Below are 1,153,433 nucleotides of genomic sequence, written 5' to 3' on the forward strand. Positions count from 1 at the left end.
GGGAGACTAGTTGCCTGGGCTTGGTAATCAGACAGATGTACATTTGAATCCCCCATCTAACACTTACTGACTGTGTGTGATCTAGGGTAAATTTCTTAACCTCTTTCTGCCTCAGTTTTCTCCATCTATAAAATGGAGTTTATCATCCCTAAGCTTGTCATAGGGGTTGAATATGTGATATAAAGAAAGGAAAAAAAGTATTTGCTATTATTCTTCCTTACAAATATGCTATTAATAATATTGATGTTGCTTATGCTTGTACCTATAGAGTTCATATATATATATATATATATATTTTTTTTTTTTTTTCAGATAAGGTCTTGCTCTGTTGCCCAGGCTGGGGTGCAGTGGTGCAATCATAGCTCACTGCAGCCTTGAACTCCTGGGCTCAAGTGATCCTCCTGTCTCAGCCTCCTGAGTAGCTGGGACTACAGGTGTGCACCACCATGCCTGGCTCATTTTTTGCATTTTTTTTGAGATGGGGTTTCACTATGTTGCCCAGGCTACAGAATCCTGATTTTGACATGAAATTCTATGATCTTTTACCCCACCATCTCACCTGTTTTCTGTTTATTTTGCATGGAAAAACTTTCATTTTTACTTTTGCAGATTTTAATTGTCTCAAGACCCAATTCTGCTTGTACCATAAACCTATTGACCTAGATGGCACAAGATATAAGAACTAGTGGGCAGACAAAATTTTCCCACTGTGCTACAATATAAACATTATTATAACATTTAAAAAATGCTGGCATTGGCCGGGCGCGGTGGCTCACGCCTGTAATCCTAGCACTCTGGGAGGCCGAGGTGGGTGGATCGCTCGAGGTCAGGAGTTCGAGACCAGCCTGAGCAAGAGCGAGACCCCGTCTCTACTAAAAATAGAAAGAAATTATATGGCCAACTAAAAATATATAGAGAAAAAATTAGCCGGGCATGGTGGTGCATGTCTGTAGTCCCAGCCACTCGGGAGGCTGAGGCAGTAGGATCGCTTAAGCCCAGGAGTTTGAGGTTGCTGTGAGCTACGCTGACGCCACGGCACTCACTCTAGCCCGGGCAACAAAGTGAGACTCCGTCTCAAAAAAAAAAAAAAAATGCTGGCATTAAAAGCATTCAGGAGTAGTAGGTAAGTAAATCACTGGGAGTGTATATATTTACTATTTATATACTTAAGGGTTAGAGGAATAAATACAGGACAAGGGAGGCCTTGAATTCCTTGTAAAGTTCTTGTGCACTTTAAACTTTTAACAGCATTGCAGCAGGTATCTGTCATGTCCATACACTAACAGCTCTTAAAAGTAAATTTACTGAAGTTCAGGATGATATTTCACAAATTATCTATACTTTTACTATGATTTTGCAATCAGTAAAAAATAGCTTCTGTGGGTGAGAAGGTAAATGGTGAGAATATTCAAGTTCCTTCTAAATGCAATTTTGAATGACATTTACAAATTATTTCTATTATACCTTTAATCCTAGTTGTTGGAGTGGTGATGTTTAGGATCTGTCCTAGGACTTTATACAGATTGTCCATGTGATGGCTTTGGACAGTCACCCTGCCTGGTGCCCTCGGTTCTGAGGTTGTCTGGCAGCCTAGGTGGTTGTCTACCACCCTCTGACAAGTACGTGTGCAAATGTGGGAACAGGCAGCGAGCACCTTGAGGACAGGAGCTTTCTTATTTATTCTTACATAACCAGAACCTGAAGAAGTGACTGGCACTTTGCAGACACTACTTAGTGAGGCTCAGGGTCTGAAAGTACAGCCATGCATCACTTAACGATAGGGATATGTTCTGAGAGATTCGTGGTTATGATGTTTCATTGTTGTGCAAACATCATAGAGTGTACTTTCACTAACCTAGATGGTATAACCTACTACACACCTAGGCCATATGGTACAGCCTATTGCTCCCAGGCTACAAACCTGTATGGCATGTTACTGTACTGAATAGGCAACTGTAACACATTGGTAAGTATGTGTCTAAACATATCTAAGAATGTATAAAAGATAAAAAATGGTACACCTGTATAGGGCACTTAGCATGAATGGAGCTTGCAGGACTGAAAGTTTCTCTGGCTGAGTCAGTAAGTGGTGAGTGAATGTGAGGGCCTAGGACATTACTGTACGCTAGCGTACACTTTATAAACACTATCCACTTAGGCTACACTAAATTTATGAAAAAAATTGTTTTCTCCAACAATAAATTAATTATAGCTTATTGTAACTTTTTTACTTTATACACTTTTAAATTTTAACTTCTTGACTCTTTTATAGTAACAGCTTAAAACACAAATACATTGTACAACTGTACAAAAACATTTTCTTTCTTTATATCCTTATTGTATAAGCTTTTTTCTATTTAAATTTTTTTTATTTTATTTTTTCCTTCTTAAACTTTTTTTGTTAAAAATTAAGACATAAACAAACACATTAGCCTAGGCCTACACAGGGTCGGGATTGTCAACATCACCATCTTCCATCTCAACATCTTGTCCTACTGGAATGAATGTCTTCAGGGGCAATAACACGCATGGAGCTGTCATCTCTTATGACAACAACGCCTTCTTCTGGAATACTTCCTGAAGGAACTGCCTGAGGCTGTTCTACAGTTCACTTTTTTTTTTTTAATAAGTAGAAGAAGTATACTCTAAAATAAAAATAAAAAGTATAGTAAATACATAAGCCAGTAACTTAGTCATTTATTATCAAGTATTACGTACTGTACATAATTGTATACATTTATATGACCGGCATCGTAGTAGGTTTGTTTACACAAGCATCACCAGAGACTCGTGAGTAATGCATTGTGCTACAACATTATAATGGCTATGACATCACTAGGCAATAGGAATTTTTCATCTCTTATAATCTTATGGGACCACCACGGTATATGTGGTCTGTCGACTAAAATGTTATTATGTGGCACATGACTATACTGGGTCTCGGTTCAGCAGAAAAATGGAGATGCCATGGGTAGGAAAACTTTATAGTGTTATGAAAAGCATATCTATGGCATGTTCTGAACCACAAGGTCCAACAGTGATACTACAGTGGGAATTGTCATCTCTTCTGCAGTTCGCATCCCCGTCTTGAATGACTCTGGAAGCTGAAACTCTGAGACTGCCTCAAGAGAATAAGGGAATGGAATCAAAGGGACTGAGCTAGACCTAACAGACAGGGGTAGCAAGGTTTGAAACAAAGCTCTGGTCCCAATGTGGGACAGTGTCCCCCTTGGGGTGAGGAATTCACCTCATCAAATGTAGCCGATCGGATTCTACAGCGAGGTGGAAGTTTTGGCCTTGCCATTCATATTTCCAGATACAGTGAAGGAAAGGAATGATCAAGAGGGAATGGGCCCACAAAAGCACAAGGTTAGCATGACAGTTAATTAGAGGTTTGAAAGAAGAGAGATTGGTTGCTCTGTAAGATGGTTTACTGGCTGAGATTTCAAGGATCCCTGGCAAGTTAAAAATGATGAGCTCTGTTCATTTTTCCTTCACTGTAATGAATCATGCCTCCAATGACAATTTTGTGTGAGTCATGTTTTATCAGCTCCTTTCTGAATTATTGCTGATCACTTAGGGGCTCCCCAACTGTTTGAAGACTGTCAGAACGAAGTCAGATTTTAGCTGGGGAGGTAGAACATTCTGTTTCGGAAGAAGGTTTTGGTTATATCGGCCAATCAGGGATGCCCTGGCTCCAGGAATCTTCTTGCTAGCACATGCCAGACGACATTACAGTCTTTCTGAGCAGGCCCTGGCCAGTGACCCCACAGTCTGGCAGCTAGAAATGGGTACAGGGAGTATTCCCACCTCTCCTCCTTCAGCAAGACAGGATCTTGAGGAAGGCTTTGCGGAACTCGACATTGAAGGTGGTATAGATCACGGGGTTGAGGGCGCTGTTCACATAGCCCAGCCATGTCGTGGCACTGTAAAGCTCTGGGGACACGTGGCATGCTTGGCAGTGGGTATTGAGAATGTGAGTCAAGAAAAAGGGCAGCCAGCAGACAATGAAGGCCCCTAGGTTGCAAAGGAAGAGAGAAACCAGGTAAGGGATTTGCTTACTCCTTTCCTTATGACATGAGAATGACTCATGCTTGTCTACTTTATGCTAGCCACTGTGCTGGAGGTTTTACATACCCATTTACTTTTTATTAATATAACAACCCTATGAAATAGGAGTGATGAGCCAAACTTTTTTTTGGATGAGAAATTGCCTGGCAATGTCTCTGCTTCCCCTTAGGCCTTTGTTACCAAACCAATTAATTTTCTAGTTTGGTCTTTGGGTAGTTTTTTTTTTTTTTTTTTTTTTTGGAGACAGAGTCTCGCTCTGTTGCCCAGGCTAGAGTGCCGTGGCGTCAGCCTAGCTCACAGCAACCTCAAACTCCTGGGCTCAAGCAATCCTCCTGCGTCAGCCTCCCAAATAGCTGGGACTGCAGGTATGCACCACCATGCCCGGCTAATTTTTTCTATAGTTGTCCAGCTAATTTCTTTCTATTTTTAGTAGAGACAGGGTCTCATTCTTGCTCAGGCTGATCTCGAACTCCTGACCTCAAACGATTCTCTTGCCTCAGCCTCCCAGAGTGCTGGGATTGCAGGCATGAGCCACCATGCCTGACCTTTGGGTAGTTTTTTACTAGTTTTTTTTTTTAACCTTTTTAGTTCACTTCAGACATTTATTTAATGTCTGCCCGTGCAAGAGGTGATCCTAGATGCCGATAGTGAAGAAGACCTTAAAGACGTGACTGACACAGTTCCTGCTGTTGAGATTACATCTAGGAGTTTTAGTAAAATCTCTAATATATGAAAAAGTTGAGGTTTGTCAGTGACACTGAACAGAATGAATTTCCTTCATTAATTATGTGTATCTGTGATTTACAAAGTTTTAATTTTTTATTTAAATAAAGTTTATATTTTCCTACTATAAAAATTAGCTCTGTACACATTAAGGAATACTTGGTAAATACAGAAAAGTAGAAAGAAGGAAAATAACTACCTACCACTCAAAGACAATCACTTGACATCTTGGTGAACCTTTTACTCTGTAGTTAAAATAATCTAGATGTTATCACACCGTATCATACCAGTGTTTTGTATTCCTGTTTTTTTCACTTCGTATTTTAAAATACATAAGGATTAATTAAATATCCAATATGTGCCAGACACTTTTATTGAATCATTCTTATTATTTGATTCATGCATTATAACCCCCATGATAGCAAAATATAGCTCAATTAGGTGGTTTGTTCAGCTTTATAAATTTCAATCGAGGTCTTTTGAATTTCTAGCAGAGTTAATATTTATAGACAAAACAAAAATATTTTTATAAAAATATTTATGCACAGAGTTAATATTTATACACAAAATGTTTACATTGTAAACATTTTATAAATATTGTAGTCATTGGATTTCCAATTTCTGTCAAACGTGGCTGCATTATCATCCTCTGTCAGCTCCACCTAATTTAACCTAGCCCCACTTAATCCAACCCAATCTAACTCAAGCCAACCCAAACTTACCCAGCACAATGACCACCATCTGGGTTGCCTTCTTCTCCCGAAGTGGCACTCCTCGAGGTTGCAGGGGTCCCAGCTTCAGGGACGTTGATAACCTGCCATTGCTGAGTTTTCGGACCTCTAAGCTGAGCTTGGGTGCTACGGTGGGGCTTAGGGAGTTCCGACTCCTCTCCTCCCTTTTCAACTCCCCTCCTCCTTCTTGGAAGCCTGGTCCCCCCAAGGCAGTATCTTGGCAGATGCTGTAGTAGCGCTTCAGCTCCATGTGTGCCTGACCAGGAGGGAGGGGCTGCAGATGTGACAAGAGAGAATCCTGACATTTCTGGGGATATTGCTTATCTTCGGAATGTTCCTGAAAGGGAAAGAGAATGCAGTAAAGAAAGAGGAAATCATCAGCATGTGAAACCTACAGAAGGAGCATCTGAGAGAGTGGTGGGACCATGGAAACTTAAAGGAAATGAAATCTATTTCTGAATTTATAAATAAAAAGCACTATCACATATAGAACCTTTAATAAGACTACAGTCCCTTGAGAAGGGCAGGGTAGGATTATAGTCTGGTTTTTTAAAGTTAGAATGACTCAGTGATACAGAGGAACATATTAAGTGAAACCACTGGGATGCAAGCAGCAAAATCTGGAGTGTGGGAAACCCTAAAAGACAAATGACTCAATTTTTCCAACAAAAAAAATTGTAACCGCAACAAAAACACTTACCAGTTGCAAAGTATGGGCCTTATTTGAACTTTGATTCAAACAAACCAACTGTAATAAAAAATTTAACAAGACAATTGGGGAAATTTGAACATTGAATATTTAATGATATTAGAGAACTATTATTAATTTTTTTAGTGTGATGTGGTATTGTGCATATGTGTTTTATAGAAAAGTCCATATCCTTTAGGGGACTTTACAGAAATATTTTCAGTTGAAATAGCATGGTATTTGGGATTTGTTTCATAGCAAGTCAGTGGGGTTGTGTGAATGTACGTGGGAGTGTAGAAAAATCAGATTGGCCATGAGTTGATAATTGCTGAAGCTGGCTGATGGTGACGAGGGGTTTGTTATATTTGTCTTTCTACTTTTTATTTTTGAAAATTTCCATACTTGAAAGTTTTTAAAAAAGAAAAAGAATACCCAGGATTTTTCTTTCTTTCTTTTTTTTATTATATATATTTTTAGCTGTCCATATAATTTCTTTCTATTTTTAGTAGAGATGGGGTCTCGCTCTTGCTCAGGCTGGTCTTGAACTCCTGAGCTCAAATGATCCACCCACCTTGGCCTCCCAGAGTGCTAGGATTACAGGCGTGAGCCACCGCGCCCGGCCTACCCAGGATTTTTCAACTCAGCTTTCCTACTTAGTAGATGTAACCTTGGGCAAGTTAATTTAATATCTCTGAGCCTCATTTGAAAAACAGAAAAGAAATAAGAAAAAGTCAGTTTGGGATGAGTAGCTTCTGAGAGTAGAAAACTGAAGATATGTGAATTTTTCTGGTATTTGGGGTGGGGGATGGGCGATGTGCGTGTGTCCAATATCTGAACTTCTCTCCATGTTTGAGGAATCAGACCCTTGTGTTAACCTTGATTAGGACTTGACTCCCCAACTCCCATCACTGAAGCCATAAAAGCCAGCTGTTTACTTCCCACACCCACCTCAATGGAGCTAGAGCTCTGGGACGTGAACCAAGCCCAGACGACTGGAGAGTCACACCTGAGACTGAGCTGGGACTAGTGAAGCCGGGAGACCTCAGAATTCATCTAGCAGTGGTGCCATTCAGTGTCCAGTGTCCTAGGTCCTCTAACCAGATTATTTCATAGGCATGGACAGCACCTTCCGAAGCTGCTTTTCAGCCTTCTCATTGAATCTGTGAGCTACCTGACAGCTCTCCAGGAGATTCCTTTTCTCCACAAGTTAGTCAGTGTCAGCAACCAAAGCCTTTCACTTGTTTCTCCTTAGCTTAAGGAATCGCAGTCTTCCAGATACACGGTGCTGGCACACTGTGCGCTCAGAAACACTGTTGAATGAATGAATGAATGCAAGGGGTCTTCAAGATGATTTAGCGTTTTTAAAACGGTGCTCCATAGATATTCTTAGGAATTCTAGGGGAATATATATTTTTTCTTTTTTTTAAAACAATTTTTATTGATAATTGTATATATTTATGGGGTACATGTGATATTTTGATACATGCAAAGAATGTGTAATGATTCAAATCAGGATAATTGGAATTTCTATCACATCAAATATTTATCATTTCTTTGTTGAGAATATTTCAAATCTTCTAGCTATTTTGAAATATACAATAAATTGTTAACTATAGTCATCCTACTGTGCTATCAAACACTAGAACTCATTCCCTCTAACTGTGTGTGTGTACCCATTAACCAATCTTTGTTCATCGCCCCCCCGACCCCTCCCATCCCCTGGTAACTAGCATTCTATTCTTTACCTCCATGAGATCAACTCTTTAGCTGCCACGTATGAGTGAGAACATGTGGTATTTGCCTTTCTGTGCCTGGCTTATCTTATTTAGCTTAATGACCTCCAGTTAGGAAAATATATTTAAAAAAATTTTTAGTTTTCATTTTGATGGGATTGTCTAATAATTAATATAGGCATATTCTGTCTTGTCTGAAAGATAACCAAGATTATGTTTATGATTAAACTGGCACCTATTGATCCTCTAAAAGTGACAATATTTAACTCCTAATGCCTTATTTCTGAAAGTAGGGGACTGGGGCGTGCCTATGAAATCTCAGATTTGAGAACACTGATCTAGTACGCCCTATTTCCATTTTACAGATGTGGAAATTCAGTCTTATAGGAGGAAAGTGATTCTTCCGACAATATATATTGGTGAGTGTATTTTTCTGCTCTCTCTGCAAACTCTTATCACTACCTCCATGACTGCATGAGGGACCACTGAATTCCTCTGGGTCTGGCTGGCAGAGCTCTCCACTCCCAGATGGCAGCACAGAACCTAATTCTCCACACTCCCGGCACTGCCAGCCTCATGGCTCGCCAACCTCTCTTTTCCTCCTTTGGGCCTTGGACACTCCTCAGACCTTGCATCTGCCATAGGCAATGTTAAGCTGCTTATCTACCTTTTCTCATTTCCAGCAAGGGTCTCTAACTGCTACATCAGGCCTGTGTAAAAAGTGGTTAATTAATTACACCGAGAGGGACTGTGGCTTAGACCCTTATCATTATGGGCTTTTGAAGTTTTATTCCTAATGTGGAGTTCAGGGAGAGGAATACTGGCCTTATACGTAATACCACCAGGCTCCATTCTGCACCCTGCTAGCTGGGGCAGGGCTGGCTTGAATTGGAAAGACAAGCGTCAAGGAGACCAAGACATTGTCTTGGTTTTCCCCACATTCAGTGGTTAACAGCGCACTTGAAAGTCTCCATTCTCTGCTTTTATTGGCTCTGCCCATGTGTGTTTCACTGACATCCTGTTCCCTCCAGTGCAGGTGGCTCTGGATGGCCTCTTCACACCAAATCCCAGAATCACTGGCACCAGTCATTGAGACGTAGCCCAACAGTCATATGCTTTCTCAGTATCGCTTTTGATGAATTCTATGCTGAAGCTTAAATAAGGCAGAATCTCAGATCCTGTCTTATATTATAGACACATGTACAGGAATCAGGGCTAGATTTCATTTTTGGGTGGGAGTGGAATCGAGACAAGCCAATATTGTGAGAAAAGGGCTCTTATTCTTTTCCTGTGATCAGAGACATGATCCACTTACCATTTTTCCTGTGGCATCTGATGGAAATCTGGCCCTTATTGAAAACTGCTGAATGGGGTGCAGCCGCAGACAGGAAGACTAGGGGAGGTTAAAGGAGAAACAGTCAGTTAAGAATTAAGCTCTACATTGCTGAGCCACGTCATATGTGGCCATGCAGCATGACAGTGGTTTGAGTGCAGTGTGTTCATGTCCTCAGCCTTGGGTTCTGACTGCCTATCTCATGGGGGCCAGCAGTCTTGTTCTACCCAAGCCTTGGGGCTTCAACTTTGAGAGTCTGACCTTCATTGAGGTCATCAGAGATTGATCTAGACACCCAAGTTGGATCTGCCTTCGAGATTAAACTCAGTTCTTACTCTATGAAGCCCTTTCCTGACCATATTGGTTTTTTCTCTTCTTATAACCTCCACAGCACTTCATACTGGGGTGCTTAGTTGTTTTTACCTCACATTCAGCAAACACCCTGCTTCAAGTACATCGTGGGAAAACTACAACACTATGTGCCAGGCACTAGGGGAAGCAGAATTGAAAGCCAAAGCTATTGGAAGATCATTGCAGAAGCAACAACCTTCCTATTCAGAAGCTAGAAAGACCCAATAAAGGGACCATCCCATCCCATCCCAAAGCTGGTCAGTGCCTTGACACAGGGGCAGATCTAGTAAGGACAAAGGGTTTTTGGTGGATCACAGTGATTCTTGGAATGAGTGATTTCAACAAAAAGTCCATTCTGGGAACCTCAGACCCTGTGGGACATTTGAACTGCTGGCCATTGGGGGGAAATGAGGAACTTTGAAGGAAAGAATAACGAGCCCAGAAACTGACCTATCACCTTGACAAGTAAGGTGGGCTCTAGGGGCAGCTATCAATGCACTCTTGAGATTGGATTTCTTACCTTCAAAGCACAACCAGTACCAGCAGATTAGAAGGTAGGGGTCAGATCTGTGTCTCCAATGCGGCAGAATGGGCGCAACCATGCGCTGCTGGACACAAGGCTGGGAGGTCAGGGGCTTGGGTGTTGTCTTCCCACTGCCCCCTCCAGGCTGCTTACCTGTTGAGGGAAGCCGGGCCTGACACTGATGCACTGACTGTTCTGTCGAGTAAGGATCCGTTTCCGTCTCCTTTGTCTCAACACCACATAGATCCTGGCATAGACAAGGACAGTTACTCCAAAGGGCAAGTAGAAGGACACCACTGAAGAGTAGATGACAAAATCAGGGTTGGAGATAGAGCAGACGCTGGGGTCCCCTGTGGGTTAGAGAAGGGGAGAAGGTGAAGCCATTTGCCAGGTATTAGAGCTCAGCAGGGAGAGCGAAACATGGCCCCATATCGGGCATGGTGTCTCCACCTCCTGTCGGAGATGGGGGGTGCAACGTCAGCTAGGCTATCAGCTCCTTGAGGGCAGGAGGTCCAATTCATCTTTGTGTTTCTCACAGTTCACTTAAAAAGAAAATATACCAACGATTGTATCCCAGACACTGCTCTGCACTGGGGCTGCAAAGGTGAATAAGACACTGTGTCTGCTCTCGAAGGAGCAAAGAGTCCAGATAGATGATGACCCCTTCCATGTAATGTGGTGTCACCCAGAGGAATGCAGCCTGAAGGCTGCCACAGAGCAACAGGGCAGGGGCTCTTGGGAGGGATGCAGCCCCCAGAAAAGGCCCTGCTGGTGTGGAGGCATTAAAGGATTGTTCAAATGCAGCCTTCTTTGGCCCAGCAATCCTTTTGCTGTGAATTCCAGGTCTCCAATTTTGAACATGGGATGCAGGGAAGGTGGTGGCTGAACACAGGACAGGCATTTAATTTTTCAAGGAGTCCCCAGCACTGGCTAGGGGAAAAGGCTAGTAAGGATATAGTCTCTGTGGTGACTGGCTGGAGGCTACTGGGGACAGCTGGGTTGGGGAGGGGAGGTTACTCCTCATTTTCTGAGATTAGAGATGCTTATCCCAACGAATCTCAACATTTAAGGAGGAAAGGATGATAATGAAGACTCAATTCATCTACTTACTCATTCAAGAAACCTTTACAGAGAGCCTCCTATGTTCAAAGCACTGTGCTGGGTGATGAAAACACTAAATACTTCTACTAAGGGGTCCAAGAGGCTTTTGTGGGCTATCTTGGGAGCTTGAGTGCCATAGCAATGAGAATAGCATGGCCAAAGCAGGTTTACCTGAAAGATTCATGAACTTCAAACTCATTGAAAGATTTGACCTCAACTTGATTCCAAAGGCAGGAGATGCTGATGAATCTGATTTTAGGATGAACCGATTATTCTTTTAACTTTGTGCTTCTATTATTCTTTTAACTTTTTGAGTAACCAAGCTCCCGGGCTCCTGGGCCCCAGGCTCCAGTGCTCCGAAAGCCAGGTGAGGTGTTCTATTGTTAAAATCAAACAAATAGCACTCCTCAATTTCCTTTCATCAAAGGAAAATCAAGCCAGCTGATAGGATTTTCTTAACTTCAAGTTTTTTCCCTTGAAGGTGTCTTAAACCTTTGTCACCAGCTTATTCATTCATTGCTTATTCATTCTAGAATTTTTTATAACACAATAGCTATCTGATTTAGCAGAAATTTAAATACTAGTTATTTTTCTTATCTGTGAAATGAAAGGATGGGGCTACTTATTTAGGGATCTTTAGGGTGTCCTGTAGCACCCACCCACCATGCTCTGCTGTGGTTAAGGGCTATTGACGATGTGATATTTGGCCAGACCGCTGGGCCTCTGCTGGGACCAGGGCAACCCTGGAACTCTCTGACCCAAGACCCTCCCTTATGTTGCCCTTTTCTCAGAGAACAGGGGCAACTCCAAGTTGGAAGAGACTGAATATTTCCCTATCTTGTGATCTCTAAAAATTCACAATTGCATGTAGCAGCCCATGGCATTAAAAGAAGAGCTGGGCCAGGAAGTTCTTTGTTTGTATTGTACGTCTTAGTAGAAGTCCAGTTGCTTCTAGTATCAGGTGTTATTGGCAGTCTCCTGCCCCTTCCCCCTTGACTTCCCACAGAAGTAGAAAAAATGACTGAGAGAAGTAATTCATATTGGGCTTTTGCATGAACTTAGGAAGTTCCTCATAGATGGGGGAGTTTCTGGAGGAACCCACATCTAGCAAGATAATGAAGTTGTACCATGAAGGTCAGATTGAGGCAGAAGAGAACAGCTGGGCTTTCTTGTCTTGAGTACCGTTCACTAGTTCCCTGAACCGTGTTTTAGGAAGAGGTGACTGGTCTACGACCATCAGTAGAACGACCACTGTTCAGATCTTCTTTGGAGCAGATGTGTTGTTAAATTTTGAGGCACAGAAAACCTTTCTAATAAATAATAACAACAATGACACCAGCTAGTATCTGCTGGGGTCTAATGATGGAATCTGACACTTTGACACAATATACGGATAATTGGAGGGCTTACTACTGTGCTATTAATAAACTTAAAAGTAAAAGAGAGATTGTGAGAGATGAGAGAGAAGCAAGAGCTCACATGTGAAGTCACAGGCTTTTTTTTAACCTTCTCAATACTGTATTTGAAAATCCTTTTGGAAAGATTTTCCTGAGTTTTGTTTTTGGAACAATAATGATCTCACTGGTGGCAAAAACACTGCTCATCATTCTTCTTCACTTTAGATGTTGACATTAACTGGGAACTCTGTCTAGTGTCAGATTTTGAGACTGTTTCAACTGTTTCCAAGGTATGTGTGTCTGAGAGTGAGAGCGCCCCTACCAAGAATGAGTAACAGGAACCATGCTCAGCCCAGCAAGCACTGAACTGCAGACTGGGAGGTAAGCAGGGCCTTGGTCTAGTAGTGGTAGTGAGTTTCCCACACTACAAATTCCAACAAAGAATATATTTTCATATAGAAACAAAGTTACAGAAGGTGACTTAGTTACCAGGCTAACCCACAATGCATATTTAACACTCACCAAAAAGGGTATTTTAGTGTCACAGAGTCAACCTCTATAGCCATGGTGGGGGATGTTGCTTTGTGATGTGCAAAGTGTGTATCTGCATGTGTGACAAGTGCATAAAGTGTCATTCAGTTAAACCAACAAAGAAACGAATGGTAAAGAGTAATGCAAAGATGAAACATCATATTCTAGGAACACCCTGGCTTAACCAGGCAAACATTCATGGATAATTTGGCTGGCTAACCTTAATGTGGCAGAGAAACAAGGCTGACCTTGAATAGGTGGTATGTGCTTGGCATGTTTACCTATGTTATCCCAATTAAATCCCCATTTAATTGAGAAAAAGTCTCTATGAAGGACATAAAGTGGAGTTATATCATACGTAGGATTAGATTCTAAAGTCAATGAATAAATTGAAAATTATATAGACCCAAAATTTGCTTCGAAAATCTCCTGAATTACATATAACGATATACACGGTCTTATTATTATAACCCTGAATGGTAATAAGATTATAATATACATAGTAATGTCATATATTATAGAGTTCATATAGAATATGTAATTTTAGAGATAGAGTTGCTGGGCTTATTTGTAGGGGGCCATACATAAAATAAATATTGAAAACTTCCTATTATAACTATATATAGACTGAGTCTACATATTTGAATTTGCTCAAGTTTATGCTCCACTGTATTATTATCCCAAATTTACCATCAGGGAAACTGAATTCACAAAAGTTAAGTAACCTGTTCAACGAGACATAGCTGTTAGTAGAAGTTTAAAGTTTGAATTTAGAGTTTGAAGCTAGGTTTTCCTGACTCCAGAGCCTTTTTATGTCTTCCCAAATCATTGTCCAGCAAATGACACTTGGAAGATTATTTATAAATTAGGATTTGCCTATATTTACATGTAATATGCATGTACATAAGCCCATGGCTATGTGACTAGTACATATATACCAGAAATTCACAAACCTGGAATATAAGAATTGAATGAACCAATCCAAATGGACAAAATAAGAAATCCAGATGAATACTAGAACGCTAGTCAATCAGTTTTCTCTTAGCAAACACTCAGTGTGTATTGTCAATCAATACCCATCACGTTACTATGTGTGTTAATAACTTTCATTCAACATATGAAATTCCTCAGGCTGAAAGATGAACGTGCCATAGAGGGCACTGATCCATATGAGGTATAAATTTGGGTTGGTGTCCTTTGCTTAAAATTCCAAACATCTCAGATGTACACATTGTTCATCCATCCATCCATCCATCTGTCCGTCCATCTCTCCAGTAGATGTATCATGGGCCACACATCATAGCCAGATTTTTTGTATATTAAAAATAAAAAATACACCTCTCATAATTTGAGAATCTATACTAGTTCCCAAGTGTTAGAAATTATTCTTATTGAGTAAAAAGCCAGAAATATAATATATATCCTACAACAGGACTTTTATGATATATTATTTTGCATTGTAGGTCTGTTACAAATTATCTTTTCATTAGCAAACCTCACCTGAATTATTAATATAGCTTGGTTTTTTTAGCTGGTACATTCTACAAATGAGTACGATGACATTTATTTCAAAATAGAGATGAGCCAGACTTTTCATGAATTGGGGCATAACTTTACCCCTGTGCCCATAATTGATGAGGTTTTGCTTTATATTTTATTTATAGCCAGCAAAGGCCAAAGCTCTGCAGTCTGGGGCATTCTCATTTGATTACCAAGTACACTGACCCAGGGGCAGAAATTTCAGGGTTGAGCACCATTCAAAGCCACTCAGGTGTGCTGTGAATCACATGGGTGCTGGGAGTGAAGCACCTGTTACCTGTAGTGTTGAGGCCAAAGAGGAGAGGGCAGGACACGGCAAAGGCCAGCACCCAGACGGCCGTAATCATGAAGGCCACGCGCCGACAGGAGCTCCGTCCCGTGCCATGCTGGTAATGCACCGGCATGACCACCGCGGTGTACCTGCAGAAGGAAGGGCAAAGAGGATAGCAAGCTGAGAGCGGATGGGGAACTGTTCAAAAGACAAGTTGAAAGAAGTTACTAGAGAAATAATCACGTTGATACATATGGCTGGAGAAAAATAACTTAGTTGGAGAAGGAGAGAAAAGAGTGTTTGAGGGAAAATAGTAGAAAGGTTTAGGTAAGAAAGACGAACTCATTGAGGAAGATGAGCAGAGAAAGGGAAGAATAAAAAAATTAACACAGTAAGATTGGGTTGGGAGAACTTCTTTGCCAGCGCTGCGTGATTGCCCAGGATACCAGCCTTGCAGCCACACACCCTCCACTTGGAAGACTCTGGACCCTACTCTGGATAGACGTGTGCAAAAGGGGTATTGTCCCTGTCCTCATTAAGCTTGGAGTTGAGAGGAGTGGATGAATAATAAAAATAAAACAAATATGTTAGCATAAAATGAAGAGTGGAGGGTGTGCCTTTACTTTCTCCCACAGTTTTTCAGACAGTGCTAGAACTGTGCCCAAAGTGGATGTTTATTTACTCCCTGCTTACATCTTTATATAAATTCTAACCCTCATAGCAACAGCTCCTGCGAGTAGTAGAGGTTTCAAAAATAGAGATGAGTAATATCCAATGGAGGCTTATTTTAAAATCCAGCTTTCATGCTTTTACATGGTCAAAACCCAGTTCCTTACTCTTGTTGGACATTGTTGTATTTTCTGTGGCATCTCCTCACACACATTTCCACCCGCTTGTAGGACTCACCCAAACAATTGTTCCACAGTCATCTCAAACTCAAGACGTCTAAAACAGATCTCCCCAACTCCCCACACCTATTCATCTGGTTTCATTTTCTGCCTGTCTTTAAGACATTCCGACCCAGTACCTCAGAGCTTTGGACTCTCCCTTGACCCATTCATACTAGTTGCTTATTCATTCATTTAATCTTTCATTCAATATTCATTGAGTCTCTCACTCTCACTCTCTCTCTCTTTACATGTATATATATGCCAGATCCTATTCTGTCTGGTTAGAGATATGCGAAAGGGGCCATCGTCCCTGTCCTCATTGAACTTAGAGTTGAGAGGAGTGGACGAACAATAAAAAAGGAAACAAATATGTTAGCATAAAATGAAGAGTGCCATGAAAGAAAGAAGCTGGATGATATGTTAGAGAACAAGGGAGGAGGTAAAGAGGGGGCAAACCAACACACAGTGAGCAGGAGGTGAGTGTGTGAGAGGGGCCAGCCATGAGGTGAGGAGGGGGAGGATCATTCTAGGCAGAAAGACCACAGGTCCTGGAAATTTATCCATTATGCTATGTTCCCCATTGAACCACCCATGCCTTCCCTACTACCTGATTTCTACGGTGGCTGCAGCCTCCCGGCCGGTCTCTAGCTGCCAGTTTCCAAAAATAGATGTTATCATGCCTCCCCACCTTCCCAGCTGAAAACTGTCTAAGATGGGCAGAATTCTAAGATTTCTGCCCTGTGTAGTCAGCCATGCTGAGTGTAGGCTGAACCTGTGAATATGATGTAATAGCATTCTTATGATTAGATTACCCACCAGCTAACCGTGAGTTAAATCAAAAGGGAGATGATCCTAGGCAGGCCTGACCTAGTCTTGCCTTCAAAAGGGAATGGGCCTTTCTGAATTCAGAGGTTCAAAGCATGAGAAAATTTCATGCTGGCCTTGAAGGAGCAAACTGCCATGCTTCGAAAAGGGACATTTGGCAGGAGATGGCAAAAGGCCTACAGGAGCTGAGAACAGCCCTGGCTGACAGCCACCAAGGAAGTGGGGACCTCAGTCCTACAACTGCAAGGATATGAATTCTACCAACAACCTGAATGAGTCTGGAAGAATACCCCAGGCTCCAGATGAGAACACAGCCCAGCCTACATCTTGCTTTTAGCCTTGTGGGACTCTGAGCAGAGAACCTACCTACACTGTGCACACAGTTCTGACTTCCAGAAACTGTGAGATTAAAAAAATAGGTATAGTTTAAGCCTCTAAATGTGTGGTAATTGTTCCACAGCTATAGAAAATGAATATACTTTCATGACTCTTCTTTCACCCATAGCCCAAGCTTAATCTTCCTTGCCAACCTGACCTCCCATTGGTTCCTGACACAGCTCCAGCCAAACTGGATCTACATACGGCTGGTGATGGGTATTCCTCAATATTCAGAGACTGGTGGGTGTCTTTGTTCAAACCATCATTCCCTCTCCCTCCCTGAGTGATTCACTCTCACCCTCCCTTAATCCCAGATTAACTCTCCCCCAGTCTTCCCAGTCATTCCCATTTTACGGAGACTCTGACTCTGAATGCAAAATACTTCTGCAAGTATTGATTATATTGTCCTCCTGCATACAGTTGTCTTACCTCATTACTGAAATTGCCTCATGGCTGGAGAGAGAGCCCTCACATGATTTATATTACTTGATGGCTCAAATCATCTTGCAGCTTTGGTAATCCCGAGGTCCTTGCACAAGATGAGTAGTAAGAAGCTGTTGATCGATTGCTTCATGGGTCATGAGGCCCTCCTTCCCGGTAAGAGGACAGTTTTAATTGTAGACAGTCTCAAGGGATCTAAGGTATATAGCTTGATCTACATAAGGCTCAATATTTTTTCCCTTCTCAGTTCCAGTGAACCTAAAGGCCAGATTAGAGCAGGGGTCTCCTTCACCTGTTTCGTGCACCTCGAGACTTGGGGCAGAGGAAAGCAAGGACCGATGCTGGGCTAGAGGGTGTGGGGCGCTGCTCCCTGATGCTCTTCCCAGGAGTGTCCAGCTCCTGCGTGCTGGCACTGCCCGAATCTGCCTCTCGTGCATCTGGTTTTAGAGTGTTACCCTTTGTATTCCCAAAAGACCAGCTTAAAGTCAGCTGTGAGTTCTGAGATGAAGGTAAACTCTGCAGGACTTTGCCTTGACATCATGATGTGTGACAAAGGTAGCTTCTTTCTCAGAGGGAGAAGTAGAGCCTGAGTCCTTGCTTTTAGTGGTGACCCTGAGGGACCTTGGAAGAGGGGCTGAGCCCTGAGTTCTGCTGCTGCTACAGTTAGCTGAGGGGAGGAGTAGGAAAGCTGTGACCCACTTCCTCCTGCCCAGGCCTGCAGTTGGGCCAAGATCTTCCATTTACATAATGTCCGTTGATGTAAAAGAGCCTGACTCTCCCCCATGCACTCACTGGTGTGCTGGTAAATGGCTAACAAGTGGCTCTCCAGGTGGAAAAAGCTCTAATTTGTAACATTTGCCAATTTCCGTGATGTAATTACTCCCTCTGATGCCCATTTTAAGCTACCACCAAAGCTTTAATAACTGCTTCAAAAAAAATTCCTTTTGCCAATTTTGCCAATCAGATCATGCTAGCCCCATTATAAGCTGGCTTCAGCACACCACTGGGAGTCACATACTTCCCCAAATATGCTTTAATGTTCAGCCACTCCTTGAAGGCTCCATTAATTCAATGAGTTTGTGAGTGCAGGGAACCCTGGCTCACAGGCAGGCTAACAATGAACAAGGTCTCACAGCAGACTGTGGCAGAGCCAGGTCGCCCACCATCCAGGCCACTGTCTCTTCTGAGCGCCCCGCTCCTTCTCAAGGGCATCAACAAGTCTCTGAGGCCTTGTAGAGGACAAGGGCTTCCTCCGGGAACTTGGCTCAGCAAGGGTGGTTTGTACTTGGAGAGCTCTGTGGGTGCCCAGAACCGAGTTTTCCCAGTTAGTTTGATTCTGTTAATTGCCGGGTATGGGAGGTGTGTGTGTGTTAAGACGCGGATTTCCAGGCCACGTCTCTGGAGATTTTGATTAAGTACTTCTGAAGTGGAACCCAGAAATATGTATTTTTAACAAGTAAGTGCATCGTACGGTTAGACAGGTTTGAAAGTCTGCATTAGGGGAAATTTCAGTGACAAAGATTCTTGTTAACCTGGGTGAGAAGTGAGAGTCAAGACTACGATTTGCCACTGCTACATTAAATGTTTTTCTTATTCTGTTTAAAACACGATTAAACTATTAGAATAAATGAGGCCCCCAGCTTGCCATAGGTTGACTGAGACATCGAGGCTGTTCCAGAATTAGCCATCGGAGGGCACCATAATGCAGCAAGAACTCCGCCAGCTCCGCCGGGGTGAGAAGTTCATTGCTCACCTGGGGGCTCTCCAGGCTCGGTGGGGATGTGGAGGGGGAAAGCCCGGCCTCCCCGGTTCCTGGAGCCCTGCAGGGACCCTGAATTGCCACCCAGGCGGACTGCTTAGCCTCGGGTTTTCTCTCCGAGCGATTGCAGAGGACCCGCCGCAGGCGAGGGCCGTGCCAAAGCACCCGGAGGGCAGGCCGGGCTTGGACCGAGAGGGAGGCTGGTCCCGGCCGCCTCTGGACGGCACCCGCCGCCCTGGGGGAACCTCCAGGGCCAGCCGCACACTGTATTGGCTGCGGCGTCGCCCCAGGCCAGGACCCCCCTCACCATGCGTTTGAGCTCCTAGCTCTCTGGGCCCTTTCTGGTGTGGATTGCTCCACTTACCCGAACACTGGCAGTGTGCGTGGTGGTTAAGTCCGCGGCTTGAGGAACAGACAGAAGCGTCTGAATCCCAGCTCTGCCACTTAAATGTGGGGCCAGTGGTTTGTCTTTTCTGAGACTCAGTTTTCTCATCTGTACAATGGGGATAATGATTCCTGCCCGAAAGAACTGTTATGAATATTGAATGAGGTTATCTCCTTAAAGTTTTGTTGTTGTTGTTTTAGTACAATCCCTAGTAGGTACAAAACTTTTCAATGACAGTATTACTATTGTTGTTGTTGTTATTGTGCTAGCCCAAGGGATCAGTGAGTTTTCATATCAGCGAGTTTACGGTTGTCTTTCTCCTACTCCTGATTTTTAGGGAACATTACATTTTAAAATTTCTCCAACAAACACATGTACAGCATTTTCTATGTGCCAGGCACTGTTTGAAGTGCTTTAAAAATATTAATTTAATCCCTCTTCTAACCCTTTGAGGTAGTTACTATTATCGCCACTAAACAGATAAGGGCACTGAGGCCCTGAGAGGTTAATTCACTTGCCCAAGGTCACATTGCTATTAAAGTGTAGAGCCTGGAGTTTTAGCCCGACAGTGTGACTCCACAGCTAGGGGACCCAGAGCATGGCTTGCAGCTCAGCAGCCCTGAGTGAGGCAGCGTGCTGTAGTAGAAAGAGACTGACGGAATTCTTACTCTTGCACTAGTATGTGATCTTGGCAAGCTTACCTACATGTTCTAGCCTCAGAATCTTTATTTGTAATGTGGGGACAATATACCTATCTTGCTGTGTTGTTGTGAGGGTTAGCAATAATGAATGAAAAGCTCAGTGCCTGGCACATAGAACATGCTAAATAAATGGTAGCTGTTTTTATTGTTGTTGCATCTAGATTCATCTAAGTTAGGATTAGCACAGAGGTAGCCAGGGCATTGAAGACATAGGAAATGTACCTCATTTAGTCCAAGGGAATTGCAGCTATAGAAGTGCCCATCCCCACTTCCACCAATGAAAGAGCTTCATATCGTAATAGACAGAGTACTGGGGAGGGAGTCTGGAGATTCAGTTTCTAGTCCCAAACCTGTACTAAGAGGCTGCAGGACCCTATGCAGGCATTCAACATTTCTGCTCAAGAGAGTTAACTGTGTTGCTTGTGATGCTGCTTCCGACTCCCAAGTCTGTGCGCAGGGCCTGTGTGGCTGGTCACTCTACTGCAGGTCTCAGGTCCCTGTAGAATTCAACCTGGGAGCCCTGTCCCAGGCTGGGAGATGTGTGTGTGTGTGGGAACTGATGAGGGTGCTTCTTTGGGAAGCTGGTAGTGGGGAGGAAAGAGGCCTGCCTGGGCGGGAGGGCCTGACTCTACTCCCTGCCTGGGTTTAATGAGCCCCAGAGCTCTGTGAGGGCTGCTTTTCAGCACCTTTTATTTGGTCAGACAGGGAGCTCAATAAATCTTTAGTTCTGTGGACTCCCCTTGTGGAGTTGTTGAAGGAGAAAGCTTTTTGCAAATGACTGGAAAGCCCTTTGCAAATATAAAGTGCTTATTTAGATGCAAACTAAAAATCCAAGGTGCCTGTGACTCATCTGGTACCTATTGTGCTCGCTGCACAGAGGCAGAGGCTTGCCTGTGTGATGGGTGCCATTTGAGAGCCACTTAAAGAACTCCCTGGTGAATGAATTTGGCTGCATTATTCCCGGGCTCCTCTCAGAGGACTCTAATTCTCAACACTTGGTCTTGTCCTCCTCTTCTGACACATTCTCAACCCTCTCCCTGAGTTAGTTCTGACCCCGGATGCAAGATGTTGTGGGAGGGGGCTGGCTCCCTGGGGAGGCAAGGAGCCAAGGGGGTAGGGGATTGTGCTCAGAACACTTCTCACTCTGATTTTTTAAAAAGAAAAGGCAGCATTAATCCAAGCATCCCAGAGCTATGCCTAAAAATCTAATGACAATAGTGTTACTTGCTTTCAAAAACCCTTTTATCATTTCCTTTTCTTTCCTCTCTCTTTCCACCCTGTTATTACAGATCAGGGCTTCATGACCAAAAAATACTGAATCCATTTGGTTAAGTTTGTCAGATTGGTGACTGGCATTGTGCAAAGACCAAAAGCCTGCGTGAATGACTGCATTTTTAATGAATTGACCAGCTATTTGTCATCAGATGAACAGAATTTAATGCTGTGTATGGCAAACTGCTGTGAAGGATAATGGAGACAGCTTTTCCAAGGCCTATTTTCATTTCTAGAATAGGAGGAGGTTCCATTTTGAGGCTTGGTGAGGACTGATTGGGCCACATAGAAATACAAGCCAAGAAGGGAGCCTCTTTCTCCATTGGGATCTAAGGCATGGCCAGTCCCTTCAGGTTTCAGGTAGGTGACAGTTGTGCATTCTTGTGTTTTATGTGGTGAACATAGAAGTGGGTGTTGAGCATGGCTGCTGCTAACAAAATGATGCTCTTGTTTAAATTTGAGAAAGGCGCCCTCTCCTGGCGGGCAAATTGCAATAAAGCACCTGTTTTGGCCAACTCAAAGCTTGGCAAAGGAAGCGCTGGCTGAATTTCTTTCCTACACCAGTGTTCAGGGCACAAGCTGCACGACCTTGCCCAAAGCCCCACGTGTGTGATTGTGTGTGGGTGGAATGTATAGGTACGTTCTTGAGAGGGCAGAGAGAGGGTCAGGAATTAGGAGGGCTGGGAGGCGGCTGTCCCAGCCCCTCTTCCAGATGCTCTCTTTATACTGCTCTTCCCCCTCCTCCTAAGGCTAACCTGTTCTCTCATGTCCCTTCTGAAAGTGCCTATTTGTGGTATGAACATGGACTACCCTCAGGCAGGGAACACAATTCAGTTTCATACTCTTTGCTCAAGGCTCTGTAATAGGCACAGCAGGGAGATTCACAGGAGTTAAGGAGCTAGGTCTAGTATGAGAGTTTGGAGTGGTGGAGGCAATGATAAAGCAAACCAGCTGCCTGCAGTCCAGTACTTCTGCAAATAACATAGTCCTGAGGCCGGGCACAATGGCTCTCGCCTGTAATCCTAGCACTCTGGGAGGCCAAGGCGGGAGTATAGCTTGAACTCGGGAGTTTGAGACTAGCCTGAGCAAGAGCAAGACCCCATCTCTACTAATAGAAAAAGTTAGCCAGGCATGGTGGCGCACACCTGTAGTCCCAGCTTCTCAGGAGGCTGAGGCAGGAGGATTGCTTGAGCCCAGGAGTTTGAGGTTGCTGTGAGCTAGGCTGATACCACGGCACTTGCTGGGGCAACAGAGTGAGACTCTGTCTCAAAACAAAACAACAACAACAACAAAATAGTCCTGAAAACATGTACTAAATGTCCAGAAGTTACACAAAAGACTTAGATGTCAGAGCAAAAAATATCATAAAATCCCTATCTTCTCACTTTTTAACAGCTTTATTAAAATACAATTCACACACCACACAGTCCACCCATTTAAAGTGTACAATTCAATGTTTTTTTTTTTTGGTATATTTACAGAATTATGCAACCATATCCCTCTAATTTTAAACATACTCTTTACTGGTACTATTTGTAGCATTTTGGATATGTTCTTTAATTTTTCTCTCAGTTGGATAGCCAAGCAAGTGACAGAAATAAAAAACCATCTAGTTGGCTGGGTGGTTTGCAGGTCACCATAGAAAAGGGTTTTCGTGTTCATTCTTTGGTTCTGTTGGTTCAAAATTCCCATTTCAGCATGAGAGGAAGTTTAGGGGCATCGCTCTAGAGAATGCCATGCTGGGCTGTGTGAGGAGGACGTGCACTAGGACCCCTAGAAAAGGCTGCAGATGCCACAACGTAGTGGCAAAGAAAGTGTTTTGAGGGTTCAGGGTGACTGAATCAAACTGTAGGAATTTGAAAGGGCTTTGTGGAAAAGCAGTCCATTGTGATAGACCTTGGAGCATAAGAAGAATATAGGGCAACCCAGAAAGGATGAGATTGAAAAGGTAGGTTGAGGCCATACAGTGGAAAACTTGGAACTCCAGGTTGTGGAGGTGATTCTAAGTTTTATTCCATAGGCTAAGGAGACACTGAAGGGTCGGGTGGAGGGCAGTGGACATTAGAGCTTTACTTTTGGGGGAATAATTCCAATAGTGGTATGAAGGACCAATGAGAAGGCAGTGGCAGAATTTCAGGTGAGAAGTCACAGGAGCCTAAACTAAGTAGGGGGCAGCAAGAAAGGAAGAGTAGGGGCAAATTTGAAGAAATTGCAAAAATAGAGTCTATAAACATTGACTGCTTGGGTGTGAGAGATTAGGAAGAGAGAGGAGTTCAACAAAACCTAAGATTACAGCAGAAAGATGGTGTCAATAAAAGATCATCAAGTCAAGATGGGTTGGTGCTTTAATGGTCTGGTTTTTAGCATTTTGCATTATAGGACCCAATGGGATACTCAGGCAGTAATGTGGTCTGGGTAGAAGGCAGAAGTGTAGCTGGAGATTTGGGGAAGTTAGTACAAAGTTTAAGATTATTGACTTGGAGTCAAATAGACATGTATTCAAATCCTGGCATGACCCCATATTGGCCGTGTGACTTTGGCACATTCCTTAATTACCTTAAGAAGCTGTAAATGTGATAATGATAGTAGATGATAATAGTGCCCAGGAATGGTTGTGAAGATGAAATGAGTTAATGCCTGTCAAAGCTCAGCACAATGTGGTCAATTCTCAATAAATGGCAGATCTTATTTGGGGTCACCTATTGGAACTATGGAGTGAATGGATGATATTATTGGGAGAAAGAAAAGGGGTGAAAGGTGAAAGAGGAAGGACAGGACTCAGAGAAGGAAGCTTGGAGGCTCTTGACCAGTGCCAGAAGCCACAGGCTTGGAAGTGGCCTCCTTTCCCCAGGGCTCTCAGCGGGCCTGGCGGTGTCCTGTGGGAGCCATGGGAATGCAGGGCCCATGCAGGGTGAGGAGAAAGAGCAGAGCAAGACAGAAGGAGGAACAGAGGCACCCAGAGCAACGGCAGTGAATTCAGGAAACTCTTAGGGATAGAAAATGATGTTACTCAGGTGGAACACACAGAGTGGAATGAAAATCACAGAAATCCAGAAATTCTGGCAAACAAAAAGCAATTTAAAAAAAATCTATCATTTTTTTCCTTGCTTTTCTTAAATTCTATGAGGGAAATATATAGATCACAGCCATGTTTTCTAATATTGCCTTTCTCCCCCACTTTTGTCCTCTCTCCTTCCCCCAAAATGCACTCCTACTTACCTCTCTCTCTCTCTCTCTCTCTTTTCCTCTCTCCCTCTCCCACCCTCCCTTCCTCCCTTGCTTCAACAAAAACAAAGAAAACAAAAGAATTTCCTACCAACTCAAGTCAGCTCCCCTCTTGTCTTTCTCCCCCTTTCTTTCCTATTAGGAATCACAAAAGCCCCAAAGGATGGAGGAAAAGCAAAACCAGAATCCTCTCCAGGGGCTGGAGGAGAAGAAAGACCAAAAAAAGCTTAAAAGATAACTATTTCTCTCCCGTCATGGGGGTGTCTTCTTACCTGTATACCATAATTTAAAAGAAAAAGAGAGGAAAGAAAATGTTACAGTGTCAAGTTCTACTTGGAAGTGACCCCAGTGCCCTCAAATACGAAGTTTATGCCTCCCCCACCCAACTTTGGGGCCGCTTCTCTCCCAATCCTGGAAAGGGACTCCCAGCTCTACCTGTCTATGCTGATGGCACAGAGGTTCAGGATGCTGGCCGTACACATCATGACATCCAGGGTGACAAAAACATCACAGCAAATGCGGCTGAAATTCCAGACTCCACCTGTCACCTGGGCATCAGAGACAAGGATGTTAGTGTTTCCCCCAGAGAAAGAACAATCACCTCTTGTCTAATCAACTCTCTTGTCTTCTCTGTGTCACCCAGTATGGATGTTGATCCCTGTCTACTCCCTGTGGTTGGTACCATCATTACCACAGGGTGGACAGACATCGAGGGAGTGCCAGGCTGTCCAAGATTGGTTGCTAAAGAAAGGACCAATTCACAGAATGTTAGTGCTGGAAGGGATCTTCCAAATCAGTTAGTCCAGTGTTTCTCAAGTTGTGGAATTGTGGTCTACAGGGGGGTGTTCGTTGAAAATGTAGATTTCTGAATCCTTCTTAGACTTACTGAGAGTCTCTGGATCTGTGGCCCATGAATCTTCATTTTCAAACACCCCCAGAAACACCACAGTTTGAGAATTGCTGATCTAGTTCCGACTCGGGAGGCAACGATGCTCCTTATGGTTAAGTGTTGTGCTCAGAGATGCACAGCTGGCAGCAAAAGAACTTGGGTGACTGCCTGATGTGTGTATTGTGACAAAACTGCCTCTCTGAAGCCCTCCACCCAGTAGAGAGCTCGCCATGTACTGAGGAAATAGAACACATTTTTTGCAAAATGTACCTCCAAAGTAAAAGTCTATCCAGCTTCAGGTTTTAAAGCTTGCAAACATTCTGAAACAATATCTATAAGAACCTATAAAAAATAAGTCTGTGCCAAAATGACTGCCTTAAACAACCCCCACTCCACCACTAATGTCCCAGTCACCAAGAGGAGGGGAAAAAGCTGAGTCCAGGGGATTGGAAAGGAGCAAAGATTCTCTCTACCACTCACAGAATTAGTGAGGATGGTTTCAACCTCATGCATCTACACATGTACATAATCTCTATAACCTCCTCTGAGTAATGCTTATAAAAAGTTCAGAATTTAGGTAATCTATATTCTAGTATATTTCTATTTTATTTTTAAAACTTTCATATAATCTAATTGAACCAAGAAGATGTGTCAGGGAGACTGTCACTTACAGAATGCCTGCAAATGGCCACTCATGGGCCTCAAGGCTTTTGTGCTTTTGCCAGCTTCCTGTCCTAGGGGCTGCCATTCTTGGGGACCCTGGTTCTCAAGGAGAAACCTGAGCTTTGTGCCCCTGGCTGTAGCTGAGTGTTCATGATGTTCCTCCTAAGCAGGGCCAATGTCTATTTAAGGGGAAGAAAGAGTGAAAAAATAGGTACAGTAGCCACTGAAGTAGCTTATCACAGATAGTGACCAAATGATTGTCTATAAAAATGGTGCTATTCCTCTGAGCTTTCTCATCCAAGAATTTTTCTTCTACGACCAGGTTACTTTACTGTTCATTCCTGTTTTCCCAATAAATCAGGGTTCTAAGAGGCTGTCTGTCCTTTCTCTTTCCTAATAACTTCTTCTTGGATTTATGTCTTTGCCTACATCTCCTTTTATCCTGTGTTTAGTCATCTCCAGACTCTATTTTGAGAAACCCTGACCAAAATTGTTTTGTTGTTGTTGTTGTTTAAAAGCAACAATGGAAAGTTAAAACCAGTGATAAAGCCATCATTTTTGTTTATTTGGTTGTAGATTTATTTTCTTTCTTTTACTTTGAACACTTGGCTCTATATAAATAAAGGCCTAATATGAATATATAGGAACTCTGAGCATGAAAAACTTTTCAAAAGGGAGATGTAAGAATTCTGATCTAAAAGTCATAATAACACAATGATTTAAGGCAGCCAGGAGAATAAAACATAGTTTTGCTTATTTCATAGGACAGTTGCACGCTGTAAAAGCTTCTTAAAAAAGCTGACTTTTGCATACTAAATTTTATTTCAACATTGTGTGTACTATGAAATTTATGTTTAAAATTAGAGAAAACTCCTTTTTTGCGTAATTATGAGTAGCTGTTTGTGTATGTGTGTTGGGGGCTAGTGTAGGTGAGAGAGAGTAGTTAGGACAACAGCAAACTTCAGTGCTTGCTGGGTGTTCATTCATTCATTCCTACATTCATAAAGCAAGTACTTGTGAATCTCCTAATACTTAGCTCATAGAAGGAAGGTATGTTATAGGTGTTAAGAGGTTTTAAAAAACGTACTACAGAGCCTATCCTTGAACAACTTAAAATAACTGGAGAAGCAAAGCATTTTAAAATAAAATATTAATAGAGATCATCATGAGATCCTAATATTGTTAAGACAAACTAACATTTATTAAGAATTTATATGCGGCACTAACCCACATGACCCATTCCAGAAATTTCCATAATTCTGAAACTTCAGATTTTGAAAACTGAATTTTATTTGACTGTGTGTGCTCTTAGAGCTTTTTGAGGACAAATTATATACTTACTTGTTAGGAGATTAAATGACTGTTACTTAACCAACACCTATAGGAGCAGGGACATTTACTTGTTTGCTGCTGCATCCGCAGCTCCTAGAGCAGGGCCTAACCTGAAAATATATTCTGGACAGAATGAGTGGTCTCTGACATAATCTTTCTCAATAATAGCTAACATTTATTGAATGCTTACTAAATGCCTGGTGTTCTGCAAAGCACTTTACATGCATGGCCTCTATTCCGATTATAATCCGATGGCAGAGAGCTATTACTGTCTTCATTGCAGAGTAGAAACCTAAAGCTTGGAGCGATTAAGCACCTTGTCAAAGGGCACAGGGCTAGTAGAGGCAGACAGGGCACTGGAATGTAGGTTGTTCTGCACCTCGTTGTAGGGAAGTGGCAACCAAGGAGGGGTGGTTGTTGGAAAATGGATGGAAGTGAGTAGACAGGGGAAAGGAGAAATCCAGGTGCCCCACAAGGGGTTTTGTGTGAGAGACTGTATCAACTCCTTTCTAGGGAATGAGATGTCCTCCTGATTGCTTCTAGCCCAGAGTGACAAAAAACAGTTCAAAAGACAGTGGTGGCTACTGCCTTTGGGGGTAGGTGAAAGTATACACATGGTAGGTTTCTTTAATATCCCTCTTGCTTAGCTCCTAAAGACCAAAGCCCTCAAGCTGTCCCCTTGCTTCCAGGCCCCCTTGGAGTGCCACCGTGTTCTGGCTGTCCTCTTTTCCTGTCTCCAGATTCTGCCATCAAAATTTCCATTCTCTCTTTGATCTCAGCTAAGTGTCAAGAAGAAAACAATCTGATTAGCTGACTAAAGTAATTCCCACTGAGGTGCCATCACTTAGCCTTCCCTGGTACTTACTCATTAAAATGAGTCTCTAAGTGGTGGGACTTGTATGGGAAAAAAAATATTTCTTTACTGGAGTCCTCCACACCAAGTAAATAATAGTAAGGGATCAATAAAGAGCATCAAAGTGCCAAGAACATGCTAGTAACTCTCACAGATTATCTCATGGTAACCCAAGGAGGTAAATATGATTTCTAATTTATAGATAAAGAAATGGAGACCTGGAGAGGTTGAGTAATTTGCCTAAGGACACATAGCCTTGTAAAAGGAGCTGGAATTTCAACACCATTCATATTAACCATTACTCTATTCTACCTCTCAAAGGTCAGCACCTTGGAATGCCACTTGTGAGAAGTGCAGAATTGAACTGCATTCTAATGTCACAGGAGGGAGAAGAGTTGGCATTTGTCCATCCATCTACCCATATATCCACTATTTATTGAGGGCTCATTATGTGCCTGGTACTTTGCATGGGTGGGTGTATTGAAATGAATTAAACCTGTTTTTGTCCTGAGGGCCTCAGAATATAGTATGTTCCTGTTAGGGGGAGTAATGTGCGAATGGTGTGGGTGAATTGAAAGCTTAGGAAACAGATACTAAAAAAATAGTTATGATGTAACGTGATAAGTGCTAACATTGAGATAGGTACCAAGTGTTAGGATATCATGAAAGGCAAACTGATTTTTTGAAATTAAGGCAGAAAAAAGTTTAAAAAAATTCTGATTGATTTAAGGCTTTTTAGAGACATGATTCTTTCTCCTATATTCTAATGAATAACTCACTTCAGAATTATACAGCAGCCAGGTGGTGTTACTCTCACTTGCTAATGAATATAACTAACTCCCTTTGGCAATACAGAAGGGGAGAGTAAGCAAGCCATGTCTTCAGGTACTGAAGTTGGCTATTGATTCTCAACAGACACAGCCTAGGGCAGCATTTCCCAAATTTGCTGATTATAAGGCAGCATTTCCCAAATCACCGGAGGCTCTTGTTAAACAAAATGATTCTCAGGCCTTGCTCAGGATAATAAGTCCCTCAAATGATTCTTTTTGCCTGGGTTTGGGAAACACTGGTCTGGGAGGTGAGGTGGGCAGGACATTATCTTCAGAAACAGTTGTCCCTAAAGCAGGGCTCCTTAAGCACTCCTTTAAAAAATTTGTTTATTTATTTTTTTTGAAACAGGGTCTCACTCTGTCACCCTGGCTGGAGTGCAGTGGCCTCACCGTAGCTCACTGCAGCCTTGAAGTCTTGGGCTCAAGCCATCCTCCTGCCTCAGCCTCCCAAAGTGCTAGGATTATAGGTGTGAGCCTATAATGCCGTGTCCCTTAAGCATTATTTATGTCCTGGATTTCTTTGGCCTCATGGTCCCTTTCTTAGAAGAATGTTTTTAAATGCATGAAATAAATATGATGGATCATAAAGGACAGCAATTTTATTGAAATATAGTTACCAAAGTATTTTAAATATATGTGGTACTTTAGTAATTCATCAAATAACAAGATCTAGCAGCAAGTCCAAAATTCCTTTAATTTTCAAAGTAATGCTGAATGTAAGTGATGTTTCAAGATGTCTACAACAGCCATAAAGTGATCTGAAAATATAAATCTCTGTGAGTTCTACAGGTGACACTAAAGATTTTTTCTGCTGTGGATTGATGCCTACATTCGTGATTGAAAGAAATACTAAATTTTACCTTAGTGAAAATAAGGAAGTAATTTTATTTACATCCAAGTTGATGGACTCCCCAGGTTAAGAACTGCTCTAAAGAGATGAACTTTTAGTTGTTTTGGTGAAATACCCAAGGGGGAAAGATGGAATAACTTCCCTACATTGGCCTCTTCAGTCCATTTTTGTTTGCCACATTTGGGATCTTTTTTTTGGGTGAGGAGGGTGTGCCATAGGGCGATATAGGATAATAAATTAGGATTTTTCACTTCTCTGAATCTCAATTTTCTCATCTGTGAAATGGGGGTTTTGCAGATTAGTGGTTCCCAAATGTCATCGTGGCAGATGGCTAGCTGGCTGCACAAGTCACCTGGAGTGGGAGTGGGGCTGGGGGATGATTACAATTACTGTAGACTTCTAGGCCACCCCGGAAATTCTGGTTTGGTAGATCTGAGGCAGACCCAACAGTCTGTATTTTTAACAAGCAGTCTTTCTCTCCCTCCATGCTATGGTTTGAATGTCTCATCCAAAAAGCATGTGTTGGAAACTCAAGCTCCAATGCAACAGTGTTGAGAGGTGGGGCCTAATGAGAAGTGATTAGGCCATGAGGGCTCTGCCCTCACAAATGGATTAATGCCATTATGGGAGTGAGTTCCTTATGCAAAGACAAGTTTGAGCCCCTCTGCCTGTCTTTCGCCCTTTTGTCTTCCACCATGAGATGATGCGCCTGGTCCTGGCCAAATGCAGGCCCTGGATCTTGGACTTCGTAGTCTCCAGAACTGTAAGAAATAAATCTGTTCTTTGTAAATTACTCAGTCCAGGGTATTCTGTTATAGCAGCACACAATGCAGTAACACACCCTCTGATGAAGGTTTAGCTCAGAACTGCTCAGAGTTTGGGTGCATACGAATCCCGAAGGAACTCATCCAAAAGGCAGACTTCACGGTCCCCACCCAGAAAAATCCCATCATTAGGATACAGCCAGGAATTTCTTGTGGTTGGAGCACACTTTAGAAATGACAGAAAAAATCATTTCCAAGCCCTCCCAGCTTTAACAGCCTATGACTTTTATCAAAATCCAGAGTTTGGTGAAGAGATTGTGAGACTCTCTCGTTTTTATTTTACAGTAAAGAGGTCTTAAATTGCTATCATCTGGGGTTTTCTTGAGCTATAGTAAAAACTCTCCTTTAAAAAAAAGCTTCTTTCTTTTTAATAATCAGTATCATTACAAAGCCCAAGGATTCTTCCTTCCCCAGAATATTACTGTTCTTTCCTTTCATCACTGTCCAACCGTGATTGCTTTTCCTGTGGTGCATTTCCCTGCCTGAACCCACCTGTCCTATTTTGCTTGTCTGCATTTCTTAACTCTCGAATCTTTTCTCCTGTCCGTACTGGGACCCAGGTACTCTGAATTTAGTATTCCAAATGACCCTCTGGCTGCTCGCACTGACTTTCTGTCCTGATACAAGTGCATTAGACTTCACAAATGGTGCTTAACCGAGTGGGACAAAATGTGCTTGGAGAGGAAGCTCCAGCGTGCAGCCTGCAAAGCAGGAAATTAAAAACTTGAGAGGGAATCTGAGATAGAACTATTTGGTGTGGCACAGAAAAGAGTTTTTGAGAAAATACTGCAAACTGAATTAAAGAGACAGTCAAGCCAGGAGCCCTATGAAATATAACCTTCTGTGGCGTCACCTGCATGGTTTTTGTCCTGAACTTCTTTGCTAGGCTTGAGGACAGAGAATACTGAAATGAGTCAGTGACTGGCCCCTGTGAGTCTCCAAGTGCAGGCTCCCGTGTGCCCTAATGATGAGAATGATACCAATGACAGCCAACTATATATTAAAGAAAGCAGAGCTTGACAGAATTATAGAGAAATGGAGCTGGAGCCTCACAGATCGAACTGTGCCTGAAGCCCACCCTAACACAGAACTTTTAAAGTTCCTGGTGTGAGTGCCAATGCATTCTGTTTATTATTTAAGTCAGTTGGAGTTAGGTGTTCTTTAACTTACAATTAAAAGTGACTTAAGGAGACATTTATAGATCACACTTTTTAGTTATCAAAGTACTCTCTCAGCTGATGACAGTTGAGCCTAACATCAGCCCAACATGGAAAGTGTTGTTGTCACTTCCATTTTATTCACTTAATTCCATGTCTTCTGACTCCCAGTTCTGAGTAATTCTCATAGCATGATGCTGTGTTGAAATGACGTCCATCCCAGTGAATTCCAACAGAGGCAATGTTATGTGACATTGTATTGACTACCTCACAGCAATTTCCTACCTTCACATATTGTTTAAATAAAACACACATTTTATTTCTTTCTTTCTTCCTTCCCTCCCTCCCTCCCTTCCTTCCTTCTTCCTTACATCTTTTACAGCTAAAGGTGGCCTGATGATTAAGTTCTGGCCAACTAGACTTAAATGAAGTTCCTTAGAAAGATGCTTAAGCTACTCCAGGGAAAGGGCTTTCTCTCTCTCTTTCTGAAGTCCCCATCCATTCAATTTTGAATACTGTCTTGATGGTAGGGGTGATGGCAGCCATGTGTGAGTAGCATGAAGAAGTAGGCCAGCTTGCCTAGGATGGTGAAGAGGAAGGATGGGAAAGTCAGGTCTGAGTTGACACCATGGGGTGGTTGAACCAACACCAACAATCCCCTTCCTCCAGAATTCTGGTTATGTGAGAAATATAAAATTTGGCTAAGCCACAACTAGTCAACATTTCTAATGTTTATATCCAAAACATTCCTAACTCATACATACTGGTGCCTGGCAAAATGAGCCAATCTTCCTTCAAGAAAGATGGATGTATTCAAATCAAAGCATGTGAGGCTATGAATTTGGTGACTCTTTTGGCCCCCAAAATAGTGTTCTTCTTATGTGTGTCTTATCTTCCTGGGGGCCCTCAAGCCTACAGCAGTCCGTATGATCAACAGTGCACCCTTTCCTTTCCCAAAGGAGGCTCTCAGGTATAAGCATGTGATTACTAGAGCATCACTCAAACTGCACCATTGTTAGGACAAGTTAGTAAGAGCAACACTTTGCTCTTCCTGAGACACATGGAGTTGTATATTCATAGTCCATATTTTAAAAGCTCAAACTATTCTTTCCTCTCATTAAGTTACCTCATCTGCCTGTAAGAAAAGACTGGAAAAAATTTAAGACTAAGAAAAGTATAGACTAGTGTGGGATAGGGAGACCTGGTCCTCTAAATTAGAAACTTCTAATATCTTAACTGTTAGTGATGGCTGCTTTAAGTCATAACCTCTACCCTATTGAGATAGACCCTTAGTTTACTGCTGGGGAAAGGGATGCAGAAATATTAAGTTGCATTGACTGGGCCTTGAAGCAAGTTAGTAAGACACAAAGAGAGGCCTCAAAGACCATTTCCCAGTGAAGAAATGTCTTTACTCCCCCAAATCTCTTTGTGTGAATGCAGATTTCTTTGGACCATGCTCTTGGTTACTGAACACCTATATCAACTGACCTGTGGAACAGAGGGCATAGTGGTTTTTATGTGGGGAAATCAAGAGCTCCACCAAAGCTCTTCTCATGGGAGAAAACCCATAGATATTACTTACTACAGAGATTCCATTAAGGCCTTTGGCAAGATTTCTGGTGGCTCTCTGTAGTCTCAGCTGCTCTTCTATGGTCAGCAGTGTAATAGGGGCATCTGTGGCTAGAAGGGGATGCCATGGGTTTCTAGGGTGGAAAAGTCACAACATCCACCTTCTAAACCAGTATGTATGGAGGTTTTCCAATGTGGTTCAACCAGAGACCTGGAAGTAACCATAAATGGATAGCCAAAGAGTATCCCTGAGTGGCTTTGTTCCAGAAACCAAAAGACTGATTTTAATTTAGAGGGAATGAAAATGCTCATTAAAATTAAGGTCCACTGCCTGCATTTCTGACATTCCTCCTTCTGGGGGACTTAAGAAACTTCGTAATGCATAGAGATGGACAGAAATGTTTTAGGGGGATGGTGGTGGTGCTATGAATCATTGATCAAGACATACTGGTTTGTGGCACCTAAAGTGCCTCACTCCTGAACAGGAATATCACAGGCTTCTAATTTCTTTTCGGTCTCATTATTATTGGATATAAAATAATAAATGCTTCACCCTTTCCTCCCCACAAAAAGTCTGCCTGTAGTAGTAGATATAGATGCAGGAATTGCCCATCTAGTGCATACATTACAGAGCAGATTCATTTCATCATTCATACATCAAATATTTATTTAGCACATGTTATGTGCCAGGTAATGTGTTTAGACTACAGGAAATGACAAACAAAGACATAACCTCTGACTTCAAGATTATTTAGCCTAATTGGGTTGACAAAAAAGTTAAGGTAATTGCAAAACCCTTTACCATGAGGATTATCCTGGGAAGAATAAACACATATTTTCTTTCTCAAGTAAGTATTCCCTTTAACATTTAGATCTATCCAAATCAGCCTAGTTGTTCTTCCTCTTTTCCTTTTCTTTCTCTATTTTCTTTCTTTCTTTATCTTTCTCCTTTGAGATCATAAGTCTAATTTTAGTTCTCAGTCATTCTTTGATATGGATACTAGCATAGGCAGTCTATGTTCAAGGTTTTTGCTCTCTCGTGATATGTCATACTTAATTAACTGTCACCTTCACTATTAATATTAACTGAGATATTAATTTGATGAATCTTAATTTCTCTTAATCATGGCATCATTTTGATCCTTCGTTGGATACCTCTTTAGAATGACACACAGTGCAGAGGAGAAATATTAATAGTATATTAAGATGTTTTTTAAAAAAAATCTCTTCAGTAATTGCATGTTTTCTTGGGAAGAATATGTGTTTCTTGAACAGATGTAGGCATCCTGATTTCATTGTTAGCAAATGGATGTTTTGTTGTGATCACCCCCTGACCCTGTTTTGCACTTGCAAATGAAAATACTTTCAAATTTAAGAAAGTTTCTCCCCAGAAGAATTCTCAAGGGTCTTTTTCACTATCTGACTGGCAAAGGCTCTGTACTATTAATGGAGGCATGGAAAATATAAATTGGAAGGTTTAGTTTGTTCCTTCAGTAGCAGAGTCTATGGAGAGCTGGCGCCCAGGAGGGAAAAGCCAAGATGGAGGGCAACTGAACCACCACAAGACGTCTGTTCTATTTGCAGACCATTCTTTCTACCTCTCCCTCTCATTCACTAAAAAGTGTTTTTTGTTTTTAATATAATTTCTTTTTTCCTCCTGGTCTCACATCCCTCCTGCACACTCTCACTCCATATACGTTGAACACTAATGATGACGCCCTCTGGGCTGCCTACCCAAACCCACCATGTCATTGAGATGGGACTGGCATAAGGAATAAACTTGAGGCCTTTTTTGGAAGCATCCTGTCTCTCAAGTCCAGTTCCCAGGATACTAGAGACCTGGGAACAGAATCATTCCTGGCTCCCCGGTTCTGATGTGGTTAGAGGACCAGATGGTGGCTGCCCTCTGGAGCTTCAGTTCCCTCATTCAAAGAGAATGACAGGAACTCCCTTTCCTTCCTCAGCTACTGGACCACTGGAGAAGTACTTTGAGCTCCAAAGGTCAGGAGCTCAGGGAAGACAAAGACAAGCATGGTCATATGGGCGGCATGTGCCTAGAGCCCACTCACCTCCAGGTATACCACCCAGGGCATTACCAAGGTGGCCACCAGCAAGTCTGCCACGGCCAGGCTCACCACCAGGTAGTTGGTGGTGGTCTGCAGGGCCCGCTCCCTCAGCACAGCCACGCACACCAGGCCGTTGCCAAAGACGATGGCCAGGATGAGCGCGCAGTAGGAGAGGGCGTAGTAGGCATGTGGGTGGGACCGGTTGGCACCTGTGAAGTTCTCTGTCCCACAGGTGTAGTTCAGGTGGCCACTCAGCTGGCTCAGAGGCGCCATAGCTCAGAGAAAGGAGCGTGACCCCAAGTGGTTTCCTGGGAGGAAACAGAAAACAATATTGGTAAAATCAGACTCTTTGGATCTTGGTTGCTTGGATACATTTTTTTTTTTTGATTTATTGAGTCAACAAATGTTTATTTAGTATTTCCTATATAACAGACACTGTTGTAAGAGCTGGAGATACAGCAATGAACAAAACAGATAATAATTCCTCCCCTCACGAAGCTTCCATTCTGGAGGAGAAGACAGATAATAAACAAGGTCAATAAAAGATGTGGTATGCTCAATGATGATATGTATTTTGGAGAAAAATAAATGTGGGGGAGTAGTAGGTGAGGATTGTGTGTATGTAAGTGGGTGTCAGTGCAATTTTAACTCATGTAACCAGGAAGCCCCCATGGGGAAATTAGCCGTTGAGTCAAAACCTGGAGAAGGTAAGGAAGCAGATATGCTGACATCTGGTGGGAGAGTGGTCCAAGCAGCAGAACAGTAGGTGCCAGCAGGAAGGGCTAGCATACAGAAGTGATGATAGGGAGGCCAGTGTGGGTGGAGCCAAGTGAGGCAGGGGTGGAGTAGAACGGCATGAGGTGGAGAGGTTGTGCAGGCCATTGAACGAGCCGAGCCGTGCTTGGACTCTGGGTGAGATGAGAAGCCATTGCAGGACCTTGTGCACATTACTCTACCTCTCTGAGCTCCAGTTTCCTCCTGTGTAAAATGGGGGGAATAATGAAACCCATCTATCCATTTGTGCTGCTACAACAGAATACTTGAGCCTGGGTAATTTCTAAAGAATGGAAATGTATTCTCTCACAGTTCTGGAGGATAGGGGAAGATATAAGGCCCGTGGTTTACAGTGTGGCCCTGAAACCCAAGCAAAATGACTCCTGCCCCCAGCTATGTGCTGTAAAAGGGCTGCACTCTGGTCCTCTGCTGTTGTCTGACTGATTGTGCCCCCTCCAAATTCATATGTTGAAGTCCTAACTCCTAACAGGATGGTATCAGGAGGGCAGGGTCATTGGGAGGTGATTAGGTCATGAGGACAGAGCCCTCCCAAAAGGGATTAGTGTTCTTACAAGAGAGACCCCAGAGAGCTGGCTAACCCCTTCTACCACAGGAGAACACAGTGAGAAGACAGCTGTCCCTGAACCAGAAGGTAGGTCCTTACCAGACACAATTTGCTGGTGCCTTTATCTTGGAGTTCCCAGCCTCCAGAACTGTGAGAAGTAAATTTCTGTTGTTTATAAGCCGCCTAGTTATGGTATTTTGTTACAGCAGCCCAGACAGACTGAGACACCCTTTTCTGGTTATACCCTCCCCACAGGATGAGGTTATACCCTCCTACAGCCCCAAGGAGCAGATCCACTAAGAGTCTACACTCCCACCTGGACCACACTCCCAGTGCCAGGATCACAGAATTCTCCATCCAAACTGCTCGGAGCCTGTTTCTGGGGCATGATGGGCCTCATTCTGAATCTGTCACCCCAAGGAAAGACTGTGCAATGTATGTGTGGGGTCCCTGGGACCAAGTGGTGGCTTTTTGTTGGAGCTTGATGAATAGCTTCTGTGTAGCCTGAGGTGGGGAGAGAAGAAGACAGGATCCCTGGGGTGGAATAGTGGGGGTTTGGGGGGATCCAGCTTCTCCTGCATTGTCACATTTTGTATAGAACTCCTAAGGACCCAGGAATCCTAAATTCAAACCTGGCCTTCCAGGTTGTTTCAAAGGTATATTTGTCAAGGCAGGAAGATTAAACATTTTATTCAATGCTTTGTTGATTATGACTTTAAATTATTTAAACATGGTATACATAGGCCTCCATGGAAACTCTTGCTCCAGGTCCTGGCAAATGTAGAGGCTGGCCTGGTGGCCAGGATTTGTTCTCAGTTCTGGTATCTGTAGCTCTCCTTTGATTAGGAGATTGGCCTAATCATGGCTGTCATTTTGTACCTCATTTTGAAACATTTTAGCTTGGAACATGAAAGTGTTAAAATGAACAAATGATTGGAAAGGGGTGACCAACTTGGAATACATTCAGAGAATTGCTTGAAAAATTGTTCTTTATCTTGGCACACTGTTTGCACTCAATATATTTTAAAACATGATAATAATTCTTGATAATAATTATAATTTTCTCATTATTTGGAGAAGGGCAGCTGCTACCCTGGAGATAGTACTGCCATTGCCAAGAGCTTTTTGGAAAAATACAATGCTTTCTGATTGTTCAAAGATATTTCCACTTTTAAGGCAGTCTCAGGCTAAGATGACTTCCCTTTCACAACTGGGCCACCTTGGAAGGCAGTAGCCAGAATCCCTCTTTCCTGGGGTCTGCAGTTGTCTAATGATATCTTAGCCTCATCTCACCTGTCGAGTAAGAGGGAAGCATAAAACCTTATGATGTTTGTTACCATCTTGCTGGACTTTTTACTCTGCCAGGAGGTTTGACAGCTACTTAAAAATAGTACAGCTTAGTGTCGATGGCTAATTATATGAAGGGAAACCCTCAATTCTGAAAATCAATTCTGAGCCTGATGTTGGAATCACAGTTGCATGGGTTCCTGATTTTTTTTTCACATTGTACTGTCTCAGGTCTTATATTCTTTATCGCAGCAGGTGGGGTAAGCTGAAGTTGCCCAGGCAGTTTCTAATGTGTTGTGGATGTGAGAGATGAAAGCAGAGATAAGTGAGATGCTAGAATACTCCCTGCCTCTCAGCTAATTGTTTCAGCTTCCACCCTTCTTAGATTTTTTTTAAACCAGTGTTGCTTATATAACACAAAACTGTGCTGGGCTTTCTTCTTTCTTTTTCTCTCTGAGAGATACGCTACCAGATAGTAAAATGGTCTCAGGTAGGATGAAGCAAAGAGTCTAGAGAATTCATTAACTCAATAATCACTCTCTAAGTAGTTCATAATGATAGGCTGGTTTCCTCATCAGCAAAATGGTGATAATAATCATAAGTACTCCACAGGAATATTGTGAAGATTAAATGAAATTATGTATGTAAAGCTTTGGCACTATTGACAAGTTGGGCTAGATAATTCTTTGTTGTGTGTGTTATCCTGTGCATTGTAGATGGTTTAGCAGCATCCCTGACATCTACCTACTAGATTCCAGTAGAATACTCCTCCTCCCAAGATGTGACAACCAAAAATGCTTCTAGACATTGTCAAATGTCCCTTGGGGGGAGGAGCAAAATTGTCTTCCCCTTTAAGAATCACTGCTCTAGTATAATGTCTGGGAAATAGCACCTGACACGTGGTAGCTTTTATTGTTAACAGGAAAGTAGGAATAGGTGAAGGGGTTAAATAAGCTACCGCTGCAGAGTGTCTAATAAACTTGGGAGTTAGGACATTACTGGTGACCCCAACAAAGAGTGTTGGGAGTTAAAAGTAGATGGGAGGTGAGAAAATAGAGAAGGCAAAGACTAGAGGATTACTGCTGGATTCATTCTTTTAAGATTCATTACATATAACACGACTTACACATTTTAATGAGCCTTTAAATTTCTTACAAAGTATTGATTTATCTTGGTCTTTAAAGTTTGTTGTGGCATCTCTTAGAGTAAGTGCATAATCCATTTTAAAAAGCAGAGGAACAGAGAGTGGTCAGGTCCCCTTCAGCTACAACATACATCCTGCTTTGTTGCTCTTCAATCCCTCTGTGCTGAATGACAGACTGCCTGAAACATTTGCGGGATTTACAGGGTTTTAATTATTTATTCTCTTCCTTAAGGATATTGAGATAAGCAAAAAACAAACACAACAAAACCACCTTAAGTCCTCAACTTGCTTCTGAAGACAACTACTTCTGGGCTGCTACTATGTGTCAGGCACTAGGACTTTACATGTATTATCTCATTTTAACATTTATAGCAACCCTAAATGTGAATATTGATATCTTCCTTTTATAGATTAAAAAATTGAGACAAGATTACACAATGTGTAAGGGGCTGATTTGAGCCACGCTTTGATCTTGGGTCTCCCCAAATCTCACAATTTATTCCATCTGGGGATGGAAGTTGATATCAGGAGTCATTCCCAAGTTGAGATGGATTTTCTTCAAGCCAGAGCAAAACACCTTGGTAACGGGGTTCTATGACCACATCTTCACTGATCTCAGAGATCTCTGGCTATTGCCATCTCTAAGTTTTCACTCAGTCACATCCTGATGACCAGTCTCCAGAGCTTTTCTGATCTGGGCTTCAATTCAGACTTGCTATATTGCTTGTTAAAATTAATAACTATAGCTCACATATATAAATATGATAATACGTAACATTATCATATTTAAATCTCACAACAATTTGATGAAGGAGATAGGTGCCATTGTCATCTCCATTTTTGCAGATAAAGTGAGTGAGTCCCAGAGACATTAAGTATCTTGCTAAGGTCACAAACCAGTAAATGACAGAGTTGATTCAACCCAAGATCTGTCTGATTCCAGAGCTCATGTTCTTAACTGTGCCACTTTTGGGGTAAGGCAGACAAACATGAAATGGGTACTAATTTTAAAATCTCGCTTGTTCAGGGTATCTTATGCACATCATCTGACTAAGCTCAGTGAAGTCAATGCAGGTGCACACTGCTGATAGAACCAGTGGGAGTTACATTGTCATTATTATTAGAGGTAGTCTTTAGCATTTCTATGGCACTTTATTTCTGCAAATTGCTATCTAGTTTATTTTCCTAATGAAGATTCACAAGTACATTGAAATACATAGTATATTTATATATTTGGGCACATTTACATTGTTGGTAAATTTACAGAAAAAAACCACAGCTGGTTACTGGGATCCAGTAGCTAAGATAATATAATTATTTCCCTCATTAAACCTGCCTAGCAAAGCAGAACACCCTCACTTTCCCTCACAACCTCTACAGAATGAACACACTTACTGTTAAATCAGTGATAAAATGGAAATTCAGTAGATCAGTCAGTCAATAAGCAAATATTAATCGATCACAAATTTCAGTGAATTAGAAACTGAATTTATTATTGAGTGGAATCTATTTGCTTCAATGCATATTCCATTGTAAGCAGCTTTCTGTATAGATGCTTTAATATCAGGCACTCGTTTGGATACTGTCAGTATTTTCCTTGCTCAATAACCCTGCTCACTGCTAACCACGCAGACTTGAAAATATACAACTATAAATAAACACGTGCTTGAATAAGAATCTTTTTCAATTGTCCCTGCTTCTCCTTGTCTATAAGAGATCCTAATTCCATGTCAAGCAGCTGTTCTTCACTCTTACCTAAGGACAGACATTTTGCTGACCTTTCAGTATCAGTATGCAAAGGGCTTCACTTACAAAGTGCAAATAGGGATTCACAATGAGTTTAGAACCCAAATTCCACTTTGCTATTGCTGCGTTATTATTTGTGTGTGCATTTTGATGGTATTCAACTAAACTAAACGTATGAACTAGAACAAATGCCTAATTGCAATGATTTCCATTGACCCAATAAGCTGCAGTAAGTAATGGAAGTCCCACAATTAAATAACAACAATCCTCTCAAAATCATATACCATCAAAAAAAAAACATTCCTAATCACCATCTCCAGCACAACATATCTCCGTTGGGAATAATTGGATTCTGACTTGGAAATAGCCTGACTTTAAATAGACCATTGAAAACAGTGCCTCTCTAAACCCTCAGCCCTGGATTAACAGGGTGCTGAATTGGGGAGTTTAAAATAACAGACCCTTACAATTAAGTAAAACCCTTAAGAGGAATACAATCAACTTCCAGACAAATCCCAGCTTTTTGTTTTCTATCTTTTAATTCTGTCTTGATAGAGCTTCTAGAGCCCATGAGGATACAGTATTGGGGAAAAAGAAAAGAAAAAAGAAGAGAATAGATTTCTACTGTCCAACCACTTAGAAAAAAAATGAAAACAGTATCCTCAGGGTTTTAGGTTTTTAAATAAGAGTGGGTATAGAGTTTTACTGCATATTCTTAGAGAACCACAGAACCCCAAGCTGATTAAATAAACTTCTAAATTAGAAACAAAAAGAAAAATTACTTACCCTGAAAATTTCTTCTGATTCCTGGAGACTGTGGAGTTTAGCACTTCAGCTCCTGCAGCCATTTACTGACAGCAGACATACCCAAGCAAAGCAAACTTTGCCTTTCCCAGGACACAGAAACTATGTACATGAACAGAAAGAAAATCACCCATTTTTTCCTCTAAGGTGAAATTACTTGTGTGCTCCTTTTCCAGCTTCCCTATTAGATCTTAGTGCATGTTTTATAGCTGCTTTTGAATGCATCCGTTTTCTCTAGAGGATTTGGGAGGGACCCTAAACTGAACGTTGCTAGGGTCACCCGCTAAGAGGTTCTGTCCTTGGTGCTGAAAGAGAGATGGAGTAGGCTTAAGCAGGATCCGTCTACCTCGCTCTCCTCTTTTCTCTCTGTGCTTCTTTCTATCTGCTCCGGTACTGTGCTTTTTAGTACATGTGTATTTTTTTCCTCAGTACCCTTTTTGATCCCATCTTTTCCAGTTCTTTACCTTTATGCTTTAATTTTTCTTGAATAACTCTCACCTTCCTCAGTTTAATTGCCTCTCCAGCTTTCAGTGGTATAAAGATGATTGGTTCAGAAGAAGGAATAGATCAACAAATTGATACCACAAGTGGTTAATGGAAATCAGTATGATTTAAAACACAATTGACAGAATAATTGAACTTGGAGGTGTAAGCTTGTCGGGGAAAAAAAAGGGTAAAGGAAATATATTACAGTGGAAGCAAAACTGAGGCAGAGAGTATAACTGGTGATAAAGATGAAATAAGCTTAATACTATGAAAAATGTTAAATGTCTATTTATCAGCACTTCTTATTTTCAGAGAACTTTACAAACATCTGCCAATTCATTCTTTCTGCTCCTCTGTGATATACATATATATTTTTTTAAATCCAGGTTTAGAACAGGCTAAAGTGAGATGCAACCAAGGGCAATATCAGTGAAAGTCAGTAATAGAATATAGACAATATCTGGTCATCTGTTCATCTAACATTTTATCATGGAATGCTACCTATTTCCTGTTCTCTTGTTTTAAATTTTTTCTCCTCCCTTTAGACAGAGTGGTAATTCTTTCACTATTTTCTCTGCCTGGATGTGCTTGGCAGCTGCAGTGCAGACTGTTGTAGGGAAGCTAGTCCTCATTTGATTGTGATGGAGACCTCTGCTGGCTGAGAAAGAGGCAGCCGCAGCGGCAAGGTCCAAATACTGCTGTTAATAACAAAAACCACAATTTATTGAGCATGTACTATTAGCCAGTCATTTTAATGCACTGCCTTTTAGATCCTTTCAAAAACCCTACAAGGTAGGTGCTATTTTGACCATCCTTAATTTATACATAGGGAAATTAAGGTTTAGAGATGTTAACAATTTCTGAAGGTCACACAGCTAACAAGTGGTGGAGCCAGGATTTGGATCTAAACATCTTAATTCTCTTAACCACTATGATATAACTCTTCCAAAGTTAGAAAATTTAGATTTCTCAGGAGATTGACAATATGTCAGAGAGAATAATAATTATAATGACAACAATGAGGGTATTAATAATATAATATTTGTATGGTGACTTATTTAGAATGTATTTTCTAAATCATGTTCTTGTCTGTATCTTATATCAATTTTATGATGCCTATTTTTAAAGAGACTGTTACAGACAATGCTATGCCTTTCCAAAATTCATATGTTGAAGCCCTAACCTTAGAATGTGACTACATTTGGAGATAAGACCTTTAATGTGTTGACTAAGTTAAAATGAGACCTTAGGGTATGCCCTAATCCAGTATGCTTGGTGTCCTTATAAGAAGAGGAAGAGACACCAGAAATTTGCGCATAGAGGAAAGGCCACAGGAGGACATGGCAAGATGGCGTCTGTCTATAAGCCAAGGATAGGGGCCTCAGGAGAAACCAAACCTGCCAGCCTGTTGATCTTGGATTTCTAGGCTCCAGAACTATGCGAAAATAAATTTCTCTTGTTTAAGCCACCCAGTCAGTGGGAGTTTGTTATGGCAGCCCTGATGAGCTAATACAGAGGCTTAGAGAGGTTAGGTATCATATCTGAGGTTGCTTATGATTTACTGGGCATAAATGAATTAGTTATGTGGTATAACTATATCGACTATGCCTAAGACTAGAACTCCCAGCTTGAATGTGAACTCCTGGCTCTTCTTCCCTTAGATTAGGGGGCCAAGAGACTATGCACTGCTAAAGCTTGGCTTGTCTGAAATATAAAAGCAGGGAGGGAGTAACTGCAGGGCGGTGTGAGCAGAATGAACCAGAGGCATCCTAAGGAGTTGGGGGGCCTCAAATTGCTCATTTTCAGCATCATAGTTTTAACTTTCAGTATCCTACATTTTTTTTAATATTTGAAGGTATTATGCCTAATGATAACACTGCCCTGATAATGCATGAATGTAGCAGGAAAGACCCTATTTCTAGAGTTTCTGTGTTAAGAACACATAGTATATATCCTTACAGGGCAACTACAAATGCTGGCAGGATTTTCTTCAGCATCTTTGTAGTGCCTTTCTTTGGCAAAGTTCAAAGGAAGATAAAGAAGGATAAAGACTCTTATTCTAATTCTGTGTAGGAGCAACAGACAGGAAAATTAACTGACATGCCCAAATTCACACATTTAGGCAGCAACCCAGTCTCAACTCAGCTGTCTCTCTGGTAGACATCCTGACTCCCTTGGTGAATGGGAAGGGATTGGTGCAGAAAATAGAAGGGGAGAGGGGCACATGAGTTGCTCCTTCCCTTCAGGACTCCACCGTAGGTGAAGATCAGCAATTGTTCCTTTTAACCTGGCACTTTTCATTCATATTCACAACACCAAACAGGTTTTATTCTTTTAAGTAAATGGAACTCTTATTCATGATTGGCATTGACGATTTCAAGATCTGCCTTCTGGGAAGAACTCCAGGACGCCTACAGAACAGACATGCCTGGGTAGAAATCAAGAAAAGTGCAGATCACTTTCCTCATCTTCCTTCCAGGAACTCGTCTCAATAGCATGACTGGAACATTCTCACATACCAGCCAACGGTGCTTCATCAGGAAAGTCTTTATCTTTTGAACCTGAAGTGGGAGGTGTGGAGGAGGAGTGGAGAGATAGTGGGCTTCTGATACATAGGAATGCTCAGTAGTTTTGTTTGAAAGGAAATTTGTGTGAATTTTTTGGTAGAAATATTCTCTTCTGGTCTTTGAAATGCTGCTCCTGGGAACGATACAGAAAACCTTGCCTCGAGCATCAACCATTGAGTACCACGTGACTTTCTCACACTTTAGACCCCCACAGAGCTCCCACTCTCCAGCACAGTGTGGAGACCAAATGAACTAGTGTGGGGAGCCAATCTGAAGAGCCCTATATGAACAGAGGGATCTTTTGTTTCCAAGTCTCATTTTAACTAGTATTCCTTACTGTGAACTGGAAGATCTGATTATCATGATGATTTTAAATTTCATGGATACTGATCTGCTCTGAAGAGCAGCCCCCAAGTGTGTTTTGCACTAGAGCCAGACCTCAAATTGTAGGAGTACAAACTTTAGTTGGCAAATGGAATGAGTGGACCAGGCGGTACGGTTGTTTCTTCCCAACCCTCGGCCCCATTCCTCTCTGATGAGGTCTTGCAATAGATGAGAACTTCTGAGCAAACCTTAGGTTTTATGTTTGAATTCATTGTGCTGCTGCAATACAGTTCTTGAAAGAAAAATAGCTCAACTCATTTATTATTTTTTAGTACTGAGCTCCAATATTGCTTCCTTTCTACCAGAGAATTGCAACAAATAACAAGGAGGCTTCTTTTTTTTTTTTTTATTATTCTTATTTCAGCATATTGTGGGGGTACAAAAGTTTAGGTCACATATATTGCCCTTGGCGCCCCCCCCCAGTCAGAGCTTCAAACGTGTCCATCCCCTAGACAGTGCGCATCACACTCATTATGTATGTATACACCCGTCCCCTCCCCCACCCACATCTGCCCAACACCCGATCAATGTTATTCCTAAATGTGCTCTTAGGTGATGATCAGTGAAACCAATTTGATGGTGAGTACATGTGGTGCTTATTTTTCCATTCTTGGGATACTTCACTTAGTAGAATGGGTAAGAGGCTTCTTAATGAATCATATTTTTACCCACTCTACTCTTATAGGTAGCAAAGTAATTGTAGAGAAGTAAATAAATAAATGATATTTGTCTTCATATCTACATCTACTTTTCTGTGTGCCTGCATTTACCTTCTTTTTCTACTTCTATCTTTATTCTTTAACTTATTTTCCTCCTGTTTCTTTTCTAACCGCCATCATTTTCTGATCTTTTATTCTTCTAACTTTTCCTCATTTTTATTGCAATCTGTTTTATATTTCTTTTCTTCCTCCCTAACATATATATAAAAAGGAATGAGGATGGGCTAGAATTAGAGAATTTTGTATTTTAATAAATTTATCATTTCTTCAAAGAGGATTTGGGGTTGTTGATAGGTATGACTGGTGGTATTTTACAAAGATGATCATGATTTTATGTTCCATTCCTCATGCTCTTCTAGAACTTTTGCCATTCCACGCCTAAGAGGTACAGTCTTCTGTCTCTCTTCTTGGAACTGGTAGGCCTTCATGACTGTGTCAACTAGTAGCAGAGTGTGGCAAAAGTGATGCTATGTGATTTTTGAGGCCAGGTCATAAAAATGCTATATATTTCTACGTTGTTCTCTTGAGACACTTGCTCTTGGAACCCAGTCATCGTGCTATGAGAAAGCTGAAGCATCCCATGGAGGTATCATATGGAGAGGAACCAAGACTGTTGTCCACAACCCTGAGCTCACAGCTAATTCACACCTGAAAGCCAGCATCAACTAGCCAGCCACAAGAGTGAATCATTTTGAACGTGGCTACTCCAGTCCCTATTTGAATTGTCCTGGTTGATGCCATGTGGAACAGAGACAAGCTATCTTTGCAAAGCTTTGCCCACATTTCAAATTCATGAGCAAAATAAATGTTTGATGTTGTTTTAAGCCAATAATTTTGTTATGTAGCAATAGATAATAGATAAACTGAGACTCAGTCTTTCTAGAACGTGTCATATTTAGTTTTCAGATAAAGCACATCTCCAATTCTATTGAGTCCCATCTCATTTTGAGGCAACTGCCATTTAATTATTTAGTGTGTTTTGTTTGAATCTCAAATGCTGTTTATCTTACCTTATAAATTTTATAAAACCTTTTTCCTCAAAATATGAGCCAAGGACCAGGACCAGCAACATCAGCTTCACTTTGGAAGTTGAAATGGAGAATCTTCAGCCCTACCCTAGGCTTACTGAATACAGAATTTGCACCATAACAAGATGCACCATTATTTATTAAAGTTGGAGAAGCAGTGGAATAAAGAATATGCCTACAAAACAGATGCACCTGTAGACACTAGAAAGATAATTTATTATTTTCCATTTTCTTTTAATTTTTATTTAGTTAAAATATACATAACATGAACCTACCATCTTAACCATTTTTTAAGTGTACAGTTGAGTGGTATTAAATAAATTCAGAATGTACAACCATCACCACCATCCATATCTATAACTCATTTTGTCTCGTAAAACTGAAACTCTATACCCATTAAACAATAATTCCCCATTTCCTCTTCCCCCCAGTCCCTGGCAACCAACACCCTACTGTCTGTTTTTATGATTCGACTACTCTAAGTACCTCATATAAGTGCAGTCATACTGTATTTGTCTTTTTATGACTGGCCTATTTCACTTAGCATAATGTCCTCAAAGTTTATTCATGATGAAACTTATGTCAGAGTTTCCTTCCTTTTCAAGGCTGAATAATATTCCATTGTGTGTATATATGTATCACATCTTGCTTATCCATTCATCTATGGATGACACTTGGATTACTTCCACATTTTAGCTATTATACATGATGCTGCTATGAATGTGGGTGTACAGATACCTCTTTGAGACCCTGTTTTCAATTCTTTTGGATATATACCCAGAAGTGGAATTGCTGGATCATATGGTAATTCTATTTTTAATTTTTTGAGGTACTGCTATACTGTTGTCCACTGCAGCTATATCATTTCACATTCCCAGCGATAGTGCGCAGGGTTCCAATTTCTCCACATACTTACAAACCCTAGTTATTTTCTGTTTTTTTTTTTTGTTTTGAAGCAGCCATCCTAATGGGTATTGGGTTGTATCTCATTGTAGTTTTGATTTGCATTTCCCTAATGTTAATAATGTTGAGCATCTTTTCATGTGTTTATTGGTCATTTGTATATCTTCTCTGGAGAAATGTCTTTTCAAGTCCTTTGCCTATTTTTAATTGGGTTGTTTGAGAGTTTTTTTTCTTTTTTTTTTTAGTTTTGGGAATTCTTGATATAGTATTCTGGATACTAATCTCTTATCAGATATATAAATATCTTCTGCCTTTTTACTCTGTAGATATTGTCTTTTGATGCACAAAAATTTTAAATTTTCATGAAGTTCAATTTGTTTATTTTTATTGATGTTGTTACCTGTGCCTTGGTATCACATCCAAGAATTCATTGCCAAATCCAATGTCATGAAGTTTTTCCCTATATTTTCTTTTAAGAGTTTTATAGTTTTTGGTCTTATATTTAATCTGTTTTGAAGTTAATTTTTGTATATAGTGTTAGGCAAATGTCCAACTTCATTCTTTTGTATGTGGATATCCAGTTTCCCCAGCACCACTTATTAAAAATACTGTCCTTTCCCCATTGAATGGTTTTGGCTCCCTTGTCAGAAAGCATTTGACTATATAGGGGAGGGTTTATTTCTGGGCTCTATATTCTATTCCATTGGCCTATCTGCCTGTCTTTATGCCAATACCACCCTGTTTGATTACTGTAGCTTTGCAGTAAGTTTTAAAATCAAGATGTGTGAATTCTCCAAGTTTTTTCTTCTATTTCAAGATTTTTTTTTTTTTTTGAGACAGAGTCTCGCTTTGTTGCCTGGGCTAGAGTGAGTGCCGTGGCATCAGCCTAGCTCACAGCAACCTCAAACTCCTGGGCTTAAGCGATCCTACCGCCTCAGCCTCCCGAGTAGCTGGGACTACAGGCATGCGCCACCATGGCCGGCTAATTTTTTTTTTCTCTATATATTTTAGTTGGCCAGATAATTTCTTTCTATTTTTAGTAGAGACGGGGTCTCACTCTTGCTCAGGTTGGTCTCGAACTCCTGACCTTGAGCGATCCACCCGCCTCAGCCTCCCAGAGTGCTAGGATTACAGGCGTGAGCCAACGCGTCCGGCCTTCAAGATTGTTTTGGTTATTTGGGGTCCCTTGAGACTCCAGTAAATTTTAGGATAGGTTTTTCTGTTTCTGCAAAAAAACTTCATTGGTATTTTGATAGGGGTTGCACTGAATCTATACATTGCTTTGAGTAGCATTGACATCTTAAAATTAAGTCTTCCAGTCCATGAACACAGGATATATTTCCATTTATTTATGTCTTCATTAATTTCTTTTAGCAAGGTTTCATAGTTTTCATTGTACAGGTCTTTCACCTCTTTGGTTAAGTTAATTCCTAAGTATTTTATTCTTTTTGATGCTATTATAAATGGAATTACTTTTATAATTTTCTTTTCATATTGTTCATTGTTAGTATATAGAAATAGGATTGATTTTTGTGTTTGACATTCTATCTTACTACCTTGCTGAATTCATTTATCAGTTTTAACAGGTATTTTTGTGTGTGTGTGTAATCTTCAGAGTCTTCTACACAAAAGTTGATATAATTTTTCCTTTCCAATTTGAATGCTTTTTATTTATTTTTCTTACTTAATTACCTGGTTAGAATTGCCAGTACAAAAGTGGGCATCCTTCCCTTATTCTTGATCTTAGAGGAAAAACTTTCAGTCTTGCACCATTGAGTATGATGTTTGCTGTGGGTTTTTCATCTGTGGTTTTTATTATGTTGTGGTAATTTCCTTCTGTTCCTAGTTTGTTGAGTGTTTTTATCATAAAAGGGTACTGAATTTTGTCAAATGCTTTTTCTGTATCAATTGAGACAATTACATGGATTTTTGGTCCTTCAACCTGTTAATGTGGTGCATTATGGTGATATTGTGAACTATATATTGGGTCTTCCTCCCCATTTCTTGGCATATAGCTCCTAAAATCCCTGGATTCCCCAAGTGATGTCTTTTTGTATGCTAATAATGATTGACTGATGGTTTAGGATGGGAGCTGTTCACTTTAAAGACAAAGGTGTGATTAGCAGGTTGAGACTTTCAGCCCCAGCCTCAACTCCTGGGGAGGGGGGTTAGGCTGAAGGTCAAGTTGATCACCAATGGTCAATGGTTTAATCAATCATGACTACATAATGAAGCTTCCATAAAAACCCCAAGGGAAAGGGTTCAGAAAGCTTCTGAATAGCTGAACATATGGAGGTCCCTAGAGAATGGCACACTCAGGGAAGGCATGGAAGCTTTGAGCTCCTTCCCCCACACCTTGCCCTATGAATCTCTTCATCTGTATCCTTTGTAATATCCTTTATAATAAACCAGTAAAAATAAGTGTTTTCCTGAGTTCTGTAAGTGGCTCTAACAAATTAATCAAATTCATGGGATCCCCAACTTGAAGCCAATCAATCAGAAGTTCTGGGTGCTCTGACTAGCGACAGGTGGGGAAGGGGGGAAATGTCTTCTGGGACTAAGCCCTGTGAGATCTGATGCTATCTCCAGGTAGATAGTGTTGGAATTGAATTGGAGGGCACACAGTTGTTGTCTACTGCAGAATTGATTGCTTGTTTGCTGGTGTGGAGAAATCCCACATATTTCAGGGTCACAGAAATCTTCTGTGTTGATTATTGTTGTGTTGGTGTGAGAGCAGAGGAAGAAAACACTTTGAGATTTTAAAAATTATGCTGGTTTATTTTTGTATGTTGAATCGTCCATGCACACCAGAAATAAATCCCACTTGGTTATAGTGTATAGTCCTTTTAATTATGCTGTTGAATTTTGTCTGCTAGTATTATGTTGAGGATTTTTGCATAGATGTTCACAGGGGATATTGGTTTGTAGTTTTCTTGAAGTATCTTTCTTTGTCTGGCTTTGGTATCAGGGTACTATTGCCCTTATAGAATGTGTTAGGATGTATTCTCTCCTATTCAATTTTTTGGAAAAGCTTGAAAAAGACTGGCATTTTTTCTTTAAATATTTGGTAGAATTCACCAGTGAAGCCATAGGACCAGAGCTTTTCTTCGTTGGAATACTTTTGGTTACTGATTCAATTTCCTTACTAGTTGTAAATCTTTTCAGATTTTATATTTATTCATGATTAGGTTTAGTCTTGGTAGGTTTTGTATTTCTAGCAATTTGTCCATATTTTCCCAGGTTATCCAATTTTTTTGTTGGTGTACAATTGTTGATAGTATTCTTTTATCATTCTTTTTATTTCTCTAGAATCAGTAGTAATGTCCTTACTTTTATTTCAATTTTAGTAATTTGAAACTTCTCTTTTTTTCCTAGCCCATGTAGCTAAAACTTTGTCAATTTTGTTCATCTTTTTAACAAAAGGAATAGATTTTCTCTACTGTTTTTCTATTCTTCATTTTGTTTTCTTCTACCCTAATGTTTTATTATTTTTGTTCTTCTGCTAGCTTTGAGTTTAGTCTGTTCTTTTTCCAGTTCCTTAAGTTGTAAAGTTAGGTTGTTGATTTGTTGATTACTTGTTTTTTAAGGTAAGCATTTATAGCTATAAATTTTCCCCTTAGCATTACTTTCACTGCTTTACATAAGTTTTGGTATGCTATGTTTTTGTTTTCATTTAACTCTAAGTGTTTTGTAATTTCCCTTGTGATTTCCTCTTTGATCCATTTGTTGTCTGAAAGTGTGTTGTTTAATTTCCACCAATTTGTGAATTTTCCAGTTTTACTCTATTATTTATTTCTAACTTTATTTCACTGTGATCAGAAAAGACTTGTATGATATTTGTCTTTTACAATCTGTCTTTTACAATCTGTCTTTTACAATCTATTGAGACTTAATCTGTGTCCTAACATATGGTCTATTCTGCAAAATGTCCCAGGTGCACTTGACAAGAATGTATATGCTATTATTGTTGGGGTAGAGTGTCCTATATGTCTGTTAGGTTTGGTTGATTTATTGTGTTAAGTTTTCTACTTTACTTATCTTCTGTCTGGTTGTTCTATCCATTACTGAGGGTAGGATGGTGAAGTCTCTAACTATTAATGTAGAACTGTCTATTTCTCCCTTTAAATCTGCCAGTTTTGCTTCATATATTTTGATGGTCTGTTATTAGGTGTATTAATGTTTATAATTGCTATATTTTCTCTGCTGAACCTTTTATTAATATGTAATGCCCTTTTTTGTCTCATAAATTTTTTTTGGCTGAAAGTCTTTTTTGTCAAATATTAGTATAGCCACTCGTGCTGTCTTTAAGTTACTAGTTACATGGAATATCTTTTTCCATCCTTTCACTTTTAACCCAGTTGTGTCTTTGGATCTAAAGTGAGTCTTGTAGGCAGCATATAGTTGAATCATATGTTTTTGTCCATTTTGCAGATCTCTGTCTTTTGATTGGAGAGTTTAATTCATGTACATTTAAAGTTATTACTGATAAGGAAGGACTTACTTTTGTCATTTTCTATTTGTTTTCTATATACCTTACAGCTTTCCCCCCTTATATCTGTATGACTGTCTTTTTTTGTGTTTAGCTGATTTTTTTGCAGAGAAATGTTTAAAGTACCCTCTCATTTTCTTTTGTGTATATTCTTTAGCTATTTCTTTGTGGTTACCATGGAGATTACATTCAACATCCTAAAGTTATAACATTCTAATTTAAATTTATACCAGTGTAACTTCAATAATATACCAAAACTCTGCTCCTTTATAGCTCTGTCTCCACCTCCTTTGGATGTTGATGTTATGAAATTACATTCTTATACATTGTGTGCCCCAATATATAAAATAATAATTATTTTAAATGTATTAGTCTCTTAAATTATGTAGAAACAAAATATGGAGCTACAAACCAAAGTTATAATAATCCTAGCTTTTAGAGTAATGATTGTTTTCTTTTAAATGTATTAGCCTCTTAAATAATGTTGACAACAAAAGTGAAAATTCAAATTATTGTAATCATAATGCTAACTTTTATAACTGCCCTTGAATTTACCTTTATTGGGCTCTTTATTTCTTCATATGGCTTCAAGTTACTATCTGGTGTCCTTTCATTTCATTTTGCAGGACTCCCTTGAATGTTTCTAACATGTCTAGTGGAAACAATCTCCCTTAGCTTTTGTTTATCTGGCAATGTCTTAATTTTGCCCTCATTTTTGAAAGACAATTTTGCCAGATAAAAGAGTCTTCATTGACAGTTCTTTCCTTTTAGCACTTTGAATACATTGGCCCATTGCCTGATGACTTCAAAATTTCTGATGAGAAATTTGCTAATAATCTTTTTAAAGATCCCTTGTGTATAATGAGTCACTGTTTTCTTGTTGATTTCAGGATTCTCTCTTAGTTTTTGTCTTTCAAAAGTTTGATTATAATGTGTCTTGGTATGGGTCTCCAAGTTCATCCTGGAGTTCATTGAGTTTCTTGGATGTTTGTGTCTTTTATCAAATTTAAGAAGTTTTGACCATTATTTCTTCAAATATTCTCCTGCCTATTTCTCTGTTCTTTCTCTGGTACTACCACAAAGTGTAAGTTGGTCCACTTGCTGGTGTCCCACATATTCCTTAGGTTCTGTTCATGTTTCTCCAATCTTTTTTCTTTCTGTCCTGAAGACTGATAATTTTCATTGTCCTAACTTCTAGGACACTGATTCTTTATTCTGCCTTCTTAAATCTGCCTTTGAATCTCTCTAGTGGATTTTTTATTTCACTTATGTACTTTTCAGATCCAGAATTTTTTTTTCATTTCTTTTTAGGGTTTCTTTCTCTTCATTAATATTTCTATTTTATTCATACACTATTTTTTGACTTTCTCCACATCTTCTCATTCTTTGAGTATGTTTAAGTTTGTTGTTTTAAAGTCTTCATCTAGTATATCTGTCATCAGATCTTTTTCAGGGACATTTTCTGTGGATTGATTTTTTTTTATTCAAATGTGCCATACTTTTCTGTTTCTTTGTATGCCTTGCAATTTTTTTTTTTTGTTGAAAACTGGATATTAATAATGTGGTAACTCTGTAAATCAGATTTTCCTCCTTACTCATGGTTTGCAGGGTTTGGGTTTTTTTTTTTTTTTTGGTTGGTATTTTTGTTTATTGCTTTTTTTTTTCTGAGACAGGGTCTCCCTCTACTGCCTAGAGTGCACTGGCATCATCATAGCTCACTGCAACCTCATCCTCCTGTGCTCAACTGATCCTCCTGCCTCAGCCTCCCAAGTAGCTGGGACTACAAGCACATGACACCACCCCCAGCTAATTTTTCTATTTTTAGTAGAGATGGGGTCTCACTCTTACTCAGGCTGGTCTCATACTCCTGGCCTCAGGTAATTCTCCTACCTCGGGCTCCCAAAGTGCTAGGATTACAGGCACAAGCCACTGTATCTGGCCCCTTTATTACTTTTTAAAAAATTGTTTGTACGCTGCTTCTGTACCAAGGATCATCCTAAGGTACAAACTTAAGGTTTTTCAGGTCTTTTCTGAACCTACACCTTCCCTGACATATGCACAGTCACTTTCTAATTTTCTCTGTGTATGCAGTTGTTTTTGAATGTCCTAGTCATTAATGTCTGAATTCCAAAATTTGGAAAGAGAAAAATGAAGAGAAGTTAAAAAAAAAAAGAAACTTCCCCTTTAAATCCCTTGGAAGTCACTTCAGTCAGAGAAGAAAGGGCTTGCAACAATGGGAGGAGGTGCAACAACATTGGAAGCATGCTTCTTTGTCTGAACCTCTGTGATCAGAAATAGCAATCAATCATCAAAACACAGATTCCTGATATAGAGGAAAGGTTCTTTTTGCCCACCCTGGCTCCTGCAAGCTATATATAAGCTGCTCCAGGAACTCAAACACAGCACTGGGGGATGGGTAGCTGTTATTGTGCTAAGAGCTGAAACGACCAAAATAAACCTTAGTTTACCATCCAAGCCTTGGGGGGGGATGCTAGCTTCCAATAGACTCCAGAGTGTCAAAAGAATTAGACCAGGTACATTCTGCCAGTGCAACTGTTGTGTTGGTAGGGATTCCTGGTGCTTCCTACTCTGCTACATTCCTGGGGTCTTCCTCTCTTCTCCATTGGCTTTTATTAACCCCCTGGAAATCAGAAAGCTGTGTGTATATGCGATGGAAGATGAGGGAGATGGAGGAGTGGTATTCTGACAGAAGTGTAATAGTAACAGCTGGGAAGGTGAGGATCTGGAGGCTCAAAAGTTACCTGGAGACTCTAGACTGGGTGAGGCATGTTCAACTGTTTTAATGTAGGGAGTTAGGTACATGTATCATGGGGAATAAAATAGAGGAGTAGCAGAGGTACTTTAGCATTTTCATAGTTAACAACATTCTGTTATAATGTAGGTGTTTTTTTGCAAATGTATAAATATATGTGAAATTATATATGTTTATTTTGCAAATAGCTTTAAAACCTTTTAGGATTTCCCAGGAGGAAATGTTCTCTAAGATTGGGAATGAACTGTCATCATCACACCTTATTATTTTTGCCATAAGCTGGGGTTTGAGTGTTCACACACTATGTCTCTCTTGGGTAAGTGCCTTTATAATGGTTTGATATCTGCCCTGGAGCACAAAGGAGCTGCTTTATCTTCTTATCTGTTTTTTCAAGATACTCAGCGTGGATAAAGTATATCTGCAACCCATTCTCTACAGGTTACATTTCTAATCCTCCTAAGTTCTGTTCTCCCCAGCAGACAGGACTTGTAGAATTTTAATATGACAATAATCTTGAGTTCAGTGAAGCTTTTGTCCCCTCCACAGCCCCTTTGCAACCTTGTCCCTGTTGTTCAGATATCTACTGCACTGCCATGACTGAAATATGGTCACTTCCAGAGTAAAGCAAAATGACAGACTATTACAAAGTAGTTGGCTTGAAAAAGGACAAATATGACCATCTAGAAAAGGGCATTTGATGTCACTAGAACTCTTGGGGAAGTTTAAAAAACCCCTCAGATTTATTAGAATGGCCTCACTTTTCCTGGCAATGCATATTTCCTCTTCTTTTTTATCTTATTTTCTCTTAAGAGAAGGTAACTCTCTCAAACTGGCTCCAACTCTTTCTTATGTTTTCAAGATGTCATATAAAAGTGCTGATGTTCATCAGATTCTAGTCATGTTAGAGTAGTTAGCAGGTGACCTCACACTAATTCATTAGGGATCATTTCTATTTTTTTGCTCTTACAGATCTTATCATTGGGCTAACTTGCCTCATGGTCACAACATGATTGCAGCAGCTACAGGTATTCATATTCTTACTGCAATATCTTAAATGTAAGATTAAGGAAAACCTTTCCCCGAAGTCCCTTGGCAAATTATCTTTATGTTTCATTTGCCAGATTTAGATCACATGTCCATGCCTGAATTAGCAAAGGGAATGGAAGCACTGCTACTAACAGATTTATCAGGATATCCCCCTGAGTCACAAAGGAAAAGAGTGGATATCTGAATAAAATGTGGGGTTTTACTAGCAAGGAAGAGGGTAGAAAGTGACAAATGGCTACCTTGAGATAAAAATGAACCTCTGTAATGTCATTAAAGAGAATCAGCTGAAATACTCTGAAGACTAATTTATCAGTATTAAAATGATGTTAAAAAGGTTAAAAATGTAATCATGCCACTCTAATTTCATTTTGCCAATTTTATTCTAGTCTTTGTCCACTTGTACACATACTTACTTTTACACAGTTAAAATTTTAATTTTGTAGTCTATGTTTACCATGGAAATTAATTGTGAACAGCATTTATACACATTTTACATTATCATCATCTTTAATAACTAAATTCTATTTTATTCAGCTTATGTAACATTTCAATTCAGGTTCTATCATTTGATCCTTTTACTATTTTTAATATCACTGCAAAAAACTTGTAAAGCACAATGTACATTAAGCACACATCAAGAGTAATGTTATTACCGACACTTTAGGAATAGCAATGACAAGTAGCTGAAAGATCATCAGACTTAGAGTTGGAGACTAGAGTTTTGTCTTAACTCTGCTAGATCCTTGCTGTGTACACTTTGACTGGCTTATTCTTTTGGGCCTCAGTTCCCTTAATTGGAAAAGGTGAAGTTGGAATAAATAAATTCTATGATTGTTTCCAGCTTCGATTGTCCATGATCTATGAATTCTAAGATGTTTTGAAAAACTTAGCCTTTGGGTCTCAGGCTAGGACACTGACCTAATAAAGGCATAGAGATTGAAAATTGGTGGCCACATTATGCCTGTAGAAAACTTGTGTTTAGCCTCACCATTTTCATGTAAAGTGAATGCAAATACTTTTTAAATAGAGCACTCAGTATCCATTTTGGCCACAATTTTTTGTAGTCCCTGTTGTTTTACACTAGACTACTTCATAGCTTTATAGCACCTGTCTTGCCCTTGAAGGGCTTTGAGTTTGCAACCCCTGGAAGAAGGTGAGACTGCTGCATTTGAATGAATCACCCACCTGAACGTAGCATGTAGGTTTCTATGGAAGTCTTCCTTAGAAGTATTGTTGAGAGGCAGCCTTATTTGTTCGCAAGATCTAGTGATGGTTTCCGTGTTATGCACATAAACACCTTGTCAGGCATCAGAGACAGGTTGGAAAGGATGATTGATGGGAGTGGGCTTGTGAAATCACACCTGCTGTCACAGCAGATGGGGAAAAAAGCCGGAGTAACCTGTGGAATTGCTGATCCTTTTTGAAAATTCACTCATAAAAACATAATTTTAGCTCTTTTACATACTTTAGAAAGAGCCAGTAACACAAACCAAACTCTAGGGGAGCAACTACTATCTGAGTTTTCAGGAGTATAATTTCAATAAAATAGCAAGCAGTCTTCGCCAACCAGGTGAACTGGTGTTTGAGCACTGGGGTGGTGAAGCAACTCTTTCTTTGTCAAGCAAAAATATGTCATTCAAGCTGCAATTGCTGGCTGGCTGCCCACTGGGCCTATAAGCCTGTCCTCAGTAAATGTTATCCCAATCCATGCATAGCTATTGCCTTTGGAGCACAGAATACATCCCAAAGAGGAAAAAGGAGATGGAATAGATTTTTCACAGAGCAAACCAATGAATAGGCAATTAGAAACATGGGCTTGCACCAACTAAGAGTCCACGTGCACCTGAGGAAGTGCTCTGAGGTCTCAGTTTTGACCTTGTTTCTTTGTTGGCCCTGTCCTGCACAACTTAACAATATGTTATACTAATTTTACCTGATATGCTTTTAAAAAATTTATTCAACAACTAGTTATTGAGTTTCCACTCTTCACTGTACTATTTTATGGAAGGTGCAAAGAAATGTGTTTGGGTAGGTAGAACATGCATATGTGCCAAGCTAAAAAGCAACGGAAGAGTATTTAACAGGCTATAAGAGAGAGGCCTCAAGGTAGGATATGATCAAACCCAAAGGAACCCTTCAAATAGTCAGATCTGTTTGTGCAGAAGAGGAAAAGGCACCGTGGAAAAGTTTCATCTGAGTGGAAAAGGAAGAATTAGAGAAGCTGGGAGTTGACGTGGGAGTTAAATTCAAGCTAGGCTATGGTAAGGGAGAATAGTTTTGTCTACCAGAGTCCAAAGTCTCAGGCAGTTCAATTATTCATTTATTCATTCATTTATTTGTTCAACAAATACTTATTGAGAATTGATTCTATGCCAGGCCTGTTTTAGGGCTAGGGGATACAGTGAATAAACATGACAGATAGCTAGATCCCTGCTCTGATGGAGATGGAGAATAAAGCCAACTAATAAGGGAAAGTCTCAGATAATGGTGAGTGTTATGCAGAGAGGTAGAACTAGGTGATGTGACAGTGAATGGGTGGTCATAACAGACTTGGTGCCTTCTCTGCTTTTCTGAAGAGGTGATGGCTAAGCTCATATCTGAACGACAAGAAGCAGCCAGCCATGCAAAGGGCAGGGGCCAGAGCATTCCCAGCAGAAGGAACAGCTGTGCAGAGGCCCTGAGATGGGAACACGATTGGCACATTTGAAAAGGCCAGTGTCGCTGGGCTGTAGTGGATGACAGGAGGGGTGGAACAAGGTGAGGCTGGGGAGAGAGTATGCCAGATGGCGTAGCAGTTTGCATTTTATTCCAAGTGGGATGGAAGCCCTTTGAAAGTATAAACAGAGAAAAGATATATCAGATGTGCAGGTCCCTTTTCCTGCTGTGTGAGACTAGATCACAGCAGGAGCAAGAGAGTAAGGGGGACAGTGAAGAAGCTATCGTGGTAATTCAGAAACAAGTTGGTGGTTCCTTGGATCCAGTGGTGGTACTAGAGATGGGGGAGAAGTGAACACATTTGGGTTATATTTTAGATGTAGAGTTGACAGGACTTACCAAGATTGACTGTGGGGTATAAGAGCAAGGGAGTTGCCAAAACAGTGACAGCATTAGACTCTGTTATTAAGAGTGTGTGGGTTTCTCTGAAATGCTTAAGTAAGCTCTTTTGGAGAATTGGGCTCTCCAAATAAAAGTAAGCATGTTGTGGAAATAAATGAAGACCAACCAAATGAGAAAACAAAGGCTATTTACTCCGAGCTTGCTATAAGAAGGGAGTCAGCTATCATCACTTGTGTTTTGGCAGAGGCTCAAATGCAGAGAGGAGTGGGAAAGCTGCATAGTGGAAAAAAGGGAAGGCTTCAGGTGTGCCCTGACTGGAGGCTGGTGACATGGGAAAGCTGTAGGTGGGCTGACTAGAAGCAGAGCATCCCGTGAGATTAGTCAGGGATGCATATTTTGTTTTCTCTGATGGGTCCTAAGTTGGAAGTCGGGACAAAAATTAGGGAAGCTGTCAGTTATTAATCAAGTCTTGGCCATTTGGGGCTGTTATGTAAGGTATTGTTTAGCTTCCTAGATTGTCACTAAAGATAGAAACCTGGGTCCTTGTAAGTCTGGCTTCCTGGGTTGTTTATTAGATAAGGGGTTGTTTTTTTGAGCAGGTTGCTACAGGTTGTGGATCAAAGTTCTATTTTTACATATGGTCTGGCCAGTGTCTATATATTCAGTTTCTCAATGTCTTGATAACACTTGCTTTTATTTCTGAATTAGGTCATACATTGTTTTCTTTCTTTTTTTTTTTTCTTTTTTTGAGACAGAGTCTCACTTTGTTGCCCGGGCTAGAGTGAGTGCCGTGGCGTCAGCCTAGCTCACAGCAACCTCAGACTCCTGGGCTTAAGCAATCCTACTGCCTCAGCCTCCCGGGTAGCTGGGACTACAGACATGCACCACCATGCCCGGCTAATTTTTTCTCTATATATTTTTAGTTGGCCATATAATTTCTTTCTATTTTTAGTAGAGACGGGGTCTCGCTCTTGCTCAGGCTGGTCTCGAACTCCTGACCTCGAGCGATCCACCCGCCTCGGCCTCCCAGAGTGCTAGGATTACAGGCGTGAGCCACCGCGCCCAGCCGATTGTTTTCTTTAAGTTCCTGCAACTCCATTTCTCTTCACTTTTCTGCTCCAACCTCAGTTTTGCAATGTTTATTACTTTCCTCCAATGGCTCATACAGCCCTTACCAGGTGACTATTTTATGTCAGACATTAGTTGAGGCTCAAATCCTAAGACCTAGGGTTGCCTGATGACACTTTATGCCCACCTATTGCAATTGTCAACGGAACATTCTCTAGGGTTCAAAGTGTGGTTTACCAATTGGTGGTGATAAGCAAACTTTGTTACTGGTCTGAGACAAGATAAATACAGTCAGCATTTGGAAACATTTATAGCAATTTGACAGAACTTTATGTCTGTTGAACTTAATATTTAAATTTTGGGTTTATATGTCCCCTTCATCCCATTTCATCATTCCTTTATGTGGAGTAAAAATTAAAAAAAAAAACCAAACACCTGAACTTTCATAGCATATAGTTTGAGAAGTCCTGTGCTAGATTCCTTACCATAGCCAGATCTAGAACAACTGGAATGAGGAGAGAAATAAAGAGGCAAGCAAGCAGTTCATGCACAGGGCAGAGATAGTGGCTGACCTGACTGAAGAAGGGGTGCTTTTGCAGCCTGGAAGGCTCCCTCTCCCCTGAGTCAGCTGGGGTTATATGGGACTTGTGTTTCACCAGCCCTGCAGACACAGAGCCTCCCTACTGCATGTGAGAGCCTCTTATGGATGGAGGGCAGGGGAGGAAGGCAGAAACCGGCGGAACACACCTTCTTTGTGTCTTAACCAGATTTTTTCCTCAAACACTCTCACTTCTCCTTCTTGGGGTTTGTATGTATCTAATAATGAGGCTCAGATTGCTTCATACATGAAAGGCACAGAGGAATGGAATATCTAAGTCTAGAAAAGGAAATCTTAAAATAAATAACTTACATTTCATTTATTGAGTATAAATGAGCACACATATAATTTGAATGTATGAAAGATAGTTTCAGTTATCTTTTTTTTGTGGAGTTCACTTTAATCTAAGATACAACTTAGATTTTCTTGTTTCTGTATTCCTTTGCCACTATACACTCTGCCATTTTGGTCAGTTCTAATTTAAAGTAGTCTATCCTATAAATAAATTCACATCTGTCAGATCATGTGTTCTGATTTTCGATTCCTAAAATATGGCCAAGGTGTCAATCAGCTTACATCCCCACTCACCTCAGGGTCTGAGATAGCATGCCCTAAACAAAATCCCCAAATGACACAGCCAATGTGATTTTTGCAGTGTTCCAAGTCTGTTTCAGATTCAGTTTCTATCATACATTCTGTTTCCAGCCAATTGGTGGTTTTCTTGTCTAGCTGTGTTTCAGAAAGCCCACCATAGCAGGACCCTCCGAATCCTGAATCCATTAAACTTTATGTCCTGCACATCTCTGAAGATGGAAATGTCACCTTTTCTGATCTTACAAAACCGTGGTGCATTCTGTCATGTTTCCCACGTGATGAACTTGGACATGCTACCTGCCTTTGTTCCTCTGAAGGCAAATATGCTGTCTTGTCTTTCATTCCTTTCTACCATTGCTTCCTTCCACAGGAAAGACTGACATACTCTTGGAACATATTGCAAAAAGTTTTTTTTTTTTAATCAAAGTAAAACAAAGTCTCTCTTGCTTTCAAGTCATTTACCACTAATGTTCAGAGCAAATTCTGCTTCTCTTTGTTATCCACAGTGAAGGAGGAACAACTTTCTCAAGACTTAGGGGAAGCTTGTCTGCTCTCAATTCTCAGCAAATTCCCCCAGGCAGGTATCTCCAATCAACTCTAATCTACTCATCAGTGATTTTCTTTCAAAAGGAACCACTTGAGGCTGAGCCAGAAGCTTGTCAAGTGCTTTAGGCTTTGTGAGGAACTAGGAGGGACGGAACAAAGGTGGGTGAAGAAGGGGGCTATGGAGGAGCTTATAAACTTGCTTCTAAATACCAGTAAAACCTTTTCTGGAGGTAGAGTACCTGAATTCTAAGGGAGTATTGTTTACTGTAAGTTATTTTGGTTTTATCTTTGTCTTATTTACAATAACTGGGAGATATTTTCAAAAATATCCATAAAATGGAGGCTAGCTACATTCAGCCCTAGTCTAGTTAAGGAATGCCAAGTTGACATTGTACTGATCCACCACGCATGTCCAAGGATGATGACACACCTGGCAAGAGCATGAATATCAAAATGAGAAAATATTAAATGTCTGAAATCACATAGTCAGTAAAATGTATAAAATTATGAAAATATTTCAGTTATTCACAATTTAAATGTAATTTCCATAGCAGTCTTTATTATTCATGTAATAAGAGAGTCTGGCAAATAGAGACAATGAGACATAAGTTGACTTTTAAAAGTTATTGACCTTGTGGTAAAAATCTAGATAGCTTTATTTTCAGGTTTGAAGTTAATTCAAAGTGGGGAGGGAGAGCTAGTATATTGCAATGTTGGATAGTGCAGTTATGATTCAAAAGGGTTAAATATAAAGCATTTATGTTTATAATACTATAAAACAGTTTAAAGTTATAAAGTATCTTATTCGCATGTAAAACACCAATTTACACAAGTAGAAGTTGGGGAGATCTGGCTTGACAATACTTTTGGACGTAAGACTTTGGGGGAATGGTTGATTGGATCACAAGCTTAAAAAGATTTAGCAGTCTGGTTAAAATAAAGGGAACATCCACAAAACTTCAAAGCTGTGCAACTTTAGGCTACATAAACAAAAGAATACAAAACCAGGAAGAGATATCCCCTTGGTACTCCAGACCATCCGGGTAATCCTTGGAATGTTGTACAACAAGAGCACGTTTGAGCAGGATGGCCATGTTGGAGGAGGGATTGGTAACACAGGACTAATAAAGTGACTTTCATGCTAACTATGCGTCATAATCACCCCCTAATTTTTTTAAACTGAGATAAACTGCACATGCTTAAAGTATGCAATTTGATAAATTTTGATGTTTGTGCACACTTTAAAACATCACTACAATCAATCACCCCCCATAGCTTCTTTGTGTCCATTGGTAATCCTTGCTAACTATCCCTTTCTATATCTCCTCCCCATACCCAGGCAATCACTGATCTGCTTTCTGTTACTATAAACTAATTTGCACTGTTACTAATTTTATTTAAATGGAATCATACATTATGTTCTTTTTTTTTTTGGTCTTTTACTCAGCCTCATTATTTTGTATTCATTCATGTTTGCATGAATAGTTCATTGCTTTTTAATGTTAAGTAGCATTCCAGTATTTATCCATTTCCAGTTTTTGGTTATTATAAGTAAAGCCACTGTGAACACACACATACAAGTCTTTCTATAGATATGTGCTCCTTTTCTTATGGCTAAATACCTAAGAATGCAATGGCTGGGTCATGTCCTACAAATATTGTCAGGCCAGATTTCCCCAACTTCTATTTGTGTAAATTGTGTAAACAGTACCACATTATTTTCCATAGTGTTTGTATTATTTTACATTCCCACCAACAGTGCATAAAAGGTCCAGTTCCTCCACATCCTTACTGCCCCTTGTATGGTTGACACTTGTATGGCCAGTCTTTTTAATTTTAGTCATACTAATAGACATGACATGTTATCTTGTGATTTTTAACTTGCATTTATATGAAAAATGAGCATCTTTCTTGTGCTTATTTCCCATCTATATGTGTTGGTGAAGTATCTATTCAGATTCTTCCCCCATTTTATATTGGTTGTTTTCCTTTTATTGAGTTTTGAAAGTTCATTATACATTCTGGATACAAGTGTTATATAATGCATGCTTTGCAAATATATTCTTTACAGTCTATGTCTGTCTGTTTATTCACTTAATAGTGTCTTTTAAAGAGCATAAGTTTTAAATTTTGGTGAAATACAATTTATCAATACTTTCTTTTTAATGGATTGTGTTTTGGGTCTTATATAAGAAATCCTTGCTTAACCCAAAGTTACAAAGATTTTCTTGTATGTTTCTTTCTTGAAGTTTCATATTATTATGTTTTACACTTAGGTCTATGATCCATTTTGAGGTTTTTGTTTATTTGTCTATGGTACAAGACATGGATTGAAATTCATATTTTTGCATAGGTATATTCATGTTTTCTACCACCTTTTTTTTGACAAAGCTATTCTTTTGCCATTGAATGGCCTTTGTAACTTTGTTAAAAATATGTCCATATATGTATATGTATACATATATATGTATCCATATATATGTCCATATATGTATAGGTGTATTTCTGAACTCCTCTTTTGTTCCGTGGTGTCTATCTTGACACCACACAGTCTTGATTACTGTAGCTATGTAAGTCTTGAAATCAGGTAATGTCAGACCTCTCTAACTTTGTTCTTCTTTTTCAAAGTTGTTTGGCTATTCTAGGTCCTTTGTATTTCCATACAAACTTTAAAATCAGTTTGTTACTTTCTACCAAAAATGTCTGCAGGGATTTGTGATTGCATTTATTCTATGGATAAATTTAGGATCTTCCATATGAATCAATATTGAACCTTTCAAACATAAAGGATATCTCTTTATTTAGGTCTTCCTTAGTTTTTCTCAGCAATGTTTTTTAGTTTTTAGTGTACAGGTCTTTAATATCTTTTGTCAGATGTATCTCTAAGTATTTTAAATTCTTAATGCTAATGTAAATGGTATGGTTTTAAAATATCAATTTTTGGGCTGGGTGTGGTGGCTCATGCCTGTAATCCTAGCACTCTGGGAGGCCAAGATGGGAGCATAGCTTGAGGTCAGGCATTCGAGAACAGCCTGAGCAAGAGGAAGATTCTATCTCTACTAAAAATAGAAAAAATTAGCTGGGTGTGGTGGCATGCACCTGTAGTCCCAGCTACTCGGGAGGCTGAGGCAGAAGGATTGCTTGAGCCCAGCCATTTGAGGTTGCTGTGAGCTAGGCTGATGCCACAGCACTCTTGCCCATGGAACAGAGTGAGGCTCTCTCTCTCTCTCAAAAAAAAAAAAATGTCAATTTTATCAATTTCTGATTGCTTATTGCTAGTATATAAAAATACAATTGCTTTCTGTATATTAATCTTGTATCCTGTACCTTGCTTAACTCACTTATTAGTTCTAATAGGGTTTTTTAATAGTTTTTTTTTGATTTTATACATAATCATCATGTCATCTGAAAATAATGACAGTTTCATTTCTTTTCAATTTTGCTGACTTTTATTTCTCTCTATATACATATATGCATACATATATACACTTATTCATAAAAGTTATATATAAATATATAATTAAAATTTTTTTACTGTTTCATTTTGGATATTTTCTGTTTTTATGTCAAGTTCACTAACCTTTTCTTCTGTGATGTCTAACCTGCCATTAATCCTATTCAACAATTTTTTTATCTCCCATATTGTCTTAGCCCATTTTGTGCTGCTATGACAGAATACCTGAGACTGTATAATTTATAATGAACAAAAATGTATGTGGCTCATGGTTCTGGAGGCTGGGAAATCCGAGAGCATGGCACCAGCATCTGTCAAGAAACTTCATGCTGCTATCCCGTGGTGGAAAGAAGAAGGGCAAGAGAAGATGAGAGCAACGGGGCAAGAGGGGCCAAAATTGCTTTTATAACCAAGCCACTTTCACAATAAGTAACATGGTCATAACATCATTCATCTATTCATGAGGGCAGAACCCGCATCACCTAATCACCTCTTAAAAGCCCCACCTCTCAATACTGTTGCATTGGGGACAAAATTTCCAACACATAAAATTTGGGGACACATTCAAATCATAGCACATATCATAGTTTTCATATCTAGAGATTCAATTTTTTGCTATTCCTTGTCTCTACTTAACTTTTTAAACATAAAGAATACAGTCAAAATAGTGATTTTAATGTCCTTAACCTGCCAATTTTAATATCTGTGTCAGTTCTAGGTCAGTTTTGACTAATTTATTTTTTTCCCTCATTATGAGGAGTTAATAATTATTGGAACTAACCCCTGAATGAGATAAAAAGAAATCCTAGTATAATAATTGATTAACAAATCTAAAATTAAACAGTCCAAATTATAACATAAATTCAGAAGATCCATGAAAAATGTCTTCAAAGAGAAGATAAATACATTATTAATTGATTGTTAAGAACCTGGAAGTATAAAGTATGCTATCGATGAGAGGAAGGTAAAAATCATCTCTATAAATGAAAAGTAATAACAGCAGCAACATCAACAAATACAATTAGAAGCTCAGAGAAAACTAAGAGTGAATACAAGAAAGTCATGTTATAAAAATAAAGTAAATTACACTGTATGATTTGAGCAATTGATGGAAATGAAGAAGCAGTACTTTCTGAAATAATGAAGCAAAATTTCATATATTTCAAGAGGACCAACTAATGTTTGGTATTCTTGTATATTTTCTTTAGATTTGTCATAATTATTAGTTAATCATATTCTTGTGATTTATTTAGTTTTCCCCCTTGAAACTAGTTTGTCTTTTTTATAGGTTATCTTTTCTTTCAGAGTAGCCTCTCCCATTTATTTCCTCCAAAGTTTACAAAAACTTTGTTCTTCTTGTTTAAATAGAAAAAAATTGTTGTTGTTATTGTTTAGCTTTAGTGATATCTTTAGATGCTTAAAGACAGTTGATGAAGTGTTACTTCTTAGAAACTTAATCTTGTACCCATTAAGGAGCACATGTTGAAAAACTCTTACACAATCACTCAAACCTGTTAATGTTTTTCTTAATCTTTTTTCTTAACTTCAAAGAAAAATTTCTGGATGAAATAGTTCTTGTTTTGAAGAAATAATTTTCTGAAGTTCAGTGATACCTAGGGTTTCCTTTTAGTTTGTTTTTCCTCTCAGACTCAAATAAAATTATATCTCATAGTTTTATTTATAAAGAAGAGAAGAAATATGTACTGACTGTCTCTGTTTTGGGTGAGAAATTTATCATTCATGTATTTTCTTCCTATCTGCTCTCCCAAATACTAGATTTCATTAATAAAATCTGAGATTTTATATACAGATTATTTTTGTTAATATCTTTTGGGTGGTTTGTCATCTCTCTGACTGAAGAGTTGCATTTGGCATTATTTTTACTTTTTAAAAAAGTGAATAGCAATTATTTTACATTTTAAGGTATTGTAGGTAGTTTTCCCTGTGAAACAGACAGTGAGATGCATCCCAGTTCAACTCATCCCTCTGCCCCATCCTGCTTTCCAGGACCATTGCTATTCTGAGGTACGATTTCCCAGGTCTGTTCTCTTGTACCATCCCCCAACCCCTGCAAATGGCACCACCCTTTCTGTTTCCTCTAGTTTTGGTGTTTTCAATTTGTCCTTCAGTTTTCTGCAGTATCCAATCTGCTATTCATTTATTTTGTGACTGTTTTAAATTATCATAATAATGATTTGCTTCTTTTAATTCTCCATGAAATCTTTTCTTCTTTTGTATTGCTTTCTCTTTATTATTATTGGCTTTAGTTTCATAGATACAATGTTCTTTCTTGAGAATTACAAAAGAAACAAAAACATTTTGGGTGAATTTCTCCTTCAAAGAAGACAATTTTTTCTCTATGAGATTGTTTCCTTTCTTTGGATTATTTGTGTATTTTATAGAATTACATTTTAATTAATCAATTAGCTTTTTAGCTGTATCTCTTTGTATTTTTTTTTTTTTTTTTTTGAGACAGACTCTCCCTCTGTTGCCTGTAGAGTGCCATGGCATCAGCCTAGCTCACAGCAACCTCAAACTCCTGGGCTCAAGCAATCCTTCTGCCTCAGTCTCCCAAGTAGCTGGGACTACAGGCATGTGCCACCATGCCCAGCTAATTTTTTCTATATATTTTTAGTTGTTCAGCTAATTTCTTTTCTATTTTTAGCAGAGACAGGGTCTCGCTTTTGCTCAGGCTGGTCTCGAACTCCTGAGCTCAAACAATCCACCCGCCTCGGCCTCCCGGAGTGCTGGGATTGCAGGCATGAGCCACCGCGCCCAGCCATTATCTCTTTGTATTATGTTTTAATGGTTGTTGTGGGGTTTACAATATACATCTGTAATTTTTCCTTGTCTGTTTAGAGTTGATATGGTCCTCTTTGATATGAAATGAACTCTTCGAAATATGCAGGTGTATTTATTCTCATTCCTATTATTTATGCTATAGTTGTTATATGTATTACATTTATACACGTTATAAATCCTAACAAAACAATGTTAGTTTTTCCTTTAAACAGTTCTTTATATTCCAAAGAAATTAAGAGGAATAAGTAGTACTATGTATTTATCAGTTGTTTGCCATTTCTGATGATCTTCATTCCTTCCTGAAGAATTGATTTTTATTTGGTTTCTCTATCCTTCGGCTGGAAGAACTTTTACAATTTCTTGTATTACATATCTACTGGCAATGAATTATTTTAATTAAAAATTTTTTTTTATTTCAGCATATTATGGGGGTAGAAATGTTTAAGTTACATGTATTGCCTTTGCCCCACCCAAGTCAGAGCTTCAAGCGTGTCACCCAGACGGTGTGCACTGCACTCATTAGATGTGTATATACCCATCCCCTCCTCCCCCCTCCCATGTGCCTGACACCTGATGAATGTTATTACTTCAAAACTTTTTTTTTATTATGTCAAAATATTATAGGGATACAAATGTTTTTGGTTACATGGATTGCTTTTGTTATGCTTGAGTCAGAGTTGTAAGTGTGCCCATCACCCAGATAGGGTTCATTGTACCTGTTAGGTAGATTTTTGCCCATGCCCTCCTGCACCTCCCCCTGCTTGATTTCCACTGAGTTTTACTTCCCTCTGTGCACATATATGTTCATGAGTTAGTTCCAATTTAACAATGACTACAAGTAGTGGTGGTTTTTCTAATCTTTATATACTTCACTTAGGATAATGGTCTCCAGTTCCATCCAAATTGTTGCAAAAGGCCTTAATTCATCCTTCTTCATGGCTGAATAGTATTCCATAGTATACATATACCACATTTTGTTAATCCACTCATGAATTGATGGACACTTGGGTTGATTCCACATCTTTGCAATTGTGAATTGTGCTGCAATAAACATTTGAGTGCAGGTGTCTTTTTAATAAAATGACTTCTTTTCCTTTTGGCAAATACCTAGTAGCGGGATTGCTGGATCAAATGGTAGGTCCATTCTTAGATCTTTGCAGAATCTCCATACTGTTTTCCATAGAGATTGTACTAATTTGCAGTCCCACCAACAGTGTATAAGCATTCCTTTCTCTCTCCATCTGCGCCAGTATCTATTGTTTTTGGACTTTTTAATAAAAGCCATTCTAACAAGGATAAGGTGATATCTCACTGTCGTTTTAATTTGCATTACCCTGATGATTAGTGATGTTGAGCATTATTTCATATGTTTATTGGCCATCTGTCTATCTTCTTTTGAAAAGCTTTTGTTCATGTCATTTGCCCACTTTTTAATGAGATTGTTTTTTTTCATGCTGATTTGCTTGAGTTCTTTTTAGATTCTGGTATTAGCCCTTTATCGGATATCTACCTTATGAATATTCTCTCCCATTCTGTAGGCTATTTGCTCTGTTGATTATTTCCTTAGCCATGTAGAAGCTTTTTAATTTAATCAAGTCCCATCTATTTATTTTTGTTGTTGTTGTTTTGATTGCCATTGGGGTCTTCTTCATAAATTGCTTGCCTAGGCTGATATCTAGAAGAGTTTTTCCAACATTTTCTTCTAGTATTCTTATGGTTTTATGCCTTACATTTAAGTCTTTATCTATCTTGAATTAATTTTTGTGAGTGGTGAAACATATGGATCCTGCTTCATTCTTCTGCATGTGGCTATCAAATTCTCCCAGCACCATTTATTGAATAGGTCTGCTTTTCCCCAGTGTTATCGTTGTCTGTTGTCAGAGCTCAGTAGGCTGTATGTGGATAGCTTTTTATCTGGGTTCTCTGTTCTGTTTCATTGCTCTATGTCTTTATTTTTGTGCCAGTACCATGCTGTTTTTGTTACTATAGACTTGTAATATAGTTTAAAGTCTGGTAATGTGATGTCCCCAGATTAGTTCTTTTTGCTTAACCTTGCTTTGGCTATTTGGGCTCTTTTCTGGTTCCAAACATGTAAAATTATTTTTTCTAGATCTGTGAAATATGATGTTGGTATTTTGGTGGGGATTGTGTTGAATCTGTAAATCATTTTGGGTGGTACAGACATTTTAACAATGTTGATTCTACCAATCCATGAGCATGATATGTTTTCCCATTTGTTTGTATCATCTGCGATTTCTTTCCTCAGTGTTTCTTAGTTCTCTTTGTTGAGATCTTTCACCTCCATGGTTAAGTATATTCCTAGGTATTTTATTTTATTTTCTTTGTGGCTATTGTGAGTGGTATTGAGTCTTTGATTTGAATCTCAGCTTGACAGTTATTTTTGTTTAGGAATGCTACCAATTTGTATACATTGATTTTGTAACCTGAGGCTTTGCTAAATTTATTTATCAATTCCAGGAGTCTCTTGGTAGAATCTCTGGGGTTTTCTAGATGTAAGATCATATTGTCAGCCAAAAGTGATAGTTTGACCTCCTGTTTCCTGATTTGGACATGCTTTATTTCTCTCTCTTGCCTGATTGCTCTGGTTAGGACTTCCAGCACTATGTAGAATAGAAGTGGTGAAGTGGGCACTCTTATCTTATTCCAGTTCTTAGTGGGAATGCTTTAAACTTTTCCCCATTCGGTGTGATGTTGGCCATGGGTTTGTCATATATGACTTTTATAATTTTGAGATATATTCCTTCTATGCCTAGTTTGTTGAGGGTTTTCATCTTGAAAGAGTGCTGATTTTATTTTTTTTAATTTTTTTTATTTTTTATTTTTTTATTTTTTTTTTGAGACAGAGTCTCACTCTGTTGCCCAGGCTAGAGTGAGTGCCGTGGCGTCAGCCTAGCTCACAGCAACCTCAAACTCCTGAGCTCAAAGGATCCTCCTGTCTCAGCCTCCCGAGTAGCTGGGACTACAGGCATGCGCCACCATGCCCGGCTAACTTTTTCTATATATATTTTTAGCTGTCCATATAATTTCTTTCTATTTTTAGTAGAGATGGGGTCTCGCTCTTGCTCAGGCTGGTCTCGAACTCCTGAGCTCAAACGATCCGCCCACCTCGGCCTCCCAGAGTGCTAGGATTACAGGCGTGAGCCACCGGCCCGGCCTGAATTTTGTTGAATACATTTTCTGCGTCTATTGAGATCATATGGTCTTTGTTTTTGCTTCTGTTTATGTGGTGAATCATTTTTATTGATTTCTCCATGTTGACCCACTCTTGCATCCCTGGGAGGAAGCCTACTTGGTCCTGGTAGACTATTTTTTTGATGTACATTGAATTCAGTTTGCTAGTATTTCATTGAGGATTTTTGCATCTATATTCATAAGGGATATTGGTCTGTAGCTTTCTTTTGTTGTTGTTGTATCCTTTCCTGGCTTTGGTATCAAGATGATACTGGTTTCATAGAATGAGTTGGGGAGGATTCCCTCTCTCTTGATGTTATGGAATAATTTCTGCAGTATGGGTACCAGCTCTTTTTTGTAGGTCTGGTAAAATTTGGCTGTGAATCCATCTGGTCTGGGGCTCTTTGTTCAAAGCTTTTTCATGATTGCTTCGATCTCTTTGTTATTGGTCTGTTCAGGAGTTCTATTTCTTCCTGATTGAGGTTTGGGAGGTTGTGTGTTTCCAGGAATTTGTCCTTTTCCTATAAGCTTTTGAGTTTAGATGTGTAGAGATTTTCATGGTATTCACAGATGATATTTTGTATTTCTGTGGTATCAGTTGTTATATCTCCTTTTTCATTTCTGATTGAGCTTATTTGGGTCCTTGCTCTTCTATTCCTGGTTAATCTAGGAAGAGCTCTATCAATTTTGTTTACCTTTTCAAAGAACAAACTTTTTGTTTTATTGATACTTTGTATTGTTTTTCATTTGTTTGTTGTTTTCTGTTTCGTTTAGTTCTGCTCTGACCTTAGTTATTTTCTTTTCTTCCTTTGGCTTTGGGTTTGGTTTTCTTTGTCTTTTCTAGTTCCTTGAGATATGTCATTAGATTGTTGATTCATGATCTTTCTGTCCTTTTGATATATAGTCATTTATGGCCATGAATTTTCCCCATAGGATTGCTTTTGCTGAATACCATAGATTTTGATAGCTTGTGTCCCCTTTTTGTTCAGTTTGAGGAAATTTTGATTTCCATCTTAATTTCATTATTGATGTGAGGGAGGGAGAAACAAACCACCTCACCTACACTTTTCACTGGACTTCAAGCCTCTCAGGGGTTGTCCTCTGCCGATATCTTGCTCCTTCTTGTTCTGTTCTACAATGTCTTCCCATGGAATCTCTTGTAGGTTCTGGTACTTTCCCCTGAGAATTATACCCAATGTATGATTATTTGTTTGTTTGTTTTTTTTCATCTAAAACTTTTCCTTCTTTCTGAGACAATCTGGCAGTTGCTGTTTCTGGGCAACCATCTTGTCTCTCTCTAGTCTTCCTTTTTTCTTGAAGGATATTTTTGCTGGTATAGAATCCTGGTTTAATGTTTTCCTTTCAGGACTTTAAAGTGATTTTCGCTTCATCTTTGGTATTCATTGGTTTGGCTATGATGCTCCTAGGCATGGCTTTCTTTGTATTTATTCTGCATATGCTTGAATTGCTTATGGTTAAATCTGTAAATTTATGTTTTACACTAAAATTGGGAAAATTTTGGCCACTATTTTTTCAAATATTTTCTATGCCCTATTTTCACACTTCTCTTTTCAGGACTCCAATTACATGTATGTTAGACCATTTGATATTTTCCCATGGGTGTCTGAAGCTAGGTTCATTTTTTTTCAATTCTTTCTTTCTTATTTCTTCAGATTTGATAATTTCTATTAACCTATCTTCAAGTCAAAGGATTGTTTCATTTGTCATTAATTCCATTAAGTCCATGCTGTGAATTTTTTAAATGTTTACTCTTTCAGTTCTTGATTTTACTTTGGTTTTTCTTTCTTTCTCTCTTCTTTTTTCTTTTCTTTCTTTCTTTTTCTTTTTTTTTTTTTTCGTGTCAGAGACAGGATCTCACTGTGTTACGCAGGCTGGAGTACAGTGGCCTTATCATAGCTCACTGCAGCCTCAAACTCCTGGGCTCAAGTGACCCTTGCACCTCAGACTTCCAAAGCACTGATATTACAGGCATGCGCTACTGTGCCTGGCCTGTATCTGACTTTTAAAATGTAGCTTCTACTTCTCTGATGAGATTTCCTATTGTTTTATTCTTTGCAATAGTATTTTCTTTACTTCATCGAGTATAGTTATAATCGCTGCTAATCCAACATTTGGGTCATCTTGGAGTTGGTTTCCATTGCTTTTTTTTCTCTTCAGAATAACTCACATTTTTCTCATTTTTTGTATGTTGAATAATTTTCCATTTTATTCTGGATATTGTGAATAGTAGATGTGGATTCTGTCATATTCTTCCAAAGATTTATTTCACTGGTGTTATTTTATTAGGCAATCCATCTGATTGCATTCAAAATGTAAACTTTGTTTTTTAGGTAGCAACTCAAATCTCAGTTCACTTCTTTTATCTTTAGTTGGAGTTTGCCCCACAGATGTGTGGTTCAGGAGTCAACCAGAGATTTAGGCAGAATTTATACACAGAATTTGAAGATTCCCCTTTCTGACTCCTTTTCTGCAATTCAGTTCTCAATTTCCAGCGGCTGTGGTTTCCCCAACACTGTCGTTTCATTTTTCAGACCAGATGGTTGTGATTTTCTGGTAGAGTTTTAGCTGCTTTCTGACTGTAGCTTGCTTTCAGGCTAAACGCCATAAAAAATGAGAAATTAATCACTCCTTTTTACAAGTTTTAACACTCCTCCAGAATCTACCTGTTTTTGTTCCCTCTCCAGTGCCTTCAGATAGTTTACTTTTTTTTAAATTTATTTTTATTTATTTATTTATTTTTTTAATTCAGCTCATTATGGGCGTACAAAAGTTCAGGTTATATATATTGCCCATGTCTCCCCATCCCCCCGAGTCTGAGCTTCAAGCATGTCCATTCCTTAGACAGTGCACATCGCACTCATCAAGTAGGTATACACCCATCCCTTCCCCCCAGCCCCCACCTCTGTCCGATACCCAATTGGTGTTATTCTCAAATGTGCACTTAGGTGATGATCAGGGAAACCAGTTTGCTGGTGAGTACATGTGGTGCTTATTTTTCCATTCTTGGGATACTTCACTTAATAGAATGGGTTCCAACTCTCTCCAGGAGAACCAAAGAGATGCCATATCACCATTATTTCTAATAGCTGAGTAATATTCCATGGTATACATATACCACATTTTGCTAATCCATGCATGAATTGATGGGCATTTGGGTTGTTTCCACATCTTTGCAATTGTGAATTGTGCTGCTATAAACATTCGGGTGCAGGTGTCTTTTTTATCGAATGACTTTTGTTCTTCTGGGTAGATGCCCAATAATGGGATTGCTGGATCTTTTTATATTTTGTGCAAAGTTTATAGCTGTTATCTGTAGGAGTATCAGTCTGGTTGGACCTTACTTTGTTATATCACAGTTCAAACCAAATTCCTTTCTTCTGAATTGCAGATACTTTATAAAAGTCCAGCAATTTCTGTCTTCTTCCTTAGGCAGTCAGCTATGATTGCCAATTATTAGCTTACTGTAAAATATAAGTTGGAATGAACTCTTTAAGAGATTGAGGTGATCCATTTCTCAATCCTTCATTCCAAAATGAAGGGAAAAGTGTAAATTGAAAAGTTTACTTATATTGGAAATCTGCATTACTAGTGTGGAGATGCTAAAGTCTCAAGGGAGTGAAAAGGCAGCTGGAACCAGGAGCAAATTCTGTAGACAATTTTGTCTTTGTGCCAAAGGGTTTCTCTTCTACATTTGAGGTGGGATAACCTTGGCAGTATCCCTGGTTTACCTGGTGAGGTGACCTATGCCAGATGTTATGTTGGGACTAAGCCTCACCTATACTCAGTTCATTATATGAAATAACTTTCTAACAATTAAAACTTGTCAAGCTCTTATAAATAGTGAGTTTCCTATCATTATAATCATCTAAGTGAGAGCTTGATGATCATCCATACTTTATTAGTATTACCTCTACTCTTATAGGAAGGGTGGTGGGAGAATATATTACTACTAATATTTTCTCTCTGGCACACAGTAGGCACTCAATAGCTATAGGTTGCATAAACAAATATTCATTGAATTCATCGTATGAATTAATTAAAAGAGAGTTTTCCCTGTGGTGTGAGAAGTACATTTTGCATTCTGAGGAGCAGGAATTAAAGAGTTAGGGTAACTATCATCAAATGTCTTTGATTTAGATTATTTTGTCAAGAGGAAGCATGGGGAGGATATCAGGATACCTTATAAGAAAAGCAATGATTTGATCATAATTAGTTAACATGAAACAATCAGCACATGAAACTGGCTACTACAATACTTGTTTTAAAATAATTTCAAATTATCCCTGTAAAAGAAATCTGAACCAGGGTGGGATGGCTCACGGTTGGCCCTCAGAACCTAGAAGGGTTTATATGTTCAACTTTACATCTTGCTCTTACTATTTCTTTGTTCTTAAAAGAAAGGCTACCTGTTGGTTTGTCACACAATTTGAATACTCAAACTAGCATTCCTTTGCCTTCTAGTCTAGCTACCAAATGATTGTCATAAACAGTACAAAAATGAATCTTATTTTCTACTGAGGAGGAGTAGAACAGTCTTGGTCTTCATAAGTCCTTAGTAATGACTATGCTTCGTTAGTCATACTTGGGAAGCAGTGCGCTCTATTTAAAGATGTCAGTGCAGATGTATTGACTTTTCAAAACCATTTGTAATATAAGGTGAACTGGACACTAGAAGCTACCTGAAAGATTTTAATTGCTCTAGAAATTTCATCTAGTTCTGACAGTGACTCCAGTCATGGCTACTATCAAATTCACACCTCCGAGCCAGCCCTCACTTGTCAGGAGAATGGAGCAAGATTACATAATAGCACAATGGCATTCACATAGGAAGTGTCCATTAAACATTTGAATGGAACCATGAGAAATGATCTATTTTATTCATCAGATACCCAGAAACTCAAATTAAATAATTTTTACTTCATTTAAAGTTCTGCAGACAGATGTTTGTAAACTTTGGTAGAAAAGTGATTGATAGTACTCTAAAATAATATTAGCTGCCATTTATCGCTGGTTTTGATATATGTCAGGCTACTTCCTAAATTCTTTATATGCATTATTTCATTGATACCTTACAAAACCTTTGAGCTGGTATTGTTATCCTCATTTTACAGAGAAGAAATTGAAGGATAGCAAGGTTGGGTAATCGGCTCATGATCACTTTCTCCGGAAGCTACAGAACTGGGATCCAAACCCCAGGGCCTGAGCCCTTAACCACTGATCTAAACTGCCACAGGAAAGTAGCCATTATAGAAGAACAGTTGAGGAATTTAAAAACACTTTATATGATCATTTCAAATCTTGAAGGGAACTAAGGTGAAAAGAGGATAATTAAAAAAGGCAACTTTTGCTTTTGTATAAATTTTACATGAAACCTTGAGCATATGTCCTCCAAACTATCATAGGGAATATAGTTTCTCCCCATTGTTCCTTCTTCTCAGATTGTTAGAGCTAATAATTTGTGGAAAAAGTGGTGCCCCAGAAATGTCAACCAAGGAAGGAGCTGTTGATGGAAGAAAATTTGACCTACCTCACTGTCCCCCTGTCCACCCATAATCTCTTCAACATCCCAGATCCAGCAAGACCACACTATCCAAGCCATTAAACTATTGCCTGCGTGGGTTTCTGCTGATAGTTAAGCATTTAATTCTATTGTTTGTTGAGCACCTGCTATATTCATTATCTTTTTTAAATTGTAGTAAAATATATATCATTTAAAATTTGCCATTTTTATCATCTTAGAGTATACAATTCAATGACATTAATTAGATTCACCATGTTGTATAACCATTATGATTTCCAAAACCCTTTCATCATCCCGAACAGAAATTCTGTACCCATTAACCAATAACTCCCCATTCATCCCTTCTCTTAGTGCATGGTACTGTCTGATGTACTCTCCATCTCTGTGAATTTGCCTATCCTAGATATTTCATATAAGTGGAATCATACAATATTTGCCCTTTTGTGTTTAGCTTATTTCATTTAGCATAATGTTTTCAAGATTAATCCATGTTGTAGCATAAACTAATATTACCTGTGGTATATATATACCACATTTATCCAATCATCTGTTGTTGTCAGGGGCCAGCCTAAAGCAAGGACTAAACTGAGGCTGAGAATAGTTAACCTCTCTGCAGTTATGAACAGTGTGCTGAAAATACTTTTTGTGTTGACCTTTTGAATGGTTCTTATGAGTCAGTGGGTTCAGCCTACATTCTAGTCACCTTTAGAAGCACAGAAGAGGTATCTTCGAAGACAACTGTACGTCTTCCCTCACCTCTCTGTGTTCTTCCATTGGGTAGGAAGGTACCAGGGAGAGGAATAAATAGGTTACAACTTCTTCCTGCTTTAGAATTTGTTGGATTAAAACAACAATGTTCATTTATCAGAGTTGGTCATTCTTTGAAAAGACTGATGCATACAAAAAAGCCAGTCAATCATCATCAACATCAGTAACAAGTATTGATGTGTTCTGAACAAGTGCCTGGTGTTCTGAACCTATAGTTCTTGGATGGATTACATGGAGTTCAAAGAAGCCTTTAAAATTATAAGCATAATGGTGTGTGTTTATGCAAATGTGCCTTTTTCTTCAGAGAGAGACCATAGCTTTTATAGACTCTCAAAGAGGTATGGAATTTAAAACAGCTAAGGACTGCTGCTTTGGTTTCGTATTAGCATGCCTACTCCTGGCTGCAACCGTACCCCTATCTTGAATCTCAGATCAGGGATGGTCCTTTTCTGATGTCCAGAGTCTCCGGTTGCTGTTCTTCAGATCGCTGGACCCTCTGGATGCTGACAGTACTTCATCTTGGCCCAGTGTAGCCACAGCCTCTTAAGATACCATGGCTATGGTGGCCAGACAGCCCCATGATGGGACCACTGGTCCATCCAGTAGAGTCTAACTCCTTCTACCTGGTGGCTCATTGTGAATCACCTCTTTGCTTTTATTTCTCTCTCTCAGGGCAATTTACTCGATCACACACTTATTTATGGAGGTTTTCATAGCAGATTTTCCCATCAGAATTTTGACACACACTTGATAATGCCAAGAAAAGAATATTTGGCAAACTAATCTCTTCTTTAGTGTCAGAATGATAAACAACATTGAAGATAGAAAACCTCTAGTCCAACATCTATATTATCTTATCACAGTCCCCTTGAAACTCTCCAGTGTTGAAAAACTTCTGTCATCCTTGCACAGAGCCCATTCCATCATTGAACAATTTTGTTGGAAACCCTAGCGTTGTTCTCCTCCACATTGGCACCTGTTCCAATGATTGAACACAGCTCTCAATTCAATTTGCTTTAAGAGTTGTTTATGTCATGTCTTTGGGCCCCCAATCTCACTCAACCTGAGAGGATCTATTTGTCTACAATTACAGAGAGTGTTTTTCTCACCTCACAAGTTTCTTGAAATGAGCCATATCCATTAAGTCTCCCTCCCCACATCAGTTGTACCATAACTTATGGGTGAGGGGGCTCTAGATGCAGAAGGAGATATTGCTAATGTCATGTTTACACATTATGTATATATATGTATGTGTACATGTTTATATATGTTATGTTTATACACACACACACGTCTTCACCATTTATTGCCTCATCACTATCCCATCACAGGGATAATGGTGGGGAAAATAATGAACTTGCATTTTCTAGTCCCATAGATTATGATTCATATGAGGGTACCAGATGGTAATGTCTATGCTTTGAGTTGATTAGGGCACCCTCAAAAGGATTGAAAGTGAACTGCCTCCCTTTCAGGCCAGTGGAGGCTTAAAATAGATTGTATAATTAAAGAAATAAGGAGTTATAACATTATTTCACACGTGGGTGCTGTGGAGTAAAATTCATACCACTACTTATGGTTGTTAAGTAATATCTTATTTATGGAGGTTTTCATAGCAGATTTTCCAATTGGAATTTTAACATGATACCAAGGAGCTTGCCCATTTTAGGCATGTGTCTAAACAATGATGACTTTTTTGAGATGGTAAATAATCTGTATTTTGGCAGCTCTTCTCAGTTTATAAAAACATTATTTTTTATTTCTTGCAGTGATCTTAGAGTATAGGCAGGGATCATTACCCTTCATTTTACAGGTGAAGAAACAGAGCCTCAGAGAGCTCAGGGAACGTTCCTAAAGTCACAGGCTTGGTGAGCGGCATGCAGAGGTTCAGATTCCAAGTCCCGAGTGTGATCTGCCCCTACACACAGTGAGGTGAGGGGAGCCAGGAATGCAACTTCTGGGTTGCCCATTTTCAACTGGTACCAGAAGGGTAGCTTGGAGGTGAAGAGTGCCAGAATTGTCCCTTTCGTAGCCTCGTATATGAGAAATAGAATAGCTTTTTTATAATGAAAGTATAATTGACAAACAGTGAAAAGCAGACACTAAGTACACAGGTTGATCAGTTTTGACAAATGCAGACATTTACGTGACCCACATCTAATCAATGTGGAACATTTCCATCACTTCATGACCCTTTGCCATCAACTCTCCCCCACCCCACTTTCTTTTGCCAAATAACCTCTGTTCTGATTTCCATCCCATAGATTTGGAGAACTGGTTTAAGATAGTTCTGGATCATTTGCAGGAAGGGCAGAAAAGCAGCAGTGACTTTGTCATCTCTTTTGGTTGCTGATATAGTTGGATATTTGTCCCCTCCAAATCCCATGTTGAAATCTGATGCCCAGTGCTGGAGGTGGGGCCTGGTGGGAGGTATTTGGGTCCTCAGGGCAGATCCCTCGTGAATGGCTCAGTGCCTTTCTCTCAATAATGAGCATGTTCCTGCTCTATTAGTTTAGGAGAGCACTGGTTATGAAAAAGAGCCCAGCACCTCATCCTCCTTTCTTTCTTGCTCCTGCTCTCACCATGTGATGCCAGCTCCGCTTCCCTTCCTCCGGGAGTGGTGGCTTCCTGAAGCCCTCACCAGAAGCAGATGCCGGTGCCATGTTTCTTGTTTAGCCTGCAGAACCATGAGCCAAATAAACCTCTTCTTTGTGAATTACCCAGTCTCAGGTATTTCCTTTATAGCAATGCAAACAAACTAATACAGTTGCAATGGTCAGCCTGGAACTTGTCTACTTGTGAGCCACTTGGATGAGTTTGCCAGCTACCACTGAACAGAGGCAGAGTCTTTGTGACAATAGCTCTCTCTGCATTCAGCAGGTAGTGAGTGACATTTAAGCAGCTTTGAGACCTTGCCTGAGGCTCTTGTTGGCTTACACAGAGCATACCACTGCAATCAAGTTAGTGTTGACAGAAAATAAGATGTCAGCTTCATCCCATTCCACCTCTGGGGAGATCTGGTATAAGCCCATAAACACCTATCTGAAGCTCCCCCTCAGGGGACAGACTCGCTCATGCACACAGGCCTGGGAAGACTGAGTCATGCCCTAAAGCCCACTAGATCATTGTCTTCAATAGCAGCCACCACTATTCCCTTTTATTAGTGGTTACTTTATGGTGACTCTGTTAAGATGACCTGAATGTGGGGCCACCACCCTTTTGGGAAGGAAATAGATTTGGGAGATTGAACTATCAGCAGAAGGTGTCCATGTAAGTGACCAGACTTAGAGTCAGGTGGTGATGGTGATTCTAAGGAGAGAGGTATGGCTGCCCACTACTGTGTCCTATATCTGAGCCCCATTTCCCCATTTCTAGTCAGGGAATGTCTTTTAAACAATGTTTTCCATTTTTTTTTCTTTTTTTTTTTTTTTTTAAGAGATAGAGACAGAGTCTCTCTCTGTTGCCCAGGCTGGAGTGCAGTGGCTATTCACAGGCACAAGCATAGCACACAGCAGCCTCCAACTCCTGGGCTCAAGTGATCTTCTCACCTCAGCGGATGGAAGTAATTTCTTTGGAAAATGTCCCCTACACTCTTCTTGGTCATGCAAGATAAGTGCAGGGGTGGGGACCAGCTCACCTTCACATTCCTGGCGGTGGAGAGAATGGGTCCAGACAATAACTTGTTTTCATTTGTGGTCGATTATCTTTCATCTCCAACTGGCAAGCTAAAATGGAGTTGGCACTCTGGTGACAACAGCAGGGAATCACAGCCTTTTCATAAATGTGTGCAGAAATGAGGCATGAACGGGTACAGGGTACAATGACTCAGGTGGGGTACAAGATTTTCATGATTAAAAGAGGTTCCAGATTCTTCTGTCCTTTTTGCCAACGAATAGTCAATTTTCCCAGTTGCTTCTCTTTTGCCCTCGTCTTATTCAAAACTGCACAAATTCAAAGAATCCCACTTCATCTAGACAAAAAGATAAAAAGAAAAGACAGTCAATCAAGATTCTGCTTGATTAACGTCTTGGGAGAAAGCTAATGTGAGTCTTCAGGGATGAAAATAAATGGCTCTGAGGCTGGGCTGTGGTCATAAACCTGACCTTGTCACTGCCTAAGCGAGGAAAGCAATGGAAGGGATTAGAGCTCTCATTCCAGTGTGATTGCAATTGTACCCTTAACAGGACATGGCGATGTTTTTTGGTATTCAATTAGGTTTTGCTATGTAAGCATGCATGCACTCACACACTCACACAGAGCTGGAATTGAAATCATCTCAAGTGAGAATTCTTGTGATGCATTTAAGGGGCCTGCCTTTGACAGGTTGCTACCTAGTTATGGACTAAAATCTCACCAGGCACCCCCGTAGCTTATCGCCTGTCATTTCAAAACAAAGACATCCTGCTTCCCCTCTCTGTGTCACATCTCATTGACTCATTCTCGGCAGACTCTTACTTTCATTACATGCTCGGTGCCACCTCCCTCACTTTCATCAGATGAAAACTTGAAAAAAAAAAAAAGAAGAAAAAAGAAAAAAACCCATTCCATGTTTTGACTTGGACTCTAGGTGTTGTTATTCTCTCAGTCCATCTTGGGAAAAAAAAAGCCCACCCCACGAGGGGGCAGGCCTGCTTTCCTGTCTTCTGCCACCACACAGTCTCTGAAGTGTGTGAAGAAGAGAGGAAGAGACAATTAACACTCAGCACCAATCTGCATTTCCTTTTTAGCTGCCATTTACACGCTGCTCAGGTTTTGAAAACCAGCATTTCATGCTACTCCCTAGAGAGCCAGCACCAGCTTCAGCAGGATCCATCTGCACAGCAGTCACACTGCTGAAATCTTCAGCCAACCCAGAATTCATTTATTTATTTTTTGAAAAAAGAAAAACGAGAGAGAGGAAGCGAGAGAGTGCGAGTGAGCGAGTGAGCAAGCAGGGTGAAAAGAATGGATTAGAATCTGGTAATATTTAACGCGCACCCTTGACCAAGCCCTGCACTGGTCCAGGCAGGGGTGAATCCGAGGAGTTTTTCTTTGATCATCTCCTAGATCAATGTGAGCAGCGGGCAGATGAGTGGGAGCCCTGTGACAACAGGGGATGACAGGCGGTGCGGTGCGAGGCAGGAAGGACACACTCCACAAGTTTCGGCTGCTCACCAGCCTGCGTGTCAGCACGCGCCTGCTGATGGGGAACCGTACTGGGAAGTCATTGCTAGTGGGGGACAAGTTACGAGATGCTTCTGGAGGGGGGAGATGTGTGTCCTCAACTCCTCAGGTCTGGCCAACTTGCTTTATTTCCTCCAGCCCCCAAAGGGTTTGAGCACGGAAGCCTAATAGCTTTGCTAACCTTTGTTATTTTATCATTATTATTTTTTTAAACTGAATTCACCACCACAGGAGGTCACAGAGTCAATAGTCACAGCTGGCTTTTAAAAGGGGGTTGAGTCATTTTGTGATTGGTAAAACAGAGACTCAGCCTGAGATGAGGGCAATCAAATTTCCTGCTTCAAGGCATCAGTCGGATCACTGCAGGGGTCAGAAAGAAGTGTTTTTCTCATGTAAGTCCTGGCCTAGGTGAATGCCAAAAAAAAAAAAAAAAAAAAAAAAAGTTAGTCTTTTTGGTTTGTTTTTGTTTTTAAGAGAGAGCAGGGCTGAAAAGCCTCACTTCAATAGACCAATGAGTGGTCTGATTCTATCTAGCTGTGCCTGCTCAGATGGCAGTTTTGATGATAGTGGTGCTTGGTGCTGCAGACACATTTACCAATGAAACAGTGCAAGACAGTGCCCCTTGCATGGGCATAGATTTACCCATGGATGGGCACAGGTGTGCTCAGGTAAGGAAAATGCCTTAGGGCAGGTGTAGGAGGTGGGGTGAGCACATGGTAGTTGGAATAGAATTCAGTGAGTTAAAAAACAAAGACTCAAAAGTAGCCCCTCATGATCTATGGATGTGGTTACACATCAAGTTAAACCATGTCCTCTCAGGATACAGAGGTGGTTTGCAGCTCTCACAGTAGCACAGATGTGTAACTTGGTTTCTCAGCCTACCAGAGAGGGGCCAAAATAGGGTGACAATAAACAGCTTTTGTTTTTCTGGCTCTGCCCTTACTAGGTGGAACCTCCCACCCTTCAAATTCTCAAATCATTCCTAGAGTCCAGGTAATAAGGTTGTTCATCTTCTATTGTTCTGATTTAATGACACTGGAGTCACACTGCCTGGGTTCAAATCCCAAACTCATTCATTCATTCAATATACATTCATTTAATATACATTCAAAAGGAGTGCCCATTATGAACCTGACATTGTTCTAGATGCTGAGGAAAGAACAGTCCCAGTTCTCATGTAATTTAGGTTCTAGTGAAGGGACACAAATATAATTAAATAAACAAGTAAATATGTAATATTCCAGATAGAGATAAATGCTATGGAGGAAACAAAAGCCTACTTGTGATGTGTATAAGAAAAGATAAGAAGAATTGGAGAGAGCAAGGATAACCATTTTAAGCAGTTTGCTTAAGTGGGGAAGAAATGGAGTAGTCTGATTTAGAAGTGGAATCCAAGGAAATTTTTTGCTTCTGTTGTTGTCTGTGGTTTTGACTGGAGAATTAACATTATATTTGTATACTGATTCGGTACAGAAGGAAAACTGATGACTCTAAGACAATGTCCTTGGGTTGCGTGTGGGGATGGGATCTAGCGGAAAGTGGAAGGGTAGCGTAGATGGACAGTGGACAGCTCACACGGCAACAGTAGGGCAGGTAAACGCATGGACATAAATGCAGAAAGATGGGTAGATGTGATGGTAGAAACTTGTGCAAATTCCTTTTCTGATTGCTCCAATTTTCTCAGTGAAATAGGAAGCAAAGTTATCAGCTAAGAGTGAAGGGGAAGAGAAGATGCTGGAAGATTTGAAGAGTGAGAGGAAGATGTGAAATAGTCCTGGAAAAGAGAGCTGACAAGGGAAACACAGTAGGCTACCAGGCACACAAAGGGCCCACTTGAGGTTCCTGATAATGACTTTAGAGGGAGAGTAGTGGGCGTGGTGGTTTTCATCAGTCATGTTTAGCTGCGCAGGTGCAGGCAGGGAGAGGTGAGAGCTGGCTTTAACTAGGCTTAGGGTTTTGTGGGCTGAGCGTGAGGGAGGGAGAGAGGGTGAGCTGTTGGAGGTGTACGCAGTGAGGAACAGGCATGGCCCATGGGAGCTAAACTGGGTGAGGAGGAAGGAGGTAATGAAAGGGGTGAAGGACAATGAAACGGTGCCAGCAGCAATGGAGTGTAGGTCCTGGTGTGGTCTAAGCATTGTTGCAGTTGGGAGTCTGGAAGGAGAAGAGGCAGTGGTCCGAGAGGGAGACGGTGGAACAGGGTGGGCTGCAGTCGTAGTTGTTGGTGTTGACTAGCGGGGGCGTGAGCTCGGGAGGGCTAGCTGAGGTGGAGCAGAAGCAAAATCACTGAGGGAGAGGAGAGGAAATGATAGGGGGCAGCACTTTGGCAGGAGCACCCCCCTGCAGGGCCTGTCCATCTCCGGGGCCACCGTTCATGTTGTATTAATATTTTTCATGTTGTATTTTACATGGAACCCAACTCCATGAAGTCTAGATGGATGTTGAAAGTGCCAAGAATTGCAGCAGAAGTAGCCTTGGGAGGGATCCGACTACACTGACATCCTTACGGACTGTGCGGGGGGGAAGGCAGAGGTCAGGGGACCACTGCAGTAAGGACCTTAAGGACCGGGGAGGGACCTGGCTGGGTCGCGGTGCGGCGGGAGAGGCAGACAGCTCACCCCCGCGAGGGGCCCCAGGGGAATGGAAGCAAAGACATTTGAGCCGTTGCAGATGCTCCATTTGTTAATTATGCGACTCTGGGAACATCCTTTAACCTCCGTGTGCCTCAGTTTTCCCAAGTGTAAGACGGAGATAGATAAGCACTGTACCTCCCTCACAGGGCTGTTCTGAGGACTGAAGGAGGTAACGCCTGGAATGTGCTTCCACAGTACCCGGGCCAGAGTTAGTGAGTGTGTGTGTGTGTGTGTGTGTGTGCTCAGCTGTCTAGGTCGCCAAGCCCCAGTATTTTGGGAGGGACAGAATAAGCCCTTGGCAGGTGCCGAGGCGCTTCTCCGGGAGGGCGCGCTCAGATGCCGACTCAGCCCCGAGGGCGGGCTCCGAGGAGGCCGAGGACGCAGCCGCAGCCAGAGGAGCAGTTCGACGTCAGCGAGCCCAGAGGTTTGACAGCGAAACGGGAGTAAAACGTGTTTCCAATCAGAGCCGCGAGGAGGGTGCCTGGCGGCGCTATCGGTAATGGATGTGCGACTGACAATAATTAGAAACAATTTCTGGGGACTTACAGGGTAGAGTCACCTAGTGATATTATTTACCACAGAGAGAAGTGTCTGGAGTGAAAATGGATGTTATTGTTTTCTGAGAACACATTAGAAGGTGACTTCATGGTGAATAGATTTTTCAACATATTTGACATTCACTGACTTTCTATTTAGCTCCTCTTAGTCACAGAGGCCATTACCGTAATGACAATACCTGGATTTATCTCTGTTAATGGCAGAAGACACATGAGAGATAAATCCTCCCTGTGTGGGCTGACTGTGACAGCTTTGCCTCCCCAAGCCGCTTAGAGACCTGAGGGTTCTGGAGGCACCAGAGGCCCAGGGCACAGCTGCAGCCTCACCCAGTGCAGGAGAGACTCTCCCACAGAGAGACTGGATTAACACCAATGGTGTCGCCTTTTTTAAATGGAAGCTTTATTTTGTCCTTCAATTGGGATTAAGTGAGATAATGTATATAACATACTTAGCCCAGAGCCTGGCACACAGTGAGCACTCAGAAAGTATTGACTCATAGATTATTATTTTCTTAGGTTCTTTTGATAAGGCTTAGGGGGCCTTCCACAAATCAGTGACATTATTGGACCTTGGTGCTAATGGGCTGTATTCCCCTGGGGAGGCCTGAGGTTCAGTGGCCTGAGATTTTCCTTGAATTGGCTTCTCTTTGGGTATAAGCTTGAAGGCAAGATACCAGATGTCAGCTCACGTGCAAGGGTACTACATAGGGGTTTGAAGTCAAAGTCAGATAATACCATTTGCCTTCTACCCCTTCTGCACTGGAAGTCAAGTAGGAGCTGAGGTGGGGCCCAGGGAAGGTGTGGAGTGTGGCATCCGTAATTGTTACCTAGTGACAGCTCCATAACCCCATGCTCCAGCCCAGCTCACTAAGACAGAAAACAATATTAAAAGCTTGTTGAAGTCTAAGTCCTGCAGCTGGTTCCCATAAGGGGTGTTATTGGCATTTTGAGGGGGACAATCTTCATTGGGTGAGATTGTCCCCAGCAGTGCAGGATATAGAGCACTTGTGACCTCTGCCTGCTAATTGTCACATTTCATAACTTCCCCAGGTTGAGAACCTCTGTACGAGTGACAGCATGCCTGGCATGTCCTTGGTGCACACAGACCTCTGTGCAAGTACACCTGCACACCAGCTGGCTGGCCAGCCACCTGGCCTCCTCTGGGTCACTTCCCCATCCCGGTTTGAGAATGGGAGAGGCTGGCAGAGCGATCTCCAGGGACTGAACGAGTATTTAAAGATTGGAGATCCTGGCTGTCCCCTCCTTGGAGATGTGACCCTCAGTGAAAGGGCTGTTTTAGTCACACTACCTCCAGCCATGCATAAGTGTCCCAGTTCATCACATGCCACCGGCGGGGGGGGCGGGGGGATTTACTCTCAAGCTAATGAAGCTTTAAGATCTGGAGCCTCTTCCAAGGCTGAGACTTGATAGAATTCCTAAATTTGAAAAAAATCCTAAAATTTTATATGGCATTACCAGTAATGCCTCATTTGAGAAGTTTGGCTATGGAATGATATTAAGGATAGCGACAAATTGTTACAAGTGTGTGCCAGACACTATGTACCAGGTACTTGCAACCGTTCTGTGAGTTCATTTTTTTCATTACCCCTATTTAATAATTCAGAAAATTGAGGTGCAGAGAGGTCAAATGTCTTGCCTGAGACCACACAGCCAACAGGGTTAAGAGTCTGGATTTGAACTTTCTGATTCCAAAACCCCACCTGCTCCGCATGCAGGTACACAGCCCCTCAGGCGGGGGAATACTCAATACACAGAGATGCTGGGTCAAGTAGAGGTCTAGAGAGTGGGACATCGGGGGCTTGTCTGACCACACCGGGCAAAGGAGGACCACAGGGTCCCTGAGGAGAGGGCCACAGGGCAGAGTGTGAGCTGGCTAAGGAGGAAATCCTTCCAGGAGGGGTGACACAGGTCTGGAGAAAAGTTGAAGAGTTTGACCAGGAAGCTTCAAGTGGTCTGTTTTTAACAGCAGCTCAATCTGGAAGTTATTCTTCCTGAAAAACAAACAAACAAACAAAAAAACCCAGTGACGTTCCCTTCCTCTTTGCTGACTAGAGGCCCCAGAGCCCTCAGATTCACAAGCTATGGAGCGGGGGTGCAGGGCCAGGCAAGCAGACAGAGAAACCGGCAGCAAGTGTTTCAAGGACTGTACTGGGGGAGCAGCCATTTGAGGAAAGTTATTGGTAACGATTTGGTATTTGAAGTATTTTGAGCAGGTGCAGGTGTTGACAATGTACATTTTCAAAAAATAGTCGATAAAAATGAGGTCACATATATAAGAAAGAGACACCCAACGTGGGCAAGAGCAGCGCCACGCAGCAGAGAGTTAAACGATGTCGTAGGAGGAGAATTCCAGAAGGGCCAGACCAAGACACATTTTCTTACCCACAACAATAGAATGTGCTTCTCTAGTTTCTCAGTGAGGAAGAGTTTGAAATGTACAGGAGAAGCCCCTTTTATATCACTTATTCAGTCTTGTATACAATTATACTTAAATAAGCGTTAATATTTGTAGTTTTCATCACAATGTAGACTTACCAACAACCATCTTTTTTTGCCATCATAATGAATTAAAGGTTCCCTGGGTAATTTGACAATTAGCAAAATGGAAAACACATGTGTCTTCTGAGCCACTTATTGGAATGTATCTTACAGAACTATTAGCATGGATACATAGAGATATATGGACAAAGATACTTATTATAGCACTTGAATAAATTATAGTTTAGCGGACAGTGGATTACTATCAATCATTAAACAAGGTTTGAATAGATGTTGTATTAAGTGAAAAAAGCAATATGCAAAATAATTTTATTGTGCAATATAAAGTCATTATTATTTAAAAAACCCTGTAGGTGCACACAGACGCCTACACATAATTGTGTAAACATTAGAGGAAAAAAGTCTGGAAGGACAGAGGATAACTTTGCAAACTGAAATTAGAAATAAGAAAGGATTTTCACTTTTTACTTTATACCCTACCTCAAAAGGTAGAAGTGGTGGGATTGTGGGTGATTTTTATTTTCTTTTTTGCGCCTTTTGTGTATTTTCCCAAATTTCCTGTAAGAAAACTATGTTGCTTCTATGATCAAGTTTCATTTCTGCCTGGGAAGCAGCACCACGCAAAGGCTAAGCTTATGAGTTCTGGAATCAAAATACCCGGGTTCACATCCCAGCTCCGTGGCTGTGCAGTCGGTGGTGACTGTGGATGAATGACTCACCTCTGTGTGCCCAAGTTTCCTCACTTGTAACACACAGACAATAACAATGTGTAGTCTATGAGGCTGTTGGGGGCATTGTGTGAGATCCTTTGTGTAAAGGTGTGGTCAGGGTTTAGGACACACTGACCATTGTCATTGGATGTGGAAAGGTCAAGCTCAAGGGCACAGGTAGACAGGTTGGTGTTGAGCAAAGGGCTGTGCTTTCCTGTCCTCCTCTGAGATCAGAGAGAAAGGACCCAACTGGAGGAAGAAACAAGCTCATGTGAAAAAGATGCAAGCAGTGGTGGGACTTGCTCAGGTTGCTCTTCCTCTCTCAGTAGAGCAGGGGTGAGAGCCACGGGGAAAAGGTCCAGAACGCCCTGTGTTCTGGTTCCTGCCCACCTTTCTTGTGGTCCAGCAACTGCTTTCTTCCTCCCTCCTGCGGGCCTTGCTCCTGCTCGATGTTCTGAAAGTAGAGTCCTAATGTGGGAGCAGAGGGCCTGTCCTCACCCCTCTCCATTGAGGAGCAGGGACCAAGGGGTCCCACTCTTTTCTCCATGTTCTGCAATCCCCTTAGCAAATCCTGGCCAGGCTGGACCTATTACAGACTCTTGTCAGCTTTCTCCATTGATTCCAAGGCTTGGACAAATGATCAGACACCAGGAGTTGGGTTCTGCCCACAGAGGAAATTGGTTTCTCAGAATTTACTGTTTGGCTCTAACGCTGAGGTTGCTGAAGATGATTCATGGCCCCATTTGTGATTTCTTTTCAGATAAATCGTAGGCCAGACAATCCAGTGTGTTTGAAAGTCACAGTGGGCAACTCTGGGCCTCAGCATGTTTAGGCCCTCTGACTTGACTGGTTAATGTACCAGAAAAGGCCCAAAGTAACTGAAAATGGTCACCTGGTGGCCATATGAGGGCAACTATACACTGAAGAACAACTGAACATTATGGGAGCTCCATGTCTGAGAGCAGCCCTCCCTTTTGCCAGGTTAGGTGGCCGCTGTGCCAGCCTGACTCTTAAGATCACTCACAGCTCAAAGAATTCAGGTAAAGACATATATACATTGTCACTGAGACATTTCATAGTCTGGCATGGGTCATTGTAGCCAGCCTCACCTCCCATCAATTTCCCTTGCCCTTACCTCTGCCCTCTGCCCTCTGCCCTCTACCCTCTGTCCCCCAAGCCATCATGGAAGACTTGCTCATATCTGATGCTCATATCTGACACCTAAGATATTTGTCTCTGGAAGCCAGCACATGCTTTCCCATGGGCAGTGTTTTTACATTCTTTCCTGATGAGCTAATTCCAAGGCATTCTGAATGATCCAATTCAATTGTAATATGCTCTGAAAAGTCTTGCTAGAGCCTTCTCTGTGGAACTTATTATCTTTACCTTGGTCCTTCCTAACACTGTTCATACTTCTCTCTTTTCTTTTTTCTTTTACTATTTTGTTTATTATTTTATTATCTATACTTATTTCTCTTATTGTGGTTTGTTATATAGTTGATCAGTAGTCCTCAAACTTCAGTGGGCATAAGGATTTAAAGGTAACAATGACAATAATCTATTAAACTTAGATGTGCAGGCCTAGGATTGGGAAAATAGAGGACCACTAAATAGACTGTGTCTCAGCATCTTACGTTATTGTGTTCCCTACCCAAGATGAGACCTCCGATTTGGTAGCTCTACCATGGAAGCTGGAAATCAGCATGTATTATTTAATTATAATTCTGATTCAGGTGGTTAGAGACACTTCTTGGGTTTGAGTGTAGTAGACTCATAGCCTGTATGAGTGTAATGACTGTCATTTATAACATTGCTGTGGCATAAATTTGAGTCCAAGTGCTTTGAGCCTGGTGTATGAGAACCAGTCAGTTAGCTTGGGAGTGAAGCTAACTCACCATCTAAGACCTTCATCTCAGTGATAGTTGTGATTCTCTATTAGTCTTCGAACAAATGATGTAGCAGTTCCTAAACCAGTAGAGGAATTTGATTCTATAGGATGTTAATAGGTGAGCCACAGAAAAATGTAAACAAAGCTACATATGTTTTCTTAATGTAGTATTTTTCAGAGCCTACAAAAAGCAATCACATTGTGACTCTCCATGAGGAACCTATTGTAGACATTTTCTGTTTTATGAAGTTGGTGTATGAAATACACAGGTTTTGGACCAAAAGACTTGAGCTCAAATCCACTTCTGTGCTTGTTAGCTACATACCTATCTGGGTTTCAGGTTTCCATTTCTCATTTCGCATTAATGCTGGCCCTCTCCAGGTCACAGGATTGCAGTGAGACTCAGGTGAATTAAATACATGTAAGTGCTTTATAAACTTTAAAGTTCTGGGCAGACATTAGTTTTGCAATACATGGGAAAATGTGCTAGGTGCTATAATTGCAGAATAAAGAGAGTACTATTGGGCAACAGAGGAGGGAGAAATAAATTAATTTTGACTGGGATAATTAATTTATAGCTAGCAGTTGAATGAAATGCCAAAAGCAAACAAACATACACAGGTGTTCAGGATTGTTTTTCTGACACCATTTGCTATTCATTTGTGTGTTGCTTGCTATGAGCAGGAACATGGGTGCAACTGGAGATCTGTGAATGCCAATCTTCAAGAGAAGGAGCTGCCAAGGAGGACTTTGATATGGTCAAAGAATTCTATTTTGGATTTCAAAAATCTCATATAATTATACCTTAATAGATGATATTGAGATATATTCAATTCTAAGCACAAGAAAATCATAACGTGGGGAAATGGCTTTGTAGAGGTTACACAATAACTTACCTTTATAGAATTTTGACATTCCCCAGAGGAAGCATGAGATTATGCAATTTTTTTTTTTTTTTTTTTTTTGAGACAGAGTCTCACTTTGTTGCCCAGGCTAGAGTGAGTGCCGTGGCGTCAGCCTAGCTCACAGCAACCTCAAACTCCTGAGCTCAAGGGATCCTCCTGTCTCAGCCTCCCGAGTAGTTGGGACTACAGGCATGCACCACCATGCCCGGCTAATTTTTTTGATATATATATTTTTAGCTGTCCATATGATTTCTTTCTATTTTTAGTAGAGATGGGGTCTCGCTCTTGCTCAGGCTGGTCTCGAACTCCTGAGCTCAAACGATCCGCCCACCTCGGCCTCCCAGAGTGCTAGGATTACAGGCGTGAGCCACCGCGCCCGGCCGAGATTATGCAATTTTTATGTGATTTATCAATTCCAGGATAGTCTATTTGTTCAAGCAGTAGACTTTTGGCAATTCTCTTTCTCCTTGTAGTAGAGTTTTGTTGATTGGCTAAAGATTTAGTCATAGGCGCTAGGGAAAGACTCTGGGATTTAGCAAGAAACACCACAGTTATGCATTTATGTATTCATTAACAAATTGTAGAACTATTTGTTAAACACTTCACAGCATGCCAAGCATAGTAATAAGCACTAGGAAGTCAGTACTCTGTAAAATAGGCCTCAATCTCACCGTCATGTAGACACATTCTAGTGGAAGTTACAGAAAGCGAACAGGTAATGATAGTATAATGTGACAAACTCTATGTAGGAATGTATACAGAGTGCCATGAAGCCATTAAGAGGATAACAATTTATGTTTGATGCAATTGGTAAAAGCAGCTTACAACTTTGCTTTATGGTGCTAGAAGTAGGGATAATGAGGAGTTCCTCTGGAGAGTTCATAAGCTGACTCATGGGAAAAATAAGAGGGGAAGTGCAAAGTCAGAAAATAAGAAAAGCAAAAGAGGCAATTAGAGGCCGCAGTATAAGGACTGGCCTCTGTGTGAATTGACTCACTCTTCCTGGGAATGATCCTTCAGCCTGGTGTCACTGAAAGCTGGACATAAGTTTGCTGTGTGGTACGGTGTCTTAAGGGTGCTGCCCAGAGAGTAATGCTCACAGACAAGAAATGACCTGGGCCTGGAATAAGCTCTCAAGGCAGAATGAGCAAGTCTATGCCTAGTGCCCTAAAGGTCTACTGTTCACTATAGGGCTTGTAATAATATTTGTGGAAACTTCATACAACAGAAACCACTCTCGCTAGTTTAAAGCAGAAAAGGACTTATTACCAGATATTAAATGACTATGAAATTATTGGAGGGGCTGGAAAAACTGGCTCTAAGATAAGCTGCTAAGAACTCGGAGACCCCACAGTTGTACAATGTCTTTCATCATCAGGAAAGGTGCATTTCTGCTGCAGGAGGTTACTGAATTAGGCAGCTGCTGACTGCAGAACATACTGCCTCTGCCTCAATCCATGACAGCAAATGGGTATGTGTTCTCTGTCTCCCTCCTCCCTTAATTAAGTTCTGAATTCAAGTCTCCTTTGAGTGTATTTGAGAGTCTTTCTAGAATCTTTCCTGCAAGGGAGTTTAGGAAACATAGTTCTTGGCTTTCTGGCCTCTTCTACACGGGGAAACACACTACAAGGAGGTTAGAATAAATTTGAAGCAAGCCAATCACAGTATCTGCCCCAGGTCCGTATCCTTTCTGGAATCTAACCAGATTTGAAGCCCAAAGACCATACCCAATCCCTACTCTTTAATTAATACATTGAGAATCTTGGGGCTGGATTATTGGATCCTGCTGGCCATAGAAGGTTGGGGACTTGGGGGAATTTGGGGACTTCCTCAAAGGTGGTGGGAGCTGGAGAATGCCATCCATGACAAGGATGTGGTGGGGAGGACCAGGCAACCAGCAGGGAGTATTAGGAGAGCAGCTGGGATGTGAGAAGAGAGGTGGAGGTGCAGAGTGCAGACAGGCAGCTAAGTCTCAGTGCCCAGGGAAAGCAGTTGAAGTATCCAGAGCAAGAACTCAGGAACGGCCACCTGGCTATCCCAATTTATTCTGCTGGAAGTCATGATATTGGCCTATTGCTATAATAGATTAATCAGGAGAGCCCATGCATACCACCCAGTATCTTCCTGGCTCCTGGTCACTGGTTGACTTTAGCCTCAAGCTTTCCCGAGAGATAGAGGTCACTCAATGTGATTACTTTGCTGAGCAGCTTTCCTTCTGAAGTAGGCCTTGCCTCTGCCTTCTCCGGTGAGACTGGGAATGAGACCCACCTGCTGGCTCAGGTCTGAACCAGATCCTGAGCCAATCATGGCAGAGGCAGAAGGTGAAAAAATTCCAGCCTCATCACTCAGGAGGATACAAAATTAAAATTAGATGTCAATAGACCTGGTACATGGACCACCACAGATTCATTCCTTTCTTCACTCACTTAACCACATTTACTGAGCCCCTGCACGCAGCAGGAACACGCGTGCTCTGCCCAGGTTGGGGAATGGCGAGCAGTCTGATAGATGAGTGCGAGACTCCCTCAGGTGGGGAAGCGAGGGCAGGGCCCCTCAGGCAGTGAGAACAGGATGTCCACAAGCCCTGGGGCTGAAGTAGAGGTAACAAGTGGCAGCATGGCTGGAGGGGTGGGCAGGGCCTGGATAGGGAGGGCCTTGTAGGCCCCATTATGGACTTTCTCCTTTTTCCTAAGTGTAAAGGGAAGCCATGGAGAAGAATTTTAGGCAGGAGGATGGACACAATGAGATTAGTGTTTGAGCAACTGCTCTGGCCATTTTTAAAGCATCTTGTCATTGCTTGAAATATTGATAGGATGGTGGGGGAAGAAGTGGGAGTGGGCAAAAGTGGATGCAAAGAGGTCAGTTAGGAAGCCTTTGCCACAGAAGTTGAGGCAAGAAATGACACTAAATCAAATGGGGTGGTGGCGGTAAAGAAGAGAAAGGGACAGGACTGAGATAGAGGAGGGAGAAGACAACATGATGAAGAAGAACAGTTTTGTTCTTTTCTCTCTACTCCAGTCACTTCAAATTCTACTTTCACTTTTAGACTTGGTTTTCATTTTTCATATTTATTTTTTTAACTTATATCCTAGTATAAGAAAATCAGAGGGAATAGATTTAAGAAAATTCACATTATGAATATGCTTACATACAACCCATGCCAAAGACTTTGAAGTGGTTTAAAATCTGTATTATATATAGAGCCATAGTTAAGAGCATGGGTTTTGCAGCATACTGGCTGTGTGACCTTGGGCAAGTGATTTCACCTTTCTAGCCTACAATTCACTATCTAGGAAATGGGGGTGATAATAGTACCTAACTTGATGGGTTTCTCTGAGAATCATATGCGATAATGCATATAAAACAGGCACAGAGCCTGGCATAATGAAAATGCTCAATGAATGTTAACTAGGGTTGTTATTCGTAGCGTGTAGCTGACCATCCTTTATACGGTTGATGGATGATCCTGAAGGCCTTCAGAGCCACCACTGAGCCTGCACAAGCAGTTATTGCATGACAGACTTGTACACAGATTGTGTGGACCCTGAAAAGATGGATCTGCATTTTGAATTTAATTCTGCCTGTTTTCTCCCAAAGCCAGGTTCTGCCTCTGGGATTGTGCAGAACTTGTTGGAGAAGCACTGCATGGTGGGAAGGAGAGGGAGGAGGGGAGGAGAAGAGGACTGAAGAGGGGTCAGATTTGAAGTGGAACACAGGGTAATTTTGGTAGTAGTTTGATTGTGGCTCATTTTTTATACAGCTCTGATTTGTTTTCCTATTCCTCATTCACCCATTGAATGAACACTTAAATGTGCCAAGCAATGCCACGGGAACTGGCAGCTTCCGTGGAGCTTAAATTTTGGTGGGGTTATCTCTCATCAGCAAAACTTATTCTCCTGGAATTCTTAGCTGGCCAAAGCTTCTTCCTCCACGGCATGCATCAACTGGGCACATTGCCTGTTCTACAGCCATGTTGAAAAGAAAGCCCTGTTGTATGGAGTTTGGAATTTACTTCTTTGGGGAGGATTTAGTTTATATTTTATCACAGAGGGGGAAAAACAGAGAGGTTAATAACCCCAATAAGATCTCTTCCCATTTAGTTCTCAAAATATCCGTATGAGTAATGTATTGTTATCCCAGATGAAGAATCCGAGGCTAAAAGGTAAAATGATTTTCCAAAATAGAGGTGGGACTCAAGATTTGGACTTCACCTCCAATGCTTTATTTCTCTCTTTTATAAACTGGGATTTTTTGCTGAACTACAAACAAGTAAATTTCATGGCATTAGCCCAGTTGGCAGTTGGCTTGATGTTGGTGGTTAGAATCTCTGGTTAATAGATTTTATAGTGAGTATACTTGCAGATAGATTGACCTTCATGAATTCTTTGAGGCTTGGAATCAAGGTGCATGACTTCAGGGAGGATTTGTGTTTGCCCCTGCCAGGCACCTGGAAGAACAACCCAGCCCAGAATATTTTGAATTCACAGCATGGGATTTCTCAACTCAAATAAGTAATGGGAATTCTATCCTTAAATCCAATGACAGTGCCTCACTGTTATGAATTTCTCAGTAGAAATTTATCCTTCCTAGCATCCCAAAGGTAAGACAGACATTTGTATTTACTGCGCTCCCTTTGAGGGGCCTATGAACCACTAACCAGCTTAGTGGTTCCCAAATGCCTGTCCACGGACCAGTGATGGTCTATGACAAAGTTGTCACCAATCTCAGCATAATGTGGAATGAACTAAAGTAAATTTAATTTAAAGGCTGCTTCTCTTACGTCTTTCTAACTTTCCATTATGGAATGATGGTGAGAGTAGGAGGTATTTTTTCTTTGTTTGTTTTTGCCTTTTTTTTTTTGGTCTTTGTTATTTTGCAAAATAAAAAGTTGGCAAGCCTATGTTGGTGGGTTCTTTCTCGTTAAAATTTGCCATTTGGTTTAATTCAAAAGGCTAGGAAGATTTGATATAGTGAATGAAATGAAAAATAGGAGCTCTGTTTCTGGGAATATGAATGCTAGATATTAAAAAAAATCCTTCTGGTGCAAAACACCTAAAAAAGAAAGTAAAATTGGAAAAAAATTATATATTTTAAAAAATGCATAGTTTTATTGGCAAGAAAGGATAATTTTTAGAGGCCAAAAATGACAAGAAAGCACAAATACAGGGAAAGCCATATTTGGGAGAGAGGAGACAAATCTCAGGTTCTAAGCAAGGTGGGAAATACGATCAAACACTCTTGCCTAGAGCTGGTGCTCCTAAAAGGCGACATCCTCAGTGAAAAAAGGAAATAGGAAAAAGTGCCCCTCAAAGGGAGCGCAGTAAATACAAATGTCTGTCTTACCTTTGGGATGCTAGGAAGGATAAATTTCTACTGAGAAATTCATAACAGTGAGGCACTGTCATTGGATTTAAGGATAGAATTCCCATTACTTAATATAAGCTGAGAAATCCCATGCTGTGAATTCAAAATATTCTGGGCTGGGTTGTTCTTCCAGGTACCTGGCAGGGGCAAACACAAATCCTCCCTGAAGCTCGAAAATAAAAATCACAAAACAAATGAGAAAATAAGATGTCACAGGAGGAAATCAAAAGAAACATCAAGAAGCAGAATCAGAGCAGTGACAACTTCAGATATTAGAAATGTTAAATTCAAAATATAAAATAAAAGAAGTATTGAAAGTATAAGAAATTATCAAGCTGATTTTTTTTTAAAAGAACCAATTAGAACTTGTAGAAATAAAAAACATAAGCACTGGCATTTAACAGTTTCAGTTACACAGGTGAAAAGAGAGTTAATGAACTGGAAGATAGAAATGAAGTAATTACTCCAAATGCATGGAGGAACAAAGAAATTGGAAATATGGAAGGAAGTTAACAGAAAGGAAAGATAAAAGGAGAAGGTACAATGTACATCTACAGAAAGTAATAATAGAAATAATGAGGGCGATGGGTATCAAAAGTTATAATGTATGAAAATTACCCAGAATTGAGGAAATATAGGGATCCTCAGATTTGGAAATCCTTGTGAGTACCAAGCAGGATGAATTATTAATAGAAAATCACACCTAGACACATCATATTGAAATTATAGAATATCAAAGATAAATAGATCCTAAAGGACCTACACAGAGAGAAAACTTACCTACAAAGGAATGACAGACTGATAGCTTTCTTCTCAGCAGCAGCAATGGAAATTAAAGGAGAGATATACACTCAAAATCCTTCACTGAAAAATATTTATTAAGCCAAATGTGATATCTAAAGAATTACAGCTCCCCAAATGCCTGTGTTTTATTAGCCTTCAGAAAATACCTTTTCACCTGTGACTGGAATGAATTGCCCCACCAACTTGGAATTTAAATGTGGACATTTTCCCCCTATTTTTCCAGTTAAGCCCATGAGTACTCGCAGGTCCCCCAGACCCCCGTACCACAAAGCTCCGCCTCATCTTCTGAGAGTTCCCTTGCCTCATGATTGAATTGTCTCACAACAATGGTCACACACGCCAAAGTGGGTTGGACTTCTTCTAATGCCAGACAGAGAGAGAAATAGAATTGCGTCAGTTTATACCACCCAGGGCAGCTACTTTTTCCTGCCATCCATATTGCAGTTGAATTTGGCCCTGAAAAATTCCATGGATTATTTGTTTACTACGAGCGCACTCTGACAAATGAAGATTATTGCATAATCACAGTGAGACCCCACTTGGCATCTCTTAAATTATAACTTTCTTGAGTGACAATCATAACCTCCCAGGAAGCAGTGGATCACATCAACCACCACCATTATCCTCAGATGAAGAATCACTGTCCCTGTGTCTCAGGGTGGCCATTTGCCTTCAACAAGTGGAGGCAGGGTTTTAAAACCACAGGAAACGCCAAAGGTCTTACATTCATCTCTCTCAGGGCAATGAAGCCTGCTTAGTCTACACTTACATGGGAGACTACTCAATGACTCTCACGGAAAAGAGATCTCAAGGTGACATTTTCTCCTCCTAACCCAATAAGGTCTTCTCACTCACAGTCCACTTTCAGGAACTGACCCCAAATGGGAGGAATCTATTTATGTCAAGACACAGCCACCAACTTCTCTTGCTAAAGAAGAGAAGAAAACTCACAAAATCAATTGGGTGGGGCAACTCTTTTTGGACAAACTACAACAAAAATGCCCAAACAGTTTACCTGTGAGTTACAGGTTTGCTTGTATAAAAATTGAATTTCTTATTCATTTCTAAGCAGAGAACATATTTCTGATGGTATAGGATTCCTGAATGAAATGATGCTAACAAATATTCACATACTTTGTGAAGGAGAACACAGGTAAATTTTAAGGTATGCTCTGTGGATATCAAACATGTTTTCCCTTACTGGAAAATAGGTATGTCTGCTTGGCATGAATATTACATTGGGAAAAGAAGCACCTAACTTCTCTTCATTTGGAAGACTAACATGTATCACAAAGTCTGAAAGTAAACCCAATATAACCAGACCATATTCATTCAGTAGCAAAATTTTAAAAACTGCTGTGGCCAGCAAATGTATATGTGTACATACACCAAATGCATTGACATTAACAGAAATCAAGGTGCTTTCCTTGTGATCAACTTCAAGGACATGGAAACCTGATACCTCAAATCTAACCACTTGCAAAAGGGCATTTATAAGTTACCAGGAATTTAAAGGAAATAAATGTTCATTGAAGAGTAGCTTATGCTGAACTCTCATTTTTACATTCATTCTTCTACATATATGTTGGCTTATCATTTTTAAACTACCTTATCATTTATTAAACATGACCAAATAGCTCTGGATCCTTGGTCTCAGTTATTTTTTTAAGGCATAGTAATACTAGGACTTTAAAAAATCCTGTAAAATTTATGCTTTTTAAGAAATAAGAAGTCACTTTTATCCCAATAAAGCCATCTTTATTAAAATATTTAAACATTTATTGCAAAAATAATACATGCTCTTTATTTTTAAAAATGTAAACAATACTGAAGTATATAAAGCAAAAACTGAGCATGCCCTGCAGCCCTGGTTTATCCTATTCCCAGTAGAAAGCCACTGTTAACAGTTTTAGGCTTATCCTTCTAGATCTAGCTTTACTTCCTGAATCTTGTTCTTTTACCTAACACTATATCTTAGAGATGTTTTAATAACAGTAAATACCAAAGTACCTTGTTGTTCCATAGTATTTCATAGAACAGATGTACCATAACTTATTTTCCTACTGATGGACTTAAGATTGTTTTCAACGTTTCATATATAAAAGCAAAACTGCAGTGATTATTCTTTGCACACACATCTCTGCATATTTGTAAGAACATTTCTCAAGATTTCTATAAACTGAGTTAACATGTCAAAGAATCCCCGTTTCATATTTTAATACATTACATTCATTAAAATTCTTTCTTTTTTGTTAGATTAAGTAAACTGTGTTTTGTTTTGTTTGTTTTAACTCTAGTTTAACCCCTAAAAAATTGATCCATGGTCTTGGAGAACTCCCTCCATAGAAGGCCAAAGAAGCTGAGAAAACACAGAGGAAATAATCAAGGCTCGCCTGAGAAAGCAACACAGTTACACCATCATCCTCATGTCCCCGAGAAAATGAATCAGAACAAACAAGTATATCAAAGTCAAGGAAAAAATAAGAATTCTGGGTGGTCAAAACCACATCAAGAAAGAGATTTTTTTAAAAAATTAAAACCTTAAATAGTCTTACATGATAGAGTAAAATGTGCCCATTTGTACGTGGATCCTTATGTGATAGATATACTTTTATGTGGCAGCGTTTTTATGTTCTAATTTCATACAATTTCAAGTATTTTATGACTTAAGCTTTCACATTTCTCACAAAGACATATTCCTCAAGAATAGAAACAATGTTTTAGAGCAAAGGATGCGTTCAATAAATCTTTACAGAGGACGAGTCTCTTGTCATTAGGAGTGAACATACATAAAGAACAAATAATGAAGCAAGGCCCTTTTACCCTTCAGACATCCCCAAAATAAAGAACCAAATTCAAAATTTTATAGGCTTGGCTTTCGGAGAAGTCTGACAGAAGCTGTGCATGAATTTCTTTTTCTCTTCTACAGCTCCATTCCTACTTGTTCTGTTTTGCTTTGGTTTTTTAAATACTCCTGAGATGGCTTAATGATGTAACCTATGGAGAAAGTTGTGACTGGAGGTTCTTTTAAGTGCACAATAACTAATAGGTCTCTCTCCTGGATAAATTCTCAGATGCTGAGGAAGATATTTCCTGTGGCCAAAAGGTTTTCCTCACTAGTTTTAGTCAAAATGTCTTTTCCCAGCTTAAGTTCTCTGATGTTGACTGAGGTGGGCCCATTTGCAAAAGGCCTTCCCACGTATCTCACAGTTGATCTCTGGTATGAATGCCTCGATGCTGAATGAGGGAAGAGCTGCAGGTCAAGGCTTTCCTACACTCTGCATTCAGAGCGCTTCTCTTTAGTGTGAAGCTCCTATGTGTCAAAGGAAAGAAAAACTGTCACAAAAGGATTTCCAACATCTTTTGCACTCAAAGGTTTTTTCCTCCAGTGTGGATCTTATTATGGCGGACAAAAGCAGAATGGTAGGCAAAGGCCTTTCTACATTCCAGGCACTCAGATGGCTTCTCTCCAGTGTGACTCCTTGCGTGCCGAGTGAGGGAATAGCTGTAGGAAAAACCTTTCCCACAGTCTTTACACTCGTAAGGCTTTCCTGCAGTGTGGGTCATACTATGGTGGAAAAACGTCTTCCCACACTCACTGCACTTGTAGGGCTTCTGTCCAGTGTGAATCCTCATGTGTCGGGTCAAGGAAGACTTGTAGTGAAAGGCTTTCCCCGCATTCTTTGCACCCAAAGGGCTTTTCTCCAGTGTGGGTCATATGATGCTGGACAAAAACAGAGTGGTAGTTGAAGGTCTTTCCACATTCACTGCACTCATAGGGCTTCTGTCCAGTGTGAAGCCGGTGGTGGTACATGAGGGGCAACCTACGGTTGAAGACCTTCCCACACTCCATGCACTTATAGGGCCTCTCCCCACTGTGAATCCTCACGTGTGAGTGAAGTCTACCTTCTCACGAAAGGCTTTCCCACGCTCCTGGCATTCATAAGGCTTCACTCCAGTGTGAACGCGCTGATGTCGAATAAGGAGGCAGTTCTTGTTAAACCCTTTCCCACATTCCTTGCACTTACAGAGGGTCTTCCCTTCAGGAATCAAGGTGTCTTTACTGGGTCCCTGTGAGTAACATTCATGGATTGTATCTCCTGCAGAGACTTTCTCCTGTAAAACCCTTAAGCACAGATCATCATTTGTCCCCAACATGCTGCGTTTAGGGCTCATCTTCCTAAGGAGGGTCTCCTTGTGCGAGATGGTAACTGCTCCCAAGTGCCCTTCCTGTATTTCCAACCACTCTTCCTGATCCCTCACTCACCCGACCCGGAGGATCTTTTGGTCTCTCTTCTCTGCCTTTTACCAGTGCTTCAGCTGGCAGATCAACACGTCCCAGTCACCTGCAGTCTGCAGGTCTCTGGTGTCACCTCCCAGCACATGGTCCTGTGGGGCTGGTCCAGCTGCCCCCACTCCTTCCAGGTGAAGGTCACGGACACGTCCTACACCGCTGCCTGGAACACCGCCGCCTCCAGCGTCCGCGGGGTGGAGCAAGAGGAAAGGTCCACGTGCCACTAACATCCGCCTGCGCAGAGAGCGCCTCTGACTTCAGACACCAGAGAGCACTGCGCGCAGCCGCCGCTGCGGAACTAGAAGTCCCAGGGGCTTCAGTTGCACTTTTTTATTTCTGGGATTTTAACCTTAAGTAATTCTGGAAGGAAGTTCACACCGGTTGTGTCAGGCAGAGCCTTCAACCTTGCACACAGACATGTGTGTCAACATGCATGCAAAGAATTTGGTCATGTAGGGTATGCAGAGAGAGGGTGTCCTACTTATTTATGGCTTATTTTAAACGCTGACCCACAATTAAGTGTCCACAGGGTCTGAGTATTAGAATCAGTCTAGTCTAAATACTGAGTGTGGAGAAAACGTGGACATTCAGGATTTCGTTTACGTCTGATGATTCTGTAATTAGTAAAACCACTTTGGAAAAGTTTGGCTCCATTTCCCAAAGGTCTTTCCAAAACAAAGCTTCCTCACATGTGTACTAGGAAATATGTCCCAGAATATTCACAACAGCAAACACCCGGAGAGAGTCCAAGAAAGGGGATGGCTTCTCCACAGAATACAACATTGTTCAGCAGCCCGGGGAGTGTTCTAGTCCCCTACCCAACACCCCCCCCCCCCCCGGAAGCAGGGATGCATCACAATTTATGTTGCAGAATCCTCAAAACTTAAGGGTCCAGTAGTGCCACGTTGCTCCGGAACTGGTGAGGAGGGGAAGCCATCATGTGGAGGATGGTGATGGTGGTTTGATCTTTGAGCAAGACCTGATCTACTGCTCTCTCCTGCCCAAAATGGAGTTGCTTATTAAAGTGAAGAGAGGCTCTTGGAACTAGGGAATGAGAGGCAAATTTGCAGGTTCTAGTGAGTTCTGGGAAAAAGAAGATTGATAGTCCTTGACACACTGAGTGCTGGGACCTCCACCCCCTTTGCTCTTCCTACCCGCTGTTTGGAATGTTCCTCTCTGAGAATGGAATCAGTTCAAGAGGAGAGACCCAAAGATACTGACATTGCAGTTTCTCCCAGTGAGATGGCCTGGAAGACTGACTTTCAGCAAATACTTACATTTTGTTTTATTTTTCTGTCTTCTGTGCTGGCCAGAACCTCCATCTACTGTATTGAAGAGAAGGGGTGATCTCAGATGCCCTTTTTATTTTCCTGATTTTAAAAAATTCTAATATTTCATAACTGAGAATGTGAGTTTTTTTTTTTTTGGTATCACCTGCTTGGTTACTTTCATAATACATATAAATATTAGGGTCAGAGAAATAAACGACCAGACAGATATGCCAAAGTGGAAAATCCAACAGAGTTTTCTCATCCAAAGTATTTCGAGCAAGCCAGTCACAATAAAAGTCAGAGTACTCAGATGTGTTTTCCAGACAGCAAGATTCTCCCCAGCATGGGAGGCAAGGGAGGACAGCAATAACTTAGGTAGCTTTGCATGAGCTGGTCTGAATAGGTTCTGAACTGTCATGCTGGGGACAGGTGTCCCCATCAATCTCAAGATGCTACACATTTGATGGTAAAGTTCTCTTCAGTAGTGATTTTCAAAGTGTGGTCCCTGGTCTCAATTGTATTCATTTTTAAGAGTTAAAGAAAGGCTGACCACTAAATACCTGCAACATAACCATAATAATGGGGGGAATTACAAAATGATTAGCTTTGTTTCTTGGAAATGTCTATTTTCCTTTTCTTTAATGAATTTGTCTTCAAGCATATGGTTTTAATGATATATAGCGGCTTCTAAAATGATAAATAATTTCTGTTATTTGAGCTGTCAGTAGAGATGGCTGTAAGTAACCTGAATATCTCAGCAGAAAGTTGGTACAAATTAGGTCCCATCAATAGATATATCCAGACTCTGTTATCTGGGAGTTCTCAGGGGGCTTTGCACAAGGGTTCCTGTGTCAGCCTGGGCTACTGTGGGTGACTTAACCCATGTGATTGTAGACTGTCACCTGCAATTTTTGGTTCTTGGACACACCCATGGGCAGAGTACCCACCACCATTCCTCTGCCTGCCTTTAGCACTGTAGTCCAAGCATGAACTTCTCCTATATTAGACCAAGCTGTGAGTTTTATAAGACTTTGCTTAAGGCTGGGGATTGTAGAGGGACTTCCACACAGAGAATAACTTACAATTGGCACTAGATATGGCTGTTCTTAGAGCACTAGTCCCCAGGCAATTCTCCTGGCCTCCATAGGACTGCCTTCTGCTCACAGGCAATCCACCCCTCTACCCTTAAGGAAGAGGCCAGGTTTTCTCCCCACCCCAAAACACCTCACATGTGCCTCAATTCCGATGTCTAGGCTGCAGTCAAGGCTCAGAGAGAGGAATGAATTTCATTTTTAATCCTAAATTCAGGCCTGTCTTCTCTATTTTCCGTTTCCTTCTTTTACCTTTAAAGCTGACCCATCAGTGTAGTATCTTCTTCCTTTAGGGGAGACTCCATCCCCATTCACACCATTGTGGCCTTACCCTATGACTGCAATGGCTCATCCTTTCAGAACACAATAGTGCCCGTTTCTGCAAGATATACATGCTTACTGTTGTGAGCTGTATTGTGCCCCCCAAAAGATGTTGAAGTCCTAACCCCCAGGACCTGAGAATGTGACTTTATTTGGAAATGGAGTCTTTGCAGATGATTTAGTTAAGATGAGATCTTTAGGGCAGGCCCTAATCCAATACGACTATGTTCTTATAAAAAAAGTTTCAGAAAAAAGAGAAAGCTCCTTTTGTTGAAAAGAATGATTATGCTGGGGAAAGAATAGTCTTTTCAACAAATGGGGATTGCACAACTGGATCCATAAGCAAAAGAAAGGTGTTGAATCCTTAGCTCACACTATACACAAAAATTAACTCAAAATGGATCATAGACCTAAATGTAAGAGCTAAAACTATGAAACTCTTAGCAGAAAGCATAGAAGTTAGTATTTGTGATCTCAGCTTAGGTAAGGGCTTCTTAGATATGACATCAAAAGCATGAACAACAAAAGAAAAATAGATGAACTGGGCTTCACCAAAATAAAAAACTTTTGTGCTTCAAAAGATATCGTTCATTGATAAAGTGGAAGGACAACCCACAGAACAATAGAAAATATTGCAAATTATATATTTGATAAGGAATTTGCTTCTAGAATATATAAATTATTCTCACAATTCAATAATCAAATGATGAAAACCCCAATTAAGCATGGGCCAAGGATTTGAATGGATGTTTTTCCAAAAAATATATACTAATGTCTAGTAAGCACATTAAAAGATGCTCAACTCATTAGTCATTAGGGAACTATAAATAGAAACCACAATGAGATAACACTTCACACCTACCTGGATGACTAAAATACAAAAGACAATAAGGAACATTGGTGAGGATTGGTGGAGAAATTGGGAACCTCATAGTCTTATTAAACTCACAGCTTGGTCTAATACTAGAGAAAGAGTCATTCATATGTAGCTGGTGAGAATGTAAAGTGATGTATCCACTTTGGAAGACAGTCTAGCAGTTTGTCAAAAATTTAAACATAGAGTTACTATAGATTAGAACCCAGAAATTTTACTCTCAGAGGGAGTAGGATTTGACTCCCAAGAGAAATGAAAACTGTTCACACAAAACTTTGTTTACAAATGTTCATAGTAGCATAGTTCATAATAGCAAAAAAGTGGAAGCGACCCAAAGAAATGGATAAACAAAATGTGATATATCCATATAATGGAATATTACTCAGGCATAAAGAATGAAGTACTGAAACTTGCTACAACATGGATGAACTTTGAAAACATGTTATGTGAAAAAAGCTACTCACAAAAGGACACATATTGTATGATTCTATTTATAAGAATTGTACAGAATAGGTAAATCTACTGATATAGAAAGTAGGGCTGGGGGTAGGAGGCAGGGATGGGAATTGACTTCTAATGGGTGTGCTTTTCTTTTTGGATGAGGAAAAAGATTGGGTTGTGGTGATGGTTTGGCAACTCTGTGACTATAATAAAAAGCACTGAATTGTATAATTTTTTTTCTTTTTTTTTTTTTTTTTGAGACAGAGTCTCACTCTCTTGCCTGGGCTAGAGTGCTGTGGTGTCAGCCTAGCTCACAGCAACCTCAAACTCCTGGGCTTAAGCAATCCTCCTGCCTCAGCCTCCCGAGTAGCTGGGACTACAGGCATGCGCCACCATGCTCGGCTAATTTTTCTCTCTATATATATTTTAGCTGTCCATATAATGTCTTTCTATTTTTAGTAGAGATGGGGTCTCGCTCTTGCTTAGGCTGGTCTCAGGCCTGAATTGTATAATTTAAATGGGTAAATTTTATGTATGTGAACTATGCCTCAAGAAAGCAGTTTTTTTTTTTAAGATTAATATTCAAATGTTCAAAAGAGCATTTCATTTCAGGCATACAGACAATAATATAATAACCACCCATATACTTAGCAGGCAGCTTAATAAAGAAAATCCTTCAGATGCAATGAAAGCCTCTTGTGTATTCCAAAATCAATCACATGCCACCTCTGGAAGTTACTAGGTTATTTATCCCTACAGGTGAACTTAATATTTATCATTTTTTGAATGCTTTATAGTCTTGCCACATTTGTATTTGTATATGTATGTAGGAAAACATACATATTTATTCACAATATGTAATATTGATATGCATCTATTACTCCTTTTATTTTTAACTTTTCCAAGTCTAGGTTGTTCAGTATTAAATAACACTAGTATAGAACATCCACAGTGTAATCCAGGCTGCCTTTCCACAAGCCCTGTGGGGATTTTCTTCCATAAGATCCCGAGGGAAGGGAAGGTCATTCTGTCCTTGAAGAGTCTAAATCCATTCTTATAAAGGAGCTATTTCTCCAGTCAGGGTCTGCAGAGGTACCACCTTGTCTGCTATGCAGAGTGAGTTCCACAGGACCACACGGAATATTGAATTCCTCAGAGCCACAGCTGTTCCTCATCTCTACTCTGTGGTCTCCATTCTTTTAGGAGGCATTTCCATATGGTCAACTTTGACCGGTGAACTCTGTATTCCACCTGTTCTATAAAAGTGTGTGTTTTGTCTTCTCAACTTGTTCTGTTGCCAGAAACAGAATATTTCAATTACTTAGTCTCAGAGTGTGGTCCCTGAATCCAGATACAGCTGCAAAGGATTCCAGTTCTGTCACTAAGACCTGGAGTAGGTCATTTCCAGCTGGAAAGTCCCCAAACATGCAGGGACTTTTTTCTCATCTGGAACTAGGTCCCTCATGGGCTCATCTGTGTTCATAGGCTTAGTCTTCCTCCAATTCATTCTGTAAAAACCTTCAGGTCAGAGAGCTCTTCCCTCACAGCATATAAAAACTTCAAAAACAAAATGATCCTTTCTAATTTAATGAAAAGTTTTTTATTATTTTCTGTGCATGAGTTATATGCAACTTGAAAAATAGTTCTCGCAGCCCCCAAGGTGAAGAGATGTGTGAGTTACACATGCTTCACGAGGCCCCGGGTTCAAAACTAGCGAGAGTTAAATACAACTCACATGGCAGTTAATGTGTTAAAGAGATTGACATGGGTGAAATATTTCAATGCTGGCACATTTTTTGCCTTCAGAACAAAGAAAGTCAAATCTTATAAAAGGAAAGGTCTTGAAATGCTTTTAGAGGTGTATGAGACAGCTTTAAGCACTGCTGGTCTTGGATTGCCCCCTCCCCTCTCCCACGCTATTGAGGGAGGGAAGCAGAATGGGAATTTAAGACTTATTTAAAGCAAATGAAAACAAAGAAAACAACAACTAAATCTCCCTTCTGGTGAGTAGCCATATTCTAGAAACGTACTAGCTCAGTTTCCTTTTCCCTCCTGTGGCACAGGCCTCTTGAAGCACTCATTGTTTCCAGATCTGAGGTTCCTTCCTTCCTTCAACTCTGCCTACACCTTGCCCCTGCTGGAATGTAGTGTCTCAGGCCCACCTAAAATATCTTTTCCTCTAAAAACACAGATTCTCCTCCACATTAGGAGTAAACTCTCCTTTGTGTTTTCCTGGTCCTTTGTCCTTCATCTCACATCACTTTTCACTTTCTTCCCGGTGATAAAACTAATTGTGTGTGCAGCTGATTCCCTCCCCAAACTGTAGCTGTCAAAAGCAGAATCCCCGTTGAATTCATCTTTATATTTCCCAGAGTGAGAGACACTGTGCCTTGCATGTGGTCAGTGAGCAAATCCATGTTTTGTCTAATTTGATTCCTTTTATAACTCTCAGAAAAAGGTGTTTTATAACCTTTGACCAACTGAGAGAAGTGTGGCCAAAGTTGAGAGTGGCCTGCCCACATAAGATTCTTTCACCACTGCTTATGGCTCCAAACCATATTGAGCCTAACAAACAACAACCAAAGCACAAAGCCCAGTAAAGCTCATCCACTAGTTATATGTTTGGGGAACCAACTCTCTTCCCTTTGTGCGACAGCTCTGTTTCTGCCCGGTGAGGGAGCAATTCACTTCTAATGCAAAAGCAAATTGTGACTCCAGCTACAGCCTTAGGACTAACTCCTCCCCCTTTTCTGCTTGTGTCAGTTACCCCAGAGCCCTGGAGCCTCTGCAGATAAGCTCAACATCTGCCTCTTGGATGCCCAGGTGGATTCTGAAGTTCCCTCCCCATGGTGGTTGTTGTAGGGAACAATGAGTTTCTGTTTTGCTCAGAAAATATTCTTTATGACGGGAGGTTTCCCATGTGCTTTTTGTCTGTTCTACTTGTCTACCATTTGCTGACAAGTTGCCTGACTCCTCAATTATTCATATATATACACACACACACACACACATACACATACATACACACACATACACACACTTTTTTTAATTAGTATGTTTCCCATTTCTAGACTAACAGAAAATTCTTCAAACGTTGTTAGGAAATGTCAACGTCTCATGCTGTAATATCCCACTAAAAAGGTGCAGGAATAAGAAACAGGAGAAAGTTCCAAGTTTCTTGGTCTAGAAGGGCTGACAATTCAAAGGGAAGAGCCTGGGCTTAAGATGGGATTGACCAGTTGAATAACCTTAAGAAATTCACTTTGCCATTCAGTTTTTTCCCTGGAAAATGTAAGATTAGATGAGACTCTTCTGATCTATGAATTTTTCTCTCACCACATTTAGGCTATCTCAGTCTGAAGTAAGACTATAGGATAGAGATCATATAGGTATATGTGTGATAAATGAATACATCTCAGAGTAGATGAGGAATATTAAAGGGAACATGTTATCAGAAGCAGAATTTGTGAATTCACAGAACCATGGTTATATTTATAACTCTAATTTGAGATTTAAAGGGCAAATCTCAGATGGACCACTGCGCTCCATTTTCATTCAATATATCTGAGGATTCTCCACTTCAAAACTCTTAGGTCCTTTGCTAAAAAGTCAGGTGGAGTCTTAGCAGCCTTTGATTATCTGGATATGGTGATCATGCCATCTCTAAGTGCTCATCAACTAGCTCCTCCCCTTCCCATCCTTCCCAGCAAGCTGCCACAGCCATAGGACATGGGCTCAGATGTCTGAAGGAGGGATCATGGAGACAGTCCATACTCAAGTCTGAGCAGGTGATCTCCCAAACCATGCCTTCCCACCCTGGGCTTTCCTAGCCTGGTCCCATAGCTTCTGTTTTCTTGTCCAATTAAGAGCTGTTCCATAGGGTTGTCCAAATTTATCAGTTTGAAGACTCTTCTATTAGTGGCTAGACAGGTATGGCTATTATTATTTGCAGACCTCAACTGTCACTCTGAAGATGTTTTTGACCTCCTTTTCACAAGGGGAGTAAATAGAGCTCATCTAGAGGACCTCCTACTGCTATTTTGATCTTAGTTAAAGGCAGGATTGATTACTGCGGTGCTGCTCTCTGGAAGTAGCCTTATATAAGACAATCTGACTAATCCCAACCCACCTCTCCACAGACTCTTCAACCTGTGCTCAATTTTATAGGTTTGTATTGTGTCCCACAGTTTGAAACTCCTGTGTAGGAGTTGATAGAGAATAACTCTTCACTGCTCTGACATCCAGAGGTCATCCCAGAAGCCCTGAGCAGGGCTCCCCTGAGAAACCACCCTTTTAGCATTCTCCATAATAGAGAAGTATACAGCCTTCAAAATCCTGGTCCCCTCATTCATTAATGCTTCATTGATGGACTCCAATTTTGGCCAAGATCAAACAGCCCCATTTCTCACTAGTCCTACCTCTTACAACTAAAAAAATCCTGGACGTAACACAATAAATGCAAGAAGACTCTGAAAAGTGGGAGAAAAAATGTGAACTGCCTCAGAACCTCAGGACTTGAGAAATAACACAGTGGTGAGTTCCCCAGGTTTCCTTTTTGTCTCCAATCTATCCCAAACTGCAGGGTGTGGGAGGAGGCTGCAACCGGGCATTGCCCACAGGCAAAGACAAAAGAAGCCGTAAGATAATTCTTCTCTTTCTAGCCAAAGGACCAGGAATGGAGCATCCTAATAGAACATTTTTGATGATACCTGGCTTGCTTCAGCCAAATACCAAAGGAAAAACAATGACCAATTTGTGGTGACAGACATATGACGTGCAAGAGTGAATGAAGAGAGATGAGACTGAAGATACAGGTAGGGCCTGCATGTGTGGAGGACCGTGAGTGCTAATGGAGCACCTTTGTTAAGAATTTCTGGACTCTGTTTTGTAGATTTAGGGGAACTACAGACATGACTGAAGGGAATAACAACAAGCTTAGATTTGATTTTTAGGTGGATCACTCCAAGGGCTAAGGGGAGGTAATCACTATTCCAAGTGAGAGCTGGTGAAATCTTCCATGGGGCAGGAACATTGGACACGTGGAGGAGGGGAAAGATTCTGGAAATTTAAAGGCTTGGTAATTGGATGTTGGCAGTGGTTCTGATGAAAAAACAAGGTGTTGAGAATGGCTTCCAGCAGCCAAGTTAGTAAGAAAGGATCCATAATGTCAAAGTAGGAGTGTTTGGACCACTAGAAATAAACTGAAGGACTCATGTCATATCGACCCTGTCGACACCTTGGCCTTGGACTTCTAGCTTCCAGAACTAAAAAAAAATATATATATATTTCTGTTGTTTATGTTCCTTTACTTTGTAACCTGTAGTACTTTGTTATGCAGCCCTGGCAAACAAATATACTCATGCAGCTAAGAGTTTGTCATCTACAGGAATTGTGAAAGATGATAAAATGGTTGCTGTTTTAAGTCATTAGGTTTTTGGGTGGTCTGTTCCACAGAGATATGAATGGGAACAAGCCTGGACTTCTAACGTTCCTCTTGCTCTAGGGATCTAGTTTTCTATTACCATCCAGCAGAGAAGATGGGGCAAAAGGCCAAAGCCCACATTTAGGGATTTTGTGGACTGTGAAAACCAGAAACTTTTAAAGAGAGGTTCAAAAATGTTTTCTCATTAGTTTGAGACAAATGGGAAAAACTATACATACGATGCATTTTTTAATAGCTATTTTATGGATATCCCATTTGGTCAGGTGGGATTCCTTGGGAGAGAATTACAGTATCACAGTGTAGGCAAGGGCCTGGCTGACCTAGATTCTGATTTTTTAGAAGAGTGATTATAGCTCTGGAGGCAGGGGTTAGGTCTCATGGCCTTCACCAGGAAGCGCTTTTCTTAGCCGTGGGGGATACTACATTTACAGCTAATTACAGGCTGTCTGCTAAGGTTTTCTAATTACTTCATTGACATTAGTCTTGCTTTCTAAAGGAGCCTGTAAGCTTTTTGGAAGCATCTTGAGGACAGGGGCACACTTCTCTGGGTTTTGCGCTTCAGGCAGAGCCTCCCTTAGTACCAGATACCCTGAAGACATCGAATAGTAGAGGCAGGCAGTAGAACACGAGACACTGTGAACATGGGTTCTGGGGTCAGTCCAGGTGAGTTCAAATCCAAATTTGACTTCTCATTAGCATGTTACCTTGGACAAGTTGCCTAACCTCTCCAAACCTGTTTTCTCATCTGCAAAATGGGAATAGTCACAGTACATACTTTACAAAGTACTTGGAACTGTGCCTGGCACCTAGTAAATGCTGAATTTACATTAGGAAATACTCATGTTAACTACAAGTTTTTACTTTCATTTGACCCTAAAAGTTCAAGAACTATTACAGACACACTACCATTAGATTTGGGGTTTGTATATGGGGAGAGCAGAGAGCCAGGTAGGCAGACGATGCTACAGTTAAAGAGTATGGGTTTTGGAGAGACCTAAACCCCAGCTCCCCTTTGTATAGGCCGGGAAGATTTGCATAAGCCTGTCTTTGACACAGGGACCGGTAGTAAGGATTTCCAAGGCTTGCTGTCACTGCTTCTGTCGCCCTGTACTCTTCCCCACAAGTGGACAAATCCCAGGGGACCATCTGGCTCCCAGAACTGGCTGGATCCTCTGTCAGGCCTGGAGACTTCCACTGATGCCAGAGAGACGAAAGGTACACCCCAGCCCATCACCGTCCCCAACACACACACACACACACACACACACGCACACACCCCTCCTGAATCTTCCAGTCTGAATTTCTTAGAAAGAATTCTCTTTTCTCTTACCTTAAAACAATGATCTCCATATCTGTCTTCTTTTTATTTCACATACTGAAAGTTAAAAAAAAAATAAGCAGAGATCTCTCAAATATGTATATTTATATAAAGTATATACACATATGGCTGTAGTAATATATTTCATATATTGTAAAACAAAAACTAAGAATAGAAAAAATGAGAGGTTAGGTAAAAACTAGCTAGATAAAAGATGAGAAACCATCTTGATGCACCCCAATGACTCATCTTGTGCAAATTACTTTGGAGACATCAGCTTTGAAGGAGTTGAGACATTGTGGGGTCATGTTTCCACTACAGGTTTCTAGACCTACTACACAGGCAGCACCAAGACACAGGGGCCCTTTAACTAGGAGTCCAGGTTAGATTTTTGCAGTGGCATGACAGTAAATTTTTAACAACCAGATTGCCAAGAAAAATCCCTGGTTTGAAACATTAGTCAATGTTGGTGTTGTAAATACCCCCACCGTGGCTGGATGTCGCCGAACTTGGAGTTTGGGAAGAGTTGTGAATGATCATCTCTCATGAGCCAGGACAAGCCAGCTTCAGCATTGGATTTTTGTGCCCCAAACTTCTTGATTAAGGTCTATTTTTCCATTAATTCGCTTTCTTCTAGGGACCTGGTTTTCTAATTAAGCATTTTCTAATTAACTAACTGCCTTTTAATTTCTCAGAGCCCCTTTTTGAGACCAGAAGGGTAGCTTCAACTCTGTAAGGCAAAGAGAATGTATCCCTTTTCTCAGACAGGATGATTGTGGGGCCAGAGTCTGACATTTCTCCTCCCCCTCCAGCCCCATGAAAGTCATGGTCACCCTACCAACTTTTATAGGAGTCAAACCTTTGTGCTTACCACTTGTCTCTGCCTGCCCGATGGAGCAGGCTATGCACACCAACCCCTTTGGGACCAGGCAGGGACTTATCAATCAACAGCCCCCTCTGTTATCATACCTTTCCTTGAGCCATGATACCATCTACATCCATATTTTTTTCCATAATTATATGTTTTCAACCAGTCTAAGCATGTCCGAATGTCCTATCATGTTTCTGAGGTGCTGCCTGGGAGGAACACGAGTCTGGGTATGTGGATTAATTCTGCCGTCAAGACTCTGCACAGGGATTAGCTGCATGCCAACAGCTGTTACTACCTCTGCATTGGCTTTTATATGAATATTTAGATGTATCTCTTTGCTCTGAGATTGGACATCCTTGCTTCAGCCACACAACCACCTCTTTTTCCTTTTACAGGATGCAAATGACTATCCTATAAGATCCGCCTTCTCTTTTCTGTATCCGTTATTCATTCTTACAGATTTCCTTATATTTTACATAATTTTTGTTTGGGTATAAAAGTTCTACCTTGATTGCAAACCCCACAAGTAAGATTTTCTTCTTTGCATCAACCATAATGCCTAGCATAACGGTTTTGCAAAGGAAGTTCTCAATGTTTGTTGATTGATTGACAGGAAGAAATGTGTTAGGGCTGTTAAATTTGTTGTGACAGAGAATCACGCTGCCTTAGCTCATACTAGTAACTGCCTATCCAATATAAGGAATTTGGCTTAATATAGAAAAGCTCCTTTAATTATTATGACATTTTGAATTAATTACACATTTCCAACTGTATTTTTAAGTTGTATGCATAATTATTATTACGCTGAACAGTATTTATACTTAAATGTTTAGTAGTTCATGTAAGCTACTGAAATTAGTAATGTTTTACAGCCAAACCAAATTCATTTTTAATTGTTCTCTTCACACAGCCTTACCATTGGTAATTCTTCTGGTGAAATGTGCAATTTAATTCTAATCCCCCTATATCATGTTCAGATGTGTTAAAAGACAGAGGTCTTGAATTCAACCCCCAAACAGGCATCTCCTCATAAGGGCTCTTCCTCTTGGTCTCCCTCTGCCTCGTGCCCTTTCTCTCTCAGCTGCACTTAAGAGATTCCTTTCTTTCCACTTTGATTTTTTCCTATGAATTTTGAATTTACAAAGAAGTAGAAAGATAACTATACCCATATTATTATCACCTAAATGTAACAACATTTTGCCACATTGTCTTCATTTATTTTTTAAGGGTTTAAAAATTAGACATTATGACATTTCAGACTTCAGAACTTTAGTAGAAATCTCTAAAAAATTTTTCCTACATAACCACAATATCATTATCACACTATATTAGTTTGCTAGGGCTACCATAACAAAATTCCATGGACTGGATAGCTTAAACAACAGAAATTTTTTTTCTGACAGCTCTGGAGGCTGGAAGTCCAAGATCAAGGTGTTGGTGGGTTTGGTTTCTTCAAGGAGGCCTCTCTCTTTGGCTTGCAGGGCTGACTTCTTGCTGTGTCCTCAGGTTGTCTCCTCTGTCTTTGTGTCTCTCTGTGTCCAAATTTCCTCTTCTTACAAAGACACTAGTCAGATTGGATTATGACCCATCCTGAAGGTTTTATTTTACCTTAATCACCTCTTTGAAGGCTCTATCTCCAAATATAGTCATATTCTGAGGTTAGGATATCAACATATGAATTTTGAGGGGATAAAACTCAATCCATAACACATACTTAACAAAACTAACAGTAGTTTACTAAAATAGCTTAATACCCTGTCTCTCCTTGATTTTCTACAATTATACCCAAAATCTCTTTGTTCAAACCAAGGGCCAATCAAGGGCCATAAATTGCTTTAGGCTGTTATGTCTACTAAATTTATTTTAATCTAGAATATTCTCTCTCCCCTCTTTTTTCCCCCATGACATGTCTTACTGAAGCAATAGCCCCACATTTTACATTTTTATTTTTGCTTTATGGGGGTGTAATTTAACTTGTTTATCTATCAGCTGTACTCAATTTACTGTAAACTAGAACTTACGGCTAAATGCCTGATTAGATTCAGGTTAAACACTTTAGGCAAGAGTATTTCATAGACGATACTGTACCTCTCATATTGGGTCCCATTAGATGCCGTAGTATGTCTGGTTGTTCAGATTTGAGTGATGTTTAGACTAGTCACTGGAATAAAGTGGTGACAGCTGTTGCCTCCCTTGAACAGTTACATTTCCCCCCCCTGTGACCAGGAAGCAATCTGTGGGGGCTGCTTTAGCCCTTGGAACTTCTACTTTGCCATCAAGTTTTACCTAATGGTTTTAATATTCTTCGTTGATCCTTAATTAAATCAACTATTTCATTAGGGTTTACAAAATTTATTTCACATTTATTAGCTGGAATTTTTATGTAAAGAAGTGCTTTCCCTCATCAACTGGGCTATTTAGTTGCCCTTAAATACAGTTCCAACTGGAAAGACAAGATAAGTGACTCTCACCTTTAATGACCAATTTTCAGTATGAAGTGTCGGCAAAATACCACCTTCAATGGTGACGTATGAGATTTGTTTTGTTTGTGGTTTTTATTTTTTGAGTGTCATTTATATATTTTTAGCCCTTAATATATTCTTATAGCCATTTTTCTTTGTCACACTCTAATTGGCCCAACTTTGGTCAGTTGTGTTCCTTTCAAATTGCTCTGTCTTTTTGAAACAATCCCATTGATCTTTGAAGTCTTTCTTAAGTTCTGCAAAAATGAGATGTCCCAGGCTCGCTTTGTATCTTCTTTGCCCCAAAGCTAGAGTGAGTCATTTCTCCAGGAAGCCCTAGTTTCTCACATGCAGAATGGTTCTTAGAAACCATAATCTGGTGCTCCAGGAATACTCACTGGTACTGGAATATTGTTGAGGTTTTGTTGTTGTTGTTGTTTTTGTTGTTGTTTTTGGCTCTTTCAATGGGCAGGGCTAGACAATACAGGCATACCTTAGAGATACTGCAAGTTTGGTTTCAGACCACTGCAATAAAGTGAATAGTGTAAAAAAGTGAGTCACACAAATTTTTTGGTTTCAGTGCATATAAAATTTGTGTTTACATTATACTGTAGTCTATTAAGGGTGCAATAGCATTATGTCTAAAAAATGGACACACCTTAGTGAAAAAATACTTTATTGCTAAAAAATGCTGATCATTATCTGAACCTGCAGTGACTTGTAATCTTTTTGCTAGTGGAGGGTCTTGCCTCAATATTGATGGCTGCTGATAGGCTGGTGGTTGCTGAAGGTTTGGGTGGCTATGGAAATTTCTTAAGATAAGACAACAATGAAGTCTGCTGCATCAATTGACTCTTCCTTTCATGAAAGTTTTCTCTGTAGCATTCGATGCTGAGTAGACTTCTGTCAAAATTGGAGCAATCCTCTCAAACCGTGCCACTGCTTTATCAGCTAAGTTTATGTAATATCCCAAATCCTTTGTTGTCATTTCAATAACGTTCACAACATCTTCACCAGGAGTAGATTCCATCTCAAGAAGTCACGTTCTTTGCCCATCCATAGGAAGCAACTTCTCACCTGTTAAAATTTTGTCATGAGATTGTAGCAGTCCACTCACACCTTCAGGCTCCATTTCTAATTCTAGTTCTCTTGGTATTTCTACCACATCTGCAGTTACTTCCACCACTGAACACTTGTACGCTTCAAAGTCACCCATGAGGTTTGGAATCAAATTATTCCAAACTCCTCTTAATGTTGATATTTAGTCTCCTCTCATGAATCACATCTAAAATGGTGAATCCTTTTCATAAGGTTTTCAATTTGCTTTGTCCATATCCACTAGAAGAATCACTATATATGGTGGCTATAGCCTTATGAAATGTATTTCTTAAATAATAAGCGTTGAATGTTGAAAATTACTCCTTTATCCATGGGCTGCAGAATGGATGTTGTGTTATCAGGTGTGAAACAACATTAATCTCCTTTGTAGATCTCCATCAGAGCTCTAGGGTGACCATGCACATTGTCAGTGAAGAGTAATATTTTGAAAGGAATCTTTCTTTCTAAGTAATAGGTCTTAATAGTGGGCTTAAAATATTCAGCAAACCATGCTGTAAACAGATATGCTGTCATCTAGGTTTTGTTCTTCCAGTTATAGAGCTCAAGCAGAGTAGATTTAGCATAATTCTTAAAAGCCCTAGGATTTTCAGAATAGTAAATGAGCCATTGGCTTCAACTTAAAGTCACCAGCTACATTAGCCCCTAACAAGAGGGTTAGCCTGTCCTTTGATGCTTTAAAGCCACACAGTGACTTCTCCTCTTTAACTATAAAAGTCCTAGATGGCATCTTCTTCCAATACAAGGATGTTTTGTCTACACTGAAATCCTGCTATTCAGCATAGCCACCTTCATCAGTTATCTTAGCTAGATCTTCTGGATGACTTGCCACGGTTTCTGTATTAGCACTTGCTGCTTCACCTTGCACTTTTATGTTATAAAGATGGTTTCTTTCCTCAAACCTCAGGAACCAACCTCTTCTAGCTTCAAACTTTCTTCTGCGGCCTCCTCACCTCTCTCAGCTTTCATAGAATTGAAGAAAGTTAGGGCATTGCTCTGGATTAGGCTTGGCTTATGGGAAGTTGTGGTTGGTTTGATCTTCTGTCTAGACTACTTAAATTTTCCCCGTATCAGCAATAGGCTGTATTACTTTCTCATCATTCATGTGTTTACTGGAGTAACACTTTTAATTTCAAGAACTTTCCTTTGAATTCACACCTTGGCTGTTTGGCACAAGAGAACTAGCTTAGCTTTTGGTCAATCTCGACTTTCAACATACCTTACTCATTAAGCTTAATTATTTTTAGCTTTTGATTTAAAGTGAGAGATGCGTGACTCTTCCTTTCACTTGAACACTTAGAGGCAATCGTAGGGTTATTAATTGGCTTAATTTCAATATTGTTGTGCCTCAGGGAACAGGGAAGCCTGAGGAGAGGGAGAGAGATGGGAGAATGGCTGGTTGGTCGAGCAGTCAGAACACACACACAACACTTATTGATTAAGTTTGGTGTTTTACATGGGCACAGTTTGTGGTGTCCCAAAACAATTACAATGGTAAATCAAAGATCAGTGATCACAGATCACCATAACAGATATAATAATAATGAAAAAGATTGAAATATTGTGAAGATTACAAAAACATGATATACAGATGGGTAGTGAGCATATGCTGTTGGAAAAATGGAACTAATTGACTTGCTCGATGCGGAGTTGTCATAAACCTTCAATTTGAAAACACCGGAATATCTGCAAAGTGCAGTAAAGTAAAGAGCAATAAAATGAGGTATGCCCATATGTATGTTCTTTAAAATTATGGCTTTGTAATGACAGTTCACATTTAAATTTAACATTACAAAGTTTTACTTAATTTGAATTTATACTTCTAAATATCTATTTTCTCTAAAGTTGAAAGGCTTAGTTTCTAACATTAATGTAATTACTTATTTTTTGTATTATTATTTCAAAATAACAATACAATTGAATGAATAAAATATATATATATTTTGTCCTAAATTACATCCCACAAAGGAAATGCAATGTGCTAAGTGTTAAACTCAATTGAAGAACTAAAACAAAACAAGAATGCCCACTGTCACCACTTCTATTTGACGCAATACTGGAAGTCCTAACCAGAGCAATCAGGCAAGAGAAAGAAATAAAGGACATCCAAATCAGCAAAGAGAAGGTCAAACTATCCCTGTTTGTCAATGATACAATTTTATACCTAGAAAATCCTAAAAACTCCACCAAATGACTCCTAGAACTGAATAATTCAGTAAAGTTCCAGGTTATAAAATGAATGTACATAAATCAGTAGCATTTCTATATACTAATAATAGTAAACTGAGCATCAAATCAAGAACTCAATACTATATATAATAGCTATGAATAAAATAAAATGCTTAGAAATATACTCAACCAAGGAGGTGAAAGATCTCTACAAGGAAAGCTACAAAAACCTGATGAAATAAATCACAAATGATGCAAACAAATGGAAAAACATTCTAAACTCATAGATTGGAAGAATCAACATTGTTAAAATGTCCATACTGCCTAAAGTGATTTACAGATTCAACACAATTCCAATGTCATTTCTCATGGATTTAGAAAAAATAATCCTAAACTTCATACAGAACTAAAAAAGAGACTGAATAGACAAAGCAATGCTAAACAGAAAGAATAAATCTGGAGGCATCATATTACCTGACTTCAAATTATAGTACAAGCCTATAGTAACCAAAACAACACCGTACTGGTATAAAAGTAGACACAGAGCAAGGGAACGGAATAGAGAACCCAGAAATAAAACCATATAGCTACAACCAACTGATTTTGAGAAAGCTGATAAAAACAAACACTGGGGAAAGGACGCCCTATTCAATAATGGTGCTGGGAAAACTGGATAACCATAACCACATGCAGAAGAATGAAACTTGATCCCTATTTCTCAAAATACAGAAAAATTAACTCAAGATGGATTAAAGACTTAAAGACCTGAAACTGTAAAAATTCTAGAAGAAAATGTACGAAAACTCTTCAGACATTGGCCTAGACTCTTCTACGAGAGGCAGGAGCTGAGAAGAGAGGATCGGCTGCTTCTTCCCAAAGATTTTTCTTCTGACTCTGCATTCCATCCTATCCTGGAGCGGGGCGCAGGTCTCTGTCCTATTTTTACAGCTGGGAAGGCAGAGGAAATTTCCTGTAGTTCACTGAACTTCTTGGCAGCCTTTAGGGGTAGAGGGGATCCTCAGTGTCTCCTCACCCGAGGGAAACTGGACAAATAAAAGTCCGCAATCCCACCCCCAAATTCTCCTCATGTGTATTTGCATAAAGCCAGTGTCAGCCAACAAGCCCCGTAGCTCTTGGACTTATTAATAAGCCTCAGACCATAGACATTCCTTTTGTGATGAGTGTTTGATTTTCTGAGGCAGTTCTCTCTATGGTGGCTTTGGAACCACCACCCCACTGCTCAGTTATCTCCACTGTGAAGTGGCTTTGCTATGGCTGTGAGGCAGATGGGACGGAGGGGACATAGGGCAGGCTCTTCCTGGTCCACCTGCTTCCTACCTCCCAGGCTCCCTCAGCCGTCTGTAGGGGGCGGACAGGGGCAGGGGCCTTTTTGCCCCCTCTGCCATGCAGCTTGCTTCCAGGAGGTACTGGTCCGCAGGGCAGAGAGTGGGAGTGCTTGGATGAGAAGGCCACCACCCTCTGCCACTGCAGGATGTTGCAGGAGGGAGAAGACAGGGGTGAAAATCTTGGAGCTCCCCTGCCCACTTCTGAGCGAGGGAAGACTTTGGAGAGGCTGAAAACCAGAGACACTGTGGGGAGATTGTTCTGTGCACTGAGAGGACCCTAGGTTGTGTTTCCTCTATGCAAGTCATGGGTCTTGCACCAAGTGACCACTCTAAACCCCCTTCACTCAGGGCTGAGATCCTTGCAGGGCACAGGTTTTCAGGACTGTGTGGGTGGGTGGAGCTGGCTCTGGGCTCACCGTGGTGCCCTCCCAAGGCAAGGAGAAGGCTGGGCTGTGAAAGGACGCAAGTGGCTTATGTTCTAGGCCAGTACTTCCTCCCGCTTTACAGGCAAATGCGCAGTCCCTCCCCCAGCACCTACACCCACCCACCTACGTCAGGGTTGACCAGAACTGTTTAGCTCGGAACCACAAAAGCCAGTGGCTCATTTTAGAACTTTTATTTATTTATTTATTTATTTATTTGAGACAGGGTGTCACTCTGTCCCCCAGGCTAGAGTGCAGTGGCGTCATATCTCACTGCAACTTCAAACTCCTGGGCTCAAGAGATCCTCCTGCCTCAGCCTCCCGAGTAGCTAGGACTACAGGCATGCACCTCTGTGCCCAGCTAATTTTTCTATTTTTTGTAGAGACGGGGTCTCACTCTTGCTCAGGATGGTCTCAAACTCCTGAGCTCAAGCAATCCTCCTACCTCGGCTTCCCAAAGTGCTAGGATTACAGGTGCGAGCCACAGCTCCTATGGCCAAGCATTTTTAAGTAGAAATGTGAGTCAGCACCTGACTGACCTGAGAGGTTTGCACTATGCCACAGGGGCTGTGGACTGGCCCCAAAAGCTCAGGGTGGCCCTAGGAGCTCTCACAGCAGGCCTGCTGCTTTCCTTCTGGAGTCTCTGTAGGGGGCTCACAGAGGGACTGGGGGAAGGGTCGCTAGGGAAACTCTTCTGTCATTTGCCTTCCTCCAAGGCAGCCTGAGGGTCTGGCTGGCACAGTGATCACTTTCCTGCAGGAACACAGTATCCTCATATTCTTGTATCAGGCACATCGGACAGAATGAGGAGGTTGGGTAGAATCCTGGCCTTGGAGTCCAGAGACTAGGGTTTTACTCTTGGCAAAATGTCATATAGATGGAGAGGGATATTCTCCTCTGATTTTCCTTTCATTTCTCAGTATTGTTATCGATACTGTAATTGATGCATCGAACCCCTCTTACATTCCAGACACTGTGCTAAGCACCTACCACATTAGTTTGTTGAATCCTCACAATCCTATGAGGGAGGTACTCTTATTCCCATACGCAGATGAGGAAACTTAGGCTTAGAGAGGCTGAGAGAGTTTCCCAAGGTTATCGAACCAGGATGACTTTGGGCTCAGGTATTATTCCACAGTCTGTTAATCACCACCCTCAAGTGTCTCTGAAGAGCAACATTGATCAGCATGGACTTGACCATGTTCCTTTTTTGGACTAGTTGCTAACAAACAAACAAACAGGAAAATTATTCAATCATTTTTTTCAAACTAACTTTAAGTTTCTTTGGATTTCTCATCATATGAGGCACATCCCACATCTTTGGTTCCCACCCACCCCTACAACAGAAACCCCAGTGTCCACCCCTTTCTGTGCTCTAGTCCCATGAGCTGCTCTTGGCTCTCCCACCCCTGGCTGCTCTGCCTTAGCAATGAGGTTTTGAAATGCTCCTCCAATTCAGCCTCAGCACCCTCCCTTGGACACAGGTTAGGTATTATCGCTCCTTCAGCTGAAAGCATTGGAGCTGCTGAAAGGTGGTGGAGGTGTCTCTTGATGTGAGCCTTGAAGGACAGGTTGAATTTGGGTAGGCAGAGAGAGGTCAGTGAGGTATATGTTGTCTAAGGGTTTGGAGGTGGGGCATAAGGGGTGCCTGGGTCATGGTGTAGAGCTGGAAATGGGCAGAACCCAGGGAGGGGAGGAAAATGGTCTGAGATAGAACACCCTGCAAGGGAGAAGGAGGACAGGACCCTGGATGGTGTGACATGCTCAGAGTGCTTGGCTGGGATGGAGGGGGCAGGGCGCCAGGCTTTGGATGGAGATGCACATTTTCAGGATATGTATGATAGAACATGCCCAAGAGAGCTGTGGTGAGAGCCCAGGAGGCTGGTGCATGTGGACCCTCCATCTCCTCTCCCCAGTGGATTCACCAGAAGCAGGCTTTGTAAACTCTTTGAGGGCAGGGGCTGTGGGTATTCACCCTCCTTATCTTTAGAGCCTGGTGCTCTTGAGTCTGGTGCTTTGTAGGCACTCAGGGACTTTCAGATGAATGAAGGGAGGGAGGGAGGGATGATGGGTCAATAGTAGGACCTGGTGATGAGCTAGGAGCTCCAGACAAGTGTCAACCAATCACTTTCCAGGGGTTCACCTTCTCTGTATTCCCGACTCTCATGGGTCACTGTGCACAAGAAAGTTAGTTCGTTCTTCTGGTCTCCTCTGCTTCTACTGGGTCAGAAAAACTAAGCCAGAATTCAACAAAGTCTCAGTCCAGATACATAAGACAAAACAAGTAAAATTTGAGGAGAGGACTTCATTCAAGGGAAAGTTGCTCTGTTTGTCCAAGACCTTTGTCCTATCCATGTATCGTCCCCAAAGTAAATGCTTCTTGTTCACTTGCTCATTAGATTTCAAGTGAAGTTCCTGGCCTATAAGTTCTCATGCTTGTCAGTTTCTCTTACTGTTGCACATTCTTCAGCAGGATGAAGTCAGAGGAGCCCGCCAACAGTTCTTCATCAGTAACAGGTTTTTCAGAGTCTTGGGCACGACACAGATGCCCTTTTTGCATAAAGGCTGATTTTAAAAAAGTACACTGAGATAAGACTTAAAAACAGTAGATTGACTAATTGTAATTCAAAGACTAGGGTACTTTAACCACATTTTTGTTTATTTTTAAATGTGTTTCCTTCATGGTCTTTCTTGTGGTTCACCCTATGTAGTTTGTGTACTTGTTGGAACTTAATGTGTTTTTTACATGGTTTTTGCTGAACTTGATTTTTCCGAGACCCTCTTTCCTCATGTGCTCAGCCTTTCCTTCCCATCTGTAGTCAACCAGTTTCAGTGGCAGAAGAGGCCACTTCTGCTTCCTGTAGGCCCCTAGCAGAAGCATGCAGTGGTGTCTCCTCCTGATCTGGGCCCAGGGGCTGAGGCAGGCTGCCCTCACCTCAGGTAAGGCCTGAAATCGGGCAGAGCAGGGAGGGGGAGAGAGCAAGGTCGAGCTTGGCATGAAGACCAGGGTGCCTGTGCAGGGAAAGTGGCGAGTACATGTCATATCTGTTTGGAGGAAGGAAATGTAATTTTCAGAGTCTTGTGTACACTCATGTGAGAAAGGCAATCTCTGAGAAGAGCTAAAAGTTCTGTTTTGGGTGGCAGATGAAGGACTTTGTAGACCCTTGGGGTTGGGGGTGCCTGGCTGGCCAGCACAATCAAAGAAAAAAGAAGGCATCAGGAAGAAGGAATATCAGCTCGCTTTTAGAAACTCACTCCTGCTCCATCTTCTTTTCTTTTGTCCTGAGGAATCTTCCAGGAAAGCATTGTAAGTAGTTCTCTGTGGATCAAAAATATCTTCTTCACAGATGACAGAGATTCTACCGTTACAGAATGAATTCTTATTAAATTTATTTCTTCTATATCAAAAATCTTACACAAATATTTCTTTTCTTTTTTTTTCTTGTGATTTGTTTATTTAATGAAAAATATATTATAGTTCACCACAGCTTAACACATATCACCATATGTTCTCTTATAAATATTTGTATAATGTTTATTATATGCCTGGTACCTCTAAGCTACTTACCTATACTAACCCATTTAATCCTCACAATAGCCTTATGACATAGGACCAATTATTATTATCTCCATTTTATAAAAGAGCAAACTGAAGAATGAAAAGCTTAATGACTTGACCAAAGTCACATAGCCAGTGAGTGGTAAAACCTAGTTGTATGCCCTACAGTAGGGCTGTCATGTCCACACTCTTAAATCACCTTGCCTATTTCCTCAAGTAGTTCCTAAAAAAACATTATCAGAATCCTAGTGAATTTACAAAACACAGATGAGTCTAATCAGAGCTGAGATTTTTGTTTCTTGGACTCTCTGGAGACCTTTTAAAGTAAATATATATGATAGCATTACCTACTGAAGTGTTTAATAAAATATATGAAGTGGACTACCACAGATAAAATGTGTGCAGTTGCCTGTGCTTATTTTATCTTGTCTACTCAGTTGAAAATCTTACACAAATATTTCTGAGGGAGGAGGACATAAGTGCTTCAAATCACAGTATATATTAGTTTTTATGTTGCTTTGTGAATCTTCTGATGGTGGTGAGATGCCCAAGGCTGCTGGGGACAGGTAAGCCTTGAAGGAGGTGGTTTTGCCTGGGAGAAGCAGTTTCTTGCTGAGCCTTCTTTCCTTTGGGATTCTTGACTTTTTGGAAGGCTTTTCCAGGCACCCCAAATGACAAGCAACCGAATGGCCAGGTTTTATTTCAGAGGATAATGCACCCAGCACAGAATTAGGCTGCTGGAAGATACAAAAAAACAGAAGAGGTGATGTCAGCTGACAAGGGCTTATACTGCAATTGGGGAGACAAGATAAGCCTATGAGAATAATCAACCAGCTATTCATGAAGTTCTATGACAGTTCAGGCATTGAACGGGAAAGGAAAAGGGAGCCAGGGCAGGGCTGGGGTCCTGGAGTAGGTGACCGGCCTTCACGGGCGGGTGAGCAGGGAGGAGATGGGCAGCTGGAGTAGAGGTGCGTGGACACCAGGTGGGGCTGGGAGCCTTGAATGACAGGCATGGGGAGGAGTTTCTCTTGAAATGGGGGAAACAGAAAACAATTACATTCTATGGACAGGATGGACTGGAGAAACTGTCATTCCAAAAACCAATTCTGGCCTCAAAGCCCCTTAGAATTTCTACAGGAAGGTTAAAGGCCAGCTGTTGACCCGGGACTCATGTGTGCATTTTCCTCTTTCCTAGGAGCTATGACAGGCACAGTAGTAACAACAGGGAATATCTCTGTAGAGGAAGGTGGCTCTGTCATCTTACAATGCCAGCTCTCCTCTACCACGGCTGAAGTGACCCAGGTCAACTGGGAGCTGCAGGACCAGCTACTGGCCATTCGTCATGCTGACTTTGGGTGGTACATCCACCCAGCCTTTAGCGACCGCGTGGCCCCGGGCCCCAGACTGGGCCTCACCCTCCGGTGGCTGACCACGAACGACACAGGGGAATACTTCTGCATCTACCATACCTACCCTGATGGGATTTACAAAGGGAGAATCTTTCTGGAGGTCCTCAGAAGCTCAGGTATTCCTCCTGGACAAGCTGGCTGATGAAACACTTCCTCTAGCATAGACAATGCCATCCTGAAACACCATGTGGAACAGGGCGTCTCAGTTCTGGATCACATTTGAATCACCTGGGAACTCTTAAATAATACTGGTGCTGGGGCCCCACCCAGACCAATTAAATCAGAATCTCTAGGGGCAGAGCTAGGATGAGATGTTCTAAAAGCATCCCGGGTAATTCCAGTGGGCGGCCAGGACTGAGAACCACTGTTCTTGCGTAAGAGGCACATTTTATCTTGCTAGGAAGACCTGTCGCTGAGGTGCTGGGGTCGTGTGCAAAGTGTTCTCATTCATTGGTTTATCAGTCATGCAAAGTAGAATTCACTGTTAAATTTATAAAGATTAGAACTGGCTAAAAACAAAGCATAGCATGTGCTAAGTGTAAATGTACAATACTTCACATCTGAGTGGTACTTCAAAGTTTCCAAAATGCCCTTGTATCCATTATCCAGTTGGACATTTAAACCAAGTCTTGAGAAGTCGGGAAAGGATTAGTGTCATAGCTGAGGGACAGTATAGCACAGTGGTTAATGGCTCAGGCTGGCAGACAGCCTGGGTCCAAATCCTGGCTCTGCTGCTGACCTCAGTTGTCCCATCTGTGAAAGGAGGATAGATGTAAGCCCTTATGAGGGGCTAACAGAGGATGGAATTACCGACAACAAGAAAATGTCCTTAGAACAGTGCCTGGACCGTGGTAAGTGCTATGTAAGTGTTAACTATTAACAGGATTCCGATTTGATTCCAATTTGACTGTTTGACAGAGGCAGAAGCTGGGGCTTGGAGTTGCTCAGGGTGCTAGAGCTGATTTTAACCCAGGCGTTCTGAATTCACTAAACTCTATCCTCAGAACTTCTACTACTGCCATAAACTGTGTGGGAGATTAAGTTTTGTGAGTTTGCGAAATATGGGTAAACGGAGAGGACACAAAGTTACCTTACAGTTTCCTTTCAAATGTTACTTCTTGGCTGGTTCCCACATAGACCAAATGAAACCAGCAGTTAAGAGCACAGGCTCTGGAATCACTCTGCTCAGGGTCTACTATCGCGCCATTAATCCCAGTAATCTGAGTAAATTGCATAAATTTTCCTCATTTTTCATCTATAAAATGTGATGAATAATCTCATGAGTTGATACACATAAGGCCTTAGAACAGTGCTAGACACATAATAAGCTTAATTTCATACATGCTAGTTATTATGCTATTTCTTGCTTCAGGTTAGAGGGGGCCTGGAACAATAAACAGGACAGGGGACCTGGAATCCAGCAAGAGTAACCAAATGACTGTCTTGACCCTTTGGGCTCTTTCCCCCAGCGTCACATGCCCAAGGGCCCACCATTAGCCTGCGGGAGACGGAGGGAGTTCAGGCGGAAGCCCCTTGTGAGATAGAGGGCCCGGGAACTGGAGAGCAGACAGGAGCTGTGTCTGTGCCTGTCCAGGCCAGGACACTCAGGGACTGACGCTCCTGACAAGTGTGCTCCTCCCTGAGGACACAGTGGTACAGCTGTGGCCTCATTTTCCCAGCGAGAAAATGGGGAAATGAAGGGGCAGATTTCTTCCCTGTGTCTCATGGACCACCTGGGGAGAGAGATCAGAAGACGTCCTCTTGAACGCCTGTTCAGCTTCCCCTCAAAGCCTGTGTGTCTCCAACCTTTTTGCCATTGCAGCTCCAGAGAGCACCACTGGTCACTTGCATCTGTCCTCTTGTTTCCTAGGTGGCCAGTTGCTTACCTGGGATGTCAGCTGTCCTTTAATCACTTGCAAACTCCAAACGTAACTTCTTTGTAGCCCTAATCTCAGACCTTAGTCCACATCCCTGTCTTAACGCAAACTATAATATAATATTTAAGCTATTTCTAACCTTAATGCTAAAACTGAAATTAACCCCAAAGCTAACCTGCCTCATAGGCACAGGCTTAAGTAACCCTTATGCGGAGTCTGCCCCTTCCCGCCCTGCATGTAGCGATGTTGCTGCGCTTCCCTGAGGCTGCTTCTGTTTCAAAGACCTCGAAGTCTTTGTTCTGTGATTGTAACCATGAATGGAGGAATTGGTGCTTTTATTTCAAACCAAAAATTCCTAATGAAGTTGATATTCCTAATATCCCCAATTCTCCTCTTGTCCTAATTGTATCTATAAATTATCCTTAAACCTAATCAAACTCATTATCATAATCTTCCCTAAACCTTATCATGTTTTAAACCCCATCTATCTTCATTTACCCCCAACCTATAAGAGAACTCAGTCCTCACCCTGACTGCTAGCCCTGGTCTGTGCCCCACTCTGACCACATACCCTTTTGTGGTCCTATAGACAGCCGTCTGCAGCCCCTCTGATCCCCTGCAGTGTATTCTCCATGACCAATTTGCCTCCCACCTGCCCTCTTTCCTTCTGAGCTAACTTCATGGCTGTGGTCCACCAGGGGCTGTCCTGGCCTATGGTGAGCTCAGGGCAGGAGGAACACATTCATTCTGCAGGCGCTGCCCTTCTTAAGGAGTTTGATTCCTTAGCCATCTTTCCACCAATCTTAGAGGGAAGTGGGGCCAGACTTCTGCTACACCCTTCTCCTTTCAAGACTCTTCCCTAGACACCTGGGTCCTGCCTGAGCTCCTGGGGAGGAGGTAGGGATGGGATTGGGATGAAGCAGCCTGAACCCTTCCACCTACAGCACAGGACACATTGGGCCAATCGTGTCATTTTTCTCATGCTGTCCTTGGATTAAATATCACTCATCTCTTTAGAACTTCCCTCCTGCCTCTTTCTCCTTACATTTACATTTTAAGTCAATGAAATTTACTTGTTTATGCTTTCATTCTTGCCACAAATATTTATTGAGCTTATACTATGCATCAGGTACCAAGAAAACAGCAAAGGACAAAGTTGCAGAGCCTAGCTGGAAATAAGTGTTATAGGCTTAAGGTGAAAGGTTACTTGCTTTTTTCTTTTCTTGTAATTTAATATAAATTTTATTTTATTTATTTATTTATTTATTTTGAGACAGAGTCTTGCTCTGTTGCCTGGGCTAGAGTGCTGTGGTGTCTGCCTGGCTCAACAGGTACCTCAAACTCCTGGGCTCAAGCAATCCTTCTGCCTCAGCCTCCTGAGTAGCTGGGACTACAGGCATGCACCACCATGCCCGGCTAATTTTTTCTATATATTTTTAGTTGTCCAGCTAATTTCTTTCTATTTTCAGTAGAGATGGGTCTCTTTCTTGCTCATTCTGGCCTTGAACTCCTGACCTTCAGTGATCCTCCCGCCTCGGCCTCCCAGAGTGCTAGGATTACAGGTGTGAGCCACCACGCCCGGCCTATTTTAATTTTTAATTAAACATTTTTTATTGGTATGATTATAATATATGAAGTTTAGTAAAAGAAAATGTTCACTCTCTGGGTTTCTTCCTGGATGGTATTATTTGTTTCATTTCATGATTACCAAAAATTATTTTGTGGAATAGAGAAAAGGGGTGTTAAAAATGACCCATTTTGGTGTCAAATACACGAGGTATGCCACTACTTGAGAGCTCACTTGTAGATTTCATGATGGGCCAGGCAGTCGCCCTGCTGTCCGAAGAGTTGGGCTTACAGACTCCAGTCCTGTGGTTAGAAAAAGGACCTGGCCAAGTCCCACCTCTGTGCCATGAGTTGAGGCTTCCCTGGGGAAAGCAGCTTTGTGTCTGGCCTCAGCCACTCACCTCTGTTTTGTCCTCTCTCTAGTGGCTGAGCACAGTACCGGGTTCCAGATTCCATTGCTTGGAGCCGTGGCCACAGTGCTGGTGGCCACCTGCACAGCAGTCATCGGGGTGGTCGCGTTGGCTAGAAAGGTAATGGCTCTGGCTGCACATCTCAATCCCAGCTACCTCCGCCCCTGCCACCCTGGTCCTTTCGGGTTCTCTTCCTCATTGCTCATCTATGCAGGATGAGAAATAAACACTTCAAAAATTTAGAGGTAAAGGCTGCATGGCAAGATCAACAGGTCATAAATCCTCTGTTACTTGAGCCTAAGAGGTCGTGTGGCTGAAAGAATAATGGATGGGGAATTGAAAGATTTAGTTTCTAGTTTTGGCACTGAGTGTATGATTTTAGGGAAATTACTTAACCTTCCCAGGTCTCCATTTCTTCCATATATAAAATGGGGATTTGTTGTAGTCCATTTTCTGCTGCTGTAACAGAATACCACAGACTGGGAAATTTAGAAAGAAAAGAAGTTTATCTGACTCACAGTTCTGGAGGCTGGGAAGTCCAAGAACATGGTGCATCTGGCAAGGGTCATCCCTTGGTAGAAGGCATCACATCATGAGTGAGTGTGCGTGTGAGACAGAGAGAAATGGGGCCAAAATTATCCCTTTTATCAGGAGCCCACTTCAGAGATAACTGACTCTCAAGATAACTGCATTAGTCCCATCATAGGGGCAGAGCCCTCATGGCCTAATCGCCTCTATAAAGTCTCACCTCTTAGTACTGTTACAATGGTAATTAAGTTTCCAACACATGGACTTTTGGGGGACACATTCAAACCATTGCAGGATTATCACAGTTGTGACGAACAGGCAGCATATTTCATGTGAAAGCTTTGTAAATAATGAAGAGATATATTAATATCCTTGTTGTATCATAAACTGGTAGCTATTGATTGAGATGAGTGAAAGAATTTCCACTCTTTGTTTTGTTTGCTTTCTTGGGCCCCTTAAATCAGCCCAGGTTGGCTTAATTCAAGTCACCATACAAACATTTTGGGAAACTCAACAATCCTGTGATTCACAACACTATTTTCCACCTTTACCCTGGACCCTCCTCCCTAGTCCCTGACCCACTTTCCCTCCAACTCTGATTCCATTCAATTACAACTCGACTCTGCAGCCCCAATGCAGTCACATGTCCCTTAATGATAGGGACATGTTCCGAGAAATGCATCATTAGGCACCACTTAAGAGTACATTTATACAAACCTAGATGGCATAGCCCACTACACACCCAGGATATAAGGTACAGCTTATTGCTCCTAGGCTACAAACCTGCACAGCATTTTACTGTACTGAATAGTGTAGGCAAATGTAACACAATGGGAAGTATTTGTGTATCTAAACATAGAAAAGGTACAGCAAAAATATGATATAAAAAATAAAAAATGGTTCAACTGTATAGGACGCTTACCATGAATGGAGCTTGCAGGATTGGAAGTTGTGCTGGGTGAGTTAGTGAGTGAGTGGTGAGTGAATGTGAAGGCCTAGACATTACTGTACACTACTGTAGATTTTATAAACACTGTACACTTAGGCTACACTAAATTTATAAAAGTATATTTTTCTTTCTTTAATAATAAATTAATCTTAGCTCACTGTAACATTTTTACTTTATAAACTTTTAAATTTTTTTAAACACTTTGACTCTTTTGTAATAACACTTAGCTTAAAGTACAAACACACTATACAGCTGTACAAAAATATTTTCCTTCTTTATATCCTTATTTTATAAACTTCTTTCTATTTAAAAAAATTTTTATTTTTTACTTTTTAAACTTTTTTGCAAAAAATTAAGACACAACCACACACATGAGCCTAGGTCTACACAGGGTCAGGATCATCAATATCACTGTCTTCCACCACTACATCTTGTCCCACTGGAAGGTCTTCAGGGGCGGCAACACACATGGAGCTGTCATCTGCTATGACAACAACACCTTCTTCTGGAATACCTCCTAAAGGATCTGCCTGAGGCTGTTTTACAGTTAGCTTTTTTTTTTTTACATATATGTAGAAGGAGTATACTCTAAAATGACAATAAAAAGTACAATATAGTAAATACATAAACCAGTAGCATAGTCATTTATTATTATTATCAAGTATTATGTACTGTACATAATTGTATACATTTATAGGACAAGCAGTGCGGTAGATTTGTTTATACCAGCATCACCACAACACACAGGAGTGATGTGTTGTGCTACAATGTTAGGATGGCTAGGGTGTTACTAGGGATAGGAATTTTTCAGTTCTTTTATAATTATGGGACCACCATCATTTACGTGGTCTGTTGTTGATGGAAACAATGTTATGCTGCACATAGCTTCATTACCCTTTCTGGACTATGTACGTGGTGCTGTTATTACTGATTTATGTAGATTTACAGCTACCATATTATTTTTCTCATAATTTCCCCCCATTCGCTCTTGGTATCTTTTGAATCAAAGTTATTTTTATTATTAAAAAGGTCTATTTTTCAGTTATGCATTTTTTGCTATTCTTTTAGTGGTTACATTAAATACGCCCCTGATTTATTAAAATTTAATATAAATTAGTACTTTTATCATCTTTTAGATTATGTAAGAAACTTAGAGCACATTAACTCTTTTTATCTTCGCCCCCAACTTATTGCTAATATTATCATACATTTTAGTTCTCTCCATATTTTAAACACCACAAATTGTCATTACTGTTTTGTAAGTCAGTCATTATTCATTCAGTTTAACCCTTTCTGTAGCTCTTCACTCTTTCCTGCACATATTATCTTGCAACTGGGATCATTTTCCTTTCACCTGAAGAATATCCTGTAATATTTCCTTTTGTGCAGGTCTGCTGGTGATGAATTATTTTGGTTTTTGTTTGCTTAAAAATGTCTTAATTTTCCTGAATTTAAAAATGATGTATTTATTTTGCTTGATGTGGAATTCTCTACTGGCAGCTAATGTCTTTCAGTACATGGAAAATATTCCAGTGTCTGGCTTCCTACATTTCTGTTGAGAAATCAGGTTTTAGGTTTGCTCCTTTGAAGATATTTTTTTTTTCTTCTGGTTCTTTGGAAATTTTCTTGTCTTTGGTTTTTAGCAATTATACAATGATATAATTAGGTCTAGTTATCTTTTTATTTATTCTGTTTGGCATTTGAAATGCTTTTTGAATCTGTGGCTTGATGTATTTTGTCAGTTTTGGGTCATTCCTGGGCATTATCTCTTTATATATTACTTCTCCATTCTTGTTTTCTTCTTCTTCTGGAGCTTTAATTACAGATATTTCAGACATTTTCACTTTTTCCTCACATGTCTCTTATTCTCTGTTTTGTATTTTCCTTTCATCTTTTCTTTTGACATATCTTCCAGGTTACTAAGTATCTTCTTTGATGTATTTAATCTTTGTTTAAATAGTTTACAGTCTGCCAAAATTCTCTATATAGTCTTTTAATTCCTTGACAGTATTAATGAATTATTTTGAAGTGTGTGCCTGATAACCCTATTAATTTGGTCGTCTGTGGGTTCTTTTCCTATTGTCTATTTTTACTTGGTGTTTGGTCATATCTTCTTGACTATTTGGTACTTTTCATTGAGTGCTATACATGTTACATGAAACAATGTAACAATAATTTGAGGTTTTCAATAATATCATCCTCTTCCAGAGAGGATTCCCTTTCACTACTGGCAGGTGGCTAGTCTGGAAGCACTAGTAATTAACTGATTAATTAAGTCAGTGATGAGAGGATTTAAAGCTGTACTTTAGTTTCTGTTACTCCCATACTCCTAGGCTGTGGTCTTTTGAGATCCCTTTGTGGTTTCTGAATGCCACATTTTGTCCCTCCAGCCAGAAGCTTATCTGCCTCTTAGTCGTAACTCTTAATCAATTGCCTCCAGGAGAAAATGTCCCCAAATGCTCATCTCATCTCTCTGGGTTTTACTCTTCCTGTGGATCTTGCTCCCAGTCTACAGAGTCCTCAATGATTTGACAGATCTCTAACTTCTTCGAACAGTTGTTTCCAGTATTTTGTTCAGTGTTTCTAGCTGTTTTCAGTGGAAGGGTTGGTTCAAAGCAACATAGTCAACCACAGTTCCACCAGGAACAGACTCCTTTGATGTTGTATTTCATATCTGCATTCAAAGCACAACAGGTTTACCTGGCCCACCTACTCTGCACCTCGGGCTCTTTGGGTCACCTCCTGCCTGAGTTCTAGGCCATCGGTATCCAATGTCTGACTAGCCACTTGGACTCCATCTGACTGGGTCACTGCCAGGCCCAGAGAGTGAGGGATTTGGACAGCTTTGTATCCACAGGCACTGATTCCATCTTGCTTGCTTTTTGTGAGTTCTTACCTTCTTTTTCTCTTTCTTCCTCTCCTGAAAAAGGACCAACCTTTGATTTTCTTTTCTTTTTAGTTTAACTTCTATTTGACTTTTTAACTCTCATTTCTCCCCTCAAGACCATAGAGACCTGATTCCTTCGTCAGACGTCAGAGTTGGATCTTGCTAGTTTGGTTCAGAAGGAACTAAAGAGTTTCTCCAAATGGTAGGAAAAGATCTCATAATTGGTGATTCCCTGTGAAAATTACATAAGGCCTTATACCAGCAGATGATTGCCTGGTCTCCCAGTTTGCCTGTAAAAATCTCTGTTGTCTTATGATTCAAACCCTCACTTGCTGGTTATAAGAAAAATGTTGAGATTGCTGACCTACCTGGTTCATAGAGATGTGGCTACTTATTCTTTATTATTCAACAGACCTGGTTGGACAAGGTGGTGGGGACCCAGCAGTGGCTGAGATGTGGTAGGTGCTATCAAGGAAGCCAATGATATATAGTTATTTTCATTTATGTCTTGGCTATCACAATAGACATAATTAGGAAATAAAACCTCTAAGGGAAGATGAGGACAAGAGAAGTGATTGGCTAGAGGGGAGAGGTGAAGAAAATGAAGCTTCATCTCTGAGCTGGGAAGGGAGTGCTCTGGTGGTTGGTGAACAGAATTCTCTGCTGTCGCCAGTGTTCTGCTGCTGTGGAATGGATCAAGAGTTCTTTAGAAGCAGCAGAACAATTTTTCCTGCTCAGGATTCAAGTCTGGTTAATTTTCATGCCAGGCACCTGGACTAACTTTGGTCACCCGGGGAGTTGAGAAAGAGGAAAAGGTGAAAAGAAAGAGTCCAGAGATGGTCAGGTTCTGCTGCTCCCCTCCCCGGCCATCTCTGATGTTTCCACTGCTTCCTGTCTAGTTCAGGTCCTCTCTGCTTCTTTCCTGTACTTTGGCTGTAGCCTCCAGTCTTGTCTCTCTCCTTGCTCAAAGCATTTTATATTTGCATTAGTCACGGTCCCAGCAGGGAACACATGGTACTCCCAAATTGGGCTGTTTGAGGATAGTTTAATAAGGGGATTTACAAAGGTCTAGGCAGGATGTAAGGAAACCGCCAGGAGGAGTGTAGCCCTGTGTTGAAATCACTCCTAGTTCTTTAGGGGAGAGGGGAGAGGGGAGAGGGGAGAGGGTGATTACTGGAACCTGAAGGAGAGAGGTATGTGGAGGGTGCAACCTTAAGAAGTGCTGAAATCTTTGACTGAGGGTCACAACCAGTCCAAACTCACCCTGCAGAGACAATGCAGGGGGATACACACCCTCACCTCACTCTCCTTCCTTCCATTCCCCTGCTGTTGCTCTGCATTGACTGAGCCCAAACTGAAGCTGGAGGAAGGGGCATCTATGGATGCAGTACATGTCATACAGTCTTCATGGGCACAGAATAGGATGGAGAAGGTTGGAGAGTGAGGGGTAAACGGATGGTATCCATATCAGCACTGTTCATAGACCTGGAAACTGGGCAAGGAATCTTGACTTTCTGTGGGGGTGGCTGGCCTCAGCCTTCTCTCAGGCATTCTTGATCTCTTTTGATTATACATATAAGCAATACCCTTGTTGGTTGCCCATCTGTGTTTCTCCTGGGAATGCTGTGCTCTGTTAGTCACCTTGGTATCCCCATGGGTTAGGCTTGCTTGGCTCCCATTGAAGTAATTACATCCACTTTGTTTCTTAAGTGCTGCCATCTGCCCTCTACAATTTTAGATCTCCTCATCCCCACTGCTATGAGGGATCCAGTTCTGTAAAGGCATCTGCTACTTCAGCCCCAGCCTGTAGAGGAGAGATACCACTGAACCCCTCAGTGATGCTGGCACTGTCCTCACCAGCACGTTCCTTCCCATCTTTGAAAAAGGGGTGGTCTCTGGATTTTCCCTAGGAGATTGCTCCTAGGGAAATTGGCTGTTGGATTTTTGAAATTAATTAGTGCAGGAATTGGCAAAGTTTCTCTGTAAAGGGCCAGATAATAAATCTTTTAGGCTTTGTGGGCCATATGGTCTCTGTTGCGACAATTAAACCCTGACATTGTAGTGTGAAAGTGCTATAGACAATATGTAAATGAATGAGTATGGGTCCGTTCCAATAAAACTTTATTTATAAACATTGAAATTTTAATTTCATATAATTTTTATGAGCCATGAAATAATACTGTTTTTTTTTTTTTAAGGAGTTTTTTCCAACCTCTTGAAAATGTAAAAACCACTTTTTGTTCATGGGCTGTACAAAACTCATGGTCTCAGTTTGCCAATCTGTGATTTAGTAGGTTCATTCTAGCATTCTCACTTCTCTGAGCATTTTGTTTCCTTCTTCTATAGTTTGCTGAAGCACTGTTGGCATCTCTGTTGACAGCAGTATATTAGACTTTTCTCTGGGGGCCCTTGTGAGGGTGTTTGATCTTGAGTCATGGGATGTCCCAATATTGACACATTCTCCCTCATCCAGTCTTATATTCTACCCTCCCACCCTGATCCATCACCTTCAGAGTTCATGCCCAGGCATCCTCTCCCAGTTCTTGCTGGTCCTTTAGCATTGATATATAATCTTTTTCTTAGTTTAGCAGACCCAGCACTTCCTCAGTTCGTGCCTGAGATTTTACCCAATTTATGGGTCTGGTGACCAGTAGGCGAGGTGGAGGCGGGTTCTGGGCAAGGCTTATCTTCCATCAAGAGGAAGTAGGCCACTTCTGCAGCTGCAGACAGCACGAGAAACAAGTGGTTCATGGTTCTCAAGCTCATCTACCCAGAGATCCTCCTTCCAAACTCAGGACTGCTCCCTTTCGTATCAAGACACTCTTCCTCTGCCCTTGGATATTAGGACCCCAGGTTCTCTGGCCTTGAGACTTATACCACTGCTAAACCCCTTGGGTTCTCAGGGCTTTGATTTTGGCATAGGAGACTTGCTCAGGCTTAGAATCCAGCCTTCTTTGAAGTTCTGTCCCTCTTATACATAGCTACTATACCTGGTCTTCACCTGCTGGAGACGAGTGTCTCTTAAAGGCTGCCAGGGAGGAGCTGTAACTTTCACACCTTAAGTTGCTGATAGAAATGAGCCTGTCATTTTCTCTCCTTAGTGCATCAGGGGAATTTAGTAAAAGCCAGGGTTGAGTCCTAATAGTTACTATTTACCTTATACATCTCAAGTGCCAGAGTCATTGCACCAGCTCATAATCCTCTTCCATCTGTGCCCCATTCCATTTTACCACCAGCCATGGGGTCATTACTGCCATCCAGCTGGTGAGACATCCCATTCCCCAGTTCTGTCCTTAAAGGCTGCCTTCTGGGACCATTCCCAGAGCAACTGTTTTAGAGCAGGTCCCCAGAAATAGAGTCTGACACACAAATTCTGGTAAGAGTGATTTATTGGGATAGACTCTCAGATAAAGGATGAAGTATAGGGCTAACAAAGCTCAAGTGTGGACGTGGTCTCAGCTGGAGACTTGGTTGAAGCAATATTGCACACAGAGTTGGTTGCCCCTGGAGGCATGGAGCTGGCTTTTTGAAAATCCACCTCGGTCAGTCATTGACTGTGGGCTGCTCACCAGGGAGGGCCCCAGAGCAATTCCCCAGAGAAGGGACTGCTGTGAGCTTACAGCATCTGGGGAATAGGAGTGCTGGTCAGGTGGATCTGAGCTGTATTAGTCAGGGTTCTCCAGAGAGACAGAACCAATAGAGATGAGACAGATAGATTGATAGACAGATGAGAGGGGATTTATTAGGGGAATTGGCTCATGTGACTGTAGAGGCTGATGAGCCCCACAACAGGCCATCTGCAAGCTGGAGACCCCGGGATGCCAGTAGTGTGGCTCAGTTAAAGTCCAAAAACCTGAGAACCAGGGAAGCTAATGGTGTAATTCTCAATCCAAGGCCAAAGGCCTGAGAACCCAAGGGGTTGGACAGTAGTGTAAGTTCTGGAGTCCCAAGGCCAGAGAGCCTGGGGTCCCAGTGTCCAAGGGCAGGAGAAGAGTGTGTCCCAGCTCCAGGAGAAAGAGAGACCAATTCACCTTTCCTCTGTTTTCGCTCCAGGTGGGCTGCCAGCCCAGATAGTGCTTAGTCACATTGAGGGTGGATCTTCCATACTCAGTCCACTCGCTCACATGACAATCTCTGGAAACACATCGCAGACGCACCCAAAATTTTTATTCTACCAGTTCCCTGGGTATCTCTTGGTATCCCTTAATCCAGTTAAGTTGGCTCCTAAAATTAACCATCACAGGCACCAACAGCATTCCCTATAGACCCTGAGAGCCAGTAGATTGCATTATTTAGGAGCATGATCTTTGGAATCACACAGACCAAGTTTGAGTCCTGGCTCTACCACTTGAGTAGCCATGTCACTTAACTTTGCTAAGTCTCAGTTTCTTCATCTGTAAGATAGGGATAATTATAGTGCTGCCCTCATAAGGTTGTGGGAAAACTTAGGCACAATAATTCACGTAAGGCACTTGGCATTTTTTCTGGTGTGTATTAATAACCATTATTTATTAAGTTCTTATAATTATAAATTTTATTTATCATAGTACCTCATAATACCTGGTGCTCAATAAATGGTTGTATTGCATACATTTATTATGAATAATGAATAAATATTATTTGCTAAGCATCTATTGCAAAAAGTGCCCCTATGGTATGTTCTACGTGGGAAAGGAGTGACACATGTGTCCAGCTCTTGAACAATGACTCTGCCAGCCCCACTGTCCATTTTCCTTACATTCTCTGAGGTGACAATGTTTGTCCTGGGAAGACCCAGCTACCATCTCTGTGGCTCCCTTTGGTCCTTCAGAACAACATCAGTACATTAATCCCAGACTTATTTTTACGCTAATTACAATTACAGAGTCCCCCATGCAGGATGGAATGAAAATGGAACAGCTGAGGGGCCCAACTCAGGAGTATGTGAATTTCCCAGAGGATTTCTGGAGGTCAAAACAGTCTTTAGATCAAAAGGCATAGTGGCCAGTCTCACCAAGAAAGGGAACAAGAACGCATAAGCACAAGAGGTCACAATCAGTTCTTTGAGAAAGAATTGAGTATTCACATTTTAAAAATGGATTGGATTGCATCAAGGGATGTAGTAGCTCTTTTAAGTACGGCATCAGCATGAGCCCTGATAATCCCCTTTTTCTTTATACTTAGGTTAAGTTTCAGGCACTTCTACCGAAAAAGGAATGAATGAAACTGTACGTGGGGAAAGACCACTGGCTCCTGTATGTGCTTCTGAGACTATGGTCTCTCCCTAGGCCCAGCTCCTGAGGCCTGCAGTGATGCTCCACCCCTAACTTTTGATATTTGTTCACGCTGCATACCCACATGGCCCCAGGCACCCTCCCTCTCAGCTCCTTCCTCATGTTTGTGCACTGCTGGGCTTGACACTTGCTGGTGCTGGTGCTGGTGTTTCCTATCTTGGAAGCAGTGGGGAGTGGGCAGAGTGAGATTTGGTGTGTGTTTGTTGCTGTTACTTTCCAAGCCTGTGGCTCTTTATGATTCCATCACTTGGACCTTGCTTTAGAGAAGTCTCCAGTAAGGCTGAGAGGATGTCAACTTTGCATTGGGATGCCAGTAAGCATTTCTTCTGCAATCCTAATCTTGTGCCTGATGTCCTTTGATTTCCTTGTCTTAGCACCATCCTCACCTATGATGCTGTAATTTTGCTGTGATAGCTGACTTCCCATCCTTGATTTTACTCAACAGATTTCACTATTCTGTCCTGTGGTCCCATAAGTGCACTTGTCTGGCCACGAGTCCCTACTTTGATTTGGAAAATCAGATTCTTTTAGGTATGGGGCTGTAGAATTGTGTGTGTGTGTGTGTGTGTGTGTGTGTGTGTGCATTTCAGTCCTAAGATATATTGAGCATCAGTTATGGGCTCTGAGGCTACAGGGAGGAATATAGCACAGCCCTTCCCTCAGGGAGCTCACAGTTTGGAGTCCTGAGAAGGCAGAAGAATAAACAGATAAGTTCTAGACAGCATTCAGTGTCACACTAGAGAACACCCAGGATGATATTATAGCACAGAATGAACATAACTCCCCCCAAGAGGTCGAAGAAGGCTTCTTGGACAGTATGCTGTGAAGCTGACTCTGGAAGAACGAGTAGACAACTTTTCAAGGAACTGCAGGGAATGGATAATGGGTACAGCATATACAAAATTGGGAAGGGAGGCAAGAAACAGTGCATGGCATTCAAGAAGCCATAAGATGACAGGCAGTTTGGCTGAGGAGAAAGAGCACAGCCTAGAGTCAGACTAATCTGAGCCAGAATTGGATTTGCTCCTGGGTGAGTAACTACACCTGTCTGTGACTATGAGCTCATTCAAAAGTAGAAACTTCAATAGAGTTTTGCTGAGGTTTCATAAAGAAGCCAGCCAGTCCCTGCTCACAGCAGATTCTTAATAAATGGTAGCTCTCTGGCATGTGGGCCTCAGAAGCTGGGGTATGTTAGATGGAGGCATGGCAGGAGATGAAGCTGGAAAGGTGAATGGGACCAAGTCACAAAGGATGTTTTTAGAGAGCATCACAGTCTCTTCCAGGGAATGGAGTGAAACTGTGGATTTTCTTCCCTGAAGAATGTCTTACTGTGCAAAAAAAATTGTATACAATTTAAGGAGATTTGCAAATTCCCTGAAATCCACCTGTGCTTTCCAGGTACTCTGGCTATACACAGTGGGGGCCGTTGAAGGGTTTGAGGCATAAGTAGGGACTGATCCAATATTCATTTTTGAAAAATCACTGCTGGTGGCTGTGAGGAGTTGCACTAGCAGTAAGACTGGGCTCAGAGGCAGCAAGGATGAAGTCCGGGTGAGAGAGAAGGCATGGACGTAGGGTTGGAAAAGAGGGAGTAGATTTCAGAGCTCCTTAGGAGTAAAATTGGTTGGGGTTTTATGGGTGAATAGAGTTTAACATTAGTCTCCAGGTTTCTGATCAGCTGATGCCATAAGCCAGGATAGAGAATATAGGGCAAGAACAATTTTGGGGGAGGGAATATGGTGGTTTCACTTGAGACAAGTTGAGTCTGAGCTTGCTATGAGTCAGCAGGCAGTGCCCAGTGGGTCCGGAGCTCAGGGTGGAAGCCTGGGCTAGTTTGGGTAGAGATGTGGGAATCTTCAGAGGACAGATGGTCGTTGGAGGTGTATGGGTGGAGATAAATGGATGAAGGAACTTGGAGAGAGTGTTGAATGTGAGAAAGCAGAGGGCAGAACCCTGGGGAACCCCATGGTGTGGGGAGCTGATGTGAAAAGAGAAAAAGGGCAGGCCGGGCTGAAGATGCAGGTGGGGTTCAAAGGAGGGGGTGGGAGGAAGAAGAGGAGAAGGAGGAGAACCAGGAGAGAGCGATGCCACAGGAGCCAGGGAAGGAGAGCATTTTGAGAAGGAAGAGATGAACAGTGTCAAGCGCAGTAAAGGGTAAAAGACAGCAGAGGACGAAAGCTGCCTCGGGAGGCTCCGGGCATGGGAAGCCCTGGGGGTGCAGGACACCGTGTGCGCCGCAGGCGCAGCTCCAATGGCGGTTAGTATTGAAATCTGGCTGTAAAGGCTGAGAAACTAAGGGCTAGGGAATGGCTTTGGTAAGAACACGAATTTGTGTGTGTGTGTAAGAAAGGGAGAGAGAGATCGTTATGACTCTCGGTCTGTGTCATATTGGGGAGCAAATTTTGACTCACGTCCTCACATACTCATTTTGTAGTTGGTTTGTTTCTAGAAATCTCTCAGAATCCGTTCTGTGGAAAGTGACCTCAGGAGAACGCCAGCTGAGCAGGAGCAGTGGAGCCCCCGCGTCCCCGCGTCCCCTGGGAGCCATGTCCAGGCAGAGGCCGGCCCCGCTGGCCTCTGTGGGGAGCAGAGGGGAGACGACGATGCTGAGCCGCACGACTACTTTAACGTCCTGAGTTACAGAAGCCTGGGGAGCTTCAGCTTCCTCTCCGAGACTGGGTAGCCGCCAGAGAGGTGTCTTCCGGGGGACGCATTGCTGCCTTTGCTGCTGTAGGTGGATGCACAAGCAGCCGTATCTCCATCAGCGCGTGTGTGCTCAGTGGAGTAAATGAATGTCACTCTCTTCTCCACCTTCATTTCCTCTCCCCTTCCCTTCCATCCCACTGTGGCACACCTGGAGTAAGCAGTGTGAATCTTGATCATGAATGCAAAGTTAAAAAGAACTTGACCTGGTTTTGAATCTGGCAGTTTGAGCGGACCCTGTGGCTCCGAGAAACACACTCACTCCTCTTAATGGCACTGGGCAGGGTTTTGGGCGGCAGGGTTTTGTGGTGGGTGATGAGGACGGTATGACTGCAGAGCCACCCTCGTCTCATTTTCACTGTCATTTACATTAACATTCACTCATTCAAGGCATGTTGTGAACAAGGCATGTTATGAATATGGCATGACATCAGCCTTTATGGGGAGATTCGAGGATGACTAAACCTTGGTCTCTGCTCTTAAGAACTTACAGTTAAGTGGGGAGATAACATTTACATTAAAAGGTAATATGCTGGCCGGGCGCGGTGGCTCACGCCTGTAATCCTAGCACTCTGGGAGGCCGAGGTGGGCGGATCGTTTGAGCTCAGGAGTTTGAGACCAGCCTGAGCAAGAGCGAGACCCCATCTCTACTAAAAATAGAAAGAAATTATATGGACAGCTAAATATATATATAGAAAAAATTAGCCGGGCATGGTGGCTCATGCCTGTAGTCCCAGCTACTCGGGAGGCTGAGACAGGATTATCCCTTGAGCTCAGGAGTTTGAGGTTGCTGTGAGCTAGGCTGACACCACGGCACTCACTCTAGCCTGGGCAACAGAGTGAGACTCTGTCTCAAAAAAAAAAAAAAAAAAAAAGGTAATATGCAGTTAAGGGTACACGACACAGGCCCTCGGGAAGAGATGTCGGTTTGGGGTGAGGTGGCCAGGGCAGGCTGATCTGTGGTGACATGTCGGGGGAGCACAAAGGGAACCAAGAGGCTGGTCTGGTGGGAGCAGGAGCTTTGTCTAGGGACCCCGTGGGAACAAAGGCCTCTGGAGCTGTATGTGCCACAGGGAAGGCCTTGGCACCAAGGGGGCCGGCGAGCTTCAGATTTTACTCTGGGCAGGCATTTCCAGCCTCCCTTTGTTGTGGTGAACTCACAGTGTGAGCGATGGCCTGACTCACAGGACCCCGGGCTCGTCCAGCTGTGTGCGCGGGGAAGCCCACAGGAAATGGCACAGTTGCGCCACAGCTACCCCAACCCCAGCGCGCAGAAGTCAGAGAGTGAATAAGAGTGTTCAAAGAAGCGAGTTTGAGGGTGTATATTTTCTAAACCCTCTGTCAGCCCCTCCTTTTTTTTTCCCCAGGAAGAGTCCCTATTTTAAAAATCCACATTTTACTTTTGGTGGGAAAGAGATTCTTTTTTCAAAGGCTCAGTGATGGATTCACCCAGAAAAGGTGACTTGAGGCTCAAATGGTAAGATGTGGCTCCCTCCCTGGACACCTGCCATTTCCCATGGGCTTCCCCCACGCACACAGCTGGACGAGCCTGGCGGCCTGTGAGTGAGGCCATGGCTGGTGCAACCTGAGTACATCGTAACAGAAGCAGACTTGAAATGCTTGCCCAGAGAGTAAAATCTGAAGTTCACTGGCTCCCTTGGTGCCAAGGACCTCCTTCCTCACGGGACGCTCCACTCCACCAGCCTTAGTGCCCACAAGTTAAAGCTCCTGCTCCCACCAGACCATCATTCCCTTTGTGCTCATTTCTGTTTAACTAACATTCAGGCTGAATCTTAAAGACTTTTATTCTTCCACCACCTCTCTTCAAGGAATGAGCAGGGAGGTTGGATTTACCGGTGACTGATTGTCTTTCATGGGCACAGAAACCAAGAGAGAAAGTGAAGCAAGGCCATGTCTTGCCATTGGTTAAAATGAAGCATGGCCCTGCTCCCTAAGAATTAGGCCAAGAAGACAATTCAACTCCTACTTCTCCTTGGATTTCTATTTTTATTTTCCTCACTTTTCTACCAACGGGTATGTAGCTAGGAGCAATGAACTGAATTCTGTCCAGAGCTCCAAGTCCTTTGGAAGAAGGATAAATGCACATAAAAAAGATTGTTGTTTGCTGTGGCAATTCACAGAGTTTTTCTTGTAAAATTAGTGCCAGTTGGTTGGGAGTAAAACACAATTCACAAATTGGAAATGAACCAAAAGGTAATGACAAAAAGGGAGTGGTGTTTTGATTTGGGGGAGATGTATATTGGGCCGAGGTTGGACTGAGAGTTGGGTGTTATTTAACATAATTATGGTGATTGGGAAACATTTATAAATACCATTGGGATGGTGATAAAATACAAAAGGGCCTATAGATGTTAGAAATGGGTCAGGTTACTAAAATGAGATTCAATCTGACAGAAAATAAATTTTAAAGCAGAATTCACTGAGCTAGGTTCTCCCCTGAGAACCAGAGAAGACAGTCCCCTAAAAGCCAGATTCTCAGAGACATGCATATGCCAGCACGGTGGCCACTTTCCACATGTAGCCACTGACCACCTGAGATGAGATCAGTCCATATCGAGATGTGCTGTGCTATCAGTGTAAAACACACACCAGATTTTTGAAACAAATGTGAATAAGAATGTAAACTATCTAATAAGTAATTTAAGAATATTCATTACATGTCAAAATGGTAATATTTTGGACATATTGGGTTAAATAAAATATATTAAAATTAATTTCAACTAGTTCTTTTTGTTTTTTAATGTGGCTACTAGAAAATCTAAAATTGCATATATGGCTGTCATTATATTTTTAGTGGACCACGCCGCTCTGGTCTCCAAACCCAAGCCAGCCAGGTTCCTAGGGAGGGTGTCTATCTATGTCTGGTTGTCTCTGTCTCTCTTTGATTCAAAATAGTGTTTGTGGAAGATTTTCCCTCTTATTATGCCTTTTGAGAAATATATAGGAGAGGATCACAGGGAAGATTGTGGAAGGAGCCCCCTAAGTGCTGACAGGAAGAGATCCCAAGCTCTTCTGGATCCCCTCTTAGATTCCCTGATGGGAGGAGAGGAGAATAAGTGAATCAATGAATGAGCACTCAAGGAGGAATGCATTTACTGATTCATTGCCCACATTCTCAGCCTGGGCTTCTAAGTCTGATCTATAAGCCAGAGAATTATACTGAGCGAATGTGAGAAATTTTGAGTCATGGAGCTTTGAGATAGATGGTCTTCATGATTGGAGAGTCCTTATTGTGCAATTTTATTTTCTGACTTGTCCCTTCTCATCCTGTGAGCCCTAGAAATGAATCGTCACACACACAGGTTCATACAGATTCCGTCAGTGCTGAGCTGGACAGGCATGGGGGTGTCCGTGCCGTCTGCTGGCGGCAGCATTCTGGCTGGCGCACCACACCCCACAGAGAGGGGTGAACGGGCAGCGTGACTGTGGCAGCTAGCTCAAGAGTGGGAGTTTTGTTCAGTATTTTGATTTTTCCCTGCTTAACTAGCAATCCCCCACCTTCATTCCAAAATTACCTGTTAAGAGGCCTGTAGAGCCTTATGTATGGCAAGAGCCTGACCTTTCTGGAAGTCAGAACTATATACTTTATGTTTGAGAGAATTTATTTGCATACAGTAGTGTAGGACAATGCTGTCCAATAGAACTTTCTGCAATGATAGAAATGCTCTATGTCAGTGTCATCCAATACAGTAGTCACTACCACGTGTGGCTGTTGAGCACTTCAAACTTGGCTAATGTGACAAAGAAATTTTATTTTATTTTATTTTTTTATTTCAGCATATTACGGGGGTACAAATGTTTAGGTTACATATATTGCCTTTGCCTCACCCGAGTCAGAGTTTCAAGCATGTCCATCCCCTAGACCGTGTGCACTGCACCCATTAGGTGTGAATATACCCATCCCCTCCATCCCCCTGCCACCTGCCCCACACCCAGTGAATGTTACTATGTATGTGCACATAAGTGTTGATCAGTTAATAGCAATTTGATGGTGAGTACATGTGGTGCTTGTTTTTCCAACCTTGGGATACTTCACTTAGTAGAATGGGTTCCAGCTCTATGGTATACATATACCACATTTTATAAATCCATTCATGTATTGATGGGCACTTGGGTTGTTTCCACATCTTCGCAATTGTGAATTGTGCTGCTACAAACATTGTAGTGCAGATGTCTTTTTTATAGAATGTCTTTTTTTCCTTTGGGTAGATGCCCAGTAATGGGATTGCTGGAAATGGTAGTTCTACTTTTAGCTCTCTTAGGTATGTCCATACTACTTTCCACAGAGGTTGTACTAGTTTGCAGTCCCACCAGCAGTGTATAAGTGTTCCTATCTCTCCTGCAGACTTCTCAACTGAGGAACTGAATTGTAAATTTTATTTAAATGTAAATGTAAATGGTGACATGTGACCGGTGGTTAGTATATTAGACATCACAATTTGAGTAATTGCCTCACATATGGAGAAAACACAGACAAGAGCTGTGTTTATAGGACACTGGACGGCTGTCCAGTTGTTATGCGTGTGAAAGGGCCACCACCAGGAAGAAACATGGAGGCTCTCTTCTGTTCTCCTGTATCCTTCCCCTGATCGTGCAAAACAGGATGCACATTTATTCATTTCAGCCTTTCTCTAAGAAGTATCTGAGGTAGCTAAGTGGTCCGGTTCAGGTAAACCAGGCCAGGACTGTCAAGAAGTTTGCAACTCAGGGGTGTTATGCAGGAATGGACTTTCGTCACAGGACTTACCCTGGACCACAATCATTCTGACTTACGTAGGTTGTAAAGAGCACCATTTCCAGGACTAAAATGAGAATGGATTTCACAGAGATCAAAATAGAAGTAACCATGGAGTGCAGTGGAGTGGGAATTGGGATATTTGGTCCAAGTACTGAGCTCTACAATTAGCTTCATAACTTTGGATAAGTCACTGAACCTCTCAGAGCCTCATTACAAGTATTTTGTTATTTGTAGAATGGTAATGTTACTATCTTTTTAAGGTCCTTAAGAGGATGAGGTAAGAATGTGGTTGACTGCTTTAAAAGTAGTAAAATGCTGAATTACTGTTATTATCATACCATGGCCCGTGAGCACGTGCACCAGGCAATGCTTATGATGCCATAGAGGTCTCCTAGGGGGCAAGAAAACTTGCTGGGAGCAACCGAGGTATCTGAAATTATCAATGATCTTAAAAAAAAGCTTTTAAGAAAAGCTAAGAGTTGCAGATACAGTCTTAGGGTCCACAAGTTTTCTGGAAGCATTTAAAAATTTGTGTTTTAAGTGAGATGATCCTCTTTTAAAAAGTTAAAAACATCATGGATATTGATCATCTTCTTATAGCAGGATGCTGACATTGCTTTTGGTCTCCACATTTGTGTTTATAATTGATTTTAAGGAACAGAAGCTTAATGTATAAATAATTCATTTGCCTCACATGGGTGGAGCAGTGGAAGATTTTGCAGTAGTTGAAATACTAGGAAAGTGGTGGGAGAACTGTCTTCACTTTGCACACGCTAGTGCAGGGATGCTGAATTCGGAAGGACGTGAGCCAAGACAGTCATTGTACTTCACGTTGCGAGCCATGGCTTGGATTCAGCAAAGCATCATCCAATACATTAATGTTGTTATTGTAAACATGAATTTTATAGTTTTAAATTGTATATAATTTGTAACTTTATTTTTGTTTAATAATTCTATAAGAGCAATAAGCGTAAGTTGAACTGGTGTTATGCTGGAGAATATTTAAGAATGTTTATAATAAAATAATGATGCATATTATAAATTTATTACTAAATGTAATAAAAAAACCACAGACTCCCTCCCATTGGGGAGGTCAGTGAGGAGTATTTTTTTCCTTCATATGGGTATATACATTACTCAAGTTTAAGAAATACTGGTGTGGTACAAATATCATTGGATTTCAGAAAACCTGACTTCAAGCACTAGTTTATTAATTGTTTTGTATTGGAAAAACACATATTTCTGGACTTCTGTCTCTATAAATTGCTGCGATAATAGCGACCTCACAGTGTTCACAGTATAATTGTGAAGATAGATAAAGTACATGAAGGAGAAACTTCACAAACTGTGAAGTGCTATGTGAATAGTGTATGGGACATTTATAATTATTAGAGCCTGTACATAAACCACACCACAACATTTTTCAACAGTTTGAAGAAGCCTCAAGGGTATGTGGATGGTGCAAAGAGTGATCAAAGACGCTGGGTGAAGTTCGCTGGCATCCTTAAGATGCTGGTTCACAGAAATCATATGCGGACAAATTATGCATCATGAAAATGTTTTCTTCCTCTTTGTTTTCTACTTCCTAGAATGTCAGGTTAACTCAGAATTTTAGTGATTGCATTGCAAGAAGTCAATATTTAAATTCATAGAGGTCCTCTTGACGTCTCAGGAGTTCACTGATGTCAGTCAGTTCTCCTTTCGACCCTCCCATCCCAAACTCATGTCTGGTGGAAATGTCTGTCCATACTCATCTCCAACTCCATGCCTGATGTTCTTGTGGGTCCCCAAACTATACTGCTTATTCCATGGACCTTTTTGTGACCACTCTAGCCATTATCATCTTTCTGTTAGTTTATAAACACCCATGGCACTGACAGTCTGAATAGTGCAATCTAGCCCTGGATTTTATGTGAGCCTCTATTTACTTCTCAATGTCAGATTTTAAGGCTTTCCAGGGCTGAAATAAGTTCCTTCATTTTATTCATACACTGCAGTGTTGAGTGAAATATAGATGTTTAGTGAAGACTTTGTGAATTTAATTCAGTCGGGTTGACTTCAAAGGACAAACAAAATGTACGTTTTCTTCATCACATGAGTGATTTGTATAAGAATGATGAGGTGAGAGAGCTCTTACCAGCAGGGTCACATATAAGAAAAGGTCTATGGACCAAATTGGAGTCCTTTAGGGGTCTCCAAAGTCATCAAATGGGGACATATTTTGTGCCATGAACTTTCCTTTTTTGCCTATAGATCTGAGAGACCTAAGAGATAAAAAGGAGACTCAGAGATAGCTTCATGGCTAATAGAGATATGGGGACACAAGGACAGGTGGGCATAGTGTCATATGAGGTTGGTATTTCCATACGAAGCAGATAGATCCTAATTTGCACATGGGGAAGGAAAAAATATGAATCAATTTGTATAGCAGCAAATAAGCCATGTCATCACTTTTGAGGTTTGGACAGGTGTAGGATAATGTACAAGTTTGTCTTGCATTTCCCCAAAGTGACCTCACCATCATCAATCCTGTCTATAATTTCTACTTCTTGTATCAAGAATACTGATATATTGAGAATTTTTCTGGTCTTCTAGACATAGTCCTCAATTTGGATAATCTCAAACTAGACCTAGACTACAATGTGTGAAACTATGTGGAGAGCTGCCTACAACAGAAACCACAGTACAAAGAAGACACAATAGGAAACCAAGAGAAGAGTTTTTTTTTTTAATTATTCCTTCATATTCAAACTTCACAAACAGTGTGAACTTGTACAATACCTCGGAAAGTGAAACTTACAAAAAAAGTGCTGGTAACATTTAAAAAAAAACAACAAAAACCCCAAAAAACAAACATCATTCTTAGCAACATCAATTACTCTTCCACACAAAACAGAAACCTTGTAAAATTTATTTTCGTATTTTTAAGGCGTAATACTTCCGTATAAAGTATATGCAAGAGATAAAACTTCACAGTATTCCAAAATGTCACAATAATAATAATAATATAATAGTATAATGAAGCGCTACAGTTAATTTTTCTTTTTTTGAATGTTTTTTTTTCCTGTTTAAATAACAAATACAAGTCACAGGTAAATATACGTGAGAAAAATACGAGGCTAATATTAAATGGCAGGTAAGGATACTGTCACTGTAAGAAAAAACTGGCAGGATGTGTGTATTTAGTCTATATTTTAAAGCACTTGATAGAAAAGGCGTATGCAAGGTTTTTCAAAACAATTTTTCTGTTTGTTTGATAACTGACAACAATTTAAGAGTATAATGAGAAAAAAAAAAGGAACAAACTCCCTCTCAAAACTATTGACCTGCTCATCCCAAACCATGTATATGTTGATGAATGGATGCGTGTATTCATGTGTACATGGATTTGTACGGCACACAGAGTGATACAAGCAGTGTTCCATGCCCACCTGCAAAGATTGGAGGGTATCGTCTCTGTAGTCATTCAGCCCAGTTTCCTCTTGCAAAATTAATCTTTCAATTTAAAGCTCTCTCTTTTCCTTGCTCTCCCTTTTTCCAAACTCTTCCCCAATTCCCAGGTCTTTGGTCTGAAAAGACAGTCTGGTTAGAAAAATTGCCCTCCGTTTAAAATTCACTGGGAAATGGAAACAAAACAGTGACACCCACATAGACATTGGAAATACCACTTGGACAAATGAGTATGTCTGTGTGTGCATGTGCATGTGTATTTGCGTGTGTATTTTAGGTCTAAATATACAGTGTATGTGCATGTGTTTTTTTTGTGTGTGTACACAGTAGCAATTGCAAAAAAGGGACCATATTCCTTTCCATACTAAGATACAATGTGATAAGAAACATTTCTGTGCAGGGAAAGGGGCTTCTACGAATCTTATCACAACACCGTGGCGGGAAAATCAGGAAATGGGTTCACCTTTCAGCAGTCACCACAGTAAACTTCATTGAGAACACACATGCCAGATGTCTGGTCTGCGCACATGTGTATGTTAACAGCTAGCCATTCAGCCAACAGGTAACAGAAAGACAGCAGATAGAAAAACACGTCAATAAGGTGCTCAAAGAAAAAAGTGGCACCCACTTCTCAAATGGATGGCCACATTAAGGTGCTTCAAAAAAGTTTTTTTTTTTCAGTTTTTATTTCAAACATTAAGAGAGTACTGATTTACACATGGTAGTTCTGAGGCAGGCCAATGGTTTTGAGATTTCTGACATCTTCCACTGAAAAGGGCTTTCACTGTAGTTGTTTTGTTCAGTTTGTTGTGGGTCATTTGAGTTTAAAAATGTTTTTAATAGCCAAAAACTGAAATCAAATTAACATGACTAAAAGAAATAACTGATGAAATGGTATAGAACATTACTGCATTCCCATTGGATCAAGATGGTTTCGCCCATTTTTCCTCTTTCACTAACACCGTTCCTTTTTTCTTTGTTAAATCCATTCCTTATGAACATACAGAAATGACCAAAGTCACTGCAAGTGGCTGTTTTTATTTTTTGTGATCTGTTGCAAGAGTCCAACCTTGTTTCCTCTGCTGCTGTTTGTGTAGCATCTGGTTTTGTAATGAGCATCTGGATTTGTAATGAGCATTTGATTTTGTTATGTGCATGTGTGTATATATGCACATATACACACCTATACATGTATAATATATACACTATATATATGTGGATATATATATAGGAAGTGTGTATACATTTATACATCATATAGTGTATACTGTTTCAACTGGAGATAAACTGAACTGGGTTCAGACACTAGCACATGTTTATCTTTCCCCTGCTCCCTCTGTATATTTTAAACAGTCTGGAGCTTTTATTTATTTTTTAAAGTGCATTTTCAATGCAGAATAACTGTAATCCACTGATTCCTTGGAAAACATTTATGATGAGAAAAATCTGACGGTTCTCAGCCCCAAGCAAGAGAAACCAGGGTTTGGTCGTGCCGGGGGCTGACGTGGCAGTGCCAGGCTTGTGCCTGAGTGATTAGTGAGCATTCTGGACTCCGGGCACCTTAGCAGCGGCAGCAGCACCTTTATGAGAAGGTGGAGATAGAAAATGAAGAAGGAAGGAAAGTTCAGATGAGGAAGAATGAATTTGTTGTGTGTTACATATCAGCATTGCTAACTTTGACTGTAATGGGTTTGTGCAGTCCCTGCTTGGCTTCAGTTAAGAGATGCCACCCAGTCCCTTCCCCACCAACTGACACAAACCTCCCCATGGCCCCTGCATGCTCAAACATGACCCATACGTCCCCATACCCGAGGCTGACTTCTGTGTCAGTTTCCTGTGGGTATGTGAGTGCCAGCATCGAGTAGGAATAAGGCACCAGAGAAATCAAAATGTTACAAAAAGATGCAAAACCCCGTTTCAAAGAGCCTCTCCCATTGCTCCATTAAAATATTGCATGTGATACCATTCGTTTGTGTGTACTTAAAGTGTGTCAAATACAGTCTCTGAAAGGAACTTGAGGCCCTTCAGCACCAGAGATCTTTAGGAATGCACCCTTTGCCTAAACACACCCACACCCCCACCCCCCATGCCCCACCCCACACCACAAGCAAAAGCACCAAATCAGGAGAACAAGGTTATTGCCGTTGCTCACCTCATTTTTGATAAAATCAAAGAAGTTTATTAAATAGAATGTGCAGGAGTTGCTCTGAAATCAAATGGATTCAGGCTGTCGTATCTTGTTACTTGATGCTTTAAATGTCCAAAGAGTGTTGGGAAGGGGTTGAAATGTTGTGTTTAATGTTTAGGGGGAATGTGCTAAACAAAAGTTACTTCTCAAATGATGCCCAAGTCTTCCACTAACAATGCAACCTCCTCCATCTTTTTTTTTTTTTTTTTTAAGAAAAACTTTGTAAAAAGGAAGAGGTTCATCTAACTATAAAAGGAAAAAAATGAAGGCACATGATTTTATTCGGTCCCACAATCCTTAGGAAAAATGATATTTTGTAAGCGTGTGTGTGTGTGTGTGTGTGTGTGTGCTCGTGCATGGGAGGCCAAGGAGCCGTTGGGGCAGTAGCCCAAAGGAAATTGGGAAAGGAGAACAAGAGAGAATTTTGAGACAGAGAGAAGAAAGGAGAAAGGAGGAGATGGAGGCCTCTCTTCAGCTTTCTTTCATTGACAGTCTCAAGATTTGGCTGCTTTGGAGTCCAGAAAGGAATTCGTTTGTCTTGGTCTAGAAAGTGCCCCAGTTAAATATCTCCAGTTAATCATGTTACAGCTTTTGGTGTTTCCCTTTTCCCTTCCCTCCAGCCAAATGATTTTTTAAAAAAATATCACAGTTTTTAAAAATTATTTTTTCAATGTTGAAAAAATATGGAAAAGCTATTGAACAGCCTTAGGGCACTCTGCCTCTCCATCTTCACAGTGAGCAGAAGGATGGGTAATCCGCAGAATGACAGATGAGGCGGGCAAGATCCCTTGTGCTCAGTGGGCCCTTGCCCTACCTTCCCGAGGGTGGAGGAGTGCCTTCACGCCACCCATGGCCACTTCTTTCATTTGGATCCCTGCCTTCCGCCCCCTCTCCCATCCATGGAATGCAGGCTGCTGAGAAAGGCAGAGCCATTTTAGAGAACGATGACAGTGACAGGAGGTCTCAGAAGCAGAAGGTGGAGGAGATGGGCGGCTCGCTCTCCTCGGGCAGTGTTAGCAGTGTGCTCTCTCGGCAGCCTCGTGTCTCGGGGTGGGAAAGCGTGGTTGCCCGCTGAGAGGCTGAAGTCCCACTCACATTGTACTTCATGAGACCTCAACTCTCAGGCTCACCACATTTCTGCCTCTCCTTGTATCAGAGTTGGCCCCCAGTCTCTAAGAAGGCAATGATCCAAGATAGAGAGGCAGAGCCTGGCTGTGTCATACAAAAAAGGGCTACGGACAGCAGGATTTCAGAAACAAATTTAACTTTGGTTTTCCTACTTTTTTAAACCATAAAAATTAAAGCAGGGCTTCGGTGGCTTCGATCATCTGACAGCTGTTATATTTTTCTCATTTGGCAAGGCTAAGGCGGGGTGGGGGGGAAGAGAAAAGGGGCTTCCCATAATTGGTTGAAGACACAGGGTGGTAAAATGCTTCCACACTTAAACTCACAGTCCAGTGTTTTTGACATTTCATAAATAGCTTTTTTTCTCTAAAAAAAAGAATAAAACAAGAACAATCCCTTTACTTACTCATCTGAAACAAAATAAACAGCAGTGGGTACAAACTTCTTCTTGTAACAATTACAAAAAACAACAATATAATCCCAACTTTTAACACGCATCTTGAATCAGTTATTTTTTTTAACCTCAAAACTGCAGCATATCCTTAAGGGCAAACTTTTCGATTAGTTTTTTTCTTTTTTTTTTTTTAAATAATGTCTTCACCAAAAAAACAGTCTTGTACCAATAAAATGCATTCAAAAATAGAAAATATTACACAACAAAAATATGTATCCTTCCTTTCCAAAAAAGATTCTTCACAAAAAAATGTAGAAAAAATTCCAACAATTTTTTTCCTCTCCTAAACATTAACTTTCAGTCTAGGGCACAATTATTTATTGATTTAAATGTCTGTTTTTGCATAAAACATGGAAGATGCAAAACATTTACTGTATTAGGATTGTGAAGTTACATCCACTCCCACCCCTAATCTAAAACAAAACAAAACCAGAAAAACCCAGCAAACATTAAACAAATGGTATAGCCAGTTGGCTAGGAAAAATATCTCTGTTCTTCTTTTACTGTGCATTTATATGAGTTAATTGGCCCTGTTGGAATTGGGGAATGCCGAAGAAGGGAGATGAGGCTGGATTCAAGAGCTTCTTTAGCATATGCCGATGCCAATGAGTCATTTCTAGTCCCCACGTGGTGGGACCATCCATTCTAAATCCTCACAAGAAGAGAAACATGTGAGGTAGCACATGGGCAGTCAGAGAGCTGACGTGTGTCCATGTGTGTGCTGTACTCATACATCTTTACAAACCACTTTCTCAAGCACAGCACAAATGTATGTCTGTATCTTTGATTTTTAATTTTTTTCTCCAAAGAGAGCTCAAGCATGGGATAAAAGGTAATGGAGAGCTCCAGCGGTATAATGAAGGCTGGAGCTAGTTCCTCCAGAGTCTCTTCCATGTTCACCCTGTTCACCATTAGTTGGAATAATGACAAGATCGCTAATCTCAAAGGAATGCCCCATTGTGTCCATGCGCATTGAACCCAGATACCTTTTATATTTTCAGCATTGTAGCTTAAATTATATATTTTTCCTACTTGATGATAGTTATCTCTCATGTGGGATATAGTCTGTGTGTGTATTCAGTACAAATACATTTTTTTTTCATAGCTTTTTCGCCCTCTTGCTTATTTGCTTGCTGGTTTTTTCTTCACGGTTTTTGTTTTGTTTTGTTTCTGACTTTTTAAACAGTGAAATATGTCCAATTTTATTTCCAGTGCATTAAACAAATTTTAAATTAAAAGAAGAAATAAAACTTTTCCCCCATCCTTCTAAAGGAAATGACTGATAAAAGTACAATATAATAAAATCAGGCATTGCCAAAAACAGCATGATGTGCAACCTCAATTACATCAAAGAAAACAAATAGACAAACAAGAATTATAGAACATAAGCACGAAGGAGCCAAGATTACATAATCCCAACTACGGTATGATTGGCAAGCACTGGTTAAAAAATAGGTAAGGCTACTCTTAGATTTCTAACTCAACATAGGGAACCACTGCTCTTCTGTCTTTTCCTTCAACTCTTAATCTTTTACTCACTAGTTCTTTATATCTTTAAAATGAACAAATTTGTTTTTATATTTTTGGTCTACAGTAGAATTACATATTAATAATATAATAAAAAGATATTTCATTAACAGGTTGGTACTGCATCCATGTGGGGACACTAGAAAAAAAGTACTCAAATAGACATAGCAAATGGACTCTATTCTTATAAAAATAACCACAAATATAATAGAAATTATAATCAGAGTAACAGATTAAAATGAAAACAGGTATAGAAAGATATATTTTGGATAGTATAAACTCCTGACAAGCTATGCCCTAGAATTACAGTCTCCAAACCTTTCCCATGATTTCCACCTTTTCATAGCCTCACTTAAAATTCAAATGAAAATGGAAACAAAATGAAAATACAGAAGATAGGTGGTTTAGCCAGCCAAAGCTTCCAAGTTATCTTAGTTGACCAGTCAAGACCAGTTGGACAGCATTTGAGAAACTGGCTGGACACAGGGGGGCTGCTAATGGTATTTGTTTTTAATTTTGGAAGAGTTCCCAGCCCCACTGATAAAGAGAGAAACCAAGGAACCAAATAATTTTTATGGTAACATAAAATGTGTGAGATGAAATATTCTGATAGAGAGGACGTGGTGGTGAGGTGGGAAAGAAGAGAGAGAAGAAACAGGCAAACTCTGGGCACCACCTCCCTTTGTTTTCTTCAACACATTGGTTTTCTCCTCTTTTGGAGCATCCCTTAGGATTAGCTAAAGGCCCAGTGTTGTCTGAGTAGATTCGTGTCAGCTCAGCTCTTGACATTCTTGACATGATATCCAAGCTTATTGGCCTCTCAAAGGGCTGGGTAGCTGGAGTAGGGGGATCCCCATCCCCTGCTGCCCACTGCACCCAGCCCTTGATGAAGTGTGCAAAGCTGTCATGGTAGGGGCTCTTTATGTTAACTATTCCTAACTGATGTCAACTTACACTGATGGTTCAGTGTGGGAGGAAAAAAATGAAGGAAAAGAATTGGTAAGAGTTGAGCTTGGTAACCAACAAGTGTGAAGTTTTTGTCCAGAAAAAAAAAAAAAAAAAAGAAGAAGAAGAAGAAAAATAAATGGCATCAGTCAGAAAATACTGCTTTTGGTTTCTCTTAACTTCGAGCTGTCCTTGGTTTTTCTCTCATTTAGTTGCTCCAGTTTAAAGGAGAGTTGAGAATCTAGTGCAAATATCATCAAATCACAGCATTCCAGGAGCAATATCCTATCCCTTCATCCTAAGTGGATACTATCCCTTCAGACCTCCTCAGAAGACTGGGGGCAATGGTCCAGAAAAGCATAACTGAATAAATTATTAATCTAGTACTCACTACAACAAGAAAGGCACTATCACAACAGATCAGCCTCCAAGCATTTTCCTTGCCATGGGCATGGGCATTTCAACCACTCCAACAATCACAACAAAGTCCAGACTGTGGCTTTTTCAATACTTAAGTTCATTGGCTAGTTGTCTGACTCCCCTACTAGCCACTGCTCTTGGCTCTGGCCACGCAGAGCCATGATCTGCACTTGTGTACATGCTGCCCTATGTTTCACCAGTGACCCTTGTTTGGTTCTAAATGATTTAGCTCACTCTCTTCCATGGAAGTTTCTTTCTCTCCATCAGTCTCCAGGTCATGACTCTAATCAAGATAGTTTACAGTGTCAAGTACTATTATTTATTTTTGCCTACTTTTGAACCTCAGATCAAACCCTAAGTCATAAAGACAGTTCAGTACCTCCTCTAATAACAAGGTCTCCTGTAAATACCACTGTGAACAGAAGGAAAACCAAAGTGTCATCCCTTGACTGCCAAAGCATATCCCTAGAGCCTGTTGTAGTATTTTTGTCTGGGAGAGGTTGGACTCTGAAGATTAAAATCTTTGGTGACAGAACTGGAGTGGGTATGTAAGTTTCAAGGAAGAAGTTTCCCAAAGCCTCAAGAGAAATATCCTAGGACAGTTAATGTGAATATATTTTAAAAGGTCAATGATTTCTTTCTATAGCTTTGGTTTGGTGCAATGTCCTCTCAGTGCTTACCCAATACTACACATTTCTAAGTACCTGTTAAGAGTTCTGAATTTAGAGTTTCTCATTAAAAACAGAGATAATGCTTTGAGCTTTATAAGGGATGGTTTATGTTAGTTTTGAAAGCTCTTTTTTCAAAAACTTGGAATAGTAGACTTGGACGGATGCTAAGGAAGAGAGAGAAAGAGACAGGTATCGATGTTGTAATCTTAGGAAAGAGGCCTCAACTGCGAGTTTTCCAAATTGATGCCCCCACATGTGATAGTGTTCAGAGAAATTCAACATTAGCTGTTTATATGGGTTGTGATCTTTCCTACTGAACCAGAATCGTCAAAGCTGTCACCGTGGATTCAAGAAGAGTCCTTCCGCATCTTCACTCTTGTGTTATTATTCCCCATACAATCTATTGCTTTTCCTGTGATGCAAGATTCTTTTGTTAAGTTACTAAAGAGCTGTCGAACTCTGTTTACTTCTAAGATTAAAAAAGGCAATAAAAATAAATTCAACAAAGAAAAGTTAGGGGAAAAAACAACTTCAAAACTAAACATTTAGGCACTATTAAAGTCTTCTGCCTTAATAAGGATAGTCTATGATGGAGCAGCTAGTAGGTTCTGATCAATTCTCCAATCCTTCCTCCAGTTTCAAAGTTGGCCTAGCTTGTTTCAAAATAAACCTTTCACCTCACTGGTTTTCAGTGTTTATTGCACTGTTCCCTCACTGTCATCTTAAAGGACTTTACCATGTGCATGGCCTTCCTCTTTGGTTAGCCTGATCTAGGTTTCACCCAGGGATGGAAAAGCATGCTCAAGCTGAAAGGATATCTCCAATATGGACAAGGTTATGGTTTTGAAAGGAGCATATACCAATGCCCTCTGCTACACTGAAATGTGCACCAGCAAGGGGGTCTGTGGTGCAGGCCAAGGAAAAGACTCCCACCTCCTATCAGTCAGCTTCCTCAATATCGCAGCTTTTACTGAAAGCCTAGTTGGAAACCACATTGGGTAAACTTCTTCTTAAATGTCTTCAATTTACCACACTAACTCAGCTTCTTTACAATAAGAAAACAGGTCCTATCAGAATGGCAGTTTCTAGGCTTGATCAAGAGTTGGTGGATTTCACAGATTCTAACCAACCCTGCTAAGACCAAGCATGATGGAAACAACTCTCCATTTTTGTGATGCTCCTAGTTTCTTAACTTGCCTCTTTCTTTCCCATACCTAATATACTCTCTCCCAGCACAAGTAAATACATTTCAGTAGTGCAATGCAGTGCAGTCATATTTAGTGCAAAAAAAAAAAAAAAAAAAAAAAAAGCCCCATTATAGACCCAAAGCTCAACCCTAAACAGCTCTTACAAAGGTTACCAGTGCTACAAAAGTGGGAAATTCAGTCTCCACCTCACACTTCTGTGAGTCATCTCTTTTGTTGCCCCTGTTTGTTTCAGCTCAAAGGAAACTAGTATGCACCTATGTATTATTCTGTAAAACATTAAGCCAATAGGCAGAAAACAAAGGGAAGTAGTCGAGTTAAAATCAGGGGTATTATTTAGAAGAGGAAAATAGCTATTTAAAGCAAAGGTCAGTAGTGGTTTTTATTTAATGGTTTTCATCATGTCAAATGGCTCCAATACCAAGGGGAATGGGTACAGAAAAAGATAAAGCTTTCCTGTTTCCCAAAACACAGTCCTAAATTTAACAGTGCTGGGCTCTTAGTTTTGAATAGTGCAATCAGCTATTCCTCGAGGGCTACAGGCAGCAGCCACCTTACATAACATAAATAGGTACACTAGGACCACTCACTTTTCTACACTGACCACTTTTTCCCTCATTTAATTTCTCTCCTATTCACTTTTTTTCTGACTACACATAAATACAAATATACATACACATACACAGAAATTCTGAAGGCCCCTCTCAGAATGATAGATTGAAAACTGGTACAAATAGCTCAATGACACACTCACACAAAAAGTACAATTATTATATATAAAAGTGAATTATTATACCAATATTAAGAGTCTGTATTGTACCTCTTCTTGTGTTATTCTGTAAGAAAAAAAAACATTCATAGTAGGATTTCTTATGGAGTTTACTTCTTTCTTAAGATTAATCTAGAATTAGTTTGGGAGGTGGCAATATTGAGTGATTCTTGAGAAATGATTTGCATTCAACAATGCTCGAGAATCTGTCTCTTCAGTTTGGTTCTTCACTCTCCAAATGTAAATCTGCTTGTCTGCTCATACCCACACACACATATGTTGAAAGTCTCAAGAGAATCAATATGTAGTTTAGAATAGATTATGGGAACAAAGAAGTTTGGCAATAGTGGGATCAGCACACTGAAATTACTTTAAAGCATAAAGTTATCATAGATTTTCTCTATCATGTCAATTTCACACCTTATTTGGCCATGATGAGGATAACTAAGAGATCTCATTTTTATTCTACTCTGAAAACCATAATTTTTTCAACAATATTGCAAAAAATAATTTTAATTAGATATATGCAAATTACCTTTAATTTATATCTCAATAGGCCCCTCAGGAAAGCTGAGGTTCAAGTCAGTGTAAGTAAGGAAGAAGTTTAACTGCTGAAAATACCCTTGAGAATTTTCTACTACAAATCTACAGCTGGTTCCAAATCAAGGTTTGTTCCAAAGAGAGCAAGAGTAGAGTAACCAGCCTTGTTTTTCAAAGATCCCCCTAGCTGTGAACATACACAAAGCACCTTAGACAACAACAAAATCTTATCTCAAATTTGAGCTATTATTTTCTTTTCAGTTATCCCTCTGCACACTCCTCATGTACCCCAGAGAGCAGATCAGGTACAGTAGCAATCAAAGGTTTCTACAATTTTCTCTAGATGGGTGTGATAGCATTAAGAGAAGTCTTTAATCACAAAAAAGTATAGTTATCTTACTAATTCTTAGAACTATAATAATGAGAGATAGGCAAGAATGACAAGGGATGAGGGGTGCTAACTTTTTCTGGTAACCCTGACAATTGGCTTTAGGAATCCAGAACTGTATCAAATTTAGTTCCATCTCATTGTCCTATTAGTTCTCTTTGCTTTCGCTCTGTTCACTTAATTGAAATTCCAATTATTTTAAAGATTGAGCCAAGAACATCAATTACAACACAAAAGACAGGTTACAAAAAGGTTGTCAGGCTATCTGTAAATTGAGTTGAGTTGAAACAGTATGCTTTCAAATGAAATAAACTTTCCTTTTTTATTTTTTTAAGTTTTGAATTTTTTTTTTTCCTTCTTTTGTGGTGGAGGGGGTATGGATGGGTGAAGTGCTAGCAATGTGGTACCAATCTCCCTCTGTTATTGTCACCTCTAGTGTGTGTGTGTGTGTGTGTGTGTGTGTGTGTGTGTGGGTTCCTGGCAGGTAGAGAGTAGCAATAGGGAAGCGGATGTTTCTCTATTTTAGACTCATGAACACATACAGTCTGGAAATGAATAGAAAAGAATTACCTACAATTATAAAAATCTCTAGACTGATTTTTGGCATTTTAGCAGCACCCTTCTTTTTTTTCCTGGGTATTCTGCACTAGCTATTAATAAGAAACTCCCAAAGAGGAATTTAACTAAAATAATTTATACTCAGCCTTATTTCAAAAAGGATTTGAGGAGGCAATAAAAATTTGTAGTATAAAATGCATGACCTTCACTTGCAATCAATTTCCATTCTTTGGCCCCAGACCTGTTAGTTTAGGTAAATAGGGTTTCTTTCTCAAGGAATAGTTTTTATTTTAACTATTCTATCCTCAGAGTGCAGAGAGAATTTCTCTCTTCAAAGTTCTCAAGTGCTGTAAGAAGAGGAAGATAAGATTTTCATAGAGAAAAGACTTCTTAATGGTAGGATGGAAGGCTTTTCTTTCTGAGAGGGAAATGAATATGGTAAGGCCCATAGACAGTATCAAATTAAAGAATAAAAATCTTTTCCTATCTTGAGAAGAAAGAGATAAAGGGAAACAAATAAATCAATACACAAACTTTACTAAAATACACATTCCTCCAGTTTCAGATTTCTAAAAAGTAATAATTATGCTTAAATCAAGGTTTACAGATAGCAAACAACTGTTTTAATGTGTAAAAGTATTATCCCTTTCCTTTGCCATGTTTCACTTTCTTTGAAGGAATTGCATCTATGCACACTTGTCCTAAAGTCCAGTGCAGAAAATAAACTTGTTTGCTACCAGCCTCAATCTCAGAACATTTCCTAAACTATAATTGCAAATTCTATAACTACATATCTGTAAAATGAGATGCATACTTTCTGAAATGCATTGTGGGGGGTAGGGAGATTGGAGGAAGCAAGCTTTTTATGGGGAAAAGAAGAAAAAAAAATCCCTTCCTATCCTCTCAAATCTATACTATAGTGTTTCTGACTATTGTTTTGCTGCATTAGTCAACTGTTAGGGCTATTGGTGCTCCTGACAGCTGTCAGCTTGGAAAAACAGGAGGCTCATAAGCAATAAGAAATTCACACCCTGGAGTCTCTGGAATATAAAACAGGATTTATACATTAATCTGAGACTAACACAGAGGTCGTGGTGAGAAATCCTGGGTCTCAGGGTTGGAATTCTTCTTGGGGAAGTAGAAGGAACAGTGTCAAAAAAGGCATCCTGGATTAACTGAACCAAATGGGATCTAGCAGAACAAGAGCCTCTCCTACTCCACATCACACTTTAATTATAGTATCTTAGGATTTAAAAGTGAGTCTTTTATTTGTTTAGAAGCCAATGCCTGAGGAGAAGAGTACTTTAGACAAAGAGTACTTTGAAAAGAGATACCAGGAATCAGAATGGACAAGGGAAGAGAAGGAGACAGGATTGACTGGGAGAACATTCCAAGTGAGGATCATAGTCCTAAACAATGTAAATATTGGCTTTAAGAAACCTTGGTTTCCTACTAGAGGCACGTCTCAGGAAGGCTTTTGAAATTTCTATATATTTCATTGTTCTCTATGGTGTGAGCTGATATTACAAATTGGTTTAAGGTAAAAGCTGGGTCAAGTGTCAAGTCAAATAAGAATACATTTCTGATATTAAATGCTGATTCTGTTTGTCTAAGGGTAAAGCAAGAGCTGAAAGCATACCTTCTGTGCACTCAAAACCAGGTAGTACTTTAAATGTCACAGAATTTGTCTTCCTAAGAGCCAAGAGGCAGTGTGGCATCATGGCAAGAGTACTGGATTAGAAGTCAAGAAAGACTGTTACAAGGTTGTTGTGAAAATGACATTATAATTATCCTGAAAGGGATACACCCAGAATGGTATCAGTATTCTGAGTAATGCTCTGGTGACCAGATAGTTGTAATTCACTGCAATGAGATTTAGCGCGATGACCAAATTATATGGCGAGTATTCAGGTTACCAGGAAGCACATTGCATGACCCTTTAAGTATCCATTCAGCCCTATTACTATTTTATTTAAGCATATTAAGTTTATGTTTAAGCAATTTCTGGTTGCAAAACAGATACTTTAAAAACTTTATGTATATTTTCAACCATTAGTAAATTACTGTTCATAATAATTGTTTTTTCAAAAAAGGCAATAAATAAAGAAATTCTTCCTAATTTCTCCTACAATGTCTTTAAGTGTAAGTGGCTTTACTTGGTAGAGCAAAGCTAAGATTTGAGCCATTATCAAAATTATTTTGAAATGTTACTCCTTTCTTTAGATTCCTGTAAATCTAGTATCTGATAAACATGTATTTTGGCCAAGTATTAGTAGGAGTTGTTGTCAACACTAATGATTTTTCTTTCACCCTCAGAAATGATCTACTCATATCAAGAATTTTAACACTGTGGTATTTAAAAAAAAAGCAGAAAATATTTTTCTCTTTATCTTTGGACAAATGCGAAGGTGAGAGGAATTAATGACCTCAGCTAGTACAGTTGACATTTAAAACTGTGACTCAGGTCCTCCCACGCTCAAAAGAATATTGATAACTTTTAAAATCTGAAGCCAAAATGAAGACATGCTTCACTCTGCCTACGAGTCTCAAGTTTATGAACTCACTCATTTCGGTGCTTTTTAACGAAAAAAAAAAAAAGCTTAAAGGAGAAGGTTGAGAATGCAGTAGAGGGAAGGAAGAGAAATGAACAGTTGGAGGTTATAATTATTAGAGTTTGGTGAAGAATAGGTAATTTAAAGTAGTCTTGAAGAGAAACAAGAAATAAAGGGAAAATAATGAAGTTGACACAATTTGGGCATTATGTGATTATTGGAGAAGGAACAGCTTCACTAACACTCAATCGCCAATTCTGTCTGTCTAGCAGAAATACATTTAGTTGAAAAATTTGGAGATGAGATTAGGAATTTTTCTATTAGACTCAACATTAGCCCCTTCAAAGTGGATAAAACTAGGTAGTTCCTTAATGAATACCAGGCGTCGTAACTGGAGGGTGCTGAGGGCAGCCGGGATGACAGGGGAGGGGAGGGGGGGGCTTGCTGGAGGGGCACAGCAGCATGGGCTGGGTTAGAAAATAACAAGCTATTAGGGAAGATGAAAGGAAGGAATTTCTAAATATTCACACTGAGAAGCCTTCATATTGGTCCAGTCTTTTATGTTGAGTTTTATGAAAAGCTGTTTTCATTTTGTCCTGAATGTGGAACATGAGGGGAGGAGACTAGTTTCAGGTACCCAGGATGGATGAAGAGTTTATCCAACCCTGATGTTTTTCAGGCATGGGGTTGAACAGCTGAGGGACGCTGAAGACGCTCTTGATCTGAAAGTTCTATCTGCAAGTGTTTCTTGTATAGGAAGACAGGATGCCTGATTTCTGAAGGTTCCTACACGGCCTAAAGAAGAAAGGCAACAAATCCCCACTTTCACAGGCAAATAGAGATACTGAGGGCCACAGACCCAAGAGCCACCATTCTATGGATTCTTGAGACTAAAAAATGTCTCAGGTAAATATTTCTGAGTTCTATTCCTATTAGCCTCTGTCAATAAAAGATTCTTCAAACTCTGGTTTTAGCTTAAAAAAAAAAAAATAAAAAAAATAAACTCCTAGGAAAATGAACACTATATTGCCAAGTTGCCTTCAGGGAAATGTTGAAGACTAGTTAAAATAATTGTAAGCATATTGAAAACAGAAAGTAGTCAGTAAAGAACCAGTATTAAAACATATGTTTGAAAATACAGTTGAGACAACTAGGCATTTCACTGTCTTATGCTTCTCAGAAGAGTGGCCCTTTGAAATGCAGCCTGGAATTGTTGGTCAGATCCTGTGGAGGTTAAGCAGCTCCTTGGTCATATTTTTAAAAGCAAATATAGACAGTGACAGTCTTAGAGGGGAAAAAAATCACAGATACATTCATATGCACTTCTTTTGTTCTTTAGATATTGAGAGGGTCAGCTAAACAAGATCACTTTGAATATGAACCTCTTTGTATTAGCCACACCAAAAAAAGTTTAAAAAAAAGTTTTCACTTTCCTACATTTGCTAAGTCTGAGCTTAAAAAATTCTAAAGTTGTCTAAAGACAATACTGAAGCTGATAATATAAAAAGCAAACTAGAGCAGTAATAATATTATTGAATGCACCAGATTAACTGCAGCAGGTTGGTGATGGGTGATATATGCAAAGAAATAATATTTCAATCAACTCATGATCATAGGCAGATTCAAAAGTTAAAATGAATATAATGTAATATATATTTCAATATAGAGCTATTATATATAATGTGTATGTTCTAGGTTTCAGAAATACTGCAATGTAGTGTACTGTACTTAAGTAAGCATACCTAAATAGTAACTCATCCTTTCACAAAGTCACTAGTACTATTAATTAAAAAAAACAAAAACAAACTAATTTTTTTTCCAGTAGAAAGAAGTATCTATGGTTACAGTCAGAGACTTCTTTTGGATATAGAAAGACAATATACATTTAAAAAATAACAACAACAAAAAAGTTGCAACTGTAAGTAGCCTTACTTAATAGGGGAGAGGGAAAAGTCACCAAAATAGAAGAGGAAAGAAAATGTCCTCTGAATTCTGTAAGGAAGAAATAATCTACATGTCATAAAAAATAATGAACCATCTAGTAAAAGAAGGGCATGGGAGTGAGAAAACTGAATCCAACTTTTTCCAGGCCACCAAGACTTCAGAGTCAGCTACGAGAGCCAGGTTCATTCATTCAGTCTGCTGCACTAGAGTGGCATTCCACTTTAATGTTTGAGATGGGCAAGAGCCATCGATTCTTACAGGCTACCAAAAAAAATTCCCCCCATAGTCTATTGGTTTGCTAGACACAGTAAACAACCCACTCCTGGAAAGACTTCGGCAAAGGCCACATTGGTTTCAGGAGACACAGTCTGTGAATGACAGATGACATCCTGCAGATGCAGGCAGAATTAGGAAGCTTTAGTTTGGGAATAAAATTTACATGTGGGTTTGTGTGTGTGTGCACGTGTGTGTGTATACACTGGGTTGCATAGAGGAAGGGAATGGAGGCCTTTTAGCTATGGGATGGCCCAGGCTAAAGTTTGTATGAGCCTTGTCAGTCTGGCATGGGTGCCCGCTCCTCCTCCAGGTACCCCAGACTGCTGCTCCCTCTTGTCTGCTCGCCAGTTGAGTACTTCTGTTCCACCTTCTTCTGGAGGAAAACAGCCTGTCCCTGTGGGTTTGCTGTGGATCCAACAAGCTGCCTTTGTTTCTCCCAACTCTGAAATGCTACAAAAAGCAACAGAGTGGGCAGGTGACTGCTTCCTGGGAAGGGAGCCACGAGCCTCGAGCACAATGGTGGGAAGAGGCAACTGTATCTATGCACCAGGACCTCTGCCTGTGTGTGCTTCGTCTGAGAGGCACACATACTCCCAGAGACAATAAATATACACACAAATACACACATGCACGCACATACACAAATATATCCAATAGAACTGCAGAGTTACATGTACTCCACTCCACACAAGCATATTCAAGTTTCTCATGAAAGGGATACATAGAAATTGCTGACGGTTGGGCTCCTTCAGAATGCCCTAAAGCCTCCTCACAGATACTGATGCACCTGACTAAGGCAATAGAGCAGAAGCAGATATGCCAGACTTTTAACTCCTAGCTAGAAATTCCAAAATCGGTCTTGCTGTCACTGGGTAATATGAAAGTGGAACGGTTTTGTGCTGAGAGCACCTCACACTGTGTGTGCACATGCATAATGTGCGCTCATTTGCAGACATTTTGGACAGCAGCTGTGACATACTGGATGGGTTAAGACCCTTTCATTACTAGAATCTACATATAAATTGCAATGATTTTGCTGGGCAATAACAACTCTTGCAACAGTAGTAGAAACAGATGTCTCCTATGGGGTTAAAAAACTCTTTTTTCTGCCTTGAGTATATCAAAATGTCATTGGGGCACCCTGAACCAAGGAAACCTCTAAATTTGCAAGTGGGCTAGTAGGGACTTTCACACCCTTATTAGGTATCCCAGAAGCCTGGATTCCCATGAGTGTAGCTAGATTTTGCCTATGATACACTGTATAGGGAAAGAAAGTTGGAATTGTTGGGATTGTTGTCCTTGCTAAGAAACCATTTACAATTGGCATCCCAGCTACCCCGATTATGTTTTATAGGATTCACTATTTAGTAAGATGACATCTATTTTCATATAGCAATGACCTGCATCACTCAGATAGAACAGATAGGAATAGCAGCCACTTCCTGAGAATAGCCAGTTCCAGACAAGTTTGGTGCTTTCCCAAGAAGTCACTGTTTCCATAGTTCTCAATCATGAATAGGGAATATTTTTTGTGACAATGCAACCATTAAGAAGTAAGAAATGCCCATATCTTCAAAGCCTTCCAATTTCTACCTTTTGTTCTTTTCCCCAGGCTTTCTGATTTAAGGCAATAATTCTATCCTATAAGTAGCTTCTTGTGAAATACCTTAACTGAGGTCACTTCAGATTTGATTTCAATACGAAAATCTGCAATTTATGGAGCAACAGGCAGGGTTCTGGAGCAAAGAAACCACTGAAATGGCAGGTGTTTCAGTCTTTCAGTCAGTGGTGTGGAAAGATGATGTTTCTTGTTTCAAAACAGGACAAACTGCCCCCTCATTCAGTAAGGAGGAAACACATGTTCTGAAAAAGAGCTCATGCTGTTCTGCCCTCATTTCCTACCTCTTCACCCTAAAAAGAATGGAAACAAGCCCTACTATTTCACAACCAGGCCCTGGGTTCTGCTAATGTACACTGCTGACTGCTACAGATTCAGTGTTGAAGAAGAAAAAAATCTTCAAAGACTTAGAAGACTCTTTGGGGTATTTTGGTCAGACTGATCATCTTGATATCCAGTGCTATAGATGATGCTTTGGATTAGTAATTTCCACATTCTGTGTTTACAGGAACACTGAGTCACCACCACAGCCTTTCCTCTTGTGAAGGTTTAAGTGGTGTCAGAAATAGCAACGCTACACAGAAAGCCCTTGGGAATATGAAAATACTCTCTCAAGAGCAAGAGCTCTTCTGTGCCCCCTTTCTGCCTCCATGAGCAGCCTGAGCACCTAGTAGAGATTGGTTTTGAAAGTTTGCTCCACATAATCTATTTCCTGGGTACCTCAGAGAACAGCCATTTTCTTCATGAAAACACAAAGAGGAGAGAGAGGCTGTCGCTGTTCCAGTTGGAAAGTTATGTCTAGCCTCAGAAAGCCCAGTGGCTGGGTCAGCTCAAGCACTCTCTCTTCATGCACTGCGGGCTTGAGAGGGATTGGGTTGCTTTGCTTTTGCTATGGCATTAGGGAGCCTATTGAAATTCTAGTGCACCCTTCCTTTTGTTTGTCACCAAGTCACATGGTTCTGTCTTTAGTGTCCTATTTTTCTTTTTTTAATTTCTTTTTCTGGGGGACAAAATTGGGCATTTAAATAAAGTTCTTTTCTAGCGAGTAAAGAGGTTTCTCAGAGCCAGAAATCACTCAAAAGAGAGTCTGTCAACTCTACCCATGGAAAAGCCCAGAGGTTTCTCTAAATACCTCTTGCCAAACTTCGTAGTTTTGCCATTGGATATTTCTTGGTTTAGCATTGTTTGGTGCTGAATACATTTTGCATTTCTTTTGTTCTTTCCTCCAGAGCTTCCATTATCCCTGACTTCAACTCATTACTAAATTAAAGAATTCTTTTAGAAGATTTCTTTTGAGAGTCAGGTCACAACAGAAAGGGCACCCTCCTGTTCTCCTAAATCCCAAGGGCATCTCAGGTTATGTCTGCTCTTACATTGCACCTTCCTTTTGTTCCCTTTTGCTGCAGCAGCACACTGGCTCTAGCAGAGGCAGACCTGATTTGATTATCTGATACCTTTTCTGCAGAATCATATATCCCCTGCTCCTAGCCCCAACTAATCAAATAAAATCTTCTAGAACAACAGAGGAAGGCTCCAGAAAGGGCATATCTAGCGTGAATCCCAGCCAGATCTGCCTCACTGCCCCCTCTCCTAAAGGCAATAGGTGTTGGGAGCATTGTGGAGCAGTCCCCAAAAGGAAGCAACATGAGCCTTTATTGTGTTTTCTTGGGGGTCTAAGGGGTTTTACTAGGGGCATAACTCATTTTTCACTTTTGTATGGAGAAAAAACACTGAGTTTTGGGCATGGGCAGGGCACATACTGTTGGTATGCTTGTGTGATGGAAATACAAACAGGTCAAGGCATCAGGACTGAATGTGAAACAAACACATTCAGAGGAAAACTTTTCTCTTTTCATTATCAGAATGCACAAATTCTCACTGTTCATGGATTGGAAAGTATTTTCTTGGAGAATATTGTGATGATACAAAATAAAATCCTTACGAATTTTCAACAAAGCAAACCCAAGTCTTTTCAAAGCCAAGAGCTACTACAACCTCTAAGATGGCTGGGAATGGACTGTGGCTGGAACATAGGAGGAAATTATCAATTATGTTTAATTGTGGCACAAATAGATTCAAAGTGTTAGGACTTTGAGAAGGGAAAAGTCTGTAAAGCTGTTTTTAGGAGCTGAAGTTTACAATTCAATTAAAATACACAGTAAAAATTTTTTGATACAGAGACCCTCATTTCAGACTTTTTTGTTTGTTGCCTTGCTTGTTCCTCAACCTTTCTCCATGTGTAGATCTGTATCAGATCCATGTGTTCCAATTCCTTTCTTTTTTAGGGTTATATTTTACACATTTGGGGGCCTTTTTTGTACAAATGTTGGCATTTAGTAGGGAAAAATTGCCTACTTTGCTGAGATACTACCAATGTTTCTAGTGCTAGGAAATTTTATTTTTCATAAACTGTATCTAAATATATTGAAATACATATTCCCCTTTGACTTTTTTCCTTTCTCTTGTTTAGAAAATTCTGTTTTTAAATCACAAATTTCTAAAAAAAAAAATGTTTCTTTTCCATACCAGTTCTTGTTCCCTGTATTCATTCATCCTAAGAGGTCTTAAATCTGCAATATTTGCTTTCATCTTATCTATCTTTTTCCTGGCTACTAAAAGGAATAATTTTTTAGCACTGATATCATCCTAGCATGAGGTCTACATGTCAGAAGATTATAAGATTTGAAATAAAAAAATAAAAAAGATCCACACTCATTCTCTGATCTCGAAGCGAAATATGTTTCCCTATTTCCTAAGATGTTTGTGATTGTTCAATTTAAAAGTGAGGACTGGCAATCTAAAAGCATCTCTATCTTTTTCAAATAGGTACAGACTGGTTTCTTTTCTAAAATGTGGGTCAGTTTGGAAAGCAGCCCTTGGAGAGGCTAGGCAGATAGCAATGGCCCCATGGCAACTTCTCTGCTCCCACTCCAATCTAGCTTCTTCCTCTCTGCACAAAACAATTTGTCAATATTTTAGGCTGTGAGATGTTTGGGAGATATAGATAAACAGTAGGAATAAGTCTGACATGCAAACCTGGGTAGTCTGTTTTGTCATGGACTACAATAATTATATCACCTCACCAAGAATTCTTTAGGGATCACCCAATTTTTTTTTTAGAGATAACTTCCTTTACAGGGAAAGAATAATCAACATGGTTTCAAATCACCTGTGGCTTTCTTCTCTACATATTCAGAAAAAAAAAAAAGGTGGATTTTTAACCCAATTGCTTAGCTTTTTACATGGCAAATCTGCATTAAGGCAAATGGGTCTCCCTCAGATTTGAGCAGCAGATAGCTAAATGTGGCCCATAATGGCACTCAAGATCAACTTTTCTGGAAGTATTACAAAAATTTTTCCTATTTTTCTAAGGTTTAAATAAAGACACTGTTTTAAATCTACTGCCAAATAGTTAGAAATATTTAAAAGTGACTTTTGGCCTTGTTTCACATGTAACATGTTGAATGATTTCATGTCAATCTCCTCTAGATTAAATTTTTTTTTTTCTTAACGTCAATCTTTTTTCTTTTATGAGTGGAATGACTTGTTTTTCAAACTATCAAAACAATTCCATGACATAGTCAATTAACTAATGCTCCCTCTATTGGTGGTAAATGGAACTATTAGAGTCTTACAATACTGATATTTTAAAAAGCAAAATTAGCAATAGAAAAATGAATGTTTCTTATTTCTGAAGCTGTTTCTCACTAACTTTTACAACAGGTCAGTTTTGGACACACAGTTCTTGGTAGGACTCCTTTAGAAATCATGATGGGTAGTACTCAATAGTCAATCAACCATCGGGTCTACATTAAAACTTCTAGAAAATATCCACTGAATTAAGCACCATAGGACCAAATCAAACTCACAAACACTCCAGTTGCACTAACCCTACTAAATATCACAAAGAACTTATGAAAAAGATCCAAGTTAACCAAATGTCTAAAATATATGAATAAAACCAATTTAATCATTACAGAATTGCTTGCCTTGGAAGATTTTCCCTCATTTGCTGCATAGTTTTTGTAAATAAATTGCTGACAGGAAAATTAGAAGGAAAATTAAATTGAAATGAAAAGTAATTTTGAAACTAAAATACGCTCTCTTTTCTTCTTTCTAAAATTGCAGTTTGGTGTTTCTGCTTTGTTTAAGGATTTACTTTTCCCTTTGAGTTAAAATATGCCCAGCAATTAAATCACTTTTGGATTTTTAGTTAGGTTTAAGAATTCCTACATTTTACTTGGAATCCCTTCAGGACACTGTCTATAATGGAAAAATCTCTATTATAATACCTTGATCAGGACCGAGGAGAGAAATCCCAACTAGGAAGAGAGAGTGGCATCTGGTATGACGCAATAGATTGGTGGCCTTTTTGGTTGGTGGATGTTGGCATCTGAAAATGTTGTTAATTTCCCTAAAATCTTTCCAAAATGCAAGGGTTAATAAATCATCTAAAGAATTATCAACTTATTTAGCCCTCTTAACCATGGGGGAAATAGAAGGTGATATTTAAAAGGAAAAAAGTAATTTTGGCATCAATGCATCTTGATCTGTAACAGGCTCTTCCTAATGATGCTCTTTGTAGTTGTGAAGGGTGAGGAGAGTATGGCAGAGTTTTGTGAACTCCTCCTCCTGGCTGACCACAAAAGAAAAGAACCCATTTGTCAAGACCTCTAGACTACTAGTGTTTCATCATAGGAAAAAAAAAAAAGTAAAGTCAATAGAAATTCTAGAATCATAAGATCTCAATGAAATTTTGGAGAAGAAAGCTGTTTCTGAAAGATAAAGTCCCTCCCATGAAGAAGAACAGAATTCTAGACGGATCAGTTGAAAAAAATATTCAGTGGAGCAACTTAAGCTTGCTAAAAGTCAAAGAACTACATATCAAAATACAAAGCAGCAATTCAAATTACAGCAGGGATGGGCTGGCCACAGAGGCCCTCATCAACCCAGGCAATACTTAAAATAATAAAAATTAAGAAAAATTAAAAAAAATATGAAGAAAATATCCTTCCTCTCTTTCAAATATAACTTTAGTTGCCTTTAATTCTTTCTATCTGGAAGCAGTATCGCTAACCTTAACAGTCTTGACTTACCAAAAAATATATATATGTGTGTGAAATAAAATAAAAGAGAAGGGATTGGTGGCAGTGTATGCATAACCAAAACGAAAAAAATTACTTTTAACAATTTCACTTTTTTTTGTTTTTTTTTTTACACAAATACTGTTGTAAATATATTTAAAAAATCAGCATTCTATCTGGTAAACGTCACCTTTGCCCCTCTATAAAATTTTGAATTAGAAAAGCCTCAAGAACTTTTTATTGTTCCCCCCACCCTCCATTTCTCTTTCTTTTTCTCTTCCACAAGAATATATCCTGACACTTTTTTTTTTTTTGCAAAGATTGTTGGAAATAATCCTTCTCTTGTACCTAGAAACATAGGTGCAAATTTCTGATATCTTTGTTTTATCTGCATTCCTGCCTTTCATGAAAGTCCCTCTTGATTGTGCTGAGGCTGTGGCTCAGCGAAGACACTGAATAAATACGATAGCGATAGCCACTGTTGCTTGTTGCTTGTCCAAGTCTTCCTGGCTTCTGCTGAAAGGGGGGGATATGGGGGAGGTGGGCCAGGGTGTGGACCTGGGCAGAATCTGGGGGAGACGCCTGCCACTTGCCTTTCTTTCCCACACCACCGACCCACTGCCCCTTCCCGCCCCCACAGCCCTTTTGTGAAATCAGACAATGTGATAGGTGGAAAACAGCAGGGCCTTTCCTCTGGGTTTTCAACCAGAAGTGATATTCCACAGTTTTAACTGGTTACTGTGAAGTCCAAGCGGCCAGAATTGTGAAAATGTCCACTGAAACACTGCAAGCGGTGTACTTAAAGACAGTAGGCCTTTTAGATTTTGTTATATATTTTTGTAGTGCTCTTCACAAGTGAAAAAAAATTTTTTTTTTTTTTACTTTTTTTAAAAGATTTTTTTGTAAATAAGGGTTGTATTTAGAGGCCAGTAGCTAGAGATCCAACCAGTGGACCTCTTGAAGCACTACCAGGCCTTAAGGCCACCATCCGAGGGAGACTGGGAAAACTATTATTCACCCAAGCCTCCAGAAATGTAATGTACCAGCAGGCAAAAAACAGTTCTTCATGTAGTACAAAATGAAATGAAACAAAAACAAAAACAGAAAGTAAAAATGAAACCAAAACATTTCTTAAATTCTAGTGCCATAGCTTTTTTTGTTGTTTGTTTCTTTTTTTTGTTGTTGTTTTGTTCATAAGAAAGAGAGAAAGATACTACTTATCCGTCAGACACATGCATCCTCATGTGGTCGTTGAACTGCTCGATTTGGTCAAACTTTGCTGGACAGACGGAGCAGACGTAAGTGGTCCCCTCCGTGCAGGCCACCACGCCTTGGGGGCCAGCGCGGGCACCTGGGGGTGTGCCCGCAGGAGGGGTCCCGTTGCTGGCACTGTGCAGAGCCACGTGTCGCTCCAGGAGGGTCTTGTGAGAGAACTTCTTTTTGCAGATGTAGCACTCATAGGACTTCTCCCCCCGGTGGAGGCGCATGTGCACGTTGAGGGAGCTCTTCTGGGTGAAGCGCTTGTTGCAGATGCTGCACTGGTACGCCCTCACGCCTGTGTGTGTCACCATGTGCTTGATAAGGTAATCCTTTAAGGAGAAGGAGCGCCAACAGATGCTGCATTGGTGGGGCTTCTCACCTGTTCATATGGGAAGAGACAGCAGGCAGGACAGAGCGAGACACAGCAAGGGAGGGAGAATGAGAGACAGAAAAACAAGACAACAAAAAAGAAAAACAAAAAAATTAAAAAAAATAAAATCTGATTGCTTAATGGATCATCCTTGATTGGAAAAATCCAGGCCTTCCTGGCCTCTCACGTGCAGAGAAACCTTGCTTTATGGTCATATAGGACGTTTAGAGTTTTCCACTTCCCATGTCAGAAAATGGCTCTCGTGGAAAGCTACCAGAGAGTCTCCAACTAAAAGTCTTCAAAGGTCATTCTGCGGAGAAAAGGGAGGGCTACCTTTTAAGGGAGTCATCCTCAGTGTCATCATGAGGGGGTATAACCGGGGGATTTTGTGTTTCCCATTGATGTTATCAAACAAATATAAGACATAAGAGAGAAGAAAGATCTTTGGAGATATGGGGTTCTCTAAAATCATCGAGATTTAAGAATATTGGTTATATAGCTTGGCTCTTTAGGGACATCTCCATTTCTAGTATTTTGTCTAGTCAATTTACCTATACATTGATTGTTAAGTCTGGAAACTATCTGCCAAAATAGGAATAAATTGTTAGGAAGAGCTGCGCTTTTGATTTTATCTATTTTAGACAGAAATCTTCCTAAAACATAACTTAAAAGTCGACTGGCTATTCTGTGTTGACTGCACTGAGCTGCAGAATGGCCTCAGCAGGTGTGGATGCTGAGCAGGTGATGAAAAACACGGTGACCTCGGGGGCAAACGGGCCGGTTCAGATCTCGGCACCAACACACCACACGCCCCTCTGACAAATCACCAAATGCCTCTGAGGTACATAGTCCTACTTACCGCGCTGTGCTGGTGTTGACATAAAGTACATATGAAATCACTTTGCAGACCACCAAGAATGGTGTGGGAATACGTGCATGGTGTTCTTATTACAAGACTACAGCCCCTGTCCCTCGCTCCCCATTAAATGGTTCCATATGCTTTTTGAGCTCTTGGGTCACTTTTTAAAACAGTTTTTCTGTCTCTTTCTTTGCTCTCAGCCTGTTGGCAGAACCCTTCTTTCTCCTCGGTTTACTGCTTTGCTTTGTTGTTGGCTTAGAAACCAAATGATCATTAGAAACAGGGAGGTAAGTAAGAACACTCAGTCACTGAATGACCACAGGAGATATTCCTCTCTAAGTCAAGGCCATGGGCCTGTGACATCTCTGTGGATAATACCTTAAAGACCGGTTTTTGTTCATGCTGTTTGTCCTCAGCTCTGCTCTTGACAGGTGAGATGAACTCTGTTAAGGTGTCTGGTCCATCTCCATGGCCTCATTACTGATTCCCCAGGTGGGCACCCACCTCAGAGAAGAAAGTCCTTCCACATACTCTTCCACAACCCGGCCTCAAACCCAAAGCCTCTGAAACTTCCTAGGGTAATATTTCAGCATTTGAACTATGCAGGTAAGAAATCTACAAATTTGAGTTAACTTTTATTTATAATATGTGCCTTGACGGTGTTTCCATTTTTCCCCATTATGAAACAGGAGAGGTTTGATGTGTCATGGTGATAGTAGCTATGAAAACAATCACCACATATTCAGTGCTTACTACAGGTGTTAGGCTCTGTGTTGAGTGTGTTATGTTCATGATCCATTTTATAAAACTTTCCTCAGAAAGTTTTTTTTCGTTGTTGTGTTTTCGAACAAAAAAGGATATGTTTTGAAGCACACTGATGGGACAGCATGATGTATAGGATCACAGGATTAGAAGAGAAGGATTTCACTTTTAGACTAAAATGGGAAAAGTTAGGAAAGCCTCATTGCTAGTAATCTCAATTTGCTGAAGAGTTCAGTCTATGCATACTGTTCATGTTGGTAAATTTTTTTGAAATGAGAGATTCCCTAAGAGAGACAGTCATGCATGTTATTTTTAGTTGAAACATTTCTGTCAGCTGTAAACATGCTTGGAACTCAGCTGGTCTTTGCTATCCTTGTGCTTTCAGTACAATTTATAGAGGCTATGATAGGCTGGCCAAATATCTTTTAGAACATGTCCACCTGTCACCTTTAATGGGAAGTGTGCCTTAAATTCCAGATGGTATTTTGGCTGCTAGGATGTTGAAACTTTGTATATGTTAAAAGGCTCTTGCTGTTTCAAACTTTCATCTTCTAACTGTGTGTTATTCCTCTGGGCAAGGTCACTGATGAAGCCTTTTTTTACTTTCATACCCTTCTGATCTGTCTACAAGTTGATTGTTCACAGTTGTTACCTTTTCTTCCATCGGATTAATATATATGTGTATGTTGTCTGTATGTGTGTAGTACTGGTTCTGTTATTAATTTCCCATGTGACCCTGGGGTGTTTTAAGTGTTTTCATCTCTCTGGGTTTGTTTTGCCTTCTGTAAGTGAGAAATTGGACCAAGCACTTGCCACACGGCCCTTTGCAGATTTAGTGGTCCTCAGCCGATGGGAGCCCACAATCCCCGAGGACCCTAGTCCTGGCCTTGTCAGCAAATGACCTGGGGGAACCTGCTTAGTCACTCAATGCATTAGCAGTCCCACATTTTAAATAGGACAAAGTATCCTGTTCCCTTCCCTGCCACAGAAATATGGTATGCTAGTTAATGAGGAAAAATGTTTGCAAAGCACTTGGGAGCTCCTTAAAGGAAGGTGCTCTCTATAATTATTAAGGTGCTGTGATGGTGGAGTGTAGGCATTTCAGAAACTGTCTTACTAAATGGGGTGCATTTTCAGATTAGTCAGGTGCCCACAACTTTCATTTCTGTATGTATGAATTTGAAATAATATCATTCAGCAGGAATGTTATTATTTTTATTTCCCATTATTTCCTTGCATATTACTTATTGCAATCCCCAAAGGCTTTCAGACGTTATACATGAAATGGATGTGGTCTGTTGATTGCTGCTCTCCAAGTGAAGAAATGAAAAGTGAAGATAAACGGTGGTAGATGGGTTTCCGGGTTTGTGCCTATGGTCAGGAATGGCAAGTCTCATTTGTTAGAAAGGGACACAAAGTATAAAGTGGGTACTTAAATTATAACATGAAGGAGAAGCTTACATAAGTCCCTTCACTTTAAAATGATCCATTTTGGAGCTATACAGATGCAGGAGTCAGATATGAATTCCATTTCCTTGGCTGAGTGACTCAGGCATGTTATTTAACCTCTCTAAGCCTCAGTTTCCTTATCTATAGCTTGAGAATAATATAGTAAGTACCTGTCTTGTGAAGGTGCTTAGAACATTAAGGAGATAAAGCATTTAGTATAGAGCATGTGGTCATTTTAAGCAAAATTAAACTGTTCCATTCAGCACAAAGGAACTGAGGTTAAATGAAACCAACTGAGAAATGACTCACATGGAGTAGGGAAGCCAATCCAGAATTAAAAAAAAAAAAATTGTTTCAGATAATCAATAAAGCAAGCGATTATATTGCAGCTATGTCATTCAGAGTTAAGGGTATAGTCTATTCTCAGTTACATATGCTAATGGAAAGAAGTGGTATTATGAATAAAATGTCAGCACATAGCATAGACAGGATTTCCTAGCAAGCAGCAATTGGGCGTTGGAGGCACAGAAACCAAACAGCTAGGTGAAGAAACCGAGGGGGAGGCAGTGTCCTTTACTGCCTTGCCACGGGTGAAGGGAGTGGTGAAATAAATCTTTTCCTCCAGTTTTCAGTGCCTGCTCTTCAACTCCTCCTCATGGACCAGCTCTGACACTTACTCTACCATGACTGACAAGTGAACAAAAAAAGAAAGAGGAAGAAAGACACTGATTAGGTTAGTAGATTCAGAGTGTTTTGCCCAAAGCCTACAAGGTTCAAGTAAAAGCCATCCTAATGGGCCAAGACAACCCAATTTTGAATAGTGACCTCCGTACCGGGTACTCATCAAGAACCCACTTTTTCTACTGATTCTTTCTCATTCTAACCAGGCTTCTCCTGGGCTGCAGAAAGGATAACGAATGCTATTATTAGGACATTTTCCAGAAGCACTGTTCCTACTTGCCTCTCCCATTCTTTGTGCCTCTCTATTATCCGCCCTAGCACAATGCTCTTCTCTTTGGGCGAGTACAGCGAAGGGTCAAAAAAACCAAGACAGAATGCTTGGTGGGACAGCAGGCAGCAAGGATGGAAGAGGAGGAGAAGAGTATGGACAGGGGAAGGTGGCCACTGGTGTGGAGAGCAGAAGGGGTGCTTGAAAGTGCAGGTCCTCTGAACGGGAAAAAGCAAGATTGGATCGCAAAATGGAAAGGGTTCAGTATCAACATTGGAAGTGTGCTCGGATAGAATTAGATGGAGCTTTCACTGGCTGCTGAGTTTGGTCTCCACCCGAAGAAGTCTGGTTAAAGGAGGACCCACACACCTGAGATACAGCTGGTGTGACTGCCTGCGAACCTTTCCATGCAGTTCCTGGGGTGTGCCAGCATGGGCTGTGAAGCTATGTGGAAGGGATTGCCTACTGGGGACACACTGCATTCACAAAACATGCACCCCATTTAGTAAGACAGTTTCTGAAATGCCTACACTCCACCATCACAGCACCTTAGTAATTACAGAGAGCACCTTCCTTTAACGAGCTCCCAAATCCTTCAGTGACACCTAAAATATTTTGGTGTTAAGCAGAATTTTGAAAAATTTCATTCATATCACTTGACTTTTCTTACAACTTTATAAATGGGGTAGATATTAACATCCCCAGATGATGGTATCTCCAATTCGAGAATTGTACTAACATCCTGAAGATCGCCCAGGTCAGTAACAGCGGACAGGATGATACTGGCCCAACCAGATTATCCCCTGGTAACAATTCCTTGCTTTCTGGGTTATGCTGCAAAATGTATGATGTTGCTATAACATATACAACATACAGCATATATGTTCCTCAATGGCTTTGATAATTTTACAGCATTTATAGTTAAGTGCTCGCACACAAATTATGTTATTTAATTCTCAGAGCAATCATATAAAGTACTGCAGATCTGAAAAACTGAGGCTCAGGTTGGTTATAGGACTTTCCTAAAGTTAGTCAGAAAGTGGTAACACCAAAGCTTTTTTACTCCAAACCTTATACTTGTTCCTTTACTCTCACTGGCTTGATAAAATTAATAATCCAAGCTCCATATGAGGATTATCACATTATCATCTTGATATTACTATTATTGCCTTATTGGCAACATTGTTATATTACTATTATTACTACATCTATTTACATTGAATTCATGGCTGAAATAGCTGAGCTTCTCAAATTAATAAGCAAAATGATCAGATGTACAGAGGATACAAATGGACTAAAGTCGCCAATGATGGGCTACTGATAATATGATTCAAAAAGGCCAAAACACCTATCTTTTGTGGGTAGAAAAAAACATAAGTGTGAAATATTTGTACATATACTTTATGTGTACAAACTATTCTCTAGCAAGTTAAAAAAAAAAAGGAAAAAGGAGAAAAACTAGAAGTTTTGCTGAGAAAAGAATTAAATTTTCCTGGAAAGAATGTTCGCTTTGAACATTCATTTACTTACTCAATAAACATTTGTTAAGCAACTACATATGCTAGCCTGTATTCATCTATAGATTTTTAAAGCAAAAAGTCCTAAGATTGGTTCTTAAAAGAAAGTTCCACCTGGATAGGGTTGCCAAATAAAATACATGACATCCTGTTAAATTTGAATTTCAGATAAGCAATGAATAGTTTTTAGTATAAGTATGTCACAAATATTGCATGGGACATAGCTACACTAAAAATATACTTGTTGTTTATCTGAAAATCAAATGTAACTGGTCGTCTTGTATTTTTGTTTGCTAAATCTGGCTACCCTACACCTGGAGGTAAAGAAATAGCTCAGATGCCATCTTGGTCATTCTGAATATTATGTGTCCTATTTTGTTACACAGAGCAAGGTAAGAACAAACAGAACATGGTATCTAAAAGATGTTTCTAGAACCTTGGAGAAAGTACTTAACATATATGCAATGTATTTTTTGCACTAGTTCTGTGGAGCTGTATCATAAAATAAACAACGCTGTGGAAATATACCACTCATCCTTTTGGAAGTGGTTAGACATCATTAGAGAAGGATTTGATTCATTCATTGATCAAGTATTTATTGAATGTTTATTGTGTGTAAGGTATCATGCTAGGTACATTGAAGATTGAGATATATATGTGTGAAGTATGATATATTTGTGTGTGTGTTTCTGCTCTCAGAGTTTACGTTCCAGTGGGAAGGTGTAAAGACAATACATACTGATAACACAAGTCACTATTGCTAAGTGTCAGAAGGGGGTTACTTGCTATGGTACCTGTGTGGTTTGGAAGACTCTCATATGGGAGAGATTAGCTTCTGTAATATAATTTATCCACTACAAAATCAAGCTTTTATCCGTAACTCTGATTTTCTTTTTCTACACATACAGGTTCTTCTCAGTGGAATTTTAAAGAATAATGTTATGTAACAAAAGCAACCTGATGCCATCCTCCTCCTTACTGCCTAGGCTCAGCTCTCCAGGGGAGGTGTTCTCAACTTTAGCATGAATCAGGGCTTGTTAGAACACAGATTGCTGGGCTCCATCGCCAGAGTTTCTGATTCAGGATTTCTGGGGGTGGGGGTGGGGGGGGGGACAGAATTTGCATTGCTGCTGGTATGGAGATCACACTGCTCTGAGTTATTCTTGAGTTTTCCCTACTGCTTGCCTTCCATATCCATGTTGACACCGAGGCTTATTTTTCTTATATTCTGTCTTTCCCTTTCATTTCCACTCCTTTATTTGACTTCTGTATTTTCTCTTGGTGGAAGGAGGTATACAAGAGCCCTGCCTTGTTTGTGTTATCTTTGTTCTCTAATTCTCTTGCTTTCAAACACATCCTTAACTCTTGGTTTCCTTTCTCACAACTTTTATGAAGCTGCAGTAAGTGAATGTGAGAAACCCCTAGAGGTAAGGAAGTCCTCCTGTGGTTTGCTAGGCAGTGGATAGAGAGTGGTAGGCGAGGGATTTTCTTTTACTCTCGTCAAACTTAGTAAGGAATAAAAAAAGTTCTTGTTATGAAGGAAGATCAAGAGAAACCCAAAGAGTATCACATGGTTTTAGCATTTGAATTCCATGAAGGAAAGATACACATCAGAAGTGTATTATTTATAGATGGGAGACAGAGCAAAGAAAATAATGATGATTTTTTAAAAAAAATTAAGTAATATTTCTCCTTTTATGAAAAGCTCTCGCATGCATCATGCCTTTACAGCTACTCAAAAGGCAGGAAAATTATTATTTGTATTTTAAACTCAGAAACTGATTATGAAATCAAATGACTTGTTCAAGGCCACACAGCCAGTTAGAAGAAACAAAACCGGACCGAAGTCATATAATTTTAGTAAGATCATCTTTAACTTATGCCTCTACTCTAAATTTTAGTGTTATAATTATAAAATGTGCTTTACAAATAGGGCTTCTTGGTTCTCTAAGGTAGAACTTAGCCCCAAATTCATTCAGTATGATGGACTATGTATTTGTCTCAAATACTTTCTTTCATGAATACGTGGATCATTAATATAGAGCTATACAGAATTTTAATTGGAATCAGATCTCAGAGTCTGCAGTTGTTGAAAGCAAGTACCATCTACATGAAACCTTGGTGTTGCTGAAATGCAAAGCCAGTTACCAGGCAGGTCTATTTGTTTGCATAGTGGCTGTGATGGAGAGAACCCAAGTTTCTTTCCTTTCAGTTTTGCCAAGGTATTCTTTATTTTTAGGACTCTTTTTGTTTAGACTAGAGGTAAGAACACTGAGTCCACCCCCACTCTTTCAAGTATCCCCAGTACTTTCTAGAATCTTTTTATACCAATATTTGGACTTTTTGCTCTGAATTTTTATCACTTCCAGTGGGCTCTTGTTAAGTTGTGGGCCGTACTTTTTTGATGTTTTCTCAAGAAATTAGAAAGAACTTTGTTTGAAAATGTGAGCCATAGTGAATCCAGGTCTTGAATTACTTCCACATGTTCAGGCTGTCTTGCCTTTTGAAAATCTAGACTAATAGTTCTCAAACTTTGTTAGGTTAGAGACTCTTTCAGTTAGGCAAAAGTCTTGAAAGGCAGATGGCCTTACCAAACTGCCACTGCCAAATAATTCTGGAGTGAAAGGGAACAGCACTGCTTTTTTTAAATGAAGTGCTTGATTTACATATGTATATTGTTTTCACCTGTGGCTACATTATACACACCAATACAAAAACCTTCATTAAATTATAATTCATTAATAATTGAATTCTGAGGCACTTCATTATTTACTAGAGACCCTAAGATCCATTTGAGTATAACTCAGATTTATAAAATGACTTCACCTGTAGCTTTTGCATATGATCTCTAGGTGTGCAGACACATTGCTGAAATTTTCTCATGGGCAAACCTAGTTATTTGGGTTAACCACAGAATCCTTTGCTGAATCCATTGGAGAAACATATTTATACATCAAAAAGACAATCTTCGGTAGAACACTGAAAATTTTATGCTGCAAATTTAAAGCCCTATTTCAATATGTGAGCTAATAGAATATGTGAATTTTATATCTGCAAGGTCTATTGGAAGAGATGCATAGAAGGGAAGAGTAGATATGTTTGTGGATCCAAGAACAGCAGAGTCAACTTTGACAAAGGAGACACTTTCAGTCCTTTTTTCTCCCTAATCCTTAATTTGATGGTTTATAAATTGGCTATTCAGAGGAAGAAAGGACATAAATTATGCAAGAACATTCTGTAAACCATAAGTTGCTACATAAATAAAAACATTACTATTTGATTAATTCTCCTAATGATGGCAACACAGATACCACATGGAAAATTTCCCTTCATTGATCTCAGATTATTAGTGCATTCACATTTACCCCAAGTAAACACGGTGACTTACCACTACCCAATTTTATTCCTAAATTCAGTAGTGAGTCACTATGTTTATTTGGAGGTGTGAAAACTGCAATCTTTAAGAACAACTGATTCCCATAAAGATGCATACATTAATTTACATAATGTCCTGACTTAAACTACAGGAAGGCACATTTCATCTTAAGTAATGTTCTATTTCAGCGTTCACTTGCATGTTGGGTACCTCATCTCCATGTCTGTTGTTTTCCTTTCCTCCTAGTCTCCAATTTAAACTTATCTGTTTTATGTCCTATCTCTTAGATTCCTTCTAGCTGATCTGAGAAACAAGGTTTGTTTTGAGAAACTAATTCATTTTCATGTATCAGAATTCAAGTATATAACTTTTCCCTGGAAAATTATATGTCATTTAACAGGGGTATTCTGGAACCAGAGGTTTACTAGAAGAGTGATTCTTATAAGAATTTCAAATATGATAATCATCATCATTGTGGTAGGTATTCTTAGATACAGGAGAATCTATGTGAAATCACAATCATACAGGTGGTCACTTATATGGAGGCACATCCACGGAGTTCCCAATATGTCTGTCTCATTATGCAACTAGGAAAGAGCAGTGGCTGAGAGGTCAGGAGATCTTAGCTCTGGAGTCACAGAATCCAGGTCTGAAACACCATCTTCCCCACCTTGATGACAGAATCCCCTCAACAACATCCCTACAAAACGATCATCCATTCTCTCTGTGAATACCTCTAATTACAGGGACTCACTCCCTTTGAGTGAGTTCCCACTCAAGTCTATTCCACCTTAGAGCAAGCAGCTCTGATTGTTCTCAAACTTGTTATTTTATTTAATGGGAAGAATCTCCTGACAGCATCCAGTCATTGGTCTAGTTCTACCTTTTGGAGCCAAAGAAAACAAACTGAATGTCTCTTCCTCCCAACCATCTTAGTAATGCAAATAATAGCTACCATTTATAGAGTACTTATTACATCTTAAGACCTACTCTAAAAATTTCATATGTATTAATAAATTTAATTCTCAGAACAGCACTGTAAGGAGGGTGTATTACTACCATTCTCATTTTATAAACAAGGAAACTGAATTATAGAAAAGTTAAGTGATTTTCCAAGGTGACAAATTCAGGCTTGGTAGTGGCCAAGCCTGAATTCAAACCCAGGCAATCTGGCTCTAGAACTGAAGCTCTTCAGTACTACATTAAGCTGCCTCTGAAACTCAAATACTTGAATATGGCTTATATGATGCCTTGAGTCTTCCTTCTACAGGCTGGACATCTCTAGGACATCCCTTCTCCATAAAGGGTTTCTGTGATTTTGTTTTTCAGTGGCAGGGTGCTTTTTTCCTATAATGGGGACACAGCTGGGCCTTCTAGAAGAGGCTTGCAGTGGGATTTCTTTAAAATCTGAAAAATGACTCCAAACCTTCCCTTCCACCTGCTCTCCTACCTTCCCCTCCCACAGTCCCCTCAGCCCCCTGCTGCCAGGCCTCCAAGGGGACCTGCACTCACCTGTGTGTACGAACATGTGCTTGACGTAGTTCTGTTTGGCGGTGAAAGTCTTGTTGCAGAGAGTGCACTCATAAGGCTTTTTTTCGCCTTGCCCACTGGCTGTGCTGTGGCCTGCGGATGAGGCCAGGGGCTGTGGCGCTGGCAGCTGTGCAGTAAAGGTCGACAGGCCGGGCTGGGACACTGTCACAAACTGGGTCTGCTGGCCTGCCAGGGGCTGCGGCAGGCTGAAGAGGAAAGGCTTGGGACCGCTGCCCGCGGGCTGGGTAGTGAAGAGGGCCGGCAGGTAGGTGTTGCCAGCTGTGCCAATGACCTGTGTGTTGCTGGTCAAGGTCAGAGGCATCCTCAGGTTGCTGGTGAGGGTTTCTGTCTGGCGTAAGTAGAGCTGGGTACTTGGCAATGGCTGCCCTATGGACGTGTTGACCGAAGGCTGCTGCAGGACGCTCTTGTCGGAGCTGTTGCTGACAGTGATGACCGTGTTGTCCATCTCCACCTCGTTGCTTCTCTCCGGAGAGGAGGCACCTGTTTCTAGCTGGTTCGGCTGTGGGGCACCCTCGGCAGGGGCTTCCGCAGCCTGCTCGGGTTGGGCGGGTTCAGCCTGGCCATCCCGTGCCGCCCCGGCCCCAAACTGCTGCTCCACCGAGTCGGGCTCGGTGCCTATGGAGGAGCTGACGCCCGAGTCGAAGCTTTCACCTTTGGGCTCACTCTCGGTGCCCTCGGCCTGGTCAGTGTCTTCCGTGCACTCCTCGGATTCGTTGCGCTCCAGGATCTGCACCCTTTGCTGCCCATAGTAGTCGTAATCGTCCTCCATCTCCTGCTTGATGTGGATGTTGCCCACTAGCGTCTGGATGCGCACAGGGCGGGGCTGCTTGCGGCAGTGCGTGGTCTCGGGGGTGGTGGACAGGTAGCGCTCCATCTGTTGCGAGCGCTCATGGATGCGTGTGATCCAGCTGGGGTCTTCCATGTGGTGGTCGCGAGGCAGGCCAAGCGCAGTCTCGTGGTGGCTGACCACCGCCCCGCTGTAAAAGGAGCGCTCACCACTGCCATTCTGCATGGAGCACGCGTAGAGCGCCGAGTAGATCCTGTCCACGCTGTGCTGTGGGTGGCTCTGCAGGTAGCCTGACTCCGTGTCGCTGCTCTGGCCTGACGTTCCTGACTCGGGAGTCCCCCGCGGTGTGTCCTGGCCCGAGTCCTGGATCCCCGGGAACACATCACCCACGTTCTGCGACACGATGCGGGTGCACTCATCGATGACTGTTTTGATCTGCAGGATGCTGGCGGCCGTGAGGATCTGCAGAGCTTCTGACTGTGAGACGCGCAGCACGCCGCTGTACATGAAGTCAATGAGCTTTTGCACTGACTGCACTGACACCACCGACGGGATCTCGATGTCGCTGTAGCCAAGCAGCAGTTTGTCCTGGAAGAAGGGGCTGCCGGCTGCCAGCACGCAGCGGTGTGCGCGCAGCATGCTCCCGTGGATGCGCACCGTCACGTCACAGAAGTGGCCACGGTTGCGCTGCTCGTTGAGGGTTTCGAGCACGGAATTGCTGAAGTTGTGAAGGTTGATGCTGTGAATGCGCTCGGTCATCCCCTTGCAACTGATGTCACCTGCAGCATATCAAGGCAGACACAAAACAGGGCATGGGTCAGATCTAGCTGGCTGCGTTTCTAACACCTAGGTCTCAGGTGCTCCTAGAAGCACCTTCTTTGCAGACACAAGCGGAGAGATGGACAGGCTGCTGCATACAAGCCGTACGTGTGATAGCCTTGGGGAATTAGGCCTTGAATTTTGCCCCAGTTCCAGCCTTAGTGCCCCAGCAGTTTGGGGTACTGAATCCATATTAATCCCCAGAGCTTCAGCTGAGGTTGTCAGCTGAAGTAGAATGGCCTAATAAACCAGAAGGGTCAATTTGCCTGCTATAACCACAACTTCAACAAAGAAGAACTGAAAGGCAAATGGAAGACTTGTTCTCAGGGAACACTCTACCTCTGTGTTAGACAGGCCTAAGCCCAGGTCCTTTGGAAAAGTTTACATTTCTCTCAATTTATTGAAGTTCCTTATTTTATTCATCGACAGTGACAATATTCACTGTTAACAAATAAATCCCCTTCCTATTAAATTATATGACATATTACCAAAACCCATACCATGTATGCAAAAATCCTTGGAATACTCAACCCAGACTAATGTTTACCAAAGAGCTGCCACCATGTTTTCCAGATGAGGGGTGGGCAGTCTGCTAGTGAAACGGGTACTCTCCAGCCGCTTTCTGTACCTACTCATTTTTCTTGTCATCTCTGACAACCTGCTTGAACGCTTTTTACGGTGGTTGTATGTGATATGGGTGGTTTTCTGAATTTTCTGAGGCTTAATGAGGAAGGAATGTTAAAAAGGTCAGACATGGCAGTTCTGACCTGGGAGACTAGAGCACACTAGGTGATCCTATCTGTCATTCAAACTGAGCACTGTTAGAATGAAAGGCAGCACTGTCAATAATTAGGCCAGGACAGCAGGAGTAAACCAGAAGTGGGATACATGATCATCTTAGGCAATAGGGTGCTCTAGGCACTTGCAGGAAGAAGTATTACACAGCTCCCAGGAGGAAGGCAATAGTAAGCTATGTAGAGGCTGTGAAGAGTCTGACCCATTGCTACCCCTATACCTCAGGCTATTCAGACAAGGGATATGGTTGATAACATTTGGATTCAGACTGAGAAAGACAACAGATGGCCATAGCACCAGGTTTTAAGCCTCTCCTACATTTCTAGCTCACCTGTCAGATGGCTCTAGAGAATCCCTCTCTGGATTATTCTTAATCAGATTCCCCATTCTTGCCTTCACAATTGACCAATCAGCTTGGGACAGGCCAACTAAGTGGGTTTTCAAAACCAAGTGGCCCAAGTACTAATTGTTGGCCTGTGACCCAAATCTCTATGTCTTGTGAGAAGCAACCCCAGAGGTAATGGCCTGCAGACAGGAGGAATGCCTACCTTCTCAGGCCCTTTCTACACTGCCCTAGGGTAGGAGGCCTGCTCAGAAAAGTCTGAGCTCAACTAGTTTTTCTACCTTGCTTCACTTGATCACCCTCAAGCTGTCTGAGCTTAACTTAATGAATGCCGTCAAGTTCTATGCTCAGTGATAACAATTTGCACTAAGTTATGTAAAAGAATTCTTTCTTGCTTTGGACCTCCATCAGGTCTGTCATGTGCCTAAAGTATTGCATTAGGCTACAGCTTCTATCCTTTTTACTTATGCAAAACAAATTCTCTTTGCCAGATTAAAGAATCATCGTGAATCCCCTATAACTGTGCTAATATAAAATAGAGCCCCAGAAGAAGGCACCAATAACCCAGGAGGGGATTGTTTAGGAACTCAGCAGACTAAATCCCAAGTTCTGGCTGAGTTCCTTATGCATGTATACCATGATAATAACAACAACAGCAAACACTTTTTTAAAGCTTACTGTTCTAACTACTTTATGTATGTGATTTCATGAAATCTTCCAGCAGCTGTACGAAGTGGGTAGTATTATTGTTCCTATGTTACAGATGAGAAAATAGGCCAGAGAAATTAAGAAACTTGCTCAAGACCACATAGGCAATTGGTGGTAGAGCTGGAATTTGAACCCAGCAGTCTGGCTCTAGAGTTCATCCTCTTAACTACTTTACCATATCTCATACTTTGTTCCTGAATGAGGTCTGGCCCTTAGGTGTTCATGGCTCTGTTGTAAAACCGAGAAAAGGTCTTCCCAGTATTCCCTCCAGCTACTTCTATACCCATCCATGATTTAGCACGGCTTTATATTTCTAGGCCTTGAGGCTTCAAAATAGCCTCAGCCATTTAACTTAAAGAACCTATCTTTTAGACAAAACAATGCAAGAAATAAAACAACTTGTCCTGGCACTAAGACGTAGAGTTTTCTATATATAATTTTACTATCACCAAGGTTTCTTTCATTTAAGTAAAACTGGTTGTGTCTGTGATAAAATAACCATCTCTGTGTAGGATGGATTTATTAAAACATTTTTTTTCTGCACAGGTGAAAAACATTCTTTAAACATACATTTGCTCATAGCACCAGTCACAACGAAAACACTAGAGATGTCATATATGACGGAGCTGTCTTCTTTCAGATAATTCTGGGAAGCAGGTCTGTCATCAGTATCACAATAATGACTATCCATGTAGTGCTTTATAGTATACAAAACTCTTTCATATGTAACATCTCATTTATTCCTTATAATAATCCTGTGTTTTCAGGATTTGATATAAGAGAAAGTCAAGGCTCTCAAAGTGTCTAAATGCCTTGCCCAGAGTTGCACACAGCTAGCAAGTGGCAGGGCTGGGATTAGAACCTGGGCCTTCTGATGCTCTTTGCACTGCACAGCACTGGATCACTGAGGAATGAAACTCAAATTGCCAAAGATCTACAGTCATCGTAATTCTCAGTGGAAAAAACTAAAGACATCGAAAGTGATGATGGAGGTTGCTTTAGAGATGAGAAATTGTCACACACACAAGCACACATATGCAATTTCATAAGAAAATCCAAACTGCTTGTTTGACCAAACTGGATTGCAAATTTAGTCTATCTAAACAATCAGTTAGCTGGTTATCTGCTAAATAGTTTGAGTTATGATTATTGCAGTAATGTTGTCATCAACTTCATGAAAAACCACAGAGACAGACTTAAACCTGCACATATACACAACTTAACCTGAGAAGCCTAGTTGGATTTTTATAGACACAATTCTTAAACATATCCCTGAGTACACTGGCCCCACACTGCGGTGAGCAGTCATGAAAGGCTGAATGGTTTTTTGCTGATATGAGGACAGATGCGAAGGGGGACCCTGCCTCTCCATTCAAGCGCGCCTCATTCCTCTAGCACACAATGCTGAGGCAATTCCTTTCCCAGGCTTTCTTTTATTTTTAACACTAATACAGTGGGAAAAAAGTTTCTGCCACAGCAAGGCAAAGTCCAGGCTTTTGTGAACATGTCCTTTTCATCCAATGGGCATTAATGTATAGATTCCAATGGAATAAATCTGAAATACTCTACTGTAGAAGATTTGTCCCCCATTGAAAACAAATCTTGATTAGATGGTTATTCAGGGACTGTATAGGAAGGATGGTGTGAAAATGCTAACTCCATTCTTTCTTAGATTGGCACTGAATAGGCATTTGGGCTATTCAAAAAAAAAAAAAAAAAAAAAAAAAAACAAACAAAAAAACCCAAACTCCAACCCTCTTAACTTTACAAAACCATACAACTTTACATAGATTTATGTGTATTTGGGGATGCCTCTTCACCTGAAAAAAAATCCACAGTAGTACAAATATAGAACTAGTGGCAAAATGGAAAAGTGATAAAAAAAAAATTAGTTTTCTATGTGTTTTAAAATAATAACTACTTCCTTTTCACCAGAGTAAAAATATAGAGTTAGCGTGTGATGGCATTCACTAGAAACATGCAAGGAATTGTGCTACTGAAAGTCACGTATTCTCAGCGACTGTGTTCTGGGAGAGAGCACAACACAGATGGAGCTGAAGCAGGGGTGAGCACTGAAGGAAAATCTGCCTGTGGTGAAATAGGGGATAGAGGGCCTGACTCTGTTTTTGTAGGAACCTGGCTCTGGCCTGTCCCTTAAACTGCGGGGGTCCAGGGATAGGACTTAGCATGAGAATAAAAAGCTGCCTGCACACAAGAGAAAATGAGCAAGAAAGGAAACAGCAGGCAATACGATCTCTTTTAATTAGATGTGAAATCCAGTCCTTTCTCAATCAGGAGAGCAAAGGATATATAAAATGAGACTAGGGCAAGGGTAAGGTGCTATGGGGGGGGGGGCATGGGAATTTGAAGTCTCTGTGATTTAGGAGGAAACACCAGCTCTCAAATTAAAACCAATCTGGTGCACCAAGTTCAGAGAAGGGCATGAAACAGAGCTAGGAGTAGCCAGGCCTCCAAAACCCAGCCTCATACATCATATGCTTTTCCATACTGTATTTTGATATCTTTAGTTTGTGGAAATTGATCTTTCATGTACCAGGAGATTAATGATGATCTCAAGCTATTACATGTAGGTGGTGCTTGCCAAGTTGGTCACACTAGGAAACAGCCAGTTGTCTCTGGAGAAAGAAGAGATGCATTTTGGTAATCAGCCCCCTTACTTTCCAAATCCCCTGGCAGGTGTAAGACCTCAGTTATATCTACTTCACCTACTTGTATATGCCAAGGGGGCTTGCTGAGGCCCTGTGCTATAGGAGATATAGATGTTTTTTGCTTACAGGTTCTATCCAGAGCAAATGGCCCTGTGCCTCCGTACCCTTTCACTGGCATCTTCACAATATTTAGCGGGTGGCTGGGTGCACTGGGGAAATCATATATGCAAGTGGAAGGCAGCAGGCAGAACACGACCTCTTTCTCCTACCTTGGCTCCAGACATCTAGCATATCCCAGCTGTCATTACCTCTGTAGTAGCCACAGGAGGGCCATTAGCCTATGGAAAGGAGAGCTATACAGTTTTACTTATCCATTCTTGGGCGAAAAGGGGTACGCTTTGGGCCATCTCCTAATGCAGGTTCTCCTCTATCTTCCAGATTATCTAAGCCCAGTGTGGAAGAACCGTTAAGGATTTCAGCATGTTTTTTAGCCATTGGTAACAAAAGTATTCTCGTAAAACATAAATCAATTGCTGAACTTTCAGAAATGTGACTTTGAAACATATTTTCAGGAATGAACTACCTATGAAAGTTGGTGACTGCCTGAATGCTTTTGTAGTCATTGATTATTATTTTAGCTGGATAAAGATGTTAAAATTACTAACTGGTTTAAAGTACTTACAACACCATTCTAGTTATGATCTCAATACTGTAGTTGGGTATGTCTTTAATATTACTTGAATTTTCATTCATTCATGGAACATTTCTAGAGAATATTAAGTATTTAAAGGTCCTTGATTTTATGTTTGGGCTTTAACAGATATCTACAGTTTTCATGAATGGACATGTTTATATTTTCATATGGATAAGGTTAGTGGCTTTCATTAGAATCTCAAAGAGGTCTGTGTTTCCTTCAAATTAAGACCCATGGATTGAGATTCAAGTGTTCCTCTTTAAACTTCTCTTAACTACTTTCAATAATCAAAGCCTCTAAAGCTGACACAACCTGATTACTATCTGATACATAAGGTCTGTTGAGCTGATGTTTTTCATTAACTTGAGCTGATAGTATTTTGTATAATAAAGTAACCTATCTCAGCCAAAATTACAAAAGTTACTTTTCAGAAGAGAATGATAAAAAAAAAAGGATTGAAAGGGAAGAGAGAAATGTAGATAATAAACCACCAATGCTAGCTGAAATCTAGAGGATTGTGACAGTTTACAACTGTTGAAGCTAAGTATTATTCAGAAAAATTTGGTTTGAATCAGGTTTGTATCAGAGTAGATGCCCTTTGATAGTTAACAGAAATTCATAGAAGAATTAGGAAACATCCTTTAACTTTTTTAAACCATTAAAACTTAGACATATAATTTGTAATTTGAATTCATTCAAATTTATAATTTGAATAAAAAGTAAATACAAACTCAATACATACTTCTAATGCAGCCAATAGAGTTCACTCAAAAGCTTTGTAGTATTTCTGATGGATAGACTGCCTTTTTGTCTTTTTACCTCCATCCCTCCCTTTCTTTTTGCTATTTTGCTGCTAAGTTTTACTAAGCTTCGAGTATGGGGAGCAAGGAGGCAAAATTACGAACTAGGAAATCATCTCTCCCATGATTCTCAGGTCCATCCCCAAATCTTGACTTATCCTCCATCTCTGACTTCCTTTTCCTCTTTTCACTTCATCAAAAAGTAAGAGCTTTATACTTCATCTGAAGGCTGAGAATAGATTAACATTACTAGTGGGATTTTCAGGTCCAAAGGAAAAAGTGACTCTGGAAATCCTTTTCACTTGGCCTTACAGGCTCTCACAGTTTCCCTTAACACAGATCTTTCTTTGGCTTGCCTGATTTCAAGTTAAGTCTGCTGTTATCCCTAAGAAAGGACAGGACATGCTTGACCATATATGCCTAATGAAGGTGCTCTTGGGGCCAGTTGAATTTTCACCAAGTCATTAATGAAACATTTACTGAGAATACTCCAGTGCAAATGGACTCATAAGGATATCCATGATCTGAAATCTAAAACAATGGAAGAAATTCATCCTTAAGGACCTTTGACACCTGAAACATACATTAATCAATCAACTTCTCTCAGATCTCAGTGCTCAGGAAAAGCTGCAACCTGCTTTTATCTTTTTGGACCCTGTGAATATCATAACTGATCATGTTTCTCTTTTGACTTTTTTTTACTAGAGAACTCAGAATTAAAATTTAGCCTATGTTTTAGCAACTATGTAGGACCTCATGGTATGCTTTTCTATGTAAAATGTTCACTAGCCTCATTCTATTATCAATTCCTTATTTTATTTCTACTAATTATATATATTTCCTACATATTTACCAATAGTTGAATATTCTTTTAACCCAACTTAAATCCCTTCAGTTATGGGGTGAGGGTATAATCAAACAACTAATCAATAAGAAATTGAGCATCAATTTTATGAAACCAATTCTAAGTTAAAACTTCCATTTTGAGTATTATCAAGATAGATACTTTATGAATTTCTGCACCTTGAACATCTAATTGCAGTGAAACAAAATATTGAAATTTATTCTTATAATGCAGCTGTGAAAGCTAAATTTTAACTCTGTGAACAAAGGCATTGGATAGATAATTCCAGACAACATTCTGAAAGACACTTATGCCCCCATTCCAAAGTTGAAATGAAATGGCTTCTTGAGGAGAGAAGACCTGCTGGGACTAAGGAGAAAAGTCAATGAAATCTGAGGTTGATGCCTTTAAATCCTCTTATATTGTAAACCTTTTGAGGCACCTTTTAGGAGTTTCATTTTTTTTCCCCTCTAAAGCACTTTCCTTACAAATTTAGCTGCTGCCCTATTGTAACCTTTTCCTTTGTTCACTAAATCTGGGGAATAAAAATACGGAGATGCTACATCCGTGGGTGGGATACAAAAATGAACAAAAGGATCTATTTAAATTCACAAAGTTGTACAGTTTGAACTTGGCTTTGGATAGACCTTAAAGAAGAATCTATATATTTAAGTGTATAGTTAAAAAGTAAGGTCCCTTATTTTGCTTGAGAAAAAATTATAAATTTAAAAGGTGATTGTATACAAACCAGCATCTTCTTACTTCATAATCTATTCTTTTGGTCCCAACATCATCATATACTTATTTTACAGGAAAAACAAATTTTTAAGTTCAATGAGCTCAAAGATCTTATATCTAACTCCCAGGAATGGCATTCCTTTGGAAAATATCAATGGGTGATGAATTATAGTTATGTGAGAAATTAAGTTTTTGGCTTTGGGAAAACTTTTATCTGGACTTTAATGAGTGAGAAAACAGAACCTTATAGTGTCATTTTTAAAAGGAATTTTCTGACTAAAATTATCATAGAGTTCCCAATTCATACAACTTCCTTTGGTCCCCTGTTGCTGTGCTGTTCTGAAACTGCTTTTGAAGCAGGTCTTCAGATTCATGCTCAAATCTTCTCTTTGCTTGGGACTTCCTGAAAAAAGTAAGTTGCTTCCAATGTGACAACTGGTTTTCAAGAGTAGCTCTGTTTGTTGGCAGGAGGGGCTACAGGATTTCTCTATGAAAAGTATAGATTTGAGCCATGATAGACTGTTTTACTAAGGAGTGAAGGTGAAGGACTTCTATCCCAAAGCAACAAGGAAAAGCCAAGTAAAAAGGTAAATGTGTTTTGCTGGATTACTGGTTAAAAGGAGAAGTGATTTGTGTGGGCCAGTTTCAGAGAGTACCTGAAACTCATCTGCCCACCTAGGTTAATCCATGATGAACTAGCACAGGAAATCCTTAAGAAAAGAATAAGATGTAAGTTCTTTTGGCTTATGCTGAGATGAAGAAGATCCTAAATAAGCGTTGTCAGATAAAATTCAGAACCTTGGGAGGCACTGGTAAATAAGGGATATAGAAGGCATACTTTATAATTATTCTAATCAGGAATAAGTTATTTTAATTTTATTTTTACTAAATTACATATTCTTTTATATAATATTTATATTATCTACATATTATTGAAAACAGATACTGACCTGTAAGAGTCTTCTATAGCTATAGCTAACATTCTAATGGTCTAGTTTCACTTCACGGTTTTGGTTGGATTGATTTTCTCAGTTTTTTCCAAAAAAAAATCTGCACTAATCCAAGAGGTTGGTCCTTTCGCCTTCCTGTGCACAATTACATTCATCCTTACTTCTCTTCATCTGCTGAACTTTCCCCCAGTTCTAAAATTATTGTGCTTTTTCTACTTACCAAATCTTACATAATTTTACAAACCCTATTCCATGTATTAAAAGGTCTTCCTTCTCTGTGAAACCTTCTATGATTACTGGAATCCATCCTGAATTCTTTCTTTTCCTAGTTCCCACTGGTTAGTGAGGTACTAAACTGAGACATTAATTTCTGGTTTGCTTTTACTGAGTTAGAAAATTTCATAATAAGGTAATCTCCCCCTTCCTCCACCTGTTGGTACAAAAGGCCAAGTCTTTGTATAAAGTTATAGGTTCCCTTGTCCCAGGGAGTTGTGGTTTCAAAGCCCAGTAAGCCAAAAAGACAAAGCCCTAAAACAGTTTTCTTTCTTAATCTAGGTCCTCTAGAAGGAATTGTTAATCTGGGCCCTGTCTGGGGTGAGGAGGAAGAGGCTGGTCCTTTGGAGTTATGTTAGGGTAGCATTACAGAGGGAAAAATAAACAATTTGCCCTCAAATCAGGAAAGTGCCATGGTGTCTACTTACAGATGACTCTAATTGGGGTACTTGCTTGGCATGCTTCTGCAGACTGGACATAAAGAGGCACTGCTTGAGAAGAATAGTGATCATCTGGGAGCTGGGCTTACAGTCAGTAGCAAGGACCACTGTGAAGGGCATCTATAAACCCAACTGAGGCAGCAGTAGCTGCATCAGAAGGACCAGACTCAATCGCATCTTTGTGGGGTGTCGAGCAATGTCAATTATGGAGACCACCATGGATCAAGGATCTGACCTCTCCCTAGATTTCAAGAGTCTTGTAACATTCTAAGGAGGGAACAGGAGCCCTGAGACTTGGCTATATTTCTTGCCAATGTGGCAACAGGGGCCTTGGGTTTAATTTTCTTTAGAAAACCAATGGATTGCTTCTTGTAGCTGAATGTTGAGGGGTAAATCTGAATTTCCAACACATACACCACATGACTTAGTTCTTAACAATATATTATTGTCTCTTTTCTTTTCTTTTCTTTTCTTTTTTTTTCATTTGTGCCTGTCTTATCTCTATAAGAAGACTTCAGGCCTCCTGAAGGCTAGTGCCTTGCCTTGTTATAACTACAAGTACAAATATATATAACTGGATTGCTCACACTGCCTAGCACATTTGTTTATATGAGTAGGTTCTAACTGAGTACTTGTTGGGTCAACTCTCCATTGCACTTCACAGACATGCTGACATAAGGGAACCTCAGGGTGCACATTTCTCTGAGATGTGTGTACATGTTATAGTCCCAAGAGGTCTTTCCAGTCCCTGAAGTTCTGTGCAATGCTCTTTTTCTTGTCCTTTATTTCCCTACCTAGACACAGTTGTATTTTCAATATGAATTTAAGGTCTAAGGCAATTGGTTTTTTGTGTGTTCACTGAATTTCCCAGACTCTGCTCATTCATTTATGATTTCTGACACATGCCATACTGTCCCCATCTCCCTGAGCCCATTTCCCCCAAAAGAGAGCTCACTGGATCCTCCTATCAGCTGAGGATTCAGTGGAACCCAAAGTTGAGCCACACTTTGTTATCAAAAATGAGAAGAGTTGACAGTCTGTGATGCAATATAAAAATGATCAGGCCAGACGCCCATCACTCTTGCCTACCGTAGGGAAGCTAAACTGCTTGGTAACAGATGTTACAGAAAAATCTATCAATCGGCATTGATAACAGGTATTTATATTTGTGTTAACAGTCAGAGACTGTTTAGAATATTTTCTCTTGGTGGCCACTGGGTGTCCTCATTTACAAAGTAAATATGCAATATTTAGTGAGGGTCACCAGAGAGAATAAAAAACACTAGGTTTCTCTTTGGGCTTTTACATACTGGGTATAAATTTATTGCTGAACTCACAATCAGGTTATATATTAGTACTGTTTAAAAACCTTCAGGTCAAACTGTTAAAGTTTTTAACCAAAAGTAACTTATTCAGGGTGCAGACATGAATTTAAAAGGCTGTTTCCTCAACAGAGAGGACTGTGATCCAGCTATTAGAATGAGCCCTTATTCATTTGAAAATTGGCATGGGATTTTGACTATCTGCCGAGAGAGCCAACAGAGAGGAGCAGAGAAGGTCTTAATTTATTCTTGAAAGAAAAGAGAACACCAAATATCTCCATGGGATATTTGTTAGATTCTGTTTTTATCTCAACTTTTCTGAAAACTAATTAAAAATAATAATGAGAAAGATAAAATATGTCCTTTGCCTGGGAAACCTAAAATAATGTGAAAAATGGTACAATGAGCTGGGTTAGTATAATGATTATCAATCATTTCACATTTAAAGACAAAGAATTAAATTATTCCTTTGTGGATCAGTTATCCCACCTGTAAAATGAAGATGCGTATGCTTCACAGGGATGTTTTAGGGACAAATAAAGTAGAATAGGGAGGCCCACAGGGTTCCTTGGAAGACAAACTATACATGAGATAGATTTAATGCATTACTAATATTCTAACTGTGGTTGAGTCACAGTTGTGTATGACGTGTCCCTGCTGGTACACAGGAGTCAAGGCCAGAGCTCACACAGCCAACAAATATGTACTGATTTGTTGCTCCAAGGCACTGAGTGTGACACACTGCTCAGCAATCACTCTGTGTTCCCTAAAGTGATTTTTTACATTTCTAGGATTGTCATTGTCTCTAAATTTATACTTACATACATCTCTGATGATATTCTTTCCTTGCACAGCAAAACGGGTTTCTGCCTCCCCACCTTGCAATTCAAACTCAAGATACAGAACGGCTATTGAATATTAACAGTACTTGCCCTCAAATGTCATACTTAGCCAACTAGCTAATATCTTTCAAAAGTAAACTTTACTGTAATAATTTTTTTTTCACTAGCACACATCCCCAGCTTAATTATTATTCTCTGGCATGTCATTTCAGTATATAAATTATCAATATGATTCTGTGTAATAACCAGCAATTTATACAGACAATATCGGGGAAACGAGAAAGCTCTGTGAGCTATTCATTGCCTTTCAGAGATGTTCTACAGTCTTACTGGCTTTGCTGAACAGGCTTTTCTGTTTTTAAAGTACCACCCACCCATGACCCTAGTACAGCAATCTGTAACTCTTAATCAACAATTAAATCTGCAACAATACACAATAGCCAGGTTAATTTCACCCTGAGATTGTACTAAAGGATCACAATGTACTCAGAGTGTATGGAAACGTGTTTCATTTCTTCTAAAGATCATTAAATTCCTTGGATTTATAGTATTTTCTAACTCTGTAATTAACAGATTCTTTTTTGAAGTACTATAACCCTGAAGACACATATCTGCGATCCCTCCTGATTGTATTTTACCCTAGGCCTTTTCTCCTTTTGGTTTCCTCATTTTGCTTCTTTAATTTCACTTTTAGAACTTCTTGAGGCTCAGTGGCTGAACACCACACAGCGCACGCCTTATCTGATGTGCCGGCGCCTGGTGTGGTCTAAGACACACTGGTGTTTTGTTCTTGAAGTACAGGACTGATGTTCTGAAACCTAGACTCCAACACAAAGGAGATCATTAGCTCATTTTAAGTGTCTCTTTTCTTCCCCCCGCCCCTCTGGTCTCCTCCTACCCACCCCAATACTTCCTCAGTCCCATGCATTGGTAGCAGATGGCAACCATATTCCAAAGCTGAGTATATACACAATCGTGCCACGGAGAACAGAGTGGCTTCAAAGTTAGCCTTTCTATTCAAGTGGGATGGCAGAGACTTCTGGAGGAATGAACTCATCTCTCATTCATTTAATCCTCTATTCATTCAGCCAGGAATTTGTTTTCCTACCCATCTTTCTACTGTCCAGCCAGTTCAAGGAGGGTGGGCATGAAGCAACTCTCTTGAGGGCCTTTCTAGCAGGAGGGCACTAGGATTTCTATGCCAAGCTCTTGTTTGCCTGGGCCAGCTCTGCCTGCTGCTGATCCAATCATGCCATTCCCATGAGAGGAGCTTGGGAGCCCTGTGTGGGGGGTGGATTTCTCAAGAACTGTCTCCTTGCTAGACTGACAGTCACATGCTGTATTCTCTTGACAGAGATTAGACCCACGAAAAGGATGAAGCAAGGAGGAGGGGGTGCGGTTGCAGAAAACTGTGCAGGATGTTACAGTAGTGGGAGGTGGGAGTGGGAAAACCTTTCCTTTTTGTTGTTTCAAGGTTTGCTAGAGCTTTCGCCTAATCATCTGTTTGAGCATCTTGAAAATAAGTATCTATTTCCATGATATCTATCAAAAACAGGCACCAGATTATACTACAAAGTTGACCTGCCATATTGCTATTAGAATCAAAATATGTAGCAGCCTACATCCAACAGCAAGCTTTTCTGTTTCCCCGGCATAAAAACCAGAGGGTATCTGTGACACACTTTGTTTTGTAGGTCTGCTGAATAATAATAATTTAAAAAATCAGGTAAGAAATCAGTACGTGCACTTTTAGAAATGGGCAAAATGCTCACAAATGCACTACACTCTTACTTTTGCTCAGTTCTTCCCACACATTCATTCATTCAACAAACATATGCTGAGTACCTACTATGGCTAAGCCCATTCCAAGTGCTAGGGATTCAGCAGTGGACAACATATACAGGATTTCTGCTTTCATGAATTCTTCTACCTGACCAAAATAAACATTTAATAATTAAACTGCTAGGATGCTATTTGAGGAACAGGAATAATTCATCTTACCTAGTATTTCTTCTGAATCTTCCTTGAACATATTTCTTGAAGGTCCAGACTGCTTTAACCAAGAAGTTCTGTTTTAAATCTCTCTTTCTACTGTTATATTCATTCCTTTCTTGGCTACAATGTTGAGAGTTCAGATTGTAACTGCTACCATTTTTTTTTAGTTGGGGGGTGGGACTGTAACCCTGAGAATCGTTACTTTTCAAGCTACACATATATTTTCTCTGTAAATATTGTACCATCTAATTTGCGTCTTTGGATTCTGCTGATTAGCCATCAACATGTGATTTAAGGAATACTGCATATGAGATGCAGAAATCATGACTCAGTAAGTTATTATTTTAAAGCTCTGATTTGGGATTTATATAGACTTTTACACAATCTAGTTTGGCTTTTGATCTGATCTGCAACTATTACTAGGAGATACATAGATCAAGTTCCTACCCTTGTGTCTCTGGAATTCTATACTCAGCAGCAAAAGCACTTAGGAGTTAAGGGAAGCAAATGTCTGAAATTATCTCCATGCATTACCAAAAACTATGTGGGTACCACGGGACAGGGAAGGCTCACCAGGTACAATGAGCCAACAAGTCTTATTTAATTTCTTAAGATTACAATTTTCCCTACTACGCAAACTGCTTCAGAATGGAAGAAGGTAAGTGAACAGGGTGATTAAGAGTAATCCTTCTGTGCAGTGAAACTCATTTACTCTTGTAAGTTTACTGCTATTTTGAATTATTTCAAACTACTCTCTAGCCATCAAGCCAACTGTCTTTCAAAAATATAAAATGTATTTCTTTACTTGTAAGTATTTCTCTTTGGAAAGGGCTCTCTGATATAGTAGCACAGCAGTCCGACCATTCTAAGGACCTGATGTTCTGTACCCTTCAGGATTTGGGCTGGGAGGTGCTATGGCGAAAGGATACTTAAGGGTGCATGTAGGGGCATGTGCAGATTCTACAATGTATTTTAAGGTAAGATAGCACGCAAATCCATTCCTTATAATCTGAACATCTCTTATTGATTAGAATGCACTTGAACACAAGAAATAACTTAATAGGTTAATACTGTAATGTAATACTATACTATTAATGATACTCTAAACCTTCCCCATACCAAAAAGAAAACATTTGTTTTTAAACTTCTCTGAGTCCTAGTTTTCTTATCTGTCAAATGGGGTGTGCTTTATAAAAATGACGTGAGATAATGTATTTGACACAGATGCGTGCCTACTAAATATTAGTCCTCTTCCATTTTTAGAAAAAAAAAAAAACCAAGACAAATGGGGGAATAAAACAAGGCAAAAAGATAATGGAGAAACTTCTCAGTCTTCCCAGGCCTGAATCCAAGAGGGACAAGAGAGGCACTGGCTTTTTCTTAAAGAGAAGAGGGTAACTGTTCTATATACACTCTCATCCTACTTATCTAGGGCTTTTGAGCCTCAGTCATCCTCAGGGGGAAGGATGGGGCACCTGTTACAACTGCCTTTTATGTTGCATCAGTTCTAGTCCATATTTACTTAATAATTTAAAAACACTTAAACTGTAGCTAATGCTCAAATTTGCTGAGTGCTGGCTGTTTTTCCGGTACTGTTTCAGGGCTTTACATATAGTGTTCCATCTAATCCTTATAATAACCCTATGAGATAGATACTATTTTTATTCTCATTATGCATATGAGGCAATGGAAGCACAGGGAGGTTAATTAAAGGCATGTAAAATGCATTTATGGGCTGAAGTTCACATTAAAGAAAGCAAATAACTAGACCATGGGGGTGAGAAAACATTTTCTGAATAACACATGGTCCAAATTGTAGTCCCTTATCAACATGTTCAAGAAATGGCTCTAGCAGTCTGTTATCATACCTGCCCCTGCCCTGAAGGCATAATGGAGGGACCTGAAAGGACATTAGGAGTTATTCTGTATTAGGATGTTCACATGGCCCTCTCCTGCTTGCTTTTCCACTCAGGTTTGAGGATATAGATTCTGATTAGGATATGTCCTGAGGAAGTAGCTCTTTCTTTCTTTTAGTTCTCTGACCCCAATCTAACAAAAGCTCTAAACCTGTGTCCCAAAATGGCATACATATAGGAATGAATATGTGTATACATATCTTCTCAGGAGGTTCATGGACTCTAAGAGGGAGGCCCAGTCACGGTACCAGTGGAGTCTAAGTCCTCCAGGCCAAGAACTCCTGTTCTGGGGTGGGGCTGGGGGTGAGTGGGGTGCGGGGAACCTCTGCCTGTATCACCGTACAGGGAAACCAGGCCTGTATGTGAGTGTCTCTCAGCATGTCAACCCAGGATTACTCAGGCCACTTCGGGAGTCCCAGGATCCAGTCACCCTTCTGGGACCTTTAGTTCAGGAATAAAATAGAATAAGCTAGATTTCTACAGGTTCCTAAAAATTGAAAAAACCATCCAGGTCTACATGCAAAGACCTACAGTATTTCCGTGAGGAAAGGGCAGGCATTTTTCCCTAGGGTTAACTTCTAAGGGTTTAAGTTCAGAATTTGCATGTGTCTTTTCCATGAGACACAGAGTTACACTTTGTAGTTCAAATTTATATGTAACTTTCTTCTATTATCTCGTTATATTCAAATACCTGGTTAGGATATGAGGCAAAGAGAAAAGGAACAATTTTACAGGAAAGAAAGTGATTACAGCAAACAATTGAATGACAAAGTTAATTTAAAAATTATTCCTGCAGTATAAGCTTTCTTAAAATTTCTGTACTCCTTGGTTTAATATCTTGGTATAAAACTGATAACATGAACCAAGCTAAAATTAGTGAGGGTAAATAAGTAGGAGGAAACTCTTTTTTAGAATTGAGGAGGAAAGGAAAAACTCCTCAAGGTCAATTTTGACATCAACTATGAATTCATTCTGTCTTGTGAAATCATAAAGACTCATTTTCAAAATTTCAAAATTCTTCCATGTGGCTGTTTATATAATTTCCAGTAATGATAAAATAATTTCTTCATTTAGTTTTACAGGTAATTTAATAGCAGATTTAGTTGATTCTAGGTCACCATTCTGAAGTAGAAGTTATATCAGATACTTTGGAATGCATTTAACCACCACAGGTAACAGCAAAGTCTAAGTAAACAAGTTAAAGGCCCCTCCCCAATAATGAACCTGACGATGTGCTATCTCATGACAATGAAGGAGGACATGAGAGCAACACATAGGTTTGTTATTAGTAACTACAAAGCTACTAGAATTGGGCCTATCATGAAAGAAATTCACAGAATGTGGCTTTTTGTCCTCTACTTAATGTTCAGAGATTACTGAGGGTAAGAGACTGAGTATTTGTGAAATAAAAATTCTTGCAAAACACTTATTAGCCAAAAAGAAGAGAAAGCAATGTGGGGAAGGAGTAAAGAACTAACTAATATAATAGAATTAATTGGGCTAGTTCTTTGAAGGTAGTGCCTTCAAATTTCTTTTACATATATTTACCATTCCAATTGTCCTATGAAATGGAAGATCTAATTCCCTCTTACTTTGCCTATTTTATTGTAGAGTTTCCCTTAACACTGGATTTTATTTCTCAATCTATAAATAAGCCTGGGATTCCTTCATCATAAAAATATTCATTACCCCACTTTTGAGTTACCCACTCATTACTTCTTTTTAAACCATTAAACTTCTTTAAAAAGTACTTTGTAATTGTTGCCTTCCCATTTATTCTCTGTTTACTCTTGAACCTCTCTTTGTGATTTTTTTTTTTTTTTAAGACAGAGTCTTGCTCTGTCACCCAGGGTGGAGTGCAGTGGCATCATCATAGCTTATTGCAACCTCAAACTCCTGGGCTCAGGGGATCCTCCTGCCTCAGCCTCCTGAGTAGCTGAGACTACAGGTGCAAGCCACTGTGCCCAGTTAATTTTTTCTATTTTTAGTAGAGACAGGGTTTCACTCTTGCTCAGGCTGGTCTCAAACTCCTGAGTTCAAGGGATCCTCCTGCCTTCGTCTCCCAGACTGCTAGGATTACAGGCATGAGCCACCGTACCTGGCCTGATTTGTGTGTGTAATTGTGTGTGTGTGTGACACATCTGATTCTGCTTTCTTAACAGCCACCAGGAAGCTAACAATCCCCAAACCCAAGGTAATCTTTTCCCAGTTCTTTTCCTCCTTGGTGTCTGTGGCACCTGACCCTGTGACCCTTCCCCTCTCTGGTCTCTCTGTGCTATCCTAGTTTTTCTCCCATCTCTCTGACCCTCTTCTCTTTTCCTTCTTGGATGGTTCTTTGTTCTCTTTCTTATTACTCAATGTAAATGCTTCCCAAGTTTCTGTTTTCCCTTTTTCTTCTTAAGAAAGTCTTCTTTGAAGTTTATTGCCACATTTATGGCTTAAAGCACAGCCTCTTGGCCAAAGCATTTCCTACTCCTAGTTTCAAATATTCCCGCTGTGCTCCAGTACCCTGTTTGTAACTCAGTGTTAGTTGTCTCATACCCAGCACTGTAAGAAATGAAACTCTATTCTATTCCTCTAAACACTTCCTTTTCATCTTGTCTTTTTGATATTTTGAAGCTATCTTTGATAATTGCCCTTCTTTTACCCATGACTCAGTTCCCAGAGCCGTCAGCCTCATCCACAAAATCTGCCAAACTGGCTGCTCCCCACTCCCCTGTCACCAGCCCCTTCATAACGTGAACTACCGAAAATGCACCCTGGGCTCTCGCCCTTCCACATCTGTGCATCCTCCACACCCTCGCTGCTGAATTAGATCTTCCAAAAGCAAAGTTGTGATCATGGCAGCCCCTGCCTAAAACCCTTGCATAGCTCTGCACTGGTGTGCAAACCCCTCATACCTCACCCTCATGCCTCACCTCCAGTGAAATTCTACTCCTCTTTCAAAAGGGCTCAAACGGAATCTTCTCTGATAAACTTAACTAGATGTTATGGTTAACTGGACTAAATGTATTTTATAAACTTTCTAAATTCTATCTATGATAATGGTGACTTGAGGACCTGTAATATGTTTTAAGATTCTTGGTGGTGGGGTCTGTTTGTCTAGACCTTTGTGCCTTCATGGAACTCACTGCGGTGCCAGGCACATGAGATCTACTCTATACAAACTTGCCAAGTGAGTGAATCAATGCTCTGGTGGGATAGGGATAGGGATGTATCTTTAACCACCCTGCAGCGTAGCTGTTTGTGAATGTATCTGATCTTCTCTGTAAAACTCTGCGTCTCCGAGCACAAGGCGCTGGTTTATAAAACTGCATCCTGCATGATACCTAGCTAGTGGACCTCCGCATTGAAAGCATCCAGTAAATTGATGGACAAATAGTCCTGACTCCTTTCTGTTCAGAAAATACACAATTCTTTCAGAAGCAGACTCAGTAACAGGCAGCGTATATGGTGGGAGAAAGAGCAGGGTCTGTTTCTGGCTCTGTCACTCACTATGCCAGGAACCTGTTGTTACGACGTTTGCTTTCTTTGAGCCTCCATTTCCTCATTTGTGCAATAATGAGTTTGGGCCAGGTAACCTTTAATCTCTTTCAGTGCTGATAAAAAATTCAAACTGGTACACATTCTTCAGAGAGAACAAAGGATGTAAAGGCAGAAGAAAAGCAAAAAAGAAAGGAGAAAGTGAGCATTCTGCTGACGAGGTAATAAGGGATTTGATTATGGTAACTAGTGCGAGGTGATGAGTAGAAGGACCTGACTTGAAATTTCCTTAAAGCAAGCATGTTCTTAAAGAATCCTCATGCATAGTCTCAAGCTATCCTAAATGATCCAACTCCAAGGGCAGTAGTGCATGTTTGTTGTTGTTTTTTTTTTTTTTTTTAAGGCAGGATGTGAGAAGCCTTGACAGATATGGAGAAACATTCATTTTAAATAATGAAATTTGCCATGAGCAGAGGAAGCACATATGAAACTGTCACTAGCAGATGCATATAAGAATTAAAGACGTACTCCAGCAAGAGATGAGATGGCAAGATGAAGACTAGAGCCCTGAGAATCAGCAGCTGGTCCTAACAATTACATGTGGACAATTATAAGCACATCCATGCAGTATTCGGGAAAGCAATAAGGCCTGGTGTGACTTGAGGCAGTGGGCAATGAGACCAGACTTGCCAAGCCATCTGGGAGGATTTCGTAAGAGGACAGATTGCTAGAATCTGGGGAGGCCACGGGTCAATGACAGAGTTCCAGCGTGACATCTATAGGTGACTCTATGGCTCCAGGATGAACCTCTCTCAATAAGAAGAGTTATTTTGAGATTTGCTGATCAATAAATCATCTCTGTGTCCCTGAGAATACTTTCCTACTTCTACTGACTACATGGAAGGAAGAGTACTTTTGCCTCTCAGAAAATAAGTGGCTGTGTCACTTTATTATTTATTTGGAAAGCAAATATCTCTAAAAGAGGCATAAAATTCAGCCCATCTAAATTATAATGACAGGTGATGTTATACCCAAATACAAATTGTCCCATATTAAAATGGAGGCAAAAATGTAAGAAGGCCTCAGTAGCATAACTGAATGGCTCTGTTTTCTGAAAACCCCGTGCTCTTCTTGTGCCTCGGTGGCTTTGCTTCTGTTCTTTCTTCCTGGAATGCCATTCCCTCTCTCCCTTTTCCACTTCACACATGCCTATCCTTTTATGATCCATTTGAATGTCACCTTTGCTGTGGTGGCCTTCCCACTGCCATAGGCTCCTTCCTCAGGGGCTCTGTAGCTTAATTCTGCATTTGTATTTACCTCTTTACGCATTTAGTAAAGTGTTTAGTAAAGTATTTAGGAACACTGCGAGTTCCTAAAGTGAAGGAATGGGATCTTGTTCATCTCTTCCTCCCTAATCCTAGCTGAGGATTTCGTGCAGAAACAGGGCTTTGATATCATTTTATCAATGACTAAATTAATGACTAAATGAATGAATGAGGTAAGAGTGACTGCCAAAAATTACTGCATTACGTGACCAGGGAAGACACCCAACTAAACTAGCATTGTAGAGAAAGGGCATGTTTTATAAGAGGACCAATTTTATAAACAGAGGTAGACTGAAGACACAAAACTTCAAAAAAAAAAAAAAAAAACAATGCTTTTTAAAGATAAATGTGCTCCCCAAATATACTAAGTAGAAACTCTAGAAAATTGGAGCAAATAAAAAATATTTAACTGGCCTTCTAATGTATAAGTACTAAATCTCTAAATAAGAAGTATAAAAGGTAATAAAAATAATTCCAAAGAGATCACATATCAATTAACTCAGAAGCAGAAAGGTGACTTTTTAAAAAGGGAAAGACTATCTTTAAAGACAAGAAATCCACACTGAACAAGTTAGGGGGTTTACTTGGTTAATGAAATGACAGAAAAATAGTTCGAATTAAAAGATAAATATATAATTCCTTACAGGATGTAGAATAAAGAGGAATGCAGGACACTTTGGAGGCAACGAGAGCACTTAATTGTACCAAAGATGCTCTATTTACTGCTTAATTGATAGAGGATTTATTAGAAAATTAATAGCAAGCCATCGGATACTAACTGTCTGTGGTTGTTATTCCATCTCATTTTGGCTATATTTCCTCTGCAAATTAGTGTGACCCCAAAATGTTTTCAGGATTGTCCAACTTGTCCTAAATTCCATAAATAAACTCTTTCAGAGGATGCTGTTTTTTGCCATGTCTCTATTACAGTTCTTCACAGATGGACCATTTTTGTCCTTCCAAAGTCTAAGAATAACTCTTTCAGTTATCAAGACATACCAAAATCCAGTTCAGCTGCTCCTGTGGGATTCCAGTTAGTTTAGACACATCTGCTGAGATACATGCATTTGAATCCAAATGAAGCTTTTGTTTGATTATACATTTTGAACATTTATGGAGGTTTTTTGGGGCCAAAATGTTTTTCATTTTTTGGCACACCAAACAGAGATCTTCAGTTATAAACACTGCCTTCTGAGCACCTCCAACAGAAATCCAATCTTTTCATGTGAACAGGTGCCTCAGGAAGTTTTTGGAAGGTTTTATACTGAATCAGCTTTCCGATTGGAAACTTTCTGAACACGCAGTCAAATTTGCCAGAGACCTTCAAACTTGCTCGAGCAGTTTTCACTCATACAGACATACATTCACACATAGAGACAGCCCAAGTAAAAGCAAATCAGAGCCTTGTAAAACTGAAGTATCTTTCTTAAAGGTTAAATACCATATGCAACCAAACTGAACAAAAAGGAATACATAACAGGAGAGAGAGAGAATCGAACAAACAGCAAGAGGTTCTTCACTGAGCATGTCCCCTTAAAGTCTTACCTAAGCGTTTACGCTATACATCCTTTCAGTAAAATTTGTATCTCACCCGGTTTCAAAAATACACTCAAGCACTTGCATTTTTAAATACCGTACCGTACCATGGAGTATTGCTACTAATTCCTTTCACTCACAAACCTGTTCGGTTGTTTTGAAACACTTCCTTCTCTTACACAAAATGGGTCACCAGATTCGAATGCAAAGGAAGAAAAAACATTACTCTCTAAGTCGGGGTTCTTTGGCAAAGCCCACAACTTACCTCATCTCCTACAACTTTTACTTTCTAGTTTGAATACCGTATACACTAAAAAGTTGTTACAGAGTAAAATAACTTTTTAAGCCTTAAGCCTAAAAAGTTTTTACAGAGTAAAATCACTCCCCCAGTGGGCATGCCCGGAATTCATGAGGAAATCTGCTTTCAAGTTGTTCTGATGGCCCTGAACCAGATGCTCTAAGGTGGCCAGAAACCTTTGTCTACACCCACTTAGCAGATTTTTGGCTCTTTATCAGGGACTAAGAGGTTTATTTGCAGAAATGAATCATTTCCTTCAAAATATCCCTTACTCTATTTACATGCTTGCATATTCCTTCCATTTTGTTTTCCCCCTACAGCTTTACTAAGGGAATTAATTATCTGGAAGAACAGGAACATACAGTAAGTACATCTGAGATACAGGATGAGACACAGTATGTCATCTATTAGGCCTGGCTAAGACCAGCAGCTGATGCTAAATGGGAAGGAACATGCACCAAATGTTTTTTAATCACAAAGTTAGTAATTAATTGCTCTTTAAAATACATTTTATGCTTCTTTCTGTCTGTGTACATGAAATGCACATTTATTACATGCCAAAAATTACAACATTATGGTTTAAATGTGACTGGCACGGAAGTCCGGAAATCAGAGTTAATGTTCCCACAGCAACTTTAATTCTGTCCGTGCGCACATGTAGAGCTGTAATAGTCTTCCATTCCAGGATAATACATATAGATGGTTTTGGGGGGAAGCTAAAGACCCATATCCTCAACTGTAGTTACAGGAAAGAAACAAAGGATAAAAGCTGTGCTCCTTTCCACATACGTGGATAAAAACAATGTCCCCATGCCCGGTGTTGTGTAATCAGGGAATGAAAGAATCTGCTGTCATGCCGGCACTCAAGGGGACAGTTTCTGTTGCTGTGGGAACCTGAACTTTGCATTTCCTGACTTTGGGGTAATTAAAATGTCAGCCTTAATGTGGCATTAATGGAGTTTGCCATAAAAATCCTCTTTGTTTTGTTCTTTAAAAAATTGCTTAAAAGTTCAAAATGAGCCAAGTGTACTAAAAATGTTAATCACAGGGACTTGGACGGGTGAAGCAAACGGTTGGGAGGGGAAGGCCGGGGAAGGTAGACGACAAGAGGTAGAAAAGGAAGAGCCCACCAGGCTCCTCGACAGCGTTCAGCCCCAGCAGAGTCATGCTACCTTCAGAGCTAAAGTTAAACCCACCCACACAACAGTTTGGTAACGTGTAAAGGTTAAATTAAAAATAAATAAAAACTGTTAATGCGTAAGTGCATCTTGGCAAGGACACAACAAATGAGACAGAGTCTGATGAGGCCAGTGCAAAACACGGGAAGGTAAGTAACCACGGATATCAGCTTCTGACAAAAGGAAAGACATCAGAACAGGTGGATCTACAGCCAGAGGTAGGGAGGACCGCCAAAGGGAGGAGAACCACTCCTCCTTTCAATGGGAGACTTATTTGGGGGAAAATAAAATGGAAGAAATATGCAAGCAAAAGTTCTGGTAGCGTCTATCACATGTATATGACTGTGATGTGGTACAGCTTGATAGCTGTCAAGGAAGGTTTTTCATATGGAGAGCTTCGTCTGCTCTACTGACTTGGTTTAGTCCCATTTAAGCATTTAAAGGGAGAGCTTGGCTCAGCTCATGCTCCGACTGTTCAGTGGGTAACTGCTCTGTCAAACACCTAGGGATTTTCTACCCTTTGCATCCCCAAACTCATCTTAATGCCTTCCATTATCATCATCTGAATCTGTTTACCATTAGATTTTCAGAAATGGTGAAGGGGTGACAGCTAGGAGGTAATGGGGAAATATTGCTAAAAGGAAACTGTGCTAGTGGGTGCACTGCAAAGCAGCACACAATTCGGCAGCAATATTAACCTCATCATCTCACAAAAGAAAGCATCTCTCTACTGTATTCCTTCTTGTTTTGAATATCACTGGGATCTTTTGCCAGATTTGAAGTGGCTCACCAGGTAGCCAACTGAGAATTTAAGGGGTCAGACTTGTCATCTTTGCTCTAAAGCACAACCTGTGTCTTCCATATGCAAAGACACAGTGGCTTACCCACCCTTGCAGTTCATAGGCAGAGCTGACTTTTCTTTTGTGAGGATGTTTTAGCAGTCATGTTTTATAACCCAGTCACCAATATGAGTAGTAGCACATTTTCAATATGCCTGTTTAAAGCTAGGAATGCCATTTTTGGGCTTGGAACAGAAAATTCCCATGAGAAATGCTCTCACGATGAGAGAAAATCCATAAACAACCCTCAGAACCCAAATGAGTTAACCACGAGCAAGTCATTCATCTACTTGTGTATCAATTTTCTCAGTTTTCTCATCTGTAAATTGGGGAGAATCATACTGACTGACAGGAAATGGGCATTAAGGCATGACTAAGAATAATTTTGCTAAACACACGACAAATAAAAAGGTGCTATAAAAATTCAGGCACTTGTGAAAGCTTGGAACACCACATACTGGTGGAATGTTTCTGAAGTTAAAGAGACTAACAAGTCAAGGGCACTATTTTTAAATGCCCCAAATCTGTTAGTTCTAAATAGGAACTGAATATTTTACCTTAAAGAAATTAGGCTTTTAAATTAATCTATGGTAAGAATGACATTTTAAAGTAAAAAAAAAAAAATCCTCTTGAATGCAAGAAGAGCATCCAAAAATTTTAACAGCTTAAAATAAAACCTTTTTCCTGTCTTCTCTCAAGCAATCTCCAAATGGACAGATTTCTGTGAATCTTTCCTAAAAACAATTTTCCTCTAAGTGTAGGCTCAAATCAGGACAAACTACAATCCAAATATATTTGGGGAAAAGTATAATCAATTTAAACAACAGGTTAGAGCAGAGAAGATTTACACATCTTAATGGCAAAATCAAAGTGACTTTCTAAACAGCTGGAGATTAGATTTCTCCTCCCAATTTGTTCTCCTTCCAACTGCATTCAGACACCCTACTGAGCTCAAATCCACTGGCTTCCTCAGGGTCACCAAGGAGCTGTATGGCAACATCATACTGTTTCTTAAACATATTTCATGTTAATGCCTGATAAAGTACAATAAATGAAGCCCAGTGCTTTTTCTATTCTGCAAAACATTCATTTTGCTGTAACAGATTTCTGGGCTAAGGCCATTCTGTGCAATCCACACCCATAAGGTGTGGCAGAAAGCCAGGCAATGAAGGTCTGCACGCAGAAGCTCCAGGCCCTTCACCACGGGAACGGGCTACCTTCCTGGTAAGTGTGCACATGTCTATGGGCACTGTGCCACGCTATCTCACAATTCTTCCTGTAATTACTATTAGGATGGAGACTGCCAGGCAAGAAGGTCCAAGGATGTGGCTATTACAATGGTCCACAGAACACAGTCCTTGCTTCTGACTTCTAGGTTTCCCTACAGAAGCTGTAACTTTGACCAGACAAACACATGGGCCATAGAGATTTGGATCACATTACTTCTCTTTTCATTTTCTAGCGACAGCTGGAGTGTGGTCTCAGCCCAACCATAAGTAGAACAAGCTCTCCACACCCCAATCCTCCCCTTACCTCTTTTCCCTTTATCTAGAGACTATTATGATGAAGCAAGTAGGGAATGGAATCTCCCAGACCCATTCACCTCCTGCCCTCTTTGCAGAATTTTACATTTGTTCTGTCATAAAAATAACAATAGGAGATTTAGAATCTCATTTTCTAATTAATAATGTTTATCTTTGTGGACAGAATTTTATCATTGAAATAAAACTTTCTTGGTTTTATATTACTCATTTTAAAGAAGAATATGCCAGTTCTTTGCTTGTTACCAGACATCCTTTAGGGAGATCAATTCAGAAGAGTTGTTGGGTATCTTAAGACTAAAAGGAATATTCTTTTGGATTCCACCCCAAAGTTATTTCATTCCTTTCCATTGTCAACACACATGTTTCTTTCTCTCAAGTAATGGGTTACATTTCAGAAAGAGAAAAAAATCTCCTAAACGTGATTTATCAACTTTCTTAAAATAGAATTTGAAGAAGTGACTCCCAGATTAGTGGGAAGATGGCAAAAATAAACAGCAAAGAAGTGATTTCAATAGTGACGATCTCATTAAGCTGCCCATTTCCAAATTTAGCCCTTAGGCAGTTTTTTTAATTAAAAAATATTTTTAACCTGAATTCTTATTGGCTATGTGAAGTCTGGGTGGCTTCTGAATTCTTGGAAGCCATTCTCTTTTCTTCTGTAAATTTATGCTATCCTTTAACCACTTCAAAATAAATTAAAAACTGGAAAGACAGAAATTCAGCCAAGCTACATGAGACTCCAATAACTAATGCAAATCTGACTTGTGTTACGTAATTTCAAAATGGATGTTTCCTAGTGTCTAACTGGCCTTCTGAGGTCCATATTTGGATGTTCAATTCAGTAATGGTGGAAATGCCATTATTCAAATAAAGTATAATTAGAAAGCAGCAACCCAACTTCTTTTTCTGAGTTAATGCTATGAAAGAAGATGTGGTCCATATAATTTATCAGCCTTTTGAGGTCAAATGGCTGGTCACCTGGCTTTAAGATATACCGTAGCTTGGAAAATACACAGACGTTGGCCGAATCAAAATGGTGGCCATTACTTTTGGCTACTTTAGCAGATCAAATGCAAACGGCTTGCTCTGAATGCGAAACAGCCAGAACCCAGGGGAGAAGCACCACTCCAAAGCATTGCGGAGACACCAACACCTTAGTGGTGTACTCACAATCAGATGACCCGGTGTGAGCGTGAGAGTTTGTCAGTGAATGTGTTGAGTGGATGAGGGCTGGGTCTGGAGACAAAACAGCTTCAAAGTTCAGGCAGGGAAGGCCCGGCTTGGCGCTGGATCCACCCGGCTGAGTAATCTCATTCTCCTCAGATGCCTTCTGGTTTTCAGCTGTCTTGGGTTTCTTCCTGAAAATAAACAAAGGGCCCTTTGAAGGAACTGACTGCATATTTGGGAAAAGGCATTTTTAGAATCTGTTAAAGATAACTTGATTTTTTTTTTCCTGAGGGGGGATGGGAGGGAGTCCAGTATGTCCCTTGTTTTAAAACAAGCTGATTCTTGTTTTTTTCCCTCCAGTAATGGCCTAACTGGGAACACATGAAAGCATATGGGCCAAGCAAACAGCACCACATTTGGACTCTGTTGGCTGCATAAAAAGACCCTGTCCCAGAACTTTAGACAGCTTGAGCTACGTATGGCTGACATTATCCAAGAAAGCATCCTCCCCCCACCCCCCTTAGGAGTTTTAACATGGTCTGGAAAAATACTAGTGGAGGTTTACCGTTCTAGCATTTGTCAGGAAGCTTAGAGACAGGACCCGTGGAGTAATGGGAGGAGCACTGGACTGGGAGTCAGGAGACTTGAGCTACGGTACTAGCTGTGCCTCTAACTTGCTGTGTGGCCTTGGGCACCTCACTTCACCTCTCTGGGCTTCAGTTTCCTCATCTGTAAAATAAAGGGCTTGGATTAGAAGGCCCTAAAGGTTCCTTCCAGCTTTAAGTTTCCATTTATGGAACACGTTATGGAACATTCAACTTTCTTGCTGTTACTAGATTTTATTTTAAATCAATACATAATTTTAAATAACAATGGAAATTTGCAGGCTGTACAGATGAGGAGGTAGTGATGGAAGTTTTTGTTAGAGTAGCAAGTGAAAAGTGAGAAGAGCATAGATTCTAGTAGGTAAAGAGGGAAGGTGTCATATGGAGACCCTCTACGCCAACTCTTTACTCATCCTTTGCTTAAGATTCCCTTTGACTTTTGATTTAGGGTATGATCCTGGAGTTCAGGAGTGTGATTGTGTGTTTTGGATGTGAGGAAGATGTGGGTGAAGGGAATTTTGAAAGCTACTAATTGTTATTTGGGGTCAAGAATAGGAAGTAAAACAGCTCAGCCACCAGTCAGCTCAGGTCTCCTCTCCCCAGGACAATGAAACTGATGTTAAATTTATAAATACTTATACTGTATGTGCCCTAGACCTCAGCCAAACTGAATTATTAGTCCCTGTACATTTTTCCAATTTCTTGGGCTTTGTACCTTTTCTATCATTATGTGGATAGTGATCAGAAAGAGTATTTTATTTTTTGGTAGAAGATTATGTGTGGTACAGAATTTGTTGTAAGAAGATTTGTTTCCATGTTTCCCTTGTTTCCATGAGCATGGCAGTGGACTTGTTATACAGACTATTTTGTAGTGAAATTGGCTGTACTGGGTAGTTAAATCTGCCCTTGCAGAATATGGTGTTATGATTAGTATGCTGTGTTTTTGGTCCAACAGGTTGTGAAATCAAATCTGTTTCTTCAGAGGGCAGGAGGCAGAAATGGCATGGTAAAAATTAGAATAGAGGGGAAGCTTTCTGACATCTTTTTTCAGTATGGAGGAAGCCAATATAAGAGAAACAACAAATTGCAATGCCTTTTCAATTGTTTGTTGAACGGTGACTATGGCACTAATCCTCAAATCTTGAGCATATATATGGACCCCATGGAGCTGGTATTTTGGTTTTGAGTCTGAGGAAGCATCCAAGATCAAAATCTCCAAAGCCCAACTCCTATTTTCTGTGAAAATCAATGCCTTCTCTCCAGGTCCCCATTTCTATCACTGTTGTCTGCCACCAGGTTGGAAACCTCAGTGTCATTATATACCTTCCTCTGCCTTCAAGCCAATTCATCAACAAGTTCTAGATAATTCTGCTTCCTTCACATTTTTTTTCCACATCTGTGTTTCCTTTCTAATTTCATTGCAATCACCTTACCACTTTTTGTCTAATCTAGATAGTGATCTGTTGTTTACTAATTGGCTCCATCCTCTTTGACTTCTCTAGCCCTGCTTCTTTGCATGCACTAAATTTGAGATGACTACATTTGCCTGACACTCAGGTCAGTTCCATGCCTGCCCTAGCTTTTCTCACATGTCCTATATATTGGCCATACTAGAATCTCAAATTTCTTGAATCTTCCCAGGATATCCTGAGAACTGACATTCTTGGCTCTACATCTTTGCTCAAATTATCTCTCTTGTTTTGAACATCCCCCTTTTCATTTCTGCCTGTTAAAATCATATTAATGCTTCATACTTATTAAATGTTATCTCCATATTGTAACTGTACTTATTTCTTTCTACCAGAGAGGACTTCTTCCCCACCCCTGAATTCCTCCCTACTTCTTTCTCTGAAATCCCTAAACCGTTTTTTACTAATCTTATTTTACTCAATAAGTTTTATTTCAACACCTATAGTTGGGACTCAAGCATTACAAAAGTGATCCATGTAACCTAAGACATTTGTAGCCCCTTAATATTTTGAAAGAAAACAAAAAAGAAATGACAAGCTCTCTGAGGGTAAGGAAATGTCTTAGTTATTTTTGTATTCCCTGTGTTTGCCCATTCTTTCTTTCTTTCTTCTCTTCCATCATTCATTTATTCACATACTTATTTTACAAATATTTATTATGTGCCTGTGATGGGCTGGCATGGGCTAGAGAATAAGACAGGCCTGGTTCCTGTCCTCCCAAAGCTTACTGTTTAGTCTATGCTGTTGAACACAGCAACCTAGACAAAGCTGTCATTCAATAACTGTTCATTGGTAGAATGAAATGGAGCTGAAAGGAGAATGTATTTTGAGAATAGTCATAGTCTGAATACCAGTTAAGTTGCCTATTCTTTATGTAGCAGTGAAGTCTACCTTGAATGGCTGTTTTTCCTTTGGATCCATGAAGGTCATTTAAGAAGAGTAGGGCCATTTTGCTCAGCAAGGTTAGGTTGGCCCTCATGATTCAGTCAAATGAATCGGGGGTGGGGGGGTGGGGAACACTGATGGCATATATCACTTAGCGGAAAAAAAAGTTTATTTCTGATGCCTATAGACAAGGACTAGGCTAGTTCCAGGTATGTTTCAGAAACTTAAGGAAGCTTTCTTTTAAACCTCAGTATATGGCCAAACCACCAACATTACTTTTATTTTTAGTTGTAACAGTTGTGTTGTTCTTCATATCAATGCCTTTGCTTCCTTCCCTAGATTTGATCCTGCTTCCTACCTGACTTCCTACCACACCCTCCTGTTTGTTGTCTCAAGGATCACTTTGGGAGAACATTCATAGCATAGAGGCACTGGAGCTACCTCTACATACAGGAAATATTAAAAACTTCTACCTGTTGCCTCACTCTCTCATTTGCCCAGTATCACTTTACCTATCCTTATGGTACAGATAACAGAGAACCACTCACTGTTCTTAGAAGCAATTTGTTTCCTATCTCACCCTCACTAATAGTTCTTTTGGACTCCTTTTTCTGGAGCTGAGAAACACTAAAATGTAACACTGGTCTCTGTCTAGACGTGCACAGGTGCTGTTATTTGACCTCATTTTTGCAGCTCATAGTTTATTAAGGAGGAAAGAGTAAGCACTGTCATAATTAATTGAAAATACATTCTTTGGTTGTATAAAGAGAATTATATAAACAAGGCACATCTCAGGGCAAGTCTTTCCAAGCCTCTGTGGCTATGCATTATTCCCTGGAGCCTTTAGAGGGCAGCAGCACACTGGCTGACTCCAGGCCGATTTTGGAGAGGCGAACTCCCGACCAGAACCTTCCTCCTGGTCACCATGCCAAAGGTTGATTTGCCAAGCTCTGGCCTCTCAGGCTCTTTCTTTCTTTTTAGTTCTCTCTCTCTTTCTCTCTGTGTGTGTCTCTCTTTCTCCCCTCTCTCTCTCCTCTCTTTCTCTCTCTCTGTTAAAATTATACACTCTGATGAAGTCGCTCCTCAACCGGAAAATGAAAGCTCCAATGAAAAAGTTAGACAAGCCAACAACAACAGAGAAAGAAACCAGGGAAAAGGGGAAAGGGGGCTGGTGAGGGGGAAGGACTTAAGAACAAGAAAAGGGCAGATGTTTCGTAAATATATGCAAAGCAAAACTGGGTGTACCCTGAGCACTTCCACAGAGAAACAGACCAATCATTGTGTACTTCCTCCCGCCACACTGGTGGAGCTCTGCATTCAAAAAGAAAAAAAAAAAGTGTGGCTGCAGGCACCCGCCTTTCAACGGTCAGTTCCGACATTCTGACTGAACATCTCCCAATTGTCCAAAAAGAACAAAAACATTTTCATCTCCCCACTGCAAACATTTCTGTTATGAGAAAAAGGCTGCTTCAAGAACTGGGAGGGCGTTTTAAGGTGACTGGCGGCCGAATTAGCCAGCAGAACCTTCTGGTTTTTAACTCTCTTTGTGCTGGCCCTGGCAACAACTTTTGGGCTGAAACATAGCAGTGAGTAAGGCTGTGGAGGATGTTGGCTCCTTCTTAACTAGACCATATTGTATGTGGAAAGAAATATGCATTAAAACATATTGATGAGATGGTAGGTATTAAGCATGTTAAATGCATGGAAATTAACCAGATCGGCGGCATTTGATGTATATATTTCACACTCCTTTGCACATATTGCACACATACAGCGATGGCAATGCTTTCTGCAACATATGGAAAAATAAATATTTTATCTGTGTGAGCTCTTAGCAGTCTCCAGGGTCTGTTGAAAGAAGAGTGTTCTCTTCTATCTCCCTCTCCCAATTTTCTCCCTTCACTGGGCTCCCACCCTCCCCTGCACGCTAACATGCCTTCCACTTATCAGCCTGATTGGATAGGAATCAGTTGAACCTCCTTTTGATAAATAATTACTCAGCCATTGGCTCATGATAATTTAGACCAGTCATGCCGCCCCCAATCTATCTGGAGAGGTAACCATTTCTCTATTCTTCACCAGCCTCCCCCTACCCCCAACCCCTCAGCAAATAACACATGGAAAAGGCTTAGTAGAGTATCTAGGCAGGGGAGAAAGGGAAGGTGGTAACAAACCACCCCCACAAGGGGTGGCAGCAGAACTGAGCTCCACTACCTGGTAGCTGTATGCCCTATCTAGGTAGGCAGATTACTCTGCATCTCTGGGCCTCATTTTCATCATCTATAAAATGGGAATAATAATACCTACTTCTTAGGGTTGTTGTGAGGAATAAATGGGATAAACCATGTAAAATGATTAGCATAGTGCTGGCACATGGTAAAGGGCTTAATAATGGTAGCTCCTTTCATAGAAAGCATTAGTTCTGTGTCTTTCATCATGTTAGCTATAAGAAGACATTCCCTTCATCTTAGTAATCTTTTTTAATGTCCAGATTTTGGGCAGGGGCAAATGGATTATTATTGTAGCAAAGGCAGAAAGAGTGTTAGGATAAGCAATCTCTTCTTCAACACTTTGATCTCCCTGTCTTGCCATCCTGACACCTTTCTGTTCACATTTGTCATTGTTGTGTCTATACCAAGAGCTCCTTGAAGTTGAGGATCAAGCCAGCTGCAGTTGGCCTATAGAAGCCCATCCAACCTGAGCACTATGGTCTACACTGAAACCAACACACAGCATTCTTATTTTTTTTTACACAATTTATCCTTTCACTACTAAATACAGTGCTATCACATCAATTTAGAATGTTTTTGTGACCAAAGCATTTTATTCTCTCAATTTATTTATCTCAAAATATTATATGGGTACAGATGTTTTTGGTTACATGGATCACTTTTGTTATGCTTGAGTCAGAGTTATAAGTGTACCCCATCACCCAGATAGTGTTCATTGTACTTTTATGTAGGTTTTCACCTACCTCCTCCTCTCCCCTACCTCCTGCTTGATTTCCACTGAGTTTTATTTCCCTCTGTGCTCATCAGTTAGTTCCAACTTAATAGTGAGTACATGTGGTGTTTGTTTTCCCATTCTTTAGATACTTCACTTAGGAAAATGGTCTCAAGTTCCACCCAAATTGTTGCAAAAGGCCTTAGTTCATCCTTCTTTGTGGCTGAGTAGTACTCCATAGTATACATATACCACATTTTGTTAATCCACTCATGAATTGATGGGCACTTGGGTTGATTTCACATCTTTTCAATTGTGGATTGTGATGCAATAAACATTTGAGTCCAGGAGTCTTTTTGATAAAATGACTTCTTTTCCTTTGGATAAATACCCAGTAGTGGGATTGCGAAATTAAATCGTAGGTCTACTTTTAGTTCTTTGAGGAATCTCCATACTGTTTTCCATAGAGGTTGTACTAATTTGCAGTCCTACCAGCAGTGTATAAGCATTCCTTTCTCTCTCTATCCGCACCAGCATCTATTGTGTTTGGACTTTTTAATAAAAGCCATTCTAACTAGGGTAAGGTGATATTTCATTGTAGTTTTAATTTGCATTTTCCTGATGACTAGTGATATTGAGCATTTATTCATATGTTTATTGGCTATTAGTCTATCTTCTTTTAAAAACTTTCTGTTCATGTCTTTTGCCCACTTTTTAATGGGGTTATTTGTTTTTTTCATGTTGATTTGCTTGAGTTCTTTGTAGATTCTGGTTATTAGCCCTTTATTGGATGTATAGCTTGTGAATATTTTCTCCCATTTTGTAGGTTGTCTATGTGCTCTGTTGATTATATCCTTAGCTGTGCAGAAGCCTTTTAATTTAATCAAGTCCCATTTATTTATTTTTGTTGTTGCTGTGATTGCCATTGGGGTCTTTTTCATAAATTCTTTGCTTAGGCTGATATCTAGAAGAGTTTCTGCAACATTTTCTTCTAGCATTCTTATGGTTTCATGCCTTACATTTAAGTCTGTTAGCCATCTTGTATTAATTTTTTGTGAGTAGTGAGAGAGATGGATCCTTTTTCATTCCTCTGCATGTGGCTATCCAATTCTCTCAGCACCTTTTATTGAATAGGGCTTCTTTTCCCCAGTGTATGTTGTTATCTGCTTTGTCAAAGATCAGTTGGCTGTATGTGGATGGTTTTATATCTGGGTTCTCTGTTCTGTTCCAGAGGCCTATGTCTCTATTTTTGTGCCAATACCATGCTGTTTTGGTTAGTATAGCCTTATAGTATAGTTTGAAGCTTGGTAATGTGATGCCTCCAGATTTATTCTTTTTGATTAAGATTGTTTTGGCTATTCAGGCTCTTTTCTGGTTGCAAATGAAATGCAGAATTATTTTTTCTAGATCTGTGAAATATGACATTGGTATTTTGATAGGGATTACATTGAATCTGAAAATCACATTGGGTAGTACGAACATTTTAAAAATGTTGATTCTACCAATTCATAAGCATGATATGTTTTTCCATTTGTTTGTGTCATCTGTGATTTCTTTCCTCAGTGTTTCATAGTTCTCTTTGTAGAGATCTTTCACCTCCTTGGTTAAGTATATTCCTAGGTATTTTATTTTCTTTGTGGCTATTGTGAATAGTATTGAGTCTTTGATTTGACTCTCAGCTTGACTGTTATTGGTATAAAGGAATGATACTGATTTGTGTACATTGATTTTGTAACCTGTGACTTTGCTGAATTTATTTATCAATTCCAAGAGTCTCTTGGTGGAGTCTCTGGGGTTTTCTAGATAGAAGATCATAGTCAGCCAAAAGCAATAGTTTGATCTCCTCTTACCCAATTTGGATACCCTTTATTTCCTTCTCTTGCCTGACTGGTCTGGCTAGGACTTCCAGCACTATGTTGAATAGACATGGTGACAGTGTCTTATTCCAGTTCTTAGTGGGAATGCTTTCAACTTTTCCTCATTCAGTATGATGTTGGCTGTGGGTTTGTTATATATGGCTTTTATAATTTTGAGATATGTTCCTTCTATGCCTAGTTTGTTGATTGCTTTTATCATGAAAGGGTGCTGAATTTTGTTGAATGCTTTTTCTGTGTCTATTGAGATGATCATATGATCTTTGTTTTTGCTTCTGTTTATGTGGTGAGTCACATTTATTGATTTCTGTATGTTGAACCATCCCTGCATCCCTGGGATGAAGCCCACTTGGTCATGGTGGGTTATTTTTTAATGTGCTGTTGAATTTGGTTTGCTAGTGTTTTATTGAGGATTTTTGCATCTATATTCATAAGAGATATTGGTCTGTAGTTTTCTTTTTTTGTTGTTGTGTCCTTTCTTGGCTTTGTATCAATTTTTTTTTTAAATTTCTTAGCAGGTCTGATTTACAATGTGTTTTTCCATGTATTTCTCCTTCACCGAATCAGTCAGGATTCTGGCAAAAAACAGATGGCACATGCAAAGGTTTTAACTGAATAGAGTTTAATGAAAGGACTGTATCCTGAGGTGCAGATGAGGTTAAGTGATCCTGAAGGAATAGGAAAGCCCAGAGACTAGCAACAGTGGAAACCTGTCAGTCTCAGCATTAAACCATTTAAATTGAGGGGTCAAGGAAAAGGATTTCTAAGTCCAGTCACAATTGGAGTTGGGAAGGAGGACTGAACTAATAAATACCCTGACCCCTCTCTCCTCCCACTCTCAAATCTCTTGCTGATGTCTCCTTTTGGCCAAATTCAAAGCAAAGGTGGAAGATCACACGTCAGAGAAAAGAATGGTTCTGGGGTTTTGTTGGGGGTATAGCCGGGTAACAAGATTAATCAGCATACCTATTCTTTCCTTTTCCCTTTTACTTTCAGTTATACATTCTGGAAGGAAGGACAGAGCAATATAAAATCAGTTCTCCCTTAGCTTCCAAGTACCAATTTTGTGTATTTGCTATTCATAGAGCAAGAAAACTGAATGTAAGTAAGCTCATGAGGACAGGGATTTTTGTTTCACTTGCTGCCATATCCTCAGTGCCTAGAACAGTGCCTGGAACATAGTAAATGCTTAGAAAATTTTAGTTGAGTAAATATATTCATCTCTATTGTGCCAGATACTACATATACATTATCTCATTTAATTACTACAACAATCTGGGTAAGTAGGCAAGGCTGCTGAGCATGGTTATACAGGTGATATGGGGCTGGGTAGGTGTTAAAATCTAACACTTGCCACCCCCACCCACTCCAAGCCTTGGGACCAGGTCCAGAGCATTGTCAACCCACTGGGAGGGACACACTTCTGCAAATAGGTCATATTTTTAGATATTATCCACCTTATTGATTTTTCTACCTAACAAGTCTCTGTAAGTTTCGTTATTACTTTTCTTTTATATATGAGGAAGCTGAGTGTCTGAATAGCAGAGACTGCAAAGATTATAATCCAATCTGCCCATTCTCTAGGGTCCATGAGAAGTGAAAACAGGCACTGGCATTCTACACAGATGAAATACTTCCTATGGCAAAAACAGATGTTCACTTGTGGACTTCTCTGTAATTTTCAGGAAATATCAAGTCCTGATTTTTGGGTCTGGATTTGGGTTCTCTGCAGCACAGGAAGGTAGGAGTGCTAAAGACTCTTTTCCCTCTTAAAGGATTCAGAAACTTTGAAACCAGTCTGCACCCTAGTAGGGCTGTGCTGCTTGCACCAGCATAGTTACTCTGGGATGAAGAAAAACTCAGAAAACTATCCAGATGTGGGAATTTCTAAGGTACTCTTGTACTTGAACTTAAGGATGAATGAAGGTATTATACAGGTAAGTTCCTTATGTGAGGGTGCACTAAAGAAACTCTATTTTTGATCTTCTGTCATGTCTTTAATCCCTAATGCCCCAATCCTATTAGTACTGCAGAACACTCTGATGGTTCCCATGCCCATCCTGACCAGGCAGGCCTGTCTATCACCTATATCTCAGCTACCATCAATTATGATTCAGGTGACTGAAAGCATGACAGGTAAAAAGCAACAGAAAATAAAGCAATACTCTGGCTTCATCCCTTTGGGTTCGATTTATGCCAGAATAGCTAAAGACATGACATAGAAAATATGAATGTGAAAATCCTACCTGAAGCCTAAGAGGGATGTTAGTCTCCCAGGTTTAGCGTTTTCCAGTAACATAGAAGTCTGTAAAACACCATCCCATTACCTGCCTCATAACATATAGGAAAACTTGTGAATACAACAACTCGAATGAATTTTCATTTTAAAATGTATAATTAAGTTACTTTGCATGCATAGCCTCTAAATCATTCAAATTTCTGGCTTTTCTAGTGAGAAAAAAGCATATATTCATCTGTTATTTTTAGCAATGATTAATGGATACTCAATATCAATGTTTCACCAGTGTTTTCCCATAGGTATCTCCTACCCTAACTTACTTCTTCTGCACCTTTCCTTGCCAGGGCTGTACTTCTCTAACACAAATGTCCCACATGGAGGGAACTAAATCAACTACATAAACCTGTGCATTCAGAGCGGAGTTGAGCTGGATACAATGGCTTGGAGAAATGGTGGAAGGAGCCCAGAGACCCAGGGGAAGTGTCTTGGCTCCCCAGAATAGCAAGGAGGAAGCAGCATGGGGCTGGAGCTCAGACAACAGGCAAACACAGGCAAGCAAAGCTGGCTCACAGATTTGATTAAGGTGGCGTGAGATGACAAGCCACTATGAGACTCAACAGAGTGGCACATGAGGGTGATGAGAAGCAAATAGAGCAGGAAGATCTGCCACCATGTCAGGCAGCGGCGCAGATGCCCAAGCAGAACAGCAGCAGTCCCTGCAAGGTGTGCTCCGATCTAGCTCGGCACGGCCATCTGCGAGGAGGGGATGACGCCGCACAGGGCATGCACTGCACGCGGGAAGCTAAGAACCACTGTGGACACCTCAAGACTGAGTCTGGCTACCTTGCTGCTTCCAAGAGATGAAGCCATCTAGAATTTCACCTATTTTTACAATTCCATGTGTGTGTGTTTGTGTGTGTGTATGTGTGTGTTTAATCAAACAAAGTGAACTAAGGAGCCTTTCATTGGATGTGTAACGTACTCACAGTAGTTTCCAAATAAATGGTGTCACTCTTCAGGTAAATCACTCCGAGGTTTGGGCCTAGTGCAGATGTTCATTGGGGCAGGGAACAGAGAGCGGCTGCATCTAGATCAAACAAAAATAAGGTGGTTAAATAAATAGGAGACAGTGATCATTTATTTTGATATAGAGCTTTGGGGCTTGGTTGAGAGGCTGTTTCTGCATCTTTGCACCAGAGAATGGCAAGTCAAGGATGGGAGAACAGAGAGGATGTAGTGCAGGCTCCATTTTCAGCGTTTCTATCTGAATGCCTGTGCAGCCTGAGACATCAGTAGCACCCTGTCAGTGCAGACGGAGCTGACTTGGAAGCTATGTGAAGGGTGAGGGTAAGGGAAATGGCAACAGTGTCCTTCAATCTTGCCATGGCCAATTCTTTTTCTGGTGTCCTTATGTTTTCATTTACTATACTTATTCATTTATTTTTGATTGATAAAAATATATTTGTGATGTAAACATGATGTTTTGAGATATGTATACATTGTCGAAGGGCTATATCAAGCTAATTAAAAAATATGCATTACCCCACATATTTATCTTTTTTGGTGGTGAGAACACATAAAATCTACTCTTAGCGATTTTCAAGTATACACTATATTGTTTTTAACTATAGTCACCATGACGTACGATAGATCTCTAGACTTATTTCTCCTAACTGAAATTTTGTATCTTTTGACCAACATCTCCCCAGCCTTTGGTAACTGCCATTCTACTCTCTGCTTATATGAGTTCAACTTCTTCAGATTCCAAATATAAGTGAGATCATGTGGTATTTGTCTTTCTGCACCTGGCTTATTTCGCTTAACATTATGTCCTCCAGGTTCATCCATGTTGTTGCAAATAACAAGATTTCCTTTTTTTAAAAAGGCTGAATAATGTTCCATTGTGTACTTTTACCACATTTCTGGTATTCTCGACTCCACTTCAGTCTCTCCCTCTATCGCTCAGTTCTCGCTTATTCAACCAGGCCCATTGATCTGGCCATTCTGAGCTCCTCTTGCCTTCTCTCTGCCCTTCACTGCAAAGTCTCCATTTCCTTCCATGTCTTCAAACCCTGAGGAGTTCAGCTTAGGGGGCTACAGAATGGATATTGTCTGTCTCAGAGCCGCAAACACAGTGGTCTTTTTCCAGACCCTGCCCCTTTGGCCAAATTGGGCTTCAGTGACCACTTTATTCCTGTAACTCTCTTCCTTCTGCATCAGGACACTGAATTATCCTGATTTTCCTTCCACCTCTCAGTTCATACTCCTGTCTGCTTCACTGGCTTGTTTTCTTTCTCCTGTTCTCTAAATGTAGATATTCCTCTCCTCAGGCTTTGTCTACACTTACCTTCCATGACCTCAACAATCACTTCTCCAAAGAGAGCATCCATATTGCTATCTCTAGTTCTTGCTTTTCTATAGAACTCCAGAACCACATTCTCACTAACAGCTGGTTATTGGTTCATTCATTTACTTATTCATTTGTTATTTATAAAGCATCTATTAGGAACCTGGGTGAATAAGACAAAATCTCTGAATAAGACAGAATCTCTAATTTTGAGAAGCTCACGTCTCCATCAAATACTATACAGGCTCTTCTAATTCAAAAAGTTTAAAATAGAATTCATTGCCTTTCCCTCAGAATCTGTTCCTTTTCCAGACTTCTCATTTCCTGCCATAGGGTATTATCTCCATCCAGTTACTTGAGCCTACAATTGAGGAGTCATCTTTAATTCTTCCTTTTTTTTTCTTTTCTTCCCACATCCAACCACCTGCCAAATCCTGTGGTTTTTACTCTGGCCAGGACTTCTTTACTTTTTCCAGTTCTCTTTACCTCCAGCCATCCTTCACACCAACGTTTCATTAATTTTTCTAAAGTACCATTCTAAACACATCACTCCTTTGCTCAAAATCCTCTTTGCTTATGAGATTAAAGTGAAACTTCTTGGTTTGGCACTCAAGGCTGCTACAATATGGTCCCAATTTGATTTCCCAGTCTTATCTCTCCACTCCATTCTCCACTCCAGCAACGTCCTACCCTTTCCTACCCTGTTCATGGTATTTTCTCCCTTTTTCCAAGATCTACATATAGCTTCTTTAAGGGCCATCCAAATGCCACCTTAATTATAAAGCATTTCCCAAAGGAAAGTACCCTTCTTGAATCCTCAAACACTTTTACACACTACTCTCTTTGTACATTCTACCAACTCTAATAATTATTTGTGTAATTTGTCTTTAACTTTATAAGCTCCTTGAAAGCAGAGACAATTTTACTCTGTGTACCCTCTAGCGGGCAACGCCTTGCACATAATTTTGTGCTAAGCTGGTATCTGCTGAACTGAATTTCAAAGGAATAAAGAATCTTCCTTAGAGTCATGGAAACTGAGACTGAACTGGAAAGACCTTAAAGCTCATCTACTCCAACCCCCTCATTTTTCAGATGAAGAGATTAAGGGAATGGACTTGCTCAAGGTCACATCCTTGTTAGTGGCTGGGTAAGGATAATTGATAAAAAAAGGTCACAAATCTCTGTGTATCTATCCGTGCTTACTTGGCACCAATAGGCACAGCAGACCATCAACCGTGACCAGACCAGACAGCGAGGTTGGGGTAGCCTGTAAACATATACTGTATTCCAAAAAATAATGAACTCGAATCACATATTTGATTCAACAAGTTGAACTAAAATATATTTTTTATAGTTAAATAATGTCTAAAATATGAGGGTGGATTTAAAAAATAAGGAGGCAAACTTTGGTAACATTACCAGCAGAAATTATTATAATAATATTATAAATACCATTGGGGTGATAAACTCAGGCTGAAAATCAGAATGAAGAAATTTCACACACTTTGGCTTTAGCTGGGGATCTTGGTGAGAACATGCTCAGTAATTCTAGGTTAAATTCATAGAAACATAGACTATTGGCAATCTGCTATTATGCCTCATTAACACTTCTTTGCTTGTCTACCACTGTCCAGTATTCATCCTCCAGGTTTGTTTAAATTTGTCCTTATTTTCCTTTCCTTATATTACTAATTTACTTGTAGAAATGCATAGACGACTGCCCTGAAGTCTGTTCCAATTTTCTTGCCTTGTTCTTCTCTTGTGGTAGAAGAAACATAAATTGTTTAATTTCCTCTCCATCCTTATCCTCCAACAGAATCATTTTCTCTCACCCAAAGATGAAAAGCCCAACAAAACATGCTGTGGGGATAATAGTGTTTATACCTAGGTGAGGAAAACAGACTTTTCCAGGGAATCTCAGTAGTTTTTAGTTGGCCAGAAAATCTCAGCTCTAAATGTTAGCTACAGTATTATTTCATCTGCCTCTCCCAGGTGAGCACTTGACTGGCTGTTACTCATCGGAGGAAAAACTTGGTAGAATTAATCAAACTTTTTTGGCCAGTATGGTGGAGCCATGCTATGCATGGAGCCATCCATTAGCTAGCAACATCCCAGCGGCCACATAAACAGCAAATTGGGCTCAAGAGCTCGTCATTGTTTTACCTCACCCATCATATGGCTGGACAGATTATCAACACTTCACTAGACAGAACTTCCTCCTCTTTTTCCCCCTGGCAACTACATTAAAATGATAAAGGAAATCACCGATCAATAGCATTAATACACCGCAGTGAAAAATTACCTGGCAACACACAAATCCTTCGTGAAATTAGATAAGTGTACATTTTAAATATATGTAAGGTTTGGTTTATATTGTGCATTTTATAAGTAAATAGAGCTATAATCTTCTTGTCCTTTCATGAAACCCTTCTTTCTCAGCCCCACATCCTGCTGCTATGATCTTACTTTCATTCTTTGGCAAACTGTCACCTATCCCCATCTTCTCATTTCCCCTCTTGCCTTAGCATACATCTGAGGGCCCATTAATCAGAACCACTGCACGGTGTGTCATGTTTTATTGCTTACAGCGTGGGTACAATCTAAAAAAGACTCAGTGAAAGTGACTTCATGGGGTTTCATGTTTATTCTCTTTTCATGACTTCCATATCCAGCGTACTCAGTTTTTAAGTCAAAAGATGATTTTGAGAGGCTGCTGGTGCCACCAGTTCTCCCTGGAATCTGGATATTCAGTTGTTTCCTTTGCCTCTTACATTATCACCGTAATAAAGAAATCTGCTTTTGGAACCCAGCTGGCAAGTTTATTGATAGTGTCAGAGGCAAGGACAGACAGTGGGGTCACTTCCCTTCAGCCTGTTTTGTTGTAGATATCTCTGCAGATCTGTCTTGGAAGCCCCTAGAGAGCATAGCTGTTATGTAATACACTGCCACATATTACTGTAAGGAAATTTCTGCAAAGGTCTTCTTTCAGTATAGCCTGTCCCATTCCTAGGAAAGCACACCAAATCATTCTAAAATTATAGAGGAGGACTTCCTGATTAAAATTTACAAAAAGATAATAATAGCTACCATTTATTGGATGTCTAGATTTTATCCAAGACTGCATCAGGCCTTTTTGGATATAAATACATTCTCATTTAATCCTCACAGCAATGCCATGCTGTAGGTTTTAGTATATCCATTTTACAGATGAGGAAAAGTGAGACTCAGTAAGCTTATGTAATTGGTCCATAATGAGAAAGCTAGCAGATAGTGAAGCCAGAATCCAAACTCAGATCTGTCTGACTCTATATCTGTGCTCTTTTCACTACACAATTGCCCCAACACAGCATGAACACATTTCTAGTTCCCTCTGTGATTTCTGCACAAGGCCGATGCTTATGTTATTTCCACGATGGTTCAGAGCCGCTGGAAAGATCTGGGAGCACAGACCTCCGGTGAAGGAACTATTTCAGAAACTATCAATAAGTATAATTCCTTCCTACCTCCTTTCTAATTGAAGATGAGAATGTTTTATATCAGTCTTCTCAAACTTTAATGAACAAATGAATCACCCAGCATTTCTGATTCAGCATATCTGCGTTTCTGAATTTCTAACAAGCTCCCAGGTGATGCTGAGGCTACTGGACTGGGTACCACAGGTCTTATGTCTGACACTCTCCTTCCTACTGAGGGTTGTTTCTGAAGGAGCTGTTCAAGCCGAATAACTTGGCTAACAGCTCACATGGCATAACTGGCTTCTGATTCTGGGCCAGTTTGTCGGGTCATCAGGCATTACACAGAATTCAAGGAGTTTCTGGCATAGAGCACATTGTAAAAAAAAATCGTTTCTAGATCCCCCAGGGCTTCTCTCCCCTTTGGAAATTCAAAATGATTATGTCTCTAACATGTAAAGTTCCTATTTTTTATATTATTGTTAATTTTAACAATAATTATCTGGTAATAATTCAAATAACACCTTTCCTCTGAGAAATTCAATGAGCTTTACTAACCTTAATTGTCTAACAGCAATTCCCAGGTGTAGATAAAGCTGTCTCAAAGATCACAGTAAATTTAAAATTGTTCCACTTCCCTCATTTCTTTGCCCCAAATGTAGTGGTGAGTTAGTGGTGAGGGGTTACTAATTGGCAAACACCCACTATCTCATAATTTAAGGAATAGGAAATTTCATAAAGCAAGGGCAAATCTAAGAAATAATTAGCAGAAAGGTGATTATGGGGAATACAATGTTAGAGAAAAACAGGAGGAAGAGTTAAAAAGAGTAAGACTGAGAAAAGAGAAAGTAAAATCACAGAACTAGCCGATGATCTTAGATGAGTCATTTAACTCCTAGGTAGCTCAGCTTTTCCATCTGTAAGAGGAGGAGGCTGATTTTATTATTTTTAAGGTCCTTTAAAACTCAAATAGTCCCCTGGGAAGAAAGCTGTGGGAATTAAGTAGCTCATCAACCTGTTAAACTATTCAACCTGTTAAAGAAATCTATTCGACTTTTAACTTTTTAACTAATTACCTGAAACAAATTTCCAAGTCTGTATCACTAATCCCACCTCTCTGGAAACTGGTGAGAAAACTATTTAATGAATAAGGCACCAAAGCAAAGATATCATGGCCGGACAAACTAATAGTGAACCTCATCTTCAGCTTTTTGATGCCATAAGCGCTGTTTTATTTTTGAAATTTTGGTTCCTTAATTAACCAGTAGTTAATACCCATGTCCAGAAGAAATACCTCTGATGGCCTGAAGATCCCTGGGATGGCCCTGCCAACAGAAGGTGGAATCACAATCCCATCGTTTGTCACATTAAATCTACATTAATTTTCTCCATAGAGACCTTTTGATTTCTCTTTGACAATTCACAAACTTTGTTAATAAGAGTTGTACATCCTGTGAGCTTTAGCATTACCAGGTACAGTTGATTCTCACTTTTAATAAGAGAATTTTTGGATTGGGTTTTTTTTATATATGTATATATACATATATATGTAAAAATATAAATATGATGATTTTCTGGTTTTAATGAACACCAGGGCTGGTCCTAGAAACCCCTTCTCTAAGTCATTCCTTGGTTCCAAACTCCTTAGCCTGTTCACTGAATCTATGTCAATAAGCCCTCTCAGATTTCCTTTCTATCAATACTCCACTTGGTCTAAACCGGTTAACTTACAGGGTCATTTGTATCTCTGAGCTCCTGAACATACCATTTTGGATACCTGGAATACCTTTATCACTTTTTTTTCTTATCTAGGCCTTTATTCTCCTGCAAGGTCCATATGTAATAAGGCATCCTTTATGAAGCTTTTCCTTGTGAAGACTGCCTTGGCCCAAACTGACCTCTGCCACTCATTTAGTACTTATAAAAATGGTTATAGTTTAATGCCTGTTTTCTATATCATTGGCGAGAATGTAAATCCTCTTGGGCAGGAATCTAGTTTTATGTATTACAGAAACTCCAGCACCTAGTGTAGCCCTTGTGTATAGGATTTGTATTTGTTATTGGTTACCATAAACAGAAATGGATGACATTGAGGCATGATAGTTCAAAACTTCATTTCTGTAGCTAATGGGACAGTTTAGGATGTTAAAGGCCCAGGTAAAATGTGCCATCCCCTCACTGAGTAGAAATACATCATCACTGTCATCACCCCCACAAACGATACCATGTGTGTTTAAGGCATTGGATAAAGGCTAGATATAGAAAACCAAGGCAGCTCTGTTCTTAGGTGAAAGTAAGGATCTGCATCAGTTGACACCAAACGCGGAGAGGGTAAAAATAATCTAGGAACATCAAATGACCCATGAAAGGAATCACTGAAATAAATGCCTCTGCACAAATGTTAAAATTATCATTCATGATCATTGAATCATGGTAATGACGAAAAAGAAAAGGCTATTTTTCTACACAAGGAAGTCGGGGGTCTTGTGTGAGGATTCATTGCTTACTCCTGTGCCTGGTATACAGGGTATGGAGCAACCATTTGCAGAATGTGCTGCTGCCTCCCACTCATATCCCACCTCTACCTCTTTGAGTCAGTCTGGAGACACGTTCCACTGGGGAAGCCAAGGTAGCCTGGCAACCACTGGCACAACATAAAACCCCCAAACAGTGGATTCCATCTTTTCCATAAAACCCTTTTACTGTCACAACACACGAGAGCATAGAGCAGGTTGTCCCAGGCTGATGTCTAATAACGAGGTATTAAGGGGCTTTGAGTTTTTCAGATTGGATGTTATCTGAAGTTGAGACTTCGTCAGTTCCCTAATAGTGAATTTGTAGTGAGCCTAGGACTAGAAATTTGGGAGTTTTATTATGTGACAGAAAAGAGTATAGCTTTCTTCTTTAAAACTGCAGGAACAAATGACTTTCATATTTTAGCAGAAGAGAAAATACATTTCATTAAAGTATAGTTTGTGAAGTATTTTACTACCTTTGGGTAAAAAGTGGTATACCAACAAAAGATTTAACTAAAAACTACTTTTATAAATGAGAATGTTTACTTATGTTTACCTTAAAATAGGCATAGATTGCATTATATAACATGGGAAATAGTAATGGTAAAAATAGATAATGAAATCAATAATGGTAAAAAATTTCATAAATAGAAAATTCTGTGTCAGTCCTTAGTTAAAATTCATAACAATGTATCAGAGTGTTGATTATTAGTAGTAACCAATAATAAGTATTTTTAATTCTGGAATTTTTATTGCAAGAGATTATTGGGTGGGTAAAGCTAAATGGCTTAGATATTTTTCCATCATATCCATACTTAAGAGCTGTCTTTCTGGACAATTTACACATTTTAGAGTGAAAATGAAGGGTGGTCTGCCTATCAGGTGTGTAACAGGCCACTGGGGTAAGACTGCTGTTTACCGAGAGCCATGCGCAGTGTCTACAGTAAAGTATCTGAGTTTCTTCTTTTCATAGTAAAAATAAATAGTTTATGTTCTGGATGAAGTCTGAGATCTCTGCATCTGTTTCCCGGATGTTAGTAGAACTTCATCTAAAGCCAAGGTTTTCAGCAGAAAATGCTTTTCCCCCCCAAATGCCATGGTTGCCAACAAGCTTTGTAGCAAATCTGAGGCACAGCACTAGATGGAGAATCAGAAGATCAGCCGTGTCTTCCCAGATCTGACAAAAACTAGCTACTAGTTGTGGGACCACGGTCAAGTCACTAACTTTTCTAAGCCTTATTTTTCTCACTTATAAAATCACAGTCAAGGAATCAGTGAATGACATCATACCTCCAAGCTGTAAAATCTCTCACCTATAAAATGGTCTTGATAATAATATGTGCTTTGCCTGTCTCATAAAGTTGTGGGGTTAAAATAAGCTGATACACGTGGAAGTGCGTTAAATACTATGGAGTATTGAATCAACATAGTCTGGCACAATCAGGAAAGGGTCTCCCGTGTGTGGGAACTGACAGCCAGTCTACTTCCATTCAGGTTTTGGGAGAAGCTATAATAAAGCACTGGCACCAGCTCAAAATCCCACTCCATCCTCTCCTCTCCCAGCACTCTGCAGAGCATCACTTGAGGAAAGTCACTTGAGTGGGTGAGCCAAACGCGCAAGTTCCAGCCTTTTTGAGTTGAAGCCACAGAGAATTCTGAGCCACAGCACAGGTGACAATCACTGTTCCTCTAGGTGTGTCTGAAACACTGGGGGACCTTAGGGAGGGGAGTCAGACGTCACTGCTCCTGAGGCCCAGTTTTCTCCTGTACACAGCTCCAGCCCACATGATTTCACCGGGCAGCCCCAGGAGACAGAAAAGATCCCGAATTAGCAGGAGCCTCCTCTCTTGATAACCTAAGTGCTCTGATTGAAAGGCAGAGGGTATCAGGAGAATGGCTGTACTGAGTCGGCATTGATTTCTCCAGCCTTTGTCTGTGTCTGGTTTCTGTCTCGTTTGGAGGTGGTTACTGTACTACAAGCAGCATGAATCATGTCTCTGTTAAAAAACAGAGCTTCAATTGTCTTACATAACCCCTGGTAACTGAACATCTAATAATAGCAAGCCATTTCCAGGTAGAGAATCTGTCTACCTCCCAGACACACACACACACACACACACACACACACACTCTATCGTTCACTCTACTCCCAATGCCTCACAGTAGAGTGAGAGAGACGGGGAGGAGGCAGAGGGAGACAGGGGACAGCACAGTTGAATTTTTTGTATTTTAAAATATATTGAATAATCATGTATCATGGAATCCGATGACCAATATGTTTAACTGAGCTAGTTTAAAGAACTACAGGAAACAAGAATTCTTCTTTCAGGTATTTGAAATAGCAAATAGCCCCAAACGTATAAGATAGATATCTTCTTTAACACTATCCTACTATATAAAACCCCCAAACTCCAAAAACAGAGTGGGGTGGAAATTTTGCCGGATTGGCTGCTAGCTTGTACTGGCTAGATTTAAATTTCAAAGGACTTTTTCTCTTCTTCTTTTTGTTTGACCAGAGAATGATATTCCGAATGATATTACAGCCACTGCATAGAATTCAAGAGAGTGAAAAGCAACTAAAACACTGCTGCAGTGTCCCAGGCAGGCTACACAGTGTCAGGCAGTGTTACCTGAGCCCCTTGTCTTGGGGGAGGTGACTGCCTCTGAGGACTTACATGTCTCCCAGGAGCATGTAATACTCCAGGGTTATACTACATGATGAGGTCTTTTCATACACCATCCCCACCCATCCACTCATTAAGGTGACTAGCAGAAGTCAAAATAATAGGAGACGCTGAAAAAAAATGACTTTTAAAAAATTATAAAGGTAAGTTTTTCTTTAAACCACTCATTTGGTAGACCAAAAAAAAAAAAAAAAAAAAAAAAGAAAGATTCTGGATAGCAAGCTTACAAGTTTATGAGGAGGCAGGAGGGTCACTTGAATCCAGACCCCATCTCTAAGAAAAGCTTTGGAGGAAAAAGAAAATCAGTTCGTATTATAACATAATATGGCTCCACTTCCTCACTGCCTCACCTTGACCATCCTAAGAAAAATCACTTCAAGGCTATGTTTTTTGTGTGTGCATTCCCAGGAGCCAAGTAGCTCCAGACATCATGTAAGTTGAACTTGGGGAGGATTTTATAGAAAATTACAGATGGAGGTTATATCCTGCCACTCATTCGAGCTAGGACCACAGAAGGAAAACTTTCTTCTCTGTTTTGATTGTTCAGTAACCTGAAACAGTGGACTAGACTAGTTCAAACCAAAGAATGTCTTAGGATACACCCACTTTGAGGACCAGCACCTGGCTATTCTACATGCTCTTCAGCTGTTCAGGGATATAAAAAGGCATGATGAGATAGTTAATGTGTCAAAATGGTTGTGTGTTCCCTCAAAATAGGATTTATGCAGCCTATTTTCTTTTCAAATGCTCTCCAAATCCATAAACAAAAGAGTATTGAACTGAAGAAGGAAACAGGAGACAGAAAAGGAAAAAAGGGAGGAAGGTGATGGTCTTTGCTACATGCCAAAAGGACGTGGCTTTTAGAGGAAATGAGTTCCAGTTTTTTCTCACAAATATCCAAACAGAACAGTAGGGATCTTGACCACTAAGTCACCCTAAATCACAACAGAATCACAGTGCTGGCACATGGCTGTTGGGACTAGACTCTTTTTGCTTATTTCACGTGCGCTGTCAATTAAATTGTTCTTAGAATGGATATGCTAGCGGACTAAATGTTTTAATAAAATGGCCATGAGATACCACGGTTTTCTTCACAAAAGGCTTTTCCCTCTAACTACCGTGAACATATTGCCGAATGGCTCCTACTTCTGGTAAAGCAGGAGGTTTGCCACTTCTCTTGGCCTCCGAAACCAGGTTTTGCTATGCATCTGTGAGGCGATTATACCTACCTGAAATTTTAGGGTACTATGTCAGCCAGTTCCTTCACAGTGGTGTGTTTGGCACCTAAGCAAGGACTTGGTGAGCCAGACACATTTAAAGTGTAAAAGTGAATGATTATATTATTTTGCTTTGCAACAATAAGAGTATTTCTGGATTATTGCTGACAAGTAGATCATCATAACCACATGTGGCACAACAAACCACACGACCTTGTATCAGAAGCTTGTAGTGAACATTTTCAAATGACACAGAGATTTTCTTTTTGAAACAGAGAAATGGTAGATGCTTTTTCCCACCCCTTTCAATAACCATTTATTGAACATCTATAGTCAGTGATGGACTCTTTATTCGCAGAAGGGAGCTGGGCTATGCCAGTCTCTCACCATGTTCTTTCTCCTCTAACACTGTACAAAATATCAGTAAATCTCCAAGTAGAGCTATTTTTGAGGGGCAATCAGTATGTAGTAACTGGCCATATTGGGACAGTCAGAACTGGTGATACTGATGACAGTGGGAATGAATGACTTACATATGCACAGCAGTTAAGAACTTCTCAGAAACAATTCAGAGGAGATAAATGAGTAAATCTGGTCTCACCTATTTATATTTTCCCACAAATGTCTGGACCTTTAGAAACTTGAAAAATCTAATACGATCAAGTCATTTTTATAGGTATTATAAGATTCACATAAAAAGGAGGCCTATGTGTTGATCTAGTGGGCTTCTCTGTATTTGGATACTACTTAGTATATGTCTGGGAACACATCTTAACTTTTAGAGTCGTTTATAGGAATGTGACAATTATTATAAAATAAACTCCACTGCAAAGAAATTAGTAGAGAAGCCAGTTGATAATCAAGATATACAAAGCACTCTTGGTGGAATAAGACAAAGTTAGTATTTAGTATTCTCTAAAATGACCAGAGAGAAACGGAAGAGATTACCAGGAAACTGAAGAAATCACACAGTGGTTTGGCTAAAAAGCCTCTGACTGTCAGAAGACTGGGGTCCCCAGCCATGTCCGTATCTGCTGCATGACCTTGGGCAAGTCACAAAACTTCTCCTGAGTCTCACTTTTCTCATATGTAAAGTGGGAGCGTTGGATTAGACGGTTTTTAGGATTCCTTTTAGTTATTAACATTTGATGATTTATAATAAGAAAAAATAAAAGAGTAATTCCCGCTTCCTCTTGTTTTGGCAAGTGCTTGCATTCTCCTGATCTGTGTCTACGTAGTTTGCAGTGGGTGTTAGTTTTCTGGGCTCACAAAGTCACATAGTAAATATTCAAATTATTTTTTCTTCTATACATGGAGAAATAATGGGGAATAATTCTTCCTTTCTCTGTGTACCACTGTCTTTTCTCAAGTCAGACTCCTGCCTAAGACAACACCGTGATGGTTCTGGCACTGATAAAGATCTTTCCTCATGCTCCCCACAAGGCCTCATCCATGCTCATGCAAGCTTGTCTGATTGGGTTATTTCTATATTTACGTCCCATCTATTTTTTCTCTTCCAACTTGTTTACGAAATCCCTGGTAAGCATAAAGCTGCAAAAATAAAAACAAACAAATAAAACAAAACAGCTCTGTTTGAATAATTTACTTCAGTTAGAGCAGTACAAGAAAACATCCTAACGCTGAGGAAAAAAACCCAGCTTTTAAAAATACCCCAGTTATCTTAGAAAAGACAAAATAAAATGTTATATCAATGATAGTTTCATATGTTGTTATTGTTTTCATTTTCACACAGAATGCTGCAGATTGGGTTTATAGTCTGGTGCACAGACGTGGCTATTTCTCCCCACAGCACTCAGGTCAAAGCATCCTCAAAGCCAAAAAGGCCCCGAGCTAGCCGAGCTACCTTTTCATAAACAAAGGAGCTACACAGAAAACCCAATACCTGGAGCTTATATCATATCCTGACTAGGCACTCTGGTTACCCATGACTCGCTCTTTTCCATCTGTGCCCTGCTTCTTTGCTGGTTTAATTCCCTTCACCTAGAATGCCCTCCGTTTGTCTCCCTTTATTGCTTAGAATTCTCGCTGGACACAACTAGCTTAAGCCTCATTTCCAAGAAGCAACTTAGGTTGACCCAACTTGGGACCCACTGATAATTTTATGGATAGCAAGTGATAATTAGTCCTTGTGATAACCAGAGTCAATGAGACCACATATCTAAGGAGTGCTCAGAGAATACAAGAAAAAAAGATTGTCGAGGGTTTGCAGGGTTCTCACAGAAGGAAAAAATGCTAGCTTTAACAACAGGCCCAATATAAAAGCTCTGGTACATTAGAGAAAAGTTGTAGCCTTGTACAGAGGGATTGTTTTAGAGGGGTCGGACTTTTTTTTTCAGTAAAGGAAGAGAGATTCTGTTTTTTAAAAGAGGGAGTTAAGATGTCGGATATACCAACCTATAGTATCACGAAGTTTGACTGTATTAATCATGAACCTAAAATGTCAAGATTTTAGTAGGGAGAACATGGGGCACAGTAAAAATAGGCAAATACAGAGGTATCTATATAGAATCTGAATTTCACCTCCTCCAAGTCCCTCAATTGGAGTGTCCCTCTCAGTCTGATGGTTCTATCATCAGTCCCAGACTCTGAGAACGCCTAGCCGGGCTTAAGTGAAGGGCTGTGATAGATCCTGACAGCAAAAGATAGAATGAAGCTCAGAATTGCTGGATGCTGTTATATATGTATACAATTTTATTTACGTGTATATTTATACATCAATATATACAAACATATATATTTGTATGATGTTTGGCAACCTCACTCATGGTATTCCTGTGAAGTAGGCATGTGGTAAACATAATTAGCCCATTAAACAGATGGTAGGGCTCTGGCATATCTCACCATATTCTAAAATGGTGGAGCTGTGAGCAGGGACTGAAGAGAGAGTACAGTTTGATACATGGCTAACTGCAAATCTCTGTGAATTGCTACTTTCCTAAAGACAATCTGGGTAGGCTGCATTTGGCTGAGAACTGGGGATAGTTTGGGAAGCTTTAAAAATATACAAGGGGACAACTTTTCACATTCATTCAGATATAGTATCTTCATTTTTACTTACTAGAGACTTTTTTTTTTAAAAAAAACAGCTTTTTATCTTAACTCATCTGTGTTCCAAGCAAACTTCCAAATTGCTGAGCAGATTAAAAAAAAAAAAAAAAAAAAACCCTACATGCCAAGTAGAAACACTGGGTAAATGTTATTTTTTAAAATTGTCTTAACAAAGTGCACTCTTGGAAAGGATAAAGTTGAAAAGATGTTTGGTACCATAAACACATAGCCGTCATTGTAGCACAGTGACCAAATATGTCCAAAAGCACACGCGATGAACTTTTATCCAGTTGAATTATACAACCATGGCATTGCCACACCATGCTACAGCTGGCTTTAGAGATCCTGTAATTAAATATTCTAGCCCATTTCTTTGTCGATTGAAATAGGATCCAGCAGAAGTGAAAGAGTTACTAAAATTAAGACTTGAATTTACAAATGTATTTGAACTGGCTTCAAGAAGACATGAAACATCAATACATCTGGAGAATAGAACTTGCAATTGACTGTTCTTTACCATCTGGTCTCAAGAACATTTTCTGCTTGGAAGTTGCATAAGCAATGAAAAAACACACAAACAACTTCCTGTACCATGTTTTTGGTCACTTATAATGACGCATTACAAAGTAAACCAGCTAAATATGAGCAACTGTGCCTTACTCCAGATGAAAATGTACATTATATAACTAAGATCAATGAAAAAAATCTTTAAGAGACCTGGCCCAAAAACAAAATATTCAAGAAAAAATATCCTTCCTTCTATGGTGTTCATCCTGAGTAGTTGGGGCTAGACTGGTTTTCAGTGTCACTACAAAACCTTCCTTCATTTTTTTTTTTCAAATTTAAAAAAGATTTAAAACAGAGCTATACTGAATAATGAAATGTTCCATATATATTTTTTTAATTACATAGACTTGCCTCTTTAAGCAATAAAATATATTCTAAACTTTTTAAAATAGAAAATATCTACATATCCCTGTTCTTAAACACAGTATGCTAATACCATTTAAAATTTTTTTATGATACAGGGCCATCCCTCTGAATATTCATTGTTCCTGTTTTTCAGTAATACATTTTTATTATTTCTCTTGAGAGTCAGTCTTGTGCCTTACCACTCAGCCTATGGGCCGCAGACCGAGCTGCAGCCCACTATCCATGGCCACAGATGACTGGCATCACTGTCCAGTTTTTCAGAGCCACCCCATCTCAGCTCTCTCTGCTAGATGTATTTTCTCATCTGCTATGGATTGGAAAATCAGATAAAAGAGTGCCATAGAGACAATATTGCTTGAAAGCAGGGTTTGGGCGGAGACTTGGGGAAAACTCATTTGGACATTTGAAGGTCTTCATTTACTTCTTTGTTCAGGGTTGTAATTTAGAGGTCCGTACTACCAGAAATCAGACTTTGGGGTATTATTGTGTAACACAGAGTGTGACATTTATGTACTTTTATTGCAAGATTCTTATTTTAAATGGAGTTGCCCCAAAATCCGTTCTTGATTACTTTACTTGGTAGGTCTCTGATCCATTCCATTTCACTCCCTTGATTTCCACAGGCAATGTAACTAACATGGTGACATTGAGAAGTAAAGAAATAGTACATTTTTTAGGATAAGGTGAGAGAGTCTGGGTAATTGACTTCATCATAGCTAAAGAAGCAAGAATATGTAGTCAAGTTAGTAAATTTCTCTGGACTTCTAATAGGACTCTGGCCTTACTGGACACTGGGAAAAACATAAACAATTTGTGAAGCTATTTATATTAAGTGTTCAGAGATGTAACATCTGATCATCTTTCTTTTTCTATTCTCAAAAAGGGAAATCAGCATAATTTACAATCTGTGATAGGATTGGGATTGTATTGAAATTTACCTTTTTATTATCTCTGAAAATAGGACTAAGCAAACTCATAATGTTAAGATTGTTGCGGGGAGGGAAATGGGAAACCATGCTTAACCTGTAAGAGGGGAAAAAATCTCTTTAAATACCTTAACATACACACATCTGATAAGCTACTGATGATTCTTACTTATTTTGAAGTTAGTACTCAAGAAACTCTACTTGTTAACACCTTGAAATCTCAGTTCGAACTACATAAAAATATTCTATGATTCATACTTCCAGCTAATTCAGATTCATAATTTTAGCTGACTCTAGTTGTCTCTTTCTCAGTTTGTTTGAACTGGTGAAGTTTTACAAAATAACATCTTTAGCTTCCTAGAGTTACATTTTTACTTGTTTGATTTATTTGTTAATTTTTATAATGTGCTTATATGATAAAAAAATGCTATGTAAGTGCAGGGTTAACTTGTTATGAATTATTTTCGGATAAAGAGAGTTTGCAAGAAACTCAGTTTTACAGCAGCCAAGGTTATTGCAGACGGAAGCAGAAGTTCAGGCATAAACTGGTCTTCTACCAGTTTTCCACAACTTTGCTATCAACATCTGAGGACATGGTTAATGAGTTCTGAAATTCATTCACAACATTGTTAATCTTTTAGGAATCCTAAAACCTTGCCTGACCTTTCCATAATCATGACAGAAAAACCTTGATGAAATTAGAACCAGTCCTCATGACCTCCCCTTCCTTTCTTCTAATTGTCCACTTTTTTTTCCTTTTGTATTGGAATAATCGAAAGACTCCATGTTTTTAAATTCCATAGAAGACTAACGATTGAATAATTTTCTCACATCTCTGTTTGCACTTTCGCAGTCTGGTTGCATTGATTTGTGTCTCACAAGTAGACATTTCCTTTGTTGGTCACAAATCAATGCCATAGAACAAACCTGCCAGCACAGTCCAACCTCCCCACCAACCCCCCAACTTGCTTGCAGTTTAAAAACACAGCACAGTTTACATTTTTTTCCTTTAAAAATTAATTTCATTGGTTGATAATACACTAAAAGAAGAGAAAGTTCCAGAGCTAAATATCCCTGCGGAAAGGAGCTCCTCCCGAGCTCTGATTCTTTCCCACTGCCCAGAGCAGAGAACTGCCTAGTGGGAGAGCAGCGCTCGTCGGCCACCCGCTCCTGGCGTGCTCTGTTAACCCAATTAAGGTCCTCGCCTTCACACATCACACGGCTGCCCAAAGCAACACACTGTGATGTCACAGTCAGATATGATTTCGTGGCAGGAAAAAAACCAAAAAGGCAGAAAAAGTTGAATGTACGCTGCTTTTATTCAAATCTTCTAAGAGGGGGCAAAAGGGAAGATATATATGTATTTTTTTTTTTCTGAAAGAAAAAGAGCACAAGCTTTCTTACATGAATGTGAAAAGTTAGTTCGGAAGATACCCTGGTGCTTTTACCCCAAGTGGATAAGCATGAATAAAGCAGCACAAAGAAATACTATCATCAATCAGAACGCTCTTGCCTACACTTAGCTACAGGTGGAAAGCAAGCACGCACGATTTGATTTACCCAGATTAAAAGAGCAATTTTCTATCTTCTTTTTTTCCTTTTAAAAATAGCCAATCGATTTTGGCCTAGCTATTGCTGACTGCACCAGGTCCATTTTAATACAGCACTGATTAAACGGCATGTTCATCGCTGAAGGCACGACAGCAGGAACAAGTAGAAGCCGCTGAAGGAAGCGGGTGGGGACCACAAGCAAGAGCTCCAAAAAGCTACCAGGGCGACTACTCAGCACGTCACCAGTGGGCCGTTGATAGCACATTTTAGGCTTGAACTAGCTAAAATATAATTCTGGAAGTCCAAAGCCTGGAATTCATTTAGCTTTTTAATTCTGACCTTAAGAATTAAAGAAAAAAAAATCAAAGTCCTTTGATTTTTTTTTAACACAAATGGAGGAAATATTGTGTCCTAAATTGCAATGACATCTGAAATGAAGATGATTCTCAGAAAGATGCTTCTCATGAAAAAGCTACATTTTCATAAGTTACAGAGTTAGAGTTATCTACCAAAAGGGAATCTAGTCGTTTAGAGACTGTGTTTGGTGAAATTGCATGTAAAAGAAACAGAAAGAATACAGGACTTTTATATACAGGATGAATCCCATGTTGGGATTTATCAATTGGCTCTCAGAAAAGTAAGAATATCTCTACTAGCTCTGGAAAATAACCATCTTGATTATCATAGCAAAGTACAACCTTTACTAAAGTCTGCATGGCTGGAAAAATAAACTAGGAATGGACTTTTAGGCAACTCAGAGAGATTCAACATCCCACAGATGTTTCTTCAGAAAAAGGAAAAAGACAGGGTCGATCTGACAGGTAAGGCTATAGCTGAATAACGGGTTATAGGGCATGGGAATTGGCTCTGAGAATTAGTGACTTCAGTTTTTTTTTAATGATCCGACTTTTTTTTTCTTTCGCTGCTTATTGCTTTTTCACTCCCCTCTCTTGCTTTTCCTCTCTCCCATTATCATCTATATAATTTGAATCCTGGCCTTAACAGGGACAGAACCGAATCCAGAGGTACTATTAAGATAAGAAATTTCAGAAAAAAAGATTTAATGAGGGGTAGGAGTTTTGGGAGGAGGAATAGGAAATTAGAGAGAAATGAGGGGAAAACTAAGAAATTAAATATCAGAATCAGCACGGTGGCTGTAGAAGAAAAGCTTCTGAGAGAGACACAGATGGTCTGCATTCTCCAGAACAAAAACAAACAGGAAGTAACAGGGCCAGAGCCCCCTCTCCCCTTCATTCCTTTCTCCAGTGTAAATTGGAAAAAAAACTGAAATGTATTCGCATCAGAAAGTTTTCCTTCAAACACTAGTAAGGGACTAAGGTAAAAGAAATAAGAAATAGCTGGTTCTAGCAGGTAAAATGCCAAAGGGACACCGCATTGTGGGGGTGGAAGATAAATGAGGGATTAAACACACACAGTTTGGAGAAAAGTCTGGCTCTATGGCTAACTAACGCTGAATGCAGCAGACAGGTGGCAGATTTGAGGTCTGGAGGAGAGGAAGGGCTTCATTTTGAGCAGTTCACATTCTGGAGGAGGAGCGGAGGTGCTGTGGGAAATGGCTACTCTTGGAGTGCAGAGGGAGACTAGTGACACAGTGGAGAAAAAAGAGGAAATAAACTAGGGAGTTGAGTCGTTGGAGGCACACTTAGTTAGGGTTTCAGGTTGGATGATCACAAGCTCTTAAGACATGGCTTTGACTCTTATAAAAAATGTAGCTGGAAAGGATGGCTACTTACAGGGTTAAAAGCAAACTAAGGGCTCTTCTGTTTCCAAATCCCAATGCTTAAGTGCTGCCTCGAGCAGTAAGTGTGTATACGCAAAGCATCAAAAATACACAGAATGGGGTGCAGGGCCATAGAGGAGGTGCATGATGTACCAGTCACCTCCTTCCCCACACCCTCAAAGGCACAGAGCTCTGGCAGGGCAATCACCAGCAAAACCGGAGTCTTACAAGCCATCCCACAGAGATAAACCATCCCAGGTCCCCAATGGCTCCAGGCAGCAGTGAGGACAGTTTTCATGTTCCAAAACTAATTGGACAGTAAGGAGTGTCTGTAAGAATAAAAGGGGGTGGGAGTGGAGGATGGAAATAAAAGGGAAAAAAAAGTGTCCTTGTTGAAAGTTTTAAATTACAGGCTCAGTAAAAAACTGGCATTCCACCACATCCGGTCTAGTTACCAAATGGAAAAATAGGGTCATTAACATGTTTATTTGAATTACATTAGTCCTTCTCTTTCATATTTAATTTATTCTGTTAGAAAAAAAACACAACGCTCTGCATGCTGGTGAAAAGCAAGGGTGTAATGGATCAGGGAGCTGAAATACAATGATCTTTACCCATTATCCACCCTGCTAAGGCTTTTCAGAACTTACTAGGACCATTCAGGGATTCTTCCCCTAAGGAAGAAGGGAAAGGTACAGAAAGATGAAAGGCACAGATGCCACTGAGTTTATTAAAATAATATTGAAGCACATTTGAATTAAGGAGTGGGTGGACTATTTTAACATGGAAAGGAAGTTCATAAAAAGAAGAAAAGTTTGGGATAAATGACCTCTTCTTGGACTGACTGTCCAGACACAAGTTTGTGCCAGGCTTATTGAACATTCTTCACATAATATGGAAGTTGTAGAACACAGGGAAATCTCTGTGTTATTAGTATTCTAGGTATTAAAAGGCAATGTCAGCAGGACGATCTCATGAGCCTTGCTGTCATGCAGACGAGGTCAGATCAACTTAAGTACAAGCTAGTATAATGGAGTACATTTAGGGGAAAATAAAAGAAGGTTTATTTTGAGGAAGATGTCCAGAAATGATCTGGTTGTCCTTGTGGTGGTGACATGCAAAGGACGTAAGACTTTGTATCATAAGCTCAGTTCCTGTTCTACAACTTACTAGCTGCACTTGCACAAGAATTTAATCAATTTTCCTCATCCATAAAATGGGTTCATGAACAGTTGCTATAGAGCTGCAAGGATCAAGTGAGATGATCTATATAAAATGGTTCTGCGATGCACTGTACAAATGCAAGACATTTGTTTTCTGAAGACGGTAGAGCCAAGTCCAGGCCAAATAGTGTGCCGAATATCCTCAGCAACGGCACTGGAAACAGAGCAGGAAATGCTCTGACAAACCCGAAGAGGACAGGGATCTCCTGACTCCGTGCTGACTGGTTGTATCACTCACTCACTACCTGAAGGGATTTCTCACTGGGATGTTGACCTTGGGTTCACTGATTGCCTCCACAGTAGGTTGCCACCCACTCATAATGAGTCATTTAAAGTTCAAATCTTACTTCATGCTAGCAATGCTAATATAGAGGCAAGCAGTTTTAGTCTTTTTAGGCACAGATTTCTGCTGCCATTGTCAGAATGACAGACCCAACCTCTCACTGCAACACACGCCAGCCAGCTCCACCTAGGCTTGGTTCTGAGCACTGTAGTGCTCCAAGTTCTGGTTCCAATGGAACAAATTGGCTGGGAAAACATTGCCTGTACTTTTTTCTTTAGGATCTCTAACACAAGTAAAAATTTTAGTCTCTAGCTTTTCCTTAAGACAAGTTTCTCACTTTGTTACAAACAGAATCACATTTTTTTGTTATGATTGTTCCTCTTTGGTCCAGTTTGTTGAACATTTTACCAGCTGTCTCTAAGATGAACCTTGGCTTAAATACAATTGCATTCACATTAAGATCATTCTGTTTTGAGCCCAGAGTATACTTAGAATGTAATTTTGACAGAGGATGGGGAGAGTTAAATTACAACAACTCTAGTAAAAGATAATGGCAACCTATGTGTGGGACATTATTTCTGGATTAAGTACTTCAAAAAATAAATTAAAAAAAGACGGGATAAAGTTCAAAGTCAATTAAAATAATCATAAGATGAAAATTTCTATTTATAATGATAAAATCCAGGCAGGGATATGGTAAATGTCTATGAAGAAATGAAAGGCCTGGGAAAAGTGATTCCTTTATCAAAAGAAATTCTAGTATATGTGACTAGAAGTTATCTTACTCATTTTTAAAAGAAACTATTTAATATAGAGTAAAGAACTACTTTACACAGTAGACAGTAAACTTATAAAATTCATTAAAGGTCAATGACATAAATAGTATCACAAAGGTTTAACTAAATTCATGGATAATAAGTCCATAGTGGGTTATTCAGAGAAACTAGGCTATCTGGAGAAAAATAACTCTAACTCTTGAAGTTAGCAACAAGGACAAGTGTGTCTTATATAACAGTTTCCTGGTCCTGTGATCAGAAATTGAATACTGAACTGGAAGTCCCATAAGTCTGACCCAGTGGGGCTTTTCTTATAACCATATGCTCATAAGAAAGTAGGGGCTTCTGGTGCTACAGTAGTGCTGCTAGTAGGCCTCTGGAGGCCACAAGGTCCACCTATCGCTGAACCTGCAGTCACACACGTCATATTACCCAAGTTGTGTCATGCTGCTACTTCTTTGCAGCAATTGTTACTGTCTCCATGTTACAGATGAGAGAACTAAGGATAAGAATTCAGAGAAGAAAAGTCAATTAACAAAGGTCACACAGCTGGTAAGTGGCAGACTTGAGATTTAAATTCAGGATTATCTGCTTCCAAAGCTCTGGTACCACGCTGCTGCTGTTTTCTGTCCAGTAGCTTGATATATTAACGGTTCAAGATGACCAGTTTAACCTGTTAAAAGTATGTGAAGTCTTGCTCTTCATTTGCCTTGATATCTACACTGTGTGCAGTAGCTTCTTGCTATCAAACCATGTGCACATCTACAGCTTTACGTTAATGAGTCTCCAGCTCTTATTTGGAGGGAACATAAGAAGGGAGCAGATCATGAGAAGGTAAAAGGCGTGTGTCTAGGAACACACGTGGCTATGGATTACTATAGAGTACTGCAGACTACAATGTATATTAACAGCAACTCCTCTTCTCTACCAACCAATCTAAAGATTCATTCTTAGTTTTCCTAATCTAAACTCAGGTATTTCAAATGAACAAATATCATGGACTCCATTTCCTTGCCTTAGTCATTCTAATGCTGAAGGGGCTATCAAGCTGGAAGATGAGAAATGTAAGAAATATCTGTGTGGGGGGAGAAGCATGATGAGGAAAAGAAAAATCAGACAAAAATCCAGTTTACTTTTCTAGACTCTGAGCGATTTAATGCTAATTAGCTTTGTTTCCCCATATTTTGAAGAAGGTTTAAATTCAGTTGTAGGAGATTGTGTGGTGCAAGAATGTTGCTAATCTGTTTTAGGTGCTTACTCATAACAAAAGTATTAAGCCTTTTAAAATTATCTGTGGCCTTGAATATATTACTAAATACCTGTATCTTAATTTCCATCCTTGTAAAATAGAGACAGTTACTTTTTATATATTCAGAATTACTGTATATAAGTGAATATAAACTATTTATGAGTATTATGAAAGTCCAGGGTAGAGTCATCTATAATCCTTTTTCCAGGGTTCTCTTTCCTTTCCTTCTGTACATTTCTATTCCCTTTTCTTTTTTCCCAGGATTTTAGCCACAGATGTGTTAAATTTCTGTAATACTGACTGGCAACTCACAGCTTTTGCAAATATTGCCTTGGAGATGGACCACCCAAATACTGACCATCACTGGTCAATGAAAATCAATGTGGTTTGATAGCATTAAGAAATGGTTGAAATAATTCTCTAAGTAGAAGACAATTATCATATGAGAATATGCCCTACCTAAAGACTTACATTCCCTCAACACCAATGTGACAATCTCACCGCAAACAAGGCCTGGGGAATGTGGCATTATTGAGTCTGGCAAAGCTACGCCATTACTTAACTGAACTAAAGAAACTATCAGTGCCAAAGGAAAAAAAAAAAAGAGAGAATAAGAGAAAAATGTCAGGGATGATTATCTAGATACACAGAAGAAATTCTCAACGAAGGGGCATATAATGGATAGAACACATCATAGAGTGATGAACAGCTGCTTTGAGCACTGGTTCTGGCTCTTGATAGGAATTAAATGTTTAGAGTGGTGCAAAATGACTAAACTGTCTAGGCCTAAATGCCTTCATCTGTAAAGTGAAAGACTCCTTTCAAATCTGAAGTTTTGATTTTGTGAGTCTTGTTTGGCTTGTTTACTTGGTTAAAACATGGGTTTAATGTGGTTAACATCACAGATTAGGTTCTCATACAAATCAGAAGGCTCAGTATAATGCTTTGCACATAATACTTGCTCAATAAATATTTGTTCAATGACTAAATGTCTTGGGGTAGAGAAAAACTCTATTTCATAGTCAAAGATTCAAATTTAGGTGAAAATAGAAAGCTGCCAAGAGAAAGCATAGGGCTTGGTACTAATGCATCTGAGCCCTTGGACAAAATAATTTAAAACACAGGTCTCGCTAATGTTGAGGCAGTGGTATTGCTATGGACAGGTGTGCTACATGAACAATGTTACCATTTGGTAGTCCTCAATCAGCTAGGAATGCTCTTCCCAGTACCCTCTTCCAAACAGAGATAATCAATCCTAAGAGAATTCCCTAGATTTTAAGATTACATAAATAGCTCATCAAATCCTTACAACATTCAGTTTGTGGTATGAAAATTACAGATATTTTTTCTTTCCACATTTTCACATGGAAAAAGAGAAGTCTGCTTCCATTGCAATCACCCCAATTCCTACAGGGGTGGGAAACGAGTTAACCAGTATTATCACTTGAGCCACTACCTCTTCGTAAAATAGTTGAGCATAGATTTGACCATGTGTGGGATACCCAGTGATTTAGGTAACAATCACATGCCCAAATTTTGCTTCAGATAATGAGAATAATGTCAGAAAAGAGCATGTAAGGATAGATGTAATTTAAGTGAGACACTTAATATCAGTCACCTGATCAGTGTGGTCAGACATACTAAAATTTGAATTCCTTAGCAATACTTTAAAAAACTAACTAAAATGAAGGATTAGAATCCAGAAGATGAAGGATCAAACTTTAGAATAAGTAACCTCTGAACATAAATGCTCTCTGGCATCTTCAATTTGCTTCCAACATACAGGGTTTTGTTTTGTTTTTGGTTCCATGAGTGTATTGTGTCTCCCCTTTCTCCCCTTCTAGAATCTGGCCAAGTATAGATGCTGAGGGTGAAACCCAGTTGCAGAGTGCTGACAGAGCTCCTCTTATGTCCTACAGAGTAGATCTACTGCGTTTCACATCTCCTGGTCAGCAGTGACAAGTAAACACTGGTTTTATTTAGTAGGTCAGTTGCAGTTCCATGGGCAGCTGTCCTCACTGCACATAATCAGTCCCTCTTTTCAGGAGGTTATAACTCAACCATCAAAATACCAAAATATGCTCTGGTTTGAAACTTGGTGTACAGAGTCCCAAGCCCCGGAATAACTGTGGTTTACTTCCATATTTAAGAAAATATTGAGTTTTGTAGGTTATTTGTTTACTGTTTTCAAATATGTTTGAAGAGTCTTTTAAACTCCATAGGAGAAGCTACTAAAAAAGATATACCATTTTAATCCCTTTGGTAATTCATTCTGAATTTCAGCATACCACTGAAAGGACCAAATGGTAGGGGAAAAAAGAGTTTGTTTTATTTTCTTACCAAATACAGATGTTTTGACCACTTGGGTTCTCATCAGTGTTCAAAATATTGGTGTGTTGCAAAATAATAAAACAAAGGCATTAACTTCTTTGCTTTGCTCCTTTCAGTGATGTGCAGAATGGATTAATGAGTTCTTGTTTTTGGACCCTGTAAAACTCAAAAACTCATTTCAACTTAAATAAATTAAGTAAGTAATTAGTTCATAATATGGCCTAATCACCTCTGGTATTTTGAAACAAACAAAAACACAAAAATGGCTGTTGCACATTTGCACTTAATTGCTTCCATATAAAATACTCACGTGGATTTTATTACAGGTAACATAAATTTCAAATCTAAGCTTTGCTTGGGATAGGAAGCCTGGGGTATGGTATTGTGTAGAGTCCTATGAGGATTCTGTACCCGTTCCTACTATTTTCTTCAAGAAAATGAACCATAGTCTGTGAAACCACAATCTTGCTCTCTTAATTGGCAAAGGAAAGTACTTTATTTCAAAAACTCTGGAGAATAGGTTACTTCCTATAGAGGCTCAAAGGCTGTTAATAAAATAAAAGTCAGTATCATTTCTAGAATTTCTGCAGTGTTCAATTTTTGCTCTTGGAGTCTGAACAGTTCTTGTTTGCATACACGTCTATCTGGGGATTGCTTTTGGTGATCAGGACAGCCTTATGGAAATCCTTCCAGATGAATATACCCAATAGAGCAAAAAATCTTGTTCTGTCTCTAATGTAAAGGAAAAAAGGACTTTTTAACAACTGTGTAATTGTGAGTTCTAGCCTTAAAGGAACTTTCTTGGCTTGGATTTCTTCCACCCTCCCCCTCAGATACTTAATAATCAAAGTATATGCCAAGAAACTAATGATGCAAACCAGAGTATTGCACATGAACTTGGATTGCTTTCCCATTATGTAGTGCAAGTAGTGTGACCAAGATTGGACCCAAAAAGTCAATGATAGAAAACAGACAGTGCAATATGATCAAGGTGCACCTACCTTGGGGACACTCGCAAAACCATTTCCTATCTTTCATAAATAGGAATAATAATTCCCAGTATAGGTTCTGAAGCTTCTAGGCTAATCTGACCATCATCGGTAGAAGGAAGAAGGATCAACCTTCATTAGTAAACATCTAGGTCATTTATTTGGCGTGAACCCATTGATGTGCCAGCTGTATACCTCACAATTCTTTAGGTGATATCTGATATTACCATGCATTTCTAATACACTTTGACTTTCAAAAGATTTCCCAAAGCTGTGACAGCTCTATGGATACCCCTCATTTTACAGCTGAGACCAACTTTTCTCCTGACATTTGACCTCGGAGAGCTTCTCTTTTACCTTTCTGAGTCATGCAGATCCATTCAAATACACTGTTGCAACACTTGTCAGTTGTGGCTATATACTTGTGATGTCTTAAACACAATAGGCACTCTATAAACATTTGCTTTCTAGAATAGAGCTAGCCTTATTGTACGGGAAAATGGAGTATGCAACAGAGTTCTAAATGAACTTGAAGGAAGACTAATAGATCTTGAGTATATAAAAAAAAAATCAAGCAGTGAAAACAGTTGGGTTCTGATACAGCTTCCCAAGGGAAGTAGTGTAAGTTTCATTACTCAGGGCATTTTAAACTAGAATAGACAAAACACTAGTGGGGTATGTTAAAATAAAATATGCGTAGTCCGTCTGTGAATTAGTGTTTACTTTCAATATAATTATAAGTGAAGCAACACTGTAATGGGAATTTTTCATACACACGAAAGCTATGGCTACTATGTTTCCACATCGACCATATGTTGCACATATTGGTTGGTGTGGATGTGTATCCCTACTGCCCTCTAGTGGATGAAATGTAAGACCTACCTGATTAAACATCTAACAAGCTACTACGGTTTGAGGGTATATCAATCTTTAATCATTTAGGGTAGAAAGAAAATAGCTGTGTTGATGCATTTTCCATCAAATTATAAAATTGAAGGGCATTAAAAACAACAGAGTCAAACTCTGTAATTAAGACTGCCATTTAATGTTTGTTCGCACACGGTATTCATTTCTGTGTATCCCTGCCAAAGATCCATTGTGTAATGTTGTCCTCACATGACATTAAAAACACCAGTTCCCTGGAAAATGTAAAAAAGAAACTGTGCTGTCTTGAAATACATGGAGTTTACTTTTGGAAACAGAAAATTAATACAGATGCAGTAAGATAATTTGGAACACAAATAATGGCTATAAGAAAGTTAAAAATCAAGACTGCTCTGTAAATTTGAGCAAGCATATTAGCAATCTATGGGTGGGCTGGCTGATACTCAGAAAAGGGCAGGCAAAATGGGTTTCAGAACAGGAAAGCTGATTTGAGAAAGGACTGACTAAATACATAGTAATGGGGCAGGAAAATAAGTCTAAACACACATTTGGTACTGTGGGTATATATTTAATGCTATCACATTTGGGTATATATTTAATGCTATCACATTTAGGCTGCTTTTCAGGTGTAGAATTCAGATGCTCTACTCTCGATGAAGAAAGATATGAATCTGTATAGTTCTTCAGCATTTTGTCATTAAGACACAGGATAAATCTGAAGGCAATTCTCTTTGTATAATTTTAATTATTTTAAAAGATTTAGACTTTAATCACTAAATTTTAGTCTCACACTTAGCATATAAAATAATTCTCCTAAAACACCAAGAGGAAACACTTGCACAATCTGTTGCTGAAACAACTGATATACCAAGTAGAATAAATGAAATCTGAATGAAGAGAAACATATCCTATGCTTGCTGAGTGCACCAGGCCAATGACCCCTACTAGGAACATAGGGAAAGAAAGCAACTAAATCTTTAAATATTATAAATTATTAGAAGCCAGGATATGTGAGTAGATATACACTTGAAGGGAGGGGGATCTGGGTGGGCATAGCTCAGATTCCTCCTTTTGAGTTAGTGACAGCTTTTACACTACATGATTTGATAAAGGAGTGATAGTTTAGCAATCAAAGGTAGATTCCAACAGACTTATCCGTATCAACTTAAAAAAAACCCAGATCTACCTAGATATAGATACAAAACAATGAAATCTCTCATTACCTGAGTGATCTAGAGGAAAATCTGACCCAATAAATATCCTGAGAGCTTTGTTTTCATCTCTACCAGATTTACTGTACAGCAATTCGCATCTCTATGGATAGATGACTGGAAGCCCAAGAGAGTCGGGGGTAAGCAGTATGGGCCACAAAAAGGAAATACTGCCAATTTCCTACTTAGCACCACGGACAGAGCTGTCAGCAGAAAGCAACATCCTTGGCGTTATCCTTGGTGTTAAAGAAACACAAAGAAATCAGTGTTGGATTTTAAAGATGCTTCTTGTCCCTATTATGACTGGCAGTTGGGTTAGAATTGTGTTCCTCTGCTTCCCCACAGGGCACCCATTGGAGCCGAACAGGACTAGCTCTGAATAAAAAGGTGTCTTGCCCACCTGTGCATATGGAGGAAGGAAAGGTTGATACAGGAGAATGATGTGTCCTTGACCTTTCTTTCTCACTCCTCTGGTTTTGGAAAAAATCACAGCACTCTGAAGAACAATACCCAGCCTTTCCCATGACAAGACAAGTCCCTGTGCATTTCAGCCTTAGGATCTCTAGTGCACAGGGATTGCTCTGGGGCACAACTAGGGAAAGAGAATAAGTAAAGACAACTGTAAAAGGAAGTCAAGAACCTCTACTCCATCTCCTGTTACAACAGATCAAAAACCAGACCCTCTTCTTCCTCTTGGTTCTGGCCATTACAGGGTGAAATTCACTATTATATTCTATAACTAAATAACAGATTCTAGAAAATTAGAGCTATCCCTCTGGCACTTGAGCAGTGAGTGGGTTTCCTTTTCTGTCCTGCTAAAGTGTGAGGTAGAAAACCAATTTCATGAAAGAAAGTATCCTGGAACAAATCACCTGGCATTAAATCATACCGTCACTTGCTAAAATCTTATAGTCTAAACTTTTCTCCTTTGATTGTTTATAAGAAACTGATATTTCTAAAAGAACTTGATTGCCAGGGAACTTCTGGGTTTTGGTCTAATCAAAGCCCTAAAGGGCATTTCCTATCTTTTATTTCTTAAGGACATTTCATAAATGTCCACAGGAGAGTTTAGAGAGAGTACAAGATGAGTTTAAATCTAGACTTTTTGCCAGCTCACTACGCATGTTCACCAAATAGTAAAGTCCCCACTTTAAACCCCAGCAAGACAAGATGAGCTCTGTCTGCCCAGCAGCCTTTCAGAGGCATTAAGGGTAAGAGAGAAGGTAAGTAATTCACTATGCGTCCCCATTTCTATAATGGGGAAGGACATCTTGATACATTTACAATACTCCTCTGGGGATATTTCATCAGTTATACCTAAACTCTAATGGACAATAATTGATTTGAACTTTCCACTTAGCACAGAGCTGTAAACAGCTTCACTGCAGACGGCAGCAATGAGCCGACGTTTTGTAAAGTGGAGAGAGATTCAGAAAACTTTTGTACTGGGTCATGCCGTAGCCTAACAGCTTTTGAATCCAGGAAAGAAACAGTTTGTCCTCCTGGTTTTAATGGCCGGGCTAATCGAGTTTCAAGCCTGCAGTAGGTATAGGTTATCTTTTGAAGGCATTTCGTTTTAACCCCTCACTATTATGATGGGTTTATAACCCAGCCATAAAAATGTACTCTTGATTTAGACATACATCAGGACACATTCAAAAACATAACTTTCTGAATGCTAATTTCCCAGAGAAGGGAAAAATACGACATAAAAACATTTTAAGACCATAGTTTTTATTTTTTTTAAAATTCTCTGTGGTTGGTGAGCCTCTCAGAAAAAATATCCCCTTTCCCTCAATGTCCCTCATCTGGTTGACATCACCCTGTCTCTCCCTCTCCCCTCCCCTCACTTTGTTTCTGGCCATATCTTAGTGCCATCTCCCACGAAACGACCTGAAGACTAATCTGCTGCAAGGCATGGACCGAGCAAAAGCGCAGCTCTGTCCCACAGCTTCCTTTGCAGTTCCCTTTGCAGCCCTGCTGAACATACAAGTGGATGAAGTTTGGGGAATCCTTACTCTGTTTAAGTCAGCTCTTCTGTCTCCCTCAGGCATGACAGCAGGGTAGAATGAAGAGAAATGAAAGACTAACTACATTTCACTTAGACCACTGTATCTTCTACTCGGACTGTGGCTTTCCTAGCTTGTCCTACACTCCTGGGGAATTGCCACAATGGGATTCAAAGCTCACCTTGTAGTCACTCTTAGACAACTCCCTTTTGGAATTGTTGCTGCCACTTCTCTGTCTGGTGTTGAAGATCCACAAACCTTGTGGCTGTGAAGTAGTACCTTAAGTAATAATCAGTAAGAGCTTTGCAAGAGCCATTTTAGTCTGCTGTGTGAGGAAAACACATCAGGAAGGTACATTTTGTGAGGATATTGCTACCTGATATTAGTCACTTTATGTGAACTTGACATGGAATATGAATTTTCTTATAATTCAGCTAATGAGATGGTTAGAGTAAAAATATTTTATCGTTAGAAAATAGATTTACCTTTCACCCCTGATTATAGGTCCCTTTCTAGACATTTACAGAATAAACAGGATACAATTAAACATTTTGTAAGATGTCATCCAGATTTTGAAGTGCATTCAAATAAAACTGAACACAACTTGCTCCACTTGGTCCTGAAAATAACACTCTATAGATTCTAGACATCAAACCCAGTCTGGTTTTGATTCTACCACTGATTATTTAGGTAACACTAAGCAACGTGCCTTAACCTTACAGAGCCTCAGCTTTTCCATTTCTTATTAGGGGAGAAAGATACCTGTATATTCTTATTAATTAATAAGATGAATGAAATTATATTATAAGCTACTGAAAAAAAATGATGTTATACATATTTTGGATCAGTCGCCTTCACCTTTATAGGAGCACGACCAATGGCTGAGAATAGTCAAAGTGCATTTCGCCCCTCCTGGATAGAATGCAACAGGGAAACGGCATCTTCTAGCATTTGGCTGTATGGGCCTGGCCCTACGCATGTTCTTCTCCAGGCAACAAACCCTTTTCCTCTATGGTCAAAGGGCAACATTTTAATATTTAATGTTTAAATCAAATCTGGTATCCTCAAATTTGGTTTAGCCTTCAGTTGAGTCACTGAGGCCTTCTTTCAGTATCAAGCTTCCATGGAACACTCTTTAGCCAAAGTTTTGTACAATGGCACCTAGTGACTTAAAATTATTTTCTTATTGATCAAGAATTTAATAATTATTAGTCTGTAAGGTATTTATACTGCAAACCATCACACTGATGCATCATACTCAGCTTTTGTAAACTTCACTAAGCATAAAGTGTTTAAAAACCAAAATAATGATAAAAGTTAACAACGAAGTTGGTAACTTAAATTCACCCCATATTTTGGATCAACCTTGGGCTTCAAAGTTCCAATGGAAATGGGAAAAGCTTGGAGACAGTTCAGAGCAAAGGCCAAAGAACTCTCCTTCCTTCCTTGCCCAGATTATTAAGAGGTAATTTGATAATGGTCATCAGTAAGATAATGTGTTAATAGATATTCCCTATCTATAACTCAGATTGAACATTGAACATTTTTATAAAGGGGCTTAAGAAGCATGAGAGATTTAGTTTAGTTATAAAATTATGACATACTTTAGGAGATGTTAAATCCTCATATGAAATACTGTGATGTCCCATTGTGAGTTTTATGAAATATACTTGATCCTCATTTGTCTTTGACAAAGTGCCACTAGAAGGTAGGACAGGAGAACCAAGTGAGTTCTAGACTTTGGCTTTTAGCAAAAGTTAAAAATGAATTGTAGAGCTTATCTTGAAATACTCTTTCACAAAGAGCATATGATACAATGACTGGGACGTCCCATACAGTAAGTTGACTACTGTCATAGGAAACCAATTTCATATGAACTGTCTGATCCCACTATGGATCTGTCTTTGTCAATACGGGAGAGGTCAAGGAAGCAAATCTAACACCTATAGAACAAATAAGAGATTTCCTTGTTTACTTTTGAAAATGCCATTTACTCATTTTTTTTCTTTATAGTAGTCAGCTGTATGCAGCCATATTATAATTGTCACATAACAACCTTAATTCAGGGACACATCTTTTAAAACAATGTATTATTCAGCAACCTTAGGTAAACATGCAATTTAGGAGTGGAAAAGATGCACACAGAGACAAGTAATCATAGGTACAAAGCATGGTGAATTTCTGTGCCATGCACTTCACACCCGAACTCATCTCGCAGGGAAACTAGAGAAGGGGCAGAACCATTTCTATTATGATAATTCACAAAGGGAGGCCATATAGATATGCATGCAAAGTCTCTCCCCACCTCTCCATTTACATGCCAGGATTTCAACTCTGCGACACTGAGTCCCTTCATTTAGCCAATTAGTCCTTCCAGCTTCATGTAATGCACGCCAAGAAGAAGGAGAAATAGAAGTGCTGACGTTCACCGCTTTGAAAGTTGCTATTCTAATGCCAAAGCTGCCTCTTGAGCAATTTCCAGAATGTATTAACATGGGAGCAAAGCTCTATTCCTAAAGACAGGGATCACATTATGCAGGGGAGCCCCGTTCAACATGTCACAATTGCACAGAATCTCCTCCATCCCCTGCAGGATCTTACAGTTGCAGTTAGCACTGGCCCAAGTTTATGGTCCTTAGGCAAAATCTAGGAGGTCTTCCTGAAGAAAAGGGGCCAATTTAAAAATATTTAGCAAGCCAGGTATGGCACATTTTCTGGACCACGGCATTGGCCAAGTCCTTGCACTGCTGTACTCAGGAAAGCCAGTTAAGGTACAAAGCAAACCAGTCTCTCAGTTTAGGTTAGAGTGAAGGATTCTTCAGTTTGTGTCTTTTTTTAAAATCAACTAAGTCTAGGTTCAATTTTAATTATTTTAATTCAACAGGCACACGTGGAATTTTCCCTCAATATTAAAAACCACGTAGAAAACTGCAAAACTGTGTAGCTGTATGTTTCTGAGTGCCCACTTATATATATGATTCCGATACTTAGCAGGCAATAAGGAGTTGCTCTGAAATACTTAAAATCATTCATTCTTCAACTGACCATCCTGTCCACAGCTGAAGCAGTGATAGAGGTTTTAATATCACCCTCTCCCTTACTCTCACAATAGATTAACACAAGCCAGCTTGTGTCAGCCTATTCCACTACAAATTCAGTCGTTCTTTGCTTAAGTTGTGGCATTTGCAAGAGATGATTGGACAAGTGCCCCCCTGGGGCAGGAGAGCAGAGCAGAAGCAGGACCTCTGCGAGTTGGCTCTACATGCTTGGACCGCTTCTCTCCTCTAGCCCCCACCCCCAACACACAAAATTTGGGCATTGGCTGGGATGATCCTACAAGGTTCCTTCTTCCTTGTTTTTTTTGTATTTTGCTCTCCCTCCCCCAAAATAAAAAGCTCAAAATAGCATCTTTCTCTGTCTTTAACTTCTGCAGTTTAAAATTTGGCTCAAACTTCTTTCTTCAATTATTGCCTCAATATTTCCTTTAGTATCTCCTAACTATGCTGTCCTTCAAAGCACCATCTTAAAGCCATTGTTTTTTTCTTCTTCTACTCATGTATTTGAGGGGTTGTTGCACTCATCCATCTTTTCTCATAACCTATGTCTCTCTTAGTTAGGGTTAACTAACTTAGTTAACACTTCCTCTCCAGAATGTCTTTGATTAGCTGTCCTGCTAGCCCCCCAAATCCCATGTAATAAAAAGCATTTTCTCTTTCCTTTTAAATCATTCTGCTATACAAATTCTATATAACTATAGTCCATATCCAATGCCCAAATCTTCTGCTAAACTTTCACATTTTAAAATACATTGTCTCTCATACGTAGCCAATTATCAAATCTAGAAATTTTCTTATAACAATCTTAACTCAAATATACCTGTTTTGCTATTATCCTTGGCTGGCTTCTGATCACATTGCACCTAGAATATGAAAATTGCCTCCCTGCCCTAAACATATTCTCAGTGGTTTGATTGCCATAGTTCCCTCTTCAGTCCTCCAGTGGATTTCTATCCTACTTCAGATCAATTGTAAATTCCAGACTCTCATCACTGAAAGCTCCCTGTAAGTTTGTTCATCCAAACTGTCAGCAACTGGTGCCGCTAAGGCCCACCTTAATCCACTAAGCAAGTTACTTTTCTCTTCTGGTTTCTCCGAACTCAGAGTCCTTCCTCTCCATCTCTGAACTTTTCCCATATAAGTCTGCATCTATTGAATAATACCTCACACGCTGCAGAACAGCTTTCCTTCATTCAAATTATAACTTAAACCCCACTTATGCAAGAGAGATTTCCAAGATGATTATTAGCCAACTGCTAACCCTCCAAAACAAGGTAAAAACCACTCCATCTGCCTTTACAAACATTTTGAAAAATTTTATTGTGTTTTAAACATTTATTGTAGTTGTTTATAAATTACACTGAAGGTAGGAAAAATATAGCAGGTACTCAATATAGTTTTGTTATTGATTTGAAACTTTATCTTGATTTTAAATTTAAAAAAAACAACAACAAAAACTGTCCTGTTTTCTTAATTTAAGATGTATAGAGCCATTTAAGCCTCCTGAGTTTTGAGAACTGTCAACTGCTATGCACATGGTAGGTATCAGTAAACACCTGTTGAATTGGATTGAGAAGGAACCTTGTTAAACAGTTTACTCATGGAGGAGAGAGTAATCAGAAGATGACTATTAACATAAATATTCCATAACAGCATCTGAATATAACAAGAAATAATACTGTAAAGAGAGTTTCTCAAATTTCTCTCACTCTCGATTGTTTAATATTATATTGATAAAAAATATATTTTTAAAAATAGCTTTGATTTTAAACCACTAAATTTACACACCAAGAATTAGACACTAGCAAAGTCTCCCAGTCTGATTTATTTCTCTGTAATATATCTGTCTTGAGAACATCAGCAGGAATACACCAAAGAAATATGTCCCTCACGGGATCAACTATATAAAAAGACAGAACACATCATCAGCACAAAAATCATTATCCATCTAATTTCTCCCATTCTAGATGGCTCCGGTGAGCCCCTCGATCATTACTGACTAGGGTTAAGATAGAGCTTAATGGATTAATTAAGCCAAAGCTGGACTGCATTGCAGACGAAGAGGAGAAGGTCCTGACACAGATGAGGCAACAACTCTGTTCCTCTTTTATTCAAATGTGCAAGACTTGGCTACCCCCAAGTGCTATACATTTTTACTGTAGAGTAGTCTCCAAAAATAAGATTTAGTGTCTGTTGTCTGTGTTTTCCCCTTAGCACTCATCAACATCAAATACTTGGTTGTATGTCAAAATTTATCATGTAGGAAATTAAATGTTAAGACTTTCTTTTTCTTTAGGAATGTAGGGAATAATTGGAAGGGGGTAAAGCAAGAGAGGCAGAGCGCTCATTTTGGTAATGCAGAAGCACTAACCCGGGGAGAGGTTACTGTTTGAATGCCAGTGTGACTCTGGGAGAGGCCAGGACACAGAACACTCACAAGGAGCTGAGAGGAAGAAGTGCCCACAGCCCTGAAGTCACCCAGGCACGCCCAAAGGCAGCTGCAGTAATAGAAACCTTGAAAATTGTCCATTTAAAGAGGATTTGGAAATTCCGATATAAAAGGATGACAAGATAATCCAAAGGGCAAAATTTAGGGTCTTTTTCTTCTTATAAAAAGAAGAGAAAAAAGGAGAGAAACCCCCCCCAGAAGTGTTGTACCATATTGTCAGTTTACTCTCTCTTTCGTGAACCAAATCAGCATACTAATGACATGAAAACCTACTTTCATGATGGGGACATCAGGCTCTATCAGACACAGCATTAAATATGCAGGTATTAAAAGAAAAAAAGCAAACCAACAGAAATACCGCACTCTGGAAATGGTAAGGCTGACTAAAGCAGACTGTGTCATTCATACCAAGCACACCCTGGGAGTCCAGAAAAGCATCTACGGAGCTAGACTGGGAGTGACAGGGCTCATTTCCACCAAAGAGGAAGTTCCCTGAAGGGGCCCAGAAGGGGGGAACTGGGAAGAGTTCAGTCTCTTTTTTTGGAAGGAGAGAAATAGGGCAGGCTACTCTGGGGGTCAGGCTGGCCCTGCCACGTTGAGTCCCAGTGTCTAAATGATAAGCAATTGAAACAGAAAGAATTTTATTTCAATGGCTGCCCTGAAAGAGTTTTAAACTCAAGTACAAGTCCCCAGCCCCGTAGTGTATTTCGTCATTAGGAAAAAAACTTGCACTAAGTTCAAACAACAGCATACCTCTTAAAAAGACATGCCACTTCTCACTAGAGAAAAGACTAGAACTATGGAGTTGATAGGGTTTCCTACCTTAGTGACCATTTAATCTAGTCATTTTGTAAATGAGGAAACTGAAGACTTGCCAGTGATCACGGAGGTAATTACGGAGCTGGCAATTTTAATAGTAACGAATCCACAGATAGATTTGGGGCTATCAGGGATCCAATGGAATTGGGTCCCTTAAGACCTTTTATTCAAACAATTATATATACATACATACACACAAAAAATACAGAAAGAGGGAGAGATATGTAGATATAGATAAGTACGTATAAAATATATTGCCGCACGGTAAAAATAGGACCCTGTGTCATAGCATTGTTACTATCGTGGTCAAGTAGCCGCTGACTAGATTCATTTGTTCATTTGACAAACATTTATTGAATTCCAACTATGTGCAAGCATTATAAAAGTAAAAAGTATATGACTAGACATAGTTTGTGCTATTCTAAAGAGTTTACGATATAGTTGTTTTACATCTGCATTATGACCCCCTAAATAATTGAGTAGCCAAACTCATGCCCATTGGATTAACACAAATCATAATCATTAATTTTGAATCATGAGAGAAGGCATAAACCGTGCATTATATTTTAGTCAGATGATGGAAATAATCTGGAATGTTTCTGGTACCCCAAATGTAAATATGGGACCATTGATGTCAGTTGCTGTATGCATTTGGGCATGTTTTCCCCTTCAAAATGTACCCCAAATTCACTGCCCTAACTCAGCAGCTCAGAAACAGAGCGTTCTAGGCCTTGCTGCTCTCCTTCTGCCCAGTCTCTGAGAGGGAATTAAGGTCAAGGATGGGGAGGAAATTGGGGATAAAGTAGAGAACCCGGCTTAGTCATGCTCCAACACACTGCAGGCCGCCCTCCGTATCCACATGTTCCCCCTCCGTGGAGGGAAAATATTTGGGAAAATAACCCAATAAAAAATAACACTACAACAATAAAAAATAATACAAAGAAAAAAGCAATACAGTATAATAGTTATTTACATAGCATTTGCATTGTGTTAGGTATCATAAGTCATCTAGAGATGATTTAAAGTATACGGGAGGATGTGTGTAGGTCACCTGCAAATACTACACCATTTTATATAAGGGACTTGAGCATCCGTGGATTTGGGTATCCCTGGGGGGCAGAGTGTGCTGGAACCAATACCCTGCTGATCAGATACAGAGGGATGACTGTACTTAATCTCAAAGTCATTTCTCTTATAGTTATATTTTAGTATATGGCAAAGAACAATGATTTCCTTGAGATGGACAAAAATTAAGTGGCTATAATCTAATGAATATGATTAATTCAAGTAACCTGGTTATGGATAAAAATCATTAATAGTAAGTTTAAGACCAGAGAAGTGATCAGATTACCCAAGCATTTCTCCTAAAAAAAGGGAAGAGAGAAATAACGTGAGTGCCTACCACATTTCAGCTACTCTACTAAGTTCTTTACACATATTGTTGCATTTAATCCTCATGAAAACCTTCCAGAGCAGAGATTATCTCTCTATTTCTTCAGATAAAAAACCTGAGGCACGGCAAGATTGCATTTTGACCAGACCCACAAAGCTAGAAGGTAATTTATGGCACTCATATTTGGATCAAAGTTGGTCCATCTACAAAACCTAGGTCCTTTGCCAAAGCCTTTTAAGAGAGAAACCCAAAGATGAAACAACAATGAAAGCCATCAGCGATCTTTTCAATGAATATCTACTATATAATGCTAAGTTATGTGCAGAATTAAGATATAAACATACATTTTCTGCCACCTTCACATTTAAATATACCAGCATGAACAAATGAACATTGGAACCACCAAATAGAATATGAACATAAAAAATTCAAATGACTCATGTACAAAGGGTATTTTTTAATTTTAGAAGACAATTTAACTCACATTGCAAACTTATCGTGCAATTAATGCTTAAAAACATTTAAAAACCCCCAAAATCTTTCAACACCAGAAAAATATCATGCTCTACTCCCACAAAAATCTGGCACAGTTAATTCTCCATTAATTTTCAGGAGATAGGGATTTATCCTCAAAAATATTTAAAAGTGAGCACATAATCTGCTTCATTTTCAATTCAGGGTTGACATTCTCACTGCTTCTACTTACCTTGTCTTCTGTAAAGTGTGGAAAGGAAAAAGACTAGAGGTTTTTCCCCACATATGAAGGCCTAGATGTGGGGAAGGTTGTTTAAATAAGTTTCAGGAGGGACATGAGGGATGAAAAATTACCTATTGGGTACAGTGTACACTATTCAGGTGATGGGTGCACTAAAAGCCCAGACCGCTCTACTATACAATGCATCCATGTAACAAAAGTGCACCTGTACACCCTAAATATATTGAAATAAAACAAAAAGCAACACTTCCTAGTGGTAGGCTGGGGCATTTGGAGATTCCTTTCCTCCTTATACTTCTCCATCCATGCAAACACACACCACAGTTCCAGTTTTCTCACCTAGTTTCATGAGAAGTAGAAACAGAGAGGGAAGACAAGAAAAAGGAGGAAAAGGTACAGAAGAAGAAGAAAGAGGAAGGATAGGAAGAGGGTCTTAGGAAGTACTATAGTTCTCCAGAGTACTTCAGAAAGTGGAAAGATGAAAAGAGCTAAGATCTGAGAGCAAGGTACCTCCCAGCTCTCCATGCATGGTTCTCTCCATCAGCTCCAGAACTAAAGCCTCCAGCCATCAGGGTGGTGCTAAAAGAAGGAAATTTCTGGACAGGGACTGGAGACTGATATAATATAGAGCTTTCCAGCCCCTTCTATAATACATACAGAAACAATTATTCAAGAAATACTGTAATTTTCCAGAACATATTCAAATGCAAGAGCAAGACACATTCTAAGATTAAACATGATATGAGTTATATATTATTTATTATGTTAAAATGATTTATTATTTATAATTATTATTTATGACATTGTAGTTTTCCACTGACACTTCATAATCAAGAGTTGACAAAATATCACTTCAACTACTTTGCTAAAGAAACAAAAAAGAGGGATTAAAGTAGACAGGAATTGCATCCTCCAGCACTAAAAAGGACACATGACTGATATCCCAATATCAATGACAAAAATATTGATAGTAAGGTCCTAAAACCTGGGTATTTGTCTAATTTTTCCACAATCAGAACCAAAGCTGAAAATAACATTGGTGGTTACTGTAGTTTACTCTGAGTAACATTTGTGGCTGGGATTCCAAAGATTCACCCTTGTTGGAAACATCATTTCACAGTAGCTTTTCAGGCAAGCAGTACAAAGGAGGGAAAGGGTAGAAAAGGAAATATTAGTGCCCAGAATCTCCAGCCATCTTTTACCACCTTGGCATGGGTTAGCTGAAGGCCATGGAGAATAAGCGATGTGCAGTTGTCTCTTTCTTATACAGACGGTAGAGGCGGGGGCGGGGGGAACCACACACTCGTATTTTGCTAATGTAAAAGTCCCAGTGGAAACATTAGCACTCAAAGACATTAATGTGGATTTGGGACACTCCCTGAAGGATTTTGATTCCATTAGAAAAAAAAAAAAAAGACGCTGACAGATATAATCCTGCTTTGATATGTTTAATGCCATTTAAAGAGAAACTGTACCCATTTACCTCAGGCCAGGACACCAAGAGTTCAAAAAGTGAAATATCATTTCTCAGTGCAAAGAAAAAGCTTAGAAAATATTATGTGAAAATTAATTTGGCATGCTTCTTTGAAATTTTAGATTTCTGGGATGAGCAAATGGGTACAGTTTTCTTTTAACTGTTTTTGAACACCATGTGTTGAGAAGAAAACAACAGAATGGCAATTGCTCATCCAAAATGCTAACTTGTGGCATGGCACAGTCAAGATGGCCTGCCACAGCCAAAAAGCAGGTGTGTGCTATGCCTCTCACTTCAGTAGCACGCACGCCACATGTCCCTGCATTCAGCAACCTCTTGCATTTGCTTTTGGAACCTTTCTGAGGGGACAGTAAACATGACTCAACAGAATGTCTATCCGAGGAGGGACTGGCTCGCTCAGCTTGCTGTGAGACAGACTTTTTGGGGAAGAACCAAAGAAAGACTAGAATAATGTACTTATTTTGGAATTCTTTGCTATATCATTTCCTATGACCTAACACCAAGGTGACTGGTTTAAGATCATTTTGTGTGGATGAAATTTAGGATCTAATCAGGTTGGAGAGTAACGACGAAGTTTTTGTGTGACTGGAGAGGACCTATTAAGTCGCTATCTTATTTGGATCGGGGACACAGTTAACGTAGCTAGCATAGATCATGTGTACCTAACTTCAAAGCTTAGAGTAATAAACCCCTCACCCCTCAGGTCCACAGATAAGCTTGAGACACAGGATGTACAAAACTATTTGGTGTGCTGGGATGCCAAGCTTCCTCAGTGTGACATTATATATGTGATAGTATGTTTATTCTAGGAATTAAAAGATTTTTAATCCTTTCAACATGGAACAGTCCTATGAGAAAGAAGAGGAGACAGAAAAAAAAAAAAAAAGATTTTCCTTCTTCCCTGTAAGATGCCTGAAAAGGGGCCAAATTAAAAGTCATGACCATTTCTAAACTCAAGTCAGGAACCACTTGGAATGAAATCCCAGTATATCAGTATTGTAGGGACAGACAAGGTCTGAAGATAAAGAGGTAGATGAGAATTAAAATTACTATTTTAACATAAGGAAATTGGGAAATCTCTGTTTTATCCTATGATTTCAATTAATAAACCGACAATCATTTATTTAAAACCTGCTATGTACAAATGTCCAGAGTGGGGAAGAATGAAACCTATAAGTACTAAACTGAAAAAAAAAAAATCCTTAAGCTTAACAGCTATAATTGAGTGATATTCTCTGCTTCTGGGTAGGCATTTATGGAGTCCAGAAGACATAATTTGTCGCCAAATACAAGCTATTGTTAATTTCATTCATTCAAATTATAACATTTATTACTGTACCTTTTATTTCTGATGGTACATTCCGGGGGTTGAGGAGGATACAACTGTGTATGAACAAGTCTCTGTATTTATGAAGCTTATTGTGCAGTGGCAGGAGGGATGAGACACGTGTAAACACACTCTAGTATAGGATACTATGTAATCGGTGCCACATGAGACATACAAATAAGTGCTTTAACAGTTTAGGAGAAGCAAGTCCTCCTGGGTATAGAACCACCTCTCCACAGATATACCAAAGTGGCTCAATGCACAAAAAGGAAGGGCTCTGCACTAAGCTTCAAGTCAACTAACCATCAGTGTGCACAGTGGGGTAGGGGGCTGGCTAGGCTCTGAGGGGAGAGACATGCACTCTGTATCCACACCACTTCTCAAACGGAGTTGTCCCATAATTAATGTTTACCAAAAACATGCATTCATAAAAATGGAAGTCAATTAAATGATAGGCCAGGTCAGTGGGTCTGCATCAGCCCTAGATATTTTAGATTGTTATAATACCCTGTTAGAAGTTAGCATTATAATGACATCATTTTCTTCCCATATTAGTGTGAAAAGTTCAGTCTTTTACCCATTCCAGAGTGATGGGAAGTACAGTTTAGGGTTTCATCCTCCCAAATGAGGGAAACACTTTGCCTGTGTAAAGTATCCTTGGTATAGGTATCAAAATGTCATTCAAAACAGCAAAAAAATGAATTTCCTGATAACTCCTAACAAGCATGAGTTAGAACCCATGTTCCTTAGAAGTAAAGACAATGGATTTGGGCAGGGGTAGATATTCTAGGATCTACACAACAAGGGCGGTTCCCTTGGTGGTAAGAAATAGAATTTGGATGTCCTGGTTTCTAGGTATGGGTTTTCTACAGACTCACCTTTTTCAATTTTTATTCCTTTTGGACTCTAGCCCTTTACACCATCAACAGCAGTCTTCTGTAGTTGGGGTGTGTGTGTGTGTGTGTGTGTGTGTGTGTGTGTCTTTCTAAGAGAGAGGATGGCATTACTGATGTGCTTTTGTAAAGGATTCAAGGTTGTCTGGATCCTCAAAGAATGCAACTGAAAAAAAAAAAACCTGTTTCTTTGATTCAATGGTGCTTACATTTGGGCAGAGTTTTCTTTTTCCATCCTCAAATACAGTATTTGAGACAATCTGCCCACAATAAAAAGCTTTTAGAGCGTCAAAAGTGTAGGCGAACCAAATCAGAATTAATCTCTGTGAAAACGGAGACTCAGGCACATGGAAAAAGTTCAGAGAAAAAATCCAGGCTGGAGGCAATCCCTCAGAAAGGTGTCTGACATCTCTCCTAATTCACGTGAGGTGGAGTAAGGCAGAGAAGGAAGAGGGATGAAGAGTTCCAACCGTTCATAGGATCCCTTGTCTCACCGAGGCCCAAACTACTTGGGACTGTGTTATCAGGGGGTCCGGCTGTTTTGGTTATAATTCTCCTACAATGTCTCCTATTATATGCATGAGCCCAGGAGAGGTTAATAAAGGGAGTCTAGGCTTAACCAGGGCTAAGAAGTGGCCAACAGCTAGCTATTCACTGAAACAAGACTGATCAGATTAGTCTGCAGGGTATTCAGCAGCGTTTTCTTTTATTATTATAGTAAAAGCTGTGCATTTTATTGGAAAAACAATTAGCTATTTTTTAAAAAGCCTTACAAACCACACAAGCAAAAAGTGAGGAAGATCACAATGATCATTTTTGAACACTTGGTACATGCTTGGCACTGTTTTTCTTTACACATGGATTTCTTTACATATGTTATCTCATTTGATCCTCATACCAACTATGAATGATTAATATTTTGCCCATTTTCTGTGTAATCCTAAGGTCCAGAGAGGTTAGGTGGATATCCTCTGGCCACACAGCGAGGAGGGGCTACGCTGGAATGCAAACCCGGGCGGTAGGACACAAAGCCTGTGCTCTTCGCCATGCCTTGCCAGGCCAGACTTCGTGTGCTTTTCATGGCATGAAATCAGTGTTGGGGGAATTCTGCCCAGCATCTCTGGTTAGCAGAGTGAATTGCTTTTATCATTTGCCAACATGTCATAGAAAAAAACAAAACAAAAAAAAATTAAAACTCCTGGCTCTAGATTTCCTATCAACCTGAAGTTTGGCTTGGTTACATATTATTTGAATATCTGACAATCTTATAAAAAGTCTAACGAGAATAAAGAATTTTTCATTTATGCTAGCTCCTACGTTAGTTAAAAATCTCCTATTCCTACATAACAACGTGCCTGGGGAACTCTCTCACTGCCAGAAACTCATCTGAAAACGCTGAAAAGTCAGAATTTTGGGCCTAGATACTGACTAATGTTACCAGCTGTGAGTCGGCTTGAACATCAGTAATATGATATTTCCCACTACAATTTGATTTGGTTAAAATGTGTTTGAAGTTCACCCTTTTATTAACTAGAATTACCACCTCCTGTAACTGGAGGGCCCTTGAGAACAGGCTGCTTGTGCAATCCAACTTCCCACCCACCATCGGTGCATTTCCTGGCAACAAATACTATTAAATTGATAACCACAGAAATAGGTCAAAATGTCTTTTCAATAGTTGCTAATATTCCCCTAATGCTCCACAGCCTCCCTTTGATTCTCATGCTAACATTTTCTCTATGCCTGCAGGAACAACAACTGTTAAAGAGAAATGTCTAGAAGAAGGGAAGGCTGGCAGGGGTGGATGGAGGTGCTCCTAGGAATTCCCCCAACTGTAGGATGGAAAGCTAGACTTCCCTAAGGGCCCCCCAAACTCAGCTTTGCTGTTGAGTTGGGTGACATGGAAAAAAAAAACCTGTGTCCCATTTGAGCCTTAATACCCTCATCTGTAAAAAGAGAAGTCAATGTAACTGATTATTCAAATTTGCAAAATGCTCAGAGTTCACAGGAGGGAGGAGCCTTGACTTATCCTAAAGCATTTGGGTTATAAACCTGTTTATACTACTCTCATAACCTTACTCATTAAGGCCTTGGCTATCCAAGACAGAAACTTATTTTCATATTTAAAAAGGAAATATCGTAAGAGAGCTGCTTTGCAATCATCCTGAGTTTGATTATTTACTATGTAAACCTATATTCCCTCCCCCTCTCTTTCCAAGGAAGAAAGTTTGCTTTTCTGAGTTCACATCACATGTGTGACCAAAGATAAAGAAAGAAGGTGGGGTGGTACAGCTGCGTTGGGAACATGGGTGGTTCTAGGCAGACTGGTCTGGTGCAGAAGGGATATCCACCTACGGTAGGCAAGGAGCATAAAACATGCCCTTGTTAATGAGGTACAGTTCAATTTCCAGCACTTCTCCTGAAATGCAAACATCCCATAGAGGGGTTAAGCCATTTGTGCCTTGATGCTCTAATCACTTCAACTCCAAGAGATTTACACCTCAGTGTAAATCAGTTTTGAATCAGAGCTGGGGGAAGGGAGAGGGATAATTTTGGAACAGGGGGAGTTGAAGGAGGGAATCAGATTGACACAGGACCCTAGGCTCTGCTGGCAGAGGAGAAGATGAAGGGGGTGGCCAGGACTGAAAAGAGCTCAGTCTCCTTTGCAGTTTTTGCCTGGGGCCTTTGACTTGAGCTGGTGAATCACTAAAAAATCGCTTGGGAGATGCCATGGTTTATCGATAACGCTTTTGGCCCTTCTGCTGTGACATGGCTTGTACTGTTGGACGGGGTGTCTGCATTCATTTAAAAACTTGCAAACCTCAGCCTACCTGGTTCAGGCAAGGGAGGTTAATCTAATCTCCTACAGCTTAAATTCACAGAGCCTATACAGTATGGCATCTCTCTGTGAGATTGCTCCTGCTTTCCTTCCTTTCCTAGAGGAAGGAGAAAAGATGTGTGAAAGTGAGGGTGTGAGAGGAAGAGGAGGGAGAGGTATAAGAAGCAAAACTTTCCTGAACTTCTGATTCAGGCTTTGTGCTAGGTGAGCATCTCTCTGGATCCCCTCAACAACCTTGGAGAGATTCTTAGTGACAGGAAGTATTTCACAGGCTCAGAGGGCCTAAGTAGAGCTGAAGGTGGCTAGTCAGGCTCCTTCTCACACAGGACTTTTTCTCCAGCTGCTACATTTAATTACATATATATATATATATATATGTATAAAATTTCACCTTTACTGGATCATTAAAATAGGCTTAAATGTGTGTGTATGTGTGTGTATGTGTTGTGCGTGCATATATATATATATGCACACACACATATTATTTTTCCCTCCTCCTCTCAGTTATGGGTACCTAAAAACAGGTTTATGAGACAGTCATATAGAATTTATCTTTCAGGAATGTCGAAGACCACCTGAGTTATCAAAAGCTTAGCAGACTGGGAGTCAGGAAACGTGGATTCTTTTGGTTAAGGCTAGGTCCTACCTAACAAACTATCAATGTGAACAAGTCTATGCACCTCTGGGGTCTGTTCCAAGCCTTACAATTCTGTAATTCACTCTCATCAAGGTGATGGCAGGGATTAGTGTATATGTACCAAACTCAGCAAGAATTAATCTCATTAGTTGCCACATGTAGACCGCAGAGAGGAACTTTCTCCTCCTAATGCCAGTTGTGTTTTGAGTAAGAAGAAAGGAGTGACGTGAGCTGAAGGCAGAAGGGAAATGAGGGGCAGGATGTGGAGCACACAGCTAGCGTGGCATTGGTGGGAGTCGGCGACAGGGAGAAGCCCAGGCCCAGAGTGGAGAGATCAGCTTGTTTGCAGGGTACACTGATGTGTTTGCTCACATAATGGTTGGGAAGTACCTAGGCTAAGATAACCTGAATGTTAGATGCTCATTTCTAAATCTCAATTTAATGACTGAAGCCTATTTTAATGATCTAGTAAAGGCCAAAGACCTCACTATTATGACATAACTATTTCTCTTAAGTGTTAACTTCTTGCAAAAAAAAGACTTAGCTGAGAAAACTATAGAGTTTTGGATTATAAAACAAGATCACCTTGATCATAACCATCTCAAGGTGTTTGGAGGAAGGAAGGAGAGATGAGCTCTTCTGAACTACATTATGTAGACAGAAATCTTCAAAGAGTTTAACAGAAGAATGAACTTCTGAGGAACCGAAAAAGGAGATTGTTTTCAGTAACAGAAGACATGTGACTGATACCTTCAGTTGGCATGCGAGGGAAAGATAACTTCCAGGCAGGACCGGCTATATAATTTGTGGGGCTCAAGGCAAAGTGAAAACTGGGAGGCTTCTTATTCAAAAAATTATTAAGAATTTCAAGATAGCAACAGTCGTGCATTAAGCCAAGCGGCGGGGGGGGGGGGGGGGGGTGCCCTTCCAAACATAGGACCCTGTGCACCAGCACAGGTGTACACCCATGAAGCTGGCCCTGGTTTTAGTTATTGTTTTTACCAACATATTCCTGTTCCATAGTTACCAAGACCCAAATTAAAAAGCACACATTGCCACTCTCAAAACTTTCAGTTAACCCTGTCTTCCTAGGGCAAGGAGGAAATGAATTCTGCAACAAGGATCAGAGAAATCTGGGCTCTGACAGTCTATCTGATAGGGCACAACTGCCCTGGCTTCTGCTGTGTTTGTCACAGCCACGAATCCCCGCTGCTGTCACAACCTAAGGATTCCCAGGATATCAAGGTCTGGGAATTGAAACATATTTTCTAGAAACACAAATTTCTTTAAAACAAAACAAAACAAAACAAGCAGAAGTTACTAAAGGGGAGCTGAGTTTCCTGTACGTAAGTTTGCCCCTGATTTCTTTCTGGCCTTACCTGGAGCAGGTCTTGGGCATGTGAACACAGGTTCAGAAGCACAGGTGAATTACCACAATAACTCTTTCAGTTTGAGAAAAAAATAGAGGAAACAGGAGAACCTGGTCATAGCCCAGCAGAAACTCACTCTTTTCACTAACAGCATGCTCGCTCCGCTCCCTCACCCTCTCTTATTATGCTAAGTTGGAGCTATGACTTCACTCTCCGTGGAAGCTAAGTTTCTCTTTCCTGGATGCTTGGAATGGGCCTGGGAAGAGCTATTAGAGGGTAACATCATGTCTAAAAAATCACATTTATTTATCTTCACCTGCCCTCTTCATGAGATTATCATTCCACTGAGGTCTGGATGAAGAAAGGAGAGATTAAAAAGCCCAGACCAACATCAAAAGAGTAACAGCAGTACAAAGTGAGAGGAATGAATGTGGCCCCTTTTCCAGTGATCTGATGGGCTTTATATGTACTGAGCCTACTTTTTGTTGGGACTGACCAGTAGCTTGGGTAGATGCCTAGGATATTTGTATAGGCTGAAGCTTATCCTGTCCTTTCTGTATATCTTTGCCCCATTAAAAAAAATAATAAGTACCTAATATAGAGAACTAGTTCACTCCTACAGCCAGAATTATACTTTGATATAACCAGTTGCTATATTCTCAATTTAGGATTTTTTTTTTTAAAAAGATATCAATTGGCAAAGCTAATCTTTAATTTTGCTTAATAGGTTTGTACTGCTTTGAGTAAGGCCACTTGGGTTCATAGTAGATGGAAATGTGTTTGAATCTCTATAATCATGCTTAGATTTAAAAAGCCTTCCATTTCACAGAGGTGATAGATGCTCAGTCATCATTTTCAAGAATTTTAGCAATTGGCAATTGCCATAGAAGTTTTTAAAATTAAAAAAAAAAAGTGACTGACCTTCACAACAGATGTACACATAAAACCCTGATTCATTTATTTTAAAATCATTCTCCCCTGCTGTAAATAGATAACTATAATATATACATTAATATATGTGTGCACAATCAGCCTTAGCAATACTGCTGTGAAGTAGATGAGGATAGATGGTTTTCTATTTATTTGACAAATACACTATTACACAGACAGGTTAAATGATTTGTCCTGTAAGGAGGGGTGGAGCTCGGAAACAAAAAAAAAACAATAACAAACTCTGCCACATCTGCTCTTACATTATATCACTCTGGATAGGGTGGCCTTTACTGTTCTTGAGCTACCTGATCTAAATGCTGGGCAATATAATTTTCCTGAAAGAAACATTTTCTGATTTCTCTTGTTCCTCTTACTTTCTCTCACCCTCTCACTCCCTCTCCACTGAGATTATTATAAACTATTGATAAATGTGGCTGCTCTAAATTTATACTTGGTCTTCATGGGCTCTGATAGGTTTTAGCCACTAAAGAGAGCAAAGAGAGCTCAGGAACAAAAGATCATTTCTGAAATGTATAATGATAAATTATGCTGGGACAGTTAGCTAGAGTTAACGTTGGCATGAAGTTGATGCTGGTACAGTGATGTCTTGAACCACCCTCTCGTAAGAGCTAGTCCACTGGCTCTGGAGTGATACGACCGGGAGGAAGGGCTTCTCTGAGGCAGAGCCCGCTCCCCAATACCCCACTACTCTCCTGGGAACTCAGACAAAGGCCAGAGCTTTCTGTGCACCTTTCTGTTGAACTGCTTTAACTTGGAACTGTTCTCTACATTCGGGCTGTTCCCTCTTAGTCCCTGGCCTTAGATGATCTTTCTCTATTTTGGCACATCTTTGCATCTCACTTATGGTGACACGGTTGGTAAATAATGGGCCCCACTGTTATTTGGCCAGGGAAAGGCTATTTTGGTATTATTTTAACTCCTTATTATCTCTTGTCTTGATTATTTGTGTGACTAAAAAGATTTCTTGCTTCTTGTCATGCTTCTGGTTAGTGTTTCCCAATGTTATCTGGTAAATGCTTAGGAAATACAATTTTATTTCAATAAGTCCTAAACAAAACATAATTATGAAAGAAAACCAATAGAAAAGTGCATATAATGAATTTTGAAGCTAAATGTAATAAATAGTTCTGAATTTTCTGCCACTCTTGCTCACTTATCTCAGAATGTAACATTGCCAACAAATTAGTTCTCCGTGCTAATTTTTTAAAAATTAGGGGAGCAAAATTATAAGTCTCTTTTCTGTTGATAGGAACTATAACCCCTGCAGCATGATAGCACTTGAGTAATGAAACTGGCTGTGGTGATTCCTCAGAGAGGAGACTGTACTATCAATATCTTCAACAAAGCTGCTTCTGTTTAGGACCCAGACTCCACTACGAATGTCCCTGTACCCGTCAGAACCGTGGCTGGCTGTCATCCGAGCAGGTACCCTGTCTGCAGTTGCCACTCAGACATGTAAAGCGTGTGTTTGGGGACGACATACAGTGGAATGGGAAAGGATACAGAGCTCTGTTGTACCACTACATTTATTGTAAGGAGCTAGTTACGCGGCAACTGCTTTGCTCTTTTATATTCTAGGCAACACACTGGTGAATATAATTCATAATGAACATATTCAACATTTTTTCCATCAGTTCAATACATTATTCATAAGTGTTAGAGGTAGAAAGACCTAGTAGATTACTGAGTTCAAACCTCCTTTTTGCACCTCCCATTCCCACAACCGTTGATGCCAGCTCAAAAACCCAAACCAAAACCAAAACAAAAACACACTACCAACAACAAAACAAAATAAAACAAACAAACAAACAATAAACAAACATACAAGGAAATCAACAAACTCACAAGTTTTATAAGTAAAATGGAGAGCTCTACAGCCTGTATTGGGAGGGTGAGAGAAAGCTGTATTTATGCTGGTAGAGCTCAGAGCTCACGGAAGACGACGAGTACAGAGGGCTCTCTGCTATGAAGACAGGACAAGGGAGGGGAATGCCATTTCCCCCCTTAAGCTAACAATTTAAGGTAAAGCCCAAGAGGCAATACCAAGTTCTTGGCCAAGTGTTTACTATCTGTCTCTACAACCTGTTGTGCACTCAGTACTCAGGCACTCTTTTCTCCATTTAGAGATTGAGATACTGATGATAATGATAAAAAGAAAATGTACAAATGAATAGAAAGTTAAAACTACTAGAGAATGCTCCCTGGGATTATCTGTACTATCAAGATAGGAAAACTTTGCAGATGCTACTGTCTCTCTAGAGGAATAAATGCTTGCATTTTAATATTCTCAGCAGCTGGTTCCTGTTGAATGCCATCAGGATGATTCAGCCACCCACCAGGAACACCAGTAACAGCAAGTGCACACACAGAAATCTGCAAAACTTTTTTCTCTTGATGCCAACACCATTACTCTGGCACAGTCAAAACCCTTTATTGAATTACCAGTTCTACTAAATGTGACCTTGTTCCCCTCACAAATACCAGCTCACTCTCAAATAAATGGAACTTGTGGCTGATTCAAATGCAACATTCTTCCTCAGTGGAGCACACCCTGCTGTCAGCCTCTCCTCTGCCATGTCCACGCAATCTACCTCTTTTTCATTTTCCTGCTATTTGCTGAAACCTTGAAGGGCCGGCATGACCTATACACACTCAGAGTCGACCTTGTATGTTGTCCTGCCAACAGCTGAACTCATGAATTTAATGCTCTATTTCTATCTTTACATGCCTCAAGTTATTTTATCATGTCCATTTTTCAGAAGTTTTCCATTTCCACAGAATGTGGTTGCATGTCTGGAAAAACAGAAATGTACAGATGAACTGCACTGACCGTAGACCTCTTAATATAGAGCTACCTACCATGCCATACTGAGCTAGGTAGAAATTCTGCACCTGCCCCCTTCTTCAAATTTAGACCAGATTAGACACTGAAGGGAAGAAAATGCCAAAGATGACAGCTAGCTATCAAAAATGTCTCACTGCCTCATTTTCAGGCCTCTAAAGTAAAATCTAAGGACATTTAACATAGATTCAGGTGCTCTCAACAGCCATGAAAATATATGGCTGAAGAGGGAATCTATAAATGTAATGAATACACAATTGGCTTATAACAGATGCAACCAAAATTAAATTCGATATCTTGACCTGCTCTCCAAAGTGAAAGTTTCTAGTTCAGGCTGCAGACAGAGGTATAACAAGCTCATTAATCACATGAACCAGAAATATAAGCTGACACTTCTGGGGATGCTACAAAGAGCAATCGTGAGCTGTTGGGGGTCTGAGGGGAACTGAAAGATAATGTGGCACCACCGTCCACAGCGAGCAACACTGATCTATTCTATGGTACACAAGGGTCAGGCACTGGCCATGACCACCACTATTCTAAAGCTCCAGGACAAAATTTAAAGACCTTTATAAGGAAGTAATAGGTTCAATATGGACATTGTAAAAAGATTCAACATATTTTTACTCAGTTCTTATTTGGTAAAAGTCATTGTGTTCATTGCATGAGGAAATATTAAACTCAATTAGGTCAATCTATGACCTTAAGAAGTATATTAATGCCAAAGAACTAGAGGCAGGGAAATATCAATAAATAATAGTCGTAGTAACAACAATAATAACAATGATATTGAATGATGACCACATGCTAATCATTGAGCCAAGCACCTTATAGACTACATTTCATGGAATTCTTACAATATCCCAGGAGGGCAGTTATCATTTTCCTCCTTACAGATGTGTAAAGTGAGGCCTAGTAAAATTAAGTACAATGCCCCAAAGTACATATACCTTCCCCCTCGATTACAAATAGATACACAAATGGCTAATACGTAAAACAGAATATGATAAGAATTATTAAAAGACACAAAGTGTTATATAAATAAAGGAGGCAGAATTTACTTCTGCTTGGGAAAACTCGGGGAAAAGGAAAAGGGATGGGAAAATGTGGTGTGTGCTTAGGAAACAAGGAGTAGTCCAGTTCGTAATGTGCATAAGCTTGTTGAATCAGTGCCCTCTGCTTAGAGCTCATGCTTTGATAATAAAATACATTGATCTCTACAGAAAGATTTCTAGGAGGAAAGACTTCTTTCCAAAGCTCTTCTGACTACAATTTCTCAAAAGTTTTTTTTTTTTAATTTTTTTTTTTTCCTGGTGGGGGTAGAAGGAAGAAGAAAAATGAGCTACAAGGCTGTAGGGGCCAGGGGAGTACTGTTAAATTCAGAGACTCTCTAGAGAGTACATGGATCTGGGTGCATTTTCTTTCCTTCCCCGGAAAGCCTTATCCTCACCACACGTATTTGCCCCTGCCCCACCTAAGGTGAGGTTACCGGTACAGAAATAGGAGCCCTAAAGGTCTAGTTCCTCTGGTCTCTTCTTCAGTTACTTCTAGAATATCATCCACTTTTTATTCTTATAAATCTGTTATAGTGGTCACCTTATGGTGTAGGAGTATACACCATAGTTAGAAAATTTGATTTCTGGTCCCAGTTTTACCTTTCTCATCTTGAGAAAGTTTTGTCACTTCTCTGTTGTTTAAGTTTTATTATTGCCAAAACGAGTGGTTTCAGCGCAAATACCATTTCTCAATTTGTAAGACACCTCCTCTCCTTTCAATAAAAACAAAATGTTGTTTTTCTGTAAACTCTGCCACTCTTCCCTGTTTAGAATTCCCGGTTCACAGAATTCAATGTATAGCACCACTAGTCCAGATAAATTTGTGGAGCTTTATTTTCTCTATTTTATTAGGCTTTTCTTTTAAATTTTGTTTTCCAAATATCAACCACTATAATATACAAAATATTTGAAGAAATATATATATATAAATAAAATATATATTTAAATATATTAATATATATATATTCAGATTCTACATGATCCTGGACCAGATATTCCAATATTCCTTTCTGGTTGGAAAGGAACCCACTTATCCATATTGAGATATCTAAGGCTTCTTCCAGCTCTAAGATGCAATGGTTGTGATTCTATGATGCTGACATTTGCTTTGTCGACACTTAAAGCAGAGCTTTTCAACTTCAAACAATAGCATAAACAGTTGCCGTAACAGTTACACTTACATGCATCTTTAAGCAGATGTGCACAACAGGTCTTTACAACTACTATCACACTGGACAACCAAAGCTTATGCTGTTGTTATAATTCCCTGCGACAGTGAATTCTACAATTGATTATATCCTACAGGAAAAAGTACTGTTTTTCTATCTACTTTTAGCATTGATTGACTCTTCTTTTCCATATCTGTTAATTTTGCACCCAGCTGCAAGCTTTAAACATCTCCAATAACTTTAATCATTAGCCCCCATGGTGTCATGTCTTCTGTGTCTCACCCTTCTGACCTAGCCCACCGAGTTCACTCTTACTGATGTAATCACACATGCTGCACTGTAGTTACACTCGTCACAGTGCTCATGAGAATTATCATCATTCCTACAGCACCGCAGTTCAATGAAATCAAATGTGCTTATACAATTTGTTGTCATTTTAATTTCTTTAGCTAGGATTTTTTAATCTAGATGGAAATTTTTATTTTATCTGATCAATAAGTACCTACCCAGTCAAATGACTCTGAAAAATTGGTAGAAAATCGTTCATCGGGGCAAAATCTTAAGTCTAGAGAGATTTTTGTAAACTTGGACAGTCGCATTTCACTGACCTTGAATCCACAGGTTCAAAATTTCTTAGTGCCATCTTAGTCTTTTAAAGCAATCTATTAAAGCAATAAGTATAAAATATGTATGATTTATATTTATGTACATGTTGAATTTAATAAATTAGTCAAGAGTCAAGGTATTTTTAAAGAAATAGTAAATGTGTTCAACATTGAGCAATTCACTGACTTTCACATATAGGCTAAAATGTTCTTTTGCTAAGTTAAATCTTTTTTCTTTTTAAAATAAATAGACTACACAGGCTGTAAAGAGGGAATGTAGTTCACTGTGACAATCTATATATTCCTTAACTTTTATTCTTTTTATGGTCATGGTATGTACAAATAAATAAATTCACAATAGTTTAAGTCCAGGAATTTTTGTTTGGCTACAGTCTAAAAACATAGCTTAAATAAAGGGTTGAAAGCTTGGCATCTCATCATTACTGTTTATGTTATAAGGCTTACAATGCTACCTTATAAAAGATAAAGTTGTTTATTTTTATGTTCGATAAAAAGTGTAGAGTTTCAGGACTGGGAGTAGATTACAGATCGTTCTCTCCTGGTTATTTTTGGCTTTAAGTATATTGATCATTTTATCATTTTCTTGTTTTAAACTGCTTTAAACACAGCACAAATGTTATTCTCATCATGCCAGAAATGGGTTTGGAATTGATTTTGAGTTTCCATCAATTTTACTCTTTGCTCTCTGTGAGAAGTTTTTCACTTGCTTAAATTCAAAAGGATAGTTTTGTTCAAAAGATGTCAGAGTACAACATTTAGAGATCCTTAGCTGCCCAGGAAAACTCAGATGTTCTCCTTTACAAAAGAATAAAAATCATTGAATTTACTACCGTGGACTTTATTGAAATTAGTGAAGAATCATTCATACGAGTGCAGTTTCAAGGACTTCCTCCCTCTTTCTCTTCATGTAAGTGTTCGACAAAAGCGTGTATCTTCTGAGAAGCCGGCCTGATTGGTCCAGGTTGGCACTGTTTCACTGTTTGGCCTACGGCGGCTGCTTAGGAATAATTTTGTCTCATCCTCTCTATTTTCCTGGACCGTATCAGACTCAGACACGTGGTATGCAAAGGAAATCCAAGTCCTTTAAAAATGCTATTTCTTTTGGTACTAAAGCCAAGATCAGTTCTACTTTGGCCAAATGATCTTATCAAGATTTAACAAGAGATATTCAGTAATATCTCCAATCTGTGAGAAGACATTCCAGTAAAGAAGATACTTTAATATATACAATATACATATATTTTCCCTCCTGGTACCAGGAAGGAACATGATGAAACTTATTCTATTGGTACTGAAAATAATATAACACTGGCAAGAATTTTGTGGCAATTATTCATTTCAAGTAATTTAAAAAGAAATAAACAAGTATTTCTTTCCACATTAAAATAGATACCAGAGATCTACTTTCAGTTATTGCTGAAAATATTTTGGCTTCCATAAAGGCACCTTACTAACACAGCTACTTTGCCCTCCACTGCGCTGTCACAATTCAGAATCTGTAACATTTTAGTCAGGTTCTCTAGACTAATTGGATGAAACAACTGCCTTACAGTATTAAGATTCCTTTGCAGAATCAAATGAAAGGAGATCTGCACAGTTCAGATAGCTTGGAAGACTTGCAATGAATACAGCCAAAACCCTGCATGTGCTATATATTTTTTCTACATTTACAGTAATAATTACTTTTATGATAACTGCTAGGATTTAACCTCACACTTAACAATATCAACAAACATAGGGAGATATTTAGATAGGTAAACTTCATTTCCCACCACATCCTTAGAGCTACCCTGCATTGCTTCACATTGCAGAGCAAATGCTTCATGTCTTTGGAAAAGTGTCAGGAAATCTCTTCTCCAGCTATGTAGGCCTCAATTTTACACGTGTAGTATGATACACCTTAATACAGAGAGCCCCACAAGGGTGGGACGTTAATTTAAATACAGACTTAGGGGGAAGAGCTCCATCTACTGAATCAGTTAGATCATAGTTTGTACCCTATAGTTATCTCATTCACTACTTTCAACCACTTAGAGGCTCTGGAGAGAACAGAAAAGTTACAGACCTGAGCAGCCACAAAAAAACAGCTTTGAGCCTGAAGCCATGTTGGATATTTCCCAGATACCCCGAGACCCTGTCCTTTGCCCTTCCCAATTTTCAAAGCTTTTCATGTTTCCATATACAATAAAAATGGATGCTTTGCTATATGAACCATCACTTGGAAAAAGTAGAAAGTCATTGGTTATTGAAGGAAATGCCTCCGAGAGTTGAAGAGAAAGCTACAGAAAGAAAATTTCTACCTGGCAGGTTGAGCAGCCTAGATAAGGAGCGCAGAGAAGAGACGAGTAGCCTACTTACTCCTCCTGGCTTGCATCACTGCTGGGGAAGCCTGCAGCCACCCAGGATCAGTCCTTCTGGGCTCTCCCTGGCTGCACAGTGTTGTTGTGGCATTGGGAATTTGCTGTGGCTTCATAAGATTATGAGGATATGCTTCAGCAAGCCAAAAAAGTCACAAACAAAATTCAAGAGAAAAAAAAAAAGTACAAAAACAGCCGATCTGACTGGAGAAGCTCTTGGCATTTTCCTACATATGCCACAGTTTTCTTTGGTATTTCCTGGTTCTGTGATCAGAAAAATTATCATATCATGTTTATTATTGTTGTTTTTTCAGGGTTGCTGGTGGCGACGGGTGGTATAGCAAAGGGCAAGCAAACGGACCAAGGAGTAGCAAGGTAAAGGTTCTTCGCCAAATCGTTTGAAAGATTTCCAAGAGATCACAGGTTAAAAAGTTTCTTCTTCAGTGTACTGAAGACGTATAGATATCATAAATAGAAAAGATGGCCATACTCTTTCTAGACTGGGAAAGGAAAACACTTCTCAACACACTAACAGATACAGAACAAAGCAAATTGTTATCTGAGTAAACTCGAACATTAATATAGCTGCATAAAATTCAGAAGTGTGTAAGACTTATGAAAATACTTTGTAAATTAAGATAAATTATTAGATTAAAAATAGATGTTATTAAGTATATACATATATTAAATAATTGCGTGGAAGCAACAGTTAAGTGGATTTTTAAATTACAAAAAAATAATAAAATACAATAAATTAACAAAAGTTTTGCATTAGCGCTAATCCTTTCTCTTTTATGTAAAAGTAGAATTAATATAAATGTAAAGTGGATTCGTGTCTCTCAGTGTCTGTGTATGTATATATATACACCTGCACAAAGTATTACTGACTGACATTGAAAGGTACTACGTTCATAGAAATTAAAACTTTTTATTATTTTAAATTGGGTAATTAAAATATCAGCATTAACCTGGCAGGTTTCTTTCTTTCTTTCTTTCTTTTTACACATTTAATTTTCATGTTCTGTTTTAAAGCACGAAAAGAAAAACAAATTAGAAAAGCATTGCACGTCAATAAGTATTTTGTAAAAAAAATTCATTTGCATTTATTAGAATATTTAGTTCTCAAAAAAATGGCTAATTGGATTTTCTTCAAGCCTTTTCAAGACAAGTTCAGTTCTGAGTCAAGGATAACTATGAGAAATTTCACCTCAAAAGGTAATTTGTTTGGATAGTTATAAAGGCCTGAAAAACGAGATTATCTCCACCATAACTATAACAAAACAGCTAATGAATAAATATATTCTGGCAAGAATCGATCAGAATTGCAAAGCCTGAGAGGGTCATCGCAGACTTGAAAAAGGTAACCAAGTCAGGAAACATCAAATGAAGTTAATGGACATAAAACATTCTGAAAAATGGCAAGTGTTAACAATCACTGACAGGAAAGAATATTCTTCAACAGTGATGACAACAACAAAACAAAACAAAACAACCAAAAACAACTGGACATACATATCTCCAGAAGCAAAGTATGACTATTTATTACTAAACAAGAGGAGAACCTGCTTCTTTGTCATTTCCTTTGGAAGCCTGGCTTTAAAAAAAAAAAAGGTTGCACAAAAGATACATGTGTTCCTTTTCTGGTATTATTACAGGCCCACCTAGATTTAGCTTTCGATTCCAGATGAGATCAGGCATGTTCAGACTAGCACATCTTTGCTCTGTAAGCACAGAGCTGCTATCATTTCACTGGCAAATTCTCGTATCCCCAAATTTATGCACAATAGATACCCTTAAAAAACTGCAAATTTTCTATTTCAGTCCAATACCTCATTGAGTTAAATTTTTTTCTTAATTTACTCTGCTAGTATTAAGCCAAAAAGTTAAGGCAGGCAACTCCTATAAGAAAGGAAAGTTGAATAGTACTTACCCTAAGTATAATGTGCAAGCCTTAACAGGGCAATTTACTTTTGCTCTACGATATTTAGATGGGTGTCCAGGTCTAAACTCAGCTCTCGCCCTTTTCCCTTCTGGAAAACTGAGTAGACTCACTGAAGGTGCCTCTGAGAAAGATCATACAAATCAACAGCTTTACCTGTGGCCATTCAGAAGACTGCACTTTGGTGTGTGTTTAAAACTATGAATAAAGTCAGAAACAGCGCATGCTCAGCAGGCAATTTAAAAATATTTATAACATTGTTGTTTCAAAAACAAATTTCCTCAAACAAAGCAAAACTCACATTTCTTATCCATGCCAAGTTTAACGTTCTGAGACAAAGCTGTTTTGGAGTTTTCCGCTGAAGGAAAAAGGCTTCTAAAATTTTTTGTTGAACGAAAAATAGTTCTCTCTTCCCTTTTGGGTACCCTTAAATGGGTGGAATAAATTTTCCTCCAAGTTTTAACAAAATTCACCTCTGTCTATGGCAAGGCTTTATAAATTTAAGGACTGTAAAAAATAATTTCAGAGAAAGTAACAAGAAACTAAAAACTATGGGTTTAAAGAATATAATGGTTATATGAATCTTCACCAGGCAGTCTTGTTTGTTACTATACAAAATTATATCCTGATACAAACAGGATATATTATGTTATGTATAGGTGTGAATAATGTGTATACAACCATATGCATACTGAGAGAAGTTATATTTTTCTTTTGCTAGCTAAAATCTGAACTCTTCAATACTGAAAAAGAATTACATCAAAAATTGAGGAGAAAACCAGTAATAATATCAATATAATTCATCTGTTTTTCACAGCAAGCATGGAGATGAAGGCAATCACGTATCAACTGGTTAAATTTCGAGATACACAAAATAAAAATTTGATTAAATAAGGTTTTTCAAGTACGAATTGCAGCAGAAATGCCTGTGTCATTCCTGGCTGGGAATTTCTCTTTCTCCTTGAATATCCCTAAGTATTCCATTTTACCAGCTATCTCCAAACCCTGAATGGCCCACAGATCTCACAGATTTTATTTAAATCTCTTCCTTAATTCTTAAGTCTCTGAATGAATTTCAGCTCCTGCTCTACTTTCCAAGGGTGCTCAGCTGGCCTCACAAAAGCTCCACAGACACATCGTTCCCCATCTCCGATGCTTTCAAGCTCAACAGAGGGTGCCAAAAAAAAAAAAAAAAAATTAACGATTAAAAAAAAGTTTATTAAAGTGAAACTAGGAGTGCAAATTTGAAGAAGTTGCTTCTACTTTTATGTCGCTCGCAACTCAGCACAGGTGTTTCCTAACTTACACTGCTGTGCATGCTGATGAGGGGGAGGGTTAAATTAAGGTGAAGGAGTGGGCCAGGGGCTGACCAGCAGCATTAAGGGTCTCCAGCCTCATGTGTTAATGAGCGTGTTTAAAAGTGGACCCCCCAAAAAGCCTAGAATGAGGTTTCTTTTTGGCAAATGATTAAACCAGTATACTGAAATAATTAAAGCTTTGTCTTTAAATAAAGCATCAGATCAACAGAACAAAAACAAAGATAAAAATTGCACCCACATATGCATGCGCGCACACACACTCTCTGACACACACAGATACACAAAACTAGCGGGTGAGGGGAGAAGGAAATTAAATAAAAGAAAACAAACAGAGTCCTAACAGGCCATTCTCCGAAAAGGAATCTAAATAAAAAGTCATATGATATCTGATAGTGCAGGACACGTCGCCAAGAACTGGAGCGGATTGCCTACAGGAAGAAAGGGCCAGTGTATTCCAGCTCAAAGAGCTTTTCTTTCCTCCTCCTCTATTTTTTTTCCCTTTTCTCCTCCACTGTGAATGTGTTACTCTCAGGTCAGATCCACGAAGAATCCCAGAATGACAGCTATCACCTGTCACTGTACTCTTGGCGGCACAACTAGCTGATAGGAGCTGCCTGAGTTGGGGTCGAGAGGAACTAGTGCAGCTTTCAGTAACAGCCTCTTACCCTAGTCCCTCTGCCCCTTTGAAAGACCCCCTTGGTCACATCAAAAACAGACCAAAAACAAAAAGAAAAGAACAAAACGAAAAACAAAAATGCAGGCACAACAGCCCACAGCAACAAAAGAGTTCAGGGGGAAAAAAATAAAAAACAAGCCAAAAGGAAAAAAAAAAAGCTCTTGCCTTCAATATAAAACTTTTTAAAGACCGAGTTTCTTTTATTTTGACGACGGTCTTTTTAAAGGTCTTTTTGTCCTGAAGCACTATTAAAAGCATTAAAAATTCTATAAAATATAGAAAAGTCTGAAGGCAATTCAAGAATTTTCCTAAAGAAAACACGCAACTGTGAGAAGTGAGTTACCCTGGAAAATTTTGGATTTGCCAAAAGTTCCCCTCATTCTAATACCTTTCAGCGAGTTCAAGTGCTAACACTGGCCACCTAGTACTTGTTTTTTCTCTGAGGGTCATTACTGAGGCAACACATACATAGTAAGGTTTTCCGAAAAGACTCCTTGTTATCAAGTTACTTCAAACATAAGGCAGTCACACCTCCCAGCCAGGAGGGTTTACTGATGAGGCGTCACACTCTGCCCTGATATGTATTACACCCTTAGGAAACAGTTACATAAATGCATTCTATAAATATGAAAAAAGGTATATATCCATATTTTCCCCTACAGTTTCCCTCCCCAGGGATATGAATAGATTTTATTTTCAGTTAACGGGATAAAAAAGAAGAAAAGAGTTTCTGATTCTTGAAACAACTGTTGTAGCTGTTTTCCACTTAGCAAAATAGTTATCTGTAGTTAGGTACTGTGCATAATATATATTTAAAGATTTCTGTGAAGCTTTGAATTTTCCCCCTTATTTAGTTTTGTGTCCATTATGTACCTTAAAAAGATAATCCAAATGACAATCAAAAGATAAATACATTAAAAGGAGAACTTTTATAAAGAAAGCATTTTCTTGGGTTTATAATTTGAAGGAATTAGTATGAAGATACAAATGTACAGCATATATAAAAGAGAAAACTGTTTGCCACATTTTGCACGTACAGTTCACATCCTTATTTCTATTTTTCTTTTGTTGAAGCATTAATTGGAAAATGATAAGCATTCTGGAATGTTTGCTACAACACAAATTCATGGTAAAAATATACATGCACAGTCAAAAATTCAAATGAAGAACACAAAGCTATGTGGCAATCAGAATAGTTGAAAAATCTCCGTTTAGACTATATTTTGCTTGAACTAGTATATCATAGATGGGGCAAGTGATCTCTGGGGGTTTGTCATTTACGTAATTAGAAACAAAAATAAAATACAAATATCCGCTTCCTTACTGCCTTAATAACTGACAAGTGACACAAGTGGTACCTTTTAAACAGATGGATGCAAAAACTTGTGAGATCGAATGAACTGATGTACCCCATTGGTATTTTGGAAACCCAAATCCCATAATTAACTTTTACCCAAGTGGCAAAAGTAGAAGATGTTCTCACCACTAAATTGATTATTTGGTTGACTCTTGTTCTTTCCTCCACGAGATTTTGGAGACCCAGAAAGGGTAAAGAGATGGTAAGAAGAGATGCATCCTGAACAACTTTTATTGTGAGTAGAAAAAAATAGCACAGAGTGAACATAAGAACAGTTGGATTTAGAAAGATTAAAAGAGGAGAAAAGAGCAACATATCCAACTTAATTAGTCTTTTTCTTTAAAATTTTTTCATGTATATATATTGGGATGATGGGGAGAAAAGATAACTGGATTTCTTTTGAATGTCTTTGTGTCTTTATAGAGTGAATGTTCTGTTCCTGTCTCTTTCTTTTTAGGCGAAAAACTAATAAAAATAGAAAAACATATATCAGACATTAAGCTCACTCCCCCCCCCCCTTTTTCCCTTTGTAAAGAACTCTTTGTTCTCTAGTGAAAATGCTGAAAAATCCCCGGGCAGCTACTCCCTGAAACAAGTGCAAAACACTTAGAGGCTTTTGGGCTGGCTGGGAGCCAGAAACCCTCCCGCTGTCTGGTTAGAAGAGGAAAAAAAGAAGAGAGAGGGAGAGGGAGAGAGGGGAAGAGGGATGGGGGTGCAGAGAGAGAGAGAGAGAGAGAGGGAGAGAGGAGAGAGAGAGAGAAAGAGAGAGAGAGAGAGGGAGAGAGAGAGAGAGAAATTGGAGCTTCCTTTAATAGACATAGGAAGCAGCGTTTTTTTTCTTTTTTCTTTTTTTTCAAAACTGGCGGTCAAGCGTTAAGTAACTCCCGTCTAAATCCACCTGCTAGAAATGAACTTGGGTAACCCCCCAGGGGTGCACAAAGACAGGGAAGACAGTAACATACTCCATACTCTTTCCCACCCCCCGTTGTACTGCTTCCATTCTTTCTGCTCCCATACACAAATGCCCACAGCTTCTCACGCCGCCCCTCTTACCCCCCAACAACAAACACAGCAAAATACATGCTCCCTCAGTCTCCTAAAAAAAAAAAAAAAAGGCTTTTCCATCTCGGTTGCGACACAGTGATAAGGGGTAGCGAACATCTCATACCTGGTGTGAATGCTAATCAGTCAGGAGTTCTCCTTTTCCCAAGACAGGGAACTGTTTCCTTCCAAATTTATTAGAACCTCCTCCACTGCCTCTTTGAAAAACCTTCTTTGTCACCCTCTCCCAAGTCCCGATACTTCTTTAAAAAAAAAATGGCTTCGGAGCTCCTTCTATTCTTGATATTGATTCTCTCTCTCTCCCCCCACCCCTCCTCCTCTCTCCTGTCTGTGTCTCTTCTGAGTGGTCTATTGATAAGTCCCTGGAGGCACTGGGTCAGCCTGCCCGTAGGAAACCAGACACAATGCACAAATCTCCGAGTGCCATTCTGCCATCAGCAAGCAGACCACGTTTAGGAGAGAGAGAGAGGAAAAAAAAAACAGTAGAGCAAGAGACAGAGAGAGAGAGAGAGAGAGACACCAACCGAGGGAGGGAGAGAGAGACTGAGAGAGAGGAAGAGAGAGGGGGAAGGGGGGGGAGAGAGGGAGAGAGAGAGAGAGAGAGAGAAAGAGAGAGAGAGACACGGGGAGAGAGAGTGTGTGAGAAAAAGACTGATTGGAACAGGAGGGAGGGAGAAAGAGAAAGGGAGAGGGAGAGAGAGCGCGAGAGGGAGAGCGGCACTGCCAGTCAGGTTAATCATCCCTACTTTAATTAGCTGTTCGGCTTAGACATAAAACAATTGAATTTGAATGATCTGTCAGCAGGCTCGGCTGAACCAAAGGGGAAAAGCGAATATTACAAAAAGACTGTTGGTGTGTTCTGATAAGCAATACTGCTCGTACTGACAAATCCTCAAAGGGGGAACTATTAAAACTTACAACTAAACAAAAAGTGCAAATACAAATGGCACTAGATAGAGGTCTTTAAAAAATGGAGTTTTCTCCCCTAGTTTTATGAACCGTAGATATTTATGTGCAGGTGCCAACATATTAGGGGTTTTCATGTAATGTGTGAAAGTTTATTAACGATGGTCTAGGAGTGTAGCAGACAGATGCTGCAGAGAACAAGACAGGTACAGTCAGATGCCGAATCTAGATCTTGGAGGGAGATGGATGCTGGAAGAAGAGGCACCGTGGCAAGAGATCAGCGCAGACAAAGTCAGTGGGCAGACAGGCAGACAGATTTTAGGCTCGGCACGATCTTGTCTAAAAAGGCAAAAGTTCTGATGCAATAATAGGTGCAAAACAATCCATCCATCCTCCTCTCCCGGGTACACTCCAAGGTACAGTTAAAATGGATTAATCATTGTGACAAACAGAGCTGGCAAGGCAGACTATGGCAGACACTGAAGGCGATTTGCAGACCCAGAGAATCCAGAGCTAGAAAAAGCCCCAGAGATCAATCTCTCTAACTCCCACGTCAGCAGATGAGGAAACTGAGGCCCAGAGTCGACACCAGAACCCAGGATTCCAGAGGCCCGCCAGGCCAGTGATCTTTCCATCATTCCAGCTAACCTCTATCTAGATTCTTTAAAGATCTGGCCCAACAGGTAGGGAAATCACCCTTGTCTCCAGAATAACAAGATTCTTCCATCTACGGAGTTAGCACACAAACCTCCAATATTTCAGAATGTTTAAATAGCCAGTATATCTCCATTTTGAAAGCTAAGGATAAAAGATTTAAGTCCTTAATTCATTTTCAGAGAAAAGCAGAAAAATATAACACTGTTAAAGGCCCTGTCTCAGCAAGGTATAGCTTGTGTCACATTTTCAAGCTAACGAAGGCTAGTGGATTGATGTACAAAGACCTCACCTAGAGTTTACAATTCACTCTATGAACACCATCTGATATATATATTACCATGTAAGAAGATGTGGTTTTCTTACACAACTCATTCTAAAATATAGGCACATTGTGGGTGAAAAAGATTAAAACTTTCAGCTTACAATGTAGTTTTAAATCACTGATGAGATTTTCTACCTGGAAGATTAGCTATGGACAACTTTTCCAATATATTTCAATTGAAAAAGAGCTACTAAAATAGAAAGGGAAAACTGCATTATCTGCTCATGAATTTGATAGTGTCTTTTTGGGGACACATAAGATCATATTCAGCAAGGATTCCCTCTTGACAACAGATAATTGAGGCCACATTTTTGTAAGGGGGAAAGAGGTGCTTATGAAGAAAACAGTGCCATCAGATGTTACTGGAGAGATTAAGTCTCTTGTCCTAAAACAAAAATCATGGTGTACATGAAAGCAAAAGCCATCTCTCAGTCATATTTCAGCAACAACGTTGCTACTTACGGTGAAAGAATAAAACCGAAAGAAATGTCAGGCACCTGGGAACCCACTCAAAGTCAAGTAATTTTAGAGAAGTCATAGCCAGAGTAATTTAGTTTATTTACACACCAACCTCTTTAACAAGGGCTTCTGCACCATGCCTAAAACACATGGTCCACAGTCAATCCATTTGGAGTCAATCAGTTATTTTGACACTGGCAGATCCTCCTGTAAGTCCCAAAGTACCAGATAGGCAAGAGCCCAGAGGAGAGCAGTAAGTTCTTAGTATATGTATGCTGGTGACCTGAGTAAAAAGGGCATGAGTTTTGGAACAAACACATCTTTAGAACATTGCATAAGTCACAGCCACTCCCAGAGCCTCAGTTTTCCTATCTGTAAAAGGTGATAGTTTGGTCTTATAATGTTATGGATGACATGAGCTAACATATATAGAGTACCTGGTGAGTCATTACATGGTAGTTATAATGGAGCAAGGCATAACCTGAGGGTGCAAACAAAAATGTATATTATCGATGTGCTGAATGTGTTATATTCAAAACATACAGGTTCAAAACATGAAAGCATATGACAAAGTGAGGATCTACTATACAGACCTCTATTAGAAAGGGCTGGAGCCGGGCATGGTGGCTCACACCTGTAGTCCTAGCACTGTGGGAGGCTGAGGAGGAAGGCTCTCGTGAGGCCACGACCAGCCTGAACAACACAGTGAGACCCTCTACAAAAAAATTTAAAAATTAGCCAGGTGTGGTGGCGGCGCTCACCTGTAGTCCCAGCTACTCGGGAGGCTGAGGTAGGAGGATCTCTTGAGCCTAGGAGTTTGAGGTTGCAGTGAGCTATGATGACACTACCCATGCTAGCCTAGGAGACAGGGCAAGACCCCGTCTCAAAAAAACAAAACAAACAAACAAACAACCCCCCCCAAAAAAAAACAATAACAAAAAAGAAAGGGTTGGCAGTAGAGACTGTAAAGTTTAGAACCCTCAACTTCTATAATCTAAACTTCAAGGATATTAGGTCACATGGGAGTTGTATTATCTATTTGTTCCCAGACTTTAGTATATTTCCTGGCTTATAATAATAATAATGATGGCCAACATATTACTGAGTGCTTGATTGGTACTAAATATTCTGCTACATGCTTTACATTTTTAAAAATCATTCTTTAGCATCACAACAACCCTGTATGAATTAGCTACTAACAACATCCCCATTTCATAGAAAAGAAAACTGAGGTATAGAAAGGTTATGTGACTTGCTCAAGGTCCACATCTAGTAAATGTGGGGCTGGGGATAAAATGCAGGCAATCTGATTCAAAGCCTGCATTTAATCCTCAGCCATGGTGCTATAGTAGCACCATGTAAATTTGTGTTGAATAAATGAGCAAATGAATAAAACACCAGTATTTTGATTTCATTAGAGATAAATACAAATCTATGCACAATCACGTGAGAGAACCTTGTGCTCAGATTATATAATCTGTACCTTTTCTGTAGCTCTCTTCAGGTGCAGCCCCTCCTCAAGCCAGGGTGAGCCACGGCCCTGCCTGGTGTTGCAAATGGACGTGGTGAGGATTGCTGACCATGACCACCCAGGGCATTTAAATATCTGACGGCATTTTCAGCACTTTGAGGGGAGTGTTAGCACATGGGTTATTAATTGGCATAATTCCAGTTCGGATAATTACATCGTGTCTCTTTAATTTTTTCCCCCGACTATGCTATTCTTCACTTCCTGTCACAAATGTGCTCTTTAAAAAAGCATATGAACACATACAAACATATAGTTATATTTAAGGTCTGCATAATAATTTAGGGTGCTTTTTTCCCTAAATAATCAGTGTATAGTAGCCATGTAGTAAATTGAGTGAATGGGCCAAAGAATTAAAGTCACTGCAAAATAAAGACAACTAGTTGAAGCTAAGATTTTTGTTTGGCACTGAAATAAACAGATTTTTAAATCATTTCCTTGGTGACAGGATTCCAATCATATTTTTTTCTAATGGGCAGATATTTCCAGAGCTGATGACCTACTCATAATAAGCTGATTTTCTTATACTATGTAGTTACCAGGATTAAAACACCAATGAAAACTCTGATCTTTTGCAGTAGAAAAATGTGACTCGGTCCTGAATAGTACAACATACTGAACTCATGGGTTTTAGAATAGTTATTAATCCAGCTATTAGACCCTGACTTACTTGGCAGGTTTTTTTCATCTCCAAACATATTAGAATAATCTTCAAATTATAGAAGAAAAGGACAAAGGATCCCAATTTAATAAGCTTAGGAAAGTTTCACAGTCATAAACAGACACAACCCCTCTCCTTTTCCCAAAGAATTCTTGACCTCTGAAATACAGGGTCTACATGATACTAAAGAAACTCTCCCAGACGCATACATTTTAATCATGTGCACAAATAGGTAGATGCACCCAGGGCAGAGCATGATTTATTAGGCCCTTTTAGTGTACATTGTATGAACAAGTCATCAAATATACAAAGTACAGAAAATAAGAGACGAAAGGGTTAATTTATTTACTATGCATGAGAGTTTCTAGACCTTTGCTTCCTCAGCTTTTAGTTCAGAATTCCATGCATACTCTGCACATAATAATAAATGCCATAATTCAATGTATGCCATAATTTGATTTACTTTCAAGCACCTTTTCTGGTTTAGCTCTCAAAGCCTTCCTTCTTATAAACTTCCAAATTATTCTTTGTGGCCCTTTGTAAATCATCATTTAAAGTCAGTGTTTATAGAATGACCTTAATGCTATATAGAGATTTGTATCAAACCAGTTCTATTTCCTTCTGAGAATCAGTGGTCAAGTTCCACCCTTATGTGAGAACAAGCCAAAGTAAATTTTTTTTAAAAAAGTGCCCTTTCCTACCTTTTTGACTCCTACAATAATGACAGCCATCTGTCTGTGTCTGCCCTCTAGTTTGTTACTTATGCCTTGAGACCAAGCTCTTCGAGGACAAGGTCTTTCCACTCTGCCTGGCATAGTTACCGTATTGTTCAGATCACACCTGCCATGGTGCGAGATGATATCCCAGAAAAGCTGGAGACAGCAAATATTAATTCTCTTAGTTCTTCACATGCAAACATGACTTTTTCTTTCCATGTCTCAAGTTTACAATATGTAAAAGGTATATACTTATCCAAAAATTAGTAATTTGATGTTTAGATTAAAGTAATATTTTTGGGTAGGATATTTAAGAATTAGCTAGCTAAAAGCACTTGTATTGGTTATTTTCATAGCTTCACCATTATTTTTACAATAAGAAGTCCTTGGATAATACATCCTAAATTCAAAATTTAAATGAATTTTGAACTCAAAGAAAAGTAGACAAGATTTATTCTAAATATTAGAGATGCTAAGTAAGCACTTGGTTTTAAATGCTGTCTGTGAACAGCCTGGCAGATTTTATAGAAGCAGAAGGTATTTAGGAGATTCTCTGGCTCTCTCAGTTTACCAAGAAGAACTGAGTGGGAGAGATACTTCATCTGATGAGCTTAAGGTCAAACAACTTGGTAGAGGCAAAACTAGTACCAAAATCCAGTTTGTCTGCCCCTGGTCCCACATTCTTCCTTTCTCATACTTTGCAAGATGGCTTTTATACTCTTACTTTTCATAGCTGTGATCACCTCCCTTTTGGACATATTTTATTAAAGGAATTTTATTTCATTATTTTATTAAATTCTGGTGCAGAGAAAGAGGTACCATATTCCTAATGCAGTCTGATAAACACACCACAAAGGAACTATGGCAGGCTGAACAATGACCCTCCCAAAGATACCCATGTCCTAATCCCCAGAACCTGTGCATGTTACCTTATATGGCAAAGGAGTCTTGCAAATATGATTAAATTAAGGCTATTAAAATCGGGAGATTATCCTGGATTTTCTAGGTAGACTCTAAATGTAATCACAAAGGTTCTTATAAGAGGCAGGCAGGGGGATCAGAGTCATTAATAGGAGATGTGATGACAGAAACTAGAGGTTGGAGTCATTCGAAGAAGGAGTCATGTGCCAAGGAGTACAGAGTCCTCCAAAAGACTGAAAAGACAAGAAACAGATTCTCTCCTATAGCCTCCAAGAGCAACCAGCCCTACCAACACCTTTGCTTTAGTACAGTAAAACTGATTTGAGACTTCTGGCCTTCAGAGCTGTAAGAGAATAAGTTTGCATTGTTTTAAACCACTAAAGTTATGGTAATTTGTTATAACAGCCACAGGAAATTAACACAAGGACCATTAGCTACCTTGCTCTGGACATTACCTTTCAACATAGCTGAAATATTTCTAAACTCTTTTTTCAAAATTTTATTTTAGGAGATATATTACCACATTGGTTCAAATTGAGCTTGTGATATAAGGACTCTTACCAGTATTCATGAAAATACTATCAGCATAAGTCAAAGATGGGTCTTTCCCTCTTGCCACTAAGAACTTCCCTCTGTGTTGACATGAACCAATCTACCTAAAGATCGTTAATTATCAGTTGCCTGCAGATCTGTCTAACCACATTTGCTCATGTCCTGTGTCATGACCACTCTTCATTGGTGGTTTGGTGATCCTATCTCCAAGTTAATCTATAATAGTAGTACTAGCTAGAATCAAACTGAAAGGTTTCAGCAACCGGTTCGCGAGTGTCAGAAGGCCCGAACTCACTCAAAATCATGAGGTGCTCTCTTGCTAGCCCCTCCAGCCAACAGTTGTTCTACATTTTACCAATGGAGGTCAGAAATCGAGAAAAAATGCAGCATGAGCCAGCATCTGCAAAACAAATCTTCTTCTTATCAGACCCCTTTGCCCTAATGTGTTACTGCCATTCAGTTACTGCATACATTCTACAGGACAGTGTTCCTAAAAGAGAGTCCCTGGACAAGTGGCATCAGCATTGCCTAGAAACTTGTTAGAAATGTACATTTTTGGACTTTATTCTAGACCTACTGAATCACATGCCGAGAGATGAATGTGTGAGTGCTTACATTTTAACAAGCCCTTTAGGTGATTCTAAAGCCAGATGAGAACAACTGTCATAGGGCAAATCCATGAGACTCAGCAAGGCTAATGAAAACACATGTTAGACTATGAATGAGATCAACTGCTGATATGGGTGTGATTGCGGCTCTGTCATTTGCCAGCTATGTGGCCTTGGCCCATGTTCTTAGTCTGTTTGTTTCATCTGTAAGAAGGGAATAATAATGATAATAATTTCTCTGTCTATGCAAAACGTTAATGTAGGACTTAATAAGATGATGAATATGAAAACATTTTATAACCTCAGGGATACTGTTAGGGAAGAAACATCAATTTGGATTGTGAGTGTCCTGGGATATCCCCAAGGTGTTGAGGATATCACCTTGATATTTCATATCAACTGAGGCTCCAAGGTAATAATAGTAACAAAATTCAAGAAGCTCCAGATGTCCAATTAGCCAAGCCAAAGTGAAGGTTGGAAGTCTGTAGATGTTTAAAGGATGTGATATTGAATGGAGGACCCACTGATATTATTAATCTCCAGAACCAAGTGCTGAATTTCTTGATTTGAAACTCTATTTTTCTATTCATCAGGCAGCAAAATTTAAGGACAGCTTTGAATTCTGTATTGCCAATGAAAGTTTGTGGCTTATGGTATTCTGAACCACAATACTTTATCAATTTCCAGTGACACTCAGTTTTAGTCAAGCAGCCCATGATCTCTTTCATTTCCATACCATATTCTTAAAAGAAAAAAGCTTCAGGAAGCCAGTTCAATATGTGAACTGATTATGTTCACATATTTTTCAATGAAAATGACATAAATCCTCGTAGTTGGGAAGGATTGTCCATATCAGGATTGAGCTTCTAGATACTGAAGTCCACACTCTTAGTGGGTTGAACAGAACTATGATTTAACTAGATTACACATGACCATGATTTTTATGGAAATCATCAGGATTTTATCTAATCTCTGAGTAATGAAAATTTACAGTATTTACCAACAGCTATGTGTAAGTGGGGAAGAAACACCTTAAAAAGATAGCTAAATATCTGTTTTCCTACTTGCATGAAATCGTAACACTTACACATTTTGCCCTGAGGGCTCTTCTATCCTCTTAAGATTAAAGTCTAACATCACATTTTTGTAACTCTTCAGTGCCTTGTAGGACAGTTGTGGTGTGGCAAAGATTCTGTTTGGGTTGCTGTTTCCTCTGAGCCAGTCCCAATGTGTGTGCATCAGGAGAAGCAGCTGCACCTTCTGAGAGCTCTGTGTTCTTAAGCAAGTCATCTGTCCTTTTAAACCTCATAGATTTTTCATTTGTAAAATGTGAATAACATGTGCCTTACCAATCTTACAAGTTGTTCTGAAGATCAAAATGGATGATGTATCCAAAATGCTTTGTAAACTAAAGATCTCATTTGCTTGGTATTATTGATGTTATTATTATTTACTCTTCAATGGGAAAATAAAGGTATGTATATTGGGTATGGTAGCTTGCATATTTTTAGACATTTAAGTTGTACATGCCTCCATAGTTTTCTCCTGAACTTACATTAATCTCTTTGTCAGGTTACAACTAGTGTGGTAACTAAGGCCCTATATAATCTCTATTTTGATCATGATTAGTTATATATTAAATAGATACTGCTGCAGAATTTATTATGTTTCCATTCTGGGCATCTCAACTTTGAACATATTCCCTAAGTAAGAACAAATTCCTGTATTACAAAATTAAAGAAAGTATAGCATCCAAAGCTGGTATTGAAGGGGTGAAAATATCCTCAAAGGCTATTCCTTGATTGCTTAATACCAAAGATCTACTTAGAAAAGTCCATCAGTTCAACAAACATTCCTGAAAGAAAATTTGTAGCAAAGCTACTGGGTGCTCAACATTTAAAAGAACAGGAACATGTATTCTGCCACAATGCAAATTATTATTGCTTGAATTGCCCAAACTTTGTTTAAACAAACCTATGAGTTGAATTCAGGTGAAGAGCTCCTGCACTGTTGCTATTTAGGTAGCTACAATGGTATGTGGTACTCAGTGAGTCCTCTAAATGGAAGAGACATTAACTGTGTCATCTATTTTAACATAAATCATTAATTTAATTATGCAAAGAATATTTCTGATTATTTTGAACTGTTATTTAAGTCTTTAATTATGTACACAATTCCACATTTTCTGCTGTGCATCTTTAACTCGACTATATGTTCCCTGAGGATAAGCCTTAACTTGTACTTCTCTGAATTTCCCACTGTCTCCAGTATAGTGGTTTACAAATAGCATTTGCTTCCATACTGTCATCTGTTTAATTGCATTCATTTTTTATTGGCTTTTTATTGGGTGACAATTAATGTACATAGAATGTCCATGGATAAATGCATCATTATTACTGAGGTGAAAGTTGTGATTCTTAATTTTTTTTTAAAATATGCATTGGGCCACTTATTTTTTCCATGTGACACTTCACCTGACTAATTATAGAAGGGAATAAAAAAACATGATTCTCTTTTAAAAAGCTCACTTTACATGCGACAATTTTAGGAATTCAGCTAATGTGTCAAGTAGAGTCTTTCTGTACAATGACGGTGACGGTGAGTTTCTATGTACTACAGTTTTGACAGAAAATATTTTAAATTAAAGCAAGCTACTGATAACATTACATAAACATAAATATGCACTCTCCCACAAACACACATTTGCACATCCGTAAACTTAAATTAATGCAAAGAAAAGATATATACTTTTGTTCTGGTGGACTACAAATGATGAAGACTAATAAGTGAATAAATAAAACTGTAGGTAACCAAATCAATGTCTGCTCAATTCTGGTCAAGGAGGTGAAGTGAGGTTTTCCCTTTGAGTCAGAGAATGTAGTGGATAAAAAGGACGTGAATAGCTGGGGGGATTTCCTGAGGCCATTGCAGACCAGCTCACACACTGTTAAGAGGCTCATTTTCATGAGACTTTTGGTTGCATTTGTAACACTTGCTCTGGGTCCCCTAGAGCATTAAGTGCCACATCACAGCACTATAAGAACAGGACTAAATGCAAGAAGGTACATTACAAGGTTCTTTTTCTTTCAGATCCAAATATTCAGGCGTATGTAGCTATTTCCTACACAGTTTTTTTCCCCTCTGTCTTTCTTTCTCCCCCCGACCCCCACATACTACTTTAAAAATAGGATTAAGTGGAAAGGACTTTTTGTTTTCAGTAAAAACCTAAATTCTTGTACTTAAAAAAAAAATGACCAACTGTAAAACCTGTGGATTAGCACAATTAATTATTTCCATAGGTAGAAGATATTTTATTAAAAAAAAAAACCCTGGTCTGACTGGTAAGTTTGTTCTAGATTAAGGATTTAGCTACAGTTTGGGGAGTGTTTGTTCTCTATTAGGCTCAGTGCATATTAATTGGTACATATTTTAACATCTCACTACTGTATTAAATTATTAATAATTTGAAATCATTAACTGGTACTGCCACCATTTTTCTGAAACAGTTACACCTGTTTCCTCTAAGTTTGGTTCAAAACAAAAAGTCTGGGATCTAATTTATCAAGGAATCAATGGGAATTTCAGGAAAAGGATAGGAATCACCAAAAAGAAGGAGGTGGAATGTTAGAATGATTATGGAGAATGGACACGCATTTAATCTTCAAAATAAATGGAAAAGACAGGTGTTCCCCTGTTTTGCAGATGACGAAGCTGAGGCTCTGAGAGGTTAGGTAACTTCCACAAGGTGCATAGTTAAGAGGTGGCAGAGTTGTGCTTCACCCCAGGTCTGTCTGACAAAGCCAGATAGCTTTTGTCTTTTACATCCTCCATCCTCCATCTTCCATTCTTCCCAGACATTTAAGATCTTTGACTATCCAGGAGTTTCATGGGGTCTGCTATCAGGTTCGGGGGGTAAAAAAACAATTACGACTATTAAATATATATATATGTGTATGTGTGTGCATGTGTATTATCTATTGAGCATATATATTTAAAATATGTGAGTATACACTATATATCTCATATATGTATGACATATATAAATGCTTAATATTAATAACAGCCAATACCTTATTAGCACTTATAATGTGCCAGATATTATATTATCCTAAGTACTTTACATCTATTTCCTTTGTCCTCATAACCTCCCTCTAAAGTAGAAATTATTACTATTGCCCAGTTTTGTAGATGAAAAAAGTAAAGCATACAACTAGTAAGTGGTACAGCCCAAGCTCCTGTCCATTATCCTGCCTCTTTCATCGACCATTTCCTATTTCTTACCCTTTTGAGAACACACCTGGCCTCTGGCCTATTCTTTTTAAGACTTTGCTCCCTTAATGAGCAAAGGGGATAATGAGTGGATGTTAGAAGGTAGTAGAAATCACATGTTGCCCAGCCAATAGTGTACTTGCTAGGGAAAAAAAACACCCAATTTGTGGAAAATCCCCACATCTATAGAAGAGAAAATCTCCAAAGCAAGATATTATGGCCTGGAAAGTGGGAGAGACACTTTGGGCAGGTGGACATTCTGGGTCTCTCAAATTATAATGTATGCACAAGCATCGATACATAAACCCAATTTAATTCAATATATCTTTAATGGGTATCTGCTGTGGTCAAAGGACTCTGCTAGGACCTAAGCTCTAGAAATTAACTGCAACTGTAAGTAAGAATCCATAAAGCTAATATTTAGATATGGGAGAAAATAAATACTACATAAATAAAACACAATGCAAAATAAAAGTGAATATCATAAAGTTTTGCTAACAAAATTCTGTAGGGGTTAGTGACTTCAGGAATATCATTTGATGGCGGACACTGAAAAAAGTTACCTGAAGCAGGTAATGTTTGAGATGGACTTTGGAATATGGGGAAAATTCCAGCAATTAGAAATTGGAGACAAAAGTCTTAGGAAAGGGGGTACAGAATGAATTTAAGTGGGTGATAGGAAACCACACAGTGTGTTTGGGGTCAATGTGATTGATTAGCTTCTAGAACACTGAAAGGATAGCAGCAGGAGTTTGAGATACTATGGGTGGAACACCCAGGTAGGTGGAAATGTGCAGTTAGCCACAGGAAACCCACATCTGTAGTACCAGAGTCTAAAGGCCAGGATTAGATACTTAGATCTTCAGGGAGGCGATCCATGTGTCTGGTTACAGCTATATGGGTTCCATGAAACTGCCCACAGATTTCAAGAATGCAGCGAGGGGAGAAAGAAAGGCAAACTTACATTTTGTGGGCGGATGAAGGGAGAATGGATGAAAGGGCAAGAATGGTTATTCAGATGAACGAGAGAGCCATGAAAACAGATGCTATGGAGCTTGAAGGTAAAGAATGCTTCAACAAGTGGAAATAGATGGTCAAAGCAGCCAGATCATAAACAGTGAACCTAGCACTGGGAGGAAAAGGTATATTTAAGAGCTAGAGTCTTCATCACTGTACTCAACTTTATTCCTTTCTACTTTTTCCCGAAAATCATGTATGCATACAGCCACACACATAAACAAACATTTTTTTCTAAGAAAAAAATTATGGCATTAATAACTCTGGAGCAAACTATAGCTGGAAGTCTTAAGAGAAGTTAGTAGAATATAAGCTTTATTGTTTGATTTTTATTTAAAAGACAATTAACTTTTAATATGCAAATTAATTATTTCTTGGTGGGAGTGTGCATTTATTTGTATTTTATTCAACATGTATTTTTGAACCTTTCCTTTCAACTTGTTGAATAATGCGTAGATGGCTTTACCTGGGAGCTTTGCTTCCTATGGTTGCCATAAAGTTGATGCCTTTGTGATGATGAGTATTAGTTCTAGCCTCCAAGGGTTTTTGTGGTCATGTTATTAAGTGCATATTTATGTGCATGTTTTCTGTTCCAAGATGTTTTTTAAAGGTTTTGAATAATATTTGGTGTCAGCAAAAGGGGCTTTAGAAGAACAAATCAACTCAAAGCCAACACAGGAACTGGTTCTCTTGCTTTGCCATGGTGGCAGTCTAGCATGTGAGCAAGCAAGGATACTGTTTTCAAGTATTCGAAACAATTGTGGAAATCTTATTCTTGATTGTATCCTCTAAAGAAAAGAGGCAAGAAAGACAATAAGCTTTAGATACAGAATTAAAAAACAGCTTTAGCATGTGTTCCAACTGTTGTGCCAATATGGAGTAAGAAATCCATGTAGAAGGGGGCCCAGTAAAGCTACCCTTGGGACTGACTTACTAACTTATTTGTATGTATTTTTTTGTACATGTATATATTTTTTTCTGTTACTTCCCTGACACATCACTTCAGCCTTTTTTCTATATGTAGGAATACTTTTTCGCCTACAAAATAGGACTCTTGCTGCATATGTTATTTAGTAACCTGCATTCATTCTTCCAAAACATGTATTTTTTATTCCTACATGGTATTCTATTCTATGGAATATAGCAACGTATATTTAAGCAGTCTCTTATTTTGGACATTATGGATGCATGCAGATTTTTATCATTTTCAATAATTTTTTTTTGGGGTATCATTGTACATAGCCTTTGGAATGCTATTATTTATTGAAAATGAATTTTTGGAAGCGTTATCAATTGATATCACAAGCAAGGAAAGAAAAGTCAAATGCCTCTAGGAGCCAGGATTGAAGAGTAAATTCGGGGAGTGGGTGTGGCATAAAGTATGCGGTGATAGGGACTTTGTCAAACTGGAGAGAACACGGCTTGTCTGAAGAGAGCAGCGCTACTCAGTTCCAGATATCGGTGCTACGTGTAGATATAGAGCTAACGTTGTCAGATCTCTAATTTTTCAAGAGAAGCTGGAAAAATTTGAATTTTTTTGTGAAATCTCTTTATCTTGAAAGGCCGGTTCAAATTATTTTAAAATACTCTCTGGACCCAAAAAACATTTTTAAAAATTATATCTGCTAGATAGAAGCAGCTCATAGGCTACGGGTTTGTGAATTTCTAATTAAAGAAAGGGAAACATGGTGTTTGGGAAAATATTTCTAGGTGGTGACTTAAGCAAATAAAGTTTTGCTTTAAGTTTTCCAAGCAACAAGGGTTGCTATGTGGAGAAACTGAACCTTAATCCGAAAATCTTGGAAAATGGGTAAATACTACTCCCCATGAAGGATTAACTAGAAGAAGCTTCCGAAATGTTTTGAATTTCTCAAGGAAACATGCTTTAATTATATAAAAGTCTAACCCAGTGCACTGTCTGATGACATCTAATGATAATTTCCTTTCATTTTCCATCTGAACAAACATTTCCCATTAACATCCACCTGCACTACTTCCTTTCATAAAGAGGAGGTGGTATTTGGCTATGTTCTGGTTCTGATTCATGAGAAATCAGCCCAAGCCCAACATTTCTGTTCTTAACAGATTTTGGTTTTTAAATCTGTAGAACACAATGTTTCCCTGGGCTGAGTTCTAGCATGCCAAGTTTTGGCTGGCCACAGACTTTGACATCTGAGTGAAAAATCTTTCAACAATGGCATTTAAACTGAAGAATCAACAGACCTTTAATTATAACACTGCTTATAATTCCCTCCCTCTCTTATCATGATGTTCAAATTGCCTCAAATCACAAACTGCATGGACAGCATGTTATTTCATTTGCCATTGGAAATATCATAATTTGGAAACTTGGTGGCTTGAGATTGTATATTAATTTTTAAAAAATCAGTATTACTTTATTCACCATAAATTAAAGAGGCATATGGAACGAAGGTCAAAATTACTGATTCATTAGAAGTAAGAAACAAAAAACACTCAGCATATAATTTCTCAACTTATCTAAAATGCTCAAGATTTATTTAGATAAAAACAACATTTCTACTTAGAAATTAAGCATTAAATACATTGAAATAGGGAGTCTCTTTTTAGTGAGGTTTCACTAAGTGCCTCTGTATTTCTCCATAAAATGTTAGGTGATCATTTCTTATGGGTTTTTTTTTTATTCCACAGCCTCAGATTACCCTATATTTCCCTTACATAATAACAAAAGATACTCTTGTGCTGCTAAAGTACATTAGGAATCCTTTGAAAGCTTCCTTTTAAGAAATCAATGTTGAAAAAGTGCTTAATTTATATCCAACTTGCCTACCTGAATATTCTTATTGGACAAACTGGGGTTAAAAATACGAATGTGGAAAATATTTACTTCCATATTCTATAGTAGTTAGTTTTTTGTTTGCTTTTACATATAGAACTTGGTTACAAGTGGAAGGCAGGCATAATTTCAGTTCTTTTTTCATTCTGAAGAGAAACCTGGCTATAGGTTTCCAGGAAGTATATTTATTTAGACCAAACAGTATGTCAGACGTTTACACATAATTTCTAATCTTCATAATATGTCTGGAAGGTGGGTATCATTAACCCGTTACTGGTAAGGAAACTGAGACTCAGATAAATTAAATAATTTGACCAATGCAGTTAAGCTAGAGTCTTTTTGTCCATGGAATTTAAGTGGTAGAGTTTGCATGCCAACCCAGATATGACTCCAAAGTCTCTGCTTTCTCCTTTAGGAGGGAAAAATATCTCCCTAAAATGTAAAGAACTTTTCCTTGTGTAATCAACTTTGCTTTCTTAATACAATCAGTTATCAGAGAAATCATACTCTTAATTATATTTAGCACTACTTTGTGACTCTGAAATTCATTTTTATCTAGCATATAGAATTCACACTTAAGAATAGGTAGAGGAGCCATAATATAAGTCTCTGATTTCCTGGAACAGATCTGGTTTCAAATCCTACCTTTTATTGTCCTCATACATATGCTTATATTTATAAAATTATGTCCTAATTCTTTGCTCAGAAAATACGTAGTCTCTGACATTATCTACTTTGTGTATAAAATGTAGCTAAAAAGGTCACATCCAGGAAAGGAGTCCTGACCAGAGCACAGCACCCAAGAATTAGGTTCTCCAAGGTAGAATCAGTACAGGGAATCCAAATCAAAGTTGATGAGGGGAGGAGAAATAATAGATACTATTAACAATAATAGCTATATGTATTAAACTCTTAATGAAATGTTCCTGATTTATATATCATTTTTAATCTTTACAATACTCATACTTTACATATGAAAAAACTGAGGCTTAGAGAAAATAAACAACTGGCCCAAGGTCACATGCCTAGTGGGTGACATCTCACTCCAGAACTATGCTTCAACTACTTTACTAAACTATGTCCCAGAGTATGGGAACAAAATCTAAAGAGGTAAATTCAAAGAGCAGTATTAAGATTATAAATATAAGATGCAGCCAAGACTTAGGAATTGGAGTGGGAACACATTAGGAACCAAGGTGGTGGGGCCAGCATGGCTGAAGGCAGCATCTGTCTGATACACAGGGGGTCATGTTGCACTGAAACTATGGCTACATCAGGGATATAGAGCTTCGTAAGAGAGAGAGGGAGAGAAAATACATGGGGCTGTTTGGCTGATTTCATGTTTTTCTCTTTTACAAATGTAAATATAACTGTGTGTCGGGGTTGGGGGCAAAGAGGACGATCTGAAGGCCCTACTCAAAAATGTCTTTCTTCACATGTCATTAACAGAGGGGGGAATAAAAACCCAGTTGTCTAACAAGATATTTTTTAAAATACAAATTTCTCGAAGAGGGTTAAACCTCATTCACACCTTGGAGTAAATTACTTTAATGAGGTTACCAGACCACCTAACTGAGTGTAATTAAATCAAGAAGCCACAGTTTGAAAGGGGAAAGGAAACCATGGAACTGAAGTGCCGGAGAAGGCATGGGTGGTGACACAAGGGAGGATGCGAGAAGGATTTTCCCAGGGGAGTGGGAGGGCACAAAAGAGAATTTTCTGAAAAGACTGTTCAGGACCAAATAAATATAAAGTACTAACATCATCATTATCATTGGTTCTACTCTGCACTTATGCTTAGAATTTTGGTGGTAGCCAGTGTGCAATCAAAATCACTACAATTGGTTGCCAATTTCTGATTTAAAAGCTGAGCAGACAGCTATAAGGAATGATGAAGATATGACATCTCTATGGTTCTCCTGGAGAGAGTTGGAACCCATTATATTAAGTGAAGTATCCCAAGAATGGAAAAACAAGCATCACATGTACTCACCAGAAAATTGGTTTCCCTGATCATCACCTAAATACAAATCTGGGAACGACACCAATTGGATATCAGACTGAGGTGGGGCGTTGGGGAGGGGATGGGGGTATGACTACACAATGAGTGCATTGCACACCGTTTGGGGAGTGGTAACACTTGAAGGTGCTGACTCGGGAAGGGGGTTGGGGAAGGGAGGGATATATACCTACATGATGGGTGCAACACGCACTACCTGGGGAACAGACACCCCTGGAGCTCTGACTTGGGGGGAAAGGCGGTACAGGAGCAACGTATGTAACCTGCAATTCTGTATCCCCCATAACAAGATGAAATAAAAAAAAATAAAAAAAAAATAAAAAAAAAAAAGCTGAGCAGAATTCCCCACTTAGAGTAGCTCCTCAATAAATGCTTGTTGAACAAATGAGATGTCAAAATTTGTTTGGAAGTTGGAAACTCTCAGATTTTCCCAAATTCCAACATGTTTCTATAGTCTAGGTTAAGCCAGTCCAACCTGTTAAATAGAGCAAACGGTGTCCTCACTGGGCGGAAGGGAGAAGGAGAATATGGAAAGTGAAGACAGAATTGAGACTTCAGTCCTCTCCTTCTTCCGTCCCATGTGGCCCACCACAGCACGCCCTAGACCCTGTCGGGCCTTTAGTAAGTATGTCCTGTGAAAGCTGAGGCAATGCTGTAATAATGAGAGCTAAGTGAAAGCTAACGTATGAATTGCATGATGGAAACTGAACCAAACAAAGAGGGTATGTTAAAGATGAGCCCAGTAAAGAAACAGTTCATCTGCTCCACTGGAATCTCAAGAGGCTCTTTTATTCCATGCTAGACCTGTGCTGGGTCTGCACAGAGATACTTCTGAAAGGTTGATATAATATATACAATCTGACAGGTACAATCAGAAGCAGCACAAGGACCGCAAGCCTCAACAAGAACAGCCAGAGCACTGAAATCAACTGCAGAGCACAGGCACACTTGAATGTGGGTATGAGGGTAGTCCCCAGGTGTGGCTAGAGAAGAGCACACTGCATGAGTGCCTGTCGCATCCATCAGCTTTCTTCCCTTCCATTCCAAACCCTCCACGGATCTTTCCTGTCTTGTAACGTCACAGGAGATTTCTAACTTATAGTGGTTTCCAAATACTTTAGAGACATATCGTCCCTCCTAACCTAAAGGAGAGAGGGGAGTGTTTTGTTAAGGAACTGAATTTGACAGTAAAATTTTGTTTTGAATATGTTTTCTCACTTGTAAGTTGTGAAAAAAAGGTACATTTTTGTCTAAATATTGATAGAATTTAGCAGGCAAGACCTGGAATGAACCTAAGAGGCTAGGAAACCCCGTGGTTTCCAAATCAGGCTGTGTACCAGAAGCACATAGGGAGTTTTAAAAACACAGATTCTTCAGTCTTGACCCCTCCCTCCGCCCCCAGTGATCCTGATTCAATGTCAGTTTTGGCTGCTTCCGTCGAGTTACGGGTACCAGGGAACTTAATTAACTTCTTCATTTATCTGATGAGGAATCTGAGACCCAGAGAGGTAAGAGGTACAGTGATTTCTCTAAGGTTACACAGAAATATATTATATGTGAAGATAAAGACTGAGGATAATGTGAAATTGACCCCATTAGCTATATTCCTAATTACTTTATTATTTTAGAATATATTTTATGTGTTTGTATGTATTAATACAAAGCAATACGTCACTTATCTGCAGGCCACTTATGTGGCTTTCCAATATGGTTAAGAACAGAAAGAAAGTGAAAAAGACCTGCAAGCAGCCAAAACGAGTATCAAATAGACCACACATAAATCCCTCAAGTCTCTTTAACAAGCCCTGCCTCTTGCTTCTCTGTCCAGTGAGCCAGAGATGACTCACAGACTTCATCTCCAAGGCTGGCCTTTCTGCTGCACTGTGGTCTCAAGCCTCCAAAAGCCTAGTGGACCTCTTGCGGATATCCTGTCAGCATCTTCACTCAGTGTGTTCAAAATTAAACTCGTGCTTCCCTCTCTCAAGACTGCTCCTGCCCTGCTGCCCTCTGTTTCTGTTTATGACTCCACTCAGTTTCAAAATCGTAGAGATGTCTTTGGTGCCTTCCTCTCCATGTTCCCCAAATATAATGGATTAATTCTCCTTCTGCCATATCTCATAAATCAGTTCGCTACCTCTGCTCATTCCCTCTGCCTCTGCCCTAGTTAGGGCCCTCATTGTCTTATACTTGGGCTATTGTAATAGTCTCCCCTACCTGATCTTGTGTCCTCTGGTCTCTCCTTACTCCAGTCCATTTTACTCACTGTTGCCAGATTAATCTTCCTAAGACACAGCTCTGATTATGTTACTCTCCCACTGAAAACTTTCAATAGCTCCCCACTGACTCCTGAATAAAGTCCAAATTCCTTACCCTGGTAATAAAGTCCTTTCACTTTCTGGTCCCAATCTATTTGTACTACTTTATTTCCCACTACTCGACTTCATAAACTTCATGTTCAAGTTAAACTCAACTACTTCTTTGCAGATTCTTTACCCTTTGCTTCTTCCATATTTTGCTCATGTTTCAGAAATTTTCTTTCCTTCTTTGTATGCTCAAATCCTCCTTGCTTTTCAAGGCCCAAATCCAGTGTCACCTCTTCTGATGAAGCCCTCAGTTGGCCCTCCTCTGAACTCCAAGAATACCTTGTCTGTACTAATTTTATAGAGCGTATCACTTTCGACTATGGATTCTAGCAAAGTAGGCACATGTCTCAGCTCTGTTGCTAGACTAAAACTTCTTTGAGGGCAAGATTTGTGTCTTATCTGTGTATCCTCTTTAGTACTAAGTATAAAGGTATACTACTCACAAATATTTCTCAAGTGAATGAGTTCATGCATGGAATTTATACACAATCTCAACATGCTTTTATGTTTTCCTTTCTAAAGAAGATTATAAGTAGTGTATCAGAGAAGGAATGAGGATCTTAGAGGCTTGCATAACAAGGAGCAACTCGATAGCTAAAGAAGAGAAATAAAAACTATAAAAAGAAGACATGAGACCTGAAAATATTACAGCAGTCTGGGGGTAAATAAGCACAGAAGCAAATAATCTTATAGTATAAGGACCAAATGGTTAATTCCACTGCTTGAAAACCATAAAATAATATTCAAATATACAGCATTATTTTTATACTTTCACCCCCTCAATAGTAAAAACATAACAAAATTGTAAGTTCAAGATAAAAACCCTGAATCATTTAGAAAAGTTTAAATTGTGGTAAGTATATTCTAAGAACATTGGATATACATATAAATTTAAGATGTTATACATCAAAACAATGTTAACAAAATAAAAAAATCTTTTGATAATTAAGAAGAGAGAAAATTCTGTTATGTGGGATATTCTATTACATAAACCTTATTTCCATAATGAAGTTGGGTAAATAAGCTCTCTCTTTATACATGAATACACTGATGTATTTTTCTGAATATTAGGGAAATATTAATTTTTCTCTAATAAAATATGCTCATGATACAGAATTTAGAAAATACAGGAAAGTAGTAAGGAAGAAAAATCTAAAAAATCCTAGATTTCCAAAATTCACAATCTACTATTTTTAGAAAATGGTTGTGATTATATCACATGTGTGATTATATATGTTGCCATTTAATTTAATATGTAGCATACATAGTTCATGCTATTATAGGTTCTTCACAAACGTTTTAATGGCTCAAAAATTCTATCTAATAAATATGTCGTACTACACTTAACCTGTCTCCTAGAGTCGAATGTCTAGCTTATTTCCGGTTTTATAACATAAAATGTCTAACAAGATATGCCATGAGCTGATAACTGTTGAAGCAGAGTGAGGAAACTCATGAGGGTTCTTTCTACTTTGCATGTTTGGAATATCTACAACAAAAAGGTAAAAACAGTATATCTATGTGTCTCAGTTTGTTTTGTGTTGCTATAATAGAATACCACACACTGGGTAATTTATACAGAAAAGAAATTTATTTCTTACAGTTCTAGAGGTTGGGAAGTCCGATATCAAAGTACTGACATCTGGTGAGGGCCTTATTTCTGGGTCATCCAATGGCAGAGGGCAGCAGGGCAAAAGAATATGAGAACCAGACAGCAAGAATGGGCCAAACTTGTTTTTATAACAAAGCTACTTTCATAACTACCCCACTCCTGCAATAATGACATGAATCCATTTGTGAGGGCAGAGCCCTCATGACCCAAGCACCTATCACTGGGCCCCACCTTTCAACACTGTTGCACTGAGGAGTAAGTTTCAAACACATGAACTGTGGGGGACACATTCAAACTATAATACTATGATAAACACCTTGTGTACAATGGTTTTTGTTTACTTGCAATTATTTTCTTAGGTTAGAGTTTAGAACTAGACTGCCTGGTACAAAGTCTGACACCATATTACATGATTATCTAACTGTGGACAAGCTGCTGATGCTTTCTCAGCTTCAGTTCCCTCATTTGAAAAATAGGTATAATAATGATAACTTACAGGGCTGTTGTAAGGATTATAGAAAATCATGTACATTAAGTCCCTTCCTCAGTGCTCAGGACACTGTTAGTGGGCAATAAATGTTACCCTAAAAATCAAAATACTGGTTGCATAATTATGTTATGGTTATAAAGAAACATCACATAGAAACTGAAAAATATGCCAGAAATAACATACTTAAGTGTGCATCATCTTCATCTCCAGGCTAAGCACTTATTCCAAAGGTACTGCCAATGTTAAAATAATTTAGATCCATAACTGCCATTATGCAGCATTTTCTCTGTGTCCTATACCGGCCTAAATGTTTCACATGTATTATCTCATTTAATCATCACAAGAGTTCTCTAAGCAAGTACTATTACTATTTTTATTTCATGGCTAAAGAAACTGAGGCTTAAAGATGAACTAACTTGTGGAAACAGGAACGGGCAGGGCCTGTTTTCAAACACAAGTCTGAGCTATTGGAAATGACCTTTCTACCTTCACTCTTTTGCATAGACTTTTGTGTTTCTAATCTTTATCCCTCAGAGGCAGATTTGAATTTTGGACCAAATTTTGGCCCAATTTTGGATGTTTAATTAGATCTCTGGCTGAAGTATATTTTTCCTTCCTTTCACTTTAATCAGCATTATTTATTTTAAAATTTTTATTCTAGAAAATAATTTTAGAGAAGAAAAAGGGGTACTTTATAAAATAAGCTGCCCTTTAGTAATGCGTATCTCATCATCCAGTAAGGTTAGTATCTTTTAAACAATGATTTCCCATTGTTTTGACTATCTTATGCTCCCTGTGAAACAATCTATATCAAACATACACATACACAAAGATATATACACATTCCTTAGAAAAACTTTAAAGTGGTCCATATTTACATATTTCACTTTGAATATATAATCTGTAAATTTGTGTCCATGTGTGTGTTGTGAGAGGAAGACACAGACCCTGAAAGTCTGAACGTGAAGAGTGCTGTGAAAGTCGGAAGAAGGCAGTTTTCTATAAACCGTATGAAAAATTAAGTTACAGAAGGTCACAATTTAAAAAAAAAATAGTCAGATGGCGAATTAAGTCTTTTATTCTGGATTTGGGGAGGCTACTTCTGTGCAACATACTTTAGATCAACGCAGTCAAGAAACACCAAAGGGGGTTCTGCAATTCCTCTGCCTCAGACAGTACATTTATGCATCTGTATTATAAAAAACGTGCCAGCTCTAGCAAGCTCACAGTACTGAGCAAAGTGCTATAGTTACAGCTGGGAATTTGTCTTTCAGGGCTGGTTCTATTCACTGGTTTTTTTCCTGGTCTGTTCTTCCCTGGGGGGCCACGGTGGGGTGTTTTTTGAAGGAGGGGGACGAAGGAAGGAGTTTTTGTGAGTTCTATTTTGGATTTTAGTGAATAGCAAAGCAGGGAATTTGCTAGCCTGTTACTCAGTTATACTGAAACATGATGCAAACTGACTCAATTTGGAGCACAGAAGGTGCTGAAAAAATTTTCTAAGGAGGGCTTGAAATATCTAAGCCTGTCTTCAAGGAAGGACTTGCAAAAAATCACCATGTAAATAATAAAGGTATATTGTTATCTCTTTTCCCATCCATGACCCCTATGTCACTACCCACACTATTACACTCTTAAAAGTAGCAAGTACGATCTTTAAAAAATTACTTTGTGCATTTTATCTCCAGTAGAGTACTAAAATGAACATGCCTGAATGCAGACACACACATACACACACACACACACACACACACACACACGGGTCTTCTTTACTAAGTCACTTCTACATATATATACTGTTAGGAGCATGGACTGTAAATGTTTGAACAAGCTGTATTTCCATACTTGTATTGTCCAATCTCTTTTCTTATGTTCCTGAATATGAATATGCCTGAATAATCTTATGTTTCTTCTGTTCAGTATAAACATGCAATTGCGTGGATGTGGCTACGTGTGTTTCTAATTCCATACTATCTTGAAAATAGTTCAGCTTTCTAGAAACACAGCCACATAATTTTATTTTGATTTGAAAAACTGCTCAGCAAATGCATGCAGGTCATAATGGCAGGTAACAGACCATTTATTGAAGTGCTGAAACACGTAGAAAACAAAGTCCAGGACACCATCACAGAGCAGCACTTCCCTTGTGAGATACTCTCAGCTAAGTAAGGATTGCGAAAGACAATAATAAAACAAATACCCATAGGCTTTTCAAACAGTAACAACCAGCTCAGGGTTAGCAGCGTTTCTAGACCTTGATGGTACAATGATGTTCTCAACCTTTGCTTTCAGACACTGGATCAGTGGTTAAGTAGCCTTTATCTTTCCCCCCTGATTTTTGTTGAAGATGCCCTTGAAATTATATTTGTTCCTAACAAAGCGTATGTATATCGTGGCATCACTCTTAAAACTAACAAATGGGTTTAGCTTTATTAAGAAAAAAAATTACAACAACCTTTCATGCTGAGTTTTCTCATGCTAGTTCTCAGCACAGAAGTGATTTTTTTTTTTTAAGTTGCATCAAGCCTAGCAAGGTTTAAGTTTTCCCAGCAAGGAGAAAGTGTTTTTCAGCTGTTAAATATTTCAGATGCTTTTTTTGAATTTGGATAAAACTCAAAAACATGTTTGTTTTAAAATGTAAACCTTTTTATGTACAGAGGTTTGCATATAGAGAAATGCTATTACTATGTTTAAGATACTTGCTTTTGAAATAAGGAAGTCGCAGGTATTTAAATATAACAAACTGCATGTTGCTTTATGAACATCTTATTAAGCATTAACGTAAATATGATGTTCTGGATGATCACTGATGCACACGTTTGCTGATAGGATCACTTATAACACTGCTAGTGGATGTATTTCCATATGACAGCAAAAGGTGGTCAGGTTTGAACTGAAGAACATCCTTATAGTCAGCTAATATGCTTTTTAAAGACCTTTCACTTCAGTTGCAAGACATTTCTTTGCCCTGAACCTGCTTCATTCCTCAGCTTGTTGACTGGGTCAAAGCTGATATAACATATCATATTTCAAACACAAAAATGATGAGGAAACACATGAAGGTATCAACAGAGAGGTAGAGATGATGGTAAGTCATCAGAAGGCCTGTCATTTTTTTAAACAGTTCAATGACTTGTATTGTTTTCTGTAATATAATCATTTTCCATTTTGTAAACAATGGAGAGAAGAATAATTAGTTTTATTTCTTAAATTAGATTATAAAAGGCAAGGTTAGGAGTATTATTTCTAGAATTTGATAAATGAGGTTATTTGCAAATCAATAGTCTTGTTTCTCTGTTTAAAAAATAGCAAAATACAGTATTCCGAGGAAAATCCTGACAGTTCAAAGTATTCAATGATAATCTGAAATTTGTTTCTTTTTAGAAGTTTGGTCAATTTGGAGATAATGTATTTTAGATGGCATAAGTGTATTTTTCTTGTGGATAGCACATTCTGTAAGACTGAGTCCTTGAGATCTAAGTCTTTAGTTCAAGACTGAAATCTAGCAGTAGCCCCGTAAAATCTACAAAGGGACACATTTGAAGAAACTCATTTCCTGCAAACAGCTGATGCTACTCAGCAGAGCTGAAACTCAAGCCACACCCATCCTATCAGCGTAGTGCTGCCCCATTTACTAATCCAAAGGATGAAAAGCTTCAAAAGATCAGTTACATTTTTATTAATTGATAAGGAATGTATAGGCTTCTCTTGAAAATTAGTGTATTGGGAGGGACACAGAAAGACAACGGAGGTGAGATCCCTCCTCTATCTGCTTGCTAAATTCCTATTCATCCCTGAAGACTCAGATCAAATATCACCTGCCTGTTAGGCCATCTCTGAGAAGCACTACCATGCAGGCAAGTACTGAACTTCTCCATGTGCATCTCCAGCCCACAGTGCATCCTTTAATGTGATCTGTTTCACATGCATTACAGACATCTGTGTTATGTGTCCATCCTTTCCCAACACTCAGTGGGCTCTTTGGAGGAAGGATTGTATTTCTACTGTCCCTATGCTGGAAGGACAATGGGAAGAGACGGTGTAGAGGCCAAGGTCACCCAGGGAAGCCGGATTCATAGCAGGTTTGTTCAGAGGGAGTAGACCACAAAGGAAATGCAGCTGATGATGATGCAAAGAAAGGTGGGGGAAAACCCTGGCCTCTTCCTTCTATAGACCCTCTAATCACTCACAAACGCCTCACAAGCACCAAACCCAACTTGGAGTCTAACTGACATGGGTCAGGCACTCTAGTAGAGCAAGGGCAGGGTGAGGCACGGGTTTGTGGCCAAACACATCCATGATGCGGGAGCAGGTAGACGTCCATGGGGCATATCTAGGACTAAGCCTCACAGGTTGTCATGTCCCAGTGTGCCCCAGAAGGGCCCAGAGCAAGGCAGACATGACAAGGAAGCTTGAAGACCTGAAGGGCTTTTGGAGTTGGGGCAAGGAAGACACATCAGTGACCTACCTTGACAGGAACCTAAAGACCAGATAGGTCCTCAGACATCTCAGTGAATTTGAGCTTAGACAGAAGACAAAATTGAGAAGCCGATACTGACCCCACCATAATGAGCTGACCACACGTAACTGCTCCCCACTCCCACTCTCACACTGTATTTGGATGACACTCCAAGGAAGGAGCGGGGAGACCACCTAGCAGAATGGAGGCCAAATCTAAGTTCACTCATAGACAAGGGAAAGACGGCCTGCCATTTTTAGTGAGTCTAGTCACTCTCTTCAATTTAAAGCAAATTGTAGATATGCTGAATGGGGAAAGGTATTATAGTAACGTACACAACTTTTTTGTTTTCAGGGGGAGGGTTTTAAACATTTTTATTCAAGACTCTCAGTAGGAAGTACGTTTTATATTGTGATCCAGTGATGGTTTACATATGTATAATACATACATGGATGTGTGTGTATGTATGTGTATGCTTGTGGTTCCAGAGTCAGAAGGTAACTGATCTACCCAAATTGTAAATCTTAAGATTCTTCATAATTCTATGAGTAGTTTACTGTTTGGGAAGTTAGAGATCAAGGTGTAAAAATCCAGCAGACTCCTAACTTTTAATCAAGAACTTTCCAAAATTAAGAACAGTTCCTGATCTTCTAGTTCAGTCTTTGAAATGCCAACACAATTCACTCTTTACCTTATTCATTTATAATTTATTCACTCTCCAAACACTTATTGGGAGCCTACCAAATGCCTTACATTATATACCTGCAACAACACATGGCTAGGCCAATTACTTCATAGTTGCTTTAGGACTTATGGTAGTGTTGGTCAGATGGTTCTTAAAACCAGTGTTTGCTATCTAGCCCAGGAGCTTTGATAAAATCCCTTTTAACCTCTTGTTGTGGTTCTAGTATAAAACCATGCCTATTTTTATTGAATTTTCACATTTAACCTTAAGATGTTATGAGTACAGCCATGAGATTTTAATAAATCAGACTATTTGAGAATAATTTTCCCATAATGAGGTCTTTCTCACATCTTTCATGATACATAGAATATTTACACAAATTTTCTCCTCCAGATATGTGGAAAACTGGCTATTACCTACTTTACAGTGACTTTGAAAATAAATGAGCTAAAGTATGTGAAATTCTAAGAAGCAGCGTAAATAAAACAGCACACTAGCTCCATCAGAGATAGCCTGGCTGCTGCCCTCTTGGTGAGGACAGCATATGTATGGCCAGAAGAAGACAGGTCATAAGTATCTATCACTAGATCTTCCCTAGGTGGGTGTGTCCTATTCCAGTAGAAAGTGTTGTATAAGTACATGGCTGGAACCCAATTCAATTATTTTCATGGCTTTTCCAGATAATGGTTAACACTGCAGACCAGAGACATAGAAAATACTGAAGACTGGATGATATGTGAGTGGGTGAGAACGTGAGCCCCTTTCCTCACCATGTAGGTCATGGGTCAAGGTCATAGACTTAATATTAATAGCAGGAGTTACTACTTTCTAAGAGTAAAATTTTTTGAGGTGTTTAGGAGAATTTTAAATGACTTAACCTTTTTAATTTTGGAATTATGATTTGGGCATTAAAATATTACAATTGGGCATTGTTTCATAAAACATAATTATAGGCCACCTTTTCAAAACACCTCTTTAGTAACTCTTTGAATTGTTCTGGGTACATTTATCTGCATAAAGTTATTCTATCTTCCAAAGCTTCTTACTCTCTGCACAAATGACAAATTGGCACATACACATTGGCACAGGGAAAGAAGTAACTGCTAAGGTCACAGAAGTGGGAATGTTGCACACTTTAAGCACTGGAGGCCAAAGGTACCAGAAACACGGGCAGACAGTTTAAAATTGTCCCTTCTTATGTTTGTGCATTGTTTCTATATGAAAAATTACATTTTTCTGAGAGTATATGTGTAAATATGCATCTGCTAGTGTTTTGGCAACTCTAAGTTACCTAAATTAGTTTTGATCAACACTGTCGGATTTTTAAACCCACCAACGTAATAAAAGCAAGTTTAAAAAAACACAAACAAACCCTACAGTACATTGTGTGCTCTTCTGTTCCAAGCCTCGGCTTCAAGACAAAAGGAGAGTGAGACTTTGTCATTCGCTAGCTGTTAATAATCAAGAGAAGATCTGCCAGACAAGCTCTTCGAGGGCTCTGTCTGTCTGGACCAGGTATATACTGCAATACACAAAGGGCTTTGCAGGGGGAGAAAAATGAGTGTTCATGGACAATGATGCAGCTTTCTTAATTAAGATTTTCATTACTGATACATACATTAAGTTCTGCAACTGCAAGAGCCAAAGCACTGTCATGTGCAGGTAGATGTCCCTGATTCCATCTTCAGGCAGTAAAGCTAAAACATATTAAATGTGCACCCAGCAAATGTTGTGGGAGCCAGGAGAGCCTCAGAAATATTTCTGCTGGAATGCAGAGGCCCCATTATAGGCAGATTTGTAATGCACCTAATAGGCAGGAGAAAAGCTCATATCAATAGACTGTGTGTGTGTGTGTGTGTGTGTGTGCACGTGCATGCATATGTGGGTCCATGTATGTTTGCGTATGGGATTGATTTGAGGTCCTGGACCACAGACAAAGGTAGTTGTAGCTGACCTAGAAATAATCCCCATATAATAATATGAATAGCTCAGGCATTAAAAGAAACTTTGATCTTTTAAATTTGTCAATGCCTATTGGTGAGGAATGAAATAAAGGACTGATTTGGGGTAGCTTTTGGAAGATGGTAAAGACTCTTGCATATAGCTGGCCCTGAATCTGCCCCTCCTGGGGTCACTCAGACTATTTTCTCTGGATCCACAGGCTGGTCGGCAAGTCAGTGTGGTCTGCCAAGGGGTATACTATTCCCATGAAATAATCCAACTGTGGTATGGAGAAATCTTTCTTCTTAGACCAAGTTATTTCTACAAAAATAATTTTGCAAGAGATGAGAGGAAACTAAAACCCTACACAATCCTAGAAATGTATGAATGTCTGGAGTGCATGTTTTTGATTCTATCTTAACTAAAGCCTAACTCATTTTAGGGTGGCTGGCACAGTTAAGGTGCACACAGCTCTCAGTTGTTTTTCTGGCCTCTAATTGCATCCTTTCCTATTTCCAAGTCTGTATTCATTTTATGGGGTTGCCCATAGAGAGCTCCTAACTCTTTTCTAAAGAACAGCTCAATCTCTTGGTCGTTATTTGAGTAGAGGTGAGAGATGCTGAACTTAATGAAAGATTAATTTATTATAATAGTAAAAAATTATACATTCATTTATTACTGGGTACTCTGGTCTAATTGTGTGCCCCCAAATTCATATGCTGAAACTTAATTGCCAATGTGATAGTTTTAAGACATGGGTTTTTAAGTGATTAAGGTGATTAAGTCATGAGGGCAGAGCCCTCATGAATGGATTAGTGCCCTTATAAAAGAGGTGTAAGGGAGCTGCCTCCCTCCCTTTTGCCATTCTACCTCCTGCCATCTGAGGACACAGCATTCACCACCTCTTCTTGCCATGTAAGCACATACTTCTAAATCCTTCAGTCTGGTCCTCACAGGCTAGTCAAGCATAGAGAAGAGAAACAATATAAGGTTTCTCTTGTACTCAAAAAAGGTCATGAGATGTTTCTCTTACTCAAAATATAGGGTTAATTTTAAATTAGAGGTGATAATTATTCTCCAAGTACCAAAAAGACTAGAAATTTACAAAGGGAGACCATTGGTGAGACCCATTTTAGTCTATCAAAGTGTGAGAGATAAGGTGGCCTGCTCTAGATAAATATCTGCAAATGATTCTCTGGGATAAGGGTAAGGTAGGTATGTCTGATCTGTGTTCAATAGCTGTACACACACACACACACACACACACACACACGCACACACCACTTCCTACCTCCCTGCAAAACCCAGCTTTGAACAGGCTGCCATGTTTGGAAAGGAAAGGAAAGAGTGAGAAAGAACATGAGGAAGACATCATTATTCTGTTGCCATTTGGCTCCTGAGTATAAACTATGCTGCAGAAGCAGGGGTATAATATGTGAAGTTTTCTAAGTGCATCATTAAGAATGTGAGACTATTCAGCACTCTGAGCCCTAGGTAGGCTGAGCCAGCCTCAGGATCTCTGATGGCACTGCAGGTAGAACTAAAGCCTGGCTCATGACCATATACTCACACCTCATGGGGCATTTGACTGTTCAGGTAAAGAACAAGCCATTCACTAGGCCTGGTTTCTACCATTCTCCTTCGATTGGCCCGAAGGGACTTCCATAGAATCTTTAACATGTTTGTCTCTCTTCTGCTTCCTTTCTGGACACTGTCTAAGGATTTAAGGCACACATGACTTTCATATACATAATTTTTTGCCAAAGACGGGGGTGGGGGGTGGGGGGGGAATGCCTTGGAGCACATGCCATCCCTTATCATCTGCAAATGAACTCCTTGTGCTGCAGGAATACTCCAATTACCACTCGGAGCAGCTTTGCTCAGCCACTCCTGCCCCTCTGAAAGACGTGGAGAACTCCTCCCAGATCCCAGATGAACCCTATCCCAAACACAGGGAAGATGCCCTGTCACAGTTTTTACTGTGGAGGCTGAGGTGATGCTGTCAGTGTGGTATTTCTGCTTCTCTAGTGTCTTTCACTTTCCCTGAAGTTGCTGAAAAATATTCCATTTCATTAAGTATGTAGTAATACACATGGGAGTCAGAGAGAGGCAAAAGATGGAGGACATTGATGACATGGCCTCTAGCACTTTATTTATGAGAACATCCAGAAATCTCTATCTACATCTGGTAGAAGAATAGTGTCAATCCTGCCCTGGAGACATGGATCAGGCAATGTTGCCAGCGTGTATTTTTCCCTTCCCGATAATTTACGTATTCTGGGGTCTGACAGCAGAGCACAGATGATCATTTTTATATTCGTGTGAGTGAAGAATTTGCCTGCCCCTTTGGGGGATGGTGAGGCCAAATAAATATAAATGTACGTAACCAGGGGAGGTACTATCCACCCCCACCCAGAAATGCCATAGGTCCCCTGACTGGTGTTTTTCTTCCCACCACACTCCCTGGGAAGATGGTGAGGGAGGATTTTACATTATAAAAGTTAAAATAGCAAAAATAACCTAAATATTTATATCTAAGACATAGGTAAATTCTGGGGATATTATGGTGTTGCCATCAGAGCATAAGAAGCAGAGCTTGAGGTGATCTCTAAGGAGTTCAGGGAACACTGCCTTTGCAGTAAAGAGTAAGACTAAGAAACCAAACACTTATTGAGCTGCCCATTTGTCCTTTCCAAATTCTTATTGTGTTATTTATCTTTCCATTGTTGATTTATAGCTATTTGAGATATGCAACAATTATTTTTCCCAGTTTAAAAATTATTTTCTACCATAGCAATTTTTACTTTCATGTAACAAAATTTAATATATTTTTCTTGAAATTTTAAGGCCTTGATTTTATGCTTGGAATATGCATTCCATACCTCCAATATGAAAATCTTCATTTATATGGCAAAAATTACAATTGACAATTACAGAAATAGTGAGGATGTGGAGAAATATAAACGGGCAATCTCTTCTTTGTTGGTAGAGATATAAATTGATACAGTTTTACTGGAGGACAGTTTAGCAATATAGACATTTTACTTTGGCAGTTCCACTATTATAAATTTATCCTAAGGAAATAATCAGGTAAGTGCATTTTAAAAATGTGTAATGCATGTGTGTGCATATAAAAGTAGTTATTGTAGCATTATTACCAAGGGAAAAAGTTCCAAATATCCCAAATGTCCATGAATATGTGATTGAGTCAATAAATTATCTATATACTGGAGTACAATGTAACTGTCAAAAAAGATAATATAGATCTATATTTATGAACATGGAAAAATGCCTCTTACAATGTTAACTGAAAAGAGAAAATTATAAAATAGCAAGTTATTTTTCCTTTTATTTTGAAAAGAGAAAGACAGAGAGCAAGAAAGAAAAAGGAGGTGAACAAGTAGATATGTGTGGAAAAATATTTTGAATTAATTTTACTTTGTTCTTTTTATATACCATCATTGTAACAAATTCAAACAAAACTAAATGTGTACTTTTTAGAATTAATAATTAGAACTTTTACTTTGGGGAAAAAAAGAGCTTACATAAACCATACAACAAGTACTTATAAATTCCAATAAGATTTTCTTAGTCATGAGCAATTACTGGCTTTCTTAATAGGGTGACATCACTACCTGCCTCAAGTTTCCTCCAAGTTTGACAATTTGAGGAGATGCACACTAGTTATTACCTTAAAGTATTTTAAATTATAAAAGTTAAAATAGCAAAAATAACCTAAATATTTATATCTAAGGCATAGTCAGGTAAATTCTGGGGATACTATATAACAGAACATTATTCAGACATTATGGTGATATTTATAAAAAGTACACAATTATACCAGGAAGTATTTATTATATATAGAGAGTTAAAAAATAGGATACAACCTCATACATGCAAGATATGCTCAGTTATGTTAAAATCTAGAGAAGAGACTAGAGAGTGATCTAAAATTTTTCAGTAATAGTTGTTTCTATGTAGTGGAATTACGGATGTTTTCCCCTTACCCTATACTTTCTTAATATTTTATAATAAGTGTGAATTATAGAATCATGAGAGAAGTAAATATTAAAAAAAATACAGCTGCTTTGCTCAACAGCTGCCAAATTTTACCCCAGATGTATCTGCAATTTAGTTTTGAGTCAAATGGTCTTAATGTCATTTCCCAAAGGGAATCTGGCAGAATGGAACGTGATCAAATAAAGGAAAGCCATCACTGCCACCACCTCTTTCTAACCTACCATTTTATAACGCTTAAAATAAATCTGAGTAAAGGATCCCACTTCTATTGAAAATTAGGAACTTCCACCTCCTTCAGATTCTCTTTGTATCTCTTCTTACATTGCCAACAGCTGGAATTTAATTAATGTATAGTACCCTGGTATGTTTCCAGGTCTGAAAGCCGTTTTTGGAGGCTGATGGCTAGATCACCATTAGGGATGGAGGATCATTTATTCATTTCAAATGGGAGTTCCCTTGAATAACAAATAAGGATGAAGCTGCTACATAAGTTCTTCAGTAGTTAATAGGCTTTCTTTCTCTTCTTTCCATCTCTACTTTCTTTCTTCCCTCTCTCTTACCTATCCATACTTCCTTTCTCCCTCTCTTTTTAAAATAAATAATCTTTCCATAGAGTTAGATACCAGCTCTTAAAATTTAGAGACAATTCACACAGTACCAATATCATACTTCAAGTAGATGATCTAATTGTTCCTAAATGATCGTATTTTAGCAAAATGATAATAGAAGAAATCATAGTTGTCACTCATATATGTATGATGCATATTAGAGGCTTGGCAATAAGGCAGAGAGTAGAAGCTTTTTGAGAAAGTAAAAAGAATGGCTGGTTATTGTGAAGATAGGGTTGAGGGAAGGAGCAGGCATAAGAAAGAAAAGGAATGACATGGGTCTCCTTGTCTTTTGGAAAAGGTTATTTAATCATCTGCTCCTGGCCTTTTGGACCAGATGGCAGCATTGAAATTACCCTAGACTGTGATGTGTTTGATGGAAGAGATGGTGCTTTGCTCTCCTTTGTATTTTCTGTACCAAACACAGTGCCTGGTACAACATAGGTGCTCAACAGATGCTTGGAAAATTTAACAGGGCACTTTCACTGGCTTAAGCTAGAACCAAAAAAAAAAAAAAAAAAAAAAAAAAAAAAAGCTTAAACTCCCAATCCTAATTTCCTTTCACAAATACTAGGTTACTAGGTGAGACGCTATCCATCTTTGAACTCAAATACACCTTTCTTTTGATTTTCTACCTTGGTAACTGAACTGCTAGAGAAAATCACACTGCAAGGCCGATAGCTATCAACATTAACCCATCAGACTTTCTCTGGTCAATTTGCTGTCCCATATATTTCAGGAATTATTTCAAACCTCTACTTTCCTCAAATCTCCACCCTACTTATTCTTAGCAAGACCTTGCCCCTTAGGAACCATCATTTGGGAAACCTCTTAACTTGTCAGCACCAAACCTACACAGGCTTGCATCTGCCCCTGCCCTTTACTTCTACTTTCTTACGATGATAGAAGAAGTGCCCCTCCTTCCATCCTCCACTTATGCTCAGGGTTCCATCTCTCCAGCCTTGTCAGTAATTTATACTACCAATCGTCCTGTCCTCTTATCTTTCCCCCACATTGAATCTCTCCTTGCTACCGTATTCTTCCTATAAGCATACACAGAACATCAATGTGTTTTCATCTTTTTTCAAACCTTCTTTTGACCTCACTCCCTTCCCCACAAGATATTACACTAGCCCATTTCCCTTTTCTGCACAACAAAACTTATAAAAGTTGCCCACATTTGCTGTTTCTATTTCTTCATCTCTCACTCTCTCCTCATCCCATTACAAAGTTACTGTTTCTACCACCTCAACAAAACAGCTTTTGCTAAGGTCAACAGTGACCTCCAAGTCAATATATCCGATGTGTATTTGTCAGTCCTTCACTTCCTTGACCTCTAAGTAGCACTTCACACTACTGACCACTATCTTTGAAGCACTCTCTTGGCATTTGTGCCTGTGTTTTCTGATTTTCCTGCTACCTTTTTACCTTTCCCTTCGAGGGTATTTTATGGCCTCATTTTTCTTTACCAGCTGATTAAACATTAGGAGCTCTTCAAGTCTCAGTCTGAGCCTTCTTCTCAGTCTAATCCTGTCCTTAGGCAATATCATCCATGACAACAGCCTCACCACTATATGTTGACTACCCTGAACTGGTATCTCCAGCCTTCATTTTACTTCTGAATTCCAGTTGTATATCTATCTATCTATCTATAAATGCCTATTCAATATGCCCATTTACATCTATCAAAAGCACCTCACACTCAACATCTCAAAAACAGAACTTACAATCTTCCCTCCACCCCAATCCTCATTTGGTGTTTCATGTAGCTGTGAATGGCATCCTCTTCCATGTAGTTTTGTAAGTCAAAAACTAGGGGTCATAGTTGCCATTTTCCTCTCCTTAATCTCCCACAACCAACCATGAGAAGGTCCTATATATTTTACTTCTAACTTATCTCTCAGTTCCATTTATTTTTCCTCTATTCCCACTGTCACTACCCTAGTCTATCTGTTGTCTGGTCTACTATAATAGCTTCCTTACTGGTTTTCTCATAACCACTTTTGATCCTTCCAAATTATTTACCACAACGAAGCTACCTTGATATATTTTTTTAACTTTTAATTTCAAGATAATTATAGATTAACATGTAATTGTTGTAAGAAATAATACAGGAAGATGTTATTCCCTTCAATCAGTTTTGTCCAATTTTAACAATTAATATAACTGTAGTACACAATCAAGAAATTGGTATAATCCACCTACATTATTCAGATTTCACCAGTTTTCCATGCACTTGTGTGTGTGTATTTTTATGCAATTTTATTGCATGCATAGACTCATGTGAACACTACAGAATAGTTCCATGGCAAGGATCTCTTGTGTTATCCCTTCATAGCAACACCCACCTCCATCTCTACCTCAGCCTCCTAACATTGTCAGCCACAAATATGTTCTCCATCTTTACAATATTTCATTTCAAGAGTGCTATATCAATAGAACCATGAACAGCATGTAATCTTCAGATTGGCTTTTTCACTCAGTGTAATACATACCCTTATGATTAATCCAAGTCTTTGAGTATGTTAATCGTTTATTCCTTTTTAGTGCTGAGAGGTATTCTACAACATGGCTGTACCAGTTTCCTTAACCATTCACTCACTGAAGGCAATGTGGGTTGTTTCCAGTTTGGAGCTATGATGAATAAAGCTGCTATGAACATTGTGTACAGGTTTTTGTGTGAATATGTTTCCATCTCTCTGGGATAAATGTCTCACAGTATAACTTTTAAAAAAAATGTTGATTATGCCGCACTCTGTCTTACGTTTGCTTTCCCACTGTCATTAGGATAAAGATTAAAATCCTTAACAAGGCCTGCAAAGGGCCTGCTATCATCAGGCCCTCCATATCTCTTCCACTGCAAATTGGGCTGCTTTTCTTCTGGTTCTCCATCAACTGTATTCAGGGCCTCACCCATGCTGTTCCCTCTGCCTGGAACCCTCTTCTGCCATCCAACCTTACTTCTGGTTTTCAATCTTCAGACATCAGCCTAAATGTCACCTCTTCAGGGAAGCTCCTTCTGAATTTCCAGACTCACTTAGATGTTTTCTCTTATTTTCCCTTAGAGTACCTGCTACTTTTACTTTGTAGTGGTGAGAACTGTTTGTAATTACAAGGTCTGCTGTGTGACCATTTGATTAACATCTGTCTTACATAACTCATATTGTAAGCTCTAGCAGGAGAGAGATTGTGTCTGTTTTCCTCATCATTATGTCTTTAGCATTTAGTGAACACTCATTTTGTGTTTAATGCAATTTGGCTGAGGCTTTTAAGACAGATAGCCCTGAGTTCAAATTCTATCTCCACTATTAATACTTACCAGATATTCTTGGAAAAATTACTCAAGCATGCTAAATCTTAGTTTTCTCATCTGCACAATTAGGATGATAACAGCATTTACTTAACAGAGTAGTTGTAAAGGTTAAATCAGATAAATATTAAAAGCATTTAGTTCAGTATATAAAGCAAGGTAAGCATTCAATATATGTTATTTTTATTGTTATTAGTTTAACAGATAAGAATTTTCGTATTTTTCTTCTTAACTAGGTTTTAGGCTATTATCTTCATTTCTTGCCTGTTCCACCACATTCTGATTCTGGTTATTGTGAGACTCCAAAAAGAGCCCTTAGTTTAGATCTTGGATAACCAGTACGAGGCTATTGGTTTCAACCCCAGGTATGTCTCCTGAGGCAGAGAAGAGCCTTGTTTAGCCTGTTGGCTCTGGTTCCATTTTCATCTCACTCAATACTTCCTCCTCTTGTTTTCCAGCCTGTGGATCTTAGTGTTGGTAAGAATGCCTCTTCCCCACTCCTAGTTTCCAGATGTTTCCTAAACACCCCTTGCTGCTTGCCTCATTCCTTATATACTTCCCTTGGAGGTGAATCATCCTGTTGGTAAGACAGCCCTTGGCCCATATTTCTCAATTACGTAGAACCAATCTGATCTATCAAAGTTTGTAAGTCTAGGAGTTTGGCCTCTTTGTCCTTCCTTTTCTGCTTAGACTAGTGTAGTTAGTGACCCGCAAAAGTGCTGCTCCTATGTGGCTCCAAATTTCCTCTTGAGAGGGCTTATCCAAGATTTGATTGAAGGAAAGGGGGTCAGCGAGCCCATTTTGCCTATCACACTAAGCTGTGCCCTTCAACCAACCTTTACAAAAAATTTTGGTTCTTTTTAAATGGCTATCAGTTCTTCTTCAACGGCTTTAGAATTTGGGTGGGGAGGAGCCATGCTACATATGGACCCCTTATAAGATTCTACCACTTTGGTGTATTAATGCTTTTGCTTGGAATATGATCCTCTTTCTCTTCACATTTTAGCCATTTTTCAGGACCCAGCTGAATCATATTTTATATGAAACTATCCAGCCTTCAAGGCTCTCTTTCATGAATGAAATCCTATAGTACTTCCTGGACTATATCATTCCAAAGGAACTTAGTCATTTATTGTCTTACATGCATACAAAACACTCAACAGTCTAACTTCTTTTCCTAATGGTACTGGTCCGTGGCTTGTTAGGAATTGGGCTACACAGCAAGAGGTGAGCAGTGGGCAAGCGAGGGAAGCTCCATTTGTATTTACAGCCACTCTCCATTGCTCACATCACTGCCTGAGCTGTGCCTCCTGTCACATCAGCGGCAGCATTAGAGTCTTGTAGGAGTGCAAATCCTACTGTAAACTGCACCTGCGAGGGATCTAGGTTGTTCATTCCTTGTGAGAATCTAATGCCTGATGATCTGAGGTGGAGCTGAGGTGGTGATGCTAGCACTGGGGAGCAGCTGCAAATACAGATTATCATTAGCAGAGAGATTTGACTGCACAGAGACAATAATAAATCAATTGCTTGCAGACTCATATCAAAACCCTATCCATTGAGTGGAAAGTGACAATGTAATAATAATAGAAATAAAGTGCGCAATAAATGTAATGTGAATCATCCCAAAACCATCTCCCCCCGACCCCCATCCCCTGCACCCACTCCATGGAAAAACTGTCTTCCCCAAAACCTATGCCTGGTGCCAAAAGGTTGGGGATTGCTGTCTTACAGAATGAAGGTGGTTGAGGCTGGTTTACTGACCAGGCTTTAATTTGAAGTTACAATTGATATGGCTCAATAGCTAGATGATTCCTGAAGGGATTGTGGCAGTGGCCAAGGAAAGAAAAGGTTAATGTGGGCCTGTGCTTGAGGTGTGTATCAGTGCAAGTCTGTATGTACATATAGGTAGTAGAGCTTAATCTTATCTTGTGCTGTATTTTTACCTTAGTAATACACTCTCTCATTTTCCCTTATGAAAAATAGATGCAACTCATGGTCTGATAGGTAGAAAGGCTAAGAGAAATACAAGCAGAAAGAGGTAATGTTCCTGGCTGTGGTAGACTGGTCTGCAGAGTGTTTTGATTCTCTGAATTAGCTGAGAGATTGAAAAAAATAGCCACTACTACCACAGGAAAAAAAAAATGAGGAGGAAGGGTCTTGAAAATGGTGTTTGAGCAATGAAAGACAGTGAATATTTTAAAGATCATGGAATTTAATTTATTCAACCTAAATGCATAAAAGTACAGGTGGGGACATTATTTATGCAGGTATATGCAAATCACTTTATAAAATAGGCAAAGCCCTTCTGCTTTTTATAAGTTGCCAAGGTGGTTCCTGATATTTTAAAAGCTATGCACCTTTAATGTAATTTCCTAAGAGTTGGAATCCCTCTGTCGGAATCACAGTCATTGTCAGAGCACGTTTATTTTTTTTCCCTTGTCCTCTGGGACAGTTACAAAGCTCTTATAACCATCACAAAAAGAGTGGTTTCCACAGAGATGTGACTGGAAAAATCCCTTGGAAATTGCTAAGGAGCAAGTCACAGTGTTCAAAGCAGAGAACATAGGCTTTGAAAACATGAACCCATCTGACCTCATGAATTTAGTACAGTGAATTCCTGAGCTCTGAAACATGGGGCCCGGCTGTGCATGCCATATTGGTGCTATAAGACTGGCAGTAGGTTGGCTGTGGCATGGTCTATTTCAAACTCCTTCACAGTGCCCAGTGTTGCATGTTCCCAGATGACATTTGGTTGGCAGAAGCTGGGCCTCCAAAGCTGGCAGTCTGGAATGCAGCCCACTGTGTTTTGACAAACACATAATTGACCATCTGATCACCAGCCTACGTTCTGCACTCAGGTCACTGGGGGACCTGGGCTTTCAATAGGTCCCTACTCCTCATCGTGTTCATCTTCTCAAACCTTTCTCCAGAAAGCAATATAGAGAAGACTTAAATACACCCACGCATATCCTCCCATTTGCAAAAGAGAACATGGTACACGAGACATAAGCTGTTGAAAATTTCCTTTAAATTGTCCTGGCAGCCCAAAGTGAACAAGAGAAAAGCACACTTATGGTGAACTCTAATTCAGAGAGAAGGAATGAATACACTGAATTGTTTCAACACCCGGCTGTGCATAAGTTGCAATTCAGATCAATGGCTTGGAAATTTTGCTTAGAAAAAGGCAGCAATGGGAAAATGATAGGAAATTGGGGGACTGATTGACTTTAGGGGGACATTATTTAGAAACTGTTTCATTTTCAGGTGGAAGAAGAGAAAAGCAGGACACTGAGAATGTCTTCTCATCTGCCTGCTCCTCCCCCACATTCACCATGGGCAGAAGGAGACACATACCCCTGGAGACAGGTAGGCAGCAGCTAAGAGTGGGGTCAGATTTAAATTGCGGTGTCTTTCGTGAAGCTCTCATAAGGATGTATTTTGGTCTGAAATTTGGCCCCATACAACGTATCAGCCTTTCTCTTAGAGGGCAAAGATTATGCAGTGGTCCAAGACATGCTGGAATTATGTAAATGTTAATGTCTATGTCAACACTACCAAATAGCCTCTCCCTCCACTCCAGCCCCACTGCACAGTTCAGGCCCTTGGTTTTCACCTTTGACCTGGTCTCCCTATTCTCAGCCAGGCATCTCTACTATCACCAGTGTTTTTCTAAAACATAAATCTGCTTAAAATTCTTCATAGACTCCTTGAGCCTGTAGGATCAAGTCCAAACTCCTTTGCATGGCATGCAAGGCCCTCTGTGATCTGCCTCCTGTCTTCTTTCTAGCCCAATCTCTCATACTTCTCTTTCATCCACCATGCTTCAGCCATACTGAACTACTCAGACCTCTGGAGCTGGCTGCTGCTTAATGCCTCCTGATGTTGTAAATGCTCTTTCTTTTTACCTGATTATGATTCCCTTTTATTTCTGCTCTCCCATACCCACCTGGTAAACTGCAATTCATTCGACTCTGAGACCAGCTTGGACACATGTCCACGTGCAAGTGGGTACGTCTTTCTCATTCCTCTCATTGCACCTTGTATATATCTGAATTCCAGTGCCTATCACATGCTATAGCCTTTATTCACTTATTGAAATTACTGAGATTCTTAATGAAAGGAAGCATTTTTTTATTTATCTTAGAGTCCCTGGAACCAAGAACGTGACTAGCTTTCCATAAATGTTTGTTGACTGAAAACTAAATAAAGAGCTGTGCATGATAATTAATCAAAACTAAGCCAAGAAGTAGTATTAGCTTTTATAGGCATGGTAGGAGCCCATTAGCAATCTAATGAAGGCAGAAGATCCCAGCAGTAAGGCACTTTCTGATCACGAGGGCTGGTAACTGGCTGTGGGGACAGTAAGAATGAGGGATGGATGCTGCGATGGAGGAATGTCTTTTAACAGAGAATGCCACTGAGGCTATAAGTTATCACCCTTTTCAACACTGAATTTCTGATACTGAAAGGTACTGTCCTGAGAATAAATCTGAGTCTCAATTGCAGAGGGGACTAGCTTACAAGAACTGGGTTTCCCAATAGGGCAAGTCTGTGCTACCTGCTTCAAGGAAGCATGGCAGGTTATGGAGGGTTCCTCTTTGTTTCTGCTAAACAGTAATGGAATGGAAAACTCTTGGGGGAACATCTGACAGCTATTCAGTTCCTGTTGGAATCTCAGTCAAATCCAGATTGGGACACTGGACTAAATGCAGTCCAAGAAGAGAAGGTCGAACAGGCAGAAGTCTGCACCTATTTAGAGGAGGCCATTGAAGAGGCACTTGGAGTAAAAGTGCTGGAGAGATACTGTTCTGATCTCTTCCCAGGCAACATTTTCCTTTTGATGGGCCTCTGAGATACCACCCTGGGGCCATCAGCTGTGTCCATGGGGCACTTGAGGATAGCAGGACTGTCACAGGCCCTGTCACCCTGCTGACATAAGACAGTCTCAGGATTTAGAACAATCCAGGCACACATGAAGCTTGGCCCAGGGGTGGGACAAGGTCATGGGTATATGAATGGACTATCAGCTCACTACACATCATTCCCCCAGCCTTATCTCTGGCTTAAAAAATAGGATCTAGAAGCTGTGCAACTGATGGTTGAACTAGCATAGAATCAGTTTCTCATTTTCCTCTGAGCCAGAGACAGCCTTTCAATATTTTTTATCTCAAAGGTCTCCCCCTTGATTTCTAATCAGTGACACAGGTCCTCTGCACTGCTTGTGTCTGAGGCTCGCCCTATAGCGCTGACGTCATAATAGCTGAGCCGTGCGGGCAGGAGTGCACTGTGCTGACTCATCCCGGTGATGTGAGGATTAATGCCTTGTCTAACACAGAGCTATTATGTGAACTGTTTTTACACAAAAGAACTGTAACAAAAATGATTTGCCAGTCAGAGGACTAGAAATATGCAGTGCTAGGTAACTGAGGGGAGGGATGTGGAGGCATAAAGTGGGAACCATAAGCATGCACGTTGACATCCTCCAAAGCATTAAAAGACCCACTCCATCAACACCGAGAATAGAGAATAACAAGACCTGTCAAGGGCAGGTAGGACCCACCCTTGCTGTATAAACGCATTACACACAGCTCCAGTCTTTGGGGAGTTTAATCAATCTCCTTTCTCTGTCAAATAAACTGTCGCGTTAGACTTTAGCCTTAGCATCCTTTGGAGGATTCTGCTCCCCTAAATATATTTGCCCACTAGCTTCTAGGAATGTTACTGGAAGCTACACACAAGAAAAAGGGCGATGGGAACCTCCTTTCTGTGCAAATGATTATAACACAAGAAATACCCCAGTGAAGCAAGATGTAATGTTGTGATTAAGGGACAGTGCTCACAGTGAGAAGCAGCCAGAGGATGCTGATGACTATTTATCACATTAGGAGACTGTCACTACCTGTAGGATCTCTTCGGTGGTGTCTCTTATAGTGACTTTGATTATTTGGGTTCATTGCCCCAGAACCTTTTTCAAGTAGCTTAAAGTAAAATTTAACTGAACTCATTCAGTGCAGCCTGTTTGGGCTTTAAATAATAAATGTTCTCTTTTTTCACATAAAATGAAGGTTTTTTTCTCCCTTCAAATGCCTTCTCATCTTTTCTAAAACAGAATGGTATCTTCTATAACCTTCTGACACATGTGAATCCTAAATTTTTTTTCCTCCTAGATTTTGTAATTTTGCACAAAATTTTAGCCTATTTACTTTTCAGTCTTGTACTTCTTAGTAAAAGGATATTAGAAATTTTGTCAACAAATGAAAGCTCTGATATATGAGTAAAAATTAAAAAACCATTGGACCTGGGGATGGGTGCATAACTGAAGAACAAATAATTGCCCAATGATTGACAGTGGAGCAAAAGCCCAACTGTTGCTTGTATTTGGCTGAGGAATGTAGGCTATAGTTTAGAAGAGCAGTGACTTTTGCAAACAGCAGCTGTGGCCAAGTAAAGGTACTATATTACAAGCACAGTGGCTGGGCCCCTGGTCTTTTCAGCCCCCTCATGGATGGCGATTTACCACTACCACCAACAGCATCAATTCCAAACACAAAAGAAGCTAATACATACTAAAGAAATACTAGAAACCACAACAAAGTCAACTAGAAAGTATGCCAAAAAAGACCAAAATTTTCCACATCTGCCACTTTTTTTTAAAGGTTAAAAAAAAATCACTTTTACTTACATAAAAAGCAGGGGAAGGCCACAGACTGATGGTCAAAGAGCTGAAAATCAAGGAAAAAACAAGGAATTAAAAACATATCCAATGATACAGTGGGAAGCAGGAAAGCAAATCTAGGTATAGCTGGGGCCGGTTGTTCCTAAAGGAGCTCATTTTGTTACCTGAAGCCCCAAAATAAAGGAGATCCAGCTTAATAAAAAATTTCCAAAGTGTGACCCCCTGCTATAATGACCAATGACGTAGCACTTGGCCACACAAGGAATGCCAAGATCCTTCTCAATTGCATTTTGATCTCCACCATACAGAATTTTCTAGAGCTGTAGTACTGTTCAATACACTAGTCACATTTGTCTACTTAAGTTTAAATTCTTTAAAGTTTAATAAAATGGTAAACATTTAGTTCCTCAGTCACACTGGCCACATTTCAAGTGCTCAGAACTCACAAGTGGCTACTGACTGGCTTATTGGATAGCACGGATACAGAACGTTTCTATCACTGCGGAAAGTTCATTTGGGTAGCACTGAATAGAACAGATGAAAGCTTTACTATACAGCAGATGACTAATTTTAGCTAATTTTGACAAAGGTGAGTCAAATCTTGATAAATCTTGATTTACCCTCTTTTAAGGGTAAATTTATTATGTTTAATGCCCAGAAGAGCCTCTCAACAAATTCAGCACATCTCTGTGTTGCTATCCTTCAGTGTTGCTGAGAACCTGGCAAGTCTGCCTTGCTGCCGTGGCTTCCCTTCTGATACTGCCTCCTTTACCCCTTGTCACCAGCCTAGCATGGCCCCTCTACGCTGGGAAATAATCAGATAGCGTGATTTTAAACTAAAGCATCTATCCTGCAAAACACATTTCTAATGATGAACATTTCAGGTTTGGGGGAACTTGACCTTAATGGTTTCTCCGCCTGTGTTTAAAATCCAATAAATCCTTTTCAATCTCTAAATCACATGCCAAAAAAAATTAACATAGGACTGGTCTGCCCACCATTGTTTTGATAGCTTCTCTTATAGGAGGATAAAATTGAAGTAACAGCAGATCCATAAAAAATTAATAAACCAAACAAGGATATTGAGAAAACAAAGCAGGTCCCCCCCCACCACCTCTACCTCACTAAAATGTATCAAGGACTTAATATATGCTGATTGAATTCTTGTCTGTCTGACACCATGATTTTAACCACTTCACGTAAGGCCTTCATAAACATGTAAAACAAACTTTATTAAAGGAGATCAAGTAGAAGGACCCGATTAAGTAACTTTGCACTGAAAAAAGTTAAAGCAGAAAACTAGTAATTAAAGAGACCTCCGTTCTCAGAAAGTTTTCTGGACAAACGCACAAGCGTAGAGATCACGTCAAAGAAACGATTTCCCCTTTGTGGCCCAAGTGAAACTCTGCCCGTGCAGGTGCAGGTGTGAAGGATGGTGACAAGAGTTAAGATGAAAATCTGCGGCCTGGATCATAATGCATGCTAACACGAGACGCTAGAGATCTCCAGTGCTTTCAAAATGTTTCACAAAATTGATGAGTTTAATGAAAATGTTTAGCAAGATAATTAGATTGTGTATGATTTATTGAAAGTACATGTAAATTTGAAATATAAAAAAAAAGACTGACTAGTCTTCAAAGACTTTAAAACTCTGTTTTGCTATGTTCTAGTCTTATCTACAATCCAGAACACTAGACTACTACACTGATGGATCTTTTCTAAGCTTTTTTCTGTCTTCCTCCCTCCTTATCTACTTGCCCTCCTTTTCCGCCTCCCCTTCGTCCTCCTTCCCTTCCTTCCTTCTTTCCTTCCTATCTTCCTGTCCTTCTGTCTTTCTTTCCTTCTGTCCCTCACCCTTTTTGAGCTTACTTTCTTTCCCAACCTTTGGGGAAAAGGAGGAAATAAGATTAGTGATTTTCTATGAAATATGTTCAATTATCATTTTTCTGATGACTCTCAATAATATATTATGTTCTTTAAAAACTATAGTGTTTATCTTCTCACATCTAAGCATATAACTTTTCTTTCTAAATTTCAAGAAGCATTTATTCATAAAATTAGTCAAAATTAAATTTTTGATGTGATCAAAGAGATCAGTGTACCCAGATTGACTAATACCTCCAAGGTCTGGAATGAAAACCATCTTTCCTGGATGTCAAATGACACACAGGCTGGCTGTCAATGACAGGAATCCAAGATGGAGAGAAAAATCACAGTGTGTATGTCACAGTCTAAGACAAAGCCAAGTTAAATTGAAGATTTTATTGGGTATAATTGTTGTCCTTATATATTAATGTAAAACAATAATACTGATCCCAAATTTAATACTACGGCTAAAATTTAATCTCAGAATTCTTATACAATTCATAAATGCTCATAAATGTCAGAAGATCCCCTCCTTCTTGATTGAATTATAATCTGCTATGCAATTCTGAGAATATGTGTTCATATACATAGATTTATATTTGTTGAATTCAAATTATTATTTTACATATGAATTATTATTTACATGCTCTATCCACCTAAGTGACTTTCACGTTATATGTGTATAAGTTGTTTTTACTTGAAATGCAAAGAATTATCTATAATAATTCCACAAAGATTAAAAATATTTGCTTTAAGCATGCTAGGTTCAAAGCACAACTATCTAGCAAAGAATATAAAAATGTTAAGCCTAAATAATTCAGAACATTAAAACGTGGTGAGGGGATGAGTAGAGAGAGGAGGAGGAGGGGGGTGACTTATGGTGAAGTCTAATCTTAGTTTTATGATTTCCAAGTGAAAATTATTATATTGTGTCAATCTCCAAGGAACTAAAAGTATTATTAATTGTAATTTTAAAGATTAGTCAATTCTAATTTCAATTTACATAATTTTTTTTTTTTTTTTTTTTGAGACAGAGTCTTACTCTGTCTCTCCTGGTGGAGTGCAGTGGCATCATCACAGCTCACCACAACCTCAAACTCCTGGGCTCAAGTGATCCTCCTGCCTCAGCCTCTCGAGTAGCTGAGACTACAGGCACACACCAGGGCACACCACCACGCCCAGCTAATTTTTTCTATTTTTGGTAGAGACGAGGTCTCACTCTTGCTCAGGCTAGTTTCGAACTCCTGACTTCAGGTGATCCTCCTGCCTCGAACTCCCAGAGTGCTAGAATTATAGGCCTGAGCCACAATGCCTGGCTGATTTACATAATGTTCTAGGACAGTGGTTGTCAACATTTTAATGTGATACAAATTCCTATAAGAACATGTCTTTTCAGAAAACTCCTCAAAAATATCAGGTTTCAGGGAATTCCCAGACTCTGTGAAGGCCATCTATGAATCCCAGGTTGGTAACATCTGGCCTAGGAAGAGAGGGGAGAAAACCCTCTTTCAATCGTATTGCTCACTGCTTCTAGAAAGTTTTAATAAAACACTATAAATTGAAGCCAGGAATAAAGAAAAAGTATAAGAAATAGAGCTCCAAGTGGGTGAGGGTATGCAGTTGGAGACACACAGGTTCCTTTGAAGCCCAGACGCCTGCCTTCCTAGTCCTTTATAATTTCTTTTTAAAAATGTCCATAGAACCTTAGCAACAATAGGGTAGAGAAGCGTTGAACAGAAAAATGATAATGATAATAAGAGTTACTAGTTACTGAGTACCTTCTGTACTTTCAGGTATCTTGCTAAGTAAATGCTTCTCATATTTGGATACGGGCATACCCAGGGATGTGGAAGAGTATAATGGGGAGTACAAAAAGCCCCAACATAAATAATAAAGACATGGCTATCTTCCCGGAGGGTCAGTTTTCCTTCTAGGTAAGTAATTTAAACTTGTATTGTAGATGTATTAATTTATCCAATAACTACTTCTTGAATGTTATAGAAGAAACAAAACAGATACTGTTCTTGTCCTCGTGGAACTTCCAGTTAGTGAAAAACAAAAATATAAAGCAAAATTTGTATGTATTTTTAGGGTAAAACCTGAGACCTTGCTGAAAAGTCTTGTTTGTGGCAGACTGTTTTAGGCGATGCTCTGGCAGGCACCCTTAGTACTGGGTCATTCACTCTAACTTTCACTCTAACTTGAGGATCACCCAAGAGGAAGAGTTTGAAAAGCATTGTTAACAGTGTATCATTTAAACCTCACTACAAGAGAAAATACTGTTACTTTCAGTTTACTGGAGAAAAAAGGGAGATTTGAGAAATTAGGAAACTTACCCCAAATCAAATAGCTGTTGGCATCTGAATAAGTCAGTACCATTCCAAAGTCCACATATTTTTAACCACTAAATTACACTACCTCTAGGTGTTTGCCACTTTATGGTTCCCCTTAAAATCTGGGCCCATTCAGGATTCTGCAGGCTAGTTTAAGCTTCTCTTTGGAAGGAGACAGGTTTGGCTTGATTTGTATTCTAAATATTTCACAGTGGTAAGGGAAAGCTATTATTATACCCCTTTTATGGTGAGGAAGCCGAGCCACTTGCCAGCTGAGGTATCTGGCTGGGTTATAAACGGAATCTGGGTCGTAAGACTCTCATTCCTCTTGACTAACTCCAAGCCTAGGCAACGTTACTGTCCACGGGCTTTTCTGCACATGGGATTCACATTGGGTGATAAAGGGTGAGACAAACTTTGCTCAGAGAAAACAATAATAGTGCCATAAAAAATGGAAAAGAAGTAATCATAACTCACGAAAATTGGTTACTTTTAGCATTGTGAATAGAAAAGGGAGAGCTTATTCATCATAAATGAGTCAGAAAATTAGAATGTGTCACAGCATTGATGACAGAGCTGAGGAATTTGGATGAACTGAAGTTCAACACTTATGCTTCTAGTTGAAGAGGGTAAATGGTGTGACAACAGGACAGAAATGACCTCTTCGACATGGCTTTTAATCTTTCTAATCTTTTTTCTTCAACTACTCTCTCTAGAAGTTGGGTGGGTTTATATCTTTGTTTTCTACGGGTAGAAATAATATTGCAGCATTGCTTTAATGTTCTAAAGTATTGTGTTAATTAATTCTTATGTGGGAGTTATTCCAAATAGTAGGATGACAATTTTTACCTTATTGATTTTCCTAATATCTTTCTGGCTTCCAGTATTTTGAAAAGTTCAAAGGATGAGGCACTATTGGATTTTTAGATTCATATGTCTCTCAGAATAAGTGCCAGCTTCACAGGTTCCTGTCAATTGATATTCCATCTTCACTCTGGATACATGATTTCCTTTATCTGACATATTCAAAAAATTCTATACTAGATTTAATGACATTTCATGCACCCTGAATTTGGGAGTTTTAAATTCCCTATTTTCTATCTGGCAAAAGGTTTATAAGATAAAATCAGATGGAAGAGTTATTCATATGTGCAATCTCCTACTAGGTACCTTCGAGTCTCCTGCAGAGAAGTTTCTTGAAGTATTTGTATTCCTTCTGGCCAGTCATAAGAAGACTATAAATGCCATAAATGGTCATATACACCTTGGGGTCTGCTTTTTAAGACCATATTATTTTGGATCCATCCCAAGAAGAATGATAAGGACATAATGGTGCTTTATCTTTCCCTAAGATGCTATGATAACAACCCTAAAGGATGTCTACCTTCAACAATTCTGATGATAAAATAAGGTAATATCAATAAAGAGAGAAGATTTAAAAACTAAAGTTCAGCAATTAGGTCTGGGACTATTTCTGAGGCTGAGACGTTGTCAGGATACAACTTAACACTCCACCCCATACAAGTCTTCCTAATCCTTCCTGATTCTTACAAGTATAGGGTCTGAGAGACTAGAACGAAATGAAAGCAGTGGTGCTGGGAGGGTTGGCAGGGACTGATTAAGACATTCAGGATGGTTTCTTATAGCTCCTAAACTAGACACATTTGGCATGATGACATTCAGGGACCCTTTACAATCTGATTCCAAGCAACTTTTTCTTCCATATCTGAAACTCCTAAAGTTGTAGCTTTATGGATTCCAAATGGATTGACGTATCAGGTCCTCTGACCTATAGTAAACTGATATTCTTTAGTGGATGCTGAAATGGTCTGACAATATTATCATGTGGTCTGATCATTTAGAGGCACTTGGTCATAATGCTGCTCACAGCCTACCATTAATGCCATTTGATGCAAAAAGATTGTGCCTATTATAGGCAAATTCATCCTAAGACTCTTCAGTGTACAAACAGAGAAAGTAATATGTTAGTTGTACAGAGGACTTTGGAATAATATGGGCACAGCAGGAGGGAGAAAGAAACATCCAGATCAGTGTGAAGAGAAGGCTGTCATTACGCAAATGGTTCCCTCAAATGGTTAAAAACAATACAAAAGGAAAAAATCATGGCTCTAAATTTACATCAAAAAATGTAAATTAGGCAGGTACTGTACCCCATGATCTGTCAGATACTAAACCATGAGGACAACATGGGCATGGTCTGTGTTTTAGAGACTTGGAAAGAGCTTTCTGTAATATAGATTGAAAATGTAACTTTTGTCTTTGTCACCACTGACTATTTGCATTCAAGATTTTTCATAATCTGGCCCCAACACACCTCTCTAGTTTTTAATTTTTTTTTCCCCACCACTGCTTTTTCGTACACTATGACAGCCTATTTTTTCCTCCCCGAACATGCCTGGGACATCTACGTCTCTGAGTCTGCTAACAGTTCACACTTGAATCTCCCAAGCCTAGCATAGTATGTTAAACACAGCATGACACTCCACTGTTTGTTGAATAAATGCTGTCCGTCTATTTTAGGAGACAAAGATAATAGAAAAAAGTTGTTAAATCAGTAAATAAATAGCACCAGAGAGAGGTCAAGGAAAAGTTAATTTTAGTGCGTTTTAGGAGTGGGGGAAAGATGAGTTTTAAGATTAGGAAAACTGATGCTCTTTATTCCTGGGTCTAGCCAATGCTATGAGTCAGTTACTTTTTTGGGAACAAGTTTAAACCTCAAGGTTAAATGAACACAAATGCTCTGTCCATCAGAATATAATGAAAAAGCTGTGGCTATTTCCACATCAGCACAGTGAAATTAAAATATGCAGTGCCTTTCTCAGAGGCATCATATATGACAGAACTTTTTAAAATAGTCCCCTTTGCCACTTAGGTACAGAAAGAGCTATAAAAACAAAAGCAAATGTTTAAAAAAACTGGGACAATGTAGTTTAGGAAAGAAAGAGCTGAGGTGTGTCTTCCTAGTTTTTTGACAATAAGAAGAGTTGCTACAAAGAGAATAATCATTGGCATTTTGTCCTAGGGCAAAACCATCCAGCAAAGAATTTAAGACTTAAAGAGGAACATCCTAAATATACAAGTAGTAAATAATCAAATAGATTGCTAAAAGCAGTTATGAAATTTCTTTCTTTCTGGCTCTTTAAAAATAGGAAAAATCTTCATCTATTTTGGAAGGAATAAAATACAACTCTGTCTCCAGTCAGGAGAATGAATTCAATAACTTTTCTAGTCTTGTTTAGCTTTATATAATTCTACAAAATCCTATAAAATGCTGACCCTAAAAATTATTCAGATTCACAATACAGTTCAGTAAAATACATTCTACAGTTCAAAGAGGATTAGATAATATAGTCTATAAATTATTAAATTCAAAATAGTATATATGGTATTTACATATTGATTCAATCTGCCAAGTGCATATAACACAAATAAAATTGAGTAAAAATGTACTTAAATCTACCATAGTTTTAACATAATGATTAGCTAGAGTAAAACATTCTAACAATTAATTCTTTCATGTCTAAAAAAATTTGCTGAATATTTCATAAACCTGGTATTGAATATGCATATAAATTCAATTTCCAATTAAAGAAAAAGTTAGAAAAAAGTCCAGAAAATAAGATAAGAACTCACTATTATTGCTTCCAGGACTATCTTCAAAGACATCAGGAGAACCAGTGAACAATTTCTTTAAATGACCAAAATGGGCCCCATATGATTAAGCATGTAGATCTAATAACAGACTCAGAGAGAAGCTCTAACAGGGGTGGCAAGTTAACTCACTTTTTTGTCTATTTACCTTGCAGCTTTGGAGCTCAGCAGAAGTGTTCATTACATACAGCACACAGGGTTAGATTAACAGTTCCAATGACCTTGTCTGAACCAAATTCATTTAAAGCAGTTTGCCACATTTCTTAAATAGAAGATGAGCCCATTCTATCTATGGCCCAGATTTGGACTGGATCACTGAACTATTGCCCAACTCTTATAAGCAAAACACTAACATGTACCAATCAACAGGCAGCCCATAGCAAAGGCATCAGGAAGGTCAAAATACACACACATAAGAAATTGGCAGTACATTATAGAAGAAAGCTATTTCTAAAGATGGACTTTGGCTATTAAAGCCTTTGAGTGTTATTCAACCTTTGTTAAGGAAAAAAAAATACAGAACAAACTTCAGTCCCAATGTAACTTGTAAAGAAGATCTGGTTACAAAAAGAGGTTGAGAGAGAGAAATGTAGTTTTATTTTGCAACCCATTATTTCCATAAGAACACGAATCAAAGAGACAAACTATGCCAATTTCTTCATAGCTGACTTGTTACAGGATACCGTTCTAGTCTTCACTAATGACTTCTTAAGGTTGGTTATTACTATGATCAGGAGTTGGGAGGATAGAGGTCTGAGACCTTTCAAAAGAAACATTTTGTTCAGTATCACTCCAGAAAATAAAGTCAGCATTAAGCTAACTTCGACAACCTAACTAGGATAATGGTCTGTGCATGTAACCATTGCTTATGCTGTTTCAAACGACAGGAATGAACCGCACAGCGAAGGTGTCAAGCTAACCAGCACCTTGAATTTTGAAAAGCTGTGGCACGATAAGCTGATGACATAGATTGTTAGAATTCATAAAACTTTATTCCCTGCCTCTCCCCCTCCATCCCTTTTTGTTTCCACATCCACATTCCTGTTACCAGGTAGTAGAAGAAAAAGAAGCAAATGTTGACTGGGGCTGCTTCTTCGGGGACACTCTCAGTCAGTTCTTCATCCTCCCCAACCACAACTTGCTTTCAGTTTGCTAAAAATGTATTCATTTAATTGTTTTAATACTTCCTCTTCGGGAAATTTGCATTTTCTTAACTGTCTCTACAAGAGACAAATTCAGGTTTTTTTCACAGGTAACAAGGGGGAGGTATTTGGTGATGTTTGTGTGTGTGTGTGTGTGTGTGTGTGTGTGTGTGCTGCTGATGGTGGTGGTGGGTTCTCTCCTGGATTCTTCAAGTTTTCCAATTCTACTGCTAAAAGGGTCTGCTTCCCCACCTCAAGAAGCCAATTTTGCTTACAGCTTTACTTCAAATAAAGATATATACATATACATGCATACATCATACATATATTCTTCCTCTCAAAAATTGCAAATATTTTGTGCCTTGCTGTCTGTGCACTCTATGAAGTGTTGTTCTACTAACATCTGAGTATTTTAGATAGAAGCATAAAAAACACAAGTGGTTTGCACTGAAATTTTATTAAAATATTTGTCTTCAGTGTTTTCCTCATGGTTAATCTCCACTGGTTCCCGGCTCTTTGTTAGCATATGCTCGGGAAGACTTCCACAATATCCTTCTGCCCTAGAAATCATGGCCTGTGAGATTTCCTTGTTAATATCTGAATTCTCGTATTCACCTATTAATGATCTAGGAATTGAGAATGTTTTTTTGTCTGCTCTTTAACCTCCCACTTCAAGGATTAGACTGTAAACACCCTAGTGGGAATCCTTCAGGCCAAACCATGGCTGAGCGGATCTCAGCAGGCGGGGAACCCACAGCGGTCTGTGAAACACCGTGAAACACAATTATGAAAATATAAAGGATTCACCCATACTTTCAGAAAGAAATTATGTTGTTTCCAAGATGAGAGCTAGAAAATAAGGCACATTAAGAGAAACTGAGCAAGATACGATTTTTAAAAGAGTCAGCATGGTAAATTTTTAAAAGTGCCACATTCGTCAGGGCTTCCTCAGACCATGGATTCAGGTTTAGTATCCGACAGTGGCCTGCACCAGATACTTCAAGGGAAGTCCATTCGTCTCTGACCAATGAAGCCCAAAGTACTCACTTCACAAAAGGGTTTCTTTTTTGTTTCCAAAGGCAATCAATTTGTGCCCTAGAGTCTGAGGGTTCATAGCTTTCTTTAATTCTGTAAGTCTGCAAATGCACGGTTCCTCCTGCATGATTTGGTCCTGAGGAAGTGACCCACCCACAACTCCACAGAGCTAATTAACCCCATACTGAGCTTTTTTTTCTCATTTCACACATCCACTCAATGCTTTAAATGACCCAGCAGCAGCATGATCATGTGATTTTTTTCCTTGCAGTGAGGAAAGCATGGTGTTGGGAGGAGCAGGGATGTATGTGCCCTGATTCATAACAGCAATGTGACCCTAATACATCAGCAAATAGCATTTTATCTGAGGGTACAAAAATACTCAAAAATCCTTGAACGAAACCCTTTCATGTCATTCACTCCACTTCTTGCGGTGTCCATTTTAAATGACAAATAACACCTAATATTAACAAATACTGAGGTATAGAAGTTTGATCTATATTCAGAACATTTTTTAAAAATCCCATCTTTCTGGTGTGTGTGGGGGAAACCCACTGTTTCCTTCCCTATCCTAAACAGTTTCAAAAGAAGGGTCAAGGAGAAGAATGACAGAACTTATCTTTTTTCCATTTCAAGGAATACATTTATGTATTTCCAGGTTTATTTTTGCCAAAGTGAATGCACTTCAAAACTTTAAGATTTTCAGTGTTTTGTACCTTTTCAAAAAAGAAAAAAAAAGTGAACATGATGACAGTGAGTCAATGGAATCAGCTTGTCAACATGATAAAAACTGAAAAAGCTTTTCCAAAATATGTCCACATGCTAAAACAAAACAAAACAAAACACCCCTTTAACATAATGTATACAATATAGAGTGGTTTTGTCATGACAAAAAAAAAAAAAGAGAGAAATATCATTAATTTAGACAGTAAGTATAAGGTTCTGTTAGAAATCTCCATGGATAAATCATAGAAACACACCCTGGCCAGACAAATGGAGCCAGACAAGTTCTAGGTCTTGTTAGAAGCTTTCAAGTCATCTGATTTTAAGTCTGTCATCTCTGCAAATGACCAGAAAAATTCTGTGCTACTTCCCTTGATTCTTCTAGTACATGGCTTCAGAGTTTTAAAGATTTTGACATCAGTGGATAAGAAAATGACCTCTTCTGAATGTCTCATCTTAGACAAATTATCAGATCTCATTTTCAAAAGTACGTGTGGCAAGTTGCTTCACTTTGGTAGGACTCGGTTAGAGAGCATGCATGTCTTGTGTGAACTTTCAATCTCTCTTTCTCTGCAAAATGATTTATGTGCATTCTATTAAATGCCCAGGAATTCTAGAATTCTTAGTACAGTGGACAGTTAGTACAAGGGGAAATCTACCTAATATTTAGAATTCCTAAAGTGGCTTAAATCCAACGCTTTGGAACTGAAGACCATATAGCAGTTCTAGTATTGCTCCCTAAGCTTCTCTTAGGTGTGGCTGCCAACTGGGAATAAACTGGTGGGTAAAACTGGCCCAATACACAGAAAAGGAAGGTTCAATGAGGCATAGTTTATTTTTTTTTTATACTGATCAGAAATATCATATTTTACATATAGCCTAAATCAAGCTCTTACATCTGTGCCTTTAGCCTTTGGCTGGAAGTGCCTCATCTGGTCATTCTGAAACAACAGAGTTGTGGTGATTTCAAAGACTATTGTCCATTACAATTTTTAAGACTCACTGCTGCTTAACATTCTAAAGCCTTTACCATGGTCTATAAGGCCCAACAGAGTATGCTCCTCACTAACACTTCCATGCAAAATTGGTCCAATGGACAATAAAATATGGTTGCTTATGGGGGTGGACAGGAATAGGAATGTGAATGGGGATTAAAAGGAATAAATTAATTAAACTTCTTGACGTAATGCCCTTGTTAAATTTCAGCTCTCTCATAAAAGCCTAATAAAGTTTCTGAACTTATCTTGAGAATCAGTTTATGTGAGGGAGAATATGCAAAGTATTTCCCAGAAGGAGCCATGTATTTATTCCTTAATTCAACAGATAGTTTTTCAGAGCCTGTTACTGATTACTCTGTCACCTGGATTCCACCCCTGCCCTCAGGAATCTTCCACTGTAATGTATGTTTTGGCGAGTTTTTGTCTCCATTATCACTGAGAGGTTATTAGCCCACTTTAGACAAGTTAGCATAAATATAACAACCTCCCCATAATAATCCGTCTTCTTCTTCTTCCTTGTTTGCTCTTTTTCAATTGCCCTGTGATATCCATTAACACTTCATGAATGACCTGACCCTTTGTGACTTATATTATCAACTCAGCTCATTTTTGTATAGATAAGAAACCCCTTCTCCACTCCCTCCTAGTTTTCTTTCTCAAACAGCCTGGAAGATATTATAAAAGTTTGCTCAGAACTATTTAAGTTTTTGAAATGAGTCCTTACAATCTAATCAAAGCACTATTTTTTTCTTTCTTTTTTGGAACAACTAATGGAGCTTTAGCCCCTCAGAAGCATATCTCAACTTACAGGCAAATTACAAATCACTGGTCTTACAGACATAGTACTCGCACTCTCTGTGATAGAACAATTTCAGCCTTCAACAGAAGGCCATAATTTTGCTCAAATAATCTCAATCTCAGAGAGGATTTAACAGAGCCCATGTTTCTAGTCCCTACGTTCCTTTATAAGGAAGTACTCTCTCTAGTATATATTAGTATTTTCTGAACCTAACTACCTTAGGTAATTGTCAGTGAACATGGTATAAAGAACACAAACTCATCCTCATTTGTTAAACTTGTTTTTCCTTCCTCATATGTTTATAAACAAAAATGGAAGCATTTATTGTACATACAGAGAAGCAAATGTTCTTTCCCTGTTTCTTTTTGGACACTTTCATCTTATATAAACAGTGGAGATGAAATTATAAATACCATTATTATTCCACTTCCATGTTAACACTCGTATTATTTTGCATAAATAGAAGTGAATACGTTCATGACACCAATCAATTCCTTTTTAAAAAATTCAGTTTTCATATTTCTAAACAGTGGAGGAAGAATTTAATGAATTCAACATGTAGTTTACCTGTTTATATTCTGAATGTTAATAAAGTAAAACCAAATTATTGCCTAAGTTCTTTCAGACTTACATCAGCCCAGCCATTAACACTCCCCATGCTGGCATGAGGTGGGGGTGGGTAGAATGGCAGTGAGTCCACGTCCTTTGGGTCAGTAGGTTAGGGGCTTGGCAGGCTGGGGAGAATGTTTAGATGCTGGGGAAGGAGATTTCAACCTGCTGGGCAAGTAGGAGGTATTTGCTGGTAGTGAAAGGAATATTTTTATAGAACAAACTGCTAGCAAGAGGTCATTTGGGGACATTAGGTAAGAGACATAGCAAAATCAAACCTAAAAGCAGACTGAGGGGACTAGGGAAAAGAGAAATTACTACTTTTTTCATCTCCTCATTGGTTTCTATTCCTTCCTAGTGTACTTTCTCTTCCCATCTTCCATCACTTCATACTTCTTTCTCTTCCATTCTTCAGGTTTTTTCTTCTACCTCTTTATAATAAAGAAGTGTTCAGGAACAATTTTAGGAGATGTTGAGACTCCCTCCCCCCAAAAAAAAGAATTTAGAGAAGACTTTTGATAACAACTGCATATATATAAAAAAACTATATCTGATTGACCAAGAAGGAGAAACTGGGACTTTTGAGATTTAAAAAATTCATGGTATGTCTGGTCATATTAATCTCCAGACCAGCTGGTTTTTAGCATTGCTGGTGCTATAATAGGATCAGGGGGAGGAAAAAAAAGGGAAAAAAGGGATTTTACAAAGGCTTATATTTGCAAAGAAAAGAGGACTTCTTTAGAGTTGTTTATTGAAATTCCCTCAAAGCCATTTTTTGAACGTATGACATCAAGAGAAGGAGGTTAGGAATTCTCACAGGGTTTAGGAACCACTAAACCCTGTGTATTATATTCATCGCAGCCCACTCAAGCAAGTAAAGGATAACTAGAGCATGGTATCTCACAGTGAATAACACGGTTGGTTACTTTGCTAGGCTGACATATGGAGACAGGGCCCATAGGAGCAGAGCTTTCCTTATGGATACCACAGAGAGACACCCAGGTTCATCTGAATGCATAGGGCATATGGGATTAGGTATACATTATTTTCTGCAAAGTACCTAAAAGTGTTCTTTAACCAAGTACCAACTTCTTAGCCCAGTCTTCTTGGGGGGGGGGGGAATCCAATATTAAGCTTATGGGAATACTTTATTTGGTCATTGAGTAGGAGAAAGTTACTGAGACATATGACAACATTCAATGCCTAAAGATAGGAGGAAGCAAGGAGAAAGAGAAAACACAGAAAAAGAAAAAGAGGGCCAAAAGAAGGGTGCCAGCTCTGAAGACTAACAATAAATTGAGATTCTTAAAATAAGAGAAGTAAAAGAGCATTCCTTGAGGGAAACATCAGTACACTTTTGGAATCTGAGGCAAAAAGTAAAAACATTTGCCTCCTGTCAAGATTATTTCCATTGCCTCACGGGAGGTTCCCATTTCTTCTACTCTTACGTGCACAGGTAACCTTCTTTTCCTAAGGATTAGCATTTTGTGATAATGGTAATGATGGCTGCTTTAAATTAGTGGCAAGTTGGGGATGAAACCCTGACCACCAGGCTATGTTTCTGAATCCAGAATATGCCCTCTAATGTATTCAGTCTACTTCCTGTGGTTTCTCTGAGATCTGTGGCAAAAGACATGTGTAGTAGGGGCAGGCCTCCTTACTGGGACATAGGTGGTTCCAGAAAACAAGGACTTCATAAAAGCTTCCACACAACAAATGAAACATTCAACAAAGTGAAGAGATAACCCACAGAATGGGAGAAAATATTTGCAAACTACCCATCTGACAAGGGATTAATGACTAGAATATATAAGGAGCTCCAACAACTCAATAGAAAAAAACAAGTAATCCAATTAAAAATAGGCAAAGGATCTGAATAGACATTTCTCAAAAGAATACACACAAATGGCCCACAGGTATATGAAAAAATGTTTAACGTCACTAGTTAGGCAGCTCCCAGGTTGATGAGCAATGCTGGAGAAAAATCACAATAGTGTACAGCCTGGTGCTCCTCCAGAACTATGGTTTCCAGCTTGAGCTGGGGTTTCAGAGTTACTTTCCAATTTTTTTATTTGCTCCTAGTCAGTTTCCTTGCTCATTCCCTGGTTTCATTTATCACTCTAGATAACTCCTTATAACCAACCCCTTACTCTTCACTCTCAGCTATTAACCTTGCCTCCTTTTACACAGAGAAAATAGAGGCCATCAAATGGTATTTCCCATCACTGCATGTCTGTCACTGAACCCACCTGTAACATCTCAGAGATTCTTTTCTGTAGCACTGATGGCCTCCTCCAGATCTTACTGTATCAGTTACTCCTTTCTTTTGTATTTTCAATTTTCCTTCTGCCTGCCAATATGCTTTAGCTGTCCTCATCTAAAGTAATAAACAACAATAACAACCATAACAAACCAACAAACAACAAATGATCTTCTGCAGACCTGTTCTTTGCCTCTTTTTTGCCACCTCCAAGCTTCCTAAATTCCCATTTAGTCCTCAACCCATTAAAATCTGGTTTCTCTAGCTGTGTTTCTAATTAAACCATTTTTTGCCAAGGTCACCAAAAACTTCTGGAATTGCTAGTCCCCAAGGTCCATTCTTCAACCTCATTGTTTTATTTCCTTCTTTTTAAAGTCAGGTTCACGTAGGTATAATTTACATACAATATAATTCACCCTTTTTGTACTCTTCACCATTCAGTAAGTTTTGACTTATAGGTTGGTTCCCTGATATCTGTAAAATAAAGCCCAAACCTCAAGCCCTTTGCTTCGTATACAAATCCCTTTGGGGTCTCTCAGCAGTCTTTTCCATATAATCCATTATCTGGTCACACAAGGCTACTTACCACTCAAGAAAATATACTATCTATATTCACGCTGCGTGGACTTTCTTCATGTTTCCTCTCTATAAACACACATTTTTGTATAACATAGTAAATGGTATTTAATATTGCCACATCAATTTCCATATCATAAAACTGGGTGTTATTTTGAGAAGCTGATGTTTTCCAAATAGAAGTCATCCATCAAAATGTTACTATCTGAAGATCTCTATTATTTTAGTATTATGGGTTTATTATGTTCCTCCAGATTCCCAGGTTGAAATTCTAGCCCCAAGTTCCTCCGAATGTGATGATGTTTGCAAATAGGGTCGTTGCAGATGTGATTAAGATGAGGCCATACTGAAATAGAGTAGGCCACAATCTCATATGTCCTAACGAAGATGGGAAATTTGGACACAGACATGCGCAAAGGGAGAACACCACGTGAAGATCAAGGCAGAGATTGGAGTGATCCTTGTACAAGTCAAGGAACACCAAAGATTATCAGAAAACCACCAGAAGCTGGGTGAGAGGCATAGTACAGATTCTCTCCCACAGCTCTCAGAAGAAACCAATCCTGCCAACACCTTGATCTTGGATGTCTAGCTTCTAGAGCTGTGAGGCAAAAAACTTTCTGTTGTTTAAGCCACCCAGTTTTCGGTACTTTGTTACAGCAGCCCTAGCAAATTAAGGCATTTAGTAAAAAACAAACCATCCTTGAATATATTGGAATGCTAATTAGTTCTTTCACTCAGCAAATACTCATGGACTGCCTACTATGTGCTAGGCATTGTTCTAGGATGTTGGATGAATGAATAAGAACTTCATGTTACTGCATTTTTAGTTCACTAATAAATAATCTATCAATCAACACAGTATTGATGGAATGCCTACCATTTATTTATTAACAAATATTTGGTGAATACTACTATGTGTCAGACACCATTCTAGGCACAGAGGATAACACTACTGACAGATCAAGTTCTCCATCTTTAATTCTAGTAGAGGAAACAGGCATTAAATAAGAAAACAAGACAAGTAAGTAAGTTATATAATTTTACTTTGTGCCCCACATAGTGACAATCATAAGCATTTATCCTCTAAACTCTTTTAACTCTTGAACAATGCTTGGTACTAGAAAGTAAACATGTTACTTCAGTCTACAAAATAATGATCCACACCATGAGGCCTCAGACCAGGGGTAGGCTAATCTATAGGCAGTGCACAGGTTAAAAGTGTTTGGGCAGGACACCCGAAAAGCTAGGTTTCTCAGTCAGTCCATCAGTCATTTAACACATATTTCTTAAGCACCTACTGTGTGCCAGATCCTATGCTGAAGATAGTAAAATTGTGGACAGAACAGACTTGGTGCTCATCCCCACTGAGTTTATATTCTAAGGGTAAAACTGAACAACTGATCTCACAGTCTGTTCCTTAATTATGACAGTGATACGGATATATGAAGAGTGCTAGGAGACTACCTGGGCCAGGGGACTTGCTCAGGAGGGGTTTCTGAGGAGGCTTCCTTGAGGATGTGATGCCTGCACACTGCTATGGGCCTGTGGTATTGGGATTTGTTTGAACAGGATCATGAAGTCTTATGTTTCTTCTTCCTCACCTCCTTTCAACCACATGCACACATTCAAATACTTAAAAGCATTCTTCAAATATACTAAGAACACCAAAACTAAACACAAGAGAAGGACTCTCTGGAGGAAGGGGTCCAAAAATAGAAGGGGGGAAAAAAACCCTAATCTCACCATTTGTTTTGAAAACACCCAAAATGATTAAAACATATTATAAACTAAAACATATGAACTAATCACTTGCCAAGTTTCATTTTTTAAATCAAAACCATTTTTGAGGTTCATAAACTGAAACAAAGTCTTCAAATATGAACTTGTGTTTTTCTTTTCTTAGCCCTCCGTTGGCTTGAAGCTTTTGCTGTTAGGCTGTAAGGAGGGAAAGGGATCCCGCTGGTTAGAAACATGGTATGCATCTACTAGAATTTAAGCTTCATGAGATCAGGCCCCTGTTCATAGTTGTATCCCTGATAAACAGAAGAGTGCCTGGAAGAGAGCAGGGAATCGATAAATACCTGCTGAATGACTAACTGAATGAATAATCTGGGCCTTTTCTTTTCTTACTCAAGCTGTATCAAGCCTCAGTGGTTCTCAACCTGGGGCTATTTTTGCTCCCACCAGGGGACCTTCGTCATTTTGGTTGTCACAGCTGGAGAAGTTGCTTCTGGCATCTAGTGAGTAGGGGCCAGGGTTGCTGCTAAAAATTCTTACAATGCACAGCAGCATAGCCCTGCTCAACACAGATTTATCTTGCCCCAAATGGCAACGGGAATAAGGTTATAAAACCCTGCTTTAGGCCCTTTGTTTGTACTGGGTTGTACCTGGGAGTGCAGTCCTCTGTATATTTGGAAGGAAGTTTAGTCCTAAAGGAAGCACACCAGAAAAGCCTCATTCCTTTATTTTTATTCCCTTCGTATCCCAACAGAACTGCCCCCACTGTAAGGCACGCTCAGAGCGAGCCAGTTTTGCCTTTTGCCCTTCCTGGGTCAAAATGCAGTTGCTGGGGAAACCACCTGAAAAAATCTGTCTCTAAAATGCCAGTGAATAATTTTTACAGCATATTGGTAATTTCCTTGAGCTCACCTAAGAATACATCCTAATTCAGTAAAATTAGCTTGTTTAGGGACTAGTTATGTATCTGTAAGAAAAAGGAACCTCCTCCTCAAATTCAACCAATTTATCCATGTCTGGTCAGGAACAGCACACCAGTCTAGCTTTATTCATGATAAATATGATCAACTTCAAGAATTCCATCAAAATCCAATAACGTGCCTTTAGAGAGACTGGGTTTATAGCATTACCTCTGCCACTTTCCTTGCTCTGCGTATGAAAATAGAAGTATTTGAATCTAGTTTCAATGGGGAAACTTCGGTGGTGCCAGAGGAGGGCATGTGCTGATTTCCCCACTATGATAGCTGCTCCAGTAATCTTGGTGTTGTGGCATGTATCCCAGTTACCATAGAGACTGCATACACTAACAGTGCTACGTTGTGATTGGTGGGGAAGACATATTTTGCAGAAGCTTTTCTGGAGAGATAAAGGTAAGACACAAGAAAAAAAGTGAGATTGCCAATAAAAAGGCACAGCAGAGAGAAGTCCCCGGCGATCGCAGATTCTAGAAAATCGAGACAACAGAGATTATGACGACTACTATAAAACTGACATAAACTTTCCACTCAGTGGCTGCCTCTGTCAGGAAGATTTCAAGTATAAAGAGACAGACCAGACACAAGACGTTCTAAAATAAAAAAAGGAAATAAATAAACCTATTGAGGTATATGGGTGACAAAAGGGGTATGGCACGAAAACATTTTTAAATAATTCAAGGCAAGAAAAAAGAGAATTTCAGAGAACAGTAAAACTGAAAGTTCCATTTCTGTAGGATGGCTGACTTACAGAAAGGCTGGCCCTTAGGGAATTATTTAAGTTCTGAATGCCTCTGTTTCCTTTCTTGCTGGTGGAAAGAAAAAGAATAAAGATGACTTTGCTCTCATTGTTTAACCGGGGTCTCCTTAAATATCCCAATCGTTTGACATGATAACAGATGAATATGATACACTCTAGAAAAGAAAATCTGACAAAAATAGTTAGAGAATAGGTACATTAGGGGGACAATGTTAATAACGCAGACTCATTCCATAGTTTCTTAAAGTAACGAGAGCTTCTAGTTCACTGACAGTGTGATCTCATGTACATAATTTTACTCTGCATACAATTTTGAGGTATACAATTATTACAGAAATCAAGGCACATCTGCAATGTAAAGGGTCCAGGTGGTGAACTGTAGATGTTTTTAAATAGAAAGGAAGGCTGGGGATAGGATGTGTGTTGGTATGGGGGATGAATGGGAGTAAATTTAAGAGAAAAAAGTCTAATGCATATAAGATAAGTGATTATAAGTTCTTTGATGTCCAGATTTATATCTTACAATGTTTTATTATATATACTTCAGACTAATATGTCCACTGCTCACTGTACATCTATATCTCCCTGTTTTAAAATATCTCTCAAATCTGTATCTTGAGCGTTTAGCTCTCTCTTGACCTCTAGCTCTCTATGTTATTAATAAATGACCTACTGGACAACTATGATTGGATATCTCAAAAGTATCCTATATTCAAAATGTGCCAAGCTGAACTTATCTTCTCCTTCACACTTTCTCTTCCTTCCTATATGAGCAAAGAGTATCACCCTTCACTCTTCTGCCCAAGTTCCATATAGGGGAAGCATCTGTTGCTTTTTCATCAACCCTCAAATAATCACCAGTGCATATGCATTTGTAATTCTAATAACCAGAGCAGTTCTTTTTTAGAAAGCAATATAGCAATATTTACAGTTAATTGAGTTTAAAACTAATATTAATGTATAAAACTTATAAATTTAAAAAGCCTAATTTTCTTTATATCTTTACCTTTACAAATACACACACATTTCACTATTTCTTAATCTGGCAATTTATGTATAAAATAAGAAAAAAATACATTGAAGAACGGTCAGGTTACTAGGTAGAAAATTTGGGACCTCAAACTATTTCAGCTGTCAGCCATGGGTTGGAAGAATGAGAGTTACGGGTCTGATCTGGGAGCAGCTTCCAAATGATTTTACCAGGGTCACCAGTGGACACACTGAATATTTTTATAGTCAGTATGACAATGAGGGATTTTAAGTCTGCAATTTACAAAAGGAATTTTACAACCCGTGTCCTCTATGTTCCATTTCTGTTCTTATATAATCCTTTAATAATTTTTTTCTACTTTATAGCATGATAAAAGTAGACAGTATTTTATGTCTCCACTAACCAGGTTTCTTGACTCTAGTGACCTTTCACCTCTTGACGCTTTTCACATTTCTCCCTCTCTCATCCCCTCTGCACCACATCAGCTCAGGACATCATTAGCTGTCACTTGTAATGTGGCAAGAGTCCATTGTGCTATGTTCTCTTATGTTTCTGAGCCTTTGCACATGTCATTACCTGTGTCTAGAAAACCCATATTCCCTGATAAACATTTACCAAATGAAAAAAAAATTAATAAATGCTTTGAATGTTGCTGCTTTGGGTACTGAACAGAAATAGTGGCCTATCTAATATTCCAGATAAGCCTGCATAAAGCTCTCTTACTTTCAAAATTAATTTTGAAGAATCAGAAAATTTTGCCATGGAGAATCATGTGGCCCATGTTACAATATTATGTTTTACATTTAGTAAAAGCACTTGAAAACTCAGGGAAAGAAGCACTCATTCTTTTCTTCAATTCATCCAACAAATATTTACTGAACACCCTGTATGTGCCAGGCACTGGAGATTTCTCCGAGCACAAAACAGACAAACAAACAATCAAAACCAAAAAAACTCAATAACATAAATTCCATGTCAAAGGGAAATAAATACATAAATAAAACATATTATGTCTGAAGGGATTGAGTGCTATGTAGCAAAGGAAGGGGCTACAATTTTAAATACAGTGGTTATAAAAGGCCTTAGTTAGAAGTGAAAATTGAGAGAAGACCTGAAGATGATAAGCAAAGAAGCCTTATCTGAGGAAGGCATTTAAGGCAGTGACAAAAGGCAATGCAAAGGAGGTGAAATCATGCATGGTAGGTTTGAGGAAAGCAAGGAGTCAATGAGGCTTGAGAGGAGGGAGCCAGGGGTGGAGTGCTAAGTGAGGACAGAGAGGTACTAGGGGAAAGTGAATGCCTAGAGTCCTGTGAACTATTGTAAAGGATCTGGCTTTTCTTCCAAATGAGATGGGGAGCCCATTAGAGAGTTCTGAGCAGAGGGGTGACATCATCTGACTGAAGTTACATTACATACACTGCAAAACATCACTCTGGCTACTGTCTGAGAATAGACTGTAAAATGATGAGCCCACAAGCTGGGAAGATAATTAGGAGGATATTGCAATAATCCAGGTAAGAAATGACAGCAGCTCGAATCAGGGTAGTAGTGGTGGTGAGGATGAGAAGTGGTAAGCGTCTGGATGCATTCTGAAGGGAGAGCTGCAGGATTTGTTCATTGGTTGGATTTACAAGAGAAATAAAGGGCTGGGAAGGAAATAAATTTTTGACTTGAGTAACCCTAAAGATAGAGATGTTATTTACCAAGATGGGGGAAACTATGTATTTGTTGGATAAAATAGGAAATTCCATTTCCATTATGTTAAGTTTGAGATGCTCATTAGACATACAGTGGAGATGTTGAGTAGGCAGTTGAATATGTGAGCCTAGAATTTTGGGTAAAGGCCAAGACTACAGATACAAGCTTGAAACATAAGCTTGCGTGAAAATATTAGTGGAGTTAATGGAGACAAAGAGAAGTTGTTCAAGGATTTAGCTCTAGGACCTACTAATGTTTACATGTTGGAGAGATGAGAACATACTAGCAAAGAAGACTGAGAAGATAGCCTGTGAAGTAGGAAAAAACCAGGAGAATGTGGTGGATTGAAAGCCGAGTAAACAGAGTATCTTAATGGAGAAAGAATAATGAGCCATGTAACATGATGCTGAGAGATCAGGAAAGATGAAGACTGACTTGGTTAATGGATTTAGCAATGTGGAAGTTATTCATGACCTTAGTATGAACAGTTTTACTAGCCTGGTGGGTGTAAAAACTAATCTAGAAGGATGAAGAGAGAATTAGAGAACAGGAATAGAGAGTGTCTATAGTGATTATAGAAATTTCTTGAGAAGTTTTGCTATGATGGAAATCAAAGAAAAGGGACGATAACTTCCAGGGAGTATGGGTCATAAGAGTATTTTTAGGATGAAAGAAAGGACAATATGTTTGTATGTTAGTAGGGAAACATTTGGTAGAAAGAAGAAATTTAATAAAGAAGAAAGAGGTGAACTTTTTCAGGAGCATGATTTATGAGTATGTCAGAGGATGTGGGTTCTAATCACAACAAGCGGTGGGCTGAGCCATGGCACACAGAGTTTACCAATAGTAGCAGGAGAGAAGGTGTAATAGGAGAGCAGGCAAAGTATGTAGGCACAGATGCAGATGGGAAGGTAAGTTTGCTGAAGAGTGTTTGTGAAGTTCTTTTTTGATTGCTTCTATTTTCTCAGTGAAGTAGGAAAAAAGGTTTTAAGTTAAGAGTAAAGATAAGGGAAAAGGTGTTGGAAGTTTGAGAGAGAGAAAGATAAGAATACTCTTGTAGAGATATGGGGAAATGAGTGGACAGGGAAACATAACATAACTGCTGGACAGCAGTATGGACCTCCTGGAGTGATCCTGAATTTAAAGTGAGAGTCAGCAGTGTGCTTGTGTGCTTTCCTCCAGCCACACTCTGCTGGCATGCAGGCATGGGATAGGGAGGAGTTGCACACAGTCAGCATAGTTGAGATTGGTCAGAAAAGCACAGAGAAGGTCAAGGGTTAAGAGTTAAGAATGAACGCACAAAAATGATTAAAATCATTGTCCATGGAATCTAAGCTATACAACAAAGTGAGAATATGAGGGGCGATGGGTAAATTAAATGAATTAGAGGTCCTAGTGGGCTTAAGGAATTGTTGTAATAGGGGTAACAAAGGGATTGAACTGTGAAGATATTAGGCCATGGTTAGAAGGTAGAACACTTGAAATTGAGATTATGGGAAGTTGTAATTATTAGTGTTATATTTAAAAGGTCAAAAGGATAGCCATGGGAATGAGTAGCTATGGTAGAATAAAGGATAGATTATGAGAGAAGTTCAAGGAATTGAGAGGAGGCGCTGGAAGTATTATATATTTAGACTCTGAAATGACCAAGAATTGTGATGGGATAGAACTGAAAAGAACATTAGTGAGCTAGTGGCTAAAATCTTCAAGAAATTGGGAGTGATGACCAGGGGATTAGTAGATGACTACTAAGCTTTCCTAGCCCCCCTCAACTTTTCCTCTCTCTTACTTTCCATCTTTCCAGTTCATATGACTGGCATTAGCAGACTTTAATTTCCTAGAGTAGATAGCTATGCACCACCTGTGTCTTCCCTTTCTCCTCTCTATCCCAATTATCTCCAAGTCTTGAGAATTTCCACTTTCAATTGTTACTCTCTGTTCTTCCCATTTTGGGTCATTACTACTCTAGTCAGTCATTCTCTTTTCTATCACTCAGTTTAATGTATTCATGGTGCTAATCACTATCTGAGATTATCTTGTTCATTATTTTCTTTTTTGTTGAGGAGTTATTTTCTCTCATTAGAATATAAGTTCCATAAGGAGAAAAGCCTTGTCTAATTTTTGTATGAAACATACCCTCAACAAATATGTCTAGAGTGAATGAATGAATGAATGGACTCCATAACATGTTGATGAATCCTTATTTTCTCAGGTTCATACAATAGCCTCACTTCACCTGCTTCTCCCTACTCCCCTTCAAACCATTCATTTCACTGCTCCCCCAAAACACCACATTAATTTCTATCCTGATGGATTTCATCATATTTCTCCTTTGCATATAATGTCCGTCTACTCCCCGAAGACAAATTTTTCAAGTCCCAGCTTGGGTATTACTTTCTGGATGGTTTTTCCATGATTACTGTGAGGCCTGCTGATTTCTTCCTTCTTCAAAACCTTGCTATCACTAATAACATCAGCTGCCTTATATTTTCTAAGTGTTTCAGGTGTGTTAACCTTACCTTTCACACTGGATACAGGTTAACTTTGGCTCAGGGATCCTGACTTAATATCTATGGTACACTCAAAAATAACTAACAAAGTAGAGCAGATAATGGATGTTCAAAAAAAAAAATACTATGACCTCATTGGATAGCTTCATTGACTTCTGTTTTCCTCAACAAATAATCTGACAAATTCAACTCCTTTCCTACCTTTTATTCTGCTCCTAGCTAAATATGTCTGCCCTTCCTGTGCTATTGATACCATCTCTGAGACCAGAACCAACCCCTCTGTTCACCACCCAGAATTCTCTACCCGTGCACTGCAATTTCTATCACTAAGTCATGGTCATTGCCATTATTGTTCCTAAATTCTCTTGGCAATTTTAGTATATTCAGGACATAGCTACCAAGATCATCTTCCTCCTTACTTGTTTTGATTTTTTCTTTCTTTCTTTCTTTTTAAAAAAAATCCCTGCATTTATTTCTCATCAAACTTTATGAATTCCCTTGGGATTTGTTTTTCCTTGGCCCCATCCTTGGCCTGCTTCTTCTCCACTTTCTTATGTTCAGTTAGTCGATTTGCTCTTTGTCTCATTTGAGGGAATCAGCTTTCACACCTCCTTTTAAACTACCCTGTATATTTAGAATAGTTTCTCAAATAATATAAAATTTATAATATTTATGAATAAATGACACAATGCCAAGATATTCTGTCTCTTCTTTCAAATAACATCTGAAGATGCACCTGCACTACTGAGTTCTATATTTAAGATATTGAATAAGTATCATTCACCCATCTGTTTTCATTCTGCCTTGCATTTTTCAGGACCTGCTTAAGAGTTGTATTGTGAGGTCTTTTGGACTGGGGACTGTTTGGCGTAGTTCACAAACTGGCCTTTGCTCTGTATATTCATGTTCCTATGACAAATAATAAATAATAATAATAGCCCACTGTGCACTTTTACATTCCACTCATAAATCCCGAGAAAAAGAAAAACTAACAACCACGGATTATAATAGAAACACTGAAACAAAACTAACCTCTTACCAGGTTTTGCTACAGTACCATATCCTTCCATAGACCTATATTCTAACAAATAATTACCTACTTAAGTCATTTGCAAATTGTTCCTTTGCCAACACCATGTATAATATCAAATGCCTGTGTGGTTTATAGGACAGGGAAAAACAACTAGAACATTACAGCTATGTGGGGGATCAGAGCAAAAGCAGCAAAATAAGAGGTTTACTCGGTTGGGTGCACAGTTTGTAAGAATTAGTCTCACAAGTAGAACTACTTGACAGAATACATGCCTGCTCTCCAGCTTCTCCGTCTCCCCCGCCCCTTTTCCCTTCACCACTCCAGATCTTTTTTCAATAATGGAAGAAGACTTTCTTTCTTTTTTCAATTCCAGGTGGGAAGTGTATCATTTTGTGAGAAAAATCTGTTTTTCTTGTGAATATAACAAATGGTGTGATTGAAGCTGCCTTATGAAAACGGCAGTGTGGCTAATGAAGGAGGAGGGGACTGCAGCCGAATGGGTGGAGCACCTCCATATTTAGCCACAGATGAGCCACATTTAAACTCCAGTTTTCAAATGAACACCAAAATGTGATGACGGTCTCGTTACTGCAGTGGCCACTAGATGGCAGGTCCAAAAATCTGACTGGAGCTTCATAGGAGGGCAAATCTTAAATAGGAAGTAGAATGTTTCTGGCACTCAATCCAGCATTGGTTTATCAATAAACCTTTGCAGTTTGCTCAAACATCAGGTGGATAAGAGACAATATCCATGTTATTTCACAGGGTCACAGTGAGAAGGAAGTCCTTTGATACCTAGAGTTGTAGAACACTGTCATCACATACTCACATATCCAGATACAGTTAGATCTTTAGACTTCTGTCAACATTCTCAGAGCTGGTTTTCACAAATGTTCAGCTGTATGTCCTTATCTAATGGTCTTTGCAATACCTTGCCATAATCTCAGGAGTGTAAACAGTAGTAGCCTAATCTGCCTCTGTGGAAACAAATGAAGGAGACTTCTAGGCTGGCATGAGGGTATATATAGCTGTACCCTATTTAACAACATATATTTACAAGTAATTCTTATTAGTATTATATATGTATATTTCCTATACTGAAGAATGACCATATATTCATGTTAATTGTTTTGGAAAAGAGAATGTTGACATATAAGAGACCTTTAATTTAATAGGATGAAATAATTAAGCCCTATGATTGAAAATGAAATGAGTAAATTCAGAACAAATTCTTTGTTGTACACAGTGCATTTTTCCTTTTCTTGCACTGTGATGGGAGACTTCTAGAAGTGGGTCTTATGAGACTATAAAAGAAGTCATTCTTGGACCAATTATTCTGAAGATAGATTGCGTCTTTCCCTTCATAATTTTTTTTTTTAGTTACTAGATTATCCTGATACAAGTGATTTAACTACATGGACACTGAGTACTTTTCTTTATCTTTTAATTAAAGAATTGACCTTATGATTTTTAAAAGTAGAGAATCACAAGCTCTGAGATAATTTATCATTCTCACTGAAGAAAACGTGTTCTAAAGTCAAATTTATTTTTGTACAAAAGCTGTGACATGCATTTTGATATACATTTAAGCATCTATGCCAATTAATATATTTTAACAATGAAAGCAACACAAACTCAATTATAGCCATGCAACTCACCTTTTGTTCCCTTTTTCTTTTTAAAATTTAGATAAAAGAATAACAGTAAACATGCTTATTTCATCTATCCTTGCTCTATATATTTGGACTATTAAATGTCTACATGAGACACAGGAAGAAGAGGACATATACACTGGTCTTTGGAATAAAAAATAAGATTTTGTTTCTTAAGAAATAAATATGGGCTATATCGATTACTACAGAAGAAATATTAGATCAGCACTAACTGATTTCCTTTAGTGTAAAGAGGTAGAATTTAAAATAAAGGCTGGGCACAGTGGCTCGTGCCTGTAGTCCTAGCAATTTGTGAGGCTGATGTGGGAGGATCACTTGAGGCCAGGAGTTGGAGACCAGTTGGGCAACAGTGAGACCCTATCTCTACAAAATAAAAGAATTAGCAGGGCATGGTGGTGCGTGCATGTAGTCCCAGCTTCTTGGGAGGCTGAGGCAGGAGGATTGCTTGAGCCTGGGAGTTTGAGGGTGCAGTGAGCTATGATCATGCCACTGCGCTCTAGCCTGGGCAACAGAGTGAGACCCTGTTTCAGTAAAATAAATAAATAAATAAATCAATAATAACATAACATAAAATAAGATTATTGAAATAATTTGTGATAAAATGTCATGGTTATTTCTATATAATTATGGCAAAAAATGCTCAAACTTTTTCTTTCCTCATAGAAAGAGCACTGGAAGGGAAGATGAGAGGCCTGGGTTCTATTCTGGTTTTGACAGTGACTCACTGTGTGAGATCCAGAGGGCATGACCTCCCTGGGCTCCTCACCTCTGAAATGAGGGAGTTTTGAGGAGAATCTGTGATCCCTCTCTGTTTTAACATTCAACATCCAGTAAAGTAATTCCTATGCATTACAGATTTTTTTATTTTTCCTGAAATAGGCTAGTTTTCTCAGATGAGAAAACAATGTCGTTAAGGAGCTCATACTGAAAGTTAACATGTCTCTACCCATAGTGTGGGCCCTACCCATGCAGGTGAAGCTGTACTTGGTTCTTCCTTCAATCTTGCTTTTCCCATTCCTTACCACTCTTCCGCACACTCCCTCATTGTCTATAAATCTAAATCCTACCTGAGAAGTCCTCCCTGGCCCTTAGGCAGTCACTTGCTAATTATTCAAAAACCTTTTTTACCTGTCCTCTTGAGCACACAGCTGAACTCCATTTCCCAGCCTTTCTGTAGACAGCTAGGGGCTTGTGACCAAATTCTAGCCAGTGGGATGTTGGTAGAAGTGACATATGCTGCTCTGGGCCTGGCCCATACAAAGTTCCTGTGCAATCATTGTTCCTCTCTCTTCACCAGTCTTCTGGCTGGATGTCACACTCAAGATGATCTTGGAAGCTATGGACTGGCAACAGTCTTTACACGAGCAAAGAGAAACTTCTATAATGTTAAGCCTCTGAGATTTGGGGGCTTATATATTATGAAAGCTAGTGTTACCTTAACTAAAAACACTCCGAAACCATGAGATTGGTTCGCCCTTCAAGATACTATTTATGTCACTTTCAACTCGTTTTCCACTTTGTAATGATTTCTTTACTGATATGTAAGATCTCTGAGGACAGTACATGTGTTTTAGTCATTCCCCACAGAACTCTAGCTAGATGAAGAAATGCAGAATAGAACATAGGTAGTTTGGAAATTATAGAAGGTAGTAAAAGCCGTTTTGATTTTTTTTAAAAATCCATCTAGTTTTTTGTCTTATCCGATTTAGGTAGAAGGTAGAGACGATGAGTATTTTTTGGTGTGGCAATGTATTGTGACAACCATAGCCTTTTAATATATTTGTGTACTGCATTCCCAATAACCATGCTCTCAAAATAAAATGCAAATTAAATACAGTCATGTGCTGCATAATGACGTTTCAGTCAATGATGGACTGCATATACAACTGTGGTCCTATAAGATTATAGCAGAGCTGAAAAAATTCCTATTGCCGAGTGACGCCATAGCCTTCATAACATTGCAGCACAATTACTTAATTTTTTTATAAATTTAGTGTAGCCAAAGTGTACAGTGCATACAAAGCCTACAGTAGTGTACTATAATGCCCCAGACTTTCACATTTGCTGATCACTTAGTCACTGACTCACCTAGAGCAACCTCCAGTTCTGTACGCTCCATTCATGGCAAGGGCCTTATACAGGTGTACCACTTTGTATCTCTTAGGCTGTATTTTTACTTTACCTTTTCTATGTTTAGATAGACAAATACTGTTGTGTTACAGCTGACTGCAGTATTCAGTACAGTAACATGCTGTAGAGCTTTGTAGCCTAGGAGCAATAGGCCATACCTTATAGCCCAGGTGTGTAAGGCTATCCGCATCTAGGTTTGTGTAAGTACACCCTATGGTGTTCACACAATGAAGAAATTGCTTAACATCACATTTCTCAGAACATACCTCTTTGTTAAGTGATGTATAACCGTATTTTGAAAAATTAAAACAATGCCAAAGGGAAGGACAAGTAAAGAGTTACACTGAGAAATATGAGAACTAGAAGATTTAAAAAAACGCTTTTAGTGACATAGAGCTTCTACTACTACTACCACCTATGAAATTACAGCCGTAAACTACTACTATTTCAAATAGATCACTGCACTTTTGGTACTTTACTCTCAATGTCAGTATTGACCTCTTTTTAGCCAAATTCCTTGGCCATTTCCAGTTTTATTTTTAATTGTCCTCATCACTGCCCCTCCCTTTCCTTAACGATACTGGCCTAATTTCCTATTCTCTGTCTCTCCTGTCCTCTCTCATTTGTTCTTAGCTCCTCTTTCCTGGCCACTCTTTAAGTATTAGGATTTCCTAGTATTCTGCCCTAGGTTTTTTCCTCTCACAGTTTTTCCTTAAGTCATCTCACTCAGTCTTACAGCTTTATCTACCACTTCCTCACAAATAGCTCCTGACCGTTGATATCCAGCCCAGACCCTTCTCTGGAGCTTCATATTTGTATTGCCTAGAGTCTCCTGGACAGTTTAAGAAAATCTAAATATTCTTGCGCCTTCAATCTAAGTCCCAAATCAAAAATATTACCTGCCCTTTCAAGGCAAACCTCGTCTTCCTCCTTCTGTTTTCCCTCTCTTGGTAAATAACATCAACCTAGAAACATTAAACTTTCCTTTTCCTTCCCCTATGTCCCTTATCTCAATTAGCTAATTAAAGTACAAATCCTATAGTGTTTTTAAAGTCCTTTTGAGATTTTTTTTAGCCTAAGTTTGAGGACTAGAAGAGGGAAGGTAGACTAAAAACAGGACTTCTTTTAACTCAATGTTAGAGACCTACTACTCTGAATTTCTTCACACAAACATATAAAAGAGGCAAGAACTACAGAATGAAAAAAGATTTTCATACCATTCTATCATACCAGGTTCCTTTATAAGCCTGCAGAGAACCATGAGACCTGTTCCGAGAGGGAACATTCTCACATGCTATTTTTCACAGTCAGGACTGCTTTGAAACAAGATGGGACCAATGGGAAGGAAGGATTTTTGCAGAGGTAAGAGAAGCTTTGCTTACTGTTGGTCCTTTGGTAACCTCTACAAAAGAAAAGTTTAAAAAAATGTCCCTAATGGCTAAACCTACAGAAACTCAGGCCTGTAATTTTCATTCATTCCTGGGTATAAGAGCTCACATTTATTTTAAGGGTTATATTTTTCATTGACATTCAAATGAGACTCCCCCCTCATCTAATCAGTTGCTTTGATTTCTTGGCCCTAAAATTCATTCTTCAATGTTTTCTACAATTCTTCAGCATTAGTAATAACTTTCTATAGCAACTGTGGTCCTTTTTCTTTCCCTGGTGTGATATATTTATCATCTATTACACAAACCTCCTCTTTTGCTTCCTCCCTTTGCACCACCCGCTCTAACATCTTAAATTTTCATTTGACATACTGCTTACCTAAATTATTTCATGTGTGTTCCCATCCATGGAAATTCATTTTTGTGTGACATAAATCCCTACCCTATTCTATTTCACAGTAATAAAACTTTACACTGAATTGCCAAAGAGATAGGTAACCAACCACGCAGTTTAAATTAAGTGCAAGATACACATGTTTGAATATTCTGCTCTCTGTCTAAGATGTGTAGAGACAGGTCCTGTTTGTGTCTGAGCATTCTGTCATCTTATTCAAACTGTTGGAGTTAAATCACCTAAGAACAGTTTTCTCACTTTGATTCAAAAGTAACTTCTGCTATGCAAAAAAAGCACAGTTATGAAATAATATGTGCATTAAAAATCTCATAAATAATGATTGCAGTTGAGTTCAGTCTGTGAAAGAAGCAGCTCCATGACTTGAGCACATGCCAATGAGATTAAAACTCATCTGGGGTTGGCTTCTTCATTGATTGTTGTCCCTCAGTACCTTCAATGGTTTCCAGTCCTTGTCCAAGTTAACCTTTGCTAGTTGTTGTAGCCATGGTAAATATCCTGTTTATTGGATTTTATTAGCATTTTAAATTTTGACATTTGGAAAAGCACAATCCTCCTTCTTTTTCATCCTGTCATTTTTAATGTATAAGTGTCCAGGCTCCTTCCAATTTTAAGTTTCTCTCTCCTAGCTTCAGAAGATTACAATTTTGGAAAGTCACAATTATTCTGCAGTTTGTGGCCAGAACATATCAATTCTGTACCACAAAATTTTAGTCACAGGCATCATTCCTACAATTTAAGCCCCAAAGTTTACTTCTTCTACAATCATTTGACATTTTTGATGAAATGAGTTTTTTTCTGCATTACCCATTTAATTATGTTGATTCTCCACCATTTTTGGTGATACATTTGTAATAATGTTAGACATTTGTACAGCACTGTAAAATTCTCAAAGGGATCCCACATACATAGTTCTTATTTGGTTCTTAGTATACTTTGCAGCATAAGCAATGAGGTGTTATACCCATTTTAGAGATAAAGAAACATGGGAACAGAGAGGACTACTTTGGATCACACATGGTAAGCTGCAAGGCCAGACCAAACTCCTGTTCCATCCAATGTTACTTCCACTACATCACATCATTACTCATGTTTACTTTCCATTGCATTGTTATTGTTATTCAAATATCCAACCCTTATCCCCTCCTCTGCACCAGTCTAATATTACTCATGTCACATCCTGTTTTATCTCTTTGCCAGACTATACCCACCCTTGCAGTTTCCCACAGCTCTCACCAGACTATGAGCTGCTCAAGGACAATGATTCATCCATCTTCCTATCTCCAGCCCTTAATAAGATCCTTCTATGTTTTTTTCCCCAGTCGCTCTTGTGCTATAAATGTACATCTTCTTAGTTGTAAACTGCTTTCAATCCATGATTTTAAAGAATATATTACAAATATTAGTATTACCTGGGAGGAAGGCATTTCATCCATAAGTGGAGAATGGAAAAATCAGGAGAAGTGAGAGCAATTTATTTGAGCGTATCTGGTTTGTCAGTGACAGAGACATGAAGCAAACCCAGAGCTCATGCTCTGCTACATCTGCACCACCATAGTCCAATGTGCTGGGATCAAACAGACTAGCCCTTGTGCGAAGCTGTGTAAGCAGCATGAACAGTATTTCCACATCCCCTTTGCAGGCTACAGTTGTTTAAAAGAACTGTGGCAAACCGGACATTTTGTTCCATTCTAATTTATCTGTGTTCCTGTAGCCATGTCTCCACTTCTAAACACTAATCACTTCTCTAGGTGAGCTTAAGTACCTAATTATTAAGAGCCCTCCAAATTTCTAGTGTCATCTTCAATATAGTTAGTGCCCTTTCTGTCCCATTTGCCCCCTGTGCTTGGTATTGAATCAGTATAGCAAATATCCCTAATGAAGAATCATGATACAGGGTTAAATTTACAAATTAAGCAATTCCTTTAGTTTTTATGTCAATTCCTTTTATCTTTGTATCCCCACCCTCCATTTGCTTAAAATCCATCCCACTGAGAAGCTAAAAAAAACAATGCTACTATGACAATTCAAAGAGAAATACTGAACCCTAGGACATTTTCCGGAGATTCTTGTTACCTATAAACTCATGCATATAGCATCAGATTACCTAGGCTTCCAGGGAACAGTAGGACAATACATTAGCAGATTTAATATTAATCTCTAGAATCCCAGATTTATTTCCTGTCCAGGTTAAATGCCCTTTTGATTATTTTAGCAAAAATAATACAAAAAATCGATTACAACCATTAATGGAGGCTTAAAATATTAACTTCCATAGCTTTAACCCAATATCTATAATTAAATGCAAAAAAGCTAAGTTAATGCAATGTTAAGGTTGAGCTTCTAATTGCACAAAAGTCATGAAATTTAAAATTAAGGTTTCTAGTGCCACTCTCTGTCATATCTACAACATTCCTCAAATGGTTTTCTATAATATATGTTTAATTTAAATGTGTGCATTGTAGATTTCCTGGGAAAGAATATAAAGCACAATAGATTAAGATTCAACTTGTAGATGTCTGCTTGGAGTATTATATTAATATAATCAACATTATTGGAAAAGCACAGTTCTTTTTAAATTATGATGCCCTATTTGAGCAATTACCATACTTCTGTTTAGGAATTTGTTCATTTCTCCTACAAATCCTTTAACCTTCACTTCTGATTACAAACTAGCCATCCTCTGGAGAAGGAAAGAGCATTTATGTAACAAACAAAACAACCTGTGGACTATGATGGTACATACGGATCTGTTCCTTCAACATAAGACAAAGAACATTAACCTGGTATTAATACTTAAAAGAGTATCTGAGAATATTTAGGTCTATGGATACACCTAGGAGAACAAGCAAGGGCTTTAGAGATGGGTGGAGAGGGACTCACATCCTATTAATGCTACTGACTAGCCAAGGTGACTTTCAGCAAATTACTTAACCTCTCTGAATCTTTTTTTATCAGAGTAATAAACCCACTTTGTAGGGTTATGAAAATTAAATGAACTAATATATGTTACACACACTCTGCAAAGCTCTCACGGAGTTTATATTAATAGTACTATTACCATTAAATAATGAATAACCATAATTTAACCATCATTTGGCTGTCTATAGGTGTTCCTGAAACACAAAACATTGATAATTTAAAATTCATTTTACTGAAAGGTACATATGGACCTTTATTGAAAAAGTTATTTTTTCTTTCATCATAGTTTCCTTAAGTTAGGTATTTGTCTATGGCTTATTACTGAATGCCCAGATACATTCAATACGTGATGCACTGAGCTATATCTGCTAACTCTGAAGGCAGGTGAGTTAAATGAATTCTTGGATATTGGGCTGCCATGCCCAATATTTTCTTCAAATTTTATGAAACATTTGTGTCTAAATACAAAATGTGCTTGAGAAATTCTAGTCCAACATGCAATTTAGAGAGAAGGTTATAAATCATAAATATAAGGGCTTAGAGCTAAAGTGCCACCTCAACCATAACTATAATAAAAACTCCTAAGTGCATTCTGGCAGGAATAAATAAAAAATGGCAAAGCCTGTTGTGGACTGTGCGGAGCCCAGGAAGGTAACCAAGTGAGTAAACAGCTAAGGCAGGATTATCCTCATTTGGGAGGAATCCATTCCAGACAGGAATTAAGGGGAGGGGCTGAGGAGGGAGAATGGAGGTGGGGGGAAGAAGGGTTTTTGCATCTGAAAGCAGCTAAGTTACCTGGTGGAATGAAAAGGAAATTTGTTTTTCCCTGTCAACAGTAATCTCATTTGAAGTCTAGCAGACTGGTACACAAAAGATACATGTGTTCGACCTACTTGGTTTTTCTCCTCTGGCAGTGAGGTACGCAGGCAAAGTTCAGGTAGATCAGACCCACTGAGAAAAACATAGCCAATTTTCTATCTAAAGGTATAAACAGCGATTCTTTAATAGCTTTCTTCAACAGACTGATAACTTATTGCACAGTTTCTGGCACATTCATAACCAGGATTTGTTCCTGGGAGTACCACATTGCAACACATGGGTTTAAATAAAATTTGGAAAGATCTATACTGAAACCATGAATCACCATAGGTAACAATTACTGAAACCATATAATCTTACACACATATGATAACCATAAAAACATGTAGGCATCCCTCAGTATCCTAGAGGGATGGGTTCCAGGACCCCACTGTGGATACTAAGATCTGTGGATGTTTGGGTCTCTTACACGAAATGGCACAATATCTATGCACATGCTCCCATATGCTTTAAATCATCTCTGGATTACTCATAATGCCTAATACAATGTAAATGCTATGTGAATAGCTGTTATACTGTATTTTTACTTGTATTTTTATTGTTGTATCGTTATTTTTTATTGCTTCCCCCCCCGCAATATTTTCAATCTGTAGTTGATTGAATCCATGAATGAAGAACTCATGGATACTGAGGGTTGACTGCATAACTAAAAATTTCTGAGTCCTATTGTCTCTCTCTATGTTACATCAATGATGTAGAAGAGATTTCTCTAAACAGATGGGAGCAGTTGAACCAATGAACTGAATTATCACATAGGTGTATCTGGACTCTAACCACTGATCCATGCCTAAGCCCCCATTTCTGACTTCCTGTGATATGGACCAAATTGCCTAACTTCTTGGTACTGCAATTTCTTAACAACAACTAATAAATTGACTATAACTTTAGCTAATATAAATCCTATTAGAAAATGGCTGCTACCAGCATAATCTAAGGACCCTAGTTTCTATACCCAAATATTTATTTTCCCCAAGCTTCTTAACAATACCAGCATATATTTATTATAATACAGTTTACACTTTTAAGACCAAGGAAAAAGTTAAGACTTCAATGGTCATAAAAGGAAACTGAAAACATTGGCTATTTTCTGAGGAATGAGAGAATTCTCTTTTATAATAGCTGAACTCAAGAACTTTTGAAGTCTTTTTCTTTAAAGATTTTCATACAAAAATTACTTTTTAGAGTAAGCATGAAAAATATCAGGAAATAGATAAATAGTGTTAATTTAAAAGCCTCCCTTCTCACTCCAGGAAGCATCACAAAACCAAATGACAAACAAATTGCAGATAATTCATTCAGCAACTATTTATTGAGCACCTACTATATCTCTGACACTCTGCTAGGTGGTGAACAACCGGGTCATGCTCTGTTTTAACAGTGAGAACAATACTTTCATCACCTAGGGTAGGAAAGACTAGCTGTAGTTAGGCTTAACGGATTTGGTCACAGAGATAAATTTCAAGCAGTGCTATCATTTAAGTTTCATTTTGTTAAAGAATTTTAAAAACAAGAGTTTATTTAAATCATTTTTTTTTATAAATTATTTCCTTCTTGCTAAAATGTCAAGAATTGCCAATTAGAGTCATTTTTGAAATTATGAAGGCCAATGAATAAGAAATAATGATCTGAAGAGTATATCTACTTAATATAAAAGGTGCATTACCTAAGGCCAATAAAATTACCTGTAGTTCTCTTAAAAATTAGGTTTTCAAATATGTGGGTTATCTCCTGGCTATGTGAAAAACCCTAACTATGAGTCATTCACTCAGTTTGTATTTACTTAATGCCAAAACATGGAAGATAGTATCTCTAGGAAATAATTTTACTCCAACAATAAATTTAGAAGAATGACTACCTATTTCATGTGGTTATCATGAAGAAACTCTCACAGAAAACTAAAATGAAATGGCTCATGAAGTTGATGCATATATTAAATATAAGAATTCTATTCACACCTCTGCTTTCTCCTTGGGATGGCATTATCCATGAGCATCCCTGTGTATGAAGGAGGGAAAACCCACTTTGGATATTTATGCTCCTGGCTAGGCTAGTCAGAAAGGAACATGAACTCTGTTGTTTCTGGATGCTTCTAAATGCCACAAAAGAATAATTTATGGCCTTTTCTATATATTAATAACTAAAAGAGCTGCTAGTACCTTCAGAGTGTTCAAGATAAAAGCCATTTATTCTTTCTTCAGGGTGATCTGGAAATTGTCCCTCCCAGGACTTTGTCTCCCACATAAACTCCATTTGTATACCACTTTATAGACTGCAAAACACTTTCATATGTATTGTATCATTTAGTTAAAAGGCAACAGTAGGTGGGAATCAAGAGCACTTGTTTTGGTACCAGGGAGACCAGGGTATTTGCCAAAGATACTGACTAGTTGTATACCATTGTGTGAGCTACTTGGTCACTTTAAATTTTGATTTTCTCGTTTGTAAATTGGCAGTAATAATATCTGCCTTGCAGTGAGGTAGAGATTAACAATAGTGCAGTTAAAGTGTTGTTATCATTAACAACCCATTGTAGGGACTCCAAGGACTTCTCCATAGTCTGTTTCTCTTCATCAGGCTGGAGTTACTTAAGAATACATAACACAAGCCTCTAGTTAAAATAATGGCCTCTTCAAATCTTAGATCTGAACCAGCTTCATAAAATGGTTCTTTAATTCATGGCCAAAAAAAGCCTTTCCATATACTCTCAGAGAGACAGTCCTTCTTTTGGAGAAAGATATAAAATTTAATTCTAGGTCTTCTTTAACCCTAAAACTATTTTCCCTGAAGCAACCCATGTGGTGCCATCAGATTTTATTAGGTGGGCTAAAATAGAGTCAGGTTTCTTTACACGATAGCTGTCTCTACAGAACTTTGAGAGAGTCAGTTAAAATTCCCTAATGATGAATTTTTGAGATCCGTAAGTACAGGAAAAATCTTGATGGTCTCTCTCCCTTACTGATTCATTGATAATTCTCAAACATTGGGCTGGCACAACTAGGGCAAATTGGTACATTTTGCACAGTGGAAAGTGGTGGGTGTATATGTTTTTGGAGCCACTCAGTCTCTGGCAGCTGATTGAGTCACTTGTGCTTTGTTTCCCACTTACATCTTCAGAAAGTAGCCTGGGTGAATATTCTCATCAAATGTGCTCATTTAAGGACAAACCCATTTGAATATAACAACATTTGGCAAACTTCCTCTACCGAATGGTGAACCTGGCACACTGGCTCTGAAAACTATTGCTTGGCCAGGAATCACAGGTCCTTTGACTTTTTTCACATGGTAGAACACATTCAAGACCTTCCAGTCAAATACCAGTATGAGTCCTGAAAGCTTTACCTGTTCCTCAAAAATTCTCAAGCTCCTGGTCTGGATCAATGGGTTATGGTTGTACAGTGAGCCCTTTTGCAACATACAACTGTGTTTTTAAAATCATGACTGGAGAACCTAAATGCATTGTTGCTATCTAGTGCTCTCTTCGGCCTTGGAAAGGGCCGCCACCCTCTTTTCCAGCTACGCCTCCACCTCGGGGAGCATCTCGGCTTTCCTCAGAGTCTGTTGCAGCTTCTGCTCCGCCAATCCCAGGCGTTCTTGTAACTGGCGGTTTTTATCTTCGGTCTGCCGATGAATAGAATCTTTATTTGCAATTTCATTTTCAAGTTTATCATTGAGGTCGTACACAGATGTGGCTTCACGCTGTGCGGCGAGGTAGCGTTTTTCAAGAGTAGTGATTCTCTCCTCCATGTCTTCCTTTTGGGCCATGGCTTCACGGACATCTCGTTGCAATTTTGTGTTCATTTCTTCAGATTTGATGAGATCTTTTCTAGCAGTGTCAAGATCCTCTTCCAGCTCTGCCACATGACTGGACAGGGCAGCCAGGCGCTCCTTCATCTGGCTCTGCTCCCTTGACTGCTTGCTTATGGTTACATCTGTGTCACGGAGAAGTCAGCCAACTTCTTCAGTAATGAAGTAGTTCTACGTAGAGAATTCTGTACCATACTTAGGGAGATGCTGTCCACTTCCTGAAAATATTTATAATTCTTGCTTGGAATGAGGGAAAAGAAAAACCTATACAGGCAAAACTGCTTAACACTTATAGATCAACACACATGTGAATACATTCACTGTATAAAGACTGTAGCATAATAAATATGGTAAAAACAGAATTTGTAAGAGTGTGATGGATACACATTTTAAAGTGAGAGAGAAGAGTATTATAGAGTGGAGAAATGGCATAAACAAAGGCATGGAAATGGGAAAGAGCTGGCCAAAGACTTGGCTGCAATAGAGAAAGCAGGGGAGTAGGGGTGTGGGTAACTGCAGGGGCATGGAGCCGTATGAAGAACCAACTCATTTGGCTCAGTAAGACTGCCAGTGCTAAACCAAAGCCCTTGCTTGCTCCACTCCAGGGGAAACAGAATGTGATGGGGACCTTGGAGGTGGGGAAGAGGAGGAGGCCAAGGAGGATAATTGGTAGTAGAATGGTTTTACAGCCAGATTAGGAATTGAGATTTTAATTTGTAGGTAGAAAAGAAGCAGTATAAAATCTTAGACCAAGAATGAGATATGGAAAATTATTGGTCGGAGCATTTATTTTAGATGCTTAAAAAGATTGTTTTTTGAAAACAGCCTGAAGGAAGAGTGGCCTATTTCCAGTGGTTTAGAAAGGAAATAAGGACTATAAGGCCTACTGTGAGCCCCTAGAAATAAAGAGAAAAAAGAGGCCAAATGAAGAGATGCTGGGGAAGAACTGGAAGAATTTAGTGACTGACTGAATGGAAGTGAAGGGTAAAAGAAGGAAAGACTTTTAAAATGATCCTAATGCTGGGACCTGAGGAAAGGGTACCACGGACAGTAGCTGAAAAGAAAACTGAAGGCCAGAGCACAAGATGCCTTGTCAGTGACAGGGCGTTCAGATCACTAGGGGTGAGGGTGTGTGTGTGTGTGCGCGCGCGCGCGCGTGTGTGTAAACCACAGACACACAGATTTAGGGGTAATGCCTTCTTTGCCCTAATGTCACATAACAGCTTACAGTTTTCATTCAGTTGCACAATTCTTTATTAAACAAGTATTTATAAAATGTCTACTATATGTAAGGTTTACAATAAGACAGTGCAAGGTTGATAACAACAAAACAGAAAAAGTTCTATTATTGAATAGAAAATAGTTTAAACCTTATTGCAACATTATTTAAAGGGTATATTTTCATTTTTTATATTAACTTGATATTGTTTTTAATTTTTAGGCCACTGACATAGCAGTGCGTTCACCAGTGACAGATGTGCCATCTTGACACAATTTAAAACCAAGTAACCTCTCTTAGTGTCCTTAGATAACTTCTTTTGTCTCAAATAGCATTTGTGCTTTTAGCTCAAGCCAGTGAATAAGATGGCTTAGCGGTACAGTTGGTTTAGATTTCTACTCAGATCAGTCCTGATAGAAGACCCTGTGGTTCTCTGGAAGGGAGACACGCGCATGCGCATATTCTGAGCCTCGCTCAGATTTTGGTCTTACAGTCATGGTATCAGAACTGCAATCATTGATAGTGGGGATTCTTTCTTGCTTGTGGGTAGGAGGAGAAAGGAAAACTCACACATTCTGTGCAAAGCACTATGTAGGAATCCAGTTGCTGTGGCCTCTGTTCATTCTCTATTCAAGTGCAATGTACACCCGCAGGGGTCCACCTTCAGTACTGACTCACATCACCACATTTCTCTCATGAAACTTCTATCTAAGGATCTGAAGAGCCCTAAGAGATCAATTAGTCTCAGAATTAACCTCACCTACAAGTATACCAAAAGGATATCAAGTTTTATAAACATGGCTAGACTATTTCTTAAACATTAATATAAAGCAAAGGGAGCACAAGCAATGGATATAGGAATATTGTTTCTTCATAATTATTAAGAACCAAAAACCTACTTTGAAGAAAACTTGTCATGAATAAGAAAACAATTTCTTCACAATGGTTAAAGAAAAAAGGTACCCAAAGAAATAAACAAACATATGAAAGCCTCTTAATATACTAAGGTATTACTATATTTATTTCTGACCTTTGGCTTCTAAGAAAATATGAAAGATGACAATTCTATAGCTATTCTATACAATGGCAGATGCTCCTCTTATTTATTCAAGGAAACAAAACTCATTTATGACATTTCACTAAGTATCTACCCAACCAAAAAGTATTTTATGTGCTCATATTTTAGTACCATTCACCAGTCCTTATAACTTTCAATGAATCCTTTTCTTAAGCAGGTCACCTTGTGTACTAGATCTGATTAAATACTTTAAAATGGATTCAGTGTTAATTTTGTAGTACATGACTTAGTAGAATGGGGCAACTATGTGCAATAATTCCTCTGTTAGTCCTATATTTCTACTTCCTTCACTAAGATATTATCAAATTAATGGCAAAACTCTATTAAATGTTCAACGTATATCTTCACTGCTAATATTTTTCCGCATGGCACTATTACTGGTACCACAGTGGCTCCCCATATTTTGAATCTATGTCATGCATTCCATTCTCTACTATAGTATCATTTTCTTTTTGTAAACAGAAAATTTGGCTTTCACACAGCAAGAAATAAACAAGAGCTAATGAAGCCCAGTTTAGGGCATAAACAATTTACTACTGTTCTCCTTTGAGCCTTTCTCTTTTTTCATTTGTCTAATTATCACACCAAAAATATTCTTTCCTATAAAGCTATTGGTGGGGTTGGTTCAACAATGGGTCACAAGATGACTTTTTTGTTTGTTTGTTTTAACTGGTGCTGTTCTTAGACTTCTGGTGAACCTATCAGTTAAGAAGTATACCTTGTACCTGACATTTGTCTTGCCTGAACAACTGCCCCCGACTACCTCATTTTCAATACTTTGTTTTTCTGTTTCCTCAATTTTCCTTCCAGCAAATATTCTTTCTACAGTGGGTTTAAATTTCCACTCAGATCAGTCCTGGTTGAAGACCATGTGTTTCCCTGGAAGGGAACATGTGCATGGGCATATTCTCTGCCTCACTCAGATTTTGGCCTTATGATCATGGCATCAGAAGGGCAGTCAGTTATATTGTGGATCCTTTCTTGTTTGTGGGTGAGAGGAGGAGAAAGGAAAAATTACACTTACTTGCACAAAGTGCCATGTAAGAATCCAGTTACAGTGGCCTCTGTTCCTTTTCAATTCAGGTGTGATGGAAACTGTTACATAACTATACTTCTATATAACTATACTTCCATATACCTATAACTCCTTTAATTCTTTTTTCTTCCCTTAACACTTTCGATCCTATTTTTCTTATGCAATTAAAATATTTCTTCAGTGCATTTTGGTTCAGTGGTCAGTTGTATTTATATCATTTTTTCCATGGTTTAATGATTTGCATAGAGTGTATACACTAATCAAACTGATCCACATTCACTGTGGATGGGTTGAAGTCCAAATTGCAAGTTGATTTGTCTACAGCTCTGAGTAAGCATGATGTCAGAAAAGACTGCCATTCTTCAAGAATATTTCCTCCTCACTTATGGAAGAAGACTTGAAGATAGTAGTAAATGTGTTGTTTTAGCTTTCTGAGTAATGCTTTTTTGTTTGCTTGTCTTTAAAAACTTTCATTCGTCCTTTAGGAAGAAAGTTATAATTTCTTATTTTCTGGTCCCATTCTTGATCTCTTTATTTTCTTTCAGTTTTTGGATTTGTTCTACTTTTATAAACCTATAATTTGTGAGTTATCTTTTGAAAATACAGAACATAAGGTAGATTGTTTTTAAAGAGGATCCCTGAGCATCTGAAACAAAGGGAGTTTGTAGAGTCACGAGGATTAAAAATTACTTTGATTGTCTGTCTCATTTTGAATATGATGATGCTTTCATTTATCAGTCTACCGTTCTGTAAGTAGTATGGAAAATTCTGAAAAAAATTTCCTGTTCAGAATAAAAGAGATTCAATTTGAGTAACAATATTTACTGTGTACTTGCTGTGTCCTAAGACATAGTACCAAAGTTCTTTCACTTAAAAAATTCATACCTAGTAGAAGAATTAGAAAAATGTATAGACAATGATGCAAATTAAACACTCAACTTCATAAAAGAAGTACATAAAAGGGGGCAGGGGGACTGGACTATGGTCTATAGGAGAAATCAGTGACTTCCCTTGCATGGGAGAAGTGAAACAAAGAAAGTAACCTCTATAGGGAGAACTACGAAACACTGAGGAAGGAAATCGCAGAGCATGTAAATAGGTGGAAAACCATACCATGCTCATGGATCGGAAGAATCAACATTGTTAAAATGTCTATACTGCCCAAAGTTATCTACAGATTCAATGCAATCCCTATTAAATTACCAACATCATTTTTCACAGATATAGAAAAAATAATTTTACGCTTTGTATGGAACCAGAGAAGACCCCGTTTAGCAAAAGCAATTTTAAGCAACAAAAACAAAATGGGAGGTATTAATTTGCCAGACTTCAAACTATACTACAAGGCTGTGATTATTAAAACTGCTTGGTATTGGCACAAGTGCAGGGACACAGACCAGTGGAACAGAACAGAAAATCCAAATATAAAACCATCCTCATATAGCCATCTAATCTTTGATAAAGCAGACAAAAACATACTCCGAGGAAAAGATTCCTTATTTAATAAATGGTGCTGGGAAAACTGGATAGCCACATGTAGAAGACTGAAACAAGACCCACAGCTTTCACCTCTCACAAAAATCAAATCACGGTGGATAACACACTTAAACCTTATGTGGGAAACCATTAGAATTCTAGAAGAAAAGGTAGGAAAGACTCTTACAGACATTGGCCTAGGCAAAGAATTTATGAAGAAGACTTCTAAGGCGATTACAGCAACAACAAAAATAAATAAATGGGACCTGATCAAATTAAAAACCTTCTGCACAGCCAAAGAAACAGTCACGAGAGTAAACAGACAACCTACAGAATGGGAAAAAATTTTCACATACTACACATCAGATAAAGGACTGATAACAAGCATCCATTTAGAACTCAGGAAAATCAGTAAGAAAAAATCAAACAACCCTATCAAAAACTGGGCAAAGGACATGAATAGAAATTTTTCAAAAGAAGATACGAAAATGGCTAACAAACATATAAAAAAAATGTTCAACATCTCTAATCATCAGAGAAATGCAAATCAAAACCACAATGAGATATCACTTAACTCCAGTGAGAATGGCCTTTATCAAAAAGTCCCAAAACAATACATGTTGGCGTGGATGTGGAGAGACAGGAACACTCATACACTGCTGATGGGACTAGTGCAACCCCTATGGAAAACAATATGGAGATACCTTAAACAGATTCAAGGAGACCTACCATTTGATCCAGCAATCCCATTATTGTGCATCTACCCAGAAGAACAAAAGTCTTTCTATAAAAAAGACACCTGCACCCGAATGTTTATAGCAGCACAATTCACAATTGCAAAGATGTGGAAACAACCCAAATGCCCATCAATTCATGCATGGATTAGCAAAATGTGGTATATGTATATCATGGAATATTACTCAGTTATAAGAAATAATGGTGATATGGCATCTCTTTGGTTCTCCTGGAGAGAGTTGGAACCCATTCTATTAAGTGAAGTATCCCAAGAATGGAAAAATAAGCACCACATGTACTCACCAGCAAACTGGTTTCCCTGATCATCACCTAAGTGCACATTTGGGAATAACACCAATTGGGTATCGAACAGAGGTGGGGGCTGGGGGGCAGGGATAGGTGTATACCTACTTGATGAGTGCGATGCGCACTGTCTGGGGAATGCTCACGCTTGAAGTTCTGACTGGGGGGGATGGGAGGAGGGGATGAGTGCATACCTATGTGATGAGTGCGATGAGCACTGTCTAGGGAATGGACACGCTTGAAGTTCTGACTGGGGGGGATGGGGGAGGGGATGGGTGCATACCTACATGATGAGTGCAATGAGCACTGTCTGGGGAATGGACATGCTTGAAGCTCAGACTCGGGGGGATGGGGGGGATGGGCAATATATATAACCTGAATTTTTGTATCCCCATAATGAGCTGAAAAAAAAAAAAAAGATCAAGAAGGGCTTCATAAAGGAAGTAGCATTGGGAATGGGCCTTTCAGGACAGATAACATTTTAGAGATTGAAATTGAAGATAGGGGTATATGTAAGCAACTAAATGAAGAAAAGAGTGTAGATAAAAAGTGGGCTATTCAAGAAAAAGATTCTTTCATATAGAAACCAAGGATAATATTTCAGTTTCTAGTCTTACAAATCATCCTAGGCAAAGTTGCCACTTACTATATGATACCCAATATAGAATACTATCCTCGAGGGGGTGGGAAAAAAAAAAAAAAAAGAAAAAAAAGAAGAAAGTAGAATACTATCCTCGCCTGTAAGGCACATTACTTTTGAAGTCAGAAAGGATATGGGTAGATGTCAGGTTATAAGTAGATGTACCCTGATTGTGTCTACATGTTTCTATAAACTTCTCAATATGTTCCTCAAAGAAATAAAGTTCACAGAACTTTTATTAAGAACACTTTTCATTCTATAAATAAATGGAAATTCACCTTCAGCTAGACACGCAGAGATTCTAAATACCCAGGTTACCCATCCACTACCACGTAGCTTAACTACCTTTCTTTATCATTAATATTTTGTCTCCAGCTGAAGTTTCATGGAAATGGTCATAAAAGGAGAAGACATCAAGGATTAAGAAATCTAGTCCAAAAAGATCATGAAATCAAGGACAGTGACTTTTTTTGGAACTTTTTACTTGATTCCTCCTGGATTTTTACTTCCCTTAGTCATTTGGTAATCCATTCCACTTTAGAACTATTAAAATAACATCAAAGTAACAGAGATTCAGAAGTGTTCCTCTGGCCTGTTTCCAAATAGCCCCAAATTAATGGGGAAATGGTTAAAGTAAAAAAACTTTTTCTCTGACATGGATTTCTAAACAATATAATTATGGTTCATTTCACGGTTATGAGTTTTGGGAGCTCCCACAAAAAAGTCTTTGCTGCACATGTGGTCCTGGCTACTATACCAGGTAATTTGACCCATGTTAGTTGTTTGGAAAAAAATACACAAAACTCTCTTGTGTTGGAAAATTAAGATGAGGCTAGACACAAAACCCAGGTATCATACATGGTCTCTTTCTATTTGCTCATTCAAGACAAGGTGGAAGCTTAGATATGGCGAGACATATGAAGACTGTGTCTATTATCTTGTGTTACATTGTTGCCCTTAGAATTATCGTTTTTGACCACACTATTTTATATAAACACACACACAAAAGTAGGTCCAAGCTGGACTATTGATGCCAGGTCACTTTAAGAAGTATCTTCAATATAGCTTCACAGATTCATCCTCTTCTCTCCAAATCTATATTTATTTGCTAGGACAATTATATGATGTTTTGCCACGAGAGAAACTGAGAGCAATACTTTATGTTTAATTGGGCCTTTAGGCTTGAGAAGCAATCCAGTTCAAGACTTTACCATAAGATTGCTGCAGCAATTGGATATTAGTCACATGAAGGACTTTAAGGACTCTACCATTTTGTATTTTATATAAATGTATGATGTGGTACATAAAGGTTTTTTTATGTGGTACATGTGGTGCTTGTTTTTCTATTCTTGAGATACTTCAAAGAATGGGCTGCAGCTCCATCCAGGATAATACAAGAGGTACTAGTTCACCATTGTTTTTTATGGCTGAGTAGTACTCCATGGTCTACATATACCACATTTAATTAATCTGCTCATGTATTGATGGGTACTTGAGTTGTTCCCACATCTTTGCAGTTGTGAATTGTGCTGCTATAAACATTTAAGTGAAGATGTCTTTGTTATAGAATGTCTTTTTTCCTTTGGGTAAATACCCAGTAGTGGAATTGCTGTATCAAATGGTAGTTCTACTTTTAGTCCTTTGAGGTATCTCCATATTACTTTCCATAGAGGTTGTACTAGTTTGCAGTCCCACCAGCAGTGTATGAGTGTTCCTATTTCTCCACAACCACACCAACATTTGTTGTTTTGGGACTTTTTGATAAAAGCCAATTTCACTGGAGTTAAGTGATATCTCATTGTGGTTTTGATTTGCATTTCCCTGATGATTTGAAATGTTGAGCATTTTTTCATATGTTTGCTGGCTATATTAATCTGTTTCTTTTGACAAGTTTCTGGTACATAAGGTATTAATCAATACTTTATGAGCATAACAGGTCAATATATATAAATTTCTGGCATGTACATTAAGTTTTTTTTTAGGAAAAATATAATAAATAAAAGTATAATTTAAATTCTACTTTTCCAAACACTCAGCCTCTTCTTAACCATCCCTCTTAAAGTCTTTCTTTGGTCCTTAGAAAATCAGTGAAAAATCAGCATTTGGTGCTTGATCATATGTACATCTACTAGCATATATCGGACTTTCCTTTTCTGATACTCTAGAGATGGATGATAGTTTCCCCAACTCAATCTTATTAATAGACCTATCCAGTTTATATTAGTGAAAATGAACATCATATATTTACAGAATAACTTATGTGGCACATTCCTTCTATTTTAGTTTGCAAATGTGCTGTTCAGGACTGAAATGACTCAAATATAATCAGATTTTATTTCTAGAGAACCACAATCTATTCTTCTATAGTTTTGTGACACCATCAGCAACTAACTTTGTTCTAGTGGAATTGATACAATGTTCAAGTCTGGGATTGGGCAGAAGAGAAGAGGAAGGAAGAATGAAACTTATTTACTTCTTTGCTAGGTTCTGCAAAATAGCTTCCTTATTCTCACAATGTGACATTTATCTTCCTTATTCTAGCATTTAAAGTCAGTATCCCTAAAATTCTCCTACATAGAGGTTTGTGTCTTTCCCCCTAAAAACATACAGATGAACTTTTGATAGAGATGATGTCTCCTGCCAAATTATAGCATCATATAGATCAGTTACCAAGCAAAATATTGAAGAGGTGTTCATAACTTCATACTATCTTTCTATTCTTGTCAGCCTTACATATTTGAAGATGGGGGTCATAGCTTATGCCTTTATCCCTTTTGGTTAGAAAGCCTTTCCAGATGAGGTCATCATTTTCATTATTCTGTTTCTTCTTCTTTCACTAGAGTGTTTTTCTAAAGGCAACCAAGGACCACTTCAGTGAAATATTGAAGGCAGGGGATGCCTGAAATGATTAAAAGAAACAAAGCTTTCCCACAGCACTTGTCCTTTTCGCTGTAAGGAGATGAGGTAATATATAATCTCCTTCCTATGTTAATATCACAAGGGCAATTTGTGGGAGGAAGAGATGGATTTCTGGGAGTGAAATCCTACTGCATAGCCAGGGCTATTTTCAGAAAGGCTTATCTTCAATATGCTCATTTCAGAATTGGTCTCTTTGCTCAGAGCAGTACCCTGGGTAACACCGAGGACTCCCATCTTCAAGGTAAGAATGAATGTTATTTCCTCATTGGTGGACTATCTGACAAAGAAAAAGGAAGATGAAAAAAAACAAAAGATTCTGCTAATCAAAGGTGATATTCAAATGTCAAATTCGTCTGCTATTTCTCATGTGTTTTGCACACAAGACTTCTGTTTGATCTCTTGCTCTGCAGTTTCCACCACTGGATGACCCGCATGTGTAATCTAGACAGACAGCCAGTTTGCTTATATATAAATTAAATAGCCTCAAGTGTCAGTAGACCTCTGTATCTTTTTAATATCCCAGTAACTGCTTCAAGGAGGAACAGCTACAAAGAACCTTACCATAGGACATGGAATTCACACTTGCCAAAGAAATCACTGCACGTGTAAATTAGAAACTAATCATCACTTCTTCTCTGGATACAGTGGCAGCCTTGCCTCAGAGTTTATGTTGAAATATACGTTTTTATGAAATATTTCTCACTGTAGTCAGCATCAGTTTAGGAGTATCAAACACTGATTCCCAGTTCCAGAACACCAGAAAACCAGAGAGAGGAAAGAACAGAAAAGGGGAATTGACAAGGCTTGGACTTTTCTTACACTTTAAGAAGCTAATTGTATTTGTAAATTCCTGGTTAAAAACCTGACAATTATCAGATCTGCCACTGCAAGGCTATCCCTGGGTTTCCTCATCATATGTTTTTCCCTAAAGTCTCTCAAAGAACTAACGGGCTTCCAGAGATGAAAATGAACTTGACAATCACGTTGCAACTCAAACTGATCTTGATTCTTTTCGTCACTTTTTAATTCATTGCAGATGGTGTAAATGGGATGTTTACTGGCTGGCAGGTAATGAATCTTGTTGTAGATAATAGTGACGGACAGAATCTCACACCTGTCGACATCCCAGCATTTCAGCAGCTATACATGGCTATCACCCATTGCTTTGCAGTACATATAATATTGTGACAGGATGCACAACATTCCCCCAATAGAAACAATGGTTGCTATACCTGAATATCACTAGTTCACATATGAGTTGCCCTGATTCCATCCTCACTGCCCACATGGGTAGACAGTCTAAAATGTGATCTAATGTCTGCTGCTCTAAAAGGAAAATGTAATCTGTTTAAACATCCAAACACTCCTCGTCCCAGGTACCACCATTCATCACGACTGTCAGTGCTCCTGTGGAAGAGTAATGAATCTCAGGCATGGGACAGTGCTCCATAGGGGCCTTATGAATGCCACTGCCAAGCACAGAAATTGATCGGTTTTCAGTGGGGCTGGTATGTGCATCATGAAAGACCTGCACTTACTCACTAAATTACAAGTGGCTGTTTACCCCATATACAATAAAGCCTAGGTTAGGGAGCCACAAACCCTGCTGACTTTAATTGTCCCAAACATGTGAGTACTAGATTTGGACCTGCCAGTGAGATGAATTTAAGCAGCTTGAAACTGGAAGTTGGGTCCGAGTCATTCAAAAATACATTAGGAGATATCGTAGGTATTGTTGCCTTCCACTCCTTTCTCTTTTTTTCTTTTTTATACTCTATCAATGGAAGGCAACAACATCTCACCATCCAATATAAATAATTAGAAAAAAAAAAACCAGAATAAGCAAAAAGTTAACTATTTGTTTCCTTTCTGTGGGTTTCTCTTCAAGTATCTCCCAACAGGTCTACTTCCTCATTGACTGTTTCCTTTAAATCCTCCCTACCCTCCCAATCTCATCTGCATTTACTATCAAATCTGTTCATATCTTGGTAAATGCTGTACGACTATGAAAGTTTCAACCAAAATATATCTCTTCCTCAGCTTTCAGACATACTTTTTAAAGCCGGATATTCTCTTGTGATCTCTCTTTCAATACTGTCTCAATTAGTTCTCACAGCAGTGCTGCATCTTCAGTGTTTTTAGATTCTAGAAGGGACACCATATTTTTGTTATTCCTGTGACGTTATTTTCTAATGCAACTTTTATTTTTATTTTGCCCAATATTTTTTGTTAATAACCTTAGTAGCATTATACACTTAAGGCTACAGTTTATTTTTAGTAAGTAAGTTCTGAAAGTTATGTTACTTTATTTAATTGTAATATTTTTATGCTTTTTTTTTTTAAGAGAGTAATAGCCAAAACTGAAGGGAAGGGAAAATAAAAGATACCCTTCAGGATGTAGCACCCATACTAAGTCTCAAAACACCAGTTGGTCTTCTTACAGAAACTGCCTTCCAATCCGTATGAGTTGAATGGCTCCACATAAATAAATGAAGAAAAACCAAATCTTTTACTCACAGTGATTCATTCCATTTTAAGAAAATTTACTATGTAATGAATAGCGCTGATGAAATCATTACAGTTATAAGCACCCTTTCTTCTAGGGAGTTCTCTGTTCCCTTGTCAGTTCAGGGTTATGCCCAACTCAACTATACTTCTGGTGCTTATAATATTCTGAATATTAACATTGCTAATGATGAGACTTAGGTCCTTTCCCAGGAAGAGAAACTTATAATTACATAAATCTTAATAATTAATGAAATATACCAATGAGATAATGAAATTAGAAGCTCTCAGTATACTGCTGGGGATGAACAAATCTTTCTAAGAATTAGGAATGTTCTAGAAGACAATAAAAAAATCAGATAGTGAACTGAGCAAAATGACCTTTGATGTAAAGTGTCAGCTAGAAATGTCAATCCAATTCAGGACTGGATACAAAGGGACATTGTGTCTCTGAGCAGAGAGGTATTAAGTTACCTGATTATCTTCTCTGGAAGAATGCATTATGGTTTAGACACTTTTATTACCTGAAAGATGTAGACAAATCAGGGAAGATTAACAACCAGTTTTATTAGGAGTAGTAGATGAGCTGGTGTGAATTGTACTGGTTGTTAAGAGTTCTGTATTCTCTTCTCAGCTTTGATATGCTCTCATGTGGGAATAGTCATCCTTGAAATTTAGATAGGATAATTTATATTCTGTTCCCCAGAGAAAGGGCAGTTTGGGAATTAAAGGGAGGGGAAGTGTTTAAAACAGCACAAGGACCTGGGTAGCAGAAGAGTAGGAAATTCTATTATAGGATTTTTCAACTCCCATTTAAAAAAAAAACCTAAAACCCAACAACAATAACCCGTTGTTAAACCTTCATTTAAATAAGCTCCGTACATTTAGTATTTGGGATATATTTTTCATATATAGTACCTAATTGTTTTTGTTCCACAGAATAATGTTATTCCATGATACTATATTATTATGGTCATGTTTCCCTGGAAATACAAGTTTCAATGTCATTCTAGGAACTCTGATTATGAAATTCACCTTCCTTTAAGTCAGTTATCCTTAACTTGAATGCAGTTTCTCATCTCTTCATACTTACCCTACAGCTAGAACATACAGTCTCATAGGAATGCCCCTTTGCAAAAGGCTCCCACTGCTTGCCTCCTGAATGACTGTCTAGATATATTTTCATATATAATTGCATACTTTACCAATTTGAATTATTTATGAATATCATTGAGAAATGATTAATATAATTTTTTAGTTTATTAGTGAAAGTAAGTTGTCCATAAGTTAACAATAAATCATTATTTTTACACAGGCCTGTATTTATTCCTGGCTGTATTTATTATGATTTTACATTTATTAAACTTATTTCAATTGGTTGACAAAGAATAATAGACCTAAACTTCTCTTAAGCAATATTAGTGGCTCATTAAAACCCCAACACATTGCACTAACACATATCCCCCAGACTTAATCTTTTAATTCTATTGGGAAACATCTATAAACATAACAGAGTAGTGATTTTCTCTGTGAAGTACTTTGAGGGGTGCATGATGGTGAAGGAACGGGACATTTAAACCTGTACTTAAGAGGGCAGAAGAATAATTTAGGTGACATGTGATCTTAGGCAATTTTCAGGAAACAGAGGAGGCAGACTACTTGTGATAAACCTTAGTAAAATGGGCCCATAAATTCCCTTATCTGTTGGGGTTCCTGTTTGCTAACTACTTTCTCAGTTACTTTAACAATCCTTCCCCCCCCGCCCCCCCATAACACCACTTCATCACTGGACTGTGCTCACATTTCCTTTTCCTCTTCCTTTCAGGAAGAACATTTTTTAGGCCCAAAGACAATCCTTTAATTGATCAAAGACATACGAGACGCTACACTTCATTAATCAGTTTCTGTTTTCTTGGCTGCTCACTGTAAGATATCTAAAAATTCTCCATGAGCAAGTACATTAGACTGCCATGAGATTGCTTCATATCTTCAGCTTTGGACATTTTCTTAACTATCAGTTGGGATTACTTTCCTTTTGCTCCTCTACACCTTGGTCTCTACATAGTAACTATAATGATTTCTTAGTAAAATCAGGTCCTACTACATACGTCTCCAAAGGCTGCCCATTGCAACTAGAATAAAATTCAAACTTCTCACCATGAAGCCCGCATAGTCTGGCTCCTGACTCCTTTTCTGACCACATCTCCAACAGACCTCTCCTCATTCACTGACCTTCTTTCATAATTTGCATGCCTAGATCATTTGAGTCTCAGGGCCTTTGCAGTTGCTATTGCTAAACTGATTTTCCTCCAGATTTTCATATGGCTGGTTTCTAACATCATTCAGGGTTCAGCCAAATGCCATCTCCTTCCTGCCATATCTATTAGGTTACACTCTCATTTTCTTCATTTCACTCCTCAGTGTATGTTAGTATGTTTACATATCTATTAACTATCTGCCCTAATTAGAACGTTCCATAAGAAAGAGAAATTTATGAGTCCTGCTCACTACCATATTCCCAGTGCATAGAATAGTAGGGCCTCAACAAATATTTGCTGAATGAATGAATAAATGAATGACTAAACAATAAAAAAAAGAACAGTAAACAAGGGCAAAACTAGTACTCTTCATCCCAGCGGTTCTTTAAATGTATCTCAAAATGCTTTAAAAACAAAGACATACTTTCCTCCTACATTAGCATAAAAGATACTAATTTTACTAAGTAAAAGCTAGAATCTCATTACACACTCACGACTGGTCCAAAATTGTGGTAAGTACTGCACAATTCTGTTCTCAAATCCTGTCAGCCTAGTCAGTCTTGCAGTGTTTTTCTCAGTACACAATTGTAAACCAAAGATAATTAATCTGGGGTTCGCCAATAGGCTCAAGGGGGTATATGAATCCTTTAAAATGGTACTGCGTCCTCTTTTGTGGAGAGGGTCCACAGCTTTCATCAGATTATTAATGGACGCCATAAACTAAAAGAGGCTAGAAATCTCTCTAAGCAATACCATTCCAAAACAAGTTACTCTTAGTCCTCCCTGGATAGATTGGAAGGCTGTTGGCTTCAACATTTTCCACAGAGAAGGAATCCCTATGAAAATGCTACAACTGCCTGCGTAGACATATTCTCCTGATCAGCACCAACACTGAGGCATGCTGGGTATCTTTCTAACCATGTTGTTGATTAAAGGAAAGCCCACTGTGATCTTAGTGGTGTTGGTAGTATTCTTAGCTTAATTTCAGGTATGTTATTGTAGCCTTGAAAATTAGATAATAGGGAGAAAAATTATTAGGCACCAGACAGACAATATGAATAAATATATACAATTCTAAGTGTAGGTCAAGTTGTATATTTATCAGCTTTGATACAGTGTTTTTGTGGTCCATTTTACAAATTTTTTTAATGAAAAAAATGAACACACTAGCCTTCTAATTAAGTGAATAAGATATATTGTATACTTTTCTACACACTATCAAAGCACAGTTAAGAGTAGATTTTACCATTGGAAATATCATATTGCTATGGTAAGTAAGAGGAGAAGTTTTCTAAGTTTTCCTAAACTTACTACCTAACAACAAATAAGGCACATTTTTCTTTGTTAGGTTCCTACTGAGTCTGTTACTTTTCAGTATTGGATGATGATGATGGTCGATGATAATGATGATAACAGTAACAGCAGCTAACATCATATGCCAGGTCCCTTTCTAAGTGCTTTACATTTATTTCATTTAATTCTCCCGGCAACTATGTCCATGAATTTGGTATTATTGTTATCTCTTCTTGGAGATGAGGAAAGGGAGGTACAGACATTAACTTTCCAATAAGTGGTAAAACCGGGATTTGCATCTAAATTGTCTGATGCCAGGTCCAAGCCTTTTGCCACTATGCTATCCCATCTTCCTCTGTGGTAGTACAGGCATACCTTGGAGATATTGTGGATTCAGTACCGGACCACCATAATAAAGTGAATATCACAATTAAGTGAGCAACATAATTTTTTTGATTTCCCAATGAATATAAAAGTTATATTTACACTACACTGTCATCTATCAAGTGGCTATCAACAACATTGTCTAAAAAATGTGCATACTTTAATTAAGAATACTTTGTTGCTAAAAAATGCTAACAATCATCCGAACCTTCAGTGAGTCATATTCTTTTTGCTGGTGGAAGGTTTTGCCTCAAAGTCGATGGCTGCTGAGTGATAGGGTGGTGGTTGCTGAAGGCTGGGGTGGAGGTAGCAGTTTCTTAAAATAAGACAACAATGGATTGTTCTTTCACCAAAGATTTCTCTATAGCATGCCATGGTATTTGATAGCATTTTACCCAAAGTAGAACTTCTTTCAAAATTGGAATCAATCCTCTCAAATCCTGCCACTGCACTATCAACTAGGTTTATGTCATATTCTAAATCCCTGTTGTCATGTCACAGCATTTTCACCAAGAGTAGATTTCATCTCAGGAAATCACTTTGGCTGGGCATGGTAGCTCACACTTGTAATACTAGCACTTTGGGAGGACAAGGTAAGAGGATTGCTGGAGGCCAGGAGTTTGAGACCAGCCTGGGCAATAAATAGTGAGAGCCCATCTCTACAAAAAATAAAAAAATTAGCTACATGGGAGGCTGAGGCAGGAGGATCACTTGAGTTCAGGAGTTGGAGGCTGCAGTGAGCTGTGGATGATGCCACTATACTCTAACCTGGGCAACAGAGAAAGACTCTGTCTAAAAAAAAAAAGTAAGAAAGAAAAAGAAATAACTTTATTGCATCCATAAGATGCAAGTCTTCATCCATTCCAGTTTTAAGATTGTAGCAATTCAGTCACATCTTCAGGCTCCACTTCTAATTCCATTTCTTTTGCTTTCCCACCAAAGTGTTTGAACACTCAAAGTCATCCATGAGGGTCAAAATCAACTTCTTCCAAATTCCTGTTCATGTTGATATTTTGACCCCCTCTCATGAATAACAAATGTTCTTAATGGAATCTAGAATGGTAAATTCTTTCCAAAAGGTTTTCAATTTACTTTGCCCAGATCCATCAGAGAAATCACTATCTATGGCAGCTATTGCCTTACAAAATGTATTTCTTAAATAATAAAACCTGAAAGTCAAAATTACTACTTGATCTGTGCACTACAGAATGGATGTTGTGTTTGCAGGCATAAAAACAACATTAATCACCTTGTACATCTCCATCAGAGCTCTTTGGTGAGTAGGTACATTGTCAATAAGCAGTAACATTTTGAAAGGAATCTTTTTTTCTGAGCAGTAGGTCTCAATGTGAGCTTAAAATATTTAGTAAACCATGTTGTAAACAGATGTGTTGTTGTCATCCAGGCTTTGTTATTCCATTTATAGATCTTAGGCAGAGTAAGTAGATCTAGCATAATTCCTAAGAGCCCTAGGATTTTCTAAATGGTAAATGAGCATTGGTTCAATTTAAAGTCACCAGCTTCATTAGCCCGGAAGAAGACAGCCTATTCTTTGAAGCTTTGAGCTGGGCATTGACTTCTCCTCAATAGCTATGAAAGTCCTAGATGGCATCCTCTTCCAATAGAAGGCTGCTTTGTCTACCTTGAGAATCTGTTGCTTAGGGTATCCACCCTCATGAACTACCTATCTATCTAGATCTTCTAGATAGCTTGCTACAGCTTCTACAGCAGCACTTGCTGCTCCTTGGTTTCTTTCTTTAGATCTCAAGAACTGACCTCTGCTAGCTTCAAACTTTTCTTCTGTACCTTCCTCACCTCTCTCAGCCTTCATAAAATTGAAGAGAGTTAGTGTCTTGCTCTGGATTAGGCTTTGGCTAAGGGAATGTTGTGGCTGGTTGGATCTTCTATCTAGACCACTAAAACTTTTTCCGTATCAGCATTAAGCCTGTTTCACTTTCTTAGCATCTATGTCTTCACTGGACTAGCACTATTAGTTTCCTTCAAAAACTTTTCCTTTGCATTCACAAAATGACTAACCAGGTGCAAAAGGTCCAGCTTTCAGCCTATCTTGGCTTTTGATGTGCCTTCCTCACTAAGCTTAATCATTTCTAGCTTTTGATTTAAAGTGAAATATGTGACTCTTCCTTTCACCTGAACACTTAGGGGCCATTATAAGGTTATTCATTGGCCTAATTTCAATATTGTTATGTCTCAGGGATAGGGGTCCAGAGGAGAGAGAGAGAGAGAGAGAGAGAGAGATAGATAGATAGATGGGGGATGGCCAGTTGATGGAGCAGTCAGAATGCACACAGCATTTCTTGGTTAAGTTTGCATCTCATATTGGCACTGTTCATGGCACCTCAAAACAATCAAAATAGTTACATCAAAGATCACTAACTACAGATCACTATAACAGATATAATAATAATGAAAAATTTTGAAACATTGCAAGAATTACCAAAATGTGAAACAGAGATAGGAAGTGAACAAATGCTGTTGGAAAAATGATGCCAGCAGACTTGATGCAGGGTTGGTGCAAACTTTCAATTCATAAAAAAATGCAGTATCTCCAAAGCACAATACAGTGCAATAAAACAAGGTATGCCTGTATATACTCTTTTAAGTACAAAGACACTAGGTAGTAAATTTTAATAGTTGTCTTTGTCTATTTGAGTTATGCTCCCTTTCCCCTGCAACTTCCCTGTGACTTTTAGACATCACTTTTTGGAATAGCACCCAAGACACAAACCTGCATCCTCAAATCTGCTAAAACACCTTTGGCCAGTTGAGATTTAATCCCATTTTTAACTGAATATGTTGGAAATAAGGTATTTTATTAATCTAACACCTGCATAACTCTAAAATATATTAGTCTTTGGTAAAAATTTTAACCTTTGTTCTAGAATCCTCACAAAGTTACTAGAAGGTTTAAATAACACTGGATATATTGAACCATATGAAATTGTCATATCTGTAAGTCAAAAATGATCAATTATTGGCAGTCGAATGGTTCAACCTATGGTAAGTACTCAAATGTTAAGTGCTGTTGTTGTTATAGAAATTATCCTCACTCTACAATCTTCCCTCCCTGTAAACATTTCTAATCATGTGGAATATACTGCTGATAAGTGGTGTGAAGGAGATAGGGTTGGACTTGCCCATGATTTTAATTTATAATACATAGGCTTTTAAAATTCTTATAGCAGGTACCTCCAAATCATGGCACAAAGATAGGGTGGAAAATGGGCATCAGAAGATGAAATTCAGAGGTTTTTTTTTTTTTTTTCTCATACTTGGATGCACTAGATGACTTTTAAATACATATCAAGTCCATGAAGCAGGTTCATGGGGACTGTATCAGTTTCCCATTGCTGCTGTAACAAATTACCACAAACTAAACATCTTTCAAAACACCAACTTACTACAGTTCTGGAGTTAAGAAGTCCTAAAATCAAGGTGTCAGCAGGGCTGTTCTTTCTGGAGGCTCTAGGGAAGAATCCTTTTCCTTGATTTTTTCCAATTACTAAAGGTTGCCTGTGTTCCTTGGCTCAGGGTCCCTTCTTCTATCTTCAAATCTCTCTCTCTCTCTGACCTTTGCTTCCATTGTCACATCTCCTTCTCTGTGACCTTCCCGCCTCCCTTTTCCCTTAAAAGACCTTTGTTATTACATTAGGCTTACCCAGATAATCCAACATAATCTTCCCATCTCAAAAATCCTTAACTTAATCTCATCTGCAAAGTCCCGTTGCCATGTAAGGCAGCATATTCACAGGTTCCGAGGATTAGGACCTGAACATCCTTGAAGGGCCATTACTCTGTCTATCACAGGGACCAAAATATTTTAGGTACTCCAGTCTCACATAGCAAGCAAGATAGTATCTTATTTCTTTAAACCTTATACCATGGTAAGCTGCATAGACATTTTTACATATTTTAAAGATTTTTAAAGGAGACAGTAACTTACAACTCTCAGCTTCTCTTTTGGCACATATGTCTGGAAATCACAGTCTTAGTTTTGGTTTGTAGAACCTCATTTTACTGCTTTACCCAGTTTCAGTTAATCCTATTTAAATTTTACCTTGTCCTTCTTGCAGAATTTAGACTGCTATCCCCAGCCAAATAATTATTAATATGGTAAGTGCTTTCAGCATTTCCTTCCACTAACTTTAGGAATAAAAGGCCCATGTTTTTAGCCGAGAAAGAGCAAGGACAGAGTCCCAGCACTTCTCATCACACCTTTCTTGTGTCCCTTCCTTCAGGCACTATATACAACCTGTCTCAGTAAGTCAAGCAGCATTTGCAGGTGGCTACCATGAGACACTCCCTCACTTGCTTGGGTAAACTTAACTCAAATGTCTTCCTTCTTCTCTTACCTAAAATATCTGCTTCCCTGACCTACATCTCCCTTGTCCATTGTTTCCAGTGAACACTAGCCCTTAAACATTTAAGCCTCATCAGCACATGCCCATCATAACAGCAGAACATCCTTGTCCTGCTGGAAACTATTCAGCATCCAGAGGACCATCTTTATGCTGATAACACTAAAATATAAAATAATGCCAACAGCTGGTGCTACAAATGGCTTTTAAAAACGATGTTCATTCACTAAAATTCCTCTTGCTACTTTTGACATGAAACACGCAGTCTCTAATTATTCTGATCAAGACGGTGAAATACAAAAACAAACTTTAATTGTGTTTAACAGATATTTAATCAGGACTCACTGAACTACAGATTAAAGCTGAAATTCATAAACCATAATTACCCGATTGTCGCAATCTTTTGGTCCACATTCTCCTTCCGTCTGGGCGTCTGGCACCTTGCCCCGAATTTCTTTTACTGTCTTCTCAGCTTCGTTACTGTTCATGTTTTCCAGCAGAGATTTAGCACAGATTACAAAATATCTGTTCTTGGCAACTTTCTTCATTAGCTTTTTTTCCCCCTTTGCAAAAAAGTTTATTTTTTTTTTCTACCAGCGTAGCTGGAATAGGCATACGTTTAGGGTGCTTTGATGACACAAACTAATTATATAGTTATCAGGAGATAATATGGTAGTGATAACTAAAGTTACTATAGTTATCACGTAGGTATCGTGCAATTTCTCCAGTATACCATGTGGTGTGTTCCAGTCACCATGTAATTACCTCATGTCACTACTCCATTGTTTTATGGAAAATGCTTATCTCACCCCAACAAAACCTTTTCTGACACATTTGGAAAAAAAAAGTGGAATTCTTAGTTCTCATTTCCAGCACTGTTCATTCCCAGTAAGATGTTGTCATGCAAATTTAAGGGAAACACCTGTCCTCTCCTGAAAATTTGCTTTTATATGAAACAAATGGAGCGATTCTGTTTTCTTTTGCTTCACTCCACCTAGGTGAGAGAAGTAATTACCAATAGTACATACATTTTCCCTTTTTTTAAAAAAAAAGAAACAACCCCCCCAAAAAACCCTCCCTATTTACTTAGGATTCATGTAGTCTAGCACTTCCCCCTACTCTTTCCTTTCAAATCTCAGTCACTCACATTTGTTTTTCCTAGAATTATGGTGTAAATCATTCTTAACAAGCTAGCTTGAAACTTCTCTCACTCAGTAGAAATACAAAATGCCACTGTAATTGAAACATGGAACTGCAAGCTTGAAACTCTTTCTAACCAGTTCTTTTGGGCCACTCTTCAGAAGGACACGCCGAGTCTCCCTCGCAGTGCGGTAACCCCTGTGTCACGCAGCTACGATAACATCACAGACCAAGGCAAGAGGATAAAGAGAAGGCACTGGTGAAAGAAGAGGTGGGTGGTTCCTTTGTTCCCCTCAGTTGGGCAGACAACCCTATGAAGCAAGGACTGTAGTTGTTACTTATTTATCTCAAGTTGATGGCTTGAAGTCTGACCTCACTAAGACCTTTGGATATGACACACCACCTGAGAGCTCCAGTTTAAAACAGGATGTAGTGGCTTCCTTTGCAGCACAAGTTGAAAGCTATTTCCAATTCTGCTTTTATTAGTCACCTCCCAATCTGAGAGCTGCCCATTCAATTGTACACTTAACCCAAGTTGGGGTAAAAATCACCTCCAGAGTTACAAGGGCCAGAAAAAAAGCTATCCTATCCTAGGGCATTGTTCTTCAATCACACAGTTCCTCTAAATACAGCTGACAGCCTTTGAGATGCAAAATGCATCACTTTAATGTAGTAGAGGTCCCCTTCACTGCATTGCCAAATCTATTTAGCAGAATCTTCTTGGAATAATCTGTCCCTAGACCTGAGGATGCACAGTGATTTTAAGCATTTTAAGCTAACGATAATGGTTAGTGCTGAGAACAGATGTACCTGGCTGTGATGTGATCTATTCCAGTAGGCTTTTATGAGCTGTTCATTCCTATTGACTTAGCATTTTATGTCTGTGCTTTCGCCTGGTGTGATGGTTGCATAGGGGTGTCATGTGTGTATTTTCCTGATGTGTGATGGCTGCACAGGGGGCTGTGTGTATTTTCTCCGTGCAATGGCTACACAGGGTGTTGTGTGTGTGTTTGCCTGGAGTTATAGCTGCACATGTTATTGTGTGACTCTTTCCCCCATTTGGTGCTTGCTTGCAGGGTCCTATGTGTATCTTTTTCTTAGTGCGATGGTTGCACTCATTGCTGTGCTAATGATGGACATTCTAGCAATTATCTATCTACAGGGTCCTGGGGAAAAAAATTGCAGCAAAATCAATAAACAGTGCTAGACAGGCCCTTGTAAACATGAAATGACACCCATGCATAAATGCCTTTCCTGCTATAGCATGTTAAAATCCAATTGGCGTTGGGATAAAATTTCTATGGTTTCTCCATCTCTTTAATATATTGCAATCATTTGGGGGAGTTTGAGGTTATTGCTGGTTGGAGGGCTTTTACACATGAATCTATCTAATAATGCTTTTCACTACATTGTCCTACACATCACCTCTTAAACTCCATCCTGACTTGCTCTGGTGTAATAGCTGATATTCTGAAGTGAATATGCCTTTCATTTATTCCTGCAGTCTCACCAAGCCCTCCCCGTATGCCCCCTACATCACACATACAACACTCCCCCCTCCTTGCCTCTCTCTAGTCTCTCTGTATCCCTCCTGTGTTCACCAAATGGAACTGACAAAGGAAAGAGCCAATGAGGTTAAAGTCTTTTAAAACCCCTGGAATACAGATGAGCTGGGAGGCATCTGGAAACAAAACCAGACACTTGAAATCAAAGAGACAAGTAAATTACTATCCTAATCTAGGAGAATAACTAAAGGTGTCAGTGGGGTTCCATTGATAGCACTTGGCTCTGGGCCAGAATGCCAAGGGTTCAAACTCCACACCAGCTTTGGGCTCAGGCCCAAGACTTGCTACTGCAGGGCGCAGCAGCATGTGCAGCAGTGTTAAAGGTGTCAGCCTTCTGCAGAGAGGTTAAGTCCAAGTCCTTCTGCCTGTTTGTCACTATACCCCAGAGGGATGCAGAGATAACCCTAGCTTCCTCTCCAGTGCCTTTCTCAATAGGACAGGCTGTGGATGAACTAGTGCTCAGCAGCAGTACTTGCTAATATCACTATCACACAATTAATTAGTGCATTTCTGATGAGGCTGCTTGAAGAAGTAAAGTATATGCAAGAAAATCCAACTGTCCCTCTTCCCCCTCAAAGAAACTGATGTCTGTCCTAAAGATTCTTCCATCAATGCAAAGAGCTAAGTTTGGAAACCTAAAACCATGTGTCTAAAAGAAAGAAAATGTTTTCATTGGAACAGCTTACATGTCTGGTACACTTGCATAAAAACTATGGCATAGCATTTTAGAGCTAAAATTGCTATAAAATGCTTAATACAGTAAGAATAATTATGAGATTTTGCATGCACAGCTGGTATACAACTAAAGTCTCAGCCACAGATTCAATGGAGCATGGGAAAACCATTTATAAAAATTCCTGGTATGCCAGTTTAACTAACCATCAACAGCCTATCAACACTTTCTCCATTCGTCAGGTGGAAAGGGAAGATATTTACCTATCAAATACTTTATTTCTTCTCTCATAGATGTCATTAATACTTGATTTGAGGAATCTGAGTAATTACTTGACAGTAGCAATGTATGTTGTAACAGGACATAAATGACCTGAATGAAAGCTTCTCCACTAAGCAAAGGAGTTACAAAAATAGTAAATAATGAACCAAAAGACCAAATTATTAAATTTACATGCAGTGTCCTCCCTTTTTTTTTAACCTCTCCTTTCTTCTATTCTGTCACTTCTTCTTATCTCTTTTCTACTTCTCTAAGATTCAAATCCTTGGGTGACTTTCTGGGTACCCTGCCATAGCCCACCTGGCCTTGCCTTCCCCTGGGTAACACCCTGAGGACAGAACTCTTCCTTCATTTTTTCCCCATTGAAATTATAAAGTTCTTTGTTCTCCATTCTCTTTATGTCTAGCTAATAATCACTTGAAAAGGAGCTAAAATAATTTGGATGAGTTGTTAATGGTCAATAAAAATTTAATATCATTTATTTCTTGATGAAAAAATTGACCTTAAGAGTCAAATGAAGCATCTCTTAGGCTCTATGGAAAATGCCATAATAGATGAGATGATTCTAATCAGAGGCATTGCTGGATGCTTTGTTGTACTGTTTTAGGTATAGGAAGAGGGGCCACTGTGGATCGATGGGAACTCTCACGTGGACAGGCAGTTGGAAGACACAAAGACAGCATGGTACAATATGAAATAAATTGGACTAGAGTGAGGAAACTCAAGTTTTAGTCCCAAAAAACTATGCCACCAAGTGTTTTGCAAATCATTCAGTTTCTGCAGCTGAGAAATGCGGCCCTTGAATTAGAAAATCTCCCTATTTCCTTTGAGCTCTGACATTCCCTGGCTCTCTGACTGGTCAGTCAGCTCTCCTGGCTTAGCTACCTTCTCCAGCTAAGAATCAGTGACTCTAAATAGAGATGGCTGTGGTTCCATATGGAGCCAACCTAACCAAAGAGGTGTTGACACCCACAGTAGGTTTTGAGCTCTCTGCCTACAACCTGCATATATTACTTTTGAGTTGGCTCCTTTATGCCGTACGAATATTTTCTTAGCATTCTGTTTTTCCTCATTTACTTAATTCAAAAACCGTTTAATGAGCACTTTCTAAATATGAAACACAGAACTTGTCACTAAGACTCTCTCTGGGTCCTAAGAAGCACAGATGATTTTATTATTCTTGTTCATTCTCTCTTTCTCCCACCTTCACTTCTATGCATGAATATATATACTTCTAGAACTACAAAAGTAGTATGGAAAAAATAGGAAGAATTAGACTTATTTGAGCCCAGTCCAAAATACTGTTTATCTTTAATAAAAGAATATGATAATAATTTGTATTGGCAAAGTATGCTCATTCAATTATGCACTTCAATGGTATAAAGGGTATTTCTCAACATAAATTTTGAGGTCATTAATTTGCAATAAGGGAAACAATTTGGGAGGAGAGAAGATTACAAGGGCAAAACATTCCACTCTGTAGAATCCTGATAAAGTCCTAGGATAAAATCTGTGACTTGTGTAAATAGCCTCTGGGAAAGTGAGATCATAGAATATTTTTGTTTAGTTTTTTTCCTCCGAGGATTTTGGGTTCTTATCCCTCCAAATTTTACTTCCGGACTTAGTAGTAATAACTGTCACTTATTGAATATATATTAAATGCCAGGCTCCTGAAATACATTATTAGATATTATTAAAACAACTTTGAAATATAGATATTACTGTCCACACAGACGTGAAAACTGAGAATAAAGGACGTAAAGTAACTTGCCTGAGATAATTCAGACAGTGTGCAGAGTTGGAATTTAAACTCAGCTCTGTCTTTGTCTGTGCTACGTAGCTCCATAACCTTTTTTTGTTTCTGCCAAATCTAACTTTATTTAAAAAATAAATAATCTTGCTTGAATGCTTTGTTAGCAAGCAAGGAAAGCACTCTTATACTCTTTCTTCACATATATTCATTGCATTACATATATTACAATGAAAATATGAGATGGTTAAGATTTTTCTAAGTAGATCTGGCTGCCTTTTCACATTTATTTGGACTGAGATGAATAAATTTCATCTAAGTAAAAGAATGAGCTATTTGCTATCTCAATACGTATTTGTTATTAATTGATCAGACATGGATAAGGTGTGTTATTACAACTATATTTGTGAGGTATGATTTACGTTGTTCTACTGCATATTACCCTGTGCTGTTTTTCATTTTCTTGTACTTTGGACTTTTTGTTTTGTTTTTATGAATTTAGTCACAGTTGGTTGTGTTTTGAACTTTGTAAAAATGTAATACTAAGGAAATTTAAAAAAGAAAGAAAATATTTTCAAAATGATGTCAAAATCAAATCTACCCCTCACTAATTTGATTTGTAGGAAATGGAGAACAAAGTATTATAAGCAGAATGCTTTTAAATACATCCTAATTACTTCAATGTGCAAATGCATTGACTAAATCGAAGCATGCATTTAACACTTTGCACTTCAATTGTGCTTTTTCATCTAAGTTCTATAGATAGCAATTCCATAAAAAACAGGAGATAAACTTCACTATAGCCAGTCATCCACAGTTATTGGGAGGAAACCATTGTTCTAAAGTTCAAGCTTACCTCTCAGGTCAGCCCACTTTTAGACTAATGCAGATCATTAGTTCAAATAATAGAAAATGACAGATAATTTAGTATAGCTACTCGGGTTTTCTCAATTGACTATGCCTTTCCTAGTCTTCTCTTCTGGCTTCAGGGGGGTGGGGCAAGGGCATGGAGGCAACAGAGCTTCTGGTAGCAAAGCCACATAGCATTGAGCAGGGTGAATCCCGGGGAAGGATGCTAGAGGTGGTCTGTGATCAAAGCTGAGATGGAGTCATGATGCCAGGATTACTCAAAGCTTGGTCTGGGACCAGCTGCACCAGAGTCACTTTTTATATAGCATATAAAAAAAGACGTATTTCAGGGTTTTACTCCAGAGCAAACCAATTGAATTAGTATCTCTTGAGGAGGAACTCAAAGATCTCCATTTTAAACAAGTTTCCCAAGTTATTCCTATGCTACTAAAAAGCCTGAAAACACTGGCTTATGCACTTAAACTCTCTAATTCTACATCCAGTGACAGTCCTGCTAGTAGACCTGTATGCTTTGTCCCAGTTGTCAAGATGCATGTGCAAGTCCAGGGAGGCACTAACTCTAGTAAAAACAGCCCAGGTTTAGCTTGGCATGACGCTATTGGATATGTAGTATTGCATCCAATTTCCACAACAAAGGCCATGAACTAAGTATTATTTCTCTTTCTATCTTTCAGATAAGAAAATTGAGATTCGGAGAGATTTAGTAACTTGTTGTGGGTGTCCTCCTTATAATTGAAAGAGCTCTTAAGAATGATACTACCGTATTTTAACTCTTATTCCTTGCAGTAAAATATGTTCTTGAAAGATTTTTCTCCCAAAGATGTCCATAATTTGGTGATATTATCATTCCAAAGGAACTTCTCTAGATGCTACTAATATTGATTATATAATAACATACAAGGTGTAAACATTTGTATCCAAGGAACATTCCTCTTAGATTATTTTATAGAGACTGAAATCGTTGAATACTGAGTCGTGAATACTTTCTTAGTTTGTTCAACAATCATGCACTTTGCCAGAACTTGAAGTAACAACGATAAATAGGACAGGGTCTCTGTGTTCACTATAATTACAGTTCTGAAAAAGAGATGAACTTGTGCATAAATGGTGCTGGGTTAACTTATGTAGTGGAGGCCATAGGGAGAGAGGGTGGTTCATTCTCCTGGAAGAATGGAAAGAGGGTGAGGTCTGGAAACTTTTAGTTACTCTAGCACTGTGCCATTGGCTAAGGTAAGGAATTCAGATTTTAAAGAAGATTATATTTTTACTTGTACAATTTTGTTAGAAAAGGCGCAGACTAAGTTACTTGTATATTTTGAGCTGATTAAACTTTATCTGGTTCATTCTTTCTGGCGTCCAACTGGGTTTCTTTTTTGGCTAAATTTCTGGGTACAGAGCCAAGTAAGTTGTTATGTTTATTCATTCTTACATAGAGCAGCTGAGATTCTATTCTTGAGATGGGTACCTAATAAATTTTATCAGTAGTACTTTATTTCACCCAATAAAAATGACTCTACAATGACATATTGACTGTGTCCTTTATTTTCATTTGTTTCAATTACTCAAAATGCTATTATTAGATTGACAAATTTTTACAAGAGAAATTTAGAAGTTAAAAATGTTTGAAAACATAAAGAATTATCTAGATTCTTTCCCTTGTGATAAGAGAAGATGATCTCATATACATGTGTATGTGGTTTTAGCATATTAATGTCAGAACTGATTGAAGGAAATAAGATTCTAAAGAAAATAACATTCTAGAATGTCAAAGTGCAGGGTAATCACCTAAGACAAAGGTACAAGGATCCAAAAAAGAAAAAGAGAAACTCTGAGAAACACTGGGCAATACAAACAATATGATGAGATTCAGATTGGGGAAACTAAAAATCTATATATCCCTATATTTCAGAAACTGGATAAATTGGAATTAGACATGTATTCTTTCCTTAAGTTGAATTTTAAAATTTGAGATTTGTTATTTAGATTGCTACTAGCTTAAAACTTTTATTTTTCTAGTCATTGGAATATTTTTAGAGAATTTAGAAAGTTAAAGAAAAAAAAAGAAATAAAATGTCACTCAATTCCAGCATACAGAGATAAGTGCTCTTCACATTTTAATGTATTCTCTTCCATGATAACCAAAAACTTTCATTTTTAAGTTTGGGAACATGTTAGTCATACGAGTTTATTTGTTTCTTTTGGACCAGGTATTCTTAGTTACATTATCTCATAAATATTTCCTAATAAAAAGTTCTTTAAAATATCTTTGAGAACTATGTAATTTATATATATAAAATATAGTGACATATATGGATATTACATAATTGGCTTAATAATTTCTCTGATTTTGAAATTTAAGATTATTTTTCTCTTCTTTCTCTTTTATGAATGACATTGTAATGTACATTTTTATACATAAATCTTTGTCTGAGATTCTATTTCCTATAGATAGATGACTTGAAGTGAAATTACTTGGTGAAAGGATACATTTCTAAAGAAAGGTTTTTGATAATATAATGTCATATTACTTTGCAGAAATTTATGTCAATATAAATCTCCTTATCATCATTACATATGAGTGCCTATTTTACTGCATACTTACCACCATTGAGAATTTTTATTTTTTATAAATCATGTCTTTGAGCCTTTGAGTGCTAGTGAGTTACAGTACTTTTTCATAGGTTTATTAGACATTTGTATTTCCCTTTTCATGATTTTTCTTTCTATATTCTTTTTAGATGTTCTTTTTAAATCAATAGATATCTTAGATATCTTTGTATCTGTTGCTTCTCCTTCATATCTGCTTATATCATCATAATCTGAACTCTCCTTACCTCATTCTGAACCATGGTGTCATGTCTGCCTGCTCCATATTCCAGATTTCTTCCATTCTGATTCATTCTATGCCCTAATGCCCAACAATACTTTTGAAAGTAATGCTTTCATCATATTCTGATCAAGAAACTATGATAGCTGCCGGATATTTATCTATCATCTACATTCAGTTGCCCTGTTCCGGGTAAATTAATCCCCTTCTTGGATATTTCCTATAAGTTCTGTTAAATAACTTAGGTTATTGTTATATGGAACCTATATTCAGTTACAATTTCATATGTGGATATTTTTATATAATAGACAATGCAGAATACTAGAACACAAGAACTGGATGAGGCTTTCCAAAGAAAGCATCAATCCCAACTGTCTATGTTTACAAATGAAGAAGTGGCCATAGAGTTTAATGAATTACTCATGGTCACAGAGCCAGCTGAGTGACAGCACTGGGATTAGAAACCAAGTTTCCTGATTGTCGGTTCAGTACCTTTTAAATAAAGAATAATAAAAATCACTTTCACAACCTTAAAAATAGTAATAGCTAGGAAGACAGTTTAATTTCAATCTGTTGTTATGTATAAAAGATTGTTAAAATCATGCCACATAGAAGGCTTGAGTGTCCTTATAACACAAATAATATGTACGTCTTATAAATTTATCAAATGTGTCATTAAAATTTTCATAAAATTTTCACATCAGCAAATGATGCAGTTTATCCTTTGCTTTTATTCTTGCTACTATATACTGTGTTATTTAATCTTCTTTGCTATAACAGAAGCACAGTGTTTTTATTCTAGTGTGTTGCAGAACTTCACAAATTTTCTTGGTAATATCAATGAAAAATCCAATTTTCCCAACAAATTCATATAAGGAATTTCTTTTGACTATAGTTGGGTATTTTAAGAACTACTTTTGAAAAATAAAGCAATAGAAACTACTTCAAAATGTCTCTATTTAAATAGTACACGTCATGAGCTACACTGGAAGACTATAGGCTGTTAGTCATTTAATAAGATACAAATATTGCTATTTATATTCAAGAATCTCACAGTATTTGCCAAATGAAAACTTAACTGTAGTTACTGAAGCGAGAATGGGACTTGTTAAAGACATTTGTTATTTGTGGAAGTGAGGCAGGGAAGAAGGGGCAAATGTGGAAATAGCCATTAATGGCGCTAACTTGGATAGAAGCTCATTGATTGCAAAGGGCTGGTTCATGAAGCATGTGTTTGCCTAACAGAAGAATTGACAGAAATAGAACTTATTAAATCATATGGTGGTTCAAGAATTTATAAAATCTAAGGTTTAAATGAAATGGTAGCTCATCCAGCAGCAAAGGGAAACTCTAAAGAGATCTCAGCTATGTTTTTTTCTGTGTACACATGTGTACACAAAACAGGTACAGTATTTTAACATTCAACAAATATTTATTAAACACCTACTTTGTGCTAGAAGCTCTCTACTACCCAAAATAAGTGACTCAGATTTTTGTTAATAATATTATCCTCTCCAATACTATATCCTAAAAATTGATAATCTATATCTGACATATTATAATAAAACATAAGAAATTGGGTAATAGGATAGATGAAGAAACAGCATTGTAAATTTCTCATTTTATACAGCATATTATTTCATTAATAATATTAAAGAAAATAGTTCTGAATGTTTTTAAGAAAAGTAACAGTAATCATTACTAAAAGAATAAACTATGCTTTAAAATGTCCAAGTTGCTAGTTTGATAACAAACAAAATAATCATATATCAAAAGAGGAAGATAAAGAATGAGGGGGTGAGGGAGAGAAGACCAAGGACATATAAAGACACAACAAATATCTAAAAAGATTTCTGGGGTAGGATCAGATATATTTTTTACAAAAATAAATATTAATTTAATTAACCTATTAAAAATAAATACCATAATATAAGTTTTTCTTGAAAAACCACAAAATCTCATCGTAGTTTTGGTTGTAGAGAAAACAGGATTCAGATGTTATGTCTGTTTTTCCATTCCTGAGATACTCTGACACTGTTCTGGTGATGGGCACACTGAAAGCCCTGACGTAAGCATTATACAAGGTATCCATGTAACAAAACCATTTGTACCCCCTTAATATTTTGAAATCAAAAAACAACCAACAAACAAAACACCCACAAATGTTACATCTGCCATTATACTAGTTATAACTGGTTCCATATGGGGGAAAGATTAGCCTGTTTACCTTAACTTTTAACTATATAAAATGAGAATAAGAATACCTGATTGTAGAAAGGATTGAAAAAAATAACATATATAAAGCTCAGTGCCAAGCACAACTAAACATTTAATAACTGTAATTTATAATATTATTTGTTTTTAAATGATGTATCTAAATAAAAGGTAAAAATCAAAGGAGTGTTGTCCAAGATATGTTGTTAACTGAAGAAATTTGAAAAAATATAAAATGAGAAGACCATAGAGACAGAGTCAGACTTAAAAAGATGATCATTTATACAAAGAAGCTAAAAGGAACAAATGGAGCTGACGCCAAAGGCCTGCTGAAATCTGGATGCAGAAACACAAAGAGGTAGCTGGAAGTCTAGCTCTTGAGAATAATGGGATCCAAAATGCTCCATATGAAACGGTAGACCTGGGCCTGGCTTACTACTTCAGCAAGTGGCTGCAAACATTTGGTCAACTGCTGCCTGGGGCAATAGCTCATACAGAGCTACAGGACTAGAGAGGTGGATGAATGAAACATAGCCTTATGATAAAATACTCTTATAGGAATGAAGCTGAGAGGTACCACTGTAGGGTTTGGATTGAGACTAGGAATGCAGGGATCCAGGCAGAATCATCTGTAAAGCCATTAGTCAGGGACGTGTGAACAAAGAAACAAAAAAGAGAAAGAAAAGTAGGAGATGAGACAAAAATGCCTTATGATCAACATTAACCTACAAAACAAAATTCTAAAACATAGCAAGAAATCTATGGTATGAGAAATGACCAAAAAAATCAATAATTGGAATATTTATTCCAGACAAATTCAATTCCATAACATTATCTGACAAAGACCTCAACATGAATATATTTGAAATGCTCAGAAATAAAGTAATCATACCTATAAAAACTAAGAAATTATTAAATAAAAACATACAGCAATAAAATAAAAATAGGTGAATAAGATTAAAAAATCAATAAGAAATCTTAACTTAAAATGTTCATTAACATAAAAGTACAATAAATGGGATAACTTAAGGCAACTTCAAGGGGAGAATTGAGTGAATTGGAAGATAATGTTAAAGAATTTACTCTGAAAAAAAAATCACAGGAAGTAAAATTTAAATAGCAGTTGAGATGTTGTAACCTGGCTGGGAAACACCAACATATAAGAACTCCAGAAGAAGAAAGTGGAGGCAATGACAAAGAAATAATAAGAAAAAAGATAATAGCTGGGAATTTGCTAGAATTGGAGTCCTGAGATTAGTAAGTATCCCAAGTTCATAACTGATAATTCAAAACAAATCCACACAGACACATTTCAGAGAAACTAACTACAAGAGATCAAGGACATGGCAAAACTTTTAAAATCTACCAGAAGAAAAAAACATTACCTATAAAGAGATGAAAATAGATTGATAGCAGATTTCTCTTAATTAAGAACAGTTGACAGAACAATAGTGTAAGATACAATTGAGTTATATCTTTAAAATGCTGAGAAAAAATACCCTGGGATATAAGGCAAAATAAAGCCATTTTTAAATATATAAAAAGATGTACTACTCAGGGCCCTCACTAAAGAATTACTAAAAAATGTAATTCAACAATAAGAAAAATGAACCCACAAATGAAGCCATAAGATTGAAGAAAAACAGTGGGTACAGTAATACCTCAAATATATGAGTTAATATAATTAAGCATTGATTTTAGAAATCACTGATAACCACTTTTGTATATGGTTAAAAACAAGTAAGTAAAACTAAAACTTTATTCAACAATTACAATGACACAATGATACTTAATAGGTAGATTAAAACACACTAGGTACCTTTTTTACATTAAGGAGAATGCCAGAAATATTAAAAAGTGGGTTTTGCTTTTTACAGAAAAATATATATTTAAGTACATGCATAAAAATTTTAGAATAAGCAATAAAGAAACAGATAAGCCATCTACAGATTTCAAGCCCAGAAGTAAAATTCATGTACTGGATAAACTCACAAAAGAATTTTCAAAAAAATTTTTTTCAGTTAAAACCATATAAAACACATTATGTCATTATAATGCAATTAAATTCAGAATCAATAATAAAAATAGAGCAAATATATGTAGAAAGTAAAAATATACATTTCTAAACAACTCATGGGTTAAAAATAAAACAAACATAATAAAAGTTTAAAATTGAACAAAACTATACCAAAACATGGTATGCAGCTAATGACAAACATGGAGAAAAATGTAGAGTTTGAAATTCATTTAAAAAAATATTTAAGTGAGTAGTAACTCAAGAATATAGAAAAAGAATCGAATCACGGTGGATAACAGACTTAAACCTTAGGCGTGATACAATCAGAATTCTAGAAGAAAATGTAGGAAAGACTCTTACAGACATTGGCCTAGGCAGAGAATTTATGAAGAAGACCCCCAAGGCAATCACAGCAGCAACAAAAATAAATGAATGGGACATGATTAAACTAAAAAGCTTCTGCACAGCCAAAGAAACAGTCCAGAGAATAAACAGATCACCTACAGAATGGGAAAAAATTTTTGCATACTACACATCAGATAAAGGACTGATAACAAGAATCTATTTAGAACTCAGGAAAATCAGCAAGAAAAAATCAAGCAACCCTATCAAAAAGTGGGCAAAGGACATGAATAGAAATTTTTCAAAAGAAGATATAAAAATGGCTAACAAACATATGAAAAAGTGTTCAACATCTCTAATCATCAGGGAAATGCAAATCAAAACCACAATGAGATATCACTTAACCCCAGTGAGAATGGCCTTTATCAAAAAAACCCAAAACAACACATGTTGGCGTGGGTGTGGAGAGACAGGAACACTAATACACTGCTGGTGGGACTGCAAACTAGTGCAACCCCTGTGGAAAGCATTATGGAGGTATCTTAAACAGATTCAAGTAGACCTGCCATTTGACCCAGCAATCCCATTACTGGGCATATACCCAAAGGAAAAAAGGTCATTCTGTAACAAAGGCACGTGTACCCAAATGTTTATAGCAGCACAATTCACAATAGCAAAGATGTGGAAACAACCCAAATGCCCATCAATACATGATTGGATTAGTAAACTGTGGTATATGTATACCATGGAATATTACTCAGCTATAAGGAATGATGAAGATACGACATCTCTATGGTTCTCCTGGAGAGAGTTGGAACCCATTATATTAAGTGAAGTATCCCAAGAATGGAAAAACAAGCATCACATGTACTCACCAGAAAATTGGTTTCCCTGATCATCACCTAAATACAAATCTGGGAACGACACCAATTGGACATCAGACTGAGGTGGGGGGTGGGGGAGGGGATGGGGGTATGCCTACACAATGAGTGCATTGCGCACCGTTTGGGGAGTGGTAACACTTGAAGGTGCTGACTCGGGAAAGGGGGGGGGTGGGGAAAAAAATATGAAACTATTGTTTTTAACTTGCACTGTTCACTTAATAATTTATCATGAATATTTCCCATATTATTTCATATCATTGTACAAGAAATAATGTATACATTATGAGGACATACTGTATCTAACAAGATATACTGTTAGACTCTTTGATTCTGTAAAACTAAATTGAAAAAAAAAAAAAAAAAAAAAGAATATAGAAAAAGGAAAATGGCCTAAAAGTTTAAGAAAGTAGAAGGATAAAATAATGGTAATGATGATAAAAGCAGAAAGTAATGACATAGAATATAAAAATTATAAAATATAAAATATAATAAAGTAGATAAGCAAAACCAAAAGCTAGTTTTTGAAAAAAGTAAATGAAACAGAAAAACATCCAGCAACTACTAAAAGAGAAAAGACTCAAATAAATAATGCTAGGTATAAGAGGGGGGACATAATTAAAGATAAAAAATTAAAAATCATAAGACTATATAATTTTAGCAAATAAATTTGAGAGTGTAGACGAGCTGTGAATCATGCATTTTTCTAAAATATATTTTTTTCTAAAAATAAATAATTTCACAGAATTTACTAGAGAAGAAATAGAAAACCTGAATAAACCAATAAACATGGAAGAAACTGAACTGATAATCAAAAGTCTGCCCCATACTACCTACCCACCACTGATAAAAAAACCAAGTCCAGATGATTTTAGATACAAGTTTAACCAACTATTAAGAACAGGAAATTCCTATAATATAAAAATGGTTTCAGAAATAGAAAAAAAATTTACTCAATTCATTTTATGAAGCTTGGATCATGACACCAAAACTCTACAACAACTGTTTTAAAAAATGAAAATTAAAGAGTAATCTCTCCTTGCAAAGATACTGCATAAAACATCAGCAAATTAAACTCCACAGTGGATTAAAAAAATACACCAAGTAGAATTTTTTGCAGCTATGTAAGATATATTTAATATCAGGAAATATATTCATATCATATAAAATAGTATATTAATGGGAAATTTTATCATATTATGGATACAGAAAATGCATTAGGTAAAATTTAACTAATATTCCTAATTAGATATGGTAGCAAATTATAAATAGATGATAAGAATTTCCTTAATATTAATACAATAATTTGATTTATCAAAAGCCCAAGCAAATATCACATTTCCAAAATATTTCTATTAAAGTAAGAAACAGAATAGATATTTTTAATATCACTATTTCAACCTATGTAGAGGTTTAGTAATGAAATATGACAGGAAAAAGAAATTAAACATTTAAGAATTGGAACTTAAGAGAAAAGCTGTCACTATTTACTGATGATATACATGTTGATGTAGAAAACTTAAGAGAATTAGCAGTTTAGCTATTAAAAGAAGAGAGTGCAGCAAAATTGCTGAATATACAACAGTAATAATCAATAAACAATGAAATGGAAAACAGGTTTGTACATATTAATACAAGAAATTTAACAAAATAGGTTCTAAGAACCTAAATTAAATGAGAAGAAATTTAACAAAATAGGTTTAAGACCTTCATGTGAAAATTATAAAACATTATTAAAGTAAATGAAGGAAGATCACAAATAGAGGGATATAGTATGTTAACTGGCAGAAAGACACATTATAAACATGTCAATTCACCCCAGATTATTCTCTAAAGTTAATGTAATTACAAATAAAATTCAGCAGGGCTTTTGCCAAACTTACCCAATGAGCCCTAAAATTCATGTTGAATAGCAAAAGGCCAAGAGAAGTTAAAAGAATTTTAAAGAGGAACAAGGTAGAGAAATTTATCTTACCAAATAATAAGAATATTATAAAGTTATAGTAATTAAGGCACTATGGTGTTACCACAGGATAGAAAAATAGTACACTGGATGAATTAAAGATCCTAAAAACAGTGATGTAGATGAAAGAGAGCAGTGCAAATTAGTCAGTAAAGGATGATTAATTTGTTAAATGGTGCTAGGATTATCCATATGGAAAAAGAATACAGTAAGGTGCATGTAAGATACCATAAACCAAAATAAATTCCAAAAAGATTAGAGATTTAAATGTAAAAGGCAAACTTTAAAACTATTAGAAAAAACATAAGGTTTCTTTTCAACCTTGGCATATGAAATGATTTCTCAAATGATATTAAAAACACAAACCATGAAAGAAAATATCAATAAACTTTACTGTATTAACACTAGAAGCTTTTAAAAAATAAATTCTACTAAAGACACAGTCAAAAGAAAGACTACAAATTGGGAAAAGATATTTGTAATCTGTATGTCCCAAAAGATGAAAATCCAGAACATTACAACAGTAACAACACCAAAAACAAACAAAAACTCTTCCAAAATAACAAGAGGAAAACAAATAACTCAGTAGAAAGCTGGGCAAAAGGTACAAATAGGCAATACACAAGAGAAAATCCCAACAGTTTATAAATTTTAAAAAATTTAAATGAGATATTATTTAAATCCCCATGAGACTGACAAAAAATTTTAAAAAGTCTGATCATTCCAAATGTAAAGCATGTGGAGAAGCTCTCATAGACTGCTACTGAAAATATAAATCAGTACTCCTACTTTGAAGTGAAATTTTGCAATAGCTAGTAAAGTTCAAAATGCATGTTTCTTAAAGCTTAGCAATTCTACCTCTGCATATACATGTATAAAAATGTTAACTGTGGTATTATTTGTGATTGGGAAGCACTGGAAAAAATGTCTAACATGATAGAATCAATCAATAAATTTTAGTGATATATATAAAAGGATACATTTTATATAAACCGTGTATTATATAAGATGATATAGGTCATCATATATAATATTAATGTATGTGGTGACAGAGGTCATCATATAAAATATATGTGATGACAGAGGTCAGAATAGTTTTGCTTGTTTTTAATATTTGCTTAAAACTTTGAAGAATATCAACTGCAAGGGGACATGAAGAAGTCTTCCCAGGTATTGTAAACGTTCTGTGTCTGGACTGGGTGTTGTCACGTGGATATATATTTAAGCTCTTCCAGCTATATACTTAATTTGCCTAATTCACTGCATGTAATGTATAATAAAATAATAAAAGACAAAAACAGGTTGAGAAACAAATATTACAAATTATTAAGTTTTGTTAAACCTGGGTTCTGAATTCTTACATTTCATATTATTCCTTATACTTTCATATGTTTGAAATATTTTACATTAAAAAATTTTATGAGACAAACACTACTATTTTTCCTAACTGGAATTAATCAAGGTAGAGGAAATTTCTAGTGTCATCTTCTCCTCATTGTCCCTGACAATAGATCCCAATGTTCCAGGAATTAATAAGCACTTCACAGCCAAACATACTTAAAAAGTGATCATTTTGTTGAATCAAAAGCAAAACTTTTAATTAATTTCTTGACATGTATAGAATCTCAGGCTTTCTTTAAGTAAGTGACCAGAGGTATATATTGTTGATTTAGGAAGATGCTACCAATGCACAAAGATCATCCATTTAGATTTTTCAACTGATAAGGTGGGGGATGCATTTCCAAGGACTTCTCTGATGTGAATCAACAAGTGATTTGGCATCAATATTGTTATTTACTTGTGGGTTTCACCTCTGGTGTCAGAAAAGAAAAAAAGACAATACCTTTTCAATGCTGCATTTCAAGTCAACCATATGGAAAGCAAGGTTTTATTCCAGCCAATTCTCTTTCTTTCACAACGTGGAGGAAAAGTGCCAGCCACTGCTACTCTCACCACCAACCACGGTACAGATGTTTGGAAAATGCAAAAACAGAGAAACGAAACAAAAAGGAAACCCTCAAAAACAAGTTTTGCATAAATGAGAAAGAGTATATAATTATCATAGCTGCAAGAAGGTAAATGCATATTTTTTTCTTGTGTTAAAACAAACAAAAACATTGATTTTTTTGACTTAATCAGTGTTTTGTTGAAATTAACAATTATAAGGATCAACTCACACATGGCTAAAAGTGGGAATAAAAACCAGATTTCTTTTAATCTGATAAAATATTTTTTATCTCCAAGAATGTTAGAGCATGACCTACTTAAATGAATACTTGTTAAAGAAACAGACCCATTTAAAAAACATGTTTTCAGGTATCAAAATAGGAATGAAGCAAGTGTTTCTTTGGAATCTAGTAAAAGAAAGAAACTAATTGAAATAATAAAAGTTCCTTATACTACTCAGATAAAATATAACTCTGAAAGAAATGTCTTCAACCTGTTCAAAAGTTCATTCCTCAGTTGGCACGTGCAGTACAAAGTCCTAGTTGCTGCAATAGCAAATGCTCTATTAGATTTCAGAATGTCAATGTAAATTATTAAAATAAGATTGTCTTTATTTAAAAGAAAGCTTTAATCTCTGAGAGGGTACGCCTGAATTGAAAGTCAGAACTTTGTTTGGCCTAGATCTGCTACAATCTTCTTGTGCATCTTGGTTCATTTTATTAAACATCTTTGGTCCTCAACATCCACACCTCTAAGTGTGAGTGTAACATAAAGTCATAGCCTGATCATCAAACTCCTTTCTAGCCCTAAAATTCTATGAATCTAATGAAATTACTTCAGCATAAGACGATTTTTTCTCCTTCTCTTTCTTACTTTCTTAAAACAAACAAATAATCAAATAAGTAAACAAATAAATGTTAAACACACACACACACACACACACACACACACACTAACCAGCTATCTCTCTGAATAGGAAGGGAAAACATTTTTTTTTTTGCCATTATCTATTCCCTAATGTGTATTTAAAAAGAGAGTTCCCACAAAAAAAGATTTTTAGCTTTTCCTGAATCCAAAATAGCATATCATTTCTTTGCCATTTAAGTTCTATTAAGAAACAAAACATAAAATAGTTATGGAAATCCTATTAGGAACTTTAAAAAGGAAGGAAAAGTCAGTGATACTCCATTTAAAATTCAAATTGTTCATTCACATACTTTCTTTTGTAGAAACCTTAAATGCTGCCTCAAACTATCTTTACTTCCTTTTGCAGGGACAATATCCTTAACTCTGTAAAAAATAGGACCCTCTTCTCACACCCTTCCCACCTGTCCTCTGAGCTAGGTGTTCCACAAAGCTGAGGTATAGATTACATTATGAGATACTTGGGATGGGAATAAAACCTTTCATCTGGGAGACAATACTGTGTTAAATTTGTCAAGTCTAAAAGAAAGTTAAACCCCACCATTACTTTGGCAAGAAATTTGGTTCTCATGGCTGAACAATGATAATCATTTTTACACAAGACTTTTTAAAATGAAAGTACCTGGGGCACCAGCCAGAAAATAAGTCTGACAATGCAAGTTTTCATGTCAATATTTTAAACCAGACAAGACACTATCAGTGCACCCTTAACAGACCTGAAGGGTCTAGAAAAACTACAAGGCACCTGACACTTTGGTGAATAAGGGAAGCTCAGTTTTATGGAAAGGTCAAAATCTCAGGGCAAATGCTCCATTGTTCCAAGTGCTGCTATACCTATGGCACCAACAAAGGCAGAATACTGGGGGTGCAACAGCAAGGCTCCTATTACATGCTCTGGCCAGGCTCTGTATGCTGATAAGGCTGGGACTGGACTTCACACTCTGGGAACATCAAGGCTGGGCCCTGAGGGGAAGAGGATTCCTCAGAGAGAGTCAGAAGTTGGACAGTATACGAGCACTCCCTGCTGGCAGCTGAGGTTGGAGATGAGCTGATGATCATGGAGGGCTGCCTAAAGTTTCTGTGAGGAAACCAACGAAGATACAGTGCTTTTCAGAGGACAGGAGCATGGCTCTGATTAGGTTTAGATAGCTCCAGATATTGTGCTGAATGACGAAGAGGTGGCGGGAGGCGGCTACCAATGGGAGGAACTCCAGGAACTAGCAAAAACTGTGTGTATAGCTGATGTACACAATATTCATTTAAGGCTCCTGCTATGAACATTCTATAAAACATACAACGGCGTGTGTGAACGTGTGTGTGGTACAGGGGATTCAGGAAGAAATGAATTTCTGTGCAGTTCATTTTACCCCTGTGATAACAATCACTGGAACAGTCCAATGTGTTCATAACATTTATGTTTTACTAGGAATCCCACCTATAACTCTGATGGAACTGCCTAGCATGCCCACTGTACCACCACACCTAAGCCCCAGATAGGTGGTCCTTGAAGGAGCCTGGGGCAACAATACTGGTATCTCCCCAGTGCTCGACTCCGTTAGGGTTCTTCTATATAATAAAATAAAGGTCAAAATGGCAGCCTGCTAAAAGTAGCAGTATTTCAGTTGCTGGAATAACTTGCTTGTCATCAACTTGTTAATGCAATAGTCAAACATTTCTTTGACATGTACAGTATCAGCTAATTTCAGCAGATAAAGGGTCTAGAACAGGAAGATGCTGCAGATGCTTTAGCTCAGAGGAAGGCTTAGCAGAGCCAAAACGTCAGCAGGGCCTGTTTGTTCCATACTTTCCATCGGGCTCTGTGAAAGAAATGTTAGATTACTGCAATGACAAGTTTGTGACAAGCAAGTCATTTGTGCAACTGGTGCGCTCCTGTTTTTATCTGTTTACCATTCAGACTTGTGAATGCCATTTCAAGCACTTACAGGATTTCTGGCTCCCATTAAGGGGAAATGGTTCCTCCATGTTTAGAATTTTCTGCCTCAAAGAGAATTACTAAGCAATTATTTATTCCTGTGGTCGCAGTGTCACACAAAAGCACTCTTGAGTTGTTTAGTTGGACTCTGAATCATGAAATGGAGTCCTGAGGACTGGATAGCTTGGAGCATCAAGAATTTCTCATCTAGTTTATTGGAATGACTACAAAGCAAGCCTGTGCGAGTCAATAAAATTGTGGCCAGCTTGAAATACCTTGCTCTTTTGCTCCAGGATCATATATCAAGGCCATATGCTTCAAGCACATAAACTCACTTGCAACAAGTAGATCCTGAGAAGCTAAGGCCTGGCTATGTCACACTGACATGTGATCTAGCATTCGATAGTTTTGGTGACAAGGACTGTTTTAGCTGTGGAGAAAGGAATTTACACTGCCTTCTCTCTATATTCTGTGGGCAACTAGAGGGCCAATACAAATCTAGAAAACATTTTAACTGTGTGGCTCAAGTAATATCATAATACAAAATTAACACTTAAGATCATCCTCACTGGGCTGCTTTTCCATAGTAAATGGATACCGTGGCAGATTTGGGAGCAAGAATTCAAGATCTCTCATTGGATTCTTCATCTGAGGTCACTGAGTGACTTTGGCAAGTCGTTTTTACCTCCTGGGAGGAGGGTAGAAAATAGTAATGCTTGTTCCTTGTTCACTTGCCATAAAATGGTCTCAGGGTTAATGTTATAAAAGATGAAGAAGGCCTTGAGAACTCAAAAACAAGAATGGTACCCTCTAAATGTCATGTATTCTTTTTATGATTTTAAGTTTTTGTCCAATGTTGGTACTGAATTTATAAATAATTCTAGGTATAACATACTCTTAAGGACATAGCAGAATGAGGCTTTTACGCAGGGACACAGACACTTATAATACCTGGGGAAGCAAGTCAAAGCTGGAACAGAGGGTAGAATGGCAAGGACCAGACAGAATGTAATGACGTAAAATGAGGTAGAGCTTGGAAAGGGTGACTAGAGACTGTTACAGAAAATGACAATAGTCCTCACAGAATAAAAATTGGGTAATAATCTTTTGTCAGACACCACCTGTGTTACACAATTTACATGCATAATTTAATCTTTACAACAGGTTTATGGTATATGCATTCTCAATTTTCTTTTCAGATGTGGGAACTAAAACTTAGGGATTTAAATACTTTACCATAAATATGTAAGTTACAGAGATTTGAAACTAGTTTTCTCTCACTCCAAAGTCTATGCATTCTTAACCAGTAAAGAACTAAAGTCATTTCCACTGCCTTCAGAAGATTTTTCTCTCTGGCTTACTGGAAAATATTTCAATCTGTAAATATAGAAACTCAAGAATTTGATATAAAAGAGCCAGTGAGAAGATTCTGGCTCTATCTGTGTTGACATCCTTCTTAGGCCTCTGAGAAAACTGAGCTTCATCAAGATGTCATTTTTTTCCCCCAGGGCTGACCTATTCCTACTTTAATGCACTGGGGAAGAGGTAAGTGATTCTAACCTAATCACCTATCTCTGTGCTGTGAATGGAGGTGTCTGGCGGTATCTCCTCGTGTCCATGCCAACTCCTTTCTCTCTGTTTGTGTGCACAGCTTTTAGTTCATCCTACTCTTTGCTCCCATATTACCTCCAGGGAGCCTTCTTTTGTCACTTGTCTGCTATTCTCTTTAGGTGGGGGGAAGGGGCGGACATCTTTCTTACCATGACAAGGATCACTGAAACAGTCTCAACTTCCAACTTTGCACAGAATGTATCCTTTGTTCAGTCTTCTGCTTTGTTTCTCTTTAATGATAGCTTTGCCACGAGTCCCATTCGTATGTAACTCAGAGCTATGCAAATCAAACTGGTAAGCAAGAATTTGCAGCTACTCCATCTTAAAATGAATATGTGTCCAAGCAGTGGAAGCCTGAGTGAGGCATGTCTCCTGAACATTACATGTCTAATGGCTGTTTTCCCTGTACGGGTGGCGGAGAATAAGCTCAGTGAGATCTGCATTATGTTCAAGGGTCTCTTTTTAGTAGGTGTTCAGAGTGGGTCACAAGAGGTTTTAAGCTTGTGCAAACTGTTTTTTTTTTTGTGTGTGTTTTTGTTTTTTAAAAAACAGTATTTCTATAATTTTTACTTTATCTACCAAACACAGAATTCTTAAAAGCCACTAAAAAATCCTGATGCCTGAAGAATCGTCAGATCACAGGGCAATGTGGTAAAGGACACTAAGTAACCCGTGGTCTGAGCTTTGACCTGGTGCCTGAGTCTGCTCACAGTGACCATCCGTCTCTGCTGACCACCACCAGGGATGGGACTCTCAACCTCACAGGCAGCCCTTTCCACTTTAGTACACGTCTGTTTGTACAGAATGTTCTTCCTTGTATTGAATCGTAACCTGTCTTTCTAAAATTTCCCCCATTGCTTCCAATTCTTTCTTCCCCTACTTTTAGTCCTAAGAGCTTCAGGGAATTATTAGTTTAATGGCTTATTTAATGACAGCTCTCGAGCATACCACATACCAACAACTGAGTTTAGATTGTCCTGCCTTGTCCCCCTCTCCTTACCCAACATAATTTAAACTCCCATTCTACCCCACTGACAAGCCTGGGAGAAAAGAAAGTCAGTCAAACCCGTTTCTCATTTCCATTTGGATGTAGGTAACACATGCAGCAAAGCATTCTTAATCTCTTTGATTTTCTGTCCTATTCTGTGGAAAATCTTCCCTGACAACCTCAGGCAGATTTGATTGATATGGCTATTTATAGGGTGACCATATAATTTATTGTCCACATAGGGACACTTTTGAGGGTGAAAGGGCCTTATGAATAATTATACCAAGACTACATGTTTAAACCAGAACTGTCCCAGGCAAATAACACTTTGAACATACCTTTACTCCAATACCTGTCTCTTCATACAGTAATTGTCTGTTTCCATGTCTGTTTCTCCCACAAATCTACGAGCACTCTTTAGCAACAGGAATGCATACCTGTATAGCTTCAGTCGCTAGAAAAGTACCTGGCAGGCAGGAAGAACTTGGTTGGGGTGTGTGTGTGTGTGTGTGTGTGTGTTTGTGTGTATGTGTGTGTGTGTATGTTTTTTTAAACTGAGGATATCTTTTTTCACTAATTACTGTGGACCTCTCCCTTATTTTATAACAAATACCACCAACACATGTTGACTTCATATTTTTGGAGATGAATCAAAAGTACTTCACTTAATGCCATAGGAAGGAAATGGTTTGAGTATAATGGTAATGGCTATACTTTGAATATTGACAGCAACATAGAGTAAAATGTGATAAATATTCCACTAGGAGTCTACTGCACATTTCTTTTTTAACAAAACACTGAACAATATGCTCTAATCCCTTTCTTCACAAGTAAAATTTTTCAGCAGCTGTACCCACAATTTCAAGTTTGTAGTAAATCAATTATTATAGGAAATGATGGTAACATGGGGCGATCCTTTATTCTCCACTACAACTTTGGTGGCACTTCTATTGCCTTCACTCTGGTCAAGCACATTTAGAAGTCCTGGTGACTTTTGGCGGTTTTTTTGCTTCTGAATAACAGTGGCTTTAAAAAAAATAAAGGGAAAGAAAAAACTCCTGAAAAATGTGAACCATATTTCTTCCCTTTGTCCTGACACATTTTGACGGTTCCAGAAAGATGGGAGTCTATCCTGTTTAAATTAAAAAGCATCATGGAGGACAATCCCACAACTTCCCTTTCAGTGTTTAGAAGCCTCATTATCAAGAACCTACCTCATCAAATATAAGCTTCTCTGTTACAGCATATTTTATCAGTATTAAGCCTCCGTGAAAAGAAAGAAAGTCTCATTTCTTACTTCCCATAACTTGCCTAAAAGCTAGTATTAGCTCAGTACCTTAACCTTCTTTTTTATAAGATTAAAAAACATCAATGTCTTTGACTTTTCCTCGAGAAACTTTTTTCTCAAGATGTTAAATTTAAATTTTCTTGGGAGGGGTTTCATGACTTTTTCTCTCCAAGATGTTCATACCCAATTTTAGTTGAATTCAGAACAAGCACGATTAAGTTTCTAATCTATACTCATAGGAAATAAGAGAAATAACTATATTCTGCATGCTTCTTACATATTCCACTATTATAGCTATTTTTAAATTTCAGTTTTACATTTTACACTCTTGATTAACTTCCTATGCTCTACTTCTAGATGCTACTTTGCCCACAGATCCAGTCCATCAATGACATTTACCAAACCTTCATGGGTAATGAAAAATACAAGACTTGTAAGAAGATTCAGAAGAAACAAAGTTATATGTCTGCTCTGGCAGAGTCTTAAATTTGTGGACAATTCCACATAAAAGAAGCAAAGTGGATAAGCATGCTCAGGTATGTGGTGTTAGTTTAGCAGCTATTAACAGATGAAAACTAATGCAGCTGTATGAAATTTTATATGTAAGTGATGAACAAGTAGTGGATGAATTGCTACCTTTGAGGTTTTCCTTCCCTCCTGAAGAATACTAACAATAACTTTTATTTAACAACATTCTGTTTATTCCCTGATTTACTGAGTTTTCATGTCAAATGATTGTCCTCCCTCTAACGTGGTTAGTTATACTTATCTCTTAAATTGTTATTTGGACACTGTATATAAAAGCACTGCACTTTGAAAGCATGCATTCCTTGTTCTCAACGCCTACAATAGTGCTTTACAACCATTTAGAAGTTCTGGTATCCCATTGTCAAGGTGATTTTGCATTATTCTTCCCTATCTATTCCTTGAAATATAATTTTAAATTAAATTTGATTTTAAGATTTTGAAATACCTCTACCAATAATTCGGAATATGTTGGGTTTGCCAATATTGGAAAGTGTGTTGTTTAGTTTAGCTCATCAAGGTAATCAAAAGCTAGAATCCAGACTGACCTCAGTGGCACACCGCTTCTGTATTTCTCAATATTGACTCTAATCGCCTACTAACCATTTCCTGAGAATTCCAAAGTACTTTGCGCAAAATAAATAGGTTACAAATTTTTTCTTTTTGGTCATTTGAGACAAAATTAAAAGCTCTGCTGGTTAAGTGGAGTTAGATCCTAACTCTAGCTTTGCCTTAGTTCAGCAGAGCTTCCACCGTGCCAAGAAATGCAACAGTGTATTATCATGGCATCGTGTCCTGGTATTGGCAAAGACTGGCAAATCAGTTGTACCAGGGCTCTCCTAGGATATTTCATTGAATGGAAGTTAGATTGCCATGTCTATAACTTATAAGATAGAAGTATTAAAATGGTTGGATTCAGGGGCATTCTCTCAAATAGTGAGTTTCATTTTGGCAGAGAAGAAATGATGAAGATAAAAGAGAAAGTATTATCACCCACAAACTAGTAAGCTGAATTCCAGCATGACAGCTACCTTCCCAGGTGATCAGCCATAGAACCCCATTTATGCAAGAGTCTGAATTTCTATACTAACTTACTTTTAAATTTCATTGAATATAAACATAACAATGTTTTTAATAAGCAGCTTATTTATTAAATTTATACATAATCTTTTACTAAAGAGATTACTTAATACACTGTATTCTTTTGCCCAATATTTTCTCTATTTTTGTCAAGCATATTGTTTTTATAAGATTTTATTCTATAAAAATCTCTATAACTTTCTACTTGCCTTATCTATTCTTACATATGCATAATATATTCTATTCCCAGTATATAATTCGGACAGATTCACATACATAACTCAACATTCGTTACTTCTGGGCACATAAATGGTCCCTGGGTCTGTGACTGCTGGTTAAACAGGCAGCTTTCAGGCCACTATTACACGAGCAGAAACTGGTAAGTATATTTTTTATAATTATTGGGGAATAGAGGACTTTCATTATAGAGAAGTATATAGCTATTTCCAAAGCTCATTTCTGCAAAAAGAACAAAGGCAATGTCCCCCATTCTGGGGTGTGTTCCTCAAAAATTCAATATCAACCTTTTTTTTTTAAAAAAACTAGAACCTTTGAGGTGAGTATTAAAAAGCATTCCTTTCATAGTGATAAGGACCTCTTACTTAGGTTCTTTCGAGTTGAAAGTTGGCAAGTGGACTTTTCAGTAAGGCAGGGTGGAATCACTATAAATAATTTATTCATAAACTAAAACAAGAATTAGAATCTATTGGCTAAAAAATAGAGAGCAGGGAGAAGATTTCTGAATTAAGGTCTCCCTGTGAATTAAAACACAGAACTGGTTATAGATAATCACTTTACCTCTAATGCGTTCTCGGGTGAGGTGTGGATCTCTATTTTAGAGGTGCCTGTCACTAGGCATTACAGTGGCATCAACAAAGCTCCTCTCCATAATAATAGATTTTACTTTGTGTTAAGGTAGACCTTTTAAACAACCTTTTCAAGTGTTCTGTTGATTATTAGCCATAGAGTAAGCCAGCTATTTCTGTTCTAGCAGGAGTAGCCAAGGCTAAAGAATCAATACATACGCCTTCCTTGCTGAAGTAGGATCAGACGTACTCTCCCCTCAGCACTCTCATTTTATTAATACTCTGTGATCAGGAGACAAAATATACACTAGTGAAGAGAGAACTAAAGAATGTTGCTAGGATTTCTAAGGAAGAAGACCCCCAATCTTGCCTGCTTTAGGCAAGAGGACATTAATCACAAGAGATGGTTAAATTGCAGCTCATAATTTCAAATGCAGTTCCAAAATGTGTCTAAACTGATCTATAAGAAAACAAAATTCCCTCCTATTCTTAACTGTTTATTCTGCAGGCTAATTCTACATTCTCATCTCATTCCTGTTTCTTCCTCTGCTGCAGAAAGGATTAGTGTTTAACATCAAACAAACAGTATATAATAAAGAACAGATATAATATATACTTATAAAATTCTTAATGCTGAGCAAGAAGAGGGTAGGTTCTTAGTCTAGCAGATGAGTATTATTGACAGTAATAGAGGCATGTTTCTAAGTCATCCATGGAAGGTGCTGAAAATGTTCTCTATTATATCTTGAGACAAAGTTTTGGTGGTATAAAAAAAACTTGTGGTTAATGGTGCATGTTGTGTGTTTTCTTTCCCTCCTTCCTGGGACCACAAAAACAGACCTAAGTATACACAAAGATAGGAGAGCATGTGTATTTCTCCATTAGAAGCTGTGTATATTACTATATTCTACTATATATGAAATAAAAAGAAAAATACCAAATACCTTGATACAAGCCAGGTTACAAATCCATTTACATCTATGCTTTCCTTTTTTCTTATTCTTTCAATCTTCATGCTTATTTTTTCTTTTTTAAACTCTAGGGGCTGCCTTTACATTGCCAGATGATTTCTAGTGGTTGGAGCCCTTGTGAAATTCCTTTGTACATCCATGCTGCCTAGTTCAACACAACGCTTCCAAGGGAAACTTCTTCTACCAAAGACAATGATTGATTGCACTTAAAAAATGATGACTTCTATAAATATGACATAATATTTGGAGGCCACATTTATAGCTGGTCAAATGAACCTTTAGCCCTATAGAAGGCTCATAATTACGAGGCAATAAAGATGTAAATTTCCCTTTCTGACCTAAAACTAAAGGCCCCAGGGATCCTGAGTTTGTCTTCAGTTGTTGTATTAAAACTACATTAATGCTGTTCATTAGATAATTCTTTTCTCCGTCCCAACAAGAATCACCTTAAAAATCATCTATGGTGTATAGCATCTGAGCACCCACATGAAAAGCAAGTACCCAGAAGTTGGGGATGAAGACTGAGAAAGATCTGAGTCTATTCAACTGAGGAGTTACTGCTGGTCCAGTGAGTCCACGGATGAGGCCATTTAATGATCCCATTAAGGTGCATTAAGACTTCCAGGATATTCTCCTGGATATCTGGAAACCTGGGTTATTTGATCTGAGAATGACCTAGAACTTGGCAAAGTCTTTCGTACTTATCCGAGGTTAGATACAGATCTCTAAGGTAAGACTGGTATCTGGTAAGTTCTCACTTTCCTCATTCCTTTCTTTAAAGTTCAGAATCCTGACTTACTGTCATGACAAGATATGGTCAAAGTTACACTTGGGTTGAGAGCACACAGTAGTTGTTCAGTAACTCAGATATTATCCTAATATTGGCTTCCCATATGACCCTGAAAGGCCGATATGCTATCATGTCGGGCAGTTAATGGGAAAGCTGACATCATAATGCTTTAATTATTCAATTTATAAATGGAGCATTTCACTGATATTGTAGGGAAGACAACTGAGAAACTTTTGAAAATGTTAATAGTTTTTGTTTCAGAGAACAAACTTATCTCTTCAATCTATTAATATTTCTTCTTTATGTAGCCAAATATCTATCATATTAGGCTCACACACAAGCTGTGGAGTGCCTAGAATGTCCCAATGGCCTTAGTAACATATATATTTCTTCTACAAAATAGCAACAACAATTTTGTCCCCAAAACCATAATCTAAACAAAAATACAAACAAAAATAAAAAACTACCTAGAACAGAATAAAAAAATACTGTCCATATAACACTACCTTATATATTACAAAATCCACCCAATCTAGATTGTACGATAATGCCATTTACCTCAGTTTTCATAATATTACCTTTTGAAGATCCGTATTTTTGTATCAAGTGGGAAGCATGACATCATATAAATGGGACAGAGAAACAGAAAGGCGCAGAAGGCAAATGCAAGATGCCTATATAGTGTCTACCAATGTTGCCAGTTGTGAAAGGATTTGACATACTAATATCCATTCATTCAGACTCATTACTGAGACACTAAGAACATGATGGCTGGCAGGCTCTGCATTTAAGTGCGGTTATCGAGGCCCCCAAATATTGACAGAGTGCCAGATTCTAAGAAACTATTGATGTACACAGCCGGCCACAGCTCCAGACACCTCTCAGACAGAGTCTTTAAATGTCACAGATAAATGAATTTTCATGAAACTAGGAGAGAGAAAGGAAGAGCAAGAAGAGAGAAAGAACACAGAATGAGAGGCTGGAAAAGAAACAAGAAAGAAAATCACTTCCATAACACTGACATGAAAGCATGTGGCATCATCTCTAAAGCTCAATCATAACTCCTTACAAAGGATGTGAGATCAAGTCTTCTGAACGCATTGTGTTACCAAAGCACTCAAACACCTTTAATCATTTCATTGTGTGGTATTTTAAAAGTTAAGGGAGATACATGTTATAGAATAGCTTCAACAATTTCTGAACAAAATATGATTCAAAAGTAAGTCCTGCCCAACTCAATCTTAAAACAAATTCAAAATAAAATAGAGTAAGGGAATCATCAGCAAAAATAAACATAGGAGTCTCCTAAGCAGTTCCCTACGCATATAAAAGCTTAAAAGTCAAGGTGTCATGAAATCCATTTTTCACCAAGACATACATGTGTCCTCTGACAGTTTCCTTTCCAGATTCCCACTGAAAGTAGTGACACCTAGTGGGTTTATCACAAGATATTAAGGGATGCCTTCCTCCTTCACCTTTCTTTTCCTTCCTCTCCACAGAAAACACCTGCCAGGGAAATATATGAGGTAAGTCAGTTACTTGACACATGATAACAAAAATGAGCCATGGTTATAACTAGAACAACCAAGTATTCCTTAGAAATCACACGTAACTCAATATATTTTAAATGTAAATGAAGCTATTTTACTTTGAAAGTTTTCCATCTGCTGAGGGCACCTTCTCTTGACCTTGATAAACTGTGTCATTAAAAGCAGCCACACTTTCAAGGTTAGAATATGGCTTGTCTGTGCATTTACTTTTCTGTATTAGAGTTATACAATATCCACATTTTATATAGAACAATCATGCCAATGCCCACAAACAAAATTCTTCCTCCAATTCAAAAGCACATGGGCAAATGGATTTTTTTTTAACCTGCAGCAATATGGTTTCACAAAGCCCCAATTGCCTTTTTACTAGCATCACAAAAAGCCTTGGTATAAATTACTTTTATGCATCTGGCTCTCTCTGTCTTCGATACCTGGGACATTAGCAGGTATGTACTTGGAGAATAAAGTTCCATAGCTCAAATATTTAATAGAGGTTTTGTTTTTGTATCAACTTTTCAGTAATTTCTTAGTATTTCTCTTTTTTATATTAAGAGATAAAATGAAAGGATTTAGATTTCCTGCCATGGGAAATATAATTATTTTCCCTGTTTTTAAAGGCTTTTATTTTGAAGACAAAATTAGTTTTAACTCAAATGGAAATTTCAGTAAAATCTCAGACACGGTAATCAGTTACTGCATTAAAACTCTCAAGAAGTATGCCAACTTCCATGTGAGGTCACATTCAGCCAGGATCATAAAGAGACATTATCCACTTTGCCAGTGGCCACGCTGAAATTTTATAATATAAAATTTTTATACTGTAAAATTAAGGTTCAAGGTAATCTCTAATATTTTACAAATACGTACACATACGTACATGCATATGCATACAGGGATTTTCTCCTGTGACCACACAATAAACAGAGAGGTTTTGGTTTACTTTAGACTAAAGCCTAATAAATGCTTAATAAAGGCTATGAAATTTTTCTTGATCATCTAAGTAATAGTGTTTACCAAATATTCAGTGATTGGTTAACACAAACTGTGGTATACCTCTACAAAGAATACTGTAAAGTTGCTAAAAAGGAATAAGGTAGATTTAAATGTGCTATATCACAAGATATAAGACATTATATAAGGTAAATCCTTTTATATGAATAAAATGAGGATACATATCATATATTGCCATATACATAAATATTTTTTTCTGGGAGGACGTACAAAACGCTGTTGATGTATTTTGATGTATTTGAGAGGAATCAGAAGAAGAATTTTACTTCTAATTATATATTTTTCTATTCTGTTTGAATTTTTCAACTAAATGTTTAAAAAATAATGTCAATAGGATTTCTGAGTGGCAAGATTATGAAGAATTTTTTTCTTTATTTTTCTTTATATTAGAAAATTTAATATATGATATTTTTAAAAAGAAACATCTCCAAAATAAATTATACAAATGTAATTCATGTTAATTATAAGAAATTTGACTTAAAAAAGCATAAAGAACAACAAAAAACCTTGTAATTCTCTGATCCAACAATAACCACTGTCAAATCTTGCTGGGTTGTGTCCAGCTTGTAAAGTCTCTTCTTTCTACATTGAGAGTAAGAAAGATCCTTCACATTTCCCTTGGGTGGAGGGACCCAGAAGAGCTCTATGTGCTGTTTGTTCTGCTGTATAACTTCCTGGAGACCCTTCACCACCACACTGTTTTCGATTGCCAGGAAATTGGTGGAGCAGCACAGGCTATATGTGACAATTCTCAAAATTACACACATTCTTCTTTCATATGCTCTTGCCCCCTGAAAAAATGATCTCTGTGGTATCTCATAATAGTATATGGCATCTCATGATGGGGGCCATGGTGTTGGAGGCAGAGGTGGTCTCATGCTGTCCCACAATTATAACATTTGTACTGAAATAGTTTCTAGAGGACTCAGAAATGTTCTTCCTTTCTGAACACATAAAGATGATTATCTGCAAGGTACTCGGCCTTAGAACATCTTTAAGCGCTAAGGAAATTAACAAAAAACCACAGAAAAGTGATATACTTGGTGTTGTATCTTAGGCAATTGATCTAATGATTACAATACCTTTTAATACTTTCTTTGCTGAAGATCATTTTCTGAAGAAGGATATAAACCCTCTCTTCCATGCAAAACATTTCACTGTTAGTGCTTTTAAGTACTTTACTCTCCTTTCAGCAAATTTAAAAATTTTCCTACCTTTGTTGTTGCTGTTATTGAAAAAAACATAATAATGACAAATGTTATGGCTCTAAATGATTGCTTTCTATGGGTTGGGCACTTTACTTACATTATTTTCAATTAATTTCCTAAATACCTCTATTATTATTGTTGTTGGTGTTATTATTCCCATTTTATAGATAAGAAAACTGAGGCTTCAGTATGTTAAAAAACTTGACCAATGTCACAAATCTATTAAGAGATAGAGGAAGACACAAATCTACATCAGGCTCATTCCAAACCTTCTCTAAGAACATTTTCCAGATAAGGTTTACATGACTCTGTACTGAGAGGTCTAATCCATGGCCAGAGTTTCCTTATCTTTCTATTACCATGTGTGTGTGAAGAGGGCAGGGGGTGACAAAGAGATAGTGAACATGTAAGATTCTAAATAAAATGTTATAAAATTTCTATAGAACTCCATTTTCCTCACCTCTAAAATGGATAGCACCTACCTCAGAAGTTTATTGTGGAGACCAAATGAGATAATATAAGTGAAAGCATTTAGTATACCTAAAATAAAACATCATTATTGCTATACAAGTTTCCTTCTTTTGCATAATGGATGTGTTCTGGAGAAAGTGATTATGAAAATGTATAGGCTTAACTTCTATTATCAAATCACAGAGCAATTACATTATAAAATCACGGAAAATGACTCCTAACAAATTGAGATGAAGACCTGATGAAAGGCAGGGATTCAGGTGGAGGTTGTGTCTATGGGGCTTTACGGGGAGCACTCTGTGGGTTGGTAGCACTTTCTAGATCCTCTAGATCTCCCTCTCCTCAGCCTCCTTGGACTGGTAATTCCTGAAACTACTCCAGCAGTTTCCAGAGGTGATTTCCTTCTTTTCCTTTTGTCTGGTTATAAGGTCTAATGGAATTTATATGCAACAACAGTACTTCACCTGAAGGCCCTATCCCACACACGGTATATAATAGTAAGAAAACTCCTTTCATGTGAGATTCTCAATTAGGTTAATTTATTAGCACTCTATTTACTTTGTATGTTTGATTACAAGTTTCAGTCATATGTATTAATAATGCTTGCATTAGCTTCACCATATTCATTACATTGAAAGGCTCCAGGGTTAGAAACCATGTCTTCTTTCTTGGAAACCCTACACTTACTAGTGAGGCCTATAAATAAAATGAAACTTTAAATAGTACTGACTTCACCTTCAACTCATAACTAAACCTGACTCTGAGCTTGAAGTTCTATTTTCTCCCACTAGTCTCATCAGATAGGAGTGTATCGTGTTACCAGCAGAGGCCAAGCTATATAATTCCACAATTCGCTTCATTCTAACAACCTACTACGTCTTGCTGTTTGCCTTTTCTTGAGGTACTGGGACTTATTCTTAAATTAATGCCTTATTTTTTTCCTCTCAGGACATACTTTTACTTGTGGAAAATATTCAAAAAGAATGGAATTTTAAAAATAAGCCATCTGCTGCCCAGACCTCGGGAAAAGCAACGATGTTTGAAAATACCAGATTCAACTAATCAGGGGCACAAAAGCCTTATTAAATATATTAGCTTTCTTGTCTTTAGAGCTCAGGTAGGAAACAGGATCCAACCTCAACATGCCAAGTAGTATCAAGTGAGAGGGGTGAGCACAGTCTACACCCTTATGAGGTAGCTTGAACATCTCAGCTTAAAAGCAGTCTTCATAAATTTTAAAAGGAGACCTTCTTCCAGATTATCCCACACATGCCAGCAGCCTGGGGAACCATCAGACACACTCTCTGGTCATAGAACAATTCAAACAAGGTGCATTTATAATGTATATAATATACTGGTGTAAGCAGACTATAGAATCCACTCAAAACTATCTTTATTTTACTGTCTGTCCATAGTCACATATCTGTCCTTTGTTCCCATCTTATATCTTTCTTATTGCTAATGATAAGAAAGTTTATTTATTTATTCATCATATACTAAATATCAAGTATCTTAGGGAAGGACAGATAAATAGATGATAGATGATTAATAGATAGCTAAATAGATAATAGATAATAGTTCCATAAAATAGGTATGAGTCATGGCCTTAAGAAATGGCTCAAAAAAGATCCCAGATGGAGGATGCTTTAAACTAGGTATTGAAGGATACTTGGGATTTCAAAGTATAGAGAGGAAGGAGAAATCATTTCAAGCAGAATAAACAGCATGAACAGAAAGGTCATCATGCTTTGGGAAAAGCAAATCATTTGGCTTGGGAAAGGGAGTAGTGAGAAATAAAATTGGGAAGGTAAATTGGGCTAGATCACAGGGGAACTTGAGTACCAACCAAAGAATATCACTCTGTCAATAATCCAGGCCTGAAGAAAGTTCAGTCAACAACTCTCTAGCTTTCATAATTTAAGTAAAGAGTATTGTAATCCATCATAACCTCTGGTCTTTAGGCTCCACAGGGGAGATGTTACATCCGTGGTGGAGAAAAGGTCCTCATATCTAATGAGTCCTACTCCAGCTGAGATTATCATGCTTCATCTATTGAAGTTAGTCATCTCATGTGATTTGAACAAGAATCTTACCAACTCCTAATCACATCAGCATTGGTCCTTCATTCTCAATTTTATACAGTTGCATAAAGGCTAATAGTGAGGCTAGCTGAGATGACAGAGGGGAGTATCCTAACCACATGTGAGATATCTGTAGAAAAGGTTAACATAAGCTGTCATTTGATTTTGAATACAGACAACATGTTCATAAATGCTGACTACTTATAAATGTCTGATTCGGGTTCTTCCTATGATACAAAGTCATTTCAGTATATGTGGAACTCTGAGATCTCCTTACATATCTTTTAAGGTTCACTGCTAAATGTTCAGGATTCTTTGATTCTAGTAATCATAGAAACACTCCTTTTTCCAGCATTCTATTCTGCTCCCTCTTTATTGTTCTCTATCGCACTTATTGAATCCGGATATGCTTTACATTTTATGAGTATATTTGTTTATTTTCCTCCCCTCCTCTCCAAATGGTAGCTTTTCGAAAACAAGGATTATTTGTATGTGTCTATTTTGCTCACTGTTGTATCCAGCACCTAGAACAGATACTTGTTGAAAGACTGCTTTGAAAAATGAAGGCAAAATACAGAGGAAGGTAAGCAAATATTAATTGGGGTATAGAAAAAAAAAGCATTCTGCATAAAACTGCCTCCAAAAACTCCTATACTATATAATTTGAACATATCATCAGCTAATTACTTCCTAAACTAATTTTCTGTAAAATTCAAAGCACTTTTAAAAGTGTATCTATTTTTTTTCTCTTACTGAAATAACATTCACATCTTTGCCATTTTATACAGATGGAAATTATGACAGAGAGATGCTATGGAGTACAGCAGAAAATTCAGGGCTTCAGACCCCAAGGGCTATATTCTATGCCGTATTTCATACAAGTTTGTATTTCACTATCAATGAGACTTTAGTGCTGAACTGCATAGAGTACTAGAATTTGAACCAGTAAATGATGTCGTTAGTTTATGCCTTTCTGCTAGTCCATGGCCTTCACACAGAAAAAGACAAATAAAGAAACAGCAAGCAAAAAACCAAAGAGAAAAGGTGAACACCTTAAAGGGCTGACCATGGTTGTTCTTAATTTTATTTTTTTTAAGTCCAGATTGTTCTTTTTCATTATAATTGTATTGCATCCTACTGGAAGAAAGGAATGTGATTTAGTGTACTATGCAAATGATAGTAGGTCAGCCACAGCCTATCAAGCTCTGAGAACAGTAAGGCTTCTTTTAATTCAGATCCTCTTTTATCCTGAAAATATCTTCTGAATTAAAAATCGAATTCAATGGATCCTATCTTTCGATATAAAAACTGAAACTATCAAAGTACTAAAAGAAAACAATGGCAAATTCTTTTATAATCTTGGCATGGGAAAAGACTTTTTACCTATGACACAATTATCTAGAAGCTATGTAGAAAAGCTTGGTAAATCTGATTATATTAAAAACAAACTTCAGTATGGCAAAAAAAATCCATAAGTAAAATAATAAAAAAAACAAACTGGCAAAATTTTTGCAGCTCATATAGATAAATGGATTATCACCTTAATGTATGAATAGCAAGAAATCAATAAGAGAAAGACTAACAACCTAATAGAAAAGGCAAAGGAGATGAAAAAATACCTTATAGATACCTTATAGAAAAATAAAGACTAATATCTATTAAACATATCAACAGATGCTTAGCATCATTTATAAGAAAACTGTAAATTAAAAGTACACAGAGGTACCATCTTCCATCTTTCAACAATAGAACTAGCAAATATCCTAAAGCCTAACAAAACACTATTTTGTTGAGGCTGGGGTAAAAAGGTACTTTCACATATTGATAATGGGGTTGCTAAGTGATCCAACCCCTGTTGAGATCATTTGGCAAAATTTCTCAAAATTTAAGATGCTTGTAACCCTTTGACCAATAATTTTACTTCTGAGAATTTAACCTGCAGATAAACCTGTGTATCTGTGAAATGATTTGTGTACAAGGTTGTTCACTAGAGTATTATTTGAAATGACAAAAATTGTTTCTCAATAAGAACTGGTAGAATAAACTATGATACATTTACATAATGGACTACTGTGCAACCAAAAAAAAAAAAAAAAAGATTAAGATAGCTCTCTATGTACTGATATGGAAAGACCTAAAAGATACATTGGAGAATAAAAGATTAAGACAGTGTACAAAATGGTTTAACATTTATGTGAGAAGGTAGGGGGATATACATTTGCTTTTTTGTATAAAAAGACCACTGGAAGATTACATAGTAATAAAAAATTAATTCATTTAAATAGTTACCTATGGGAATGGAAGGGGAGAGAGGAGGATGGGGAGAAAGAGATGGGGTTTCTCCATTAAGACTTTTACATAGTTTCAAATTTCGAACCCTGGAAATATACAGCCCACCTATTCAACCAAACAAATATATCTAAAAACCACTTCAAAAATAATCTCATATAAAAATAAAAATAAAAGTAGCAAAGCAATGATAAAATGGTTCCTGAACCTCCTAATCTTCCCCTAACTTTTAGCCACTAGTTCAGCCAATATTTGGGCAAATGTAGTAAAACAGTATTTGGCATCTTTGGACCATAAAATGCTTTGGGTTCTTCCCTATCTAGCTTGTACCATTCTTATGATGTTATTAAATGTTTACTTCTTTCTAAACCCAGTAGAGTTACTGGTAAGATATAAAATTACATTAAAATGTTTCAAATATGAACAAATTGGGATGAATCCTCTTTAAAAGCCTAGGGCAATTTCCTACATGTTCTACTTTCCATATGTTGAGTGGAAAAGACCTGGATGTCCACTTATTGCTATATAAGAACACATTTCTTGAGGAGTTTGAATGTGTGAAATTATTAAAAATAAGTAAAAATATATTTGTTAATTAGCTAGTATTTATCAATCTTCTAAAGTACTCAGGTGATGTATTCAGCAGGCATAAAATTCTTAACATAAGGAAGAATACAGCATTAGGCTGATGATGTATATCAAGTACTTAGAGTTTTCTAAAGGAGAAGCCTATATACATAGTGCATTATGATTAATAATAAATTTTAATAGCAGTAGCCTAACTTTTATAAAATAAGCAATACATTCATTTACTGGTCAGAAATTAATAGCATCAGTTAAGTAAGCTGTTTCCCCCAAGATTATATATATATATACATATACATATATATATATCTTTTTTTTTCAGAGTGTTGTCTGGAATAACCTAGAAGCCACAGAAATGAGTAGGGGTGAGAGCTCCCAATTTAATTGACCATTTCCTTTGTCCAGTGACTTTTTTGGTAAAAAGATAACCAGTGAATCATCCGTTCTGTGTAAGAATTTCTTCCTATGGGTTCTGTTATTTATTTTAGGAAATGATTTTTAAACATGGAGATAGGTATGTAGGGAGTATCCATTCATTCATTCATTCATCTATATTAATTAAACACCCAATATGTTCTGTGTATTTTGCTAGCATTAGAAATACAGAGATAAAAGACATAGTTTCTGCTCCTAAATTTTCAGTCTTGTGGGGAGAAAAGAAAGTACATATCCAACTAATTATAACACAGGGTGATAAGCTGCTATAATTGAGTTAAGCATAAATAGCTGTGGGAGAACAGAGGTGTGGGACTTTGAGTTTTAATAAGGAGGTTCAATAAGAAGTTTTGAGGAGATGGTGCCTTAGCTGAAACTTAAAGGATAGAAGAAGTTGACCAGGCAAAGATTAGAGAGGATGGAAAGGGATACCAGGTAGAGGTAGCAGAAAAAAAAAAGGACAGAGAAGGCAGAGTATGGTCCATTCAGGGAACCACACAGGTGCTTCTAGACAGAGCACAGGGTGATGTTTGGGGATGTCAGCAAATAAGGTTTCAGGCCCACCCAGGTTGTGACAGAAGCACTACTTTAGATAAGGTGATCAGGGAAGGCTGAGATCGGTAAGAATGAAGAGAAAGAGCCAGCCATTCCGAGCTCGGAGAGAATGTTCCCAGCAGAGAACTGTACTTATTGTACATATATGCCTATTTCAAGGAACAGTTAAAGAGCTAGGGGTGCTGATTCCTGGTTGTCAGAAATGAGCAGAACTATTCCAAATACTATTCCCCTAACTATTATCTAATCTCTTTTGTTGTCTCTGGAACCATAGCTCTTTCCCATCAATGAATTCATTCAGTCCCTGTAATCAACTCTGATTAGTGTTGTTTAACATCAATCTTTTCTACTTTTTTTCAAAGAAAGATACCAATCAGTTGCTGCACACCCCTGCTTGTTAAAAGCAGCACCTCTCCTGCTGACTTACCGTTCTTTTAATCAAAAGGGCAGGAGGAAGCAGTTGGGATTCACTTTTCTTTTTTTTTCTTTCAAAGTACACAAATGTCAACTTCCTCAAGGATGTTTGGCATAGCTGAGTTCAGTCATGAAACGTACAAAGTCAGCTTGATCAAAAGGTTGCAGGCTGCCCACTGCTAAAATGGAGAAGAAAAGGAAGCCATGGGCTTCCCTGAAGTGTGAATGAGTGCACAGGCCACTGCCACATGTGTGTTTACACTGAGAACATGCTGAGACAACAAGGGAGTTTAGGAAACAACCCCCCACCACTACACTTCTCTGTCTTCACCTTTGAACCTTTGGAGCAGCACTTTTTCTCTTTCCTATTTTTTCTGCTGTACCCAACCAAGTATTCATAGTCACCATATAGCTTTATAGTTACCCCAAGTCATGGTCATTTTTGTGTATTTTAAAAATTATTTTTGCTACCAGTGCCCCAACGTTTAGCTGCAGGGTATCATTTTCCTTGCCTCCGTGGACTTGAAAGTGTTAGTACCTAGCATAGGCACAAGATTGTTCATTCATTCATTCTCTTACTCTTTTAAGAAGTCCGTATCCATCATGTGGCTGTTAATATGATGAACCTGTGTCAATAATTCTCCTGGAAGATACTTCTAGCAGCCAAAAGCAGAAAATAAATTTTCCAAAGAGTTGATTATCTTACATTAAACTGTGACTCAAGTTGGTTTTAGACATAGGAAACAGTCTGTAAATAATATTTATGGACATATCTAAACTTAAACATATATTCCCATCAAGCACAAAAATCATCATATATGGTTACAGTCCCCAAACAAGGTTGCAGAAGACATTATACTTATAACAATGTAGAACTGGTATGATTACATTTTTTGCAACCTTTTCACTGTTCATATGTAAGAACTGAAGTGATGAGAAGGTATATATTCAGATAAGGTCACACAGCTCTGTGTTCCAGCCAGAGCTAGAACTCAAGCTCCAAATTTTTAATCTAGGAACTGTTATTTCATGTGATGACCATTTATTAAGCAGGGGTAAGGAGTGAGGGCATGGGGAATACAAAGTATTAAGGTCACTGATATGGAGGACCAAGGAGAGATATGAGATGCTTTAAAAAAAAAATCACTGTTCTATAAAAGGCTCTTCTTTAATTCTTTGAAATGGCTCTGAAGTCATGGGAAGAGTACAGGGAGAAGTGTTATCTATAGGATCACTTTTATATGGAATAATTTAATATATCATTTCCCTTCGTTTTGCATTCTAAAAAAATACCTTTAGAGCAGTATTTCCCAAACTTTCTTGATCATAACAGTTGACTAGTTTTCTTGTTTCAGATCCAAATGCCAAGGCCTCTCCATGGAAGTTTCTGATTCTCTAGGTCTGGGATGGACTCAGGAATGTGCATTATTTCACAGGTGACCCTGATGATTCTTAGATCAGCGATGTTTGGGAAACACTGTCCTAGAGAAACCTTTGCCACAACAGCTGAAACATTTCTTCATTCCTAATGAATCATCCCATTTCAGTGCTTTTCTTGTGCCTCTGAAGCAGATATAGACTCTCATAGCAAACCATAAACTCGTATTCATAACTTCAGATAGATACACTGAGTTTTAGGGTTTTCAGCAACAGCAAAAAGTCAAATGAGGTTCTAAATTAGCTCATTTCCACAGAAGCATCAACCTCTATTTCCTAAGTATCTATCCTAATTTATTACAAAATAAAAGCATATGCTCAGTCAACATCCTTTAATTGTTACAGAGGATTTCTTTTTTTATTTTTATTTCTTTGTCTGCCAATCTGGTTGATCAAATTACTAATTTCTACCATGTTGGAGATGATCTTCAGAAAAATCAGTCTGCCCATTTTGCATCCCAGAGATATTAACCACAATAATTATTTAAAAAGAAAACAAAACATAAATAAACAGGAAAAGAAATCTCCACATTTGGGCCCAGTCTTTCTCCTGCTTAGTGAACATCTGTCCTTCCTGACAGGTCGAAGTAAGCCCTTTAACATCATCTCATCTCTCTGATAAGTCAGTCTACTTCCTTACAGATTCTGTCTGAGACAAAACTCTTCTGCTTTTCCACTTACCAAGAAAACTAACCAAGAAGCAAAAATGTTCCTATCACTTCTCTTGCAATAATTCCACAATCTTGAGGAAAATTGTATTTTAGGGAAGAGATCACTCCTTTCCCTCTTATAAGCATGAGAGGGAGGGGCAATGACTATAAAGAATGTCTGTTAGTTGTGGTTGTACTGTAGCTATATTAAAAATCACACAATTAATTCCCACTATCAAATTAAACTGGTAAACAGGCCTAGATTAAAAATACAAGTTTGCTCTGCTTGTTTTGCTCTGTTATACACAAAGTAACCTAAAATTCAGTTTACTATCATTATTATGGCTTTACTTTGGGAAAAGAATCCTTTTCCTTGTAAGGCAAAATGCATACTGAGATGATAAAGATCAAGGTCAATGATGTAGATAGATGTAGGGGTATAACTGATGCCAAAGTAAAGCACTGGGTTTAGTAGACTATTTCCCTTAGAAGCTTGAAGCACAGTGATTTTTTTCCTACTTGGAGAGAATGAGTGGGGTAGAGCCTAAGATATAGTGAGTGGTATGGCCTGCAGCAGCAAATACTCCTGACAGGGCAGAATCCACAAGGGTAGCAGAATAGCATTAGAGACAGCGTTTGAAGATAGCAGAGATATGTAGACTCTCGAGGCACAACTAAAATATTATAGATGGTGGGTGAGCATGGTTTTGAGAGTCCATCTCTACTGGCCACAAAAACATTGGCAATCAACATTTGCAAGGTCTCTTTAATTCTGTCAGCAACCAGAGCTAGCCTCCCAGATTAGGTACCACCAACAACCAACAAGCTGCCCCTACCCTCATTCAGGACTCAAATGATTAAGCTACAACAGTCACCGCAGCAGCAGCAGCAGCAGCAGCAGCAGCAGCAGCAAGAGCATAGTTTTGACCTACAGTTCTTGCCCATCAAAGAGCTGTGCCCTGTCTGCTCCCACTGACAGGCAGATAAATACAGAGATCTGTTGGCAAGTACATATTTATGTATATCTACAGCTTCCTCACACAGACCTACAGAGAATGCATAACAGCTTCTAGTGTTATAACACATGCACCCACTAATGGGGTGAGACCCATTATTCACAAATGGGTGAAAAGAAGCATCAATATGCAGGTCTTAACCCCAGTTTGTGGGCAGAAACCTGTCATTCCATTGCAGGCCGATAGGTCTCCTAGTCACACAGTTCCTGTTTAATTTTCCAAACACCCTTCCTCTAAATGGTACTACTCTGTGTTGTGCAGACAGACAGGCCTGGCAAGCAGAGCCACCAATTTCATATTCCCTATATCAACTGCAGGGCAAAATTTGGCCTAGTATGTACCTGAAATTGACTGGCTGGGAAGCCAGGAGAATTTGGCATTTAGGAAGTATCTTCCACATTATAAGCTCTGAGATCAGGATGGAAAACTGATAGAACATTGTTCCTGTTCAAAATCCATGAAATCAGGAAAGTCTACAAATGTGTACTGCTAGTCTACTTTTGGGCACACATTTTGCTGAACCCAGAAGAAAAAGAGAAAAGTAAGGCCTGGTCCTACCTAGGAGGAGCTCTGGGTAGGGAAGCAGTGAAAGGCACTCACTCAAATAACCATAATATAAAATGGGCCACCTGCCTTAAGAGAGGAATAAAGCAATGCACACACACGATTCTTGGTCATCCAGGAAGTTGAATATAGAAGTAATGTATTGGTCAAATTGTTACCCTTCAAAAAACATCAGAACTGTCCAAAGAATGTCCAATTAGATGCATGACAGATAATGTTGGGTGAACTAGGCACACAGCAATAGCAAGTTAATGAACACTGGTTGCACAGCCAAGTCCCAGAACACACTTGTGATCTCTGAGACGGTCTCATACGTAATAACAGAGCTTGGGATGGTTTTGAAATCTCCGCTAGCATACACTCTCTCCCAAGGTTTCTTTTTGGCGCTGATCTGATTGAAATGACGAAGGAAGGGAGAAAACATAGGAGACGAGTTCTATCACTATTTTAGGAGTCAGTCTTAACTATATTGCCAGTATAGTTAAGAACCTAGAAGGAATGCCCCTCCTGAATACCCCTGTGCAGATCAGCACTCTGTGATAATGTGAGATCTCTCACAGAGCCTTGAATATCAAGAACTCATAAATGGGAATCCAGAAGAGCCTATGTGTTCCTGAGTTTATGCTGCAAACTGTCAAACTTCAGGATATTATGTTGTTCAGGAAGCCCTCACTGGTTGGAGGCTTGAGTGGCCCTACCCCATGAGAAGTAATGGACTTCACTAAGTCAAATCAAAAGGCAAAAGGGATTAGCCATGTAGGAGTTTACAGTTAAATTTACCTAATCCTAGGTGAGACTAGGATTAGGGTTGGTGGGAAGAGAAATGGAAAATGCTACTAATGTTTCTGAAATGTTTCTTTTTTACCTCCACAGTCACTACTGTATTTAAGTCTTGATTACTCTACATCTGAATTCCTGTAATTGCCCCTCAGGTGGCATCTCTGACTCATTTCAATCCTCTCAGTCTACCCTGTATACCAGCGGTCCCCATCCTTTTTGGCATCAGAGACTGGTTTCAGGGAAGACAATTTTTCCATGGGAGGATGTGGGGGTGGTGGGGGACGGAGGCATAGCTCAGGAGGTGATGCAAGCAATGGGGAGCTGGGAAGTGGCTGTAAAATACTCTCACTAGCCCGCTGCTTACCTCCTGCTGTGCATCCCCCACTGCCCACCCCCCTTTCTAAGTTTCATGGAAGACAACTTTTTCAAGGATGGCGGGGGTGGGGGGCTGGGCAGGCGCCTCAGAGCTCTGAATACAGGCCATGGACCGGTACCGGTGGGTGGCCAGGGTGTTGGGGACCTCAGCATAGCCAGGTTAACTTCTAAAATACTGCTTTCATTATTTTTGCTTGGTCTGTAAAATGTTTCAATTATTCAGCAAACCCTTTATTGTGTTTTAACTATGTCACAGTCATTGTTCTTAACACCCACAAAGAATAAGTTCTGGACTCCTCCTGCTTTTTGAAATTCATATCCTAATCTTTAACAACATGGATGTCATTTCTAATTTGCTACTCCCTGTACACATCAATTTCTTTCCAACTGGCTGGCATTTTTCTCCATCCTCCCTACTTCCCTGTCTTCCCATATCACACCACTGGATGCCATCTTTGTTTCTCTCCAAAAAGAGCCTTTATTCCTTTATCATTCAATGCCTAGCTTTTAGATCTACATCTAAAGTTTTCCCTCTATTATCATTCTTCCACATACCACTCTAGACCACCATGATGCAGTTTCTGGTAGTACTTGTTGCCTTTCTTTATTGTTCATTTTGGTGCATAATAACAGATTTGTAGTGTCCATTTAGTTAGTTTTAGGATCTAATTACTAATATCTGCAATAAGACTATAAAAACTAAGCTCCTTGTGAGCTCCAGTAACATTGTTAACTATAGTGACAATTACTAATTTAGTTTAATATCATAATTGTTTATAAATTTAAATTGTACCTATTTTTTTAAAAAAACTTTTCTCATAAGAATCCAAAAAAAAAAAAAAAAGAAAGAAAAAGAAAAGAAAAAGAAAAAGAGAGAGAGTGTGGCAATAAAAGGAACAAATAAATATATATCAACGTGTAATGGTCAATGGTCTTTACCAACTACAAAATGCAAAAAGTTGCATTTTGCTGTTAGATCCTCTCTTTTTTATGTGATGCTATTATTAGACATGCTACTGCACTAATGCCAACATTTTCCAGTTAAAATGGACATTAATTAAGTTTTGAATGTTGTTGGCACTAGGGATAGAGAAGGTATAGAGCAACTGAGACCAAGTTCAGGATACGAGATCTCTGAAATTCCTCAAGGAGCTAAGAGGTCTTTACCACTGTGGGAGGCAAAACAATTGGTACAACATATAGTCTACCAAGGTTAATGCTGTTTTTTGCAGATAGGGCTTGATATCAGTTTTCACTCATTAATTACATAAATGTATTTTTCTCAAAATATAATAAATAAGGAAAGAAGTATGTGAATAACAGAAAGATCAGATTCTGAGGATCAGAATCAAGATGGGAGCCAAAGGCATCAGATTAAAATGCAAATGGATAATGAATCACTTGTAAGATTGAAGTTCAAATTCCAATTTGAAAGAAAGCATAGGCAGAGACATAAAGAAGAAAGTTCTAGGGTTGTGTTTGGAGTTCCATGAAAGAAAAGATGAAGTAGAAAGGAAGGTAGACTTGCTATATGGACTGGGTATTTATGGAGGATTTCATTATCAGGCAAGAAAATAAAAATAATTAGGTTTGGACTTGAAGACTGGGAATGATAACTAGAAATATTGAATAGGGTGATCCAGGTGGACAATCAGGGCAGCATTTAGCCCATCAATTAGCCAGGACTAGGACCTAAGTCAAAAGGCTGAAAATGGAAGAATATTCATTCATTCATTCTGCGAACAGACATTTATGTATTGAGCTGAAACTATTAATATAATGGTGAACTGATCAATAGACCTGGACTATACCATGCGTAACAGAATTTACAGTTTGGGGTGAAAATAGACGTGAAAGACTTAAGTAGTGAGATGAGAGCAACCAGAGTGAGTAGCTAATAGGAGTGAGGCCCAAGAACGAAGTGATCTTGTATCAGCTATTTGAAACCAGTGGTAAGGCTGAACTCTGAACCAAGCCTACCTCATCCAAAGCATGGATTCCTTATATCTTCTCTGCCTAGGTTAATATTAACATGTAGGTGAAGCTTAAACCCACAAATGAGGCATTCCTAGGTGGGTGGCATGTGTGTATGTACGTTTTGTCTGTGCATGTAGGTTTTTTTCTAGCAGGCATTAAGCATGATCCTATAGCATGGAAATAAGTGATGACGAGGAGGACGATAATGGTAATTATGATAATGGCAACTAGAGCATTTACTCTGCACAGTAATTTCATAAGGAAAATAAATTTCTGATTCTCTTCCTCCTTCTCTTCCTCATTCTCCTCATCTTCCTCATCCTCCTCCTTAATTTGCAGATGAAGAAACTGAGGCACTGAGAATTAAATAGTTTTCCCAAGGTCACTCCATTGTAGAACACAGCAGTCTTCACTCTTGATCATGCTGCTCTACCTCCTAGATTTAGGAAACCAATAGGAGAGTTGCACTACCTCATCTCAGAGCTTATCTATGACTACCTAATATATATATACTTTACATTCCCATAAATAGAAATGATTTGAGGATATTCATACCAGAGCAGTAGCCATTATCAGAAATATCACAATGGCATATTATGTTGTTTAGGCATATAATGAAAGTATTAGTGTAACAGATTGGCTCTTATAGACTTTAATTTTTAATTGTACTACTTAAGCAAAGAAGTATCGTGATAAAGCACTGGAACAATGGGCAGGATAATACAGAAGGTAAAAAGTTTAGTTTCAGCCCACTAAGTGTAGCTCTCTAGCTCTTTATATCTCCTTTCTCTACAGGGCAACATAAGGGTTAATAAGACAACTATAAAATACAGTTACCTTACTAAGAGTTAAAAATTCCATTATTACTGTGATTACTGAACCATGATAATTCCGCTGGGATTTCTTATTAAAACAGCATAAAGACAGATGAATCCCAAGCATAGGAAAGAGAGTGACCAAATCAAACTTCAGCAGCATAATGACTGAAGAAAGTTAGACTACAGTGTCCAATTTTATACTGCCCACTTCTGACAAAGTTGATTGTTCATGTGGGGGCATGAACATGAAATTTTCATTACAAACCAAGAAGAAACATTAACTTTGAATCTCTCCTTACTGGTTTCGTGGAGTTAATTCCGAACATCATTTAATAAATACTATTTGACAATTTGCAATTTTGTATCAATTTATTATCCTTAGAGTATAAGCATTCAACTCAAATATGGCTTCCTATTTTCAGTGTGAGTGTATATCAATGTCCCTGCTAGATATCTAGGGAATTGCTTTCATAAGACACTATCGAACCTGTACCTTACTGAATACCAAGACTACAGTACTATTATTTTCACAAGTGTCAAGGCAGAGAGGAAAGTTGGGGCAAGAACTTATAGGCTGTAAACACTGCTGTACAGGAAAATGCAAAAGTCCCTCCTTTTCTAGCCTCAACATGCTGGAAAATCCTGACCTTAAACTGAGTAGAAAATGTCTTAAAGCAGAAAAACAGGAATACCTGTAGTCTGAACTTGGTTGGGGAGTTCTGGCCCCTATTATCATTTGACCTTCAATGAATAATATAACTGCTTTTAGCCATAAGCCTGTACCAGCTGCAAAGGTGACAGATACCTGTCATATTTTAGGACAGCTTATCACCTCAGCCCCTGGAGTGATTGAGTATTTATAGACACAAAGATAGAAACATAAAGCACATATAGTATAGGCATGAGTCCCCTGGAGGTGGCGATTAGGACTAGGCAGTAATTTTAGCTTGAAGTTCCTATGACTTAAATAGCCACTTGAGCTCTGCACTTGCAGTTTACGATGTCAATAGAACCCCTAAATGAAATTACAGCCTTCTGATACGCAGCAGGATATCCTTTCTTTGCCACGCAATGTACACGGCCAGGAGAAATTGCTCTGTATATGGAGTTTCACTAAAGCAGAATTTATCATAAGTCTGCTTTGCTAAAATATCATTATGCTGTTATTCACTGGATAACACATCTAATGACTCGGGGTGCACTTGATAGCCATGTTTCAGTGAACACAGACGCACGCCCTGATGTGAACTGGGCACTCCAGTGCTTCAAAGCACTATCGATTTCAATTCTACCATAATTTACACCTGGCTTGTTTTGCCAATAGCTTGAACCCATGCTAACACTGGAATATACACACATAAGCATTAGAAAAATCAGAAATGAACTGTATAGCAAAAATGCATGCAACTTTCTAGAATTCTTCCTTTGTAATAATCTTTCTTGATGTTAATTAAATATTCTGTATGACTTTCCCTGTTATGCTTGGGCATTTCCTCTGTCAGCACTATCCTATGGTTGGTGGTGATAGTAATAATAATTTCTTACATTTGTACAAGCTGTGGAAACGTCTGGGGCAGGATCTGGGTGCCAGTCATCTTGGTTCCCCCACCATGCAGCACAGTGACTGGCACATAATAATTGCTCGTGATAATCTCTTCCTTAGGCTCCTCTTCCTCTCTCCATTCTATAAATGTGCTGTACTCAAAGATCTACTCCCTTTTGCCTTCTTTCAATGTATTAATACTTTCCTTGAGAAATGTCCACTCCATCACGATCCATGATGCTGACGATTCAGATGACAGTCAAACTTCTGTATCTCTGTCCCTGACCTATCTCTAGCATTCCTGACTAAATCCAACTGCCTATCAGATATCAGTCTGGATGCTCCTCCAACATCCCTAAATTAAACACATTCAAAAGCAAATTTATCATCTTCCCCCAGCCTACAAAACCTGCTCCTCCTCCTCATCGCTTTTCTTGCTTAGTTGTATGAGGCAGAAACCTGGGAGCAATCCAAAATTCCTTCTCTTGACGCCCAGCCCAAAGGTTATTAAATTGTGTCCATTTTGCCTGTTATCTCTTGAACATGTCTCCTCCTCTCTCTCTATTCCCACAGTTATTGTCCTATTTCAGAGCTTCATTGTTTCCTGTCTGAACAATTTCAGTTGCCTCCTAACTCATTTTCCTGCCTCTATTCTCCCATTCCTACAATCTACCCTCTGCCCTGCTGCCAGGATGATCTTCTATAACACAATTTGATCATTAACCTTCTCTACTTAAAACCTTCCAATGGCTCCCTGAATCCCACAGATGCAGCTAAAACTTCTTTGCATGGCAATCAAGGTGCAACGTGATTGTTCCCTGCCTACATCTACAGCATCATTTCTCCCCATTCCCCTACTAAACATCAGTGATACTTTTCCCCCAACTCTGCCCTGCTGTTTCCTATTTAAGTGCCTTTGCCTCTGGCTGTCTTCCTACTGAATGCTCTTCTTCCTTCTGATTATCTGGGAAAACCCTTTAAAGTCCAGCATGGATTTATTAGCTCTTCTGTGAGGCTTTCTTTGACCCCTTACTCCAAGGAACAGTCAGTTTAACACTGTTTTGTGCCTCCATGGTTTGTTGAACATCCTTCAGTTATGATACTTAGCATATGGCATTATCCCAACTTGTTTTCCTATTTGTCTCTCCTTCAGCGAGCAACTTGAGGCCATGTCTTATTCATCTTGGTATTGTCAATGACAACGCCAACACCTTCACAACAGCACATAAGGGCCTATGTGATCAGGCCCTAATTGCCTCACTTATTTCATCTCCTACCATTCTCATGCTTTTCTACTATGATCCTGCCACACAGACTTTCTTGTTCTCATTCAAATATGTCCAAGGTCTTTGCACTTGATGGTTCCACTGCTGAAAATGCTCTTGCCCAGATATCCACAAAACAGGCTTCTTCCCCTTCCCTGAGGTCTTTTCCCAAATGTTGTCCTCTCAGTAAAGCCTTTCCTCTCCACCGAATTTAAAATTGCAACCTCTCCTTTTCTTTCTTAAATTTTCTCTATAGCACTTACAACTATCTATCATGCCACATATTTTACATATGTATTTGTTCATCGTCTGTCTCTCCTGCCCAGAAAGTAACTACTGTGAGAACAAAGACTTCTGTTTGTTTTATTTACAGCAGGATCCCCAGCCCCTGGAATAGTGCTGGGTACATCCTATGACCTGCTCAATAAATACTTGTCAATAAGTGAATCAATCTGTAGCTTCTAGAATAATAACTGACACTGAGTAGGGGGTCCAAAAATGCTTCTTGAATTAATACATAAATGGGTGAATGAATGAATGAATGTTAAATCTATGTTTAATGAATGTAATGAAGAAACAGTCTTTGTAATCTGATCCTCATAGCAACACTGATAAGTCAGTTCAGTGGGTACTATTATCCTCATTAGAAAAATGAAGTCGATGAATCCCAGAAAGGCTAGGAGCCAAAACTAAGGATGCCTGGATAGTTTAAGGTTTGCTACTCTTTTTCAATTCACTGCAGAACAGTTCAGACAATCCTTTGCCCTCTGTTCATGATGTACCTCTAACATTTATTACACTATTTTGGTTCCCCTTGACTAGGAAGGCAATTAGCAGGAAGTGCAAGGTGCTAATACTTTTTTTATTACAATTTGTGTCTTTCCATATTTGGTGTTTTTCATAAAACAGATCCCTTTCTTTCATTTTCAAAAGTGGATTAGGCATTCATACAATTTTGCCCCCCAGAGTGGTTTGTACATGACTACCCAAGAGGACATCATATCACAAATCCTGCCAGAATGAACTGGAAGGTGAGTGTGGCATTTATAGCTTGAAGATGAACAGGTTGTTTGGTGCCAAGTTTGTGCTAATGGAGATGTTCTCTATGTGTTAACACCCAAAGGAGAACAAATTCAACAACAAAACGTTTCAGTTTTTGGCATGTCTATGGAGAGTTAACTTTCCATTGTTCAAGGGTTAATTATCCATTATGTGAATCACTTCTCTTTCTCCCTCTGGCTGCTTACATCTAGGAATTCGGTTTACTAGAGAGTAAGTAGGCAAAATAAAGAGAGATGAAAAGGAACATTCTATTTATATATATTTGAAGCTTTAGAAAAAAATCAGTTTAGGAGACAGAATTAGATATAGCTTAGGGATTGCCAAGTTGATTGACCATTGATAACAGACAAGATTAAAGTGCATTTTATACAATATTTTGGTTTTTAAAAAATTATTGTTCATTAGAGTTAGTTTGAAGTATATGCAGTTATTCTCTGGGTGTGATTTTTGTCAGCAGGGTACCATGTAGGGTGCTGGAATGGGACTTAGCAAATGGCACTTTAGAGGCTGGCTCAACTTGATCCCTTCTGCTTTGAAGAAGCCTTCTGTGCTGCAGCTTAATGAAAGAAGCAGCACCGAGAAACTCCACCAATTTTTCTACTCATCGATGAGAAACAACTGCACTAGGCTATTTTCAGCTATTATTTACCTCAAACAGGGCATTTAATTAGTGCTTGTTAGGATAGTGCAAATGATTTGGCTGCCTGTCCTCTTGCCCCTGCTCTTTATTGTGCTTCTGTCTGCCCTCCCCTGTCTAGTTCACAGGGCATTCATAGCCAGTTCTTACGCCTTTCCACAAGTGACGTCAGCCTGAGCTCCTTAGATGTTGAGTTTCAGTAAAGGAAGAACCACTGACTAACTGTAAGCAAGTATTGACAGGCTGGAAAGGCCATTGGTGGATATGATACATTATAGGTAAGTTGGTATTTTCTGACTACATGTGCTGACCAACCTGGGTATTTGGTCACTCTCATTAAGTCCTGGAAAATGAACAGAACTACTGCGAATTCAAGATCCTATGTCCCATCAGAAATTAGCCAAGCATAGTGAGAATTAGAGAAGCTACCTCAGCAAATGGCTGGAGGTGCTGTCAGCTAGTTGGAAGATCCACTATAGGAATTTCAGAGGCTCAGATGTGGAAGCATCTATTCATTTATGGACATGCTTCTTTCATTATGATATGTAAGATATATTCACTGTGAATGCACTGACATGTAGATAACCATTCATTCATTGATTCATCACCTATTCATTGGTTCTCCACTCAGACTGAGGCAATCTGATGTTGGTTAGGTAAGATATAAAGAAACAAACATGAAATACAATTCCTGCCCTCTAACCACTTTCAGTTTCATTCATACACAAACTTCAATTCAAAGCAATCTGTAAGTGCCAAATGAAAGAGATAGATTTTAAAAATGCTACCAATGTCAGATCGCTTTTAGTTTGGGTTATCACGGAAAACTTCAGAGAAAAAGTGTCACTTGACAAGGATATGTGACTTGGTTAGGTATCTTGAAAAGGGATTTGGAAAATTATAGTTGCTGATATATAAATACAGCATCAAAATATTTAACATTACAGCTTAATACCTGAGAACTAGAATAAACTGGATCATTTGTATATGTATTCATTCTTACACAATCAAGTGAATTCATTAAATGTAATCTCAATTTTAAGATAATATCAATTTAATTTCTTTCTTCTTAATTTTAAACTACTTTATACATCTAGCAATGAATATGTTGAAGTTGTGCATAATAGAACTTAGATTTGATAGGCCAGGCACAATGGTTCATGCCTGTAATCCAAGCACTTTGGGAGGCTGAAATGGGAGGATAGCTTGTGGCCAGGAGTTCCAGACTAGCCTGAGCAACATAGCGAAACTCCATCTCTACAAAAAACAGAAAAATTAGCCAGGTGTGATGGCATGCACCTGTAGTCCCAGCTACTTGGGAGTTTGAGGTTGCAGTGAGCTATACTGAGACTACTGTACTCTAGCCCAGGCAAAAGAGTGAGATTCTGACTCAAAAAGAATTTAGACTGATAACCTAACATGTATATTTGATGAAGGATAATTACCAAACTTATCAAAATCTTTCTTTTTATAGATATTGTTCATAAATATTTGCATAAAATTTCTGTGTTGTCAGTGTGACAAAATGTCAATTATATTTCACATATGGTCAATTTGTAAAACATTTAATTAAATTTGAAGGCAAATAAGCCTGGCAGGTATTTGGTCATATTTTTAATAGTTGAATGTAGGTATGTGATTTTGTGTGTGTGTGTGTGTGTGTGTGTGTGTGTATTTACAAGCTAACATATATATCCAATAATATTATACAAGAAATTAACTTCTCCTTTTTAAGTTTTTAAAATGTCTTTTTTTTTTCCTGTTATCTGGGACAATTTAGTTGATGATAGTGGTCATAATTACAATTTGGAAATCAAAATTTTTCCAACATTTATTTTATCTTCTAATTATTATATTTCATTTAAAACAATGTGATTTACATGTAAAAGAAAGCAAAGAGAATCAGGTAATCCGTGATAAGAAATTCTGCTAATGTAGATGTTAGGATACAGTAGCATGCGCAACAAATATGTGTCTTTCTTAGGGAATCACATAAATACCAAAAAAGCATTTCTATACAAATAAGAAAGAACAATTTCTTATTGGGGCAATCACAATTTGTTATTTAGCAATTTCACTTGTGTATAATTGTGGCTGCCTAATTAAATGAGTATAACATATAGTAAGTCCTTACATCTAAAATGCTCCTGCAAGAAAATATACATTTTACAACATGCATCCTCATTAATTTAATGAAATTAAAATTTCCAGGTGAGCACTGAAAAATTGAGTTATTGACAATACACTGTAAAGGCTTATAATCTAGGTATTGAAAAAATTAGGTAACATTAATACAACCATTTAAGTACAAAGAAATACATCATTGTCTTGCCTTTGTATCAGAGGTATGCTAATCAAATTCTGACTTCTTATATGCTTCAACTTAGCCATGGAATTCTTCCACAGCCACATGGAACTCCAGATCTTAGCAACTATAAAGAAAATCTCTCTGGCAGATCATATTTTTAAAAATGTCATCTCTTGGGACATACTCTTAGATATTTGTGTTTACCTATTCTCTGTTTAAAGTGGCTTATAAAATTTTATATACAGTCATAGATTTCAATGATAAAATGTTTCCAAAGTGTTAGAGATCTACCTGGTCTTCAACATAGTCCGAATAGACATCCCTCCCAGAGACTGGGGACAATTCTCCTGTACAGTTTGAGTGTTAACTGAGGAAATCACAATTTCCTATGTAAGCCTTGGTGGTAATGGCCTGAGAGATAGTTACATTTTTTTATACCATATTTTAAAAATTTTAACAGCATTTCCCATTCAACTTTTTTTTAGAAAACGAACTAATAGAAAACACCTAAGAAACATTATATGTATCTATACACACACGCAAACAGTATAGTCATAACTAACATGGGCTAACTGAAATAGGCAAATTTTACTAATTATATATATATATATATATATATAATTCTAATTCTGTAACATTAAACTTTTAGCATCCTGGCCCTAATAAAACTCTGAGACTGCTCCCTACCACAGTGACAGCTGAGGATTTTGATGTGCCTCACAAACTATACGAATTGTGACAGGAAGCTGACTCTTTGCCCTAGAGGTCACTGACAAACCCTGATAAGGCTATAGCAGAGTTCAGTCCCTGTAGGGAACTTGGGGTATAAGAGCATGTGTGAATTCTGTGGTTAAGAATCTGAATCACTCAGAGTACAAACAAAATTCCAAAGCTAAGTATCAATGTAATATGTTGGATCTCTGTACCAGCTTGGACAAGAGCACACAGAACAGGCACATATAATACACATCAGGTTAAATGCAAAATCAACTATTGCTAAAGCATTTTCAACTTTTAGGAGAAATCTACTGGCAATGTGTTAATAGCAAGGACGACTAAAACAGTAAAATAGCATCTCTTTCCAAATATTGAAGAATGTCAAGTAAGTGCCCCTTAGGCTGGTTGTGGTTCTTGGACGTTTTAGCCTATAAGAACCATATTGGGGACATCACAGACTACCCCTTTCTCCAAAAAGCAATTCACTTCAGATGCTGCCACACAGTCAAATGCTTTTATGGCCACCATGTTTTTTTGGTTTTTGCTTTTTTGTTTTTTCCACTCTTCATATTTTGGAACATGCCAGATTCTTGAAATGAGAAAGAAGATGAAAAAGGACAGTAAGATCAAATACCTCTAGAAGAGAAACTAAGTAGGGACCGATGGTAAAGGACAAAAACACATTCCAACTGAAATTACACTTCTAGGGCAAGTGTGAGTTATTAAGATGGATATATTATAGAAGGCACATTTTGGCTACACAGTCTGGTCTGTGGGCTCCTCGGCTAGTCTCACAACAGACAGGATGCAACCACCCCCACTCCATTCCTTTGACAACTTCCCAGAGTACACTCAATCAGAGTGTCTTATATTGAGGACAATACTATATTTGGGTTTAATACTGTGAGGACAGTCATCTATTTGTCCTATGACAGGATGATAAATTTCCCTGGAACAAAATAAGGATTCTCATTGCATTCTTTTGCTTAATACTATGAATGCAGAAGAATAAAGAGTAGGGTGTGACAAATAATATTTTCCAAAGGTTGGGTGGGGGGGGGGTTCCCTAACATTTAAAAGCAACCAGTTCTTAGCAAAGTGATCTTTGGAAGAACAGTGTTAACAATAATCTTTTGCTCTACATCCACTGTATTCTTTCCGTCTCGGCTGGGTGTGTAAGTCCTGGAAGCATAACGTAAATGCTCAGAACAGAGATGCATGAAAAGTTGATAGAGGGAAACTCCAAATGAACAGTTAATCCCACTTTCACTTCCCCCTCCTACCATGCGGAACACCACCTCCCTGCCCCCACCCACTCACCTATCTTCCTCCTCCCACAAGCATGTTTGCTTGGCAGGTCAAGGCTGACAGGCATCCATCGGTGGCAGCACAAAATCTAAGCCAGCAGGCTCCTCCTGAGGACAGCCTCAAGGCTCTGCCACTGTCCATAGAGTGCTCTCTGTTGTGCACACTAAAAATCTTCATCATTCCATTTGATTGTTTGATAGTTTTTTTTAATTATATTTTTTCTCTTTAAAAACACCCTTTATTTCCTGCCTGCCTCTGAGACACCAAGAATAGAATCCTTGACACATCAAATTCTGGAACCTCACCACTCACCAGGACTGTGGTTCCTGATCCAACGAGTGACGACTGGGAATCAGCACACAGTCTCTTGAGAGTGTCCAGGCCTGGCTGTTAAGCTCCCTGCTCTGATTAGTTTGTCGAGTTCACAGTGTTCCAGAGTGCTGAAGCACAGAAATTAGGGAGGGGAGGTGGAAGGAAAATCACTGGAGCCTCTTACGATCTAACTTCCACTAACTGAGAGGAAATGTCTTATAAATAAACAACAGCAAGAGAAACAAAAAAAAAAAAACCCATCCCGTCCTGCCAGAGGAATGTACATTATTGTCTCCCGACGGAAAACTTTACACCACACTAGAATGCAGCCATGTCTCCTGAAACTACCTTCCTCAAAACAGAAAGAAAAAGAGAATCAAAAAGAAAAGGAGAACCAAAAAAAAAAAAAAAAAAAAACCAAAACCATTTTTTCATCCCCTTGAATTCTGTTGGGAAGTTCATGTGAGTTCCCAGTAGACAAACTAAACTAAGCAGTTTCAACAGTGTCACTGTTCCAGGATTTTGTGCGGAGGCTGCTTATTAGCAAAATTTCATTTCTGCCCAGATCATTGCTGTTCCATCCAGACATTTTCAGAAGGGAAGTTCAGCGAAGGGGGGAAGGGTTCGACTGTGGAGGAGAGGAAGAAGAGAGGACAAAGGAAAACTCCTGATGAACCCGAATGCCCTGGCCATGGCCATGATAAAGCGAGCCCCCACCCACCACCCGACTACTGCTTGTTGAGGACTTGGTGATGCGGTGTGTTTAATCTACTTACTCTTTCTGCTCGGGAGGCTGAGGTTCCTACATTTCCAGCTCATGCTGGACTGTACCGTAAGCAACAAGTGAAATGAGTTCAGTGATCTCATTCTAGTCCTTCGACTCCTGTCCACATCACTAAGCGACTGCACAGCTTGGCACAGGCCAGGATGAGTCAGCAGTCTCTGGTCATGAGAGGCCAGGCCTGGAATAGCAGGGGGGTTTAGGTCAGGAGCAAAATGAAGCAGAAAGGCAGTCTAGATGGCAGGGCTCGGTTTTGCAATATGCAGGGATACCGTAGGGCAAAATGAAAGAGCCTCATCAGCTCTGAGGTGAAGATCGTAGGATTGTAGAAAAAGAAGAGTGAAGGAAAAAACAGCTGCCTACCAAACACAGCAAAGACAAAATACAGTAGCACAGTCAGAAAAAAGAGGGCCCCGGTAGAGCCCTGGAGGATAAAAGATGGTCCTTACAATTTCTGAAATACCTCTTCTTCCATGTGCTCTCCAAACGGTGGTTTCCTATGTAGTCTCCTGGTATTTTGGTATTGTTTTCCCAATTCAGTAAGTAGCAAAACAAATAAAAAGCAAAGCACTGCAGTTAAATAGCAAGAGAAGCCTCATAGTCCATAAAATAATACAATTATAAGTAAGAGCCTAGTATCTCAGAGGTGTACATTCTGGTAAAAAATGGCCTCTATAGCCTGTATAAAATGGTTAAAGAGAAGCACTCCTTAAATCTAGCTTGGGTGAGGGCAGAGAAGCGAACAAGTTAAATGAAGAAACACAGGGGAACTGTGACATTGTATCTATATTCCTACTCAGTAAGGTCAGCATAGACCTCCATCAGGAAGTAATGCTTTCCACCAATAGGGCTTTCATACATCTCTCCTTGTATTGTAATATAGCAAGAGGAGAGAGAAAGTTAAACAGAGGGAAAAACCAAGTTCAACATAAAAAATAGCTTAGTGATAGACACTTTGTTTTTGAGGAGGCAAATCTCCCTATGTCAACTGATAAAGTCTGTTTGTTACCCAAACAGAATTAGAGGAACCAGATCTCCAGGAGGATACTGAGGAGACTGAGCATTATCAGCAAACATTAGTGATAACCCTGAAGTAAGGAAGACGGCATTCGCAAATCAGATGGGGTGGAGCAGAATGGCATGGAAAAGAAAGAGCAATAGATTTGGTAAACACTAGTAAAAGGTTTCTTTAAAGTTCTTTGAAGAGGAATAATAAGGAACCATCACATGTTCCTAATTGTTTTCCCTTAGAGATGCACAGATGTGTATGTATAAGAACTCAAACAAATCAGTAAGAAAAGAACGAGTAACTCCATTAAAAAGTGGGCAAAAGACATGAACAGACATTTTGCAAAAGAAGATATACAAATGTCCAACAAACATATGAAAAAATGGTCAACATCACTAATCATCAGGGAAATGCAAATTAAAACCACAATGAGATATCACCTTACCTATCTCAGAATGGCTGTTATTATTATTAAAAATTTAAAAAAATGATAGATGTTGGTGCAGATGCAGTGAAAAGGGAATGTGTGTACACTGTTGGTGGGAATGTAAATTAGCATAATCTCTATGGAAAGCAGTACGGAGCGGAGATTCCTCAAAGAACTACACGTGGACCTGCCATTCAATCTAGCAATCTCTCTACTGGCTATCTACCCCAGGCAAAAAAATTATTACATCAAAAATACACTTGCACTCATATGTTTATAGCAGTACAATTCACAATTGCAAAGATATGGAATCAACCTAAGTACGTCAAAACTGATGAGTGGATAAAGAAAATATGGTATACATACACCATGGAATACTACTCAGTAATAAAAAAAGAATGAAATCATGTCCTTTGCAGCAACTTGGATGGAATGGAGGCCATTATCCTAAGTGAAGTATCTCAGGAATGAAAAAACAAATACTGCATGTTCTCACTTATAAGTGGGAGCGAAACGATGGCTATGCATGGTCATACAGAGTGGTATAATAGACACTGGAGACTCAGATTGGGGGAGGCTGGGAGGTAGGTGAGGGATGAAAAATTACTTATCAGGTATAACATATATTATTAGGGTAACAGGTACACTAAAAGCCCTGACTTCACCACTATGCAATTCACCCATGGAACAAAAAACCACTTGTACCCCATTGAAATGAAAAAAAAAAAAGGAAAATGTAAAATAAATTTTATTTAGTTTTCATTCCAGAGGGTATTAAATCATCTCAACACATATTTATTAAATGTTTAACCTTGGGCAAATGAACTTTCTAGCCTCAGTTTCCTTCTCTTTGAAACGGAAGTAATATTATCATCCTCATTAAATCATTGTAAGGACTGAATCAATGTTTATCAATCCTTATCACAGCAGTATCTGTCATGAGAGGAACACAATAAATTGCTATTATTATTAATGACATTATCTTTATAAGTACCCAGTAAAGGAATCCCTTCCAGTGTTCTTCCTTTGGGCTGAGTGGAATCAATATGAAGACTATAGTAAAATCGGTTGAGTAACACTTCTTACAACGTTGCTTTAAAAAGCTTATTTCTGTGCTGGGTATGTTAAACATTATACTTGAACACTGAGGATACTGAAAATCTATTATGTGAAAGCTTGATTTTGGGTATGTATGTTGTCAAAGCAACTTGGAGCCTAACAGTGTCCAGTAACCAGAGACCCAAAAAAGAAAAGAAGAAATTTTAGAAGCTTCTCCAAAAGCAATAGGATGTAAGTGCTATTGGGCTTAACCTCATGATGATGGTTTTTTACCAAAGGGGAAAACTTAGTCCAGTTGATCATCCCAGTCTAATTGATTAATTGTGGGTCTGACCATCTGGCTGATGAATGCTGACACCCAGCAGTGATTACTGTGCAACACAAATCCGGATATGCTCTCCCTGGTGCCTCCCACAATAATGGCAACTCTGAACTTAAGGTTAGTTTATTCAGGCCTCTTGGCTCAATCTCTTCATGGAACAGTGGTTGTGGCAGGGAATATTTTACTAGACCTGGTCAAGCATTATCTTCTCTTGTTTCAGTTACAAGCTCTTTTCCAACTCCACTCCTACCCACTCTTGAGCCCTCTCTTTTATTTAATCACTTTTCATGCAAAACATTCCATCTGTAGTTTTCATCATATTGTCTGATTCTCTCATTTCTGGTAGCTCTATTCTGAAAAATATTTGACTAGTCTAAAAAACCTGTACTACTATTTCTCAGGGCATCCTATTGGGACATTTTTATTGTACCTTCTTTGCTACTAGTTTACTTCAAATTACTCCATGCTTCCAAATAAAGAAAATTATTTCACCTAATTTATAAGCCTGATTAAAAGTTCCAGATATGGCCCAAGTTCCACAAGAGGTTAATGGAATACAAGGGTTAATAGAAGATAATGCTTGCACATTAAACCGACTTCTGAGCCCCAGTTAAGAGTGTCCCATGGAGAGTTTTTCCCCACTAGCATTCTGGAGCACATTTCATGCTAGAGAAAGAAAGTCAGGCTCATGTAAATAACAAGGATCAGTAGCAATACCACCCACAAACCACTCTGCACTTGGAGATAACCTGCACATGCAGAATTTTCCAAGCAGTTAAAAACTGAACACATAAATATGAACCCTGGAGTATTACAACCAAATTATTTAAGTTTATTTTGTGGAAAGGCACAGGGGAGTAAACTGACAAAAAACATCTTACACAAGCTTGACCAACGAGTCACAACAAAGAATCATCCATTTCCTCCTTACTTTTCCCAGACTGATTTCCCTCTCTAAATTCATCTTCCCCACAGATGCTGAACTCTTCTATATTCCAGGCTGAGCTAGTGTTAATTTTCAGCAGAGAATGGCAATAGCATGCTGAACTATAGAGTTCCGGACTGGGAGTTGGGAAATGTTTTTGGCCTGACTGTCAGTAAACAACTATGTGTCTTGGGCAAGTCAAGTCCCTTAACTCCCCACGTCTCAGTCTCTTCATTGAAAAATGATAGGGTAGGACGGCATGAACTTCACAATCTCTGCCAACACTAAGATTCTATGGTTCTATAGCTCATTTCCGTTTTTTCCCCCCTCTGGCATTAACTGCTCAACAACTCTGCTTACAGTAATTTCTCTGTTCTCAGTTACTAATGGAAAAATATCTCCTTCATTTACTACTTGGCATTTTGTATTTGTAATCTTTCTTTTTTTGATGCTAGATATTTTGAGTCATACACACTAAGATATTCAAATAGATGCTTTAAATTTGAAGGCATTTAAGGAGAATAACTTTCCCATGTAGAACATTTAGTATAGCTGGGCATGGCGGAAGCCAGCCATCCAAAAGTGGAGCAAAGGGGCCAATTCACAAATGAGAGGAAGCCGTTCATAATAAGAGTCTCCAGACTCTTCCATTTAGATAAAGCTAAAATGCTACCTACTTCCAACTACTTTTCCAGTCATTCCCAGACACCCTCACAGACACTTAGGACTACAAATTGGAGGACCAGCACTGGCAGTGATGCAGTTCTTATTTCACCTCCACCATCCATTGCCAAGTAGGATTTAGGATGGCATAGTAATAAGAGCCAAGAGGACAATCTGTCATTTATTTTCCTCCAAACTTTTTGAAATTTCCCATTTGGGCTCTGTTTCCCAGTTTTAATTTGGTAACTGCCATTTTTCAGCATTTCTTTTAACAGGTTACTAATAATTTCTGATACAGGATCTCATATTTCATTTTGTGCTGCTAGAACTGCTGTTAATATTTCATCTGCCTTCAATTCAGCTCTGAATAAAGGCTGCTGGGTTTTTGATACACTGTTAACACTTTGGTTCTGGGGATTTGATCACCAGTGTTCATTCAGTTTGTCTGTATTTTGTTAAGGAAAAGTAATAGGTTGGCAGTCTCAAAAATATCTCAGTATGTGCTATGTATACTAGCGATACTTCAGAGTTTCTTTCTCTGGATATTTAATGAAAAAACAACAAAAACAAGTATCCTGTGTTTGTTCTCACAGGTAACTTGCCATTTGCATCAGTGATAGTGTTCTGGAAGCAGAGTGTAGTGGTTAAGATTCAGGGCTCACAGGTCGATCTACCTGCAAATTTTGGCTCTGAAATTTATTACATAGATCCCGTGAGGCCAGTTCCTTAAACCTCCCTATCCTCCCTTTCTGCATTTATAAAATAAAGAGACTAACAGTATGCACTTCTATTGCTATGAAGATTCAACAAATTAATGAACAGTGCTGAGGACTTTCTGAGTTCTCCATAAATGATGGCTGTCATTATAACCCTAGCATTAATAATCTACAAATTCACATTATAGTGTTATGATTTTGTAACAACTTTTCAAGATCAACAAATTATTTTTGAGTCCAAACTTTTGTTGTTTGCTTTATTATAGCTTACGTTAAAAAAACTCTCAGTGAAATCAAGCAAAATATTTTAAAATTGATCTTTAAAAGTATATATACAGTTAGAATAGTATATAGCACATTATTATGCCATTTTTCAATGTAGCAGCAAATTCTCAAAACTTTTTGTCCATTTAATAGCCAGTCTTAGATAAGGCACATTGTACCAATATGGATCTGTTGTATAAGAAGGTAATTTAGCCTATCTACTTTTTCTTATTCCCAAAGAATAGAGATCATTTTAATAATCTTTGGGTAAGTGTCAGTCAGGGTCCATCAGGAGAGAGAAACCATACAGCAACTTGAACAGAAAAGTTTAAAGAATTATTAGCAATAGCAGGGGATTGAAGTAATAGGGTAGTAGCTAGTATGAAGTAAAGAACACTTTAAATAATAGAAGAATAACAAATATAAGTAACAACAATTACTTGGAGGGCTGAGATAGCATGCCCAAGGAAGAGTCCTCGCCACCCTTAGACTGAGATCTAGACCCTGTAGGATGCCAGGGAAAGTCTCTTCTGTCCCTGGACTGGGATCTAGGCCTTGTTAGACAAGGCACAGCCATAACTCATTGATGGCAGAGAAGTTGCTGGGGAGCTGGGTCAATAGAACTTGCTGGAAATCTACACTCTAAGGTGCCAATGAAAGCTATTCACAGGGTGGAGTCTCATCTGAAGCACTCTGCTATAACCACCCAATGTGTGTGTGTGCCTGTGTGTGTGCAAGTGTGCGTGTGTGGTGCATATGGGGGAAGCTGCTAGGCACTGGGGTGGCAGTGAGTGCTGCGGGAGCTGGATGCTGGAGAAGCTGCTTATGCTGCAGAAGCCAGGCTCTGGAGAAACCATGCACACTGCAGGAGCCCGGCAAAGGAGTACATGGGAACCAGGAAGGAAAACCTCTTCTTTCTGCAATCTCTCTGTAACCTCTACTGACACAGCACCCTCATAATAGCTGGCAAAGGAAAAACATTTAATGGACCCAGATACATTTTTGTAGAGCAGGCAAGGAAGGGTAAATTTGGATCTGGGAGGCAATACATTGGTAACTGACACATCATTTGCTCAACACTTTATAAAATAACTGACTTTGGAGATTATAATCTAGTGTTCTTGACTTATTACACTGTTGTTCACCTTTATTAGTAAATCAACTCTCTTTGTATAGTTAAATAAATACTGTCAGAATTAAGAAAAATAAGAGGCTAGTAAATAAAAACCTATAAAAGACTCTTTAAAAAGTTACAGCACTAGTATTTGTACAATAACCTTTTCCCCCAAGTGCTGTTCACAGGTTTTAATTAAATGTTTATAATTTACTTAAGAAAAAGATGTACAGAAATACTAAGCTACTGACCTAAATTTATGCATCAGTGATCCCAGTCCAGAATTTCAACTAAGTGGGTAATCAGGAGAGTCATTAACAACAACTCGAAGCTTTGAGAAAGGTCAAAATTTCCTCACTTATCATTTTTCATCTCTCTCTCCTTTTTCTTTTTAATTGACTCTGGAACCCATAACTGCTTGTGCCATGACTTTTTCTGGAGGGCTGGAGGCAGCTGTTAACCATAGGTTGCTATTTTTCTGAAAAATATATTATGTATCTAGTAGTGAATTTTTCTTATGACTCCTGCCCTATATTGTTCTATGCTCAATATTAAATAGAGAAGCATCAGTAAGTGACCAATCTAGTATACGGTGATCATTGTCAGAATTAATTTTAAATGTACGTGGGGACCTATACCCTGAAATACCTCCCCTATTTTTGCCTAATTCCTTTAAGAAGGGGGAAGGAACTTTTATTCTATAATTAGAGGTAGGATTTAAAAACGCAAACCCCTGATATCAGACTAGGGTTGTGGTTGGGAGAAGTTGAGAACACAAAAACCAATCAGGTGAGGAGAGTCCTGTGGAGAGCAGACTATATTGAGGCTAAGACCACAGAACAAGTGTCTCACCATTCATCCATTTTTACCTCTGCCTGGTCATGAGCAGTACTACCTGTTTTCACTATTATGAAGGGGATCTGCTTGTTTCCTCACAGTTGTGTTTTCTGAAAACCATTGGAATTATCCAGCAAAGCAAGCCTTGTTGGGTTATCTTACTATCATATTGTAGGCATCTCTGCCAACTGCAGGTGGTTGTCCTGAGGATTTTCTTTTGTTTGTGTTATGTGTGAGTACTAAGGATAAACTTAGTGACCCTACATTTATTCCTCCCCTCCAACACACACACCCCTCTCCCTTGCGACTCCTGAGTCCAAAAGGAGAAGATGACAAAGAAATGTCATAAATCCATGTGAATCAGGCAGCCAAGTCCATTTTATTTTAGTTTGCCCTTCTGTTCTGCTGGCTTTTCTGCTATGACCCACTATACTTACCCTGTCGGCTGCTCTTACTAGCAACATGCCTTTTTAATCAGCTTTCCTGGGGTCTGCATTTGATTACAGCATTTGTGTTCTATTTTGATTCTTTTGTACTGTGCCCTGTGGTGTTAGCTTGAAAGGTGTTATTTATAAAATGAAATTCTATTGTATTGCCACTTGGATTCAAAGAGGACATATAATATTAATGCAGAATGTATTTAATAATATCTTTAACCTATTAAATCAATTTCTTCATAATAATGGAGGATGGGAGGGAGGCATGTGGGTCGATAACCAGGTAATAAGATTTAAGAGTCACCTGAACTTTCCTTCACAAGCTCTCCTGAAAACTGGCACAAGAATCATTCTCTTAATGTCAGGGTTTCCAAATAGAGGATACCACCTTTCCTCAGCCAGACTAGTGCAGTGCACACCTGTTTAAACATTCAACTGTGCAGGCCAAACATCTTCCTAGGCTTCAGATGCAAATTTTTGACAAAGGAAACCATGAGACAAAACATGAATATGACTTTTTTACTATCTAAAAAGATTTAGATAAAAAAACACAATCACCTTTCTAAGGACCTACTTTCAAGATTTGTAAAAAGAAGTACTTTTGTTCTCACCCCAACTTTTCTCAAAAGCAGGCTAGAAAAATTCTAGTGATACCAAGGACTGATGCAGAGTTTCCAGTGTGCCAGGTTTAGAATGATGTTCTCATGTAGCCAAAGGGAAGGTTTCATTGTGGTTTCTGGGGCTATAGTTAAAAGTTTCTAGATTAGATTGATGGAGAAGTTCCCAACTTTTCTTTAACTTCTACTATTAATGCAAACTAAAGAATTAAACATTATATCACTGCAACACAGCTTGCATAGCACATCTGCTGCTGCACACATTATATTTTTCCACTACAACATTTTTTCCTGTTGATACATCTGAAATCATAAAGGGCTAAACTGCTGTTTGGGTAGGGAATAAGGAAGGATCAGGTGTGGAAGATGATTTAGGAGTCAGGCTCTGTAGAACTTACTAAAAGGAAATGCAATACACAAGGGAAGTTGGATGTGCAGCCTTGGATATTCAACTATTCTCACTCACTAGCTCATTATACAACTCTAGGAAATTCAGGGTACAGCTTTCTAATCACTAAAATGGAAATGACTACATTTATCCTTTTCTACTTGTTACTTTATGGATGAATAAGATAATGGTTCTAGAACCTTCTAAATTCTTTACAATGAAGGTGAGATAAAATGCATGATATTATTATATTAAAATAAGTTAGACCCCATTTTTTGGGTCTCCAAATCTAGAGATGACAAATACTGACAAAGAATGAGTTTCTATTTGAAAATAAATCATACAACCATTTATAAATGACATGCCAAACAAAAGGAGCTAGAATGTGTTAATGTGTTGGGGAATACACATCTCAATCTTGAATGCATTAAATTATAAGCTATTTGCATGAAAAGATCACATTATTGATCTCTGTATCCTCCCAGATTCTACCTCATTGGTTTGCATTATTTAAATATTCCATTCATTAATATCTGTTGAAGTGAAAAATGAGATTATACAATTTTAGAGCTGAAAGTAACTAGAGACGTGTTAAGTCCGGTTACCTCATTTTGCAGATGATAAAACTGAGTCCCAGATAAAATAAGCAACTTATCTAAGTTCAATATTAATAATATTACAAGTCTTTAGAAAGTCATTTTAAAGATCTTCCACTGAAAATATATTCATGAAAACAAAATAGATGTTCTTTTTTTCATAATAAGAAGCACTATTCAGCTCAAATAACCTGATACACTCTAATGTAACCAAGAATGCTGAAGCCAAAAGTAACAAATAAACTTCCTTAAATGGCTATAGACCATAAGCATATTAGAAATGCCAAGTTACTGGGGTTGCACATCTTAATATTGTGCCTATTGGCCAGTGCACTGGCATATTTTTCAGGTAAAATTAAGGTCTTAAAAACAAATAATAGGGGTGAAGTCAGAAAGATGGTGCAATAGGAGACTCTACCTCTCATTCCTCCATGGAAATACTAATAAAACAATATTAGAACTAAAATACCTTGAAAAGAAATTCAGAATACAGCTAAGAAGCAGAAGTACCTGAGAGGATCACAAATTGAGAGCAGGTGCATTTATATGAGTAAAAAGAGCAATTTCACTTTATTAATAGTTGTGTCAGTATCTCCTCCAAACTGGCTTAGCTCAACAGTGAGAGGACTGCTTCAGCCCATGATTTCTTCTATGTGGCAGAAAGTGAGACTGGAGTGTGCACCTGGCTGCCTGGCCTCCTGGCGTCTCAGGGAACCCTCTGTGGGGCTAGTTTCCATCTCACCTCATACAGAGCACTGAACCACCTGCAGAGCTTGGTACCGTGGGACACCTAGGAACAAAGAAATGGGGAGGGTGACTCCTTAAAGCTGGTGCTGCTCTACCAGATTTGGAATAGGGGCAGAACTGAGGTTTTTCTTCCACAAGGGAAGGAAGTAAGTGAAAGGGGTATTATTCCCAGCATTTCAGGGTGTCCTTTGAATGTCCAACAGAACTCTGTCCTGTGGGCCAGTTAGGAATAAATAAAAGGAGTAGGTATCCCTCTGCAGCTGGCATTGCTCTGTCTGATTAGAAAACAGCATAGAACTGAGGCTCTTCCTCCAGAAGCAAAGGAAGAAAGTGCAGAGGGCCTTGCCTCTAGCCTTAGAGTGTGCTCCCCAAGGTGCTGGTTTCTATCTTGTCTCATATTGAGCACTGCTGACTAGTAAAGATCTCTTCTGGTCAAAACCAGTTCATAAAGACTAGAAGTATCTGCTCATTCAAATGTACAGATCAGAAAGAAAACACTAAGAATCAAGAAATTATGACACAATCAAAAGAAGAAAACAAATCTCCAGTAACCAATCTGAAGGAAATGGAGATATGTGAACTGACTGACAAAAAATTCGAAATAATTGTCTTAAAGATGCTCAGTGAATTACATATATAGATAAATAAAATAGGAGAAAATATACATGAACAAAATGAGAAGTTAAATAAAGGGATAGAAACAATAAAAAAGAACCAAACAGAAATACTGAGCCGAGGAATACAAAAACTGAACAGAAAAATTGGCTAGAAGGGTCTAAAAGCAAACTTGATCAAGCAGAAGAAAGAATCAGTGAACTTGAAGATGGGGTCACTTGAACTTATGCAGCCAGAGGAGCAAAAAGAAAAAAAGATTGGAAAAAAAGTGAAGAAAGCCTCAGGAACTTATGGGATGCCATCATCAAGTGAACCAATAAACACATTATGGAGGTACCAGAAGAGGAGAGAGAGAAAGGTGTGGAAAGCCTATTTAAAGAAAAAATGGCAGAAAACTTCTCAAATCAGGGATGGGAAATCAACATCCAGATTCATGAAGTTCAAAGAATCAAAGAGATTGAACATTAAGAGATCTACACCAAGACACATAAGCAAATTGTCAAAAGTCAAAGACAGAGAATTTTGAAAGCAACAAGAGAAAAGCAACTCATCACATTCAAGGTAATCCCTATAAGACTGTCAGTAGATTTCTCAGCAGAAACCTTGCAGGCTAAGAGAGAGTAGGATGATATAGTCAAAGTGTTAAAGAGGAAAAAACCTGCCAATCAAGAATACTATATATCCTGCAAATCTGTCCTTTAGAAATGAAGGAGAGATAAAGACTTTCCCAGACAAACACAATTTGAAGGAGTTTGTCACCACTATACCTACTTTACATGAAAAGCTAAAGAGAATTCTTTAAGCTTAAGTGAAAAAATGTTAATAAGCAGCATGAAAGCATATGAAAATATAATGCTCTCTGGTAAAGGTAGGTATACAGTCAAATACTAAAGACCTCTAATGCTGTATTGGTAGTGTGTGAATCACTTTCAACTCTAGTATAAACATTAAAAGACAAAAGCATTAAAAATAACAACCACTAAAATAATTTTAATGGATACACAGTATAAAAAGATGTAAATTTTCACATTAATAAGACAAATTGTGGGGGGCAGGGATAAGTAAAAAACCAGAGTTTTTATGTTATTAAATTTAAGTTGTTATCAGCTTAAAATAGGTTGTTATAACTATAAGTTGTTTTATGTAAACATCATGGTAAATACAAACAAAAAACCTGTAATAGATGCATAAAATATAAAGAGAAAGGAATCAAAGCATACCACTACAAAAACAAAAAACAAAAAACAAAAAACAAAAAACCATCAAATCACAAAGGAAGACAAGAGAGGAACAAAGGAACTACAAAAAAAAAAAAAAAAAGACAACAATTAACAAAATGGCAGTAAGTCCTCACCTATTAGTAATTATGTGTAAATGGATTAAATTCCCCAATCAAAAGGCATAGAGTGGCTGAACAGATTATAAAACAAGATCCAAGAATATGCTGCCTAAAAGAGACCCATTTCAGCTTTAAGAATACACATTGACTGAAAGTGAAGGTCAAAAAAATATATTCCCTGCAAATGGTAACCAAAAGGTAGCAAGAGTGGCTATTCTTATATCAGACAAAATAGACTTTCAGTCAAAAACTCTAACAAGAGACAAGGAAGGTCATTATACAATGATAAAGAGATCAATTCATTAAGAGGATATATTAATAACTAGACTACTCTTGATTGGAGTCCTCTTGACTGGAATCCTCTTGACTGGAATAGAACAGAAACTAAATGAATGAAAATTTCAATTATTGTAAAGTAGAAATTTCCAACGAAACACTTTTCATTTTTCCAAAGTTCCTCTCATACTGGAAATCCCTGGAGATAACAGAAAACAGAACATGGAGAAAAGGGGAGCAAGTGACAGCAACAGGCTTGATACTTTTAATGGCTGGATGGCTTGTTGGAGATTATTTGTGTATTACAAAAATTTTATTCCAGAAACAGAATCAGGATTTCTTAGATTAAACTCAAATTATTAATTTAGTATTTCAGCCTCCATTACTTGCTCCATCTTGCTTAGGCATCCTAAGTTTCCATACTTCCAAAAAATACTCTGAGCTGTAGCCAGACTATGTTAGAGTTATCCTGGTATTTCCAAGGGAGTCCCAACTGTAAATTTTCTGTTCTATCACCTCCGTGATTTGTTAAATCATGTCTAGACTTCTGGATTGGAATCTTTTTTTCATTCATTTACTATGATTCAATAAACATCTACTATGTGTGAGACAGTAGGAAAAAAATAGGAATAAGCCTTATTTCTTATTGTCAAAAGAATTATGGAATTCACAGCATAGTGGCCACTTACCACATATAACATGTGTTCCTGCTTTGAAGCTTTTATTCTTCCTGCAGTGAGAATGTCCTATCATTATTCCTTTACTGATGTAACTGCTTTAGTTATAGTCCAGCTTATGTTCTACCTCCTCCATAAATTAATTTTTCTTTTTGTAGCCCACATTAATTTTCCTTCTTTTTCTATTTGACTATTACAGCTGGAGTAGATACTATTGCCTACCCAGTATCTCTCTCCCCACCAACCCCACTATTCTTCCTAGCCACAGACGCCTATTTTGTTAGGAGTGGCAATATGCTCAGTCCTGGATGATGAATTTTGAAATTTCAAAGCCAATTATGACTAATCTATTCCCTATTTCCTTGCCCCCCCTAGCAACCAAGGGTGGCCTATGGACACAGTTCTAGTCAATAAGATCTATATGGTAATCTGACTGAGAGGCTAGTTTCTGAGAAACTTCTTATAAAAGGGGAGGTAAAAGGTAATCCTTCTTCTACACCTTTCTTCCTTCTGTGAGCACAGACATGATGCTTGGAGTTGTGGTGGCTATTTTGTGTTCATGAAGTAATAAACATGAAAAAAAGATGAAGAGAATCCCAGAGATGTTGGCACAGAATTTATCACACACCAGAAATTCCCTACCTCCCAATCTCTGGACTTCCTGTTATGTGAGAAAAATGAACTCTTATTTGTTTAAGCCACTCAAGCCAGGATTTCTGTTACCTGCTGCTGAGCACATTTCTAACCAAAATAATAATAATCATTATTATTGCACTTAATAAATATTCATTTGTTTCAAATTTTTATTATATATACTAGACTTTCAGTATATACAACAAAATTTTCATTCAGAAAGGAAGAGGGGGGGGAATTCATATTAGGATCAGAAAAGAGGATTAAACCAGGTCAAGAAAGAAAACTTTGAGTCTACAATAAGTAGTTATATGACAAGTATTTGTTGCAACCTAGTTCAATTATTACATACAATGAAAGTGAACTTTTTTCCAAGATTAGTAGAATTTTAAGAAATGAGACTGTAGAATAAGCCCCAAAGAATGAATGTTTTAAAGACGAGATGATATAAACAAGCTTTATTATGAAATATAAAGGAGACAATGCTATGCAGTTCTAGCTTTAAAATTGAGGAACCAGCACATGTCAAATACTACTGGCAACAAGACGTTTTCTCTGTCCCGTAGATTGTATAACTGTGACTCACCCAAATGGTACAGACCCTTTAGCATGCTAATTAACTTCCAAAATCTTTCACCTGAGGTTTGAACCCACAAGTGAGGAAACTGTTATAGCATTTGCTTTTGGAGAACAGACTACATAAGTTGAGATGTTATTTTCAAGCCTTCCAAATATGACAAGTAGTAGGGAATGGCTGAGGAGAGAAATAAGTAGCTTTGGGTCGTTTTAGGTTAGTGACCTTAAACATAAGGTGTGATTTAATCAGAAGCCAGAGTAATCATGGCAGGAGGTGGGGAAAAAGTCTCAGAGCCGCCTGGAGTTAGGGAGGACTTTAGTGGCAGCTTTCAGTTTGAGCTAAAACTGCAGGATTCTGTCAGAGGCTCCACAAACAAAGGGCTGCATTATGTAATGCATCTTGTATTTCTTTGTGAACTATTCCACAACAAAGTTTCATTAGTTTTTTCCCCCTAGACATGTTACCATTTCCAGGCTGCAACTTGTTGTCCAGAAGGGAAACTTTCTACCTCAAATAAAAGTTTAAATTGCAAGAAAATTGACATTTTTTTTTCATTATCCACTCAAATTAGCTTGAACTTTATACTGACTGAGAAATATTTCTAACGTTAGGTGGACGAAAAGTAATTTCATCTGAAGAATTTCCAAATAGTTCAGCAATAGTAAGCAATAATTTAGCAATAGTCAGCAATAATAGTTAAATTCTCTCTCGATCTATGATGTTCTGATAGTGTTACTCTGTTAAGTGTAACACTCTTGGGTCACTTTTCAATACAGCACTTTATCGTTAGAACTAGAAGACAGCATGTTCCATAGATGGCACAAAGCAATGCATTCTCATAAAAAGTATCTGTTTTCAAAAGAAATTTTATTTATTTTTTGCCTGTTATAAGCACATTCTAAGATTAATTACAGTCCCACACTGTCAAATTTAGCTTCAATGTATAAAAATCTATTTTTAGCAGTTTAATTCTTTTATCAATTGCTAACTTAAGAGGCTTCCATTGCATAATATTATTTTGGTCAGTTGTAAAAATAATTTTAACTGCTCAACAGATTTTCCCTTTTAACATTTCAAATGTTGGCTTAATGTTTATCACTAAGATCTCTATGAAGGTGACTAAGATTTACTGGGGGATATTGCACAGAAAATGTCTTTTGGTCTGAGAGTCTGGGTTGCACATAGTCAAAGTTTGGATGGTAGCCCCCCAAATGCCAAGTTGTGTAAAAAATTGGGGGTTTGACTCTCAGTAGGTGGCGGTCTTCCTTCTGATTTGGTCTTGAATGACTGCCTCAGCATTTGGCTATCTTTTGGGCAGAGCATGAGACCAAAGCATTCAATAGTGTTTATAGTGCTTAAGAATTAACTTCAAAGAAACCGGAATCAAGGCAAGTTACAGCTAACGTATATGCATTTACATCATGCTGGGGTTTCTTCATCAAAACAACATCACTCAGATCAGAATTAGGTTTTACAAGTTGGTAACCATATCTCCCAGTTTATCCAGGATAGTTTCAGTTCCAATTGCACAGGTACAATTATTAATAGTGTTCACTTTCACTCTCAAAAGCATTTTACTTTATATGATAAATTACAGGGTTGCCCTGCATAAAAGTTTTAAAAATTTTACTTATAACACTATTTACAGTGATAATCATTCTCTTTAGGGCAAATTAGAATAGACATTATTGGTCAACTTCTATAAAGAGAAAAAGATAATGTAAAACTTACTTACTTTAATCCCAGTGCTTTTATCAGAAAGATCATGGCATCTAAAAGTTTATTTTAAGATAACAATAATTTAGGAGAAACATATTTCTATGAATTATCCAGGATTTCTAATTTTAGGTAGTACATTTTTTAGCCCTATTTCATACAGGTAGGCATATCTGCCCTTAATATTTGTTGTAATAAAATGAAACACAAGATCTGAAATGAAATTGTTTGTGTCTTGGCTTTGATCCTAATTCCACTATTTATTCAGTTGGCAAATTCAAGTAATTTCTGTGGACATCGTTATTATTAACCCATTCCAAAATACGTTTAAGAACATTTTAAAAGCCAGAAGTGAAAGAGCTACATACACTGTGAAAAGCTGTAAGTTACTAATAGTTACTATTACTTCTTTTTATAAATAAAGATAGCTTTTCCCTTTTTGACTTCTAGGACACTTGTATGGATTGCAGAAAGATTTGGCCAAACATGTGGGAGTAGGGGTCTTTCACTATATAATCTCCTTTGACACAGACCCATCCCATTTTTGGATGACACCTGTGCATGGACTCTAATGGCCTACAGAGATTTAGAGAGGAAAGACTAGGGTCGTGTGCCCTGAGGCCAGAAATTAAAAGACTGAGATTTTAAAGTACAAAATTCTTGTCAACAGTTTTGTTAGCAGTATCATGGTTTTCTAATATAGATAATTGTTCCTCAGACAGAACAGGAAACTTGAGGGAAAAGGTCTGGAGTAGAAAGACTAGTTCATGGTGCAGAAAGATTTTCTATTTACTAGCCACATTTTAGAAAGAGACTGTTGGATCCCTACAGACATACTCCCCTTTCTTCTTGTTGATGTTTTCCTATTTCTTCTCTGAAAGCCTAAATTCTTTGGCTAAAAGAAAATCTTGGTGTTCAGACTTAATTCTCTTAGTCTACCTTACATCAAAAGTATATGAAATGTGTTTTTAGTTTTTCATCTATAGGAATGTAATAAAATGATTTCATTTTTTAAAAGTCTGACTTCTTCATTTTTTAAATACTTCTTTTAGAACTTTTAGTAATTATAGGAAAATTTCTTTTTTTTTAATTTCAGCATATTATGGGGGTACAAAAGTTTAGGTTATGTATATTGCCCATGCCCTCCCAACCCTACGGGAAAATTTCTTACAAATTATCCTTCATCCAAATAATTAACCAGGTAAAAAGAAGTAAATCTGTAATGTATGATATTTTGGATGTTCTGACTTGACTACTCTGAGAATTAGGGCTCTAGTACCTATTTTGAGGCCTCAAGTTTTCAGGTACATACCAAGGTTCTAACTCTTTCTCTAACTGATGATTCTTTATTTTAAATATACCATACTTGCAAAGGTGGGAGGATAAAAAGAGAGGTGGCTGGCAAGAAACTGTAGAGGGGATAGGAATCCCAACAAGATGATACTTGATATGTAAGGACTGAAAAAGAACACTGGAAATTTCCACCATCCTTTGGAGAAAAAAACTATCTTTCACACATTCCATCTATTAGAAGTTCATTTGTGTTTAACAAGCCCCTCTTTTAAAATGCAAATTTGCCTTGTGAACCTGTAAACCACATTCACACCTTATTGTTAATTATTTTGATGTTCTAGAATACGATCAACACTTAACTGATATTGGCAATCTAGGAATGAACAAATAGCTCAGGGTGGAAAAAGGGAAATTTTGGTGGAGTGGGGCCAGAGGTGGTAGTATAAGAATTTAATCTGTAGGGAATAGAGTATACCAATATTCTGAAATTTTGTTTAGGAGAGTGGCAGTTGCTAGGGTACAACAAAATGAGCATTTTTTTCTGATTGCCAATGTCTAGCTGAGATCAGAACAAGTCTGGAAGGCTGCAAACCTCAAATTTTAAATATTTACCCAAAACAAATTAATCAAACTTACTCTTTTCTGGAAACCTTTCTAGCTAATTAATTCCCTGTATCTTTAGAACTTGGTGACCTTGGATTTTAAAACTCATCTCGTTTAACCTCCCAGGTCTGAGGCTTAACTGATAAATGAATTCCAAGAAAAAAAAAAAGTGAATATGGTCTTCACCCTGCCTCACCAGCCATTTACTTCAGAGATTATGGAATATAATCCTAGAATGTACTGTAAGCAGTTTTAGAAGAATACACAAAGATACAACATTTCTCCATGAGTTTTAGTAAATGCCACTTGACCTGATATCGAAAGGTTGCAAAATTTGAATTAGACTTCAGTTGACTTAAGCTACACATTTTAGCTAGGCAGAAATTCAAGGAAAAAATATTTTATGACATCTTGTAACATTATTAATCACCTCTCCTTTTATATAAAAAATAAATATGCGAAACTCTTCACTGTTAAGAAAAGGGGTCATCTTTCCTGCCAAAATGGCTAATTTTAGTTTTTATGTAGTTGGATACATTTGTAAACTATTACATGAAAACATATGGTTGGAACATGCTTATTCCTTTATGAGTGTTCCTCTGTCGAGGCTGCAAAATTTTCCTTAGTTGCTCCATGTGCTACTTTTTTGTGCTGATGGATTCTTGTTCTAAATAATTTTCTTCCTTTTCCATTGTTAATGAAATGAGTTCTAATATGGAAAAAAAACACCCTCTGATGAAAATCCTTTTCATGTAGATGTAGACTGGGAACCAATATAGGACACAGGAGGACAGCAAACATATGTTGCACATTCTTCAAATCAATCGATCCTTTGTAGTTTATTCACCTGAGTGCATTTTGACAAGCAGTGAAGCAATAGTGGGTAAGGGATTATCTGTGTGGCTAATTTTCAGTACTAGACATGTTTTCCCTATTATTAGACACAAATCTACACACTTTTAGATCACTCATTAGGTCAGTGAATCACCATTTTAAAGTATCTCACCCCTAAGGAAGAGTGAAACTCTCCCAGAGGTATTGAAATTTCATAAAGCCTCTCCTTGGAGTTCTAGTATATGATTCTCAGTTGATCTTTGAATGTGACAGTCCACTATTAGTTGAAATGCAGTTCTTTCAAATAGAAGAGTATTTTAGAACAAATGAGAGTCCTTCCAACTCTTTGATTTCTTACTTTATATTTTGCCCTTACTCATAATACTCTTCCCTCTTTCTCTACATATTTTTACCACCATTCCTTTTCATTTCTGCTACCTGACAGTGAGACTTTACTGTTCTGGCACTTGATAGGTTCTCTATAAATGTTTGTTGAGTGCACAAATGACCATCTGGACAAATATTATGAACAACAGAAAAACTTTTAGTTATGCAAATTAATAAATCTATAGCTTTGGGGAAAAAAAATCCATGATAGTAACAAAATGACTAATAATTCCAAGGGTATTTAGGAAGGATAAAGCCTAGAAGATAGAAGATTACAAGTTTTAGAATCAGGAAACAAAACCCAAAACAGCTCAACACAATTGAAAGCACATGCAGAAAGAAGCTAATATACTGTTTATAAAAAAAAAAATTAAATGGAAAAACTGAAATTAGAATGCTAGTGGTATTATTATTTCAAGAGCAGAAAGTTATTTCTCTGTGCTCCAATTGTAGAGAGAAGAACAAATCTGCCAATGTTACCAAGAGCAGAATAAGAAAGAATGTTTGAAATTTAAGAGTTACAGTAGATAAAAAGGTTAGATGTTCAAGGTAAGCCAAATTGGTTTGTGTGGTAACCAGCCACTAAGATGACCTTCAATGATCCTTGCCTCCCAGGATTCACACCCTTGTGTATCCCTGCCTACATTTTATCAGGCTTGGTCTGTGTGACCAATAGAATATGCTAAAAGTGATAGTGTGTTACTCTTGATGCTAGGTCATAGAAACCTTTACCGCTTCTGCCTTAATCCTTGGATCACTTACACTGGGGAAAGCCAGCCTCTGTGTTCTGAGGGCACTCAGACAGCCCCATGGAAAGGTTCGTGCAGAAAAGAGCTAAGACCAACAGTCAACAATGACTTCTGAGCCATGTGAATGGGACACCTTGCAAGTAGAATCATTCAGGCTTAATCAAATCTTCAGATAACTGTGACATCAGTCAACATCTTGACTGCATGAAAGATCCTAACCCACTCTGCTAAGCCGCACTTGAATTCCTGATCCTGCTAGATTCCTGAGAGATAATACATGCTTATTGTTTTAAATCACTAGGTTTTGAGGCAATTTTTTGTAGCAATAGATACCTAACACATTGAGTGTACCTTTTTTTTTTTTATTGTTGTTATTGGTACCTCTGGTACATAGAAATGGAATAATCATTCCTTGGTTCCTGTTGTGAACTCATTAATCGGTCTATGCTTGGCCCACTTTTATTCATATAGTTAGTTTTCTTTTTTTTTTTTTTTTAAACAGGGTCTCGCTCTGTCACCCAGGCTGGAATGCAGCGGTGTGATCATAGCTCACTGCAGCCTCCAACTCCTGGGCTCAGGTGATCTACCTCTCCCACCTCAGCCGCTTGAGTAGCTAGGACTATAGGTGTGCACCATCACAACTGGCTAACTTTTAAAAAAAATTTTTGTAGAGATGGAGTCTTGCTTTATTACCCAGACTGGTCTCAAACACATGGGCTCAAGTAATCTTCCTGCCTCAGCCTCCTAAAGTTCTGGGATTACAGGCATGAGCCACCATGCCTGCCCTAGTTAGTTATTTTTTTAATAAAGTGATAAACATCAGCAAACTAAGTCCCTGATACAAGAGGTAGGAGCTTTATAATAATCTACATCTAACCATACAGCTTATCCTACGTTATAGTCCTGCCTTTCTCCACTTAAGATACACATCCTCCTGATTCTCAATTCTATCACTGTTTTCCTTTTCATGGGTTTTATTGCATCTATTAATACAGGAATTTCCATAGGTTTTCTTAAATTTATGTGTGTGTATGTATATACACACATATATCTATACATGTATATATTGTGTAATATGTATACATTTTAGTTGCTTTTATAAAACATGCTGTATACAATGTTTGAAATTTAATTATTTTCACTTAATATTATATTGTTATGGTTCATCTGTATTGTTGCCTATCACTGAAGGTCATTCACTTTGTGTCTAAAAATTATTGATGTTGCCAAGGTGGTCAGGAAGACAAAAAGATGGGACTAATCCCATATATCACAGAATTATGTAGTTGTGGGTAGGCAGGATAAAGTGTATTTAGGATATATTTTAAAGGAATTAACTGGCTCTGGAAATGAAAGAATAAACTAATTTAAATTTAAATTAGTTTAATTTTAATTTAAATTTCTAATTTAAATGAAGAAACTAATTTAAAAAGTTTAAAATTTTTCTTTCCCTAAAGATAATGGACTCAAGTGCATATTGTAATAAATCGTATACATTTATTAATATAATACAGTTTAATACACACATACATATATACTATGGGCCCCACAGATTCTGTTGAAGTAAGTATTACAAAGTTCAAAGATTTATGAAAATATAGCAAGAGCTACCCATATAAAAATAAAATGTTAGTCATTGGAAGGACCAATTGTGGGAGATGACATTGATGAGTGAATACCAAAGATAATTTTTATGTAAATAATGTTTATAGAAATTTTATTTATTACCAACTGTTCTCAAACACATATGCATTAACAAAGAATTCTTATATGTGGTTGCTTAACATCTATCTCAAACCTTTATGAATATAAAGTACTACTGATGAATCTAGTTAATTATATAGGCAAATGGTGAGGATCCCTCAACCTCACTTCTCACTTTCATCCCAATCCTTCAAAAACTGTATTCCTTTGTCTTGATATCATTATCCGGAAATTGGCTTTATTTGGTAATTCCAGAGATGTTTCAACTATAGCTTCAGCCAGCTGTTTCCTGATAGCTTTCTGGCTGGCATCAGTTGACAATGGATAGTATTGTTGAAAGTTAAAGTTATTTTATTTTGATATTATTATTAGATTTTCTCCCCAGTGCCTCAAAGAGGGATGTTGAGTCATAGAGATTTATTTTAAGGTTGATTCCTTAAAATAAACACACTTCCAATACAAGTAGATTTTTGTTATGGAGAAGCCAAAGTAATTTTATCCATTAAATGAGAATTTATTTACCATTTGGCCTCACCAAATAATTTCATTAGGCACAACACTTTTCTTTGACTTGACACAATTACAAAGAAGGTTAGGCAAAAACTATCTATAAAGCAGGAAATACTTCATTCTTAGGTCTTCACTAAATAAATTATGTAGCTTTGAGGAACAGAGGGAAAAGAAAGATTGATAACATAGAGCCCTCAACTATGGCATAAAGTCCAAAGCATGGAGAAAGTCAGAAAAGAAGAGGTTTAGCAGAATTATTGAAAGTGATAGGAAGTACGGATAGGGGAGGGTCACCTTTTTTATCATTAGTCATTTCCTGAGTCTCTTTATTAAAAAAAAGTTGGCATGCACTTCTTAGAAATATATTTTTCTGAAATTTCTCAGTTTTCATAAAACTTCTAGCCAAGAAAGAAAGATTATATGAAAAGCAATGAAGTGGGAGGAAGGTAGGAATCTGTAGGTGAAAAAAGAGGCTACCATTTTGTAAACCCTTTCCTTGATGCCCACTCTCAGTAGGAATATGATGGATGGAAGAAGTTTGGAAAACTTTTGTGCAGAGATAAAAAAAAGTAGAAGCCCTAGTTTAAAGAGAATGCAAGAAATATTTTTCTGCCTTTGTAGTAGAGTTTGTATTTGGAGAAGGAAGAATCTCCTTTCTTCTAATGAAAACTCCCTCCTTTCTTGAGAAAACTCCATTAGGAACATTTGCAGCAATGGGTGGGAGAGACCAGGTTTAAGATTTGTTTTGGAGGTTGAATTTGTTTTGGAGGTTGATACAATGCAGTGAAAGTAAGATACATTGTAACATAAGCCAAAAAACAATCCTTTCTTTTAGCCCATTGTATATTGGAGAGTTAGTTGACTTTTCTACTGTAAATGTAAAGAAAACAAAAGTTTCATTCATCCTCCTGTAATGATGCCAATCTAATTTGCTATTAAATTTCCATTCAAAAGCTCTATTTTGTTTAGTTAGAAGGGATTTGATCTCCTTAAACTTTCCCAGGCAGTTTGTATGGAAAGGCAGTTGCTAAGGGTATTCCTAAGGGAACTTGCAAAATGTTGGAAGATAAATAACCTCAGTACAATATGCAGATTAAGTAGAAGAGAAGGTTTAAGAGTTACCTTTAAAAAGAAAACATATAGATTTTCAGCTACCGTTGCCAGTTAATCACTGGTTTGAAGGAACTGAGTCAAAGTAGTTTTTTTTTTTTTTTTTTTTTTTGTTGAGACAGAGTCTCACTTTGTTGCCCAGGCTAGAGTGAGTGCCGTGGCGTCAGCTTAGTTCACAGCAACCTCAAACTCCTGGGCTCAAGCGATCCTACTGCCTCAGCCTCCCGAGTAGCTGGGACTACAGGCATGCGCCACTATGCCCGGCTAATTTTTTCTATATAGATTTTTAGGTGTCCATATAATGTGTTTCTATTTTTAGTAGAGACGGGGTCTTGCTCAGGCTGGTCTCGAACTCCTGACCTTGAGCAATCCACCCGCCTCGGCCTCCCAGAGTGCTAGGATTACAGGCGTGAGCCACCGCGCCCGGCCTCAAAGTAGTTTTATACTTCCCAAGAAGGGAGGATTTTCACATTTTTTCTCTTGGGAATAAAGGTAAGAGTTATGGAGAGGAAGCAGGAGAGCAGCGTTCACCATTTCCCCTTTACGTGCTTCCTTTTCTTCCTCCCTTTGCCTGTATAGCTCTTCCTCAAAGATAAAAAATAACTAAGGATAGAAAGCCAGAGGTGGCAGCGTAGAGGTCTCAAAAGTCCAAAGTGAGGTTAAATTTTTGGCAAAAGCTTTTGGAAATTTACTTAGGTTGAGTAAAAGAAGCAATGTGATATGCTAAAAAAAAAAAAAAAAAAAAAAGCGTGGGTTTAGGGTCAGCCAGCCATCAATTTAAAATCAAACTCCACTGCTTATTATCAGTGTGACCTGGAACAAGTTAGTTAACCCCTTGAAACCTCAGTTTAGTCATCTCTAAAATAGTGATTACCAATGAAACCCGTGTTACATATGCACTGTAAGTACTAAGTAAATACCCAGTACTTATCTAGTATCTCCGTAACATGGATTTGACTAGTAATCATGACATTTAAGTGTGGGAAAGAAAAGATATTTAATCCTGAGGGCACTCACTGTCTGCAACAATTTGATAATTGACCAAATGGTACTTTGTTGACTTCTCTTTATTTGCTAATTGATAAAATGTTAGGAGAGGAAGAAGGGGGATTAATTTCTAACTTCTATAACTAAAGATCAAAACTATAAGAAACAGAAAACAATGCTAAATTATTAAGATTAACCTTTTAAAGAGTTTTCACAAGCACATACTGTTTAGTGTTCCCACATTATAAAACATGTTTTCTACTTAGACTTTGAGATAGTTGTGTATGAGAAGAGAAAAAACACGTACTTTAAGTGTGAATTTTAACTAAATAAATTTATATTAAATACATCTTGTGCTATGTTTTAACTAGTTGTTTTAACTGTGGTATTGAATTTGTTATGACATTCCTTACATTATTGCCTTACACCTGTTAATAAAAAATTTACTAAGGAATCTATTAATTATTATAATTACTATTTATTACATAGTAAGCATTGTACTAATGATATTATTAGTATTATAATCTCTTAATAGCTATACATATGTCATATATAATAACAATAGATACCATTTATTGAGTGCTTATTATACAACACATTTTGCTAAGCATTTTATGTACATCTTTACAGTTAATAATTTCAAAGACTTAGTGAGCTAAGTGTCATTAGATAAGTGAGAAGACATGATAATATTTTCTTGTTAAAGAAAAACTCACCACGACCACAGTTTTCCAAAGCAGTGATAGAACAGAATGGTAGTATCTTAAATTTAGAAAGTGTCAGCCAGGTGTGGTGGCTCACGCCTTGTAATCCTAGCACTCTGGGAGGCCAGGCCTATGGATCACTCGAGCTCAGGGGTTCGAGACCAGCCTGAGCAAGAGTGAGACCCCATCTCTACTAGAAATAGAAAGAAATGATTTGGACAGCTAAAAATCTATATAGAAAAAATTAGCCGGGCATGGTGGCGCATGCCTGTAGTCCCAGCTATTCGGGAGGCTGAGGCAGTAGGATTGCTTAAGCCCAGGAGTTTGTGGTTGCTGTGAGCTAGACTGACGCCACGGCACTCACTCTAGCCCGGGCAACAGGGTGAGACTCTGTCTCCAAAAAAAAAAAAAAAAGAAGAAGAAAATGTCATTCATGAAAGTGTAATGTTAACTAATTTACTAATTTGTGCTATACGCAATGATGTTACGTTACACAAGACAAAAAGAGAATTCCCTAAAAGATAGCATTTGATAAATTATACATAATAATCCAGAAGAATAAGCACTTAATAGAGGAATGAAGTTAGATCTGAAATACAGAGAGAATTAAGAAAAACAAAATACTTTAGCCTGCCTGGAACTTATCCCAGTGTATTTCAAAGTTCAAAATATAGTAGAGAAAGATCATTGACATTGTCAGGGGATTATCATTAAGTTTCAACCCAAAGGCAACAAACTCAAGCTATGCAGATATAGAAAGTACTGACTCTTAAAATAAAAGTAAAGAAAATATGATTTATTCTAGCTCCTACTCTTTTGACTAATCAGCAGGCCCAGAAATTATATATTTAAAGACTTAAAAATAATATAAATTTAAGTAGTTGACCAATATATTACTAAATAAAATGATCCTCATTATAATTGAAGTATCTCACAGTTCAAAAATTTAAAATGTGCGTATCCATTTTCTATTTCCCCAAATAATACAATAATTTAATTACCCCACAGTTTAATCTGGCAGAAGAGCCAAAAAGATATACTGTTCTTTCATTGTTACCTTTACTTCAGGGAGAAGAATATACTACAAACTCCATGGAAAGCCTTATTTTTTTTATGTCCACCACAATGTTTTTACTACTAACTTTCTTGCTGCCTGAATACAAAACATTACCATTCAATTAGATGAGTCTCCACGAAGTTAGAAACATTCAAGTGAAACTCATAAAATAAAGAAGATAAGTAGACTCCAAAAATTCCAGTTCTTGAGAAGCTGATTACACACAAAAAGGCTATTAAAAGTAAAAGGGTCAGAAGAAAATCTTCTGGGCTCATTAATAAAAGAATGGGGAGTTCCATGGGATTCTTTTCTAAAGAAACAACTAACAATGTTGTAGATGTACAAAATCTAAAAGGGTGCATAATGGACTCAAATCTGCTTTGTGACTCATGGTATACTTCATCAGGATGTACTTCCTCTTTTAGAGGGTTATATAGGTGAATAAGCTGGCAAAGTCTTCAGAAAGAGAAATTCCACATGTGTCATAGGAATAAAATTTATTTGATCTCAAGTTCTCTCTCTGTCCCTCCCTCTCTCTTTATAGATGCATAAAACTAAAATAACTCTAATCCAAACCTTAATGAATTCAGTAGTATTGGTAGTGGTTTGCCTCTGGAATGTTTCTTTTCACTAACTCAAATTACTTTAAATTTACACTAGGTAAATTATATAATTCCCAAATCTTATATAAAAGCATAGGCTAACTGATAGGCTGATTTAAGATTCCTTTAAAAAGCAGTAATAATAACAATAATAATATAATAACCAGTAACTGAATACACACTATGTATCAGACACTGAGTTGATATGCATTAATATTATTAATGAAGCAATCAGTACTTTTCAGAAGCTACTCCAGACGAGGCACTATATAAACTGTGTGACACACACTCAGAAAAGACTGAAACAATTTTAACTATACAGAAAGCTAGAAAATAAAATGGATAAGAGCATCATGGGGGATTTTTTGGTAAAACTGAATAAATCCTTTTAGATTTCTCTGTTTGAATCTCTCCAAATATCCCTACTGTCTACTTTTACAAAGAAAAAGCTATAATAATTTTGAAAAAATTATTCACAAAGAAAACTTCCACTCCTTTACATAAAGCACTCATTCTTTTTTTTTTTTTTTTTTTTTTTGAGACAGAGTCTCACTCTGTTGCCCAGGCTAGAGTGAGTGCCGTGGCGTCAGCCTAGCTCACAGCAACCTCAGACTCCTGAGCTCAGGCGATCCTCCTGTCTCAGCCTCCCGAGTAGCTGGGACTACAGGCATGCGCCACCATGCCCGGCTAATTTTTTCTATATATATATTTTAGCTGTCCATATAATTTCTTTCTATTTTTAGTAGAGATGGGGTCTCGCTCTTGCTCAGGCTGGTCTCGAACTCCTGAGCTCAAACGATCCGCCCACCTCGGCCTCCCAGAGTGCTAGGATTACAGGCGTGAGCCACCGCGCCCGGCCATAAAACACTCATTCTTAACTTCTTAAGATAAACAATATCATCTACTATTTCTAAATAATCATTGACTAGTAGTTATAAACACTTAAACAATAACTGAAAATAGTCTTCATAGATCAACAGGCCAAGAGTTCTTAGAACATGCATTGTCCTCCACCCACAGTTTCCAATGCCATATATTTTTATCCATCAACACTTCCTTTTGTTAGTTTTCATATCTCTAGATTAAGGAATATTAGCATCTATTTAGAAAAAATACCCAAGAGTTATTTCCACACATGCATATTCCCATGAAGATCAAGAAATAAGAGGAAAACATGAAAGAGAGTAGTATTCTAAGGGCCTGTTAGTCTTCTTTGTCTTTTTCTATTCACTGTTAGTATCGTTATCATTATCATTATTTTACTATTATTTGGCCTACTACCTATTTCCACTAGGCTCTTTATGTAGGCCTTAAACATAAACATCAGTTGCTTAGTTGTTATTTTCATAGTCGTTTTCACTTCAGCCATAAATGCTTTTAAATCCCTGAATATCCTAAAGCTGTCTAAGTACAAATATTCTCCCCCCATATTCCTCTATGTTAACACAGTAAACTAGCTGGAGTCAAGTTTAATTAAAATATATGAGAAAAATTGGTACATTATTAACATTTAAAATATTGAAAAACATACATGATAGGCATAAGATGTAAGATGTAGTCAGGCCTTTAGAACTTCTGATGCGTCACTTTAAAACATCATTTATCATTTTGATAAAGCTGAGGTCAAGTTTCTAAAAATGCAACTTGTTAAAAGCAGGAATAAATGAATGAGAGATGAGTCAGCTCGTATGATGGAAAGAGTATAAAAAATACTTCAAACGCATACCACATGACTTGGTAAATATTCAGTGTATCAAAATGTAGTTGCCATCTGGCGTTGATAGACTGGGCTAGAATATGTGTTAAAAAAAAAAAAGAAAGGAAATAATTCAGCCAGGTTAATGTGTTCTTGTCTTCATTTCATAATTCAGGTATTAAGTACTTTAATAAATATTCACTATGAAAGAAAGGCTGCATAACAGTCAGACTTGGGCAATATTTGTTGGGAGAAGGTACATAAGAATAAAATAAGACAAGATCGGATGGCACCTAAATCAGCTAAAAACAAAAAAGTGCTTTAGGTAAAGCAGAATTTTCAATCATATGATAATACTGTCAGAACACCAGCATCACAGTTAAATGCAGGGAAGTGGTAAGCTTACACTTGGAAAGAAACTAAAATCTTGCTTATTTTCAGCTTTGAATATTTAATTATTCTTTTCTTTGGCTATAACAATTTAAAAGTGTAGAGAAAACCAGGAAATAAAAAACATTGGATAGTAGAAAGAAGAAGGAAAAACTTAAAAGCTTTGACATTCTTTGAAGTTTTTATGCTAGAGTTTGCTATTAACTTTGCAATATATAATCAAACAAAATAAATATCAAGGACTCCTTTTTTTCTTCCTCTTGCTCAAGAAATAAAGCATATTTAGAAAACAGTATTATTCACAAAAGAGAAAACTGAACATGAGCAATGAAAACTTTCCCAGAGCAGCGACACCTGTCCAAGGCCTTATCTGGGCTTGTTAATTAGATACCTATTTCCTTACCTGAACATTCCCTGGATTTCCAAATCTTGTCATTTTATGTTCTACCACATCTCTTGGAATCAGAGAAACAAGCAGAAGAGAAAGGTTTTAACACAGCTTTGAAGGTTAATTAGGATAGGGTCCAGGGAAACTGTTCAGGTGAGAGGTGATTAGGGTCAAACATGAATTCTTTAACAATTGAGGTATAAGTTACTTCAACAAAATTCATGGATTTTAAAATGTACAAGTAAACAGTTTTGATAAATGTACACACTCATGTAAGCACCACCATAACAGAGACATAGAAAGTTCCTTTGTGCCCCCTTCCAGTCAATCTGACCTCTTATAAAAAAAATCAGTATTCTGATTATCACCTTGGAAACAGTTTTGCTTTCATATAAATGGGATCACTTATGTGTACTCTTTTATGTCCCAGGTTCTTTTGCATGGCATGTTTCTGAAACGTATCTATATCATTGTGTGTATCATATTTTGTTTGTTTTGTTTATTAGTATTTCATTTTATGAATATAACATAATTTGTATATCCATTTTCCATATTTGGGTGTTTCCAGTTTTAGGCAATTATGAACAAAGGCAGTACAAACATTCCTATATAAGTCTTTTGAGGGCATGGTTTTCAGATCTTTTTGGTAAATACGTAGGAATGTAATTACCAAGTCATAGGGTAGGTATATGTTTAACTTTATAGGATACTGACCCAGCATTCCAAAGTGATTGTACCATTTCACATTCTCACTAACAAATGTAAGAGAGTTCCAAGTATTCCACATCCTTGCTAACACTGAATGTGTCAGTCATTTCTACTGAAATATTTTAGTCATTCTATTAACCATGAACTCTGATCACCTTGTGGTTAATCTGAATTTCCCTGATGACTAATGATACTGAAAACCTTTTATGAGTTTACTGGCCATTCTTAGATCTCCAATTGTGAAGTACCTAATCAAGTTTTTGACCATTTTTTAAGTGAGGTTTTAACTCACTTAAAACCTATTTGTTTTAGGTTTATAGGCATTTCTTACATATTCTGGACATGAATCTTTTGTTGATACATGGATTGAAAATATTTTTTCCCAGTCTGTTGCTTATCATTTCATTTTTTTTAAACAAAGTCTTTTAATGAGCAGAATTTTTTAATCTGGATGTAGTCAGATTTGTCAATTTTTCTTTTATGTTTAGGGTTTTCTGTGTCCTCTCTAAATAACATTTGCCTACCTCAAGGGCATGAAGTTTTTTTCTTATGGGCCCTTCTAGAAACATTACAGTCTTAGTTGTATGAAGGCATTTCATAAATACCAAACTAATTTTAGTGTGTGGTGTGAGATAGAAGTCAAGGCTCAATTTTTTTCCATGTTTATCCAGTTGTTTCAGTACCATTTGTGGAAAAGATTTTTCTTTTTCCTAATTAAATTACTTTGGCACCTCTGTTGATATCAATTGACTATATATCTGGAGTCATTATCTGGACTCTATTCTGTCTCACAATGATCTATTTGTCTGCTTATTTTCTGGGAAGGTGGAGGTGGGGGTTGGTATTGATGGCTTTATTAATGTATATTTATAGAAAGTCTTGAAATTAGGTGGTGTGAGTCCTTCAACTTTGTTCTTTTTCTAAGTTCTTTACAATTATATATAAATTTTAAAGCAACTTAACAATTTCTCTTAAAATTAGGGGAAAAAATCATTGAGATTTTGACTGGGATTATGTTGAATCCATAGATAATTTTGGGGAAAATGACACCTTAACAAATATTGAGTGTTCATCTATGAACAAAGGATATTTCTCTAAGGCCGTTTTAATTTTGAACATAGAGGCCTTACCTTCTTTTGGTAAACTTATTTGTTAGTATTTTACATTTTCATGCCATTATAAATTGATTGTAAAAGTACATTTTTAAATTATTTGTCCCTACCACTACATAAAAATACAATCAGTTTTTGTATATTTATCCTATGACATTCCCAAATGCACTTATTAGGTCTAGTAGTTGTTTTATAAATCCCTTACGATTTTCTAATGTAAATAATCATGGTATTTATGAGTAAAGACAGTTTTACTTCTTCCTTTCTTATCCTTATACTTTTAATTTATTTTCCTCGCTTTATTGCTCTGGCTAGGATCTTTAGAACAATACTGAAAGAAATAGTAAGAATAGATATCTTTGCCTTATACTATATCTCAGGAGGAAAGCATTCAGACTTTCATCATTAAGTATGATATTAATTATAGGTTTTCATAGAAGTCCTTCATCAGATTGAGGAAGTTCTATCTATTCAAATTTTCTGAGAGTTTTTTATTATGAACGCCTGTCAAATTTTTCCAAATGCTTTTTCTGCATCTATTGAGACATTTTTCTCTTTTATTCTAGTAATGTGGTAAATTTACATTGATTTATTTTCAAATGTTAAACTAAACTTGCATTTCTGAGATAAATCCCACTTGATCATGGATATTACCCTTTTTATGTGTTGCTGGACTTTATTTGCTAACACTTTGTTAAAGATTACGGTGTGTAGAACTATGACGAATACTGGCCCATAATTTTATTTTCTTGTAGTATTTGTAAGGTTTTGCTATTAGGATTATGCTGGTCTCATAAAATAAATCAGGAAGTGTTTTTACCTCCGAGGCTTTCTAAAAGCATGTATATAGAATTATTTAATAATATTATTTCTTCCTTAAATGTTTTATAGAATTCTCTTGGGAAACTATCTGGACCTGAGGTTGTTTTTTTTTTAGGAATGTTTTTGATAAGAAATTTAATTTTTTACTATATACAGGATTATTAAGATTTCCTGTGTTTACTCTGTCAGTTTTGGTACTATGTTTAAAGAAATTTATCTGTTTTATTAAAGTTCTTAAAATTACTGACATGAAATTTTCATAATATTCTCTTGTTTTTTAATCTGTATGGTATAAATTGATATCCTCTTTCATTACTGATATTGATAATTTGTATCTTTTCTTTATTTCTTGATCATTTTGTCAGAGGTTTATCAATTTTATTAATCTTTTCAAATAAGTTTTCTTTTGTTAATCTTCTTTATAGTTTTTTTTTTATTTTATAGTTTTCTGCCTTTGTTATTTATTTCCTTTCTTTTACTACTTTGGGGTTTAAAATGGTCATATTTTTCTAATTCCTTAAAGTAGAAACCTATGTTAGTGACTTTAAACCTTTCTTCTTTCTTCTAATTTGTGGTTAAAAGCTCTAAATTTCTGTTAAGCCCTGCTTTACTCCATTTTGTAAATTTAAATATATTACATTTTCATTTAACCCATTCTATACATTTCAATATATTACATAACTTAAAGTATTTTACAATGTGTTTCATGACCTTCCAACCATGGGGTATTTAGAAGTCTGTAGGCCAGGCGCAGTGGCTCATGTCTGTAATCCTAGCACTCTGGGAGGCCGAGGTGGGTGGATCGCTCAAGGTCAGGAGTTCGAGACCAGCCTGAGCAAGAGCGAGACCCTGTCTCTACTAAAAATAGAAAAAAATTATCTGGCCAACTAAAAATATATATAGAAAAAATTAGCTGGGCATGGTGGTGCATGTCTGTAGTCCCAGCTACTTGGGAGGCTGAGGCAGTAGGATCACTTGAGCCCAGGAGTTTGCGGTTGCTGTGAGCTAGGCTGACACCATAGCACTCTAGCAAAGAAGTCTGTTACTCAACTTCCAAGTGTTCATTTCTAGATAATTTTATTCTTTTTCCAAAAAATGTCTAATTTAATTATATTATAATCAGGAAGTATATTTTGTAGTATCTAAATCTATTGAGAATGTCTGAAACTCATTTTATGGCCTAGGTTATGGTCTACTTTAATAAAAATTCCATGGGAGGCTGTAAAGAATGCATATCCTACAGGTGGCAGTAAGTGTTCTGTAAGTGTCCAACAGGTCAAGGTGGTTGATGGTGTTTTATATATTTTACATCAGCAAGCAGCATAGACCCATGATAAAATGTTATAATTTATGCATTAGATAGGTAGTTTTTCTTTTTAAAAATTGAAAGAATAAAAATATATTCTTTTACATGTACATACATATATATTTTAGTGCTCTTTGTTCTTTCTGCAAAACCATGTTTCCATCTGGTGTCATTTCCCTTCTGCCATAAGAACTGCCTTTCACATTTCTTGTAGGAATTGTGCTGATAATAGAAAATTCTTTATTTCTTCATTATTGGAAGATATCTTTGCTGTATATACAATTCTGGTTTAGCAGTAGTTTTTCTTTTTAATCATTTAAGAAATGGCACTACCTTTATAATGAATCTGGTGATGTTTGTTTAATTGTTCCCCTATAGGCAATCTATTTCCCCCACCCCTTTGGTTGCTTTTGAGATTTTTCTCTGAATCTTTGGATTATGGAAGTTTGTATACAATGCCTACAATATGATTTCCCTTATACATTTTGTTTTTCACCAAATTTTGGATATTTTTAGCTATGATTTCTTCAAGTATCATTTCTGTCCCATGTTCTTTTCTGTCACCTATAATCTGCTGTAAGCCTCTCCAAAAAATTATTCTCATTTCAGGTATTGTACTTTAATCTTTGGTTCTTTTTACCAAGTTCATTTTTTTTCTTTGAAGACATTAAAAGTATATTAGATTGTTTGATATTGTTCTACAGATCATTATACACATTTTTCAACATTTTTTCTTTGTTCTTTATATTAATAATTTCTATTGATCTGTATTCAAGTACTGTGTACTTGACACTTTCTTCTGCCATCTGCCAATCTGTTATTAAACCTTTTCAATGATTATTTTTTAATTTCAGACACTGTACCTTAACTTTTTTTTTAAAGTAAGTTCCATTTCTCTCTGTTCCCTGATCATGACTATATTTTCTATAGGTCTTGAATATATTCATTATTTTGGCTTCAAAGTCCTTGGATCTGCTGGATCATTTAGGAATCTATTTCCATTGATTGGGTTTCTTTTTTGCATTAGAGGTCACATTTTTCTGTATTAATCACCAGTAAGTTTTGAATTATATTTGAACACTGTGTATGACATGTTGTACCAACTCTGGGCTCTGTTATCTTTCTTTGCTAGATTAGATTTTTATTTTAGCAGATAATTAAATTACTAGTTGATCACTCTGACGCTTTGGGGGATTGGTTTTATGCTCTGATAGAAATTTTCAGTGTTTCAGTTTTGCCCTCTTTCTAGAATTAATTTCTTAGTCCTGGGCCATCATCTATATTCCCAAGCTGTGTCTCGTCTGGGTTTCAAGTAAAGCCTAACACATTTACCAAATCTTTCGAACTTAGTAAAACTCAAACTCCTAACTTTGTTCCCCCTTCATCTAAAATATTTGTTTGGCTCTTTTAGCCTTCTACTTGTTCCTTTTCTTCAGGTCCTCATAGTCTCTCCCCAACATGCATGGTTCAAGTCAGCCAAAACATAAGGTGAATTTATATGCAGATTTATGGGAGGCCTCCTTCTGTGGCTCCATCCTTTCTAAAACTTCTCTCAATTTCAACCACTCTGCCAACCCCAGCTCCATCCCCTGACACCACAAACCAGTAAGATTGTGATTTTCTGCTTGGATACTAATAGCTCTACACCACACAGACTGGGGAATTCCTTGAGGGAGAATATGTAATAAATGTGCATTTCACCCAGTACAGTTTACTCCAGATTCTGACTGCTTTTGGTTATTCTCCACAGCCTTTAAATAATTTTTTTTTAGTTTTTAATTGTAGTTTAGTTTTTTAAAAAAATCTTAGTCATGGTTTGCAGCTGTTAGCTGTGGAAATATATGTTCTGGAATAGTAAAGTTACTCCCCCATTACCAAAATCAGAACTACCAAAATTATGGTTTTATGTCAGATAGTACTTAGAAATTGATTTTGAAAATTACATTAGAATCAAAGTCTCTATGGGTGTTCTTGCCCTAATAGACTACATTTTTAATGAGAAAAGACTTTTTTTAAAACCCTTTTAAAAATCACTCATAGTACCTAAGAAAGTGCTATTTGATTCTACTTGCTAAATATGGCCAATGAATATTTGTTTAATTAAATTGAACTGGATAATCTATATGAGCAAAATGAGTTAATGATAAATAAAGAAAACTACCTGAATGAATTTAGTTAGGAGCTTGGTGGTGTGTGATATTTCTAATTATGAAAAGAAGTTGAATATTTGGTACAGTTGTACAGGGAAAATGGGTAACTCCATTCTCATGATTTTTTAAGCTATATTCTAAGACAGGCATTTGTTAAGTATTTTATATATATGAACTTGTAGAATTTTTTCTACAATTTTAAAAAATAGACATTATCATAATCTCATTTTATAAATCACAAAACTACAAAGTAACCCAGGTAGTCAGACTCCAGAATTAAATTTCAACCATTCCCTCTAACTGCTTACTCAGAATTGAGATCAAACCCATCCACAATGCTCATCACTTGTTCTATAACATGCATTACCTATTAATGTTCTTTCCCATCTCCCATATTAGCAACTTGCTTCCTCTGTTGTGTAAAATTGCTCTCCATCCTTCCTCTACAATTCTTGCTCATTTCTTGGGGCAGTAGCAGAATGGAAACCAATGATTGAAGCAGTGAGTAGCTAAGAAATACCTCTGGAATCAATGAACCTGAAACAGCCTGTCCAGTTCTGGCCATCCTTCTTGTCCTTCAGAATGAAGTTTCAAATTCATCTCCTTGAGAGATCCTCCAGTGTCTAGTCTGGAATCACCTACCATGCCACCTAACCAATTATCCTGGCAAATTGATATAATAGGCCAATTATTAATTATGTGCTTTTATGTCTCAACATTCTAGGTGCTATGCAGAAAACAAAGAGTAAGACAAGGTCCTCAGCTACAAGCACATTACACTTTGACTTTGGTTAGGGAGATTTTTACCCATCTTACAGATACCTATAGCACAATCTTCATTCAACTTATCTCACCAAGCTCTACCTATATTTCAACGTATATTTCAATACGTTGTTTGCTTTTCTTTCTTCTTTGTGATGAATTCACATAGGCTATTCATTTCAAGAACCTAACTAATTTCCTATTGGTATCCAACTCTTTAACCCTGAGAACTCCAGAGGGTGGAAGGAAGCCCCGTTGCTCCTGGCAGTGTTGCTGACTGTCAGGTCCTCCTGGTGGAACTCGGTCCTCACCGCCTTATCCAACTTTCCTCACTCAGCTTGTAATCAACTTAACTTTTCAAGTCTTTGTACACATTAGGTAATATTTGTTCTCTGAACTCCCAAGGGGCTGTGGTAACTGCCCAGCTAGGAAGCCCTACCCTTCATTATTCAGCAACAGCTTGAAGAGTATTCTAATTCTAACTTTCCGCCCTCTGGCAGACCAGCTGCATCAAAGGCTGCATTCCCTTGTTTGTTTGTTATTTTCCTGAAGCAGAATCACCATTTCAAACTAAGTCATCTATTAGAAAAGTAAAGACTCTGAGTCCAGATTTTTAAAACATATCTTTTCTGTGAACCACAGCGAATCTAAAGTGGGTTATGTCTTATGTGAGAGTCAGAACTCATGTGGTCCCTTTTTCTCTATCCTCTGGATCCCTGCATGCTGTTCAGGGGAAGTTGCTGGCTTCTGAACTGACGATTTGAAAATGAAGGCATTTTTTCTTTTAGGGAGAATAGTCCTTCAGTGATTTAAACAACAAGCCTTGTGATCAAAATAATTCATAAAGGAAAAGATTTATGAAGTGACTTCACAAGCACACAATGCATTTTTAAAACTTTGTTTTTTAAATAAATCTGTCAGTACACAAGCCAAGACAACACATCTGAATGCAATATCAGTGGACACACCCTGAATCTTCTCCTTTGCTTGTCCAAGACTGTGGTAGAAAAGGGAAATAATTCTCTTTGTCTTTTTATTTCATATTAGTCTTTTAAAAATTTTAAATGCTAGTTCCATGAAAAGACTTTTAAAAATTGTGCATACTATCATTTCCTACATGAAAACCTGCCTTTAAGAAATGCATTTTCTATCGACCACTTGTGCTTGTTTAAGAAAATAAAAAATAAATAAAGAAGTCCAACTTATAATGAATCCCTCTGGCATAAGGGAGCCTGTTCTAATCTCCCTTTATCAGGTTTGAGTGATAGTTCTGCTCAACGAGTATTGACAGGGCCGTCCTGTTTCTCAGGCTTTCGTTTCCCTCGGTTGGAGAAGGATACAGTGCATTTTCACATTCTCAAAGTCTGCAGTTGTTTTTATATAAGAAGCAATTTGCTTGGGTCACGTCAGGTCGAATGGGATGCCTGCCCAGCTCTTGGTTTTAAAGGAAAAACATACAGAAAGACACAAAAACACAGCAGTTTCCTTCATTAAATTCCACTCTACCTGCCATGGGCTTCTAGCCACAATGGAATTTCCCACCCTGGCCTAGCCTAGCCTAACTTTTATTTTTAGGGATTTTTTCCCCCTTTAAATCTTATGAGCTTTCTTTCAAGTGAACTTTGAGGTAAGGATTATTAAATGATAGAGTAATTGCCTAGTTTAAAAAGAATCAGACATAAAAAACAAATGACTAGTGACCTTCTCATAATATTACTAGATAACCACCCCCTGGATAACAGCCTTTCAAAAAACTGTTCGTAATCGGCACAAGATGGGTCAAGCAATTCAAAATTAAAACCTGAATCATGAAATGAACAGGGGACATCTTTTTAAAAGTACTTTCTTCTTATCTAATTTTATTGAATAGAGAGAATTTTGTAAAAAAATTAATGAAAAACAAGGAAATAGATGGGGGGGGGGGGAGGGAGAAAGAGATAAAGGAGAGAGAAGCAAGTTTTTGGACCTCTCTCTCCTAAAAGCCATTTATGCGTCTGCCCATTGCCTACGGGCAACTGATTTAATCAGGATTGTTCAGATGGATTATCTAAACTATGAAAAGCAACATGGAGAACTTCCCAAGAAATCCAGACTGTGTCTGCTGCAAAATTCTTGGTTTGGGGCCTGGAGCTAAGTAGACTGTTCACATTGTACTCAGGGTCCTAAGAAAAGTGGCTCAGTGTCTCTATAATTCTTTGTTCCTTTGATCTACTTCAACATTTGGTGTCTCTTGGCATTAGGAAAGCTCATGAAAATGACCATGCCTAGTTAACTGATTCATAGTCTGGGGACAAACAAAAAACAAAAAACAAAAAAAAAAAGAAAAGAAAAGGAAAAAAAAAGATAAGAAAGAAAAAAGCTTTGGTAATGAGGGAGAAAAAATGTACCTTCTTGTTATCTTTGCTCAGAATAAATAAAGATCAAAAGACATGATTTGGGGGGATGTGAATCCCATTCTCCCCACATTTAGCAATAACCTTGTCAAAGCTAAATCAAGGCCTTATGTCAATCAAGTCTCATTAAAACATATGAAGTTGGCTCTCTCAGTCATTATTTTTAAGCTGGATTCTGCATAATCTTCCTTCAAATGTAAAAGTTTACTTTTCAGACATGTCCTTTGCTCTTAGCACTGTTACTCTCCTCACCCATTTTGGCTTCTTATCCACAAACCCCTGATTCCTTGTTAAAGTTGATTGTTAATGCAGCCATTCCTTTAGCATCAGAGCACATTTATAAACCGAAGATTAGTTCACTCTGCCTGGCTTCCAAAACCATTTGCTACTTGAGGCCATTTCACGAGTTTGTCTACTCATGTGAATAAGTAAGAATTTGTGTATAATGTGAATTCGGAAAAAGAAACAGCAATTATATGAAACAAACTCTACAGAGGCCAAAATTATAGTTGCAGGTTTCATGAACGCAGCCCTTGTGTGTGTTATTCTACACTAATTTCATTTTGATATTAGGATTTTTGCTTCTTAAATGGATGTCATTTTCCTCCAGTAAAATCAAGTGGTTTACTCTGACATTCAATAGTTAATTTAGTGATTTTAGAGTTCCTTCTAACTCTCAAATAAGTGTTCATGAGACTCATAAACTTATTTCTAGACAATTAATCTGAGCATTTTAGCAGTTCCCTGAGGCTGCATATGATCTCTCACAATCCCTTGCAAAACCTGAGTTGTTGAACCACTGTCTAGTTTGTGGTTGCCCTGGTAAGACGTAAAGCAAAATCATCACTTATGTCAACTACTCCTCAAACACTGTAGTGAACTAAAGCACATGAAAACCTTTACTATACTTTAGGCAGAACATTAGGATTAATGCTGTTAACCCAAGGAACTAAGAGACTGTAAATATAACAAGCTCAAGAAGAACAGGATTAAACAATATTGGAGTTTAGGGACAAAAGTAGTACCATATCAATCTGTCACTGTGCAGCCAATCATTACAATAAAACTAACCAAAGGACAGCCTCAGCACAAATGGAGGTATTCTGTCTACAATTCTTCTGGAAGCACTACTTGAATTGGATCTGTAGGGAACAGTTTTCATAGGTCTATTAATCATTCTTCTCCCCAGCATACACTCACACATGCACATATATACACAGTAGTAGCCTAGGCCTATGTCGACTGCATTAAATTCGCATCTGTGAGCTCCTTAGCAGCTGCTTTATATATACAACCTAGAGGGATGAAAGAGAGAAAACTGAGGTATCTGTGGTTTTTATGTAATAGCACAAAGAAAAGAAAACAGGCTTGGAGTGAGTTAAAGGGAAATGGACAGTGGTGTGTATAGAGAAAAAGTTAGGGTTCTTTAGGAACTGGTAATAGGACTAAATTTGCTCAACACCTATGCAAATAACTTGCTCATCACAGTCTTTCGCTATGCCCAACATACAGCAGAAGTGCAATTAATTTTTGCTGAATGAATGAATGAATGAATAATCTGAAACAGGAGTATAAAATAAATTAGCCAAGAATGTAAATGGAATTAAACTTTTCTGGACAGGGAAAGCTAAACTGATGTGGCACAATATTTGTCCAGATGTGCAGAAAGGTGGCAGTGCAAATATAGACAACCAAAACTTCAAATACAGTCATGTGCTGCATAATGATGGTTTTTTTTTTGTCAACAATGGACTGCATAAACAACAGTGCTCTCATAAGATTATAATGCTGTATTTTTACTTTTCTATGTTTAGATATATTTAGATACATAAATACATACCATCCATTGTGTTACAATTGCCCTCAATATTCAGTATAGTAACATGTTATATAGGTTTATAGCCTAGAAGCAATAGGCTATAGTATATAGCCTAGGTGTATAGTAGGCTATACCATCTAGGTTTGTGTAAGTTCACTCTATATACTGTTTGCACAATGATAAAATTGCCTACCCATGCATTTCTCAGAAAGTATCCCCATCGTTAAGCAATGAATGACTGTACATGAAAAGTTTAGTTGTAAGTTCCCTTACTCAGGAAAGGGAATTAAAGGCAAAGGACTCTTTCAGGTAGAAAGGACTTCAAAATTTTGGCCATCATTAAGGAAAGTAATGAAAATAAAATTTATACTTCCCTTATATTAAACCCTCTGCAATTATGCAAAATTATCTGTACTTAGAGTACGATGTTCTTATAACATAATATCCCAGGGTATCTTACACAGGATAGTCATTAAAGAATTCAAACTAGATTAAAATAATGTAAGTCGGTAGAGAACAAATTATTTTGTGATATCATAACAATTCACTGAACATGAGAGAATGCAAATGAACACACTTGATAATAAACGTTTAGTAGAGACCCCATCTCTACTAAAAAATAGAAAAATTAGCCGGGCGTAGTGTTGTGTGCCTGTAGTCCCAGCTACTCGGGAGGCTGAGGCAGGAGATCACTTGAGCCCAGAAGTTTGAGGTTGCAGTGAGCCATGATGACGTCACTGCACTGTACCTGGGGTGACAGAACAAGAATCTGTTTCAAAAAAAAAAAAATGTTACTTAACATATGTCAACAGATGTCATAGTGACATTTCTCAGTAACTGGCTGCCATGGCAGCTTCCTAATAAGTCTACTTTTTCCCAGGTCCGTAGTTTATAAACTAACAATCATGTAGCTCTGGTTGTTTACATTCATTTATTCATTCAGCAAACTTTTGTTTGTATTGCAAAGTACTAATTAAGTCGGTATAAATGTGTTTGTTACATGGATACCTTGTATAATGCTTAAGCAAGGACTTTTGGTGTACTCATCACTGGAATAGTATTCATTGTACCCAAAAGGTAAGTTTTTAATCCCACAACCACCCTCCTGCCCTCCCCCTTTCTTGGTTTCTTGTGCCCTTTATATTGCTTTGTGCCAACGAGTACCCACCTTTTAGATCCTACTTATTAGTGAGAACATATGGTGTTTGGTTTTCCATTGCTGAGATACTTTACTTAGGATAATGGTCTCCAGTTCCATCCAAGTTGCTGCAAATGACATTATTTCATTCTTTTTTATGGCTGAGTAGACTCCATGGGGTATGTGTGTGTGTCTGTGTGTGAATGTATGTTTATTTCTATCTTAATTTAATCATGGACCCAAGGATCATTCAGCAACAGGTGATTTAATTTCCACATTTCCATAACTTTGTGTAGATTTGACTGTTTCTTTTGGAATTGATTTCAAGTATTTCTAGTTTTATTCCACTGGGGTCTGAAAACATACATAGTATGATTTCAAATTTTTTTGAATTTGCTGAGACTTGTTTGTGGCCTAAAATATTATCAATTTTGGAAAATGTCCCATGTGCTGCTGAGGAAAATGTATATTCAGTAGTTTTGGGGTAGAATGTTCTGTAAATATCTGTTAGGTCCATTTGTTCTAAAGTCCTATTAAATCTGGTGTTTCTTTATTCATTTTCTGCTTGGATGATCTGCCCAGTTCTGTCAGTGGAGTGTTGAAGTCCCCAACAATTAAGATGCTATCATTTATTTCTTTGTTTAGATATAAAAGAATATTTTTATGAAACTGGAAGGTCCTGTGTTAGGTATATATATATATTTAGGATTGTTATGTCTTCTTGTTGAATTTCTCCCTTTACTGTTATATAATGACTATCTTTGTCTTTTTTTTTTTTAACCATTGTTGATTTAAAGTCTATTTGATCTGATACGAGAATGGCTATACCTGCTCACTTTCAGTTTCCATTTGTGTGGAATATTTTTTTTTCCATCCCATTACTTTGAGTCTGTGTGAGTCCTTGTGGCTTAGATGTGCTTTGAAGACAGCAAATACTTTGGTTGTATTAATACATCCATTCAGCCAGTCTGTCTTTTAAGTTGGGCATTCAGAAAATTCATGTTGAGTGTTAGTATTGATAGGTGGAATGTTGTTCTGTTCAACATGTTGGATAATATTTTATAGTTTTGTTTTCCCTATTGTGCTAAGAGCTGTGAGCTATAACTTTTGGGTGTTTTTATACTGGTTGGTATCTATGCTGCTATTGTAGGTATAATGCACTTTTGAGCATTTCCTCTAGGCCAGGTCTAGTAGTGACAAATTACCTTAGTGTTTGCTTGTCTGAGAAACACTTTATTTTGTCTTCATTTCTGAAACTTTAGCAGGATAAAAAATTCTTGTCTGCCAGTTATTATGTTTAGGGAGACTAAAGATAGGACCCCATTCCTTTATGGCTTGTAAGGTTTCTCTCAAGAAGTATATCGTTAGTCTGATGGGTTTTCTTTTCTAAGTTCCTTGATGTTTTCAACTCAAAGCTCATAGGAATTCCTCCTTCATGTTGACTTTGGCCAGTCTGATGACTATATGCCTTAGTGATGCCCTTTTTACAATGAATCTCCTAGGTGTTTGTAGAGCTTCTTACATCTAGATGTGTAAATCTCTAGCAAGACCAGGGACGTTTTCCCTAATTATTCCCTCAAATAGGTTTTCCAGGCCTTTTGCTTTTTTTTTTTTTTTTTTTTTTTTAATTCACCCTAAGGGATGCCTATAATTTTTATATTTGGCTACTTTATATACTCTCATATTTCTCATAGACTTTGTTCATTTCTCTTGATTCTTTGTTCTTTATTTTTGACAGACTGGATTAATTCAAAAGAGTTCTCTTTAAGTTCTAAATTTCTTTCTTCTGCTTATTCTAGTCTATTCTTAAAACTTTCTACTGTGTTTTATATTTCCCTAAATGAATTTTTCATTTCCAGAAGTTCCACTGTTTTTTTATAAATATGTCTATCTCTTTAGTAAATTTTTCATTCATTTCCTGAATTGTTTTTCTGGTTTCTTTGAGTTGTTTTTCCACTTTCTCTTGGTTGTCATTGAGCTTCATTACAATCTATATTTGGAATTCTTTGTCATTTCAATATTTTCAGCTTGGTTGGGATCCATTGCTAGAGAGCTGGTGTGCTCCTTTCACTCTGTTTTTTCATACTTCCTGAGTTCTTTTTTTTATTATTATTTCAGCATATTATGGGGGTACATAAGTTTAGGTTACGTATATTGCCCTTGCCCCCCCAACCCTTTCCTGAGTTCTTGCACTGACACCGTCTCATCTGGAGCAGCTGTTGCTTCTTGGTTTTGGATTTTCTTTTGTTTAGATGAGACTCCCCTCCTCCGCCCCCCCTTAAGGGTGTGTCTGTAGCATATTTTTGTAAGGACCTTTGGATTTGCTTTTAGGTACTACGATGGGGATCTAGGTTCTGGATGGATACACTGGTTATAGATATCAGTGTGGTGGTTTTTTCATTTGCTAGTTATTAATATCTGTAGGCTGTAGTGGTGGTGTACTATGGGCATGGGCAGATTCCTTGTCTCTTGACAACAAGGGAAGATGGGGGTCTTGAAATCCTTTCTCTTTCCCCAGCCTGTGGTCTTCTTGACAATGTGAATTATATTGGGATGCCCAGTTTAATCTCTGAGACAGGATGCAGTGCTTTTGGGTAAGAGTCAGCTACACCCTGTAAGATTGAATCAATAAATGCTATAATGGGCTGCACAAGTTGTCCTCCCTGATAGTAGGTGGCACTTGCAGAAAAGAGCCAGGTTCAGTGGTGTTTTTTGGGACCTGTGTCCAGCTCTAGTCAATCAGGAGAAGGATTCAGATGTTCCAGGTAATGGGCAGTGCCCTGGAGCTCCCAGAGGACTTTTTATTCTCCACCAGAGGTGAATGGAAGAGAGAGGCTGGGTGGGGCTGGGTTGGGCAAGCCTGAATTCAGGCTCCACAAAGGCAGGCATAAGAGCTGTCTCAGCAGGGGTTGAGGGTCCACTCTCAGGCTGCTGTGGAAAGCCACCAGGGATGAAGCCCACCAAGCCAGAAAGTCTGCTCATGGGGGAGGGGCTGTCTAGGATTCACAGTCTGCCTATTGGGAATGGGTTTTGCTCTTCTCCCTCCTCCCCTGCCCCATAGATCTCCTTCTGATGTCTGGCCACAAGCACCAGCCCAAACTAGCCAAACTCACCAGCAATGGCTACACAGGCTGGGAGTCCCCCTGCTGTGGACTAAAAGGAGGGCTCTCCTTTTCAAGGAGGGGTGCACCAGGAGTGCACTCCAGCTTAGACCCACACTGTACTCTCTTTTCAGTTCTGCCCACGTGGGCTCCCTGGCCTCCAGATATTAGTTCAGAAATCTCCCCTCCTTGCCCCTGAGCAACATGATCAAGTCCTGGGGGTACAGGATCTGGCTTGCAGACCTGTCCCCAGGTCCCGAAGTTAAATCCCTGACCATGCCAGGGAGTAGCATCCTGGTCTCGTGTTGCCCATGGAGTGCTCAAGTAGGCACTTCCAGGTACATCATGCTCTGCTGGAACAGCCAGGCAGGCAGCACCAGGGAAAGATGGTGGGCAGGGAGCTCACAGTCGGAGCACCCCTTGGTCTGCTGCAGGTCTTTAAGAGGAAAGGCATGAGACTCACTCTCTGTGGAAGCCTCAATGTGGTGGGCACCAAAAGAGGGGAAGTAGCCACTCCTGTGAGCTCCAGCTCCATCATCTCTTGGGCTACCCATGCCAAATCATATGGGAACCGCCACTCGGCAGCAGTGGGCAGGGGAGCAGAAGGGGAAAAGAGTCTGAATGGAGGACAGCTGGCACTCTGGTTCCCTTTGTCCCTCTCCCTGGAAGACAGCCCACCTGGAATGTCACACAATTCCCCTGGGACCCACCAGTCCTCTGTGGCCACTGTAGCCTGTGTAGTAGCTGGGAAATGTATGTGTGGGGACCAGTGACATAAAAACTGAGGGGCTGAAAGTCCCTGGGAAGTACAAAGGCATACAATGGGTGGAGAAGTACCTGCCTCGGCCTCGGCTCAGGTCTGTGGTGAGTGGGAGTGACCCTGAGGGCGCTGGCTGCCCAGTCCTCTGTTCTCAGTAAGCTTCCAGTCACTGGAGACAGCAGCTTTTGGGATCATGAGGGTAGAGAAGGTCTCCAGCAGCACGGGAGCCCACAGTCTGCCCGAGGTATGAGAGGAAGAGAAACAAATCTCCCACCTACCCTTTCCATGGGGCTCCAAGTTTATTAGGGGATGATCTCTGCTGAAATCTTGGTCCTTGTTCTGCTCTGCCACTTCTTCCTCTCATTCAACAAACTTTTATTGAGTGCTTCCTCCAGCTGTATCAGTCTGGTAAGATATACTGGGTCCTTTAGATACTGTCACTATCCTAAATGGCCCTCATGTTTCCTTTGTCCCTTACGTTCTCTGATTTTCACTGGGGGTTATCTACCATAACTGAACATCCAAGTCTCCAATCCTATATCCTTTCCCATCCATTTGTCTTGATTTATGTCCCTTTACCATGTATCTATTTCTTTGTGAGGAGCCAAGAGGCTATATAGTTCTTAGCAGTGGTCATGGTGCTATCTAGAATAGAAGTCCAACAGCCCCAAACACATTACCTTGTTGAAGAGAGATAATGTACTTTCCACAATCGAGAAATAATTTGATTTCTCTTGCCTCAGCAGAAATATTGCAAGTTAACAGTGATTCTCGTTATAAACCACAATATTTCTATCAAATCATGAAAGAATTCTAAAATACCTGTTAGACTTTCTTCCTATAAGTTGCCTATTTTCTCTGAATATAGTAAATTCACCTGATGACAAAGAAGATTAGCTACTTCTTTTTGTATGCAGACAGAAAGAACTGTGATCTTTCTTTGCTTATAAAAACTTCTGGTAAGTGGTGATAGACATCGAGCCCCTTTTTTTATTTGGCAACCCTGGCCCAGTTATCAGGAACTCCAAGTTCATAATCTGAGATTCTGTAGTCTTGTGATTTTACACATGCTAGGGATTGGTAAATTGTTGAAGACTTCTTAAATAGAAGAGAAGGCATTGTTCTTTTCATTTGCAAGGAAATAGCAGGTATATTAAAAGGGGTTTTAGAGTACCTGCCATACTTGATAAATTATTGGCTTTCTTTTTAAAACTGTCCATGAGGTTCTATGGAGAATGTAGTGTCTCATTTCTATGGGTGAAAATCCCATAGAATAATGCTTTGCAAAGCGACATACTACCAATACCTTTTCCTGTGAGATGCAAATACTACAAACACATATGGGCTGGGCAACATAATTTTAAAAACAGGTATAAAGCAATAAAGTCTACTGTGATATTCTAAATTACATGTGAAATGTTTAAAATAGTAAAGTAGAAAGTTCTCTACTTTTTAAAAGCTATATCAGAATTTCCCTCCTAAACTGTAATCATGCCTCTTAAAATGTATATCAAAAGAAACTTTGCTAGATTCATGATAAGCAGGGCACAAGTGCAGACAAAATGATTTTTTAAAGAATGAGTCTATACATACACTTTTATTACTTCTAGAAACACATTGTCATTAGACTTGAAGATAGCCAGTAAATTGAACCAAAATGTGATCTAATTATAGGCTATAATGATTAAAAACATTTGCAAAGAAATGGATCCATCCTATACTTCCCAAACTGCCCCATACCTCTCTGCTCCTCCTCTGCTACAGATTTATGGCAGCCTAACTTCCAGCCAACAAGTTAGAGAATTAGGTGAGACATCATATTGGCTTTATTTTTAAAAATTAAGAATATTAAAAAAATGTGATACAAATGTTTCAGTGGATATTATTAGGGTATAAACCAATAACTAAAGGCATTTTCCTAATAGCTAATATTGACACTTAGAAAATTATAAGTATCAAGATGCTCTTTCAACTACTGTTTTACAGATCTAGGACTTTTTAGTGGGTATAGTACAAAAAACAATGCTGAGGAATACATACTTTTTTGAAAAAAAATAATGAAATCTGATTTATTTATTATCTAAGTTCTTATGTTCTCTAGGAGAAAAGTATTAATGAGAGGTAGCATTATCTGACAGTTAATGGATAGTGGAAATCATTTGTTGCAGGCCAACCATGCTCATGAGCAAAATAATATTCTCTCAACCCTCAAATGGACATGGGGATTATAAAATACTTTGAGACTGTCAGTAGACTTGAGACATTCCATGAAAATTTTGTAAGTGCTACAGAATTTTAAATTGTGTACTATAATTATAACATAGCCAATTATTAAATATATAACCCTTTCTTCCAGATCATTCCTCTCCCTTAAATCTAAAGGGTATATTATTTTCTTCATTTAGTCTTTTGAATAAATATCCTGTTTATAAGTGCTTGAAATACAGCCTGTCAGTTTCCCTTTAAAACTTACCATATTTTAAAGGATTTTAAAAGATCCTAGACTATGGAGTACTACCTGATTTGGAACTTGCTTTCATCTCTTATAGACTGTATGACTTTGAGCAAGCTACTTAACTTCTCAGTACCTCAGTTTCCTCATCTGGAGGAATGGCATAATAATAAGTATCTACCCCCGATGGTTACTAAGAGGATTAATGAGTTTCATACAGTTAATGTTGAGTTGCTTTTCAGAGTCTTTGGAAGTAGTTGAAAGCAGGTTGAACTTAATAGCTAAGCAGAGGTTTGGTCTCTTTGTTCAGCAAGTAATCTCCAGTTTTCATTTATGGGTCCTGACCCTATAAACTCAGTGGAGTAAAGCCCTGTTTTTGTAACTGCCATCTTCCTGCCTCAGTGCCAAGATGGATTTACCTGTTGGTTTTAGTTTTCACTAGGTCTCTTTTTAGCTAGCTGCTACTAAGGGTAAAATATCAACTATTAAACTATTTCAGGCAGGTAAATGTTGAAAGGAAAGTTTGGTTGTTAAGTCAATAGCAGTGTGCCAGCTTGGTCTGTCTTTCAGAAAGATCACCATAGTAATAATGAGACGAATGAATAAATAAAAAGTATAAAATATACATCTATGCAGAATCTCAGAACCCCTTCTCTAACACATAAGTCATTAAAGGAAACTTTGAGGCTTGCCTATATAATTCGACATTTAAAAGGGAAGCCATCATAGTTCTATGGGAGAAATTTTCAGTTGAGAATTACTGACTTTCTTCAGATCAGATCAGATTTTTCTATACTCCATTAAAAGCAACAACAACAAAAGCAAACAAGTGAACAACAGCAACAACAACAAACTTGAAGTTCTGGTTCATGTCACTAATGTATACTATTAATTCAGTGGTTCATAACTGGGGACAATTTTGCACCCACCCACCTCCAACAAATCAGGGGAGAATTGGCAATGTCTAAAGATAATTTTGATGATTCCAACTGAGGGGCTCTCTAGCAGACAGAGGCAAGGAATACTGCTAAACATCCTACAGGGCACAGAACAGCCATCTACCCCTCAAATTCCAACAAAGACTTATCTGGTCTAAAACATCGATGGTGCCACTGTTAGGAAACCCTGTATTAACCTGATGTCCTAGAGTCACTGGCCTGAAAAACTACCAGCCACATCAACATTTAAGACACTCAGCCTGTGGACCCTAGAGGGAACTCTACTTCAAATATATAACCTGACAAATTGGGACACAGTGATAAGGAAAGAACTGGAAAAATAAGTATTAATAGTTTTTTGGAAGCTAATTATGTCCAATATTACAAACAGATAGTTTTATATTACTGACCAACCAGACTAATACTTTTCTTTGAATTCCAAGGGGTATAAAAATATGAAGTCATGGACTATGCAACTATATCCTGTTATGGAGATACCTTGAAATGGTTTATAAAAAGCAGTGAACACATTAAAAAAAATCTAGCCCAAATGAGTTATGAAAAGAAGTCATTTTTTCAGGACAGACTCTTTTTGTACATAGTTTTTTCATATATATCACAAACATTCATTTATGGAGAACACAGCACCACACTTCTAACACCATTCTCTGAAAACAAATCAGGCTAAAGCTAAGAGTTTCTGTATAAGAGTCATTTTCAGCTAAAGAATCACAACATAAGCTCTAAGGTAGGTGTGAAATTTATTTTTTAAATAAGCCACAATTAATTCTGCAAACAGTTAACCCAGCACCTCTCCACTGTTAAAAAAACATTGATTACCTATGAAAGGAAGAAAAAATATAAAGGAAATTTGAAAATCAAGAAGATCAAACTTGTGAAAATTATTATGAATATGGCTAATTCAAACGGTGCCATTTTATTTTTTTAAGGGTTTCCTTATCAAAAGCAACACACATTTTCTTGATGAAAGAGAATCCCTGAAATTGATGTTCAGGAGAGCATTTGGATACTACCAGTGTGTAATGTACAGGTTTACTAATCTCTGCAATTACCCTCTTGCTTTTGAATTTTCCTTTGGTTAGTGGTATCAGGCATTATACTGTATTGAGGATCTGAGAAAAATTGGCTTTATTTCTTTCCATTTAGAACCCCAAGAAGTTGCTTCCCAGGCAGACGCTATGGATCCATGTCTTATTGAGGGGGAAATGAGGTGAAATAACTGGCTTAGCCACACAGAGAATGGAAACTCAGGAATTTCTGAGATGCCAGTATCATTTACCCTCTTTTTCTCCATTTAAGTTTCTAGATTTAGTTTCAAAACATTTGCTTTTTCTACCTTCAGGGTAAGCTCTAGGGTCAGAGGGATGGGGATAGAGAGGGTAGAAATAGTTTTCATAGCAGTTCAATTAAAAACTGGTAGGTACCTCTTACCAAGAGACCACTATTAAGAATTATTTCTAGGAACAAGGCATTCTGAGATGTTCAAAAAAGGGGAAAAATAAGAAGAAAGCACTGATGTTTTGGCACTGTGAAAGCTTCAGTAAAAAAAAAAAAATCTGCTTACAATCTTGTTTTAGAGAAAAAGATGAATTTGCTTAAAATAACTGAATAACAATAAGAAACGATATAATTATGTATAAAAATGGGTGGTAGAAGCAAAATGCTGTGGGGCAGCTATGTCTCTTGTATCTTTTCCGACTCAGAGGAAAGAGTCAATGGGTCAAATGAAACCTTCTCCAGTTTCTGATATTAGTGTCGTAAGACAGCTATAATCCCATTACAAAGAACTTCAACAAACTGTTGACATTTTTTGTTGCCCTGTAGTTTATTGTCTCAAATATTGCTTGAAATACAGGCTACATGCAGAGATGTCTGCTCTCATGGTATTTGTTGACCTGCATTATATTAGGGTTAGCCTGAATAAACAGAGAGGAACACTACATGGAATCAGTTAGCTAGATTGTTTGTAAGTAGGCTCGCATTATTTTTACAATGTTTTATTTTGAACCTAAAGAATAGACATTTAAAGTAGGGCATTATCCTCAAATAATCTTGTTATTATATGAAATGGTAATATTTATTGAGTGCCTTTGTAAAGCCCAAATATGGGGATCTGCAGAGCAGGATTTACTGTACATTTAATGGAGCTTAAAACTTTAGGGACCTTCACTTGCACAGCCCCCTGCCGAGGTCCTGTACTTAACTTTGTAACTATAATTTTGCATTCTTTTTCTTAAGGAGGGTCCCCATATAGTTTTAAGCTTCTGGCAAAATTTTGATCTATCCTGGGTATCAAATTATCTTGGCGGGATCAAACCTACCAGCTCTAAAAGGCCACTTCTGAGAAGGAAGCAAAATATGTTTTTACATGGATAACATATCAATCATATTTTCCAAATGTAACCCTCTGTTGTTGCTCCCTCCTCTGCCAATAAATAAATGCCAGTTTACCTTATCATTACAAGGTTATTAGACTCTTTTAAATAAAATCTGTCAGTTTAGTGAGTGGAAATAACCACAGTGTTTAAAAAATATGAGAAATTCAGAGGTAGAAGAAAAGTTCCAAGAATGAAAAGGTATGTTAGAAAGACACAAAATTTTTCACTAGAACTTCAATAATTATTATCCATAGCTAAGGGATACATGAATTTGGGAAAAGGAAAGACACAGAAATTCTCTCAGTACAATTTACAGTAGTACCTACTGAAAAGTGTGGTCAGTTTTTGCAGAGTGTGGGAATTTTTGCCACTAGTAACACCACGTGTCTGTTTTTCTGGTTTCTGAAAACCCCAAATAAACCCTACAGGCACCTCTAAACCCCACCATGGAATTCTCACACTTCTGAGTAAGAAGTTCGAACAGAATAAAAACTCTGGATGAGCTATGTCTGTCTGTAGTTTTTCCTATAATGCCTTGTCCCAGTTTTTGAAGAAAACTGAATAAAAATTAATTCAAGAAAAAAAAAATGGATGAAATTATCCCAAATGGAATACTAAATTGAAAAATAATAGTTAAATTGTTCATAACCATTTCCTGTTAGATTTTTTTTTTCTCTCTCTTAGAAATGGAGTAAGAATGCTTCAAATAAAAAACGTAAAACCCATCCCATCCCATAAAGGGCCCACTCATGTAAACAGGAAGCTTATTAAAAGAGCTTTTCTTGGTTTCCTGGCAAAATCCAGTTTTATTTTGGTGGGAGCACCTATTAAGGAGAGGAATCGTTTTGTGGGCAGGGTGAAAAATCAAACACTACAAATCCATTAGGTACCTGCCGGATTAGAGTTAGTTGATTGACTTGTTGGTTACAGGGAACAAGGTAGCTTGGAAAACCAAGGAACAGGAGACCAAGGAACAGTCCAATCCTGCCCTTCAGATGGTAGTTTTCTTTGCTCAGGCATCACAAATCAAGTCAAGGTTTCAAAAGACCCAGCAGATGCCAGTCCATATTAGTGCAAAGTGTCTCACATGAACATCTAACTATTCTCTCATTTTCTTTACATTTACGTCCTGTTTTATTGGCTTCTCTGCTTTTCCTTTCCTGGTACCTTTATAGCATAATTAAAAGAGTATGGGTTTGGAATCTGAAAACTTGTTTTCTAGTCCAGGCTTTGCCAAATACTGTGACATGTTGCCTTCTGGAGCCATCATTTTCTGATATGTAGAATGGTACTAACAATTCTTCCTTCATCAGCTCAAGTTTCTCAGAGCATGGGTAAGCATCACCTGCCTCAAAATCACCTGAGGTAGAAATACAGATTCCAACGGCCCCTTCTTTACTTATTAAATTAGAATCTTCATGGGCGAGAAAGTCTTGAAATCCAAATATTAAACTCACTCTCAAGTGATTTTTGTATACACAAAAGTATTAGAACCACATCCTAACTTGTCTGTGTCAGGATTAAATAAAATCACATAGGTGAAACTTATCTGTATACTGCATACCAAGACATGCTTAGCTGCTCTCCTTAGTGTTATTTTCCAGGTAGCTCAGAGCACCAAGGTAAAGACACAGACCATTTTCCCAAAGATCTCTCTTGCAGCCACTCCTTGCTATGCCCACATTTCACTTTACCTTCAGGCAGGCAGGGCAGGTTCACTGGGGATTGTGATAGAGCTAAGAGAGCTATGACACAGGCTGAACTTCTGTAGAATTTCATTTATGTGACTGTACCTGCCCCACAGGGTGATATAAGGATTAATTCCTATTTGGTAATTTACTGTGTGTAAAATGCCTTGAGCCCCTTGGAGGAAAGTGCTATATAAATGTAAAATAATTATTATAATAATAATAACCTCAACTATTTAACTGATCAGTGAATTAGCCAGAAGATTTAGGCTGCCGAGGGACAAGGCTGAAACCATTATAAGGAGAAACACTTTACATCACCATATCTCATAACTGCTATCACAAAAAGGGGAAACAAAGGGTGAAAATTAAGATAAATCCATGTTCTCAACTGATTTAAATGACAGATGATCACTAGTAATGTTTCATGAAAGCCAGGAAATGCAAAAATGACAGCTGCATTGTAATTCTAACTCAGCCACATGTCCTGAGGTTTTATATACTTTGGTCTTTTATTTGTAGGGAAAATATCTCATCAGTGCAACATCTAAAATTTAGCATTATGAAAGCACTTGACTATGCTATTGCTTAGCTGAAACATGTTCATAATTTACCCCTATTTGTAGGTAATGCTTTTTCTATCTGAAAAGTATTCTTATTATTCTATGAAGTTTCAGGTAATATTTGAATCAGTTGTTTATAATCAATTTGACTCCCCACATACACACCCTAATAAAACTAGGCTGTATTTCTAGATCTGGACTTAGGAAATTAAAATGTATAGGAGATAACTTTTCTTCCTAGGATGAAAATTTTGCGGTACATAAACTCACATGAGCTCAACTATCCCCAGCTCTTACGTTATTTGTTTTATTTATTTATTAGATTCATGGAGAGCCTTCTACCAAAAGCTCAAGGGGCTGAACCCAAAACTTTCAGATACCGAACATGATTCACTTCTTAAACCACAAAAAGCAAAAGAAAAGGCTATAGAAATCTTAATGGGCAAGCTCCAGATGCTCAAAAGCAATTGTTTAGTTACTCTACTCAGTTATGCATCATTCAAAACACTTTCTAACAATCAGACAAGAAAGGTTCTTTTGTGAAGAACAGGCTTAGGGGCCCCGGACAAGTTTTAATTCTAGTTGTTTCATAGCTCACACACAAAATAGTTTTGGTGCATATATAAAGAGGTGGTACGCTTACATGCAATAAAGTTTGAAGATGAGTATTTCAAAAGGGAAATAAAAAAAACAAGAGGAGGAATGAGTATGTGGTATCTTGTTCCATTTTTAATTATTAACTTCTAGCCTCAAAGATTTACATTTTTAAAAATCCAATACTGAGTAAGTAAAACCAGATGTAAACTAAGATGAATGAGTACCAGAAAATGAAATCCATCGGTATAACTCAAATTATCTTGTAAAATCTGAAATTAAGCTTTAACCTGTCTATAAGGGAGGGTGATGAATGAATGAATGAAGTAAAACATCAAAGAGGCAGAGTTGTAACTGATTTTCTTTGCATGAAGTAGTAAATATTAGAAATGTCTTTTGATTTATAGAAAACTGACATGGGATACATGATAACCAACACAAAAATATTCCAAATGTGATTTTTTTTAAACATATATCTGCACGCACGCACGCACACACACTTACACACGTCAAAAATACGGGTGTTCTGGTATAGCTTTCTGGCTTCAAAGGTTCTCTGCAAAGAATGGAAGAAAAAGGGTATCCGATAAACTGTTTCTGCTGGGGTCACTAGTAAAGAGCAAATCCAGTCAACTGTTGCCATAATAATTTCTATTATAAGCATTTTAAAAATCCATCTTTCTTTGACAGATATTTTTTCTTCTGTGTAGCTAATACCATACCTAATTCCCTGGTCTTCTAGCAATATTGGAATTTCTTGCCCCTGTATCACAAGCCCAGCTGTATTCACCAAAGTGGAAAAACTGACAGCATTGTCTGAAAGACACAGCTTGGTATAATTGCTCCTTGTATTTCCCCTGTCAATGAATATTATCATATTCTACTTTTGGGGGGGTTGATTTCTACACACTTAGCCACTAAACACATTACTGTTCCTTTAATGGAAAGGACTAAATGTGACAATGCAAGCTGTGGCTTAGCACTCCCAACATTCTGTTTGAAAGCCTCAGTGTGCATATTTTTAAAAATAATATTTCTTTACATGCCCAGAAGAAGTAAAAGGACATTTTTTACTTGACATTACTGTTTTCTTAAGGAGGCTAAAAGAAATATCAAAGGACAGGCACAAACAAAAAGAAACCACATAAAGCTACCAAATGTACTCTTTTACTGAATTTCCTTCACCTAAATATACAAGGGAATGCTGATGTTATAGTGTATTTTCTTTTCCCATCATATTAGAGCTGAGTGTAGAAAAATCATGGTTTAAGTGTTCTAATGATCCACACCTTTGACATATTAGCTTCTCTTTAAATTTTGAATGCTAACTCATTAAGAAGGAAATAAATTCAAAGTATTTCAGCCATCAATAACAGCAGGAGAAAAAATAATGATATTAATATCAGCTAACATTTATCGAACTTTTAGATGCCGTAGGCCCCATTGTAATCCCACGTATTAACTAATTAAATCTTCACTACTCTACCAGGTAATACTGTTGTTACTCCCATTTTATTGATGAGGTAATGGAGGCACAGAGAGATAAGAAATTTGCTCAAGATAACACAGTCAATAAGGAGAGGAGTCAGGACTCAAACCTAAGGAGCCAGACTCTGCTAGAGGATGAACATTTTGGTCTGTGAGGCTCCAATCCTCTTTACTACCTCAACCTCTTCCCCAAATGATCAGCTCACAGTGTTCACTTTCTCTTCTCAACACTTACACGTTCATTTACCTATAGCCTATTTTGGGTAATGGAATGAAAACTCCGGCTCTGGAGTCTGATATGAGTATTTAATGCCAGATAACAGTAGAGCTTAACTCTTTGGCGCCTCACTTTCCTCCTATGTAAAACAGGAATAATAATAACCAATTTCATGTAGTTGTTGTGAGAGTTAAATAGGATAATGTACGTGAGAGCTCAAGGGAAGGTCAATGTTTAATAAATGTTAACTTCATTAGTACTGATTTCTATCTCCTAATACTTAGGATCCCTTTCTCCAATTAGAATGTATTTCTTTTCAGAGAGATTATCAATATGAATCTTTGTTGTCTTGTGTAGAGCTTCCCAGATGTTTAATATGTTGTTGAATTCTTAGATGTGCTAGGTTGCCACTTTAGGTAATACTTACATTTATATATAATATTATAAATAATATAATATTTATACCAATATCTGAAATTTAGTGAGCACTTACTATGTGCCAGGAACTCAGCCAAGGGCATTATGACATTATATCATGTAATTTTCCCTATAAGCCTCTGAACTAGGGGACTTTTATAATTCCCAATTTACAAAGGAAGAAACTGAGGCTCATGGAGGCAACTCGGGTGATAAGCGTTCAAAATATAAGCACAGCCTTAAACCATGTGCCAAAGAATGAATTCAAGGTAGGTATCCAATAAATATTTGGTCTTGATGATACATCAATTGACTTCTTCATTATTTCTGTTGCCAGAAACCTTGTGCTTACAACAAACTAATGTGGCCTAGCTGATATCATTCATTCATTAGTTAACTATTAAAAAGAGATTATTGTGTGCCAGACACATGCCAAATACTGGAAATTAAAAAAAAAAATGGATCTAAAACTTTCTCATTAAAAGCAAATAATGATTTAATGTTATTTTACTTACTATCATTTTCTATGTCTACTCTTACAAAAATCAAACTTCTTTCTCTCCCTGCCTACTCTTTTATTCTTTCTTTTAAACCCAAATTTTACAGTATTAAACTTACACAGATTTTTGCCCATAAGAAGCTTATATGTCAAGGAAAGGAACCATTTTAATTATATTTACTCTTCAATTTGAGTATATTTCTTTTTCATACCTGACAAAGACTTTTGAAGTGACTAAAGAAAGGCAAAGCAACCTGATTTTAAAAAAAAATCTTTCATGTACAATCTTTTGTCTGCAATATTCTCATAATAGCTTAGAAATTTTAAAAGAAGGTTTTAGCTGGTTTTGTTCTTTTCAAATTGGCAAAATTTGATTTTTTTTCTTGGATTGGCTTTAAAAATCTACAAACAAGAAAATAAGAACATATTTCACTAAAAATACATTCTTCATTGGTGCTTTGGCATCATCAATGAATATCAGCATTACACTGAAAACTGTGTCCATTCCTTGATAAAAAAGAATTTAAAAATGCACACATAGAACTCACATAAAATCAATCTTAGTGTATTAAGGACAGAAAAAGTTGAAGGGCAATGGGAGACCACTGCTGTAAGCAATTCTCCAGTCAACTACAAGGTCTTGTTAATATTTCCTTCACATTCACACTGAAGGTGTGGGTGCCATTTTGTCTGTGATTTTAAACAATATCTATTTTAGGGTTTGAAGTGAGTAATTCCAATTAGTAGTTTTTAGGTACACTTTGAAAAATCATTACTTCTTATATATGATTTTAAGTTGTATTAAGGTGATAATTTCAAAAGGAAGGACTTTCAATAAAAGAAAATTTGCCTGAAATTCTGTCATTAAATGGCTCAATTATGTAGAATTATTTAACATGTGACAACAAAGAAGAGTATTTTGTATTTATCTAGAATGCATGAGCATAAGAATGACATTAGAAAATTAACATAATTTATTACTTCATTAAAGATTTATTTATTTTGGACCAACTATGTGCCAGGCATTATAATAGATGATGAAAATACAGAGAATGATAAACTTGGTCTGAAAATAGTAAAGAGTGGGGATGATGGAGCTGGTGAGGGAGGACAGATATGGGGTAACAGAGTGATTATAATCATAACTGCCATGAGCTGAGGGCCTACCATGTATCTAGGAAATGTACTAGGTACTTTACAGAAACTACTTCACATCAGCCCCTGGAGGATAGGCTCATAATCTTTGTTTCACAGATGAGAAAACCAAAGAGTTGAATGATAATAAAGGACTTTGCAATGACATAGAACAAAGTTTAGATTTTATTTTTTAAGTACTAAGGAAGCATTTTCAAGATGAGGAATGGTATGACCCTATTTTTGTTTTAGAAAGGTAACTCTGGTGTTGCATTAATTTTAGATACAGTAGCAATTTCACCAGCTAAAATGTCTGCCCTACAGGGAAATGATTTTTGGGTGGAATTGTGCAATTCTCTAACTGATTCAGAATTCATTAGGGATGAAGTCTGATGTGAATGAAGTAATATCTGGCTTCTAAAGAACACAGCTTGGATCATGTTACTCTCTCTCTGTTTTTTTAAATGTACCTTTAATGATTCCCATTAACTAACCAATAGAACTTCATACTGAGACATCCATGATTTGCTCTTGGCAACTACACAGCCTCACCTCCCATTAATTTCCATTACGCCCTAGTGTTGAAGCACACCAGACATTATCATTAGCTTCCTGCTTCAGTTTTCCTGATATTCTTTCAGCCTGATTGCCTTATTCTATTGTTCCACCAGGTGAGAACCTCATTCATTCTCCAACATTGACTTGAAAGATGAATTCTTTCCCACAGTTTTCCTCCTCACTCACCTTAGAATCAGTTACTTTCTCTGACTTCACACAGTGCTTTGCCTATTCTTCTATAATAGCATCTATTTCATTCTGCTTTACATTGAAGTTATTTGTTTCCATGTCTATCTCCTTCTAGAATCTAGGTGGTTAATAGCCTGAGGCACTGGCCTTAGCTCTTTTATCTAAGTTTTACAAACAAAAAGAAGAAGCACAGTGCATTGATACATTTGGTCAAGTAATGATATCCAAATGCTACACTGTCATAACCAATGCTCAATAATTATTAGATGAATAAGATAGAGTCATTCATTCAATCATTCTCTCCTTACTTTTTCATTCATTTAATAATTTTCTATGCTCACAGAAGGAACTGAAGACTGCTTTATAAAATGTGGGGTTTTTTGCACTTTAAAAAAAAATTCAGAATATAACAGGGGTACAAATGTTTTGGTTACAAGAATTGCTTTTGTACAGTTTGAGTCAAAGTTGTGTGTCCATCACCCAGATAGTGTGCATTGTACCTGTTAGGTGTGAATCTACCCAGCCCTCTCCTCCCCTCTCCCACCTTCTTGATTTCCATTGAGCTTTACTACATGAGTGTTGATAGATTAGTTCTAATTTAATAGTGAGTATATGTGGTTTTTGTTTTTCCATTCTTGTGATAATTCACTTAGGAGAATGGTTTCCAGTTCCATACAGGTTGTTACCTTTTTTATGGCTGAGTAGTACTCCATGGTATAAATATATTACATTTTGTTAATCCATTCATGTATTGATGGGGATTTGGGTTGATTCTACATCTCTGCAATCGTGAATTGTGTTGTAATAAACATTAGAATGCAAGTGTCTTTTTGATAAAATTACTTTTTTCCCTTTGGGTAAATACCCAATAATGAGATTGCTGGATCAAATGGTAGTTCTACTTTTAGTCCTTTGAGGTATCTCCATACTACTTTCTATAGAGGTCATACTAGTTCATAGTCCCACCAACAGTATATAAGTGTTCCTTTCTCTCCATGCCAGCATCTGTTGTTTTGGGACTTTTTGATAGAAGCCATTCTCACTGGAGTTAGATGATATAACATTGTGGTTTTGATTTGCATTTCTCTGATGATTAGAGATGTTGAGCATTTTTTCATATGCCTATTGGCCATTAGTCTATCTGTTTTTGAGAAGCTTCTGTTCATGTCTTTTGTCCACTTTTTAATGAGGTTGTTTGATTTTTTTCTTGTTGATTTGCTTGAGCTCTTTTTAGATTCTGGTTATTAGACCTTTTTATCAGATGTGTAGCATGCAAATATTTTCTCCCATTTCTGTAGGTTGTCTATTTGCTCTATTGATTGTTTCCTTGGCTGTGCAGAAGCTTTTTAATTTGATCAGGTCCCATTTATTTATTTTTGTTGCTGCCGTGATTGCCTTCGCGTTCTTCCTCATATATACTTTGCCTAGGCCGATATCCATAAGAGTTTTTCCAGTGTTTTCTTCTAGAATTCTTATGGTTTTAGGCCTTAGGTTTAAGTTTGTTACCCATCATGAATTAATTTTTGTGAGTGGTGAGAAGTATGGATCCTGTTTTAGTCTTCTACATGCGGCTATCCAATTTTCCCAACACTATTTATTGAATAGGGATTCTTTTTCCCAGTGTATGTTTTTGTCTGCTTTGTAAGATAAAAATGTTTTCTGTTCATTTGAATAAAAACCTTTCACAAAGCAATGTGATAAACAAGAGAAATCTATTACATGATAATGACCGTTTTGAAATCAAAGAAATGATGGGTACATTTACAGAGTACAGACCATGCTAGAGTGAGAAAACTGATAAACTATAGAAAGTTGAGATGATAAGTATTGAGTACTTAGCAACACTCCCTCCATATAGTCTTTAGGTATTTATTGACTGTCTGACATTAATGTATGAGTGCCTGTGGTAATGTCAAAAGTATATGAATTACCTGCCCAGAGATATTAGTTGTTAAAACAAACAAAACAGTAATAGAAGTACAAGGGAGAAAAGATTAACATTTACAAAGCCATTTATGGTCTAGGTAAGTTAGTACACTCTTAACATATATTATCTCATTTAAATTCTCATAAAAGATGGCTAGTATTTACTCATTTTAAATAAAAACATAACTGAGTGAGAATTTTATAAATTAGGTAGTCATAATAAATAAACTTTATAAATTATGTAGTCATAAATGAGTGGCTACATTTTCAGAGACTATATTATTAGAGGGCTGAGGAGCCAGGATTAAAAAACTTAAACTCCTTGGTATCACATTGCCTCTTCTTAGAACACACTTTTAGACCAAAGAAGTTAAAATCAAAGTGGATTTGTATTTTAATAGGAGGGTTAATAGAGTAATGGGACTTTAGGCAGTGAAAGATAGAAAATAATAGCTGATGTTTATCAAGTCCTACTATGCTAAACATTTTGCATGTATTCACTTATTTAATCCTTACAATAATCTTTTGAAGGTGAGTGCTATTATTATCATCATTACTACTTTATAGTAGAAAAACTGAGTCAAAGAGAAGACAAACTTTTTTCAAAGTCACCAAGTTCATTAGCAGCTGTGTAGTTCGACTTGACAGACTACAGCCCACAGAGTTTAACCATCCTACTCTATTGCCTCATTAGGTTGACCGGTTATTAAATGAGATGGCTTAGATAAAATTCTTAACACATGGCATGGCACAGAGTAGGCCCTCACTGATGTTGGTTACTTCTCTCTTTTTCTTCAACTTCTAGAAGTCTATAATAAAAATACCTTTATTTTTAAAGTATATCCTGCTTTTCAAAGGCTTCTTAACATCTGATTTAAATTTCACAAAAATAGGATAGTCAATGTGGAATATAGTAAGCTGCTACCAAAATGACATTGAAAATTATTTAAAGCATAGACTATTACTCAAAACATAGATTTAAGTGACAAAAGTAAGATATAAACTAGTGTTCAGAGTGTTTTACCAAAAATAAAAAGGGTAAATAATCACAGAAAATAAATTATTAGAAAGGTATATCCCCTTTCAAAGTTTGAAGGTAAATTATCTCTAGAAGACTGTAGGTAATTTTAATTGTTCTCTTGTAGTTTATTCTATACACAGTATACTACATTGCCTATGTATACTTTCCATAGTAAGAAAAAGTGAAAAAGAATTCTTGGGACAGGTAACATTCCTATTTTAGAGACGATAATGTACTGATGGGGAAAATCAGAATTGTGTTAGACTTCAACCCCAATTAGTGATGGAGCTTCAGTAGAATTCAAGCTGTTCATTTTTAACCTAGTGTGTTTTCTTTGGTCCCTATTTTCTATTTTGTGGTTATCGTGATTAACGAATTCAAAGGTAATCTATGAAGAAAACTTCTGCAGTTGGTTAAAGAGACTGTGATTGCAAATGTGATATCAGCCTCTATCAAAAAAGTCCTTTCTACCACATCAGGCTTCCTCAGTTGTTTATTTAAGCCATTTGTGTCTGAGTCCAAAACCAATATTACATGTGGTAGATCAGATTACTTTCCCTAATTTTCCACTTCCTCACTATAATAGAACTTTACATTCATATGCTTTGCCATATAATGTTACTGTAACTCTCAGAGCATATGTTAATGTGTGTGTGTATGGGGGTATATATGACCATCTCTTGACTTTGAGTTTGGTTAAGTGACTTGCTTTAACCAATGAAATGTTCTCAGATGTGACATGAGCAGAGACTTGAGATACTTTTTTGGGGGAAAGTCTCTGTAATTGTGAATAGCTTATCTTCCCAAATTAAAGGTTGATAAACTTTTCTAAAAGTAGGGAAATACATTTTTGCACAGAGAAAAATAGCTAGCATGCAACATCATGTCCTTTTGTATTCACCTGGAGCCAAAATAAACTACTTAGAAAATTAAAGTGCCTTTTCCTGGAGCATTTCTCATCCTTTACCTTCTTCAGTCCAGACTGGGACATTGTTTAAAAATGAGGAGGCTTGTGATGTTAGGGTGATCATCATGGTCACTGCACCCCCAAAATAACCTTTACATATCGATGTTTTAGACATAGAGATGCACAGAGTTTTGAACTTTCCATTTCATTGCCATTTGTATTCTGGAGCCTCATTAATCTCTCTCATGGAAGGTGGACTCTGGCCCAGTGCTGATTATGGATAGAGTGGGTCTTATATTTCTATCTAGGAAACCGGCATCCCACAAGATTTCACCATGTCTCATTGCAGGTTAGTCTCACACAATGACAAAAACAAATATCATGAAACGAGAGTTAATTAAAAGTCTGTTGAATTCAGTCAGATACTTCAAATGTGGCAGATACTGCCACCACTCCTATGGTATAACTCTGAAGTTCTCAATCTGTTTTCCCCACCTTGATGTACAGGAAAGATATTTAGATGATAACACATTCCCATGGGTTTAACCAAGGGTTAGTTGCAATTTCTGGAGTACAAACTAATATATTAACCATTTTCTCCTATTTTGAAAAGCATGTTGGAAAACACAAGTGTCTAAGTGTAACTTTATTATAGGAACAATTCTGTGTGTGTTTTAATTTAATTTTTAAAAGTGTAAGTCATATACCCATACTTCAGAAGTTTAGTAACAACAAATGTGTTGTAAAACATTTCACACTTGACTGAAACACACCAGTATTTCTCATTATTGGCAAAAAAGTTATCGGTGTGAACAACGCATTTATTCATTCATTCAACAAACATTAATTGAGCACCTAATATGTGCTAGAGCAGTGCCAGATTTAGGAGGCCACAGGTGAATAAAAATGCCTCTCACTCCAAATATTATAATCTATTGAAGTGAAGAATTGGGCTTTTATCTAGCTTTGGAAACTAAGCTATGAATGGGTAATAATTACAGTAGAGACAAAGATGCTGCGAATTGATTGATGCAACAAAACCAACCTGAGTATCTGGCTCATTTTAGTTTCCTTCCAAGGAACAGTGTGAGACAAGGACTTGGGTGCAGGCAGTAATTTGGAGGGTGACCTCAGAAGGCAGGAGTGAGTGAATAGGAAAGCAGAGAGGTACAAAAGGCAATAATAAGGGTGTGTCCATGAGGCCACTCATGTGGCAACCAAGGATCACTTCCTACAGGATCTCTGAGATTTGTACAAAAAGCCTCTAGAGGTAGCCATCAGAAAGAAAGGGAGGCTGGAATATTTTTTTTCCAGCTCTATTCCTCCTTTGGTTGAGAGCTGCCTCCAGGGCATTAAGCGCCACTCCTCTCCCCCTCCCCCCATTCAGTGTGGAGGTATTGAGTTCTCCCAGCATTGGAAAAGGTCCTGCGGCAGAATGTGGAGAAACATACTTGAGGTGGGAGTCTGGGCTAGCAGAGAACAGCTTCAGGTGTAGCTGAAATCGGAGATGAACAGAGGAACTATGACAGGAGTGCCAGGCATAGCTGCTAGAGCAGCCTATAAAGACTTGGGGGCCATAGTACACTGTGCAGGCTGATCTAACATCCCCCAAAGGATAGTCTGGGAAAGTCAGACTCCATCTTCTTTACTAGATATATTCCACACAAGGTGTCGCTGACTCCTGCAAGAAGTCAAACTCTGAGACAGTAAATCCTAACACTGTCTAGATAAGAAATAGAAAAATGGTGTTTTGTTAATAGGCTTCCTGATTCTCAGGCTATGATGTCAAGATCAGACTTTTAGCAGTTCTTATGAAAATTCTGACACCCATTCACCAATTATTATCCCCAAGATATGTATTGATTTTCCCGTGTTTCAGGGAAAAAATGGTTAAACTACTTTACAGAGCTTTTCCAAAAATGGTGATGCATTTGTGCAGCATTTTGCCATGATTGGGCCTATAGAACAATTTTTTTGACGTTCTGAATTCATGGCAGTAAGACTTTTGTTGTATTTGGTTTATATTTATTTTTGTTTTTATTAAAATAGAGAAGAAACTGGAAAAGGTTAAGGGTTGCACCTAAGTGCATTAAGCTTGAAGGCTTTGAACATAAATGAGTCAAATTTATAGAAAGTTATTAGACCTTTAAGCTTCTATAAACATTTCATCATTGCTGATGATATCTATCTACTTTAGTTAACCCAGCCGAAGCAGCTCCTGTGTTGTTAGAGGATGAAGGTGAGTTTATTTTGCAACTCATCAAGCAGCAAAGGAGTTTTCTGGAGAATGTTGGTTTGGGGACTCAGAGCATAGGATAAACAATAGATACTTTTATGGTTACAGGAGAAGGGTTGATAAAGCCCCCATTCCTCTAGCATCATGTATTAGGACTGTATTCCTAATACCCCAAAATGTGGTGATAGCGGTGGTGGGCAGGTTATGGTTCCTTACATGAACAAATGTGGCTTCCCTTTGACAATGAGTGGGCAAGCCTTAAAAAGAGAAAAACAGTTCTGAAAATATAAAGCGCCTCAGGGGCCATTTAAAAGGCTATATCAGTGAGTTTCATCCTGAGTTACTGAATCCAGTTGTACAGAAACCAAATGTCAATATTTACAAAGTTCTTCCCATCTTATATCCCACTTCCTTTTTCTTTTATGCTTTTTCTACCTCTTTTTCTTCCTCCCTATTCCCCTGATCCTCTACTTCACTCTCTTTCCCATTTGCTCTCATTTCCCCATTCTCCCCATCCCCATTAGTCCAAAATCTGTTCATCCTGCAATAGGCTTCAGTGGTGGAAAAGAAAGGGCCCAAAACAAAGCCACCATCCAAGACAAGGAACTCCAGAGGGTGGTGAATGGTGACTGGGGCAAAGCCTGCGGACTGAGAGTGTTCACTGCTCTGAAGGCTCCTAGCCCGAAAAGCGATTAGGCTTCGGCAGGCTTGATAGCTGTATCAAGCCTCATGATTTCAAAGCTTTCATGGGCTGACAAGGACTTGCTAATTTCAAACTTTCTAACCAATTACAATCACAAAGGACCCAGCACAATAAATCAGTGAGCAAAATGAAACTGCTGGAGTGAAGCAGCCCTCCGCAGGTTTTCCTCTTGTAGCTCCGCCATGCAATGTGCAGCTGGGACTCTGCTTCAATAAGTAAATAAAAATACATTATAAAATACAAACAAACACAATGGATCCCACTTGCTGTCTTGTTCCCAGTAGAAGGGTATGCAGGAACCCTGTCTTGCATTCAGCCCATTAATTTCTGATGGTGTTAATTAAAAACTTTTGATGCTGGTTTGAATGGAAAATACCTCAAACAGTGTTTCCCTTATTGAAACACCAAGTTCCAAGTCTTGGATTATTAGGTTAAGCTCTGTCAGTAGTGAGACCAACATAAATGCTTTTCATACCATCTGTTTTGACAAAAAAAAGAATAATAATAATAATAATAAGTGAAAAGGAGGAAGAGAAACTGTTTAGGTTGAAAACTCTTTTCTCAATCCGTTTTTTTAAGGAATAAATTGAAAATCCAGGTCTCTGAATGTAGAACATATGATTTTTTAAAAAATCTTTTTTTCAAATCTTTACAGAACATTCAAATCACCCAATGTTCCAGGACCTGAATTTTTTATATTTTAAAATGAAGAAAGCTGCTTAAAATAAGTGAATCAGCTGTGAAGTGATTTCTCTCTGTCTTTTCCTCTACTCTCTCTTTCAAAAGGCTGAAAAAAATGCTTAAAATGGTATACGCAATTGATATGTGCAGCTTAAGAAGCTTAATATAATTACTGAGGACTCAGACTTTCTATTTAAAAATAAGATAGGATGGGGTAATAGAAACTCTGAGTGGTGACTATTCATCCCTTGTGAGGTGTGGGAAATGTTCCCAAATGTTTAATCCACTGAGCAAGGTAAGGGGTGCAAAGCAGTTATTCACAGATGCGTCCATCCTCCCGAAAACCTAGGGAAGCCTCTGAAATCCAGAGAGAAATGTAAGAGGATGGTTTGAGAGATGCTGTGCGGGAAACGAGCAAATGAAACATCCATCGCTGCAATCCAGTGCTTTGATGAAATATTAAGCAAACCACTGAAACATTCTGATTGGTTTTTAAGACTTTATTTCAATTTTATTTTTCAATCATTCTTCCCTTTTGTATGGGGGCCTGAAGCCTTGAGCACCCATTCCAAGAGGCCCCATAAATGTCATTTCACAGATGCCCTTTTCTCTTTTGTGTTTTAATATATCTAACTTTTTCTGTTATTTTTCATTTCCCAACCTGTTTATTCACACTGTCTTCAACATCATCTGAATCCTTGAAAGACCACAAGACTTTCCTTTTATTTCCCCTGAAGTCTTCATCATTCTTATTCTTGTTTTGATGTACATATCTCTGGCAAGAATGAAGTTCTCCATGAAGGCTAAGCATTTTGGCAGGTCTCTCTTCCCTCCCTCCCTAACTGCAGGCTGCACTGACCTCACCCTCTTGGATGAGTCTGCAGAACTGACCTCCAAACCTAATGTGACATGTAGCGATCCTTCAACAACAACAACAACAACAACAACAACAACAACAACAAAAACTTCACCATAAAGCATGTAAGAAGTCTATGCAGAGTGACAAAACTAAAACTCCATAAGGGAAATAGGCCTGAGCAAACCACAACATGAGTCTGTTTGTTCACAAAATTTATGAATTTTCCCCAGAGTAAATTGATAGGTGATATTGCCTACAAAGAACTAGTAAATGTAAATTAACTAACAGATATGTAGCAAATGAATGCATTTAAAGATGATTTCCAGCTGAAATGATTTTCTTTCCTAAAGACCAAGTTTTTGTTAAACTTAATCCTTACTCTCTTCCCTTTCCAGCAGCAGAAACATCTGGTCGGTTTTAGATTCCCCTTGGATTTCCAACTTCAAAGGGAATTATAAAGAATAACAAATTCATGTACCGGCACTAAAAAAAATTAGAGCAGCAGGAGAGAATGGTAAAATTGTCCTCATTTGACTGCTAGTGACAGGCGCCACAGGCAGAAATATAAGAAAAGACAAAGGCAAGATCACCAGTTGACAACCAGAGTTTTTGCAAGGGTCTGAATCTTTTGGCTACATGCAAATATGCACAGGGCCCTTGGCAAACCATAAGGAGATTTCGCCTTGCTTTAAATAAATAAATAAGTAAAGAAATAAATAAAAGGAGCTGAAAGGTAAGAAAAAGAAATGGGTTCACACCTGTCACAGTTTGTTGAAATAATACTAAATAAATCAATAAAAGTTTGTGAAAAGAATGACCTGGAGACAATCTTAAAGATTCACTTAGCCTCTGGGTTTTTATTCGATCTGGAGAAAACTGTGAATTCTGATTCTACAAAGGGCTGGATAACCCCACCCCCACCAGAAGTAACACAGGCTTTTAAGTGTCCAGGAGGATCATCAGTCCTCAGAAAAGCCTGGATTTCCAAAGGTCTCGAAAGTAGTTGCTGTTTCTTCCTTGCTTTGGATTCTTATTATCAATGGATGCAATCAGAAATCAAAGTCTTCCTGGAGTAGAAGAACAGGCTTTGAATAAATGTTGATATTTGTAACTGTGTCCAGTTGTGTTTAGCATCACTTTACAGAACTGGGTTTATTCTTCCCCTCTACCATTTTCTTAGCAAAACTTAAACACACTCCCTAGAGTGTGGGTCTTTATAGAATCAGAAGTGAAAAAATTAGACCAGAGAAAGTACAATTTTTGCCATTGTAATTACCTCTTACAGACAGACTTTTTTCTTTCCTGTTTTATGTGCCATGTGTACAACAATAAAAATAAACAAAGGCATAATTAACCAATCAACTTGTTTGTGGACCAAAGAGAGAAATGGTTAAAGGCTAAGACGTCTTTCAATAATTCATTATAAGAGTCTTTAAACTTAGTATTCAGAGGTTACAAATCCCCACAACACAAATACATTAGGTTGATTCACAGAGTGGCCACCAAATACCCAGAAAGCAAATTACTCTTGACCAAAAGTTATACATCAACAGCACATTAGGAATATTTTCATAGAGGAAGATAGAACATACAGAATCAGTTCTCTATGGATCATAGCATGGTCTCCTAATGGAGCGGACTCCATAAGACCATCTCCATAGCATATCCTTTACGTCACAGGCTCTAAGTAAGAAGAAAGTATTCTCTAGCTAAGGGGGAAAAAATGAAGATTTCTCCTCAGCATTTCCAACATGAAAGGACTGAGCTGGCTACAGAATCATCGGCTTGAATGTTTTTGTCTTGAGTGGGGTTTTCATCCTTCCCTCACTATTCCAGATGAAGCAGCATCACCAAGTTATCCCAGTAAGGGAATGCCACAATTCCCATCCTTTTGGTAATTGTGCATGACCATGGTGTGTTGTGTGTCCAATAAACTTTACCCAGAAAACATGCCACCCTCTGAAACAGGGATCTGATATCTGAACAAACCATTTTTTAAAAAAATTTTGTGGCTATCAGCATCATTAGGTATGAAATGAAAATCCTGTCTTGGTGGGGGTATTTACAAAGAATTCCCCGCCCTATATAAGTAGAATCATCCAACCACAATTCTGAACTTCACTAGGGGGAAGGAGGTAGAAGGTGTAGAACATTACTTTAAGAAATCTTTTATAGCTGGAGGATACATGAGGTCACAGAGGTAACAACAATTGAATAAACAACTGGAGCCAAAGAGGCCAAGCATAAGGAAACGCCAAGCATAAGAAAATGGGTGTGCTCGTACGCACACCAAGAAGCAAACACTATTAATAATAATAAAAATAAGTAGAATAGCTATTATAATGATGGGGCATGGATAGTTCACTTGGGTGCAGTATATAATACACAAGCTAGAAAAAACCCTGGGTAAACTTATGCTTCTCTTTAAAAGGAAGTTTATTTTCTAGGTTTATATGGCATGAGGCACAGAATCCAATACCACGTGTAACAAAAGATGTGGAGAAAGACTTATACTTTTAGCCATTGTGAGATCAATGTTAAAATAACTATGAAAAGGTTAATTGTTTTTAAATATGAGTATTATGGATTATGGTAAAACATCCTTGCAGATTTAAAATAGTAGAGTGGCTAGTTTCTACCTATCTTTCCCTGTGATACCCGAGTTAGCCAAGCCATCAGGTATATTTCTAACCTTTTGCTGACATTTTAATGATGGTGATGCCAGGCCAGGGTAAAGGAGAAACAGAAATGATCAGAAGGTTGAGGGAAAAAAAGAAATGGAAAAGAAAAAAAGAGTTTATATTGTTTACACCATCCAGTCTGGCAAATTTTACAGATGCTCTCTGTTTGCTTGGGATAGTTTATTGCTTATGTTATTACTTTCTTTTTTTTTTTTTTTCCCATGTGCTTTGCTCTACCAGCTTTGGCTGAAAATATTTTGTATGTGTCCATACTGTAAACCCTCATATTTTTTTAGAGATTTAGTGTGGTGGAGAAACTTTTTTTTTTCCTTCCCCAAGGGTTAGGCACATCAATATTCTAGCTACTCACTTTCGAGGCCAATGGAAAATGTGTTCCTAAGATTAAATAGACCTGAGTAACACATAAATTCAGTTTATACTGATGCAGTGTGTTACATAGTTACTCACATCCTGAATTTCTGATGAGTGTAATACACCTGTTGGACAACACATTGCTACTGAACAGTCACTGACCTACAATTCAAAGACAGTGAGACAGCACAAAACCCTAAATATAGGTTCTCTACAGGGAGCCTAATTTTCACAGAGCATCTACATCTGTGGAACACTTTGTGTAAAGGATCTAGCCTAGCCATGGGAAGCTGGCTCATAGAGGGTTCTGTAAAATATTCTTAGAATAAACTAGAGCAATACATACAGGCACATAGAGAGCACCCTTTGTACTACAATGTACAATCTCCTTCCCCCAAACATAGTGTTTTTTAAAATATCAATCAAACTTTTACTATATACTTCCCCCCTTTTCAGAATTCCTAAATGCTCCGCATACTTCCTACACGTTTTCCATTTCTACCAATAAACTTTAAAAACTATTAACTTTTAAGTCCAGTGTTACATTTGGTTTTAGTAGATTTGCCATATTTATCTAGTATGGGTTGGCTGCAGCTAGACTGGAGTTCTAAGTAGTCAGAGGACTACGTTTTCCTTTCACCTCGGTTAAAGAATTGTACACAACACATGCGTATATCCAATAATGAGTGTAATTAATGTTGCATAGAGCCTGCATGCAAATTATCATTCTAAATTTGCGTCAAGTGAAAAAAGTGCCAAAAGAAAAATAGCTCCCCAAGAAACCTAGCCAGATCTGTGAAATGTTTCTCCAGTCAACCAAATTGCCCTTTGGCTTACAGATGTGCCTAAGAATATTATGAAACTCACGGATGAGATTTTTATGATCAATCGTTACATATTAGAAAATATGACATTGGGATACTAAGAAAAATACTACTATATACAATGATTAGAACTATTTATTTAAATATTTCTAACCTTAACATGTAAAAATGTCCTGATGGGCCTGAAATATTGATGTACTAAATGCTATGATGTCTGAGGTTTGCTTCAAAATAACACAGCAGTATAGTGAGAAAATGATAGGTCATGAATTCATCACTGTACAAGCTGAGTGATGAGTAAATGGGAGTTCATTAGAGTAATATGCCTATATTCATGTCTTTAGAACTTTTCATAATAAAATATTTAAAAATATATACTGATTTGAACTTTTATTCATTTTTTATTTATTGACTGATTCATTTACTGTTTATGCAAAGTATTACAGAAATATAAAAAAGTAAATAATAATAAAAATAATGCTCTTGTTGGATATTTAGGTTAAATGAGCTGTTTCTCTTCAAGAATAGTACATATTTATTTTAAATTTTTATGTAGACTATGTAATTACATGTAAAATTCTTAGCTTAAATTTTGAGAGCAGGACACAAAATTATATAGAAAGTAGGATAACAGCATGTTTAAAAGATATATCCTCAGGGGAAAATGAGAGTAAGGAGACAGATCAAATGGTTATTAATGATTGGATTTAAATTATAGAAATAATTACTTTAATTTTTCTTCATTTTACTCCTATGTATTTTCCCAAATTATTTTTAATGAGCATGTATCATTTTTAAATGAAAATAAATATTTATTCATTAGTGGAAAAGATGTGCTCTCCTTTCCCAAGGAGCTTTCCATTTACTAAAACAGAAGAACGACAAACAGCATCGCCCTGATAGTTTAAATCTTCATACCTAGAAGTGAAATACACCCACAGGAAAAGAAACATCAATACAGATTTTATCTGATCATAGAAACATAAAGAGCTTTGTGTGTGTTGGACAGAAATAGGGGAGGAACTGGCTTCTTTGCAAGCCAGCAAGGGTGTGAAATTCGGGCCTTTTTGTGATGAGATCATTTTGTGATAAATGCAAAGGGAGCAACAAATTCAAGTTACCAAATAAGCCTGTGCCTTGAGCTCCTGAGGGTTACACTAACATGAGTTTCTTTCTGGGCAGCATAACAAGTAAAGCATGGGAGTAGGAATGAGGGGGCAGCAGTTATAACCCTAAAGGCTCCTGGCCTTCACTGGAGAGATGGATATGCTCAGAGAGACAGAGAGAGATGTGCAATAGAATTAGAAACAACAACATAGTGACAACTATGGATTATGTGCAATGGCTATGGAAAGTCCCCGTTACAAAGCTATCTTATTACCCCAGGAGATTATTTTCCTCATTTTATGCACATTCATATAAAGTGAAGTCAAGAGTGTAACTTTTAAAGGTTTGGATGGATATGATGTTCATGACTAAATGGGCCTGGACGGAGCCAGACAGAACACAGTCAGATGCCAGGCGAGTCACCCCTTCCCTTCTCCTCCCTCTCCAGTGCATCTGCCAGTGCGTTTCAATGCAGGCTGACCTCTAGCAAAGTCAGCTCTTTCAGGCTCTGTCTGAGCTGAGGATGCTCGACCCACACACCCTCAGTCCTGACCTGCACCCTTCGTCCAGCCGCTGAAATATCAAGCATTCTCGAAGGCCACAGTACCAATTTTTTTTTAAAACTTCACACATTCTCTGTACAAGACACACAGACAAAACTTCAAACCTAGGTTCACCTGTAGCCCTGGTCTTGGTCCTCTTACTTAACTGGTAAAGGAGAGTGGCCTTATTCATATCCCTAAAGAGTATTTTCCCTTTCCGTTTGTGAGTGTATGCAAAGCAATCATGTCTAATTTTAAGATTGATCCAAGTAAAGCAAATGTATTTCACATTTACAGAATATCACAAAATACTAATTGATAGTTCAAAGTATCATAAAATATGTCTGGAGGGTTTTGTGTGTGTTTGCTTAATACCGAGACATCCTGTGTTCTACATGGGAAATACCAGTGCCCGGCTCCACCCTATCACCCTTTATGTCCACTCGGGAGTCTCCTGTGGAAATACGAATCTCTGGAGAGTCTTCCAAACAAGTCCTTTGAGTACTTCCACCCCTACGTAACAATGTCATTCTAAGGTGTTGTTGAAATCTGTTGTAATAGGTTCTGAAGATCATGTTTCTTATCCTTCTAAATGATGGTTTTTCAAATGAAAAAACAGGAAATGAAAGATCTACCCTTTACCGATATCAAAATATGTTTTGTTAAAATTTAAACTCATCACAGCCTTTCGGTCTAATTTTTTCTGAGGTTTGTAGAAATACATTTGACTTCTTTGCATCTCAGTATCTTGGACTTCCATTTAAAGATAAAGAAGGATACTCACCAGACAGCAATGTTGTGAGGAATATCCAGTTAGTGATCGTGAAACATTCTGAAATGAAAAAGAATACTGTTCAATGCCAGGTATTTATTTTCATAAATGTATGATGATATGGCAATTATAGAAAATAACCCATTTGTTCCTTCCTGTGGGACACTAACTTAGCGATACTATATAAAAAGTAAAAGATGCTTGCCTTTGGGAACGAAAATACAATTGTACACTGAGAAAATGGCTTTTGAGACTGCCTGCATATTTAACTTTAAGGGCTCTAACCAGTTGCAACCAGTTATGAATGACTTGCTGCCCATTTCTGCAATTCACCGAAACTTGTGTTGAGAAAGTTATGTTTTATGGTTAATTATCCATGGTCTGTTTTAAAAAATAAATCAAACCATTGTAAACCACCAGGATTTACAGCTCCATTTGAACTTTACTGTAATTTTGATTAAACATTTTGTAAATAAAAACAAACTGGTTTCTCCTTGTTTTTGGTTGTTTGTTACTTGTGTTATAGATATAAATATTGTGGCAATGGTGGGAGAACAAGATATGGATTATTTACCCCTGGTTTCATGAGTTGTGAGTTACTGGCCTTATCCGCCTTTATGAGTATAAATAAATATATAGTATAATATTCTAAGTCCTGTAAGACAAATGGAACGAGTGAACTGAAACCTTTTAAAACCAAAACCTTTTATGCTAAGTCATAGAACAACAAAACAAACCTCAAATTAACATTTAAAAAGCTTCTACTAGGGAGAAACAAAGTCTCCAAATATTATATAATCTGCATTTTAAAAACGGCTTGCCTAATAAGCAGCAGTCTATCAATAATTCCACAAGTTTTTCTTTTCAATGCCTTTAAAATTTAGAAGTCACAGGTCCTTTCCCAGAGATCACCGCCACCCCCAATACCGCCACCACAATGAAAGCCTTGAAAATGACCAGCATGATTAACTTAAGCCAAAATTGATTTAGAAAAATCAGGAATTCATGTAGCTAAAAGGAATAAAAAACTATATAAAAGAAGAACTCTGTAGATTTTTTCCATAGTTACCATCCTAGAACCTATAATAAATAAAAGAAGTCCAAAAATAATTGTCCAGAGAAAATGAGAAAAGCCAAGATTCAAAGGATGCTGTGGCAGAGTGCAAGAAGAGTTTATTTGAGAGCTAGAATCATTTAAGTACCTAACACATTTGCATATGAAACTTAATGAGGATCACAAAAGTAGCCTGCCAAAAATTGTTTTTTAAATGAGCCAATGGTCTGTGCAGCTCTGACCACTCAAAAGGACCTCTAGGAAAGATGTAAAATTGCCTTCTGAAATTTGTTCCTGTTATAAAGACAGAAAGAGGATAAAAAGGGCTTTATCATAAAACGGGGTGATGTGTCCACTATTAGAGCCTGAAGAGCTTTGTATCTGATTTCTTCTTACTCCTTCATTACTTGCATGGGTTACTGCTTACCTGCATAAACACCATGAAGGAATAGCCACGGCAGGTCCCCCACCAGCTCACCCAAACGTGAAAAACATTTATGAAGCTACTACTATGTGCCATACACAACTGGAGTGATTCTGCTGCAAAAGATAAGTCAGTGACTGAGGTTCTTGTTACAACATTAAAAAATATCACCATTGCCAGTGGCAACAAGATGAGAAGCTAGATTGAAAGAGTTGTGGAGGACTTATGAAAAATTTGAAAATGTTAAAAATTCTTCCTAGCTTCTTGCATGGCCTGGGAATAGAAAGCTTAAGCCTCCCAGCACTTCCTAAACCTGGATCCTATATTATAGAAAAATAAAAACAAAAATGAGAGGCCTACATGTTCCCAGAGCCTCAGTTATAACAAAAAATGAGGGCTGAGCAGACTAGGTTGGCACACACTGGACTTTGAAAGATCAAGCCCTAGTATGGTTCAGGGACGGTGAAAACCTAGTAAGATGAAAATCGAAGCTATTCTGGCAACGGGAGGCAGGGAAAAAGTTCAAAGATGTTTTCCTCTACTTCTTTCATAACCAGATGGCTCCAACTATTTTTGACAACCAAGAAAATGCTAATCCTCCTACCTTTTATTGTCCTAAGTTTTCTTTCAAATCCAGGCAACCTATTTGAAAATCAGGGTACTCAAAATGACTTCTTCTATACAGAACTACACATTAAAAATAAGAACTTGAGTATAGATTATAATTACATTATAAAGAATGCACTTTACATGGTATAGAAAAAATTTTTTTTGATAATCAGGTACCTACATACAAAATTGCATATTGAAATCCAAACTCAGCTATAATGCATATAGAGGGACACTTAGCAAAATATACATGTGAATATGATTTCCTGGTTAAAGACTAGAATATTCTAATGAATTTTCATCATTTTCTACAAACAAGACTATCCAAACTATAGATTCTGATAAAAAAAAAAGCTGAAAGGAAATATATTTATAAAATACTTTAAATATATATACTAGTTTAGTCATTATTCATATTAAGACAACAAAAGACATCTGCCCCCATGTCATCATAAATACAGTGACACGATAATCCCAATGATCTTGATTACTCAGTTGTTACAACAGAGAGTCACACATTCAAGCAATGAAACCTGAAAAACCAGACAAAACTCTCTTGGCTTTGATTTTTATCTTTGTGCACCAGATTTTTCCATATAAAGGAATTCTAAATTGCAACAGCTAAAACATAAGACAATGTTAAACAAATTATAAAATAGCCTCAGTCTTCTAGAAAAAAATTAAAGGAAAAATTCACATCATCCCTTCAGTAAAATCAAATGAACCAATTTCTTATGGCTTCAACATCCAGAAGTAAAATATGACCTAAAAGAATGATGCTGATCCCAAATACAAGGAGACGAAGTGCTTTAATAGTTCCTATTCACACAATAATGATCATATCCATCCTTTCTCCCACCCTTTCCAATTGCATTAAAAACAATCAGAACTACTACCACCGACATCACCTTTTGAACGCATGAACTTAATTTATTGTATCCTAATAGTGCCTAGTGCTGTGTCTTCTCATTTTGTAGCCATTTGATAGGCAGAAACCAAAAAGGAAGAACAAAAGAAAGCTCAAAATCTCTCCAACCTCCCTTATCAGACAAATGCCTGGTTCCCAGAGGACATCAGTTAGTTAAGTGAAACAAAATATAACAGGGAACAAAGACTGATAAATGCAGGCAAATCTCACTATGTTCCCTTTTAAACTGGGAAGGGAGTTATTGTAATGAAAAACTTGGGGTATGGGTAAGGGGTGAAGGGTTACAGAAAGAGGGAGAGAAAAAACCCCATTTATTATACATTTGAGGCATTAAGAAAGGCAGTACAATGAACCCGAAGACCAAAAGTTGTTCCAGGAAGTAGTGTAACAGAAAGTTTCAAATGAGAATTCCAGAAGCCACAGGTTCTTAAGTAAAATGGTTGTTTAGTTGATGGATTCTATAGAGAGTTTGAATTAACTATCTCTGTTGTAAGAACCTAGATGATTTCTCTTTCATTAAGGCTTTGGGGTTTGAATGTACTTTGTCAAAAGAAAGAAAATTAGAACTTTATACAGCTCCCAAAGTAAAAAGAGGAAGATGGATTTATATAACTGGCTTTTTACATAAATATTACATCAGAATTCATTTCAAGTGAAAACACACACACACACACACACACACCTCTTCCTTATCCTCTTTCTATTTTAAAATTCATTTCATACTTCAAATGTTTTGGGGTTTTGTAAAATAAGTAAAAACTAAGTAAAAACACCTCAGAATAAGTGAAGTCTTCTATTACCTGGAAAATTCATTACGTCACATAGGGTCACAAAGACCTATTTAAAGCCAGTTACGGCACTGACAATTATGGGACATGTTGCTCCAGCCCAGGGCAACTAGAAATGGCCCTGGATGTTAACTAACTCCCTTCTGAACAGTCTGAGAAAAGGGAAAAAAACTGTAAGTTCCCCCATCTGTTATTTCCTTTTTTTTTTCTTGGCTGTGGAAAAGTAAAATTATGCAAGAGCTTTTGAATGTAAAGGCTGTGTGTGCTTTTTCCCTTTTTGTCTCTGTGTACCGGTTATGTGATGTTGCGTAACTGAGTACAGAGTAGGCGGTTAGCGTTTACTATTGATTTACACTATGCCATCTAATGAATTCAGAACACTAAAAAGAAAGGAGTGGGAAGGGGAGGGAGTAAAAAGAGAAAGAGAAGAACACGGAGAGAAAAAAGGAGGAATGAAGGGGAGGGAGACAGAGCTTATTTAGAGAAACAATTCTAATGCCTGGAATAGGTTCATTTTTATTTCCTTTAGCTCTGACGTTCGGTTATTGTTCAGGTCTCAGAGACCTGCACTAGAGCTAGTGACCCCAATATCCCAATCCTATTTCTAATGAGGATTATTGTCAGGTGAATGTCTGTGAGTACTAATGTATCAAATTACTTGAAAGCAATTCCACTGAACTCTCAGACTTCTCCATATGTACCTATTTATCATTTTCTCTATGCAACTGTGAATCTGTATCTGTGATAGCCAGTGTTATGGTCCAACTGGTTTACCTAATGGTAAATATTATTTGAAAGATATACAGGGATATCATCAGGGCAAAGAGAAATATATTCTATTTAACATCTCCTTTAAAAATATATAAAGAACACATTTATAAATCTTTAAACAGGTCACTGTTTTACTTTAGAAGAAGATATGCCACAAATTATTTGGCTGAAAAAAAAACCAGCCCAATGTAGGATGATCAAAGAGAAATGGGCCAAATGAGGAAGGACCCTAAACTGATGAACGGTACTTATAAAGGAAATTTAAATAATGTCTTATGTCTACGGAAAGCCTTCAACTTTTGAACAGGATTATTATAGACATCCCAGTTTTTCAAGGTTGCTCAGTGCTTGCCAGACCATACAATGAATTCCCAAAGCTTAGGTCAGAAAGGAAGGGTGAAGTTGACTGTGCTGCTAGGTACCTTAGTGCCCTCCTATGGCTGGGAACAACCACTAAGGTGAAATAAAGTTCTCTTTATTCAGCAACCAGCTAGAGAGCTGAGCAGGGAAGTTGTTTCCTTCCTGAATGTGTATTTGCAAATGATGACTGGGGCAAATTACAGGAGGTTATTCAAAGGAAAGAACAAGAGTTTGGGTTTCATTTCTGATCATCTCATTGTCTTCTCTTTTCACCCATTTTAGCTTAGAAAATATTAAACAGACACCTACACCATCCGCTTGTAGAAGATGTCTTAATGACCAATAGCAGTGTGCATACAGTTGTATAGCTAGCACTTAACACAGTGCTCAGCAAATATTTGTTAAAATGATAGGGGATAAACATCTCTGTTGGAAAAGTGCACGAGAAAGGCTTCAGAAAAATATATTCTAATGTTTTACAGGAATTCTTGGGTTGTACTGCCTTTTTTTTTTTTTTTTTTTTGTGAGACAGGGTCTTGCTCTGTCATCCAGACTGGAGTGTTGTGGCATGATCACAGCTCATTGCAATCTCTAGTTCCCAGGCCCAAGTGATCTTCCTGGCTCAGTCTCCCAAATAGCTAGGATAACAGGTGTAAACTACCACATCAACTAATTTTTTTTTTCTTTTTTAGTAGAGACAGGGTCTTGCTGTGTTGCCCAGGCTGGTTTCAAACTCCTGGGCTCAAGTGATCCTTCCACCTTGGCCTCCCTAAGTGCTGGGATTATAGGTGTGAGCCACTGTGCCTGGCCTCATAAGCTCTATCATTTATGTGCAGATAAAATAATAATGTAAAGGAAATATCAGACTATTATTTAAGGGTCAGTTGACTTCAGTTCCATTTTATTAGGAAAAAGCTTAACAAGAATTATAACACTGATAAAATAAGCAAAGTTTTCTGTTCATTTCCACCAGCCCTTTTGGACTATCTTTTCATTTCTGTCGTGGGCACAGAAAAGTCCATTTTAATTTCCATGGACATATTCTAAAGGAAAAGACATGGGATATCAACATAATTCATCTTTTAAAAAACACTGAGAAGAATGTAGCTATGTAGTAATGGGAGAGAATATGGCTTTTTGTTGAAGGGCAAGACAGGTTGAGTTTTGATTAAGTTATGCAAATCTAAATTAATATAAGGGTGACCAAGAATGTACTGATTTTCATTTTCTTGGTTAAACAGGAGATTTTTTATCCAAAATAAATTCTGGATTGGAAAATCAGAAATGCCATCTTTTAGTTAATTGGAAAATAAGACCTTTAGAAAAAAATTAAGCGCTGGGTATGGTGGCTCATACCTCTAATACTGGCACTTTGGGAGGCCAAGGCAGGAGGATCACTTGAGGCCAGGAGTTCAAAACCAGCCTGAGCAACGTAGGGAGACCCTGTCTCTATAAAAAATTAAAAAATTAGCCAGGTGTAGTGGTACATGCCTGTAGTGCCAGCTACTGAGGAGGAGCCTCAGGCAAGAAAATCACTTGAACCCAGGAGTTTGAAGTTGGAGTGAGCGGTGATGCCACTGCGTTCTAGCCTGGGTGACAGGGCAAGAACCTGGCTCCAAAATTAAAACAAAAATAAAATGAACAAATAAATAAATAAATGAAGCTACAATCTCTCAAAAGTCCCAGTTGAAGATTCAGCTAAAAGCATGTTCAGCAATGGTAGCTATATTGTATCTTTATAAATGGAGCTACTGTCTTATTAATTCTCCAGGACGAAGCATGCAGATTTTAGTCATCCTCAAAAAGTTTTTTTTTTTTTTTTCAACTTTGGGCATTCAATTAATGTACTCAAATTCAGCAACTTCCTCCAGTGAGCATCCTGGCAACATGTCGACAAGATTTTCCCACGTGCCTTTTCATTTCATGGACTCTTAAAAGTAGATGGGAACTTCCCTGACCCCCCTCATTTTATATATGAAGATTCTGAGGCTCAGAATTAACTTTCTCAAAGGCATGGATTTTGAGACAGAGCTGGGACTAGTATGTAAAACTCATAGTTCATTTTTTCACAGCATAGACTGAATCAAAGTTGTATGAATTGAATCTTATTTTAAATTCCACAGGGAAAGATTTCTATGGATTCTTTTATAAGACGGGGAATCCTTATATTATGTAAAATGTTTACCTCAAAGCTACTTAATTTTTTTAAATCATAAACATGAATCTGTTGTTTAAATTCTTGCTTCTTCTCTTCCTCTTCTTAATTTTTAAATCTTTACATGAGTCTTCACCTCCTGTCCTCTTACTTCTCCTGTGTCTAGTTCATATATGCCCTTTCCTGACTCCAAATTCTTCCTTTCCTCTCACTTTTCATATATTTATCCAACTTTTATTTATTTCTTTTCCTCATAGAATTTTTTTTTTGTTAATGTTCTTTGATATCCTCAGAAATTATAAAGGAAGAAAAAAGCATAAATTTAGTATTATATAATACATAGGCCTTTGGTTTATATTTAAGTTAAAAAAATGCAATAAGATACGGACAAATTGAAGGTAAACTACAGCTGTAGGCTTTCCTCTAGAAAGTTACAGCTGTCTAGATCTCCATATTATCAGTATGGTAACTGGGGCCTAGTGTTTCAAAGTGTCTCATCAAAGAGAGAGCAAAGGGTCCTGACCTCCAGATCAGTCATTTCTTCTCTACACCAAGTCATCTCTTTTCCATTTTCTTTATTTCCATTCCCCAGATCCAAATATTTGAGACTGGTTATGGCACAGCAGGGGGAGAGCCAGACAAATCCCAGTGGTTTAATGTGACTTAATATGATACTGGCCAAACTCTTTCAGTTCCAAAAAGCATCAGAAAGAGTTGCACACTCAAAGTGCAGTTACACAGAAAATGAAGTCTGAAGAGGTTAAAAGAAAAGAGTACTCAGACATGAGAAAGAGGTCCTGGGATTACAGGCACGTTGCGTCCAGAATCATTGTAATTAAGATTGTGTCATTGTTTCCATTATAAACCTTACTCTTATGGGGTTTATAATTCAGCTAAAATGGTCAGCTCTAGGCTGAACTGCAGCTCCAAATATCTTAGAGTGGGAGGTCCCCCCACTCCATTTCATTTCTTTCTTTTTTTTTTTGAGACAGAGTTGCCCGGGCTAGAGTGCTATGGCATTAGCCTAGCTCACAGCAACCTCAAACTCCTGGGCTCGAGCAATCCTTCTGCCTCAGCCTCCTGAGTAGCTGGACTACAGGCATGTGACACCATGCCCAGCTAATTTTTTCTATACATATTTTTTTAGTTGTCCAGCTAATTTCTTTCTATTTTAGTAGAGACAGGGTCTCGCTCTTGCTCAGGCTGGTCTAGAACTTGTGAGCTCAAATGATCCACCTACATCGGCCTCCCAGAGTGCTGCCCCTCCATTTCTTAAAAAACAAAATATACAGCAACTATTCAATACTTTCAATGATAGTCTTATCCTGACCCTTTCTCTTTAAAGGGCTGGTGCTAATCAACAAGCTTAATCTACAGTCAACCAACCTGAGCAACATCCACTGTGGAATGAAGGACATTACCCTCATATATGAATGGATAATAAAAGGATCTCCTATTATTTTAAGAGGCTTAATGTACATCAGTTCATTCCACTTTATTGATGTGAACAGGATTTCAGCAACTCTTTGTTGAAAAGTCTCCCACTCTAGTTTGCTAACTTTGGTTTTGTACAAAATATTACAATTATAGGAGACAGGGATTTCTGATGGTTTCCTTAGATTTCTTTCCTCATAAGCCCATTCTCAGGGTGGGTATCAGGTAATTAATAATTTTTAAAATACCTTGATTCTGTTTCTCTAGCATTGTCTACAATGCCTAATGGTTATGGTACAACGCTATGCCACAACGGTGAGGATGGGGGAGGAAATCACAGATGTACATTAAAATGAACAGGCCAGAGGAAACTAGTACTTACTGAGTACATATTATATGCCACGTATTTCATTAATATTATTTCATTTAATATAAACCTACTGTGAAGTAGCACTGGCCCATGTTTTATAGATTAGCAACACAGCTATAGAGCTGTTAGCTAACCTGCCTAAGGACACCAGAGCGAATTAAAAAGTTGTGAAGTGAGACCTGAATCAGGATCTGTTTGATTCCAAGGCCCCTATGTGCTACAGTGCACTGCGATGCCAGGAGCAGAATATGAAGCCATTTAACCAAAAAAAAAAAAAAAAAATTTTCCATGTCAATGTTGAGAGCCACTTCATACTCCAAGTAAGAGGCGGGATGGGTAGTAGATAACTCTTCAAAAGAGATAGGTTCTTGCATTGCTCTTCGTTCTGATAATCCCCATTTGTTCAAATGCAAATATCCAGATGATTATTTGGAAAATGTCTTGTCTTGGATAAGAAAATGTATAATCTTCTAGGAACTTTTAAATCAGACCAGATATTTGAATGTTTATAAAAATCCCTTTAAATATTTATACTAGATAAAAGTTTTAAAAATATAATGCAAAAAATCAGATGATTAATACATTAACATTTCAATCTGCATGTGTGTATATATATAAATATATATATCTATAATTTTTTTGTCCTTGCCAAAATTTCTGGTAATTACTATAAAAGTATTTGACAAAAGCTAAACAGTAAATGTGATAATCCAGGAGAAAAGGAAACAAATAAAGAACAAGAAAAGAGGAGTGTGTGTGTATATATAACTTCTCTCAGAATTTTGATCCTAAGGTATTTCTTAAGCTAAATAGGTCATAGTGCTTTAGTCTAAATAGTGTGTTTGTGTGTGGGGGGGGGTGTAAAGATAAAGAGTTTGACTATGTTAATATGGAAAATGGTTATTTTTCCAAAGTTGTCTTTACTGAATCATTTTATGTGAACATATTATTTTATAATACTCTCCAATAAATACTTGTTCAAGATAACATTAGAGCTCGTCAGGTAAATAACAGCAGTTTTAAAAGACTACAGCCTGAAGCACTGTAGAGTTTGCCAACTTTACACATGACTATGAAGCGTATAATGGAAAGTATACTCCATTTGATTCACACAATGCAGTCAGTGTTTTGGGATGAATCTTATATAACTGTGTGTCTGTGTGTGTGTAATGCACTATGTTCCTCAAGACTATTGGACACTTTTAAAAAACATTTTTTAAAATCCTAATTTGGTGAAGAAATTAACAACAAAGTAAATGAAACAGAAAAGACTTGAGAGAATGAACAGTTTTTTCAGAAACACCAACATATTCCTCAACATTTGATGAGCCCTTATTGCTCTGCCCTTCCCTCCTTTTCTTCCTCAAGTCTAAACTGATTGGGAGCAAGAAGGAAGAAGCACTAACTCCCGATTTAGCAGAAGCACAATAGAGAGATCTAGCACGTATTCCTGACCCTCTTCTCCCATCCCTGTATGGAAAAGTAATGGTAGACTAAACACCAGTAAAAGCAACAACAAGTCTGACAGTTGTGGTATTGGGCAAAAGCAGGCTTTGTAGCTGCATATTTCAAGGGATTTCTTCAAAGTTTAGCTTCTCTAGATGTTCTTACTACAAAGCTGAAGAAGAGATGAGATCTGTTAGGGAAATAGATGAGGTTTAGTGGGGTAAGAGAGGAGACACTGCTTTTTTTTTCAAATAGTATTTAAACACATGACCAAGACTCGAACCAGCTAAAAATAACTCACAATACCTTCCTGACAACAACAAAACAAAGCAAAAACTCACAACCAATTATTTTGACTGGTGAAAGTAGACAGTGATATAAAAGTAACAGATGGAAGCCCAGTTTTACTCATACAACACACTCCATAATCATAATTGCAAGCATCCCTATGACAATAACTTAGCAATGGTGACTTTGGCCTTTTGCTTCAAAATATCTCCTTTAGGTGGGTTTCCTTAAGCACTTCAGAGGGGCTGGCTTAAAACAATGTAGAATGAAGCCAACTCATCTGTCTATATCTAGAAACAGGAGAGAGTTGCAAATCACAGCCTGTGGACAAAAGTGATCCAGGTGTCACCTTTGCCAAATCTCTTCTCAAGACCAGAATAGATTTTCTTGTCTTATTTATTTTTGCTGTCTGTAGTATTTTTAGGAAAGGTGACATATCTGTACTATTAAAAACACCACACTACATAGCATCTAAAAACTTTCTTAAATCGAATAATTAAAAGTAATAAATCTTCCTGCTAATTTCTCCTCAAAGTTGAAAGAAAGGTTATTTTCTTACCTTACATTGTGCCTTCTGATCTGACAGTGTCATTCAGTCAATAATTTCAATGTCAGTTACTGATTTTCAGCTCTTTTATTACAAAGACTTCAAGCAATAATGAAATGATGCTGATCTGCTTGCTTTCACTCTATATAACGTCTATATTTGTATGCTTATGCTTCTATTTGGATCTATATTTATCTGCTTTATCTGCCTACAGTGCATCTGTTTCTCATACACACAGACATATATTTATATATATACACATACTGTATATATATATATATAGGTTATATATAAACACACATACCCCAAAAATGTATGAATGTATGCTAGTGTGCTTACTTCAACAACTATGCAGGTGCATAAATACTCAGACACATGACAAATATACAAAGAACATAAATGTACTGTAAACATAGCTGCACAGGGAAAAGTGTATCTTAACAACAGCCCTGTCTGCCGTACTTGGCTGTTGACCTTTGAGACTTAACACACTGTTGAATGGAATGTCATAGACTACTCTGAGGGGAGAAAAATCTTCTGAAGTCAAACTATTAATATATAACTAAATAGAGATCATGCATTCTAACTCACTCATTTCAGACATGAGGAAACTAAGATACTAAGGTGAATAGCAAAGATTTTCTAGTTTTCTAAAAACAGAGCTAGAACCCACGCCTCTGCCTTCTAGACAAATGCTCTTTCTGCTATGCTGAATTGAAATGAGCTTTTTCAAACTCAGTATCATTATTTTCTAATTACTACTCTTTCCTATTTTTCCATTTCCTTACTGCATGAAATGTAAGCAACCAAAATTCACTGAGGGTAAGGCACTGTTCTAACTATTTTGTATGTACTATTTTATTTAATCTGCACAATATCTCTATAAACTAGATATTATTGTTCACCCTCATTTTACATATTAAAAAACTTAGGCTCCAAGAGTTAAATAACTCACCCAAAGCTACATAGCTGGTAAGCAAAAGGGCTAAGCTCCTGTAATACTCAAGGCCCATGTTTTTCCCACTAGACCATGATGCTTTGCTTAACACACATCTGAATGTCATACCAAACTCTACCACCACCACAGGGTGACAATCTTATAAATCTAATAACTGGCCTGTTTTAGGATATATAATGAGTCTAAAGCAGAGGTTCTCTCAGACTGGGAAAAAAAAAACAAAAGGAAGTAGAGAAGGTATAAGCTACATATTCCTAGTATACAGCCTAGGCCCTCTATAAGAAAACTGAAATATGCAAAATTCAGACCAAAAAAAAAAAAAAAAAGAAAAACGACCCCAAGGGTGGTCTTATGTGGTTTAAAGTCTTAATAACTTCTAGTCTATGAACATTTTATGTCTTTTTCATCTAAGGATTATATTAATAGCAAACTGATAATATTGAATAAGATGGGAAACGGGCACAAGAAGGCAGAGAGAGAATAGCAAAAGGTAAGACCCACACCCACCTCTTCTTCCTCTCTTGGGACAACACTTTCAAAATAAACACTTATTAAAAACTACAAAGCCAGTACCAACAATTGGTATTTTGCCCTCACTCAAGGGTGGAGGACAAATTCAGAAAAGAAAGTAAGTCCACATATGGTAGGTAATTTTATATAAATCTCTTCAGATAGTAACCAGTTGTGAGCCGCATGAAACAGAGCGGAGTTTTGTACTTTGGTTGGCTGACAAAGAACACAGCGCTGGGAGATGCCATGTGGATTGTGAAACTCCCTGGGGCACACTGCATCCATAAGCCAAAGAACGAAAATTACACTGATCCATACATGCAGCTCTTCATCTGTGACATATTGATAATTACTCTTCATTTGTGAATTATTAAATAAATGCAAGTTATAGAACCACGTTTCAGACAGTTGTCACAAATAATACATTTTACTTAACTCTTTCATAACAGCATCTAGCCTCTGTCTATAGGAAATGGGAGGTATCATACTATAGGGCCTGCTATTACAGCAAGATTATGGTCTTTAGAAAGACAGATGGACTTGAGTTTGAATCTCAGGTTGTCTGCTTATTAACGATACAGTTTGGGGCATGTGGCTTAAACTCTTCTGAACCTCACTTTTATCACCTGTGGAGCAAACTATAAAACTACTACTTTTGCAGGAACATTGTGAGGATTAGGAATATCCCCTTAATAAAGGGGGGCATTAAATGTTATTATATGTTTAAGAAGGCTATTTGGCTGTGATTTTCTTTTGTGTAAGTGATACAGAACTCTTCTAGGAGTAACAGAAGACGCAAGGTACTTTTTATATTGGTTTAATCAAAGACAAACTTTTTGGTGATCAGATGTGTTCCAAGTAAAAGTAGAAATCAAAACATTTCATAGTGTAACATTTTCAATGGAAGATCTTAGAGCACTTAACCCATGACTTTTGTGATTGCTGGTACTCTCATTTAATAGTTGGGCAAAATGACGTTCAGAGATAAATCCCCCAAATCAATAATAATAATAAAAAAATCACTGGCAGGGGTGAGTAGAATTTCTGTTTTTAACATCTAATCCTATAGTGTCCAGCTGAGGAATAATTGCTGCAAGGTCACAGATGCAAAGGGCTATGTTTCCCCAAAGCTCTTTGAGATTATTCACTAAGGTCAAAAACATTAGGTAATGCTGTGTACATCTGCTGAGATAACAAGGGTGAGTCAGAGGCTAAGTCAGGGTTTCAGGTTATAGGGGTGGGGTGAAGAGTGCCTTTCAGATCAAATGATAAGAGTAGTGTAATTTAAGCAAAGAATAAGCTATACAGTATTTAAAATAAAAGGAAAGAAAAGGGGAGACAACCATAGCCAAGAGAAGGTGGGTGGGAACACAGACCCTGTGGGGCTCAAATGGGTAATTGCGCCTCAAAGAGGAAACCCTCCCACATTCACACACACTGAGAAGTGAACAAAAAAGCCCAGGGTGCAGCATAAATCCTGCTATCCCAATAACACACACAGATGTTCCACCATTGTTTTCTTTTATGCACATTTTAATTAAGAGATCAGAATCAAGCATTAAAATGTTATTAAATGGCTTGTTTACATTTTCTCTATATGTCATTTATAATGCATTTTCTAAATGTGTGTACATCTATTCAGAAGGACTATTTGGAATTTTTATGTCACTGCTACAACTGTCCTGCTAACTCACATCATTTTAGCTAACCAAATAAGTGTCAAAAAGCCTTTTCAGTCCAAGAAATGGGACTCTCACCTCTTTAATTCTCAGTCAAGCAATCCTCACCTCCCATCATACCTCTCGGCAGGGTGACTACAGACTACACTACAGCACTACAGTACTTCAACACAACAGGCGGCCCCAGGTCCACAACCACCTTTCTGATTTTTCACAAGAGTCACAATTTCAAATGTTCTCCCATTGTCCTCACAAGAAACTATTCTTTATATCCATGTCATACCCTTTCCCTAGAGCCGTTTTAAAAACCTCAGGCACTCAGAGCTACCACATGGAGGAACCTGACCACATACAAGTGGCTTCCCTTGAGGGGACACCTTGGGTGAAATGGGAATGAGTACATTTTTTCTCCCCCCATCTCATGTCCTATTTCTAGTCTACAACTTAATCCTATTTACCTCTGCAGGAATCCTTTGAGTTCTCTATATTATTCTAGAATTGAAACAAGTATTCACACTTTCCCTTTTCCCAGATGCCGCAGATACTAAGACTGATTCATACAACCCACCTGCATTGGTGGATCACAGGTGTCCTGTAGTCTACCTGCACCACATAGTTTAAGTACTTTAACCATAGGCCATTGCCCTAGAAGCCTACTATTGATATTATACCTTATGAATCATAGTAAATGGAATGGTAAAGTCTCAGAAGGGAGGACTTAAGTCTCTTCCATGTTCAGTTTAGTGCCTGGCACACTGTGAGCGCTCAGTGAGTCCAAGTAAGAGAAGCAAGGTTTTTTTCTTTCCTTTTCTTTGTCTTTTTGTTATCCAGAATGCTTGTAGAGAACAGGCATAAGAAAGGAATACATTCTAATCTTACTGTCAATTTATATTCTGTAAACTGTCTCATTTGCAGTATAAATGACTACAAAAATGTTTTGGTTACTCTAAGTATACCCTTGAGGTAAGAGTTAAATTAAGTCTACCACAATTGATAGACCAGATAGGACTCAGGGATGAGCAATAGCATGGCTTTGAATCAAGTCCCTTTTGGAAGAAAACACTAAGATGTCACCACCAAAAGAATAAGATTGGCACAATGTTCTGGAGAGCATTTTAGCGATACGCATCGAAAACAGAAAAAGATGTGAATACTGTTGACCCAGAAATCTCACCTTTAAGAATTTATCTAAACGAAATAATCAAAGATCTACATAATGATTTAGAAGCAAGAAGGTTTACCATGGCATTATTTATATTTGGGGAAAACTGGAAACGTTATCTGACAATAGAGGGTTGATTAAATAAATGATAGTACAACCATATACTATGCAGTTTTAAAAACCATATTTTGGATACTACTTAATGACATGAAAAAATTTTGGGAGGGCAAATTGTTAATTGAAAAGGCTTATTAACCAACAATATGTTCAGGAAAATCTACTGTTTAAGTAAATATTGCTAAGTTAAATATTGTTAAGTTAAATATTGTTTAAGAAATGATAGATATGTACACACATAGTAGAAAAAGCCTGGAAAACATTAAAAGTGGTTGTTTTGGGGCAGAGGAATTGCAAGCAATTTTTGTTTACTTGAACTTTTTCATAGTGAAAACATATTCATTTTATAGTAAAATATTACTTAAAATATTAATCTATAAACCTTCCCTCCCTAAAGGCCTAAAAAGTGACTTTCTAAAGGGATTTTTGTCTCTAGAAATCCTACCTCTTCTGTTTTTAATAATAGTATGTGTTGCCTTTTAAAATCTTAAGTATTTGGAACTGTGTAGTTATAATAGATTCTCTACCTCTTAAACAAATAAAAATCCTTAATAGCTCTGTGATTTTAATCTTAGGCTCCTCCTTAGAAAAAATACCAATGGACTGTGAGTTAATGATATGGAATGTTAAGAATTTAAACAGAACTTCTGTACCTATTTCTCCATAAGTGTTAAATTTTACTTTCAATCCAGGCTCCACAGTATCAATTAATGTCATTAAGTTACATTATTTAGGCCCACCGCATAACACTTTTGCTTTTCTTGATTTTCAAACTGCTTATTTCACCAATGCGATGTAAAGTTAATGATGTTATAGAGAGTAAATGATGCAGTTAGAATCCATCATTCAGGGAAAACCATCACGTTTGGTCATTTAAGGAGGAGCTGAGTTCAATGCAATTTGATTCCTTGTGCAGTATTTGATGTAATCATTATGGTACTTCTCATTCCCTCAGTTTTTGGTAAGAGATACCACCATTTCCAAGGCTCTTACTCACCCTTACACCCACACTCAACCATAAGTGATTGTGCAAGACACTAAAGTAAAAAGAAAACGGAGGAGCTGTGATCAGCCACAGGTGACCCTGAGTTACAAAACAGAGAAAGGATATATATAGTCTATTAGTCCTAAAAGAAAAATTAGAGATGTGGAGAAAAGTTGAGCTATGATACTTAAGAATGTACAGGAGTAAAGATCTTCAAACTCCTGCTATGAGAAGAGATAATTCTATCTATAAATCCAGTACATGCTGCCCACATAGGACTATTAATTCCAATAAATAATCATAGCTTTAGGAAGAAAGAATGTTCTGGAACAGGCTTCCTGTGGAAAATACAAATGCTAGGGCCCTTCCATGACCTATAAGCAAGATTTCTAGAAGTGACATCCAGGCATTTGCATTTTAAGCTCTACAAGTGATTCTGAATTATACTAGAGGTGAAAACCAATGGACTTTTAGGGAAATTCAAATTCTTTAGCTTTAGCCAATCTTTATAAATTCATCTCCCTTAACTTCACATAGATTCTTTTTGGTTTGCTTTTTTAAAATTTAGGTTATTTAACTTTTTTAGGGACAGGGGTTTCACTATGTTGCGTAGGCTGGCCTTGAACACCTGGGCTCAAGCCATCTTCCTGCCTTAGCCTCCCCCAAGTAGCTGGGATGACAGGCATGTGCCATCGTGCCCAGCTCCCACAAACACATAAATTCTGCTCATGCTAGGCCAGTTTCCTTGCTCTTCACACTTGCTCCCACACGAAAAGAAAGCTAGTTTGTGTCTTTGTGTATTTGCTTATGACTTCTTATCTGGAATGCCCTGCCTGCTTCTTACAACTTGCTCAAGTTTTCCCCAACTCCAAAATTGGGTTCAAGTTTTACCTGCCTTCTAACTCACACTGATTACCTCCACAATAATAAACTACAGATTCTGTATCTTCCCCTTCTCAGTTTTGTATCATTATGGAAACAATAATTTATGTTTGTCTTACATCTTAGTATAACCATAAATCATATGTGTCCTCAGAAAGTGTTCTTACGGTTTTGTTGATACCTCTTTGCTATGTACATCAGGGGCTTTCAAAAGATAGTGGACTGAATGAAAGCAGCACTTGCATATTCATGATCAAATAACATAGGGTATGTACAATTACCTCCAAAAACTTCTCAGAGGCCATTCCTTGCACCATGTAGGCTTACACTCTAAAGAAAATACACATGCAGAAATTCAAAAAAAGAGTTTGAATCTCCAGCCCTAACCCCTTCTCTGAGCTCCTGTCATATATCCAGCTGCCTATTGTATCTCTTCACTTGGATAAGAGTTTCAGAGTCAACATGCCCCACGCTGACTCACAGTTATCTCTTCCCTAAATCTGTTCATTTCTCTATATGCCCTACAGTTCCTAACTCTATGGAGTTAATGATAACGATGTTCATGCGGGGGCTAAGGCGAAACACTTGAAACTCATCACACCTAATGTCTCTCTCTTCCATACCATATCGAGTCCCCCAACAATGGCTGTCAGCCCTACCGTCTAATTGCACAGAACTGAACCACCCGTCATGCCCTCCCCACCATTGCCCATGACATAATCAGTCTTGTTGTGGTACCCTTGACCCTGTTAGACTATTCTCCACAGAGTAGCCCCAGATCTCTTTTAATCTATAAATGAGATCATATATACTCTTTTAAAACCCGCTTATGGCTTCCCGTCAGTCTTTATCATGGCTCGCGTGATCTGTCCCTGCCTTATCTACATGATCATTCTTGCTTCACTCCACTTGAGCCACATATTTCTTCTTGCTGGAATATTTCAAGTCGTTCCTCCTTCATAGCCTTTATAATATCCATTCCCTCTGCCTAACGTGCTCGTCCTCCTAGTCAGCACATACTTAGCTTGTTCTCATGATTTAAAATCTTTGTTCAAATATCTCCTGCTCAGTGAGACTTTTCCTACCTATCCTATTTCAAATAGCACTTTCTCCATTCTGTATCCCTATTTTCTACTTCCTTACCCTGCATTATTTTCTTCCTAGATATTATCATTATTTAAAATGATATATTTTTTGTTTACTTCATTATTGGCTGTCTCCCCTTCTGCTATAAAGTAAGTTTCATAGGGAAGGAACCCTGTTTAATTTCTCACTATATTTCCAGTAATTAGAACAATGTCTGAACCATTATAGGTGCTTGATAGCTATTAAATGACTGAATGAATAAGTGGATGAATAAAGTGTTCCAGGACTTATAAATCTCATCTCAGTCACATAAACTTTAAATAGAAAATCTTTATTCTGCAGGGTGCAGTGGCTGTTCTGGATTGTCCCAGAGGCTTCTATTCTTTCCATCTGACTGCACAGGCCACTCTGGGCAACCACCTACATACTACAGCTCAGGTCTTATAATATAGTTCTTGGGAGGAGTAAAGTCAAATTAGATAGTTAACTAAAAATAATGTCTCCGAGTTTATAAAGGAGAAGTTTTCCTAGCCCAGTTGGTCCTGGTGAGTTAGACAGGCATTGAATGCTGACATGATAATCTTGTGCTTGAGGAACTTCCAATCTGGAGAGGGAGTGAGGTATCCTATTATACTATTTATTTTGTGAAAGTACCAAGTATAGCTTATCTTTGTATCCACAGTGTTCAGAACATTGCTGAGCAGACAGTAGAGTTACAATGAATGTTTATTAAACAGATGAACAAACTAATCCATGAGACAAACAACAAAATTTTAAGTGCCATTCTTCTATATCTAAGCTTTGTGACAGTGTTAGCGAATTTCAGAGAAAAAAGCATTTGCCTCAATTAGATATATGCTAATTATAATTAATTCTTGCAATTTTTCCTCATATATAAGATTGAAAAACTCATTGTGAAGAACCAAGTCTTATCCATCTTTTATCCCCAGTTCTTAGTACAATGTCTAGATGTATAGGGAAGAAAAACTCTTCCTTTTAGAGAAGGAGTAACTTCCTAACAGGAATAACTTCCTAATAGAGAAGTTAGAAGTCCTGGCAGCAATCAGTGAGTATTAAAGAATGCCAGTCTGACATGATTATCAGATGTTAGGTGATGAAAATCATGCCAACTAACATATGGATTTCTACCCTGTTTTTATGTAAGACTTGAGCTCTAAAATTATTTCCTGAACACAGGGTATTAGAGCTTATGGTGACTATTTACTATGATACTGCTACTTTCTAGAGTATTCCTGATCAAAGGGCCAGAAACTCAACGCATGAGAATCTACACTTCTTCATTCAACCTTTCTCACAGGTATGTAAAATTCTTTCGCAAATGGATGTTATAAAAAAGAGTTCAGTTTGTTCACTAAATACAAAGGGTTCAGTTTGTTCAATAAATAAAAGGATTCAGCAGTTTGTTCACTAAATATGAAAACCTTTTGAAATATAAGAAGCAACAACAGAGATGATGAAATACGTAATGCAACTATTAAATCAATATGCCTGTGAGTATCTTTCATAGTTATGGTAACTAACTGCCTTGGTTTGCCCAAGACTGAGGAGGTTTCTGGGACTTGGGCCTTTCAATGTTAAAACAGTAAAAGTTTCAAGCTAGTCAGGACAAGTTGGTCACCCTAATCATGATATATCTTGCTAATTTAATTATCAGATATTCATATATATCTATATGTAGGATCCATAGGTATATGTAGAATATATCATAAACAACTAGGCATTACTAGGCTATAAATGTGACAGGATTATGAAGAATTAGCTTATGTTGTACTAACGTACCATATTAAATGCAAATCCCTTCTCCTTTCATTTCCCCTTCATCCACCGCCCCCCCGCCTCCGTTGGACTTCTTATTTATGTTTTAAATTTGTATACTTGTGTTGATTTTATTAGAGTAAAACCATTAAATTGGGGGAATTAGGACAATTTCCTTTTCTTCAGAAGAAAGGAAAAAGTGCGAAGCAGCAATGGAGACTGGTCTCAACTGATGGCTCATCTGTTTGGTGCAACCCCAAATGTGGTAATTCCCCACAAAATTAAATTTTCCTAACCCAGAAATTAAAACTTTCCTAACCAAGATTTTGTGTCTTAACACATACAGATTAAGCTTCCTAAACTAAGGCAAGATACAAAAAACTATCCTGGCCTTAATTCTGCTGAGATATGTACTACAAGACAAACAGAGATAGCCACTGTGGTCCCCTCACGATGTCATGGCCCCTCACGACGTGATGGCCCCTCACTAACATCAGCTGGCTTCAAGGGGACTCCAAAATATTCTGTGCTTAGTGTTTTGGGCACAGACTAGCCATCAGAATCTGGATTATAGTACCAAAAATACTGCATTTTCCAAAGCGTTTTTAACGCCAGGCTTTGAATACTGAAGGGCAATATCTTCTTTCTAAATATCTCTGGTCAGTCTTAGCAACTAGACCTACTTTTGAGGCTCCATTTCTTTTATGTCTTTTAAACTTAATGATAAAAAAGAAATATTTAAATTTATAATACACATGAAACAGTGAAATTAGAAAAAAAATTCTATTTGATGTGTTTTTTTTTAAGCTCCCATGACTAAAAAGATCAACAGTTACCTACATTTGTAATATTTATGCCTCCCAGACTCAGTGTAATGAGTTTCATCTCTGATCGAAATTTTATAACTGACTTTCATTTACCTATGAAATAGGTAATAGAAAGCCTTGGTAGGCTCTTGCCCTAAAGAATCAGATGCAAAAGGTAGTTCTATTGCAAGGAATAGAGGAAAAAATTGTCACCCAAATATGCCACTACTGTATTCCTTTGCTTTTTACAGGAATGGAAAGCTATAGTCCTAGATATGAATACTGAAATAAGTGAAGTACAGAATACTGGTAGATCAAAACCTGAATGTCATAGTCTCTAGCTTTCTCTTCCTTGAAACCACGGTGTGTCCCCTTAACTTTGGGCGAGTGCCCAGTTAAGAGAATTATTCCAGGAGGTGAACATGTCTCAGAACAAACCCTTATTCTAACTGATGTTGTTAAAAAGCCCAAGCCTACATTCTGTTCAAGGCTTTGGTTATGAAGGGAAGCCAAAACAGAGAAGCCATGACTTCCTCCATTAAACTGGCTGGAACCCAGGTTACACTAATTCAGCCTAAATAGAAAACCTCTGCTTTTCAATCCCTTTGTTCTCTTGGATGTCACAGCTTCCTGCTCTATTCTCTTCCTTTTATAGTCTTCCCTCACCAAGCATTTCAGGAAAAAAAATAAAAAGCTAAATAAAGATCACAGCCTGTTCCATTGTGTCCCCTTCTTCTTCATCATCTTCTTTTCCATTTGTGCAATGTTGTGGCACCTATTAACTACCAATGTTTTCAGAATGACATTATACAAGGTGCAGGCTGTACCACTGTGCCCTAAAAATATCAACAACTGCATTAGTCTCACAATAATTAATGGCAGGCATTATGCAAATGACAACTTTTTCGCTGCAAAATAATGACATTTCTTCATTTTGAGCAGAGTTATGCAAAACAATGAATTTAGGATGATAAATCACACAGGAGAATTAAGAAAGCCATAACGTTCCTGCCCAGGCAGGCAGAAAGATAGACAGACCAACAATTTAGAAGACATTGTTTGTTCTCACACCACTATAAAAAATCATAGCCAGTCGGCCATTAATGTGTGTAGGTTTTTTTCCTTTTCCCCTTTAGGCAACAATGCATAAGGGGATGCTAAATTCTAGCAATTGGATCATTACAAGTCACAAGCAAATTTTTCTTTATTAACCTTAATAAGTCATTCACTCAGAGACTATAGTCATCAGGCAAATAAAAAGTATCACATGCCATTCTGCTACACATTAACTAATTCCTTATGCAAACATCACAACATATAGCAATTACTGCCGCTCAAAAAAACAAAGTCATTTTCAATTTATTTTATTGCTTTTATACTTGGCCATTTCCTGTAGCACATTATCGTTTCTTTCCATAACAACCCGAGGTGGAATGGAGAAGAATTTCAGCAGCAATGAGCCCTTCCTCTAGCCACCTTTGTCATACCTTTTTCTCCTCCTGGGGCTGCTAATGAAGGTTAGTGGTGGGGTATGTGTGTGCTCCTTCACAGCCAGTCTCCAACAAGCTCTAATAGGAATGGCACAGTCAGCCCCTATCCCCGTGGCAAAGAGAGTAGAGGGTAGGCAGAAAGACCCCAGGTCTCACTGTCTCCCACATTTGCTACCATAACGCTGACAGCTTTCCTTGATTCAGTAAAACAAGGTAAAAAAAGTGCAGGTTTCGATCTGCCACTAGCAGGTGAACATTAAAGTCAATATATGCAATGTTAACCTGCGAGATGCACGTTATGGTTAATGAGAATTATGAGGCTAGTTTGTCTTGCTTCACTCAGCACACAACCTGTCCCTTCCAGGATTCTAAGTGAAGAGCAATAATAAATACTGAACACCATCCCCCCCACATAAAATTAAATATGATCTTTATTTTTTTTCTGTTTTATTCCATAGCATCCTGTATCCAAGACTCCAAGGATGTGAAACAAACACCAAATAAACCTTACACATTGCCAGTAGATTTTTTTTTAGCCCATTTTACAGACTGACAAATGGATTCTGAGCAATGAGGGGCTTTACACAAAGTTGGGCAGTGGCACAGGTCAGATCTGACTATCTCTCCAATGGTCTAACCCCTGAGGCCCATGGCCTTTTTCTCATAATCATGAGCATTCTTTCCTGCTGGTAAACAATTATGATGTAAACAGCTGTACATGTCCCTTTTCACACAATAGGACGATCATCTCCGTCTGTTCTCCTAAATCCACAATTCATTTCCCCCCTTTTTAAGGTAGAACATTTCCAAAATACACACGGGAAAAGCTCCCTTTTCTGTTTCTCCTCCTGAAGGTAATAACATTTTGCAGTTCTCTTTAAATAAAATCCAGCCCATGCTGGATCAATAAGAATGATGCCCATTTCCCTAATGGCAGCCGATTGCCATTTGCTATTCAAATCAGACTAGATAAATTACAGTACATGCCAGGGAACAGGCCAGTGAATTAAGACAGGCCTCCAGAGGACCAGCGATATTATTAATCTTTTAAGACACTATCATATTTCTTCTTGACAGTGTGCGTAGACTCACAGACACACTGCACCCAGATTGAAATATCAGCTGCTGAAAAAATCAATAGTGTTAGAAACACAATAATTTTTGGTCTGCAGGGCCTACACTAAGCAACACTTGTACCCCTCTGTGCCATCTCTTCACCCACTTTCCATTTCCCATTTCCTCCTCCCACCTTTTGCTCTACCCTTTCTATTCTCTGGTTTTAAAAGCTGTAAGCCCAAATGACAAGATATTACAAAGGAGTTTCCACTGCTAACACTGGCCATTGTGGTTAGAGTGTTGATTTTCCATGGCTTGTTTGAAATGAAATTTCACTAGTCTGGCAAAATGTTTTGGTGTGGGATTGTTCTTCCTATCCACTGAAGTCAGACCCCTAACCTTTGTGCACTTCATTCTGTTTTATGAAGAAATATTGATATTTAGAGAGGTGGCCGTACCTGGAAAGTTCTGGGGAGAATGGAATGGAGAGAAAGAAAAATAATAGAAACCTGGATAAGAAATAAAAAGGAGGGGGTTATTGAAGAGTAAGGGGAAGAAACAAAACAAAACAAAAGGCTGCAGGGAGGTGGATGGAGAGTAGTACGTGGTGAAAAAAACCTTCTAATTATATTCTGAAAACGTGGGTTTGAGCTCTGCCTCTGTTGCCTGCACACTGTGTGATTCTGCCAGTTACTTACTCTTTCAGATCCTTGGTTTCCTTATCTGCTAAATTAAACAATATAACCACCTACCTCATAGCATTCTTGTGAGGGTTAACTAACAAGATGTGTATGCTTTCTAAATAATAAAGTGCTTTGTAAATGATGAATGACATAAATTTTATTTCTAATACAGAGGATTTCTGAAATATGTCTATTTTTTCCTTACTTGAATATCATAAAGGAACTTTAGATGTTATCAATAAAATAAGCAAACTGACAGCACAGAAATATTATATAGGGTCATATTAGCAGTAGCGGGCAGAACTTTGAACTACACCAAGATCTGTTGAATCTGAGCCAATGTCTTTTACATTTTACCAGACAAATTTTGTCTTTTCCATATCTCTTTCTACTCCAGATTTGAGGCTTTGACTCTTGTTCATCTTGTTTCTCAACTGGGCAAGCAGATTAAACAAACAAACACAAAACACCAAACAAGGGGAAAAAAACACCATGCTTTTGTCATCCTTATATGATATTCTCTGCATCCCAAGTCTCTCTCCAGTTTTCCTCCCATTCTGAGTCTTCCTTTCATAGCAAAATTTATTGAAATAATTTTCTATATTAGCTATTACCATATCTTCACTTTCTATTCTTTTCTCAACCTACTGTAATCAGGCTTTTATCCATTTCACTCTACCATATCTACTGTTGCCAGATCCAATGGCCACATCTTTATTCTCATTTTACTCAACTTCTCAGCAGCAATTTAACACAGTTAACCATTTCTCCCTTCTTGAAACACTGTGGCTATTTTCTGGGAAACTGCTCTTTCTAGTTTTTCCTACTACCTTATTGGGCACTTAAAACCTATTTAAGTCTCATCAAATTTGAAGTCTGTTACTAGCAGTTCATTCTTAAGTTACTTCTAAATCAAGATAAACATGGAAAACTTGACTAACCAATAAACTCTCAGAAGGTCTTTGTGAGATACACAGGTTTTGAATGCCTGGCTTTATGATTCTGAAATGCAGAAAAGAGCAGAAAATCTTGTTGTTGGTTTGCCTCGAAGCTGTTTTATTCCACATATTTCATGGCAAAATTTATCAACTGCTTTTGAATATCCATAACTGATCTAAAAATTTGTCAAATGGATGGATTTATACATAGGGGCAAAACACAGAGTTTTTTGCCACTGTGTCAAAACACGCTGACACAGAAGGCACACTGTGTCTTCAAAGGCACAGAATTTCACAGAACTCCATATTGAACTTGAAACTCACACATGTGCAGCACCTCATAGGTCTACTATAACAGATACACTTAATTACTCCACACAGTTTCTTCTAACAGTTGTTCTTTGGGGTCTACATGGGAAGAAATAAAGATGAAAACCATTTCCAAGTAAAACAAAGTAATCTGAACAGGCTGTTCTCCTGACCTTAAGCAAAAGCATGAATACTGCTTTTAGGAACACAAGAAATACTCCAGCAGTATTCTGTCTTCTGATGTCAGATGAAGCTAAAGTTCATTTTCATCTCAGGAGAAGAAACAGTCCTTTGTAACTTACACATGTGAGTGGAGGGCAGTACCTGAACACAGTGATTTCCTGTCTCACGTCTGACTCTAGGTTTCAACCACTTCGTAACATGTAAAAGGTCATTGACATGATAAAATATCACAAGACAGCACAGGGATGATCACAGCCAAAAATATCCAAACATACTATTGGAGAGAATCCCAAGAACTTCTTTTGAATGCGATAATACTAAGAATGTGAATAAAGATAATTTTCTTAAGGGGAACAAAGGAACGTTTCTATCATTTGCATGCCACTTGCCACTTAGGAGTAGACTCTTGCTCTGTTTTCGGCTTGAATTCTTCCATAGAATCAGCTTCTCGGGCCCTTAATCAAGGTTTTCTTTTACCTAGACTAGAACAAATATTCCATCTTGGGTCATGCGAACATATCAGCAAAACTCTCAGAGTTAATACTTTAATTATACACATATGTATTTATAATTTTGTGTGTGTGTGCAAACTGTTCCACCAAGTTAAACTTTAACCATATTAATCCAGGAAAAAAATCTCTGATTATCAACTAACAATTTTGTAAACAGTTATCTCACAGGTTAAATATTAACTTGAAAAATTTAACTCAAAACTCCAAACAAGCAGAAGGAGCCAAAAGGCCAGGAAGAAAGGGTAAAGATTTGCTGCTTCGGGGTTATCATGTTCTTTTGGAAGAGAGGAACAGTAAGGACCAGGAGCATTTTGGTAGCAGCTGGATGGTGTGTAGGAAGTCAAGAGTGTGTGTAGGGGGCAGATAAAAGCAAGAAAGGAGCCTAGAAGACACCTGCTGCTTATCATCATCAATTCAGTACCTCATCGTACAACAATGAGGTTAGCCCTCGGGGAAAAGAAAACTCATGGGGATATGAATACACTGGTAATGTCCATAGGAATTCAGGGATAATAGTGTGTGCTTCAAGAATATGGGCACCTTTATTTTTAAACCAACATAGCTAAGATGCCCAACATTCAGCTGGCTGGTTCACACTGCCTGCCTGCATGTGGAGCAGTCTGGGGCCACTCTCCCACTAGAAACAATAGAATGAAGGCTGATCTGCCTGTTCTGTTTCCATTTAGCAATAATAAAACAAAGCTGAAATGGCTCCCTGCAGTGCTAGGTTATTAGGGACAGGGATTTCAAGTTCTAAGTCATCATCTAACTATCCATCAATTCACTCCCCGATTAATAGAACCATATCACCTAGGGGAAAAAATGGATCCAGACAGTAGGCCAAGTCAGAAAGGCTTTTCTGTACCTGAATTTCTTTACCATAAATATTATCCACTGGCTGGGATTTTGACTCGAAAATGTCAAGAAAATCCACATGGCCAGAGAATTATCACAATCTTGATATTTGAAGTATAGGATAAAGTTGATTTATTTTAATGCTGTTTTAGGAATGGTTAGGAACTGTTAAGATTCTTCCTGTCAGTATGTCAAAGATCAGATAAGTCTCACTTGCTGGTTTTTAAAAAAGTAAATATCTTTTAAGGAAGACTCCCATTTGCCCCGTAGATGTACAGAAAAAGTGAGGCCAAATAATTTGAGTTGCTCAAGAGAGAAGTAGGATTGGATGAAAAAACAGATACTGAAATGTAGCAGGAACAATTCTTACATACATATATATATCTTGTTTAGATTCAAGATATATGATACAGCTCATCAGATCTTACTTTTGATATTTTTCTTATACATTTAATACATGCTTATTGGAAAATATTTAGACAATATAGACTAGACCTTGCACTTGTAAAGCTGTTTACAGTTAATAAAATACTTTCACATAAAATATCATTTACTTTCCTAAGTCCAAAAAGTAAAAAGAGCAGGTCCTATAATCTCTGTTCTATAGATAAGCAAGTATTACTCTACTGTTGATGTAGTTGATGCAGAAGGAACTTGAACAGAGGAACAGGACCCATGAGCAGCCTCGCTATCCATATGCACATGCCAAGTGAGAGTGGTGTGAGGGCCGTGGAATTAAAAGGCTTGATGAGAGTGATCAGTGGAAGGGATCAAGAAGGGAGAGATCTCAAAATAATTCAAAAGGAACTTTAAACAAGCACTAGGCATAAATGGCAAAATTCAGAGTAATTTATGGGAAAGAAAGAGTGTCTAGAGCAAGGAAGAAACTCCAAATTCAGACCACTCATTCATTCGTCATATATTAACTGTATGCCAAATATGTTTGAGTTTCTCTAGCAGATGCTGTTGGGCAAACAATGATGTGTATTGAGACACTAACCTATGCCTGAGGTACTTAGTATCTAGTTATTGAGATAACGTCCAGAAATAATTATAATACAAGGAAATTCAGATGGGGGTTTAGAGAGAAATCCATCACTCATATCTAGGCTGACAATGAAAAACGTCATTATGATGGAGCAATCTAGTTGAACTTTGAAACATCTGTACGATTTGGGAAGTGATAAGAAGATTCAGGTTGTGTGAAGGGCATGAGAAAAAGCATGGGAACAGAAAATTGAAAGATGTATTTGGTACTAACAAATAAGTTAGCTGGAATGTATAACAGGAAATAATCTTGGAAAGACAGGCTGAGTCTGGAATCTGAAGGGGGTCTTCGAATAATGAGCCAAGTAATCCACTTTATTCTGCAGACAAAAGAGGTCTATTAAAGTCCTGTAAGTAGGGCGCTGGCATGATCACAGTGATATTTTAGTATAAGAAATTGGGAATGGTGGTTGGAATCAACTGAAACAGGAGAAGTCTAGAGGTAACAAGAGAGTGATGAGAGAGAGAGACACAGAGAGAGAGAGGGAGAATGAATGAGAAGTGATCTGTTGCAATAACCCAGGCACTATGTGATAAATATCTGACCTCAGTAGTGTCAGTAGAAATGTAAAGGAAATGACATGCTCAGATACATTGTGAGGGAAGCAATAATAATTAATATTTATTAAACCTCTACTGTGTGCCAGGCACTGAACTATGTGCTTTATGTAGATTAACCCATTAATGTCCATGTAAACCCTAAAATGTTAATAACTTTATTGTTTCCATTTTATAAATGAGGATTAAGCAACTCTCTCAAGGTTATACAGTTAGTAAGTGGTAAAGTCTGGATTCAAATCCCGGTAATCTGACTCCAGAGCCTGATCTCTAAACCCTTATGCTAACTGTTTTTCCTAGGCATGGGGATCTTGTTGGTGATTATACGTGACAAGATTTGACAGAATTTGATGACTGGCTATATATGAGTCATCATATCCTGAGATTCTTGGGATTCTTGATTCTAAGATTTTTGGGTGGTGAGTAGAATGGTGATATTATGAATAAAAATAAGGAAATAAAAGAGACCTTCTTGACTTCACATTGTACATTTGTTCTTAATCGTCCAATTGCTTTTTGGACTTCAAGTGTAAGTTTTCAATAAGTCTCAAATGCAATTGGAGCAGCAAACTGGAAAGTGCTTTGAAAATAGATACTAGTTGATTCTTCTTTCTGGTTTCACGAATGTATATCTGGAGTATAACACAGTTCTTGTTCTATATGGGATGCTCAACAACACTGTGTTGTATGAGTCAGTTTATGGGGTATTAATCATAAATAGGTGAAAAAAGAAGGGTGGTGGGTAGCTAAGTCAAATGAGTATGACCCAGAGTCAGACAAATCTTGGTTCAAATCCTGGCTCAGCCACTTTCCAACTATATAACATAAGGGAAGTTATTTTAAACATTTTGTGTAAAATGGTATAATAATTCATAGGGAAGCCAGATACCTTTCTGTATTCAGTGCTTGCTTCTATGTAGAGGCAGTGTGTCTATGCAAACTTAGAAAGGAATGCTTCCAAAAGCTGTTATCTCTAACAGAAGAAAATCTAAAAACCTCTTCTCTTCTTTTAATTTACAAAACTGCATCAAGACCTAAGGAAAAAAATGTGCCAAATAATTTCCAGTTTCAAAAGAAAAAATAAATTATCTTCAGAGAAGTAAAAACTATAGAGCTTCAACTGAAGGGGAGATTTTAATTGCAGGGAAACATATCAGTTGAATGGTTTAGCTTGGACTTCTGGAATCAGTATCAGCCAGTGGGATATATATTAAAGAAAAAACCAAGTTTAATTAGCCTTAAGATTTTATACAGCTTGGCTCTTCCCTCCCACACCTAGTCTGATTCCATCAGGTCAACCTCCTTTTCAATCACACTCTCTCCCATCCTTTTTCAGTTGCTGTCACGACAAGCCAATGGAAGAATGACACACAGATGAAAACAAGGTTTGAGTAATTACTGCACTGGCTGGTTGTTGTTTGAGCATCATTTTATTTCTTCCAATCACACAGGTCCTTGGACTTCACAGCTCCGTGGTTCAGATGGGGGTGATGCTGATTATATTATGACATTACAGCAAAGACAGGCAGATCAGACAAAGTGAATTTCACTCAGTAATTAAACTGCAGTTTCTTTCGTCTAATGTCCAGGGCAAGATTAATCGAAAGGTAGCTCTTTATCATTCCGATTAGTGCTGAGATTTGAAGAGTGAGCTCTGATTTGATAGCTAGCTGTGAGTCTGGCTGACTGGTGGCCCCACATCTGTCTAACTTGCAAAAATAATATCAGATCAAGATACATTTGCAAGGTTATGCCCTTCCCTTTTATTTTTTTTCTGAAGGAAATGCAAATAGATTCAAATATGATGCCATTCACATTACCCTGTTTTCTATTACAAAAATGTGTGAAAAAGAACAGGTCCTTCCAAACCCCACAGCATTATACAAATGGTTTTCCATAATTCCACTTAGCACCATGCTCTAATGGCTTCTTATTTTTTGCCTTTTCATTATCTGAGACTCAAGATGAATAACTGGATGGCTGAAGCAACGGCTTTTCAAGTTCCTCAGAGGTTCTACTTTTATTTCAAAGGACTCATTGTAGGACTTATGGAGGGATTTTGCTTCCTTCAATCACTCTTTTAATGCATATTATATCATCAACTTCTTTATCAAATAATGAGTTGGATCACGGATTCTCAATCCTGGATGCCTCTAAAAGTATCTGTGAAGCTTTTTAAACAATCAGCCATCCAGCCCCCACTCCAGACCCAATGAATTAGAATATCTAGGATTTAGACACAAAAATTTGTATGTTTGTAAAGTCCATAGGTGATCTGAGTGTACAGCTAGAGTTGATAACCATTGAGTCAGCTACACAGTGTACCAGCTGTATTTGCAAAAGATTTATCAAAACAAGCCATTGTTGAGGGAAATGAGGCCTGATATTATTGCGGGAAATCTCTTAATAAAATGATAAAAAGGTTATTCAAGTAGCCTTTGTATAGAAAGTGTATATAAACACTTAGGTCTCTTAAGGCAGCAGAAGAGGAGGAAGACTGGTAAAAAAGACAGGTCTACGTTGATAATGCTCCCATTGTTCTCTCTGATAACACTGCAGATGATAGTTTACTGATTGAGCTCATTGCATGGTAACACTATAGCTACCAACTATATAATTTAAGGTGACTGTTGACTAAATCATAGAATCTCAGAGTTTGGACACAAACTGGGAATTAGCTGTCATCTATTTTAACCCTTCTCTATTCAGCTATCTTTTTAGAAAGAGAAAAGCAGGATTGAGAAGACCTGATTTCAAATTCTGACTCAGCCGTGTTTCAGAGTTTAAGAAAACATATTCTGAAGTCCAACAGAATTCAGTTACTAGTTGGGTAGTCTTCAGATATTTATTTCTCTCAGACTTAATTCAGACATCTTTAAAATGGGGCCAAGAATACATATCTCACAGAGCTATATGGGCTTTAGGAATAATTAACTTAGACAAAAATGCCTGGCACACAAAAGTATTCAATAAAAGTCTGTTCAAGGCAAATGTAATAATTGCATAAGTTTGTCACTGAAACTCTATGCCTAAAAACCATCAGTTTGGGGACTCACAGATCAGTTTTCCAGAAGATTTGATTTACTAGAAAAAGAAAAAGAATGAATCCAAATAGGAATGGCTTTCAAATTTCACAAAGCCATAAAATAAAACAAAATATATATACAGTTTATATAATGAGTAAATTTTATAAAATAAAATTTAATTTTTATTTTAAATGATTACTTGGAAGTGATCATTAACAATACAAATTGCTGGCCACTAATCCCAGAGATTCTAATTCAGTATGTAGGGGTGGAATCCAGGAATATGCACTTTGGCAACCATCTGGGAGATTCTGACTCAGGGTCAAGGGTCCTCACTTTGATAAAGACAGCTATAATGGAATAGAAATTAACCAAACATTTATCCCCAAAATAATCATACAGTGTGGCTTGACCTGGAAGAGACCATGCTTTCTATTCCTCAGGTCAGAATTCAGTTAGATGAATTTAAGTCATGTGCAAATATAAAATGTTCACAGAGTATGATTATGCTCACAGAGTAAAAATATCGTTTTTTTATTCAATTAAATATGGCTCCTGAACAATTATCGTTTAGTCACCAATATTATCTTCAATTTTTTCATCACCACTGGGTACATGTAAGAGTACAGGCAAGGGTCAGACTATCAACTCATCCTTTTTCTTCTTACAAAATAATAAAGCAGTTTTATGAAAACTGGCAAATTATTTAAATAAACAAAAGAAGCTATATCCTCCTCTAAATGCAATGAATAAAGTATTTTCAAAATGCATTAATCAAAATTGATAATAAAAATCAATGTACAATTGAAAGTTAAATATTTTAAATACAATTGATAAATTAATTTGCTAAAATGAATATACTCAACATATAAATGGAGACTGTTCTGGGTCTAAGGAGAAATTTAGACATTTCATTCCCAAGGTTGTCCAAAGAAAAGGATGATGACTTTCAGAAAGACTAGAAATGTGTTTAGAGTATGTAATACAATATGCCAACAAATGTGCATTAACTATCTATATTCTAAAAGTTACTGTGTAAGACTTAATAAGAGAATTATGGTCTCTAATTGAAACTGAGCATACAGTTGATCTGGGGAGAAAAAAAATTGGTATGAGAGAAGTTTATCAACATTACAGGACAATATAGCCTAGTGGTCAAGTGTGAGGCCAAAGGACAATGTTCTTTTAAGTACAAACTGTGTAAGGTAGGGTTAGCTACTTAAGATCTCAGAAACGCAGGCATAGTAATTCTCTGAGGGGGTTGTGGTGACTGACCATAGTAGGTACTGAATAGATGCAAGTTATTGTCTATTATAAGAGTTGACGGTTTATTACAGTAACACAAGATATATCACAGGTAAGACTATGTCACAGGGAAGACTTAAATTAATGGTACAGACATGGAGGGCTATAGGAAACCAGAACTAAGAGAATGTTGGCATGGCTGGTAAAGGTTTTGAGAGGAGGAGGTATTAGAGCTGGATAATGCAGGATAGAGAACATTTAGCTCAACAGACGAACAAAGATGTTTTTAGGCAGAGTAGGGGCTGTTGATATGGGCTGCAGGTCAGAGTTTAAAAGTATTTAGGGACTGTTAGATAAACAGTTTAGGATAAACCAGTAAAGGTAAATTTGAAACAAAGCAATAGAGGCTTCTGAATTCCAAAAATCACTTGTTTTTTGGTAGAATTTTAAATTGTTAAAATATTTTCTCAGTGGAATTCAACATTTCTTTAGAATGTTGAGAATAGTAGTTCTCAAATTTTAGTATGCATCAGAATCACCAGTAGGGCTTATTCAAACACAAATTGCTGTACTCCACCCCAAAGTTTCTTATTCAGTAGGTCAAAGTAAGTCCTGAGAATTTGCATTTCCAACATATTCCTAGGGGACTGATGTTAATGCTGGTCACTGAGAACTATTGTTTTAGAAGATGGTGAGATAGAGTTGGATGAAGATAGAGCTGCATGGGGAAGATAATTGGGTGGAGAAGATGGTAAGACAGTTGGATGGTTATTTCCTAAATAGCCTCTTTATTTCTTATAAAATTTCATCCCCACTTTCACACCAAGTTATAGAATAAGCTACATGCAGATTACCTAGGGAACAAAACTCTTACTTTGATCTTCTAATCATTCTGTTGGGTTCAGGTACTTGACTGTGGGAATGAGGAGACCCATGATCAAAAGGAGTATGGGTCAACCAGCCTGGAACTTAAAGACAACTTAATCACTTTTAAAGATATTTAAGAATTGAAAACGACAGAGCCAAGAGACTAAAGGAGGGAGGCTCTTCGTATTCCAAAGAGCCTCTATCAATCTGTGCCAGACATTTTGTACTTGGGCTACTTAACTGTCTGCTCCTTAATCCACAAACTATTCTCAACTTGACTTGGTTTACCTTTTATTTTTCTTCAACAGGCAATCAGGCGTGAGCAGGGGGAACAAGACCTTTCTATTTAGGTGTGGCCCACTGTTTAAGCATCTCCACTTCCTGCTTCAAAATCTTTCTCTAAAATTCTATTATGTAATAACTACATTATAAGAAATATTTTAAAAAGTAGAAAGAGGAAATGAAATGCTCTGAGAGAGTATTTTGTTGTGTATAACTCCAAGAGGAGTATCTCACAAGTCATTACTTTATTTTCAATGGCAAACCAAGGGAAAAAAAAAAAATGTGTTTGAAGATTCACATAGAAGTCTTTGTGACAAAAGGTCAAAAGTGGATTTAAAATGTTTGAAACTCCAAAAATCTCTCAATAACAGTAGCTTGTTAATTTCCTAGCCATTTATCTTTCCTTAAAACAAAAATCTGCATAATTACAAAGTATAATTAATAACAATAACAACAATTAACACAAGCACAACAGAAGTAATAATAATAAGCACCAGGAGCCCAGGTCGCCATAGTTACAAAGGAGTAGAATTTGTCTTAGTATTTTTAAATATAGACAGCAGCCCAATAACACACGGAAAAATTGAAAGGACAAAAAAACCTTCCTTATGCTCCCTGGAAAATAGAACAGAAAAGTAGACAACAAACTTTAATACCTATTGTTAAATATCTTCACTATATAGATCAGGTCAGGCAATTTAAATAGACAACATGAGGCCTCTAATGTCTCTTAGGAAACAGTTTCAATGTGAATTCCTGGGTGGCCCCAATTCCATGTCTAGTTAAACCTCTCCATCTACTCATAAGACGAAAGAAATAGCATTTGTGCAGTGTTTTACAGTTTATAAAACATTCCCACAAACATATTATTTGATTATCTCAGTAATCCTGTGTGGTAGAGAAAGCATTAATATTATACCCATTGGAAGGTGAGAGAATTAAGGATCAGAGAAAAAGGAAATAAATTAATCTTTCCTAAATATCTACATTGGGTCAAACTGTTCAGACCTGCAAAGAAGCCCAAATATAGACTTTTATGTAACATGAATAGACTCAGAGAATTTATTACTTGTCCAATGTCAAAAATGGCAGAGCTAGGACTTGAATGCAAGAGAATCCAGCATTCTAGGGGACTAACTTCCCAATTGTCAAGATCTAGTTATAGTAACTGCCCTTCTCAAGAGGAGGCTTGTTCATTTGCCAAGCACAATAATTACTAATAGTGTTCAGGTTTTTTGTTTGTTTTTAGTTAGCCTGATACTAAAGGTACACATTCCTCGATAAGATGTGCATCTTTATAACATGACTGAGTCTATCTAGAGGATAAGGGAAAGAATGTATTATTTCATTGGTTTAGAATACTGACTTTTAGACTTAATCTTAGCCAAAAGGCTTGTGAAGCAACAGAATGCTGACTTTTAAAAGTCACTCCAGCTACCCATGGACACAAGAGACAATGCAGCCTCGTTTTCACCAAAATACTCTTTGTAAGAAATATAAACCAAAAGACTCACCAAACCCAAAAGCTAGATTCTGGCATAGCCTCAACTTTAAGCTATTAGTTTGTAAATAAGTGGCAATACATATGCATATTAAAATGGTGAATAACAGCAGAGGGTGTGTGAACAAAATAAATTTTCCATTAATTTTTCTGAACTCAAAAGTCTCAAAGCTATAGATTCAGACTTTGAAACCTCTTGAACAAACTGACATCAGTTTTCATTTTTACTTTTTACATGCATTTACTTGTACAATTGGCGGTGCAGTGGGTTTTTTTTTTTTTTTTAATTTGTTTTTAAGATAATTATATTCTCCTTTCACTTTTATACATATAACTTCTGACTTACAGCATTTAAAGGTTTGGCAAAGCAATGTCTTCCCACAAGATACAGAGGTTTCAGCTAGAAGCCACCTTGGGAATTTGGACTGCAGAAGTTGAGGGAGGTCTAGTACATAAGTAAATATTTGTGAAATTAAATTGAATTTTTGAATATTAAGGGAAGACATTTATTGAAAGAAGATTGCTTTATATTTTGAACAACTACCTTTCTACTAAGCATTTTCAAAGAATTGCAGAATTTCAGAGTTGATGCTATATGGAGAATTTTATTTTTAAAATGATAGAATATCAGTGTTAGCAGAGTTCATTAAAATTATATATTGCAATCATTTAAGGCTTGAGTACCCTGTAAAACATCCATGTAAAGTGGTTGTCTCTGCTTAAACACCTTGGTCTTATGGGACTAACATTTGCGGATATTAGGCACTGTTATGGACCAATTGTGTGTGTCCCCCAAATTCATGCAGTGAAGCACTAAGCCCCATGTGATTACATCTGGAGATAAGACCTTTGAAGAGCTAATTAAGGTTAATTAGAGCTAATGAGGTCACAAGGGTGGGGTCCTAATCCAATAGGATTGGTGTCCTTATGAGGAGAGGAAGAGACACCAGAGGTGCTTTCCTTGTGTTCACAAAGAAAAGGCCATGTGAGGACACAGTGAGCAGAAGGCCATCTGCGAGCCAAGGAGAGAGGCCTCAAGAGAAACCAAACCTGCTGACACCTTGGTCTTGAACTTATAGCCTCCAGAACTGTGAGAAATAAATTTCTGTTGTTTAAACCACCCATTTTGTGGTATTTTTTTATGGCAGCCCTACAGACTAATATAGGCACTAAAATTTTCATAACAACCTGCAAGGGAGGGATTGTTTAAAGCTACTCTACAGGTATAGAAACAGATTATGGGATGTTCATAAAATGTCCCAAGAGATAAAGAACCAATAAGTGGCATTACTTAGATTTAAGCTAGGCTAATCCTTCAGATCAATATTATTTCTTCCTTTTTTCTACTTTTGAACACATAAGTCTGTTACAATATTAGTTTTTAAATTGACCTGAATATTTTATTCTTGTATTTTTCATCACTGGTGCATGTTCTATTTGTTGGAGTTACAAAAAGCAAAATAATTTATCTTTTATATGACTGTCCTTCATATACTTGTAGATAGTTATCACATTCCTTCCTCCTGAATTTCCAAACAATCTGTTTTTATCTAAGTCACTGAAGAAAACTGGTGACCAAGCTAAGGGCAAGGATATCCCTGCAATGGGCCATAGGAATCTCCTCTACTAGGACATTGAGCAATTTGTTTGTACCCAATAGTGTGGTCAGTCAACCGGTTGCTATTCTACCTGTACTTAGATAAGTTACTAATGCATCCACACATCTAACCCTGGAGAGATCAGATCACATGTTGTAACATACTTTCACTGAAGTCATTCTGGTGTTTAGGAAATACCACTTCTTTCAGGGGATCATAATCCATTGCTTTATGCTTTATTGCTTTAACAATTCATGTTAGACTCTTGCTCAGTACTGACATCATGCTGTTTCATCCTCATAAACTGTACTGCTACACTTCTTGAAAATCAAAACATTTCACATATGTAGTTATCTAACATATTCTTCTTTTCTCAAAAATGGTGATCTTATTGACAAGTTCTCACACTAGTCTATGGTTCTATCCCTGTTTTGAGGCTCTTCTCCTTTTCCTTTTTCCCATTACCTTCCAAGGAAAGTCACTCATGTGTAATCATGAACTGCAACCAGGGATGGTATGTTGATCAGACACAGATCTGCAAACTAGAAGAGCAGAGAGGGCTTAAACAAGGTGTTGTCCTAAAGTCCCTGACTATACTGGTAGAGGAGAATGGGCTATGATTAAGTGAGGCTTTGCTCTCATCTCTACCTACACATGGCTCTGTCTGACTTTTGTATTTCACGTGTAGCGTTGCACCTGAAGAGGGTTATGCCTTTTCTTATTCACTGTAGATGATTTCCTTTGCCAAAGATTCAAGGCAGTTTTGTATTTTTCATCCTTTAACTGAGAAAGGTTGTGATATATAATGCTTTTATTTTCCCAGGAAGACTTTCTCTGAAGCAAGCACATACCACAACTTTTACCTAATCAAGAAAAGTTGTTTGGGCGATGGGGGATGGGGAGGCAGGGTGGACTTTAAATGCACAAATCAGTCCTAATAAAAACACTGAGATTCAGGTGCCTGAGGTTAGAAATACTGAAGGGAATTCAATTATACTAATTAATATCTAAGAAGGGCTAGAGATCACATACTGAATGTGGGAAACTAGGCCAGTCAGACATGAGCATATGGGGAGGGCAAGATCAACAGATAAAAGTAACAAACAAATCATACATAAATGCTCCAACAAGAATGAAATAGAGAATATAAAATAAATGTTCCAACAGACACTGAAGAGGAGGTAAAGTAAATGGTCTACCAGACATAAAAGTGAAATGTTCCAACACACACAAGACATTTTATTGGTTTTATGTAAACACATATATTATAAAAATGATTTTTCCAAATAAGTTAGTAGGAAATGTTATTCATTTATAAAAACAGACCTAGTTTGAGTTTTGTGGATTCACAGCATACTATATTTGCTTTCATTTTCTCACTGGCTCATCACGTAAGAGTCTCAGTAAGGCTTGACTTTCATAATGGGTAGTTTCCTCATGACTAAGCCTACCTGGATACTGAAAATCTGACAGAAGTCCGGAAAGCTGCAGAGTATTCCTGGTTTTACACAAGTTTTTCTAGTTTTGGCTCTGATGTGATTTGGTTGGTGTCACAGTTTACACCACATTCTCTCTTTGGACCTGATTTTTCATTTGTGGCCCATAAAAGTCAATTCTGATTTTTGGTCACTCTTTTGTAGACTTGAAAGCTAGAGAAGACGCCAGAACTACCTTGCTTCTGCCATGTAAATCTGCAGTCCCCAATCCCCAGGCCATGGACCTTATCAGTCTGTGGCACAGCAAGAGGTGAGCAGCAGGTGAGCAAGGAAGTTTCACCTGTATTTATAGCCACTCACCATCACTTACATTACCACATAAGCTCCTCCTCCAGTCAGATCAGCTGCAGCATTAGATTCTCACAGGAGTGTAAACCCTATTATGATCTAGGTTGTGGCTCCTTATGAGAATCTAATGCCTGATGATCTGAGGTGGAGCTGAGGCCGTGATGCTAGAGCTGGGGAGTGTCTACCAATACAGATTACCAAATTAGCAGAGAGGTTTGACTGCACAATGAATATAATGCACTTGAGTCATCTCGAAACCACCCTGCCCCACCACCAGTCCTTGGATAAACTGTCTTCCATGAAACCAGCCTCTGGTGGCAAAAAGGTTGGGGACCGCTGAGGTAAATGATTTTTTCTTCTACGCTAGCATTTAACTACCCTTTTCCACCTCTACCTCAAAGCCCTCTCTCTCTCCTTCATCTGGGGAGCTCCAGAAACTGAAAGCCTAAAGAATTCACAGGATTGCTTTTTAAACCTTGTATATAGTCAGTGTACAATATGATGTATTGATATACATTGGATTGCTTTTGCTATCAACATCATCATGTAGAGGCAGAAGTAGAAGCATGGAGGGAACCAACCCTGGACAGGAAGGCTTTCCAAGGCATGGTGCACCCACGCACATACCTACCCTCACTCAGACTGGAACAATTTAGACAAGCAATGAATCTAATGTGCACACCTTTGGGATAGGGGAGAAAATCAAATACCCAGAGATAATCCATGCAGACATGGGGAGAACATGCAAACCCCACACAGACAGTGGCTCGGCTGGGAATCGAATTTTTTTTTCCTCATCAATGTTATAACAAAAAGATGCCATTTGAGGACCTGCAGAATTTCTCATACTAAAATACACCGAACGCTGAAGGCAATATAATAATCCAATCCCGAGTTTCCACTCTTCTGTATATTTACTATTATATTCTTATTGGTTGACTTTATAATGTTCAGTATTATAAATAATTTGATTTTATAAAATTAGTTTATTTTAATAAAATATTACTCATTATTTCACATGTAAAGTTTCCAATAAGATTTAGTTTGAAAAGAGGATTCTGTTTGTTTAAAGGAAATGTGAAAAATCTCTGGATCAAATAATCTGTATGACCCCTATAACTCAAGGCAGTATGATACTCGTACTTTTGGGTCCAGGCTTCTCAGTTTCTGTATTTATCAACTTGCTGGCTTAGACCACTGTATACAGCAGACGTGTTGGACCCAAACTAGATTTCACATACAAGCTACTATTCCACCATGCTTAAGAAGGATGAAATTTTCATACTGAGGAATAGCTTATTTATCATGAAACCACCACACGTCAAAAGACATCACCTTGTCTTAAACTTTTCTAGTATATGAAATTTATCAGAAACCCTTAAAGTACCAGATTACAAGAATTTAAGATATTAGTTTACAATCTAACCAGTGGTAACCAAGAAATAAGTCAATGGAAACCTCTGTATCTAAGAAGCTCACATTGCTTATATGAATTATGTAATTTATGGACACACTCATTTATTTTTCATTTACTCAAAATATATTATATCAAAGGACGTCAGCGGATTTTTTCCTAACATTAATCAACCATTACCTATCATTAGGAAAAGAGTGAGCCAAAAACAACTTTCACCGCTGCAGAGAATGAAACAACCAACCTTGAGAAAAGATCCATTTTCCAAACTGGAGCTACATTCTAGATGGTAATGTTCCAAGCATTTATAACACCTAAGTATAAGTCAAGACTTGACTGAATGAGGTCTTTCATGATCTTTATATAGCATAGTCAAACCACAATTATGTATGTATTTGTTTATTTTTCAAAGGCTGTCTATCATTGGAAAGCTATCACAGTGTAAAGTCTAAGAATGCATCTGAGTTTCCATTCTGGCCCTACATTCCTTACTGTATGGCCTTACACAAATTACTTAAACAGCCTCAGTTTTCACTTCTGTGAAATGGAGGAAATCATAGAATATTTATTACCATGGATTTACAGTAAGACATAGATGAATAAATAAAATGATGAATGAATGTTGCTTACCTAGCACATAAACAGCTCTCAATAAATGTTAACTGTAATTTTTAAATTTTTTAAATATCAAAAGACAGTTGTTTTCTTCTGGTTATTTTTTTCTATGAACTGATTTTATTCATAATTTATTGACTGTATGTTCTTCCCCTCTTAAGTGATGCTCTATTGAGGGTTCATTTTCTTTGATTCTAGAATGTTCTCTGGCTAATCTTTTCACCTCTGCCTCACTCATCAGACAGGACTGCAGGGGTTCATTTTGGTAGTTCTGCATTTGGTTTTCTGCCACCACATATGTTATTTTCTTGTTCCTACTCAGTGATTTAAAAAGTAAAACTCAAGGAAGAACTAAACATTATGAGAATTTATTGGGACCAATGGTCATCAAAATTGGACATAAAAGGATGCTATTAAAAATAAATAACAACAAAGGAGAGCAGCTGATGGCAGCAGCTGTGAAATGGCTGTACACAGTGGGAATCAGTGAACCCCAAAAAACAAAAGAAAAAGAATTGGAAGGCCATGAAACTTACATGATTTACAAGGGAAGCCCAAGCTTAATGAACAGTCTCTGAAGACTACAGGAGCCAGGAAAGTCACTTCTGGATGAAAATTTAGACAAGATAGTAATACTAAAAGGACTGATATTCTCTGATCAAATGGGAATTACAAGTAATAAAATAATGAGAAAGAAAATAAATGGAAGTTTTTACTATATTTGATTTTTTTATTGCATAACCTGCATTGGGGCACAGGTGTATACCACTATAGATGGGGTGCTTAAGAAATGCTTGGGGATGATTAAGAATAGCAAGAAGATGATATATTTTTAAGAACCAAACTTAGAAATTCATGGACAAGATAAATTAAAACAAGAACCCATGTTGACAGACATAGGGCCAGGGTATTCTATAATACAATTTCTTTTTGTTTTGTTTTTTTTAAATACGAGTCTAAGAATTTAGATGTTTGAAAAATATTTCATGTAGGTAACAATAACAAAATAGTTGGTTTACTGTAAAGATAAATGCAGATGTATAACTTTTGCCTTTTTTTCTGGATATGGACCTACGTCAACTTTCATGAGCACTAAATTCACTTAAAAACAAAAAACAAAAATACTGCCAAGGAAATTGAGATGGTAATGTAACATCACGCTTGAGAGAATAAACTATCAAGACAGGATGAACAAAACCAACTGAAATGGAACAAGCAAACAACACAAGTCAAAAAAGCTTTCTATAGTGTTAAAATAAAAATACTACTAAATAGAACCAAAATTGCTATTCATGGGACTAGCAAGTGACGAATTTTTCTCATAATCTATGTGGATAACTTCTATGAGATTATTCAAAATGTGAGAAATTTTTTCAGAATTGCCTTTGTTTCCAAATGAAATTTTAAGACATTTCATGAAACAAATGAATGATTACCAGAAATAAAACATTTAAATTACCAAAACCAAAAGGCTAGCCTCTTTAGGAAAAGGAAAATCAAGTCAGTCACAAATGTTGGGTAATTCTATTTTAGGAAGACAAGGTGAAAATACTTTCAGTAAAGCCCTGATACCTTCCCTTCTTGAGAAGAAATCACTCTACTATACTGCAAACCTTTATTTAGTTATAAATCAATATTCAATATATATATATTTATTTTAAATGTCTATGTAAAAAAAAAAACTCTACATTCATTCTTATTTTAAGATGAACCGTGTAAACTTCTAAAATCATCTTAAAATGATAATTAAAAAGAAAACATCACCCTTTCTGCTAATTGTCTTTGCTTTTTCCAATAGTGAGTATTTGAAAAATAACAAGATGCAAGCATATGATTTTACAGTGACTATAGCCACAAGGTCAATATGATAGTTTAATGTAGGACTTGAAAATTGAGCTTTCCTTTTATGCTACTACTCTATAAATAACTTCTTTATTTGCCACAATTAAAATATCTTTTCATCAAATTTGATATAAATGCACTAGATCTATAGTAAACATTTTTATGGCTTAAAAAGACAACAATGCAATTGTACAATAAAGCTATATCAGTATTCCAATTTTATTTTGATAAAATCTCTTTTTAGGTGATGTTATTTCATGTTAGGCTTTTTGTGCCTGCTTAATATTATAATTAATAATTCATATTTTTGTCTTTCTCCTCTCATTCTGACAATTTTTATTTTTAATCGGTGGGCATGTGCCAAATTGGTGTGTTATTTATTTATAATGTAAAATGACAAGGGAATTGAATATGTGGAATAAGATAGAGAGATTTTCTTTCATATGATAAAAATTTCTTAGTAATACGAATGTTTCTTGCTTACCCTTATGGACTGAGGGATTTTAGAGAGGTCAGATCAAATGTCATATTCCTCATATGACAGACAACATGTGGTAAAGACATTAAATAGACTATTCATTTTTTAAAATTCATTTTAGTTTCGTGATGACATCTGGGCACATGCACAAAAAGAGGACAAAAAATGCCAAAATCTGTAGAAGATTCCCTATTCTTACAGATCCTAGTGTCAATGAAGTAAACATTCTTACCAAACACATGTATTTGTATCCTTTCCTAAAAGCTAAAATACACAATTTAGTAGGAACAAACAGAGAAAATTTCAAAGATATAGGATTTCCATTCAAAAAATAAAATGCTCTGTCCGTGGGGTTTTACAGAACACTAAGTAATCTCTTCAGTTCTGCCCATTACCAGAAACCATATAACCTGAATGCTAGAGGACTGAATAGCTATGGCAGAAAATTCATAGTGTGTTCTCATGGACATCAGCACCAAATCACCAGGGAGCTGGTTATAACGAAGAATCACAGGCCACCCCAAAACTACCATGGAATCAGAATCTGTAGGGATATGGCCCTTGAATCTGCACTTTAAGCTAATTCCTGTGGTGCAATTCATTTTGAGAACTACAGTCTTATGGCAAAACCATTCTATCTCACCAGAGCTTCCCATTGTCAGACAGGGCCTTACCATTCATCCTTTGTGTCAAACATTAGATAATTCAAGAGACATAATAAATTTGATCATTTTATATGCTTCCTCAAAGATTCCAGTGTCTCCTATTTCTTCTATTAGCTTAAAAACCATAGTCCACCATTACTAGGCCCTGCTTAAGCCAGCCCCCCTCCTCCCTGGATGTACCTTTGCTATCAACCTGTGCAAACCTTTGAGGCTTTGACACCTCTCAGTTAATCTCCAATAAGAGAAATTTTTCAAACAATTTGGTCCCAATTCCCATTTAAAACTTGGCCATTATTAACAGACTATATTTGAATATAATATTGAATACTTTGAAATAATTTTATAACCTTAGCTATTTTGATCATTATTAAAATGTAGGAGGTTGTAAGTTGACATTGAGTCAGATGTGGGAACTGATGCGCAGAGAAGTTTAATCCTTTAATTTGGTGAACTCGTCCAATGAGTTCTGAACTAGAGCATAGGCATTCTGACATTATATCACCCTGCCTTTCAACTTGCTCCTTGAGCAAACCTTCCCCTGCCTTCATAGAAGATGCCCATTTTATGGGCTCTGTATCTATGAGATATTTTATTTATGCCTATATATGCATGGTGTTTATCTTTCAGAACTGGACTATGGAAAAATCCTAACTTTAAAAATGTGTTAGTGTAAGATTTTGTAATCTGGGGTGGTTCTGTTTAAAATGGCAATGATAAGGATGCTAATGCCAGTGTTGTGAGGTTCTATTTCTGACCTGGTAAGAGCTGTTTTCTTTAAAATGCTTACTGTTTTGAATTTTCACAATCCATTTTAAGGTTTGGTGCTAACATAGGCATGAAGAAGAAAATATAACTACTGCCATGTTAAATGTATATCAAAAAGTTACTAATAGTCACAATTACTATTTGGTTAGCTGTATTTCACTAAGTATAACAGTGGGGAAGTGGTGTTTCTGGGATCTCATCCATAATAACTGCTATATAATGAAAATAGAAACTATTAGCATAGTTATAATAGTATTGATCTGGTAAATTTTCAACACAGCTCTATCTGACCAGATTATTTGAAAAATGTTTTCTATGGATAGGGAGAACATACATACACATACACGTGCATTAAAATGTGCATATTTAAATTTTTAGGGAAGAACAACGATATATGGTAAGCACTTTCATTAAATGACATCATAGGATCTTTCAGAAATGAGAGTTGATTTAAATTTTCTTTTTATTTTTTGTCCCCAAAGGTTGGGGCAGGGGTGGTAGGAATAAAAGAAGTAGATGAAGGATATACATGCATGTGTGTGACTTTAAAGCACCCTAAATTTAATGAAGAAAAATGTCTTTATTCTGTTTACATATTTTTGTGTGAAACAAGTACTTTCCCCCCCCTATCATTAGAGCTTATATGGGCTCTATCATGACATCGTTTGAGAATCCTTTTAAATACCAAAATGGATTTTCCCAAATGAAAACTCCCATGATTTTGCTTTATTAACATCTGAAAGAATGTTTCCATTGATTTGTCCAGAAGAGGGAACTGAGTGCTGTTTAGAGAAAAATCTTATTCATGATATTCTATAGCAATATTTCCTTACTATCAGAAAGAAAACCATAGAAATACAAAGCATTAGATATTCACCTAGATAAAAATAATATTGAAGAATCCCACTGGTATCTGAGAGGTGAGGACAGACTGAGATGGACTCCTTGGCTTCCTTCTGTCCAAAAATTTCCTGTTTCCCTATTTCCTATGGTTACCACCATGGAACATGTTAAAATCTCAGTAGGTACTCTGTTTCAACTTTTCCTTTCAAAACACAGTGAAAAAGTTTAATGGAAAAAATGTCCTTCCTATCTCCATGCCAGGCACAGTGTAAGATCCACAAACTTAAAAGCCAGGCAAATATTCTTTTATGTGCCCCAAAGCTCAGCAAGTGACCTAGTGCTACAAAAATTCCCAAATAGGCATGTGACCTGACTAATGTGCGCTGTGAGATGAGTCAAGGAAAATGGAACTATCTGTACTTTTATTGGGCAAACAAATAATTCGTTTCTGTCCACCCAAAAACATAATTTTCACTTTAAGAGAGATACAAGAGGGTTTTTTCAAAAAGAACCTAAGTTTTAAAGTTGGTGATATAAAATGGCTTGAAAAGTATAACCTAGTAAACATAAGTAGAGATAAGCAAATGGGATTATAAAACCACAATCGTCTTTTAAAAATGTAACTACTCATCTGTGTACTAAGCCTTAAGACTTACAGGAGGAAATCAGGGAAAAGAAAAGGAAATAACAAATTGCAATTATCGTCAAGAAGTAGGGTGTGAGCACTCTTCCTTCTCTAGGATGAACTCTACCAATGATTGGATTTTTAGAGTGGATGATGGCAGAAAAATAGCAATCAAGTTTAGGGACATGTTAATTTTTAGACATGTTTACAAAGCTCTGCCTTTTATTTTTTAAACCTACATGTCAACTATCCATCATGTCTCTATGATCCCATAGGAGAATTTCAGTAGATTTGTTGTAATTTTCAAGTTTTCATTCTTGGTGGGGAAAAAGAGGACAGACTAGTAATTTTTTAAAATTATTATTACAGTAGTAATTGTTGGTAAAATATCATAATAAAGGCTGAGTCTGTCAAAGATTGCACCTAACAAAATACACATATGTAGGAAGTAAGAAGGGCAAAAATGGAAGCAGGTAGAATACTGTGGACGAGGAAACAAAAAGTATCTACAGAGAATCCCAAGACATTTGTCCTCCATTTCATAAATTAAAGTGCTCCCCTCACTTTACAGATAAGGAAACCAAGGTACGTTATAACAATAACAGCAGCTAATATGTAACAGATCCATACCACAAGCCAGATATTATGTCGAACATTTAAATGTATCATTTAATTTAATTCTCACAAATCTCTTTTAAGACGAATATCATTATTTACATTTTACATATGAGACAAACTAAAGCTGACAGAAATTAATTTGTCCAAGGTTACATAGTAACTAAGTGGAAAAGCCAAGATATGAACTCATATCTCTAATTTCAAAACTTGGGCTCTTACACACGAGGCCAGGGCTTCTTAACCCTAGTTACACATTCAAATCACCTGGAAAGCTTTTACAGACTCCTGATACTCAGAACCTCCCCCAGAACAATTGAATCAGAATTTCTTGTACATGGGCCCAGCCATGAGTGTTTGTTTCAGCACTTTCCTGGATGACTGCAACATACAGCTTGGGTAAAGAGCAACTGCACCAAGCCTCCCACGAATGTCAGCAGACCTATGCAAAGAGGTGAAGTAGCACTAGAACCCAAGTGTCCTCAGTTTCTTTGCCGTGACTTTTCCCTTGTCCCACCATGTTTACCTAGCCACATTCTTTTAATGTGACTATTCTGAGATCTGAGATGTGAGATACATGTGGAAATGTTTTACAAAGCATTGTCACAGCAGAATAGGGTCGTAAGTTCATCAGAGAGAAACCTGTTCATATCCATCTACAGACCATGATTGAACCCAAAGAAGAATTACATTTATTACTCTTATCCCCAAAAGTATAAGGATGGCCTTAAAAAACATTTATAACAAAACTAATCACTAAAATTTTGAATGGTCTCCTCCTCTTTTTTCAAAAATCCAGTAAGAGTGGCTACTCAATCTAAGAGGAAAAGATCCACCTATCACTCTTTACAATGCCGTTTCACTCAGGATCTAGAGGCAACTGACAGCTATTCAAAACATAAAAGTAAAGTGAAAATGCCTCTAGTAGAAGTGATGAGAAAATACCTGTAGTAGCAAACAGTAAACTCTGAAGTCACAAGGCCTACATTTGTTTCTATACTCTGTCACTTTACTGTCACGACTTGTGGCCACTCTGACCCTTTATTTCCTTTTTAAGCTACATCTTTATTTTTATATTTATATTTTATATATATTATATACATATAATATATATATTTATATTTTTATATATATTTTATATTTATATCTTTATTTCCTCTTAAGCTACATCCCCCTTAGGACAGTGATTCAAAAAGTGTGGCCATCGTCAGCATCACCTAGGAATTTGTCAGAAATGAAATTATCAGTCCCTATCCAGACTCAGACTCAGAAGCTGGGTGGGGGAGGGGCAGTGACCTGTGTTTTTAGCAAGCTCTCCAAAGGATGCTGATCACCTCCAGGGGATTCCGATGCAGCCACTGCCCTAGGGTTGTTGTCTAAGGACAAAAGGAGGCTGTGCATAAAATTATTAGTTTTTATTACCATCTCCTTAAATCAGAAATCTCAAATTCTCCCACAGAAATATTTAGAGAAATAATGTCACTGCCTGCATTAGTTAGATAATAACCTCATTTTCTGAATTTCACTTTGAATGTGTAGACGAGGCACAAGTCAACCAGAGGTTATGCAATTAGCTTAGAGTCAAAGAGAAAGCAAGGAGTAGAGCTGAGAAGAAAACCTCGGTATGAACTTGATTTTAATTCAAACTGTTAAGGTACCAACCACGCACTTTCATCTATAATCACAATGAACCTTTTAATAAACAAGTTTCTATCCTCTTAGCTTAAAAAATATAACAGTAGCGTTTTGGATTTTAAAATGGATTGACTTCTATAGGTCTGGGCTAAAGGCAGCTCAAGAGTCAATAGGAATCACAAGCTTTTTACAGTGACAAGGTGCAATGGCCTAGACCTCTCTGTATGTGAAGTGCAGACAGTATTCCTCTTCCTTACCTCACACTTGTGATTACTGCAATGATGGAAACCATGGCAAACAGAAGTGCTTACCTAGTAGTTGAGTTTTCACTTAAATATATAGACTTCTGTAACATTATCTGGATACTACAAAACATAAACTGGATTTTAGAAGATGCTTTGTAATGTTTTCTACCCCACCCTCCTATCAGAAGTACTCTTTTTTCTGTAATTTATCTGATATAGCTACTAAGATGCTTGATACTTTTACATGCAATGGTGCTGAAAAACAAACAGCAAGGGAATGGGTTGTTAATGAAATTCTCTGATTGTAAAAAGCACTTTGGAATGATCAGGTGGTAAATAATAATAAGAGGAAATAACATAAAGTGCTTAGGTGCTATAGCAATAGTCACCATATAAATGCAGAAGAGATCAGACATGATTAGAATCTGCATTTTATGCAGGTGCTGCGTGTACATAGAATATACAGTAGCTAATTTTTCAATAATACCGGTAAAAATACTGGTAAAATATTGTTCAAAATCTATTCTTCCTATCTTCTCACTTTAAAAGGCATTATATAGAAAAGCATCCATCCACCCTAGTGAAATGGTGAATGTGTACAAAAAAAAGAGAGAGAGTCTCTCGGCATACATGAAGAAATGAGCTCAAATAAAAGAGAGATAAATAAGAGACAATAGTAATACTATTAGAACAGTAATACAGACATGCACAAAAGTTATCTTTGTAAAACATCAGGGATAAATAACTCTACTAAGATGTGGCAGAGGAACTACAATGAAGATATCTGGTTCATACACCAAAAATACAGACATGCTCTTTCTGTTTGCTGGACTGTTTTTTATAGTGGTGGTTGTTTTTTAATGGAAGCAGGAAAAAGGGAGTTGGAAGTATGATTTTGTTGTTACTGTTGCTGTTTAGTTAAGCTACAACACCAACTCCATAACAGACTCTTCCAACCGTTCCATGAACTCAGTGCTTACCATGACTTTGCCCTCAGTTTCTTTGTTATTTTTCCCTTAATATTGGTTCATAATCTAATGCTTTTCATTAGGTATGCTAAATCCTAGTCCATGGTTACTATCCTTTTGAAAAGACGGAGGAGATGCTAAGGGTTAGAGAGATTCTCTTAGCCCCAGGGGAAGAGTGTGATTAGGGATCTGAGAAAGCAGAGGTCAGGATAAAAAGACCGCTCGCCAAAAAACACAGAGAACTGTAAGATGGAATCGGCCAAAAGATACAATTCTCTCCCCTCCTTTGTTCTGTCCCTCTGTCAAATAAAGGATTGTTTCTAGAATCTTTTCTGTCTCTGGTCTTTAAAAAGCAGGATTGGACTTGCACATCCAACTATATTTCACAATATCTCAAATTTCCAACTTGGAAGAAGACATAAACTTTCTCAGAGAAACCCAGAGAAAGCAACTCTGTGTATTCACAAAACTTTCACTTATTTCTAGAACAGGAAAATGCAGAGATAACTACCAACATAAGAAGGCACTAATAATAATCATAATACTGATGATAACAATACTGTGGATTCTAGAGCATGATTTGTCGCAAAGATTCACCTGTATTAAGAGAGACTCCAGGACAAAGAGGTCATTAAGCTATATTTCCATCTTCAGGATTCAGCCAAAGTCAGACGCTCCGGAAAGCTGTAAATGCTCTCAGAACAGACTTTAGTAATGAGATTGGAATGAACGCTGGGCCTATGGCATAAAAGCATCTCCCTGCCCCTTGTTCTAAAAGTTAACTATTAAACCATGTGTAGTTCATCCTGATTTGGTTTACTCAATTCTAGAAACAAGGACATGCTGATCAGATTGCCCTGGACAATTGAACACCCAGTGAAGCCTTTGTGAAGACAGTGTTCTTCCCACCACCTCTACCCAAAGGGCTTCTATTATCAGCCTATCAGTTCCATGTTACTGGTGAAGGATGGAAAGTATCTTCTTTTGAAGAACAAGTTCTTTCCCTCCCTGAGTTTTCTGGTTTTGGTACACTCAACATTTTAAGTGTTTAATCTCCCCCCACCCCCATTCCCTTTTTTCTACTCTAGCTTATTCTTTTAATTATTTACAGACTTGCTTGTCTGGACACTTCGTGCTAGTAGAGGTTGGCTGATTTTTTCCAACACCTTTTACTGGAATGCGATAATAGACGTATGAAGAGAGAATTGGTCTTAACGGTATTTTTAGGTTTCATCTGTGACAGATAGAGATCTTTTCCCTTCATTGATTTTTCTCATGCACTGTCCACTCCACAGCTTGAAAGGGCTACAACAGTGTTTGAAAAATTGCTTTTTAGTCACTGTTCAAATCATTTTCAAAACAGTTCTGTAAGCTTCATTTTACTTTGTTACAAGGAAGGTTTTGTTTGGGTTGGTTTCTCTTTCTTTTTCTTTCTTCTTTCTATCTTTTTTTTTTTTTTTTTTTTTTGAGACAGGGTCTTGCTCTGTCGCCAGGCTAGCTAGAGTGCAGAAGTGGGCATCATCGTAGCTCACTGCAAGCTCAAACTTCTGGGCTAACGTGATCCTCCTGCCTCAGCCTCCTGAGTAGCTGGGACTACCGGCACGTGCCACCACTCCTGGCTAATTTTTCTATTTTTTGTAGAGACAGGGTCTCACTCTTGCTCAGTCTAGTTTTGAACTACTGCTCTCAAGCAATCCTCCCACCTTGGCCTCCCAAAGTGCTAAGATTATAGGTATGAGCCACCGGTTGGTTTCTCTTTCTTTGCGGAGTCATTCGACCAGAGAAACACAGTGCAAAACACTGCTTTTAAAGGTGGTATGATTGGGATTATAACCGTATTGACTCTGTATTCAAAATATATTAGATTGAGCCATGTGCAGCTAAAAAGAAAAAGAGAGCAGTGGTCTTCAAGATTTTTCATAAACATGAACACCAATTCATGCAAATGTTAAAATTCACCAAACAAATGATACCCACTGTTGGAAAGATATTTTCTGATGTCAACAAATCATAAAGGGATAGGGAGGAGATGGGACATATATGTGTGAAATTTTCTTCCATATTTTTGACAATAACTATCTATGATTATGTCTTACTACCTATGCAATGCTTATATTTTTAGAAATCATAGGTCAGAAAGTCAATTTTGAATAAACATAAGAATAGAAAACTTTAACTTTTAAAATGTCAATCTTTTAGAGCTGTTAATTTTCACTTACATTTCTAGGAGCCAATATTTTGAAGAGAAAAATAAAAGTGGAAGATCTTTGGGATTAAAAGAAAGGGTGAAAATCGCCAAAGGTATTCTGATTTGTCAAATATGGCAATACTTATTTGTTTAACAAAACAGGATTTGGGGCAGAGTTTTACAGGTGATTTTTGATAAATACACACAATAAAACTTTTTGCATCTTCAAAAAGTGAAGAAGAAAAATATCTATACCACTTAGTTAGAGTAATAAGTAATGGTGAGGACACATCAAAATTGGTGACTGCCAGAGTTCAAGAGAAGAAAATTGAACAAAGATGGTTCTGGGGTTTTTATTGTAGTTTCTTTCTTTACCTTTTTTTAAGCTAAAATTTCATTCTAAATTCCAGGGAAATTTCAGGCACTCCTTTTAGAGTTTCTGATCCAAATGAAGTAAATGTGTTGTGGCAAAGTTGCAAGCTAAACTAGTCTACAAGACCTCCAGTCTTTGTTCAAAGCAAGGTCTTGGAGTCTGGGGTGCAAACAAACTGATAAACTCAATGGTCCAATTGCATAATGGCTAAAAGGAAAACCAGACCTGAAAATTATTCTGGAAATAAAGTTTCTTAATTTGTAGGCTAGTCTTACCATTGCTTCACTGTATGTGGAAACTACTGTAAAATAGAGAAATTATGTATTCCTATTCTCAGTCACCCTGAAGAAAAGATAACGTGTTATTTTGGGGAGTATATATTTTCTAAACTGTAAACTATAAAGTGCTATATAAAAGTAAAGTGGTATTAATGCCTCATAAGATTATTATGATTGCTATTATTATATAGATTGATGCTGAATGGATTTGAAATATTTTTAAGTATTCACTTTATGAAAGTACTAAATTATTATAATAATTCTTCAGAAAACTTGGTGGGAAGAAGGTCTACAGGATATATTTGCTGAGATTAATCACCAGATTTTCATTTCTGGAGAATGAGTAGGGCAAGTCACAGGAAGCTCTTGATGGGAAGCCAGAAATCCCTGGCATATGAACCACCCATTTTAAGTCTCCATTTCTTCAAAATTAGTATTAACATTCCCTCTGAAACCAACCAAAGGGATCAGCAAAAGAAGTTGCCTATACTTGTATGCTTTTTCCCTTCTAGAGATTATATGTCTATAACACGATAACACAATAAAATCTCATCATCACTTTGTTTGCTTTCATGAAATTGGCTGTGCCCCCAATTAAATTATACTGCAAACTTCGTTTCCACTACCAATAATGTAAATATATAACCAGGCAAAAGTATGTGGTAATGGAGAAAGAATGATTTTAGAGTGTTAGAACCTTGGGTTTATATCCTATCTCTACCCTTTAACAAGTCATTTAACCTCTCTAGGTCAAGATTTCCTTATCTATTAAATGAAGATAATGGTACCTATCTCACAAGATTTTTTTAAGAATTAAATGTAAAATGCTTGGCACAGAGAGGTCACTCAATAAATGGCAGCAAAATCCAGATAAAATATTTTTAGCCAGGACTACTGCTCTGTGAGGTAGGCCTGGTATCCATGCTACAAAATCCATTAAGCCTAAATAATTTGGTCATTTTAGCAATACTCTTTAGAGATTTTTTAATGACATTTCCCAAAGGTCAAGCTAGCTTATGGTTATGTGGAATTGCTGCATTTAAAAGGGAGCTTTAGTCAGTTCATAAAATAAGTCTTGTTCCCCAAATCCAGGATCATAAAGACCTTCTATCATAAAGGATAAAAGTGACATTTAAAAAACCCAGGTTTTTAAAAACTACAGTAGAAAATAAATGCAGATTATCAGGATGACAGCAAGTGTCCCAAGTCAAAGCAACATGGAGAAGAAATATGCCCTAGCCTGCAGATGAAGAATGAAATGACACTTGAAACATGTGAATGAAATGGAAGAGTAAAGAACAATATAGAGTCCTATAAGACTATAGGTTAAAAAGTGTTCAAATCTCTGACTGCAAGGTGAGAAGTAAAGAAAGATTGAGGACTATATGTCTGTGGGAAGAAAGGCAGTAAGAGCAGAATTCCTAGGAGTCAAGAAGCAATGGGGAATAAAATGCTTAAGTGGTATGTTCTGAGGTGGTGCTAGCTGCAGAAAATACAAATATTGATGGGTTAAATCAGGACTGAGGAAAATATAAAGCCAAATATGGGCAGCTCTCAGGGGGAAAAAATAGGCAGCTTGGTACTCAACTGTCATCACAATTCATTTGTGTTTCACATCCCACTGTTTGTGACATTAACAGAATTTCGAATTTAGCAATGAACTATTTTTGTCTTGTGAATTTCTGCAGCCATTTTCCATATGTAGCTACCACTGCAACTAGCAATAATAGCCTTTTGATCTTTAAAATGCTTCCAATTAATACTGTTCAAATTAGGGGTCACCTAAGAGTTTTCCAAGTTAATTCTCTTTTTCTACCATTTGAAGTAAAGTGTGGTTCCTGATATTTATTTGCATTAAGCCCAAATTATTTGACCATTTCAGTAACAAATCTTTAGGTGGCTTTTGCTTTAATTGTCATTTTTCAAAAGATTAAGTTAGTTTTAGATTTTTGAGTTGCATTTTCATTTAACCAGAATAACTAAAGCAGTCTTTTCACGAAGGCATTTAAATAAATTGAATTTACACATAGAGTTCCTACTAAGTGTCAAACATTAAGCAAAGCAATTTCAAGTGTTATTTATAAATCAATATATATATATATATATAAATCATATATAATATATTAATGAGTTTACAGCTATTATACACAGGGCTTTTATGCCTTATTATTGTTGTGGTTATTTCTGTTGTTAAAGGATATAATTTATTGAGTACTTAGTATGTTCAAAGAACTCTGCTAGGGACTATACACACACATGATGCAATGAGGATATTATTGCTTCATTTTCCATTTGAGGACCTAGACACAAAAAGTAACTTGTCCAGGATCATATAGTTTGTAAACTGTAGAGATGATAACCAACAGAGTCACTCTGCAACTACAGAGTCCACCTTCATTTCACTGTATACAGAGGCACCTCGACTTATGATGGTGTTGTATCCCTGTACACTCACAGTAAATTTGAAAAGTCATAAGTTGAACCATTGTAAGTCAGGGACTGTCTGTAGTTCTGCTTGTCATACTGAAGCAGTCTACAGTTTTAAGAAGTTAACATAATATGTTGTCAAGATTCCACACAACCACTTTTATTTTTGACTACATTGTTATTTCATTCATTCTCTTAAAATTGTTTCACTTCCACCTAACATCCAGATTGATGTTCATGCTTTCTCTTACAAAATATAATTCAATTCAGTAAATATTCTTTAGGCATTTATTATGTGGCACCCACTAGAATAGTTATCTTTGTTCACTGTTATGCTAAATCACAGATCTGACAATTAGAATCTTCTCCTTCCTGAAGATGCCCCTTTAGGTATTTCTAATCCTTCTCTATCACTGATGGTATAAAGAAAAGTGGCACTATCTGAAAAACATTAGGGCTTTAGATTTAAAAGTTTCTTTTAATAAAATAAACCTAATTAATCGCAAAATGTTGAAACAAAATATGTAACATGAAGGGCATTTACACAGATTTAGACATAAAACCGAAAAAGAGAAATTCAGCCTGCATACTGTCATTTATCTACTGAGCTAAATCATATTATAATTTTCATCTATAAAACCCAGATTCCTAATGTGTGTTGCAAAGATAATATCTCTGACCCACCGTCAGTAGGAAATATGTTTTGAGTTGTTTTGTCAGTAGTGATAATGGAGATGTACTACAAACAATATACTTCCAGCAAGTAACCCTGGTAATATAAATAATTGTAGTAGTGATAATAATAATAGTGATCACCATAATAATGATAAAATTTATTGAATACTGTATGCCAAGTATAGTGATTAGCACTTTACATTTATTTTCTTATTCGTTTCTCAGAATACTACATGAGGTAAATACTGTTAGTAATTCAATTTAACAGGGATGTACACTGAGACACAGAAGTCCAAAAACTTGGCTAAGATCACACAGATAGAAAAGAGGTAAAGGCAGGATTTGAACTCAAGGAGTCTGATTCTCATAACTACTCTAGGTGGGGGTTATGACAGGTGCTATGATATTTGTTAATGGGAATACTGCATTTGTGCTGTTTTATCTACATCACTAGGGGTGGGGCCCATGTAGTCTGCAAGCCCAAATCTGAAGACAGTTAAAAAGAAAGTTTGAGTTACTGCTATTCACACTGTCTGCCAATTAAAATACTCCCTTCGGAGAAGCTGTGCCTGGTTGGCATAACCCTAGAACATAATACATGCTCAAAAAAGTATCTGATGAATGTTAACAATGGTTTCTCTAAGTTGTGAGTTAACAGATGGTTTTCCCTTTTTTTTTAAAAAAAAAAAACAACTTTTTCCTACTGTCTAAAATATTTTCATCATGGGTACATATTACTTAGGTGATCAACGGGAAATTTAGAACATTGCTTAAAAAATTTCACTTTGTTTTACTATTAGATTGTTAGTTAAAACAGGACTCCCTCTGGGAAGCCATTCCTGTTGCTCTACTCTCTGACCTTTACTAGGATAGTACTCCTCATTCTGTCCTCCACAGAACCTTACTTACCAAGGCCATATACCACTGTTAATTACCAGCCTTCTCTACTTTATGTTAAGTCCCTTGAACATGATCCCATATCTTATCTACCTCTTAGACCTCTAAGCATCCTGAGTGCCTCCCACTCAGTTCAGTAAAAACCCCCCAAACATACATACACTAGAACAATCATAAAAGATAAAAAAGAATAATTTTATGGCTGACTATGTATACTTTTGGTCCTTTCAGATGCCTTGTTTCTCCACTTATATGTAAGTCCCCACAGAAAGTTTCCCACAAGGGGTGTCCTGAATTGACTGGTCTGTTTTCTGGAGGCTTTACAAAATGCATCAAGGAATGAATACACACACACACACACACACACACACACAGAGTGAAATAATATGAGGATAATTAGAAGTCATGAGGAACACAGGGAGCAACTGTCTCAAAAATGAAACATTATTTTTATAATCATATTAATTTATATTTTGTAATTTTATTCCCTTCCTACCCCACTGTAATATAAACTTCATGAAAGTAGAACTTTTATCCTCTTCACCATTGTATCCCTAGCTAGTGTCATGCCTAGCAGAGGGCAAGGCACTAAATTCTCACTAAGTATATGTTGAAAAGAAAGAAAAAGAACATATAAAAGTTCCCACAATATTTCTTATATTGTTATGGAAATAACACAGGGGGAGAGTGTCCATAAAACTTTTCTGGGAAAACGTAAATCATCAATGAAATTGCAAGCTCTTATCCTATGCCTCAGACTAGCTGCCTAATTAATTCCTTAACGTGCAATGCGTCCTTTCTATCCTGTACCTAATTTAGTACCTAATTTCTCTATAACTTGTGGAGCAGAGTCCAGTGGCCCAGTCATACGGTTCCTCATCTGCCACCTAGGGAGGCTGCTGCCATTTAAGCTCCAGTATCTTTCACAGGACAGTTGAGCCACCAGAGGGGCAGCGGAAAGAGACATGCAAATTCTCATTCTTTTTAGTGCACTCACTCACTCACTCACTCACACATTTCTCTCCTCCTCTCAGAAAGGATCCTGGTGACAAATCACCAACTGATGATGAGAGAAATGGAATCAAGAGACCCCTATGATACTTCCCATCTCAGCTTTGGGAAATAGAGTCTCCCATTGAGAGGAAGAGGAGGATCCTACAAGGGTTTCTTATTATATGTTTTGCTTCTTCCAAATTATAGTAGGATCCTACTATATAAAATTGTTATCAACAAATGTATACTTATAGTGATATAATATATAAGTTTTACTCAAAGAGGAGATTATGTGGCAATTCATAGTTATTTTATATGGATAATATCCTTACAATAATATAATTATTCTAGTTATGAGTTTTTTTCAACAAGAGACTGACTCCCCTTTATTTGTCTTTGTATCTTCAGTACCCATACCTAACATATGACTTAGCATATAGTAGTTCTCAATAAATGACAACTTAAAAAAATGAAAGAATATTTTCTAGAATGGTGAGATATGGTTTAAAGGGTTCAAACAAATTCAGAGTATTTTTCTAAGCTAAATCTTTCCAGACTTATTAGGAGACAGTCATCACATATTATTGAATATTAATTAATGTTTTAGTTAGCTTAATACAGTATAATAAACCCTCACCAACTGTGGTAAGGAAATCCTAATTTATGTTCATATACTACAAATTTTAAAGTCACAATTTTAAAGCGGTGGATTTTAAACTTTATTGCGCATAACTAACTTGGGTAGTTTCCTAAACTGCATATCCCCAGGCTCCATTCTCAGAGCTTCTGATTCAGAAATTTTGGAAGGGGGTTTAGGAAATCTCCATTTTAACAAGCACCCCAGGTAATCCTGATATAGGGAATCCCTAGGGAATCCTGATAGACGTGGTCCTTGGACTACTTATTATGGATTAGGCTATCAAGAAATATGAAGACAAACCTTTATGCTTCACCTTTTATATATGAAGAGAAGACTAGCATATTAAACGTGACTTAACTATCTAAACTACCTGTGAAAAGACTAGGCAGTTTACTAGGCTTTTGAAAATGAATCAAGGTGGTCCACGAAGGCAAGAAATATTCAATTTCAAGCCATAAAGGATTCTTTTTAAAACTTCCAAAAGACTGACAATTTGCTTAAAGTAAAAGTGGAAGAAGAATGGCAGCAGTACACCAAAGTTTTATGAACAATCTAGGGAAGCAAGGTTGATTCAAAAGTTTTATTTGCTAGTGAACATTAATGGTTATGATAAAAGTGGATGTCTTCTAATTCTTTGATTCGCCATTAAAATTATATGTATTTATTTATAAGAAATAAATTTTAGAATTCTCCTAACTCCCTATTTTCCGCAAGATTTTGGCTTGCCAACATAACTGCACTAATCGTGCCTTTTTTTTTTTTTTCCGAGAAACTTATGCCCTAGGATTATAAAGGGTTACTCTGGTCCACTTCCACATCCATGTCCCAGGGAAGGTATTGCTTCTGCTTATGACCTGACCTTTAGGTCTCTGCAGCCTATAATTATTTTCAATGCAAGTTGTCTTAGCATTAACTTCTCTAAAGCTCAGAGTCTATCATGATTCAAAAGCTTTAGTGACAAATAATAGAAATTATTTTACTATTCTAATAGATGTTATAAGTTGCATAACATGCTATTTGTTCTCTTCAACTTGGCTGCAAGAAAGTTTAAAGGCAAATGTATAGCATTTCACTGAACATAGCTTATGTGCTGACCTCACTCCTAAATTTACTTTTATATCCTGGGCTTTATTATTTTATTTTATCCATCTCACTTCTACTTTATGTATTTTGCTATATTACCTCCTTATTTTTCTTTGTCAAAATTTTAATTTCCTTATTGGAGCAAGGTATCACAAATAAACAAAGCAAAAATGTGTATGTGTATTTGGTATAGATAACACAGGCCCAAAATCAAAAGTAAAAACTAACCTCCTAAAATAATGGAGATATTTCATATTCTTTTGGCTGCTAGATTTACTTGATTATTTGCATTGCTACAATTTAGTGAAGTATAAAATTAAACTTACATTATGAGAAGATACATATGAAATTGGACATAGGTATTTTCAGCACCAGATCATTAATTCGGTCTGATTGACATCTTTCAGTTCTGAAAGCCAAATGTAGCTGTTTTAAAATCTTTGTGTGTCTTTAGACAATAACCCCCTAAAAATCCTTGGCTTAATCAGCCTACTAAACAGTGCCATTCTGAAAATATTTTTTTCTTTTAAAAGTTATATATGTATACATGACACACACACACATTTTTTACTTAGACTCTTCAAACCAAACACTTCAGTCCTTTGCTTCCATTATTATTTTCTTTTACTTGAATAATTTTAATTAAGCAACAAAGAGTGATAAGTCATTTAAACAGTGAAAACTTATAGTCGGGCAGAGTTCAGTTTATTCTTTCTGTATTTTCCTCTGATAGTGATCCACCCAGTCTCAGTCGGATTCTAGTAAAACTCAGGTAAGGCAGAAGAACTCTAATTGAGCATTGGACATCTTAACAATCATACTTCTCTTGATTTGTCGTTATATAACCACTCTGGGTGAAATATTATTATGTTTGGGACCCAAATACGAATTTTGTTCTTTTCTTAATTTCTGAATCTCATAGCCTTCCAGATACCAAAGGAATACAGTACTACCTGGGAATAATGCCAATTTTCACTTTTAAAAAATGTTTTGTTGTTTTCCCCCCCAGCATGGGCAACCAATAGTTGATTCATACTTTTATTACATCACAATTGGATTACAGAAGTGTTCTCTAGTCTGGCCTCCGCATGTCTCTTGCAACTCATTTGTAGATAGTCCAGCAACTAGCAGCTGGACTTCATTTTTGTTCCAACAGTCACCATTTTATAATGTTCCTCCCAGTCACTGTTTCATTAATGACAAGTCCAAAACTCCGCAAGGTATTTAGATTTAGTGGTTTAAATCAGAGAAAAAGGATTACCATTAACTTGCCATAGGTTCTTGTCACTCAACTATACTTTGCCATTCATTCCCCCATACATCAAAAATGTGAAACGATATTATTTTCCCACAGAAGACAAAAATACTTAGCAAAGTCAGTGGTTGCAAAACAGTTTTTGAAAAGCAGAGTGCTGTATTTTTAAAATCTTGCATAGAACTCTGGTTCAATTTTTGAGCCTTTCCAACTTCTCATAATTCTGTGGTATTCATAATAAAGAAGGCAGATGGTTTAGTCTCTGAACATATGCTTTAAATGCCCCCTTTGCTATTTCAAAATAATGGACCAAATTTTGCCCTCAATTAGTCACAAGAAACTTTAAGGAGGTTGCTTCTTGAAATTTAAGGACAGAATGTGATCCAGTGGGAATTAAACCTTTAAAAAATATATTTTCTAAACTTTCTTACGAGCTCTAGTCTACATCCTAAGACAAACTATTTTTTTAATAAAATAGGATATAGTAAGAAAAATTCCTAACCTGTGCAATATTTCATGGTTCAAGGAATAGATTAGAAGGCAAAAGTATAAGTTTTATGTATTTGTATTTTAAAATTCTTATTGTCTAAAGCCTATGAGAGTCATCTGATTTAATTTCTGTGTGATTACCAGATTTTCCATTTTTATTATTCCCATTATTATCACATAGATGTTTTATTGTTAAAGCATTTTGCATTTATTAGTTAATTTAGTCTAAATTATGATTATGCCTTTGTTTTAAATCTATGTTTTTCATAGTTATTACAACCCTAAAATGCTATTTCACCAGCCACTTGTCCTCATTTCAAAAATAGTTTGTTATCGATGAAAGCTCATTTCTCTGGTTTTCACATAATATGCAATTTATCCTCAGTGGGTATATGTATTTTGATAATGCTGTTCACATAACCTAGCTGTACAAAGAAGAGTATCTCTGTTTCTTAATGTCTATATTTTATATATAGAATCAGCCTTCATTTCCACACTTACCATATTTCTATGTATTTATATTTAGTTCTGAAAAAGCCTCTAAGATAGTCTGTCCTATCTTACATTGTCCACAAAACTCAGCAGTCTGATCAACATACAGATAAAAAGACCACACAACTGACAATAAGGACACTTTGGTTATTACATAAGTCCGAAGCTAAAGTATTCCACAACGATAATGACCCTTTAGGAATTCTCAACAAGAACTAGCTTGGTTCTAATGTAAAACAGGTTTTACTTTTGAAAATAAATGCAATAGTTGTACCCAAATGTATCTGGGGCACTGTAAGACGCGTCATAATTAACAATGTTGAAAAAAAACTAAAGAACTTTAAATCAAGTGATAATTTTATACATACATCCACAGATATCTGAGCAAAATTTATAACTATTCTTGGGACAAACCATTAACATATTCTTTTGCTGATAAAGACAAACAACTTTGAGAAAACCCTCCCTCATTCTCACATCTCTAACTTTCACAATAAATGCAGCATTGAAACTGAATTCGCAACTTAGAAATATGCTGAGCAGTATTCCAATAAACAAGTTGATTTCAAAAAACTCACCAGACTAACAGTATGCTTTCTACTATCTTTCTCTTGCTTTCCCTTGTTCTTTCACTTTCCATGCACACACAATCACACTTACCTGCACAAGTCTGAAACATCAGTCTATGTAATTTTTTTGAAATGTACTCTGTACCGATGCATTTTTCTGTGTTTCTTTCTAACCCTCGGGAATGTTAAGAATTTAGGAAGAGAGCCACAGCTTAAGAGAGCAATTATTTGCCAGTAAATACTCAATTTGCTTGTCCTGTGATTTTTCTTCTAACTTGCATATTCAATAATCCGTCCCTGACTGCGTCACGAGCACAAAAAGTCTTTTCTCCGAAGGAGAACACTTTCGCCAATCAACCTTCAGCCATGCCAGGGCACAGCTCGTCAGGGTGATTTGTCAGCTTTAATTAATAATTCCTCACGCTGGCCATTTTCACAAACAACGCAGTGAGACCGGGACGCTAGATGGCTATGATTCAGGCCGATAAAACTACAGTGGAAAGGGGGTGGGGAGGGGTGTGGGGGAATTCAGACGCCGTTTATAAACACCTCTAATCATACTCTTTCAGTTTACAATATAGAGGACATCTCAGCTGAATTACCACGTTATGTCCACCCATTTGTATTCAGATGGAAGCCATATGCTCCTCCACTTTATCTGCTAGGGCCTCCCCGGTGCCAACGCAGTTATTGGGCAAACAACATTTACAAAAGAGGTCTCTGGCCTCCGGATTGCAAAAGTTTACTGCAGGGTGAAGTTAAGAAATCAGACATATACAGCACTTCTCAGTGAGCTTGTGTAACAGTCTGGAAACACAGAAGTATGAGTTACAAGTGTCAGATTTTCTCTTACCCTGCTGTGTGATACTGAGCATTTCATTTAGCCTTTTTAAAAAAAATCTCATACCTCATCCTCAAAATAGTTTGCAACAATGGCTGATTTGTTCATGCATTCCACAAACATTTATTGACTCCCAGCTATATGCCACACACTGTATTAATGCTGAGAATCTTGTTTGAAAGTAAGATTTTTCCATTTAACTGACACAGTCTATGTATTTTTTAAACATACACGTAATAGGCTTGAACAAAGCCACCAAGCAGGTAGTGTACAAGCAAAAGTAAGGATTCATAACACTTTGTATGTGGTTTTACCAAATAATTAGTAATTGACAGCACACTTGAGTTCACTGTGCAAACGTGATGCTCAGAACAAACAACACAAACAAATAAAACATATTTTTTTAACATTAGAAAATTTCTCTCAAAGTGATTAAAGCACTCAGAAACACAATACTATGTTCATAAGCAATTTCAAAAGGTTCACAAACACTTGAGAAACATGTAAAGACATAAAAATTTATTCACTCCCCTCGTCTAATATATGTTTGAGTGTATGTGACTGCAAGCTTATTAATTTATTGGATACATATTTATTTAGCATCTACTCTATCTCAGGAACTGTATAATAGTGGAGATAAATAAGGTACAACCTCTGTCTTTAAGAAGCTCAGAATTTAGTCACCAGACTCTAAAAGAGAAAATACATATTTAAACAGAAAACTATAATACAACATAGCAAGAATCATAACACAAATATGCACAAAGGTATGCCATGGGGCTCCTAGAAGTGGTGTGTGAACTGTTTCTAAAGATAAAGTAGTATGAAATAGTACCAGTGGTAGGAAGAACATCCTAGGGAGAGGCAAATCTTTGAACCTTTTCTAAAACTAGAATCAGATCACCAATTCTAGGAATTAGGGGATTTAATGCATGAACACTTCAGATAAATGTTTCAGATAGTAAATATTACATAATTTAAAAATAAATATATTAAGACAAAAATGCCCCCTAAAGTGATAATGTCTTGACATCATCAGAAAAGTATGTAGCATCTCCAGCACTGGCACAAATAGTGACATATATCGTCTTTCTCTCTTTCAGTGTGTTTCAGATATCTCAGGCAAATAGGAAGCATGCATGACACTGGATGCCTTTTTGCATTTTCTAGCCCATTTATCTTCTTTTACTATGTGCATACTTGTATAGCTTCTGTTTTCACTGTACTGTAAGATAAATCATATTTGCCTGACTATTAAAGAGAGGGGAAAATCTATATCCATTTAGTGGTCACACAGATACATCTAGCCAGAGAACACATGCTATACAGTACTAAAGGTGCAAGTATTAAATGAGGATAAGAAATGATACTGCTGGTCAGGCACCATGGCTCATATGCCTGTAATCCTACCATTTTGAGAGGCCCAGGTAGGAGGACTACTTGAGGTCAGTAGTTCGAGACCAGCCTGGGCAACATAGTGAGATCTCATCTCTACAAAAAAATAATTAGCCAGCTGTGATGGCATGCTCCTGTAGTCCCAGCTACTCGGGAGGCTGAAGCAGGAGGATTGCTTGAGCCCAGGAGTTTGAGGTTACAGTGAGCTATGATCATGCCACTGCACTCCAGCTTGGCAACAGACAAGAGACTGAAACTGTCTCTAAAAAAAGGAAGAAAAAAAAAAAAAAAAAAAACAAGAAACGATACTCCTAACCCTCCCCTCCCCAAAAGTTCTTTCAGAACCAGCATATGTTCCTGGAAAATACATAGAGTTTTTAGTGATATTGAACATTTTGCTTTATATTATATTCAACAGTGTGAGTCAGTAGCCAGAATACTCCATTTATCATAGATCAGCAATACCTAGCTACCTAGCTATCTGAAGAGTTTATATAGTTTATTAATCTATTCAATATATATTTATTGAGCTCCTGCTATATACATAGTACTCATCAGTAATTATTTGATTTTTATTCCTGTAACACTCATATAAAATAATTGTTAACCTTTTTTGAGTGCTTACTATATTCTATATGCTAGGGACTGATCTAAGGACTTTACACATATTATGTCATTTAATTCTCACAATGACATTATGAGGTAGATACTATTACCATCTCCATTTAATAGATTATGAAATTTATAAGCAGAGAAGCTAGATATACACTATGTGGATTCATTCTAAATAATGATACCAGTGCAACCAATACCCACCAAAAATCAGATTCATTATTTTATAGTTATATTGCCACAAATAATGTTCATGTTATTATTTTTAATCTAGGAAAATTCAGGTGGTTTTGAGATTAATTTGAGAATTAAGCTAAATCACTATATCTAATGACAGGTATGTCTCACAAAATAAGACTACAAAGTAGAGTTACATGCTGTCAACAAGCTAGTAGGCTGCACTGGGAGACTAACTGACAACTAGCTTGAGTTGGCCATGTTTTTAGGTGATAAAAATTGGCACTATAAAACCACATGCCATACCAACTCCTTTCCCCCAGTTAAAACTACATAGACTCTTAGAAGGTAGTTTAGAATCTTCTACATCTTTAGAAGTAGAATGAGATAGAGATTTAAAAAAAAGGGCAGGGGGACTCCGAATCAGAAGACTCAGGTCTGAATCCTAGCTTGGTCACTTACTAGCTGTATGCTATGGGTCAAATTATTAATAATTAGCTTCTCTGAGGCTGAATTTTCTTATTTCTAAAATGGTTTGTTGTGAAAATTAAAGAAGATAATATACTTAAGGTGTACAGCTCAGAAACTAGGACAGCATAGGTATACAATATATGGTACTTGAAATATTCAGAATTAAAGCTTATCATATACACCTAAGATTTACTATTTCTGGACCAAATGACATATGTATTATCTAAGCCCCTCTTAGGAAATAAATGTAAATAAGTCTAAGCTAAAGCAAATTAGACTTGGTGACCAGGTAGGTTTTCCTTTGAGGATGTTAATCATATAGCTGAAATAGTTGTGTTTAAAAAATAAAGCTAACAAGACAAAATAGAGATAGATGACACAGGAATTTACCAGTTAGTAATAGAACAAATTCTTATTTTTCCAAGTGATTAATATAATGTTGCATTTTATTTAATGGAGATGGAAAAGCTTATTTGAGACTCAACTAGGGAAGCCACTACTCAGTACAATAATTTGCTCTCCTCAGATAACCACAAGCTGCTAACTTCACTGTTAACTACCAGTGTTTTTCCCATTCTAGGCACTCTGACGCCCTCTCCACATTATTTCTTCTTTCTTGATATTGACTACGTCCAGCCATCTCCAATTCTTGATCTAAACTATGAAGCAAATATTCATGGAACATAATATTTATGGTGATAAAGCTGGTTCTAGATGACATGGGGGTATTTCTTCCTGGAGGGGTCAAGAGGCTTCAAGAAGACTCTTTTACATTTGTGTGCAGGTGTAAGTAAAGTTTTTCCTTTGGGATTTCTTTTAGGATAAGGGGCTGCCTGGACCCTCTATTGTTGGTCCTTACTGTTTGGACCTTGGCTGAGATCAGGTTTGTGTGGGAAAACCAGCAGATGAGTTAATGACCTTAGGGACTGTATGAGCCACACAAACCTTAGCAGAATCCCCTGAGCAGCCAGAGTTTTCTAGAATCTGCTTATTTCTCAACCGGAAACTCTAACTGGTAAAAATTAAAAGTATGAAGACTACTTCATATACTCTTTCTCCAGGATACCTGGATTGGTTACAACAAAATAGCAAAATTTTGGCCTGGTTAGGTCTGCCCTTCCTTACCAGCTGTCTGAGTCTCTACCTTTATATAGAGAAAACTTGTCCTCTGGTTGAAAATGATGAGAAGCAGAAGTTATTACAGAGACATTTCAAAGTAGATGCTATTTTTATAACCCTTTCCTGAATAAATTTCATATACCTTACAATTTCTAAACTTATGTATTTTCACATACACGTATAAATACCTAACACCTAAAAAATGTTTTACTTAACGATACTTAGATAATGAAGGAAGAAAAAGGTGATTTAATCCCAGTTTCAACTTTAGATTTCTGTCTAAACAAGAATTTTAGAAATAAAATATTCTAAAATTGCCAAGTTGTGATCAATATATTTAGTTGAGCACTAAAAACCTAAAATTGTTTCTCAGAGTTCTCTGTTGCTTGGGGCATTACTTTCTCAGTGAAAACCTTCAACTTTCACATTTTCTAAAGGAGAAAAATGTTCCTTGTCAGAAAACTAGTCATGGCTAGTTCACACAGTGAAGAAATTCAAGATCGTATCAGCTATCTTGTGACCTTGATATGTGATTTACTAAAAGTCATATAACATCTTTCTATGTCTCAGTTTTCTTTTTATCTATGATACCTAAATGATATTCTTAAGATAATGCGGATCAAGTTCTCATAGAACATATGCTAAAGCTCTAAATCCCAGAGTATCAGAATGAAAATTTAAATTGTTAGAATGACACTAACACCCTGTATAACCTTAAATAACATATTTAGCACCTTAATATCTCCACTTCTTGAGCTATAAAATGGGTATGGTCATCTTTACATTTAGTTCATTGGAATGAACAGAGACTATTGGGAAATCTGAAAAATTTCGTACATCATTAATATGTTAATTAGCTTGAATTTTTCCACAATGTGTACATAGATCAAAACATCACACTGTAACCCATTAATATATACAATTATTGTGAAGTAAAAACAAATAAAAATTTTTACAATAGTATCAAGCCACTGAAGTTGATTTTCAAATATACTAGAGGAATTTATTTTAAAATATCAAAGCATAAGATGGAGCAAATGTTTCTAAGTACATTCAGATACTTATGAAGGAAGACTATTAGAAGACAGGAAGTAGTACTGTCTTTTACTTGTGTGCCTGGCTGCATTTTATGGTAGATCCAAGACCCCAGTAATGAGAAAATAGAATCAGGAGAAGTGATTTTTAGCAGACTGTTGAATGATATACAAAATAAAATGTATTCATTAATGAGTTGGCAGAAATGTTACACATGTGCTCTTAGAACCAGAACTGTTTAAGCAGCTTTTCATACTTGGCATAGCCATGTTCCTCAAGTGTCCCCTCACAAGCCCCTCCCACCTCTCATTTTTTGTTTTATACTGCCAGGTGGGAATAATGACCAAAGGGAGGAGCAAAACAAACAGAGGCACTCACCCACCCACCTGTGACAGGAGCCACTCCAAGGATCAAAGAACCGATTAGGCTCTGGCTGCCAAAATCAGAACCACAGTGGGTGGCTCATCAGCATGGTGCCCTGAGAACCACAGGGGCTAGCTCCCTGGTAGGTCAGCACCTGGGGGCAGACTCCTCATCCTGCTCAGGAGGACTCTACCTGCGGAGAACCGACTGTCCACAGTTGCTTACCCACTCACAGCATTTGATTTCAACCCAATTCTGCTCTAGTATTATGTTTACTGGATGAGGTAAGTCTGATAGAAACTGTACATATCACACAAAAACTCAATTACTATCTACTCCAACTTCACACTTTACAGTATCCTAAGGAAAACACTGATTATCCAACATTAATGAGTAAAATCTTAGGCCACTAGTAGACAAGATTTAATTTCTAATATTTTTATCAGATATATTTCTTTAGTTTTCTGTCATGAGAAAGTAATACATTAACACCTCAAATATCCAGTATTCCAATATTCACTTATAACCTTATCTCAATTTAACATGGTCAAGAACACAGAAGAGAGAAAATAGAGCCCTTGGGAAACTATGAGAAATGCCATGAAGTACACACTATTGCCCAAATACATCTTTACTTGAACTTGAAACCAATTTATTCTTCCTTAATTACCATTAACATAAGTAATTTGTACCCTCCATTCATATTAGATGGGAAGGCAGAACAGTTCGAGAAGAAAGCACAATGTATTGGTAAGAAATGGCCACTCTGAATCTCAGAATGAAGAGGAGCTGGAGGAGGTAAGAGAGGAATATAGCAGCCAAGGTTGAGAACTATGCACAGCCTGCAAACATGTCTGTGAGTCCTGCAGAAATCAATGTGGTGGAGCTCTGCACAAAAGACAGTGTTCAGAATTATTATGGGTTGAATTGTGTCCCCCATTAAATGCATATGTTGAAGTCCTAACCCCCAGTACCTCAAAATGCAACCTTATTTGGAAATAGGGTCCTTACAGATCTAATTAGTTAAGATGAGGTCATGGAGTAGGGTGGGCTCCCAATCCAATATGACATGTGTCCTTATAAGAAGGGAAAATTTGGACAAAGACACACACACACACACACACACACACACACGGAGAACACTACATAAAGACAAAGACAGAAATTGGGGAGATGTTTCTGTAAGCTAAGGAACTCCAAAGATTGCCAGCAAACCTCCAGAAGCTAAATGAAAGGCACAGAACAGATTCTGTCTCACAGCCTTCAGCAGGATCCAAACCTTCTAACACTTGATGTCCAACTTCTAGCCTCCAGAACAGCGAGACAATAAATTTCTGTTGTTTAAAGTACCCAGTTTGTGGTACTTTGTTATGGCAGCCCTAGGAATCTTATACAATAATTACGATCAGGGAATTTTGACGTAAACACTAAATCAAGTTCAGAACACTTTCAGAAGGTTGAAAAATATAAGATTCATTTTAGAAAAGGTGTAATCAATAAGCTTTAATACAAGTAAAACACTCAATGTTTGGGTGGCATCTAGATGATTCATTTATATGGAACATACAGTTTTCAATTTTTGCTAATTCAATGAGATGTTGCCACCTTTCCTACAAAAGCAAAGTGAAATACATTCTACAGACCACATCAAAGAAAGAGTCCCCAAGAAGCATTTTGACTATAAAGGAAGACAAAGATAAACTTATTTTTATCTGTTTGTTCAAAATACATACCCTAATATGGGTGGAATGGTTATCAAGAGAAGTTATTGGTAGAGAAGAGGTTGCCTACTTAGAAGAGAACTACTAAGAAATGGGATTTGAATCTAGATCGAAATTAAAAGGCATTTCTCCAGATGAGACGTTAAAGACAATTCTAAGTATGAGGAATAGAGGGGAAAAGGAAGAGAAGAACTAAGGCATAGCAGAGCAAGAGAAGGTGGGGTGGAAACAACAGGAGAGGGACTATGAGAAGGCTACTGGTATTGAGCGTGAGATCAATCTGACATGGGTACAAAAATGACAAAAAGTCCTGCAGGCAGGTAAGAAAGACAAGACACAGTAGCATTCCTATATCTGAGCAAGAAGAAAGTTAAAAATGTCTAGTGCAAGAATTAAGCTCTCTTTAGAACTGGTGTTCTTAATGCTTTTGTGTGAAAAAGAAAGACTGTACCTTGAATTTTCTTTAAAAGGATTCAATAGTAGAATGGAAACTTTTGTGTGTGTGTATAAGCTAAGCAGTTATGGCAGGTAGGTCAAGGAAGAAATACTTCATGGAACAGGAAGTCATAACTTTATACAATATGTTCCCTGGAGAAATTTAGAAAAAAAGACAAAATAGTCCTATAAAGTTTGTTGTGTTAAATGGCTTTACAACTCTACCCCTGCTAATTGTTCTTAACATTTTATTCAGGCAGTTATCAACTTAATCTGAGGGAAAAAATCAACTTGACTTTTTGATGGCCAAGTCAGTCCAACTGGAAAATTCAAATACTACAAGAAAATTCTGCTTAGCAACATTTTCAGCTGCCAACAGAGAGATCTACAAAAACAGAATCACCTTTTATTCCTTTCCCAAACTTGTTCTCTCTAAAGAAAATTAACAGTGGTACAAAGATACTCCTGAGAGAAATGAAAAAGTGAAAAGAGTTATTCTCTTTTCATGGTAATAGGATTCCTGCTCAAGATGGTCAAAACTGTAATCTGAGTTATTTTTCTATTTTTCATAGAAGTTGGAGATGGCTTTGTCCATGTATCTAAAATAACCAAATTATATCACTAAACAGAAGAATTATAGGTTAATGTCACCTATTTTCTACACAAAATAATTCATAATTATTTGTTTTATTTTATTAGTTGAAAAAATTCTGGCTTAAATGATGATGCTCAAGTAAGGAGCCCCAAAATGTTGAAAAGAAAGGTAAGCAATACTTTTTATGTGGATATTACTTTTTCTTTCCACTGATTTCTAAGTGATTTCTGCCACAGAAATGACTTTTGCAAAGCACCAATGCTTCTGGAGAATAGAGTAGGATATTCTCAAAACTGAGATGGTGGCAAAACGAATAAAGTTAGCATCAATGGGAAGGGGAATGAGAAGCAGATGAGGAAAGGAATAGGCCACAGCATTAAAAAAAATTGGCCCTTACTTATAAGAATGCTTGTGTAAATTTTCTCTTCTGAAGAGATATATTAAAAGAAATGGAAAAAGAAAGGAAGGAAAGATGAGGGGAGGAAGGACAGAAGGAGGGAAGGAGAGAAGGAGGGGAAAACAAAGGGAGGGAGGGAAGGAAAAAGGAGAAAAAAAAAGGACCAAAAAAGCAGAAAGCAGGAAAGAAGAAAATAAAGGGAAAGAAAGCCATCGTAGAGGTATTTTCTCCCCATTTCCATTGCTGCCTGTCTCATTTTCCTGCTGCCTGTCCCAGCCCAAATGTTTGGGATACAGTTAGATAGTTGGAAAGCAGGGAGGAAAGGAAAATTTCTCCCTTCAACTGATGCTCACTGGAGTCGCAATATCTCTAATTCAGCAGGTCCAAGTGTTTTTAATCTCATGTGCCCCTTTGAGAATAAACAAATGTTATGAACCTCCTCTCCAAGGATAGGTAGGAAGAAGGAAAGAGTACATTTATAAATACAGATAAAGTATACATATACATAAAGTATATTTGCTATATTTTCAAAGGGCTCATATAAAGTCTAGAACTCATCACTGCACCCTCCAATCATCATTAGCATAATGTAAAAAACCATTGCCTCTAGAATCTGGAACAAGACATAATAAATGAGTAGGGACAAGGACTTGGAGAAATGGAAATGAGATATAAAACAAACCAACCAACTAACAGACAAACATAAAAAAAGTGTTCCCTGTATCCAAGTCAACCCTTAAGCTTCTGACTCTTCATTGTTTCTGGAATTTAGAACAAGGAAAACTATGACTTAACTAATGAACTACTTAATTAACAAAAATAGAGAAAATTATACGGCAAGATTTGCAATATTATAGTTATGCTGCTTGTTTTTAATCATTAATTCTACATTCCTCCCTGTTAATTGCCTTTGATAGTACACTGATATCTAACACTGTCCTGATTTTGAACATTAGTTCTATATAAACAATAACATTGAAAAGCAACACTACTTAATATAGTGAATAGCAACTCATAAGACATATAAAAAATGACATGGAGACTGAAATAGATACAAAAAAGCAAATAAACAATAATAAACTATTATAATTTCAACATTTTAACTAGACTATATATATGTGAGGACACAGAGTATACCTTACCTGTAATAATGGGACTTATTTACATTTGTTTAAAACAAAATAATGATTTTCATAGTATTTCATAATCTTTAAATGCCTTAAAGTATCTTTAGCTCATCTGATTTGGACATCAACTCTGGAAAGTAAATAGGAGCAATATCTTTATTCTTTTTTCATAAGTGAGGAAAAAGAAGCTATAAGTGATTAAATGACATTCTTAATATTACACATCTAACGTGGCACAGCAAAGACTAGAACTCATGAATTCTAATAATCAGTAATTTTTCTGCTATTCTATATTGCACTCACAAAATGTTCATTACACATAACTTGTTTAGGCAACTATGTTGTCTTACTTTGGAAATGAGGACAATGCTATATACCCTTAAATGAGTTTATATTCATAACATTTGCTCTTTCACAGCAAGATTGCATGCATAGTGAATAGTTTTTAAAGTTTATTGGCTATTTTAGAGGTGCAAATAGATATATTTAACTGTATACTGAGTATGTTACAGATACTCTCTGTATATGGGTGTATGTATTTGTATGTTTCCATATGTGGGAACTAGTGTGTGTTTACCTATCCTGTTAGAAAAACAATACTGTTGAGTTAAGCTTGTACTTTATTATTAATCTTGCATTTAGTAGTAGCATATGTTGACAAATCATTTATAAATCAAATCAACATAAATACATGAATAGCACAGTAGAACATATTTTCAGAAAAAATATAAACACATATATCTACCTTTCTGTTTGTTAAGTGATTATTATAATAAAATTATAATTATTAAATTATTATAGAAATAGAAACTTTTAAAAAATATACGAGTATATTTTCAGGTTTCTGTTATAATTAGAGTAAAAATATGTAGTTAGTGTTAAAGTTTTATAATTTTATTGTCCTTACTTTTCTTGTTTTTACTTGGGAAATTAACCTTTTTACTGGAAATATTCCTTCCAATTCTTAACTGAGCTACAGAGACTTATTTTAAAATATGTAAGATGGTAGACCACTGGGATGAGCTCATTTCTTCCTTAAGAAAGGGTATAATAGAAATTAAAATCTAGTGGGTTTACTTGTGTTGTATTTCTCTCTTAATATCCAAAGCAACCCTTCTATCCCAAACATCAGAACCAGCCTTGAGCAAAATTGTGAACTGTAGATGACTTTTTTCCCCAGTTTCTCTCCCTTTTATCCTTGTTTCCTTTTGACCTTCTTGGCTCTTCCTTCGACCTTACGAACACATTTATTTTTGATCTTTTTTCCCTGGGGTGTTAGAACTTCCCTCTTCAGTTTCAGCTGTAAACTGAGGTCCTTATTCAACTTGGATTCCTAACTACTGCATCCCTGGCCCATCTTGCCAACCCTTGAATTGAAATGTTGCCATCTATATAACCAATGTGACCATGCCTTGTATCATGCCCTCACTTACCAGATCACACTCTCTTAGATGCCAGTGAAATATCTGAGATTGTTCTGTTTCCTGGAGAGTTATAACTGCATTTATCTCGGCCCTCCATGTGAATCACCTCCACTAATATTTTAATAATCCCATTTCTGGTTCACTTGATCTTGACTTACTTCATTTTCCTAGTTGGGCTGCCTCTATGGTTCTAACAAGCTTTGTAAAGAATAAAATGGTATTGATAAATAAAATCTCTATGGCCAGAAAACCTCCAGTCTAGCTTAGGTCCTAATGGTCAACTTGGTTTTTCCTGTACTCTAGTTGTTCTATTTATCAAATAGGAAATAAATACTCTTTACTAAGTTCCATGAGAGAGAGATATATATCTACTAATAGTGTTTAATAGCTTATATGAATATATGAATATTCATACTGAATTTTCTCTTCTACTTCTAGACTAAAAAAAATTTTTTTTTAAGAAAAGAATACTCAGAATACTCTAGAAATGTATAATGGGAGGTGACTCATTCTTCTGGAATTTATCTGAGGTAGACAAAGCAATTGCACCCCAAAAATGTCCACTCCACAATATCTAGAACCTCTGTTACATGGAAAAGGGACTCTTTTCCATGAAATGTTATGTTACATGGAAAAAGGACTCTACAGATGTAATTAAGGTTATGGATATTAAAATAAATAGAGTAGGTGGGCCTAATCTAGTCATCTTCAAAGCAGAGAGGTTTTTTTTGTTTGTTTTTTTGTTTATGCTGGAATTTGGACAAGAGATATGGTGGAAGGGGAAGTCAGAGAGAGACCAAGTGTGACAATGATTCAAGGTACCGTTGCTGCCTCTGAGATGTAGGGGAACCCACACGAGGCACTAAGTAAGGATGGCCCCCAGCTGATAGTCAGCAAGGAAGTGGAGATCTCAGCCCCACAACCACAGGGTACTGAATGAGCTTGGAGGTGAACTCTTCCCATAGTCTTAAGAGTCCAGCCATTTGACACCTTGAGTTTGGTATTGTAAAGCCTAGAACAGAGAAATCGGTAGAACCAACCCAAACTTCTGATATGCAACACTGTGAAATAATAAATTTGAGTTGTTGTAAGCTGCTAAGTTTGTGGTAATTTGTTACAGCACCAATAGAAAACTAATATATTATCCAGTATATAATCCCCAGTTCAGAAGCCAGCAGATATGCTAGTTTAAAATCATGTAGCAAATTGGAACCACTATTATGAAAACAGAAAGTTCTTAATACTATAAAAGTATAAATACTTTTTTTCCTGACTTTCCTTTTTTATAGTCATATCCTCAGAGGAAGTGAAATACCACAGGACTGAAGGACAAAGATCATAAGGAGTGTTTATCTACTTAGGTGCAGAATGTCCTCACCAAGGAACTTCACAAGTGTGCCTTTCCTTACAGGCAAGGATACTAACTAATAGTGCTATATTACTCAGACCAACAAAATCCACTGTCTTCAAAAAGGAAAAGAAAAATCTGAAAATAACTCAAAGTATTATAAAGGCATGATGATAATGGACACTTAAAGAAACAATGAAAAGACAAAGAAAATCCAAACAAACATTTCCAAAATCCACAGATCATCATGCCTCCTAGGGTATGCTTTTCCTGTTACACAAGTTGTCTTACACACTTAAAGGAAATTATCTTCAAATCTACAATTATTTATTTTTATATGGCGTCACCAGAGCTATTTTCCAAATATATCTTCCAAAATGAATTTTCTTCTCATTCAGATTTTTTATACAGCCAGATTCTGGTCTTAACAGAACAAAAGAATATTGAAAGAAAGGCAGTATTTTCCAAAGATTTTTGGCATGGAAGGTTTAGAGAATTTGACCTTTGAAGATTTACTCAGGTTCACAACCTAAAACTTTTTGAGGTATAACTAACAACATGCTGAAAACAGATACTTTTGTAATCAACTAGAAATGATTTTCACAGTAAAGGATATATTCTCAGCAGGTTGTACATGTTCTACTTTATAATTATATCACAGTATGAAATAATAAAAAAGAAAAGGTAAAAACAAATAGAGTGATTAAAAATTCTTATAGAAATAGGATAAATGCAGTTAATTCTTTTTTTATTTTTTCTGTAGAGATAGGAAATACACTGAAGTAAAAATTACTAACACCATATTTTACAGCTTTCCTTTTGTCTTCTATGAGGCCATTGGCAAGGAAGGATAGCTCTAATGGCCCCCTTAAGGGCACTGCAGGATGGAGGGTGCCACGTGAGAAAAAACACTCACCTTCCTTTCTTTTGATTATCACATTCTGCTTCCTACAAGTCGCTGTAAACTTATTAAAAACTTTGGTCATTTTGTAAGGAGATATCATAATTTTGAGGGGCTTTGAGGCTCATACATAGGAAATTAATCCCCATTTTATGTCTGTCCCCATTTAGTATTTCAAAAGGGGGTGGATAATAAATCCCGCCAACTCTCTTTTTAAGGGCTATTCAGATACTAAATAAACCAGGAACATTTTAAAATGCAATCTCACAAAAATCTGCTTTGCTTAACCTTACCTCCTTCTTTAAAAAATAAGAAAGGCAAGATGTTCTTTTTTTGTTAATTAATTCATTTTAGACAATTCCTTAAATTTTCATTTTAATAAATTTTTGTGTGGGTGCATTAATTACTTTCAAAGATGCTTTACAACTGTTACCTATTAAAAGCCTTTGTTAGTGAATAAAAAAAAAAAAAAAACTTCCAGTATGCTCCCTCCCTTCTCCATTCTGAGCAGGTCCTTGCTATCAACTGCTGGAGTATGCTTGCTTTGCACCTAGAGCTATAATTATTTTGCTTTAATTTTACAAAATCTTTTGTTCCATTCCCACGAGCCCACCTGATCCTTATATTACACTCACTCTATTAAAACACTCATGCAGAACAAAGCATGGCTGTACTGATTCATAAGTAACTTTTTGAGCATTTTTCCTCAGTAAAATGCCACTGGCTAGGGTTCAGGACACAGTCCTGGGCTTCATCCTCTTCTGCCAATTTTCATGGGATACAGCAAAAAATACGTTGTGTCAGAGTGTTATATTCCTCCCCAACATCTTTGCTTTGCTCCATTTGTTTTTGTTTGTATGTGTGTGTTTAAAGATATTTTGTGTTATACTTAATTTCACTCTGGGGCAATACAAGTGACAGAATGTTGAGGATGGTGGGTATATTAAAAGATTGTAATCATGTTGAGATTTCTTTTATTCATATGGTTAAAAATTTTTTTAAATCACTTTTGTTGCCGTCTTTAATTTTTGTTCTCTCTCCTTACTCCACCCCTTTTCCTTGAGATCTTGCAACACATGTGGGCTTTTGGCAGAAAAAAAATTCAGTGACTCATCAAGAGAATTGTTTGTTTGCTCTGAGGAGCACCCTGAGGACCCTCTGGGCTGCACACGGAGCCCTTTGATCCTAGGAAATTTATTTCTTCCAGATGTTTCCCCCACAGCCACCTTTCTGCAATGTCCCTCTTTATTATGTAGCATAAGAATAAATACTCAAGACCCGGTGCAAAGGCATACAGTTTTCCTGGAGTAAGACAGTGAGTTGACATCTGATTGAGCGGTTGTTGGGTTCTTCTTGCCTTAGGCACAACGATACGGGAAGGTTAAGACTGCAGAAGACAGAATTGGGTCTCTTTAGGTAAGTGTTTTTAGGATTAAGATGGAAACTATGTGTATCAGGCCAAATAAAATACCTAAAATCTACAAATCTGCAGACCACTGAGCATGGACCTAGTTTTATCCAATCCTGTAAAGTCTTAATAACTAGATCTGTCATGTTACTTGCCCACTTGGTCCAGCTAAAGTACAAAGTATGGTCAGGAAAGTGAACCCTTTGGGCATCTCTTGTTTATTCTTGGTCAGGCTGACAGTGCTAGTGGAAATGAGAAGGGAGGACAAGGCAGGAGATGGAGAGTGGATGCACAGGTAAAGACAGCGTGGTGGGCTGAATGATATCCTCCCAAAAGATATCTACATTGTAATCCCTAAAATCTGTGAATGTTATTTTACATGGCAAAAAAAAAAAAAAAAGCCTTTGAAGATATAATTAAATTAAGGATTTTGACATGGGGAGATTATCCTGGATTATCTAAATGGCCCTTAAATACAATTCCATATATCCTTATAAGAGGGAGAGTTCACATAGACAGAAGAAGCCAAGTCAATGTGACTACCATAACTGAAATTGTACTGATGCAGCCACAGCCAAGAAATGTTGGCAGTCACCAAGAGTGGGGAAAGGTAAGGAAAATGATTTTCCCTAGAATATCCAGAGGGAACACAACCCCACTGACACCTTGATTTCAGCCCGATGATACTGATTGTGGACTTTTGGCTTTCAGAAGTGTGATAGAATAAATTTCTGATGTTTTAAATGACCAAGTTTGTGGTACTTTGTTATAACAGCCACAAAAAACCAATACAGATGGTAACTCTTTTAAGAAACCATTGTTCAGAGCATTTTTTTTTAAATCAACAAAGTCTCAAACTGAAAGCAGAGTGGAAAATAGGGTGCCAAGACTTTGTGGAGATGCTGCAGTTCTTACGGGCATTTGTAATCTACAGCAAGTTAAGAACTAAAATGAAAAGGGCAAAGAGAGTACACAACGACATTTAACAGAAGATCATACAGATTGTGAATGTATACTTGATAATTTTCTAATGCTAGTTTGTATATTTTATGGAGTAGGACAAATTTATCATATTTTCCCTTCAAACTAAAAGTTTATATTAATATATAATGTACTACTGGTCATTTTTCCCCTAATTCCCCTAATTGTCAGTATAATTTAGTGACAACTGATTTGGCATATATAAACTATATTTGACACATATACATTATAGTATATAAATGAAGATTCTTTATCTGCACTTGAGGTAACTTTGCTTTAGCTGTTCAAATGACAATATACTAATATTTTTAAGGTTTAAACCAAAGATAATTTGGAAACTAAACCCACGAATTCTTAAATAGAGATATTAAAACCAACATAAATAAATAAATGGGACTTGATTAAATTAAAAAGCTTCTGCATAGCTAAGGAAACAATCAACAGAGTGAATACACAACCTACAGAATGGGAGAAAATATTCGCAAACTATACATCTGATAAAGGGCTAACATCCAGAGTCTACAAAGAACTCAAACAAATTAGTAAGAAAAAAAAACAACCCATTAAAAAGTGGACAAAAGACATTAATAGAAGCTTTTCAAAAGAAGATAGACAAACAGCCAATAAGCATATGAAAAAATGCTCAACATCACTAATCACCAGGGAAATGCAAATTAATTAAAACTACAATGAGACATCACCTTAGTCCAGCGAGAATGGCTTTTATTAAAAAGTCCAAAAAGGATAGATGCTGGTGAGGATGCAGAGAGAAAGGAACATGTATACACTGTTGCTGGGACTACAAATTAGTACAACGTCTATGGAAAACAGTGTGGGGATTCCTTAAAGAACTAAAAGTAGACCTAGTATTTGATCCAATAATCCCATTACTGGATATCTACCCAAAGGAAAATAAGTCATTTTATCAAAAAGACACCTGCACTCAAATGTTCATTGCAGCCCAATTCACAATTGTAAAGATGTATGATCAACCCAAGTACACATCAATTCATAAGTGGATTAACAAAATGTGGTATATGTATACCATGGGGTACCACTCAACCATAAAAAAAATGAATTAATGTCTTTTGCAACAATTTGGATGGAACTGGAGACCATTTTCCTAAGTGAAGTACCTAAAGAATAGAAAAACACCACATGTACTCGCTATTAAGTTGAAACCAACTGATGAGCACATATGTGCTCAGAGAGAAATAAAACTCAGTGGAAATCAAGCAGGGGGGAGGGAGGAGGAAGGAATGGGTGAAAACCTACCTAAAGGTATACAATGAGCACTATCTGGGTGATGGGCACACTTATAGCCATGACTCAAGCATTACAACAATGATTCATATAATGAAAAACATTTGTACCCCCTTAGTATTTTGAAAGAAAAAAAAGCAGAAAAAAAAAAAACCATAACTTAAACCGAGAAAAGCCCAATACCAAAATTACTCTTATGTGACCAAACTAGTTTATCACTTTCTCTAGTTAATCATTAAAAGTCTTTGGCAGCTGTATCATTACAAAAGGACTAGAAAGACACCTGAATTCCATGACTCTTTTCAGCTAGTGGGCTTTTCAACAACGTTTATATTCATAATCACCATGAGGCCAGTAGATCTAGACCACAGATACAGATGAAGAAATAAAGTTTTGGAGAGCTTAAAGAGATTCTAGATTAATCTGCAAATGAGAAGAACAGAGCAAGTGAAGTATAAATGCTATCTGTATTCTCTAGTACCTTTGAAACTCAACTATAGATAGAGTCCCCCTTTTGGAGAAAACAGTCCAATAACAGAACATCTAAAAGATGGTCATGGTCATTTACTTTTTGCTGCTTCCATATCATTAATACAGAACGTTCATTTGATAGTAGGTTTAAAACAGAAAGAACAGAATACCCTATTTTTTCATAAAATAAATAAATGATTAAGTGATGATTAATGCAACTACTGCACCGAAGGAAAGATATCTCAAGGCATTCAAAGTACCAGGGGGCTAAAGAAACTCTGATAGTTATCCCTATACACCTTCATGTGGGGAAGCATGAATAATGAGAATCTCAGTGTGTTGTCTTTTTAATTTCCTACCACTATCAGGCTGACCTGAGGCAGTTCAAGTCTCAGGACTTCAGAGGTACATTGAGTTCTACTATCTGGGTTGAAGAGCAGTCGATGTAAATTCCAGCTTCATCCTGCCCTTGTCTCATTATTTTGTTTGCTTTAACACTATGTACACCTATCTCATCTTTAGAAGGACAGAATGCATATAATTGTGACAAAAATCTATGCAGGTTTTCATAGTACTATATAATTACAGTTACTCTTTACTAGTTTGTGAAACCTTTCAACAACTCAAGAGGCAACTGTTAACATTCCAATTTATAACCATCTCACCTATTTCTCAGTTCCTAAAGGGTAGGGAACATATTTTTCCTTTAACTGTCTTCCCTTAGCTCTCCCATACCTAGCAAATGCTTAAGGAGTAACTGTTAGTTGACATAGAACTCAAGGCAGGAGATAATGGGTGGCCAGGATCAGTGGGGATTGGTTCATTGGGTTTGCAACCTTTGTAGTAAAGTATTAAGTGATATAGAGACAAATATAAAGGAATTTAAAAAATCCTAATACAAAAGTATTTTAACCCCTTTAGCATAGATTATGATCCTGAAAGCTAATACTCTGGACAATGCCATAACAAATATAGGAGGATGGATTTAGTATAATATAGTTTGTTGTGATGGAGAAATGGTTGAGATGACTGAGGTTTTAAAAATCAAATGTCAAGGACATTTGGGAAGACATAAGATGTATTTGGGTACCTTATAAATGAACAAAGACTTGTCTCTAGCTTCTTAGTCATCATGTTTCTGAGACATGAATTATTCAAGTCCCAGGTTATCAGTTACTTAGTATAATTTTCCAATAGACACCCCTTGATTATACACTTAGATCTTCAAAGTGGGTAGATTTATACAGTTCCCTCTACACAGGCAAATTATATACACAAAAATATGAAATTTTTTTCTGTGAAGCAGTTTAGTGAATTTAAAAAAAATCCATAATAATAAAACCAGACTTTAAATCATGGATAAAAATGTTCTACATCAATGACGATCATGATGTGTCATGGTTACAGATTACTGTATATATTTTTTTCTTAATATAATGGTATCTACATCAAACATATAGATAGAGTCTTCCCATAGGGACCTTGAAGATCATCTAATCCAATCCCTCATTTTACAGATGAAGAAACAATACGTGATTGTTTTAATAATGCCTACTTTAAGGTTTTCATTGACACAAAATGGCTGTTACATGAAGAGGAAAGTAGAAATGCAATTAACAGTAGAAGGTTGGTGAAGAGGGAGAAAAAAGAAAACAGAAAGGCTTTTTCATTGGAGTAGAGCACTGAGCAGAGACTCATTCTCTAATATGTATCCAGGTCATTATTTGAGGCTAGCTTAAATATTACAAAAGTTGGCAGCATCCATTTTTCAAAGAATTGCTTAGACTCTTAGACTATCACCATATAAACACTTTAGACAGGTTAACTCTAGGGAATCACATGATTTATCATAAATAAACATATTCTATATTTCTAACATGGTAACTGTCCTCTCATTTATACTACACATGAAACTGTACCTCTCACTCCCCCAGCATATCCAAACTGAAGGGGAACACAGCCATCGTTTATCTATTTTAAAATAAAGATGATCTCATACAAACACAGAGGAAACAAGAACACTTTGTAGAGTCATATAAAGATAAATTTTAATTTGGAGACTTGTTTCTAAGGAGTACATAAACTAATTAAAATACAGGCTCTGGACTTAGACCCCCTGGAACTGAATCTTGACTTTGCCGCATACTTGACCTTGGACAAATTTTTTCTTCTCTGTGTTTCAGTTTCCTCACCAGTAAAATTAGGATAAGAATAGTGACTATTTTAAAGGGTCGTTATGAGGATGGAATGATATATCTTTACATACAAATATCTTGTAACAAGAACTGGCACATAGTAACTACTCAGTAAATGTTAGCTGTTGCTATTAATATGTATAAGCCTGTTAAACATTTGGGGAGTGGAAGTTTTCTCATTAAGGTACTTTATTTTTCGATTGGCTGCCTAACCTAATCTATGCCAATATTCCATCTCAGTATGATTAATGAAATAGTATGAGGAAAATCCTCAGTTTGGTTTGTTTAGATGTGTCTGAGACAGGGATTACCATCCTTTTAAAAGGAATAAGCTAAAAAGCTGCACCCAATTCTGACTTAAAGCAACCGAGAATTGATTCTTAAAAGGCAAAGGAGAATATGGGGAAGCAGGAGAGGCTTAGTAGGATGCAAGTATCATCTGATGTGGGGAACATGAGAGAACACTAACGGAGCAAAGTGGAGGTGCTGACTCTTCAGCAAGCACATGCTCCACCTACCTATATGCCCCCACAGTATCTTACGTATATTTCGGGGCATTTAACTTGCTGCCATGTAATTATTTCTTTATATTTTCCTCTATTGTATAGTGATCTATTTGAGAACAAAAATCTCCCATTCATTTCTTCTCAATAGTTCCTCAATAAAATATTCATTGAATGAATGACTTAACTAGTTAATTAATAACAGCTACTATCATGGGGAAGTCCCCAAAGACAAGAGATATTTAAGATTCACAGGCACTTCTATCCAATGGAGGGGAGTATTGAGGTAGAAGTGACTGGCCATTATGGTACTGGCAATAGATCTCTGGTCGCTGTGCTGGGAATAAATGCTCTAAGTGAGTATAAAATATTTTTTAAGTTTAACCATGTGTCAGTTTATTTCCTTAACTATGACTTTCTTTTTTAATGCAAAAGTATTTGAGAATCTACAGTGCAGCACTTTACAAGGCAGAGGAACTAAGTGTGATGTAGGGTCCAAATATAATTTGATATACCATGACAAAAGTCTGAAAATAAATTCCAATAGAGTCCTAGATAAAGTGTATGGGACATCAGAGAATATGCAATTAATTATAGCTGGTAGAATCAAGGTAATTTTAGTAGAGGGGGTAATATTTGAACAAGGTCTTGATGCAAATGTTTAATCTAAATCTCTGAAAATAGAGCATTATATCCTTAATTTGGAAACTGGCTGATGTGCAGAGATAAGTGGAAATATCTGTGAATGGGTGACACAAACATCAAAAGCATTCCCAATTCCCAATATATTTGAAAAGTTGGCTATTAGTTGATGTATATGTATATGTAATGGCAATCAGTACAGTAAATAAAATAATAATTATGTCCCTTAAAAATCATTCACTCATGAACATTCATCCATTCTTTCAACCTAATGTAAGGATCTACTGAGTATCAGATTCTAAACTACACTGAGAACACTGAATACCATGGTGATCAAGACAGAATAAGGTCTCTGCCCAAGAAGTGGATTCAGATAATTAAATTAATAATTACAATGTGCTACATACTATACTAGGTAAAGTACTGGATGTTACGGAAATACATAATGGTAAGCTATTTACACTTAAACTCACTACAGAAATATGGCAGAAATATATTTGGACAAATATAAAGTGCTAGTGGTTTTTATTGACCTTGAATTTCTTCTGATTTGGCCCGGTTTATCTAGAGTAGATTGCCACATATGGATTTTGCTTATATTGTTTGCTTTCAAAATCTTGCCTTTTGAACTATGTATTTAATTATGGATGCATCAAGCAGTAATGAATTTATTTTCTTAATTTAAGATTATACACGGCACCATTTTTCCCATCCCAGTGTTTCTTTTTATGTTAAGATACATCTTCTATTATAAATGATAGCAACCTCAGGAAGAAGACGGTGATGATGAATGAAACAGAAAAAAAATATGTTATCTTTTGTGAGGTTAGATCTACAGGGCCAAGAAGAATAAAATCTTGCTTGGACCAGTAAATTGAGCAAACAACACATAGGAGTCACAGAGGAAGCAATTATAGGCCATACCAATTCTTATCACTTTAATAAGTCACAGTTAGAATTAGCTCTTTTGTTGTGATTTTTCTTTAAATCCAATGCATAACCTATAGTTTATAGCAAATTTTTCCCTAGAAACTGTCAACCACACAGAGGGTCTTTTTTAGAAACCAAAATTCTAGATTTTTTTAAAGTAGAAAACATGCTATCCTCTTTCATTTCATGGAGGAATAAAACTGTCTTGTTTTTTCCTTATGTTAAAAAATATAGTTAACTATAGCTGCCACAGGCAAGAGAACTAACAGGGTAAAATACTAAATGATCCAATATATAAGGCATTTATCTCACTGGATTTCATCTAGCTCAGCATCATAGCTTTGTAGTCCAAGCAGTAGATGAAGAGAATCAATAAACTGGGCAAATAATGTTTTATGTCAATAACATAGAAAAGAATGAACAGAAATAGAACACTTCACCATTGCACAAAGTAAATTAAATATGATTTTTTAAAAAATCAGTAGCTGACTCATTGTCAAATTATTAATAGAAATGTAATCAGTTCAAATAGTCTTAAACACAAAGTGCCCAACAGGATGAGAGAACAAAGGGATTTCACTGTAATCTGCTAGACTCAAGGCAGGTGTACTGTGTGGCTGTCATTTACGTACTCTGTGTTTAAGTTTTCACATCAATATTACAAATTATGTATGTATTTTAGAAGTTCATAATTTCTTTGTATTAACTTGTAGAGCTATTTTAAGGAAGGATGAACAAACCACACTATAAAAATGAGAAAATGAATACATGTCAATTTTTCCTTAGGTCTGAGATGACATAACCTTACCCCTATTACAGGAAAATGAGAGACAGTAACAGATGTGAACATTAATCCCTTCTCTTTAGGATACCCTATAAATTCAACATATGGCCACTAATTATAATGGTAGCTTACAGTTACTGGAGTACTAACCATGTATAAGGAACTGTTGTAATTATTTCATACATATATTATCCCATTTAATGCTCACAACAATACTATATTATAAATAAGGAAACTGAGGCAAAGATAAATTGAAAGTCACTTGCTCTAGTTCAAGAGGCCAGTAACAGGTGGAGTTAGGATTCAAACCAGATATTGCAGAACACATCCAATATTAGAAATAGTCTGATTCAAAGAGATAAATGTACCTTGGGGACATTATTCAGCTTTTCTGGGCTTTAGGTCCTTCTCTAGAACAGGGGTTGGCAAACTTTTTCTATAAAGGGCCAAATCATAAATAATTTTAGGCTTTGTGGGCCAAGAGGCAAAGTCAGAGATGTTACACTATGTAGATATTACATAACAATAGAGAAAACAAATTACCTAAATTTTTATTAACAAAATTTGAAATGTAGTAAGTATAATTTTTTTTTTTGAAATACAGGTCTACTAATGAGTAGCATAACGTTCATTTTTATAGCATAACATTTTGCTTAAGTGGAGTCCAAAGACAGTGTTTCTATCATGAAATAGACTGCAAATGTTCACCTGTAAAAACCATTTTTAGCTCACAGGCCATACAAAAACAAACAGCAGGCTGGATTTGGCCCAAAAGCCATAGTTTATCAGCACCTGATCTACAAAACAAAATCACTGTACTGGGTAATTTCTGAGAACTCTTTCAACTTCAAGATTTTATGATACTGTCTTACTTTGCAAGCATAATAATTCTGATTTTTTAATACTTTCAGTATATTTGGATAAAAGGTAAAATCTGTAAACTTTATACTCTATCTCCATATATTCTAATAATTAAATGAATGAATGAATGTAACTGCAGCATCAAATATTTATATCTGCCTTGCAGATTATTGTTTTCTTAATTTTCTTAGGACAATTTAGCTTTTATTGCATTTCCACAGGCTCCCTGAATGTCATCACAGAGGAACAAGCTTTCCATGGAAAAGGCATTTGAGTGGTATGTCAGAGGCAGGAAGAAAATCAGCATGGCCTTACAGTGAAACAGGGCAAGAGTAAATACAATATACAGATAGTTTCCCTACTGAAGGGAATCTTTATTTGATTAAATTCCATTTTCTATATTAATATTTGGTACCTTAAATTAATAGTCTTAATTAATACTTCACATAAATTGGTGCTGGGTTTGCAAACTGTGCTTTTATATTGCTTTATCATTGTTGTTGTTATTATTATTATTGAATCTCCTATGGTTAGATATGGGAAATTCTCAGGTAACTTCTAGATTCACTGACAGTTTTCCTAGGAGGTGGTGAAAACAAATGCCTTCATGTATACATAGAATTTTTTCAATACATACAAAAAGTAGTAGAGTTTTCCTGCCTTTACTTAGAGCACAACTGTCAAGAATTTACCTTTATATATTCATATGTACTCAACTGTTAAAAAAAAGAACTAAAAAGTCAGTCTATGATATTTGATGTTGAATGTCATAGGCTTTATTAATTATATAACATATAATTGAACACTTCTATAATAGTCAAAGTAACAGAAAATATACTAATAATTCTGGATGACTTTATAGAAACTTACAGATAAAATATGGTATGTAGTTCCTGACAGAGTTAAAAATCTATAAAATAGTGCTATTATCAAGATTCCTTGATTGTACTAAAATAGGTTGGCCCTAGCAAATTGTTAAGAATAATTCATCTTCAAAAAGCTTCACTTTCTCTAAATTTTATTTCATTTTTTCCCACAATACTACATTTAACTTTCCAAGTTAAGAGCAAATCAACAAATCAATTCATTATAATACATAAATGGTTCCTAATGGTTCTTCCAAGGCAACATTTACAGTTTTAACATGGGCTTTTACAACTTTAAAAATATTTGATTGAAAAATACTAAAAAGGTGCTCAACATCACTAATCATGAGGAAAATGCAAATCAAAACCACAATGAGATATCACCTTATATATTAGGATGGCTATTATCAAAAAGACAAGCGATACCAGCCTTGGTGAGGATGTGGAGAAAAGGGAACCCTTGTCTACTTTTGGTGGGAATGTAAATTGGCACAACTATTATGGAAAAAAGTATGAAAGTTTTTCAAAAAATTAAAACTAGAACTACCATATGATCCAGGGATCCCACTACTGAGTATACATCCAAAGGAAATAAAATTAGTATGTCGAAGAGATATCTGCACTCCCATATTCACTGCAGCATTATTCGCAACAGGCAAGATGTGGAAACAACCCAAGTGTCCATGGACAGATGAATAAAGAAAAATTGGAGACACACACACACACACACACACACACACAGTCAGTCAGTCTTCACTTAACATCATTAATAGGTTATAGGTTCTTGGACACTGTGACTTTAAGCAAAACAGTGTTCTATAAAAATGTTGTTTTACTCAAGGTCATTTCATTATAACACTGATAAGAAAAAAATTAGTTTCATTATGCATTGTGTATATATAGTATACATAAAGTGGAATATTATTTGGCCATAAAAAAGGAAATCCTGCCACTCACGACAACATGGATGAACTTGGAGGACATTATGTCAGATGCAGAAAGACAAATATTGTGATTTCACTTACAGGTGGAGTCTAAAAAGAATCAAACTCATAGAAGCAGAGAGTAGAATGGTGATTGTCAGAGCTGAGGGCAGGGGATGGGGAGATGGTGGTCAAAGGGCACAAACTTACAGTTATAAGATAAGCAAGGTTTGGGGATCAAATATACAGCATGGTGGCTATAGTTAATAATACTTAATTACATACTTTAAATGTGCTAAGAGAGTAAGATCTTAAGTGTTTTCAGCACACATACACACAAAAATGGTAATTATATGAGATGATGGATGTGTTAATTACCTTGACTGTGGTAATCATTTCACAATGTGTATATGTACAATCAAATCATCACATTGTACATCTTAAACATATACAAGATTTATTTGTAGTCTATACCTTAATAAAGTCAGAAAAAAAAGAAAAAAACCCTGAAAACTACCCCCTTTAAACACAAAATAAAAATAATAATATAAATCACAAAGAATCCTACCACTTAAAAAATAAATTTTAACAAGAAGTGACAAACCTCCCTGTCTCTGCAATCTTCTGTCACTCCTTAAGATAGCCACTCTTCCCCATTCTTTGAGACCACTGTATTTCACTCTGTGTCAATTTAAGATGAGATAATTACCTATATTAACCTAAAACTTCCTATTTTAACTTAAAATATACTGTGAGGATCTTTTCAGAGCAGTACATATGGATCTATTTTATTCTTTGTAATGGCCATATATAATCTAATGTAACAATTTATTAAAACATTTATCTTCTGAGGTAAGTCTAGTATGCTTCTAAATTTTTGTTGTTCTGAGTAAAGCTACAATGAAAATTGTCATACATGTGAAATTACTTCTTATGGAAAGATGATTTCTAGAAGTGATTGCTGGATCTTAGCATATATTCTTTTTTTATTTTGTAAGGCAAATTCTTAAACATTTAAAACACTAAGTAATTTGGTTAATGAAATAATTACCATTATTGAGCACCTAATATTCTAGGCAATGTGGTATGCCCTTTACATATACTATTTCAATATATAGTTTATTATCTATAGAAATTCTGATAATCCAATTCTGAAGGACCTTCAGTTGTCACACTGAAGAGCTGGACTGCATTCCTTGAGCAATTTAGAGTCATTCATTGAAAATTTCTGAGTAGGGGAATGGCCCATCTTCCTTAGCAAAATAAATCATGCCCGGGAAGGGAGATCTGAAGATCTACCTTGCTACAGGGGGCATATTAAAAGGTATGTAGCGGGTTTGGGACTAGATGATGGAGGGCATTTGTTGCACAGGGATAAGATCAAAGCTGCTTAACATAGAGCCAATTCCTTCTGTACCCAAAACTGAAGCAAATGGACACCCTTAGCAAGAGATAAGCATCTTCCTCCAAGCATTATTTGTCAGACAATGGCAACCTGCTCAGCACAAGAGCATATTAAGGGTATGTTTCCCATCCTGACTATTGTTTCCAAAAACCTCAAGATAGTCACCATTATTGAACTTAAGTAGGTAGGAATGGGAAAAGCACAAGGCCAGTTAAAAAATAAGTAGAGTTATCAAGCTTTAAAGATATATGTAGTTGAGAATTTTTGATGTGGTTACTCACACATGGAAATGACCTGAAAAAATGAACCAGAAGCCAAGTTTTTGAGGAAACTGTACAGCCAAAGACATAAGAATAAAAGAAAAAGGAAAGAGAGAGAGAGAGAGAGAAAATAACTTGAGCAGGGCTCTTCCAGCTGGATGGTGCTATTCACAGAGGTAAGGTGGGGATCAAGATCTCTTACTAAATCTAAGATGCCCAGTGGACGTCCAACAAAGATATCAAGTAAATTGTTGCATTTATAAATTTGGACTCGATGTGATAGGTTAAGGTAGGATGTGCAATAAAAATCTGAGAGTCACCAGCTATATAAATGGCATTTAAAGCCATTGGGTTGGATCAGCTCATCTAGGGAGTATAACGGAGCAGAGGAAGAGCTAACAAAAGAGACTGACAAGTCAGTAAGGTAGGGGGAAATCCAGTGTGAGGTCACAGGAGCCAAAGGATGACATTTTTACAAAAAAGACAGAGTATATCACATTTTGAAATGCTTCCGAGAGGTTAAGATGAAAATAGGCCTCTATATCAGGGTACAGATAACGTCCTATGGCAAGAATGATGATAAATTTGTTAATTATGTTAAGTATTTGCTAAAAATAATGTTGCCTTTATTGTGATCATTGGTAGTTAGATGTAAATCCTACAAAGACACATTGTATGTTTTTAAGCTTTAAGGTAGAAAGAATCATAGAGATCATCTAGACCAATCTTCTAATTTTATGGACACACACAAAAAAATGTGAAGAAGTAATTTGCTTGAGCTCCAAAGCCACAAAATGGCAGAAATGGGGATGTGATACAGGTCTAACTCCTGGGGCAGGGTTCTTTCCTCTAAAAGAAAATGTGTGTTCATTGTCATAAATTGGTTTTCATTTTCCAAAATGTCATTTTAAAGTACAGACCAAGATCCATTCAACATCTGATGTGCTAATCTCAAAGAATTTTATTTTGGCTATCACATTCTAATTGTTATTTGCCCCCACATTAGAAGTGCAAAGAGAATTATAATTTAATATCTTGAAGATTGTCCTTTCCTGTTGTAATATGTATTTTTTACCTAATTGGTAGAGATATGGCAAGTGTTCAACAAACGTATTGCATGAGTATATATTAATTTTCTTACACAGGCCTGACATTTGGCATTTATATAGGTGCACACACTAAGTTACATTAGAATTTAGATAATAGAGAGGTAATTCTTTTAGATCTTCAAGAAAAAAATTTAGAAAAGCTGAAAAATTAAATTAATGTATTATCATAGGGAAAACAGCAATTCTGAGAAGAGTGTGAAAAAGTAATAGCATCATAAACTTAATAATAAATACCATTTTTTTTCCTGTTGAAGAAAGTACATAGGAATAGAATGTACTAAAAATGTGAGTCAGGAAAGATTATGACCCCAGAATCACATTATCATTTATAGCTTCAAAAAATGTAACTAAAAGACAAAAGTGTTTTTACTATCCACCTATTATAATCTCTAAACTAAAATTGACAATATCAAGTGTTGAAAAGGATATGGAGTAACTGGAACTCTCATACACTGCTGACAGGAATGAAAATTTGTACAGCCAGTCAGCAAAACAGTTTGGCAGTATAAGGTTTAACACATTACCTCTGACCCGGAAATCCAACCCCTGAGTATCTACTCTAGAGAAATAAAAACTTATGCTCACAAAAAACGTATACACAAATGTTCATAGTAGTTCTATTCATAATTTTCTCAAACTGGAAAATATGCAAATGTCTTTCAATGGATGAATGGATAGTCTGTTGTATATCCATACTAAGGAATACTACTTAGCCATAAAAAGAAACAAATCATTCAAACATGTGACCATATGGATGAGTCTTAAATGCATCATGTTGCGTGAAAGAAGCCAGTCTTAAAAAGTTATGTACTACATGACTCCATTTAGAAGAGATCTGTGGTTGCAAAGGATTAGTGGTAGGAGGAGGGATAAAGAAATGACAAGAAGGAGTTCTTCAGGGCAATGGAACTATTTTGTATCATGATAGCGGTGGTAGTGGTTGTTACATAAATCTATACATGTGTTAAAATTCATAGAACTGTATACCAAGTAATTTATAAAAGTCAATAAAAATGTTCAGCATTTTCAGGAAAAAAGGGAGCAACTGATCACACACTGAATTATTAGAAAATGTAGCCTCAAAAATGCCCTAGTTTCTCTACCAAGAAGATAGATTGGTGAGAGATAATATTGTTGATGAAAAAGAAACCTGCAGTTCTGTCTCTGCCATCAGTTGACCAGAATGAGAATTCTAACATAGCTGGAAATTTAAAAATCATTTCATTACTGTTTGTGAATCAAGGAAAATACCAGCGTTGGAATTTTGTAAGTATGACGGCAAGGTAAATGCTGTTACTTAAGCTAATAAATTGTATTTCATAAAGCTCTAATGGTGCTGTGAACAGACTATGCAGCTCAGTTTTGCCCCTAAACCCTGTAACTACAATACACTTTCACTGATATTTCTTGAAAGCTTTCAAAGGTGCCTTTCTTTTTTATTGTGGTAAAATAGACAAAATAAAATTTACCATTTTAACCATTTTTAGGTGTACAGTTCAGTGGTATTACCACCATTCATCTCCAGAACTTTTTAATCTTCCCAAGCTAAAACTCTGCAACCATTAAATAAGAACTCTCCATTCCACTCTCCTCCCAGCCCTTGCTAACTCTATTCTACCTTCTGTTTCTATGAATTTGACTATTCTAGTTACTTTATATAAATGGAACATATAGTATTTGTCCTTTTGTGACTGGCATATTTCACTTAGCATAATGTCTTTAAGTTTTATTCATGTTGTAGCATGTGTCAGAATTTCATTCCTTTATATGGTTGCATAATATTCCATTATATGTATGTACCATATTTTGTTAATCCATTTGTCCACTGATGGACCTTTGAGATGTTTCCAACTTTTGGCTATCAACTGTATATTCCTTTTGACATGGTTGTCAGCCACCATTTTTCCCACTAAGCAGACTCAAAGAATTTTTTAATGCCCTTTAGCAATGTAGGATATTTCATTTATAATAGGCAGGGATAAAGAGAACTTTTTGGTTTGATTCTAATTACTTATTATTATACAGAGGAGCTAATTAATATGGTAATAGAAATTCTATGTTTATCAAATTACATGTTCAAATTTGGTTGTTAGTAAAATGTGTGTATCTGTGTGTGTGTGTGTGTGTCACATGCATGTCTGTGTGATGATGCATAGAGCTATATTATGCATAATGTTAAGGTTTTATTATTGTCTGATTAGGAAGGTAGTGATTAGCCAGAAAAATTGTTTTCAGTATGAAACAGCATGTTAAATCTGATTTCACTGAACTGAAAATTTCGAGATGAAATAAGAGTTTGGTACCTAAAAGGGTTGGGCATGCAGCTAGACTCTACCTCTGACCAGTCAAAGCAGACTATCTGAGTGAGGCCAATGCATTGGTATTTTTTTTAAACCTGATGGGTCATTTTTTAATATGCAGCCAGGATTAGGAACCTCTGAGCTACAAATATACTGAGTTAGGGGGAGCCAAGAGTAAACAAGTGAACATAACTTTATAATGCAGCTAGAGCCTAGAGCCTGCAAAGATGAAGGGGAGAGAAACTTAGAAATGGCAGAAGAACCACTCAAGCCAGGAAAGATTAAGTGTCCTTTCAGAATTAGGTATAGGTGTCAATTATAAGGATAATTAATGCCTAGATTGCAAAGAGCTGCTGTGAGACCTAAACTAGAACAGAAGCAATGAAAACAGTCTGAGGAAGTATAAGGTGAGAATAAGATAAATAGGTAAATATTTAAATAAGCAGATTAGAGAGTTCTGGAAATACCAAGTCTCTTGATCCTGTAGTTTTTGTTCCATTCAAATACTTGTACTAACTGAGGTTGATATTAATACATAAAAAGTGAAGTGATTTATCATCTAAGTAAACATTTATTTTATATACAAAAGCATGGTTTGAGTATATACATTGGACTACCCTGCTTCTCTTGGCTATTCACACCTGAAGTGACAAGAGCTCTGTTTATGCTATCCTAATCCATCACCAGTAATAGACAGCGAACAATCTATGCCATAACTCCCTGCCCCAATCACTCCAGAAGAGTTAAAGGGCTACTTGAACATTAAACATGACCAAAACATTGTGCCATAGTCCATAAAGAAAAAAATTCTCAGTAAGAACATTGTATCATTCAAACTTGAGGATAAATACCTTCCTTACTGAGATGTGATCATTAAAACAATTCACTGATCAAAAATAAAAGCAAAAAGGATATCTCGAGAGAACATTTTCTTCTCTCTTCCCCTCTATCTCCTTTCCTCTCCCTTCTTCTCTCTTTCTTTCTTAAGGACACTTTAGAAAATAAAGAAAAGAATGGAAGAACAATTAATAATAACCACCCAGATATAAACCCCATTAATGTTTTATATAAGTTCTGTATTTCCCTTCTTTCACTTAACATTATATAGGCATTTGCTTATCCCATTAAAATCTCTTCATGAGCATGGCTTTTTTTTCCTAACCACAGCCCTATTGTTTGACATCTTTCTAGCTAGGGTTCCAGTTCTCACCAGACTATTGGGGCACAGTAGGAGTCACACAATATAAACATGGATTCACACTCTTTCCTGTATAAATCTCCTATACTGAAGGCATAGGGCAGAGAAGGGGATGTCTTTGGTTAAGCTCGCCATGATCAGCTAGTTATTGACTTCTTCAGTCCCCTGGAGTTAAAAGCAACAAAAGCAACTATGAGCAAATTCTAAAGAGAATTTCCCACAACTGTAAATGGTTCACTCTGAGTAAGTGCTCTGTAAATGGAAGGAGATGACAGCTGCCTAGCTGGAAGTGCCAAGTGGACCCAGCCCGCCCAGGGTAGGACGCATAAGGGACTAGAGAAGACTTGCGAAATGGAAGAAACAGGCTAGGGTGTCAAAATATGTTTTATTTTTCTTCACACTTCCTAACCCCTAATTAACCACCAGGAATGCTCTCCATTTCTCTCTTCTCTTCTCTTCTCTTCTCTTCTCTTCTCTTCTCTTCTCTTCTCTTCTCTTCTCTTCTCTCTCTCTCTGTTCCCCCTTCTTCCATTTCTCCTTCTCTCCCCTGCTATCTCTCCTATTTCTTAAAGCTTCACTCATAACTGGCTATAACATGGCAAAGAAATATACCTGTTTATCATTAATTGCAGTTACTATACTACAACTTTCCTGTGTTTTAACTGAGCTCACTGTATCTCTGTTCTCTACCCATAAAAGTTGGGTCATTGTCAGGACTATTCTGTGATGGCTTTAGAATGAAATGACTCTGGGAAATATAGTACCTCAAACCATACAGTCTTCTCTTGCCTGATTCCAATTTGGATGGTCTGCCCATCTCTTAGGCTCAATTCTATACAAGTAGGGAAACTCTGATGCTTGTTTTTAACCTAAGGCTTACTGGTTTGCCCCTTCAGTTATCTAAACTGCTATGGATCTTCTGTTGGGATATAGTCCTGAAGCCTAATTTTGCAGGGGTGTTTTGTTTTTTATTTTTGTGTTTGTTTTCAGTGAGTGAGACAAATAGGAGAATCCAGAAAGTCTAGTGAAATTTACAACTGAAAGAGAATAAGATTGATCCAATAAGGAGACTGGAAGTGAGCAGAAAAATTAATTGACTTGGGTTGTAGAGGGTTAGTGAGAACTCTTGAAGAGGAGGGTGAGAAAAAGGCAGGAGAAACATTGGGAGTAGCTGTATTGGGAGAAAATTTGTGGATGAGAGAGATGGCAAAAAGAGAATTTTTAAGAAGTTTTCTTGTGCATTATGTAGGTTATGTATCCAGAGAAATGGCAAAGAATCAAATTAACTTTTAATTGCTCAACTATTAGTTTTTTGCATATGATTCCAGGTATGACCCTGAATCATGAAAGAGCTCAGCTTTATATTCACACATGCATACACACACACACACACACACACACACACACACAGATTTGTTAACAAAAACTAGTACCAGCCTGGAACCCAGGAAATATTTGTTGAATAAATGAATCAATCTACTTAGAGTAGGTACTTTATTTTGTGTTAGAAAAGTTGAGGCAATACAAATGAAACTAAAACTTCTGTGTGCTGATTATTTTTCTCAGCCTGCTTTTCCAGGAAACAAAAAGGTAGTAATGTTTAAAATAATTTTATTTATTCATTTTCAAACTTCTTTAATAATAGATGTTCATTGCAACTAGTGAAACAATAAAAAATGTGTAAAGAAAAAATTAATAATCTTCTCTGAATCCTTTTTCATTCGCAAGCCTATGAAATGACCAAAGTGAAGAATATAATATGAATTTTTCTATAATTTTCTTCATGTTCATAAAAACACATAAACACATGCAACATATTTATTCATAAATACTTATTATGCTGAAAATTTGCTATTTTCACTTGATAAATTATAGTCATTTTTCCAGGTCAATAGCTATAGATATAATGGCAGTATAATTTTCAAAAATATGGGTGCATCATCTGTCTACATCACATGGCATGCATGTAGTCAAATTAATGAAATCAGTATACATTATTTTTTGTTTGTTTGTTTGTTTTACAAATTTTAGTAAAAATATTCCAAAATTTTTACACAGGATGCTCAAAAAACACTTACGGAAGACATATCTGGTGCCAGTTTCAGTGACTGAGACAGAGAATTGGTAAAGTACCCCTGGTTCTTTCCCTTAAGAAAGTCATTGAGTAATGGGAGGTAAAGTAGTTATTTTTTTTTTTAAATTTGAGAGAAACTTCTCAGAGAATTTATAGTAACATGCTTTTAAAACAAACCTTTAAAAGAAGTAATATATCACTGGTAATTCATTCTTAGTCATTTCCAATGTATGAACAGTACTTAGAAGCAACACAGTGCTTCCCTACATGGCAAATCAAAAACAAACTAATTTCTAACCACTAAGAGCTCAGATAAAGGGCCTTACTCTTGAGACCTCAAACTGATTTACACTTCTACAAATACTTCCACTGTAATGCATGATATTTATGAACTTTCCTTGTGCCATGGAATTCTAAATCTTCATATATATCTTTTGACTTTTTGCATAATATGTCTGCAAGATAGGGGAAAGTGTCCCCTACAGATAAGGAAAATGATCTTAAGACAAAAACTGTTTGACAATGCCTGAGTCAAGTCTCCTGACAGTCATCCCCATACTCCTTCCTTTCAATTACACTTGCTGCCTCCCTAGTGGTAACTGCAATGATAATGTAGACAGTATTATGTCATCAATCAGAGAGTCTCATATAGCTTGATAGAGTCAGTTCTTATTTTAAAAACAGGAGCTTTGTATGCTAACTGTTTTTCTATCCCCTAAAAGGGCTTGTGAATAAAACTTCACTGATAAGTTTTCCAGGCTAGAAGAGTCTAAATTAGTGAGCAGCCAGAGTCTAGTGAGGCCCCCTGACACTTTCCAGTGCTACAAGAAGACAACACAGATGTAGGGTTAAATGCGTAAACAGATTCATGGCTATTGCTGCCAGCTCTAACTTAGGGAAGAGAACACAATATTGATAGCAACAATGGCAATAATAACAATGCTACATATGTACTGATTATTGATTATTCAATAAAGTCTTACAATATTCAAATAATTTGAGCAAAGAACAGTTCAGTAAAATCATAGCAAAGGTCAGGCAAATTTTATATGGTCAAGGTAGTACTTTGGCAAACAAGTAAAAGACCTTGTCAAAAATCTAAATCTTTTAATATTCAGTAACTCTCTTGCATAAACCAACTTATTTTCCTATATCTTTGAAGACATTTTATCATAAGAGGTTTACAACTCTGAATTTCATACTAATCAGAAGAGTGATCTTCATTCTGTATGCAATGCCTCGTGACCCCCTGAAAGAATTTCAGCTCAGCATGGCCTCCTCCCTTTTCCAGTTGACACAGAGAATGGTGCTTTCAAATTGCCTTTTGGGATACATGAAGGGGTGCTTTTAGAGCCAACCTGAAGTATAACATTCTTTATTGTTCCTGAGAAACGTGTGCCTAATTCCCTAGAAATTTACTGTTTCAAAGAGTCACGAGGCTCCTGATTGCTTCTCATCAGTCTTGAAGAGATTAGATAAGCTTCTTCCCTTTTACAAAAGCTTTTTTTTTTTCATTCAAAATTCCTTTGAGAACAAAACATTGAACCAGAATTGGATTTTTAACAAAATATTATAAGATTGTTGAAAACATTTTTTTTTCTCCTGAGGAGACCCAGAAATTCAAAAGATATATTAATGCACTTTCTGATTTAGGGCCACTAGCAACATATTGCAAAGAGCAAGGTTGAGGCAAAGAACAAAGTCCCTTCTGGTAAGCAGGAAGGGTGTTTTTCAACTGGCTTACTTTAGAAGACTAGAACGGACTGCTAAGGGCTTTCACACAGATAAACTTGGAAGTCAAAACTCCCTAAGTACAGTGGGGAGAAGGGGGTGGAAACAACTTCTCCAGAACCCTAACAGGTAGCATTGCTTTTAATTACTATCACATAAACCATTATGCATTACTGATGCTCCACATCCCATTCCCAGACTCTATTCTGCAGTGACAATTGGTTTCAGAATAGTTGTTCAAGAGTGTCAATGATAGAAAGTGGCCTCCTCGAAATGGGAGTGTTTACATGCAGTGCTGCTGAAGTTGACACATGGAAGGAAATTCAGGACCACGTGTGCAGTGGGACCCATCGTCAGTAAGTGTTTCAAGTCTCTCTTGCTCTCTCTCTCACTCACTCTCTCGCTCTCTCTCTCAGTCCTGTATTCATTGAGGAGTTCACTTTCAATGTGGCCCTCAGTGGTCATTAAAAAACAATGCTAGCAATTTATAAGTATGTTTTAATTTTCCAAGTTTTGTATTTCCCTAATAGCAGTAAGGCTGGGGCACTTTCATAGACCTTTACCTGTGATGACATCATTAGGCTTTAATGAAGTAAGTCTTGAGAAGGAAAATGTAAACCAAAGCCCAATTATTAAACATTTGAATTATTCCTTCTTATTTGTGTAATAAATATAATTATTTTATTTCTCATTCACTTTTCAAAGGTGTTTTTAAGTATGATCTAGGTTCGTGGTACCATTATCTGTGATGTGAAGGGGGTGCTGGGCACAGACATAGCGTGAGTCAAGATGATGCAGAGACGAAAGACTAGTGCTAAAGATTTCAGCAATCTTTCCAGATCCTCATTTCCCAAAGAAGGAAACATACAGAGGACGTGATATTTATTTCCATACAAGATGATATAATTTAAATTTAAAGGCAAACTCTCAACACACTCTTTTCTTCTTGGGAAATCTATGAGAACATATATTATAATTCTACTATGCCAGAGGAGGAACTGAGGTGTGTGAACCATAGAAAATTAACCAGGAGAAGAACAGACTAGGAGGTGGGTGGAATAATGGAAAGAATACTTGGGGTCAGATAGATCAGTCTGAATGCTGGCTTAGGCTTGTTTTTTTTTTTTCCCCTCTAAGATGTATGTTTAATTTAATCTCACTGAGCCTGTTCCCAAAACTGTAAACTGTAAACTGAGGATTATAACATCAATCTTGAGGCAATGCTATGAAAATTAAACATAAAGAGCTTTATGCAGAGAGGGCACCTGCCAAATGTAACTTTCTTTCTTATTAATGCTTTCCTAACATTTTTCAGTTTTTCAGACATTTGAGTTAAAAGAACTAATGACCTCTGTGACCCCACAAGCTACGGCAAAACAAGATGCAATAGATTAAAAACACCAAGCAGAAGACAGTGGAGTTTGAATCAGTTAGATCTGGTAGTAATATTAATACAAACTCACTTATTGGCTTTGCAATTTTGGATGCTACTTAATTTTTCCAGGGCTCAGTTTTTTCATTATAAAATGGAAATGATTCCTACTTTGCTTAGTGGTTGCTGAGTGTGGTAGCAAAAATTAGAGACAACTTTTATAAAGCAACTAGTACATTAAGTAAACAGTGTATAATATATATTGTTCATATTTTTATTAATAAAAGCTTATATGTAGATTAATTTCCTGTACTTAATATTCCTTTATTCACCCAAGATCTTGAAAGGGTTATGGTATGGGCTTTGATCACATATTAGCTGGTTTGGCTATGATAATTTAGCTCCCGAGAACTGTGATTAAAAAGTCCCAGCCATGCCATTAACTATTTAGCTCTAAGACTTGGATAGGAATTCTAGGCCTGAGTTTTGTTCATCTCCAAAATGAGGAGACTAGAATAAATAATTCCTAAGGTTCTCTGTCGCTGTAATATTTTCTGGTTCCAATGTCTTTTTACTGAATTATAGCAGATAAATCCTCATATCTTTAGGGCTTAAGCTACTTCTTTATGGTTTAACTTCCACATTCCCTCTACTCTCTTTCTTCTTTAATTGCAAAAGGGGATAATTTCCATCACTTTGCAAACAAACCAATATCTCTATTCTGGCTTAGTGGCATTCCCGATTATTAACGCATCAAACTTTAAAAGAGTGTGGATTGTTCTTCAATAGAGAAATCCAGTAATGGTGTAGGTAGTAATAATGAGGATAATGATGATTTATTTTCAAGGCTTTCTATGCCTCCAGGCCCGTGGTCATTGAACATGATCCAATACAACAAAATTAAAAATGAGATTAAGGTTTAACAGTTAAAAAATACATTCTAGGAACAAAACACATTTTTGGTGTGCATTACTACATTACATAACAAGCACTTAGAAATAAACAAAAATAAAAGATCCATTAACCAACAACAGAATTTTAATAATTATTAACTAGAAAGGAAATAAAATTAACCTTATCTTAGAAGGTTGTCAGAGATCTACTCTGTTTATGCAGATGGGAAATATGTTCTGAACTATTAATATTAGACCTCAATTTCAGAAGTCCAAGCTTTCCTCCAAATCAGAAGTAAACCTTCAGGGAGAATTCAAAATAAATGTATGGATTCTATGAGCATGTGCATATTATTTACCTTATTGACTTATTTTGATCTTGTCCTATTCTTGAGCTATCCTGCAATTAATATTTTGATGAGTATCTAGTATGTACTTTCCCAGTATATTCAGAATAAAATTCAAATTCCTTATCCTGGCAGTCAGGGACCTCACCTCCCATGACTCTCCTTATTTGCTTGCCTTGCTTTAGCCACTCTAGAATCCTTTTAGTTCTTTAAATATACAAAGTTTACATTCATTCAGTGCTTTGCATTTACATACAGGGCTTTGTGTATGTTATTTCCATCTGGAGCTTTCTCCCCTCCCACACTCCCATCCTCACTCCAAATTCTTTACCTGGCTGATTCTTTCTGTCCTTCAAATCTCAACTCAAATGATACTTTCTCTGGGAATTCTGTCCTGAACACCGAGTGGACAGTATAATAGCTTTCTTTCACCCATTGTTGTCTTGCATACATAGTTCTTTACATGGACCACAGTTTGTTATTTTATAAATATTTGTGTACGTATTAAATGTTTGATTTCCTTAGGAGACTATAAGTTCCATGAGGGTTTCATAATATAGATCATTTCTATATTCCCAGTATTAAGCATAGTTAAATAATGAATTAAGGATTCTATTGTGGTAGGTTCTGCAGCGCTTAGAAATGTTTATTAAATATGGATGCTACCCCTAAAAATTTATTTTTTAGTAAGGGGATAAGGCATGCACATAGTGTTACAAAATATAGAAAGTAATTCATGTCTCAATGAAGTGTAGATGAGTGCTATCTTAGTTTCCTAGGGCTACAGTCACAGATTACTACAAAATTGTAGTAATACCAGAAATTTATTCTCTCGCAGCTTTGGAGGCTAGAAGTCCAAAATCTCATTGTCACTAGAGCTGCTACATGTGCTAAGTGAATTTGGTGGGTAGCTTGTTTCACGCCTTCCAGAATGTGAATCACTTTCAACAGATTCTTGACCATCTTTGAAGTGTCTGTGCCACACTTTTATTTGCACTGCATTCATTGCATCGTCCCCAAAAGCCTTCTGAATTAACTGAATAGTTTCTGTGAAGTAATGTTCAAGCTTAATGCAAAATTTGATGCAGATTGGCTCAGTCATTTTGAATATGACGGCCACACAGTATACATGTTCACTCAACAGCATCTAGCATCCCACTGACTAGTATGGTGAAGTTATCCCTGTTCATACACGTTCATTACGGTCCACTCGCCTCGGCTGCCAGGTTACCTCAATGTCGTGCAAACTGTCCTCATTATATTAACAATGGCTGAATACTTTCCGGACAGACTTTGTACAATTATTGATAGTGTTGTCTGAACAATGGTGACATAATCCTAGTGCTCTTGCTTCAGGAAAGTTAATGGGGCAACAGTGTTTAGGACGAGCTGATCTCCCTGCCCCATTTCTCCCAATTAGAAGATTTTTACAGACAAAAGATGATGAAAGCCTGACTAGAACAGAGGTATCAAAGACTGAAAATTAACAAGACTTGACCACTTATTAGACATCTAGGAGGCAGATATTTTGAGTGAAGTTATCCTAGAGAATTGGAGTGAGGAAAATTAGGATAGTTGAAAGGAGGATGATTTTTAACTAGGAGAATAAATTCAGTCTTGATATACTAGCTCAAGAAACTAGTGTGATTTCTAGTGGAAGATTTAAATAAAGATGTTGGAAATATAGGACTGAAGTTTTGATTAGATAACAGGTCTACAGATATAAATTTGTGAGTTATCAACAGTGAAATAATTGAAGTCATGTAATTCTGGGAAGCAGTACCAAGTCATGGGAAGAGTATGAATGCGGAGTTTGACAGACATGTTCATAACCTATGCCTACCATTTACCTCTTGTATAAGCTGGGATAACAGTGCTTAATGCTTCCACTTTCTCATATATAAAAGAAGAAAAATAATATTATCCTTTAATTAGGAGTAAATGAGTTGACTATTTAAAAGACCTATCATCTTTAAGCTGCTTTCATATTTGGGGGGCATAATTCTCAGTAAGAAATATATTTATTTTGCAATCTAGTATCTGAAAAATATGTGATTTGCTGTTTTATTTTCCTTTGATTCTATCTCATGTGATCCTCTAAACTGACTTCATGACCTACAAATGGGTTGCAACCCACACTTATGAAAACTGACCCTCCCACACATTCTAGTTCTCTTCCATTTCCTCCTCTAGTCACTGGCCCCAACAAGCATCCTACACTCAGATCACACCATTACTATTCAATATTCTCTCAACTTCTATTTATTACTCCCTTTGTGTGGGCTTCTCACTAGTGTTATATTATTCCTTGATGGTCCAGAAGAAATGGTAACCATTTACTTCCTCTGCTGTACACATGTAACATTCTGTCTATAGGAAAGATGTATGTTTTTCCCAAATAGATTATGAACTCCTTAATAATAGGAAATAGGTATTATTTATCTGTGCATCCTGTTAAAACATTTTGCTCATAGGAGGCAGAGAATAAATATTAATTTATTACTATAAAGAAAAGAGAGAAAAAGTTAAAGAAGAGAACCTTATTGAGCACCTACATCTATGACCCTACTCTGGTATGCCTCAATTCCTCTTTCTTCTGTGTATGCCTAAGCTTCCACGTAATTTTTTAAGGGCGGAACACTTACAAACACTCTGTTTGTATTTGGAGCACAAAGACTTAGGCCACTAACTTTTTGTACATAGTGAACTGAGCTACTTCATCACGGGGAGAGAGAAGGTCTGTATGGGATAAAATAAATTTGAAGAAGAAACTAAGATGTGTCCAGGACTTAGTTCTTCTTAATTCTGGATAAAATACAGAAAAGTTCTTACACTAGCCTCTTTGGGTTGGTAAGTGACATAATCCAATGCAGGCAATGTGAAATAAATTAACAGGGCAAGTAATTCATTTTAAATTATTAAAGTTTATTTCATTTTTATCAGACTCTGGAAAACTTTTCTCTGATGGAAATACCCCTGGCAACAGTGACAGAGTGCATGATACACACTCTTGGGAAGTCTGAATTCCATGTCCTAATGGCTCTGTTCAGATTATTGATTTCATCTTGCCTATAAAGCCAATTAAACTACTGAAGTTTCTAATGGTCTTATGGCCACTTTGTAAATCATCATAAAAAATATTAATTCAGGGGAGGGGAGACAAGATGGCTGACCAGAGACACCAGTTGCCAGAGGTCTAAGAAAGAAGGAAAAGTTTTAGATAAAAAAGAAAAAAACAACAAACAAATAAAAAAACATAGATCAGGTGCAATTCCAAGGGAAAAATGCCATAACCTACCAGAGATTCCTTGGGAAGAAGGTGCAGAGCAGGACAAGAAAGAGCAAGATATCAGCAGAGACCAACCCCCAAGAGGATTGAAGTCCACCAAAAATGGTAGGTAGGATGTTTTTTTTCTTCCTCCCTCACATCTCTAGTAGTCAACAGGCTCCTGAGATGCTGGAGAGAGTTTCTATCCTCACAAGCCCAAAAGCTGCTGCTACCAGTGAACTGGGAACTTCACGAAGACAAACCCCCAGGCTGCTGGCCCCCCTGAGGTTGTTTCCCATTACCACAGAACCGAGCCGAGATGGAAGGCTGCATATTGCTACTCCACCCATGTGTGTCCTCCAAAGGAGACTTCAGCCACTCAGTTTTCATCTCACTTATTCCCACACAAACATTTCCCAACTGAAGCCCAGGCTGCAGGAGCCACAGGGGTCAGTAGGTCCCCTGGGATCTGTGTGAGCCCAGAGCCCAGACATTCCAGGTGGGCTGCCTTCCAGAGAGAGGGACAGGAATGACCAGAGTGCTAGCTTTCCTCCATTCAGACTCTTTTCCTCCCCCTACTCTTCCCTGTCTGTGGCTGCCAAGAAAGACGATTGAGAAAGGGCTCTCAGGAGCAGCTGCTTCTCCTCTGTTGGTGCATATACCACACGGAGGCTTCCACAGAGAGTGGGGCTCAAACCTTTCCTCTTAAAGACCTGCAGCAGATTAAGGGGTGCTCACATGGTGAGCTCTGCTCACTTGCCCTCCTTGGTGCTGCTTGCCCAGCTGCTCCATCAGAGCAGAGCACACCCCTAAGCAGAGGGACATCAAACCTGCTTGAGCACCCCATAGGCAGCTCGGGACCAGCACACTTCTCCTTGGCTCAATCAGGGAATGATCTTTGGGGATGTGGGGAGGCAAGGGAGCTGGCGTGGGAAGAAATGAAAAGAGTGCAGCATGGGTTCCAGCCACAGCATACTTGTGGAGAACCACTCCCCCCACAGGAAGGCCATGCTCTCAGCTCAGGGTGGGATGCTGGACAGGGAAGCTCCCAGCCCACAGCATTATCAGGGGAAGCTCAGCTAGTCTGAGCTCTTGCCTGCCAGCAGGTGCCAAAAGGAGACCGCAAAGCAGGGGAGAGGTGAGAAGAGTGAAACCCCCTCCAGACAGCCAGACTGTGAATCTCAGATGCCCACTCCCCACAAGCCCACTTTCTGGCTGGCTGGGGCCACTTTGGTCCCTCCCTGGTGGCTTTCCCTAGATGCCTGGGTGTAGACCTTTGACCCATGCCAAAATAGCTACCTTACCACTCTTGTGGAGAGTGAGGGCAGGCTCACCTGACCCAGCCCCATCCATTCTAACTCCCCCACCCACCTCTGTGTGGTGGACAATAAGGACTCACCTGGAATTTCCAGGGCCTCACCCACAACCTGGGGCATTTGAGTGCTTCTCCTGAGGGGCTAGAGCCAGTCAGAGGTACCAAAGACAATACCGTAGCTTGTTCCTTCCAGCAAGCACCACCTACTGACAGGGTGGTCAATTTGCACAGCCCTTTACAACATTTACTGGCTCAATCATATAGGGTGTGGTTGATTCTTAAGCACGAGCACCACCTACACTGTCTCAGAGATTATACTGGGCATGCAATACAATTTACACTGTTAGGAAGACCACAGCATTGGGGAAAGAGAAAGGACTTCAAAGACCTCCATCTTGCCCCTTCAACAAGAGACAGGGAACCTACCCAAATACACAGCTCACCACTACTATAGCCTACAAACAACTATCAAGTGTGAAAAACACCACATTAAGAATATCTATAATCAAAACATCCATCCAGAACCTAGACCACTATCAAAGCACCCACAAGCAAAGCAAAATTTCTTACCCAAAAAATGCTACAGACACACCTTTATGAGTGAGGGAGGAAAGAGCCCCATCTAAACAAAAGAACATTCCAAAACAGGAAGTTACAGCTGCTCCAGATGAGAAGAAATCAGCCAAAAACCTCTGGAATTATGAAAAATCAGAGCAAAATGATATCCCCAAAGGGGAACATCAGCTCTATAGCAATGGATACCAACCAAAATGAAAATACTGAAATGGTAGACAAAGAATTCCAATTGTGGATTGTAAGGAAACTCAATGAGATCCAAGAGAAAATGGAAAACCACTTCAAAGAAACCAGAAAAACAATTCAGGAAATGAACAAAAAATTCACTAAAGAGACAGAAATATTAAAAAACAAGCCACGTATCGAAAACCCACAGCCAACATCATACTGAATGTGGAAAGCATTTCCACTAAGAACTGGAACAAGAGAAGGGTACCCACTGTCACCACTTCTATTCAACATAGTGCTGGAAGTCCTAGCCAGAGCAATCAGGCAAGAGAAGGAAATAAAAGGTATCCAGATGGGAGCAGAAGAGGTCAAGCTATTGCTCTTTGCTGATGATATGATCTTATATATAGAAAACCCCAAGGATTCCACCAAAGGATGCTGGGAATTGATAAATTCAGCAAAGTCTCAGTTTACAAAATCATTGTACACAAATCAGTAGCATTCATATATGTCAACAACAGTCAAGCTGCTAACCAAATTAAAGACTCAATACCTTTCGCAATAGCAACATAAAAAAATAAAATACCTAGTAATATATTTAACTAAGGAAGTGAAAGACCTCTACAAGGAGAACTATGAAACACTGAGAAGGAAATAGCAGAGGACATGAATAGATGGAAAAACATACCACACTCATGGATTGGCAGAATCAACATTGTCAAAATGTCTATACTACCCAAAGTGATCTACAGATTCAATGCAATCCCTATTAAAATACCAACATCATTTTTTGTAGATCTAGAAAAAATAATTCTATGCTTCATATGGAACCAGAAAAGACACCATATAGCCAAAGCAACCTTAAGCAAAAAAACAAACAAAATTAAAAAACAAATTGGGAGACATCAGTTTATCAGACTTCAAGCTATACTACAAGGTTATAGTAACCAAAACAGAATGGTACTGGCACAAGAACAGAGACCTAGATCAATGGATCAGAACAGAAAACCCAGATATAAAACCATCTACATACAGCCAACTGATCTTTGGCAAGGCAACCTAAAATATACACTGGGGTAAAGAAGCCATATTCAATAAATGGTGCTGGGAAAATTGGATAGCCACATGTAGAAGAATGAAACAGGATCCATATCTCTCACCACTCACAAAAATTAATTCAAGATGGATAAACAACTTAAATGTATGACATGAAACCATAAGAACTCTAGAAGAAAATGTGGGAAACACCCTTCTAGATATCAGCTTATGCAAAGGATTTCTGACTAAGTCCCCAATGACAATTACAGCAACAACAAAAATAAATAAATGACACTTGATTAAATTAAAAAGTTTCTGCACAGCTAAGGAAATAACGAACAGATCAAATAGACAACCTATAGAATGGGAGAATATATTTGCAAACTATACATCTGATAAAGGGTTAAGAACCAGAATCTACAAAAAGCAAATTAGCAAAGCTCAACATCACTAATCATTAAGGAAATGCAAATTAAAACCACAACGAGATTTTACTTGACCCCAATTAGAATGACTTTTATTAAAAAGTTCAAAAACAATAGTGGCTGATGAGGATGCAGAGAGAAAGGAACACTTATACACTGTTGGTAGGACTGCAAATTAGTTCAACCTCTATGAAAAATAGTATAGAGATTTCTCAAACAACTAAAAATAGACCAACCATTCAATCCGGCAATCCCTCTACCACTGTGATCCCCAAAGCCCTGGCCATGAACTGCTACTGGTCCATGGCCTGTTAGGAACTGGGCCACACAGCAGGAGGTGAGTGGCGGAAGTGTGAGTGAAACTTCCTTTGTATTTACAGTTGCTCCCTGTTGCTCACATCACTGCATAAGCTCTGCCTCCTGTCAGATCATCAGCAGCATTAGATTTTCATAGGAGTATGAACCCTACTGTAAATTGTGCATGCAAGGGATCTAGGGTGCGTGCTTCTTATGAAAATCTAATGCCTAATGATGTGAGGTGGAGCTGAGGTGGTGATGCTAGTGCTGGAGAGTGGATGCAAATGCAGATTATCATCTGCAGAGAGGTTTGACTGAACAATAAATGTAATGTTCTTAAATCATTCTGAAACTATCCCTCCCATTCCTCACCAACCCACCACCCCACCCATGGAAAGACTGTCTTCCATGAAACCAGTCCCTGGCTTAAAAAGCTTGGGGACTGCTATACTACTCAGTATTTACCCAAAGGAAAATAAATAATTTTATCAAAAAGACACCTACACTTGAATGTTTATTACAGCACAATGCACAATTGCAAAGATGTGGAATCAACCCAGGTGCCATCAATTCATGAACGGATTAACAAAATGTGGTATATGTAAACCATGGAATACTACTCAGCCATAAAAAGGATGAATTAATGTCCTTTGCAACAATTTGGATGGAACTAGAGACCATGATCCTAAGTGAAGTATCTAAAGATTGGAATAACAAACACCCACTGTACTTGCTATTAAATTGAAACTAACTGATGAGCACACATGTGCACAGAAGGAAGTAAAACTCAGTGGATATCAAGCAGGGGGCGGGGAGGAGGAGATGGGTGAAAATCTACCTAACAGGTGCAAGAAACACTATCTAGTTTATGGGCACACTTATAACTCTGACTTGAGCATTACAAAAGTCATCCATGTAACCAAAAATATTTGTACCCCCATAATATGTTGAAATTAAAAAAAAGAATATTAAGTAAACCAAATACATTTTCCTCTATATGAGTCATTGCCCAACCAAAGTCATGATATCAATATGTATAGAAAAATTGGGGGTAAAAAACCTTTTTGATAAGAATCAATGTTTTCAGAATACTCCTTTATATATTTTGGACTACAATGGAGGGGACTACAGTTCAATAGGTCTCAATAAATGAAACTAAGGCAAATTGTTTCTCAGGAAACACTTCTCAGACTCTCAGTACACAGCAACTGTTGAAATCTCAGATTCTAAATTTTGGATCTATTCTCAGGTCTAGATGTCTAAGGATGATTCACTTTGGTGACCAATACAGTTCGTGTAACCTGTGTGCCCTACCCTAGGCCTCAATTATTTATTTGAAAAAGAGGTGATTGGACTTTTATTTCTTACATCCTTTTCAGCTGTCATGTTTGATGGTGCTCTGCCCTTAAATCCCTTTCACCTCAAATTCTTAATCTTAGGAAATGAAAATATTTTTGTAAAGTTCTTTGATGTCCTTAAATGTTATTCAACATGATAACAGTACAATTCACTAGACCTAAATTTTATCATTTTAAGTTTTGCCTCAGAGGCCAAGTTTTATGAGAGCCTTAATTTGCATCACCAGAAGCTGATTTAATAAAAGTGAAGGGATTTCTTTTGGAAATAAATTGTAAAAAGTGATGATGGGGAGGAGGGACAGAGAACTTTATGCAAAAAAACCCAGGAAGCTAAACTTAGAAGGAATCAAAGGGTTCTGAGTTCTAAAGAATACTGTGTGTAGTCTTATTAGTGTTGACAAACTGGTCCTCACTTTTGCACACTGAAAGTATACTCTGCTGATGGTGACTTCCTAAATCTCTGGCCTCTGGATCCAATACCTATTGTACCACTTGCCCCATTTTCTTGAAGCACAACCCACTGTATGGCAATAAGACAAACTGAGGTGGCAGAGCTTCATCTACCCCGGAGTCAGGCAGATTTACCTCTGGAGCCAGCTCCAGCGTATGGACTATAAGACACACAACTTAAATGGAAAACTGATGAAGACCATTTCACAGACAAAAATAATATGGTATGAATGGGAAACTCTCACTTTGGCTAGAAGAAAGAAGTGTGCAGTAAATGAGGTAAAGGACTAGGAAACCGATACCTAGCATGATGTGAAGAACAGAAGGGTTGTCTTTGGCAAATTTCTCTATAATTATCTTCCTGACAGTCAAAAACTTTATTAAGCCCGTGTTTACAATAAATATTATTTGACAGAATGAATACTAAATTTATGACTTTTAAAAAAATTTTGTAATTCTACTAATAACAACTGCTAGTTTGTGATTACCTATTATTGTGCCAAGGGCTGGGAATTAAAAAACAAATAAGAAAAAGCCCCTGCTCTTAGAGACCTTGCTGTCTATGGCTTTGAACCGTTGTAGTTATGACAAAAACAACCACCACCATCATTTATTCACTCATACCAGCCAGGCACTGTCCTCAGTTGGTGACACACATAAGCTGCTAAAGTTCCCTCCATTTCACCAGATACCCTGACAATTAGGTGATCCTGCCCTGACCATGCATCACCTCTCAAAAAAATGAACTTAGCAGGAATTCAGACAATAGGCAGAGACATTTAAACAATCCCAGGATTGTCTACTGTCAACACACAAGAACTGTAGTCAATAATGAAAGAGTGCAGTGAACTGAAGTGAAAATGGAAGAAATTGTCTGAATCACCTTTAGTGTACTCTGTTTGGCAGGGACTGTGACACTCTGAAAACCATGACGCAGTGTACCCTGCATCTGGTGTTCTAACAATAGAAGGTTAAGTGTTTTAAGACTCTTTAGTGAAAGACCTTGCAATACATTAAACTACAAAACTTAGGAACACATCACAAGCTTCTGGATTTCATTATCAAAATGTACATTTTGATATAAAATTAAAAATATATAACATTGACTTTCCTTGTAGTATTTCACAACCTTTGAATACATCATAAAAATGCTTTTCTTTTTTCCTCCACCAACTATAAGCTTCTGTTTTCTTACCCTGGGCGTCTGAATCTTTTATATGCTTTGGTTCTATTCACTGCCTGTTATTCAAACGTTGAAATCCCAAATGTTAATTGTTCTTCCAAGTACATTGACAAAACAGCAGCTAAATAAGGGTAGACCAGACTGTGGTAGACTCTGACATGCATTTATGGAACAATGGGGCTCTGAGAGACAGCCTTGTAGCTCACGGGAAGACATAAGATGTGCTATTTTGACTGCTTCGTAGCAGAATGGGGAACACACGCACACAAGGGAATTATGCATTTTATTTAGTTTTGCCCAAAGTCCTCAAGGCAACAGAATCTTGTGATGTCATCATAAACTTTCTTTCTTTCCATTTCCATTGACACAAAGGCTAAAAATTTCTAATGACATCACAAAGGAAAATCAAATGTACTTTGATTCCATAAGAAATATTCTTTCACCTTCAGTGAGACTAGTAGAAAAACACAAGCATCTTTCCAGACAGGGTATATGTCACTGTGCTGGTACACAGTGGGTGTCACCCTCTCTGGTGAAATTCAAACCAGCCAAAAAAAAAAAAAAGGATTCACAATTTAGATTGGATAAAAAAGACATACTGAATGTTGAGATCAACAACTTTTTTTAAAAGAAGAAAATCATTTAAACATATATTTCTTCAAGGACATTCAAATTTTTCTTCATGTCTGGTTACTATGTAACCATTGTTTCTGTCCCTTTTTGGGTTGGTCACAGAAACACAGAGGAAGGTACAGGAAGCTTTGACTTACAGGAATACAGTGTAGCTCAATCTTTTGTTTTTAAGGTGCAGCGATTTCAGTCTCTAAATGTAACTTCAGGCAGTCTGAAAAGAAACAGGTTAAAATCTCTTTCAGTTATAATTGGTATTTCAGATTTAATTAAAAATTAAACTTTCATAATGTTTCACCATCCAAAGCAATGCATTATCAGTCAAGCGTGGCTTTTTCTTCTTCTTCTTTTTTTTTTTTTTTTTCTGTTAAGGAAAAAAAAAACCTCTTCCCAGAGTAGTTTTTTAATGAAAAGAAAAGGATCTAAGAAGGAAAAAAAAGCAATCCTGAAAAACAAAATATGCCTTCATGTTAAGGACTTCATAATGATACGACTAGAAGCTCAGTGTTTCAGAATTTTAGCTATATTCTATCTGATTTTTCAAAAACTCCTAAACAATTTAACAGCCTAAAGGTTACATAAAATGTTAAGTTCAGAGAATATAGAAGAAAATCTATGGCTCTGAATACACATGTTAAAAGAAAATTATGACTTCAAATAAAATTTAAAAAATGCTAGATCTATGACTTTCCAATGACTGAATTGTTGGTGAGGTAGATGGTGAAGTAGAAGTAAATGAACATATTTAGCAACAAAAAATAGCCATTGAAATGTCCTATATTATGGGTTTTGTATGCCCTGTTTCGCATCATATCGTACATCTTGTCACAGGCAGCCACTTCTGCTTGAAGCAGCACAGGAAGAACGTGAGGGTTTGAACCAGACCTCCCGGTTTAAATAACTCTAATCACATTTCTTATTTCTTAATATGTATTTTTAATATTTCAAATTAAGAGTCCAGGCATTAATATCTCCAAGTATGTCATTAACATTGGGCTTAAAACATCATACTATTTTTTCAATCCTTTCTGTCTTCAAACAACGCCATCTAAAAATAACAGTTTTTGAAAAAAAAACACGCACCTGATAAAGTCATCCCTGTTTTCAGCTTCACATAACTGACACAATAGGATTTAGGAAAATTTAGTGTTTTAAATGTAAACTGAGATAATATAATTATCTTTCTTTTACTTTACAGCATGGAAGTTTTTTAAATATATTTGTAGCACTAAATGTGGTATGTTTATGTTCAACTTCCCATTAGTGCAAAGTAATATTTTAAAACTTCCATATATGAGAGCATAACCATAAATCACCCCTGAAATTGTACCTATTACTAGAAAATGCATCCAGTTCTCATTTGTGAATCCTGTTTTCTTTTTCCCTTGAAATATATGGAGGAATATTTTGGGTAATGTGCCTATTTGATGTACAGAGGTTTTAAATACAAACGTGCTCAGATTCACACTAAATCTACCCATGAATGGGATTACATTTAAAAAAAAAATCATTGACACTGACTAAACTTTTTCCCTGCCTCTCACATGCCTGAATTAGACTTAAAACGCACCAGCGTAAAGACAGAAATTATGGAGGCGTCACCAGGGACAACTGAATGAGAGGAGGGGAGTGCATATAATTCCTTATAAGGCAGCAAAACATTCATAAAAGAAACTGACAAAAATAACTTGTGTTCAGAAATTAATGGGATATAATATAAATAAATTGAATAACAATAATCCCTAATAAATGACTCAGAAATATAAAAGCTACCCGCCTTTAGATAAATCTAAGTTATCAACTGGTATTATTCTACTCACCAATAAAATATGGTTAGTGAAACTGATTCACTGTCTAGTTCAGACAAAAAAAGGTGATAGAAATTAGGCTGAATATTTACATGTAAACCTTTTAAATGGCAACTAGTAGTTCAGTTCAATCAGTCAGATTTCCTTTTCCTCAATTCACCAGATGTTGAGTGAATTGAACTATCAGTTCAAAATAATAAAGCCAATTCTATGAACAGTGTACTAAGTTACATTTCTCCCCTCCCCTCATGTCATTCCTCCTTGTCCTCTTTGACCTTTCTCTTCTAATTTTGCCTGTTTCTTCCCTACTTTCACTTTTTTCCTTACTTCTTTTTCTCTCATTTTTTTTCCCTTGGTGAGAGTAATGAAGCTCAAAAATAACATCTTGTATCCTGTTGAGGGAAACTTGGTCACAACTATCCTTCCAGATGACAAACTCATTCTTAAATGTCTGTTTCCCAATCCAAAGAAAACAGAGCAATTGAGAAAATAGAGACACAACATCACTTACCACTACCAACACCACCACATTTAATTCCCAGGCTGTATTCATCACAAGGAGGACTGAAATTTATTTACATTATACCTAACCTCAAATAGGACCACAAATAAGACTAATAACAGGACCATTTTGTGGCACTCAGGCAAACGGCTGGGCAAAACAGATGGATCTTACTTTGAGCCAGGACTCAAAAAATACAGTCGCCAACTCACTGTTGGCGACTACGTATCTTGGCCCAAAGATGGACCTGGAAGTGGGACCAGTTGTCTTTGATATGAATACTGCTCATCTTCATATCTGCCTCATGAACAAATCATTCACTCTGTCACTGCGTAGTGGGGTTAAGTATTGGGTAGGAATTGCTTGGAAAATTGGTCATCATGGAAGTGAAACATTTGAGGGAATGTCGGGTGAGATGAAGGAGCAGAAAGTTAGGACCAGGCCTTATTTTTGGCACTATTGTATACTTTTCAACTTCCTGGTCTTTTTTTTTTTTTTTCTCAAGTTCACTACTGTACACTGAGCTCAACTTTGAAATAACAGATGTACAGAGTATATGTCATCCATAGAATAACTTGCCCCTGACATTTCAGATTTCAAAATCTGTTAAAAAAATTTTAAGACACATAGATCAATCTCAGTCATTATCAAAACTGATGACCAGTGTCTGACTTCTTTAGTCAGAACAAAACTATGTAGAGTTTATAGATTACAGTCAATATCCAATGATGCACTGAAAAACAGCTCAATAATCAATGCAAATTACAAAGCCCAGAAAACTGTTTTTCTCAGCAGAGATCCTTTAGCAAAAGAGTTGTACATTCCACACTAGTTAAAGATTGTGAATGGCTTTCCATAGAAGTAGCAAATGCATTATATTACAGTAACCTATCCTGTAAGTCACAAGGCCACAAACAGCACCCGGTCAATTAAAAAAAAAAAAAAAAAAACTGAAGGGGGGTGAGGACCTACAGCTCTTAACATTGACTAGGAACAAAGGGCTGCTTCTGACCACACTCTACTTTTTTAAAATCCTTACATGGAAGGAGTTTTAGATATGACCAGGTCACAGAACTTCAAGGAAAGAACAACAAAGTGCTCCAGTTTAGGAGGTCTACGTTAATTCAGGCACTTCTCTTATTGCTCTCCCAACTATTCAGCACGGATTGTATCTTGCTCAGATCATTTTTTGAGAATTCACTCACCTCTCTATGATTTATTTATTCAGACACTGTTCATATTTGATTTTAAAAAGAGACAGCCCTGTTTGTGGTCAGCATAGAAGGATAATTATAATACTTTAATTATGTCTTTTAGTTTTTTTCTTTTCACCCACTTTTTCTTCCACCAGAAAATTTCAAAGACAATCCCAAATATCATTTTATTTCATCCATGAATACTTTATTATGTATTAATAAAAGATAATGACCCACATATCATCCCACATAAAAAATAAGAGTAATTCTTTAATGTTATCAAATATCCTGTCTATGTTAAATGATTGACTTTTAAATATTTTTCTTTTTATACAGCTGGTTAGTTTGAATTAGAATCTAAATAAGATCTAAAAATTACATTTGAATAATAATTCTCCTTTAATCTATAAATTCTCCATTTCTTTTTTTAATTTTAACTTTTTATTTTGGAACAATTTTAGATTTTTGAAAAAGTTGCAAAGGTAATACAGAGTTCCCATATTTCCTTCACTAGCTTCTCCTAATATTAACATCTTACATAACCATGGTAAATTTGTCAAAACTAAGAAATTAACATTGATACAATATTATTAACTAAAATGCAGGCTTTATTCAGATGTCACCAGTTTTTCCATTAGTATCTTTTTTCTGTTCCAAGAATCCAGTCCAGGATACCACGTTGCATTTATGCATTTAGTTGCCATGTCTCCTTAGTCTCATCTGATCTGTGACAGTTTCTCAGTCTTTCCTTGTTTCTCATGATCTTGACAGTTTTGAATAGTAGTGGTCAGATAATTTGTGAAATATTTCATAGTTTGGATTTGTCTTATATTTTCTCATAATTAGACTGGAATTATGAGTTTTAGAAATAATACAAAAGAGGCGAAGTGCCTTTCCTATAATACCAGGGAACACATGATACCAACATGACGTCACTGGGGATGTTAAACTTGGTCACTTGGTTAAGGGAGTGTTTACCAGTTTCTCTACACTTCTCTTAATTTTAATAAGCATAATTTCATTTTTGACAGCTTATTGAGGTATAATTTACATAACATATATTTCACTCTTAAGTATGCAACCCAGTGATTTTAAATAAATTTAGTGTAGTATAACCACCATCACGTAATCCATTTTTAGAACATTTTCATTACTTCAAAAAGATCTTTCATGCCCTTAGGCAGTCAATCCCAATTTTTATCCCTAGCCCAAGATAACAATATGTTTTCTGTTTCAAAAATTTGCCTTTTCTGGACATTTCTTATAAATACAATCACAATATGTGGTCTCTTTCATGTGGCTTTTTTCACTTACCATAATTCATTTTTTTTGAGATTCATCTATTCTGTGGTATTAAGCAGTAATCTATTCCCTTTTATTGATGAATAGCATTTCACTGTGTGGATATAGCACAACATTTTGTTTATTCAATCATCATTGGATAGACATTTGGATTGTTCCCAATTTTTGACTATTATATTTAATAAATAATGCTGCCATGAACATTCACATATAAAGTCTCTGTGAGGACATATGTTTTCATTTCTCTTAGGCAGATACCTAGAAGTGGAATTGCTGGGTCATAAGGATTAGTTCGTTTTAACTTTTAAGAAATTTCCAAATTTTCATAGCAACTGTACTATTTTACATTCCCATCAGCAATGTAGGAAGGTTTCAATTTCTCCATATCTTCACCAGCAGTTGTCATTGTCTGCCTTTTTTTATTATAACCATTCTAGTGGGTGTAAAGTAGTACCTTGTGGTTTTCATTTACTTTTCCCTAGGATTAATAATGTTGAGCATCTTTTTATGTGTTTATCAGCCAAGCCTATGTCTCTGGTTAATCACTTTGGTGAGTAGTCAAACATTTTGCCCATTTTTTAATTGGGTTGTCTGTCTTTTTATTATTGAAGAGTTCTTTATATATTATGGATAGAAATTCTGTATCAGACTAAAAAGATCATAATCTTACAGATATTTTTTCCAGTCTGAGGCTTGTCATTTAATTTTTTTAAAGGTTTTTTTGAAGCGCAAACATTTTAAATTTGGTTGAAATCCAAATTATTAGGCTTTTTTAAATCAAGCTTTTTGTGTGATATCCAAGAACTCTGTCTAACCCAAGGTTATGAAGATTTTCTGTTTTCTTTTAGAAGTTTTATAATTTTAACATTTAGGTTCATGACTCATTTTAAGTTAATTTTTATGTATGGTATGAGCTAAGGTTTTAAATTTTTTTCATAATCCTAGAATAAAGGATGTTCATTAATATTCACATCATCCTAGAACCTATTAACTAGCACCAATTATTGAAAAGACTATCCCCTCCCCTGTTAAATTTCTTGTCACCTTTGTCGAAATCAATTGACCAAAAATAAAAAGGTTAATTTTCAAAACTCTCAATTGCATTTCATTGATCTGCATGCCAGAACTACTCTCTCGTTTTTACTGTAGTTTTCACAGTGAGTTTTTAAAACCAGGAAGTGTACATTTTCAATTTTATCCTCCTTTTTCAAAATTATTTTTACTATTCTGAGTCTTTTGCATCCTCATGCAAATTTTAGGATTAGTTTACCAATTTCTTCAAAAATGTCTTTTTTGGTTATTGTGACTGGAATTGTTTCTTAATTTCATTGTTTGTTACTAATATATAGAAATATAATTGATTTTTATACAATGCTGTTGTCTCTAATTGACTTGCTAAATTCCTTCATTAGTTCATGTGTTTGTGTGTGTGTGTGTACATGTGCATTACTTAGGATTTTCTACATACAGGATTATAATGTCTGCATATAGAGTTTTACTTTTTGCTCTCTCCAATCTGGATACCATTGGTTTCTTTCAGCTCTGTCTTCCTTTTCCTTTTTCCCTCCTTTCTTCTCTTTCTTTTCTTCTTTTTCTTTCTTTTGTTTTCTTATCATCCTGAGTTGAATCTCCAGTAGTGTTGAATAGCAGAGGTAAGATCTGACAACCTTGCTGCTTTTCTAATCATAGGAATATATCACCCAGTCTTTCATCATAAGTATGATGTCATAGTTTTTTCAGAGATGTTCTTTATCAGGTTATAGAATTTCCCTTCTATCTCTAATTTGTAAAAAGTTTCTATCACAAATGGATATTAGATTTTCTCAAATATTTTTTGTACATCTATAGAGATGGTCATGTGATTTTTTTTCTTTTCTTCTATTAATATGCTGTATTATATTAATTGATTATTGGATATTAAGTCAACCTTGCATTCCTGGGATAAATTCTACTTGGTCAGGATATATAATATTTTTACATATTGCTATATCTGGTTTGTGAATATTTTTTAAAGATATTGGTATCTATATTCATGAGGGATACTAGTCTGAAGTTTTCTTTTATCATTATGTCTTTGTTTGGCTTCTGTTTTTGGGTAATAGTGTCCTCAAAGAATGAATTGAAAAATGTTCTTTTTTCCTCTATTTTCTGGAAAGGTTTGTGAAAGATTGGTATTATTTATTCTTTAAATATTGGATAGAATTTACCAGCATAGTCATCTGCATCTAGGGTTTTTTTTTTTTTTTACTATAATCTCTTTACTGTTATAGGTTTATTCAGATTTTCTATTTCTTTTTAAGTCAGTTTTAGTAATGCATGCATTTTTAGGATAATCCAGTTAATCTAAGTTGTCTAATGGATTGGGGTATATTTGTTCATAGTATTACCTCAAAATCCTTTTAATTTACCCTGGGGTTGGTAGTGATGCCCTCTTTTTCATTCCTGATTTTGATAATCTATCATCTTCTCTTTTTCCTTGGTTAGTCTAGCAGGAGATCCGTCCATTTTTTTGATCTTTTCAAAAAACTAACATTTGGATTCATTAGTTTTCTCTACTATTTTCTTTCTATTTCATTGATTTCTGCTCTTATATTTATTATTTTCTTCTTTCTGTTTGAATTGAGTTTAATTATATATATTAATACTATGACTATATTTACCTACATAATTACATTATCAGATCATTTTATTTCTTTAGGTGGATTTTAGTTACTGTTTGTTGTCATTTCCTTCTTACTTAAAGGCTATCCTTTAGTATTTCTTGTAAGTCAGGTCTACTAGCAAGGAATTGTCTCAGTCTTTTGTTCATTTGGGATATCTTTATCTTCATAAATGAAGAACACTTTTGCTGGATATCAGATTCTTAATTGACTTTTTTTTTCTTCTTTTCCCTTCAGCACTTTGAATATATTCCCTCTGCCTTCTGGTTTTGTTTCTGATGAGAAGTAAGCTGCTAATCATAGTGTTGCCTCCTTGTATTTAATAGTCTTTTTTCTCTTGCTTCTGTCAAGGTATTTTCTTTTTCTTTGACTTTCTAAAGTTTGAATATAATGTGTCTATGAATAGATCTTTTATGTGTTTATCATACTTGGGATTTTTGAGATTCTGGAATGTGTAGAATAATGTTATTCACCACATTTGGGAAGTTTTTGGCAATTAATTCTTCAAACATTTTTGTGCCCTTTCTTTCTCTCTTCTACCATTACACATGTTAGTATGCTTGATGGTATCTCACAGGTTGTCTGAAGCTCTGTTCATTTTTTTTCTTTATTTCATTTTTCCTCTTCAAACTAGATAATTTCTATTGATTGTCCTTCAAACTCACTATTTGTTTATTCTGCCATCTCAAATCTGTTATTGAGAGCCTCTAGTAAATCTTTTAGTTCAGTTATTATATTTTCAATTCCAGAATTTTTGTTTCTTTTTAAATAATTTTTTCTTTATATCAATGTTCTCAATTTGAATTGTAATTAGAGTAATACTTTTAATTATTTAACATGATTTCCTTAATTATTTGAAAATATTTATAATAGTTGATTTCAACTCTTTGTTTGCTAAGTTCAACATCTGCTCTCCTCTCTTCAACCCAGAGACTTTCTTGACTGCTTTTTTAACTAGGTATGGATCACATCACTGTTTCTTTACATGTCTCATAATTTTTCTTGAAAATTGACATTTTGTTTCATATAGCAACTCTGGTTTCTGATTTTTTCCTCCTGGGAGTTGTTGCTGCTATTGCTGTTTGTTTGCTTGTTTAGGACTTCCCTGATCTAACTCTGTGGAGTTTATCTCCCTCAAGCTATGTAACTGCTGGTGTCTCTACCCTGTTCTTATCATTCCTATTTTTGTTTTTCAGCTAGGACTTGCTCCTGTGTCAGCACAGTTTACAGGTCAGCCAATGATTGGTCACAGGTTATACCCAAACACCAGTGGCCAATAAACTAACACCCCTAGTGGATGTATATGTGTGTGGGTTGGAAAATTCATTCAGAGTTCAGGAAATTTAGAAGTGTCTTTTGACTTTTACTTTCCATTGGTTCTCTCTTAGTCTCTCTTTGTATGCCTAAGGCCTTATGTTCAGCCAAGGATAAGTGGATATCTTGGACCATCTCTGGTCTTACCTGGAGCATGTGTGCAGCGTTCCAGACCACTAAGCTTATCAAGGCTCAATATGGCAGCCTCTTTTTCTAATACTCCCTGCCAAATTTCTGGCCAATATGCCAGTCCTGTCCCACACTGAAAGTAATTTCAGGCTAGATATGTTTCTCCTCCTTGTTTGTTTGCCACTGAGATTGCTACTGTTTTTATTTTTGGCTTGGTTTTATTTTGTTTTGTCTTTGGTAGAAAATAGCACATCAAACATTTTATTGTATTCACGCATTCTGTAGTTCAGGAATTCAAAAAGAGGATAGTAGGGAAGGCTTTTCTTTTCTCTATAAAATCTAGAGTCTCAGTTGAGGTCACTCAAATGGCTGAAAATGACTTAAACAACTGGGAGACTGCAACAAGTAGGGCTTTATGATCCAAAGCTAGTTTATTCACTTCCTGATTGCTACTGTTTTGACAATACCTAAGAGCATGGGGTTTTTCTAGTTCTACTCCATCAAATCACCCCTTTCAGCAGTGAAGTTGTGGGTTTTCATGGCTTGCCCTGTCCTAGTAGAACTACTGTACCAATGGAGCTGTGGAGGGGTTAGAGATGGGAACAGCCCTGGCTAAAACATCATATGTTCCCAATTATGTTAATTGTCTCACCATAATTTTTAATGTGGCCCTTTTCACTCCCAAAAGCACCAAGTTCAGGTGACATAACTTATGATCTCCTTCTCTATAGTGAGCATAAACAACTTATGGCATTACTTCATCAAATGACCACTGCCTAATACTTTCCCTTGTAATGCAGGAATCAGAGGCCTTGCTACAGGTGGGTATGAGGAGGGGTGGGGAGTCCAACTGCCATTGAATGAAAGTTTCTATCATCGTTACATATGTATGGGAAATCCGCAACTGCCTTTCCCTCTACATCTCTAGAAAGTTTAAAAGTTTCAGGGGATTAAGAATGCCTATCAGTCCTGAAAGTCCTTAGTTAAATTGTGCCATAAAGATTGAGAAGTGGATGGAATATAGGGATGAGGGTGCCAAACTTCTCCCATGGGAGATAAAGAGTTTACCTTACTTTACAGAGCTGAGAGGAATCACTCAAGAAGAAGGGTTAGAATTACATAGGCTAAGAATGAGTTGCTAAGAAATAGATGAGCTGGAATAAACCTATTCCAAGCAATTGTGAACAACATATCATCTAAACTTAATTTCATACAGAATCATAGCTCAGAGATCTCTCTAAATAGGTCCATATACTTACTTGGATCAGGTTAGTTTTTACCGTCTTATTTTCTCACAGCTTTCTGTGCCCACCCAGGGTAGACTTCCTCAGGAACATATGAATGGAATAAGCTCTTCTGGGAGCTTCAATAACTCTTGTACATCAGCAAGTTCCCATATAGAAATAAGGAATAATATTCATTGTAAAAATGATTTCTCCTTTACAAGATGATTCATAATAAAATTCCTAGCAAACAGACTCTCCTAAAGCATTTAAATTATTAATATGAATAGATTTACAAAAATCATTCCTATCACATAAAAAGAGATAAATATGTAGTATCTACTTTTAGGAATTTTCAAAATTCTTATTTTTCTTCAGAGTCTATAAAAAATGGGAAAAATCAGCAAACTTTGTGCAATAGAAAAGCAGAATGTATGAAGCATTAACTATAGATATCTCACTGATATTTTTGTATCAACATTAATACTTTATATTTACAGTGTTGAAGAAATCAAAGTATTCACCAAATTTCATGTCATAACAATTCACCTTTACCCTAGGAACCTATAACTAGTACTATAAAGATTACTGTTTCTATTTGGAAAACAAGGACTCTAATCCATTAAAAAAAAAACCCTGAAACTTCATATAAATTTCTAAAGACACTACTAAGTCTAATGATGTGATGAAACTCCATCACCTGGCAGTATGAGGTTATCAATTAGGCAACATCCATTCTATAATGAAAAAGAAACTTTGAGCCTCCAACTCCCATTTGTCTTTGCATTAGACTGGATTCAAAATAAATATTTAAACATATTTTTGGTCCTATGGAATGGTAATCTCTCAAGTGATTGTTTTTGTTAGGCTTTGAAATTTCTATAAGAAGATTTCAACTCTATTTCAACTTGACTACTATTTCTGCTATTAATTAACAAAAAAATTGTTATATTCCAAATGTTTCCCAGTAACAGAACCTAGAATTCACTATCATCCAATAACAATCAAAGGCATCATTTAGAGAAACAATATATATGGAAAATTTCCTGAGAGATGTACCACCCTTTCATTTGGGGTTAGCATCTAGATATATTCTAAAATCTACCTTTGAATTATACCAGAGTGAAGTTTTGTCTATCTGGTCCAAATCTTGTAAGGATGAGAATACTAACTTGCATAGTAACATGACATTATCAAGCTACATTGAGGCCTACAAAAAGAAGTATTCCTATAAAACATCCTTTGCTTCTCATGAAAGTATTTACTGTGGTATTCATGATATAATATAGTGATCCTTTTACATACTGAAGAGCATCCTAGGAAGATATTTTTTCCTAGTTTAGGCATCAGCAATTCATTTCTTTAAAATATATGAGCAGAGCCCAATTTGTAAATGTACATAAGATCCTATATATGATGTTTCTTTGTACAGGTCCAATTCTTCCCTCCTCATATTTTTCCATTGTTTACTCATTTTATTTTCCATTTACTTCATTTGTATTACATATTTCATTTATATTTTATTTACTGTAATTTATATTAAATAAATATATTTATAACATATATCTATATATCAATATCATTTAAACCATCTTAATTATTTTTTGGAACAAAGAGATGTCCATCTGTCTCTCTTGTATCTTTGTCTTTTTATCTAACTTTCTATATGTCAATTCATCTAAATTTATTATGTGATACCCCAACATTTTAGATGCAATTTGAAAATGTCAAAATAGATCTTCTAGGAATAACACTTAACAAATTCATCTATGTTTTTGTGGTGACTTTAATTTTCTTCTGCCTTCAAAGCTATTCAAATCAGATGTCTGAGGCAAAGAGACAGATTTGTATCATCAGAGCTCAAGATTAACTTAAAGTTTAACTAAGCAACTTTTTGCTAAGTCACTGGAAGATGATTCTTGGCTTTCTGTGCAGAAATAAAACAATTTGGAACTTATGGAACAACAGCAGCTATTTTCAAATCATTAATAAAGCATATAACATAGGGCAGCCAAGACGGACTGTACAGGTTGTGCTCTGCACAGGGCACCCAGGCCTGAATAATCGATGGTCCCTAGCTAAAGCTGTATCTGCTGGAGCAAGGGGTTCCTTTTAATAATTTATTTAAGGTATCCAAAGAGGGCAGTTTTTTCCTAAGTTGTATTAAACCTCTATATGAGCTGAGGGAGGCCCTCTATAACATGTTTCTAACTTCTTACTTCTAACAAAATATAATTCATTGTGTTAGTATTAGCTGACTCTCTAGCTGTTTCATGTCACTAAATACTCAAGTAAACCTCCTGGTAATGACCTTATCTCAAGAGCTTGGGTCTCCATAACTTGGATTAAAGAATGCTTGAAAAACAGAATATTAATAAGTTCTGAGACAATGGGTCATTTGTATAATAGACTACTTTTCCCTTAATTTTAGCTCCTGGCTTCCACTCTCCCTGGCAGATCTTACATAGTTAACTCTCAATGAATTATCTGCAGGTGGGCTATGCATAACACATTTTTTACATTAACTTTTCTTGACTACAAGATTAATACATGCCCACTGCAAAAAAAAAAAATAATGGAAAATACAGAAAAGTATAAGAAAAAAATTACACAGATCAATAGTCTGATCATACAGAGACAATTAACCACTACTGGCACTTCAAGGTTTCATTCCAATGTGACAAATTTTAATCCCAGTTTGGCTTACCCATTTTCCGCTGAGTTTCCTCCTATTTCCACTGTTTGGTACCATGATGAAGCAATTGAAAAATTTCTAGAGTAATTATTTGCTATAAAATTAATTCAATAAATAATCAAGTACTATTACATCTCATAGGCCAACTATTGATTATTATTCATTATACTTCTTATTCATTATTATTGCTTATTATTTTTATTTCATGAATTTGGCTTTATCCAGTCATGCCCTATGAAGATTTTCTATTATATATATAGTAAAATCTGCTACTATATAAGTGTTAGAGCATTTCTCTGAAATAATATGGAGGTTAGAAATAGCTTCTAATAGAGAAGAAATTAAAATGTTAAATTTGATGCTTACAAGTCAAAAACTGTATATCAAGGCCAAAGATAAAATATTTTAAATAACACCCCTGTTTATTTTTATTATCTTTACTACAACTAAAATATTAGTATGGAGAACTGAGAGTCAGCTATGCCTATAAAGGTAAAGTGCCGTAAAAGCCCCAGTGCATTATCTCTCAAGAGTCTAATCCTACTCTGTCTGAGGAGTTATCCTCTTTCTGTGAACTCTGTCATGTAGAATTACATCATCTCCCATGGCTCAGATTATCTCCAATTCATAAAATGCTTTAACAAAAACTGTTATGAAGTGGGTTCTGTTATATATTCATATAACTTCCTCCTCACTTTGGTTTAGTACGGAAATACACAATACATCAGTATGAGTTTCATTAAGACAGTTGTTTCGATATAGTAACAAGCTGGGCCAATAGAGGAAGTGTGCTGGGTGTAATTTATTTACATTTTAATAAGACCTCAGACAAATGACACCACACAGGAAGCTCATGGTGAGGTTAGAGAGAAATGGTGGCTGAAAAATGCCTTGAAGTTTGGAAGCTGTAAGCATTACTTAATCAATAGTTTTGCTTCTGAATTAAAGTTGAGTAACAGTTCCACAGGGATAGGTATTGCGGTCGGTCACAAAGATTATTAAATGCAGGCATTAAAAATTTAGGAGGGATATAAATTTTCAAAAAATGATAAATTTTTAGGTTATAACTTAAAATATATACAAATGGTAAAGTTTAAAGTGGTTGGCCTCTATGAAGTAAAAACTGTACGAAAGCCCTAAGCAGGGGAATCTTCTTCCTCAGTATACCAAAGCTTACTGCTAAAATTCCTTTTTAGTAGACTCTAACTTCCTATTAGCATTGGGGTTTCTCCTACTTTGCAAGTTAATTCTTTGTGAATGAGTCTAAAACTAAGGACGAGTTCTTTAATGAAATAGGAGATTCAGAAAGCAATGATTTTCAGTTTACAATTATAGTAGTCTGCACCATTCCTATTTCCAAACTCTGAGCAGGGTCACCTTTGTTTGAGATAAATTATCACTGGCAATATCTTATAGACTAATGTGCATGACATTTGTCTATTCAATGTAGTTCCAAATAGAATTTAAAAAATCTTGCAAAAGTAAATATAATTTTTAAGAAGCAAATGAGGAAATAACTGTGAAGTCACAATAATGATAGAAAAAGCATTAAGAGGCAAGGGTGAGGGAAATATATAAAAGGTATTTTGTAAATACCAAAACATTCGCTAAAAGAACAAAAATATGACTCTGTGTGTATGTGTGTATATATACATATATAATATATATAAAACCCTCTATAAAGAATAAATATTTCTTTAGGAGTTTTATATTTTTTCCTTCTTTGTATCTATCTATGAACTAGAAAGTAAGTTCCTTGGAAGTATGTGACTTATGTGCTATAATTCATAACTAGCATGATACTGAATAGAAAATTGATTCTCAATAAATATTTGATTTTTGTGAAATATAAAAAATCTGGTCTCTAAGAGTGTATAGTTTTAAAATATCAGATGTTGATTCATGCATACTGGGTAAAAGAACAAAATAAAAGGATTCTAGAAAATAAGATACATTATATCGCTATATGGGGAAAGTAGGATAGATTATTCTACACTATGCTGAGGAAATAAAATTAATACCAAAAAACCCTTCAATTGAAAATAAATCTATGTAAATAGATGCTGAAATCCTGCAGATGATTCAGAAGAGTCCCAGAGACATGAAAACCCAATGACAGCATCATGAAAATGATTTGTCCCAATATCACATATCATTTCTGTCATACTATACAAGAAGTGATAAAGTATGATTGGAAATTCCAATTTCCTAATCACATAGAATGTAAACAATCTATATTACAAAGGTCTATGAATTTTCTGAGGCATTATCAAGTTTTATAGAAATTCTTGATTAAAATCTGAACATGATTCCTTTCGATGTAAAAACTCATAATTTTATTTATAAATCATCATTTTACATTCAGATGATTTTTTAAATTCACATTGTGACATGGTATACAATTAGGTTATAAAAATCCTTCAAAATTTTCTTAATAAAATCCTAAATATAAAGTTTTTTTAGTAATGCAAGAATAATTTGATAATAGGAAATCAATTGTTCTAAGTCCTTTCCTGAATTGTCATTTTTCAAATTATCCTATTCCATTTTTAAGGAAAAGGCTATGCATCTGAATCCCAATGCCTAGTGAATGATTTCTGGCATATCGTAAGTACTGAATAAATGTTTGATGAATTGATTTGAATAGAAAAATACATTTCAATAAAAGTCTATGTCCATCAACTAGAGTTTGATATTATTTACCAGAAAGGGGCTTAATAAAATTCAATATCTATTCTTAATAATCAAATAAAGTATTATAAAATAGTATTTTAATCCACTTTACTAATATAAAAAAGAATCTGTCTTAAATTAACAACTAATATCTGCCTTAACTATGAAAAAAACTAGACGCATTACTATCTAATCAAAAACATTAAGTATTCACTCTGTCACAATGAGTCCTTATCTGTTTTGGCAATTCTAGACAATGAAATAGGAAATTAAACAGAAATAAGAAGGAAAAAAAAGACAGTTATCATTTTTAGCAGATAATTTAATGACCTTGAAAACCGAAGAGAACACATAATAAATTATTAAAACTATTAAGAGAGTTGAATAAAATAGCTAGATAATAAATAGAGATGGTTCCCAACTTACAATTATTTGACTTAGGGTTTTTTCACTATAAGACAGGTTTATAAGGATAGGATATGACCCCACATAAGTCAAGAAACATATCTCTTATAAAGAAAAAGACATGAGATTTCTACCAAAAAATTAGAAATGGAATGTAAGCAATTAAGGACAATAACAGGAACATAGCATGCCTATCTAAATATAATGAGTATGGGGACCTATGTAAATAAAGAGACACAATTTATGTATAAAGCACTATATAAATGGAAAACATACTATGATTCTGAATGTGAAGTATGAATACTGCAAAGATAATAATACTAATTTATAGGTTTAATAAAATTCCAAAGGAAAATTTTTATGAACTCCACAAAGTAAATGAATCTTGAGTAATCAGTAGGTAACAAAGGCCAAAGCATTTTTGAAAAAAGAAAGATAGGAAAGGTTTTACCAAAAAGATATATAAACTTATCGCAAAGCTCTAATGAAAGCAATTTAGAATCAGTGAAAGAACTGAAAAAAAAAAAAGATGGTCTAGAAATAGATCCTAATGTTGATAAAAATTAGTATGCAATAAAGATGATATAAAAATCAGTGGGAAAATGATGCTGAGACAATTGGTTAACCATTGGGAACAATATTAAGTAAGATGGTTATCATATACCTTAGGCTAAAATAAATTCTGAACACAGAATTAAAAATACAAAATAGAACTGCGATCACAATAAAAAAAAAGGTGTGTATTCTTCAGATTTCAAGCTGTTAAAGAAGATAAAAGCAATGGACACAGTTATAAAGAAAATAATACAATGAAATTGACCATACAATTATTTAAAATTTTCTTACATCAAAAATAGCAAAAATAATTAAAAGACAAATGAGAACTGGGAAAAAACATTTCTGCAAAATATTTTACAAAATGAGTAACTTAACATTTTAAAAATCTTACAAATCAGTAAGACAACATGAGTAAAAGGTGATATATAAAAAGAATTTATAAATAAAATAATTTATAAAAAGAAGAAAACAATGACAAATAAGCACATGAAAAACATTCCAGTTCCTATTCAAATCAATGCAAAATAAACCAGTGTTTTTCTCTCTAATTTACCAAATATTTATAAAATGATACTATTCAAAGCAGGTGAAAACGTAGTTAGAAAAGGTCATTCACATATAATTTGAGAGGTGTTATCAAAAAAACCATGAGAAGTTCACATCCTCTAGCCTAAACATCAACCTTCTAAGGATGTATGTTAAAAACATAATCCAAGATGCAGATAAAAACTTGTATGTAAGAATGACCCTCAGAGTGGGAGAAATAATGGTGGAAAATAATCTAAATGTAAATATGCAGGAGCTAATTAAAATTTTTTGGTACATAAATAAGGTACAATATTATATAGCTATTGAAAATGAGTATTTTATGACTCTGCAAACTAATAATAAAATTAATGCTAAGTGAAGAAAGCAGTATATAGACTATAGGATCCAAATCTTTATTTATAAGTACACATACAAACATAATATAAACACATGTACACTTCAGAAATGCCCGTAAACTTGGAAGGACACTGGCGAAATCTTAGAATTGTTCATTCATGATTAGTGGTGATGAGTGCTTCAAATTTGTTTACCATATTTTTTTCTATTTCCATAATTCTCTTCATAAGCATACTTTACCTTTTAATATGAAAAAAACTTATTTTAAACTAAAATGAATTTATATGTGTTCGGAATCCACTCAAGGGAAAAAATCAGATACCAATAAAATAACTCTTCCTTTATATGTGGAATTACTGTGCTCTTTCATCTGTTAATCTCCATACTTTTGTGTACAAAAAGATCTATTAAGACCTTGAGATATTTGATTTTCTTATTTCTATTTCTGAAAGAACATAATGCTTTTCTCCAAGTATTAATAGCAAAAATGTACATAAATAAATAAATAAAGTCACTCTTAAGTACTATATTGACCATAGCATTCACCTAGTGTTCTGATGGCCCTTCCCTTGTCCACTTATAGGTAAAATATACCTACATTGCTAGTAACTGCTTTGGTACCAAGTTCATGAATATTTGTTCCATCTGAAAATGTTTATTTGGCCCATTTAGACAACACCAAGGAAATCATCCCCAAATAACTATAACCAACACGATGAATAGTACATTTCCTTTTCACATTTCTTTTGCCTCGAACACCAACTATGCCTAGTGTTCTGAGAGTAACAATGGATGAGACTTAGATTTTTCATCAGCGCATTAAAAATATCTGCCAAAGTCAAGACATCCAATAACCTTCTAAGTAAGTTTGCTGGCTCAATATTGTGTTTGAAGGCACACCCCCTCCAAACGTCTGCACTCACCATCTGCTACTCAACCGCAGAATAATGCACTCAAGTCTGGTGTTGCTTGGCATGGGCAAAGATAGTCAATGTCCAACTCCATTCAGACATGTGCACCATATCAGGAACCTTATGACACAGTCCTCAACATCAATGCAGCACTTTCAAGCCCCAATGCACATCAATCAAGTATGTATGACAGTCAAGCTGATAGACAAAATCTAAGCCAACCCTAAATACCTACTGTGCATGGATCTCTCCAGTTTGCCTGCAGCTCACCTTCTATTAAGATGATAGCTTTGGCCTAGTCTTCCATGCCAAAATAAGTCCATGGAGTCACTCTGGCAAGAAGAAGGGTCTATATCAATGTCAACAAACAAGTTCCTTGCTGCCGACCCTACCATCTGTCCTCCTGCTTCCCACCTACATTACTTTATGTGGACCTTGATAAATGGGATTCTAATAGTCCAAGATTCTAATTCAGCCAGCCTTTGCAGATGGGGGTCAACATGACTGCCCTCTGGCCAAATACTGAGGGTGACATAGCTGATGGGTTACCTGGAGAGTGACTTTTTGCAAATTTGATGTCAGAAATAAAGCAAATGAATGAACTCCTGTTTTTGAGTTTTGGGTTTATGAAAAAAAGCAATGTGTTCAATGCTTAAGGTGAGGATTATTTTTCCTTTAAACTCCTTGAAAATCTTATAATGCTAAAGTACAGATAAATTCCATTTCAACACTGTGTGTAAGAGAAATAAAACATATGAATAAAAATAAACCTGGTGCTATTTAAAAGTATTTACAAGGTAGGTTTGAGAGAAAGACTTAAAAAAACCCACAGAAATATGTAGAAATAAGGCTTTATATATAGTATAACACTAATATAAGAAATAGAACATTTCATTATACATTAGATGCAACAATATTAGAGAATATTGCACATGATAAATGGAGAATAATAGCTTTTGTACCTAGTCTCTAGAAGTTGCATAGCACTCAGACAGACTTCAAGGTAGAGCAATAGAATTTAATATAATCTTAAATATGGAGTATGACTAGTTTTCTGGAGAAATAAAATTTTTTTATCTTAAAAATGTTATTATATGAAACATTATAAATCAGTATTGTCATAAAAGTAGTAAATGAAATTATTTTGTTTTCCTGAAAATGTTGATAAGCCATTTCAATTAGGTCATTAAAAATGCACTTATGATTGAACCTAATGGCATATGAAACAAACATAAATTTCAGGAAATGCTACTGATTCCAAACCTACTCAATTTGATATGATGATATAATGATATGCAATTATTTTTCCTCAAGGAAAGCTAACTGTGTATCTAGAATGGTCTCTAGATACGTCAAAAATAAAACAAAAACAAAACAAACACTACCCAGCATACAAAATATAACATCATCAGAAACTATAGGCAATTTAACTAAGTAATAATTAGAAGTTGAATCTTCACCACACAAGTGAGAAAATGAAAGTGAAAATGTTATACACTATAAAACACCATATACAAAATTATTCAGAGCATCTATCACAGTGCTTTGTACATAGTAAGCACTTACTAAATGCTTGTAGAATTGACCAGCATTGAATTGAAAAGAGAGGTATAATAAGACTTCTGGAAGTAGAATTCAGAGTCTTTCAAGATCATGGGAAAAAGTTTCAATCAAATTATGTTACTGGCTATATCAGTAGTTTTTGATATTATGAACCAAGATGAGCTCCTATTGTGTCTAAAGAAAAATATTGTAGGATTTACCTCAGAAAAATCACAGTGGAATAAAAAGCATGATTATTTTTAATTTCTAAATATATCCAAATTTTCTAGCATTCTTCAGTCAAAAAAGATAATGCTATAGAAATCGTACATAAAACCTGGACTTACAATGTCCTAGCCTAATCATCTGGCTAATCTCTTTGAGCTTTCCTGAAATATGTTCGCATCCCATTTTCTATGGGAATTCTCCCACTGATTAACACAGAGAATGAGAATTTGGCCTGTGCTCTATAGGCACCATTGAAATGTGGCCACCTGAGGCATGTAGGGAGGGCATCCAGCTGGCACACCACATGTTGCCCTGGAGTGGTGTACAATGAGAGGGATATTTTGGCTAAAAATACCTGGACAATCTCTACAAAGGTCCTGATTATGAAAAGGACTTCAGCATCATCGACTCAGGAGTGTAATATGAGCCAGGGAAACTTCTAGGTTGATATATTTTCCCAAAAAAGGGCATATAAGAAAAATTAAAGGACTCTATGAAAGGGAAAAGCTGGGCCGTTGATGCTAGATCTTGAGTACTATCCATTTCACCGGGAGAAACTTTTTCAAGAACTCCACATACTTTAAAATTGATGCTAAAGCATATTACAGACTTGACCAATGAAACATAATGAAATCTGTAACACAAAGGATACAAAAAACACAGCATGAAAATTTATGTCTATAATTCAGTTGTACTATACGTTATAAAAATCAATTAAGTTCATATACTATTCATTTAACAAGTATCTGCTGATTTTATTTTTTTATGCAACTTGTGAGAAAGAAAATCTATGCTTTTGAACTCTAATGCCAATAAAACAATTGTGTCGATTTTGAGTCTATTTTTTCAAAACACCATACGTGATTAGAACACATAATGCACAAGTATTTTTGCCAATTTTTGTTTTTAAACCAAAGCTGTTTTTGAATTACATAAGCACAAAATCAGAATTTCAAAACCAGCAAACATATTTAGGGGTGAATTTTAAAACAAGCCCACTTGATTCTTTGTTAGACCAACTTTGAGCGCCAGGAACATTTTTGTGAAATTCCACTGGGGTAAATAGGGTAGCTAGGAAACGCTCCTCAAAGTGAAAAAGAGGCATATGCATTATTTGCAATAAGTTTTGTTTAGCGTTTTCACCCTCCTACTGAGTGGTTCTGGTGATATTTACAATGCAATATGAGCATAAATCTTAAGGGATTTATGATGTCACCAAATGCTGAGAAACCATTACAGCTGGGTTTTGCATTTGTGTTTGTATGTTATTTTGCATATAGACTCCAAAAACCAATGAAGAGAAACTTTGATACCAAAACACATCCTGGAACTGAAAGACAGATTCCATCTATCAATATAACCAGTTGATAGTATTTCTAAGACAGAGTTTGACAGTGAGTGAAACAAACAAACATAGTGGTTTAAATATGACATTTCAGCCACTCGAGTTGTCATTCAAGAAGCTTTTTTAAATATCATTAATTCAATGACACACAAATAGGAATTCTGCTCTTTCAATAAATTTTGGCAACAACTTGTCTGCACAAAGGAAACCAATACCTATATGAAAACTTTTAATCTGTCATCATGTATGTCTATTTGAACTTATTTAAAATATTATAATTGTGGGCTTAATTTACATCTTTTTTTCCTGAAACCTCAAGCAAATCACAAGGATCACAGTGTCCTTAAGACTAATGAGACTCAATTTATACGAGACAAAATAGAAGCGTAGAGAGCTAAAGAGTACTGGCAGGATATTATACTGCAAGTCTAGCAATATATTCAGTGCAGTCACTTGAAATCCTAATAAAACCATAAAAATTAGCACTTTATATTTTTCATTAACTTATATTTTTACTTAATTCAAAATATTTTTTGGAAAAGTTTTATTGCTAGCTTAAGTAACCAAATCATTTTAATTAATAGAATTAAATTTGTAATTTATGACCAATAAGATTTGCTTAGATCTCCCCTTTTTCTTCAGGAATTTAGGTACCTCACAGATCTTAACACCCTGATGGGTATTTAAGTCCTAAAAGATCAGGAAACACCAGATTCAAGTTAGCCCCTCTTCCATCTTTATTGACAGAAATCCAGAGTGCCAAAAGCTAGCACTGCTGGTTGCTTGATGATCATATCTAAATATTGATTCTTCCAAAACTTGTAATTTGAGACTTTCTTGATTTTAGAATTACAGGTAGAAAGTCACTTCTCTTTGATATAAACTGCATGCAATAAAGAAAGAGGCAGTCCTACACAATAAATATGTAGGGAATGGTTTTCCACCTCTGCATGCTGCAGAAAATCCCACTGAGTTAAGTAGGGTTCTACCAAGGCCACTTAAACATATTAGCCTATTATGCTCCACATTTCTTTATTGTTCTCAAAAAGCTAATGAAATGTTCCAGTGTAATGTTTATGCTGGAGTACTTTTAAAGGCATTTTAGAAGTGATGTTTCTCTCGTAACTCCAGAAGGGGGTTCTACTTCTAAAAACATTTAGTAGACCATGCAGAGACCATGCATTCTCATTACTCAGACAGTTCAGACTCATAGCTGGAGAAGAAAATCCTTAAAGATAATCACTTAAGAGTTTCAATGTGGGCTTTAACATCATTGCAAAGTGACAGGAATTAAAAGGCTGGCAGGCATACATACTAGTACTGTACTACTGAATAGATAGGTTTAAAATACTGTGTACTGTCTATTAATAGATAACATTGATTTATATCAGTCAATCTATTGGTTCAGAATATCAATGCAATATTAAACAATCAATCGTTTCCCCAGAGTCAATTATTTTTAGAAAAATAAGCAAATGTGACCTATCACTGAAAGTCAGTATGTAGAATAAAACAGTTTTCTTTCTTGTGGGGGTGTTAATTTCTTCATCAGTAAGATGAATGAATCAGACTTGATATCTGTGATCCCTTCTAGATTTCATATGTGCTGGTAGTATGATTTTAAATCCCAACACTATATGTTGAGGAACAGCAAAGTAGGCAAATAACTGGGAACAAAACTATCCCTAAATTACTAACTTTCCAGCAAAATCAAAATTATGTAATTGTGCCTTGAATTGCTATAAACAACCACCTCACCTTCTGAACACCAACAATAATATGAATGAATGAAAGGTTGCATACTAAGGTCATATGTGGTAAGACTGAGGTTAAAGCCAAGACTGATAATATGGGAATGAATTGAGAAATGATAGAATCATACACTTTTACTGAATTACCAGGGTGTCCCAAAAGTCTTCAAATAAAGGAAAAATTTTATAAAATTTTGTAATAAATGTTTTGTAAATAAAGGTACATTCAGCTACAATTTCCCATTTTCCCTATGTATGGCAACTATTTGGGACACCCTGTAGTATGTGATGTGTCTTGCCAAATGGTTATTTCTTATACAGTCATTCTTAATTGAAAACAACACGTTGCAGAGATCTTGGAGTTTTTTGTTTTATTTTCAAGAAATCAAACTGTAACCCTAAAAAATTAGTTACTATAGTCATTGGTCTGACTGTATTGGATAATCACAAGAATGTCTTGTTCTTTTTTGAAATTAGACAATATTCAATACAGATACTGCACTTAACGAATGCCAACGTTCCACATGCTTTATTTGCATTCACTCATGTAATCCTTCCATGAACACTAAGAGGTAAGTACTATCAAAAAAAAATTTGAAGTACAGAATCACAGAGGTGGTTATCAGTAATGCTATAGTATCAGACTGACTTATGGGTCCCTCCACTTTTTTCAGTGTACAAAGTTAACACAGTGTGGCACAGTATTTCAAGAATAAACACGACTCATATAAAAGGATTACATTATGTCTTATTCCTAACAGTAACCACAAGAGTAACTTATTCCTCCATACATGAAACTAGAGATAGATAAAAGATGAAATTGGAAGGCACATACTTTCTTTACCTATAAGTATGTAGATATGTCTGTAAGTTATTACAGCCACCAATAACCAATGAGAACGATAACCAGTGAGAAGGAAACTGTGAAACCATGTTACAATCTTTTAAATAAGCAAGTTCTTCTAGCATACTGAACACTAGAATGGGCACAAGAGATTATGTTGTAGCCCTGATGTTACCATTATCCATTTGTGTCATCTTGAGTAAGTCATCTAACATTTAGGTGCATCGGTATTTTTTTCCCCTAAAGTGGAAGGATTTAGATCTCTAAGTTTCTTCCCAACAATAGCATTTTATAGCATCTACCCATAAAGTCAAGTAACAACTTTCATTGCTTCATTTATTAGGTAACAGTTACTAATCTAAATAAGTGGTACTAGACTCATAGCTTTAACTAATTTACAGCTTAGACCCGGCCTGCTTTGTAGTCATCTCTCTAAAAACTCAGAAGTGCATAAATACTAGGATTTCTTCACCCCTCCTTTAATTTTTGACCTTTACTTGAAATCTCAGCCTGCTATTAATACCTTTGATTTCTAATATTGTTAAGCACTAAAAAAGTTTCTGGATGTAGTGTACTTTGGCCAAGAGTAAGAGGCATGAAAGAAGCAGAGGCAAGGGTAGAGACACTACAGTTCAGTTACACATTTCTCATGCTTCCCACTATTTCTTTAGTTCTATTAATTCCAGGAACTATTTTAACATATGACAATCAAGAGTAGAGGTCATATGTGGTAGGCCAGTATTACAAGTAAAAAAAAAAATTATAAGAACAATGGAATAGTAAGTAATAGCATTTAATATTTCTATTACTAGAAATACTTGACAAGCATACCACCTTCTTTGTGATCTGGAAATCATTCGATGATAAAGCCAGATGGTAGAAATATTGCTTCTATATTTTGGGCAATCAAAGGTCATTTAAGAGGGAGAGCAGAGGTCAAGAGCAAGCCCCTTAGGTCTACTCCAAAAATTTCACTAGAGGGTGCTCTTGGGCTTTTATGAGTTCTCAGTTCTCCAGTAAGAAAACCAAGTATTGCTTAGAAAATGCATTCTGCCTAACGTAACTTGGACTCCATCATGGAACCCACATCCAACACTTCAATACAGATTTAAAGACATCTCAAGCAGGCCTTAGTCATGGTTCTTATTTTCCTTTGTAATTTTCTTATTTCTACTGGTAGTACTCTTGTAGGTTTCACAAATTTAAGACCCATTAGAGATCTTAAGAGGTCTCTAAGACTACATTCAAATTAGACAACCACAGAACTTCCTGATATATCAAAGAGGGACTAAATGGGGTTAACTGAAGAAACTATTTTGGCAAATACATTTTTACAAAAATATTTTAATCTTGTAACTGGTTTGTAATTTATATATCTATTGAAAGGATTTTCATTATTACATAGTGACTATAGAGTTAATCTTATTGTCAAATAGAATCAATCTCAATTACTTATATATTTATTATTCATATTTCTCATGACATCAAATATTGAGCACTGAATAGGTACTCAATAGACATTTCTTGACCCCTTATTGCATATAGAATTTTCTGTACCATGTTCTTAATAGGACGACATATAATTAAATTTTAATCTCTACTCCATGTTAGACACTTTTGTTCTAATAAATATCATTTCACTTTTCTTGAATTTATATTTAATGAATTATTCTGGTTATTTCTAACGGTAGCTACTTTATACAAACTTTCTATTTTTGCTATATTTGTAAGAGAGAATGGAACATGAAAGTTATTTTATTATTATGTGATTAACTTTTTAATGTTTATTTTTTATTTATTAGGAAGATTAAATAGGTTTTTTCCTACACATTAAAAAATTGGCAATGGCATACATATATCAATGCTTAGCAATTTTCTTCTTAATAATAGAAATGAATGACTAAGTAAAATTCTTCTTCACCTTCAGAATGTAAAGAATTAAGGCTACTGGCCATTATGCATGGTGCCATGATGGCCTTACCACATGTACTTGCAAACTTGATGGCTTTAGCATCTTTAGGGTTGACAGTAAATTCTGAAGATGATCATGGAATGCAAAGTCTTTGTCTGTATTTCCAGTTTGGTTAAACTCATAGTTTCATTATTCCTTAATTGAATTAAGTTTGTAGTTTTTTCTTAAAAATTAGCTTGAAGTTTTTGGCAAAGATGAAATTCAGGGCCTGAGGAGTAGCTTTTTACAGTGTATGAATCTGTATAAAAATGTGTCTTAAATTCTCATTTGATAAAAAGATAAGCCTGGTCATTTATGAATTCTGGCTCCCTTCAACATCCTACATGGATTGTAACCAGCACGAAAAGTTGGGAAAATTCAAAGTGGTCTCAGAGCTCTTCTAAAGCAGACACCTGAGCTCTTAAACTATATGGCCCTTCTCAAAGAGGGACCCTTAAGTATCACATCTGATGCATGTTAGTCTCCAGTTCCACTTGCAGAGGACAGAGTCAGCAGCATATATTCAAAGTATACTTCATCCAAGTTGGTTGTAAATAAGCTTAAATCACTCTGTGAAGAATTGGCCAGATTCCCATGGATAATGTGAAAATGAGAGGAGTAAATGAAAAGTTGTAATTATTTTAGTCTTAGATGTAATTAATTTGTGGGAGAGGTCATCTTTTCTCAAATACGTTCAAGTTTCTCAAAAGACAGGTCAATGTTTGCTGCCTGACAGGAGAAAAAATCTATTTGGTTTTAGTTTCCCATGTTCATATTCATCTCTATATCATAGCTAACTAAAAAATTTTTTTATAAATCTTCACATCTACAAGAGAGGGTACAAGCTGAGGCAGACTGACAAGTACTGTTGATTGGGAATAAGAAACTATTCATAAGTGTTTTCTATGATTTCTTGTTCTAATCTTTCCAGTGTAGAGAAAGAAACAAAATAGTTTCAACTGGTTTTATGAATCAGACAGTTAAAAATTATTAGCTAGGAGTTACATGCTAGATGCAAGTATAATTTGATTATTTTCTAATTAGAACACTAAGACAAGGGAAGAATGTGTCTCATCCTATCCAGGGCCATTCAGTTAGTACCTGGCACTTCTTATTCAGAGTTCCTAATCCAGTGTTCTTTCTACTGCACAACTTTCCAATGCTGTTTGGTTTTTCATGTAGGATCTATGTATCATGTCATAATTTCATGTTGACTTCACTTGAAATTTCAGAGGAAGAAAAGAAGATAGAAGGAAAATTACTTTTCAGTATCTAACTTTTGAATTTAGGCAACATTCCTGTGCACAGTGATCCTTCGTGTAGTCTAGGTCAACCGATCTATTTGCGTTTTCATGCTCATTAAAAATGTACGCATCACAGAGTGCAATTAATGTTCCCACTGACTTCAGGGACCTTGCATGTATCATCAGTTACCCAGCCTATGCCATCCTGAATCCAAGAGGCACCCTGGATTTCCCTGAAACTCATCCCAGCATGAAAATATTGCCTACTTTGTAGGAATAAAAGTGCAGGTGTACTCTTTGCTTTAAGAAGACACACTAAGCCAAATTCTGAACTTACCAAACAGATAAATTAAGGGGTGATTATTCACATAATAAAAGGAATCACCACAGGATGCTTTTAAATCATAAGATGCTCCACTGCATTTTAAATAAGTTGGTTTACAAAGCTTCCTTTACAAGCACTTTTCACAATCCAGAAATCTTGGTCTCTTATCCAAAGGCAATGAGAAATTGGTGGGCATAAAGTCCTACCACTTATTATTATCTGCTAGGCCAAACTTCCTTTTCCATGTGAGAGAGTAATTAGCACTGTAGTTCATTTTTGAAAAATTAATAAGTCTCTCACTCCTGAAAAATTTAACATACTCTGAGCATTTACTATGTGCCTGGCATAGTGCTAAGCATTTTACATAATGATCTCATTTACTCCTCCTCGTCATAAATGTAGGAAATTAGTACAATTATCCCAATTATAGATGAGGATACTGGGACTCAGAGAAGTTAGGGTTAGATAACTTGACTAAATTCATGCAGCTAATAAATGATGATGCCAGGATTCAAAGCCAGGTCTGTCGGGAGCTCATGACCTTACATGCCTTACAATATGGTTTCAGATGAAATTTAATGACGCCCCTTACCTCTGACCTAACTGAGCATAGTTGTGCTCCAAATATACTACCCCAGTGCAGCAACCCTGTCTATAGCAATACGAACCAGTCATGCAGCCTGAATACAAAAAGACAGGGCATTCACTAACAAGGCTACCCATTCTGATTACTGAACTGCTATAGTAAGCCAGGACCTATCCCTTTGTAATTCCCACCCATTAGACCTAACTTTGCTTTGTAGACATTGAGAACAATTGAAATCCTATTTCCCCATAGCTGTCATATTTCTCTCATGGTTTCTTTTTTTCTAATCTACAGTTCTTCCAACCTTTTATATATTGATATATATATTTATATATTTTATATAATGAGCTTGTCTGCTATTCACATGTATGGTGTTCTTTCCTGCAACTGGTTCTTTTGGAGCACAAATAACTTATCCATGCCATTTTAAAGCACTTATGTAAAAGAATTAAAAATTATTGATGAAGTAGATAGCATAGTGGATAAGGGCACAATCTCTGGAGCCCAGACTGCCTGGATTCAAATCCAGGTTTTACCAATTAATGGTTCTGTTCCCTTGGTGGATTTGCTTAACCTCTCTGTGCTTCAGTTTCCTCCTTCAACTATAAAATGAGGAAAACAATTGTACCTAGTTCATAAGGCTCTTGTGAAGATTTGAAAGAGAGGCTATAAGTAAAGCAATTAGGGTCCTGCCTACCAGGTTGTAAGTGCTATATGACGTTTGTCACTATTATTGATGTTACAGAAGTGGATGAAAATTTAACTGCCTAGAAAAAATATGACCTATATCACTGTATGAGAGTGACTTCATTATCCAGATATACAAAAGTCAAGCTCTGCTAGAAAAGACACTTACTGGAGACCAGAGACTCACTTCTAATCCCAGGTCTTCCATACACACCAACTGAAAGATCTTGGGCTGGTCATTTTACCTACCTCATGTATTAAACAGAGGAATGGGACTACATAGCTACCTCTTAAATGATATGGTTTTATTCTAGGAGTCTAGGATTCTAGGATCCTATTCCCCCAGGCCCTGCTGAAATTTCATTACTAATTATGTTTGAAGACTACCATTAAAATACTAACTTTTTATCTGAACATTTATATTTAGTCTGTTGAGATTTTAAGCAGCTTATTTGCATCATTTCCATGAAAGAGAATAAGCCTCTGAGAGTCTATAGACAGGTCTCCTGGAAAACAAAAGGTGTTAAAATTGCATAGAGAGGAATTTAATGTTACTTTTGAAGTGATGACCTAAAGTCCTACTCTGTCAGGCCAGGTCAGCAGAATCGTGTCCTCTGTCTGCCACACTTGGCCAGTCCATGTCATCTTGTGGAATCTCAGTGAAGCCCTTTAGATAAACTCAAATTCCAGGTGTGGAGGATATCCATGTTGATACAATCATCACTAGGTGTTTTGTTCAACAAAAGTGCATTCAACCTAGACTATTTCTTCTCTACCAAAATCACCTCCTTCTTTGATCTATATAACATTCAGCTAATTTTATGGCTTACTGTGCCCGTGTTCCTCATGTACCTTACTACCCAACTCCAGATCTAAGTGAAGACACAGTGACTGGTGATATAGTTTGGATGTTTGTGCCCTCCAATCTCATGCTGAAATTTGATCTCCAGTGTTGGAGGTGGGGCAGAGTGGGAGGTGTTTGTGTCATGGGGGAGGACCCTCATGAATGGCTTGGTGCTCTCCCGGTGGTAATGACTGAGTGCTCACTCTATGACAGCCAGTTGTTTAAAAGGGTGTGGGAACCCTATCTTCTCTCTATTGCTCTCTCTTTCCCCATGTGATGCCTGCTCCCCCTTTGCCTTCTGCCTTGATTAGAAGCTCCCTGAAGCCATTACTCGAAGCCGATGCTGGCACCATATTTTCTATACAGCTTGCAGAACCCTGGGACAAATAAACCTCTTTTCTTTATAAATTACCCAGTCTCAGATACTCCTTTATAGCAACATAAAAGGGACTAAAATGACTGGTATCAATATCAAGGCAACTATCTTCAAGGAGTGTGGCAATCCATGCTAACAAAGTAAACTCCACAGGGAAGGTAAAGGGACAGCCACCCCAAATTCACTAATGACAAAATCTTTCACATTTGTAACTAAGCATAATGCATTATTCTATAAATAGAAATGATGTGATTATATTCCTAAAAGCTATGGAACACTGTCTTTTCTATTTCCAGAATTCTCTGTGCTCAAAGTCAATATCTAAGTTTAATTGTTTTTAATTGCATGGACAGCTATGATATTTCAAATCTTAGATACTAAATTTATGAATCAAATGAAACTTCCTTCTCCCACTTAGATGTAAACATTCCTGTTCCAACACAAAAACTGATGAATACTTTGGGCCAATATTTTGTGTTTGATGATTGACTTATAGAATCGGTACAAGCATGTGGAAAGGTGACTAGATGTACTTCAGAACATCTAATCTACAGTATCATGACCTTTAAATAATTCTGCTTAAATAATGTTTAACTCTCATTCCATTAGCCCTTGCATCCTGAAAAGATGCTTGATGCTGAAGCTAATATTTCAGTAAAAAGAATATGAGCTTTATAGTCTAGAGTGTAAAAATCTTAGAAGAATCAAAAAATTAAAATATAAATTTTGAAATTTCTGGTTTAATTTCTTATGTTTTCTGTAGGATTCTAAAATTATACATCTCTTATATAAATAAGAAAATAATCTGGCCCACATATCCTTGTTTACTGAAAAATTATTACAATAGAACTCAGGTTGTCTGATACTAAGATTGCTACATTAGCTTTGTTTTGGTTAATGTTTGCATCATAACTCTCATTATGTTATAGCAAAATATTTAGAAAAATGGAGTCATTTTTACACATATTACATGATATATGTACAAAGTCATTCCCTTAAAATGCATCAATGCAATTGCAATACTTTAAATACTTTAAAATGCAAATATCTCTGAGAAACAGAATTTATATAATATTTATCAATGAGATTAAATCAACACTTTTACAGCACTCTAAGCTTCCCCCAAGAACGTTTCTATTATTTCACTGAATGGCAAGAGAATCTTATAGATAGGTATTGCTAACCTCATTTTACAGATTAATAAAAAATAAGGCACAAAAAGGTTAAAATGAGTTCCACAAGGTCAACAAATATTATAGCAAGTGAAATTTAGCTAGACTTTAAACTTAGACCTCCTATATTAATATCTCAATGCTCTATTATTCCCAAAGTAACCTTGCTAATGTTTATATTAGACTGTACTAACATACTAAGGTAAAGGAGACCCATTATCTCTATATATGCTATTGTCCCTAGAAAATACAGAAGCTACTGAAAACACCAGCCCCATCAAACAGTTTGGTAATTTCTATTGATCATTTTAAATTTCAGCTACACTGTATTTTATATCTTGAAAAGTTAAAGAATAATAGTGCCAAACTTAGATCTTTCCAAATTTGTAACCCTTCAAAATTTAAAATGAATTTCTAATTTGTGACTTACACAACTTAAGAAGGAAACTTATAACAAAACCACAGACAAGCCCTTCCAATGGTGCCCATGACGTCATGGATATACAAATCTGCCCTGTTTTATAGTACACAAAGAAGACTGGAATTCGGCTGTTATCAGAGATAATAACAAACTTCTGCGGGTGAGTCAGTCTCTTAGCCTTAGATTTACATTCCCACTGTCAGCAAGAGTTTTTAAGTTAAACATTTTTTAAAAGGAAAAATTCAATAAACAACATTTATTTTACCAACAGAATGTATTTTCATTGCTTCGGTGCTAAAATATCTGATTCTTTGAGACTTTGCTCTCTTTTTTTTTCTCTCCTCTATCCATCTCTTAGCTCCTTTACTCTGATCCTGTCCTTCTCCACACTTGTTCTCTCCCTGAAGCCTCAGGAAAGAGGGCTGCAAACTACCTAAATCCCTGGACCCTCATGCTCCTGTGACTAAACCCAGACCCACCCATGGCATGGGTCCCATTCTTTGTCTGAAGCCAGTGTCTGATTGAGTCAGATACGGAGTTATTCTCACATTGAACAGCAAGCCTGGATTTTTTCACTCCTGATATTAAAAATGCGTGATATTTGTATGAAAATGTCCATCTAATAAACTCTCCCAAAGAAAACAGTCTCATTATATTTTCACTTTATTATCTCATTCCACTCTTAAAACTACAGTGAAAGGAAAATTGTTGCGGTCATCCAAAATATTCTTTTCCACTTCCAGTCAAGGTCTGATTTGAACAATGCTAAGCAATAATTTCTAGTTTGTATTTAAGGGCACCAGTTACTATTTACCTAAAGATGTTATTTAGACTAATATAGGGGGTCCTTGGAGTGATACTCAAAGCTTGCCGCTTCATTGGCATTATGTTGTAGGTATCAGGAGAGTTTTTGTAAAGCTAATTTTTTCCCAGTATCATTTTATCCTCACAAGGAGTAAGTAGATGGGAGGGTTATTTTTTCCTCAAAATAAGGATTATAGTATTGACCAGAGCATTTAAATGTATCTTTACAATTCTCAACTTGGTCTCCTAGGAACAGCTTTTATAGATTTAGATTTTTTTTTGTCATAAACTATTCTATTTATTTCCCAGCAGCTGGTGTCAAAAAAGTTGTTGTTGTGTTTTTTTTTAAATATTTCCTTTAAATAAATAAAATCTGTTTTCATATTGTGTAAAATTAGTTTTGCCTGCTGTGAGTTTGTGGCATTATGATCATTTCTTCCCATGAATTATTTAAAGTGAGGATATCAAAATCTGACGGAACAACACAATGAACTATATAATATAATTTAATTTCATAATATACCAGTTCCTACTAGTATCTCACAATGCACAGCAGTTGCAATACATTGGCTCAGAATTAGCAGATCAAGCTTAAGCCCCTCAGTTTCATATTTTGGTATCTGAGAGCTGATTCTAAATTTTCTGGTGTGTTACAGAATCACTCATATTTGTAGCACATAGATACCTAAAGACATTTTTGTTAACTCCTCATGCCAGGCATTGCTGTTCAACTATTATGGATGACATGTAGCGTTTTCTCTTTTAAAATTCTTTACGATATTGAGTTAAACAGCTGCTCACCCTCTAATTACAAAAAATTATTATTAATAGCATTTCCTCTGGAGTTCTCTGATCACTTTGTCTTATAGAACAAATGCATCCATGTGACCGTAACTATTCCCACTACTTATTCGTACCCTAGAGTTTGTAGAAGAAGGGAAACAATGATCCACTCAAATGCCTGACTGCACTTATAGGACTTATAGCAAAACTCTTAAGAACTTTTAAGGTGAGGTGGGCATACGGGAATGAATGAGCTACTAATGAATAAGGAAAGGCATGATTAGAAACTATAACAAAGTCTGAATCAAGGAAATATCAAAGGTTATCTTGTATTTGATATTTATGTTTTAATAAATTATAATCAAAGTACTACACTAATTTTTTCTTCAGTGGATTTTCTGGCATTCTATAAAAGAAATTATGTCTGATTAACTGACCATATTGAAAAGAGGGAGTCAGTGCATCTTATTTAATCATTTAAATATTCTCTGACAAAATTTCACCACAAAGATTAAAAAAATAAATCTCACAAGGAAACAAGATATTACAGGTTGTTAAAGATGGTTTTCCAAAGCAAGAAACGTGCTTAAAACACAGAATAAGGATCAAGGAACACCTTTCACGGTATGTCTACATACTATAGACAAACTTATGCCTAAAACAAAACTCTGGATTTCATGGCATCTACGTTGCCACTTCCTCTTCCAATTAAACTATCCCTCTCCCATCTTAGTGAAAGGTGCCACCATCCACCCAGTTGATCAGGCCAAACATCAAGGACTCCTTTTGCCTCATCCACCACAACTGACCCATCAATAAGCCCCGTTAACCCAATCCCACAAGTACATCTCAAATCCAACCATTTCTCACTATCTCTGCTATCACCAACACAAATTACGATTATCTCTTATCTGGTCTCCTAATTGATTTCTCTGCTTCCACTGTTGCCCCTTACAATATACTATTTAAACAGAAGTTAGAATGTTCTTGAAATGTAGGCAGATTATATCATTCTCTTGTGAAAATCCTAGAATGGCATTTGCCTTTTCTCAGGGAGAGCAATACAGGAAAGAGTGAGAGAGGCACCAAAGATGAAAGACACTCTTTTTTTTTTTTAACTTAATCTTTAAAGTGACATCCCATCATTTCTTCCTTTATTAGAAGTGAGTCACTAAGTCCAGCCAATGCTAAAGCAGAAGAAATGACATAGGTAGGTGGGGATACAGGATGTGGAGATCACTGAGGGCCATCTTTGCAGCTGCCTACAACAATTGCTCACCAATGCATTCTCAGTGCACAGAATAATTACTGACATTTAGTAAATGACAAAAAAATGAATCTCTCATGGTATTAGCACCCTAATCTGTCCTAATCAACATTTGCTAATGATCAAGGAAAGAATGTAGTGAATAAAATCTCATTCACGTAATGACATTCAAACAAAAGAGAGGGCATATAGGAAGATTTCATCAGGTTGTAGAGTAAGCAGAAAGCAGAGGTACAGCCTCAGTTTCTTCAACTCTAAAATACTGGGAGTAGTCATACGATGTTGGAGATCTAATGAGGCAACACATAACGAAATGTTTAATATAGGACCTCACAATCAAAGACATTATATATGTATTACTTATTCTTAATAAGTGCAAGTGTAAGGAAAGCACTTTTTTTGGAGAGAATAGCACAAATCAAAATTTTAAGATGATGTTATTGGATATATCAGATATAACTCAAAAATAATTTATCAACCACTTTGAATTGTCTCCTAATGATATTAGCTAATATGAACCTATAGTCAAAAAGACTAATAAAACTTTGGGGCTCATTAAGTGTACTAAAAATAAGCTAGAAAGCTTTCCTTATTTTTATATAAAATTTTGACGTCTTTGAATGGACATGATGCATTTTCATTCTCCACAATCATGAACACCTAAATGGAGAGGGATGGGTATAACCTTGAAATTGGAAGATTCACACTGTGAGTTGGGGTTAAAGGTTTTCAAAAGTTAAAGGAAGACAGCGTACTAAACCCTGATCTATTTCATAAATGGGTTATGAAATTTAGGCAGAGGGCAAGCACAGAATTATTCATGAAATCCTTGAACAGTAATACTAGGGACCAAACTTCAAGTTTGGAAAAGTACAAATAGGGTCAGAGAATAATGTACTATTCCATACTTTTTTTTAAAGCCTGCCTTGAAAGGTAGCAAAGATTAAGTAAGTAATTGGAGAAATTCATAGAAGATAAACCAAAATAGACTCTACTGGATATATGGATTTGAGGTTAGCAACAGGGAGGAAAACAAGGATGTCTTTAAACCTATATATTGGTATTTCCATTTACAATGAAATAGGCAGATGAATCTCAGATTTAATGAAGCCACTCCAAAAGCATGAGCAGCATTCCTATGTTATGATTTCTGTTCAATTAATGACAGAGTATCACTCACTCTTTTACTGATGGTTCTGATGGAGAATCAGCATGACCTAGCCATTTGCATGTACCTATACATATTAGAAAAATTTCAGCTTTCTGCACTTTGACTATTAAATATTCCATCCCCTCCCCCACCCACATCTGCCCAACACCATACATATATAATGAGTGTGATGCGCACAGTCTAGGGGATGGACATGTTTCAAGCTCTGACTCGGGGGGTGGGGAGGCAAGGGCAATATGCATACGTAACCTAAACTTTTGTACCCCCACAATATGCTGAAATAGGAATAAAAAAAATAAAAATAAATAAATAAATATTCCAAAAATATGTCCTCAATTGAGGAATTTCTCAAAATAATGCCTACATTATCCAGTGTGGTGGATTAAATGGTGACCCTCTAAAAGAAATGTCCACATCCTAACCCCCAAATCCTGTAACTGTGACCCTAGTTGGAAAAAGGGTCTGTGCAGATGTAATTAGGTTAAGGATCTCATATAGGTGACCCCTAAATCCAATGACTTGTCCTTGTAAGAGACAAAAGAGGAGGAGTCATAAGCACAGGGAATAAGGCCATGTGAAGACAGAGGCGTAGACTGGAGTTACGTAGCCACAAGCCAAGGAACTTCTGAAGCCACCAGAATGTGAAACAGCAAGGAAGGATTCTCCCCTAGAGTTTTCTCAGGGAGTGTGGCCCTGCCAATCCCTTGACTCAGACTTCTGGCTTCAAATACTGTGAGGGAATAAATTTCTATTGTCTTAAGCTATCAAGTTTGTGATAATTTATTATGGCAACTCTTGGAAACTCATATATCCAGAATAAGTAATTATGTCTCTTAGAGATGTAATGGAATGTAGCAGAAAGAACATTTGAGTGAGAAAGATTTAAGTTTAGAACTGGGGTTTCTCTATACTAGTTGTGTGTCTCTGAATGAGTTATTTCATATCTCTGATCTTCAGGTTCCTTATTAGTAAAATGATAGTAAGTCCCCTTTGCAGGGTCACTGTGTGACATGGCTATGTGTAAAGTACTCAATTACTGTAAGAATTCCAACACTGTTATTCTGCTCAATATCTAATACTTGATTAACCTGTTAATGATAAATTTAAAAATGTGCCATGCAACTATAAAAGTTAAAAACTGTTATTTTCATTGAGAATCAACAAACATTTTAGCAAGGTATTAATTAGAGCATAAGGGATTGAGTAATGTGGAAACCAGTTGTGCAATACCAAATGTTTTAACAAATTTTTTTTTCCAAATTGACTATTCGTGCCATTTTAAATAACTTCCTTGGCTGTCAGTAGAACCATACTCAGTCTCTAGAGAGAGCTATCACTAGTGAGATTCTAGAGAGAGCTGTTCAAAATACATGCAAAAAAGTAAGATAAATTTTCAAGAATTTTTCTTCTTACTTTCCTCGGGACAAACTGAAACTATTAAAAATTGTTTGAAAAGCAAAAATGCAATAAATTAGCTATAATATTATTTGTGGCTTTTTTACTCTCTCATTCTTAATATTTTCCGTAGTTTCTTACAGACAGATAATGAAACTAAGGCCAGAATATTAGTAAAAAATGTTTGCACCTAGCTTGGGCTTAAGACAGCCAGATATCCAGGTAAACACTGTGATAACAGAATTCTCCTAAATGTTAGTTTTAGAAAATTGACAACACTGTAATAATCTCTAGGACAAAATAATCAAATTCATACCCACTATGGATACCTTCAGTTATCCCTGGCATTAAAACAGAAAAGCAGACAAAAAAATAAAAATATTTTATTTTTACAAATACATAATTTTTCTAGAGGAACAGTATAGGAATCATGCAGTTCAGGTATTCCATATTTTAGAATAACTCCTTACTAACTAGAAAATCGAGACTCTCCTTAAAAAGGTTAAAACATTTGGTATTGCACAACCAGTTTCCACATTATTTAATCCCTTACACTCTAATTAATACCTTGCTAAAATATTTGTTGACTCTCAAGGAAAATAACAGTTTTTAACTTTTATAGTCACATGGTACATTTTTGAATTTATCATTAACAGGTTAATCAAGTATTAGATATTGAGAGCTATTCAAAATATATACAAGAAAAGTAAAATAAATTTTCAAGAATTGTTCTTTTTTATTTTTCTAGGGGCAAACTGAAAGTATTACAAAAATTAAAATATAAAGTAAAATATAATAAATTAGCTATAATACTATTTGTGGCTACTATAATTAATTTCTTTATTCATTCACTCAACAAATATTTATTAAGTGCCTAGGCTATGTCATGCATTGTGTTAAGCACTAGAGATACAGGCTTGAATAAAATATTCTATTACCTACCTTAAAGGGGATTTAGGCAAAACAATCAATGACAATAAAGCACATATTATGGGAATACAGTGTAAGGCCACTCTAATTAGACAATCAGAGAAGGCATCCCAGAGAAAATGAGCTTTAAACTGAGATTTGATAAGTTGGTTTTATTTCAGTGAAGACGAGCAGATGGAGGAAGGAAGGAGAAATGGAGAATGTTCCAAAGGTAAGAACATATGCAAATACCAAAAATGACAGTGATTGTGGTATACTGAAGGCATGAAAAAAGTTAAGGATATTTGGAATGTGGAATGCCAAGGAGAAGGGGACATGAGTCAGACTAGAAGAAAAGACAATGGCTGGGTTGTAAGATTAATATTAAGGAGATTGGGAGAATGTTGCAATAATTTAGGTGAGATAAATGGTACCCTGGACTAGAATGGTAGCTTTGGTGTGGAGAGGAAATTAAAGACATACTTAGGAAGAAGATCAAAAGAACTAATTGATTTATCGGGATATGGAACAGAAGAGTATATGGTGCAGGTAATGCCAGGTTTCTAATGTGGATAATTATGTAGCAATACTGGAGATAAGAGCCTGTTTGGAGTCAAGAGTTTGGTTTGGAAGATGTTTAGTTTGGGGTACCTATGGGTCATCCAAGAAAAGAGGTCTAGGAGGCAGTGCTCAGAGATAAGTCTGAACTGGAGAAAGATGTGGTGGTCATCTATATGAAGATGCTAATCAAAGCAATGGGAGAAAATAAGATTTCCCAGAAGGACTTTCCAAAGTGAGGAGAGAGCCTAAGAGAGAGTTCTGAGGACATCAACTTTTAATACAACAAAGGATAAGTAAGACTGCCTTTATGGGACTTTGCAACCTCCTTCATAACAAACCCTTACTTTTCTATAGCAGTTCAGAACTCACATTTATACCCATTCTCTCTTTTGACTCTCAAACAAAATTACGAGATAAGCACCATGACAATATAACTTCTCACAGATAAGAAAAATCTAGGTTCCAAGATGATAGGCTTGAGATCATAGATCTCTTTATTTCCCAATTAGTTTTCTTTTTCTTTTTTTTTTTTTTTTTTGTTTTGGTTTTGTTTTGTTTTGTTTTGTTTTTTGAGACAGAGTCTTGCTCTGTTGCCCGGGCTAGAGTGAGTGCCGTGGCGTCAGCCTAGCTCACAGCAACCTCAAACTCCTGGGCTTAAGCGATCCTCCTGCCTCAGCCTCCCGAGTAGCTGGGACTACAGGCATGCACCACCATGCCTGGCTAATTTTTTCTATATAGATTTTTAGTTGGCCAGATCATTTCTTTCTATTTTTAGTAGAGACAAGGTCTCGCTCTTGCTCAGGCTGGTCTTGAACTCCTGAGCTCAAGTGATCCACCTGCCTCGGCCTCCCAGAGTGCTAGGATTACAGGCGTGAGCCACCGCGCCCGGCCCCAATTAGTTTTCTTACATGTCATTACTCTACTCCCAAGGCTCAGATCCTTATAGCTTCTTCATTGTTATTAGCCTGGGCAACTGCCTGGGCTTTAAAGGGGTGAAGCTTTTTTGTGCATATTGTATCAAAAATCTCTCCATCTAGAACTCCTAGAAGGACAGAAGGGCTAATCTGAGGCAAAACTATAACATGAAAGAACTAATTCTTAAAGCTTTGCATCTTCTTCATCTATACCATCTACCCTCCTCTAAAAACTTTTGTTCATTCACTCAGCAATTAGTTTTTAAGATAGCTACTTGTGGATACAGGAATTAATAAGCCACACCCAGTCTCTACCTTCATGGAGCATACACAATAGTAGGATGAAAGACATAATGACTAACTCACTAACAGTTAAGGAAGAGAGGAGTGAGGAGCTAGAGGAGCACACAACAGAGCACACTTAACCTACCCTGAAGAGGTTAAGGAACATGTCCTGGAATAAGTAACATTTAAACTGAGACCTAAAGGATGGTTGAAGTCAACTGTCTCGGCCACTGTTTGTTTAAAGAGAAAAAGTGATCCAACTTCATGACATCCTTTTGTATTTTTCAGAAAAGAAATCCCAGAATTTGAGTCACTTGATCTAAAAGAAATGAATCTCCTCAAATAGTGAAATTCCTGCACTATTACCATCCAAGTATAAAAGATAAGAGTGCATTATTACTCTCACACACCTCAGCTCATACCGTACAGGCAGGCACTTTTATCTATCTTATCCTGAGTCCAGATTTGAAGGCAAGGAAATAATTTTAATTACATTGTCTTACTTAATGCTTATGCTTCCAAATCCTGTTATCCCCATTTTACAGAAGAGAGAAGCATTTAAAAATTAGGTAATATGCCCAAAGTTCCAAGCCAGTAAATAGGGAGCCAGTTAAATACTTCAACCCAGGTGATCCACTCCAAAGAATCTATTTCTATACCACACACCATTGCTTTTGACAAATAATTGCTATGTGATAATGGGAAACTGTATGAAGAGTTCTTTCAGCAAACAATGGGGATATTAACAAAGTTTTCTAAACAAACTAAACTGACTACCCTATTTAACTTTGCTACCCACCTACTCCCCATAGTTCCATCTCTTCGGCCATTTAAAAAAAAACAAAAACAAAAAAAACAGCAAACAGCTTTCTTGAGGTATAACTGACAAATGAGAAATCAAACAAACTTAAAGTATACAATTTGATATGTTTTGACACATTAACCCATAAAACCACTACCACAATCAATATAATAAAATTATTCACCACCCCCAAAAGTTTCTTTATGCAACCATTGATCAATTTTCTATCACTATACCTTACCTTATATTTCCTAAAATTTTATATAAGTAGAATCTTATAGTATGTACTTGTCTTGGCCCACTTCTTTCCCTTAGCATATTAATTTTGAGATCCATCAGTGTTGTAGCATATATCAATAATTTACTCCTTTGTATTGTTGTGTAGTATTCCACTATATAGATAAACTACAATTTGTCTATCCATTCTCTTCTAGATGGACAGTTAAGATGTTTACAATTTTTAGTTAATACAAATAAAGCTGCTATGAACATCTACATACAAGTCTTTGTAAAGACATATGCTTTCTTTTCTCTTGTAGAAATACATAGGAGTAAAATAGCTGGATCACATGCTAGATATATGTGTAACTTTTTAAAAACTGTCAGACTGTTTCCATTGTGGCTGTATCATTTTACTTTTCTGCCAGCAATGTATAAGGATTTCTGTTTCTCCACATTCTCAACAATATTTGGTATGGTCAGTCTTTTTAATTTCAGGCATTCTAATAGGTATGTGGTAGTATTTCATGGTTTTATTTTGCATTTCCCTAGTGACTGATGACGTTGAACATCTCTTCATGTACTCATATATCATTCTTATATCATTTTTGGTGAAGTGCCTAATCAAATCTTTGCCCATTAAAAAAATATGTTATCATTGAGTTTTGAAAGTTGTTTATATTTTACAGATACAAGTTCTTTATCAGATATGTTCGTTCCAAATACTTTCTTAAAGTTGGTGGCTTATCTTTTCATTCTCTTAATAATGTTTTCAAAGATAAGACGTTTTTAATTTTGATGAAATCTAATTTATCAATTTATTCTTTTATGGCTCATTCATGAATGAATTGTGCACTAATCATCTCCTAACATACCATATGATTTACTTATCTCTTTTACTGATGGATCCCAAGAGTCTAAAATAGTACAGTAGGTATCAATAAACAACTGATGATAAATAAAAATTTCAAGTAATAAAATGAAAATTATAGAAACTTAATTCATTGGCAAGAAGGAAAATAAATTAGACTTAAGTCCAAAGGTATATTCATTTTTTGTTATCTGATCTAGTATGAGGTTTAATTGATACAAGGGCCTAAATTTATTAAATCCTTTTGGTTAAAGAATCTGATGTTCTTTCCCTAGAGACAATTCTTCCTCCCTAAAATATGAATTTGAAATTCTACATAACTTAAATGTAAAGCAGTAAGTCTCCTACCCACCTCTGTCTCCCATCTGTCCCTGACTCAAGTCCTGCATGAACCCCTGTAAATAAGTGAAGCCTGCAGAATTCTAAAAAACTCTAATTGTGCCAATTATAAATAAGCCTCAGGATGGATTTCAACCAGCAGCTTCCCCAAAACCATTATCTGCAACTATAATCCATTATTTTTCTTTCATAATTAATTTTTCTAAGTAGGTCAGTACTATTCGTTTTAAGTGCTGTTCCAGCAATCCCATTTCCCAACAATCAAAGTCAACTATAACTATATATATATATTTTCTTTTAAATACAACAAAACAGTCTTATGTTATGCAAAACACTAATTAGATAGTGAAAGTTTTTTCTAATGAGGAATAAGGTAGTGTACTTTATTGGTCCTCAGTTGCACATGTCTTGACCACATAAATTAAGAGTCTATTGGAAACTTACAAGCACCACGAGGACTTCAGGTATGTGGGTGCTTAAGTAGGTACTAAAAGCAAAAACAAAAACACAGTTACTTATTTTCATAGATTTTAACATCTAAATCACTGGGAACAACTACCATTACCAGAGATATAGATAGCTGAATCGATAAACATATGGTAGACATGTATGTGATAGACATACATATTATAGAGAATATAATAATGTTGTATACATACCTACATATACCTACATAGTATATGTGCGTGAGTGTGTGTGGGTATGTTTCTATGCATGTGTATGAAATCAAAATGCAATTCACTAGAACACAGAAGACAAAGTGGTCAAGTAGCTGAGAGAATTCACCACACTGATAAGCTTTACTCCTAGGAGGGCTTGCTCCTCAGCCTCGCACTCAAAGCCTATTTATTCTTCATTTAGACACAAGTCTCAAAACCTGGGATATCTGCTTTTTCATCCACAACAGATTAAACGCTGAAAACTCAAGAGCATAGGTGGTTGATGCTACTTGCAAGCAGCCTGGCCTAGGGAGAAATGAGAGCTCTCCTTGAACCCATCTCGGGAGTTTCCTGCTGGGGGCAATGAGACTAGCTGGTTAGTAGAGGGTCTAACAGAAATGGGCAAAATTGTTTGCATGAAGGGTAATTAATCTGGGCCTCGTTCCTTTGGATGAAGCCTTTGAGAATTCAGTGATAAGGGGATGTGGATACAATAGGACACTAGTAGAGAATATGAATTTGTTATTTTGTTATGCGATGCTAGCTACTTTTTAAATAATTGTTTCCCTGTGAATTTTACTACCAGGTTTTTCTGAACCATTCTGAGTGAATTCAATACTGCCTGAATTTCTAAACCACTTTTGACACTATAAATTAACCAAATCTTTCTTAAAAGATAATAAGATGGGACCTTGCATTTCTCATAGAAAGAAAATGATTTCCAAGTTTTACTTCCCTCTATGTGCATGTGTGCTCGTCAGTTGGTTCCAATTTAATGGTGAGTACATGTGGTATTTGTTTTTATGGGCAGAAGGGGATAGGTGAAAACCTACCTACAGGTACACTGGGTGACGGGCACATTTTTAACCCTGATTCAAGCATTACAAAAGTGACCCATGTAACCAAAAACATCTGTACCCCATAATACTTTGAAAAAAAATGACACCACTACAAGTGTATCTATTGCCCACTGTTGAGGCATAAATTCAGGGAAAATTAGGCTAAATATGGGATTACTATCCTAACTTTCTGAAATACCCCCTGGGCTGTTCTTAATTCAAAAATTTATTCTTGATCTAAAAATATCCTAGTCTAGGAAACTGAATAATTACTCCACAGTTAAAGCACATTTAGTGATCTGAGAAAGGAGAAGTTTCATTTTACTCATGCAAATGGTTTTGGTATCCTAACCAATGAATAACGTCATCATGTGGGAACCATCATTATGAAGGAATGTGAGTGAATTTTTTAAACAAATAGATTATAATACAGGAGTCTAAAAAGGGCCAGTTCTCATATTGGTCACTTTGGAAGAAACTTACTCCAGGGCTACTGTCACTACCTGAAAGTTGAGGTATTGCCGTTAGAACTAGTTCATGAGAAGAAAAAAAAAAAAAAATCACTCTTTTTTGCTTCATCGTTACCCTTCCCCTAATACCACATGTCCCTGACTACCCACACATGGAATATGCCTCATTTACACCACTCAACCAAAAGCCTCCTCCTGGAATGGTATCATGGCCTATTTATACCGGGTTTTGCTGGGAGTTGAGGGTTGGAGAGGGTTTATGGGGATTAAGAGAATATTTTTGATGATTACATCTGTGAAACATGATATTCCTTTGGCCAAAAAAGCAATATAAAACTGAGATTATCAAGGGTCCTTTTCTTGGGACCAGTGAAATGGGGAAAAAAATCTCCATGACCAAAGAGAGAACTTTTAGGAACATTTTTTCCTTCTGCGGTTGAATGTGTCTGTGTTTCTGGCTTGGCTCTTAATTAAACTGCTCTTTCAAAATCTACTGTAATCATTTTGTACCTGGAATCTGAGGGAAAACTCCAAACTCACCCAAGCCCTTGTACAGTAGCATAGTAAAGCAGAGGAGTCAAGTTTAAGTACCTCGTCCAGGGTTCTACGCACCCTGTGGGCCTTCAGTGAGTACTTACTGATTGACTGAACGTCTGAATCACTATGGATGTGAATAAACTATGTATATCTTGCCAGTAAAACAAAACAACCCAAATACTTTCTAACTTCCCGGAAGTAAAGCATCTAATTGACAGAACAACTCTTATCCTTCCTAATCCCCACTCCCTCCAAAACAATTCAAAGAGAGAGAAAGAACATGAAGAAGAGAAAATGAACATAAGGAAAACAATTAGCCGATGCACTCTGTAAAGCCTGTAATACTATCTAGAATGACAGCGTAGCCATTGTTCGTGCTGCCAGAGCCCTGCATGTTTGCTAGCTCACTCGAGGTCCTGGGAGAATAATAAACTAAGCAGATTAGATGTAGACTGATGCCTCCATACCGCCACCAACTCACACAACACACACTGTTCGGAGTGTCTGAACACATGCGGGCAGGTAAACCCAGAAAATGGGCACTCCATGTTGGCAGGAGGGGAAGAGGCTGCCAACAAACAGGGCCTGTTTATTATTTAACAGTTGGTACTGCTAGAGGCCTGGCACTGCTATAGAGCACTCTCTGTTTCAGTGAAAGTCAGCCTGATTATGAGAGCGTGTAAGCCAAATCGTGTTTACCATAGTCTGTGAGAACCTCAGTGCCCCCAACAGACATGGAAATTCTTACAATAGCTCTCATCCAAACAGAGAATATCATTCCTGAGATGGAAGTAAGGGCTCCATGTGCTTAAATCTTGTCTGATCAGCTGGCTTAGTGTCTCCACATGTACTTGCTTTTCCCCTGCTCTGGACCAGTCATTCCTCTCTAATGATATAGCTTCTAATCCTCTGCCTTTGGTTACTTTACTTTGGGACCTAAATCAACCAAATATTAATAATATATGAATCACCCATCTACTAATATGGCTTATGCTGTCCTGAACATTTTGGCTTTCCAACAAAATAATCTGTTGCCCAGGACGGCTACCTCCTACTTCTCCTTCGCCAGGGCTGCCTCTGCAGTAAGTCTCTTCTCTGCCAATGTGGGCCACAGGTGGATGCCTTCCTACAAATCCAATCAGCAGGATAATGTGCTACTATCACAAGAGTGGACCTTAATGACAAAGAGCCCTGCTTAGATGGTCACCCCATTAACTTTGATTTGATTATTATGCCCCAGCAGAACACTTGGCTTCACAACCACAGATGGCAAAAGCCCAACATAAAACCTGTGGAGAAAGTAGTCATGTTAGGTTCATACATTTTCAATATTAAATTTGATTTTAAAAATATACATATGATAATTATTGAGATAGTCCCTGGGTCCCTAAGAAAGCACTGTGTTTAAAAAAAATAAACTAGGATCAGAGCAGATGAGACAATTGTGATAACTAGGCAACATGGATAATCTAATCATTTTCTTTGAAATTCAATATAAATCAACATTTCTTTTAAGTGTAAGAAGCTGGCTTTTATCTTCTGTATACAACCAAGACAGTCTTTGACACTTTATGTGACTCTATTATACATAACTGTTGATAAATTTAAGATAAAATTGGCTCTATATAAGCTAGTTCAATATTTTGAAACTTAATTGGACCTTGGATATACTTTCTCTATGACCATGAGTAAATCATTAAAAAGCTTTTCACCAATGAGGATAAAAGCATAGCAAACTACATGTCTTATCTGAGACTGTATACATTAATTTTTGTGTTTTGTTTTCTAATTGAGAGTTTGTTGTTATATGCTGAAATGTTAAAATACTGTTTGTTTTTATTAATTTCTCAACTTCAAATGCCACTTATAGAAAATAATATATACTTTGTATTGTTAAGGAAAGACATAATTTTATATTTCCCATGTTATTATGGTTTTGAAAGAAAGTAGTTGTCCCTACACATTATACACATACATAATAAACAGAACTTTGTAAAAACAGAAAAAATATTTTAAAAATTCCCTAGCTAGCATCAAGTTAATCCCTAGATCCCTAGTTTAATTTAATCACATCCTCTACTGATCAGAGATGTTTAACAAATAGCACAAATTAAGGCAGTTAATTCTAAAATCAGGAGACCTTTCTCAAAACATCCTGCATATAACAACTCTCGTAGCTACTAGTCTATGGCAGAGCAATGGACCCAATCATAGGTTCACAAGGGGAAAGTTGGTATTTCAGCCATGACCCAAAAGTCAAGGTGAGTAGATTAAAGACAGGTGAAGTGTGTTCATTTCTGTGCTAAGATACTTCAGCATAACTAGTAGAAGACATTAGTAACAGCTCAGGCTTATTAAGATTTTACTACGTGCTAGGTACTCTTCTCAGAGGTTTATATGTATATACTCATTTAATCTTCACAACAACCCTATAAAGTGAGTATTATCATTTTCTTCATTTTACAGATAAGGAAACTGCAGCTCAGAGTTTAGTAACTTGCCCAAGGTCCCGCATTAAGTAAGTAAAAGAGCTAAAATTTGAACTGAAGTGGTCTGCCTCCAGAGTCTAACTGTAACCACTTTGTTCAGCTTTCACAACGATGATCATTCTTTCTGAGGCTTGTGTTCAATTTAAAGCTGTATGTTTCCGGATGCTCTAAAATCTTAGAGCTAAAGTAATTTAAAATGATCTAGTCCGTGGCCTAAAACTGAAGGTGGGAAGCGGGGAGGAGGTTTGGGAAGACTCTGTAGCCTTGAAATTGGGTGGATAGGCATACTTTCCTGGGGAAAAAAAATGAACCACACATCTAGTCCAAATAGTTCAGTTGAGTGATTAAAATATAAAGCCACAGAACAATGGCTGTAAATGTTGCGTAATAAAAGCAAGTAGTAGAAGAACCAAGCCTGGAAACCAAGGGCTTTTTCATTATCCCCTCGGCCTAACTCTCTCTGGCGGCCGCTTCAGAGGCAAAAGAAACCAGAGTGAAGCATACACAGCCTATGCATACCTCTGCTTGGCTCCACATAGCTCAGCAAAGCAAATCAATGAGACAAGATGTCCACTGATGAAAAAAGTACACAAACTCTAGTGTAGTGTTTTCTTGACTATTCAGTGCTAATGGAAAAAAAGTGGGCAACACATTTAAGAGGTAAGAAGAAAACAAATTGTCTCTCTACAAAGTTGACTGATTGTTTAGCAAAAATACACATAGGCACATGCACATATGTATTTATAAACACACAGTATTTATTTTAGTGGTGGACCTGAAAGTTTCTAAATGTCTTTCTCTTCCTCTTGGATCTCTTTTGGTAATTTATATCTACCCAGAATTTATCCATTATGTTTAAATTTTTCATTTACATATAAAGTATTCGTGATAATTATTTTAATTTCCTCCATTTCTCTGGTTATTGCCCGATTGTATTTCTAACTTTGTCCATTTGTGGGTTTTCTCATTTAGTCATTAAATCATATGATATTGGTTTGCTTATTTTGTTATTGTTCCCTTTGAAAAAAACCAACTCTGATGTATTAGTCTCTCTTTTTTATTTTCTAATTCATTAATTTGACTGTATAATTCTGTTAATTTTTATCAATTATACTTTTCATATTTGTTTTTTGTTCTTTTAACCAACTTCATGAGGTGAGTGGTAATATATTTATAATTTTTTTAGTAGCAGTGTTTAAAGATATGTATTTTCCTCAGAACACTGCTAGATCTAGATCCATATGTGCTCATTTTCTGTAAATTCTGTAATGTCTCTTAAGTAAAAAATTCATTTAAAAAGTTGTCAGCCTTCTTTTCTTTGCAGGAGCTCATATTTATCAAGTGGATAATGTTTTTGTCTGAAATATGAGCTGTCAATCATAATGATAACTTTCTCACATAATTTTAAAAATATTTTAACATTTTTATTTTGTTTGATTTTTCTCATTCATGATTTTGATAATATTATTAGAAGTTATGCTCCTTCTTCTCCCAAGTTTTTGCTTCTAATGTGGCTTTTGGTCCTATAATAATTTTAGTTTCCTCTTCCATTTCTCCCTGTTCTCTCATAACCAATTTTATTTCTCCTTTATTGTTTTATTCTCTATTTGATCCTGTACATCTAATCTTTAACTTCTTATTTTAAAGGGATCACAATTTCTTCCATTTCTTTGCTACTATACAAAATATGTATTATTTTCTGGCATAATTCTTCTTGTATCTATCTTGACCTGCTTTCCCTTATGTTACTTTTGTTTTATAATTAGCTAAGTATGGGTCCAGTGCAGGTTCCTTTCTGATTATTTCTCATTTTTCAATGAGTTAATTCTATCAGCTATTTGCTGAGGACATAGGCTAGCAGAGTGAATTGAGGAACTTAGAGAGTTTTATTTTAGTGCTGTATTTGCTGGTATGTTTCATCTTTTCCCATCAACTTGACTGTGCACATTGCTCAGGAGCATGCCTCTGCTCAGTGTTCTCAGTGTCCTGTCTTCCCCACTCAGATTAGCAAAAGTTCAAAAGGACTTGCATAAAGTCCTTCATGTTACACATTTTATAAGTCATGATGTAGTGTTTCTTTATTTCTCTTCTCTGGAATGTGATCAACCATAACAAAAGCTGGTACGGTTTATCATCTCTACCTTGCCATTCTTCAATCCTGATTTTGGAACATGAGGCAGGCCGGTGTCATTCCTCATTCACTGCCAGTTCCTCTGCTATCCTCTATTTTAGAATAAGACTCAGCAACTCTTCCACGGACCACCTGTCGCCTCAGACTTTTTCTTTCAGGTAAGTTACTGTAGCATATATCCATAAGGGTCATTTTCTCTACTTCTGAAAGTTCTGTCTCCTGCATTTCTCTACATCTTCCCTTGACTTGGTCTAAATTTCATAGCGTTTCACAATTTGTGATTTGGGATTGTGCCTGCCTTCTGAAGGAAGAAGTTTTCTTAGGTGTATCATTTTGGTTTGTTTAATTTTTTGTTGCATAGAAAGATATGGGACAGTATATTTATTTTTTCATCTATGTCCACTTAATTGGCAAAAATAGAACTTCACACAAAACTGACAAAACTTTAGGCAGACTAAGAAAAAAGAGAGAAGACCCAAATAAACAAAATCAGAGATCAAAAAGGAGACATTAAAACTGACATTGCAGAAATTCAAAGGATCATTAGAGACTACTATGAGCAACTATATGCCAATAAATTGGAAAACCTAGAAGAAATGGATAAATTCCTAGACACATGCAACCTACCAAGATTGATCCAGGAAGAAATACAAAACCTGAACAAACTAATAACAAGATAGAAGCAGTAATAAAAAGTCTCCCATCAAAGAAAAGCCCAGGATCTGATGGATTCACTGATGAATTATACAAAGCATTCAAAGAACTAATACCAATCCTAATTAAACTATTCCAAAAAATTGAGGAGGAGAGAATACTCCCAAACTCACAAGGCCTTTATTGCCCTGATATCAAAACCAGACAGACACAACAAAAAAGAAAAAAGAAAATTATAGACCAATATCTCTGATGAACATAGATGCAAAAATCCTCAACAAAATACTAGCAAACCAAAAACAAAAAACAACCCCCCTCCAAAAAAAAAAAACAAAAAGAAAAGAAAAGAATACTAGTAAACCAAATTCAATAACACATTAAAAAGATTATTTATCATGATCAGGTGGGATTCATCTCAGGGATGCAAGTATGATTCAACATATGCAAATCAATCAATGTGATGCATCATATCAACAGAATGAAGAAAAAACATATGATCATTACAATCAATGCTGAGAAAGCATTTGATAAAATTCAACATCCCTTCATGCTAAAAATTCTCAAAGAACTGGGTACAAAGGGAACATACCTCAACATAATAAGAGCCATATATGACAGACCCACAGGGATTAGCATACTGAATGGGGAAAAATTGAAAGCCTTTCCTCTAAAATCTGGAACAAGATAAGGATGCCAATTTTTACCACTGTTATTCAGCATAGTACTGGAAGGTCTAGCTAGAGTAATCAGACAAGAGAAAGAAATAAAGGCATCCAAATTGGAAAGGAAGAAGTCAAATTATCCTTGTTTGCAGATGATATGATCTTATGGCTAGAGAAACCTAAAAATTCCACAAGAAAACTATTAGAACTAATTCAGTATAGTTGTAGGATATGAAATCAACATACAAAAATAAGGTATTTCTATATGCCAACAGTAAACAATCTGAAGAAGAAACCAAGAAAGTAATCCCATTTATAATAGCTACAAATAAAATACCTAGGCATAAACTTAACCAAAGTGGTGAAAGATCTCTACAACAAAAACTGTTAAACATTGATGAAACAAATTGAAGACACAAAAAATGGAAAGATATTGCATGCTAATAGATTAGAAGAATCAATATTGCTAAAATGTCCATACAACCCAAAGAAATCTACAGATTCGAAGAAATCCCCATCAAAATATCAAAGACATTCTTCACTGAAATAGAAAAACTAATTCTAAAACTTATACAGAACCGCAAAAGACCCAGGATAGCCAAAGCCATCCTGAGCAAAATGAACAAAACTGGAGGAATCTCATTACCTAATTTCAAATTATACTACAGAGCTATAGTAACCAAAAGAGCATGGTACTGGCATGAAAACAGACACATAGACCAATGGAACAGAATAAAGAACTCAGTAATAAATCTACACATTGCTAGTGAACTTATCTTTGACAAAGTTTCCAAGAACATCCAGTGGGGAAAGGACAGTCACTTCAATAAATGGTGCTGGGAAAATCTGGATATGCATATGCAAAAGAAAGAAACTAGACCCTTATCTCTTACCATATACAAAAATCAAATCAAAATGGATTAAAGACTTAAATCTAAGACCTGAAGCTATGAAACTACCAAAAGAAAACATTGGGGAAACGCTTGAGGATATTGATCTGGGCAAGGACTTCTTGAGTAATATACCCAAAGCATTGGCAAACAAAGCAAAATTGGACAAATGGGATCACAACAAGCTGAAAAGCTTCTGCACAGCAAAGGAAACATTCAACAAAGTGAAAAGACAACCCACAGAAAGGGAGAAATATTTGCAAACTACCCATTTGACAAGGGATTAATAACTAGAATATATAAGGAGTTCCAATAACTCAGTGAGAAAAAAATCAAATAATACAATTAAAAATGGGCAAAGGATCTGAATAGAAATTTCTTCAAAAGACATACAAATGGCCAACAGGTCTATGGAAAAATGCTCGACATTATTAGTCATCATAAAAATGCAAATCAATACTACAGTGAAATATCATCTCACCTCAGTTAAAATGGCTTTTATCAAAAAGGCAATAACTTATCCTGGCAAGGATATAGAAAAGGGGAAAATCTTGTCCACTGTTGGTGGGAATGTAAATTAGTGCAACCACTATGGAGAACAGTATGGAGCTTCCTCAAAAAACTAAAAATATAATTACCACATGATCCAGCAATCCCATGGCTATGTACATATCCAAAAGAAGGGAATTCAATATATTGAAAAGATATCTGCACTTCCATGTTTATTGTGGCACTATTCACAATAGCCAAGATTTGGAGTCAACCTAAGTGTCCATCAACAAAGGAAAGGATGAAGAAATTGTGGTAAATACACACAATGGAATATTATATAGCCCTAAGAAGGAATAAAATCCTGCCATTTGCAACAGCATGGATGGAACTGGAGAATGTTATGTTAAGTGAAATAAGCCAAACACAGAAAGACAAATCTCAAATGTTATCACTCATATTTGGGAGCTAAATATTAATTGATCTCATGGAGACAGAGAATAGAATATTATTTCCGGAGGCTAGGAAAGGTAGCAGGGAGGGGATGGGGGATAAAATGGGGATGGTTAATGGGTGCAAAAATGTAGTCAGATAGTTAGATAGAATGAATAATATTTGATAGCATAACAAAGTGACTATAATCAACAGTAAGTTAGGGTATACTTTAAAATAACTAAAAGAGTGGAACTGGAATGTTCCTAACACGAAATAATGATAAATGCCTGAGGTGATGGATATCCCAATTACCCTGATTTGATTAATACACAGTGTATGCCTGTATCAAAACATCACATGTACCCTATAAATATATACAAACATTATGTACCCATAATAATTAAAAATAAATTTTTTTAAAAAAAGAAAAAATAAAACTTGACTTATTAGCCCCTCTCTAATCCTTTCCTCAATTAAGTGCTTGGCTGTGCCTGTCCTTAAACCTGGACAAGTCCGGGTGTCAGGTATAGCATTTACATTCATTGACCATTATATATGTCCCCTCTTAAGCATATTTGCATTTAAGTAGGGGATTTAAAAAATCTAGACTAAACCTTAGACTTCCAGATGAAGCTACAAAAAGAAGCCATGACTGCAGAATTGGCAAGTAATATGTTATATGTGGGAAAGAAGTTAGAGTACCCCAATTAGTATTTGTAAAATTATCTTATGTGAATAAGAAATAAAATTATGTTTGAGTTACGTTAATCTTTAGAATTAGCTATTACTAATTGGTGGGCATGGTGGCATGGTGCATTAGCTGGGCATGGTGGCATGGTGGCATATAGTCCCAGCTACTCAGGAGGCTGAGGCACAAACATTACTTGAGCCCAGGAATTCGAGGTTGTGGTGAGTTATGATCACACCACTGCACTCCAGCCTGGGTGGCACAGTGAGACTGTGTTTGTAAATAAACAAATGAAATAAATAAATAAATAAGAATTAGCTACTGCAATGCCTTACTTTTTTTTCAGTACTAGGAGAGGAATAGGAGAATGAGGCATTTTACTTTGCAAGTAAATTTTCTAATTAACTATATACACAATTTTATTTCAAATATTAAGGTAGAAATCTTTATAGTGACTTCTTATTTTCCAAAACAAAGAAGTGAGACTTGATATTGTGAATGTACACTGGAATGAGATGTTCTGTATTATTATATTTTTTCTGCTATTTACTATTAATAAAATTTCCCCAATCATTTAGCCTCAGTTCTTCCATCTGCAAAATGGGAATAGCAATACCTCCTTTCTTGCCATATAGCATATAGGTTTTCTGTGAGTAGCAAGTGATAAGAATACATGTCAAAATAAACTAATAAACAACCAGAAAATTATAAGAGTCTTAATAATAAAACATGATCCAAATAAAATAAGGTCTTGTGATATCGTCAAAGATAATAGAGGTTCACAGGGCAGTTACAGAATATGGAATGATTTCATGATTCTTCTATGCATTTTTTCTAATTGTTTAGCCAAGCTCTGAAATGCTATTACAGTTCTCATTGCCTTGAGTGAATCAGCTTCTAGAAAAAACATTCTGTCTCTCTCCCTCCCTTCTCTTCCCCAGTATATTTGCATAGTTCTTTTTTGTTTGTTTGTTGTGTTTTTTATGGATTTAAATCTACTGTGAAAGATTGCATAGAGCAATGAAAAGAGAAAGCAGCTTTGGAGTCAGACAGACCTGGTTTGAATCCTGGCTTTCTGTCCTTGTACTCAGCATTTTAACATCCCTGAATCAGTTTCTTCATCTATAAAATAAATTTTATGAATGTTGTTATAAGAAAAAAATTAGATAATATTACATAAGGTCTGGTACATAGTATGGGCTCAATAAATGGATTTTAAAATTAGAGATACGCTGCTGAGGTGTCTAATATATGAAATTCTTGGATTTCATCAAATCACATTTGCCTTTTTAAAAGCATAATTTGCTTATTTATATGTTCTTAATAGAAGTTTTATGACATTTGATGACTGATATATTGCTGTACCTTGATTGGTGGTTATTCTATTCGATGAATCATTTCACTTTTTTCTAAATGCCACCTACTTTTTGTTAATTTCCTTGACTAATCTTATAGTTTCTCTGTTTCAACTAAAATTTTTGTCTTAACTTCTTTGTTTTTCTCTTGTAAGCTAATATATCCTAATCTTAAATTTTTAGGATAGAGACCGTACCTTCTCTGGTCATAATGTACCAAGAATTCTGTAAAAACCAAACTACTATTAAGTAATGATTGTGCATGTTATAGATTCCATAGAACTTATCTACTCTGCCTGAGTTTATTCTTAGAAGATCATAGATTACTATTATAAAGCATTTATATTAATATAACCCATTATCACTTGCAAACATTACATAATCATTTGAAGAAGGTCTTCAAAATACCAGTATAGATTGATCTGGTTATTTCTATTGGCAAGAAGAGAAAGCAAAGATGGAACGGTGAACCCTTGTCAGACATCATATCCCATGTCACCAAGAAAGACAGGATTAGCACTATCTCTTACTTTCTGATCTGCCGATATCCTGTTTTTTTTTTGTTTTTTTTTTTTTTTTTTGAGACAGAGTCTCGCTTTGTTGCCCTGGCTAGAGTGAGTGCCGTGGCGTCAGCCTAGCTCACAGCAACCTCAAACTCCTGGGCTTAAGCGATCCTACTGCCTCAGCCTCCCGAGTAGCTGGGACTACAGGCATGCGCCACCATGCCCGGCTAATTTTTTCTATATATATTTTAGTTGGCCAGATAATTTCTTTCTATTTTTAGTAGAGACGGGGTCTCACTCTTGCTCAGGCTGGTCTCGAACTCCTGACTTTGAGCGATCCACCCGCCTCGGCCTCCCAGAGTGCTAGGATTACAGGCGTGAGCCACCGCGCCCGGCCGATATCCTGTTGAGTTACAGTTTTCCTAGCATCAGAGGAAGAAATATATATTCATTTTCAAGTATCATCATTTGGAAAAGGCCTATTCGGTATTATAGAGATGGTTGTCTTTATTTTGAAAATAAATAGAAAGCAAATCCAGTCATTCCTGAGACTTGAGAGGGATGGGAAGGAAAACTGAAGGCTAGGGCCAGAGAGCAAGGAGGAGGTAAAGGAGATAATAGTGATAGTGGCTGAGTCTTCATTCATCATTACATGAGAGAAGTATTTAGAAAGGAAGGCCACTGTCTTCCCTCATCTGAGCCTTCCTCCAGAACCCTGTAGGAGAGGAAGATACACTGCTGAGTCTTCATTTGGGGAGCAGCAGGAGAAGGCAGTATCTCCTTAGCCAAATGAACCCCTTCCTGACAGCTGTGGGAGTATGTGCTTGTGCCACCAGGCCCCTTAGAAAATTATCCCTAAAATGACTAATGTTTAGTCAGTCAAAACAACAACAACAGCAGAAAAAGAAAAGGCTTCAAAGGGAAAAAAATATGAAGAGAGTAATTACCAAACTTGATAGGACCTTCCTAGAATATTTTTAGGGAGGCATTAGGTTACATAGAGTAAAAAACACCTGGAGTTGGGATTTAGGAGTCCTGATTTTAGTTTCAGCAGTTTCACTGCTGAGCTGTGTGGTATTAGACAAGTAGCTTAACCTCTCTGGACCTCTGACCCTTCATATTTAAAATGAGGGGATTGATTACTAAGTGATGTCTAAGAGCCCTTCTAGAGATAAAAATTTCCCAATCTATGATAATAATAATTAACATTTGATGGTCCTTTACCACCTACAAATGATTTCTACATACATTATCTAATTTGATCTTCATCCCAGTTCTGGGGTAGTATTATTATGATTATGCCCATTTTTAGACAAGAGATTCAGAAACCACAAAATGGCAGACTTGGCATTGAACAGATGTTCCCAAGAGGAAAATACCACTTCAGTAAAAGAAGCAGCTGATGCTAACAAGGATAAGTAACAGCAGATAATTTAGGCTGTGAGCTCTTGTTTAGGGGTACAACAGAATTTCTGGATGCTACATTGGGGTAATGATAATCCACCATGTGAAATGTTATCTGATGATGTATTTATCAAAAAAAAACTAATAAAAAGAAAATTAAAAAAGATACAATAATTGTTACTGCACTACACCCTAATGAATTATTGTGTTCAAGGTTCCTACAAAAAAAAAAGTAATATTATACTCGGCTTATGTTTTAATTGATTTATTAATATTTTATCACAGGAATGTAATTTAAGCTCCTCATGATTTAGATCTCATAAACCTTTAGCATTTTGCAAATTCAAATTCCAATTTAAAGCCAGGGCGAGCAATTAACTTTTCTATCATCTTGTCAGGGGAGAAGGTTCGTGTTTAATTTGAGACAAAGTGACAGAAATATATATACACTGTATGTATTACTCCAATTTAATTTATGAGTCAGCACCATCCACCTTCAAAATGTAGATTTAATAGAAGGGGAGGAAGAAAAGGCTGTGCTGTCATGATAGGGCTGTGATACCTGCCCTGAATTTTATATATATATATATGTATGTATCTGTATACATACATATATATATATAAAATCTCCGGTTTGTTGAAATACCAGGCTAGATTGATTACAGACCTATTTCCAGTTCTTTTGTTTTAAATCCCATCTACGAATTCTTTTCTCACATAGCACACACAATCTCATGGATATCACAGCCAGCTTCTACCCCCACATTTACCTCCACTCCTACCCCATCCTCCCTTCTCAGTTTTATGCACAGCTGCCCGTACAGGTGTATCCTAAATCTGGACAAGTGAGATGCACCGTGGCAAACATTGTCTCGAGGTCATTTCTTCATCACCCTTCTCATTTTTCCAAAGCAATCTTTTAAGTGCTCTCTACCTAAAACAAACAACAAACCTCCCCACAACTTCATGCTTTAATCTGCAGGATATACATGGCAAATTAAAACAGGGGCACTTTCCAGTGATCCTTTACAAAATATTTAAGGACAGGATAAGAACAAATGAGCCCAAACCACAGAAGGTAGTCAGGTCAACTGTAGGGAAGTATTTCCCCTTGGTGGTTATTAAACACCGAAACGGGGCTGCAGAGAGAGGTTAAGGAATTCTTCCTAGCTCTGTTATCCTATAATTCACCAAAGGCACACAATGCTCTATGCTGATGAGATGAGTTACATGACATCTCTTCCCCGGTTCAATCAAAGGGAAGCAATTTACATCTCAAACCAGTTCTCTCATCAGTGGGACATAAAAACTGCAGAACAGAGACACAGCAAATGTGCTTATTTATACAGCACCAACTCAGTTGCCACTGTTCTTTATTATTTTCCTTCCCTCCCTACTTCCCTGAATGGTAGCCATTTTGAATAGAATGCTTTAAATTCTAAAGTGAGAAAAAGACAGGACTAAGAACAATTTAGGAACCAAATTAACTAAAGATTTTTCATGATTCTGACAATCACTGGCCCTTGTGGTGCCGGGCCAATCCCTTTGTTCCACTTAAAAATAAAATCGGATTCCCTTTGCAGGCCACAAGAAAAGAATCAGAAGATGGTTAATGGAAAACTCTGGAAGGTAGGCTGCCAAATGTGTATTCACTTCGCAGGCATACAATGCTGTGCTACATAAGTGAATATAGCGCATTTGTCAAAGAAAGGCTACGTTGAATTAGTGTGAGGTCTTCATTCATAAAACAAGCTTATTTTACTAATAGTCTCTATTAATCTCAGCTTAATTATGTCAAGCATTTTGCACTTGCATATGACAGTGAAAATGGCCAAAAATGCATTTACTGCACCTGCTTAAATGCAGTCATATTCCTAAAAACTACTGCAGGGAAGGGGAACAAGCTCCAACAGACATGGCTTTTAGGCAGAATATGGGATTATGGCAGAGGGGTTTAAATACAGGAGGTAAAAATGGTAATCATATTCATCAAGTACACAAAGAAGTAAAAACAAGAAGCTCTAGATAATTCCTTTTAGTGGACTCACTAAAATAACAATAACAGCTTGATGAAGAGAACATGATTGTCGAAAGCTTGTCCATTTTACATTTTCTCTTTACATAGTGCAATAAAAAGGGAGCACCTGCAGTTTCTACTTGTGTGTTTATTTTTTTGTGTGTGATGTTGAAAGAAATCATGGGACATCATATTTTCTTTAGGAGCTACTAGTCTAATTTCAAGTGCATAGTCCCTACCATAAAGTTACACTTGAGCCCTCTAGGGATACCTGTGCAGTGCAGAGACATTTTTTAGCCTGTAAAGTACAGTCTTTGCTTCGTACTTTTTTTCTTCATTCGAACACATCAGCATCTTATCGCTTTGGACATTCAGGTAAAACAGACTTCTTTGTCACGAACCTTTTTAGAAAAATTACACCAAAATATCTTGTACTTTGCATTACTTGGTGCTATCTACTTTACTGACAGACACCAGCTCTCTGTAGTAGCACCACTGTTGTGATGTCCCACTACTTATCTAAAAAAATACTAACTGCACATTGCAGGCATTCAAAGTGTGTAAGAAAACCATAAACTTAATTACACTGGAGGGCTGGTATGATCTCACATGAAATTTGAGCTATCGTTATTAAAAATAGAAATTGCATTTACTCAATGCTTCTTATAATAAACCAGTCAATTTTAAACTTTCAAGGTTATATGTGATAAAACAATATTTTTTAAAAAATAAAAAAAGCCTGAAGTATTTCATAGAAGAATTTCTCATGCCAAGAGAAGCATTCTCCCCCCTCCCTTTCTGCCTGCCTGCCTGCCTTCCTTCCTTCTTTTTCTTCCCTCTCCCTGTCTTCATCTTCTTTTCTCTCCCTCTCTTCCTTTCTCTCTCTGACCCTTTTCTCTCTCCCTTTCCTTCTCCCTCCCTCCCCCATCTTCTCTGCCTCTTTCCTTCCCCCCTTCCTCCCTCCCTTCTTTCCCCTCTCCTTCCCTTCCTTCCTTTAATTTGGGGGAGGAGGCAACAAAATTTGAGTAATGAAATAATTAATAATATTTTTGTTTCAGAATCCATGTTTCACTACTTGACATGCTGATTTGGAGGGAAATATGGATAACTTTTTATGGCACTGTTTTCTTAGGATCTATGATATCCTTCATGGATCTAGCTATTTCTAAACATTCCTATATAATGGCCTCTGACATTCCACACTACTGTTTGTAACATGCCCCAAGCAAAGGTAGTCTTTTATAGAAGACTGCAATAGCTAGTGAAGAACTATTTTTTCAATTACTTTTGTAAAGGCACAGATTAAATGACATGTGCCTAAAGAAAGGTTCAAACTGCACTTACAACTACAATGTCACTAATAGACATCATTCCCCCATTGTTCTACATATCTAGATTCAAATCTGAGGCTTGAAACAATCTTTCATAAACAAAACAGAGTAAGGGAATAATTCCATCTTTCATGTTGGAGAAAAGGTATCGGAGAGAAATTCTGTTTCTACAGGTATTTGTCACTATGAACATTCAACACATAAAATTCTGAAATTACAACAGAATTAGGATCTGATTATGTGTTTTACAAAATGACTTGCCATAGGGCCCCACTGAGGAAATAGCAATCACAAGCATGTCAAAAACTGTGGTTTAATTTTTTTTATCTTCACAAAACTCTTCGAGAACAGTTGCCGTAATATCAGAAGTGTCAGCATTATGAGAACAGAGATTTCCATAGGCGGAATAACATACAGATTACAACAGGTAGCCCTCATACTCCATGCATCTGACAAGCTCAGTTAAACCACAGTGTAGGGGGAGCTCCAAGGTGACTGTGAGAGCAGGTGCTTTCCAAGTGGGGGAAGGCTGAAAATAAAGCACCTGCAATGCTGTGTTTCCATTGTTCTTTCAGCCCTCATACTCATCCTGCATCTCTCACTGGTGTGCTTTAACCGCTTTGTGGCATTCCCTCTCAAAAGCATCTTTGGAGTGTAAATTTCAGGTCTTATCAGAATGGATGTAGTCCTGTACCACTTGACTGAAGGCATTTACTCCTTTTATGGTTTTATTTAAATGAAAAGTATCATAAATACATGTTAAAATCTGAAACTGGAAATCACTTTGTGAGCCCTACAGGTTGCATACGGCAAGCATGCACAGATTGAATGGGCCAGTCTCTATCTGGTTCTGTGGTATTTTAAAAGTTTTCAAAGTTCATTAAGTGTTTCTTTGCTGGAATACACCAAGCTAAGCCCCATATCAAGGCCTTAGGATCCATGCCTGGAATGTTCTTCCTCCACAATTTAGCATGTTTTTCTCTTTCTTTATTCTGTTCTCTACTCAAATGCCACCACCTCAGGAGATTTACACTGAACATCACATCTAAAATAGCTTGCCACCTCCATCCTACCCTGCTCTGCTTTGTTTTCTTTATAGTATTTGTTCTTTCCTAAAATCAGATATTTATTGTTTATTATCTGTTTATTGTCCTACTAAAATATAAGTTCTGCAAGCCAAAGACTTTCAGTTATTCCTCATGGTATCACTAGTGCCCAATACATGGTAGGTACTTGCTATATATTTATCAAATAAATAAAACCTATGGCTCATTTACTCTCCTTTAAATTGTATAGTTTAAACTCACTCTATCTTTGGCTAATAAGAGAAGGTATCACCTACAATGACTCTTCATTCTCTAGACAATGTATGAATTCTACATGGAAGAATCACTATTCCAAGAAGAATGTGTTCAGATCTGGTTTGAAATCACAGCCTGTTGCTGTGGGGCATTTATCATCTGCCATTTTAACAAAACTACCCAATGGATGGAGTTAACCAAACAGCCAACAAGACATACATACACACCCCGCCAAAAAAACAAACAACCCCTACCCCTCCCAAACCCTCCATATTCCTGTAATTGGAGCACATTGCCACTTTGCTCCAAGCCAAACAACAGCTAAGGAAGAGAGGCAAAAATCAGAAGAACTTTGGAAGCCATTTCACTGGAGCTGCCACCTGTCACTTACGTAAGAAGATGCAATCATCCATCTGTCCAGACTGGTGAATCATAGGGTCTTAAATGCCATTTATTTTCCCTAAAATAGTGATTCCATAGCAATTTTTTTATATCACCTAATAATGAAATGACATGATCTTTATTTATTTTTCCTTTAGATATACATAGAACTTTTTTTAAATGTAGCATACAACTTTTAAAATACAAACAGCAATTCACTGAGGTTTTTTTTTTTGGTAAAGAAAAATGTCTATTGTAATTTTAGTAGCAATAATAGTTCTGTACATTTCTCTTATCAATTTAAATCTCAGATTTCTAAGTACTGTGCAAACATTAATTTGCTAAGTTCTGCTGTGCTCTCTGTGTGAATTAGATTATCGTATCTTCATTATTTTTAGGTGAGAATCACATGGCCATGACTTGCCAAGGCAACACAGAAAATAATTTTTTTTAAAAAGTAGAAAGATACTTCTATTTTGAAAGTGGGTGCCCAGGGAAGATTAGTGAAATAAGAAAACAATATCCCTAAAATAGCATCTATTTTGTCTTACCTAGTACTTCCATTCAAAATTTGTTTGGGAAGTTAATTAAGCTGATAGCTCAGTTCAGAATTTAAGGGCTCTGAATAAAAATTCCTAAAAAGAATAGGGTCACTCTTTAAAAATCGTAATTAGCAATTACTGAGTGTGCACCAAGTGCCAGGCACAGTTCTGAGAGTTCTAGTTCTAAGAGGCAGAGTGTACAAATCCATGTGAACAAGGGCTTTGTGTCTTATTCATTACCGTATGCTCAGAGCCTAGAACTATTCCTGGGCCCTACCAAGTGCTGAATCAGTATTTGCTGTAATAAATGTATGAATGAGTGAAGCGTTCTTGGTTCCAGATAACTAAATTGTCTGAATTTTGAAACACAACTTGTTGGTAAGTTGGGGACAGCCTAATAAACATTTGCTTTTGGAAGCAGAAGAGAAAGAAAGAGATTTGATTTGAACCAGTTTAACCAACTAAATCTAGGACAATAGTGACCCTCTTTACAATCGAGTTCATTTATTTAACAGATATTTATTGAATACATACTATTGCCAGTTATTGAAAGAGGTTCTAGGAATAAAAACAAGGCCTTCGTCCCAGAGCTTAAATTATTTTCATATGTAAGAAAGGAGGGTGCCTTTATATAAATGCAATTATGAGGCAAAATTTTTCCATAAAGCAGTAATTTTTGTTTCTTTTTACTATTTTACTCTCCTAATTTACTAATGCTTCAACAACTCGGTTTCCTTCTGAGTATCCAGGAGGAAAATATAGCAAAAAGTAGGTATACCGATTAATTGCAATACATAATCCATAAACTGGAGTGGCTTTCTAACAATTACTTAGACAATCTGATTAATGTCTGAGAAATTAATTTAGGCATCAGGGTTAGTTCTGAAAGGTCCAAATTATACATATTAGTTGTCCATATTCTCAATTCTCTACTTCTTTTATACAAATACTCTTAAACTTCATTTGGGCTGCCTCAAATTTGAATCTAGTTATAATTCTTAATGGATAAGTTCAAGAATGATGTTATTAATATTTCAATGAAAAAGAAATAAAAGAACAAAGTATTAAAAGATAAATTAGGCATTTGCAAAAGTTTGTAACTCTCTATCACATACAGGCTAATTAGAATAGTCACTGCTACAAAGGCTGATGACCTCATTTGTGGCTACCCTGTGGGACTATAACACGGGCTTCCTCTGTGCACTACACAAATTCTCTCAAAACATAACTCATTTAAGTATAGCTTGTTGAGGAGTTTGCATATCTGAATTTATTCTATTCTGATAATCCACTTGAGATGTTTAGTTATTTGAAAACCATCTCAGTTCTTTTGGCTTCACTTGTAGGATAAAGTTGTAGCTTTTGCCAATATTTCTGCTTGTAAACATTCTTCAGATATGCTATAGAAACTTTGCTCTATAAGAAAAGCAAGGAGGCCAAGAGACCCAAAGTTTGATGCTTAACCATTGCTAGCAGCCCTCTTATGTTGTATTTCTCCCCTAAAAATGAAGCTAAGAAATATATTTTTAGCAGAGAGTTCAACAATGCTGGGAAAATATTCTAAACGCTCACTGGCACAGGAAGAAAAGAAAAAATATGATATAGATGTATTTGCTTTTCTGGTATATTGAAATCAAGAATTAGATATAGGTGACAGATCTGCTTCCACCTGCTGCCTATGTGAATTTATAAAACTAAATTTTGATATCTAAAATCACTATTATATTCAAAATTACTTAGCATTGCTTTTCTGTTTGTACATGTTCACAACAATGATACAACAGCCCCAGGCATTCCACTACCAATCTCCATGTACATGTCCACTGACATTGTTTCTATCAAATTCAATCCAATAAAATTAAATGAACTTAAATAAAACAGCCTGCTTGAACCTCAGTATTTCTTATTTCTTATTGTATTGTACCTCTTATCATTTCTTATTTATTTAGCCAAGGTAAAAAAGGTTTCCAGACTCAATTACATTTTCCCTCCTGGTATCCTATTTCTTAAGTAAGTTTTCCTTTTAATAATGTTTTTCATGTCAATTGCCAAAACAAGAAGTAATTCTATGAAAATAAAAAGGATATAATAGTAACTGCTATCTTATAGCATAGAGGACATTTCCATCAATATCTAGCATAAAATTTTCATCTTATTTCAATAGTTTTCATATAATAATATCCACAACTATTGCCTACTTTGAGAAAATTCCAAACTGCAGGAAGCAGATGGGCTGTAGGTAATTCATGGAGGAAGCTGGTAAAGAAGACAGGTTTCTAGCTATGGCTTTAGGAGACAAATTTTCAAAGAAATTAAGGAGCATCCAAAAGTGTTAAGTATGATATATATGCAATTGGCTTACAATTTCTCCAACAACTTTGTGGTAAGAGGGTAACTCTAACTTTCTCCCCTTCATTACCACACTCCCTTCAATCTACGTATGGATTTTTGTGTTTCCTCTTTAAGGCTATCCTTAACATTAATTTTAACTTTATTTCATGTGTATAGAAGTTTTTTTGGAGGAAAGAATAATACATACACTATAATTTTCTCTGGAGTTCTTTTTCCATAAGCAACAGCCAGATGACAACCAACCTCTCATTAATCTCTTAAAAAAAATAAGTTTCTTATGCCCTTCATACAGGACTGCTGTTTATTATAAATCGTGCTAAAAGACCCCCCACACAGCAAACTGAAGCATGTGGCATTTAATCCATCACACAGAAGGATCAAGGATTGAGTCAACACTTCTAGGGCCTCTACCCCCTAACTATGCATTTCCATGGTGCCCATTTCCATGGTGTTTAGACCTTCAAACAAACACATTTGTCTAAAAACAAATACATATGTAGAAAAACAGTTCTCCAGGGCTCTTGCCTTTTCAGCTGCTTTTGGTTGACAGAGGAGAAGTCAGATACAACATTCTGAAATTCTGAATCTTCCTGTCTTACATACAAGAGAAATAAATATTTCATCCTAGGTGGTAGATCTTCTATTAACTGGGCAAAACAGTCACAAAAAGAGGCCTTAGGGCTTTTTCATCCTATAATGGATTCCTCCCTGGCTTCCTTCCACCTTCTATCCATTGGTCTCAACATCATTTTAAAGATACATAAAAATTACTCTGAATGAAAATCATCATTTTCATTCTCTCAAAAATAAGTTTTAAAGGAATTTTTTTTTTTTGCAAAACAAGGCTATCTGTAACACTAAGAATATGTTAACATCTTTTCAATACTTCCCTAGATTTCATAAATTTTACTTGTTTATCCTAGTAACAACCAGTATAATTCAAGGGCAAATGAAGAAACCTCTCCTCTAAGCCTTCCTTTGTCTGAAATTCTATCATTTAAAATTCATGGACAAGGGCAGTATACCTACAAATCACTTGATTCTATGTTACTCTAGGAAAGGTGTTATTTCATTTCTATTTTAGAGATAAAGACCCTAAGGTACAGAGAAGTTAAGTAACTTTCCTAAACCCTTTTGGTAAGTGAGAGAGCCAAGATTTGAATCCATGGAGTCTAACACCAGAATCACAACCACTGCGTTATACTGCTTCTTTGTAGAGAGTAATAGAGAGGACTGGTTAAAAGCATGATTTTGGAGGCAGACAACATAAATTCAAATCCTAATTTCACCATTTACTAGCTATGTGACCTTGGGCAAGAATCTTAACCACTGTGAACTTTTATTTCCTTGTGCATTAAAATAATAGCTAGCCTTCACTGAGGACTACACTATGTCCCAGTCATCAATGCTAAGTGTTTTACATGCATTATTTCATTTAATTCTCACAATAACTTAACAATTTAGATCATCCTTAATTTAGAGATGAGAAAACTGAGGTTAAGTAATGTGCCTATTGTTACCCAGTAAGTGGTGAAGACAGAATCCAAATAAGGGCAATCTCACTCCAAAAACTATACTCTTGATAATTGAATTTGGTGATAATAACCACTAGCATCTATCTCAAGGGGTTTGAGGCTGTGCTTTGGTCAGGATTAAATTAGGCAATGCATGTGTGATGGCTAATCTTATGTGTTACCTTGACTGGGCCAAGGGGTCCCCAGACACTTGGCCAAACATTATTCTGATTGTGTCAGTGAGAGTGTTTCTGGGTGTGATTAACGTTTGAATCTGTAACTGAGTAAAGCAGATTGACTTCCGTAATGTGAGTTGGCCCCATCCAACCCACCAAAGGCCTGAATAAAACAGGCTGATTCTCCCACGAGTAAGATGGAATTTTTCCTACAAGGACTGCCTTTGAGCTGGGACATTGTTATTTTCCTGCCTTCAGGCTGAAACTGAAATATCAGCCCTTCCTAAGTCTCATGCCCACTGGCCTTCAGAATAGAACTACACACCAGCTCTCCTGGGCCTTTAGCTTGCTGACTGTAGATCTTGGAACTCGTGAGCCTCCACAAGTCAATTCTTTATAAAATATAGTATCTCTTTATACACACACACACACACACACACACACACTATTGGTTCTGTTTCTCTGGAAAACCGTGACAACACAGCATATAAAATGCCTAGTGCCTGACATACAGAAATAGTCAATGAATGTTTCTTACATTTCTTTCCCAAGAAAAGCTAACAGAAAAGGAATTACAGGATGGCAAAGGCTCCTTCAGTAAGAGCAAGGACAGGTCCAGAGGAGAAGGATAATATTCTTTGGGCACTGGGCTCTGAGGTGAGGAGCAGAGAGGAGGGGGAAAATTTTAAAACACAATCTGCACCTAGGTCAGATGATCAGCATGATTATGTGAATGGTAGAGAAACTAGTTGAGAAACTAGGTTGATCTGGACATCAAGAATAAAAGCTACTTTCATCTTCTCCTACGCTGACCTGTAAGGGAATGTTTGTTCTTTACTAGCATAGCAAGCTCACTGGGAATACAGATGTGACCTTCCTCTTTGAAAGGTAAGAGGTTACCCAGAAAGTGAAGGAATTAACAGAAAAGGTCAGGTTTATTTATTGTCCTACTGTGTACTATTCCAACCAATCCAACTCCTACATATGCACTTTGTCCTCATCTATAAACCACGGGGAAATCAAAAGACTTTTCTACATAATAGGCTAGGTCCCTGAGGTTTTTAGCTAACAACATACTAGAGATGGCAAATTGAAGTTTTATAATACATGTCAGCTATATTATTATCATTGAAATAGTGATTTAATTACCCTAGCTCATCACCCACAGGAACCCTCTCTGCCAAATCTCCTCATGAATATCTTTGTTTAGTTAGGGTTAGGGCCAGTATCATGACTTCAAGAAGTTCACATAGAAAATGAAGGGACTTTACTCTTGGTCTCAGTGAACATGTGTTCCTCCTATCATCTAAGCTAAAAACCAAGGAAGCTGCAACAGCTGGGAAAGGAAGGAAAAGCAAATTTGATTTTTAAAGAAAATAGAAAATAAAAGCAATTCGTTCAATTCCAATGTGTGGTATCTATGCTGATTTTTCTCAAGGAAAAGTGCTTATCATTGCCAAAATCCCCAAAGTAACCACAGCTGACATACTCCTCAGCATCAGAGCACTTGGCAACTGACAATAAAACCCACTGCTTTCCCAAGCAGATGAAAAGCCAGGCACTCCCCAAACAAAACCAACACAGCTTTTCTGCACTCTTATTCTGACTTCTTGTCTCCTGAGCACAGCATTTTGTCTTGTGCAATTGGAGGCTCACAGAGCAAACCTATTTTATCCAAAGCATCAAAACTAATACAATAAATTTTTACATTATTCATCTAGCTATATTGACTGAAGAACCTGCCCTCACTACATACCCAAATGTCTGCTGCTGATATATACATTATAACTGTACAAAGGTCTAAGGAGTACTGTCAATAAACAGAAAAATATGTGTGCTAAAGTATGCCAAAACATGCAAAGGACTGCAAAGATAAACCTAACATACACATCTTTGTTTATACCAGTTGCACATGGTCAATGGAAGAGGATATTCAAAACACTTATTAATAAACAAATTGTCATCTTGCATTCTCTTGTACCAATAGAATTCTTAAAAGTGTTTTCCAGTAATGTGTGTGTTTGATTATTTTTCACTGTTAGGGCAACTCAGGATGAAAATATCGTGCAGGTAGAGGAGGGAACAGAGGAAAGGAGAGAAGCTGCAAATAACCAATTTAATTACCCTAACAGTCACTATATGCAGGCAAAAATGTCCCATATGATAAGAATGTTTGTTCCCATTAAATATCTATATTATATAATGGCCTTATGAATCTTCCTTCAGTGTGAAGCTGAGCTGCTTCTGAGGAGCTATTGGCATTTTCTCATTTCTTCTAGAGATATCTATGTTCTAAAAAACTCAAATGATCTCAACTTAGGAGGTTACTGAAGACATATCTTTGTCAAAAGAAATGATAGATTTATATTTCTGCAATTTCTGCACATTGTAATGTAGCATAAATACATTAGTAATATAAACAAAATGATTTCCTCAAAAGCTCCTTAGAAGCTAGCTCAAAATCTTGCTTTAAGTCTCCTCAACCCAAACCAAGTTCTGCTACGAATCTTCTCAACATTTGTGGTAGTTTTTCATTCACAATATTAAAATAGTCATTCATTCAGCCTCCCTTGCATCATAGTTTTCCTTGACTACTAAATCAAGTCCAAACTTGTTGCTTTTATGTTTTCTACATCAAGACTTTGTAGCAGTGATAAATTTTGCTATTCAGAGATATTTTATTGATTTAAAATGTTCAATTGCTATGGAGGTTTAATCTAGTAATACTAGATTAAGTACTGTTAAATACAGTAGGAAAAATTCATTAGACTTAAGGTGTTTCCTCTTAAGTGGAATAGGGAAGCCTAATTTCAAAGGCCACCATTTTAATAACAAATGCCTCTGTTTATATTTTCATTAAAAAACAAGCCTATTTCCTTATCCAAGCTCCCTGCAAGTATTTCTACTTTTCTCACCATAAACGATATTGTGAAATTCCATCAGTGTTATTACCAATATTTATTACTAATAGCCACAGCTTTTCTAATCTTTGTGTAGCCATATGCTTAATGTTATATAACCCACTTGAAATTCCTGTCTTAAAAACAATCACATAAATGCAAATTTATGAAGTAATCATTCCTTTTATAATGCCAAAAATAAAAACAAAAGAAAGCTTTCAAAATGGACATTTGATAATGTATAAAATCTATACATTAAAAGTGTATAATTCAGGCCAGGCGCGGTGGCTCACGCCTGTAATCCTAGCACTCTGGGAGGCCGAGGCAGGTGGATCGCTCGAGCTCAGGAGTTGGAGACCAGCCTGAGCAAGAATGAGACCCCGTCTCTACTAAAAATAGACAGAAATTATCTGGCCAACTAAAAATATATATACAAAAAATTAGCCGGGCATGGTGGCGCATGCCTGTAGTCCCAGCTACTCGGGAGGCTGAGACAGGAAGGATCGCTTGAGCTCAGGAGTTTGAGGTTGCTGTGAGCTAGGCTGACGCCACGGCACTCACTCTAGCCTGGGCAACAGAGTGAGACTCTGTCTCAAAAAAAAAAAAAAAAAAAAAAAAGTGTATAATTCAGATCAGGAAATCTTCACACAGTCCTTGAAATCCTAGAACTGGGGTGGTACCCAGTTCCCGGACTTCAGTGGAAGCACATGCACATATGTCAGTGGCAGTTGGTCAGTCTCACAGGGGACAATTTCATGACTCAAAAACTACCCTCGATGAACTTTAGTTTCTGAGTAACAACACTGGATAGCAGTGTTTTATTGGCTAATGTTTTATTTGTCAAAATATCTTATGGGAATCTTAATTAATTGGCTACCTAATCCTCTGAAGATTATTACAGAAAATAATAATGCCTGAAAGGTGGAGGTGTTTTCTCTCACCTAAGCACAAATTTGTCACAGTTAATGTGAAATTGCTTTACTCAGCTGACTCCTAACAAGTAAAAACACATGAATTAAGGTCCACATGTAGCTGAAATGCACAAGAAATTAGAGCCATCTTGAGAGGACTGTCCTCCAGTATGAAGCACACACTGGTTGGCCATTCTCCCTCCACTCCCATATTTTTATGGGGTTAAACATCATATAAAGAACAACTGATTAGAGGAGCACAAATCACAGAAATCTACTGACTCTTTATAAAGCACTGCAAATTCTGAGCCTCACTTCTTCACTGTGTTGTACTGGTGATGGTGGTGGGGATGGGGAAACAAAGTGGTGGCCCAGGTAATGTCTAGTTTTGATCCAAAGAAAGAGCAGCCACGCAGAAACACATGTACAAAAAAAAAAAAAAAAAAAAACAATTCCAATTTTCATTCAGTTTCTCAAGAAAACACCAAAAAGAGTAAGAGAGGAATCCCTTTTCTCAGTCTTGGCCACTTCAAATTCTCTCCACATGGACAGCCACTGTGCTCCAAAACTCTCTCTCTCCCTTCCTTTTACCTGGAAAACCTCTCTCATCCCATCTATCACTCGCAGGCATTTTTCTTTCCTCCTTGCTCATTTTTCCTTCTACCTTTATTCTTTTCCTCTTACCCAAGCCAAATTTTGATACTTTATGATGAACCTCCTCCCCCACACTTTTCCAGTTCTGTTTCCCATTGCCCTGATTCTGTTACCAAAGTCCTGACACCTAGCTGATGTGAACCGAATTCTTAGAAGAAATGGAAGGAAGGAGAACTGAGAAGAAGAATCCTCTTCTGTGATAAAAGAAAGGAGAAGGCCATGAACACTCACACAAAATATTTTTGTCCCAACCACATGCATGCAGACGTCAAAGTTTTGTAAACCATTGGCAAGTGCTCTCTTATTATCTCCCCTGCCCCATCTCCCCTTTCATTTCATTTTTTGGATAGTTACCAATCAGAGGACTTAATTTTCAACACACAGGGTAGACAGACATATCTGGGCATTTCATGTTCTCTTTTTCTCTACAGGTCCATGATCTATGTTCATCCTGCAAATGCAGAGGTCTGCTAAATAAATCATTCAGTATTTCTGCCTTCTTAGATAGTTTGAGCCTTAACCTTACTTTTTACTTTTTTTTAAAGGTCAACTCAAATATCATTTTGTTCCAAGAAGTCTTTCTAATATCTTTGCCATGAACCTTCCCCAACATCTCCACTTTTACAACGCTTTACCCACTAATAACAACATATCCTGCTGCTTTAAAATTCTTGTTCCTTGATGGAGTGTGGGATTCTTATTGGTAGAGCCCATGCTAGATACTGGGAGCACAAGGATTAAAGACTCTACTTTTGCACTCAATAAGTTTCCAGTATAGTCAGGAAGTTAAAAACATAAACAGCTATAGTAGAGCTCTGATGGAGAGAACATATTTCTATTTAATTAACTTGGATTACAGTTGTATGTATTTTTTGTTGATATAATCAAGACCATGCTACATATGATGAATATAAGTAACCAAAAGCTGACTCAGAATTAGTAGGGAAGTGGGTAAAGTACTTAAGAAAAAGAACAGGAAGAAATAAAACTGTAAAGATGTGATGGGAAAGAAAATACTGACTTAACTGAAGTATTGGCTTAATGCAAAAAAAAGCAGCTTGGAGAATGGAAGTTGAATTAGTTCAAGACAAGGCTACAGTTGCCAGAAATAAAAAAGGACTGACTATGGAGCAAAGCTAGGTACCAGTGTGCCACTGGGCATTGATTTCAGTGACATACATGGTTTATTTCAACAAATACTCATAACCATCATATGAGGTAGAAACTATGAGGAAACAGAAAATCAAAGCAGTTATGACTTGCTCAGCTAGTAACTGCAAGGGCCAAAATTCAAACTCAAGAATATTTCAAAGCCCACCTTTTCTACATTCAATTTTGACCTTAATCCAAGGAGATAGTGTCCATAGAATTAGCTAGAAATTACTTATTTCCAAAAGATCAAAGTCTAAAAGAACTTTGTATGATCCTAAAGTTCTTTACATGGTAATACAGAACAACTTCACTGTCTAGTCTAATCAACTAATCGACCAGAGCACAGTGAATATGAGATGAAGGCACCTTGGAAACTATCTCGTTCAACATCTTATTTTGCAAATAATTGAAGATACTGAAGACCAGCAGTTGAGTCAAGCACATTATTAAGAAAAAATATTCTGAGGAGAAATGAAATACAAAAGTTTTTTCATCTCATCCTGTATGGGTGAACTCCATGATGCCAGGTATCTTGTCTCTTTTTTGTTCAATTGTATCTCCAACATCTAGGAGAGTTCATGGTACTGTTACTAGCACATAGTATATACTTTAAAAATTCAGGTATTCAAATAACATTGGTTTGATGAAAGAATTAATGAGTCTGTAAATGGGAATGTGTGTGAAGTGAAGGCAAGTGTGTAATTAATCAGAATACTGGTCATATTAGTTAGCTGTTACTAAATTCATTTTTATTTGCCCTTTGGATCACATCATTTTCTCCTTGAAACCTTCCAGTGACAAGCAAGGTCCTTGGCTTCAAATGCCCTCATCAGGAATCAAGAGTTTAGTATAGCATCCATGAATATAATTTACAAGATGCCCTTTGGGTAGACTCATTAACGAAAGTTTTTAAACTTAACAAGAAATAACTCAAAAAATTTTGACAAATAAAGATAAACATTTCATCCTTATCTTAGTTGTTGAGATAGGAAACACAGAAGCAATGCTATATTTCTAAAACCATGTTCCCATGAAGAAGCTGAGCAGAAGGACTGCTTATAAAAGAATTTTCCAGCCAAATTCCCAAAGGGCCCCCAACAGGCATTCTCAATTTGTGGGCGCTGTCCTCCAACAATCTATTTCTTTCCAGACTCTCCTTGGAAACCAAAGATTTATGTTATTCTCTTCATATTTTAAAATGAAATTGGTCCTGGTTAAAGATAAAATAAAAACTGAAAGTCTGTCTTTATCCAAGAACCAGTAGTGCCTGGACAAATAACTTATGAATATGCCCTATTCTGGAGATTCCACCAAGGACTTTGAGTCTGTAGCATTCTTACCATAATATGGACATTTCCAGAAATCAAACTCACTTCAGGATATTTGTGAAGATGAGTTGCATTTAGACACGGGCTTAAAAAGAAAAGGTAATTAAATACTCTGTCAGGTTATAAAGGGGGAAGCAGACCCTCCTTTGTATAAATGACTTATAAATGTCCTGCTCCAATTCCAGAGTAAAGGAAAAGTCGCATGTACTGAAAACATTTTTTTTAAATGAATATTCAACTGAGTAATCTTGAAATACTTTCTGCTCTCTGAATACATTCAAACAAGTAGGTATCACAACATTTCATTGGTAGCTTATCAAACCACAGAATAGAACAGGAGGACCAAATAAAAAGGGCTTTCCTAGGGGAGCTCCATGGTCATTGTTCTATAAAAACATATGAAAATATTGCTATAAACTCATCTTCACAGGAAGTCACCCAGCTTAATAAGCACAGACCTGCAAGTTAATATTAAAATTCACTTTGATTTCAACAGCAGCAAAGCTGATCCAACTAGGAGCTATTACATAAAACCTTTATTGTCACATTCGTCATCACCACTCTCAATGAAGCACCAAGAAGCCAGCCCTCAGTTCACCTCAGGAAATATGCTACACAGACGGCCATCCCAATAACAATGCAGTAGTGAGATGGCCCTGTTTATTTTATCAGAATGGCACTCCTTTAATTTTTCAATTCGCTTTATTGATGTCCTCTTTCATGTATAGGTCTATTAGAGTCTACTTCCTTTACTGTCCTCTCAGGAATTGGTGCTTGCCAACTACAATAAGTTGTTTTGACAACTTGTCTAGCTATACAATACTCTGTTTCTTTCCCTCTGCAGTCTTTCTGGCTTCAAATGAGTGCCTTCAAAATACAGCAGAGACTATCCAACCAAACTATGCAACAAGGGAAAAAGCTTTCTATGCGTAAGCGCCATCCTGCCAAACCTACAATCTTTCGTGTACCCATACTCCTCTTTCTTTTCCTCTTTATTTTTATGGATAAATACCCCCTTGCTATCTTGTCTACTCCTATCTTAATAAGGAATGACTGCCGTGACTACCCCCATCTAGCTATGCCATTCACCGCCAGCACCTCTGCTCTCCTCGTGTGCTTCAAGAAGAACTGATTAGCACTTTGCATAATTAACCTGATTAGCACTGTGCATAATCAAACTGATTAGCACTTTGCATAATTAAAAAGAAATAATAATAATAACAATAATAAGCACTAAGTAATATCAAAAGCTGTTAGTCCCACAGCCCTTTGGTTACCTCCAAGATTAGTTTAGTGCAGCATATTTTGCACCTTCACATGGAAATCTTTTCTTTAACTCAAAAGTCAGAAAAATGAATTAAAATGCTTGTAATTCATAGACCCATTATGGTTTTCATATCCATACCAGTTACCAAAATAATCAGTATCTTCTCCATACATGTCTCCCTCAGTTTTGGTCTTACATATTTTACCCATGCTAAAATGGAGAAAATGGTGATATAAAACCAAATTTATGGAAAATATTTGGAATGAAATAAGAAACCAAGATGTAGATTGCTTCTGTAACTATATAACTCTCTCATGTGTTGCTTCTGGGTGTTAATGAAGTATGTGGAAAGAAGTGGACAACCTATCAGGAAAACCTGGCTCTGGCATTGACTCTTACACTTAACTTCTCAGAACCTCAGTTCTCTCATCTGTAAAATAAAAATAATGACGACAGCTCTGATATCTCAATGGTTGTTATTAAAATAAAATAATGATTTAGGAAGGTACTTTGTAAACTGTAAGACACTTCAAATACATGAGTTATTCCATTCTAGGTCCCTAAAACCTCTTATCCCCCAAATTTTTCATCCCATGGACAATATTATATATTATGAATATTAACAAAATTTTATATTTATAAGGCCTGAAAACTTAAAAAGTTATAAAGTCCTTTTACACATTTTACCTTATTTCCTATTTAATGGCTGAATGTGATTTAAATTTTGACTTGGAGTTATAATTTTACTTCAGTAATTATTATATCCATCACACCCCTCATTTGTGTTTTCACACAGGTTGAAATCAAGTTGTTGCTGGAAATTCACAAGGGAATAGAAGAAAATCTAGTACATGACTATTAATCTGGGACAACAACATAGATAATTCTGCAACTCTTGCTTTTTCTCCACCCCACCATAGCCAAACATCTATTCCTTATTACCTTCAGGCTTAGTTCAATTCCACTTTCCTTCAAGAAACCCATCTTTGATACCCTTCAGTCAGAATTTCTCCCTTTCTCTGCCATGTTCCCATAATATTTTATCTATAGCTGTATTTTGTACAGTGTGCTATGTATTAAATATTTGTATATCTGATTCCACGGAGAGTGGAGCAGTGAGTGCAGGGGCAGGGTAGGCAGAGCTCAAGCGGTGATGCACAGCCCGGTTTTAACAGGCCACGGGCCAGTACCACCCGGCCCGGCCAGTACTGGTCCCCTGCGGTTGGGACCACAGCGTTAGTAGACGAGGAGATCCTAGAGAGAAAATATTGTGCCTATTCATCGTTGCCCCACAAACAGCTGCCACATCAAGTGATACACATGGCAAGCACTCAACACCTTTCTTACTGTTTGACTTGAGGAAATGAGACAGCAAAAATGTTTTGTTTTGTTTTTGTTCACTATCCATTTACCATATAAGTGCTATAAACAAGCCTGAGGAATTGCTTCGCTAACTATATGCTGGAGAGTACAAAGGTGTTTGACATACCCATAACCACTTTACCAACCATTAAAATCAATCATTCACATGGTCATTCAAAAATAAATATGAGGCTGGGCGCGGTGGCTCATGCCTGTAATCCTAGCACTCAGGGAGGCCGAGGCGGGTGGATTGCTCGAGGTCAGGAGTTCGAGACCAGCCTGAGCAAGTGTGAGACCCTGTCTCTACTAAAAATAGAAAGAAATTATCTGGCCAACTAAAAATATATATAGAAAAAATTAGTCGGGCATGGTGGCGCATGCCTGTAGTCCCAGCTACTCAGGAGGCTGAGGCAGTAGGATTGCTTAAGCCCAGAAGTTTGAGGTTGCTATGAGCTAGGCTGACGCCACGGCACTCACTCTAGCCCAGGCAACACAACGAGACTCTGTCTCAATAAATAAAAAAATATGAGTGCTTAGTAAATGCTAGGCATTGTGCTAAATGTAGAATATAGCATTGATCAAGCTCAAAAGAACCTGTTGGTTCCTCTCAAAGAACTTAGAGAGTCTATGAATCTTTTAAGGAGCTTACATTAGCCTTCAAGAGGCTGCGGTGGACTAGTGTGGAAAGGAAACCTTAAAATAGCCAAGAAGACAAATTGCAAGATACCAACCATGGAGCCATTAGGCCTCTATCAACCTAAAGGAAAGGAACCGAAATGAGTAGTCAGTGTTCCTGGGCCACTCATCCATTTTACAATTCATTTAATTCAAGAAGGAAAATGCTGCTGTGGAGATTATTCAAGTCCAAATGTTCCTGGTGAAGGTGCTTCCAGTAATTCTGGGAAAGAAGCCAATCCCCTAGTTTTATATGTAAATATTTTTAAAACACACACATATATATAAGCACAAAGGAAAGGTCAGGAAGACGTAAGTCTTTTAAAAATCTATTTTAATAATTTTTTTCTATAACTGTCCACAAAAGTTTGGGCTTTTTTGTAGCCTTACATTTTCTTTTACATAATACACCTGCTTTTTTCCCCTAAACTAAATATTTCTTCCATCTAATGACTCTCTTTATTAGACAGCATCTAATTTGCATACATTTACATACAATTTAACTGCTAGCTTGTGAGAACAAAGAAATGGCTCTGTATTGTACTGAAGGACAATACGCAGTAAAGGAAGGTATAAAAACCAACCAGTTCAGTGACTGTGTAAGCTCTTTGTTTCAGATATACTAGGCGCGCTCTCTCTCTCTCTCTTTTTTTAAACATAACACTTAATAGGGGCAAAAATTATTTCATCAAACAACGAAAGAAAGATACAGCCCTGCTTTCTTTAACTGCCCATTTTCCCTCCAGCTTGCTTACTACAATTCAGGGGGTACAAGTTCTCTGAATCTACTATAATTTCCTTTATTAGATTTGACAGATTTAATCCCTTCACCTATTTTTGTTTCGTGTCTTATTCCTAAAACAACCTGGGAGTCCACTGTGATAAAGCTCTGTTCCGATGCTAATTTGTGTTGCCACCCGCCTTGTTCCCAAACAGACAGGATAGAATATGGCATACTGTTCTCTGGGGAACAATGCATATCTTACCCTTACCAGGTTAATAGATTTTACTGAGACTTTAGATCTTTATCATATGAACCAGCTCTTCAAAAAGAAATGGTTCTCAGTGTCCACTAGGGAGCCCATGAGAAAGAAACCTTGAATATCGGGAGGGAATATACGGTAAAAGAGAAGTTAGAGGTAAAAGAGAACTTGAGTCAACTGTTTCTCCACTCGGCAATGCTATCCCTTTGTAAGTCTCCAAACCTGCATGATTCTTGGGGAATTAAAAGAGAGAAAAAAAAAAAAAAAGAACTGAAAACCAGGGACCCTTGATTCTCCTTTGAAAGTGAAGCCACCTACTCTGTGACATAGGGTGAGTCACTATGGCTCTTCTCCCTAGAGCTCTCATCCTTGACAAATGGAGGAGGAGATTACAGAAAGCAATCTTGAAGAGTTTGTTCAGTGTTTTGTAAATATTAACTATTGAAAACACACAAAATAAGTAATAAAGCCGTGGTCACAACCAACTGAAAATAAACACTGGGGGATTCAAGTTTCTGAAATGCCACATGTAAAATATCACAAAAAATAAATAGGGTATACAAAAATTTTTCAAAATTATAACAAGCTATACAAACGCCAGGCAAGACATGAAGGCAAACTGAAAATTATAAAGCCAAGTATGAATTGGCACCAGGGGCTCAATGGAAATATCATCCATATCTGGGTGCTGAAGTGCTCATGAAGCTGTATTTCCTTGGAAATATATTTAATAACATTAATTTGGCCTATTTTCTGCATTTGGTAATGCATATTTACAATTTTAATGACCCAAAGAGGTGTGAACTTGTCAGTGATAAGTGAAGAAATTCTCCCACTCTGTGGGGCCACAGAATGCCCACATAATTTGGAACCTTCAGCAGCCAAACAGATTGCACAATCTCTACTAGCGATCTTGAAGCATGTCTGATTTTTCCACCTGGTGAGAAGAAGCCTGAGTTATTGAAACGGTATTAGCAATGAAGTGCTGGCATAGTACAACTCTGCCAACTTCTTAACCCACAAGCAGCTATGAATAATGATCAAAAATAGCACTTCAAATAAATAATTGGACACTGTACTTTTAAAACCTCCTCAGTAGTGACTAGATTCTAGTCACTAGAATGAGTAGTCAGGAAGTCGTTGACTCTGAAAACCATGGCTTAGTTCTAAAAATATCCTTAAATTCCAGAGAACCTGACCCTGACCCCCAAATCCCTCGCTCCATGAGGAAATGAGACCATCACCTATGAGTGCTATAGTATCTGCCCTTTCAGAGACTGTCGCTAAGTTTTACATAAAATTTCTGTCTCTAAGGCTCCTTAGATCTCTCTTGTTAATATAGATTTGAGGCAGTACTTGTTTTCATGTCACAGCATATTATCTGTTGGTACCCAGCATCAGACCTATTTTTTACACTAACTAAACAAGAATTTAACATGTTAAATTTAACATATTAAATATTAAACAAGAATTTAACATATTAAATTCTGCCTTGTTTGTTTCTAAAGCACCTCTTAATACTAACTCAGCCAACATCACCTGTGTTGGAGGTGGTTAAGATCCACCTTCCCAATGCATGTTACCACGGTGACAAAGTAGTGACCTAATTTACACACACCTGCTGGGTTAATTGGGCCAAACAGAAAGATGATATATATGCTCAAAATCCAAAACTGATTTTTTCCTCAAAATTAAATATTTGATTTTTTTTAAATTAGCAGTTTCTAAAGCTAAGTAACATACTCCAGGTGTGCATTTGCCAGTTAATATACCCTGAATGTTTCATGACACTTGAGGAGCAAAATATACTGAGTGATGAATACAAATCTTTTATGTATTTTCTGTGTGAAATGATTGGTATGAGTAAGTGGTCTCAATCGCTGAATACACCGTGTGTTTTTGAAGGGTCAGGACACTGCCTTAAAGTAAACAGAGGCATTTCAACTGTGCCAAGTTAGCACACAGAGTCTGAGCTGCCTTTGAAAATGCAAGTTCCCTTTGGAGAAAGCAGTTCTCCATAGCCTGCGGCAGTCTGCAACATCTCTTAGACAAAAACATCACTTACCTCTGCTTGACCTCTTCCCACCTCTTTGTACTCATTCTTGCCAGACCACTGAGAGCTTTTCTTTGAACCATATAAAGTTTTATGCCAAGAACTGATGAGGATATGAACGAACAGATACTTCCAAACACAGCTAAATGCATCAAAAGCCTCAAAAATGCATATATTTTTAACTCAATTATTCCACTTATAGTAATTTATCCTGAGGACTTAATCAGGGATATTCATAAAAAATGTTTTCACAATGATATTCATCATAGGTTATTTTTAATAGAGAAAAATTGGAAGCAACTTACATGTCCAAAAATAAGAGACTGGCTAGGTAAATTATAACACATCCATCATATAGAATATTACATAATCAATAAAAAGAGTCAGAAAAATTACTATTAACAGAAACAAATGTTCATATATTACTAGTTGAAAAATCAGAATCCACAAGCATGCAAGGAGTATAATCCTACATTTTTGCATGCACATAGATATATACAAATCAAAATACTAGTGATAACTTTTTCTCTAAGTGGTAGTAGTATCATGGGTGATTTTATTATCATCTTTCTGGTGTGTGTGTGTGTGTGTGTGTATGTGTGTCTGTTTCCCAAATAGTTTTACATTGACAGTGTATTACTTTTAAAATAAAAAGATAAATATTATATTAAAAATAAAATGAAGAGTAGAAAAAAAGTTAAATGACATTTCCTGATCCCTCTCCTCTACTTGGATTTCACACTTCACCTATACTTACTTCTATCTTTGTCAACTGTAGTCATAAATATAACAGATGTTAAACTGGACAGTGTTCTTTTATTGCTAAATATTCTACTTTTCTAACTGAATGGATATTTTACTTATTTACAAACCTTACAAAGATGTCAGCCATCAGAACCCTTAAGGGTCTCCAAGCTGTTTTTTAAACTTTCAAAAACCATACGAAATAATTGCCTTTTAATAACGACTATTTGAAATGAACTTTTCAAGGTACAAATAAATCTATTTATCACCAGGCTATTGTGTCCCACTTAAATTACAACTATCACATTTTGATTTCATTTGTATAGTTATAGGGTCTTACTGATAAGTAAATGCTTCTGTTAAGTAAGTAAAATTAACATAACCATATAAACTGGATTTGCTGTTAAAAGTATCTCACTGGGGGTTTGATTTATTCTATGATGCTTTCACTGATTTAATCATTGCTTAAATCATCAAAATATAATTTATTCTTTTAAGTAAGAAAGTTTCTTAGGACTTTCCTATGTCACAAACAATAGATATCAGTGATTGATAAAGAAAAAATATACCAATTTTGACATTTCAATTTTCAATCTAATACTTTTATTTTTACCTTAGTGTTGATCTCTGCCTTCCTAAGAAATTCATGGGACTTCAAAATATCAAAAGTTCATGGGACTTCAAAGAATCAAAATATTGATTCTTTTATTTCAAGTGATAAAATATAAATATTTATTTTCATTTTCAAAATGTGTTAATAACTTTAAAAATATATATTATACAAAAATAAATTTTGATTGAATCAAAGATGTGAATATTAAATGAGACTAAATCATAAATGTACTAGAAGAAAATATGGGTAATTTTTTATGTAAGAGTTTTTCTAAGCCATAAGGGAAATGATTGATAAATGTAAGTACATAAAAAGACTATAGCAAATGTCAAAAAGCAAATTAAAACTGAGAAATATTTTTAACATATAATACAGAAAAATTGTTACTTTTCATAATATATAAAGAGGATATAGAAATAAATAAAATATTTTTTAAAACTCAATTAAAAAAAGTATGTAACAGCCAATTCACAGAAAAAGAAATGTAAACAGCCAGTGAAATTTTGAAACATTATTAATTTAACTCACAAAGAAATGCAAATCAGAACAATGAGAAAAATCATTGTTACTTTCCCAATTAGAATAAATTGCTAAAATCCAGTATTGATGGGCTCAGGGAAAGCAGGATTTTTCATATATTGTTGTTAGAAGTGTATGTTAGGTATTTGAAGGCAAATTTTTAATAGCTATCAGAATTTCAACTATACAAACATGTAGGAAATTATACTATGTGCATATTACAATAAATAAAAAGATATATTTAGAAAGCTGTTTTTTATAATATTTTTGAACAGCAAAGTAATTAGAAATAACCAAATGTCCACAAATCACACAGTAGTTAAATGTATTTTGTTATATCCATAAAATAGGAATATCAGGCAGATGTTAAAAAAGAGGAAAAGTATAATATACCATAGTATAAATACTATAAAACCTATAAAATATATAAATCTCTAAAGTTTAGTACTGAGAAAAAAAAAAGAAAATGCAAAAGTACTTGAACAGTATGATTCCCTTTTTGTTTTTAAAATAAAGGTATAAAGATACATTTCTTTACACGAATATACTTGAAACTGTTTATCTCTGGTGAATAGTACTATAAATTGATTAAACATATACTTTTAATTTTACATCCTTGTGTGCTATTCAAAAATTTTTTTTAATTTTTTTATTTCAGCATATTATAGGGGTACAAATGTTTAGGTTACATATATTGTCTTTGCCCCACCGGAGTCAGAGTTTCAACCATGTCCATCCCCCAGACGGTGCGCACCACACCCATTAGGTGTAAATATACCCGTCCCATCTTCCCCGCTCCCACCTGCCCGACACCTGATGAATGTTAATACTATATGTGCACATAAGTATTATCAATTAACACCAATTTGATGGTGAGTACATGTGGTACTTGTTTTTCCATTCTTGGGATACTTCACTCAATAGAATGGGCTCCACTCTATCCAGGAAAATACAAGAGGTTCTATAACACCATTATTTCTTATAGCTGAATAGTACTCCATGGTATACATATACCATATTTTATTAATCCACTCATGTATTGATGGGCACTTGGGTTGTTTCCACATCTTTGCACTTGTGAATTGTGCTGCTATAAACATTCTAGTACAGATGTCTTTTTTATAGAATGTCTTTTTCTCCTTTGGGTAGATGCCCAGTAATGGGATTGCTGCATCAAATGGTAGTTCAATTTTTAGCTCTTTGAGGTGTCTCTATATTATTTTCCACAGAGGTTGTACTAGTTTGCAGTCCCACCAGCAGTGTATGAGTGTTCCTATCTCTCTGTATCCATGCCAACATTTATTGTTTTGGCACTTTTTGATAAAAGCCATTCTCACTGGAGTTAAGTGATATCTCATTGTGGTTTTGATTTGCATTTCCCTGATGATTAGAGATGTTGAACATTTTTTCATATGTTTGTTGGCCATTAGTCTGTCTTCCTTTGAAAAGTTTCTATTCATGTCCTTTGCCCACTTTTTAATGGGGTTTTCTGATTTTTTTCTTGCTGATTTTTCTGAGTTCTAAATAGATCCTAGTTATCAGGCCTTTATCAGATGTGTGTGAATGCATTTTAACAACAAAAATAACAAAAAAATTGTTCATTGTAATGGTAAATGGTGAAAGGTATATTATATTGGAAGTAAAGAATACTGCATTGTTTCAATTCCACACTCTACACTTGTCTACATCTATAGCAAATCATTCAACTTCACTGGCTTTCCCTTTCTTCATCTATAAAAGAACCAAATTAGCTAAAGAAAAGATAATCTGTAAATTACCTTATAGTTCTAACAGTACATACTTTTATGTGTTAATAATTAAATACAGAATGGTGGAAAAATATGTTTAAGACAAATTAATTTTGAGTATCTATACCCCACTACAAGAAACATATCTCTATTTGGTACTTGCATGCAGCCTGTGGCCATGTCTTTATAACAAAAGAAAACAATGTATATGCTGAAAAATTTGACATACTGAATAAATATTATCTTAAGGACTATGCTCCTACACAAGTAGTGCTCTGGGGTCTCAACAGTGAAGCTCTGCAGAAGTGTTGAAACAAGACTGCCAAACTGATCAAAAATGTATTTCTTATATATTTCACTGCCAACCTACAGCCAAGGCCCGAGCTAATTTCTTGAATCTGTCCTTGATATATGCTCTCAAATATACAATATGAGTGGAACAAAATGTCAAAATTCATTTATAATTGAGGTATATATTGTCACTCTTTAAAAGTTTGTGATATTCTACATTGGGTGTGCATGCTCACAAACTATAAGAAGTACTCTCTATCTGGTTTTTAATTTGTGGTATGATAATGGCTTTCTTCCATTGTGACTTTAATAATCCTGTCACTTGGGTATAATTTTTAAAAGCAAAATCTTTCACTTATTATTTAGATGACAAATTATATGTTCGCCTAAGTTACATAGTGGAAATTGTGCACTGTGGTATTCCTGGGATAGCAAGTAGTCCTTTTCTCCATTTCTGGTTTCCATCAGTGTGATAATAACAGAGCCATGGGAATTTCCTTGGTAAGATTCAATGCTATAACTGATAACAATGGTGCATTATTAATCACACCATAGTTTGGTGTGTAAATAGGATGTGCCTAAAGCCTATTAAAAATCGCATAGAGAGTTTTAGTTTCTCTGGTGAAAAAAAATTTAAATCCTCCATCTAAAAACTTAACCATTTCTGAAGCTGTTCTTTGACTCTGCTTTTCAAATGCTCATCATAGACTACTTCCTTGTGCATTTTTTTCACATAGCATCAGCCTAGGTCATGGTAGGTAATACTGTTACCTGGTATAGTAACAAGAAATGGGAAAATAATATGGTAAGTGTATAGTTAATAAGACACATTAAACTCAGGGACATTAAATCAAATCTCATCAATTTTAATGATTTTCTACCCCACAGTCTTGTCTAGATATGGATAAACAATTTAATTCTAAATGAAGCTTTTGAAGAAATTTCTGTTTCAGGAGGAAAGTAGAGATGAAAAGAACAGATTTCTTGTACTCAATTCAAATGGAAAGATAACTATACATTCCCAAAAAGTTCTACATTAAATCTTCAGCTACTTTGAGACTAATATTAAAAAAATAAGTCTAAGAATATTCAGTATGGCTTTGCATTTTTATTTTCAGCCTGATGTACAGAAAAAGAGGAAAGGGGCTGATACTACTCCTTAAAGCTATGATTTACTGAAGAGAAAAATTATGGCTTAAAAATCCCTGTGGCTCCTCTGACAATTCCTGATACCAGAGTGGGCAATGGAATTGCTGGAGAGAGCTAAGAGTAGCAATGAATCCAGTCCCTCCCTTTGTGGCCAAATGTATTTCTGCTTTCACATATAACAAAATTTTAGAAGATACAATTTAAAATTTAGGAGATATGATAAAATTTGAGGAAGATATGGTTAAGCATTTTTAATAAAATCCTAAATTCTTATTATTGCTGTGTTCAGAAGATAAAGGGGAGAATCAACTGGTCACCCTCAGAGCAGATCTCCCAATTGTGCACTGTTACCAGTCGACAGGACATGCATGCCTCCCTTGCCACAACTACTCTAATACACGCAGACCTTGGATACACATCCTGAGCAACCTGTAAAAATCTAGAGATCACATTTATTGTATTCCAGTTCTTCCCTTGGCTAGCTCCTTCACATTATTCAAGTCGTAGAGTACAAGCATTATTTTTTCAGAAAGGCAACCCATAATCCTGTCCCCCACTCCCAGACATTCTTTATCCTCTTTTTTTCTATTGTACTTTATGAATAGCACCTACAAATTCCTGAATATATCTTATGTATTTATTAATTTTTTAGTTTCTCTTTCCCTTTCTCTTTCTCTCTCTCTCTCTCTCTCTCTCTCTCTCTTTCACACACACACACACACACACACACACACACATAATACCACACCCAGCAACATGTCAGTTCTGTAGGGTACAGGATCTTGATCTTCTTGTTCAGCACTTTGTCTCTAGTGCCTGAGACCAGGTCTGAACTCTGATAAGTTTGCCCATGGTAGAAGAGTGATCCACACCAGAAATAAATCTACTATCTAGCAAAGGAATTCTTTCTTCTCTTTGGTTCTTATAGCAAAAGGAATAAAACAAACTGGAATAGGTTAATTCAATTAATGTCTTTTGAGTGCAAATCATAGTTTTATATTATCAAAATCATATTTTTCATATTTAACTATATTAATATTTCAGAAATTATTTAATTTTCATTTCTATTTCGTCCTTTCTTTGCTAGCAGGAAGTCTAATGATTATCTCTAAATTTTTCTGTCCTGTGAGCATACAATTATGTTTTACCTAGAGCAGAAGTGTACCAAAAGAGATGTAATTTAAAGAGATTTTTCAGTATATAGGACCTGTACTAATTCCTATAATCACTCTACTAATTATTTTTATTTTAAAAAATATTTTATTTGTAACTATCTATGTTTAAAATTCAAATTGTTGCTTTATTTAGTATTCTTAAAGAAAACACACCTGTAATGTCGCACAATCCTTGGCAGAAAGGGTCAACAAATGCTTCTAATTATATACCAATTCTTTTAGGAATGGTTTCACTTTACTCTCTGCTCCCTCTGCCTACCTTCACCCCAATAATAGTCTACTTCTTATTTAAAGGGAAAAATATCCACAAACATTTCCCACAACATGACAATAAACTTGGTGGAAGTATAAAGGATACAGGTGTTTGAGTTGAGCAGAGCCGAGTTTAAATCCTTTTTGGCTACAAAAAATGTTAAAAATTAACCTCTCTGAGCTGAGCCTTGCTCAGCTGGATTCGTGGTTCTCTAATAAAGACCAAGCTGATGCTAAATATAGAGATTAGATTACCTCATGGTCTCAACATGCAATCATCTAGCACAATGCTTTTGTTCCTTTATGACACTAAATTTCAGGTGCATACTTGGCTTACAGTATCTGGAGATCATTAAGAAAAACATTTTCTACATCGGATGCAGTGGCTCACATCTGTAATCCCAGCACCTTGGGGCCAAGGCAGGAGGATCACGTGTACCAGGAGTCTAAGACCAGCCTGGGCAACATAGTGAGAACTTGTCTCTACAAAAAATTTGAAAAAAATTAACTGAGTATTGTGGTGAGCACCTATAGTCCCAGTTACTTGGGAGGCTGAGGCAGGAGGATTGCTTGAGTCCAGATGCTTGAGGCTGCTATGAGTTATGACTATGCCACTGCACTTCAGCCTGGATGACAGAGAAAGACGCTGTCTCTAAAAAAATTAAAAAAAAAAAAAGAAAAACATTTTCTGTAACTCAGGATTTAGGTCACAAGTTATGTGAAAGTAGCATGGACTATGAAAGTATACTTGGCATCTCAACACACATGGATTCACGGAAAAGCTGGATGATACCATGTCAGTTTCTAGTTTTGTACTATATATGTGGAGTGACTATAACCCTGTTGGCTACTTATTCTTTGCCTCAAGTTTGTCATCTATAATGAAAAGAAGTTTCAGTAGGTTAAAAGGGTATGAGAGAGAATGACTAATACAATTAAATTTATAAAAAATATCAAGGTACTAAGACAGCAAGTGTTCTATAAGTGGAGAGCCGAATAAACTTTGTCAACTACTGAGGGGAAGAAAGGATTAACGTGTTAGCCTGTTTCATAGTCTGTTTCCAGTTGCTTAGAATAGAATACCTGAAAGTGGATAATTTATAAGAAATGAAATTTATTTCTTACAGTTCTGGAAGCTGGGAAGATCAAGGTGGAGAAGGCACAAATCATGAGAGCCTTCCTGCTGGTGGGGACTCTCTACACAGTCCTGAGGTGGTGCAGAGCATCACATGGTGAGGAGGCTGAGCACGCTAGCTTAAGTATCTCTTTCTCTTTCTCTTTTTATGATACCAGTCCCAATCTCATGACAACCCGTTAATCCATTAATGGGCTAATCCATTCATGGGCCCTCATGACCCAATCACCTCTTAAAGGCCCTACTTGGGGCTTAAATTTCAACATGAAATTTGGAGGATACCAATGTTCAAATCATAGCAATATGTAAATAAGACTTCCATAGATATTTACTATAGAAAAATAATGTTACTCTCTATAGTAGGTTGAATGTTGACTAGTATCCCCAAATTTTCATGTTCATTGGGGACCTCAGGATGTAACATTATTGGAAAATAGGCTTCTTGCAGATTCAGTTAATTGAAGATCATGAGATGAAATCATCCTAGATTAAGGTGGTTCCTAAATCCAATGATTGGTATCCTTATAAGAGGAGTAGAGGGCACAGAGAAACAGACACAAAGGGGAAGGCCCTATAAAGATGGAGGCAGAGTTTGATGTGATGGTGCCAAAAGCCATGGAACATGTGGGGCCATCAGAAGCTGAAAGAGGCAAGGAAAGGCTCTCACCCACAGCCCTCAGAGGAAGTGAGGCCATATTGTACCTTGATTTCTGATTCCTGGACTCCAGAACAATGAGAGAACAAATTTCTGCTGTTTTAAGTCACCCAGTTTATTGCAACTTATTATAACAGTCCTAGGTAACTAGTACACTTTTCCTGTACCCTCCAGGTCTAAAAAAGAGGAAGAGGGTATAACAGTTTTGGAAGTATATATGGTGACCACAAAGTCCCCAATTAATAGGAGCACAGAAGGACAAAGAGATCAATGTGAGAAAACTCATTTAGAGGTTGTAGTGATGGTTGCTAGAAGTACTAAGCAATCTCAAAAGGAATGTACTATCCTCTACTTGGAGTTGTTGTCTCTTAAATCCAATAGAGATGCTTATCTAATATCACTTCAAAAGTGAAATAACCTCTTTTAATCCCATCCTTTCAAGAAAGCCAGAAACTGGTCTTAAACTGGTATTAGTAATTGTTTTAAAGAAAATTAATAGATTTATATTTTAAAAAATCTTAAGTAGTATGTTGATATAAATAATAAATAGTTTATGATGGTATATCATCAATAGCAAAGGTATTCTTGAAATTACTTAATTGGACATAATTCCATTAGTCATCAAATGAAAAATGAGTGCTGTTGCTGAAGAACCTAATTCAGAAAGTAAATATACCTATTTTTGATCAATGGAAATTTAAATATGATGCCAAATAACAAATTTACAGGGGGTGAATCAATTTTCTTTTGACCTAGAGTATATACTACTCTGACACTGGCAAAGACTCTAATAAGTATATGCTGCTTTTCTTGAGGTAGCAGACCAGTGTGATTAACGAGTATGTTTGAATTATCTCCAGATATACAAAATTAACCATTTCTTAAGTAATACTAAATTCAGCTATCTGACTTGCTATGTAAATTTAAACCATTATAACAACAATTTTTAAAGTTAATACTGTGGTTTTGATTTGGTTTGTTTGGCCCTGCCAAGTCTCATGTTGAAATTTGATCCCCAATGCTGGAGACTGGGCCTAATGGGAGGTGTTTGGGTCATGGAGGCTCATCCCTCATGAATGGCTTGGTGCCATCCTGGTGATAATGAGTGAGTTCTTGCTCTATTGTTCCCCCAAGAACTGGCTGTTAAAAGAGCCTAGCTCCTTCTCCCTCTCTTGTTTCTGCTCTTGCCATGTGATCTTTGCATGCTGGCTCCCCTTCACCTTCCACCATGAGCAGAAGCAACATGACGCCCTTACCAGAAGCCCAGTAGATGGATGCCAGCACCATGCTTCTTATACAGTCTGCAGAAGCCTGAGCCAAATAAACCTCTTTTCTTTATAAATTACCAGCCTCAGGTATTCCTTCATAGCATCACAAACAGACTAAGATAGTTAATTTTCAGTATGCCTATTCATTTTCTGTATGTACATCATGTGGCTACACTTAATTAAATCTCAAATTTCAGTTGATTCTAACTTGGTTAAATATGTTTTATCTTTAAAGTCATAACTTATATCCTGTTTTGATGTACTCAACAAAAAATGAGAACTGTAAATACTGTGAAAAGTTCAAATACTTTAAATAAAATATACTTTGAGGGAAGAAATATCTACCCACACATTTTGACCCTAATTATACAAAAATCTATATATTTTTTAAGTTAGAAATTATAGTCATAGTTTCCCTTAAAGAACCTCAAAATTGTAACGATGCTACATATAGATATTAATTACTAAACATTATATGTTCCAAGCAAAAAAGAATAAAAACAATAACTTTTTAGGATACTACAAATATCATTTGTTTTTTCCTTTTGGTTTTTTAAAATAAGAGGTGTGCAGTAATTACTACTAGTAAATAAAATTGTTTCTGTAGATAATATATTTTAGTCAATCTTCTCTGATCAAGTCACCAAATATTCTAAAAGTGGGAACAAATGGTTCTTATAACTCAGAGATGAATGTATTTATATTTGTATGTTTGAACTTTTGTCTGAAACATTGGTATCCTAACACTATAAGTTAAGTAAGATGTGGATATAGATAATTAGGGCATTCATATATAATTAGGTAGAAAGTGAATACAGTTTTGTCAATGGCTAGAATAATTTTCATTAAATGAATGAGTGAATGAACAATAAATAAATCACAAAAGGCAATGTTTTGGATTGGTATAAAACAGTTACTTTAAATATTAATATGTAAATTATTAATATTAAGCAGTAATATTACAAATGAGAGACAGTTGCTACTGAGGAGCAAATGACTTACCAGTAAACATTAATATCAGCAATAAGTTATAGAATATTTCTTGAATTCTTGCTTCTTTGTTGATAAATATAATGTTCTATTCAAAGTGCAGAGTAAATCTACACTAGATAGAGCAAATAATAAATGTGGTAAAGAAAGAAGGGTCTACATAGTAGGCCATATTTTATTACATGGTTTCAGAATAGAATTATGATGATGATGACAAAGGAGAAAAGGAAGAAGAGAGCTGTTTTTAATTTCAAAGTGCTTTGGTATATTGTCATCTCCAATTTACAGGTGAGGAAACTGAGCATAACATCACACAAAGGGCTGCCTTATATTTCACACCCTGTAAGTGATGGAAGAGAAACTTAAATCCAGCTCCTCTGTTTCTAAATCCCATATCTTTTCTACTCTAACATACTGCTTCTTTATTCCCTGAAACCAGGGATATACAGTAAAATTCTTAAATGCTATAGTTAAAATAGAAATTCCCCTAAGCCAATCTTGAGAGTGCCACGGAATTTATAAAAAAAAATCAGATTTTAAAAAATTGTTGTTAAAAAAATTTAGAAAGAAAAAATCCTCTTTGAGTCCCCCCTCAATTCTTCACATAGAATCTTGGCAGTGGGAAGGTACTCCCAAAGGTGAGGTAAGTTGTGTATACAGAGGAAAAGAATAAGAACCTACGGAAACATATGGGAGACCTAATTCAGACAGGAGTAAGTGAAGGTCTCTTCAAGGAGGCATTTTATAATAAATCATACTTCACAAAATTTACATCGTAGAAGAGGAGAAAAACATTAAACTAATAATTATATAACCACTTACTTATTTACAACTGAGGTGTATTCATTATCTTTGATTATGCCATCTAATCCCAATCTTAATTCATTTGTTCACATTACTCCTCAGTTTGCCAATAATCTCCTTCCTCCTTTCTAGTCAAGGGTTTTCTTTCAAGGCCAAGTTCAAATCTAGACTCTTCCTATCAGCTCACAGAGATCTCTGCCTCCACTAAACATATTTAGCACTTAATAATTTTTTCAGAAGTGGCAAATAGGTTTCATCTTACATGAAATTTCCATCAGTTGGTAATGGTTGTCTAAAGTACTGTCTTCAGGAGGATTCTGAGGTCAAGTTCTGGTTCAGTGGCAGAGAGAGCCGTAATGGACTGGTGATGTCTTTCATGAGCAGTGAAGGGGAGAAGGGGAACACTGGGTCTAGAATATTCATTTGGCAATTAGAGTGCCTGATTTTTTTTATTTTTATAGAAGTCACTTGACACAAAATCTGAGTCAAAAGCATGCATTTGACACCGTGAGTACCTTATTTTATTTTATTTTTTATTTTTTTTGAGACAGAGTCTCACTCTCTTGCCTGGGCTAGAGTGCCATGGCATCAGCTTAGCTCACAGCAACCTCAAACTCCTGGGCTCAAGCAATCCTCCTGCCTCAGCCTCCCAGGTTTCTGGGATTACAGGCACATGCCACGATGCCCAGCTAATTTTTTCTATTTTTTTACTTGTTTGGCTAATTTCTTTCTATTTTTAGTAGAGATGAGGTCTCGCTCTTGCTCAGGCTGGTCTCGAACTCCTGAGCTCAAGCGATCCTCCCCCCTCGGCCTCCTAAAGTGCTAGGTTTACAGGCATGAGCCACTGAACCAGGCCCTTATTTTTAAATCTCTGTTACGTCTCCTCAAGTATATAATAAAACTCCTATAGTCAAGGACCACAGATACATCTCTATGTCCATAGCACATAGTCATGCCTTGAAAAATATGCATATGCTGATGATAATGAAATAACCTTTTTAAGAATTTACTCTTACTCCTATTATTCATAAACTCCATTTATCTCATATCTTCCCTCAAAATATGATCAATATTCAACACATTTGAGAGGAACTTTGTAGCAAACTAAAATTTAAGTAAACATGTTTTTATCATCACTAGAGTCAAATTAAACATTAGGATATTGATAACATTTAAGGATTAAATATATTCCTGAAAAATAATAAAATGAAAAAGAGAGAAGATAAGGTAAACAACTATTTTTAAGTGGATTTAAACCTTTAAAAAATTCTAAACCTCTATCTTTTAAAATGTATTTTGTATATTTATTATGTCCTAGAATTTTTATCCCTTTTTAGTAGACTGCATCTCCTTGAACATAGTAAGTGTTGAAGAAATCCATGTCGGTTAGTTTAGAGCTTACAGTAGAGAAATAGCTCCATTTTACATTCCCCCTGCTAAGGAAGTGTATTTATCATATTCCACAACAGCTCACAGTTTGTTATACATTAACTGCTCATTCTCTGTGCCAATAAGACTGTGCTGGAACAGTAAATGAATTTGGTGTGTTCATTTAAATGATTCTGCAAACCACAGGCTACCCAGTTGTCTAATGATAAGAGAGCCCCAAAGCCACCTGATCACCATTATACTCCCTTATTTATTTATTTATTTTTTTTGTACTAACATGGCCAGTACTGTCAGGATCTGAATACTGAGAAGAATGAGAAGTAAAAGTATACCTCAGACCTAATCATGAAAAAGGGTTTTATTAATTCCTGCACCAGTGATGATGTGACTAGGTTGGAAGGGGAATGGGATATAAGATCTGGAGTGCTTTATCTGCTCCAAGACCAATGCTGGTTTTGGCACTTCTCTCACTCTAGTGAGTTGCAAAAAAACAAGCAGGTGCTAGCAATCTGAGAGACCACATGCCAGCTACAGCTGCTTCAAACTGATTCAATTACATCTGCCTGAATAGTCCCAGGACATCAAACCAGTTGAAGAGATCCATAGGTTGCAAGGAGACATAGTCTACCCTGATGTACAACTGGCTCTGAAATAACTACCTGCAAATTTCCAGGTTTGGATACAAGTGATCATTCCATCGCCAGGCGTGGGAGAAAAACAGGGGGAAAATGTGATTTTTATTCACTTGAAATGAAAAATTGGTTGGAGAGAGCATAAAAGGCCCCTTTGAATTTTCATGTTTTAAATCTGACAGTAGCTGAGGCCTTAAGGATACCTTGAAACAGCCCGATTTTGTGAGAACATTTCCCAAATCACTGGGTATAGCACATTTACAGAACATGCTCTTGGGATCCGGACTTCGCTCCAAACCTTGTTTGTACAAAAAGGGGCCAAGCAGCTGGGAAATTCTGGAGTGGAGTGTGTCCTCATTAGTTCCCATCTGCCACCAGAACTCAGCTCATGGCAAGTTTGGCTAAGTCCTGGTGTACTCAGGTCCAAATGTGGGTCAGTTTTAATTACACTATACAGAATTCAGTGTGCAGTTTTTAAATCCTTATTATACAGCACAGAGGAATGGGCAGCTCTCCAGCTAATCAATTTTTTAAAAGTACATATATAAAAATTTTAAACCAGGCTAGACAGACAGTGGGTGGAAAAAAATCTTATAAATGAGTACAAGGGTTACTTAAGAGAATTATTAGTGAAATTGGGTCATGTGCAAGTTCTGCTTTAAAACTTCAAAGTGAGAAACAAACTGTTTTCATTGGTAAGATAGGAAACTTATATAAGGTACACAATTCTTCTTGCTCTTTAAAGTGAATGGGTAATAAGAAGGCTGTGGCCAGTCTATAGTACACACCTATAAGAGCACTGGTTTTCACATAAGCAGAGATATTCATTAGTTTGTCATTCTGCACACTCATCCCTTTTCAATGTTTATCACTCATGCCAGGGATTGTATAAAAGAAAAAATCACCAGCTACCCAGTAAAAGTGAAATAACAAAGATGCGGGAAAGGAGAAAGAGAGAGGAGGAAGGGAGAGCAGAAAGCACACGTGTTCACTAGCGGACTCTGAGCACAACTTGTTTCTCAGTGCCCTCCACACAAATGGGGTCCAGAATCGACCCATGGAGTCTGTGTTCAGAATCCATGCCGTTCAAAAGCTTTTTCGGGTTCAGGAGAGCTAAAGCACTAAGCCTTCAAAGACAACTGTCAGTAAAAGATTTGGAAGTGAAGATGTAGGCAATGATTGGGCATTTACACAATCACATAATACATTGTTTTTGATAAATAAAATGTCTTTTGGCACAAGTTCTAATGACAAAAATACTCTGAAATGCTCAAAGTGTTTTGGGGCTTTTGACTAAGTTGTTGTGAAGCTTACCCATTTAAAAAGCAACGAGATGCTGGATTCAAATACCAGTATTTAACATTTACTGGCCGTGTGACTTTGGACAAATTGCTTATCCTCTCTGAGATTTTGTTCTCTTGCCTGTAAAATGGGGAAAATAACATCTACCAAATCGGGTTGTTGTAAGGATTATCAAAAATATAAATATTATATATGAAATAGAAAATCACTTAATAAATGTTAACTATCATTAACCTAACTATTACGATTTGAATTGTGTCCCTCCCCCTGAAAAAAAAAAAAAAAAAAAAAACCAAAACCCAAAAAACAAAAACACATATTGGAGTCCTTGCCCCCGGTACCTCAAAACATGGTCTTATTTGAAGACCAGATCTTTACAAAGTCAATCAAGACAAAATGAGGTCTTTAGGGTGGGCCCTAATTCAATATGACTAGTATCCTTTTAAAAGGAAAGAAATTTGGAAACAGACATCATAAAGAGCAGACAATGTGAAGAGACCTAGGAAGGAGACAGCCGTCTATGAGTCAAGGAGAAAGGCCTGGAACAGACCCTTCTGCACAGCCCTCAGACAAACCAATCCTGCTGATAATCCTTGATTTCAGACTTCCAAACTGTAAGAAAAAAAATTTCTGTTTAAGCCTCCAGGTTTGTGGTAGAAAACTAATGGCCAAATAAACGAAAACTTCATTAATCATCAATGTTTACCTTGATTAATCATGGTCAAAACTATACGTTTGACATTAGGCAAGTCAACTCTATCACCTTTGGTGAGTAATGAACAATTCCACATATAATCTAGTACTTTTTCTCTTATTTTTAAAGAATCCTTTTCTGATTGCTATTCAGAAAGATACTGCTACAATATAAATAGCCTGGCAGAGGAAAATAGTTTATTATAATTAAGATCATCTAGTTTTTATTAAAGATGATTAAGGGAAAATCATACATAGAAATTCACAAATCCACTTTCCTACTGTTGAGTTTACATAGAAGGGAATCAGGATATTTTACTACACTAATTTCCTTCTCGGGAAAGAAAGGAAACCTTACACAGCCATCTACACTTTGACAGCGATGCTCACTAAACCTGAGGCTACTTAGACTGTGACAACCTTGCCAACAGCCTACCTTCAGTTCACCAGGAAGCATGTGAAAGTACCTTGGCAAGTATGGGTTCTTCATTGTTTGCAAGAGGTTGCTTTTAAGGGTATCTGACTTTCAAGAAGGGATGAGAATTGTCTGGGATTGTATCAACAAGGACTTCCACTGCAAGACATATTTCTATAATCAATAAACATTGAAGTGAATGTGATCATCCTCATCTTAAGTTTTTCTTTAAACAGCCCCAGCCTTCTACAGAAATGTGGCATGCAGTTAGAAATAGTGACTCTAATCATGCTGAAAGGAGATACTCAACAGCTACCACCACGCCCATACCTTTGCCAAAATTAACTTTCTTAATGAAAGAATTCCACACTTCTTCCAAATTCCTACACTGTCTATCATAGCAACTTTTATATTTTAAGAAGAGAGAAAAAAATTAATATGTAGGGAATACTGGTAGATATTGTGTATCAAATAAAGTATTCTGTATACCTTACTCATTTTAATCCTCATATCCACCAATAAAAAGGTAGACATTACTGCCATCATATTGCACAGGCTTATTAAGCTTAGGCAACCTTGATCAGGTCACGCAGCTACTGGACTGCAGAACTAGGCTTTCAGTGCAGGCTACTTGGAATCCAGAGCTCCAAAATTCAACTTCAAGCAAGAGATTTAGAATCCAAATATCTGAAGAACACCATTGGCTTCCAAGATGCTGGTTTTATTTAAGGTTTTCAAAGACTCCTTTAAAGCATTTGAACTCAAATAAACAGAAGTCTTCTTGCTAAACCTGATTCAGCTTATTCTCCTTATGAAGAAAGCAATGCCATTCACAAACACAAACTGAAAGACTTTAATCAATTTAAATTAAATTAATCTTATAAGAATACAAGAAAAATAGCATTATCTTACAATTTAACAATTCCACTTCTGGGTATATATCCAAAACAAATGAAAGCAGGTTCTCAAGAGATGCGTGTATACCCATGTTCATAGAGGAATTATTCATAATAACTACAACACGGAAGCAACCTAAGTGTCCCTACTGATGGATGAACGGATAAGCAAACATAGTATTAATATATACATATAATGGATTACTGTTCAGCCTTAAAAAGGAAAGAAATTCTGACATGTGCTACAACATGGATAAACCCTGAGGGCATTATGCTAAGTGAAATAAGCCATATACAAAAAGACAAATACTGGATGATTCCAATTATATGACTACTTAGAGTAGTCAAAATGATAGATACAGAAAATAGAATGGTGGTTGCCAGGGGCTGAGGGGAAAGAAGAATGGGGAGTTACATGTGAATGGGGATAGCATTTTAGATCTATAAGATTAAAGAATTATGGAGATGGATGGTGGTGATGGTAGTACAAGCATTATGAATGCGCTTAATACCATTGAACCGTATACCTAAAATGGTTAAAATGATAAATTTTATGTTATGTACATTTTACATAATAAAAATGTACATAACATTTTACATTTTACACAATAAAAAAATAGAAAAAAAAAAGGTTACATGAAGGTCTTTTAGATTCGGTATGCCGATTGATGATATTTATAATCTCGTCTAAAGCCCTGGAAGGACAGGTAAGTTTAGTTAGAACCTTTGAGTTCAATCTATGTGGCAATGTTCAGAGTAAGATCCCTCCTCCCAGGCAATTATATGGTCATTCTCCAGTATCTAAGTTACAGCAGTGGTGATGGCAGTGGTTGTGGTAGTGGTGCTGATAGAAATAACAACGGTATAGCTAAGATTTATTTCATACTTGCTATGTGCCAACCACTGGACTAAGAAGCTTATATATCTTGCATGTGGTGTGTTATCTAACTCTGAACACAACAAAAGATGAGGTAGATACTATTACTTTTCCAATTTTACAAACGATGAAACAAAGAAACAGGGAGATTAAGTAACTTGATTTCGAGTCCATACTAGTATTAGTATTAGTAGTGGTGAAGCCAAAAAGAACTCTGTTGATGTATCTTTGTCTCCCACTAGCCTGTATGGTCATTGAGAACATGCATTTTGTTTTATTCATCTATCCTAGCACTATGTCTAGGAAATAGTAGATACTCATTTACCATGTAGAATAAAAGAAAGGAAATGAGAAAGGGAAAAAAGAAAGGAAGGTAGGAAAGAAAATTAGATATGCTATGTTCTTAATAAATGTGGATTTTTCTTCTTTTATTTTTTTAACCCTGAAATCACAGGGGAACCTACAATAATACCGAGGAATCTTAGGGCTTGGCAATATCTCCCTCACTGAGATTCCAGACCATAATTCCTGAGATTCCAAACTATAATCCTATGGCTTGGCAATTTCTCCCTCCTTAAGATTCCAGACAGGCCAATGAAGCAGCTGCTAATATCTGTAGGGTTTATTGATTAATATTCTAGCAAACACATATTCTTGGCTCATCTCTTAATTTCTAATGTTGAGACTAGCAGAGGGATATTATTTAATCTACCACACTAAGGTTCAGAGGGAGAAAAAAAATGATGTCCTTGATATTGGCCTCTTACCTACTGGTGTAAACTAAGGTGAATAAAAATGGTTTCCAGAGGAAAGGGACTTCCAAACCTAAAAGTACCCACAAATGTCACACACCAGTGCTACTAAAATTTGAGAAGCCTAAACAAGATGTTTTGATGCAATAGGTATTGGCTCATTATGTGACCTGTGCCATTCTTATGTTACTGCTTCAAGCCACACAAAATGGAACTTTAGAAAGGCCTATTGGAAGCAGGTTTGAATGCTCAATTCTGACTCTACCTTTACTTGGCTTTACCTCTATTTATTTACAGTTGGAATTTAGTGTGTAATAGAAATCATAATTCTAAATATGTATGCAGTAAATATAGGGTCCATTACTTCTGCTTAGCAAAATACTTACATATTTTTAATGTTCTTATCTTACATAAGCCCAAAAAAGCCAACACATATTTTATTTTTGTGTTTTTAGTGAAATTGAGATAGGGAGGGAGAGAGAAAGCACACAAGTGAGTGCTCAGGAAAGCTAAGGCATTATCATATAACACAAAAGTTTTTTTATTCACATGCTGCAAAGTATTTCCAAAGTGACAAGTAACACAGCCATTGATGATTCAGCCTTGTGCCTCTAATGAGAATAATACAAAGACTTTTCTCATAGTCAGCAAAAATGAGTATAAACCATATTGCAAATAGTGTTATTTCAATTCTTGATTATAATGAGAGATCAATTCTTATATATTAATTTCTCATCTTAAGAATGAGATGTATAAGTATTCTCATCTCTATATAATTGACAGTATGAGAACTAAAGTCCATCAAGACTCATCTAAAATGTATAACAAGTAATAAGTTTCTACGACACAATCTCTCTATTTCTAATACAACTCCAGAAATGTTTTATTCATAAATGCACTCATTCAACATTTATTGACCAACTACTATGTACAGGGCATTGTGTTAAAGGGCTGTCACAATTCTCTATTTACCTTTGTAGCTGTGTTTCCTACTTCCAAAGAGGTTAGTTAAATTCATATTATAGCACCTTATCTTTAAAAAATACAGATTTCAAATAAGCCAATAAATGGAAAAGATACACCAGCTCTAAGACTTAAGATTTAGGTTACTAAATACTGATGGAAATAACAGAGAATTTTTTAACCTGTTAAAAAGAATAATACAAGTCATTTGAGTAAGTTTTCTATATCAGGAATTGAAACTACTGAATAAGTTAATGAAACACTTTTACATTGAGTTGCAGCTTTTTGTATTGCATTTCTAGAACTTTACCTAACTAGTATAAAATAGTTTATAATAGCTTGTCTATATTAAAATATAGATGTATTTATCAGAAAATACATAAAGCTATTAACTAAAAGAAACTTAATATCACTACCAGTAACAATTAAGAAAAAATAGCAGGTATCTAGAATTTAATTAAAGGATAATATTCCAACCTTAAAGTCTGCACCTGGACTTTAGCCCCTTTTCTAGGATTACTATTTAATTTTCACTCCTTTTCTGCCTCTTTCAATTCCATCCCAACTGCAACGGAGACACATGCACAAATCAAGAAATCATCTTACAATATACTCTTAAATTTTCTGAATATGCCCCATGTGTCCACTAATAGCCAAATGCTTTCAAATCTGTTCAGCTAAATGGATCAATAACTACATCCAGCCTCACAGTGGGGCTGCCAACATGCTAAAATTGAGCCAAACACACAATGTCTCTACCAGGACAAAAATTATCATCATCCCAGTTATCTGGAGAGATCTACTCTCCTAGGTATCCTTTAGAGAAGCTAGCATACACGTTATCTAGGGCAGTCAACAGTTACTAAAGCAAAGTTGGAAACACAAAATAAAGAGGATTTGGAGAAAATATTTGGGAACTAAAACCAGTGAATTTTACAGTAAACCAACGTAATAGTTCAAGGTCTACATCAAGTAAGAATCTTTCAAACTCTGACTACACAAAATACGTCACAGCACAAGCAAACTAACAAGCTTCTCCGTGCGCTCGCTCATATGACACAGCTGCAAGCAACAATTGAGCAGGTGCAACCAAGCTTTTGAGAATCCCTGCCTGTTGCCCAGGAACCACAACACTGCATGGTTGAGATTTTAAACAGGTGCAAACATTTTTTTTTTCCATTTGTCTCATGCTTCAGACGGTGCAGCAGACAGTACATCTGCAACTACTCTGTACCTAAAGTAACCACCACAGAAAATAAACTAAGAAATAGCAAAAAAAAGTCTAAGAAAAACAATAATGTCAGCAACATACTGATCTTGCAATAGTCTCATCTCATATCACCAATAGCTTCATTGTACAGCTCCATAAAATACTCTCTAATCTCTTCACCAGATGAATATTTTGTAATTAATAATATTCTGCCTCATCAAATCTTAGAAATATTTGATTCTTATAATGAAATGTAATACGGTATATACTATCTTTTGAAGTTGTCAATGTTTATAAGTAATCAAAACTTAGCATTTTCACATTATAAAATCTATAAGAAATTTTAATACACAAAAATGTAATAACTGGCCAGTTAATGCATAGATTTACATAGCTATAGGTAATTCATGTACATACCTGTGCAGCTATGGGGCACAACCAGACTTGCAATTTATCAGGTACTCTGAAATACAAAACAAATACATAAGTAAAACTTAATTGACTGAGTTGGAATCAATATTTATGTTGAGATAATTTCTGCAGAGAAGTAGGAAAGATTGTAGTACATAAAGAGGTAAATTATTTTTTACCAATATTTTCCCTAAGTGATATTTCAGACTACCCAAAATTTATATTATATGTCTGAATACACACATACCTAGAGTCCCTTAGCAGTGTGATCAAAAACAAGTGCCAGTAAGGGACTAAGACTCACCATGGCCTCTGAAACGCAAATGCTTTCAGTGGAGAATGAGGCAAACACTTAAAAATGATTTTTTTTTTTTTTTTGGTATTCTTCCAAGACTCTTGCCTTTCCTCATACAAATATGACTGCTGCTCTCTAAAATGAAACTACTCAGATTCATCTGCACTCAGTTTGGACAGAATATTGGTGAGGAAGAAAGGTGCTTTTGTAGACAGTCCACAAAAAAATGCATAAATAAATAAAAGTAAACTTTGAATTTTCATTGCCTTTAAGTTACAACATATAGAAATGAGATTGATCCCTATAAGAGGGAATGCTAATACCACATTATATATAATGGGTAATGCCTCAACCCAACACACTTTGACAAAACTGCTAGTGGAATATGTATCAATACAGAAGATCATGTTAAGTCCAGCTTTAACAAGGGTATGCAGTTTACAATTAGACCTGAAAAATATTTGAATGTAGGTGGAAACTGTGTTGCAACATTCAGCTTCCAAACTACTGTGACCCTTAAGAATATTTCATAATTCTTTCTGAAAGCAAACTGGAGTATTTAATTTATATACTTCTTCTGAGCATAGTTGATTAAAACAACATATTAAAGTCAGTAAGTCTACTTATTACTTGCTTAAACGTGTGCAGAGGTAATAATTTTGATGATGCCTCAGTGAAATAGCATTTTCATATACCTTTCTTTGATAGGAGTATGAATTACTAAAAGGAGTCTGAAAAGCTATTGAGCAATATGTATCAACTCAAAGTTCAATGTTTTTACTCAGCAATTTTGGTTATAGGAGTAAGTCTTACATAACTGAAAACCAACAGAAATGTATGTAAAAAAGATCATTTTTATGACAATGAAAAACTATAGGAACCTAAATGTCTAACAATAGAAAAACAATTAAATAAAGCATAGCACATCCATATAAAGAAATATTTTACAATTCACAAAGTACTCTAAGAATTTTTAAGTTTTATTAAAAAATGAAAATTTATAGCATTACATACAATACTATAATGTTATATAAACATGGGTATCAATTGCATGGACAGTATAAAATTATATAGATGAGAAAAAAACACACAGAAATATTAAGAATGATTACATATGGATAATAAGATTTGGGATTATTTTAGTTTTTTTGATTTTCACATATGGTTAATTCTCTGCAATAAACTTTCCTTTTATAATAGGAAAAAATAATAGTTGGCAAGGTAAAGATAAAATAAAAAGATATGAAGTGTTATATGGAAATCATATATCTAACCTTCCTAAGAGAAATCAATTAATTCAATCATGTATAAAATCCACTAAATGTACCTATAGTGAGAAACTCATCCCCACTGCTTCCTTATAGGGGTACAGCCAGCGTCTTTTTTATCCCATTGTTTTAGAATTCAATAACACATTTTAATCATCTTAGTAAAGCTTCTTTAATTATGCAGAGTGAAATGATGGAAGAACAATTTAGGACTGCAACGCTGTTCAACCTAGTACAGACTAACTTATTCGCTAAGTCAAAAACATTCAGTGAGCATCTACTATGTGCAAGGTGCTGTATTTGGCATTGTGATGTGCTAAAAGATAAATTAGGACTCATCTTACCCTCATAGAGCTAACAATATAAAAGCACTAAAAAAAAGTACACGCAGCTCACATAAAGATGTAAATACATTTCAAGGCATTTGGGACAGATCTGGTATACTTTAAAACAAGAAAACATGTTAGATTTATTCTTTTATATTAATTGAGCAAAAATTTATATTTAGGTAAGAATAAAAAGTCCTATGTTAGTGTGTCACCATAAAATGTACTAGTAAATTACTTTCTTTAAGTATTCAAGTGTTTTTCCTTATGTGATTTACTTTTTGTTAATGGAGAGTTATATAATAGGAGACCAAGTGTGAAGCCATATTAATCCAATCTAGAATGTTAGATGCCTAAGATTTCCTCAGATTATCCAAGGCCACATAAAACACATGCATAATTATTAACAGGCTACAGTTATTTATTGGCAACCAAAGCAAATAAGTTAGTTACTTGTTAATCCTGCCTAAGACACTGTTATGACAACACCATCAGGGAAAGAAAAGAAGATAGGGCAAACAACTTTTGTCATGCCGATAAAATGATGCAGCATAGAGATTCTCTCAATAGAAGTTCAGTTTCTTTGTGGCCTGTAACCATAATGGGCATTTGCCCTTTGGAGGCCAGCGCCACATGATGATTCCAAGGTCGAGCTCGATAAGGTCAGCCTGCAAAGTGGTGACAAGCACTAAGAGAAGCTATTTGTGTGATCAATGATCCGTAGACCAGGGCTCACAGAGTTCCGAGAAGCAGCAGAATTATGAGGTAGGACGGTGGTTAAGAGCTTAGCTTTTGCTATCAGGCAAACCCCGAATCAAATTCCAGCTCCCCGTCTTTAACTGTGTGATCTTGTACAAGTTACATTTTCTCTGTCTGTAAAATGGTGATCATGTTACCTATTCTATAAGGTTGTTTATGCAGATTATATGTTACAGGCATATAAAGGAACTAGCACGGTGCCTTTCATAAAGTACGCATTTGCTAAAAGAGAACTATTAAATATAGTTATATGAAAAAGGGAGAGGATGTCTGCCCCTTTAAGCTAAGGGGCTAAACTAAACAAAGATTAAGGAGATAAAGAAGACTGGCTCAAGATAACACCCTATGGTCCAGCAGCTCATCTAAGAGCCAGTCATGTGCTGGATGTTCACAGAACACTTCTGAATCAAGAAATACCATAGCAATAGTAATAGCCACAATAACTCCTCTAACCAGCATTTTTAAGCATCATTTCTATTACTAAAGAGGAAGACAGTAGGGACTAAATAATATGTGCAGAAATACTGTCCAACTTCTCTAAGTGAAAAATGAAGGATAATTTTCCATATTTAACTGAAACAATCAGGAAAAGGAAAATAAGGACAAAATGAATGTAATTACTGAATTGGAATAAGTCCAAGGTGTCTTGTGATGTCCTTAACAATCACATGTAGGCAGTATCACCTTTTTATGTATTCTAAATAGACCCTGCATATGAGCCAAGTTCACATATAAGGTTTGCATATATAAGTAAAAAATATTGCCATCAGTTTTTTTCTCATGGCTTTGAAGACAGAAATAGATACATACTAATGTTGATCTAGTCCTTATTTGTGTTTTGATTTGAAAGAGAGCACAGATCCTGAATTGTTACGTTGTTAATTGTTAAGGAATCTTCAGATTCCCACACAGATATTGTAATCCCTAGAGTGATTTAGTTATTTGGTTCATATGGGGTGAAGTTACTATCAGCACCATTCCAGATGGAGATACACTAGAGAGTGTTTTTTATGGAAGAGGGAGTTGTTCGTTTGTTTTTCATTTTAAAGTTCTTTTTACTTCTAGGCCCACACAGCTGTGTTCTCCAATGGGCTAGGTCCAACTCTATGTTACAGAATACAGAAAAGTTCATCTTCCCTCCATCCTAGTTGGGCCTTCCTAGAGATGCCTATTGAGCCACTAATAAATCTATGTGCTAATTCATGTAGAGTGCAAAATAAAAGGTCTTTTATAGGGCCTCACCTGGCTCTATAAAAGACCTCTGAACCTAAATTTAGACTAAAAATCATTTCCTCCATGACTCAGTAAGCATTTTCAATTTGATCTATTTTGAGAAAATGTACTATATAACCCAAAATAATTGTATTTTATTTTATATATATTTAGTTCTTCTGGACCTACTATAGAGCTGGGTACTCCATCATCATTTTATAGTTTTTATAAAATACGGACTGTAATCCTTAATAAAGCTAATTTTATTTTTGAAAATTAATGTGCCCTAACTTGTGTGGTTTATCTAAACAGAAAGTCCTATAAAAAGTAAGAGGAATTGCCATTTTGAAAGTAGACTTGGAAAACCTGTTAATTATGTTTATTATTGTAAATTACAGAGCTAGATTTAGCCCTTCATGTTTAAAAAGCTATCTGCCTATCAGAAAGAGGAAGTATGAGAAGCAACAGTTATCAATTTATCAATACTGTAAACTGAAAACAGATAAAAGGCAATAAGGAAGGAAAAGGAAATCATACAATAAACACCGTTAACCCAAGGGCACAGGTGGTCTGTACTCTAGACCTTAGGTCAGATTAGCTATAATAAAGATACAAAATGTACAAACAAAGAAAGCTTATTTTTAAAGAACTGCTAAATTTGAATTTTTTAGTATTAATGGCTACCACTTAAAATGAACCAATTTAATATCTGATTTCATGTATAAATGATGAATTTGAACTCCAGTAGAAACCTAATCTACAATACACTAAATGATATTAATAATTCTCTTTTTCCTGTAATCCACGCTTCACAGTATATTAAGGAAAGAATAGTTGCTGGAGTTTTTATGGATGATTTTATTTAAACTTAACATCTTAAATGAAAGTTTAAGAGCTAGTCAAGAAAATGAACAAAACTAAAATTTAGATAAATATTAAAAATTATATTTTCAAAATACTCTCAACTTAAGGTTATAACTATTGAAATGAATTACTTATTCTAGCAAAATGTGAAAACTCCACTGGCCTGACTATATACACCATGGTTTCTTAGTGTAGATGTTATCACCTCCAGAATCTGATGTCCGGTGCCTAATCTCGTCATAATAATCATCCTACTGCATTGTAATTGTCTTTCACATAAGATTGTAAATTTGAGGACAAGAATATCTGTCTTTTTCACTATTACATCTCTAGTCCTTAGCACAGTACCTAACAGGTACACCTTAAATATTGGTTAGAGGAATGTTGAATGAATTGTGTTACTTTCTACTCTTAAAAATTAAGAAAACTCACATTTGCTTTTAAATATTAAGGAATAACCTTCCTAAACAAATTCTTTCCAATCTTTAAAGGACTAACCTTCCAATCTATTTTTTTTGTACTTCCCCCCCCCCCCCACTTTTCCTCTTGATCATTACAAAACTAATGATGAGAATCTGAGTCTCCAATATTTATACCAGGTTAGAAAGCCTGGTTAGTTTGGCCCTACAATGGGCAAGGGTGTGTCATCCAAATCCCACTGTTCACAAATACCTAGTATGTAGAAGCTGTGACATAGTTCTTGGAAAGTTCTGCACTTTCTAAATAATTATGTGGTTATTCTACTGTTTCTAAGAGACTTCCTTTGACTATTATGGTTCTTGAGACAGATCCTTCCACTATTTATTTTGTGACATTTATGAAAGTTTAAATTATTGATGTGATTAGTGGTTTATGTGTTTATTACCTCTCTGTTCCCCACTAGATTGTATATTCCACAGAGGCCATGTTATTTTGTTTAGCACTCTATATACAGGGTCTAGTCTAGTGCCTGACACACAGTAAACACTCAGTATTTGTCAGATGTATAAATATAAGCAGCATTTTTGGAGCAGCAGTTTTCAATTAAAAGAGACTATAAAATTAGGTAGGTAACAGCTAACCTTACTGTTGGTTTTCTCTTCATTCCAATTCTGTCTACCACATGGAAGCCTTGAACATGTAGGTATTCTTTTCTTGCAAATTCCATTTAAGCAAAGGCAAGTTGAGAAAATTTTAAAAGCAATTCTAGGAAGGCTGAAGGTAGAATACCTAGAAAAAGCAATGGAATCATAACAACTGCAACTACTACTAATCGAAAGTTTTGAGTTTGAATTCCAGCTTACTAGGAATGTGTCCTACATAAACTTATACACCCACCTAATATTCAGATTCGTCATTTTTAGAACAAGAGGATTGTATCTAACATACAGGATTTTTATAGTGATTTAATGAGATTATATGTATGAAAGAAGCTGCTAGGATAATTCATGGCATTTAGGACAAGGGACTCACTATAAATCAGTCCCTAACATTGGCCAGCCAGTGTCTGCAGCAAGGTCGAGATATAAACTGATCAAAACCCAGGATCAGACATTTTAGGTAGGGAAAAATGGAAGAAACAAGGGCTCAAAGACAGACAAAAGTGAGTAGGTATTAAGGATAAGAAGTAAAAAATATGCAAGACAGAGCAGTGAGACTATCACAGCAGTTTGAAATGGAAAAAGATTTCAACATGATGGAAAAATTGCCAAGAAATCTATTAGCTTTTCCCTTAGGTGAGACAGTCTTCCCCTCATATAAATACAATAATTGCTACTATTATAGTTAAGATAAAAATAAACTGAAATGTACATTAAACATATATTAGAGATTTAACATTCTTCAAATGATTTCACATGCTAGAAACTCAGGAGTTGTGAATATAGCCATGGACTTTATTATTTACTGTGATAAGGTAACAGTATAACCTCCTCTATGTCCTACTTGTAGAGGTATAAAAAGCAAATGTGCACATGTTCTTTAGATTTAATTACAAGGCAACAAAATGTAGACTTAGGCCAATTGTTTGCATTCTGACCTCATCAGATAGTGACTACCAACACTGAAAGAAAAACTTGGTACCAAAAAACTTTATTGTAAATTCTATTCTTAGTTGCTTTCAGTCTTCTCACTAATTTAACCAAACTTATGTGATGACGCTCCCTCATTAATATTGTTTTCTAAATCGTTACCTTTTATGTGTGTGCATGTGTGTGTATATGTATTCCCTGGTCAGTTCTTGGATAAAACAAGGGGATAGGAAGTCTTAGATGCAATGCATACTAAAAGTAATCACTCTACCCTCCATACTTCTTCTCAAGGAATATCTACCTAGTACTAATAAGCTCATCAAGAGTCCATTTCGATCCATAGCCTTTGTCCACCGGAGATAAACTGTTTTTTAAATAGTCTATGTTCCCTTCAAGATCATGTCCTTCATTAGGTCTGGAATCCTGTCTATTTTTCTTTCTTTTGTATCATCATCACCTAGTTCAAGGTAAGGCACACAATACATATCCACTGAATATTTCATTCATTTATCAAAAATGTTTTTTGAATACTTACTATGTGCCAGGCATTGTTCTAGGTGATGAAGATATAGGAGTTAACAAAATAGATAGAAATTTCTGATCTGATGTAGATGATATATTTTGTGGGTGATTGAAAATAAATGTAAAGAATGATGGACAATGTTCTGTGCTAAAGAATTAAAATAAAGCGGGGAAGGGGGAAAGTAAATGCTAGGATTGAGGAGTTGCACTTGAAATTTTATATAGTGTAACCAGCAAAGAAATTACTGAAAGATCACATTAAAATAAAGACCTAAAAGAAATAATGAGGGAGTGAGTTAGCCAGAAAAGCCTTGGAGAAAAGGCATTTGAGCCCAAAGAACAGGAAGTACAAAGTTCTCCAAGCAGGAGTATGCCCTTCTGTTTCCTGTAAAATGTTAGGCTATATTCACATGGAAATGTTCCTATGAAAATATAATTAAAGGTCCTATATTAAAATAACAAAACACAGAAATACACATAGACATGAAACTTTTAAAATGTTTTATCTTACAAGAAAGAAATTAAAATTCCAAGAAGATAGAGTCAGGGTATTTGACAATATTATGATGCTACCACAACACTCCATGGGAATTATCCAACTCAATAGCCAAGGAACCTCAGAAGCACAAAGCAGGTTTGCAATACTGCAAACAAAGAGAATGGCAACCTAGTGATATACCTAGAGTATCTAGGAGAAGCAAATCCACTTCAGCAGGACACCTTCAACAACCCAGGACATGTGGGAGTCTCACAGAAAAAGTGAATTCCAATGTAGAAGAACCCATATCAAAAATATCAATCATATCAGGAAATATTCTTCCATAAGTGAGTGAGAAGATACAAGAGTGCTTTAAATCAAATATGAGCATTAAGTTAAAAACAGGCCACAGCTTTAAGAACTAAAGGAACAGAATATTAATCTCAAATATTAGTAGGATAAAATGTTTAAAATATGAGAAGTTTTAAAAAGAAAGAGGCAAAAATAAAAGTACAAAGAGATTTACAGAAATAAAATTGTAATTAATATTTGAAATTAGACATTACATTAAATGTAGCTAAAGGATGAATTGCTGAACTGAAAGATAATTCCAAGGAATTTACCCAGCATAAAATGAGAAAGATAGGAAACATAAAGAAGAGATTAAGAGATATAAAGGACATAGTAAAAAGCTCTAAAACATGTCTAATAATTATTTGAGAATGAAAAAATGTGGAGAAAAAGGCAGTACCTGAATTGATGATAGATCTTTTCCAGAATTGATGAAAGACATAAAATCTTAGATGCATAAAGCACAAGTCCCAAGAAAGATAAATCCAAACAAACCTAGATACATTATAATGAAACCTAGAATACTGTATCTTTCAGGGTTCAAGCAGGGAAACATAAACCACAGAAAGTATTTAAAGCAAAACAATGTAAAGTACACAGTAAAAGAGATTGGTAAGTGAACCTAGAAATCAGCAACAGCAAGAGACAGAGGGGCAAAGGGGGAAGTCCCCGAGGGCAAGTTCAGCAGCAGCTGGTGCTACTGAAGGCATATAGTTGTTGGATATGCCACGCAAGGCCAACAAAAGAGAAATACTGTAATTGCTCCTTTCCTCCCACCCTCCAATCAATCACCAATGATTTCCATTAGCTAAACGTAGCCAGAAGAAAACTAACATTGGAGCCCAGGAAATTCAGCTAGCCATGGTCAGCTCTCTTGAAAGACAACTAAGCAGAATAAAAGAGAGAAATAAATGCATGAGCCAGACAATCCAGAACCTGTATAAATGCCAAAGACAAAAAGGAAAGACAGATTATCTACAGAGGAAACTCAACTAAAGAGATAGTTGACTTAACAGCAACAGTCTACAAAACAATGGAATAATATTTTCAAAGTTCTGAAAGAAAATAAGTATTTTAAAATCATATATTCAGCTAAAGTACCATTAAAAAGTGAAAATAAAGTACATTTTCAGCTAAGGACCCAGAGTTTACTCATCATTGCCCTTCATAAGTAGATTAATAAAATGTGGTATATGTATACCATGGAGTACTACTCAGCCATTAAAAAAAATGGTGAACTAATACCACTTGTATTAACCTGGATGGAGCTGGAGCTCATTTTTCTAAGTGAAGTATCACAAGAATGGAAAAATAAACACCACATGTATTCACCATTAAATTGGTACTAATCAATCAAAACTTATGTGCACATATGGAAGTAACATTCATCGGGTGTCAGGCAGGTGGGTGTGGGGAGGAAGGGATGGGTAAACTCACACCTAAGAGGTGCAGTGCATGCTGTCTAGGGGATGGGCACGCTTGTAGCTCTGACTCGGGCTGTGCAAAGGCAATTTATGTAACCAAAGCATTTGTACCACCATAATATTCTGAAGTAAAAAAATAAAAAAATAATTAAAAATATAAAAATATAAATTTTTAATAAGTAAATTTAACACAGAAAAAAGAGGATTGGATAAAACAAAAAGGGGAAACAAGGAGATTGACAGGGGTGTTCTGGTAAACTTAAAACAGGCTCCTAAATTTTTTAAAAAATTAAAAAAAATAAATTTGTAGTGTTTATTGCTTTTGATGGTACAATATTCCTACCATCACCACCAAGCTACAAATGTGTCACTGAAGACAGAGTTGAAAAAGGATACACATGATAAGCTCTTGGAGTAAACATGAGGGAGCTCCAGTACACCACTGAAGAGGGGGAGCTACCTAAGGAATCTTAAGTTTTTAGCATAAAATATTAAATAATATCAGTTATTAAAAAGCATATAAAATAAGTTGAATCTAACATATTAAATAATACTAGCATGTAAAATAGGGGAAGGGGTTAATTGAAGATAAAGTGTTCTAAAGTTTTTATGTTGTTTAAAAGGATAGAGATACTAACATGGTCAAGTGGGATCATGAAATAAAGGAGGATTCTTAAACATTTAAAGGTAATTGCTTTTAGATAGATAGAAATTAAACTAAAATATATAATTTTCAACCTAAAAGAGGAACGAAAAGATCTTAAGAAAACTCGAACACTACAATAGTGGATAGCAAAGAATTTAAAAAACTAAACAAAAAGCATAGTAAGTAGAAGGCACAAAATAAGTTCATAGTAATTAAGCATATAAGTAATCACAATAAATATAAACCAATTAAATTTCAGATTAAAAGTGAATAACAGTTTGAATTTTAAAAAGTTCAGTGGCATGCTGTTTGCAACAGACATAGCTAAAATATGAGACAGAATGTTTGAAAGTACAAGAATAATAGCACTGAGGTAGCTACATTAATGTCCAACAAACTACATTCTAAGTAAAAGCATTACTGAACAATAAAAATAGTCATTAAATAATGAAAGTGAAACAACTCATCAACAAGATAATAAACTGTCTCTCTAAGTATCTAACAGCACAGGCATAAAATATATAAAATACAAAGAGCAAAATCCCTAATAACAATGGATAATTTTACCATATTTCTATCATTAATTGCTAGAGCAAGCAGGCAATTAAAAGAGAAATTAACAACTCAATAATCTAATTAACAAATAATGAAGCTCTAATAAAGCTTTGTACCTAATAATTATAAAATATACACGCCTTCCAGGCACACATGAAAAATTTACAAAAACTGACCCTTTATTAAGCCACAAAGTCAGTCTCAATATATATTCTGTGGTTTGGATATGATTTGTCCCTGCCAAAACTCATGTTGAAATTTGATCCCCAATGTGGTAGTGTTGAGAGGTGGGGCCTAGTGGGAAGTGTTTAGGTCAAAGGGATGGATCCCTCATGAACAGATTAATGCCCTCCCACTGGAGTAAGTTCTTGAGCTCCCTAGAATGAATTAGTTCTCTCAAGAGCAAGTTGTTAAAACGTGTCAGGCTTCTTTGGTTTCTCTCTCCTGCTTCTTCTCTCACCCTGTGATCTCCCTGCCCATGCCCATCCCCTTCTGTTTTCCACCATGAGTAGAAGCAACATGAAACCTTCATCAGATGCAGTTGTCCAATATTAAAATGTCCAACTACCAAAATTGTGAGCCAAATAAACCTATTTTCTTTATAAATTACCCAGCCTCAAGTATTCTATTATAGGAAAACAAAACAGACTAAAGAATTAAAATCATTTTACTGTCTCCTCTAATCACAATTAAATTTAGACCTTAATGACAAAAAAGATGTCACTCCACCAAAAACTCTCCAATGATAGAAATTTTTTTAAAAATTAAAACGATACAAATCATGGACCAAAGACTAAAGAAAACTTGAAAATTCAAATATATACAGAACTGAATGACACTGAACATGCCATGTGTCACATAACGATGTTTTGATCAATGATGGACCACACATACAACAGTGGTCCCGTGAGATTGTAATGAAGTTAAAAAATTCCTATTGGCTACTGACAATATAGACATTGTAATGTTGTAGTACAATATATTATTCATGGGTTTGTGATGATGCTTGTGTAAATAAACCTACTGTGCTGCCAGTCATATAAAGTATAGCACACACAATTACGTATAGTATTATATACTTGAATATTTGATAATTATAATGAAAGACTATGTTCATGGTTTATATATTTACTATACTATACTTTTCATTGTTATTTTAGAGTGTATTCCTATTTATTACAAAAAGAAGTTCATGGTAAAACAGTCCTACTTAGGTCCATTCAGGAGGTGTTCCAGGAGAAGGCATTGTTGTCATAGGAGATGACAGCCCCATGCATGTTATTGTCCCGAAGAACTTCCAGTGGGAAAAGATGTGGAGGTGGAAGACAGTGATATTAATGATCTTGACTCTGTGTGGACCCTATGTTTGTGTCATAGATTTTAACAAAGAAGTTTGAAAAATAAAAAAAAATCAATAGAAAAAAGCTTACAGACTACGTGGTAAAGAAAGAATATAAAGAACACAGAGAAAAAGGATATAAAGAAAGAAAATATTTTTGTACAGCTATACAATGTGTTCGTGTTTTAAGCTAAGTGTTAGTGTAAAAGAGTCAAAAAGTTTTTAAAAAATTAAAAGGTATATAAAATAATAATGTGACAGTAAGCTAAGGTTAATTTATTATAGAAGAAAGAAATTTTTTAATAAATATGGTATAGTCTAAGTGTACAGTTTCTTAAAAGTCCACAGTAGTGTTCAGTAATGTCCTAGGCCTTCCACATTGACTCATACTCACTCACTAACTTACCCAGAGCAACTTCCAGTCCTGCAAGCTCCATTCATGGTAAGTACCCTATACAGATGTACCATCTTTAAAATCTTTTATATTGTATTTTTACTGTATCTTTTCTATGTTTAGATACACAAATACTTACCATTGTGTTACAATTGCCTACAGTATTCAGTATAGTAACATGCTGTCCAGGTTTATAGCCCAGGAGCAATAGGTGATACCATATAGCCTAGGTGTGTAGTAGGCCATACCATCTAGGTTTCTGTAAGTACACTCTGTAATGTTCTCACAACAATGGAATCACATAATGATGCATTTCTCAGAAAGTGTCCATTAAGAAGCACATGACTATACCAAAACTCATGGGATGCAGTCTTAGCAAAAAATGCATAGCATTAAAATCACATGTTAAAAAAAAAGGACAAGACTAAAATTATCAAAAATTTAGAAAACGTATAATAAAGTAAAACCAACAAATGTAAAAACAGGAAACTAACAAAATAATACCAGGAATAAGTGATATGAAAAATAAAGACATACAGACAGTAAACAAAATAAGATGTTGGGTTGCTTAAAGACTAATAGAGCAGACAAATCTCTGGGAATTTTTATCACAAAATAGAAATATATAAATAATCAACATTAAAAAGAAAAAAGGACAAATATATTTAGAAATTTAAAATGATTACTGAATACTATAAACAACTTTATGCTAAACATTTAAACTAAATATTCAAGTTATCTCAAAACATAGATAATATGAATAATTTTGTAGAAAAATATAATTGGCTTGAGAAAAACTAGAAAACATGAATAGACTAGACAATTATGAATAAATACATCACATAAGTTAGAAATTTATGCAAACATACACACACACAAATTACCAGGCCCAAATACATTGAAATGTATAATTTAATAAACCCTCAAAAACCTATTATACTCTATGTTATACAAACAGGAACAAAGAAAACAGGAGAGCACCCCAACTCTTGCATAAGGCTCCTGAACATTTATATCAAAAACAGATAAAGGCATTATGAGAAAGAAAAATTTAGAAGTATAAGCTAGCAAAACACACTCAAAAAAAGAAAAATAATAACATCTATCATTTATTTAGTTTGTGCTGTATGTTTTGCTAAGAGTTTTACATATATTAATTTAGTCTGTACATCAGATACATGAGGTAATTTTATCTTCATTTTTATCACCATTTTAGAAAGGAATAAAATGATGCTCAAAGAAAAGAAATGGGCTCAAGTTCACAGAACTTGATAGGAGACTCTAAGGCCCATGTACTTAAACTCTACCTTCTACTACTTACTCATCTTTCTTAGAATATGTTCACATAGGGCATTATGCTCTCTCCCTAACAATTTATCCAATTTTGAATGAAGTGTAATTTTTGGCTTTCAGCAATTTTACTATGATATTACTAGGTAGAGTTTTCTTTCACTTCATTGTGTTTGGGGTTCACTAAAGTTCTAGAATCTATATATGTATTTCACAAAATTTGAGAAGCTTTGACTTCTTGGCTTAAAATACTTAAATATTTGTCCACCCCTTCCTTGTTCTTCAATTATCTGTATGGTAGATTTTTAAAATTTATATTTCAGAGATGTCAATAAGATGGCAGAATAGTAAGTACCTTGCTTATATACTCCCACAGCAAAAATAATTTTGTAGGCATTCAGGGGTAAAAGGAACCTTGTGGAAACTCTGGGATACAGGTAGTGGGATATAAAACCCCTATGAAGCCCAAGACCTAAGAAGGCCATTTTGAAAGGGCAAAACCATGCCCAGGTAGCAGACTTACTAATGGTGGTCTTAGCTCCAGAACTGTAAAGAGTCCCATCCCCCTGCTACCCAGACATCCATCAAGGGAAATGGGAGATATCATGCACACTAATGCCTCAGGTGCCAGGGCTATCAACCTTGGTCTTGGCTGTGGACCCTGAAAAGGCCCTGAAACTTGGTTCCAGCTTTTTCAGCTGCTGTCTGTGTGCAGTCCTGACAGCACAGAAAAAAAAATAATTCAAAATAATCATTTTCAACAAGTACAATGAGATTCAGGAAAACACAGATAAACAAATGTAATTATGGAAAAAATCCATGAATAAAATTAGAAGATTAGTTAAAAAAAAATAGTTCCCATAAAAAAAGAACATAACAGAAATCCTAAAGAGTATAATGACAGAAATGAAAAATCCAATAAAGAGCTTCAAGAGCAGACTCAGTCATGCAGAAGAAAAAAATGGTGAACTTGATGACTAGTAATTTAAAATTAACCAATTAGAGAAACAAAAAGAATAAAGATTGAAAAAAGAATGAAGAAAGCATGAAGGACCTATGGGGCATCGTCAAGTGTACACATAAACGATTTATGCAAGTCCCAGAGAAGAAGAAAGAGAAAGACAAAGAAAACTAATATAAAGAAATGTTAGCTGAAAACTTTCCAAATCTTGGGAGGGATATGGACATTCAGATTCATGAAGCATAAAGGCCTCCAAGAGAGATCCCAATGAAGAATGCTCCAAGGCATACAATAGAATTTTCAAAAGTCAAAGACAAACAGAGAATTGAAAGTAATAAGAGAAAAGAAACTTGTTACATATAAGGGAACCTCCAAAAGAATATCAGTGGATTTCTCAATAACAACCTTACAATCCAGGAAGGCATGGGATGATATATGCAAAGTGCATAAATGAAAAAAACCTTGCCATCTAAAAATACTATATGCAGAAAAGCTGTGCTACAAAAATGAAAAAAAAAAAAATATTCCAGAACAAACAAAAAAGCTGAGGGAGTTCATCACCACAAGATCTGCTTTAAAAGAAATGCTAAAGAAAGTTCTTTGAGTGGAAACAAAAGGACACTAAGTAACAAGATGAAAACATGAAAGGATAAAACTCATTGGTAAAGATAAATATATTGTCAAATTCAGAATAATACTGTAATGGTGGTGTATAAATCACTTTTAACTCTAGTATAAAAGATAAAAGGCAAAATTATTAAAAATAACTATAGACAAACATTTGTTAATGGATACGTGATATAAAACACTGTAAAATGTGACGTAAAAAAATTAAATGGGGGTGAGGGAGAAGCACATTGTGGAGTTTTTTATGCAGTAGAAGTTAAGGTTATTATCTGCTTAAATTAGAATGCTTAAAATAAGGTGTTTTATGTAAGCTCCATGGTAAATAAAAAATAAAAAACTCTGTACTAGTGGGACAGACATGCGGACTGGGGGGAGATGTGAGAAATGGACAGTCAGATTGTGAATCTCAGATGGTCCCGTCTCCACAAGCAGACTTTCTGCCTGGATAGGGCCACTTCAGCATCTTCCAGGTGGTTTACCTGAGAAGCTGGGAGCAGACATTTTAACCCTGCCCAAACAGCTACCTTACCAGCTTTTGTGGAGCCTGAGGGCAAGTCCACTAAACCCAGCCCCACCCAGCCTCCCTCCCCCACCTGCCTCCCCTGGGTCAGAGAATAAGGACACACCTGCAAGTTCCAGGGCTCACTCACCACCTGCGGCATTTGAGTACTCATCCTGAGAGACTACAGCCAGTGACAAAAACAACACTGGAGCCTGTTCCTTCTGGCAAATGCCACCTACTGGCAGGGAGGTCAATTTGCACACCCCTATTCAACATTTCCTGACTCAGTCATACAGGGTGAGGTTGTTTCACACCAACATGCACCACCTACTGTCTCAATGAGGCTTTACAAGCCAGAATAGTTTGGGGCCCCACCTTCGGTCTTCTTAAACAGAAAAATTGACAGCCTACAATTTTGTATCCTGCAAAACTAAGTTTCATAAACAAAGGAGAAATAAAGACTTTTACAAACAGGCAAACACTGAGGGAATTTGTCAAGACCAAACCTGCGCTGAAGGAAATAGTCAGAACTGCATTATATATGGAGAACATAATGTTCATACTCCAGTGTAAAACCACCCAACAGCTAAAGTTCACAGCTCAAATAAAGCAATGATAGAAGAGGTAAAACAAAGTGATAAGTACTAACCAACAGGATGAACAGAACAGCATCCCACATATCAATTCTATCAAAGTAAATGGTTTGAATTCCCCACTCAAGAGACATAGGTAGGCTGAATGGATAAAAAAAAATACAAACCAAGTATCTGCTGTCTCCAGGAAACACATGTAACCACAAGGACTCTTACAGATTCAAGGTAAAGGGATAGAAAAAAAAAATCTTCCATGCAAATATAAACTAAAAGAAAGCTCCAATAACAAGCAAGGAGATTGAACCAGTAATAAAAAAGAAATCTCCCATCAAAGAAAAGGCCAGGACCAGACAGCTTCAGGGATGAATTCTACCAAGCACTTAAAGAAGAATTAATGCCAATCCCTCTCAAACACTTCAAAAAAAATTTAAGAGAAGAGAAGAACTCACTTTCAAACTCACTTCAAGGCCAGCTAAATTACCCTCATACCAAAGCCAGATAACAGTGTTACAAGAAAAATAGATTACAGGCTAATATCCCTAATGAATACAGATATAAAAATCCAAACAAAGTACTACCAAACCAAATTCAATAGTGCACTAAAAGGATCATACATCATGATCAGGTGGTATTTATTCCTGGGATGCAAGGATAGTTTGCATATCAATTTCAATATGCAAATCAATAAATGTGATATACCACATTGACCAAATGAAGGATAAAAATCATATGATCATCTCAATAGAAGGAGAAAAAGTTATGACAAGTAACTATTCTTTTATGATAAAAACATTTTTATCAACAAATTAAGTAAAGAAGGAATGTACCTCAACATAATAAAGATGATATATGACCGTATATGACAAGCCCAGAGCTAAAACCATAGTCAACAGTGAAAAGCTGAAAGCCTCTTCTCTAAGATCAGGAACAAGATAAGGGTACCCATTCTCACTACTTCTATTCATCATAGTACTGGAAGTTTTACCTAGATCATATAGGCATGAGAAAGAAATTGCAAAGGATGATAAATTGTCTCTATTTGCACATGGCATGATTTTATATATAGAAAACCAAATATTCCACCAAATGACTATTAGAACTGATAAAAGAATCCAATCATTTCAGGATATCAAATCAATATACAAAAATCAGTGGTTATATATTATACATTTACAAAGAACTCTTTACAAAAGAAATGAGAAAACTATCCCACTTACAATAGCATCAAAATAATAAAATACTTAGAAATAAATTTAGCCAATTTGGTGAAGGTTCTATACATTAAAAACTATACATAAAGACATTGATGAAAGACACTGAAGAAGATACAAACAAATCAAAAGATATGGCATGTTCATGGATTGGAAGAATTAATATTGTTAAAATGTCCACACTAATCAAAGCATTTTCAGATTCAGTGAAATCCTTATGAAAATTCCAAAGACATTTTTTACAGAAACAGAAAAATCAATCCTGAAGTTTGTTCAGAACCACAAAACACCCAAAATAGCTGTAACAGTCTTGAAAAAGAACAAAGCTGGAGACATCACAGTGCGTGATTTCAATCTGTTACAAAGGTACAGTATTCAATATAATTTGGTACTGGCATAAAAACAGACACATAGACCTATGGAATAGAATTGATAGCCTAGAAAAAAATGCATATATGGTTAACTAATCTTAGACAGGGCTGCCAAAAATACACAATGGTGAAAGGAAAGTCTCTTCAATAAATGGTTTTTGGAAACTGGATATTCAAATGAAAAAAAAAAAAAAAAAGAAACTGGATACTTGTCTTACACCATATGCTAACATTAATACAAAATGGATTAAAGACTTAAATGTAAGATCTGAAGCCATAAAACTCCTAGAAGAAAGTACAGGGGAAAACTCCCTGACATTGGTCTTGGCAATGATTTTTTGGATATGATACCAAAACACAGGCAACAAAAGCAAAAATAAACAAGTGGAACTACATCCAGCTAAAAACCTTCTGTACAGCAAAGGAAATAATCAACAAAATGAAAAGGCAATCTATGGGAGAAATTATTTGTAAACTATATGTCTTATAAGGGGGTTGATATCCAAAATGTATAAGGAACTCATGCATCTCCATGAAAAAAACAAAGAAAAAGAAAAAAACTCAATTAATAAAGGGGAAAGTGCTGAACAGACATTTTTCCAAATAAGACATACAAATGGCCAAAAAGTATATGAAAAGATGTTTGACATTACTAATCATCAGGGAAATGCAAGTCAAAACCACAATGAGCTATCACCTCAAACCTGCTAGAATAGCAATTTTCAAAAAGAAAAGAATTAAGTGTTTGCAAGGATGTGGAAAAAAGAAAATGCTTGTACACTCTTGGGAATGTAAATTAGTATAGCCATTATGGAAAACAGTATGGAGTTTCCGCCAAAAATTAAAAATGGAACTATTATATGACTTAGCAATTCCACTTCTGGTTTTACAGCCAAAGAAAATAGGATCAGCATCTTTAAGAAACATCTGTACCCCCATGCTTATTGCAGCATTATTCACAATAGCCAAGAGATGGAAACTACCTAATTGTCCATCAATGGATAAATCAGAGGAATGGATAAATAAAATGTGGTACATATACACAATGGAATATTATTCAGCCATAAAAAATAATTAAATCCTGCCATTTTCAACAACATGGATGAACCTGGAGAACATTAAGTGAGATAAGCAAGATACATAAAGATGAATACTATGTGATATTACTACATGAAATCTAAAAATGTCAATCTTATTGCAACAGAATGAATGGTGCTTGCCAAGGGATAGGGATAGGCGAAACAGAAATGTCGATCAAAGTATACAAATGTACAGTTATACATTGAAGAAGTTCTTGGGATCTAAATGGGTAGCAATGAATATGTGAATTAACATAATCATTAAACAATGTATGCATATATCAAGTCATCACAATGCATGCATGCTTTGACTATATATAATCTTTGTCAATTAAATATTTAAAAATAAATATAATATGCTTCAGGTTTCTGAGATTCTACTTATCTTTTTCACTCTTTTTTCTCACTCCTTTTTAGATCAGATGATTTCTATTGCGCTGTCTTCAATATCACTGACTTTCCTTTCTATGATTTCCATTATGTTGTTAATTCTACTAAGTAATTAATGTAAATTCCCATTTGATTCTTTTTATAATTTTTTATTTCTCTGCTGAGATTTCCTATCTTTTTATTTATTTCAACCATATTTTCTTTTATCTCTTCAAGCATAGTTTTAATACCTGCTTTAATTTACTTGCCTAATAATTCTATCATGTGGGTAACTTCAGGATTTTCATCTGTCAATTTTCTTTACCCTTGAGACAGAGCAATGTTTTATTGGGTTTTAGTGTATTTGAAGTAATTTGGGGTTTTATCTTAAAAATTGTCAATGTTTATTTTAGATATTCTGGTTTCTGTCATATTGATCTAAAGAGTGCTGACAATGTTGTTTTAGCAGGGCAACCACTTGGCCAGTCTCATATTGCAAACTCTGTGCTGTTCAGGTCTTAGTTTGGATTGCTTTCAGTCTACCCTGTGCACGGGTGGTTCAGGGGCCAGCAAAAGACTTAGGCAGATTTTATACACTGAACCTGAGGAACCCATTCCTGTCTCCTTTCCTGTGTCCCTCTCACTCTCTGGCATTCCTGCTCTTTTCCAGTGTTCCTAAAGTCAAAAAGCAGCAGGCTTTCTTTTGGAGTTTAGTTGCCCCATGTTGCCACTAACACTGCCCATTTCCTCAGGAAAGGCCACAAAAATGTGAAACTCACTTTACCCCATGCCAACTGCTTAATATAAGTTACGAACCTCCTCTAATATTTTCCTACTCTTGTTCATTCTACAGAAAGCATTTTACAGCATTGCTTTAATTTTTTCTTTTTGTCCAGAGTTTATCATTGTTATTTGCAGGTGGGTTGTTTGATTAGAACTTTTACTTCTCTATATCAAAAGCAAATCTTTTGTATTATTATTAATTCTGAGAACAGAAGGTTCTAATGAAATAGAAAACAGAAGGCTCTAAAAGAGTATCAAGAGATACAAATAAAATTTGGAGTAAAAGAGCTAGAAACAAGTTACCTAATTCTGGGAGAGGCCTGAACAGTAATACTTAAAGGGGCAATGAAGTGGCCCTGTACATTTACAGATATGTGTGCCAACAAATGGGCAAGAATTCAAGTAAAATTTATATATACTAAATTCCCAGAAGTTTTGTTAGTAGAAAAAAACGTTAGTCAAATGTTTCAAGACCAACACTCTTCATCAGATTCAGGAACTAAAAAAGGAAAAAAAAAAGTAGAAAAATTTAGGTCCAAAGATTTTTGCCAAGATTTACAGTAACCCACAACATATCTCAAAGCTTGAAAAACTATCTCAAGAACTGGCAATAATTAAGTTTCCAACTAAATCATATTTTCTAAATTAAAAATAAGCATGTCCTCAAATGTAAAATTTTTTAAAAGCTGAAGTTAAAGCACATTCGCTTTATAAATGAAAATAGAGCCCATGCATCTCTGTTATTATAAATGTGTTTTCAGATATGATACATTATAGGACATGGTAACCTCAATTAATAAGAAAAAACATCTTGTTTAAATCGCAGTAAAAATCTAATCTCTGCAAAAGAGTTATCATTTGAAATAATTTCATGAGGCTTTTGCTCCTTTGGTATGCCTTTGGATCTAATGCTGTTAGGTCATAGTGAAAAACACACCCAATTAGCCATCACAAGATATGGTTCCACCATTAAGCAACTGTGGGGGCCTTAGACAAGTTCCTTCACCTATCCAGGCTTCAGTTTACCCATGAGAAATGTGAGGCTAGAACAGATGGTTTCTACTTTCCAATTGTAGCACTCTATAACTATATAAATAGCCTTATATCTGGATTCTTAAATGGTTGAGGCCTTATATAATTATATAAAATAGGTCTGGTAAATTCTTCAGATCTCAGGCCCAAAGAAAAGATTTTGGGAGAGACAGATTATCTCTTTTGCCTTTTGTGCAAGTGCAAAAAGAAAAAAAAAAAAGAAAAAGAAAAAAGAAAAAAAGTAGACTCACACACACAATCTCAAGCAAATCATCAACTGACAAACAATCTGATGTTGTCTTACCTACAGAGATAAGAAGCTTGTTGGCATGTTGGCATCAGTACTTCAGGTGAGTGGGATACTTTTGTGAATGGTGTCTTAAAAATAATTTTAAATTTGAGGATTAAGCAGAGATGTGTTGTGAATTTCAAGAAAAAGATGCTATAATATTATTTAAGATTCTGACAACTTTGGATCTATCTTCTCATAAAAACTTCTCCTTAGAAACAAAAAACAGGATAAGTAATACAACGTTCTTTCCACTAACTGGAATTACATTCATTCAAATAAACTTAATAAACATTTATGAAACACCTTGTTGGTACAAGGTGTTGTGCTGTCCACTGCAAAACACATACATATAAAAAATTTGTATCTGCCTTTAGGGAGTTTATGATCTACTCGAAGTAATACATACCAAAAGGTATATATAGGCAAATAATCACAACACACAGCAGGAAGAGGTGAATGCTATAGAAGAGGAGCAAAGCCCTGTGATCCTAGCTTTGTTGCCTGCAGAAACCAAGCTACTTTGGACCACATTGCAGAAGCCGGCCAACCACATAGCATGCAGATAATCAAAGCTAGCAGGGAAGCAGAAGATGGTAGGACAGTTAGAGGATCCTGAAGTGACAGGGGCAGAGAGGTGGACCTAGAAAAGGAGCAGTCGGTTGCAGATCCAACATGTGCCCATCTAGAAGACTGGGTCCAATTCCTGGGCAAAAGACCAGGACCCAGGGATAATTCTGTGCAACTGAAGAAGCTGAGGAAAGAGAGAAATGAAGTGAGTATTCTGTTATGGGAAAAAGGATATTCCAAGATAATGACATATCAAGAGCAAAACCACTGAAGAAGGAATTTTGAAATTTTTCTAGTTTCCCATTTCACGAACCCGTCAATATAAACAGAAATTATCTGAAAAAATACAAATTTCTATCAGTTTACATATTCTGTCAGGCTAAACTAAATCTGGAGATGAGGAAAAAATTACATTCCAGTTTCTATTTACAACATCTATCACATAAAAGGCTACTTATATAGCTCATATGTGCGACTGAGTTGCATCCTTTCTAAATCATTTTTATTTAAGTGTGAAATGTTTGGAATTGTGTATCATTGGTCTTCATTTTGTTTTCAAAAGCAGTAAGAATGAATTAATCCATAACCACACTAATGATAAGAATAAGAATTTTAACTACTTCCTATTAAATGAAAAGACAAATACTTCAGCCAAGAGCTTCCAAGTTTAATTTACAATTCATAAAAATCTATAAATATAAATTATATAATGACAGTTTCCCTTATTCTTACTTGAATATAACTGTAAACATTTGAATATCAGTTTTAACAAAATGAATAAGAGTGCAATAGAGTTCAGATGAAGCTTACTTCTTGCCAAAATCCATATGAATGCCAAATACCTTCCAAGTAGATTGTGTATATACTTGGCACAAATGAATCCAGCCCTCCAATTAAGCAAACAAACAAAAAACCCCAACAAACCCACATTTCCTCAGGTTGGTCACTTGCTACTATGTGACTACTAAATCACTGCTTACTAGTGAACAAGAAATAAAAAAGACAGAGTGAACTCTTTAGGCCAGTAGGGTAGAAAACATGTGCTGTGCTTCTTCAGAAACAAGCTACCACAGTAGAAAAAGAAGGTATATTATACTTTGCACATGAATGTCAGTTTATAGGATGGGGAAAGAAAGAATGAGAGAAAGGGAAATAATATCCAGTTATATCCTATTTTGTGGTAGGTACTTAATGTTTTATCATTTAATCTCATTAAAATCCAATGGCATATTAATACCATATAAAACAAGAAAGGAGTGAGGTTCAAAAAGCCCAAGTTACTTTTGTGGTATTGCATAGCACCTAAACTGGTGGCACCATGGCTTAAGTCCAATCTGACTCTGAAGCTTCTCTTCTTTCCCATGCATCTTATTTTTGTTGAAGTCCTAGATTTAGAAAGTAGCATGCTTCCTCAAGAGTACAGCTCTGGTAGGCAGGTGATTCTCTTCAAGCTGTTTCTGGGCAACCTCATTCTGCCAGGGGTTTGCAATGACTATGGTAATGACCACCTCCTCTCCAGAACTTGTTTCATGGACCACCTGTAACATAAGCTGAAGGAATGTTTGCCTAATATACAATCTACAGAATTGATTTCAAAACTGGCAAACCTCATACCAAGGTGATAGCAGCAGTCAGTCCACAGGCTTATCAACAAAATCTTGTCTTTGCTTCAGTGGTTTCTGCTCCTTGGAAGCTCCAAGGTACACTCTGCCATTGCTAGGCCTGTGATCACCGTCTCCTTTCCTTCAGGCTTCTCAGCCTACCAAAGTTATCATTCCTAGTTCTTTGACATCATAGATATTGTCAGTCCCTAGGCCTCTAGTTTTCTGCTCTTTCAACTCCTTTTACATTGTCTTTCACCCAGCCCAGACCCCACAACCCATTACTTTATTATTTTGGCAATACTCTTAATTCACTTCTTGGTTTTCTTCTGTCTCATTTACCAAGCTCTCTTAGTTTAGATCCTAAGACAATAATTTTAAGTCTTTTTTTGGGGGGGGGGGAGTAGTTTATTTGGGAAAAGACCCCAGGAAACACTGGTAAGGGAGGAAGGATGTAAGGCAGAGAAGGAAACATGACAGAATGTCTGCAAAGGGAATCATCAATACTTCCTCAGAGCCTTGTTCTTGCATGCTGCTCTTCCCATCAAATGGCAGAGTTTGTTTCCCTCACTCTTGAATCTGAGCTGGCCTTCCACCTTTTTTTGAACAATGGATTTTTAGCAGAAGTGACACTATGCTAGTTCTGAGCCCAAACCTCTGAAAATGCTGGCAGCCTCCTCTTTTGCTTTCTTGGATGCAGACAGCATGTAAAGAAGCTCTGGCCATTTTAGTAAATGACGAGAAGCCATGTGGAGAGAGAAGCCTACACAGACCCCAACCATTCCACCCACTGCACTGTAAGTAAACCCATCATAAACATTCCTGTCCCAGACAGGCTGCCAGTCAAGTGTAGCTATTACCAAGCAGAGCAGAACTGCTCAGCTAAGCCCAGCCACACCACAGAATGATAAGAAGTAACAAATCCTTGTTGTTTTAAGCCTATCAGTTTTAGAGTAGTTTCTTATACAGCCATAAATAAAACAGAGACAAAGCCAATAAAGGTGCATTTATCAAGCAAGTTACTGCTACAACAAATTAGAACTCAGTCCCTACTGGGATGCTCTGGACAACAGTATAGCACATGCCTCACAGTTATCCCAAGGGTGAGGGTGCTAGTGTACTTATCCACTAACTTGCTACCAGTTATTTGCTTAAGTCTTCTTCTGCGGACATTAACTCTCTGACATTTCAAGTCTGCCCAACACATGAGCCCAACTTGCTCATAAGCAATTAAAAAAAGCCTCGAGGCAGAGAATCACAAGTATTGGCAATGAGCAGTCTTCCCTGACAAGAGGTGCGTGGTGGGGGGGAAACAAGAAGAGTGACAACATAAAACCTAATCTTGGTGCAGTCCAGCTACTGCCTTCTCCGCTCCTAGACTGTAGAAGCCAAAATGGGTCAAACAAGCTCACAGATTATAACCACTACACATCCACAGCCTCCAGACTTAGCTGGGCCCTAAGCATGGGTTAATAATCCTTTCATGTTCCCTAATTCATTCTCTCTTTACTTTTGTATTTGACATCTATTTCAAATCTTCCCTCTTTCTTTATTCTTCTATTCCACTCATTTCTCCCCCCTCGGTATCACCAAGGAAATCTGCTATCTATATCCCAATGAGAAAATAAAGGCCATCCGATCAGATCAGCTCTTCACTACCTTACTTCAGATGACCACGTTCATACTCCTTTCTTTTCCTACTAACACCACAGGAAAGGATCAAGGTAAATGAAGCATTAATCCGGCACCTTTTATCACTGGAACACCCCACCTTAGAGGTTTTGTCTGTCTATGTAATTGTCCCTCTCTGTCTCTCTTATGTCCCTAATACATGAATCTCACCAATTTATCGAGGCGTTGAAACCTACAACTATGGGCCTTTGCACACAATGTTCCCATTATCTAAAATGTTCCCATTTTTCCCTCTGCCCTCCCTATTCCCAGACTCTTCTTTGGCAAACTCTTCTTCATCCTTTACATCCTTTAGATCTCATCTTAGCTGTTACCTCTTCAGGAAAGCCTTCTCTAACTTTGCTGTCCACCACTCCTTAAATCTATGCTTACCGGCACTTTGGTCTTCACTGAAATTGCTCATTCCTTTTTCTGATATCCTTTTCCTTCTTCTTTTCCTCCCACTGAATGTAAGCTCCTCCAAATCTGGTATTTATCTTACAGATTTTTGAACCACAGTATCTATGCCTGGAACACTGTTGTGTTTAATAAATAGCACCAACTATTTGAATAAATAAATGAAAGGAGAACTCTTCATTCCTCACCATTCCAGAGTAGATTTAGTGGAAGCTGCATGCAAGACTTAAGTGTACTGTGGCCCTTACTCTTTCCATTCTCTTTTTCTCTTTTTAGTCTTCTAAGAAGTATCATATAGGATGACAATCTGAGTCCCATTTTAATTAGCATAAAGTGTACTATAAAATAACAGAGCAAAAGGCATTTGCTTATAAGCTTAGGAATCCATTGTTAACTTGGAACTTTTTGCCTAGTTATAATGCTATGGAAAAATAGACTTCCACACTGGCTTTTAACATGAGATTATTATTTCTAATCACCAATAATTCAGAATTTCATAAGTTTTAAAATGATTTTCATAGGTAAAATACATACAGTATTTGTATATTCACAGTGAGCTTATTTCAGAAAATGTTTCTAGAAATGTAAAGTAACTTCCTTTTTTGTAGTTAGATTTGATGGGCCTATCAAAATCAGTTTTTATAGGTACAGTTTTTACTTTCATCAAATAGTAAGCCATCAAATTTAGAGAAATTTAAAAAAAAATTATAGTCACTTCTAAGCCCAACTACCTAGTCCTAGAGTTAGTTCTTAAACAATAGGCCAGAATAATAAGGTTTTGAAACAAAGAATATATACTTGTTTGCCTCCCCTCTACCATGTTCTTAGCACCTGGGGAATGTAGGACATTTTAAGTCTTTAAGATAAAATTAATCCTACTGCGTTAAAATCTGCTCAGAGTGATTCCCACCTTCCCCCTTCCCTCCCATGCTACCTTTTGCAAGAGGTAACAGAGTTGTGAAAGCTGGTCTTCGGGGAAACAAGGACACTGAAATTCCACTTCAATTATTTTTTATTTCCTACCACCTTGAATCCAGAATATATGTTACATAGTGAAGTCTTCATGTTCTTGACTTAAAATATCCTTCCAAATAAGATTTAAAAAAAAAAAAATTCGTATAAAGCAAAAATGCAGAAAAGAAGGGAGAAATCAAATTAGCAAACCATCTGAAAATCACTGCATTTTGTAAACTTTGGTAAAATGTATGAAGAAGCATGTTTCCCAGTCTGTTTTCTCAGCCTGTGGATACTTGGGACATAATTCAGTTTGCCATCCCCTGTTCCCAGATCAGCTCAGTCTTTGTTCAGCTCCATCTTCAGTCTGGCATATAATTACTTCTTCAGCTCCTGTGCTATTTGGTTTTAAGCACCTCTTACCCCCAAGGCCTCATGGCTCTAAGGGCTTGTTGAATTTAAACAAGCACATTTAAATCTTTGTCTTTAAATGAGTAAAATAAAAGTCTTCACACCTAACACAGAGTACTCTTCTACCCTCCTACACTCTAAATGTGCATGTTATAATTGTCTACCAGATCATAATGAGCATCTATCCATCCTCAAAATCAGAAAAAGGAGGACTCATTGTAGAGGTAAATTTACAATAAATGGTTTTATTCTTGATTAGCTATGTGTGTTTGGGGACACAGAGATTGGCACGTGCATAATTTAACTACCTAATAAGAATCGGATGATCAGGGACACCTTGGAAATAAAGGTGGAAAAAAAGGTAGTGGAGGAAAAACAAAAGAAAAAAGCAATATTGTTGATGGGAATTGATATAAGACAACTAACGGAAGAAATTTTAAGCCTTACCTCTCACCCAGCAAACTCTGCACACTCACACACAATGTAATTACAGAAATGCTAACACTATCTGCCTGTCCTGGGATACAGACAGGAGACACAGATTCTACTATTGTTGCTGTTGGAAAATCATAAATAGTATCTATGATCTTAGTTTAGCTGCAGTAAATGAGTAATCATTAATATTTCTTCCATATTAATCTACCCCAAATACTTGTAGATGAGTATCGAATGAGACCCTCATTCAAATAAACTGTCAAAAATGCCACAGAAAAAGAAGTATTATAATTAACAATTATTAATTATTAAGTAAAGTTTCTTAGTGAAAAAAAGAATAGATCTTAAATGGAAAATAAAACATATTCAACCTCACTAGTGATGAAGGAAATAGAAATTTAAAAGTGGGATACCATTTCTTCACCTATCAAATTAATGAGAGTCAAAAAAAGAAAAAAGTCCAGTGTTGAAAAGGGGCACTGCAGTGGGGGTTTAAGTTAGTACGACTGAACACTACGTATCAAGGGCCTGAGAAAGATTATGTACTGTGTCAGTTTGGGGTCTCTGGTGCCAAGACGATCGGGGTGTGAAATATTTATTAGGGGCAGAATCTATGAATGATGAAGGGGAAGGGGTGTAGAGTATTCAGACTATGACACAATTCTGACATCTATGAAAGGAGAGAGGCAAGCAAGCATTTGGTTGAAGAGCCTCACATGCAGAGAAGTTCTGAGAAAGACTTAGCCAGGTGGATAGGGAGTCGTTGAGCCAAAGTTGCCCGTTCGAAGAATCCTGTGTTGGGCAGGAATGGCCCAGTCCTAGTACTCCTGACACGCTCAATCACTGGCTGGGAGCAGCCCCAGAGAAGGATGGCTTCAATGTGAATGCTGTAGTGGCTGCAAAGGTGTGACAGGTGAAGGCTGTCAATTCTCCATGCTCTCTCCAAAGGAGGCCTGAGAAAGATGCCTGCATGACCACCACATACGACTTTACTTAAATCTAGGATTCTATTCCAAGGAAGTAATATAAATACCAAAACAATAATAAAAGTTTTACACAACAAAGAAGCTCATCATAGTTATTTTTAAAAAATAACTGAAAGCTAGAAAAAACTTAAATGTCCAAGCATAATGACTGGTTAAGTAACTATGGTATATCTACTCAACAGAATATGTTGCAGCTATAAAAATGGAAAAATTACTTATAATATATTTTAAGTAAAACTAAAAATGAAGATACAATGTAGTATAACTATTAAGATTAAAAGCTTCGAAAAGATACATATTTTTAAGACTGGAAGGAAGTAACCCAATATAGTAATAGGAAGATTTTCTTTTTTTGAGATTTTTTTGAATTTTCCAAATTTTCATTTACAAAATTTATGACGTTTATTTGGGGAAATAAAATATTCACAAAGAAAGGGTAAAAAGTAAAATATTTAGACTAGAAAGTAAGTAAGGGAAACATGAAGATATGGAAGAGAAAACAGAGAAGAAAAGAAACATCTGAAGAATATTGTCTTTAAGAATTCTGGAAAACAGCTTCATGGATACAACATATCATTAAACAAAGCCAAAGCTTAGAATGGAAAAGGGACTGTTTTTATTTTAATCATGGTATTGAGTCTTTTAATGGAAACTGATGTTTCATATGCTCTTCTATGACTATTCAGTGTCGGTGTTCTACCATCACCGGAAGGGGTGTCTTCTGCGTGTGTATGTGGGTGTTTTCATTAGTGCATTCATTTTTCAACATACAGTTTTTTGAGAGTCAGCATATGCCAGACATCATGCCAGCAAATCAAAAAGTCACAGTGTAATGTGATAAAGTGTACATTTTAGCCCTAAAATTGTTTATAGGAAGTATATATTTCAAGCTCTCATGTACCATGTTCTAAAAATACCTGTCCAGTGAATACAGTATATTTTATTGCCTTATCAGACTCTCTTCAATATGCACAAGTGACAGAGTCTGATTACAATTGGATTAATTCATATAAACTAAGAAAGGAGGACATTATCCATTCATTTGTGACTTTCTTTGGGCTATAGAAAGTATCCTGATTCTTACTATAGTCTGCCAAACCCTCTCAGGGTAGACCTCTATTTACTCAAAAGCACTAGTTTCATAGATTGCTGTCATGCTCCCTAATTAGACAAACGTGTTTTTGAGTCTATTTGAATGACATTCTGATGTAATGCATACCTATCTTCTTAATCTTTTTATTCAGCTTATGCATACTCCTTGTTTCTTTTAAAATACATCAATAAATGATCTATGATCTGTAAGTAATTAATTTAATGATTACATGAATCAAATAATGCATGTCCCCTTAAAGGAGTTAATATCTTCTACGTTTATGTTACAGAATTGGCCTTGAGCAAATATCATCCATTCTCTGAATTTCATAATGGGTCAAGGATAAACCGTTTTCTCTTTGTAATTCAGTAAGTTTGTTCCAAAGGAACGTATTGCTTCTCCACTCAACAATGAGTAAAATGCATTCAGAGACCTTAAGGGACCTATTCTTAATAAGACAGAATCCTGTCCCAGTTTGTTAAATTCACTGAATTTATAACGCATTGTTACTGATGAAGGAATTAATCTAAGCTTGTGACAGAATTGATCTCCTAAAATCCACAGAGTGAATTTGGTGTTTATAAAAACAAATAAAATAATAAAAATAAAAAGGATGCTAATAAGTTACAGACAGAAGGGCATACTTCACATTTATCATTATGTAAGCTAGAGTAAAGTATCAAAACTGTTTTATGCATCTGTGCAGTGCCGCAGTCATCTACTATCATCGGCACCAATAATGATGATGATGATAACAAGAATAATCTCCCACATTTGCATAAAAGTTTTTACTTTGGGAAACGACTTTCACATACGTCTCTTCATTTGGTTCTCATCATGACTCTTTGAGAAACTGAGGTAGATGTTTTACAATGTCTCATTTTAGGAAAGAGAAAATTAGAGTACAAAGAAGATAAGTGACTGGCCTGACAGTAACATGTAATTGGAGCTAGATTATTGGTCCCCTCTTACTTCAGGTTTTCTTTTTTTAATGCTTTCAAATAAAAAGAATCCATGATTTGCACTGTTTTCCTAAATTCTGTACAACCCACTTAGAACTATAAATTTCTATGAATCATAACAGTTTAAGATATAAACAATTGGTATGCAGGGATGTGATAAACAGTTTAAAAGTCAGAAAGATATGTCTCTGATTGGTAGGGAAAAAATGAATGTAAGTTGAAAGATATCTAAGGACTTGATAGCCCCTGGCATAATAAATTTATACTTTTCCTTATTTTTCATTCTATGTTTCAGAATTATTTAACTTTTTAGAGTATCACCACTATAAAATATAATGAATTATTAGTAACAATAAATAAATCTCTTATGTTGTCTAAATAGGTATGTTTATCCAGGTCCACACTATTCAATGCCCATTAAAACTGCTTCATTTTATCCAAATTTCCAGTACTGGATCTCCTAGGACAAACACTGATATTTATCTGCTAATGCCGGTTTACTAACTGAATATTGCATTATACGTGGTTCATCACATTATCCAGGGAGGTAAGCATATTTCAGGAAAAAAATCAAAGTAACTTGAAAACTATTTATACCTCATGTACAAAACTACAATTTATACCTAGTTATCCACATCTATCACCAAAAAATACACATGAATCAGAGTTTTTAAATAACATTGACTTCCCCGTGTAATCCCCTTTACCCATTATCAAAGGAATCTGGCACTAGTTTATGACACAGTAAAACACTGATCATAGTTTAGTACACAAACTGGAGAAGGATATAATAGCCTACTAAACTATCATTATTTGGATTCTCAGAATGCAAGTAATTACCTAAATTAGAAGAATTTTTTTGCACCAGGGACAACCAACTTTCTTTTAGAAAATAATGTTATTTTTGGTTATTTTTCAATTTCAGAACAGTACCTTTTTTGCTAGGGAGATTAATGTAACCATTCAAATGGAGATTTATCAATATGTACAAGCCAAATAAACTTTAGTAACAAACTTTTTTTGTACTTTTAAATACTGAAAGAATAGCATATATATCCAAAAATGTAAGAAATTCATACAGAGGGAAGTATAAAACACTTGGAAGAAGTATGTCTTCAGAAATTACTTGGTAAAAAAAAAAAACATGGTAGTTAATTAGCAACCTCTCTCAAATATCATGTCAATTAAATTAGCATCATAAGAAGACCTTCGGTTCTTTGATACCTTATATCAAAACACCCTTCCTATTGAGAAAAGCTATAAAAGCTGAATAAAATAAAATAAAATAAAATAATTTAAAAACCTGTTTAAAAGTACCAAGGACAAAGTGGTTTCAATTTAAAATTCAATATCCTGCAAAGAAGGTAAAAACATTTCATTAAGCACTATGTTGTTTACTACTTTTCCACAGAAAATGCCTTTTCCACAGAAGGCATTTGTTAATGTCGATCATTAACAAAATAAAGATGACAGAGAAAAGAGTCAATACACTTTAAGATAGATAATTGAAATTATCCAATGTAAACAACAAAGAAAAAGAAACTAAATGTGGCTCAGGAACCTGTCGGACAGTAACAAAAAGTCTAGCATTCCTGTCATTATTTTATCAGAAGTAGAGAATAATGTATGCTATGTTTTGAATGTGTATGTTATGGTTTGAATGTGTCCTCCAAAACTCATGTTGAAATTTACTTGCCATTGTAACAATGTTGAGTGGAAGGACCTTTAAGAGGTGATTAAGATGGATTAATTCTGTCATTAAGGAGTGGTTTAGTTATCATGGGAGTGGGCTGTTGATAAAAGGAATGAGTTTGACCCTATTTCCTCTTTCTCAAGTGCTGTCTTGCCATATCATGCCTTCCATCATGAAATAACCCCTGTCAGATGACAGTGACATGCTCTTACTTCCTAGACTCTAGAACCAGGAGGCAAATAAACTTCTGTTCTTTATAAATTACCCAGTCTGTGGTAATCTGTTATAGCAGCAGAGACTAGCATAAAACAGATTATAAATGCTGGAAAAATGCTTGAAGAAATAATGGCTAGAAACTTCCCAAATTCTATGAAATACATATACCCACAGATTCAAGAAGCATAGCAAATCCCAAACAGGGTAAAAACAAAAACAATCCATGTCCAAGTACATTAAAACTACATTGCTAGACATTGAATACAAGAAAAAATACCTTGAAGGCATCTAGAAGAAATAACACATTATCCATAGGGTAACACAATTCCAGTGACTGTGGATTTGTCATCAGAAACCATAGAAACCAGAAGAAAATGATGTACCTTTACCTTTTATTGAAGTGCTGAGAGAAAATAATTGTCAACATTGAATTCTATATCCAATAAAAAATATCTTTAAAGAATGAAGTGAAATAAAGACATTGTCAGATGAAGAACTAAGAAAATTTGTTGATAAGAGACCTACTCTAAATGATTTACTAAAGTTTGTTCTTTAGACAAAAGGAAAACTATACCACAAAGAAACTTTAAACATTAAAAATGAAAAAAAGCAACAGAAATAATAAACATATCAGTAAATATAAATTATTCTTCTCTTGAGTTCTTTAAAATATGTTTGACAATTGAAAGCAAAATTATAACATTATCTGATGGAGTTTCTAATGTATGTAGATATTAAGGCAACTATAATGCAGAACTTGGAGAGTAAAAGGACTCATATGGAATCATATAGACTCAAGATTTCTATATTCTACATAAAGTTATAAAATATTGATTCTAAGAAGATTGTAAAAAATTAAATATATATATTGTAAACTTTAGAGCAACCCCTAAAAAAATTGTAGAAAGAGATATAGTCAGCAGCACAACAGATAAATTTAAACTGAATTGTTCAAATTACTGAAAGCAGGAAATGGAAAACAAAGGAATGGAAAACTAAAGAAACAAACAGAACAAAATATAGAATGGTAGACATTAATCCAAGGATAACAATAATTATATGAAATGTAAATGTTCTAAACACACCAATTAAAGACAGAGATTGTCAGAGTGGATTAAAAAATGCTTGACCCAACTATATGCTGTTTACAAGAAACTTACTTCAAAAATAATGAGATATGTAAATTAAAAGACAAAAAGATGGGAAAAGATATCTCATGTAAACCCTAATTATAATAAAGCTGGAGTGGCTATATTAATATTGGACAAAATAGATTTCAAAGCAAAGTAAACTACTAGGGATAGAAAGGGACATTATATAATGATAAAGGGTTAATTAACCAGTAAGACATAACCATTTTAAATGTATATCCCCCTAACAACAGAGCTTTAAAATACATGAATCAAAAACTAACAGAACATAAAGGATAAATAGACAAATCTAATTTTGGAGATATTAACACTCCTCTCTCACTAATAGACTGGTAGATAGAAATTCAGTAAGGATATAGAACTAAAAATTAGATTAATATAAAACATACATGGTTGTTAAAGAAAATTAACAGCAATTTATCATAATAGAGCATATTCTTTCTTAAAATTTTAGATCAACATGAGTATGGTAAGTGATTTTTCAATATAGGCAACTACACACTGTTTTGGTAAGAGTAACAGGTTAACCACTTAGAGATAAGACCTACATCAGAAGACACAGAAAGCTGAGAAAGGAGGAAGTCATACCTTTGTAAGATGTAAATTGAAAATGAAGCTTTACAAAAATAAAGTTCTGCTGATCTCACTGTGAAAGTAAAATAGTTTATCACATTTTTAAGAAACAGGCTTGCTACTTTGTTTAAACACTTGCATAATACAAATAGTTTTAACTGCAATGAAGCTGAATATTTGCTTTAAATATTTGTTTTATAACCCTACTTATCAATACTTTAGAATCCTATATTAAAATGTAGATGGTTTTTGCTTAGGAAAATAATCTAAAATCAGAAAGTAGCAATTTTAATAATGTGAAAGTATTTAATAAACAGAAAACCAGTATTTTCTTGCAAAATCAATAAGGTGGTAGGTAGGTCGCTATAAAAATATTTTTACTACACATTAATCCTTAAAAAAAATCAAGTAGCTAATCTGAAATAAGTTTAATGTTTTCTTCTTGTTTCTATTTTAATTATATACTTGCACATTTTCCACACACACTTATAGTTACAGACAGTCATATATGCTAGACAGGAAGTAAACATGGTATTGTGATATGGATTAATGAGAAGGTCCTACTTTAGATGGCATTATCTGACAAGCTGCTTTGGGAAAGTATCATTTAAAAAGGGCCCAACTAAGCAGACTGAGTTTAAAAAGTGTCAGTACCAGCATGCTTCAATGTAAACACTGAGAATAAGCAAAAGTATGGTTTTCCACCTGTTTATATCTTCTGCTATTTCCTTCCTCAGTGTTTTATAATTCTTCCTGTAGAGGTCTTTTACCTCCTTAGTTAAATATATTCCTAAGTATTTTATTTTCTTTGTTGCTATTGTGAAGGGTATTCAGTCTTTGACTTGGTTCTCAGTTCTGTTGTTGGCATATAGGAATGCTACTGATTTCTGTACATTGATTTTTGTAACCTAAGGCTTTGCTGAATGTGTTTATCAATTCCAGGAGTCTCATGGCAAAATCTTTGGGGTTTTCTAGATATAAGATCATATCGTCAGTCAAAAGCAGTAGTTTGACCTCTTCTGCCCCTATTTGAATGCCCTTGAAATAAAAAAATAAAATAAAAATAAATTAAAAATAAGACATAAAAAAAAAGAACAAAAAAAAGAATAAGTGAAAGTAGAATTGTCATAAGTCCCTTCCAAAGTAAAAGAAGGTTTGGGGTACCTCAAGTGCACTCAACAGAAAATATTATTAGAGGCCAAATATCCCATGGTGGAATTATCAGAGGAACATAAAACTTCACTAGGTCCTGACTAGAACAACATCTTATGAGGGTAGGTAGATCCCATACTGCCCTGACTAATACAAAGGAACACGGTAAACAAAGGTGCCTTCACTTGCAGCTGCCATTGCTGCTGTCAAAGCCCTTCTACCAACAGAAGGGCTAATAGTCATTTCAAAGGAAACCACTTATGTGCCAAGTAGAAGTCTGAGGTTCTGCTTCATCCCACACAACTATCCCATACAATCCTCAAGTGAACAGGACTACTGCCACTGCGGTTACCTAAAAGTTGGAGATCAAGGTTTGAGCCTCTCACCAGCTCATGGTGACCAGCACAAATTCCATGACTATGAATTAATTCTGACAACTCCAGCTCCAAAGACTCCTAGACAAGAACCTAAATGGCAGTAGACAGGACTAGGATATTGTGCCTTCTGTTGTCTACCTATACACTCTAGCTAAAAGTCAGACCTATCTATCCATGTACCAAGTGGTTGAGGACCAATATAAACAAGATAGAGATGCCTGAGTTCTTCTGTTCACAGATATCACCCAAAATCATCTTTCTTTTTCTCTTCACATTGTTTTTGCATCATTCCTAACCCTTAGATTGAATTCATGTTATTAGTTGCACTATTGTGCAAGACTGTTCTTGGCTTTACTGACCTAATGACAACCACTCACTAAGGACTTTGACAAAAAAAAAAAAATCACCATTTCTTTTTGCACAGTCCAACTCAAATGGGACAAGTTCTCATCATCTCAGCTCTTGCACTCAACCCTGAAATCATCAACAGAAATATCTTCCAGACAAGGCACTTCTCACTGTATGGGAAGGTTAGGGCACTGGTAAGTAACTCTCCTCAAATAGAAGTGATGGCTCCAAAGGAGGAAAGGTAAAGATCACTGTTAGTCCATCACCTTTCTGACGTCAATTTTCTAGGAAAGCTGTTTTCTGGGTAAACTTGAACAAAAATCTGGGATGTATTTTATTTTGTTTTGTTTGTAAATAAATGGGCCTAATTCCATAGATAGAACAATATCAGAGGAAAATTACTGAGAGAGGGTTCTAGCAAAAGCAGACCAGGAAAACACAAATTTTGTGACATACTAGGCCTAATTATTGTTTGAATCCATTTTAAAGTTTGATACCAAATAATGTTGATTTTACTTTATAGATAGATTTGAAACATCCATATATAATGCTAAAGATTTAACATGAAATGTGTTCTACTACTGGAAATAAGACTAAGGTTTCTGAACAAAAAGGAAAGCACATGTTGTATTGACATCTTTGCATAAATGCAAATCCAACTCAGCTCAAGGGAGGAGGAGCTGATTGTAATGATCTTGCCCCCAAATATAAACTTCCAATTCACTACTCAGGGTATTCTTCCATTCAACACAACAAAAGCAGGGAACAAAGTTAAATCCTGGCCTTTTCAGTCAAACAGGTGGACAAATACTCAAGAGAGTAATACATAGATAAGGAAGATAATACGAGAAAATTTCCCATGCACAGTTTACCTCTTTGTGATTAAATCCTGCTCTGCAGGTCTTCTGATGACGTCGATTTTAAGAGAGCAATAGGAAGTAGACAAATGATGGTCTTCAACTATGAAGACATACTGAAATCACTAGGGAAGCTTTTTTCAAATTAACGTTTCCCTCCCTCAGCTGAGAACCGGAACTAGATTTAATTGGTATAATCACCTCAGGTGGAAGTAGGTGAATGATCTGAAGAAAATTAAGGTATAATGGTAGGCTTACCATCAACAACTATGCCCATTAAAAACATTCTGACAAGCTAAGGATCTTGGTTAACATTATACAACTGTGATAAATTGGGCAATTCACCAAAACACACAGGCTACTTGACTCTGCATTTGTCTCAATCAACACCATGCAAGGGAGAGGCCCAATATGTCAAGCCACCATCCCACAGCTTAGGGATGACTGACTTTGACAGGAAGAGCAGAGCATTTCACTCTCATCTCAGTGAACCCTGTTCATTTTGACATAACACCACATGGTTCCTAATATGCACCACAGAGGCAGCTTTGAGCCTTTGGATCTAAATGCTGTGAGTGAGCTGGGCTACAGTTTTCTGTTTCTCTTTCCTTGTTATCATGGCAACAGAGGGCAAAGGTGGTAGTCAGGCTTTATGCCTGGTCTCCTGGCATATGGGCCCATGCCTCTTCCAAAAGAAAATTTGGACCATAGTCACACATGGAAATTTTGGGCTCTGCTTAGGTTAAAAGGAAACCAAGTCATACAGAAAAAAACTCTTCAGTTATTTTCTCTTTTAACCTGTTATTACCAGGAAACTTAAAGAGCTCTAAAACAAGAGTTTTTTAAACCACAGGTCACACAATTAGTGCTCTTGAAATTAAAATAGTGGGTTGTAGACTTTAAAAGGACAGAACAGGATAAAAGAGGATAGGATAGGATAGGATTGGATGGGATGGGATAGGATGGGGTAGGATGAGGTAATAGAGGATAGAATGGAAAATGCTATATACAGGAAGGGTAAATATTGTCTTATGCAATTTTGTTTTAATCATATATGATTGCGTGTGAGTATTGTGTCATGATTTAAATGCATTTCTCAGTGTAAATTATTAGGAAAATGTTTGAAAGCCTCTGCCATAAAGGATACACATCTGATTGCCCTGACAGCATTTCTCTACAGGAATACTATTGGCTTTGGGGCTGACCAAGTCTCCTTTCTATGTAATCAACCATTCATTGCAGGACATAAAGTCATCTCTGTTCCCTGTCTACTAAATTCCAGCAGTACTTCCTGGTCACTGTGACAATAGTACATTTTAAATGCTACCGAGGAGGTGGTATCAACATCTATAGATAAATATGAATCAACAGACAAAAGGTTGCTAGTTCACTTCATACATGATGAGAAGCAAGTGTTTCTGAGTGTCCTTCTATATCTTGAGTTTGTCTTCCAAGCTGAAAGGGAGGTCAGCTTTGTAGGCTCTTATCTGGGACATGTACACTGCTGTAACTACTTACTCTGCAAATTGAGTCTTCCTTTCCTAGCAACCATCAATCTAATACTAAATTCATCAGCAAAATGAAATAAAAAGAACACAACATACATTGCTATTAATGGAGTTCCATGAATGTCACTCCCCACACAATGTACTAAAATCAGACTTATTTCTATTTGAGTGTCTCCACACAAATATCTGTGTTCTTTAATACATAGCATTTCAGGAGTGAGATTTTTCATAAAGCTGCAAAGACATTTACCTTGTACAGCTCCATTTTCAAGAAAAACCTTCAGGAATTTTCACTATCAATTTATGTTCATTATCTTCTCTTTGGTAGATCCACTATTCTACAGACAAGATCCAATAAGGAGAAAACATGGTTTCTGGTCTAAAGAATTTATTTTGTAATACTTTTTAGACTCTAGAAATTCCTTACTTCCCGTGACTTACTTTGTTTGACAGTAATAAACAATTCAAAATGTTTTATCTAGCCTCCTCATCCACAGAATCTAGGAAGAGTATAATACATAAAATTTTTCAAATGAAGACAAAATCAGCTGGGGGCTCCTTATTGGAGCACAGTATTTACACTTGTACTTGAATGGGGAATTTATTATTATTATTATTCAGCGAAGAATAAAGTCTTTACCTTACAGATTTTTAAAATATGGTTATCTTTCCCACGTTTTGAAACAATAGACATTTTGAAGATATCAAGAGAAATAGTCTGAATTCCTAAGTTACCCAGAAGTGGTGACATTGTACTTTTATTTTTCACAGATAAACTCTCCCATTCCTGGATAGCATGGATTTAAGGATATTAAAACAACTAAAATTCACAAATGCTCTGTATCCCTCAGCAATTTTCCTTCCAGAACCTCAAGAGGAACTGATCTCTCACTGCCCCTAATAAGCACAATGACAATTAGAGATAGACAGAAAAATCTTAAAGGAGTGTTTTTAAAACAGAAAATCACACAGGTGGCTTAATGCTCACTTTCAAACATTTTATTGAATAAAATGTCAAGAAAAAAATGGACATAAAGGAAGAGAGAAGTGGCAATGGACAATATCATACTGTATGTTTAAATGATAAAATGAGCAAATGAGAGAAAAGACCATTTTTTTAAATGAAAAGATTGCTTAAATGAGAAAAGGAAGGCCACACAGTGGAAGGTGTAGTGGGAAAATCCAGGTGTTTAGTAAAAATTACCCAAAAGGAGAGAGAAAAGCCATCAGATGCTGGGTAACAGAAAGAAAAAAAAAAAGAAAGAAAGAAAGAAAGAGAGAGAGAGAGAAAGAGAAAGAGAGTGAGAAAGACAGCGAAAAAAGAACGAAAGAAAGAGAAGAGAGGGAGAAAGAGAAAGGAAGGCAAGAAGGAAGGAAACAAGGGAGGGAGAAAGGGAAAAGAAGGAAGGAAGGAAGGAAGGGAGGGAGGGAGGAAGGGAGGAAGGAAGGAAGGGGCAAAGAAAGAAAGGAGAAGAGAGGGAGAGAGAGAGAAAGAAAGAAATGCTACTGATTTATGTGCATTGAGAACTCAAATCAGCAAGAAAAACCAAACAACTCCATTAAAAAGTGGGCAAAAGACAAGAACAGAAGTTTTTCAAAAGAAGATAGACAAATGGACAACAAAGATATGAAGAAATGTGCAACATCACTAATCATCAGGGAAATGCAATTAAAACCACAATGAGATACCACTTACCCCTGTCAATATGGCCATTACTAAAAAGATCAAAAACACTAGAGGCTGGCATGGATACAGAGAGAAAGTAACGCTTATACACTGTTAGTGGGATGGGCAAATTGGTGGAAAACATTATGGAGATTCCTCAAAGAAATGTAGACTTACCATTCAACCCAGCAATTAATCCCACTACTGAGAATGCACCCATAGTAAAAAGAAGTTATTTTATCAAAAAGACACTTGCACTCAAATGCTTATTGCAGCACAATTCACAACTGCAAAGATGTGGAATCAACCTAAGTGCCCATCAATTTATGAGTGGATAAAGAAAATGAGATATATATGTATATATATATAAATAAAATATATTTATTATATATGTTTATTTTATATATAGTATAAATAAATAAAATACATTTTATTTATATATATGTTATACACACACACATCCACACACATCATGGAGTACTACTCAGCCATACAAAGGAATAAAATAATGTCTTCTGCAGCAACTTGGATGGAACTGGAGATCATTATCCTAAGCAAAGTATTTCAGGAATGGAAAAACAAACACCACATGTACTCTCTAATAATTGGGAGCTAACTGATGGGCACACACAGGCACAAAGAGATGTAAAGGTCATTGGAAATCAAGAAGAGGGGTGGTAAAAACTTACCTATTGGGTACAATGCACACTATTACAGTGATAGGCACACTAAAAGCTCTGACTTAAGCATTATAAAAAGTATCCATGTAACAAAAACATTTGTACTTCCTTAATATTTTGAAATAAAAAAAATATATTATTGGCAAAGAAAAATACTCAATATCTGTAATATCCAAAGCTAAAGAGGATACACAGTTCTAAATGATATAGTCCCTGCTCCAATAGTTCATAATCTCGTAGGGGAATCAAGACATAGGAAACATATATTGATTTGAACCACCTCCTGGTGCTATTTGGACACAAGTGCCTTATGTAGCAAGCAAGACATATGAACTGACCCTGTCTTAAATGAATCGTTTGGTTAAGGCTTAAAGTGAGAAAACTCAGAAAATCTAAGGAATCTCCCGAGTCCAGACCAAGATGGTCTTTCCAATTTTACGTAGGTTTTATGTGCTCACCTACTTAGAAGCAGGAGAATGACCACAGGTAAAATCACTTTTCCTATCTTTCTAACATCCAATTGCAAATGTACAATAGAAATCATTAGAAATTAAAAATAAATAGGCAAGCAAATAATTTTTAGAGGGATTCAGTTTAATTATTTCAAAGTACAAAACAACAGTTTTGTCGTATCCTATTGCTCTACAGGATAGATGGGTGATTAGGAAGAGTTTAATGGGTTTTCCTGGCTCACTCAGAAAACATAGCTGTGGCTTGAGCTTACATGTGTTTAAACCCAAACTTGGCAGTCTCTTTTTTCCTGAGGGCGTATATGTTGTTCAGGGTTTTGTTTGTTTGGCTTTTAATTGAATCCCCCAAACTCAATGTCTGTTAACATAAAACTTAGGAAAATATAGTGGGGGTACAGGAAAATTCTGTAATTATAAAAACTATTGGCACTTCAAAAGATTAAAGGCAGTTACATTACCAATTGGTCAAACTGTTTTCTAGTATCATTTCCTCTTAGACAAAAATCAAGCCTAATAATTGTCAACCTGGGGAAGGTTAATCTGAAATTAACCACAGGTGGTAATTGTGAGTTCCACTATCTCCACCCTAAGGATCACCATTCTCCCTACTCAGGCAACTGATGTGTTACAGCTGTAACGACTCATCTACTTTCTTTCAACAGTATTACTTTTATTCTTTGGACTTAAAAATCTATCCTAAGCTGCAGACAAAGCAAATACATGAAAACTAGTCAATCTCTGAAAATACAAGCCCAGCAGTTCTAAGAGGAGATTCAGTATTACCCATAGTCACACCTTTTTCATCATAATTCCCAGTCAGACACGTCATAAGCCTGGGAAGATGGCCTCAAAAGACCTTAATTAGAAGTATCCTCATTTAGTACCAAAAATAAAAGGCATTTGGTTTGCAGTAGGGTTATAGACCTTGCAAGACTTTTCTGCATTTTGGTTTAATCAGCGATTTTCCAGAAATCTAAAAGTGATTATTCATCTTTGAAAAAATAAGGGAACCATACAGCTAGCTAGCTCTAAACCAATGTAAAAACAGTTTTCTTAAGAAATGCCTTATGAGGTCACTGTTTCACATGATGAAACAAGGAGATTGGGACAAGTATGGGTGAGAGGTCTTGGATCACTTTAATTGTTCTAATTGATGAATCTTCTTCAAGGAAAAAAGTGGGCTCCATTTCTGTTTTTAAGAATCCAGAGTATCTTAATAGTGCAACTAATGACAACCTTCCCCTTGTTCTTGCTAAAGAGGAAACCCTATAATAAGAGCTTCCCAAAATGTCAAATAATACTTGTCTCATAACAGGGCTTCTTTGTTCATTCACCATGTCTCTTTTGATGTGCACAGATAATAAAAGTTCATGTAAAACTAAAGGTAATATAGAGCAGAAGCCAACACTAATTCTGTATAAATATGTCTGATTAATAAGAATGCCATTGTTATGGTTATTTCATAATGTCACGATTGTTAAAAGAACAGAGGATAGAAGTACTCTTACTCTCACTGTTTTTGTTCATCCTCTGTCATCCAACCAGTTTGTGAATTTTTGTTCAATGGGGGAAATGAAGGATGGATTTTTGTCCATTAATTATTTCTGTTGCATCAGTTCATCTCATAGGCTGCAAAACTAACTTTAAATTCAAGGGGAAAAATTAGGGGTTTAATTTTAAAATTAAACTTGACATCCACTAAAAAAATGAATACATGCTTTCTTACTTTCTAGGCTTCTTTTTCCACATGCACAACTACTATATTACTCTGGTGCTCATGCGCACATCAAAGATAAAATTTAGCATGATAGCACTAAGACCTGGGTAAGAGCCTAGCATGTTATACCTAAACTGTGGTTTAAGACATAAGCAAGATTGTATGTGGGATTCAGTTCCAAAAATTAGAACCCCATCCTGGTGAAGCAATAAGAAAGGCCAGACGTGAGTATATGTACCTTATTGGTAAGGAAATAAAAAATAAGTAATAGATAACAGCCCATGTTCACCACAGACAGCCTGATAACTTCTGAAGAAAATTCTAAGGCTGATAGATAAGTTGGTATTGTCATTATTTTGCTTTTCTCTTTAAATTCTTATCTCCCATATCCTGGCATCCCCTCTTGGGGCAGCAGTATAATATAAAAACTTAACAGTCGATCTTAAATTTAGCTGACACTTTTATATCCTTCACAACATACTCTTTAGATTGCACCCAAGAAAGAGATTATTAAATAGTAGCAGGAGACCAGTTACCACACCGTTTTGGCTGAACAAAAAAACAGCACTGTGCCTTCTTGCTGACAAACCAAACAACATTTACAAAATCATTATAATCAGTTTCATAAAAAAGGGCTATTAATGACTGGGGGAAAAAAGGAAAGAAATTCTATTTCTCTCAAGTCCCCTGCTCCTCTCTCAAACTCCACATTAGTTTAAGAAAGTGTAGGAAGCTATGCATGAAAAAGAGTGTACTCAGCTGGGCTGGGGTCTCCCGTGACGCTGGTTCTGTCAGTCAGAAGGCAAGGATACACTGCTGTGATTATTTCAGCCTATTTTTTTTTTTTTTGTAATTAGCCAGAGTTCCATTTTGCTGGGGCTGGCATCACTCACAGCTCACTTTTGTTTCAAATGTAGACTTTTCTTTCCTTTTTATAAGATGAATTTACATATTTTCAGTCTCTCAATCCCTCCTATGTTTTATTTATGACTATAGCCCTTCTTAATGGTAACTCTAATGTGAAAGAGGTAGTAATTAATGTCCCAATCTGCTAGGTTAATCCCTTTCCACACTCTCTACAGAGAAGTTTAAGGTAAGTAACAGTTTACAGTCAATATTAGGTTTAATTATGCTTAATGAGAGTTAGTGTCTCTGTTTACTAACTGCATTTAGGTGTGTGGATCCTACATGAGTTTTCCCTTGGCCTCATTCTGATTTGTTAATGGTGCCACTGTGTACTGTATACTCAGTGTATAAATCTATAAAGCTGCTTCTGGAGAACAAAGCAAGTGAGGCACCTGTTTCAGTTGAGACACCATTAAACAAGTGAGTGCGGTTTTAACACAACCACATCTTTCTTTGGGAAGGGAGCTATTATTTTATAATGCTTTCCAAACACACACAATAATTAAGAGGCTAATTATTGCCTAAATTCCAGATCCTTGGTAAGTTTATACATACAAAAACCTGTACAATTATCAATGGTGGGTATTATAAAATTATAAAGTATTAAACACTTACAAGACTTCCTGTGTTAATCTTCAATGTTATATCAAGTACTAAGATCTAAAACTACTTCAACAAGTTAATGATTTAGTCCCTTTTATTTTTATTTTTTTTGCCTAGAAAATACCTTTTCTCTTAAAATTATATTCAACTTTATTGTAGAGTATAGGAAAAAACTTTTGTTTCCTTACTGCAATTATAAAAATAAGCATTAAAACAAACACCCAAACCTAAAGGAAGTCAGGTAGTGAGTCAAGGGAAATTTAATAAACATATTTTTAAAGAACAACTTTTTGCTATGCTTTTGTTGTGGGTAAGTTCCTGTGAAAAATTGATAATGTGGTTTCTCTAAATCCATTCATAGGCTAATCAATTCAGTAAACATTTATTGAGTACTGAGTCTGAGCTAAACACAAAAGTGAAGAAGACATACTCCCCTCGAGAAGCTTAGCATCGAGAAAGGAGACAAGCATGAGTAAAAACTATGAGAAATGTAAGTCTTATACTCATGTAAGTAAATGTTAAGGAGGCATTGAGAAAAGACCAGTTGATTCTGTATTAGAGAACTAACAAGTGAAATAGTACTTTTTTTCTGGGCCACACGAAAACTATGCAGGCTGAAGGAATGGTAAGAACAAAGGCACATAGCATGGCAGCACACACTGTGCTTAAAAGACAGCAAACAGTGAAGTCTGGGTAGAAAGAACTGTGTGCGTGGGGAAAGGAGATGAGGGATGATGGGAAGAGAGACAGAGTTTAGAAGTAAGGGCTCAAAAAGTAGACTGGGACCAAATTAAGAATTTTCAGTGTTACCCTCTATTAGCTTTTAAGTAATATGAGGAATAGAAAAAGGTAAAGAGATATCCTTACCAAACAAGCATAAGGTCTGTATAAATCCTTCAAATTCAACTGAATTTTTCTAAGCCTATTTATCTCTGAAAACTGTTTTCAAATTCCAAAGCTCCTATAATGTATTTAGAAGCCTTTACATTTAGATCAAAAATTGGTTTGTGCCATGGGGAAAAAAATCCTAAAATGTGTCTATCTAACAGACTGATGATAACATATTAATGGAAGCTAGTAGGAAGAGAAGCTGTTAGATTCATATCCGGGAATTCTGGAAAGTCTGCAAACAATTAAATGTACTTGTCAAATTAAAATTTGCTTACAATTAATTTCAAAAATTTTCTGCCTTTTGGAAATGCTATCTTAGTATATCCTAACATTACTTTTGCTTTTTAAATTTTAATTGACAACTAAAAATTTTTTATATTTGTGACATACAACATGATTGTTTTAACATATGCATTACCTCACGTACTTATTTTTTTGTGGTGAGAAGACTTAAAATCCTCTCTTTTAGCAATTTTCAAGTATACAATATATTATTATTAACTATACTCACCATGATATACAATAGATCTGTGAACTTACTCCTCCTGTCTAACTGAAATTTTGTATGCTTTGACCAACATATTCCCAATCTCCCCATCTCAGCCTCTGTTAAGCAGCAATTTACTGTCTATTTCTATTTTATAAACAGAATCTTAAAAAGTTAAACAAGAGTACTGTTATATATATAACACATATAAATGAGATCACGCCCTGTTTGTTTTTCTGTGCCTGGCTTATTTCACTTAACATGATGTCCTCTAGGTTTATCCATGTTGTCACAGATGACAGGATTCCTTCTTTTTCAAGGCTGAATAGTATTTCATTGTGTTTATATACATTTTCTTTATCCATTTGTCCCTTGATGGACATTTGATAATAAGCATCTAAAAGGTGTGAGGCAATATCCCATTGTGATTTTAATTTACATTTCCCTGATGATGAGTGATGCTGAGCATTTTTTCATATACTTACAGGCCGTTTGTATGCCTTTTTTGAGAAATGTCTATTCAATTCCTTTTCCCATTTTTTAATTGGGTTTTTTTTTAAACTATTGACCTATTTGAATTCCTTATATATTTTTGATATTAACCCCTTATCAGATGTATGTTTTGAAAATATATTCTTCCATCTTGTAAATTGCCTCTTTACTCTGTTAATTGCTTTGTTACTGTGGCTCTCAGAAAAAAAATAGAGGCAAACATTTTCTTAAAACCCACAAACTAATGAGTTTAAAAGGAAAAGAATGCAATCCAAACTATAAAATTAGAAAAAGACTTTCTACTGCCTAGATCCTTTTTTTATACTTTTTTAGAAATGACTTAAACACATGGCCTATGAAATTTTCCTTTTTTTGGAACATCAATTACCCCCTTGTAACAGTACCCTGTTTTCCCTTTACGAAATAATCTCTTTCCCTTCCCATATAGTATTGGTGAGATGGTAACTCCAGGTACAAAGGTAATCATGGGGAAATTAGGTAGATAAAACCAGTGAATGGGGAAAAAAGAAGCAGCATATGAGGTGAATGGAAGACAATGTAGTAAATTTATCAGAAAGATGAAAATCATTAAAAAGAAATACTTTAATTTTTTTAAAATGATGAACATTGCTCAATTTGAATAATCATCAGTTCTATGTGCTAGGCATTTAATTCAAGAATATAATAATAATATCTCCAATCTCACCTATACCTCCAAGAGATAGATATTATTTTTCCCATTTTCTTTTACAGGTGGGTAGACTTAGACTCAGCGAAATAAAGTAACTTGCCCCAACTCACAGTAAGTGGTTGGGCCAAGACTGAAACTCAGATATAACTCCAAATATAATGTTATTTCGAATATATGAAGTAAAAAATATATAGGTTGAATAAACAAAGGTTCACAAATCACTATTACTAAGGCACTCCAAAATCATGTCAGTCTGTTAATAACATAAACCACTTGAAACTCTAGAGTTAACCAAAGTAGTAACATAATTCTGAGACTAAATTGAAATTATTCCTATAAAGTTAAATGTTTTTCTAAAAAATATCAAAGATGTACACTCAAACATACTAGGAACATATTTTTCATATGGAAAAATTTTAGAAGGACTATGATCCATTCTATAAGAGAAGAATCACGTTCCCTAAGAGTTGTTTGATTTCAGTGCTGTTGCCTAAATTATTAACTTTTTTGTTATGAAACACATCATGCTAGTTTTGGCCTAAAGAATAATTTGAAGGGAAAAAAAACCAAGCATTTCTGCAATACTTAAAATACAAAGGAGTGGTTATGTACCTTTAAGATATTTACACAGATGTTTTTAAGTATTCATCTCTCCATAATATTTTTGTGAAATTATTACTTAATTTTATGAATTTAGCGTCAAAGAATACAGTATAGCACAAAATGACAAAAACTGCTTTAGAAGTAAAGAAATCATCTAAATATTATGTTTTTATTAAATAGCAACACAAAGCTATATGTATATCTTCTTTTTATCCAATAAAAAACATACCAAATTCCTCCATTTCAAATACTGATGATATCAGTATTCACACATCTGGATGTCCTTCTATGCTTACCTAAACTGATCTTTCTGGTAAGTATTTTCCATCTCAATTCCTTCAGCGCACATTTGCAAAAACCACTTGAACAGTTTACATTCTCCTACACCATACTACTTCAAATGGTCTTCAAGGCTTGCAAATTACTGTCAGACACTGGGCATTTGTAGGCACCTATTTTTATATCCTTGCTCAAAGCAAAGAAAAAGAAAAAGCCTAAATTTAAACAGTAATAAATTATCTCTCACCCTGATAAAACATACTTAAAAAGTTGATCTCATCCTGATACCAGTTATATAAAATAAGTATGATCTAAGTGTTAACTCACAGGTTATTATATAAACATCTCTCTATATATGTATAACAGACTTAAAGTACCACTATAAATATGCATAAATACATTTGTATATAACATGCATATGTATGCCTGCTATTTATATTTGAATGTACATATTACATATAGATGTGTACTTACATTTCAACATTTATTCCTGGATGTTAAAGGGAAAATATTTTAACTGTTTTCATGACACAAATTCTAACTGAAATAAAATGTCCTTTAAAAACTGTAATTAATGTCTGTTGTGTCAAACTGTGAACCAAAGGGTCAAACCTTATAATTTACAGTCTGAGAGGTCATAGCTCAAATTATAACTTTAAAAAAACTGATTATTTGTGAGTAATTGAACAAATCCATCTAATATACACTGAATGCATATAAAATATTTTTGAGAGTAAAAAGAATGTATGTCCAAGTGGACAGCTGATGGAGGAAATGGCCTTTTTACTGAACAAGGCTGAAGTCCAGCATAATGACTTGGAATGCCTTTGAATGAGCACGCAGGCTGGAAGGCCAAACAACACACATATCCAAAAGGGAGCATAATGAACAATCTGATCAGAACACAAAAATATTCTACACACATATGTATTATACAATGATAGGAAAACATATATACACATTTCCATCATTTGCTCTTTCTTCACCATTACTACAACCCAATTCACAAATAAACTCTGGGCTATTAATAAATATCTTTAAAAGAAATTATTTTTCTGTAATTTTAAAAATACTAGAAATTAGTGAGATTTGAAAATACCTATGCAAGTTATCCGTAGCATATAAAGTAACCCAGGTTTATAAAACTCTTTTCTCTGTGACCTACCTTGGATACAAATATTACCTCATCTATCTTCATGCCAAAGCCACCTGCCCCTTAAAATATAATTTGAAATAATTAGGCCTCTCTACAGTGTTTTAACCTAGAAGTAATCTACTACTAAGAAGGCAGGTCACTGAAGATAATTTCTCTACTGTACACCAAATTCCCTAACCCATGCCAGAATTGAGAAGATCAGAAAAATAAGTCTCTCAAATATATAATGTTTATTTATGAATTTATTATATATCATTAGACTATAAGCTCCACAAAGGTAAGGACTAAGTCTCTTTTATTCAACAGTTTTATCCAACACCTACAAAGTTCCTGGCATAGAGCTGACATTCCATAAATATTTGCTGGAGAATAGAAAGAAGGGATGAGGGAAGACAGAAGGGAGGCCTAAAGTTAGCCATTCTCCTCTAGCATTATTTGTGTAATTGTGGAGAGAAAAATCCAAAAAGATGTGCACTCCATTTAATCAATTTACCTATTCAACAATTCATTGATCCATTACATTGATCCTAGAAACCAAAAAAGATTTAAAACTGCTTCCAGAAGTACATAGTTATGTGATAAAATAAATTAAAATAGATGAAAAATGAAAAAGAAAGTTGAGTGGGAGACAGGATATTTTTTTATATATATATATATATATATATATATGTAGACACACAAACACACATACAAAGACAGCTAAATCATAGTAAAGAGAATGAAATTGCTTTTTAATTTCTCTAAATTAGTCATATTATAACTACTCTTATAATTCTCTTATTATAAAACAGTAAGTAAATATTTACTAATTCCTTGTCTAGCTATGTATTGTGGCAAATGCTACACAACCTGGTTCCTTATATCATGAGCCATGAAGCCTATTGGAGGAGACAAATATTCAATTATAATAAAGTGTAATAAGCATGCCATAATAGTGAAAATATAGATTTATATGAGTCAAAAGCAAGATTCTTCTCTGAACCAGCAAAAATTCTTACATGGTTCATTTGATACACCTACGTCACACACCAAGAGACTTTTCTGACACATGTTAACACTTCTGGTTCTTGATGCACAGGGAAATAAATGCTTTCAAATGCCACTAGTGCCAATGAGATCTGCACACATAAATCACAATAGCATAAGAAAACAAATTTGAAAAGCGTTGCTTTTCTTGTAAATGAAAGCTTAACTCTGATTCCACTTAGCCTGGTAAATGTTTCTGTCATTCCGTTGGACAAGCCCACACATACTGGGCTCTTGATAGGTCCTGGGCTCGACCATCTGGCCCTTTATTTACTTAATTCTTTTTTAATACTGACAAGTGTATTAGTAACACTTCCTTGGTCACTGGTAAATATAGAGCCACCACACAACTAAGATTTTCCCTAATTCTGAAATTCACTAATTAGTTGTGGGTAGGGGTTAGGGAGTATTACAAAGATATGTTGAGCAGTACTATAATAAGTAATCCAATTCCCAGAAAGAAAGCATGTTAATTTACTTCCCAGTTCATTAGAGGAATAAAAAACATCTTGTCATCACTTAAGGAAAAGAGACCTGGATATTTGGGGGAATGATAGACAAGGAGGAAGAATAAATGCATAATTTAGGCAAGAAACACAAATCACCTACGTATCTTGGACATGTTAATGCTTTTTCTTGATATCTTTTGATTGCTTTATTTATCAGTGTGTCTCATGGGCATATTTTATTCAATTAATTAACACAGGTTTCCAAAGGAAATAAATAAGATAAATGATTCCTATTTTCAAAAACTGATCATTCTACTGGTACTTAAGTTATGTATTAGGCAACTTTGGAAACTGCATTAATCTTTTCAAGCCAGTAAGGTCTCAATCAATTACTTGAGCTTGCAGAATAAAATATAGGCTTAAAAGAGATGACACAGTTTCCAAAGATGCTACAAAGTCATTTAGAGAGAAGATATGGTCCAATTAAAAACTGGGAATTTATATATTTAACCCCCGATAAAACGTATTTATTTTTAGGCTTTTTCTTCTGTTGGGTAAGAGATAGTCTAACACTGTTTAATTTTCTGTAAGATTTAGATTCTTCAAAGAACATCAGCTGATTGTTATGTGTATTAATTCAAGTATCAAGTCTAAATAATCATAACTCAGCTCCCTGAAACTAAAGATTCTGTGGAAGGTTGGACCAGTCATTCTCATTTCTAGGATCAAACAATGTAACACCAAGAAAAAGCCACTTAGAGATTATTTTGGGTTTTAATCTTTCTCCTTTGTTCACTGACATTTTGGGGAAAGGACAACATTCTCTTACAGTACTTATCCCAAATAACTGCAATCTCAACTAAAAACTTATAAAATTGTAGATTGTGAAGTAGGTATTAATTTGTTAATCAAATCTTGTAACTAATGAAAAAGAGTTAATTAGTTCTTATTACAGAAGTAAATTGATGAAAGGATGAAGAGTAGAATAAATAAGGGGGGGAAGTACATTGTTTAATATGTAATTTAAAAACTGTCAAAGAAGTGGGACATGTCTTATTTAATTGGCATATGAGAAGAATTGATGCTTTTGCATACAAATAAATGCAGGTACAGAAATGTAATAGGAGCTTTGTGTTACAATGGAAATTAAACTCCTGTGGGCAGTGATCAGCTAAGATGGAACAGAGACAGTTACAATGCGATGATTAACTAGCTGACAAAGCTACTATTCATGGCAGGTAGGGAAGCAGTCAGGGCAGAGTTGTTGGTGGCCTCTCCTCATCAAGCAGCTCTGCCAGTACAGACTGGATGCCTGGAACCAGGCAAGACACAAAAACAATAAAAGCTAGAGCCAGCTAAGGGAAGATTCAACACAACTCATCTCCAATTCCATCTCCAGTTTTAAATATTACTGGAAGAATGTTTTCCCTTGGGATTGGCATATATTGTGCTTACAGGATGCTAACCAACACTTACCTCTATTTATCTTACTATGCAGAATAATACTCCTGAAATACCTACCTAGAAGTGCCCAGTATATTACAGAAAAAAAGTGATTCTAACATTAGTTGGCAATAATTTCTGATGATAGGTATGACCATCATGTCGTTACATGAACAGATGGTCAAAGTGAGTCCATTCCACTGACAGTATATTATGTGGCTCTTTTTTATCCTGAACAACCAAACAAAACAAACACAAAAGAGGTTACTGTGCCTTCCTTCATTTGGTTGGCAGCTTTATCTGTGAAATATGAAAATAAAAAAACCAACATGGACTACAATCCTGCATAGTATCATTTCTGTATAACATCTAATCAAATATTTAACTATTCATATTGACAAATCCTGATAGTTGTGAAGATGGAAAAATACATAGGCTGTTTTTATCTTTCAACTCCATGATCTCCAGTAAAAGGAGAAAAACAGTCATATTTCTCATATATTTTATCTTTCAACTCTGTGATCTCCAGTAAAAAGGAGAAAAATAGTCATGTTTCTCATTCTTCAGTGTTTTGAGCTAGCCAAAAAATTAATAGTTCATAAGGAAAAAAACAATTTACAACTCTTCATTTACTTCAAGTCTTTTAATGAAACCTCAGGAAAAATATGTACCTCTTAAAAGGCAAATTCCCACATTAAAATCTGTCTCTCTTTGAAGACTATGGTCTCTCTGTGTATATATTATTTTTACTAAATAATTTTAAATATAAAAGCTGAAATGTTCATAAGGAAATGAATTAATAGTCTAGCAGATATCCAATCAATAATTACTAAATTTTACACCATGAGATTTCTTGAAACACACAGACACACAAACACAATACATACACACGTACATACACATTGCTAACCGAATTCTTAGTATGATAGCTTCATTTATAACCACCCCAAAATATACTTTACCTTGATTTTGTGAAATAAAAATTAGTAATATTTGGGGGAAAGGAGAGATAAAAATTAGGAATATATTTCTAACTATAATAGCTAGTAATAAAAACAACAGAAAGTTGCTTAAAATTATATTGCTAAAATGTATCTACCCATGTGGCTGTGAAAACTTAGGTGCAAAGAGAATTCTGTTTACCTACCTTCAGAGAGAGCTGATGAAATATGAGGTTTAAGAGTACATCTTTAGTACTTCTGTACCTTAAAATATTGCCGAGTATTAATTTTTCATCAAGTTGTCATTTTCTCTGACATTTGGTTTTATTAATCAAGACATTTATCATTAATTTGTAGAAAATATCTTAATTAAGCCAAATAAAATAAAATCCTTAAAAGGTTAAAATTAGAAAGCAGGTGAATTAGAACTTTGACATTACCCTGTTGACATACAGGAGCTTTTTGGAAGCATGGAAGTCAAGTTTTATCAGTGCGTTTGGTGCCTCAATCTTGGGGCTGGCTGTTTTTTTTTTTTTAAATGTTATAAAGATTTGATTTAAAGCTCTCTGACAGTTTTGACATTCAGGTGAAAGTACTGCTGCCGCATTTGGAACAATTTGCATATCCCACTGCTAAACGGAATGTTTGAGGTGTGCACTGGTGTAAAGAAATTAAAAACAAGCTATCACAAGTGCTTAAGTGTATGTATTCACAAAACTGATAGTTGGATGGTACCACCCCATCCCCCTCCAATGTAATCTGTGATTTACTCTTCTATAATAAATTACCCTACCATGTTATTCTTGCTGGAAGATCTAACCATGCATGTAAGAAGCAAAGTAATTACAGCCCCCTCTTGTCTAAGAAACCTCCTTCAAGCCCTGTGAGCTCTTTATACACAAAGCAGCAACACAAGTCTATTGTAAACTTGCCTGAAATTCTGGACCTCTGACCATCAGTAGCCATTAAATCTCATCTGAACAGTTTTGTTGTCCCCAACAAATGCATTTTTATTTCTCATAGTTAGTTGTAAAGCTCTTGCTGAGGACGAATAGGTACTGACTTTTTGGCTGTAAGCCAATAAGTCTATTTAAGGAAAGGACAAGATGTAAAATCAGAAGAGTTCCCAACTAATAAAAAAAGGGGAGTGGGGGATATAATACATTCCCATATAGAAGGAAGGAGGGTTGTAGCAACACCAAAATTTGGCTAAAATATTGTGAAATGACATAAAGTTTCTTCTTTTTTGACTTATAATTTCAGATTATTTTTAGGCATACAGAGAAAAGAATATTAAATGGTTTGAAGGGAAACAAAGGAAAGACCTGAGATAGTAAATCCCAGGCCTTAAATCTTACAAAACAATTCAAGAAGATAAAACCCATTTAAGAAAACATCACTAGGCATTACCTTCAGCCTTCAGAGTCGCAAAGGGCAATTCTTAACACTTCTTTTTATCTGTCTGTAAAAAAAAATAATTAAAATTAGAAATCTGCCAAGAAAACAATTTGTATGTCCATATTATCTTTATGACTAGCCATGAGAAGTAGGTATTGAGTCTGTATATGCCAACTAATACGTATAATTTTAAAAAGAAAAATAAAGGCTGACACCTTCAGATGCATATATGTGGTACAAGTACTCAGTAAAATGTGGCCCAAATATACACTCTAAACCACAGTGTGTACATTTTTTAGAAGGATGGGTAAATAAGTAGCAAGGTATTTATCAGTCTTATTAGAATTTTTCTCAATTCATACTTACACGGTATTTACATTTTTATTTTCATTAAAAAAATCAAATCCTAAATAGCCTTTAACCCATTTATTTGGTTATGCTTATATAACAGAGACTTTGTAAAGATCTATGATGTATAATGCACTGATAAGCACTGAGGGGTTAAGAAGTATACAAAGATAAAACACAGGCCATAACCTCAAAATAGTGGGTAAGGTTGGAGATATTTGTATAAGCATAGATAATCCAAAGAAAATGTGTAGAAAGACAAAGGAAGCAGAGAATAACACGTTCAGTATACCTAGAGCTGGTCTATAGTACCTAACACATTGACATTAGAACACGGCTTAATATTTCCTGTCTCAGCAGCAAGGCCAATTGTAGGCTCCTACCCCTATTTGGAGGCAAAGATGCCAAAAAAAAATGGATAAGTCACTTTTAAGTTCCTTTTCATCCAAATGCATTTGATAGTATAGAATCAAAGCTGGCACTGGGAATTGTAGAGCAGGGTGTTGAAGTACCTTTAAAGCCAATTTGTGAGTTTGACTATAGAAAGATTTAACTAGAACCAACTCTCCTACCAAATTGAGTTCGATATTATATGTCCTTAAAAAGTGATCTCTCTAAATTTGCCATGAAATCTCAATGATGACCTTGATGTCATATTTACTAATAATCTCCACAGAGGTTCAACCATTCAGAGTTTCAAAAGCAGTTTTACTAATGGAAATGCAATACATAAACATATGCTGAGCCTATAATCCAGTACATCTACAGTAAAAGATCCATTAAAATTTTAAATATCTGAGGATTTTAATTGTCCGAACCAATAATATGCATACACAATGTTTTTGCAAAGGGAAACAAAGACGCAAACAACAAACCATATCAGTAAACCAAAACAAACCTGAATTTAGGCTGTACTAATAGCCAAATGGGTTTCAAAATACAACAGTCCTGTTACATTCAGAGTATATAAGCAACATCACACTTACTCTGCAGCCATAAACTTTAGGAAACGCACTAAAAATTAGAATCTGATCAGAACTATGAATGATAGAGAAACTGAGGATGATTAGGAATGAAAAAGAATGTTCAGATTGTAATGAGAAGGTCAGGAAGGACACCTTTGAGAAAATTAATTTGGTCATTACATGCTATATTACAAAAGTAATTTTATTTATTTATTATCTGTCTCTCCCACTAGAATGGAAGTACCATAAGGGCAGGCACTTCGTCTTTTTCACTGTATACCCATTTCTATCAATAGTGACTGCCACATACTAGGAGATCAAGGAATATTTATTGATAGAAAGAATAAACAACCGGACCAAACTATGAAACAAGCACTAAGTCTATATATATATATATATATATATATATATATGTATATATATATATGCATATGTGTGTATATATATATGTATATATATATATATATAAAGAAATTTAGCTTTAAAGAAGTTACATCTTATATATTATAATAAATTAAACTGTGCCCTTCTGCAACTGCAAACTCGTATAACTCATTGTTTCTTCTTCCATTCAATATTCATTCTAGCAGGGAAAACAAACAATAAGCAAATAAGTTGTTAGACTTATAATGTCATATGATTAGCACTATGAGGCCAGACAAAACAAGATAAGGGATGAGTTACATGGCCTGATATTTTAGATAGGTTTAGACAGGGAAGCTTCTCAAAGGAGGTGGCAATTAGAAGAATCCTAAATGAAGTGAGGGAGAGAAGCAAAAAAATATCTGAGAGACTATCTGAGCTGTTGTAGGATTAAATGAGATAACATCTATTACTTTGTTTAGGGTAATAGCTAGCATACAGCAAACAGTGTACTCAGTGACTATTACTTTACTATATTGCTATCATTTTTATAAATCATGAATTTACCCACTAGATTGTAAGTTTGTCAAAGGCATTCATTTTTATTTTCCCTAAAGCTCCTTAAATAGTGCCTAGCAAGAGCTCAATAAACATTTATAGGACAAAAATAAAAAGAAACAATTATCAGTTCATTGATTATAAAAAGTAAACAGACTACAAGAATATGAAAAAGTTACCACACTCCATGTGTCTGAGTCAAGCTAATTCAGTTACATCAATGTTGCACTATAATTAATCATTCCTAGATTTAAAAATAAAGAAAAAAAGGAAAAATATGTAAATGGCTAGGGCCAGTAAGTCATGGATAATAAAAGAATAAGAAAGAATCATGAAAAAAATGAAATTATTAACATTTGGCCACTATCTTGACCATTTACATACTGTGTCTGACTCTATCTGATAAAGATATATTTCTAGCGAAAGACTCTACTACACAGTTATCTGATTCATTTATGTATTCCTAATATAAGCACAGGCTTGGTATACAGCAAACATTCAAAAAAGTTTCATTGAACCGAATTAAACTAAAATTATCTTTTTTTGAGACAGAGTCTCGCTTTGTTGCCCGGGCTAGAGTGCCGTGGCATCAGCCTAGCTCACAGCAACCTCAAACTCCTGGGCTCAAGTGATCCTCCTGCCTCAGCCTCCTGAGTAGCTGGGACTACAGGCATGTGCCACCATGCCCGGCTAATTTTTTCTATATATATTTTAGTTGGCCAGATAATTTCTTTCCATTTTTAGTAGAGACGGGGTCTCACTCTTGCTCAGGCTGGTCTCAAACTCCTGAGCTCAAACGATCCACCCACCTCGGCCTCCCAGAGTGCTAGGATTACAGGCGTGAGCCACTGCGCCCGGCCCTAAAATTATCTTTAATAGTTTTGATGCTTTAAAGCTAGCTCAAAACAACAAAAGTTAGGAGATTGAAAAACTAAAAAAATTAATTTCAACAGAAAAAATAATAAGTTTTAGGTCTCTTCTCAGTACTGCAGCAAAGAAGAGAACAAGGTAGATTCTTACCAAAGATTGAAATATAGGTGAAAATGTGGTATTGGCATTGGAAGAGACAGATCAGTAGAATAGGCCAGAACTCCAGTATGGGGCAAAAATTATAAGTAGCATTTCCATGAAAAGTGATAAGATAACTCACTGATTATATGGGGACAAATAAAGTCTGTTCCCTCCCTCCTACCAGCACCAAAATATACTAATAGATTAGGTTGACTATATCTGAATATAATAAGAAAAATAATCAAAGAGCTCTCAGAAAATATATGTATATAATTTTCTGAACACCAAGGTGGGAAGGCCTTTTTAGGTATTTACAAAGTGGTATATAAGTATAAACATTTATGATTTTTTACTACTTAAAATTAAAAAAATTTATAAGGCAAAAAATATCTTTTAAAAAATTAAGAGGCCAACAACAAAGATTTTTCATGTGGATGATATTCACAGGGTTACAGTCTTTAAGAATAAATAAATAAAATATCCTTTTTTATATGAGCAAAATACATGAACAAGTGACTCACAATAGAATTGTGAATTCTTTCCTAAAATATGAAATACATTTATAAATATATTTTAACATGTATAAAATATATTTTTAAATATTCATGAAATAATAAGCTAAATAATGTTATAAATAATAACCTAAAATGTATATGAAATAATAATAATCTGCAATAGCAAAGAAATGCAAATAGTTAAAAACCTAAGTATTCCATAGTAATGAAGTGCTTTATAAATCATATGTGTTATAGTATTAACCATTCATTAAATATGGCAAGTGAAAATGTATTATAATACATTGTCAAGCTTAAAAAGCAGGCTGTAAAATGGTAATAACAATAAAATACTATTTTTTAATAATAAACAGTATGTAATGTTTCATCATATGTGTATACTAACATAGGTCTGTAAATACTATGGTATGTGTGTATATTAGAAAAAGCAAGTATGTGACTTTTAAGGACCTAAACTAGATTATTCCTTGAATTTATTTTAGATATTAAGACTATGGCAAAGTTTTTCCTCTTAGCATTTCTTTCCAAATTTTCTATAATGAACACAAATTACTTTTTATTAATGTAAAAAGCACTAAAACACAGCACCTAGTCTATGTTTTAAAAACATTGTCATATTAGTAGACTTTCTGAATGTTAAGAAAGCCATTTGAAAATGTTCCTATTTTCGGTGAAGATGTCCTCCAATAATTATATAGATTTAAGAAAGGAAGGAAGGAAGAAAAGAAGAAAGGACAGATGGAGTGAGGAAGAAAGAAAAAACAAAAAAGGATGAAAAATTTTAAAGAAGGATTTATAAAAATATAACGGCAGCAACCACCTATAATGGTTACCTGTTAGGTTCCTAGCAGCCAAATTTTAACTGATAACATCTTTAATTAAATTTTCAAAGAAAGGAACAGCCTGGAATGTAGAAAACTTAAGATGTTTGAGGTTATATTTGTATAATAAGCACACTATTATAAGAGAAGAGAGATAAAATGTGCATCAATTTCAACGGCAGGACCATTATATAAAGAGAGACAAACAAAACATGCCATGAGAACAGCTGAAGACAATCCAAATCAGTTTTGGAAGTAGGAGTAGTACAAATTTCAAATTAGTAAAAGTTAAAAGTAAGCAAATTTTAATCAGCTACAAAATCATGCCATCAGTTCCCACATAAGAAATTGTTTTTCAAACCATAGTGCTTAACATGCCATTCAAAAGTCACCTACAAGATATGAATCATGACTCTTCTAATTGTTTCAACTGGCATTATTTTATTTGGGGCCTTCCCAATTTAGGACAAAATCAATAGAAATTGCCATTATTATCCATCAATAATTTTAGAAAATAATTCTTCTTCATTAAATAAACATTTGAATACAAGGTTTAGGTATAACTTATCAAAGTATGGCAAATGAAAACCAATCTTTGATCCTCAAAGATCATCAGAAAGAACCTGTACATTTACATGATAAGAGGACAAGATACATTCCCTCTAAAAATGGAAAACGCTAATTTAGCTTTGGTGCATCCATAATTGTGCTTCCTAAGGTGGAAGTATTCATGTGGGCTTTGGGTATTACTAGAGTTTTTAAAACACCAGAGAAATCTGATAAGTTCTATGGTAGACTTCTCCAAGAATCCTTCATAAATGTATCCTATCTAACCCCCATACTAAAGCCATCTAAACTCAGATCAAATCCCATTGAGCTAGAGCTCTAGAGCAACAATAAAAGATCATTCACTTGACTCAGTTTTACTTGCTGTTAAGTATTTCAGTTTACTAGAGTTTTTAAAACACCAGAGAAATCTGATAAGTTCTATGGTAGACTTCTCCAAGAATCCTTCATAGATGTATCCTATCTAACCCCCATACTAAAGCCATCTAAACTCAGATCAAATCCCATTGAGCTAGAGCTCTAGAGCAACAATAAAAGATCATTCACTTGATTCAGTTTTACTTGCTGTTAAGTATTTCAGTTTCCCTTCCAAATAGAGGGGAAAAGTTCAGAAAGATTATGTACTAAATACTGCTTTTAAGCCTAAAATCCAATCACTTTTTTCTTATCTCTTTAAAAGTAACCCAAACCCTTCTCTTTATTATGTGCATCTTCACTTTGTTTATTTTTATTTCCCAATAGCAGAATGCCTTAAATAAATTCTTAAAAACCAACACACCAACAAATAAATAAATTAAAACTCAATGACTATAAAAAGTACACAGTCTAACCTACTTAATTATTAACAGGTAAACAGAATGCATCTCTGAATTATTTACTTAATCGCCTTCAACTAAAAACTTTAAAGTTTTTCAGCTTGGAATGCATACCCTTTCTAAGGATCCATAAAATTATTATTTTAAAATATTCTATTAAACCATATTAGTAAAAGCAATTTAAAAACACCAAAGCAAATGTGAACTTAAACATTTGCACAAGTGCATAAGTAAAAGAACATATTTTGAAAATTTCAGGTCAGTAAAATTCTTTTCTTTCCAGCTTTCTCTTGTTCTCTTTCAGATACTTTATTCCACAATACATTTAGACAGAATGAGTAGGAATATTCAGTACTAAACTGTATTAAAGAGATTGACATAATAGTAATGTTGAAGCAAGAATTTATAGACAACTCTTATTCCTAAGCATACCATAAGAAATACATAATTATAAAACTATGAAAACTGTTAATAATTATGAAATTAAGGAAGGAATAAAAAAGAAAAAATGAATAGTATACAAATCAACATTTTCTTCCATATGAGCTGCTTAACATAAGTAAACAAGGCGGCCCTCTGGGAAGATAATAAAAACCAAGGATTTTTTTCTCTACAAAGTGTGCATGCTCACAAAACTTAGTCTAAAATTTCCAGGGGTCCAGAGACCCACATAAAAACCCCTTCCCTTCTAATTTTATAGAATTCTAAATACTCAGATATAGGAGAATGTACCCTCTATATAGTGATCCAGGACATAATGAGGATATTTTGAAGTTGCTTTTTGAAGACTCTCCTAATTATGAGCTAATTTCTTATGATTGGTCTCCTTTCTTCTAAAAGAGGAGTGTAAAAATAATTCTAGTTAATTTAGTCTTGGTTAAAAGGTAACTATTAGGTTATTAAGTATGAAATGTCCGATTTCCTTAACACATTGACTGCCACACTGGAAAAAAAGTTTTTTCCTGTGGGGCCACAGTGTTTTATTACAAAAATAGAATAAAAATTTCGAAAACAAAATGTTTTGTTACTTTTTATTGTTTTCTGTTCATGAGTTATATGCAACTTGAAAAACAGTTCTCATGGCTCCCAAGGTGAAGAGACATGTGAGTTACCTATGCTTCACGAGGCCCCGGGCCCTCAACTAGCATGAGTTAAATACAACTCACATGGCAGTTAATGTGTTAAGTACTAAGTTTGACAGTTGATAGCTGTGCCATTTTACTTTGACACTTTTTGTTTTATTTTTATTGTGAAGGTACATCCTCAATCTTTCAAACACATGGCTTGGCTTGTGATTCTCTTTCAAATTGTTTTTCTTAGAGTAATTTTTGTAAAACCATGGGTAAGTCAAAAATCTGTGTTATTTTCGAATATGAATTCCATTGTGGAACCAATGCTATGCAGACAGCTGGAAATATCAATGAAGTGTTTGGGAAGGGTGTGGCTAATGAACATACAGTATATCGATGGTTTGAGAAGTTCCGTTCTGTTGATTTTAATCTTCAAAATGAGACATGTAGGTGAGCTGAGACCAAGGTGGATAATGATGAACTGAAAACTATAGTGGAAGCAAATCCATCTCAACCTATGTGTGAATAGGCAGCAAGGTTCAAAACAAATTTGCAAGGTAAAGAAGCTGGATAGATGGGTACCACATGAATTAAATGAGCATCAGAAGAGAAATCATGTCGAAACTTGTCTTTCTTTGCTGTCACAACATAAAGGTGAACAATTTCTACACCATATTGTTACATGTGATGAAAAATGGATTCTTTCTGACAGCCACAAGCATTCAGCATAATGGCTGGATAAAGATAAAGTGCCAAAACACAGTCTAAAACCAAGTATTCATCAAAAAAAGCTAACGGTGTGTGTTTGGTGGTCCAATGCTGGTACTATCCATTACAGCTTCACGAAACTTGGTCAATCGATTACAGCGGATGTCTAGTGCAACCAATGGGATGAAATGCTTGCAATTAAGCCACCAAGATTGGTCACTGGAGACAGGCCAATCTTCTTGCAAGACAACGTTCAACAACATATCACACAAACAACGCTGCTCAAACTACACAGGCTGGACTTGGAAACTCTCTGTCATGCACAGTATTCACCAGACCTTACACCAACTGACTACCACTTTTCCAGGCTTTGGACCACTTCTTACAAGGAAAAATATTCAATTCTCAACAAGCTGTGGAAAACACCTTTTGCAATTGCATTGCCACTCGCTCTCCAGACTTCTTGGCTGCTGGCATAAACAAGCTACCATTAAGATGGCAAAACTGTGTCGATAGTTTAGACACATAGTTAGATTACTCATATTGCTTCCTGTCTGAGATATAATAAACTAAACTTTTGATTTGAAATTGGAAATTTCATATTAAATAACCTAATATGTCTCCTTTTAGGACAATTGCACTACCAGTTCTTAGAGCTTTAAAACAAAATAGTGCTGCTTTCAAATCATTCCACATTTTAGAAGTGACTACAATTTCTTCTCATATTTTTCTAGCTCTCACATGAGGCAGCGTCAGAGAGAAACCTACTTAATTTTCATCTTTACTTGTACATATTAACAGAAAATACCAAACATAAGCATTTCCTATATTTAGGTTCTAAGTACTTTTACGTATATTTACTTATTTAAACCTCACAAAAATCTCTTGGAGGTAGGTAATATCATTATTCCCATTTTATTTATGTATAAACTGAGGCACAAAGAGATTAATTTGCCAAAGGAAACCCCTCTCCTGTGTGGCAGAACCAGGATTTCCACCCAGTCTGGCTGCAGAGTCCACACTCCTACAGGCCATGTTAAATTTCCAGCTTCCATCTTTCATGGTTCATGGGTTTTCCTTGTGTGGTTTTAGATTTAATGTAAGTCCGCCTCTTCATTACCGTGCAAGAAACTTTCATATTGTTTTGCACAGACAGATTCATCTGGGGAATTGTTCATAAGTTGCTGGCAAAACTGGCACTACCGTTGTGCAGCTGGCAGTTATATACCATCATAAATTTCCCAGAGTCAAAGCCCCAGATGGAAAAATAAGACACCAGTGTCAGTAAATGTGGAACTATACAATAAAAGCTGAACCCTCATTTCCTTTTTGGAAATAGTTCTGATGGGATAGAAAATTGAATGACCATATATTCTGAGGGCCAACCAAGACAACAGTATAAATGGGCAATATTATCACAATAATGGTTCCCAAAGGTGGGATAATCGTCTCCTATTCCTAATTTGTCTGAAGAGAGGTACAAATCAGACTATATAATTTTTACTTTCTAGTCTTAAATTGTTTTTCTGAAATAAAATATTAAAGTAAGATGCATATTTAGTGAGGGCAGACAAGTTGCTTCGGTGGCCAAAGCTGTAGCAATGTGAATGTTTTTTTGGAATATCCTTCTGAAAGATTGCTGCCAGAGACAGTAACTAATTTGTAGTGCAGGATTTGCTTCTAGTGTACCAACCTTTATATATTGAGTAGTTCCATGAAGAGCAAAGGCTGATACAAAATAATAAATAAAATAAATAAATCTCACAGAAAAGGTTTTTATAGTTTATACAGAAAAGGTTTTAGTTATAAATTCATTCTATTTAATTTTTATTAAATTACTCCCTATACATAAATGTAAACAAACAGGTACCAGTGAGACACAAAATATAAAAAGGAAAATAAAGCAGAATGTTCAAAGTCCTGAAATACGGTTAAAGATCAGATTACAGGAAAGAAGGCACAGCACAAGACATATAGGAATACAGATACAAGACAACATAAGGAAAAACCCTGGTAACTAAGGCATCTTTTTTACATTACACCCAGGGAATTTTATGGAGAAATTCATTCCAATGTAGCCAAGCTAGGCTGGGAATTAGAATCTGGTTAAAACAGAAAGTATGCCTGAAATACAGTATCTTCCTCAGCTTCTATCTCTATAGCATCCAATATGCCATAACAAAATAAATATTTGGAAACCATCTAGCTATTACTATATTCCTTATAATAATTCCTAATCACTTACAATATCAAGTCCTATGTGCTTGCTGTTCAAATTTCTCCATTAATCTAGTTCCATTATATATCCTCACTTCCAAGGAATGCAGAAATTGTACTCCCAATCCAATCAGATAAGATTTTAAACAAATATACAGTGATTCAGCAAATGATTATTGAGCCTACAATGTGTCATGCAGTGTTCATGTAGCTGAAATATTTTCACATATTTATCAGGCTTTCCTTATGCCCTCAACATGTCCTCTATGATGTCTTTTCTATACAGTCCAGCATGAGGTACTCTTGTCTACTTTGTCAATTCCTATTAAATTTAGAGTGCACAAGAACTAATTTTAACATGGGCAATGCCAGTTAGGAAAGTAAAGTATCATATAATATATATCATGGCACTTAAGAACCAGATTTAGGAACTGGGCAGCATTGCTTCTCAAGGCTGTTCTGGTTACCATATTTCAGAGACACGGTCAATGTTGAAAATGCTGATGAAAACTAATAGTAAAACTCTCAAGTCTGTACCTGAGCAAGGTACCTGATAAGCATCTAATCCAAGCAACTTAAAAAATGAAAGAAGTTTGTATTAGGATAATTTTTGGCTTCAGAGTAATATGAAAGGCTTTGTCCTTTCAATTTGGTATAGACTATCAGGTATATAAAATAGATTAGCAGTTAAGTTATAGACTAGGAATTTTTACTTTTAAGCCAAAATATGGCCAACAGAGTTGAAATTTTAAGCAATTTGTTAAATTAAATTAATTTTCAACTGTATGTTTTAGACGCTTAGTAATTTTCTATATTTATGTTACAGACTTCCTATTATATTCCAATTTCAAAAATGTATGTCTCTTCTTATAAACTCATGGTTTTCAGATTTTTCACAACTTCTTCAATTACCATTTCAGTAATGCCTTCTCTAAATGTGACTATTTTCTTTGTCCTACTGACTCTCGTATCCTAAACCAGTTTTGCTCTCTGAATTTATCTTTTTCTTTCTTCTTCCAAAAGGTATATTGATGTGGTGTATATTCCTTCCACTTCCTGATATTTTGATTTGAACACGGCACCCTCCCACATCACAATCTAGTTCATCTACCTACAACCTATTTTTCTGTGAGGCTGGCACTGATGGAGATAATGGCATTTAGGATGTCTTTTTTCGGTCACTCAAGTCTGGCCCATTCCCAGTCCTAACCTTTTTCTTATTAAAAATCAGTTATTTTTTTTTTCAAATCTATATTCTTTTCCCAAGTCCTCCCCAAGGCCTTCTTTACACAGGACACACTTTCTTTAAATGGCCCTGCTCACTAACTGTTTTCTATGCAAAATTCTCCACTTCATCAGGGTGCAAAACAGCTGTGCAGACCCAGACAGTGACATTCCAAGTAAGATTCTCCTTGGTCTTGAAGAACCAAGTACTAATCCCCAATTTCTCCAGAACTCTCACTATCTCAATGCTTTCTCCATTCTCACTCTTCTTTTATTTGTATCTAGACACCTATGCATGGCCACCTTTTTTACTGACCAACAGTTGATTCAGATACAATCAATTCAATCACTCTCATTTTAGCTCAGATACCTACATTTCTGTTTAGAAAACAGTGATCAGTTGAATACCTAAAAAAATATACAAGGGGCTAACCTTGTCCCCTGTTCCCACTAACACTCTCACACAGACACAAAACATAGAGGATCCTAAATGAACACAAACACACACACACACACACACTCACACCCACGTCTACACATTAACTGTTTTACTAAAATCCAGCCACAGTGACTTTCTTTTTCTTCCTTTATCAGGCCACACTTGTTTGGGGCTTTCACATTTGCTCTTGTAGAGGGCTCTTTTCCCAGGCCATTTCATGATGGCTTCCCCTTGTCATCAATCGGTTCTCAACTGGAATGGTTAACTTGTTACTCTTTATTCCACTATTCACCGTAATCTGACCCAAGTCATTCTTTATTCCACTGTCCAGATTTCTTTTCTTCACAAGTTATCACTATTATTGTATTTATTTATAAACTCATTCATTGTCTCTCTCCCTACAGTAGGGATGCTATCTGTCTTGCTCACTGCCAAACCACTTGCCCCTAGCCATCATGCCTGTTGCATAGTAAGTATTCAAATATCTGAATAATGAATAAATAAATATACAAAAGTCATTAGGAACTTAATCTTCAAACCATAAATATCCTTAAGCACCTACAATGTGTAATGTAATTTTTTTTCAGTTGAATCCTAAACTGAGGAATGCTTTGCTCCTAACATAAGTTTGAGAAAAGTCTAAGATCAAATTAGATGACTCTTATTTTAAAAGAATCCTAGACAAAACAGATTGCTACAGAATTGGACCTAAAATGTCTTAATACATAAGGGTAACAGCATTGTCTCAGCCATTGTTCCCTTCACATTTCCCCATTAAACCTTTGCTATGTCATCATCTCCTTTTATGATGTCAATATCAGTTGAATGGAACTAATCTTGAAAGCAGTGACAATGATACATATCTCATTTTGGACCATTACTGCCAAAATAGACTGTCAGTCTTGATGAGACATGGAAGATTCAGGGTGAGACTAAACCTTGTTTAGTAACATGTACACATTCATTCCCTCCTTCGTGCAATGTACGAATATCCTGCCTATGCCTAGACTTAACAACAATTTAGGCCGGGCGCGGTGGCTCACGCCTGTAATCCTAGCACTCTGGGAGGCCGAGGCGGGTGGATCGCTCGAGGTCAGGAGTTCAAGACCAGCCTGAGCAAGAGTGAGACCCCGTCTCTACTAAAAATAGAAAGAAATTATATGGACAACTAAAATATATATATACAAAAAAAAAAAAAAATTAGCCGGGCATGGTGGCGCATGCCTGTAGTCCCAGCTACTCGGGAGGCTGAGGCAGTAGGATCGCTTAAGCCCAGGAGTTTGAGGTTGCTGTGAGCTAGACTGACGCCACGGCACTCACTCTAGCCCGGGCAACAGAGTGAGACTCTGTCTCAAAAAAAAAAACAAAAAAAAAAAAAACAATTTAATATTTCTACAGGTAAAAATTCATTCATTTTAACCAATGCCCCATAAAAGGCCAAATAATAAACATTTTAGTCAGTATAGGTCATATAGTTTCTGCCTCAACTACTCAACTCTGTCACTGTTGTCTGGAAGCAGCTATACGCAATAAATACATAAACAAACAAGCATGTTGTATTTTAATAAAACTTTGTTTAGAAAAATGAGGTTGGACAGATTTGTTGATCACTGATCTAAACCCATCGGTGAAGCCTCCACTATTTTTCTCTACAGGAGATTTAGCAATAAAATTTGATTAGAAGGGGTGCCAGGAGGACTTGTATTAGAACCTGCCTTTGTGTGATATACATGCTATTTCATATGAATTATATGAGGATGTGGGGGTTGGAGGAGATTATGGGGAACCTGAACCCCTCAGGTCACCCTTGTCACTGCCACCTAATCACACAATCAATTTGCAGGTGTTCTTGGCATTACATTTTGGCTGTATGTAGATTCATCATATTTCCATAAATATTTCATCCATCATATTATTTGTATCATAATTTTAAAATTATTTTTGAAAAGCTACAACAAACACTTGGTTGAAGTTCAAAAAATGCATTCCCTTTTTCCATTCTAATTCTGCAATCCTATTTTAAACAACTATTAATTTTGTCAGACATGATTTGTTTGTAATAAACTCATCTTGTTCATTGCTAAGGATTCTTTTGTCTTCAAGATGTTTACTGATTTCTCTTACAGAGTTTTATTGAGAATGTTGTCAGATACTCTATAAGGCCATTTCATGTTACATCTATTATAAGAATTGTTTCTCCCTCAAAATCTTTTAGGTATTCTAAATTTCCTAATTGGAATATATATTTCTACATTCAAAGTATACTAAATAACCCTTTACCTGTTTTTTGGTCAGTAGCTATTTTCAAAAGGTATTTTTAAACTCATGGCATGCTTCACGAAATTGTACTCCAACACCAAAACAGCTACACAATTAAACTAAAACTTGGTAAAGATTCTAAATGATAGTACATTGATTCACATTGTCATGAGATATATTATTTATTAATTAGTAACACTATCATTTTCTATTCTCCATCTTACAGTTGCTGTAATAAATTTCACTGCCAATCAGCTTTCATTAAGATATCAGCCCTTCTATTCATGATAACCAATAAATTGTACTCTACATTTCTGACATCCAATTCTGCTTTATCTGCTCTGGCTACATAAATCTCTAGAGTATATAGTGTCAAAACATTTTCTTAGCTTCAACTCGTGTTTTGCAAAACTGCTAAAACTATAACATCTAAATGCAAAGTTTGCTAGTAAGTTACATCAGCATGTCATACAACCATGATTTTTTAAAATAAAATGAGAAAATACATGAAGTAAGATTTTAGATACTATTATAAAGTCTGCTTCAATTGGATTCAGTGTTCAATGAACAAAACCACTTGGAAAGTAAACCTTGAAATCGTTGAAATATCCGTTCTAAATAATGGGAACATTTAGGTAATTGTCTGTACAAAACAAGGATCAGGCTTTTTGAGGTCATAAAATGCTTGACCTTCCCAGGTATGGTGAATGTAGAAAGCTTACTACCAAGTTACACAATAGAGGTAAGATTGTTGAATATATCTGAAAAATAACATTTTCAAAAGCTCCATAAAGTAACTGATTCATTAAAGAAATAATTGGAAAAATTCTTTTTCTTTCCTGTTATGAAGGAGAATCACAAAACATTGCAATATTTGCAAAAGAGGATGAAGTATTCACGTCTCACTTGTGAGATTTGAATAGCTTTATTACTTATGCTCTTGCTATGAATTCACTGTGTTGAAGAAAAGCATTTCCAAAAAACACACAGGTTTCCTAATCCTGGGTTCCTGATAATATCACATGATAAAACAAGAGCTTTCATACACAATCAAGCTGACAGTCACTTACTTTATACTCAGAGGGACCAATTTTTCCCTGCAGACATCAGTATAGCACAAATCATAAAGTGCCAAAAATTGAGTAAGTGCAAACCTCTCAACTTCACTCAGTTATCAGCAAAAAGCACCAGTTTAGCTACATGTAAAAAGAAGTCAGGTACAACAAACTGAATAGGAGGGCAGATTAGAATTGGAATAATTTATCTGCCTCCACTATAGTTCATTTACCTCACTGAAAAGAATTAAACTGACCTTGCCAAAGATTTGTCTGGTCTAGGGATAAGCTGTTTATCAATGCAATTTCACCCACTCCCCATCTTCTTCCTATCTTTCTTCCTCTTTTAAACCATCTTTTTCTTTTTAATAGTCTCCCTCTCCACCTAAACTTATCAGCTTCTCTTTTTCTCCCTCCCACTAAACACACACATACACACACACACACACAAATACATACTGCATGATATTAACTGCTAACTTAAAGTACGTTTTCTTTTTAAAATCATATATGATTATTGATGTGACAGTACAGAAGTATGTCAACCACTGAAGAATTAGGGCAATATGATCCAAATCAATTGCTAAATACATTAATCATATACATACTGTATATATTCAGTATAATATTTGATAAAGTATTTGTAGGAAGTCTCTCTAAGAAGGTGAAATTTGAGGAGAACCCTGAACAAAGTAAAGGAGTGAGCCACAAGGCAGAAGATACATCCACAGGAAAGAAAAAACTTAGTAAAGATACAGAAGTTTTGAACTATTTAATTAATACTTTTGAACTGATACATAGAAACTTTTCCCCTCAAAGATTATGTATTCTATTCAAATAATGTGTAATATTTATGAGATTCAGCAATTACTGATCTAAAAGAGATCTCAACAAATACCAAAGAACTGGTACTACAAAATAGGGTATCTGACTACAATGCAATAAAATCAGAAATTAAGACAAAAAGATAGATTAAAAATCTCTATATGTTTGGAAACTAAAAAGACACATTGATAAATAATCCATGAGTCAAAGAAGAAATTGTAATGGCTATATTAAATATTTAAACTGAACAACAATAAAGGCACTACATATTAAAACCAGTGGGATGCAGCTAAAGTGGTACTTAGTAGAAAATTTATGGCTTTTAAATTCATATGTTAGATTTTTTAAATATGTAAAATTAATTAGTTAAACATCAACTTAGAAAGTTAAAAAATAATAGCAGAATAAAGCCAAATAAAGGATAAGGGAAGAAACAATAAAATTAGAACAAAAATTAATGACATGAAACAAATATACAATAGAGAGAAATCAAGGAAGCCAAATTTTGTTCTTTAAGATATGAATAATATATTAGGTTAAACCATATGAAATTGCCAGTATTCAACCTATAGTAAAACTTACGCTGATCACAAAATTATTAATCATTAAATATTAAGCAAGAAAAAAGAGGCACTAATTAAAAACTTTAGGAATAAAGAGAATGTAATCTCTAAAGATACAGGAAAGGTTTAAAATATCGTAAAAGAATATATTAACAACTAAATGGCAAAAATTTAACAACTTAAATGAAATAGGCAATTTCCTAGAAAAGTGTAAAACAGCAAAACTGATATAATAAGAAACAGAAAACCTGAATAACTTTACAATCAATAATTGATAGTAAAAATAATCTCCCTATAAAAGTCAAATCTCACATAGTTTAACTGGTAAATCTGGCAAAGACTTTAAGGAATGGATAATCCCAGCCTTATATAAACTATTACAAAAAGAAAAATAAGTATCCTGAACTAAGTGTTTGAGGCTGTCAAAATCTTGACACTAAAACTAGAGGGCCTGAGAAAGAAAAAACAAATACCAATCTCACTTAAAAACATAGATGAAAAATTCTAAATAAAATCAGAGTAAAGCAAATAAAGAAATGTGTGCATGTGTATATATAAACATATAAATACATCATAACTATAGAGAATTTATCCCAGAAATGTAAGACTTATCCAATATTGGTAAGTATGTTAGGCAATAAACTATATTCAGAGATTAAATTAGTAAAACACTCATTCTCTCAATATAAGCAAAAAATAAAAAAAACTACTATAAACACAGACAAAAGACATGCAATAGACTAAGAGAAGATACCTGCAATATACATAACCAATGAAGCATTTATATTCAGAATATATAACAAACTACAATAAACAATGATAAAAAAAGATAACCATTATAATTTTAAAAACTGCTGATGGAATAAAAACAAAATATATAGAGAAAATAAAACTTGATTGGCCTGTAGGAATATGAAGAGTTGTTCACCATTACTTAAAACAAAGAAATAAAGCAACAAATAGATACACTATTACTTCAGAGGACTCAGGTTAGAAGAACAATTTTCCATTACTTTGTAACATTAAAAATGTGTATTTTCTAAGCCCAGCAAGCAATTCAAATACAAAAGCTCCCCCACATGTATACAAGAGGATATTTACAAAGATGTTTATTGTAATACTAACTACAATAGAAAAAAAAAAAAAGAAAAAGAAAGACAGAAGGAAAGAAAGAAAAAAAAAGAAAGGAAGAAAGAGAGTACAGAAGAACAAAGGGAAGGAAGGAGAGTAGAAAAGCAACATTTAAATGTCCATCAATAGGAAATGAAAAAGTGTGGCTCAGACACACAATGAAATAGCATATGGCATCATACATAGCAGCCAAAATGCCCAGATCTATATGTACCAACATTGATAATTTTGAACGAATGTAACATCAAATGAAGCCAAAATATGTCACAGAATGACCCAAAATTTCTCAGTTCACAGAGCCCTCAGTGCCCTCTTAGTTTTTTTTTTTTTTTTAGAGCCCTTAGTGTCTTAGCAATGTTTTCACAACAAACTTTGCCAAAAAAAAAAAAAAACCCCCAAAAAAAAAACCCTAAAAAATTTAATTAGTTAAGTAAGTAGCCATAAAAAAACTCTGCTCAATAAGTATTTTTGTCCAGGTAAAATGGCCATGTAAAAGTAATTAACATAAATTGAAAGACAAAATATTATAATCTATGCTAATATTCACCCAGAACCTCCTTTCTATAGCACCTGCCAGAAACCCAGCTTCACAAAGACATGGTACCATCAAGAGGAATGTACTGGGCCGCGCGCGGTGGCTCATGCGTGTAATCCTAGCACTCTGGGAGGCCAAGGCGGGTGGATCACTTGAGGTCAGGAGTTTGAGACCAGCCTGAGCAAGAGCAAGACCCCGTCTCTACTAAAAATAGAAAGAAATTAGTGGGACAACTAAAAATAAAATATGTATATATATATATAGAAAAAATTATACCGGCATGCCTGTAGTTCCAGCTACTTGGGAGGCTGAGGCAGGAGGATTGCTTGAGCCCAGGAGTTTGAGGTTGCTGTGAGCTAGGCTGATGCCACGGCACTCTACCTCGGGCAACAGAGCGAGACTCTGTCTCCAAAAAAAATAAAAGAGGAATGTACTGAAATCAGATGTCAAAACTGTGAACTACTTCGAGCTAGTGGCTGATCCGGTGTCTGACAGATGTTGAACATTGCTATGTTTCTCTCAAAATTTTTATTTATTTTCTATCTCGTGGCATACCTGTGAGTTCACAGTGGCAGTACAGGATAACCTTGATACATAGATTGGAAACCATGGCATTAGGCTGAGATACGATTTGTATAAATTTCTAAGTACACAAAACTGCACCAAATGTTCATGGATAGGTGTGTAATATACATGCATGAAATTATATGAAAATATAAAAATAGTAAAAATATACACCGAAAGCATATGAATTAACTTCAGAAGAGTGGTTACCCTTTGGAAAAAAAGAAATGTAAACAGGAGGGGATTTCAACTATTTCTGTAATGATTAATTTCTATTAAGAAGTCTCAAACAAACATGGCAAATGCTAACATTTTAAAAATATGCATGATGTGTATTTGGTATTTTTTACATTAATTCTCTGCCTTATTATATTTTTGAAATAGTTCATAAAAGAAAATAAGAAATGACAAGCATTGTGAGTTTTCAAAAGCTTTATATAGGCTGCTACTTTTAGCATTGCATTCTAAATCCCAGGACATCTGGTTACTGTTAGACCTGCTTTTCCACAGTTTCCATTTAGAATCATTAAACTATCCACTGGGAGTAGTCTAACATTTCAAGAAAAAAAAATTTCATGCAAAGACCTCTCTTTCCTAAGCTCCACCCTAAGTCACAAAACTTGCTTTTTTTTTTTTTTTCAGTAACTTTGAAAAATTTCTCAGAAGAAATGAGATACAAGAATTTTCTATCATCATCATTCAAAATATACTTATTTTCTCATTTTACTTATTGAAGATAATGCCACAGTATGATAAAACAAAACATGTATTCACTTAATGCTATCACAAACTCCACGAATGTTTGGTCACTTGCAAGAAATAAACTATTCCCAGCCTTAGTCTTAATCTACTTATTTTATAGGATACTAGCAAAGTCAGAAGTGCAACTGCAGGGAAGCAATTGATGTTTGATAGTTATGTCAGGGCTACATTAAGTTTCTGTTAGTCATGTGTCCTAATTTCCTACATCCATCTTCTATGTACCTTCTCCCAACTCTAACATTTAAAAAAAATATGTTATTACTCATTAGAAGCAGGAAACTACAGATGCTGTAGAAGTGCTGGGAATGTTGAGGATGTCAGAAGCTCTATATGTTAATCAAGGTCTTATGATCAATATATCAGCCACAATAATAAATTAAAGAAGATAGCAATTATCCCACCTTCTCTGCACTGGTCAGATAACAGCCTGTATCTTACTCTCTAAACTTCTCATTTTGATAATGACATTGTCATATCAAAAAGTCTATGGAAAAATGCAGAATGGTAAGAAACCTTGAAATAGTGTGAGCAGCTGAGGCAACTAGGAAGGGTTAACTTGGAAAAGAGAAGACCAAGAGAGAAATCTTCAGTATCACCATATTTTGATAGAGTATTATGTAAATGGAGGATCATGTAGTTACAAAATCACTAGAAGAAAACAGGCTAGATTTCTAAGATTAACCGTTAGGACCACACTGTACAATCTTTGGGGTGATGAAAATGCTCTGAAATTAAATAGTGGTGTTTGTACAACTTCATGAATATACTGAAAACCATCAAATTATATACTTGAAATAGGTAAAATTTTATGGTATATTATATTTCAGTTTTTAAAAAACCATCCATTAGGTTCAGTAACATGAACGTATTATCCAGAGAATAAATGAGAAGTCAAGAAGAAAACAATAAAAATAAAGTAGTTTTTCAAGATACATGAAGTGTTGGAGAAGGGTTTTTTTTTCTTTTTTTAAATAGTGAGAGACTTGAACAAGCAATGGATGCTGATAAGGAGTTTATGAAGAGACAAAACGTGAAGACATAGAAAAACAGTAAAACAAGGTTCCTGAAAAAGTAGAATTAGTTGGTGTCCAAAGCAATAGGTAAACAGTTTAGGCCTTGTCAGTCCTTTCCCCCCCAACCCATAGTGGGTTAACTTTCTTTTTACAAAAATTCATGAAGATGCCACAAGCCTAGTCCAGCACAGCTGATGCAGGATATTCACAGATTTCACAGTGGGAAGTTAAAGATGTATTTATCTGAAGGCTTCTGCCTTTTTTCTTTTTGTACTAGAAGATAAGGTAGTCTTCTGGAGAGAAGAATGAGGAAAGGTAGAAAGGGTTAAGTAACTTGTCCAAGGTCAGCCAGCTAGGAATTGAAAGATTTTATTTAATTTTTTTCTTGTATTTTTATGGCGTGTATTTAAGGAGTTAAACCTGATGTTTTGATATAAACAGTGAAATGAATGCTACAGCCAAGCAAATTACTATCTTTTTATTTTGAATTAATTATAGACACACATGAAGTTGCAAATCAATATAGATAAGTCGCATGTACCCATTACTCAGCTTCCCACATTGGTAACATCTTACAAAACTACGTACAATGTGGAAACCAGGAAGCTGGCACAGGTACAATAAAATTAACTGAACTACAGACATTGTTTGGATTTCATCAGTTTTAGCATGCATCCATTTTTTATAAGTCTTTGTATTACACGTATTCATATAAGCACCACCAAAATCCCAATACACAACTGTTCTGTCACTATGAAGGAACTTATGCTACTTCTTTACAGTCACATGGCTCCCATTCTGTAACTCCTGATAATGACCAGACTTAATCATAATAGTAACATAGAGCCTCTGAAGAGGATTAAGTGATAAAGTGACATCATCAGATTCATGTTTCAGAAAAATTGCCCTCCGTCCCTTAGTCCAAAGAAATAGATTCAAAAAGACCTGGTAATTGAATGCAGGAGTCAGGGACAGGAAGGGATCAAGAAATACTGAGATTATCTGATTCAGGTGTCTGGGTGGGTGGTGACATCATTCACAGAGATGGGGAACTTCAGGGAAGTGGTTTGGATGTGCAAAGTTTGGTTTTATGTATGTTATTTTGAGTTACTCATTGGTCATTCAAGTGGAGATGTCTAGAAAGTAATTTGATATTGGAGTCTGAGGTTCAGAAAGGAGATCTTGCTTAAGATAAAAATATTGCAATTATCAACAGGAGAATATGGTATATCATAGAAGTCGATAGAAAAAAGAATGGAAAGGAAAGGGAAGGAAAGAAAAGGAAAGAAGAGAACAAAGAGGGAGGGACGAAGGGAGGGAAAAAGAGAGAGGGAGAGGCTGAGGGGTCAGAAGGGGGAGAGGGGGAGGGAGAAAGGAAGGAAGGAAGTTGTACAAATTGAGTGCACATGCATGAACTTCAAATGTTTTTAACCATTACACATCACTGGTGCTATAGAAAACTTAATGGAACTTTATCAGTTCTTCCTTGTTTAACACATTGACTGCCACACTAGAAAAAAAAATTTTCTTTGGGGCAATGGTGTTTTATTACCAAAATAGAATAAAAACTTTGAAAACAAAACGACCCTTTCTAATTTAATGAAAAATGTGTTATTTGTTATTGTTTTCTCTATGTGAGTTATATGCAACTTGCAAAATAGTTCATACAGCTCTCAAAGTGAAGAGATGCATGAGTTACATAGTCTTCACAAGGCCTGGGCTCAAAACTAGCATGAGTTAAATACAACTCACATGGCAGTTAATGTGTTAAACCTACAGTATATAATTATGTCCTTACTGTTTTTCCCATAAAAACATCTATATTCTTAGAACAAATTTGCTTAACTATTTATATTCTCTCCCAATTATTTTTCCAAAATGGAACATCTCTATTTACTTTCTTGGCCCAAGAATTGTGGTAACTATGTTGATAGCTTGAAAACAGTGCTGTATCTTTGTTAGGTCAGGAAAAATATAGTTGAATGAAGTGTTCTCTTTCCTACATAGAAAGAAGTTTCCAAGCTGCATGCAAGTTTTCTTTCTTCTACAACCTGTCCAAGCATTCCTGCTATTGTTTCTTAACTGCCTCTACAATATGGTGATAAATACCCAAACATTTGGAGGTATTTTGGTTAAAAGATATGCTACCAGCAACAATAAAAACAAACAAAAAAATCCTCAATGATAACTGAAGCTATTGTGTAATTAAAATAGAATTGAAAAAGCCAGCCTGAACCTTGAATTCACTGGCCTTTAATTTATGTTGCAATCTTATATTTATTTAAGGCATAACCCTGAGTTCCTTTAATGACCTAGGGACTATTTTGTGTCGGACTTTCATTAAGAAAAAAAATTAAAATGCCGTCTCATAGAGTGCTAGTAACAATATAAGATCCATCTGATAATGCCATCTATTATTTAACCTTGAATATACATTTGTGCTAAAATGCTTATAGGAGACAAATTCTTCTGGTTTTGCTTCTCAGGTATAATATATTTTCAATAATTCTAGGGTAAACAGATCTCAATGTGGATGATTTTAAATGATAATTATAACAAATTATCTGTATTTTAAATATCTACTAATTAATTTTAAAATTTTTTGAAATTTAGCATACCATTAGTTTTATAAAATTAGGTATTTTGTACCACCCCCATGGCCCAAAAGGCCTATAACAAAAACTTTAAAGGGAAGATTATAATTTTAAAATAAAAAATTTAAAGTAAAATTTTACTCTTAGTTTTCTGGTCTGTTTTCTTTTCCAGTAAAGTAGTGTTTTGTTTCTAGTTCACCATAACTTATCATTATCCTTTCAAATTTCACAAACCCTGAAAAAACTCAACACATTTTTCTTTTCTCTATAGATTGGCTAAATTCAAAAGAAAAATTGGCCTATCAGTACCTCTCAGTATTGAGGTTGTAGAGAAGACCAAAGAGAATCTTCACACTTCAAAAATGACTACTTTACCTTCTGTGTGACTCATAGCCATCCAACTCAGGGTTACTGAGGGTTATGCTGCCGAAAGGGATTTACCAGCTTCCAAGCACTATATCCATGGATGAATTGTTCTCAAACAAAAAACCAGTCAAAAATTTGTAAAGTAAAATACAGCCCCGACTATTAGGTGATCAGAAAAATTTGAGGATATATAACAAGCCCTATGACTTTAGTCTCAAAAGCTCTGGCACAGAAAAACACGATCAACTTCTTGCAATAACAGAGCTCTTCTATCCATACTAGCAGTGACACACTTATGCTTACACTTAGGTGTACTAGTACAATCTTTCATCTGATATATACCAAATTCTTGATCATTACCCGGAAAAAACTTATATCTAAAGTGGCACCGACTATACCTGATGTCATTTTCCACAAATCAAAAATCATAGGGAGCCTATGTTTCAAAATATTACCAGTATCATAGGCTTCTGGAAAATTTTTATACTCTTCAGTGTTTTCTAGGTTTATTAAAATGAGCACTTAAAAAAAGAATAAAAGTATTATAAGATAAATTCTAGCTCTCTAGTCTTAAAAAAACCAGACTACTCTTTTATTTCCAATAGCATACGTGAACCAAACTTATAGTGTGGTTGAAAACACATCACACCACATTTGATATACATTTCAGAATAAACTTTAAATAAAAATATGAGCTATTGACCAATAGCAGTATTATAAATTTATTACGAGAGCTGCTTGTTTTCTAATCATATATAAAAAATAATTGGGAACCATATGGAAGCAAAGAGTAATTTAATATATTTATACTAATTTAGCATTTTTTAAAGAGAAAGTAAGATTCAGGCATTAAAAATATATAAAATTTGATTACTTTTCTATATACCACCAATTAACTATTGAAATTTAAAATTAAAAGCACACTAGCATTTATATTAGCACCAAAAAATTAACTAAACTCTTAGGTATAAATTTAACAAAATATATATATGATCTATATGAAGAAAGCTACAAAACTCTGATAAAAGGTATCAAAAAAGAACTAAATAAATTTAGAAATATTCTCTGTTCATTGGAAGATTCAATATTGTCAAGATTGATAGTTCTTCCCAACTTAATCTCTAGATTCAACATAATCCCATTCAAAATCTCATCAAATTATTTTTTAGATATTGACAAACTGATTCTAAGGTTTATATTGAGAGGCAAAAGACCCAGAATAGCCAACACAATATTTAAGAAGAACAAGTACTGATACTACCCAATGTCAAGACTTACTATATAGCTACATTAGTCAAGACAGTATAGTATTGGCAAATACACAAATAGATCAATGGAACAGAATAGAGAGCCCAGAAATAGACTCACATAAGTATAGTCAACTGATTTTTGACAAAGGAGCAAAAGCAATACAATGGAGCCATAGTCTTTACAACAAATAGTCTAATAACTGGACATACACAGGAAAAAAATGAATCTAGACACTGACATACCTTTCACAAAAATTAACTCAAATTGAGTCATAAACTTAAATGTAAAACACAAAACTATAAAACTTCTAAAATATATCATAGGAGAAAGTCTAAGCAACCTTGGGTTTGGCAATGAGTTTCTAGATACAACACCAAAAGCCTGATCCATGAAAGAAATAATTGACAAGTTAGATTTTATTAAAATTAAAAATCTCCATTCTGTGAAAGACAAGCCATAGATTAGGAGAAAATATTTCCTAAACACATTTCTGATGATGTACTGTTATACAAAATATATACAAAGCATTCCTAAAACTCAACATTAAGAAAAACAAGTCAATTAAAATATGATCAAGACCTCTGAACAGACAGCTCACCAAAGAAGATATGCAGATGGAAAAAAAATATATGAAAAGATCAACATCATACACATTTAGAGAACTGCAAATTAAAACATTGAGATACCACTGCAAACCTATTAGAATGGCTAAAATGCAAAACACTGGCAACAGCAAATGCTGACAAGGATGTGGAGCAATAGGAACTCATTCACTGCTGGTGAGAATACAAAATGGTATTTAACAATTTCTTACAAAACTAAACATACACTAACCGTATGATCCAGCAATGGCATTCCTTGTTATTTAGCTGAAAATTATGTCCCACAAAAACTTGCACACTAATGTTTTTAGCACTCAAATTTATAACTGCCAAAAATTGGAATCAACCAAGATGTCCTTTAGTAGGTAAACAGGTAAACAAACTGGTAACTCCATACAAAAGGAAATTATTCAGCACTAAAGAGAAATGAGCTATTAATCATGAAACTATAAGAGGAAATCTTAAATGCATACTGCTAAGAAACCAGTCTGAAAATGATACATACTGTATAATTCTAAGTATATGACATGCCGGAAAAGGCAAAACTATAGATATGGTAAAAAGCATGCCAGTGTTTTTTTTTTTTTTTTTTGGCGGGGGGCAGATGGTGGATGGGGTGGGATAAGTAAAGCACAAAGGATTTTTAGGGAAATGAGAGTATTCTGTATGATACCATAATGGACACATGACATTATACCCATAGAATGTACAACACAGACTGAACCCTTACGTACTTTAGCTAATAATAAGGTATTAATATTGATTCATCAGTCGTAACAAAAGTACAACACCAATGCCTGACTTTAGTTAATAATAGGGAAAACTGGGGAGAGGGGAATAAGTGGGCATATGGGAACTCTATGCTCAGTTTTTTTTGTAAACCTAAAACTGTTCTAGTTAATAAAGTCTCTTATTTATTTTTAAAGTAAAACCCATGTATTTCTAAAATTAAGAACAGGAAACACAAAACTACTAGGTTTAACAAATACCATATTTTCAAACACCAGGTGAAAGACATTTTTTATACTTTTCAATATTACCTGTCTAATGAAGTCAGATAAATACGTAGCTGAACTTTACTTATTGTGAACAATTAGGTGGTTTAAATTTCTCCTTTTAGTAGTAGAAACAAACCTTTAGGAAATCAAAATGGATTTTTAAAAATCTGTGAAAAATATTAACTTACATCTACTGATATTATTTCCTTTCTTGTATTGACCTAGCCAAAGGATTAAGGTTATTTATAAAATTTTTAAGGTCTGTGTTTTTATCTTGGATTATAGCTATTTTTTAACTAATATTGCTGATAGGATGAAGGCAAGGAGCTCCAATACTTTTCAAGCCACCTATTCTAGCACTTGGAATCTCTGCAGAATTTAGGTCTGTATTGTCATGAGAAATTAGGGGTAGAATAGATACGCTCATGGGTTCTCAGTCTCTAGCTGGGCTGCAAAGAAATTGACTCTGTGCTGCTGCCCAAAACTAAACCCCAAGTTAGGTCACGTGCCATGAAGGCATGCACATTTTGTCCTGAAAAGAATACAGAGGGCTATATACAGAATCAGCACTGGTATAGTTTAGAATGACTAAAAAATGCCTTACCTATATAATCTCTGTATATGCAAGACTCAACACTCCATTATGTAGAAGCATTCTATGATCAAGAGTCTTATACTTGCCTTTTAAAATATTAATTTAATTTTTTTCATTAGAAGATAGCTATTTAGAAACTTAGAAAGATTTGCCACCAACTCTTAGAAACAAGTTTTTCTGAAGTATAATAAGCCATATATATATAGAAAAGACAAAAAAAAAAATTTGCCAGATCCCTTCTTTGGGTGCCATTCCTTTCATTGTTCACAGATGAATATTCAGTATATTCTTCTCACACAGAATGGTCAGTTTTTCTTTTGCTATATTTTGAAGGGTATACTATTTCTTAAACTGAGGGACACATATTTATAACATAATTTTGAAGTGAGATTTTTATTTACTTATTTTCATGGAAAGTTTCTCTAAATTTTTGGCAAGAGATATTTGGCTATAATTGGTCACATTTATCTATCTTCATTTCATGGATCTCCATGGTACTGAAATTTCTGTTTAAATTTCTGTTTAAAGAATTTAAAGAATGTTCAATTATATATAGTTCATGCAACTTACTTACTTATCCATCTTCTACATATCAGCTATTTCTTTCCAAATGTTAAACAAGGTTGCTAAAAGCTGTGTGTGTGTGTGTGTGTGTGTGTGTGTGTGTGTGTGTGTTTATGAAGAAGCAGAGACAGAGGGAAAGTGGGCAGTCATTGTACTGCAGTCATTTTAAGGGAGAGGGATTTTATCCTGAAGAATTAGTTCTTAATTCTCCAGTTTAAAGTTAGTACATTTTAAAAGATTTAATAATGTGGTGGAAACGAATTTAAATAGAAATTTCGACTGCTTGAATTTATGTTATAATCAATTTGGCATTGGATTAATATCTGTATAAATTTTGGGTAACTACAAATATTTCATGAATCAAAAATCTAAATGTTGTCCTTTCAGAAATTACATGCGTGTTTGAAAGCCAAATAGTGCATATCTGGCTGGATATTTAGCTGCTGTCACTATTTTAAACTTGGAGTGGGCATTATTTTTAAGTAAGTTACTTGTAAAGAATTGGGATTTATTGCAACCTACCTTATGCCAAGTGTTTATGTCTTATCCCATATAATGCTCTGAACATCTGTTTGCGTTAGTGCAATTAACCCCAGTTTACAGAAGATGAAATTAAGGCGCAGAGACAATAGTTGATTTAGGACCTAATTGACAAATCTGTCGACTTCTTTCCATCTCCACTGCTGCCTTCTTAGAGAAGGTCACCATGATCCCCATCCCAGACCATCACACTCCTAACTGGACTCCTCACTAACCATCTTGCTGTTTCCAATCCAGTCTGCATCAGAAGCTAGTTTATTCTTGGATTGTATTATACTTCAGTGGCTTCGCATTTCACTTAGAGTAAAACTGTATAAAGGTCTGACTCTCCAGTTTTCTTTCACCTCATCTCAATTCATTCTCCTCTTAGCTCACAGCATTCTAGCCAAATTGATGTCTTTTTTGTTCCTAGACATTGTCAAATACTTTTCTACTTTAGAGACTTCATACATGCTATCCCCACCCTGGCTTTCTGCATCATTAGATCCTTCTTATCTGAAGTCTCAACTAAAACACCACCTCTTAAAATTGTCACCCTCTCCCTCTTGCTCTGCTCAGACTTCTGCTAGTAGTCGTCAGAGGACGATAAATTCTTAATTGGCAATCAATTATTCTGCTTGTTTGTTTACCATCTATTCTCCCACTCCTTCCCCACAGCAGACTGAAATCTCTATGAGGACAGAAGTATTCTGTTTAATTCATTATTCTTATATACTATCCAACACTGCAGTCATTGAGTAAATATTTGCTGGATGAAAGAATGAAGACTTTGCTTTCTCTACTCTAACATGTTTTCATATTAATTAGATATAGTCATAAAACTTATTCATTTGGCAATGTATATTTTGCTTCTTTACCATTTTGGGTATTTTTTTTTTTTTGTCTTTTAGTAAAGTCTGAAATATGTGAAATGACGGCACTTCTTTTATTTCTCTTGAATATTATTCCCCCTTGGCCAACTCAAAATATATTGTGGCATTATGTTTTAGAAAAGTAGCTCAAAGAACCATAAAATCATAGCATAACGGAGCTGAAAGGCACCTTAGACCCCCACTATTCTTATCTCCCACCTGGGACCTGAGCCTTCTCTACAGCACCTCCACCAAGCAACCACTGAGACATCACCAGGCTCAAGGAGCTAAGTACCACTGTTCACAGCAACACATCTAATTTGTAATGTGTCTTGACAACCTGATATTTATGTTTAGAGTTTTCAGTATTAATACATTCCAGGTTTCTGCAGTCTACTGAATTTTCAATATTTATTCCCTTGGATTCATGTGAAATCTTTTCAGTTTAACCTGATTTTGTTGTTTGTTTTTATTTAGAAACTAGCAATGCTAGAAAAATCCTTTTGGGTTGCTTTTAGATTGTTAGTAAACTTAATGATAGGAGTAAGATTATTTGGAATTTTTCTGAAAAAAAAATTTTATCTAGATTTGTTTCTAGTTCTGATTGTGTCAATTCTGTTCTTTCAGTAGTCACTAAATATACAACATAGTCAGTAAAATGTCTTAAGTAAAATTCTGAAATCCCTTGATTTTATTCTTGATTCACCTAAAACCCATTACCAGTATTACTGATAAAGTGTATTTTATATTTAACTTACTAATTACATTGGGCAGTATGGACATTTTAACAATGTTGATTCTACCCATCCATGAGCATGAGATGTTTTTCCATTTGTTTGTGTCATCTGCAATTTCTTTCACCAGTGTTTTCTAGTTCTCCTTGTACAGATCTTTCACCTCCTTGGTTAAGTATTAAATATATTCCAAATTATTTTATTTTATTTTTAGGTTTGTGAATGGTATTGAGTCTTTGATTTGACACTCAGCTTGACTGTTATTGGTATATAGAAATGCTACTGATTTCTGTACATTGATTTCATAACCTGAGACTTTACTGAATTTATTTTCAATCCCAGGAGTCTGTTGGTGAAGTCTTTGGGATTTTCTGGATACAAGATGACATTATCCCTTTCATACTTTTCTCCCACTAAGAAAAAAAAAATAGTGAAAATAGTGAGCACACTATTTACCTTTCCCTGGTAAGGAAGTGTATAAGGCTTTCTAGTATTTTTTTTTTTAATATTGCTACTCCCATATCTAGGTTATCACACTCTTCAGAAAGTTCTTTTTAGGATTTTTGTCCAATCAATTCCTTTAAAAACTATTTCTGGTAGGAGAGAATCCTACTAGTGAGAATCTGGTAGGATTCTCTCCTAACAGATTTTCACTTGTAGGATTCTCCCCACTGATGTACTGGGAATTAAGTTTCCAACACATGAACTTCGGTGGATACATTCAAACGACAGCAAACACATAGTCCTCTGAGGAAAGAGGAAACTGGAATAAAGAGTTACATGAATTTGCACACATGTAGGCCCTACCAGCCAGCTCTAGACTAGTATCGTAATAGCAAAACCCAATTATTTTACCTGACTTGTTCTCATTACCAGAATGGGAATGAGAAAGCATGGTGGGAAGAATAGGTGAATAGGAGAAAATAAACACCTGGTCTGATTGGCTCTGTTAAAGCAAACTTTTAGTCCTGAACAAAAGTTCAGAGGGTAAGTCAATTGGATTCAAACACGTGGAGAAGAGTGGCAAAGAGCTTTTACTTACACAATTTTTAAGTGTGTACATTAATGGCTATATAGTGATTTGTTGCAAATTAAGAGTTTTATTAGTTGTCTCTCTCTTTCTCTGGCTGTCACTTTTCTAAAGTTATAGAAGGAAGTTTTACTCCTTCCTTTTACTAATTATTGCTAGCAAGTTTTTTGGAGGGTAGGTGAGAAAAATTCTATAAGAAGCTAGATTTTATTTCATTAAAACAATAAAATCCATAAAAATATGTGTATTCTCATTTTTAAAATTCTGTTATGGAAAATCTCAAATCTACACAAAAGAAAATGATATAATAAATCACTATGTGTCCAGTACTTCAATAATTATCAATGTCCAGTAGACCATATCTATCTCCCAGTTATTTTAAAGCAAACACAAAATGCCATAAAACGGCACTCATAAAAATGGCAGTATTTGAGATATATTTTTAGAAGTTGTTTTTTGGTCCTAAAAGGAGGTTTCTACAGAAATTCTCTTTGTAGATTTTCTTTAAATTAGATTACCACTCCAATTCATTTGTAGCCTGTTTTATGACTTTGTCTAATAAGAAAACCCAGAAAGGTAGAGGAACAGAGCATTTGTAATGTTTCAAACTGCTTGCCTCATTTATGCCCTGATAGGCTGTATTTTTGTCATTAAAGTATGTGTGCAAATTAATTCAACTCAATAATTACTTAATGAGATTTTTCTATGGATCATACAGTTTTTTATTCTCATAGACTGCTAAGAGTTGTAACAATGAACAAAAAATGCTCTCATTGAGCTTATAGTCAAGTGTTTAACATGGAAGTGTTGCTTTAAAGTTCAAAGTGTTTGTTTATCAAAGAATCTTTGATTCTTAGTATCTTTTTTGTTTTTGTCTCTTTGTTTATTGTTTTTCATTTGAGTATTGTTCTCATTAAAACATTGGCTTAAGCATCATGTCAAGGAGCAAAACAAAACAAAACAAGCTCTTTATTGTTTACCTCACTTATAAACTTAACAAAGTTACTGTCACTCTACAAGAGCCTGAGAAAAAAGTGAAAATCTTATTGGCTGTTTTAATGACATCACATCGTGTTGTTCTGTTATGAGAAAACAAAGCATAGAAGGAGTGGGGAGAAGTTTAGTTATAGCAATGATTGCTTACCTGCTGAGTGATGGGTCTCAGATGCCCTACACGCTATTGCAGGTGGAAATCATCACTTATTATTTTAATGTAAATTTTATTGGAATGTGACTAATTATATAAGAGAGTGATACAAAAAAAACATAATACAGGGATCCTCCATATCTGCTAATTAAGATAAGCAGTATGATGTAAAAATAAGGTATGGTTTGTTTACAAATAAAGAAACATACTTGTTATTACTGTATGATAGATAAAGTTATTTAGGACTGAATTGTCAATAAATATTTTCAAGAAAAGTCTATAGTACAAATTAATAATTTAAGATGGCAATTTTCTTTGTAGTAGGTAAAGAAAAAGAAATAGTATGCTGTCACAGAGAGATGTTAATTAAACGACCTATTGAGGAAGTATGGAAATATGTTATCCTTAATACTTTACCATAATTTCTCATATTAAAGATTTAAAAATTTTAAATTGTGTACTATTGCATTTGTATCATAATCAATTTATAATTTCTTCATCAAATATATGTTGAGTAAAAGCTATGTTTCAGACATTGTTCTGGAATTCAGAAGTAGAGTGGTGATGAAATGAAGGACTGTTCATGGATTGGACAGTCTAACTGTGGTAGAAATATATATACATACACGTACACATGTTCACTCATACATATACACACTCATACACATGCACATACTAAATAATCATACAAATATATGAATATTTACTTTCAGGTAGTAATACTAAATTGTGGTTAGTTTTGTGTTGGCAACAAATACTCAGTTGAAATATAAATTGAAATATAAATTTCAACAACTTTCTCCAAATTTAATCCTGTTTATGCCTAAGGTTTTTTTTTCTCTCTCTCTCTCTCAAGATTTCAATTACAAATTGAATCATTGCTGACTTGTATCCACGAAAACTACTGGGACTTCTTATTTTGTAAAAAGTTTATATGTGCTAATATTTTCCACTAGTAAAGTAGATTGAAAGATGCCTCAGTTGCCTAGAATTTATGCCATGCAGGGAAAACAGTGATTAGTGAGTTAAAAGAAGTAGATTATTAGGTTAATCATGTTCTGCCAGAGTATCTCCATTATCCTTTAAATACGAAGAAAAGGTATAGTTATTAATAGCAAAATTTTAACAAGTTAAAATGAACCAGGGACTATAAAGGAAAATAAATTCAGCAGGATTATTTATGCTCTCAAAGTTTTAAAAAACAAACATACCAAAAAAGGTGTATATGCAGCATCTTATTTTTACAAGATAATTCTTTCCATCCTTTGTTCTTTGATCTCCACATGAGCAGAGACACATAAAGTGGCAATGGGGCCAAGGGTGCTAGATGTCTTGGCACTCGTAACTATGGCAATTAGCACCATTTAGATTGATATATTTCCAAGATGAAAGCATGATTTGGACCAGACAAACAAAAACTGATGATGGCATTTGTGAAAGTGGAATGACATTGACCAACAAGAAACAAAAAAGGAACAGACCTCACCTTAAAAGACTTGGAATATTTGAAAAATTGATTACATGATAAGACAGTTTCAACATAACTACAATTTTTGAAGACTTATTAGTGCTTCGGTAGCATTAAAGTGAAATGAAAAGACACCAGGGCAGTCTGCTTTAATAGCTTGCTGGCTTGAACCCTGATACATAATGTTCTTGTAATAGTTTATGGGTGACTGCAGTAAATTGGTAGCGAATGTTTTCCATTTTTTTGGCTCTTCATATCAGATCTGCTCATAGAGAACATTTTGTTCTGAGAATATTATGAAGGCAATTGATCTAGTTTAGAAGTTGCTTGACAATTTTAATATAGTGTTAACAATTCTCTCCTCCAGATTGTGTGATTTTTGTCCTTCATGGCTGAGGTCAAATTGTAGTTAGTTCAGAAATCAGCAATTTACTCAGTTATACTTCACCTACCCTGACTAAATATTTTGTAAGTACACCACAAGAAAAAAAAAAATCTATTTTTTTTCCTATGCTTTTATTATCCCTATCTATTTAGATAGCACTTTAAATCTGTCCTTCTTGGCAGAGAAAACAATTTTAGATGGATTAATTTTGAACCTAAATAGTTTGTTGACAAATAATTTATGATCATATTCAGGGGTTATATTTGATGTAAAAAAATTATGATGCAACAAATAAAATTATAGTATTTTAAACAAAATGAGATTGAAATTGTAATACCTGGGATTTAGTGAATTAAAATTACCTAATATGGAATTCTCTGAGGCATTTAGTGCATGCCCTGTGTTTTATTGCTTCAAGCAGCAGCAAATATCTTGTGTATACAATAAAAACAAGAAGTTGCAGACTTAATAGAAATTGAAACAGTCTCAATGTTAACATTAGATCCATGAAAAATTAGAGGATATCTGAATACCTTATTCACTCTTTTAGTCTTTGGTGTACCTGGGAACATTTTTTATATAAAGGTTATATTACAAAATTAAAGGACTAAAGGCAGAAAGGGAACTTGGAGGATTGTGAAATAAGGTCTGGATGTATACTACATGCAGGTGGAAGATGTTTGAGGAATGTTTATGGCAACAAAGTGCAGTCTTTTCCACTAAGATACAGGCATCCAAAAGCGACAGTAAGAGTCAATGTGGTTATTAAAACTGCAAAGAAAATCTTAGTGAGACAGAAAGCTCTGAAGAGGTGGCATCCTGAAGCAGTAAAAGGAAAATGTGAGCAAATTAGAAAAAAAAAAAAATAAGCAGAGAGGAGTTAGAAATGATTAGAGAAGAAATAAAATGCCTTAACAAATATAGGAACAACAAAAATTCAGGAGATGACAATGCAGAACAGCCCAGCTGACAGAAAAGGGTGTTCAAATTGTGTGTGCAAGAAGCAAACAGCACGGTTGAAAATGAAGTATTTACTCTTTCCTACAAGACTTGAAGGGCAAGACATTCCTGGGCAGCACAACTCTGCAGTGGGATTAGTTGCACTTTCTCAAATGTATTTTGAAGCAAAAAGCTGAAATCCAAATATCTCGAGCCACCTGAAGTTACCTAGGCTATTAAGTAATACATTTCCTTTTATTGCTTATACAAAAAACACAAATTATAATTTAAAATTCATATGTGCCTTTGCATGGTTATGTTACACATCTATGAATTACCAAAATTAATACCCATAACAGCCAATCAACATAGTCGATTTAGCCTTAGTATTTTAAAAACACTTCAAATTGTTTTGCTGAAACCCATGAAAGTAGTTTCAGTGACAAAGGTTTCAGATATCTGCATATGATAATGAATTCAGAGAAATACAATGGGAAACACTATAGTCAGGTCTAGACAGACTTAAATAAATTAATGACCCAACTAGTTATGGCAGCCACAGTTTTTAACTTTGAGTAAAAGAATCTTAAAAGCAATTCAGTAAAGAAGTATGTTCTTTCTTTTCTTTTCCTTTTAAAAACATTTAATTGTCTTTTGGAGGGATGATAAAAGATAAAATCTAGAGACTTCATTGTACTATACTCATTATATTCTCTCTCCTGTCTTGTATGTAAATTCAGTTTGCTTCCTCGTGTTTATTCATCGCTTTCTTTAAATAAGCATACTTTGTACATATAACATATATACTCTCCACACACACACTCTCTCTCTCTTCCATTTATAGTCATTTTGTAAGTCTTTTAAACATTTATTGAAATTGTTTTGGGTGGATTCATTTTACATCAAATAATTTTATTACAAATGAATGGCTTCCCTTCTATTAAACAGAACTTTCTTTTAAAACCAGAATGAGGCAGAACATTATTGCTACAGTATAAATTTGTGTGGTTGGATGTCCCATTGGTTAGAACTACTAGTTAATTTAGGTCTTTACATGCTGCTAGATGGAGTACAGTGCAGGACGCAGTAATGGACTGCAGGTCTTTCATTATTTCTTTAATTTTTACTCTATATTAATGGACAATTTTCATCTTGTGACAAAAATCAACATTAAATTTTATGTACCACTTGAGTCTTTCCTCATATGTTTGGAATGCCATTTTTCATTTGGAGTATCTTTCAAGGAAAATCTTTAACTGTACTTTTTCTGTATAATAGCTTGCATGAGTATAAAGAACTTGATGTTTGAATTTTGGACATAATCCTGATTTTTCAATGAAACATACAAAGTTCAGCAGCCAAATCAAAAGCAACCTTACTTAGTAAACAAGTATTGTTTCATAACAAGCTGATCATAGTAAAGATAGGCATAGTATGTATATGTTACAATATTTTATATATAGCATATTTGTGTACACATACACACACAAAACTAAGAAAGTTTGTAAAAAAAACTACACATATGCAACATCAAAAATATTGTTAAATATGTCTGTGTAATGAAGCTGTTCTTTTCAATGTCCTACATTGTGAAAATTTTATTTAAAATTTTTTTGTATAATGAATGCAAACATGAGTCACTGTCCAAACATGAACCCTTTCTAAAATGAACAAATTTGCATGTGCTATGCTATACAAACTGAGGTCTGTGAAAAGGATAACTCCATTATACACTAGTATAATAATTTTAGGAATCATTGCATTTTAACAATTTTTCTGAATAATAGCAGTATTTTTTTTTGAGATACTTTGTTCAAAATTTTGAATAAAAAGTTAAGGACATTTATTCCAAAGATTTGAATCTGCCCACATAATAATTCAGGTGATCTCCATTTTTAAAAGCCTAATTTATGAAAATTTAGGATTTGCAAAAAGAGATAAATTAAGTCATGATGGTTTATTACATGGAAAAATTATGCTTTATAAAATATTTTAATGTACAGTTTCTCTTCAAAATTGGATTTACACTTATTTAATATATAAAAAGAATCAACTTTGTTCTAAAACATATTTTTAAGCAAATAAAACTGTCCATTATGTAATGGAACTTTTATGCATCTGAATGGATATTATTCCTTGCCAAGTAATCACCTTGAGAGATATTTCCACAATGAAACAGTAGCCATTGCTCTAAATATTATACTGTCTTGAAATTGCCTTTAGAGCTAACAACATATCCTTTTGAAGATTTTCATTGACAACTTCTCTTTAATTTGATTAGATTTTTAGAAATAGTCAAGAGTAATTTAGAGCGAAGTTTATTGCCATAGCAAAACCTGGCTGGTACAGTTACCAAAATCCCTTATCTTTATTTCCTACCAATTCTACTATCTTCTCCAACTTGCTGTCCTTTGCCTTCTCTAGTCCATTCAAACTACTCTTTTTTAAGGCTATTTCCTGTTTTGGGTGATCAAGATGGGCAATTTTTTAAATATTATGACAACAATAAAGCCATTCATCTTGGGTGGCTGTGTGCAGTTTCTAAAGGCAGTTTCAAAAGAGATCAGTAACTTATTATTCTTTGAGAATGGTAGAGTCATTGGAATAAAGGTATTACCTCCACTCTGACAAAAAGTATTTGGATCTTTAAAGTTTGGATATCTTATATGTATTAATATCTTCCATTCAGTGCAGTAAATATTTATTGAGCACCTGTATCATGCAAAACATTGTGCTAGGTGCTGAGACAAAATGCAAAGACGAAGAAATAATGAGCCCAGCCTGAGTCATGGACAAACAGTGAGGAAGGGGGATAACTTTCAATGACTCTACTGCAAGACAGATTTTAGTGTTCTCTTGGAGTTATAAAGCACTACATAAATACAAAAGAAGGAGGGATTCATTTTAACTGGGGTGTGAGAGACCGAGCCTAGAAGGATATAGACTGAAACCTGAACAGGTAGAGATGGAAGAAAGAATGTTCTAGGAAGAAAGAGAAGTTGCTTAACATAGAGGAGGATTTATGTCTTTTTAAAAATAGACATATACTTTCTATTCATAACTTGCACAGTAAAACCTGTGCTATTTTCAACTTTACCAGCATTATAGGATATCCCTAGACTCAATTCAGTTGCATCACATAAACACTCTGTTTGTTTTTCATTCTTTATGTGCATGTGCCCTGTGTGTCCTTTCTCAGTGCTCATGTCTGTGTGTTTCTCCTGCTCTGTATCACCTTCCTTTCTTCTCCATGTTTCTCGCCTTTCCCTATCTCTACCATCCCCTTCTGATAGTCTTCTTTCCATGCTGACTGTCATAAGGAATTGAAATATACTGTACTTCTCTTATACAAACCCAAAATGATGCTAAAATAAAGCAAATGTTATTTTACATTTGAACATTATTAACCAGTACTTCCAAGCATAACTAGTTCAATCACACAGGTTCAATTAGTATTTTAACTATGATTCCAATGTATATCTCTTTATTTCTTTTCTGATTCAAATATTAAATGACTAGTACTTTGGAGATGAATATATTTTACTTTATAATTTTACTATAAAGAAAAGTCTTTACATTTGATATTTATGTCCTACTTCATAACTATGCTACCTAGTCTAGTTTATAGCACAAGGAAAGTTTTTGTAGCTCACCACATCTTGCAAGACTAAAATCAGAGGGCCACTGTTGGCCAGAAGGCAAAGTTGGTCAAGGCAAAGAATAGAAATGATGTTTGTCTTTAGACCTCTTTTTCTTCCTTGAAATAAACCTAAACTCCTAGATTACATATTTTCCTTTATTTATTCAATAAATATTTGCTGAACCCTAACTATTTGCTATGGATAAAGAGATGAATTAGGCCTTCTTTGATATGAAAAACTGACAACCTAGGTGGAGAGGCAGGAACGTAACTGCAATATAATTTGATAAGGCCCATAATGGGAGTAAGAACAGATTGCCTATCCTTGTTATGCATCTGCTATTCAGAGTTTTCTGCTTTATTCTTTAGATTTTCCCTACACTTGCAATCCACCTCTCTATCCTCCTCATTAAAACTTCTCTGTCACTGAATCCTATTTTCCCTTAAGGCACACCTCTTGGATAGGTGTCTTGGGCAAACCACCTCACAAATTAACCCACACTAGGTATTAAAAAAGAAAAGCATGTCCACCACATCTCTCTCACATTTTAACAAGTCACTCCATTTGAAAAAAACTGGTTGGTAGTGGTGGGAATTTCAAGAACTGTATAGTAAGCTGTTAGGAAAGAAATTTTAGGAAGACTTTCATCATATACCTCAACACAACAGAGATGGGTTAACTATTCCACATGAAACTTTTCTTCATGTGCCTCACACTATTGTTATTTAACAATACAACATGCATGCTACATACTTATTCACTAACAAAATACAATTAAATTTAATTACTACTTTTAGTAGGAGTAGTAGTTACTGTTAGTAACTACTGCTACTAAAATAGAGATTATATTGATTTAAAACTATAAGCGTTTGACTTATTTTTTGATATAATTATGAAAATTTACTTCAGATACATAAAACAGCATGGGATTTTTTTTTCTAGTTGAAAAAGCATGATTCCTACAATAATAGGGATAAAATATAATCAGAAATATTCACCTATATCAAGAAAAATGATTCACAGGATCAAAAAATAAAAGTTGTACTTATTAAAGAAAACAGATTATTTGATATAATATCTTTAGGAAAAAATGACTACTTATAGGCCTGGATATTCTTCCCTGTAAAATGAAGGGTTCAAATCAAAATAAACTCTACTTTCTTGCTTCCAGGTTTAATACACATATGAATAGTTTGCATAAATATTACTCAATTTTCCTATTACATGAAATTTTACAGGTTCTATGATATCATAATTAGAGGGTCTGCACAAATAAAAGGAACTCGTTTTTTGTTTCTGTCCACATTGGAGTGAACCCCATTAAATTTCCTTTTTCAAAAATTGATAGATAAAATTGTATGTATTTTCCATGTACAACATGATGTTTTAAAGTAGATAGATGATAGATAGATAGATAGATAGAGGAATGACTAAATATAGCTAATTACTAAGCATTACCTCACATAGTTATTTTTGTGGTGAGAACACTTGACATCCACTCTCTCAGCATTTTTCAAGAATACAATATATTATTAACTATAGTCACCATGTTGGACAATAGATCTCTTAAACTTATTCCTCCTAACTAATTGAAATTTTGTATCCTTAGACCAACATCTCCTCAAACCCCAGTTTTAAAGAAAACTGAATTCTTTTGTTTTCAAGGATCAAAATAAACATATACCATAGTAAGAAAAGTTTCCAAATTCATTTTCTGAGGCTACCACAAGCTCAAAAATATGACTTCATAGAACAGTATATGTGGCTGTAAAGTCGCTCCTCTGAATTGAGATGGGATGAAAACGTAAACCACCAGATTTTTAGAACTTACTACAAAAAAAACTCTAAAATACCTCATTAATATTTTTATATTGATTACATATTGAAGTAATATTATAACAATAATATAAAAAATATTTGTTTTAAATAAAACATATCATTAAAATTCATGTCATCTGTTTCTTTTTATTTTTTTAAATGTAGTTTCCAGAAAATTTTAAACTACTTATTGTCTCACATTGTATTTCTATTGAACAGTATTAATATAGAACATCTTGCCTCTAAATAAGTATATAAAACGCTTAAATAAAATATTACCAAGCTAAATATAACAATATGTTAAAAATAATTTGTAATGACCAAGAAAGTTTAAGGTTTGCCAATAGGATATCTATTAATATAATTTATCACATGATAAATTTATATAATAGATATAAATGTGATAAAGGAGGAAAAGGATCATTTTTAAAAACAATCATGCTAAAAGTGCATCTGATAAAAATCAACCAATTCTTAATTTAAAAGCTCTTAATAAACTATGGCTAGAATGCACCCTTTCAACATAATGAAGAATATCCACCTCCAAAATGGTTGACATCGCACTTAATGGTGAAAACACTAGAAGTGTTACCACTGAAATCAAGAGAAAAGCAGACACTTGCTAGCACCTATTATTATAATTTGGAAGCTCCAGCAATACCACATAACAAAAAACAAGAACTAATAATATGAGAGAGGAGTATAAGCATGTAGGCTTATCATTATTCAAGGGAATATAATTTACATGACAAATCCAAGATAATAAACTAAGAAACTATTTGAATTAATAAAGAAGTCAGTTTCTTGTTTACTATACATACGTACATATATGTATACAATACATACAAAAAAACAAATCAAAAAGTTTTCCACTATACCAAGAATAGCCATTTAAAAATATAATAGGAAAGCACGATCTATTCCTACCAATGCTAACAAAGAAATCCTATACAGAAATGAATAGTACAAGAAAAATGTTGGATCTACATGTAAAAAAAATTCAAAATTTTCTTGAGGAATGTTAAAAATATCTTGAGTATATTAAGACATCTTCCAGATGCTAAACCTGTATGTCAATTCTCCCCAAAACAATTCATAAATTTAATGCGATCCCTATCAAAAGTCCAATGAAACTGAAGAAGGGGAGGGAGTGAGGGGACTTTATTAAATTATTCTAAAGTTCTTATAAAGGATTAAATTAATTAAGTATAGCCAATAACCTTTTAAAATGAAAAATAATAAAAGAAAACTGTCATTAACAGGTTTAAACTATACGGTAAAAGTCACAATAAAATAGCATAGTCCAATTAAAGAATGCAGAAACTGATAGAATGGAAGAGAAAAAATAGAAAGGCTGGATCAAATAGAAAGGCTAGAAACCAGTGCATTTGTAAATTAAGTATTTAGCATATGATAAATAATGCATTTCAAATCAGTGGGAAAAACATAGATTTTTCAATTGATGGTGCTGGGACAACTGGTTAAATATTTAGAACACAGTAAATTTAGAGCCTATCTCACACTGTATATCAAAATAAAATTCCAGATGGTTTGAAGAGTTATATGTAAACAATAAAACCATAAAAGAACTAGAAGCAAATATAGGAGAATTTTTAATCTTATCTTGAGTTGCAGAAGGTCTTTCTAAGCATAAAAGGGAGAAGCCATAAAGGAAAAAGTAATAGATTTTTTAAAAAAATAGTATATTTGAATACATGAAAAATGAAAGGTATACATAGCAAAAACAAATAAAACTAAAAGGCAAACAATAAATTTTGAAAAAACTACTTGTAACATATGACAGATTGTCATATAGCAATTGCAAACAATATCCTATGAAAAATAATTAAGGATCTGGTCAAAATAATCAGCATTCATTGTTAAATGAAGAAAGCATTATAAAATAGTATATGCATTACATCCCAACTTTGTAAAACATATATCTGTTTGGATATAATGGTTTCCCACACATATCATGTTGCTTATAATCCCCATGCTTTTATTCATGTATTTCCCTTTGATGGAAGAGATCTTTCCTCCCTAGTTGTCTATTCATCTCCTAGTCATCTTTCAAGAATCATGTCAGACATCAAGAAGTTTTCCTTGAATTATAGTCTGCAATATGTGCCCTTCCTTTGTTTGCTCATAGTATACTGTTGTATACCATCAATTCAGTACTATATAATGTTATCTATGTATATATATTACTCCGCCCCTATGATTAAAGTTACTAAGAAGAGAGGGCAATATTTTACTTCTTTCTGCATGCCCAGTTCCTAGGACTGTATCTGTCAAGTAGTACACATTCAAAAAGTATTAGTTTGAATTATTGTTGAAATCTCTTCTAACCAAGATCATTCCAAAATGAAGCTAATGTCATTAGAGAGCCAAACAGTATAAGAAGCATCAAATAGTATGAGAATACTGGAGGAAAAGAAAAGGAAAGAAAAAGACATAGCAACTTAATGAGAGTTCACTCTGTCCCCCTTTCCAAGACATACCAGAAGCTTCCTTCACGGTATAGCTCAACGAGTCACCCAATCCCAGAATAATATTGATCTTTCCCCAAATCTAAAGATATATATCACTTACAGACTGTGTCCCACAATTTATCACTTGAAGTTTATTGTTATTTATTAATAATTATTTTTCACTTATGAGTCTTGTCTCTCATTAGATGTTGAGCTCTGTTATGTAAAGAGGCCATGCTTTATCTAGATAGGTATCCTACAAAGTGTTTGGCTATATAGGTTAGTGCTTTAGTAAATATGCAATATATACAAATTTCATTTATAGCTTTAAATAATTTTGTTTTTATATACATAATTCTTTTCACAATTCTCTAGGATAAGAAGGATCTACTCCAATTTTCTCCTTTTCCCATCTACCACCCAAAATGCTGGATTTATAGAGAGTAGTACAGAAATATTTGCACTTCCTGAGTAAATCTGATGTTATTTAATCAGAAGAATATCTTCAGCTGTGCTTTCCTAGCTGTGCCAGTCCACAAAGCTTTCTACATTTTCATAAATCAGTGGAAGTAATGATGCCCTACTTTTCTTGTAAGAGTATAAAGAATATTTAAGTGAGCTCATCCCTCTACAAAATAAAGAATACTTTTCATTAGCCAGTATCCAATAGTAGGTCTTCTTGAGCTAAATCATGAGAGGAGGTACTAGTAAGGAATTTTTTGTTGTTGTTAGTCAAAGCATTTTTTACATATGGCTTAGTATGTACAACGTACAAAAACACAGAATCCTATTTACGACTAATGTCAATTTGCTACCATATTGCTTGATATTTTTGAAAGTTTTCCAAGAAGCTATTTTACCACCTATAGAAAGAAAATAAAATCATAAGATTTAAATTATTTAATGCCAAAAGGGAAAGTCATCTTTTTCTCCTTCTTATGTCTTTGTTTCACAAAACTATTATCAGACAGTCCATGCAAACAACTAAAAACAAAAAATTATATGGTGTAGTTAATTGAAAAAATGCTTTTGCTGCACAAAGAAATTGACACTAAGTGCTGTATTAGCAGGAAATCAGTGATTTTCAATTGACATTGCACAGGAAATCGCTTAGTGTCAATTGATATTAAATGAGCAAAATTGTACTGAATTAGTACAAAATGATTTGGTGGAAAAAATGTGCTTCCATTAGGTGACTTGATATTAAGTGGGCTCAAATGTAATAAGTTTTAGAGGTCACTAGTCAACAAAAATCAGGGCATGCTATCCAACCCTGAGTACATCAGACTGTTTGATCTTAATACCCTTATCAAAAGATAAGTTAGTGTCATATTATCATGACAAAATTGTCTTCCTTTGAGCTTTCAAGGGAAGTAGGAAAATTTAAATTGTTTAAATGAGCTAAATTAACCAGTGGTAAGAACCATGACTCCTTGGGTCTATTTGGTGGTTCTAATTCTTTAAAAATGTATACTTTATAGAATTTTTGGCATGAAATAAAAAACAAAACAATAGCATCTGTTTTTTGTAATATGGTCCAGATTGAGTTCTCTCTAAAAAATGGTTTTGACAGTACACACAATAAATTATATTGGTTGAATAAATGATATAATTAGATATTGTGAAGAAATCACTTTATTGGTCTTCAAGAAATCTGTTTTTAAACCTGGGAAATGGGGAAGCAGAAGTAGATGCAGGAGACATAGAAAGGGGGAGGACGCAGGAAGAAATATGTTATACAGTCACTACGAAGAGAACAAAATATTATAGATATTTGCTGGGAATAGAAATGAGGATTTATGAAGTATAACTCATTGTAAAACTCATTTGTTACTTAGTAATACAAAACACAATAATGATAAAACAGATACATACAGAACACTGTACCGAACAACAGAATACTTCTGTTCTCTTCTCAATTGCACATGGCACATCTTCCAGGATAGGCCATATACAAGCCTACTAATTAAGTCTCCATTGATATAAAAAGACAGGTATCATATAAAGTATCTTCTCTGAGCAAATGGGATAAAGTTAGAAATCAATAATAAAAGGAAAACAGGAAAATTCACAGATTTGTGAAAATCAAACAACATAGTCTTAAAAACACTGAAGGATCAAAAAAGAAATCACAAGGGAAATTAGAAAATACCTAAAGATGAATGTAAAAGAAGTTTTGTCCTAACCAAAACTTATGAGACACAGAAAAGGAGTACTAAGGGGAAAATTTATAGCTATAAATACCATGTTAAAAAACAAAAAAGAACTCACATCAGTGACCTAACTTTACAATCTAAGGAACTAGAAAAAGAACAAACAACCCACAGCTAGAAGAAAGGAAATAATAAACAATAGAATAGAGATAAATGAAATAGAGAATAGAAAAATAATGGAGAAAATTAACAAAATCAAAAGCTGATTCTTTGAAAAGATCAACAGAATTGACAAACATTTACATAGACATACTAAGGAAAAAAGAGAGAAGACTCAAATTATAAAAACCAGAAATGAGAGTGGAGACATTACTACTGATTCCACAGAAATAAAAAGGATTATAAGAGAGTGCTATGAGCAACCATATGCCAACAAATTGGATAACCATGGATGTCCATGAAATGGACAAATTCCAAGAAACACAAAACCTATCAACACTAAACCACAAAGAAATACAAAATCTGAATAGACCTATAATTGGTAAAAAGATTGAATCAGTACTCAAAAAATTTCCAGCAAAGAAAAGCCCTGGATCTGATGGCTTCACTAGTGAATTCTATCAAATATCTAAAGAAGAACTAACACTAAGCCTTGTCAAACTTTCAAAAAATTGAAGAGAAGGAAACATTCCCTAATTCATTTTATGAGATCTATATTAATCTGATACCAAAACCAGACAAAAACACAAGGGGGAAAAAAAAAACTATAGACCAATATCCCTTATGAGAATTAATAAGGATTAAAAATCCTTAACAAAATATTAACAAACTGAATTCAGCTCCGTAGTATAATACTTTTATAATTAAAAGTATTATACTACGTGGCCAAGTAACATTTGTTGCTGGAATGCAAGGATGGTTTATCATGTGAAAACGAGTGAATATAATAAACAACATTAACAGAATAAAGGGGAAAAAACACATAATCCTCTCAATTGATGCAGCAAAAGCATTTGACAAAATTCAACACTGTTTCATAATAAAAATTCTCAAAATCCTAGAATTCTAGTACTAGAAGAAACCTATCTCAACATAATAAAAGCTACATACAAAAAAACTCACAGCTAACACTATATCACATTCAATAGTGAAAGACTGAAAGCTCTTCCTCTGGGATCTGCAACAAAGCAGAGATGCCTGTTGTCACCATCTCTAAGTAACATAGTACTGGAAGTCCTAGTCAAAGCAATTAGGAAAAAGAAAGAAAAGGCATCCAAATCAGAAAGGAAAAAGTAAACTTATCTCTACTCACATATTATATAATCTCATATGTAGAAAATATATCCTACAATTTCCACACCAAAAGAACTGTTAGAACTAATAAACAAATTCAGCAAAGTAGCGGCATACAAAATCAACACACAAATATCAATTGCATTTCTATATACTAACACTGAAGAATCTGAAAATAAAATTAAGGAAACAATTCCATTTATAATAGCATTAAAAAGATTAATATTATTTAGGAATTAACCTAATCAAGAAAGTGAAAGTCTTATACAAAAAAATACAAACTATTTCTGAAGGAAATAAAAGAACTGAATGAAAAGTCGATGGATTGGGAGACTTAATAATGTCTAGATGTCAATACTACCCAAAGTGGTCTAATCTAAAGATTTAATGCAATCCTTATCAAAACCCAATGATGTTTTTGTAGAAATAGAAAAATTTTTCCTAAAAGGCAGCCATGGACTCTCAGGAGACCCCAAATAGCCAAGATAATACTAAAAATGAATAACACAGCCAGAAGACTCACACTTCCTTATTTCAAAACTTACTACAAAACCACAGTAATCAAAATAGCATGGCCCTGGCCTAAAGACACATGCATAGACCAATGATATAGAGCCCAGAAATAAATCTTACCTGTATAGTCAAATGATTTTTGAAAAGGGTGCTAAAATCATTCAATAGAGAAAAGTTAGTCTTTTCAACAAATGGCACTGGAGAAAACTGGTATCCACATTTAAAAGAATAAACTTAAACCTTACCTAATATCACATATAAAAGTTAACTCAAAACAAATTAATGATCTAAACGTAAGATCTAAAATGACAAAACTGCTAGACTAAAACATAAGGCAAAAGCTTCACAACATTGGATTTAGCAATTATTTCTTGAATATGACACCAAGGCACAGGCAACAAAAGAAAAAATAGACAAATTGGACTCCATGAAAATGAAAAATAAAAATGTGCCTCAAAAGAAACTGTCAACAGAGTAAAAAGGCAAGGTAGGACACCAAATGGGAGAAAATATTTGCAAATTATATATCAGATAAGGGGTTAATATCTGGAATATATAGAAAACTCCTAAAACCTCAACAGCAAAAATAATAATAATAATAATCTGATTCAAAAAATGTGCAAAGGACTTGAATATTCATTTCTCCAAGGAAGATATACAAATGACCAAAAACACGTGAAAAGATATTCAACATTACTAATCATTTGGGAAATGCAAATCAAAACTACAATGAGATGCAATCTCCCACCCATTAAGATTGCTACTGTCAAAAACAACAACAACAACAAAATAACAAGTTCTAGCAAGGATGTGGAAAAATTGGAACCATTTTAGACCTTTGGTAGGAATGTAAAATGGTACAGGTGCTGTGACAAACAGAATGGCAGTTCCTCAAAAAATTAAAAATAGAATTATCAAATGTTCTAGCAACTCCACCCCTGGGTATACACTCAAAAGAACCAAAAGCAGATTCTCAAAGAGATACTTGTACACCCATATTCATAGCAGCATTATTCACAATACCTAAAAGATGTAAACAACCCAAGTTTCCTTTGATGGATGAACGGATAAGCAAATTTTGTGTATATATACATGAATAGAATGGAATACTATTCAGCCTTAAAAAGGAAGAAAATGCTGATATGTACAACATTGAGTAAAATTTGAGGACATTACGCTAAATGAAATAAGCCAATCACAAAAAGACAAATACCATATATTTCCATCTATATGAAGTACCTAGAGTAATTAAAATCATAGAAACAGAAAGTACAATGGTAGCTGCCAGGAGCTGGGATAAGTAGGAAGAGGAGTTATTTTTAATGAGTACAGAGTTTCAATTTTGCAATGATGAGAATAATTCTGGAGATACGATGGTGGTAATTCTTTCACAATATAAATATATTTAATGCAACTGAATTATATATTTAAATTGATGAAGATAGTAAATTTTATGCTATATGTATTTTACTTCAACAAAAAAGGGGAAAATAATAGTAGGAAAGTTTTGTTACATTTTATGTGCCCTTTCTGTACCCCCACAAAAAAAAATTATGGAGAAGTGACCATGGTAACCATTGGGCCTGAGGAGACAGCATTGACTTTTCTCCTTCTAATTTGGCTCTGAGACTAAAAAAAATCTCTACAGGAACCCTAACCCTCATAGATGTTATCATGAATTCTCACAGAGTAAACTAAGAACATTCCCTAGCATTACCAGAAAGTATTTCAAAATAAAATTAGCTTACAATGAAACTAGAGCTACATTCAGGACACTCATTAACAGACAGGGGACTGGTTTGATGATTCAAATTGATAACACAGAGAATTTTCCCAGCACCATTTAGTGAATAAGGATTCTTTTCCCCAGCATATGTTTTTGTCTGCTTTGTCAAAGATAAGATGGCAATATGAGGATGGTTTTATATCTGGGTTTTCTGTTCTGATCTATTGGTCTATGTCTCTGTTCTTGTGCCAGTACCATGCTGTTTTGGTTACTATAGCCTTGTAGCATAGCTTGAAGTCTGGTAAAGTGATGCTTCCTGATTTGTTCTTTGTGCTTAAGGTTGCTTTGGCTATTCAGGGTATTTTCTGGATCCATATGAAGTATAAAATTATTTTTTCTAGATCTGCAAAAAATTATGTTGGTATTTTAATGGGGATTGTATTCAATCTGTAAGGCTTCTGCACAGCCAAGAAAATAATCAATAGAGCAAACAGACAACCTACAGAATGGAAGAAAATATTTGCATGCTATACATCTGATAAAGGGCTAATAACCACAATCTATAAAGAACTCAAGAAAATCAGCAAGAAAACATCAAATAACCCCATTAAAAAGTGGACAAAAGACATGAACAGAAGCTTTTCAAAAGAAGATAGACTAATGGCCAATAAACATATGAAAAAATGCTCAATGTCACTAATCATCAGGGAAATGAAAATCAAAACCACAATCAGATTATCTCCTAACCCCAGTAAAAATGGCTTTTATCAAAAAGTCCCAAGAAAACAGATGCTGACATGGATGCAGAGAGAAAGGAGTATGTATATACTATCGGTGGGACTACAAATTAGTACAACTTCTGCGGAGATAATTCAAAGAACTAAAAACACCTACCATTTGAGCCATCAATCCCACTACTGGGTATTTACCCAAAGGATAAAAAGACATTTTATAAAAAAGACACTTTCACTTGAATGTTTATAGCAGCACAATTCACAAATTGAAAAGATGCAGAAACAACCCAAGTGCTCATCAATATATGAGTGGATTAAAAAAATGTAGTATATGTATACCATGGAGTATTACTCAGCCATTAAAAAAATAGTGAACAAATACCTTTTGTAACAACCTGGATGGAACTTGAGACCATCCTCCTAAGTGAAGTATCACAAGAATGGAAAAACAAATAACACATGCACTCACTTTTAAATTGGAACTAAATGGGCAACACTCATGTGTACATAGGGTAGTAAAATTCAATGGAAATCAAGCAGGTGAGAGGGGAGGAGGAGATGGGTAAATTCATACTTAACGGGTATGATGAACATTATCTGGGTGATGAACACACTTACAACTTTGTCTGAAACTGTACAAAAGTAATTCGTGTAACCAAAACATTTGTATCCCCATAACATCCTGAAATGAAAAAGATTAAGTTTCCAAAATTAAAAATAATAAGAAGTAGGAAAACTACAGTCCAAAAAAATACTGCTAAAAAAGTTGTTTAAAAAACGTCTTCGGGCTGAAAGGAAATTAGGAAATTATACCAGATGAAAACTTAGGTCTTTGGTAATAAACAAATAGCATAAGAAATGTTAAAAGTATGGGTAAATATAAAAGATTATTTTTTCTTAATTTCTTTAAAATATATTTGATGGTAAACCAAAAAATAAAAAAACAAAAAGCAAAATGAATTCCCTAAGAACAAGACAAGTAAGTACTACATACTCTTCACTTTGAAGGTACTCACAAACCCAATTAACAATTTTCAATAGCAAAGCTTGTTTTTTGTGTGCATAATAATACCACAGGACAGTCTAAAAGCAAATCCAAAACAAAATGAAAACTAGCTTGGCCATATAGGCTTTACAATCTAAATAAAAAGTTTACAAATCATAAATAAATAGATAGAAACACAATCAGTATGCTAGTTAACATACTTCATATACTTATTTGGAAAATTACTAAATATTTAAGAAAGTAAGCAATGAAAATAACACATATTACTAGTTGAATGGACTAAACTCATTCCAGTGACATTCTTAATATATTTTTTGTCATAAAAAATCATATTCTTCCTTGAATTTTTATTATAAAACCAAAGCTGTATTTTTCTGAAACAAGTTTGTGATTAAATATAAAGAATGCATCCAACCTTACAGAAATCACAATTTTTAAAAAAAATCTATGTTTTTGATAAACTCTTAACATTATTTTGTTACATTCAAAAGAAGTGCTAGGACTGTTGAAATTTAAATTATATTAGAGGTCTACAAATTATGCTACTATCAACATTTGCTTAAAACATTTGTAATATAAAAGTGGCAAAACCTAAAGATTTAACATTTTAACACAATACTTTCACCACCTGTTAGCCATTGTATCATGTTTATATCTATAAAAATTCTCACAAAATTTTTACCTATTGTTTAATTTTTTTTTTCACTCTCCCCCTTTACTGGAAATTACTGGCTTCTCTGACATCATTACTAGATAACGTCTCAATGACCCGTTATGTATCCTTAGATCGGAAGAGATAGCATCTCCAGTAAGGCCGATGAGGCAACCCTGTGTACAGGCACTGAACAACTCAGATTAAATCTTAAACTGTGCTAACAGAATAACAGTATCTAGAATTAGGAAGATGACATTCCCACTCTCATCATCAATGGTGAGATCACATGATCAATATTGTGATACAGAACGACCGAAAACTCTATAATAGACCAAGAAGGGGACAGATAGAAAGGATGAAAGACTAGCATTATAACATACAAGAAATTGTTAAAAGAATCAAAGGTATTATTACATGTTCACTAAGTATGGGATTAGGAGAATAACTGCGATAGAAAAAGTTTCAAATGTTTGAAAACTTCAAATCAGATTAACTCTATATATTCCCAAGGGACATACTAAAATAATGAGTCAAGAATACTAGATATAGATTTCTACTCAAAGTAAATTAGTACTTTTTAATATCAGATTTGCTTACCGATCATATGTTGCTTGAGGTATTAGTGAGCATAAAGAGACTGGAGATGTTTATGCAAAAAGTGGGGAACTGGCCTAGATTACCCTTCAAACCAGTTTTACCATATGATTCTATGATGCTTCTTAAAGCTCAGAACCTAAATATTTAATATTGCTGAGCCGTGGATGTTTTTCTAATGTCATCTGGAAGCTGCAGTTATCAACCTGCTATTGTCTGATTTTTATTAGCAAAATACTAAAAAGTTGTTCCTTTTCCCAATTCAATAAGCAGTTTATGCAATGTCCATTGCTTTTCAAATGATATTTTTTGAATGGCATTCACCAGGGGCTAGGGCGGGAAGTGATGAGAAAATGGTGGGAAAATGGGGAGATGTTGATCAAAGGGTATGGAGTTTTATTTAGACAGGAGAAATAAGTTTTGAAGATCTATTTTACAGCATGGTGACTATAGTTAATAATAATGTATTATATACTTGAAATTGTACACAATTTTAAATGTTCTCACCATATACACAAAAATGATAAGTGAGGTGATAGTTAAGTTAATTAGTTTGATTTAATTATTTCACAATGTATACATATATTAAAACATCACCTTGCTCACCATAAATATATATAATTTGTCAATTAAAAAATAATAAAAATCATAAAAGTAAATTGTTTTTTACTTCAACTGGTATGGCCTGACAAGGTGCTAAATCACTCACTGACTCAATCATTCGGTCATTCATTCAGCATTTATCCAGAGCCTGCTCTGTGCCAACGACTGCAAGGTAGCAGACAAAAAGAGAGAACAAGACAAAGCCTGTACTTATAATCTGTTAGGGTAAGTAGACACACAAAAATAATCATTTTCAAAGTATTGGGTCTTATTCTACAAGCCTGGGCTCTGGGAGCATACTGGAATAGCCTTTAACTTTCCGAGGAGAATCAAGGAAGACATCACGGAGGAGGTGACATTTGAGGTGGACTTTAAAAGATTAACAAGATTTCACTAGATAATAAGGGAGGAGAATAATATTTCAAGCAGAAGCAGTATCATGTGTTCAGAGGAATGGAAGTACATGAAATGTACTTCAGAAAATGTGGCAAGAAATTTGGTAAGGCTGAAGTGTAAGGTTTAAGGTAAGAAAAGAATGAAAATAAGGCGGACAAAGTAGATTGTGACTAAATACCTGGGATCGATATAAGCCATGCCAGCATTTGGGTTTAACTTGGAGCAAAAAGGGAAGATATTTTCTAGTAGAAAGGTGACATGGTCATATTTACATTTTAAAAAATTTATGAGCAAGAAGTGTGAGAAACTCATTTCTGTAAATACTAGTTTTTGCTTTGAAACACTTCAGGGGAATCTTGAGTCCCCAGCTACTGGCACCAGCAAGGGTAAATTAATAGGCACCAGATGGCAGCACAGAGTGCCCAGTGCTTTGTATCAGTTACTATTTCTGAGCCTGTATTTTTGACTTAAAGAATTCCTTTATTCAAAAATCTCACTAGATGACTGAGCACTCCTTGGACTGGTTAGTATGTAGTAGATTACTGTAAAAGGAATGTGCATTCTTTAAAGTGGTAAACCCCATGTTGGTGCATGATGGGGAAAAAGCATAAAAATATCTGGATAAAATTAAAAGTACAACCTTGAGTTCAATCGACTTTTAAATTTCTCTTGCAGAACTTGCCATTTATTTTAAAATAATAATACATATATGTATGTAACACCTAAAATTTGTAAAATCATTTCATATTTATTTATAATCTCTCCTCTCTGCCTTGATTTCTACCATAACCACCATAACTCTGCTTGTTCACCATATGAACAAATTACTATCCCCATTTTACTGGGAATGAAGCTGAGGCTCATATAAATTAAATTATGTGCCCAGTTTATATGGTACAATTAACAAATGATAGTGCCAAATCTAAGAATCCAGTTTTTAGATTATAAATCTAATCTCTGGTTCACTTTCTCATGTTTCACAACTGAAAAACAGTTGAGAACTAGGACAAGGTTAAGACAAGGAAATGATAGAACCAGATGATTCTAATGCCATTCTGTGAAAAATGGAGAGGAAGAGAATGCAAATATTACAAAACAGATTGCATATTCATTAACTGCATGATTTTCTGAGAATTATTTTGGAAGAATTTGCATGCCAAAGAAAACTATGACCAATATTTACATCTACCTAGGAATTGACATTGGAGAAGCCCTATACATTTTTAATGTCTGGGTTGATAACACGTTGACAAGACGATTTGCAAGAAACACAAAAATAGTTTGTAACTTAAAACCTAAAAGATTCCAAATTACTATAAATGCCTTATGGAGAAACCAGCTCTGTTTGCCGCATGTCATCATACCTTTAAAATTAGGCACAAAAGTTTAAATACTCAACAGTGAAGTTGTTTACTTAACAGTGTGGAAGGTCTCCCTCCCTCTATTTCCTAAGGGGAAGCAGCTATAATGACCCTGCCTGAATTACGAGAACAGAGTTTTTCTTTTTTCAGAGTTTATTCTAGCAGATAAGAGAGGTAACTAACTTTTTTCTCTGCCCTCCTCTTTTTCCCCTCCACTCCCAGCCAACAAGCCAGTCCCTTGAGTTGTCTTTGTTTTTAGTTGATACTCTCTGCCAAGATAGACTAAAGAAGACTGAGACCATGCCATTCAATCATTATGAAACTGGAAATAAGGCAAAAGTCTCAAATAGAGCAGTACACGAATTTGAGATGTACACAGAAATTAAAAAAAGAGGAGCTGATACCAGTAGTCTCTTTTAAAGCTCAATTTAGTGTACCAAATACTCAAAACCCTATCATAATATACTCTATGACATCAGTGAAGGAAAAATCAATTTTAAAACATCATGTTCACCTTTTTATAAGAGGTAAAACATGTTACACTCCAAATGTAAAAACTTTCCAATATATCAGTTCACCTGAAAAGTAATAGCTGAAGTATGCTTAAATGCAGACAAAATTTCCATTTAGGTCTTGAAAAACAATGGACCTGATTTTAAAATATCTTTATTTTATTTGTGCAACAATAGTCTAGAAATAAAGTATCCAGTATATTTTCCTAGAGTTAATAAAATACTTTTATCGAGTACACTCCAAAAAGAATTAAATATCTTCTCTCTCCACCTTCAACTAAATTGTTTTGATTTAACCTTGAATAACCTAGTTACTAGTTTTCAAGCTGGCCAAATTCAGCACATATGCCCATACCTGTACAAAAGGCATTTCAGATTTTTCCCTTTGGATTAAAAACTAAAATTTTATTTCACAATAAACGCTTAGTTTGTTAGGTTAGATCCACTTAAACCAAGAAAGAGTAATCTATACTTATGAAAAATGTCCATGAGATCTTTACGAAGAAGCTACATCTTTTCCATGCTTTATAATCATACTCCATTTTTGCAACCAATCAAACAAAAGACTATGCAAAGGAGAAAGGGAACTAGTATTTTTTAATCACAAGGGTTGCAATCCAAAGAGTTTTGGGATTGCATTGAATCTGTAAGTCACTTTGGATAGTATCACCAACATCAGATTTCACAGATCTAGAAAAATAATTCAATGTTTCATTTGGAACCAGAAAACAGCCCAAATAGTCAAAGCAATCTTAAGCAAAAAGAACAAATCTGGAGGCAACACTTTACCAGACTTCAAACTGTACTACAAGGCTATAGTAACCAAACAGCATGGTATTGGCACAAAAAGAGAGACATAGACCAATGGAAGAGAACAGAGAACTCAGATATAAAACCATCCACATACAGCCAACTGATCTTTCACAAAGCAGACAATATACACCGGGAAAAGAAGCCCTATTCAATAAATGGTGCTGAGAGAATTGGATAGCCACAAGCAGAAGAAATGAAACAGAATCCATATCTCTCACCACTCATAAAAATTAATTTGAGATGGATAAAGGACTTAAATGTACGGCATGAAACCATAAGAATGCTGGAAGAAAATGTTGGAAAAACTCTTCTAGACCTTGGCCTAGGCAAAGAATTTATGAAGAAGACCCCAATGGCAATCACAGCAACAAATAAATAAATAAATAAATAAATGGGACTTGATTAAATTAAAAGGCTTCTGCACAGCCAAGAAAATAATCAACATAGCAAAGAGACAACCTACAGATGGGAGAAAATATTTGCAAGCTAAATATCCAATAAAGGTCTAATAACCAGAATCTACAAAGAACTCAAGAAAATAAGCAATGAAAAAACAAACAACCCCATTAAAAAGTGGGCAAAAGACATGAACAGAAGCTTTTCAAAAGACGACAGACAAATGGCCCATAAACATATGAAACAATGCTCAACATATCTAATCGTCAGGGAAATGCAAATTAAAACCACAATGAAATATCACCTTACCCCAGTTACACTGGCTTTTAATTAAAAGCCCAAATACAATAGATGCTGGCATGGATGCAGAGAGAAAGGAAGACTTCAACACTGTTGGTGGGACTGCAAATTAGTATTGATACAACCTCTATGGCGAACAGTATGCAGATTCTTCAAAACACTAAAAGTTGACCTACCATTCGATCCAGCAATCCCACTACTGGGTATTGACCTAAAGAAAAAGAAGACATTTTATCGAAAAGACACCTGCACTCAAATGTTTATTGTAGCACAAATCACAATTGCAAAGATGTGGAATCAACCCAAGTGTCCATCAATACATGAGTGGCTTAACAAAATATAGTATATGTATACTATGGAATACTATTTAGCCATGAAAAAGGGTGAATTAAGCCTTTTTGCAACAATTTGTGTGGGACTGGAGACCACTATACTAAGTGAAGTATCTCAGGAAAGGAAAAACAAACACCACATGTACTCGCTATTAAATTGGAACTAACCGATGAGCACACATGTGCACAGAGGGAAGTAAAACTCAAAGGAAATCAAGTAAGAAAGAAGGGGAAAGATGGGATGGGAGAAAACCTAAAGGGACAATGAACACTATCTGGGTGATGGGCACACTTACAGCCTTGACTCAAGCATAACAAAAGCAATCCATGTAAACATAAACATTTGTACCCCCATAATATTCTGAAATAATAAAAAAAATTAAAGCCATTATCCTACTGAAAATGGAAAGGCACAAGCCCCTTTAACTTTTTTAGATTGTCTTTGAAAATAAAAATAATATGAGAGTCATCAAAAAAATCTAAGATTTTTGTTTTGTTTTGTTTTTTGGTTTTAACATAAAGAGAAGAAGTAAATTATCTTCATAATGAAGATATATAATTAGTAAAAATTTTCATCAACTTCTGTCTCTAGAAGTCCAGGCCCTTTCCAAGTTTTTGGCTGTATCTTTCTAGAAATGCATGTCCTTTTTTTTTTTTAATTTTGCCTTCACCCTGAAAATATTGTTTCCACCCACAAAATCTCATGTTGACAATGTTTTAAATAATTTTGAATTATAAATTCTCTATAATATCAGAATGAGTCATCACCTTTCATGTTTTAAGTCTGAAAATGTAATCTCTGCAAGAGTTTACAACTTCTTTTAACAAATTATTAAAAAAGAAAAAGTAGTTGGAAACAGAAGAGATCATCTGCTACGCAGCAGTAGAATTTTGAGATATAAAGTTTTACTCCACAGTTTCTTTGTTACTTTATTCATCCTCTATTATTTCTACTTCCTTGCATTCATAAGCCATATTTTCAGGATTTGCTCTCCAAGAGGTTTCAAATCACGTAAGACTAACTGTTGGCATTTTTACTGCCAGCCAGCCTAGTTTCACCCTCTTTTATCCTATAGTAAGAAAAAAAAAATCGCTAAAACCATACAGCTGATTTTGATTTATAGATGCAAACATTCATTTTATCTTTAGCTATCCTGCATACTTTTTCCAAACTTAGGACCTCAAATAAGAGGTTAAAGCTGAATGCGGCTCAGTCCTATTACCTGGTTAATCTGAAAAGCAAAATGAATTACAGTAAAGAAATAAAAACGAAAGCTAAACCAGGTGATGTTGGTTTGAGGACTTTAGTGACCATTTATTAACATTTTGCAAAAAATGAAATTACTTCTGTCATTATCTATATCAGTGATTCCTACTCGAGGCTACCATAAGAATCACTTGGGAATCTTTTAAAACCCACTAATGCCAGAGCTCTACCCTACACTGATTAAATCACAATTGGCCGTGCCAAGTTTAAAGCATATCTAGGATAGCAGCTTATTTACAATGTTTAACAAAGTTATCAACAATACAGGCTACTTTTAACCTATTTGAGTCTCAGTTTCCTCATCTCCAAAATGGGCAGAATAACTACATCTTGTGAATATTGTGAGAAATAGATGAAATAATGCTTATAAAGAATCTAAACAGTGACTGGCCCATGCTATGCACTCATTTGCTGGTGGTATTGGTATTAGAGCTCTTGCTGCTCTACGTCAGTAGAACCTATAGGTGCTACAGAAGGGAAATGATATGCCTATGAATAAGGAGAAAGAAGAACATTCTTTAAGCACCAATCTCAGCCAACAATGTGCTACACTCATGAGACATAGGAAAGAAAGCAGAAAATCATACTTGGGTTTCCTCTGATAGTTGTTAGCCTTAATGAAGTATCCTCATACCACACATAGGACCACGAAAGGCTCTATAGGACTTAACATACAATTTCCTGTAATAACTTATGGATTCTATTCATTAAGTTAATCATATTGACTATTATTCTTGTACTTCCCTATATGAAATTCCAACAAACTACAAACCATGTAGCATATTATCCTACTTATATATACACATAAACATAAATATATATATTTTACTAAGGTTATTTTTCTTTTGTCTATATAATTTTAAGAAAAATTATAACTTTTAGAAAATGCTGTGGCTGAATTTTCCACCATAACCATATATTGTTTTTATAAAATGACATAGCTATTTTTATGTGAATTAAACACATAAGTTATATACATTAAGACAAAGAAATTCCACTTTCATATAATAAAACTAATCTGCTCAGAAGTTTGTCTACTGACATTGTTATTGTGTGCACTGAACTTACACTCTCTTACAGAAAAAAAGTGGCAAGCAACTAAAATGTAATCAATCCAGTCAAATGCATAGTGTCATAAAGTTCTTCAGAATATCAATAGGGAGAGCTTCATAATAGGAAAAGAAAAAAACTAAATAAGAGGGAAAGGGAATGCGAATATAGTATTAGACCATTAAATATTAAATGTTTGATTTCAAATCAAAAGTTTATTATATCTCAAATAAGGAGCAATACAATTAATACAAGTATTTGATTAAATTATCAACACAGTTTTGCCACCTTAATCATAGCTTGCTTTTGCCAGCAGCAAAGAAGTCTGGAGAGAGAGTACAGTGAAATCACAAAAGGTGCTTCCACAGCTTGCTGAGAATTGCATATCTTTCCTTGCAAAAAGTGGTCCAAAGCCTGGAAGAAGTGGTAGTCAGTTGGTGCAAGGTTGGGTGAATACGGTGGATGACAGAGAGTTTCCAAGTCCAGCTTCTGTAATCTGAGCAGCCTTGTTTGTGCAACATATGGTCAAGCATTGTCTTGCAAAAGGATTGACCTGTCTCTATTGCCTAATCTCAGCTGCTTAATTGCAAGCATGCTCATCATTTCACCCACTTGGTTGCAGTAGACATTCACTTTACTTGATTGACCACGTTTCATGAAGCTGTAGTGGATAATACCAACGCTGGACCACCAAACACACACCATTAGCTTTTTTTGATGAATATTTGCTTTTGCACTGTGTTTTGGTACTTCATCTTTATTTAGCCATTGTCAAAAAGATCCAGTTTTCATCACACATAACAATATAGTGTAGAAACAGTTCACTTTTACATTGTGACAGCAAAGAAAGGCAAGCTTCGAGACAATTTCTCTTCTGATGCTCATTTAATTCATGTGGTACCCATCTATCCAGCTTCTTCACCTGTTGATTTGTTTCAAATGGTTCAATATTGTTGGAATAGTAACGTCAAACCTGGCTGCTAATTCATGCATAGGTTGAGATGGATTCACTTCCACTACAGCTTTCAGCTCATCATTATCCACCTTGGTCTCAGATTACCCATGTGGCTCATTTTCAAGATTAAAATCACCAGAATGGAACTTCTGAACCAATTGATGCACTATGCATTCATTGGCCACATCCTTCCTAAACACTTTGCTGATATTTTGAGTTGTCTGCACAGCATTGGTTCCATGACATAACTCACATTCAGAAATAACAGTAATTTTTGACTTATCTATGGTTTCACAAAAATTACTCTAAAAAAAATTTGAGAGATAATCACAAGCCAAAAATCATGTATTTGAAAGAATGAGCATATACTTTCACAATAAAAATAAAACAAGAAGTGTCAAAGTGAAAATGTCAGAGATATCAACTGTCAAACTTGGTACTTAAGGAAATCGGCCATTTCATACTTAGTGACCTAATATTTAACTCCTCCTTTCAAACAATGAGGAAAAAAAATCTTCAGAATAGAGATTTTCTCTACTCTCTCTATTCTTTCTCTAAATTCTAATTCTGATCTAAATCTTTTCCTTTACTCTCTTTCTAATCATATTTTAAGATTCTAAGATTGTTCTCAAACTGTTGACATCTGCCAGATCACCTGATGAGGGTTCAACAAACACGTGGACCCCCAATTTTAGCAGGAAGAATGCTATTTCTTGCAATCTTCTATCAAGTATTTCTATCTAGTTCAACAATAAGTTGTGTGAGCCATAGATCAGATGAAATTTTTACCCAGAAAAAAAAAATTTAACTCTTTGTTTTTACTGAATCAGAAAATCATGATTTACAATTATAGGTCTTTGGAATTAGTAACAAAGTTGGATAGTTCTAGATGATTTGCAATAAACATTGACCCAAAGGTTATGAAAAGCCGTCTCATTGAAGACTACCTTCAATATGTGTCAGACGCTAAGTCAACAGTTATATCATACTCAAACTAAAAGAGGTTTCAACTTGGAAGACTGTGAGAAATGGATTCTTATTCTACCTTTTAGCAGTATTCGGTCCTACAAAGTCAGAAGAAAAAGTCTTTCTTCATGTTCTACATCTGAAAACTGTTTTTAAATGGGCTTAATAATGCAGCATCAATTCCTTGCCCCTAAAATGAGTAAACACATCAAATGTTTGGTAAGAGTCAAATTCTCAGTGATAACTATGTCATTTTTAATAAAGTTTGTATTCTAAGAAATCCTGCCATCTTATCCTTAAATAAAAATCATGTCCTTAAATTAATAGGTTAAGGCTACTCTAGAATTTATATAACTTAATGAGGCCACTTGAAATTATAGGGTAGTTTTTATAGTCATAAGTATTATGAAGAAATATTATTTCTCCTATATTTCATTCATACTTCCCAATGTAGTTATAAAATATCTTACCAGAAACCCATTTTTATTCATATAACAAAGCCCACTTCCTTTACTATGGGCAAGGCAGGTTCTCCATACTGTCACAATGACAATTTTCCAATCAACATCACAGCTTAGGAAATAATTATTAAAATCAAACAAACACAAATATCTATTGTAGAGTATGGGATTTTAGTGATAAGCAGAACAAAAGTCATCAAGCACTTCTTCAGATATTCACAGCATAAATGCCATGAGCTGATTTAGACCTTCCAACTTAAAAATTAATTATCTGCCAGCACATACATTAGATGGTGTCTGTTTTTCCACAGTGTAGTAATATGTTGATATAATGTAAAAACCAGCAGCTTGATACGATAAAGGAGTTTTATCAATAGTTTCCTCTGCTTTCTCTCTGAACATATCTGTCATTAACTTTGAGGCCCATTTACTAGTTTTGGGCATTCTTGTATCTCAGTAAAACTCAGAACAAAGTCTTTGTAGTTCTGATCTTTTCACCTTTGGCAACAAAAGTCATCTATTTTCTATTAGAAAGCATTAAAAATGACCCAAAAAAGGTTAAATAAGTTCCTTTGATTACTTGACAAAGTTTGAGAAAAGACAACACATTAGGAACTAGAAAAAAAGGACAGCTGGTATTCATCCTGGGGCTTTCTATTTGTACTTTCTAAACTGCTTATATGAAGTCCTCACAACTGCATGTTCACTTTTCCCAGCACATATTAAATAAACATTTTATTGCTCTAGAATACTGTTCACTAGTTATATTTGTAACATTATTGTCAATTATTTAGTTAAAACTTTCACCAATACTTTTATATTTCAAGGAACTTATTTTTAACTACTGATAGATTTTTGTGAATTGGAAATGTAACAGAAAAGTAACAATGAATAATGCAAAATTTGATAAATGTAAATAATCTGCAAGTTATGTAAAAATGTGTTAGCCAAGATGCATCCATTTACTATATCCTGTTGACTGACTATAGGTTGAGACAAACACAAATAAATAAGTTTCATAATCTAATTGGTAGTGAACAGCATTCTCTATGGTAAAGTTTACCTTACATATAGTGTAACTGTTTACAGGCTTGTTCTCTACACAGTAACCTAGAATTGTGACAATTCTTTGATCCCAGAGATAGTGTATTCATGATTTTGTAATAAACAAAGCTAATTATTATTAAGAGCTGATAAAATTTTCTATATTAAATACCAATTCTCTTCTTACTTGAAGTACATCTGCACACACACAAAAATCTATTATTTCTATTTCAATCCAATTAGTTTTATACTTTTGAGTTGTTTTGGCTGAGACAGAAAATTTTCCACACAAGCCTGTGCAACCTCCCATTTTGAGACCATCTCAGGGCCTGCCTATTTAATTTAGTTTAAATCCTAATTGGTTTAAGATAGGGCCTTGGGTTATATGATTTATATTGATAAATCTTAAATGATAATCATAAGAATATCCCAACAGAAATGTCTGTCATTTCAGGTAAGATAAATAATCTTGACTGAATTAAAACAAATGTTGAGGTGATTATTACTGTGTACATTTCAAAGCAACCATAAGCTTCATAAAATGAATCAGATTCACAATTACTATTCTCACAAAGTTTATGTATTAAGGACTATTGTGAAAGGTCATCCGTTAGTCTTTTCTTGCACAAATAGAAGGTGAAGTCAATGATCTGTCCTTTGTTTATAAAGATATGATGATTTTTGAATTTTTATCTGCATTTAAATTGAACATTTATTTAACACTTGTCTTAAAAATACCAATTTTTGGATGATCTACAAAAGAGTATTTATTAAAGACTTTATCTAGAAAGGATTTATAAAAATCCATGCATGTTCTAGCTTATCTCTATAACTTCATCTTTCACAAGTATACACGCTTTTAACTGCAAACTTACTCCAGCCATACTGAACTGTCTGCAAATCCGTGAGCCTATCACATACTTTTTTTTTTAACTTCAGTCTTTTGCGCAAGCTGTTTCTTTTTTCTGGCTAATTCCTATCACCTTTTCATCATCATGACCTATAGGAAGCATTCCCTCACTTGGGTTAAGGGCTCCTCCTATATGACTTTTTATCTCTCTGTAGTAACTTGCTTTATTAAAAGAGTTTGTTCTGTAAAATTTGGATTCAGTCAAAAGGTCACACTCAAGTACCCAGAAGGCCACATGTGGCCCCAAGGCCACAGGTTCCCCACCCCTGCATGATACATTCCTTGAAGACAGGGAGTATTTGGTGATCACTTCTCTATTTTTATCATCTAGATAAATAGCAGGTATTGACTAAATATAGTATATTTCAGAATACAGGTCAAGTATCCCTTCTCTGAAATGGTTGGGACCAGAAGAGCTTTGGATTTCAATTTTTTTTTTTAAATTTTGGAATATTTGCATATACATAATGAGATATCTTAGGGATAGAATCCAAGTCCAAACACAAAATTCATTTGTGTTTCATATATATCTCATACATATAGCCTGAAGGAAATTTTATACAATATTTTTAATAGTTTTGTACACCTGTCACTTGAGGTTGGGTATGGAATTTTCCACTTGTGGCATCATGTCAGTGCTTGAAAATTTTCAGATTTTGGAGCATTTTGGATTTTTGGATTAGGGATGCTCAACTTGTATAAGGCAAACTGTTTATTCAATATTATTTCTCAGAAAAGAGGCTCTGATATTATAGGGCACACTTCCAACTATTTTATTATAAGTAATAAAATACTACTTAGGAAAGATGTAATAGCTAGAAATAATCTCAATCAGTATTGGTTTTGGATAGTCTTAGGAGTTATTCTGCTAGAATAGTAAAACGGAGCCCAAAAATGTAATAGGAATTTAATTTTTATTTCTGGCAATTCTATTCACAATTGTAAGTATTAGATACCAATATAAAGAAGTCTTTCAAACATCACATAGAAAAGCAAAAGATTATGTGGTTACATAATGGAGATCAGAAATATATACTTAAGGGATAAGTGTTAACAATTTCCTTAGTGTTATGCAAATGGTGTATGTGTCATGTGATGAAAATTTAAGTGACAGTATCAAACATGAATTTAAAACATGTTATAACTAAAAAAACTTAGGTAAAACTGAAGATGATGTGTTTAAGAAAACTTTCAAAAAGGTACTAATTTTAAAAATGTATGTGAAGAACTGGAATAAAACTGTTTTGTAAAGTTAGGATTGAAAAATAATATTAGTAAATCAAAATATTATTTTAAATGACATTAGTATTAAGTACTAAATTAGTAAGTGAAGTAAATATTTATCTATCATATCCGAAGCTCCCTTTGAAAGTTTTTTTATGATAAAATATGAAATCCACTGACATGATCAGAATTACCTTATACGGGGCCATATATGGAATTTGATAAATGTATGATTAAATGAGTGAATGAATTAAGCTCTCTTCATCTTCTGTTAGAAACCAAAACTAGTATATTATCAAATACTTTTATGTTTGCATATATAAAAAGCAATTTGTAATATATTTCAAAGTTAGAATGCCTTGAGAATATATGCATTCCCATGATTGGTCCTCTGTATCTTATAATGATTTCTTGACTTCTATTTCACTTTCAATAATCTGCCATAAATATCCAAGCACACAGAATATCACAAATGTAGGCTAGTTGGCAACAAACTTAGGGAGCTTTTCAACAAAATTTTTTTGTAAGGGTTGCAGTTCTGACTATAGACTATGATCAATAGGTCAAATGATACAGACATATGGCTACAATATCTCTGTGTAGTTTTATCCACAGAAAAGAGTAACAATAAAAGGATGGTAATAAAATGAGATACTATAAAATTCAATTAGAACAAGGCAAAATGAACATCAATTCAAAATCACAGGAAAACAAAATGATAGAATATCATTTTTGAAATAATTCAATATCATTTTCAAGTACATTCTTCAATTTCAGGTATAAACCTCTGTCCCAAAATTCAAAAATTCCAAATTGGTGGTATATAAATTATTGATGATTTAGTTGAAATTTTAAAATTCTAAAGCTTTAAGCTTAAGGTAGCTTGGCCAAATTTCTGCTGGGCATATTCATTCAATAATTCATTCAGACATTTAGATACTAATTCAACAAGTACTAAGATCCTATTTTGGGTACTATGTTAGTTCCTAAGGTGAAAATGAGAAGAAAAAACAGACATAATCCCTGTATTCATATAACTAATACCTAACGGGAACCAGACATTAATCAATAATCATACAAATGGTTATATACCTATCAATACAGAGATTTTGGAAGAAAAAAATAAGATTGTATGATAACATTTGAGGAAAGAATCTGACTTAACCTTAAAAAAATTTTATTGAGTAAGTGATACTTAGATGAGTAGGAGTTTAGGGACTAGCAAATTGAAGCTAGCTGGGGCCAAGATTAAGATTAAGAGGTTCTTTTTTAAATGAATACATAGCTAGCAAGAATTATATGTTAGTTAATTGTTGGGCTATAAATTAATGTTGCTAAAGTAATAACTTAAAAATAGTTTGTTCTCCTAAATTGGCTAGAAATTATTCTAGTAATGCTGGTAATAACATCAATATGTTTCACAAACCCCTTTTTCATAAGACAAATTTCAGCAAGTTCTTTTTCTAATTATCATAAATTTGGAATACTGATATCTTAATTGATCAGGCTTTAACCAGAATTTGATAATACTAAAGCCTTCTAGAGATGAAAGTAGCGAGACCACAGTACTATCTTATGTACTAAAGAAATACAAAGTCAAAGAGAAGAGATTAGAATCGTGTTGTACCAATAAATGGAAATTCATCCTCTTTCTTCCTGCAAAGTTTAACTAAATCACAAATAAATTTGCTGTTTAGGAAAAAGCTTGTCAAGTTTTTATCCATATCACAGTTTATTATACACAAACAAAAAACAATAAAAAAGTTTCTTTAATATTTCATAAATTTAAGTTACCAAGAGTTTTATTATAATTTTTGAAGTATATCTAATTTTCATTAAAAACTGCAAATGCTTTTATAGGAAATTTAGAAAATGCAAAAAAGTAGAAATTTCAGAAGGCAAAATTACACAGAATCCCATCACTGCAAAATGAGCACTGTAAACATTTTGTTGTTTGTGTTTAGTTATTATTAATAAGAATTTTCATTTTCTAGTTGAGTTTCTAATTAATTTTTAAATCTTTATAGCCGATCAATTCCTCTGGTTATTCAATTTTTCTTACTCTATAGTAAAATTCACAGTAAAGACCAATCTGAATGCTGAAAACTCTGTCTATGATTCTCTTTGATTTGGGCTGGACATTTTAGCTCCCTTTTTAAGAATAATGATTCTTTCCTGAACTAAATATGTTAATGAAGATAAAGAAGTACAAAACAAAGCCTATACTGTTTTCATGGGAAATCCAAATAAGAGAATCCAAACTACCTTATATCATTTGATCTGTATACACTGGAGCTGATACACCTTCTCTCTATAAACCCAACAGAGCTTTTCTGTTTCTTCTTCATTTGAACTGTTTTTTTTTTTTTTTTGCTTGTTTTGTTTGTTTTTATTTCAGTTCAACACCATAGAAAGTAACTGGATTGGTTTTACGTCGATGCTATATTTTTGTAAAAGGTTATAAAATATTCAAATCATTCAGGATGGCAAGATGCTCACATCCTGAGAGGTAAACAGGGACAGAAACCTACCATGTTTCCCATCTCACTCACAGTGATGTGCTCATTAATGAGCAAGAGCTCATTTAAGTGGGACAGTAGGAGAGAGTACCTGCCCAATAATTAGATTTATATTTCTCTTTTTTTTAGTGAATGCATATGGTTAAATTTATATAAATTAAATGTTTATATTAACTGATATTTATTGATGAGACTCCATTATACTTCAATCTAACTTTCATTATTTTCATTCTATAATTTAAGAATTTTCATATTGAAACCTGTGAATAATTTTTTCTCTCTCTTTAAATTATCTCTATGCCCTGTGAACCAGTCCATTATACTTAAATACTGAGTGAAACATCTAAGAGATAAAATATGATGATAATACCCACCAAAACAAAGAGAAAAAAAGGATGAAAACAGACTATAACAAAATGTATTGGTATTAAGATATATTGCAAAGTTTTTATTTGATTTAGTTTGTGGCTGGTTTGTCACTATAGTGCAAAAAAAAAAACCCACTCTCCCATAAACTACTAATGATTGCAATTTTAATTAAATTGGGCTTTCATGTTAAATTGTTTAAATTATTTCTTTACTCTGTAGGCACAGTCATAGCCCATTGTCTCCCATTACTCAATACCTGCTTTGTAAAAATATTCAGAATTTTAACATGGGAGGCATTGAAATATACAACGCTTTTCACATACCCAAGACAGAAAGCCTATGACTCAATTTATGAAGAAACAAACTACAAAGAAATAGCTGTGAAGGAAAATATCTCTTATTACAGCAAAAATATCAAATGATCTGTTTATAGCAAGCAATAAAAGGCACCATTTCAACTTTCAACATAGGTTGTTCTTTTTCATTTGTCTTTCTAAGAAAGGGCTGAAATAGCCAATAGTCAAATAGTTTAGTTATTCTTTAAACTTTGTTAATTTAAGCTCGGCAATTAAAATCACAGCAAATTTGGGAGCTTCTCAACCAACTTCCTAATATTAAAAATGAAGAACTTAGGTTTAGAGAGATGATATGAATTACCTCAGATTTTTGCAGTTATTCAGTAGCAGCATTAGAATCCAAAACCAAATCTTTTCCCAGTGAAGTGTTCCATTATAATACTATACCACGTTCTACTTTTAGTCTCTTTAGGGTAAGTCTATACAGTTTAAGTGAAAAGTAACAACACACATAATTATTCATCAAAACAGGAGTAATATTTAAGGTTATCCATTATCATGCAAGCAACAATTACTTGGATAATACAAAATTGGTTAATTTGACAGACACTCTGATCACTATAAACCTAAAAATCAAACAGCAAACTAGGAATGGCTCCCAGGTTGGCTCCTAGATTATTAATACCACTACAACTATTCCTAAAAGTAATACAATCATGTTGAATTTTCTTAGTACTTTATACTTTTTACACCTAATAATTTATTCTCATAATGCTTTACAGCATCAGAAAATGTAGACATTAATTATAAGAACTATTAGGACTTGTCATGATAATTCACGTGGAAGTCTCCAACCTCAGTTCTGAGTTCCTTATAGAAGTCAGAACTTTTATAGTTCATGTTTTTCTGATAACACACACACATTCCAGGGGCTCCCTGAGATCAGAGCCTTGTACACAAATGCAGGTCCCAGTTTATTAGACTTCTTTCTCTTATCACTAATATATACAGCCACAAAGTTATTTTAATGTTCACAAACTTTTGCTGCCTCCTTTTAACCTCCCTACTTTCTCCCCTGGTCCCTCTCCCTCTCCCTCCTTCTCTCCTTTTACCCCTCTCTCCTTTTCTCCCTCAAATGACTTGCTTTGGGAGAAACCAGATACCAAGGGAATAAGTCATTTTGGAAGCATATCCTCTAGTCTTTAGATGACCTCTGCCCTAGCCAACATCTTCACTGCCACCTATTAGAAACTTTGAACTAAAATCACCCAGTTAAACAGCTCCCAAATTCCTGACTCCCAGACATAATGAGGTAAATGTTTGTTATTTTAAGCTGCTAAGTTTGAAGTGATTTGTCATACGATAAGAGATAGCAAACAGCCACTATGAGAAATTAGGTACATCATCTAGGTTTCTAAATCTGTTTCTTCACTGTTACAATAAGATAATAAAGATACTAATATCTAACCTATAGCTTTTTTTTTGCTTTTTTTATTATTTCAGAATATTATGGGGGTACAAATGTTTGGGTTACATTGATTGCTTTCATACTGCTTCAGTCAAAATGTGCCCATCACCCAGATAGTGTACATTGTACCAGTTAGGTATAATAAATAATTAAGAAATACTGTGCCAAGCATACAGTAAAAGCTCAATAAATGTTATTTATTATTTCTCCATTAAAATGATAATAACATTATCATTATTAAGCATAGAAGTTTACCATGTTTCATAATCTTTTGCTAGCTCATGTTTACTTCATTAGTTGAGTAAAATTCGTACACTAAAATAAGCATAGAGAATTGAAATTAATTATAGAAAATAAAACAATAAAAGTATTAGAAGAAAATACCAAGAATATTTTATAGCCTTGAGGTAGGAAAATCTTTTTAGCACAATGCCAATGTAAAAAACCATAAAAATATTGAGAGATACAACTATATAAAATGGAAAATATCTTTAAAGTAAATGATTCCATATAAAAGTTACAAGTCAAACACCAAAAGGATGAAAATATATTTTATATATGACAAAAAGTGATTATCTTTAAAATATAGACTCTTACAAAATAATTAATTATATATATGTATGTGTGGAGGGTGTAAAACTAAGTTTTTATAGCAAAACAAAAAAATGCAAGTGAATAGGAATTTCATAAAAGTTCAAATGATTAGTAAACATACAAAGAGATGTTCAAAAAATAAAATAAAATACAAAAGCAAAATGTCAGGGGTATCATCTTTTTACCTAGCTTAGATTGAATACATGTAGTGTTGATGAGAGGGTAAAGAAACTAACACAACTGTGTGAGGGAGTAAACTGACCAGGATTTCTTTAATTTTGAATTATGGGTACATAATATTTGTATATCTTTATGGGGTACATGTGATGTTTGGATACAGGCATAAAATGTGAATTAATCAAATTGGGGTAACTGGGGTATCCATCACCTCAGGCATTTAACATTTCTTTGTCTTAGGAACATTTCAATTCCACCCTTTCAGTTGCTTTACAGTATACCATAACTTACTGTTGATTACAGTCACTTATTGTACTACCAAATATTGTTCATTCTATCTAACTATATTTTTGCACCCATTAACCATCCCCACTTCATCTCCTCTCCTCACTACCCTTCACAGTCTCTGGTAATCATCATTCTACTCTCTATCTCCATGAGATTAATTGTTTTTAATACTTAGATCCCACATATGAGTAAGAACATGTGAGATTTGTCTTTCTGTGTTTGGCTTATTTTACTTATCATAATGTTCTCCAGTTCCATCCATGTTGTTGCAAATGGCAGGATTCATTCTTTTTTGTGGCTATATAATATTCCATTGTGTATAGGTACTAGAATTTCTTTATCCACTCATCTCTTGATGGACATTTAGGTTGATTCCATATCTTAGCTATTGTGAATAGTGCTGCAATAAACATGGGAGTGCAGATATATTTTCAATATGCTAAATTTCCACCCTTTGGATATATACCCAGCAGTGGGATTGGTGTGGTCCAGGATTTCTGAAGCGAACTCTGGCAATTTATATCTCAAATATGTGCTGCCTCAAATCTCCTGAAACCTGGCAATTATTTTATCCTAGGGAAATAATCATACAGGTATGCAGAGTCATGTTCAATGATACACATAAACCCTTGAAAGACAAACATTTGTCTTATATTGAGTTTTTTAAAAATAAGTTTATAGAATGATATGCATATGTTGCCATTTTTGTGTTTTAAAAAGTTTCTTCCCTTCAAAAGTTATGAAAAGATATACAGAATTATAAAAATGGTTGCTCATGGGTATGAGGAGTATTACAGGGATCTTCAGTTTATTAATGTTATAATAAAATAACATTATCATCATTAATCATAGAAGTTTACCATATTTCATAATCTTTTGCTAGCTCTGGATTTATTATTATATCCAGATAATAATAAATCATAAAGCTACTTAGCACTTTCATAGCCAAATCCTATCTTCTCAATTTTATGGTATATCATTTACATCAGTAGTTACCAATATTTCCTTAGAGGGTGTTTGGGCTTAATATGAGTAGAGGAAAAAAGATGTAGGTATATACATATTTAGGATTTTCATATCTTTTGATTGACTTCTATTTGTTTATAATTATCCCTTTTTATCTGTGTCAATATTCTTCATCACAAAATGTACTTTTTCTGGTATTAATACAGCTACTCCAGCTTTCTTATGATTAGTATTTACATGGCATATCTTTTTCCATCCTTTTATTTTTAATATACTTCTGTTTCTATTTAAAATAGGTATCTTATAGACAGTATATAGCTGGGTCTTACTTTTTATCCAGGCTGACAATCTCTGCCTTTTAAGTAGATTTCTGAGAGCATTTAATGCAATTATTGATACAAGTGGATTTAAATCCACTAATTTTCTACTTCCTTTCTATTTGTTCCATGTATTCTTTCTATTTTTCCTCTTTGTCTGCCTTCTTTTGAATTAGTTGAATAATTAATGTTCCATTTTTACCTTATTGGCTATACCTCTTTGTTTTATTTTGTCGTGATTGTTATTACATTAACTTACCAATTCTACTTTGAAATAATAGTATACCACTTCATGTATAATATCAGATCCTTTCAACAATATATTTCTATTATTTCCCTGCTCCCATTATTTATATAATTTATGTAAAACATATTACTTCTACATACCAAACAATACATTGTTTTTTTTTTTACTGAAAACAGTTGATTATCGTTTAAATAAATTTTTAAAAGAAAAAAATGTTTTATATTCTTTCATGTATTTACCATTTCTGGTATTCCTTTTTACTTTGTGTTATTACAAATTTCCAACTCATTTGGTATCATTTTCCTTCTTCATAAAGAACTTCGGTTAGTTAACATTTTTTATAGTGCATGTCTGTGGGTGATTTCTCTCTCTGCTATTCTGTCTGAAAAAGTCTTTATTTTATAGCATTCTAGGTTGACATTTTGCATTCAGCATTAAAGATATCATTCTAATGTCTTCAAGTTTGCATTGCTACTGTCAAGAGGTCTTTGATAACTATCTCTTCTCTCATATTTAATGCATCAGTTTCCTCTCTCCTTTTGAGATTTTATCTTTATCAATGGTTTTCAACAATTTCAGTATAATGTGTCTTGATGTGATTTTCTTTTTTCTTCTTATAGATGATATCCTTGGATCTTAGAAATATAGTTTTAGTCAAATTTGAAACATTTTCAGTCATTAATTATTTTTTTCCTGTCTCCCATCCCCCTTTTTGGAACAAAAATACATCTTAAACCACCTAATAGTGTCCAACAGATCTTTGAGGCTCTATTTGTTTGTGTGTTTGTTGTTTGTTTTCATCTTTTTTTCCCTCTGCATGCTTCATATTGGATAGTTTATATTGCTTTGTCTTCCCTTTCACTGATCTCTTTTCTGCAGTATCTAATTTTCTGTTATGCCAATGCAATAAATTTTTCACTTTAAATATTAATTATTAAATTTAATTTAATTAATATTTAAAATATTAAATATTTTTCAGCTCTAAAATTTCCATGTGGTTCCCTATTATTCACTCATTTCTCTCCTCATCATAGTCATGTTTCCTTTAAATCTGTGACTTTGTAATCCTATTTATATCATAAAATCTTTTTCTCCTCTGTCATTTCTGGGTCTGTTTTTATTGATGATTTTTCTCCTGCTTACGTGTCAGATCTTCTCATGTAATATAAAATTTAGTTTGAATGCCAGTCAACATAAACTTTCTGTTGTTGAGTGCTGAATTTTGTTGAATTCCTTTAAAAAGTGATAAGACATTTTTCCAGTGGGTTGTTTAATAGCTTGCAAATCAATTTGGTCCTTCTGAGTCTTGTTTCTAAGCTCTATTAGAGCAGGCCTGGTGTAGCCTTATTTAAGGACTTGTTAAGCCCTACTGAAAAGGGGTGATCCTTTTGGGGGTCTCATTTCCCTGGCTATACACAAGGTCTCTACACTTTGGCTGAACAAAACTCAAACATCTCCAAGCCCTGTAAGCGCTGGGAGTGGTTTACCTTTCAGCTCTCTGGCTGTTTATTGCCCAGCCTTCTGGAGGCTTATACAAGGTATGCACAGTTTTGTGTTCAGCAATGGACTCAAGGCAACCCCTCTGCAGATTTCTGAAACTACTTGTTAGCTCCCTTCCCTCCAGTATTCTACCTGAAAATTCCACTGACTTCGTCTCTTGAGTTTTAATTTCTATCTTCTCAACTCAGTGTGATCACTGGGCTCTGTTTAGGTTTCCCTTTTCTACATCATGGTCAGGAAAATATATCCAAGCATGTATTTTCCATGCAAAAGAAGATGACATTAGTTTTTTTAAAATATATATGCCTCTTCCTATTGTGTCATACACATTTCAGGATTTTCAAGAACCATGTCTTTCATATGGTACCTGATTATGTTGTTAATATTTTGAAACTAAATACAGGACTTATATTTATTCCTATTGTTTTACCTTTGAATAAATCTGAAAATTGTATAGCAATTCCTCATCTTCTCACTCAAATCACTGATATATAAAATAACATTGAAGACAATGAGATCAAACAAGGTCACTTAGTATCTTCTTCTGGGCATACTTATGCTCTAGCCATATGGAACTATGTATCATTACCCAAACAACCTCCTCTCAACACCCATTTTTTTTCCTGATTCTATTTTTAAGAGTACTGACTCTGGTGTAAACTGCCTGAGTTCAAACCCTGACTCAACTATTTTATAAAACAAGTTATACTTAAAACATCTGTGCCTTCATATTTTTATTTCTAAGTAGGAATAATAATACAGAGTCTGCCTCAAAAGGTTTGTCATGAAGAACAAAAGAAACAGAGCATATGGCCGATAAATGTGAGCTAAAGTAATCACTTGCAAACCTTTTCCCTATTTTTTTATATGTAAATCCTATTCATAATTCAAGTTCCAGTTAAAATGCCACCCCTACAGGAAGGCTTTCCTCTTTTGATCTAAGCTGAAAGTATACTCTCTTAAGATACTTACCACAAAGTATTTATGTTATTATAATTTTTTCTTAGCTTTTACACTAAACAATGAAGTCCTTGAGGACAGCTTCCATGTTTTACTCTCTCTTTTTTTTTAAATACCCCCATTGGATAGTAAATTGCCTTCTATTTAGTTGATTATTAACAAATATCTGCCAAAGAAAACAAAAATCAAACATGACTACCTGGGTGAAGTTTTTCAAATAGCTTATGAATCTATCTAAACTCTACTGCCATCATTTTGTCAAATCTCTTGCTTAAACCAAGATATGTATGTTTGCCACATTTTCTAACTAATAAGTTAGTTAACTTTATCAGAAAAGGAGAAATGAGGTTAGCATGACATGACTTGCTCTTTGTGAAGTAATAGTGTGACTCTCAGTAATCGCCTTGGTTTCTACATGCTCACAAATATGAATAATCTATCCAATATTTCATTTCAGACTTTTGAAGAAGATAAAGTTAACTGTAGGCTATAGAATTTATATTTATTTTATCTTTAACATTCTATATATTTGCATGTATCCACTGTTTTACATCTTCCAACTCTCCAAATATGATCATTTCTGGAAGTTATGATGTTCAGTAGACAAGGTATAGGCTTTGGAGTAAAGTCCTCAGGTTTGGATTCCAGTTGTTCTGATAGACAGCTGTGTGGCTTGAAAAAATATACAATTTCAGTAAAGACATCTGTAAGTGGAGATAATAGCATTTTCTTAAAGTATGGTGATTATTAAATGAGAATAAGTGAAAAACTATGACCTAATGCCTATTGCTCGAAACTCTTTGCTTTTCATAAGTATCTTTCCTCACCTGTAAAATGGGAATAATCATCCTTCTGTACGCTTTGAAAAACATGCATTATATAAATGTTCAGGGTTTTTAAAAAATATTGTTATCATTCTTGAATAAAATTTGCTAAACTCTGTGAACTTTGATTTTAAATTTGCCGAAATGGTTCTCTTATTAACCAGTTCATTGATTTTCATTCCTTTCTTCCAATTTCAAGATTTTTCTTCTTGGCAAAAGAAAAATAAAATCAACATAAACATTCATCATCTCTGCCTTCTCTGTATCACCTCCTAACATTAGGCCATATTCTTCCAAGTAATGACCCTATCTATTCAGCAGGAGATGACTTTTCAAATCCCTTCTAAAAGTTTATGATTAGAATGTTATTGTACATACACAAAAGAGAGCTAAAAAATTGGAAGAGGTTTTCACAAATAGCTAAAAATATTTACTATGTGTAGTCTTAAAAATAATAAAGTATTATGAACAGCAAAGGTCAATAATTTATTTTATGATGGAAATAATTCAGTGTTCTTATTTATACCTAAGTATATCTTGAATTTTTTTCTTCTGGCTACAAGTATTCATCCTTTCTACCAACCATTACACAAAAACTAAATAATATGCACCATATGCTATAAAAAATATATATTCCCATCTGCATTAATTGACCAGAAAGTACTTTCTGATACTCAGCTTAGACTGACCATAACACAGAATCTGTCATTAAGTGTTTAGTTCACACACATACACCCAAAACTGATCCAACAACTTCTATTATGCCAGTTACCAGCATTGCCAGCCCCTTTGCCCTTCACTGCCTGGAGAACGTCCATCAGAAACAGGGAAGCAGAGCAAACTGCCACAATGCACCATTGATGTTTGAGCAAGGCTGCCCAAGCAGCTGCAACAACAGGGCAACTCTTCAAAGTGTTGGCATTGAAACTTACAATTCCTCCTCCCATACACTATCAATGAAAACCTTTATAAGCTACAATCAATTACAAAATAAATCTTTGAGACAAATCATGTTCTTTCTTCATGTCTCCTCTCCTCCTCCTCTCAACACCAAATGTCCTTGGTTTAAGAAAAAAATTCAAGGAGAAATTTACCCCTTTTTTTATCTTGGTCTCTGCCTCTGCCTCTCCTCTCTTATGTTCTAAAAATTCTCTCAAGGAGGTTTAAGGAGGTCTGCTAAACACTTTTGTTTACAAGACATGCTCTGAGGCTTTTTCTGTTTGTTGTTGGGTTTTTATTGTTGGAGTTTTTTATTTAAAAACTTCAAAAGGCACTTGATATTTTGAGCACACTCATACTAGATTTTTTGGCAAAGCATGTTTTTGATTATTGAAAGATAATCTAAATTCTGAACTGCATGCACCAAATCACATAACCTCCATATATTTTAAACCACAACAAAAGTGCCTTATATTAGCTATAGATGAATAGGTAATGAGTCAGCAAACAGTAAAAAAACATTCCATGAGAGTGCAAGCACAAGACATGTGAAGTCTTTGAGAGGAAAAAATATTAAGTATTGAAACAGCACTTGGAATAAGAGGAAGCCATTCTGTAACAAATGAACTATATTTAATTTGTCTTATATGACTATACTTACCATGCAAATGAAAGTATCTGTATTTTTCTATTCCTCCTTAGCCATCAATGGTTAGTTCCTTTTTAAAATTTGGAACATATACTTCAAATGTGAGAATTGTAGCAAGAACTTTTAGATTCCTCATCATTGTTTTACCATTCAAACAACACATGGAAACCCTTTAAAATAATATTTATTCTCAAGAGACAGAATGTCCATATTCCAGCAATGCCAGGGCATAAATCTAATTCTTGCAGATAATTAAAATATGTACACTTCATTAAGTGTTACTTTTCTACCTGAAAAATCGAAGTCCAAAATACTTGATATCTTAGTCAGTTTAGGCCACAATAACAAATTACCATAGAATGGGTGGCTTAAACAATACAAATTTATTTCTCACAGTTCTGAATGCTGGAAAGCTCACAATCAGAATGCAAGCATGATCAGGTTCTGGTAAAAGCCCTAGTCCTGGTTTGCAAATGGTCCTTTTCTTGCTGTGTCCTCACATAAAGAGCAGAAAGAAACAGAGGAAACAAGCTGTCTTCTATAAGAGCACTAATCCCAGCATGAGGGTCCCACCCTCATGACCTAATTATTAATAATTACCTCCCAAAGATCCCAGGTCCAAATGCCATCATGTTAGGGTTTAAGGTTTCAATATATAAATTTTGAGGAACACGGGCATTCAGTCCATACTACAAGGATTTCTAGTCTGTTAGAGTTATTAAAGTTTATTATTTATTTTTTTTTTAGAGATAGGGTCTCAGTCTGTTGCCCACGCAGGAGTGCAATGGTGTAATAATAGCTCACTGCAACTTTGAACTCCTAGGCTCAAACCATCCTCTTACCTCAGCCTCCTGAGTAGGACTGAGTAGCTAGGACTATAGGCCTGAGTCACCACACCCGGCTAACTTCTTTTTACTTTTTGTAGAAACAGGATCTCACTATGTTGCCCAGGCTGGCCTCAAACTCCTGGCCTCAGTGATCCTCCGGCCTTGGCTTCCCAAAGTGCTGTGATTACAGGTATGAGCCACCGTGTCCAGCCTCTCATTGTTTTTGAAGCAATATGTCTATATAATTTACTTGTTAAATAGTACCACAAGATTTATACAAAAAGAGCATCCCATATCCTGCCTTTGAGACCCCCTGCCATTCATTCACAAAACTCATTCTAGTGTTTGTTTTTAAATAATATGCTTATATTGTTCATTTTGATTTGTAAATTTTAGACAAAATCTATTAAGTTAATCTCTTATCATGGAAGATGAAGGCTTAGTTCTCTTATATCATCTCATTTCTCTTTCTTTCATCCTCCCAATATCCAATCAAGTAGTATATTTTGAATATACTTCCTACCTTGAGTAACAATTTTTCCTTACTAGAGTTAATACTGTCTCTTTGCTCCTCATTCCCAAGGTCTATAATAGAAATGTAAAACCCCTCTGAATATAATATTTCACAGTCTTAAACATGAAGAATCCTATTCCAATTCTTTCCTCTGAAGACATCCCCTTCTGGAGTTTTCTACCATACAGCTGAAATAAAGACTGGTTATTTTTCAGATCAATGCACAACTGTTGTCCAGGAACTTCCTTCACCTTTCTCATCTCATTCTCATCTGCCTTGCTCATTTCTCCTCAGTTTTTCCTCATTTGGATGTAGCATATCCTCTAAATCAGTGGTCCCAAATGTTTTTAGTACCAGGGACTGGTTTCATGGAAGACAATTTTTCCACAGACTGGGGGTGAGGGTGGGGGGGATTGTTTCAGGATGATTCAGGTGGATTACATTTATTGTGTAGTCAAACCTATCTGCTAAATCTGCTAATGATAATCTGTATTTGCAGCTGCTCCCCAGCACTAGCATCACTGCCTCAGCTTCCACCGCAGATCATCAGGCATTAGATTTTCATAAGGAGCATACAACCTAGACTCCTCTCATGTGCAGTTTACAGTAGGGTTCACACTCCCATGAGAATCTAATGCAGTTGCTGATCTAACAGGAGGCAAACCTTATGTGGTGACGCGAGTGATAGGGAGCGGCTGTAAATATAGATGAAGCTTCGCTCACTTGCCCACAGCTCACCTCTTGCTGTGCAGCCCAGTTCCTAACAGGCCATGGACCGGTACCAGTCCACAGCCTGGGGCTCAGGGACCGCAGCTCTAAATGATTCTTGAGAAAGCACGCATGGGAGGTATATTTGGAGGACCATGTGTCTAAAAATGTTTTTTTCAGCCCTCACTTCTAATTAAAAGTTAGGCTGGGTATAGAATTATAAGTTAAAAGTAATTTCCTCTCAGAATTCTAAAGCCACATCTTCCAGCTTTGAATGTTGGTATTAAGTAATCAGATTACATTCCAAAATTTCTCTCTAGAAGTTTCTATCATCATTTATTGCTGGTATTCTGAAATTTTCCAGCTATGTAATTTTGTGTGGATTTGCTTTACATTTTCTGTGGGCACCTAGAAGACCCTTTCAAACTGGAAATTCATGTCCTTTAGTACTGAAAAACTTTACCATATAATTTCCTCTCTATCATAACTTCCTCTCTATCATTTTCTTTGCTCTCTTCTCTTTTCTGAAACTCCTATTAGACAGTTGATTTCCAGCTTGTTGGATTGTTTATATGATTTTAACTTTTCTCTCCAATTTCCATTTATTTGACTTTTTGCTCTATTTTCAGGAAAATTTTAACCTTTCTATAAAAGCTATTATAAGAGTTATTCTCTGCTTATTCCTTTTTTATATCATCCTGTCATGTTTCATAGAAGCACTATCTTCTACTACCTCTCGGAGTATATTAATTATAATTATAATTATTCTTACTTAAGCTATTGTCTTCTATGGGACAGACTGCCTCTAATTCTTAAACAGGTTCTGGAGCATGAACCGATTTGCTTCTCATTGGCACAACCCTCTCCAATCACTTGTGTTCAGCTTTCTCAGTTCTGCTAATTCCTCCTTTTCATCGTTCTTTAAATTTTTCAAAAACTGTATCTCTTTCACATGTTGTTTCCTCTTCCTCGTGCTTGTGGATTCATATACTTTTTAGACCTTTACTCACATTTTTAGTCCCTTACTAGGAAGAAACAAGGTAAAACATGTGTTCAATCACCAAGTTTAACCTGCAAGTCTGTTAAAGTTTCTGAAGATGTTAATCCTACAGGTACAATCTTGCTATGCATAGGGTCATAAAACCATAGGGCATTCACTACTAAAAAGCTGCTCAGAGGTCATAAGATTCAACCCTCTTCTTTTAGAAATGAGAAAATGGAAACCCAAAAAAGTTAAGTGGTTTGTGCAAGGTTACTTAACTAGCAATCCATGCATCTAGTATTTGAACTTGCCTTCATTACCGTACTGCCTCTTCACATAAATAGCCTCTTAAAGTTAGCTACTCACCCAGGGACTCCCAGACCCATCCTAAGGTTAAAATACTTCAATAAGCCAGTACAGCTTTTGCATACCAAAATGCAGGAAGCTGTCATTAAAGAAAATCTGGGAAACAATGACTCCAGGAATAAATATTTGACTCTGCACCTCATATTTTGTACAGAAATTCCCTCCCATGTATACTTCCAATACTCTCTCATGAAACTCACTCTCCTTAGCCTGCTTCAGCATGCCACTTGCCCTAATTTTCACTCTTTCAAGGCACAGGATCGTATCATGTTTTCTCAAAGCAAAGTAAATTTATGTTTGAAATTCAAATGAATTATTTATATCCTTCCCAACCTTCTAACTCCCACCCCCGCCCCAACCTCTGGCTAGCCACCAACCTCCCTATCCTAAAATAGTTCTTTTTTTCAGTGAATGGCACCACCCAGGTACTCAAGCAAAAATCTTGAGTCATCTGAAACATCTCCTTTTCTTTAACAGAACCCAACTTCCACCCCTCCACTTAGGCAGCCCCCAAATCTTATCAATTCTACCTCCTAAAAATCTCTTGAATCTAGCACTCTTACGTTCCTCATAGTTTCACAGTCACTGTTTCAGATCAGGTCCTCACTGTATTTCACCCTGCTTACCATGAATTGTCTTCTAACGGCCTCACACACCCTAGTCTCCTTTCTTTATACCCCTTCTTCCACACTCAATTGTTGAAGTGCTTTTTCTCAACAGAACTAAGGAGTCATTTCCTCACTTAAAACCCTTTAGTGGATCCCACCTCACTTCTACCTTCTTCGTGTGGCAAATACAAGGCACTGCTTACCCCCTCCATCTTCACCTCTTGCGGCTCCTCATTTTGCAATTTATGAAACCAGAAATCAGGTAGAAAGCAAAAGTCTCATGTTAGGCTTCTGTTCACACTGGCTTTTCACCACCAAATGCCAACTGCCCTTTCCCTGCTCTTCTCCCAAATGAAGGAATCAAATTAAAGAGAGTGAACAGATGAAAAACCAGTATTAATCCCATAAAAAATATTAGATTCTTTTACCATAATTTATATTTATATTTATAATATTTTACCTTTATCTTTTAGGGATATAATCTGTTTAAAAGGATTGGCAGTATATTAAAGTCAGTATTCAGAACACTGAAGATGCTGGTGGGACTGCAAACTAGTACAGCCTCTATGGAAAGCAGTATGGAGATACTTCAAAGCACTAAAAGTAGAACTACCAGTTGATCTAGCAATCCCACTACAGGGTATTTACCCAAAGGACAAAAAGACATTCTATAAAAAAGACATCTGCACTCGAATGTTTATAGCAGCACAATTCACAATTGCAAAGATGTGTAAACAACCCAAGTGCCCATCAATCCATGAGTGGATTAATAAAATGTGGTATATGTATACCATGGAGTACTACTCTGCCATAAAAAAGTGGTGGACTAATACCTCTTATATTAACCTGGATGGAACTGGAGCCCATTCTTCTAAGTATGACAAGAATGGAAAAACAAACACCACATGTAGTCACCATTAAATTGGTACTAATCGAACCACACTTATGTGCACATATGGGAGTAACATTCATTGGGAATTGAGCAGGTGGCAAAGGGGAGGAGGAGATGGGTAAATTCGCACCAAATGGGTGCAGTGCATACTATATGGGGAATGGTCACACTTGTAGCTTTGACTTGGGTGGTACAAAGGCAATTTATGTCACCAAAGCATTTATACCCTCATAATATTCTGAAATTAAAAAAAATTGGTAAAATCCCCCTCAAAAAAATCTGATCAGAGAAATAATAATTAGACTTTAAGGACATGAAATAATTAAGGTATTAACACACTATTATAGTAAGGGCCGAATTTAAGAATGTTTTATATGGTACCACTACACTATACACGTTATTAAACAGGGATTGTACCTTAATCATCTTTCCATTCCCTCCTACGCCAAATATAACCCCCAACATAATAGGTGCACAGTGAATGAACAAATGAGTAAATAAAATAAATAATATCACACGCTCAAATCCAGGCAGCAATAGCTTATCTGTTACTTGATAAGCCCAATAATTCAATGGTATTTATTATAGCTGATCAAATGAATCAAAATAAATATTTATTTAAATATATATACACATTACACATATCGAGAGATAGACACAGATTTTCAGCAGATCTTATATGGAACATCAATCTGATCTTTATTTGGGCATATGTTAAATCATTCAATGGATAACACAGCAAAAATTTTTAACATAATAGAAAAACATATACAATTTGAAAAACTATTTGAAAAACAAGTAAAAGGAAGATGTTTCTACAGTGTTCTTATCTTCAGATTGTCCTCCACAGCACACCTCTCAAATACAGAGAAATAAAAACTTTCTTAGCTAGAAATTTTATGAAGTTACTGCCTTTTGAACCATTTTTGTAGTAATACCCAACTGCCTTCTGAACAAAATAGAACAGTATGTGTGTATATGCACATGAATTTGAATTATACACTTCTACTGTATCAATTTCATGTTCCATGATATGCAAGCCACTTATATGTATTAAAGTCACTAAAGACAAATTGCTGGCCTACTGCAAGTTTATTGTTGCAGCAAAACACTGCTGGTGAAGGATTAACTGATTACCTGAAGTTTAGTAATGTATCCTGGGCCAGTTACAGAAATATCTTAATCTACAACCTGAAATTTAAAATATCAAGGGGCTGGGCCAATCCAGGAAAATGAGTCAAGAACAGAGCATTTCAAACATATCCAAAATGAGACTGGCTCTTTTTTTATGCCTAGAAAGGTAATTAACAAGGGTTTCTGAATATCATGTTAACTAACAGGAATTTCATACGAAGAAAGAAAATCTTCTCAAATATTACCTTCTTATAAATACCACATTTAACAAAAGTGTAAGATGTGTAGATCCCCAGTATATGGAAGCCTGGATACCTAACCCATTACATAAATAGTACACAACAGTATACTATGCTACTGTGTAGTATATAAAGACTGCTATTTTCTGGGATACTGCCTAGATTTTATAAGTTCTATTGTTGTCCTTATGTAAAATAACTCTATAGAAATGGTGTATCTAAAGAAACAAAATGGGTGACATTTAAATCAACAAACTAAGGAATAAAATATTAGGTTAAAAAGAGTAATACATGTTAACAAATGATGACATACCAAAGAGCAAAGAAAATATATGAAGAACATATATGTGAGGGCAAAAGACTGAGGATAGTTAAAATTGATAGGACATATAATGACTGCAATAAAAGCACAGAAAGACAGATTCAAGCAGAAATTTGAATAATATTTAGATAGAAATAAGCAGAGGTAATCCCAATGTATGATGAGGCACAGGTAGAAAGACAGTATTTCTTTTATCCAAAAGCTTTACAACAGGTAAGGGTGGACTACAATCTGAAGAACAAATAGAACCTCAACTCCATAAGAGGCCTAGAGAAAGTGACCAATGGTAATACTTGTAATATTTAAGAAAACAAGTAGGTACTAAATAACTTTAGATTACACCATTTAAATTTTTTCTCAAGTTTGGATAATGTTTTGAATTCCACTTTGCTACCTACTTGCTTTATTTTTAAAAATTAGGTTAGTGTCATGTAAATCTCCAATAGAAAGCAGATAGTATTGCTTATTTGAAAAAGAATGCTTAACAGTGCATCCATTTTTATGCCACCAGCATTGAATCAGCCTTAATAACATTCAAACCAGGGAAACTATCAGCAGCATTGGTGCTGTCTCTAACTCTGAAGCTTGAGCCTCTTTCCTATGACTAGCACATTCTTTGGGAGAAAAACAGGATGTAAAATTATATAAAAATGTGTGTGCCAGTATGCAGAAAAAAAGCAGGTAAAAGCTTAATTCTCCTCTTTAAAAAAACAGATCTAAATGTGGATTCATTAATGAAAACCTATAACCTAGCAGTCAGCAGAAGCATTTAGGAATTGAAGGCATATAGTACAATGCCTACTGTTAGAATCAGTATTCTATGACCACACAACTATTCTAGTTTAGCTATCAGGCTTTTGTCAATTTTTTTCCTTTTCCTTTGTTCTCCATTTTCAATTGGGAGAGAACTGTGTGAAGCTTAGCGTACACTTAAGAGAGAAACACATTGGCTAAATCTAGGCCAAGGTGCCATGTAAGCCCTCCACACACCTCCACCAGTACTCCTTAAACTCTCCCTATCCCAATCCTTTAATAGGCTTCAGCTGAGACCACACATAGCCCTTTCACTTATGTCTCACTTTTAATTTCAGGTGTCAACATTTCCTGACACAGGCAGTTATAGTAAAACTTCCTCTTCTCATAAATCTAGGGAAAAAAAAAAAAAAAAGACAGGGTGGGGGTAGGAAATGGACAGAATTTCTCTGTTAACCCAAACAGAACTAGTATGCCCTGCTGCTGAAATATTCCAATAGCTGGCAGCAATGATCAAGAATATTATATTTGTAATATAAGTGTATACCAGCCCTAGAGCAGATCTCAGATGGTTGACGATGATAGCTAACTTTTTTTAGTATGCACTTATACCAGGCATTGTTCTAAGTATAATACATTTCATTTAATAATCATATACTCAAAAAAAATCCTTGATAGGTAAAATTATTTTCATCCTCATTTTACACAAAATGACACTGAGACACAAAAAGAAATTGGTTAAATCAATTTTGACCTATTTAGCTTACTTACAGTTAAAACATGAAACTATTTACCAACCTTTTCACGCAGGACTAAGGGCTACCATTGATTCTTAGGCCACTAAGTAGAGTTTCACATTGTTCTTCTTGCTTAAACTACTATAATGTATCATCTATGGTTTCCTGTTTGGTTTATTTAAAGACAATGAGAGCTTAAAGGAACTTGGAAAGCAAGCTTAATAAAGGAAAATTCCTGCCTTTTTACATTCATCCTCTACCCCGACCCCAGGCAATATTTAACAGTTGTCCTGCCCACACCTATTTAAACTGCTGTTTGTTTTAGCAATTCACCTTTAAGTCTTTCCAAAGCATTCAACTTACATTTCATAAAATCAACAACTCTATATTTTTGTACTCATATTTCATAAGTTTGCATAATTAAATTACAATTGCACATTCAACTGGCATAAACAAACTTGAAAACAAATACAAATTACTCTAGGTAAGCATGGCAGCGAGTAAACAGATAAACAGAAATGCACTATTTTTTCAGAGTATTCTACTAGCCTGAAGCAGGGATTGGTTAAGAAACCTTCTACTTTATTCCATCTTTCCCTAATTGCAAAGAAAACTATTTAATAGGTATATTAGTTTTCTGGCAAGATGGATTTACAACTAACAACTACTAACAAATTTGGTAGAGAGGTTTACAATAACACCAAATTTCTATATTAGAAAATTAACACATTCCTTGTTATCTTTCCTTAATTAGAAATTCTAGGAGACTCTTCCACTGATAAAAACTAAGATGACAAAAATTCCACCCAAACTCAATTAAGTACAAGGAGATCCCTGCCCAAAGCACACACACCCCTCTACGCACGCATGCACACAAACTTAAAATTAATAAATGAAGAAAATTAGGTTTTAAAAAAGAAATTCTCTCCCTACTAGAGAAAACCATCACCTTTTGTGAGAAAATCTCTGAATCTAAAATTCAAGATCAGCTAGTTACCACTTATTTAACATGAGGTAAGTCACTTCACCTCTCTGAGCTACACTATCCTTCTCTGGAAAAAAGAGACAACAACACTGGTTCTCTTCATTTCACAGAACTATGGTCACAATTATATAAAATAAAATATATGAAAACACTCTATACACTATCAATCACCATATACATATAAATTATTATTACTGAAAATCCTAGTTTATATTTTGGATACAGGACTTCAGAGTGAGGGGAGGTCATTTCACAAATGACAAGGCTGAGATCCAAAAGCCTAAATTGCTTTTTTACTTACAGTGGCATGGATGAAAAAGCAGATATAGAGAATTCTTGATTAACCAAGAAAATAATATCATAGGCATGGGAGCAAGATCAATGGCAGATTCAAGGAAGCAAAAGTGCCTAAAATGAACTAACGCTGTAATGTAGACTGTTAGCAGAGATAAAATTCTAGAAGCCAAACAGTTTTATATAATAAGTCCTGAGCAGAAGCTTTGGTGAAAGTACTTAGGGAAGAGATAGAAAGATTAGCCAAAAAAAAAAAAAATTCAACTAGACCAAACAAAAACTATTATTCCATCTTATACAATAAACTTTTGATGACTTTACACACTAAATAACATAGGGAATTTAAGATAATTCTCATGTTTATGCTATTCTTTTCTATTGGTCAGAATAATTAACCATAGGTTAAGAAGTTAAGAAAACAATAGGATGGACTTCAGTGAAGTTCAAGTGCTTTAATTGGATTCCTTTGGGTACAGTTTGTTTCCCTTTTTCTCCGGCCATTAATCCAGTGGAGAAAAGTGATCTAACACAGCACCGTGGCATGAAGGGAGGGACCCTGAGAGCCTGTCTCTCTATGATGACTGTTCTTGTGCATCCAGGCCGCCTATTGAAACTAACAATGCCTGCTGCTGCTGCCGAAGAGGATCATCCAAACTCTGAAAATGAAACACATCACACAAAGGGATGAAAGAATTCTTATTCCACAGGGTTTAGCTTGCAGCTGGTCATGCATGCCAGAGGGATGTGCCATGGGGATGACAAAGAAGCTTCCTAAGAGAATGGAAGGGGCAGCCAGCCGGACATTTTGAAATACTTAGGAAACTATTCTTTTGAAACTAAGGCAATAAACTAGACTTCTTTATAGCAGAACTTGAGAGAGTCAGGTTTTTTTTTTTTTTTTAATCCCTGCATTTCACCCAGGTGTGAATATTCTTGCAATTAAAGGAAACCTCGAGAATTTCCAGTTGGTTATACATGTTTGAGGTTTTCCTGTTTACAGTAAGAAATCATACTATTAATAGATAATTGATTTTTTTCCTCTGAGTTGGAGCTCACTATTACTCCAGAGTTTAAAACTGTATGTAGGAATCGGTGTAGGGCTTTTCTGCAGTTGATGTAGGTATATTGAATAATAAATATGATTATTATACAAAATAGCACACTGGTTAAGACCACAGCCTTTGAGGTCAGATCAGTGTTGAAATTGATGAGACACTCATTACATAAATAGTCTCAGGTCCCATGGGCTCTAACTGTCTAGAATAGCTGTGTCAGGGAAGTTTGCCAAAAAAAGGTGTTCCAAATAGAATTAACAGTTTTAAGAACCTGCCCTGCAGCTTCCATTGCTCCTGGTCCCTCAATTTGGTCATAGCAAGGCACACTCCAGTTCTTCAGATGCCCTGGACATCAGTGTCCAAAAGAGTGCCAAAAGCATCACCTAGGGTTTTAGAAAGACAATGTTACAGTGGGGCTCCAGCCTTCCCTTCTCTGCTAAGATCACTCACTCCTAGCAGTCAAAAACTGAACACTGGTCCTCCCTCCCTAGCCCTATCTCACTTCTGTTCCAAAAAGCTCATCTTCCTCTGTTTACAAGATAAATGTGAGAGACTCCTTCATTGCCCAATAGACTTAGACAGACAGACACACACACACACACACACACACACACGCGTGCGCCAATTATATCAGATTCAAACTCCACATAACTACGCGTGTGGCCTTCTGAAAGTTATTTGATCTAAATTAGCCTTAGATTCCTCATTGGTAAAATGAAAATAATATCTGCCTTATGAAATTGCTGTGAAGAATAATGAGATAATATTTACCTTATAGTTTAGTTAAAAGCACAAAGGGTGATTCAATAAACAATAGCCATTGTCTATATTATTTTCTATAACAGGAGTAACAAATAGTTTACCCAAGAAACTGAAATAAGACTTGAAACCTAGTATAAAAATATTCACCTATCAGGATGCTATTATTGATTTAAACATTGTGTCATTCATTTCAGATTAGATCACACTTTAAGAAAAGCATTGTTTCCTTAGAAGATAATGCCAAAGTGAAAAGAACTCATTGGGAGAAATGTTTCTTTTCCATATATTCAACCCATTAGTTCTAATAAACTCCTTCAAGCCACTGTAAGTAAGTTTTAGTTACAAGTGTTTTAACTTTTCAAATAGCTATTACTACATTTTATAGATAAATGGTTGGCATTGGAGAGTTTCCATAATTGTTCTTATGTTTTTTATTCCCACTTCTACTACCCTTTCTACTCCTTCAGTAGCTCTTCCAACCTATCTCAAAAAGAGAAAATAATTTGAATGAAAACTGATACTGTAAAAGCAAAGTTAAAATATATTTGAGAAAACTTAATTCTCAGTTTAGGCAATGCTACAGGTGCTATACCAATCAACTGCACAAAATTATCTTTTAGCCCTGAGTCCATTACCAACACATTCTAAAGACAAAAGGAAGCAATTTTTCAGAAAAACCTAAAACTAATGTAAATAAAAATAAACAAAGAAAAGGAATTATTATGAGGAAAAATGTGTAAAAAGAGACAATATTTGTAGTATAACTGAAAATTATCCCTATACAATAAAATTAAACCCACAAATCATTTTCCCTGAGAATTATAAAATATTTTAAATTCAAATTTTATTCTAGTAAACAAACTGAAACAGAATTTGGATACATCCCCACAATTACTTCTTTGAATTATAAAATTTTGCTCTTAAAACTTTATGCAAAATCTTTCATTTAGGTGCTAAAGGAGACAAACTATTTTATTCTAAACGAATTGGTCAATCATTAGTGAAAATACGAGTCATTTTTCTCATCTTTCCTTCTTAGCAATGCCCACCCAATCAATCACCAAAGCCTGTCAATTCTTCCTTTCTATTTCCACTTTTATAACATAGAAACCTAAATAATCTAATTATTTTCAACCTCTTTCATCCATATTTATCCTTCAAGAGTTACCTTCTATCAAAAAAAAAAAAAAAAAAAAAAGAGCTCAAGGAATTTCCCTCACCTCCTCAAAAGGGAGGGAAACAACTCAAAACTTTTGAGTTGTTTACAGAATAAAATCCAACTCCAGCATAGCATTCAAAGCCTTTCACAGCTTGGTACTGAACTACAATTCACAGTAATTCAATTAAATGTAAAAACTACCTGATACTTTCCAGACTACACACTTGGGAGTGGGTTGGTAGTGGGGATAAAGATGAATCATATGTAATCCCTGTTCTTGGAGAATCCAGTGAAGGGGGGAAGTAGGTAAGTAAACTAAAATCGTAATGCAGTGTAGTGAGTACAAAAAAGGTAACTAACTACAAGGTAGTAATAGAATTTGTCTCAAACTCATGAAAGAAAAAAGTAAAATAGTATGTTGGCCTTCTGCTTCCAAAAATGATGGAGTTACAAAAACAGGATTTACCTCCTGCTGGAAGTCCTAGCCATAGCAATAAGGCAAGAAAAAGAAACAAAGGCACCCAAATTGGAAAGGAAAAAGTAAAATTGTCCCAGTTTGAAGATGGCATGATCTTATACATAGAAAACTCCATTAAAAAACTGTTAGAATAAATAAATTCAGTAAAGTTGCAGGACACAAAATCAACATACAAAAATCAGTTGCATTTCTATACATTAAGAAGGAACCATCTGAAAAGGAAACTAGAAAAAAACCATCACATCTAAAATAGCACCAAGAAGAATATAATACATAGGAATAAAATTAACTATGGAGCTGAAAAATTGTATACAAAAAACTATAAAACATAGATGAAAGAAATTAAAGATGGAATAACCTAATGGAAAGATATCCTGTGTTCACGGATTAGAAGCCTTAATATTATTAAAATGTTACTACCCAAAGTGATCTATAGAGTCAATTCCATATTTCTACAGTTCATATGGAACCACAAAACTCCATTAATAGCCAAATCCATCTTAAGAAAGAACAACAAAGACAGAAGTATCACACTTGGTGATTTCAAAATATATTACAAAACAACAGTAAACAAAATAGTATGGTACTGGCATAAAACAGGCATGAAGACCAATGGAAAAATTATATAGAGAGCACAGAAATAAATCTATACATATACAGTCAACTGATCTTTGACACGTGTGCCAAGAATACACAATGGGAAAAGGATAGCCTCTTCAACAAATGGTGCTAGGAAAAAAATGGACATTTACATGCAAAAGGATGAAACTGGACTTTTATCTTACACCATACACAAAAATAAACTCAAAATAGATTAAAGATATAAATATAAGACCTGAAACTATAAAACTTCCAGAAGAAAACATAGGGGAAAAGCTTCATAACATTGTTCGTGTAATGGTTTCATGGATATAACACCAAAAGTATAGGCAACAAAAACAAAAATAAACAGGTAGGACTATACATGAAACTAAAAATTGTCTGCACAGCAAAGGAACAATAAATAGATTGAAAAGAAATGAGAAAGAATATTTGGAAACCATATATTTGATAAGGGGTTAATATATAAAATATTTAAAGAACTCCTAAAACTCAAAAGCAAAACAAAATAAAAACTAATAATCCAATTTTTAAAAATGGGCTAAGGACTGTGCTATGGTCTGAATGTTATCCACCCCTAATTCGTATGTTGAAACTTAATTGCCAACGTGATAGTATTAAGAGGTAGAGCCTTTAGGAGGTTATTAAATCATAAGGGCAGAGCCCTCATGAATAGGATTAGTGACCTTATAAAAAAGAGTGTGAGAGAGCTGTTTGCCCTTCTACCATGTGAGAGCACAGAAGGTGCCATCTATGAGGAACAGGCCCCTCAACAGACACAGAATCTGCTGGTGCCTTGATTTTAGACTTCCCAGCCTCCAGAACTGTGAGCAATAAATTTCTGTTGTTTATAAATTACCCAGTCTAAGGTATTTTGTTATGGCAGCCTGAACAGATCTTAGCATTAGAGAGACTTTGAATAGAGATTCCTCCAAAGAAAACAAACAAATGCCCAACAGGAACATAAAAGTTCAGTGTCACTAATCATCATCAGGGTAAAGCAAATCAAAACCAAAATGAGGTATCACCTCACACCTGTCCTGATGGCTACTAATAAAACAAAAGACAAGTGTTGGCAAGGATGTAGAGAAATTGGAACCTTTGTACACTGTTGGTAGAAATGCAAAGTGGTGTGGCCACTACAGAAGATAGTATGAAGGTTCCTCAAAAAATTAAAAATAGAACTATCATATAATTCAGCATTCCTATTTCTAGGTATTTATCCAAAAGAATTGAAATTAGTATCTTGGAGAGAGCATACTACATTATTTCTAATACATAAATGCTGCACATGTACAAATTATTTGATCCTCAGGACAAGTCTATACAATAGGCACTATTTTTAGCCTCATTTTGTAGATAAGGACACTGAAATACAGGGTAAATAATTTGCCTAAAGTCAAACAACTAGAAAGTTTCAGAGCTTGTTTTCAAACCAGAAAACCTGGCTGTAAAATCCATACACATAACTTACCTGTTTACCTGTCTGAATCATTTACTAGACTTCTTATATAGAGACAATTTATCTAACTAATCTTGGTATTTGTATATCTCATACTACTAAGAACAATGGTTTATACCTAGTAGATACTCTATGTTGTTTTTGATACAAATGAATGAATAAGAGAGCAATATGAAGCTGCAGAGGAGTAATTACACAGAGTACTAAGCAAAAACTCTGGTAAACCCTAAACTATATGCAAAGTGTACCTACAATTCTTTGAGAGCAATTATTCTTCATCTTCACAACCCCTCAGAAACTTTATCCACAAGTAACTAAATCTTTCTCTATACTCCACTTCACCCTCAGCTAATTTCAATAACATATCTATTATTTTATGTCTATTTTAATGACCATTATGAGACATATTTCATACATTTATTCTAAGCATAGAATAATAACTACTCCTAAGAACATATATAAATGTAGAAAATATGTGGGGGATGGGAATGAAGAACTGGCAATGATAAAAGGAAAGTAGGAATGAAAACAACTAATATTTATCAAGCACCTACCATGAGCTAGACACCATATTAAGTCTTTTAAGTACATTATGTCACTTAACCCACACAACAATCATGAGATAAAAATAAGATGAGCCCTGAAAATCTGGTATTCTCATTTTTTAAATAATAGTTGTGTCAAATGAATTATGAGTATATTTGCAAAGTTAATATCCATTTTATTAAGTCAGAGTAGAAGCTTAAATGTCATTAGACTACTACATTAAAGTCATTTTTATCAATTATTGTTTTTTAATAACTTTATTAAAAAGTCTTATATATATAAATGGCTGGCAAGCACTGTTATTCTGTTTACATGGATACCCATGAGTTCATATATGTTCAATATTTACTCCACATAAATCCATTCACAAGTTAGTATGCTATTTACCAAGAAAATATACTAAAGTTGCTAGATTCTTGAAGTAGGACACAATGATTGCATAACTTTAAATGAAATGCTCACATCTACTTATGCAGTTAACGAGTGCTAGAATCAGTGCACTCTATGAATTGCCTTGCATAATCGCTCTAGATGGTCAGGAAATTCCCTCTCCTTACTCTCCAGAGCTAAGGAGTCTTACATGCAATAATCACAATTAAAATATAAGTAATGAAAAACATATGCGAACAGCTACAAAATACCACAATCTCAGAACTAATCTTAAATCCCTAGTGTCTTAAATCACAAATATTTACCATAAAATTTAAGTTTTATTCATTTATTTAATTCATTCTACTCTTCATACAAACTCTGATATGATAAACCTTCATTAAGTCAATATCATGATATTTCAGTAATAATTATAATATATCATGTCATATCACATTATATTTATAATTATTATTAATGGATACTAGTAATTGAGTGTCTACTACGTCCTAAGCAAAATATTAGGTGCTTTACTATATGATCATATTTACTCTCCATCATTCTAGGAATTTGGCTTTCTTATCTGCATTTTACAGATGAGGAAAATAGCTCAGTGTTATGAACTGAATGTTTGTGTCTCTCCAAAATTCACATGTTGAAAGCCTATTCTCAATATGTTGGTATTAGGTGATGGGGCATGTGGAAAGTAATCAGGGTTAGATGAAGTCATGAGGGTGAAGCCCTCATGAATGGGATTAGTGCCCTTATAAAGGAGAGGCCAGACAGCTAGCTTGCTCTCTTTCCATAAGGTGAGGACACAAGCAAGAAGTTAGCAGTTATGCAACCCAGAAGAAGGCCCTCACCAGAATCTGACCATGCTGGCACCCTGATCTTGAGCTTCCAACCTCCAGAACTATGAGAAATAAATTTCTGTTGTCTTTAAGCCATCCAATTTATGGTACTTTGTTATAGCAGCCGAAACTGACTAAGACACTTAGAATAAGTTCTCCATGGTCTCACAGACACCAACCATTGTACAAGAATGAGGAACCGAATCCACCTTGGGCTACCACAATCAGTAAGAGAATTTTGCAAAGTAGGAGATTGTTAAGTTAACATACAAAAATCGACAGCCTTCCTATGAACAAAAAGCCAGTTAGAAAATATGGATGAGAAGATCCTGTTTAGTATAGTAAGAATGTAAGAAAGTAAGAAAGCAGGTAAATAAATGAATAGAATACCAAGGAGTAGACTTAATAAAAAATGTTTAAACCTATATAAGGAAAACAATTTAACACTTCTGAAAAACACAAAAGTTATCGACCAAATGAAAAGAAAAAGCAGGTTTTTGGATAAGAAGACTCACCCTCATAAAGATATTAATTGTTCTGACGTTAATTCATGAATTTCTCAGAATTCCAATAAAAAATATCATCAGGGATTTTTTTTTGTTTGTTTTTTCCTCAAGGTCTGCTAGCTGATTTTCATTTTGAAAAACAAGTAAACAAGAAAAGTCAGAAAATGCTGGGAAAGAGTAACGGTGGGGGTGGAGAGAGAGGCTAACACTTCAGATATTAAAACATATTATAAAGCCTCTATAATTAAAATAATGTGATGAAGGCATATGCATAAACAGATCAACAGCACACAACAGAAAAATATAGAAATATATCTGATTGTATGGGAAAATTTACTATAGGGTATCATGCAAGTACTAGAAGAAACACTGATAAATTCCCTTAGCAACTGAGAGTGGGAATACTGTTCCTAATTATGCTTCAATATGATAATATCCAAGAAAGTCAACTAAACAATATTAAAGGCAAATGCTTCTTTTAGTCAGGTAATCATCATTCTCAGGACTCTACAGAAAGCAAAATCTAACATACCTTTGGGAATCGTAGAAATCTCGGAATTGTTCAGTAGAACAAACTAACACCTTCTCTTTCTTCACCATCATTTTTAAACTCCAGTAGAAAGATCATAGTACTATAACCGAAACCTAGGACAGCCTAAGACACGTCTGTAGGATTTAGTTGGAAATAAACTACACTACCCCATATCCCAATTCACATCTAAGACTCTTCCTTGCATTTCATGAAATGATGCTTACTTTTTAAAAGGGATCATAATCCTTGAATATCTCAATCCACAATTTATATTTAAAAAATGCCTAAGTGATTTCTATCTGGTACAGGGCAAGAGCCCTTAACAGATATTTAGATTTATCCTATAATTTTAAAAAATAATAATGCAAATGTATGCCAAATCTCCGTAAACAATATTTTCAAAAAATTTGTTGTGGAGAAGGACCCCTGGTGTCCAGCTGGATTTAAGCCAGTCTATAATGTGGCTGTTGACTGCATAGCATTTGAATCCATTATGAGACAGCATCTTTGCTTATCTTGAAATATTTTACTTCACCATAAAATACACCAAGCCTCTAAAATTTGTAAAGATTATGTTTAGGAATAAAAATATTGCTTGTATTACATTTTTCCAAACAAACATTTTGAGAAGCATAACATAGATTCTTTGGACACCGAACACACCATCACTGACTGGCAGGAATATATCTCAGACACAACAGTTACAGTGTCTGATTGGTGTCTCTGAAACATATAGATAACATCTACATTTATAAAATTAAGTACTGTCTCCACAAGTGTCTTTCGAAAAAGCTTTTTAAAAAACAACATTAAAATGGTACATTGGCAAAAGATATCACAGCCTTGCTGTACACTAACATTGCCTTGCAAATGAAAACCTGCACTATTCCTTATGATCAGGGTTTCACCCATTTATTTGGTTAATCATTCAAATGGCTAAACAGACCTCTAATTTGAAAATAAAAACCAATTGATGCAATCACAAACAAGTTCTAAAATTGCGGTTTATAAAAATTGAAATCTTGTTCTAAGCCAAAACACACACACAGTTACCTTTTCCTAATCAGAGCATTCATTTCTCCTCATTATGATCTCACAAGCACATTAAAATCTTATTAACATTAATTACTTCTGAGCGCCTATGCATGAGCAGTGACAGTCGTGAGTGTGCGCGTGTCTGGATCATATCTACATTTATATACCTTGCTACACTTTGCTTATAAAACATGTGAAAATATTTCTGCTAACACCAATTAGCTAATTTCACACACACACAGATAGTAAACTGCTGTCTCACTGCACAGCCTATCAGAAGCCAGTAAACATATGGACAAATGGACGGGAAAGAAAGCAGAAACACTTCTCGAATGTGAGAACTAAAACGCCTTGTACTTGAGCCTTAATTACTAATGTGAAATAAGTTGGAAGGACAAAATAACAAAAAATAGAAATAATTTTAAATGATAAATCCAAGCATTCTATTCTCTGCAGAGATGAAAATATCATTGAAAGTTCAGTGATAAAATGAGACAAAGAAAAACTGGCAAGCAAAAAGCATCAGACACAGAAGAGATATACAGAGATGAAAGTGTCCTTCATTCCATATATGCACATTCACACACATGTATAAACACACACATATACATCTGCTCCACTTAAAATACTCATAATTTGAACAAAAACAATATCAACTTTACTCTGACCATATGGAAAGAGTAACAGCACACCACACCTCAAAATCAAACAGGTTTATCTTCCCAAGCAAATAAATATTCCTGCTCAACCCAAATGATTATGGACTCTATTTATACCAAGAACATTATATACAGGAGCCTTTCATACCTATAAGAGAAACTCAATGTAAATGCAGAAAAATAGGCAATTATGGCCACAAACTACATATAATCCTTATGTCTTTGCTTCACAATCTCCTTCTCTCAGCATCTATTTTATCATTTACACATACACTTCATCAAATGATGTCCTTCTTTGCCCCATCATCTGCCCTTTACTAGGAATATTCATAAAGAATAACCATTGATCATTACACCTACATTCTTTTTTGATCCATGTGCCTATCTTCTCCTCACAGTGTACGGTTTATAAACTCCAAAGTCCCACGAGATATCATGATATCTATATCCACATATTCTATCCAGACATTTTCTGCCATCTTTAATTTCTTTGTTTTCACTGAACACTATCCCAAACTCTGTATCGTTTTCACAAAGAAGGTATTTCAAAATTCCTCATGGAAAACACCAGGCACCAGCCAAAAAAGAGTCTGTGTTCCACAATGAAATTTTCAGTGAGAAAAACACAACCTATGTTTGTAGAAAAAAGAGCATACTAAAACTTAATCCTAAAAAATATTTTAACACTCGATTATATTCATTAAATTATTTTAGAACATTTGACTATGAATAAAATATAGAAAGAAGATGATACATTCAATTATCCAGCACAATTAATGCTCAAGTTAATTTAAGCAGTTATAACTCATGCTATAATTCCAATTTTCTACCTATTGTACATTAGCTTCATTGGCCTATAGCATGGGGGTCATGACCCAGGGCATTACAGGTGTGCATCCTATAGATGGGCTATGTAACAAAAGTCTAAGGGCTGTCTCTGTAGAGTATAATATACACTGGAGAAGAAATGGTAGGATGCAGAAGATTTTTGAATCTTTATAAAATAGTATTTAAAATATACGACGTTAGTATCAACATAAAGTTGAAACGGTAGGCAAGAATATACTGAATTTGAATTTAATATTATTCAACATGTTCATAACTGAATAAAATTTAGTGGGCATTCTCTGTGAAAACTAAAACATGCTAATATAAGCATTGTTAGCTAATGAAGTGTTAAAAGTTTTTTTAAAAAATAAATTGAAGGATAGTAAAATAATGCTGAGTGAAATAAAATGGTATTTAAAGATGAGCAAGAGTTATCCCAAGTAATTGCCAATTTACCATAACAATTTAAAATTACCATCCTTACCATGTTTACATAGACTTTGTATAGGTAAGTAACAATTATCATTGTACTATTTACTACCTGTAAATATTCTGACTTAAATCAGATTTACCATACAAAATCAAGAGTGCTCTTTAAAAATAATGTCTACAGAACTAAGAAAGTAAAAATTTTAAAACCTAATAAAATTAGTGGTTGCCTGTCATACACAAATCAATATATGCCTCAAATATATATTCATTTTTAATTAGTAAACACTTAAATATTTGTTTATAGGTCATTAATAGCTTAACAGAATCTAGGAACCAAAAATTAAAGTATTAGCAATCACTGCCAAATGAAGGTCAATTAGATTTTTTTTAATCTCTAAATTTACAGATTGGTAGAAAAAACATGATATTTATTTTTTAAAAAAACAATTTACATCGACATTTTCAAAAATACATTGAATTAAGATAGACCACTAATGATCAGAGAATGTGGATGGAAAAGGAGGAAGCAGTAAAGAAATAATCTTGGGTAAACATCAGAAGTACCACCATGTTAATCAGTTAGCTATGTTGCAGATACCTTCCAATGCTCCACTGACATACGACCAAGATAGAACTAGCAAACAGTACACAAATAGGTTGAGACTTAGAACCACCTTCCCTTCACATAAATGCCACATCACAAACTGTAAAGATTAGGTGGCCAAATTTCAGTATCAAAGATTCTCTTGGCATTTGAGCAAGATCTAAGAATCATGGTCTTTATTTTCCACTAAAAACTAATAAGCTGAGGCTTATTTAACTCTTTCCTGGTTTTTCTGAGCTTCTCAAGGATTACTGAAATTGGAGACTACATATGAAAACGATAGTTCATCATTTCCAAAAACGATATTCATCCAGATTGCCCTCCAACCCGTGAAATCTGAGATGCCTAAGGATTCTTCTTTGTGAAAGCCTTACAAATATATCCAAAGATGGTGAGTCCCATATGGCTCTGATAAATGAAACCCGTTATTGTGAATTTCAAGCTCTTCTTTAAAACAAAACACTATTGGGTGAATTTGGTGCTCATGAAATAAAGCACTAATTGCGTGGCCTAACAACACTGAATCCTCTGCCTAGCAGACATTTTATGTTGTGCCAAATTGGTTTTGGGATGTGAACAAATATCCTGGAGCCAGACTCTCTCACATGCATACACTACTCCCTGGAAGTAAGTTGGACACTCTTGGAAACTGCATTAACTCTTTCAGGCCACCAGGGAACCTAACTCTTACTAAAAAGAAAGGCCTCTTTTAGGATGAAAACAAGTCATTCTATCTAAAGTTAAACCCAAGTAAAAGGTAAAATAGCAAAAACTGATTTGGAGCTAGTTCAGCAGAAAATGTCCTTAGATATAAGATAACCCCTATACCCCAATGGATGCTTTTTCAAATGTATCCAGAAAATCTTATTCCTCCTTTGCTGTGTGTGCATAATTTCCAAGACATTAATAAGAGTTGTGTGCATTCAGGAGAGGAGAATTCATTTTAAGCTGAATATGCCACATTTGCCTCAGGCCGAATGATAAGAAACTTTTGTTCTTTGGTAACCACTCTCACCTTATTATAACAGGAAACTTCTTGAGTTTTTGTTTTGCCACATGAAATATAATTTCCACACTGGATTTTTTTATATGGTCTTTCCATCCTGGTTTAGAAAGATGCCTACAAACCTGAAGCTGAGTATTTAAATGGCAATTAATCTAATCCCATCTCCCTGTCACTCAAATTTAAGAGTTAATAAAAACAATTTTAAAGTACCTTAAATGTAAGAAAAATTTGTAACAATCAGTTTCTTATTTCTTTCTTTTTGTTCAGCCTTAATTTCTTCAGAAGTAATTTCTTAGGAATAAGTTATTTACTTTTGTAGGGAATTTTAATTAAGTATTTTGTTTGCAGTATGCTGAAAGCATAGCATTTCCCCTTTTAGCTCACTGATAAATAGTCTAACTATAATTTTACACTTTTCAGTTATTGTCATTTTGTGGCTGTCACTATTTTCTTTCATCTTAAAAGCTTAAGAAAGATATAGATAAAATAAAAATTACTTTTTGCATAGAAAATAAATGCCTGTGAAAAGGATATTTCTTAACTACTTCTAGTTTAAGTCTTCAACAACATATATCTTAGAAAAGAACCATATTAATTTCTTGCTAATTGGTGTGAATTTAAGAGTATTATCAGAAACCTATGTTCCAGTTGTAACAAAGTCTTATATTCTAACAATTAGCCTGCATGTGCTTGCTGTTGCTACTGACTCTATTACTAAGATATAAAAAACAAAAACAAACTTGCCAGCAGATCCTAAAAGGAAACCAGCTGCTATCTGCAAGTAGATAGGACACATTTGGAGAATCAAAATGTGTGTAGCTGCTTCTGGCCTCAATTAATTCAAACTGTAATTCTTAGAGTGGAATCCAAGGCTGTGGGTGTGTCAAAATGAAGGACATCTATCTTATTTTCACTGGAGTTTTAGATCACTGAATAACTCATATATTTACTAATCAAAATTTAGAAGATCTGTCAATCTACTGGGCTGTTTGTACCATGTCTGATGTGATGGCATCACTTTTAAGTTCTGCTGCATATTCATTTAGTTAGCTGCTGGTAATCAAATAAAATTCTTGCTCTAGCTGAGCTTGTTTGGTATCTAGAACCTTACTGATTGCACTAAGAAGTAAATAGTAATACTCAACAGATACTTCAACATCAAAAAGTTTTTTTCACTTTTTTTAAAGCAAATATTTATCGTATTAGTGAGAAACTGACCCAATACACACTCACAACTTTAACAGGGTGATACTAGGACCAAGAAGCAATTTTCCCACAGGGTTCAAGTAGTGGGGATATCTGGAGTAGTTATAAAACTTTTACAGGAGAACTAAAGTTCTGATTCATGTTTCTACCATGGTCCTTTCCACCATAAATCCAAATAATGACATCAATTTAGGAGAAAAAGTACCAAAATTTAACTAATGTTCATTTCAAATCTCTCTGATCAACTGTAATTAGGACTCTTAAAAATGACCTATCTTTTAATACGCTTCCATCACATTTTTCATGTTTAGAGTTCCGCTATGAGCTCTAAACTATTTATTCAATGTCATTTTCTTTTTCTGGTTCTATGCCCATTACTTACATAATCTAAATAAAATGAAGTCAGAAGGCTTAACATAATGCACACTGCCCTTATAGCTCAGCCAGTTCTAAATGGTCTTGATAGTCAAAATGTATTTGTTAACTAAACTCTAAATCTGAGATTATCAGCAACATGATTTTTTAGATGTTAAAAAACAGTAGCAAAAAAAGTGGAGGAAAGAAAATAGGAGTAGGGAATATTAGTGGAGCATCTTGATCAACAGAGGAATTGGACTATTCAATTTTCTTATTGGAGCAATGAATAACCTAGTTCTCAGTACGAACCCCAACACTGAAAACTGCTGCGTAATTTTAGGAAAGTTATTTAACCTTTATTGCCTTCTATTGCTTAATCTGTAAAACAGGGGTAATATAGTTTCAGACACCAACTGCTTTTTGCATCCTTACACTGGCTAGGATCTTTTAAAAATTATTTCCTGAGCCAAAACCTCACCCACAAGCCATCAGTTATTTTCCCTTCTTTTTCCTGTCTCCTTTGCCTTCGCAGGGAAATAAAATTAGCAGTCAAAGTTAAACATGCCCAGTGGGCAAGACAGGCTTTGGTTTAAGGATAGGGATCGAGTAAGTTGTATTAAAGTGCTTATTTGGCCCCAAAAGGTTCATTGTTGGGATACTACCTCCCACAACTAGCTCCACTGGAATTTATTTTTATTTTTTTTTTCAGAAAAATAGAGAACTGTTTTAAGATAGACATGCCCTTTAAAGCTGGTCTCAAATCAAAATAAATTTAGGATATTCAAAAACACCCTACAGGATTTTCCCTGTGGAGGCTAAGTAAATCACTGACCAAGTTTTCCAATTCATGGTCTGCTGCTAAATAAGACTTTCTACAAAATCATGTTTTAATTTCTATATCTGAAAAAGGAGTATAGGTAAACTTCTTCACTTTATGTTTTCATCCTTCTCTCTTCCCTGATAGCAATCTAAAAGAATGTCATTTGAGAAAAGACCATCCCTACAGAAGACAGTTCCAATAAACTTGAAAATCTGCTAAAGACAAAACTGTATCTCCTGGTTAGTGATTTTGCGGGTCTTTTAAATAATGTACTGTTCAATACATAGATAGAAATTAAGGATATCCCAAAAATGTATGCATATCTAAATTTATAAAACCATGATTATTTTCACATGTAAAAGTTCCTTTATATTGTGACTACCCTTATTGCATTTTATTGCCTATTAGTAATATTGCATATTGTTAAATCTAAAAAAAATACACATTATATTTTTAGCAATTTATATACAGGGAAAGTGATAAATTGTGTATGTTTGTGAATTATACTATATACACAGGCTGTCATTTTATACTACAAGGCATTTTTTTTTCCAAACAAAAACATCAAGAATGCTCAGGAATCAGTTTTTAGATTTTATGAAGCACTGATGCATTGATTCTATTAACAATTTCATTGGACTTCAAATGCAAACCAATTATTTTGAGACCAATAACAAAGGCCATGCCATGAAATTGTTGTGTTTCATGGCATGTCATAATAGGTAAGATTGGAATTTTCATTCAAATAATCTGTCCCATCAAAGAGTTTCAACGTCAAACAAAAATAAAAACAAAAGATTATTCACTTCAACTGATTTCCCTGGAGGATTATTCATTATTAACTCTAAACTTCACAAGATTTAAGAAATTACTGGACTGATTAAGTGTGGCAAAATGTTTTGTTCCCTACAAAGGAAACAAACTTAAATCCTACAAAGTTTAATTAGCATTTAGTGGCTTGTGCTTAACAAATGGAAGAACAATCTGATTCTAAAGGGTAACTAGAAAGCAGAGTGAGAAATGATATGTATTGGCCAGTTGCGTTGACTCATGTCTGTAATCCTAGCACTCTGGGAGACCAAGGCGGGAGGATCACTTGAGCTCAGGAGTTCAAGACCAACCTGAGCAAGAGAGAGACCCCGTTTCTAGTGAAAAAATAAAACAATTAGCTGGGTGTGGTGGCACATGCCAGTAGGCCCAGGCTGAGGGAGGAGGATCGCTTGAGCCCAGGAGTTTGAGGCTGCAGTGAGCTATGATGATGTCACTGTACTCTAGCCCAGGCAACAGAGTGAGACTCTGGGGAAAAAAAAAAAAAGATATGTACTGGTGGTTAACTCTGCTGTCAAAGTTAGAGCAAACCAGAGTTCAATTCCAGTTCTGCCACTTGTTAGATCTGCAATCACTTAACCATTCTAAAACTGGCTTTCCTTATCTGTAAACGGGGTTAACAAATACTTCCTAGCAAAGGCATAGGCACTAAAAGAGATCACACAGGCAAAGTTCCTGAACAATTCAATAACTATTAATATTACTACAATTTACTCCCCTTGTAATCATAGAAGACTTGAATTCTACCTCTAGCCAAAAATCATTTTTCAATAAATAAAAAATTTCAATTTACCTGACATAAGCACTATTATAGCCCATCAATAACGCACTTTGTAGCCCCCAATGTTAGACATTATCATTTAACATAGTGGGAACATGGTAAAGATTCATTGACTTAGGAAAAAAATCATATGATGTAGTAGGAAGAGCAGAGGTTGAATCCTGGCTTTGACACTTAACAGCTTCATGAACTTGGCAATTTAATCTGTGAGCTTCAGTTTTTTCATCTGAAACTTAGGCAGAAAACCAGTATATGCAAAAGTAGTTGCATATAAAGATTAAACAATTTGGGTGAAAGGTACTCAGTAATATCTGTCTTCCTTAATTTGGGGGTTACAGGGCAAGAGCGGTAATTGTTTTTCAAGCCTAAACTTTTCTTACATAGTATCAACTTTGGCCTTCTATGTAAAGTAAGATTATGTTTAGTTAACGAATAATGTGACAGATGAGGATAAGTTCAGCTGTAACAGTAAATATATTTTAACACTATGCCCTAGAAACAAGAGCAGAGACTGTCAAACTTGCAATATTGTTAGAATCTATGAGGTAGTTTTTTGTAAAATATAGGTGTCCAAATACCAGTCTAGAGATTCTAATTTAAAATATCTGGGAGTAGAAACTAGAAATCTGTGCATTAAAAAAGCCCCCAGCTGATTATGGCATATAATAGCCATCTAAAGTAGAGTTTTCTAAAGTGTGTGACCCAGCTAGCTACAATTCAGGACACCTGAGTTTCACTCCATACCCATTATAATGCGGCTTAGAAATTCTAATTTTAAAAACACCCTAGGTAATTCTTATGTACACTAAAGTTTGAGAACCACTGGACTAGAGTATAATACTATATTATTGAGAAAAATTTTTTTTCATATTTTGTTATTTTAATTTTTTGCCTTCTATTTTTTAATAAGGATTGCTGTCAAAAATTATGAATGATGGTTAAAAAATTTTATCTAAAGAAAGCATGAGTTTTAGGTGAATGAGTATTATCATTATTATTATAGTTTTTAAAACCAAAACAGGAAATTGGGCTAACATTTCAACTCATCTCCAGAGAATCTACCACCACAGAAAAGTATTTCAACTAAGAAATGCCATGAGTTTCAGTGTTTTTAAATGTGTGTGTTTTGCTTTGACTTAGTTTTTTAAATCCACTCCTTCTTTAATTAGAGCAGTAATGACAATAAATACAATATCATTAATATTTCTATACTGCTTTACTATTTATAAAGAAATTTCATATATATTTAACTTAATCCTCACAATACCTTGCGAGGTAGATTGGAAGAGTAACATTTATTATCACCTTCCTGCGAATAAGAAAACCAAGCTTGAAAAGTTTAAGCAACTTGCCCAGTTATAAGTTTGCTGATGTTTACATTGATATGTGGACTGAAACCTCCAGATGTAATTTAAAACATAGTACTCATTTTTAAATGCTATGAATAAAACTCAAAATAGCATGATAGAGTCCATAAACTGCAAGTAGTCTATAGTCCTATGCCAATGCACGGGTTGATAGCACATGAGCTATCAAATAAAACTTTCAAAGGGCAGCAATTTAAATTGTAAGCTATGATGGTCCTTTAAAAACTGTGAAACTAAATATACAACTAGAGTAATACTAACACATGTTCAATTTCTAGAAAAACCGTGAGTCAAAAATCACCTTTAAATCAGCTAGTCCAGTCCATTCATTTCATACATAGGAAAGAAACTTAAAAAGCTTGTATCTTACCCCAGATAATGTGGCAAATTTGCTATAAAATTAGAATTAGAAATTAAGTATCTTTACTCCAAAATCACCTATAATTACACACTGGTGAGTAGGCAATGTATTATTTTCATGTGTTTTGTTTTGTTTTGTTTTGAGACAGAGTCTTGCTCTGTTCCTCGGGCTAGAGTGCCATGGCGTCAGCCTAGCTCACAGCAACCTCAAACTCCCGGGCTCAAGCGATCCTCTTGCCTCAGCCTCCCCAGTAGCTAGGACTACAGGCATCAGCCACTATGCCCGGCTAATTTTTTTCTATATATTTTTAGTTGTCCAGATAATTTCTTTCTATTTTTAGTAGAGACAGGGGTCTCACTGTTGCTCAGGCTGGTCTCGAACTCCTCCTCACCTTGAGTGATCCTTCCGCCTCAGCCTCCTAGAGTGCTAGGATTATAGGCGTGCGCCACCACACCCGGCCTACTTTCATGTTTAAAAGGAAAAAAACAGTGTTTTAAAGTGAGAGGAAATAAATTTATAAAGGAATGTTTGGAAAAGAGGTGATAACAGAAGATGTTTTTCCAAAGAGAAAAGGCTCTACAATTACTTAAAACTCAGAAAAATACATACATAAAACAAATGAGATTATAAACCAGCCAGACACAATCATTCATTCAGACCTCAAGCACTTGAGTGCCTCTATGATGAATGCCACAGAATGTTCTAGAGGCAGAAAGATGACTAAGACAAAGAGACTATCCTCAAGGAGCTCAATGCTTAGTGGGAAGATATGCTTATAAACAATGGCAATACGATGTGAGAAGTAGTATCACCAAGGTATACATATAAAAGTTGCTGTGAGAAGCTGGAGGAAGGAGGACCTCACTGTCTGAAATGATTGAGATGATATTTCACAAGTGGTAAGAATTAAGTGAAATATCTCTTACAATCGCTGCATTTTGCATCCCCAATTCTAAATTAAATGCATCCTTGTTTATGCCTAGAATTTTAAAAGAATTTTTAACATACACTGGTATGAGAGAAGGGGTAAAGTGCAGACATCCTAACTTTTCCTTGGGTAATAATTGCTAAACACTAAAACATATTATAGAATTTTTGTATAGCTACTGCAATATTAGAGGTTGAAACAATTTGCCAAATTTTTGCAAATGTCCTGTTCTTTCCTTTTCACTGGCTCATGCATCAGTTACTCTCACAGCAATAGGGACACAAGGTGGCACTGTCGGGCTGACATTCATTTCAGGGCCCATTCTAAATGGGCAAATTTGAAAGAGGCAAAAGAACCTGTGTGACAACTAAAACCGGAGTTGTAATACTGGCCTTCTCCTAGGTCTACCAACATTACTAGTGTCCTAAGGAGGAGCATTTAGCATTTCATGAATATCACATCATGCCTGTATAAAAGACAACATATTCTCTGATGACTCCTCCAAAATGTCATGTGTGTGTTCGTAGAAATGTCCAAAGGCATACAGTGCAGCTTTGCCACAGAAAGTCAGAAGCGAGCTGTTTACCATGGGCAAGGCAGAGGACAGGGACCGCCTCTCCATCTAGTGGCCAGTGTAGAGGAGTGGAGCCACAGTAACCATGTTGCCCTTCACTCAGTTAAAAGCAGCCCTTTATCAAACCATCCACAGGCAATTAAGTCAGTTTGTCTGACAAACGACAATTTTTGGCTTATTGCATTCACTGAATCATTAAATAGACTCAACAATATATTATTACACCTACTTAAGCCGAGAACAATCACCACAAAATTAAAGTGCTTGCGCTCTTTCAGGCCTTCCTTTATTCTTCCATCGTTATCAACCTTCTCTCCGTATGTTTGTGACTTATAGGTAGAAAATGCAAGCAGGATTATCTACATATATAGCTATTTAAAATCACACATTCTTTAAAAGAAAAGCTTAAAAAGAGTTTTCATCCTTATTTTACAGGCAAGGAAACTGAGGAAGCTGAGGAACAGAGAGATTATGATTTACTCAAAGTTATACAGTCAGCACTAGAAACCAGACCTCCAGATTTAACCACTTTAAACCTTTTTGGCATTAATTAATACCTCCTGATTCCCAAGGAAGTGCTTTTGTACCACACCACAGGGTTCCTTTCAACATACCAGGAAAATAGTTTCTAAAACTTTTATTCATACATGTTCATGCTAAGTTGATATGATTGAAACTATTGTGTATAGGTCCTAGCATATCTTCAAATTTATAGGTATGTTCTGAATATGTTATAAGGACACGAGTTTTTAAAAAACTAACGAATTACATTCATTCAATATTTAGCAAGCACAGGAGCAAGTGAACAGTGAATAACAGGGAAGAACGTGTTGGTCAAAACTGCCATAGAAAAATAGTTTCAGAAAACCATTATGTAAAATGAAACCTGAATCCATTCACACTGCTGGAAAATTTAGACTTGTTTTTTGTTTTATATAAAAATTATTTAACTTTATTTTCTTTTTAAAGAGAAAAAACAAACACAAAAACTTAATCAGTTGATCATCACTTCGCCCATTTTAATTCAACTCAGGATGCTGTTTTAGGACAGGCTTTGTGAATGCTTTGTTGGGAAAGCTTCTTATCAAAACAAATGAAATCTGTCCATCAGCTATGAAAATCTGCTCATGACTCCAAACTCAAGGATGAAAGGGCAAAAGGTATGAAGGAAACCTGGAAGTGGATGTTCTAGAAATGTGAGATGTTTTGACTTTTTCTTCTATGATCTTCTTCTGGTGGTACCATTTGGAATCTGTCTTGGGATGGAAATTCTAAATGGGAATTTAGAAACATCTGCTTTAGACATATGGAAAAGCTAATGCTGTACGGATAGGCCAAATGGCTTATGTCGGGGTTTGGGGAGAAAGTATTTTTCTTTCATTATATTTCCAAATTTAGAAAGTTTGAAAGCACACACCTCCTCCACCCACAGCTTTACTTATAGTATCTCAGCTTATCTCCACTTGTTCTTAATCATCTCTATTCTTCTCTCTAGAAATGAGCTGAAAGGATCAAGATCATTGTTGACTTGAGAAACTAGAAAAAGTAAGAACTACCACAGTTCTTTTTGCCCTTCTTAAAGCTAAGGTAATAGGTACAAATGACCACGAAGATGGAAACATTAGTAAATTTGTATAAGACCAGAGTATATTTATTGGACCAAGAAGAATTTTAATGTATCCAGTATTTAAAAAGGAAAAAAAAAAAACAAAAAAAGTATAAAATCACCTTATGACTATATGTATTTGCCTAGTTTCTATTTAAACAAGAGGAACGTTTTCTCACTGTTTAAATGTTTGGTGTCTAAATAAAGTGTTTCTGTTTGTTTAAAATAATGGCCATAGAGTTTTCACATACACATATACATCGATTAGAAAAATTATTAATGCTTAACCTAGAACATTTATAGTTTTATGCTAGCAATAGTTTTTACTGTTTTAAGTTGGTACCTGAACAAACTGACAACATTCCTGTAATTTTCTCTCGGTTACTGGAAAGAAGTTCATGCTATAAAAGGAACTTGCAACAACAAATTGCAATGTAATTACAACAGTAATTCATAGAACATTTTTGAAAGATACAAATGGCAAATATCCAAGCTAATTTGGTAAAAAACTAAGGCCTTCTGAAAATTAGAGAAAATTTAAATTTAAATTTTATGGTTCTAAAAAAGTTTAAATTAAGTTTTTCCTAAGAGCAAAATAATATTACTATGTATAAGATTCATAATTATTGCCATTTCTACATTTTAGTTTTAACTGATTTGGCATTCTTTTAATTTCCAAAAACCCCAAACTCCATTATATAATTTTATATTTTGAATGTAAATCCTTACCTCAGTAATATGAAAAATTTTTAAATAGATTAACATTTTAAATGTACAATGTATAATATGAATGTTAAATTCACATCTCAAGACATAGAAGTATTCAGTGCCAAAATTACTTCTAATATCAAGAAGGTAAACATATTATGCTATAATTACCACATTTTTCTTTCATAGTTTCAAAGGTAAGACTAAACATTCAGAATTGATAACAATATATTCCTTTTCCATATGGGAACTAGACAGATCAATAAACTCATAGTCCTTGCTCCTTGTGTCTCAGTATTCTCACTTAAAAGTCAGTAGCTAACTTTTGCAAAGTTAAAATGGTTATATAAGGGTTGCATTGATTAACTGAACTACAAAACACCCAGGCTGGGTTTCAGTTGAGTGTCAAAAGATTCCATAAAGGCAAGATCCATGTCCTCAAGCTGATTACTTTCAAATGAACTATAGAATCTCCAGAAGGCTTGATCCTGGAGTATAAGAGAGGTTATGAAGCCAAAGTCAAGCATAACTTTTACTGCAGAAATAGCACGCCACTTATTCATTATTACAGTTGAACAGCTAGAGTGGGAGAAATGCTCTTTCTCCTTACAAGCCCTTGAATGCTGTTCCTAACATCTGCTGTAGTGGTTACAACATACATAATAATAGGTGGCATTTTTTCTTCCCAGAGTCTCATAAGCTTGCCTATGCTGAAATTAGAAGGGGGCTCAAGGATATTTTGATATATCAAACATAATTGACATCAATATTATTTGATGATTAATGTATAATATCTATGTAATAGGAAAACATATGAATCCAGGCATTCTCTAGAGTATCTAGGATAGGGATAGTGTGATTGAGGTTTTGGTAAGGAATGGAAAAGATCTTGCTTGTTATTTGACATTGGCTATAGTTTGTGGGAATTCTGCAAAATTCTAGAAATTATTTAAGCCATGAAAATATGTGAAACATAGGTTTTTAAGGAAATTATAAGTCAAGTTTTGTAAAATACCTATGCTCTTATACATGACTTGAAGGTTTGGAGCAAAGTATCAAATGGTCAATTCTGACTCTAGTAGCACTGTAAATAATTCCTATTAATTACATAAGATAACTAAAATGACTTATATGATATGAAAAAATCATTTAAAAAGGCTTGGTTTCTAATTTAATAATAACTCTTATAGGGACACACTTGTCCAACTTCTAGTATATATTCTCCTTGATGTAGGGTAAACTGTTCCTATGAAAGTAACACTTTATTTCTATAATTTGCCTGCAACAGTTATATAGCCATAGAATTGAAATATTTAGATTTTCTTTTCAGTGGCTTTTTTACTTTTTATGTTAACTTAGATTCTCACTAGTTAAGAAAGTTAGGATGGGAATACTATTTTACTTCTTTTGTAGAATTCCACTGAGACATATTTTCAACTAAAAATGTAGTTTGCTAAAATATATGCCTAAAGTGGCCTCCAAGATAAGTCAGCTCTAATGTCCATTGTCAACATTTAGACTTAAGAGGCCACTGTTGGGGCTGAAGAAGGCTGGAACCAGCAGCATTCAAAGAGTATCAGCAACAGTCCTTCTTTTGCCAGAAGAGATCACTAGTTAGCAATATCACCCAGATGCTGCCTCCATCCACCTTGCCAGAGGCTGGGGCAACACATTTGCTCAGGGCCTGAGTTTGGCTTCCTATGTGGCAGCATGACCGGCTACTACTCAGGGTTGGGCAAAAAGTCCATGAACACATCCACTGATAATTTCTATATTTACAGAAAGCCAGAACATGTGTAGATAATCACACAATTAGATATTTATGTAGTGCCAGATTTTATGAATACGAGAATTTGTTAATTAGCACAAGGACTAATCATTAAAATTCAAAAATAGATAAATAAACAGGAATGCCATTTATTTGTTAACATTTCAGGGGGGAAGTATGCAGCTGCTATCCTTTTGATGAATATAGGCTTCTGGAGAAAAATGTGCAGAAGGAAAAGTATCTGCAATTTTTGAAACCCTAATGCATAAAATCCAAGAAATAATTATATAGTTTTTATATTAAAAGTAATCATGGTGATTCTCCTCTTAAGTTAAAAAAATTAAAAGTTTAAACTGACATATGCTTAGCATTTGAATTATACTTTCTAGCATTCTAATTTTTTTTTTTTTAATCCATTGTTTTGGTCCTTTTCAAAGAGCCAAAGCTGATTTTCATCAGATAGGAGTTAAAAAGCACATGCACGTCACTCAGTACCAAATTGTTTTAGCTACAGGGCATGGCAAGGCATGAAATAACTGCTTTAGAGCACTTCCTTATGTGGGTGTGTTAGATAACTGTCTGCTCCAACATTAAAATGAAACACACTATGATCTGACCAAGACTTTGGGGATAAACAGGCAGATTTCATGCGCTGATAGGAAGAGCCCACCATAACCAGTAAGGCTGGTTAATGAATTTTTCTGGCACTCTCAAGCCCTCCTGTGATGCAAGCCTTTCAGCTTTCCAAATCCCTATACAGCAGAGTACACTGGTTTTAAGTTTACTTATGCACATTTTACAATGTCCTGCTGTATTTAGATTGTGGCAGTCCCTCCCAGTAAAGGCCAAGATTATTTTTCATACTAAAAATATTTTAGATCTACTCAAGGCTAAGAATTATAATGCAAACAGAAACATATACACATTCTAAAAATTAAACCAACCGTAAAAATGACTAAATTTTTACTTGCTTTTATTCTTTCTAGAAGGTTAAAGGAAATTTTCATTTTGTCTTGAATGTTCTCCATTTTTTATTTGCTGGTGGTTAACATAAATATACCTAACAGGAATTTTTTTAAAATATCATATCTGCACAGAATCTATGACTTCTTTCTCTCATACATGTATGAGGCTACATAAATGCACATGTATGCACACAGATATCTCCACACATGCATATGTACAGAAAAAGAGAATGATTGATCAACAAATATATGAAAGATTTCTTTGATTAAAAAAATAGAATTTTAGATAGTCCTCAAAATGCTAATATAGAAAATGTCAGATGCATGAGACATGCACACTTTTGACATACAGCATTAGTTTTGAAACATATTTTTGGGTCCGAGTCTGAAATGGAAGAAATCATATTCAAAACACCACTTACTGTGTACTATATTAACATGCACTTTCAAAAGACTCTCCCAAAGTTCCCATTAGACCATTGGGGAAAAAAAAATCTCTGACAGGACCTGACTGAGTGTACTTAGTATTTGTACTACTCTTGGTCAAAGCTGGCCTTTCCAGTGTGAAAAACAGTTTAGGCATGATAAGCAAATTAAAAGTCTCAGAATAAATTTTTTTTATAAAGAAGTAAAAAAGACTTTTAGCAGCAAAAGTTCATCACCTCCCTGGGATAATGAATTTTAATAAACATTTTAGTAGGTTTGAACCTTGAGAATGTGTTTGGGAATCTGCCCTAGTGTCCCAGGTGGGTTAAGAATATTGCTTCATGGACTTCTTTGTGTTGTCAGAGAAGCCTAATGAATTAAGGGGGAAAAAAAGTCTGCCACTTCTATTAAATAAATAATTTATCACAAAAGATGACTGTTATCATCAAAGATATCTACAGATCAGCATCCATTTTCTATCATTGCTCTGCATATGCCGAAAACACTGTGTGTCTTACTATCTGACTTAATTTGTATTAAATGAATAGCAGTTTTACTTTTGGACAAATCTGAGTAAAACCGTATTAAGAAGTCCATTTCACATGGACCTTACTTAACTATCCCTTTGAATTTCGAAGAACACTATTCTGGGAAAACTCTCCAACAATGTCAGCTACTTTGAAATGTAACTTTTCCCACCATAAAAAAGAAAAAAGAAATAAAGGAAAAGAAAGCACGTCAAAACTATATTTGAAATAACAAATACATTATTTATAGTTCTTGAAATGTTAAATGAATACTTACAGTTGTTGTGCAAGATGGCCTGATACACTTCCACTTTGTAAAAAGATGGCCAACCACCCCCACCCTCCCCACCCCCGCCACTTCACCCTCCCCAAGCATAAATCAACAGTAATATACTAAAAGGAAACTGTCCTAGATAAAAACTGCTTGTTAAGAAAGTTTGCATTCTTACTAACCACAGTGATATCCCTATAAATGCAAAAGTCCATCTGTAAAATAAAAGTTAGAAAACAGAGTACCTTATTTCTTTCAAAATACATCCCCCCGATGCAATATTTCTATGTAATAATAAAAATAATTACTTAATTCTTGCCCACTCTCAGCAACTATCTCTCACCTTATGTCCAATGCCATTAAACAAATATGCTGGCAAAAAGTATTCAACCTGCTTCAAGGATTTAAACTGTAAATATGGACTTTAAACTTCAGTGTAAAACAAAGAAAAAGAGTCTCACTTTGGTAATACACTGGCACTGCAGCTAAAACTCATTGGCAAATAACTAACAAAACACAGTTAGCAATAAATAAGGACAATATGATATATAGACAGACAGATGGAACTGCATAAACAGATAAGAAAAGCAAAGAGACAAACATACGGAATGGTCTGTTTTAAAAGAGTGAAAGATTCTGATTTGGTACTTTAGTGAGAAAAATAGGTTTGTTTGTAATTATTTTTAAAGTAATAAAACTGAACCACAAGGGCACACCCTTAAGTAGGAAAAAAATTAGTAGTGGGTAGGCCTCTTATGATGTTCCAAATTTTAAGCTAGCACTAGCACTGTCAAACTTAAATCTAGAAATTAAAATTCAAGGAAGAAAGGATAAAAGCATTGGGGGCTAAAGGACATGACAGAGGGGGGATTGAGGAAGCAGGATTTTTTTTTTTTTATGAAAGTTGTCTGCCCTACCTTCTTCCCCAGCGCTGAGTTTCTCTTCTCATAATCGGTGTCTCCCTGGAAGTACAGTGTGAGTGGTAATGACTGCCTGCCTCCCTAATGAGTCCATTTTCCTGCTCTTGATGTTGTGTATATACACACACTGCAACCTACCTTACAAACCACAGAGACGGGAAGAGAGAGAGAGAGCAAGAGAGAGGAGGGAGGGGGGGCAGAGGGAGAGAGAGACAGAGACAGAGCAAGCGAGTGAGAGAGAGAGAAGAGGAGAGAGAGAGAGAGAAAGAAAAACAGAAAGAAACAGAGAGAGAAAGGCACAGACAAAGCCCTCCTACCAGACAGCAGACAGCCCTCCTTCCCCTATCCAGCAAAATGCAACTCGTCTAATGCAGCAACAGGTTCAGTATTGCCAGACTAACAGAGTGAAAAAGGTATATTCTCTATATCATTACTGCGTGCAAATAAACAGTTTTAAGAGCAGCTGGCTCCACCTTCTTTATTTATGCTCCATTATGAGGAATGTATTGTTTCAGTTCTGGCACACAGTACATGTAATTATCATAAATACATTTTTTGCATATTAGCTGGAAATAGTGAAATGCATAGCTTATTTGTGGAATCATTTAAATTTATTTTTTTAATGTGAGAAGAATGTCAACAAATCTGCTCTGACAAAAGCCTAGTAATGATTTTAAAGTCAGAGCAGTCTTAAAGGAGGCTCTGTGAGAAACAGACTCCATACAATAGGAAAACTGATCTCAGACAAAACTGATAACTGCAAAGAAGAAATTGTTACTCAGTAAAAACATCAAGACCATATAGAAAATTGCAGACAAAAACAGAATTAAGTTTAATTAAGTAACTAATAGGCTACTACCCTAGAAGGCAGATTGGCTTCTTATTTGAAGCATCTAGCTGTACAAAAATCACAATGCAATGCACTCTGTGTGAACAGGTGCAATGCATATAGTACATAGTGTTACAACAGAAATAAATCCCATAAAGAGCCACCATCACAAGCAGGACAAGATTTCATAGTATATGGGTCTGAAACTATAGGAGATATCCCTTGATGTTTTATTAGAAAGAAAAAAAATAATCAATGCTTCTAATAAACCCTCCTTAAAAGAAAAAAAAATTGTTTTTCTTTGTCTCATACTTCAAACCAATTTTTTTCACATGCTAGCTCCAAAATAATGCTATTAGTACCCTCCTCACCCCATCACATGCTTCCCACCTACTTTCCCCTCTCCCAGGCCCCTCTTCTCCCATAAGTGATATATTTGCAGTTATAGAATTACAAACATCATAAAACAGAACTAGTTTCAGGCCTTCTTGTTCCCCAATTTTTAAAACTAGACTGCTTGATTAGTCATACCACCTTCTAGCACTATATCTATCTAGATATCCACCTTCCTTAATATATTTCTATATTGTTTGTCTATGTGTCATTTAGATGGGACTTAGGAACATTAGAAAACAGGTAAAATTTTCTAAAGAAAATTTACACAAAAATGAAAAATATGAGTACATCTGATTTATCCAAACCCTGCATTTGGACACCAATAACCCTAAGTATATTAACTGTAAAATCATCGTTCCTGGTTTAGTGCATCACCATGCTTCAAAAATTAGAATGTGCCCTTAGCATAAACAAAATTACCTTGCTATTTAAGCCTCAATTCCTTTGTTTAAAAAATCAGTTTCCAATTAAAAAGAAAATAACAACTACTTAAATATATAACTTACAGATCAACTAGATCTTCTATATCTAATTCACAAAAATCTTTTAGAAAGTCAAATAAATCTTGGGTCATGTTCAGAACACAGATTAATATTATTATAGCTATTTTAAGGTAGATAGCCTATAGCATAGATATTAGAAGGCAATATCTAACTATGTATTGTACAAACTGTCCTGGGAAAATTCTAGTAGTCCAGACCCTCTGGTCTCATTGTAAACCACCAATTTTACTTCTCTGGTGCTGCAAGTATTTTACACTGTCAAGGATGGTTGCTTAAGAAGAGACAGACACACATTAAAGCTGATGTAGCAGACCCTTACTTCTGGTCACATGTCTGTAAAACCTTTCTAAAATACACTCAGTGTGCCCAAGGTACCAGCATGCAGCATGCATCTCGTCCCTTACTGCTAAGCCTGGCAGCTGTTTTTCTACTATTGCCCTATTGTTTCTCTGAAGCTTTATTCAAATGTAGTAAGAAAATTTCAATTAAAAAAGCACACAAGCCCCCCAGTTTGACAGAATGATTCAAATTAGATATTTGTATGTTCTGACTTTTTAAAAATAAGGTTCTAGGTATTTTGTTTTGTTTCATTTTGTTTTAATCAAGTAGAAAAAGACAACATTAGTTTCTACCAGCAGGAATCAAAAGGAATGTAAAGAAACAAGAAGGCTCTTCACCTTTTCTAAAGAACTAGCTAGCAGAATTTAAAAAAGAAAAACAAGTATTTTGGCCCAGTGAAAAACATCTCAACATTTTTCCCACATCTGTACGTTGTACTGGATTCCAAGCGCAGTAAGTGGCACATCGTTAGGATTTTCTGGAGCTCAAGATACAATACACTTTCCCTAGCTGGCCCTGGAGACAAAGAAGACTTGAATTAACCATAGTACCACCTGAAGCAATAATTCTAATTGACTATCAGATTGCAGGGGTTATAAAGTATTAAATTGTTTCCTATGTTGATATCCAATGGGGCATTTGGTCCCATAAGAAAGATCCCAAAGTGAGAGTTAAAAATTGGTTCTGCCCCAACTTGATCTATAGATTCAATGTAATCCCAATCTAAACCCCAGCAAGTTATTTTGCGGATATCAACAAACTGATTCTAAAATTTATATAGGAGGCAAAAGATCCAGAATAACCAATATAATATTGAAAGAGAAGGACAAAGTTGCAGAAGTAAAACTACCAGACTTCAAGACTTACTATAAAGCTACATCAATCAAGACAGTATAGTATTGGAAAAAGAATAGACAAATAGATCAACGGAACAGAATAGAGAGCCCAGAAACAGACCCACATAAATATAGTCAACTGATCTTTGACAAAAGAGGAAAGGCAATACAATGGAGCAAAGACAGTCTTTTCAACAAATGGTGCTAGAACAAGTGGACATTCACATGCAAAAAAATAAATCTAGTCACAGACCTTACACCCTTTACAAAAATGAACTCAAAATGGATTACAGACCTAAATGTAAAATGCAAAACTCTAAGACGCCTAGAAGACAATAGGAGAGAATCTGGATGACCTTAGGTTTCACAATGACTTTTTAAGATACACCACCAAAGGTACAATCCTTGAAAGAAAGAATTGATTAGCTGGATTTCATTAAAATTAAAAATTTCTAGGCTGGGCACTGTGGCTCGTGCCTGTAATCCTAGCACTCTGGGAGGCTGAGGCGAGCAGTGATGGGGGTGGGGGGTATCGCTTGAGTTCAGGAGTTCCAGACCAGCCTGAGCAAGAACTGAGACCCCGTCTCTACTAAAAATAGAAAAATTAGCCCCGTGTCACGGTGTGCTCCTGTAGTCCCAGCTACTAGGTAGGCCGAGGCTAGAGGATTGCTTGTGCCCAGGAGTTTGAGGTTGCTGTGAGCAAGGCTGACACCACGGCACTCTAGCCCAGGTGACAGAGCGAGACACTGTCTCAAAAAAAAAAAAAAAAAATTCTACTCTGCAAAAAGTACTGTGAAGAGAATGAAGAAAGAAGCCACAGACTGGGAAAAAAATTTTTCAAGACATATCTGATAAAGGACTGTTATCCAAAACGTGCAAGGAATTCTTAAAAGTGAATAATTTAAAAAAAAAAACCTGATTAAAAAATGGGCCAAAGAACTTAACAGTCACCTCACCAGAAAAGATACACAGATGGCAAGTAAGTACATGAAAAGATGCTCCACATCGTATGTCATCCGGCAAATACACATTGAAACAACAATGACATACCAACACAAACCTATTAGAATGGCCAAAATCCTGAACACTGACAACACCAAATGCTGGTGAGGATGTGGAGCAGCAGAAACCGTCATCATTGCTGGTGGGAAGGCAAAATGGTACAGCCATTTTGGAACACAGTTTGCTGTTTCTTACCATACAATCCAGCAATCACATTCTTTGGTATTTACACAAAGGAGTTGGAAACTTATGTCCACCAAAAAAAAAAAAAAAAAAAAAAAAAACTGCACACATGTTTATAGCAGCTTTATTCATAATTGTCAAAACTTGGAAGCAATCAAGATACCCTTTAGTAGATGAATGGATAAACTGTGGTACATCCAAACAATGGAATATTATTTAGTGCTAAAAAGAAATGAGCTATCAACCCATGAAAAGGAATGGAAGAAACTTAAATGCATACTTTTAAGCTAAAGAAGCCAACCTGAAAAAGCTACCCATTGTATGATGCAAACTATATGAAAAGGCAAAACTATGGAGACAGAAAAAAAAAAAAAAATCACTGGTTGCCAGGAGTTGGAAGGAACACAGGCTTTTTAGGGCAGTGAAACTACTTTGTATATAATGAAAAACATATGTCATCATATATTTGTCAAAATCCATAGAGTATCCAACACCAAGAATGAACCTTAATGTAAACTGTGGACTATCAGTAATAATGATGTATCAAAGTAGGCTCATCATATTAACAAATGTACCACTCTGTTGGGTGCTGTTGATAATGGAGGAGGCTAAGCATGTGTGAAGGCAGAGAGTATATGAGAAATTGCTGTACCTTCCACTCAATTTTGCTGTAAACCTAAAACTTCTCTAAAAAATAAAGTCCATTAAAAATAAATTAAAAGAAAATTGATTCTGGTCACAGCACTGCCATGAATAGTTTGCATACCTTGGGCAACTCAAGTAACTTCAGTTTCTTTGTATATTAAAAAAAAAAAGTAAATTTAAAAGGAAAGAATTAAACTGGATAGCATAATAATTATTATAGTCAATGTTTAAGTGTTTACTATGTGCCAGAAACTGTCCCAAGTACGATTCATTTCTTAACTCTTTAAATTCTAATAATTACCCTATGAGGTAGGGATTATTTTTAGTCTCACTTTCATATGAAGAAACAGAGAGATTAAGTGACTTGCCTGAGATCACATAACAGTAATGGGATTTGAACCCAGCCTGCCTACTAGTGTATGCGCTTAATCCCTATACCAGACCACCTCCCAATATTTAATGATAGTTAAAGCTTCGTCCAGCTATAAGATTCTGTGATTGTGAGTCATATCTAACACATCCTGATGATTTCTCACCACACCTTACTTACTAACACAGCATAGTGCAAATTTGCTGTTTAATACTCACAGCTCTCAATACATTTGGTGTAATGGTATAGTAACTCCACATAAAATACATACTCTATCATGTATTCTTAAAGGTTGCATAGTTCAAGTATAAAATATCTAACACTAAGACAAATAATTATTTAAAGAACTAAAAAATAAATAAAACAATAAAACATTTCCTATTTTCCATAGCCTGAGAAAGGAATTAAAAAAGCAAGAATATTAATAGATGATTTGTAAAAAACACGGAATACTATCATATGATTATATATAATTGATTTTAACTTTGAATTATTTAGAGATATATTCTTCAGACTTTGATACTAGTGACTTATTCTGGAAGAAAGAATTTATCCTTGTTCTGTTGATCTTTGTGCATTAAGTAAATTGCGTGGCCACTATGTGCCATGCACTATTCTTGGGAGTAAAATGTGAGGATAAAAAGTATGATGTTCTTTCTGCTTCTGAAGACTTCATAAACTGGTAGGGGACAGGCAATGTAAACAATATATTTAGTGCAAGGAAATAATCTTGCCATAACATAATGTGATATTTAATGTAATGCAGTGCCTTAAACTTTGTGTTCTTTTCCCTCTTAAAAAGTTCAAAATGGAATACAACTAAACAAATATAAATACCTAAATTTAAAATGTAGTTAAGGGAAGAGGTGCGTGTGTGTATGCATGCGCTCATATGTGGGGCAGAGGGAAGTACTGAGGTTAAAGTTGGAAAGAAATAGTGTATTCCCTCACAGTGAGGTTTATAGAACCATTGAGTACATTTTATCAATTTTCCCCAAGGTGCCTAGTAAAGTGTCTTCTACAAGTACATGTACTTAAATGACTGTGGAAACCAGTGATACATACTGCCCTGGAGCATAAAATTTCCTTATTTTTAGAGTTGAAAGATACCTTGTTCAGAATTTTTATACTGACAAATGAATACTTCCAAAAGTACATGAAGAGTGAAACTTTTTTTTAATTTTTAAAAGGAAAGAAAGTTTGCTACTTTCAAAAGCATTTACCACTATCCCAAGTATGCTTTTGCTGAGTCCTTTCTCAGGCATCATTAATGTTTTTATAACATGTGAAACTGAAAAGGAAAAAAATTTGGGGGTATTTTAAGATTGTTCACAGAAACATCCCCAAAAGATACCCTTATTGCAAAGGAGAAAAATAAGGAGAAAAATAAATGCCCTCTTGCAATAATGTATGGAACAACAGTTTTAGAAGCCTTAGTACACACACACAGAAAAGCAACATCTGGGATTAGTGAGTCAAAATGAATAAATGCTATACTAATAGATGACTTTGTCATTGATGCCACCACCATAAAGTCAATTCTGTGGCCTAATTAAATAATCCTTAATCTTAGTTATGTTTTAAAATTGCATCCCATCAGTCCCAAGGAAAACTGACAGAGACTATAGACAAAGAAGTTTATCAAGAGTAGGCAAGAAGTAGTATGATCCTTACATAGGAAGAGATGCATATCTAATTTTGATTCTAATCAACAAATAATTTAAGTTTAAAAGAAACATTACATGTAAACTCCATCACTGGGAGCATGTCTATTATGGGCCTTTGCAGTGCTGGAGGATTTTATATGCCTTCCTTTTCCACTAGCCTGAGAGACAATCCCCCTCCCCCAACACACACATAGAGCAGAGGCTTTTCTTATTAAGTTTTGTCATTCTAGCGTACACCTGGAACATAGATGAAGCTCAATAAAATCTTCTTGAATGAATGAATGATTAAACAAAGCAACAGTACATAGGGTTTATAAACCTTGGTTAATTAAAAACTTTAATATATTTGAGCTCTAAGGATGATATAAAAACCTGTAAATAGCATTTCTTTAGAAAGTATTAAGTCACATATAAAATATGTCTTTAAGATTTTGTGACAAGCAAAAATGGTTATAGTAGACAGAAAAAGTAATACTCTTCAGCTTTGCTAAAGGTTTAAAAAATTTAACAGTAAAATGTTGGATAAAAAAAGGTACTGCCCTAGAGCTAGCAGAATTTCAATAAACATCATTTCTGAGAAAATTAAGCTTGCCTTTACATTTCATTTGTCTACTATTTCTCTCACATCTACAACGTAAGTGTTCAAATATAAGCCTTTGGTCCCAAAGTTCTTCATAGTAATGGAATTGTCTCCTTTGAGGAAAACACCTTGATAAGCTGGTTGAGGTCAAGAGTGAAGCCTAAATAATTCTACTTGTGGGGTGTTAAACTGTACTACATAAGGAATGAATAAAAATTTGAAGATACAGAAGCCCAGAGAAGAGAGGAAAGTGGGAGAGAAGAGAATGGCAGGAAAGAAAGGTGAGCACTGAGAAATTCCCAATGTTAAGGTGGCCAAAAGATTTTTTTTAAAGAAGAGTGATGCCTAATATCAAAGTCTAAGAAGTTTGCATTTTCGTGATGCAAATAGTCTCTTTCCAAACCTTCAGGAATAGTTGATTTATTCTACAGTCTTATTTAGTAGTATAATAAGGAATGAAAGAATAAAAAAATGAAGGTACTATACACCTTTGCAAATACATCGGTTTCCTAATAAGAGAGAAACTACTCCAGGAGTTCCAGACAGTGACCAGTGGAGGTGTGAACAGTAGCCAGTGAACAGTAAAACGTTAAAAAATATCTTTAACATAGAATGACTCAGATATGGATATGAGTCAATCACTCTTTTTCACAATTATACAGGAGAAATATAACCATGAGAAGAGGCATGGAGATCAATGTCTGTATGACAAGATTAAGCTATTATTATTGTTGTTACTACCTCTATAAACTGATCTTAAATAATATGATTATATTCAGAAATTTAGGGGGAAAGAGTACTTCATGACACAATCAATAAATGCTGAGTCAATGGATTAAAAAACATAAAAATGTCATTTGTAATAACATTTCCCTGGCTCTAAAAAAAAATGTGTTAGAAATTTATACTACATGAACTCTTCCTGCTTCCTGCTCAGTCCTCTCTACTAAACAATTTAGGGCAATAATAGCAACCCTCTTTAAAGTTTCCATACTACATAACTTGTTTGTGTGTACAGTTTACATTTAATATACAAGAAAAGAAAAGAGAAACCACAGAGTACATTCTATAGGAAAAATAAAAGTCACATGGAAAATACAAAAGAGGCATCTTAATTGCTATAGATGTTGTTTGTCCAGCATATTGTGAGATCCTCACAGTCCCAGTTGGTGAATCTACACTCAAAAAATAGTTTTCACATCCTTTCAATATACAAACATTGCTACTATTAGTAAGGATGCTTTGTCCGCCCAAGATTCTCAACTTCCGCTTCCTGGGGAAGCTCCTGGAAGCCTAAATCAGGCAGGGTGGGCGGACTTTGGCAGATAATCTGGCAGATGAAGAGCGACCCTCCTTCCCTGGCGCTTTGGCCCTGACACAAGATCCTGAGCCTGCGGCAGGACTAGGCTGATTTTTCTGGATTTCCTTTTCTTTTCCTTTCTGAGTTTCCATCTTCTCCCTCCCTGATACTCATGGGAGTCAGAGTAAAGTCTGATTGCCAACTTCTTATACCTCCTCCCTCCAGCTTGCTTTTGTGTTATGTTCTTTCAATAAAAAGAAGCAGTTTGGTCAAAAAAAAAAAAAAGTTACCTCTACTACATGTGTCAGGAACTGTCCTTAGTGCTACACACACTATCTCATTTAATCTTCCTAACAGCATTATAAGAAAAGTAGTATTGTTTTCAGCTTATACATAAAGAAACTGAGGCCCAAAGTCACATACTTAATAAGCAGTAACAGTCAGATTTAACTTCAATCCCAATGGAATTTGTGAGGAATAGAAGAAAGGGCTTTACAAAATTACTCCAAAAATTGTCTAGAATACACTTGTCAGATTAGGAAGAAATTTTAGAAAAAGAAGACTAATGATGGGGGACAGATTTGAAAGCATATATATTCCCTAGATAACTTTAATATTTTATGTATGTTTGAGGAAAAGTATATTAAGTCTCAAAGTAAAATTTAAAGAAAAGAAAATGAAGAAAAACAGCATATAAAAAAACTTTTCAAAAGTGAAGAAAGAAACATACCATGAACCAGTTTGATTAAAGAGCTGGAAACATTAATAACAATCTGTCCAGTAATTTTGAAGCCAGTTATTAATAACAGAGTCAGCATGATAGCAGCCTGCTAAGTCCTCTGAGGCAAAAGGCCATAGGGAAGATTCAAAATGGGTAGAAACTGTATCTTTTATTTTTGTTTAAGAAAACTAATTTAACCCCAATAAGTTATAGGTTTATAACTACATCTTTTAAAAAATGTATAAGGTCATATCAAAAGTTTTTACAAAATAATCTATATAAACCTCAATCTTCATTTCTATTAACAAATACAAAAAACTACATTAATTAGCGTGTACACATTCAGAATGTATATCAGATATGTTTTACATGATTCTTATAAAATTTTGAGATGAATTATTAAATTTTAATAATTATATTGAATATTTCAAAATTATCATTTACTTAATTTTGACTAGCTTATCAATTTATATCTCAATTAAGAGTATTCTATACAAAACAAATTCTACATTATGCTGAATATCCATAAATTTGAACTTATCACCAAATTAAATATTAATAAGATGTCCTACTCTATTTCAAACTGATGACATTTTACCTCTTAAAATGTAATAATTGGACCTTCTACAACACAAATAATATTCCCAACATCATTTAAACCTATGTGAAGTATGAACATAAAACAAATGTCTCACCAGTGGAGAAAAGTTTTATTAGCAATCAATAAGAGAAGAACACTGTCCATAATGAAATCTGTATTAATCATGAGACTTATGAAAGAAATAAATCATAATTTGGAGTTGATTTTAGAAATTTAATGGTCTGAAACTCCAATACACACCTCTTATGATGGCATAGCTAAAGGTCAGAAATTGAAATAAACTAAAAACCATTATAAGCTAATATTTTAATAAAATTCATATACCTTTTGCCTAAAGTAATTAATATTAATATCTCTCCTCCAATAAATGCATTTAGTTCAATATTCACGCAATAATTAGTTTGTGCTTTAGCAGTTTAATCAGATACTTAAAAATACATGTTTATAATAAAATAATAGATATAACACAATAGCTGATATAAAATAAATTATTAGATAATATAATTAAATTCAGAAGTTTTCCAGGTGCTACATTTTCACTATAACTATTATTTTAAGTTACTTTAATAAGTGTATAGAAGTACATAATAAATTAGAGCAGTTCTAGGTAGTGGTGAAAGTCAAAATATTTATAGCTGATAAAGCATGGACACAGACCAATAAGAAATGTTACCAACACTAATTAAAACAGATGATGGCTGCAAATAAACAATGTATTACTGGTGTGTATTCCCTGAACATCAACCTTAGCTTTAGGTAACAAACCAGAAGGCATCTCCTAAAACAAATTAATAAAAATTAACATAATACATAGTTTTACCATTGAGTTCCTTTCTCTATACTAGAGCAACTGAAGCTCCAATTTTTGAAAATTGTACATTCCATTATAAAAGTATTTTGAACTCTACACAGATCATTGTCTGTTTGTTCTCAACTCTATCCCTATTTAAAATTTTAAATTACTGCTAAAATTTTAAGCTTCTTCCATATTTCGGTATGTATTTTCTACTACTTTTTTCATGCTTAGGTTTATCTTTAATCTTTTAATTTTTTATTGATACATATTATTTTATATATTTATGGGGTATGTGTGATATTTTGTTATGTGTACAGAATGTGTAATGATCAAGTCAGGGTATTTGGAGTATCCATCACCTCCAGTATTTATCATTGCTATGTGTTGGGAATATTTCAAGTCTTCTCTCCTACCTATTTTCAATATACAACACATTGTTGTTAACTGTAGTCACACTACTCTGCTATAAAACATCAGAATTCATTCCATCTAACTGTATGTTTGTACCCAGTAACCAACCTCTCTTCATGCCCCTTCCCACCCACACACCCTTCCTAGTCTCTAGTATCTATCATTCCACTCTGTACCTCCATGAGATCAACTTTTTCAGCTTCTGCATGAGAACACATATTTGTCTTTCTGCGCCTAGCTTATTTCCCTTAACATAATGACCTTCAGCTCTATCCATGTTGCTGCAAGTGACATGATTTCATTCTTTTTTATGGCAGAATAGTATTCCATTATATATATATATATATATATATATATATATATATATATCACATTTTCTTTATCCATTCATCTGTTGATGGACACTTAGATTGATTCCACATCTTTGCTATTGTCAACAGTGCTGAAATAAACATGACAATGCAGGTATCCCTTTGATATACTGATTTCTTTTCCTTTGGATAAATACCCACAAATGGAATTGCTGGATCATATGGTAGTTCAATTTTTTAGATTTCTGAGAAATCTCTGTACAATTTTCCAATGTAGCTGTCTACCAACAGTATACATAAGTTCCCTTTTCTCTGCATCCTCATCAGCATCTGTTATTTTTTGTATTTTTAGTAATAGCCATTCTAACTGGCGTAAGGTGATATCTCATTGTGGTTATGATTTGCATTTCCCTGATAATTAGTGATGTTGAGCATTTTTTCATATAATACTGGCCATTTGCATGTCTCCTTTTGAGAAATGTCTACTCATGTCCTTTGCCCACTTTTTAAAGGTATTATTTGTTTTACTGTTGAGTGCCTTGTATATTCTTAATAATTAGACCCTTGTTGAATGACCAGTTTGGAGATATTTCCTGCTACATTTAACGTTTTATTTTAAAAAATTACCACATCAATGACATCCTACAGCACTGTACGTACTTTTGACTTCCATTTAGTCACTAAAATAGTTTGCCCATAAATGATGAGTGAATTTCCTTTCCACGTTCTCTTGTGTGGAAGAGAACTTTGGTGGAACTTGAAAACTGCATTTTCCAGACTGCTTTGCCAGAATGGGAAGTATTGGAATTAGATCAAAGAGAGATTTTTTTTTCCCCCTCCTGCTTTTGGCATTGACAATCTCAGCAATGGTGCTCCAGCAGCTTCTGCAGCACAGAGCTCTTGGAATCTGGCTCTCTGGACTGCTGATTGCAGCAACAGTATTGCAAGTGTAGAAGAGCAGCAGCCACAGATGACTGGAAACTCTAGCAGCCTTGGCAAATACAACGGCATCAGTGGAACTACAGACTCCTTGGTTCTTGTACTGTCAGTAGGATTGCAGGTGCCTGGCTTCCTGCAAAGCAGTGACAGTGGTGATTTCAGCAGCAGCAGTAGCAGCAGTAGCATTCCAACGGCCTCAGCAGCACAGTGCTTATAAGCTCTGGGTAACAAAACTTTCCCTTGCTTTCTGCAAGCACTCTCTGCTAAATAACACCACCACCTTCTTCCTGTTCCACCAGACTTTCAAACACTTTATTAACCAATTCCCTGGATTAGAGTCCCTCTATTTTGAGTCATTTCTGTTTGTCTGACTAGGCATTGATTAATGTAAGCCCACACTCCCATATATACACAATTATTTACAATATACATACACTACTATATTATACACATTATAGAACATACAGTGGTAGGCATTTTAAAAGATGAGGTAAACAAGAAATAAACATTTTAAATGTTTTGTTCTTATTAAAAATTTAAAAACTTTTTTGCTCTCACTAGAAAAGAAACAGAGAAATTTGATTAAATATATGTCACTCTTTATATCTTGGCTTGGTTTTATACTCAAGGTTTTAAAGGAGTCATTTGAAAATATGGCACTATGTTCAGGTTACTGTAATACTTAGCTGTAATGGTTGTCATGGCGGGCAAGGGAAAAAGCCTCACAAAATAGTAGATCCAAATGGAAGAAGAATATCATCGGCTGTATTTACTAAATCACAATACTTAATTTTCAATCCCAACCACCAATTATGTAAGAGATTTTGCTGAAATTTGGCTAGTAAATTTTCATCTTCCCACATATCAATAAGTCATTCTTAAAACTAAGAGGTGTATGTAGTATTTTATTTTTTTTAACAAAAAAATTTACAACCTATTTAAAGACTGCATTTGGAAGATTTTAAAACAATTTATAAAATTCTGTTGCAAGTTTTTTAAAAAATATGCAGATACAGTTTTTGTACAATTTTTAATGTATACAGAAACTAGTTTTACAATTACATTGGTTTTGGCAACAAAATCACATTATAATGAAAATAATTACAAACATTCAATATGAAATGTTCTCTCCATACCAGGGGTCTTTCAAAAAGCAGTTGCTTTCTCACTCATTATTAGTACCATTACTTTAAAAAGACAGATCAAATATATTTTTCCAAAAATATATGTTAGAGAGCATAGTACTAACAGTCACCTGTCATAACAGCAAAAGCAAGCAAAATTAGAATCCTTGTTATTCTGTAAAAGAAAAATGCGTAACTGCCATAAATTTGATATTGCTTCTCAATATTCTACCACTAGATAACCAGAGAACCTCAACTGGTACAAATGATATTCATTGCTATTCTCCATCTTATTACAAAGTATTATAAAGATTCCACTAAAATTTTAAAATTCTTCCACATTTGCTACGTATTTTCTACATTTCAAAGTTTTAATTAAAAAAATAAAAAAATAAAACACATTAATGACATCCTACAGCACTTGCGTATACTTTGACTTCAATTTATTTGCTAAAATATCCTGTCTATAAATAATTAGTAAATAAATTTCATGTGTAGAAGTAGTTCTGGAACTTGACCCAGCAACCTATTTTCTAGTCAAACCAACCACTTCAACATTCTAAAACTGTGTTAATATAGTTAACATAGATTTTCCAGAATGCATGGTATTACTAAGAGAGTATTCTGCTGCTTAACAGGTATTTTCTCCAGTAATTCTTTTAGTGATTTGTACAAATATAGTTCTTCATATTACTAAAATCAAACTTAGCAAATACCATTGGCTGAGATGTTAGAAATACTGGTACTTTCATTTACCTATATAGTAAACTTTCCACACTGCACAATTTGTTCAAATACTTGTTTCTTCAAATCTCCAGCAATATTTTCTATACATGTTCTAACAACAATTCCTGACAAATGTGATATGGTTTGTTGCCATATTATTTATCATACATTATTTCAGCCATTTTTGCTCTTGAGAGAACAGTGTTTTTGGCGATACATTTATCTTTTAGTAAGTTTTTTAAAATCCCTAAGTGTTCTAAACATTCACTTAGTGACTTTGTAAAGTCTAGACTATCATGTGACATTAAAAATTGCTTGTTTTGTATTCCAGTTAGATTTTATTTACTTATTTTGAGATGGGGTCTTGCTACCTCGCTCAGGTGAGACTCAAACTCCTGCGTTCAAGCAATTATCCCACCTTAGTCTCCCAAGTAGCTAGGACTACAGGTGCACAACACCACACCCAGTTAATTTTTTAATTTTCTGTAGAGACAGGGTCTCACTATGTTGCCCAGGCTGTTTTCAAACTCCTGGACTCAAACAAGCCTCCTGCCTCAGCCTCCCAAAGCACTAGGATTACAGGTGTGAGTCACCTCACCCAGCCTGGATAGCTAGATTTGAATGCCTTATCAATGAAATGGCATTCTGTCATCATTAGAAAATACCTCAAGGCACACCATACACTAGGCTAAGAATACTTTTTAATGATAGTGAATATAAATTCACATTTCAAACAGACTTCCTGATAATTATTTTGGTTGACCTATTATCAAATATGACTAAATCATCATTGTTTTTACTTTATAATGTAGCTGACAAAGTGTCTGCAATATGTCTTAGAGATGTTCTTTTTTAAATGGGATGGATTATTAGTATTAATATCTTTATGTTTGTTTTCTCAGTCAGTTGTCTATTTTGCAAGAGTTAGTTTAGTTAAAACTAGATAATGTAATCTGTGACTCCTCATAATAAGGCACAGATAAAATTTAGTACCTCTAACTCTTAAAGCAAATGATTTCCCACTTTCACTTCAGGATGCTCTGTATAAGTTATAAGGCATATAAATAATATTCTGCCATTGCCAGCATTCATCTGCATATTAAATACTAGTAAACTTTAACTTAGGGTTTTTAAATAAAAAATACACATAAAAGTTTTGATATCTTTTCAAACACTAATTCATCATCATGCATATACTTCCTAGAGCACATGAACTCTACTTTTGAGACCACTATTCCACAGCATTGGCCTTGGACTTGGGTGTGAAAAATATTTATTGACTATGTATACTTAAGCAACTTACTTATTCATGAGTTTTAAATAGTTCATCTATAAAATGAGAATAAGAATAGCTAAATCACAGAACTTTTTTATTAGATTGACAATAAGAGATAACATTTGTTGTGAACATACAAAGCGCAAGGTACTAGTCAAAGCACACTGAATTTATTAATTCTTGAGTACAGTATCTATACATAATGAGCACTTGATAAATATTAGCTTTCTTCCCCCAGAAAACAGAGATTAATTGTACAAAATAATTTTAAATTTTGAGATTTTAAATTAGAATATAAAGTGACTTTTGTCAAGTTCAGTGTTTTTTTTGTTTGTTTGTTTGTTTTGTAATATTGATAAAACTAAATATTTCTGGACCTTGGAGTATTCTTCTAAACATTTAGAATCATACTTCAATTTCTGGAATAAACACTGAAAGCACAAATTATTAGAAGCTGTCTATGCAACAAATACAAGGATATCCAAAATATCTTGATTCAGAATAAAATGTGAATAATGTCATGCTGAACTGTCCCAATTTTTGTCATAAAACAAAAGGCAAAAATTGGCAGGTAGAGAAGAGAGATGCATTTGTAACAAGGGCAAGGGAGTTTAAAACTGAAATAACAATTTGTGAGGCCCAACTGAACTTTTAAAGCATGAATCTAAATATCAACACACATGTTCTTTTTCTCCTATTTGGGCCCTCCCTACTGACTTTCAATTGCAAGCCCAATGGACAGAAACTGTTTAATTCTCTCTTCTGTCTTCCTTAGCAAAATGTCAACACATGGCTGTCTCTTGTTCCCTGTTCTCCCTTAAATTTAAAAAATTTTCCTCAATCAAAAATATTTCTTCCTGCGCTTCTGGTAATTCAAGTCAAATTATGTCTCTGTACAGTCCTACATTTCTGAGGAAATCCTAGGTTCTCTATGCATTTTAATTTATTCAAAAGGTATCACAACCCCACAGTGCCTTTATTTGTCCTGCTTCTCCATAAAGTCTAAGCTTCTGCTTTTCCAATGAACATTTGTCTATAAAGACTTTGTACATATTGATCCTATTCTTCATCTTTCTGACCACGCATTCTTAAAATGGTTACACATTATGATTAATATATTTCTATCCATTACAGATTACCGATTTTAAGCACTTCAGTGTCCATTGATCCTCATTCCCTACTAACAATCACCTTTCCACAGGTCTACAGATTACTTACCAATACTGTTTACCCCTCCAAGTTCTGCCTTTATTACACACTAACTTCCAGTGTCAAACACCCACTCTTGAGGCAAATATACTAATCAAAAAATCAGAACCTGGTACTTTATCTCAAAATTCCAATCACTGTGAAAAACATGTATGATTTTTCATAAAGTTCTAGCTATTGCTCCTTTCCAAATGATCTCTCATAGGCTAGTTCTGTGTGCCATGCTATGATACACCTTTCCTTGGCATCCACTCCAGATCAGTAAAAGTACTGTCTTCTACTTTCTCCGATTTGCATTCCCCTAAGATATCTGGTCAGCACAGTGAAGAATCATTAGGAGTCTCATTGCACATCAGCTCTTTGCTATCATTTCTTAATATTTTTGTGGGTACCTATTTCCATCTCATCCCAGAGAAACTTCTTTCTTTCTAACATTTACTCTGACATAATTTAACAATTAATATCTAGAATAGCAGATCAATAGTTAAAGATGTTCTAATATATGACTTATTAAAACAATTATCTATATAATTTATTTTAAAAATCAAAATCAATATAGAATAGAAAATAAAAGAAGTAAGCATTCTAGAAACAAAAGAATTAAGAATGGAGGTAGATTAAATTGTCAAAGAGTGTTTCTTTACTAGTAACATTAGGCAGAATATTTGTCAACTCTCTGACAGATATACCATTACACAAGCTCTGGATGCCTGAGAAGAGAAAAAGGCAAAGGAATGAGGAAGGTTCCACCAGCCACAGCTAAACGTGACCTGAAAGCTGACATATGTCACATGTACAACAACCTATTACTTAAAATCAGTAACCACATATCCAATCCATAATTTCTAAGGCAATTTCACATACTTCTCCAAGGTTATGTGCTTTATATTTTCTATTCCTTTTCAAGATTGGCTTTAATGTTAATGTTTAACTTCATTCTCCTGAATAAAAATATTTGGCACTGGGACATGACTGAAGGAAGGCTGAAGTTTATAAACCATCATAAAGTTAATTGTGTCGATGGGTAATTCAGTGATGATTTCAAAAGGCAATATTCCCTAGCACTACCTGGACATACCATATGAACCCCTCATAAACAAGCTACCAAGCTACTTAACTACTCTCAGCCACTGTTTCCTTATCTGTAAAATGAGGATAATAATATTAACTACTTCATGGAATTTAAAGGAACAAATATAAGTTAAAATATATCAAGCACTTAAATATTGTTTGGCATGTAGTGATATTAAAGAGCTAAAATGATATTAATAATCCCTGAATAGATTTGATTCCACTGGGTAGTTTATCTCTAGAGTTATAAAAGTTGCTAAAAGTAATACAGGTGAATAGCGTATGTCTTAAAGTTTGTTAAATTAAGAAATTCTGATATCAACTTGAAATTTTAAAATAAACAGATTGAATTTGGAGTGGTATTCTAATTGAATTAGTTTGAATATTATTAGATTGGCATTACTTTTTTTTTTTTTTTTTTTTTGCTTTTAGGTCTCACAGACTGGCATCATTAACAAACTACAAGCCAAAATAAGCAATTACTGTAAGAAATGCCATAAATAAACTGGAAGATATTTTACAAATATGTATTGATAACTAGGTTGTATACATAAAGAATGAAGCATGCAGCTTCTAAATTTCAATTTAGTTTGTGGAGGGGAGAAAGACAAACATTTAAGAAAAAGATAAAATTCAAAAGATGAATTGTGGGTGTGGGAGGCTTGCCCTATCACACATAGGACTTATTATAAAGCTCTACTAATTAACAAAATGTTTTACTGATATAGGGATAGTCAAATCAACCAAGAGCACAGAAAAGAGAACCTATAAACAGACCCTCACATATACAGACTCTGACTATACAAGAGATGGCATGGAAATCACTGAGGAAAGACAAGAACATACAATAAAATATCTGGAAAATTGTATTTCCCTTTAGAAAACAATTTAAAGTTTTATCTCTACATAGTATCCAAAAAATATCAACTCCAGAGAATTATTTGTTAAAAGAAGATAGAAAAAGCACTAACCATAAAAGAAAATAAGTATTAGCACATAAAAATTAAGATTTTTCTGTTTATCAGAGTATCTTAAAGGGAGTGAAAAGACAAGCTACAAATGAGAAGAGACAGAATTTAGTATCTAGAATATATAAAGAACTCATGCAAACCAATAGAAAAGAACCATAAAAAATTAAAAGAAGAAAAAATAGATAAAAGACATAAACAACCACTTCACAGAAGAAAAAACACACACACACATGTTCACAGACTCATTGGTAAGCAAGAACATTCAAATCGAGACCACAATGAGATCTTTTTTTATCTACTCAGGTGGTAAAATTAAGAAAAATGACAATACCTTGTGTTAAAGAGAACATGGATCAGCAGGGATATTTTATACATTGCTAGTGGGAGTGTAAATGAGTAATACCATTTTAGAAAAATAATTTGATAATCTCTTATAAAGTTGAGCATTTGCTGACCTTTTGACACAGTAATTCCAATCTTAGTATATACCCAAGAGAATATTTTACAAATGTCACCAAGAGACATGTGCTAGAATGTTTATATCAGCACTATTTATAGCTGCAAAAATAGGGAAGCAATTCAAATGTCCATTAGTAGGAAAAGGCTAAATTATAGTGTGGTATAGTCACAAATATTACATATAAGTGAAAATGAACTCTATAAATTACAGTTACACACAACATGGATAAGTCTTAGTAACTTAATGTTGAGAGCAAAGAAAAAGCTAATTATTTAGCCACACATTTGTAAGTGGCAAAGCTACATATATTATTTCATTTATTGAAAAAACAATGGAACAATAAACACAAATTTTAGTATAGTGATTATCTCTGGTTGGGAGAGCATTTGGTATGAATAGAAAAAGAGCACATAAATAGAAGTAAATTATTTTTAATGTTCTAATTCTTTGGTGGGGTCTTAGGTTCATAGGTATTTATTTTGATTTAAAATAACAAATGAATAAATGAAATAAAAGAGGATAATGCACAGAACAGTGACTATGAACCATATTATGATTAACCAATTCTGTACATCTAAAGTCCAATTTTTTTAATGACAAATGTTTTAGCAGTACTTCTTAAACTTTAATGTACATATGAATGACTTGGAGAACGAACATAATGATTCATTAGGTCTAGGATGATGTCTGTGATTCCGCACAAATGCTGCTGGCCCCATAGAATCTGTATTACCCAGTCATTTCCAAATATGAGGTGCTAGGGAAGCTAAGAAGATGGAGACTACTGAAGGCAACAATAAATGTAAAGCCTTGTTAATGTAAGGTTTAAACAAGCATTTTTATTTGGTCAACTTATAACTTAATTTTTTTTTTAAAAAAAGGAACTAAACGGAAAAACAAAACACGACCATGGTTTAAGATTGAGCACCAGTGATTCAAGAAATTCAGCAACTTGAAAGATAAACCAAATAGACTGAACTGACCATTGAATGGGATAATAGATGCCGTATTTTGGAAAGTTTATTACAGTTCTAAGAAATAATGATTTTACTTGTCTATTCCAAATAGAAGCAGGTCTAGATAAAAGATACTGGAATCAGGGCTTACTTTGAAGTAAAAGACACTGCTTTCCTGAGTTAGAAGAAACTTAAAGAATATTAAGACTTAAAGGAAGACTACTTTGGTTTCTTGAGGATTAGAATAAACAGATCACTTTAATTTTCCATTTCCTTGCTGTTCTCTACAAAATTGCACTCACAATTAGGAGAAAGATCATTAGGAGAAAGAAATTTTCTTGAAAGGGAGCAGAAAAGGAATAGAATTAGGAAATGACTAGAAATTACATGTGCATCCAAGAATGCACACAGCATATACTAAAAAGTCTATTACTTTAGAAACATCACTATTGTTAAGAGTGAAGAAATATATTTAAAAATATATCTATCAAAATTGCTGTTAATTTCATATTTAATAAAGATAATACACAAGTAGAAAGTGAAAATGTGTTGATTTATTAGAATGATTTCATTAAATGAAATATGTAATATTGAAAGAGAATCAATTCAGGTAGCTTTTATTACTAGCCTTGCCTAAGGTCTATTTAAAGAAATGAAAGATTGCTGTCCCTTTTAAGATCTATGTTTTCAGCCTTCTTATAACATCATGCCCATTACTGGAAGAACAGTAGACAAATTGAAGGAGATTAGACTACTGAAAGAGCAAGAATATTGATGAAAAAAGTAAAAGTCAAATTACTGAGGACAGAACATTTTAAAATAGGGACATACTATTGAAAAAAAAAGTCAGGTGTAACATAATTCATTTAGACTTAAACAGACACATTCATCCATTCCATTTTCTCCAAACCAGAATCTAGGTATCTTTAATAGTAAGGTACAGTATTGTATTAAGATTATACCTATGTTTCTATAATAAAAGAATGTCTATGTGTTTTTAATCTTTTCTAGTCATGTTCTTAACCAACTAACTAATGTAGATATTTCCTAATACTCTCACAGCCCAAAAATTAGTCAATGGCAAATTAGCTGTCTGGTAAATAAAAAATAAAATTTTACTTATTTAAAGTGGTTATGCTACAATCACTATCAACTACAGCTATAAATTACAAGGAGAGAATTTCCAATAAAATATCACAACAGATTACAAAGCTGTGCTTAGCTAAGGCCATTTATTTACTCAAAACACAATAGAGTATGATTATGTCAAGATGTGAGAAAGGCCAAGACTTCCCACAAAATATTTATATCCCTATACTAGAACAAGAGGTTGTCAGGACATGTATCTGAATAAAAGTTTCTCTCCATGATCAGGAAAAGAAACAAAGAAATTTTGGAGACCCATATTAGACTTTAAGCAATTAAATGTATAAACACCCTCCATGGATTCCACTGTTCTGCTTGAGGTTTTGATAGCTTCATCAGCAAATATGTTCTATTACTGATATGTCAAAAGGCTTATTATCAAATATGCAACTTGAAATATATATAAAATGTACGTTAAGTGTAAAAAATGACTACCTTCATATTTTCATTATCATTCTTTGCATTATGTTTTTTAAAGGACTTCAACATTTATTAATTCACTTGACTCTCACAAAGATTATGTAAAATAAGTAAAGAAAATATCACTATCACTATTTTAAAGATTGAGATTATGAGACACAGTAGTGATTTACTTAGAATCATATTATATACTGAAATTAAGGCTATCAATTTTCCTTTTTAGCTATTTTCCATAAAATATTTTCCTTTTCATTGCTGTCTAGGTGACTTCCTCTATATCCAAGAGTTATCTGAGTATTTTAATTCATATGTAGCTTTTTTTAACCTTTTAGAAAAACTTATAATCATGCTAGCTAGAGAATGTGCTTGCAAAATCTCTGCTTTCTAAAATTTATAAAGTTTTCTTAGTGGCCATGTGCAAAGCTGTTAAAAATATTTAAAGAATGTCAGATTCTATACATACATTAAATCACATTTATGAATTATATTACTTCATTTCTGTTAGTCATTGTGTGTGTTTAACAGAACTGACGGGACCTTTCCCATAATTTGTACTTTATGTACTAATCTATTCTAAATAAACCTGCCATATATAGATTTATGTGGTTATTTTCCTTATAAACTGCACCTTTTATTATAGTACCCCTTTTTACCTTTTAGTTCTTTTAACTTTAAATTCTATCTCATTTGATATCAATGATGTCACCCACGCTTTTCTGGTTTTCTTTTGTTTGCATTTGCATGGTGTCTTTATGCCTATCATTTTAAAAACAACTTTTCTTCATAACTTTGTCTTAGGTATTTTTCTTATAATTTGGCTGGCATATGTTTTTAAATGTAAACTGATATTATCTGTCTTTTAATGGGAGAATTTCGCCCGTGTACACTAAATGGAATAATTGGTATGCTTAATTATGTATCTACCAATTGCTTTATATTTATTTCGTATTTTACATTACTGTTTCCTTGTTCCTCTTTTCTGTACCTTGTTTAATCAACTGCCAATGCATTCTATTATCTCCTTGTTAATGTTAATATGGAAGTTCTAAGTGATGTTCTGTTGCATTAAGGATTATCTTCCCTTCCCTACTCTAATAAACAGATTAATATGTAAGAGACACTTTCTCCCCACCAAAAGATCCTATCCTCCTCTTCTTTTTCTCCTAAATAAATGAGATCTTTAGAGTATATTCACTTTCCTCCCTCTTCTCTTCTTCGTTTTCTCCCATCTCTTACCACATCCATTCTCCTCCTTTTACTTTCCAGCTGCCCATCCTCTCCAACTAAGTTCTAATTAGACAGGTTAGTACATTTTAAAATTTCCTTACAGAAATGTGATCCTTTTATTTCAAGATCCTGAAATTACCCATTGTATTTCATATTGCTAGCCACTTATCTTTATCTATCAGATGAAATTGTACACATACACACACAGAAAATTATATGTGAATGCCCATTATTCAACACTATTTTTTTTTTCCCCTCTTCATTTCCTCATCTTAAAGTCTTTGTTCTGGTTACTTTGTTGTTGGCTTATAATCTATTCTCAGGCATTTTCTTAGATGGTATATAATAATTATATACACTGAATTCTTGTACATCCCTAAATATATTTCTTTCACCTTGGCTAGCAAATAGCTACCCAGGCATGGAGATGTTTGGATTGTAGTTATTTTTCTTTTTGCAGTCTGTAGATGTCATTCCACTACCTTCTAACTTCCAGTGTTGCAGGTATGCAGACATGAAGTCCTATGATATTTTGATATTTCCCCCTTTATAGGAATTTGTTCTTCCTACTTGGGAGCTTATGTTTCAATTAATTTTTAGAATTCAGAATTTTTATCAGGATATATTTAAATGTCACTTATCTTTCTACCAAAGACCATAAATCAGTAAACTCCTTCAATCTGACTCCAATCTTTCTTAATCTCAGAGAAATTTTGTTAGCTTTTTAAAAAAATTATTCCTCTGCTTCACCTATTCTAATTTCTCCCTCTGTAATTCCTTGTGTTTTGATTTCTAGATCTATTTTATTCAAAATAGAATAAAACAGATAAAATTTTATTCTATCTTGAATAAAACAGATAAAATTTTATTCTATCTTGAATAAAATAGATAAAATTTTTTTTATTCATAATTTTTTTTATTCATAATGTTTTATTTTTTGTTCTGTGTGCTTTAATGTATTTCTTGCATTTGGTCTTTTAGTTCACTAATTCTTATTTCAACAGTGGCCATGTTCCCCTTTAATTCATCCAGAGAGATGTTCAAGTGAGATATTTTTTTTAGTATCTGAAATTCTTTTTTGTTCTTTATTTGAATTTCCTTAAGTGTTCCTAATTTTTTGTTTTTTCAAATTCAAGTTTCACTTACTTTTGCCAGTAGTACTAATTTCCTGGGGTATGTACTCTGATTTTCCTACCTGATCTTCCTCTCTCACTTGCTACTAGGTTTCCTTAAATGGATTGTTATTTTTTGTTAACTCACTGGAGCTCAGGTCTAATTTCTGGATTATCCTAAATGGCAGAAGTATCACAGGTAGTGAAAAGCAAAAGTAAGCAGCCTGTCAGTTCCCTGCCAATGGAGGAAGATCTCTGTCGTCCTATCTCTATTTCTTTTTAGCCTCAAGAGACAGTTAAGATTCCGCCAGTACATTCAGCTTCTTTGGCTTTTTAACTAGTTGGAGAGACTTGGATACTTGAAATGGATAAATATTGATCTTCTCCTATAGAGGTTCACAAACCTCTGAAGCTCAAGTTCTTTTTCCCAGTGTCTATTGCTTTCTAATCTTTACTTCTGGACTCCAGCACTGTTTTTTAGTTGCATGCTCAACTGAAGGCAGAAAAGTTTCAAATAGTGTTTCTATGCCCAAGGTGTCATGGCAGTTGTTCACAGATCTCAGCAGCCATTTGATTGAGAAAGGTAGACAGCTTGGATTTGCAAGTGAAGGGGAAGACAGTCATATACAGGTACCTTGTTTTCAAAATCATTAATTTTAAAAAAAAGTCTAGGGGTGGGGTGGGGTACGTGGGTCTGAGGTGAGTCTGGACTTCATTATAATTATTCCTAAGAATCAACAGTTTCCTCAAAAAATATATTCCTGGATATATAAAATGACAACATATTCTCTGTATGCCTTTGGATACCGATCCCAAAATACACTATAGCTATTTATCACTTTAAGCAAGCTTTAACACAATCTCAGTTTTAATTATCCCAGGACATAATTATCTTTTGCTTTGAAAACAACTTCAAATCAATTTGCTGTAGTTTCAGTTACTAGAAAGACAAACTATGATTTTGGCCAATCAGGTAAGTTTCCCAATGTCTACTAGCAAGCCTTTTAAATATGAAAAAGCAAATCAGCTGTTATACAGGAATTGCACGTACCTTACATGTGGTTTACATGACGTTACCCTCCCTATGTCCATATTGTTCACAGCCCAATTATTTTGCTTTCTAGAAGAGCTAAGGATATATCACTAATATTAAAGTGGTTAATAGGACTAGACTTCTAAATAACTCAGATAAGGTAAAACTATTTTTTAATTGTGTGAAATTTTATGAGTATTTTTTTTAAGAATTAGAAAGTTCATATAAAATGTTCAAAATCTCAATTGTGATCTCTGAAGAGCAAAAAATACCGTGGTTTGTTTGTCCTACTATCCAGATAGCAATCACATAGGATATGAAATTTGGGTTTCATCCTTGAATCAGCAGGTATTGTAATTCTGTGTATTCTATTCAACACAATATCCTGAATTGATTTTAGATTTGCTTTACCACTGATGGGTGATATCTGATATATTTCTTTGCTGAATCACAGTAAATATAATTTTTTATTGGAACTTCTTCCATGATAGGATTTCATTAAGTACTTAAAAGGATAAAAAGTTATGAGCATGTGTAAAAACGTTTGGGTCCTGGAAAAGTACAGAGAATGCATATAATAGGTAACAACAATTCTAACAATGCTAAATTTGAACCAGAGGTAGTAGAAAATAAGTGAATGGATAGCCTGGTAAGCAAGAATTAATCTTCCTAGGATAAATACAAAAAAAAAACGCCTGATCAACAAACACTTATTGAACTCCTCCTACGTGCCAGATATTATGCTAAGTAAGTACTATGGTTGTAAGGTGAATAAAGCATGGGACCTGTTCTTAAGGAACTGCAGTTAAGTGTAGTATAATTCTAAATGTTACTTTTCCTGAATGATGAATGTCAAAAAATTTGAGTCATGAGTTAAACTGCATATAAAACACCAAACTGAATCAAATTCACTTTACACCAGATGCACCCATCTTTGCATAATAAAACTCATCATTAAACATATAGCAAATAGAAACAGAGTTATGCATAACCCAAATGCACAAACCATCACCACTTATTTTTGGCTCTTATACACTTTGGCAATTCACTTAATAACAAATGTTGAGACTATAATATAGAATATCTGAATCAGAAGGACCTGGAAACCTGTTCATTTTTTTCTGTGCTGCTTTTCAACTCAAATCATCCCCTCAACACAGTATTGCCTTGTTCTCAACCCCTTTCCAGAACAAGAAAGGTTACTAAAACATGAGTTTTCAAAGGTACTTCTCTGAGTGTCAAATACATAAGAGACAATGAGATACAAACAACACAGCTATTAAGAAGACAAGGTGCCACAGGATATCAAAAGAAGAGTACCATTGACAATGAACCTAAAGGGTAAGGTGCCAAGCACTAACTGAATGCTGATAATTTTTCTAACTTGACAATATTTTTTTCAGTGATGTATTCATTGAAGCATACAAAATGATTACTGTACTATATTTCTTAATGCACTAAAATAAGTGTCTGAAGAAAAGATCATAGATACCATCATAAGGAAAAGTAAAGACACGTAAGAGATGGTATACATGGCACTTTCATTATTCTCTGACTCCATTCAGATGATACAACTCATATAGCTCAACAGTGAATGTTACCTCTTGAAAACTTTGAAGGTTTTAGTACCTTGTAGACAAAGGGTATATTAGTATACATGGCATACATACATATCTGTTTGTACTTGGTTCAAAGTCATTTAAATTATTTAAAATAAAAATTCACTTTAAAAGTTACTGTAATTCCTTTTTATTCACTCATTCTAAGTATCCTAAATATTACCTAAAGTCATGTGTGTACACTACCTTTACCTGAGCTGATCATTTGAGACTACCACTCTGACAGAAATGCACCTACAGTATCAAATAAAATTGAACCTTTTTTTCAGTATAGACAAATCAAGGAAAATGTGAAGTTATCTAAAAAGTCTAGACTGTATCTAACTTTATTACCTGTTAGAACCTGGTGTCAAACTCCATGAATATGCGGAGGAGGAGATCAAGGCTAAATTATATAACAAATAAAATGTATTTAAGGTTTAAGTTATTTCATCCCTCATATTCATCAAATCTTCAGGAAAGCTAATAGGTGTTTTCTTGTTTTTGAAACAGCAAACAACAACTTATATTATAAACGCTTCTAGAAACAGTGATTTCAGAATTGGGTGGCACACAGTAGGCACAGTAAATGGTTTACCACATAGGTTATTGTGCTAAATTGCACTGTAATGCACCTAAACTTACTGCCTAATTCTAGGTTGGTATTGATGATAATGTTTTCATGCCAAAAGCATGGCAGTCCTTATATCCCAAACTCTAGGTGGCCCATATTTAAGCCAGCTATTAGTTTCTAAAACGAACATAAGGGCATAAACAATAAACATAAAGGCTTTCCAAAGTCAGCTGGATCTGCCATTTTACATATATTGTTTCTGTTCTGCCTCTGCCTTATTTCTATATGATCTCTAGTTCTTGGTTACTCAGTGTGGTTTGATTCAGCTTTCCTTTTTTATCTCCAGCTTCCCAGTACTCCCAGTATCTACTGCTTCCTTTGACCTGCTACTATTCATGATTTCCACAGCCTGCTTTAACATGGTACCCAGCTGTACTTTTGTCCATGGAACTAAATCAGGCAGCAGTCCATTTCATGTTAGAAAAATTTCCCTCTCAGCATTTGTAATTCTAGCTGAAGAGTTAAATTTTTAAAACTCTACCATAGCAACCATTCCTCTCTCAACTTTTTTACCTTCTGCCCTTCTCTAGAACCTTCTCCAAAGCTATTAGCCTTTGTTGAAATAAAGTTACCAGTACTAATCTGGGCAAGTACTGAGTGAAAATGTTCCCAACAGAGGTCTGAATGGAATGGTGATTAAGAGCTTAGGTTCTCTGGAGTTGGACTTGTGTTTGAGTTCTTATCTGTTACATATTAGCTGTGTGACTTTGTAGAAGATCCTTATCCTTTCTGAACCTTATCTTTAAAATTGGGATAATAAAGGTACCTGTTCTCATAGGATTGTGGAATTAACTGAAAAGAACACAAATATTACCAATGCCTGGTACAGAGTAAGCTCTCAGTAAATGTTAGCTACTATTATTGTTGGTGTTATTAATATTATAGTTCAGTATAAGGATAGAATTCATTTAATTTTCTTTTCACTGTGCTTCCCACTAATAATTCTGCTAGTCTTTTTGGCACCAATGTCTTTACTAAAGATTACAATACTTCCTCAATGTGTGTGTTGGCTTTCAGTTAACACTCTAAAATCAGCTTCCCTTAAGCACATTTAGAATATTTTTTCCATTATTTGCAGGCACTGAAGAACTCGTATCATCTCTGGTGCCCAATGCTTGATCTAAAATTTTTCTTGCAATTTCCCCCAGTAGCTAAACATTTGATAAGCTAGAATAGCTTAGCATTACCTAATATATTGGGGAGTTTACTGTATATTTTCTCTATGAGATGATTTATAAAATGTTACATGATCAGTTCTGGGAACATTTGGAGCTGTGGGTGGGTGTAGGGAAAAAGGAGGATTCAGGACTATATAGCTTCCTGCAGATTACTGTTTCCTTTTGTGAATAGGTAGTGTTTGATAGCTTTGAGCCTCTCACTACTGCTCATATTAGCAAAAGGAACCCGAGTCAATTAAAAAGAAACTGAGAGTGAAATTTTAAATGAAAACTTTGAGGTTAGTTACCATTAAAGATCTATCAAGTAGGTACACACAAATTGCTTCTTTCTACATATGACAGGGCAGTATTTGCAAAGTCTTTCCTAACACAGATTCTTTCCACTATCCTACATCAAAGTAAACAGTCAAATTTCTTTGCCTACCATATTATCATTCCTATGTAAATCTATCCCTGGACAGGTATTATGTAGAATTAAAACCAGACGCAGTAGCTAAAAATTACCAATTTTGTAAGATCTATAGGGAGGTGGGTCCTGATTACCCAAACTATTTCTATTTTTTCCTTAGAGAAGACACAAAAACCAAGTTTATCTTTATTCTTTGAAAAAATGTATCTATTTATCTATATATTTTATAGAATTAGAAAATGAGTGTGAGTTAATATATTCTTCTACTACCTGCTTTCCTCAGTTAAACAACTTTATGCTGGATGAAATGCAAAGTATCAAATTTACAAATTCAACTGCCAATACAGCTTTCTGAGTTAAGGTAAGTTGGCAAAAAAATTATGCAAACTAATAAATTTATTATACTTCACAAAACTATGGAAGATTATAAGTACTTAATATTATCCATCTACATTTATAGTAGAGTGTGCTATATTTGAAACCAAGTATCATTTAAATGAAACTTTTATCAAGGATTAGAAGTAAAAAGCAAAGTCAAATATTTTACCTATACTCTTTCTTGGTGCCCTCAACGTCACTTCCAGTAACACTACCTAAACCTAAAATAATGCCTCAAGTGTCAAAAGAAACACACTCGTATTATTAGGACTGAAAATGACCCTGAAGACAAAAAAGCTAAGGTAAAGATCCACACAGATTATGTGACATGCCCAAGATCATATAACTAGTCAGCACCAGCACTAGACCTAGAACCACCTCTACTAACTCTGTATCTAAGATGTCTGACAATGTGCAAAAAGAGTTATATTTATTACATGTGAGATTGAAAAGGCAGATGTTGTCCTCTCAAGTTAAAAACCTTTGGATTTAATGACTCCTTCTTACTTGATTTTATATTCCTAGGACAATAAGTTTGAAATACCATAAAATTAAAAAACTGATTAGAAGTAATGAAAACTACAAAGAAAATTTATGCTTTCTCTTAAATCAAAACCATAGAAAAGGCCATTTTCTTATATCTAATGGGAGCCAGAGATTTATTGAGAGTGTGCGAGAGTGTGAGCGTGTGCCTGTGTGTGTGATGGTAGTAGTTTTTGTTTTATGAATTGTTAGAGGTTCTTCTTCTAATTTCCTTTTGCAATGGTAATCTGTGTTCTAAAAACGAGGATACACATAAAATGAATTTCTGATAATTTATAAAACACTGAAGTATAAATAAGGAAATTTCTAGAAACTTAATAATGACAAAAGCCAATGAGTACCAAGACTGTCAAAATTAAAAATCCAAATCTTTTTAATATTGTGTTCAATTAGAAATAAACAACACCTTTAAAAAAAGTCAAAAGTAACTGAAGAGAGATTAAATCAATATACCCAACTCTCTAAACTGTGTATATTTTTTTCCTAAAGTGCATATTCATGAGCTGACAGTAAAGGCAGGCTGGCTGCTTTGTTTGACTATAGTTCTGTTTACCTCATACTGTCAAGAATGAATTTTGACACTCACAGTATTAATATTGCTATTTTTATTGATATAATTAGCACTGCTAAAAATAATTCCTCGGCCTGCCATATCTAAGAATACCATCACAGTCAGCAATATTAGGGCTTCTTTTTATTATATGACACCTTGGAAATAGATTATGGGCCCAAAGAACCAAAGTGACCTTATGATGTGGCAATTACTGGAAAAAAACATTGCCCTGTCAATAGAGACTACTGTTTTGTGTATGACTTCACTAAACAAACTAGTTTATATTTGTTTGAAACTGAAGTTTCTCACCAATCTGCTGTTTCAATTTCACATCACACCATATTGTACCTAAAACAGGCAATCTGGATTCCTGTTGCTACTTTTTTTTTCCCCAAACAGCTCAGGAATGGGTTTGAAATACAAGGCTTGAATATATAAAGCAAAAGAATTAAGACACCCAAAATTCAGAATGGGTGGGTGAAAATAAGTATGCTTGAAACCATTTGTGTAACTGCTAGTGGGTGGCCTACTTGTGAGTTTTTGATCATTACATGAAAGCAAAATCAAAACATATTTTATCTTGCCTCTAGATCACATCAGCTGTGACAATAACCTTATCTGGACCTTGAATAGTTTGTTCATAAAACAAAGTGGGGTGCTGACCCAGTGCATTTTCAACACAGAGTATGATGGCCAAAAGAAAATGACAATACAATTCAAAACAAGTTTGGAAATTGTAGACTAGTATATTAAAACCTTTCTTTGTCTCTATCACTTGACAGATGGTTAGCCCTCACACAGCCTAGTATCTTTGGCAAAGAAATGACTGTGTCTAGCCAATAACACCCCAAATTTTGACTTAAAATGCACTGTACACATGCTTAGACTTACCTTACAAATATGAATATTAATAAACTTAGTCATGCTTATTTTATTACTATAAAATTTGACATATGTCAAGATTTTATCTTCTGCCCTATGAATACCTCTTTTTGAAACTCAACTATCTTGTGTGGGTTTAGGGTTCTATGAACTCCACGCTTCAGATTTCATTTGTTTCATGGGCTGCTTGTTAATCATCCTTTTAAAAAACTTCCAAAATAACATGTTAGCCCAAATGTATTATAAAATTTACACAAATTTCATTAGCTTGTGTTTCTATATTATCCACAGGAAAGTTCTGGTAACTAACAAAGTGGGTTAAACAAATCACCTGGGACCTTTGAATGCATTCCATGTCAAGGACTACAGGGCAAGACTGGAATTATTTATCCAGTACTAAATTATGCCTTTATTCAGAAACTGCTCATATATAAGTATATACTCACACACACACACCACACACACTGATCAACCACCCTTACTAGAAAACAGGAAAAGTTCTTAGTTTTTAACATTCTATTCGCCACTCTTCTACTTTGCTTTTTAAAAAATTCAATTAAAACAATATATTCCATTAGTTATAAAGTCTGTTGCCTCCTAGATGTTCCTATTTATAGCTTTCAGATGCTGGCAAGTCTGTATACAAATAGCCAGAGGCAATCACAAAGTGCTGTAAAGTGCATTAATATGTACCCTTTCTGGAAGAGGGTGATTATGCTCCGTCCGAGATCAGCATAAAAAGAGATCTAAAGCAGTTATAGAGAAATAAGCCACCCACAGCATAGGATGGTAGGGATAAAAGACGGAGAATTGTATATAAAAAAAGTTATCCAATTAAAGTCTGAACTTGTATTTCACTAACAAAGTAAAACTCTCCATGACAGAGGAAAACAATGAAAATCAGAACTTGCTATTTAAGAACTATGAACTAGGTTTTGAAAGGTGAGACACCCACTACTTGAAGCCACAAACTTAGAAGTAAATCATATACTCATTTAAGCAGGCACCACATTTCCTTCTGTTAGAAACCTAGGAGTTTTACACCTACAGACTAAATGATTACATTTAAAGTAATGCTAAAATTTTCTGTAATGTTCCTCTTGCATTGCAAATGGTCTATTAAAGCAGAGAAGTGCCAATCAAATGCTTTTGGAGTTTGAAAAAAAGATTTAAATAACAAAGCATTTTGCAGGCCTCTCTTTTTCTACTTCTTTAATGTCACCTATAAATTAATTACAACAAATTTTCATCTCCTCTTGATAAAACTACAACTGAAGCTAGGTGTGGTGATACACACCAGAAACCCACCTATAGGAGGCTGAAGTGGGAGGGAGGATCATTCAATGTAGTGAGACGCTGTCTCAAAAAACAAACAAAAAAACCCAAAAAAATCCCACAACTGAAAAAGATTTAGATATTTGATTTTTCAAATATATTCTTAAAACAAATCCTGACCAAAAATTAACAGATACTCTAGCTTTTGTTTTACCACACTTTGCTAACAAGACCATGCTAAATAGGAATTTTACAGTAAATTTCAAGGCACAAGATTTTTTTAAAATATAAAGCAACATTTCATTTCAAACATATGCTTAAAATTATGAAAACAATAAAACCTCTGTCAGAAAGACCTACTGAAATATACGGAGAACGTTTCATGACAACAAAAGTACAAATAAGAAATAAACTAAGCTCTTCGTTTCCTATCATTGGCAATTGGTAAACACCTTCCTCCCGCTCAAAATTCTGTAAGCACTTTCAAACTGTAGTTTCTAAAACAAGAAAGCAGCCAGGTTTTAAAGTTTCATCCAAAATTATCCTTTCCTAGCAACCTGAAGTACACAAAGTGTGTATGACATTACAATGTAAGCTCCACAAGGGCAGGCAATTTTCTCTCTTGTTCACTGTTATATCCCAAGTGTCTAGAACTGTGTCTAGAACAATTTGATGAATTTAACCACCCATTTCAGAAAAATGTGATTATTTCAGAAAATAAAGCAGAGCCTATCAAGCTCCATTCTGTATTTCAAATGTTTTAAAGAAGTCTCTCCTCATTACTTATTCTGAAAATATTCAGAATAATTTGTAACTTATTTATAAATTATAGAGCCTTTACAGGAATTTAGTTGTAGCTTTTATTGCTCTTCTAACATGACCTAATTATTCAGTCTAGCCTGTTTCCTAGAAAGTCCAATTTGTCTAGAAAGTCTTCTGAAGATTTTCACTAATGAGACAAAAATAATTCATTTAAAATGTTTTTTTCCTGAGACTTTCTTCCTATACCAAGTAATCAAATTCTTATTAATCTGACAGCAAGAGGACTTGGATATTTGTGGGTCTCAAAAACTTCCAGACCTAACTACATAGGAAACTGGCATCACATCAACTATTAGTTCTAAATACCCCCTTCCCCAATTATAACCCTCACATGAAAGTTTCTCTTTCCTCTAGTATTCTCTTTAATCTCATATTGTCTTTCAGTAGCTAGTCAAAGTACACATGACCTATATCTTTATCTTCTTGGTTTAGTAGTAATCTTAAAACATTGGCCTAGATGGGTAAACAAAAACTTCTTCCTGGAAATGGATAAAATTTGACATTTTTTAGTCTTAAACTTCTTTCTTTAGCCTGTTAAAATTAGGACCTCACCAAGAAAGAGCACACTGCTTTGGAGGCTGGTAAACAGTGAATTTGTAACCTGACCTTCAGTGTGTTCCACTGGTCTATAATATCTGAAATCACAAAACCAAAAATAACCAATTGCCCAACTCACTGAGCAGCTAATATATTTCTAGAAAAACTCACTTTCCTCCTTCTTCTCACCTGTGTATTTCAATACCATGTGTTCTCAAGCCTAAAGCCCTCAAAATTGAGCTCAATAGAAATCACAGCCCCAACCTTGGGAAGTAAACCTTGAGCACCGAACAGTGAGTAAAATCATCAATTCCTCAACGACAATTCCAAAAGCTTTCTTGGGGAAAAACAATTGGAAAAATGGCACAGGAGCATCACCATGCACTATGTGTGCATCAACTTTGATACATGCTGATTAAGAATGACAAAGAGCAGACACAAACATCAATGTAAAAATTGTTTCTTTTCCTAGAAATATAAATACACCTAGTTTTAATTTAAAAAATGAAGAAAGTAGCCAAATCTTGACTGGTCAAACTTACACAGTTGTCTTTTGGCATCCATGGGAGATTGATTTCAGGACCCTTCTAGGATACCAAAATCCATGGATGCTCAAGTCCCTTATAACCTACAAACATCTCCCATATACTTTAAATCATCTCTAGATTACTTATACAACGGTCTCCAACCTTTTTGGCACCAAGGACCTGTTTCATGGAAGACAAAATTTTCCATGGTTTGGGGGATGGGGGACGCAGAGCTCTGCAGCCAGGTCCCCAACAGGCCACAGACCAGTACCGGTCCGGGACCCGGAGTTGGGGACCTCAGACTTATAACACCTAATAAAATGTAAATGCTAATAAATAGTTGTTATCTTGTATTGTTTAAGGAAATGAGACAAGAAAAAAGGTCTATACATACCCTATACAGATACAACCATCTATTCCACCCCCACTCCCATCCCCGAATATTTTTTATCTACAGTTGATTGAATCCAGGAAGGTGGAATCCAGAACAGAGAGGGCTGACCATATGCAGGTGAGAGGGGTTATGGGTGGGGTGTCTAACTACTTGCTATTCCTACAAGATAGCAAAGAGGTCTTTGGATTAGGAGCAGGAAAAGAAAACAAACCATTTATGAATTTAAGTTAATGATGACTGATTATCATTTAAATTTAGTGTTTACAACTATAGAATTTATTTACAAAATGCTAACTGTGTCTTAAAACTTCCAATATCAACACATTACAGCAGTACTTGAAAACACTGGGTGAATGAATGGCCTCCAATAATTTTATTAGCTGAAATTTACACATACTCGACTACAGCAACATTTTGGTATTTGTAATGGTAAAAATAGAGAAGATAATTTTCACATGTCTACAAAGGTAACACGTTCAACTTAGCTTGGGGCCAAGGCTACTTCTGAGCACGGTACTACACCCACAAGCTTCCAAATCGCTTCCTGTTTCATTGAGATTTTTATTGGAGAGCTGTCATCCTGGTACTGACCTCATTCAACCTGGTTCATAGTAAGAGATCAGCGGATTACCGCGCTAGGTAGTGTAGCTGTACGCCATATTGTGTTTTTCGCTAATGTTTATAGTTTGAGTGTGTGCCTAGCATATGTTTGTGCAAGTGTGTTTATCAATAGAACTTTTAGAAAATCCCTGCCTCCTGCCTCTTCAGCATCCTTAAAAAGGATAACAGCTGGGGGAGGGGCGGGGGGAGGACCTGAAAGCCACACACACGAGAGAATGCATTAAACACTGTACAAGACCGCATTTCTTTTAAACTTTCAAAAATCTTCCAACCGTTTTACCTCAGGTATCAAACAGCGTTAGCGTTTTTTACTGTTTCCAAAGTGACCCAAAGGAGAAGAGAAAGAAGGAAAGGTGTGTCTTCCTTTCCCAAGCCCTCTCTCCTCTCTAGTCGTAGAAGCGAAGCAGGCGGGGGCCGGTAGCGCCGGCGTCTGGAGAGGCGTCCAGCGGCTCTGGGGCCAGGACACCTCCCGTCCCCCAGTTCTCTGAAGACGCTCCAGAGACCGCGAGAGCCACGACAAGCGGGGGAGGGCCAGGAGGGAGGGGGCAGAAGACAAGCGGGCGCCTCTAGCAGCTCCTGAGCCCCGGCTAGTCCCCCTCAGCTCCTCTTCTTGGAAGCAGCAGCTCCAGGCGCAGGGAGTAGAGAGAAGAAGGCAGAAAAGACGTTTCCAGCTGCGGGACGCCCCGCCCGCTCCCAGCACCCGGCCACCCTCCCGCGCTCCCCCCTCCCCGCCGGGTCGGGCGAGGCAATCGCCGGCCGCAAGGAGGGGGACCCGGGGGAGGGGGCGCGAGCGGGGCGGGGCGCGGGGGCGCGCGCTCGGCCGGCCGACGGCCCGCGGGCTCGCCGCTCTTTAACTCGCTCCCCCAACCCCACCCCGCTCCCCTCCTTCCCGTCCCGCCGCCCCCCACTCCCAGCGCCTCGCAGATGCCTCACCCCCCCTCCGCACGCACACCCTCCTCCCTCCCGTCCGCCCCACAACAAATTAGAGTTTTTGGCGTTACCTCCTTGCGCTCTTTAATCTTCTTTCCTCAACTCCTAAACTTCCCCCCGCCCCTACCTCTTCGGCAGAAGACCCACATTGGGCGCCTCACGCCGCGAACCTTCTATCTTTCCCCGCTATTGGGTTCTTCTCATGTCACTCTTGGCTTCAGTGAGCCAATAAGAATGGGACGCCCCTCGTGAGGTTGCCGCCCATAAACAAAATGCACTCTTCCTCCTCTCCGCCCCGCCCCTGTCCCCACCCCCGTCTAACTCTTCCCTCATCTCTGTCACCTTCGATTGGGCTAGGAGAGGCCCAATCCGCTATCTGAAACATCCATTGGAACACGGAAACTTCGCTCAGAGCAATGTTAACGGGCGATTGGTTGATAGTTCTCCCACTCCCCCCTCCGCCGCACCTTTGCCCACTCTGAAGAGGTCAGTTGTATCTCGTTGTTCAGTGATCCGAGAAGTGGAAAACTATTGGTTCAGAGAGCCCGTCAGACCGGACTGGAGTGAGCCGTGATTGGTCAACACAGACACAAGCAAGTTAGGTTGCTTACTCCTCCGCTCCTCCCCACATTTTCCTCCACGCCCCCGCCCCCTCTTCACTGCTTTTACTTTCTACGCATTTCTATTTCCTCCTTTATTTATTTATTTGTGATAAACTTAAATGACCCAGCGATGGAGGCGGGACTCTAGGAGAAGCCCGACGATGACGAGCGTCGGCCGGGGGCCAATTGCCGAGAGGGCTGTGGGCTGAGGGGCAGCGGCGGCGGCCAGTGAGAGGCAGGTGTCTGGAGCGCGCTAGGCCTATGGAGCCGGGATGCCCCAGCGGAGGCGGCGGTTACCCGCTGTCTGGCGCTGCGAGCCGCGCGGGGGCAGCCTCGGGAGAGGAGGAGGGGGGTGTCGCTGTCGCAGACGGCTGAGGCTGCAGGATGGAAGCTGGGTCCTGGACGATGGGAGGGAAAGCGGGAGAGAGCATTTTGCGTGGCGGCTGCGCGCAAGGCCACACTGGGTCAGGCTTGATTCCGCCGAAGGGGGCACAGGTTGCCAGGCCGGGTCACCGCAGGCCGCCTAGGCAGTGCCGGGGCTCAGGGAAGAATTCGTTCAGAAGATTTAGAAAAACACTATGTAAAACAGTTCGGAGTAAGCCGCCCTTAATATAAATGAGGATTTATTATTCTACCGGAAAAAGCAGATTACGTTTCTTATTACTAAACGCCTGAAGTACCAACGACCCAACCGGTGCCCACAAAATTCAATATCCTGCGAGTTAGAAGGAACAAATAAAGCAACACGGAAAATTAAATGCGGTTCAGATGCTTCAATAAAACCTTCATCTTTATCCATTTGTCACTCAACATAGCACTCCCCAGAGCCAAAGTCTTACCAAATATTGGTCCAGTACTCAACCATTGGAGAAAAAAATGAGGCTCAAGGCCAGCAGGAAGCCCAGGATAGATAATGAAAAGAATTCCTTAAAAGGACTAAAATGGGGGAGGGGGAAATCGCCTTTCACTATACAAAGAAGAAAAATAAGTTCTTCCAAAATAAGAAGTTGCACTTTTCAGGGAACTGAAATAGCAATAATTTATCACAAAATAAGGGGCTTTATTTTTTTTAAAGTGCACACAAAGAATATTCTGTATTTGCAATTTGAAAATGACATTGTTTATAGGACATGTGTTTGATGTATAGTTTCCAGTACACCTGAAAATAAGTCCTCTAGATGTTGACCTAGGCTTCCTGGGGACATACATCTTGCTGTCGCATAAGATGCCTGGCTTTGATAAGAGATCTTTTTCAGAACCTAAGCAAAATAAATTGGCCCTGGTGAAAAAAATGTAGAGGCCTTAACCTCATTAATACCATTAGAGCTATTTTTTGAGGATTATATGTATGTGGCTCTCAGAATCCAGAAAATTATTGCATCAGGTGTCAAATTTTGAAGTCCAGTAAAGTGCACAAATCACTATTGAGTCTGGAAGCCAAAACATTTTTAAAATTTACATATAAATCTTAGCTTAAAAGTGATGTGACAGTAATAAGTGTTCTGTACAGAACAATCAGCTTCCCATGAGAAAATTCAGTAAAATTTAACAAAGGTGTTCAAATAGTTAATCCTATAACTTCAAAGGGCAATGGCTACTCCCTCAAGTATTAATAATTCTTAAAACTCATCCTTTTCATCAAATTTTAAAGGTATTATTCAATAGATTGACCTGAGATTTGATAGCATTATGATTATAATGGATTAGGAAAGCGTTGTGAAATATTCTAATTCCATTAATAGTGATAAGGTGAGGCCTTGGGTGTTACTGTCCCTATTTAAGATAGTGATTATTTTATGTCCAATTCTCCAGATGTTAGAATCTGGAATTAGAATACTTGTATCTCTAAGGAATGCCCCAATCTTCATGTTTACATTACAAACACACATTGACCACATACGCAGATAAAAACACCCCAAAATATGTAGCAGGAATTCCATAATTATGTTAAGGAGCAAGAGAATTGTTTTCTTGGTGACCAATTAGCAGAACTGAGAAGAATAAAATAAGAATAGTGTAAGAAAGCAAAGGAGGATAATGAGGAAGGCAAGATTGATAGAAAATGAAAATGAGTGGTGATTGCTTAGAGAAGAATTTTATAAGGAATTGCTCTGTAAGTCCCCTAATCTATTGCCTTTACGAATTCTAAATAGTTTACATTCCCCAGGCTTCAAAAGAGGGCCAAAATCGTAGTAGTAAATATAATCTTCCTATGTTACAGATGAGGACACAGACTTTGAGTGCTTTATCCAGTGTCACAAGTTGCAGAGCTTTTGTTTTCAAACTCAAGTTTGTCTGCCTCTTTCCACTATACCATTTTACTCACTCATTCAACAAATATTAAGTATATATTCTCATACTAAATATATTTATTGGGCGTTTAAAATTGCCACGAACTTAGAAACTAAAGATAAACAATATTTGGCATTTTTCTCTAAAGAATTCAATGTGTCTTGGAAGAGAGAAATAAAAAATAAAAATAATGTGCTATTTACACATGTAGCATATACAATATGGGCATACAGAAAAGAAAATGCCTAACTCCTAAGAAGTTGTAAATATTTGTAATACACTGAACTCATCACTATACTGATTCAAAAGTTAATAATATCAGATCCTGCTCTCAAGGGGCTTAGATTCTAGTAAGGGCACCAATTAGACATATAAGTAAAAGACTATATTACTAGCCAAATGGGAAGACTCTTAACGATGGAATAAATTGTGGTATGGGATACTAGAAAAGAAATATTATTTACATCTTGAGGAATGGGAGCAGGAAAATCAGGGAAATCTTAATGGTAAAAGTAACTTTTATGATGGTCTTTGAGGAATCTGTTAGAGAATTTACCATCCTTCATCACATACAACCACAAATGAAACACACGTCACTTGATATTTTTAGCCATTTACTTAAAGACAGGTACTACTTTTCTATACATGAGCTCACTAATAACCTGAGGAGATAATAACCAATAAAAGAATATTATAAGTTTTCCTTTCATAGTAAAATAAAATAGAATTAGACATAATTTGTCAAAAATTAAGATTAGACAATTCACATCCAAAGCAATTCAAGGAGCATGTCTGTAAATCCATGTGTAACCCAGATGTGAGACAAATTATTCTGCCCCTGAAAACTTAGAATTTGTATTAAACCTCCACCTCCACAACATAATAGAAGTCTGAAGCCCTTTGTAATATTTCACTGGATTTTCGGGGACTTACGTTTTCCTGGTTTTCTGTTCACCCAGAGTCTCATTTCCATTCATGTTTTCTGTTCTACACCAAGCCATTGATTCAAATGGGAAATTCACATCAGGACCATAATTAGTTTCCACCAAAACCTTGCTCACACAAAGAATATAATGGATTTGACTAAAGAATGTAGTATTAAGGAAAGGAGAGTATAGGAAAAGAAAGAAGAAGAAGAAATCTATTAATGGTATGGGGTAGTGATTAGGTGAACTGAGCACAGGAACAGAACAGAACCCAGAAACAGGTTCAGGCATAAATGTCAATTTGATTATGTTACAGGTTGGCAACACAGATTACTATGGGAAAAGAGACTATTCGATACATGTTATTGGGGAAATGGGGGTGGGGGAGTAATTGGATCTCTAGTTTACACAGTACATACAAATCAATTTGAGGTACTTTAAAAGCTAGTTCTACCTGCAAACAGAAGGTAAGTACTGTAACTGGTAGTTATATTCGAATTACATAACTGGATTTTGGGTGGAGCAATCTCCAAAAGGAGCACAGGATAAATAAAAACAAATAAATGTCTATCATAATGAAGGACCAGAGACTTTCTTGAGTCCCTAGCCCCAGTTGTGCCTAGGTCCAACTGTAATCCCTAACATTCCTAGTGACACAAGCCAATGATTTTCTTTTAATTAATTAAGGTGATTTGAATTGGCTTAGTATCGCTTGCAATTTGACATTTGTAAGGCTTCGTTGCTATCCATAGACAATTATACACTTTTATTTACATAAGTCCAGTGTTTCATCATTATCATTATAAATATTTTACAGTTTTTTCCACAATCATAAAAAGGGATTTTTTTCATTACATTTTCTAACTATATTGCTCATAAGAAAATTATTTGGTTTTACATATTAACTTAGTATCTAGACATCTTGATGAACTTTTTATTACTTTTCATTTATCAGTTGATGCTCTCAGTTTTGTTATGTTGACATGCATATCATCTCCTAATAGTGATAGTTTTTTCTCTCTTTTAAGTGTTTGTAACCTATTGTTTCTTTTCTTATTTTACTTCTTTGACCAGAACTGCCATCAAAATGTTGAATAGTACTTATGGTAGTGTGCATCTTTGCCTTATTTCTGCATTTTTGATATTACACCTTCAAGTATATTTCTTGCTAAAAGTTTCATTAAAGAACATTCTGTATATTCATAGTTTGCAAAGCACTGTATTTTAAAAATCACCAATAAGTATTGATATTTATTAAATACTTTTTCTAAATGTATAAAATAATCAAAATAGTTTTTCCTTTACTCTGTTAACGTATTGAATTATAATTGATACATTTGCTGATGTTAAACATCCTTCCACCCCTAGATGAAACTTCTTAGTTTTATTAATATTTTAATGAATATGTGTTTAATTTACTAATATTTTTATTTAATATTTATTTAATATTTTTATTTAATATTTACTAATATTTTATTTTATATTTACTAATATTTTATTTTGCTGACTGACTTCATAAGTGAGATTGATATTCATATGTGGGATGAACATTGTGCAATCTTCGTCCAGCTGGGGGATTTGCTTCATAGAACTAATTGGGAAAATTTTCTTTTACCGTGCTCTGGAGATTTTTTTAATTCCATGACAGAGCTCATCCATCTTGGCCTGTGGCTTTTTTAAAAAAAAAAAAGATAGATTTTGGTCTATCTTCTCAATTCTATAGTTTCTAGTCACTCTACTTTTCTCTCTTTGAGTCATTTTGATCATTTAAATTTTCTTAGAAAAATATTCATTGTTTATAGATTGTTAAATTTATTTTTATAAATGTAAATAGTGTTATTTTTTAATCACATGTCTTTTTAAAGTGGCCATAGCTCTGATGTCTATCAGAGCATCATATTTTCTTGTGAACAGATTATTTTATTTATGTATTTATTAGCTATATAATTGTATTTACAATGATTTTGTGTATTTATCATTTTTTTTTTTTTTTAGCTACGTACATCCAAATTCTCTTCTTACTTTCGGGGAATTTTAGAATTTTACATCTTATTTATTGCTGTGTAACAAATCATTCCAAAACTCTGTGGCTTTAAACAACCACCATCTTATATGTTCCTGATCATATGAGTTACAGATTTGGGCTAGGCTCAACTGAGCAGTCAGTCCTTCTGGTCTTGCCAGTTATGTGTTTGGAGCTTCTGTAGAGATCACACAAACAGCAAGAGTTTCACTTGTTTCTTCTTTATGCTATTCGAGTCAGTCACTCTGTCTGTGGCAAGCCTTACCCTCAGTCCATGTACAGACTCAACAGATACTGCCCCAGGAAAAAGTAGTTGAAAAATTCAGCTTGCCCAGGAAAACCTCTTCTCTCTGTTGTTTCAGTTCATCAATACCTCTCTGACTCTACCCCTCCTGTGTCCCTCTTATGAGGAGCCTTGTGATTACATTAGGCTCACCTGGATAAACCAGGATATTTTCCCCATCTCAAGATCCTTAACTTAATCACATCTGCAAAGTCCCTTTTGCTATGTAACACATTCTCGGGTTCCAGGGATTAGAATGTGGACATCTCTTGGGGGAAAGGGCAATTATTCAGCCTACTACAGAAGGCCTCTTGCCACTCTCATTATTATTGTTTCACTCTCAAAAGGCCCAAGGAATGTAGGACTGCCACTTTTGAAACTGAACTTAATTTTCTAGACACAGCTCCCTAGGTCTTAGCAGCAGTCTTTGAGTAGATCTTTCTAATATTGTAATTCTGTAACCCAAGGACTGAACCACTGGGTTTCTATAACTGAAGGATTTCTGGACTATATCTTTGAGGGTTGGGGTGGGTAGGGTTGTATTTGTACAAATACAAATAGTATTTGTACATTGCTATATGTTTTTAGGAGAATAGACCACAATCTTTCGAAGTCATGCAACAGGCTTCAGTGTGGAAATAGTTCTGTTTATCAAGGATTAATTACATATCTTTTGCACATAAATGGAAAATGCAATGATGTTTGATCAAAAATTGCAGCCAGGAAGCTAGGGTTGGAGGAAAGGCAATGAACTCCACCAAGTTCCTTCTTTGTCTGCCTCCTTAAATCCTGTAAGCCCTTTCTCTAACAGAGAGCTACTTTATTTTTTGTCTACTTATAATTGGCAGAAAGGAGCAAATGGACCTTTGGTGATTTGTTTTTCTTGAAGAATATGACTTTACATTATGACAGAGGGCACTAACTTCATGAACCATGTCAAAAGTGAATCATGCCTCTAGGTAAAGAAATACTAAAAATCATCACCTGGTAGGGGAGAACATAAAGGAAATTTGGAAGATTAGTTCCCTTTTTCAAAGTGTGCACCCAAGACTATTTGTGCAGAAAATTAATTTTCTCTGTACTAAATCTCCAGAGAAGATTTTTTTTTTTAAAAAAAAAAAAAAACCTCTTTTGGTAACTCCGTTTCTTCGACATCTTAGGTAGAATTTCGATGTTTCCAGGTTTATGAAATCCACCTAAATGAATGATATTCTAGATGCCAAGGATACTTAAAGTTTCAAAACAGAATGCCTTGCTGAGATTCAAATTTAAATAACGGTCCTCATAAAAATCTTTGAAAAATATGGAAGCCACAGGGAAAAATGACAATAAACTTTTAAGTTTGTGGGTTGGACATTTAAAAAAATGTATAGTATGCCTATTGCGAACCCCTTTTACAGATATGTACTAAATTTGTTTAAGAATATACGAGTATATTATGTTTAATTTGGTTTTCTTGGCATATTTAGAGATTATAAAGCCCCCAAAATTGAAAAGGTTTTTTCCAGTTTTTAAACAAGTCAGTATGAAAAATATTTTTCTTGCCTTCTAAGTTTATCATTTCCTCCAAACCTTCACAGGCTATTCACTTTGCAAATAATATTCAAAATTGTGAGACTATAGTACTGTCATTTTGAATGAAAAATATTCATTGAATCCATATACATCTGTTATTATGGCCAGTACTCGTAAGCTCATTATGGGGCAGAAAGCTGGTTTTGGAGCCCAGAGCTTTAAAAATCTCCAAGGATTCTGTTGAAAGCACATAAGAACTAAGCACATGCAATCTGTGGTTATGTTCTCAGGAAATTGGGATGATTTAGATTTGGGGGACAGGCAAAGGAGTGGTCCCTTACAAGTAAACAGATCCAGGAATATTCACAGCCCTTGCCACCTCTTCTACTTCTTTTTAATTCTCAGACATTGTAATATTCCTCGTATGAGTAGTGTAGGAAATCTAGAACATATGACCTAAGTAAATTTGAGTTCCTCCATAGAGGAACAAAAACCTAAGGGAAAGGAAGGAAAGACCCTAGCCCTACTTTCTAATTCTCATTATCAACACCCTGAGTTACTTTAATTTGTATATAGTAGGTGGGTGTTTGCTTTCTTTGTTGTTTGTACTACCTATCCTTCAAGTTCAAAAGCAATAGAAAATTTTGATTTGGTGAGAATATAGAGCACATATCTTGAAAATTATCACTTTATTACATTGTTACTTGCATTTACATATGATGATTTGAATATGATTTGTATATGGTTTAAATATTTTTAAGAAAAGTCTTTTTCCTGTTTCACCTTATGGCAAATAGAAGTTTGAACTCTAACATTCTATTATTTATGTATTAAACAAATTTTTACTTAGAACATCCTAATTTTGCTAAATATTTAGTATATAAAGACAAATTAGTCAGGGTGCTTGCCCTTATGGATCATGCAGTCTACTGAATGAAATGTAATTATTGTATTGTAATCTACTAAGGGCACAGTGGAGGTATGTTCCAATACCTAACATTTACTGAATGCTTAGTCTGTGCCTAGGTTCTACATATACAATTAGTTCTTATAATTACTTTATGAGTTAGATGCAATTATTATCTCCACTAATACGAATGAGAAACTGAGGCTTGGAGAGGTTAAAAGCATAGTGAATTCCGGTAATATCAAATAATTTACTGTGGCAGACATGTAGGTTATGACAGAGATATCCTTGATTGTGGGGTAGAATTGACTCATGATGTTTTTTTCTCATGGGCTGGTTGAAATACCATCTAATATAGCTACTCTCTGTTTCAATCTCTGTTTTAACCATTGCACTTGCGGTCTGCTTGTCTGACTCCCCTGATGCTTAGAAAGTTCTGTCTTTTTGTCGGGGCCTAGGAGTGGCAGTGGCAGAGGAGGAGCGGGGGCAGAGAATAGGGCGAGATAAGAATAATTCTTAAAAAGAAAGAGCTAAAGCTCCTCTAACAAAAATACTTGTGTGGAATAAGAGAAAAGCCTAGAGTAGGATCCTCCCATAGAGAAACTATCCAAAGAGAGGTTTCTAAAAACAATAACTATAAAGATAAAGAAAATGAAGCCACAGGGATGCCAAACCTCTTTGTGTCATATTGAATGCTTTAGCTGTTAGCATTGGAGCCCAGCAATGCTCTTGGTCTTGATCCACATAATCTTTCTTTATCTTGGTGGTGTTAAAGAAAGGAAGCCTGGAGTCTCCTTTGGAGCCTGGAGTATAGTAAAAGTAATAATTACCCTATAGGAGCATATAGAATGGGCATTAACCAGGTATTAAGAGGGTGATAGAATTTAAGCCATTTTTGAACTTTTCTGTATTCTTTAGTCATTACTATTCTTTAAAGTAGTAAATTGGTGATTTGATCTGAAAAATAGCAAGTTTTTCTGACCAGTGGTTATAGTATAGTCAACTTAGTTCTGAAAAATCATGGTGTTTATTTTATATCTTTGTTTTGTTTTAAAATCTACTTCTCATGATAGTCGTTTCGATGAAAGAATAATCAAATAATTGTCTCGGAGCCACTAAAAATTGTACAAACCAGAAACACTACTGAATTAGTTAGCACTCTACATTTGCAAGGAGAAGAAACCCAACTCAGATTAATTTAAATAAGAAAGGATACTGCATTAATTTACAATGAAGAAGGGACCTCAAATGATGTCACCAGCAATCAATCTGTTCTGCTTTCTTTCCCGGTGCTGCTTTTTCTCCACTTCGACTTTATTCTCAGGTGGGCTCTCTCCATGTAATGGCAAAGATGTTAATGAAAACTTCAGGCATACATTACATGATCTTCAGCACAAACTGGTTTAAATAATAAATGTATTGGCTCACATAACAGATAAAAGTCCAGATGTAGTGAAGCTTTGGATGTGGTTTGATCAAACTCTCTGGGATTCTTTTAGCTCTTCTTTATGTGTCAGCTATAACTATAATGGTTCTAGTACTCATAGATGCATGCCACATCAGTCAGAGCAAAAGAACAAATCCTTTTCCTCAATTATTCGACAGAAGCCCTGTATTTCATTCTGTGAGGACCAACTTAGGTCATTGCCCAATCCCAGGCCCAGTATCTAGGGCAAGGGGGATAGGGCTCTATTGATCGGCTTATACCAAGCAGGGTAAGCACCTCTGGAGCTAGGGGTTGTTTAAGTTCTACCCCAGCCAAAAGACTGCCAAATAAGGGGTGACAATGGAGATGGATACCGAAAAGATAATACTTACAATCCTAGAAAGATAGAATGCATATTTCTCTATTGTTCCACCAAAAGCCCTGAGGGGCTTTTCCAGTGGGAGAGTTTCACAGGCTAACTCAAGTCTCAAGCTAATAATCTAGGCCTGACTGAATTGTAAGGTAAGTGGGACTCAATAGGCAGAGAGGAGTTTTGGGAGCAGGCCAAACAATATCTGTGTACTATAATGTGCTTTTAGACCACATACCCTATTTTATATCTTTGATGAAAATTAGTTTTGTCTACTGCCATGGACAATCAGACTAGAACAATTACATTGTAGAATTCTTGAACAATAACAGCTGAATTTTTATTTAGAGTGTGAAAAGATTAGGCAATATTTTCCAATGGGAAGGAAAATTTGAGATTTATAGAAATATCATTCCTTACATAGAAAGAAACAATATGTTTTTCTGGAAATGAAAGGTGCAAGAGAATATATCATGTTTTGGAAGAAATTGGTAGAAAAAGATAGTTTCTCCTAGTCCTTTCATAAAATGTTAGTTTTAGTATGGCTTTCAAAGGACAGAAATGTACTGGTGACTGGCACACGGACTGAAATCTAATGAGAAAGGACACACAGGATAGGCTCTAGGATTAGGAAGAATACTTATGCAAATTTTTTAATTAGGAAAAATAGCAAGTAATTTGATCCTGAATACGTTTTAAAAATGTATTGTGCCTTTCTTGTATCTTTTTTGAATATTTTTATAGTTAATTTGAAGCTTTAAAATTTGTTAAAGTTTCAGTTTAAGTATAGACTTCCAGGGAAGGATCAAAGTTATGAGATGTAATTTAAGAATATTGCTAAATAAAATACTTCCAAGGTAACCTGCCTTTGATTTATCTTTTCTATTAAAGATTAATAGTTTGAAATGTCAAAATAACACAGACTTGAGAAAAACTTAAGCCTTGTAGAGTTACTCTAGATACTTACATATAATGAGCCTCTAGTGTGCTGTCAGCGCAGTGTACAGAAGAAGGCTGAGAGATTATGCCCCACCTCCCCTGCTTGATTTCCCCAGAGTGTGCCTAGTGGAGGGGAGATCACACAGCCGGCAATACACTTACCCAGTGTTTTCTGGCTCACCCTTATTTCTCACTGTGCCACTCTATGGTTCTTTTTCTTTTTTCACCTTCAGGTATGATTTTTATTTGTGCAGAGAACTGAGGGATGAGAAGTTTTGCCAGCAGACATTTGGTACTGTGAATACATAGTAGTGGTTCAAGGAAGTTACTGGCTGATTCTCTTTAGTGGAGGTAAATCAAATGCAGAAGAAAATAATAGATTAGATAAACTGTTCTTTCAACTCTCTAGGAAGTCATCTGAAAAGAAGAATTCGGCTATCATTTTTGAAAACAGCATATAACAAAAACATTTTGATATAATTTTAAAATTGATTTTAGAAAGAATATTGGGACTTGTGTCAATCCAATTTATTATGTTCTTCCTGAAGATCTCAATGTGTTGGAAGTCTGTGTTAGCTGCCTTGGGAAGATACATAACATCTCTTCCCTTAAGCAGCTAATAGTCTCAGTACATAGGAAGACAGGCATGCAACATGCAACAAAAGACAAAAAAAAGCATGTAATAAATGGCCATTTTAGTTAGTTATTTTCATTTCCAGTCATATGGACTCACTGGGGCGTTTTATTAGAATTCATGTAATGATAAGAGAGATGGGATCTCCTGGAACTCCAGGATAAAGATCCATACCAGGGCATCATAGGAAGATAGGAACGGAGGCTTGTCCTAGATTCAAGGCAGCTGGAAGGACTCCTGCACCAGTGGTCTACGGTTAATGATCTGTGGCTGCTGTCTAGGTCTTTTTCTCTCTGTCTCCTTCTCTGCCCTCCTCACTTCTACAGTTCAAGTAGATCCTCTGGGAGATTAAAGAAGAAAGTACTTAATGTGGAATTGATAGCTTACTGAGACTTCATATCAAGAAGGGATTTGAACGGTGTCCTGAATGATCAGCCATAAGAGAGGAGGGAGGGGAGATTCTAATGTAAAAGTGTTGGCCTGAATAATAGCTAAAAAACAGCCTTTATCTTTACTCATTTTTTAAACATAAGTTTAAAAAATTTGACTGTGAGCCCAAAAACACTTACAGCATTTATTATAATTAGTCTAATTAAGGACTAATTTTCTGGTTGTAGAGGTGAAGCCAGGAACAATTTTTTTCCCGCCACTGAGTGGGTCTTTATGTAAGGATATGGTCTCAGAGTGGAGATAAGCATAAGCTGACTATATTGCCACGTCCCGTTCCTCACGTGAACTAGAGAGGAAGAAAGGGGAGGATTGCTAGCCAAGAGAAAGTGTTAGGGAGCACAGGGACTTTCACTCCAGGAAAGGTATAGATCAATTTCCTTCGCTTCTCCATCCACTGGTAGAAACCACATTTACCAATAGCTTTGCACTTGTCTTCCTGTTATGGTTAGCCTAAGCACCTAGATGGAACTAAGTTCTCCTATTGGACGGAACTTCTGTACTGGGCTACCTCATACATTGATAGCCACAGTAGATGGCTGCTCTTGGGTTAGATGCTGAGTGTTGACCCGGTCAGTGATGTGAAGGTAGTGTGATCCTGTGGCCACAGCAAGGTGATTTATGGTTAAGGAAAAGCTTGTGGCAATTTGATGAATTGCATTAATGGCTCCAGTTCTTTACCCCTCCTGTATCTGTGCCATTTGCCACAGGGCTTCACATTCCTCCTGCTGAAGAGGCAGAATATATTTTCCCATCCTTCAGTTTGGTTTTTGGCTTGGCCATGTGACTTATTTTAGTCACAAGAATGACATAGAAGTGGCAGTATGGCAGTGTGGAGATTCAGTCAAGAGGATCTACATATTTCTTCCTCTCTGTGTGCACGTCTACCATTACTATGGGAAGAATAGGCCTAGACCAGCCTGCTGGGCCCAGGAAAAGAATGAGACATGTAGGTTATAGGTGTCTCGGCTGGCTCAGCCCTTTGAGACCGTCCTAGATTAGCTAAACACTAGCTAATCTCAACCAACTGAGGCATGAGCTAAATAAATACTACTGAGATTTAGAGGTTTTTTGTCACATAGCAAGAGCTAACTGACATAGGCAGATTTCTTCAAAATAAGTGTGTAGATGTGTTAGCTTTAATCGGAATGCAACTGTGGGTCTGACAGGCACAGACTTTATTCCAGCAAAGTGAAGTGGTTCCCTTAAAGCCCCAGACAGATTGTAAACAACCCAAAGACTCATCAAACTAAAAACTCTGATGAGGAAGAAGTTGTCTCTTCTGTGAGTACACATAATCCTTATTGCTCTAGGCTCTGAGTGTGGCTGATAAAGCCGATGTAGTGGTTAGAAAACCAGGTATTAAAACCACAAGGAAAGGAGTCCCAGGCATCTATTAGAAAGACAAATGTATTGGTAGCTGAGACTTTCTAATACATTCCCATAATGTGAAGCAACACTCATGGAGAGGTACAGAAAATGCTGGACAGCATAGATATTTGACAGGATCAGGGAATGCACACGGAGTGTAAGCTGTGACCCGGGATCCAAGATCAGGACTCCATTTGTGGAAGGATCTTGGCCTTATGAAGCTGGTCAGAAATGTCAGTGTAGCTATTGCAGTATCCTGGAGAAGGTTCAGACTACACAGATACTTTTTATATCCACCACTTCTCATGGCACAGGAAAAGGATAGCCACCATTAACATGTTTAGGGCATTTGTAAACTTGACAGGCACTGCTGTAATTTGCCTATCACAAGCTGTTCAACAATTTTGGCTTTATTTTATTTCAATAACCCTTTCTTTTGGTGTTCTGTGGTTAACATGTTTTCAAGGAAAAGAGGGAAGTACATGTAAAAGCTCCTTGAGATATAGAATGAGATTTTCCCAAGCATGAGATACAGCTCAAACTCTAAGTGGATGACACTTAGAGATATAAAAATCCTTCCCTATACAATATTCTTCCTCTGTCCTCCATGTGTTTACCCCGTGGTTGAAGAAACAAAATTCTCATATAAAAACAATTATATAACTAAGGAAAATGTTAATTGACTAAGGAATTTTCTAGCAAAGTCTTATTCTATAAAATATTTTAGGATGATATTTAGCCTAATAGAAGTAAAGTTGTTGCAACAGAACTTAATTTTTTCTCTTTCTCCATGGTAAATATGTCAGAAACAGTAAACGATGTTATGGTCTAGAACAAACTATTCTATTAATTTTTTAAAAGCCTTTTAATTTATGAGAAGGCTATGGCAATCTAGTCAAATAAATGAAGATTCATATAGGAATAAGCCAAACAATCAAACATTATTATCCTTAATGTATTACACTATTTTATGCCCAGAAAGGTAATTTTATTTAAAAATATTAAAATTGTGATAGTACAGAAATCATCTTTCTGTAGATGTTGGATCTGAAAATTTTAGGCTTTAAGAACCAATATTGGCACTTGTGAGATGAATAATTTTTCTTGGTTCTTTTTGTGTTGTTAATATATGTAGTATAATATACCACTACAGAGTGTCTCCTCTTCAGACATATAAATAACAACAAATACTACTATAATAACCACCTTGAAATGAGTTTTTAATTGCTTTGACGACTATAGTAGCAATTCCCAAAATATGCTAGCTCTGTTTACTTTCAATTTTATTCAGCATATGGGCATAGGAAAGCATTAGCATTTTCCAATTCCAAGGATGAATGTGTTTAATGTTAAAATAACTCAGAACAGTTTTATGTTTTTCATCATGAAGTTCAAGCAAGAAATATAAATACAGAAACTTGAATCTGCTTCTGTTATTCTCTCTATAAATTTGGTCAAGCTGGCAACGCTATGGCCATAGAGAGCTCGTGGATCAACTATTTAACTATTTGGGCTTCCTCTAACTATCAACTCAATTAAACACATGATGCACAATTATTTCCATCAATAGGTCAGCTATTTGAAAACATTCATACTGTGTAGACATGTTTTTGTGTCAATTTTATCCATCGATTCTGGGTATCTTTTACATGGAGGGTGGGACTGTAGTGATTGGCACCATACCTTGTAGTGGGGTAAGAGAAACTTATAGGAATTTGGGATTGAATCTTAGCCCACACTGTCAGCTTGGGAGAAATATAACTTTCAACACTGATTTTTCAACTGAACTTAATTTTGACTTTGAGACCCCTTCTGCTGAGTGGTAGAAACTCAATCACTTTGGGGTTACACCAGTGTTCTCTCAGTGTTAGTTCCAGGGTCTGTGAGACTGATAAAATGCCCAGCCATGGGTAGTTGGGTAGAGGAGGAAGGTTTGTCATGTGTCAGCCCTGACGTCTTCACACACAGCTTCTTTCTCGTCTGATCTTTAGTTGTCTCTCAGGACAGAACACTTCCGATTTTTAATTTCTCCTGACAATAAGATTCTTTCAAGTTTACTCCATAAACTTACTCCAGTGTCCCTCTCAGATAGTTGGGCTCATTGTGTTACTCCTGCATCAGGCACCCTCAGGAAATTTGCCAGATCTAGTTTAACTCTTCACCATTTTCTTTCTTCTCTTAGGCATGTTAGAATTATCCTATTCCTCCTATACCAAGCTGGGGCTGCTATAGGGAGAATTTTGAAAAAGCCTCAGGCCAGTCTCTCTAGATGTACCACGTGACCTTTCAAACTCCAGGTTTCATTTGCATCCCCATCCCCATCCAAGGGCTAAGCAGGTCTCTTTAGCAAGCATTAGCTAATACCTGATAGTATGGAATTATGCTTCGGTCTCTGATATGAGCCCTAAGAACTCTGAAAGAGTGAGTTTCTTTTAGAGCTTGAACAAGGTCTTTGAGGAAAGGATTCCAAAGTGTTAAGTGGAAGTGACTCTGGCAGTAGGGTTAACAGGATCAAAGAAAAGGGCAGGGGGTGCTGATGCAATGAGACATAGACATGGTTGCTGGTTCAAGGACAGTGAGAAGACTGACTTGATTATAGTGTTAGATTTTTACTGGGGAATAGTGGAAAGCATGGTAGAACACATAGGATATGCCACTTTACAGTGAATTTTCTAGAGCCACAGCTGTGTTTCTTTTGCAATAATGAGTTCTTTCTCAAACTTTTGACTGAGATCAATTTCAGGGCAGTGGAGAACAGAGGACAGTCCTAAAATTTATGATTATGGACTGAAACTTTGATTTTAGTATAGTCAATATTGCTCCTTTTCCACTTTTTCTCCATACTAAATTTTAATGAAGCCTGATAGATTTCTAGCTCTCTGTTAAACTTGTAACTCTTGTGAGATAACCCCACATGGGCCTCTGGGATAAAAGCTCTGTAAGGAGAAAGCTACAACCTTGCTCATAAATAAACTGTAGCCTGAACCGTCCAGTCCAGGATATGGGAGAATCAGTTTTTGAAAACTGTTTTCAAAGCCAAGCAGAGCATAAGCTTACAAAGTATCTCTCTTCTCCACTCAGCCTTCAGGGAAAAATTTCCTGGGGCAACAGCTGCTATAGTCATAGAAGCACATTTATATCTTCTTATAGAAGCAAAATCATCCAGTATCCTGCACCCTTGTGCCTGGACAGGGCTTTTGCTCCACACCTTCACGGAGATGTATACAATTGTTTCTGTCAAGTACCGTAACACTTTAGAGAACGCAGAGTTTGGCCAATCCAGTGCTTTGTCTCTGAGTAGCAGACATCCTTATCTTAAGTGAAACATTCCAAACCTTTAGAGAAAGTTCGATTTCTTTAACCAATTACAAATCAAGGAATCTTTAAACCCACCTGTAACTTGTGACCTATATGTCATGCGCTCTGGCCTGGTCATACAGATCTGGCTGGGAATAAACCTCCTTAAATTCTTTTACAGAGGTTTTTTTTTTTTTTTTTTTTTTTTTTTTTCCCCTACATTAACACTTTCTGTTTTATATCTAAATGAAGAAAACAGCCTGGAATGTCCAATGCTGAATAGGGTATAGTGAAGCTGGCCTTCTGATACAGTAAAGGTGAGATTATAACTAAAATAACTCCAATATCCATCAAAAGCCTTAAAATAGTAGTTCCATTTCTGTGAAATACAGGCTAGAGTAGGGCTTTCTAAAGTATGTTCCTGTGGCCATCAGCATCATCACCACTTGGAAGCTTGTTAGATTCCTGAGCCCCTTCAAAGATCTGCTTCATCAGAAGCTTTGGAGGTCTGGCCTAGCAATCTGGGTTGTAACATGTTCTCCTGGTGATTGTGATGTACACTCAGGTTTAAGAGTCACTAGCCTAGAAAGGGGGTGGACAAACTGGCCCACAGACCAAATTTGCCCACCTTGGTTGCATATAAAATGGTAATGGAACACAGCCTTGCTCATTTGTTTACATATTGTCTATGACTGTTTTTGCACTACAATAGCAGAGGTGAGTAGTTTCTGTAGAGGAGACCTTAAGGCCCACAAATCCTAAAATATTTACTATCTGACTTTTTACAGAAAAAGTTTGCCAACTCTTAGTCTAGAGGATAGAAACCTCTTTATTTTTAGCTCATATATTTTTTTTCACCACTGGAAGTATAAAGTATGTCTTAAGAATTTACCCCGTGACAGGTGTTATGTGACAAAGTGTCTGTGAACTTGTAACTTTAATTGAATATGCTGATATGAGTTTCATTAATGTGAAGATTTTTTGGGGGGAAATGTAGAATGGCCATTTTTGCCTATTCTCATTAACTTCTGTTTTAGAAATGAATGTTAAATCAAAGAAAAAAATAATTCTGAACAATGAAAAAAAATCAAAGGTTTATATAGTGCTGTGTTTAAGAGACAAATAAATCTAAAGGGTTCCATCTGCTGGTAGAAATAAAAAATGACTACAAATTAAAATACACATAAAAATTACCTGGTAAATCAGAAGTGATGGTCACAGAAGTTTAAACTAAAAGGTTGATCATATAGTTCCTTTTTTTAAAAAAATTAAAATTAAATATGAAAGTAAAATTATAGTTGTTTTTAAATAGGTCATACAAAGCAAAGAGATAATAAACATTTTTGATAGACTATAAGCTTTGTGAAGGTAGGATCCTTGTCTATCTTGCTCATTAAGATAGGCTCAAAAAAGTGTTATGTAAATAATTTTGTCATATAATTTGGAGTTGCATGAAATGCTAGATTCTTATAAAAATTTTGTATTTCTAATTTAAAGAATCATAAAGTTATAAAATTACAGAAAACACATTTAGTAATAATTTTGCTTTTATAATTTTTTTATTTTTTTATTAATAAGTATGGGTACATAATAGTTATATATAATCTTCCTTCTTAAATGGAAATTCTTCACTGAAAAATTTAACATCTGTATATAGTGATATATTTTGTTTCTTAGAAAGATAAATGAGTCAGTCAGGATAGGCTAATAAATGACCCCAAAATCTCAATCTCAGTGGCTTGCAGCAGCAAAAGTTGTTTTCTTGTTCATAGCCATCGTGAGCTGCCTGCAGCTCTGCTCCACACGTGTCTTCCTTTTGGGACCCAGCCTGTTGAAAGAGCCCCTCTCTGGAACATAGCTGGTCGTCTTGATGCAGAGAGGAGAGACTTGGCAAACCACACACAGATATTTTCCTTTGTAAAAACAGTTTTATTGAGGTGTAATTTCCATAAATTTAGCCATTCTTGATGTATAATTCTCTGATTTTTAATAAATTTACAGAATTGTGCAACTTATTACCACAATCCACTTTTAGAACATGTCCATCACCCTCCAAACATCTCTTCTGCCCATTTATAGTGAATCTTTATTCCTAGCCCCAGCTCCAGTTAATAATTAATCTGCTTTCTGTCTAAAAATGTGCCTTTTATGGATATTCCATATGAATGAAAACATATACTATGTAATCTTTTATGTCTGACTTCTTTCAGTTAGCATGTTTTTGAGGGTCATCTGTGCTGTAGCCTGTGTCAGTAGTTTGTTTCCTTTTATGGCCAAATAATTTTCCATTGTGTGGATATAATACATTTTTTAATCATTCAATTGATGTACAACATTTGTATTGTTTCAAAATTTTGGCTATTACAAATAAAGCTGATAAGTACATTAGTGTAAAAGACTTGTGTGGACATATGTTTTATTTTGTCTTGAGTAAATACCTAAGAGTGGAAATGCTGGGTTGTATGAAAAATTTTTGTTTAATTTTTTAAGAAACTGTCAAACCTTTACAAAATGACAAATCATTTTTCATTCACATCAGCAATATAAGAGGGTTACAGTTTCTCCATATCTTCACTAATATTATTATTGTTTGTCTTTTTTATTACAGCCATTCTAACGGGTCTGAAGTGGTTTCCCACTACAATTTTAATTTGCATTTTCTAATTCAAATGACTAATGAGGTTGAACATCTTTTCTTGTGCTTATTAGCAATGTCTTTGGTGAAATGTCTATTCAAATCCTTTGCCCATTTTGTGTGTTGTCTTCTCCTTATTGAATTGTAAGAGTTGTTTATATATTCTGGATAAAGTATTTGTCAAATCTATGATTGGCAGATATTTTCTCCCAGTCTGTGTCTTATCTTTTCATTTTTCTTAACAGGGTCTTCTCTTTTTTTTGAGACAGAGTCTCGCTCTGTTACCCAGGCTAGAGTGAAGTGGCGTCATCATAACTCACTGCAACTTCAAACTTCCTGGGCTCAAGTGATCTTCCTGTGTCGGCCTCCCAAGTAGCTGTGACTACAGGTGCCCACCACCATACCCTGCTAATTTTTCTATTTTTTTGTAAAGATAGGAGACTTGCTCTTGCTCAGGCTGGTCTAGAATTCCTGAGCTCAAGTGATCCTCCACCTCCTTGGGCTCCCAGAGTGCTAGAATTACAAGTGCGAGCCACTGTATCTGGCCAATGTCTTTTGAGGTCCAAAAAATTTTTAAATTTTTATGAACTCCAACTTATCAAGTTTTTCCTTTATGGATTATGTCTTTGGTGTTATACCCTAGAACACTGACTAATCCAAGCAATTCCAAGGTCATGAAGATTTTCCATTGCCTTTCCCTCTAGAAGTTTTATAGTTTTAGTTCTTACATTTGTGTCTTACATTTAGTTCTTATATTTAAATACATTTTGAGTTAATTTTTGTATTTAGTATAAGGAAGGCTGTCTCATTCTTCATTTATTTCCATTAAATTTCTGTCTAGTCTGTTGATCTATTGCTTGTTGTAACCTTAATTATAACCCAGGGCTAGTTATGATGTTGTCCTTCCCCAATTATTTGTCACAAAGATCACTATTGTTTTTGACAATGCCCTGGACATGCAGATTTCCTACTGTGCTCCAAATTAAGCCAGTCCACTTTGCATAAAGGTGATGGTTTTTGTGGTCCACCCTGTCCTAGGAGCAGTGTGGGAGCAACCCAGGCTAAAATGCTATAAACTACCATTGTTCTTACCCAAGGTTCAGTAGTTTTCTTGAATACAAGTTTCTTAGTTAATTGTATGCCTTTGTTGATTTTGATACTTGGGAGTTATTTTCAAGTGTCCAATTTTATTTTTGCTTTTTGGGGAGGGGATTTGCCAAGTTCCTCACCCCAGAAGTGACTCTCTGAAGTAATTTTTATAATATAGGCTTTTAAATACCTTAAAATATTCTAAGGTGTTTTATTTCTGTACAGATTTCAAGAGCCAAAGCAAATCCCATGGTCATTCCTCTGTTCAATAGAATAGGGATATACAATCCTCCTATATGGAGGAACATCACAGGGATAATGTGGTAGGCAACTTATGACATAGTTCTCCATAGTCACACCCTTGTGTTATCCCTTCTCCTTGAGGGTGGCCTGGCCTTAATGACTGGCTTCTAATAAATAGAATTCAGCAAAAGTTGTGGACTGTCACTTTCATACTTAAGTTATAAAGGACTATTACTTCAATCTTGCTAGCCCTCTCATTCTCTCTCTTGTCGGTTTGGTTTGCTCACATTGATGAAGTAAGCTGCTATGTTGAAGAAAACCACGTGGCTAGGAACAGCAGGTGAACTCCAGCCAATAGCCAGCAAGGAACTGAGTGAGGCTTGAGTGCAATAGCCCAAAAGAAACTGAATCCTCCAAACAACCACTGAGTGAACTTGAAAGCAGATTCTTCCTCAGTCGAATCTTGAAATGACTACAGCCTTGGCTGACATCTTGATGGTGGCCTTACGGAAGAACCCGAAGAGACCCACTTAAGTCACGTCCACATTCCTGATCCACAGAAACTGTGGGGATAATAGATGCTTCTGTTTTAAGCCACTAAACTGTGGGGGTAATTTCTTACGCAGAAATATATAACTAATATAGAGAGTTAACTGAAATATTTAGTCAAGAGTCAAATTATACATCATAATAAACACAATAGGCATGGAGCTGGACAGGGTGTTTCTTGCCATATATCAACACTTCCAAATGAATAAAATTTTAATCAGGGTGATTTTCTGTGGGTCTCATAAACTGGCATTTGCCCTGCATTTCTATTATTATTTTATGAAGACATAAAATATTAGGGCCACAAATTCAATATTTCCAGAAATTAATTACAGTAATCCTGGTAAGCCACAGCAAAGTAAGTGTATTTTTGTAAAATGAAATTGAAAAAAGAGATTTCCTTAGGCATTATTTATAAGAGTAGTCTAATTTCTCATTGATATTTTGTAGTTGGTAAATATTTTGATGACTATCTCCTCTTTATAATTTAGCATTACTTTAAATAATATATAAATACTAAAATCAATAACTTTCATTTACATAGAAAATATTCAGTTAAAAACAGAAGGTAAATTCTTCCAAAAAGCAGAGTGTTGGAAAAAGAGACCAAAAAAAAAAAAAAGAAACTTGATAGTGGAGAAACTTGACAAATACCACTTCAAACCAGGTGATTGAGGTTAACATCAATAGTGATAAATTATATTGATAGTATGTAGCCTTGATGTGATGTGATAAGAATATCACTTTTCTTCTGTGGTCTTCTTCCCAAAAACAGATTACCCCAGTCTAATTATAAAAAAAATTAGACAAATCCCAGTCAAGTTACATTCTACAAAGTACCTGACCAGTACAAAACTGTCAAGGTCATCAAAACCAAGGAAAGTCTGAGAAACCACCACAACTAAGAAGAGCCGAAGGGGACATGCTACTGAATATAATGTGGTATCCTGGATGTGATCCTGCAGCAGAAAAAAGATATTAGGTAAAAACTAAGAAAATCTGAATAAAATATGGACTTCAGTCCATGATGATGTATTAGTATTGGTTCATTAATTGTGACAAATGTACCATAATGATGTTAGGTGTTAATAATAAAGGAAATGGAATATGGAATAAAGGAAAACTCTTACTATCTTTGTAATAATATTTATTAAATAGAAAACTGCTCTAAAACAAAATAGTTTTTTAAAAAATGTAAGTGGATAAAGATCTCATTTATTTTTATTTAGAAATGTGGGTCTTGCTCTTTGGCCCAGGCTGAAGTGCAGTGGCACAATCATAGCTCACTGCACCCTCAAATTCCTGGGCTCAAGCAATCCTCCTGCCTCAGCTTCTGAGCAGCTGGAACTACAGGCATGAGCCATTACGGCTGGCTAGATCTTATTCTTAATAGTAACAAAAATTATGAAACTTCTAGAAATTAACAAAAATATGCAGGATCTAGATGAAGCAAGCATTTTTTTAAGAACAAAAAAAAGGGATCTATGGACATTTGAATAATGGAGGAACATGCCCTGTTCCTGGATCACAGGGCCAAATATTATAAAGCTGTCATTTCTTCCCACATTTATTTATGGTTTCAAAGTCATTCCAAATATACCAATAGTATTTCTCATTGAACTGGATAAAATACATCATATGTTAAATAGGCAAAGATACTCAAACTACATTTCAAAAATAAAATAAGTTTGATGATATATCCAACCAGATATTAAAACATATTATAAAGCTATACTTATTAAGAGTGTAGCACTAGTAGAATAATACATTCTCTTTTTTTCTTTCTTTCAATATGATCTATTTATCACTTTGGTAGGCACTGAGAATACAGTGTTAAAGAAGTCAGACATTGTCCCTGATCTCATGGAGCTTAGAGTCCATTGGAGAAGGCAGATACTGTTTACAGCAATTATAATACACATGTACTGAGTGAATCAGGGAAGACTTACTGGGAGAAGTTGCAATATAGTTCAGACCACAGGGATATTAGCTAGGTGTAGGAGGGGAAAAAGTTAAAAGAACATGATAGGGAAAACTTCATGTTTCTGGTCTGGCATATAAGAATCCGGAAGTTGCTACTCCATCTAAACAACAAGTAAAAAACTGAATAAACTGAAAAATCAACAACCTGTCTAAGATCTATAAGAGAAGTGAAGTCACAGGGCAAATCATTGCCCCCCAAACAAGATATATACAAAGAACCATAACTTACCAGAGCAGAAACCCCTGAGCAGTAACCTCCACAAGAACCAGCGCTGGGGTAAGGAAAAATGAACTGTAAATGAAAAATTGCTGAGGGCTCAGTGTGGACAAGTCTGGGAGATAAAAACTCCAGAGGGACTCAGTTATCAAGGGCCTCCCTACTTTTGTGAGTGTTACCTCATGGAGCTCTGCCAGATTCTCAAAGTAAATATTAGAGAAAAATCCCCCTGTGCTTTTGGAAGGGGGAAGGAAAAATAAACTATTTTGAAATAAGACAGAACATTCTTTTCTTAACAAGGCTTTCCCTCAGGAGAAATTATTTAACCAGAGTCTATTCTGTTAGGATTTTATCAGAGTCTAATTGACCTGAGGGAAAGGAAATATCTAACTCCAGATTACCCTAGTCATCCCATCCCATCTAAGATGTGTGTAGGGGGAGAAAAGGAAAAGAACATTCTCTATATCCAAGGCCTACTCTGCAAGGAAAAAGACCTTATCAGAGGCCATATTACTGCTGCAAGAGGGACATTTTCCCAAAATTCAACTCCCTTGGCCTTCCTGTCTTACTGTCATATGTGGGAGGATGAAGAAATATATTAATATTTGTGAAAGTCACAATCCATTGACACAGATCCACTAAAACACTGAAATATAATCATAAGATTATAGAATAATTCCCTTTCCTTACTCCTTACCACTACATCAACAGGGCTTTGGTATAATAATAATGGATTATAGCTGAAAAAGCTGCATGGCTCAGACTCTATTTAAGAAGGAGTTCTTAAGTAAACCTAAAGACAACAGGAAGGAAAAAGAAAGACACTAGAAAAATTTGAAACTCCTAGCACCTACAGGTGCAGCAGGTATTAAATGCAGCCTAACTGCTGCCATATTAACATAAAGTGTCACACTAAAAGCCTTTTAACCTCAGTTCCTATCCTACTACCCAATGTGTCATGTCTTCCTTTCAACAAAAAATTGCACAGCTTTCTAAAAGGCAAGGTAAAATACAGTCTGAAAAGAGAAAGCAAGCATAAGAACCAAATTCAGATATCATACAGATTTAAAATTTAAAACAACTATAATTAATATGCTAAGGGATCTAATTAATAAAGTGGATAGTATGCAAGAACATCTGGGCAATGTAGGCAAAGAAATGGAAATTCTGAGAAAGAACCAAAAAAAAAAAATGCTGGAGATCAAAAACAGTGTAACAGAAATGAAGAATGCCTTTGATAGACTTATTCATAAACTTGACACAGCTGAGGAAAGAATCTCTGAGCTTGGGGATATCTCAATAGAAACTGCCAAAACTGAAAAGCAAAGAGAGAAAAGAATGGAAAAATGAACAAAATATTTTAGAACTGCAGGACAACTTTGAAAAGTGTCAATACTTGTAATGAAAATAGCAGAAGGAGAAGAAAGAGAGAAAGTAACAAAAGAAATATTTGATATGTTAATGGCTAAGAATTTCACCAAATTAATGTCAGATATCAAATCACAGATTCAGGAAGCTCAGAGAACATTGAGCAGGATAAAGGCCAAAAAAAAAAAAAAAAAAAAAACCAAAAAAAAAAACCAACAAAACCCACCATACCTAGGCATATTATTTTCAAACTACAGAAAATAAAACATAAAGAAAAAATCTCAAAAGAAGCCTGAGGGGAAAAAAGATACTATACCGATTAAGTAGCAAAAACAAGAATTACATCTGACTTCTTCTAAAAAAATACATAAACAAGAAGAGAGTGGAGTGAAGCATTTAAAGTGTTGGAAGATGATAACCTACCAACCTAGAATTCTGTACCATGCAAAATTATCCTTCAAAAGTGAAGGAGTATAAAGACTTTCTCAAAAATGTAAAAATTGAGGGAATTTTTTGCCAATAGACCTCTCTTGTAAGAAATGTTAAAAGAAGTTCTTTGAAAAGAAGAAAATGATATAGGTCAGAAACCGCTATCTACATAAAGTATGGAAAAACATTGGAGAAAGAATAAATAAAAGTAAAATAAATTTTTTTTTTTTTTAACTAAAAGAGTTGACAATTTTATTTTCACATTTCACAATACAAACAAAAACTTCCCTTTTTTGGTTCCACTTGTTCCCTTCAAAACTATTCTCTCTTTGATAGGAAGGGGGAGCAAGTCTTCCTTATCATGCTGTTAAGAAAACATCCAGAGTCACAGCAGCATGATCTCCTGATGAAGCAGAACAAGTAATATAAAACTGACATAAAGAGACCTCCCCTCTATCCTTATCTGTCTGGTCGAGTCATTCCAGGCCGAGTGGGCACCATCATGGGATGGGCAGGAGGTCTCATCATTGGGGGCCCAGGCATCATTGGCATGTGGCCTCCCATGGGTGGCCTCATTCCAGGAGCAGGTCCCACTGGCATCATCCCAGGAGGAGGAGGGCCCATCATTGGCATCATGGGAGGGCCCCCCATATGGGGTGCTGGCATCATACCAGGACGAGGAGGACCCGGAAGACTGGGGGGAGGTGGAATCAACGCCCCTGCAGGAGGAGGAGCAGAAAATGGAGTAGGAGGTATTTTTCCTTGTGGAAATGCAGCCGTTGTTTTGTCAATCAGGCTCTGGGCCTGCTCATTCATCCATTTTTGATAGTAGTCTTTCACATTTTCTTTGTGTTTCCTACCACTGCAGTGTGTCTTTCTCACAGATGGAGAGTCATGGGTTAGGTACGTATCACAGTAGTCACAATAAAACTTGGGCATGTTCTCTCCAGGCCGTTGGCCACTCCGTTCTGCCTAGAAATTTTATTTTTCTTATTCTCAATTGATCTTAAAGATAACCGTGTGTTCAAAATATTAATAGCAACAATGTGTTCAAATATAGATTTATGTATGCTTATATATAAGTGAAATTAATGACAGCAATGATACAAGACATGAAAGGGAAAAATTAGGGTTATTTTGTTATTATAAGGTACCCACAGTACCTATGAAGTGATATAGTGTGCTTTGAAAAGGGACTTGAATTAGTTGTAAATGTATATTGTAAACTCTAAGGCAACCTCCAAAAATTTTTATAAAGAAGTATAACTAATATGCTAAGAAAGGAGAAAAAATGGAATCATGTAAAACTGCAGTCCCCAATCCTCGGGCTGCACACTGGTACCCATCCATGGCCTGTTAGGAACTGGGCTGCACAGCAGGAAGTGAGTGGAGGAAAGTGAGTGAAGCTTCATCTGTATTCACAGCTGCTCCCCATTGCTCATATCACCGCATAAGCTTCGCCTCCTGTCAGATCAGTAGCAGGATTAGATTCTCAAAGGAGCGTGAACTCTACTGTAAACTGCACATGTAAGGGATCTGTTGCATGTTCCTTGTGAGAATCTAATGCCTGATGATCTGAGGTGGAGCTGAGGCAGTGATGTTAGCACTGGGGAGTAGCTGCAAATACAGATTATCATTAGCAGAGAGGTTTGACTGTACAATAAATGTAATGCACTTGAATCATCCCAAAACCATCTTCCCCTCAACCCTGGTCTGTGGAAAAATTGTCTTCCATGAAACTGGTCCCTTGTGCTAAAAAGGTTGGGGACTGCTGATGTAAAATACCCAAAACCACAAAAGGCAGAAAAAGCATAAAAGACAAAAACAGCAACAAAGAACAAAGTCAATAAATAGAAAACAGTAACAAATATAGTACATATTAATTCAGTTATATCAGCAACCTCTTTGAATGTCAATGGCCTAAATGCATGAATTAAAAGACAGAGATTGTCAGAACAGTTTAAAAAACAAAACTCAACTATATGTTGTCTACAAGAAACCTATTTTAAATATAAAAACATACACATTCAAAGTAAATGGATTAACCAACTAATCAAAAGATAGTGAGAGTAGCTATATTAACTTCAGACATAAAATCAGTAAGGAGATAGTTGAATTCAACAGAAACATTAATCAACAGGATATAATGGACATCTATAGACTATTTCATCCAAAAATAGCAGAGGATACATTCTTCCCAAGTTCACTTGGAATATTCACTAAGAATGATTAATGAATGGCCCAGACTACATTTTGGGCCATAAGACACACATTAACAAACTGAGAAGAATAGAAATCATATGATGTCCACTCTCAGACCATAAGAGAATTAAACTAGAAATCAATAACAGAAAGATAGCTGGAAAACCCCTTAATATTTGAAGATTAAACAAAACACTTCTGAATAACAAATTGATCAAAGAAGAAATCACAAGAAGTATTATGAAATATTTTAAACTAATAAAAATGAAAACAGAGCTTATTAAAATTTTGGGATGCAGTGAAAGTAGTGCTTAGAGAGTAATTTATAGCAGTGAATGCATATGCTAGAAAAGAATAAAGATCTAAAATCAATCATCTATGATTTCAGCTAAGGAAATTAGAAAAAGAAGAGCAAATTAAATCTAATGTGAGAAATAAAAAGAAATAAAAATTAGAGCAGAAATCAATGAAATTAAAAATAGGAAATCAACAGAAAAAAAAATCAATGAAAGTATTTTTTAAAAATATCAGTAAAATCAATAAGATTGTACGGATGTAGCCAGACTAATTAAGAAAAAAGGAGAGAGGTGACAAATTACTAATGTCAGAAATGAAAGAGGGGACATGATGACAGACCACGTAGACATTAAAAAAGATATTACAAGAATACTGTGAACAACTCTATGCCCACAAATTTTATAATCTAGATAAAATGGACCAATTCCTTGAGAAATAGAACCTGCGAAAACTCACTTAAGAAGAAATAGACAATCTGAATAGGGCTATATCTGTTAAAGATATTAAATCAGTAATTAATAACCTTCTAAAACAGAAAGCACTAGGCCCAGATGGGTTTACTGGTAAATTCTACCAAATATTTCAGGAAGAAATTATACCAATTCTCTATAATCTCTTTCAGAGTATATGAGAGGGAATACTTTCTAACTCATTTCTATGAGGCCAGCATTACATACTGCCACAACTAGGTAAAGACATTACAAAGAAAGAAAATTATAGAACAATATTTCTCATCAATATAGATGCAAGAATACTTAATAAAATGCTAGTAAATCAATTCTAATAATGTATAAAAAGAATACCATGCCACAACCAAGTAGGATTTATCCCAGGTGTGCTAAGCTGATTCACCATTTGAAAATTAATTTTATATATCAAATGTACAAGCTAAAGAAGAAATGCACATGATCATATCAACAGATGTTAGAAAAATAATTTGACATATTCCAACATCCATTTATGACTTAAAAACTCAAAGTAAAGTAGGAATAGAGGGGAACTTCTTCAACTTGATAAAGAACATCTACAAAAAATCCTACAATTAACATTATACTCAATGGTGACAGACTCAAAGCTTCCCCACCAAGGTCAGAAACAAAGCAAGGATGTTTCTTCTCACCAGTTCTTTTTATACTAGAAGTCCTAGCTAAAGCAATAAGATAAGAAAAGAAAAGAAAAGAAAAGGTATATGGTCTGGGAAAGAAGAAAATAAAACTATCTTTTTTCAATTATGACATTAATTTGAAATTATTGACAAAAACCCTATAACATCCTGGAACTAACAGAGATTAAAGCAGGGTTGAAGAGTACATAGTTGATATTAAAAATTCAATCATTTTCCTATATTGCCAGTAAGGAACAACTAGAATTAGAAATTTAAAATACAATACCATTTATATCAGCACCTCCCAAAATGAAATACTTAGGCATAAATATAATAAAATATACACAGATTTACATAAGGAAAACTATAAAACTCTGATGAAATCAAAGAACCAAACAGATTCCGTTTTAGACAGATTCTATTTCATAGAAAGGGGGCCTCAATATTGTCAAGATGTCAGTTCTTCCTGATTTGATCTATAGTTTCAATGCAAACCCAATCAAAATCTTGGCAAGTTATGTTGTGGGTATCAACAAACTGATTCTAAAGTTTATAAAAAGAAGCAAAAAAACCAGAATATCCAACACAATATTGAAGGAGAAGAAAAAATGTGGAGGACTGACACTACCTAACTTTAAGCCTTATTATAAAGATATTGTAATCAAGACAGTATGATATTGGCAAAAGAATAGGCACATAGATAAATGGAACAGAATAAGAAGCCCAGAAATAGATCCCACATACATATAGTCAATTGATCTTTGACAAAAAACGACAGGTAGTACAATGAAGCCAAGATAGTCTTCTCAACAAATGATGCTGGGACAACTGGACATTCACATGCAAAAAAAAAAATTTGATCTTGACACAGACTTTGTACCCTTTACAAAAATGAACTCAAAATGGATCACAGACCTAAATGTAAAATTCGAAACTCTCAAACTCCTAGACTATAACGTTAAAGAAAATCTAGGTGATCTTGGGTTTAGCAATGACCTTTTTAGAGTAGAGACCAAAGGCATGATCCACAAAAGAAAGAATTGATAAGCAGGACTTCATTAACTTCTGCTCTTTGAAAGATACTGTCAAGAGAATGAAAAGTCTGGAAGAAAATATTTGTGAAAGACTTATCTGATAAAGGACTGTGATCAAAAACATGAAAAGAATTCTTAAAACTCAACAATAAGAAAACCTGATTTAAAAAATGGGTCATGGCCGGGCGCGGTGGCTCACGCCTGTAATCCTAGCACTCTGGGAGGCCGAGGTGGGCGGATCGTTTGAGCTCAGGAGTTCGAGACCAGCCTGAGCAAGAGCGAGACCCCATCTCTACTAAAAATAGAAAGAAATTATATGGACAGCTAAAAAATATATATAGAAAAAATTAGCCGGGCATAGTGGTGCATGCCTGTAGTCCCAACTACTCGGGAGGCTGAGACAGGAGGATCACTTGAGCTCAGGAGTCTGAGGTTGCTGTGAGCTAGGCTGACGCCACGGCACTCACTCTAGCCTGGGCAACAAAGTGAGACTCTGTCTCAAAAAAAAAAAAAAAAAAAAAAAAAAAAAATGGGTCAAATACCTTAACAGACATCTCACTAAAGAAGATATACAGATGGCAAATAACTATATGAAAAGATGCTCCACATCACATGTCATCAAGAAAATACAAACTAAAACAAAAATGAGGTACCAATACAAATTAGAATGGCCACAGTCTAGAACACTGACAACACCAAATGTTGGTGAGGATGCAGAGCAACAGGAACTCTCATTCATTGAAGGTGGAAAGGCAAAATTGTATAGCTGCTTTGGAAGACAGTTTTGCAGTTTCTTACAAAACTAAACATGCTCTCACTGTATGATGTAGTAATTGTGTTTCTTGGTATTTATGCAAAGGAGTTGAAAATTTATGTCTTCACAAAAACTTACACACAAATACTTATAGCAGCTTTATTTATATTAATAATTGTCAAAACTTGGAAGCAACCAAGATGTCCTTCAGTAGGTGAATGGAAAGTAAACTGTAGTACATCCAGACAATTGAGTATTATTCAATGCTAAAAAGAAATGAGATTTAAAGCCATAAAAAGACATGGAAAAAAACTTATATGCATATTACTAAGTGAAAGAAACCAATTTGAAAAGGCTACTTACTAATGATTCTAATTATGTGACATTCTAAAAAGGCAAAACTATGGAGACCGTAAAAAGATCAGTGGATGCCAAAAGTTTGGAGAGGGGGAGGGATGAACAAGAGGAGCAGCATTTTAGGGCAGTAAAATTACTTTATGTGATACTATAATAGTGGATAATTTTCATTATACGTTTATCCAAATCCATAGAATGTACAACACCAAAAGTGAATCCTAATGTAAACTATGGACTTTGAGTGATAATTGTTAGGCAGGGACCAAATCTGCAGGTGGCAGATATAGGCCAGGAGGGTGGTTCCTAGGGGAAGAAAAATGGGCATGGGGAGGGAGGGACTGCAGGAAAATGCAGCTAACAATCGCAAAGAACAGGAACTTGAGGTTTTGAGGCACACACACCTGTGGAGCTGCAACTTTGTTATAAGAACACCTGTCAATCATGTATATCAATTCTCTGGTAACATCCCATACCTCTGTAAACCCTCCCTACCACCAGGCCAATAAAAGGAAACCACCTGAGAGTTCTCACGTCTTTCTCTACTCATAGAGACTGACCCATTCCTCTTGAACATACTCTCATTTTGTATAGCTCCCTTCTTTTCTGCAACAAAAGCTGTTTGTGGCCAGGCGCGGTGGCTCACGCCTGTAATCCTAGCACTCTGGGAGGCCGAGGTGGGCGGATCGTTTGAGCTCAGGAGTTCGAGACCAGCCTGAGCAAGAGCGAGACCCCACCTCTACCAAAAATAGAAAGAAATTATATGGACAGCTAAAATATATATATAGAAAAAATTAGCTGGGCATGGTGGCGCATGCCTGTAGTCCCAGCTACTCGGGAGGCTGAGACAGGAGGATCGCTTGAGCTCAGGAGTTTGAGGTTGCTGTGAGCTAGGCTGACGCCACGGCACTCACTCTAGCCTGGGCAACAGAGTGAGACTCTGTCTCAAAAAAAAAAAAAAAAAAAAAAAAAAAAAAAGCTGTTTGTGTGAAATTGCTTCCTGTCTGTGGTCACTCTGTCACACTGGCCCTACATGTGAATTTTCTAAGCAAGGAGCCAAAGAACCAGGACAACAGTCTACCAAGAGGCTGGACCTGACAATAATGATATGTCAGTGTAGGATCAATTGTAACAATTGTATCACTTTGGTGGGATACATTTATAACGGGGAAGCTATTCATGTTAGGAGCAGAAGGTTTATGAAAATCTCTGTACTTTCCCCTTAATTTTGCTTTAAACCTAAAACTGCTCTGAGATATAAAGTTGATTAAAATATTTTAAAAATAAAAAAAAGAACACGATGGGTAAAGTAACATGTGAAGGCCAATTGTGGAAAGATATCCAACATGAACAAAAATGTAGAAACCAAAAGGAAGCAATTAAGCTCCATTCAATTTCTGTGAAGGTTATGAAACTCCTAGTCCTTGAAATAGATTTCAAGAAGTCATTTTTATGCTTTCTTGGTTATATTCTAGTTATACTCTAAACTCTATTCTAACTTTTTATTCTCTTATCCATTCATATGATAATTATCAAATTTCTATTTGCCATAACTATCACCAAAAGACTGTGGAAGACTGAAAGCTGTTTTTAGAATTTCTCGTTTAGTAGATGTGCTATGTGCATATATTAGGAGTTAGAAAGCATTAACAGTTACAAAAGAGGTTCAGAGAATATCCTTTGGCATTAGAGATTGCTTCCTGTTTGAGTATGAATCAAGAAAAGCTTCCCGGACGAGTCTGTACCATAAAGAATGAAAAAAATTGGACAACTAAAAATGGGAGTTTTAAACATACCTGGTATAAATGTGAACACTTAGAAGCTGGAAAGTGTAGAGTGCAACTTTAAATGTAGAGAGCAATTTAGTTTGCTGATACACACACACACACACACACACACACATATATATGTAACAGCAAATATATATAGTATGAATATGTATATATAGTATGAAAAAATATATATATAGTATGAAGATGACTAGTAGAAAAAGATTACAAAATGATAGATTAGCCTTTTTGATACTGAAGACTACCCCATGAGAACACACCTGTGGCTGGATTATTCAATCTGTCTTTGGAGGAGCAAAAGAAACTTGAGAAGTACTTGAGGTTGAGTTGTAATTCCTTCTCCTGACTGTCATAAAACTGAAGGAATTTCAGTCCAAGGGAGCTTCAGTTTACTACATGAACATGTAACATTGCTTTAGAATGATTAATCTGACAACAGCAAGTAAGGTGAGAGTTGAAAAACAGAAGAAATGGCAGGGAAGTCTGTATTACATTGATGATGATTGGTGGTTAAACTGGATTAATATTGGTTAGAATAAAGAGGAGGTGTTGGGTGCTATAGATATAGATATTAAGAAAGTAAAATTAATAGAATTTAACAATTGGATCTGGAGACACAGGAGCTGGAGAGACTTTTAAAAGGTGATTAGAAGGATGATATTGTCATTCACGAAAACTAGAAAATTAGGCTTGTTGGTGGAAACTGGATGAATACTTTTCTAGACATTTTGAGTTAAGGGCTGGAACTGGCAGACAAGTAGGGCCAGAAATAACGGTACTTTCATTCTCTCAACCCACCATGACTTCATATCAGGATCAGTCAAACCCATGCAAGTAGTTGGAGTTAGGAAAGGAGTCAGCATGGAAGAACAAACTGGTGCCATAACCTATAAAACTGACTACATTTAAGGGCTAGGAGGGACAAAAGAAAGAGAAATGAAAGATGATCAGGAAACGTGGGCAAGTCAAGTAAAGGAAAAGTTGTTTTGAGTGTGAACTTCTGTATATAATATTTATGATTTGGGTCTAGTGTGGACCAAGGAATTAAGAAAGAAGACTGGAAAAATAAGCAGAGCTTTATATATTTTAGGACTTAATATGATGGTGATGGTGATGTAGGATGAAAATAGAGTAGACAGCAGGTGCCCTACAAATTTTTATTAGAGAAATTCATGAATAAATAAGCTTTTTTATTTTCCTACAATTTCTAATTTTTCTTCTTTATCAGACAAGTTATTTTCTTGACATTAGTCAATAGTATGTATGATAAATCTTTTTTTTAAAAGAACAGAAAACATGGTGTTTTAAAAGTATATTTTATAATGCCAGGAGGCAAATGTGATATAAGGAGGCAAATGTGATATAAGGGACTAAGAACAGACTTATCTAGCTAATATATTTCATCTGTAAAATGGGGATAATGATACTTGTCATCACCTTGTCTCAGAGAAACATTATGTGAGTTAATTGAAGAAATGCTGCAGCATTGTATGATTGTAAAAACTACAGTAATGTATAACATAATTGATATTTAAGGATTTTTTTGTGCTTCTGATCTTATGCTGGCAAAATTGTTATTGCTTTAAATGAGCCATAAATATCTACTTTTTGCTCTATGTTCAGTAAACAAATGTTCTCATCTTTTTTACACTTATAAATTTACTGTAATTTTGCCTTCTGTGAAATGTTTGCATTTATCTTATTTTTGCCCACTTCTGCTCTGGCAAGTACGTGCCAAATATAATGTTAGTATCAGCAAACAAACATTTTTGTTGGGTGTGTCTTCACTGTCTAAATGGTTTTTTTGTTTGTTTGTTTCAAGAGCTTTCATAAAACATGCATTTGTTTTTGGATGATACTAATAGTTTAAATATTCCTACCTGCATTTCCTTAGGTCAGCTTCTCTTCAGTGCTTCTTTCTTATGAGTTCTTCTGTTGGCCAGGATTTTTTCTGAGGCTTCAGTAGTTGACTGGTAGGAATGCTTGTAAAAACATTTGTGGATAGCCCAAACATTTTTAATAACATTTGCTTGGAAAAATTTTACTGGCAGTCAGAACACATTATTTAAACATATTTCAAAATATTTATGCATCCCTCCAATACTTTGGCGGTGTCTGTATGGTAAGGCTGAATTGATGGTTTTCTAGTTAAGTCTTTTTGTTTGTTTGTTTTTGGTCATTCATAGTGGTTGATTGATGAGTGTTTGATAGGATTTCCACATAGTTGATTTGATTAACTCAATAGCAAGGCAGCTGTAACAATCAGAGTTTTTTGAACTTTCTTCTGAGAGACACGAACTTAATACATAAATTATATTAACTTTACCATAATCTCCTCAGCTGCTTGATTCTCACTTGCCATTTCAACTCTTTCCTTTCCTTCTCAATGGTAATTCAAAAATTGATGGATTTGTTAGTATCATTTTGGCATAAGGACTTAGTAATAGACATAGCTTTAGTGAGATCTCTGGTTTTTCTACATAGCATTTACACCATTTTTAAAAGTTATTTTCAGATTCCATGACTATGTCTAAATGAAAAGGGAAATGGATAAATTATTTGTGCATTTATGTGGAATAGCCAAATCAAACTTTGCTTTATTTTTGTGTGTCTGTTTTATTCGTAGTTCATTTTTTGTATTTTTTCAAAATATTATAAAGAGAGAAATTTAATTCTGTAATTATATCTCATTCTTGATTTTAGTTTATCTGATTTGCAGAGAAAAAGAAAGAAATATTACCTTAATTTTGACCTCTAGGGGTGATAATTCCACATAATTTAAAAAGTCCTTAGTAAGTTTATCTTTAAAAACCATATTATGAAGGTTTTAATTCATGAAAGGCTCCTTCTCTTTGAGTTTGTCTATCCCCATGTTGCTGTCTTTCTACATATCTTTTCTTGCTCTCTCTTTTCAGTATTTTTTGTGTAGATTTTTTTTCTCTATGTGTTTGTCGTATACTTTTTCTAATATGATGTTCTCTCTATGTAACACTGTACATATACATCTGATTATGTGTCATTTCCTGTGCTCATGTATTTATTTGTGATCTCTGTCTATGCCTTTATCAATGCATATGTATATGTGACTTTGTGCCTGTATATCTCTCTTCTTCTGTGGATTTATACAAGTTTTGTGCTCTCTATATTATGTCCATTTTGATGTATCCCTCTGCTCATCTGACTTGGTTCTCTCTCTCATTGTCTTTCTCTATCTCCGTTTCATTGTATGCATGTCTTTCTTAATTTTTATTTGACTTCAGTTCTCTATGCATTTCTTCCTTCTTTTATGGTTATAAAACACTAGAGTTTTGCTGTGGTGTTATATTTATTAATTAAAATGTAAAGTTTCCTGTTTTATATATCAAAACGTCATGTTGTACACCATAGCATATATAATTTCTATGTGTCAGTTTAGAAAAATAAATAAATCAGTCAACTCTGAAAAAAAAACTTAAAAATAAAGTGTACTGTTCTACTCATTTAGAAAAATGAGTTAAATATCATGAAAGGCAATTCATAGAAATATTACAAGTGGGTTAATAAAAATATGAAAATAGATATGTTCTCACTGGTAATTAAGTACATGTGAGTAAAATAATAAAATTACATTGTTGGCTATTAGATAAATTTATAAAGGTATACTTTGTGGGGACACAGTGAGTTATACATTATAATGGTAACAAATAACATTTCAAGAGGACCACATTTATTAAAATTTTAAATATATATTAGCTTTGACTTAGCAACTCTTCTTTAGGAATTTGTCCCCCAAAATACCAAATGATTGTACAATTGTTTATTTCAGATTGTCTTTATTAGTATAAAATTGAAAGTAAATGTCTATCAATAAGGGATTAGCTAAATAAATTATGGCACATAAAATATAATAGAATATTATATATCTATTGTTTTAGAAAGATTCTATGGTATATTGATAACTGGAAAATATTAGATTACAAAAAAGTATGCAAAATGCATGCATTATATATGCCATTTATTCATTCAAACAATATTTATTTTGTGCTCCTACTATGTCCTAAGCACTGTGGAGGCAATATGAAGATATCAATATTATTTTATATAGGGAGTAAGATAATGAGAGAACCTCCACTTTCTCTGTATTGTGGATTTAATAAGCAAGTGTTATGAAAAATTATAAAGTTGAATCACTTTGGAAAGCGTTTTCGGTACTTAAATTTTAAAGCAGATGAATATTTTTCTATTTTGAAATATTAGATTAAATTAATCACTTCTCATGGTTTTCCTTTTCTTTCCCCCTCCCCTACACTGTGGATGAGTGATGCTCTATAAAAATGACTCCTCATCTTGGCCAAGACAATTTTCTTAGGTGTTATGGTAATGCTATGCCTTGGTACATATTGTCTTAATGAGTTGTCAAGAAACAATATTTGTTTAAAGCCTTTGGAAAAATAGAAAAAAAAAATTAAGCCATGTACTTGTCAAAATGTAATTCCCATGTGAAGCTCAGAGAGTCTGAGCAAATATAATGTGAAATAATAAAGGGGAACGCTTTGCTCAGTCATTGGAAATTGACGCTGATGCCAGTGAAAAACTGAACTTGAAAATTTAATGTTTAGTGTAACTTTAGTGTGCATAAAACTTACCTAAGGACCTATTTTTAAATGCAGATTCCTGGCCCCTGCCCTCTGAGATTCTGATTTGGTAGGGCTAGAGTGGGCACAGAACCTGTATTTTAATAAGCTTCCATGGTGATTCTATTATAAGAGAGAGCTTCAAGGTCCACATTTCAAGAAATGATATTAATGAGTAAATTACAATAGCTAATCTGCTTTAAAAATATGACAGATTTTCTTTAAATCCTATCTACTAGATACATTTATAGGAGGATTCTTTAGATAAGCTTATTTAAGAAATCATGGAAGTTTTATAGGAGGATTGTGAGTTCATGGGCAGGTCCACATTTCACTTCAAAGCCCATTGGCGTTCTGGACCACAATTCTGAGCCAAAATTTTAATGAGCTGCCAATGTTTACTTCCATCAAATAAAAATTGGCATGTCTTTTCCTCAAAAAATGGTATTAATATTTATAGGTTTGCTTTCATTCTTATTATTTTATAATAGGTAGTGTGAATTCCCGAGAACATTGTCATAAAAGTATGAAAAAAAGTATAAAAAATAGAGCACTGCAAATGCACGATACTGATCAATGAAAGCAGCTCTGTAGTGTAAATAAAAGACGACGTTAGAGCCCTTGACACAATCAGAATATCAAATCTATGAGTCTTAAAAGACTAAATGAATTACGATAAATCTATCGGTTGCCAGAGAAGTTTGCCTCAAAAGTAACTCTGGACTTCCTCGAAAAAAAGATCATTGGATGTGTAGCGAGAAATATAGATGTTTCTATAGTATATCATAATCTACCTGTGTACAACCAAGATATATACCAATATAATTTAACTGTTTTGTGATTATTTAATAAAAAGCTATTTATAATGTTATTTTACATAAAGTTTATGGGTAGGAATTCAAACATCAATCATCAAACATGATGTAGTTGATTTATTAAAATGCCCAATTCAGACAATGAGAGTTTTATGGCTGGGAAAATTATTTTGTTTAGTGTTTCTCTAACTTTAATGTGCATATGAATCACTTGAGAATCTTGTTAAAATGAAAATTCTGTTTTTTCTGAGTGTACAGCCTTAGGTTCTACATTCTAAACAAACTATTGACCCAAGGACCACACTTTGAGTGGCAAGAAGTTATTGCAACCCTTTTGCTTAACAGATGAGGCACAGACAGTGTTTCACCTGGCTTTGCGAGGTATCACCATGACGCTGGCAGACTTAAAATCATTGGAAGTGAATATTATTAATGTCAGAGTTTTTCAAACTCTTATCACTAAAGTCTCTGGTGAAGTCTTAGTTGCTACCCTTCTTGAGTTGAGGTTTTCAACTTTTTCTTTCATTCTGTGAAAGAACTGAAAGATTCCCTTCAATAAATTTACTCTTTTTGTTTGAGCTATCCACAAAAAATTCTGTTGTTTGCAGTCAAAATAATGAAGCCTGTACAGGCTGTGTGTTGTGACATATACTACAAAGAAATATACCATATTTGCATCACAAGGAAATAAATTTTTCTTTCTCCAGAACATGATGATAAATGTATGTCTTTAAAAGCTTACACAAGTCCACTGGTGACTTCCAAATGTCTCTCTCCAGCATGACCTTTCCCTTCATCTTCCAGGCTCTATCCAACTTCCTACTTGACATCTCTATGTGGCATCTCAAACTTAATATATCTAAAGTCCAAAATTGAATCCCCCAAACTTGATGTTTCTATGGAAAATGGCATCTCTTTTCACGTAGTTGCTCAGGTAAAAACTTAGGAATCATTCCCAATTTCTTCTTTTACCTCCTTATATTCAATCCATTAGTAAGTTCTATCAGTTCTGCCTTAAAAATCTAGCAAGAAATCAACCACTTTCCATCTCAACTGCCTCATCCTAGTCACCATCATCTCTAAATCATCACTATCTCTACCTTAGACAACTACAAAGCTTCCTAATACTACTTCTTGTTTCCACCCTAGATTTTCCACATGACAGCCTGAGAAATTCTTTTAAAATGTAAATCAGATCATGTTACTTTCATGCACATAACTAGTGAGTAACTTTCCCTCTCACTGAGAATAAAATTCAAACTCCCTACCATGATCTGCAGGGCTTATGTGCTCTAACCCTTAACTGAACCTCTCTCATTTCATCTTATGCCACCCTGCTCCACCTATGCTGGTTTCCCAACTCTTCAGCTGGAATGAAAGTCCCTGGGGCAGGGACTTTTTTGTCTGTTTTACTTACTGTTGTATTCCTCATACCTAGAATAATGCCTGGCACAAAGCGGGAGTCAATCACTAGTTCTTAAATAAATGAATGAAGAAACACATAATCAATGTAATCAGCTAGGCATAGTAAACGTGACAGACCTGGTCTCTGGAACTCTGGAAGGGGGAGGGTGCTGTTGATCACAGAAGGCAAGACCTCAGTTATTACTACTAACTACCTATAGTACTAACCGTTTGTACTACTAATCATCATCCACATGTGAAACTGCTCCCAATTTTGAAGTTCAAGGCTCTTTCCCACAAACTTAGAGTAAGAACAGCCTTAAGGTGGGTTGGGTGTTACCTCTTGTCTCAATTTTCCCAACCAGAAAGATATAGCATGTAGGTGCCCTTCAGTGACCCTAGCTGGGAGTATTGGGGAGATCCCAAGGCAAGGAACCAGGCAGCTGATATGTTGCCGTCAATGTAGAGAACAGAGAATTGCTCTGGACAGTGTGTAGCTTTAGTAAGGAAATAAAGTGTATAACTTGCAATATATCAATTAACCAAATGAATTGCTTGTCATTCATTTTTAAGCCTGTTTTCAAGAGAGAGATAGAAACACAAAATATTCATAAAATCTTTATATAAGGGAATTGTGGCTGAGAAATTTTTTAAAAGATGTGGATATATTCATAAGGACAAAGAAATAGACAATGAATAGAGATTTTTCTTAAAAATCAGTTAACATACCTCTGCCATAAAAAGAAGGCATCCGATTTCTATGGAATAGCACCTATGACTATTGCTGTTCTAAAGGCATGCAAGTGTGTGTCTTGTAGTCCTTTGGCCCTCATTTTCTCATGGATATATATTATTAATACTTAGTTCTTTCTTTTTCTCAATCTTGTCCAGATGCAAGCAACAAAAGCCTTTCTCCTATAGGGTCAATTCTGCAACTCCCTGAACCAGTGGAAACCAAATTTGTCAGTATTTTAATTGTTCACTGGTGAGGTTAATAGGGTCTGGGAATAGTGTGTGGCCTCCAGTCTGAGTTTTAGTATCCTGAGCAAAGCCCTTTGCCACCTGCTTCTGCAGTAAGGGACAATCTGCCCAGTAATGTTCAACATATGTAACTAGTCCACGTGCCACTGTTTCTGTTTCCTTTCTTGTGTGCAATCCAGCTTCCTGCTGGGACTGTAGCCTTGGTTTAACCTTCTCACCATTTACCTGGTACTCTGTTCCTCTTTCTTTTTCTGTTAATCTGCTTTTTCTGGGGACTGAACCTTATTTTCAGGACCCTGTCAAACTGGAATAACCTAACTGCTGCCAAAAAATATTCCCAACAATGAGTCTAGCTATTATCCAGGAGACTCTTCCCATAGTGTCCTGTCTTCTTAGGTGGAATCCCCTGAATATCAGCATATGCCTGGACTGGGTTTAAATTTACAATCCTCTTTGAGGATCAGCCTTCCTGCCAAGTTAATTCCCTTAGCTCCAATTCTGCTGGTTCTGGCTAACTCTTTCATTCCTTTTTTCTACTATTCATAGCATAGCATGCCTGAGTGAAGAGTCCACATGTGTTGGGACACATTCCTGAAGTTCTGAAAAAATATGAGATAAAGAGCACAGTTGTGAATGGTGCGGTGTCATGATATTGAACCTGTTACACAATTCTGTGTCCTGGAGAAGAAGGCAGAACATTGACAGAAGTAAAAGTTACATATGGCGCCACTGATTATTCCTAAATCCAAGGTTTCACTTGTCAGCTTACTACAAGTAGGATAGCCACAAAAGAAATAGGATTTCTACTCTTAAATGAGCAGAACAATAATGGTTATTCATGAAAGGACCAGAAATTTCTTCATTGGAATAAAATCATTCTTTTTTTCTCTTGGAGTTAAAAACTCTTATATTTATAGAGAGATGGTTACTGCTAATATCCAATTTAAGATTAATCAAAAGATTTGAATCTAGTAAATTATTTACCAGATTCTTCTTAGGACTTTTCTTACTTGTAGAGCATAGAGTAGGATCCTGTTCCAATAGATCCAACCTCACTAATTTACTATTAATATTAACAAAAATGAATGATAAAGAGAGAGGGCAGGATAAACATTTTTCATAGAAACAGACTGCTAATTAAGTTCCTGCATAGACAATTTCAGAATACTTATGAGGCATGCATGGATGAAGGTATCAGCAAAGGGTAAAAACTTAATAATACAAATGAAAATAATTGGTTGATAAGACCATATAGTATTCCTCAGTAGAGTTGCTTGGTCAAAGGGTATGCACTTTTCCAATTTTGATAGAACTATTAAAATGTTCTCCATAGAGGAAAATGATCTTTTAATACTGGGTTTCAAAAAATCACTGTCATCAGGAAGCATCTATCCCTGCTAGGGAAAGAATTAAGAGCAGTTTGGAAGGTTATTGTACTCTTTGGAATAAGAGCAAGTGAGAGATGAAAAGGAATCAGATATTAGTGTATAAGGGAATTTTTTACAAAATAGTGCCTAAGGATCTGATCAGGTGACAATGATCAAAATTTTGCTATGAGACAGAAAAGGTGGAAATATATAATCTGGTTACTAACAAGGAGAATATCTATCCCTAGAATATAATGTTTATATAGATCTGGATACATTTTATGGGATTTAGGCCAAAAGGTACACTGTATTATGACTAGGATTTTCTCCCTTCATCATCAGAAAGTGAAGTGAGCACAAAAAGAACAATATTCCATCAAGCTACATGACCCTTGTTGGTCAAAAAATGTTTTAAGAAATTTGTTCATTCATTCATATGTATTTATTTATTCACTCAATAAGTAGAGTACTTACTCAATACTAGGAACTGTGTAAAGCACTGTATACAGAGGAAAACAAAATAGCCATGGTTCCTGACAGTTTATCGATTATAATCAAGTGGGGAGTTTGACACACAATAAAATATTAATAATTAAGATAATTAAAACTGTGAATAGTGTGATGAGGTCAAGAGAACAAAGTCTATTAGAAAAGCAACGTGATGCTCATGACTTGATTTTGTGGGGAGAGGGAGTGAATTCAAACCTCTTCAAAAAAAGGATATTTAAGCTCAGACCTGAAGAATATGGATGTTATGATAACCAAGAGAGGAAGCAGGAGGGCTTCAGACATACATCAGCACAGATGAAATCTCTGAGGTGGGGAAAGCGGTCAGTGTGCTCCAGGAACTGAAAGTTCAGTGTGGTTAACACAGAAAGTGAGGGTGATAATGGCTCTAAATATGATTGAAGAGGTAGGCAGAGACCTGGGTTACTCTTATGAATATGTTACTTTAGGTGGCAAAAAGGGACTTTGAAGATGTAATTAAGGTTGCTAATCAGGTGATCTTAAAATAGAAAGCTTATCCTGGATTATCCAAGGGCACATAATCCAATCATAGAAGCCCTGAAAAGCAGAGATCATTCCCTCTCAGGTAACAGAAGAGGAAGCCAGATATTCAAGCCTAAGGAGGATTAGAAACGCCCTCCTTGATTTAAAGATTAAGGGCATCATGTGTCAAGGAAACAGGGAAAGAAGTCTCTGCACCACAGGGAACTGATAATTTTATCAACAACTAGAATGAGTTTGGAAGCAGACTTTTCCCCAGAGCCTCAGATAAGAGCCCAGCTAACACCTCTATTTCTGCCTTGCGAGGCCCTTAGCGGAGGATCCTGCTGAGCCACTCTATTCCCAGACTTCTGACTTACTCACTGTGAGATAATAAATGGGTGTTTTAAGCTACTAAATTTGTGATCATTTGTTATGGCAACAATAGGAACCTAACACACAGAAAGAGAACTGCAAAAGCCTGGCATCACAAAAGCCAAGGTAGAAAGGAAAGATGTTGTACTTGTCTGTTAAGAAGACACTGACTTTTGAGAAAGTGGTTCTCGTTTGAGAAAGCACCTTTTAATGAATAAGGTGCACTTATGACCAGGGCTACTTCATGTAACCATGTGGCTTAATAGCTTGAATTTGAAGTACAATACCCAGTGGACTCAGCCTGACATTAATCATTTCTTATAGACAGCATTTTATCTTTTGGAATACATTTAAATAATTTCAGTTGAGTACTGGGTCTTTCCCCAATCAAAATTGCCTCTGCTGTAGCAATAGCAGTTCCAGTAAGAGGAATTTTGAGTGGAATTTCGCTATGCAGCTATGGTGCAGGAGGGCAGAACCCTGTGACAGAGAAGAGTGCATGGAGGCCTGCATGCAGTAGGAGGAAGGGACTCTACTCACCTTCTACTCAGTCAAGGCTAATAGATGTGTCTCGGGGTCTCCAAGTAGTAGCAGGGAGAAGAGCAATGCCTACAAGTGGCTGGGAGAGGGGTTGGCTTTCAGGAGAGTAGCTGGGGCGCAAGCGGAGGGATGAATGTAGCTGCGGTGCTGGTAACACAGCCTAATACTGAGGGAGACTGTATTAACAGAGAAGGAAGCAGCCGTGAAGGAGAGGCCAGGACATGGAGCTGCTTGGCCCATATCCACACATGGTGAACTTAATGGTGTTAGTTGTTCAGGAACTACTTCTGAGACTCTTTGGGAGGGAACTGAAAAAAGGTCTTCCATGAATGATGTGAATGAGGGCCTGATACAGAAAACAGTTTTTGGTTGCCGTCATGACCTTAATTAAAAAAAAAAAAAAATCTTTTCAGATCAACAGAGCCTGGGGCAGCATCTGGTAGGTATTAATACTTTTTCCTAAATCCCTGTCCCAACTGTTCATTGTTTGATGGTTAATTCAGGCTCTCACTATTTCTCCAAGTTTTGTGGTTTGTTCTTAAGCAGGCTTTGGCCTCCTTTGCATATTTAGGACAAAGTGTTTCTTGGTTTAGATTGCAGAAAACGGCTACTTCTTTCCATAACCATCTTTTTTTGGATGCCAAGATATCTGTGTTGTTTCTAGCTACTTTATCTTAAAAGTCTAGTTCATTTAATGTTTTATTCTGTCTTTATCACCCTCTTGTTCAAAACTGATAATTATATCACTGACACAAATAAAAATGTATGACTCTCAGTTTCTTGAGAATAAGTATGGGAAGAATCTCTTTTCTTTACTTGAAGTTTTCTTTGTTGAGTGTTTCATCTGGTACTTTGGTTTGTACTCTGGCAGCTTGCTTAAATGCATATCTCTTAGTCTCACCTTCTCTTTATTCCCACAGCCACTGATTTATTTCAAGACTTCATTATTTCATCTTTATTTATTTACTTTTACTTAGAGATGGGGGTCTTGCTCTGTTGCCCAGGCAGGGGTGCTGTGGCATGATCATAGCTCACTGCAGCCTCGAAATCCTGAACTCAAGTGATCCTCCTGCCTCAACCTCCCTAGTAGCTGGGACTACAGGCACATACCACTGCGCCCAGCTAAGCCGTCATTATTTTCTGATGGGACTATTATGAATACAATAGTTTCTCCACCTCTCCCTCCAACCATACCTATAATCCATACTCTATACTGTAGTGAGAGTGGCTTTTTAAACACATAAATCTAATTATATCACTTTGTTATGTTCAATGGCTAAACTTTGCTTATTACTCTCCAAATGTCTCAAGATAGGGAACCAAGTGACTTCTCTCTACCTATCCAGCCTCATCATCTTAACCTCTTCTAAATAAATTCTGCACTTAAGCAATTCTAAAATGACTTTCCTGGCCTCTGTGCTTTTGCACAAGGTGTTTCCTTTGTATTTCTTCACATTGTCTGTTGCCTTACCCTGTCTCTGTGCTCCAAAGCACGATAATCACCTCTGTTGCAGTGCTTAGTTATGTGGACAGCTGCAATGTAATGTTTCTGCAAGTAGTGAACTTCTAGAGGGCTGGAATTATATCTAGCTATCTTTGTCTATTAACTGAATAATTCAATATCTAGTCAGAATTAATGACGATTAGGTGTATTTCTCATACTGTTAATGTTCTTTCCCCTTTTGAATATATGCATGCTTACTTTGATGCACAAAGTGTATCATCATTCAGGCATGGGCATTACCTGTGTATGGGCATTACCTGGGTTTGGGCATCACCCAGTAGCTTCTTAGGAATACAGAATCTCAGGCTCCAGACGTAATGAATAACAATCTGCATTTTAATAGAATCTCCAGGTGATTCATATTATAATACAGTTTGAGAAGCATGGGTCCAGTCAATATTTCAGCTAATAATTCTATCTGCATTCAGGTCATTCAGGAAACACCAGTGTCTCACAGACGTACCTCAGTGGAGTTACAGCTTTAGGAGTTGATGAGCTTTTTCTACTAGTCTGAAAAACCTTGCCTTACATGACAAAGTTAATTTCTTTAAAGAAATCTTCATCATTTGTTAAAGCAATTTCTGTGCCTGAATCTAGGCACAGATTCATATGGTGGATTCTCCAAGGTAAGCTTAAAACAATCACCCTCGGAGTGTGAGTTAGCCTCACTCATCACAGCCCTGATCTTTCTTGTGGACAGTTCTGACGTTTGCATTGGCCTCTCTGCCTTCCCCAGATGAAGATATCTGCTTTTATGTTATCTATTCTTCTCTGCAAGATACTTATCTCTGGTGGCTTTTCTTTGTTACTTCTATTGTCTTTGAAAGCTAAGTTTAATTTCCCATTTTCTTCTCTTTCTCATATTTCTTCTTTGCAATTATATTCATCCATCACTCTGTCCTTAACATAGTCTAATCTTAGTTTTACTCAGCTCTTGTCTCAAGAATATTGATGTGTGAAAAGCTACATATCCACAGTTTCATAGTCCTTTGCTTTTTCTTTAGTTCTTTTTAATTGTCCCAGAGTTTTGAACAGTCATAGCATCATTATATATCTTCCAGTCCCTTTTATATTTTTTCATATATGTATCACTATTAAATATTTACATTTGGGCATCAATGTATTTTCTGAAGACATATCTGTCTATCTCTAGCAGTGTTACTCCTTGCTTTGAGAACTTGGTTATTCTGTAAAAGCAGATTTATACCTGAGGTCTAATCATCTGTTTTTCTAGCTATCCTTTCTTCTGTTTAGAATATTCCACGGATTTTTCTTGAATAGCATCATCTCTAGTTCACTTTTTTCTATAGCAATTGGCTTATATGGTTCTACCTTGCTTCTGCAAATTTAATAATTGGAATCCTTCCTTTTCAAATATCCTGTCCCTGCTGCACCTTTTAACACAGGCCAAACCATTTTTGTTTGCTCTTACTACCATAATTTTCATCCAGTGTGTCAGAGGACATTTCCTGTTAGCAGAGCTAACCACTAGGTCACAAAGAACTTAAAAGTCTCCTCAGAGTTCTTTCCTTAAAACTTCATGATCCAATAACACAATATGGTAAAGCAAGGTGAAAGGAAGGCAGGAGAAAAAAACAGGAAATTATGCTATTACAGGAAATTGTTGTAATAAAGGGAAAAGCCAAGGCAGTAACTGGCCAACAAGTCATAAAATTCTAATCATCCAGCAGAAATAAATTGAACTGCTACTCCCTGGCTGGCGGAGTTTTGTCTTGTCCTTTTACTCTTTATTTACACCTAAGTGCATAACCTTTGTGACTTAAAGGCCATGTGGGCATTTAACAGTTGAGGTAACTAAGACACAGGGAGATTTAGTGACATACTTAGGTTTCACCATAATGATTGGCAGAACCAAGTATAGGATATAGGTCTTCTGACTCCAAGAGCAGAAAATTTTGCCTAATAATTGAAATTTATTAAGAGTGAAAAAAGTGCTAGACTCTGTCCTTTTCAAATTTTAATGTGGTAAATCCTCCTCGCAAGACCTTACAAGGCCATTTTACAGATAAGAAAGATGAGGTTGAGGGAGGCAAACATGAAATTTTTCATTGTGAAGTCACCCTCCTTCACCCCAAAAGACAGACTTACATGCATAAAATGAGTTTCCCAAGTGAGCATTAATATATTAGGGTCCTGTGAGGGGCAGGAAGATGAACATATTTCTTCTCACGGAGAATAGGTGCCCTGTAGTTGCTATAGCAACTGGGAACTGATGTGCAGGCATTTATGCTAGAGAAATTCCACATATTGGAGGTGTTTTCCTGTCTGACCAGTAGCTGAAAGAGTTTGATTAGCTTCATAATTAAAGCAGAGGTATCTAAAATGTGGAGCACGCACCCTAGAAAATACGTAATTTCTTTTTCTGGGGTTTGAGAAAAATATTGCTTAAAAATTTTTAGTGAAGTGTAATGTATACAGACAAGTGCACACAGTATAAGTGAATAGCTTAATAAGTTTTCACAAACTGACCACACCTGTGCAGCCAATGTCATGATCAAGAAATAAAACATTAGTAGCATTCTAGAAGTCATTCATGTTCTTCCTTCTAATCAATATTCCTCCAAAGGAAATCAGTATCCTAACTTTTAACTCTGAATGGGCATTGTTTGTTTTTATTGTACTTTGCTTTATTGTACTTTGCAGATAATGTGGTTTTTTGTTTTTTTTTTTTAACAAATTGAAGGTTTGCGGCAACCCTGCCTCTAGCAAGTCTACTGGCTCTAGTTCTCCAATAGACTTGCTTTATGTCACATTTTGGTAATTCTCACACCATTTCATACTTTTTAATTATTAGTATTATATCTGTTATGGTGATCTATGATCGGTGATCTTTGATTTATTATTGTAATTGTTTTGAGGCACCATGAACCACGCCCATATAAGACGTTGAACTTAATGGCTAAATGTTGTGTGTGTTCTGACTGCTCCACCAACTGGCCATTCCCCCATTGCTCCACCTCGCTTTGGGCCTCCCTATTCCCTGAGACAGAACAATATTAAAATTAAGCCAGCTAATAACCCTATAATAGCCTCTAAGTGTTCAAGGGAAAGGAAGAGTTGTATGTCTCTTACTTTAAATCAAAAGCTAGAAATGATTAAGTTTAGTGAGGAAGGCATGTCTAAATCTGACATAGGCCCAAAGCTAGCCTTCTTGCACCAAACAGTTAGTCAAGATGTGCATGCAGAGAAAGAATTCTTGAAGGAAATTAAAAGTGCTACTCTAGTGATCACATGAATGATAAGAAAGTAAAACAGCCTTGTTGCTGATATGGAGAAAGTTTTAGTGGTCTGGATAGAAGATCAAACCGGCCACAATATTCCCTTAAGCCAAAGCCTAATTCAGAGAAATTCCCTAATACTCTTCAATTATGTGAAGGCTGAGAGAGATGAGGAAGCAGCAGAAGAAAAGTTTGAAGCCAGCTTAGGTTGGTTGATGAAGTTTAAGGAAAGAAACCATCTCCATAACATAAAAGTGCAAGTTGAAGCAGCAAGTCCTGATGTAGAAGCTGCAGCAAGTTATCCAGCAGATAACTGATGAAGGTGGCTACGCTAACCAGTGGATTTTCACTATAGACAAAATAGCTTTATATTGGAAGAAGATGTCACCTAGGACTTTCATAACTAGAGGGAAGTCAGTGCTTGCCTTCAAAGCTGCAAAGGACAGGCTGATTCTCTGGTTGGGGCTAATGCAGCTGGTGACTTGAAATTGAAGTCAATGCTCATTCTATTCTGAAAATCTCAGGGCCCTTAAGTATAAATCTACTCTGCCTGAGCGCTATAAATGGAACAACAAAGTTTGACTGGTAGCATATCTGAATATTTTAAGCCCACCATTGAGACCTACCGCTCAGAAAAGAAAGATTCCTTTCAAAATATTACTTCTCATTGGCAATGCGGCTGGTCATCCAAGAGCTCTGATGAAGATGTGCAAGGAAATTAATGTTGTTTTCATGCCTGCTAATATAACATTCATTTTGTGGCTCATGGATCAAGTAGTAATTTTGACTTTTCAGTCTTCTTATTTATGAAATAAACTTTGTAAGGGCATAGCTGCCATAGATAGTGATTCCTCTGATGGATCTAGGCAAAGTACATTGAAAACCTGGAAAGGATTCATCACTCTTGATGCCATTAAGAAAATTTGTGATTCACAGGAGGAGGTAAAAATATCAACATTAACAGGAATTCAGAAGAAGTTGACTCTAACTTACCTCATCGATGAATACTACATCAATTTAGTTGATAAAGCAGTGGCAAGGTTTGAGAGCATTGACTTTAATTTCGAAAGAAGTTCTACTGTGGGTAAAACCATCACATGTGACAGAGAAATCCTTTGTGAAAGGAAGAGTTAACTGATGTGGGGAACTTCATTGTTGTCTTATTTTAAGAAATTGACACAGCCACTCAAACTTTCAGCAAGCACCATCCTGATCGGTTAGCAGCCATCAGCACTGAGGCAAAACTCTCCATGAGCAAAAAAATTACAACTTGCTGAAGGCTCACATGATCATTACCATGTTTTAGCATAAAGTATTTTTCATTAAGGTATGTACATTGTTTTTTTCAGATATAATGCTATCGCACACCTAATAGATTACAGTATAGCGTAAGCATAACTTTTATATGCACTGAGAAACCAAAACATTTGTATGACTTGCTTTATTGCAATATTTTTTTGTGTGTGTGGTGGTCTGGAACCAAACCCAAAATATCTCTGAGGAATGCCTATGTGTCAGGTTTGTCTGTTTTTGAGTTTTATGTCAATGGAATCATACAGTATGTTCTCTTTCATGTCTAGTTTCTTTCACTCAATGTTATGTCTGTATGTAGTGTGACTGATTTTTTTCCCTCTTGTTTAATTTTTATTTTTGTATATGTTTTAATTTATATAACATAACAGTTCAGTAGTAGATGCATAAAATTTATTAAAAAAAGCCATGGATACATGCTTAAGAGTTTGGAGTTCCTGGATTAAAGTGTGGCACCACTTATGTAGATGTCTTAACTTTAAACCCCAGATGGACTAATCAGCCTTTCTCGGAGAGAACAATTCATAATTACAGACTATGATGACCTCAGCTATACATTTGCAATTAAACATGTTTTTGAGAACTCATTCTGCACAAGTCTTTGTGGGTACAGTGACAGTTATATGCCCCCCACCCCAAAACAAAGACATAGACCAAGATCTCAAGGGTCTATCACTAGTGAGAGAATCAGAGCAGTAAGCTCAAATGATCATTCCAGGCAGAATTAAGAGTCTACAAAAGAGGCACAACTAAAATGAGTTGGAAGCCTGAATGAAGGACGACAGATCTGCCAGGAATCCAGACAAGTCTCATTGGGAGTTTTACTAGACCCACTTTGAATCTCCTTCTACCCTCCACTTTCCAAGATTTAATCAGATTTGTCATTACAGAAATAAGATCTTTATTCCCACTGTCTGTCCCTTGCATTGTTTCAGGTTTATGGGTGTACGGTATATATAGCTCTTAGTCAAAAGGGGGCAGCATTCACCCTTTTTCTGAAAATCAGAAAACCCTGTGGCCACATTCCTTTCTTTCTAGGAAAATAATACTTTTATCAGATAGCATTTTAGAACATACATGTATTTTAAATCCCCTGTTTTAATTATTTGTTCATAGAGATAGCAACTGATTTGCACCTTCATGTCATTGAGACCAATGTATTATACAGCTATAAATAAAGCCGGGCTGTCTCAGTGCCCAGAGTTCCCCTTATTTCTGCCTTTGTCCCTTGCTTGGGCGTGGCAGTCTTGCTCAGACTCAGATTGCTAAAGGGCGGTGGCTGGAATGAACAAAAGGAATCAGACCTCTACTTTTTACCCTGAGAAAGAGATTGCCAGGAAAAGCCTAGGGAAAAAGAGAAGTGCTGGGTGCCTCCGTTGTTGTTTTAATTACCTAATGCTTTTTTCTCTTCTGAATTTTATCTTTTTTTAACCTATGTTTGTAAGCATAAAGATTATATGAAAGGTAAATAAGTAGGTTATATACACTGTGAGGATATATAACTGTGCTCCATCTTTAGGGCATTCTTGTCTTTATTAGCCAAGTAACCTTTAGAGTGTAAGTACTGCATAGTTGCCTGCAGTTCTTTTCGTGCTGATGCAGGAGTAGAGGGTGTGGTGGTGGAAACTGAGAGAGGTTTAATGCTGAAGCTGTCAGACTATATGACTGTGTATCTCTATGACCTCTAACCACCAGACCACCAGATAACCGAGTCTCTTTTGTGTGAAACACTGACTTTAATGGCTGACTTATACAGCCTCCATGTTTTACTTGATTGGTTTTGAGAAAATCAATGTTGATGGCCAAAATTCCAAGCTAACTATGTTTTCTAGATTTCATCATACTTTAGACAGCCCTAAATAGCACTCTGAATGACTTTTTTTTTTTTTTTAAATTTAAAGAGTAGACTTTAACTACATGTCCCTGATTGATAAAGGAGAGTTGGCCCACTCCATGATTAGGTTTTGTAAATGTCAAGTCAAAGGTCAGAGCAAAGGTCATCTGATTTTTTTGTGAAGAAAACAAGGGTTTTAGTCACTATGACTGACTTCAGAACAGTAGCTAAGGATGAGGTCATTGATTTCTTACTAAGCAAAACTGCAAAAGAAATGAATTTGGGAGAATTGCAGAAATAATTTAATATGAATATCAAATAACAACTCATAATTTGTGTAGCAGTTATAAATACTGTGACCCTTGGTTTTAGACCTTGTGTAGTGCTTTGCTCTGTCAGATAAATGATGCTTGGAGAGCAGCTCTTGAGAAGACCTCAGATAACGTCATGTCACTGTGCTCTAAGGCTATGACACTGCTGCCATGCCGCACACAGGCACAAAACATGCAGTGGGGCATAGCCAAAAAGTTCACAAAGGAAAAAACAAAACCTTTCACCTTTGACCCTTGTAGCATTCATTTGCCTGAATTAACAAACACTGAGCAATATACAACTCTAAAGCCCATATGAGAAATGAGACAGAAATATTGAAATGATTACTTTTTAAACAAAGCAGTGAATTTAAACATGTATATCAAGTAATGAGTTAGGTCTTTCTCATGGACTTGAGAGGAAAGTTGGGTGACCAACTATTCCAGGCTGCTAGGGACTGAGAGGGTCTCCAAGACATGAAACTTTCAGTTTTAATTTCAGGATCATCTCAGGAAAACTGGGACAAGTTGGTCACTGTAGCTGGAAGAGATTTTTGAGGCCATATAGTCCAATTGTCTTATTTTGCAGCTGAGGAAACTGAGGCCACGGGAAACTATCAGATCCTTGCAGAATTATTTTTCTCCCTAATTTTTGTCAATGTCTTTGCTTTTCCCAGTTTCTCAGGTCATGTATTAAATTCAGACCATAGGATCACGTAATGGAGAGAAATGGCCCTTATCAGGTGGGTGAGGATGAGGATGAGCACAGGGTTGAGTGGCTCCAAGTGTGACGTTCTGAGATCTGAAGGTCACCTAGCTAACTGGGAATGCCTGGCTGCTTTTCCAGGAGAGCAGGGAACACCCGTATCAATAGTTTGTACACTCTTCTGTACCTTTCTGAGTGACACTGCTCTCTGGGACCTTTTTAATGATATCATTAGTGCAGAGCCCTCATGACCAAATTACCTCCCAAAGGTCTTACCTTCTAATACTATTACCTTGGGAGTTAGGTTTTAACATACGAATTTTGGGGGAACACAAACATTCAGACCATAGCAACTGGGTTCTGAGACTTGGGCTCTGTCATAGAGTCACACCTTTCAAAAGTGGCACATAGGTTGCTGACACCTGTTCTTCTGGGTCATAGGGAAAATAGAAAAGGTACTTAAATCATTAAGCCAAACCATATGTGGTGGTACATGCCTGTAATTCCAGCTACTTGGGAGGCTGAGGTGGGAGGATCATTTCAGCCTAGGAGTTCGAGACCAGCCTGGGCAAAACAGCAAGACCCCATCTCAAAAACAAGAAAGAAAGAAAGAAAGAAAGAAAGAAAGAGAGAGAGAGAGAAAAGACAAAATCATTGAGCCTTATTTAGGGACTTCATTTACAGTCACTTTAAGGAGGATTTGCCTTTCCAAATGAGGACCACAAAGGGTAATAACTGAATGAATAAGGAGGCTGAATGGGAGGTATTATACAGTTATGTGTGCACATGGCAGGGGGAGTTAGGTGGTAAAGTGGTGGATAGACTGTTTTCAGTGTTTTCTTCAAATCCTTACACAGAAACAATTGCCTGTACCAGAAGGAAAATAAGAACTACTACTAATATTTCATTTTCATTCATCAAGGAAAAAAATCATAGAACTGAAGAAGAGAGAGCAAACATGGCAAAAACAGTACAAATAAGGTAAAACATGCTGGATGGAGGCAAGTGTAGTCAAAGCTACTTAGAACCCAGGTACGAGGTTATTCTCCACTGAAATGGAGACCTGCCTCTCCTATTGCTATTTCACTTGCCAAACATGTTACTCCATCTCATATCACCGGACTCCCCGGTACTCATTTGTAATTCTCAGCCTGAATGTCATTCTCTAAGGAAAGTCTCTCTAACCTCCTGGTACTATTTTAGGTCCTCTTATTAAATACCTTTAAAGCACTGTGTACTTTATCATAATTTGATACAAAAATGAAGCTTGTCACGAATTAAACCAAAATTACACTTCTAATAACTGAATATCTGTACTCCTGCTAGACTATAAATTTCTTACGAGCAGAGACCATATCTTTTTAGTCATTGTTGAAGCTCCTGACACATAGTAAACACTCAATAAATGTTATTGGCTAAGTCAGCCATTTGGAATGAGTTCAGGTCTTCAGATTTTGTGTAAGATTCCTATTGTACAGATCTGTAATATGTGGAAAAATCAATAAAATGTAGCATATGCAAAAACCTTTCCAATGTGTGTGTATAGTATTGTTGTTATGAGAACTGACTCTATAAAAAAATTACCAGATCTAAATCTTGGCTTTTATACTAGTTCTGAAAATTTACCCCCGTCAGCCTCAGTTTTGCCATTTAAAAAATGGTAATATTGTAACAGCTTTAAAAGTTTCCTCTGAGGATTAAATGAAATAATACAGGATAGACATTAAGCATGCTATCTGGAACATGATATGTTTTCCATAATCATTAGGTTATTAATTTGAGTAGTTAAAAATGTAAGAACAGTCAAATGCCACAAATTTCTCAAGACGGTAGGAAATATATGTGACTAGAGACAAGAATTTAGTCTTAGTTTTTCCATTGAGTCATCATATGACCGTAGGCAAATTAGAAATATCTCTGGGCATAACTTTCTTTACCTGCAAAATGAGATAGTTAAACTGTCCTCTTAGGGTCCATGGTGAGAAAAAGAGTGCTGTGATTGTCCTAAATTTATATGAAATTGAGTTTTTATGTGGTCATTTTTCCTAGCTCTATCTTTTATTAGATTCATAGAGGGGATTGTGTTGCAAGTTAAGTTATTGGGAAGCAGACTCTGAGATGGAGATTAACGTGCAGGAAGTATACTCTGCACAGAAGAGAATGCTCTCACAATTAGTACCTATTAAGGGAGGAAAAGAAATAGGTTTGGGAAAAGGAGAAGCTGGGCTGTATGCAATCAAAACAGAGTCTTCAGCCGATCTTTCTCTGATGAATACTTTGCTAAATTTTTTAGGATAAACATAACCATATGACAGGTGTAATGACTTCAGCATGTTAATGATTTAGAATATAGTAGACACCTATGGTGCTATCTTCTTAGCATCCTTCCCCCCTGTGCACTGCTCCTTCCTTCATTCCAAACACTCAATTTACATGGTAAATGCTATGTTCTTACAGACTCTGCCATCTTGTCACAGTTACTTTTTCAAGGTTGAGTACAAATATAACCTGGATAAATTTGAGTTGGCTTTTAAGTTTACCTGGGAAAGACAGTCAATCTCTGGTGATAAAACCCAAAATATGAAACTCAGGATCTGGCATTGCTCATGATCTCTGTGGGTGAGGAAGTCATAATGCACATCAAAATCTACCCATGCATATTATATAAATGAAAAGGAATTCAATGACCAAGAAGTCATAACAATTCTAAGTATATATGTGCCTAACAACAGAGTTTTAAACTACATGAAGCAAAAATTGATAGAACTGGAAGCAGAAATATATAAATCCATAATTATAGCTGGAGAATTCAGCACTTTCAGTAACTGAGAGGACAAAGAGACGTAAAATCAGTAAGGATATAGAATACATGGACAACATTATCAACCAACTTAAACTAATTGACATTTATAAAATACTCTACCCAACAAGAGAAGAATATACATACTATTTAAATTAATATGGAACATTCATTAAGGAAGATCATATTCTGGTCTATAAAACAAACTTAAAGAGATTTAAAAGAACTGAAATCATACAGAGTACATTCTCTGACAATAAAGAAATTAAGCTAGAAATTCCTAACAGGAAGATATCTGGAAAATCCACACATGTTTTGCAAGGTAAACAGCACACTTCTAAATAATCCATGGATTAAATGGAAGTCACAAAGGAAATTAGAAAATGTTTTGAATTGAGTGAAAATAAGAACACAACACATTAAAACATGTGGGATGCATCTAAAACAGAATGATATGTGCAACTTACAGAATTAAATGCTTATATTAGAAAAGCAGAAAGGTTTCAAATCCATGATCTAGGACTTAAGAATATAGAAAAAGAGCAACAAATTAAATCTCATAGTAAACAAAATGAATGGAAAAATAAAGATGAGAATAGAAATCAAAGAAACTAAAATACAGAGAAAAATAGAGAACATCAATGAAACCAAAAGTTGGTTTTTTTAAAAGATCAATACAATTGATAAACCACTACCCAGACTGAGCAAAGAGGAAAAAAAATAAGACACAAGATTACTAATATCAGAAATATAAGAAGAAACATCATTATTCATTCTATATACATTAAAAAGAATTAGGAATTATTACAAACACCTCCTTATATGCCCACATACCTGACAACTTAGATGACATGGATAAATTCTTTGAAAGACAAAAAATATCAAAGCTTACACAAGAAAAGTAGATAACCTGAACAGTCCTGTATCTATTAAAGAAATTGAATTTACAATTTAAAAACTTTATTTATTAAACATTTAGGACTGAAATAGCATATCTATACAAAGTCTTCCAGAAAACAGAAGAAGGAACACTTAACTCATTTTACCTTGATACCAAAACCAGAAAAAAAAAATTACAAATAAAGAAAACTAAAAATCAATATTCCTTATAACATATGCTAAAATCATCAATAAAATATTAGAAAATAGAATCTAATGATATGTTAAAAAAATACATTATGACAAAGTGAGGTTTACCCTGGAAATGCAAAACTGGTTCAACATTTAAAAATCCATCAATGTAATTCACCATATCAGCAGACTAATGGAGAAAAATCATATAATTTTCACAATGGATATCAATAAAAAAGCATTTTAGAAATTCAATATCCATTCATGGTTTAAAACAACAATAAGAACAACATCAGCAGAAACTCTCAGCAAACTGTGAATAGAATGAGGCTTTATCAATCTGATAAAGGTTACATATGAAAAACATAGTTAATATAATTAATAAATAACTGAATACTTTCCCCCTAAGATTGGGACAAAAGCAATGATGGCCACTCCCATCATTCCCATTCAACACAAAAGGTCCTGATTAATGCAGTAAGGCAAGAACAAGAAACTATGGATGTATAGAATAGCACAGATGAATCTCAATTGTGTTATGCTCAGTGAAAGAAGTCAGACTCAAAAGGTTACACACTGTGTGACTGCATATGACATTCTGGAAAAGGCAAAACTATGGAGACACAAAACAGATCAGTGGTTGGCAGGGGCTGTTGTTGAAGGAAGAGTTTGACTACATAAGGGTGTGGGGGGTTTGGGAAGGTGATAGAATTATTTTATATCTTGTTTATAATGGTTATTACATGACTATATGTGTTTGGCACAACTTGTAGAACAGAACATGAGAAAGAATATATTTTCCTGTATGTAAATTTTACCTCAGTATGCCTCACAGAGAAAAGAAAATCCTACAAACAGAGAGAAACTGTGATATGGGTTTGTCTTTGAAATGAAGTTCTGGCGGTGTTTTTGCCTGTGGTTGCAATTTTTTTCAGAAATCCAGACTTCTCTCTGTTCTTTTTAGAGTTTGGTTGTTAGAAAAGATGATTAATTTTATCTGTTTCTGATAAAATATGGAAAAGAACTACCTGGATATATTCTATGAATTACTTGAATGACGTAGGACATTTCCAATTTAATCTCCATATTTTTTTCACAAGTAAGTTCAAATAATGTGTCTACCACCTGTGACTGACAGCCCTGAGTAACGCATGGAAATAGATACTGGCACAAGTAACTCTGATAGGAAGATGTGTCAGAGGTGCTATGACACAGGTAAAAAGCATATGGGAGTGAAGAGGAGGATGTGATTAAGTCTGACTGGGGTCTAGGCAGTAATTGAGTTGGTCTTGAAGACGTTTTGCAGTTGGTGTCAGGGGAGGCACATCCCAGCTTGAGGGAACAGCAGGAGCACATGCAGAGGACATGAATAAATGGATGGATGGATGGATGACAGTGTGTGGTGTCTTCAGGGATAAGAGGTGCAGTGGGCCTGACATGTAGAGACCATCGAACCAAGCAAGTGGTGGAAGATGAACTTGAAAAGGTAGCCTTTTACCAGACAGCAGAGAGAACTTTCCGTGTTCAAGTTTTGAACTTTATTCCATAGAGAGTTCTATAAAGAGTAGGAGAGTGGCATGCTCAGGTAAGAATTTCTGGAAGATAATTAAGATGAAATTTGAGAAATTATCAGAGAAGATTATAGACAGGTTAGTTGGGAGGCTGTTGCTCTGGATTAGAAGGCCTATGGATGATTATGCCCTGCATAGATAGAAAGGGTGTGATGATGTGGGTGTTGTTACGGTTATAGCAGTTACCACTTACTCACCACTCCCTATGAGCCAGGCAGTGTGAAAGTGCTTTAAATGCATTACTTCATTTAATCCTGACAATCATATAAAGTAGGTATTATTATGGCAATGCAGTAGCCAATGATTTCCCACTTAGTCCATGTGGGTGGGGCTGACACCATTGCCTTTCCCACCCTCCCAGAGATGGGGATATTAGGGATGGGCAAAGGTCCCAGGCCATCTAACAGGCATATTCTTTTTTCCCTTGGCTACAGCAAATGGTGAGGGATAGGTATGAAACTATTATTTATTTAGATTGAGTCCCATGACTTTGATGGGCATTATAATAGGAGAAGATTAATTTCATCTACTTTTGATAAAAGATGGAAGAGAGCTGCTTGAAATCATTTGTTAATGGATATTAATCTTATAGCCCTATGTTCCCCAATGAGTTTTCACTATGTAAAAAAGTGTTCTGTTTTACACATTCACTGGGAAAATATTGTACACTGTATCCCCTTCAGAACTTAGTAAAGGGTCTGGAAACCCTGTAGTCAAGAAATTTACTTAACTTGGTTTAATCCATCTTTCTCAAGGGTATGTAATGAAAGTGCCTTTTTAACACATGTGTTGATTACTATCTACCACATCTTGGGAAATACAGTTGTGAACATGTATCTGCCTAACTATAGTTAAACCATTCAAGATTTTTTCTTATTATTTTCTTTTATTTCAAAATATTAAGGGGTACACATATTTTAAGTTACACGGATCATTTCTGTGATGTTTTCCTGGCTATATGTGTGCCCATTACCCAAATAGTGTTCATAGTACCTATTAGGTTGGTTTAATCCCCTCCCACTCAAAATTTTAATAGCAGGATAAAAGGCACTGCTTACCTTAACTCCTATGTCTCTTCAGGTTGCATTTCTCAGCCTTTTTTCTCCGACACTTACGAAGATACAGCTCATGGTCTGAAAACAAGTTATAAAATGTTAGGAGCCAGGGGCAAGTTTTGGTCAATTTGGACTTATGCATTCCCGTGTAACACCATTTTGCTACCTCCAGGAGACTGAAATCCATCACTTGACAGCTGTGGAGAATACAGTTTCCCATTTGGCTTACTACTGTGCCCGAGACTCTCCCCAAAAGAGACTCAAACAGATTAATTAATAAAATGGGAAGTTATTAGATGATAATGTGAGGTAGAAGCAAAATTCACATTCTCACCAGCACAGTCACCCAAGGATGTCATTTCTGAGTCTGGAATGTAAAACAGGCTTTAGAAATAATTGAGAAAATGACCAGCATGTTTGGTACAATTCTAGATGTGGTAAGTACAGCAGAAAAAAAGGTCCAACCATTGTTATCTTATTGCTGTCTTCATAGAGCATTTTTATTGCATTAATGGCTTCAAGTGATGTCTCCAAGAAACTTCCTGTCAAATTATAATTTACCTCAAATTCTCTTCCTTACAATATTTGATGAAATGATACATAAAATGCAAGGAAAGTGAGAAAAGGAAGAGCAACATGATTTCTAAAAGAGAAAAACTGTTTTACGAGATATAAATACAAGCAGATTCATAGGAAAGGTCATCAATGGTGCACCAGTGACTAACATAGCATCTGAAAGAACAATAGTGATAATTAAAAACATTTCTTTTTGAGACATTTAAAATGCAAAGGAACTCCTTTCTCCTCAGGAAACTTCATAGTGTTTTGCTGATGACAAACTGGTATAATAAAATAAAAGACACATTGAAATGGGATTTTTATAATTGTGATTCTTAAACAGTTAGCACTGCTGTGGAAAAAAAATACAATGCACTTACAGACACATTTTAGCACAGTTTTGCAAACCACTGAGAAGGCTCAACAATCAATCCATGTTTAAATTAGCTCAAACATACTCTCTAAATGAATTACATTGAAAATGCGCTGGAAATCTAAGATGATTTTTAGTTTTTTTAGTTGTATATTTAGAAAACTCTACAACTGGCATCCCTCATTACCTTGTTTAGCAGCCTGTTGCCTACAGAAGGGTTGGAAATTATAATAGAAACTGCTAGAAGACATACATGTCTTAGAGACGGTGGTGATTTTGAAGGTATACAATGAGTACTATTTCAAGGGAAGATATAATTTTTTCTCTGAGAAAGCTTAAAAATTATGGGGGTATGGGAATAGACTTGTACACAACTGAATACAATCAAAGGAATCATGGAATGAGAATGGAAACTGTCCACAAAGCTTATGCCTATTTTACTATTCACTGTTGTCATCAATAGAATAGTACCATTATAGGATGCTCTTGCCCTGGAAGATAAAAGTTACAAATAATTTTATTGTTCGTTCCAGTAACTTTCTAAAAGACCCATCAACTCTGTAATAGAAAGTATGAAAGACATTTTATGCCTTAAGACCCTCATAACTTCTCACCTCAAAATACCTGCCTCGCTGTGTTTACCAATCCCAAACTATCGTGTAATGACACTTACTCAGTTATAACCAAGCCCCTGCATTGAAAGACCTGCTTTCATCCAGACTTTAAAATCTTAATAAATATCTCAACTATTCTCTTTCCCCTCTGAGATGCTTACTAAGACTGTCAAGAGACAGTGTTTTCTCCTACCACAGTGAGCTTTTACTTATCAACAGATTGCTTTGGTAATATTTTGGAAATTTTGAGAGCTAGCATTCAACAGGCTTAGGGGCCACAGTGAGATCCAGTTGAAATGGAGACTCCTTAACACTCGGTTTTGACTTGGATATAGCTGTTCATCTGTGGCCCTTGGAGCTTCCTCCTGAGGGCTCTCTGACCTTTTGTATTGGGTTGAACTTTGGTTTCTTTTAGTGATCTCTCCAAACACTGAGTTTATTTTTTATTCTAGGACTAAGGAAAGCTTTTCAGAAATCTCGTTGATTATCTGATTGTATTTGAAAAAAAACTGCTATTCTTGGTGGAAATCTGCCTTATTATCCACAACAGTACTATTTGTCTGTTTCTATCTATGGTTTAAGTTTTGCTCTTTCTTCTCTTCTAAGATATTTAGAGATAATTATTATCATCTCCTTTACTGCAGAGGCCCAGACTGCTGGTGCTAATGTCCACAGAGGAAATATCCTGGCAGAGAAAAAGACTGCCGAAGCAAGGAGTTGATAAAAGGAATGTGGAATGACCAGCTTCATTATTCACTTCTTACTCCTCCCATCCTGAAAAGACTGATTTCTTTCCATGCTGTCCCAAGTGTAGAAAGGTAAAAACTTAAAACTCTTTCTTAAGGGAATGATTTCAGATGGTGAATAGTGGCTGGGTGTGGTACTGGGGAATGGCTGTGTCTTAAGCTATTTGCCTACCATAACAAAATACCATAGACTGGATGGCTTAAACAACAGTGGTTTATTTCACACAGTTCTGGTGCCCGGGAAGTCCAACACCAGGGTGCCAGCATGGTTGGTTTCTGGTGAGGGCCCTCTTCTTGGCTTGCAGACAGCAACCTTCCTGCTATATAGATGGTGGGGTTGAGGAAGGAAGGAAACTCTCTGGTCTCTTATTATAAGGGCACTAATCCCATCATGAGGCACCTACCGTCATGGCTTTATCTACATGGGGTAAGGAAGATTGAAGTATAAGATATGGGACCTGTGGAAGTTTCAGAGACTCAGAACTATAGGGAAATAAGTCATTTTAGATAACAGAAGGTTTGTCTGCTTAAAATTTTATTTAAGATTTTAGGCATTTATTAAGGAAATAATTCTAAAATGGATTGCATACTTTGCTGCTTTCTTAATTAGAGAAGGCCAAACATTATTTAACCTTTTCTTAATGACTCAAGGTCATCGTTATGCACATCAGTGATTATTCTGTAAAGCAATGATGCCTGCAAGGGCCATCAGGGAATACCAGGCTGTTCACTTCTACATTACTCTTCCTAGATTGCTATTATATTTGTGTTTGTATCCACCCTTAATTACTTTTCATATGGCAGGCATTACACACATACCTTTTTCTGCTATTATCAATGCACAGTCTATCTGATTTAAATAGGCCCTTTCCCTAATAAAAATATGTTGCTTATAGTCTGCTGTAGTCTTAGAAACCATAAAGACAAGCTTGTTAGAATTGTACACAAATGGAGAGTGATTAGGTTCTGATCAAGCGGGTAGAATAAAAGAGGGCTCTAGCTCACAGAATCTGGTGACATTGACTTTGGCTACTCTTTTTTCCGCTGTACATACCAACCTTGTTCATATTCTAGTTAGGTAAAATATAGCTGTTATTGCGCTCCTGATAAGTGAGGTACTGTTGAAACAGGGAAAGAAGAGACAAACTGCACTGTGATTATCAGTTCATTAGCAACATCACGGCCATCCTAGAAAGATGAACATTTGCCTGCTGCTCTGTGCAGTTTCGTGTACCGACTTGGATGAGAGCCTAGCATCTTTTTGCATGGACTGTTAGCTCAAGTTTCCATTTTAGCCTGTCATTTATTTTTTTATTTTTTTTTAATGCTAAAGAAGATATCAATGATGGTAACAAATGCCTTAATTTGGCATTTGAATAACATTAACGTATTATTAACACTTCAATAAAAATGCCTTCTTTTTTGAGTCATTTCACTTTCCAGAGTATTTTCCCACCATTCTCACCACCGTCTTCTGTGGCAGAACTGCCCACAACCTGACGTTCACTCAAGACCATTTATTCCCCTACAATCTATGTAGGTTCTCTCTTCAATTCAGGGTCTCTGATGTCCTTCCTGCATGTCAGTGAGGCAGCCATAGCAAGCAATTGTTGCAACTGTCCCACTCAGATGTAACAGATATGCTAATTATAAAATTGCTAAGGAAAAGGGCACACATTTTGAAAGCCTCCGTCAAAAATAAATAACTAGCAAAATAAAACAAAACTCGCCATGCATGCTTGTTTAGAAGCCTCTGGGGAGTTCTCTACAACGAATGACTCTCACAGCAGCCTAGCTGCATTCCTAAGTAATATTTTAAATAATCTCTGCCTAAAGGTACCAAAAAGGAAAGAACATTTGTTTTTAAGAAGGAAAGCCATTTTTACTTTGGTGTGCTTTTCAGTTCAACCTCTGAGCCTTCACTCCTGCAATGCAGAACATCTTTTTCTTATGTTCACTCTCTTTTGTGAAGGACATTTTATTTCTTTTTAAAATCAGTACAAGGCAGAGTGCAAGAAGAGCTGTGGATCTTGCACTAAGATGACTTGCTGTGTTCAAAATCCTACTCATCAAACTAGCTCTACACAGTCAACCCATTTCTTGAGCTCCTACTGTGGTCTAGGCACTGTCCTAGGTGCTGGGCCTTCAGCAGTGAACCAGAGAGTTAAAGCCTGGAGTCTGGAAAGATTAACAGATTCTCCTGACCTGTGATGGGATCCGGACATGCTACCCCAAAATATGCACCTGGATATTTGAGAAAACAGCAGAAGTAGGAAAATCACCCTCACCTTCCTCTCTGTGCTTCTACCGTGAGCAGGTTATAACACCTAGGAAAGATTTTCTGACTTTCCTATGAAGCGAGACAAATGACCCTCATGTGAGAGGTGCCCTCTGTGTACGTGGAGGAAAGGAGCTGGAGACACAGAGATACAGCAGAGTCTAAGCAAATAAGTCTTGTTAAGTTTTCCTCAGTTTATTATCATTAGATCATACCCACTTTGTCTAGTCGTATTCCTCCAAAACTATCCACCCTTCATCAAACCTAGCACAAAAATACATAAGTTTACTCATGTCTTTGAGTCTTTATTTCCTTAAAGTTCCCATGTCATGTAAAAACTTAAATAAATAAATGTGTATGCTTTCCTTTTGCTAGTATGATTTTTGTTAATACTGTTTTTTGTTATAGGGGCCTCAACCCTGAACATAGGATAGGTGAAGACAAGACAGTTCTCCTTCCCTACTCCTGCATTGTTTAGACTAGTTTATAGGTAACTTCAGACATGTTGTAATAATGACAGGCAAGAATCCTGAGAATCAGAATAGTTTCCTGCTTTTGTGTTTCCAATTTCACATTGGTGTAGGAAGGACAGCATGGGAAATGGAAAAGACTGAGATTTAACTGGGCATCATATTTTTATGGGCACCAGGGCTTATTTCTTCTTCCTTCTGGATTTGCATTAATGATACTTTAAATACCATTTAAATATAGGCTTTGAGATGGTGCTTGATTGTGGCAGAAAGATCATTAGAGTCAGCAGAGCACTGTGAAGCCTCAGATTTAGAAGATTGTGTGATTTTGGGCAAAGACTACAGGCTTTGGAGTCAAATAAATTGTCTTTGTATAATATGTAGGCTCTCTGACTTCCTAGCTGGGTGACCAAAGTTTTTAAACATGCTGAATCTTAGTTTCCTGATCTGCAAAATGGGCATTATAATACTTAATAGAATTAAAAGTATTAGATGAGATTTATACAGATGGGTCTAGTACTTATTAAGTGATTAATAAATATTATTTATTTTCTTTTTTGTTACTAAATAGCTGGGTGATATTTGTTTTTGTGTGGGTGTATGTACACACACTGTTAAGTAGTATTTTCTTTTTGTTTTAATTATGATAAATTTCTGTGCTAAAATTACTCTGTTGTGTCTGTTCCTTCTATCTAAAATATATGAAAAAGTAGCCAAAGTGTGGTCTTCTCCGTAGGGATATGAAAATACATATTATGGTTTCTCATTGTTAAACTGTAGCCACATGATTTAGAATACACAAAAGACAAGTGTAAGTAACAGCATGGATTGGCCTAAAGTTTTTTAAATGGTTATAAATAATGGATGGATATATTGTACTTAAGCTTAAGCCAAGAAGGTGCTCATTCAGTAATTTAAGGAATCAATACTCTCACTGTGTTTATTAGGAATAAAAATATTTCTCTCATCCTCTTGCTTTAAAATACAACCCATGAAAAATCAAGTGTTACTTTATGAAAGATGGGAGCATTTATTAAATACGGTAGAGTTATGTGCATAACTATTAAATATTTCAAAGCAAACACAGAGTTTAAGAAGATAGGGTTTAAGTAGAGAGCAGATTGGAATATTATTCAAGGGGCAATCCTGAAGCAAGGGTTCAGGGAAGCAGGAGGGGAAAGTGGTAGAAGGAAAGTGGGTTATTTGCCTCTCCCTTTTCTTATCTGGTTACGCCTGATTAAGGGGAGTTGGGTGTGCTCACAGTAAGGAGTAAGGAGTGGAGATGTGTTGATTCAGGTTAGAGCCGTAGTTCTCCACTTTGGCTGCACTAGGTGACTGAGGACGCGGAGGATGCTCTGGAGCTGTCTCACATCAGTTCATGAGACCAGATTATTAAATTTTCAGGAATCTTGTGAGTCAGTTGTTACACAGTCATTGTTAAAAAATAAATTATATTAACATACAATTAAATAAATAAATTATATTAAAACAAAGGCAATACATATCCAAAGCTTATCACTTCTTAATTATTTTACATTTTACTTTATGCTGTTACTATAAATAGTAGGTTACTGCCCATCTCTTTGCAACTCTGCATTAAGCAGCATCATATTGGTATTATAGCTTGAAATTGGCCATGGTAGGAGTATTTACACCATGGAAATTAGCAAATGCTGCAAAGCAGGGCTTTCTCTTCTTTTTTTTTTTTTTCCTGTAAAGTTGGTTGTTAACCATGTACAAACACATCACTGGATATGAGTAAGAGTTTTAAATTGAACTAGGCTGAGTTTGGAAAAAAATACTTTATTAGAAAAAATTACAAATATATACAAAATAGAATTTTATTAAGAATACCCATATACTCATTCCTCAACTTCAATAATTATCAACATTTTGTCAAACTTGCTTAATCTGTTGCTCCCACTTTTTTTCTGAGGTGCTATAAATCAGACCTCAGATATACAGTTTTTATCTGAAAGCACTTCAGTGTGCATCTGTAATGCTTAGGCACTTAAAAAATATATAATCACAATTGTATTATTAGACCAAATAATATTTATAATATTTTCATGATATTCTTCAATAACAGTCCATATTCAAATTCTCTGGTTGTTTCAAGGGTATCTTTTTAGAGTTGGTTTGTTTGAATCAGGAGTCAAACAAGTGAATTGGTCTTTTAAATAACTGAAAGAGACTGGAAAGTTATAAGATCTATCTGAGATGTCATTAAAGAGCAGGAAAGGCAGATTTGACAGAAGGTAGTTCAAAGTAGGGATTAGAGGAAAATAAAACTGTTTCATGTTTAGGCCCTACTGAGATCAGACTCTTCAATAAACTGGTTATACAAAGAGGGACACAATATGTTCTATGCCTTAAAAAAGCTCACAGTCTAGGGCAATGGTGGTACTTAACTTTTTTGGGGTCATGGACCTCTTTAAGAACTGATGAAAATTGCCTGAATGTACACGTTCACACTTACCACAAAATTTTTCATGCAATTTATGTTTTGAAACATATAAAACTCATCCCAGAGCCAATGAAGCTAGAGTTAAGACCTAGGATTAGACAGAAGGAAGAAGACTTGTAAATGAATAATTATATCCAAAGTGATAATGTTAAAGCCAGACATACCAAGTGCTATTGAGCACAGAGCAAAAGAGCGGCTAATTTTGCTCAGTAACAGAGAAAGTGACATTGAAAGTGAAGTTTGACATTTTGATTAAGAGTTTGTCAATCAGAGATGGTGACTGAGGCTGGCATGCTGAAGTTGAGTGTGATAGGAAATTGTGCAAAAAGACAGCTTGGCTAGGAGGTCAAGAGCCACACAGAGCTGTATGAAGGAATTTGGTTTTAATTTGTTCCAGTCATTGCAGGGGTTTAAACTGGACAGTGACATGATCACATTTTCATATGAGAAAGTTGAATGGAGCAACAGAGTAGGGAGGGAATTCCAGGTAGAGAGACTGGACACAAAGAGGCCTGACAACAACTGATAGTTGATGTAAGTGATGACACGGCTGGGTGTGGTGGCTCCTGCCTGTAATCCTAGCACTTTGAGGGGTTAAGGTGGAAAGACTGCTTGAGGCCAGGTTGGTATGAGACAAACCTGAGCAACATAATGAGACCCCAATTCTCCAAAAATAAATAATATGAAAAATAAGCTGGACATGGTTGTGTGTGCTTGAAGTCGTAGCTACTTGGGAAGCTAAGGCAGGAAGATCACTTGAGCTCAGGTATTTGAGGCTGCAGTGAGCTATTATCATACCAATGCACTCTAGCCTGGGTGACAGAGTGAGACACTGTCTCTAAATGATAACAGAGCACAATCAATGAGGCAAGAAAAGAGGGAAGGATTTGGGGAGATATTTAAGAGATAAAATGGGATAGTGGGAGATGAGCAGAAGATAGCAGACCAGAGACACCAGCTGCCAGAGCATCTCAGTAGGAAGGAAAGGTTTTAGATGAAAGAGAAAAAAACAAACAGATAAACATAGATCAGCTGTAATTCTGAGGGAAGGCTGCTAGAAGCTGTGGGAGGCTCCACAGGAGGAAGTTGTAGAGCAGAACAAGGAGGAGCAAGATTTCAGCAGAGATCAACCCCCAAGAGTCTTGGAGTCCGGTGAAAAGGGGAGGTGGAGCAGTTTGTTTCTCCCATCCTCACGTCTCTGACAGTAGGTGGGCTTCTGAGCTACTAGAGAGACTTTTTGCCCCCATGAATGCAATAGCTGCTGCTGCCAGAGAACTGGGAGCTTATTGTGGACAACTTACCAGGTTCCCAGCTCCCCAGGGCATTTCCTGTCACCACAGACCCAAATCGACACAGCAGGTGCCATATTCCTTCTCTACTCACCATGTGCCTTTCTCCTCCCCGGGGGACTTCAGACTCTTAGTTTTTGGCTATCTTGTTCTCAAACAAACATTTCCCCACTCTGGCCCAAATTGTGGGAGCCACAGGGGTCCAGTGGGTTCCCGGGGGATCTGCATGACCCCCAAGCCTGGATATGCAAGCCGGGCCCCCTTGCAGAGAGGGGGATGGAGATGACCAGAGTGCTAGCTTTCTTCCATCCAGGCTCTTTTCCTCTACCTCCCCTCCCCGACCAGTGGCTGGTGAGAGAGACAATTGAGCCACCACACTGAGACTTCTATAGAGGGTGGGGCTCAAACTGTTTCCTCATAAAGTCCTGCAGCAGACTAAGGGGTGCTGGGACTGTGAGCTCCCTGCTCACTGGCCCTCCCTGGTGCTATGTGCTTGGTGGCTCCATCAGAGCAGGGAATACCCTCAAATGGAGGGACATCAAATCTGCTTGAGCACCCCATAGGCAACTTGGGACCATCGTACTTCTCCCTGGCATGGTCAGAGATTGAAGTTCAGGGACCTGCGGGCAGGCTTGCAGGCCAGATTCTATACCCCCAGGACTTAATTGTGTTGCTTTGGGTCATAGAGGAGAGATTTGTGAACTAATCTCAGGAGGTGAGGGAGCCCACATGGGAAGAAGTGAGAGGAGAGTGCAGTAGGGGTCCCAGCTGTGGCATATTCATGGAGTAGCCCTTGCCCCACAGGAAGGCCATGCTCTCAGCCCAGGCTGGGATCCTGGGTGGGGAAGTTCCCCAGCTTACAGCACAATTGTGGAGGAACTTAGCTAGTTTGACCTCCTGCCTGCTAGCAGATGTTGGAGGAGGATCGCAGAGCAGGGGAGAGGGAAGAAGAGTGAAACCCATCCCTAACAGCCAGATTGTGAATCTCAGATGATCCTGCCTCTGTAAGCAGGCTTTCTGTTTGGGTGGTGCCACTTCAGATCCTCTCTGACAGCTTTCCCCAGAAGCTGGAAGTGGATTTGTGACCCCTGACAAAACAGCATCATTGCCAGGTTTTGTGGAGACTGAGGGTGTACTCACCCAACCCAGCCCCACCTGGCCTCACTCCCCAACCTGCCTCTGCTGTGGTAGAGAATAGAGAAACACCTGGAAGTTTCTAGGCTCCATCTACCACCTGGGGTATTTGAGTGCTTCTCCTGAGGGACTAGAGCCAGTCACAGGCCCCCAAAACAACACTGCAGTTCGTGCCTTCTGGCAAGCACCACCTACTGACAGGGAGGTCAATTTGCACAGCCCTTTACAACATATATTAACTTGATCATACAGGGTATGGTTGATTCTCACTCACAAGCAACATCTACTGTCTCAGAGATTAAACTGGGTGTGTTAATACAATTCATACTGTTAATTAGAACACATGGCTAGGGAAAGAGAAAGGATTTCAAAGACTTCTATGCTCCCCCATCAAAGAGAGACAGGGAATATGCCCCCTCATATAGCTCACCACAGCTACAGCCTGCAAACAACTAGCATCTGAGAAAACCACCTCAGTAAGAATCTATAACCAAGGCATCCCTCCAGAAACTAGAGCACCATCAAAGCACCCACAAGCAAAGCCAAAGTTTCTTACCTAACATATCCTACAAACACATCTATGCAAGTAAAGGGGGAGGAAAAAGCCCCATCTAAATAAAAGAAAATCCCAAAATAAGAAAGAACAGGTGCTCCAGATGAGGAGTCAGTGAACAAACTTCAAAAGTATAAAAAATCAGAGCAAAAGGACACCCCTAAAAGGGAACACCAACTCTTTAGCAATGAATACCAACCAAAAAAAATATATATATTGAAAAGACAGATAAAGAATTCCAAATATGGACTGCAAGGAAGCTCAACAAAATCCATGAGAAATAGAAAACCAACTCAAAGAAACCAGAAAAACAACTCAGAAAATGAATGAAAAATTCACTAAGGAGATTGACAAATTAAAAAAAAATGAAACTCTAAAAATGAGAAATTCATTTAAGGAAATACAAAACACAGTGGAAAGTTTTAGGAATAGACTAGATCAAGCAGAAGAAAGAATCTCAGAGCTTGAAAACAACTCTTTTGAATTTTTTTAGTCAGTCGAGAATAAAGAACAGAGAATTAAGAGAAATGAACAAAGCCTACAAGAAATATGGCATTATGTAAAATGTCCAAATATAAGAATCATAGGCATCACTGAGGGTGAAGAGAAAACACACAAGGGCTAGAAAACCTATTTGAGGGAATAATCAAGAAAAACTTCCCTGGTCTTGTTAGAAATTTAGATATCCAGGTACAAGAAGCTCAATGAACACCTGGGAGATTCATTACAAAGGGACAATCCCCAAGACACATAGTCACATCAGACTGGCCAAATTCAACACCAGGAGGAACTCCTGAGGGCTGTAAGATGAAAACATCAAGTAATGTACAAAGGAAAACCCATCAGGCTAACTACGGGCTTCTCAACTGAGACCTTTCAAGCCAGAAGGGATTGGGGCCCCAACTGCCAGCCTAGAATTTTGTATCCTGCAAAAGTAAGTTTCATACATGAAGGAGAAATAAAGACTTTTTCAGACAAGCCAACACCGAAGGAAGTTGTCAAGACCAGACCTGTCCTGCAGGAAATACTCAGATCTGCCTTATACATGGATCAGTACAAGTGTCACCCATCAGTGTAAAACCACCTAAAAGCTAAAGCTCAGAGCTCATATAAAACATTAGCACCAGAAATCAAACAAAGCAATAAGGTACTACCCAATGGGATGAACAAAACAGCATCCCACATATCAATTCTATCAATCAACATAAATGGTTTGAATTCCATACTCAAAATACAGGCTGACACAATAGATAAAAAAATACATGCCAAATGTCTTCTGTCTCCAGGAAACACATGTAACCCACAAGGATTCATACAGACTCAAGGTGAAGTGATGGGAAAAAAATAATCCATGGTAATGGAAAGTGAAAGAAAGCAGGTGTGGCCATTCTCATCTCAGATAAAATTGACTTTAAATCAACAATAGTAGTGAAAGAAAGATGGTCATTATATAATGATAAAGGGAGCAATTCAAAAAGAAGACATAACAATTCTAAATATTTATGCACCTAACACATCTGGAGCACCCAGATTAATAAAGCAAGCCCTCCTAGATACAGGTGAAGAGATAAACAGGAGCATCATAATTGTTGGGGACTTCAACACCCTATTGACAGATCCAGACACATTATACAATCAGAAAGTAAATAAATAAACACTGGACTTAAACAAGACTCTAGAACAAATGGCCCTAACAGACATTTACAAAACATTTTACCCCTAAATTTACTGAATATACATTGTTCTCATCAGCATATAAAACATTCTTGAAGACTGATTGTATTTTAGGCCATGAAACAGGGCTCAACAAATTAAAAAAATAGAAATTATGCCATCTATTTTCTCAGACCACAGTGGAATAAAACTGGAAATAAACTCCAAGAGAAACACTCAATACACTCAATTTGACACAAAGTCATGGGAATTAAACAACCTGTTGCTGATTACTTATTGGGTCAGCAATGAAATTAAGATGGAAATCAAAAGATTTCTTTAACTGAATGACAAAGGGGACATAAGCTATCAAAATCTATGGGATTCAGCAAAAGCAGTGCTAAGGGGAAAAATTCATAGCCTTCAATGCCTACATCAAAAAGACAGAAAGATCACATATTAACAATCTAATGACATGTCTCAAGGAACTGGAAAAGGAAGAGCAAATCAATCCCAAACTCAGTAGAAGAAAAGAAATAACTAAGGTCAGAGCAGAACTAAATGAAATCTACAAGAAAATAATACAGAAGATAAACAAAATAAAAATTTGATTCTTTGAAAAGGTAAACAAAATTGATGGACCTCTTGCTAGATTAACCAGGAACAGAAGAGAAAGGACCTAAAGAAGCTTAATCAGAAATGAAAAAGAAGATATTACAACTGATGCCACAGAAATATATAATATCATCTGTGAATACTATGAAAATATCTATGCACACAAACTTGAAAACATAGAGGAAATGGACAAATTCCTAGAAACACACAACTTCTCAAGACTCAATCAGGAATAAATAGAACTCCCAAACAGACCAATAATGAGCAATGATATTGAAGCAGCAATAAAAACCTTCCAACAAAAAAGGCCCCAGAACAGATGGATTCATAGCTGAATTTTATTAGACCTACAAAGAAGAGTACCCATATTGCAGAAATTATTCCATAACATTGAGAATGAGGAAATCCTCCCCAACTCATTCTATGATGCCTGTGTCACCTTGATACCAAAGCCAGGAAAGGACACAACAAGAAAAGAAAACTATAGCAAAATATCCTTTATGAATACAGATGCAAAAATCCTCAATAAAATACTAGCAAACTGAATTCAACAGCACATGAAAAAAGTAATACACAATGACCAAGTGGGTTTCATCCCTTTCATGCAAGGATGGTTTAACATATGGAAATCAATAAATGTGATTCACCACATACACTAAAGCAAAAGCAAAGATCATATGACCATCTCAATAGATGCAGAAAAAGCATTCGACAAAATTTAGTACCCTTTTGTGATAAAGACACTCAACAAACTTGGCATAGAAGGACATATCTCAAAATTATAAAAGCCATATATGATAAACCCACAGCCAGCATCATACTGAATGGAAAAAAGTTGAAACCATCCTAAGAACTCAAACGAGACAAGGATGGCCACTGTCATCATTTCTATGCAACATAGTTCTGGAAGTCTTAGCCAGAGCAATCAGGCAGGAGAATGAAATTAAACTTATCCAAATGGAGAAACAAACAGGACATCAAACTATCACATTTTGCTGACGATGTGATCTTATATCTCAAAAACCCCAAAGATTCCACCAAGAGACTACTGGAATTGATAAATAAATTCAGCAAAGTTTCAGGTTACAAAATCGATGTACACAAATCAGTAGCATTATTATACAGTAACAACAGTCAAACTGAGAATCAAATCAAAGACTTATCACCTTTCACAATAGCTACAAAGTAAATAAAATACCTAAGAATATACTTAACCAAGGAGGTGAAAGGTATTTACAAAGAAAACTATGAAACACTGAGGAAAGAAATTGCTGTTGATACAAACAAATGGAAAATCATATCATGCTCATGAATTGGTAGAATTGACATTGTCCATATTTCCCAAAGTGATTTACAGATTCAATGCAATCCCCATCAAAATGCCAAAGTCATATTTCACAGATCTAGACAAAATAATTCTATGCTTCATTTGGAACCAGAAAAGAGCCCAAAGAGCCAAAGCAATCTTAAGCAAAAGGAACAAATCTGGAGGCATCACATTACTAGACTTCAAGCTATACTACAAGGCTACGGTAACCCAAACAGCATGATATCAGCACAAAAATAGGGACATAGACCAATGGAACAGAACAGAAAACCTACACATAAAACCATTCACATGCAGCCAACTGATCTTTGACAGAACAGACAACAATATACACTGGGGAAAAGAAGCCCTATTCAGTAAATCAGGCTGGGACAACTGATATGCACATGTAGAAGAATGAAACAGGATCTATATGCCTCAGCACTCACAAAAATTAATTTAAGATGGATAAAAGACTTAAATGTAAGGCATGAAACCATAAGAACTCTAGAAGAAAATATTGGAAAAACTCTTCTAGACATTGGCCTAGAATTTATGAAGAAGTCCCCAATGGCAATCACAGTGACAACAAAAATAAATAAATGGGACTTGATTAAATTAAAAAGCTTCTGCATAGCCAAGGAAATAAGCAACAAAACAAATAGACAACCTATAGAATGGGAGAAATATTTGCAACCTATGCATCTGATAAAGGGCTAATAACCAGAATCTACAAAGAACTCAAGAAAATCAGGAGAAATAAATCAAACAACCCCATTAAAAAGTGGCAGAAGACATGAACAGAAGCTTTTCAAAAGAAGATAGACAAATGGCCAATAAATATATGAAAAAATGCTCAATGTCACTAAATATCAGGGAAATGCTAGTTAAAACCACAATGAGATATCACCCCACTTAAAATGGCTTTTATTAAAAAGTTTAAAAACAATGGATGCTGACATGGATGCAGAGAGAAAGGAACACTTATACACTGTTGGTGGGAGTGCAAATTAGCATAACCTCTATGGAAAACAGTATGGAGATTACTCAAAGAACTAAAAGTGGACCTACCATACAATCCAGCAATCCGACTACTGGGTATTGACCCAAAGGAAAAGAAATCATTTCATCAAAAAACACACACACTTCAATGTTTATTGCAGCACATTTCATAATTGCAAAGATGTGGAATCAACCCAAATGCCCATAAATTCATGAATGTATTAACAAAATGTGGTGTATGTATACCATGATATACTACTCAGCCATGAATTAGGATGACTTAATGTCTTTTGCAAAAATTTGGATAGAACTGGAGACCATTATGCTAAGTGAAATATCTCAGGAATGGAAAAACAAACACCACATGTACTCGGTATTAAATTGGAACTAACCAATGAGCACTCATGTGTATAGAGGGAAGTATAACTCAATGGAAGTCAATCAGGGGACAGTGGGGAGGAGGGTATGGGTGAAAACCTGCCTAAAGGTATAATGAACACTATTTGGGTATGGGCACACTTAAAACCCTGACTCAACCATTAACAAAGTAATTTTTTATAACCAAAATAATTTGAACCCCATGATACTTTGAAATAAAAAAATCTGGGATAGTACGTGTAGTTGGTAAAGAAATAATAGAAATCCAGGAGAGCAAAGTTCCCTAGCTTTAAAGGTCTGGTAGAGAAGTAATGCCATTTACTAAAATACAGAATACAGGATGCACATTTGTGATCAAGGAGGGAGAGGAAACAGAAAAATGCCATGATTTGGGGGCATGTTGAGTTGGAATCATCTATGGAATATATAGGATGGGACTGCCAGAAGAAGCTAGAAAGCAAAGAATCCCTCTAGAAGCTTATCTAGTTTGGGGTCATTTAGGGTTTGAAGTTGTTCATGGTCAGAGATAGATCATGATTAATTTCAAAACACAGTGAACCTTTAGGGGTTCCTCATGACAAAAATTTTATCCTCTAAAACTTTACCTCAAAGCACCTGGATTAAAAAAACATCATTAATCTCATTACAAGCACGCGCATGCACACACACACACACACACACACACGTATAGCTCCGCATTGCCACAGGAGAAAGTTCAAACTTTCTTTATCCTCCCCTACTCATTATTATTATTATTTTCAATGTGAATATTAATTCTTCCAGGAAACCTTTTCTAACCTCTCAGGACCAGGTTTCAGTGAAGTAGAAAGCATTGTAATCAACTTTTTACTTATCTACATTCCCCTCTACTAAGCAACTCATTGCCAGGACCTGGTATCACCTACTGATTAGAAGAAGGTGGTGCAGTGGAGTGGAATTGAAGGGCTACTATGTGTCAGGCAGCTTCACAGGGTTTGAAACTACAATGGTGGGGTAGCTGAAGTATGTACAGCTCCAAATTACTTTGTCACAATTAGATATTGTGTCTTCTAGAGATTAAGATGCTAAACATAGTTTGTAGGCCTAGGATAATCATGCTCGTGACCATTTTTTTTGGATTCGTTGTAGTATTCTCTGTGACTATAAAATTGTCTCTGCTCACTCCCAACAAGACAACCCCTTTAAACTGTCCTCAGTTTTATTTCCTTATCCAAGAATGAAAAATGGAGCTCTAAATTAAGATTCTAAGATAAAGGTAAGAAAGAAGACATAGAATCTGGGTGAAATAAAAACAAACAATGCACAAATTTTACATTGGAAAAGCAGGATGTGAAATGAGCAAAGAAAAGGCCATTTGAATTATAATAAATTCTGTGATGTGCTGTATAAACACATCATGAGAAAAATATTAATCTAATGCTAGGCATGCTATGAAAACCTGTCAGTCCAAAACTATGTTCCATCTTCAAGGGACTAGAGCTTTGCATTTCTTGGAAACATTGATCAGTATAAGTGCAGGTCGATCAAGGTTTTTGCATTTGCTTTTAAATGTTAATCAATCACATTTTATTAAAAATTTAAGGCAAGAGTGAGAATTGAAAAGTGTATGAGTCTGTGCTTAAGACAAAGAAGTCAAGTTGAGATCCATTCTGAAATGACTTGAGAATTTCCTAATGTGTGGAATGTTAGGGACCCATCTGGACAACAAATATTGTGGTGGTAATAATGAGCTGGAGTTGGCGGTGGGACTAATGAACATTTATTGACAAATCTCAATTTTGCAAGATGAGAAATAAAGTGCCTTTCCATGATGTCTGGACATATAACAGTGCATCCAATCATTCCATTAGTCATTCCACAAAGAGTCATAGTAATAATTATCATTTTCAGTGTTTTGAATAATGTCAGTTAAAAAGATATACTTTTTTTTTTTAATTTCAGCTCATTATGGGAGTACAAAAGTTCAGGTTATATATATTGCCCATGCCTCCCCATGCCTCCCCATCCCCCCGAGTCTGAGCTTCAAGTGTGTCCATTCCCCAGGCAGTGCACATGGCACTCATCAAGTAGGTATACACCCATCCCTTCCACCCAGCCCCCACCTCTGTCCGATATCCAATTGGTGTTATTCCCAAATGTGCACTCAGGGAAACCAGTTTGCAGGTGAGTACATGTGGTGCTTATTTTTCCATTCTTGGGATACTTCACTTAATAGAATGGGTTCCTTATTGTAGTAACAGATATGTAACATAAAATTTCCACTTTTAATCATTTTTAAGTGTACAGACGTGGACATTCTACATTCACATTGTTCTGCTACCACCACCACCAACAGCCATCTCAAGAACTTTTACATCTTCCTAAACTGAAAATTATACCACTACACAATGACTTCCTCATTGCCCCCTCCCTCCAGCCCCTGGAAACCACCATTCTACCTTCTATCTCTGTGAATTTGACTACCCTAGGTATCTTATATAAGCAGAATCATATAATATTTGTCCTTTTGTGACTGGCTTGTATCATTTAGCATAATGTCTTCCATCTTCATTCATCTTGTAGCACATCTCCCACTTGCCTCTAAGTGTCATGGAAGCAGGGTTCCTACCCAGAAATATCTGTGGGATGAATAAGTAAGTGAGCTGCCAGAGAACTATAAAACAATTGGGATCATTCATATGAAGCAGCCAAGATACCCACAATAAGTAGGAGAGATTGCTCTGGGAAGGTAGACATTAAATCTGCATTTTGGGGGCTTCTGACAGCTATTGCAGGATGGCATGGTACTATCATAGTTCTTCCATGGTAGTATTTTCCAAAAAACCCTTTTAGGTTTCTTTCCTCAAGTCCTCTCCTCTCCCTTCCCCCCAGATAATCAATATATGACTAAATGTCTATGTGGGTTGCAACTGCCTGAATTCATTGTGTTATTGTAGTTTTTGATAATTGGGTATAATCCAGCAAACAAGACCTAGAAATACTGCCATACTTTGTGTGATGTCATCTTAAGAGACCATTATTATTATTAGCACAATCATCTTTATTTTTTATCCAATTTTATTGTTTATATTATACGTATCTTTGACTTGAGGTAGAAGAATGACAGAAGGGTCTCATTTTAGTTTTCCTGTTTTTTAACCAGAAGTACGATTATTTCTAAAAAGTTAATAAAGAATATCCCAGAGGTATTGAGCTAATATGAGATGAGGTCTTTGATAAAATGTACTTTGGTGGTAAACATTTTGATCTGAAATGTTATGAAAGCACACACATTCTGATGCAAAGAGGATAAGTAATTTCTTTTTAACTCAGAGCAACAGTGTTCTAATCTGGCTGAAATTCTCGAGGCGCTGGAAATCCCCAAAGCAAAGTGCCAGATGTCATTTCTAGATCCTGGATAGGCGGGCTTGGTTGCTAAGGAGATGATGCCTCCTCCCCTTCGCCACACTCATCTGACGCCTGAGCGACAGGGAGTTGATGTAAGCAGAGCAGGGATCTAACAATGTCAACTGTGCTGACATCATCCTGGCTGTGCAGGGCTGACGGGAATTCAGAATATCAAACAGCATATCAAGGGCAGCGACCAGGTGTGACTCATTTCCCTAGAGAAGCAGGAGAGGGGAGGGGAGAGGGTAGGATTATCTCACTCTGACACACACACAGCCTCTCAGACTGAGCTATTTGACTGCCTTATTTAAAAGCAGCAAAACATTGTTCTGTCTCTCTCTTCAATTTTCTACTGGAAACACTTTGCATTCTAGTCCTATGTGTCTCATATGGAATCGAGCATTTCAGTATCATAATATATTAAAATACACATTCTTTAGGATCATTACTTTGTATATTACATAAGCTGAACTATGAGAACAACTCAAACAAAGAAATTTGTCTTTCTCTATTTTCCCTTCAGGTATCATGTAGTGAACTGTTCAGATGCCACTGAATTGGAAAGAAGCTGAACAAAAGAGCATGCTATAGGGCTGATGACACTGCTCTGGTATTGCTAAATGAATATGGCATTTCAGGATCCTAGCAGAATATAGTGTTAGTACAGTGGATGCTCAACAATTGCTTCTTAGAGGAATAATACAAAAAGCCTTAAGTGTGTAAGTATGGGTGTCAATATACAGGCTCTCATCTACTTTATGGAGTTGATTATCAATTGACTTTAAAGGATAATGATAATTTTGATGTTAACAAAGGTACTGCTTTCACAAAATCTATTGTCCATGTGGAACATTTCATTAGAATGACTGGCAAAGACAGTTAAGTCAGAAAGGAATATACATTAAAGCAGTCAAAAAGCCTTCTGCTTCCAAAGGTTTAGTGCTTAATAGCAATGCAAGAAGTACAGTGAGCTAGCTTATGGTTGTATCCTCTCCAAAATGATGCTCTCCAGTGTGTCTTGTCACCGTGAGGAGCACTAATTTTTCTATATCTCCGTCAGCCATAATGCCAGGAACCAAAAAACAATGATTTTTGTTACCCTGTACTCAATGCTAAAAAAATAAAAGTACCATTTATTCTTTCATTTATTGTGCATGTTTAGTAAAATGGCATATGCATGGCAGATTGGGAAACATGTTGGAATCAACGTGTATTGGTTGTGATTGGTATAGATCAAACAGCATAGAAATAGAAAGGTGTGTTTCAGATCAATCTGTGGGACATACAGATGGTGCTGGAGACAATGGGAGGTGAGAGTATAACAAGGGAGGGGTGGCTTCTTCTGAGTGATATGTAGAGAGACATAAAGAACTCCAGGTTGTTGTTATGAGATATAAGTAAGTTGATAAGAGAGATGAAAGTATATTAGCTTGTTCCTAGAAGGCTTTTCAAATTTCTAAAGCAGATGTTGAGATGTGTAGACCAAATTTACATTTCATTTCCTCTGCTTTGAAAGTTACTTGGTAAGGAATTTCTCTGTCTCCAATCACAATTCCTAATATAAGGAGACTGAGATTCACCCAATGAGATTCAGTGATGTTTCATAATGATGATGCAGAATCTGTGTACCCTAGATGAGTGATCTCTCAAACTGGCTCTTAGGATCCTCTATGATATCTGAGGGGAATTTTCCATGTGCCTGAAGAGTTGCCATCACAATAGTTTTTGGATCATGACTGCTATAAAAGTCCCCTCGGATTTTCTTTTTCCACTTTCAGAAGGACCTCCCCAAAAGTTGTTATAGGTTCCCTTTGGATGATTTATATGACATGAGGTAATGCTATAGGACCCTTTAGGAACAAAGTAGAAAGGATAAAAAGAGATGTGAAATCATTTTTCTTGAGATGGAATATTATTACTGCAGTTAAGAGTATGTGATTAACACAGTTTTACTAACCTGCAGGGAGAAAATAGCATCCCTCTTCATCAATGGACAGAACGACAGAACAACATTGCAGCTCTCTCTGGGGCTCAGCCTTAATACTCAGCCTCAGATGTAAAGGAACAATTTAGAAGCTATATCAGAACAATTTTCGTAACTGCCCAGCAAATTCTTCCTCAGATTTTGTTTGGGAAATATATGACTGGGATCATGCCTATATTTCTTTTAAAGGGAGACATAGTTGTTTCTCTCTCCAGATAATCACATCTAGTGAAGAAAACTCCCAGACAGCTCTGCTGCCATAGGATGGATAGTAAATTAGATCAAATGTAAAGGAAGAATGTGGGGTTCTTGAAAACTTCTTGATTTTGAAGTGCAGAATAGAGATAAAAACAGTTACCAGCAGTATTGCCTGTGTCTTTGTTGACCCCAGTGTGTTATAAAGCTATTATTTGTCTCCTTCTTGGTCCTTCATGATAGAATTGTGTGATCAAGGATTATTATTACAGTTGGGTTTACTATTTGTCATGGAAAACTCTACTACCTATGAGATTTAAGGAGTCCATAGGAAGACGAATGGGAGGTGAAATAACTATGATACAGACTAAAACTGCTGTCACAAATAAAGCCCCCGATACAGTGGCTTTAACAAAACAGAGTTTATTTCTCTCTCATGTAATTGTCCAGAGTGCTAAGGTGGCTAGCACTGGAAGTGGTTCCCCACTGCTTAATACATGCTCACTAGCTCCCTGCAAAGACAATGGTAGACTCGACCCACAAGTCTTAGAGGATTTATATTTGCTCAAATGTTGGCAGTATAGTTTATACTTTTTGTACAACAGAGTCAGATCAAAATGGCATGTAAGTAAATATGTCTTTATGCTATTAAGACAGCGTTATGATGGTATATGGCCAAGAGACCCAGAGTATTTGCACCTAAATCTTTACTGGCCATTCTCGCCTAGGAAGACTTCAAAAATATTTACACAGAGGAGGCAAATCGAGGAAAATTAACATGTTATCACTGAGGCTTTGAACCCAAACTCCAATTCAGAACTCTGGTGGATTTGGCTGGATACTGTGGAGAAGTCCTTTATTTAAGTAAAGTATATTGAATGGCCTAAAACTAAAGAGGGTAAAAGGCTCACTTCATTTTCACCTTCCAGCTAAACCTGCACTTATGTATCTTTGGTTTCACACACCATTGGTAATGAGAGGAAATGCATTGTTGAGAGCCATTTGCCTCAAGGTCTAAGTGAAATGGATGAGGGTGTGGTGTGAATATTTGGGTTGTACCTTAAATCATCAAATTTCTGAATAATACATGTCCAAAAGGAAACCTGAGTGCCATTCCTAATTGCTTTTAAAATGTTCCACTCTTAGAACTGAGGCCCAGCATGTGTCCTCTATTTGACCAGTTTACATCAGACTATGTCCTGTTTGAGGGTGCAGAGGAAAGCAGGCAGTGGGGAGGGTAGGCAGAGAGGGACTATCCCTGTATTTCCATCAACCAAGAAGCTTCTTAAAGAGGCCAACAGTTACCTCATTCTCCCCAGGTATTTTATGTTGTTCTTGGCATAATGAAAATTTAAGAAATAGGCCGTGTTTGTTGGCTATGCTCTATTGGGAACTCTGCTACTAAAACATTTCTGTTTCTGGCTTTACCTGGGCTCATCATGACACAGATTCAGTGAATGACTGTTCAAAAGGCTTGAATGGAAAATACTTGGGACCCAACAACAGGCACAGTGTGCAGCTCAGATCTTCACTGCAAATTTCAGTGGCATAATGTGAAATAGAACCCAGAGCTTTCACTGTGGGGGTTACTGCACTGATTTGATCAAGCTTTTCTCCTTTCTTTGAGGAAATGCTGCCTGTGGTGAGTTCTGCACGTATCCTTTAAATAGTTCGGTATTTTTTTTTTTTTACAGGATCCCTTGCTAATGTTAAGTTAGTTAGATATTATTTTCCTGATATATATTTCAATCTTTTTTTTCTCATTTTGCAACATTAATTTTGTTTTAAATCCCATATCTCCTGAAGCGCATCTCTTTCTTGCCCGGGGATATAGTTTTCCATTTGACACTTCCATTTTGATTGAGGGATCGAACAATAAAGGCTCATCTTTGTACAAAAGACAATTTACTATTTATGCGAGTCATAGAAATGTGTAGCTTTTTGCAGTGTATAGGAAATGGAGGAACTGGATATTCAACCCATCTGATTGAGAGTTATATTAAAGGTTGCAGTCAGTTAAATAAGCCCCTTTGGATTGATATGATAAGAGCCTTATGTTTTCCTTGAAATATCATTTCAATAAATATTTGGTATTTATACTTTATTGCTTGTCCTGCTGTATTTTTTAATTGCTGCTCATCAAAGGATCAAATATGAATATTGTTGTAAAGTGTTAATTGTTATAATGTTTTGAAAAAATCATATTCAATAAAACTATATTTAAAAAATTGGATGCTTTCTAAAACTAAATATTGACATTTAAGGTCTTAGGTTATTGCATTGATCTTTCTCCAGTGGCTCTGAAAAATCCCTTCAGGCAATATTATTTAACATAATTGGTTTCTTAGCATACTGGTAGATAAGGAACAATGTAGTCTAGTGTTCCAATTTGGAACTGGAATGATCATGCAGAACAAGGCCAGGCTATGATTTCCTCTAAGAGACTGGCAATTTTCAAGGTTGAAGTCTTTTTCCTCATTGTTTTCTTTCCTCTTTCTTTCTCCTTCTCTTTCTCTCTTTCTTTCTTTCGCCATCATTGGTTATCATAACAAGACACTTTCAAAAAGAAAATAAAATTCTTCTCCAAAAACACATGGTAAAAATAAAGATTGATAATTCCTTCTTTTTTTCTTTTGTAAAAAATGTCATCAGGTTGCTTTTAACTTGTTTCTCATTTGGCTAGCAGTATTTTAGAAGTTGAAAAGGGTCAGTTTGAGCAAGATCCTATACTGGTGACATTAATTCATGATGCTTATCAGCCACAGTGACTCAACTATTCTTAGTACCTTTTACTGAGTAGTATCTAGATACCAGATGTAACTATTTTTATTCATTATCAACATTTATATTCTTTTAGAACTCCTGAGTCCCAAAACATACATTGAAATAGTAATAAATTACCTTTAAACATTAAAACTATTTGTAACTTACTCCTTTTTGTAAACAAGATAAGCCATCAAAGGTATCTTTAAAATGATTATGTGCTAGGTGGCATTTTTTTTTTTTTTTTTTTTTTGCCTCTGAATCTAAATAGAGCCCCCACTTGATCTGTCCCTGGATGGGAGACTTGGACAGACTGAACTATCTGGCTACTGAAGAGCATAAAGCCATAAGTAGGAAAAAACAAAAATAATCGACACTAGAAGGCACTCACAGAGAAAGATTTTTAGTTGAGCTCCATTATAGACGACTTCCATTGAGGTAGATGGAAGAGTTCAAAGATGCTTTAGAAAAGAAAGATAATAAAACTCTCAAAGAAATGTGACAAGACTATGAACAATGCTTTATGGGATGAAATTCTTTTAAATGTTGACCAAAAAAGAGGGGTTAGTTAATAAAACTAAATTTATGACTAAAAGATCCAGTGGAAGGACATCTATCTTAGAGTAAAAACAGAGAGAAATCATGAGTGCAAAGCTCCAAGACATGGAATAAACAACCAGAAGACCTATCATATAACTAACGGGAAAGAGAAGGAACTTATGGAGGAGAATTGAAAACTTAAAAAGTAATATATTGTTTTTTTAAATAAAGTCTGTAAATTGAAATAAAAAATAAATAAATAAAAAATAAATAACAACAACCCCCCAGCTTTTTATATACATTGATAAGCTTGCAAAAAACCAACGAATAGTCTGAAGACAAAAAACAACTGAAAGAAGTAAACTAAATATTAAAGTTGGTTCTTAAAAATTAAAGTATTTACATGATATTAGACTACATAAACAAAATAATAAACCAAATAATTGACTATAAACAATTATTTGCAACCCAAATCACAGACAAAAAGCTAATATAATTTCATTCTATATACCAATATGAAAAAAGGTCTAAAAGAAAGAAAAATGGACAAAGGATATTAATAAGTAATTATGGGAAGAGAAAAATGTAAGTCATCAGTAAATGTGCAAAAATGCTTTACTAAATTAATATGAAAATAAAATTAAAGCAAGAAGAAGATATTATTTTCTACTAACCAGATTAGAAAAAATACAAAATAAGCAGATCTAGTGCTGGCAGGGATATAGGGAAGCTGACGTCCTCATAGATTGCTTCAGCACTTGGCAATGTGAAGTGCTATAACCTTGCTATGAAAAATAATCTACAAATTTATATTAAAATTTAAAAACACATATCCATCACCCAATGACTGTTTTCTGGAGATTCGTCCTGCAGAAAGAAGAATAGAATGTAGGTCATATTTATATTTAACTGTGGTGCTTGCTGTAGTTGCCAAAGTTTCTACAGAAAAATTGAGTGACCATCAATAGAAAGAATGGTAGAATAACTTAAAGTACAATTTTGGGTCATTTTGCAGTTTTTTAAATCAGAAATGTGTTAACTCTTTTATCTATTGCTCTGATGGAATATCTATATTATTAAAGATCTATATTCAGTGAAAGGGTGATAGATATGTAGTATTTGAGATCCCATTTTTATAAAACACTGACAGCCACCATGAAACACTCTGTATATGTACAATATTTGTGTTTGCAAATATTTGTGTGGGTGTGGGGAAAGGTATGGAGAGAGACATAAACTATTTAGCTTAGGAGAGTAGGAATGGAGGCTGAGGGAAGTATAAGCTCTTGACGGCCAGGTCTGACAGGTTTTCATGTCTTTCTCAAGATTTTGAAAACCTTGAACATCAATATTCTTTAGCTGTTGAAAATAGGCTGAATGAAAATAATTGCTCAAATTGTACTTTTCTTTCTATTTGTCACGTTCCTTCTAGACTTCAAAAACAGAGTAAAATGGATTTTATTGTATTTAGAAAATCAACAAGTGCAGTCTGGATTCAAACATCACTATTTGCTGCACCCAACTTGAGTCAAAAGATGCTTCAAATCCCACTAGTCTGGAGATAAATACACTCAAGACTTCAAGAGTATCTCTTGAGGGTGTACAGAATGAGACAGCCTCTCAGCTTTATTTCAAAATTTTAACTACCAAAAGAAGCAAGGTAAGAACATCTTATAGCCAAGGGAGGGTTACTAGGGCCAATCTATGAATTAATTATAGTCACTAATTTTAAATAAACTTAATTTTAATATTTTAAGTGATTTATGTGAAATATTGTGCATAACGTCAATAATAAAGGAAGCATGATGTCTCATACAGCATAGTGATTCAGTGTGTGGGCTGTCAATCCAGGCTGCCTGGATATACAACAAACTCTGCCACCTACCACCTCTGAAACCTCAGGCAAGTTACTTAATGTGCCTCAGTAACCTCTTCTGTAAGATGGGGATAAAAGGAGAACCTGTATCCTAGGATTGTTGGAAAGATCTTAGTACAGTTTCTGGCACATAGAAGTGCTTCACAAATGATAGCTAATAATATTCATTGTATGCTTGATCATTAAGATTACAAGCATACCTAGAAGTTATGGCTCGCAGATCTGAAACATGCACAGAGACCTGGAGACTAAAAATAATCTTTCATTAATGGTTTTGTAGCAACAGAAAAATCTTTCATGTACAACTAAAATATTCAAATTTTTGAAGTTTTTTTCTTTATTTTTTTTTGTTACTTTCCATCTTATTTATATTTTTTCTTCAAACCCAATGGAAGTTTTTTGAATTTTCCTCTTTTTGTATTTATAGCAGAAGGGCTTTTGTATTAGTTATCTATTGCTGTGTAACAAATTACCCTAAAACTTGGGGTTTTAAAACAACAATATACACACATTATCTCACACAATTTCTAGCTGGATGGTTCTGGCTCAGGGTCTCTCAAAAGATGGTAGTCAAGATGTTATCTGGGGCTGCCGGCATCAGAAGACTTGACTGAGGCTGAAGGATTCACTTCCAAGATGGCTCTCTCATGTAGTAGAGAAGTTGGTGCTGGCTATTGGCAGAAGGCCTCAGTTTCCCACCATATGAACCACTCCATAGGACTGGAGTGCCACATTATCTTTCATGACTTCATCTTAGAAGTCACGTTCTATCATTTTTGCAATATCTTATTGGCTCTTCCATGTGGAAGGGGACTATACAAAAACATGAATATCAAGAGGCAAGAATCCTTTGGGGCCATCTTGGATATTGACTATCATGGTGTTTTACCTATTTAACATAGTCAGTTAGCATATTTGTCAGTATCTCTTATAGCCAAGGCACTGGACCAGATGCTATAGTGAAGCATAAAGATGTGTGAGGTGTGAGTCCTGCTCTTAAAAGCTTAACATCTGGTAGAAAGGATGAATACACACTCACACAGCTGCAGTACAAGGCAACGTGGAGTAACTATCATGGAAGTAGTGATGTCATTAAACTCCTCAGTTGTCCAGTGGAAGAGGAGCAATTTCCTGTTGGGATTTCAAAAGAAATGGTATGTAATCTGGATCTTTGAGGATAAAACAGGATCACTATGCGCTAAGACAAGGGGAAGTAAGATTATGCCAAGTAAACAATGTGAACAAGATCATGGAGTTGAGAAAGCAAGGTGAGTTCAGGGGCCAGCAACGAAGATATTTTAGAATAAAAGTGTATGTAGAAAGGTAAAGGGAGAGAAGAATAGGAAGAGGCCAGTTTATGCAAGTACTTGGAAGCTATGTTAAAACTTTTGAACCTACTCAGTAAACAATGGGAACAGATAAAATTTTTGAGCTGGTAAGTAATGAGATAAAAAGGGTCTTTTAGGTTATTGTCCAAGAGGGATAAGAAAAAGATCAGAGACGGAGAAACTGGGTAGGAAAAACTTACAATCGTTCTAAGCAGAGTAGGTAATACAATAAATATTGTAGAAAGATTTGAAAATAACACACAGGAAGAATTTGAAGAACTTAGCAATTCACTGAATACTTCATTTGAGGAAGCTGTCCCAACAACAAGATTTGGTGTCTGTTTTGGAGGAGGAGTTGGCTTAAAGAAGATGAGCTTGTATTAGGACACATCAGTTACAAAGAGCTTGAGGACTCTATGTATGCTTCTTTTCCCTTTTCCCACACTGAGGGTTAGTCTTCCTGGGTAGTTGTTTCCTGAGATGGAATGAATGAATCATAGAGGCTTGGGGAGTTGCAGAATCCTAGCACTGAGGTATAAAAAAAGGGCAGCGTGGGGCAGGAGTAGGGCTAGAACTTCAGGAAATTGAGTTGAATTAGTTGGCCCAAGATTCTGTTGAGCTCAATTGGTAACCATGATGGTGGACAAGAGATGGGATGGTGAGATGATCAGGTGAGAAATAATACAGTGGTGGAGGACACAGGTTTTGAAATTATATGGATAAGATTTGAAATACAGATATCTGTTTCTAGCTGACCTTGGTGAGATGCTTAATTTGGGATCTTAAATAAGATTCATAATTGGGTCTTGGGATGTTTCAAAGAAATGTTTGGGATACCAAGCTCTTGGCATAGTGGCTGGCACATAGTAAACACTCTGTGTAATAAACAGTAGATTTATTGAGATGATGGGCTTTATGCTTCTATAATAAGAGATTGATATTTCCCAAGATCTTTTAGACCAGGTGAGTAAAATTGCTGATCTCATTTGGAATCTGATTAATCTCTTACTGCACATAGCTGTGGGGAGGTGAGTACCCACATGAACTTATATTACCAGGAGATGTCAAGTAAAAAGGGTTGAAGAAAACCATTAGTGAATATGCCAATTCATAAACATACCCTTGTGTTCATTCTAATTCCCATTGAATTTACATTCTTGATCAATGGTTTTAGACACAGTCTTCCCTTCACTCCAAATTAACAAATGAACCCACATATTTTCTACTTGTGAGCTCCTTCCCAATGGTAAGGGATATTAAAACAAATTACATGCTTGTAAAATTATATGTAAGAATCATAAATATGACTTCTTAATAATTATCTTTGCATTCAATTAACCAAGGTTAAAGAAGTAAAGTTAGCATCCTTTGGGATGATTCATCAAATAGGATGTTTGCTAACCATCTTTGAGTTGCAAGATTCAATAAATTCAATTTGAACTGGGTTAAGAAAACAGGGGGAATTTATTGGTTCAATTAACTGGGAATTCCAAGGGGAATGACTTCAGGAAAGCTGGATCTAAGGGCCCAAACCAGGTCTTTAGAGTTTTGTCTTTTAGTACTTGGCTCTGCTTGTCTCTCTGGATTGTCTATTCTCAGGTAGGCTTTTTTTCTTTTAGTGGCAATATGGTTGCCAGTTGCTTCAAGCCCTTCATCTGTCTTCCTGAACCTGTAGCAAGGTGTGGGCATCTCTCTTCTGGTGGCTCTGGAAAACAGTCCCAGATTGGCTCTAACATCATCATGTGCTCTCCCCCAAACTGTTCACTGTAGCCAGGGGAAGATGGTACCCTGATCACCTTAGCCTGGGTACATGCCTTCCTCCATTATGGAGATGGAATCAATTTTACCTAAGTGTCATGGATTGAAAGTGAAAGGAGATACTTCTGAGGAAAAGCAGCTCCTATCAGCAGGGTTAGGGGGAATGGATACTGTGAAGGCAAAAACTTTTCACAAAAATTTCCTACAATTCACAAGTTGTTAGTCAAGATTCAGGTATAACAAATGCCACCAAGTACAACAGATGAAAGGGTCTTAATCACGCTCTTCTCTGTAGGTTTTCTGCTTTTCAGCCTGCTAACTCTGTGATAGCACATCCTAGGCAGTCAATCAATACTTGTTGAATTGAGTTGAACCTGATCCAGACTCATGCTTTCTCTCAGGGTTGGATGACTCAGCTTTTCTGCCACAACTCATTCTGTTTAATTTTCAGAACTGTTTCTACAGATACATATGATACAGAACAAGAAACCAGGGGTTCTGAAAAAAGTTATCTTCGCTCTTTTCACAGATTGACCCTATTCTTTCCACTTCCTGCCTCTGAAGTCTCCCAAAGCTTCTTCAGAGAAAGAGAAATAGATGTCTCCAAATGACCAATGCTCTTTTAAGAGGAAGTTCGGGTGGATAGTTGGAAAACTGTACCAGATGTAGAAAATTAATAGATGGATGGAAAAACTTAAGCTGCTTCTAGATGAGAGAGGAGAAGGCAAGGACTCTTTCCAAGTGCTCTGGAGGGGCAGCTCAAAGCACTTGAATCTTTGATGAATGTGATTGAACTCTTTCCGCTACTCAGGGAAAGACAGAAGAGCTCACAAGGGCTCATCCTGTCCTGGCTCCCTGCCACCATCAGCCCTGGCTTCTGCATAATTATCAGGCCTTTAACTATTCACTGCTTTTATTATTTTAAAATACTCTTTGAGACAAATAAAAACCCCTGATAGATGAGATACATGTAGCAAATGAAGCCATGTATCACAGTAAGCGGGCACTGGAATGTGAGCTGGGAGTTTAGGGTGAGGTGCTGCATCAGGGACTGTAATTACATTTCCAATGTCTGCTCTACTCTTTCATCTATCATGGCCCCCACTCCAAGAGTTCCATTGGGCTACACTGTCTGGGTATCATGAATAATGTGCGTGGACAAAGTGGCTGTGGTATTACAGGTCTAGATATGTTAGGATGAAAACCAATGAATAAAATCCTTCCTCTGGGCCAATATGCAAGACATTGACTAGTTAATTAAAATATCACGTCTCCTAATTTAATGATAAAAAACTGAGTACACAGGAAATGATGAAAACACAGCTCAACCACACATTGAGACTGATAAACACCTTAATGCCGATATCTGCAGATACTCTTTATGTCTTATAACACAGGTGGAACCAGTCTGAGAAAAGCCAATCAACCAACCAACCAACCAACCATGTGACAGCAGATCCAGACAAGAGAAGACCTGAAGAAAGAAACCCTTCAATTACCAGAATCTGTGCCCGCCATAAATCCAAAGCATTTTATCCACAGTGGGATGCTGCTTTTTGTGGTGTTTTGATTGACACCACAATTTCCCAGCAGTCCTACATGCGTCCTGAGACAGCACCCAGAAATTGATGGAACATCAGAATAGGAAGTATTTGTGTATGTAGACTAATGTCGCACATTCTATCTTGGATGATACAGTCCTTGAAGGTAGGAAGGATTTGGGTAGCAGATGCTGGGAATATACTAATTTTTTTCCTTGTGTTTTTTGGATTTAGAAAATCAGAGATCCAGATATGAATATGAGAGGTGCTTCCTGCCACCTTAGTGGAGGAGAACTGTCCCAGGTAAACAACTGCACAAAAATGAGGAATTGGACTCTTTAGCTGTGACTTAAAACTGTAAGTGTGAGAAAGAAATTTGTTGATTTTTATATTTCTGTATTTCCCAAATTTTCTAAAATCATGAAACTATTATATTAAAAAGTAACAACCCATTGATCTTATGCTTTGCAACTGATAAAGCATATTTTATACTCATCTCTTTTGATGCTTAAAATAATCCTGTAAATTAGGCATGACAGATGTTATTCTACAAATGAAGATGTTGAGTCCCAGGGAGGTTTAATGTCTTGCTTAGCTTGTGAGAAAGGAATAGAAATCAGAGTTCTTACTCAAGCACACTTATCTTTCCATAAAGTTTCAAACAAACAAACCAGTAACAACAATGACAAACAAAGGGTTAAACCCAAGTCCACCAGAAATATCTGGAGTCCAAAACTGAAAGAATGGTGGCAGATGCTACTTTGTCATTATATTCTGTATGTTAAGTAAGACAATCCTATGGAAAGAATGAACTTTGAGTGGAAAGTATGGACAAATGAGGAAGTTGTGAAAGTTAGTGTTGTTAAATAGCTTTTGTTGTTGCTGTCATAGGTAGTGGCATGTACCTATTTCTAACTTTCCAAACTACATGTATAACACACACTTACTCTTGAATTTATAACACTTTTAAAATAATTGTTTACTGTCTCTCATTTCTCCTGTGGCTTTAAATAATTATATTAAATTTTCCTTGCTTCCAAGGCACCTCTAAGTCCATAATCAGAATCTCCCATTCTTTCCTGTTAGTTTTGCTGGAACACCTGTAATTAACTCCTAGCAATGTCTGCATAATTTAAATTGCAAACCCATGGGGCAAGTACTAGAACTAATTATCCATTCTGTAGCCTACCTTGAACAGACTTTCAGAATACTGAGCCTGGCTTTGCCCCCTCTATCCTGCCTGCCTTTAGGCTCTGGTTCTCTTGTCAGCATAGCACTCAGCACCTTCCTGGGAAAGTAAAGCTTCAGCAAAACAGGTGAGCATGGAGCTTTATTTATTAAGGGCACATGAGTTCATCTTTCTGCTTCAATTCCTCAGTGTCTGATTTCTTTATTCCACACAACTCTGCAAACCTATGTCTGATCACACGCTCTCCTGAAACCCGAGCGGATGGAACTCATTAGGTCATGCCAGTGCTGTTACTGATCTTCACCCCAAACCTCAGGAACAAAGCCAGGCATGATATCCTCAGCTTTTATCCTCTGTTTTTTTTTTTATCCTAGGCCTGGAAAGTTGCAGATAGGATGCATTTAAAATTGAAGTTTAGGAGGAATACTTTTTCAAAGAGTTTTTACTGGGCAGGAAATACCGCATCTTAAAGAGTAGCAGTGTGTTCCTCTAGCTGGTACAGACATCTGAAGTGATTTAAAACCATCATGAAATATAACCAAACTTTTGACATATAAATTTACAGCATAGAAGAGTTGACAATTATTAATATTGCATATTCATTATAAAGAACCAATTAAAACAGATAATTCAGGATCTTTTGGACTATGCTAACCAGTAGCATAAATGAACCAGAAAAATCATTATTTCTGTGATTTAAATATGTAACTGCAGCTACAGCTTCTGAAATGTTGGATGAAAAAATGAGGGCCTAAGCTTTGGTCAGTACAACATAAGCCTTTGCAGTTGGCACCCTATAGCCCAGCTTCTTTTCCTGGCACAGCACTAAAATGGCACATAAAACTTTCATCAGCACTAGTGTGTTCCTCATTTAGCATTTAGGAAACACAGTGAATAGCAATTATCAGCCAAATAGCTGGGAAGTGAAAATGACCTAGTAATCAGAGTAAATATACATTATGCTGTCATATTATAATGTGTAAATATTGGAGAGAAATAGCAGAACATAGACATGCGGAATCTTTCTTTTAAAGGCTTGTATGAACACAAGTGCTATCTTGGCTCTTTGGCATGTTTTTTGGATGACAGCTACTAAACATGCTGATTTGGTAAGTAGTAGGTCATTGTTGTCATTTGCTCACTTACAGGTGCCATGACCAGCAAAGGCATTGCCCTGATTTTTATAAATCCTAAACTTGGCTGCTGGTGACCAGGAGACATATGGAAAGATGATAGCAGCTTGGTGGGAGTTTAGACATTATAAACCTTGCACAGCCAGTTGCTTTAGCTGCTTACTCCACTCCAAATGTATGTTAATTTTACAGAATCCTTCTTCCTTTGTTAAGCATAAAAAATATTAAAAGCTGCCAATGCCATTTTGCTTATATTCATCTTCCAAGCAAATCAGGTGGGGATAGTATCAATGTTGCAAAATGTTGCTAAACTGAGCACCTGGATTACATGCTGTGCTACATGGAGACAGAAGAATCGGCAGAATCTTTATTTTAGAAGCTTATATGGATGCAGTATCCTAGGAAAATCAGGCTAACTGATGGTACAAGTATATTAGTGAGGTTTTAAACAGCAAGTACAGATAATTTCCCCAGTTTTTCTAATAAGGGCTAACAGGCTTGGAAGGGAATAGATCTAATAATGCCTCTATAAAGCAGAAGAGAAAGAGGAGTGATGGTTTTAGTGGATATTTGTTATTTTGGAGGCATCAGATATCCTTGTACAGATTGCTTAAAGCTTCTATATTTTGGGGGGTATAGGAGGCAGCAGATTCTCTCCTTGCAATGGGTGCAGTATTGGTGGATTGGTGAATTCAGGTACCTCTCCTGTCTCTATGGAAGCATGGGCTTCTCTGGAGGTTCTTTTTGCCAGATTCTCTTTCTTATTGCTCCAGAACAGCCAAGCAGTGAGCATGCGCCCTAAACTTAGCTATTCACTCTCCCGGCAAAAAAAGACAGTCTACTCATTCCAGCAGAAGACCATCTGCTGAGATTCTGCTTAGACCTTCAGAGCTACCTGGTTCTTGACTGTTTCTTCAGTCTTTTCTAGGATCATGTACACTGCTCAGTAACTTCCCGATAATACAATTCTTGCTCAAATTAGCCAGAATTCTTTCTGTTGCTAGCAACCAAAGAATCTTAATTAATACAGTTTTTTATTCTGCCTGAAATGCTGAGAATGATTACTTCTTACAAGAGCAGAGGGTCAGAGGGACCACCATGGATCTTTGTTAGTAATAACAGGGTCAATCTGAATGTAAAATTATAATATTTGGATTGTCTAAATCATAGGAACAATCTTAATACCTCAAAATGATGGTTCCTGCCCATGTTTCTAGGTCTTTCTGTACTTCATCTTATCACAGCTTAATTAATTAGGATGGAATTGAACTACTAATGTCTGTACTTTTTGGCTCAAACAAAGCCCAAATACATAAAACAAAATTACTAGTGAAATCTTGATTCAATATATGCCCCCCACACTATCTATAATCAGTAGGCAAGTTTGGAAAAAAACAAAAACAAAAAACAAAAAACTGCACTCATTGTGCCCAGAGGGAATGGTTTTCCTTTGCTAATATCCCAGCAGGAGCCAGGGAGCATTTTATAATTTTTTTTTTTTTTTGTCTTTAGAACCCTAAAATCAAAACATTTGTTAACTAGGGTGCACAAATTATTTTTCTTAGCTGCTACAAGGAAAGCAAACATAAGGTACTGTTACTGCCCACAGAGAGCACATAACCTCTTTGAAGAGGTTGCCAGACAAACAGACTTGAATGTTCTATGAGAAAGAAGATAAATCTTTAAGCTGGAGGGGCCAGGAAAGATGGTGGAGAAAAGCAGAATTCTGTTCTTTGAGAATTACTGCTCACTCTCAGTAACCAGCTGATTTCACAGCTCCAGCTAGACCTGGATGATGTCATGGCTTCCCAAGGGCAGGGATGCAGCTGATTTTATCCAGGATGGCCTCTGCTGAGGACTTGAGATGGTGGTAACGAAGTGATTTTAGCCTTAGGTGTGTATGTACTTGTGTGTTTGTATGTATTTGTGTGTGTGTGTGTGTGTGTGTGTGTGTAAGGGAGTGACAATGAAAGGAAAGGAGAAACATCTGTTTGCTGTCTTCCATGAACTTCCTTGAAAGCAGCAATGGAAGTGAGAGTGTATACAAAGCAATTTCTTTTCTAAAGCTGTAAATTGTTGTGAGGAAATTTGTGAAAAATCAATGGTGATGCACAAATAGCAAAATAAAATGTTTGAAGTGGATCTCAGGGGATGAGTGCCCCTCTATCCTCCAGGCCTTTCATTGTGGCGAACACCTCTTAATCTTTTTAGAATCCTTCATTTGCCAGAAGGCACAAGCTCTGGCACTTGCTGAGCCCATTTGCATGTGGCTAAATCAGGCTAGATTGATTACATTTACTTGCTCTTATTCTGTGGAATAAGAAAGCTGTAGAAATGGTATTTCAAAGTTTCCATTCTGATGTGAGAAAAAATTAGGGTTCATTATAACATTTAACCCTTTTACTACCTTCATTATGATAAAATATAGGAGACAGAAAGTAGTCTCCATTTTTTTCAAATGGGGAGAAACCAAGGAACTTCCAAACATAACTCTGAATGTCAGAGTTGGACTGAGAAGTCTAATCTGACTTCAAAACAGCTTGATTCACTAGGGTGTGTTGCCTCCCTTTGAGCATAAAATAAAAATAGCCCAACTTAATCAAACAATGGTTGCCAAGTTCCAGTCTATAGGGAACTTTTATTTTTATAGCCAAGAGTAACACATACTTTATACTGGGCAATTTTAATGGCAGTATTGGGACAACGTATACTATAGCTTCACAAATGGATTGTAAAAGCCTGTGGGTATATTTACCTATTAAAAGTGGAATTAGAGAAGGAGAGCAGTCCACAGTAGAAAATAAATGTATGGTCATTTCACCCAGTTTCGAAAAATCTCTTGGTTTGTTTTGAAAGAGAAAGAGCATTTGCAGTGCTTTCCCTTCTTTGCTGGTCTTTTTATCATTATTAAATTATAACTACAAAGGCCTATGTCTTGTCTCTGCTTTTCAGAGATAAATATTTGTTGCATGAGTGAAAAGATGAATAGAATTAATCAATGATATTTAAGGCAAAAAATCGTTTATATCTTTTATAGATATCTAGTAGGAAGCAATAAATACATAGCCAAATTGAATTCAACAATAATATTTGGCATTTAATCATCAATTCTGTGAACTAGGTATTATTATTTATGCTATCTCACAAATAAAAATAATGTGGTATAGTGTGATCAAGTCACTTACCCATTGTCTCCCAGCTAGGGAAGGACGGAAGAGGGATTTGAATCTAAAGCAAGGTCTTCTATGGTTTACTTAAAATCTGGTACACAAATAGCCATGGTCAATGCCAATCAGAGTATGAGCATCTCAGCTGAAACCTTTTATTCTGACTGCTAAATAGGTGAATGCCTTACCTTGATTATCCACACCGTGTCACAAGGCCCACAGGTTTCTTTTCCAGGAGGAGCTTGGCTTGATTTCATTCAGAAGTATTTATTGAAAAGTCAGTAATTAAGCACCCTGTAGACAAATTATACAATATCAGAGAAAACTTTGTAAAAGTGAGCATTCCAATGTTGCTTATAGTTTCTAAAGAAGGTTTAACTGATATTTTCTTGGGTAGTCCAAGGACAGGGCAGCAATGTGAGAGTCTTACTTAGGCTTGGGTTCTTCATAAAACACAACCTTTTGTTTTTTTTGGAACAACAGTTCTCCTTGGGCTACAGGAGGGCCCTCAGCTCTCAGTATAATACCACCCCGACCTTGAAGTCTTTATTACCTCTTAATAGTAGGTTGGAGAGCCTTTCCTCAAGGATTCCGTTCACATTGGCTTAGTGAGGCACTTTAATTTTTCCTGCCTTTCCCAACCGCCCACTTCTATTCAAAATAAATGCTGGGCAGGAAGAGTCAAATACCCTACGATTCACAGTGCAAAGAAGGGTCCCTCCATTTTCCTTCTCTCATCACTAGTAAAGGTGTGTTTTCTGAAGTTTGCCTGCCCTGGAGCCTGCCTTCGTTTCTTCTAGATGTGAGCTCTGAAGGAGGAAAGGGCATTTTAGAATATAGAATTGTTTTAACTAAGCAAGATACTTGGAAAAGAAAAGGAGATCAATGTGAAGTTTGATCTACTTTGGCCTTTGTTTTAGGAAAATTTGTTTTGTTTGGTTTTAGGACCTTTTTATTGTCAATACACATGAGAACCCATTCTGAAAGCTACCAAGTAAATTTACTTGGCCCTAGCAACTCTGATCCAGGACAAAAAGCCCAAGAAAATGTCACTGTGTGATATGACATGGTATGATGAGGGCAGTAGGATCAGGGAGTGAAGAGGTGCCATTAGACATCCAGGGAGGGAGGGTGACATAGACCAAAGGTGAACCAATAGGTCTCAGAGGCTGAAGGTGCAGCATGTTGATTCTGTTCCAGGGAAAAATCCCTTGTGGAGGTCATACTCTGGATGAATCTGCACACTGCCCATTCCTATCATCATACAATCTTGTGTTTAAAGAGGAAGGGAAACAGGATGGGCCCTCAGCCCCACCATGACCACTTCCCACAGAGCACCACTCACTCCATTATTAGTGCAATTCCCAAAATAATGCGTGATCCTTTCTGCTGCTTCTAACTTGACAAGTGTGATCCACAGATCTCTAAAGAATTCTGTTCTGCTAAATATTCAAGAGGGTGTCTGACAGAGTGAAGGAAGGGAAATTAAGCAGAGACAAAAAGAGCTGGCAAGACAGATGAAACATACAGTTACTGGAATTTACAAAATAGGAAATAACTATGCATACCAAAGGTTTTACTGGATCTTATGGGGAAAAATAAATCTACCATATCAATTGTTAACATTTTACTCTTATGTCCATCAAACTGTAATATTTCAGGAAAAAAAGATAATCAGTTTATGACAACATGATTTTCTGATAATGCCTTTAATTTTATTTCATTTAAAACATTTTTGGGTAAGTTATTTGGATAAAGTATTCCTGTTTCTTAGTGAGAGGAAAACCCCACCCCTTTTTTCATGGTGTGATGATTCTAGTCCAAACGCAATGAGTTTCTGGAAATGGCAAGTGAGACACTTGTTGCCATGGTGATTGTTAATAGTTCTGACTCAGATATAGCGTTGCTATAGCAACTGCATTGAAGCCCTTGGGAGGTGGTGCAGTCTTTTTTTTTTTTTTTTAATCAGCAGAAAGAGGCTAGGAAGAACCATTTTAGTAGCTTCTTGCTGCACTGCGGTGACGAAGCTTTCAAGGCTATTTCATCCAGATGAAAGATCGTCCTGTTCTTGCACTGATGAAGCAGATATGTTACACTGCAGGATAAATATAGTTCCATACATCATAGTAGCAAGCACATTATCTGCCTGTTAATGAATTCTACTTTTCTGAGTGTAATGGTTTTTAATAACACAGGTAGTCTCAAGTGAATATTTTGAAGAATTCTTAATGTCACTGGCAATACAAGAAAACCAAAGGTCAAGGACTAAATAGGCCAAAATCATTGAGATGTAGATGGTTTCAGCTTATATGCATCCCTGTAATGATGGGGCACATGGCTCACAAAGCATTTGGAAGATCTGGTTTGAATGGTCTGGGTTTGGTCCTCTAGATTGTCTGCTTGTATATCATCTTACGTATACCTCATTCTGAAAGTAGCGATTAGAATGTAGAAAGTCCTCAATAAATATTAAGAATGAGTGAATGAATCAACTTATCAGGCAGTCGACAGTAGTGTTTATTTTTCCTTAAGACGACTCATATAATTTTGCATCATTTCAAGACCTTTGCTACATTCTGTTGTACTTAGAGATGAATGTGTTAAGCAGGTCTATGTTCTTGAAAAAACTGATAAATTGGTACAATTTTATGTCAGGACCTATTCCCACCTTCTGGAATAGATGTGACCTATCCAGGATCTGACCTTCCCAGACCCCTCAAGCTTTCATATAGGTGTGTGGAACAGCTGGAATGGAATGTAAGTGCAGCCCCTCCGTGTAGCCTTTTCTCTAGTCAGTAGATTAGACCAAGTCCTTAAGATTGTCCTCATTGCTGAAACAGTAGTTCAAAGTGGCGGGTTAACACCACTGGCTGAATTCTAAGAATGGCTTTTCCCATGTTTAGTTCACTCTCAACTGCCCCATATTTTTGTTTGCACTCATAGATTCTTGGGCTAAGATGATTTTTCCCTTCTCCACTATAAAGTTCCCTTGAAGGCTATGATAGTGCCTTGTTCTTTGCACATTTCACAATGCCTAGCATAATGGTTTCATATAGTGAGAATCCAGTAAAACCAAGTTAAATAAAACAAAAGCATTTTAAGCACTTCCTTCTATTGCAACTTACCTTTTGATTGAATTTCTTCTTCTTACCTCTGAAGGTAGCACCTAGTTAACATGAGAAAAGCACACCAGCTAATGGAGAGAGTTGGTGTTAGTGGGAGCATTGTCCTTTGGTTGGGAAGAAAGGAAATACAGGTCTCTGAGTAACAGGAAGCTTTGAAATTCTCTGATACCACCCACAGTAGAGGTAGCTGCTTGTTCTGCCCATTTAAGGGATTAGACCAGGTTCTGTGAATATAGTAAATATTTGTGAAATGAGTGATTATCTTTTTCTGCAATCTGTAAGCTTTGTATTAGTACATGGATTGACGACTCCAGAAAATAGGCTTAGTTTTCTCCCTGCTTAGTGTTCCCTGCACAGCTGGAAACTGTAACAGAATGTGGGCTATATGCTAATGAACAATCTACCCCTCATTAGGCTAGTATTGAAGACAGTTGTTTCCTTAAATAATTTTTTTTTTTTGCAACCAGCTTACCATGATGGGTCTTTGTAACGTCTTCCTTCCCCACATTATTAGGCTGTGCTTTAAATGTTTGAAAATGCCTGAAACCTCTCACTTCTAGATATTTCTCCCTTTCTAATCAGTTTCTAAAATTTTCAAGGACTTGACACTAGGCTGCTCCTCCTTTTCTTGACTTTTTTTCCTTTTCCTTAGTTGAAAACTTTTAAACACACATGGAAAGTTGCCTTAAAATATATATTTTTTAATGAGCGTCCTTTAAAATGGTCTTCTAAAACAGTGTCTTGATAATGGCTCCTAAGGAAGTTCTGTCATGTCTTCCTACAAAAATACCTATGAAGGTGAGAAAAAGGTGAAAATTCACAGTGACAAACTGATGATTGACAATCAACTTATTGCTAGAATCTGAGGGGCTTTCCATTAACTGTAAGATCTTTGAAACTAGATTGAAAAACATAATTAATGGCTTAGCTTCATTATGCTCAACTATAAGTTTTTAGGAAGACCTTCCTCTCCCCGACCCTCAACTCCCACAATCTGTCCCTTGCTTCACAAAAACTGTCTCTGTTTCAAATAAAAACGTGGGTGGCTACCCCTTCACCATCTACCTGCTGCTTTTTGGAGTGGCCATCATGCTGTCTTCTCCCGTTTTCTTTTTCCTTGTTCTCAATCAAGACCACTCTCTTTTTAAAGAAAATCTTTCTTATTGTGGTAAAAAACACATCCCATAAAATTTACCATCTTAACCATTTTCATGCGTACATTTCAGTAGTGTTAAGTATATTCACATTGTCGTGAAGGCCTCTCTTTTTAAAAAAAACCTTTAATGACAAAAAAGAGGGGGAAGTAATGAGGAGGTGGGCGGGGATGGAGCATGGCATTATGGTAAGTGTCGTCCCTCCAAGTAAGACAAAGTGGAGAAGAGAGACAGGGAGAGTGCTGGTGATAGTAGACATGAACTCCACCTGTTCAGAGTGTCAGAAAGCCAAGAGAAGGCCATCTTAGCACAGTAGAAGTTTATAGAAATCCAGGTAAAACTCTTGTAGACATCAACCCAAATCATTTGTCTATCTGATAAGAGGTTTCAGCCAGTGCTTAACCATACCCACGTGGGAGTGGGAGCCAATGGTGACTACGAAGAAACACTCAGAACAAAGGAAATAAAATTATTTTGAAGACTCAAAAGATATACCTTTGAAAATGATTTAGCAAGATTCAGAATAAGATTTTAGAAAATTGATTTTTTTTCTGAGAGAATACAAGAATATCTCTAAGAAAGAGAAGCAGAAATCTGAAAGCATTGTAGGATAGGATGCAGAGGCAGATGGATAAGATAACAATTAATATGTGACTAACACTGTGCTCGGCCCTATGGACTTGTCTAAATCAACTGAACCTAAGACGCTGTTGAATATTAACACATAAAAAATGCATAGAAATCAAGACAGTAAGCAATTACCTGTTAATTAAGGGCCTACGCATATAATACTGATTGATCGTTTGTGCTCTGGGCAGTCAGCAAGAGGCAAGGTCACTGTTGCCTGGAATTATCAGAGAGAGAGCTGGAAGATGTGGTTTCAATAGGAGAGAAGTGGGAATGGAATTGTAGAAAGGGACAGTGGCATTAGCAAAAGATTTTATTCGTTTTGGGCAAATGGCATCCTCCTCAAATGGTCCTCTGATAATCTTATTCTCTTTTTACATTTGTGAACATTTCAACATCTGACAACACTTTCTGCCCACTGTTATCTTTCCTGGGCTTCTTTTTTTTCTCTTTTAAATGTTATTTTTTATTAAATTTATTTATTTATTCTTATTTCAGCATATTGTGGAGAAAATTTATGGACACATAATAGTTGTACATATTTAAGGGGTACATGTGACATTTTGATACAAACATACAATGTATAATGATCAAATCTGGGTAAGTGAGACATCCATCGCCTCAAACATATATCATTTCCTTGTGTTGGGAATATCCCAAATCTTCTCTGCTAGATATCTTGAAATATACAGTAAATGACTAATCATATTCTCCTTATTGTGCTACCAAACACTAGATTTTTTTTTAATTCAGGATATTACGGGGGTACAAACATTTTGGTTACATGAAATGCATTTGCCTCGCCCAAGCCAGAGTAGGTTGAGTTCACCTACCTCCTGCTCATGGACTCCTCTCAGGCAAGATTGTAAAACATTTAATGTCTTAATTATACATTAATTTTTCTAACTGCAGTCTGATCAGACATTTTTCAGGCAATCTCCATCTATAGTAAGTTTGTATGGTAGTCAGGGTTGATGATAATCATTCCATTTCATAGGCAAGGATGCTAAAAGGTTAAAGAACTTTCCTAGACTTTCCTTCTATGGAGAAAGAAAAATGTAAGAGTTAGAATTTAAACCCAGAGTTTTTGATTCCCAGTCTCATGCTCTTTTTGGCAACATGAGTGACTGAGCAACAACAATAAGGGAACATAAAGATGATGGGAATGGGCAGGTAAAGATGTTTTTTAATTTTTTTTTATTATAAGACGGGAGTAGAATAATGAATGTTTGCAGACACTGAGAAGGAACTTCCTCCCCAAAGACAAATCTACCCCAATTACTTATTCAGCTATGGATAAAGAGTGTTAGCACTGGACAGTCCTTTCTGAGGAAGAAAGGTGCACACACATAAGCTATGGGCCAGGTGAGGAGGAAGAGTCAGTCTGGACAGGTGCCGGGGCCGTTTGCTATGTTCTGGAGAAGCAGAAATACGAAATACGAAGTGTGTGATGAATGAATGAATGCAGCTAAGTAGAAGAAAAGCACAAAGACCAAAGAAAGAAGAAAAGCAGAAAGGGTAACGATCCAGGGAAGAACATACTGTCAGAAGGGTACATTCCAGAAAAGACAGCATTGTATATTAAGAACTGTGATGCAGGTTTGGTAACCATAGTTATGGCAACTGACAGTCAAGAGAATCACATTATATTCACTTTCAAGGTGGAATAGTGGGCCCCTTATCACTGCTTTCCACAATGTTACTGACCATGGTTTATGTAAGCAATGGTAGCCACATCTTATTGATAGCAGAGAACTGCTATGGGAAAGCAAGATATTGGAATGACTGGGGGGATTGTCAGTGATATGAAGTCCTCACCTAACAATATAGTAGCACAATCTGATGTGACATTTGCCAATTTTATTGTATGTACTTGTTTGAGAGGCTTCTTATACCTTCTTGATACATACGCTTTTAATGATTAAATGTATTTTTCATTGCTCCAATCTGAAGTTTTCTTCTCCTGTTTTTAATGTTTTCTAACTTTAGTACTCACTATATGTTCTTTGTATGCCATGCAGTTTTATACACACTTGATTTTTTTCTTTAATCTATAATTTTGTAATTCCATTGTCCCTTCTTATTTGAAAAGTGTGTGTGGAGGACTCATGTAGAGTATAAAGGAAAGTTGTCCTATGAGGGAGGGCAAATATAGTGACTCTATATTCATTACCCATGCATATTTACAGAGCTGAACTTGGTTACATTTTCAAAAAGAATAGTTTAAAAATAACATGCATTTTAATTTTTTTTTTGTTTGTTTGTTTTACCTGGAGAATTACCATTCAAGCTGCAGAAACTCATACTGTTGACAGCATTTTAGACTTGGAAGAGAACCAGGCTGCTGGATGAGCCTGACTTTTCGGGCTTATCTTGTATTCCACCTTGTATAACCTCCTGCTGCCAGAAATATAATTCTGAACCCTAGAAGCACTTGGTAACCCTCTCATTATTTTAATGTGCTTTGGATATACATAATAAAATGTCTGATTTTCCTCCTTTTTTTTCCATTGAATTAACACTAATTGGCAGTCACTGTCTAGCTGTTGGTTCCATGTCTGCCCTGCAGCCCCGAATTCTCTCTAATTTCTAGACTTGTAGCAGAGAAAGCCACCTTACCTGACAAATACATATGGGCTCATCTTCTTGAGGACAATTGCATCTGCCTTGGAATTGTGTCTTTTCATAGGGCTCCCATAACAAAGTACCACAAACTGGGTGGTTTAAATGAAAGAAATCTATAGTCTCACAGTTCTGGAGGCTAGAAGTTCAAGATCAAAGTGTCAGCTGGGTCGGTTCCTTCTAAGGGCTGTGAGGAAGAATTTGCTTCATGCCTCTCTCCAAGCTTCTGGTAGTTTGCTGGCAATCTTTGGTGTTCCTTGGCTTGTAGAAGCATCACCCTGATTTCTGCCTTCATTTTCACATGGCGTTCTCCTTGTGTACATGTCTATTTCCAAATTTCCCCTTTATATAAGGGTATCAGTATGTCTGATTAGAGTCCACTCTAATGACCTCATTTTAACTTGAGTGCCTCTAAAAGACACTATCTCCAAATAAGATCACACTGTGAAGTACTAGGGGTTAGAACATCAAAGTGTGGATTTTGGGGGGACACACTTCAACTCATAACAGGAATAGAGACTTTCTACATCCAAAAGCACAAGAAGACAAAATATGTTTAAATGTTTACTGTAGAGTCAATTCTTTACTGGTTTGATGTCTTCATTTAGTCCGTATCTTTCTCTGCTTCTATTATTTAATCCTTTCTTGTCTTGGACACTTTCATAGAAGTATTTTTTTTTCAATCCTAATTATATCCTTCAAAGTCTTTGTTATTTTTCATGTTTTTTTCCTTGCTTATTTCTACCTTCTTTTCATCGCAGATACCTGTCTCTGCTCCTTTTATTCAAAGGAAGGGTTACTATGTCTGTGAATCAATTATTGCCAACTATGGAAGTAAAGCACCCTAGATAATCCCAGGATCGTGAAGTATGTTCAGATAATTTATTTCTTATAATAGGTAAAACATTCAATTCTGCCAATAATTTACATTTTATAAATATGTATTTCAAAATAATCCCTTCATAGTCGCTTCATTTGTTTGCATTCTGATGTGCTGTCTTGAAGAAGGAAGAAAGGGAAATTACAGCTAGTGTGTGGGAATTTGTGTGTAATGAGCAGTCCGCCATATCTTTGCCCATAGGATTGTGTCACACATGTGGCCCTCATCCATCACGTGTGTCAAGGCAAGAAAAAGGATGAAAGCCACTCCTTTAGACTCAAAAAGTTCTTGGGTGCCAGGGACTTTCCTTGGGGAGGTAAAGAATTATTTATTTTTAGTCTAGACATGTCCTATTCATGTTTAAATGAAATATTTTATACATACTCTCAAATAAAACAAAGCTAACTTTGTTATGTGATGAAACTTAATTGACTGACTTTACCTTTATACTTTGATATTTAATGAATCTTCATGTATTAATAAGCTTAAATTTTCCCATCAGGTTTAAAATATTAATGATGAATTTCTCACACAAAAATTATCAACACTGGGCAGGGAGTTGTGAGGTTTGAGTTTTAGTCGTGTTGTAGACACTAACAATTTAATGTCACATTGGCAACTAACTGAGGCTTCAGTTTCTTTATCTGTGAATTATGGTGCTTACACTACAACAGTAGCTGCCAATTATTATTTTATAAATTTTAAAAGACAATGTTTTTTAAAAAAGTAAAATCATGAATATCGTACTAATATAAAATAAGCACATGTCAAAGACTTTTATTTAACTAATTAATTAATAGGGAAATCAATATTATGCAACAGCTACTTCCCAAGATGATTCAAACATCAACGTATGTAAGTAATAAGAAATAAATTTACAAACATATGCAAAACTGGTCATTATCCATAGGGTGAAATTTCACCAGAAAAAAATCATTTGCCATTCTATGGACAAGAATTATTTGCCTTACTGTAAGTATTTTATGACTTACAGAGTTGTAAAATCCCTCAAAGACAATAAAAAGTGCAGCCTTCTTTAGATGAAATAACATGGAGAGAGGTGATTGACAGGATAACCAGTAATCTATTTTTGTCCATTTCAAAATCCTTTACAGTTTTTCTGACATAAATATTGAAGTTCTTTATTTCAAATGAAATGTTCTAAGGAATCTCAATTTATAGCGTATATGAAAAGCAGAGTTGCTTTGATTGCAATGATTACAGGGGCTTCTGACCAAGTTTTCTTCTTATTCTTTCTCTTGGATTAGTCACTTAGACTCCAACCCAAAGTTTTTGAGATTTGCGTAAATCACAGGTTGGAAACTACTAGAAGATTTCTATAACTACTGATCAGCCTTAGTGATTGAATTCAGTCCCTCAACTTTATTTTATTTTTAGGATTTTATTTTATTAATTATTATTTCAAAATATTATGGGGGTACAAATGTATCAATTTTGCTATGCTTGAGTCAGGGTTATAAGTGTGCCCATCACCCAGATAGTGTTCATTATACCTGTTAGGTAGGTTTTCACCCATCCCCTCCTCCTCCTGCCCCTCGATTGATTTCCATTGAGTTTTACCTCCCCCTGTGCACATGTGTGCTCATTGGTTAGTTCCAGTTTAATAGTAAGTACATGTGGTGTTTGTTTTTCCATTCTTTAGATACTTCATTTAGGATAATGGCCTCCAGTTCCATCCAAATTGTTACAAAAGGCCTTAATACATCCTTCTTCATGTATTCAACAGTATACATATACCACATTTTGTTAATTCACTCATGAATTGATGGACACTTGGGTTGATTCCACATCTTTGCCATTGTGAATTGTGCTGTAATGAATATTTAAGTGCAGGTGCCTTTTTGAAAAAATGACTTTTTTTCCTTTGAGTCAATACCCAGTAGTGGGATTGCTGGATTGAATGGTCAACTTTTAGTTCTTTGAGGAATCTCCAAACTGTTTTCCATAGAGATTGTACTAGTTTGCAGTCCCACCAACATTGTATCAGTCCCTCAACTTTCTACTAGTAGTTTCCAGACCCACACATTACACTCAGACCTCTACTCACTCCCCACAACACACACACACACACACACACACACACACATGCTCTGCTACATCAAGGAATAAACAAGAGCCTTAGAGAACTCTTTTTTTTGGCCACATAGATTTATAGATATATTCAGTATATTTCAATTAAATATTTTAAAAAAGCATGAACAGATTATGGAAATAATACAAATATTAATACATATTTGAACTTAAAAAAGAGTCCCCCCCACCCGATTGTCACTTTTACAGTTTCTTTCTCTGACTCTCTTGCTCTCTCTCCTTTTTTTAATACCAGGTTTGCTCTGTTACCTGGGCTAGTGTGTAGTGACATCATTGTAGCTCCCTGCAACCTCAAAATCCTAGGGTCAAGTGATCTTCTCTCCTCAGCTTTCTAAGCAGCTGGGAACACAGGCATTGGCCACCATACCTGGCTAATTTTTAAATTTTTTGTAGAGATGGAGTCTTGCTATGTTGTTTAGGCCAGTCTCAAACTCCTGTCCTCAAGCAATCCTACCACCTTGGTCTCCCAAAGTGCTACGATTACAGGCATGAGCTACTGTGCCTGGCCCCTTAGAGTATTCTGGAAACGATTCTATAAATGTGTCAGTGAAGTTTTAGTGATACCATCCTTATCATTAATGTATTCAGTTTATTTTCTTGATTTTGAAAAACAAGGCCATATTTTCAAATGCCTCTGGGCACATGTACCAAAATATCTCTGTAAATTCTGCAATCATGTTTCCCTATTCTTTATTTCTATTTCTAGTTATATGGATTGTGAAAGTCTTTTGTCATGTGAAGACTGTGAAAGATTTCCTTCATAAATAGAGTGCTGTTTTCTCACCACCCTGAAATCCTCCCCCCTCAGTCCTGTTGTATGCATTACAGTACTCTAGCCTCAGCCCTGATCCTGGGCAGGGAATGTGTGGGATCCTTGCCTTAGTGATGAGACTAAGTTCATTTCTTAGAACCTAGGCCCCTCACCAGTAATTCCCACTTATGATCCAATGTGTTATTGTCCCAGCTCCTTAGAGTGGGGTTCTGAGCCTTACTGCATTTCCTGATTCTTGCTACTTGCTCTTGCAACTGTACCCTCCATTGCCTTGACCTGTATCAACTGTTTGTTCAGCTGATCTCCTAAACTTGACCCTTTGCCTACCTGAACCCAAAATGCCTTCGCTTTTTTTTGCCTTATCTAAGAATACCTCTACCTCTTTTATTACAGTTTTATTTTTTCTAGTCTTTCGTGTTCTACCCTGTTGTTTCACTGCCCCAAACCTGACCTGACTTTCTTTCCACTGTACCATCACACGGATTTAAGAGATCACGATACTGACATAAACCTCAACATTAACGAAATCCCAAAGATTGCTTTTCTTGTCCTGAAACTACCATCCTCCTCCCCTGCCCCCAAATCCTTCACAATGATGTAGGGTATTCATAAAAGACCAATATTTTCTTAAGCAGCATTAAAAGAAATGTCTCTTTCTGTCTTACTAATTCTGCTGTTTGCAAAGTTTTCTGCTCTCCCTTTCTTCCTAAACCCTCTTTCTTGACTAGAGCAAAAGCATAGACCAAAGAGACAGCCTGATAAAACAGCTAACCTTTGCTGAGTAAAGACTACTAGCTATTGTGCTAAATGGTTTTATTTATTCTGCACAATAACTATTTGAAATAGATAATAGTATTATCCCCATTTTATAGGTGAAGAAAGTTTAAGTAAGTTGCCAAGGTCACCCAGGCAATAACATTTGAAACCAGGACTCAAATTTGAGACTTTCTGAATCTAAATCCTTACTATGCTCTAGATCCTCCCAGGATAACACTAACATCATAATCTAGCATTAAATAGGTGATGACTTTGACTTATTTGCATTTCAAAACATTTATATTCATTAATGGTAGGAATATTTATAGATAAATCACTAACCAGAAGGAAATCCAAGAAAAAGAAAAACATCAAAAAGTAGTGGCGAGAGCACAGGTCAGTAGATAAGGAGTCTCAGGTTTTAGTCCCACCTCTTAGGCAAGAAGCTCTCAGGACTTCTGTTATCTTGTTTGAAAAACAGTTTACTAAGTAGGTTCTTGGGTGTATTTCCAAAATATACCAGCTTCCTGAGGGGTACAAAAAATCCAGACAATATAATCAGTCTCTGCAGTTCAATGAGAGCTATGACAGCACTGTGTATGACTTAGAGACTTGTGTGGTGAGGTTAATTATTCAAGTCAGTCTAGCTCACTTGTTGGTCTTGTTCTCTCTTGCTCTGTGTCAGGGCAACTGCTGAGGGAGTCAACTGAGAACCAGGCAAGCGTGGGCAGCAGTGTTACTTCCCAGAACTAATATCACCAAGCGGCAGGTCAGATCCCAAACTGAAAAGGCAAATGCATTCCACCTTAGGGCCAGTCTCTTGGCATGGAAGAGCTGTTCCAACCCAAACACACTGGGCAGGGCTCATGTGGAAAAAGGGGGAGGTTAAGAGAAGTATCCATAAAAGCTGCTGTATTTTAAGTGAAAGCATGAAACTGCAAGATGGAAATCTGGAAAATTCCTTGGGACAAAGTTTGAAAGAAGGAGCTGGGCTGGGAATTGTTGAGCAACAAGAGTAGCAGACAGATCACGGTGTGCAGTAATAAAGAATGAGTAAGTATGTCAGTACATCCTCATGTTGTCTGTTTGGCTCTCCTTGGTGTGGTAGAGGAGAGGTTTGTTCCTCTACCACACCAAGAGATTCTGATGTAGCTGTCTGTCCTGCCACAGGGGTGGGCAAATGACTCAAGTTGGCCAATTAGAGTATCTCATTCCCCAGGGCACGGATATTGATTGACTAGAGGTGAGGGTATGAGACATAAGTAGGGCTAATCAGTGCCCTTTGAGGGGAATTGCTCTTGTTGCACAAGGAGAGAGAGGATCTTGTTCTGAGTTTATGAGCTGTAAAGATCATTGCAGGATGGAACAGACTGGTGGGCAACACAACTTGGAAAGAATAAGCCAACATGGAGGAAAGAAGGGCAGGAGGAAACAACATATGGCTAAGAATATTGTTTAAGCAGTCAGCCTCAGATGTGCCTGAAACCAGAAAATACCCAGACTTTTCAAATATATGAGCCAATGAATACCTCTCCTCCTTTTAAGATAGATTTTTTAAGGTCTAATTTACATGCAGTAAAGTTTACTAAGTATAGGTGACTAGTGCATTGAATTTTGATCAGTGCATAAAACTTGTATACATAGCACCACAATCAAGATATAGGATATTTCTATCACCCCAAGACATTCCCTCCTGCCCCTCTGTTATCAATCCCCTTCTCCTACTGCACCCCCTGGCAAACACTGATCTATTTTACTGCCCCTGTACTTTTGCCTTTTTCTGAACGTCATGTAAATGGAATCATAAAGTATATAGTCTTTTGAGAATGCTTCTTTAACTTAGCTTAATGCATTTGAGATCCATCTATGTTGTTACAAGTATCAGTATTTTGTTCTTTTTTATTGCTAAGTAGTATTTCTTTGTACGGGCATCCTACAGTTTGCTTATCTGTTCTCCAGTTCATGGACATTTGGACTGTTTCCATATTTTGGTGATTATGAAGAAAGCCACAATAAGTAATTGCATCCAGATTTTTATATGGACATATTTTCATTTCTCTAGAGTAAATATCTAAGAGTAGGATTGCTGGGTTATACAGTAAATATATTTTTAATGTTATAAGAAACTTCCAAATTGTATTCCAAAGTGGCTGTACCATTTTGTATTTCTACAAATGATAAGAATTCCTGTTGCTCTGCTTTTTCACCAGTATTTGACATGTTCATGTTTTTTTCTTAAACTGAATAATTCCAATAGGTAACAGTGGTATCTTATTGTGGTTTAATGAAAAATGAGGCTAAGCGTCTTTTCATATGCTTATTTGCCATCCACATATCTTTACTGGAATGTGTGATCAAATCTTTTGTTCATTTTTTATTGTGTTGTTTGCTCTCCCATTGTGAGAATACTTTATGCATTCTGGATACAGTCTTTTGTAAAATTTATGTTTTGCAAATATTTGCTCCCAGTCTGTGACTTGTCTTTTCATTTTCTTAGCAGTGTCTTTCAAAGAGCAGCAGTTTTTAATTTTGAAGAAGTCTGATTCATTTTGTTTTATAGTATGGTTTATGCTTTCTGTGTCCTCTCTAAAAAAGTCTTTGCTAAATTCAAGGGAATATTTTTTTTTTCTTAGACACTGTATAGTTTTAGGTTGTATAGCTAGAATTATGGTCAATTGGGGGTTAATTCTTATATATATAGTGTGTGTGTGTGTGTGTGTGTGTGTTTTCCCCTTTTAAAGATGACCTAAACTAAATTTCTGTCCCTGGCAACCAAAGAGTCTTGATTAATATAGATGAGGTCCTTCACAAATGTGGCATGAACATTTTTAAGAAAGGATTGTCCAGTGGAAATGTATTTCTACATAGTATGTCAGTTCCTCCCCAAATTAAATTAATTTAAATTCAGTGAAAATCCCATCAAGATTTATTTGTTTGAACTTGACAAAGTGAATTTTAAACTGGAAGAATAAATGGGAACAATAACGATATTTTAAAAATTAATAGGAATAAAGGGACTTGGCTATAAGACATTAAAACATAAAGTAAACTATGATAATCAAAATCAGTGTGGTGCTGATGTAGGGATCAATGAATGGACAGAGCAGAACAGAATAGAGAGCCTAGATACAGGATAGCACATATATTTTATATCTGTGTAAAAATCAAAGGAATTATGCAATGAATAGTGCTGGTAAATTAGTTTTAAGGGAAGATAGTCCAAAGTGGCAATCCTGAGCTGGTGCCTTTTTAGTCTTCTCTCAAACTGATTTTGTACTTTTGGGATGACTTAACTGGATTCCACAATTGCTCATATAGTCTGCATCTCACCTTATTGCATCCAGGTCATGCAGAAATATAGATTATATTGGCCTTCTTTGTTGAAAGCAGAAGTACTTCATTTTGATGCACAAATTTATTAATTTTGATTTTTGTTTTTTATTTCTCAGAATCATTTGTTATCCAGGCAAGACTGGTGAAAATATTTTCCCCACCAAATTAAATACAGCTTCTAATGTACTACAAAGGGAACATTTTATAATCAACTCTGAAGGCGTGGGGTCTGCAAGCAAGGTAGAGGGTTTGGCTGCAGTGTTTCTTGTGAGGTGAAGCCATGGTTTTCTTTTCTTCCTAGAAGATCCAGCCTGGGGGATTAATGTTTACCTTGATTTAATGTCTCATCAGAAGCATGACATCCGCAGCAGTCAGGCTGCAGCAGGATTAAATGGAGCATGGCCGCTTCTTCAAGAGACTTAAACTTCAAGCCTTTAGCCCTAGAGAGGAGGGGCAGGAGATGAAAAGAGAACAAAAACCTATTGAACTACCAATGATAGAGTGAGAAAGAAAAATGTAAACCCCTTTAACTGCAGGCACAATTGAAGGGCAGAGATGAGGTTTGTATTCAAGAAATCTGGGGGTTAAGCCCAAGTAGGGGGTATCTTTGGGCTTTCAGGGAATCTGCTCTAGGAGTTGAGGGTCTCAGATGATCCTGGATCACTGCTACACCACTCCACACCACACAAGTGACCTTGAGACAAAGGGACAAGCTTTGTCTTTAAGGGAGAAAAAAAGGGAGATTATTTTCAGTGTTTGGAAATAGAATCCAAAGCCCTGTCAGGACAAATTTTGCCAGAGCAGCATATTCTTTCTTCCAGAAGCAGGAAAATGAATCTAAGAAGTGCTAAACTAGGACAGAGTTGGGGCCCACTTGCCCCAAATTCTGTCTCTGCCTGAGGACCATGGAAGGGGTTTGGGAGCTCAGCATCATGTGTTTTACTTTTCACTCCAAACTCCAAATTTTCTGGGTTCCTTCACCAAACCATTGAGGATCTGGGACTAATGAAATTATTTAAATGTTTCCCATAGCTTTATGTAGTTTTAGCCATTTGCTATCTCTGTGGGATAATGAGTTCTTTAAATTTACTCAATGCTGTGTAAAGTGATACTTCTTATTTGTCCTAATGTTAGGCACTTTCAAATCTCAGGAGGTGGATCTAAATTTTTACATATCACAGTTGTGAGACTCTCATGTTCATTCTCTTCAAATTTTTTGTGACTTCTTGGGCTTCTATCCAGCCTTTCGTGTGGTCACCACTCTCCTCTTCCTCCTCCATAGAGTTGATTATTTTAATTATTTCTTTTGTCTTTACTTTCTGGCATGCTCTCTTTCTCTCTGTCTCTCCCTTTCTTACTTAGTTGTGCTAAGGAGAATTATACACGGTAGGAATTTGGATCACACCCCTTCTTCAAGCAGTTGTGTTGTATTTCCTTCCATTTCGGTCCTTGCTTAGCTTTATAACAGGCAGTGAACCTGAAGAAAAAACATGGGTAGAGCTTAAGGCTCAGACGACTTGGGTTTAAATCCTTCCCATGCTATTTACCATGTTATTTACTATGCCCTTGAGCAATTAAGCTTTAGTTTTTTTTTCTTTAAGCTGAAGATAATATACCTATCTTGATGAGTCATTATGAAGATTAGATGATTTGGAAAACACTGGGTATGTAGTTCATTAATTATTATAATAAAATTAATTTTTTAAAACAAATCCATGAAAGTCTCAAGACAGGTTCTGATTTGTTATCATTTCTATCTTGCACTTTTGTAACAAAGTTTAGTGAAGCCAGGTAAGTGATGAGAAGAACTGACTTTGCCTGACCAACAAGAACATGGTAGAGTCATTGACCAACAGTAAGAGACATCGCTCATTACTTCCCCAACATGCTAGTCTGGAGGAAACACAATGATGAGAACTTTCATCAGAGTGAGCCTAGAAGCTGGCCTTGGCCAGGTTGTTTGCAGGGGCTAATGCTTGCCATCACAATAGGAAACTTGTGATGTACAATCACAAGTACAATCATTCCCATGAACTTATTTAAAAGCCTTGGCCAACCCCATGGAGAGCTCTTGAGCAAGAATTGCCCATCAGCATGTTACCTTTTGGACTAAAATTGCTGGGAACATTTTATCCCCATCCCACTCAATCACTAAATGTGGGCAACCCTGAAAAGGCACGATCTTGGGAGAGGCAATTCTTGGCACCTGAGATAAGCTCTGACGGAGCTGACAGTTGAGTCTCTCTGTTAACTGCATTCTTCACAGTTGAGTGGCAAGTCATTCCTTCAAAGGAGGTCTGGGTAGCACATCTTCTTGACCACCACATTAAGATATTGTCTACAAAATATGTTCTAGTGCAGGGATGGGGAACATTGTCATGTTGGAAGCATTAATTTAGCTGTAATCAAACAAGGCTGCATTCAAGAAACTTAATTAGATATACTTAAAAATGTACATTATTTTGTAAAAATCTAACTACTTTGTACTTAATAATTAAAAAAATGAAAACTATTTGTTAATTTTAAAGTTAGCTAACCTCTTAATGCTTTGTTGTGTCTGCTTTTTGTTGGGAAGCATTTGAATATTTGGTTGCAGCATGGAGGTCCGCAGTTTCAGCTGATCCTGTAGAAGGATATCAGTCATTTGTGACCTTAAGGGCATCTTGATTGGGGTTAGGTAGGAGAATGTAGACTCACAGCAATAAGTGGTTGAAAAGCAAGGAAGCATTTTTTGGGCATGTTGCCAAAGGTGTGGGTATTCTGCATTTTTCAATATTTCACTTGGATCTTTCTTAGCATCAAAAAAGGTCTTTAAAATGTCATCTACTGAGAGCTCAATCAATTCCATCTGTAGTTCTTTAGGTACCTTGGTGATATCAACTAGGTGAGGCTGAAATGCTAATTTGAGTGTGATGTCATGATTCTTAAAGTCAGTGAACCTTTCATTGTATTCTCCAGTTAATAGATCTATAACAGTTGTGTATTCTTCAAATGATTCACATATATAATCCTGCTCATCAATGACCTTTGCTAACTGGGGAAAATTTTCATCCAAAATTTCCTTTTGAAGAAGTGTTTTGAAAAAAAGATATCTTTTTTCAAAATGCTTGGATTTTTTTTTTTTTTTTTGCCACATATTGTATATAGACTTAGTTTTACCTTACAGAGAAATATTCAAGTCATTTTGATTTGATAAGATAGCACACAGAAATGCTGCATTTGTATAGAAATCTTCTTTCAATAATTCACATTGCTGATTCTATTCATAAAATTTAACTATCTGTTCTCTCAGAGATAAAATTTTGGCTAACACCTGTCCCTGCGATAGCCAATGTAATTCAGAATAATACAGCAAAACCACACTGAATACCTCATCATTCAACTTTAGCATGTTACGAAACTTATGATGTCTGTGTTGTTTTTGCAGGAATACAGTTAACAATACTTATAACTTGTTGCAAAGTGCCACTTAAAATAGAAACTTTAGCACAGAGATTTTGCTGATGTAAGATACAATGAAAAGAAATGAGAGCATCTGGATCTGTTAATACTTTTTTAAATCTGTGCAATAAATCCTTCATGTTTTCCTGTCATGGAATGTGTACTGTCTGTGCATACATTCACTAAATTTACCAAATTCAGTCCAACTTCATGACATTTATCTTGAAAGTTATTGAAGATATCTATCCCCCGTGTTCTGTTCTCAAGAGTGCCCAAAGAGAGTAACTCTTTGCAGCAGAGAAAATCTTCTGTCATGACACAAATGAAGTATAAAACTCGCACTGAGTCAGTAGTATCAGTTGATTTATCCAAAGTGATTGAATGATTTACAAAGGCTGTCCAGAAAGTATCAAGCCATGTAACTGTTCTTGTTATATTGACAATGGCTGGATACTTTTGGGGCAGCCTTCATATATTTTCCTTTTGAAGTATCGCATGAAGTTGTTCTTTAAGTTGAAGGCTAATTCAGGCTGCCCATCAGTTATGGTTCTCCTTGAAAGAGGCAGTTGTTTGTACTTTGAAATGTTATTGGGGTCTAAGCATCCCACAACTTTGGCAATGCATTCTTTCACAATTTCTACATCGTCGAATGGCTTCCGTTTTTTCCCAAGTATACAAGCTACTTTTTAAGTTGCTTCAGTGGCATTATTTACAAGTCTTATTGCTGCTTGCAAGAATTGTCTTTGCTTTTGCTTTTCATCTTTTAATTTCTGAAATACAACCTTTTGCGCCTCTCCCTCTAATTTAAAATATTTGTGGTCCTTACGAGTGTTATAATGCTGATGAGCATCGAATTTCTTTAATGTTGATATTGCAATATCACAAAGCAAGCAAATCACCTTATCTTTAGTAGAGATGAGATAATATTGCAATTCCCAATCTTTGTTAAAAAATATATTTTCTTCCTTGCATGTTCTCTTGGTCTTCTTTGACATTATGGGCTGTTGAGTAGATAGAATTAAAAAATACTGTTGAGCTGTGCAACTATTCATGAATTCCACTTCAAACACAAACACGTGCACTATTGTCAGAAGCTGGTAACAGACTGGCGTACTTGACCCCCGTAAACTCTTACCAACCAGCTCCTGCAGTAGTGGTACCTGCCAAGTGGGGGAGGTCAAAACCAAATTATGAGTGTAGCAGCCATCAATTTAGCCCTCATTGCTTACTAATGTTCTAATTGTGCTGGTCTGAGAGGATTATTTTGTTGAAACTTATTTTATTTCTTGGTATTTTAAATATATTCATTTTAAAAATAAAAAGATGAAAGATGAACAAAAATGTATTAACAAAAATAAAAGAATTTGTTCTGTAAAATTTGGATTTAGTCAAAAGGCTGCACTTAAGGACTTTGAAGGCCGCAAAGAGCCTTAAGGCTGCAGATTCCCCATCCCTGTTCTAGTGCTTTTTATGTCTTTATTCCTACTTTTTCAATAAAATCTCTGGTTAAATTTCAATATGCATTACTTATTACTACGTAACAAAACACTCCAACATTTAGTGGCTTAAAATGACAATACTTTAGTATTTCTCATAATTCTCTGTGTTGGCTGCCATCAACTGAGTGATTCTTCTGTTGGTCTCGCCAGAGGTCTGCCAGGTGGCTTCAGCCATGTTCCCTCTCAGTCGTGGATAGAGGGTCTAAGATGGCCTCACTCACATGTCGTGGGCCTTGATGTTGGCTGTTGATTGGGTTTTTCTCTCTCCACGTGGTCTCTCTTTCAGTAATGTAGCTACTTAGCTGATCCTTTTTTTAAATTAATTTTTCATTTTTAATTATTATGGGTACATAGTTGCATATATGTATAGGGTACGTGTGATGTTTTGATACAGGCATACAATGTGTCATAATCAAATCAGTATAATTAGGGTATCCACCACTTCTAGCATTTATCATTTCTTTGTGTTAGGAACATTCCAGTTCCACTCTTTTTGTTATTTTAAAGTATACTCTAACTTGTTGTGGACTATACTTTGTTGTGCTATCAAACATTGTTTATTCTATCTATCTATCTAACTATATTTTTACACCCACTAACCTTCTTCACTTTATTCCCCCTTCCCGCTACCCTTCCCAGACAAGCAGCTTCTTTACATGGCAGTGGTAGTGTTCTGAGAGGTGAATATGGAAGTTGTGGCCAAGAATTGGCTACATTCTGTCAGTCAAAGCGACTTATTAGACTACTCAGATCCAAGGAGTGGCAGAATAGACTATGACTTGATGGTAAAAGCTGTAAAATATTATGGTTCAGTTTTTTTTCAATCTACCACTGTCTGTTCTCTGGCTTTCAAAACACAAAATATGTTCACTCTCTCCCCACAAAGTTGTTCCCATTATAGCATCATTATCAAATTTGAAGTCCATAATCTCAATGTAACTTGACTAGAACTTGATCATTTCTATTGCCATAGACATGGATGTGCCAAAGAAATCTGCCATCTAAGAATTGCCATTCTTTAAAGACAAACTCTTCTGATGTCTTCAGTGATGCAAGTTACTATCTAATTTCTATACAGCATTTGGCTGATTTTTCTGGGCGACTTTTATATTCAAAGGTACCTACCAGAGAAAGATTTTTAGATCTGCTGTAAAGGCTGTAGGCACAATTTATAACTTACATTGTTAAACATCAGGGCCCTATCATTATAGAAAATCAGACCTGTTAATGTCAAATTAAATTATGAACTTGATCAGTCTGTGTGGCAAATAGGTCTTTTAGACCTATTCATTCCATGAGTAAATCTTAGAGCCAAAAATTGGAAAAGAATTATTTGCCAGTTGTACCTTGAAAACTATAGCTATTCAAAAAACAAATACCAGGAGATGGGTTAATTTTTCATTTCCCAGATCATGACAGGCCATCCAAAACTTATTGTATTGGTCTACATCATTTGTGGGCAAGTATGCTTGTGCGGGAGGCATTCAGAATTTCTCCTGGTTCCATTAACCTTTTGGGAGTTGTAAACCCATGAAAAATATGATGACAGCCATGGGTCCTCTTACACTCAGGATTTTGGAATTCATGGATCTGTTGAAATCTTTCATAATAATGCTATGGTTCTTAAAGTTTAGGGTTTCTATGAACCAGCTGAGGAGCTTTTCAATAAAGGCAGACTGTCAAGCTTTAGGCTCCAGCATTTATGACTGGAGTAGGCCTTGGTTAGGACAAGAAAAATGCATTTTTAAGGAAAACTTCAGGCGATTCTGATGCTGGTTAGTGTTGGCTACATTGTGAGAAACACTGGAGTTCATGAAAGCCCCAATTAAAATATTTGATCCTTCTGGATATATATTGAAGAGACTAAAAACAGAAAATGAATTTTGTTTTCCTTTACTCTGGTTCCAGTCTACTTCACAAGAGTCTCAGAGATTCGGCTATTACATCTGGCTCAGCTAATGATGACACTGGATATGTTACCTTTATGTACATATATAAATATAACATGAACTTCTTGGTTACTTAGTTGCAGTTTTAAAATCTTCATCTCTTGATACCCCAAACTGCTGCTGAAGATGCAACAACAACTATTTACATTGTTCAAATGATTTTCTAATAGATGTTAATTTATATGTATTTATTTTCAATAATTGGAATCAGTGTTGTGGTCTCTTTTCTTGTAACATTTTTCTATATATGAGGCTGTACTTATTTTTATGTACCAATGTCATCCAGATACTTGTTATTTTGTTTTGCCACAGTATTTTACTCTGCTGATGTGTCAGAATGTGTTTAGTTTTCACTGGTAGCCTTTGGGATGTGGAGTCTATTTAACATCAGCTGTATGCAGTGGTAACTTTTTTTAAAAAAATTATTATTGTGAGCAGGCATTATTGAGTGAAAACAGCATGAAAACTGATCTTGAGTGATACCTGGGCCTTTAGCTGATACATAATTAGCCCACAGAAAATGAGTAATAAATGGAACCCAAAATGTTGTCAAAGAGTAAACACAATTTTAGACAGTGCTAAGCATGATGCTACTAGATTTTGGACAGGAATATGGCAACTAGAAATAGATCAAAAAGAAGAGTTGGAGGCTAGTTCCTCCCTGAAAAAAAATATACAATTGTATGCAAATTTATGAACTTGAGTTTCTAAGCATGGCAGAGGGCAGTTGGATGATACAGAAAGAGAGCTAAATTGTAATGATATTGGGTGGTGTTTCACAGATTCCCTCAACAGGCAAAATATGCTTCCCTATGGCAGATTATAAAGATAGATACTAGTGTTGCAGGAGATGTCAGCTCTCTTGAAATCTGTTGAAAGTCTAATTTGTCTGAAAGGAAGGGATCTGATGAATTTTTGATGAACATTTTATTATGGAGAAAGTAAGAGATCAATGTAGGCAAATATCATCCTAGACTTGATTTTAACTAAGAAGAAAAAACTGATTATTAATGTAACAGTAAATGCCTAAGAAAATGAACACTGGGCTTAGTTATTCATGCACTGTAGACTTTAACAGCCAATTGTTAAAAAGTTTCCTTGAAACTCTGAAAGGGAAATAGATGATTAATGGTGGAAAGTTCTATAAATATAATTCTAACTGTACAAAAATTTTGAAAAGTTCAATGAGAAAGACAAAAAGAAAGACATCTAAGGAAAATAATGCAGTTGCATTGGTATTCCATTCTAAGTCCAAGTTCATAAAAGACTTATACAAAAGATATAAAGAGAGACATATAATGAAAGATGAATATAGAAGAATGACAGGAATATAAGAGATGTGCCAAGAAGATTAAAGCACAAGTGAAGTAAGTGAGGTAAGCTTTAAAGAGAGGGAGAGAAAAGATGACAAAAATGATTATTTTAACTATGTACAATGAGCAAAAGCTATAGGTTCTTGGCTTCTAAAAGTGGTGCAAGAAAACACAAGATTTATATATGCTATCCTAAGTTTTGAAGGGAAACATGGTAATACCAGAAAGCATGAACTAAACAACTTACTTTTAATTCTTATCAGCATTTGGGATTGGATTTTTAAGTAGAAGTCTTGTGAACCTTTAGAAAAGATTGTGGTGATCACTGGAAATCAATATACATTCACCAAGAATGAGTGAAGCTATATTGATTTCATATTATTTAAAAATAGTGATTGGTAATTCAAGAAAGAGTAATTGATTTAGCACCTCTTGATTTCAGCGAAGAGTTTGATAATCTTTTTTATGTTATTTGGGATAAAATCGTAAAACACTTCATGGATTAGTAAGTGAATTAATAATTGCTGTCTAACAGTTGTTCAATATTTAAGGAGGGAGGTCTTCATTTCACTAGAAAATGGCTCTGTCCTTGGCACTATCCAGTTCAAAATTTATACCAGTGACTTGAATGAAGGAATATGTCGTATAGTACGTAGCACACATGAATTAAAGATAAAAAGAAATCTCACTAAGACAATATTGTATAGGATGTTGCTTGCCCACATTTGGTTCCTGAACAACACACATGAACCTGATCAGGTAGAGACACACTAAATGCAAAGAGGACAAGAAGGAATGGTTGACTATTCCTAATAGTCTGTGAAAGGAACTGTTAAGGGTTTTCCCCACTGTGTTAGGTCCCTGAAAGATATCTACATTCTAGTCCCTGGAATCTGTGAATTTGTTACCCTTCTTGGTACAAGGAACTTTGCAGATGTAATTATGTTAAGGATCTTGAGAAGAAAAAATTATCCTGCATTATCTGGGTGCACCCAATGTAATCACAAGGATTCATATAAGAGAGACTCAAGAGGGTCAGAATCAGAGAAGCAGTTGTGAAGATTGCATGATGTGGGCAGCCCCTAGAAGCTGGAAAACTCAAGGTAATGGAGTCCTTCTCACAGTTTCCAGAAGGAAAAAATCCTTACAGTCTCTGGAACTGTTGGATAATAAATTCATGCTGTCTTAAGCCACCAAGTTTGTGGTAATTTGTTAGAACATCAAATGGAAGCTAACATACCCACATACAGAAAACTAAAAGATGTACAATAAGATCTGATATAAATTTCCAGTTTCTCCTCAGAGAGAAACAGGTGATAAGCATTAACTAGATGGGGCTAAAAGAACTGTCCTCATTGAGTTTGAATCCTCTTCTACATATCCTACATTGCCGTTGTTCCATTTTGTTCTACCATGGCATAACTATCTGATTCTTGCTTCAGTGCCCTTATTACTTGGCACTATGCTAAATTTTAGTTGGTGGAAATACAGGTTCTCAGGGTTGGTTCTTCATCAGAAGATTGTCACTGAAGGCTTTGTTTCCTCCAAATGCTGGAACTATCTATATGGCTTTGTAGCTCTCTGTCTCTCCAATACAAATGTTCTGCATTGTTGTTCTTTTTTGTTGTAAGTTCCCTCTGCCGTGGCATCATAGTTCTTGGTGCACAATGTCAATAAGAGGGAAATTTAAAATCCCCTTGGGGAAAGAATGAGCTCAGTTGAAAAGGAAACCTAATCACAGTGATTTCAGGGATGTCTGGATGGGAAAAATTATATCAGTAAAATGTGAGGTGTCAGGTCTATTGATGATGGAGGACAGGTGGTGGAGGATCACTAAGAACCAATTCTCTTCGTGATAAATCACGCAAGCAACTGAGGCCATTCTTAATACTCAAAATGAAGGGATAATAGTCATCCCTCCAGAGAGGGAAGGGGGGTCTTGTCATAGAACCACCCCCTTATTGAATACTTTATAGGGTTAGTAATTTATTCCAGGATTCATTGCCAAGTTTAACTACCTCAGTCTAGCCCTTCAAGTTTGAATCAAAGGATGACACCTTCACAAAAGCAAGAAGTCATAATAAAGGCATGTTTTACATTCAGTCAGCAAACCAGTAGGTAATCACGACCGATGTTCCCATAAAGAGAGAGATAATGCCCTCTTTGTTAACAAGAGAATAAAACCGTCAGATTTCTACCATTGCCACACTCTCGAGAATCTTTAATACAACAAAAACTGCTCATGAAAGGGTGATAGGACCACACACCATCATAAAAAAAGATTTAATTTGGAAATCAACCATAGAACACAAAATCCAGACATAATACAAGATAAGCTTTGATCGTATAAAGATTTAGTTACTGTACAGATAATTTTACAACAATATCTGGCTTTTTGCAGCATCAAAGATATGGCTAGTTTAAGGTGAAGAATCATCAAATGATTTTGAAAAAATATTCAAAAATAAAATGGGGGCTAATACAGAAAAATAATACTTTACCCAAATAAATATTCAGCCCAGTTAATGGTTAGCATCAAGGATACAAGGCCAATCAGCAACTTTCCAAGCAAGGGTGAATTGGCAATTGGAAATGAAAAATACCTGATCAGTGAACAGCACTGGAATGGACCACTTTGAGTCCTAGTCCCTACCACTGCCAAAACTCACAGCTGAATCTCTTTAGTCTCCATCAGCATTCTTAGCTCTGCCCTAGTTAGTTTTCTATTATTAGTCAGGGGAATTATAAGAAACTATAGGCCAGTCACTTAGAAGCATGTATCAAGACAAATGTCAAGGACAGTTCTACAGTGAAAAGCCTGTCTGGTCTTACCAAGCAAAGATAGGTTCAAGAAGACCTTTCCAACCTAGCCAGCTGAGAACCTTTTGATTCCCAATTCAATTCTCCAATTAGATAGAATATAAAGAAGTCATTTCCTTAGCATGTCAGTGAATAGGCATCAAATACTAATAATAAGGAATTTAAAAATTAGACTGCTAAGTACATTTGGCCCTCTGTATCCAGGGGTTCTGCATCTGTGGATTCAACCAACCATGGATCAAAAACATCCAGAAAAAAACAATTTCATGAAGTTCCAAAAAGCAACACTTGAATGTGCTCTGTACTGAGCACTATGTTGAATCCAAGCAAATGCCAAGTGGTGTGTAGGCATTGTATTAGGTATCATAAGTAACCTAGGATGATTTAAAGTATATGAGAGGTTGTGTGTGGATTATTTCCAAATACTACACCATTTTTTTATAAGGGATTTGAGCATCTGTGGATTTTGGTATCTGCAGGGGTCCAATTCCCCATGGACATCAAGGAAGGTATTTTATTTTGGGGGAGGATGGGAAGGAGAACCCTTGTTTGTAGAGGATATTATATGAATGTCTTGAAATCATATAGTCACTTACCACAATAGTCTCATCTGAGGCTGCTCAAATGCCCACACTAACTGTTGATCTTCACAGTTATCTGTCAGAATATCTGTCTGACCTCTCCCTCATCAACCCTGTCAGTCATTCAAGAGCCAGCTTAGATGTTATCATCTCTGAGAAGACAAGACTTCCTGAATTGGGATGCTCCCTCTAAGTAGCTCCTATAGGACCAAGCCATTTAAGGGAAGAGACAGTCATTTTTATAAATGCATCTATAGCAATTCTGATACATTACAATGCACAATGAATTGTTGAGTGAATGAGAAAAAGAGTTCATTTATGACTTCTTCACATACCAGAATAGAACAGAAATCTACAACAGCAAATTTCTTAGCAGTAGCCTCTAAAGATAGCACTTTAGAGCTTATTGGTCTCTACTAGAATGTAAGTGTCATTAAAGCAATGACTCAGTTGATTTTATTTGCTGTTGTATCCCTAGCACAAAGAACAGTGTCTGTAAGTGTTAAGTTAATGATTAAGTAGAAATTAATGAATGGAGGCATTTGAAATAAACCCCTGTTCAAAAACGTCTATAAAGAGCATCTCAAAGACAACATAATTAAAGTCCGGGCACGGTGGCTCATGCCTGTAATCCTAGCACTCTGGGAGGCCGAGGCGGGTGGATCATTTGAGCTCAGGAGTTCAAGACCAGCCTGAGCAAGAGTGAGGACCCGAACTGGAAGCCACAGATACTAGTGAGATCTGTACACATTCACAAGCTCTTTCCCATGGGCCTGCACTGGATTCTTATGAAAAATATTGGGGGTAAGGCAGGTGAGCCTATATTTTGGTGGCAAATGTAAATATGTAATATATGTATCTCCATCTGATCTATTTACCTGGACCTGTTAGGTAGATAGGATCTCCAGCTCTTCTTGGGACAAGGGTTCCCTATTTTGGTGCTGTTTTGAGCAATTGCTCCACCTGGGAAGAAGGATAAGGGCAAGCACTCCATTTTGGTGCTGCCCCACCCTTAATTCTATCCTGAGCAACTGCTACACCAGGGCAAGGAGGGAATGCTTTACCAATCTAGGAATTCCCCAGACCAGGCATAAGATTCACTATAGAAAGTGACCTAGGCCGGGCACGGTGTCTCACGCCTGTAATCCTAGCACTCTGGGAGGCCGAGGCAGGTGGATCGCTCGAGGTCAGGAGTTCGAGACCAGCCTGAGCAAGAGTGAGACCCCGTCTCTACTAAAAATAGAAAGAAATTATATGGACAACTAAAAATATATATATGCAAAAAAAAATTAGCCGGGCATGGTGGCGCATGCCTGTAGTCCCAGCTACTCGGGAGGCTGAGGCAGTAGGATTGCTTAAGCCCAGGAGTTTGAGGTTGCTGTGAGCTAGACTGACGCCACGGCACTCACTCTAGCCTGGGCAACAGAGTGAGACTCTGTCTCAAAAAAAAAAAAAAGAAAGTGACCTAGAGTAACCTAAGGGTAATTAATGTGCCATTAGCTTGAATCTGCATTACGGTTCACCACCCCCTCACCCCCCGCCAGGTGGGCTTTCTTAGAGGGAGCTTTTATATGCAGATGAAATTTTGAGGACACCTTTTGATCATCTGATAACATTCTACACCTCCCAAGAGCCTGCCTCAGACCAGCCTAATAAAAGGAAACAGTCTTAGAAGTGAGTGGGGTCAGTGAGTGAGTTGGTCTGTCTCTCTCCACTCACAGAGACAGACCCGTTTTATTCTATAATAAACAGCTGCTCTTGTGAAACTGCTCCCTGACTGAGGTTATCCTGTCATATTGGCCTTGCTGGTGATTTTTCTAAGAAAGGAATCAGAGAACTGGGATAATAGTCTGGACTTGGCACTTTGGTGTGTCTGGTCATTCTTTGGCCAGGAGCACACCAGGAACCGAGGGCAGTCTCCCGCCCTGACATCTTTGGTCACCAAGGATTCTGACAGACCCTTCTCTTTTATGAAGCAAAAGCTGCTTTGTGAGGAGCAGAAAATTTTCTCCAAGAAACCAGGCAAAGGTCCACTGTTTCTGTAGGGAAGGGTAAAGGCAAAGATTGTCTTCTCTGGGGAAGGGGAGAAGACCCTCTCACCCTGGACTCAGGTAAAGATACACTGCTTCTGAAGGAAGAACAGAACAGGAATCATGGGCCCGTAATTCTACAGTGAGTGACTCTCGTCTCTTCAAAGCCTCCCAAAAATACAAATCAGAATTTTTCCTGAAGATAGAAGAGAACATCCCACACCATGGGTGCAGACAGACACACATGGCTTGCCTGAGACTTAGTCTGGACACTGGTAATGGAGAAAAAATCCCTGCTCCCAGTACAAGCCCACTCCTGAATAACAAGCAATAGGGTTCTAACTCCAGGGTTGAAGCAAGGGCATTGAAAGAGAGTTCCTGTGTTGTTCAGGCGAACTGGGATTGCCAAAAGCTGAGAAGGAGCAGGAATGCTGAGGAAAACCCTTTAACACTCCAGATCTCATATTATACACAAGGTAACAGAAGCTCTGTGCTGGAGGAACTTAAAGTCTGTTTTACTGAAGGTGTTTACAACAATGAATCCCAATATCCAGCTCAACTCCTGATTAATGCCCACACTAGATGCCGACAGAAAGACCTGCCCATTTCCAGGTGTAAGTACCATTTAACTCAGTCTCTATTGTTCTTCCACACTATTACTATTATATTAGTATTAGAAACAGGTGGATCCCAATCTAAATTTGGTTCAGAAGTCCCAACTGATGATACCACACACACAAAGGGGGCATGGAAAGGTTTGCTAGTTACATAATGAGAAAGTCTTTGTGGTTAGTATGTTTTTATGGTGAATCTAATGGTGTTTTAAATTTTATAAAAATAAGTTTATTTTACATTGGATTAGTGGCAAAGGCAATGTGATTGTTCTTGTCCACAGGCTGAGGTTTGTGTGGTATGAACCTCCCATTGGCACCAAGGGAGAGCACACTCAAGCTTTCTCATTAGCTTGCCCAGATGGGGGCAGAAGGGAAGAAGAAGGTGTGAGGCTCAAAAGCTGTCAGCAGACAAACATCAAAAAAGTGGAGTAACACTCTTTATTTCAGGAGCTCATCAACAGAGTTGACACAACAAAGAAAATAATTGGTAAACTTCAAAATAGCACACTTATTGAATAAGGTGTCTTTTCCCCAGTGTACATTGTTGTCTGCTTTGTCTAAGATCAGTTGGTTATAGATGTATGGTTTTATTTCTGGGTCCTCTCTTCTATTCCATTGATCTATGTGTCTACTTTTATACCAGTACCATGTTGTTTTGGTTACTATAGCCTTGTAGTAATAATTTGAAGTCAGTTATATGATGCCTCCAGATTTGTTCTTTTTGCTTAGGATTGGTTTGACTATTTAGGCTCTTTTTTAATTCCATATCAAATTTAGGATATATTTTCTAATTTTGTGAAAACTGACATTGGTATTTTCATGGGAATTATGTTGAATCTGTAAACCACTTTGGGTAGTATGGACATTTTAATAATTTTGATTCTTCCAGTCCATGAACATGGGAAGTTTTTCCATTTGTGCCATCTATGATTTCTTTCATCAGTGTTTTGTAGTTCTCCTTGTCGAGATCTTTCACCTCCTTGATTAAGTATAATCCTAGGTATTTTATTTTATTTTGCAGCTATTATAAATGGTGTTGAGTTCTTGAGTTGACTCTAAGCTTGGCTGTTATTAGCATATAGAAATGCTACTGATTTGCTGGGGAAATTGGATAGCCACATGCAGAAGAATGAAACTGGATCCCTATCTCTCACCATATACAAAGATTAGCTCAAGATGGATTAAAGAATTAAATGTAAAACCTGTAACCTTAAAAATTGTGGATGTAAATCTAGAAAAAACTGGATATTGGCTTAGGCAAAGGATTTATGACTAAAACTCTAAAAGCAAATACAACAAAAACAAAAATAAATAAATAGGACTTAATTAAACTAAAAGCTTCTGCACAGCAAAAGAAATAATCAACAGTAAATAGACAACCTATAGAATGGCAGAAAATATTCAAAAACTATAAAAGGGCTAATATACAGGATCTACAAAGAGCTCAAACAAATCAGCAAGAAAAAAACAACTCCATTAAAAAGTGAGCAAAAGACGTAAACAGACATTTTCAAAAAAAGATAAACAAATGGTCAACAAACGTATGAAAAAATGCTCTACATCACTAACCATCAGGCAAATGCAAATTAAAAGAACATTGAGATACCACCTTACCCCTATCAGAATGGCCACTATTAAAAAGTTAAAAAACAATAGATGTTGGCACAGATGCAGTGAAAAGGGAATGTTTATATACTGTTGGTAGGAATGTAAATTAGTGCAACTTTTATGGAAAACAGTATGGGGATTCCTCAAAGAACTAAAGTATCCAGCAATCCCACTACTGGGTATTCATTCAAAGGAAAAGAAGTCATTTTATCAAAAAGACACCTGCACTTGAATGTTTATCACAGCACACACACAATGGAAAACTACTTTGTAGTAATGAAATGGATCAAGCTACTGATAGACACAGTAATATGGGTCAATCTCAAAAACATGCTGCATGAAAGAGGCTAAGCACAAAAAATATACAGTGCTATTTAATTTGTGAGATAACATAGATAGGCAACTCTTATTTACATTGAGAAAAAGCAGATCAATGATTGTCTGATGCCATGGGTGTGGTGATTAATGCTAAGGGGCACAAGAGACATTTTAGGGTGATAGAAATATTCTATTTCTTGACTGTCATGGTGGTTATACAGGTGTATACATTTGGAAACATTCATTTGAAACTGTACACTTAAACTAGAGGTATTTTATTATATGTAAATTATATCTCAATGAAATTGACTTTTAAAAAGTCAGTAAGTCTAGAGAAGGGTTGATAAATTGATCAAAAGAATTTGGAAGGATGATAAATCTTAGGACTGCAGCTTTGAAAGATGAAGTCTGAAATAAGCTCAAAGGCTTTCAAACTTGACAAGCAGAAGTAGGTGGACATATGCTTTCTTTTCAAAATGTAATATTTTAAGAGAAAGTATATTTTATGGACTGAATTTTTGTTCCTCTCAAAATTCATATCTTGAATTACTGACCCCCAAGTGTGGCTGTATTTGGAGATGGGGCCTCTTGGGAAGTAATGTAAATTAAAAGAGGTTGTAAGGGTGAGGCCTGGATCCAATAGGATTAGTGTCCTCATAAGAAGAGACACCAGAGTGCTCTTACTCTCTCATGTTCTCTTTCTCTCTCATTCTCTCTCTCAGTGCACACACCAAGGAAAGGCCACGTGAGGACAGTGAGAAGCCAGCTAAAAGCCAAGAAAAGAACTGTCACTAGAAATTGAATTTTCTGGCACTGTGATCATGGATTTCTAGCCTCTAGAACTGTGAGAAAATAAGTTTCTGTTTTAAGCCATCCATTCTGTGATATTTTGTTATGATAGCCCCATCAGACTAAGATAGTATTCCTTTAAACTTACAATTGTAAGTTTTAAAAAAAATGAAAGTTTCTAATACCTCACAGAATAGGTACTAATCTTATAAAACTTATTAGTCCAAGGATAGGGAGTATGGACTAAAAAGAAGTGGGTTTAATAGTAGATATGACAAACAAAGTCATAAATTGTTAGTAGGTAGGACATCAGTTTATTTTAAGGTTTATAACTATTTTTGTAGTGGTAGATCAAGAATGGAAACCCTGTCCTTCCACAAAGGGCTTGTGTGTGAGATGCTTTTCCTTTCTCTGTTTTGCAAAAGGATAGTCTTTCCATGAATGTCCCATCGGCTTATCCCTGATTGCTGAACTACCCTTTCAATATCCTGTATTTGTTCATGTCACTTGTCAGTGGGTCCATGGCTTCCATACTTCCATTATAACACATATCAAGTTGGATAAGGAAACTCAAGAGAATATTATCACAGTTTTCATAGCACCTAGCACAGAGCCTAATGAATCACAGGGACTCTATACCTCATACCTAAATGTCATCTCTAGGTATCATTCTTCAATCCTTGTGTTCTTAGCAGATTTGCTATCCACACCATTTCATACAGTTCGGTAGCTTAACAATGGGCAAAGAGAAAGAGCTCCAGGAAAAGACTCAAGAAACTTGAGTTCCCGTTCTGATTCTATAGGTGACTTTTTAATCTTGTAAAATTCATTCAACCTCCCTGGCTTTAGCTTTTTCATTTATGAGGATAAAACCTGACTTCATAACTTCAGAGGATATTATGAGAGTGAAATGAGATAATGTATGTGGAAGTGACTTCTAAACTTGCAAGTTCAATAGAAATGTAAGTTATCTTCATTGTGTTTACCTTGATAATATCAGAGTTTATAGATTATAACTTCCTTTGAACCTAAAATACAGAATTTACAATGTCCCCTATCATGGCTCTGTTATGTTCCCATTGCCAACAATGACTTTTGAAGAGAAAAGGCAATTGAAATTCCCTTATATCTATTCTTTTTGATGATTTGAGTATGAACCAATTGGCAGAAAAAAAAACACCAAAAAAAATTAGTTTTATGACTATTCTTAATCTTGATTGCCCATAGAAAATTAATCAATACTTTATCCTCAATATGCCCAGCCATGCATAAGACTTCATTTATATCTTGGAAGATTTTCATTTAATATAAGTCAATTGAAAAATGTTTAATATAAGTTATTTCTTCATTTACCTAAACTTGGAAAACAAAATTATATAAAAATATAAAAACTTAGTGACACAAAAGCATTGAGTACATTTTACATCATTAATTTCCATACCCCAAATTCAGGCTTTGTAGTGTACATCCTTTTCCTGAAAGATGCAACAAGCATAACATGACACTAAAATCATATATTAAGTTTTATATTAAATGTAAACACTCATTTATTTGAACATAAATTTATGGCAAAACAACATATGATCAGATTTGTTGGAATAGCATCTGCAGGAACCAAAAGAGAATGATGAAAATATATGTCATTTGCCAATTTTTTATAACTTAGCTTTTAAACATTTTTAAAGCTTATTTCAGATTATACACAATTCTCTCTGCTCAGTGACATGTGCACTTCCTCCATGATATTTTCATAAAGCGAATTAGTCTCTGACAAATTCATTTCCTATCTTTCCATTAAAGTCTGTCCTCTCTATCCTCTCTGTTCTTACTGCGTGGGCAAGGCATCATGGCGTCATAAACTCATCATTTGTAGCCCACTGTCAACAAATGCCAAACACCGTGACATTTCACTTAATTTTTAACACGTTATGATTTTTTAAATGGTAGACTTCAAAGAAGTTTTTTTTAAAAAACTAAATGTTTGTTTTACCACTGGAGGAAATATTTCCTAGTAACCTTAGAAAAGACCTAAATGCTCAGAAGTATGTACACTATACGGCATGAGCACAGATCAGAGAATAATCAAGTCTGCTGTTTGGGAGACTACAGAGGAATTGACTCTTGAGCTGAATATAAAGGAATGAGTATGAATTTCCAAGAAGATAAGGAAGGGAGAGCTTTCCATTAAAAGAAAATAGATGAAGATATTGAAGTGGTGAGAAATAAAGTTGAAAGGTAAACAAGGCTAGATTATAGAGGGCCAACTAAAGAGCATGGACTTAACTTTGTGGGGAAAGGGGAGATGCTGAAGCATTTTCTTAAAGTGATAGCTTTATTGAGATTTATTGAGAATTCCTCTTGTAGTGTACAATCCAATGGTTTTTGCTAAATTCACAGAGTTGTGCAATGGTCACCACAATCTAATTGCAGAATATTTTTATTATCCCCAAAAGATACTCCGTACCCATTAATAGTCACTTATCAGTCACCCCTCTCTCCAGCCCCTAGCAACCACTAATCTACCTTATACCTATATGGATTTGCATATCTGTGACATTTTATGTAAATGAAACTGTACAGTATGTGGTCTTTTGTGACTGGCTTCTTTTACTCAGCATAATGTTTTCAAGGCTCATCCATTTTGTAGCATGTATCAGCACTTCATTCCTTATGCCTGAGTGGCATTACATTCCATGGATATACTACATTTCTTAATCGATTTCTCAGTTGCTGGGCATTTGGGTTGTTTTTACACTTTGGCTATTATGAATACTGTTGCTATGAACATTTCTGAACAAGTTTTGTGTTAACATATGTTTTTATTTCTTTTGCGTATATAGGTAGAAAGAGAATTGCTAAGTTGTTTGGTAACTTTATGTCTAATTTTTTGAGGAACTGTCACAAAATATTCCAAAGTGGCTATACCAGTTTACATTGGCACCAGCAATGTATGAGGTTTCCCATTTCTCCATATTCTTGGCAACACTATTTATTGTCTATCATTTTTATTTCAATCATCGTAGTATGCAGTGATTTGCATTTCCCTAATGATTACTGATCTTGAGCTTTTTATTTACTTGTTTGGTCACTTTTACGTCCTTTACATGTTTTTTCAAATCCATTTATATTAGTCTGCTAGGGCTACCATAATACACCACAGATTGGATGGCTTAAAGTTATAGAAATTTATTTTCTCACAGTTCTGGAGGCTAGAAGTCCAAGATCAAGGTGTTGGCAGGTTTGGTTTCTCCTGAGGCCTCTGAGGCCTCTTTCCTTGGCTTGCAGATAACTGTCTTCTCACTGTGCTCTCACTTTGCATTTCCTTTGCGCATGCATTTCAAAACTCTATTGTAAGGACACTATCCCCATCCTAATGACCTCATTTAACCTTAATTACCTCCTCATACTCCCTATGTCCAAACACAGTCACATAGGAAGTTAAGGCTTCAACATATAAATTTGGGGGGTGCACAATTCAGTCCATAACAACATTTTAAATTGTGCTATATGTCTTCAAATTGTCCAGTTGTGAAGAATTATGTATTCTGGATATAAGTCCCTTATCAGATATATGAATTTGCAAATATTTTCTTCCATTTCATGAGCTGATTTTTTTACTTTCTTGATGATGTTCTTTGAAAGAGAAAAGACTTTAATTTTGATGAAGTACAATTTATCTGTTTTTGACTTCATCACTTGTGCTTTAGGTGTCATGTCTAAGAAATCATTGCCTAATCAAAGTTACAAAGATTTTCTCCTATGTTTTCTTCTAAGAGTAGTTTTAGATTTTTCTTTTAGGTCTTTCACTCATTTTGAGTCAATTTTTGTATATGAAATGAGGTAGGGGACCAATTTCATTCCTTTGCATTTAGATATCCAGTTGTTCCAGTACCATGTGTTGAAGACTATTCTTTCCCAATTGAATTATTTTGGCACCATTGTTGAATGTCAAAGGGCCATAAATTTAAGAGGTCATTTATGGAATCTGAATGCTATTCCATTTATCTATATATCTCATTTCAATACCACATTGTCTTGATTATTACAACTTTGTAGTAAGTTTTGAAATTGGAAGGTATTAGTTCTCCAACTTTGTTCATTTAAAAAACATGGAGTTCTACTCAGCCACAATAAACAACGGTGATATAGCACCTCTTGTATTATCCTGGGTAGAGGTGGAGGCTATTCTACTAAATGAAGTATCCCAGGAATGGAAAAACAAGCACCGCATGTACTCATCATCAAATTGGTATTAACTGATTAACACTTAAGGTCATATATAGCAATAACATTCATTGGGTATTGGGCAGATGGGAGAGGGAGGAGGGGATGAGTATAGTCACACCTAATGGGGGCAGTGCACACCATCTGGGGGATGGACACGCTTGAAGCTCTGACTGGGGTGGGGCAAAGGCAGTATACATAATGTAAACATTTGCACCCCATAATACACTGAAATAAAAAAATTGTTTTCATTTCCATATGACTTTTAGGATCATGTTGTCAATTTTTGCATAAAAGATGAATTTTTGTAGATATTGTGTTCGATCTTTACATCAGTTTGGGATGTGTATTGCTATTTTAACAACACTAAATTTCTAATCCTTGGTATATCTGTACAATTATTTAGTTTTTCTTTAATTTCTTTCAATGTTTTATACTTTTCAGTATGCAAATCTGACTTCTTTTGCTAAGTTTATTCCTAAGTATTTTATGTTTTGATATGATCATGAAAAATGTTTTTCTTAATTTTTTAGGTTTATTGCTAGTGTATAAATATACAATTGACTTTTATATATTGACCTTTTATCCTGCAACATTGCCAAAATCATTTGTTAGTTCTAATAGTTTTTTTTGGTGGATTCCTTAGGATTTTCTACATACAAGTTCTTGTCATCTGAAAAAATAGTTTTACTTCTTCCTTTCCAATCTGAATGCCTCTTATTTTCTATTCTTGCCTAGTTTCCCTGGATAAAACCTTCAATACAATGTTGATTAGAAGTAGTCAGAGTGTATAGCCTTGTCTTGGTTCTTGTATTAGAGGTAGACACTCAGTCTTTCACCATCAAATATGATGTTAGCTGGGTGTTTCATATATGTCACGTATCAGGTTGGGGAACTTCTCTTCCTAGTTTAAGTGATTTTTATCACAAAAGGTTGTTGGATTTTGTCAAAATCTTTTTTGTGTCTGTTGATGTGACTATATGGCTTTTGTCCATAAATCTATTAACAAGCAGTATTCATTGATTTTCATATATTGAAGCAGCCTTGCATTTCTGGGATAAATATACATTTTTGTGGTGTATAATCCTATTTATATGTTGTTGGGAGATTCAGAAAAAAAATTGAAAAGCTTAGTTATATTATAGAAGATGCTTATTTCCTATTGGTTCCACTTCCACTAGCTCTATGCATAGTTTTTCTGTGCCACTCTGGAATTCAGAAAATGTGGTTTTGTATAGCAACAGTGTGGTTTGTGTCTACTCAAAAGACTTATGGGCCACAAATTCTATTTATTTATTTATGTATTCATTCATAAGGAATCCTTTATCTTCTTACTCCTAAGAGTTTGCCCAAAAGAAAATGCAGAGAGTGCTAACTGCAGAGATGTCATACTTGTGGAAGATCCCTCTGGTGCTATATACCAGAAACACAAACTAGTGTTTTCTAAGCTTTGTGCAGGACGTGTTTGGCCACACATGGATGATATATTTAAAGACTGCAGGCCATAATTTTACAAAGATTTCACATACAAATTTTAACTCTTAGTTTCTCTTAGGAAATCAGGTTCAACAACACTGAATCCCTAATATTAAGGGCAAAAAATAGTTGGACTTGAGTAGATTTCCCCTTTATATGGAACATGTGCTTGTATTTTAAATTCGTTGTGTTTCAGGTTTTCTACCTTTAAATTAGGGAAGAGATAATAAGGGAACTTACCCCATAAGGTTATTTTGTGAGTTTAACAAATTAACATATATAAAGTTCTTCAAATAGGTGCTATGTCAATGTTTGCTATGATTATGGTTATTATTCCTTCCCAAGTGACCTAGCTTCCACACTCTCTATTGTCTTACATCCGTCTTGAATTACTCATTTCCTGCCTGGCTTCTATAAACATTTGTGTTTTGATCCCTGCTGTAGGCTTTTAACATTTGTGGATTTGACATTTATGATTTTAACCACTCTAAAGCCACCCAAATATATATGACTCATTGAGATTAGTGATTTTGTGGAAGCAAAAATTAGAATCACTCATCTTGAAAGCCTGGTTAGCAGAAGCAAACCACTTAGCCAGTGAGTGGGCCCAGCTCAGCATCCACTTCTCATGTGGTGGTGTTGTTCTCCTTTGTATGCAATAACTCTCCTGAAGGGCCACCTAGAAAGGGATGTCTATTGTGGTACTCATTGGGTCATCAATCCTTGCCTTCTGTGCACCTCAGGATCTATGGTGTGTCTTTTCACTGTGATACACTGTTATCCCTGCTTCCCCAATGAACACTATAATAAAACATTATCCTATGGTTTGAAGGTTGGAACATTTGAAAAATATATACAATTCTGAATACAATTCTGAATACAAATTTAGATCAGAAGGAAAAGAGGAGATCTAGCTAGAGACTAAAGTGGCTGTAGAGAGAGAACCTGCAAGCTAATTTTTTAAAAATGAGCCCATACTCTTCCTTTGAACAATGGTGATCTAGTACCTCTTGTATTATCCTGAATACAGCTGGAGCCCATTCTATTAAGTGAAGTATCACAAGAATGGAGAAACAAGCAACACACGTACTCACCATCAAATCGATATTAACAGATGAACACTTATGTGCACATATAGTAATAACATTCATCGGGTGTCGGGCAGGTGGGAGTGGGGAGGAGGGGATGGGTATATTCACACCCAATGGGTGCAGTGTGCACCATCTGGGGGATGGACATGCTTGAAGCTCTAAGGTGGGGCAAAGGCAATATATGTAACCTAAACATTTGTACCCCCATAATATGCTGAAATTAAAAAATATTAGCCCATACTCAAGATGGTAATAAGAGCTTAAAAATGAATACAAGAGTTTTAGGAGTCACCTGGAAAAACAGTTGAGAAAAGCAAAAGTCCAGTAGGAGCTCACTTTTGAAAATAAAACTAAGAATAATACAAAGAGATTGAGTTGAAGGAAGAAGAATATGAAATACAGGCGAGGTTTGCTGCTACAGAAAGATAAATGTGATATTAAGAGATAGTGGAGTGATAGAGAGAAGGCAGAACTTCCTGGCTCAGATCTTATGATCATTTTTTTCTGATAACTGGAGCTATGCAGCAATGGAATGGGTTGCCTGGCAAAATTGTGAGTTTTTGAACATTATAAGGATTTAAGCAATGGCTGGAAAATCATTGATCAGGGATGCCAAGCCTCCTGGCCTTGCTCCTGGAGCTCCTCTGCTCAGGTGAATGAGGGGCATGAATTCTACACAAAGGCCCTGAATCCTTCTCTTGCACCCTGGAAGTACCCCAGGATGGACCCTACCCTCTTTGTTCCTATTGCTTTCTAGCTTGTTTCTGCTTGTTTCTTCCTAGCTCCTTTGGATTGAGGTTTTGTTTGATTGGCTCTTAGTTTTGGTTTCACCATGGGATGTGATTTACAGCAATCTCTTGGGCCTATTTTACACAACCAGAATGCGTCCCATTCTCCTAGCACTCTCTTGCATCATTTAAATGCTTGTCTACAAGAAAAATTAGTGTATATGTTATCGTAAATCTAATGACCAAATGAAGAAATGTTACTTTTTTCTTCATTTTTTGTAGGACTATTTCTCTTTTCTCTTTGATGAGAGTCCACTGTAGTAGGATAGTGGGCTAAATTCCCTTTTAGATAGGTTCAAATATTGGAATATGGTATGATTTTACAGGATTTCGAGAAAGCAGACAATCATGCTTTCTTAGTAAGTGCTAGGGAGAGAAGGTGACTACAGAAATTGCAAAAAGAAGGGGGAAAATTATTTTTATGTTCTTCCTCTCTCCTTATACTAAAGTTTACTCCTGCTAGCAAGGAGGCATGCTGCTCTGCTCCACCTCCCCTGTGGCAAGTCTTCACTGATCAGAAAGGACTCTTAGGTCTGACCATAGCAGTATGTTGTGGCTACTGGCAGAAGTCCTGATGCTGCTGCTATTACATTTTTCTTTGGCTTTACAGACTGAGCTGGAAATACAAAGTGGAAATGGCTCCTTAGCCAAATATAGCCACAGATACCACCTGCCCAGTTCTTGGCTATTTTAATAGGGATTATTGTTTGATCACAAGAGTGTAATTAGTGTGCCTTTCTTCCTAGGTGGCAGAAATTATCTTTACAGAATTGGTTAAACATTTCTCCACTTATCAGAAAATCATGAAGTTATTTAAAAATATTGGAATGATCATAATAGGTTGCTTGTGTATGTGCTTTCAAGAGGTAGAGAAATATTGCTGAAACCTCACAATAGGATAAGAAAGGCAGCGGGGTAGATGGAGAGAGAAAGAAAGAAAAGAAAGGTTTGTCCTTGCCCTGTAAAAATGGAAAGCATTTCTAGGGCATGGTGTTCCATAGAATATGCTGAATGGACAGCCCTGTGAAACTCATAGGCCAAACAGTGGAGTTTTACTCCACTGAGCTGGCATTGTGGATAATCTCTCCATCTCTGCCTGGCATCTTTTCCTCTTTATCTGTTTTTGAGACTTTGCTAACATCTACTTCTTGGACTCTGCTTATTTCTCTTTCTCTTTCTCTTTCTGTATCCTATAACTTAGGATCTATGCTTCAGTTTGTCTCTCTTCCATTCCTTTCCACATTGGACCCTCTGCCTCTGTCTTCTCTGTGTGTATACCCATCTTCTTTCTGTGTATACTGTTCTTAGGCATTGACTCAGTGTTGACTTTCTTTCCCACATACTTCTGCACACATATCTCCTGCACTTGATGGCTTCCATGGTGCATTTGTTAGTCCTCCTTTCCCAGTGCTGACTCAGGGTGGCTCCCTCTGCAATTCTGTGTTGGTATTTGGTTTGATCAGTGTTATCTGAAGGTGACATGCAAATAGAGCACCACTCAGAGTTGTCTCCACAGAGCAGAAGGTGTGGAAAATAGTCTGGGAAAGATAGGCAATGCCATCTGACTCCAAACTCAGTGATAATGACTCTTGACCCTCAGTGCTCTTAGTAAGTCCTTGGCACCTGTAATATTTTTCCTAAGCTCTTAGTTCTTCTCCCACATTAAATGTCTCAGTTCAGGAATAGTTTTTTTTGTTTGGTATTGTTTGTATAAATATCTAACTTTTTAAACTTCTATTTGTATAAATTTCTAATTTGTTCTGGCATTTATCTTCTAACCTAAAACTTTCCCCAGGGACAAGTAGTTCCCTTTGTCTCTGTTCTGTCACAGCAATTTGCTCATGTTTTCACTGCTTCACTTCTAATGTTTTATTATAATTATGTCTACATATATCACTTTCTCTTGAAGATAATTTTTTATTTATTTTCTTTTGATCATTGCCAAGAAGACTTTATAGTAATAAAAGAACTAAGTTCTCTAAATGTGTGGTAGATTTTGGCCATGCCTGTCCTTCAAAATCCCCTAAATTGATGGAAATAGAAAATTCTTAGTTCCTATAGTGTAGGGTTATATTTAAAAAGCTACATAATCTAAAATAGAGGGATCACATAAACAAGAATTTCAGTGCCCATAACCCTTCCATGAGTCTGCATAATGCTGCTTGCTAAGGAGCATAAGTATTGCCCTACATGGAAACATAGGTTATTTCTAGGCACATATGTGGTCATTCTTACAGGGAGGTAGATAAAATCTTATGAGATCCATGTTTTGGATACTCTGGTCTATGTGGTTCCTTTTCCCTATGTTGACTACTGGCCAATGCCACCACCCTAGTAGGGAGGAATCCTCAGGGAGCCTTGTCCCCTGAGAAACAAAAGAGTTCTTCTGGGAGTTTTGTTCATTCTAATGTAACCCTTTGTCTCCGTAGTTCTCTTATCATTTTGATTTTTGAGAATGCTTGGACACAGAACTGGTTGGTGTCCCTGAGTTTCTTTTCCTCAGTTTCTCAAATTTAGTCTTTATCTTTTTAGATCTTGTTTAAGATAGAACTTAATGAATAAATTTGCCATAAAACCTCATAGTTTGGTGTTTTAGTTCCCATTATATTCACAAGTTCTGCCCACACTCAAGGGGAAAGGTTTGTTACACAGGAAGTACACACCAGAGGGTGGAAATCCTTTCTCATCAATATTTAAGTTTTCTTCCTTCAAGAATAAAGTTGATCATGGTATTTTGTATGGCACCCTCAACCAATTTGAACTTATTGATCCGTACTCAAAGTCATACTAATATACAAAATACAATTTCTTTACATTTGGAGTTAATTATAACTATGTTAGGAAAAGAGAACATAGGTGGGGGAGGGGAAATTAAGGTAATCTTTATGTGTGATATATGTACAAATACTTTAAAACATAATGTGTGGGAGAGAGTAGTCCAGTATAGAGTAGTATAGAAAATTTCCTGGAGGAGTTGATTAAAAATGGACAGAAGCAGACATTGACTTGTGTGGCATTCTTATTCTTCACTGGTTACTTACTGTAGGTACTGAGGGCATGTAGCACAAAACAGGAAGACAGGCAGATAATATAACAGAATTCACGTGTTTGAGGGAGTCCTGAAGTTAAGGTGGAAAGCACAGGTGTGGAGGAAGGGCTCAGCAGGCAGTATGGGGAGCTGCTGTCCAAGGTTCTGAACCACAGTGAGTTTGATTAGTCCAAGCTCTCAGGAATGCTGAGCCAGGTTTGGACAGAGGTGCTGATGAAGGAGATGAGAGAAAGGGAAAGAGAATAGGGTGCAGAGAGTCAGAGATTGTTCTGGTGGTATATATATAGCCACCTAGAGCTATGACAATTTTCAAATAATTACAGAGATGGGGGGAGAGGGAAAAACCCACAAGTGATCCCAGACAAAATATTGGATAACTCTTGGTTTTCCATTGCTGTATAACAAATTCCCACAAACTTAGTGGCTTAAAAACAGCACAAATTTATTATCTCTCCATTTTAGTAAGTCAGGAATCTGGGCGTGAGTTATCTGGGTCTTTTGTCATGGTCTCATGAGGCAAAATTCAATGTATTCATGGGACTGCTTTCCTCTTTGTAGCATGGAATCTTCTTTCAAGCTCAGGTCATTATTGGCAGAATTCTGTTCCTTGTGGTTGCAGGACTAAGGTCCCCATGCTGTTGCTGGCTCTTAGCCAGGGTCCACTCTCAGATCTTACTGACTGCCCACAGTTCCTTGTCACATGGCCCCCACCATTTGCCCTTCAAATCTCTATAACTTTAAGAAGGATCCAGTCCCCTTTAGGAGCTCACCATATTGAGTCGTGCCCATCCAGATAATCTCCTTTTTGATTAATTTAAAGTCAATTGAGTAGTGACTTAATTATAGGTGTGATATCTCAATTATATTCACAGTTCTGCCTCTACTGGAGGGGAGGGAATTACATAGGTTGTGTATATTGGGGAGTAGAATCCTGTGGGCCATTTTAGAAGTCTGCCTATCATGATGAGCAAAAGAAAAATAAACTTGCGTAACAATTTCCATATTAAGATTGTTTTTATTGCAAGTAGCTAGATCACTCTTAAATAACAAGTTAAAAAGGAATTTGTTGGACATACACTAAACTATCTTACAGATTCTAAGGAAGAATTGAACAATCAGCCTTTGGGAAGAGTAAATTGTAAGAAAGCCCTAGAGGCCTCAGTTAATGAAACATTTCTGTACAACACCAATAGTTGGGTCGAAGTAATTTGTGTCTCTCAGTTCAAAAATATAAATTTCTGGGAGAGAATTTTGGAGTAGGTGTCCACAATGAGTCAATAACATACAACTGAGGGTAGGATCTCATGGTATAGACATAGTTTATGGACCCATTTCTATGTATTGTCTAGTTATCAGAGAAATTGTAATCACTATGAAATGTCCAGCTACCCTAAGGGGAGTCTATACCATGAGTGAGGCAAAACAATGCAATGTTGACATATATCAATAATTGTGTGTAGATAGCATGAAAAATGTCAGCCAGGTGAAAATGATTAAAAGTGATTAAAGTGTTACTGTTTGTTATATTACAATACTAAAAAGTTTATATGTTTTGTATTTTAAATTTTCCTAGTTTCATTAAACTTTTGCAATTTAAATACTACAATTTAAACAGCATTTAACCACAGCATATATAATTTTATTTACTTTTGACAGTTTTAACATGTTTCCAATAATTAGGATACTCACTCTTCCCACCTTGGAAATTTGGAGGAGGATGGAAAATACTCCCTGTTTCCCAGGTACTCTTTCACTATGCCATACTTGTGAGATGGACAGAAAAGATTAGACCAGAAGGAAATAATATGAAAAAGGTTTTGGCATTGTGTGCTAACTATGCTGTCATTGGAATATCCCCTCTGCCACCACACTTTAGCTCTTTGACATAGGGGAATTTGACATTATAGCTTCTGGTGTTTATAAACAATACTGAAAAATTACATTTGTTGTACTTTTGCTGAGAAATGAATTGGAGTCATGTGTACTGAGAGATTGAGGTGGAGTGTTGAGACACTTTGCTAGTGAGTGAGTGAGCGTAGCTGACCACACAGATTCTGAAAGGCTTATATAAACATTTACTTTGTCCCCACTGCTGTTGTACATTTTATAAGGTGGGAGGAATTATTAATAATTGCATTAGTTGTATTCACCTTGATTCATTAAAGTCCCAGAATGTGTTTTTTTCTATAACAAAATGACTTAATGTACAGTTTAACATTTATATAATACTTGGATTATATAAATGTGCATAATCTTTCTTGACTTTGAAGCAGCAGGTAAATGCTGTTCACAGAAAAGAACTCAGAGGGGGTTAAGATAGAATATCTCAGATTCTGGAGAAGAATCCTGATCTTTTGACTTCTACTCCTATATCTTTTCCTCAAAATAAATATGTCTTTGTTTCTGTCTGAAGTTGACTGCCAGAGAAAACAACAAATGCCCAACTTTAATAAATCTTTGAGCCCTCAGTAAATATTTATTGTGATGTTTAAGCTATTTTTCCCAATTGGGAGTCCAAAGATCTCTCAGTTAAATGTGGAATCATCTTAGTAATGCTCTTTCTCTATGAGATTTGTTCTTGAAACTCTTTGAAGCACAAATAAAATACACTCATCAATTATAATTATTTTTTAATTTCTTTCCAATGCAGGCATCAGGGAGAAAAGATACTGAACAGTAGAAAAGAAGTGATGCAGAGCTAGTGACAAGTTGGTCTTTGGGGAATCTCTGGGAGTCAAACAACACAAGACACCAGCCTTAATTAACAGAGAAGCAAATTGTATACAATTGTACACACAGTTTTGTTAGGTCTTCTATTTCTCTGTTAAGTTAAATTAAAAATACTGGACATGAATATGTGGATTGGGGAGACTGGTGTGAGTGACAAAGAGGGCTGGAAAAGTCCATGGTAGTAATTGCTTTTTTTTTTTTTTTTTTGCCCCAAACAGCCTTTTGAATGGGTGATTATTCTGTTGACTCATAGCTGTGTCCTTCTAGTTGGTTGATGTGGCAGGTATCTTTTTTGTAAGTGAGAAATAAATGAAATATGAATGCAGTATCTCCATTTGGTACAGTTTAAAGATGCAGTAATGACTACTTAAATATAATGTTGCCCTGGGGCTCTGTGTGCTCCTGAAGTCTATTTTGTTAAAGATGTGTATAAGCCTTAAGGCAATATTACACCATCAGAGAAAAGATTTTTGCCCAGGCAATAAACATATTGCTTTAGTGTCCTTCCACATTGTCAAATCCTTTTTATTAATGTCCTTTCTACCACTTCCTGTCTTTACCACCTGTGATGTAGGTTTTGAAGAAAAGGACTCTCATTGTGAGGTGATTTTGTGATTTAGTGAAACTGTATCTTTTCTTGACCCTCTTTTTAAAATGTTTACTCTTTTAGTTTTTGGGTCTCCTCCTCCAAAACCGTAATTTAAAAACAAAACAAACAAAAAAAAAATGAGAACAGCCATTTTACAAGGTCTGTTAAAGAGAAAGATTATCTTGTAAACTAAATCACAATAAAATGGTAATGATTTCAGATTAATTTGCATTTAAAAGTGAAAGTTTAAGCAACCAACTTTTCATGAGCACTTGTTTATCCCTGAAAAAGTGGACTCAGAGAAGGTTCCTCAGAGCAGGTCAGGAACTTACCCAGGTAGTAAAGAATGCAGGTGAGAGTTTTCTCTCTCCAAAATCTGACCAAATTTCATTGTCTGGAAATGCTTATCACAGAGGAAAGAATTTTTTATAGAGGGAATTGTTAATAATGGTTATTTTGGAACTTTAAGTGATGGATGGGAATTCAGAGGTCTTGCAAAGAACTCTCGATTTCAGTGTTTTTACTTATGCTCAAGGGAAACTGTCCTGTGCAGAACAACCTTTGGTAAAAAAGCAAATCCTCCTTCCCCCTCTTCATTGGGGTGGGCTCGTTGAGAAAAAGCAAAGTAGCAGTGAGCAGGAGGCAACCTGGAGTGAGTGTCTGGTCATGCTAAGCATGGGGGAGTATTAAAAAAAATCTATGATTTATCCTTCTGAGGGAAGCAAAATCACTTTTTACCTGTCTATGAATATAATTATGGGACAGTTGGGATGAATAGTGAATTGAAGCTGTGTGCACAACGCTTAAAAGTGTGGAATCTGGTATCAGCCTGACCCAGGTTCAAGCCCAGACTGCTACTTATTAACAATGGGACTTCAGACAAATTACTTAACTCATCTTCACCTATAAGATGGAATTGTATTGGAGCCTAATACCTCATGGCCTTGTTGAATGGATTAAATGAAATAATGAATGCAATGTGCCTGACACAGAGGAAGTGTTCAATAAATGATAGCAAATTAAAAAATGCTAATTTAAACAACTCCTTGCATGCTCCATATAATTGTCCTTTCAGCCATAGCACTGGTGAGGTGGCTTGCTTCTAAATGACTTGCCTTGATGAGAGAGTAAAAAAAGGTGTGTGTGAATGGAGAGAGTATATATACCTGACTAAGTAACACCGAAAAGCTAACATAACCGATAGCCTCAGAAGAGCCCTGGGTATCCTTCTCTTGAACAAGACCCTATGAAATGAGACCTGATTAGCTCTGCTCTGGGAAGGAGAATGTGCTGTTTCCTGCAGTCCTGGCTATGTGCTTTGTGTTCCAGCGTTAGTTCAGCCCCCACTTCGCCTGTCTCTGCAGGGCTGTCATTGTGTGATTCATAACTCAATATTAACCACAGACAAGGGAGGAGTGGATAGAGGAATTTTCTTTCATGTGACACAAAGTAACTGGGATCAGGGTTTTTCTACAGAAGCATTAATTACCCTTGTCAGTCTAACCAAGAACAAATTTTACTTCAACCAAGGATCATGCCATTTCATTGGCATCCAGTGAATGTGTGATGAAGGCTTTGCCATTTATCCACAGATATAATAAATTTAGAGTCTTTTTGTGATTTACGTTTTTCTTCTTTCTGTTTAAACTAGTATGGTATCTATCAATAATAAATACACAATTCAGGAAGGTTATTGGTGACAAGACTAGATTACCAGGGTGTAAGTTTAACTTTTTCGGATTTTTCAATTAATTCATTGCCCTGCTTATCCTTTTTTCTTCATTCTACTTTTCTCTTTATTGATGGTGGAAACAATAAAATATAAGAATTGGAAAGAGACTAAGAGGTAACATAGTCTTAGGTAAGAAAAAATTGTGAAAGACTAAAACTTGGTGGGTGCCCAAACTACCTTTTTGAAAATAATTCCTGTCCATATAAATGTATCTGGTGGGATGAACTTGATTATCATCTTGTGAATACAGATCAGTTTTACTAGCTTTGCATTGGTAAATTCAGCATTCTTTATGTGACTACAATTGTGTGACACATTGAGTTCTCTTTTGAATCAGTTATAATATCATACTGGTTCCCTTATTAAAATCTAGGACATGGTTTCATTTTATGTATGTATGAGTAATATGATTTTACCATTTAAAAATGATGCCTTAACAACATAGATGATGAAACAAAAAAATAGAAAACAAATTATACAAACTTTATGTCACTGTTGAACTCAAATCCATGTCTCCTGTGCCTGTCCCCATAAACTAATTTATATTGTGTATTCTTCTCTAAATTATTTGTCTTTATTCTATGTTCCTAAATTTTTGTTGGTCCTTCAAAATCAGATTATATCTCCAAAGTGTGATTAATTGATAGCTTCAGTATCAACTTGGTGTGTATCTTTTCCTCCTCTCCAATCAGATATGTAGGAATTACTTAACAAAGACAGTGGAGGTAACTATGGTATATGCTCAAAGGACCTTGTGAGGTCCTCTATCTCCTTCCCATTACTTCTCCTATCTACTCAAAATGCATCCCTTCATCTGACTACCACTGCCACTTTAGAGCATACCAATAGAGCATCACTTATTTTGGCTGGAAGGGGCTGACCCTAAATACAATGCAAATACTCTTGGGAATAAATATAGCCATCAGGACAGATTAGCTTATTGAACTATTTCTGGTTTGAACTCCAGATAAAGAAAGGTTGATAAAGAGAGGGCTGGCTTAAAGGATGTGGACATTTGATGTTTTGGGAGGAAAGCTAGTTCTTTCACATTCATCATCACATGATACCTGCTTTGTAGTTCAGTGTTTAAGAGAACTGGCTTCTCCTCTCATGTCCCCTTAGCCATTGTGCCCCTACTTTATGTATATTTCTCCCTTCACGCAGTCTAAACTTAATGTGAGAGCTTTCGTAAGACTGAAGGTGATGGCTGGTGGAACCTGTCAGATTTATCTCTGGGAATTTTAATTTAGTGAGCAAGTCATATTTTTCTATCAAATTTGCTAACTAAACTTCATAATTTAGTTAGCAGTGTCATATTTTTGTAATTATAATTTTTAGAACTTTCTTTTAATCCTTTTGTCACCAAGAACCTGCCTTATATGCATCTGTTTTACTTTTGTGCCCAATCTTCACCTATAAGCTTTCCTGATAGCTCTAGTAATAATACATTATCATTCCCCTAGATCCCAGGTTTCTGTCTGGTCATTGAAATATCTATCTACCAGGCTATTAATATTCATCTATAATCACCTTAGTCATAAGTAGGCAAACACTTACAAAGCCTCACATAGTATAGTATTACATAACACATTTTGGAGGTACTTAATTTATGCAGATTCTGGCTCTCTATGTATTCTTATACTCTAGTGAATACCTACTTTTCTGTATCCCAGGAACATTGTTAAATTTCTTAATTTTTTTATCCCTTCCTTTACCTACCTTTCTTTTCGTTTATCTCCCCTTCCATTTGTTCTTTTTTCCTCCCCTCCTTCCTTGAGTAAATACTTACTTAGTTCTTAATGTGTGTATAGCACTTTGCTAGGCACCACTGAATGCACTGTGTCATCAAATCAAGAAAATTTCAAGTCAAAGTTTTAGAGGTTACATAGGTTTAGCATGTACAAAAAGTGTTCCAGTTTTGCCTGGAGATCAGTTTTGTTCATTTGTTTTCTTTTTCATTCATTCTTTCTTTCTTTCTTTTTTTTTTTTTTTTTGGTAGAAAAGCATGGAGATCATTGTTTGAAATTCCAAACATTTAGAAAATTTAGATAGGAAGGCCATCTATCTTTAGGTAGGATCATGAAAAAAATGCAATCTTTAAGCAGTGCTAATGATCAATAGTTTTTAAAAAATACTAATGATTATGATGATAGGAATAATTATATGCATTTTGAGCATTTTTTTTTTTTTTGAGACGAGTCTCCGCTCTGTTGCCGTGGCGTCAGCACAGCTCACAGCAACCTCAAACTCCTGAGCTCAAGCTATTCTCTTGCCTCAGCCTCCCAAGTAGCTGGGACTACAGGCATGTGCCACCATACCCTGCTAATTTTTTCTATTTTTAGTAGAGATGGGGTCTCGCTCTTGGTCAGGTTGATCTCGAACTCCTGACCTCAAGCAATCTTCCCTCCTGGGCCTCCCAGAGTGCTAGGATTACAGGCGTGAGCCACTGCGTCTGGCCCATTTTGAGCATTTTCTATGTACGAGTTCCTGAATAAAGCACTTTACATATGGTTGGCATGATCAAGCTTGGTCTGGGAACCAGAACTAATGTCCTTTCTTATGCAAAAGACAATAATATGCAATGATAGAAGCAGAAAATTCAATTGAAAGAGGCACTTTCTAGTTGGCTATCTTCTAGAATTGAGAAAGAACCCTTGAGATTGATACTTCGATAAGATATTCTCTGGGCCAGGAGGCCAAGACTCCAACTGCTCAACTGTCAGCTATACTGAATTCTTCTTTACCTTTTCCTTTCTCATTCTAGAGAACTCAGTAGCAATACCAATTAACCTTTCAGAAACTTTTCCTGAATTTTATGTTTGTATGAAGTACCTCTTTATTAAGCTATGTTTCATATGATAAGATGTAAGAATGAGTCTTGCTGGATATGGAGAAACTAGAACCCTTATATATTGCTCCTGGGAATGTAAAATGGTGCATTTGGAAAAAGTTTTTTTTTTTTTTGGTGGTGTTTTTTTTGGAGACAGAGTATCGCTCTGTCACCCAGGCTAGACTGCAGTGGTGTCATCGTAGCTCACTGCAACTTCAAACTCCTGGGCTCAAGTGATCTGCCTCAGCCTCCTAAGTAGCAGGGACTACAGACACGTGCTGCCACACCTGGCTAATTTTTCTATTTTTTGTAGACCCGGGGTCTCGCTCTTGCTCAGGCTGGTCTCGACCTCTTGAGCTCAAGCCATCTTCCTGCCTCAGCCTCCCAGTGTGGTAGGATTACAGGCATGAGCCACCATGCCAGGCCTGGAAAACAGTTTTGACAAATTCTCTAAACATTAAATATGACCATTTATATACCATATGACCCAATAATCCCATTCCCAGGTATGCACCCAAGGAAAATGAAAACATATATTCATATAAAACTTGTATACAAACGGTCATAGCAACATTTCTTATAATTGTCAAAATGTGGAAAAAAACCCAAATGTCCATCAATGGATGAATGGATAAATAAAATGGGGGTGTGTTCATACCATAGACTATTATTTAGCAATAAAAGAGGAATGAACTTTAGATACATCCTACAGCATAGATGAACCTGGAAAACATTATGCTGAATGAAAGAAACCAGTCTCAAAATACTGCTTCTTATAGGATTCCATTTCTTTGAAATTTCCACAATAGGCAAATGCATTGATTAGTGGATACCTAGGGCTGAGGGCAGCATGTGTATGTGCAGGGTGGAAATGGAGTGACTGCTAATGGGTAAGAAGTTTCTTTCTGGGGTGATAAAAATGGTCTGGAATTAGACTGTGATGATGATTGCACAACTCTTAATATATTAGAACCACAGAATTATGCATGTTGAATTTTTAAGTTTTATTGTATGTGAATTAGATCTCAGCAATCTATACAAGAAAAAAAGCTTTCAGGGAAAATAAGCTTAAAAGTAAAAACTAAAAAAATCCTATTGTGGTAAAAAAAAAAAAAAATAAGCTACCCTTATAGATTTTATATATAAATTTGAGAAAGACAGTCAAACAAATAAAGAAAATATTTTTTAAAATCCCATTGTAATATATGGATTTCCTTCTGTACCAGAACCAGGAGTAGTACTTATATGTAAGGAGACTGAATAAGTATTATTGGTTTGGCTGAAAGTTTGAATTTGGAGCCCTGAAGAATTTTGAGTGGATATTTTTAAAAGATTCAGTAAGGGCTGTGGAGGCAATGTCAGGAGCATACTCCTCCTACCCTCAGTTGCTGGCTGTGACTCTTGGTTTTTGTCTTTTAGTCAGTGGAAAATGATAGTAATGATGTTATTCATCTGTGTGTGTGTGTGAGAGAGAGAGTAACAGAAAGTATGAGAGATATTAATATTAAATGACATAATGCATGCTATACTTCTAGCAGAGTCCCTGGAGCATAGCAAGCATGTTATTATTTTATTACTAGTGTTAACATTAACTTTATCTAGGAGAGCACAGCCTCATTGCCAGAAGTAACTTTTAGTACTTTGTTCAGAGTGGGGAATAAGTTACTATAGCTATAAGAGATTCTTGGTCTTGAGCTCTGCGATGCCTAAAAAGATTTTCTTCTTTGCCTCGGCAAATTATTACTTTAGGAAAATATTTTTTTTTCTAAATTTGCAAAGTATAAATTGTTTTTACAGTACTTTGCTATGAAAGGACTTTTATTAGGTACCCTTTTTTAAAAAAATTGAGGGCTTCTGAGGTGAAGTACAAAATTAATTGGCAGTGATGAGGATTAAAAAGCAATTGAATTTAGTTATTTCTTAAGAGAGAAAGAATTATCCATTTAATAGCAAGGAACAAAGCTCTTATTAAATGATACAATCAACAGTAAAAATATGTAAAAATATGCTTGTGTAAATGGAGGAAATTTAGAGACTTAGTCAAGGAGTCAGTTGTGAGAGAGAGAATGAAAGGTTAAAAAGGAGAGGGAGGCCAGGTGCGTGGCTCACACCTGTAATCCTAGCTAGCACTTTGGGAGGCCAAGGAGGCAGGAGAATTACTTGAGCCCAGGAGTTCAAGACAACATTGCTACATTTGGGCAACTCTATAAAAAACAAAAGAATTAGCTGAGGTGGTGGCATAGTTCCATAGTCCCAGCTACTCAGAAGGCTGAGGCCTTCAGTGAGCTATGATTGCACCACTACATTCCAGCCTGTCCAACAGAGTGAGGTGCTGCCTCAAAAACAAAAAACAAAACAAAACAAAACAAAAATGAAGGGATGGGGAGAAAGGCAGATAATAATACCAATGCTTCTCAAAATTCTGCGTATGAAGAATCAAACACATTTAATAAAAAGACTAATTTAAGCTTAAAAAGTATACATCATTGAAACATAAGTTTTGAAAGCTTTATTGTTTTTCAAAATGGAACATGCACTTCTATTCAGAAATTTAGTAGCTGTTGCAACTCACATTTTTAGATGCAAGTACAGACACCGGTGGAATTATCATGTGTTTTCTATATCAGAAGGCTAAATAATTTTCTATTTTAAAATTATAAAATGCACATGTTTTTTGTATTATGTTTCTGAAATATTAATATAAAAAGTCATATTGAAACATGGTATGACTTTTCTCTGTTTTCCTTTTGTTCTGAAAAGCTGCTATCAGATCAAGGATGACATTCAATGGTGTCAGAAAATTTTTTAAAAATTTTATAAATTTAATATTAAAATCTGGCTACAGAATGGAATTTTTCCATAGTAAAGTTAGACTCTCATCCATTCCTTGTCTATTTTCATGTCATTAAACAAACATACTAGAAATATGGATGAAAGATCACAAATCAGGAAACTACGTTTTGTCCCATCTGTGCAATACAGTGGAATGTGTTTAATGTCCATTCACTTTCTGAACCACATAGAACTGTGCTGTCTGGTATGATAACCATTGGCCAAATGTGACTATTTAAAGTTAAATTAACTGCAATTAAATCAAATTAAACATTTACTTCCTCAGTCATATTAACCACATAGTGGCTAGTGGCTACTGTATTAGACAGTGTGGATAAAGAACATATATATCATCTCAGAAAGTTCTGTTGGACCCTGCTGATACACAAACCTACCAGAAAGATACTTGTTTTTGTGTTGGACTTACTAGACATCTAAGGTGGTCAGCTGAAGTTATTTTTAATGCACATTTTGACACCAGCCTAGGCCATTAATTTCACATCGTATTCTTTATTCAGTGGCCAAAGAGATTTCCCTAAGCTTATGTAGAGGCATCACAAACATATGCTAACAGACTTTAGAAGTGAATAAGACAGTATAAAATATTCATTTATTCATTCAGCAAATACTCATTGAGCATCTACTGTTTTCATCAGTATGTTCACTTATCCTAGGTCCACATGGTACAAAGAAGACAATGTCTTTGACCTTAAGAAACCATATCAGAACAGACAGAATTAAATAAGGCTATTACAGAGATAATAATAGAACCAGGTTCTGCAGGAACACTGTGTGAAAGGAATGGAAATTGGTTAGGAAAGAGGCATAACTGGGAATCCTACTTTATTTTCTAAAAACTTGTTCTTTGTTTGTGGTACCTAAGAAGAATGTGGGTTCCTTGGTGATGGGGAAGACAAATTGCATGAAATCCTTCTTTATCTCCCGTAGAATCTAGCAAAATCCTAAATTCATAATAGATGGTAGGTATATCAACTGAATAATTTAGCAGGTATCAATCATGTCCTTTTTAAGTTATATATTTTTAGAGGATTTTCTTAAAATAGCTGCCTCTTTTAAAAAGAGAATAAAACAAAAACAAAAACAAAACAAAGGAATAAGATGTCAGGATTACCCCTGGAAGTGCAGGTGGTTGTGTGAGCAGAAATTAAGGCAAAGATAATTTTCACAAGTTTTAATGTATTTTAAATTTACACTTATTTTAGTGTCTTAAAGGGATTCAAGGGTTCATTTTTTTCCTGCTAATTTTATGATGAACTCTCGATGATTGACAGAGAATATAATAAGAAGTCTGAGCTCTACCTGCTGGATTGGGAGTACTCTGGACTTGGTGATAAGAGACTCTGCTGATGAAAAGGAAAAAAGCGGGAACCAGGAAGATGCATTGTAGATTAAGGCAGTTGAGGTGGACAGTGTGGTGAGCATCAGCTCTCTTGAACTTATTTATGGATTGGGTAGTTCCAAACTACCCACTTCTTATAGTTGTCACCAGATGGATTGTCCAGTTCCTCCTACTTTGTATTAAACAACATGTCTAATGAATATTCAACACTTAGCACATGCAAACTGCACTTGTTGGGCATCCCTAACAGCCACTAATGAGGACATTAGCTTTTAATTAACTATATAAAGCTTTGGGTTTGGACTAGAGCATTCATTCAGCACAGGCGTCAATTTGTAGATCATTATAGGACATTAGTTGGTTGCTAGACAACCACATGTCTCAGCAGATTTTAGGCTGAGCTGCAATGATAAGTAAGGATCAAACATTTCAACTCCTAAATTTGGTCTTATTATCTCCTCCACATGGACTATTCTAACAACTACACAAGTCTCACCAGGCAGAGATTTGGAGGAACCAGCTACTATGTTCAAACAATGGAGTAAAGTATGAAAAAATAGAGTATTTATCTTAAATGCAGAGGAAGAAAAGTTAGTAGAGATTGAAGCTGGTGACAGTCTCAGCCAAAATGATAAGAGGACTTCCATGTGGGACAGAGAAATCTGCTCACAGGATACTGGGTGGTATTTTATAGCTTCATTTTAGTTTCTTTTTTAAATTTACTAGAGTTTTATGATTGTTTTATTATTGTTTTAATATAACTTTTCTATGAGAACTATGATTTACAGATATTTTCTGTACTTATTATTTTATTTCATTGTATACAAGCATATTTCATAAATATGCCTATAATATTACAATGGAACCAATGCAAAAATAGAGTATAATATAAATATTACTTTGCTAAAGAAAATTACTTTACCTAGGACCTCTTTTGTTAGATATTTTTACAGGTAAACCTCAATAAGGAGATCTCCCAGACTGTGTAAAATGGCCGCAAGACAGAGACAACAAAGTTGGAAAGGAATAAATTTTCAGGTTTGCAAATTTTATGAGGCTTCTCTATGGAGTTCTAGTCATAGTTGGCCTCTGGGATTGGTCTAAAGCCTGTTTTATATTTATTCCAAGAAACAGGATATAGGCCTTGTCTATTCCCTTTGTTATGATTTGAATCACAGTCCCCCAAATTCCTATGTTTAAGTTCTAACCTCCAGTACCTCAAAATGTGAGCAAATGTAGAGATAGGGTCATTGTAGATGTAATTAGCTAATATGAGTTCACATTACAGTAAAGTGGGCCCCAACCCGATATGACTGGTGTCCTTATATAAAGGGGAGACTTGGACACAGATATGCACACAGAGAGTGCTATATGAAGATGAAGGCAGAGATCAGGGTGATATTTCTACAAGTCAAGGAACATGAAAGGTTGGCAGCAAACCACCAGGCACTCAGCAATAGGCGTGGAACAGATTGTCTCTCATAGCCCTCGGAAGGAAGAAACCCTCATAACACCCTTGATCTCAGCCTTCTAGTCTCCAGAACTGTTAGACAATAGGTTTCTGTTGTTTAAGCCGCCCAGTTTGTGGTACTTTGTTGTTGCAGCCCTAGAAAACTAATATACCTGCAGTACTAAAGTGAACTGAAGTGAGCAAATGCCCATTCATTTTCTGGGGCAGTCAGTTCTCTCAAGTGACCTGCACAGAGGTAAAGCCTCAGGCTACTGGCCATACAACACTTTCAAAATGTAAAGAAGATAGAATCAATAGGCTTAGATGCTGCTACAAATTCATTTGTGTCATCCGTCAATAACAGAGCCCTTGTGGTTGATCCATATCAAATTCATTCCAGCAAGTGATTTTCGATGATATCAAAAGAACCAGCCCTCTATTCATTTTCAGAAGCATGTGTCAGCACTTCCTAAAATCCACACTGATCTCTTTCCAATAGCTTTCCCTGAAGCCCAATTAAAGAGGTTTGCCATTGACCAGGGCACTTTTCTGAATAAAACTAAAAGCAACTGGTACCTTTCAGTCCATTAGAGTAAGCCGCACCTACCAGAGGCTCAACAGCAATTAAAAGTGACAAGACACTGAATGTCCCCAGTGGGTCCTGTATAGGTGAGAGATAAACACACATTGAACTGCAAAAGTGCAATATATTATGGTTTCTGCACATTTAATCAAGGCCCTGGTTGAGCTCTGTAACCATTTACTGCCAGGGTATTTCTATCTGCAATTGGTACCCTTTGAAGCAGTTCCCTAGAACTGTTCATCACACTTATTAAGTGCTCATGTGTTGATAGACTCAATAGATAGATAAATAAATAGAACTAAGTCTCTAGAATTGGGTTCTGGATTCATTTTCATCACTCCTAAGTTCAGCCTTTGTTCCTTTTTAAGAGCCCTTGATTAGAGGTTGGCGCTAGTCTCTTACTCACAAAATAGAGTTCTTAGACATTCCAGTAAACACACTCTCCCTCCTTGGTTCAGGCTTGACTTATTTGGCATTAAATGTACCTCACTTTTCAAAATGTGTCAAAATCCATCTAGCTCAATAGTCCATTTGATAGATATTACTGACCTGTGTGTTTACTCAGTTGTTATAAAACTAAGTTTTACAAATTGATCAAAATTTGGTGGACACATAAACTACAGCACAGATAGAAGACGACTGATTTATTGTTGGCTGGATTTCAGATTCATTTTATCTCCCCTGAAGGAGCCCTAGAACCTCTTCAATATATGTTATCAATTAACCACTCTATTGCTGTGTGTGCATCCAGATACCTGAATAAGCACAAACACACGGCATCATTCTGTACAGCTAAAGCAGCAGTGATGGAGATGAGTTTATGATTTACAACTGTGATCCCCAGAAAAAAAGGCAGCGGTGAATTGGCAGACACATAAGGCCAGCAATTTTTGTTTGGTTATTCTTCTACTAAGAAAGGTATGATTAGTAAAAATGCATCTGTCCATTTCCTCTCTTGATCTAGACAGTTGGAATCCTAATAACTTCTTTCTTTGAGTTGGTGAGTGATGGTGCCCTGCCATTTGAAGGACAAGGAGTGACACAGATTCATGGGAAGAGAAAGGCCAGGTTGTTTTAGCCTTTGAACATGACAAAGATGGCACTAATGACCCATCATCAATACATATGTTTAGCCTTGTTTATCCAGTGGTCAGGATGGGTTTCTACCCAACCAGTTTATAAGTTCTTCAGTATTTTTTAAAACGGATTGGATCTGTAGGGATCTAGCCTGAAGCTGGAGGATGGAGGGGAAGGTGATAGCCTGGTTTAAAGCCAACACAAGGAGATGATTGGCCTCCTGGCCTTGGCCTCATCAATATGATGTTGTCATCTGAGAGAAGCACGGAAAGTGGGAAACCATGGTTCTCAGAGTCAGACACACCTGGATAGGAATCCCGTGTCTGCCACTCACAAGCTATGTCTCAGAAAATGCATTCGAACTCTCTCAGTAACTCAATTTCCTTTGATTTAAACTGAGGAGAGTAATAGTACCTTCCTCTCACCTTTCTTGGGTGCATACTGTGAGACAGCATATGTTAAATAAAGAAATATATTGAAAGTACCTGCCACAGTGTCTGGCACTAAGCATGTATTTAGTTGCTAATCTCTTTTGCTGCTTTCTTTATAACCAAATCCGGATGCCGGAAATGTCACCTGTGACTCATACAGCTCTGCTTGCAAAGTGCTGCCCTCCTTTAAGTCAGGAACACATGAACAAATAAAAATCCAATTTGGACAAGTCTACACATTCTTTGAAAATCAATAAAAATAACTTTTACCTTTATGGGACCTTTAACTGCTCAGTGACAAAGAGCTAGTTGTTTTTTTCGCCACTGTATGATTGATGCAGTGTGATGTGGAACAGAGGTAGCTATTTCGCTAAAATATGAATGTAGATGCTTTGAGTACATGAATTATGCATGTCTAGTTACTACCTGTCTGTTAGGGGAAAAAAAATGTCCTGTTTAAGAACAGGATTTGGGAAATAATCAGAAGATATAGGCATTGATAATGAATGAATCTCTTCATAATTCTATGTATATCATATATGTTCGCTTTTAGTTGATCTTACACATTTTTTTTTTTGTTACAATAGAGATCACTTCATTGGTAGTAAGGCATTGTCACAGCATTTATGGAGAAAAGGGACTTGTTTATTCTCTTGTCTGAATTTAGATGGAAGGTTCTCAAGGGCCTTGTACTTTTTTGTAATCTTTCCTCTCACCTAGAATAATGCTGGCCACACAGGAAGTGAATCTTCATTGATTAGAATTGAGTGAGTCAGAACACACAAATGTGACCAAGAATAAAAGAACAGATGACTCAGAGAGGAGAGGAACCAGGGTTTGAATGGAGGAGTAGGAGGAAGAGAGAAGGGACTTCAATGTGTGGAGATGGCAACTGCTCTGGGGGTGGGAGCTGCCTGGAGATGCAGGCCTGCTAGAATCCAAAAAGCAGTGTCTGAAACATTAGCCAAAAAAGATCCCATTTTATATTACCCTGTGAAAGTAGAGAGGGATCTGTTTGTATCTGGTTATTCATATTAGCCTCCTTACCTTCTGGTCTTTGTTCAAATGTCAACTTATTAAAAGGATTTTCTTTCACAAACCTACTTAAGATCCATGATCACTACCCCCATCCTACCCTTATTATTTTAACTTTTAAAAATTATAATTTTAATATTTTCTTCATAGCACTTACCATCATCCCACGTACTAATGTTACACATACCCCTTTTATAATACTGGCTCTATAATTGCAGGATTTTTTTTCACTGTTAATCTCTAGCATCCAAACAAGTCTCTGGCACACAGTAGATGCTCAACATGGGTGGAGTAAGTGAATGTATTAGTAAGTGAATGAATGGGTAAATTGAATGTCTCCTGCATCTCTAGTACTGTGCTAAGTGGGTGCTAGAGAAATAGAGACAATAAAGCAGGATCTCTGTCCTCAAAGTGATTGTAAAGGCAGACAAGTAAACAATAGTCCCCAAACATTAGGGTCAGTGGCTGCTGGTGGTAGAGGTAAGTGTGGGTTTCTGTGGGAACACAGAGAAGAGACCTCTAACCTGGGCTGCAATAGGACATGAGAGGCTCAGATAAGTCTTCCTCGAATGAGTGAAGTCTAAGCTGGGGCATGGGTAGAAATCAGTTAGATATTAAGGGGAAATAAGGTTCCAGTCCAGCAACAGAAGTCTTGGGTATGCACAGCCTCACTCTGAAACATTAAATACAATGATCAATTAACCAAAAGTATAAACCTAACTGGTTTATATGTATCCCTGACCAGGGACCTTGGCAAGACAGGAGAGACTGTCATCAGAGATATGATTGAGTGATAGATTCCAAAGCCGATCATTTAAGATAAGGGCCTAGATTAGGAATTCAAAAATAAAGGCAGATACCCTATGGCAATGAGAAGAAGTCAAATAAGGAAATATGAAATTCATTTCCCTTCCTAAGGAATATACCAGGAGTATTTATAATTCAATGAAGAGATTATTTAATTATTTTAGGAAAAACAAATTTATATAGTTTTTGAAGTCAAGACTATAAAGATATCAGCTATGTATGAAGATAATAATATCATCTAGTTCAAGCCCATGGTGTGCTAGAATTGACTGTTTGGCTCATGAGAACCAATTCTTTAACAATGGGCTCACAGGATTTGTAAATGTTTAACAGCCATTATTAAAAATTAAATCACATATACTTTTGCTGTAGACTGAAAGTTTTTGCCCCCCTCCCAAATCATTGGTTGAAACCTGATCCCCATTGTGAGAGTATTTGTATGTAGAGTCTTTGGGTGGTGATTAGGTCATGAGGGTGGAGCCCTCATGGGATTAGTGCCCTTATACAACAGACCCCAGAAATTTCCCTTGTCCCTTCTGCCATGTGAGGACACAGCTAAAGGCACCATCTATACACCAGGAAGAAGGCTATCACCAGACACGGCATCTGCCAACACCTTGATCTTGGACATTCCAGCATCCAGAACTGTAAGAAATAGATTTCTTTTGTCATAAGCCACTTTGGTATTTTGTTATAGTGATCTAAATAAACTAAGACAACTTTCAATTACGTAATTTATATTAAAACAAAGGTGATAAATACTCCAAACTTATCAGTTCCTACTGGTTTTACTATTATAGATTTTACCATTTGCTCTGCTTTTGAAGCAATTTGTATCCATTGTTATCTGCATGGTGGAGTTACCGTGTGTGCTACTGTGCATCTCTTCCCCAGACTGTGTTCAGTAATACGTTAATAGCTAGAAATGAGCCATGGTGAGATTACTGACAGCATGGAAACTGGAAAATGCTGAGAAACAGGTGTCTCCTGCTCAAAGAGACAATCATTAAACATTTTCTAGCACACCAGTGCTTTGAGTTCAAAGATCTAATAGTGTCCAGGGTCCTCCAGACTCAGCCACAGAGCAGACTTGTGTCATAAATGTCATTGTTCAATACTTCTTAAATATTTTTCTTATATTTTGGTAATTTCCTGTATTAGAGTCCTATAAGCCGTTTTCAGCCTCCCTTGCCACTAGTCACAGGCATATGACTTGAGAAGGAGGTGCTACTAGGAATCCTGTTTCTGGCAGGGTTGGCAGAGTGTGGTGGGGGCACGTGGAGAGTCAGGGGTAGCAGTGGCGTTGCTTCTACAGTGGCCCTCCGGGTCTCCTATGCTGTGAGAACTTTGCCATCTGTGTGTGCCCTGCCACGGGGAGATTACACCTTCAAGGAACTGACAGAGTGATCTGGCTCTTGTTCAGGGCTAATCATCCTCAGAGCTGAGCTTCAGTCTGGTTTTCCAGCTGTGAGCTTTTGGAAATCCTGTGATCTTCCCCTTTAATCAATTTATCTTCAGCTTGAAATACCTAGACGGTTTCTAAGGTTTGAAACAAAAAAGCTGGATTAATGCGGTAGCTTATTTCTATTTTAGCACATGTGAGTAAAACTATAATTGTTTAAAATTTGACATTGTAGGAAAATACAATTATATTGCATAGATTAAAAACTTTACTACCAATTTATGTTTTATTTTAAAAAGTTGGAAAATACTCAAGTATGTATTACCCATGACTCACCATTGATAACATTTAATATTTCTTCCTTTCTCTTTTTCTATGCAGTACATATCTTAATAAGAACAAGCTCATACTATTTATATTGCATTGCACTACACTACATTGGTGGTATTAGTTATATATATTTGACAAGCATTACCTGTGTTTGCCTTTCTGAATCAAAATTAATTCATGTCCTCAAGCTTATATGAGGACTTTCTTTTGAATCAGTTTCTTCTGAAGCTTTGTTAAGATAAATGTTTTATTTTTGAAGAGACAGTCTGATGTCCTGGAACAGGCATGGCCTTTGTAATTTATTTATTTATTGTCATTTATTTGATAATGATTATTGAATGTCTACCATGTGCTGGAGATGAGGCAATGAGTACATAGACAAAATCACTGCTCTCAGGGAACATATATTTTGAGAAGGGAGATGGACAATACAGCTAGTGAGTAAGTAAATCATAGAGTATGGTAACTGTGATAAGGTACCCTGGAGAAAAATACAGCTGGGCAAAGAAGATGGGGAGTGCTGGGGGTGGGGAAGGTGCTTACAGTTCTAAATAGGGTGGATTAGGGTAGGACTCACTGATGGTGTGACATTTGATCTGGGACTTAAAGGTGAGGAGCTTTCTGGGGAAGAACCTTCCAGGCAGAGAGAGAAGTTAGTGGAAAGGCCTATTTGAGGGACGCTGAGGAAGCCAGCATGGCTGAAATGGAATGAGCAAGGGGGAGAGTAGCAGCAGATGAAGGTGAAAAAGGTAAGGAGAACGTTTGGATCATTTATTATTGTTGGATCATTATGATTGTTGAAAGGAGTTTGGCTTTTACAGTGAGTCAGATGGGAGCCATTGGATTATTCTGAGCAGAGGGGAAACGTGATTTGATTTATGTTTTAAAGGTACCACTCTGACTTCTAGAGAGCTTAAAATGCCAGTTTATTTAGACAGATTTGCCAACAAACACATACAACTGAGACATTTCTACTGAAACTATTTTTATACAATCAAGTTTTTAAAAAAATGATAATTAACAAAATTAAAGACAAAGTCTTTTTACAAAAAGATACCACTTTGATTTCTGCTCTTCCGAGTATTATCTGTGAACCAGGCACATCAACATCTCCTGGAGCATGTTAGAAATGAAGACGGTTAGGGCCCATCTCAGATCTACTAAATCAGAATCTGCCTTTAATAAGATCTCTAGGTGACTGTGTGTGCAATATAGCTTGAGAAACAGTAATATATACTTAGGAGGAGTGTAAGAGAAAAAATCCGGAGGTAGTTAAGAGGCTTTTGTTCTACTCCTGGTAAGAGTTGATAATAGCATGGATGAGGGTAGTAGCAGTGGAGGTGATGGGAAGAATGACTGGGTGTGAGGTATAAGAGAAAGGACAAACCAAGGATGATTCCATGGTTTTTGGCATGAACAAATGGAAGGATGAAGAGTTATCATTAACTGAGTTGGGGGAAAAAAACAGATGGAGCATATTTGATCAAATTGTTTGAGATGTGTGATGGTTAATCTTACATATTAACTTGGAAGGTGTTTTTGGATGAGATTAACATTTAAATAAGTCAATATTGGGTAAAGTAGATTGGCCTCCATAATGTGGGTGGGTCTCATCCAATCAGTTGGCGGCCTGAATAGAACAAAAAGACTGTCCTCCCCAGGCAAGAGGGAACTCTCTAGCAGACTGCCTTCAGGCTGGAATTGCACCATCAGCTCTCCTGGGTCTTCACGTTGCCAGCTTTTGAATTGGAATTATTATATATCATTGGTTCTCCTCTCTTGAGCCTGTTGGCCCACACTGCGGAGTTGGACTTGCCAGTCTCCAGGATAACAGGAGTGAATTTCTTATACTAAATCTCTTTAAATGTACACACATATAAATTTGTGTATCTGTATGTGTGTATATATGTATATGTGTGTGCATACACACACACATATATGTGTGTGTGTATATTTATACACACACACACACACACACACACATACATAAAGATATTTATTCCTGTTGGTTCTGTTTTTCTGGAGAACCCAGAGTAACACAACATGTTAAACAGTTACATAAGTCTAGAGTTCAGAGAGAGACCCAGTCTGGAGTTATAAAATTGAGAATCACCAGCATATAATCTAAATTTAGAGTCATCAAATCAAATAAAAATCACTAAAGAAATGAGGTAAATGAAAAACAGAAGCCAAAAAGATTTAACCTCTGAGGTTCTCCAATGTTATGAGTTCAGAGAGAAAAGAACCAGCAAAGGCTGAAAAGGGTTGGGGGGCAGAGGCAAGGAAGAGAAAGAAAAATCAGGTAAATTATGAAAACCAGGGGATGGCCTGGAAGCCAGATAAAGGGTTGTTTAAACAAAGGTTGTGATTAATGTGTCTAATGTTATCAATAAGTCAGGTAAGATGAGGGCTGAGAATTAAATGTAACAAGATAAAAGTCTCAGATGACCTTGATAAAGGCAATGCTCAGAGAGAGGAGGGGGTTTGAAAACCTGACTGGAATGAGTTCAGGGGAGAATGGGAGGCGGATGAGTAGACAGTTAAATTCGTGTATATGTGTTAAATCTTACTTTTTTATTTTTTAAAGACTAACAGACTATTTTTATAGCAGTTTCAGATTTACCAGGAAAATTGAGCAGAAAGTAGAGTTTTCATACACTTCTCACCTCCTATACAGTTTCTCCTATTATTAACATCCTGAATTAATGCAGCACATTTGTTACAAGTGATGAATGAATATTGATACATTATTGTCAACTAAAGGCCACAGTTTACAGTAGGGCTCATTCTTTGTGTTATATAGTTCTGTGGATTTTGACAAATACGTAACGCCATATATCCATCATTACAGTTAAGTTTTTGGTTCACAGACCATTTGTTTATTAGCTGTGTGATCTTGAATAAATTACTTCAAACTGGAGTGCCTATAAATAGTTATGGTTAAATAAGATAGTATAGCTGAAAATGCCTAGCATATAGGCTGGCACCTATTAAATATTAATTCTCTTGCATACTCACTTTTGAATAAAAACCAGCAGATTTAGTCAAATACCTATAGTTTTCTTAAAATGCAACTTGCAATTTTATAAGAACTTAAATGTTTCCTGCTTAATGTGACCTTTTAAAAAATCAGGACATATATCTTCCCGAAATAGCTGTTTTACTACCATAATGGTTAGTATCTGGTCCACATGACTCTTTTGGTTCAGAGTAATAAAGAGGCCAAGGCATCAGTTGATCTCTATATGGGTCAGTTAGTTCTACAATAAGAAAAACGGTTGCATTGGCACAGATAGCACATCTCATGAACTCTGGCCATCTATCTCTCAGACTGAAAGAGACTTCAGCCCGAGCATGCAGACTTCCCAATGCAATCTCATCACTTTTAGAGAAACAACAAATGCTATAAGGCTTTCAAGCAATGGGACACATTCTTAAGTAAAAAGCCTTACATGTCTACATTTCCGTGGAGTTTTTGGCAGAAGGATTTTAAACATTGCATGGGTGGTTAATTAGCTAACCTTTAAAGACACATTTCACTTGATTCCTGCACAAAGTTTATTTAAAAGTTAGCAAATAAGTGTGGGATTCTGGGGTCAGAGACGTGTACGCTTAAGGAAAAAAATAATTGCCTTTGAAAGGAAATCTGTTTGAAAACTTGAAGTTTTGATGTACTTGACCGAACAAAAGAAGGATGAGTATTTATCATCTCACATTTCCACCAGGAAGTTTTTATTTATGCATTCTATTTCTGTGTTGAGATTCCCTATTTGTAAAGTCACTGTCATTATATTTTGAACGTAGTTTATTTTAATTCTTTAAATATATTTAGGATAGATTTTTAAAATCTTTGTTAAATCTGACATCTAGTTTCACTTACAGCTAGCTTTTTATTGACTAACAAGAAGAAGTCAAATGTTGTTACTTTGAAAGTATCATATACAGGCATACTTCAGAGATATTGAAGGTTTGGTTCCAGACCACTGCAAAAAGCAAATATTGTAATAAAGTGAGTCACACAAATTTATTGGTTTTCCAGTGCACACAGAAGTTATGTTTACATAACTTAAGCCTATTAAGTGTGCAACTGAATTATGTCTAAAAAAATAATGTACATGCCTTAAATAAAAATACTTTATTGCTAAAAAAAAAAGCTAGCTATCTGAACCTTTGGTGAGTAATAATCTTTTTTGCTGGAGGAGGGTCTATCTCAGTGTAGATGGCTGTTACCTGATCAGGATGTTGTTTGCTGGAGGTTGAGATGGATGTGACAATTTCATAAAATAATACAACAATGAAGCTTGCCATATTAGTTCCTTTCACAAAAAGCTTCTCTATAACATGCAATGCTGTTCAACAGTATTTTACCCACAGTAAAACTTCTTTCAAAATTGGATTCAATTTTTTATTCTGTTCTTCATACTGGATAATTTCCATTGATTTCTTCTTAAGTTCACTGATTCTTTTGACATCTCAAATTTGACATTGAGCCCATCTAGTCAAACTTTCATTTCTTTTTGTAATTTTCAATTTTAGAATTTCCATTTGGGTCTTTTTATGACAAGGGTTTTATTAAGAAATACTGCCACTGCTTTATCAACAAAGTTTATGTAGTATTCTAAATCCTTGGCTATCATTTCAAAAATGTTCACAACATCTTCACCAGGATTTCATCTCAAGAAAACTACTGTCATTGCATCATTACTCATCCATGAGAAGCAACTCTTCATCCGTTCAAGTTTTACTATGAGATTGCAGCAATTCAGTCATATCTTCAGGCTCCGTATGTCTAATTCTAGATTTCTTACAATTGCCACCACATCTGCAGGTATTTCCTCTGTTGAAGTCTTCAACCTTACAAAGTTATCTGGAATCAACTTCCAACAAACTTCTTTTAATTTTGATATTTAGACCTCCTCCCATGAATCACAAATGTTCTAAATGGTGTCTAGAATGGTGAATCCTTTCTAGAAGGTTTTTAATTTACTTTTCCCAGATCTATCAGAGGAATCACTATCTAAGGTAGCTATAGCTTTAAAAAATGTATCTCTTAAATAATAAGTCTTGAAAATAAAACTTACACTTTGATCCATGGGCTGCGGAATGAATGTTGTGTTAGCAGGCACAAAAACATTAATCTCTTGTTCATCTTCATCAGAACTCTCAGGTGACCAGTGGCATTCAATAGACAGTAATATTTTGAGAGAAATATCCTTTTTCTGAGTAGTAGGTCTCAAAAGTAGACTTAAAATATTCAGTAAGCCCTATTGTGAACAAATTTGCTGTCATCATTCTGGCTTTGTTGTTCCATTTATAGAACGCAGGCAGAGTAGATTTCACATATTAATAATTCTTAAGGATCTAAAATTTTTGAAATATTAAATGAGCATTGGCTTTAACTTAAAATCACCAACTGCATTAGCCCCTAACAAGAGTCGATCTGTCCTTTAAAGCTTTGAAGCTAGGCATTAATTTCTCCTCTCTAGCTATGAATGTCATAGATGTCACCTTCTTCCAATCTAAGGCTATTTTTTTTACACTGGAAACATTAAATATGTTGTTTAGTGTAGCCGCCTTCATCAGTTATCTTAGGTAGATCTTCAGGATAGCTTGCTGTAGCTTCTCCATTAGCACTTGCTGCTATACCTTGCATTTTTATGTTATAGAGATGGGTTATTTCCTTAAACCTCATGAGTAAACCTCTATAGTTTCAAGTTTTTCTTCTGCAGCTTCCTCAGCCTTTACAGAATTGAAGAGAGCTAGGGCCTTGTTCTGAATTAGGCTTTGGCTTAAGGAAATACTATAGTGGATTTGATCTTCTATCTAGACCACTAAAACTTTCTCCATATCAGCAACAAGGCTACTTTACATTTCTTTCATTCATGTGGTCACTGGAGTAGCACTTTTAATTTTCTTCAAGAATTTTTCCTTTGCATTTGCAACAGATGCAACCTGGCTAACTATTTGGTGCAAGAGGCCTAGGTTTTGACCTGTCTTGGCTTTCAACATGCCCTCCTCATTATGCTTAATCATTTATAGCTTTTCAATTAAAGTGAGAGAAGTGCAGCTCTTCCATTAACTTGGACATATTGTAGGGTTATTGTTGACTTGATTTCATTATTGTTGTGTCTCAAGGAATAGGGAGGCTTGAAGAGAAGCAGAGAGATGGGGAAACAGCCAGTTGGTGGAGCAGTCAGAATGCATGCAACAGTTATCAATTAAGTTCATCTTATATAGTTGTGGTTTGTGGTGCCCCAAAACAATTACAATAGTAACATCAAAGATCACCAATCACAGATCACTGTAACTGATAAAATAATAATGAAAAACTTTGAAATATTAAGAGAATTACCAAAATATGACACAGAGACATTAAGTGAACACATGTTGAAAAAACAGTTCTGATAAACTCACTTGACACAGGGTTGCCATAAACATTTACTGTGTAAAAATCACAATATCAACAAAGCACAATAAAGCAAAGTGAAAAAAATAAGGTGTGTCTGTATATTTTTGTTGACATTAAAATATGAACTATTAACATAATGTCTTATAGCAACTCTGCTTCTGACTTTTTTCCTGAGTATTTTAAAAATAAGTAGCTTACTGGAACTTAAACTATATCTCCCATGGTGTTTGGTTGTTAATGTCTCTGCTATTTTTTTGTTTGTTTTTGTTTTTATTGTTTTAAGCCTGGCTATTTAGTGGTTGCCCCATTGTCTGCATAGCTGTGCGTCCAGCTAAAGTTTGGGACAGTATTTATTCTTAAACATCTTGAACTTCTATGTGTACTTTGGGGAGCACATGCAGATTTTAGCTAACTCTCAATGTATCTTGGCTTTCACTTTCAGCTTGACTCTCTTAGCTCTCTTTGCATGCATACAGTTTTCTAATCAATCAGGGATATGTGGAGAGGTCATCTAGCCCTGCTATGACTCTCTCATGCCCATTATCTCTTGATTTTGTTTCTGGCTGGGCATTGCTTGAGTGAAATGGGATTGAGGTCCCAGGTTTGCAGAGCTATGGGTTTTGTTTCCTTTAAAGTTTGCTATTTATTGTCAGTGTTATCATGGGCTTTTGCTCACTGACCTAAATGAAGTGCAGTTCCTCTGGCACAAAAGTTGATTGTTTCTCTGGACAGCTCCATAGGGGTAACAATGATGTTCTTGCTGAAAGAGCTAGAAGGTAGGTTGTGAAGAGGAAGCTAGAAGTGGTGGTGAAATTAGAGTGGCCATAGAGGCAGCCATAGCTGCCTGCTGTTTTTGCCTGAATGAATAATTGGAAATTCTTCATAAGTGATTTTCAATTAAATTTTTGCCTGTCATCAATTGTCACCATTGCCCCCCCCAAATGATTGTTTTAGACAATTTTGTTGAATTTTACACTTTATTTTGGCAAGAGTATTTATTCATAGACCTCTTTACTACAGCCAGAAATTATGCTTTCTCCTATTTTTTTTTTCTCTCCTATTTTTTGCTTCACTCTTCTAGAATGTGATTTCTATCCTTAAGGTTGCCTTCTGTTTCAAAATGGCTACTATTGCTCAGACATTACATTAAAGTTCCAGGTCAGAAAAAACAGAAAAAGTAAAAGTATAAAACTTGTGCCTCTCCCTATTGATTTATGTCTCTTGAAGCAGCTTTTCTAGCTTGTCTACGCAATGTTTTTGCTTACATGTCATTGGCCAGGACCTAATCATATAGCCATGATGAGGTGTGTGATATGTTGAGAAATGTTATCTTTTGGTTTCTATACAAATAGAATCAGGTTTCTTTTACTAAAGAAAAAGAGGAAAATAACTATTGAGTGGCAACTGGCATCTCTACCACACCATCTTTCAATTCTAGCTGAAACACTAAATACCCCATAAATTCTTACTGATGAAACACTTACTTTTATCCTATAGAATTCATTTGGTATTTATCACGTTTTCCTTTACTTGCCTTCTTTTTCTTTTAATCCAACTATACGATAAGCTCTCTGAGTGAAAAAGTTGTTTTTATACATCTTTAGATCTATGTCCAGTGTTTAGCACAACACCTTGCACATCGTTGATACTTAATAAACTTTTGTCAATTATTTTATTTCATTACCAAGATTGCATGGTGGCAGAATGGCAGAGCTAGGAGGGAATCAAGGTAAATCCCAACCCTCCCTGCTCCATCCTACCTTGTTCTCTCCCTAAGGTTTTTCCAGGATTGATTGACCCAGTTTCTGTTTCTCTCACAATCAACTGGTAGTCCACATTTTTTATTTATGTCATTGGTAACTTTTTCCAGGGCTACTTTTCTTCATGTGAAACTCTTTTTCAAGCTTCATTTTGTGTGGTTCATGACTGAGAGACAACTTCTCAGGACTGTCAATGATTCTCTGTGAAGCAGGAGCTGGTAGCCATCCAGCACCCCTGGGAAGAAGTCCACACTACAAATGATGACTTTCCAAATTGGCAAGAATCCTCTGGATTCAGCAGAAAGGATGCTACCTGGACAGACAGAAGAAACTGAAATTCCAAATTGCCTTTTCTGGCTTTAAGAACTCCTTAAAGCTCATTGCCAGTCAGGGTGAGCTCTTATATCCCACTAACTCTAGACACTTGCTTTCTTGGGCTCTCCAGTGTAGGAAGAATAAGCCTGGGTCCTTCTCCCCAGGTTACATATTGCAAAAGAAGAAAAAATTTAAGAAATGGGTCTTTGCTTCTCAATTACCTGCAAGTGTATTACTGCAACCTAAGAGAAGAAGAAAAACATGGTTGAGATTATTTTTAATAACTGTATACATTAATTTTTGACCCCAGCATATTTTTTTTGAGATTTCAGCTGTTTCTTAGAAGTTCTGGAAAGGCTATAACTTAGTTTCCCTAGAGATTTTGTACCATGACTTTATTTCATTGTGACCTTCATAGATCTATATATTTATCTGAAAAATTCCTTCTTTTCAGTCTTTTCTTCCAAGTAACATAAACTAACTAAGTTAAGGCATTGAAGGTAAAGACTCCTTCAAAGATAAGAAGAATAACCATATCTATTTAACAAACTGATTTATGTGCACACACAGAGAGAAACACAAACAGAAGCACACACACACACACAGTACCTCACTATTTAATTTATAATATATATAAAGCTGTGAAAATTAAAGGAAAGCAGTGGCTTGGAAATGTGGCCTCTGTGGTATTGCCAGAGAAAATAGTAAATCCTAAGTTGAGAGGTTTTGTAAATAGGGCTGTCTTAACTGGCAAAATGAAGATTAGAATATTTGAAATATAAGAAGATAATTTTTACTAATCTGAAACCTAGAAGGAGAGCATACAAAATCATTTTTAAATAAATACTGTCCTAATATTATTAGGCTTGGTTTCCTCACCTGTAAAATGAGAGGGTTGAATCAGGATATCTCAGAAGCTTATTTCAGCTCCAGGGTTTTATGGTTTCACAAAATCAGCTGTCTGAAGTCGACATGATAGACTGACATCATGCCACATTTGATGAAATTTCTGACACCTTTAGTAAGATTTTCTTATCTGAACTAACACAATCACATTAAACACTGATTATATTATGCTTTCTCCCTCCCCCGAATTTCCTCATAAATATGGGTTGTTGTAAACAATTTTCCTAAGGTTTAGACTGTGATTTGATTGAATTCTTACTGATTCATTTGCATGCTGTATCATTATCTCATTTTGTTCATTGCTCACTTAATCAGGTGCTTCTATGGAATGGCAGTCTCCAGAATGTATGCAGCAAATTGTTAGTCAGGGCAGGAAGTGAAAAACAGGTGCACTGTGCTCAGCTCTGCCAACTTAATATAGCGGAAAACTATAGTGAGGTTTCTGGAGGGCACTTAGCCCTATCTATCATAACCTGGGCAAAGTTATTGCCTCTCCCTCATAACTTAATCACTTGCCTTCCTTCTCAATATATATGAAGCAATAACAACATCAATATCATCTCCCCCTTAGGCTACTACAACATCTATGCCTTGAATTTTCTGATTGCTTCAGATCCCCCTTCTCTCTTCTTCCTCTTTCACAGGAACATTATCACTTTTTTTCCTTAATTAAAAAAAGATAAGAACTCTTAAATGTCTTCACTTTCCTGGTCTTCACTTTCCTGGTCTACTTTTGCTCATGTCTTCTGCTGATCTCAAACTTTCCCTGAAAGTGGTTTATTTCCTTTTAAACAATAAAAGTACATACACAATCACCTTTTATAGACATCCTTTCAACTATCCAACAATTCAATCAACAAATATTTGTTGAGCACCTACCATGTGCTAAGTACCAGGGATGTTAAAACAAATAAGACATGCTCCTATAAAGAGCCTACTATCTAGGGGCACTGGTAGGCATGCAAACTGACAAATACAAATAGCATGGTAAGGGCTATGTCAGAAGTAAATTGTGTTATTCAAAGTTCTCTAGAGAAACAGAATCAATAGGATATATAGAGATATGTAAGATGAGACTTATTATGTGAATTGGCTCGTGTGATTATGAAAGTCAAGAAGTCCCATGATATTCTGTCTGCAAACCAAGGAACCAGGAAAGCTGGCGGTGTAATTAGTGTGACTGATGGCCTGAGAACTGGGGGTGGTGAGAGGGAGTGCTGGTGTAAGTTCCAGAGTCCAAAGGTCCTAGAACCAGGAGCTCTAATACCCAAGGTCAGGAGAAGATGGATGACACAGCTCATGGGGTGAGAGATGATTAGCCCCTTCTCAGCCTTTTTGCTCTATTTGGGAATGCCATCAATGGATTGGATGCTAACATTGGAGAGAGTGATCATCTTTACTCAGATTATCAATTCAAATGCTTATCTCTTCTGGAAAAACCCTCAAAGACACACCCAGAGATAATGTTTTACTAGATATCTGCACATATTACACATAAGATCAAGCATCATAGAAGTACAAGACATATGGGAGCAAGTAGGTGAGAAGTGTCTAAGTCAGACAGAGCAATAGGACAGAGTCAAAGAAAGCTTCTCATAGGAGAAAACAGCAGTGTCTATTGAAGGACAATGAGTGAGGTATTGATGTGGAGGAAATGGGCATTTTGGGCTGAAAGAAAAGTCAGAACCTATGCCAGGGCATGAACAGAACCAGGGAACAGTGGAGGAATTGCAAATGGCTGAATATTGGTGGGAAATAGAGGCAGATAAGGGGGAATGTCAAGAAATGACAATGACAAGATAAAGGGGCCATGACATGTAGACTCCAGGAAACTATACTATGGAGCTCAGACTTTATTCTAAAGACTCTAGACACTAGAGAAATATGAAGGAATTTTGAACAGGACAATCACATGACTAAATTGCATTTTAGTAGGATCACACTGAATGTAAGCTAAAGTTAAGAGTTAAGAGCAGAACCAGACACATAGTAAGACCCTAGGAAGTATTTTTTGAATGAATGGTGTCATGACAAGAATGAATTGGATATAAGCATGTGTGAAGGCAGGGAGTCCAGATGACAGATTGTTGTAGTAATTAAAATAACAATGCTGAAGATGGAAAGGAGAGAATGTATTCTAAAGTAATTAAGGAAATATAACTGATCTTGATTTTTTAAAATATAGGTGGAAAAAGGGAAATAAGGAATGCAAATGACTACCAAGTTTATGAATTAACAAGGTTGTGACATTTACTTAAACAGAAAACACAAAAGGTGAAGCAAATAATGGAGGAGGGGATGGAGATAAAGAGTTTAAATTTGGATAGGCTGGGTTTAAGATGTAGCAAGACAACCAAGTAGAAATAGCCAGTTAGATGTTCAAATCAGGAATTTAGGATATACGTATAGGTTAGAGATACAGATTTGAAAATCATCAGGGAAGAGGTACTAAAGCAATTGGTTTAGATGAAATCAGTCATGGAGCCTGAGTAGACTAAAAAGGGGGCCTGTGGGGGAGTGACTGTTGCAAGATGGCTATCTCCAGTATCACTCACAGAAATACTAACTAGCAAATATTCACAAACAAAAATACCTTTGTGAAAATCCCAGAACCCAGGGATGAGGCCAAAGAGTCCTCTTGGACCACTAAAATCTAGAAACACTGCATTACAAGATTAAGAGGAGTGCTTTCACTTTGATCACATTGCTCCTCCCACAGGCTGGCACAGTGCCACACCAAGAAGGTTCCCCTGGGCCTACTGTTTCTCTAGTAGGGAAAAGAGGGCCCAAGATAGACATCCAGCTTCCTCAGCATTCCAGGTCACTTTCAGGAGGCCAATTTCTTTCTCATCTCATGGAGAACACTGGGAGAATTGGCAGGGCTAGACCACTTGTGGTCCACTAGAAACAAAAATGCAGGGTGGGGCTCGCAGTAACCAGCATGCAGATTTTGGCAGGAGCACCTCATCCCTGCCAATGGCATCATCTAACCAGAGAGGCTAGCCAGCAGTTCCATCTACCCATGGAGAAAACCTGATAGCTCTGTCCATGAAGAATGGTCAGTAGTTTTGTCTAGCTGGGGTTTTCAGCCAGCAGTATGGCTGACCACAGAGCAGTTGTTTCTACCTGGACAAGGAGCCCAGCCAGTGGCCCCACCCAACTATGGGGCCTACAGTCCCACCTGACCAGGGTGACCCTGCCTGGTAGTAGAACCCAGCTTACAGTCCTTACCCAGCCACAGAGATCAGCCTATGCCCACCTTCCTCCTAGTCAAGGAGCCCAGAAAGCAGCCCCATTCAACTGTGGGGCACAGCCCGTGGATCCACCTGAGTAGGAAGCCCTGACCTGCCCAATTGTGGAGCATAGCCTGGAGCCCCACCCAACCAGAAAGCCCAGCCAGTGACTCTGCCAAGCCTTGGAGCCCAGCCTACAACCATGCCCAAGTAGAAAGCCAAGTCAGCATCTGTGACCAACTTCATAGTCTGTGGTCCTACCAAAATAGGGAGCCTGACCAGCCACCTTGCCCAGCCATGCAACTCAGTCTATGGCCTCACACAATTCTGGAACACAGACAGTGATCCTGCCTAATTGTGGGGCACAGCCTGAGACCCTGTCCAATAAGGAAGCCCAGCCTATGGCTCCATCTGAATATAGAGTCCAGCTAGTCACACCACCCAGCTAGGGAACTCATCCTGTGGCCCCACTCAACCAGGGAGGGGTTCAGCCACTTTGAGCTTCCTGCTCATTAGCCCTCTCTGGTGCTGCATGCCCAGTAGCTCCATCAGATCAAGGCACACCCTGAAGTGGAGGGACATCAAACCTGCTTGAGCACCCCATAGCCAAATTGGGACAAGAACACTTCTCCCTGTATGGTCAGGGATTGATCTTCATGGACTGAGGGGCAGGTCTGCAGGCCAAATCTTGTACCCCTAGGACTCAATTATGTTTCCCTGTAGCACAGAGGGGATATTTGTGAACTAATTTTGGGAGATGAGGGAGCCCACATGGGAAGAAGTGACAGGAGACTGCAGTGTGGGTCCCAGCTCTGTTGTACTCATGGAGCACCCTTCCCACTACAGAAAGGCCATCATCTCAGCCAAGGCTGGGATCCTGGGCAGGGATGTTCCCTAATCCATAGTGTAATCACTGGGGAGCTTAGCAGTTTGAGCTCCTGCCTGCCAACAGATGTTAGAGGGAGACCACAGAGCAGAGGGAGTGGGGACAAAGTGAAACTGCTCCTGACAGCTAGATTGTGAATCTCAGATGGTTCTGCCTCCACAGGCAGGCTTTCTGGTTAGGTGGGCCCCTTCAGCCCCTCCCAGTTGGCTTTGCCCAGAAGCAGAGAGTGCACCTTTGACCCCTGACAAGACATCTACTTTATCAGCTTTTGTGGATACTGAGGGAAGGCTCACCCAACACAGCCCTGTCCAGCCTTACTTGCCCACTGGCCTCTGCTGTGGTGGAGAATAGGGGCTCACTTGTAACTTCTAGGGTCCCACCAACCACTTGGGGCATTCAAGAGCTTCTCCTGAGGGACTAGCGCTGTTCAAAGGTTTCAAAAACAATGCTTTAACTTGTGCCTCCTTACAAATGCAACCTACTATAAAGGAGGTCAATCTGCATAGCCCTTTACAGCATCTATTGACTTGATCATATAGGGTGTGATTGATTCTCACCCACAAGCATCACCTACTGTCTCAGAGATAAAACTAGGTATGGCAATATCATTTACACTGTTGAGAAACCCACAGGGCTGGAGAAAGAGAAAGGATTCCAAAGACCTCAATCATCCGTCATCAGAGAGAGACAGGGAATCTCCCAAATAATACAGCTAGCAAATAACGAGCAACTGAGAAAACCACCACACTAAGGATATCTATAACCAAGGCAACCATCCAGAAACTAGAGCATCATCAAAGCACCTGTAAGCAAAACGAAAAGTTCTTACCCAACATATGCTACAAACTCACCTGTACAAGTGAGAGGGGAGGAAAAAAGCCCCATCTAAACAAAAGAAAATCCAAAAATAAGAAGCAGCAGCTGCTCCAGGTAAGAAGGAATCAGAAGCAAGAGCACTCCAGAAGTATGAAAAATCAGAGTGAAAGGACAACCCCAAAAGGGAACACCATCTCATTAGCAATGGAAACCAATCAAAATGGAAATATTGAAATGATAGAGAACTCTAAATATGAATTGTAAGGAGGTTCAACAAAATCCAAGAGAAAATGGAAAACCAATTCAAAGAAACCAGAGAAACAATTCAAGAAATGAATGGAAAATTCACTAAAGATATCAACATATTAAAAAAAAAAAAAAGAAACTTCTGGAAATGAAAAATTCATTTAAGAAAATACAAAATGCATTGGAAAATTTTAAGAATAGACTAGACCAGGCAGAAGAAAGAATCTCAGAGCTTGAAGACCATACCTATGAGTTAAACAAGTCAGTCAAAGAGAAAGGACTGAGAAATAAGAGGAACAAACAAAACTTACAAGAAATATGGGATTATGTAAAGGGGACTAACATCATAAGAAGCATAGGCATCCCTGAGGGCAAAGAAGAAAATACATAACGTTTGGAAAACCTATTTGAGGGAATAATTGAGGAAAATTTCCCTGGCCTTGCTAGAAATCTAGATATCCAGGCACAAGAAGCTCAAAGGACCCCTGGGAGATACATCATGAAGAGGCAACCACCATGACACATAGTCATCAGACTGGCCAAAGTAAACAGGAAAGAGGCAATCATATGAGCTGTAAAGCAAAACAACAGGTAACTTACACAGGAATACCCATCAGACAGCTGCATACTTCTTAACTGAGACCTTATAAACCAGAAGGGACTGGGGCCCCATTCTCTGTCTCCTCAAACAGAAGAATGGCCAACCTAGAATTTTGTATCCTGTGAAACTAATTTTGATATATGAGAGAGAAATAAAGACTTTCTCAGACAAGCAGACACTGAGGGAATTTGTCAAGACCAGATCTGCCCTGCAGGAAGTACTCAGAACTGCATTGTACATGGATCAGTGCAATAGTAACCCACCAGTGTAAAATCACCCAAAAGCTAAAGCACAGAGCCCATATACCAGAATGGCTCAAGTGGTAAAACAAAGCAATAAAGTTCTACTCAACAGGATGAAGAAAACTCCATCCCTCTTATCAATTCTTTCAATAAATGCGAATGGCTTGAACTCCCCACTCACGAGACATAGGCTGGCCAAATGGATAAAAAAAATACAGGCCAAGTATCTGCTGCCTCCAGGAAACATATTTAATCCACAAGAACTCATTCATACTCAAGGTGAAGGGATGAAAAACAATATTCCATGCAAATGGAAACCAAAAGAAAGCTGTTGTAGCCATTCTGAAATCAGATAATATAGACTTCAAATCAGCAAAAGTAAAGCAAGACAAACATGATCATTATATGATGTGGAAGGCAACAATTTAACAAGATGACATACACATAAATATTTATGTACCTAACACAGGTGCATCCAGGTTCATAAAGCAAACACTACTTGATCTAAACAAAATAATAAACAACAGCATCATAATAACCCGACAGAATGGGACAGATCTCCCAAGTAGAAAATAAGTAAAGAAATGATAGGCTTAAATGAAAAACTCTACAACCAAATGGGCCTAACAGACATTTACAGAACATTCTATGTAACAGCCACTGAAAATACATTCTTCTCATCAGCTCATGAAACATTCTCTAAGATTGATTATATCTTATGCCACAAAACATGTCTCAACAAATTAAAAAAAATAAAAATTATGCCATTTATCTTCTCAGACCATAGTGGAATAAAATTAGAAATCAATTCCAACAGAAACACTCAACTCTACACAAAGTCATGGAAATTAAACAACCCACTGCTGAATAGGTTGTTTAATTTGAACCAAATGACAAAGTGGATTCAAGTTATCAAAATCTGTGGAATTCACTAAAAGCAGTCCTAAGAGGAAAAAATTCATAACCATAAATGCATACATCCAAAAGACAGAAAGATCACAAATCAATAATCTAATGAATCATCTCAAGGAATTGGAAAAGGAAGAGCAAACCAATCCCAAACCCAGCAGAACAAAAGAAATAACTAAGGTTCAGAGCAGAACTGTACAAAATAGATAACAAAAGATTTATACAGAAGATTAATGAAACAAAAAGTTTGTTCTTTGAAAAGATAAACAAAATTGACAGGCCTCTGACTAGATTAACCAGAAACAGAAAAGAAAGGGCCCTACTAAGCTCAATCAAGATGAAAAATGAGATATTTGAACTGATACTACAGAAATACAAAATATCATTTCTGAATACTATAAAAATCTCTGTGCACATAAACTTGAAAATGTTGAGAAAATGGACACATTCTTGGAAACACAGAACCTCCCTAGGCTCAATTGGGATGAAATAGAACTCCTGAACAGATGAATATCAAATAACAAAATTGAAGCAGCAATAAAAAAATCTCTCCCCCCAAAAATGTCTTAGATTAGATGGTTTCACACCTAATTTTACCTGACCAACAAAGAAGAACTGGTACCTAAACTGTAGAAATTATTTTATAATGTAGAGAAGAAGGAATCCTCCCCAACTCATTCTTTGAATCCAATATCACCTTGATATCAAAGCTAGGAAAGTACACACACACATACACACACACACACACACACACACATGAAAACTACAGACCAATATCCCTTATGAATATAGGTGCAGAAATCCTCAATAAAATCTTAGCAAACCGAATTCAGCTGCACATCATAAAAAAAAAAATCCAACCCAATCAAGTGGGCTTCATCCCAGAGATGCAGGATGGTTCAACATACACAAATTGATAAATGTGATTCACCACAGAAATAGAAGCAAATTCAAAGACAATGTGACCCTCTCAATAGATGCAGAAAAAGCATTTGACAAAATTCAGCACCCTTTTATGATAAGAACTGTTAACAAAATAGGCATAGATGGAACGTATGTCAATATTATAAAAGCCATATATGACAAAATAATAGCTAACATCATACTGAATGGGGGAAAATTGAAAGCATTCCCACACAGAAGTAGAACCAGAATATGTTGCCCACTGTCAGCACTTCTGTTCAACATCATGATGGAAGTCCTAGCTAGGGCAATCAGACAAGAGAAGGAAATCAAGTGTATCCAAATGGAGAAAGAAGAGGCCAAACTATCACTGTTTGCTGACAATATGATCTTATATCTAGAAAACCCCAAAGATTCTACCAATGGACTCCTGGAATTGATAAATAAATTCACCAAAGTTTCAGGTTACAAAATCATTTGTATAGAAATGAGTAGCATTCCTATACACTAACAGCTGTCAAGCTAAGATTCAAATCAAAGACTCAATAATTTCACAATAGCAACAAAGAAAATATAATACCTAGAAATATATTAAATCAAGGAGGTGAAAGACCTCTACAGGAAGAACTATGAAACACTGAGGAAGGACATTGCAGAAGATGTAAACAAATGAAAAAAATATATTGTGCTCATGGATCAGCAGAATCAACATTGTTAACAATTCTATGCTACCCAAAATGATTTACAGATTTGATGCAATCCCCATTAAAATACAACATCATTTTTTGCAGATTTAGAAAAAATAATTCCACATTTTGTATAAAATCAGAAAAGAACCTGAATAGCAAAAGCAATCTTAAACAAAAAGAACAATTCAGGAGGCATCACCTTACACATGTTAAGCTATACTACAAGGCCATAATAACTAAAACAGCATGGTGCTGGCACAAGAACAGATACCTACACCAATGGATGAGAACAGAAAACACAGAGATAAAACTATCCTCATATTGCCATCTGATCTTTGACAAAGCAGACAAAAACATACAGTTGGGAAAAGAATCGCCATTCAGGAAGGGGTGCTGAGAAAATTGGATAGCCATATGTAGAAGACTGAAACAGGATCCACACCTCTCACCACTAACAAAAATTAATTCATGATGGATAACAAACTTTAACCTAAGGCATGAAACTATAAGAATTCTAGAAGAAGAAGTTGGAAAAACTCTTACAAATATCAGCCTAGGCAAAGAATTTATGAGGAAGACCCTAAAGGCAATCACACCACCAACAAAAATAAATAAATGGGACCTGATCAAATTACAAAGCTTCTGCACAGCCATGGAAACATCAGCAGAGCGAATAGACAACCTAAGAACGGGAGAAAATATTTGCATGCTATATATCTGATAAACGGCTAAAAACCAGAATCTACAAAGAACTCAAGCGAATCAGCAAGAAAACATCAAACAACCCCATTAAAAAGTGGGCAAAGGACATGAAAGGAGACAGACTAATGGCCAATAAACATATGAAAACATGTTCAATGTCTCTTATCATCAGAGAAATGAAAATCAAAACCAAAATGAGATCTTACCTAACTCCAGGGAGAATGGTTTTTATTAAAAAGTCCCAAAGCAACAGATGCTGATATGGATGCAGAGAGAAAGAAGCACTTATACACTGCTGGTGAGATGGCAAATTAATACAACCTCAATGGAAAGTCTTTGAGGTATGCAGATACCTCAAAGAACTACAAGTAGAACTACCATTTTATCCAACAATCCCACAACTAGGTATTTGTCCAAAGGAAAAAAGACATTTTATGAAAAAGACACTTCCACTTGAATGTTTATAGTAGCATAATTCACAATTGTAAAGATGTGGAAACAACCAAAGTGCCCATCAATCCAGGAGTGGATTAATAAAATGTGGTATATATATATATATATATACACACCATGGAGAACTAGTCAGCCATAAAAAAAAAAAATGGTGAACTCTAATACCTTTTGTAACAATCTGCATGCAATGGGAGACCATCCTTCTAAGTGAAGTATTGCAAGAACAGAAAAACAAAAAACAACATGTGCTCACTACTAAATTGGAACTAGTAGATCAACACTTACATGCACATATGGTAGTAAAATTCAATGGAAATTAAGCAGATGGGAGGAGGGAGGAGGAGATAGGTAAATTCACACCTAATGGATGCAATGCATGCTATCCAGGTGATGGACACACTTATAACTTTGACTCAAAGTGTACAAAAGCAATTAATGTAACCAAAATGTTTGTACCACTGTAATATTCTGAAATAAAAATAAGCTAAAAAATAAAGTTAGCAAAAGGAAGGAAATAATAACTATTAGAGGGTTAAGGAAATTAAATAGAAAAATAATAGAAAAGATAAACCAAACTAGGCATTGTTTTTTGTAGAAGGTAAACAAAATTGATAAACCTTTAGCTAGAGTAACTGAGAAAAAAAGAGCAGACTCAAATAAAATTATAAATAAATGAGGACACATTATAACTAACACCACAGAAATAAAATGACCATGAAAAATTATATTCCAACAAATTATATGACCTGTAAGAAATGGATAAATTCTTAGACAAGACTGGGTGTATTCAGGGTGTCATGGCTGTAGACAAGAAATGGATAAATTCTTAGAAACATACTGAACATACATCATGATTCTTGAGTCATGAAGAAATAGAAAGTCTGAACAGATAAATAATGAGTAATGAGATTGAATCAGTTATCAAAAATCTCCCAAAAACTAAAAAATCACAAGACCAGATGGCTTCACTGCTGAATTCTGCAAACATTTAAATAAGAACTAATACCAATAATTCTCAAACTCTTCCAAAAATTTGAAAAGGGGGAATCACTTCCAAATTCATTTCATGAGGTCAGCATTATTCTTATATCAAAGCCAAATAAGGACACTACCAAAAAAAATTATATGCCAAAATCCCTGATGAACATTGATGTAAAAATGCTCAATAAAATTCTAGGAAACTGACTCCAACTGCACATTAAGAGGATTGTACACTATGATCAAGTGAGATTTATCCCTGGGAAGCAAGGATGTTTCAACATATCCAAATGAATAAATATGATACACCACATTAACTGAATGAATAACAAAATCCATATGATCATTTCAATAGATGCAGAAAAAGCATTTGACAAAATTCAGCATAGTTTCATGATAAATCTCTAAACAAATAGATTAAAGTAGGAATGTACCTCAATATTATAAAATAAAAACCATGTATGACAAGCCCACACCTAACATCATACTCTATCATGGAAAGATGAAAGCTTTTTCTCTGACATTAGGAGTAAGGCAAGGGTGCCAATCTCCCCATTTCTATTCAACATTGTACTAGAAATCCTAGCCAGAGCAATTAAGCAACAAAAAGAAATAAATGGTATCCAAATTTAAAAAGTAAAATTGTCTCTATTTGCAGATGCCATGATTTTATATATAGAAAATCCTAATGGCCTCTTGATAAGAACTAACACAGATACTCCACAACTTATGATGGGGTTATGTCCAAGTACACCCATCATAAGCTAGAAATATTGTAAGTTGATAATACATTTAATACACCTAACTTAGTGAACATCATAGTTTAGCCTAGCCTAACTTAAATGTGCTCAGAACAATTATGTTAGTCTATAGTTGGACAAAATCATCTAACACAGAGCCTACTTTATAATAAAGTATTGAATATCTCATATAATTTATTAAATAGCATACTAAAAGGAGAAAATAGAATGGCTGTATAAGTATTCTAAGTACAGTTTCTACTGAATGTGTATTGCTTTTGTATCATTGTCAGGTTAAAAATTGTAAGTCAAACCACCCTAAGTCAGAAACTGTCTATAACACAAATTTAGTAAAATTTTAGGATACAAAATCAACATGCAATAATCAGATGTGTTTCTATATACTAACAACCAACTATCTAAAAAAGAAAAATTCCATTTATAATAGCATCAGAAGCAATAAAATACTTTGTAATAAATTTAACTAAGGAGATGAAACATCCATACATTGAAAAGTACAAGACATTGATCAATGAAAGAAATTGAAGAAGGCATGAGTAGGTGGAAAAGTATCTTATGTTCATGAATTGGAGGAATTAATATTGTTCAAATGTCCATACTTTCAATATGAGCTATAGGTTCAATATAATCCCTATCAAAATTTCAGTTGCATTTTTTAAATTAATAGAAAAAATCCTAAAATTTTTATGGAACTACGGAAGACCCCTAATAGTAAAAGCAATCTTGAGAAAGAAGAACAAAGCTGGAGGAATCACATCTCCTAATTTCTGACTATTTTACAAAGCTGTAGTAATCAAAACAGTATATGGTACTGGCATAAAAACAGACACATAGACCATTGGAGCAGAATCAAGAGACCAGAAATAAACTGATGATTATATGGGCAACCTAAATTTGAGAAGGACATGAGGAATACACAGTGGAGAAAGGATGGTCTCTTCAATAAATGGTGTTGGGAAAACTGGATATCCACACATAAAAGAATAAAATTGAACCCCTGTCTTATACTATTCACAAAAGTTAACTTAGAATGGAGTAAAGTCTTAAATATAAGACCTGAAACCATAAGGCTCTTAGCAGAAAACTTAAGGGAAAAGATCTTTGGCATTGGACTTGGCAGTGGTATTGGCAGTGTTATTTTTGAATAAGCCACCGCAAGTATAGGAATCAAAAGCAAAAATAAAACAAGTGGAACTACATCAAACTTAAAACCTTTGCACAGCAGAGGAAACAAAATATAAAAAGACAACATATAAATTGGGAGAAAATATTTGTAAACAATATATCTGATAAGGAGATAATATCCAAAATATGTAAGGAATTTATACAACTCAATAGCAAAAATCTCCTCCAAATAATTTGATTACAAATTGGGCAAAGGACCTAAATAGGCATTTTTCCAAAGAATATATACAAATGACCAACTGGTATATAAAACGGTACTCAACATCACTAATCATCAGAAAAAATTCAAATCAAAGTCACCACGAGAGATCACCTCACATTTGTTAGAATGGCTATTATTGAAAAGTCAAGCAGTAAGAATTATTGTCACAAAAATGGAATACTTGTACACTTTTGGTGTGCATGTAAATTGATACTGCCATTATTTAAAACAATATGGAGATTCCTTAAACACGGCACTACCGTATGATCTAGCAATCACACTTCTGGGTATATATCTAAAAGAAACAAAATCCATATGTTGAAGAGATATCTGCACTTCCATTGTCATTGTATTATTCAGAATAACCCCACAAAAAATGGAAACAACCTAAGTGTCCTTTGATGGGTGAATAGATAAATAAAATGTGATATATATAAAATATTATATATGATATTAATAAATTCTATATATGAAATTTTATATAATATTAAGTTATATATAATGTATGTTATATAATATATAACATATGTTTTATATAAGATATGTTATATGTAATATTTTGTGTGTATAAATGTGATCTATAATATGTTATATATTATATATTATATATATAATAACATAGCATTATATATACAATATTTATTTTTATATATATACTATAGTGTTATTCTGCCATGAAACAGAAGAAAAACTTGCCATTTGCAACAATATGGATGAACATGAAGCACATTATGTCAGTGAAATAAGTCAGACAAAGCAAGGCAAATATTGTATGATCTCACTGTGAAATCTAAAAATGTCTAACTCATCAAAACAGAGAATAGAATGGTGGTTTCCAGAGGCTAGGTGGTAGAAGAAATGAGGAGATATTGGTCAAAAGCTACAAATATCCAATTATAAGAGACTGAATTCTAATGTACCGCATGGTGAATAGAATTAATATAGTATTGTATATTTGCTGAGAGTAGATCTTCAAAGTTCTCACAAAAAAACATAAAATTGGTAACAATGTAAGGTGATGGATATGTTAACTGAGTGCAGTAATTATTTCTCAATATGTACATATATCCAGTCATCACGTTGTATATCTTCAATGTATACAATTTTATTTGTCAATTATACCTCAATAAAATTGGAAACAAACAAACAAACAAAAATCCCAAAAGAAGAGGGCTTAAGATAATGCCAGGTCAAAGATGAAGACTTGAAGAATGCCAACCACTCTGATGAATTTTCCTACTTTCCAATTAGTTGTGAATTGTTCTCCTGTCCATTGAATTATCTAAATCATGCTGATAATAATTTGGGTTTTTAAATGTGAATTTTGTGATAAGCCTGCCTATCCTTAGAACACAAAAGAAAAAAGGTGAATGAATATGATTATAATTTCTATGTGTGAGTAGGAAGATAATGTGGTAGAGGATGTAAGTAGGAAAATTGATTCAAAGGAGACTTATTAAAGGATTTTTGGGGGGTATGAAACTCAGGAGTACATGTAACTCACGGTTTAGTTGTCAGTGACGACTAGAATTATACCTGGAGCATAACAAGATAGGGCATCCCTGAGACCCTGGCTATAAATTGGCTAACCAGCCTGAGGATGAAAGAGATTAGATTTACAAAATTCACTGTTCCAAATTATGCCTTTTTAAAGCTGGATGCAATGGCTGAGCTTAATACCATGGTTAACTTACCTAGGAAGGCAGACTTCTATATAACCTGGCTAAATAATAAAGCCACTTGCTAACATACTTCTTTGGAGGCTATGGAATATGAAATAGAACTGTGATTCAAAAGTTATATTATTTCCCTTTATATTTGTGGCAGAATTTACCAGAAGATATTGTTTTATTTGGAAATGACCTGGATGACTTCATTAGGGCAAAAAAGTCTAGGGTTTCACTAAACTTTTAGTGAAGAGACTTTTTTCAAATTTATATCATTTTGGTTGATACTAAAGTTTAATCTCACTTGTTCTTTACTTAATAGGAAGAGAAAATAATTACCCACTATCAGTCTTACTTTATCCAATAATATCTCAAAGGCTAGTTAAATCTGTTCACATGATTTTACCTCCTTCCCCACAATTCTTCTTTAATACATGTAATCTCCAAATTCCTTTGGAATACCGTACTGATATTCAGTCTGCTATTCTAGAATCATTTTTGTTTCTGCCAACTTGAATTTCTCCAAGGAACCCATCCCAATTGTGGCACCAAAATTTGAACAATTTTTCCACAACAGACTGACAAATAGTAAAAATAGAAAGCACATTCCAATGCAATCCAATATACTTCTACATACAAGATATGCTTCAGTCTTCTAAAGCTTAGTACATTTTTTTTTTCATTTCAGAATATTACGGGGGTACAAATGGTTGGGTTGTATAAATTGCCTTTGCACTGCCTGAGTCATAGCTAAAAGCATGCCCATCCCCCAGACAGCACTATTGCACCCATTAGATCTTAGTTTACCCATTCCCTTGTCCCCACTCCCACCTGCCCAACACTTGATGAATGTTACTTCCATATATGCACATAAGTTTTGATCAATTAATACCAATTTAATGGTGAGTACATGTGGTGTTTGTTTTTCCATTCTTGTGATATTTTACTTAGAAGAATGTGTTCCAGCTCCATCCAGGATAATATAAGAGGTAGTTCACCATATTTTTTATGGCTCACTAGTACTCCATGGTATACATATACCACATTTTATTAATCCACTCATGGATTGATGAGCACTTAGGTTGTTTCCACATCTTTGCAATTGTGAATTGTGCTGCTATAAACATTTGAATGCAGATGTCTTTTTTATGCAATGTATTTTTTTTCCCTTTGGGTAAATACCCAGTAGTGGGATTGCTGGATCAAATGGTAGTTCTACTTTTAGCTCTTTGAGGTATCTCCATACTACTTTCCATAGAGGTTGTATAGTTGGCAGTCTCACCAGCAGTGTATGAGTGTTCCTATCTTTCTGCATCCACCCCAACATTCATTGTTTTCAGACTTTTTGATAAAAGCCATTCTTACTAGAGTTAAGTGATTTCTCACTGTAGTTTTTATTTGCCTTTCCCTGATGATTAGAAATGTTGAGCATTTTTTCATATGTGTGCTGGCCATTAGTCTGAAAAGTTTCTGTTAATGTCGTTTGCTCACTTTTTAATGGGGTTGTTTGATGTTTTCTTGCCGATTTTCCTGAGTTCTATATTGATTCTAGTTAGCCCTTTATCAGAGGTATAGCATGCAACTGTTTTCTCCCATTCTATGGGTTTTCTATTTGCTATAATGATAGTTTCTTTGCCTGTACAGAAGCTTTTTAATTTGATTAGGTCCTATTTGTTTGTTTTTGTTATTGCTGTGATAACTTTGGGGACTTCTTCATAAATTCTTTGCCTAGGTAAGTGTCTATAAGAGTTTTTCCAACATTTTCTTCTGGAATTCTTATGGTTTCATGCCTCAGGTTTAAGTTTGTTATCCATCGTGAGTTGATTTTTTGTGAGTGGTGAGAGGTATGGATCCTATTTCAATCTTCTACATGTGGCTATCCAATTTTCTAGGACCATTTATTTAATAGTGCTTTTGCCCAGTGTATGTTTTTGTCTGCTTTGTCAAAGATCAGATGGCAATAGGAGGGTGGTTTTATATCTGGGTTCTCAGTCCTATTCCCTTGGTCTATGTCTCTGTTCTTGTGCTGTTACCATGTTGTTTTGGTTATGATAGCCTTGTAGTATAGCTTGAAATCTGGTAAATTAATGCCTCCCAATTTGTTATTTTTGCTTAAGGTTGCCTTGGATATATGGGGTCTTCTGTGGTTCCATACAAAGTGTAGAATTATTATTTTTTTTTTTAGATCTGCAAAAAATGATGTTGATGGGACTTACCTCAAAATGATAAAAGCCATATATGACAAACCCACAGCCAACATCATATTGAATGTGGAAAAATTGAAAGCATTCTAGCTTAGAACTGGAACCAGACAAGTTTTTCCTCTATCACCACTTCTATCTAACATCATGCTGGAAGTCCTTGCCAGAGCAATCAGGCAAGAGAAGGAAATTAAGGGCATCCATATGGGGAAAGAAGAGGTCAAACTGTCACTCTTTGCTGACAGTATGATCTTATACCTAGAAAACCCCAAAGATTCTACCAACAGACAACTGGAATTGATAAATAAATTCAGCAAAGTCTCAGGTTACAAAATCCACGTACACAATTCAGTAGCATTTACATATGCTGACAACAGTCAAGCTGAGAGCCATATCAAAAGACTCAATACCTTTCACAATAGGAACAAGGACAATAAAATATCTGAAATATATTTAAGAAGGTGAAAGAACTCTATAAATAGAACTATGAAACACTGAGAAAGGAAATAGCAGAAGACATAAACAGATGGAAAACCATACCATAGGCATGAATTGGCAGAATCAATATTGTTAAAATGTCCATACTACTTGGTACTTTTTCATTCATAGCCTTTACTTGCTGAATTGTATTTCTTTTGTACTGTCTATAGAATTCTTATTTATTTATTTATTTCAGGATATTATGGGGGTACAAACATTTTGGTTACATGTTACGACTTTGCCCCACACAAATCACAATTTGAGGTGTGCCTTTTTCCCCCTACAATGCTCACCATGTCCACTAGTTGTGAGTTTACCCAACCCCAACCCCCTAACCCCTGGAGAATATTACTATCGTGTGAGCACCATAGTGTTGATCAGTTAGTGCCAATTTGATGGCGAGTACACATGGAGCCTATTCTTCCAATCTTGTGATACCTCACTTTGTATAATGGGTTCAAGCTCTATCCTGGAAAATATAAGAGGTGCTATATCACCATCATTTCTTATAATTGAGTAATATTCCATTGTATACGTATACCAAATTTTAATAATCCACTCATGAATTGACTGGCACTTGGGTTGTTCCTACATCTTTGGAATAGGCAATTGTGCTGCCATAAACATTCGGGTGCAGATGTCTTTATTATGGAATGTATTTTCCTCTTTTGGGTAGATGCCTAATAGTCCTATTGCTGAATTGAATGGTATTTCTATTTTTAGCTCTTTGAGGTATCTCCAAATTATTTTCCACACATGTTGCACTAATTTGCAGTCCCACCAGCAGTGTAAGAGTGTTCCTGTCTCTCTAAATCCTCTCCAGCATTTGTTGTTTTGGGATTTTTTGATAGAGGCCACTCTCACTGGGGTTAGATGATATCTCATTGTGGTTTTGATTTGCATTTCTCTAATGATTAGAGATGTTGAGCATATTTTTATATGTTTGCTGGCCATTATTCTGTCTTCTTTTGAAAAGTTTCTGTTCATTTCCTTTGCCCACTTATTAATGGGGTTGTTTGATTTTTTTTCTTGTTGATTTTTTTAAGTTCTAGATAGATTCTTTTTATCAGCCCTTTATTGGATGTGTAGGAAGCAAATATTTTCTCCCATTCTGGCTGTCTACTTGCTCTAATGATAGTTTCTTTGGCTGTGCAAAAGCTTTTTAATTTGATCAGATCCCATTTATTTATTTTTGTTGCTACTGTAATTGCTTTGGGGATATTCTTCAAAAATTCTTTGCCTAGGCCGATGTCTTCCCTACATCTTCTTCTAGGATTCTTAAGGTTTCATGCCTTAGATTTAAGTCTGTTATCCATCTTGATTGATTTTTATAAGAGGTGAGTGGTGGGGATCCAGTTTCAATCTTCTGTATGTAGCTATTATTCAGTTTTCCCAGCACCATTTATTGAAAAGAGATTCATTTCCCCAGTGTATATTTTTGTCTGCTTTGTCAAAGATTAGATTACCATATGTGGATGGTTTCATCTCTGGATTTTCAGTCCTGTTTCAAAGGTTTATATCTCTGTTCTTGTGCCAGTATCATACTGTTTTAGTTACTATAGCCTTGTAGTACAGCTTAAAGTTTGTCTGGTAGACTGATACCTCCCAGTTTCTTCTTTTTACTTAAGATTGCTTTAGCTATATGAGGTCTTCTCTGGTTCCATACAAAGTGTAGAATTATTTTTTCTAGATCTGTAAAGAATGATGATGGTACTTTGATAGAGATTGCATTAATTCTATAGATCACTTTAGGTAGTATGGACATTTTAACGATGTTGATTCTACCAATCCATGAGCAAGGTAGATTTTTCCATCTGTTTACATCTTCTACAATTTCTTTTCTTAGTGTTTCATAGTTCTCCCTATATATGTCTCTCACCTTTTTAAAAAAATATATTCCTAGATATTTAGCCCTTGGTACCCAGGCTGCTGCCAGCTTTGGGGCTTCTGGACTGGGAAGGAAAATCTTGAGCAGAGTCCTTAGAAATTGCATGAATTGGCACCCGCATCAGGAGCTGCTTCGCAAATGAGGCAAAAGAGCCCTATCTATAGAATTCTAATAGAGTTAATCAGGCTTTGGAAATAAAGCCATTTTTTCCATGGCACCAAAACCAACCTCTTTGATATCAGTTTGGTGTTAAGAATAAGAAAAACAGTGACGTAAATTAGGAGGTGGAGATATTGAGACTTGAAGAATAGAATTAGGGACAGGCATAGTGGCTTATACCCATAATTCCAGCACTTTAGGAGGTTGAGGTGGGAGAATCACTTGAAGCTAGGAGTTGGAGACCAGCCTGAGCAACATAGTGAGACCCCCATCTCTACAAAAAAAAAAAAAAAAAAAAATTAGCCAGCATGGTAGCACACACTTACAGTCCTAGTTACTCTGGAGGCTGAAGTGAGACAATTACTTGAGCCCAGGAATTCACAGTTATAGTGAGCTCTGATTGTGCCACTGCACTCCAGTTTAGGAACAGAGCAAGACACTCTCTTTCTCTCTCTCCTTTTGAGAGAGGGTCTGTGTTGCACTGGTTACAGGACAATGACATCATAATAGCTCATTGCAACCTCCAACTCCTGAATGACTCAAACCATCCTCCTGTCTCAGTGTTCCGTCTGAGTAGCTGGGACTATAGGCATAAGCCACCCTATCCAGCTAAGTTCTTTTTATTATTGTTTGTAGAGATGGGGTCTCACTATTGCCCAGGCTGGTCTCAAACTCCTGGGCTCAAGTGATGCTCCTGCCTTGGCCTCCCAAAGTGCTAGGATTACAGATGTGAGCCACCACACCCAGCCCCTGTTTCTTAAAAAAAGAAAGAAAGAATGGAATGGAATGGGTTTTAATATTTTTTGGGGGTAAAAGTCTCTCAGTGAGAAAATTAAAAAAAAATAAGTATAAAGGGGAGGGTGGGAAAAATTTCAAGGGTTGAGAAGTTGTAAAAGTGGAATGAAGTAGTGTAGTTCTAGCTACTGGTTGAGAAATGTTGAGAGAGCTATTTTAATCACCTTTGTTCCATTATCACTTATCCCCAGATCTTTCTCAGGGACCTAGTTCAAAGCTTCTATTCCCTTTTCTTTCCCTGTTCACCTTTTCCTATCTTTCTCCCCTCCACCTTTCTTCTTCCTTTTCCTTTTCTTTTTTCTCTTTTCCCTCATCACTGAGTTTTGCAACAGGGGATTCAAAAAATTTGCTAGTCTGTGTACAAGTGCAAGTAATGAATAAAGGCAAGGACAAATATGAGGTAGAATAACTGGGAAAAATGCCAAATAAATTCCACTATTCAATGCAGTTTAATTCACTTCAACAGTAATTGATAAAGTACTTCCTACATGCAAGGCATCATAGTCAGCACTGGGGACACAAAGATGGAATTTAACATACCGTATGGAAAGAGTTTATAGTCCATTGTATTTAATTCAGAAATTCATTGATTATTTTCTTTTTGCTGGAGAAAATTGTCATCTTTTTCACTTTTTATCTAATGTTTACTAAAGAGTTTATGTGGCAGCATTTGAGGACTAAATAACTAAGATCTGGCAATGATGATTGTTCTATTGCCTGGGACAATAAGTATTTATCAGAGGAGCTCTTCATGTACCCAGTACAACCTTGACATTTAAGTTCTAACATTATACCATTATTTAATTTTATCCACCTACAATCAGGAACAGAATAAGACAAGACTAAGGCCAAGGCTTCCCTTCTTGTCTTTATTGTGACTGTGTCAAAAATATTTCATAATGAAGCACCTAAATTGGAAGCTCCAGGTTGATTTTGCTGTGTTTGGGTAGCTTTCCACTGCACCACAGGGATGAAATGGTCAATGTGGTAGTGCTAGTCAGTCAGGGTTCTCTATTCCAAAAGTTGTTTTCCTCCAGCCTTCCCTCCCTCCCTTCTTTCCCTCTTTCCACTTCTTTCTTAAGGATGTATTGATTCTATGCTGTAAACTAGGCACTATATTCTAGCAATGTTCCCATACTTTTCTCTTTCTACCCATGCTCAAACATTTTAAGGGTGACCCATGGCATCTAAAAGCATCAAATATATGAATTATGTAAGTTACAGTCTCCATTAGTTTCCATATACAATTTTTAAATTTCATCTTTAATCAAAATTAATATGAACTTTGTTTAAGAAGTCAAAGACTATGACATAAAAAATGATCAGTGCTCTGCCTCTCATTTTTTGTTCTGCAGAGACAAATTCTTTTCAATACTTTAACTGTTTCTTTTATAATTTACCTCTCTATGTTTTCATTTTTATTTCTTTTTTGAGACAGGATCTAGCTCTGTAGCTCACTGCAACCTCAAACTCCTAGGCTCAAGCTATTCTTGTGCCTCGGCCTCCTGGGTAGCTGGAACTACAGGCACTCACCCACCAAGCCAGGCTAATTTTTCTGTTTTCTTTTTTGTAGAGATGGGGTCTCATTGTTGCTCAAGCTGCTAACCTCAGTCAGTCCTCCCGCCTGGTCTCCCAAAGTGCTAGGATTACAGGCATAAGCCATTGTGCCCTGCTGGCATTATCTATTTTTTTATTTCAAAATATTAAGGGGGTACAAATGTTTTAGGTTACATGGATCATTTTTGTAGTGCTTGAGTCCTGGCTATAGGTGTGCTTGTCACCAGGATAGTGTTCAAAGTAAGTACCCATTAGGTTGGTTTATTCCCCTCCCCTCCTCCCTCCTGTCCCAGTTTCTGTCCACTGAGTTTTAGTTGTATCTGTGCACTTGTGTGCTCATTAGTTAGTTCCAATTTAATAGTGAGCACATGTGGTGTTTGTTTTTCCATTCTTGTAATACTTCACTTAGGAGAATGGTCTCCAGTTCCATCCAGATTGTTGCAAAAGGCATTATTAATTCATCCTTTTGTATGGCTGAGTAGTGCTCCATGGTGTACGCATTATCCATTGATCCAACACTTTGGAAGGTGAGTCTGTAGCTGTCTTTTATCACTACTCCCTACCACCTCTGTTGTGGTATAGTGGGCCAAGGTGCAGTCTGAGGAAAAGTCTGCCGGGAGATGTGTTAGGTGCTGCCCCTTATTCTCCCATCCCATCTCTTTGCTTTAGTCATTGCTATAACAAGCTAATACGTATCTAAATGTAGCCCACTGCATTTTGTCTCCATGAATTTTTTGCTTTCTGGTTTGGATCATCTCTACCCCTCCCTGGGGGAAACCTTTGGAAATGTGCTCAGTTGGATTCATCCAGCCATAGAACTAGAAGTGCAAGAGTTATCTTTCCTGGGAAAACCTTTGTCTAATGGAGGAAAGGAGCTGTTAGAAAAATGTTCCTTTCTTCTGTGTCTTGGTCTCACAACCCTGAAGACCAGTCTGCATGATATTTTAAAGGACTGTAGTGGGAGCAAGGCACAATTCCCTATGGTGGTAGTCATCTTAATAATGCATTGACTTTCTCTTCTCTCCTGTTTCACTAATTCCACCCATCTCTCTTTCTCATCCTCCAAAATAACTAACTCCATGCAGGTTCATACTCTAGGCTCTTTTGGGGAGACATCCAGGCTACTATTAATACAAAGGGCTTTTGGTAAAGATGATCCTGCCTGATTAAAAGGAGAGAGATATATGAGGAAAAAGTTTGCCCTTTCTCATCACTTTTGGACATTGTCTTGAGGATATGATGCTTGGAGTTATGAAGAGAGGCCAGAGAATCATAAAGGAATGAATCCACAAAAATCCCCAAAGGAAGAGCCCTGAAATTGTTAAGCTGCCTAATTAACCAATTCTGGAACTGCCTTCTTTCAGATTTCTTGGTATGTGAAATAACAGTGCTTTAAAAATGTTGTTATCTAGGAATTTCTTAATTGCAGCTGAAAGCATTCAGACACGCATTGTGTATGATATGCCTTGGCTTTATGCCTGTCCTGGTGGGGCTGGAAAACAACTTCCTCTTATGTACTATCCTTTGCACATACTATTCCTTCTACCTGGAATGGCCTCCTGTTTCTTTCCTTTACTTCCTGTTTGCTCCTCTTCTTGGCTGTTTGATTCTCATTTTTCCTTCAAGATTCAACTCAAGCTCTACATTTAGTTTGGATTAAATGCCCCTTCTCCTTTTTTACCTAATGCCCTTGCATACCTTCATCAGGATACCTAACACAGTACCATATAGTTCGCTATATATCTTTCTGTCTCCTCTATAGATTGTAATATTTATGAAGACAAAAACTCCATTGTCAGGGCTTAGTACAATGCCTAACATTTAGTTATATATTTACTGAATGATTAGATGTGGTTGGGAGTGGGCGGATCTCAGCAGTATGGTGATAAGGACAAACCCTTTGGTCTAGCACTCCTATTTCATAGAAAACAAAACAGGTTACATATCAATAGTGAAGAATTTCTACAATATAAAAATTACTAAGGGACTCTCTGAAACAAATGGATGAGATTAGATGATCTTTATGATTATTTCCAAACAAGAAAAATATATTACTTATTTCTTGTTAAAATTTTTTAATACCAGATACTGACAGAGAAAGTACTAGAGTCAAGGTTTCTTGACAATCTTTTTAAAAAGCTTCCTTTTTGAAGTCACCTAATTCGATGTATATATGAACAGGTATCATTATTGAAGTTGGAAAAAACTCTTTTCTTTAGCTCAAGACCACTGTGAGCAGAATTTCTGGGTAAATAACAGATTATTAAAAACAAAATAGTGTGTTGGTTATTAAGCTATTATTTTTCAAATCTACTCTTCTAGTCTGTGCTCCTTGATGCTATGGTTGAGACCCTGTAGACCACATTGCTGCTTTGCCTGTCTGCTTCATGAGGTTCTGCTACTAGAGAACACTAGAGAGAGACTAGAAGGCAGGAGGAAAGAAAGGGTCATGCTCTTCCTGTTGGTTTTATGTTCCTATCATTATCACATCAGCAGTTGTCCTTTGCCCCAGCAGCAGTGGCTGGTTCCAGCAGCAGTTTGTTTCCATTCCCAGTTTTTTTCTCCATGACCCAATACTCAACCCCTCTTCCTCACAGATGTCTGTGTCAGTCAGCTAAGTCCAAGGTCCACTTGGACTCCCCTTTGAACTCCTGAGCCATCAGCACCAGCTGGGCAGCATTTCATCCGTGGAATTATGGGTCCCAACTTTGTGGGGCCATTCTCTTAAGATGTTTGTTCTAACAACCCCAATAATTTCTCTTTGTCACCCCAGCCCTAGGGCTGGTGGTTGAATTCTTCACTTAGTATTAATAGCTCTGTGTTATGTCAGTGTTCTTTATTTTGCTTTTTCTAGTCTTATAATATCTGTTTAACTAAATCCCCATAATAAATTTTCTCTATTAAAATAACTGGCATGGTTTTTATTTTCTTAACTAGAACCATGGTGTGAGACATATATGAATCTATTATCAAACATATGTCCATATATAGTTATTTAAATTTAGTTCTATACATTAATAGAAAGTAAATACCTCAATCAACAACTGTACATAATTTTTTCTTTATGTTAAATCATTGTGAACTCTCATGAGCTGCTTGACAACAGGGATTGCTATGGTTTAGATGTGGTTTGTCCACACCAAAATTAATGTTGAAATTTGATCCTTAATGTGGCAGTGTTGGGAGGTGGGGCCTACAGGGAGGTATTTGGGTCATGGGAGTGGATCCATCATGAATAGATTAATGCTCTCCAAGGGATGAGAAAATTCTTACTCTCTCATGGGAATGGATTAGTTTCCACAATAGGTTGATAAAAAGAGTTTACTTCCTTGGTTTTTCCCTCTTGCTTTCTTTCTTGCCATGTGATCTCTTTGTACACACCTGCTCTTCTTCCATTCTGAAAATGAGTGAAAGCAGCATGAAGCCCTCACCAGATGCAGCAACCCAATCTTAGACTTTCCAGCCACAGAATCATGAGCCAAATAAACCGTGTTTCTTTATCAATTACCCAGCCTCAGGCATTCTGTTATATCAACATAAAATGGACTAAGACATGGATGATGTTATTAATTTACATATTCCTTGACATAGTGCAGTTCTTGAGTCATAGTACATTGTTCAATGAATAAATTAGAATCCTTGAATAAAGCACTGACAATATAAGAGAAGGACTAACACATGAAACCATGATTACCTAAGCATGAATTTAATCTTATCTGTTACAAAGCAGATGATATCTCTCAGGGAAAGAAACTGTGGTATTGTCTGCAAAATCATCATTTGAGTTTTACAATCAATTTGGAAAATAATTTATTTATAACACAAAGAAGCTGAACTTAGAAATAAATTTGTGGCCATTGGGGGCTGAAATGTACCAAGATCATAAAAATTGTGACCATTCATTATGTACCCCACTGTGTGCCTGGCATGGTGCTAAGCATTTTGTATATATTATGTCTAATTTTCCCAACCTCTTATTGGTTAGGAATATGTCAAGTGAAATTAAGGCTGTTGAGGCAAAAATAACTTGATAAAGTTTTATTGAAAGCCAAATTTGAAGATTGACTCAGGAAGACATACCAACAAAGTTGGTGTTGTTCTAAAAATATGTTATAAGTTGTAATGCTTTTATTAAAAAGTTTAGGAGAATGGAAAGAGACTCCTTATATTGGAGTTGTCTTTTTTCATTGGAGGGTTTAATACAGAGGTTGCAATCATTGATTACAGATGACAACATATAGGATAAAATGTTTTACATGCAAGACAATTGATAAAGCTTCGTGATTCAGAAAAATATCAGCAAAACTTTATGATTTAGAAACAAATCAGCATCCTTTTCAATGTCAGTACATCAACAGTTTGAGGAACTCACGATAAGATTTGAGGGACTCACAGTAAGAGTCTTTACTCAGGGACAGGATATAAGCCATGAATTGTAAGACCCTTCCCAGGCAGTTAATTTGGAAGCCTGTCAAATGTGACCTGTAGGTTTTTAGGTTATCAAATTTATTACTCATTTTACAAGTTAAGAAACAGACTATGGTACTCTAAGTAAATTGCCCAGGATTGCATAACTTGTTAATAACTAAGCTGTGATTTAAATCCAGGTTTTCTACTCGAAAGCCCATTTTATTTTGCCATGTCATCCCAGGGCCTAAGATTTGGGCTTAATTGTGATAGAGAAAGACAAGCTTGTATTTCATATTTTCATATCTAGTGCAATGTGCTCTAATAAACACTGGAAGTTATTATTAGCCAGTATGAAAAATAACAGTTTGAAAACAACTTAAAGCTTGAATCTTTTAATGGAGAAATAAATGCCAGTAGAACAAAATAGTACTTTTCTTATACAATCTCAACTATTGTTAAGTATAGTTTAATCTACTCTTGACCTAGTACACATAGGTTTGATCAGATTATTCCTCCAGATCTGAATTTAATTTGCTCTTGAAGTTTGATTGAGATTTAGTTTTGATTAGCTGAGTGTCAAAGGTACTTGGGGCTTCTTTTAGGGGCCTGTGGTTTTACCCTCTTTATTTCTATCTCTAAGGTACACATGCTCCTTGCCGAACTTTTTGTTCACATTGGAGAATCACTTCCATTAGCCATTGGTTTTATTGTTCAATCACTGATATTAGTGACTTTTTTTCTTTTCCAGTTCTCTCTCTCCTTCTGGCTAAAGACCAAATCACTTTGTGAAATGGAGCAGGAACAACTACTGATCTTGTTGGGGCTAAATCCCCAATTCGGTCAATGCTAAGGGGATTTCCCAATGCACGTTTTTCTGCTAAATTTATTCCTTGTCCCTTCTCAGCCTTTAGAAGAGCAGAACAGCACCTTTCTTCTTCTTTAGCTGGAACATGTACAAATTGATTCTCCTGTAATAATAGAAAGGCCATTAACCTACCAAATTGCTGCTACCAGCAGCTAGTTTCACATTTACACTATAGCAGTGCCCTTTATGTCTTATACAGAATATTTTGAACAAGAAAATTAAATAGAATTTTGGAAACAGGATTTTCAAAAACAGAAGAAAAGTTAAGTTTTGACAGTATGGAAGGTAGAGAAATGCATCTTGAGCATGATGGTCCAAGAGATGGTTTGAATGAGTTGACATTAGAAATGATTCTAAAAAGCAAAAGAAAACTACAACTTCCCTCATCCCCCATCAGGAGTTCCCATGGGGCTGAGGAAGAAACAGTATTGGAATAGGAGATGAGGCTGGGATTCAAGGTAAGTTTTATTTACATCCCAATTTTTCTTTAGAGTAGTTCTGTCAGTAATCTATCTTTCCTAGAATAGTGCTAAGCATGAAGATTTTCTGGTCATGAAAACACAGAAGCAAAGCTATGAGGCATCCACATATGCAGGCTATTTCTTACAGTTTGGGAAGTAAAAAGGGTGCTGGTAGTTTGTAGAAAAATTATAAAGTGAGGAAAAAAGACTAAAAATTGGAATTGCTACAAATATATTAATAAAAAGAACTCTATTGAGAAAGGTCTCCTGATCCAGCAGCTGATTATTATGATTTAGTGCACATTCTCTTACTACTTAATTGCTACAGCTATTTTTCAAATCAGTCTCCTGGAGATGTGGGAGCATAACACAAATTTTATAGTTTAGCTCAAAGCTAAACTCTGTTTACCTTAGAGACATATTTATCAGTGCCTACCCATAAACTGAAGAATACATGTAGGAAATTATGTTGATGGTAGATAGGGAGCAAGGCAGCAAAATAACATTTATTAAACAACCACTCTGTATCAGACATTGTACTAGGTTTTTAAAAATATGTTTAGTTTAGAGACAATTGCAGATTCACTTGCAGTTGTAAGAAAAATATACAGAGAGATCCCATGTACCTTTTGCTCAGTTTTTTTTAAGCTCAATAGTAACATCTTATAAAACTGCTATATGATATAGAAAGCTTGTCTACCATTTGAAATAGTAAAATGTAGGGGGAGAACTTGAAATAATACTTAATTTTACATTAAAAAGAAACAAAAGGTAAAATGGAATTAAAATTTAGATTTGCATTTTAGCTACTCAACCAAAAGCAAGAGCTATCTGTGGAAAATAATATATAACAAGTAATTTTGGTAATAGAGTGGGGTTGCTCATGCCTATAATCCCAGTATTTTGGGAGGCCAAGGCAGGAGGATTGCTTGAGGCCAAAAATTCAAGACCAGCCGGGGCAACATAGTGAGCCCCTTTCTCTACCAAAAAAAGTAACATTGGTAATAAACATAAGTGAGTAGCCAAGAAGAGTCTATAGAAATCAGATAATTTAAAAAGAGTTCAAAAATTAAAGGGTGTAGTTCCTATAAGCTATTAAAAAATTATGAATCTACAATAATAAATAAAATAGTTTGGTATTAGAGAAGAATGCCACAATAACTCAGTAGAACAGAATATAAAGTCCAGAAATGGAGTCAAATAGATATATATAGTTTTGGTTATTGTAAAAGGAAAATTTAGAATTAGTGGGGAAAAGATCAATGTTCAAAAATTATGAGGACAATTTGTTAGGGAAAATATCTGAAATCCTACCTCACTATTTATATCAAAATAAATTCCCAATGAATCTCAAATTTTAAAGGAAAAAAAATTTAAAGATATTAGTTTAAGATGAAGGCTTTGAAAATGTTATTTGAGCCAACAAAAACTTTATAATCATGACACAAAACCCAGAAGCTATATTGGAAAAGATGGATAATTTTGACTACATGCAAATTAAAACTGTCAAATGGGAAAATGTCATTAAAAATTTTTAAATTTAAACCAGAGACACATATTTGCAGAATTTATGGAAAAGAGTTCATTTCCTTTACAAAATGCTTCAGGAAATCAATAAGAAAACAACCAAGGACTTATTAGGAAAAGGGCAAAGAACACTAACAGAAAGTTCATAAATACAAATGGTGAGCAAAGATCTAAAATAATTCTGAACCTATTTATAATTAGGAAATTGCAAACTAAAATTTTAGTGGAATGCCATTTTCTTCCATCAGATTAGTACAGTTTAAAAATTAGATAATGAACAGTATTAGAGGATGAGAAAAACAGGCACTCACTCCTACATGAAGACATGTTTAAAGATGCTAATTGCTGCATTATTTTTGATAGCAGAACAACACAGCAAAACAAAACTGGATGTAACCTAAATATATCTTATAGAGAAGTCTCAGTTTGGTAGAAATAGATAGGCCTTTTTACCATATTCTGGTTCAGTCATTAGTTGGGGTCACTCTTAGCTCAAAAACTGAGGCAAACTTTAAAAGCTCGAAGTTGTCAGCTCATTATATCCCTTGCAACTGGACAAGAAGCTCTTTCTTGAAAGGGAATCTGAGTGGTTCAGAAGAGTAAGCTAATATGATTCCATCTGCATATAAAGACCATTTATAATATATGCATATATATATATCATAGAAAACATTAAGAAGAAAACACAAGAAAATGGTTAGTAGTATTGCCCTGAGTAGTAGAGTTTGGTGATAGATATTACTTTTTTTATGCTACTATAGTATAAAAATGTTTTAGCAAGTGTACATATTGCTTTTATCAATAGCTGATGAATTCAGAAATCATTTCTAAGCATTACTGAGATCCTCCGTAGTCAGAGGTCATGTCTAACATGCTGAGAATTATTTAGCCCTTCACCTGTTCAGAGACCTTCCCTGATTCTCCTGCCTAAGGTACTTTCCTCTGCCCTATCTTAATCATTTTCTATCCAATTATGCTATTTTATTTTATTCATAATAGTTATCACTATTTGGGATTCTTCATTTGTTTGCTTTTTCATTTCCTGCCTGCCTCCAATATGTACTCAACATCAAGAAGGCAGGATTTAGTATCTGCCTTGTTTATTGCTACCAGTAGAGTGCCTGATACATAGGAAGTGCTCAGTAGATATTTGTGGAATGATTGAATGAATTGCAAACATTAAAAAGAACTAGGGCTACATATTGACCCATTTCACTAGGAATGCAAATTGTATTTCTCCAACTTGGACAGTTGACTTCATTTTCTATCCTTCTTTCGATACAACATATAATTAATACCTGTTTTGTAGAAGAATTATGAGCTGTGAGGAATACCAAAATAAATAATGTTTATTCTGTTCTCATGAGCTTACAATGGGATGTAACAGAAACATGGGTCATTATTAGTCAGTCCACTGCTAACAGAGGGATCCTTAAACCAGGAGAGGTCAGGCAGGGTTAGGATAAGAGTAGTGGTTTTTTGTCTCATTAGCTGATGGGATGCAGAGAAGTTTCTGCTCCTCCATGCTGGAAGACACGAGTCCTGGAAACCACCACCATATCACAGCTCCTGGGATTTACCCCCATGCAGTGAGGATTCGTATATGCTATCCCTCCTCTGCTAGGATTTCTCTCCCATATGGTTTCTATGGTTCCTCTGAATCTCTGATGCATGGGAGGGACTTCTGCCATGTATGCCAGCTGGCTCGTGGGCCCTGTTTTCTCACCTCATTTCTGCCAACCCTGTTTCAGAGAGCTGGGCCTGGTTCCCACTTTATCAAGCCTTATCTCATAGAGAATTCACTGAACACAATCATCCTTAGGATGGTAAAAGAAATATAATCAGGATACAGCACCTTTCCAATAATCATTTTATCCTCTGGCTGGAAATTTCCATGGTTAGAGACTCATTTCTTTTAGTTAGCACATTACCCACTTTTGGAATTCAAATGCTTCTGGGAATGAAAAGGGTACATTAAAATGTTAAAACAATAAAGAGGGGAGTCAAGATGGCTGACTAGAGATATCAGTTGTCAGATCATCTCAGAAAGAAGGAAAAGTTTTAGATGCAAAAAAAATAGCACAGGTGTAATTCTCAGGGAAAAGTACCAGAACATACTGGAGAGTCCATGGGAAGAAGCTGTGAAGCAGAACAAGAAGGAGCAAGATTTTGGCAGAGATCAATCCCTGAGGAATTTGGAGCCCTGTGGAAAGGGTGGGTGGGGGTGTTTGTTTCTTCTCCCCTCACACCTCTGGCAGACTGCAGGCTCCCTAATAGTTGGAGAGTTTCTCTACCCTTATGATCCCAAAATTTGCTGCTGCCAGACAACTGGGAGCTTATTGAGAATAAAGCCATGAGCTTCTAGTCCCCTCGGGTTTGCTCCCTTTCACCAAAGACCCAAGCCAAGATGGCATGTGCCATACTGCTTTTCCACCCTTTCTGTGTCTTTGTTCTTCCCAGGGAGGTTCAGCTATTCTTCTTGTCACTGGTCCCCACATAAATATTTCCCAACTCCTGCCCAGACTGTGGTGGACATAGAGGGCTGGTGGTTTCCTGGGGGACTGTGTGATCCCAGAGCTTGGACATTCAGGGTAGGCTGCCTTCAGGGGAGAGAAGAGTGCAGCAAGCCAAGAGGGCCCCTTGCGACAAAGGGGACCAGAATGTCAGCTCTTTTCCATTTAGATTATTCTCTTTTTCCTACCCTCCTCCACCCACAGCTGTAGACCCAGCCATGGCAGTTCCCATGTGAGTTGGCATGGAAGCCTCAAGGGACAATTGAGCTGGAATTCTCAGGAGTGGCTGCTTCCCCTCTATTGGTACATCCGCCACACTGAGGTTTCCACAGAGAGTGGGGTTCATGCCTTTTCTCTTAATGACCTGGAGAGGACCAAGGGGTGCTTGTACTGTGAGCTCACTGCCTGCTGGCCCTCTCTGGTGCTGCCAGCTGGCTTCTCCAGCAGAGCAGGACATACCCTGAAAGCAGAGGGACATTAAGTCTGCTTGAGCACTCCACAGGCAACTCATGACCAGCATGCTTCTCCCTGGCACAGTCAGGGATTGAACTTGAGGGATCATAGAACAGGCCCACAGGCTTGATCCTGTACCCCTAGGACTCAATTGTGTTGCTCAGGGTATGGAGGAGAGACTTGTGAACTAATCTTGGGAGTTAAGGGAGCCCATATGGGCAGAATTAAAAGGAGAGTGCAGTGTGGGTCCAAGCCACAGTGCATTTGTGGAGCACCCCTTCCTCAAAGGAAAGCTGGACTTTCAGTCCAGGGCAGGATTCTGGGCAGGGAAGCTCCCAGCCTGTGGCATTACAGCTGGTGAGCTCAGCAAGTTTGGGCTGCTGGTTGTGGCCAGACACCTGAAGGAGATCTGCTGGGCAAAGGAGGAGGGAGAAGAGTGAAACCCACTCCCATCTGTCAGACTGTGAATCCCAGATGGCCCCTCTCCCACAAGCAGACTTTCTGGTTCGGCAGGGCTGCTTCAGCCCATCCATAGTGGTGCCCCCCCCACCTGAGAATGGACCCTTAACTCCTGCTGAGACAGCTTTTGTTCCCACCTTTGTGGAGATTGAACCCAGGCTAACCTGACCCAGCCCCACTCAGCCTCACTCCTCCACACCCCTTTGTTGTAGTGGAGAACAAGGAGTCCCCTAGGAGCTCCAGGGCCCCACCACCTGGGCATCTGAGTGCTTCTCCTGAGAGTTCATCACACATCCCAAAAAATCCACTGTACCTGGCTCTTTCCTATAAGTATCATCCATTGTCAGGGAGGACAACTTGTACAGCCCATTATGGCATTTACTGACTCAATCATACAGGGTGTGGCTGGCTCCTCTCAAGCACCACCTACTGTCTCAGAGAATAAACTAGACATCCCAATATAATTCATACTGTTAAGAAAACCACAGGTGTGGGGAAAGGGAAAGGATTACAAAGACTTCCATCTCCCCTTGCCAACAAGAGACAGGAAAGCTGCCCACACACATAGTACACCACCACCTACAGCCTACAAATAACTAGCAATTGAGAAAACCACCACACTAAGGATATCTATAACCAAGGTATCTTTCCAGAACCTAGGCCCCCATCAAAGTACACACAAGCAAAGCTAAATGTCCTTTCCTAACATATGCTACAGGCACACCCTTAAGAGTGAGGGAGAAAAAATTCCCATCTAACTAAAAGAAAATCCAAAAACAAGAAGTGACAGCTGCTCCAGGTGAGAAGGAATCAGTGCAAGAACTCTGGAAGTATGAAAAATCAGAGTGTAAGCATCACTCCCAAAGGATCACACCAGCTCTCTAGCAATGGATCCCAACCAAAATGAAAATACTGAAATGATATATAAAGAATTCCAAATATGGATTAGAAGGAAGCTCAATAAAACCCAAGAGAAAGTGGAAAACCAACTCAAAGAAACCAGAAAAATAATTCAGGAAATCGACGAAATATTTACTAAAGAGATAGATATATTTAAAAAAAAACAAATAGAACTTCTGGAAATGAAAATTTTATTTAGGGAAATAAAATACACAGTGGAAAGTTTTAAGAATGGACTAGACCAAGCAGAAGAAAGAATTTCAGAGCTTTAAGACAACTCTTTCTAATTAATTCAGTTAGTCAAAAATAAAGAACAAAGAATCAAGAGGAACAAAGAAACATCAGGATTACCAGAACAGTATCTCACATATCAATACTAACATTGAATGTGAATGATCTTAATACCCCCCTTAAAAGATGGGGATTGGCTGAACGGATTAAAAAACACAACCTAAATATATGCTTGCTCCAAGAAACCCATTTAACTCACAAAGATTCTCATAGACTCAAGGTAAAGAGGTGGAAAAAATATTTCATGCCAATGGAAACCAAAACCAAGCAGAAGTAGCTATTATACAAGATAAAACAGACTTTAAATCAACAATGGTAAAAAAAAAAAAAAGACAAAGATGGCCATTATATTATGATAAAGAGATCAATTCAATAAAAAGACATAACATATATATGCACCTAATAGGAGCTCCCAAATTCATAAAGCAAATTCTACTAGACGTAAGGATAGAAATAAATGCAACATTATAACAGCCAAGGACTTTAACACTCCACTGAGAGATCACTGAGGCAGAAGATCAACAAAGAAATACTGGACTTAAATGGGACTCTAGAATAAATGAACCTAACAGACATTTATGGAACATTCTATCCCAAAACTGCAGAATATCATTATTCTCATCTGCACATAGAACATTTTCTAATATAGACCATATGTTAGGCCCCAAAACAAGTCTCAGCATATTTAGAAAAGTTGAAATCATACCATGTATCCTCTCACACCACAGGGAATAAAACTAGAAACCAATTCCAAGAGGAACTCTCAAAACTAAAAAAATACATGGAAATTAAACAACCTGCTGCTAAATGATCCTTGAATTATTGATGAAATCAAGATGAAAATAAAAAAACTTTTCAAATTGAATGATAAAGGCTAGACAAGCTTCCAAAATCTATGAAATACAGATAAAGCAGTTCTAGGGGGAAAGTTCATAGCCTTAAATATTTATATCAAAAAGACAGAGAGATCACAAATTAGTAACCTAATGTCACATCTCAAGGAACTAGAAAAAACAGAACAAACCCAATCCAAAGCTAGCAGAAGGAATGAAATAACAAAGCTAAGAGCAGACCTAAACAAAATGGAAACCAAAAAACAATACAAAGGGTCAAAAAAAGTTGGTTCTTTGAAAGGATAAGCAAAATCAGTAGACCACTAGCTGGACTAACCAGAAATAGAAGAGAAAGATCTATACTAATAACAGTCAAGCAGAGAGTAAAATCAAGGACTCAGGGAAACCAATTTGCTGGTGAGTACATGTGGTGCTTGTTTTTCCATTCTTGGGATACTTCACTTAATAGAATGGGTTCCAACTCTATCCAGGAGAACAAAAGGACTCCATATCACCATTATTTCTTATAGCTGAGTAATACTCCATGGTATACATATACCACGATGCACATTTGGGAATAACACCAATTGGGTATCGGACTGAGATAGGGGGTGGGGAGAGAGGAATGGGTGTATAACTACATGATGAGTGCATTGCGCACCATCTGGGGAATGGTCACGCTTGAATGTTCTGACTCGGGGGATGGGGGTGAGGGAGGGGATGGGGGCATAACTACATGATGAGTGCACTGCACACTGTCTGGAGAATGGACACGCTTGAAGTTCTGACTCGGGGGGGATGGGCAGGACATGGGCAGTGTATGTGGCCTGAACTTTTGTACCCCCATGATGATAAGCTGAAATAAAAAATATATATATATATATATACACTCATATAATTATCCATATATTGGAAATTAGTAAAATAAATTTTGATATACACATATATTGGATTATTAAGCAGCCATAATATGAATAATGTAGATCTGTATATACTGAAATGGAATGGTGTTAAAATATTGTTAAAGGGTGAAAAAGCAAGTTCTAAGAACATATGATTAGCATAATAAGATTTTTACAAAAATAAAAAGTGTATATGCATAAATGAATAAAAAATATAAATGTTAAAAAAAATCAAGGACTCAATACCATTCACAATAGCTACAAAGAAAATAAAATACCTAGGAATATACTTAACCAAGAAGGTGAAAGATCTCTAGAAGGAGAACTACAAAACACTGATGTAAGAAATCATAGATGACACAAACAAATGGAAAAACATCCCGTGCTCATGGGTTGGAAGAATCAACATTGTTAAAATGTTCATACTACCCAAAGTGATTTACAGATTCAATGTGTTTCCCATCATAATACAAATGTCATTTTTCACAGATCTAGAAAAAATAACCCAAAAACTTCACATGGAACCAAAAAAGAACCTGAATAATGAAGGCAATCTTAAGCAAAAAGAACATATCTGGAGGAATCACATTACCTGACTTCAAATTATACCACAAGTTTATAGTAAATAAAACAGTATGATACATATATAAAAGTAGAGACATAGATCGATGGAACAGAATAGAGAACCTAGAAATAAAACCATATAGCTATTACCAACTGATTTTTCACAAAGAAAAAAACATACACTGAGGAAAGGATTCCGTATTTAATAAATGGTGCTGGGAAAATTGGATAGGCTCATGCAAAAGAATGAAAAAGGATCCCTATTTCTCTCCATATACAAAAATTAATTCAAGATGGATTAAAGATCTAAATATAAGACCTGAAACCTTAAAAATTTTGGAAGAAACAATAGAATTTTTTTCCTTTTTTCTTTTTTTTTTTTCTCTTGTGCAGCTACAGGTCCTGGACTAGGCAAAGAATTTATGACTGAGACGTCAAAGGCAAATACAGCAGCAACAAAAATAAATAAATGGGACTTAAATTACAAAGTTTCTGTGCAGCAAAGGAAATTATCAACAGAGTAAATAGACAACCTTCAGAATAGGAGAAAATATTCACAAACTATACATTTAACAAAGGACTAATACAGAATCTACAAAGAACTCAAACAAATCAGTAAGAAAAAACAAATAACTCCATACAAAGAGGACAAAAGACATGAACAGAGTTTTTTCAAAAGAAGATAGACAAATGGCTATTCTTTTTCAAAAGAAGATAGACAAAAAGCAGACATATGAAAGCATGCTCAACATCACTAATTATCAGGGAAATGCAAATTAAAACCACAATGAGATGCCACCTTGCCTCTGTCAGAATGGCCATTATTAAAAAATGGAAAAACAATAGATGCTGGCATGGATGCAGAGAGAAAGAAATGCTTATATACTGTTGGTCAGACTGTAAGTTAGAACAACCTCTATGGAAAACAGTATGGAGATTCCTCAAAGACCTAAAAGTAGCCCTACTATTCAATGCAGCAATCCCACTACTGGGTATCTACTCAAAGAAAAATAAGTCATTATATCAAAAAGACAACTGTACTTGAATGTTTATCACAGCACAATTTACAATTGCAAAAATGTGGACTTGATCTAAGTGCCAATAAATTCATGAGTGGATAAAGAAATGTAGTGTATATATAGATATACCCACATATGTATATCTATATACACATATCTATATATATCAAGGAGTACTACTCAGCTATAAAAAGGAATGAAATAATGTCATTTGCAGTAACTTGGATGGAATTGGAGACCATTATCCTAAGTGAAGTATCTCAGGAATGGAAAAACAAACACTGCATGTTCTCACTTATAAGTGGGAACTGAACAATGGATACACATGGTCAACAGTGGTATAAAGGACATTGGAAACTAAGAAGGTGGGAAGATGTGAGGTGCTGAAGGGTAAAAACTTACCTGTTATGTACAATGCATACTATTCTGTTGGCGGGCACACTAAAAGCCCTGACTTTAGCATTATACAATTAATCCATGTTAGAAGAACACTTGTACCCCCTAGAGGGAAAATAAAAATATTTAAAACCTGTGTGAAAATGTGAATCAAGCACTTGCCCTTGGGTTATAGGCTACCAGGAAATGAAAGGGACCGTGTGTGTGCGTGTGTGTGTGTGTGTGTGTGTGCACACAAACACACACACACACACCCGCTTTTATTCATTTCTCTTGTTTTTGAACAATGAAGACACAGATCCCTCAGAAAGTGAAGTGGCTTGGCTCAGGTAATAAGCAAGTTTCCTGAATCCCTGCCTCTCTATAATTTGAGGAATCGATCAAGTTGAACATTAAGTGGAAATTCTTAGGCAAGCAGTCAACAAGACGAGACACTGAGCACCTAGGTTAGTACCCACAGTTATGTTTCTTTTCTTTTAAAACCTTTTGTAGAGATGGGGTCTTCCTATGTTGCCTAGGCTGCTCTTGAACCTCTGGCCTCAAGGGATTCTCCCAACTCTCCCTACGAAAGGACTGGGATTACAGGCATGAGCCACCATGCCTTACTGAGAATCATGTTTCTGAAGGCCCCTCTCTGTTGTGTAGGAGTTAAGGGCTTGAATTTCTGGTTAAAGCAACACAGATTTGGCCCTTGCTTTGCTATGTGAATTGGGCAAGTAACAACATTTTTAAGTTGCACTTTTTTCACTTGTAAGAGACAGATGGTAAAAGTATCTGCTTCATGAAGTTGTTGTAAAGATTAAATAAACTAAAGTAGGTAAAGCACAAAGCAAAGTCCTTGGCTTGCAGTAGGTACTTGATAAACAAACATTGCCTATTAAAAGTAGGGAGGTTACTAAAGGCAAGATTTACCTACTTCGTGGTGCTGTGAAGGGCTCTCCTGACGTTTGGGATACTGCTCCACGTAGCTATCCTCTCATCCCCACTATTTCTCGGCATCTCAATTTTCACAGCTTCAAAATGAAGACGATTTACTTTATCTACTTTCCTACCAAGAATATTTCATACGTTTTTATAAAATAGTTAATTTTATATGGGGCAATGTGTCCTTGGGCATCTTTAAATCACAGTATCTTTGAAGAATGAAAGGGTTAGGGAATATAAAAGAAGCAATGAAAATGTTAGGATTTTGTGATCCTCAATGTTACCATCCACCCACCTGCCTGTTTCCCTCTGAGACTGCATGAGTCCCCATCAGCTTAAATGTAGCAAACATTGGAACCTTAACATTTGGAAGACCAATGTCTTCTTTGGAAACTCTACCCTGAGATTTGGGGTGCAGGGAAGTAAATGTGTGGTTCTAATATGAATCTAGCTGTTTGATTCATTTCAAAGATCTGAAACAGGTACAGAGTTTATCCCCCCCTGGCTTGCCCCAACAGAGGAAATGGGCTCAGAGCTTATGCCAAAAGAAACCAACTTCTCTTTAAAAAAAAAATCCATACTCTCAAAGGAAAAGAAGACGCCGATGCTCAGGTTAAAAGAATAACTGACTAGTGTGGCTTTCCCACTCACTCATTCCACTCACAGCAGGCAAAGTTCCTCTGAAGGTCCATGGAATCATCAGGGAGTTTGGGAGTTTTAAAATAGAGATTACCTTGCTCTACCCCACAGAGAGCTGGATTTAGTAGGTTGGGAGTGGGACCTTGAAAAGAGAATTTTTGATGAGCATCTTTACCTGAGTCAAACTCAAGGGGTCATTTGAAACACACTGAGAAATATATTAAGTGTGATACTGTCAAATAAATCCCTGTGTCAGTTACATAGCTAACCCAACCCACCTCTTTTTCATATTCTTTACTCCTTTTTATTTGCATGAACCACTCATTTTACCTAGAGTTGAGATATGATTTTATTTCCTGAGAAGTTAAACCAGAACTGGAGGATTTAGAAAGCAGCTTCTATTATCAAAATAACATATTGAGTAAAAAAAAGCAAGGTGCAATTATTATGCTACCATTTTTGTAAGAAAGAAGAGGAAATAAGAATACACACACAAACATCTGCAAAAGGAAACACAATATGGATAAAACAGAAACTAAAGAAATTGCTTTGATGGGTGGATATAAAGTGGAAGCAATAATAAAGGGAATGATACTTTTCTAAGTTTACCTTTCACTATAGTTTTGACTTTTAAAACATATTGATATTTTACATATTCAAAAAAGAGTATTATAAATTCCTGTAATTGAATACAAATAGAAACTCATGAATCAAACTTCATAACAAACTGATAACATCAACAAAAAGGAGTAAAACCAGAACTAATTTAAGTAAATTTTGAATACTGTACTATGACCGCGTTCCACATTCAATGATATATTTTCTCAAGACAAAAGGAAACTGTTATTGGTAGTAAAATTTTTTGAAACTATTTTGTCTGCAGTTTAGAAGTGAACAAACAAGCAAGTTTGTTGGTGTTTTGAGGGGATGGAGTTTTTATTGCAGGAGAGTGGAGAAATAAATATGGAAAAAGGGAAGGAGAAGAACTTTGTTGTGTTGGATTAGAATTGAAGTTTCCAGTATGAACTCATAACTTTACCAAAACATATATTTATTTTCTGGGTACAATGAAAACGTTTAGAAGCAATTGTACCTCAGTAGCAATGAATATACCTATTATCCCGATCTTGGTTCCTAATTCATTTTCCAAAGGAACAAAGGCTCCCTGGAAAACTGTTTGATTTCAAGTCTGGGATAATGAAGTGCAACGTAAGCCTGAGCATTGAGTTACACCAAAAAGTAAAAAAGTGCTCAGACACTGGAGTAAAATGTCAAAAAACACAGAAGCAAGCATGAAAGGACTTCCATGGGACAAATCTGGAACAACTGGAATATCAAAATAAATAATGGTAGGAATGAATCCAATGGTTTGTATTAATAGATTTACTTTTAAAACTCTGTGAGACCAGAATGGTACCAAACCAATGGGGGTGAATGTAGAGAAGAGAGGAAAGTTCATAACAAAAGAATAGCAAATCCTAAATGTAGAAAGAATATAAAATAATGACTTTCTAAGGCTATCAATCACAATTGTAATAACTGATTCGAGTAAAAATCATCAAAGCATGCTCAAATTATTGTGTAAAATAGTGATCTTTATAATTGCTCAATTTCAGAACTATTTATTAATTATAGAGAGAACATGGTACATTTACAATGGAGAAATCTGGCAGCATCACCTTAACTAAATGATCAAACTTACAATCACCATGTTTGACAAACTGACAACATATGCCTCCTGATGTGATGAACTAGAAATGACTTAACATACTGCCAGCAATGTTTAACCTTGTTCTAGTCATGAGGAAGCAATTAGATAAATCCAAATTGAGAAACAGCCTGTAAAACAAATGACTTTTCAAAAATATCAATGTCTTAAAAGTTAAAAAAAAAAAAAAACAGACTCTAGGCACAGTTCTAGATTAAACGTTACTAAGAAGACACGACAACTAAATGTGATGTATAATTCTTATTGATCTTGGGTTGTAAAAAAATTATAATAGACATTATTGGGGCAACATGCAAAATTTGAATGTGGATTGTATATTATATCATAGTACAAACTGAGGTTAAAATTTTCTTAAAAGAATCAATTCTATTGTGGATATGTAAGAGAATGACCTCATTCTTGGGATAAGGTCATTTATTACAGTATTTAGAGTTGAATGAAACATTTTGATGCCTGCCCCTTAATAGTTCACCAAAAAGAGAAAGAAAATGAGATAGAGATAGAAATAAAATGTGACAAAATATTAACAATTGGTCAATCTCAGTAAATAGTATCAGGTGCTCATGTTGTTGCTATAGCAACTTTTCTATACATTTGAAACTTTTCAAAATAAAGAGTTGGGTGAGGAAGGAAAAGAGCAAAAAACTAAAGAAGGCAGTATTGGTTGTAACCAGTATTAGTTGCCAGATGGTATGATGGACACTTTCACTTATACTTATTGGGGTGGGCATGATCCTGCTAATAGCCACATTAATTAATTAGCCTTTGCAATTGGGCTTTTTCCCATCCCCCACCCCTCACCAGGATGTGCTTAGCTAGGACCAGTAGCGGAAGAGAGGAGGAGGATATGGAGAGTATTCCCTGTTTTACCATCTCAGAGGGTTATTCCCGCTTCAAGCACCTTTCCAGAGGGCTAATGGCCAACAGAGCCTTATTACCATCCTGGGATAAGTTCAATTTTTTTTTTATGATAGTAATTTGTTACACCAGTTTGCCACTTGCCTGCTGCTTCCTTGTTAATCCAATAATCTATATGAGAAAAGCAATTTGACGTACCTCCTTCCCATCTGCTGCCCATCATCCAATCTATATCTTAACTATCAGTGATTTATTAATGGTGTCTGCATTAAGCACATCTCTGCTCCATCGGCGCCCTCCTTCTTGGCCTCCTGCTTGGACACACTCACTGAATGTGTTAGAAGGCAAACTGAACATGGAGATTAAAAGCAACTACGGAATAGTAACTAAGCCACAATTCCTGGCTCAGTTTTCTCCTTTCAAACAATTAACATTTATGCACATCCACACACTAAGCAGATTTATTTCAGAGCCAGCCATAAGAAATGTAAGAACCTAGGATAGTTTTCATCATGCTTTTTACTCAGTGCCCAACCTTGATTTCCTTAGCTGGCTGAGGCTAGTCATTGGCCCCTGTGCCCCAGCTGAATTATGCACGCCTCACTCTAAGCTCCTGGATGCCCATTCACATGAATTGAGGGCCTGCATGATCCCTGGAGTCTGATCTCTTTCCTGCAGAGACCAAAGACACAGGTAGCTATGGGTTGGATGAGCTGAAGCTGCTCTGAAGAAGGGACTTTGTTCTTGAAGGTGTGAACCTGGTCTCTGCACATCAGGGCATTACCTGTGATTGCTGAGCTTAAATTTCGTCAAGTCACTCTGGCCTACTCAGAAGAACAAAGCCTCTAGGATGACACTCCCTGAGGGGGGACATAATGGAATTGGGTGGGGAGAAAATGATGGCGCACAGCAGTGTCTGCTGTCTGCTGTGGGCTGAGCACGTCATTCACTTAGATTCTGTACTGTTATTTGTCTATAGAAGCTTGACACACATGGCCCAACCTAAAACCTATGGCAAGGAGAAGAAACATGGACATAGGATGGAAATCTAGGACTCTGTTGCTATCTCTGTCTATTTACAGATTCCACATAGTGGGAGTCTATATTATATAGACTCCATATTGCATGACAGTTAGCTCATTGACTAAGTTTGAACTCTGGCTGTGCAATTTGCTATCTCTCTGCTGTACAGCAAGTTCATGAACCTGTTCAAGTTTCAGTTACTTCTGTAAAATGGTACTATTATTGCTACCTCATAAGGTCATGATCAATAGTAATAATGATAAAACTGTGAATTGTTTTATTTTTCATTTCTCATCAAATATGATCTGATTTTTATTTCTGTATTGACTCTCCTTTGGGGAAAAAAAAAAAAAAAAAAACTTTTTTTTTTTTGTGCCCTGGGAGTCCTGCTTGCATTTGTCTTGCTTTCCTTGGTTCAATTTGCTTTAAGTTGACTTTTACCTGTCTTTTTGGGCTGTTTTCAAGTTTCCATCCCCTTATGTTCCAGATATCCCCATTCCAGACAGTGGGTCTGAACTCTCTGCTGGGTGAATGGGATATGGTTGGTGGTGGGAGTGAGATACCAATAAATTGAAGGGCACTTTCCTGAGCTGATGGGTTTTAAGGAAAGGAAAGTGGACAAAAGACAATGATCCTGACTCTATTGTCCACATTCCTTTCCTTCTAAAATCAAGGGTGGCATCTTAACGGGTCATCCTTTTAAACTCACCTAGAATGTGCCTTGTAAGATAACAGTTCTAAAGCTAGTATATTGTAATCTATCTCAGAATTGTCTGCAATTCATGATTTTGCACAGAGTTGTTGATAAAAAATATTTTATCCTTACAACTAAATGCCAATTTCCCAAGGCTAGGAAATGTCTGATTACATTTTTATCCCCCCTGTAGAACTCAACACAGTGCATTAGACTCAGTAAGTGTTCGATAGCACTTGAGGAAAGTAACTATGGTTTTAACTTCGTGAGCAGAATATATTTTGCTATGATTTCTTTTCTTTGCATCATTTTCTCTTTAAACTCTCTACCATGAAACCTTTTCTTCTATCCAAGAGTCACATTTCTTTCTAAAGAAATCATCCCCTTCCATCTTTTCTTAATTAACAGCCTTTTCCAGTACTTTTTTCCCCTTCTCTGTGACAGTTCCCACTATTGTCTGTTTGCAGCTGTTACATGGTTGAGAAACTGAGTCGACATGCTAATGAGTGCCTGGTGTGTGGGAGGAGCACCTCTAAATTCTCCTGGACTGGCCAGGCAGCCTGTTCCTACTTACTATTTCTAAAATAAGCTTTAGTTGGCAGCCAGGGGTTGGGTTATTTTCAGTTTCTTTCTGTGGAGGAAGTTCTTGCTTGGACTAGCTATCTGTGCTTCTATTTAGGAACAAATAAACAGACTGCTACTCCCAAACTCCTCATGTCTACACCAAACTTTAAATTGCCTGATCCACTGTGCTCACAAACTTGTCCAAATGACTGGAAACCAGCTGTGGTTTACATGTTTATTTCAATTAATCAGTTAATTTAGCAAATTATCTTGTGTGTGTGTGTGTGTGTGTGTGTGTGTGTGTGTTTTGCTTGTTTGTTTGGGGTTTGGTCCACATCCAGTCTCTTCCTACAATAGCTTTTATCTCATGACTGAAATTGAAAACCTCCATCAGGGAATTTTGAACACTTCACCATTGTTTAGTTTTCTTCCCAGGAGTTTTAAAAAAATTATATCTATAGCCTGTTTTCCAAGAGAGGTTACAGAGGTGTCCGAATTTCCTAGTGTCTGAGATGACACTCTGTAGTACTGATCTGAGATTCTCATTCTAAGGCATGTATTTCGGCCAGTAGGCTGGAATCAAACTAGTTAATCCCCCTTTGGTATGTTTTGCAGCTGTTAATATTTCATGACCTTTATACAAAGGCACAGAATCTCACTATCAGAGAACAAGCTGGGGGGAACAGGCTGAAGGCCTGGAGAGATAGATAGCAGGCTTTGAACAAGACATAGGGTGGTTGCCAACCATCTTGTTAATGTGGGCATGGTCTCAATGATAAAGACACTTTTAGTGTTCCAATCTATCCTAAGAGTATTCCTTTTTCCATGGAACTTCTAAGGTGGCTTTTTTTTTTTTTTTTTTTTTGGAGAATAAAAGAATGGCCTGAAGTGGCCATGCCTAAAGAAGTAAGTGGCCTATATTAGACTTAAGATAGCAGTTTAAGATCTTTCTATTTTGGGGACTTTTTGGAACATAAACATTGTGTCCATTAAAGACAAGTAGACTGTATGGAAGAAGATGGAACTGTGAGGTTTCTTTGACATATTCTCTTCCCTGCTGCTCACTGGGAATAGAAGAGAACAGTGGAAAAACACAAACACCTCATTTTTGTCACTCTCTTTCCCTGAGGAGGTAGGAATAAGGGACAGATAATGTTAGATTGTACATTCTTGTGCAGGAAATTTGGCTAATTTATCTTTATATCCTGCTTCTTTGCCAGCCTATTTGTCTCAGGTCTACCCCTCCAGGGCATATACCAATGAATCTTTGTTTAATAGTAACATTTGGCATTTTCCCAAAGTAAACTCATTCATTTTCATGTGTGTGTATGTGTGTGTGTGCGTATACCACAATAGTAATGGAATTCAATTTGAAATTAGCACCAATTTTATTTACACATGCTGAGAGCTGTGGATTTCTTTGAGCCTCAAAATACAGCACCACAATTCATTTCCTGAGTTCTATCCTGTGGCTCAGTTATACCACTTATGCCACTCTAAATAAACATTCAGGTTAAATTGCTAGTGGGCAGTTATCACTTTACTCATCATTCATCTCAGCTCGAGGAGTTCTTTATTGAAAGAATCAATGTGAAAAGTAACTCTCACAGCTGGAGAAGTTAAAAATATGTGATGAGATAATGAGACTAATTGGCCAGGTCTGGTAATCAGTAGGTAACCCAATAATTTTGACATAGAAAACAAACAAGAGGTTAAATAGAGTAGGCTGATTTTTCCAACTAAGAAGAAAATATCCCTTTACAATGGGGAGAGTGTTCTGGCTAGAAATACTAGGATATTTTAATTTCTTTGTATTACATATTGATTTTACTTGCACACTGTGAGACTAAGTACAGATGGTTGGCTAAATAAGAATTGCAGTGTGTCTATGATGCAGGTTAATGTGGAGAAAATATGGAGGGAGAAAACTTGAAAATATATATCAGACCAACCTAGAGTGGATGTTTGTGTTTCATCCAATAAGAGTGTGAATGCGTTGGCAAGGCTATCACAAACGGTAAAATGAAAGAAGAAATATCTACAAACCCCTCCCCTCTCTTGATACCATGTCTCTCTAGCTGTAGTCCAAACAAGAAGTCATTATCAAAACAAAAAGTCATACCAGTGATTCTCCATGTGTGGTTTCCCATCCAGTAGTATCAGTACTCCCTGGGACTTTTTAGAAATGCAAATTCCCAGGCCCAACCCTGGAAAAATCTACTGACACTCTGGGGGTAGGATCCACAAATCTGGTTTAGCATGTCCACCAGGTGATGTTTATGCAAACTAATGTTTGAGAACCACTGATCCAGAACCTTGCTACTCAGAGTATGGTTTGCAGACCAACGTCAGAGGAATCATTAAGAATTCTAAAAAATGAAGAATTTTGAGCCCTGCCTTACAGTCTACATTTTAACCAGATACCCAGGTGATGAGCATGCTCATTAAAGTTTGCAAGCACCTGTCAGTGATTATCCTACTTCCTCAAGTCTGATTATACTCCTTCTGGCTTCTGCTCCTTCCACTCCTGTGTAAGTGTTCTCAATAATGCTACCAGTGACTTCTAATTGTGACTCTCTATGGCACTTTTCTCTCAGTCCTTGTATTTCATCACATCTTTCTGCTGCATTTTACAGAGCTGCTCATTCCCTCCTTTGGACGTGCACAGCATAGTTTCCTGAAAACTTTGATTATTGCTGCTTTGGCTCCTTCACAGTTTCTTTTCTGTTTTTGAGCCTTTTAAATGTTAGTAACCTCTTCCCACCCTGCTTGCCAAGCAGGGTTCCATCCTTAGCTCACAGTTTCATTCTGTACACTCTTCTTTGGTCATCTTAGCTCATGTATTGATAATATCTAAGTCTAGGTTATTCTCTAGTGTGTAATTGCTTGTGGGACATTTCTACTTGCATGTCTTGCAGGCACTGCAAACTCAACATTCAAAAAATTAAACTCATCATTGTTCCCCCTGAACTTCCTCTTACTTTTTCATTTGATGTCACCACCACCTACCTAGTTCCCCAAACTAGAAACTTGGAATTTCTCCATGAATCTTACTTTTCTTTACTCTCTAATAGAGAATACTATTGCCATCCAATATCTAGTCTCCCCTTCTTTAATAAAGAACCAAAATGTTTATTTTGGTACTTAGAATAAAGCCTACATTTCCCAGCCTACCCTGAACTAGGCTTAGCTATGTGTCTCAGTTTTGGCCACTGAAGTGTAGGCAGAAGTCTTCTAGATGCCTTCTGGAAAGACGGGGCACACTCTGGTTTTGCCCTTCCTCCATCCTTCTGCCTGTAATGTAGAGGCAATGATTCAGACCCAGCAGCCACTTTTGATTGTGAGAAATAACGTCCACTCCAGGGATGACACAGTGGAGAGAAGGAAGGAACTGGGTCCCTGATGAGAGTGGAGCCAGTCCTAGACTGACTTCTCTCATGTGAGAGAGAAGTAAACTTTCTTTCATTATACTAATTGTTTTTCAGATCTCTGTTCTTACAGTTAAACTTATCCTGAGTGATATAAAACCCATATCTAGTTATCACCAACACTTACTGATTTTACCTCAAAATATCTTCCAAATCTGTCTCCTTTTCTGGTTTGCCTTGTAGCCAAGTCCTCGTTCAGACCCTAATCGTTTCTGACGCAAATTACTAAAATACTTCCTAGCTGGTGTTGAGTCCTCCAGTTCCGTACCCTCCCAATTCATCTGCCACTGTTGTGAATAATCTAATTAAGTGAAAAAAAATCTTATCTTGCCATTCCTTTACTTATAACTCTACTGATGATCTTCCTTTTCCAAGAGAATAGCTTTCCAACTTATTTCCTATTAATTCCCTGTGTTTATCATACTGCTCAGGCATATGAGAGCTCTCAGAATATCCTCTGATTTTTCGTGGATCCGTGCTGTTACCTTCATTCTGGAATGCTCTGTCTCATTTCTGACTGGAAGGCACTTTCCTACTTATCCTTCAAGATGCAGTTTAAGGCTCTAATCCCTTAGTCCAGTGGTAACTAACCATGTTAATTGTGCACCTCATGAGCCAACAATTATGAGTATGCAACCCAAATTTAGATATACTAATTTATTTATTAAAATTATGTACTTATATTATTGTATACACATGATATATATATTACAAAACCTAAACAAAAACAGAAATAAAAAATAATTAGAAGTTTTCAAGTTTTATTTTCACTTCCATGGTTTGGCTGATGTCTTCTAAGGTAAAAGCACAGGTCTGCAATGTCTTCTATGATGATTTCCACTGAAGTAGAATTGCTCATGCTCTCTTTTGTGCCTCTATAGTAATATATTATTTGTTGATCTGTTTCTCCTTCTTGTTCATAAGACCCTTTAGACATGGACTATATCTAATTCATTTTTGTATTATTACTACCTATTGTTTGGATTCTATTCATTTATTAATTCAATCAATTGTCAATAATTACTTATTGAATGATATATATTAGGCACTGTTCTAGGTGCTAGGATTCAGCAGTGAATTTAATTAAAGTTCCTGACTTCACTTAGCTTATATTTTAGTGGGGGGGGGGGTGCAGATAATGATCAAATAAATAAATGCAAATAAAATGCTAGCTGTGATAGGTTCAATGAATAAAAACATTAATAAAGACATCATTTGAAATAGACCTATGTGAGGCCCCAGAAGGTTGTCTTGTTCCTAACAAAACCACTTGAGACATCAAACAGTTGTGGGGTTCTATTCAGATGTTTTTTTAATCCATCTTCCTATCTCAGCAGGAAGTGTGAATCCTTATGAATATGATAAGCCACTTATAGAGGCAAGTTTATAAAACACCAACTTCCCCCACCCATTCAGCTTTACCTCTTCTATTAGACCACTGGGGCTATTTTGATCTACAATTGCTTACATTAATCACTGTTTACTTGGTACTTAGTTTATTTGCTAAGAAGTCCCTCTAGCCTACCTCCCAACCCTGATCCTCTAATTCTTGTTCTGAACCTAGTCCTGAGTGCAAATCCTCCTCCCTAATATCTACCTCCCTCTTCAGTTCAGCTGTGGCCATCTAAAACACCCTCTTATGTTCTATCTACCACTCAACAAGTTCCTTCCCTGGTACCCTTTGACTGTGGATAGATTTCCTTTTGTCTTCCAAACTTCCCTCAAAGATTTGGCCATTCTTTTGGCATTTTCTTCATTTCTCTTCCAACCCTCCCCAGTGGAACCAGGTCATTTTTAAACTTCCCTGTCTCTCATGACCAGGAGAAGAGGCCAGTGCATCCTGGCTTCTTTGTAGAAACTTTCAGTTCACTCTCCCATGGTGACATCTTCATTAAGGTTATCCCATTTGATTATGCTATCTTCTTTCTTTTTATAGAAATGTGCTCATACCCAGGAAACCCTTCCATCTCCAAGTTCAATATATGAATCACCATTATTATTTGTTTAGTTACTCACATTTTTTGGCTAACACATTACTCATGATTTAGTCCTTTGCAAGACTTTATGTTGTTAGGACTTTATAATAAATACCCTGGTGCCATACTTCTCTAATCTCATCAAGTCTCGTTATTTCATTCAAACTGACCATACACCCAATAATCTTGAGCTTCAGATTCCCAACTCTGATGCTTACTTTCCTTTTATTTCATTCCTAAGACCTGTTCTTTGTCCCTGTGACCTCTGGACCCTTAACTCCTCCTCTTTCCTACAAGCTCTCCACTGGCTTCATGTGACTCCCTCTTCAGCCTACAGTTCATGATGTGTTGTTTCAATTATGCAACTGCTATCATTATAGAATTTCTTGCCTCCTGTGCTTTGCACGATTTCTCATTCTTTTTCTTCTATTTTTCCAATCACTCATCCTCAGCAGATGATTTCACCTTTTGTATGTATTTTGCTGTCCCCCTCTTCCTTTGTCCCCATTTCTGAGTAGGAGGTGATGTTCTTTTTCTCCTATGGAAACCATTGCACCTAGTCCTCAGCCTCCTCCCTCAGAGTAGTGTCACGATGCCATGTAGAAAGTATGGCCTTTACCTCCAGTCTCGTGAGGGTTAGAATTCCAGGCCTATTTCAGACATAGATATCCTGGAGCAACTTGTTTCACGTCCTGCACCTTAAATTATCATCTTTAATGGAAAATAATAACACCTTTTTCACACTGTTGGTATAAGAACTAAATAATAAAACATAAATATATCTTGCACACTGTTGAGACAAAGTAGGCACTGAATAAATGTTAGTTTTTACTTTTCCCCTGGTGCTGCTAAGAATTCTTACCATGTTTTCACTTTTCATGCAAGTACTCTAGTTCTTGCTTTGTGTACATATGTGCTTACACCTGCAGTACTCTAAACAAGTTTTTCTTCATCACTAAGTAGTAAGTCCCACAGTCTCTTCTCATTTCTAGTCCTCAGTGATTTCAAGGTCACCTCTGATACCATTGACAAGCCTTTTTTTTTTTTTTAAGTGTTACCTGCCGTGGTTTCCATAAGTTAGTTGCTATCCTACCTCTAACTACTCCTTCTTTCTTTCCTTCTCTGGTTCTTTTTCCTGTTGCTCTTAATAAAAATATCCCCATCAGATTATATCCCTGCTTTCTACGCTTTCCTTTCTATAATTTTTTTCGTGTTCTGATTCCCTCCTGAGACCACAGTTCTCACCTGTGAAATGATTTTTTTCTAACCAATTCACCCTCAGTGTTCAATGCCAGATTTCCACCTACTTACTTCTCCCTGGATGTTCTAGAGATACCTTATTACTTATAAAACTGAACTCTTCATTTCCTCCTCTTATTTACTTCCCCCAAAAGGTGCTGTTATTTTCTTAAAGTAATATTTGCATCTTTCTCTATCTTGCCCCCTATCAAATCAGCTGTCAAGGCCCATTAATGTCCTATCACAAGTTTGTATTTTTC

The 1,153,433-nt window shown here is 36.7% G+C and overlaps 5 protein-coding genes across 8 annotated transcripts; 1 reads left to right on the top strand and 4 right to left on the bottom strand.

Annotated features, from left to right (window-relative positions):
* Positions 1-2,673: 2,673 nt before the first annotated feature.
* Positions 2,674-42,604, bottom strand: DRD3 (dopamine receptor D3). Of its 3 annotated transcripts, none has more exons than XM_069472639.1 (8): positions 42,204-42,604; positions 35,905-36,209; positions 25,304-25,416; positions 14,999-15,141; positions 10,307-10,503; positions 5,664-5,799; positions 5,517-5,564; positions 2,674-4,017 (listed from the first exon to the last, which is right to left on the bottom strand). In XM_069472639.1, exons 2-8 carry the CDS (start codon positions 36,172-36,174, stop codon positions 3,821-3,823), a joined length of 1,104 nt encoding a protein of 367 aa, XP_069328740.1. In that variant the 5' UTR covers positions 36,175-36,209; positions 42,204-42,604; the 3' UTR covers positions 2,674-3,820. The 3 variants fall into 3 exon arrangements, with proteins under 3 accessions (XP_069328740.1, XP_069328738.1, XP_069328739.1); XM_069472638.1 differs by adding an exon at positions 39,654-39,897 and having other exon boundaries at positions 3,761-4,017; positions 5,517-5,799; positions 42,204-42,323; XM_069472637.1 differs by having other exon boundaries at positions 5,517-5,799.
* A 59,544-nt stretch (positions 42,605-102,148) lies between these two features.
* ZNF80 (zinc finger protein 80) lies at positions 102,149-102,955 on the bottom strand. The gene is given in 3 exon segments (XM_069472640.1): positions 102,149-102,454; positions 102,456-102,670; positions 102,673-102,955. Coding segments are annotated over 3 exon segments (804 nt in total).
* Positions 102,956-125,097: 22,142 nt separating this feature from the next.
* Positions 125,098-143,362, top strand: TIGIT (T cell immunoreceptor with Ig and ITIM domains). The gene is made up of 5 exons (XM_069472642.1): positions 125,098-125,158; positions 126,976-127,305; positions 131,056-131,162; positions 136,836-136,838; positions 143,129-143,362. Exons 1-5 carry the CDS (start codon positions 125,098-125,100, stop codon positions 143,360-143,362), a joined length of 735 nt encoding a protein of 244 aa, XP_069328743.1.
* A 31,643-nt stretch (positions 143,363-175,005) lies between these two features.
* On the bottom strand, positions 175,006-899,161 carry ZBTB20 (zinc finger and BTB domain containing 20). 2 transcript variants are annotated; one of them, XM_069472643.1, is made up of 13 exons: positions 899,099-899,161; positions 786,757-786,808; positions 732,329-732,374; positions 632,579-632,652; positions 521,128-521,175; positions 409,141-409,240; positions 331,631-331,670; positions 225,255-225,355; positions 224,276-224,334; positions 214,819-214,982; positions 214,257-214,444; positions 185,910-187,514; positions 175,006-175,494 (listed from the first exon to the last, which is right to left on the bottom strand). In XM_069472643.1, the coding sequence occupies exons 10-13, from the start codon at positions 214,827-214,829 to the stop codon at positions 175,073-175,075; spliced, it is 2,226 nt and encodes a 741-aa protein (XP_069328744.1). In that variant the 5' UTR covers positions 214,830-214,982; positions 224,276-224,334; positions 225,255-225,355; positions 331,631-331,670; positions 409,141-409,240; positions 521,128-521,175; positions 632,579-632,652; positions 732,329-732,374; positions 786,757-786,808; positions 899,099-899,161; the 3' UTR covers positions 175,006-175,072. The 2 variants fall into 2 exon arrangements, with proteins under 2 accessions (XP_069328744.1, XP_069328745.1); XM_069472644.1 differs by lacking the exons at positions 214,819-214,982; positions 224,276-224,334; positions 331,631-331,670; ... (4 more) ...; positions 786,757-786,808; positions 899,099-899,161 and having other exon boundaries at positions 225,255-225,276.
* Positions 899,162-961,502: 62,341 nt separating this feature from the next.
* Positions 961,503-962,038, bottom strand: LOC138386309 (U1 small nuclear ribonucleoprotein C-like). The gene has a single exon (XM_069472645.1). It carries the CDS (start codon positions 962,024-962,026, stop codon positions 961,547-961,549), a length of 480 nt encoding a protein of 159 aa, XP_069328746.1. The 5' UTR covers positions 962,027-962,038; the 3' UTR covers positions 961,503-961,546.
* Positions 962,039-1,153,433: the final 191,395 nt, after the last annotated feature.

The sequence above is a fragment of the Eulemur rufifrons genome, chromosome 7 (genome assembly GCF_041146395.1).
Source record: "Eulemur rufifrons isolate Redbay chromosome 7, OSU_ERuf_1, whole genome shotgun sequence".
Classification (NCBI taxonomy): Eukaryota; Metazoa; Chordata; class Mammalia; order Primates; family Lemuridae; genus Eulemur; species Eulemur rufifrons.

Excerpts from the sequence above, each read along its gene's own strand:
- TIGIT (XM_069472642.1), top strand. The coding sequence starts at position 125,098 with ATGCAGTGGTGTCTCCTCCTGATCTGGGCCCAGGGGCTGAGGCAGGCT. Across the intron at positions 125,159-126,975 it reads GCAGGCTGCCCTCACCTCAG|GAGCTATGACAGGCACAGTA; the intron begins GTAAGGCCTGAA and ends CCTCTTTCCTAG. Across the intron at positions 127,306-131,055 it reads GGAGGTCCTCAGAAGCTCAG|TGGCTGAGCACAGTACCGGG; the intron begins GTATTCCTCCTG and ends TCCTCTCTCTAG.
- DRD3 (XM_069472637.1), bottom strand. The coding sequence starts at position 36,174 with ATGGCGCCTCTGAGCCAGCTGAGTGGCCACCTGAACTACACCTGTGGG. Across the intron at positions 25,417-35,904 it reads CCTGGGTGGTATACCTGGAG|GTGACAGGTGGAGTCTGGAA; the intron begins GTGAGTGGGCTC and ends TCTGATGCCCAG. Across the intron at positions 4,018-5,516 it reads GATGGTGGTCATTGTGCTGG|GGGCCTTCATTGTCTGCTGG; the intron begins GTAAGTTTGGGT and ends TTTGCAACCTAG.
- LOC138386309 (XM_069472645.1), bottom strand. The coding sequence starts at position 962,026 with ATGCCCAAGTTTTATTGTGACTACTGTGATACGTACCTAACCCATGAC.
- ZBTB20 (XM_069472643.1), bottom strand. Across the intron at positions 187,515-214,256 it reads TCACACCGGGTCATCTGATT|GTGACATCAGTTGCAAGGGG; the intron begins GTGAGTACACCA and ends GATATGCTGCAG. Across the intron at positions 175,495-185,909 it reads GCACATGTTCGTACACACAG|GTGAGAAGCCCCACCAATGC; the intron begins GTGAGTGCAGGT and ends CCATATGAACAG.